Raw genomic sequence first — 1,153,433 nt, forward strand, 5'->3', positions numbered from 1 at the left:
GGCTAAGACAAATGGGAAATTGACAATTAAATAGCTACTGTACATGAATGACCTAAAGCACTAAGAACACAAGGGAACTATACACTATGATTGGTATAGTTCACAATTTCATTAAATACTGAAGCAAGTAAATCATCTGTAAGCACAAATCCAGAAGGACATGGAAAAATGAATATAAAGAGATACAAATCTTCAAGCAGGCCAAGTATCCAAGGAATTGGACAAAGGACAACTATTTATGTTACTTAAAGAGGTAAAAGTTGGGGAAAGAAATGAGATCTGGAGGAAAAAGAAGTCTGTACATACGAAGTTTTTGAAAACAGTAGCAGAAAACTACCTGGATATCAGCCATGCTGGTATGTGAAATTTATGTACTCTATAAATATTTTTGAGGGACATCTTCTGAGGATTCTTTGATGTACAAGACTTGCTAAACCATGAGGGGTAAAGTTTACTTCAAATATGTCTTCTTGGTCTTGTTATGGTGATGGAAATTCTTTCTTCATACTTTAGTAAATAAGGAAACTGATGGCTTGGACCAAAATGTTGCCAAAAGTAAGCAGGTATAAGAAAAGCATCCATACCCAAATTACTCATGCCAGACCTCCTTTACAGTTAAGTGCAGGGAGCAGTTAATTTCATTCTAAGGTAGATCAGGTAAAATATTCCCTAAAAGTATCTGTTGCTCATCAGCACACCGTAAGAAATTCTTGCTCCATAGCAGGCATGCAAACTCCAACTGTGTGAAACCATATCCAGTGACTCTCACCCAAGCACATATGTTCCCAGTATGTGCTCTATTATACCCTCTCCCCCTTTTTTCAGACATCATCAGCTTCTGTTCCTTGAAACACCTATTACTCAGCCCACCCTTGTCAGAACCAGTCTTCCCAGACTTTTCACTATATAAACTTGGTTAATTTGTTTCTCCTGGCACAACTGCCCAGAGTTTGTCTTGCAGACCCATCATAGAGCAGAAACCTACAGCAGTTTGGTCTGTCAAGCTTGAGAAGATGTCATGAACCTTTTTAAGCTGATGGATGTTTTCTTTTGATTATTTCTAAGCCATTGGTATATGTAGATAAGCCACTTCAAGCTTTTATTGTTAATTCATATATTTGAAACAGGCATCATCAATTATTCTGCAAGGTATAAAACTCATTAAAAACATGTAATGGACTTTCTCAAGCAGAAGAAACTTCAGGAAATCTTTTTGGCCATCATCTTACTTAAAATTTAAATTCTGTTGGGTAATAGAACAGGTTTAATTCATGTAAAGTTCTGAGATGGTATTTACTTGTCTTTTGAAGCCAAATAAATTTTATCCATTTGTGTGATTTCTTATAACTCTAATCTCACTCTCCAGTACATCTAATTTGAAATTTGCACTGACACATAAAGAAGTACATAAGAAAATCTCTTCCTAGCATTGCCAGAGACCTGCCTTCTGATGCTGATAAAATATCACAGAGGGTCGGATTTCCTAAAGTTAGATTTCATCGGCTCACTTACCACAAATGGAAAGAAATAACTGCTTTAGAATTCAGTTTGGGTCACTTGATTAAGACATCTTCAAATGTTTTAGAATAAGATCAAACCTGAGGTACCTAACTTTAACATTACTGTTGCACTGAGGGCAGATTTAGAAAGAGAGCCTATCTGTATCAATACCCCAAGATAACTAACTCAGATACAGCAGTCTAAAGCCTGTTGGGATGAATGCCTCTGCCTGTGTCTCTATCCCTTCCCCTCCTAATTTTTAAGGCTTGACATATTTGCAATTACAGAAGCAAAGAATTTTAGTGATCTGTGCTAGAAAACAAATACAAGTTGGTAAATGTTGTGGTTAGTTGTAAAATATAGCTTCTTCCTAGCATAGACAGCTTCCTTTTTCATTTTTTATCATCCCACTAACTCAGCTTCCATCATGCTGTGTTTTTCTCAAGTATATTTTTTATTTTTTTCTCTGTTTTACACAGAGACATTTCGTCACTTGTGACTATGGCCCTTAAATTATAATTTTTACTTACGTTAAAAATAATCACTAAGTGTAGCAAGTCTTTCATATCTGTAAAAATTAAAATATTTCTGTATTTGGGCTTTGTGGAAGTAAATATTTCGCCTCCATTTGGATAACTTTAGAAGGAAGTGTTTGCGCAGATTAGGAAATCTGCAGAACATATTATAGTTCAAAGTGATTTTCTGCTTATGTATAACTGACAAAATGCAAATTTGCATATGGAAAATGAATAAATTAATGCGTAAAGTGTTAAAAGACAAGATAGGTTTCAAAAATCTGTTGAAGAATAAGATATTAACCTTTAAATGCCTTAAAATACTCACTGAATCTTGCTGATGAATCTTATCTGTATCTAGTCAATAATGAATTTTAAAAAATGAACATTACTTTAACAGAAATCAGCATATCTAGTAACAATAAAAGGAAATAAATATCACACTGATTGCTTCTTGCCTTTTGGTGTTTAGTTATTGCATTCTGCCTCTGCATTCAGCAGGGTATAATGGAAGGGTTTATTTCTTATGTGATTAAAGTCACAGCTGTTCCCACTTATTGGATTCCTTTAACCCAAAAAGTATATTAAAGGGTTGAGTCTCCTTTTTATAATGTAGTTTTCAAGTTCCTCAGACTAACACTGAGAGAAAAAATATCACTTCTAACGAGGTCCCTCAACAGTGCCTTCATTACATTCACATGATGATGATAATGTAAGGAAAGACTTGTATTCATCCCTGGAGTAGCCCCACTGCGTGGATGCTTTTTTTCTCACAACACTTTAGGACTATATTTTGTAATTCTATAGCAAACATAGCTGTACTGCTTCAATCTAAGTACAGATTTTTCTTTGTAATGTGACATATTTATTTAAGCCGGGGTAATGTACAACAACCTGCTTTAATAATGTGGGAAGGTAACAGATGCCAAACAATGTGTTATGGAGTGTAGCAAATTACTAAAGAGACTGTTACTTCTTGGTTAAAACTAAACCTTGCAACCAAGCTGGAGCAGCCAGGACATGTACTGGGGAAGCAGCACAGGCAAGATCATTTGTTACCACAGTTTGCAAGGTATCTGCAGGTCTGATCAGCAAAGATTTCTTTAGCTAAATACTAACATTCACACCATAAGCAACACACATTACATCACACAGAACTCTGGATAATGGCTGAAGGCAATCCATAAACAAGTTCAGTTTACAGTCATTATATTATTCTCTCAGGGTAGAATGGGGTAGTTAATTTAACTTGGAACACAGGAACATATTTTATGAGGGAAAACCATATATCTGTGCAACTTACTAATTTTGTTACATATTTCCTCCATAACAATTTAAAGCCATTTACTTTTTTCTTTTAACTTTAAGACAAAGAATCTGAAATCTACAGTTTTGAGTAACTTTTCATGCATCTGAAAAGCCTAAAAGTTTTCTTTTAAAAAATGAGCATAGACAATCAGGACATGCTTTCAGTCTTCCTGCTGTCACCACATAACCTACCCTGTATAAAGAACAATCAGTGTGAAAAAGACTTGGAGCAATCTTAGCAGTTCCCAGAAGCTGGGAAAGATGTCTTGGAAACCATGGCATAATTTAACATGGATGATGGGAAAAAGATCTGTCTTATTGCTGACTCATGCTCATTACAAGAAAGAAATGGCTTCCATCCAACACTCCCTCCTGGTGTTGGGCAAACACTTTGAATTGAAAAACTAAAAATCTTGATTGCTTGAACTCAAAAGTCATTCCTATATCCCAACTTTTTTTTTTTTTTAATTCCAAAATTAGAAGGACAAAGAAAGAAAATAAACCCCATTACTGACAATAAAAAGAGTTCCATATAAGTTTTCTAGAAGAATGGTTTTTTATGCAGTCCAACATCTGGAAGTGCATGCTGTATGTCTGCTGATACCTGAGTATTAGAATTGATTTTCATTGAAAAAATAAATATGTTCTGCTCATTTTCAAAAGGGTCAATGAAGGTCTGTCAGAGCAGCCCTTGGAAAACCACATTTGAAAAAGGTCTCACACATAAAATGGTCACTGTGCAAAACCCAAGAGACTCTTGTGTCAAATGAGGCTGGAAGAGGCTGTTGAACAGCTTCTAAACTTCAGCTAGGAATGACTGAGAAAGAATGAGAGTGATATAAAATTAAATGTGAAAATAAATCCAAGATAATGTTACCATTGAAGAAGATGGAACAAATCCTTCCCTGGCCTTGAAAATGTCATATTATTCTCAGGGGAGACCTCAAAGTGCTGTAAATTTGTCACTAACCACATCCTGCAGTTCAGGGACTAAAAAATTAACCCCACAGTTGCATGGAATTTACAACCTAAGAAATATTTCCCAGGTTTGTAAAACCCGTTGGTATTAGACTTTGGCCCAGATGCATCAACCAGAATATCAGTTCTAGCTGCACCACTTCTTATTCACAAATTTCACTCTTGGCTGTTCTGGCTTCATGTGTTGGGTGGTAAAGTGACCTGGATGAGTAACAACTAAGGTACAGCCAGAAAGAGTAATTGTGATAAATTCAATTACAATACAGGGTGATACAAATGTCTGTTAGTACAATTCTAAATGAAAGTCTACTTGAATCCAGTCATTGGGGTGTAGTAGAGAACTCTATAAGGACTGGTACGTTTTGGGTGTCCTGCACAGTCTATAAACCAGTTTTCTCCCACAACACATGCAAGAATATACCAGAGTCAAAAGAGTGTAGTAAGGAAATCTGTTCTCAAGTGTGCTGCAAACAACACTCATTTTGGACAATTTACAAATCCAGTGTTGACTAGATAAGGAGTACAGCTTCCTTTATATTCAGAAAGAATGCTTTCAAGGACAAATAGCCCCATGGTAAAGCACAAGAAAATGAAATGTCAAGTGCACCAGAACACAGGGAAAATCTAAGGGAACTAATCCCTGCTGCTTTTTAATATTGTATTACATTATTGCTATTGCTTTCATTTTTATGAAGCAGTAATATGGGGATCTACCACATTTGCTTAACCACCAGCTTATTGGATCACTTGTAGTTTCTGTAAACGGTTATGTAACTTATGATTTCATTGTTTCTTCTTTATGAAAAATATGAAAAGGAGTAAAGTAATAAAGTCTTTTCCATCACTGTTCACAGCTTAATTCATTTTAATTTAGGAGAAGAGGATGTAAAGTTCATTCAGTATGCTGCTTTTTTGATTTAATAGGTTTTTGCTCCTACTTAGCACTAAGGTATAGAAGTGTTCAGAATAAAAGGCAGAAAAGAATACAGCTACTAGCTCTTTGGGAGTTTTAGGTTAGTTTTGTGAGCTTAGATCATATGTAATCACTTTAAATTATTTATTTACATATCTGGCATTTTTTCTTTAAATCTTTACTATGTGCAATTTATATACATTCTTATAAAAGTGATGCCCAGAAAGCCACAGAGCTTTGTTATGTATTTTATAGCTTTTGCATTCTTGGGAAGCAAACAGCTACAGAAGCATCAAGGCAACAGAGAAAATGCCCTCTATTTCTCAGGAATAGTTGGATATCCAGCTCCTAAGATGCTTTCCTAGACCATGTCTGACATGCCATTTCCCTTCAGTCTGTTTTGATATTTCAAACCACCTAGTTCTGGGGTACTATTATTAGCAATAACTATTTTAAATGGAAATCAGACATTCAGCTAGAAGTTGAAGCAATAACAAGCAAACAAGGAACTTTTAAGTAATTATAAGCAAGTTCCAATAAAAAGTCTGTTTAAATACTAATTGAAATGAAGTATTTCTATTTTGGATGTCTAGTTCTACACATGTTATAGTCTCTTTTACAGTTTTTTATAGCTACTGAAGCACTATCCATAAGACAGATCATCAACCACTTCAAGTTGTACAACTCCATTCCTATCATCAATTTGGACAATATATACTTGATTATAATTGGCATGAGGGATTGAAGCACATTACAGAAAATAAAATTTTGTAAAATAGCATATGGAGTATATTATAACCTGTGTATTAGGGAACCAGTTTCATATGTCTTGCCCTTTCCTGTCTTTCTGCTCTCCCCTATGTGTTTCTCTCCATTTGACTCTCTTAAAGGCATGCACACATACATGTAGAAAAAAATGTTCACCCCCCCAGAAATGCTCCCCAAGCAACTCCTGTTTATTCTATACCCACAAAAAAGATTAGTTAGCACCTGCTGATAGTGAACAAAAGAATACAAGAACAGAGCAGTTCATATGGTACTTTATTGAACGTATTTTTCTTGAAAAATATAAAACTATAAAAAGAAGGGGGTTTATACCCTGAGGAGAGAGGTTTACTTTGCTTTTATTATGGATTCCTAAATTCTGTAGGGTTAATAATCTGGTTCCTTTCATTGAAATAGACTATGAAGCTCTCAGATTTAACACCATCCTTCCCTCCCTCCCTCTCTTTTTGTTATGAAAAAGGAAGAGATAGGTCTAAATTACTTTTCACCCAGTCCACACAAAGACTAAATTCAGAGATGAAATAGAACTGGGAAAGCTGCTGGAAAGAGTTTCATATTAATTATCAGAAAAGCAGATGGTTGCAAAAAGCCTCCTAAAATCCAATGTACTTGAGGTTTAATCCTTTCATGTCATCAATTATTGGCTACACCAAATGAATGATTAAAAAAAAGGAAAGAAAATGAGAAGACAGAACTGTGAAGTGGGACAAGTGAAAAGAGGTGTGATATAACTACAAACAGAGGTGAGAAGGAAGAAAAAAGTAGAAACATAGAAAGACAGTCAAGATATTTGTAGTAAAAGGATCAAAGAATAAGTACAAAGTGTTGAGAAGAAGGTGAGAAATGCTGTTGGGAACTGGGAAAAAAACAAGGGAAAAGGACCAATAATTGAATGAAGAAGTAAAATCGGCAGTGTTACAAGTGGAGCTAGAGTGAGAGGGCGGAGGAGATGAGTAGACAGAGACAAAAAAATCTTTAAAAAGGGTAAGTAAAATCAAGTAACACATCAAATAAAAAGGAAATTAATAGGCTTTAAATGAAACAGCTGAAAAGGAAGTAAAGGTAAAAGCATAAAAAAAGGACAGATATAGTGGGTACTTGTGCATAGCAGTAAGCATATTGCTATAATGTTTAATCATTACATTGTGAATAAGACAGAAGATGTTTATGGGACTCTATTTCAAGAAAAAATATCTAATAGGAAACTCTAAATACACTTCAATTAGAAGATTCTTGTCCAAAGCCATTTTTAACAGTTAGAACCTTCGTATTGTACTTCTTCTGTACTCAGCACTGGTGAGCCTGGATCTCCAAACCTGTGTCCAGTTCTGGGCCCCTCTCTACAAGAAGGACATTGAGGTGCTGGAGTGAGTCCAGAGAAGGGTAATGAAGCTGGTGAAGGGTTTGGAGCACAAGTCCTATGAGGAGCAGCTGAGGAACCTGGGGGTGTTTAGCCTGGAGAAAAGGAGGCTCAGGAGTGACCTTATCACTCTCTGCAACTGCCTGAAAGGAGGCTGAAGCCACCTGTGGGTTGGTCTCTTCTCCCAGGCAACTAGTGACAGGACAAAAAGTCATAGCCTCAAGATGTACTGGGGAGGTTCATGTTGGTCATCAGGAAGAATTTCTTCACTAAAGGTGTGGGAGCATTGGAATGGATTGCCCAGAGAGACAATGGAATCACCATCCCTGAAGGTGTTCAAGAAATGCTTGGAAGTGGCACTTAGTGCTGTAGTCTAGTTGATGAGGTGGTGTTTGGTCAAAGTTTGGACTCGGTGATCTTGGATCTTAATGATTCTGTGATTCTGTGAGACTAGAGTAGCCAAATTGTGCCAGAGGAGGTTTAGATTGGACATTAGGAAGAGATTTCTTCACAGAAAGTATGGTCAAGTATTGAAATAGGCTACACAGGGAAGGAGTGGAATTGCCATCTCTTGAAGTGATTAAACATTTATAGACGTGGTGCTTATGGACATGGTTTAGTGGTGTAGTTGACAGTGTTGGGTTAATGGTTGGTCTTGATCATCTTAGAGGTCTTTTCCAACTTTCATGATTCTCTGGTCTCCTCCGTGGGCTGCAGGGGAATCTCTGCTTCTGTGCCTGTAGTAGCTCCTCACCTCATTCACTGACCTTGAAGTTGCAGGGTTGTTTCTCCTCCATTTTCTTTCTCCCCATCAAGAAACACACTGTTGTACAATACTTTGCCCCTTCTTAAATTTATTTTCCCATATACCTATACAGCTTGCTACTGCAACCTATACAACAGACAATCAGTGCTCAAGGAAATTTAATATCATGTTTCATTCTTTAATAATGTGCATGGCTTCCCCGTCCTTGTTGATAACCACTATTCCTTTTCTCTCCCTTCTGAAGCCAAAGAGGTACTGAAGATATCTCCATGAGAAAGGCAAGTAGGACGAAAAAGTCAGAGACCAAAAACCAAGCAGAGGGATGACTGAGCCGACAGCATTGCTAGGTGAGAGGAAAACTGTTAGGACCCACAGAATAATACTTCAAGAAGCTATTGGTATATGGGTAGTTTTCATTGTTTTGGATAATTTAGAAGAAGAAATTGACAGTGGGTTACGTGCACTGAGTATAAGTGACAAGGGTTTGGCCACTTTGAGGGGAGTATGGGGCTGTCTGGTACTGAGCAGAGCCAGTTCCAGCCTTCTCCAACAGACTGACTGCAGGGCACAGCCAAACTCCTTATTGGTACCAGTGACAACTCTGGGAAACTGAATGCAAGAAACTTTCAAATGATTCACAGAAGAGTGGTTGAATAAAAAACAAGAGTGATAAACAACTCAAGGTCAGTGGAAAAGGAGGATGGTGAGGTGCTCCATGTGGCAAAGCAGAAATGTCCTTAAAGCTCATGGAGAAGAACGGGGAGAAGCAAGTTGTTCCCCTTCAACACAAAGACGACAACACAGGAGCACATTCCTTAACAAGAGCCTGAGGAGAGCTCATGCTGGAGCAGGCTCCTCTTGAAGGATTGCAGTGCATGGAGAAGATCCACACTGGAGCATAGGAAAAGTATGAGGAGGAAGGAGTGGCAGAGAGGATCTGTTCTGAACTGATTGCACTTCCCCCATGAACAAAAGGAAGTTGAGTCCTATAGACTGCAGGGGGAACGAATTTAAGCATATGATGACAGCTGGTAAGTGCTCTACCTGTCCTTTTATCAACCCACAAGTTGTTTTTTGATTTTTTTTTTTTATTTTCCTCCCCCTGTCCTGTTAAGGAAGAGGAGTGAGAGAGCAGCTTGGTCTGGAAGCTGACCAAGATCAACCCATCATACAGTTACCCAAGTGGCATGACTACTTCTGTATTCCCACCCTTCCCGTGTGAGCATGCCTGCTTGATCTCATGCTGGGTAGGTAAATGCATGTAGTAGAGATTAAGTATTTAGATACAGTTCTCCTCTGCTTTATATTATACATAGTATTCCAAAACTTTTTTTACATATACAAGGCACATGAAAAATGTATCTGACTCCATGCCCACTCCTCTCCCACACCTGAAGGTGAATTTATCCCCTTTTTAAGAATAATATTTAAAGCTGATTGCACAGTTAGTGAGTAATGACAAATTTGGAGAAGTAACATGAAATTTTAAGCCTGATTCTCTATTTCTTTGTCCATAATGTGATGAAATGCACCACAGCAAAGAAGACAGACCACAGGGAAAGTGGAAAGGCAGCTTCCCTTCTTTAGCCGCAAGCTGTGTTTTTCAATTAGATACCATAAAAGGATCTATATGAATCTGAATGATAACACTATTAACACACTGCTAAATTAAAAATTATTTATATTGGTCATCCTAAATGCAAGCACAATATTTTTAACCCACTGGGGGAAGAAAGACTGTCTTTTTTTAAAATGTGTTCAGCCTAATCCCTGGTCAGGGACTCTACAGATTACCACAATTCAAATGTTGAATCATAATAATTATGTTAGAGAATTAAAAAACAGTATTGGGACTAATTTTGTACCCTTCCACTTGAAAATCCAGGCTCCCTTAGTTATCTTTAGTCAAGCCATACAAGACTCAGAGGGAGTCATAAAAAGAACTAAAAATAACCTTACATAGCTTTTCTAGGCATAAAAATGTCACACTTCAACCTCAGAATCTTCCTGGGACAGAAGTAAATTCTGTGTCTGTTCTACTTGGACAATGAAAAATTTCTTTTCTAAAAACTTCTTTTTAGAATTAGGTTTTATGTACAATTAAATGCATATAATTGTCTTTAAACTTTGTGTGGGCTCGTAAATAACCTGACAGTGCAAGCAGGTGTCAGGAATGGATGCACTAGTGGAATGAGTCTTAAGGCAGCACAGTGGCAGATATTCATAAGGCCAAGCGCAAGTGGGGCTCTTCAGTAGGAGTGTGTAACTCAATATGTTTCATAGTAGACCTCAGATCCTAACTGTGTTGACTTTATTCATCATACTTAAACTGATTTTACATGAAAAAGGAGGATGCTTTTATGTCAAGCTATGACAGCCTCTATGTAAAACATCTCAAAGCTTGAACAGAACAACAATGTGATTTATGTTTCCTAAAGATAAACTTTTGCTTTCTCCACATAAGGGCTGTTCACCCTAGTTTTCTGTTACTAAAAGTCCTTTGAAGTAGTGGAGCTATGGCAACCAAAAATGTTAATGATGAGAAAAATTAATTATTACTCCTTAGTGGAGTACATATCCTGAAATTGCCAAAATTACTATGCCCTCAAGATGGAATATTAGGAAGCACTGAAAAATGAACGTATTCCTTTTTAAAGGCAAATTATGTTGTAATGTTATCTATTGATCAACATTAATAACAATTTTCATAGTCATGAAAAAGTAGTCTAGAACCATTTACTTGAAAAAAAATTTAAAAAGCAAATCAGAAGGGAAAGGTTGGACAGAAGAAGGTGAACAATATGACTTTGAAGGATGATCTTATGCTAGTAACACAAAACAAGAAATATTTCATACATTTATGCACCATGGCAATTTTATAAACTTCTGTTCTCCTTTTCACTGTATTTTGTACCTCTCAAAATGAATTTATATTCTTCAATTGTTCTTCATTTTCATTTTGAAAGAGACAGAGAATTTCTTGCATGAAAATACTCCACAAAGAATACCAGGTTTAGCTTCATGATAAAGACATTTTCGAATCAAACACAATTATTATAATGTGATCCATATTAGATTCTGGTACTTTTACATCTTGATTAGCATCAAATTTCTTGTACTGAAGAGTTTTATTCTGCCAGTTATAAATTAACAATTATTATTGTGATGGGTCTTATGATCCCATACATAACACACACAGTAATACAAATAAGCATGTTTCTTTGGGCTGAATAGAAAATGGGTACTTTATACACCTTGATAGATTCTCGCCCTGCCAAGGTTAATAGAAGTACTTAGAATCTTTATATCATATAAAAATATTGAGATGGGAGGTGTGTTTTCTAGCAATCTTCTTCTTAAAAAAAAACCCAAACCCACACCTAAACCAAAATCTACAGCAGTACACATTAGGTAGGTGATATTCACAGAAAGGTTTGAATGGATTATTTACATACAGAGCACTGCATTTACACTTTGGTTTTCAATTTCCCTGGGCTTCAATGTCTTTTCAGTGTGCTTTGGGGCTTTTTGTGTGTTTGTGGAGCTTTTTTGTTCCTTTGTTGTTGTTGGGGGGTGTTTTTTGTGAAAGAAAAGTCTTAGTAATTTGAAAAGAAAATGAATGCATGCAACATCCTTGAGGAAGAATATTTGAGTACACTTTGTTTTTGAAACTTTGAAACTGTAACACTCTGAGACTTTCTTCAGGTTTGTTTTTTTGTTTTTTTGGTTTTTTTTTTTTGGTTTTTTTTTGTTTTTGTTTTTTTTTTTTTTTTTTTTTTTTTTTTTTTTTTTTTTTTTTTTTTTTTTGTAGATCCCGGGAATTAGGCAGTCCTGAAAAAACGGAAGTCCTGATTTTATAACACCTTATTACTTATAACAATTTCCATCTATAAAAAGGGAATACAATCTTAGCGTCTACAGAATAGATATGTTTGGGGTTTTTTTCAGTTATATCAGGGCAGTGTATTGCATTAATTTTGAAATCTTATGCCACAGTCATAATGAATATACTCTACAGTCAAAGCTGCAACAATTAAAAGACTGGTAGGTCCAGCACTTTCATTGAATCCATTAACCTTAATTTGCTGTTTGACTTGGTGCTGACTTGTGGAGGAGATTATAGCTAGAAAGATGTGAAAGAAGGTGAGAAAAGTAAACTTTTATATATATATACATATATATATATATACACATATATACACACGTATGAATTTATTAATCTTACTCCTACAAACACCCTTCCTAATGTGTGCAGCTTTCCACCACTGCCAAGCACCTGCATCTAAAGATCTAATCAACTGGAACATATATTTAGTTTTATTCAATTTGCAGGGATACCATGGGGATCAGTTTATCAGAAATTGTTCATTGATTTTCATAATTGACATGCTTTCTCCAACTCATGCAAATGGTAATTACATTACTAGTGGCTTTAGTATTTTGAACTACTTTGTATAAAAGAAAACATGATAAATAAATGAACAATAGCACTATTTAAAACTGGTATTACTTTGGCTCTTTTTCTTGACAGGGATAATACAGCATGAATCATTGCAAGTATCTGAAAACAGTGTATACTTTAGCTATCTGTCTAGAGGTAAGATTATGTTAAAGTCAAAAGTGCCTTGACTTATTTGCTCACAAGTATGAACTTTTAAAGGCATATGTGATATCCTAGGGTGTTTTCTTGGCTTTTATCTGCCAGCTGACAGCCCATGAGTCACCACTGGCTTTGTTTGACCTATCAGCTGCTGACACTGAAAATCTTGTGGGCAAACAGGAAAAAAACTCAAGAATATATTTTTTGTATGGTTGAAATCCTTATAGTTCATCTGAATACTCATTATTACTTCAGATTCAGTTGTTACAGAACAACAACAACAACAAGACAAACAGAAAATAAAAAATCAGTACTGTTTTAGGAAAAAAAAGTTTTATAGTACAAAGCAGCTTCTTGTTCTCTTGATGATCCCTGGAATGTGTTTCACCCAGTTCTACATATGAGATTATTTAACTGGCTGTTTGTGAGCTGTTTAAAGACACGATATCTCCATGCCTAGTCTGTGCCTCTGGCATTGTCGTATCTTGCATCCACTCCCCCTTTAAAGTATTCTCTGTTCCTGTTTTTCAAGGCTTCTGCCTTCCTAATAGACCTGTATTTCTCTGTACTAAACCACCACATTAGAGTTATAAGTGTATCATTCTGAAAAAAATAGTTACTTGCTTCTCCTGTTAAATGTAAAACTATGGTTCTGTCATACAAACATAAACAGAAAAAAAAAATCAACAAACAAACAAAAAACCAATAAAAAAAAAAAACAAAAAAACCAAAAAAACTCCAAACAGATTAATCTTAGCTAAAAAGTTACAAATGAACCATGTAAAAATTAAGTTACTGGGTTTTGAAAGATGTTCGGGCAAAGAAAATCTGACAAGCCTCATTCCTGAGGCCTTTCAGAAGCCATACAAAGACTGCAGCCTGTTACTTAGTGTCAATATTGTATTACTTGTCTACCTGACTCCACAGCCTTAAATGAAGTCACCTCCATTTAGGAGTTGCCGAGGGAGTTCAGTGATGTTCTCAGTGTCTAGCAGTGTCTAACATGTCCATGCACAGGGGAATATCTGGTTCCAGCTAGTTAACTATCTCCTCATTACTTCAGGAACTGAGCAGTTTCTGATTTGGTCTGTGGTAGCTATGTAGTGCTTAGTACAACTGCCTCAAATAGGAATTTAGTATCATTTGGTATATCCTGGACTATCAATCTTGTTATCTACCTATCAGTGTAGAGCAGTATGGTGAGCTGACCTTGGCTGGCCATGAGGTGCTCAGCAATTCTCCCTTTCCTCAACAGGACAAGGGAGAAAATACAACAAAAAGCTCATGGGAAAAATAAGGACAGGGAGATCACACTGCAGTTATTGTCACAGGCAAAACAGATATGACTAGGGGAAGATTATTTTATCGCCAATTAATAATGGAGTAGTATAATAAGAAAATAAGAACAAATCTAAAAACTCAGGTTCCCCCAGCCCCTACCTGCTTTCTAGTCTCAACTTCACTCTGGATTCTCCTACCTCTTCCTCTTTCAGCTGCTCAGGGAGATGAAGAATGGGAGTTATGGACAGTTCATCACAGGTTGTCTCTTCTGCTCCTTCCCCATCACACTCTTCTCCTGCTCCAGCATGGAGTCCCTGCCCTAGAACGCAGTCCTGCACCAGTGCGAGCCCCAGGGGCTTACAAGTCATGCCAAAAAATCTGCTCCTACGTGTGCTCCTCTCCACAGGCTGCAGCTTCCTTCAGGGCACTTCCACCTGTTCCATCATGGGCCCCTCCTTGGACTGCAGATGGATATCTGCTCCACCATGGACTGCCACGGGCTGCAGAGAAACAACTTGCACAGTCATGAGCTTTCCAAGGGGCTGCAGGAGAATCTCTACTCTTCCTTCTCTCTTCTTAACTGACCTTGGTGTCTGCAGGGCTGTTTCCCTCATATTTCCTCACTCCTCTCTCACAGTTGCTGTTGTGCAGTGTTTAATATCCCTTCTTAAGTATGTTATCATAGAGACACTATTGATGTCACTGATAATCTCGGCTTTGGATCCCTCTTGGAGCTATCGGAAACTAATTCTGTCAAACATGGCAGGACAAGCTTCTCCCAAAAGTCGCTTTTGCAACCCTCCCACTACCAAAACCTTGCCACATAACTTGGTTTCAAGGAGCAAAAGTTTCCATAGACTCTGCATCATATCTGCCAGTGTCAAGGACATGTCCCAGATACACCAGGTCATCTTAGTTAGGGCTTGACGCTTGCAGTAGGGCAATCATACAAAGCCTATAGGCAATATGAAAACTCTTCAGCTGGCCAAGCATATTTGATGCTGAGACAAGTAACTCAGGAAGCTCAGTTGGCTCCGCTGTTGATTAGAAGCTTAGTTCACTTGCCTTAACTTTGGAGACTACTGCCATTTTAGATACTCTGGGGAAACACAAGATGTCACAAGATAGTTGCCAGATATCATAAAGGATGCACAGAACCAATGTATTTGATAACCAGGAGTTGAGGCTAATCCTGGAAGATTTGAATACTGTAGGTGCCTTGAAATTAAAAGAGATATATTTCTCCTCTAGTTTTGGTTTTGGTTTTGGTTTTGGTTTTGTTTCCTTCTCCATCTCCCCCTTCCCCAATACTTAATTACAACACTAACCTGATTAGAATTAGAAGAGGTTATACATCTTTTCCATTTTAGAAGACTCTAACCACCAAGTCATAAAATCAGGCTTACATATGCCTAGTTAATATTTAATCATCTTATGCATAATGGAGCATCTTTGGCAGAAGGAATTGAGAGGATACCTCTCTCCTGGGTAATCTTCAGACTAATAATTAGTTAATCTCAATGGAAATGGAGTCTCAGGTCCTTGAATTCAAGAACAAAGAGAGCCTGTGTCTGTCATGTCCTTCATGATCGCTATCATCATGATGCTGTTGAACGAAAAGGTGCGAAGACCATGTTTTTTAAAGAGAAACAAGGAACAAGCTCAATATTTGACCCATGGCAGGTGGTCGAAATTTTCCTAGGCATTACTAGCTTGCACAAGCGTGTTTCCCTCTCTGCAGTGAGTTTGCTACAATAATACAATATATAGAAAATAATGAGGTTTGAAGGGATGGACTGCTCTTGAGCAACTTTGCGTGTTAGGAACCAGCAAGTTAGATCAGTAATGAATGACATTTCTGTCAGATACTCTTTTTTCTATCATATTTTTATTTTATGCAATATATGGGGGGAAAGACTTTTCATATGAAATTTCCTTTGTGAGTCTCCAGACTTACTAACAGAAATTTATTCAACATATTACTTTGTTTGAAGACACTGGCAAAATATAAACTGGTTTGTAAAACAACACATCAAACCTTTAAAATCCTTTTTCATTCCTTAAATATAATCTTGTAACCTAGTTTTCCTAATTCTTCAGTGTCTAATGTACTGTGACTATTTGCATCTGCAGAAAATTAGTGTACAGTGGAAGAAGCATTGTTTCATCTTCATCTGCTAGTGCCTAATTTGTTTAGGAATGAAAAACTACAAGAGACAAAGAGAAGATTATGTTCCTTCAATCTGGTTCTGTAGTATCTCCAAAGAATTTGTATTAGATCTTGTAATAATGGATGAGAAGACTCGAGAAACATTAGTCAAGATTGTCAACATGCAAGGAATCACCAAGGCAAGGTATTATATCCATATTTCATTAAGATAAAAATAGTTCCTTCACACTAAAAACTTGTGAAGATTGATTACTGGAGGAAAACTTCTTTATGAAAGAGATTTTCAGAGGTATAAACAATTTTATGCTTCCAATTCCTATTTACTTTTAATAGGAATTGGGTGCCTGGCTGGTCTTTGTGTCTTGTAAAAGTTGTAAGTGGTGGTTGCTTTTTTTCCCTATCCTACTGTCCAGTCATGTCAATAAAATTTGTCATTCTTATAATCAATCCAGGTAATTTTTGACAATTATTGACTCTTGAGCTGCCATATATTTTTTAAGATTGCTATAAGAGTATTCCATGTAATCAACAGACTCATCTAACTCTAATAAAGAATCTTTTAGTGACAAGAAACATATGAAATGTATATTTTAATCTAATCTGCTTTAATGTAATCCGGTACTTCTGAGAAAGATTGCTTTCTGGCCATTTACTGACTTCATTTCCTATTTATGAATCCAGAATAGTGGTGAGCAAGAAATAAAATCAAGATACAGAATAGATACCAAGTTCAAAGGATTCAAAGACCATGAAAACTCCAGACTCAAGCGATAGAGAGGAACCAAAAATTAGAGTAAAACAGACCACATTGTTGCGTAGCAACATAGAAGGTGCTACTAAGTGGCATAACTTTTTTAATCCCCAATATCCGGAAGAGAATATGCAGGGAGCATCTTTTCTTCAGCACAACATTAATTTCCATTGGTTTTTCTGTGACCATACATGAGACAGACAGTGAAAAAAAGGAGTCAGCAGTCACTGATGTCACACACTTTTAGTCAACAGGTCAAAAGGGATGTAGATGAATTAAAAAAAAATATTTAAAAATCAATAATCTGAGATTAGACCAGGATTGTTATTTCCCTTTTTATCCCTTCTTAATTAATAAGAGGAATCTTTGTGAATGACACAATGATTTTGCCCCAACAGGTGGTTGGGTTTTTTTGCTTTTGTTTTTGTTTTTCCCTTAGATGTTACCTCACTCTTAAACACTGTCCAGAAGGCAGCTTGCTTCATGATAAAACAAAAACAAACAAACAAAAACAAACAAAGAGAAATCCCCACATTCTGTTTAACCAAATACATTTAATGCCTTCTAAAACTAAGATTGTAAATGATGATCTAATGCAAAGGAAATCTGTGAAACACATAGGTCCCCCAAGAGTATAAATATGAGAAAAGAAAAAAGGAACCAGGTGTACAAGCAATTGGTCAGTTACTGGACAATGAAGGAACACAGCCCTTGGACCTGGGTAAAACTGGTTTTAGTAATAATAAAGAGAGCACACAACAAGCCTTCAACATATATAAAATGCAGTAAGTTTTGATATAACAGGAAAATTTTAAAACCATGTAGAAAGAGCAAGTAAGTGACAATGTTAACAAAGAGAAAGAAACTCAGGCAGACCTTGTATGAGCAGAGAGAAGCCATTAAAGTTAACAATACACTACTCTCAGAAAGGAACATGGGATACAAGACACTGTAACCTCCCGTTTTCTCTCTAAAGAATTAGAACACACAAGGACAGTGTAAAGGTCAGAATAACAACAAAGACAGGCATAAATTCTATAAAGTCTCTGTATGGCATTACTGAAAATTAGATATAACTAAATAAGTGGATAACTTGGAGTAGAATCATTATCATCCTTCTTATTAGATTAACAATTCTTTGATTAGGCTATTAAGGTTTTAGTTAGACTAATGCTAAACCCTTGGATTTTTATATAAAGTGTATTCTTTGTTCTTACCTAAATTTCATGTGATCCGGTTACTTGCATGAATATATTTGCTTTTAAAATTTGTGAGGCAACATCTGGGATTTCATACATAAGAAACTTTATAATCTTAAACAGTTGGATAATAGAAATTCAATGAAAGAAGTACAAAATGCAAGGTCCCAGGAACTTCTGTTGTTAGGCAGAAACACATCAGCTGGAGACACCTGGAAAGTAAACAACAGCAGTCACCTTAAGGAATCATAGTATGATGATCCATCCTTTACATGATGTAACTATTAAAAAACCCCTAAGATAAATTAGAGGTACTTCCAGTAATTGTAGAGAATACTCAAGACATTTCACAATTTACTGCTGAGACCAAGTCAGAATAAGTTACACTGTCTGGTCATCTGTTTAAAATGAAAATAAACTGAAACTTGAAGTAAAGAAGACTAGCAAGTGAGTCTATTTTATGAGAGAAAATAATAAGCCATTTCAACATAACACTGTCTGCGTTATTAATTGTTGTCTTCCCTGATGGGGGAGACATTCAGAATTTTGCCAGGAGAAAAAAGGAGGCGAATGGGACTTCATGCTTCTCAGTGTCCAGAGAGGTGTTTATTAATTCTTATCTAAGGAGTACAAGCCACTGGCATGGCCTAGACATAGCACAGAGCAGAGAATGCAGCAAGAAGGCAACTTATCAAAATTTCACTGCCTTTTTAAAGGTAAAGTACCCAATGAAAACTTAAAACACAAGATATTTTCACTTTTTTACCAATGTCCAACAAATTCCTAAATCACATAGACAGGAACTGCGGAATTCTGTATCCAATCATCCCAAACTACTTCTACTGCAGAATATGGAGTAGTAGAAGAAGAAGGTTTGGAGAACAACAACAATCCTCCATTTTGATGTTTTTTGTTTTTATCTATTTACTATGCAAATAGACCTAAAAACTCTAAATTTTTCACCTTGTGATAATCTCACATAGTATTCTGTCACCTAATTCACACCATTGTAGATTCGAATTCTTCCCAGAGGCTAGGCAAATTTTCCCATGGACAAAGGCCAAAACCAGTACTGTCCAGGGAGGTAGAACCCTTCAAAACAGGCAGAGAAATATTCTCTGCACTCTGGGTTTCTACAGAACAGAACAAAGACATAGATGAGTATGATTGTCCTTTATAAACATTCGTGAGGTGAAACACATTGGGGGAAAAGCTATTTTTTCTAAAAACAGTGGTGGCCAGAGGAGAAAGTAATATAAAATCTGTAAGTTCACATTTGAAATTAGGACCTTTAGAGATGTAATGTTGTGGGGAAATCTTACAGTAAAGGTAAGAAGAAAAAAACAAAACAAAACAATTACTGTCTCAATATGAAGTATGCAAAGTAATGGTTACTGTTGCAGGGAAGTGACTTCATTGCCAAAAATTTACTTCTCACCTCTGTTTTTTATAATGGTAAAAACAGTTGCATTTTGTCCTACCAATACATTCAATAATTTCTGTAAACATTTCAACAGCACAGAAAATTTTAGATGCAATGGAATCTGTACTATCTGGCTTGCAGATAAGATATGTATTATACAAACTTGGCAACATTCAAAATATTTCATACATATATAAAAAGCAACACCATATTTCTATGTGATTTGAGAATTTGTTTCCTATAAAACTAACAGAGAGCTGAAAGGAAGCTCTTCTCTGTTTCCCACCTAATCACCTACCTATTAATATGACAGTAGAATTGATTTGGTTGTCACAGAATCTTAAAATATTTACTGCAAAGCAGTCCATATAGTTTGCATTCTACTGGTGAGAAAAGGGCATTCTGACATCTCAATTAAACCTATGTTCAAATCTCTATTAAGCCCATAGAAAAGATTCTTAACAAAAAATAAAGATCTTTCAAAAAGTTTAAATTTGTAATATCTCTACGTTCATGCATGATTTTTTTTCTCCTAACTGTAGAAGGATAATAGCGTTTGTATGCTACCACCACATTCTGAAGCTACTTTAAATAATATTTAAGATATTCATCTATCCTAAATAATGAATGACTGTTTTCCAGAGAGCTTCAAAGTATACTAGATATAGAGAAGTCAAGAGGTTAAGACACATCTCTTAAATCCTGTCAGAATAACAATAGAGAATGTAGGAATGGCAGCTATTCAGTGCCAGTAAGACTTTTTTATTCACTTCACAATTTTTTTAGTTGTATTAAATGCTGGCTTCTACTTTGTTATTGATAGCAGTGTAAGATTTCTATTAATTCTAGCAGTTCTCACTGGAAAGTTTCTTCATATGTCTAAATTTGCATGGAAAACATTATGCCAAAGTCTATGAAATTTAAATTATAATTATGTTATAAAAATGAAATTAATGTTTGTCATAACATTATAACTACTGTATACCTGTGTGTCTGTGTGCAACCCAAATGCATTTAAGCCAATTCCTTAAGTATTCCTAAGCAGCTATACAGCTACTCTCTGCATAGGTGAGACTATGGATAGATTTGAAATGATGCACCAACTTCAGGCAAGAGGATTGATTCCTACCACTATATCCACCACTGCCTTTACAATTAAGCACTTGTCTAATGTTTCCAGGTGAATATTTCAGACAGTTCTGGAGATGCCCCTAGGCAGCTCCTGCTGTGCTTAGGCCAAGTGGAGACAAAGTTTCTGTCCTTATGTACTACAGAAATGTTAACTAACATGCTGGATGGAGAATCTGGTCACCCCAAGAATTTCAAACATCAGTTTCTGATGTAGAATTTAATAAACTATATGCAGATAATTTTTAAAAGCCTGTAAAAATGGTTTCTACAGATGCCAGAGTGGTCATGTAGGACTGGATTTTGTGCAGTTAAATCCACAGGTATTTTGTACACAGTGTAAGATAATAGAAATTGTTCATGCATACCCTGAAGTGACCATGCAGGATCATGAGCCAGCTGGATTATAAGGGTTTGGCAAAAGTTTGAGGTCTGTCTCCTGAATCATGCAACAGAGAGACTCTGGTAACCATCCAGACAGCTACTGGCTGTCATATTCAAGATGTTTGATTCCCAGTGGGAGTATTACACTATGTAAGGTATGCCAAACCTTTTAAAATGCTTTTTTAACAAACACTCCACAAGTCTTTGTGCTACATTATAGACAGTATAAAATGTCTTGCACAAGAGATGAGTATTCAACAAGAATGAAAAACTGTTAAAATAGAATGAGTATAAATGGAATAGTTAGAAATATGACTGGACGTTCACTTTTCCGCTGGAGGTTGCATAAAACATGTTCATTTTAAGTGAAAACCTAGACAATTTTGTTAATTGTATGTTTTGTCATTGTCTTGCTGGAATTAGGATTTATCAAACTAAAGGAATTAAGACCTCAGAACATTTTTATATGCTTGAACCTTGTATTTTTGTGTTCCTTATCATATCTTACTTAAGTTGAATAATTATCAGTTGCAGAAATTACTAATTGAATTTTATTTTTCAGCGCAATGCTCAAATTCTCAGTGTTGTCAGGTGGTGTTATATTTGTTGACTGCTGAATCATAGACCTGCTTCAGAATTGCTGATGTACTTTTTCATTATGAATATCCACGAAAGAACACATTTGCATGGATAACAATGGCTCGGTTTCCATTCGTAGTGTATATTGTAGTTACAGATTAGTTTATTAAAATGGCATTGGAAATGAATAGTAAGAATAAAACCTTTACATAGGATTTATTTTACTTTCTAAGTAATTTAGGTAAATAATTACAATAGTATTTTCCCGTTTTAAACACTGCATTCTGACACAAGTCATGCTTATCATTTTAATTTCAGTAATAATGTCCTCATAAATAGATTCCCAAACATTGTCAGAAGGAAGAAACAATAAGTTATTGTTAAAAACGGTGATGAGTAAATAGAATTCAAGGAATATCCTCAGTGTCATTTTCAGCTACATTGTTGCCATGATCTATGAAGCTTTTCTGAATTTTCATCCTTTTCTTCAAAGGTTATACCTTTTTTTTTTTTTTTTTAATTGGGAATTGGTGATCCTGGGTTTGATCACTTGAATAAGTTACATATTTTCTGTAATATAGAATACTATGTCTTATATTAATTTTTTTCATCAACTACAGTCTGGAGGACTAAGAGAGAACAGTACAGCTTCCTGATAAGAACAAAACTTTCTTTCATTTTCAGTTTGTGACATAGCTTGGATATTCCAACTTGTCCAGTGATGCAAATACAACACTACTTTAAATACTTGAGAAGACTTTTGTTTCTTAGAAAACGTATGTATAAAGCTCTTTTAAAAGTAAATAAAATAAGAATAGAATGACTCCTAATAAGAATGATGACTCACCAGAGTAAAAAGGATGGGGACACCAATGCCTTGACCTGATAGTCACAGAATTTTAATTCACATTCAGATGTTATTTATCGGCACTTAAAAGTCATACATGTAGTACGTTTTATACCTTAGACTCTCTCCCAAGTGTTGTTTTCCTTATATTGTTGAAGAAAATATTTACTTTCAAGAGATTTAACCCAACTTTTCACAGTCTTGATCCTCTTGCTTTTCAAAAAAACTTTAAATGCTGTGTCCCAGATGGCTATTCTATGAAAAATGATAATCATAAGTTTAAATGGGCAAGCGAATCCCATTAAGTGGACAAGTCCCATGGAAGACACGGGAAAATATGTGTAGCTAACCACCAGCATAATCGGATGTAATTGCTTTAAAAAACAACATTCCCTTATAAACCATAGATGCTGAATTTGTAGTCTGAGATATAGATGTAGCCAGGGAGTTAATTTCTTTCCATGTCTGTGACATCATTGTTGTTTGTTATTGTTGGAGAATGTGTGTTATTGCGTGGCCTAAAAATATATATTTGTACAGCTCGCATACCCATGAAGAGGCAAAAAGCTCACAGCCTTTTTCATGCTGTTGTGTATTTTACATCATTTTGAACACTCCTACTGAGACAATTTATTGCTTGTCATAGACTTCCCTAGTAAATTTTAGTCTGTGATGTTTAATCCAACAGTTCTTTGTCTCTCTCTGAACCTGAGTGGGATGCAGGTGCCTGAACATTGGCATCCAGAGACATTTCAGACACCCATGAGTATACTTATTGATCTCTATCTGCCTCACTACATAGATAGGAATCCCCTAATCTTTCTGTACAAGGTTAATGACTCAGACTCCTAAGACACAGCAAACTGAACTAGACACGTATGAGTAGGGAAATTAATTTCTCTCTGAAAGTCAAAATATCTCCATCCACTTGAAGGTACCAGCTTCACATATTACTGAGGAAAACCATCCTTCTAACTGCAATTAATCTGGGCAGTGTTGATTTTTTTAAACCCAAGAAACTACATAGAAAATTAATGATACAAAAAACCATTTATGGATGATGCTTCAATGCGTTCACGTATCTGCATCGCTGGTTGATTGCCCACAATTTTCTTTAATCCTGTTAGCCTCATGTGAAACATGGAGTTCAGTATCTGAAAGAATGGGGCTGCATGTACAAATCCACAGAGGCCCCAGTGAAACATGTTTCTTTATCCAAAGTGGCTATCCTGCATTTAAACCTTTAAATATTTAAATGCATATTCATTTCAACCATACATCTTCTCTACAGCAAGAATGTTTCTCACAATGTTTTCACAGTTTTTCTACTCTGGTTTTTTTTAGCCAGTCACTTCTGAGTTTAGCATTTAAATCTCCATTAAATATGTTGGTAAATACCAACATCCAGAAACACTTTGTGAGTCCCACAGTAAGGTTCATCTTTAGCCATGATTTATGCACATTATGACCCAAGCACACATTATTCCCCAATGTCTTCCAAAAGCTTCTTCCAATTCTTTCTCATACAGAAATTTATCCACGTTGTCAGAGAAGAAGGATTACTACACTGGAACAAATCCATCAGTTTGGACTGGCATGGGAGAAGGGCCTCTGGAGGTGCTGTGGCACATTTTTTCCCTCAGAATACAGTGCACTGTTTTAATCTTTAATGACAATGAAGAGATTTATTTATTATTTTAAGTTTTCTGTCTTGGAGATGATTTCAAAATGGACCATGACCAAAGTGATACCTCTAAAACCTGTTCCATGTAAATTGTGACCGTAATAAAATGACATCAGCACCTCAACTACTTGTTTATTTCAGAGCTTCCTATAACACATCCAGAATAGCTAGGAGACAGTGGATAGACAGTTAATGGTATGTATGACCTCCCTAGAAAAAATGTATAAGGATTACTCTGTATCACGAAACAGAACAAGGCAGCCATCATGCACCTGATTGTCAAAATTATATCAGGCCTGTTTCCTGGAGCATTTAATGTATTCCTGGTGTATTTAGTGTGTATTCCTGATATATTTATCCTCCACACCAATATTGGAGGTTAAATTGTCCTTATTTGGAAACCTGTTTAGCACGACCAAAAAAGACCTGCTGTCTTGCCATACTTGAAAAACAATGAAAGATACAAATCCTTTCTTAACCCCTCTGTTTATTAGCTGTAAGGATTTCAATTTGGTCTCTTTAGGAAATGATATTTTGTATTAGATGAAAGTTTATAGTGGCAAAAGTTTACCATATAAACATTTTTCATGACATTTTGTGAAATACTAATATTTATTTTACTTTTTTCTAGTAATTTTCAGACTTGACCCAACTACAGGATCATGACTGGTTGAAGAGAGTTTATATTTTCTAATAAAAAAAACTGGATCCAAAAATAAGCCCATCCTCAAATCACTGTTACATTCAAATCTCTATACCTGAGTGGCAGTCTTTCATATATACTAACTTTTCCACTATTCATTTCATTTGGTATTTTCAAGGTCAGAGGGCAAAAGAAAAAGCACAGTTCTCTATGTAGTTCTGAGAACTGAACACCACATACTGCTTTTGAATAACAGATGATTTCGTTTGCAGGACATAACTGCTAAACCCTTCCCCTCCTTCCTGGCTCTCTGGCATTCCAGCTGAGATAATCAGTAGAAAGGGACTTGGTACCAAATGTAAATGTGAAACACGATGGTGTGAAGCTGCTTACCAAGCTGCTGGAGACAGTGAAAAAACAAAGATTTGTACTTGATTAAAAAAAAAAAAAGTCTCTGCAATGATATAAAGGAAGAAAAAGGCAGATATTAAGATTATAATTTTGGTGATCTGGAAATCTGTCAGTGAGTTCAAAAATGGTAAATTAAATAAAGTAGAGGAGAATAACTACATCTTTCAAAACAGAGCAGGACAGTAACTCCAATAGAGAAAGAATCATTAGAATTTGGATACATTCACTCTGCAGGCAACTTTTCCTTTCTGCTGAGGTCTATCTTGCTTTAAATTATCCTTTGTATCTATTCCTCACTTCTGTTAAAAGTCACCTGCAGCTCTGTAGAATTTGCAGTCTTCTGGAGATAATAGTCAGGGGGAAAAAAATGAGCTGTTTGGAAATGATGAAGGAAAAGAGAATAAGCTCCCCAAGTATATGGGAGAATTGCTCAGTTATACAATATATTATTTAAAAATGAGTTCAGGAGATAAATGCAGATGGTGGCCTACTGTTTCAGCACAGCAGAGTCTTGTCAGTGGAACGTTTTTTGAGTTGTTCTGCTTTGGACTTACAATAATAACTACCAGTGAAGCACAGCTGGTGTTCAGAAGGCAGAAGTGCAGTAATCCACTTATGTGAAAGAAGTGATTGTATAGGAATAATTATAAAAAGATACATCAATTAAAAAAATTTAAAAGTCATCAGCTGAGAAGAAAAAAGGTAGTTGCAAATCTATCTTTTATGCTAGATCATACGAGGTACTTATTTGGAATACAAAAATATAGAAAGAAAATGGTCCATTATGCAACATAAGATTTAAATTATTTCATAATAAAATTTTTCAGATTAATTTGAATTAAGGTTTCAGTTTGAGTTTTATTTCTATGGAGAAATAGATCAGCAGTACTTAGACAGCATCTGACTGATGTGAATTACTTTGATATATGTCCTAACTGAACTAGTTTTGAATATATTATGTCTTATAACTATGGCATTTTTTTAAATTTATAATTCAGATGTTGTCCTTTTTCCTTACAAAAACTAAAACAATGGAATTTAAATCTGAATTACATAGAGAAAAGAACTACCTCTCAATACCATGTAAAATTTTGATTGCTTCTTTTTGACTGCTGAAAGTGTGCATGAATATGGCAGTTCACAGTTTAGGGGGTTTTTTGTGTAACTTAAGTCTTTTAAAACATATTTTGAATTCCTTCATTAAGCAGTGCTTGTGCATAAAGAAATTACTATATTGAGAACTGTTAAGTTTCAGACATTACAGGAAAACTCTAGTCATAGGATCAGTTACAACATCGGGAATTTAAATTATAAATACATATACATGTATACGTACGTGTGTGTACGTTTGTGTTAGTTTCTTTTCTTGGTCAGAGACCCTTTTATTGCTATTATACTGAGTCTTATTAGGTATGTCTTGGCAATGTGTTTTATAATGTGACTCTGGAATTCAGAGCCTTAAGGGAAATATTACATAGACTTACACTTGTTATTTAATTCACAGTTTTGGTATAAACCATATTTATATTTTTATGACACAAAGGAATAGATTTAATGGTTTATTTTTATTTCACTTCTGCGAAGAAATTATGGGTAAATCAGAAAATTTATATTTTATTTTATTACTAAAAAAATATGTTAATTAAAGCTCAGGTAAATATAGAAGCATCTCAATCTCAGAGAAACTGAAAAAAAAAATTCTAATTTATCCCTGTAGGATATATTAATTTTATCTGACTTTTATTTTATTTGAAATTCCAGAAGAATGACAGCATATCCAAGTTAATGCTACAGCTTTCCATGAAAGAGTTGAGGGCTTTAAGGTTTCCCAAAATGCAATTGCAAACACATTAACATGTTCATTACTCTCACTAACAAGTTAGCTGAAGGATTCCAAAACCAGCTTTATTCTATTTTCAGTGGGTTTTGTTTCATTTTCAGAGCATCCTGAAAAATAAGAAAAACACCTTGCCTTGGCATTCTCTTTCAGCACACTTCAAAATATTTTGAATTCTACAAATGTCACATTTAGCCTTCCACCACGTAAAATTAAATTCAAGCAAAAAAAAAAAAAGATGATTCAGAATCTCCAAATACAATGAAAAAGGAAAAACCATAAACAGGAAGGCTGGTCTTGGTGACATGGATTCTTGTAGCCAAAGACTCTGAAGAGGCTATTGCATCATACAAAACAGCAGACAAAATATTATTTGACTTTCCCTCTAATTCTTTATTTCCTATGGGAATAATACATAAAAAAATTATTTCTGGGAAATAGACTACTGTTAACAGTGCTAAGTATGATTAATCCAGAAAACACAAACATACACGTGGAAGGATTTTCACTACCTGGATGACAGTTTTCTACAGAAGTCTGTGAAGTCCCGTAAATGATTGTTGATAAACTGTGGTTTGTGAAGTTAAAACAATATCCTAAATAAATAAGAAGGTGAGAAGGAATATAGACTATGATCTGATATTAAAAGACTTTTGTCTGACAAGATCACTATTTCTCCTTAATGGCGTAATTGTTGAACACTGTCCCAACTTCCTTTGTATTAACATAATGCCAAGAAGGTGCTACATATTACAGGAGCAGGCTGGGTTACTTGGGACAATAAGGACTGTTACAAGTTTTAATCGTGTATTCTCAATTGCATTGTTTCCTTATGCTTCTTGGCCATTTAGGAATACCATAATATTTTGCCTTTATAAACACGTATTCTTGGTAACTATTAGCATGCTCCTGTATGACTAGCCCCACTGAAGTCAATCTATTGATTACAGAAGGAAAGGCTTTTGTTCTCAAGACTGTAAAATGTACAAAAGAGTGAAAAAAACTTTTAGTTACGTATATCTCAGTTTCAGCACAATAGCTGAGTCTTTGTATCACTACTGGAATGCTTTTAAGAAATGTAAAATAAATAACTCTATAAGAAATAATAATAAAATTAGATGCAAAAGAAACTACATTTTACATTTTTTTATGCTGCTGGTAAACAGTTTAGAGACCCTGACCCAAACTTTTGTAGGACCGAAGGAAAGTGGCACCTTCCTTCTCAAGTTTCATTGTGACCCCAAGATTTACTTCTGAAACTGTTCTATGACAGGTTCAACAAAACAATTCCCATTCTGTTTGCAGAAGAGAACTTCTGTCTGAGTTATCCTGAAAGTAAAGCTAGATGGAGCTAGAGCATATTAATATATTTTTGCAAATTTACTGCTGATTGACTACTTGGCCTACATCATCGTGGTCAGGCCAATAAAATGTGGAGGTGCTAACAAGTAGCTTGAGTTTGATTATTGGCCTTGTAAAAAGAAGTGCTCTTTCAATAAATATCCATGGAACATTTTCCTATTAGCACGCTATTCTAAAGTTTAAAAAATCATAGAGACATAATTTCCTTTTTTTTCCTTTAAATTAAAACCCAAATCTGTTTAATTTTGCTATTGTAATTTCAATATCATAATTTGAATATCAGAGGTCCACTTTATCCACTATCCTCTCTTATGCAATCCTCCCTTATGCACCAGTCAAATGTTGCCTGTGGAAAAAGTCTAAGAAACTAGTTATAAATGTCCTTGATTTTCCTCCTAAGGATCAGCAGCTCAAAGACTTCCAAAGGCAAAAGTGATTCATTTGTTCTTAATTGTGTTTAGTGTTTCGTCCCTATCACTATGTATTTTGTACTCATTTTTTGAATCCATATAAGCTTTTGTTTCTTAAACATTTTTATCAACGGTTTCCATAGCTTAACTTTTCTTTATATATGTGTGCTCTTTTAGCCAAAATACTGTTTTGTATTCTTTGAACCCAAGAGATTCTGTTTATGTCTTATTTTTTACCTTACGAGAAACTATGAATATTCATTCTCCATTCTTTTTTTTTTTTTTTTCCATGTCGTGGCTTTAAAGCAAATCTCTCATCTCTTCTCTGGTTGAAAAGCCATCTTCTTAATTATTCCTAGAGTGGAATCTCTTATTCCTTTCAACAACAACTTTGTCATTCATCTCTTAACTCCTTTAGCTGCATGTTTTTGAAATCAACACCCCAAAGGTTGTTGTAGTTTCCTCTGTGTGGGTGCATCACGTATTTATATTGATTCCCTAGTGGTTTTTTTCCCTTGTTTCTTTGCTGATAAATTACGCTGTATAGTGAGGTCCTTCTGCAATCCATTGCAGAAGCTACCATCTTGACTCTGTGAATCATTTCATCAGTGAAGTTTTTCACCAGCTTTTCGAAGTCATTCATGTTCCTTCTCTATCCACCATCAAAACTTGCCATCAGCTCAGACATTTGACTGGTATTTATTTATTTATTTATTGTGTAGTTATGAGACAACTTACCTCAGCTAAGTCAGTATGTTATTCTGTAAAGGCAATAGACAATTATGTATGGAGATAAAACATCTGAAAAAATTAGTTCATATAAAGATGGTCACAAAATCTTCTAACAAGCTGGTAGCTCAGCTGGGAAGTGTGGGAAGTATAGAAGTGAATATGCATGTGTACAGCATTTTGGCAAAGGCAATTAGCCATAAATGCAATCAATTTGGCAGCAAATCCAAATAAATATAAAATATGAAAGAACTCAAGATAGCTCCATTACTGGACCCTGCATTTGCATTAATAGTGAATTGGGGATAATGAATCGACAAGAAAAACACATAACCAACTCCCAATTAATTTGGGAATTATTTCATATTCTAATCTGAAAAAAATATTTGAAAAATATTTTTTCAAACAGTGAAAAAACCATATATATCCTGTATACTTATCCTGCAAAGAATATTAGAGAACAAATTAATTAAAAACTTCACATTTGCCGGAATTCATCTTATGAAAAATTTTTTGTTTAATTACTGTGTCTTCTATCTGAACCTTGTTACCTCTAGGATATTTTCACAGGCTGTGAAAAGAGACAAGAACAAAAGGTGATTCAGATATTTGATAAAACCGTTTTTACTGCACCCATAGGCCATTTGTAAGTAGAGTTCCTGAGGGGTCTATCTTGTGTCCTATCATGTTTAATGCCTTTTCCAAAGACATGGAGAAGGAAGAGAAAACCTACACACAAACTAAGTCTATGGGTAACTCTAAACTTTATGTTTATGGTGTGTATGTGTGTGAGCAGTCAGTATGCAATGAAGGCACAGCTGCCGCCAGAGGGACCTAAAAAGGCCAGTGGAATAAGACAACAGGAACTTCATGATAAGGAAATGCAAAATCCTGCATCTGCATGTGCCAGCCCTGTGCTGGTACAGTTTGCTGATTGCCTCAGACAATAGTAGTTCTGCTGGAAAAGCTGGGCTTCCTCATGCCCTGACAGCAACGAATCCAAATGCCTTACTGTGCTGAAAATTCACTGACATGAATTTTATCAGTGGATAGAGGGTAGTGACCATTCTCCTTTACTCAGCATGACATTAGCCTGAATCATGGAATCGTAGAATGGCTTATGTTGGAAGGGACCTTAAAGATCATCTAGTTTCAACTCCCTGGACAAATCCAGGGATGCCATCAACTAGACCAGGTTACTCAGCCCTCCATCCAGCCTGATCTTGAACACTGCCAGGGATGGGTTATTCAGAGCTTCTCTGGGCAACACGTTCTAATGCCTCACCACCCTCACAGTAAAGAGTTTCTTCCTAACATCTGACCCAAATCTAACCTCTTGTGGTTTAAAACTGTTCCTCCTTGCCTTATCACTTCCTGTGCTTGCAAAAAGTTTGTGTAAAGCCCCCTTCAAGTTCTCGGAGGCCACAAACGGGTATCTCTGAAGCCCTCTCTTCCCCAGGCTGAACAGCCCTAACTCTCTCAGCCTGTCTTCATAGGAGAGGTGCTCCAGTACTCAGATCATCTTGGTGGCCCTCCTCTGGACCCAGTCTAACAGGTCTATATTTTTCATGTGCTGAGGACCCCAGAGCTGGACACAGCAGCCCCAAGTAGTGTCTCATGAGGGCAGAGTAGCTGGGGAGAATCACATCCTTCAACCTGCTGGTTATCCTTCTTTTAATGCAGCCAAGAATGTGTTTGGCCTTACGGTCTGTGAGGGGACATTGCTGGCTCATATCCAGCTTTCAATCCACCAGAACCCCCAAGTCCTCCTCCTCAGAGCTTGCTCTAAGTGAGAATATTTCCTAGTCTGGGATATCCCTACCCAGGTGCATCACCTTGCACTTGGACTTCCCCCGTTAGGGTCTTGTGAGAATCAGGAATAATTCACTCCAGTTTAGTCACACAGTACAAAAAGACATAGATAACTTGAGCAAGTCCAGCAGAGAGTGATAAACACCAACATAATTTTTGGTATTTAGTAGCTGAATCTCATTATGATTTTGAATCCCACAAGCAGAAAAATAATACCAGTTAGAAATTATCAAATCTGCTGACATGATAACAGGAGGTGATCCATGTCTCACAACTGTACAGGAATGCTGTGAGCACAACTGCTCAACAGACCTGAAACTTAGTATTGCCATATAGCATCATTCCAAATTCACAGCTAGCCTTGGCTACACAGTGTGTTTCAATGTACAACAATCTAGCACCATGGCATGCTTTAATGTGTGACTGTGGTGTAATGCTGGGTGATAATGAAAATACTTGGCCCAAGTCTGGTAATCTCTGTTTTAGAAATTCATCTGAGTATTAAACACTACTGTTTGCCTTCTCAGTTGGTGACTAAAATGACTCACTTACTTGAGTTGTTTTGAAAATGTTATGGGATATTTTGATTTTTGCCTGTTAGTGAAGGAAAACCAGTTTTGTTTCTGTTGGCACACTTAAATCAAGGTTTTATGTTAAATTTGCAGAGCTGTATTAAAGGTGGAAAGTGCACCTCAATGAAATGCTACATTTAGATTGATCAACCAGGTGTTTCACTTTCAGGAGTGCAGCTTCCTTCAGCCTCACAGACACTCCTTTCAGCACTTCTCTCAGCTTTGTAACTGAACAAATATAAAGACAGACAATATTTCTGTTTGTGTTGAAGAAGGTAATTAAATTTTTTCTTTCTTTTTTATTTTCCCTTGCACACCTAGCAATTGGACATAAAGACATTTTTAAATGCTTAAAATTAGGAAAGGGTGAATCTGGCTCGGTATTTATATAGTTCTTCTATCACCTCAGAGTCTGCCCTATTATGTTTTTATCTATGGCCACTTCATGTCACTCAGAAGTATCTGTCATTTAATAAGATTCTCTGATTAAGCTGCAGAAAGTGTTATATGTTTAAAAGAAATTATAAGCATTCCAGCTATTAAATGAAAACATTTTTTTTTAAAAAGCAGGTTTTGTTTGCCCATTTGTTATACACCAGCTCGTGTGAAGACAGTTACACCAATTTAAAACGTTGAATAGGCAACCTACACAAGCTTTAGAAATTTCAAAATAAAGTACTGAGGGGCATTTAAGGAGAAGTATAATCACTGTAAAATCCAGATTGATCTCATTCTCTAAAAAAAAAAAAAAAAAAAAAAAAAAAGATAGCAAAATTAAACACTTCCTATTGCTAGACTTCCCTGAGGAACAAAACTATTCTTTCCCTAAGAGAACAATCCAATTCTACAGTGATTAGAAATTCTATTAAAGATATCTGCTTCTACAGTATAACTTTCTGTCCAGCAGTTTAACAGAAAGCTTTTATGGGCAGAAGGAAACACTTATGATTACTTAATCTGCCTTTGTCAGTGCAAAGGTCATGGAATTCTTTACAGTACTTTCATCTTTTTCTCCACTAAATCTCACTAGATACAAATCTGTCTTTCAGAAGGAAGAATGTTCATTCTGTAAAAGCATCAATTGCTGAAGAATTTACTACATTTTTAAGTAATCTCATCCATCGGATGCTTATTTTTAAGTTATTTGTACTCATTTAGTTTTTAATTTGTTGGCATATTTTATCTCTTTGTTTTAAAGAGCCATGTAATTTCCAGTACAAATTGCTGTGCAGTTTCTTTCTATTCTAGCCTATGGATGGGGAACTTTTCTTAGGAAAACAGTCATCCACGAGAATCAAATACAGTGATAATTTTGGTGCACAGTGGGAACTAGCAGATTGATTTGGTTGTCTAAATGTGGGTATCTGGTGCCATTTGAGATGCCTTGAAGTATCTAATCTGACTTCCAGCTGTCACTCCAGAAGAGCTCAAGTCATATCTTGTGTCATATCTGCCAGTTCCACACAGATATGCTAGGACATCTAAAAATGGCACTAAGCATCTAACTGTGAGCAACTAAATCCAGGCACAGAGAACTGTTCAGCTCATCTTAAAGTAGACATCAACATTTGGTCAACTAAGTAGCTTTGCAGACACCACTGGGAGCTATTCAGTTATGTGAACATAGATGTCTAAGCCTATTTGAGATGCTGTAGTGTATGTCAGACGTATACCAGGACTGACAGATGTTAGACTTATTACAGACCCAGACCTTTCTGGAGTGGCAGTGGGAGGTCATGCAGGGTACTCTAGGGCCTCTGAAAGAGTAGAAGGAGGGATTTGTACAAGTTAAGTGGTGAAAAATTAACCTCTTAATGATATGAGTCTTATTCCTCAATGACTTCAGTGAAAAGTGACAGTGACTCATGTATTGTTAGGTACCTAACTTATGAAGCTTATGAACCTTATGTGTTTGGCTTTGTTTTGAATTCAGTGAGGAAGATGGATACACACCTATCTCTTTCCCAGTCAACAAAATAGTTTTATAGAAGACACAGAATCACATAGGGCTGGGGATGGAAGGGCCCTCTGGAGATCATCGAATTCAGTACCTATGTCACAGGACAGAGCCTATATGAAGGAGTAGACACAATAGTACACCTATAAAGTTCCTTCTTTGTTAGTGTGGAAATCCTGGTTCCTTTTCTGACAGGACCAAATATGAGCTTTAGGATGAGGCAGAGGGAATTTTAAAAGAGGTCATTGGAAGAACATTATACCACTCAGTTGCCTAAAAGTGAAGTTTTAATGGGTAAACTGCCAGCCCTGCCCTCATGGATCCCTGGAGGGGTCTGCACTGCTTGTTGCCCCCAGCCCCCATGTTGCTGCTGGCCCTTACAGCACCCTGACCCTGCCCAAGCCTTGTCTGGCAGCCTGGGTGTCAGACACAGAGGTTTGACCTTTGGCTTGGGCTTCTGTTTGATGTTGGGCTCCTATGGATACGTTCTTCCAGGAGGTATTTTTCTACATGTGTGCTGCTTTCTAATTAGAATGATCAGCATGAACAACCAATGGCCTCACTGAGACTGATCTCTGTGATCTTCCACATGCCCAAATCCATTACCTGGGTTCCTATCACATTCTGACTTCCTATCCCAAATATCTTAAAAAGATAAAAAGCTTTTATTACTTTTGTTTCCTTGTTTCTTTTCCATTCACACCTCAACCTTAAGAGAAGAGCACATGTAGCCCAGCGAACATCAGTAAGTCTTCCCTTCATCTGTGTTCCTTTTGTTTTCCCAGTACATACCAAGATCATCCAGAAGGTTGAGTGATGAGTCACATTTAACCGCATGGTGCTATTTGCCCTGTGTCAGAAGCCACAGCACAGCTTCTGAAAGCCGCAACAGTAGAGAACCATTTTACTATTTTGCTTTTCCTTGCTACAGTCCTTGTAAGGTTTGATAACCTTGATAAATTTCACTGGCAATTTGCAAAACACTTGAAATGTATATTTTTCAGGCAGTCCAGATATGCCATGGTTTAAATAATAATGTGTGCTGAATAAATACTGTAGTCAAATATACAGTCTGCACACAACAAATAAATGCATTGTGCAGTACACAAAAATTACTGCCTAAGCACTTGTCTTTATTCAAGGCATATTTTAAAATATTTTTACTGCCAAGAAAACTATTAATAATGAAAAGAACATAGATGAAGATAGCGCTAAATTAGTCTAGAAATACATCTCTGACACTAACTCCATTTCTATCCTTTACTTCAGTGAGAAATGTAAATTTTCTTTATGAAGTTATGCAGTAGTAAATCTTAGCTTCATTAGTATATATGCAGTTTTCAGTCTTGTGTTACAATTTGTTTACTGATAAACTTATTTTCAGCCATTTATTTTATGTACTTTTGTTTTAAATTGTGATCATGAATACCACAAATCAATTAAACTTTGTCAAATAAACATAATAACAGTAATGAAATTAACAAACACAAACATACCACACTGCCTTTCGTGACTATTCAAGTTTATCAGATTGTCTGTTCCAAAATTTTTTTAAATAGTGAAAGAAAAAGTGCATAGAACTCAGGCTCTGTGGCCCTCAAAATGCTTGCCATTTAATGTTTTCTTCTTTTGCAGTTAATAAAAACTTTTCAGTGCCATAGTTGCTCCATTGAGCTCAAAGAACATTGCAAAGGACAGAGGAACCATGAGTTCTCTTTTAAAAATAAAGAGAAGTAGACACAGAGTAGCACAGCCTCTGTGTTTACTTCAGATCACTCATCGGACCACTGGCAGAGATACATGTTACCATTTGATGCATCCCTGAATGCTTCTAAAATGAGGTGTTAGATGTTTAAAATATTTGGAATTTGTTCCACAGCTGCTTGCAGCCACAAGGTTAAAGGGAAGTTTTGAGGAGCACAGAGCTGCTGGCAGGGCAGGGCTAAATACTGCCTTCAGTACTTTATAGACAGCATACAGGAATATACATGCATATGCACACTCCCTCTCTCCCTCTCTCAGATTTCAGAAGAAAACCTTCTTCCAGTTATTCTTATTTGATGTATCATGCTATATTTATTACGCAGCCCTGAGGGCTTTTAAAATTATGATGTGTCGAGGGATTTTCAATTCCATGGAAGAAGTTCCCACAGTTTTAATTGTGGCAGACAGAGCAGGCTGTCAGCCTAAAGAAGCAAAAGCAATGGAAAGTCGACAGGTTTGACTCAAAGAAAAACAGAGAGGGGAGTGTGAACATGGAAGAAAAATTTTATATGGACCCTCTGAAAACTGGTGAAACTGCAATCTGAAGAATTCTAAAGGTAAGAGAACCATGAGCAACATTGAGAAATTCTAGGTCTCCCCACAGAAAGATATGGGTTCTGTCCTCCGAGAAAAATTATTATAGCACCCCATATAGTTCTGAAAGAATCCTTAGCTTGGAAAATAATTAAAATTAATCATGTTAAATCTTCTGCATTTTATGAAAGACATTTGATCCTATAAACCACATTGCATCAAGTACATAAAATGACACATCCCTCCTGTCACCATTGTTTTGATGTTTTATTCAAAACTGCATTTTCATCTCTCTTCAACATTTCTATAGCACAGTCTCTGTAGAATCTAAGCATTAAAGCATATGATTTGCTTTATACAAGCATATGATTTATACTGCACTTTTTTAAACAGCATATCATTGCACATTCAGTGACTTTTTTTCTATTTACGAAATCAAAGTAAATACTTATTATTTGTATTATTCCTGTTATTTTAAGGCATAGGATTATTACATACTTAGCACTAGGGTTGTTATGCTTGCCCAGAAGTTAGGCAAGTATATTGCCCAGAAGCTTGGACTAGAACATGTCATAAACCCAAGGGAAGTGCAGTCTGATGAAGCAAAAATGACAAATAAGGCATGGGCAAAATGCCAGAAAGCAGAGGTCAAAATTGAATAAGGGAATGGGATTTCCTTTTCTTTCCAGAGTAAAGGAAATGGGCCTAACTTATGAGCAACATAAGTAATGCTCTGAGAGAAAAATATGGGACTACAGGTAAACACTGATTTGATGAAACTGAAAGATAAAAACACAGGGCTTGGTCGCTTTGAGTATGGGTTTGTGAAGCCTGGCAAATAAATCATGCCTCTAGAATTCACTAAACTTTATGAAATGAGAGCCTGGCCACCTAACATAGGCAAATAATTTGAATTTGATTTTTAAAATCACAGTGGTCAGAAGTTAAAGTCCTAGATGGCCTTGCCTGGAAAGAGGTAATTATCATAGCCATCAGAATGAGATTCTGCCCATGTTAAAGCACCAAAGTTAGATAGGTTGTTTTATCCTCAGAGATTTTAAATATCCAACTCAAGGTATTCTATGATATTTTAGGCAGAAGTTTAAGGAAGATTAAAAATACACTATGTATCTCATCAAATTATAGGACATACAGCTTTAGCTGTTGCTTAAGAAAGCTTTCATGGAGAAAGGTACTAAATAAATATTATGAATTTGCCATTATAGTACCAAGTAATCCTTGTTCATCCAAAAATGCCCCCAAGACTCAAGGTGAGGCTGCCCCAGTGCAGAGCAGAGTGGGACAATCCCCTCCCTTGCCTGGCTGGTGATGCTGTGCCTGATGCACCCTAGGACAGGGTTGGGGCTCCTGGCTGCCAGGGCACTGCTGACTCACTTTCAATGTCCCATCAATCCAATTCCCCATTTCTCTTTCTGTGGAGCTTCTGTCCAGCCTCTCATCACTCAATTTGTGTGTACAGCCAGGATTACCCAGTCCCAGGTGGAGAATTCGGCACTTGATCTTGCTAAATTTCATACAGCTGGTGATCACCCAGCTCTCAGGTCTATCCAGATCTCCCTGTAAGGCCTCTCTGCCCTCAAGGGAGTCCACAGTTCCTCCTAGTTTAGTATCACTGGCAGACTTAATGTACATTTGATTCCTGTATCCTGACCATTTATAATAATATTAAAGATCGCTGGCCCTGACCTCCAACTTAGAACTCCAAATTGTCAGTTTTATTTGCATTCTGGAGTATTTTCTTCTTTTTTTCTCATTTTCATAGAATGTTCTTGGGGTCTGTATAAAATACTTCAAACTTCCTTCTTACTTTCACTTTTTTTCTCAGATAATAGAAATAAAGCATTTTTATATCTTTATCCATCTTACTTTTGTAATTGCAGAAAAAATAACTGAAAGACTAGAAGTTAATAATATGCAGTTAAAAATTATACTTTTGATGATGATAGGATTAAATTGTAATGACTTAATTTTCAATTAATTTAATGAAAAATAAATAAGACTTTTCCCTGGAATTACAGAGGTTTGGAAGATGAGAGCCACATGAGAATCTGTTAAGCCTTTTGCACCAACTGATAGGAAGTAGATGGCCAGTGACAAACATACCAAGTGAGCTTGGTACCTAATTGTTAATAGTAGCAGTATTGTTGATAATTACCATAAAGCATAAACTGTAATCTCCAAGTACATTAAAATCTTGTGCATGCATCATGTTAAATTTTAAAGTGAGAGGTCCTGCTTAATTAGATATATATCTGCTGCACTGAGAGAAATAATGCAAAATCCATGGAAACCAAATATTCTTTTAAGAGTAATGTGATATGACATATGCTGAAAGAATATTTTTTATAGAGATTTTTAATTAAATGGGGAAAAATATTTTAAAAATCAGTTTAATTCCTTTGTCACTTGTGTTCTTAACTTTTAAACAGTTCAGTATTTTCTTTGCTTTGTTTGTAAAATTATAGCCATAGACCTGCAGACATAAAGTATAGCTAATTATTAGTTAAGAAAGGGTTTTTTTAGGTTTTGAAATACTTTTATTGCATTTAAATTCTATAATTCTATTTTTTAATAGAAATTATCATTATCATAACCAGACATCTGCTGTCTGCAGTTAACATTTAGCTTTTCATGCCCACATTTCTGGCTTTTCAGTCACCATTTATTCCCTTATGACTGTTTTGAGAAAGAAAATTACAACATATATTTTTTTTCCCCATAAAATGTTTGTCATGAATCATGACAGTTAAGGAGAACACCATCATTGATTTCATCTAGAACACTCAAGCCACAAAAAAATCAATTTGTGTTAGTTATTTCACTGTGTACCCTAGCAGCCTCAAAAATACTCAGTAAGACTGCAGGTTAGTTTGCTTACACGTCTCGTGTTAGTTAGAAATGCAGCAGAAATTAGTATTCTAATCCTTATAAATTGCAAAACACACTTCCTTCAATGTCTGTCAGCTCCACTGGTCCCTGTAAGTTTGACAAGTTAAATGGCAGATGCTCCTTACCTTGGTCCCTCACTACATTCCCGCAGGATTGAAACAGTCTGACATAACTACATCAAACCTCCTCCTTGTAGTGTCTCATAATGCATACAAAACTCTTCCTTTCCATTTATTATGAATACACAGATATACTGCTGAGGTAGAAATATTTGTTCAAAATATTTCAGAACAAAATTGTTTGTGTTCTCGACAACATTACAAAATAAACTTTATAAGATAAAGATCTCAGTCATAAATTTTTATTGGTACTTTCTTACACATTTTTATTGCACTATAATTTAGATTAAATACTTCATTTGCATACTGGACTATACTAGTGAAATCCTTTTTTATCATGTCTATGGTAATTCTCTATTATAAATGCCTTAAAGCTAGAAATTGTGGTTAGGATACTTGTTACAGAAAGAAAACAAAAATGAACAAAAGTGAGTTCAGCTTCCCTTTTCCTTGAAAGGTGAACTCACAAATTCCAGCAAACAAGTATTTTAAAAGACAATAAATCACTTCGATTTATCACAAAATAAAAACATACAGTTAAGAAAAGAATATCAATTTTACCCTTAAATTGCCTGAAGGAAGGGAAGGCCTTAAATCAGATGAGAAAACTTCTGAAAATTGATGAGTACTTTGGCACTTTGGGGCATCTCTATTCCATGAGGAGCTACAGTCTTGTTGCAAGACATGCTGATAAGACACTACAATATTATCTGCACTGTAAGGAGAAAGTAGTGACATGATAGATCTAATTGAAATCAACACAGTGCAATAAGGAAGTGGTTATTGATATAGTATGTAGGAGTTTCTAATATAAGAAGCCAGTGATGAAAACATGTAATCAATAGAAATAAAGAATGACCAGAGCTCTACAACAAATAAGGATGACATACAGGTAACTGTGATAGTGAACACAAGGCAGGATCATCTGCTAACCAGGGAATAAGGCAGCAGGGGCAAAATAAACTTGACATATGTACCAAATACTGACAAGAGGCAGATCTCTGTCAATGTGAGTTTTATACTAAGAAATAAAACCAGGTTTGGTTCTCAAGCGCATGCAAAGAACAGAAGGTGGCAGTTCCTTTCAGGAACAGGGTTACAAAATACAGTCTTGAGACCAAAACTAAACACCCAGGTCTGCAATCAAAAAAATGGATATTGCAGTAACAAACGAATACAAGAGCTATCATAGTTGAAACACTTCAGGAAAGGTATGCTTGAAAACAGTGAAATAAAAATATTTAAATAGCACAATAAACTGTTAAAAATCCCAACCAACCAACCCATTGTGAAAATATCCAGTCTTGAACAAAGTAAAGAGAACTATTAACTCTATAGTGAACTTTAAGTATGAAAGTATGGATCAGGGAGTTGCAACATCCGAGCTTGAACTCAAACTGTAAAGGCTTAGCATCGGCATATTGGATGAGCAGGGCCATCTCTAGCTCATAACCAAGTAAGAGCTGAATATTTTAAAGTTTTCTCTTGTTCTGAATCAATGAGTGATGGACTGTGTTCTCTCTATCTGGAATACGGGAAAAATATGAAAAATTAAGTATGTTGATAGAAAGCTAAAGATGCAAGCGGACCAGTTGTTGTTTCAAGTAGCTAGAAAAGAGAATCCTAGATGTTGGCTTACAAGACCTATTGGAATGCCCTTAAAATAAAGAAACAAGGTAAAAAGTACTGAAAATCATATGAAAAGAATAAAGAATTAATATTTACTACACTTCTTTAATGTATTACATTTTTAAAGACCTGAGTAACACAAATACTTCCTATTAAATCTAATCACTCTATTAGTAGCGCAGAAATGGGGCTGTAGAAATAATGTATGGCTTGCCTAAATCATCATAGCAACTTGGAGACAGATCTGGAATTGTATTTTTCGGTTTCAGTGTCTCATGCCTCTCTTCAATCCACTTACTAAATTAGATCTGGAATCTAACTTTCAAGTACAAAATTTGGCAGGGCTGCTTATCTCTCACCATACTGCCTACTCTTGCTGTGATCTCACCAGGACTGACATCCTAATCACGGTCAGGTCTTATTAAGTTATTAGGTGGGAGAAACACAAACATTATTGGGAGAAATAAAAACATTCTCTGGCATGTTTATTTCTCTCCCTTTACATGAAATGTCAGTGTGATGAATCATACCTGCTATTCCTTTTACTGAGTGTTCGTTTGTGTTTACAGATTTGCGTCTGTCCCAGATGCTGACCTCAATGGCACAACTTCAATTCCCTGCATTGAGGGAAAATAGCTTTTAATTGAGATAGAGGAGAATTATAACCGTAAAAAACACAGACAACTAACTTAGGCCTCACCCTTTCCATCTTTTTTGGTGTAAAACAAGAGTTGCCTATAGAAATTTATTTATGAGAAAGAGAAGGTCACTGCCAAAGTGTCATTCAGTCTGCTACCATCTAGATCTCTGAACACAGAGAGATTCTACACTGATCATCTTCTAAACTAAAGAAAAATGAGGTACCTAGGGAAAAGCTTTTAAATCCCCTAGTAGAGATGTAGAAGAACAAACTTGAAAGCAGATAAGGCAGGAAATAGGAAAATTAACCTAAAATGCATTAAACACATTTATTCTATTTATAATGTAATTGTGTTACTGAGTCATAGCACTTAAAAAGAAGGGATAGCTGCTCCCTGTGGAACAGAGGAAAAGAGCCATTAACATTTGGGACAACATGAAAAATTATAGTAATCCATAAAAAGTCTGCATCTGTCAATTGAGTGATTTTTAATATGAAGCAGAATTAATAATTCCTAGGCTCAGCTTTTGAAGTATTTTGTATATCTCACTTGGAGTTCAGGATTGTTCTGTCAGAAGTAAAATGACAATTCCCTGAAAAATATCCCCCTATGTTTTAATGAGATATTTTCATGAGATATTTCTATGAAGTATTTGAAACCACATTATGGGATAAAATTCAACAGGATCTGCCATTATGAATGGTTCTCCACAGACAACCATTTGCCATCTGGCCTTGGGACTGTAAAATAGAGTACAATTGTTAACAGGAAAAAGGATGAGTTGCTGGGGGTTTTTTTCCTATTATACCATTAATGGAAAAGGAGCAGTTGACAAAGAGCTGATTAGCTGCTTCATGATTTTTCTCACAAACTTTTTAACAATAATTCAAACAATTTTTTTTCCAAAGTGATCTTTAAGTGCATTGTAATTTACTTTTTTTTTTTCTGTAGCTTTTCTCTGTTATTTTCTCTCATAGAAAGCATTTTGTATATCAAATAAGGAGGTTTTACTATTTTAATGTTATATTTGGTTCTATTACTATTAAAATTACACTGTTAGTACTAACACACTACTGCTAAATGAAATGTAAGCTTTTGGCTCTTCACTTATTACTGTTAAATGTTTTTTTCCTAAATCTAAAATAAGGAGAAGACAGATAAGTTTCAGCTACCACCATCTTCATAGCTGTTTCCTGGAATCTTTTTTTTTTTTTTAATTTTAGTTTAGTTTATTTTAGTTGATTTTACATCCAATATTGGTGTCATTTGCAGAATGTGAACTTCAGTCTTTAATAATGAAACAAGGTCACTTTCAAACTCTTTTCTTTAGAGACACAAGTGTTGACAGTGCTTCCAATGCTAATCTTTTATATTTCCTTTGATCTGCTTGCTCTACTTTTGTTGTGATTCTGAGCAACTACACTACTGGATGAAAGTTACATTATTTCTTCCATTGCAGAACTGTGTGTTCTGGTCATTATAAAGTTCATCTCATGATTTTTAATAGAAGTGGCATGAAATTTTGAGGTCAACTAATGCATAATCTCAGCAGCAACATTTCTAAAAATTAACTTAAGCTACAAGCATACTGCAGGCTTCAACATAAGACAAAGATTTCAGAAGTAGCTTTAAGAGGTATAGGTCAGGAAATGGACACAGTCTAACATCAGCAGCATGAAATTTGATTAGTCAGATAATAACTTGTTTTAAACCATTCCTAATATTTCCATATTATTTTCCTCTGCATACTTTGCCAGTATGATCAACTGTTCCATATGTCCATTCATGTTTTATTTGGGCACAACAGGAAATAAAAGTTTTTTCTTTTTTGTTTTTTTTTCAGTTGAAAATTACCATCACCTTTTGAAACAAGTGATGCAAATATTTGAAACAGCTTAGCTGTTTATCCTTCAGTATCCCACTAGTCTTCATGGAAAAAAAGACACATGGGAAAATGTCAAAGAAATTGATTTGTTTCAGGTTGGAGAATACAGTTGAGGAAGGACCTGAATCATCTTCAGTGACCTAGAAGATGATTACAGACAAGATGCACTCATCTTTTGAAGTGCAAAGCAAAGGAGAATAATTAGTATACACAAACTGTAGGAACAAGAGTTCTTAGCACAAAGAGGGAAAAAAGACCTTCACAGGAATGCTAACTAAATGAAGAAGCAGGTTGCCCAGAAGGACTGTGAGATCTCCATTCATACAGATTTTCAATGTTCACATGGACATGACCTCTTACAAGCTAATCTTTCAGCAGTGGGTTGGACCAGATGGCTTCTTGACATCCTGACCAAAACAAGGTACTCTGTATTACAGTTTTTCTTTGATTTAAATCTTGCTGCTCCCCTGCACCAAAGTACTGAGTTAATCTTAATGAATCCTTAAATGAGAAGAATGCAAAAATGAAAGCTTATTTAGCCCTAAATGGGAAGAAGAGATATGAAAATCCTGATGATTGTATGAGTTTCCCAGTAAATATTATTTATTTATTTACTAATGAAAAAACAACAGATTTCTATTATCTCAACAGTGCAAGGTCCTGTGAATTGACTGGATTTGTATTGAATTGAGGTTTTTTGTTTGTTTGCTTAACTGGCATAACAATGAACTAGTAACAGGAAACCATTATTTAAATTAGTTTGAGTTAAACTTTAATTAAACCTGTAGGGAGCAGCTATGTTCAGTTAATTGAATTGCTTGTGACTTTAGAATAAATTTCGTGGAGTGGAATAATGCAAACGTGAAATGATGCCACAGATTGCAAATTATAAATAGAAATTTTGGTGGTGAGTTACGAGTGTGACCTTATACTGCAGTCAAAACAGGAAGGTAGGAAAGAAAACAGCTCTGAGTAACATGGAACCAAGGAGCATGTAAGCAGACTTCACTGAGAAAAATATATAAAAATAAACCTAAGCAGATACTAGATGGACAGGGATGAAGATATTACACCAAAATTTTAAGCTTCTCAACAAAAATGAGAATGAAAAAATGGATTAGGACACATCTGTCTTTGAAGAATAAATGTTTCTCATTTAAATTACAAAAAAAAAAAAAATTACAGGAATAAATTTTTATGAAATAACTTGCACAATGCCAAAGTCTTATCTGTTCTTTCAGTTAGTGATTAAATTATGTGCTAAAATATTTTTCTCCCTCTTTTTCTTCTCTAATGTGGCTGTGAGTGTTTTCATCATCTACATATCTGTCTAATCCTTTTATCCATCCAACTCTTGTCTCAAGGATATACTGTGGCAATGAAAACTACAGGTTAATTATGTATTGTGTAAAGATGTATTCTCTTTAATCACCTTCAAATTTGTTGCTTTTCAATTTCATTCAGTGTCTCTTTGCTCCTGTATTACAAACTTCTGCACATTTCCTTTTACTAATAACTGTTATTAAGATGTTTCATTATTGAATGTTTTAAATGTGTTATCATCTCTATAACATGATCTTTTGCAGAACATTTGAATAAATGTTATTCTTATGTCACCCTCAATAACCCTTATGCCTTTTATGATTTGAATGTGTGGGGAGGTTTCTGTTATAATCTGCCTGCTCAGTTCTTTCCAGTGTAAAATTTTATTTCTGTCATTTAGAAATTATACTGGGTTTAGTACTATTTCCTGGTTAGAAATAGATTAAGCCATTTATTTCATAATAGTAAAATGTTTAGTTATCTAATTATAAACTGATTTTAATTTCTATATTGCTCACTAAAATAGATTTGCTTGAGGACATGAAGAAATTCTATATTTTTACACTGACTGTTAATATGTCATTGAATATATCCAATGATAATTTTTGCAAGCCCAGTCATGTATCTTGATGTACAGTTCATGTCTAAGCAAAATGTTTTTTAATGCAATTAAAAATATGCAAAATATTATCATTAAGATATGGATTTACAATGGAACTAGACTTAAAAGCCATAATTTTCCCTGTTATGTTGTGCCTGCTTCAGTTTTGAGATTCAGTCTCCTAAGAAAAATAAAGGGCAAATCCAATTTGGCATATATATAATTTCTTCTCAAGCCAACAGATGTGTCATTCAACTCAACATCTGCTTGGCTTTTACTTCTAGTGAGAGCTCATGTATGAATTTATAATTTATTTTAATGATCAAAGAACAGGTTGAAATTCGCTCAAAAACTAAACTAAACTGAAGTTTTCCTGTAAGAAATATTATGAAACCTACTTGGCTTTTAAATAAAAGATATTATTGGAGTAAACAAACAAAAATAAAGGGTATTTGGACATTGGATAAAAAGAAGCAAAATGTCTGAGGCAGTTATATTAATAAGCTGCACTAACCAAGGAATTGGGAGTTTGCTTTAAATGTCAGCTGTAATATGTAGGTCTACCATGATGGAGACAGAACATTAAACATATAAAACACACATAATTAATACAGGAAGTTGTAAGTGAAAGACAGCTGCCGCTAAAATAATGTGTGACCACACGGATAAATTCAAGCACATTTATGTGAGATGCTTCTAATATTTATATTGCTATTTTCAGGTCAGATAGTATCCATCAGACAAATCACCAGGATCAGTTTATGCTCAAAAACACACAGAGAGTATGAATCAAATAGAAAACTGGTATATAAAATTCATACTACATATTATACATGCATATTATTCCATGAACCTCTTCTAAGGTATTTTTTCCTGAAATATAGGAAATAAGGAAAAGACCCAGTTAACTGTCCTTTTGTCCTAAGAACCAATTAAAATATTGGCCTAGTTCCAAATATGTGAAATTTATAACATCTATCTATTAAGGAGTAAGATCTCAAGTCGAGTTTCAAATTCTTTTTCTGACTCTCCATGTCATAGGTGTCTATGACTGAACTAGTTAACCTAGCCTCATTTTCTAATCCCTGGAGATCAGAGGCCTCCAGTGAGCAATTCTTTTCATAATGTAGTTTAGGTGTTTAACATAGGTGAGTTGAAGCATGTTTTAGAGACAACTCATCCTTCTGACTTTGAAAAGTAGCCCAAAATGAATAGCTTCTATGATTATTATTTCATTTTCTAACACTTAGAGTAATATTTAATAAATCCTAGCCTACATATCTTCCTGTACATACATAAAGAGGTACCTGAAACTTGACAGCAACTACCTCCTCAGCATTCACAGTTAAGCTACTCCAGAGTTTACAAACTTCAGTTCCTTTAAAGCAGCTAAAATAATATGTATTGAAACAATGAATGTAGGTGATACTAATAGTCAAAAAATGGATGCAGAAAACAGTGATGTAGGTTTTTGTACATCATTGTAGATTTCAAGGCAATTTCAAGACAAAATGATTTGACAATAAGCCTCAGATTTGTTTTGAAAAGAAAGACATTTGACCAAAGAGGACGGAATCTAGACCACATAAAACTGCTACTTGAATATTTTCTACCATTCTGGTGTCCACTAGGAGAAAAATGCTAATAGACTAAGAGAAGTTAAAAGGATGTATACAGAAATTACTCACAATCTTGCAAAAAGGTTTTATAATGACAGTTAAAAATTCAAAATTTTCAGCTTACTGAATAGATAAAAAGGTGACTTGATCACTACATATCAGTATCTTCACCATGGAGAAAAAATTACTCAATTGTCTGCCACTGGTTACTAAGTTTCCTGTTATGTTGGCAGTCATGATCTGACAGTGATGAACACTGCCATCCTTTTAACATTAATTTTAAAATTTCAGATGTTTAGAAGCAAAAAAAGCCGAGATAAAATCGTAAAAATAGTGCCATTGCCCTTAGTAGGCTATGTTACCAAGGTAAGATTACTCAATTTATGTTTTCCAGATCCTTTTTTCTAAAATATATGAAAAGGTTAATGGTCAATAAACGCCCATCTTCCATATTGTTGCTTCCTGTTCCAACCTGCTGGTTTTTTAATTCAAGTAATTGTAGGTTAGGGTCATAATTCAAGTAATTTTAGGTTATAGTCATAATTCAAGTACAATATCAACAATATGTGCAAAAAATATGGTCTAATTCATAAATATATAATTTCTATAATTTATGATACTTTTTCTCTGGAGTCATATATTGTTCCTGAAAACAACAGTAATATACAGAATTTACTGTTGTTCTGTTGCATTCCAAATTACCTTTATACAGCAAGAAGTGTTTAAAACCTTACATATCTCATTCCAAGGGAAAATTTTCATCTTAAATATGTATACATCAGTTTCTAATGGATAGAATGAGGTTATATTTTAAAATAAATAATGAATATGGGAGCATAAATGACTAAATTCCTAGAGGAGATATACTCCTAAAACTGCTAAGAATCTACTATTATTAAAATAAATTAATTAATTAAAACAGCCCCAAAACAACAAAAAGTCCCCAACAACCATAAAAGCCCCAGAATTTATAAAACTGTACTATGTAAAATTTTTTAAAACTAAGTTTCTGGGCATTTTTGCTTATGTTTGTAGCAGACTTGTTTTAAAACTCTCTCAAACATGAAGAAAGTACCAGAATGAGAAAACACTGGGACACACTCTCAGCTAGAAACACTTATAAAAATTCTGTTGAAGGCTATATTAAATGCAATTGTCCTCTCTCCACTTAAAATCAAACATGTCTGGGAAATTTTTTTTTTTCAATTTTACAGAAGTTTCCTAGAAAGCCAGATATTTACGGACATTTTTCTTTTTTTTTGGTTGAATGGTTGGGGTTTGATTATTTTATTTGGTTGGTTGGGTTTTTTAGCTTCTTTTCCTTTTTTCATTTAGCATCAAAGTTTGTCAGGCTTGTGGACTGGCTAGGAATTAAAATCTCATTGAATGTTCCTGTTGGGATTCATAATTTTTTCTCTCCATTTGCACAGCACAATTTGATGCAGATAAATGAAGTCATCACACAGACGGTTGGGCAGTGAGTGAAAGGAGGCTAAACAATCTGTGGCTTTGCACTTAAAAAATAACAGCGGCATTGTCCACATTGGCCATTTCTTGGTGCTCAATTTTCTAAATGTTTGAGGAGCAGAAATTCTTAATTTAAAACCATTACAAAAACAAAACAGATGAAATCAGTACCAATTCTGCATTAGATGCATGTAACTATAGCTCCTCTCCTGAGGATTCAAAACTGTTCAGGTACAGTGTAATCTAAACAGTACAGAACTACACCCGAGCTAAAAAGAGATCCACTAGCACAGGCATACAGTTTCTGACTCATATTTGAATCATATATGCCAGTTATCATGCCATATCTTCCTGCAGATATTCCTCAAGGCCTTATTGTTAATGATGGGTAGAAAGTCCCTGTACCCACTCAAAAAACCAAAACAGAATGTCAAAATGAGGAGCACTTAAGCATACATGTTAAAGCCCCCACACACCCACCCCAAACCCAAACCAAGAATCCCACAAACCCACCAGAAATCAATGCAAAGGAATAAGCAATGACCCTGAAAGACCCACTTTTCTACATTATACTTACAGCAATTCTTTCAATAGTTCACATTTGAATTCTACAACTGAAATGTTAGATTCTGTATGCAATAAAAATTTAGAAAACAAAATGAAGAAAAAAAAAGAAAAGGAGGTGGATGTTTTCTTAGATCCAATACTTAGCATGCATGTAAATATTTCCTTAGTCCATGATATTTTGAACCCTGAAACAGACAAAAAGTGTGTTCACTGAGATAGCTTCCAGGATGTTGATAGCCTAACTCACTGAACCAAAAAATGTTACTTCAGCTGGCATTAGCATTCCATAAGTTGGCATGCACCACTGAAGCAATACTCATTCCATCACAGCTATCTAGTCCATTGCAATTTTATTATGCTTTTATACAATGTACCATATATTCACATAAACAGTGTGCTAGTTTAATAAGATAATAATAAAACGTCCTTTAAACAATCTATTTTATGAATGATCTTAACACACCACCCAGAATGTTTAGCATTTCTACTCTTTCTTTTCTTTTAGTGTCTGTGTTACCTTTTTTACCCTTAGGACCCAGTCACGTCAACCAATTCTGAAAAGTTAACAGCTCTTATAAAGCAGCAATACATTTCTTTGGACTTGGCAACCACTTTCATTTGCAAGTTGCATTTGCTTTTAAATGCATGCAAATATATCTGAAATAAATAGAATATAAAAAGCAAAATGAAATTTAAAGTTGTGTTACGAGAACTTTTATCTGGTTGTGGTTGTATTAGAGTGGTACAAGTTGTCTCTTTTTGTTATGGAATACATCAAAAAGAATGATTTATTTTTAATACTTTTCCTGGACATCCAGGAGAATATAAAGAAGGCAAGAAAAAGTAACTAAAATATAATTCACAGAATCACAGAATTTTTAGGGTTGGAAAGAACCTGTGGAGTTTATCCAGTCCAACACCCTGCCAAGGCAGGGTCACCTAGAGCAGGTGACACAGAAGCATGTCCAGGTGGGTTCTGTATATCTCTAGGGAGGGAGACTCCACGACCTCCCTGAGCAGTCTGTTCCAGTGTTCTGCCACCTTCAAAGCAGAGAAGTTCTTTGAGATGGAACTCTCAGTGTTTCAATTCAAGGTTCTTACTCATTGTCTTATGGCTGGACACCACTGAAAAGGGTCTGGCACCATCCTCTTGGCACCTGCCTTTGAGATATTTATATCCATTAATGAGATCCCCTCTCAGGCTTCTCTTTTCCAGACTGAACAGGCCCAGCTCTTACAGTCTCTCCTCATAGGAGAGATGCTCCAGAACTCTCATCATCTTTGTAACCTCTGCTGGACCCTCTCCTGTAGCTCCTTGTCTTCTTTGAACTGTGTAGACCAGAACTGGACACAGCACTCCAGATGTGGCCATACATAGGCCCGAGTAGAGAGGGAGGATCACCTCCCTCGACGTGCTGGCCACAGTTCTCCTGATGCACCCCAGGATACCACAGGTCCTCCTGGCCACAACGGTACTACCAGCTCATAGTCAACTTGTCATCCACCGGTACTCCCAGGTCCTTCCCTGCAGAGCTGCTCTCCAGTAGGTCAGCCCCCAGCCTGTGCTGATACTTGGGGTTATTGCTCCCTAGGTGCAGGACTCTATGCCTGCCCTTGTTGAATCTCATCAGTTTTCTCTCTGCCCAATTCTCCAGTCGATCAAGGTCCTGCAGAAAGGTAGCAAAGCCTCCTGCTGTGTCAGCCACTTCCCCAGTATGAGCATTTATAATTATTTTAGGATATTTTTGTAATCTGAAATTGAAAGTGTCATGCCTTCTTGATATATTATTGTTTCCTTTTTTTGCCTTAAAAATATAAAATGTAAAAATAAATGAGACCCTTTTTTTGTTGCTTGGATAAAATTTGCATTTTATCCAAGCAGAAATTACCCTTGTGTCAAGAGGCAATTTATGCATTTTACTTTTGTTGTTGTTGTTATTTTCTCCACTAACTTATTTCTTCCTTTATTCTAAGTAGGTATACAGGTTCATGTGGCATAAATATCTACTGAATAGTCATACAGTCATAAAAGTAATGTAATTATTCATTTATCTACAGTGATGAAAAGAAATATTAAAGGAATGTATACACCACATATGCTGAAGTCTACATAATCTGTATCCTGTATACAAATAGGTAAATAGTTTTACAGGTTTAACTTTCTGCTTTGGACCTACCAGTTTTCATTTTAGAATTAGATCCAGACAGAGAAGTACATGTATATCTTTATTTGCTTCTGTGCTCTTCCTCATGAATGCTTCTTTAATATTTACTGCTTTACATTATGTTATACCTAACACTCAGCAGAGTACACCCCCTGTCTTACAGTTCTCCTTTTTCATTCAGTCAAAATACAGCATAACACCAGAAGTGAGGTTGAAACAAGAAAGGTAGAGGGAAACAAGGAAGGAAAGGTATAGAATGTTATGCACTCCAAATAAGGAACCCAGTGAAATGTAACATCTACATGCAGAGCAGGATGAACGAAACACGATAAAACTGCCTTTATGTCTCTTTGTGAGGATATGTGTAATGTTTGTAAAGGAAGAGAAGCAAAAAATGATTATTAATTGTTTTGGTCAGAATGTGAAACTACGCAACACACATGAAGAGGAATTAGCTTCAGTAGCCTGAATGTTGTTTATTTAAGAACTAAAAATGAGAAAGGAATTTTGAAAACATTTATGAAAATGTGAAACAGTTACACAAGCTGTAATTTCAAAGTTAGGGATTTGTTACTGTCTTGGGGTGACTTTATGATGTGTATCCCATATCGCTGCCCTATGCCCAGAAATTAATTTTTGTGCCTTTCTATGAAGGTTACTGTGAAACTCTTATTTTAACCTAAAAAAACCAATTAGAATTTTTCATGTTATAAAAAACAATGTGAGAAGATGTACAGCTATAACTACTAAAGATGGGTCAGCTAAATACTGCTCTTTTATGAGACCTGAATTTCTAAGCAGCATTTAGAAATTATTGGATACCTGTATACAAGAGCAAGCAAGATACACATTTAGCATTCTTTTGTTTTATGAAAATCACAAAATCATTTTCAGAAAGTAAAATCTGTACTCATTTGCTCTCATGTTCACAATTTTCTTGGCTTGGCAGGAAGCTGAATTACAGATCTTGTGAAAACCAATGCTGAACAGAAAAGACAAGTGTACCTTTTCACCTCCCATGTCCTATATTCAGCAGAAGCTGAATTTATCCTGTAACATAATTGCAATATATTGTTTTGCTTGTTCAGTATTACCTTTATTCTACCTCAACAGCACTTAACTTACAAATAGAACATTACCATAATTTCATCTTGTAAGCATCTTACCGTCTCTGGCGTCAACACAGCCTTTAGAACAATTAAATAAAGCTGGGGGCTGACACACAGGTCAGAGTGACATGTGAACTTGATGTTACAAAGAAAATACAGACATGTAACACATTGACATATAATGCTTAGAAAAGCTTAGACCATTTAGTGATAAAACGGTTCCCATGGTGAGTATATATGAGCAGCAAAAAAAAAAAAATCTTGAATGGATTAGATTTATAGAAGAATGAGGATAAAAGGATTAAACTCAAGCTTATATGTAGAAAGAGAAAGAAAATAAAATTTTTGAGAAACAAGACAAATATCAGAAGGAAGATTTTTTTTTTTAAATACTTGATAACATTATTGAGAGTTCTAATATCTAAAACTCCAAAACCATGTTTCAAATAAGTTTAAGTTGAAAGAAAGTCTAGAAAAAATGGGAAGTCTAATTCAGATTTCTGTCGCTGAGTGTGAAAAAAACCCTTTAAAGTGGATTTATCATAGGCTGAAATGTTTGACAAAAGATTAAGATCCAGATTACCCAAATATACAACAAATACCATTAAAAGAATAAGTAAAATAGAAAGTTTATATGAAAAGAAATTTTAAATGCTACATAAAATTCTAATAGCAACAAGAAGATAGAAGGTGATATGAAAAAAGGCTGCTGCAACAAGAGACATTATTCTTGAGTACATAATGTCTCAGGACAGTTTTCTCTATGCCCATGATTCTTAAACAAAACCAGATTTATGGGAAAGGAGAAGTAACACCTCCAGCTCAAGGCATCTCAGAGATGCCATGGACCTTGTTGTCATACTTTGCATCTGTCACGTCTGCACCAAATATTCTACGTCACAAAATTATTCTGTACATCAACATCAAGTCTGACACTTTGAATTTATCATATGTGAACAGCTTGTCTAATCTATCTGGCTCCAAATGGCTACAAACTGGCAGTGAGAGCTGGGTCTTATGCCTTCCTGCTTTCAGATGCTCCAGCTTTTCTTTAGGAAAGGATTACAAAAGGTGGATTGTCTGTCTCAAATTTCAAAGCAGTTCTTATTACAAAGTAGTCAATAGGCCAGATAGAATGATAAAATTTAGGCAAACCAGACAAGAAAATTACTGAATCAGAAGTGTAGAATAAAACCTATGAGACTATCCTGAGAGCTCAGAAAAGAGAACAACCATTCAACATCCAATTTAGAACTGGGGATGTATATGTTGCATTAATGATACAACCAGGTTTTTTCCCTTTAAAGAAAAAAGAAGCAGTAACTGATCCCCTATTTCAGAAATATAATAAATATTTATGTAATAAAATATTTATAATTGTATGTATATAACTTTAATAAATTTTAATGGACACATATTTTTGTCTTTAATGTTCATAAGCAAGAAGTCTGACAGAGAAATACAGATGTCTCTTTCTTGCAAGCTACTTACTATAATTATTGACACACATTTTAAATTTAGTGGGTTTTTCTTGTCAGAAACCACCATTGTTTTAAGTTCAATGGCATCTCATTATCTGGAATTAAAGAAAACCCCATATCTTTAGTTTTTCAAGTTACTCAGTCTTATTGATATAGATGATTTCTGCTTTCAGTCTCCTAAGAATAGAAATATATGTTCCGGTCTGAGACTTGATGCTTTCTTATGGTTCCTCCCCTTATGGTAAAGTAAGAATTTGTGGAAACAATTGCTTCTTCCTGTTCAAATTTCTCATTAAGTCTCACATCTGCTGTGCTACCAACGCCAAATGGCAGAATTCCTTAAAGTACATATGTATGTATTACCTGCACAGACGCTCTTTGTGCGCATAAGAGACAATCTTCCCAGGTGAGCTTCCTTTCTCCTGTGCTTTCACTGGTCTTAGCAGAGGAAACCATCCCATGTTTTCCCTGAGAGAGACAAAGTGAGGCTATTGAAAACAGTGCAACAAATTTAATTAATTTTTTTTACTGCAGAAATGTATAAGCAATGAACTATCTCTCTAATGTCGCTTGACTGGCCTAAAACCAGATAGTTTCACCTGAGGAAAATGTCTCTTTACCTTTCTTTAATTACACTGTATAAAATTTTCTTTTTTGTTAAATATATTCATCCATATCTTGATAGGGATTTTCTCCTTTCTTAAGAAATTTCATATATACTAATACAATGTAAAAATCATCCCTTCGTGTCATTGTGGGACACTCTAAAAAACCAAAAAGTTAAGAAAAAACCTTTTCACAATCAAGCTGCAGAAGCTTACTAAGTCACAAAACATTACGAAGAATAATAGAAAATGTTTAGAAACATTGTTACAGAACAACGGTAAGCTGGTTCAAGTCATTCATTAGAGGCTGAAGTTAGATTACTTTTCATTCTCATGAACTAAGAACATGTTCTTATAGAAGTAACGTGACAGAGTTAGCACAGTAAATTGTTAAGACCCGTTGACTGGATTAAGAGGTCACTAGTTACAACCATTCTACAAGAGCAATATTTTACTCCTTCTGTACAGTAATGAAGGCCTTTTGGAGTACGAGTGAGTAATACATTGAAGAGCCCAAAGACATTTCAGGATTTACCTATTCTAGAAAAATTGGTTGCTTGAAATATATATATATCTTCCCAGCAGATATACAAATATGCCACTTTTCTAAAGTTTCTAATTCTACAGTGAGGAACCAAAATACTGTATCATAATTTTGCAGAAGTACAAATTGTGTCCTCTTGTACCAGCACAGTCTGAGAGATTTTGTTTCTGTAGTTATGTCCACAAGTAAGATAACCATTACTGTAAAATGTAAAACATGCAAACTCCCCAGAGATTCATACGTCCATCTGTCTTGGCAAAACAATGTGTTTCACACAATAAGGTCTAATGCTTTTCTAAGTCAATTGATTTTATTTTTTTAAAGAAAATTAAAAGTATTTCTTACAAGCTAAAAGTTGTTATCTGAATAAATCTCTTTATTTCTTCTACCTTCATCTGAAACAGTGAAATAAAGGCTAACACACAGACACCTTCTCAGGAGAATTATAAAAATTAGTTTGGTTACACAATTTACAAAATTTCCCATATATCAATGGGAAATTAGCAAGTCATTCTTCTCTAAATTGGCCAGAAAATTATCCTGGAAACTATTATCAAATTTTACCGCTTTCTTTCTCACTCATCAGAGAAAAAAATTTTTAATTACACACAAAACTTAAACCACTGTTGCCTTTGCTGCATAATCAACCTAAAACATTCATGATAAATAGACATAGGTGGTCATTTACAGTGTAAGGTGTTCATTCTTGGTCCTAATGCTATCAATAACAATATCGTTTTTATTTGCATCTATTATTCAATATATTGTTGCTTCCACTTCTAGGAAACATAACAAATTTTTCTTCTGAAATATTTTGACTTTATTATGACAGGTTCAAAGTATTGTCAAGCTTTATTGCATTCAGCTGAATTTCAGATTTTGCAGAACCATTCCTAACAGAACTAGTCAAATAATTTCTTCTCTGTTACTGTTTTTGGTTTTGACAGCCAGAGCTTCATTTCCAGCCATTTTCTGCAAAATCATGTGTATGCGTTTTTTTTAAAAAAAGCAAAACATGAAGAAATGCATGCAGCTGCTTGCAAATACACCTGTATAAGAACTAAGGAAGAAGTACAACAAGTCTGGTTTTTAATATAAATGCAGCATTTCATTTTCCCAAGTCAAAATGGGGTGGATGCATAACTGTGGATGCATTTTTGCCCTTGAAAAGACAGATATTTAGTAGAAATGTGCAACTTTAATTTCACTAAATACAGCTAAAATAGCCTAAGAACTTGAATTATGTGGACTTCTAGCTCAACTTTCAATCAGAAATAGTGGCAAAAAGCCACGCTTTGTTTGCCTGTAAAAACTTCTTCATGGTTAGAAAATATCTGTGTGCATCCCAGGAGAGGAGAACTTAAGGTCAAGAGGTTAATTCTACTTACCACAACATATATTCTGCAACTGACTTGTAGCTCTGTGATCTGCGGAACTCTCATTTAATAGGGAAGGCTTAAAGTAGAAAAAACCCAAATTCCTTTTAATGATAGTTCAAACCACTAGGGTTTACCGAAGGAAGGGAAAGCTAATATTGGGGGAAGGGAGTTGCTGTATTTTCATCTTGTTCTTTGTTGTCTTTATGTTTAGAGGGACAGGAGAGTGTTTGAAAGCTTTTTTTTTTTTTCAGAGAACTCAAAGGAGAAATAATGATGGGGAGGGTGCGCTTTTATCCTTTACAAAGAAAACCTACAAAAAGCTGCTACTCAAAGCCATATACATACAAGGTGAAAAGCAATACAATCCACTTATATATAAAGAAAACTGTGTAAATAATAACTCTCCAACTCTAAGTGTCACTGAAAAAAAAAAAGGGCGGGCATGGGCCATTAAATGTACTATAATCTATTCAGTGAGTTTAATGTAAGGGTCATTATGAACTTAGTGGGTTTTTAATGATTTATAATGCAATGGCATCTAGAAGTCATTCCTGGGGTAGACACACCAAAGTGCTATGTTGCTTCTGCATACTGATTAAGTTAAAAAGATTCAAACCAGACAACAATTTGATAACTAAGCTAAAGAAACTAGAACCCTCTTATGATAATTTTGCAAAGATAGCTGTTAGACTGTTCTTTTCCATTTCCAAATTAAGAAGATATACAAAACCCCCTGCAGATCCCTTTTATTCTTCATCATCTTTCCTATGACTTTGAAAATACCCAAGATAATAGTTACATATTTCATAGAATGGGTTGAATTCAAGATTCAGATCATACGTCTATTACTGCAGTATATGGAACATTACTTTTCTTATACTTTACACAGATTTAGATTAACAGAGCATAGCAGCATTTGCACATCATGCTGAGAAGACATTCAGAAGCTCCAGCAGGGTCATATACTTGTGCATATGTGTGTTTCATACTATGCTTGACAGACACTTAAACAGACAAGGCTTGGGTAGACCTCCCACCACCAGAACTGATAGCCTAATTTCAATATAACTGGGACAACCAAATCCCTTTTCTCCTCTTCCTTGTCATTGACATGTGATGAGATTGGCTTTTCCATTTTTTTTCTTTTTCAAATTGCCTGCTCTCTGTGATCCTTTGTCAGAAATGAGTCTTTCAGGTCACTCAAAGAATCACCAGCAAAGGTATTGGCAAAAGGAGGTTTAGTACAAAACTGAAAGCTGACAAAAGTTGTTGGCAAGTCTGCTACTGTTGTTCACTCTACCACTTACAAAATTGTTACAGTACACAGAGAAAAATCAGACTAAAATCAAGCTAAAATTATCTACATGGAGGTTAGGGAGGGAAAAGGGTAAAGCTGGGAAAGGGTAAGGATAAAAAGAAATAAAGCAGACTCTTCTGTTGAGTCACCAGGTTCAGAGTGGACCCCTCTCGAAATTTAGCCCTGGGCTTGACCAACGGTTTAGGCTTAAGGTTTTAAGAGAATTTAAACTTAAGAGCACTCAGACAATAGCCTTAACAAAAGATTCTATAGAATTTACTGTAAGCACAACAGTAACTCACTTCTAAACCTAATTTACTTACAAATCAAACATACTTAAGAAAGCTAAGAGAGCAACACTCAATACATTTGCTATAGCATATGCACATGCACACACAGAGATCTAAAGAGTATATCCAAGGTGTATATATACCTGTGAAAAATTTCCTTTTTATCTTTGCAGTGAATGAAGGATTGAGCCTCGAGGAGTGGAGATAGCCCAGGCTCCATCATTGGCTTTTGGTGGCGGTCCTTCAAGTATAGCAAACTTGAGAGTTTGCTGGCTCTGAGAGGTGTCCCAGTAAGAGGGAGTTTGCTGGTCAGAGCCTGCTGAGTCTCGCTGAGTGTAGGGTATGCCCAACCAGTGCCCTGGAGAGACGTCTGCTGAGATAAGGAGATTGAGCAATCTCCCAGCAGGACCCCCCTGGGAAGGCAGCTACTCTGCAGTTATGGCGAGAAGAAGACAGACCCGGAATCCTCTGGGAGACCCTATGCAGATCCTTTGTAACCCATTGGCCTTTATCCTCTGACACCCACCCCCTGTATCCCTATAAAGCTAGCCCCCTGCGCAGGCAGAGAGCTGCCTGTCCCTGGCTCCCCTTCGCTGGAGTATGGATCAATAAAGCTGCCTCGTGTGGAACCAGCCACACGAGCCTCTTGTCTCTCTCCCTGGTCTGGCCTAGAGGCTGCCCTGCAGAGCTGAGCTGGAATCACGAGCTGATAATCACTAAAGAGCTGACAGCTTCTGCACGCGACCTCCTGCCAGCAGCTGAGGGAAGACACCGGGCCTCGGGAAGGCGATTCCTTTTGGGACCATCTCTCCTGACCGGTCGCAGATTCCTCGGTCAGAGCTACTGACCCCTAACCAGCTGTAATAACTGAGGACCACTGTTTATAGGGTCACAAGAGAGTTGGTTCAAAGCGTAGTAATTTTCCATCCTGGATGTAATTTGGGTCAATAACTTTCCTTGAAATTTCAATAACAAAAATGTTCCACTCAAGTTGTTATTCAGGTAAGAAAAATAAATTTTCCTGCCCATTTGTTAAAAAAAATAGGAGCCCACAGGACAACATAAGTTCTGGGAAACAGAGCATGTTTCTGGTAAGTGCAAGAGGAGCTTAGCTTGGATGATGTTTGTCAAGGCCAAGGCCTAGTGAGCATTTCTATGGTCATAATGCAGCCTGGAGGTGAGGTTAGGGTGACAGTCATACCCCACACCCTGTTGTGTCAAATGCCTAAGGCTAGCAGTGCAGAAGACATTTCAGGCATTATGGTAACTGTATGTCATGGTCATTAACAGGAAAAAGTGGAACTGAGGTAAAAATTCATGTTCTGTTGAGCACCACCTTCTACTGCATTGCACCTGGTAGATTCTCACACTTGCGCAGAGGCATCATGAAGAAAGGAGAACAGACTAGAGAAGAAAATATTTCTATGGGCACCAGTGAATGACTGACTAGAAGGTGATGCTTCCCTGAGCCATGATCTTTGCTCTCTCCTGAGCACACAGTATAATGTGGAAGCTCAGTACCTCATACACTAACATCTGGAAAAAATTTTCTGTTTTCTTCTCATATTTAAAACTTCTGTGCTTTCCTTACTTTTCTCGACACACTTAATTGTCTTCATTGTCAAGGTCTGGCACTCATTAGTGTCTACTGTCTGGCTCTCATCCCATTGAACTTGGCAGACATGAGGACAGGAGACAGCTTACAGCACTACCTTCAATAAAACAGACATGTTGTGCCTAGATTTATAACCTGGCTTTGGGAATCTTGTTTTTCCAGTTTCAGTTCTGACTTTGACAAGACAATGTGGGGCAAGGTGGTCTGAAAATACTAACTGAAGAGTAGAAAGGTCATCCATAGCTGTGAAAATGTCAATTGGATAGAGAGGACCTTTATTCCCCCTTTATTATCTGTCTCTACATCCCTGCAATGGTAATGGAAATAGAAATAGAAAACCTATAAAAACTTAGGTATGTCTAATTTCCTTTTTACTATGTAGTTGTGGAAGGCAGTGGTTTCTTTGCACATCTCCATGCCAGTATACATTCTGGTATAAAACCTGCAAGATGGAGAACAGCCATCTCCAGAACTATCAGGATGTTATATCTAGCCTTGTGAAGAAAAACTGCTTAAATTTCTGTGTGGTTTGGCTCAGAATGGTGCCAGATGACACCTGTTGTTCACTTCCATAGCTGTAAAACTATGCAAGCCTAGTAACTTCAACTCTCGGCACCATTGTTATAAGGTTATCTGGAGTGCAGGCTGGCTGCAAATCCCATCTGTCTCCTTAATAACTAACACTGAACCTTTCAAAAGCTTTGTCTGCACAGCATGTGGAGTTGCTGAGGATTGTGGTCAAAATAAGTCATCCTACGCCTAGTCTGTTTACACTTCAGAAAGATTTACACATAAACCCACAAGGAGATACAGTACACCGGAGCTTTTCTTCCTGAAAGCCTCAGAGATTGTTTAATAAAGATACCTAAATATCTCACCCTCGGTTTCTAGTTTTAGTGAATTTTCTAAATGATACAGAATTTCTTTCTTGCTTTGTACACATGCCACAAGAAAAAAATAATTCTATGACTGACAAATGAAGACCCTTGCCTTTAAAACATTCAGGAGAGGTAAAAGTACAAAATTATACTTCTATCATGAATTTATTTTTGTAAATCTTTACCAGTCTAAAATGCAATATTTCATCTCACTCTAGTTCTTCTGACACATTTAGTGCCATACTAACCCACACATCACCGATTTCTGTAATATAAAGGTCATTTGCAAGCTAAATTACAAAATGCATTCCACTCAGTATTTTGCTAATTAAGTGTCATGTGGCCGTCACCATGATCTCTATATTAAAAGACAATGGAGAACACTTTTTCCCTTTGCTCCTGAGGATATTCACTCAACCAAGTGATCATCAGATTTAATTGGGAGGATGGATATGTCACAAAATGTTGTCTACAAAGAGTTAAAGGATTCTAGCAGGTCAGTGAAAATGTCATCAGCATTAATGACTGATTAAAGGCCTTTGGGGGCGTGCTCATGTAAGATCAAACACCTTTTTGTCTGACTGGTACTAGATCAACAAAATATCTGCTGACTATGGGATCACAGAGGGGAATAATTTCTTTTCCTTTTCAGTGTGTATTATTCAGTGCAATACAGCTTGAAAAATGACAGTGACACTGCCTGTAATCATTTCTTTGTGTATTTATCCAGATCTCTGTTGAGAGGTGCATGCCAGCACCTATTGCTTATTGTTTAACTTTTATTTCATTGTGCTGTGGAGAAATAACTGCATCCCCAGATACTCCTCCAGATATTTTAACTAGTATAGAGCTGGAAATAGTTTATTTATTAAAAAAGAATGTTCAGAAAAAATATACTTTAATGAGTATGGTGACTTTGTCTCCTGATTCACTACTCTAAAACAAGTGTTCAAGAAACGCAGACATATCAGGTTTTTGTTCATTAATTCCCCTGCACTTAAAATAGCTGTTTTCTGAGCTCATCAGTAATTATCTTATCCTTACTCAAGTGTCTCTGTGACCAGTTGTCGAAAACACAGCTATTTGTAACTTTACACCAGAACAAGGCACACAGTGTAGAGATCATTTGTCTGACAAAAAAACTCAAGCAAGCTGATCTGACCATGTAGCTTAAAACATCATCATATGAACTTACCAATGACATATCTTCCATTTTCTTAGGTTGCCACAGCTTCAGGTAATGAGCTCTGACTCACAGGAATCTGTTTGCTAAACATCATCTTGTAACAGTATTGGTTTTTTACTGATTCTTGAAGCTTCCACAGTTCTAGAATCCTTTAGAGTTTTAATATTTCCTAATCAATCTACTTTAAAAGCTTTCAGAGGCTTACCTTGAAATGGATAATGTGAAGTGTCTTCTGCATCCTTTTGAAAACCTCCTAGGGTTTTTTTTGACCTCTGATGTATAGATCTCATTCTGCTTGCACATCTTGTGAGCCCACTGATCTACCCAGACCCCACTGCTTTACACAGTATAACCCACTCTGGGGGCCGGTGCGCCTGCTGGACAAGGAGTGAAGGGAGTCCTATGGTGGGACAACTCCTAGGTTCCTTTCCAGTTTATGGTGACTGAAAAAGCTTCCCCCAGAGTGCTCTGCTCTGTTATGTTAATGTACCCCAGTTCTGCTCCCCTGGTTGGCTCTGTTGGCCACTACAACCCTTGTTACCTTATACGCCCCCAGAGCTTCCCCATTGGCTCCCATTCCCTAGTCCCGCCTTTGTACCGCCCCTGTGCCCTCAGATCATTTGTCCCTGATGCTCTCTCCATCCCCTACATAACCCTGGACCCCACATTGTTCTGCTCCTGCTTCTCTGGAGCCTTACGTGAGGATGCAGTAAATGTCTTTCGTGGAACCCCATGTGAAGACCCTTGCTGCTCATTCACCACCGGACTGTTTTGCCAGCTCTCCGGTCTGTGTGTGTACGTGTGTGTGCAAGCGTGGTGGCTGCACCGAGCGGCTTCCTCCTTGGAGGCGCTTTTGGGAAGGTCGCGGCACTATACCATCCAACACCACTGTGACAACCCACCACAGGTATATACTGCTCCAAGGGTTAACCAACGAATCCAAATGGCTTAGTCATCAATCCCCAGAGCAAATAACTTGTGCAGTATTTTACTCATTTCAGTGATAAGTGATATCTCAATGAATGAAACTTGCAGAGCAAAGTAGTAAAATGGAAGAGACTCACCAGTGGAATATGACCAATTGAGTAGAGAATGGTATTTTGTGTGACATATATTTGTAAACAGGAATGCAGGAGGCAATACAGAACTCTGTTCTCCGTAGGTAGACTGCCCTCCATGTTAGTATTTCTTGGCTCCAAATTTATTTCTGAGGAAAAAAGAGGCAATTTATGGGGCTAGGGATAAAGAAAAATTGAATAAAGTAAAATGAAAGTACACAGAAAGAGTATAAAACCACAGAATCATAGAATGATCTAGATAGGGAGGGACCTTTAAAGGCCATCTAGTCCAAACCCCCTGCAAGAAGCAGGGACATCTTCAAATAGATTTCTTAGAGTCCTGTCCATGGTATTGAATGTTTTCATGGATGGGACATCTACCACATGTCTGGGAAACCTGTTCCAGTGTTTCACTACCCTCATAGTCAAAAATGTTTATCTTATATCTAGTTTGAGACAATTTTACCAAATCTGCAGCTAGTCTATTTGGAAGGCTTTTGACTCCTCAGTAATGTCAGGGTTTAAGCCCAGCTGGTAATAAGCACCACAGAGCTGCTCACTCAACACTCCCTCTCTACCCTCTTCCCGCCGTGGAATGGGGAGCAGAATTAAAAATAAAACTTGTAGGTTGAGATAAGAACAGTTTAATAATGAAAAACAAACTAATATGTAATAATAGTAAATAGTAATAATAGTAATAATGAAAGGGGATAGAAAAAAAATCAAGCAGGTGATACACTGACCCACTGACCAATGCCAGACCACATTCCTAAACCTAAATTGACCAACCTTCTGGGTAACTTCCCCGGTTCATATACTGGACATAACCTGCTGTGGTGTGGCCAATGCAGGTCACCCATCCCAGCAATGCTCTCTCCAGCTTTTCTTAGGTGTACCTTTTCACTGACAGAACATGAGACACACACACACACAAAAAAAAAAAAAAAAAAGCCTTTGACTTAGGATAAACACAATTTAGCAAAAAACAAAATCAACATTAATGTTATCAACATTATTATCATTCTGAATCAAAACACAACACTGTGCCAGCTATTGAGAAGAAACAAAGTCTATCCCAGGTGCAACTGGGACAAATAGGAAAGCTTGAAGCCCTATTTCTGAAATAGCAGTATTTTATGATGCATTTAATGAATTTCTGTTAGAACTTTTTCTTTAAACCTTGTGAGAAACAATTTCCACATGGATAACATAAATCCACTTATTTAAATCATCATACTTGACATAAACTCACCTTTTTATCCAATATATCATTGCAAATTTTTCATTCATTGTCTCTTGATATAGCTAAAATTAAGAAATTGAGGTACATCCATTCCAATGAGTATAAAAGTTTGGTCATTTTTTTAGGTCTTCTTTATTCCTTTGAGTAAATTGTTTATTTAATGCAAATGAGTATTAAACTAGCAGCAGAAAGCATCCTTTCTCAGAAATATAAGGATATTTTTCTATATACAATATTACGCAAAGTCTCTCACTTTCTTGTGGAATTTCCTTTCTGTTTTTTGGCTAATTCTGGATATGGTACCTAGGAGTGGCATCCACACAAGTTCAGAACTGCAAAAATTCCCTTCCTTGCTTTCCTTCTATAATTTTCACAGAAAATAACTGATTACATCCTATACATATTCTGATAAATAGCTGACTTCAATGCTGGAACTCAGAATTCCAGAGAATACACACCATTATGCAACTTATTTGGAAAGAAATGACAAAATCTTTCCTGAAGCTATTACTGGTTTTCCCATTAACTGAAGTCAAACTACAGGAAGTGTGTGTATGCTCATGCTATTTAATGTCCCTTTGCATTCCAGTGCCCTCTACTTGTTTCTAGGGAAGCACAAAAACAAGGTATTCTGAAGGTGAATGAATAATTGGAAGTATGAGGAAAGTGACTGGTGAGTGGTATGGCATCACAGCATGAAACCTATCCAAACAGACTGCTCATGTAAGTGAGACCTTCACCACATCTTCCTGGAAGGAAAACAGAGCTATAAATGAGCTTTGTTGCATAATTCTTTCCAAACTCACACTAATGTCACTTATTTGGGGCAGAAAATCAGAACATGTTAGAAAGTCCTTTAGTATCCAATGAATGACCAAAGAGATAGATCCATGGCTGCATGCTAAGTAAGGTATTCAAGGTTTAATCTCTCTAATTTAGAAAACAATAAGTAGTAAAACAGTAGCTACCTTCTCTCTTCATGCTTGTCAGATAGTATAGAAAGCTGAGATGAGGTGAAACTGCTATATCCAAAAACCAGAATGCCAGTGAGGACAAGGACATATCCACCAGACAGAGTGAGTGTCTTACTAGGCTGAGTCAATAGTGCTGATTGGAACTGGACTAGAGGAGCAGGGATGCTTCCATACTGGAAAACAATTTATTTTCAGTATTTTCTGTCAATGGAGAAAATATTGTTATTCTAGATTCTACTTTTCATTAAGATGTGGTCATTATTTCAGATATATTTTCATGAAGATATAGGTGATTTTTTCATTCTAGATTTTAGAATGCTGAACAGTTTTAATTGATGCAATTACCAGTGCATCAATGCATTTCTATTCTTGTTTCCTTACAATTTCACAAGGTGTAGAACATTTTGATGAAAGAAACTTCACCTTTTCATTGCTATTCACATAAATTGACTTCCTATTTTCTCTATTTTCAATTACTGCTTTCCTTCTGAAATTTAGGGACACTATTCTGGATGAGAAAAGCAATGTAAATCTTGAACCTGAGGATTTGGAACAATTAAGTCATGAGAGGACTGTAATGGAATGAACGTGGAAGTGGGCAGCAAAAATAAAATTAAAATGCCAACAAGAAAGAAAGGAGAAGCAGATTAATAAAATTCAAACCCAGCTGGAAAAGTAAGAGTTGTAAAAGTGGGCTCTGTTTGCAATATTTATCTTCCTCTTGAAAGACTGACTAGAGACTAATAGCTAAAGATTTAAACTCCTCAGAACATGGGGCAGGGAATGGGGAGGGTTGTGTCTTCATATATGTGTGAATATTTCAATGTTAAAAGTGACTTTCATTAAAGTCTCAAGACAAAACTTCTATATTCTCTAGAAATATATAGAAATTTATCCCTTTAACTATTTATAATCAAGAATCAGATCTTTCCCTTAGGCTTTAATATGAGCCTCACAAGTGTTCATGTGAAGACTAAATGTTGTCCTTTAAGTATGCAAGCCCTGGAAATTGGGTTCTATTGCCTTGGGAAATTTCCTTTGCACTAAATAGAATCTGTATCTTTTTCGTTAAAAAGGGAAGTCATAAAAGCAAGCCACAATAATGTATCACTCCATAGCTTTTAAGGTTTGACAGCTAACAATGATTAAATCTTTCTGTCAGTGCAAGCATCTATCATCTTTAAATCTCCAAACAATACAACAATATTTGGAGCTTGTGTTATGTGGTTTGTATGTGGAGTGGAATTCCAGAAATTGTTTACATTAATATGTAGTGTTATATCTTCTGCCTGACAAATACTCAAAGTCAGCTGGAATATGCAGGTTGAGAAAGGACATAAGAATATACTTTGCAAGCTTTCTTTTTACAGGATAATGCTTTACACTGGGCCACTCTAGTGACATTTGAAATTACAGGATTCCACTTAACTGTGACTGCACCTAAGAACATTTTTGAACAGAAAACAAGAATTTGAACCTTTAACCATTTAATACTTATGTGTCATAGAAAGTAAAATGTAATTGGGGAGCAGAATAGAACTCTTAAAAATTTACCAAGAAAATAATATCGTCTTCAGTTTTGTGAATTAAAAAAACATTCGTGGTAAAGAAAATTACACTATTTCTCTACAGGGATATACTAGTTACAGTCATCATTTTCTGAGCTGTAGAACGACATTTTCCCATGTAAACTTAAATTTAGTTCTTTTCCCTCAATGTGACATACAGATATTCCAACTTTTTAGGTAGAGTGATATCCTGTCCCTTTGAAAGGAAACTGTTGTGGCATCTCATTCTTTCTGCAATCAAGAATTGATTATTACCATAAAGACAATAACTGAGGAATTTATTATTCCTCTGTGATGCTTTTTACACCATCATATCACATACTAGTTAGTATTCACCTGTTCTTTCATATACTTGTGGAAGTAAGATTATGAATGAAAAATTATTGAAGACGATATGGTGCTTACACAAAAGAATTACTTTCTGTGTAAAGCTGCTGTGTGTGCCCAGAAGACAACCAGTTATTAAGTATCCAGAATTTGTTCTACTCGACTTCAACTCACCAGTATCTTCTTATTCACCAAACCATTTAGACATCTGCTTAAGCAACGTAACTGGAATTTGATAAGATTTAAGCAGAGATTTGAATACTTTTTAAAATTAAAACTTTAGAATTACCTTTGTATAGACAGGGAGCAACTAAGTTCAATGCTTTTTTCCTAATTGTATGCCTGATGCAGTGAATCTTGCAGCAATCAATTTGGCAAACTGAACTCTACAGTGATCTTAATCTTATATGTTGTCTTTTGATCTATATGCAGGAGGATAATATTAAAGATATTATGTAGTGCTGTGCATATCCCAGCATCATTTGGAAATTGAAATAAATTTTTAAAATATATCTAAATGAGGTACAGAAAATAATTTCTTGGCTTCTTAAAACCACATGTTAAATCCTACTACAATAATGTTTAATTAATAAAATATAAGAAAATAATGAAATGACATTAAGCAACTTGCCACAAATTCTAATAAAGTACATTTGTTGAGCTCATATAGGAGTTGCGTTCATAGGCTGAACACCACGTAATCTGCAGGGTTACAATTATTCTCATTTAAAGGAAATGACAAAACTGATTGATTTTATCACAGCTGAGAAATGCTTTTCATTTTATTCATTTTACAGGTTTGCTGTATGTTACCAACTCTCCCTGTAATGTATAATTAAAAGCCTTCAAATTTGTGCGTTAAATCTGTGCCAATATAATCACCTGAGGGTCTAAAGAAAAACACATGTTCTTATGATCATTTTTTGACCCTGAGATTAGCTCATTTTGTCAGAGCATGGTGCTAATAACATCAAGGTTGTAGGTTTGATCCCTCTATGGGCCATTCACTTAAGAGTTGGACTAGATGATCCTTGTGGGTCCCTTCTAACTCAGAATATTCTTTGATTTGCTGTGATTTATTTTGCAGAGCATTGAAGCAACAAAAGAAAGCCTTAATTTCACATTTACTGACATCCTCTAGTATTCCATTTCTATTTCATGATTTTATTTTTGTTTTTCTCTTCAGCAAACTTACCACTCTCCTCCTTCTGCCATGTTAAAACCTGTCTGCAAATATTGGTTTGATATTTAATATCATACTTCCCTGAGGCTCCTTAAAATTTCTGCTCAGCTTAACCCAGTGCTGTCAATCAGTGAGCTGTTGCCTATCTATCTTGTGTGTTAGTAATACCATAGTGTTCAGGAAGTGTGAGCATAAGGAGGATCAGAATATCATGACAGACAAAAGCAGCCCAATCCCCCAGCACCTGCTATTGTCTGTGCCATAGTTCTGAGCATAGTTCTGATTATTGTGAAGACACTTTTAAAGAGATATCAATGCATCCTCTAATAATAAAAACAGAGGCTTGCATCACAGGAACAGATCAAAAAACATAAAACCACTAGGCCAGATTTGCAGGTGGATATTCAGATTTTCCGCTTCTTCTTTTTTTTTTTTTTTTTTTAATTCTATTTATTTTTAACATTGCACAGCAATGAACTCAGCAAACAGCATTTTCACAACCAAGGCATTGTCCATATTTTATGTTTACCAGAGTTGTAGTTGCAGGATAACAGGAAGGATTTGTGAACAAATGGCCAATAGATTTGTTGTTTTGAAGGCACTGCCGGGAAGTATATTGGATCCTGATAAGAACAAATTATTTTCATATTTTTTCCCCATCCTCATCTTTCTACTACTATTCATGATCCAAGACAGACTTCTAGTAGAAACTGAACACAGCTCTTTGTTCAGTAGTCTTCACAGTTACTAAGTTATAGTAGTTATTATTAAGGATGCATGCATATATTTGAATATTTTTGGGGGGGGGATGTGGAGGCTGAAGAAATGGTGGAAGAAAATATACATAAGAAAAAAACAGCTTTTTTTTTTTCATTTAACAGCTAGAGAAGAAATTCCTCAACTGGCAATTGAAATCACTGGCAGAACTCACATCAATTGCCACGGTGCATAAGCATCACATGTAATAATAAATAAGGTTTGTTAGTTAATTATGTGACCATTTTCTTTCAAGAAAGTCACCGGTAAGAGAGAAAAATCATCATATTCTTGTGCAGATTACAAAGATTCAGTAGTTATTAGTTCTACTATATTGGTTTGATCTACTGTACCTAGATAACACTTTGCCTTCCAGCTCCATTCTTGCAATTTTTCCATAAAAGAATTGTCATTGTTGAAGACAAGTTGAATAACTCCACAGGTAGAGTTTATAAGATACAGAAATCCATCTAAAAATTAATTGTAATGAAAAAGGAAAGATCTTTTCTCTTCTAACCTTTCTCTTTCCATTTCTGTGGGGAAACTGTCATGCAGTGTTCAAATTTTAGCTGAGACCTGACAACAAGGAAGCAGACTGACAGGAAAATGCTGAAAGTGGCCTTCTTAAGACTAAATTTGTTTTCTTTACCTCTACAGAGCATTGAAATGAAATTTTCACCAAACTACCTAATAAGGGCATAGCTAAAGCCTACCCTGAACTGAATAACAGGATCACTTCTATTTGACTTCATTTTCAGGAGAGAAAACATGTAAATGTACTAGAATATAAGAGAAACAAGGAGTCAAAATACTGAAGCTAACTTTTGTAAGTTACAATACTGATACAAAATATGCTCCTGCCTTACAAATCATTTTTTAACATATTGGTCAACATAGAGGGCTTAGGAAAAAAAAAGATATTATCTTAATCTTTATAGAAAATCCATCCAGGGCTCAACATATTTTGAAATAATCTTGGCAAACAGAACTGCAAAAGAAATCTTATATGTGTGTTGAACTGCAACTGAAAATTCCTGTAGATATTTATACATATGAACCCAATATCATTCTGCAGAATTATTATAGGATGGTAAACAAACTTATTTTAAGTCTTTGTGAACAGAATTACCTATATGCTTTGGTTGCTTTGTGTCAAGTAAACACAAATTTATTGAAGGAGTTAAATGCTCATTCAGCTTAAGTTTATGGATAATTTGTGTCTTCCGAATGGCAACAAGGTCCTGGAACTTTTGGATAAATTATATACACGTATTCAGCAGAAAATAGTCTCCTTCTTTACATACCTAAGCCTTCCTAGTGATCTCAAAAGATGCAATTTTACTCATTAATATTTTATATGGTGTGTCCAGAAATCCTAGTGACAATAATAGTTTTCTAGCTCTCTCCCCCAATTGAGTCAATAGCAGTATTATAAATTCCATAGTAGCAGCTCATAGGGAGAGCAGCTTGGCATTTAAATATAATGTTCATTAATTAATACATGGATATTACAAGGCAAGTAGAAACCATTCCAATCCAAAAATAAAGTTTCTACATAAGTAATGGTTCTGTGAATAATTACTTATATCTAAGAGGTAACATAGAAAATTTGTGAGTTTATATGACAAGAAAGCATGTGATAAAAAAGTCTGCAATGCATTACATAGAGACTCCTTCCACTTTTAGTGTCTTGGGATGACACTTATGATTCCAAGTATACCTCAAAAAAGAAAATACTTACTTTTTTAAATGGGTTTCAGGGTGTGTTTTTTGATAGCATTCTAGTTTCTTTTAAATTAACTTATTCAGAACAAACAAAGAAATACACATTTAAATTTATTGTTTTAGTGTGAAATTCCCTGCAGAAAGGAAGACACCTTAAATCTAAACCACAATGAATTAGTAGGGATATTCACTTCACAAGTAATGTTCAAAAGATTGACAAAGAATCTTCTTTTATCTGGTTTAAAACTGAGATTTCTTCATATGCAAAAGCCTTAGCATCTTATGCATAAATATCACTATACTTATACCCATTTATATTCCATGTTCTGCTTCTATTTATCTCCTTTGTTTAATATACTTTGATATCAGAGAGGAATGAAATTTTCTTTGAGTGGATTGTCCCTAGAAGTGTTTTAAAAGCTAAATATGCTTTCAACTTGCATTTCTGAACAAAATATTTTGGATTATACCCGCTCACTTTTGACTTTCACAGGTATCTGTTATTCAATTTAATGTTTTCAAAATAAAAATTTTTCCAATATCTCTGCATCTGTTTAATTTATTCAGACTCTATCCTTTATAAGCTATTGGCTTCCCTCTCAAGTAAATGTTATTCTGCACCATTATATTTTTGTAAAAGTCAGAATGTCCCTTAGCTAAGCTGCTAAATTTAATCACTTAGTAAACATTTAAACATTCAATGACATTCAATATACACTTTAAAAAATGATTAATTTTTAATTTATTTGCAATCATGTTGGAGCATTTTCATGCTTGTTTTCCTTTATAAATGTATAATCCCGATTTTCTAATTTGCTGTAAGACTTGTTACTATTAAAAAAAAATTAAAAATATAAAGATAAGCAGGCAGAATATTTTAACAAAAAAAAAATTGTATAGAACCCAGCTACAGTACAGGGCTACAAAGTAGATGGCAATTACTCACTTAAGTAATATTTACAAAGATAATGTAGTTTGGCAAACATACTATAAATATGAAGAGCATATGAGGAGAATGTTAATACAGTAGAAGAAAATGTTGAGAGTTTTGTTTGAGGGTTTTGACAAAAAAAAAACCTCTCACATAGAGATAACTTTCCGAAGTGTGACCTCACTTACTCCACATACTTTAGACATATTCAAAATATATTCTTTCCTTCTCAGTGATTCTTTCAAACTGTGAAGGCAAAGGGTGGGGAGTCAAAGGAGTTGCTTTCTGAACCCCAGGCTCCAAGGCATAAAATAGATCATGTACTCTCCAGATAGGCTCATCTCAGAAGTTATTTTGCTGAGTAGGTTTTCTGATTATGCCTGGGTGGTTGTACATTTTCTTTCTTTCAGCTATCTTTGACAAAGAGGACAAACAATGGATGTATAGTAACCTTACTTCCTCATGTGGAGTGAAAAATTTATGGTTTTCCCTAAAAATGATAAAAGTTTACATAAATATGTCCAGTTTATTCACCTCGCTTTAGATTTTATCTTTTTTTATGGTAACAACTTCAGAGAAAGGTATTGTTTTGTGTAGCAAGAGCAATATTTATTGTAGGTACGTCGATGTACAAGAGAGAAGATAGTCTCTTTGCACACCAGGTGATCAAAACACACAAACTTCCTTTGGAAAACTTAAAAATGTAATCTTTAATCACATGATCCTTGTTGCACTGATGGGTGTTAACACTGATTATCAGTACTTGTTCTTTGTCGAGTATATGTGCAAATGTAAAGTACATATTCATTATCATTCTGCCATATGTCCCATGGACAACTATCCAGGCATGAATTCTGCATATAGATTCCTTCAGTTTTCCCTAATTAGGAAGAATCATTCATGACCATCTGTCAGGCTCTGTAGTCAAGTCCTAGGCATATCCAAGGACTTGGATGCCTATAAAGTCAAATTCAATCAGCAATTACTCATCCTGCCATGCCAATAAAGCTAATAATGCTCAAGGTAAATTAACATGGTGTGTTCCCTCTATTTTTTGATTCATGGCTAAGAAGGTGCTTTAGACTCAGGGGGTCTAACCCTTCCTGAGCAGCCTGTGAATTAAAAGTTTACTGTAGGCTTTTTTGCTTAAAGAGCTTTTACTCTGGGACAGTAGGTACAATAAAAGACCTCTGTTTGTTTTCCCTCCACAGAGGAAAAACATCATACATTTTAATATATAAAAGGAAGTTTTCAGCTCTTCTTTAGAATTTTTGGTGGTGTTTTATTGGAGGAGGAGATTGTTTGTTTGATTAAAATGAAGTAATTGTGACCTTTTATTAACTCCTAGAATCAAGTTTAAACTATATTCCCACCCTTCAGCTAAAGCTATGGAGATGTTATACATCTTTTCTTATACTTGCAAATAATTAGTAATCTTGATGATTGTCCTGGAATCCGTATCACTAGAAAGCGAAGAAAAAACCCCTTCAAAGGTAGATGAGATTATTCTATTTTTTTTGTCTGAATTAAGAGTGCATCTGTTTAAATTTCTGTTCTCATTATTAAATAGAGTATTTTTATCTGAGTCTTGTCACAAATCATTTTGAGGGGCAAATTCTCAGCTGGTACAGATAAATAGAGTTAATTTATTTGATGTCTTTATTTACCCTACCTGAGTATCAGGGTTTTTTTCCAGTGGCCTGTCTGAAAACTTCTCCTTTCAAAACTGGGGGGTTTTTTATATATGTGTATAAAGGAATTTCAAGTTCTTGTCTTATCCTAAAAATTTCATATCAATTTCCCTATGGAACAGCATCAGAAGTGTAGTTCTTAGGAAGGAATAAAAAAATTATTAGATGTGCAATGGATGTACCTTCGAACCCTTGTAACCCATTATTTGAGTTGCATGTTATAGGAAGTGCTGTAGCAGGAAACACACAGACTAGCAGAGGATGAGCCTCTCAAGAAACATGCAAGTGCAGCACTGACCCATCATGAGCTAGCTTTGGTGCCCAGTAACTACGTGTAACACCCTTTGTTTCCCACCCTGAGTAACTACCATAATGGATAAAACTGAAATCTTACACTAAAGGACCTCAGCGAGTATTTTACGGACACTTTACAGGAATGGCTCAGAGATTAAGCAAATTATGTCAGTGTATGTATCAAAGGATGTAAAGTAAAGAAACATCTAATGAGGATGTATTGGACATGGCATATACTGTATGGACTGAGGCATGTAGGTTGTACTGGCTTTGGCTGGGGTTTTTTTGCACAGTAGCTCATATGATGCTGTGTTTTTGATCTGTGACCAAAACAGTGTTGACAACACACCCCTGTTTTAGCTGTTGCTGAACAGTGCTTATGCAGTATCAAGGAAGTTCTTTTGTTTCTCCCATTCCACCCCACAAGCAAGGAGTCTGGGGGTGCACAAGAACTTGGAGGTGACCCAGCCGGGACAGCTGACCCCATCTGACCAAAGGGTCAGTCCATACCACACGGCATCAAGCTCAGCAATGAAAGCTCAGGGAAAGAAGGAGAAAGAGGCACCATGCAGAGTTAAGATATTTGTCCTTCCAAGTAACCACCACACATGATGGAGCCCTGTTTTCCTGGAAATAGCCAAACATCTGCATGCTGGTGGGAAGTAATGAATTAATTTTTTTTCTATCTTTTTTTTTCTTCTTTTGGTTGCATGCACTGTTTTTGCTTTACCTATTAATTGTCTTTATCTCAACCCACAAGTTTTCTCACTTTTACCCTTCCCATTCTTTCCCCCATTCCACTTGTGGGTGAATAAGTGAGAAGCTATGTGGGGCTGAGCTGCTTAAAAGTGTTAAACCACAACAAAATTTAATCAGCTATTTATGTGAAAAATCAACAATTTGAAACACTTACTAAATACAAAGACCTGGAAATTAAATATTGGTCTGAGAAGGGACAGGACCAAGTCCTGTCAGATGTCGTTGATCTCACTGGTCAGATTCTCAGCTTTTAAAGAACACTAGCACATTTCACTTGCACAAATGTTTCTAATTTGGGGGTTTTTGTTTGCATTGTGTCCTTTTAAACTAATCATTATATTTTAAATACACCAAGAGTAAAAATAGTAATAGGAAATGTATCAACCACTGAAATCCAGAAAAATTCCAAATTATGCATCAATTAAGGAAAACCACCTGCTTTTATACCTGCAAAACTGGCAGCTGATTAGATACGTTCTGCTTTGCTAAGCTGGGTACTCTTTTTGTTTTTCAATAAAATAGTCTGCATATTATATGAGAGAATCAACAGCAGAGTTTGAATGAAGAGCCTGAAGAGAACAATTTATAGTGAATTGAGGCAAATGGCACAGATGCTTACAGACGATGCATATTGTTGACAGTGCTCATCTCAAAACAACATCCTACAATAACCAGGGGTTATCTTACAGTCAAAGCAGGAAATATAGGAGCTGGTAAGAAATATGACACAGAAGATTTCACTGCTGTGAGGCTGCAAGCTGAGAACTTCTTATGGTTAGAGACATTATAGACAATTTGACCTTGCCTCTAGGTCCCAAAATTTTCCTGTGTCACATATGCCATTCTTTGCTCTTAACATCCAGTTTCAGTAGTGCTCACTGTTCAGCTGCTGTACCCATCTTTTTGTATTACATTTTTCTTAAAAGATGTGATTATACAGCACTTGCTGATAAACAATCTGAGCTTTCTATTCACAGATTACTCTTTCTTGCTGCCACAGTTTATCGTTTTACTAAAGATTTCACAGTTTTTAATTTAGCTGCTAAAATACCAACGCAAAAGTAAGTTTTGAAAGGCAATGTTTTGGTTAATAACTCGTTATATCAGGCCAACAGGTACTAATTAATACAATTTTTCACTAGCGCATTTTACTTTTTTAGGGGAGGGGAAAGATTTCTCATTGATCATATGCATGTTCCTAGACATCTGGAACAAAACAGATAATAGCAGAATTTGGAGCTGGACAGATCTGGGCACTAGAGTAATTTTTTGTCTGTTAAAGCACTTTCTTCCTATTCATTGTTGATTTTATGGAAATTTAAAATTCTGGGTCCAGTTGTGGCATTTTGCTACTTCTGACTATGTATTCAGTACTGTGCAGATAAATTAATAACCCTTCTGAACTGAAGTATGATTTTTCCTTTTTCATAAACCTTGAAAGTAGAGAAATTACTGGCATAACTTGAATAACATTCAAGTTATATCTGTATATATCTATTTCATTGAATAAGGCTAGATTTTTGAAGGTATTTAGGCACCCAGATTCTGTGATAACAGTGGGCATATTTATTAGTGTCCTTCAAAATTAAATCAAAGAATTAAGGAATAAACTCAAAAGAGATGAAAGACAGTTACTGGAACATCTGTTAGATCTCAAAGGTATAATTATGACACATGCCACATGTCACCTTCAGTGACTATGTCCCACCAGCTTTGAAAATTAAGAGAACTGGAAGGTGTCCATATGTCAGCCAGAAGACAACAGAGTCTTGGGCAATAATAAACACATACTCTGATTTTATCCACTTAGAAGAACAGTTTGCACACTGCTTATATGAGATGATAAACTATATTTCATATTTTGTAATTTATTTTGTGCTGTTAACACATTACATTACAATGATTACATTACCAAGTCCTCCAAGAACATGCATTTGTAAAGATGCAAAATAATAGTGCCTGTATTAGGATAATTCTTAAAAAAACCTTCAAGGAGAAAAAAAAGTAGGTTCATCAACACTGACAACTTCTAGATTATTTTCAAAGATAACAGTTCCTTAATAAGTTGGAACTACTAAGGAAGCAGGGAGAGCTGTGCTTTTATGCAAAGTGTAACACAAGCAACTATGATACAGACACCTGTAGAAAGTGGGTCAATAAAAGGACTAAATGCCACTAATTCCAAAGACAGAAAGGACATTGTAAAACCCTCTCTCCACACACATAAGCTAGATATTTTCTCATGAAAATTAGAACTAAATATATAGAGAAAAAAGAAAATCTGATTTACCTTAAGAAAGTAGTAAAAACAACTTTTCCAGTGCTGTGTGAATATACCTCAAGCATATTTGGAGCTTTTTCAGCCTCTCAACACTGAATTTTGTGCTGTTGTCAGTGATTAAACACTTTGTTATCAAATACTTTCTTTTTAGATGCATATATGCCACAATCTTTTCTGAGTCTGCCTTTAGACAGAAGTAGCTGATTTTCATAAGCCTCAATCATTCATTTTGTTTTCCAGCTCTGAACGACAGCGTTTCTGATACTCCAAGGACAACACTTTTTTTTTTTTCCCCAAGCTATTTGGTATATAATTTATTTTCACAGTGGGATGGATATTTCCACAAGAAATTTTTGTATTCTACATAAAGAATTTATGTTCTATATATTCATCATCTGAAAAAATTCACACTATTAATATGACCATCTTTCAGGACAAGATAATCACCTAAAACCTACTCTAGATCCCTAATGTGAAAAACTGATCAAAACTTTATTGAAGTCAGTTCAAACAATACAGTCTGCTTCACTGGGGTTTAATTTGCTCCAAATTAATATTTTTCTTCAAATCAATAAACCAGGAGTATTTAATGTCTTCTAAATACATCCAGTCCTGGATCTGCCATGATTCAGCAGCAGTACATATACATACACATGAATGTAAGTATTTCAGAGATATTAAAGGTAGGAGTGATCACCTATTGCACAAGATTATTGTATTTATCATTACCATGTATAATAAATTTAAAGGAAGTTTCTGTAGGAAAGGGAAAACAAAATTATGTAGCTGGTGAGTTACCATTTTAATAGCCTCATGGCATCCTCATATATTATTTTAAAGAATCGGTATAATTTGTCTTACTAGAACTTATGCGGGATTAAAAAGAAAACAAAAATATATGATACATAAATCTCAATTTTTTTCCTTAAAGAGCAGCAGATATTTGATATTTTCCTCAACAAATAAGCACTCTCTTAAGAAACATCTATTATTAATGACTTTTCTTAATATTCCCATTAACTGGTATGTTTAAACAATTATTACCCTGGTTAGGAAACCTACACTGTGGGGTGATGCCTTTTTGTTCATTTTTTATTACAGTTCAGTTTTGAAGTGCATGACTCTTTTGGTTCTTTCAATCTGTGCAGTGACACTATTTTCAGAAACTTCAGGCATTCATTTATTCATGTTCCCCCTGGACATAGTGGTTAACAAGTCCTGCTTATTTTGATGCAGCTAATAAGAACTGATTTGATGATAGCATAGTTTATTGTGTTCCAAGTGAAACTAAGTCATCCGCTGGACAATTTGTGATGAGCAAAAACAACACCTCAACAATACCATCTGGATTCTCATAATTAAATATAACCTTCATATAATTTAATTTTTTCAATATAAAATTTTCCTGCAATTCTTAGGTAGGTATCTTACAATACTTAATTAATACCTTGTTCTATATTTTTGTACCTACTTCTTAATATTAAAATTCTTGCATTTCAATGTTCCCTGATTTTAGCATTCTCATTACAATTGTTTTTGACATTTCAGCCTGAACTTAATCACTTTGTTTTAAAAATCAAGTAAACCAAAAGCTTTCCAGGAGAGAGTGCAGGGTAGTGGAAGAGAAAACAAAATGTTAGAAATATGAGAACAAAAATAATAATAACAGCATTGATAAAATTCCACCATACATATTTTTATAATCATTTGAGAACAGACAGAGTGGAGGAGGGTAAAGATCCATGCTATTTATACCTGTCTTTAAATATAGTCTACAAATTCCAATTTAAAATGTGAAGGACAACTCTTCCTCAGACTACAGCAATTTGCAGATCAGCAACCTCATGAGCCAGATAAATTGTCTTTGGATTTCTCTTTCACTAATCTGTCTGTTTCCTTTCTTAAACCATGAAAAACTTTCACCATACTCAATATTCTGTAGCAAAAACCCCTGCAGTTTAAACACATCTTATGTGAAAAAAATACCTTTCTTTGGTTGATTTTAAGTTTGTTTTCTTAGTCATTTCCAGTATGGGAGATGTTCAAAAACATTGGTCATCTTTGCTGTCTTCCACAATTTTTTTCCTGTTCTATTATGGCCTTTTCAAGATATTGACCAGGAATGCACACAATATTCAACATGCAAGCCAAAGAGAGACTTGAAGTGCTATAGTTTAGTGGTTTCTGTTTGTGTTCTTGTGTTTTGAAGGACAAGGGTCGGTGCTGCCCTTTTTTCTTAGTGTTTTTTTGTTTGCTTGTTTTGTTTGTTTGTTTTGGTTTTTCTTTGTTTGCTGGTGTTTTTTGTTTGTTTGACTTTTTTCTACAGGTCTTTTCACTTCAGATAAGCTATTTTCATGGATTATCTAATTACGCAGTGGGGATTTCTGCAACATGTATAGACAGCGAGGCCCGTGGAAAGAAATAGGGACTGATTCTTGATAGATGTTTCAGAGATCTTTATTCTCCAGCCGCATAGCCGAGGTCCTGCTGAAGAAGTCCGCAATCACGGGACCACCAGCGTCCTCCGCACACATGGGAACACAAAACACAAGGAACAGGATTGACCAGGGAGTAGGGAAACCCCGTAGGCCGTGCCTCTACTCCAGGGTCCCCTCTCCCAGGATCCCAGGGGGGAGGAGCCCCAACCACCTAAAATAGTGCCAGCGCCTCATATTTATAGTCATTCAAAATCCAAAATCTGAAATAAAGATTTTTCATGTATTCATGATTTTGCATTTAACTACAGGAATTCCATTACTTTGTCAGTCAGCCTTGTCCAGTTTTCCACCATCAGCTCTCCTCTTTATTGCACTGGTATGTACAAGAGCACTGCATCTAGCACAGATTCTTGAAGCACTCTAACAGTGTCAGATTCTGACATAAAAACAATTATGTCTTGCCTTACCTTGCCTTGGATAGAGTTGCATTTCTTTCCCTTTTCCCCCCCTTCCTTTGCCTTCCTTTTCCTCCCTGTTACTCCCTTTTCTCTTCCCTTCCTCCTTCCCTTTTCCTTTTTCCATTCAAGAACACATCTATTCTGTTCTTAAGATCTAAGCTGTTGCTTAGCTTCTTCAAGGACTTTTGGAAAGGAAGTCTGTTTAATATCTGAATGGTATCAACACAGATCACCTTACATCCATGATTGTCTCAAAGAATCCCAAAACCATTGCAAAGCATGATTTCCTGTAGAAAAATTGTGGTTAGTTTCCCTCAATATATTGTATTTATCCAGCCATAGATTGATTTTATCCTTTATTATGTTTACTGCTAATTCATCAAGTACAGCTCTACATTGTCCAGGTTTATCTTTTTCCAGATCTCTCTAGGAAAAAAAAATGTAACAGTCATTGTATTACCTAACTTTCTGGTGTGGGAAATAGTTGCCTTTAAGCAAGAAGTTATAAACTGCATGTAGTGGAAGGGCTGTTTCATTCCTGGGCTCCTTTTCTTTCTTTTCTTGCAGAGCATATCTGGAGGGCTAGAAGAGAATCTTCGATTTCAAGGAACTTCTGATTATTTCACTGCATCTGTTCCTTCAATTTATAGTCTCCAAAGATGACTATCCCATTGCCAAGCTGCTGAAACTCAAGTAGCATAGAACACAGAGCATGAATTTTGAAATATTGGCAATTATGGACCATTTAAAACATTAGACCACGGAAATTAAATAGTTGAAGTATTCAGTTACCTGCATTCTGGATGACAACATGAAAATAAAAGCAAATGAAACAAAACAAAACAAATCAGCAGCCACAATCTCCCCTTTCTTATAATCCACTATCATCTTAAATCTGGAAAAAAACAGAAACTAAGGAAAATAGATGTCTGAATGGCAACTTCTCTTCCTGACGTAGAACTGTAAATGTCTATATTCATAAAAGAGAACTAAATAGATGGATCAGATTGTGTTTTTCAAAATTCACCTGTTGTGATTATGGAAATGGGAACTATATTTGCCTTGGCAATATCAGTGGCTTCCTTCCCTCATTCTGAAACCTGGAGCCATGTTTAATATATGCTGGAAGCAACGGGGTTTTTTTGCAGAAATTGGTCGTTAACATTTACTTAAACATTTCATGCTGTTAATGTGCTGTACCACAGTGAAATTTTAATACTTAGAAGAGTTATAAAGAATGTATTTTCAAATAGCAAAGAGTATTTTGTACAGGATATAAATACACCAATTAATCAAAATGATTCCAAGATGAAATTGCTGTTTCAAGATGTCTGCCCTTTGGGATATATTTATTCCTTTTTGGACTTCAGCAAAGCTTTTGATACTATCTCTCACGGTATTCTTCTGGACAAAATGTCCAGCACACAGCTAACAACCGTGTTACGCGATGGGTGAGCAACTGGCTCACAGGCTGGGCACAAAGACTTATAGTGAATGGGGCTTCCTTGTCACTGAAACTGCAAAATACTCTCCAACAACATGTTTTAGCGTTAGAGAATTAAGGCATTACGTTATTCTGGCCAGGATTTTGTTCTGGCCAGGATGTGCAACAGAAATCATTTCACAGTGCCTGGGTTGTACAGAGAAAATCATTCTATCACACATGGATTTACTAGATTTTTCACATATATAGTCAAAACCCAGAGAAATTCATTCGTTCAATGTTCATTGGTCCCAAGTTAGAGAGTTCTTAGTATTTGGTTTCCTATTGGTTATTGATCCCTTCACCTTCAATGTTAATTAGGTTCTTATTCTTCTGTTCTCGTATCTATCTTTTCCCAGACCAGAAGTCTCCAACCATGCCTGGAGTTGATGTTCATTAATGGTCATTATCTTTTGTCTATCTTCTGTGCTACTCCCAGTTTGCTGAGATGTTAAGCTCATCAGGCCTCAAGTGGCAAAACATTTCTTTGAAAAGAAACTTCAATTCCTTCGCCCCTGGGCAAAGAGGGACAAAACTCCTGACTAAAGTTATATAAAAAATTTTAAACTTGGTATCATGTCCAACATCAGACTGGTGACCTGTCACTAGTGGGGTTCTGTAGGGTTCCACCTTAGGCCCCGTTCTCTTCTGCATTAAACTGAAATGGTTAATGGCTTAAACATTGCTAAAATTATTGGATTTTGCCCACTGTAGCAAACTGCAAAGAAATAGCTGTCCATCTGCAACCACCAGAACCCGCTCCTCCCCAGTATGCCTACTAACTGGAATTTTGATTGTGAGGGGAACTTGAGATAAGATAAAGGGGATACTACTGTCCAATCATCCCAGGTCTGGGGCATCCCCAAGTCATACTGGAAGAGTGACTGGAATGTTAATGGCTCAGTCAGAGGCTACAGCTGGGTGTTGAACAAGGTAAAGAAAGAGGCAAATCCTTCAAGGAAGGTACAGTCTCTTTGTTCTTACTCAAGTGAATTTAGCTCTTAGTCTTCCCTTTTTTGGGTGGGGGGTGGAGAGAAATAGTGGGACATTCACATAAAGCATGAAGGTATCCATCTGGGCTGCTGGGCCATGATGGGCCATAACTGGCTCAACTGCTTTTGTGTAATAGGCAGCTGTATCATTTTAGAAGGTGTCAAAGACTCACCCAGTCTGCAACCACCACTTCAACAAGACTGAACCAAGAGATGTCCAAATTGCAATGACCAAGTCTTGTCGCGAGGCTTTCTTATCCTTTCCTTCTCTTTCTTTCCCTTACACATTTTCTTAAGTAATATTTTATGCTTTTATATTTTTATATTACTATAGATGATAACAACTAAAATGTTTCCACACCTTTGTATATCTAAATTACTATAGATAATAACAACCAAAACAGCTACACACCTGTTCGCCTTTGCAACCAAATTGTTCTAAAATAAACCCTACATATATATCTACAAACACCGATCATTCACTGTTGTTTCACTCTAATCTGCCCCAAGGGATATGTTAACAAGAACCTGGGTTCCTGTGACCTCATGGTGGGAGGTCGTAACATCTTCAGCAACTTCATTAACTACTTGGATGCAGAACTTGAAGGAATACTAAGTAAGTTAGCTGATGACGCTAAATTGGGATGAGCTGTCCACTCTCTCAATGGCAGATATTTTGACCAAATTACAGTCACCTGTTCTATTTTGAAATCCAGTTGGATGAGGATAGTGAAAAGTATGTTGACATACTATCCGGTTGACACAAAGTATATTGAATTAAATATGACCTTCAGAGTATGAAGAGAGATCATCTGTGCAATCTGCTGGTGTACAGTATGATTTGGAAGTCCCAGATGTGGCATATGTTTATTTATTTACTTTCAGTAATTTCCAGCTAGATTAACATAGCCTTTCAAATTCTTCCAGTTCCCATACTGTGCATGTTTTTAGAACTTCCCATATGAACACTCCTTTTAAATGTTAAGGACCTTAATGAAAATATGCGAAACCTTCAAAAATACAAATTAAAAGCTTTCCCAGTCTTGCTTTGCCATACATTTAAGTGGAGGTGGGGAGCGGAAAGAACAGAAGAGCTTCTAGATGAACTTCACGGCTACTTCTCTTAAATAAAAGACTTTATCATTTTTGTAGGCACCACTTTGGACTGATAAGAAACTGTTCCTTGCTGCTGTTCCATGGTGGGGTTCCTGCATCTCCTCTGCTACACTGATCACAATAGGCAATATTGGGATCTGCTCTTTCAAAAAAGGGAACGCAGTAAAGGAATGTTGGAAAGAGAAGACATCCAGATGGGGGGGTTATGATATGTAAAAACAGAACAAGATTGGGGTTCTAGTTTGAGAAAGTGATATTGTGCAAAAATGCCGAAGAAGATAGCAAGTATCCTTGCAGAAGAGTCTGGATCATGTAGCATCATAATGAAGATAAAATCACGTAATGAAAATAGGGGATTGAAAGGACCTCCTTGTTTAGGAGGAGAACATAATACAACTTTATGTTATGTTAACCTGCTTTGCAGTCTTTAACTTATTGCCTGTGCTTTTGTTGCCTTGAAACAACAAGGTTTCAAATTTATGGTCTAAGAACTATTCCATGCACATGCTGAGAAACTTGTGTTGAAGCTATTGTGTCTATACACCTCTTTCCTACCTGTTGGAAGTAAGCATGTGGGATCCATATTCAGTCAATTCAGTGGTTCATGGGGCTTGAAGTCCATAATTTTCCACACTCACAAGCCCAGCAATAATAAATGAATCAGAATAAAAGAATGTCTTCAGCATTAAATAGCTCAACCCTGACTCACCTAGAAAGATTACATACATTTTCTAATTTTGCCGTATGAAAAAGTAATATTTTTCTCACCTGAAACTGGAAGTTTGCCTTGGCCTTGTCACTGCAAGAGATCTAGCAAAGAGCTTGCAGAGTGGGGAGCAGTAAGGAAGGGATACAGAATGGCAGCAATTCCCCTTGTCAATCCCTATACAGCCACAGGACCATAATTTCCCCCTTCCCTAACGTGACAAGAGTCCTGCCCCCTCACTTTCAGTCAAACACATGAAGACTATGAGATGTATTTAGCTAAGAAAACAGAAAAGGAGCACAAAAGGACACCTTGAACAATGCCTTGTACTAGCAACTGATTGCTTTCTAAGACCCAGCTGATGTTTTCTTCTTGCTCAGGTTCATGTCAAAGTGTCATAAGTCTGAGGAGAAAAAAGCTCTACAATATTATCAGTAAATACACAAGATCTGAGATATGTTACTTTTGATTTACATCCAGGGCCACAGGACAAAAATTATTCTGAGGAAAACAAAAGGTCCATACCAGAAAACTTGACATTGCATATGGGCAACCACTATACTGACATACTCAGTTTCTGATTTCCAGATGAGGAAAAGGCCTCAAGTAATTATTATGCAAAACATAACCCACATCTTTGTGATACAACAGGAATCTGCAGTGGCACTCTGTATTGCCAGGAGTTATTTGTGGTTTTATCCTAATTCAGAATTCAGCTAAAAGTATGATAAGAGACAAATTCTATCTCTTTTCATCGAACTATAGCCTCCAATATATTATCTGAAAGTTTTTACTGGTTGTAAGATGATACATAATAGTAGAATTTATAGAAAGTAATTTTCAACAATGGTTTAAGTTTTTCATAAGAGACAGGTAATTTGCTCTTTAAATATTTATGAATGTCATACCCTACAAGGAGCTAAAAATCATTCTACAATGTTTTTTCTGTCATTCTGTGCAATACATAGCTTAAATATGAAAGCAAGTTTCCTGAGTTTAAGGAAATTATTCTTAACCAGGATACAAAATAAATGTTTTGCCACCTTTTGTAGTAGGAAATATTGGGAAAATATGTAGAAAAAAAAGAATATGATAATATTTTCAAAATCTTGGTGATCCTCAATAGAATTTAATTTTTCATGGTAAGAAATATTCTTCAGTCAATATATGATCTACTTTTATGATCAGAGTCTAACTCTAAAGGCAAGTTCCATTTGCACACTGTAAACCTTCTTTTTGTCAGTGAACTTTGATAAATAAGCTGGAAAGTATCTTATTCTCTCATGTTTTAGGAAGGAGGCCTAAGCAGAGATCTTTGCTAAACAGAGTATTTCACAGCAGATTTTTGTTTTATTTATTTTCTCATAAAGACAAACCACTTTGAAAGGAATAAAATAAATATCAGTTGGCAATTTCTGTCTTGCACTGAAATGACTGTACCTGTGTTCAGAATTTGTTTGGAGACTGCAGAGTGCCACGGAAAAATTTTCCATGTGCCTAATGAGAAAATGGAATAAGAATGAACAGAACCAATATTTAAAGAGTTTGATCTTGTAAGAGTCCTTACTGCATATAATTTAATTACCCTTGTCTTCTAACAAGGGTATAGCCAAAAGCTGGCTAATATTTGTCTAGCTAGCTGGATAATAGTAATTTTTTAAAAAATCGCTTTTTTAATAGTTATATGTAATTATATCAATGTTTGTGTTCCTGACCATATATTTGAGATATATATGAAGCAGTCTTGGCCATTTTCAAACATGGAATAACTGACCTTGAGCTAAAATTCTCCTTGTTTCTTTTAATTTTCAATAGTTTTTCATTTTAAAGACTTTCCTTTTTAAGAATTCATCCTCAGTGTGATTCAATGAGATTAACATAGAGATTTGCCTGCAAATGACTTTTCTGTAGATAACACCAAGAGTAGGAGGGAAAGTGGAACAAAAATCCCCAGCACTTCATAAATTAAAGCTGACATTTTTTTCATCTTATTGATCCTTCTGGTTCCCCAGTGATGCTTCAGTGAATCCTCTTAAGGTTTTTAAAGGGCTGTGCGCCGCCAACAACTATTCTCAGTAGCAACATCTGCATTCCCACTCCCTTTCTGCATAATAGCATAGAATAGCAACTTGGCCATGCCCACACGGTGCTAAGCTCTGCCCCCTCTCTGCAACCTGGACGCAGTCATTTGCAGAGTCGTGTGCAACATTAGCAAATAATTTATGTTCTCAGGAATGGAAGACATCTGCCCATGGTCACTAGCCATAACCTCTTACTGGGAAAAACAAACTTAGCCTCAACAGGTTTTTATGAAAATGATCACATTCTTAAGGTTTTCCCAGATGACCTGTAACAAAAATATTTTTATATAATTATTAATATTTGAAATTTTTGAATTTTGATTTCAGACTTCAAAGACTAATTGTCCCAAATTTTACATCCCTAGGATGAAAACAAACTGAGAATCATAAAGTTAAACTGATATCCTCACAAATGACCTGTTTCAGGAATTACCATCTGTGATCCCAAGTGATCCTGCCTTGCAGTAATGCCTCTCAGCTATTTGTACACAATATGCATCTGCCTGTCATCTGACAATTGTGCCAGCTCAGATGACACTTCGGAGCAGAGGTTTCATGTGTCATTCTTTGCAACATAAACTGAACTTTGTAGGGATCAGCAGCCTTCCATGAGATCTCCTGCTCTTTCCTCAGGCTCTGCTGTGCCATAACACTCTTTATAATATCCCATGGAAATAAACTGCCTGATGTTTTCTGCAGTATATGAGAAATGTGATACCTGAATCACTGAAAAAGCAAATTTAGCACTGACAATTCCATATGTAACACCAAATGGAATGAGCTCCAAAGTTGCAATAAAATCTTAAGAAAAACATATGAACAGGAACAACAAAGCCTTCCTGAGACTAAAAAGTAATATTTTCTATATATATTCTGCAGCAATGTCCCTTATCCAGAAAAAAATTAAGCTCATCTATTTTTTTTCCATTTTGTTCTCTACTCCATAAAAATACCACCTGCCAAGTTGCTGAGTATTTACAGATCTACAATAAATTCAGTATCTTCTTTAAATTTGCTAACAGATGTTGAATTATTCTGGAATTAACTGATTTTTTGTGGTTTCTTGTAGCAATTAAATGTGTAGCAGTTCTCTGAAGTGTTGAGGGATCTAATTTTTCATTTGCATAATTTTTTGTTCTAGTTAGACAGTAGTTTAAAATCAAATCTTACAAAAGCAGTGCAACAGAAATGAAAGAATAATAAATAAGTAAGTAGCTGTACAGCTGAAGAGATACTGGTTAAGCCTATTTATGTACTACCTAAAGAATGAAGGTCACAGAGATTTCAGAAGATGAAGTTTTGAGAGTTTCAATTAGACTTATCTCTAAGTCATACATGAAGACTAATTGGAGAAGCAAAGGCAAGGAAGCAGGGAGATCTGCACGTCTGATTCAGAAAAATAGCAAATATAGAGATTCTTGAGATCTAAAGATAACTCCTCACACTTCTCTTTCAGTCCTTTTTCAACAACATCAACTTCATCCATTGGCTCCATTGGTCCATGAATTCCTACAGTATTCCCATTACCTAGATAGACAAAGGTTATTGTCATTTCATAATGATATCTATTTCTTCTAAAAGAAAAATCTTACTTTGAATGTTATAAAATTCCTTTTACTGCCTTTTAGCTTAACGGGAAAAGAAGAGTTCCTGAAAATTAAATAATTGAATTAATAAAAAATAGAAAGGGGGATTATAAAAGCACATACTTTCTATTTAGTTTTACCAGACATAATCTCACTTTTGACAAACTAAGTAAACTGGGCTAGTTCTGGGTTAGAAAAATATTCTATTGCTTTCTACTCTTCTGAAATAGCCTTGAAACTGAGTAGAACTGGACATTTGCAGTTTGGCCTCGAGACAGAGGTAATCCTACATAGCAAAGAGTCTCCACAACAGGTATCATAGACTGTTGGAGAATCTGAACTGCAGGAAAAAGCACACTGGCAGCTTATCTTCCCGCTGTGCTGATCCTCAGTTCTTTCACATGTTCAGAGTTTGTTGGCATATGAACTGAATAGACTTCTAATATGCAAAAGTTGACATAGGAGTCAAGATTGATGTACCATGTGGGTCACTTAGAGTATTGTACTTATCTTTTTTTTGGTTTTTCTTATCTCTAACTGATGAACAAAGTGAATATTTCCTTGTGCACAAACACACCACTGCTTTACATTGCCAAAGTACTGTACAAATACCAGACAGGTAAAATTTACTAGTGGCATATATGCCAGCTTCAATTTCAAAGTAAACACTAAAAATATAGATCTTTTGTCCATCTCCTTCTAATGTTCTTTCTCTAGCAAATCACCTAACATCTCATTGCAAAAAGTTTGGAATGTGCTGGAGAGTAGTTTTTTTATGGAGCATCAAACAAAAAAATCCCACTGACTCCGGATTTAATTGCATCCCCTTTATTGCAGGATAGTCTATTTCCTAAATTAGCCATGATCCTAATATTATGCAGTTAAAGTTATGTGCAGTTAAAGCTATACTGTGTCCTCTATAGTAATTTGAATGATCTAATGATTCTGATATATTGTACATTTCAATGGTATCTTGTTCTAGCATCCTCTTGTCCTCTTTATTTTCCATTTACGATCTCTAGTTCAGACAGATAATCTTAGCAGTTGTAAGCCCTTTGACTAGCTAATACAATACCTACAACTACAATTGATCTGGAAACCGAAAATTCATGCAAACTTATTGTAATAGCTTCCTTTTTCCTTTTTTTTTTTTTTTTTTTTTTACAAGCCCACCAGCTTTTATACCACAACAAAAATCATTACTTGGTACTCACTGTAGCATATCTAATTTTAGATTGCAAACTGCTTGGGGCAGGTGTCATGTCTCTTACGTGTTGTGAAAACTGGATAGTGAACATTGTATAACCTAAACAACAACAACATGGGGCTGGATCATACCCTAAAGTCATATGCACAGACAGCCTTCTTTACAGAGACTGTCTTGTAGCCCAGTCTGGGAAAAAGGGATATGTCAGCTGGTTCCTCAGCGTTGCTCTGTAACAATGAAGCCCTGCTTGAGATAACAAAAGAATTAGATGTAGGGTTGAATGAAAAGTGGCCAGATGAAAGAAAGGAGTTTAAAAGGGCAGATAATCTATTATAATAGCTAAATGCACATTATCAATAAATTCTACACTAAAGGGAAGCCCTGAGCAAATTAATTAGGCCACAAAACTATACCTTACAGCAGTTATTATTACTTATTTTCTAACTATAATAATAAAAGGAATAAATTATATTTGATTATGTTGGGATTAGCTATCTATTTCAGTGGAGTCACTCCAGATTTATGTTGGTGTAAAGGAGAGCAAAAATTGCCTTAATTCATTCTCCTGAGTTTCTATCAATGTGGCTTGGAATAGTTTCTGTCTTGCCCTCCAGGTATTTTAAAGCATCACAAGATAAAGTTTTTCTTTCCTGCCAGCCTGCCCAAACCTGGACATTTTAAACTAGCTCCTCCTGTTTACTAACAAGAGTATACATTTTAAACTTATCTGGAGGCAACTACAAACATTCCCACTGACAGCAAACCCTCCAATCAAATTACCAGAACACATCCAGTCACTCTAGAAACAAGTATCATCAGAGGCTTTTGGCTTTATGTGCATAGGTTATTTGATCTGCCCAAGCCTCCTTTAACATTCTTCCTTGCATAAGACAAGGAAAACAGGTACTTGAGCATCCAATCTAAACAAGAGATAACAGAAAGGAAAAGACCTCTAGTCATTGTACAAAGCACTAACAACTTTCCTGCAGATCTCTGCTAGTAAAAATCATACCAGAAACAAAAAGAATTTTTTAAGGGGGCAGCTGCTCCTAATTTTCCTTCTCATACCTGTGAGCCTTTAAATAATATCCATAACTGTAAAAATAGAAAGACATAAAATAATTCTTTAATAATAGACCATTTTTATATTGCATCTTGAGATGTTGAGTAGGAAAAATCCTTTTCCAAACGATATTTTTATTGTTATTATTCAGCTGTCAAATGTTGCCTTGTATTTCAAACTTCAAAAAGCAGGACTTAGGCATGCCACTTTTATTAATCTTCATTACATTGCTTCTGGACAGTATCGTGTCTCACAATCTCAGTAATCAAGTTTTCCAGAATCATAAAGATCATTTGTATTCGTTTCAATCTATTTTATCTTCAAACCAGTGACCTTTCCATCCACTATTTACCACTAGGTTAGAGTACAGCATTTTCAGTATTTTGATGCTTCATCAATTATCTGGAGGTTCTGCTTTAGTTTTGGATACCCACAGGCTGTCAAAGTACTGCAAAGTGCTTGTAATATTAGTCCAACTTGACATAATCAAGAAATATTTCTTTCATGTATCTTGTAAGAAGCTCATGCCATGTTTAAAAATATGCACTTTTGTATATATAGCTTTGTAAACTTTTCTGAGATTATGCTCCAGTGCAGTGTTCAATTACAGTAACCAAAGTTTCCAAATTATACCTTCCAAATTCTCAGATGTCCTCAGAAAAATAGAGAAAAACAGACAGGTAGAGAAGAATTGAACAACATTGGATAATATTTATGAGTGTATTTTCTCTTTACTTTCAAAATACAGAGATATAATTTTTACAAATTTTGTAATAAAAGAAGGATTTTTGACTGATTTTAAAATTAATGTTAGAAGTACTATAGGGAAAAAAAAAGTTTTACTGGTGAATTTCACTTTTATGCTTCAGAATTGTTTTCTTATTGTTTAATCTAATCCTTGATGAGTTAAAATGAAAGATCAATTAATCTTCTGTTCTTATGCATTAACTTTTAATCACAGTGATTCTATTATGCATTTTATGACAATATTAATTACATTATTTTGATTCTTGTCACAACAGACAGAAAAGAGCTATTTACATTTTTATGGATATTTTACTATGTTACAGTAGATATCCCGAATATCAGTCTGATTTTATGTAATTTTTTTAGTTCAGAATCTGTAAAAAACTGTAATGAATTAAGCAAATGATAAATTATGAGAAACAGAAGAAGCTTAAGAACAGTTGCTCTTGTTCAACAATCAGGTTTTGTGACTCCAGATTATTTTTCCACTCTGAGTGAAAAGCGCCCACTGCAGTATGATTTCTATGGTAAGGAGCAGACAAATTCAATCTGTTCTTTTATATCTTTATGTTTCTCATTCTGGAAAAAAAAATTACATAATTACTTGCCTATGTGTCCGTTTTTATGGCCACAGCAGATTAAAGGGACCGTCACAAAAAACAGGAGTGAGGCTATGGCACATTCTTCAAAGATGAAATAGGGTAATACAACACTGAAGTAATTATGGCAACTAAACCAAATTAGGGATCAATAAATATCATCCTGCACTGCATTTTACAGGAGGATACCTTCCAGATAGGCCATTTGCTTCTGTATTATAAGTTGCACTACATATTTCTGAAGATCTTGTCTCTAGGACATTATAGATACTAACAGTCATAATGTGCATTGTTGAATATCCAGCAGAGGCTTAAATCACCTGAATTTACTTTTTGTGCAAATGCCTGGTAGTGATAAAATAATGTTTGCCTCTTTTGTTTTAACTGACTCTGTTAGAAGATGCAGGGTTCACAGTTAGGCCACCACAGATTTCCTCTCTCTCTTTGAAACTGCTCATATAGTATGGCATTCCCACTCTGTGTCTCAGATAATACTATTTTTTATTTGTAGAAAGCATTCATTTTCCTCATTTGTGAACAGTTGCTTTCTCTACTCATATGGCTTTTTAATATTTTTCTGAGTTTGTTAGTGTACTTTATTAAAAATATATGATTGAAAAAAGGAGAGATACTTTTAATAGATATGCAAAATTATTTTGTACAACAGTTTAGCACTTTATTGAGTCCCTTGAAGTAGCAAAACTTGATGCAGACTGTAGCTGTCAATTTAGCTAAATGCTTCTGCTTTTCCTATGTAGAAAACCTATGTAGAACCTTTTCTTTGGTTACCATATTATCAGCAAGTTTCTTATTCATAGATACTGCCCTACATGACTTTCAGCAAAGATAACTGTCAGCATGGTAATAGGAGCATGGAACACATGTCACAAAGTTGTAGTGAGAATAGTCAAACGGCATAGACCCATGAGCAAGAAAACTCAAAGGTAATGAGAAGAAAGGATTTATGCCATTTGTTCTGACTAAGCTTGTCATTTAAAGTTTACTGTACCATCAAATTGCAATCCTTCTAACTCTCAAAGTTCTCCCATTATGAGGGTGATTTGGAAGGTTTTCATTTCTCAAAGGGACCAGTGTCCTCTGTAGGGGAAAAGAAAATTCACAGGACTCTATGTTAGACCCCCTTCAGGAACAATAGCCACCAAAAAGCAGATGACCCACATGTCACAAAAGACTTCCTTATGAAGAAATCTATTCATTAATTTGGCAGTAGATAGGACTGGACAACCTGTATCACATAAGTTAAATGCAGCCCAAAAATTTACTCAATCACATTAACAGTGCAAGTATTAAACTCACATCTATATGGTTTTGGATTACACTGTTATTATATTTGTTGTTGTTGTTTCACTTTGAGTTTTCTTAGCATCATTTATTATTTATGTATACCAATAAATGTGTTCAGAATTAAAATTTAACCCTCAGAATAAAGAACAGTTTCTCATCTACGTACTCCAACTTAATCCTTCTTCATTAGGAAACCACCTTTTCCTTTTTTTTTTTTTTTTTCTTTTTTTCTTATGTTGGTATGACAAGAGATATTACAATCAGTTCAATATGCCTCTAGGAATTAGCCATGACATGATTTTCTTGCTCCTAGCTGATTTTTATGCTTCTGAAAAGGAAAACAAATTCTTTCTTAAGAAAAATATTATCATCAATATTTCTTTGAATTGTGATAGAGATGAGATTATAACTGATTCAGGTATGATACAAAAAAGAATCAAAGCAGAAGCACTGCTCTGAAATATTCTAGAACCAGAGCTTATTCCAAGACAATTTCTGAAGAGCATGTCTTGTTTCATTTATTATAGGATTCAGGGACACGAGAAGTGACGGACAAAGCCAGCAGCATTTAAGGAATGATGTAATAATAAAATAGATATCAGTAGGGATACTAATAGAAGACTAAGAGTCTCCTTTGAAAACAAGAAACATTATCCGCAACCTCTATGAAGTACAGCAGCCTAATGAATCTGCGGAGTGCTGTACCTGGATGTCACCCAAACAGTTTAGCTCTTCTATGTTTGAAGTAGAGATGTACTAAAAGCACATTGTTGCTAATGCAGCATTTACATTTAGTGAAATTTAGTGAAATATTGATAGGGAGGAACATGAATTAGAACCCTTAGACTGTATTAAAATGCACAGGAAGAGGAAGAAATTAATTCCATATAATTTTTAAAGCATTACTGGTAAAGCAGCCACCAAATTGCAGCAGTGCAAATGAGAACACAAATATTTTTAAGTTTTCCTCAGTCACAGAACTCCAATACACATTTTTCTGAACGAATACAATCAAAAGTATTTAAGGCAACATTTCACATGTAAATAATCTATATGCAGAATATGTACATAATCAGCAAGAAAAGCTTTTAGCCTTTTAAGACTCCCATAAATTACTTCTACAAACAAATAACTGGTATGAAAGTTCCATTCAATTTTCTGAGGATTGGACTACAGTACTTAATAATTTTCCATTTCTTGTGAGTAGGTACATTATAAGTGCAGAGCTAAAGTAATACTTGAGTCATACAATATCATTTGCTACCAAGAAAATATTAGATTACTTCAGTATTTTAATGTTCAAATGAAAACAAGACTAGCATGTGTTATATCCATATTCCATACAACTTCTAAAAAATAATATTCACAGATATTTTCTCTGTGTTTGTCAAAGTATCATTCCATTTAATTGTGCTTTAAGAATTGTGCCTTAAGAATGAATCTTCCCCCAAAAACTGGACAAAGATCATATTTGCTACAGAAGTGATTACAGAGATCTTCAAAGGTTAGAGGTAATTTGACCTTTACATATAACCTCTAAACACCCCAATAAGTGTATTTTTTCTTCACAATATCTAAATTAGTTGGCTATTGTTTTCAAATAAACTGTGCTTTCCCCCTCCTCCCCCTTCCCTCGCCCAGCAATTACATCACTGTGTCTAATTTAATCCTTTTTTCTCATAATTTGACGGGGGGTTTTTTTCTGACAAGTCTTCAAAATTTTCTTCTGGATTATTTGTATCTGAGTCCTACCAGTTAATTTGACTAAACAGATAACTGAATCTGATCTAGGCATATCCTGCTTAAGGAGGGGGAATTTAGGCCCCTAAAAACTTCCTACTGAAAAACAATCAAGTCCAAGTATACCTTTGAATGTCTACTCTGTAAATGTTCTATTCCTTAGGTGCATGCCTGATTAGTGATAATGTTGCTTGGGTGGTTAATTTCGTCAAGGCACTGTGGAGTTACTCATTCTGGTACCCTGGACTTAGTGCTCTGCTGCTGTTCACATTTGTGATGATAGTTGACTGAATTCCATGTCAGATCCCATCAGGAGTACAGAACTACTGTGATATTAGTGCTAATTTTCACAGAGCCATCAAGATCATGACTGCTCAGCAGTGTGAAGACTTCAGCTGATGGCAGTCTTAGAACAGGTAGTGATGAATTCACTCCTCCCCTATACCCTCTATTCCCTCATTCCCCCATGAAATATTTGTTAAGATTATAAGGGCAAGTTTAGCAGCAACAAGTCAAGTCTGGGGACAATGTACATTGTGTTGTCATCTCTGGGAGCCAGGTCGGGATCAGAAGATGCTCTCCAGGTGAAGAGGTCTAAGAGGCCCTATTCACTAGATGTGTTAAACTTTAGCCATCAGTGTAACTCTTCCATATCACACAGATAAAAAACTGCATTAATTCTTCTATATGCCCCAAAGACCAAATAGAAAAGCTGGAATCCTAGTAAAACCTAACATGATAGCATATATATGGCCTTATCACTTCTGCTTGATTGACTGAATGCACTTCCTTACTCAGTGGACCATGAACTGAAAAAATCAATGAGGCAATATCTCAACTTTTAATTGTTTTGGTCATTAACCCCAAAACTTTTATGAGAAGCACTTTTATTTGCAAATATAGCCAGCAATCTGATCAGCAAAATAAAAACATTCTTTAATACCTTTTTTCATTCAGTTTCTTTATGGAGTATTCCTTTCTTTCTATTAAATTATACAAATGAATAATAGGATTCAGGAGCATATTTTGCAAATTGTTAGTTTTGTTGTGTATCTTCCAAGCAGATGATACTCCAAAATAAGATGCTTTCTGCCCTGTATTCTGAATGAGGTAATTTCCTAAGGTTTTCTGTGATCTATATTGTCCTTTCAGAAGTAAACATTGATCCTGGCCTAGGATACATGAAAAAATAGAAAAAAATTACTTTACTGGTGTTTAATTTCTGTGACAGTGGCATCTGTATGTGCGTCTGTGTTATGTAGAAACAGAGGCACTGTATGCATATGAACAAATTGTCCTTAGATATTTTTCTACTTCACTGCTGCATAAAAAACCTCTGTTCTGGCATGACTGAGAGGATTGAATATATCAACTTCTGGAGAAGTCACAACATGGAAGACCTGTGAACTGTCTTACCATGTGATTTTGCAGTTATGTTAGGTTACAACTCTGAATTTTCCTCCACATTTATAGGAGTAGTTGTGATTTCCTTTCCTAAATAAAAATGCCTTTATTTCCACCAGATTTGATTACTTGTTTTATTTTAGCTTTTGATTATTATAATCAATTTCTTTATTCTTTGAAATTACATTTGATCCTGGAATCTGAATTTTCACCCTGTAGAAATTTTAAAATTTGGTGATTTTTTTTTCATTTTGCATCAGAATGAAGAATTCAAAAGGTGAATTTTCAACTAAAATAATATTTTGAGAAAAGCTTTTTTCAGAGAAGGCAGAATCCATGTTTTCTGTCATTTGTAGGCCAGCAATCTAGATCTGCCCAACTAGCTTGGGGAACTGGAACCATGCCTGTTTTCTGGGCAGAGATCCAGGAAAATACATACCCAGCCAAGAAATGGTCTGCCCAGAAAACCACGCAGCCTGGGTTATCTATGGAGCCGTGGCATTCCTGTATACTACCAGTTGTACAATAAGTTAGCCAGAGCTCCCAGGCACTTGGGCAGCCCACACCCAGACAGGTGGGATTTCAGGGAGCCAGGGAAACTACACGTCAGTCATTGGACTGGTATGTGAGGAGGCAGAAAAACAAGCACTCATGCAAGCCTTCCAACCTACCCATCTGCTTCGTTTTTGTGAAGTTTCTGTTAAGTCAACAAAGTCGCAAGGAAAGTCTTTAATTGCATCAGGTAAATTATTTTCAGGAAGAATTATTAGTTGCAAAGTTTTGCTCAGTTCTGTGTGTGGATAATTCAGTAATGTAAAGGAATAAATTTTATATCATTTCACTGACGGCCCATTTAAGTCCTACAGGACAGATGATAAATTGAAGGATGCTGAGCTACAGCCAGAACACACTACACTCCAGAAATTCCCACTCAAAATAATGACTCTTAGGGATGTTTCCATTTTGGCATAAAATATAGTAGTCATAAAATTATAAATTTCCTATAACTCTTTGTTAGCCTCACAAATACAAGCATATAAGCAATTTAAAAACAGACTTACAGTTGCAGTGACTGAACCTGTGGCTCAAAAAGTACTTAGACTTATCCTTACAAGCAATACAAGGCAATCACTAAATTATTCTGAAGCAAAATACAAAGTACAAATAAAATTTCTTAAGTGGACTTCAAATTATCCTTCAATGATAAACTGGCAAAAAACTAATTCTGGTTCTTTTTTGCTCCTCCCCCCAGTTTCCAAGATAATGAGTTGACAAATACTTTCCATGGTGTTACCACTTTGGATTGCTGCATCCTCCTCATTTTGACACATCTGGGGCATGCAATTATTCACAAAGGTCATTTTCCACACAAGAAAAGGACAGTGACCAGAAGGCAGCATTTAGGCTGTGAATACACCATGACAATTTAATCAATAAGAAAACCCCAATGTCAAGAACCATCTTATTTCTGCATTGACAAAGACTGACATCTCATCAGTTGCTTGTAAAACTGGCTAAAGACAGGTCAGAAAAACAGTACAAAAAGGATATTATAAATGCTCTAAGGCATTAGTCATAAAGGTGGAGATAATCTCATTTTTAAATATTCATTTAATAATTAGCTTGAAGAACAAACTGTTGTTCACAGCGAAACAGCTGACATGCATTTATGGTTTATGCCTACCAAAATTAGTCTTTGTCCTTTACTTGCAACTTCTAAAAATAACAATCTTTTTTTTTTTTTTTTCTGTAAATTACAACAGCCAGGTCAACAGAAAAAAATTAGCTGAGGTTTTGTTGTCTAAATGACACACTACAAATACAAAAATCACAAGCTGAAATCCAAAAAAATTCTACAATGTTGACACCTAGATATGGAAGTATGTGTAATGAATGGCATGTGAGCATGCCTGAAATGTTTTTAAATACTAGAATAGCTTAACTTTCAAATTTTATCATGATTCGCAAATTAGATGCTTGTGCATCTCCCTTGTTGGGCCAGCTAATGAAGATGCCTTGGGCTATAGGTAATATATAAAGTAGAGGGAGTTCAATATTTTCTGGAGGGTATAAAGATACTATTCCATTATTATCTTGAGCTAAACATTATTACCTTCAGCATACTCAGTGATACATATGCCCATGGGACTTCAGAAGTGTAAGGGTATGGAGGAAGGCAACCCCAGCACCTTCACTGCAAGCAGTGTAGTTTTACATCAGTTTGTGACATATGTAAAACTCAGGCTGATTCTCCTAAGAGAATTGTGCCTTAATCTCCAATGTGTGACATCATCATCAGGCTGTCTAGCACTGCATGAGGTTATATTTATGCTAAAATGCAAAGCCTAACTAGACATCCATGGATGGAGACATTTAGATGAGCAAGAGTTCCAAGTCATTTCTCCACTGACTGTTAATTAATTTATTTTTTAAATAAATCTTTCAAAACGAAATGAATTAATCTAAAATGTATCTCAGATAGCATGAATCAGATAGCTTTGTTGACACAAATGGACTGCGCTGATATGCTCTGATTTCTGCACACTTTTGATGTGCCATGAGATTTTAATCAATGAAAGCACAGTCCAGATCCTCCTCTTTTTTATTTTTATTGATTTTTTAAAATCTCTTAATATATTTTTTATTTTATTGTTTTATTTTCATTCTATGAAAACAGGTCACAGATTTTATCTTCACCCTGGATGTACTTCACTTTTAACATTTAATGGTGAACGTGGTGGTAGTGCTGGGTTGACTGTTGGACTTGATGATCTCAAAGGTCTTTTCCAGCCTCACTGATTCTGTGATTCCATAATTCGAATCAGAGACCTTCAGTGACCAGCAATGCTCAAGCAGGGTTTTAGTTCTGTATGACTCTTAGGAGCCACACCTCTTTCATGAGGACAGCAGGGTGTGGCAGTTCCTAATTCAGGAAGTGCTCAAACATCTCTTGCCACATGGATCACAGATACAAGAAAGAAATACATACAGCTTTGTGTTTTCGCCTCTGTACAAGGACCCCACCACAGATACATCTTTTGCATTCTCCGTGGATTTCTTCTAAATGGATTTAACCTGCAGGAAGTTATAGTTCAGGAAAACTAAAACTGTAGTGCACAAACTCAAGTTTTAAAACTGAGCTGTTTCTTGCATTGCGAAAAACCCCAACAGTGTAGTCATTTGTGTGTTCAGTCATGCTAAATGCCTGTTCTATGCAGCTTATTGAAAATGTGGCAACATTACTTAAGAAATACAAAGAATATGGGAAAAAAAAAATCTGTTCTGTACTTATTTATTTACTAACAGCATCTACCAGTGTGGAGAAAGTCACTGGCTTCTTAAGTCTGACCATTGCCGATGCTGAAAGAAGCATATGAATTGTCTGAGAAAACATGGCAGCTCTTTGATCCACAATATCTAAAACTGCTATTCCAAAAATGTGCATCAAAATAAAAATCTCCCTGTCTTCTACTAAAAAAAAGTGTATGAATTTTAATCTGGTCCATCCCCATTTTGAAAAGACTTGATTATAAAAGTGGTGTCTGCAAGGATTCTAATACTTCTTTTGTAGTCATACTAAATCATTTCATATTTACAAATTTATAGCTGTAGTTATAAAATGAATGCACAATCCAACATATTTTGCTGGCATAATGACATCTTATGTTAATGAACTTGTTAGATTTCAGACGAACTAATAAGTTCTATTTATGTTAACAAAAGTAGAACGTGTTATCTTATGCATAAGTATATGTTTACCTTGGCATGACTGAGTGGAAAAGCACTGTAAATAGTTAGACTGAGAAAATAAATTGTAGTTGTTTTACCTAGGAATTTGAACAGTTATTTAGCTTCAGAACTACTTTTTGGTTACGCTATCATTGATCTCTCCTGATTTTTGAATGATTTATAAAAGTTTACGGGCAAATTTATTAGAACCTGTGCAAAATAGCCTTACTTGCATTATTCACATAAATAGAATTGGAATAAGTTTAGCATTTTGCAATGAGACTTTGAACATGATGCTCTTAAAAACCTTTAACATACTTTGCTTATTAATTTACACTGATGAAATATCCACTTTTTATTTACATTATCAGAGTGGGTCTTTTTTCAAAATTAAAACTTACAAGAGCATAAAAATTATAATCATAGAGCATTAAAGAATTAACAAACACGCTCATCAGGATAAGTGCTTAAGGCATGACCTAGGTCCCAAAAGAATCAGTTTCAGTACAGCTACCTGTGTGAAGCCTGGGCTTCAGGCTGGGGATTAAACTCCAAAGCTGGTTTTATGCTACATCTTGTATGAAGTAACCAATAGGATGACTGATGCCTCACTGAATTTACAATACCTGTGAAGAAAGAGATTGCTAAGAATGTGATCTACGAAAGCATGTATGACCACCTAGTGTGGTCATTACGAATATTGGCAAGGCAATATTTCTTCATTACAGTTTATGAAACCATTCTTATATAGGATTCCTAACAAGGAGTTTAGCATCTAGGCTAGAAGCAAAAAAGCTCAAAAGTGGACTTAGGTGAGTGAGATGTAAGGTGAGGAATGTGAGTCATCCCAGCCTCTAAATGACATCAAAAAACCTGGGTCAGCCATCAGGTACTTTGCCTAATCCCACACGTACTTCATTGCTTGACTTCAAAAGTTGTCAGGATGTGCAGCTGCGCATCTGTACCCTAAAGTGTCACACCTTAGTTTGGATCAGCTAAATGCCTCAGCACTGTCTTGCCTGACTTGGATCTAGAAATGAGGCCACGAGAGGAACACAGAAGTCTTGTTGTCAGTGCAAGGAATAAGCACACAGTCAGACTGCTTGTGATGCACAGGTGAAGAAACCATCTGCTTTTCCTGAATTAGCTTAAATGAGTTTGGGTAAGGGAGCCTCATACATATTCACAAATATCCTATTTTCCAGTTAGAGCCCTTCCAAAGTGACATAAAAAGGGCTTGAATACTTGAAAATGTAAAGAAAATGTGAGATGAAGTCTTCATCATATTATGTGTGTTATAGCTAGTCATCTGTGAAATAACAGCAGGTAGTATCAGCAGAACAAAAAAGTCCTTGTCCAACTAGTTTTGCCTTACAAAGGGGAAGAGAGAAGGGAAAGCATTTCAAACAAGCTTCAAGCATGCCTACTAGCTAGGAGAAAATGGGAAGATGGCCCGAATGAACTGGTGGTAAGCTGCTATAAGCATGCTCAGCAGCAGATGAAAAAACATTTGTGATGCTTCACTGATATAAAATTTTAGCTGGGAAGAATTCAGAATCAGAGGAAAATTGTTATAAATTTAAATGACAAGTGAGTTCTGAAGCTCAGTGCCTAAAATGCTGCCTAGTGACCTTTTCTTCTACATTTAACCTTGCCTTTTCATTGCTCCACTTCTGCAAAAAAAAAAAAAGGATAAAGAAAAAAAGAATTTAAAAAAAAAAAACAAAAAAACAAGAAAAGAGAGCTTAAGCTAAGAGACAATATGGAAGATAAAATATGATAAGATAAAACATTTGCAACCAGATTTGTGGAAGGATTAAGTCAAACCTGAAGGAGGTAAAAAAGTTATCATCTTTCCTTTTTCTTTCTGTAAGGAAACAAAACCTGTTTTGTCAATACATTTTGTAGTTCAAAGAAATTATCAGTTGGGATGGTCACATCTGCTTTCAGCCTGCACACATCCATAAGTTCACAAGAAACTTTCAGTAAAGAAACTTGAGAGAGGAATCTTACCCTAATTCCATCAAAACCAGATCACTAGCAATTTTAACGAAGATTGTTCTCTCAGCATCCAGAACACCTCATCTCATTGATAAGGCTTTGGATTTTAATAAAAATTGAAAATTTTTTACCATTGTAAGTTTTCATTTTTAAAGCTGAAGCAGTACAAAATTAATATTTATATACTGAAGCAGTATATAAAATTAATTTCAGTATTGTTTCCAGCTGTTGTTGGTTTTATACACAGAGCTAAGATCTACACATGTTGTTCTGGGCAGTGGGTTCTAGGTGATTCTGCTTGAACATGGCGACATCCAGATGTCTCTTCCAACCTCAATTACTGTCATCTCTAGGACTTTCCCTCTGGAGACCAGGGGTATATAATTTTCCCTTGACAGCCCACAGAGGAGCCAAGGGCATTGAGGAGGTCACTGGGGCTCCCCCACCTGCATTGCTGGGTTGCCTCTTGCCAGGTTCTTGTGCACCGGGAACGTTTCTCATCACAGGATCTGATACACCTGAGATTAATACCCACCTGTAAGGCCAGAAGAAGATCCCAAATGTCTTGCAAAACAGGCTTTCTCCCTTTGGGACTCCTGTCTTCCTGGCTGAGCAAACAATGGTGGGTGGCACCTGGGAACTGTTTCATGTCAGAGAGTGACTGACACCCTCCCCAACCTTGTTGCTTTTCAGCAGCCATGGGCTCTGTCCCCTTGCATTTTGTGGGCGCACATGCAAGGTATGAAGTCTCCCGCAGGATCGTGGTCTTGATCCTCAATCTTTTGCTTGGTGGAGAACAGCATCTCCAGGAACAAAGTCAAAGCAGCTTCTTCCAATACTTCTCTCCTGTTTGCCCAGCTGTGAGTAGCTTTGGGTCCCACACAGGGGCTGTCCCAGGGGCTGTGGGTGGAAGCAGGGTGTGACACATGATAAACTAAACAACAAGGAGAGATAAGGCACAGTTCTCTTTGGTTTGCTCCTACAAGGCTTCCTGAGATATGGACACCTCAGCACCCCCAGTGACCAAGTCTGGAATGAGCTGTCCCTGTTGTTGGGTCTGACCCAGAAACAGCCCAGCTCCTTCATTCTCAGAGTCAGATGTACCAAAGCAGCTATGAGGAGGGGGCCCTGGGGAAAGGCAAGCAGCAAAGGGCCATGTTCTGCATATGGTGCAGGCATGCAATGAACCTGAATAGTATGGAGGTGGCTTTTCAGTGGAAAGGTGCCCAGGTGAGGAGCCAGAACAGATCTTTGCAGCAGGCCTACAACTTGCATGTTGAGAAGATGGAGCCAGGTTCTCCACAGCAGTGCATGATGGTAGGATGAGAAGCAGTGGGCCTCACCTGAAACAAGACAAGTTTACACTGGAGAGAAAGGGTGACCATTTTCCCTATGGAGACAGTCCAGAGAGGAGCAAAGTGCCCAGAGACACCATGTTGTCTGCATCCCTGGGGCTTCTCCAGACAAGGGTTTAAATAGCCCTGAGCCACACTGTCACATCTTCTGATGTTGCTTTGAGCAGGAGGCTTCACTAGGGACCCCCTGGCCTCCTCTCTAAACTGAATTTTCCCATGAGCCCATGATTTTCTTGTCCTCTTTCCATGCTGCTTCCTCCCCCATCCAGATAGACCCCCCCATTCTCCCATCTTTGGGTGTTCCCCCAGGCATCCTAAGATGAGTCAGTCTCACATATTTCCACAAAGCCCTGAACAATATCCTTTGGACATATTTGAGCATCCTTAAATGCTCTTGCCCTTCATCCTGCAATGACTTCTCCAGCGACAGAGGCACTGACCCCCTTCAGCCTGCAAGGCCTTTACACAGCATTTCTGTGGGTGACACAGCTCAGTTCAGAAAAGAATTGAATGGCAGACAGTTCAGCAAAGGAAAGTGCAAAGTCCTGCATCTGGGGAGGAATAACTCAATGCATCAGCACATGATGGGAGCAGATTTGGAAAATGGACTTGGTGGGAGCAAACAACAGAGAGCAGGCTGACCCTGTGCCAGCACTGTGCCCATACGGCAGAGAAGGCCACCAGTATTCTGGGCTGCATAAGGATGAGTCCTGCAAGCAGGTCAAAGGAGACAATCCTCTTCTTCTCAGCAATGAGAAGCCACCACCCGAGTACTGTGTTCAGTTCTGGTCTGCAAAAATGCTGGACTTTCATTTCTATTTCTACTTGTAAAGAACCACATGGGTGATGAAGGACCTGGAGCTTCTCCCATAGGAGGAAAGGCTGAGAGAGCTGGGACTGTTTAGACTGGAGAAGGCTCAGGGCAGATCTCATCAACATGTATGAATGTCTGAAGCGAATCTGTAAAGAAGGCAGAGACAGACTCTTGAAAGAAGTATCTCTTGAAATGACAGGAGCTGAGGCATTGAGCACAAACCAAAACACAGGAGGTTCATGCTGAACAGAAGGAAACTTTTATTCATGGAGATAAGTGACCAAGCACTGTCACAAGTTACCTAGAGAGGCTGTGGAGTCACTGTCCCTGGTGAGTTTAAGATGTTGTCTGGACAAGGTCCTAGGCAACTATCTCTATATGGCCCTTTTTTAGCAACGGGCCACCCCAGAGAATTCTTCAAACGTCAGCCACTCTGTGATTTAGTGAACTGTTTTATTTTAGAGACCAGGATGAATTCAGTCGTGGAAGTGTCTGACTTCTTATTTTTCCTTTTTTCTTCTACTTTACTTGACAATTATTAATGAACCATAACCTGTTTACCTGATTATTTTTGCTTCACTTTCATTGACTACATACATGCATAAACATATACACTTCCCTGCAGATATGCTGCTAACAGTCAACTGTAATATTGTCCTTTAGCAGTATAATTTATAAATTTTTAGAAACTTCATAAGAGCAAAAATATTAATAGAAACATTTTGTGTTTTATTACAGATACATTTCTACTTTTTCAGCAGATCTTTTCTCAGTGGCAAGCCATGAAAACTACTACCACAAATATTACCCAGAAGCTACTTAAATTAATATATCAGCTGGTAACTAAATATATAGAGCATATATCCAGACTTGGCACCTTCAGCCTTCCCCAGACGTATCATCAGACTGCTTTGTGTTACAGAACGCACAGATGATCAACAAATCACAGGTGTTTTCCTTTCTCCTTCTGTTGATTTACAAATCCAACTTTAACACTAAGTTGAGCATGTAAGTAAGACATTGAGTGGAGAGTATATTTTAACTTGCATTTATAGACTCTGTTCAAATGCAGAAATTGTTCTTCTGCTGACTGTTACCATCTTTTGTTTATAAGATTGTTCTCTATATTTATACTGGGGAAAAGGCAAATTGGTTGATTTCAGTTTTCTTGGGAAAAAAAAAATAAAAACCCGAAAGCCAAAGACAAGAAAGAGAACCAGAGTTCAAAAGTTCTGGTTCATTTACAAATATTTTTTGTAGCAAAGCTGATGCCCATTTACATGTTTTGTTTGTATTCCAGTTTGTTTTGTCAGTTCTACACAGTTCCAGTAAACATAAATTTGCTCCAGCACTTCATGAATTCAGAGTAAAATTTAATTCCATGTGTCAGTTCATACAAATCTCAGTATGCACAGTGATTACAACAAAAGGAGTTGATATAAAAGGTAGTGATAGGAAGGTGCATAAGAGAATATATGAAGAATGTGAATGTATAATTAGCTATAAGTTATCCATGATAAGTTTTGAGTTACATGATAAACAGTATTTCTCTTTCCTGGGCACCATAGAGAAACACAGAGAAAGATAGCAGGATACTGAGGTTAGAAGTAGGAAAGTTCATAGAGATTTAGAATTAAACAGCTTCAGAATCAGCACTGGTATGACAGTGGGTATAAATATGCAATATGGTTTCACCCATCTAGGAAACCAGCTGGTGTGCTGGAAAGAAGGGAAAAAGCCACAACACAATAGGAGAAATAAAAATATAATATTTAAAACACAACACAGGGAGAGCAAGAATCTAAGGAGCCTTATGTGTTCTCAGTGCTATCCTCAATTATTTTCAGATCTTCATAAAAACTAATAAGAAGCATTTCAGAAATATCAAAGACTGGAAGGAGGAAAACATGTAGAGAACAGAATGAAGAATAAAGTGGTTTTCATTTAAAGTAGATTCAGAATCTTCATACTATGTTAAGTACGAAAAAGAGTTTGGAAAACTAATCCATTCTTGACAGACATTTATCTAATCTACTTAAAAGTACTTTCAATGACAGAAGGTTGACAGGTTTCTTTGGCAAACTTTCTAGTTCTTCACTACCTTTTCCTTCTAAAACTCTTTTCTAATATGTCTTATACTAGACAATGTCTTTTTTCCTTGCAATTTAAGCCCATTACTTCTTTTCTGATACAGAGAGTTTATAAATCCTTTCTTTGAATAGTATTTTATTTTCTTGAAATCTATTAACACATCCTTCCTAAATCTTCTCCTTATTCTACCTTTCTTGAAGGTTATAAAATCAAGACCTTCAATCAGTATTTTTGTTCTGTTGGTTCTCTCACCAGTTGGTATCTACTCATTATGAAGCCCAGTGAACAAAAGTTTCACAGAGTATGCAAGGGTATTCATGAATGCTGAATTGATTAAAAGGATATCTGTATGCCTCTTGCATGCCACAATAAATGCTTTTTCACAATGTCCACTTTTTGATGTTGCTGACTCGCGATCATTGGGATTCTTTTTGTTGGCTCATGTTGACCTTGACATCCTCTCTAACTTGGAGACCTGCAGATCTTTTACCTAAACAGTTGTCCCCTAATTTGTACATGTGCAACATATTTTTTCTGCCTGAGTATGTTGTAGCTGTCTCTATTGAATTGCATTCTATTATTTCAAACATCTTATTTGTCAAGATTATTTTGAATTTTCTTGCTGTCTTCCAAGACACTTGCATGCTTTCCGGAGCCTGGTATCATATGTATATATTGTCCATTCCAGCATCCATGCTATTCATACTGAAGATTCAGCATGGCATCTTCAGATTACTGAAGCAGACCTCACAAGAGCAGTAAACAGCAAAAGAAAAAAAAAAAAGAAATATGGTAAATAAAGCAAGCATATCACTAGGCAAAAAAATACAAGCAGAAGAAAAATCAAAGCAAGCCTATATAGGGACTGTGCTGCATAAAAATGTGTGTCTGGATTCTTCTGTCATTAAACAAGATGATCCTTAGTAACAGTGATCCTTTTTGTTTGTTTGTTTTCATAGCTAGTACATCTGTAAAATCATCTACAGACATCTTCAAGCAAAACAACTTTCTCCTTGTCCTGAGGATTTTTGATTATTTGAGTAAAGGCTCTTGCAAGAGAAAACCATGTGTTCCAAAGTTATGTATAAATAAAAAGGACAGTTCAGCAACTGACACAGAAACCTATGTTCCTGTTTACTTCGTGTGACAGATCATCCGATTCGGCTTGTCTTTTGCTAGTTTTAACCTCCACAGCAAAGAAACATGAAGATGTTACTTCCTCTAGCTAAAATAGTAACAAGAAGAAATATGGCAGTGTTTCTTCTCTGTTTTTATTTTCATTCTAATCATCTTCCTTTCCAAATTTCAGGATATTAGTATAGTTGTAGTACAGGATGACTGCACTGTCAGGGTATTAAACACACAATAAATACAAATTTGCTGTGGTACAAATCAGTAGTCAAACTCTTCTCTTCCATGTCCACAGCATGGGATGTAGGTCCATTAATTCTCCCAGCTGGAGAATAAGTAATCACAGTCTTTAGGTACACTTACTCTTCCTGTCCAAATAATTATCACTGATGACATATTTCATATTAACATTATATTGTGATTGTATCAGTAACAGGTATAGCCACGAGGCACATATAGAATTGTGCCCCAATGCTTTTAACTGCATGTTACATGCTTAGTGCAGCCACTTCATGCTGGCTATTTCTTCTTTTATACAGTCCATTTTTAACAAGAAACTTTGACTAAAAATCATCAACCAGATTCAGGAATCCTTAATCACCCTATTTTCTTTATATATTTGACTATCATGTAACAGTCCTGCTCTAAATCCTGTACCTTCCACTACTTTTGAGCTAATTTAATCTCTTGCCTTAGCAGCATGAAATTTAAGGTAACTTTAGTTTATTGTGTTTCTTTCAACTGAGTATTGTACTTTTCTGAATTAAAAACATACACAAAAATCCATCCCTCCAAAAAAAACTCAATAAAAACAAATAATGAAAACAGGAAAATAGCTGTTAGGATGATGTTGGGCACAATGCAGTCATTGTTATGTTCTAAGAAAGCCATGCCATTGTAGTTGTGGAAACTAAGAAAGTGCACTCTTTGTGGCAGACTAAAAGGATTATGTCCTCAAACTCATACCATTGGATAGCATATAATGCACTTACGTAGACTATGAAAGATTCAGGTTAGAAAAGATGAGAGCCTTTTATTTATTGTAATTTAAGTCAGATACAATTCAATAATCAGGAGAAAATTCTGTCGTAAACTGAGCATGGGCAACTGTTTGAGATGAATTTTCTTTATGAGCATCTCTCACTTTGTCTACTAAGTATTCTAAAAATTGTATATTTCCACTCTATACATTCTACCTACTTCACAATGTGTTTAATATATAAAATCCAATTAACAGAATTTTAATTCTGGTAGAACAATTCTTACACATTGGTAATTATGATCTATGCACATGGGATACCAATTCTAGTCATACTGACTGTAGTAAAGACTATTAAATATATACCAGATGTAAGCACTTTGTTAAGGCTACATCAAAAAATGTCAGCATTTTGACTTGAAAGGACAAAGCATTAACATCTGTTATTTTTGTGCAGTACTTCCCTCTATCAATGTCTGTATGTGCAGTTGTGTTTGTGCCAACATGCTTTTGTGCAATGGTGTGTGCATATGCACGCACGTCAGCTTTGCTGAAGGAAAATAGTACCCATTCCTCTTTAAAGAAAGAAAATATAAAATTATCTAGATCCTAATTTTGCTGCTTTTCAATGATGCATAGACTTGCTATTTCTGCATGTATTCATTAATCTTTGAGTTGAAGCATTGCATTTCATTGTGTAAAATCAAAATTATGAAATACAGTAAGGTTCAAAAGTGTGCAAAAGATTAATTATGATTATAGCCTAACTTGCATATCTGAACCACTAACGACAGGAAAAAAGGTCCAATTTTCAGGAAAGATTTTTTAGAAACAGCGGCTATGGAATCAATTTTTTCACCTCTAAAATAATACTGTAAAAAAGTACATATTAGAATGAATAAGTGTAATTTTGAGGTGTATTTGATTCATAACTTCAGAGAAAGTTACCTAATTTTGCTCAGTCATTCTGTACTGCCCAAAAGTGGACTTAGGTGAGTGAGATGTAAGGTGAGGAATGTGAGTCATCCCAGCCTCTAAATGACATCAAAAAACCTGGGTCAGCCATCAGGTACTTTGCCTAAATCCCACACGTACTTCATTGCTTGACTTCAAAAGTTGTCAGGACGTGCAGCTGCGCATCTGTACCCTAAAGTGTCACACCTTAGTTTGGATCAGCTAAATGCCTCAGCACTGTCTTGCCTGACTTGGATCTAGAAATGAGGCCACGAGAGGAACACAGAAGTCTTGTTGTCAGTGCAAGGAATAAGCACACAGTCAGACTGCTTGTGATGCACAGGTGAAGAAACCATCTGCTTTTCCTGAATTAGCTTAAATGAGTTTGGGTAAGGGAGCCTCATACATATTCACAAATATCCTATTTTCCAGTTAGAGCCCTTCCAAAGTGACATAAAAAGGGCTTGAATACTTGAAAATGTAAAGAAAATGTGAGATGAAGTCTTCATCATGTTATGTGTGAATCCAAGGCCTTTGATTTGCCACAGTTCCATAGAAAAGAATTTAACTTTTGAAACTTCAAACAAGGTGGAAGACAAAACCCAAAAAATAGGAGGAAGCAGATAAAATTTCTACTAGGGTTTTATTCCTGCTTAACTACTTTTCTTATTCCTAGTTTTCCTTGCTTTCATCTGATTTTTCCTAGATTTTAACACAGCAAAATCATCAGTCATCTTAAAATTTTCTTCAGTGATTAAATTAATTTTGGTTTACAGCATCGATTTTCTAAACTAAGTTTTACTACATGTGGTTGTAATTCTAATCTTCATGTTTGCTGGTATAAACAAATGTTTCTTCTGTTTTTCTCCATCCTTAGTCTTTCTTTGCTATGAAAACTATTACATGGAAAATATATGAGTAATTTTTGATTTGACTATGTAGTTTCAGAAAGCAATTTCGATATCTTAAGAGCATATAATGCTTCCCATTTGCCTTCTGAAATATTTCACTGTCCTCTATTATTTTCTAATTTCAGATTTTACTGGTATTTTAATTATTCTGATTGGCTTCTTTTTCTCATAATATTTTATTACTCCTGTTTTGATGCCCTCTGTATTTTCCTTCATATGTCCATTTAATCTTGAATAATTAACGAAAATAATCATAACTCTCTAGACACTGATTTTGGCACGTAGCCTTATTGTTAGATGTCAGCTTACAAAATGTAATGCTCCTATGAGGGCAGTTTCAAAAAGTCACAGAATTCAATTATTCACTTCCACAGAGCAAGAATCACAATGTGTTAATACTTTCCTACGGTGGATTTTGTATTTTGGCATTAGATCACAGTAAGGCTGCAGCTTTTCAAAATCTGGCAAAGTAAAGGAGAGTCACCAGATGGAGTCCTCAGGTAACATACTGAAATCAATGTAGTTTATTAATACAGAAGTGTTTGGGTAGGCTGTGTATTAATCTCAACCTTCAAAAGCAAACCGACAATGACTTGCCAGATTTTGGAGTTCACAGAAAAAGAGACCCTGTTAACTGATGAAGTTATTTCACATATTTGCCTAGATTTATTTTAAAGGATCTTTGGAAGGTTTATCTACCATGTGCTACTCTATTCCTCTGTCTTCCCAGCCAAACAGATAGAGTTCAGCCTTCCCATTTAAAAGGAGTCCAGGCTGAATAATTATATACTCCAATTGTTCTCCCTCTGCTGCTTGCTTGATCTACAAATGCCTTTTCTCGTACCAGGAAGCAAACAGCAGAAACTCAGCTGTTCAGAATTTCCATCTGGGAAACTGCAAGTTGCTATGATCCAGTCCTTAGAAGAACAAACTATTTCTGCATATAGTTAAGTATAGATTAAAACCTATAAGAAGGGTAAATTATTTTAAAAATTAAAATTGTCTCATTTACACTGGCATGATACTAAAGGGTAGGTAGGAAAAAAATCAAGTAGGAAATAAACTGCCTATGGCACCTTTTTCTAAGCTAGACCTCTGCAAGTTAGAACACATGCTGCACCCTTGAAATGGTAGATGATAGCTCTGTCTGAATTATACTAGGGAATTCCAGAAAACATTTATTAGGATCAGGTTCATATTTTTTCTGGATTCATGTGCCTCCAAACTTTTTATATGGGGGACATTTATTAAAAGCACAATTCCTATATTTCAGAGCTAGTTTTAGAAAAATAGAGAAGATTTTTATGTCGAAAACTTGGTATAAAGTGATACAAATCTGATTTCTTTAAAGTGCACAAAACAAGTATCTACCAGCATAAATATAACTTACTTTTTATTTTTCAAAAATATGATAAAACTATCAAAATTAGCATTATTTTTATAATTTTAAAAGTTTATTTATTTTATTTATTATAGAAACTGAATTCTCCTACTTTTCTTTCAATTAAAAGAATTAAAAGGAAGGTTTTTTAGTCATTTTTAGTCATTTTTTAGTCATTTTTTAGACATTGCTTTCTTTTTTTGCTGTATAGATGACAACTTTTCAAAATAAATTATTTGCACAACTAAAATTTAATGTTGTTCAAAAGAGCCAGTGTGTTTAAAAATCTAAATTTTGTTATTTTAACATGTTATAATTTTAAAGACTTCTATGACTACAAGGCATACTGGAGCAAACTCTTCTAGCAACAACATTTTCTGGAAGACAGCAAAACCATAGATGTATTCATGCAAAGAAGGAGAAAATGTCACACCTTATGTTCCTTACATAAAACAAAAAAACCAAAAAAACAAAAAAACAAAAACAAACAAACAAAACAAAAAAAAAAAAAAGGAAAAAAAGAAGTTAAAGCAGGAAAAGCAGAGAAATAATATCCATGATAGATATTAACATGTTTAATACAATATATATTTAATGTCTAATTAATGGTTCCAGCCTGCTCCAACTGTCCGGTTGCAGAACATGGTTAGGCCCCACAGCCAAAGTGGCAGGGATGCTGGGAAAAGGTGGAATATACTGCAGAAAATCATGAGGACATTTAAAAAAAAAAAAAAAAAGGGAGAAACTGTCATATGAACTTGAAGAAGGACCAGACATTCTGCTGGAAGGTATGTCAAGTAATATGGATGCTGGAGAGCTAACAAGAAACTGCCATTTTGGCTTCACGAAGAGCAAATTGTGCGTGACTAATCTTACAATGGAGTGACTGTATTGGTGGACAAGGGACTGGCAATTTATGTCATCTACCCGGGCTTTTGTAAAGCATTTGTTAAGGTCCCACACTGCATCCTTGTGGCTATGTTGGAGAGATGTGGGTTCAAAGGACAAGCCATTTGATGGATAAGGAATTGGCTGGATGGCCACATCCAAAGAGTCGTGGTCAACGGCTCTATGCCCAAATGAAAATCAGAATCAAGTGTTGTCCCTCAGGGGTCCGTACTGGGACTGTTACTGCTGAATATTTTCATTACATAGATATTGGGATTGAGTATACCTGCAGCAGGCTTCGGGGTGACACAATTTGAGTGGGGTTCATATATTTGAAGGAAAAAAAACCAGTGGGATCTTGAGCAGTTTGAGAAGCGGGTCAATGAGAACCTCAGGAAAGGAGTGAAGCACTGGATTAGGTTGCCCAGAGAAGTTGTGGATGCCCCATCCCTGGAAGTGTTCAAGGCCATGTTCAGCAACCTGAGCTAGTGAAAGATGTCCACAGCAGGGGTTTTGGGATTATAGATGATCTTTAAGGTCCCTTCCAACTCAAACCATTCCCCTACAGCCTGCTAAGAGACTATGGTGGAGCAGATATTCACACTGCAGCCTTGGGAAAGACCCCTGTGGAAATAGTGCGAGGAGAAGGGCACATCAGAGAGAAACTGTTATGAGTTGCTACAACCTGCCCTACACTGCTCGAGAGGGACAGGTAGAATATTTGGGAATAAATGAATGAAGCTGAGGCTGGGAAAAACAATGGGGATAGGACAAAATGTTTTGGAGTCTGGGGGTTGGCTTTTTTTTTATTGTTTCTCATAATCATGCTCTTTTTAACCAGCAATATTTTTTTTTTTTTTTTCCCCAAGTCAAGTCTGTTTTGCCTATGATGGTAACTGGTAAGCAATCTCCTGCTTCTATCTCAAGAGTAAAAAGTATTTTTAAAAAGAGCTTTAAGTTTTTTTAAAAGTATATAAAATTAAAAACTCCTTTTTTCTTTAATTAAGCAGGGACTTGTTCTAGATGGATTATTTTCTAGCAGACAGTCTCAGAAGGAATGTGCTGGTAAAGCAACTTTAGTGCAGACAAACTTGCATTCAAAAGTTTTTGTAGAAGTTTTTCTTCCTTAAATGTTTTTCGTCCTTAAATGTTTTTAATTCAAGTACATGACATGAAGTGTTGATAAGGGCTTTTTCTAAAGCTGTTTTGTCTGTGGTTTTCTCAAAGACATTCATGCCTCATCCTTGAAGTTGTGTGTAGAGTTCTCCAAAAAATTTAAATTTGCTTCAAGTGAAAACAAGAAAAAGCAAGTGATTAAGATGTTCATAAGAGGTGTTGATACATGGTGAAGTTATACTAAAGATTGTAATTAAAGCATTATATTAAACTTGTTCTCTGTTCACTGCCTTTCAGCTTGTCAGGAGAAATCATTGCTACAGGTGTTTTCATTTTAAGAATCAAACAAAACAATGTGGTATTAGAGAACAAAACCCTCACGGGAATGTATCTTTTAGTTACTGTATTGATGTTACTGCTGTCTGCTGTTGCGATGCCGCAAATATAAATTTGTTGTCTGTGGGTTTTTTTAGCAATTTATGGAACTAATCACTGCAAAAGACAGTCTTAAATATATTATACCTTCATTTTTGTCTTTTTAGAGTAATGTACAGATAGTAAATTCCCTGCTGAACATTCCCCAGCAGAGGTAAGTACTTCAATCATGGCACTACCTGAAACAGTCCTTCACATGCGATGTGTTAGGGAACAAAGTATGGTATACATACATTTGATACTATTTATGTCCTTAGGTACAGAATCATCAGCACTAACTAATAAATGTAATGTAACTCATTCTCACCCATTGACATATTCTTAGGTTCAGTGAGGTTGTGATGTCACAGTGGGTCATGACTGAATCACACTGTGTCCAGTAGCTCTGCATGGGTAGACATGATTGCTGACTTTACTGCAACTCTCAAAGAGACATTAAGTTCCCTTTATATTCAGAACCATATTGGCAATTAACAAGAAGTCCAGCTCCTTCTGTGCAAGAAATAGGTTGACACAATCAAATTTGGTTTCTCAGTTTGTGGTCAAGGAAGTAACACACAATTATTTGGATCCTGTGTTGTTTATTGAAACTGTCACTTTCTTTTAAAGTTTATCACATTTAGTTGTATGAAGGCTCAGTTCCAGCCTTTGCAAGTGTTACTAAGCAAAATTTGGCTCTTGGCATGTTTTATACTCCGAATGTTGGTCAAGCTGTGGATTTCAAAAAAGGTAGCTTTGAAATTAATTAACGTGGACTTAATAATTAAAACAGCAATATCAGCACCCAGTAATTTCTGCTACATTAGTCAGTTCACAGAGTTTATTTAGTTTATCTGAATTAATTAATTCTCCTTTCAGCACAGTCATTTATTTTCAAGGTAACTGCTGTTCTGAACTATTCAGCCATCCAAGTGAAAAGAATTCAGTATGGTATTAGGGAATTATATTTCGCCTCTCTTTTTATCTTAAGAGCCTCTAAGTGTGTGTGGTGGTTGTAAAGGGAAAAGTATGACTGTTTTCCTAATAGAATGAAATTTCCTGTCGTTATGAACAGTACATTGTATCTTGTATGACAGAAACTGTTAAAACTGGAACATTGAAAGGTTTGTCTGTTTTACTTAGAAAAATTAAAAGTGCTAATCTCTGTATAGTTCCAGATTTATAAATCTAGATCCTAAATTCCGCCAGATCTTCACTTTTTGTAGCTGAATAGAATGTAAGCAGAATGAGTTCTTGGCCATCCTTCAGCTCCCAGTTCTGCAGGGCAGCCAGGGTTGTGGCATGGAGCACAAACTATGACAAGATTTGAATTATTTCCACCGCAAACTCACTCCTACAAGACTTCCACCATTACAAATGTTACAAAAACAACCAATAAGCTCAGAAAACTAGAAAATATAAATCTGCTGTTGTTATGCTGAGCAATAAGTGGATGTATCAGGGTTGGTACTATGATAAGACATGGAATATTTAGAAGCTCTTAATGGACTAAAGATAGAAAATATGTTAAAGTCTCTGTGCAGCAAGAGAAATTTCACTGAAATCTCCATGAACAGTTTTTGAAAGGTTCAATTACAGAAAAGCAAAAAAAAAAAGACTTGTCGTTCTAACTCACCAAAATCCATTCCATTAAACAATAATTTCTGGCCAATCCCAGGAAAGAATAGAAAATTGAAATGAAGCTTTTCTTTTCTTTAGAGCTTGTTTAAACAGATGGTTCTGGTCACCAAAAATAAATTTTAAAATGGGCATCCAAATATAAACTCTCTGAAAAAATAAAAGAGGCAAAGAATAGAAAGGAAGATGATGTGGAAAGGAAACTAGCATGAGCAGTCACAATGTTCCTTGCAGACATGAAAATAAAATGTTGATCTTCTAAATTTTTATTAGACATCTATTTATAAGCTCAAATTACTTTCAGAATTGCTAACATAATGATACATCTTTCAAAGCAACTTTGAAAAATCGATTAATATTTTGGCAGCGCATGTTTATTATACTAATGTAACTGGTAAGCAAACAAGGTATTTTTCTTACTATACTGATTAAAAAAAAACAACAACCAAACAAAAAAAAAGAAAACCAAACCCATGTATAAATACATTCAAATACATTCTAGATTAGACAAAATTAAATATCTACTCATTCCACATAGCACTTTGATGTGAAAAAAGGTTTCCTTACAAAAAGAAAACCCTATCTAAGTACTTTATTGTGATGAATTCTAATTACATTCTTTTAAACTGTTTTTACTTTTTTGGTTTCAGTTTGTTTGGGTTTTTTTCATAAACCATATAAATATCAGGTAAAATTATTTTGTGAGCTTGTCCTTGATTAAACTCAAAAGTCTTTCCAGCTGAAATGATTATGTTTAATCTTCTGTGTTAGAGAGGGAAAGTAATCCAAAAGACAACAGTAAATAATTGTGTTTCTACCTTGGTTTAAATCTGTATTACCAGTGTTATTGAATAGTATAGATAAATAACAGAAGATAGCTCACATTGTCCAAATAAGTGTTGCCTGGTAAGAATAATATCTGTGAGCCAGGATCATTTTTAGCAGATGGAAGGTTAACAATTCAAAAATACTCTTAAAGTTTGTGTCTCTTACAAAATGTTTTCCTTAAGTGGTATTTAAAAAAAAAAAAATTTGCACAGCCTAACCTTAAAGAAAGGACAGGGTGCTTTAATGCTGGAGAGTGTGTGTTTTCTTGTTCTGTTCTGCTTTTGTTTTAAGAATCTATATCAATAACAGGTTCACATATTTGACCTTGTACTGTAGTGAGGAAAAATATTCTAATTTCACACCACTGAGAGCAAAGACCAGTTGGGTCACCAAGGTCACAGGTTTTTGAACCATCCTTACTTTGTGTGGGGTTCTTTTGTTCTCCTCCAAGCTTATCCATCAAGCTCCATTTGTCAGGAAACATACTATGGGTTGGAGAGCTGAATGTAATTTCCAGGACAGCCAAAAGGAGTTGACACAGTGGCAACTAAGTACCATGGAGCCAATTACTCAACACCAATCGCCCAAACCCACCACAAACCTCCTGCCCCCAGTGATGAGGAGAATTGGAAATAAAAAGTAAACCTCGTGTTGAGATAAGAACAGTTTAATAACTGAAACAAAATAAAATAAAATAATGGTAATAATAAATATTAATAATATTAATAGTTGCATTGAAAAGGAGAGAGATAGAGGAATAAAGCCCAAGAGAAACAAGTGATGTACAGTAAAATTGCTCACCAGCTGCTACACAATTGTTAGCCTGTCCCCAAGCAGCTATCAACCCCTTCCAGCCAAGTGCCCACAGTTTATATTCTGAACATGGTGTTCTAAAGTATGGAATAAAGGGTGGATAATGTCTTGGTTTCAGCTGGGATAGAGTTAATTTTTTCATTAGCTAGTAGGAGAATAACATTGATAACACACTATCCTTTGGTTGCTGCTTAGCAGTGCCTACCCTAAGTCATGGGCTTTTCAGTTAGTTCCCCATGCTCTGCCAGTGAGCAGGGGCACAAGAAGCTGTGAGGGAGCATAGCCAGGACAGCTGACCTGAAATGGCCCGAGGGAAAGGAGGAAATTATTTCCACAGAAGCAACTTAAGGTTATTATGTAGGATAACCATTTAAGTAGGTCCTCATCCCCATCTTTGCTCCACTTTATGGATTGGCAACTGCTAGGATCTATTCAAAACATTGCATTCTGCCAAAACCATTGTTTGCTTCTTTGTTTGTGTTTTTAAACTTATCTATACACTCCTGAAAAGAGGAGAAAAATTTGTCATGAAAATGCTTTCAGAACTTCAACTACTACAACTCTGGGACTTTTTTATGCAAGAATTAAATGTGCCATCTCTTTGCACTGTGAGAAGCAGAATTCCCAGAAGGGAGTTTCAAATAGATCACTATCAGGTGTTGGAGAATTTTCATTGATGATGTGAGAATTGTTATTCACAAGCTCCTTTAGCAGCTCATCACTCCAGAATTTTGAAATCCTCATTTATGTCAGCAGGTCACTGAGGTGAAACCACATTTCTTTGGGAAAATATGTACATTATAGTGGATGAATACATTTTCTGAACATAATGTATCTTTTAGTGTCATCTTTTTCACATTATGCCATTTCCGTAGGTTGTGAGGGCTAAAGTAATTTTTGTTAAATCACAATAAATGGATGAAGTTTGCAATATCAGCACCAAGATCTCTTACTAATTTTTTCAGGAAAGAACCAGTAAAAGCCATTTCTACATTTTCACTTCTAAACATTATAATTGCTTGTTTACTACAACAGAGCCCAGAATTCCTACCCGAAAACTGGAATTTCTTGTGCTAGGAAATATATAAATAATGTAAGATGAGACAGTACAAAAACTAAAATACTTTCTAAATCATTACTTGCTCAAGCAGAAGAAAAGATCAGAAAGTTAGTTTTCACCATCTGAGAGAATTTGTTCTTTTTACATGGGCTACACTATTTAAATTAGTACTGAAAAAAATACAGAAAGTGTTTTAATTAATCAGTGTCATTTTATTTAAACAGAACAGTACTTATTTTTAATATAAACAGAATTTAAAATTTTTAAATTCAATTTAAGCAGAACTATTCATATGGTCACTTAAATTGTTAAGCCAAGAGAATAGCTAACAACATTCTCAATGCACACCTGGTCACGCCTGAAATATCCAAGGAGGGGGGGAAAAAATAAAAAGAAAAGGAAAAAAAGAAAAAAAAAAATCTGTAGGCACAGATAGTGAAGTGTCTTCTCCATCTTTCAGCATTTTGAAAGCAAAATTGAATTGTCCTACCTTATGGGCACAGCTTTGCTTCATCTTCATCCTGGAGGTGAAAAATTCAATACTGTGTCATTGACAGTGTTGATTACAGAGAGAGGAGTTTGCAAACACAAGTGGAGGGTTTTGAAATTGTCAATAGGGAATGAGGGGGCTGGGAAAGGTCAGGGGAGGTTTGTTGGCCTTATATCCTTGTTTGAGGAGCAAGAGTACTGCTTGCCAGCAACAGCTTTCTCCACAGATATTTCCCTTGGTCCTCTCCCACAGCTGTGTCTATACCTCCTAAACACTGCAGCAGCTTTCTCAGGCTGGTGCCATTTCAGCAGGGAGGAGCTTATCCGGTGTCTGCTACTGTTGCAATGATGGGATGAACTGGGAGGGAAACAAGCCCTGGGGGCAGGACAATGGTCGGAAGTGAGTGGTTGATCTTTTTGTCGATATTAACCATGAAGGTGGGCATCAATTTTGGAACACAAGTGCCATAGTGATGGACCAAGTGTGAAAAAGTATTAGGAAAAATGAAATTATAACTGGAAAATAACTTTTTGTTTTTAATTAAATAAAGGTAATATAAACCTAGTTAGATCAACCCACCATGTAAATTCATGGTGTGCACTAGATAGATATTTAAAACAGCAGGCCAAGTGAAGACTAATACTTTTGTCTGTACAATGTGCTGCCTTTTTATTTAATTTTAAGCTTTAGATCACATTCAAACATCATGTTTAATTGCCTTTGTTATGACTTTAGCATTTTTTTTTTCTGAATGCATTTTTGGTTTTGCACATGACAACATGTTGTAATGATGTATTTTCTAGTTTAATATACTTTGTGTGGCAGTTCTTCTATAGTTTAATTAAAAATACTTGCTCCTTTTTCTGATTCGATGTCATACAAATCTTATGTCATCCAAATCTTATGTTGTAAATTTCCATTCCTTACCTATCTTCTCTATGTTATGCATCATATCATATATTTTCCCATTTCTCTTCCATCTCTTTCCCAGCAAAATCTTTTGCAGTTTTAAAAGTCCATGGGATCTCATGTTTCTTTGCACAGAAACTGCTTCGGTCCTTTCCTCAACTCTCTCTTCTGTAGTTCTATCACATATATTGCATATATTCTATTATGTAATATTCTATGTATATTTTAGGTCTATATCTATTTATAGTCATAGAGAGAGGAGTAGAAAGACAGGAGGTCACTAGATCTGCATAAAATATTCAAACTTCAAGCATGTGATAGCTTTATACAATGGCATATTACACTTTTAGTTAATTCCCTCTTTAATTTTTTAAAATTATCTATTTTACAGGACTAAAAAGAAAAGGCCATTGTGCCACAATTGCTAGGCTGACTGCACTTATTCCATGCAAATGCCAGGATTTTGTAAAGCTTCCATGTAAGTTTCCTCTTCTTGGAATGGGCAGCCAAAATCTTCTTCTGGAATGGAAATTAATACTTCAGCCTCCAAAAATTATAATTATTTTAATTATGCTGCACTTATACTCTTGGCTTTTCTCAGGTGCTAAGAGGGGATCGTTTAGTGAAATAGCTAGCTCTCATAAAACAAATATAGTTTTGGACAAAAAACCTATAAAGTCTACCAAAAAATATGAGAGAAAACTTAATTTACTTAAACAGAAAATCTTTCAAAACTTTAGTCATTGTGAACAAATCTGTGTAAATAGGAAAAAACAGGTTTTTGTCTTGGTCAGAGTCCTATGTAATTTCTTGAATTGAATGTGACCTGTCCTGCCTGTAAGTCATCACTGCCTCCAAAAGCAGTTTCAGGCTCTTAGGGTTACCAGTCTTCCAGAACATTGTAAAGGATAAAATCTTATTCCCATTGTCTGTAAAACTTAGAAGAAATTGACTTCATTAATTGTATTGATTACCCATTCTGTGACTCTCCTCTTGAAAACATCCTTTGTCTAAATTATTTAGGCAGGAATAGAATCAGAAAAAAAAAATTATCTTTATATAAATTTATATCTCTAAATAAAGAATAATTTCTCAATAGTCTCTGAATATTCTATGCTTCCAAAGTACTTGCAACTAAAAGTTATAAAAGATCAACTTGAAGTTAAGAACCGTGAAAGCAGAGAAAAATTCTAATCTAAGTTTTGTTTTGTAGATGTGAGGCTTCTGGGCACCAAATGTGGCACTCAGAAGTAATTTAAGTACCAAAATTCAAGTCTATAATCCTCAAAACATCCTGAGAAGAGATTGCTGGCATCTGAGATTGCCCATGGGAATTTCTCAAGATGCATGGCATGCTGCTGCCATGAAGAGCCAGGACTGTTGCCATTTTGGCATGGCTGAGTACTGTGTATTTGTTTGATACTTAGCCCCATTAGTAATCTGCATAGTCCTGCTTTCCTCAAGGACTCAGTTGGAATTGGAGATACTATTTAGTACAGCTAAAATGCAGTAAAAAATCTGGTCAGCACGATATTTAGCAGACATTGCTACTTTCATTGAAAACTGTGGAAGTAAGGATTGAGGAAAAAAAGAAGGATACAATTATCCTTATTAAATATAATATTTGTGCTCCTTCAGAAATTGGGAGATACATCCTCAAAATCTTTTTTAAGGTGAAAAAATTCAAACTCAGGTATCCCATCCCAAGCTTGAATGTGAGATCATTACATGCTTCTGAGGAGCCTGTGTTGATGAATAGTAAAACATCCTACACTGCTCATTTAATTTATAAAGCTTTTGAATTAAAAATAACAATCAGTTTTCTTTACCAGTCAGACAGACTGGAACACCAAAGAAACATGTGGTCAGTTCCCACAGAAATAAAAACATAATTGTCAGTATCTATAATAATTTTGACTTATCAGCATTTCCCCTCTTTTTCTCCTTAAACCTTTATAGTTTATAGTCTTTTTCTAATTGCTTCAACTATCAAGGAAACATACAGTTTTCTAATTCTGAACAGGAATCTTGCACAACATATATCTAGACCTTTTTTGTGGCCATACCGACATCACGTAGACAAATAAACTAGTTTATTTAATAAACCATTCCAAGAGCTTATACAGATTGCCCTGTTCTGCTTCCTAGGCACCCGCTGTTAAATACATTTAGGATGATGATACTGGGCTGGAGACCTGGTACAACTGTTCTTACAGTTTCACAGGAGACACTTTTGGTCTCTCTGAAAGTATATGTTTATGCACTATGGCTAGTACCCAAAGAACAGCATTCATGGGGGCAAAAATGTGAGGGTTTACTTTTTTTTCTTCTGCACATATCTAACTTGATCAAATTTTGTCAAGTTGTTTATGTTTAACTTATGTGGAAATTACAGGTATATTCTATTCAGGGGGTATTAATTTATTTTATAACTCTACATCTACTGTAACTGTTCTACGTAATGTACCTTTCTCTATCAAAAAGAACTGGAACTGAAATCCTATCTAAATGGGTTCTGTCAGGATTTTCTCCACCTTTTAGTTTAATCTTTACCCAGCCCTGCCACTGCAATCCCATTTCCCCAGAAACATCAATAAAGATTTTGGCTTTGATGAGGCCACATCATAGTATAACAATATTTTCATCTTTTCTCTTCTAACCATTGATGTAATGCACTTTGAATTGGCAATCAATGTTTTTATATTTATAAATTTGCAGTTAGAAATTAGTTGTTGCTTGTGAGAAGCATCTGTTCTGCCTATATTTGGCATAACTGTAATTGGGATAATGTTTGCTAACTGAGAAAGACAGGGTGGATTACAGCAAAGCAATTCTGAGACTATACTAGCTGTCACACTGAGTTATAAACCAGTTTTCAGTGTCATTGATCTTTACATGAAACCTCCATCACTCAGTAGAATCACTAGGGAATGCAACTAACCCAGGAAAAAATGACAGCTTTGTGCCCCTACCATTTTTGATTTTTTCCCCCTTCATCTGACATGGTTGAAAAGTTGCCATTCTCTCTATTTTTATGCACAAAAAAAGGGAAGATCATTTAATATTAAGGTTCAGAATTTAGCCTATTGGTAGGTGATAAGTTTGTGTTAGCTACAAACATCTAGTTCTTATATACCTTGATGTTCCTTCACTTGATGATCCTTTTTATGAGAAAACTTTGAAGTCAGCATAGGTTCCTTCAAAGTTTATTTAGAAGCTGAAGCAATTTGTTGGAAATGTATTTAATACATTTATCTAGTTACCCATTAATTAAGACATTGGTACATTTCCATATTTTCACAAATGTCAGCTTATTTACTAGGTTTTTTTTTTAAATATTCCTGCTGTTTATTTAACTTAAGAAAATATGCAGGCATCAATGGCACTATCCACAAATAAGCAATAATAATGATGGAAACAAGTCTTGGGGCAATCATTCATTTAAAACCAAAATAAGCTAAATCAAAGGACAGTTGGAAATGATACTAACATTCACTTTATCTAAAATAAGGAATTCTATTTATTTCTCTATACATTGACAGTGCCTGAAGATGTCTGAGACATCTTCATGGAGCTGATAGACACTAAATATCACCATCTGAAAACCTGTTTTCTTTGTCTGAGGAAAAGAAGAATGACACTAATAACATCTTGAATGGCAATAGATGCCTATTTTGATCAGCTGAACTCAGCACTAGCTGTCTGAAATGTCTAAATATGAGCAAGGTGTCTAATTTCTCATTACAGGAGTTCCCTTACCTATTATAAACTTCCACCAACTCCTTCACAAGATATGCCACAATGACTTTTCAATTAAGTATAAGGTGATTGATGCCACCAAGTACAAAATAAAGGGTGGGAAGTAAGTAATGGAACCATATGTCATGCAGGTAGACTAGGGAGAAATTAATCACTAGTTACATCAGTACTGCAAAAAGAAATGATGAAGTTAAGAAAAGGTCCAAACCAGAAATTGATATCCCTATTGCCTTTAAAGTGTATTTGTAGCTAAGCAGGCAGTATTTACAATTTTACATTGATATTGTGGTCTGTGCCTGACTAAAACGTTATCTCATGTGTAGAGGCATGATAATTAAACCCTACAGGAAAGATCTCACAGGCAGCTAGCTAGTGAATTTGAGATTGATCATTCCAGACCCATCAAAATATGTGGTGACTGATTAGCTAATCTCAGTGTTCACAGTGCACGCAGAATTGTAACAGGGACTATAATAAAGAGGAAAATATATATAAAGTGTTTGTACTGGATTGTCCCGCAGTCCTACAAGGACTAAATTTGAGTATGGATTCAGTTCAGAAGACATTTCAGACATATCCACTGGACTCTCCCACTTTAGTCAGCTTCCTACATCTGAGCACAAGTCTAAATACAGATACTATCAGCTCTTTCTATCACATTCATCTGCGTGTGGGTTGGAAAAGGCAAAAAGTGAATAGAAAAAGGGGAGGCTTCACTTTCTATGGCTAAACCAGTGAAGAAAAAAGATATGAACAGCACTATATCTTACAGATGTCAGCTTCCACTTCTAGTCCTATGAGTTATATATAAAAACTATGGATTCACACCTTTGTGTCCTAGGGAAACAAAACCAGATAATTTTTCACCATGTGACTCCAGACCCCATAATGAAATTTGGGTCCTCTGTGCGCTCCTTATGCGAGCAGCCACATCTACATGTTTGTGCTACTAACAGTACCTGAAAGGCACTCTACTAGGAACTGTGCCAAGTTATTTTATGAATAACTGCTAAGTGAAACAGGCCATTTCTTCCCAGAAGTTTGATAATGATCGAGCTAATGATTTGAGACTGCTTTATGCAGCCTCCTTGATTACTTGTCCCAGTTACATACTAGTAAGCCCAGCTGCAGCTGGTAACTCAGCCATGGAAATGTAAATAAAGCTTTCTTTGTGATAAAGAAATTACCATTGAAACTAGTGGCCGTAATCAATGTTCTTCATTTAATACTCTAGCAAAAAAAAAGTTTTTCGAAACTCAAATATCCTTATGAGGCAAAAATCCATTCTCAAGAAAGGTACATGAAATCTGCTCAAGAATAGGATCTAAATGGAATGAGAACAGCAGAGAGAAGTTCCAAGTTTACCTGTAGTTCCATGAGTTGAAGTATCAGCAGAGAAATAGTAATGGATAAGTGCAGAAGCCAGATAGTAGCAGTAGAATTCAAAGCAGGGGGAAGGCTTTTGGGGAATGATATGCCTATCAGTAGAAAAGATACAGGAAACAGGAGTGAAGTCCATCCATTTTTTCAGCCATCCTGGGATCATGAATAAAAAGAAAAACCCCTTTTTGCATCAGAAATTCATAATTCAAGTTAATAAATTTCTTCTTTCTGGAAACAGAAAAAAACAGAAACCTGAGCTTTTGACTAGTTTCTCAGGCCAAAATAATGGGATTATATTATAGACTACTTCCAAATCATAGTTTAAAAATCTAGATAGCTAAAAAGAAGACAAAAGATGAATAGTAAAAGTTTAAAGTGTTCTGCTGTGAAATCATGCAGCTTATTAATTTTAACTTTATTTAAAATATAATTATTACTGTATATAATTATACTACTGTATAAGTATACTACTATATATACTGTATATAATTATACTACTGTATAAGTATTACTTATATTTGGTAATTTCAATAGGGAAATTTTTTTTACCAGTTGCTAAATCTTACAGTACAAGTGAAAGGACTTGAGAGGATCATATTGTCTCTCTCACTGAACAGATCAGCAGCAAAATTATTCTGCCCAAGGCACAGGAAACAAATAATGTTAAGTACAATACTATTCCTGTTATGGTCTCTCCACTATCCTCAAGGACTGTCATGTTTCTGACACCAATTTCTTTATATGTCGCTCTTTGTAACAAGTCTTTGTGCCCTTGTACACATTCAGTCTGTTCATCTGCATTCACAGCTATGCACTTTCAAGACTGGAGGGACACCCAAGGACGATAGTTCTTCCTGAAGGTCTAGGATAAAGATAAACTACCTAATTTCCTAAGAATGCTGAGCCTACTTTCACACTAGGACTAGAGAATGAAAAGAAATGTATTACTGTCTTTGACTTATTCTCAGTAAAATTAAAATATCTGAATTATTCAGTAATAAACCCTTATATTTACCTATACTCTCATCTTGTTGTGCTTAACACTAAAACCTATCATTCAGACAGCCTAAGGAAAAGGGAATGATTTTCCCCCTTGGTAAATATTAGTACTAGTAGAAAATATAGCTGTATCATTGTTATAGCAATCTTTTGTAGCAAACTGTAGTGTATGTTATGCCTTACAAAGACAGAAACATTCTGAGCTGTCAAACTTACTTAATCTAAGCAAAAGGCAAAGCAAATTACTGCAACCGAAGGCAAAGAACAGTTCTCATGAAAGGAAGTCTGTTAAAAAATAACCCATACAGATAAATACTAGGTCCTAAATTCTAGTTGTACAGATGCAGTGTCTACAGCTGATGATTCATACCTCCAGTTTTACTTCTTGTTTTCAGTTGATCTCATCTAATTTTAGGCAACAAACATGTATGTATGAAATCACCTTATTTAGTCTATTAAAACATATTTACATATATCCCAAATGTGAATCAGATCTCAAAAAAATCCAGGAAAAATATGCTTTTATTTAGAAGGAAAGTCCTGGGTAATCATAACAATACTTTTTTTTTTTTTTTTTTTTTTTTTAATTTTAGTATCTAAATCCTTAGACATATATATTAGTAAGCACATCATATACTTTGGTCTGTATGGCAAAATAAGCGCTTAACTTGGTCTGGTTTTGCCTAAAAGAGGGCTATAGAGCAATCTAGATTGTAAGTTCCTATAAGAAATTATCTGTTGCTACTTTGTCAAGAGCACTAAATTCTAGACATTGCATTTTCATTGCAGTACAACTGCTACATAACTAAAGATTCTTCCTGGTTTCCTCCTCTAACAATATTGTTACTATTTGTACATTAGTTGATCCAATAAAATACTGATGAAAGATTCATTCTCTTCTTAGTAGTGAAATGGAAATCTTTTTCTCACTCTAAAACAAACCTATTTGTGATCTGTTTCCTCACAAAGCTATGTGACGAATATTCTATAACAGTGTGGGTATATCAAGACAACATCTTGGCAACTACAATAAAAGTGAGTTTACTGAATTTCTGGATATCTTTCACATTCACCATAAAGTGTATGATGCTAATTTACTAACCAATAAAAAAATAAACAAAATTTTAAAGGAGTTGGAAACTCCGGCCCCTAATTGTGTACATATAAATAATATTTCAAGTCAACTTTATATTAGATTTATTATAGCTAATAGTGCAGAAAGTACTTAATCAGGGTTGACTCTCCCATTAGAAATTTTATGGGCATAATTAATATTATGTAAGACTACTAGTTCTGGACTTTACTATATATGATTTCAATATACTGAACAGCCAGAACACAATAAATCATTGGTGACAGCATTTGAAAAGATTTATGCAAGCCTAGTGAGTAGCAAGATGTTAACCAGTAGCCAATTTGGTCACCAGAAAATGTGTTATTTTGCTGCTTTTTTCAATAGTGAAATGTTTCAAGAGTTTTTGTATTCCTTTGCTCTATGTCCTCTCTCACACACCAACCCACACTACACAGTCCCACACAGATGGCATTGCAAGGATAGTAAAAAATTAGCATATTGAAACTAATGAGTGAATATATATTTTAAAAAATTGGGAAAAAATTCCTATATTTTGTCACAGGTAAGTTTCTGAACAACAAGCACTGCATTTAAATACTTTTATAGTATTTTGAGATTTTCTTCAAAAGAATTTTTACTATATGGTATCATGCATGCATCCTGATACAGGTGAGAGAAATCATTTTATGTGATGTCCACATTAATAATATTAAATAAAACTAATAGCTTTTCATATAGGAAGTATGTATTTTATCCCAAATGTTTCAAGAGTGTCAACAGCAATAAAAAACCACATACTCAAAGGGGTTTTAGGAACTCATTCTCTACAACAAATGTAGGTCTCCCATTACTTCACACTTTTTTTCAGTTTTTTTTTCCATAAATTCCACCACAATCAGAACTCTTCTCTTAATAAAAATGAAGAGGGTATATTAACACACATGTATATGTAAAAAGTTTCAGATTCACTCAACATATGCTCCAAGCAAGGTGGTCGTGAACCAGATTGACTTTGGAAAGCCTTCAGCCCCATCAGCCCAGCATGGAGACACATCAGAGTCCAGAGAAACTTGCAACTATCCTCGCACATCCATTCAACAGTGCCTTCAGACATTCTCACATCATAATGCACTCAGCAGGGAAGAGTGAGGACAATGATGTGTCTGAAATTATACTCATGTATATGTTGCCCCTGGGTAAGTGGAATTAGGCAGAATTTCACCAGCTGTAATCCCCTACTGGAATCAGACATGAAAATATTTTCTTTGAAAGACTGAAGGTTGAGGGCCATTATGATATCCAAGATATCCATAGAAGCTATTGAAGAGAGAAATTGGAAAGGATTGCCTGAAGAAGGTGTGGATGTGTCATCCCTGGAAATGTGGAAGGTCAGATTGGAGGGACTGAGCAACCTGGCCTAGTTAGTGGAATGTGTCCTTGCCCATGACAGGGAACTTGGAACTAGATGATCTTTAGTATGGATTCCAACCCAAGCCTTTCTGTGACTCTATGATGCAGCTACAGGCAAAGAAAAGTTCCATGGGTGACCTAAAATGACACGACTCCTGCAAGCCAGCAAATGAAATTAACAGATCTCTGAAATGAAGCCTAATGGCTCCAAATTCCTTTTAATATTTTGACTTTGGGATCTATTCAGTTACCCAAGTTTCCTTGTCTGATGCTATTTAAAGTGGCTGAGAGTACTAAGGAAGTCTAAACAGGCTGAAAAACGGTCAGGGGGCTTAGAAAAGGTATTCTCTAAAGCATTTTAAAAGACACAAGATGCTAACAGTCAGGCAAGTAAAGTGTGTCCTGAGAGAAACACCTGAGATGGGTTCCAAAGAAATTCTTATGGCACCTACGAGTTTCATAGTGCTCAGTCTGGAGCTGGGTTAACTGATAAGGCTGTGATTCATTTGATCTTGATGCTTTTTTAAAAGCAGATACTTGCAACTTTCAGCCTGATTTTACTGTAATTAATGATCCCTTTGAACTTCTCTGTAGCTTATGAAGGATCCATAATCAGTTCACAAACTGCCTGGTGGAAAATTCCATGGCAACTGTCCAGTGAGTCCATAATGTTTTTTCATGCTTTTCTGGCACAGGGCCCACCAGAAAGCTTCATAATATAAAGATGCCCATGTCTGTAGAAATCTTATCAGTTGCATGAGCATAATAGGTGTCAACATACTTAAAACTCTAAACTTACAAAAGTATAGTTCTCCAAGCCAACATTTTTATACCAAACTAATTGTGGGGTTTTTTTGGTTTACCTAAAGCTGTTTCCCAGGCAACACAGGAAACTCATATTCTAGGACTTAAAAAATAGCTCAGAGAGAAATTCTGTGGAGCCCTCTTTGTAAAGCAAGAGAAAGACAAAGCAAAAATAATCATAAGTATAGTTTTCTGAACTAAGACATTTTGACTCAAAGCTTGGTAAGAACAATGTTTAAAAACCCCTGCTTTTTCATCTGCTATAAAGAAAGAATTAATAGCAAAAAAGAATATAGAAAAAGAATATAGAACACAACAGATGCTTTATGTTTCAGCAACTATAAATTGCACTTTGTTTTTGGCATTGGGAACTCACTTAAGATTGGCAGTATTCCTGAGTGCTCAGATGCCATGAAAATTGCTACTGTTACTTAAATATGATATCATGGCAGTTTACATAACTGTCCAATACTAACTAATGATTTTGACTTAAATTGACAATTTTCTATGCCTATATGTAGGCATATCAAAGTTAGTTTTGAAGCATATGCTATTGTGGTTATAAGAATATATAATTACCAGTAGAATTATTAATGTTAATTTAAAAAATTTAAATAATCAAAATATGCAATAAACATCCTCTACTTACAATAAATTTACATCATAATAACATTTTCAAAATGAAACTGATAAAGGTCACATGAATATCCAAGAGACATCCAAGATATAAGAAGATGGCAGATACAACACAGAAACTATGGGAGTCCTGTGGAGTAGCAGCTAGTGACTCTTGGGGATACTTTTGGTCATTCCAAATGTTAATTTGTTTGTTTGAGGATATAAACCCTCTTTGCCTGCTGCTCATCCCATTTGTACAATTTGCCTTTATTTGGGGAACCAGAGGATGAATTATAGCTGTCAGCTGAACAGTAGGAGTTATGCCTTAGATATGTTTCAACAGAATCTGATATTTAATTTACTTATGTCAAGTATTCTTGTATTTGTCTTTTTAAATTGTACAAGGAGAATGTTGTGAATATCACTTTTTATCTGGATTCATAGAAATTTGTGAAAGTTTACATCAGAAAAAGCTATGAGCTGCACTAGATTTCAAACACAGAACAACACTATTTGATTAATTTTAGGGTAAAAATAAACAGCTAAGTATATGAACCGTCAGAATGCAGGAGATCACTGTAAGCTGTGGCTGTGGGAAGTAAATAAGTAAATTTTATCAGAAATATAAACACCATCTGGTGAACAAGAATTCAGTTTCACATATAAAATATCAAAATGTTGAAATTTATTTTCATTTTCCACCAGCAAAAAACTGAAATTTATCACTAAGCAAATAATCTCTTAAATGACACTGAGCCATGAGGGTACTTGCTTGGCTTTAGGAAGAGCCAAATTTCATTCTTGCTTTAAATAACTTAGTGTAGACATTAAAATTTTTCTCACTCCTGAGATGATTAACTGAACCACTAAGCCTGTGGTCTACTCTTTGTAGTGGCCTTTATAATTAATAATTTCACCCTAACGCCCAAAAAGTTTTATCATAACTCATATTTTCCATGAAAACTTTTTACTTCTTTGAAAAAACAAAGATTTTGGGGGGGAAAAAAAGAAGTAAAATATCTTAACAAACAAAAGTGGAAAAAGGTTAGAAAAAAGGCAAAAGACATCTCTGGCAACAGTTTTTAGCAAGCAAGAAGAAATGACTAGATGAGCAAAGCACCAAACCTTTTCCTGAGTGATACTTCTGTGCATTCTGGTACAATTTGACTTTTAGTGCCACACAGCTGTATTAGTCCCACTGGCTAGCAAACGGCATAAGAATGGCACCGACTGTGACCAAGCTGAGACACCTCAATTATCACAGTTCTACATGACCAGGCTAAAGATACTAACCACCCCGGCCAGAGGAACAGATGATGTTTCTATGATGTTCTTATCAGATGGTGCCTGATGAGAGTGCATCCTCTGTGTGCTTCGTCTGTGTAAGGACTGTATTTAGGATTCTACAGATAATGGATCCTTTATGGAACTTAGATGTTGTTTTACGGAAGTGAAGAGCTGGCTGCTGCTGAGAATTCAAAAGATAGAAACCTGCTGAGAAAATTTAATCAGTACGGCAAGACGAATTGTCATAACTGAGTTGGACGGTACTATTTCTGCTGGACATCAAAAATCTTATTTTCTAAGCTCGGAGCTTTCCTGTGTTTGTAAATACAGTGAACAAACAACAGAAGGAGAAGGAGGAGGAAGGCAAAACTGACAATGAAAATACACTCACATTACTGCATTCTTACTCTGTTTGGAACCTGAATATGCTAAGACAGTGCTAAAGATGAGTCTCACTGGAAAACGTACCTAAGCATGCACACATATTGGCTTGGTTTATTAGTTATGGATTTTCAAAATTCTGTGCATTATTTCCAGCTCCTTTACCTGTTCCGTAGTTTGCTTGGGTCTTTTCCATAATTTTATAGGGGCATTATGCTAGAAATGAAAAAAATATTCATGTACATGTTATGCATCCAAGTACTATGCATATTTGTAGTTTAGGGAGACCATGATTTTCCCCTGGTTTCTTGATGAAGACTAGACTTGATAGTGTCTGTTAAGAGTTACTTAGATGTTAGTATTTTAACCAGGTTTCTCATTGTTGAAGCAGATTCCTTTGTCTGTAATTCAACCAACACTTTTACCAAGGAAAGCTCCTTACTCATTATAGCTATCAATATTAACCAGATTGACTGAGACAGAACTAATGTACACAGTTTTCAGCTTAATGCAAAGCAACTCTAAATCAGTTAGATGCAGAAAACTAATTCAAAGCTATGATAAAAATGATCATGTAAAATCATCAATAAATTAGACCTTCAATTTTGTCAAATTAAAGAAAGAAATGTACAACTCATAATTTTTTAACTTATTGGAACACTTCATAAAACTCTGTTTATGAATAAATGTACTAATTCAAGTTGTAAGATTAATTTGTAGATAAACAGTAAGGAAATAAATTAATCAATCCGAGGCTGTTTGGGATGTAATTAAGAGATTATTAATGAAATAACATGTTATGATATTAAGCCTTTTCACTAAGTGCAATGTAACTTTAATTAATGCTTTTGACTTGAAAATGAGTAGCATCATCAGCATCATGGATGATAACAGTGTTGAAAAGACATGTCAAAAAATAATGATAAATGAAAATTTCACCCCACAAGACTTCCAAATGGCATTTTTTCAAATATACTAAATTCTCAGTATGCCAAACACCTGAAGAGTATACCTGTGGTCAAAAATGGGAATGACATCATATATCCTTATCGATTCTGGCAAGTTACTCCACAATACCTCTCAACACAGAGCTGAAGGGAGCCAACATAATCAAAATTGCAACCAAATTGAAGAAATGCATGATTCTAAGCAAGGGAACATGGCCATTGATAAATTGATTCCCCCAGATAAAAGACCTAATGTTTTCAGTATTCTGAAAACTCATAAGAAAACACTTGTGTCTTTCATCACAATACATAGAAAAACCTGAATTAAGAAACTGATTAGTCAGGCAAACTTTTCTACCAAAATATTAAAGGGTTTTACTTTTACTATGCCTTCAGTCTTTTTTTTCAAGTCCCTGCTATTAGCAATCTGTGGCAGATAACAGGTAAGAATAACAAATGGATAATATGAATGATAACTATATTCTTATCACTTCTATTCTACTCAGCTGGCCTTGATGCTTTTGTCAAAGGAAACTTGAATTGAGCTCACAAACTGGCATTGCTAGTTTTGTTGCTCTGTAAAACCTAATCAGCTATCTTTGAACTACTGACTGGAGTAGAGTATTCTCATTTTCACCTATTTATGCAAGAACAGAAAGAACTTGAAATTCTGTAACCTTTGAAATCAACAGGATAAATGTTCTAGCCTTCCAGGTCCAGGCTAATGAGCATCTAAGGGAATTAAATTAAAATTTGGGGGTATACAACACTTGCTTTCCTGCCTTAAGTACAGAAAAAAGATGTACTAACTAGACTTCTCTTTCCTTATATAAAAAGTAGAACTGGGGAATGTATCTCAAAGAAGGAAAGAGCATAAACAGAAATATTTTCTAAGTAAATAAAATGTGGCCTACATATCTCCTTGAAAGTAGTACTGATCTTGTGTTTAAGAGCTAAATTAGGTGACATTTTGAGGAAAAAGGCAGTCAGTCTTTCAAGTCACTGAAACTAAATTGTCATTTTTATATAATACTAGAAAAATAATAATAAAAAATCCTAAAATGACTATTCACATTATAGGTCATGCCTGTGTAACAACATTTAATGAGATTTTGCTAAGTAGCTGGTCTGAAGAACTATTTTGTAATTTAAAAGATTTGTGACATATTCTGATAAGAAAACGCTTTTTTTTAAAACCAATTTTCAAATTAACTCCTATAGTAAGAAACAAATTTACTTGTAAATTCTCAGAAAATTCTATCTGTATTCAAAATCTTAAACAGCAAAGACTAGTATTAAATAGTATAATTTGAGAGAGTATATGATGTACTACAAACGTAACAAGTGCATTTGTGCTTTAAGTGTAAAACTGTCCTTCATTGTGAAGCCACTGTCAATGTCTTCCTGCTTTCCTTCATTTCATTGATTGGGAATGGGCACAGTGGAGGGGTAGAAGAAAACAAAATACAGATGCATAGTTCATTTACATTTAAAAAACCTTATACTATTATATCTATATTTTACATTAGGTCTTTCATGGAACCCACTATTCTCATTTCTGAACAAATCCACATAAGAAAATGAACAGCATTCATACCATATCTGTAAACTGCAGTGCCACCCATTATTTCACTGAGAGTATAATAGACAACATTTAGAATTTTGATTCCATGGAATATTCCCCTCCTCAGGTTAGAAAGAAAAAAAATTGCTTTTATTTTAAATTCTTTCTTTATTAATATATTTACAATATTTAATTTTATAGTTTTCCTCGCACCCTCCAGTCTCTCTCTTCTTTCTCCGTTACATGCAAAAACTATATGGGTGGTAAATTGACCCAACATAGGCACATAATTTTATGTAAAGTTCCTTCCAATCACATTTAAACAGCCCACTCCTACTCCCACAAGCCTTCACCCTTTCTTTTCACCAGTCAGCTGTCATCTAAGGAAAATATAATTAACAGAAAGATATGAAAACAGTGCTCACTAAAGAGAGTAAAAGGGTCAAGCATAAACTGGAATTGTGCCACATCTGATGTTTAGCCCACGCATACAGAGATTGTGTTAATGGGTTACTACCTATATGGTAGAATGATAAAATTATTTTATTTCATAACCTGGGGTTAATGATAAGGTGGGGGTGCAGGGGAGGGTAGAATAAGAAAAAATTGTTGCTTTCTTCCTCTAGGGATGCTCCAGGCTTGATACATTATTTTAAGACTGACAAAGACATTCTCAACTACAATGACCAAAATGGAAATTACTGATGTTAATGCCCCCTTCCTTGCCTGAAATAATAAAAGGAATTAAATGGTAGTGTATATCATGACTCAGAATATGTATCATGAACAAATAATATTACCTTAACAGAAAACTCATCACAGAGATACATCATATGTTGTCCTAGGTAATGCATCTTACAATGAGAAAGGAAAAGCAAATACTTGATAATATTTGCAGAATTACTTGGGAAAAAAAAGAACCTTCAAAGTTTTCCACAAGGCATCACCAAAGTCTTTACAGAAAGTTTCCATAACAGGCAGAAGACGTAAAATCTGGCTGATGTACTTTATTATGAAAACACTTTGTGTGAAAGTAGGGATGTTTGATGTTTAACTAATCTGGAAAGCCAGATTTCCTAAAGGAACCACAAGCATCATGCTTGTACTCTGAATAACATGGATTAATTTAGTCACTGGAAAGGTGGTTTTGATGTGCATAATCTGCATGTTATGTTTCAATTAGCAAAACTCTATGACAAATACATGTTGTAAATAGTTCCTGTACAGTTCTATATAATAGAAGTATGTCACCATCCACTTTTTTCGTTAGTTGAAGAAACAAGGATGAAAAAAAGACCTTTGAAAACTGAGGAGTTCACATAGTTTTAAAAGCCAGACAAGGGTGTGATTTGGGCCAAATAACAAGGGAAGTGTAGCCTGTGAAAAAATAAAAGTATGTTCCTCTGTGCTATAAACATATTACAATATTTAGTGCATCTCTTATGTAACTGAAAGAGTTTAATGCTATCTTAGGTGTTCTTATCTTAAAATAATGTTGTAATATAAAAATTTGGTTTGCTCACCTCCACATTACTGACATTAGATGAGAACAAACAGATAAAATTCTGCTCACTTCTGTACTCTTGCTCAGAAATTATGTCAATAAGCTTCAGCATAGTCTTCGATGATATTCATTTCTATTACATCAAGCAATTAAGAAATGGTTTCTATAAGAGCAGGATATTAAAGAGAAACTTTTACCTCAGCATGTAGAAACATCACAACAAATAAAACATACTGGAATAAATACATAAGGTATTTAGGAATCCATTTAAGGTATGTAATTGAATTCATTCAAATTCAGATGCTAAGTCTCCACACTTTTGATTAGTTGTTGCAGTAACTGTCTGTAAATGTAAGTATACTTAAATAACCTAAAAACCCTGTAAATCCTCACCTCTTTTATGTTTTTTTATAACTTTTTTAGCTTTTAAATAGAAATGAGTTACTCCACAATCCTGAAAAATCTCCAACCTCCTTACTCCTTCAGAAAAGCAAGCTCTTGTTTTAACTATGAGCATGGAAATTTGCAAGTATCTGTGAGTTTATCCATTTGTTCAAAAAACCCCCTGATATATCTTCTGCACAACAACTTCCTACATATCCTGTTGTAATTCCTATTTTTGTTTTTAGTGGTTTTTTTAGTGTTTTTTTTTTAGTTTTTCTTGTGTGTTTTCTTTACGGTTTGGTTTGGTTTGGTTTGGATGGAGAATTTTAGGACAAAAAAATCTAGTTTTAAAATTTTGAACCTTTTGGTAAGAAGGTAATTTTGCTTCTTTCTTATTTTTCCTTTCTTCTGGATCAATAATCCTTCATCCAGGACTTCAAGTGAAATCCTCCCTTTAACTACTAAAGTTACAGTGGAAATATCACATCTGAATGTACAGAGCCCCTTGGGAATGCAAATAGATGCTTAGCTTCTCATTATCTTTTTATTTTCCTGCTTGACTGATTTTTTCCATGCATGCATGGTAGTAAGAAATGAGAAAGATCTTTCAGAGTTTGTTCAATGCTTCATTCAATATACACAAAACTTAAACACAAAACTACTTAAAGCTAGGAATTACTTAACCTATGGTTTATACGATTCTTTGAAACGTTTTTCTACAGGGTCTATACTGTTTGTGCATCTAGCCAGTACTGGATTTATAATGAATAAAAATTTCTACCATGTAGGAAAGTGTTCACAGCTTTTAGTACATTATAAAAAAAATGAAAGGTGTAAGAAAGCTTAAGGACATAGTTATTCTTAGAAAATCATTTTTCCATCTCTAGCAACCAGTACATAATTCTTTCAGCAGGTATCAGGTTATCTTTCAGGACAAAGTTCAGGAAAAGGCCATTAAAATGATCTAAATCTGAACTTCTACACCAAAGGCATAGGAAACTGGAAAAAGGTACATGGCAGGGAGATCAGAAGGGTATAGCATGAACCCACAGTTTGATAGTATCAAAGACAGAAATGTTTCTGAGGGAGTCCACAGATTAATAAACTCTCTCTGAATGTGCTATTAAATGGTATTTTGTAGAATATTCTGAGTTGGAAGGGACCCATTAGAATCACTGAGTCCAACCCCTGGCCCTACACAGGACAGCCCCAGGAATCACACCATGTGCCTGAAAGCATTGTCCAACTGCTTCTTGAACTCTGTCAGGATTGGTGTTGTGACCACTTCCCTGGGGAGCCTGTTCCAGTGCCCAAACACCTCTGTGTGAAGAACGTTTTCCTAACATCCAAAATATGCCTCCCCTGATACAGCTTCATGCCATTCCCTCGGGTCCTGTCATTGGTCACCAGAAAGATCGGTGCCTGCCTCTTCACTCCCCTGCCTGAGGAAGCTGTAGACAACAATCAGGCCTCCCCTCAGGCTCTTCTCCAGGCTGAGGAAATCAAGTGACCTCAGCCACTGCTTGCACAGCTTGTCCTCTAGGCCATTCACCATCTTCATGTCTCTTCTTTGGACACTCTCTAATACTTTTATATCTTTTGTTGTGGTTCCCAGAACTGCAGACAGCACTTGAGGTGAGGCTGCACCAGAATTGTTTCTTTTGCTTCGACCACATTACCACTGGTTTTTTTCTTCTTTTTACACATCATAATCTGAAACAAATCGAATTTCATTACAGCAAAAGCAACTGAATAAAGACTTTAAAGTCAACATAAAATAATGTGTCTTAAGTAGCTCTTTTACATCTAAACTTTGCATTTTACCATCTGTCTCTCAGGGTTCAGCTTAGCTCCTCTTTGTACACAGAGATTCTCTTAGAGGTGTTAAGGTTGTCCAACTCTTGTTGCCTCTTGAAAATAATACTATTATCCTCCATATGTGCATGTTTCAGGACATATTTCTCCTGTGTACTGATGAAGACTCATCACATAGCCCTTGACTTCACCCTATTTTATTTCCTTCAATTGTTACATTTTCACTGTTGCAGAGATTTCAAGGTACATTCATAATGTAGAACAACTCAATTTACAGACCTTTGTGTAATTCTCCTCCCCTTTTGCTATAACATTCTCAAACTCTGAATTTCCCTGAAGCAACTATTGTACAAGGGTTCATAAGGGTGTGGAAAAGTAAATGCAAGAATAGAATAGAGGATAGTTTCCTGAGAAGGAAAATACCTGACTGTTTGCCATGTAGAAAATATAGCAATCTATAGATTTGTAGGTTTATAGATTTCAGTGATGATTCTGCCTATAATGTTGACTGGCATGGTTTACATTGTAGAGGAAGAACAAGGAATATGTATCTCAGTGTTCAGATAAGCAGAAAAGTATTTTTACTATAGAAATTCTAGACAATTCTTGAAATGGTGAGGAATAAGAAAGTACTGTTGTGATGAGAATTGAATAACATTCTTTGATAGTTCAGGCTGAAAGGACTCCAGGAAGTCCCTGGCTGAAAACAGAGTCAGCCATGATATAGGGTTACTTACTCAGGGTTTTATCCAGTCTGAATACTCCGTTGCAGTTGTGTGCTATTTTAACAGCCCCTGTGATCAAATAGAGTAGTTCCCAACTGGATCTAGTCAAATGATGTTTTTCACCAAATGAAGTTATAGAAAAATATAATTTGTAAAGTTTAATATTTAATTACAAAATAGCCATGAAATAGTCTTGGGCATAACCTGGGATACCAATATTGGGTATCTGAGCTATACAACTATCAGAAACACCTCCTGAACTGTATTTATTTAATTTAGTTCTGCAGAGACTCAATCTTATATCTTGCACAGCCATAGAGAAATGGTTTGTAATAAGTGGCTGAGTTGTCCCAGTACCTTTGTGTTTTAAAGATTGATGCTTTATTGCTTAAGTTTTTGCATGTTATTCTCTTTTCCTCTGAGGTGTCAGTGCAGTTGAGAAATAAATCCATTCAAACTGAAAACCATTTACTACATTAATAATAGGCAGCTTTTCATCTGTAAACAGGCAAAATATGTAATTTATTGTTTTACTACTTTTGAAACATCTTTGCTTTTTCTGACATCTTTGACCACTTCTCTGGTTAAAAATCCAAGGGTCCACAAAAATGCTATGAAAAGTTTTGATCAGAAACAAAATCAGACTACTTTCTCTTAAGGTGTTTAAAGTCCAAAATATATTAATTAAGGTAGTTAGTGCTTTACTCTCAAAATACAACGAATCAAAACTCATCCTTTGCCTTTCAACATATGGAAATAAAAGAAGAATAGTGTGACATAAGGAAATCTAGACAAGAATAACAGTATTTCTTTGACTGTCTATTGGAGCTCTATATGCAAGATTTTGCTGACATTTGTATTGAAACCAAGTGTAACATCTGTCCTCAAACATATGCACAGGATGGGATTAACCTTAAAAATTTTAGACTTCTGCTGTGTAGATACCCATATAAAGTCATAATCTAGCCTCCCTTAAGAATTAAATAGGAATTTTCAGGATGTACTTGACTTGATCTATCTTAAACTTCTACCTCAAGAGTGAAAAAGGTGCTGTCTAGAAAAAGTCTTGAATCTAGGCTCATGACAAAACAAGAATGGTGTCCATAGTTGCTACATTTGGAATACATTTACACACACACACAGAGCCATGTATGTGCACGAATGCATACACGGTCCCAAAAAACCCCAACAAAAGCCAGGACAAAACAATAAGAGCTTTGGTGGGTTTTTTTTTTTTGGTTAGTTTGGTTGGTTTTTTGTTTATGGTTTTCTTAGGAAGTTGATGTTTACTTGTGTGTAACTACAATTTAAATGTATTTTTAAAAAAATCTACTTTTAATATTTTATTCTCATTAATGTTAAAGAATTCTGCTGACAGAATTATCAATAGAAAGGTTCATACATTTCCAAACTTCTCATGATAGGTCCTTGTAGTACAAAACTAGTTCAGATCCACCAAAGTTTCAATTTGATTCACACTCCATAGAAAAGATAATTGCTTCAAGTAGATAAAATCTAAGTTCAAAATTTCTGTCATATATGAGATCCAGTAATTGTACACTGGAAGATAGAAAAGTTTTCTTTAATTTTTCTTTTTCTTACTTTTAATAATACTTTCATCACCATCACTTGATAATTTCCAAACATATTTTCTGACATGCTACATTGTTAACACTCATTAAGGTAGCTTTCTAAAATCATAGTTTTGTATAAAATTTGTTGCTGCTCAGAAATGAACTAGAACATCATTAAATTAGGTGTTCATTTCCTGTTATCTAACTTTGAAGCTCCTGAAAATAAGCACCCGAGGCTGAAAAACAAAATGGTTGTCAATAGAGAAAAAGATGCACTCCAAAGCACAAGTGATCCCATCCAAAGTTCTAGTATGGAATGTGTATGCTTCTTTCAATCTGTTTTATAGGAGGCATACACACTTAGTTTATGATAACAGCTTATCTTTCAGGTACCTAATGCTAGGATAGATAAAGCCAAGGGTAAATGACTTGCTCTGAACAACACATTAGGTTTAGGCAGTTGTATCTTCAACTCTTTTCACTGTCTACTTGCTTGTGAATGTTTACAACACAAGTTGCTCCCTTGTCAAGGAGGCTGACCATGCTATTTCACAGAGCCAGCAGTCTGCCTTTCATTAGATCTGAGTTTAGGTGGCTTCCCACCAGATTAATTGTCCATGCAGGATAATACTGATGTTTTTTTAATGAATCCTCATTCATAAATCACAGTCCAGCTGTTACCCACAGTAGAAGGCCATATGAATAAAGAGCTGTTACCAGGCTGGCACCTGCCCTCGTCACTTTACATCGTAAAAAGTCATTTTGATTACAGTTACTTTTAGTTACTTTGAAGTAGTTTACAGGCACAAATGACACCCAGATGACCAGAAAAGTCTTCAGAGTACTCAAATAAGTTCTAGACTTATTATGTAGGTCAAGAAATTACACATATGTAAAACTCTTTGCAAATTCTCAGAACTCTTTTTTTTTTGCTATAAAAAATAATCAGTACAACACAGCAAGAAAGTTTAATGGACTAATTAGTCAAAAAGCTCATTAATATAAGCATTCATATATTACCAATAATTGATAAACAGCTAGTTCACCTGACTATAGCAGTTATATTGTCTTGAGCATCTTTCAATCTTAATTTTTTTTAAGTGCTTATTTTCAAAAAAATAAAGATTTATTTTTCTGATGTCTTCCCATCTTAGTAGTTTATATAGAAGGCAAAAGAATCTGGGGAGTTTTCTGAACACTAACAATAATCCCTATCATTCATCACATGATTGCTTTCATGTACACACACAAAGGACCAAAGTTATCCCAAATAATATTAGAAAACTAACCTTCACATTTCTTGTGTATGCAGTGGAGAGAGACATAGGGCATCTCTAGTTTATTCAGAACTTTGGAACACTAAGTAACCTTCTGGATTTACATCAGCTAGAAAAGAACTCTTGCCTGGTATCAACATTAGACAAAGAGAACCTGAGCCTAAATGTTTGCAAACCTGCATCGAGGCTACAGGACATGCAAGATTCGTTCTCCTAATGTGAGATTTGTTCTCCTAACCCAGGCAGATCAGATCAGATCAGACACCATTTGGATCCCTCCCTGACTGGGCACCAAGCTTTCCTTACAGGAGTCATCACAGAGAGGAAGGAGGAAGCTGCAAACTTTGCATTGACATACGGTCAGGTTACAGTATCCTGTCAGTATAGGACGCACACATTAAAGAAATACATAACTAGACTGTTTGTAAAACCAATTTTTTCACAAATAAGAAGTGAGATCATGTTATTTCTCTATAAATCCTTAAAAATAAGCAGGTTTTTGAGAAATTATGTTCACAACACAGTATGAACTCCAAAAAGAAGAATCTTAAAGTTCTTGCAGCCTATTTTCATAACTATGTAAACACTTTAAATTGCTCAGTTTTATAGTGGAATCATCTCAATCACTAAAGTTTTGTTTAACTTCACAGTGAACAGGAAATTGCAGGATGACTTTTTTATTATTATTTTGTGTAATTCAGACAACAATTGCACTAACTCATTTCCCACTGTTATTTTCTTTCAGTTTTGAAGGAAAATAGTTTGACCTACAATACAGATTCTCTTGGTATTTTGTCAAATTTATTTTACGCCAGCAGCAGTCGCTGATTTTAATTGAATGGAAACAACAGCTCTCATCCTGTGTGTCACATTGCTGGATTTTGTAGCATTGAATTTCAATCTGGTTTCACTGGGACCTGCCAAGTGTGGCTTACGCCAACCTCTGAGTCTCCTTGCTATACTCTTTTCCAGGACAGCATTGTTTGCCTTTTGTCTGTTCTCTGATTAAATTGACACCATTTTACCTTTTGTGACTCCTGTGTCATTTTCTGTTGACAGCATCTAGCAATGGTAACAAACCAATGTCCTTGTGGAAGGGGCAGAAACCATTGATTGTCTGGGTGTATTAATTCAGACCCTTTAAAAGTCGTGCAGACATGGCTTTGTGCTAACTGGCAGCTGAATGGGGGCTAGCAAGAGATGCTATTAACCACAGATAACAGTCAGCACCTTCTATTCAACAGCAATGTCACTTTGTACCATTTGAGGGACACTAAGTAGTGAAATTTGTTAAAGCAATTCTCCCCCTCCCTGTACGCATCCTGGACTGATACTATTTAAGGCAGAAGAGTGGAAATAGGTTTCTGATTAGACTGATGTTGGTAGGATGCTCATATAATTTCCAGGGAGCTGAAACACTTAATTCGATCCATCTGCACTTCACAGCTAAAATCTCTTTAGAACAACAAGATAGGCCCTGCTGACATGAGAGGTTAAATGTTTACCATGGATAGGGAATTTATAATTGCCTTTTTAGAAATGAATGACTAAAAGTGGTTACAAGAAGCACCTGGCTATATAAGTCTTATCCATAAAACACAAAGGAGATGTAATAATTATGTCAAGTCCTTCCACTATGATCTTTAAAAATGGGATAGGAAAATGAAAATATCAAAGTCTTTAAATTATGAACTTTAAAAAACATCTGCATTTAGAAATAAAATGTCTGAGAAGTGCGGAATGCTCTTTTTTCAAGCTTATATGCTGAACATGAAACACTTAATCAGCCCCCCTTCTGTTCAGCAACAAAATCAGACACACTTTTGTCATATTTGCAAACAATTTCAGTGTGTTTTCTAGATTAAGGAATTTTCCAAGTGTTATAGTAGAAACTAGAGTGGGAACTTTGTCTTTCTTCTGCTCAGTTTACATTATCATGAACAGCATAAATCAAACAATATATTTTGAATTTTTACCAACGTGAGGAAAATACAACTGGCCTCATATTTCCCTCAGAAACCAAATATTTCATCCTGATTCTAAGTCACTCTGTGAACAAATTAAAGTACTGATGGCACATACACATTTCTGATCCAAAGTTATACTGTACAGTAGGATATACAAGCTCATGCATAGTGCCACATCAAAGTAACTGGCTTCCCCAACACAGCTGGCTGACATAGCCACCTCTTAGCACTACTGGAATAAATTCAGCCTGTCTGCATTCACCCATTTAAACATTTCCTAATTACTGCAAGTTATTGTAGAAGCTGAAGGGTAGTGCAAATCCCCCCTGATTCTGGGAATAAAGTAGGACCCAAGTATATATAAGCAGGACCTACAAATATGTACTGTCATGTACAAGATAGTATGTGTTGTATATTATATTGAGGATGATTAAAATGACACGTGCTGTGAAATGATACGTAATGATTCCATAAACTCAGTAGAATGATATTTACTTTATTGAGTGCTTTTTTTCACAACAGTTATTGTTTTGCTCCACTGTGGCACAGGGATGCCTGCCTAGGTTATTATTCACTACCTATGTTTTTTGAAAAGATATTTCCCATTATAAAATATGTAATTAGCTTATCTTCTTTTTCTTTTTTTTTTTTTTTTTAATTTTACATTTTAGTAGTAGAGTTATTGTATTTGGTAAAGAAAACATCAAAACAAATGGAATATTATGTCATTTGTATTCATAATCACCATAGTAAGATTCATTCCAGTCTTAACAAAGCATTTAGCTCTATATTAGAAAAATACATGGCAATATCCTGCAATTCTTTATACATGACCATCGATTTATTACTGGAATACTATTGCAGAAAAACAAGATGCGACATCTCAGCAGTGGGGATGCTCAAAGGGGAATTCAGGGGTGTGTATGTTGTTTCCACATATACACGAAAAAGCAAGTACTCAGAACATCATTTTAAGTAAACTCAAATATTAATTAGGCCTTTGAATATTGATAATTTTTGCTGCTGTAATTGAAAAACACCACTGGATATCTAAAAATAGACATCCTTACAATAGTAACGATATTGCAATTTTTTTTTGATGTTTGGTGACATAAATGAAATAACATCCTGTTGCAATCATAACTGATATAGATCTGTCAAACTAGTTCCTGATGGATATTTTTGTTGCTGTTTATCCAGCTCTGAGAGAACAGTGATGTCTATGACACTCAAAGGTTGCTGTAATTAAACTCTCAATCCGTCTGTGTGTAAGATCTGATAATATTTTCAAGAATAGAAGGTTTTCAGTTATTGTACATTTAGTTTGGCTCATTAAGGGACACATTATCCTGTGTAACTTTCAAGAACAATTTGTAAGGAAGTTTCCTTCTGTATGTTTCACTGAAACAGAAGGCAGCAAGTATCAAAAGTATTTAAAGGTTAACTTAGACATTTTCCCTCTACAGATTGCAAGATGCTTCTTTTGTAAGAGTTAGTGACAGTACTAGAACATAAATTAGGACAGCAATTGTTTGTTGGGTTGTTTTTTTTTTCCTTTTCTTCTCTGGTATTAAATATTTTATAGCTATCAAATGCATAGGCAGTGAAACTACACTAGGACCAGAGGCCAAACAATTGTAAGACAGAGAAAAAATACAAGGGAAAAAGAAATTTACTGATTCTGTAGATAGCTGTGTTTCACTTTTTTTTTTTTTTGGTATGAGTAACCATTTCGAGAAAGCTTAGAAAGCTCCATTACTGATTTCAATACCTGTAGCAAAAGGTACTTTGTAATCATGAGCTCATGAGTTGGCAGATATATATAAAGTCCTCAGAATGATTGAAAACACTTCTGGAACTCAAATAGGAGTGTATGTATTCAATAAAAGTTTCAATGAGCCTCTAAAGGAAAAGTGAAAAATCAGGATTTGGAAATTATTATCAAAATGGCACTAGAAAGTAGTGCTGATTGAACAACTACAATTCCATTTTCCTAGAAACTTAAAAAAAAAAAAAAAGAAAAACTCAACCTAATATTTCTGTCAGAAAATGAAATGCATAGAATTCTAACATCAGTATTCAACACTATCAATATAAGATACTATGTTCAAACATCTGCCCAAACTTCCTGTCTACATAATTCAGGTTCAACCCCTTGTACTATCTCTCTCAGCTGTGCTTTCACCATTCCAGATCCATTTGAGTCATGCAGAGTACAGATGGAATGCTAGTCTTTGGCACTATTGCCTAGAAAAGAGGGATGTTCTTGGTTTTGGTTGAAAGCATCAGATTTCTGATAGGTACTTCTGCTTCAGAAATACATTTCATTAAATATATTCTAAATTATTCCATTATTGAAGGAATAATTAAATGTAGTCTGTTACTTTTCTTACTTTTCTTGTAGTATTATAGATTCAGGGAAAACAAAAGATCCTTACTTTAAACAAAAATAGATTTTATTCAAAAAGAAACAGTTGAAAAATGTGAGAACTGTTTTGATGATGGACAAAAAATGATTTACAGGGATCTTTTTAAAAAAAATCCCAAATAAATCTATTTTATCACTTCTAAACACTTTGGCAAATAGGTAATGCATCCCTGAAAACAGATGTTTATAATTCATTATTAGATAGTCCTCACAGTTCTGAATTGTTTGCAGGCCTGTGAAGGTGTTCGCTTACCTCACTAATCCAACTGTCCTCACTTCTGTGTGCTCAGTGACACTCCAAACTGTGGCTGCTGCTTATTGTTGCAGCTGGTTTTGAGTTCCCTATAAGCTGCAGTTCTGCACAGGTGCTGGTGTCATTGCTTGCCACCAGCTCTTCCATTTTTGTGTAGCTGGCCACTTCCACCATAAGATTCAATAAAACAAAGGAGGAAGCAAATGGAATGAAAATTATTATCTGAAGACTGGGAGCTACAGCCATTGCTGATTTTTCATTCTGTATTTTTCCTACATAGCAAAAACACATACAGCTAATGAAAAATCAGAATTTAGGGTGCAATATGCTGAATCAACTACCAGGTGGAAAATATGTCCCTAATATTTAAATATATAATTAAAAATAAGTGGCCTGTGGGGAAAAAAATGTTCATAAGTAGTCCACAGCAAGAATTTTCAACATCTGTTTCCACCAACTAATTTAAACTGTTTTATTTTTTTCAATTATATTATATTGCAGTAAATCAGCAGAAACTGAGAGGAAGATAAAAAAAAAAAAAAAAGAAACCAACAAATGGAAACCAGTTTTCGTTTGGTCCTCAGGATAGTTTTGATTTATTAAACAGCATCACAACATGCCTGGAGCTGAGAGGGCAAGTTAAAAGAACAACACTGATGACAAAAGGAATTGGAGAACAAAAAATCATTTAACCTACCTATGGTATTCATATAAGATGACACTTTGCCACTGTTTAGAAGGGACTCTGAGAGATACGGTTTTCCATCAAGTAGATATAATCATTACTAACACATTTTTGTCTGCTCTTCAGATATAGTTTCCATTTTCTGAATGTTTTCCTCCTTTGTTCAAGATCATGCAGTTTAGCCAGGTTTATCGCTCATAAAGCTTCATATTTTTATTCACAGAGTTCACAGTTTCTGGCAAATCTTTACATAAAAATTCCTATTTCTCTTGGAGTTTGCCTTCCTGCTGTGGTTCTACTGTATTTCCACTTTCCTATTTTGAAGACTATAAATGTAACCGTTTCATACTTAGTCTTTCTAAGTAGGTCCCTCATCCATATTCCCAATAAGTTCTCTATTAATTAGAATAAAATCTGTTAATTAGAATCACATCCTCAAGATGTTTACATCTTCTGTACAACTAAATTGTTATTAATACCTTCCAAGAATTTGTGGATCAGTATAGCCAGGGGATTTGTGTTATCTAGCTGTTGAAATCAACAATGCAGACTAAGAAATCTGACTGTGCCATTCGGAGATTTGATTACAGTCAGTGGAGAAAGAGAAGTACTTGGAGTATATAATTCACCAGCTGCATACCAAGTGAGGGCTGGTCTTACTCACCAATCATGTCAATCAATTGAGAAAATAGTGTTGATTGAGGGAATAGTTTTGGTCCACTCACCATTTGGGCCTTATAAGAACTACAGCTGCTCTCATCATAGAAGGTGTGAATTTACTTTTGGTTAGACAAGGAACAGAATATTCTTAGTCGGAAGGGACCCACAAGGATCATCACATCCAGCTCATAAATGAACGGCTCTTACAGGGCTCAAACCCATAACCTCGACACTATTAGCACAATGCTCTTATAACCTGAACTAAATATCTGTAAAATGCTCACTGAAAAGCAGTGAAAAAATTTAAGATTTTCATCCTACTGTATCACATAACAATTTCAACTTACCTGATTTCTGTTGGTGTCATTGTACTGAGACACTGATAACAAACAGTTTATACTTATACATGCACTCAAAATTTTAAAACTGATGGTTACTGTTATTGTTCAGGTTCTCTTCTATGTTACATGTGAAAACTAAAGATATTCTAGTTATAAAATTTTGGGAAATGGTTTGTAAACAGCTCAACATTTCTGTTGTCTTAAAAGTCTGTGTTGGAAAAGAGTACTTCATTTTCATTTGAGAAAATGCCAACTGTGAAAGCAGGCAACATGAGCAATTAACCAAGTGGGCTTTGCCTTCTGTTTTTAACTGCTCGTCAATGAATTTACCACCCACGGCCTTCTCTGTGGGTGTATACACATGCACAGGGCTGCTCAAACTCTGCTACGAAGAATTGGGATGTGGGAACTGTGTTTTTAATTTGCCTATTCTTTTATTCCCCTGATCTATGCACTAAAAGTTCTTTACACAAACAAGAAATACACTCTATGCTGGGATTAGAAATTCGAAAATGGTATGGTAACTGAGCTACTATTTTTATTAAATAAAGACTTGTTCAGCCTGCAGTTGGGGACAGCTTATTTTAATAGTAACAGAAATTATGTATATTCAGTAAATTTGGCAGATCTGTCAAAAGCAGTGGATCTGCACTCCTTAGCCTTTATAGGTTTACTGTATATATTTGATCTATTAGAAAATGTTACCATCTCTTACCTCACTCTACTACATAATATACTCTTTTAAAATAATGAGTTAGAACAGCTAAATGTGACTCCAGTATTTCAAGTTCCACAGTAATGTAAAAAGTGCTTGTATTTTTACAGGCTGACATTTTTAATGGTAACGGTAGGTTAAATCCAGCACCGATATCTGGATTGATGGGAATGAAGTAACAAAATTGCTATTTTTTTCTTGTCAAATTACCAAGAGACTACAAGAAAGAATAGGGTCACAAGCAACATATAGGCAGCTACCTCCATGACATCAAGGAACTAATCATCCAAAAATTATAAAAAGAGACAGTGATACATGAGGTTTAAATGAACAATTTCCAAAATTTTCAAATCTCACCAGATAATATTTAACTAAAATAAAAGCTAGCCTATAAACACAATAGTCAATAGTAGAGCTAAATCACAAAAAGTCAAGATAGGCTAAAAACTAATTGCAGAAGTCACTGAATAAGATACTACGGCCCATGTTACATGAGTGGTCAGGCTAAATGACGATAACATTTTCTGAATCTACAAAAACAGATGTCCATTCCTTAACAGAATACAACTGTAGCTTCCTAAAAATATTTTTTTCATTCCACATTTTAGGTCTGAGGTTTCACTGAAAGATTTATCTCTTTAGACCTTGAGAAAGTGATTGATGCTTTTTCCCTATACCTTCTATCTTTGGGTTTACCATTACTTTTAAACAAGAGAAGGGCAGTGTGCAAATTCTCACACTGGGCTACTGATTAGACACCCTGTTTCATCACCATGGTGGAGTAATCTTGGCCACCTGCCTGACCCTTACTCAGCTGCTCTCTTCATCTCTGCTCCTCAACATGACAAGGGGAGAAAAGAAGCTGAAAAAGCTGATGGGTTGAGATAAAGAAAGGGACATGACTTGCGAATTACTCTAACAGGACTCAACTCAAGGAATATAATTTCATTTATTATTAATTTGAAACAGAGTAGAATGGTGAAACAAAAACAAAAAAATAAGTCACCTTCTCCCACACACACCTTCTTCCCAGGTTCAGGTTCACTCCTTTGTTACTGAATCCTCTACCTCCCCCTCCTGAGTGGTACAGAAGAGATGGGAGTGGAGGGCTGTGTATCAGGTTCTCTCTGCTTTTCTTGCACTTCACACTTTTGCTCTGCTCCAGCATGGGTCTATCCTAAAGACTACAGCTTCCTTCAGGGCCTGTTCATCTGCTGCAGTACGGGGTGACCCATGGGCTACAGTGGGGATATCTGTTTCCCAGTGGTTCTTCATGGGCTGCAAGGGAATCACTGCCTTGCTGTCTGGACCACATGTTCCCTCCCTCCCTCCCCCTCCACCTTCTTCTGTCACCTTGCTGTCTGAAGAACTGTTTCTCACTTTTCTCCTCACTCCTCACTACCTGTCTTTCATAAATATGTTATCTCTGAGATGTCACCACCCGGGCTTGTGCGCTTAGCCTTGCCCTACTGCATGCAGGGCAGTCCCAGCCTCTCTTCAAAGAGGCCATCCCTAAAATTTCCTGCTGACAAAACATTGCCGACTACACTCAACAGAGTCATTAACATCTTTCCTGACTGTGTTTGATTGTTTGAGGCTTGTTTTTATTAGTTTCTTTCTAGAATGACCCAGCTATAAAGAGTGATGACACTGGGGGTGCTGCTTGTACTCAGAGACACCATTCTTTGATCCTCTTTTATTTAGCAGGGTTGCCAAGTATCCAGTGTCACAGCTTCTTCCACTTTGTTCTTATGGCCAGCGGCAGGAGGTGATAAAGATCATTAGAAGGTCTTCTGTAGTACTTGTACACCATTCTTTCTTTTACATAATTTAAGTAAATGGATATGAACTGTGATGGACTCACTAACACAGAATTATAGCACCTTTATTCATCCTGAAACATAGTCATAATTTGAAACACAAATCTCTATGAACAGGTAATAATGCTGGAATCTTAGAAATGTCACAAATAGAGAAGTGCCAATGAACAAGCTTCATGAATTTTAGTTTTTACACAACAACTTCACGTTTTGCCGTTTTGCAGTTTGAAGATGCTTGGACTTGTAGCAAAATTAACTGTAATCTATGTCTCTGTATAGGAAAAAAGTGAAAGTCAAAAACCAAAGAAATCTATCTAAATTAATCTAGAGACTGAATCTCCTCACAAAGTAACTGGTTGGTTTTCTCTTATCAAATGAGTCTGAAACTCTACACAGAGATTTAGCTTTTTCTCTTTTCCTTTTCCTTTTCCTTTTCCTTTCCTTTCCTTTTCCTTTTCCTTTCCTTTTCCTTTTTTCTTTTCTTTTCTTTTCTTTTCTTTTCTTTTCTTTTCTTTTCTTTTCTTTTCTTTTCTTTTCTTTTCTTTTCTTTTCTTTTCTTTTCTTTTCTTTTCTTTTCTTTTTTCTTTTCTTTTTTTTCTCTTCTTTTCTTTCTTTTCTTTTCTTTTCTTTTCTTTTCTTTTCTTTTCTTTTCTTTTCTTTTCTTTTCTTTTCTTTTCTTTTCTTTTCTTTTCTTTTCTTTTTTCTCTTTTCTTTTATTTTTTCTTTTCTTTTCTTTTCTTTTCTTTTCTTTTCCTTTCTTTTCTTTTCTTTTCTTTTCTTTTCTTTTCTTTTCTTTTCTTTTCTTTTCTTTTCTTTTCTCTTTTCTTTTCTTTTCTTTTCTTTTCTTTTCTTTTCTTTTCTTTTCTTTTCTTTTCTTTCTTCTTTTTTTTTGTCTTTTCTTTTTCTATTCTCTTTTTTTTTCTTTTTCTATTTATACCTTTATCATTTATCTTTATCTTATCTTTATCTTTTTGATTTTTTTTTTCAAATTTAGTAATATAAACAGCATTGACATAATTTCGTAGCAAGTATTTCATCTCTTCAAGGACGAATTTTGAGGTGAAGGTCTCCCTGTGGGACACAACTCAATTATGCATCACTTTTACTTGTAATTCCTACATTACTTGTAGTTCCTAATTTTCTGTTTTCCTTGTAATTATTAAGTTTCTGTTTCAATATACCTGCAAGCTAGGAAATACTTTTCTTCTTTTGTCTGACTATATAGTTTATTCCCATGTGCTTTTTTTTCTTTTAAGCTGCACATTTTTTCTATTGTATACCAGGATTTAGAGAATGTTAGACGCCCAACACCCCAGAAAGTGATAGTGGATGTAACAATTTCACTCGGAGATTGCACAGTAGCATCCAGAGGAAATATGGTTAGACTCCAAGTTGCTGTTATGGCTAAAGCATAAGGGTAGTACTGCAGAGGAAGAGAAGTTTTTATCAGACTATGAAAAGCCACAAGATGTCAGTTGGCTCACTATTCTATAACCCAGAGTTTCTCAATATCTTCTTCTAGGTAACAGAGTGTGAAATATTTTGGGCAACAAAGGCTGTCATTTGTATGGCCATCATCATCATCATCATCATGGGGTTGCCACTCTTAAACAGTAACATCTTTCTGCCAGCCTTCTAGCACATGGATTCCTTGCATTCCTTGCATTCCACAAGATGTTTTATTTTAACTATTAAAACCAATAAAATTTCTTTGAACTGAGTAATATATTTTCCTTTTTACAATGAAGGAAAAACAATCCTCCAGGATGACTCATCTGAGTCTAGCCATGTAACAATGAAGAGCCTAGTATAAAATAACCACCTTAATAATCGATGCTGATTATTACAGGATAGTTCTACTCATCAAACCTGCAAACGACTGTATTTTTCCTACTGGAAAAAGAACATACCAATAAAAAGAGTATAAGCTAAATATTTTAACTTTGGACTGGAACTTGATGTGAGAAATATAATTTGCTGTCTAAAAATGCCCAAAGAGGCAAAAGACAAGCTTCTTTATTACTGACTCAAAAACATTCTGCAACTGGGTTGTTACAGCAATCACCTGCCAGGACTTTTTCCTGGGTTCTCTGAAGTTCATAGCCATGGGTTTTCAGATTTAGAGAAAATATTTTTATCAAGCAGTCCAATCTCCCAGATACTTCCTGATCTTGTCTCTCCATTATCAACATTGCTGCTTTATCATATACTTGGATCACTTTTTTAAATGTTTTTCCCCCATTGAAATGAAAAGAAAAATACTACCAGAGAGTTATATTGTGGCTTTGTTGTTTGCTTTTTTCTGTATATCAGTGGGCTTTGCCACTATGCTATAACCTTAAGCAATTTGTCCATCTTTTACTTCTTTGCTTTTCCATTTTCTTTCATGCTTGTGGAAGTCAGATTGTAGCTCATAGCACTTTGAACAGTACTGTAGTTCTTTGATCTGGCGCTTAGCCAGTGAATTTGCACTGCATGGTGAACTGAAGCAAACTGCCACAGTCTCCTTAAGTAAGTAAAATCCCAGGAGTAAAAATGAGCTCTATTCTCCCATCAGGTCGAGCTTGTTGTTTAATGGGAAAACAACATTTATTTTATAACTATTTTAGGAAGTTTAATAAGATACTCACTGTAAAAGGAAAAGTTCTGAAAATACGAACATAACTGAAAGTACTTATCAGAAACTGATTCCTATTTTCTGTGTGGAACTGGTATTACTTTCAGTGCTGCTCTCTATTATCATCCCCTCATGGAATTTCTACTTTTCGAGGATCATAAATCCATATGATTGCACAGATCATCTGGGTGCCTTGACAAGTGTGATACTGCAAAAATTGGGTTAGCCTGCATTACTTAGGCTGTTATGAAACGTATGTGAAATCTACAGACGTCTTTTAGGAGATAGCTGTGAGCAGTTCCAATATCATAAGCTTACAATCAGTTACTGAGTTTAAGGTTACTTTTAAAGGTCCTTTGGATACACTTTTTGTTGATAGACTTTTTCATTTTTTTCATATATCAGCTTGTCAGTAGCTCACACTAAAATATGATGGTTTGAAAATGCAGTCCCTGACCTCAGATATAAGATTATTACTCTGAGATTGAAAGCAAAACATGACATTTTCTTCTATAACAAAGGAAATATTGGACAAATCTTGTCACAATGTTCTGTGTTAAATAGGAGTTCAGAAATAAATTGTTATTGTTGTAGGGCATCATCGATGTGTTGAAATTGTAGATATTGAAGCACTTATTTTTCAATTACAATCATAGCCAGTTTTATTTACTATTTATAAATGTGGGTGGAATTATCCACTGAAATTAAATTAAAATAAAGCATTACTTTTATGAAGATCTGTATATGCTTCTGTACAAAGTGTAGAGGACCTACTTACTTAAAAGAGAGTACTGTGAAACCATCTCACTATTTTTCCAGCACACTAAACAACATCCTAATAACTCTAGTCGTTATATGCTTCCATGGATACTCAATACTCCTAAGCATATATTTATTTCACTTTCAGACAGGTTTTCCCATAGATGGGTGACATAAAAGGACAGTATTATAATTTCTATATGATAGTAAACTATTTAGGAGATACAGAAACATACAAAGGCTCAAAACGAAACAAGTTGTGAAAAATCTCTGAAAAGCAGAAATATAAAGCTTAAAATGCTATCTTCCGGACTGTTTGTTATTTTACTATGTCTGTTTACTGTTAATTGTTCCAATATTCTATGGAGACAGACTGAATTGTCTTTCCATCAGAATTTCTGCTCAAGAATTTCAGATTAGTTTATATAAACAACTCCGATAACAAAAATCAATATATTTTTCTTTCTTTAAATTGTAGATTTATTTCTCATGGGTATCTGTATTTCATTTTATGCTAAAATTACATGTGGTGTTTACACATGCATTTTTTTTTTATATGCCAGCTAGAACTTACATGTGTCTTGTAGTAGCTGGTCTTCCATGGATGAGACTCCTCAGACTTTAAGCCATGAAAAATCTAATTCAATTCTCAAGTTTAATTCCTGTGCTACAGTCATCTTTAAAGGTTACTGAGACTTTATGCACCAAGTTGTGGCATAATGTTCTACAGGCAAAATGACAGGATTAACATAGGACAAAGCAATATCTTGTGGGCAGAAGACAAATTTCCTTTAGTTGAACAGGCATCTAACAGAACAAGCCAAAACAAAGTAAACCAGAATGTATTTGGACTGTGTGCAAATTTAGAACAAAGTTGGTTGTTCTGCTTGAGAAAAAGAAAAAAAAAAAAAAAGAGGAGGTGGGAGGGGGAATGCTACAAGAATCATCCTTCAAACTAAGATACCCAACTTAAATGCTGGGCTGGGAGTGAAAGGTATATCAGATGCTGGAGACAGTGTGCCAGCTCTCTGAACGACATACCAATGTAGGAAATCTGAGATACAGAATAAATCCAGGTTCCTCAAAAATGATTTAGTGCAAGCTTACACAGTGATAATATTCAGTGCAAACTATACTTCACAGACCACAATGTTTTCTAGAAAACATAGGAATAATGCGCTGAAAAGTTCTCCTCTGAAGTAGAGTTTTCTCTGACTTGCATTTGCTCTTAACTTTGAGCTTCACTCAATTCTCTGAACAGTCAATTAAATTAAAACCTACCTCTGCATACTTCTTTAAAGTGTACCACTTTCAAACAGCCTCAGAGATGTTAATTTAGAAACACAATGTCACAATACACACATGTATATATATAACGCAACAAGCTAAGCTATACTTCCTTTTGCTGTTCAACTCTGTCTAAACACACCTGCTTCAAAACATACAGCTTACATTTAAAATCATCTTTTCTTTCAGAATTATTGAATATCTTGTCATTCTTTCATTGTGTGATATACCATCAAGACTAATGAACCGTCATGGTTCTTTTTTATGTCACCCATTGCCTCCATTTTATTTTTGATGAATTATTTAAGCACAGTACCCAAAAATTGGATCTTTTTTTTTCCACATTAAAATTCTTATTGCCCTCTTTTTTTTTCCGTATTAAAATTCTTATTGTCCTTTTTTTTTTTTTTAAATTAAAAATACATTTGCAAGTCTAAGCTATTTGATTATCATTTCTAACCAAGGAATTAGGATACTATTCTACTGTTAGTAAACTTGAAGGCAGCAATTATAAGAAAACAATGAGCTTGATAAATGAATTATGAACATTTGCAAATAAGAAGATATGATTTTGGTGGGGAGAAATGATGGTAGGAATTCCAACCAGATAGCCAGAATATAAATTAACATTCTGATTTGTAGATTTTTTTTCAATATCACGTTATTGTATCATGACTTCCAGCTGCAATCTAGATTATTTCCAAATCTGATGAGATGCCAAAAAATCTGAAGATACACTTTCAAGAAGAAAATAGATAAAAACGAAAAATGGTGGGGGTTTTCAAATTAAAAATACAAAATCTTTGTTCCACATACATTGAGAAAATTGAAGTGTGAAAAATTTCTAGAACCAAGTAAAAGCGCAAATGAAATCAATAAGCACTACACAGATAAAAAGAGAGAAGTGGCAACAAACATTGGATTAAGTGGTAGGACTGGGACAAGTTCTCCAGAATGTTGCTTTTAGGTGACCTAATTTAATTTCAGCTTAGCTAAGTACCTGAATTCTTCTGCGGTTCTGGGTGTACATAAAATTATTTTAAAATATAATTATTTATCTAATTTTATTGCAAAACTGTTGTACAGTTAATCAGAGGTGAGTTAGGTGAGTTATAAGTAGCAGCATTATAATATTGGTTAATATAAATATAGAACTAGAATTTTATACTTTTTCACTTTTTCCCTTATTTCCAGCAATGATCCCCTGACGGCACAAAAACTCAAGTTATGAATTTTCAACAACCATTTCTTTGTAAAGAACAATTTTTTCTTCTTCTAGTGTATCCAGCCCACCATCTTAGTTTTCCAAGAAGTGAGTTTGGGATCATCTTTAGCAGAAATGTGAAGGCAGAGACACTTGTATATGTAGCAGATGGAAGTTTTACGCTCTTGTAAACCACACCTGCTATCTCTGTTAGTGGTTTCATTTCAGAAAAGTCTTAGAGGTTTCACCATTCAACTGCATAGTAAACCAAGTAAAAAAAATTATTTGTAATTGCTGTGAAGTTTTACGTGAAAAACAAAAAAAAGGGGTTACTTAAACAGTGCTATTTTGTAGACTTTCAAATGGGCTGGTTGATAAGCATTATTTTACCTTTCTATGCTTCTTGCCTTGTTTCTAAACATAAAGCACAGTTTATTCTGTGTTGCATAAGGCTCACAGTATATAATTAGATATATATTAGCAAAAAACCACATTAATACAGTATGTACTAGGGTCATTCTCATTCTAGTCTTCCCTGTATACTTCATCCTTTTATATGGAAGTGGAATACAGATTCACCCACGTTATGCAGGATTTAATTCAGCTGCCTACACACAGAATACTAGTACCATTTTTGGTGTTGGGTGTTTTTTTGTCTGTCCTCCAGTTTCTTTTTCAGAACTATAAAGACCTCCTGAAAGCATTGTGGCTTAACTACCATACCAGTGAGATGGCTTGTATATTTTAGGGCAAGCAAATTTGCATTGGGTGCCGTTTAAGTACACTGATAAAATTTATGGTCAATACACCAACTGAGACTCAAACAATTTGCTTAAATGTGTTCATCTCATGCCATTTTCCAAATACTCCAGCTGCTACTCCAGGGTGACATAGGTCTGCTTTATATCCCATCTGTCACTTTTGTGTGTATATCTTGGATATCCCAGCATATCATAAATGGCTCCAGGAGCCTATGTTTGGGGCAAATGAACTAAGCCTATACAGGCTAAAAAGCTGTTGAGCTGACTAAATTTGAAAGTCTCTTAAAGACTGAACTAAGTAATTCCTTAGACTTCCTCAGTTCCACTTTGATACAGATTTGATTCATTTTCTCAAGATAAGTACACAACCCATTTGAAATGCTTTGTCATGTCATGTTAGACCTCAAGTGCAGACTATAATGACAGCATAGACAGCTCACAGGTCAGCGTCTGCATGTGGACTGCTTAAATATAGTTACTGACTTCAGATGTTTACCTCTAAGCCTCTTCATGGCATAGGGAATACACTCCCATCAGCTTTCATTGCTGTCAAAGGGCACATACTATTCTCAAGGTCTTGTGTCATAACTGTTAACCTAATGGGATATCTTGAATACTCCAGGATGTCTCAACACCAGTAGATACCTAAAATTACGCAGAAAAGCTTAGTCACATCTAATTACACTGATGATACCAAACTGAGGTGATCTGTTGGCTTATCTCAGAGACTAAGGTTGCTAATCAAAGGGACTACAAGAGACCGAAGAAACTGTGAATAGAAATCTTATGAAGTTAAAGAAAGATAAATGCAAAGTCCTGTACCTGGGATGGAATAAGGACGGAATAACTCAGTGAAACAATACTAGCTAGAAACAGTCTTGCTAGAAAACATCTTTCCACATTCTAGCAGACAGTAAGTTGAACATGAGCAGAGTGTGCTGTAGGAAAGAAGACCCTCAGCAAACTGACAGTAAGAGTCTAGACAGCAAGTCAACAAGGTTATTTTTCTCTATTTGGCACTTGTGAGTATGAGTCTAGAGCAGTGAATCCAGTGAAGAGACAGCACAGCAATTAGGGTCCTGAAGCAAAATATATAAGGATAGAAAAGTAAGGGAGATCCAACTTGTGTCTTCAGTTCCTTGAAAATCATTTGTGGGGAAAAATGAATCATGGTCTTCAGAGTTTTACAGTAAAAGGACAAAAATCAGTGGACAAAGTTGCAATAAGTTAGATATTAGGAAATTTTTTTTTCACTATGAGCAGTCATACTCTGGGACAGGTTGCTCAGAATTGCTGAGGAATCTCTGGTTTTGGTAGTACTCAAAACTCAATTGGACAAAATTTTGATGCACAGGCTCTAACTTCAAAGTCAAATCTAGTTAAGAAAAAATTTAAATCAGATGATATTTATACACCTGTCACAACTGATTACTAAATTGTTCTATAAATCTTGAATCTCATGGTGTAAACCAGTACTGTAAAGAAATGTTCATAGTATAAACTATCTTTTGTCTACATGATGCTGTTGGAAAATTGATCAAATTCATCTTTCTCTTCTTTTCATAGATAACTTAGAAACAGATAAGACACTTAGCATGGCTTTTTTGTTATTTACACATGGGGCATCCTGCCTTGAAACTGCTGTGTTGTCCATGAAATAAGGATAGGAGGACTGGGTTTTGTCCTTTTGTTTTAAATTTTTCTTATTTTCAGTATCTCAGCAATCGTGTACTTGTGATTAGATGTGTTAGGAAAGCTGCCCTGTCATATGTTTTCTGTAATGAGTAATCAATACTTTTATTGCAATATAAGAAAGAAGGATTCCTCTGAATTTTGGCAGCTATTAATAGAAGATTAATTTTTTTTGGATTCTATTAATTAAGAAGTTATTTGCTTTCAAATTTTTTATATTAAATTCTTATGTCTCTGTAAATGGGGCTTTACTCCAAATGGTAACATCAACAAGAATGAGCATATTCTAGCAGTATTACACTCATTTTTGCCTGATTTACTTTATAGCCTTCACTGTTACAACAGCCTGTTATAACAGTGTACCTGCCCATAATTATGGTGACTAGATTTCTTAAAGGTAGACATCTTGTAAGTGTAAAGTGTTACCCTCAGAAAGTACAACGTGTTCATTAGAGGATAGAATGTCAGTAAACATTGTTCACTTCTCAGTTCAATTCTCAAAGTAGGAATAAATCTTCTAGGAGAAGAGCCCTGTGCACTGTAGGAATTTTATAGTAAATCACCTAAGATGAAGAACAACTTTGCTTTTTGGCTGGTTTGATGGAGACAAATATTGGAGGGCATCGAAGATAACTTGAGTCTAAGATTTTCCTCTGTAAAATATTATGGGAGAAAAAGGATGTTTAAAAACACGATTATGGAAATTCTGGATGCTGTGGAGATGCAGCCCAATACTTTCCAGATACACAGCTGTTGGGGTTTTAGTTTAGTCTTAGTTTTTTTTCCTGTTAAAGGAATTTTCTCCCATATGCATGTTGCTAGGGGACAAATAGCTGTACTTAAGAAAGACAAAAAGGGGAGTGGGGCGGGCCTGGCTACTCTTTTGTCTACACCTGGGTGTGGGGGGAGTTCGCTCGGAGCGTCCGGAGAGAGAAGCTGCAGAGAAAGGAGCTGCTGCTTCTTTCTTTTTGGCCGTTCTTTCTTCCTGCTGGAAACAACGCCGGGACCCCAAAAAGCCGCTTTCCCTGCCCTGCTGGAGACCGAGCTGTGGCTGCCCTGCCCCGCTGCTGCTTCGAGCTTTCGCTACGCTGTAGCCCTGCTCGCCCTGCCTGCCTGGGCCTCCGTGGGGTTCTCCCATCTGGATACATCTCGCCTGCCACCCGGGATTTGCGTCCGTCCCTGCCGTTCCAGCCTGCTGTTCCTGAGAGCCCGGGATCAACTGCCCAGGGGTTTGTGAAGCCTTTGTTCCATCCTTCCCGGGATCCCAGGGCACCAGAGCCGCGGGTTTCCCGAGCTCGCTCCGGAGCGCCCCCTGCAGCCGCGGGGGAACCATCGCACCTGCCCTGCTCACCGGGAGCCGCCAGCGCCCCTGCCGGCTGCGAGCGGAACTGCACCCGAGGGGAAAGGGCCCGACAGCCGAGAAGGCTGGGACTGGGTTTGTGATTGCTGTTACTGCCATAGTTATTGTTGTTTTTGTTTGACTGGTTATATACATATATATATATAGTAAAGAACTGTTATTCCTATTTCCCACATCTTCGCCTAAGGGCTCTTGATTTCAAAATATAATAACTTGGAGGGAAAAGGGGTTATATCTGCCACTTCAAGGGGGGCCTCTGCCTTCCTTAGCAGACACCTGTCTTTCAAAACCGAGACAACAGCATAGTGCAACATCATCAAAATGGGTGCCTACAGCAATGTTTTATGAGCTGTGCCTCAGAATTTTCAGCAGGACTAAAGCAGTTGGTAGTAGACCATGTGGTTAAAACTAGTATTGTATAGGACTTTTGATTCTGTTCCATTTTGAGCCAAGGTACACAGCGTCCATTGGGGTTCTTAACCTGAAGTTCTCATAGTTTCAATTAGAAGAAAACAATGGTCAGGTATCGGTCCTGCTGACTCTGAAATTTATTTTCCTATTTGATGTACTGCTTGAGTACCTTAATACCTTAACATTTACACTCGCTGTTAACTATGTCATTAGAATTTGATGCTTGATCTTTGGAGCAAGTAATTATTAGGGAAGGAGGAGTAGTGAAGTAAGTGATATTGAGTATTTTATTAGGAATAGTAACATTATCTAACAGTGCTCAAAGCATGAATATCGCTTAGGAGAATAACTTTAAGTAAAATTGCTCACATGTATGAGTTCACACTTCATTGTGTAGGCATATTCACTAATACTTCTCAGTATATGATATTTCAACACAAATTCCAGAGGGTGAATTCATCAAAGGAATATTTATGTACAAGAAATAAAGAAGCATGCATTTTTTCAAAGTTCAAACCACTTCTTTGTTCAAGATTATCTGAAGTATTTGTTTAGGTTTAGTGTTCTGGTTTGGCTTTTTCCCTAGCAGCAAAAATACCATGTGCATACTCAACTGGTTCTTCACATTCAGTGTATTTTTTTTTTTTTTTTGGTAAACTTTAAGGCTAGTTCTAACCCATCTTCTAGTACTAAAAAAGCCTTTTGAGAAGTGATTTTTTTTAAAGTCATGCAACATATGAGTTCCAGCAATTCTTCAATTAACTATCTCTCTTTCATAAATACCTGAGAAAGAGCTTTTCTTTTCTGAATGGATTTGAAGCTTAACTGGAGCATCAATACTGCATACTGCATCTATCATAACTAAAATCATCTTCTGTTCCATGTAGATTTAGACAACTTTCCATGATATTTAAATATATATGGTCTGATTCAATATAAATAATTGAGTTTCCCAAATCTTTTGGGGGTGCACAGAAGACATAAAAAGGAAATGCTATGGGCAGCTGACACAGGGACATGAGATGAGTCACAGACATTCACTTCTGAATTTTAGATATCTCAACACAGGCATTTATAGCTATCTGAGGTATCATATCTTGTGCTAATTTAACTTTTTCTCCTGTCATGTTATCCTACACTATTTAGTGTCTGTGTCTTTTTACCAATAAACAGTTGTGCAGCTTTACCATGGGTCCAACCTATCTAAACTTTAGGTTCCCAGTTATTCTAAAAAAGTTTGAAGGCTTTTAAAAATCAGTGGGGAAAGGCAATATGCCTTTGATGGATCCCAGAAACAGGGGTTGTCCTCCTAAGTTTAGCTTGAGTGGATGGGATTTTCTCTCTCTAAATCTGCAAACAAACCACGTTACTCTTTACTGGATGCACATCCGTTGCATGACACATTCACTGCAGGACAGATTCACACTCACAAAGCTTCTAAAATTCTATAAAATTGTCCCAGGGTGGCTGCCATGGGAGTACTATATGTGCCCTGGAGTACTACACCAGGATGGGAAGAGCTCCGGCGGGGCTGGGCAGAGGCAGTGAAACTTGTGACTACCCTCAGGCAGTCCAGTGTGACTGTCAAGTGCAGCCCAATCTATGCTAATCTTTGGCAACTCATATGGAAAAATACACCAGTGTGGTATTAATTTAAAATTGATCTCATCTGTTTAAAAAGAAGCCTTAACAAAAGGGATCTTCTTGGGGAAAAGAAAAGTTTTTAAAATGTGTAAATGAAGGTATGTGTTAGGCATATGAGGAAGTTATTCCTAATAGGAGGCAAATAAGGGAAGAAAAATTGTCAAACAGCTAGATGCTTCCTTCTTTGAGATTGATTTCCCACATCTTAATTCAGGAAATAAAACCTATGACTCATGCATATGAAAGATTCCCTAAATCCATGTACCGGTTAATTGCTTTTACACGTGGCATAGTGCAACTTCACTCACTCCTGTTCTTTGGAGTACTTCCTTTACCAGGCCATTTCTCAAGAAATGCCCCAAATGGCACAATTAATATCAATGTCACAGTGAATATCAGTGGGACAATGAAGCCAATATACCTGTCTGTATCCTGAAGAAAAAGCCTCTTTTGTTCTTTTCCTACAATCAATGTTTATGTCTTCTATGTCCAGCCCAGAGTTTTAATAACTTTTTAGTACACAGGTTACTTGTAAAGTTCTCTAGCGCAGTATGAATCTTAATCCCAACACATTGTAAAAGTATACAATTTCATCTGACTAACAAAAAGGAACATTAAAAATATAATGGCCAGTACCATTATAGAATTATATTTCTCAAGATTCTTAAACTTATGAAAGAATGATCTTAGAGCATATGACAAATTTGGAATACGCAACCACATATAAAAAAAAGTTTCACCAATTTTTTTAACTGCTTTAAAAGTAACAGTTTCTTTCTTTATTATTAAAATATCTCAGAACTATTACAGAAATAATGAAATATTGAAACAGCTACAGGTTTCAGAAGACTTTGGGGGCAGCCCTTTCTAAATTTTTTGTGTTTCCATTATAGTAGTATAACTAGGCATAAGAAGTTAAACAACTAAAACTAAATGAGACATGCATTTGACACTAAGCTGAAAGGCTGCCAGGAATAAAGGAGTGCCTATGTTTATTAATCAAGCTTCTGACAACTGAAGAGTGAAATGAGTCTTAAAAATATGAGACCTATTTTAGGTAGCAGTAACCATCTGATAAAGTACATATTCACTGACAGGCAGTGATCCTTCCTCACATCTGCCCAACACTGCTGTCCTGGAAAAGCAAGAGAACGAATGTGGACTTCATCCAGTGTTCAATCTTCCAGCAGATCAATATAACCCCTGCTTAATATTAGAATTTTCATAGAACTTCACAAAAAAACCCCACCAAACTCTGAAACAGTTATAATTGGTCCTTTTCCAATGTCACAAAAGATCAATTAAGCCATTTATAAGAGAGAAAATGAAAACCTAAATGTTAATATTACAGTATAAATCTTCTGGAAACATATTATTTCATTGGATAAATATATAAACTGAAAATAACCCATACTGATCAGAAACACGTCTACTTGGGAAAATAAAATCATTGGCTAAGTAGTGGGTTTTTTGGTTGTTTGGTAGCTTTTTGTGAGTGTGGGGAATGTTTGATGGGGAGATTTTCTTTTTAATAGCAAAGAGAATAATGGATGTTGGGAGGAGGCATTTCAGGGTGGTGGTGTTACAGAAGTCCTTCCTATTTCTTTCACTGCACAGTGTTCGTGTGTAAGGACTAGAAATCAGTCAGCCATATTTTACTGAAAATGCTGAGCTGGCCAGGGCACAAGACCAAACTATTCAACAGTTAGCATAGATTTGGTCCAGGTCAAGCAGTGCTTTCCTGTAAAAACCTCAAGTATTCCTAAGACTAAGCACAAGAAAGCACTGTTGCTAAAATGACTGCTCATATCTCTTTGAACAGACCAAACCTATTTATCAGAGGTGGGGATTATAGCTGTATGGATTGAATAATTTCCATGTTCTTTGTCCTCAGGACCAAAGAACCATGTTCTTCTTAATTTTCTAGGATAGACACAGATCTCATCCCTCCAAAGCCATAAAACACCAAATTTCCCTCTGGCTTTTTTTAAATCTAGTGCCTAATATTTCACAGAGAGATGTCAGCACGTGAGTAGGATGTATTTTGTTTTCACTAGTCAGTTAGCAGAGAACTGATTCTGCTGAGTAACTAATTCTAGTAAAAAAACCATAAGAACTGTAATTTTACCTTATTTTCTATATTGTATTGTTGCATGCACTATTCTTATATACTATAAGACTTGCAATTATGAATAGAGTATTGCAGCTGCTTTCACAAATAAAAGTCTATCTCAGGAAAACAAAATTTTTTAAAAAAAGGCATCTGAATAATACAACAAGTAATGATATATGGAGAGTTTAGATAAGTGTTGACATTTTAGATAAGTGCTGAAAAGTACAGATGTGTAACAAAAGTCTTATCCAAAATATCTGCCTGCTAGGCCAAATTTTCGAGCCCTGTATAATGTCTGCAGTCAATTGCAGACAAAATGTATATTCAATACAAATTAAATGTATATTCAATGTGATACTGAACTGCTCAATTTGGAGTCATATGTATTATTATCAACTGTGCCTTAAACTAAACTATAGACCTAAAATTAAATGTCAAGTTGTTCCCCTCACTGGATGTTAGGAAACTCAAAAAAACTTCCCAGTTTCTTTCTCTTTCCCTTCATCCACTCCTCAGTGGGAGGAGTTTTCCAACACACTAGACTCCTCTGCTCCACATATGTGTATGGTTTTCTCAAAGTTGCTGGATTAACCAATGCTAAATGAATCTTTGGCACCCAAAAATTGCCAGTATGACCAATAACCTGAGCAATGCTGTGGCACAGCTCAGAAACCGTGGACATGACCTGTGAATGCCCATAATTGGACAGAACATCAAATGTCTAAGGTTAGAGAGAACACCAGCTCTCTCGTGAACTTTGTAGTTCTCTCTTTTTTCTGTCAGACTACCAGTACCACAGAATGTTTCCTTAAGGGGCATCTGTGGAGACATGATTCCTACCAAATTTAGAGCTCGCAGTAGTATTTTTCTTAAGTAAAATAGTTTCTACCAATATGTATTTGAGCTTTCAAGAAAGAGTTTGCAGGAAGTTTGATGGCAAAGTATGCCTATGTGACAAATTTATGAATACACCAATACATTGAAATACATAATACCTCTTGCTACACAAGTTATCACTTAAAATTAGTAACAGGAAGAATAATATAATCATTCTATGATTTAATTTGAATTTATCTTAACTACAGTAGAATTAATTCTCTTTTTACTTGAACCATCTAGAGTTTGCAAAAATTAGATCTCTAAAGTTTGTTGTGAATATGTATCTGCTGCTATGCTCAGATGGCATTTTCTAGGTTCTTAAAAATAGTGGGTTTTTCTGAGATTTTTCTTTTTTTTTTTTTTTAAATCCTTTGGCATACCGTGCCACACAAACTGTGCAGACTACAATTTAGAATTTGATAGATATGGTAGCTCATCTTAGCACCTACAGAATACCAGCAAGTTAAGTAACATATAAAACCTAAAAAAATAAAGAAAGAACTGTGTCTATATTTTCAAGAAGAAAATGTTTGATGACTGGCTAACAAAAGTAATTTTGTAATGTACTCCAAATGTATTTTTGCATCTTTAAATATTTATACGAAGCTAACCATAGCTGAAGTACTCAGCATCTTACCAAGCCCTTAAACAATCTCATTGTCATAGTATTATTATTAAAGTTATTTCAGAATGATTTTGTAATGATGCATTCATTTTAAACATTAATTTCTTATTAATATCCTTTATCAATATCAACGCCTTCAAAAACAAGTAGAAGGATTAATCATTTGTGATAAACTTTGCCTTAAACTTCTTCTGAGGCCCTCCTCTATTCTCCCTTACTTCAAAGTTTCCTTTTTATTCTGCGAAGCTTTTATAACATTCTCAGGAAAGCAATTGCAGTTCCTCCCTCCCCTATTGGTTTGATCAGGCATAATTAAATTAGCATTATTTATTATACATTCCATGTATAATAAATTACTGTATCAGTACATAAATACATCAAATCTGTAATCATAAGTTATGAATTGCACTAACAAATATTTGTGTTTTCCATTCGAGCTTAAGTAGGGATATATTTTTAATCTTTATCTGGCTTCTTTAATTTCGCCTTTATTTAATAGTCATTAGACTTTGCTCTAACAACAGACTTTTTATATCCCTCCATTTCCATCATATGCACACTCCAGAGTCTTTTAGCCTGCTTGTTTACCTTACAGCTGAAGTTTATTAAAAATAAACTTGATTGAAAACACAATCTTACCACCCTTAAAACTAGAAAAATACAGATTCACATCTAAATAAAACCTCCAGACTTTGAATTTCCAAATATTTTCTAGAAACATAGAATTATTTTCTTTAAAATTTCCCCTTCAAAAGGCAAATGAATGACATTGGTACAGATTAAAAATGGATATTTTCTCTTCTCTTGTTGTTGAAGTTCAGTTACTGATTGTTAACATACCTTGTATTTGTTTATCATGAAATTGCATTATTTACATCAACAATGCAGCAAATGAACAATCATTAGGGAACACCTGAGCACAACTGGATAGCTGGTAAGATACACAAATATTTCCACCCCTAGTGAAGAGTCTCCTTATGTTGCACTCTAGTATATTTATGCATGTAGGTTGCTGTAAACATATACAAATGTATGTGTGTCTGTGCACACACACTGTCTTTGTCTTTATATGTTCATGGGGAGCTGTGGAACACAAGCAAAGCATCGTAGCAGTTGAATTGTTCCAAGGTAATTTGTTTACTAGATGTTACTCCATCTTTCTTTTTTCAATCTGATGTATGTAGATTTACAGATGAAATCAAAGTGTTTTTCTAGTCATACTAGCAAATGACAAGTGTACCCTTCCTTTTTTGTGTGTGTAATTAATTCTTTAGTAGGTGTTTATGGCACACTTAAAAGAGAAACGAAACAGTATTTTTTCCACAGTATTTCTCTGTATTCAATCCTGTCATATGAAAGAGCTTATCTAAGGAAATGCATAAACATAGTTATATCATTTTTTTTTTTCACCTCTTCTCACATTCTGGGTAAATTCTGGGTAAATTTTTGTTTGCCCCTTTTCCACTTTCCCCTATGATGTTATCTATTATTATTTTTATATTTCATCCTGCAACTTATCTACATTGTTTCTATGCTTGAACTAACTTATTCTTGAAACTAAATGACTATCCTTAGAGCTTCTATTCAATTACTCTAACTGTATGTTACTAATCTATTAGAGAAACACAATCTAAAAAGTATTATTTCATAGAAAATGAAATGTCTTAAAAGCCTCTATAAAAACAAGAGAAAAAAGAAATTCTTTCACTTAATTTCATTATGTTTTGTCCTTCAATAAAATTTCTTTTTGAAAATGTCTAACTGAAATTAGGTGGTTTGTCATTTTCAAATGATTTTTACATTCCAGGATATATTAAAGAATAAAAAACCAACCAAACACTGGAAAACAAGAAACAAGAAGTCAAGTTACAAGAAGACTACAATGATGTGCATGACTTAAATTATTATGCCCAGACCAAAACATGCCCATCATCTTTTAAAAATATACATCAAGGAGAAAAATCATTGTGGTGGCATTTCATACATCATTATAAAGGATCTTACTTTTGACAGGCAATCTGAATTTTTTTTTTCATTAAAACAGAAATTCTTCTTAAATTAAAAAAAAACTCCTACATTGATCTGTTCTCTGAGGTTTATTAATTCTCAAGCAAAAATAATTTCACTTATTTTTTTTTATCTTCAGAAAGACTCTCCATATTGAATTTTGTTGGGTTTTTTTGTTTGTTTGTTTTTTAATAGTATCCCTGAAAATGGACCAGAATTGTCTCTTAGAATGTAGACTTTTGAAGCATGCACAATTTGCCTTATAAAATGATTTAGGATATTGTTATGGTCTGAAAAGTGAACTTGAAGCATATCCTTTGAATGTTTCTGTCAGGAGTCACACAAAAATACAGACTGTAGAAAGGGGCAAGAGCTCTGCTAAGAGAAGAATCCAGTTTCAGCTACTACGGATTTTTTATACTGCTTCCTGACTGTAGCCAGCCAAATAACCAAATAAGAGATGAAGCACTTGAAGTAAAAGGCCAATGAACAAAACCCAGGCTACTCTATGTAATTCCCAGCACTTTCCTAAATCTAATACTGCACTGAGACACCAAATATTCTGCTCTTCTGCCCTAAGAAAATAGTGCCCACTTATAGAATTTGAGAGGAGTGATAACTAAGTTCCCTCATGTATTTCTAGTGAGTCTAAAGTCCTGGTGTGAACTGAAAATGAAGGTCTAAATATCTACAAAAATGTGGGCTATATTGTCTGCTTCAATGTTCTACTGCAAGACAACAAAGGTGTGGTGGGACACATAGTGATAGCTTTGGGGGACACTACATGAAATCTAATTACAGTTGATCATAGAACCATAGAATGGCTTGGGTTGGAAGGGACCTTAAAAAAACCAAAATCCAACAACTATATTTTCAAATTAGTTGTTTTGTGGTCTAGCAGAAGATCATATAAATCAAATGCTATTCTGCTTTTGGACTTTTAGGAATGAGAAATACAGACTATAAAAGTCAAATTTGAGTATTTAATTGAATTAGATTATACTTACTTCCCAAATAAGCCATTAAGTCAATATCATTTTGGTTAGCTCAAACACTTTTAAAAGTTAAAACTTTTCTAACACTGATAATTTTCACTGAACTGTGTTAGGGAGTGATTACACAAGCAAATCACAGGCAGATCTGAGGAAGGGGTGATGTCTGGTGGATGGAGAGTAGGAGATGAGCAGCTGCTCTTGAAATTAGCTGATTGTCACCACTGTTTATACTAAATAAAACTGGATATTTTGCACTTAGTATATAGAAGGAAGGACAGAAGAAAGGAGGGAATGATAGGATATGGGTGAGTAGGATGACATTCTCAAGAACACATTTAAGCAGTTGATTTCAGACAAAGAGGGGCAACATACAGTGGGGTTTATTACACATGCATGTCAATGAAAGGTATCAGAGAAAGTATGCAGCTTGCAAAACATTGATGACCATTTTATCCAGTGATTATTAAGTTTAAGATTCAGAGTTTTGCACAACTGAAGTCTGGAGAGAACATTACTCACCTGTAATTTCTTTAATCTTTATCAAATACCAATCCACACTAAGGTACCAAGCCTGGGAGAGGAGGACAGGGAAAGAGTGAGGGAAGGCAGTACAAAATCAAGATGTTAGTGTTTGTGTTCCAATGAAACAATTTTTTTCTTTCTTTTCAGCGTGGCAAGGGTGAATGTGTCCACACCAAACTGTCTTCATATCAACACTTCATTATTTTCACTCATTTCTTCACCACTGCAAACACAGGTTGCTATGACTGACTTAAGTTAGAAATGAAAATGTAAACCTTTAAAATATCAATAAAACTGACATAAAATCTTTTTGGTTGTCTAGGATAGAAGGTAGAAAGACTGTGGCCTGAGGGCAATATTCTATGCCTAATGGCTCATGGAGTCTGCTGTCACACATTGCATTTAATATTATTACACTCTATGTCTGTTGACATTATGCTCTTGGGATTTTCACAGGACTTTGAGCATGATCACTAAGATTGCTCACAATTTGGCTAGTGTACACTAATATACTACTGCTGTAATAGTCATGGGTAGGCCAAAACTGAAAGTCTTTTCCTGCATTGGCTAGTAAGAGTGTCAAATTACCAGACTAAACCAAGTGAAAGGGAATGCTAATTAAAAGGGCAGGATGTGTTCCATTTGTTCTAATCAAAGAGTGCTTAATCCCTTCATAAGCTGGCTGGCTATGTTGGAGGAAATTCTGAACAACCTTGTTACTTTTGATAACTCTAAGCCACTGACTCATGGCCCCTTGACAGCTAGCTGAGCATGTAATAACATTTCTCTGTATTTGGGGGCTGGCTTAGCTGGCTTTATAATAGATTATCGTGGATGTTAAAGTGAAATGTTAGTCTTTCTTTAAAGTGCTGTATTCCCTGGTAATTAAGGTTATAAAAAGGGCACTGAACACAATGCAGCTTCAAGGTCGCCCGACGTCTTCAGTTTGTGTAAATAAGGTATTAACCATAGGTTTATTCTGCAGTGCTAATAACAGAGAGACAGCTCTTCTATTACCAGTACATGACAAATTCACTGAAAGCTATTTTTAAGTGCAAACAAGCACCTTTCACTTCAATTAGAAGATCCATTAAATTGTAAGTACTTTTATAAGAAGACAGAAAAGGTGGAAATACATTGCAGGGGAAAACAAATAAAAAGAAAAATCCCAAAACTCTCAAGCAAGCAGAACACTACCGGACAGAGTGAAATCAAATGACATTGCACAACTACCTCTGCAGAACACAAGGTTGCTTGGTGCAACAAGAACCTTAGTAAAATCTCAGATCTTGGCATAGTAAGTCTAGAAGCACTGAAAACTAGGATTTCATTTTAACATTCAGGCCACTGATGTTTTTTTGTAGTGTATGTTTTGTCATCTGTGTATTCCACTGTCAATGTAAAAGTTTGAAGGAAGGAGTTTCCTGTACATTAAGTATTGATTTCCTAACAGTTAGGGGAGTAGGAAAACAAGAACTACCTAAACAAAGAACGTAAAACCCTTTTAAAAATAGGTTAAAAAAAATTAAAAGTTTTAAGAAAAATATGTCTGTCATTTCTGTGAGAAATGATGGAGGGGATAAAAAAGGTAATATAATATCTAAATGCAGCCATCAAGAATGACTAGTATAAAGGCAGTCTGAGATGTCTCTGCACGCCTGTGTCTATTAGAAGACTATAGCTTTATTTTTGACAAAGCCAGCATAAGTAGGTCTTTTATTGCACTGTGCCCTGAGCAGGAAACTGGTGCTACCTTTCAGGTCTGCTAATTCACTTGACAGTACTCAAAGAGAAATATGTGAAATTACTTAAAGGAAAGTAGTTCCAAGCATACATACACCAATACTGCATAAAAGCACAATGTGAAATGCAATGGGCACAAGCTAAACCAAGTAAGGATAAGATTTGCTGGAAAGAAAACTTTTCATAAGGAAAGCAGCAAACCAATGGAGTAGTTTGTCCAGAGAGACTGGTAGGGTGTTTCAAGACCTGACTGCCAAAAGTCTTGAGGAACTTAATTTGCCCAATATCTGATCCTGCTTTGCTAGGTTGGCCCAAAATTCTACTGAGGTTCCACCCAACACTGAAGTATTTACTCAGAGTAGAACTGCTTCTGTAGGAATGTAAGCAATTTTTAAACCTTTGATCATTGAGACAAGCATTGCCTAAGTATGAAATTTTAAGCCAAGCAGGTTAACTCAAGCAACATTCAGGCAAAGTGCCTGATCCTGTTTCTTTCCTAAGAGTTTAAAGAGACAGAAGGAATGAAAAATGAACTATAAAAAGGAAACATACAACACTTGAACCTAGAGAAAAAGGAATGCTGTGTTAGAAAATTATTTAAATCTTAACTGTTTTGTCAGTTAAGACAGAAATTGCATGTATAGCAGATATGTGCCAGTAGATACAAAATTTGATTATAATGTTCATAATCAAGACAATCATGAATGTAACTTAAAAAACACAATGCCCCAACATCATGTAATCATCCAAATTATTCTCATCATGCAAGCGCATTTAGACATCGCAATAACAATACATGGTATATTTATACTTAGTTACTAAGAGTAATCACTTTCTCCAAACAGAAGAGAGTGCTGTCATTCCTGAAGTGTGCATACAAGACCTGATTCTGCTCTTAATGACTTCAAACAAACAAATTAAGCTGTACAAAGACAAATTATATTAATGCAGAAGAGAAGAGATATAGTTGCTCAGAGAATTGCTGTGAGGGCTCAAACCAGTAAGAACATAAAAAGCAAGCAAGTCCTTTTAGGAACACTCCAAAAAGGAAAGTACTGCTGCATGTTGTGAAGCACTCAGTCTTCCTGGTAGGTAGACTGAGTCCTTCTGAGGGCCTGGAGTACACCAAATTTCAAAATTCTGTCTGAGCCTAGAAGACACGCAAGCAAGCTGCTCTGTTGGGTACAAATGTTTTGCCAAATTATAGAAGTAGGATACAGTAGAAGATTAAACCACCTGAATTCTGGTGTCTCCATATGTGCTGACAAACGCACATATGCACATGCTGTACTTCCCATTCACTGCCTGCTCTATCCCAAGCATCAGAACACTCTTATCTTTCCTTTGAAGCAGTCCAGCTAATTCAAATCCTGTGACCACATAAAGACAGTTTGCTGCTTTCTCCACTTATCATCATCATAAATATTCCAATAAAATATTCAGCACATAGATCCTTAAATGGTAACCTATGAAAATTTATTGTATATGTATATAAAGTACATTAAAAAGCAAGAGAATTATCTTCATCAATCAGTTTTCATGCATCTAGGATTTTCTATTGATTAGAACAAAACAATGCTTTTTGAAGGGAGAACAAATCAGGACAATGTGTTTTTCTACATCAGCTGAAGCTACTATACATTCCTAATTATTCGTCCATTGTATAGCTCTAACTATAGTTGTGCATTTCTAATATCTCTCAGTGTAGACTACATTCACCATTTTGTACTGAAATTAAAAAAATATTGGTCTGAATTGCTCACATCAGGCTATCAATGCACAAGGCTTGTAGCAATGTACAAATGCAGTATCAGGTAGGTACTGTCTCAAAGGAGATACATTTTCTCTGATATAAGGAGCCAAGCCCTCAACTGCTATAAAGAGATATTTCACCACTGACTTTGTTATACAAAAATCAGTTTATACAGACTGAGAATTTGGCTGGAAATCTGTGAAAGTTATTAACACATGTTTTGATTTATGCAACTGTTGCTGTCTGTTTTGATATCACATTAGAAGTATAAGGATTAAATTAAATTTACTAATAAAATCAAAACTTGGCAGGATAATAGAATATTCACTCTAAAGAGTTAATGAAGAATTAAATTATTCACATTGTACCCAATAGTTGTCTACAGAATCTTCATAATTTATATTTATGACCCAGGTATTCATTAGTCAGTTAATAAGAATTTTTTCCCCTGTGGGAAATTCATCAAGAAATAAAGAGACAAGCAGGAAAATACTAATGAAAAGTTTCAACAGATTTAGGTTTTCCTAAAGGCTAGAGGAGGATAATCATTATTTTACTTACTCACCCTTTTTACTTTACTCACCTTGCCTTCTGTGAATTTGTACTAAGAAGATCAGAAAAACAAAAAAAGAGGCCAGGAATAAAAAAAAAGAAAAAAAAAAAACATTTTTTAGTATTCTGCTTAGCCATGCTCTTTGAATTTTATGAAAACTTTTAGGCACATACCTGTATATGTACATATAAAACTTTTAGGCTTATACCCTTTCCTCACTCATTACTTGACTGAGGCCAAACCCCTGCATGCTGGGTCAATTACTGTTACAAAAGTCCATGATTTTATTCTTTCCTCTTATTGCTTCATGTACTCTTCTTTAGATTTATAGTTGCAATTTTTTTGACTTTTATCAAAAAGTGTAAAATACTAAACATTTAGATTTTCTTTGTGGTGGGATTTTACAGATGGTTCCAACAATTTTCCATTTAACTACATAATTGTAGACCGTCTGGCAACATTTTTGTTTTGCATCAAGATGTGACACAGATAGAAAGGTAAGGATTAGGTAAACTTCCTGTGTAAGATAATATTAGTAGAATCACATTTTACATCTTCTTGAACCAACAATATTCATATTGTCAGTTCCAACAAGCAAAATATAAACATGAAGAGTTCTACATTTCTGTGGTGGCCAGTGAGCCTACCACAAAGGAACATACAGAGTCCACTGGTAGGACTGTCCCTAGTACCAGAGATTCCTCCCTAGGTTAGGGTGACTAGAAAGGCTTCCCCCAGCATGCATTGTTCTACTATGTTAAAGTACCACAGTTCTACTTCCCTGGTTAGCCCATTGCCTCTCCTCCCCTTTATTACCTCATATGTCCCTGCCCTAGAAGGTTCTCCACTCCAGGTTCCCCCCATTGGCCCTTGCCCCATCACCACTCCCCCAGAGTTTCCCCACTGGTTCCCATACCGTAGTCCCGCCTGTGTACCGCCCGCATGCCCTCAGATCATTGGTTCCTGATGCTTGATCCGTTCCTGTACTTAAACCCAGACCCTCCATTGTTCTTTTGTCTTCATCCCTGGATCCCTTCATGGTGTGGCTGCAATAAACCTCGTCCGTGGAACTTTATACAGAGACCCTTCCTGCCTCTTTGCTGTTGGCCCATTTTAAGGAGCTGTCCGTGTGCGTGTGCGTGTACGCGCGTGTGAGTGTGTCGTGGTCCTGCTGAGCGGCTTCACTAAGGAGACGCTTCTAGGAAGGTTGCGGCACATTGCGCGCCAGCACCACCAAGCCACAGCGCCCAGCTAGCGACAATTTTCCTTTCATATTAAACTTGAGCTCTGAGCTTTAGCACAGAAACTTGCTGATTACACACCATTATGCCAGTCATGACAATGTTAGTTCAGCTGAGCTAATTAAACAAATCTGATACAAGTACAAAAGAATATGTGTATAAACATATATGTAAATATTTATATGAAACTCAAGTTTTATTAGTTATTCTTTTTTAAACCAATCACCAAATGAAGTCTGACAAAGCAAAACACCTAAAGAGTTCTGAATCCTGAGAAATTAATAAGTAGAGGATGAATCACAGGAGCATGTTACTGTAAAGTAAAAGAACACAGAGTTTCTGGCTCAACACCCAAAGATCTCATTTCTCCTCTCTGAAGGACACAACCTTGGTCTGTCCCAAGTAGTGCCAGTTAATACTGTGTCTCAGCTAACACTTCTCAGGTAAGCAGACAGCCCAGCTGCAGGAACAAACCTCTTTCCCACCACTTCAGGGTAGTAGAAAACAACACGCCTTCATAACCAAGCCAAATGCTTGCTGCTTTCTAGGAAAGGAGGAAAGAGGTGTACTCTGTCAGTACAGTTCCATATTCATCTAAGAACTAACAACGGATAACAAACAGCATTCCAATTATTTTCTCAGATATGCTTGTCTTCATCTTACTGTAATTCCCCTTGTTAAGGGAACTTTCCCATTTGACCATTCATGAGCCACTCTGGCAGTCACAACCACACAACTTGAGTGGAACTGCAGCCCCTTCACAGCAGGCATCTCTCAGTGAAATAACAGGTGCTCCTCTTAACTCCCCACACACCTCATCTCACAGTCCTTACCATCTCCACCCTAGGCTTCCCATAGCTAAGTCTCAGGCATCTTGATCCTTAAAATAATTTAGTCCTGGTGCAATAGCTAAATAACAAATTAACAGCCAGAGCTGAGTGTCTCTGGAAAGGGACCCTGAATAAAGGAAACCCAGGGATTTTATATTCCCCCAGTCCAAGTGTGCAAAAGTCTGGGATCCTCAGACTCCAGCTGTGCCTCTGAGTATCCGGTCACCTGGCTGTTGCCACAGGTCTTTTTGTCCTACTGCCACTCAGAGCACAATCCTTTCTTTTCTGGAAAGCATTTAGCCTAAAGTTTATACTTATTATATTTGTATATTTGTTGGCCCAGAAGCCAGTGAGGTTGGTTTTCTGTAACATTAGGAATATTAGAAACTACATTCATTTTCTGAGAGGTTGATGTTCCTCTGTTATCCTGCCAGCTACCACCTTAAACCCTACTCTTTCCATCTCACTTTCTCGTTTCTTCCCCTTACCTATGTCTCTCATATTCTCCTACTTAATTTTTTCTTAAATGCTAACCAGTTCCAAGGAACAGTTCTTATTCTGGTATTTCCTTCTGTCTTTTAACTGTATGGGGTACCCATTGTCACAGCTTACAACAGACCTGATTCCCTTTCATTCTCAGAATGCTCTGATTTCTCAGATATTTTGGGAAATTATTGCCAATTACACTGTTGTGCAGTAACAAAGCCTAGAGTAACTCCATTTTGTATGACAACCTAATCCAATAGGTGCATGTTAAATGTGCCATCGACAAAGTGCTTCACAGACTGAACACTTCGGGGAGCACAGACATTTCTCCAGAAACCAACAGGGTTTTGGCATATGGCCACTCAGAATGGGGCAAATTTGGGCATGTGCAGAGGTACAATTCTAAGAATTTGTATTTGCGGTATTTATCTGTACAGTCATCTTGCACATATATTTCAGGGAAGAAACTAAGAAACATTTGGACAATGTCTTTCAATGAAAAGTTTAACTCTTTCATCCATCATTAAAAACTAATATAGCAATTGAATATTTGCTATAATTACTCCCAAACTCTGTCTTGCATTCTCTGTCATAATTTATTTAAAGTACTGCCAATCCAGCTGGAATCAAAATAACATTAGAAGTAGCATGCTATTAAAGTGAGAGCTTCCTTTCATATGATTTAAAGGTAGATTTCTCAAGTACAATGTCTGTTTAAACACAGCACAATAATAAAGAATCTGTGAGTGTTTCTGGTATAAACTATAGCTAAAACAGCTTGCTATCGTCAATCTTATGATATCATTATAGTGAAGAAAGTGGAAAGTCTTACTTCCTTACAGAGCAGCATAAATGAATGTAGTTATTAACATAAAAAAAGGAATGATACCCTTGAGTGAAGAAGGGGCAATCAAGTAACAAAAGATAGTAATAATATAACAATCATATTATCATCAAATGATGACTGCTTGATCATGATGGATTAAACAATTGCAACATTTTATTACTTCATATGCCTCCTGCGGTAACATTAGAGCAAAAATCATGTCATTTTTTTCCCTGTAAATTTGGCACCTGCTGACTTAAAGTCATTTATAGGATGTTGTTAAGTTGGTTTCTTAATGCAGGTGCTAAGTTACCATTAACACACTTAATGACCATGAGGAATATGAAACTGGATCAATTAAAAGAGGGGGTTAGACCTCCCACAGTTTCTAATCACATGTGGACAACCACTAATGAATTGGAGCTCTCTTGGGTATCTATTCTGAAAATCAAATCTTCTAGACAGTTAATCAATTGAGATAGATATCAGTCGAGCTTGTGCTCTGCTGAATTCTACTGCATCACTGTTACCTAGAGAAAAAAGAAAAGCAAAAGGAAGGAGGAACAGTGGTGGAAAGTAAGTTTACAGGAGTTTAACTGCAGTTATACAGAGTAAATAATTATGATTCTTGTTATTCCTGAAATGAAATGACTGTTTGAATAGAGGGACTTTTCAGACTTTCTTTCTGCTGGTATTTTCCATGCAAAAATAACAACAAAAGTCTACAAGCAAGCTAAATCTATTCCATTGCTTTCAGATCTTGGACACTAATACTGCCATGAAATAGCTGTAGGCTAAACATCTCTTTCTGGCACAAACACAGTAAACATTCCTTTTTGCTTCCAAAATATCTACTACCCCACATTGTCAGATGTATACGATTTTATTAATGCCAGGACTACAGCAATGATTTGTTTATTTCCAGACTTAATCACATATCACAAAAAAGGAGTATTCAAGGAAAATAAGAGGAAAAACACGAGCCCCCTGTAAACTCCCAAAACTCACTGACATTAAAAATATTTAGTGCTTTATCTTAGAATGCTAATTAGAGCTGCCTAGCTGAAGATTTGTTACTTGTATTACTACTTTATCCACTGGCTGAAAATAAGTGCTTTGCCAGTATGCTGCCTCTACAAAAGTGTTTTTTAAAAGTGTGTATTTCAGCAATGTCACATGCATAGACATCTAGAAAGCAGTGACTGCTTGCACTGCATGTGCAGCCTATCTCAAATCTCAACTGTATTGCACCATTTACCACAACAGACTATGGCTCCAGTTCCATTCACTTTATTTTTTTCTTATCAGTTTATATGAAATACCACCAAAAAACTCTGAAAAAAAAAAGATGGTGAATTAACTGCCTATGCAGAGGTGATATACCCAGACCATTCCACATGAGAAGCCTTCCAATCTCTGTGGAGATTTGCCTCTGAAAATCCCCATTTTTGGAAGATTGAATCACGCTGAAAATTACTTGGTGACGGGAAGCTCAAGAGTACATAAATAAGCTATCCCAAAATGAATGTATGACTTTGCTTCTTAGCCAAGGGAGTGCTGCTCAGCAAAAAGTGGGAGTCCAGCTCCAGATGGCAGCTTTTCAAATTTGAAAGATAAAGATATTTCTCAAACATCTTGCAGGAGCTGCCTACTATCTAACAGAATAGATCTTCAAGCTTTCAGCATTACTGTTTCTGGTTGATCAATGATACAATGAATCTTTAATCATTTAAGGTATTAAATAACAAAATGGATACCTTTCTGACTCATCCCAAATTTCATAAATAATTAAAGATTTTAATAAGTGCAATGGATTCTTCCTTCATTACTGAAGATAATGAAGATGTGCCTTTATTTTTCTGATCTGTGTGTCTGGGAACAAAATACTTAGATCTAGACGTTTTAGTGCCACCAGTCCTTGTATGTCTTACCTTTCAAAAATCTGGAACTGACTTACTCTTATTTCCTCAATATCTGAGGTAAAATTACATATAAGAATTGTAGGAAACAGCAATTCATACCCGCATTTTCAAAGCTTGCTTACTGATATTGGAGGCAATACATACGTACCTATTTTCAAAAGTATATTTTTAAGGCATAAATTTTACCTTGTGACTAGTCCAGTAAAAGTAATCTGTTATCAGAATGTTTGTGTTTCTCCCCTTGAATATATATAATCACTGTACTTTTTTGTTTAATAAATTACAAAGGTAAGAACAGTGGGTACTCTGCTGATCTTTGTTAAATGCATAGATATCTGTCTGAAGAAGGGTATTTGTAATATTCCCACGGATAAGACTGTTGATACTCTCAGACTCTTGGCCAATGTGGACATAAAGGAACATAGGTTTTGCTGTTTAAATGTCACAATATCTTCAGTGGGTTTTTTTCAACATAGGCAGAATACCTTATGCCTTTGATGGAAATGAATTGACCAAATGTTTCCTAGATAGACATCTTATCTCTCTAAGGTCAATGATAAAGAGTATATGATATAGTGACATGGTACAAATTTACATGCATTCATGCTCATGCCTTTACTAGATAAAAAGAAAGGGGGGAATATCATTATATTTCCAGAATAATTTTTCTTCCTTCTCCCATCTCTGGTTCCCTAGCTAAGGATTAGCATTTGTTTGCTTTATAACTTTTTCATCCGGCTCTTTTTTATGGGAAGTTATCCACAATCATTCTAGTCATGTATTTTCTCGTTCTCTTTCTGGTGTTTGCTTAAGCTAATTAGTGTTCACAGCTAACGCACTAGTCATTGGTGAGCATGTGCTCCAAATAACCTGCAGAACTTCCTGCAGCCCAGCCTTATCAATGTCTAGTAAAACCCAGCTCTCTGCGGCAATCACTACTGAAAGGTCATTGTTGCCTGTCATTTTATGTTGTCCATCCTTTCTAATCCCTTTCTCTGACAAGATACTAATATCCTATCCAGATGCAAGATATGAGCCACAGACAGAAATTAGAAGTCTAGTCCTTTAAAAACAGCTATTGCAGAGGGCAGAGCACAGGAAGGCAGCAGGGGAGGGGGTCAGTGGGGTGGTCTGGTGAGAGAAACAAATACTCTACTGATGGCATTTCTTTCCTGCCCTCCTTATCTCCATTTAGGGACCTCGATGTATGTAAGACAAACATGGTAAAAGTAGAAATCATATCATCTCAGTATCTCCTTCCAGAATGTTTGAAGGTCACAGATGAGATAATGAACAAGAAATGCCTAAAGAGTGAAACTGAAAACCTCTCATTAAAAACTACAGTCTCCAAATTACAATATTGAGGTCTAAGGGGTTTTATCCCTTAAGCATTTAAACACAATGAAAAAAAAGCAAGATATTTAAAATATTATAAATACCAAATCATGTTACAAAGAACAAAGGGAATTCAAGTTTAAACTTTCATTATGCAAACAGCAAAATGGCAATCTACATTCTTCAATGGCAATTAACTGTGATTAGTGATACCCTGCGTGCAATTAGTTTCTAATATATGCAGTACTTTAAAATATACTGTTACTGTCTTTATTATTGAGCAATAGTTTGTGTTCTTCAAAATTAATTGCCAATTCACAGAAACAAAATGACTGATACCCATAAAAGGTGAAAACATAATATATATTAGAGGCAACAAGCAACCAAAGTCCTTGGAGTGGGAATTCATCAGATATCTGTTGCATTCCACTGTGAGGAACTGCGAGGAGTTCTTTTAAAAATGGACGGTCAGGAACGGAACAAAGCCAAATGAGGAAAACATTGTATCTGAAAACCATTTATTGATAACAAAAGGAGAAGGAAAAGGAGTTGCCCTAGTGGAAGACGGCTATAGGAGCAGTGGCAAGCCTTGACACAGTCGGTTTTTATACCCCCAGCCCCTCCCAAAGTCTGCCCGAGGACAGGGAACCATTGGCCCAGTCCAACCTTTCTTTGCCATCCATTGGTGGAGATCTTTTCCCGACCTGATTGAAGAAGCCCCTCCACAGTGTCTCCTACTGACTGCCTGCTGTGGGGTGTTGCCAGGCGAAGTCTCCCCAGAGACAAGGCTTGTTCTAGTTGCCTCCTGCTCGTGGTACATGTGTACCCATCCTCCACATGCCTCTGACATCCATTGTTGAGGCATAACAAAAGCGAATTGGCTTCTCACAACATCAAAGGCTAAATTTGTTAGTTCCTGGACATCTGTCCTTTTAACTCAGTGTCACTTAACCTGTGTTACTACTATCCTTTTATTACTGATGTTTACCTCACTATTTAAGCTGCACCTCTGTGTACATCTCAGATTTATGAGCCTGGATAGATCAAAGCCTAGTATCATTCAGAACCTACAAATTGCACATCAAGACTGGACAAAATGAAGATGATATCAGCGCTTGTTATTATCAAAACTTAGAACATTTTCCCAGTGAGCAGAATTTAATACAAGTTATTTTCGCTTTCAGAGAAGGAAAGATGTGCCTTTTGGTCCCCTTTCACCAGAACAGTTCCAGACTGTCAGTTCCAAGTAGCAGTCCTGTTGGCAACAACTTAGGAAGAGATACACCTCTGCCTCTACTTTCTTTCCTGAATGTTGGTTTCTACACTCCATTTTGAGGTACCTGACTGTCCTGATATTCTGCATATGTATTTAGGAACCTAAATCAGAGATTTTGTGTCCCGCTTCTGAATAAAGTTAGATACTTCAAAATAGAATTTTCAGAATCCTCATACCCTTTATTAGATAAAGCCATTGTTATTTACGAGGAGGTATACTCATTAGACCTATTTATTAGTAGTATAAATAATAGATTGTAATTTTAATGAAAAATATCTATCTAGCTACTAAGACAAATCCATGTTATAAATGCTGCAATTTGCAATATCAGCCATGCTGAATTTCTTTCAAATATCTTTAAATAACAACAATTAATATTCTATGAAAGGGGAAAAGAAAATGGACTTCTTTAAAATTTCAAGTTTTATCCTCCAGTTGAATAGAATGTTAATAGCATGTAAAATATGATACCATAACATATAGTGGGATAAAAAATCAAAAGATCAGGACAAATTGGGTGACATAGGAGAAAATATTTAAAATATTTTAGATATACGCGTCATTATCTGCTCTAACATTTGGATATTCACCAGCAGAAATATTGTACTTGCAAAAGAACTGCTAGATTTAGGCTCGCATTTTACCAGCAACATTCCTAAAGCAGTTCTTAGTTGCAAGAAATTAACTTTTCTTTGAGACATGAAACATTCGTTTTTAAATTTCAGTCTCATTCAGTGTGAGAAATGCTGTCCCGTATTCCTAGACAGGGCACCTCTATCTATATATGTGTAATCATATTAATTGAAACATTTGTCTGACAGAGAGATTTATTAAAGTTAGAAGTCAGAGCCCTACAGAATTCTCGACTAGAAATGCAACTAGGGTACAACTAGAAATTTGCTAGGGTATCTCTCACTGTCCATCAAGGAATTAAGAATTTATAAACGTTGAGGCATGAACAATAGATGGGTGGGTATGGAAGATGGAAGTGAGAATTAATTTTTAAATTGTTCAAGACTAAAAGAATTACAATAGCATAGGCAAAGCTGTAAAAATTTATTCTTTCAAGGTTATCGTAGACATTCATCTTTGTACTAAGCAACAGAAAACATCCTAATCTATTTTGTGGCAAGATAGATAGGTGAAATCAACTGTATTTTTTTTTTTCTAAATGCATTTTAGTTCATTGTCTTGTTTCATGGAAATCTACAATCAAACACAAACCAATTTCCTGTTCCTTTTTTGTCTCCATTTTCTTTTCTCCTAAGTTTTCACCTGATTAACTCTCTGGCATTGACATGCCAAAGAGTACATGGTGAGGCTTCAGCAAAGTAGAATATCAATGCCATGTTCCTTTCCCAAGGAGAGATTAAAAAAATACCCCAAGAACCAGAAGCAATAATTTTCTTAATCTATTCTGATTTCTTCTACAACCAAGCCCATTGGAATTTCACCTGAAAGTTCAGAGCTTTGCAATAAAACACAGGATTTTCAGTGAAAAACTGTCTTTTTTGGGTTAAAGACTTCAAGTGAGAAAGAATCCTGCACATCCAATGATGATTAAAAACCATCATTATTAAGTAACTGTGTTTTAGTTCTATTCTAAATTCTAAATTTATCTAGATTTATTTCTTGCTACTGAATCTTAGAAATATTTTCCTCATGTTTTCTCATGTTAGATATTAATGGGGTGTAATCTGCCAGTCTTTTAAGGCTTAAAAACTTGGTAATCTTGAGTCATTTGCTTTAAATCAGTTCTTAAAATCTCAGTAATTTTTCCCCTCTTTCTTCAAATCTTTCACACTTTTCTTGAGAAATCATTTATTAATTAGGTTGCAGAAGGGTGCAAAGTATTAAAAAATGTGTTGTGACATGGTCACTTCTTTTCACTTATTCATAACTGTGGAGTTAAGTGAATTGCTACTTTTGCCATGCATTTCCATAAGTTTGTGGTCAAAGTTTCTTTCTAGGTACAGGGATATACCACATGCATTTCCGTATCTACACCACAATAAAACTGGTCTTCAACAGCTGACAAACATACTGGAAAAAAAAGGTGAACGTATATATAAAATAAAACTCATAAACAGAAACAGAAAGCCACTAAGGAAACTGTAATAATAATAATAATAAGTAATAATAATAATAGTAATAATAATAATAATATAAAAAATAAACAGAAAAACATTTATGGTAAAAACACTTTTTAACCTATTTGAAAAAATAATTTTATTATAAGCATATGCATCTCTTTAATACTTATGTCTTGCTATGCCTCTGCTTACACACATATAAATATATATATGGATACACACATACATACAGACAGACATATACATATATCTGTATCTATCATGTACTTGAAAAATTCTTCATGCTATGAAACCTTATACTATTATTTTACATGAGTTATGCTAATAAATTTTGAAAATTATAGAGAAAGACATATTCTAAAAGTTCAATGAATCATTCAATTTCCAGATGTACTTCCTCCATGTATCAGTCGATTCCTAGTGTCATGCTGTCAGACTGTGGAAGGTTGTGTTAGAATTAAGCACTCCAACACAGGATTTAACACAAGATAGAAAGCTTATCAAACCTGACAGTACTCTAGAAATAATCATTCTGACTTGTCAAAGATGGTACATGCCAGGATACTTACATTATTTAGAAATGAAGGAATTTTAACTAAAAAAAAAGGAGGGGGAGGAGGGAAAAAAGAGGAACCTTATTTGACCCTGTGGTCAAATTTGAACTGTGGTAAAGAAGAGAGATATAAAACCAAGAAAAAAAAGAATGCACAGAATCTCACCATATACATAATTTATTAGTCGTAATCTATCTTTAACCCTTAGCTACCTCTAGAATACCATTCAAATTGAAGGATTGAATTAGAAAGATGTGTCAACAATACTTGCCAGGGAGTGGCACTTTATCATCCATTAACTTGTTGTACCTGCCTTTGCAGAAACAGCCTACTGTTGACTGTGAATATCTAAAATGCTTTTTGAAGCTAAAAATTATTGGTTTCTTTTATCATTCATAAAGCATTTAGTGAAACATGTTGTGTGACTATTAAAATAAGTGTCCTCTTTTCATGACAGCAGCAACCCCTCGTCAAACATTGTCATAAAAGTTTAAAAAAATAAACCAAATCTAAACCAAAATAAAACAAACCTCAATATTTTCTTCCAAAGATCTCTTATTCTGAGCAGTCCTTTTCTGCTTCCTACCATTGTTTTGGTACAAACAGATGGCCACAGCTGTGCCAGAGATACACTGATTCTCACTTTTAGATGGGAGGCAACTTACTTGAAAGCAATTAGTTATTTTGCAAGGTTCTGTTTGTTCTTCAAACAACAGAATGCTTAGGCATATGCTAGGTGTGTAGGCAGTCATGTTGACTATGGACCACTGTGCTTTATCAAGTACTTCGGTTTCTTGGAGAATTTTTTTAATTCTATGTACTCAACTAAGTAATTTAGATGACAAAGCCCGTTTGAATTTAGCTAATCTTAGCGAACTATAAAGATCCCTGGTCAAACAGTGAATCATTGTACCAATTTTTCTTAAGCAATGACAGTTGCACAGTATTCTGTCCTGTGCTTTTTAAAATTTAAATTACAAAATATAATTTTAATTATATTTGAACTATATAAAATATATAGACATATAGATTGATTCAGATGCCTGAAAGTGGTCATGGAATTACTTTTGAGACATGTTAGTGTACCCAAACAGTACCCATACAGGGCTATGATATTTGACATAGGACATGCAAGAGAGCTGTGCCTTTCTGAACCAGCAACTAAAGACACACAAAAATAACCTAGGACTTCTGAAATGATGGTAGACAAATTAAAGCACCTGAATGGCACCTCTGGTGTCTGCATTCAGATGATACTGCTTTTTAAGCTTTGTTAGCTGTATCGGCTGACTCTAATAGGAACTTAGATACATACCTTGTATAAGGGTCCCTATACTGTAGATGATTTCATTGGTGAACCTGAAGCGGTCTCCCTGTCTGGTTGGAAATTGTTGGATTTTATATAGATATGTATATACATATACATGCAATTTACTTCAGTAGTTTACCTCCTTTCAGTCTTACTGCCTACTTCACAACAAAAGCTTTTTCGTGGGCCACACTCTGCGCAGAAATACAACCACTTGCTTCCTAGAGAGAACACCTAAATGTTATGTAGCCACTCTCTTACAACTCCTACAATCGCATTCTCTCTGTTCTCCACTATGAGAGATAGACTGGTACCCACGTGCCTTCTGGCTTGCCTTTGTGTAGTTTCAATTTTTGAAAAAAGGTCAGAGAAAGGTCTGGAAAGAATAGCTGTCCCTGGAAAAATTCAGCATGATTTGTATTCAGTCTAACACTGTGTTAATATAGACCAAAGTCAGTTCTTTCAAATATCACCAAAAAAAGAAAAAATGTAGGTAGAAAGAGCAGTTGAGGTGACAAATGTCAAAACCATAGGACAGGAGAAAAGGATCAATACTGAGGTGGCCATGACAAGACTCCTGACTGGACAAAAGAAATTGGTTTTACCTCATAAGTAGTGGATGAAGACAGAAAAATTGACAAGAAAGAAGGCCTTGACCTAACAACAGATGGAAACAAGGCAATCAAAAATTAGCTTTGCTTATTTGTAATATATGATAAGTACAGTTAATTTACTGGGGCTTTGTGGTGTTCTGCATCTGCTTGAGACTGTCACGATAAACTACAGTGGCTTTTCATCCTCCATGTGAGGGCAGCTTTTCACAGTTCCTTATAAATGCTGACTGGTGATCTCACTGGGTGTTTCCTTGGTCAGCTAATCCCTTTAACAGTTGCTGAGTGTCCCCTCAATCCACAGGCGTTGAGCTGGGGGAACCTGCAACTAGTGCGTAGCATGTCTAACATCAAAAACAAGATTGCTTTTGGTGGAAATGAAGGCAAGGTGAATAGTGGTTCACTCCAGTGTTTTTCTGGATATACATGGGTAATTTTAAGCCTGCTGGGCCTCTGGTTTGGTTGTTTTTTTTTTTTTTTATTTGTCATAAAGTATTTTAAATGGGTTTTGCAAAAATCATGGAAGCGCATTGCAATCTGAAAATTGATGTCAGATTCAGATATGTCATTTATGGTGCCTAGCACATGACAGACCTAAAGATTAGGATCGTCTTTAAAAATCTTAAATTAAATTTATTTTAAATAAGATCACTATCCCTCAGAGGGATAGTGTTATCTTGAGGATTTTAAAGATCTGGAATGAGTCACACAGACTTATCAGTGTTTTTTATCTCTACTAAATTAAATAAAAATTGTCCAGATGAGTACAGTCAAGCTAATACTTGCAAATTTAACTCTTATTTCTGTTTACGACTTGTTCATCAAGGGTCCATAATTTTACTAGCATATTTATCTAGTGCCTTTGTGCATATAGAAGGTGCCTAATTTCTATGAATGTCTCTGTGTGTGAGAAATGTTAGTATTAAATTCACATCAAACATAAAAAGAAATTCTGAATAGTTTTTTAAAAAGTAAATCCATTCAATAATTATTTGCTCTGTATGATGACCCATGGCAAACTCTGGTAATTCTGCAAGGTCTGAGAAGCTCTGTTTCTAGACCTCATTCAGATCTTGTTTCCTTTGGGACTTCCTTTTAAAACTTCTTTATGCAATAGCAGTAAAAAAGGCCCATTAATTGTTTAGCCTGACCAGTATGGGTGCAATATCACACACTTGACAAAAAATTAAAAGATACATAGGTCAAAACCAGGATTACAAAGCTGGTAAGGCTGAGAAATGTCTGTAAATTAAATAAGTAGAGAATAGGCATAAATAGACTTTTCATCTACTCTCAGATAAAAGATATTTTTCAGCTCACAATTATTAGAAATAAAATGTTTTTGCTACTATATCACTGTAGTGTCTAGGCAGTGCTGTTCTTTATCATGCCACTCTATTCTAAAGCAGCCTTGTTTTGGGAGTCTTAAATTTTCTGCACTTACTAAAGATTCATCCTTAAAATGGAACCAGTTTAGTTAAATTGTTCCTCACTGACTCTTAACATAGTCTGAGTGACACCATTTCTAATCAGGGGGAACTTTCAGAGATCCTGTTTATATTTTAGTACCTCAAGACAGAGATACTGCATGGGACAACACAGATGTTTCTTTCACACTGGCAGTGATCCAGCAATATGTGTCTAATGCCATTTCCAATGTCATAGGTCTGGTTCTCAGCTGCTGATCCAGAATGATTTAAGTTTTTCATAGGCTTATGCCCAATTTCCAGTTTGGTGTTGAGGTTTTAGATAACTTAAAGCATTTAAACTGGCACCTGAATAGCTGCTTTTGCACCAAAAGTCCTTTGGGTTATGAAGTTACATTTTTCATTATTTTCTGTGTTATTCAGCACTGATACAAATAACAAACATTACAAGGAGATTAGGAAGAAAAGAGAATATTTTGGTATAAGCAGTATGATTTGTCTGCATATATATGAGAAACAAGATAACACTATAGTCAAAGTACAATACATGTGATAGCAATAATTCATATAATATATGATAAAAAAGAAATTACTCTAAAGTTTTGTTGGTTCTGAATAAAATCAGTTGCTATTGATCTATTATCTAAATCAAACTCATTACATTAAACAGAGACAATTCCCATGACTTCAGCCCCTTCTGAATGAAGGCAGCACTGCAGGACAGAACCTAGTATTCCAGTTAGGTGAGCCTTCATCATCACCTGCTGTCTTTGTTACCCATTGGAAAAGCCTTGGGAAAAAAGGCAAAATTTAAGAAGAATGTAAATATAGGATAATCCTCTTTTAATTCAGTAATCCTTAGTTGAAGAGATCAACACAACAAAGTTGAAGTCTGCACTAAGAATTTACAGTAGTTTAAATTTCAGCCCTCAGGGAAGGTTTTGACAGAAATCTTACTCACCTGGGGCATAGCAGGTGCCTCTGAAGTCTAGGTAGGTAGCATTTATAGGTTGCTGAATTTAGGCTTAGAAATAACATTTCAGGTTGTGTAAATCATCTGTTATTAGAATTAAAATGCCGTTCTAGTGTTATGAATTCATCTAAGTCCTAGCAAGTACAAATTCAAGCACATTAAAGCTCCTGCTTCAGAAACTTTGTTTCTGGAGCACAAAGTTTTTAATGATTACACAGAGGCATGTGCTCCAAACTTTAGTTAATTTGGAATTAAAAAATCTCATCCTGTAATTATATTATCATGAGTCCAGAATAGGGAGCCAGAAGTACGGCTCTCAGAATCTGTTCCTTTCAAAAATCCTGCCAAGGTAAGAAGTGGTAGTGTCCAGATTTTCCAAAAAGACCTTCCAACTTGTTATGTTTAAGTTGTGCAATAGTTGTGTCAACTCTTTGTTCCAACCTTTTTTCCAAATACTTCTAGAGCCTGGGGCATTTTGTTTAGCTGGAGTGTGTTGGGACCCAGAGCCAAACTGAAATAAACACGAAAATATATAATGTTAAGAGGGGAAAAAAAGTCTTCAAAGGGAATTTCAAGAAAATATGAGTGACAACTTGTTATTCAGTATGTCACATGGAAAAAACTACTTTGGTGCTACTTTCCAGTGTTTAACATATGCAACAATTTTTCCTTGAGTTGATGACTTTTATTTCTTCCTCTTTTGTCTTCCCTCAAGACATTTGTTTATTGTGAATGAACAGTATGTTGCCAAGAATTACAAGAGTGCCTGAGGGGTTCTCAAGTGTCAGTTTGAAAGGATTAGAAAAAAGTGAAGAAAGACTATCCCATAAATGTTCACAGAAACAAAAGGTTGTCTTGGAGTTAAACTAAAATAAAAAAGAAAAAGAAACAAAAAGACAAAAAATTAAAGTGCTGTTGACACTGTTTGACTGCTAAATCAATCTCTGTCTAACAAAAAAGGCCAGCATTTAATCATGTGACTTGGAGCACTGACCAGAAATGTTTTGACAATGGTTGTCTATGGCTGTCAATATCTTATCTGTGTAGTACTGTTATCACAGTTGCTCTCTTTCCTGAGTGTTATTTAACTCAAGGTCATAAGAACCTAGATCTATTTTCAATTAGATTAATAAAATGAAAAGAAGTAAAATATACACCCTTGTAGAAAATTATCTAGCAAATGAGTTCCTTCAAACTCTAGTCTCAAGAGAAATATTTCACTCCAAGGCATAACTAAATAAATACGTGTTAACAGACTGCAGCTAATGCTAATTCTTTAACATTCACTGATAGCAGCCCTAAACAGTGCTCAGAGAATTGAGATGAAACAGATTATTTAAAAAGGAAAAAAAAAGGAACTGAATGGACTGGAACTCTCACAGCACAACTGAATTGATTAATTGCAGCTTGAGAGTTCTGTAATATGTATATCTGAAACTTCATGTGACCAAATATGCTACCATATAAGGTTACTAAATGTGAGTAGGTTTCTCATCATATCAGTCCTTGGTACAGAACTTAGAATGAAATAAGGTTCACTGCATTAGCCATTACACCATTACCATCTGCCTACACAATACAAGATTAACTAGCACTCCTTTTCTTGTTTTAAACAGGAATTTGTGCTTTGCACCTTGATTAGGCTGTTTCATATTTTTTTTCATTGTAAAACATTTTTATTATTTTCATTATTTTTCTTCATCTCCCCCCCAGGAAATTTTTCATTGTTAATTACTCAGGGATATATATTTTTTTCCCCAAAGGACATTCATTACTATTTGTAATTCTTATTGTGATGGCCTTTTAATAAATGGTCTATTTTTCTACACCAGCCTAGGGAATCTAATTATCCAACTAATTGAAGCCTCTGTTCACTATTTTTGTTTTATGATGATAAGTAAGCTAAAGACTGCCAAAGTGAGAGTTTCCATTTCTGGGCATTTTTCCTCTTATTTTCTTTCCTATATGTTATCCCCTTTTCTTCCTGGTTTATGAACTTATATAATGTATCATTTCTATATTTCATCATTAACTGTAACTACCACCCATAATATTGACTATAACCCTTAATATGACATAATTTTATCCCTATGAGTAGATTTAAAATGTAATGCAATTTAATTTCAGCTAAACTGGTTTCCTGAAAGATAATACAGAGATTATTACTATTTGTACAAATGTATACAACACATTGGTGTAATACAATGGAGGTGAAAGATGAAACACTCATAGAATATTTTTCAAAAGTAAAGCCAATTAAATAAAATAATGTCATAGTAATGTACATGCTCCTCAGAGGAAATCTATTGAATAAGTATAGTTTACATGTGACCTTAACACATTAAAAAAGTTCATATTTTTCATTTAAAATACAAATGAGTATGGGAAGTCGGTGTATTCATATACTATAAAAATACTTTAAAAATACATTTCTACATGGTGTATAAGGTAAAAATTATATAGACTGTTATTGTTTGATGCTGATAGGAACATGAATATGTGTTAGTGTGCGGGCAGCAATTTTTTAAAAAATCTATTCAACATTGTCCAGCCTACCGTGCTCAATTTCAAAATCTGACATTTTCATAATGTAAATTGTTGTTCACTTCTGTTCTAAATTGTATGAATTCATATCCAAAATAGAAACTAATTCGGATGGAACCATACTCACAAGATAGTGGTAATTCAGAGCATTGTTCTTGGTTGTCATTTCATCCTTTTATTTACTTTTCTATCTTTTAAAGGGACCGTTTCAGAGCCTTCCAGAGGTTATGAGAAGAAAGGACAACACTTAGTGATATCCATTCATTCAAGCATGTGAAGGAAAATGAAAAATTCAATATCCATAGTCAGAATTTAAGAAATTCTGGAAAATGTACTAAAACATAGAATGAGAATCAGATTACTAAAAAGTTACTATATTGCATATATTACATAAATTTACACAAGGAGGCACATATTTTATACAGACATGGTAATAGGAAATACAAAAATAAAGCTTATTTTGCACTATGATTCAGTATTTGAAATGTCATTTAATCAAGACTAGTCCATGAATGAAGGAAATCCGTGTGAAACCCAGCTCAGACCAAACTTACATTATACCAATGAGTTCACTAAAACACCTGGAAATGATTGCAGAAATTATCAGTTTCTAAATAAGTGAATATACCCATTTTCACCACTTGTGCTCTCATTTAAGGCTTACTGCAGATCCCATTGCTTGTGGATGGCCACACTTTAATAAAGTCAGCTTTTTTTGGCCTCATGTCTGAGAGGTTGTATTTTCTTCAATTAAAGTATCATTATGTCTGACAGAAGGGTCATACCTGACTACAATTAGGAAAGGGAAATAAGCAACCTACAACAGCTTGCTTGTTGTATGGAACCTTTGCTTTAGGGTACGTCAAAGCAGAGCTCTGGGAAGTGTAACAGAAGCTAGAGTCATTCATCTATGCAAGCACTGAACTAGGAATTGTTCTTACTGAAGACTCCTTTTAATGTAAGTGAAGAGCTATTTCCTTTCAAGAGGCAAGGAAGATCCTAGTTAGTCATTTTTACTCTTTGGACTTTTTTAGCTAGATATCCTTGGGCTGAGCACTGCCTTGTGCTACACTGACTTCTATGTCACATGAGACACTGGAGAGTCCAAAACTAAATTAGAACTAGACTCAAAACTGTGGATCAGTTAACCTCTGAAGTTAAGGATTAAGTGAATATCATTAGATGGGGTGAGCCTGGGACCTGACTAATTTAAGTCTGCCCATTCTCTTTAGCATCCATCTTACCTTTTCTGAGGAGCAGTTTTTTATCTAAGTAGTGATTTTTCAATACGTAGAGTACCTGATTAGAAACTCTTCATTAAAAAGAAGAAACTGAGAGAACTGAAGAGAAAACCTCTCAGTATGATTGTGAAAACTGATCCCATATTTGATCTGAAGCAGAACACTGGGAATGAAGTTTTCTCTCACAAAAAAAAAAAAAAGTAAAAAGAAAAAAGAAAAATCCCAAGCAAGCAGAAAATTGAGCATCTTAAACTTGAAGAGTTTAGAGTCATTTGAGATACCATCCAGCCACTGCTCTAGAAGCCTTTGTGCATCCCACATGGTGTATTTCAAATCCCGTGCAGATGTCCCAGACATTTTCAGTTGTATAAAATGATTCTAGGTGAGTAAGGTTAGACTATTACATGTAACCTCCAGTGTTGATTCTAGCGTAAACATCCAGACACCTTTTATTGCCATGGATTTTTACTTTTATTAAAAATTTCTCAACCAACATGGAAAGTTGATACATTTTGACTCTGTTTTCTTTAAAATTGAGCTTAAAGATTATGAGCTAGTGGTGCCAAATTCAGCAAAGTACAGATTCAGCCAGAAGCACTGGATCTTTAATGACTGAGGTTTTGCCAAGACAAGATTAATTCTTTCTTGTTTCTGCAATGCATAAGAAAATGCACAAAGCTAAAAGAAAACATCAAACAGTTCCTGAAGGTCGTATCATAATTTCAACACATTTCTTCATTCTTGTATCCACTTCTTCAGAAAATTTTCGTTACCAAAGTAATGGAAAACTGATACTTTAAAATAAAAACTATTCACCAGGCTCAGGATTTTACTGAAAATCTAATTTTTCTTAAAAATGGATGCAGTAGTTAAATAAAGGAAATGCTGGAGATACTGGCTCTTTGCTCCTCTGATGCTAGAGAAAAGACTTTTGTAAAGTCAGTGCAAGCTCGTTCATCTAATTCCATGACTGTCCTGTAATAGTTTTGCTGTTTTCAGAACAGCTCATCTTGTGAAAGATGACACACAGCCTCCCTTATTATGAGTCTTCAGAGTCAGTTTAATGAAGGTGCAAGTATGTGTGTTGCAGTTGGGTAAGCTTTTTTATATTGCTGCCAAGAAGACAGAAAAACCTGAAAATTCAGTGTCAGTCTTTCAAAACAATAGTCACAGCTACAAGAAAATCAACATCTGTTGTGTGTTTTTTTTGTTTCTTCTAATCGATCCAGCAAATCTTTGCCAAACATTTGCACAGTGTGCCATAGAAATGTCACTTGAGGGTGAAAAAGACTGTCACTTTATAAGTAAATGTCATTTTGCAAGTAAATATCATTGAGTAGGGGAAGAAAAATGACACTAAGAAAAGAAGCTCAATGGCTAAATGGCTGATGATACAAACAAGAAGCAGAGCATGTAATGAAGATTCCAGTTAATTTGTACCCCATCTGTCTGATGTCTTGATAATAGTAGATGGTAAAGGAAGTGATAGTCCTGGGTTTCCAAATAATCTCAGCACTGGAGCTCTATCATTCAACAAACATCTGTAGCAAGCAACAACGTTTCCACCTCCCCCAACCATGGCAATTGAAATGATTGTCCTTTTCAATTCCTTCTTTTCCTATCAAGTCTCAGTTGTCAAGTAATCTTCGCCTCTGTTAGAATCATATAATCATAGAATAGTTTGGGTTGGAAGGGACCTTCAAGAATATCTCATTCCAACCCCCCTGCCATGGGTAGGGACACCTCCCACTAGACCAAATTGTTCAATCCCATTCAACCTGGCATTGAACACTTTCAGGGACGGGGCATCCACAACTCCTCTGTTCCAGTGCCTCGCCACACTCACAGTAACAAATTTCTTCCTAATATCTACCAGAAATATCACAGAATCACAGAATATGCAGAGTATATTGAGCTGGAAGGGATCCACAAGGATAATTGAGTCCAACTCCCGACCCGGCACAGGACCATCTCCTACAGCGGCAAGCAGCACCTCTGACTTCTTTCCATGTCACCTGGCCTTGCTCCCAGTGGACATACACCTTTCTTTTTTCCTGTATTTCCAAGAGAAGATTCTTGTTCAGCCAAACTGGCCTTCTGCACACCAGCTTGACTTCTAACATTTGAGAATTGCCTGTTCCTATGCCCTTGGGATGCCTGTTAGCATGTAGGATTAAACCTAAATAGATACCAGGGAAATAGAATGGATCTTTAGAAAAGGAGAAGTTATCACATATACTGGGCATGCACAGGTGAGAAATGGGAGTGTATCATCAGAGCCTGAGGAGAAAACTTGACCCTAACTCTTTTATGGTTTAGGTTCTCAAAGCACACACACACACAAAAATAATTTTTGCTGCTGCACTGTGTAACCTTTGTTTACTGCCAAATTGAGAACATCATCGGAGAACAAGTTAGATTGATTCAAATGCAGTGTACATTCATGCAACATGGAAAATTAGTCTTGTCTACAATTTCAGCCCCAAGCTCACACAGCACTGAAGTATGCCACTATGCCAGTTTAAGATTGAGATCTACCCGTATGGCTTCCTCTATCTGCACACGATAAAATGTTTATTGAAGAATAGTTACATATAAAATGAAAGGGAAGGAAAAGCCCATCTAATTGTCTTCTTCTGATAGCAACGTAATGGTAAATTAACATTGTCACAAAAAAAAATTTAATATCACAATTTATAAGAAAATTCTTAAGACAATCAGAAAACCAGAATTAATATGGAAAATTTACTTGAACTACTGTTGTAATTTTTAATTACTGAATTAAAAAAGCTGGAAATTTGTCTCTAATCTACAAAATTAATATCAAAGAGTTTTCATAGAGGTTTTGAGTTTCTATTCAGGCCAGGAATACACTTCTAAAAAATATTAATATTGTTCCTTAGTTTTCTATGTTCTTATAGCTTTAAAGGGACTGGCAGGCACTTCATTCTTTCTGTGGGTTACTTTTGATACCATGTATATGTGGAGAAGTTGTCAATATATGGTATCTGTCATCCTAGTTGTCTTTTAATGTAAAATCTGTATTTAGTAAATTATGCTACCACACTGCAGTAAACACTTTAACTCTTATTCAGATTTTGTCTTTCTGACACACAACACAAATCTCATTTGACACACTATCTTCATAGAGAAAGCTATAATTCATATAGTTATCTTATTAGTTAATGTGTTGAATACCTGAGACTCCGGAAAAATAACAAAAAAAAAAAAAAAACAAAAGAAAAAACCAACCCCAAAACTACAACAAAAATCCCCACAAAAACAAAAAACCCAACCCAAAGAAGCCAATGAAAAAGAGAAAAAAAAACCAAAACAAACAAAAATCCCCAATCAAATATTAATGCAGCAGTGAAAAACCACTGAGGTAAGGAAACTAAGCCAGCACCTAAAGTGAAGCTAATTGTCCCAGATGGACTGTTTGTCATGAGATTGATCAAGCTGAGACAAAGTCTTAGAATATTGTTGTAGAACTCAAGTTGACCTTTGGACATATCTGGTCCCAATGATCATTCATTTGTACAGAATTTCAAGTGACAAACCAGCACATTTTTCCTTCAGTGACTGCCGTATGTTGTTAATGGGAATGATGCTTCAGTACCGATTTGTAACTAACTGTGCAACATTTCTTTGGTAAGCAACTAGTTCAGCTGTTCCAATAAAGCTTCCAGCTTCCTTCAAAACTGAATACTGTAGTGCTGTCATTGGTTCTGTGAGTGTGCGCAGGCACGTGAGCTTCTGTGCACATCTAAAGGACTGGAATAAATTCTGTAAGGAATATGTAGATTTCTAAAGAGGCATGCAAGGGTAAAGATGGAGTTCTATCAAACTTTTTTTTTTTTTCTCTGACAAGGAGACCTTTTCTTAGCATAGTAATTCTGTAAAAACAGCAAAATATTTTCACTGTATGCTTAAGTCACTTAATCCCTGTGATGTATGCAATGATAATAAAGTAATACTAAATAGTCCTGTAGGTTCAAACACGTTTACAATTGCTAAGCCAGACTATAAAAAGATCTCCACCACATGAATTATTGAAAAACAGATCATGCATAAGAATTTAGGAGTTATTGTTGCTTAAACCTGGTAAGCAGCTAAGTGCCACACAGCTGCACACTCAGTTTCTTGCAGTGGGATGGCAAAAAGATTTGGAAGTGCAAAAGCAAAAACACTCGTGTCAAGATAAAAATGGTTTAATAAATGAAGCAAAGCCATCTGTGCAAGCAAAGAAATATAAGGATTTCAGTCATCACTTCCCATAGGCAGGCTGGTGTTCAGCCGTCTCTAGGAAAGCAGGGCTTCATCACATGTAGCGGTGACTTGGTAAGACAAATATCATAAATCTGAATGCTCTCCCTTCCTATTCCTTTCCCCAGGTTTTATAGCTGGCCACAACACATGAATGGCATTGGATATCAACTAGGGTGAGCTGCCCCAGTTGTGTCTCCACACAGTGTATTGACTATCCCTGCCTAATTACTGGTGGGGAAGTTTGAGACAGAAAAGGCCTTGATGCTGAGTAAGCACTGCTTAGCAATACCTAATACATATCTGGATTTTTCAATCCTGTTTTTATCCCAGATTCAAAACCTAGCTTCATACTATGATAAAAAGTAACTCGACCCCAGACAAAACCAATATGAGAGTAAGTTAGTTTTATGGCTTTATTTCTGCTTTATGTGTTTCTGACTAAATTTTTTGAGTAAAACATTGGTCTAAATTCCCAACACTAGAAACCGAGTTAGAAACCTTCTTAGATGAGAAAGAATAGTTCTGTGGTTTTTATTCTATGAACATAAAGAAAAATAGACAGAAAAGTAAAGGATAATCACTCTATCATCTAATAGCGTTGAACTCAGCAACAGTTGAGTAGTGGACAGAGGAAAACAAGAACTCATGAGGGTGATTCATGCTGTCATCAGAGAAGTGTCATAGGGGAGAAGTGTCATAGGGGAGTTCAGTGGGGGGAAAAAAGAAGCATCCATAAAGCAATTTATCATTGTACCTTAATATAAGTACCAGAGATAGCTGAGGTAACTCCTGCTCTGACAGAAATTATATCTCTGCATTGGTTATTAGTGCAGCTAAAACAATTAGTTAAGTTTTAGACATCTGAGAGATGCTGAAGCAACAAATACGCCATCAATTGCTTTTATTACCAAGAGCAAGTAACTATTTTAACAGTTAAAATATAATCCCTCATAATGTCTATTTCTTTGTTTTTATTTATCTACCATAGTTCATATAAATCTGTGTTCAAAGACGGTATGTTTACATATTCACCTGGAGGAGGATCACCTTTGTCTCAGTTCTGGTACTGTCTTGTCCTAGGGAATATCTTAATTTCGAAGTGATTATGTTACTGCAATCCTTTCAATTCTTACTCCAACCTCTTTGAGACTACTGGTCATATCCCACTGCCTTCTGTACTATAATGTTTCATTTCATTCTCCACATTGCATCAAATTCAGATCTGTCTTCAGAAGACACCTGGAAAAGCTTATTCACAAATAGCAGTGTTATCCTGAGAATTTACCAGTGGCCAGCTTGCAGTGGTAAATGCATTCTCACAACACCATGTGATCTGCTATTTGGTAAAGAACAGCCTGCCACTGGAAAGCTCTCCTCTGCAGGCCAGGCACACCAGAAATGCCCTGTGCTTTTTGGTACCTAGTCAAGTGGAAATGCTCAGTCAATATAAAGGAACATAAAATTATCAAAGAAAAAAATCAACTGCTTGAATGGTAACTCTATCTATTTTACTGCAAAGAGCATTCCCATTCTAATTCTCCCGTGTTATTTTATGCACATAAAGTAATTTAAATGTGTCTGTTAAAAGATTTCACTTGTCTTCAGTTACGGTATCTAGATCCCTTGTAAATGAAGACATTTATATCTTTGCTACTTATTTAACTAATGCCAGATAAAAGATTTGCTGTTCATATGTTTTTACAGAGCTTGTCATTTTATATTATGACATAACATGACATTTTGCCTCTGTGGTACTTTTTGATAATGTCAAATAAATGTACAGAAGACTGGAATTTGTAGTTAGACATTTTTTTCTCTCTTATCCTAAAGGCATGGAACCATTCAAACATGAAAATTATTTATGAGAAAATATATTAAATAGGGTTAATTGACATGTACAAACAATAAGATAAAACTACAAAAGATACTTTTCTTCAAAGTGCAGCATAGGGTTTATGTTTTAGTTGCGGTGTTTGCATGATGATGTTGTGTTATCTTGTCATCTTGATCATGAGAAGTTAAGATATGCATCCAAAAGAAGCCAATCAGTAAAAAAACCCCAACTTTATCAAATTAATTATTCACTAAAAGCAGTATGCTCAACAGAATACCTTTTACATCTATATATATGCAAAGAGAATGCACCATCTTTGTACTAAACCAAAACATGGAAAACAGTACAAAGGCGATTCTTTAACAAAACCTAATTGAGGATAAACCTGTCACATTAAAGCATGTTCTTGGCAAGAAGGTTATGCACAAAACCTTTCTGTGATTAATCTAAAAGTTTAAGCTGAAGAAGTACCATATAATGGCTTATTATGATGAGCTTCTTATAAAATCTTAAGGGAGAGTATAATTTGCACGAACATATGCTCCTTTTTAGATTGCTTAATATTTCTTATGGGAAAATGGTTAGAACATTAATGGATAATAACAGATAATTTCATTATAGTTAACATAGACAAACTTTTGGTTTTTTTGTTGGTGTCTGAAATGTTAATTGCCACAATATAGGAAAAGAAATTATTTAGAAATACTTTTGTCTCACATGTTTTATTGAATCTGGAAGAAACATACATTGTGAATCATCAGATTGATTTCTGGTTTTTTAGGATTTTTTAAAAATTCACATTTATCCAGAGAAATAAATGTGTGTTATAATGATAAAATCACTGAATATCATATGGTTTTCCTATTAGCATAAGTTAATAAAATGTAAGAAATAAAGCTTAAAATTTTGCATAATTTAATAAGTTTTAAATATTTAGAGGCATAAAGCAAGAGATTGAAAGTAACATTCCTTGAAGTTATAAGAACAAGAAATGTAGGTGTAGTACTTGTGCTAGTAGGAAAAATGCCTTCTCCTACCTGATTGTATTTCCTACTTTTTTCTGGTTAGTAGAACTAAAAAAGAAAGCACTTGAAAGCAATCTCTTGAAGCAAATCATGTCAGACAGCATCATCAACATATGTTTCTGTACCGTCTTATAGCAAAGGGTAACCTATAAACCATTTGATAACTGATACATGGGATCAGTTGTTTTTTTTCTTTAATGTGGCAGCAGATTTTTAATTAAGAAAATGTCTGCCTTGCAAATGTTCCTTGTAGGACAAGACACCAATAGCAAAAATTCTATATTAATGGTCAACCCTTTTTCTAATATTTTACTTAGCAATAGCAGGGACTATGTGCTATTTAAAAAAATTTTTTCCTTTTCATACATTTAAAGGGTATTGTCAACACAAATACATTTCCAATCAGTTAGAGGCTGGATTGACTCAGTCTAGTTTTGACATTTCTTCTAAGCCTGAATAATTTGTATTCACCAGAGTAAGAACAGATCAAAGCTCCAAAGGTATTAGTAGGATTTACAAGAAAACTAGGTTTTCACTCCCTTGAAGGTCTAGGTTCTTTGGAATGTTGTCTTACATGCCTTTGTTTAGAAATCCCCCTGGGGATGTGAGACAGCAGAAAACCTCAGTGCATCTAAATCTAGGTGCTTTCCAGTGCTCTGCCTGGAACAACATACGGTCTTCAGTGAAGGAGTCTCAGGTGTCTGTTGCTACTGTTGCTGTTGCTGTTATTGGGGTTGTTGTTACCAGGATTGTGGTTGCTGTTGTTACTATCACTATCATTATTACTGTTATAGGGGACCGTCACTGTTGAATGAACTTAGATTCTCTCGTTATTTTTTGAGAAGGTATTACATTTTGTAAATATTACAATTCGCAGAATATTTTTCATTGAAAAAGACACAAAGTTAAATAAAATGCTAAATCAACTTCTTTTCTTGCTGAAATGCCCATTACCATACTCTTGGCAAACTTCAATATTCATATGCTCTAGTATTAAGACTGATACACCAGTGAGAGAAAAAAAGTGTTATAAATTCTTCAAAATTCTATGGGAGATGCAGGCAATAATTGTCCATGTATGAGCATGAGTACCAAAATGACAACCCTATTTTGTTTTAATCTAGTTGCCAATCTTCTTCTTTAGTCATTTAAACTGTTTTCTAGATTGTGAAATTCACCATACTTTTCTATATCATAGCCTTAAATTTCAGGAAACATGTAACTGGTTAACATGAGTCAGTAAATATTCCAAAGTTTCTGCAGTCTTTTTTCTTACTACTTTTCAGCAAAATCATAAAACAATACTAAAGCTTCAGAGTAAGATTTTTTTTTTTTTTTTTTTTACAATACTGTGTGTCAGCTAACAATGCCAGATTACGTGCATGATATTTATACTGCAAGTGGGGGATGTGTATACCACTATAGACCTGTGTGAGGAACACAACAGGTGAATTTATTTTTGTAGATAAGAGTGGTCTGGCGTCACTTCTGTTCATATCCATTTATGCCTCCTTCTACTATTGTGCATGGGTAGATAGAAAAGAGTAACTAGGGATGACATTGTCTACATGGTTTAAGAACTCATGTACATCAAATGCATTTTAGAATTGTATTCATGTCACAGCCCTTTTAAATCAATGGATTATTGGTAGATTTTAACTATCAAAGCAATATTTTGTTTCAAAATATTAGCAAATAACTCCTATTATATTAAAATTTACTCTGAGTTTGATCATAGAATTTATAGCTCCTGAAATTACTATTTATGCTATTCATTACTGTTGCCTTCTTAGTCCATTTTTACAACTTTTTTTGTGTACACTCCATTTCTGTATATAACACTATTCTAAAAATGTAAGCAAAATATGGCTATGGACTGTGTATTCAGACTAATCTGAATTTATTGTCTTCTATTATTTCAATGATTTATCACTGTTGTCTTATTCATTGGTTAAAATTCAATCTAGATGAGGCAAAAAACTATCACATGTAGGGCTGTTAACACAGTATTTTAGGAAGCTAATAATTTACTAAATCCTAAATCTTTCAACTTTGTGTCCATTCTACAACGTGCCACAAAGAATTCCCAATTAATGCCAGGGTTGTTGAAATAGGCTGATATCAAATAATCTAGAAGCACAATCTTGTTACCCTAACTTGTCCTCCTTACATCTTCATAGAAGTTTTTATTTCTCTTTCTTTTTCCTCTCCTTGGAGGTTCACTGTACAGTGTACCTGTCATATTATCATTTCAATATTCCTGTGTATAAGCTACCTTATTTCCTGAAGATGTCAATTCATTTCTTCATGTGCTTCATTTTCTTAACTTGTAAGAGTACAATAAAACCTGAAAACCCCCAATATTTCTTGGAAAACTTTCTGCCATAACAGAACTAGAGTGTGAGGTGATTATGTAGGATTTAGGTTTTTTCCTTAACAATACTGCCTTTAGAATGATCTGAGAAATCATATGGTAAAATATTTATCTTTTGATTAAATTCAAATCCATATTTTAATTTTTCTAGACACTGATACTTGATTCCCATTGTGCTGAATCTTCGTGCTGCCACTAAATGTTCAGAATGCATGTCTTAGAGCAGACAAGAGGAGACAATTTCTCCTAAGGGTGCTCTCCAATTTGTGAACTGAGCAGAGATCTAAACCCACAGAAGCTCACAAATACAACTGCCTTGAACACTCTTAAAACAAAGAACTCACTTTCATATGTAATACTTCTATTTTGCAGGCGATTTGAGGGGGAGTTGTCTGTTAGTTTTTCTTTCCTTTTTTTCCCTGTGTAGATGATAATACTTGCAAACAAGATAAGCTAGTGTTACAAAAGTTTTTAGTTAGATAGCATTTTGATAAAAATTGATAGCTGGTTTTGATCTCTAACACAATACATTATGAGACAGGCGCACACACAAAAAAAAGATTCAGTTCAAATATTCTTTGTGACCATTCTGTCAGAAAACTACAGCTATTTCTATTTCTTTGCTTAGTACCTAAGGACTCATTTTCCTTTACAGCTCCTCTGAGAATGCCAGTTTGTAACCTTTCCAGATACAGCAAATGAAGCACAGCTCAAAATGAATTAGAGGAGGAACAGACTACAGAGAAAAGAGACTTTGCCTATAATCCTCCAGCTATCTCATCACAGAATCATAGAATACCAGATTGGAAGGGACCTCAATGATCCTCTGGTCCAACCATCTTTTATTCTGACCTCTCTTTATTTTCAATCACCTTAAAATGGCAAAGGAAAAGGGCCAAATTCTGCCTCTATATTACATACACTTCTCACTGTAATTTATCTGAAGGCAGAACTAAGGCCCAACTTTCTTACAGTAGAATCTATTAACATTTAATATCGGACATCTCCCTTTCTCCTCAGGTCTTATTTCTCAAATTTAATCAAAATCAGTTTTTTTAAAATGTCTAATCTTATCTTCTATCTTTTCACATGAATGCCCTGGCTCTGGCACTTTTTTCCCTATCTTAAGATGTAATTTCATTGTCCATTTCTAACTTCTCTGTACATGTTCATCTTTTTCTTCATTTCCTAGTCTGTTTTGCTAGTCCTTTTGTTTTCTTTACAGCTGTCCTAGAAGTCCCCAGTACAACTGCCAAAGCTCCTCCTTGTGGTATCCAAAGTGTCTAAATTGCCCTTCTAGTTACTTGTTAATTTTAATTGACAAAGTTTTTAGCTGCCTAGGACTGAAAAACTTACTAAGAAGTCATGTTTAGGTGTTAAAGCACTTATATTATGTTGGCCTTTTCCTAACTAATATACAATTAAGGTATTTTGTGTACTTTAAAAAAAGTAAACAAACAAAATACATTTTTAATAATATATGTTTTTTTAAAAAATGGAGTAAAGTGAAATTTTAAAAACATATATTCCTACTCTCAATATGTTCCTTATTTTGTACCTTCTCAGCTCTTACAAAATCACTAATTGCTCTATGGAAAATAGGAAATTAGTCAATACCTTGTACATTCCACAAAAGTAATGCTTATATAACATTCCATAATAATTTTAAGACATTTAATATGTCTTATATGCGTGTATATATATCATTTTCTGCTGCAAACAAGCTTTTCTATCCATCTAGAGAAAGCAGGTAAGAAAGAATCAGATTTCTGAGGTTTCTGGTACAGTAATTTCAGGGATGCATTTCTTCTGTCAGTAGACACCAGCAACTGCTGTAACTGATGTTTCATCCATTACACCAGCTCAATTTCTCAGACAATGGATAATTAACTAGACTTTTCTGTTGGATGATTACTTCTATCTTTGGAGGAATCTCATGCTATAATGGACAAAATGTCATGAATAATGAGGTATTATGTTGGTGAAAACTACATCACTAAACTTAAAAGTATATTGTTCTTTGTCTTTGAAGAAGGAAAGTATTTTATGCATTAGTGCTTTCAGTTCTGTTTCATCTCTTGCTTTAGAGAGAATGTTAACACTACCTAGAAAATTAAAAACTGAAGATAAATCTATATAATGCTCATCTTATATCTGAAGAAGAAGCTGAAATAAAAGTACTGCTGCAATTTAAAAAATCCTCAGTATGCTCAAACAAAGTTTGTTATTTAATCATGCATGAAGATTTTTTGCCTCCGAAATGGCTTTTTATAACATTATAATTGTATTAGGTGACTCACATTTATGAAATTACTTTAGGATATTGCATTATATTTCCAAGGATATATTTTTACTAAGTGCTGCCTATTGAGTTTATTCACATTATCCTCTTTTATTGTCTCTGTGAGATGTTTAAAATACAGAAACAGACTCTTTCACCATGTGCTCTGCAGCTAGTACACTGCACAGCATCCCCTGGATTACTGCACGTTTTACACAGAGAACAGAAAGGTGAAACACTCTCTCCTGAACTAGCAAAACAACAGCAATATATTTGTGTTCATAGATGTTTGCACAGAAGTTGGTACCACTGAGCAAACAGCAAATGAAGCCGAGGCAGGGGAAATTCTTAGGTTTTCACTCTGTTACAAGAGTTCTTGTCGCCATGTGGCACATTCCTTTTACTTGGAGCTGCTTGCAATCTTGAAAGACACAGAGAGGCATTTAGTACTGAAAATATGTGCCATTGAACTTGTGTCTTGACTTTCTCATCATTCCTTGAAAATTTTTGTTCATTTTGATGTATTACAGCACCTATAAGAGCTATAGTGTTCTGTAAGGGAGCATGTGTGTGATTGTGCTGGCTTTGCTTGGGGTAGTGTTAATTTTCTTCACAGTGGCTGATACGGGGCTGTGTTTTGGATTTGTGCTGAACACAGGGTTGATAACACAGAGATGTATTTGTTATGGCTGAGCCTTTTTATACAGAGGCAAGGCCTTTTCTGCTTTTAGTACACCCACACTGGTGAGGAGTCTGGGGCTGCATGGAAAGTTGCGGGAAGGCATGGCCAGGACAGCTAACTTCAACTGACCAAAGGGATATTCCAGACTATATGATATCATGCTCGTCTGTAAAGTGTGAGGGGAGAAGGAGCAAGGGCAAGATATTTGGAGCTCTGTCATTTGTCTTCCCAAGTCACCATTACGGGTGATGGGGCCCTGCTCTCTTGCAGATGGCTGAACACCTGCCTGCCCACGGAAAGCAGTGAATGAATTCTTTGTTTTGATTTGCTTGTGTGTGACTTCTGCTTTCCCTATTCAACTGTCTTTCAACACAAAAGTTTTCCATCTTTTGTCCTTCTGATTCTCTCCGTGATCCTGTTGGTGGGGGAGTGAGTGAGCAGCTGTGTGGGGCTTGGGTGCTGGATAGGGTTAAACTGTGACGGTGATATACAGGTAGTGAGATCCTATCTAATAACACAGGTCCTAGGTATATTTGGAACAGCTTTCACGTTCATAAGGGTTTTAAAGTAGATGAGAAACAAAAAAGATTTCTGACTACATCTTGATAACTGACACATTTTGGCTGATTATTCTACAGTATCATAGGTGCCCCCACAGGATGATTCTCTTAGGAGTAATTTCCTATATTAAATGAAAGATAACAAAACTGTGGGTGGTACTTCATTGCTGGATAATATCCCAACATAACCCTTACACAAACCTGGACAATTTCAAGGTGAATATTGCCAGGATGCTCCTCTGGTCACCATGGGGAACAGGAGCGGGTCAGCCCAGGAGCACCTGGGACAGTCCCAGCATCAGACATCTCCCTAAGAATGGGGACAGACGACAGGCCCATAGGTGGATGTGGCTTGGAGGGGTCTGTGACCAGGTAGGACAGGGCTGTGGGGAGCTGGACCAGTCCTGCTGCAGTGTTGCTGGGGCAGGGCTTGGTGGCACTGGGGGGCTGACAAAGAGTCCTGGGCCATGGACAATGTGGGGGAACCCAGAAGTGGGGGTGGGGAGGGGAAGTGGGCAGGGAGAGGAAAGCACTCGGGACCTTGTCAAAATTGTGGACCTAGAGCCATCTTTCCAAAATGAAAAAGGTTTCAGTGTTCAGCAAATTTTGTTAAGTAAGCCATCACTAATGTATTGACAAAATTACCTAAATAAAAATGCAAACTAGCAGAGTAAGTGTGGTGTCAATAAAGCAGCAAGATATTTGGTGTTTAGCCCAGTGATGATGGAGAAAAACTGCACCTCAACTGGCGTGATCCTTCTTTTACACCATGAACAGAAGTGTTGTCATTGCTCATGAGTGCCAAACAGACTGGTGGCCAAAAAGTTATTTACTACAACCCATGACATGAGTGTAAATCATGAAAAGAGCTTGTATATGGTAATGTCTCAGATTAAAGAAATTATATTGTCTGAGACTCACTCCAGAATCTTTCTTTCATGCTGTAAATGCTCAGGTTACCACATGCCTACCTTCTCTCTTCTGTCTCTTCATACTTCCTCCTTACATATCCAGCCTTACATATCTTTTAATGTATTACACCACAGTTAAGACCCTAAGCATGTGCTAAATACAAGCAAGACCCCTGAAGTACTGGCATACCATAGAGATTACTCCAAAAGAGCAAGGTATTTATTTTCTCAAAGCTTCCTGTATTCACAAATGTTTGAATATAATTCTTTTTTTTTTTCTTAGATTTATTGTCCCTCTTAATGATTAACAAATAAATTTTTCATTTCAGTGAAAAGGAGAATTAAGAAGTACTCTGATGCCACAGCTGAGGTATTCAATAATGTATGAGTATTTTGTAGCCTAATGCTTCTAACTTGACTCTTGTAATGGTTTCAGGCTTTGCTTTCTTTAGTCTTCATGTCTTATAAAGTGGAGAACATCCTTTGCTGAGTACTTTCTTTACCAAGCAATGTCTTCAGATGGTGTTCAGTAAAAGCATGCTATTTTGTTTAGTGATTATATCCTTCAAGGGAAAAACAAAAAAAAAAAAAAAAAAAAAGAGAGAAAGAGATTGTATATTTGGGATATTTTTTTTTTCGTTTTTCATTATTCTGTATTTCTCATTCTTTGGATTCCAGATAAATAAACAAATATATATTGAGTGCTGAAAGGTAGCCTCAGATTCTTTTCTGACTGGAGATTAAAAGCAATGTCCAGAACATGAATGGATCTTTTTCTGTTTTTCTTTTTTTCTCGCTTTTTTTTTTTAGATGCTTTTAATGATGTATCATTCTCTTTCTTGGTATTTTTCTTCCTAATTTGAAAACAGCTGTGTACTTTCAGGCCCATTCCATGTTATCTTAGAACCCATGAATTGGTGGATGATGCTTTTACAAATAACCAGCAGTGCAGATTTAAAACTTCCGTGTCCAGTGAAGCACGCATGTTGCAGTTCAGCAAAACGAGCAGCTGAATACTGAGCAAGTTTAACAACAAAGCCTCTCTGTAGCCACTGAACATTTTAATTTTGTTTCTTGCTCATAAATTTTCAAAGCGGCAAACAAGTATTTTAGTAGTTCATTACCCATTGACTTCAATGGGAATAGCATAGCCAAAATTCATTGCCTAGATTAAAAGCGCAGCTCTTCTTGGAAAGTATTGTATGGCAAATAATTCAACAAAATTCAGATTTCATACAACGAAATTCTACATAATTACAAATAAGTAGAAAAATTGTAGATAATATTGAGACAACAAGAAACTAATATGATAACAGAGAACAAAAATATTTAAAAAATGCATTTTCATTCAGTGAAAAATATTATTCCACTGACTTCAGCAGACCTATGACAAATTAAAGGACATGACCCATAGATTTACATGTCTGAAGACCTTTCTTATTCACTAAAATTATGCCTTTGTAAATGTTTAATGGGTGTTTTTGGTAGGTCTGTTTTCTAACTTTTTAAAGTTAGGTTTATTAATTTTTTGAATAATAAGGTACATATGTATAACTGACTTGTGTATTAATGTCTAGTCCCTTATTTTTCAGCCAGTTCAGGATTATACCTTATAAAATAAGCAACATTAACAAGCATAACAAGTACTTGCATATGCAGTACTGTTAGTGGTCTCTATCCAACACCATTAGTGTTCATGTAAAATTCCTTCATAACTTTGTAAATATATATGTTTGTGAAATTTGTATCCACCCTATATTGGTTATTATATTTTATGCCTTTTTTGAGTAATCTTAAATTCTCTTCCTTTTATATTTTTTCTCCCGTTTTAGGTAATTAACTTATAGACATGAAATATTACAAATTATTCTTTTGTGGTCTTCAGAGCATAAACATTTGTAGAGCACAAAAAAGTGTGGAAATGTGCATGCTAAATAGCAAAAATACAGAAAAGCTGAAAGAATATTTTAGCAATATATGAAAGCTCTTTGCTCAGGCAACTGTACGTGTTACTTATTATCATATCCACATTTACCTGAACTGGAAAACCCTAGGAGCCTAAAAGCCAAGAAGACCTGGCTTTACATTTAACTGTATTGTCTTTTTAGGTAAATTGAGTTCACAATAAGTTCATTTTGCCTACAGTTTCTCTCTGTTTTTTCATCAGGAAATGCCAAAGAAGGATTTAGAAGGTCTCTGTGTCCCAACACCATCTATGTTACACTGTCACAAGGACAATTGGCACAGGCAAGCTGCCAAATCAGAAAGGGAGCAGTGCGACACATCTATGGTACGTGGGGAAAATCTGTAATAATATAATTAAAGCAACAAAGAATTGGCTGGTCAAATGTAAATGTCTACTTTAGGCTGAGATTAATTGCTTTCTGAAGTCCGCTGGCTGTACTGAGGAGTTGAAACCAGCTAACAGGACAAGCCCAGACAAGTGTTGAGACAATGAAGAGTCAGGTGAGTGCAAGGTCTACAACCTTCCACTACTAATGACCAAATTATATTTACCAGGATGCAACAATATTTATGTCCTTAACTACAAAATCATTAAATCTGAGATGTGAGCAGTGACCAAGTCAGCACGACCATCTGAATTATGCATTACTCTTTAAGCTATCTACTATTAATCCAAGTTGCTTTGACAACATGGTCAGTGCTGGAGTTTCCAAGTTTTGGGTGGCAGTTTAAAATTTGGTCACTCCAATGACCTCATAGTGAACATACAACCTGATGTGTCCACCATCAGGAATGCAATGATGACATGTTTGCTGTAATTTAAAAAAAAAATTTTTTTTGGTAAATCCTTACATAACTCAATAATTTTGTTTGGTTTTTTGTTTGTTTGTTATACTAAGAATGTGTACATCATTTTACTAAGGTGAGATCTTTTCAGCATAATTCAGAATAGCAGCATTATTTAGAATTAATAGTTCTTTGGCCCCTCTGTACACTGAGGTTTAATACACATTTCATTATGAGGCCTAATACAACTATTATTAGTAATGAAAAAATTGATAAATATCACTAGTTCCCATTCTCAAACATACTGATTGTTACTTATGTATCCAATTAACTTTGTTTTCAGAGTATTACTCAGTAACATAAATTGCCAGCTCCTCTTGAAAGTTATTCGTGGCTGATTTTGTTAAAATTTTAATATCTGTCCTTTCAGATCACAAGGCAAATTGAAATCACCAAGACATTCAACTTATCACTTAATCGAACCCAAAAATAAATGCTATAGATAGAAACATTAAGCTTTCCTGCCATGACCATTTGAGACCTTAAATAGACCAGATTATAATAATATTCTGGTCCATTTTCCATTTTCTCGCGATCACCGAAAGGAAGAATTTGAAATACTTTAGACATAAGGGTGGCAGATACATAATGTTGTATATTTTTGATGAAAATTAGCACTTCTTCATCTGTATTCATTTTTCTGTTGATAGGAAATGAATGAGCTGCTTGTTTGCCCCTTTAACAAAAACAAAAAAAAGGCAAAACGTATGTGCTACATTCTGTCATCTTGGAGTTTTGCAGTTCTTTGTGCCCTCCTTTTGTCTTTGATTGTCCTTTCTTAACTGGCAGGTAATTTAAATATTACTGAGTGTATTTTTCAGAACTATTTGTTTACTGGAGAGATCTATGTTCATATGTTACTTCTGGAAGGGGCAGTGTGTGCATGGGAATATCCACATGTTTACAGATTCAGGTGTGCATTTGTTTGTTTGTGTTTCAAATACAACATCTAGAATTAATTTTCTGGAGTCCTAACATATATGTTTATGATTATTAAGTATTTCTGCTGCAATTTCACCTCATATCTCACCTTTCTACTTTTAGTTCAAATCTAATGTTTTTTAAGTTATGTATTTAACTTTTCAATAGAATACCAGTAAGGAACATATTTTCAGCCTAAAAAAATAAATGCAGCATGTGTTTTCATATTCTCTATCTTGTAGCTATATAGTATCCATTAAAAGAGGAACAGGGAAAGAAAGGGAGAGATCAAGTAGGTTGTGCATTTTTCTACAACAGAATCCACTTCCCACTTTTTCTTTTCTTACTAAGTGGCTGAAATTACATATTTCTTTCATAACAAGAGGTATTTTTTCATAATCTTGGAAGAATATCTAGACTGTCATAAAGCCATATGTTCTATGCAACACCCCTTAATTTATTAAGAAATGAGGAAGCAGTTAGTTAGTGTGAATGGCATTTTATGTTTTCCATCAGATTCACAGATCTTCAAGTATTTATTTGAAGACTGTGTTTAGAGATGTCATTGTTATTGTTACATATCAAAGAACTTCACTAAGGGTAGAAAATATTTAATGTCTCAGTATCCTGCAAATTGCTCGAAAAATTCTACTAATGATACATCTTCTCCTTTGACTTTATGATCATAGAAAGACTGCCATCCTGATAATGAGCATAGATTAATTAAAGCAATGGACTAAGACTGACTTTTGGCAACAGCTGTGAGAATCTAAATTGTTCTGTGGATACTGCAAAGTACATAAACAAGACACTTCAAGGTGTCAGTCATCCTATCTAATTCGAAATAGAATATCTTTAAAATTTTGGATTCCAAGTGAACTACCTGTTTTCTTAATTTTCTTGCAGACAAGACTGCCAGATGAGTCTTTACTGAGAAATAAAAGTTATTTTCAATAGTGGATAATAAAAGATACCCTTCTATCCCATCCTCATAGTGATAGATCATCACATTTTGTCATTTGCCTGGAATCTTGTTAATATCTGGATTGTGGTAGCAGCACCACAACAGTAAAAAATTTAAGCAAATCCAGAATGTGGGCATCTCCTTATTTATAAAAATAGAATCACCACCATCTTCTCTCAGAACATTGCTTAATGTGATGACTCCTGAAACAGTCATATCAGCCCCCTCCAAATTTAACCTCTGCTGATCTCTAAAGCCTAGCATATCTCATAGCGTATGTCTGTCCTCATAAATATGACTTGCATTTATAACTGTTTTCTGTAGGGGCTATAGTGGGGAGGTTAAAAACAATAAGTGGTAGAACATTTTCTCAACAACAGGATCAAAACTTTATCTTACCAGATAAAAGCAAACCTAAATTGAAGACTCTTTCAATTAATATATAAACTTCTCCAAATATCACTGGAGATGGCACTCAGGAATGGAAGAGGTGCTAAAACAGAAGGTAAGAAAAAGAAAGATATGAGATGGGATTAAAATCACACACAAAAAAAATAAAATTGCCTTAAGAGAAACAGAGAGAGAAAAAATTACATTACTGGCCAGTTTTTAGAGCAGTTACTATTTCCTCAGTGACACTTAGATACTACAGTGATATATGCTATTATAAGAACAAGAAACTAGCGAGCTTGATAGAAGAAATTAAAATAATATATGACCTGTTTTCAGTGGCAACAGGATTAGATCTTGAGTCAGTAGGTGTCTGATTAGAATTTTTTAAGAGCTTGCTGTTTAAAATTTATGTATTAATTTATGCTAATTGCTTTTTGCACCATTTTGTTATTTACTGATGATTGTCAATAAGGTGAACACATTAAAATTTGTTATTAAGGGCCAGTTCATGGTCATTTTGCAGAAAAAAAGCTGAGACCACTTTTAGATTTTGATTCCAAACAGAATGCAGCATTATCAAGATAATGAGAGTGAAATCTAGTGCACCTAATTTGGCAATAAGGCAATCCAGGCCACCTAAAGAAAGTTTCTAATTTTTCAATATAGCCAATACAGAGCTACAAGCATATTTTAAACCAGCAAAGTGAAATCCAGAACATCTTAGTCAGCTGCTTACGTATTTTCATTATACCTATCTGAAGGCCTGGACACCAGTGGATGACAATCTAATCTTAATGTAGATTAGGTGTCCTTCAGATGACTGCAGGGCTAGACAGACCTCAACACACATTCCATTGCAGATGGGATAACATGGACTGATTCCCACTTTGGCTTTACAACTCAGTGGCTACAACACTCACCTAAAATGGGGGAAAAGACAACCCAGACAATCTACTCAGTTGATATTTAATTATGTTTTTAATGTGTCATGTTTCAAATAGATGGCAATGAGAGACAATTACTACAGAGTACACAGTAAAATGCTTAATGGCTAACATACTCAAATGAGGATTAATATTTTTCCCAGTAAATGACTCCAGAAAGAGAAAGGTTTAAACTCTTACATGTTCCCAAAGACAGTAAATAATTACAAAGAACTTGTCTAACTTTATTGCAGTTTGGGGCAGGTACTGATCTCTTCTCTCTGATGACCAGCAATAGCACCCAAGGGAACAGCATCATGCTGTGTCAGGGGAGGTTAAGGCTGGATATTAGGAAAATGTTCTTCATCCAGAGGGAGGTCAGGCACTGGGTGGGCTCACCATGGAAGAGGAGAGTGGGAAGTGTCAAGCTTGACAAAGTTCAAGAAGCATTTGGATAATGCTCTCAGGCATATGGTGTGACTCTTGGGGATGGTTCTATCCAGTGCCAGGAGTTGGACTGGATGATCCTTCTGGGTCCCTTCCAACTCAGGATATTCTATGATTTTAAATTTTTGCTGAAGAGGTGATTGTTGAAAGAGTCACGTTCATCTGCTAAGACAAGTGAGGTGTAGTAAAGAACTATTTTTTGTATTTTTTTTCCTAGTAAAATGTTTACAATAATGTTATGATAATGCAGTCCAACACAGTGGTATTTTTTATGGGAGCCAAACCTTGTTACAATCATACTTCCCCTTGAAAAGAGTCTCTTGCAACTGATGGTCTCTGATCAGAGCTTTTGCCATCTTTCTGGGAGCGCCTGTTGACAGAAGCAAGATTGTGCTCAGCAATTAAGCTAACATTGGCTGAGTACTGTGGATTATCAGTGCTTGAACTTCCACCATGACTTTCTCAAAAGTATAGATGTAGGCAGTAGATTTTATAATGAGTTTGCAGAGATCAAGCTTTGTGATATCAAATAGTGATGATTTTTAAACTATTTTGAGAAAGGAATTGGTGCTCTGTAACCAGAAATGAAGCTACATATCATAAAATGTGTTCTGGTGCTTGTACATGTGGGTTATGTACAAAATCCCCCAGTAACACCAAGCTTTCTGCTGTAACTTATCTATTTCCCACATGCCACCTACTTTTTATTTTTATTTGATTTAATAAGTTTAATAGTTTAATCTCCAAATTGGAATTTCCTTTTCATTTGGGAATTCATAGGCTGTCTGAAATGAGCAGGTGTGGCCCCTAATTTAGGAATCTTTACTAGGAATTATCATTAGGCAGAAAGAATGCAGGCTTCTGTCTTACAGGTATCCTTCCATGCCAGGCAGTTCAACAAGGATCACTGCCAAAAGGTAGTGACTGAGGCATCCTCCACATTGCCATTGCCTCAAGAAAAGCTAAACTAAGGGTTATGAATTATGACTTTGTTCCCTTGCATCCACCTCTTTCACTAGCATGATTGGAAATTCTGAGGATAGAATGAAAAATGAAAATAGATTAGAGGGCAAAAGGTCTGCAGTGATCAACACTTTTAAGATGACTTGAAACCTACACAGCCTCTTTGAAATCAAATCTGCGGCCTTGTACCTTGTGCCTTTGCTGTGTACTTGTATGACTGTAGCAGGGAAAAAATTAAATAGTTCTCAGAAATGGATTTTCAATTAATTGGAAGGAGTACAAGACCAAAACTTTATAAATGCAAACAGCCAAAGACATAAATACAAATATTTAGCTTTTTAAAAAAATATATTCGATTTTTGAAATATTTCTCTAGTAAATCATTTTTACATTGCAAGTCAAAAAGATTTAGAGTAATAAGACAGATGTCATCACTGGCTCGAGTAGTTAGTTTAATACACAACTTGGAAAACAAAAGGACTATTTAAAGCGGCAAAGCATGTTTTTTTTTATTTTTGCCACAGAGAAGTAAACGCTGCCTTTGCAGCCATCCACAGCATTCCTATGCTAGCTTTCACATCTCCATTGTATCAATGACAAAATGCAGTAAGAAAAATCTTTAAAATAAACCGTATTTACTTCCAGACTGCAATAAACTGGTTTCTTAAGAGAAAGAAAGCAAAGAAGTAGGTCTGTAACTCACTCTTAGAAGTTCAGCGACTTGTACTGTGATATATGGATTATATTAAGAAGCTCAGATTCATTTGGTTTTACAGTATCAGTTGTCTAAATTGTAGACAAATATGTTTATAAACAGGATTATTGGCTCACTATATCACCCAGTAATTTGAGGTTTTTCCCCATTTGGACTCAGTTTAACAGTTATTTCGTCCATTAAGACTGCTCCAGTCTTTCCCCTTACATTTGTTTTTTTGTTTAATGGGATAACACGTGTTTCAGACAGATGTGAAATTTCTCCTTGAAGCACAACTTCTTTATAAATAAAGAAAGAGAGAAAAAAAAGGGGAGGAGGGTGTAGAGGGAGAATAGGGGAAATGTAATCCTGATAGCATTCAGCAACACAGATTTTTTTATTTCTGTAGACACTGCATAGTTGGCTTATCATTTTTTGCTGAATATGTTACAAGAGAATAGTTATTGTTAAGAATGAATTTCTGCTTGTCTTGGACTCCTGGGGTTGTACAAATAAGGTTCCAATCAGCTAAATTTTCTTGCTCTAAGTACAATTTTGTCATGGTATTGAGCCAACAATCTATTCAGGATGGTCTGTAGTTTTGGCATGGGGCTTTAAATAAGCACAGAATTGATGTGCTATCTTACATGTATTATAAAAAACCAGAGACTCTCAGAAAGGAAATCAATTGCCATTACATTTAAGTAGGTACATAGCAAAGCCTACATTCTGCATTGGCACAGGCAGATTGTTCTGTTCTTCTCATATGGCTGGCAACTTGAATATAAAAAATTGCAAATAACAAAGCTCTCAATAAACTGCAAACCTGAAATGCCTACCAACTGCATCAGAACCACAGAAGCTTATAACAAACACATTTGAACTTTCTAGCTCACATCTATAATTGCCACATATTACTGACATTTGCTAACGGAATTATGGGATCTGAGTAACCAGAGTACTAATTGTACAACTATCTGCTGTTATTAACCAATTTGAATACCAGATTATTTGCCCAAATTTGTCTGTCGAAGGACACAGCCTAATTGCTACCTAAAATTCATCGTATTCTATTGTTAATTTTCCTCTTTCAAAGATCACATAACACTTTCCAGCATCATTAAAGAGCTTAGACTCTTAGGCACTTGCAAAAACTGCCAACCTAATTTTGAAAATGAATACAAAATGCTTTGGGGAGGGAAAAAAAAAAAAAAAAAAAGAATAATTTCCTTTAAAATATATAAAAATTCTAGGATCATTTAGCTAGAAACATGGGAATATTCTTAACTGCCAAGTGAAAAAAAGATGTTTTGAAATTTGGGGGATTATTATTTTCTGCCACCAATGCTTTTCCAGTGCTTTTCTAGAGTGAAGGTTTGTAACGAGGAGTAAAATTAGAAATCCAAAATTCATCTATTTATGGATTATCAGAGCAGAAAGGATCAGTAAAATATCTAGTCTGACCTTCTGTATGATATAAGATTCTGTGCAGTTACTTTTAATTTGAACCCCATAACTTGTGCTCATCTACAGTCTAGTTTTCAGAAGTTTGTCTTGGAGAATGCATTTACAAATCTTATCTAAGAATGGAAAGTTCTTATTAGAGGCTGTACTTGCAAAGAATTTTGAATGACTTCTTGAATCTCCATCTCAATAACTGAAAGTCTTTTATTCTGAATATCTTTTTGTGCAATAGATCAATGTTAGAACTAAATCACTGCTTCCTACTAAGGAACCTCTAAAAAATGCACAGCACTCCGGTAACCAGGCTTAAGTAAACAGAAAACTACATTATCTCTACTTACAGTACTAATAAATTTACTGCTTAAAAACATGGTTTTGCAGTTTCTATGGGACAGGTTTTTGTTCATTTTCTTTTTTGAGTTCATTGACTAATTATATCAATGTTTCAATTGAGCAAGCTAATTTAGTTGTAGTTTAAAGACATTAAGGTCTTTAACATATATTTCAAGTATTTTGTTCAATACTAGTCATATCTGAATATACCAGATAAATTCTGCGGCATTTGAGAAGTTGCAACTGTTTTAAGAACAAGCACAGGACTTTCTTTAAATTAAGATGGTTATCTTTTTAAAGTTGCATTTTTTGAGGGAAGTTAATTTAAAAAATCAGCAATCTGTAAATCAGATATAAAAATTGTAGTCCAATATATTAATAGTTTCAGGACAAGAGTAATTCTTTTTAAGTTTCTAGACCCTGTGGTTATGATGTTGTGACAACAACTTCCAAAACCTTGGACCATCTAAATTCTATCCTAATTCTGGCCTTGAACACAATGCTGTCTTTTAAACAGAAACTGAATCCTAAATTCCTCTTATTGACCCATCATTTGGCATGGACTTCAGCTTGGTTTTGTGCTTTAACCACATTTGTTTAAAATTCCCACAGCTTTTAAATGTGTTTACTAGTGACACTGACTGTAGTGAAGTATTTCCATCCCTTAAGTAAACTGTATAGGGAAACACCACAGGGATCTACTTTTATTATTAACATACATACAGTTTTTACCTCTATATGTCACATAAACCTCGAAATATAGTAAAGTTATATTGAATAAAGTGAGAACTTATACTATTTATCTTTCAAGCATCTTTTTCTCTTCTTTTTAGATGAAACTCCTATTAAAACCTCAGCATAACCTGCTGGAGCAACAAATGGTATGGGAAGTTCTGTTAATGAGTTCTTGCTGATCACCTCAAGAGAACACATGTGAAAGAGTTTTTCACTATTTTATTTTGCATGCTGCTGTCAGAATTCTCTGATAGTCGACGTGCTAGTTCAAAACATTTTCTTCTGGCTTTCCTGGACCACAGGGGTTCTATTTCAAATGGTATCTAGAAAATAGATGAGCTATTTAAAACTGTAGAATGAACAATTCCCTAACACTCTGAAACACGCACAGAGATAAAGAATTCAGGAAACAGATTGTGGAGAATGGCCTCCATGTACTTTAGGTGACATATAATTCCCAAAAGATTGGATATCTAAAGAATCTTTTAGATCTGTTTTGCTAGTTCTTATCTAAAATAGATCATCAGTACTATTTTTCAGTAATAATGTAACTCTAGAATAAAAACTGAGGTCTTAGTCTTAAATAATAACTAAAGAACATGGAGTTTTTTAGTGTCCTGCACTTTTTAGGTCACAGGAAAAAGAAAAAAAAAAGGGCTGATTTAAAGAAAATGCTAAGGGTCCTGAAAACTGCTGTGTGCCAGCTGCAGAGCTAGAATTTTTCCACTGCACCAAAGATGTGCTTCTCCAGATAATGGGAAGAATGTCCACAGAGACTACAATAGATAACAAAAAAATCTGTGGGTGCCTTCCATGTCTTTTTGTTACAAAGAGAGGATGTGGGGAGTGAAAGTAATCCAATTACTATCCATATATGCATACTGGTAAATTTCCTGGAAGCTTAGAGAAGAATATCTGGGATTGAAATTTTAAGCGCAATGACTGAAAAAAGAGTAAGTAAATTTTCCTGTGAAGACTTCCTAGTCATTTAACATCTGAAAACTAATCTAAGCAGATGGAGCTGTAAATTCTAAGTAGAATGAAGGAACACATGCATGAGTATCTACACAACACTGTTGTCCTGGCTCAGTAGCATGCACAATTTGCAGTTTCATTTTTTTCTCAGTAAGGTTTATAATTTTAATTTTATGGCTAATGCTACTTTAAGAGAACTTTAAATATGAGTATTGCTTAAAGGAAAAAGCAATGCTTAAAGGAAAAATGTGTAAGAAGTATTTTGTGATTGATCATGGTAAAAGAGTGACAAAGTGCTAGTCTGCAACTTGGCTTACTTGGCATAATGTGTTCATGAAAGTGACTGGCACAAACCAGTATGCCTAAAGAGCATTTAAAAATACACTTAGGAATTCATAATTATGAACTCTTCATTCTTTCATTCAGCATAAAACTCTGCTTAAAATATCTATTTTAAAATGTTGCAAGAGAAAATTGGTGTTAATTTTTCTCTCAGGTTTTCAGCAATTTTTTTTTCTGGTAACATCTCTTACTTGCCTTTCCCCTATGATTATTGACAGCAGGGATTGTTCTACCTTGTTTGGTGTAGAAGAGTTTACAATATGAAGTATTTGTGCTTGTTTGCTAACTTGTAATGAACTTACTTCTCAGCTATCCATTCTCTCCATTGTTAGTTTTACATTGCTTTCTTCTGGTTCAGTCAATGCCTAACTCAGTTTGAACTAAAGACAGGTTCTCACTCAAAAATCATACTGAAATCTAGCACGACTGCAATACTATCAACCATAAAACAAGCATATGCTTATGAAAACAATCATGGAAGTAAAGAAGCCTCACATTGAATAAATATTTAATCTTTTATTGTCTGCTCTTTTCTATCTACATTTGTGGTAGGTTGATTCCTGCCAGCAATTAGGCACCCACGCCACTGCTTGCTCACTCTCGTCTCCTTCAGGATGGGGAAAAAGTGGAAGGGAAGAGGCCTCATGGACTGAGAGAGAGACTGTTCAATAGGTGAAGAAAAAGTTGAGTATGCAAGCAAAGAGGTAATTTATTCACTTCACCCCACTGGCTGTGGGGGTAGTGAGCCTTCTCACTTGTGGGGCAGAGTAGAAAAAAAACAAAAAAACCCCTTGATGTTGTACAAGTGTTGTCCAGCAACAGCAAAAATAGTGGTGTGTTATCAACACTGTTCTGGTCACAAATCCAAACCACAACACCATACAGGCTATGGTAAAGAAAATTAACTCCATCCCAGCCAGACAGATCCAGTACAATATATTTTATTTCTTAGATTTGCATTGTGATTAAATCTGTAATCTTTTCTTCAAGCTAGGCAAAGACATACCACAGTAAATTTCATCTGTTTGGCAGTAGGATAAGTCTATTATTGAAAGATTGGTTCTATGGTTATAGTTTGAATCACAGAATATAACAAGAATCTGGATAACTAGCTTTTAAATTATGAAGTTATGAGAGACATTTTCCATCCCACCTGCTTTCCCTTAGTACCTACTCCTAGAGTTACCCCATTCAGTAAGCAAAAAATTACTGTCATTATTGTTGTTATCCTGAGAAATATAAATCCTGTAATTGCTGTCATCTATGTCGGTCTGTCAATTTGGTCCGATGATGCTTGCAGCATCCTGTATTTAATATTTTAAAGAAGTATTGAACCAAATAATCAAAATTTAAAGGTATTATCTTAAGTTCTCAGTAAATGTAAACATTTAATTCTAAAGTAGGCTTTTATCAAGCATATGCAAGTCTCAGCTTCTGTTTCAACTCCTGTCAGATATATCATTATTTCTACATTTTTCTAAGAAAGAAAGTGGTTAGCGGATTCCGTAAGTGTCCTAAGACTACTTACCTTGGAGTTGTTTGAGTAGCCCCATCCTCCAGGAAGTTGATAAATTTTCAGCGTTTTCTACATATTAGTTATATGTACTTATTTCCAAGCCTGACTTGATCGAGTTTCATGTCACTGTCACTGAAGCTGTACATGAACAAATCCATCACAGACTACTTCAGTATTCTGCTTCATCATTATATACAGTTATCAAATAATGAAACCTTATCCTTAAAAAAACCCAGTCTCTTTATATGAGGTTTATAATCCTATGGGGTTAATATTACCTGCTATAAGAAAATTTATAGGACTAACAAACCCAGGATCCTATTCCATCCCTTGATTGAATTCTTTATCCTCTTATAGAAAGACTATCCCCTTGTATATTGGTTCTGTCCTTACTCCAGCCTGATTTCATCCCATTACCCTTTTAGCCACTTCTCTCTTCCCATCCTTCTTATCTAACAAGTCAGAATGTGCCTTCTACAGTTCTGAGCTGAACACAATCTAGCCTTGCTCTCCTTGGCACCTGTGGCCTGCCACAGGGTTCAGATACTATCCTTCCTGCATGTCAGACAGATTTCGCTCAGCTTCTTGTAGCCTGTCTGATAGGCTATGCTTATACTGCTAAGACAGGAGCCAGGGATTCCCTTATCACTTGGGAACTCTTACAAGATAAAACTAGTTGAGCCAAGACCAAGGAGAGAAGAGTTCTAAGCATCACGAGAACTATCTAGTCAGTACAAATGCTACGGCCTCTCATTAGAAATGGAAATATGTTATTAACCAGGATGCAATTTCATTTGTAACTGTACTAGAAATGGACAGTGATTTAATCAATTATATGTCTCAAAAGCTTGCTGAAGAAAGTAGGTTCAATTTGATGCACAGTGCATGAAAGCATGATCTTGAGAATTTTCCTAGTCAGGTATTAATTTACCTATCTTGTAGTTCTAAATATTTGGACAAAAGTAGTGATGAATGGTGGTGATCTGTTTACCCACTGCTTTTCTGACACCACTTTCCCCTGCCCGTAGCCCTGGCCACTCCCTCGGGCTCTCCCTATTGCTTCCTGTACCCCAACTCCGCCCATGTACCGCCCCTGAGCCCCTGACAAAACCCCCCTGCGCCCGGATCACGAGGTCTCTCTGCCTCTGGGGATAGCCAGGACAAGATGTAACCATTAAAGCCCCTCTGAAACCCTCATGGAGAGACCCTTCTTTCCTCCTTTGCTGTCACTGGGTTGTAGAGCTGATAGCTGCCGGAGCAAAACTGCTGAGCCATCTGGAAAGGACTGTGGGAGGGCGACAATGGTCACACTGCCCTAAGCAGCTCCACTGAGCTCTCAGGGAAAGCTGCAGCTTGCTAAACTAAACCTAGCACTGCAACAATGAACTTACTTAATGAAAAAAATCTGGCACAAATAACAAATGTTAATTTCTACCTTCTGTATCTAAAAGGTGCTATTAGGTCTATTTCAGACCAATGCAGGCCTTGAAGATTTATTTGGAAGCACTGGGAAAAAGCAACATGAATGAGATCTTCAGTCAAGTATTTTAAGAGCTATCCAAAAATACCGAAAGATTAACCTCAATAACAGCAATACAGTATCTCATAGGTAAGCATATTACAGTGTCCCCTGTCATGTGTGGCACAGTGCTCCCCTGGTGAAAGTGTCACAAAAATATAGACATTTCCTATTGGAAGAAAAATATCTTTGAAATTCCTCAAAGGAAAAGCTGAAATCACCCTGCAGAGTTCTCTGTGAAGTAGTTCCAGACTTTCTACAGAAGATAGGAGCTATAAAGAAGTGTAAGTGCAACACTGCCCTTTTAGCTGGAGTTACTAGATGAGATATCAGATGAAAAGCCACTGCAGTTCTTCAGAAATCCCTGGTCTAAGAATTCAATGTTGAGAGATTACATTAGAAAGTGTAACACTGGCAAATGTGTAAAATATTAATGGAAATGGCCACTAAGTTGCATCTAAAACAATGTTGTTATAAAAGATGGTGTTGCTGTTGGAAATGCTATTTATTATTATTTAATATTTCAGAGTTCTTAGAGATATTACAAAGACTGGTAGATTTAGGATGATGCTGTTCCCTAGATAAGGGCTTTCCAAAATATGTCTTATTTAGTACAAAACCCCCGAAGGAAAAAACCTGGTTATATCTCTCAAATGACACTTAAAGGTACCCTTTCAAAATTTAAACTTTAAAACTTAATTTTTCTCATTAAGTTTAGTATCTTTACAGTTTAATATCCAAATTGTACAACCTGAAAATGTGCATTTATTTTCTTAGCATTTATTAAAGACTCTTGTATCAGAGAATCAAGGTTTTTTTCTTCAGGTGGATGTCTAGGGTACTGAGGCTTACCAACTCATAATGCAGCTTGCGTAATTGGTGTACAGATGTTCTCATATGTCCAACTGTGTGTCTGTATGTTCCTCTTCAATGGGGCTTGAACCCAAAAATCCTTGACAGTAACATTATATATAAATTTATAAATCTCTGGTAGTGCTTTGATCAGTGCATAGGACACTCCTTTTTTGTTAGTTACAGGGCTCATGGATCTACTTGTTAAAGCAATGCTAGAAAAGGAAATAGTTTTTAAATGCAAGATTCCATTCAGTGCTTTATAAATACAGTATGCTCATTATTTCATTAAACACTGCACAATGAATTTTTCCGATACATCAGTACAGAAACATTGTGTCAAAAATCAATTTGCAAACACACAACATACTGAGGGGAGCAAGGAAAAGAAAAAAAAAAAAAAAAAAGAAAAAAAGAAAAGAAATGCTTGTACAGATTAAAAATAACATTAGGAAAATATGAAGAATTTTTAAAAAATATATTTATATTTTTTTAAAAATACATTTTAAAAAAAATGTATTTTTTAATTGAAAAAATTTAATTGCAATCTGGAATGTAGAATTGCTAAAATTCAGTAAGTGAGAAATTCATGGCATGCATTGATCACACACCAGTTCCATCACTGCATCAGCTGAAGGAGAAAACCCACAGAATTATTAAGTGATAAGTTTCCATGCAATCAAATGCTTTAAGCTGTAAGGGAGTTAATAGTAGTAGTAGTAATAATAATAATAACAACAGTAAATTTGCTTTCTAAAGCCAGCTGTTCTGATTCTCATTTCCTTCAGGTGAATAGAGAAGATCATTCATCCACAGCATCTCTAGTTACGAAATCAAGCACAGGCAGGCATATCTATGCTGGATTTTCTACCTAAATTACATGAGCAGGAATATGTCAGTCCTTAGCATCACTGTTATGGGACAGCAAGTAATACCTGTACCTGCTGAAAGTGTTGCAGAAAGAATCACTACAGTTTTTATACTTAGGTAAACCTGGAAGCTGAGAAATATATTTGCAAATACTATGGACTTTTTCTTCCAATTTATCATTCTTAGTCCTTGTAAGAGCAATATAAATAAAATTGTCATTAGCATTTCCATTAAAAATAGCACAGTTTGGGCTGGAAAGGGCCTTTAAAGATGTCCTTTAAAGATCTTCTAGTCCAAACCCTTGCAGTGATCAAGGACATCAAAGACCAGGTTTCTCAGAGCCCCATCCAACCTGGCCTTGAACAGTTCCAGGCAGCACTACTTCTCTGGCCAACCTGTTCCAGTGTCTTACTACCCTCACATTAAAGAATCTCTTCCTAACATTTCATGTAAACCTTTTCTCAATTAGGTTGTGCCAAAGCCTTCTCTTCTCCAGGCTGAACAATCCTAATTCTCTCAGCCTTCCTTCATAGGAGACATGTTCCATCCCTCTAATCACAGAATATTCTGGATTGGAAGGATCCCACAAATGTCATTGTGTCCAACTCTTAAGTGAATGGCCTGACTGGTGATCAAACCTGTGACCTTGACATAATTAGCACCATGCTCTAACCAGCTGAGCTAACCTCAGGGTCAGTCATCTTGGTGTCCCTCCTCCAGACTCACTACAACAGGTCCATGTCTTTCCTGTGCTGGGACCCCAGAGCTGGATGCAGCACTGCAGGTGGGGTCCCACCAGAGCAGAGCAGAGGAGCAGAATCCCCTCCCTCTCCCTTGTTGGCCACGCTGCTTTTGCTGCAGCCCAGGACACCTTTGGCTCTCTGGGCTGTGAGTGCACATGGCTGGGTCATGTCCAGCCCCTCATCCAGCATCACCACCAAGTCCTTCTCATCAGGGCTGCTCTCAAACTGTTCATCCCCCAGCCTGTGTTGATACTGGGGGTTGCCTTGACTGAGGTGCAGTACCTTGTGCTTGGTCTTATTAAACTACATGAGATCCCTCCCCATACATCCACTTCTCAAGCTTGTCCAGGTCCCTCTGGGTGGCATCCCATCCTTCAGGTGTGTCAACAGGACCACTCAGCTTGGTGTCATCTGCAAACTTGCTGAGGATGCACTCAATCCCTCTATGTCATTAGTGAAAATATTAAATAACCCTAGTCCCAATATGGATCAGTCCCTGAGGAATACCACTTGCCACTGAAGCTTTAATTTATTTTAGTTTAGTGTAAATGAAAGACTTAGTGTAACTTAGTTCAAGTTTAGTCACATTCTTATTTATTATTGTTACTGTCTTTCTCTTGGTATAGAATCCTCATTCCCCTCATTTATATTGCAGTTATTTTCCTTAGAAATTTCAATTGCATGAAAAGAAATAAAAATAGCTTTTTATCCAGTATCTTGTACTAAATTATCTGTCATGGGTTCCCTTTGTTTCCTCATTGTTTTGGATTTTTTTTCCCCCCAAGATTTCTTCATTATGCCTGAGGCATGTCCTTGTTTCCAGTGTCTGCTATGTAACTCTTAAGTCCCTCAACACAGTAGGACAGGCCTGGGAATCTGATGCTGTATTTACTGCATGAACAACAACTTAATTAAGCTGTGCTTTAGAAATATCATCAGTGCTTTGTTGCTACTATTGCACTTGGGCATGTATCACATTGTTCTGATAAATGTATTGGGAAAATTGCTTTGTAGTTCGTCTTGTTTCTGGAACATTACTGGCTAAGGATCCTGGAACAAATTGTTTCTATTGCACAACTGAGGATTATGCTCTCAGTTCCAACAATGAGCACAAAAGATTCAGGATGGGGACCAAAATTTTTCAAGGCAGTATACAATCTGAATCAGAATTAGACCTGCATCACTTTAACTGATATCTCATATGAATGACACAGGAGATTATATATATATTTTTTTCTCCTTACTTTAATAATAGAGAAAACCCAGTATAAAATTCCTTCTTCCATTCCTCTTTACATGCATACCTAGGGAATGCAGGGAAACAGAGAATAAAATACTTTATTATGCATTCTATGAAACCTGGACCAGCATTTGCTGTTCTATTCAATTGCCTTGCACTCTGTGTGGTATATTCATTTGTATCACATAGGTGTAAATGAAACAAGTTGGGCTTGATTCTCCATCAGTTTTCAACAAGTGTAATTGTTTGTACCTTTGCGAAATAAGTCCAAGGTGAATGCAAACTAACATAAAAAAAAGACATTTTCACAATTACTGTCCTCACATAATGTGAACAGACCACAGTGCTAGGAGGATCAAAGTGTCAGAGCCCTAGAAAAGGAAGGTTAAAACTTCTATTCAGAGATTACTTAAATTTCATAAATGTTATAATGCAATAACTTAATAATTATATGGAAAATTTGTGGATGTTGGAAATGAGGATGAACAAAAACATGTTGTTCCTAGGGCTGTAGCAATTGCTAACAGTATAGATATTAATAAAAGGTTTCATGAAGTAGAGTTTAGACTAGGTGTTACCTTCAGAACTAATTTTGCACAGCTCATATCTCTTCATATAACATTAAACAAATTATTTTAAAAGGCTGCTTAAAATTGCTGGTCTAAAGTCTCATTATGCATTTGCTGGTTCTTTACATGTTACTGTTTTAGTTGGGATATTAGGCTCACAGAATCACACAATGTTTTGAGTTGGAAGGGCCCTTCAGAGATCATCTAGTCCTAGCCCCCTGCCATAAGCAGGGACATCTTTCACTGGACCAGTTTTCTCAAACTCCCACCCATCTGTCCTTGAATATGGCCTATGACAGGGCATCCACAAGTTCCCTGGGCAACCTGCTCCAGTGTGTCACCACACTCATAAAAGGTATCTTCCTTATATCCATTCTAAAGCTACCTGCTTTCAGTTTGAAATAATTACCTTGTCCCATCACTAAACACATCAGTATGAAGTTTCTCTGTATCTTTCCCATAAACCCCATGTATTTTTTTTTCTTTTGATTTCTGAAAACCCAGAATGTCCTCTGAACAAAACAGTCACAGAAAAACTTACAAAAGGGGCAGCTGGGTGCAAAACAGGGCCCTTCAGTGCACCGGTCTGGCTGAGGTATGCACCTGATCTCTGCAGTCTGTCCTGCTTTATTACAGCCTTTCTTAATGACCTCTGCATAATCTCACTCTCTATCCCATGTGTGCCAGTGCTTCAAGTAGTCAGTGCCAGTTACTGGGGGAACCGGCATGAGGGGAATGTATGCCAGCTTCTGGACTCAGACTGGGACTATGAGCACCCCTGGCCCTTGATATCTGGTCCTGGAGCCAGTGGGGTCTTGGTGTCAGCTACAGGAGCCAGCAGCATCTTTAATCTCCATCCACTGGGTCCGGGATTGTGCCAATGCTTGGGGAAATCACAAATGTGTGTGTTTGTGGAGCTGGGGAATGTGGTGTGTGTGCTGCACTAGTGACCTTCTACCTCTGCCAGCCCAAGAAGAGGAGGAGACATGGCCATCTGGACCTGTCTGGTGTGACTCCCGAATGCAGGGACTGCTGAGGGTAGCCTCTTGTCTGTATACATCTGTGTAGTGACAGCTGTGGCTGTGTCCTTGTTCTCTGTGTGTCCATGACTCCATGTGTGTATATCTGTGGTGGTGCATGTGCTACCCCCGTGCTTTGGACCATTCTACAATTTCAGAAATTCCCGTTAGCCATTGGCCTGTGTGCATTGAGTTGGGCAGTGAAGTGTCCTTTGACAGTACCAGGAACTCTCGCATGGCTAAAGGGAGGCTGGAATTGCCATACTGCTCCCTGACCAAGGAGGGGAACGAGAAATCATCACTCATCTCCCAAAAGCCTTGGAAGGTTACTTACCTGAATTGTAGCCCAAGTGGAATGGTACCATTGTTACTGGACTTTTGAAAAATTCCAGTAGTTTCTTACTAGGATTTTGGTCAGAACAGAAACTGACTGATGTCTAAAGCCAACCATCTTGAGACCCTATAAATGGTGGTCCTGAGTGAGGTCCTTTGAGGTCTCCTGGACAGTAGCAGGCTGTGCCCATCACCTCCCTCTGAATGGTATACTTTTCAGAACTGGCAAATTCTCAGGTTTGCAAAGTTTGGAGGACTATCACTGAAAGTTAATGATGTGGCCTGGGCTGATACACCTACTCCTTGGGGCTCAATCCCCACTCTTTGAGAAATTCAAAGACATTAAATATATTTCACTGAACTTTAGGGGAATTTTTAACAGGTATACATTTGTACTTTTGTATATATTCATCATTGTGTGTGTGAAGTGAATTAAACACCCTATAGCATATATCATATGAATGTTGCCCTCTTGGATCTGTAATTAAGTCACTGCTGTAATTGTATTAAATCCTCTGGAATCACTTTGTAAATGTTAAATTAGTCAACAATTAATACAGCCAGATGGAAGGGTCCTCTTTCTTATGTAACCATGTTTTTATCAGCAAATCAAAGTTATACTTTCTTTGCTCATTTTTCTCCCCAATTTCTTCTTGCTGGGCTTCAACCTCAACAGCAGAGACAGAAAAATGTTTTCTCAAGATTATTTGTGAACTTACATTCAGTACAAGTACCTGAGGAACAAGATCTGCAATCAGCTTTAAGGTAAAGCTGTTGAGGAGGGCCCCAAACCTTTCTCACATTGTGAGAAAATGCTAAGATCAGTCCAAAAAGTACTACTTAGTTAGGAGACTAACTACAAGAAGATGATTTTCTCCTCTCCATAGATCCTACATTTCTTCCTATACTGATGATCTACATTCTGTAAAAACTCTATCATTTCTCTGTTGACTGTGCAAAAGGATAGATGAGACTTCTGTACAGAGAATATTTAGCTGGTGAAAATCTGATGAGTGATGACAAGAATAACCCTAAAGTTCCCACTCTTTAGTATCTAAAGATAGCTGCTCTGCATTTCAGTAAGTAGAGTTTTCTAGGTGTGATAGCTCCATAGGATTCATTAAAAAAGGCTAAAAGACTTGGCTAATCATGTCATTTGTCCAATGTCTCAATAGGTAATTGTAAAATAGTCCTATTACTACAGAATAATTTAAAATCTGCCTCAGGTAGCATTTTTGTTACCAGACAAAGAGTTAATAATTGAAATCCTGGGGGGTTTTATGTCATGAAGATCACCATGTCTGACAGACATTTCAATACATGATGAATATGTTGCATCCATTCTTTGATAGTTGCCATTGTTCCTTAAGGTATGACATTTGTATTTAAGTTGGACTATCACTAGACTATTTTTCAAACTGACTCTTAACAGGGGGACTGTGTTTGGGGAACTTGGGGCCCATGCAAATTATATTTCCTTAATGATTTCTCCAATTGCTTCCCTGAGAGGCTTAAATATTCTACAGCCTGTCACCATAACAGCAATACATAGCCACCATAGCTATATAAACAGAAGCCATGTGTAGAGAATGGTATGCCAAACAGGATATTTTTTTTATATTAAAAAATTTGGACAATTTCCCTTTGTAATATTAGTTAAACCAGCAAAATATCTGGCTTTAACAGCTCAGACATTTTGCTCCAAAATGCCTGTACTAGAAAAATTATTCAGTGTAGTCCAGGTCTGAATTTTCTATACAGATTAGGATACAAATGTTTTCAACTAAAGACATGATACAAAAAAAATGTATTTAAACCATGTAATGCTAAAAAATGCTATTTTTACCTTTACCTCAATAGATTTTTTTGCTGTAGAAACATTCATAATGTCCTTAAGAAAGGCTTAATTCTTCCATGACTTCATTTATTTCATGTAATGTCTACACCGTAGAAGTCTCTGTGAGAGCTAGTATCCCTGCCATCCTCTTTTATTTAGTGAAGGAAAATAGCCATGTATATGTTGCATTATGTTTTATTTGGTTCAGGCCTCTAAGTCAGGTATGCAATCTGAGAGTACCTATTTTGCTTTATTGACTATAATGGGAGACTAACTCCACAGAGTAATTTACAATGGAGTACAAATGCTTGTGTTTTATCCTATGAAGTACCTACCTTGTAACAAACGTTATATCCACCTATTCTGTATTTGCAATGACAGCTCTGTAGAGAATTGGCAATTGTCTCAATATGTGCCATGTAAAATATTTTTAGGCACCAAAGGTAATAATAATATAGTGATAAGTAGTACAAATACTAAAATAAATAGGCATGGAAAGGCGTTCTCTCCCATAAAATATACCGGAATGAAGGGTCTAGGAAAAATAAGCTTACATATATTAAGATAACAAGCTGTCTGAAGTTCTTATTGAAATGAGTGCATGAGGTTGTTAGATGGATTTATAGAAATGGATAACTGACACACCAGACTTAAAAAAAAGTTGAACAATCCTATTGATCATGGGGCTGAAAAACACTTGTTAGGATGTTCTGTCAAAAAATTCTATTTCTGTAACATTATGTCTGTATTTCTTTAAGAAACTGAATTTTATGTCAACAAGCCTATAGGGCATTTCTGTGAATCAACAGACTCTAAAAAGAAATGTAGTTTTGAAAGCTGTGTCATTGTTTTGTCTTTCATACTGATCATCATTTCAGTTTTATATTTGGCCAAAAGCATGAAAATAATTCTTTCAAACTGAAGAATTGCATCCTTTTAAGCAATGTTAGGTAACTATTTTCTGGAATTTCTTATGACCTAAGTGGTCATTTTAGAGGCTTAGGCTTCTTTGAAGCACAAAAGCAGAATTTTCTCAGCTTTGTTTCATACTATGCAAACAATATACACACATTTCACATTTTTCATCATTAGTACTTCATTTCACAGGTACTTTAGTAGCAATAGATTAAAATATTGCAGTATCAGCACTTAAAAAGTTATGTTTCAATAAAAAAAAATGAGGTGACTCCACGGTATTAAAAGTCACTTTGCAAAAGCAATGTTTTTTATTTATATTTCCAGTTTGAAGGATGATTCTAAATATTTTGCTCATATTGTCATTAAGATTTACCAGAAAACATAACCCTTGTTAATTGTGGTGCTAACCTTATGAGGATGATTTCTCCTTTGTACGTGTCCTGATTTGTGGACCCTGAAAAATTTTCATCTCTTGCATGTAGTGTAGTGCTATTAGCACTGTAGGGTATTTTGAAGCATTAGTTGTTACAACACACTGTAGCAATTACCAAAATTATGTGATTCTTTTTTTTTTTTTTGTATTTTTTTTTTCCTTTTAATCTGTCTGGACAGATCTCATGGATGTATTCAAACATACACCAGGGAATGTTTGCAAAGCTTTTATGGTGTGCTTTAAGCAGCTACACAATTTTTGGTTTTGAGAGAGAGCTTTGCCCCGAAGGAGAAATCCTTTAGAGCTAAGAAAAAAGGGAACACAAGGACTCAGAAAAAAAAAAAGCTTCACAAAGATGGAGAATCATTAGTACAAAGGAAGAAGGAGGAGACATCTGTTGATTAAATGATTTTTAGAGATAATTAAGTGCATTCATCCAGAAATAACAAACATTACACATCATTTGCAGGCACACATGACTTTCTTGAAAACAAGAGAGAATTAAACAGAACCTAAAAAAATAATCAGCAGCTTGGGGGCAGTCAAAACTGTGTCACTGACATGACCTTCCAGATTTTGTACAAGCTTTAATGAAATAGCAGTAGCAGCTAGGTGCTGAATGCTGGATTAATAGGGTATAAACATAGATATAGGAAGTTGAAATGAGGCAATCCTTTACAAAATATTGATCAACTTTTCATTTCATAAATAATCAATCAATATTCATCAATAATACTACGTAGTTTCATTTATTTCATGTGATTCTCACCTCAAAGATCTCACATCTGTTTTTCAAAATGTTAGGTATATTTATAAATAATTCATCCTGCTGAGAAGCTTCTGATACTTTGTCAAATATGACAGATACATGAAGAAGAATTCAAGGACAAAATACACTGTAATTCAGAGGAGTGATGTTCTGTGAACTACAGAGTTAGGGCTACTATATATCTTAAAGAGCAAAGAATAAACAGAAAGACATGTAATGTGACATTTATGCCACCTTAATAATTTCTACTTGGAGTATATGTGATTAGTACTACATTTGATACCTTTTTTACACTGTGACAACACTTAAATTGACAAAAATTTTTAGTTCTTTCTTCAAGGGAAAGTACTTCTGGTCAGAGTGGTCTCTGGGAGTCCATGTTTCAGAGTTAGCACTTCGAACTTATTTCCCTGGGACCTGGGGTATTTGAAATAGTTACTGTTGCAGCCAAGTTTCACCATGTAGAAAAAAATCACAAGACAAATTTTCACGTTAGCTTTTCATTCCTGTCCCTCTGTACACATATTTATACTTCTGTAAGTCTTTGACTCTGGGCTTCATCTTTTCTTCTTGTTGGTTGCACAGAATGCACCAATAAAGAACTGGAAACATGCACACATGAAACCAACAAACCCATTTATAAATTTATATGTAGCTAAGATTTAATCTCTATACCTTATACATTTTCTGTATGCAAAGCTAGTTTGGGATCAGGTTCTATGAAGTAAGACTTTGTTGTGTTTAAAATAGAATATATTCATGGATGTGTTTGACCAAGACACACCCTTGGTGGATGAGTACTTACTGACTTTTTCCCAACCGGCTCTTCATGAGAAAAGTGTGATGGGTTGACCTCAGCTGGCTGCCAGGTACCCAAAAAGCAACTCTATCAGTGCTACTCCATCAACAGGACAGAGAGAAAATATGACACTAACTCACAGGTTGAGACAAGGACAGGAGGATGGATCTCTGCTCTGGCAGCTGGAGCACTTCCTCATCCTCTGTCTTCAGTGACCTTGTTCTCACATATTCTCACTCCTCTCTCCCAGCTGCTGGTACACAGTGCTTTTCACCATTTCTTAAATATGTTATGGCAGAGGTTCTGTAACATCAGTTTTGGGCAACAGTAGGTCCATCTTGGACAGCTAGAACTGTCTCTGTCCCACATGGAAGCAGTTTCTGGTGTCTTCTTGCCAGAAACCATCCTTGTAGCCCATCCACCTGCTACCAAAATCTTGCCACACAAACCAAATACAGAAAGTTTAAAAAGCCACAGATTTCAGTGAGCAGATAAACTTATGAGACAGGTCACTCCTGGTATTAGACAAGACTAAAGCTTGCAAAATAATCAGCAACCCATGCAGACACTCTGGTTAGCAAGGCTGAAGGAATTGTCACACCATAAGCAGTAAGCTACAGAGAAACTTTTCTCAAACAGTTAGATTGGCCAGAATCATATCAGGGTTTTATTTATTTGCCTGTTTAGCTTGAACTTCTCCAATGCAAAACAGGAAGTAAATGTAGTACTGATAAGGAAGCTGTCAATATTGCTGCAAGAAGCTACAGGAAGTCCAAGAAGACACAATCCCATGCATCCAAAAGACTTGGGGAGTAAGAACAATGGTAGGAAAGTGTTGGCACTCACATTACCAAGTACTCCAACAGGTTCCAGGCCTGCAGCCCCTGAACTTCATGAGAAGACATAAAATAGGCCAGGTGCTAAATAGTATAAGCTAATTCTTTGACTAAACCAGTTTTTAAATGGACCAAAGCATTTTGCTATCTCTCAGCCATAAGAAATATGACTGGTCCTATTCCCAAAACCCAAATACTTCTATATATATACATGGCTTTTTTACATAGTGCACTAGATAGCTTTTGTATTCCCTTTAAACATGTACAGGGTACTGGGTTTTTTTGCTTACTTATTGAAGCCAATCAACCAATATTGTAACTAAACCAGTATGTTACCATAATCTTTACTGATTAAAAAGGATCAAAATGAGATTAAAAATAGATTAACAGATTTTAAAAAAGGATCTAAAATAAAATAAAACCTTTATTTTTTCAGATTTCAGAAATGAATAATTCATTTTCAAACAACATCTGAAACCTTAGGCTTTTGTATCAGCTAATTAAAAAGATGGAAGAAAACTGAGATTTTTATTTTATATTTTCATATTCTGTTTCTCTACTACACCTGCTGTCCCACAATTTTTATTCTCTTCATTTGTAAGGTAATTTAAGAACAGACAAAAATCTTCTTCCCTGTTTCATAGACATGAATTTATTTTCTTTTTCACTGAATATGACTAAATTTCAAATGTAATACGAAATGTGGCGATTTTTGTGATTTTCCTCATTGACAAGTATAGAAACATGTCAACGTATGTGTCATGTATTGATGCATTTTCAACTCAGGCAATGATTAGTAATATATTAAATTAATATGTGTGCATGTTTATTTACCTCAGTTCCTTCAGTTAATGAAATACAACTGTAGGTGAAACATAGATTTTCTAATTTGGGTACACTATTGTAGCAAAAATTTAGATGCCTGAAAGGATAGGAGTAATTAAATTCCCTACAGGAGTAGTGAAGATTATATTCTAATTTCTGAATAAGAACAGATAAGAAATGATAGGCATAAACACCCTGTTCATCTGCCTGAATCAGTTTTTCTCATCACCTTCAGAGGATAAGACTTAATCAAAAGGGATTTTTATTTCTAATAGGAAAAAAATCCAAAAAACTCAAATGGATCAAAACAAAAGCTGAAAATAGCACCTGAACCTACCATTTTTTATTGTAATCTCTCTACAGATAGTTCCATCCCTCTATGTGAACACTAACTGTTGTATAAGGTTAACTTGCATTCCTTCTAACTCCATTACAGGCCCATCCACAACACCATAGAGATCTGTACTCAAAAAAAATAAGATCTCCTACTGAGGGTACCCCTCAGACTGGTTGTCACAGAAGTGTTCTAGGAGATGAAAGTTCAAAGTCATTCTATCTGACAGGGTCAAAAAAAACAAGCTTACAAATTCCTGCTTCATTCTTAAACTACATCACACCTATCAAATGAGACATGATGTTTACACACTAATTTGACAGTGGCAAATACATGTAGGTTTGGGGTTTTTTTGTTGGTCTTGAATCATGCATCTGAGTTATATTTGAGTCACAAAGTGAAGTACCTTTTCGTCCAAAACAGGCACTACTGAGTAGGCATGACAAATTAAACTGTCATTGGCAAGTGAGCATACGGGCTAAGAAGAAGAGTAAGTAATGAATTTCAGGGTAAAGCAGTCCTAGAAAGTAGGTAAACTGGAATGCTGTGTGGCACCAAATTGTGACTGAATTCTGGTTATTGGGGATTTTTGTTGATTGAACTCCATGACATGAACAATCTTGTCCTTTTATTTGGAATTGCAAGACAATCTAAGCACTCCATATTTCTTATTTCATTCATTCTCAACTTATACTTGGGTTTGGCTTCATTCTTCCTCCATCTACTATTTATGTCATGAATTAAAGAGATTAGAAGTGCTTTGGTTTTAAATAGCTGTTTTTTCTGCCTTTCACATCTGCACAGAGTTATCCCATGTATTTATGCTTCTTCCTGTTTGACTTACATAATTCCACTAGTATAGCATTTCCCCAACACAATTGTAGTCTAATACATCAGATCGAAAACTTGGAAGTTTCTGGTTTTCATATCAACTTTGACTTTTATCACATTGTTTTCCTCCTACTTATACAATTTTCCTGTGATCCTTTCCATTTCTCTCTCTGGTATGTACCTCTTTGCATGATACCCAGGGGATTATCATGCAGCTTTTTTGCTCTCTCTTAGCAAATCTGTGAATGCTAACATTCTTTTAATCACTGCTTATCTTAAATCAAATCAGCTTATCTCCCTGGCCACTTTAGTTGCTTCATTCTTTTCAAGTCAATGTACTCCTGGTTAAGAAATGGCCAAATATGAATGCAGACTTTTATCTCTATATATTTAAAGTAGGTTTGTGAGATAGGCTTTAAATCAATGAACAAAGACTTTAGAATGAGATACCAGTCAAGAGGACATTCTAAGAAGTTTACTTTATCTCCTGAAAAATTTACATTTGCCTACAAAATGAGAAGAATACATTTTATACTTAAGAGCAGCAACTTCAGAACAGAAACAGATAAATAGACTTGATATCTTCTAAAGCCTGTAACCTACAGAATTTGAGGGAGTATCTTATCTATAAACTTCAAGTAGTTTCAAAAAAATCTAAGCCATATATTTGATAGCAATCAAAAATACAGAAAAGGGAGAAAATCACTAGAAATTACATGAGCATTGCTATAGAAGGATTTTTGAGATGTTTCTGAACCTCATCAGTTTATGAAAAGGACCTAATTAGATAGTTCTCTTTTGTCACCACTGCATATAATTCAAAAGATACGAGTATCTTAGCTACTGTCCCAGCTTTGAATTCCATAAGAGGACATCTTACACCTCCAGAAGTTCTAGTCCCATTCAGAAAGGAAAAATAGTATTTTAAATTTGTTTAATTCCTACATAAAAATATTTATATGTACATACAAATTCTTGCAGAGTAGATGTGGAGCTTATACATAGCTACTGTGTTCAGTTTTCTATACCCTATCAAAAATTGTCATATTTATGAAGTTCTAAAAGCAGGGATTTTTCTACAGCTCTTTGTCATACCTACACTCTAAAATACAGTTACTAAACTTCTGAGTTTACCCTGACATTTTTTGCAAATATGAGGCTAAACTCAGAAGCCTAGTAACTGTTTTTACCATTTGGATCACATAAACATGTGTACATGTAAATACATACAACCATATGAACATATAGACCATGTATAAAGGTACATAAACTACATATGTAATATGTATGTATGTATGTAAATGTGTATGCATTTTAGTATACAAACTGTATTTTATAGACATATCACTTACAAATTCTATGCATATTTAAATAAATAGCATTAAAAAAGAGATATTTTTCACTTTTAAAAATGTTGTGATGCAGACCTGTGACCAGTCTTCTAATGAATTTAATCTCATAAAACCCAAGCATTATTCATTTTAGCATAGTAAATGCATTTTCTATAATGGATATGTAATTGGTGCTAAATGAACTATGCTGATGACTGTGTTTTGTTTGCTTATATATTTTTCAGAGGTGTGGAGAATAAAATCCACTCTTTATGACCTTTTTCTTTGTTTAAGCCTGCTAATCAGTAATGCAAACCAATGACAATTAGTGTGTTTTATCTTGTTTATTGTCAGGATTTTATTTTCATTTTGGCTGAGACCACGATTATTTCTGTGTCTACAACTGCATAGTCCTTAAACAGTAAGAGCTTTGACTTCACACAGCCCTAGGATTGTGTGATGAATGGTTGTGGTTGCTGAATGATGTGGTTGAATTCACAGACTAAATTCAATCACATGGAAAAGGGTAGATTTGTAGATCACCTTCAGTCAAAAATTATCAGAGTTCCACTTTTCCAATTACTCATTATGAAACCAGATTATATGACTGCCATTTCTATAGACAAATAGAAGTGTTTTCAATCATTCAGCAAAATTGTTCACATTTGGGAAACATTAGTGACATTTTTAATTGAAACAATTGCTTTTTTCAACCAGTTCTAGTGTTCAAATGAAGACATACTTTGTGGAATACACCTGAAGCATAAAATAAGCAGAAAGAACAGATACAAAAGACAAAATGAATTAAACCAAAATTAGTGTTCCATCATGGTAACCATTTACAAAATAATTAGAGCATTCATCCAAGATTTTGAAAACATTTCCTCATCCACCTAACAAATACTTGAATATAGATCTTATTCTTTGTAGTGGTTTGGTCCAAAATTATCATTACTATTTACCTTCTGTGAGATAAGAATTAGGAGAAATGCAAAGCAGGCACCAAACTTGAAAGAATATAAAGAAGTTTATTAACAGACCTAAAAGAGGGAAAAAGGAAAAATAAAATCATACTACACCTTCAGAACTCTTCTCCTCCCCCTGCCTTTCTCCCTTCTCCCACTGACAATGTAAAAAGACAACCCTTGAGATGTTCAGTCTGTTTACCACCTCCATAATAGCCTTGTTCGGTTCATTTAGGAAGAGGAGTCTCTCTTGCCCATGCTATGAAAACATTATCACAATGAGACAGCCACCCGGGTTGGTTCTCTGCTCGCATCATGTGAGAGTCCCCCGCCCACAACTTGCAGCTTTTCCCACAACTTGCAGCTTTTCCCACAACTGCTTTCGAGGGTCCACTTTTGAGCTACTGGGGTGCAATTTTAAGGTTGAGCTGTTCAGAAACAAAAGTTCACTCATATCTGGGAGCATTTTATCTCTAAGAATAGAGGCCCTCCTCCTTCCCTGGGAGCAAAGGGTCCTCCTCATCTTCATCTCTAGGACTGTCTCTGGGAGCATCTCTAGGAACTGAGGTCTTCTCCTTTTCCATTTGGAGCAAAAGTCCTCATTGCTTCCATCTCTCCATGTTCAAACTTCTCATGAAATTACAGCTGCTTCAGCATCTGCTCATCTCAGCGCAGGTGCTTTTGCTCACAAGTACAAGTTGAACGCTCCACCCCCCGTGCTTTCATGAAATTACAACGGGATACTCTGATATATCATAGCTTTACAACAGAATTTCAGCTTTAAGCATCTCCTCTTTCTCTTCCCTCAGGTTTTCAGCTCTTCACAGCACTAAAAGGGTTAATCTCACCTAGGCCTTGCAGCTGGAATTTCGCTTATCACTGTTGGTCACATGATCTTTGCTGGACAGCAGGGCAGCTTCAGCTGAATCTTGGCTGCACTGGAGAGGGGGAGCCGGGCTGTTCCGTCTGCCCACAGCCCTGCTGTGGAGGGGGGAGGGAGGGGGAGGTTCCACGGCTGGAACAGGGCCCATTGGCTCCAGATGGCTGTGGCCTGACCCGGCCTGGCCCAAGCAGGGCCTGGGCTGGGCCTGCCAGCCCCCGCACAGGGCCTGCAGCCACCTGTCCCAGCACCGGAAACGAGAGAGAGTGCTGCCCGGGGTTTGTCTATTCTTAAAATGTGGATCACAGAGGCGGTCACAATTTTAAGTGGCTTAAAGAATTGTCCATATTCAAACTGGCCAGCTGATAGGTTCTGCGAGGTCATAGAGGAAGCTGTAAGCACCCCTTTGCAAGAACATCACTTCCGGGACTATGCTTTGCTAACCCATGACACTCTTCCAGTAGTAAGTGTAAAATCCTTACTAAACAACTTTGTGAAACTTGAGGGGGGATCTGAATTTTGCATAGTCTTGAGATGACTGTAGCATTTACCCATCCAGATGAAAGTTTATAAAATTGGTACAGTAATTTCCTTGTTAATAATATAAAATTTAGTTCTGTAAAGGAAAAATCAAGTTCTAAGTTGTTCCACAAAAAATTAAATAAATTATTAATTAGATTATGTCACTATTTAAGGAGGAATAGCAGCGGATTGGACAGTAATGTGAAATAACATATGAGAAGATCCAGAAGAGCAACAGGAATGTACAAGAATGTCATCAAAAATAAAATATAACATATTGGTAAAGATGGTTCTGGAATGGTTGCCAAAGTCTGGATATCCCAGCAGAAGACATGAAACAGACTATCAGAGACAAAGAATGTGGTAGAGAATCAAGAACAGCAGAATAAGATATTGCAAAAGATGTAAGATATGGGGAGTGTGTGGTGTCCAGCAGAGGATTGATAATAGCAGAGATACTAAAAATATGCTGCATTTCTCTTACTAATGCAGTCATGCAGTGCTTCCATATTTGATTACGCTGTTTCACATTTAGTCTATCTCACATATTCCAACTTCCTGTGTTTGTACACAACATCATGAAGAGCCATAATGGAAGATAATTGTTTTTTCAAATGTACTTGCTTTTAGTTTGGATAAAAACTATTTATGCACAATCTCACCTTCTGACAGCCTATGTTAATGTAAAAAATAGAAAATATATTCAATTACTCTAACAAGTCTGCTGCCCAAGTCACTCCATTTTTATCTAGGTCTTGGCCATGTAGAACTCATACTGTGTCCCCTGGGAACATTGTGTGAGTAAAAGCTGAAAAAGTAGGCTCCAGTGGTAATTGAACTCAGTGAAAAGTTTTCTAATTATTTTAATTGAATTTAGATCAGGCCTTCAAGGGAGATGACCATTAGGTATTTCATCACTTAGCTTTTATGTACAGAGATGTAAGCAGAACCTTCAACCCAAATGAGATACTCAGTTTCACTCAGTGATTCATGCAGGTGTTTCTAGTTGCATTATCACAAAAACACCTAACAATTCAGACCACTTAACGGAGTAATGAAATACCTATTTTCTCAAAGTTGTCCATGACTAGAAACAAAAGCTTAATCATTAGTATCCTACAACCTAGTTAAATATCTTTAGCAAGCTATTGGAGCTGTGTTGCAAGGAGTTTACTGGTTCCCATTTCGTCACAGTCCTGCCATGCCATCAAATTAACAAATGAATGTTGCATTCCTCCAAATATGGAATTGTAGACATTGATCCCAGGCATATAAATACACATTTAACTTTAAGGATGTCCTTAACTCCCTCTGACTTTGATGGTACTCAAATTAAATAATCAGCTTGAAGCAGGTGCTTAAATACTTGCCTGAATTAAGTAATTGTGTCATTTTCAGATTAATTTGGTTTTTAAGATTGTATTACTTTTATCTTCCAATTTACAATTAAAAAGAGTAGTCAATATATAATTTAGAAAAGGAATTTGGACGACTGTTGTAAATTAACCCCACAAAATACCAAGTCCTAGAGAAATATAAATTGACTTCAGATTGAAGATTTTAGTTCCAAAATGAAAGCTTAAACACTCAGAAAAGGTGGCTTTGTAAGGCATAATGTTTTTAGTTGATGCATATACTTAAAATTATTTCAACTCAGAACTCCTAGGAAAAGCAAAATATCTCACAGAACTGTAAAAACAAATGATAGCAAATAACGTTTTAGAGCTTATCATGAATAGTTTTAATGGGTCTCTTTAGTTTTAGAGAGGGAAGGATAAAAATGACAACGAAGCACAAGCCACCTAACACATTTCTCAACCCATCTCCTTGCCTCTATTAAAGATAAGAGGAAAATACCCTGCTGATGCAGAGATTTAATTTGAAGTAAGATGCATAAACTTTGATACCTCCTCATGGGTTTCTTAACTCTGCCACAGATCTGCTATATTCTGCACACTGTATAAACACAGTTCTGAGGGTAATTCTCACACTAAAATTAGAAAAAAGAATAGCATGCATATTTAATACCTCCCTGAAGTGTTTTACTTCGGCAATAAAGCATAGCAGTGAAGTAAGAAAAAGCTTGCAGTTGCTTTCCTGAGCTGTTTGCCTGAAAGGGATCACATTGCAGCATTTGTTTTATTATGTAGAAGCTGATTCATTTGAATAGGAATGCATTTTTCCACATCCTTTTCAATTTATAAATGAGAAACAAAAACAAGAGCAAAAAATAAGTCAGGCAGCTGGAAGAGGCTCATAGAGCAGTCTTTGGCAATTTGGATTTGGAAACAGTAATTTTGAGGGAAAAGCAATTCTACTATTTAAAGTATAGTATATGCTTTTAATAAGACTTTATTTTACAAAGCAAAAGTGAAAATGGGTCGGTGGTTACTTTATTGGTTACTGTAGTATTTCAGGCAATGAGATTTGCTGTAAAGTTGAAAGCATATAGACTCATACATATTTATTAATTTTTTTTTCTGGACTCATTAGCAAACTTTTGATCAGGAAAGTGCTAATAAGAGAAAACTACAGTGATCTATTGTTCCCTACTACCACATTTTCATCATGAACTTACATCTACCAGGCAATTGCAATTTCTTGCAATTTCTGACACGAAGAAAAATACTATGGAAGCTGTAATCTTGCAATTTTAGCCTGTACTGACTTCCACAGGTGCAAACAGTGATTGCTAATTAAATTAATGCCTATCCTATTTAGGAGAAGCCATTTCATTTTATGATATACAATGGTACTAGCAAGAGCTATATTTTAATTTATTGGGGCAAACATATAGAGATGCAATAAAAGGAAGCTGAAAGACAATTGTGAATACTGTACTTTTACTAAATGTTAGTTCAGAATTTAATTATAACTGTTTAATTTGTTGGCACTTTTCAAAAATTACATTATTGTCGTAGGTTAGCAAGCATAGTCCCGGAAGGGATGTCCTTGCTGAGGGGTGCTTACAGTTTCCTCTGGGACCTGGTAAAACCTGTCAGCTGGCCAGTTTGAATATGGACAATTCTTTAAGCCACTTAAAGTTGTGACCATCTCTGTGATCCACACTTAAGAATAGGCAAACTCCCCCTCCAAGCTCTCTCTCGTTTCCGGCGCTGGCACAGGTGGCTGCAGGGCCCGAGCAGGGCCCAGTGGGCCCGGCCAGGCCCTGCTTGGGCCAGGCTGGGCCGGGCCACGGCCATCCTGAAGCCATGGACCTGTTCCAGCCATGGAACCCCCCCCACTGCCTTGCCGTGGGCAGCCGGAGCGGCTCGGCTCTCCCCCTCTCCACTGCGATAAGAAAAATTCAATATTCCAGCTGCAAAGCTGCAAGGCTGAGGTGAGATTAACCCTTTTTATTGCTGTGAAGAGCTGAAAACCTGAGGGAAGAGAGAGGAGATGCTTAAAGCTGAAATTCTGTTGTGAAGCTATGATATATCAGAGTATCCCGTTGTAATTTCATGAAGATATGGGGGGTGGAGTGTTCAACTCGTAAGCAAAAGCACCTGCGCTGAGATGAGCAGATGCTGAAGCAGCTGTAATTTCATGAGAAGTTTGGACAGGGAGAGGTGAACCAGATGAGGACTTTTGCTCCAAACGGGAAAGGAGAAAACCTCAGTCCCTAGAGATGCTCCCAGAGATAGTCCTAACGATGAAGATGATGAAGACCCTTTGCTCCCAGGGAAGGAGAAGGGCCTCTGTTTTTGTTTCTGAACAGCTCAACCTTAAAATTGTACCCCAAAAAACTTCAAGAGTGGACCCTCGAAAGCAGTTGCGGGAAAAGCTGCAAGTCAGGGGAAGGGACTCACATGCAGGCAGAGAGACTCCTCTTCCTAAATGGACTGAACAATATTTGGAAGTGGGCGGCTGTCTCGTTGTGATAATGTTTTCATAGCATGAGCAAGAAGAGACTTCTCTTTCTAAATGGACTGAACAAGGTTATTATGGAAGTGGTAAACAGACTGAACATCTTAAGGGTTGTCTTTTCACATTGTCAGTGGGAGAAGGGAGGAAGGTGGGGGGAGGAGGAGAGTTCTGAAGGTGGTATTATTTTTTTTTTCCTTCTTTTAGGTCTGTTAATAAACTTCTTTATATTCTTTTAAGCTTGGTGCCTGCTTTGCATTTCTCCTAATTCTTATCTCACAGAAGATAAACAGTAATGAGTATTTTGGACCAAACCACTACAATTATGAAGTGTGATAGATAGTACAAGTATAAAGTGTACATTTTTATCTCCTATGTATTTTGTGTCTTAGCAAACTGCAATGATAGAACTAGACTAAACTAAATGTGGTATGTTAAAAAAAAAAGTGGTAAATATTTTAACAGTCAAATTTTGTTTTGATTTTCATTATTTTAAGCATCTAGAATCGCAGTAGACAGCAGATTTATTCCAAGAAAGTTACTGTAAATTCAAACAAGACCGAGACAGGAAATATAATTTAAATGCAGCTCTTCAAGCACCCCATGCAGTAATATCAAACCTATAGGCTGGTTTGCCATGCCATATTTGTCCTCACTTGTGATGGCTGTATTTTTGCTGTGTCTTTTACACCTTTTTTAGATTGTATCATATGTATTGTGAGGAATATATGAATACCAAAACGAATATGTGAATTTAAAAAAAATACGTGTATATATATGTGTGTGTGTGTATAAAATTATGTTCTATATGTATGAATATGAATGTGTAAATTACTGAAATAGGAACACACCAAAAATAAGCATGGGAGTGGTTTAGATGTAGCCCACTGTGTTTAAGTTGGACATGAAAATTCACAAGTGTCTTGAGCATTGCCAGTTAAATAATAGCCCAGACTCAACTATAAACCAATGAAGTCATCCAGGTCCTGACTACTAATTGTAACTTCAAACTCAAGGACTGTCTTCATGAATGAGGGGAAGTTTGGTTCTGCATTAACTCGAAATAAGATGAGGGTCCAGTTAAGTCAGCTACATGAGTCCAACAAATCACTGAAACTTTGTTGAATATAAAGCCAGCATCATGTTTTTCTGCTGTGGATTTAAACTATGATAACATATAATATCTGAGGTTATTTTGTCTTGGTTAGGTTGTTTTTTTGTTTTGTTTTTTTTTTTCTCTCTGGAGTATTCTGGCAACAGTTTGTCCTCTTTGTCCTCTGATCAAAACCTAAAATCATAACTAGACCCCGAGAAAGCAGTGGTAACTTCTTGAAGTATAAAAGCCTTTTTCAGTTCCACATAAAAAAGGCCCTTGACTGTCAATATTCTCTCTGGGAATTCTCCAGACTTAGCTAATGAAAGGTTTTAATGTTTCTGTAGCGGCAAAAAAAAAAATTATTCCATTTAAGACTATTTTAGTACCCTGGGATATCAAATGAATAATTTTGGGTCTGGGTCATTCAAATCAGGTCTTTCTTTCTCTTGTGTTTTCTTATGTTCATCATGCCTACCTTTTTTTTTCTGATAACCTCAATATGGATGTGCCATGTACTCTAAAGACTTCGCCTTGCTGAGGCCTATAAAATACCCATATGAAGCATAATTTTATTTCTTTACATAGGAATCTATTTAGTTGAGAATAATTTGAATGATACCCTTACTGAGAAGTATTCATAGCACTGAGAACACATCAAATTCTTGCAAAGTTTTGCAAACATTTCACAGTGTAAACACCTCAATTTTTTTTTGAATTGTGCGTTCAGATTAATACTAAAGGCAAAAAAAAAAAAAATCTGCAAACTAGAAGCAAGTACACTTTTTATCTTGATAATCACTACCTAAAACAGATACCTATAAATAGAATGCAGACACATTTCAAGGAACCTGGCCAACAGCCGAATTATATCTGGATCCTTAACACTAGTTTATCTTGCAACAAGAGCAAAATGCTTCTTGAAAGTAAGGTAGGGTAAACTGAAATGTGTCAAAACATCACTTTTCTAAAGGAATTGTCAATTTTATTACATATTAAGTGTTTAGGACTGACAAAAATACTTTCTTCATTCCACACATTGCAATATTTAAGTATTTAAATCAAGATTTTGACAAAAGGGATATGAACGAATCAAGCAATAGACTTAAAAAGTGGGCTATTGAAAGAAAAAAGTATATATGTAGGAATAGCTCTGTTATTTTTCATTCTATTGTCTTGGACAGTGACGATTCAGAATCACAGCAACATATGTTAGTTTATAAATATGCCAGGCACGAGCAATGCCTTCTGATCTTGCACCAAATCAAGGGATCCCTGCTGAAGGGACAATAGCCACAGTGCCAAGTTACAACTGTGAAGGAAGTGACAGCATCTCACAGCAGTACTTCTGGCCCTAGCAGAGGTCAGCAAACACAATCAACATAGAGGAAGGAAGTTCAGCTTCACTTACTTCTTGTAGTTTAAATAAATGAATCTCCAAGAGGCATGCCACGGTAAGATCTGTAACCAGTTCATCCTTTACCATATGGATTATAAGATTTTCTTTTCTTTATAGGAAAGGATATATGATAATATTTGGACACTTTTTGACATTGAACATGTGTTAACATTTATTCAGACTAAATTTTCTTAAGGCTGAAGGAAAAAAGTATGTAATTTTGAAACGACCATTATACTTTGTGCATCCAGCATGACAACAACATGGGCTATGGCTGTGTATGAGTACACAATTTTATTAGGTAAATTTAATATTCTGGCTTTATCTGTGTAACTAAGTTCATATTTTCCTTTTACAATCCAATAAATTATTCCTCCAGCAGAACAAGACAGGTACATTTGAAAAATAATTAAATAATGTCACAAAAAGGCTATTTTGTAAAATGTGATTGGAAGAACAAAGAGACTTAGTCAACATTGCATTTTTTTTTATTTCCTTTTTTCACTTATAGATTTTTGAGCTACATGTGTGATTTTTCTAACTTCAGTTCAAATTAATTTTCTTTTCCAGAAATCTTGCTCCACTACCCAAGCCAATGTGAAGACACATATCCTATTATTGATCTCCTTTTCATCATCAGAAATTGATGTTTTCCATTTAGCTTTTAAGCCACGTAGCCTTTTCTTCTTTATAATTTCTTCTTTTTGCCATCAGTTCTGTGGTAAAACAAGCACACACACACACACACAAAAAAACCCCAAAAAACCCCAAAACCACCACCAGAGCAAAACAGAACAAAATCATATCAAGCAAGCAAATGAAAAAAACCCAAACAATCAAAATTCCATGATAGTTGTGATTTTTATAATACTTTATTTTTTTGTTAGGCTATCAGAGTATTTGAATGCTAGGTCAGTCTCAGAGTAAGTTTTTAAGGATAATGAGGCCAAAGAGCCTACTTATCTTAATCAAACTATATTCAGTGTATAACATACTTAGCCAGGGAGGCAGCTGAGAGCAGCTTCCAGTCCTCCCTTTTTTGGCCCCTGTGAGCTGACACTAAAGCACCAATTTACATTCCTCCCTACTATCTGTCAGCTAAACAGTCTTAATATTTTATCACTCTAGTGTCCAGATGCCCCAATGAAGAAACAAATACAACTTTTCCTGATCTCTGCTTTTCTGAATAATGCCAAATACAAGTTTTGCTGGAGAGAAATGTTGCCTCTGTTTTTACTGCGTAATTACAGTGAGTGTTTTTACAATAGTCAAAGACGATAATAGAGAAAAATTGCAAGTGTATGAAGTAGATCTCACTTTTCCTGAACTTGACTTCATCAGTCAGCAGCTTTTCTTTACTAGAAGCCATAATGAACATCCTCTTTTTCTATTGTTATTATTTATGCTTTGCTCAGTTTGGTGTTCATTCGACTGACATTCATTCAGATTCTTACATACATTTTTATTGATGCAGCCACAGCTAAGAGGATAAAGATATGTGTCTGAAATGCTCAGGATGCTCATGCCAATTTAAACTTACAGTGTCAAGTTTTTCAGTGATTCTCTCCTACATACAAAATAGATAAAACAGAGAGACTTTCTACAGGACTGTACAAATAACAGCTCTACTGAATGAAGGATATCAAATGACAGCATTGTCTGAGACCTGCTTTTTCTCATGAAAGTTAGAAGAAGAAAGTTGTCAGCTTACCCAGTGGAGAGAAACTGTTCTAAAGCAAGATTCATCTCATCTTAATACAGATGTGTAAAAGAGACTGTTTTACTGACTGTGAAAGTGTCTATTTCTCTGCCTCAACAATAAATTATGATCGAAGCTATTTACTCAGACTTGAGTGTCTATGAAATACAAAGAGATTAAAATAATTCTACATCAAAGCATTCTTCTTATTGCAAGTGTTCATTTATGGATATTTTTGTCTTTGTTTTCTTAAAAATGTTCCAACATATATGTTTCAAGCCATAAATAAGATTGTGTTTACTGATCAGGAAGTAATTGTCTTGTTGAAGTCTTCACTTCACCCTTTGGTCCGGCATATTTCTCCTGGTTAATATCTTCACCCTCTGTGCATTATCTGTTTTTAATTGTTTTTCTAGCACGTCCTAACAAAGGTCTAGCTAAGTGTATGCTTATACTTATTGTTGCATGCTACATGTTTATTTTCTGGTATTTCTGGCCTCATTTCTCAAGAAACTCAGACTTCAATATTAATTATTTTCCCTCACAACTTGAACATTAAGGGCTTAACTCATCTGCCTAAACACAGAAGATTTTGAAATACTCTAGGTTACCTGAGATATCTCTACAGGGGTGAAAAATAGCATCTATAGGAGTATCTTACTGTCTGGGAAATGTATTGGAAGTCAAAGCAGGCTGCATAGGGAAACTAGCATGGCAGTAGTTGCTGATCTCTTGAACAGAACTGAACTCTGTTAGCTCATTGACTCTATTGCTATATAGTGAGTTCTAGTTTGCATTCTTTTCCAGTGAACTGGTTAGATTAGAAGTGTGGATTTATTCTTAATTTTCTTCCTTAAAATACAAAAAGCTTGTCTGCCAATAGAGTTTCTGCGAACTCATACTAAATACCCTCTATGGAAGATAAAATTCCATTTTTAATTAAAAAATCTTAATAAAGGTATCTATATGTCTATATATTGAAATTTTAAGCTCACGTTATGGTCAGTAATCAGATCAGTTTAGCTACCCATGTATTTCTATCCACTGTCACTTGAGTTGTAAGAATACTTTGGCTAGCATCTATCTGGTATTTCAGGGTGAAGTGAGGTTCCTATATGCCTTGTGTTGTAAATGCAAACCCATGAAACCTTGTTTGTTATCTCTGTAAGTCTCAAATTAATGCTAATGTCTATGATTAGGCAATTGAATTAAGCCCCAAGCTGAATTTCTTTCTGGATTACACTGGCAATAATGAAAGCTTCAACACTAAGTCTGCACACCACAGATAAACAGAAACCTAAATGTGGGTGCTTAGAACTCAGGTCCAGTCTTTATGCCATGTGTTCAGAGTCAGTGCAAAGTAGTAATCTGGCACTGCTCTCAACCTAACTATGAAAACTATGGTACTGTTTCATATGAACTTAAAGCATATTTTTTGCTTTTGAACTTTTCTACCTAAGCATGAGCAAACTCAGAGTGCATGAAACACATATGAACCCAAGCAAAAACTAGACGGACTTCTCAAGCACTTTTGTTGTTTTTATCACCAGTTTGTGAAGAGTCAGAACTGTTCACCTCAGTGGCTGCTGTGAGGTCCTGCAGCAGCCCACAGAGGTGGAGGAGCCTTTGCTACTGAGCCTGAGCTCCAAGACATGGCACTGTAAGTGGTTTTATTATGATTGCAGAACCACTTCACTTACACTAATCCATGATCCTGTTTCCATGTCGTAAATATGTTTCATGATTTATGTGATTATTTCCCCAAACAGTGGGGTTTTTTGTTTAAACACAACACTTCTAAATCACCCTGGGCCTTCAATCAGCATTGAATGGCTGCACAAATGCTGAGGTGAACAAGTCACTTCCCTCACTATACCTCCAACTCTCTGTTCATAAAGAGGGAAGTGTGGTATCAATCTCCTCTGCAGCGAGATCCAAGATTGACCAATAAAAGCAGTATGAAAGAATTAGCTATTACTACCATTAAGAAAAGAGTCCAGGAGAGTTTTCTCCCTTTTGGATGGCAAAAGTTGAATTTTAGGCATCTCTGTGGTGTTTTTCAGAATTGCTTAATAGTTGGTGAGATTTTCAAATGTACTCAGCTCAGATCTAAGTATGATTTCATTGAAGTCAATGAGAAAGTTCCTGTTGACTACAATTGCTGTTCTTTGATACTTACTGCTGAAGATGGAAGAATAAAAGTTGAATAACAAAACACCATGAAAATATCTTTGGCTTTTATATACAACTGATATATAAAATTAACATTTTTTTAAAGTAAAATGTATTTGAACGAGTTTAGCAAATAAAACCAGAGGGAATAAAAGGTAAACTTTTAGTATTTTAAATAATCAGCATTGTGAATATAGAAAAATCCAGAGAAGTACATAACATAGGGAAATAAGGATGTAAGACTGATATCTAATTATTCAGTTATTTGCCACATGGAAACATATACACATGATCTTCAGTCTTCCATACAGCAGTTTGCATTGTATTAGAGTGAAACATAAATTTTTACCTACAATTACAGTAAGTATGGACACTAGATCCACTTTATGAGTCTCACTGGAGAGAAGTGTGTATTCAGGTTCATAGAAAAGGACCCCATATGTGTAATTTTTGATGTTGCCTTTTCGTCCAGTTAGCTCAAGCAGAGTGTGAGTGTACCAACACACATGCATGGGTACATGTTATACACAAGTAGATGAGACCAGCTCTTTTGAGACTTACAGGAAAAGGAAAACAACGGCAACAATACAAGGTAGATAAGAAAAAAGATAATATAAGAATGAAGTGTTCTGAACTCCAGCAGAGACAAATCTATAGTAACTTACACATAGGCTTTTTTAAAAAGGAGAAAGCAATATGATAAGAAAACAATCAGACAAAACAATCAGGATAGTAGTGTAAGGGTGTCTGAGTACAAAAAAGCTGCTATGTAGTATGCTTAAAAAAAGTACAGAAGAAATTACATCAGAAAATTGCTCTTGAGAATATAACCCTAGTCTATTTTTACCATATTTACCATCATCCCCCACAAAGATGAACAGTGTCCTCATTATCATTTGTAATGTTGCTCTTAAGTAGAGGCAGCATTAGACATATTAATGTTTGGTTCTCCTTTAATTTATTATTCTCTTCCTACTTTAATGAGATCTGCTCTACAGCCCATAAAATAATTGTTATGGTAAACTGACTTTTTAAAATTAGCTACACACCAGTTGGTCCAGAAACCTATTCCTCTGGACTATTCATGCACGAAATACCTTTGTGTGAAGCTCTTTCCAAATGTGTAATGACTGGAGTAAGTCCAGAAGTTTTCCTGCAGAGTCTCTCTGCATGATTGCCATCGCAAGCAGTCTTACAGCTTCTTTTCCCAACAAAGTTACGGTCAGGGTTACTGCAATGTAGAAATGCTGACAGAGCTCTCATCCCCTGTGGAAGGTATCTTTTCAGCTTTATACCGGCTAGCACTTGTATTTCAATGCCTTAGAAAGCCTCGAGCAGCCTTGAGAGGTAGCAAGGGCGATCTAGCACTTTAGTAGCTCTAAAATCGGTACCTGAATCAGCTGCAGAGCAAAATACCATCAGCAGAAGCAAAGAGGGAGAAATATAGCTCCCTGCTCGCTCAATTCCCTGCAGTTAGAAGCCTTCAAATGAGACAGACGACTAGAGATGTTTACAGGAAAGTAGCTGAGCTGAGAGAGGGCGTTTGCCTCCCCTCGACCATCTTTATTAGGAGAAGGGGAAAGGGGCGGACTGGGGGCGGACCCGGGGTGAGCGGCCAATCAGACACTGCTGAAGAGTCTGAGTTACATTTGGCTTTGCCCGCGCTTGGAACAAAGGAGCTCGGAGCACATGTCTTTGGGAGGGGGGAGGGGAAGCTCAGAACAGGCAGCAACAATCCCCAGCAATGAAAACCACAGTGCTGCCATTTATGAAATTAAAGTACTTCCTGTTTAAAAAAGAGCTGGTCTAAACTCCCTGTTCTACCCTGCTAGGTCATAAGTTTCTGTTACAGAATTTTTACAGGGGATCTCAGAAGGGGGGAAAATATTCTGATTTCCAGATTCTCCCTGCAGTTTCATTAAGTTACTTCAGTGTGATTCAGCACTGCTCTCTGCCCCCCAGACCGTGTCCCACTGAGACAGTTACTCTGTCCAAAATATTTCCTGCTGTGAGTGTCAGTTTAGTTCACAAGCAGGGTTTACCAACAATACTCCACCCTAGCTCACCAGGAAAAATAAATCCCCAAACTTAAGGCAACTGAACTATATAATATTTTAAGGATATATAAATTAGAAATACTGAACAAAATTTAATGACAATGCGTGCCAATGGGTAAACTTTATCAGATACAGATACCATGTAAAAATGTGCATATGCAGTTCTGTTGTCACTCATTGAAAGGAGAATGCTTCTTGCTCTGCAATATGGAACAAAAGCATGGAGCTGGATTTATATCCTTGTGAAGGAGACAAAAGTCTTTCCGTTGCAGCTCACACATTTCAGCTCTAACAATACCTTCTGTAGAAGATGGTGGCAGCAGACAACCAGGGAGTTGATCTGACTGAGGCTTGAGCAGGCCTCCTAAATATCTGAGCATCTTGACTTTACAATCTAACAGCTCTACTTTCTTTTCCTTTCCCAACACAGTAATTTTTAGGTCAGAGTTGTGACTGAAGATAGCACAGAGAATGAGAGTAGTCTCTCCCTTCTGGAGCTTCAGCATTTGTATTGTTCTTAACAGAACAGAAATTAGCATTCTTAGAATTTTTTCCCTGGTGTTTTTGTTTGAGTTTTTCGCTGTACTGAAGATCATAAGTATATGTTTGAATTGATCAAGTCCTAATCCTTTTTCTAATCCACTCACAAAAGAACAAACCTAATACCTATATACTACATGTGAACAATAAGTTGTGCAGTTCAGATCGTGCCTTGTAAGACTGTTGCAACATTTTATAACATACAGTAGAATGTAAAATGAACACAGTGTTTGTTCATCTGGAAGCAAGGTCTCACTCCCACCCAAGCCAGTGCATTATATGTTACAATTCAGAGCTGTAGATCATTTCATGCTTGGATGTCTCATGTTGGTTTGTGTGTGTACACAAGATGAATAGAAAAGAGAAAAAAACATCCAAATTGTTAAACAAGGCACTCTTCTGGGGCCCCGTGTCTTTCAGCAATGTAAGACATGCTTTAGTTTTAACTCTATTCCTGAAGAAGAGGGAAAGACAGAACAAAGGATGAAACACATAAATGAAAGAGAACCCTTCATTTTGCACCTTCATCATTCAGGGGTGGTTGGATTTTCTGGACTGATTTAGGGGGAAATTTTCAGGGATGTACCAGCTGGCAGAACTGGCACAACAAAATCCCTTTAATTCTTGTTGAAATAGTCATTAGAGGTAAGGGTATCAGCATTTACTGACCATTGTAACACAACTCACAGGAAATAAAATTTTCATGCCTTTCTTGGATCTGGGAACAGTTTATTTCAGCAACAGCCTAAACTGCACCCTTTTTGCATTAAAGTTCCACAGGCATTATGCATTTTCCAGCAGTCAGAGCAAGTAAGACTCACCCTAATAAAAGTTTTCCTCTTATTTCTACTAGTAATGCAACTTTCTGGGATCTTTCTTTCAAAAAAATCATAAAAAATAATGGACTTGCATCATAGATAAAACAAACTGGTGTTTAGATTTATATAATTTTGTTCATGTGAATTTACTTCTCTCCAAAGGAGAAGATTAAAATCAGAGCAAAAGGTTTTTCAGGGATGAAAGTGTTAAAAAATTTATCCAATGTTTATAGAAAAAAAAAACCAAAAAACCCTAACAAACAAAAATCAAACCCAAAACCCAACCACATGGAAAAGCCTACCATGGCAAAAAAATCACCAAAACTACTTCTGCAAAAGCCCTAGAGAAACCTTCAGATGCTGGATCTGTAAACAGAGGAGAAAAAAAAAAACCCACACCCAACTCCCCTCCCCAGTACCATAAAATTACCCAAATTGTCAATAAACACAAAAATGCAGCACTCTTACCCAATAAGACACAAGTCAAATCACAAACCTCTGGAAATATTATGCAATGACAGTAAACTATCATCGTACTTCTAAAAACTGCCTCAAAAATGAAACTCAAATGAGTTAAGATTTTTATCATGTTCATGCAATGAAAGAATTGGTAAAGTGACTCGATGAGACATTTGAAATTTTCCTCATTTGAATTGCCTGAGCTTTGAAGGTTGTTTGAATGTATACAGTATCAGCCTTCTCTGATAATCTTAATGTTAAAATATTATGACTGGGAAAAAAAAGAGTCCATCTTTAATCCACTTAAAAAGTCTGTTTAGACGTAGAAAATATATCAAATATTCAATTATAAGTAAACATAATTTCAACTCATTTAAACTGGAGGTGCTCCTCCCCTCTCCGAAGCAAGGAACATCTCTTAACCTAATATAAAACTGTCTGATACATCAAGTCCATTCCATAGTCACAACCATCACAAGTTTATTTCCAGATGTGCTATCTTTTGCTCTGTAGGTCTGTCACATGGGATATAGGAAGACGGCTTAGAGAAAAACAGATGCAAATCTGGGAAGGATTAGGTTTCAGTATCTCCCTCTCTCATGAAACAACAGTTTCGTTTTCCAAGGGTGCAATTTTTCTTAGTTTCTGGAGCAAAAACAAATTATTGAACTTGAGATCTGAAGTTGTATTATCTGAAAAATAGGCACGATCCATCTATATTGTTTAATGTAATATTGACAAGGTAAATAGAAACAAGGTAACAGAAATTTGTGAATTAGCTGTACATAGTAGTACTACAGTGACTGTGACTTTTGAACAGCTATGCTGTATTTTAGCTTTAAAAACTTAATCCTTTCTATGAAAGGAAAGCTTAGAAAACAGCATTTAAAGAATTTTGGCACAGAGAGTCAGTCATAATACCCCAAAGCAGGATCAGCTAGATCTTTGCTTATGTCTACATAGACATGCCATTAAGTAATTAAGCGCTGGCTTTTTCTTGACACATACTGAGCATCTGAAATTTATTTGTTAAACCTGTGTAGATGATCTATGATGTTTTACAGTTAACAGTGCATTTCCCCTCTAGCACAATCTATTTGTGCTGTAAATTTCTGCTGCAGCCTCTGAGGATGTTTTAAAATTAGAAGGAAATTAGTATATATAGAAATATTTAAAATTAATAAATCACCAGGAAGGAAAACAGACTTGTTGCATACTTAGATGAAGGGTTTAAATTAATTTGAAATATTTTTATTTGGAAGTCCTTCCACTCAATGCTGGTTTTGGTCCTAGAAGAATGTATAGGAAAGAAAGGGAAAGGGAAATGTTATTTAAAAACACTTTAATTCATTACTTGTAAGAAACAGACTCACCATGGTATAATAGCAATATTTAATGGAGAGAAGAATGCAGAGAATAGTTTGTAATTTTGTTTGTGGAACCACAGAAGGAGAAAGAACCTGATGTGGTTTTTGCTAGAGTAAACAGTTAATGATTTATTTTATTTTTTAGGAAGTGCCTTGTTTATTCTTTTTTTCTGAAAATTCACTTTAAGTTTTCCAGAAAATACAAAGTGACTCAAATGTTTCTATCCAAGCCCCACCTCCACCCTCTCCCCACAAAAAAAAAAAAAAAAACAAAAAAAAAAAACAAAAAAAAACCCAAAAAAAAAAACAAACCCCACAAGCTAGTACTTATATTTCCTCTGAGGTTTCAAGACATCATACAGCGGATTTTCTAGGTAGCCTTTAAGGAGACATGATTAGGATGAGGAATGCCGTGGATAATGTGTTCTTTAGGAAGTAAAACCTCAAAAGCGAGGAAAATGATCCATTGTTTGACTGGAACTAGGCTTACACTGGGCATTATTAGCACTAGCATTATTTACCAGTCTGGACAAGATGGTAAACAACCTGATGTCTACATCTGAGAGACACATACGGACTGTTAAGACTATTGCACAGCCATACCCAAGGAAAGAACTGGAAGCAACATACTACCTTTCAAAATAACTAACCAAGCATGAAAAACAGTAGAAACTTAATTGACCCCATATACTTGTTAAGTCAATTTAATAAAATGCATTGAATTGTATGCCTACATTCTCTGAGAAGAAAACAAAAAACAAGAACTTCAGTGTGAGGTAATAAATGCAGACAAATGAGGAGGAGATTCATTGAATAAAAGATAAGGTATTTTATAGGCAAAACACATTGAAAGGAATAATTTCAGTTGAATTACTCATCTGTGTATCTGGGTTCAAATTAACTGTAGTCACTGGGGCTAAACACCTGGGAAGCTCACTGGAAACATATGTTCAGTTCGTAATTTAGAATTTTTTTTTTTTTTTAAAGAAAGGAATACTAAAATAGAAAATATTGCAAAGGAAAAGTACAATGTAAGCAGCAAGTGATTTAATAGTGTCTTCACTTAAAACATCAGTCAGCTCTGATTGTCCATAAATAGATTCTAAAGAGAGAAAAAAAAAAAAAGAGGGGAACATATAGTCCAGAAGAAGACAACACAGCTACCCAGAAGAAATTTTCCATATGAGAAAGTTAAAAGCCTAGTACTGCATAATATACAGTAGATCTGGAGGAAAAAGGTACCCTCTATAGCAGTAATGCATTAGTATAGCATAATTTGAACTCTCTTTTACTCTTTTACACTTTTATAAGTTAAAAAAAAAAATAGGAAAAATTCCTTCAGTCAGGTAATATTACCCATTCTGTGATTCTGTGGAATGAAAGGAAAGCAGCTGTTCAGATGAAACATTCCCCTTATGTTCAAGTTTTCTCCATAGACAAATCAAAGAGGGAAAACCTGATCAGTTTGCAGATGTGGTGTGGGGTTTTTTGTTTTGTTTTAAAATTTCCCTTTTTATTTTTAATTGTCCTGAACAATAGGAACATGAGAGAAACTCTACAACCTTAGTCACACATAGTATTTCTTATATTTTAACAGATGTCCTGTAAGCATCAGACTACTTGTTTATCTGTACACTCAGATTGATAAGACATTTAACTGCCTGCTGCCTGCTGTGATCCAAGTCTGGCCCTTCCATGAGGCACTTAGCAATTTATAGCAATAAATAAGAAACACGAGTGAACTATAACTGCTAAACACTGAGTCTTAATAGACATATGAAGTCAGCAACTAGAATGCTTCCAGTTTAAAACAATGGAAACCAGACTTAAAAAGAAACCTAAACCTTTAGAAGAAAACAAGAATATTTCCTGCCTTCATTCTTCTTAGAATAAAAACCATTCTGGTTTTATTCTAAAATTTCCAAGGAAAAATACCACTTTTTGTACTGCACCATGAGGCTGAGGATGCAGGCTACTCTGAGGTCAAACAGCAGCTCAACATTAATTGGTAGATCACATTAAAAGTCTATAAAGCAGCTCTGTTATCCAATTTGCTGAATGGTTTGAAGACATGGACTAGTGACGACATACATGACTCCTAGACAAATGTCATCTGCACCATCTGTGGACCATATTGTGCATCAGATGGCAGGATAAAATTTTCAATAAAAAAGTTTCAGAGCAGAGTTATGTTCCAGGGACTGTAGCCATGATCCTTGTAAAAAGGCTGCACTGGGCTGGTCATGCATCTAGGAAAGAAGACACTGGCATCCTGCAGCAGCCAGTGCGCATTGGACTTAAAGAAGTAACATGTAACCAGGGCAGACAAATGAAACACTTCAAGGACACACTGAAATACAACTTCAAGTAATAAAAATTGCTAAAACATGTAGGACTGGTACATTACAGTCCAGGTTGAAGGGAGTTGAATCTTTACTTACTAGCAGAAACATGCATGGTCTTGCTAATCTCTTGTAAAGGATAGAAGTCTCCAGTTAAAAGGTCATTTTTGTCTCTGCTGGTCTCTGTATTTGGTTTTCACAGGATCACAGAATCAATTAGTCTGGAAAAGACCTCTGAGATCACTGAGTCCAACTTTTGACTGAACATCACATCAACTAGACCATGGCACTAAGTACTTTCTTAAATACCTCCAGGGGCGGTAACTCCACCGCCTCCCCGAGCAGCCTATTTCAATGTTTAATCACCCTTTCTCTTAAGAAATTCCTCCTAAAGTCTAGCCTAAACCTCCCCTGGCACACCTTGAGGCTATGTCCTCTTGTCCTGTTGCAGTTGCCTGGGAGAAGAGACCGACCCCCACCTGGCTACACCCTCCTTTCAGGCAGTTGTAGAGAGCCACAAGGTATTCACTGAAGACCTCCTTTTCTCCCCACTAAACAAGCCCAGCTCCTTCAGCCTCTCCTCATAGGACTTGTGCTCCAAACCCTTCACCAGCTTCATTGCCCTTCTCTGGACACACCCCAGCACCTCAATGTCCTTCCTGAACTGAAGGGCCCAAACTGGACACAGCACTCAAGGTGCGGCCTCAACAGTGTTGCATGCAGGGAGAAAATCCCTGCCCTGGTCCTGCGGGCCCCACTATTGCTGATACAGGCCAGGATGCCACTGGCCTTATTGGCCACCTGAGCACATTGATGGCTCATGTTCAGCACCCTGAGGTACTTTTCTGTTGGTCAGCTTTCCAGCCACTCTGCCCCAGCCTGTAGTACTGCAGGGGTTTTTTGTGTCCAAAGTGTAGGACCCAGTATTTGGCCTTGTTGAACCCCATATAGTTGGTCTTGGCCCATTGATTCAGCCTTTCCAGATTCCTCTGCAGAGCCTTCCGACCTTCCAACAGATCAACAGTCCCATACAAATTAGTGTGGTCTGCAAACTTACTGAGGGTGTATTCGATCCCCTCATCATCCAGGGGATGATGGTCTATAAAGGCAATAAATTGATCCCAACACAGAGTCCTGAGGGACACCACTAGTGACCAGACACCAACTGGGTGCAGCACCATTCACCACTGATCTCTGGGCCTGACCATCCAGCCAGTTCTTAAGACAGCAAAGAATGCACCTGTCAACTCTGTTTTCCTATGGACTGCATGTGAGGGATGCTAATATTGCTGGATCTGGTTCCCCTATGGCAGCAGAATGCAAATCTGATCTTGACAATTCAGAGGCACTTCTGATGTCCATGATCCTGTGCACCTGAACAAAGTATAGCATCCATAGCAAACAAAAGAAAAAAAAAATTAAATATCAACAGCAATCCATAGGACTATTCATGGAAACAATTGATAAAACACATCCCACATTTGGGATGACCCCAGTGTTTTGTTTGTTTTTTTTTTCTCTTTTGTTTGTTGATTCTTTTTGTGTGATTGTCATTTTTTTTCTTTTCTACCCCTTACAATATTTCAAGAAAATACAATGGGAGATATTTTCTTCACTTCTGAAGGACAATATAGCAAAACATACTTGGTAAATGTTAGAGAAAGGATTCTTTTATGAACACCAGTTCATAAGCATTGTCTCACACTTAAGTTGATGAGAAACTCTGTTTTAAGTTTCTGCATTAATTGCAGTTGGAGTCAAATGTTTTGTACTAATTTCAAAGCCTCACTTTAATTAATAACACTAGTTTCAAATTTTGTTTCTAAATAGCCAAACGAATGACTTAGTTTACAATATTGTTTTAATTTCTAAGTGATGATAGAAAAGGCTTAATTAACTTCAATAGATTACAGATCAGGCTTTCAGTACCTCTGAATTCATGGAACTAAATTATGTGTTTATGTACACTCTCCATTGCATTCTGAATCTAGAATAAAACTCTTCAATCTAACAAAAAAAATTTTAAAAAATTTATGAGCATTTTAAAAGTATTCAAATGAAATGATTCAGTACAGAAATGAATATATGTTCTTCTCGCTATATGTTATTTGTTTATTTGCTGGTTTAATTACTTATTTTTATTTTAGGACTTGGAAATTCTCATTGTGAAAATAATTATCAGAGATTGGTAAACATACAGGGAAATTATTAGCCCTGTGAAAAAATTAAACAAATAAACAAACAAAAAACCTCTTATCTTATTAATAGCTGTCACAATAGGTGGAGCTCATCTGACTAAAAGTAGATGTTCTTCAGGGTTATAGATGTCCTAGTACTCATCAGAGTTGTAACTTCTTCTTCCCCACATTCACACACACACACACAGAGATAAATGTCTGTAGTCAAAAGGCATCTGCAGTTACACACTTAGATTTAGAAAACATCAACATCTGCAATACAGCCCTCTCACATATATTACAAATAATATCCCACTTCTAGATTTGTTGATAATATGCTCTCACTGGCTACATAGTCATTACTTCAGTTTTGCCAGGACCGTGGGTACCAATCAAGACTGTCCAAAACAGAGCTTTTGAGAGACATCCACATTCTGTTGTTGTCAGCCTGCAACCATGCATGCCTATCTTGATATCTGAATCATAGCAATACTTTAAAGACCTTGACAAAGACAACATAGGTTTTGGGGAAAGTAGAGTTGACTGACACAAAAGAGGTACAGATTAGATGAAGACTGCATACAGATAATGGCAGGCTTTAATGAAAATTCAGGATTGATTCAAGCAACATGATGCTTGTATGATCAATTAGTCAGGAATTTGTGTAGTGATCTACAGCCAGAAAGGGCAAAGTTTGGACAAGGAAATGAGGAGTTTCCGCTTCTGAACAAGGGTGGAGAGGCAAGTTACAGTTCACAGAGGTTGAAAAAGTGATGATCTAAGTGTATCAGGATGTCCATCATTCTGCTTGATAGTTGTGTTGGAGCATTGTTGTATTCAAGACACTCAGGCCTCCTCAGACTCCAGTGGAATTCATGAGGTTTGGGGAAAAGTTTCGCTTACAGCACATACACAGCAAACCACCTGCACACGGTTCTGACAGCCTAAAACCTGGACTGCACATTCCTTCTTCTTTGGAGTTACTTCCCTACTCTCCCCCCCTTTTTTGCATCAAAATTTCCATGATCCAGAACAACATTCCAACTGCTGTATAATACTCTAAGACATCATAGAGACACTTTCCACAAGAAGACGTCCATCCTGGTCTTGGCTACAGGAAGCACAAACATCAAGTGTAATATTTTTTATTTTCCCTTTCACTTTTCTTCCTTTCTTTACAGTCAAGTTCATCCCATCCTATCCTGTTCTCTGTCTCCTTTCTAAAACCCTCACACTTTGTGACAGCAGCCCCTGTGCATAATTACCTACAAGTGTACACGCTTTGACATCTTTGAAAAGCAGGATTTTCCTTCAAAATATGGAGGTACTGTCCACAAAGATAATTCACAGCAAGTCTTGAAGCAAGTCAATGCAATCTTTGGGACATATTTTGTTGTGCAAAACTGAATTCATGGACAATCTGATTTGTGTGAGGGTCTAAAGGAGGAAAAGGAGTGGCCTTTCCACTAAAGTTAAAAAGATTCAAAGACAAAGACGTCCTGTAGGACTAAAACATGTCACTTACACTGGGTATCCTGGGAGGTTTTCCTAGAGCAAAGACAGGTAGGAACAGAGAAAGACTATACAAGAACATTGACATCTGTTTCTTGCAGCCAGAAGGCTGAAATGCTACTAGAATAAAAATGGGGAAAAGCAGGCAAATCATATAAGAAGGAAAATGTGCTTATTTCACACAGTAGCAGAAATTAAATCTGGTAAAGAAATAAATTTCCTATCTGAGAAGGCCTCTCTGGTGAACCTTGCAATAGTTTTTTTTCATTCTCTAGTGGCATTATATGCACACCTCATGGAAGCAGAATGCTCTGGCTTGGAGAAGCCACATCCATCTGCACTCTGTTGTTCATCCTAGCTTTATCAGAGTGATTGTAGGGCTCTCTGTGGATGTCTACAGGGGTCAGTTGTCCCCAGTAGTGGCTGTGAAGGTGCTGAGAGGTCTCTCAGGACAGCTGTTTTGATGTTTGAGGATGGGCTAGGAGAAGTCAGGAGAGGTCCTCCCCCATCTGACATTGCCACCTGCACTACAGCCCTCTGCAGTATGTAGCAAATAGCCTATTGTAGGCCTACCATTTGGGGATTAATACAGCATAACTCCTCTTTGGAATGCTGAAGAAAGTTGGAGGTAGTTCTTGCCTCCCATATTACTTACTCTTGTTCTAGACAGGGCTCAGCAATCTGAGGACACTAACCCAGTTCATAGTGCTCAGCCTGATCTTTAGAAGGCCTGTTGGCTGGAAGGCAGATGTGAATTAGCTCTCACCATTCTCCACTGCTTATGAAGAGATAAAGATGACCCCCTTCTCCTGTAGTTCAGGCTCTGGTGTCCTGTTTTGAGGATAAGAATTTAATTGATTTTATCCAGTGAACATGTTGGTGAAGCCAACAGCTGCCTAAGTCCATGAGCAGCTTGTTGGATGGAGATGTGTGAGGAATTTATGAACTCGTGCAGATCCTACACTATAAGCACTAAAAAAACCCATTAAAACTGATGGAGGTCCACCATGGGAAGAGGTAGTGCTGATGTACCGCTGGGCACTGTGTGATAGATCTGCAACTACTATGCTATAACTTAGGCAGACTAAATCTTTTTATGTTAAGATCTTCGTTCCCCTTTCCTCCTCTGTGTATAGTAATTGTCTGTTGCACAGCAAGATTACTTGGGGGGATACGAATTTAAGGAGTTTTGCGATGTCTCTGGCTGACATATCCTTTCGTCCTTATTTGGTGTAGTGACCACCAACATGAAAACTACTGCTTGAGCTAATCTGTCTCCCACTGAAATCAAAGGCAGTTTTTAATACAGGGACCTTTGTAGAATAAAGATACCTTCAAGAAAAAGATGCAAGTATCACGAAATTTTACAAACTCCTTTCTTGACAGAACTGACAACTATTTACTTTTGGCAAAATACCAGCTCCACAGTCTCAGGATCTGATAATTTGCTATCTATCACACACAGGAAAAATGAGATGGCAAATGCAAGAGAAGGGCAATGAATTCAGAATAGCCCTTCTGTGCCCATGGTCTATTGCCATATTTATCCTAGCATAATCACAATGCCATAAACATTCAAAATACAAAACCACTGTCACAAATGGCAGCTTTAGGTATTCAGTAGATTCAGCAGCAACCAATCTCTAGTAAAGCCAGACAGACTGTTGGAAACTAGTCAGGATATAGGGTTTTGGTAGCTTCATGTTGTGAAAAATGCAATTTCATTCTCATTTCTGTTTGTTTTCATTTTTAATGATTCTTTTGGTTGGCAGTTGGTTGATTTATTGGTTCAAATACCCAAAAGCATCAGTGGCTGGCTGTTAAACAGAATTTGTGTAATTTTGGAAATGTACAGGCTGAGACCTCATTAAATCAGTAGTATCCCTTTTGAAATCATCCATGTCTACTCCCAATGCTAATGTAGTTGAATTCGTAATTATGCAATTGTTCAGGACTAAGGAATTACAGAGTCTGTGACTGCAAGCTTATAAATAGTAATTGTGCATTTGATATTCTAGAAATGCAGAGAGCCTCGATTTCTTAGTACTTTTCATATAAGAACCATATATTGACTGAATGCATATTTGTGTAGAATTATTGCTTGTAAATTTATTGAGTTTAGCCTTTAGCACAGTAATTGAACCATACACAGTAGGGCATCCAAGGAAAATGTAATATTAGCAATATACTTCCCTGCAGGCACATGTTTTATGAAGAAAATAAAAATCTAAAAATCTTAAATATATCTTTCGCTCATTTATCCACAGAGTTTGTTTGCTTTCTTTTTGAACCAGAGGGCTCTTGAATCAGTTGAGCTTCAATCTCTCTTTTTCACTGTTGTTCTGCTTCTAGGTTTTCAGGTTTTCAATATTAGTGATGGGTAATTTGACATGGTAGAGTATCTAGAGACTTTGCAGCTGTCAGCTGCAAACTTTGGAAGAGGTTCTGCACTCTGATTTTACATAAAGCAGAGATTTAATGTGGCTAAACTTGGGAATGAAAGGATTCTTTCTGGAGATCTTCAAAAACAGCTGTTTACCTGTTAGGGAATTTGAGATTATTTTAAAAGGTGCACCTAAATCTAAGGAGCACCTAAATCTAAGGAGCCAGAGACCTACAAAATATTTTATTTCCCTCAAAACCATATATATCTAGAGGCTCCAGAGAAACTTTTAAAAATTCTTAGAAGAGTGAGGTTTAGACTCACCTTGAGGCACAACTGTTTCCAGTTTCATTCAGTGTTGTTCCTAAAGAAGGAAGCAAACAGTGTGCTGTTGACTCAGCAAGTAGGTAGGTCTGGCTGAATGAATAGACTATCATAAATTTTGCTTTCTTAACACAGTACAGGTTTTTTTTGGGGTTTTTTTTTGGGTTTTTTTGGTTTGGTTTTGGTTTGGTTTGTTTGTTTGTTTTTCGGTAGTGAATAAAATTGTCATCTTTATGTGACTGCCTCCTTTTATTTTAATTTTTTTCCCTGGGGGGCTGAACACCACATGGTAGACAGTAATTATGCATGATCTTTATCAATAATGTAGAAGAACTTTCTATTGAAGATAGCTTAAGTGTCCTAAGAGTGCAAGATCATGCAGTAAAAGCACAGGGCTATGTCGTTCCCTGTCGTAAATAATACTCCTGAAGAAAAAAAATCTAAAAACCCCCCAAAATCAAAAGTACAAACACTGTAAACAGAATTCAAACTTTCTCTTCCCAAAAGAAAAGAAACTATAAACTTTCATTGAAACCACAAAGTAATATATAAACTTGAAGAAAGCTCTCTTAAACAATTTCCTTATGCAGTGAATTGTTTATGAGGAATGTAATTCTTTGTGTACTGTCTTTTTTTCTTTTTTTCCCCTTTTTTTCTTTCCTCTTTGCTATTTGGTAACACATAATTTCCTAATGTAGGCCTACAGATTATTTGCAAGTTATCTGTAGATAATGATTTTATAAGCATTTGATATTAAGAATTTAAGAATTTAGTAGTCAGAAAAAGAGCAATGTCAAAATAAAAAGGAGGTACTTCTTTGAAGGAATGTGAACAGCAGATGGAAGAAGTTCAGAGAAGAATGGTACAGCTTTGCCAGAATTCTGGATACCCCTTTTCCACAAGACAATAGTATCAAATATGCTGTGCAAACCTATGTAGATAGGAGGGTCATTTTTGTATGGTGCTAGAGAGATATGAAGGCTCAAACTTAACTCTCTTCATTGCTGCAACAGTTTAATACTTCCCTAATCGTCTATCCCCTTTCTTTCCTGTCTTTCTGCTACACTCTTTCTCCTGTTCTCCACTGTGAGAGCAACGACGTCAACAACCTTCATCTCTATTAGTACCCATATGACAAGATGTCAAAAAAGTCTACATAGATACAGAACCACACACAGATCTCCCACTTTCAATTTCCTGAAAAGGAATAGAAAAAAAATATCCCTTTCTATACCCTATGAAGGATGTGATACAGGTAAATATAACACAGCAACTGATTCAGGTTACTGTTGAAATCCTTGAGGAGGATAGGGGGGTTCTCAAGTGATATGAGAAAAAGCAAATTTTAGGAGGGAATCTTAGGAAATGGCTGGTGGAAATAGTGCCCATCTGGCATTCCCTAAAATGTAACCAAGGAACTTAAAAGAACTGTCCAGTTTGAGTAGGCATTAGAAATTCTCAGCTGTCTTAAGCTGATTACCATTTTATGGCAGCACAGCACTTACCTCCGGAAAACATCCAAGGCATTCAGGTGTGATGGCAGGGCAGGGCAGGGCAGGGCAGGGAAGGGAAGGGAAATGAAGCAAAACGAAGGGAAGCGAAGCGAAGTGAAAGGAAGAATCTTATGGAATATTGCAGTGAGTGAAATGACAGAACATGAGTTTCCTTTGCATAACAACAGGTTTAAATGCTAGTAAAATACTGGCTACTGCCTTTTTAAAATAATAATAAAAAATCCCACTGACTTTGGTATATCTAAGGTTTTACCAAAACCAGTTCCCAGTTTCGTTAACAGTAAAAGTTTGAACTCCTCAAAGAGGCACACATTCTAGCTGATCCTTTCTATACAATACAAAGGTGGAAGCTGACAATGAAACATGAAAAAAAGCTGTTTAGTGTACGACTTCTGACTCATCTCATGTTAAATCAGCTGTTCTAAACATTTTTCTTAGAGTGTAGAGTTTCAACCTATCTGATCCAAGAGGATTTTACCTGAGAAATTAAGAATGTATGTTTACTTCTGATAGCTATAGTAAACAAAACTTAACTACTTTACTATGCATTAATTTTATGTCTGATTTAAAGTACAGATCTCATCCTAATATCACTTGTGGATAAAAGTAAAAATATAATCTCAAAGCTATTGGGGCATTCACAATTGCATGAAGAAATGTTAGCTTTCCTTTAAATTTGGATTATGTGTAAAGAGATAGTAAACACATAAAAAGACACATTCTTAAAACTCAGATCACTAATAAATATTGTTATAGGTATATATTTAGACAGGAAAAGAAACAGTTATAATTCCCGTACAGTACTTACCCATTTTAACATTATCACATGGTTGTACAAACAGGATTATAACAAGCAAAAGAAAGCACTTTATTTAATGAATAAATAATCAAAAGCATTGGTGAGGATAGTCTTAATAATATGCTGCTTCATACATTTTAAAGTACATCAAACAACAAAATCCATAGTCCCAAAATTCCATTAAATAATACTGCATAATTATGTGACTGATAATATTTATGTATATATATATAATCTATATATATATATGTGTATATAATCATATCATTATGAGTAATTAAGGTATCTATTTACATGCCATGCAATATTAGAATGTGTTGCAATACCTAGGCACAACAGGTGGATTTAAGAATGGCTGTGGCAAAAAAAAAAGAACAACAACTTATTTTTGAAAATGAGGGACATTACTTCCTTTAAGTCATTTCTTTTCATAATATACAGTGAGAATTTCAGATCCTTTCTGATAGCTAAAAACATCCTAATTTTTGCTATTGTACAGTAAGGTAGCAGTATAAACTTAGACCTGTAATTAGAACCATGAGACGCTGCAGTTAGAGTAAGCATTTTTGCTTCAAAACATAGTATATGACATGCATGTCTGTGATATTCTTCTCATTGCCAACCCAGTTCTGTGAAATTCTGAGCTATTCCTACAAGAGGAGGCTTACTGCTGTGTTCTAAAGAAATTAAGTGCACTCAGTGTCTCAAAAGAGATGCAGATTATTGGCAGGATGTGGGTACATGTCAGCACAGAAGTTCTATTACTGTCCAGCAAAGTGATGTGTCTGCATCAATGTAAAAAAAGCCAAAAAAAAGAAAAAAAACGAAAACAGCAACAAAAAAACCCAAGCTTGTAATTCTTCATTTATTGGCATGTATTTCAGTTTATAAGTAAACTACATTGTGCTTTAAAAACCTGGAAATGGCATATTTACTTCTTCTCAAGCTTTATATACTACTGTATTGACCACTGTATACTAAAAGACTTGCTATTTCTGTGATTAATTATTGGACAGGTCCTGACATTTTACTTTGTAAGAGGTTCAATAAAGCCTGAAGGATCAGAATCTGGCCCTCTATGTTATGATCTTACTTTCAACTCAGCTGGTTGATAACAAAGTATTGAATGGTCTCTAAAAAGAAAAGCATTTTATAACATAAGCGGCTGTGTTAAATAAGGTATTATATTTCAGAGAAGTCAAAATGAAACTCAAATAATGCATGAAAAAAGGGTATCTCATAATTTTAAAAGGAAGCATCTACCAATGAGAGTCTCTTTTTGGAACTAGAGGAAAAGTCAGAGGTGGTTTTAGATTAGGGGGGAATTATATTTGATGGATGTGTCGACTAAGGTGGTGAGCAGGGCAAGTTAATAAAACTAATGTTAATTGAGTTACAGCTCAATTATCCATGATATACTGAGCTGATTCACACCTCTGGGTTATGTTGTATCATGTTTTCTGTATCTTAAAATGCCTTTCTGTGCTCTAGAATTGGTCCCCTTTTTGAAGTTTTTCATCACAGCAGCAATGATTACAGGCATATTAATTAATTAAAGTCAAGACTTTGGAACACAGTTGCACAGAAGTGTAATAAATGGGGAAAAATGGAGCTGTGAGTACTTAGTTGCTAAAGACTAAAGTCTGAACCGGCTCACATGAGGACATGTCCTGCACAGAACTCTCACTGCTTATTTGTTCATTCTTATGGCAAGGATGCATGCCATAAGAAAGTTTTGTAATCTGAATCAGATAAGTACTTTGTGGTCACAGGAAATCAAAACTCATTCTTCTGTCTGAATTGAATATGACACCACTGCTGTGCTCTCATGCCAGTAGCATACTTTTGTAACATATTTTGAGGTACTGCCTAAGGCTCTGTGTCTTTTGGCATGGCATGAGTTTGTGGCCTGTGGATCCCCTGACATCACCTACTTCTGTGTTCCATGATTTTCGCTGTGCCCTCTCTTTCATTAAAGTAACTAATGTCTCCCTTTCCTCAGAACATCCCAAGATTCAACTTCTGATCAATATTGCGTCTTTTCTCTATTTCTTTGTTTTCTCATGTCAGCTACATCAGTCTTTATCACTCCTGCTCTTTACTTTCTCACAGATATACATCCCCTGCATTTATGCCATTTATGTACCCAAAGCTTCCTAAGTTTCTCCATTATTTTAATTTATTCCATGATAAAGTCCTTAAGATTCCTTCTGATCTTGAATCCTAATAATAACTCACTAAGGTAATAATCACATTAAACAAGGAATGGGAATATAATTTTCTTCCTATCTACTTCTTAAAATTGATGTATACTGCATACTCCTAATTCTGATCCATTTATTTCTTTTTTAGCCTTCATACAGTGTTCCATAGAGTTCCAGGTGAACTCCAACAAGGCGCATTGAGTAGGCAATTCCTTTACCTAGTTCTCTAAGAAAATCCAGTACAACATTTTTCTTTCATATGACTTCCTCATGCTGTGGGGCTCAGTAATTCCACCATCATGCTTTCTCTTCAAGTTACATTGTCTGTAAAGGATCTCAAGACGGCATCTAATCCATGTGCTCCCTCTGACAAAGAACAAAGTATAGTTGTTAGCTATTTTTCCTTTCTCTTCTTCAAAATACCAAACCCATCTCTAGGCAATCTGTTCTAGTGCATCACTACTTAAACCACCAGAAAATGTTTCACAGTTCAAGTCTGAACTTTCTGGGGCTTTTTAAGCTCTATCTTTAGTAAGAGTTGGCACAGCAGAGGAATAAGTAGGACTAAATAACTATATCTACACATACTTTCCCTTTTCTATTTGGACAAAGGGCTTTGGTCAGTGACAGCAAAAACAGAGGACTATGAAAGAAACATTTGGCAAACCTTTTTAGCAGTCTTTTAAGTGTGTGCACTATGAAATAAATAAAGGACACTCAGTCTGAAGGAAAATAAAAAGCCAGAACTGACATCAGAGAGGCATTTGTATCATGACAGGTTATGAAAGATTTTAAGTAATATTTAGCCTCAAAGATAGTAAAATTGAATAGTCACCAATACTCAGCTGTCATCTCATTGGGTGCAGTGGGATTTTAAATTTTTTTTAAAGCTCATCATCTGATATATCACAGAATTCCTGAAGGGTTTTTCCCTTTTTTTTTTTCCCCGCTCTTTATTTCTTAGACAGCAGTAGTACTGCTACTGATTGAGCAAACCAAATGGTTGTGAATGAACAGGCACTTATTAAATACATGTCTAGTGCCAAATCCAGATTTTGTGGAAACATCTGGGAAATATTAGTTCAGCTTAAATTGAATTAAGATGCAGTTGTCAGTGCTGCAGATATTTCCTTCCTTCCTTCCTTCCTTCCTTCCTTCCTTCCTTCCTTCCTTCCTTCCTTCCTTCCTTCCTTCCTTCCTTCCTTCCTTCCTTCCTTCCTTCCTTCCTTCCTTCCTTCCTTTCCTTCTCTTTCTCTTTCTTTCTCTTTCTCTTTCTCTTTCTCTCTTTCTCTTTCTTTCTTTCTCTTTCTCTTTCTCTTTCTCTTTCTCTTTCTCTTTCTCTTTCTCTTTCTCTCTTTCTCTTTCTCTTTCTCTCTCTTTCTCCTTCTTTCTCTTTCTCTCTTTCTCTTTTTCTCTTTTTCTCTTTCTCTTTCTCTTTCTCTTTCTCTTTCTCTTTCTCTCTTTCTTTCTCTTTCTTTCTTTCTTTCTCGTTCTCTTTCTCTTTCTCTTTCTCTTTCTCTTTCTCTTTCTCTTTCTCTCTCGTGCTTTATTTTTAATATCTTTCTTTCTTGGCTTTATTTTTCTCCCGTCTTTTTCTTTTAAAAACCATTTCAAAGTTGGCTAAGGTCTTAAGATTCTAAAATTACACAGAATTTGAGAAAATCTGGTAAGAAAATTTTCATCTGTGAGCAATTTAAACCAAATTTGTTTTAGTTCCTCCTGCACAGGTTGATAATAGGACAAAGTGTTGAAGGTTGGAACAGAATATAGTTCTCTTTCTGCAGCAACAGTCACATCTTTTGTTTTCTGTCCACAATAGAAACATTTTCAAATGTATTCTGTTTAAAAAGGCACTTGTAATTTAAACTAGTTGGTGTTATTTGGGTTTTCAAATAATTTTTGTATTTCTGGTTTTAATATAGAACTCAGTGCACCTCTGCTTTAAAACTCAGCATGTTCAAAAATAAGTACTTTTACTGATCTGTATTTTTCAAGGCTGCTCAGCATTTTCTTTTTTTTTTTTCTTATGCTGCAACAAAAATTATTATGTAACTACTCAAATTTTCCTTATAGGAAAAAATTTACTGTATTCTGATATGAATTTATTCTACTCTCAAAAGAAAGACCGAAGTCTGATAAGTGCTGAATTTCCTATATGCTACCCCTGTACTTTTACAAAGACTCATGCAAGGATGCTTTTTCCACATGCCTAACAAAACATGGGCTAGATTCTGTCATCATTGTGCTGAGTAAGTTACACTTTTCCCAATTCAAATAACTCATTTTGAATAATTTCCTACTTACATAGGAATGGCAGAATATAGCCCTCAGGATTTATCATTTGCTGCATATTCCAGTCTTACACATATCTATATGAACCAAATGGACGATGGTATGCTTAGAAAAATAACTGGAAATTCAGAATGAAGCAAAGAAACAAACCAACCAACAATAACAGAAGGAAAGAGAAATTAACAGGAATAAAGTCCCTTAGGCAGCTGCCCAAGAACTAACACAACACAATCAGGAATTCAGAACATTTATTGCAAAAGCTGAATAACTAAATAATGTTGAACTGGCAAAGCAGTAACAAGGATAACTGGTTAGATATTTATTCTGTCAAAGTCATCAAACACCCCTCACAAACTGACATAAGTACTGCAATAAGCAATGCACCCCTAACCCATTTTTAAGCCTTTTATACTGTGGAGGAAAAAATAAAAGTGAACTGCTATATACAAAAGAATAAAGAAAAAACCAAAAAAGTTCTGGTTTTGGTAAAAATAAAATCACCTTCAGATTAGCTAAATTTGTTACTTTAGGACTGATGTTTTACTGTGGTATAAGTAACTTGCTTTCTTCTGTAAGGACTTTTTTTTTTTGCATGCTATTTATTTGTGTAAATCATCTTTCATGCCTTAACAAAAACCATCTAAAAATGTTTTGGATTTGGATTTGCTTTGCGTGCAACTTAGATCTTACTAACATTAGGAGTCACTCTGCTGGTTTGACTGAGGTGACATGATACTGGTACCTGCCAGGCATTGACCAACTATGATAACAAACAGTTAAACAGCAATAATTAGAGATTTAACCCTTTAGTTCCCCCAACTAGCCTACCAGGAGAATGCTCTGTTACATCATGAAGGCACAACACATTAAATATTCTGTGGCTATGGTCTAAAAACACTCATGTTACTACAACGTTATCGCAGATGAAGATCAACACAAATGCTGCTGTCTCAGCAATACGAACTGTCTTAGGTATAGACACACACCTGCCCAACTGGAAAAACATTATTATTGTATTTTGCTCCTGTAGAATTTCCTCCATTTGTTTCAGCTGGGATCAACATCAGCTACCACTCATTAAATGACAGACTACAGCTAATTTGATCAAGGATCCCAAAGAAATAGCTTTCTCCCTCACCCGCCACCACACATTTAAATATTCTTTTGTTTTGCAATTTCCCTGTTTTATGAAACATAATGGAAATTAAACAAAAAACTGCTAAGTTTTTAAGCCCTTACATGAGTCCTTTCATTTCTTAATATTAAATTTAAAAAAAAGAAAGAAAAAAAAAAAGAAGAAATTCTACCTGAATGCTGGCATCGTTTGCTACTACATAGAAAAAAAGGGTTTTTTCCCTTTCTACAAACAACCTTCCTTCCCACCCCATCACTCTTTTCACTTTTAATACAAGCGGCTTGAGTTTCTTGGAACATTGTGTGTCAGACAGACTACTAACACAGAAACACCATCACTGAAAATAAAAGCAAAACAAGAAAGCAAATGAAAGAAATTAAAAAGCAACTGTGAAACACAGATATATGCTACAGTATCTTTTCAAGTGAACATTATAAGTACACAAAAATTGTAAGTAATAATTGTTGCTATTTACAAGTATTTGAACGCTGATTGACTCACAAGTGTCCACTAACATTGTTAATAGCACAATAGGTTTTATGTTTACAGCTTCAATTGTTTGCAATATGATCTCAAGTATAATGGTCCCAGCATAGATCAATGACAACAAAAGCACAATTTTCTAACTGGATATGCTTTTCAATCTTTGCAATCCATTGAGCTTTCGCACTCTCTCACTCTCCAAATGCATCTTCTGTTGTTCACAGCAGCAGTCCAGGGTCAAAAAACAAAGAAACAAAAAAGGATATTTTCAAACTGGAGAGATCTCTGCAGATTTTACTCATGTCTGTTTAACAAAACCACACAACTAGTAGAAACACTCTTTCATGTTGCAGGACATCATACCTTCCACGGTGCTAACATAAAGATATGTATATCTCTGCTAGGTGAAGCATAGTTCTAGAGGTCTACCCAGTACATAAAGCTCTGACACACACATAGTATTAGCAAGTCTAAGTAGGCTAAAGTCATTGGTCCAAAGTAACCATTTCTTATAGCTGGTGCTCCTTTGGACTCTCCACAGCTCCTGGGGCCTGTTTGTAAGACTTCAAGTTGGCCAGAGGAATGTCAGTCATGTGGTTGCCAGTGTTGAAATGGCCCTCACTGGAACCATACTGCTTTCGATCACTGAACTGGTTTCTGTTGCTATCTTCTTTCCAGGTCCTGGTCAATGTGTGTCCATTAACTAGTTTGTCCTTCTTAACCCATTCTTTCTGAGGTGCAAAGGTGGAGAGAGGAGACTTTGGCTGTTGGTATGGGCCCAAGCTAGGAGGCATCCAACAGTTGTCTGAGTGACCCAAAACCAGGCATTCTTGAGTACACATCTCTGTAGCTTCAGCTAATCCTCGTGGACCAAGAGGCCCATCTGTAGAAAAAAAAAAGAGAAAGAAAAAAGGAGGAGAAAGGGGAGAAAAAAAAAGAACATAATATTAGATTGCGATATTTTGCATTAAAATTATACAAGACCTTAAGAGAAAATTAACGATGATCCTACAACCAAATATTGTGCATACATTTTCATTCTGTTAGAGAGTAGTTGCTTTGTAGGGCATATACTCCCTGTATATGCTACCTACCTAGTTTCCAGAAATGGAAAAACAGTTCAATTATCTCTATGCTATTGGTCTTGGATCCTACTATGAATAAAATTAATTCCTTTTTTTTTAATTCACACCAAGCAAACAGAGTTAGGTAAGTGAAAATGTCTGAGGAAGTAAACCTACCCTTGTAGACTCCGCATGTGAATTAATGCTTATAAGGACCTATCGTTTGGATGTATTCTCTTCTGCTTTCAACTCACTTTACTGCTGCAGAACCTTGGTGAACTAACAGCCTACTGCAAACTGAGAAATATCTGTACTATCCAGAAACAGATTTGCCCAAAGGAATGCTCTGTATGCAGGATTATTCTAGTCTACTGTTTTACAAACACGGATTAGTGCATAGTTCTAGGTATCTACCCAGTGGATGTATACTCCAATGCATACTCTCAACAAGTAAGAGATAAGTTAAATATTGTTTGATTTAATATGAAACCAGGAAACAGTTCAAAACATCACATCAGGAAAGAGAATAAAATCCGTAACTCTTCTAACCATTAAACACATCTCAGATGCTATACAATCATAAAAGTCAAGGGGAGGAAAAAAAAGGCTTATGTAAATCTTGCACTTCATACAGAACTGTTCTCATAATTCTTTGTAAGCTAGAAATACAAGAACACAGAAGACAGAAATTGAGATTGCTGAAGTACTATACATATTAAATATCTACATAATTTTTCACACACTACTGAGGACACAGGTGGCCAGATACAGGCCTCTTGCTATCAAGCAGACAGGTCACCCATGCCTTCAGCAACACTAAATTCTTCGCAGTCTTACTGCATTTTTAAATTACTTAATTTGCAATCTGCTAAGGCTGGATGTATGAGGAAGGGCAAGCCAGGGAAAAGGCCTAGAAATCACTTTGTGTGTTTTTGCTAGCTATTTCTCAATATCTGGGATATGCTTTGCCAGAATTCGTTGCTGTGTTGTAATTTTGAGCAAGAATTTTGAGATGCCTTTTCTTGACTTCAGAGTAGATCAACGGACTAGTACTGAAAACATCTGAAGAGTTAAGGAGACGTATTTCCTTGATTAAACAGCCCAGTGACAGGAAGGAAATTATAGATTTATTTTTGAGGAAGAACATTAGCAAGTAGGCATGAATAGCAAAGCTACTAATCAGACGAAAAATGTCAGTGGTGTATCAGAAAAAAAAAGTGTATCTTAATAATAATCTAGTTGAGACTCAAAATGATAAGTGAAGACACTCTAACAAAGATTTCTGTGTTAAAATGCCAAAGAATATGTTGTTCTCTTGTACTCCATGCATATACAATAATTACCCTTACTAAAATCATTTTCTGAACACTGAAATTAAGTCAATTAATTTTGTGGAAACCCCTATTCATTTCCCACTGCTTTTAAAGACAGATATAAAAAATACCATCAGGCATGTTTCTACATGTTACATTAGTAATTAGCTAATCTTCTTATCTCTGAGCAACAACTCTTTTTGAGTATCTAGAGAATATACAGTACTCTGTTGATGTGATAGAAAATAAGAAGCTACAATAAAATATAATAAGCTATAATAAAATTGCTACTGCATTCCCCATATGAGAAAGTGCCCTATTGCTGAAAACTAGAGCATGAAAAATGTATAAAATCAATGCTACTTTCCATTTAGATCAATACAAGGTGAAATAATTAAACCAGAACCATGAAGAAAAAAGAAAAAAGTAATTGTAAAGTAGGAGCTTAGCAGAGATTTCAATGAGAACCATGAACCACAATTCTAAAATGAGACCCATCATAATTCCCTGAAAGAGAGGTGGGGTTTTTTTGCATGAAAGTCTTTGAATCCACTATTATGAAGTTCTAACCAAACTGAGGCAGGTACTTAGAGAGAAATAAACCCAAACAGAAACAATTATAAGAAAGTACTCACAGTACATTGTTAACTTTTCAAAAACTTATTCTACAGGTTTAAAGCTGATTTTTAAAAATTTTTTTTGGCTGTCAACTAAAGTTCGATTTTAATTAGTTTCTTCCCATTTCAGACGAATACAGTGAGAAGTGGCAGAGCTATTTTCAACCTGTCTGCTCTCCCAGTACAGTACTGTTTTAATTGACCAAGAAAGAAAGAAAGGTTTTTCAGAGATTAAAACTTTCAAAACAGAAAGAAAACATTTTTGACCCAGAATGACACATTTCAAGAAAGTGCATGCACTATGTGCTTCCAATCTACAGTGGAATAAAAGGCTAACAGAAGAGCCTTCAGTACAATAGTTCTGAAGGGGAGAAGTTACTTCTTCTGTTTAGTTAAATAAATTTAAAGAGATTAGACTATCATTTCAATTTAAAATTTACATGAGCAATAAGCTGGTTTTACTTAAGAATAAATATGCATGTGGCCCTATAAGCTACGTCAAACTCTTTGGAAGATTTACTTCATGTGTTTTACTTTCTTTAGTAACAGTGCTAGGCAGCTAATGCTGTTCAACTCGGAATGAATTTTAAGCTTCCTTTGCTTTAGCCAGCTCTAAGCTGATAGACTTCCTGGAGAGTTCTGGGAGATATCTGCTGCTACTGCGAGCAGCAGACAGGAATGGGGTAACAATGCTGAGATTATTTCCTGTTCAAGAACTGCTCCTTGGGTTTTTTTCTGGTTAACAAAATACCACCGTCCAACTTAGACTTCAAAAATAAATTATTGTGTGCAAGTCCTCTACCAGTCGCCCTTCCCTGTGCAGAGATATCAGTCAAAGGCAAGACCATGCAGTCTTTATGGAGCCAATTACAGTTTGGGTATGGATGTTGGTCACACCAAGTGACAGCTGTAGACAGAGCGAGATATTCTTCTTTTAGGAGAGGACTGGGAATCTCAGGGAACACCTGAAAGACACTTCTTTTAGCTGTGTAACTGTTCGAATAGCTGTGAGGCATGTTACAGTCTGCACACATCTCTACATGTGCCTGTGTGTAAAAATGTCCAGAACTGAGAAGAGGTTCAGACTCCTACTCAAATGTGTACACATATTTTCCAGTACTCTGTTTCATGCTTTCAATCTGCAAAATACAGGGAATATTTACTTGCCTTGCTAAAATATTGTGAGGTTTAAATTTACAAAATGCCTTGCAAGACTTTATCTAATGTATAACTAACCATTATTATTTTAATAACTTTTGGTTTGAGCCACCACAAGAGAAAAAGAATTCTAAAAAGTGGTATTTTTAGAAGTGTAGATTGTTAGGATAATGTATTTTACTCTTGAGCTACTACAGGGAATGGTCATGCTTACTGACTGAGGAAAAAGGCAGCTTCACTCATAACGTGTGTGGTGCCTGCCACAGCTATCTCCAGTTAAGGTCCTTAGATACAACCATCATTGTTTGGTAAATATTATTGCTAATAATGGTGGTGATCATGATTTAGGCAGTTCTACAAATGTCCTACTGTGAGACACAGAAAAAAGATGAAAGGGAAAAAAGAGGATCTCACCTACAAGAAAAAAAAAAGAAGAAGACAGTCTTTTGGCAATTAGGTTTTCCAGTTTCTGTTTTATTATGTTCTCAATCATAAAAAGTTTCTTCTTTTCTTAGACTCTTTAGTATTCAGGTTGCTATTTAGTAACATAAAGTGTAACGATCATGAGAATATGATAGGAGAGAGATCTTCTGGGGATAGCATGACTGAAGAGTTGGCTGCTATATATTGAGAAAGCATAATGTTGCCTTAATGGTAATTATCTTTCTCCTCCGCCACTGCTGAACAATAGTTTTCACCCAATTTTCTAAAGTTGTTTCATTACCACATACAATGACACCACTTAAAAACCTGTTCCTGCTGCTTTAATTTTATAATTGCATTAATTTGTTTCCTTTCTCTTCACAAAAATGCCACTGCAATTTCTATATCAAGCTTTTCCATACTGAAGTACTTTATTGATATGTGGGGGATTTTTTTTTCAAGTATTTGTTCTCTGAACAATCCATAATCCGTGAGGCTGGTTATCAGTCTTGGCTGCTTGAATATATAATGACACAAGTGCTGATAAAACTGTACAAGCCATCTGTCTCTGGAGTTAAATGTTTTGAAAGCAAACACAAAAGTGCATAACAAACACTCCCTTAAATTGTCTTTGTAAATATTTATATCGGATCTTACCCAAAAATGGTTTTTTGTTGTTATTTTATTCTGTTAATAGCTGTCAAGCAGATGCATGGCTTGCATACTCAAAAGCAGACAGGTGTAAGAAGGAAAATAATGTATGCCACTCAAGAGCTGGTCATACCCTAATGCTGGAATGTCTGTGTGGTCTTTTATCTCTTTTTTAAGGTACCCAGAAGCTAAACAGCTATTTCATTGATTAACTTACTGCTGCAATTAGCAACTAGGTTTTGGTGTGATGACCAGCTGCTTTTCAACCTGCTTCTTTAAAACTCTCTTACTTACAGCCAGAAAATTCATTCTTCAGTTTTGAAAGAGCTGAGGCCACAAGATAAGTTCCACTCAGTGAGACTTTTTGGTCTCAAACAACATGAATAGGTACCCTTTGCCTGAGGGTGCTAACATTAAGTACAGTGGATTTGAGCATGGCCACAGTTGTGTTTCAGACAATTATATTTACTTAACTTTTCATATTGTATCTTAAAAGGGAAAAGAAAACAACAGCAACATTTTCAGCTCTACTTATCCTCAAATACAGAAAGCTTTTTTAAGCTTCCATGGACTACTTTATTAAATGACCTTTTCTGAGACCACATGTTTTTACAGACTTCCCCACATATATTGGAACTGAAATGATATTACTTAATTTCATAGAGGTTTTCCAATTATTCATCTATTAAATATAAAAACTGGAAAATAGTTTATATTGAAGAAGATTCTTTTGACTTTTTTTTTCTCTTAAGTATCAGACAAATAAATGGGGAAGAATGTTCATTATTTCTAGTCTGTTAAAAAAAATAACAGCTACAAAGCCACACACATACTGTGTTGGATGTGCTTCCTTTGTATTATTAACAGCAACAGTCAGGGACTACTAAAATTATATATTTTAGTAACTTATTCCATGTTCATTCTACCTGCAGTCAATTCATATTCCATCCTCATATTACTTTGTCCAAAGGTCCCTGGTTTCCTACCATCACTGCTGCCAGTTTTGGTAGACTTATCACTACCACCTTGTAACCTGCTGCTTCTCTCGTGCCTTCCTGGTGTTCCATCCTCTGTACTCAGGTACAGATCAAGAAACCCCTGCTACTTTCTCTTCCCTGTCTTGGCCCAGACTTCTCTTTCATCAAGGCTGAAATAAATAATATGGTAAGGTTAGCTGACATCTGCATTACTTAGGAGAGATAAGATGCGAAAATCCTTAATTAGCATGATGACAAGAGGAACAGGAAGCAGGGCAAGTAAAGGTGTGTGGGAGGGACTGCCCGGGATACAGAAAAGCAGGAACAAAAGTGTTTTCTGAAAAGGTGGGAAAACCTGGCTCAACAAGATTTTCTACACTATTCTGTGAAGTATTTAAGTGATCCAGATGGATTCCATATCATGTACATTACTTTGTACAAAAATTCTGCGTGATTTTAATTCCATGGGCAGCTAAATTTTGAAGGCAACATTATTCAAATACTTGAAATTTTGTTTCTACACAGTTGTCTGATGACTGAGGTTGCTTCATATCCATATATTTTCAGAGATAAGAAAGTAAACAAAGAAGAAGTTAAAGTATTTTGCATTTCTTGTCTCAAGTTCCTTTCCCCTACAGCTGCTCTACTGTAAAAGCTATAATGAAAGGGAATATTACCTAGTTTCTTAGTTTGTTACATTTTTTTTTTTCTGGTACATTTCCCAGAAATCCAATACCATTATGAGTTACAAGGTACACCTCCATCAGTAATGGCTCTGCTATAAGGATGCTATTTTTATTTGACCTAACTTTCTGTTCCTATTTCCAATTACTTTTTCTGCATGACATACATGCATGTAAACCTCTCAGCATTTCCATGTATACATGGTCAGGAAGTGGACACACAAGTCCTGTGTCTTCTAAGCCTGTAACATACTAGGAGTCAAGTTTACTTAGTGCTGCCTAGTCTTTAAGAACAAATAGACGTACTAACCAACGTGAAGCTTGTGACCATTCTAAAGGCAAGTTGCAACAATCTGAAATCACAAGGGCATGGTCCTTGCAACAAGGGTGTGGGAAGATGCCACAGGAGATGTTACAAAGCACCATGGTCTGGAGTGGTGCTGAGCTACAACTGAGCAGCTCAAACCTGAATGATTCGGTGCTCTTCACTGGTCATAAAAATCCAGCTCTTAAATTACTTATAATGGATTGCATATTGCCTGTATTCAGATCTTTATGCCACTACTTATTTTTATTTTTTTAAATTAACGGGGTAAAACTTTAAAATTTATAGTTAAAAAAAAAAGTAGGCTCACTACATAATCTAGTGGTTCTTTCTGGTCTTAAAAATCTATGTATCAGCAGCCATTAACATAAAGCTGCATTTTGTATACACTTTCACTGACAAATGTAGCCAATTCTAGCATACCCTTTAGAAATACTGAAGATACAAAATAATATCTGGGATTGTTATTCTGACTTAATACATTCTGTCATTAAAAACAAACAAGTAAATAAACAAACAAACAAAGACACACAAATGACTGCAATTTGTATTCTTAGCTGAAGTGTCACATTGTGGATGCAGACAGTCACCTTGCAGGAAGAGCAGGAGAAAAGAAAAGCAAACAGGATTTGGCAAAAAAACCCGTTTGTTAACAAATAAATAAAGATTAAAAGATTTACACATCTCTCATACAGATTTCATTCTTTGGGCACAGATGAAAAGTCAACATTTGCAAATGGAGATAGTCCAAATTCAACAATACATGGGCAGCCAGAACAGCAGATTCTCTCCCTGAGAGGATATTGTTATTTAGACAGACTTTATGCCACACAAAGAGCAGACAGCATATCTTTATAAATTTGCAACCATCTTCAGCACGGCATGGAACTCATCCATCTTTTTGTCTGCTCAAGCTACTCCTCTGAAGAATGCTATCTTGTCCAATTTTACTTCCTCAAAATTGGCAGTTTTTTCCTGCCATACATTTAATTTTAGCAGGACAATCTAATGCATAAAAACTCCTCAGAGGATTCAAATGAACCCTTTAAATTTGATTGGATCACTTAATGAGACCAGTGTTCAAATATTTGGAGTAATATTATTTTCAGCATTAATCTTTTTCATTACATAGTTCTTCATTTTGCTGCGTAAAAAAAGTCTTTGTTCCCAAAAGGTGATGATGGGTGGTGATAATAAAATATTCATAAAGCACCCCACGGTCACAATCATTTACTATCTTTTTTTCTCTCACACCTAAATATTTATGATACTTGATCAAAATATTTTGTTGAATTGATTTACAGGCAACATGCTGAGACAGCACCACTTTTGACATGGTCACATTTTCTCATCTATTAGTATGCCTCAAACATGAACCTGCTGTCAGTCAAAAACAAGTCTCTATTTGGAAGACCCACTCAACTGTTTAACATAAAATCAGATTTTGGTTAGTAATTTCTACAAATTCTCTTTGAGAAAAGGTAGGCTTCAATGTGAAAAAAGGTAGTCAAAATGAGAAGAATTAGCAGAATGTTGTGAACCTGAGCTGAACAATATTTATTTCTACACCTCACAGTATTGTATAATTTTTGTGCAGTTGTTATATGCCTGACCATTAACTCATTTACAGCAGAAAAAATAAACCCATTCAGGCTGAATTTCATTAGATTTTTCATTGTATTTTAAAATGTCTAAAATAATTGGTTTTCCTGATAATTTTCTAACTTACAGCAAAAGCCTGATCTTCTGACTTCTGATAAATACATATCCTGGCTCCCTGGAGCACAGGTAGGGTAACTTGGGATATATTCAAGTCAAGGATATTGACTTTATCAAGCAGTAACTGAATAAAGGCAAAACTCATCATCATCATCTACATATCTATGAGGAACTGTGTTGTAAATATATATATATGATCTTTTTTATTCGTATATCTATATCTATATATCTATATCTATATCTATATCTATCCTTTATTTTTACTTTTATACATATTTTATATATTTTTTTTTTCATGTAATTCCTCTACCTTAATTTAAGAACAGGATGGAAATAATAGAGTTGTGAACATTGAAGTGAACGTAATCGCTCCCTTAATTGCTTTCCTCAAGCAGGGTATGGAGTCATCCTAACCTTCTGTTATCAACAGACAGAAACATTTCCACAAAATGATTCAGTTCTCTCAAGACAGGACTCACTTTCTGGAGGTGTGAGTTTCTGTCCTTTGATAAATAAGGAATCCATGTATGGCAACTACATCCAGCTCTAAGTATTTATAATGGATGGGATGAGTCCACAACTTTGCTGCCATTCCAGAAGACAGACTAATTCACTCTGATATCTTGAAAATGCATTTGGATTGAGTTTTTCCACTATACACAAGATGGTTCCAGTGGCCAGGAATAAACCAGCAGAAAACTACAATATCCAAAATACCCACATGAGGATGCATCTCATGCATATTCAGGATGGTGATTCTGGGAAGCCTAGAAGAGACTTACTAGAGGGAGCCTGCTATAGTCAAGTTATCTTTCAGAAAATTAATACTTCAAAATTATTCCTGATCTCAGGTGTAACACCCTGAAAATCTGCTATTTATAAGAGATAGAAGACTGTAATTTTTGAGGTTTGCTGAAGTCTTGCAAGTAGAACAGATCATACAATTAAAAGTCTGCAAAACATAGAACTGAGAAAAAGTCAAAATTATTATGTTTATAGGTCAGATTTAGAAGTGTATCTGTGTAAGTTATTTATTTACTGCATCACAAATATATTTGAACTTTAAAGTAGGGAAAAAAAATTATATTCAAACAGAGATGCATACTGTTTTTCTTACTGTACTTTTCTCCAGGATATTCTCAACCTATATATAGGGTTAATGAAAAACAAACCTTCTATTAAATTTTAGTAGTTTTGTTGTTGTCTGTTAATCCTCTTTGATGGGTCATTCAGTAATTCTCCCCAAATATTTCCAGTTCTTTTGTAATGCCCAAATGTTGCCCATTTTTATGTAATCTTGAAATATCACTATTACTACTATTTAGCCCTTAGCTTAATATATCCTTGATCATTTAAGAACAAAGGTTTGTTTGTTCTATCACAAGAACTTTTATTTTACAAGAGAAACTGTTTTCCAATGGAATTTTACTTTTTCCTTAAAATGACACTACATGTTTTAAAGTTGCATAAAACTGTTATTTCAAACAAGTTATAGAAATAGTAGTAGGCTGAGTGTCCAAAAGAACGTGATGAAAAAGACTAGAGAACTACAGTCTCCAAAACATAACCTTACTTCTCTTATTATCCACTGCAGAAACATGTAAAAAGAAAACCAGGATAGCATCACAGCAGGAGTTACCATCTGTAATCACGAATAGTAGCATTCTTCATTAAAACTAAGTTTTTATGGAAAAGCTATCTTACTTTAAGTGCACAACCTCACTGTCATACAACCTTTCCAGACTTCCAGGAATATGGTTACAAATTTCAGTATATTTCTGCTTTCCTGTAAGTTTTACTTTTTCTCAAATCAACAAACCACAGTTTTATGTGGTATTCCTGACTGGCCTTGTCAGTGTCTTTCTCTCCAAAAGCAGCAACTCTGGACCTTAATCTTGGGGAAAAATGGTACCAAGTTATTTACTTTGGGACCTTCAAAAGTATATATGACATAAAGCTGACACCGGGAACAGTCAGCATAGCTTCATTTCAAATTCTATCACTTAGATGTATTTTTAAAAATTCAATCTTATTTTCTAAGTATTATCTTCCTAGCACTAGATTAACATCTGGAGCAGAAAGTGTCAAACTAAACATTCTTCCCATGACTTTTGAATAAAAGAAAAGAGAGGAAAAAAGTAATCTCCCCCTTCAAGGAACTCAAGGGGGGGAAAAAAAGGCAATATCAAAAAGCTACAAATGTTATATTCCAGACAGCTGCTCATCTAAGAAGAATATGAAAATGCACATAAATGCTATGGTGTTAAAAACACAGTGTTAATTAAGAAAGATAATTAAGACTATTTTTTGCATAAAAGTATACAATTCATTCTGTAATTAGGTTAATTACAACTATGTGAACAAACATTAAGTTGAAATACATCTTTTTAAGGAATACCTATTTCTAAAGTATGCTTCTTGCCACTTTTGTGTTTTTTCTATTTTCCTTCAGTACAAATCAGACCAAAATCAGATTTAGGTTAAACCAAATTTGTTGCAAATTTGTGGCAGACGCCTTATGCATACTATTATGTAAATAAGTAGTTTAACTGACTTGAAAAGACCTTTTGGAGTACATTCACTTAGCAGAATTTGGACCTAAATCTGGGTACTCGTTCTCGTAACTTAAGCTGCATGACTCTTAATAATTGAAGTATGTGACAGAAAAAAGTGCTTAAATTATTAGGTGCCTAGTAAGCTTTTATTATATTGTAATTGATTATATTGTTGATTTTGTCTTCTATTCTACACAAAAATGTATCCTTGATAAGTATCACAGGACACAGATGTCAGAGATGTCATTAAACCAATCCAGAGACAAAAGAACCATTTCCTAATTCTGCTTGTATAACAGCATCTCATTTAGCTAATTTTGTAAAACTCAGATCAGTGCCAGTTGAGTTGTCAGAACTGCAGGCATACTACGCAGAGAATATTAGAAAGTGCTTTCTTTCATTATGTTAAGCTACACCCATGCTACAATTCCTTCTTTTTCTTTAAAAACTATGTTCATTTACATCATTTTTCAGAAGAGATATCCATAAGTCTCTTAATGAGCTTATATAGTTTAAAGTAAAACTCCCATTAAGCAAATGTTCCTGAGTCAAAACACATTTTATTAAACCATGTTCAAAATTTAATCTGTGCTGCATTTAGTTGTTACATTCAGTGTACTGAAAATTAATATGGAAGCAACATCTGTATTCACCAAATAGTTTTGGTTACTCGCACAATCCTATTCTGATACTTAGCAAGAGCTATACTTTCAGGCTTCCAAATATCACCTGGAAGACTGAAGAAAAAATTGTCTTTGTTGTTCTAAAGAGGAAATCAAATAATGCTTCACACGAATAATGAATCCACATTTCATGGAGGAAACTTTCTTTTTTGATAACTTTGTCTTCCACCTATTTAATGAAAAATCTCAGCAAATCAAGTCTTCCAAACATCTTACACCTTTTTTTTTTTCCTGTATTGTATTTATGCACGCAAGAATAGCTTGAAAGTAGGCCACTCTAAGTTGCATCCAAATCAAAGTATAAAGTAAAAGGATTGTCTGAAATTAGTGCACAAAGTGCACATACAGTAAGTCTAAACTAACACATTTAAAGGAATATCCTGGATGTCTCCAGGTGCCTGCACTTTTTTAAGCAAGAAAATATTATTAGATATTTTTTGTTTTAATAGATTAAAATGGATTAAGCAAGATGCTCAAAGAAGAATTGTTACTATGAACACAGATCATGAACATTTACACATGCAACAAGCTCTTCACATTCTCCTTTATGTCTGTACACAGTCTGGTTTCTTAAGTAGCAAAAAAATTGTGGGAAATTTGGTTCATATATAAAGCAAATTTTGGGAAGGAACATGCCAAGAAAAACTGTTGGTTTGATTTCCTCAAACCATTGGGGTTTTATAATACCCAAAGACAAATCTGAAGGTTTGCTTACATCCATAGAATTCATTTCATTGTTATAAAATGTGTCTAGAAATATATATTTCTTGTCCAGTCACATAAGAATTCGACAATTTCTATAGCATGAGAGTTGAGAATACTTGGTAGTACACTCTTTTTTCTTGGTTCCAGTTTGAGATGTAAAGGTTATATTTTCCACAGGGTAATAATAAATAAAGAAAAAAAATTTAGAAATACATGCATGATATAATCTTGGACTCATATTTAATGATGTATGATATAGGCTTATCAGTTTCAAGCTTCTGAAAATAACGGGCAGCATGAGCAGGTTTGTGTTTATTGAACTTGTAGAAATGAAAACTTACGAAGCAGATAAACAACCTGAGAGAAATAATATGTTTTTTTTCTTGTATTATAAAGAAAGAGACAAACAAAAAAGGTGATTTACCAAAATAGGGAAAGCAGTCACTGGACTTAGCTCACTTAACATTTCCATTCACCTCCGTGAGAGGAATGGCGCTGCAGATGTTAATTACCATTTATAGAATGCCTTGTCAAAACATCTAAGAATTATTGTTCTGTTAATGACTTTGTCCTGTGCTTGGGTTCAATGGCTGATTTGAGACCAAGAACACTGAAAAGGATCACTGACACTTGGTTAGGACACCCTGTCTTTCCATGCAAACACCAGCAAGTAATGCATGGCTTTGTGCCAACAATTTAGCTTTAGAAGAGAAACTGTTAAAAAACTGTAGTCATGAGGGAATTAACAGTTAATTTTAAGATGATTATTACCCTTGTATCAAGTGAGTTATTTAATGGTGACTTCAGAGGCAGCAAGTTATTTAAAAGCAATGCCAAATGCTTAAAATCATGATGAACTGAGATAGTAGACTACTTTACTGGTAAGACAAAGTGATGTTTTTCAGGCCAATTTATTTGCAGAGACAACAGAGACAGGAAGCTCTTTCTCCACACACTCACTGGTCACATACCTCCTGCCCTTTGAAATAGGCTGGAGTTTTGCTACTGTCTTCATTGGGTGTAAAATTTGGCCTTTCGTCACTATAGAACACAAAATGAATTTTACAGGTAAGCCTGATTTAGGAAGGCATGCCCTAAAGGAAACAGACCAAATCTGTTGTGATCTGAAAAGTCATTCCTTTAGCATTTAGCTTCCCTACATACCATAACAATTCTCCCTTCACAAGTTCTCCAGCTCAGGACTCTTTTTTCCAAGCTGCCCCTATATAGTTCTGCTTATTCTTTCAACTCACTTCTCATCAGTATTCCTGTATTTTTCTCCAAAAAAATATTCCTCTCACCACCTTCTCAGCTGCCTGTATGACAAATCCTTCTCCTATAAATTTAATCACTAAATTTAGATACAAGATTTCACTAAAAATGAGCGATGTGGCATCTTTTTGTAATTCATTTAGGTATAAAACTTAAGGTTATTAAACACAGAATGCTAAGTAAGGTAGGAATCATTCCAGCCTAGGGTTCAGTTCTAGAGAAATTCATATGGACGTGCTCAAGAGGCATCTGGATGTGACACTTGGGGATGTGGTTTAGGAGGGACTATTTATGGTGGGGCCAGATAGATGGGTGGACTAGATGATCTTGAAAGTTTCTTCCAACCTTGATGATCCTGTGATCTGAACTGACTATGAGAAAATTTCTTATATATTTTCTGCTTAAAGGATTGAGGTGATGTAGTGCTACAGAGAAGAAAAGCATAGGGCTGAAATCAAATTTTAGATGTTTACAAAGTATATACCCACAAGGCAACCACAGATATATGTATTTTCTAATTTCTCCCTTTGATTAGCAGACATCCTGTCAGTCTTTTCAGTTGGTCTAGTCAATAAAATATGGTAAATCACCAAACCTAATGTTCAGAAATGAATCTGAACAGCTCTTTAGGTTATACTGCTTTGACTAAATCTCCCTTGAACAAAACGAGAAGTTATGGCACCAATTATGTACACGCCTTCACTGCAGATAGCTAGATTTAGCATCTGAATCTGGAGCTACGTCTTACTCTTGTCTTTGCCATAACACTTCATCACTTTGATCTTTTAATGTGTGTGCACAGATCAGGAAACCTTTCCTTACACAGTTAATTATTTCTTCAAAACTAATTGCTGTATCAAACAACTGACTTTTTTACTTGCAAAATTAATCCTTTTGAGCTCTGTCACTTGTGAGTGGATTCCATCTGGATGGAGCCCATATTCTACCAAGGCTTTCAGACCAGTCTCAAAGCACATGCTGAGGAGTTTCGGGAGAATTTTTCTAGAGAAAATAATTTTCTTTTTTTTTTTTCCCCTGCATTGCGACACAAAAAAATAGAATGGAATTTCATTTCTGAATTTCACTTTCACAGATATCTCTCACCATAGCAGTATGGATTTTTGAAGTATTAAGGGTCCAAAGCTGTAGCTGTAGGAAAGTGGGCCAGGCCAACAAAACTGAAAAAGAAACAACTGAAACTTCCATTAATGCTAATAGCCTTTTTGAGTGGAAGGTGAGAGGACAAATCCTTCACAAGTTTAAAAAGATTGATTACATGGCAACTTGTGTTTGATCCCCCATTCAGGCATTAAGTGATAGCAGTATTCCTGACTATAATGGAAAATTTTGTTCCCTGCTGTGGGAAGAAAAATAGCACTGAAAGCAGAAAACACCTGGCAGACACCTTGAATATGGAACTTTTTATAAAGCACTGCATTTTTTTTCTTTGTTAATTAATCTATTTCACAGTCTCAGGTAATCACTTTGCAACTTCTCAGTAGTCTGACTTTCAAAGGAACTTTATGCTCTATCAGTTTCTATACCTGTGTTGTCAAAGAACATGGAAATGACATAAACTTCTCGGTAAATTGGCCAATGCTGTGTTGCACATCCCTTTCCTAGAAGGCAGTAACACTAAAAACATTATTTTTTCTAAAGGTTGTTTGTTGAGAATGTATTCTCTGTGTCTCTACTTAGTTTTCTAAGTAAACCTTCAGAGTCCTACTACTTTACAGCTAAAAGATGGAGTTAGAAATATCCCTTTGTTGACAGGGCCGATTAAAGAATTGCACAAATGCCCACCTCAGCATGGGCTGCAGCAGTCACAACACCAACTAGAAGCAGTTGCTTGATCTCATGTTAACTCTGCTGCATATCACCTAAGGCTCCTTGTCCATGCTTTGTGTACCTTGGTTTGGTACCTGCTGTTTACTGGGGAGGCATTTACTACAGACAAATGGGCAAAATTAATCAGAGAGAAAATCCACATTCAACACCAACCCATTTCATAAATAAATGAAGTACAAGATGAGTGCTACCTGACTGGGGTGTGATAAATGTATACCCAGACTTGGAGGGGAGCAAAGCAGGCACAAGTTGCCCCAAATCTATAAGAATTTATCTGAAGGAATAAAACAGAACTAAAAGGGAAGTATAACACCATGACAACTGATAAACGGGAAGGTCTGACACATATATTTTAAGAATGGTAGATAATGTGAGATTACCATGTTAAATTACTTCATTTTTAGAAGCAAAGGAAATTGAGTAAATCTCATCTCTCTGGACTTCAGTAAAGCATGTGATAAAGTGGCATATAGTAAATTATCTTAGTTTAGCAAGAATATAGACTAATAGAACCTGTAGGTTGATTCAATAAGTGAAGAGATGGAGCTTGAGAGAGAGGTCCCACACAATTCAATACTAGAACTAATCCTGAATAATATTTTTAGTAATGACCTTGATATAGACAAAGGTTATATAGGCAAATGGCTGATGTAATGTGCTTCTGACATAAAAATGTAAAGTACTTTCAGTGAAGACCAAGGTATCAGAAGAATTAAAGAAAAAAAAAAGAGAGGAGTCTTTCTTGTTAGAGAAGACTAGGAGATTTTAACCTTTTTCATTTAGAAGAATAAAACCAGACAGAGAAAAAGGTGAAAACCATTGATAAACAAATAGAGACATCAAATGACTTTGTAAATTAAGATATAGTGTTGTCATGAGAATAAATCTGATGACACTGTGTATGATAAAGAGACTATGGGACTACATCCCTAAATTTAGATTCTTATATTAGCAGATGTTCCACAATAAAACCAGCAGACTTTATTGTGTTTATTAGTGGATGATTAAAATCTTGTATTTAATTGCTTAATGTCTGACCACAGTCAAGGCAGCTGATGTACAATAGAAGCCCGTGCAGCAATACAGTATTAAGACACTATAGTCACAATGTACTGTTTCTAATACAAGATAGATAAAAGGATTTATAATTCCTTATAAAGAGAATTTGCAGCATTAAGGATAAGAATTCTTAGCAAGAAGGTGGGATTTTTCACTATGAATGCTTCCGAAAAATCTCATCTAGTAAAAGAAGGTACTAGAAGAAGGAATGATCTGATGAAATACTGGCATTTCTAATTGAAGAATACCTTTCAGCTAATCAACCGAATTCTTTAAACAGGCTCTTTCACAACATGATTAATCTGAACTCCTCTAGGTTTTACTTTACGATGAGATGAATTGTGCCCTGAAAGCGTCTGCTTCTCCCTGCCGGACTACTAAATTACCCAAAGTGCCGAGATCAGGTGCATACATGGCATCCTCAGCTTCTACAGCTGGAGCAACACAAGACAGATCTTTCAAGATATCTCCCAAATCAAAGACAATGTGTGTGACCTTAGCTGTGTCATTTAGTTCCTCTGTGCCTTTATGCTCACCAATAAAATGAAGATAATAGAATTTCCGTACCTTAGAAGGCAACACAACAAATCGTGGATTACACAGCTCTCTAATACCATGGCAATGGATGCCCTGTAAGTACTTAAGGCCTATTCTGGACTGTTAAATGAGGAAGCCAAGAAGAACAAAGAGTAAAATTTGCAAACTAATTTATTTTCAGAGAGGCCCATTTGATATCTCCCTGAAGCAAAGCACCACTGAAAGATGGGATTCCTGTAAAGCATCCTGTTAATCATAACAGTAAGAGTGATGTTTTTGAACGAGGTGGTATCTCTCCCTCCTGAATAAGAGAATTCACACTGGATATGTTTTTCTCTTTTGTCACAAGCTGTTCCATTTGTCTCATGACTTAGATAAACAACTGCTGCATCAATTGCTGCATTCAAAAGAATCCTTTCTATTTATTGCCCACTGACACATGATACATCCTTTTAAAATGTCTATGTCCTATTTTAAGACAGGTACCAGGGAAATGTTTGCCAGCATTCAAATATTTATTGAAACATTCATTCCAACACATTTCTAGAGTAACAATGGGACTTACGCCAAGATACATTTGAGTCTCATATATGCAAAGGGTGGTTGTAATCTTGTTTACACCAATACCAGTTGACTTCACCTAAATTATTCCTAATTTACCCTAGGATTGCTGTCAGAATCACCCTTACATTTCAGCCAAAGCTTACAAATCTCCAGCAGGAAAGTGTCTTTCTATTATAAGGATAAACTGGCATTCATCCAGAATTCCCTGGAAGAAAGGTTTTTTTAACCACATTGATTTAGAAAAACATAGAGGCCTTATTTATTTAAAATCAAGGATATGAATATTTTAACAGCAGCAGCAGCAGCCGTAAAGAGAAGGCAAACATTCAAGGTTGCTTCAAAAAAAACCCAAAAAAAAACCAACAAAAAAAAAAACAAACAAAAAAACCCAACAAAAACAACTCCTGGTAGGTTGTTTCGAGCTAATGGCTGATGATAGAATTTGGAGTGTGCAGAGAAAGAGGTACAAAGAAGTACTTGTCAATAATAAGAACAACAGCCCTATATTTACAATCCAATGTTTAAAGCCGAAATAGACATTCTTTTCTCTGTTTGATCTCAGGAAAAGCTATCTGCAGCTCACAGGCCCGAATTTGAGTCTTCTTATGTCAGTCAAAAGAAGTACTGAGATAACTGTGCTAAGGATGACAGACTAGTAACCCTCTAGCAAGCCAGACCTGTGGGGGGATGTCATGTTTTCTGCATCTGGGCTGAAAGCACTCTTCCTACTTAGAAATGCTCTCTTTTGTTCTCCCATAGTGCCTGAAATTCATTCTCAGGAGAGATGAAAAGTTGAAATTCATCTCATAGAAAAAAAGTGTCATCAATATCCATAGGAACAAAGAATCACAAAACAAATGTAAATCCTTTACTCTTTTTATTTCCTCTCAAGGCAGAACTGCTCACAGACATCAGAAACCAAATTCCCAGCTATATCAGTTGTTACAGCAGCACTAGTCAGAGGGTGTCACCCCCAGTATCTGTCCCTGTAAGGGAGACATAAGAATAAGCCAATACTATTCAATATCAGCCATGTATAAAACAATGAAATTAGGTAAGTTTACTTGTAAATACAAATTTGCAACAAACATTATTGCTAACCAGACTAATGTTAGGACAAGAAACAAAAAATTATGTCTTCTTGCCCTATTGTATTTTAATTGAAAAAAAAATCTTTCTTTAAAGGATTTGCACAGCATTTTACTTATTATAATCAATTTCAACTCTAAATAACTCAATTCATATTATTCAAACCATATCCTGAGAGATCAAAACCAGAGCTCCTAATCTTAAAAGCTAGTAACATTACCAATTGAAAGGTACTACTTTAGTTCAGTTTGGCAATCCTCTTTTCTAAAACCAAAACTTCCATAGAGCAACTGTATTGCTAAAACAGTGCAATGGCAAGCTTTCACAGTTTAATTTTCAGTAAGCAATCTAAGAGACTGTCCCAGTAATAGCTTTCATTTACAACTGCAAAGATCATTCAAATCTGAATTGTCAAGAACCTAATAACATACAATTTCTAGTTTTAAAATAATGCCTATGCTATTTGTAACTTTACATGGGGCTAAGGATCTTCTGCTCTACTCCATTAACCCCATAAGCTTTCATTTCGTGCTTCCTCTTGGAAATTCTCCCATTACACAGAACAATTGTAAAACCCACTTTCTTGTCCTGAAGTTCCCCTTCTGACCTCATCTATCGACCACAAACATATAATATGAGCAAATAATAGACACGAAGTCCACTCGCAGCCCAACATCTGTCAGAAGAGGAGCTATGCAGGCACAGTGGTGCTGACATGGTAATTTGCACCATAAACATGTGGCCCTGACACCAGAATCCTGCACATAATCTCCCTTCAGAGTTTTCTCTACCACAGACTGGTTTGGGCAAAGAGGGAACTACAATTCCTCTCTTGATGGTGGATTTCCATATGGTTTTATGCTTCTGATTATGTATGTTTTATGTATATTGCTTCTGATTAAGTGCAAAAGATGAACAGATGTCTTGAATACTAAAAGATTTTTGTCTCTGAAAGACTTCTGAACTGTCATTGCATAAGACAGTTACAACTTCCCTTGTAGTGTTAATAACTTTACTACTTGAGGTACTTGTGCTAGGAGACAACAAAAAGCATTGATGACTTTGTTAATTATTTCCCCTCTCAAGCATCCTATTCTTGGGTCACTGAGAAAGCAGCAAGGGGAAAAGTGACTTCTGCCCCATCTACACAGTAGCGATATTATTGAAATAAGAAGTGATACAAGCTTTTAGTGACTAGCTTACAGCAGAGCAAAGTAAACGGACTATAAGACAAAAGACACAAGAGCCCTCACACACAATCCTTAGAAGTTCTGGAAAAGCTACTCTGTGAACATAGTTAAAGAGCATATGAGACAAAAGCAATGAAAGTGTCTTTCAGCTCTAATAATGGGGATCTTGTTTCTTAGGCATAGCCACACAGTAAGCCTATCAGAGCTCTCTCTGTATTTGCTCATCATTCCCAAACCCCAGACATACAAACTCTGTCAGTTGGATCCTCTGAGAGGCAAGTCATTCCTTTTTTTTGTCTTTGTAATCAAAAGGATTTGCTTTGCTTTTACTTTTTCTAAAGTTTTATAATATTTACACAACAGAAGGACAGACTTTAAAATATTTACTGTCCTTAATAATTCCTTTGCCAGTTTTTACAGAATATTTACTTAGAATTTGATCCTGATTGACAGATAATTTACTGACTTGATCACCTTCAAAACTCTGGACAAATCAATAGAATAAAAAAACAACAGATGAACAAAATCCCCATACATCTTTAAATGCTCTCCCAGTCTACCAACATCTATTACTTGGTTGTTTTTTTTAATTTCAAAATGTAGGAATAACTGAAATCTTCTAGTCCCAATGAAATAAATAAAATAGAGAGCCTGATGTATTACTAAATTACCTTTACTTATGATTTTACCTTTGTCAACATGAGGAAGCATTTAACATGTAGTCACCTATTGCATTAAATATACCAGGAGACTGTAATCCTTATTTTTACCAACAGGCTCTATTTCTGGATAACTAATATTTCAACTAGAAATATTGTATGACCTTTGCTTCATCAAAAGTCTGGGTTTGATTATGGGTGTTCTTAGGACAATCCAAATGCATGAAGAGAAACACTATCTGGAAATATAACTGCAAGGAATAAAAAAAAAAAAAAAAGTTTAATTAGGCTAATTTCCAGACCACAGTCACAGATAAACTTTTGGGAGATGAAAAATGCACATTATTATTTTCAAATACCAAAGATTCAAGGCACTCCAGCCCACTCTTCAGAGTATACATTTTTTGTGTGATCAATAAAAAAAAAATCTCATAGCTAAATGTGCAAAAATATGCCAAATGTGTCACTCGAATCATTCATTAACAGTAAGCTGATTAACACAACATATTTTATTTCAGAGAAAAATTCAAAGCCTGTTATGGCAAAACAATTTAGGCTTACAGGATTTTATTGAGCCCTGTTATGCTTGACCATGTTAATGTAGCCGTTTTTATTTCAAAAGCACTGGGGAGGGAAGCATGAAATCATTATTAATTATATAAATATTAAGGCCACACAACTGGCTCTATTACTGTTTGCAAATGGTAGCATCTGCAAATTCAGCCTGTAATAAACACTAATGCATCCAGAGACGAGAGTGCTGACACATGAATGGGATGCTTTGTCAGACATGCATAAAAATGTAGATGAACTGCAGGGAAAGAACACCAAAGAATTCAAAGGGTTTCTTGATTGCCTTCTTTAAAATGCCAAGAATTTAAGCTGCCCTTTCTTATCTTCCTCTACATGCATGTGACACTTTAGGAGGCCTTTCTTATTGTACTATAATTCAGTAATTGTTGCAGCTCTGTGCACCATGCCTTCCTTCCAAAGGGCAGCATGAGATATATAATTCTGGTAATGAACAGCTGCATAATTTAAGGGTCGAACTAGTGGAGCACTGTTCCTTTTTTTTGTTTTCTTAGCAGTTGCCTAGGTATTCCAAGCCTATTTAGGAATACAATCCTTTGTCTGCCTTATTTTTCATAGATGATATATGTTTAGACTTGGTAATGTTCCAGAAAACAGATTTTATCAACTGAAGTTGCAGAGCAAGCTTTCCTCTCATTTTGCTTCAAAGGGCAGCAGTACAGAACTAGAATGAGGTAATTTTTTTATCCAGCCATGAACATCCCCTGTTCTAACATGCAGACTTTTTCAAACCCTGAGTGATCCCCTTTCTAAAGCATGATAGACTAAAGCACAGAGCTATCAAAGGCATTTCCACACAACATTTCTCTCACCAAGGCTAATCTCCCAAATGTTAAAAAGGTCCAGGCAGCTAGGCCCTACAAGATGAAGGCTGCATGCTGATTAATCAGCTGCTTTTTTATTCTGTTCTGGCAAGTGTTCCCTATCTGTAAATAAAAGGTTTACCCTGGATTTCCTGTAAACTAAGGAACATAAGGCATCTTTGGATCAGACTCATAAAGCAACAAAGCCTTCTGCTGTCACAGCCACAGGGGTAGTTTGTTTGTTCTATTGCAAATATCCTTTCAGGTGTCCTGGGGAGAATGAGCTAACCTAACACAAGCATCTTTCCAACATAAGAAAATTACATGGCAACCACAAAGTCGCTGCATCATTAATTATGTTCTTTGGCTTCCTGCAGCACTTTAATTGTTGCTTGCTTGAGGAGACCTGTCTGCAATTTGTGTCATTGCAGAAGTTCAGGTTGGTTCATGATGTGTAGCTCAGTGTAATGCAAGTGCCTCAAAGAAACTCTGTCATATTAAAGAAAATACATTTATTTATGTCTCAGAGTGCTGGCTTTCTATTCAGATGGTAAATAGGTAGTGTGAAAGAGATGTGACAGACCCAAGAAGACTAGAAATTGTCTGCAAACTGGCAGCCACTGTGGTTCACTGACAACCCGAATTACTTTCAGCCAGTTTGGCACATCTCCATTTGTCACACTTAAAAGCTTGAGCCAAAGTTATCCAATTAATACAGAGCACATTATTTCTCCCTCCTCTAAGCTGAAACAGAAATACAAATGTTTAAGATTCACAGCGTGCATTGTGCCACCTATACATCACAAAGGGATGTAAAACAGTTATAAGTGAAACACACATAACTTAACTCCCATCACACCCCCTTGGCCGTCATTCACCTCAGGTTGTCTTCTATGCTGTGCATACCACCTCTGTACTATTTATTCCAAACAATGATTTCTCATGTAGGGTGAATCCCTTCTGCTGTAAATCATGCAAAGAGCGAGAACAAATAGTTTGTGAATATAACAAGTATCAGGGAATAAGCTTTTGAAATATCTGTCTAGGCCAAGAAAGGGAAATGGTTCCCTCCCCCAACAAGATTTTGAAGGCAAGGTGAAGGCTGCTTATTTTGAAAGTACAAGAACCTTCATGCATCAGTATCAGTTTTTGACATTATTATATGCCCATCCATCACTGCACAGCAATAACCACTGTATCTTGTGCTATGACCCAATGCCAGTTTATATATGATTTTATTAGAATTACTGGTAGTGTAGTCATGAGGGTCAGGTTTATACAGCTCTCGTATGGATGGAATTTTTCATTGAACCACAGGATTTCCTTGGAGAATTTCCACTGTCCCTAAGTGTACAGAAGCCCTCTTTTATCCAGATGAGCTTTTGGTGTTCAAAGAAGAGAAAAAATTCAACACCTTCAAATACTATAAATGCTAGTCAAAAAGACCTGTGAGGTGCTTCTTTAGATTCTCTAAGGCCAATTTAGATATTTAAAATAGACAAAAGGAAGGCTACACCCCTGGCAATCTATAATCAAAAGGTATGAAATACTTGTACTTTTCAAAGTAACTGATGATACAGATCTTTTGAAGAAGCAAGAAAGAAATCATAGGGGTTAAATAATGAACAAAGAATGAGAATGGCACTTTCCCTACTCTCTGCTATTTGAAGAAAGCTGCAGCTGGCCCCTTCTTTGCTTATCCCCCTTGAAGCATCCATGAAAAACTGATTTAGAAAAAATATTCTGAGATTTTTATCTAAGTTACTGCCTATTCCTAGTCAAAAGCTGATATTGAACTTAAATTGGTAAGAGCTAACATTATTTCAAGTTTAGTGGAGTAAATCATATCAGAATCCTTGCCTTTAATTGCCAATTAACATATTTTACCAGCATTCTTCCTGCTTAATGCCATGGTATTTTTAACTGCAAACTCCAGTAATAAATATAGCAAATTAAGTGTTTGCTAGGGAAGATATTTCAGACCAAATTTTAAAACTAATCACTGGAATATATTCAGTTTTTCAGATATTTTCCTGCTGAATTTTTCCTATACATTTCCTCTGCTATATTTCACTTTTGAATTTACAGTCCAGTTATAAAGAAAGTATAGCTTTTTTGTTGTTTTATTCACAGTGTTGATTAGTGGAGGAATAGTTCCTAGCAGTAGCCTGCTTTCTACATCACTGGCATATATGCACTTTGTTATGGAAAAACTTCAATAAATTAGCTTTTATGAATCACTTGATGACATTTTTTATATGAGAGAAATGGGTGTGATTGGAAAGAGGTGTTATTTCATGCCTAGACATATACATGTCTCTAACAGTGATTATTTTAGAGTTGTGATTATTTTTTTTTCACTTTTATTTTAGGCAAACCAGACAAAGAACCTAAAAGGCTAAGCCACTAAGGATAACCTCTCAATTCTTTCAGTGTCTCACAGTCATTGAATGAAAAAAAAACCAGTGCCTAAGTGAGATTTGGCCTGGAATAGCTGTCTCCTGGAACAACCTCTGCCAGTCACAGGGTGGGGAGGAGAGCATGGGGCAGGGGTTGCTCCCAGCAGGCAGTCAGCATGCAGCCACGCTGCTCCTGAGACTGCACATAGATACAGGGTACCCAGCTGGTCTCATTGCCGTGACACAGTTCCAGGCATATTTATGGTATAGGCAGACTCTGTAGCAAAACCAATGAAAGTACATCAAAGACATCGTGATTTTTTGCTAATAAAAAGAGAAATGGAATTTTGGTTGTCTGAAGTTATGCGTGTGAGCAAACCAATAAACATGTTCAGTTTATAAAAATAAACTTGGAGTAAGGGAAAGAACTACTGTGGCTTTTTTTCCCCCTCCAGAAATTCCAGTCTGCTTTTGAAAACCCATGCAAATATATTTCCTACATTAATTGTTACTGCCACAAATAATATCCTGGTCTGTGTCGCATTTTACCCAGTCCTTGGAATTACTGCTTGCATTTCACTGTCCTGTCAAGACTTTTACAGAAACACTTGATTTTATTTTTATCTTCTTTTCAAAAGAGGGTAAAAAAAATGCCTTTCATTCAAAAAAAAGTTTGAGGCAACTTCCAGAAGAAAAAAACATAATGAACTACCCTGTCACAAATACCTAGCGGAACTGAAAAGAGAAAACAGAAGAAGATTCATTACACTTGTCTGCGTACAGATGATTGTTTGAAAGGTCACTCAGATGAAAAATATCCTCCTAACCAAAAATGTATGTCTGATAAAGAAAATGACACTTGTAGGACAAAAAAATTGCTATACCTATTATTTGCATTAAGAAAATAAGGTGTTTTACTGGTCAAATACACAGATTTCACTGGTAAAAACACTGCCTTTCTGATGGGAAAAAAATCTACATGTAAATGTTTTATTTATTTCCTTTACATGAACATACACATATAACTAGACTCTGTTGTAAATAATTTTTTTACTTAAGACAACAGTTTTCCAGATAAAGCTACTCAATCACACTGTGAACACTGATTAGAGTAGGAATCCACAATCTACAAAAGTCTTGAATAACCAGCTATCTTTAAATCTTTCTCTGCCCTTGTCTCAGATGCTTTGCATTCCACACTGCATTAAATAAATTCTTTGCTGCAATTGCTGTCCTGCCATGTTTCCAGTGAAAAATAATTCTATTAAAAGATGCATCATGCTCTTTCAGCCCAGGAAGAACATTTTCTTCAGATAAAACCAGAACTGGGACATAGGCTGAGAAGCAGTAAGGATACATGAATTTAAGTGAATCAAACTGAAGAATATAGATCAAGGTTATGCTCCTCCATCCTAAAGCAACTGCTTGTGAAATATGAGGAATTTTAAGCTAATGTAAAGTCCATAAATAATAGAGAGAATTCCCTCAATTAGCTGCTGCTGCATGAGAAAGTGCTGTAGGGTATGCTTTGAATTCATAACTGAAAAAGAAACTCTGCAAAGGATTTATATGAACAAATTGTACAGTGTCTCCAAACCAGAAGTATTCAGCATGCCGTTTTTTTCTTTTTCTAACTAGTGTATGTATGCTTCTTTTGTCCTAAATATGTCATGTCAACAGTTCTGTTGTTATTTTATGCACTGCAACACTAAATACCTCCTCAGCTGAAGTCATTGTGGGTGCATATCAATATACAATAGCCAACTGGCTGTTTAATGATAACAGAAATGTTTTGCTGAATGACTTGCATAATTACACAGGGACACGCAGTTTAGATAATGAGTTCTTTTTAGGATTTCTATGCTTGGCTGTGACGTTACTGAAATCTACATGAAACTGGAGGTTTACTAAGTAGAGGAATTCCTGTTAATGACAATAATTAAAAACCCATGCCTGAATGCAACTCTGACCTAAAAGAAATCTAAAGAGATTCTAATTTAAATTATTACTTTTCATAGAAATGGAAGAAATATGCTTAAATTTAATGTAGTAAAGAAAATGAACAGAACTGCAGGTAATAAGTATCTTAGTCCTTTTGAGCAAAGTATCTTTAAGTGATGAATGTCTGCTCTCAGTAGCTGGCCATCATCCACATTTAACTGAATAAATTTTAACAAGGATAAAATTAAAATTAGTATAAGAATTAGAATAAGGAAGGAAAAAAAAATCCTTTTTTACTGAGGACCACCTAAAGCACAAGGATGTGTTTATATAATTGCTTAATCATAATCCTACTTACAGGACACACTCAACCCTGTGTAGGCAAAGGTGTATGGATAAGCATATCTTTCTACACATATATACCTCCATATAGCAACAATTGAATAAATTTAAAGTTAAAACCAAAACTAGTCAAAAGTATTGACAGCTCTTCACAGCTCACAAATCCTTTATACTTCAACTTTAATCTTTCCAGTTTGATAACACTGCTTTGTAAATTGTCTCCTAATATTATTGCTTCAGCATCTTTCAGCTCTGGAACAGAACAGAATAATCGCACTGTTCTGTGAACATGTGGTGACTTATTAAGAGCTAACAGTGCTCAAGTAAATTCTTTCCATTGAATGATCCATTACAGTGTAATCATGACCAAACACACAGTCCTGATCAATACAAAGGCACATAGTTGCTGTAAAACAGCCCCACTAACCAGGGTAAGTAATCTACCATTCTAAACACTTGAAGAACCAACCAATTAAGCACCAGATAAGGTCAAATATTATCGATCGTAGATTCAAGTGAAATTCCTTCTGTTGCTTTTCCTTTTCTTGATTTTGCTTGTAATCCAAGTATTATTTCCTTGAAAATACACTTTTTTTTTCTTCAGTGGCTGCACTTACATAGCAATAGGATATGAGTGGTTTCACAGAACAACATAATGAGGCATTGACTTGAAGATCAATATTGCTACAAAACCTTGGAGACAAAGAAATAAAGAGGAAAACATATTTGTCAAAATCCACTAATGGTCGAACTTCTACAGCTTTTAAACAGCAGGGTTTGACAATCCCATGAACTTTTCTAAAAACTACCAGATAACTATATTTTAGTAATCAGGAAATGCTAACAAAAGCTCATTTCATGTTTCTTCCATGGACAGTGGTGAGGGAGTTTAAAATGCTATAAGGATCAAGAGTAAGGTGTTCTTAATGAACACATTTCTGTGTCTTGGACACAGTAATGCTCTGCTACAGTCTAGTCCTATTTGTCTAATAGACACAAAGTCCAAGATACAAACTACAGGTTACATAAACAATGCATTGCATTTTTGTTCTCTTGTTTTGCTCTTTTGCTGCTTCAAAATCTTCAGTGAGAAGACGTAGATGTCACAGTTTGGAAAGCAGAAATATTAAGTATTTAAAAAAATTACTCAGATGCAAAACAGTTTGCAATAAAAAAATCACTTTTATTGTTAATCATTTTTCTCACCCTTTATTTCTTGGCCAATAAATCCTTTTTCTTGTATACCCTTCTGGGATATCTTGTCTGCAAATTAGTTGATATCTTTCATCTTCTCTTCCAAAAATGTTTTCATATCACCAACATGTGGCTCCTATTTTAGACCCACAAAAAATGGGACTGAAAATATTCCTTCCCAGTTGGTAAGGAGACCACCTCCAAGCTTTTTTCTTCTAAGACTCTTTCTTTCTGAGAACAAAGTCCCTTTGATGAAGTTTCACAGTGGCCAGGTGTGCCCTACATCAAGTTCCTGAATGGGAGTCTCCAGCACAGAGAAGGAAATGAGAAACCTTGATTTCTTTGCTGTTCGGCAGTTCTGTGGGGGAGACCTACCTTTGATGCACCAAACTGGTAGGAACTAAATGTACACTACAGCAAACTTCTGGGTTCTGTGATCCAAATAAGCCAGAGAGCTCTGTCAATCTGGCAGTCATCTAGTTTCTTTTTTCACTTCAAGCACCTGACTAATGCAACAGCTATTTGAAGTTCACTATAAGCTGCTATAAACACTGATAATAGGAGGATAACAGTATTTATTTTAAGCTTCTACAATACAGTGATTTATTATATTTGGTATAGATCTGTCCTTCTGGTGTGCATGGTTTTGTTTTTCAAACATATTTAGCCCGTTCTCGTAGCTTTTCTTGAGCTTTCTAATAACAATTTCATTTACTCTAAAATGATTAAAAAACTTCTGCTTTGTACTGCATTTTTGGTCTGCTATTAAATTAGTCACAGTTTCATATGCATTTTCATTCATCCACAGGTAGAATGATATGCTGGTGCATTTTTATCTGTCTGTCTGCAGAAAGCTGTGAACACAGGCATGGAAATATCACATATTTGGAGAAATGCCACCTGGCACAAATTAGTCACTAGGTGGCTGAATGTTGTGAAGAGAAACAACTGGCTAAATAGAAAAACCACTTATTAGAACCCAGCAGTGCATCTGACTTTCACATTTAAGAGTGAACCAAAATATTTGTCTTGGTTAGGCTTTGATGGTGTTTAACATTTTCCCTAGTTTTGCCTGCCTCAGTAACGTAATCTGTTACAATTTGCCTGATGATGTTCTACTTCTTTGTTTGTTTGTTCATTTGTTGGGGTTTTTATCCCCAACATACAGCAAAAGAAGAAGAAAAGTTTTTATTAAACGAGGTACTGATACTTTTTATGGGACTACAGAGACCAACACAGATAATCCCTTTACACAATATTTTAAAATTTACTTTCAGCTCAGTGTGAAATGGAAGCTATCACAGCTTCTCAAATCCGGTGGTGTCCTTTGATATCATCTGTTCCTATGGCATACACATCCTATCTGCCTCTGTATTTGTGACAGACTTCCCTATAGGTCAAACAGAAACAGAAGTGAGAAACCAATTACCTGAACTAGCAGGAAAAAAGCATAAATTTTATAGCAGATTCAGTAGTCTTAACTGAAAATTTCCCATAAAAATGTGGGGCTTTTTCCAATGGGAAATAGAACTTTTCATGATGTAAATGTCTACCATTTCTAAAAGGTTATTGGAGATGAAAATCCAGGAAGGTCAACCTACAGAACGGTGCATAAAGAATCTGCATTGAAGATCTTTTAGTGTACAAGCACATATTTCTGAATTAAAATACTTGATCCTTGGCTAGAAATTATTTCATTTGGATATTTTTGCCCCAAAAGGTCACATTTATTCTTTTAAATACCTCTTTTTATGTGATTCTGAGGTATCATTTAGATTGTGCATAAAACTTGATTGACTTTTAATATTTACCATTTTTCTCCTTCTTGTCTTAGCACAAAAGCATGTAAATGAAGAACATTAAATTAGGATCAACAAACTTTCCATTCCACCACAATTGTAGTCTTATATTAGAGGTTTTGTAGGACGTGATGCTGAGGAGCATCACACGTGAAAAATTCTTCTGCAGTCCTACTCTGTGTTACCCTCTCACCATGCTTGTTTCAAGTCCAACACCATGGCAGTGGGATAATTCATGTTGGTGGCCTTAAAGATGACAATGAAGGACAATCTGCAGGAAACAGGGTATCAAGTAGCAAGTCAAAGGAGGAGGTACTATAGCTAAAGTTGATGTGATGAGACACATATAATAAACTCTGCAAGTGTAAAATTAGACTGCATTTACCGTGCATCATCTCACCTGTGCTTGGTCCACAAATTCTGTTCTACTGGGACCACTTTGAATGTTTCAAATCTCTGAGCACCTGTCAAACACCTGTTTGTTTAGGGTTTTTGCATTTAAAGGAAAGCCAACTACAAAACAACCAGGTTCTTTTCCGTCACCGCATTACATTCATTCTTGTATGGACACCCAACATTATACTGTAGCACTTGCAGTTAGAAGCCATCTCTGAAAAGACTTGCACATGAAATTAAATGGCTCTTATTTAACTTAGTGAAAGTACTTAGTATGTGTAAAAAAAAAAAAAGTGTACATTTAAGTCCTTGATAATTATTTATCATCTTAATGAATGTATACCTGAATGCACTCTAGTTTGTGAGACTGCTTCCTTTTGGGTTTTCTAAAGCTGGTATTAGGATCCCAGATCTAACAGACTCATTTTATGTTTGTTCAGAGGACATCTCTTTACACTCATCAAAACACTGTCTGATTTTCATGTGAATTCTAGTGAGTTGATCTGTACAAAAAGAAAAATAAGAAAAAAAAAAGTGAGAAAAAGCACCAATTCTTTTCTGCAAATTCTCCCCTAGAAAAATCCCCTTATCATGTGCCCTAAGTATATTGCCTATTACCTCTCCTTTAAATGGTTAGAGACTTTAAGAAACTCATTTTGCAGGATATGATGGGGGAAAAAAAGGGATGACCTTGATAGTTGTTATTGCTTGAAGTACCAGAGTAATTTAAAAAAAGTTGTTTAAAAAAATACCTCCTAACCTGTGAAAATTTAATTAAATTGAATTACCACAACAGATAAAGCATCTTAAGAAAGAAAAAGTTCTAATAATTGCAATTTCGATACTCTTTTTATGCAATTATCATTAGCATTGTAACACCTACTGTGGATTGTTATTGTTTATGGGGCTTCAGAAGGCAATAATTTACAAGATGCAATTAATCCTACTAGAGACATAGTTTTACATCAGTTCATTCTTCAGAAAGACTGTCTGTATCTTTCTACCAGTTAAAAAAACCTCACTTTTCTATCGGATACTTCATTCTATACCAAAGCAATTCAAACCACTACCCCCCTGCCCCTTTTAATTACTCCCTTTAGAGGAATGCATGTAAAATAAGTTTTCTTCCTTTGCTATATACCTTGTGTAGCCCAAAGCCAATTCTGAAGTCCTTAGTGGTCTAAAATTGATTTTGTCAAGGGAATCAGATACACAAGTGGTAAACGTGATTCTGAAAGAACCCTGGGTAGAATTATAGGACAGTAAGCACAGGAATGTAAATGGAAGATGCACAGACTGGACAGCAGCAATCCTTTACAAAACTGTAATCTGCAACAATTTATAGCAGCAGAGAATTTGCTTCACTGATTCAATGCAGGTTTTTGCAATGCAAAAACTCACAATGTATCTCTGCAGAAATGCTTCTCCTTGGCTTAGCTCATCAGGCACATTGTTTTATCCACTGTTGTAAACAAAGAAAAACTGCCTGTGCTCTATGTGCAATCCTGAAACTCCATTTGATTTCAGCAATTTCATGGTTCATCTACTAGCTGAAAGAAAATTTCTCCCAAGAAGACTACGCACACGAAGCACTGCCAATCTCAAACACTTAAAATCCTGAGTCAAGGATCAAAATTCAAGGCAGTTTACAGAAAAATAAAGACCAAATTTGATTGCTTAGAAATGCCTTTTGATTTCTTTAAGTTCTTAAAACAACATTTTGTTTCCAAGTTTATTCCTTGGATCACAAGTAATAGGCATTTATATACTTCTTTAATAAAAAAATTTTGCTCATGCATATTCCCATTATTCTGAACTTCAAAAATAAAAATGTTTCCAGTGACATGAACATGTAACCCTAAGAACTGGCACTGATCTCCTCATATAGAAAATGCCAAGAAATAATGTGTGCAGGAAAATTTTCGTCAGACTAAAGTTTCTTAAAAATAGAAATCTCTTCAACATTCTGCTGATTTACTCTCTGTAGCCTGAATTCAGGTCATCTAGCCTTTCTTAGCAAAGAGAAAAACTGAGCAGAATGACAGTAAAGATGGCTTGCATTTCCTTCACACAATGTCATGGTATTTTATATTCTCTTGCCCATTCTACTGCTGATTTATGACCTCTGTGCTACTAGATATCACACAACTTCATAATGTTTACATGAAAATAATTTGCCCTTCTCATTTGCTGGCTTCCCTACTATTGTTGAGAAAATATAGCAGATTTTATAGTAAATGGCATTACCACATAATTAGACAATTTTTATTTTTTTAATCATTTTATTTAGCTGTTATACAACGTATAAGTGTTGTGCTTTTCCAGCACCTCAGCTCACCTGGGGGATGTGCAGGCTCTTTAAATTGTACCTATTGTACTACTGGGGAAAAAGGGGAGAGGAAATAAAAGATTAACTGCTCTGCTTAATTTACAGACAGAGAATAAATAAAATGAAAATAAATAGAACCTGCTGTTTAAAACTTCTATATGGTTAACATAATTTAAATTGCCTATAGCTGCAGTCACATTTGCATGCTTTTAGTGAATTTTTGATCTTTTTTTAATTGCAATAATAGCAACTCGATTATGTGATTGATTGTAGGGTCAGATCCACAAGTATGTGACCATTTAAATATTTCTGTATTTAATACTTCTCTAGTTCAACTCACTTGACAATTTTTATAGTGCTTTTATTTTTTTTTTTCTGACCAGATAAACTTTGATAAAATACTTCAAATAAAATGCCTGGGAAAGTTTAATAAATGTTGTAAGAAAAGGACAAAAGGTGGTGTCAGACAGAAATTCATTGAGTTTTTACTCACTGAAAAAGTGTTAGCCAGCAACACACTTGGTGTTGCCATGATTAAAAATCTAATTAAACCAAAACTTTAATCTTACAAATCATAATTAGATTACTTGCAAAAATTATAGATTCAATTTGAACATTAGGAAATGACAATGTAAGATCTCAATCCTTAATACTTCTTGAGAATTTCAACTTAAGGACAATACTAAAGGACTTTAATTTCAAGGAATTACTGATTAAAGAAGATGTTGCTGTTTAATATAAATTTAAAATAGGATAACAGCCCATTTGAAATCTTAGTCTCTTGCTTTTTGTTAAATTTATTATTGTTTTCACCTAGAATGCACATACTAATATATCCTGTAGGACCAAATTCTTTATAAGCAAGCACACAGAGACAAATAGTATTGAATTACAAATCCATAATAGGTGAACTTGGTTCATGACAATTATTTTCTACTTCGTTTGTAAAAATGAAAGAAGTAAGCCCAATATGTCCTCTATTAAATATGTGTATCAATGACAAAAATAAATTTGTTGCATTGAAAAGATATCAGTGAAATCTACATTTTCAGGAGAAGCAGTGAATGAAGAGATGATTGAAAAAGCTTTAAGTACTAGAATGAAAATTGGGTATAAATCTTGACTCACAGTTCAGAACAATTTATTAGTAAACTGAATTATCATAGGAAAAGTAGAATCAGTGGGGAATCAAACCTCTCAGTAGAGCTAAGACAATACTGAAGGTAATAACATCAAATGCCTTAATACACGTGTGTTGTAAGAAGATGATACAGTGTCAAGTGAATTATGTATGAAGTGCTGCTCATAGGCAGGAAATCAATCATAGAGTCCATGGGCTGATTATCCCTTATTGGAATGAACACAGCATCTGATAACCTTTCACTGGATATTCTAGCACACTAAACAAGGATAATGGTTGCAGATGTTAAAGTTTGTTTAAAGGCAGAAATCACTTTAACCCATTCCATAAAGTGGAACTATTCTTGAGGAAGTCATAAAATCATAGGGCTTTAAGAAGCCTCCATAGATCATCTATTCTACTGATTTCTCCAGGTGGAATGAGTTATATTTATGGCATCCTTAGAGATGTCTGTCTTACCTGTTTTTAAAGGCGACGAATGAGTGCGTCTTTGTAATCTACTGAGAGAAATTCTTTCAGCATGCTTCCATATCTACACTGCTGCAAGATTTTTCTACTGTTTAATATAAACCTTCTTTACTGTATTATTGTTTTATCTTATTCACTGTCTACATTGACAACAGACTTTGCAGCAGTCTGTTATGTATTTTAAAACACTCATATCCCTCTGTCATCTCCCCTTCATGACAAGTCAAACTTCCACAATCTTTACAAGCAGATCACTGTTTTGAAATCTCTTCTTGATCTCTTCTGTACTCTTTCCAAATGGTCTGCATCCTTCAAGTTAGGGGTCTGCTCAGAATCAACTGAAAGAGCTTATTTCTTTCCACGGACTATTAAGGGAGCCTAGGGTTATTAGCCTCCCAAGGATAAAGTTAATCTTTGTGAAGCACTGAAGTAAATAAATTGTATTTTGTAGTGTCTTGCTAGATGTCTGCAATGTAAGGACCATTGCTCCTAAAATAGCTCCCTGACTGTTATTGTATGGTAAATGATGTGAATGACTTGTTGCTATATTCACAATACAGATGGTCTCAAAATGCACAGCTATGTGGCTTTATTATGTGACTAGGTTCTAAAGTGTGCTACTCAGCTATTTTATTAAACTTACCATGTAGAATACTTCAATTCTCTGAGGTATGTTATGAGTCAGAAGGCACTCACTGGGTAGAAACTATTTCAAGAAAAACTTCACTGAGAAATAATCAGGCCCTGTATCTGAAAATGTCTATCCATCTCATGATGCTTCTTTTGCTCATTTTTTCATTGAGAATGTTTTTATTATTAATAATCTGTGTGTGTTTGTGTGTGTAATCCCGTCACATGATCTAAACCAGGGTCAATTCTGACTCTTCAGAATATTATTTTTATAACCTCTGGTTGCAAATGCTAAAGCTCCCCCACCTTTGGCTCTTAGCAACATGGTTTCTCATAGGCTTTCTAACACTGTTTATTGCCTCAGAAAATTAAAACTGAAATTCAAAAGTAGAAGAAAATATGTTTTCTTAATGTTGCTGCATGTAGGTCAGCCAGTTATGGAGAACCAAATGAAAAGCAGATAAGAAGCACTGTACACATGGAATGGATACCACCCCTGTCCTTCTTCAGGACATTTTGAAAGTCACTGGTAAATTAAATCAAAATACTTGGTCAGGCCATAAAAAAAACCCCAAAATAATATGACAGTTAAAATTTTTCCACTCACATAGCAAAGTCATAATGCATAATAGTGTAAACATGCACTGCTTCTCTAAAAAATAAAATAATTCTGCCCTTAGAAGCCTTTTCTGAACAACAGTGAAAAATATTGCTGGCTGTAAAACAGATGAGTAGGTTCTGCTCTCTCACTAGAGAACTGATGAAGATGAATTGCATTCAAAAGGAAGCAGCCAGAAGACCCAGTGTGGAAGGATACAAACTCAGAAACCCACAACACCTACAGTTGTGAGAAGGTACAAGTAACCCACCTTATGCCAGCTGTCTATTGCAATAGGTTACCTGCAGTGACTATTTACCTCATGTTGGATAAAGGTTAATAAAGGGTAGGCACTCAATTAATTCAATATCAAACTTTCATCAGTTATTAGCAGCTATTGGATTTGGCCCTCAAACAAGAATGTATGAGGGCATCTTTCAGAGATGTTTTCTTTTAGTATCTTAAAGGAAACAATGTTGATAACAACAGAGGTAAAGATGTTCTTTTAGTATATCTCCTGGATGAATAAAGCTGTAAAGTAAGAAAGCGGGAAATAGCGAGGTATGTTATTTCCTTGTAGCTGGTATTAACAGCAAGTCATAAATTCAGTCACACACGCCTGCACACAAACACACACTTCTGTTTCACTGCTTCCACCAAGGTCACTCTATGCAAAATGGAACTCGCACTCCAGATGCTGAAGCCAAGGTAGTGTTTATTAATCTCAAGATGTGCTGTTTGTAAGGGGTTATCGCCTTCATGACTGCCATACAGTAGATCTCACAGATCGCTTTGTGTTGAGCAAATGCTCATTGCAAAACGTGCATTGTCATTGTACTTGACATGCTTCTGACACTATTTTCAAAGTAGCGGTTTCCACACAGACAGCCCACAAATCTGTAACACAAAGGAATGAGGAAAAACCCAATCTTTCAAGAATTTAAAACACATATTTCAAACTAGCAACCCTGGGTGATTTGAAACTACGCTGAAAACAGCCTGAAGTCATGTACTTGAACAGTACTCAACTTCACGTAGGAAAAATCCAAGGTAATAGTGATAAATATGAATTTTAGAAACTGATATCATCCTCTCTAATCACTACTATACAAACATATATGTTTTGTTTGTATTCTCAGGCAGCTTGATCTGACACATCAAACAATTATCCCAGCTCTATCAAAGTGGTTTTTTTCCTCAAAGCTGATAAATCTTTACTTGTAAAACACACAAAAGGTAAACCAACTCTTTGATACAATCTCTGATCAGAGAAAGTCTTTGAGAGCAAGATGCAGATAATTCATTCAAATGGGGCACCACTCTGTTTTCTCAAATACTCAAGTTAAGATCTTCTCTATTCCTATATTGGCTAACCAAGGAGATAATCTACATAAAAACATGCCCCCACTGTGTGTTTCTACTGAACCAATGCAACTCTCAATCTACACAAAAGCACCACCAGGATGTATTAAGCACATACTACCTACACTCTCACAAAGAATTTCCCAGCTGATGTGAAGAGCTGTGTGTTAATCTCATAAATTCACTCCTAGAGTCCTCCATCTGTTTCAAGTTTTGCATTTTAACAGTAAATGTGTATAATTCAAACCAGTCATTCTTCTATATAAATTGAAATTTGCTGTACAGGAATACAATGGTTTGAATTGAATAGATGACTGAGAATTATTCAAATGACTTTTCCATAACAGAACACATGCTTTTTCATTTGAGATATTAAGAATACCACTTCACAATTCCAGATCTGAGAAGATACCCACCGAGGGCTTGAAAATAGTACCTATACACACTTTGTGGCTGTGTTACTAAATGTGCCTCAGTGCTCAAAGAGGATTCAAAACATTGGAATTCATAGAATCACAGAATGGTTTCAGTTGGAAGGACCTTAAAGATCCTCTGGTTCCAACTCACTTGCCACATACAGGGACACCTTTCACTAAGCCAGGTTCATCAGCGCTCTACCCAGCCTGGCCTTGAACACTTTCAGGGATGGGGCATCCACAGCTTCTCTGGGCAACCTATTCCAGTGCCTCACCACCCTCACAGAATGGATAATTATAGTTCTGTTACCTCCCCAGAAAATTTATACTTCTTGAAATTTGTAAATCTAGTCTAGATGTCTGTATGCCTTTTATGCTGAATTTTCACTGAAGTAAAATGTTTCAATCCTTTCATAGCTTGGCTTATTTCTTCATAATGGATGGAATATGTCCCTTAGCTTCCAGAGTCCTGTCTGCTACCGCTAGGCATAATAGCAAGTAGTTTGGGGTGGTTTACTAAATCATTTTACCCAAAAAAGCTCATCTCTCTCTACCTCTCCCTCTGCTGGGGAAGGACTGTTGCTTTGAATTTTATTCTATCTGGCCCTGTGGACTGACCATCCCTACCATGCGTGTACCTCCTTGAAGGCAGAGTTTGGTTCAGATGCCAAAGAAAGTGAGAAGGCATTTGGTGCGTACCTGCCAGAGTTTAGCTCTCTCTGAAAGAAGTCTACCTTAAAACTGAATCAGTACACTAAAACTGCTCTGCAGTTCAAAACAACAGAGGGGAAAAAAAAAAAAAAACACAGAGAAAACCAGATTTTTTTTTTTAGGACAGAACAACAGATACAAACCAAAATACTAATGCAGATGCATCCACAAGATAATCACTGTAATGTTTTTTCTTCATCCACACAGGGGAAAAAAGAAAAAGAATAGCAACACTGACAGCAGTAATTGTAAGCCACTTCTAAGCTGATGGTCCTGTGCGGTAGCATTAAAAATTCCATGCTACTTCTGAGCAACTGTTCAGTCTGACATGATTAATCAGGACACCTTATCAAGAGAAAAAATAAAATTTTATGTATTCAGTATAATATGCCATATTCTTTTTTTGGCCATATTTCATAGTACTGTCAGTATAACACATGGCTTAGAAATATAGATCTCTGCCAGCTGTGACCATTGATGCTGCTGGCAGGAAAGTATAAGAGCATCACAAGAAGACTTTAAAAATAAAACTTATTTTGTGGTGAACACCAGTGGAAAACACTAATTACCACATAGTTCTGCAAGACTGAATTGTAAACACAAAGTACACTTTTGACAGGTTATTCTCATTTTTTTTTTTCCCTCAAGGCATTTAATGATATACAAATGTAGCAATGCAGTGCTAGATTTTGTTGAGAAAGAAAGTAGATTACCACAGGCTTAATGTCATGTCCTGAATCAGATCAGGTCCTTGTCCCATAATCTCATACATTACACACAGTGAGCCCAAATCTCCTCTCCTGACCTAAATGTATGATGTGGTCAAACCCTCACAAAGCATAGCAAGTCCCTAAATTGAGTGTGAGGAGGGCCCCCTCTTCTGACTAAGGTCATCACAAGCCAAATATTGACACTGCTCTTGGGCTGTTCAAAATTACTCTACTCTTAACATTTTAAAAATTACCCCATTGACGAAAAAATTACTTTTTTTAATGAATATCAATGGTGTTTCTAAAAAACGTATGTATATGGTCAGGTTTTGAACCTTCCCATTCTAAATCTTTCTCAGACTTACGTTTTTCTACTCAGAGTAGAGTAATCTACTCTCAGCAGGGGTGAGGAGGTGATTTTTGGGTGTGGGATATTTTGCTTTTCTGTTTTGTTTTTTTTTGTGTTTGTTTTCTTTGTAAAATTAGATTAGTGTGATAGTGATTAGTGATATTGTGAAGATATCCTAAAAATAAAGAATTAATGTGGTTTAGGCAGAGTGCAATCAAACAACTTAGGTGACAACAATTAACAGGACAAAATAAATTTGTAAAATTTATTCAGCTAGATTCAGACCCGGAATTTTTAAATACCCTTGGTACTACTTGCACAGTTAATACTTTCAACATTTCAATACTGTCACCTTTAAGATATACAGTACAGCAGATACATTGCTAAACTCTGCCATTCTGAACTGAATCACCCTGTACAAAAGCAGAATTCACCAGTGAGAGACATCATTAGTGTCAGAAAAGTATTTTCTTTCCACTGCTATAAATTGCGAAGGACATTAATTTGATTTTTAATTTAATTTACTACAAGTTTTGGAGATACCATTGACATAAACCTGCATTAGTAGATGGCCAAGAAACCAAATAAAGATTTTGCAGCTAAGATAAAATATTAGCATATATGAACATCAACTGGAATTTTAGCACCTCCCTCCTCGTAAGAACTTTAACACAGATGGCAAAGGGAATATGTTTAAAGCTTTTATGGAAGTGATGATGAGTTCAGTCATACAACAGACTGAAATAGGATCTTGTCTGCAGCAGGATTTTTTCCCCCAGTGTTCATAACTGAAAAAATATATTTGGGCTATATGGGAAAATAATTAAGAATGGCTACTTTCCGCCCAGCACATTAAATTGCTAATTTTTTTGACAGCCAGAGCTGAATTACTCGTGTACACTGAGACATGAGCCGTATGGGAAGGGAAATGCAATTGCCAAATAAAGGACTAAAATGAAAGTGTGGGGGGGAATCTCTGTCAGGGAAAAAATTTGCATGAAGGAAGACCAAATGGCAATATGTTGTTATAGCGTTCGAATGTGCAATTTGCAGATTGATTTCCCTGCTCTCTTTGCATAGTAGATGTAAAGATTATGCTGAAATCTAGGAAAATTTGATTGTACATGTGCCAACGTGAATCGAGAACTTGAGTCAAATGCCTGCCCCTGTTCTAACAAATTCATAATGAGAAAATAGCTCTGCAAGGCATTTCTTTGTAAACACATCCAACAAATTTTGCAGCTATGCATTTTAAGAGTGCAGTCATGCAAGATGAGTCTCTCCCACTAATTTAGCTCATTCTTGCAACAGGACTGAATTTGTGCTGCTTTAGCCTTCTATGATAAGCATGAATGTCACACATCTTATATTTCTCTCATTTCTGTGCTCTCAGAGCTGTTTGGTTGGGGCTTTTTAATTACTTGTTTTTCCTATTTCTGGCTCATGTTTGGCAAGTCTGTGGCTGTTCCCACAGCAGAAGGTAGAAATACTGAAACCCCTTCTCTGTCCCTTAAGAAGAAATGTTTCTCAAATGCCACATATAGTCAGCTTGACTGATAGATGTACCACCTCTGGAGCAAAACTTGCCACTCCTATTCCTCAGTCACCTCTGTTTATTTTGGAGAAGTTGGCTTTCTCCCTTCAGATACTTGTCAACATTTCCGGAAGATGTTTTAACTGGCACCCCATCAGCTGACATATCTAAGGCAGGAAGGCTGACTAGCTGTGAAAGATGTGACTCCCAACCCCAGCAAGACTCAAAGCACTGGAAATTGAAACCAACACCTTAAGAGCATATGTTACCCTACTTACAATGAAGTTTTTGTGACATCCTTTTAATTGCAACCATATGACGCTTGTAAGCCAGAGGCACTGAATATGAGTGAAAAGTCTCATGTGAAGTACTAAGCTTTGAATTTTCAAAGGTACTTTCTAAACAGATGAGTAGCCTCACTTACAGTACAAAAATAAACAAAACCCCAAAAGGTTTTCTTTCCAACCGTGCAGTTCTTATACAAATCATTCCTGGCAAAAACCTTATAAATACTGGCCAGCAACCAGGTTTTTAAAAATACACTGTTAACAGAGTCCCTGTTTTGTGAATAGCTTGGATTGCTGGGAGCAGAGTTAATCATACAGGATTTGGACAGAAGGAGGCAATGTGATGGATTATTTTTAGTGAGTGCAAAGCATATGGCATTCCAAAATGCCTAGACTCGACTGTTAGCCTTAGCTGTACTTTTGTTACAAGTGAAGTTAGCTCATGTTTCCTGCAGAATAAAAGATAATTTATTAATGTCTAGACCCTCAAACCTTTTATCCTGCTTTCCTTTTCTTGAAAACATCCAACACAAGTTTCAACTTTTTCACCATCTCCATACCTTTCTCCACCTATTTCTACATCCAAACATACTTTAAGAGATGTAGATACCAGTCACCTGACTCATTCATTTTGTAATAAGGTATGAAGCTCCAGAGTGGTTGCCATTAGCAGGTCTTGCTTAGACTGTGTGAGGTAGAAATGAAGGACAGCTCTACATGACAGAGTTATGAGAATTCAGAGAGTGAGATAACATGCTGAGATACGTAATTCCAGCAAAGTGTGATTAATAAAAAAAAAAATTGCAGACTCATACAGTCTTCATTTTAAAAGAGCACAAATTGTTGGGGTCTCCTCTCCCTGCCGTGTAGCCCTGGGAGAGGGGCCCTGAGGGCACAGACACGGGGTTTCCCTGCCCCTGCTCAGCCTCGTTCCCATTGGTTGGTTTGTGTTCCCTGCGCGGGCAGAAGGACCCTTGGTCCTGTGACTGAAACAGTTCCTGGGCAGAGCCCCCGCCATGCGGCTGGAGAAATAAACATCTCTCTGAAACAGCTATCAAGAATCTGTCTGTCCATATATATTTCCTTTCCACGGGACTCCTGGTTTGATATATGTATGTTGCAATATCCCCACTGCAACATAATGGTAGAGAATTGTGAGCAGAACGATCCCCGATCCCTAAGCGACTGATTTGTGTGAGTAAACCCTGGAAACTTTGGATTCCTCTTCTTGGTTTTGCTTTGCTATTCCATATCTAAACTATGGAGGAACCGTGGGAAGACTCTTGGCTCTCAGAGCCGCATATGGACATTTATCTTAAAATGATTCTTGAACAACGATTTGTAAATTTTAGCTTGATTCAAGCTCAAAAAGAACTGAAACACTTCCTGGCATGGTTGTTTAAGAACTTTTTCTATGTTTCTTGGGATTTAATTCTTACCAAGGGCTTTTGGAAAACCGTTTGGACACAGTTAATACTGGAGTCAAAATATATGCCGATGGAAGAATATTTTCGTGAATATTATTTAATTACCGAGAGTGTTGAGCAATGTCAGCTGTGTCCTGGCGAAGGGAAGCCTGGCGCAGGGACCGTGCGGCCCAGGCCACATGCACCGAGCGCTCTGCGAGCAGCAGCGAGGCAGTTCCCGCGCACGGGCGGAGCCACGCGAGCCGCAGTGTCGGTGGCGGAGCGAGGCGCGGCGGGAGCAGCAGGACCCGGCGGTGCCCGCCCGGCGCAGCACAGCACGTGGTGGAGCGAGCCCCGTGAATGCCCGGCCGAGAGGGGCGGCGCGCGGGCGGGCGGCGATGGCGGTGGAGCGGAGCCGCGCCCAGCCGAGACGCGCGCTGGAGCAGGGCGCGGGGGAGTCGTCGCTCGGGGGCCCGGCCGAGACGTGGGTGCAGCGCCCGGCATCGGCAGCAAAGCTGCGACCAGAGGAGGCGACGCACGGAGAACTGAGCGGTGCGGCCCGGCCCGGCCTGCGCAGCCCCGAACGCGACCCCGGGAAGAGCGCGCGGGCACCAGCAGCCCCAACAATTCCAACACAGGAGCGACCGAAAGAGAGAGCAAAGACGCAGCGAGACAGAAAACAGCAGCCACTTGGAAAAAGGAAAAGATCATAGTAACTAAGACCTTAGGGATAGTAAAATGGTATAATGTTAAGCAAAATTATGGTTTTATAACAAGGTGTGACAACCAGCAAGACATATTCGTGCATAGAACTGCTATTAAAAAGAATAACCCTGAAAAATGCATCCCAAGCTTGGGAGATGGAGAGGTGGTGGAATTCAAACTTGTGCTAGGGAGAAAAGGGTTACAAGCATCGCAGGTCACTGGGCCTGATGGTGTTCCTGTAAAAGGCAGTATATATGCAAAAAATCGTAGTCATGTTAGACAATATCTCCCTTGTAAACCCCCCCTACAGTCTCCCTTTCCTAATCCCACCTTTCCCTTTCACCCTATGTCCTATTACCCCCAGTGTATTCCCAATCCGTTTTTTCATCCATGGTTTCCCTCACAAAACCATGCTTTTGCCAATTGTTTCCCCAAAAATCCCTTTCCAATGCCGAGTGGGGGATGAAAAGGGGGAGGGAAGAAGTTAAACCCTCTCCTGCCTCAGTTTCCCCACAAAGCATGCTCAGAGAGTTCTGTCTCCCTTCTGTCAGCCCTAAGATGTTCCACAGAATCTGTTTGGACATTTAAAGACTCAGGAGGGTGGCTTGTTTTGTTTTGAAACGGTTCTTGTTATGTTTATCCAGTTGTTTTCATTCTCCTTTTATTAAAATAAAACGGGTGAGGTGTTGGGGTCCCTCCCCCGCTGTGTAGCCCTGGGAGAGGGGCCCTGAGGGCACAGACACGGGGCTTCCCTGCCCCTGCTCAGCCTCGTTCCCATTGGTTGGTTTGTGTTCCCTGCGCGGGCAGAAGGACCCTTGGTCCCGTGACTGGAACAGTTCCTGGGCAGAGCCCCGGCCATGCGGCTGGAGAAATAAACATCTCTCTGAAACAGCTATCAAGAATCTGTCTGTCCATATATATTTCCTTTCCACGGGACTCCTGGTTTGATATACGCGTGTTGCAGGATCCCCACTGCAACACAAATAACATCAAAGTATCAAATGGGAAACATCTGAGAAAAGAATAAAGAAAATATAAAGAATGAAATAAAATCAAAAGTTGTATGTGCTAGATTAATCTCACTAGAGATATACAAGTTTGGCCCTGGATATAATTTGGTCCCAGAGTCAGGAAAGCACTTAAGCATGTGTTTAAATCTATCTCCATTTAGAAAAGCACTTTAGCACATGCTCATCTTCAAGCATGAGCTTTAGGAGCCATTGACCTCTGTGAAACTTAAACACAAGCTTAAAAATGTGATTGTGTAACTAAAACTCTATATTGAATAAAGATGCTTCTGTGTAAGGGGACCTTTGTCATGTACTTTCAAGTGGTTAAATTGAGAGAATTCTAGAAATGAGAGTGTAGCACTGAAATGGTATTGGAACATTAATGCTTAAAAAAGCAGGAAAGAAAAACAGCAGCTACTTAGGCAGACTTTATGGCATATTCAGGTGTGGAAATTTTGCCTTAAATAACCATATTTCTCAAATAGTTATGGTTAGGAAGAAGCTTCCCCTATTTTTTTGTGCAAGTACCACAGGTTCCTAAGTAAATATTTTCTGTTTCATGACTCCATGTGTTTTGGTTCATCAGTTAGAACAGGCAGAAAAAAAATTACTCTCCCACTTCTGTTGTCATGTTGAAGACCCAGCCTACACTGTGGTTTTCTAATGGCTCTCAGGAAAGAACAAACCTGGCAAATCTATTATCTATGTCCTTGAAAAAACATGCTAGAGTTTTTCAGCTTCCCATCTCTCAACCAAAAAGGTTTCCAGCTGGAAAAAACACAAAGGTTGTGAAGATTATGAAAAGAATGTCCAGTGGCTTTCAAAACAGCAAAGTTAGCAAGATATGACTAGCCAGTCATGATCAGCATTTTTATCATAATGGAGTTTTGTATGAGATTTTCAGAAAGCTAATGGATTTATCCTCTGCCCAGAAAAAGAAATGAATTTTCAAAACCCAAATTATTTGCCAAAAGTGGCACTGGAAATCTATGTGAAGAAGGAAAATGGATATACACTAATAAAATCCCAGGTTAACTGCAAAGACTGAACCATTTTTCTTAGGGGAAAAAAAAAAGGATTTTTAGAAATAAGAAAGAGGTAAAAATAACCTTTTGAGAGAAAAATGGACAAAAAATTTTCACTATATGACTAAATTAAATTACATCAGTAAGATTGTATACAAATGCAAATACTAGAAACCAAATGCAAAGAGAAAGAAAATATTTAATAAAAACATGGAAGAACAAGAAGCATTAATTGTAATGGTAAAAGTAAAAAAAAACAGAAATAAAAAAACCTTGGTTAAAAGTTAGATTTAACAAAGTAATGGCTTTGATGAGTGAACTTGAAAAATTCAGAAGATAAATTCTGTTCACAGTTTCTAGAAAGCAGTTTTGAAATATTTGGAAGAAGATTAGGCTGAATGTCAGAAAACATATTTACAACCCCAAATCAAAACTAAAAATAAATGCAGGAAATTAATGTTTGGAAAGAATATTGTGAGCAGCATTAAACTGTCAGACTTGAACTTTCTGGTCACAAGCTGCTCTGTGCAGATTAATATGAGAGGGTCTGATTAACAGCAGAGTACAGTAATTCAGAATTTTAGATATCAATGGGATTCATCTCACCTACCCTTATGTGTGTGTGACATCAGGGAGTGGATAATCACTGCAGAGCAATCGTTACCTTCAAATGGCAGCTCCTTCCTTTCCAAAATGATTTTCAAAGACAGGCAGCTAAATCAGAACTAGGGCTCACCAAGGAACATAGCAGAGTTTTGTTGGAAGGCAAGACTAAAACATCCCAGCAAAACCTGGGCTGTCTAGAAATGCTTTTAAGTATAAAAATAGCTTGGAAATCTAATTTACTTGCAATCATGGATATTGTTACTGAAGAAATTTATATCATTCCCCCATCCAGAATCAGGTGACTGTACTCATGACACCAGCACTTCAGTCAAGAGAGACATGCAAGAGCAAGTATGGTCATAGGTGAGAACATCTTCAGGAGTTCCACATACCTTAAATCTTGAGTACCTTGAATCACTCCCTGGAGGCATTTTCTTCTCTTAAAAGCGTGCTAGCAGTTAATAAACTTCCAGTGAGGCACCTGACAAGGTATCTAGTAATAGGATGAATCTAAGCCTAATTATATAGACAATCCTATCTGTAGACAACCTCTAATCCACTAAGAAGCTTTCCTGGAAATAGGCTAACCACAAACTTAATTTTTCCTTCTCTAAAAATGTTAGTTCTTCAGCACCTCATTCCCTGATTTAATGAGAATGTACTTTCCCCATACTGTCTTGCAAGAATTGCTACTTCAAATCTTACTTTCTATATATATGTTTTCTAATGAATTTGCTTCTTACAATTTTTCATTAGGATCTCTTAAACACTTGTAGCGCCCTTAAAAATTGATTGGTTCAGAGTTCATTTTTTTTTTTTTTCTTTCCTTGCTACATCACCCAAACTCTAAATCTTATAGCTACAATTTTTTTTGTCACCTCGGGCTTTATCTGCAAATCAAGTTAAACCTGAAATAATCTACAGTGAAAATCAGAAATAGAACTTTACTGAATTAGGGAAGAACACTGATCTAGATGATCTGGTTTACATCCATTTGCTAAGATTCTGTGGATGAATTATGAGAAAAGGCTTCAGATTAGACATTTTCCTTTTTAAACAGAAGAATTTTATTAAAGCAGAAACAGGGTAAGAAAACCAGCTAAAACAGAAGAGTTCATTTGGAGTATTTAATGAAAAATAGATCTTCTCAGCTTCAAATATAGAAAAATCCTTATTATGAAATATGTGAGATGAACATCAAAGTTTAAAGAAAGTATTGTGATATTTCCAGTTTGCTCAAAGGCATCATTTGGAACTAGTGCAATTTATTGTCAGCATTCACAATTACCTCCGTTGTGGTTTACTACTATTCACATTATCTTTTCCTTGTAGTGAAAGTATCATCAACATCCATTTGTTGTCTTTCATAGGAAACAAAATTTTCATAATGCAAAGCAAGTTTTTCAGGCTTTTTAGAATTGTTCCTGCATACAATAGAAACACAGCCTAAAGCATCACATAGATTAAAGTAGTCTGAATTAGTTTAGTTTTGAATTCAGTTAATTGTTAGCTTTCAGCCTAATAAGCTGTTTAAATAACAAGCTCTTAGATACCAAACAAGGTGATCTTTCTTAGCAACATATTGGCAAATTCTGGTCAGTAAAACACTGAAATATACTATCTGCTAAGCTTTCTAGTAGAAAGTCACACCTACTGACACCCATGTGCTCAAACACAAAAGTAAATGAAGTAGAAACCCAGACTGAGAAGTTTATAGACAAACTGAACCATGGCTTAGAGAAGGAACCCATTTTAAATTAGTTCTGTCCAGTAACGGGCAGAGAACCAAAACATTTTGTCTATCACCAAATACTTTCACTTCTAAATATTCCTAGGGAGGTACCAAATATTCACTCATTTCACTGCATTCCGAAGTTAGCACTGATATTAATCCACCTAAAATACCATAATATATTCATTATCACATATATTCCTAACTGTACTGCTTTCTAATCTGCATATCCTAATTATTTTCACCTTTTTGCTCTCTTTCCCATTTCTCCTCACAAAATTTCCTCTGGCAATGAATAGCATTTTACATAGAACTCTAAAAATTTGTGACCTAATGAAGAAGCTGTTCCCCAGTAGTTAATTTGCTCTAGCATTGGAATTTCACTTGAAGGTAGAGATCTTTTTGCCTGATGCTTAAAACACAATTCAAAAAGCATGTAAAAGAAATTTCATTTTCCCCTGCTGAAGAATGTAACTGAAGCTGCACAAAGCATTTACAACATATCAACATTTAGCTAGAAATCATTCATACCTTTGAGTCCAGCAGGTATTTTTTACAAAATCTGGATGCACTGATTTCCACTGCTCAGGGTCTTGGATATTTGTGAAATTACTTCTCAAATCTTGCTTATTCACAAGAACTTAAAATTTGAAACTCTACAGAGTAATACTAAAACCTGTCTGAAACTCATCGAACTTTCTGCACAACTTTGCAAAGGAAAAAGAGGTAAACAAACAAACAAAAATATCTATCTGCAATATATTACTGGCAAGCTCATACAATATACAACTACCTGCAACAATAGATAAATTGTAACATGTAGTGTTATATAAGATCAGTGAGAGTATAGCACTGGATTTAGTAGCAGATATTTTCAAGAATTCTCCACTGAATTGTTCTCCTAACTTCTTTCTAAATCTGTTACTGCTGCTGGCTATTCTGGGTATATTTTTATATTTTGCTTTACTCTGTCACAAATGAGCACTTTCAGTGAAGTCCTAGGTAGAGAAAGTAGCATCCATCATCTGTTGTTTGTTTTGGTATGCTGATCCTTCCTCCACCATGTCCTCATTCATCACAACCAGTTGTTTTATCTGGTCCTAGATTAGACATTACTTTTGGACAGAAATCATGTGTGTATGAATGCTCATTTTAGTAACACCTCTGAGCACCTCTATTTCCAATTATGTCTTTGAATGTTCATGGAAGTGGTTCTATAAAATGTCACACATAAAAGCACGTGTTCTTCACTGCCTAGTATGTATTTAAATGTTATTCAGCCAAAAAAAAAAAAAAATCCCAAAAAAACAAATAAAACCAAAACACAACAGCACGCATATCACACAGACAGAGAAGGAAAAAAAAGAACATCTCCCAGAGTATACCTGAGGCTGTAAATGTCTGAAATAAACAGTAACCACGGCAAGGTTTCTGAAGGGCATTAGGTTAAATGTGGAAATGTATCTGAACATGTTTACTTTTAAGTTACTGTCTTACACATGACAGCGGGTAGAGGGTGATCAATATACAAATAGTTATCACAGACCATACATACTTAAACAGCAGCTAACAAAACCAATCATTTGGTGAAAAAATGGTAGAACCTTCAGAGGTCTGAGAAGCAGAGGCTATTTGGTACTGATAATGAGATATAATGACACAGAAAATCCCAAATAAATCACATTTCAGAACAAGATTTAGAAACCAGTGTATGAAAATTGTACTGAGAGTTCTCCTAAGGCCAATGCATTGAATTAGGAGATTATTAGGGATCTATTAATAAGTCTTTCTAAAGAACTGGCTATTTCTGTCAAAACCTAGGGGAAAAAAAATTCTGGAAAATAGTCTGCATCAATCTAATATTACATTCCTCAAGTTTCGCATACCACTAATTTATGGCAAACTTATAGCAAAAAAATACAGTAATTGGTAGCAAAAGAATCTTACAGTTTTTCAGAAAAATTAAATTGTATGAAAGTCCCCGTTTCTCCAGACACTTGCAAGTGCTTCAGAAGTTGTTTCAAAGCAATATTAATAGTTCTATAAGTAATTGCTGCTGGAGGGAGACTGAAAATGGACCTTCCTGGGAACAAAACTGTAAATGATATTACATTCTTTTTCTCTGTATAAGCAAAAGTGGTCAGATATTAAAAATATACTTCCCAAGAAAGCTGAATTACACCGAAATAGAAATACTCATTCAAAATGTGTTTCTGGGCTACATTTTTAACTCCTCTTTATAGGAATGATTATGGAAATCCCTTTGCTGGAAAGCCCGAAGGAGAAAGTAGAGTGCAAAACTATGTGTTTAAATGAAAATGGATTTAAACATGAGATATTGCAGTTGTTGTAATTCAACACTTTGGCAACATAATAATATTTTATAAAGGTTTTTCAGATACTCTAGTAAAGGAGTAACTTGTCTCTGATTTATAGAACATCTGGTAGCTCACAGAGTTGAGATGTAAGTATACTGTGCTCCCTTCCCCTCTTATTTCTGGCACCAAGAAGCAATATAATTACACCTAGCTTTAAGACCTGATCAGTGTGCAACCTCTGTCTTTCCTTTATGTAACAACTTTGCTACAACTCAAGTATCCATGTCCTGCTGCAATTAAATACATTCAAATAAATAAGACAGCAAAAGAAAGCAGAACTCGCACACTAAAAATGAGCTACATTCCCTGGAATTTACCCACTTTATAGTGTGAGATTAAAACATAACCTCGTGCTGTGTATTGCTCTTTACTGCCACGGTTTACCACATGGTTCTACAGCCATCGCATACAACGTCAAAGTTTCACTTGTGCTGGTTTCCTACACTCTGTTAGGGATTTAAATTTATGTAGTGCTGATTGGTTCAAATCCTTTACATGTGAAATACCTTGGTAGTAATATCTCTAGAACAAAATGGTCCACAAACTTCAAAATGGAACACACAATGGTGAGGAAACTGGTAGCCAAAAGATCTCCAAAAGAATAGGCAAAGCATATTACAAACAAAAATAGAGGAATAAAATGTCTTCGCTGGGACATTTTTTATACAGGAAAGACAGAAGAAAAGCCTCCAAGGCCATGATTTAGACATCCTGGGACTGTTCTCTGGCACTGAGACCAGCAGCATGTAAAGCTTGTGCTGCTGCTAATTAACTGTTTCGCTCCCCAAAACAATCAGGTCAGGATGAGGCACATCTGAACTGCCTACTGGGGATGGTCTCTGGTCTGTTCTGACTGCTGGACTGTGCCCAGGAGCTGCTTGGAAGAGTCACATTTGGTCTGGGCCAAAAACCACACGAGGGACAAATTTAACAATTTAATAATGTAGACAATTTGGTTCCAGTGGCTGGAAGCATTCCTTGGAGCTGTTTTATTCAGGATAAATATATCCTATGTTGTCACTAGAGATTTTCTATTGATAGTCAAGTTACGTGGAAGGTATTTCAATGACATGTTTATGAATGACAGTATAAAGCCTTAATATAAAAACCAGAAACATTGAGAAGATTTCATTTCTTATGGAGCAATAGCTCTAGAGAATTCAATCAGGAAAAGATACTTCAAGCCTCTACTAATATAAAATACAAAACCCAGATCTTTCAAGGTTTATTAAATTACACAGTGAAAAAAAAAGAATTATTTTAGATAGTATACTAACATATTTTTATATTGATTATATAATTGAAATAATCAATTTTAATTTAGAAATATGCCTTTAAATCAATAGTTTTTGAATTCAAGATAACCTAAGCTGTTTTTAGAAACAACAACAACAACAAAACCCCTCCAGTTTCAGAAGCAATCACTTTAAGGTATCAAGTGACACATTGACGACATATTACCAAACACAGCAAATATACTAACATGTCCGTGTTTACAGGCTACTATATAGGCTTGTCAGACATGTCCAAAGTAAAATATACTAAGCAAAAATTTTATCAAATTTATTGAAAAAAAACCCTTAGATTTCTATTTAAGAGAGGAATTGTGCACCAAATAAAAAACATTACATTAAGTTTCAACCAACTATGAAACCCTTTTTTATTTATAAGGAAATATCCAAGTTGATGAGAAAATCAAGAACACAAATCTAATAAAAGTAATGCACTCAACATTTTAAAATACCATCAGGAATTAATATAATAATTAATTATTATATAAATAATATAAAAGCTAATTAAGAAGAAAAGTAACTTGATTACTTGTGGAATGGCACTCTAAGCAGAATATTTAATTTAAAAAAATAATTTATTTGCCTTCTTATCTCCACACAAGTAGGTCCAAATCTGAAAATTCCCATTCCTCTCATTCACCTTCCCCAAAACAAAACAAAAAACTCCAAACAATCTAAACCTGCTTCCATATAAATATTTAAGTCTTTTCCTTGGAAAATAGATTGTTTTGTGTATTTTACCAAAAAAAAAAAAAAAAAAAATCTGCAAGCAAACTTGCTTTCTGTTTACAGAAGAAAGAATAGAAACAAGTCCTTGGCCAAGTTGTGCTCTTGTAACTGTGCTATAGGACACGCAGAAATTCTGTTTTGACCTCTTTTAACTTCCAGAAAATAAATGGGACAGCACATGTTCAATCAAAGTGATTATATTACCTGAGGCTTCCCCCTCAAATCTGCAGCTGCTAGCTGGAAAGCAGTGAAATGAGGTCACGAGGATGAACACAATGACTTCCAGAGCTAGAGGGGCACTCCTGGATGTTCCCCCAACTGATGATGTACTTGAGTTGGCAAATATCTCTTTTTGATCACATATCTTAATACTAGCAGATAAAATCTGAACTACTCTGGACATTTAAGTCATGGAAGGAAGCAGGTCCTGGGCACAGCACAGGTGCTGCCCAAAAGAATGGAGAAGTCAAAGAGTTTAAGTCAGGACAGAATCTCCGGAAGTCTCTGGTCCCCCCTGTGCTCAAAGTAGCACCACCGTAAAGATTAGCAAAGATTGCTCAGGGCTTTTGCCAGTCAGGAGAACCTCTAGGGATGGAGACTTCAGAGACCTTCAGGGACACTATTCCTGTGCTTGACTATCATCAGAGTGAAAAAGTTTCTCCTATCTATACATCATCACTGCCAAATATGCAGAGATGATCTTACTCTGTTTGCTTAGTAAAAGAATCTTACTAGTATGCATGCAGACAAACCATGTATCATGGGAACTGCACAAGTGGTGTGACATCACTTGTAGCTGGACTCTAACTGTCCAGGCTCCATGTGCTCATGTCTTGACTTCTTAGGTGTGAAAGAAAAAATAATCCCTTGTCAAAAATTAAGAGTATCTGAAAATTCATAAACATACTTCACTCAGTGGTCCAAGATACTATTATCTGCAACTGTTAGTGTTGCTATCTTCAGGAGATACCCCTGTGTCTAGAAATGAATGGGAAAAAAAAATTAAAATTTGCTTCTACATACTTGGTCAACTCTCAATATAACACAGCCATCATGACCACGTGCAAGCCATCACACCTGCTTTAGGGTTATGTGAAAATAGTAAACAACTAATTCTCATCTATCAAACTAGTTTGAGAGGGGACATTTCACTTTTTCAGATGTGCATACACAAGGATATCGAAGCAGGGTCTCAGTCTTCTTTGTAACTTACACTTAAGAGGAAGTTTGCAATTTTTCTAGCTATTAAAAGTTACTCTTGTAAAGGGAGGTTGCCTGCTCAGTTGTAATTTCTAAGTTCTTTATAGATGACAAAAATACCTTGTCAGCAACAAAGTACTACTTCCAAGTATTTTAGCATGTACTAAAACTGTTAATGATACAGCTTCTAAATTAGAGAAATTTGATCATGTACGTGCTCAGGTTTCCAGCATCAATGAAAGATTACCTGACAACAAAGAACCAATGACAACTAATTTGCTCATAAACAGAACTTTTATCTAAAAACACCCCAGGGCAAAACAGAAGAAAAATGAAAAAGAATTATAAAGGCACAATCATGTGCAATTAACTGACTCCAAGTCTTATTTTCAGGAATAAAATTTGTGATTTTGTTACTTTCTTTTTGGGACGGGAGAAGAAAAAGAAAGAAATACATTTTCAAAAGTTTATAGATTCTGCAGAAGTGGAATTTTTTTTGGGGGGGAAAAGGAAAAAGATCTAACTATCTGACTGAGGAATATCATGTAGTTAAATAATACTGGGTTATGTGTTTGCATATTTCAGAAATCTTGCTAAGAAATAGCATAAATAATCTAACATTTTTTCTTAAAATCTCATATTTTTGAATTTCTTTAGAACTTGTTGAGCTTCCTTCATCCATTTCTACATCAAATAAAAAAAAAAAAAAATTTCTCATATGAACAGACTGGGCAGATTGTAGAAGCCCATTAAATATAATTTCTGCTAAGGTTGAGATTTAAATTAATTTCAGTTATATGCATAAAGAGTTATGAACTGAAATTCAGAATAAATGTATTGAAATACATTGAAACTGGTAATATTCACCAGTTAATACTAAGTCAAAGCTAAAAATAATTGAGAGCATTGAGGATTATGAGAGCTGTGTGTATTTATACACAAGAGAAAAAAATACATTCACTGGTAAGGGAAATGGTGATTTTCTTCAGTATCCTTTAGAATAAAACATTTTTTTATAGTTAATATTGTTGTTGTTGAAAGATGGTTTTCAAGTAAAAGGGAGAAAGTAGTATGGCTGGGGACTATATTAGCTTTCATGACAACATTATGCGTATAGTTACTACTTTCTTGTATGTATCATTAGAGAATATTTGCAAAGGTTCTCTGAGCACCAGCCAAATATCAAGTAGATCACCAAAAACTTAAAATACCTTTTTTAAAGTAGCCAGAAACTTTATTAAAACTTCATTATATGTCACCATTATGCTAAGCAGGGCAGCAATTTAACTGAAGAAGGGTAACAGCATTTTATTCCCCATTCACACCCATCTCCCCAGCTACAAAGGCAGCACATATTCATACCACAGAACTCTGTTTCCTCTGAACTCCTGATGTTAGACCTTCCACAATTCCAGCAAGCAGTGTTGTTCAGGTTCTCAGTATGTCAATTGCAGAAAATTATAGAGAAGCTAAAATACAACATAAAACCATGAAATGTGCTTTTTCATCTTTCAGATCTGTACTAGGCTCACCACTGATATGAGGAAAATCATGAAAAGAGGTCCATATTTCCCAGCTTATCCATTTTCAGGCTGAATCTAGCCTTGTAAACCAGAGACAGTGCAGTGTCCTGCTATAAAAAATATACTGAAACAAATTAACCAACTGGAAAAAAAGTCTGTAATCTACATTATAACATTTCCTTTATGGGCCTTCAGGATCTGATTTTACCTACTTTCCTATCTGGGATGTCCACATAAAAGCTTTCAGGAAGGCAGGGAAGGCCATTTCTGTGCTAGTCTGCTACTAGGAGAAACTAGAAACAAAATCTGTAGCGGTGCCAGACCACCAGTAAATTTCACTTAGCGAAACCAACAGTCTAATGTAAGGTCAGCTGTAAAAAAAATATATTTCTTCAAAATAGAAATTTACTTTTTTTCTTTGTAGGAATAAATGACTGAATGAGGAAATAATGTGAAATATGATGACAAAATGAAGCATATTTACCGGCCAGATCTTACCCACAGAAGGCATGGTGTGTGTCAGTTAAAAATCAACTCTTCGTTTCCAATCCACAGGGATTTTATTTTATTTTCTTACTCTGTGCTGAATATTTTAGAATTGGAAATCATCCCGTTATAATGACAATGTTCCTAAAACTGCTAAGGATTATTCACTAGTTTCAAATGAAGAAACACATACTCACCCAGTTGCAGTCTGGAAACCTTACTATGTTTTAAGGAACAAGTGTATTGAGTTATGTCTCCCTATTCTTCATATTTAGAGGGAAATTGAGAACTTGAAATGTATTTGAGTTATTGAACAAGTAATCAAAATCCCTGGTGATATCTGACTGACCATCAGGATCTCCTCACAAAGAGATAAAAAATGATGACAACAACAATCTTTAAAAATAACTGCACTAATATAATCCTCTTCAATCTGGATATAAAATTGTCATAGGCTAACAGAGTTACCATGAGTTTATCATGTTTTCAGGAGTATGACAGATGATATGTATTTTCAAATTCACATGTATAGGGACTAGAAAAGAGAGCCCAGAATTACAGATGCTAAAGTAATAAGATTAAATTAGATACTGTCATATAGAGAAAACAAATCTATCAAAAACCTCATGCACATGCATTTTAAATAGAAGCAAATGCTTCTATTCAAACCTTGGCTTATAAGGTAACTGGAATGGAATTCATTATAACAAAACTAAATATCCACATTTGAGGTAATCACCCTAGGCACCTTATGTAAAGAATGAAAAACAAGTGTACATAGCATAAGATTCATTTCTACATAAAGAAGCCAGCCAGGATAGACAAATGAATTATACCCTAAAATGGACATCTTTCTCTTAAAGGTTAACCATCTCCAATGCAGATGTGCATACTGTAAATGTCTAAAGATAGACAAGATAGACCCCAGCTAAAATGACCAGTTAAGACAACTATAAAAATCCACTATATTGAAAAGATTTGGCCAGATTACTCCTCGGTATATACACTGGTGCTTTAAAAAAAATTAGTCTGAGAGTCCTCACTGCTTTCATGTCTCCTTGAGAATGAATTTGTGCTACACAAACCTTTGACTAAGTGTCTTATGTGTCAGTGTTTTAAAACTGCTGAAGTTCCAAACTACCATCTAGCTTCCACTTTAAAATTGCTGTAAATTAAACAACAGTTCTTAAATTGTCTCTAAGTGGCTATAATTAAGTCTTTGCTCCTAATGATGTCGTCCATTCCAAGGACAAATTCAATATGGTAAGAGGTGTAGGAAAGGAGGACTATAACAAAATCCTATGGCTTGGCATAGAGCCATGTGTAAAGGGGATACATTAGCACTTCTACAGTTTCTGCAGGAGTTGCTGGAAAAGAATCAGTCTGGAGAGGATATGGATGACACACAGTAAAAGACAACCACCTCTTCTTATTTTGCCATATCCCTTTAACTGTTTTTTATCTTGTATATAAATGTTTACTTTGTCAGAGGAAGCTTAACTAAATTCTCTTTTATAGACTTCTTTCTCAAGGTATAGCCATGCTAATAGACCAAAGATAGATAGTATTAGGGTGTAAGACCAAAAACAGTTATTAACACATTCCCTGAGATTCCTCTATTTTACTTGAAGTTCTTATCCTTAAACCTTGTTAGATGATTTATCATAGAGGAATCTGCCAAGATTCCTCTTTTTAACATGCTCAGGCTGACAGCAGATTATAACAATGGATAGGACAGTGAGTTTTAACAGTGTGTGTAAATGGAATGTACTATTCTGAGACAATGTTGCCCCAAACCAGAGACCCCTAAAGAGGAAATTACCAATGACAAGCTTTGCATGAAATTGCCATCACTTGGTTTAAACAATAATCAGATAATTGCAAGGGATTTTTGAGAAAATGAATAATTTTGACTGGAAGAATAAAGAGGCATGACATTTTGTGATGGAGCAGACACCTTGGAACAAAGAAGTAAGAGAGCAGCACTCCAACTCCAGTGTGACAGTGCCTCAAGTCATCTCATCATTGTCCTGACCTCCTTCTGGGTCTAATGGGGTCTCTGCCCCATTTGACAGCATAGGCAGCTGCACTCCAGCTGAGTCATGGAACAACAAGGGGACCACATGCTGGGGACCTGACCTTGAACTACCTGTGTGACCCAATGGACCTTTTGCACCAGCCATGGGTTCTAGGGAGAAGCACAGGTACAGGTCACACACAAAGGCAGAACACTCACAACCCCGGGAGAAACAAGTTTGGGTGTGCTGTCCATCAGCACATAGCTGTGTGTGCTCAGTCAGAGCTTCCTGGGATTATTGGAGGGCACTCAGAGATGTTTAGGGGTACACTCACATTTGTACGTGTACAGTATTATTCTTTATCTGTTGTATTGCTGGTATTGGTGCCAAATATATAGTTTATCCAACTGGCCTATTAACCACACAGAATTCAAAAATCAATTAATCACTTTGACTTGGTTTAACCCAAGTGAGCAGAGTAGTTCTTTCCTGCCACATTTGTTGCGCTTACAATTCAGAAAAATTACACCTATGATAAACACGTCGAAATAATTCCCATCTTAATACCTACTTAACTTATACCCAGTAAGGTCACACAAGACTAAGGATTTGTCGACTACATCGTATCTTAGATCACCTACATGCACCTTGCTGAAGACTTTATTTAGAAACTGATTCAAAAATCTTCCAAGAAACTGAGAGAGCTTCTATTGGGCAGCAGTACCAAGCAAGTAATATATCAATTTATTGCACTTCATGGCACTGAAGTGTGCAAATATTTTTTCTTTATATATTTACATGTATATTTTAAGGTAAATCATTTTTCTCCCTGAAAGGCTGGCAAAATCAGGAACGCACACAATAGCAAAAGTCATTGCTGTGGAAGTCAAGTCAACAGTCTAACAATGAGGTACCTCAGACTCATTTTGAGTTGAATAATGGAGGACTTCTGAGATAACACGATCTGGGGTTTTTTTGTTTTTTCTTTCTTCTCCATATGATCCTTGTACTTACATCTTTGCAGAACCTAACAATTGCAACTGTGCTGGTGATTTTATGATGGCTTCTCGTCCATCTCATCTGCTTGATGTTATGGGGAAATTATGATTTAAGGATAAAAAGAGATATCAAATATAAAAGTAATAGAATATATTAGTGCTCAAATAAAAAAAAAAAAATCTAAGAATAGTAATGATATCGTTTTCACCTTATAAATGTGTGTGCCTTTTTCTTTCATCAGACTCAAAGCCAAAGTCCTCCTTCCAAAATTTCTTAGTTAATATCAAAAAAAACCCATAAAAAACTTACTTCATAGATTTTTTAATGACATAATGAGCTGGTTAACTGATATTATGTATGTTTAAATATTTAAAAATTTCAAATTTTTTCTTAAAGTGTTGTTAATTTTCTAAATTTCTTTTTCCGCATAGAAGATTCTGCTAAAATCAGTCTTATGTTGATAAAAATGGTTTAACTGAAATGTCAGATTTTGAATTTGGCTTCTTTCCTTTTGCAAGCAGAAGGTGGAGAAGTATAATGTTATCTAAAATGATTATTTCTCTTTTTCTGATATACAGGCATTTGCCAGTGCTTAGATGCTATGGGGAACAACAACAATGTAATTTTGAGAACGTTTGTCCTAAACCTCTGCCAGGTTATCCCACTATATCTGACATTGTGGCCAGAGAGTTTATTCTGAATGCAGGAGTCAGTCTCCAGATTTGGCCACCACATATTTCAGGCAAATTAATCCCTGCAGCAGGCAGTACATGGAGCAGTAATTGATCCTTTCTATGACTTCTGCCTTGCAAGCTTTTGCAGTTTTTTACTTCCTAGAACTAGTGTCTGTTTTGCAGGTGAAAATAAGTGCCATTAAGGTAGAAGATTAATTAGTAGATATACAGCTGGGAATGTGAGGGTTGTTACATGAATGAATGCACTGTTGGTATTTATTTTAGCTAGCTTTAAAAGCATATAGAAACTTATACATATATATATAAATTAAATAGATTATTAGAAAGACTAGGTAAATAGTTTTGGAGAGGGTGAGTAGAGTCACTGCAGTGTAATCAGAGAAAGGCTATCTAAAACCAGAGAAGCTGCTATTGTTATTTCAGTCCCCTTTCTTCTACTAGCTATTTTCAAGCCTGCATTTGACTTTCTAACACTAATTGGAGTATTGACTGAGCATATAAATGCTTGCCCTCATTGTTCTACACTCACAAATTAACTAGTGAGTGCCTCCAGTTATCTAAATAAGGTGCTGATTGATCGTGTGGAAATAATTAATCAAGCCAGACCTGATATGATCTCCAGCCATGTCAGAACTTTCTTTTCTCATTATGCTTACCTTGTGCAGAATTTAAATTTACAGCCTGTGGCAAAAGGTAATGTTTTTTGAGAGGTTTCTACAAGTCAAATTACAATGAGGAAGTCAGATTTCATTGTAATAAGACTTTAAATGAGTCCAATTACATTTCAGTTCAAACAGTCTTGTTTCAAATATTGTTCTGCCTGTCTGGCAGCATTTAATAGAAGCCAACATAGAGTTTAGTGCACTGGGGAATAATATGCCAACTTTCCTACTTGAATCAGTGGAAGCAGGCGTCCTTAGTGGACAGGCACTTAAATGCATGTAATGCAGAAACTGAGATGCTGTTACAACTTCTCCTTAACGACAAGTACACATAGTAAGCAATACAATGCCTTTTGTTGCAGCAACTCATTTATCATGAACAAGCTTACTGTCCTTCACCCTTCACCCTCCCCATGTACATATGCTTAAAAAAAGAAAAAAGATCTTTTTAACTGGAAAAGCAGGAGCAGCAGCATACACTGTAATTTTGTTCAGCAAAATATGTTACACTCTCAGTGAGCATAAAACGTCCCCAGACGTCTGCTCAGTATCTTAACAAGAAAAGCACAGCAGAAGTGATCTTCTAAACCATCAAATCCAGACTACTGCACTGACAAACGGGCGCTACTCGCTAGTCTTTTTTGACACACTGTCTCAGTCCTGGCTGGCACTTCAGCACAGATGTTCTTACAGAGAACTGGAGTTACCTAGCTTCTCCTCTCGACACACTAGCAATGAGACAAGAGGAGAAAGCTTTTAACAAAGCTGTCATAATCTTATGACAACACAAGGAGGCTGAGTGCTAACCCAGCTACTCCCGCATTGTAGAAGTGTGCCTGTATTCTCCAGCAGTTATACCAGAAGTCTAAAGGCACAAGATCCCAACCTAGACTAACATTAGATATTTGCCCAAACAGTGCAGAATTTCTGCTACTCCCAGAGACACACCACGGCTGATGAAAGCAAAACAAAAAACCAACATTGGATTCATAATTAAGAATAGTTCCTAAATGTGCATACTTCAGCAAGTATGAAAAATTCCCTTGGATAAGCTTGGTTGTGAATCTAGGCCCTAGAGCATTTTCTATTTCAGAGGTGGCAGAAACAAAGGCTGTTTTAAGTGCATATGAATCAGCTTTAAGCTGATTGTTGCATTGTTAAAATAGCACAATTCACAGCTTTCCTCCAGCCTACAACAGAAAATTTATGCTTTTACTCTTTGAATGTAGAAAGCATGTATTTGTAGTAAGGAGGAAAAAGCTGGATTCTGCACATTCAGATATATTCCTACGTGAATATATCTGCAAAGTGTTCAACATTAAAACAGAATTACAAGGAATTGTAACACAGAACATTTGAAAGCAATGCACTTAGTTTGCAACAATATATCTTTAATAGCCCTTTCAGATCTTCACCAAAGGAACAGAACACAAATCTGCAACATTGCCCAACTGGGAAAATAAATGGTCATCTTGTTTCACTCATAAATGAGCACTGTTGGCAGTGAACCATTATGGGGAAATTTATTACCTTATTTCCAGTGGTAGACCATTATCAAATGCTACCAGATGCTCATCTCAATTGTCAATGTCATATTTGAAGACTCTAATGATGCCAGCTAGCTTTCAACATAACAGAAAAATAGGGTTTCTTCTCCTCAAAGCTGCCTATCCCAGTATGCACTCGAGTTTTGCAAGCAGGCTCATTTCCATCCTGAATGAACGATTTCCACCAAATAGATCACCACTTACTGCAGAAGATTGTCCTGGTAGCTCTCCTTAGCTTAATTCTCAAGAGGAGATTCAGATCTGAAATGCAACTCCACTAGTTAGACTAGCAGTACAGAGTTTGTCATTGATTTATTGTTTTATATTTTAATCATGGTACAGAATTTAAATCAAGTATGTTTAAGGAAAATTAGTAAGCAAACAAAAAACCCTCAAAAGCATATTAAAGTATTTATGTACTTATTTAAAACAAGCTTATTCTGAACACAGTGTATCTACTCTTATATACATACAGATATATGATATAGGCAAGGCTTTCAATGCCACAGTTGCAAGTTAAGGCTTAGATTTTTGAACAACTAATCAATTTTGGCTTCTGTTTGCAGTTTGAATGGCATTTTAAACCAGGCTTGAGTAAAGTGAAAATGCCTAGCACCTTTGAAAACTATGCAGTGAATAGCTGTGTTTGTGTAAGTGGATCAAGCCATGAGTCAGAATGTTGAATGACCATTTGGTATCATAAATAATTAAAGGAATGCCATGAAATAATTTATTACAAATGGATTTTTAAAAGTGAATCACTAAGTGCATAGGAGTTCCTTGCTAGGAGATCTCACTACTTCAATCACTGAATTCAAATACCACTATTGAGATCCTGCTGGGAGAGCAGCATAGGTACTTTCTGGATAGCCTGTTTATTTGCTTCCATCTCTATTCTTGCTGTGTAAGTGTTCCTTGCTCTGTAGAAAATACCTAACTACTCAAAAGGTGGCTAGAAATAATGGACTGAAAAGGTTTGTTAAAGTCGGATTTGAAATTGCAACTGGCTCCACATCAGACAACTAAACATTTTATCCACATTAGAATAAAATTTAATTCACAATTCATTTACAGGCCAAGCCTAAATCCAAGCCTATTAATAGAGGCTTTGATAAACATGCTTCAAATTTTACCTTGAAGTGTTGCACTTCCATGGAGCAGGTCCTTTTTAAATTCACAGCACTCACTCCTGCCCAAGCACAAGACACCCCAGTGTCCCACTGCTCTTAGAGGCACCTCAGCCACATGCAGAGGGACTCGTACTTTAAGTAAGGACTTCTTTAATAGCCATTATATTAATCCTATTTGAATCAAGGATTTGCCAGGTCTTCCATTCTTGTCAGGGCATTATTATTCATAAATAATCACTCTGGAATAAACAGAGCACTCAGTATTTTAGAACTGAAGATCATATATTTATATCATTCAAAATTAAGCTAACAAAAATATTCCAGAATTTTGAAGATCTAATTGTACGAAATGATGAAGATATGAGCAGTTCAAAACTGTGTCATCTTCCACAACAAGAGACCACAATTTTCACCACGTGTGATTTCTTTAAACTACAATTATGTTTTATTTTAAAAAATTTCTGGGATCCAGAAATTGCTGTCATCTCTTTTGTTATGGGGACAATATTTCAAGAACATCAGTGGCTACAAGAACAGTCAGGTACAATCACATTCCAGTGCTTCCATAAGAAAACCCCAACTTATTTCACAACACCTGGCACAGACATTAATATTCAGGTTAGGTGATTCAAGCTAGTGTTGCATGGCAAGAAGTTTATATGTGTTCTTTAAAGCCAGAATTTATAAGTGTTCTGTATTTGATTGACCATGCTCATGACTTCCTGAGTGGCCTAAAGCAACCTATAAACAACAGAATTACAGAATAACAGTCTGCAGAATAATTCATCATGTACTGGGTAGAAACATATTTTAAGAGTCCAGCTGTGCCAACAAGATAGCAGCACGCATACAAATACTCTTGCTTCCAGTCCCGTGGTATGTGCATAATTGTTTGGGAAGCACACAGGACATTCAGAAAACATACTTGTTATATCAGCTAGGAACTAGTGATCCTCTTAGGCTTTCTAGATACAAGCCATATTTATATTCAACCAACACTCTTTTGTCCTTTTCCTTAGCATATTGAGTTATTTTGACTTGGGGCATCCAGGAAAGCAAAGAACACTGGTTGTGCATGTGAGGACACAGAACGGCTGAAGTATGCTTTGCTCTCTCTGATTCCATTAGGTTTACGTGGTTTCTGTTTTTTGCCAGGAGCTCACTGTCCAGGATTATGTATGAGTGCTGAAAAAAATTCTGTAAGGATAGCCTGTGGTACTCACTTGGACAGAGATTCTACTAACATAAAAATATGAAGAATTCATATAAAATAGTTGCTTACAGATGCCCTAAAGATAATGCCAATGTGACATATGGACAAACAGAAATAGGAATGACAGAAAAATGGAAGTTTTTATCAGTAGATTCAGACAGAGCAGAAAGCATTGCTAATAGAAATAAAACTATTTTTTAGATTTGAAATATTACACAATTCTACTCTTTCTCTCAGAAGCTGGTAAAGAAGCAGGTAAAACAATAGCCCAGAAACCTAGTAATTCACTGTCCTTATATATATAATACAGGCTCAGCAGGAGGGAATTAAGACTCCAAAATAGCATTAAATAACCAAGATTAATTTGTTTTACCCTGGTGAAACCATTTGCAGGAAATAAATTAGAGATAACTTAGATGATTACATAATGTGATGTTGTAGACTAAGCAAGTATTTAGAAATAAAACCTAATAGTAATATATTGCTTGTTGAATATTTTTAAATTATTTATTAAATAACTATACATATTTATTATTTAAGTATTTAAATAACTAAATCTGTATGTCTGAACAGACTTCTGCTCTCCCGATCTTACATGCTGACTGATCAAGTTCTTTCATATTTTGTTGTTTTTGTCTGAGAAAAACTAGTGAGAATTCATTAATTCATAATAATATTGATTAAAGTAATTAAAATGTTAAGTAAGCCAACACTAACAAAAAATGATAAATTCTTGCACCACTGAGGCTACACACTACAAAAAGTCCATTCAGTTTAGAGGATACAAACAAACATTTATGGTGAGAAAATAGTAACACATTTGTACATCTATTGCATAGGTAAAAATGACAAATCTATTCATGTACTGAGTACATTATATGGATACAAAGAACTGTTTGTAAATAAGCTTTAAATAACCTTTTGCAAAATATCATGAAACACATTACATTGTGTTAATGCTATTTACTTTCAAGGGTGTTATATTTTATTATTTGGGAAAAAAACGCCCAACAAACAACCAATTAAAAACCCTCACTCAAACTGAGATGGTTTTATGAAAAACTGAATCCTAAAAAGAAAAAAAAGTTTTTAAGAAAAAATATCAAAGCAAAATATTGTTGTATTTCCAAAGTAAAGTTAGAACTCAAACAGGACTTGAAAGATTATAAAAATAGGCTGAAATAAGTTGGAAAAATGAGAGTAGAACTATATCACAAAAGACAGGCTAAAACTACAGCACAGAAGCAAGAGAAGATACCTGTCAAAAAGCAGCATGGAATCCAAACTACTAAAGGCTAGGGAATGTAAAGATCATTGTTATATCAGTCTTGAATTATATGAAAGGCTTTCCTGCCCAACCAAGGTTTGGGCCCATCTATGCAAATCACATTCTAGACACAGATAAGTGTCCAGGAGAACTTAAAAGCATTTGACAGCAGATGAGACCTTGATTCTTTCATTGATATTAAAAAGAAGTTACAATAAAAAACTTAGGAAAAAAACCCAAGTTAGAGCAGAAATAAATGTGAGATTCTTTTTTGTTTGTATATTATATACAATGCCATGTATATTTCCCCTCAAAACACAATGATCCAATTATTCTTTGTTCCATAGCTACCAAATCTTGCTTTGAATTTATTCCTCAGCAACACAGAGGGACCAAATTGAGGTTGCTTGTCCATGTTCCCCTGTAACCTGAGGCAGAGATGCTGAACGATCCAGCCAGTCCATCTCACTGCAGCCAGTGCTAGCTGTCAACAGCTGGCTAAATAAAGGTCTGATTTAGACAAATCATCACTTTCCTGTTGCATACATGGTCACTGTTTTGGGTTTTGCAACTCTGCTTAAAAGCTAATCATCTCCTGACTCATTGTGAACTCGAAGGGCCATCCAATACACTGCACATCAGCACTGGTCTCTGCTACCGATTGACATGTTTAACATTTCTGAACAAAGGATATTTGTAAATCTGAATACAGGGTGTTTTTGGCAGAAAACTGTTGTTTGGTTGGTTTGAGATTTTCTTTTTTCTTTTTTTCTTTCTTTTTTTTTTTTTTTTTGGTGAAGAGAAAAGGCACTCTGATCTCAAGATTTAATCTAATTCAATTAATTGAAAACTCTGTCTATTTCCCATTTACAACATATTGAGCTGAATTAATTTTGGTGAATTCTTTTTATATGTGATGGAAATAAATCCAGAAAGGGTGGAGTTAAAGGTTTTACTCAAACCGCAAAGATTTAAGTCCAGTTTCCCAATTGCTGATGATTTCCTCTGTAATAACTGGCAACCCATTTCATCTCTCTCTGTCCCAATCCTCACTCCTTTGCTTGTTTAATATATACTTTTCATTTGCTATTGGTATGGTGTCTTCTTAACAATAGAGGCTTCTCAGAACAAAAAACACCCTGTTTCTGGCATGATATGAGGATTACTCTTAGAGTTACTGTATATACACACTCCTTTATGCATATGTGTGTGTAGGTGTATATGTGAACATATCTCCAAATCCATACTTATATCCTTATATATATACACACCAGGAATGTTTGGCCAATTCACACATATGTGTGCCTAAGAATTCATTGTTTATGAATATATAATATGAATTATATATTATGTTTATGAATATATATGTATAGCACAATCAAAACAGTTATTAGATCTATGTTAAGTAAACAAAATATCAGTAAAAAGAAAGATTGTTACATCTAATATAGCTCTGTGTATGAAATCTGCAGTGAAAGGTAAGTGGATACAGTAATACTATGCAGTCCACAGCTGACACATTTATTTCTTTTGTACTAAAATTACAGTAATTTACCTATTACTAATTAATGCCAGATGGTTGTACAGAGGGATATATATTGGTATAAAACCACAGTGTTAAGAAATGTGCATATGTTTTATGACTCACTTAATTATTAATATGCTGATATAAAATCAGTAAATAACCCTTCCACAATTTTAACATACAAGTATTTCTGCATAAAGGAAAGCATAAATATTTATGATTACACACCTGTTCATAGTATTACGCTACATAGGCCAGCTATTGCAAAAAAAGCTGTATTCCAACTCCAGATGTTACAGGCAGAGGGAGAAAAGGTAAATCTGAATGCATAGTTGATAATAAAAACAGGTAACTAACATAGTGTAAAACTAGAAAGCATATAAAAGAGGCTGCCTGTGAGCCTATTTCTAATACCCAGTTAGTATCTGTTTAGCAACCGACACTTACAATAAATTAATTGCACTCTTTTTTACTACATATATGAAAACTGCATCACCTGAGAAGAAACTTTAGCTCTCAAGATTAGAACTGTGAACTGAAGATTCAAGGCGAGTAGAGTTATAATAGTTACTTAGCAGTCCAGCTACTTCATGCTAAGCATGCCAAAACTTTCCTTCGAGGTTAAAAAAAATCCAGTATTTTGAATCTTTACAAATGAAGGCAGATTTTTCTGTTGTACATTTACTGAGAAACCGTATACGCCACTGCATTTTGATGTTAACCATTAATATTCATTTAACTAATTTTAATATTTGGAAGTTACAATTATTTGCAATTTTGCTGTTGATTGACCTGGATTTTTGATTTATTAAATATTCTTAACAGATAGTGCACAGATGTCACTATTCACATTGTTATAAACTAGAGGTCCTATTAATGCTGACATGCTGCAAAAAAAATGCAACATGTTAAATTCACCTACACAAAAATTCTTCATTCCTAGAACTTTAAATCAATATCATGTTTTTATTTCGTCTTACAAAATGCACTATGAGAATACCAAATGTTAAAGTAAGAGAAGACAACGTATCACAAACTTAGCAATATTAATATCAACAAAATAAATGATAAGAAACTAAGTACAAATTGGCTCTCTAAAGTACATTATCTGTATTCACTTTCAAAACCTTCATGATTTTGTGTCATCCAGATCATGCTGCCTTGATGCAGCTGTGGTACAGCAGGTGATTTATAGGCAGAACATTTACAAGCATTCTTTATAACTACTATTATAAAATGTACCTATATCTATTCAAGACACTTGTATACCATTGACAGCTAATAGATCAAAATAGTAAGTGCAAATGCTTGATCTTCTTCAATACCCAACAGTCATCAGATTTTATGTCTGTCTTGTGAATTAGAATTCTTTTACAAGGCACACCAGGAACATCAGCTCTAAGTGGATAAAAGGTCAACTCAATGACAAGGATAAACCTGGATCTTGTTAATGATTATTTCTAACATTCATCTTTTACTGTGGAAAAGTGAGTTTGCCACTCTTACTGATCACATACAAGCAAATGAGCTTAATTTATTTTCAAATTCAAACAGCAACAATGATTTTAATTAGGTTACAAGCATAAAGTATGTATCATCAGAAAACAGACATTAGATTGGCTGTCTGATTCTAGGCTGATTTTGTTGACCTGGCATTTGGAAAAAATTCTTTTTTTTTCCCTGGCTGGTAACTGAGCCTATCTGAGGAAGAGTAAAGGAAACACAAGTACATAGTGCCGTACCATCATTTTTGCAGTCACTTTCAGGGCTGCACTAATACATTCTTCCCTGTTCCAAAATTTCAACAATGGGCCTTTCATAAAGGCATTCTTACAGAACAGTGCCTGGGCCCCTTATTCAAATAAATTCAAGCTGAGGTTTCCAAGGAAAACTTCTGGCCATAATTCACATGACCTACACAAACACAGTGAAGAAAGAAAAAAAGACCGCCTAACAAAGCAACAAAAAGAAACAATGTCCCTCAGAAACAGATCATCCATTCAAGTAAAAAATTAAATAAAAAGTACTGCCATAAGTGAAAAAAGTGAAAAGACCATGTGTAAAGAATACTAGAGGGTAAAACCTTCTCGCTAAAGAGATGCCATACTACCAGCTGACCTTCACACTTTCCCCCTCAGTGTAAGGCATTATGCACAGTACAGCATTTGAAGAACTAACAGAACTAACAAGGAAGAGCAAAAGAAGCAATTAGTATGCTCAGGCACAGATAGGAAGAGGGAAAAAAAAGCAAACTAACAAAACCCAATGAAACAACAAACGCCCAAACTGCTATGAAGCTGTATAAGAGCCCTATGTTACAGCTCACTCTCTCCCTGCCTTCCCCCTCTCAGTGCTCTCTCCTGCATATTAAACACTGGGTTCAGTAAGGGACACAGTTTTCTGGATTCTCTAATGGAGAAGCATCCTTTTTCCATTCCAAGTACATTATGTAACTGTGTAAGCGATGGAAGCCAATTCCACTGCCATGCCCTCGAGCAGCATTCATCTAATGCAAACAGCCATGGAAAAGTCTGCTGCTGCCCCACATGCAATCCCAATCTAGGAGAAACATAGTTCAGGATTTGCCATACCTCACAGCCTTAACCATTTCGTTATAACTGACTAATTTCATAGAAAAGAAAAAAAATCTATTTTCACTGTGCCTGGTTCCAAAGTAATAAAGTAAACTCCCTACAGTCATAGCTGATTTTTACATGAAAGATTTAGTCTGACTAATTTCAGGCAAACAGTTTGTCTTGAATCTCTAACAAGATTCATGCTGATATTTAGAAATAAAACAGTGGCTTACAGTATATGCATTTATTGGCTTTCAGAGCAGAACTTTCCTTATCTGAACCTCCTGACCATATATTTCAGTTCATATGCTAGCATTTCCAACTATGATTTTGCTGGACAGTAGGCAGTGTTGCCTTACTCCCTGTGAAAAATAAATAATGGCCCACCAAAAAACCTTCAAACAACCAACCACCCCCAATATAAAATGCTTTCAAGTATTGTGTCCTCTAGCAACTACAGGGTTAAAGACAAATAAAGTTCCAAGGAATGGATTCTTGCAAGGCAATTTTTCTCCATACAAAAGGGTCGTTCATGCAACCCTTGAGTTTGTGCTTTTGAGTTTTACAAATCCTATAATCTCTGGTGACCTCTGATTCCTGTGGTGCAAGTTCACAAAAAAAACCAACCCTAAATTTTGCACTGGCTTGGCATGAAAAGTCTTTTAATTTAGTTACTTTTCCTTTGTGTAATGGAGAGAAATTACTTGATTAAAAGGAAAAAATAAAACCAACGAGAAAACCAAACACACACAACCCCACCAAAAAAGAAAACACAAAAACAGGGAGAGACTGGCAAGAAGAAATCAGAAGCTGAGCTTTCCCCCTACTGGTCCAGTTTACTCACTCATGGGAAAGATGGTGTTGAAGTAAAGAGTAACTGGCACAAGAGGCAGGCAATGCCTGCTACTGTGGCTTTTGGGAGGTGAAGACTCACAAACAAAAAACTATTTAATGTGTCTTGTAAGAAGTCTCTAAGATGTCTAGATTTGGTAGTAAAAAAAGCAGTTTCATTCAGGTTGCTCCAACTGCTGCCAGTAAATATTAATCACAATTTGGTTGCTATCATCTAAGCAAGCTACATGCGCAAATCTTTAAAATAAGGTTAACATTGTGTATTATTTTTGGTACTTTCAGTTACTCTGCTGACATTTTTAATGCCATTTGAATGCTAAATCCATACCAGTGTTTTTTCACAGATTAAACAACATCTTTCAATGACAAATTTAAGGCTTTAGCAAACGGAAGGGGTAGGATTTCTGTCAAATACCTTCACTTATCTATGCTATAGAGGTCTCTATCTGAGGACAACTTAGGGACCTTCATGATCATTTCAGAGAAATAGGAAACTCCTGGGTGAGGGGTTTTCCTAAAGCCAGCTGGGTAGAGATGTTCAAAAAATGAAGCAATAAAGTAGATATTCAGTAAATAACAAGCATTTTTAAACATACCATCTCTTTCAAGGAGACCAAACTCACCACATCTGGGCAATCAGTTTTAGATTTCTACTTTAGGCCCTGATCAGGTGAACAATATCCAAAAGCAGTAACGAGAAGAAAGCATTTTTTGTTAGTTTTTGTTCTTCCTGTAATGGAGTTGTAAGGTACTATTTGAAAATCACTGCTTTATTTATTACTTACATTATTACTAAAAAAAGAAAGGCCAAAACCATGAATGGCAGAGTTAGCTTTTCAAAAAACAGATTATTCACATGCATTTTCCTTCAAGTCAGCTTTGACTTTAATGAAACAATACAAGGATAGAAGGCATAAATACCACTTCTATTACCAGTACCCCAAATACTGGTCTATATACTCAAGAGTTCACTAGGCTGCAGTTTTAATTTTCTTAAGTTGGCACATTATTTAATTTGTTTTTCTTTGTAATTATTATTTAGGTTTTTTGGAAAAGTTGCTTTGGTTTGAAATAACTGAACACTGGGATTCCAGAATAATGGAGGTCCAGAAATGCTTGGAAACCAGCCAGGTGCCACAATTTTCACCTAAACAGCTTGCTGAGCAGGTCAGCAACTTGAGGACCGTGATACTGCTGAGTATGAAACTAGAAACTAGTTACTGAGAGGCTATAAATCACAACTAAAATTTAGGGCCTACTAAAGAGATTAAGAAGCATGTGATGCTTTTGGCATCCGCAGCGCAATGGGGACATTGCTTATAAAGGAAAAATTGTTAGAGCATTAAGGCTCTTTTTGCCAAGATAAACCCAGTACTGTAGTTTGCTTTGTGGTTTATAAAGTCTCTGCTTTATGGTTTATAAAACCTAATGACCGAAGTCAGGAAGCAGTCCAAACAAATATTCCAGGGTTAGGCAAGTACTTCAAAAGTTTCTGGAGCTGATGGGAGAAATGTTATATGAAAGGGAAAAAAAGCAAATGAGTAACTAGTGCAAAGAAATGCTGGTATAGTTCTAAATTCTGAGTATGAGGCTATTTTTATTTCCCTGAAAGATATCTGAAAATACTGAAAACAGTTTTATCTGGATTCATGTGTGTGTATTTATATCTTCATATAGAATGTAGAAAGTCAGTTAAACACCAAAGATTGGATCAGCCATAATAATAGTGATGCAACGGTTCAGCATTGCTATAGGAATACAAAAATAAGAAGAAATATACACAGAGTATATCTGTACTGTTAAATGAATGAGACTAGGGAGCAAACTGGAGCTCTAGCCATCACAACTGCAGAAGCATCTGCAGCATTCTAACCAGCTCTCAGCAGGAGTCAGTCCCAGCACAGCTCTGTGAGAGACTGGAGAAAAAGATTATTGGTTCAAAAAAACTCAAGTGTGTGTTTGGGGGGTGCAGGGCAAGGGACTCACTGAGCAAGGACCAGGAATTTGTAAGCACACAGAGCTGTTCATGTCAGGGTCCCTTTCTAAAATTAACATGAATGTCACCACAGTGGTGCCCTGTGCTGTTCCCTATCAGCACTTCTCCAGCAGGCTTACACGGGTATCCTAAAACAGCCTTAGCATCCTTGAGGACCAGGTTTGCCCAACATGAAACTCTACATGCATCCTTTGTTTCATGCTACAAAAACCCTCTTTGATGGTTTGCAACACAGCCTTCAGATCAGTACAAAATGTCCTGAGCTGTTACTAATGGCCTGTACAGGAGTACCAGGTGGGGCTCTAAGGAAATCCACAGGTCGACACTGTGTGGAGTGGACAGAGCCAGTCTGCTCTAGAGTGACACAGTCCCAAATTATGCATGTATGAACCATGCTGCAGGACTTCTTTTGTGTAAATAATGTTTTTATTCCTATGTGAATATACGATAGAGGATACAGTTGTTTGCAAGCAATAGTAAGAGAGTTCTACTGTTTATGACTTACTACATTCACTACACAACTCAGTAGTAAAGTAAAAAAACGAAAAAAATCATAGAAACACACAAAATTTAGGGCAACAGAACCCTGATCACTACTTAGTTTTAGGTCCTTGTTTTAGACAAATAAATTAGGAGGCCTTAAATTACTCATCCTAAGCAGTGGAAAAGGTCTGGTGCAGTCCCCTATTTCTGGGCAAGATACTTCAGAATTCTTGAGAATTGAGAGCTTGAGCGAGCAAGTCAGTGAGAATGTGTGAGAAGAAATGTAACAGAACAGCAGAGGAAGCAAAATTTATATTTGAAATGTTGAACAATACAGCGAGGTGTTGATAGCCTGTGGAAAGAAAAAAATACCCTTACAAACCTGCTAAGTGAACTACTGTGATCTTTTTCTCTCAACAGCTGGATATGAGAAAAAAAAATATATGTTTAGATGATAAATTGAAAACAAGAGCATCAGAGCAAAGTTCGTGAAATGCTGTAGGAAATTTTAAAGTTTTTGTTCTATCCACTTTTCTAATGAACCCGCTCTTCTTACTTTTGCTTGAAACTGTCAAGACCAGAATGTTTTATCATCAGTCCCATATATTTACACATTGTCTTTTCCCCACAACCTAAGTAAACAAAAAACTCACAATTAAAATCCCTCAGGAAGTTCAGAGTACATACATATGCAAGATTTTGAATTTAAGATTTATGTTTAAATTCTATTTGTTACCTACTTTACATTTTTTACTTCATATTGATCTGACTACAGTCCTTTAAATACTTCTTCAACAATGGAACTGAAATTAATCCTTATGTACCACAATTTGGTTTGCTTCCACAGCATAGAGCCTTTCCACCACAGAGCCTTTTAAAGGATTATGTTTCCAATTATTTTTAAAAAATAAATAAATTCTTGATGTAAAAGGAGAGCCTAAGGAAATACATAAAACAACACTTCAGTTTTTACCTTCACATCACTGCACAAAAAGTACCAAATCCTACTTTAGACAAGAAGAAAGGAGGAGGAAGAGAATCCTACACAACTGATAAATTAAACTTCTTGACTTAAAATCTTTGTTAAACGAATGATTAAACAATAAAGCATTATACAATGAATGTGCGTTGTGGGTGTGATGAGGGGGTGTAAGTGAAGGAAGTACTTCTGTGGAAAACAAGATTAAAAATAGCTGTATTCCCATCCTTTCTCCCAAGCACAGTGATTTGATATCAAATAAAAAACATACAGTAGCTCCTCTCCTGCAATAGTCACTGTATGCACAAAGACATATATTTCAGAACACATGGGGTTAGATTTTCATGTTTATCTTCTTTTTGCTAGAAGAGGCAACTAACTCCCACAAAGCTGTGTTTTTTTAAACTTACAGCTGGTTAACACTTGCAGTCCGAGGGGTGAGAACAAACTACTTAAAATTCTGTTTAACCCTCATAAACATTACCAGATACTGACTATAGGGATTCTGATGAAATAAAAAGAATTGTCAAGTCTAGCATCACCTGACCATTTTCATACAGTAACACTATACATACCTCATTGAGTTCAACAATTTTAATTTAAACTTTCAATAAGAATTTCAAGGAAAAGACTTTAGGCTTGATCAGCCCTCAAACACTTTCACATTTCACTCTGATCAGCTTTAAGGGAGCTGCTCAGGTATGTCTAATGGAAGATTTGGGCCTTAGTGCTATATATTCACACATTAAAATAGCGATAGGCACTTTTAGGTAGCTATATACAAAGAATACACATCTGAAATAGACAAGAAGACATTAGTGAATATGCTGCTGTTAATCATGGAAAACCTCTGCGAACATGTTTATAAACTTAACACTCTACTGAACATACTTAAGAAACTGGCATGCTGTTTTGGCATTTTAGTGTATAACACTTCAAAATATATTTTTAACTATAGCTTTATTGAATATATTATAGACAAATATATTTCCCATTCTATTTTTATAGCCTTGCTATAACAAATCTGTAGGGTTTTTCTCCAGCCACCCTTCAGTCCCAATTCAGTTGCAATGATGCCCTTCTCAGAAACATGTAAAACTAGACGTTATTCTATATATCCAAATGTAGTGCATCTCTCTTTATCTTGTAAATGTTTGAAAACTTTTAGAGTTCCATTTTCCCCTAAGCTGAGTTGATTGTAAATGAGGTTAGGACAAGAAATGAACAGTGGATAGTTTTGTGCTGTCTTTAGTCAGCTGAAGGGGACACCGTCACTTTTGTAATTAGGTCTCCTAATACATAGAAGGTTGACTGGAGAAGGTAACCTTGACTTACTATTTGTGACTAAAGTACTATGTATATTTACAATTCTTTAATTATAATTTCCTTTTGTGTTTAAACCTTATGATAAGGACAGATGTAACTCTCCTGAGTTCATGGAATACTTAGTCCAAAGATGACTTTCACCCTGTTTTATTTATCTTATGTCTTGGGTGTAGAACCTCTACAATTCCCTTGAAAGGACATACATGTAAGACTCCAGTTTTACAGGCTGAAAGAACAGATATATCAGATATATCAGTACAGATACAACAGATTTTCTATGCTTACACTTTGCCTCTTTTTTCTTTTTTTTTTTTTTTAAGGAAAATAAAAAGCCACCTAGTTAAACAACTTAGAATACAGTGATGTGAAAAATCCCTCAGAATTCAGTAATGATGCGTTTGTCTTTTGGCACATCTGCTCAAACTCCAAGTCACGATGAAGAACCTATAAAAATTCTAAGTCAGTGGGAGAGAGAGAGACATTCCTAAGTGTTAAAGCACTGCTGAATCAGTATTTTCCCTACAGACATTTTATGGATAAGAAAACATAGCAGTTATAGTTGCAATTTCCCAACAGGGACGTGGGAACGTACAGGCAACAAACAGAACCAAGAAGGGAGCCTAGGCCTGTTTCCTGTAGCTTGTTATCTCCATGCTTTGTTCAAACCTCACAGAGAACGAAGGGTGAACCTGGCCTTTGCTGATGTCAATTGAAAAGTTTGTCATTTACTTGAAAGGTTCAGAATTACTTATCATCTTTCTATTCTTTTTGGTTTTAAAGGAATCTTTCCAGTTAGGAAGCAAAACCTTTTTTTTGTCTGAAGATGGCCCTAAGCAGTAAGTCAGAGAGGAGATCCATAGTACTCATTAATTTATTGGATCTGCTGAGCTTGAAACCAACATATAAAACTTTAAAGTGGTCATTACTTTTGACTTCTGTAGCTAGCAGGAAGCAAGAGCATGAAGTTTCTCTGAGGAAGAAGAAAAGATGGCTCTCAGTGAGAAGAAAAATAATGGAAAAGAAGCATGCAGAAGAAGAAAAGTAAAATCCAGTGGGGTTTTTTTCCCTCAGGATAGAATATTTCTAACTGTGCTGTGTTGAACCAAACAATACTTTCCAAACTTTCCAATATTTTCCTATAGTCTGGTAGAACTCTTAGTATTTTTTAATTTTTCAGTAATTTTTCATGAATAATCAAATTAATTATAAATATTTAAATATTCAATATAAAATAGATACCATATTAGAACAGGCTGGTTATGAGCCAGCAGTGTGCCCAGGTGGCTACGAAGGGCAAAGAAATCCTGACCTGTGAAAAAAAATAAAGTGGCCAGCAGGACCACAGAAGTGGCTGTTCCTCTGCATTCAGCACTGGACACACCTTGGGTATTGTAATATGTCCAGTTCTGGGCCCCTCAGTTCAAAAAAGACCCTTGAGGTGCTAGAGCTTGTCCAGAAAAGGGTTTAGAGAGTGAGTCCTATGAGGAGAAACTGAGGGAGCTGGGAGTGCTTAGCCTGGAGAGGAAGAGTCTCAGGGGAGACCTTATTGCTCTGTACAACTACCTGAAAGGAGGGTAAAGCCAGGTAGGGGCTGGCCTCTTCTTCCAGGCAACCAGAGATAGGACAAGGGACATAGTCTTAAGCTTTCTCAGGGGAGGTTCAAGATGGACATCAGGAGAATTTCTTCATTGAGAGGATGGTTAAGCATTGAAATGGGCTATACAGGGAAGTGGTGGAATCATCATCCATGGAAGTATTCAAGAAACCCCAGGATGTGGTACTTAGTGCTGTGATCTAGTTGGCATGCTGGTATTCAGTCTAACATTGGACTCTCTGATTTTGGAGATCTTTTCTAACCTGAAAGACTCTATTAGTCTAAAAAATTTCAATATTTCTGGAGTAAATCCCAGGTCATATTCTTTCTTTGTTTTCTAAGCAAGCCTTCAACTGATATCACTGAGTGCAGATTTCTCCATTGAGGAATATATCTCTAGATCATCCCAAATTTATATCCAATTTACATACCATGATTTAACTGACATTGATGGGTCTGTAACATGGTTACATGTACTACTGGGCAATGAGGAAGGGAATGAAATTCAAAACAGCTAGATGCAAAGCCCTTGAAGACATAAAAATAGCCAACTGATCACTGCATGAAATTTTCAAAATCTATTACAGAATGCAGCCATACAAGAATGTGCACTGCTGTTCTGCTAGTCTCAAGATGGAAGTTAGCTTGGCACTGCATTCGTCCATAAAGTTTTCTTCTGACCTGCAACACTGGAGTGATACTGGACAGAAACTGATGCAGGACATTGCCCCTTTACCTCAGGTATGTCTGATGAACTAGAAGAACCCATGGAGCTTGGAAAATTGGTTCCCATAGAAATGACTATTGCCATCTTTTACCTTTGTTATTTTCATCCTTTTTATCATGTTTGACAACTTTGGTTAAAGAGAGTCTCTTTAGACACTGGGCAGAAGAGATGAGTATGTACTGCGCAAATACACACAGAAATATTCTAATAGCAGATTCACTTTGCTCTTGGTCCGATTCTTATAATGAAATAGAAAACACATGTTTAAGGTATCTTTCCTGACACCCAGTCTCAATAAGAACCCCAAAATCTCAGCATATATTCCTTTTGGCAAGCAATAAAAAACAATGAGCTTTTATATATACATAATATATACATATCATTATAACATTTAAACTGTCACATTAAAATTCTGCTGTATTAAATAACATCACAAGTAGGAAGCAAATGAATGATTCAAGATCAAGCATAAGAAGCTAAAGATTTGCAAGGGACAATGTGAGGCTGGTATTATGAAAAATGAAGTTGATAATTGTACTTATTTAAAATATCTGTGCAGGAATTGTACGCAAAACACATAAAAATGCAAGAACTAAGATGGAATTAATGACTGCTTTTTCCACAGAGAACGCACATTCTTCAAAAGAACCAGGCTGACACACTGGAGTAGGAAGAAGTATCTCTTAAATTGTTTGAGTTGCCATAAAGGGTAATAAATGCTGAGTGAGGCACACCCACACATAGATCACTTTTTTGTTTAAAATATTATTTTTCTCTGGAATTTTGTATCTGCTGTTAAAGTAATGGATTCTTCATTTGAACAAGGCTGTCAGATCATTAAATATCACTACTCAGAGATAGCCAGGACAAAACACATTGTTGCCTTATCTGAATGGTAAAACAATTTGATACATGTGAAACTACGCTTTGCAACAAATCTGCAAATGAGAAAACTATGGAATACAATTTTATGAGATAAGGAGTGAAGAATAATGCCTTAAACCATAGTCAACAAACACCTTTATGTAAGCTAAATAGCTTTGTTACTCAGTTTACTACTCATGTCCTCATTCCCTATTTTTCGTGGCTCCACAAATCTCTCAAAACCGATTAATTGTTTCCAAAATAAAGCCTGGGTATGGTTCTGAGCAGAGTTTTTTCCAGGGACCATTTGTATAGACATGACTACATCAGATTTGCTTCCTTTGCCCTGCACAGTCCTCTAACATACTTTCCACAGGTTGTCTGCCTGAAAACAGTCCTGCCTGCCCTCAGGACACATCTAAGGAGAGGCCACCCTCATTCTCCCTTTTGTGCTTTAAAATTCTCATGCCGAGGACTGCAGTACACTGTATTTCCAACACCCTGACCTGAGAAAGCACACAAAAATGATTGCTTTGTCTTAGGGTGACATAGGCATTACAGAGAGCCAGAAATGTGTGCTATGTAGCATGGATACAGTAAGTCTGCTCTGGGAGGAGGTAGCCATGAGTGATGCCCTGCACATGAGCCATTCAGCACTGCTTGGCATAGGATCAGCCCCTTGGGGTGAGTGCAGGTGCAGCCAACTGGTAGAAATGAATCCAAGGTGAAAGCAGCACTACAAAGTGTGGCAGCTGAAACAAGATTTCTGCTACCTGCTCTGTTTTTAATGCTACCATGAAAGTCTTCCATCTCCTTGAAATTCTGGAGATTATTTTCTGTTTAGATGTAAATATCCATGCTTGCACTCAATATCACTCTAGTCAACACCTCAGCGGCCCACACTTAGAAAAAGAAAACAAAACAAACCAAAAAAAGCACATAAAGAAACAAGTCTACTATATTGCACTGCAGCTGAGATTTCTAAGACTTTGAAGTAATTCCACCACTGTCTACATTTGAATGATACATGAAGAGAGTATGCCTATAAGCACATACATACACACACAGAGAAGGTGTAAACTTACCAATTCCATCCTCAAGGTACCTCTAAAGCTATCAGATGAGGTGGGTATGAAATAATCAGCCCTGGTTTCTCCAGGGTCATTCACTTTTAGGAGCAGTGAAAGCCTCATCACTAAAGGAATGCTCAAACCTGACAAGACACAAATTTATACCCTCAGAAGCAGCCCTTGTAGAAATTAATACCCTGACTTACCATAAGAGTATGTATGCAATTGGATGCATAGTTAGGTGCAATGGAAGAGTATCAGAACAGAATTGAAAAGAAGATGATTACAGACTGTAAGTGTCTGACAACAATCTCACTCTGCAAAAAAACTTGCCTGGCATTTTGTAATATGAACATTCCAACTGGACATTTCCCTTGCTGTTCCTCAACACCTCTATGCCATCTATGGGATAGCGTTCATTTCATATCTCAGTGTAGACCATGGAAAAGATCACAAAACAATTCTCCAACTCAAAATGGAGCTTCAAGTGCTACTTGGTTTTGTGTCTCTCCCACCAATAATGACTGTACTATGTGGCATACCTCAAGGACCCATCTCTTATGGTACCAGGACCCCCAGGACAGCGACCACGTTCAGTATTAACAAACACACTTTTACTGCTCCACTTTGGGCAGGGAAGCTGCACGTCTTCCCAATGAGTCCATTGCCCAGTATCTGCAATGCTATTTCTCACAGATAAGGAGTTGGACAGAACAAACTACAGGAACACAAGGATCAATAACAAAATGAAACACAACAACCAGAAAATAAACCGTATGAAGCAACACTAAATGATCTAGTGCCATCTACCAAACTGAAAACACTAGGGACATGATCAGTCTCTTCAAGTACCTCCAGGGTAATACTATATAAAAGAAAGAAGGAATTTATTTAGTCTAGAAAATGGTAACGACGGGGCATTGGCCAAAAGCAAAGAACAGAAAAGTGGTGGCAGTAAATAAGAAAAGGGTATTAACTTAAAGATCAATTTGTTGCAGAAATAAGCTCCTTAAGGGTATTTGGTCAAGGCACTATCGCTGTAGATGCTATTGCAAAGGCTAGATAAATCATTACTTGCAATGATGTGACATGGTTCTGCAAGGGGCCGAGGAGCTGCCCAGTCTGATGTTTTTTAGCATTATTATCACACAAATAATATCATAGATACAGCTTACTTGCCCCTAGGTTTCACAATTTGTTTGTAAAGGAGGTCTAAAAAAATAGCAGAGGTGGGAGACAGACTATTAATTTCAATGTCCAGAGGTTTTTAACATCTTGAGAATTAACTTATATTTTTAGCATCTCATTGAAATGTTGCCAAGACTCCAATTTTACACCAGCTTGTGATGCACAAGAATTGAACTATTTATCAACAGCAGCTAGATCATAACACAAATTTCATTGTTTTAAAGTAACTTTTTTGGACCATGTCTATTTCTAATGAAGTTGCTATCTTTGGAAAAAGTTCCTTTTTTTAAAATTCTTATGAGAAGTGGCAAATAATAACTATAGAAGTATAAACTCTTAAAGAACAACCATTAAGAAGGAAACAATTTTCTTAATTTGCGGATAAAAATTTGTAGATGTTCAGCAACAATTTTTTGAATGAAGTAAAAGGGAAATCTGAATCCACAGAAGTCTTGATTAACATATGTGAATTTCTTATTTAAAAAAAGACAATCACAAAATTCCTTTGACACTAACAAGATCAGATTTCATTAAATTTCATGAACATCATCTCCCATAAGTGTACAGATTAAAATTATAGGATTAAATAAACAAAAACCAGATTGTGTAATGCTATGAATTTATGCTCCTAGTAACAACTAAATCTATTATGTTGAATAGGCTATTAAACAGATCTAACCAACATTCAAGTGTTGTGCCGTCTTTTGCAGAAAGTGTAATTTCAAATGCACTTTCTTGGTTATGGTGATAGAAAATTACATGGAATAGGGATCAAATGAAAGCGCTCACATGCCAAGCAATGATCACACAACCACAAAGGTAACACAACTGCCTGGACTGTAACTGTGCTGCGTTAGTATGAGAGCAAAGCTTATTTACAGACTCCAGAGCCTGTAAAAGCCTGGTACCAGCAGCTAATAACTAACAGCACAATACTGCAGTGCCACAGGGCTAGCTAGGATCATCAAAGACCTTATTTGGGGACTTTTCACAAAGATGATAGATGAGGTTTGCTTTCTTTCTACTGAACATGTGGGGTTACACTGCCTTCAAAGCAATATTTTCTTCACCACTTCTCTCACTGTGCAGTGACCAGAATATAGCAAGAACTAATTTTTAAGCCTTTGAAATAATACATTATGATCACTCCTCAGCAACAAGGTCATGCAGGAAGACCCAGAAAACAACTGTCCCCAAAACTTATGCTCAAGTAGCCATTAAACTAAAATACTGTTAACTGGAAGAAAATTTGTTTTCTTATGCTCTTTATGTAGACTTGCAAAGAAGTGCCCTACTCTTTAATCTTGCATCAGGTTTCAATGTTTGTGTCCTGGTTTCAGCTAATTTCTTCTCAGTTACAGCGCTGTGTTTTGGATTTGGAATGAGAAGGGTGTTGATAACAACACTGATGTTTTGGTTTTTACTAAGTGGTGCTTATCCTAAGGGAAGTACTTTTTTCTTGTCTCATCCTCTTCCAGTGAGGAGGAAAGCAAAAGCAGCTTGGAGGAAGCACAGTCAGGAGAGGTGACCCGAACTAACCACAGGGATATTCCACACCACAGAATGTCATGCCCAGTGTATGAACTGGGGCAAGCTACCCAAAAGGGCGACCCAGAAGTCTGGGTTTGGAATGGGGGGGTCTGCCATTGGTCAGCAGGTGGTGAGCAATTTCACTGCTGTTCACTTGTTTGTTTACTTTTTGTTATCATTATTATTGTTTAACATTATTATTGTATTTTACTTTATTTTCAATTATTAAACTGTTCTTATCTCAACATGCAAATTTTACTTCCATTCTCCCTCCCATTCCACCGGGATGGGGGAAGAGGAGGGTGTGTGCTTAAACCACGTGTGTCTCTTTATATGGTCCAGATAATTTGTTACAGGTGTGAAACTTTAACTTGGTGTCATAGAAAACATTTTTTGCATTCTCTTTTCCTAAATACATTTTAGAAATGTAATAAAAACAACAAATAAAATAATTTTGTGATAACAAAAGCATATGTAACCTAGATGCTGGAAACAAGCATTGTATCCTGGATATGGTAAATTTGTGACATAAGACTAATAATTCTATGAAATTAAAAATGCTATTAAAAAGTAACATTAGCAAGTGTTCTTGTTTCCATTCCATGGGGGGTTACCTTAAATGAATGTGTACTGAAAAAGTGAACTAGGATTGGTGATTCTAGTTAGTGATTAATTTAGAATGTGGGTGTTTGGGGTTTTTTTGCTTGGTTTGTTTTTGGTTTTTTTTGTTTGGGGTTTTTTGTTGTTTTTTGTTTGGTTTTGGTTTTGTTTTCTTTTTTCTCTTTTGTTGTTTCAGGTGCATCTTCCAGAAGAAAAACAGTTGATATTCTAAAGCATGCTTATTTCTTTCAATAAAAGAGGCTTAAAATGGCTTCTATCATCTCTTACCTGTGCTGTGTTGCCTGACACTTACTCCAGCATGTGCACAGCTCCCACTACCACTGGAGAAAAGCAGTACTGAAGGTGTTATTCAGAGTTCTCAGCAACATGGACAGATGTACACCAAGAAGACTACAGCACACAAAGACACCAGACAAGAGGGTCTATAGTCCATCAGTTTTCACATGGACTTAATAGTTCAAAGGACATGCAGTGGCTAAACATATGGAAGTCTGAAATCTCAAAAAGATATTTTAATAAATTTAAACAAATATTTTGTTGCAGTGATGGGAAAATGGTAGGACACTGATGCAAACTGAAATAAACAGTTTGGGTAGAAAAAAAGCATAAAGCAGCTTGGAAGAAGAGGAATAATGAATTAGATATGGGAGCAACCAATAACCAGGAACAAGAAGATAGAAGCTGGTGGAGTCTTGGAACTGCCAAGACTCTGAAGTCTTGGCTAGATGAGAGATTTCATTTACCAGTTTGGTAAAGAAACCCACTTCAAGTATTTGATAGTTACTATTCCTCTTGATTCTACTTAGAAGGCCATCAGTAAGCTAGCATGATTTTTCCCTCACACACATCTCACGTGTTTGGCTTCAGAAGTGCTTATCATGATTAGAGCAAATCTGCACAATTCTGTAGTTTATAATCCATTTCCCATCATTTAATCAAGGAAACGTCTTAAATCCTCTTTAGAAAACTGATCACAAGGTGAGTTGGATAGATTTTTTTTTTCACATTCACTGTAAAAATTTTAAAGGAATACTTTATATGTAAGAAATACATACTTTATTTCTTCTCTCCTTTTATTTATGATGGTCCAAGTAGATGTGAACATATAGCCATGAGTTATTTTTTCTTAGGAATAGAAAAAATACAAGTTGTCCTACTGTTGTGGGTTAACCCTGGTGAGCAGCTAAGTGCCACGTGCCTGCTCTCTCACTTCCCCCATCCAGCCTTCACTAGAACAGAAGAAGAGGAAAGGAAAAAATAAAACAAAAATAAATCATTTTGTATCAAGATTTTAAAAAATAAATAAATAATAAGAAGAATATAGGAGGAATCATTTAATAAGTAGGAGAAGAGAGAAGATGAAAACAAACCAAAATTATTCAACAGGACTCACTCACCATACCCAAGGGTAGACAAATGTTCAGTCAGGCCCCAAGAAAAAGATGGCTAGCTACCTAAAACTTCCTCTCTCCCTTTTTATTGCCGAGCATGATGTTGCATGTTATGGAGAATCTCTTTGATTAGTTCAGGTGATCTGCACAGAAGTTTCAACTCCGAACCTATTGAGCACTAATCTATTCACTGGCAGGAGGCGGGGAGAAGGAAGCAGAGTGAAAAGCAGAAATGGACTTGCAAACAGTATTCAGCAAAAGATAGATTATTAGTGTCTTACCATTACTGTTTCGGTCAGAAATCTTAAACCCAGCATTGTATGAGCTGCTACGAAGAAAATCAACTCCATGCCAGCCAGGTCCAGCGTACACACAAAATACCAAAAGTTACTAACAGGTAAATTAATTTTAAGCAGAACATTTTATTGGGTATTTTCTTTCAAAATCAGCACAGCTGTGATTTTAAACAGGGGTATCAAGGCTGCGTTTTACAAATTTTCCACCTACTTTCATATTTGAAAACAGCTGAATTCAAACTGAGGTTGTCATTTTTGTGGGGTGCTGGGAGGTGGGGAGGCAAAGGAAAACTCTGGAGACACAGACAAACTGAAACAAGCAAAAATTAGTTTTCAGGTTAAATTTTTACAGATTAATTAATTACTGAAAGAACTGTATTAATATTTTAATCTTAGAAATTATGCCTGCTAGCCTCCCTTTCTGATGGCTCTAAACTATACACGGAATGAAATGATTGTGAGTGCTCTCTGATATTGCACTGCATAAATTATCAACTTAGGTTGACAGCTGTCACACAGAAATAAAGATAAAGCCTATATATTTTAATTAATACATTTATTAAATAAGAATTTGCAGATTACCAACTAAATTGAAAAGCTAACCTATAATTATCATAGTTTTAAATGACAAGTTAAATGTATAATCAATTAAAAGCCTAATTCATTAATATAAGGAGAATTTCAGCAAGTTTTTTTCCCCTGCATTGGTAGTTCTTTAATTATAAAAGAATAGGTCAAATTATCTTGCTTTTCAATGATGTTCTTGTAAAAGTTACATGAAATTAATGTGCAATTAAAGAAAGATGAAATGAACTTTTAGCTTTGCAGGGCACTTATGTGGCTCCTAAGAGAATCAATTAGGGAGTAAAAGCCAAGGGCTTTATGCCAGTGTGGAAATTGATTACTGCTAAGCAAAAGAGTATTAAGCAACGAATAAATTTTAAAAAGTGTGATTTTCAAATTTTTTATTTTAGTGAAATTAATCAAAGTTACCATCAAAGCTGGCTTACTTGACCTAAGCAGATTTTTATCATACAAAGTATTATGCACCTTTGTGTGAGCAGCTAAATCAAGCCTTAGATGCTTAGGTACTTTGACTAAGGGGTCACCGACTATAACAGGAGCTTTCACACCTCTCTTAGATGTGGGCACCAAATATAAAGTACTTAGTGTTTTCTCTAAGTATACATGTGTTTAAGGGCTTCTATTTTTATTTGTATTCTTTGGGTTCATCCCTCAAAACTTTATCCCGGGTTCTCCTGGCAGCAGCAACATGGGATCAAGAATTGTATGACACATCCTCACTCCCTGACTGATTTCACCACTCCTGCTCTTGATTATGATTTTTAAGAACGATGACACTAAGCTTGTTCCCTTAGAAACAACAAATTCCTCATTTATATCCAGAATGTTCTTGACTATCACCTTTTGCATGAAGACATGACAGAGGAACATTAACCACAATTAAAAATAGAAATTTTTATATGTAATATCAAATGTACATATTTCCTAGGAATTACAAAAATCACAGTGATAGCTACAGAGTCAGTGATTGAAAGGACTTTAAGTCATTCAGACATTACTATTTTCTCTTACAGTTTTCTCTTACAATTATATCAGAGCCAGCTAGTACTTTTTTTTTCAATCCACTTCATGCTTAGAAATTTAGAGCACTATGAAACGCAGTAAGTAAAGTAGGTAAATGACTTTGAGACAATCCAGGGTGAAATATCATTATAACAATAAGAATTAGCAGTTATATTGTTGGATAATAGTATGAAGCAGCTTGTGAGCTAAATAATGTAAGCATTTATCAAGAAAAATTTTTTTCTTTATAAAAAAGAATATCCACAGCAACAACCTCAGAAAGATAGAGTTGTTTGGAAGATCCAAGGGAAGGATTTCATTTAGATAAGCTTTTCACATTTCACAGATTTAATATGACAATAGTTAGGTATTTTGATTATTTGAGAGGCCATCCTCATAGTAACTATCAAATTTTTAAAAGTAGTGCATAACATCACTGAATGTGTTTGCTATTTTCATAGGGGAAATAATTCATTCTGTTTACTGTATTCTCTTTTTCTGTCTTAGAAAGGGATTGGTATCTCAAGCTGAGCTTTCGTGACCCCAGCTGAATAAATAGGACAGCAAAGGACTATATTCATAACCTTTAGATCCCTGAATTTACGCTTCAATGAAGCATACTTTGCCAGAGAAGGAATTAAACTAGAAACTGCCTCTTAAGGAAGGGATAGAGAAATCCATTAAGTCCCGGCTGGATTCCTTAGTGTTTCAGGGAATGTCAACAAATTAGCTTTTATTATTTGTGCCTCAAACAATTACAAGCTCAGTGATGTTTAGAATAGAACATAGTGAACTGAAAATGCAAAATGCAAAAGAAGAATTTTAAAGAAAATATTTAAAGTAACATAATGAAAATAGAATTAAAATACACATAGCAATGCCTTAATCTCAAAGCTACTAAGTTCAACATCTATTTCAGAAAGAGCAACTTCATCTCATTTATTGGGAGAGGAGAAGTAAAAAAGGAAGCACATTGGTGAAGGCTTTAATTCTCCATTTCGAAAAAGCAAATCAGTGTTTAACAACCTCCTTTTGGCAACAAATTCAAAAAAAATTTAACTTAAAATATGATTAGCTTTCTTTAACTGCTGTCACCCAGATCTTAAATCTTGCATTCATCTTCTTACCCCAGTTTTAAAATGAAGTCAGCTGTGTCTTCTGAATTCAAGCTGAGAACATATTTGAACGTGCCTTAGAAGGCAGCATCTGCTGGCCTTACTCTTTTCCAGCACAGGCTGCCAAACTTATGATCAGAAAGAAATTAAAGAAAATGCACTTTGTGTATAGAAAGAGTAATTTTCACTTTCTTTCATTAGCTTTAGACTTTCCACTGTTCATTTCTTTTTAATGTCTTGCCTATCCCTTTATGAGATAGAAAGAATTAAGCTTCCTTATTTACCTGCTCTACACTGCGTGTTTCCTCTTTAACTATCTCTTTTTAAAAATCTGCTTTTTTATTGCAGACATTAACAGACTTGCCTTAACGGAAAAAAAAGAAATCAGAAATGGAAATATATATTGTCTTACATATTATAGTTTTACAGTGACACAGCATGACAAGCTTCTGGAGATCCCAGGCAAATCACAATCCAAAATTACAAATGTCTGTCAAAATAGTTTCAGCACTGCTTCAACACAGGATTTATTGCATGGTTAAAAGACACAGGACTCCATTACGACTGAACAATTTATGAGTTAACCAATATCTATGGTAAGGAGAAATTAACCATTACATATAATAAAAGGTTAAGCAGCAGCACATGAAAGAGACTATAAAATAAAGGAAAATCTAACAATGTAATTGTTCAGATCTCACCACTTTTAAACTCTAGTGGGGTATTAAAGATGCACTTAGCAATCATTGAAACACCATACCGCATAGGACAACATAATCAATAAAAATTAAATACCTTCAATATTTTTTTCGTATTTATTGAAAAACTAGTCAGCTGAACATGCATGTAAGAACATGTAGAATACATAACATTTTTAGAAGCTGTATTTAAAGTATGTGTTCAAGCTCATGTGTTTACTGAAGCATACTCAGTGCCTATAAATATACACATTATTTAAACTTGAGTTCCACATCTCTCAAAACCAAGATTATGCTGAGGTTCATAAGAGAAGCTCTTTCACGCCAGGTTAAATTATAAAGTATCTGTATTTTAGTGGGATGATAATTGTTATATTCCAAATGGAAGGGATAACATTTGAGCTGAATATTCAGATAAAATTAAAAAGTGTCAGTCACCCATGAGTTTTAGCTGTGGGCTGGTAAAAGAGATGTTTTTCAAGAAAGAGGTAATCTGATGTTTTCCAAGTTGTTACCTCATTGCTGATAATGCTCCAAGCTGTACAAAAAGCAACAAACAAATCCCCATGTTCTCCTACGGTGGACGTTAAAAAAACCTGTCACAATTGCAATGAAGAAGCTATTGCATGACTGTATGGGAGGTTTTATCAAAGCCAGCAATATTCTGAACAAAGGTCTTATCATACACTTGCTTCTGGATCATATTAATTGGTTTCTTATCACATTAGCCAACTCCCCTCTCCCTAATACCACAAAAAAGTGAATATGTTAAAACATTGATAATACTTTAAGACTTATTAACAATTTTCATGAGATTAGCTTCTTCCTTTTTCACAAGAGCTCAGATCATACACTGTCACTGATCATATACTGTTTCATATGTATCAGTTTAAATGAAACCATTAAGGCAAGAGGCAGGCCAAAGATATGATATAAAAGTCTCACTGCTTAGGTAACTTCCTAAGTATACAGGCTTATATTTTTTTACGTGAGATCACAGAAAGAATTTCTACTGGCAATACACACCTCGTATGATAGATGATTATGTTTCATATAACAGTCAAACAAAAGGCAGCCTTAGCATCCTGTCTTCACAGTGCAGCCACAGTAATAACGTGGGTTCCTGGAATACCTCTGTTCATATGGATGACTTTTGCATCAAGGGGTGATAATGTCCTCATTCCTTTCCCTGTATTTCCAGCTAGTTGATCTCTGATAACTATCCATGGTATCAATATAAGGAATGTATTGGAGCTGATGCAATCACTGACAAAAGATAGAAACATGGCTTTATAGTTGTCATTTAGTAATTTGGATAAGAAAATTATTCCAAGTTGAATTAACACAAAGTTAAAATTAAACAACAGTTATGAATAGAAGCTGACAAATGTCCTCACACAAACACATGTCTATGCTTTAAGAAAGTTAAGGGGAAATTGCCAAAGAGGGAGTTTTTGTAACTGAATAGGCAGGATGTATTATGGTTTCTGTAATGCAAATGGTTCATTTACCTCGGGATCCAGCTGAGCATTGGGAGGGCTACCATAAGATCAGCAAAAGCAGACGGATATGAGAAACTTTGTAGGTATCTGTGCTCATTGTTTTGTTACTGGGTATTAGCAATATTTTAGTAAAACCGTATATAAGTGTAATCAGCATTGCAGTTTGACTAATAGTATTACAGTATCACAGAATCAGAGAATGACAGAACATGTCGAGCTAGAAGGGCCTCATCAGGATCATCAACTCCAACTCCTGGCCCTGGGCAGGACCAGTAACCCAAGAGTTACAGCATATGCCTGAGAGCGTTGTTCAAACTCTTCTTGAACTCAGACAGGCTTAGAAATTGGTTTTATTTTGACTAGGCAGTACAAATATTGATTAAACAATCAGCAAGTTCCTGGTGCTTCATAAGGTGCATTCCCTAGTCAACACAAATTTCACGAGGGATGGCATGTGTCCACATAAAAATTATCTGCATCATAGCTATTGCACTTAGCGTGTACAACAAATTTATTTAGCTAAACAGAAGCTCAGCATAGGTATCCCTTTACCTGTGACTGTATTAATGGTATGATCTGCAGCCCTTTTGAATCTTCAGACATGTCTACTATCTCCTATTATCTGTATTAAAATGCAGGTCAGAAAAGGATAGAATTAACCCAAAGGCATTTAGAACAGCTGTCTCTGTGGGTTGCAACTTTTTCTCAAAATCTGGGAGAGGTGGAAACATGTAGATGGAGATGCAGTCAGAGCTTTTACTCAGCTGTCACCCTGAAATGGCTAGCGCAGATGAGATACTGCAGAAAGAAACAATGAGTCAGATATCCATAACTGACATAGTTTACTTTCCTTTAGGAACAAGAGTAGAAAAAATGACAGCTATGATTTTCTAAAGCACAATCTGGTCTCAGCTCTCAACTCCTGAACAGCAAGAATTGCACTTCGTTTTTCTAGAGGCAAAATTTCACAGCAATATTTCTTTATCAGAAGCTGTAATAGAAGTACATTTTTGAAGATTGAACTACAGTCTTGAAAACTGTGGCAGTGACCCATTATCTAAAATTTCAGTTCTAAATTTATTTCTTTTTTTAGTCAGTCCTGTTAATAGATCTCCTCTGTAGCATTCCACCCTCTGGACTGTAGCTATAATAGGACAGATAAATCTTAATAGACAATAAACCACCTATAAATCCCTCCCTTTCAAATACATATTTGCATATGAATGAAAGCAGAACTATACCTCAGCACGTATTTTAGACATGAATTATATTACAGTGTCCCAGATTTTCTATTTTTCTAAGTTCAGAGTGCTCTTGTCTCCTCTAGTTAAGACTGGGTTTGTTAATTTTGGGTTTAAATTTTATTTTTCTAAGAAAAATACCTTGAAGTAGGAAACGCAACAGACACTGTGTAGTATTTCTTAGCTGTAACCTGGAAATCAATGGATCAAAAAAAATCATACAAAATCCCCTACCAAACCATTCAATAAACAACCAAAAACAATGCGAAGAAATCAAATAGAAATAAAATAAGAAATTTCCCAATATATGTTTATTGAGATGCATTTAGAAAGGGGTTGAGATGGAGATTAAAACTATCTAATCATTAAAAATAAGCATGTGACCTGCAATCTTTCTACTGTGATATGAGAAAGTTTGTCTTGCTTAGTACTATAGGTTTCATTTCTAAGGACAGATAACAGCTATGAAAACATACACATGTGCATTCATAATATATGCATTCATAAATACTTACATGCACGTAGTTCACTAATACCAGTACTGTATATTGATATAGTCAAAGAACAGTATGGTAGAAATCTGTTAATGCTCACATACCACTTCTGTAATGTAATCATCATTAACATTGAAAGCAATAGAGGTATAGAAAGAACAAAGATTTAACTAACTTTATTTTTAATAGAGCTTGTACGCATACAAATTCATTAAGAAACTAGGAGTAATAGTTAAGACAGTCAGTAATTAAATTGCATAGTTTTAGATTTAGAAACATTTTCAATAACTACATGTATTTCACTGATAAAAAATTAAAGGTACTCTGTTTTCCTAAACATCACGTCTGAACACCTGCCTTCAGTACCACACCTTGCTCAAGTATAGTACACTTGCCTACCCCAGTCATCTTCTATTGCTAATCTAACCTCTCTGTGAAGTACCAGCAACATTTTGTGGTCCCACTACTGTATTTCTAAGGGGGCTGAGTCTCCCCATCTGTTTTCAGACAAATGGTCAAAACATTAGACCATAGTAACAACATGGGTACAATTAATCTTACCTACTTGACGCAAAACCATTAGTCGGCAACAAACTAATCAGTTTAGTTTCCTTCAGAATCAATTGAGAGAAATAGATGCTGTTAGCATGGAATTTATTTGATCTATCAGATATCTGCTTTAGGATAAGATGAATTATGCCTAGAACTTTCTTTCTCTTCTGTAGCCTGTAATCAGAGTCTAGATAGGTTGCTCATACATGGATGCTGCCTGTAAGATAAATACCATTCCTTTTTGCTCTGTGTCCCTACTCCATTTTTTGGCATATTGATTTACATAAAGGAGAATTTAGAGTACTCACTCCTGATAAAAAACAAAGATCCTGTTCAAGCGCCTATTTAATAAAAAGTTCAAAGAGGGACAACCATAATGAGACTGAGAGAAACCTAACTAAGAGTCAATAAATGGATTTGTTTTACTTTAAAGAGCCAGCTCCAAGTACCTGCTTCGCCTCATTCATGTCAATTTTTAAAAACAATTTATTACCCATTCTCTGAAAGTAAAGTAGTCCTCAAAATATGGCTATTCTGTGGTAAATAGAATTGCTTTTCTCTTGTAGAGTTTTAGAAATCTTAGTTTTATTAAATGCAGACCACAAAACATAAAAAATCTCAAAAGACTTCACAGAATAGAAAATAATCTCCTGTTGTGCTGGGTTTGGCTTGGATAGAGTTAATTTTCTTCATATCATCAGTAGATGGTACGGGGCTATCTTCACATTTGTGCTGAAAACACAGGGTGGATAACATGGGGAGTGTCTTATCACTGACCAGTGCTAACACTGAGTCAAAGCCTTTTCACTGCATCAGTGAGGAGGCCAGGGGTGCACAAGGAGTTGGGAGGGGTAACAGCCAGGACAGCTGACCCCAGCTGACCAAAGGGACATTGTAGACTATACAGCATCATGCACAGCATGTAAAGCTGGGGGAAGAAGATGGAAGTGGGGACGTTGGCATTGATGGCATCTCTCTTTTAAAGTAACTGTTGTGGATGATGGAGCCCTGTTTTCCTGGAGAGGGCTGAATACCTGCCTGACCATGGGAAGTGCTGAATTAATTCCTTGTTTTGCTTTGCTTGTACATGTGGCTTTTGCTTTACTTATTAAAGTGTCTTCATCTCAATTCACAAATTTTCTCACTTTTACTCTTCCAAATCTCTCCTCCACCCCACTGGAGGGAAAGTGAGCAATTGGCTCTTTGGGACCAAGTTACTAGTGGGGATTAAAACAAGATACCTACTCAAACAGAAGTTCAAAACAGATTTTGAGAAAATAACAGTGTGCTTCATGATAAAGTTCAGTAAGTGCTGTGCTTTATCTTTTCCATTCAGAAAGTAAATTTATCTTAAATTTGAACAACTCCTTCAGCCAAACCTGTGGTAATGGAAACGTGCCAAGGTCCTAGTTTGTCCCTTTGAGCAAGAGGGAAGTCAAAGCATTGGAGCTAACTATATAAATGAGAAAAGATAAATGTATTAACTGATATTTAAGGTGACTTTGACTGCCAAGAAACAACATTAGAAGATTCTCACTCTGGCTTTGCCTTGGCTTGGTGTCAAATGTGAATACAGAGCCAAGCCAGCCACAGGTGTTGAACTGTAATTTAACTTTAACTTTCATTATATTCCTCATCACATTGTGGCCAAAACAGTAGACCTGCCAAGTCTTCAGCTGGAACCAAAAAAGCTTTTAATTGGCCACCAAGGGTGAAGACAGTAAGAAAGAAGTCCTGTTTTATTTCCCATTGGGAAACTGAGAGTCTGATATTATAAAGTACAATGATGAGGTACAGAATCCTTCCATGTTTTTGGCTTCCAACATACCAGTACCTACTTTCATCTTCCAAATCATTAGAGTAGGCAAAATGTTTCCTTCATTTTTTATTTATACAAAATCTACGAACATAACTATGTTTAGACAGTCAGTATTAATCCAGTCACACAAACACAAAATAAAACCAGAAAGCAAACCTAAAACCAACCCTCCTGTTGCCATGGCCTCATTTTGTTGCTGTACTAAAAATGATCCATTCCCTGTCATTCCCAACAGCTTTCCACCCCAGCCTGATATTAATCTTCCAATCTGTTCTACAGAGAAAACATATACCAGTGTGGCCTGTGGTTTTTTTTTTAAATCACTGGGGCAGTACTAGACAAAGAGAACAAGTGGTTAACCACCAAGTAACTCAGCCAACTGGGAAGATTCTCAAGTAGAAGATTCATTCACCTAGGTTAGTCTTCAAAAAGCAAATTGAACGTACTGTCCATGCTGACTTTATAGCTAAAGGAAATAAAAGGCCACTTTGAAATTTAGGTTAATAACACCACTTTAAGATGGAGTTAAATCACTGTCTGAAGGCACCTAAACCCACTGTATACAGAAATAGCCTGGAAGAACAGCTTGACTGAGACAAATAACTGCTAATTATCTATGTATTTAATTGTAAGTGAGTTCACTGGGAACTAAGTGTCTAATTTTCATTCTACTAAATGAGAAAAAAGTAAAATAACACTTATTTACTGATTAAAAGGAAAAAATACCTTCTTATTCTACCTAAAGCAGAAAAAAAATATTACAATTACAGGTTTTTTTCAGTATAGATTCCACATTCATTCTTTTCTCACTCTAAGTTCGTGACATTTTCTGCTTTTTAAAACCTCTCTTTGTAGCCTTTTTGAATATGAATCACAGGAAAATTGGAATTCTACAGTTTTGATGTACAAGTATCATGTTTTTCATGGCATTGGTCAACTTATATTAGATATAAGAAAGTTTTTTCACAATGAGAGTGTTGAAACACTAACAAAGGCTGCCCAGAGTGGTGGTGGATGCCCCATTTCTGGAAACATTCAAGGTCTGAGCAATCTGGTCCAGTTGAAGATGTCCTTGCTCATTGCAGGGGGCTGGACTAGGTCACCTTTATTGGCCCCTTCAAGACCAAAACATTCCATGATTATGTGAGTGTTGTCTGCTATAAACATCAATTTGTGGCCTGGAAAGTTTCTCAAGTCTAGAAACACCAAATGATGATCAATTTGCATGTGTTTCAAGAGACAGGGAACTCCTGGAGAATGGTGGCCTCTCCTCTGCTTTCACAGTCTTGCTATAAACAAATGCTCTTTGCTCAAATTGCAGAAGTTTGAATTCAGATTCTATCACCTCCTCTCTAATCTCTGTAAAATATGTAGATTTCAATGTTTATTACAAACCATGGCAATTGTCACTCTTTAACAGACATATTACATATTTTTTCTTTCTTTTTTTTTTTTTTTACAGAAAGCCAAAAAACCAAAGCATTTTTTTCTAACTTGAGTATATTTTGGCAAGAATAGCTATTTACCTGTCTAAACACTAACCTGTGTACAACATTCTTACTACTTTTTCCTTTCAGCATTAGGTTTTAAGCTATCATTTCACTATCCTTGAAACAGACAGTTAATTTTCTCATGTCAGTTTTCCTTGTAGCTCCTTACCATCCAGAAAACTACCTTTATTTATGTCCAATTCCTGGATGCTTATATTGCAATCTGCTAGTACCTGAATTTTGGACAGCAGGCTGTACTTGTCTCATAACGAAATATTCTTGCTCTCTAACAGACTAAGAATTAATATTTACCCTTACTGAACTTTTCAGCCTGTACCAGAGAATTTAACATAAGCTGTCCAGACCTCCATCCACCCTTGACTGGGAAGATTAATAATAATTCCTTTTGATCAGAATTACTCTGTTGGCCAGCAATGGTTTCCATGGTAATCAGGTGGTAGACAGAGCTGAAGCAGATTTCACCAGTTGTAAAACAGCATTAGAATATCCTACACTTCTAATTATATCTTAGTAGGACTGACTTTTGCATACTGTAGCTCAGAGGCATAAAAAGAAGACAGTTTTAACTATTGGAAGGCTTCCAGAAGGAGAGAAATTTCCATGACCTCTTCTAATAGCTGGGGCTCTTGGGGATGTCTTGGGGTGGTGGTTTTGGGTTTTGGTAAGGTTCTTTTTCGGTTGGTTGGTTTTTAGGTTTCCTTTTATTTTGGTAAGAGTGTTGTGAATTAGAGGATTTTACAAAAGGAATGAAATATGATGAGAAACAGTTAAGATGAACCTGCTGTGTAACACTGAGACTTTTAGTCATTGTTTCATGTGCTAATGGGAGCAACTAAAGTGCTGCAGGTCTCAAGAATTTCATGTCAGAAAAGATCATACATCTTTGAAAACAGTAGGTTTAAATATGAGGATAGGTGATTCCAGCAGCAAGGACAAACACATTTTCCAATCCATGCTGTAAACATTTCTATTGTTATTATTATTATTTACTTACTGATTTTCTATTTTTTTCTTTAAAGAAAAAGTCCTTGGAAAAATTCAGGATGAGATTTTTTATTCCATCTGGTTCCCCTGGTATAGCAGTAGCCAGTGTATGATAAGCATGCCAAATGAATACTTAATCCTTATTTTAGTGGCAAACTCAAGAGTTGGTTGATGCATGTTTAGAATATGAATTAAACTTGAAAAAAAGGCAGCTGAAAATTACTATATATGCTTACATTTAGCACATCACAGCTTAATTGAAAGGATAGTGGTACATTTACAGTAAGTATTAGAAGCTGTAGATAGACTTAGTAGTGAAAGAGGGGGGGGAAAAGGGAATAACCAAGAGCTCATTACATGTGGTTTATTTTGCAAGTGAGAAAGACATGGAATAAGGCTGAATGGAGGGAAAGAATGCAATTTTGATGAGTCTCTAGGATGACTAATTTTCAGCTTTGGCTCATATTTGAATTTTCAGCTATAGGCCCTTGTGTATACACCTGACTGCAAGCATTTTTATTACATGAAAAACTACAGCTGTACATAGCCAAAATCAGACATCCATCTTTAAAACGGTGCCATGAAAGACAGAAGACAGACATCAAAATATTGCAAATCTATAATTTTTCAAGTTTGATATTATAAAAAGTTTAAGACTACTAAAATTTGGGCCATAAATAATGGAGCATGCCAGAATATAGTTAGAAGTCAGCTTCCTAAAAATACTACTAAACATTATTCTAGTTCACAGAGCATAAATGATCAGTGAATGCACACCATGAACATGCTCTGCAGCCAGGAGATACCAGGTGATGGGCAGAGGTTTGAGCTGCAGAGCTGCAGGCAGATGCTGGCATTTGGAAGGCCCCGCAGACAGATTCCTTGAGTCCCAGACTTGCGGCTGCAGGGCTGCCAGATTGTCACTGCCCTCTGTTCTTGGAGGAAGGAGCCCCAAGTCCTTGGCTTAAATGCTCTTCAGCCCTGCACTTGCAGTAAGGATTCTTGGAGCATCAGGGAACTCCTGCTGCAGGATAAGAATCCAAACCTGGAAATCTTCCAAATGTCATCTGAGACCTGAACCTTCAGGGTTGTGCATCCAAAAGCTATGAACAGTTAAAGTACCATTCTGATGATTATGGGGAATCAAGCATTGCTATGTTCATTTTTCAGGTCTAATTTTGCCTGGAGATGAAGTTATTTACTATTAGTGTTATTAGTTCAAAGCCCAAGAGAGACAGCCAAATTTGAGGACTTAAATGTGCTTGATACAATATAAACATGGAATAAAAAAAAATATCTTGTGAAAAATAAGGCTTTAGGACAAGGCTTGGAAGACAGTTAAAAGGGAATACTATGAAAAAATAATGAGAGAAAAAAACAGAAGAAAAATGAAATAGAACATTTTGGAATACTAAAGGGTATAAAGTCTGGTAAGGGGACTACAGCTTTTCAACTTCTGACATATATCAGTTTGTATGTGATTCAGTTCATTAAAACGTCCAAACGAAACATCACTGCTGACTGATGGCTATTCAATTGCTTATGAAAATTGATCCTACAATCTCAGTACACTTCCTGTTGGACAGATATCTGCATTACAATTGACACTCTTCTGGATGGTATCAAGAAGAACTCTATGAATAGAGTAGAAGTGGAGAAAACCTTTAAAGAGATTTTGATTTCTTACAAAAAGCCATTTGTTTGGTTGGCTTTTTCAATATAAATCTTCAAATAATCTCTCAGAAGATATTCTTTTTAGCTAATCTCAGATTGACATAAATGATTACCCCAGCAGAAATGTGGTTTCAGCAGTGTTTCACGAAGTACATGTAAAGGATAGGATTCTGCATTTAAATCACTTTCATTATTCAAAACTTACTTCTTCTAGATGTGCCATTTTTGCATTAGGTAAATGGCTATTCCAGTATCTACAGAATTTCATAAATGCTTTTATCGTTGTGATAAATTATTCTCAAACCAGTCCTGACTACCAAACAGTAATTACAGACAAACCTAACTTTCATCATGAGCAGTCTCATTAAATTCATTATTATTGCTAACACAGCTGTAGATAGTTAAAACCCTAAGTGTCTTTTTGAATCAGAGTAGACCTAAAGTAAAGTAATTTGATAAGGTAAACTGACAAAGCTGTAAGGGGGGCAACTGTGTACCAGACTTTAATAAAGGACATAAAGCTTAGCAAAAAACAGTCATATGCTTATCACTCCATTTGTTTAAGAGGGAGGATACAGAGCAAGCAGCAAAGGAAATGAGTTCCAGATTTGCCTCGTAATTTGCAAATGCTGGGTAATTAACAAATTAAGTTTAATGTTGCAAGGGAAAGCACAGAAGAAGGACAAAAGTGTAACATAATTAGAATCACATTAGAGTGAAAAGACTGAAGACCTGATTCTGCATGTATTGAAGGCAATAGCAAAACTCCATTATTTTTGACTCAGGCAAGATTGAATCCCTTAAAAAACTGACATGTTTACAAATGCCTAAACAACTCATACGAGCAGCAGCAAAAGGAAACAGATTGTTCATACGTGGGAAATAGAACACAACTAAGAGCACCAGAAGGAAACTCAATCGTATATTGATTAGTGTGAGATATAATGTACCATAAGCTATGCAAAATCTTCAAGGGCCTCTGAATAGGAATAATTTAGACATGAGGTAAATCTAGATTTATACTTTCTCCTATCCACTTAATAACAACTGAATTGTAATAGAAATATCCTGGGGAAATTCAAAAGAAATGGTTCCGTGTGAGATTTATCTGACTAAATCTACAACTAAGACATAGTTCTTTATACATGGTAAAAAGAACTATTATTTTTAGAGTATGATCTCCTTTTATTACCAGGTAGGTCTTAGTAATAAATTAGTTGACTCATATCCTAGAAAAGCCCTTTTCAGTAACTAAAGAGGTAATCTAGGTAACAAGGTGAAGTTAAGTGAGATGAGTCTCACAAGATGAGTAACTGGAAATGGGGGGAAATGGAAACTGCATCATGTGGTTTAGAGTAGGAGCACTAATGTTTCATTGGGTTGGCTAATTACTACTCAAAATCTTTGAGAGGGGACAGAAGACTTTAATTAATATAAGCCTCTATCATGACCTGTCTCATAGGTATCATGGACTGAGACTTGACAAGTGATCTTTCTATATTCACACAGAAAATGTTGGGGACCAAGGGCCTCTTTCACCTCTCTGCTCTCTGTGCAGAAGAACATTCCTTCTCACAATTTAGCCTGCAACAGAGCAGCCACAGATGAACCCCTTGCCCCATTATGGTAACTGACCAACCTGTCTCCTACAATGAGAGAACTGGCTGTATGCATGGAAGGAGAATGGTGGATGTGGCATACTTTGACTTTAGCAAGGCATCTCTGGCAGTCTCACACTTATTCTCACACTGTATTCTTACAGTCAAATTCATGAGCTGTGGACTGGATAAGTGCACAGTGAAATGGGAGAAAAATAGGCTGGACTGTTGTTGGTCTTATAAGAGCAGTGATTGGCAGTAAAAAAGCCAACTTTTATTACTACTGGGGAAAATATTGTTCAATGACTATTAAAAACCTGGAGGATAAAAGAGAGGACACTCTCAACATATTTGCAGATGATACAAAATTGGGAGGAACAGATGATATGCTTCAGGGCAGGACTGTTATTTGGAGGAACCTGGACAGGTGTGAGGAATGGGCTGACAGCAACATTATGAAATTCAGTAACGTGTAAAATCCTGCATCTGGGAGCGAATAACCCTACACAATACTATAGGCTGGGTCCCGGCTGGAGAGAAAGAAGCTTGACAGACAAGTATCTGAAGGTTCTGATGAAAAAAACTGAAAATGAATCATCAGTGCACCTTTGAAACACAGACAAAAATTGACAACCTGGATGCATTAGCAGAAGTGTACTCATCAGGTCCAGGAAAGCCATCCTTCTCTGTAGTTGTGAGACTACATCTCAAGCACATGTAAAGGATGTGATTCTGCATTTAAATCACTTTAATTATTCAAAACTTACTTCTTGTAGATGTGCCATCTCAAGTGCTGTGTCCTCTTTTGGGCTCCCCAGCACAAGAATGACACTGGTACACGGAGTGGGCCCAGTAAAGGTCATCAGGCTGGTGAGATGAGGGGAATGGAACACATGGTGCGCAAGGAGAGGCTGTGAGAAGCTATGAGGTCTTTCCAGCTTTAAGAGGAGAGGGCTCAGGGAAGACCTCACATACCTTGTGGGAGGGCACAGAGAAGATGGAGCCTGTTCTTCTTGGAGGTACATGGTGACTGGTTTGGAGTCAATGGACACAAGCGGGAGCATGGGAGATTCTCCAATGGGCACTTTTAACATGATAATGGGAAAACACTGGAAGACATTACCCAGAGGGTCTGTGGAGTCTCCACATGGCTTTTGAGACATTTAAAATGCAACAGAGGATCTCCAGTGGTTCTTTCTAGCCAGTAAGGTTCAGTTTCCTATGAATATATCTTGCTCTGGTTAAGTACTCTTTTGTTTCTGTAGACAGAGAAAGCCATGAAGGTTTTCACTGTTTACTACATCTGGCAGAAGTAACACCACAAGATGAAATCCTAGTCAGGTCTGTCCCTGGGTTACAAAGAAAGAGTTGTGCAGTTTAAAAACCTTAAATAAAAAGAAAAATATGTATGCTGGCTCTCAGCAATGCAGACAAATTAATATTTAGCTCAGATAAGGCCACTTCAAAGAAATCACTTAAAGAGACGCAAATGGGACTGAGGAAAAATAAACTTGATCAAGACTTAAGGAACCAGTGGAGTTTGGTAGCCAAAGGGAAACCAATGTCTGGAAATAGGGCTATGAAAAAGAGGTAGTTATTTAAGGAAGTAGCAGATAGATACATAGCAAGAGTTCTTTGTGGGGACAGCAATGTATTGGAAGGCATAAGTTCCTATGGGATTTTGTTTTAAAGTAGTTGTCCAATACAAATAAGCCAACAGATTTCATCTAGAAGTACAGCAAGGTAACACTGCTTAAAGAAAAATACTCGAAAATCTCGTCTTGCAGGCTGCCGCTGAAGGTGACACTTGTTGTTTAGTCTACCATAGAAGACTATTTTCAGTTTCTGTCATCTATCCAGCTTCCCATCAGAGGAAAGAAGCCTAATATGAGGAAATTAAACCTTGAAGACAATCTCTAATGCAGTTCAGAAAGAAATGTGCGTTCGTATATTAGGGATAAGCTGCATGAGCATCTGTTCCTCTCCATGAAACCTCCTGAGTTTAGTTTACACATAAAAAGGGACACTAGACATTTGAATATGATCTGCTTTTCTAACAACTATATGGATAGCCACGGAGCTCAATAATTTCAAAAGTAACTGCTTTGTGGTGCTATTAAGTAGTCAAAAGAACCAGAAAATAGTAAGGCTTGTAAAAGGAGTTTCATAATTCAATCCTTTACACAATGGAACAGTTACAGTTTCAAGATTAATATAGGTCGGTATAACTCTGAGTACAAAGCTATACTAAGACTCTTTTTCTTCCCTGAAACTGTAATCTTGAAGTACCTGCTAATAACCAGTGTAATCCACTGCCCTTTTTAATTTTTCTCGCTCACATTTTAATTAATATGCTACAAATGAAAAATCCATATACCCTAACATAAAGAGCATCAGAAATCAGTATGATTTTTTCCTTACTTTTATCACTGCCTTCTGTTGTTGGTAAATCCCAGAGGGCAACTAAGCATCACACAGATGCTCAGTCAATTTCTTCCCACCCCTCAGTGGGATGAAAGAAGAGGAAGGGAAGAATAAAAGCATGGAAGCTTGGGTGTTTACATTAAAAAACCAACCAAAACAAACAAACAAAGAAACAAACAAACAAAAAAACCTGAAGGAAAAGTGAAGAAGAGAGATGAAAACAGGACAAAAGAAGCAATGCAAAGACAACTATTCACCACATTGCAGTAAGTTCTTAAAAAAAAAAAAAAAAGCCTAGTGTTCCTAAAACCTCCTATTTTTCCTTTTATAGCTAATCATGACATTATATGGTATGGAGTATCTCAGGCTGGTTCAGGTTGTGTGCAGGATTGTGTCAGTTCCCAACCCATTGCACAACAAATTGTGTGTCACACAATTGTGTGTCACAGTGAGGATAAGAGAAGGCCTTGTTGCTAGCACTTAAGTGTCTTATCAAGTATTATCTGAGTATTGTTTTGGTTAGAAATCTAAACCACAGCACCATATGAGCTATTATGAAGAAAATTAACTCTATACTAGCAAAGTACACTTTCTTTCCTTATCTCTTTCTTTCTGTCTCTTTCTTTCCCTTTCTTTCAAGAACTGCACCTCCAGAATGCTTTGATTTTTACTCTTTTGCTCTTAGTAATATAGTGTTATATATGTATCATTATATTTCACTTCTGCATGTTAACTCTGAAAATAATTTCTCTTTTTTAGACCTATTGAAGGCTGGCTCTTTACGTTCTAAATATAAGCTCATAGGAACAAACATTCTTATGCCCAGCAGACAAGTACAGCGCAAAAGTACTTGTGAATAGTTTATCACTCCAGTCTTTCCTGAAACCAATAGCTCACAAATATCAACAAGGGCATAGCTTTAGTGAAACAGGAGCATAAATTGCAAAGCAGAAGAATTGGCCTTCAGTCCTCCCTAAAATTCAATAAATAACATTTTTATTATTGAAAAAGTATTGAATCAATGAAAATGTTGTATTTGTAACTGTTTCTGCAAAAACTCCAGCCTTCATGTCAATATTCTTTAGTTAGGTCACTCAGACAAAGTACCTGGGGGTCACATGCAGAGATTTATCTTTCTTTCATGCAGCTAAGACACCAGAGTAAAATAAAAACACTTTTTAAAACCAGATATTACCAGCTAATAAACTTCACCACAGACCTAGATAGCTTTAGATTTTTCAATAATTCAAGCCTTGCAATACCTGCTTAAGTAGTGAGACATTTCAAAAGGTGGGAAATTTAGGCAAAGACCGACCAAACAAATTATGCATAGAAGAGCACAGGAAATCTCATTAGGAAGAGCAAAGATGTGTGGTTAATGTCCAGGTACTGATAGGTTTTGCCAAGAAAATTAATAGCTGCCACAAATACTGCTACTGTGTAGACCCAGAGGCTACTCCAGAGGCTACTTTACCTAATCTGTGTATTTTTGTATCTGTTTCACACTTGAAGCCCATTAAAGTCAGAAATGGACCTGCACCTGATAAGGCACCTTATCTGATAGGCAAGTCTGACAGGTGGACACAGCTGAGTTCACTGCAGAGGCAGCTTCTGGCCAATGTTTTTGTTTGGTTGGTTTTGGTTTTGTTTTGGTTTTTTTTTAAGGGGGAAATTATCAAGCAGGGGTGAGACGCACAACAACCTTTTTTCCAAGATGGGAGGGAAGCAAAGGGAAGGAAAGAGATGGGAAAATTCAAGATGTAACTAATTAACTTCAGCTTGATTTACCACTCACCAGCTGAGAATGTAGAATTTGATGGTTTTGAGCTATCAGTATATCATAAAGAAGAGCCAAGTTTGTTTTTGTTTTTTTTTTGTTCAAACCACAGTTGCTGTGACTTTTTGTGTGAGAAAACCAGGAGTGAGATTCATCTTCCTTGGCTTTATCCACCTAAAAGAGTGTACCTACTATAAATGAATGCCTCAGACTCACTCTGTATCCAGGGGGGTATTTCCAGAGGACAATTCTTTGAGACAGCTGTCCAAAACAGATTATATGACTTTCACTCAACACCAGTTGCAGGAGTGGAGAAGACATTTTTTTTGTGCGGTAAGAAAAGCCTGATTCATTACTTACCTACATGTTGCAAAAATAAAGTAAAGCTATACAATCATTAGAAGGTCATTCTTAGGGTCAGTACTTTAAGCAGACTTCAAAATATTTTATTTTCCCACCTAATCATTCACTCCTGATAAGAAAAAAACTCAGTCTGTAAATACAGATAATGTCATGCCATTCTTAAATGTGTTTTTATAAGGCTTTATCTGGAGCATCTACAAGATTTCTATATCGAGTGATTACGCTAAGAAACAGTTATACCAAATCATACATATACATACATATATGTAAATACTCAGTAGGGAAATGATTTGAAGAATAACTAGAAGTGTGTCTTCCCCACTCCAAATGCTGAGCACATGGTGATATGAAGAGCTTGCAATATTCATGTAACACTCAAGCATATTTGCAGCAAGTAATAGCCAACCATCCAATACAAATGCTTGATAGGTTAGCAGTTTAGGAGTATATTTTCTGTAGAATAATTGAGCATAAATAATGTTAAAACTAACTGGTACTAAAAGTAAAGTGGTAGTTAATTATTTCTTTAAAAGAAAATATTTTAATGTAAGCAATAGTTTTCATTCTTTCAATGTCTGTTGATTTGTTTGAAGTCTCAAAGAAAGCCCTATTTCCAAGTTGAACCCATGAAATCTTAATGCAAGGGATAGGAAAGCAAATCAAGGAAACAGCAGGGAATTATTTTTCCTTCCCCTGTCACTTTGTCAACTCTGATAAGCATATGAACTCATTTTAAAAGCAGTTCCAAATCCATGAGGTGTTAGTTCATTGACAGGAAATCAGTAAGTTCAAAAGATAATGCACATGTGATTTTTTTTGTGTCTATCATCCTTCCTGCCATGACATGGTCTTTTAGCTCTATACATTGTGAGAGTATCAGCACTGACAGTGCAAGAGCAGCTCGTGGCATCCTCATTCCAAGAGAAACAGAGCAGATGTTTCCAGCTACTGCTTCTCAGAATGCATAGAGTACCAGTGCACTTGGCCCTTGCTTGTATGCTTAACATTTAAAGTGTCAGCATCTCTTTCACACATAAAAACTTCAAAATGCATGAACTGTGAACTACGAATCATCTTTTGCGCTCAATTTGATCAACTCCAATCATGCTGTATATATATTTATGCAGTCATGTCAAAAGGAAACTCTACATCTAACATCCTTACAGTTGCAGCACAGGGGGTATTTTGAATGGACAACCATTTTTATGGACCCATTGGTCTATATTTATAATATGTAACACAATTACTTCAATTATAGTGGCTCTGCCTCTTTGTGACCTGGTTCCCTGAGGCTTAGCAGTCACAGGAGGTTAATCTGGTTTTCTGATTTTTGATTTACTCCAAGTTCCAGTAACTTAACTTTTATGCAAGTTTCCTAGAGGCTGTGCACTGGAGTGGACACATGAACAATCTCTCATCCTCTTTAGTTCAAGCATAAACTCAGAAGAAAATAAAATACTAGTTTTCCCAAAGCTCAGTAACTAGAGGAAAAGGCTGGAAGAATCACAAATTTATTAAAACAAAACAAAATCAGGGGACCCATGAACTAATAAAAAAAAAAAAAAAGCCAAAAATGGTGTGACTTAGAAATAGAAATAATTTGTCTCCTCTGAGACACTAGGATTCTGAGATCCAGCCTCAGCCTTTCTTCCAAATATTTGCTGAAAGGCACCCAATTAAAAATCCCAACACTTGTTTGGAGGTTGGGGGGTGGGGGATATCTCACTCCCCATTAACATTGTTATAATCCCAGTGAGGAATGAAATAGCTACTGTACCTTGATAAAAAACCTCTGGGTAAAAAAGCCTGGAGCAATTTCACTCACACCTTATGAAAAAATAATATTACATGCCATTACACATACAAGTACTCCCAACACTTTCCTTGTAGCAAATGCATAATAGCTTTTTTTTCTGAAAAGTCTATGAACAAATAAAGTATGCTATTAATAGTTTGGGACTAAATTTGAATATAAAATAGGTATCTATATATATTTAAATAAATATATTACCTTAAGTGCCATTTCAAATCCCAGAAGCCCATTTAAATGACCATATGGATATCAGTGGCTGAAGATATGTTTGCTTTGCACAAACCGTAATTCAGCTGAATTGTCTGCAGCCATGGCTTAGCTGACAATAAAATCAGTAGCAAATAAAATGGTCTATCTAGTATCTTATTAGGTCATCCCTCTAGCTGTATCCAGGGAAGATTATTTTATTCTTGACTATGATAAATGGAAAAGACAAATATAACCAGTAAATCTTCTGTAAATTGGCCAGCATTTTCAAGACAGCAATTACAATGAGGAAAGTTACTTTTAAGTGTATGTCACTCAAGCTGATGTTGATTTTTTTCCTCATGTGGTGATCACACACTCATCTTCCTACACCTCCACTTTTAGCCTTTCTCATTTCTCTTTTGGCTTTTTTTTTATTTCTCATCATTTCTGTACAAAATGCAATTTTATGCACCATATACTTAGGTATTTTAATAACATTCTGCAAAACCAAGGAAATTATTAGTAGCTTAGACAAATGCATTCATGATGCATTGTATTTGTTTCTCCTGCAAGTCTTCTAAACACATTTTAGACAATCCTCTTTCTCAATAATAGTGAAGTAAGCTAGTCCAATTAATGTCACTGGGTATTACTACAATATTAATTTGCATTACCCACTCTTGCATGAGATGATATGGTGATGTTACAAAATAGTATTACAGAAAAATGTGTCACCTAGCTGAAAACCCTGTTAAATATAATAGAACTGCCAATGAGGAAAGGTTTATTGAATAACACTCTTGTAATTGTTTGAATCAAGGGCAAGATAATTTTATTTTAAAAAAAATATACGATGACGATTTTATTTTCTATATCCTGCTCTCTCACAGTTCACTAGCATAGGCTTTGCTTAAAGAAATGTGAACATCTACGCCAAAATGAGACTCAGGAATATTAGAGATAGTCAGAGTAAATTCATTCTTATAGGTGTGACTATTAACATACTTTCTTACCGCCACAGAGTATCTTAATTACCAATTACACAGAGATTCATCACAAGGTTAATAACAAGACCCTTTTCTTTAAAAAATAATAGTTTAATATTACTTTTAAATGAATGTAAGTATTTGACCATTATACTTTTCTAAAAGTGTTGATTTAACCTATGTTTCATATGTAAGCACTGGACTGACTTGGGTGGTAATTAAAGATCAAGAAATTAGTGCTAGAAAAAGAGCTTCAAAAGGCACCAATGCAAGTCTTTGTAAATAATAACTTGCAAGAAAAAAATAATATTTAGAAACAAAATAACTGTTAAAGTATTCAATCCCCTTTTACCTCTCTCTCTGTTAATGAGTTTTCATATGTTGCTACAGCTGACTTAAAAATGCACAATTTTACTAATGCATCTGGATTCATTCCTTCGGGATTCAGTGGCAGAGTGGTGCAATTTCCCTAGCTGCTGAAATAATTTCCTCTTCCTTGGTTAACAACAGCCTGTTTACTAATTTCCTAGAAACAAAAAAGGTATTCTGATTGTTGGGTATTATGAATAACTTTAGCTGAAGGTCCTATTGTTTTGCAGTGCAGTACTTAGAAGAAATATACCAATAAGGACTAAGTATGCTAATAAGTCACTTTAACGTAGGCACTTTACAGAAGTAGTGTCCTCAAGGCAGCAGGTATCTTGCTCTAAATATTCACCACAAATACTAGTAATGAAATGGATAACAAAATACATTTCTTCCTTTATAAATCTTCTTGTCTTTTTCATAGAGTCCTTAATTTTTACAAAAGCAATTTCAACCTACGTATTTTAACTTGTTAAGGCCAAACTACATACACAAGTTGTTCATTTTCCTCAAAATATGCTCTCTCCTATTGTATTACATTAAGAGATTCTGTAACTGAAAATTCACACCATGATATTACTATGAAAGAGTGTCTTATTCTGCTAAAGAATTTGGTGAATGAGGGCTGCATGGGTCATCTGGCTAATTAGTCCTATGATCTGTCCTTCTTGATGATAAATTTATATTAAGAATTGTATTTTTCTCCTCTGACTAACATCAGAAGTAAATATACTATGCCTTAAGACAGAATTTGATCAACAGTTGGTTTCCATAGAGATAACAAACCATAAGAATTGTTTGTTAGAGACAAATAATTAACATATGCAAAATTCCAATAAAAAACATGGGCACACTTGGGTAGAGAGGAAAACAGTATTTTTCATGTATCTTTCAGTTTGGCTGAACCAGAGAACACTTAATGTCAGACTCCCATCCTCCTGTCCTGATAATCTGCTGGCAGTGCCCTTGGAAGAATACGTAGGAGGATTACTTTTTGTTTAACTACTGTGCTTAACCTTCACAGCATTTGCTTGCTGTGTTGTCAGTAAACACAGGTCTTAAAGGATATGTGCCGCTGGAAGGATAGTTAAGTGCAGCATTAAGCAACTTTTCCTCAGTCTTTGTTTAACTGCAGGTGGAAATCAGTGGATAAAATCACTGTATTTCTTACGCAGAAAAATAAATTAAAAGGGAAAAAAAAATAAAGAGTGAGTGAAAGTTAAAGACAAGGAGCTCACAAGTAAAAGTTCTTGTTTTTATGAAGATTTCTCACAGTGGACTGCAAGTCTTATTTATCTGACACACACACAAAAAAGAAATGCTTGTCATTTATCAAGCCTCCTGTAGATTTGGTTTATCATTTCTTTGTACGACAGTATCCTCCAGAGTTCTTGACTTAGACCACATATCCAAAATTTTTTTTCAAACTTGTGAGGAGACAATCCATTGGCTAAAATTACCCTCGTGCACAAAACAGAGAAAAAATGCAAAGATAGATGGGAACAAAGATCAAATGAATTGTTCTAAGTTCTATAACAGTCAGTGGCAGATTTATGAAGAGAATTCAAGATTTCTGAGTCATAATTCAGAGGCTTTACATTGTGCAACCAGTCCTACTCACTGGAAAAAACTGTTAGCAAGGACAGAAGGCTCTGTAGCCCTTATTTTACTGAGAATGGGTGTTTTGCTTCAGCAAACACTGCAGGATCAAAAGGAAGCATTGACTGTAAAGGAAAACTAAAGTGTTCGCAAACTTCATTCTTCTGCTGATAAAGAAGCTATAAATCCAAAGTAAATAGCCAGGCATATGAAAAGAAATTGATCATTCTGAAATTTCTGATTATTGCATAGGTGAAGTCATTGATTACTGAAAGAAAACACAAGCTTGAGTCAGAAATCAAATGCCTTTTTCAACACTGCCTCACACATGGATTCACTCAAACACTGAGACCAATAATACCTTTTTCTTCTACTTACAGAATATTGACAATTTTGATTTGCATTGGCTAATATTGTAAAAGGGTTCTGTTTAGTTGCACAGCCACAGAAGCATGAAAATACTTTTATAGCAGTTATTTGCCCTTGGTGAAATTCAGTGAAGGGTTCAGAAGCTTGCATGCTTATGGCATGAATTAATTTGTGCTCATCTGCCAGAGTCACAGAAAGCTGAAAATATACTTTTATGGCATTTATCCATTTTTAAATATCGTTTTGTTGGAAGTCAGTAGAGTACTCTGCAGAAACTTCTTGGATCTTTTCTGTTTTGTTTTCATTTAGTACAATTGCTAAAGTATACGTTTTCTAACAAATTTCTGACTAGTTTGTGATGTTTGGCTTGTTAAGGACTATTGTGTTTCTGTGGCACAGAGGAAGACACAGTAATTTCAGAATATCCACCATTCTTGACTGAAGTACGTCTTTTAAGAAGTACTGAGATGAAGGAGAATAATTTTTCCCCAGTTCTGGCAATAAGCAGGCACTACAGAATGAATACATCATCTCACACATCTCTCTAATATTCCAGTAAGACTTCACAAAAAACTGACTTTGCAGTCAAGTAATCAGGTTTTAATTTGTTCTTGAAACTTTACTAACTCTCTTCCTATAGATTACCCACATAGAAACTGAAACAGATCTAATAATGCCTTGTTCAAAATGTTATTTGTGGGATTACTAAGAAGTAACAATATAATTAAGCTTTAATATCACAGAAAGAGAGAGTCATTGTTTATTAGCCTGCTTTCCTGCCTCTGAAAAAAAGATGTAAGCATAAAAATAGGATTATTCATTTTGGATAAACTCTTATTTTTTTGTTTATAAATTGCAATAGAAAACATGCCCTTGATTTCAACAGTATGTTTACCCTTCTCGTGAAGAGGAGGTAAGACACAAGTGAGTAAATGCTTATCTCATTTGAATTGAAAAGTAAAATAAAACTGCATCAATACAAAGCTCTGGAATATTAACTGAAGACCATTTGCACTGAGTAAACTGTGCCTTGCCAGAAGCATGACTCCATTAGTGCAGCAATGAACAGATAATTTGTCCTCCTTCTAACAGTGACAGGGTTCTTATGCACTAGGACTGCATTTCTTAGATCAACTTAGTGGAGAACTCACCTAGAATATACTCTCTTATGTAAATAGTACTCAGTCCAGGATAGTAGTTGAGAAATCTCCAAACAATATCTGAACAGTCTGTAGCTCAGTTGTATAACTTGTAACACCTACTGTCAAAACCCCAACGTTTTATTTAGATCAATACAGTAACAGAATGTGAAACTAAAGCATTTTTCTTCAATCCCTGTAGCTAATATTAATAAGCAGGAGCAGGAGAGTGTCCTGATCTTCACACTTTTTTTAACTGCAGAATTTTCTCTGAGTTGTATGGACAATGTTGCCAGCACAAATTTAGGGTTCTGCTACACATTCTGTTTAAAAGTGAATCAGTCTCCTTTAAGTGGCTGCCTACATGATGGGCTAACCTAGGGCAATAGATTCCATGCAGCTGAGCAACACAATAAGGAACATGCTCAAAGGGCTCTGCTCCAGGGAAGGTTGTGAGTCACACCACTGAGTACAGCTGTCAGCAAGTACATAAGAGCAGACAGGATCGGATGAAAAGGCAAAAAAAATAATTAATGGTATTCTGCATGACTTGAAGACAAAATACGTGACTTTTTGGTGGGACCTCCATAGGTGTTCATAGTAACATGATCAAAAGCTCTGTATTTACAAAAAAAAGCAAGAAAAATCTAGGGTCTTTGTTCAGACATTGTGTTTGTTCTGACAGCTGCTCTTCTCAGTAAAAAAGTCAGGAGTAAGATCAGTGAAACTAAAGAAAAGACTATCATTCACATTAATAGAACTAGTACATGCATGCATAGATGTGTATCTAAACAATTTAAATTAATTTACTGTTTCTCTATCCAGCAGTTTCCCTGCAAGATCATGTTCTCTATTCTTCATCACAATACTATCTAGCACAAAATGCTTTCAGATATTCTGGTATTTAGTATTGTAGCAACTAGTAAATATCTTCCTGTTTCATTTCAATTTAAATTCAGCACACACATTGAGTGGCAAACTGTGATATCTTCAGATATAAAAAAATTTGCATAAACCCACGGAAGATATAAAAAAGGAATAAAGAAGGTAGAAATGCACATCTTCTGATGTTATATCTTTTTCTACGTGTAATGCAACTGCATTCTGAATTTGATTTTAAATTTTCCTGAAAGCCTCTTGGCTACAATAATATGTATGTTACAGTTTTGAAACAAGACAGTCTGAAAAATAATCTTGCCATTAAATTAGATATTTTTAGAGTTGTTCAATCTAAATTACTTCATTGTTTTGGTTGACTTTTTTTACTGTGCTTAAATGCTATATTTGCTGAGACTTGGTGAACTGCATACTGTAGACCTCACAAAAAAAATTTCAAAGATCATCTTTTAAAATATTGGTAATGGAAATTCCTATATCAAAAAACACCAGACCAGAGAAACAAGCAAACAAAAAATTCCCACACCCAAGAACTAGATATAATAATGAGCAAGAAAAATCTTTTGTCTATGAGCCTATAAAAGGGAACTGAACATAATATGGAGGAAGAAACAGGGAAAGACATATTGCTACATGGTAATAAAACTTAATTATAGCAGCCAGATATAAAGCAGTTTTTTCTATCTGGTAGGAACACCTGAAACGTTTTACCTACCTGAAGTGGTTTTATCTCAGAAGACTAATCTATAGTTTTCCAATATAGATTACCATTCTGAAGTAGTGATTGTAAGACATGATGTCGGAGTTAGAGTTAGGAAAACAAGTTCAGGAAAAAGACCAGTTCAGTGCTGATAGCTAAGCAGAGGTCAGAATGAGAAATTCTCAGAGTACATTTGTTACCTGGAGTGTTGCCAGCTTAGAAAGGAAAGCCAGCAACCCCTTCTGCTTCAACCCTATTTTTCTCTCTGCATTCCAACCAAAACATACCCCTCCTGGAAGCTCCTATTCTCATGTTATTATTTCCATCCCATTTAAAACTTGTTCTTTTGCTACTGTTACAAACCTCAATATTCTGTTTGCTTGAGTGGTAGCCCTCAAGGCATGTGGGAGCAACGTATAAATGCACTGTTCTTGAATTAGGATCTGCTTTACTGATCAAGTTCAACCCAAAATAATACATTAGCTAGAGAGGTACAGCTGTCACTTTCACTCAATTACACTCACAGCTAGTGTAATTATTGCTACAATCATTTAATAGTGAGAAATTAATGCCAGGGTCCATATTTTTCCATGAGCCGTAGTGTGCAAAATACCTAAGCTGTGATGCTTAGGTGAACATTTATTATGAAAGCATGCAGTGCTCCAAACTAAATGCATACTTAATGCAGATCTTCAGCTGAGAAAAGTTCTATCAGCTATAATAGAATAAAAAACTATATCCAAAGTAGGTCTCAGGGAAGAGATGCGAAACTCCTTACTTTGGTGCTGAAGACAGGACTTAGAAAATGCCTTTGTTTGTCCAATCCCTGAAAGCACCCTACCTTACATCAACACCTCTCCTTTGGGTGCTGTAGCTGCCCAAACTAGTGCAGAAGTAGGAGGCCAGGGAATATCTCCTGCTGATTCAGCCTTCCCTTACACTTTGAAATTGTGAAAGCCTGTGCTCAAAGCCTGTCCTGGAATGCCAGCAATGCATCAGGACCTGTCTAGGGTGCCCTAATGTTACTGCTGAGGCCAAACCAATCAGAACATTCAGTTGCAAATGTAACTTGTGTCATTGCCAAATGGTGTCCTGTCCCACAAGACATTCAGAAGCTTGGCCATTGCACCACAATACTTCACCACCACAGAAAAAATGTGAAAGCAGGTCAGAGACCATACGGTATTTGTGGCCTTTTGCACAGCTTCTCTTTCAACAGATTTAAAAATATCCACTGCATTCAGTACAAACAACAAATAAAGCCATTTCCACAAAGAATGTTATAACATTTTTTGTGGATTGAAGAGGAAAGACATTATAAAAAAGGGCTGAGGCCTGCTATAAATGACACTGCTGTGTGACTAGGCCTGAAGGAATAATGAAAGGCCCAAAAGGGAGGGAAGAATGTAGTCATGGTCCAGAAGGAGAAGATGAAATTCTGGTTTCAAATGGCTGTCATCACAGGCAGGATACATGGCTTGACAGAATTTGCTGGTCTGCTCAGAATGTTTAACATTTTTGTCACAGCCTCCAGAAGTGTTTAGGTGTTCTTTACAAAAATAATTTACTTCAGAAATGCAGTCCTGGGATCTGGAACTGGAATCACATGTTCTTAAGTTTTGTCATCTTTCCAGTTTTCTGCATTTCTAACTATTTCTATCTATGCATTTTCAGGAGAAAAAGAGAATATTATTGTAAACTATGTATCCCATCTTTGTGGATCTTCAGCATTTTCAGTTTAAGAAATAAGATCCTGACTCATATTTCTTCTTTTTTTTTTTCATTCAAAGAAGTATTTTAGTTGGTCATTGAAGCACAGGAGAGAAAGAAGAAAAGACATTGAGAAAGCCTTTATTCAGAATAAAGATATTATATTCCTATAGCCTTGTACTTGATGTAATCTTTTAGGAAACAGGCATTAAAGTTTCATCAAACACTAGATCTAGGCAAAAGTTTCTCATATGTTGAGTCTTTTCTTAATCAGTGGAATGTTACAAAAAATGTACAGAACTGTGTTATTCTCTATTTTGTGGGAAGAGGTTGACCTTGAATCCCAATTTCCAGGACGTGTTCACCCATGAATCCCATGAGAAAAAGAATACTCTTGCAAAGTTAGGGCATGACACTCCTCTCTGTGTTCATTGCAACCCCAAGCTGAATAAGAGCCTGGGTTTTTTGTTCCTCTCTCCTCTTTCCGCAAGTAAATGCATGCTCTTAAGCTACTCAGTAGGAAATGCCAAGGGGAAAATCAACTACTAAATAAATAAAACCCCCTATATATTTAAGTTCTTGTGAATCATACTATTTAAAATCTACTACTTCTTCTTTCTGGGGCATAGGTAATGTACCAAACTTCCAAAGCATATTTACATTCTTGGGGAATAAGAATTCTTTAACTGAACCATTCTCTCTTTATGGACCTAGCCTTAAAACCACTAGTATTTCCAACAGCATATTTCCTTGATTCAGCGTGGTGATGTAAAGGACATATATACTTATGATGTATATAAACATTGGTAAAAGTTAGACCTGCACATTTATTATTCAGAATTAGAAGCAAGGCATGATATTTTAATTATTGTTTTTCAGACAGTGAGGGTATTAACTAAAACCAGACTTCTGTTAATAATTGAGCTGAATACTTCCTTCTTGAACATTTTAAACAAAATTAATATTTAAAATTTTTTCTTAAAAGACAGACAAGCCTTGGCTTCTCTAACTAATGTCAGTCCAAAGAACTCCCTCCTAGAAGTGTCGTTATGAGTAAAGACAGATGAAGTAACAACTTCTTCCCTTCCCTTCCCTTCCCTTCCCTTCCCTTCCCTTCCCTTCCCTTCCCTTCCCTTCCCTTCCCTTCCCTTCCCTTCCCTTCCCTTCCCTTCCCTTCCCCTGCACTTAAAATCTCAGTACTGGTTCCCAAACCATCTGATCATGTCTTCCCAAATCCCTTCACCAACTCATTTTCACAAGATTTTTCTTAGGCATTTTACAAAACACAATAGCAGTAAACTAACTGAATGCACAAATTAAACAATTCTGGTGCAGAAGTTGGCCTTTTAATTGGCTTAGCAATACTCCACTATTCATTGGACTGAAGTTAATTCCTTGATGCTTCCTTTTTCTCAGATCTTAAAATGGAATTGTCTTAGTTAACTTCCTTGTGGCTAATCCTGTCCTTCTTACAAAACATCCAGAATTGTGACATTTCCTGGCAGTCTGAGCAGCGGTGTCAAGCACCGAATGAGCAAGCATTCAGTGCTCAGCCATGCATAGCCATAGCCTCATGCATAGCTACGGCCTCAGGATTGCTGCACGCTGGCTAAGCACTGGAGAGAAACTTACATTTCTATTTCCCTTTTCAAACTAAATCTCCAAATCTGCCCATCCATGGTCATTTTGCATAATGATGAAGGCTCAGTTTATTCAGCTTAACTTCAGGTAATTACCGAGAACACAGTTCATACAGACGTCTATGAAAAGACAGACTCACAGATGAACGAATCATCCTTTGGGAATGCCTATTTCTTCACAGAGAAAAACCTAGTAATTGTGACTCTTATTTCAGTGCTTTTAAGAGCACCAAAATTAACTTCAGTACTTCAGGTAGCTACCTTAAATCAGATGGGTAAAGCCAGGCATCAATTTACACTAGCAGTATGCTAGGGCTCCTGTTAGAGCTACAAAGGAGTAAAGCAAGAGACAAAAAATGTGTTCATACCACCTTGTTAGAACCAAGAAATACCTAAGCCACAGACAAGAGAAGACACAGAATTGAATCATAAGGGAAAATATTTTAGGGAACGAAGTACTGTAAATATTTTTGAAGTAACAGTTTTTAGTGAATAAGTGAATTTCTGACCAACATGTTTTTTTGTTTCCAAGTTTTTGCTGCTTTTTTGCTGTATGAACAAGATAGGATTTCTGTCTTTTTTAAATACCAAGTAAGTATTGACTGTTCCTATATTACAGTGGAAGTAAATCACAGAAGAATGACACAGAAAATGTCGAGTAACGACATAAGTTCTAATATCCAGCAACATATCTGTTGTTTACTTAAACCAAAATGTGGGTATTTGTTGTTTTATTTTTTTTAAGTAAGAAGTCCTTACATAACCCCTAAATATTTAGGAATAGATTTTTTATCCTCCCTATTTTTAATTTAAACAAACCCAGATGTAATTGGAAAAGAAAGTAACTGAACACTCTCACATCCTCTATATTTATTCAGATTAGTGGAAGGAGGTGAAATTCTGTCCTATGATGTGCATCTCAGGAATGATTTAGTGTCCAGAGACTTGAAAGACCATAGTCTTTGACTCATTAATTTTGCTCCAACCCTAACTTATTTCCCAAAGGAATTTCTGTCTTCTGACAGACTTGTAGAGGGATTTCTGCAAATGGCATGTGAATGCATTTAACCTTAAATCAGTGACAATATCAAAGTGAAAGATACCACGAAACACTTCAGACTTTTCCTACATAGAGCAAGTTTGACAATATGTTTCTTGGCTTACATTCTATGAAGAATAAGGAAAAAAATATTAATCACAGAAGTCAAGAAGCAAGAATATAGATGTTATATTCTAGATGACATGTTCTTCAACACTGGTAAACACCTGATTTCCCAATCCTTCCTATTAGGGAACATGCAGGAGAACACCACAGTTTCTTCTATCCTAGAGACACAGGTCTACTTATCAAAAAACAGGACCAAGTAGCTCAGAATTCCTCCTAGAAAAAAACTCAGGACTTGACTGGAGAGCGTAGCTTAACCCATGAAATGACAATAAATGTTGCATTGCATCTCAATGTTGAAACAGCCTAAGACACAGGTTTCTCCTCAGTGAGTGAGTAGAAATATGGGTCTATGTTTCCAGTAAGTTTCCATGTTTCCAATAAGTTTCCATGTTTCCATGTTTCCTTGGGTAGATTTCATAGGCTTTCCTGCACTAAAGAAATACGGACTCAAATCTTTCACTGCCATAGGTGATAACTGCTGAAAAATCACTAACAATGTCTCATGAAGATTTCACAAGTAAATTCATTAATACTTCTGGATCCCAAAGCAGAAGGTTAGAAGTCCACAAAAACAGGTATTGCACATGAGAGTAACTCCAAATTATTTCTCCAAATTAACTCTGTGTAGAAAATATGTAACTGTAGAGTAAAAGAAATTGAGCCACTATTAAACTGCATAGCTTTTTGCCACCACACTAATGTTTATATATTGCAAATCTTTAATGCATTAAAATTAACAGGAATGTAAACAGATTTCCTGATTTTCTTCCAGACACAGTGAATTTTTTATAAACAGACTGTCAAAATATTTCACAGAGCTTCCTCTATTTGATTTTTAGGTAGCTGTGAAAGCACTTATTTTTCAAGATGTGTTCTGCTACAACCTGAAGAGACTGGGCTCTCCATCTCTTAGTTTTCTATATTTTATAGCATTGTTAGCATCATTTCAATTATGTTTGCTTTGATCTTGATGCAAGAGCCAGAATCCTGAAAACTAGTAAGGACATCTTACTTCATGTATATCTATGAATAATTCACTATGAAGTCACTCACAGCTCATTTATCAGTATATCTCACCTTTATTTGGGTTGAAGTGAAATTTTAAAATCATGAAGAAGAAACTTTGAAAAAACAACTGTTTCATTTCTTAAATCATAAAAAAATAAAAATTTAATTTTAAAGGAAAATAAATAATTAATATATGCAGGCTTTACAACATGTGAAAGTGAAGAGAATGGACTAGCATCAATCTTAAAGCTATAGTCTGCCCTTAACCAGCTACATGGGAAATGACATTCTGTAAGAAGAATCTGCAACATCAAATCATTTTCTTTCTCTTGTATTCCAGTTTATTTTATCAATATTTGGTGAGTGTGAAGATATTCCTTGTGTACCATAGACCAGGGAAGTGATTGTCCTTCTGTAGTCAGCACTGGTGAGGCTGCACTTCAAATACTGCATCCACAAAAATACTGAGGTGCTGGAGCATGTCCAGAGAAGGGCAACAAAGCTGGTGAAGGGTCTGGAGAGTAAGTCCTGTAACAATTGGATGAGGGAGATGGGATTGTTTAGCCTGAAGAAAAGGAGACTCAGGGGAGACCTTACAGCTCTCTACAACTGCCTGAAAGGAGGTTGTAGCAGGTGGGGTTCAACATCTTCTAACCAGGCAACCAGCAACAGGACAAGAGGACATAGCCTCAAGGTGTGCCACAGAAGGTTCAGGTTGGACAGATTTCTTCACTGAAAGGGTTGTTAAGCATTGGAATGGATTACCCAGAAGGGTGGTGGTGTCACTGTTCCTGGACTGATGTGGCACTTAGTGCCATGGTCTAGCTGACAAGGTGGTAATCCATCCAAAAATCCCATCTGAATGCAATCAGACAGTCCAGAAAAGTATGGTGTTATGAAAAAGATTTGGGATTTTTAATTCTGCTTTTCACTCTTTCTCCTAAAGAACTAAACTAAAAAGACCCAACACTCCCCACCTCCAAAAAGAAACCAAACAACCAACCAAAACAAAACTACCCAGAGTTTTCCTGTGGAGGCATTAAGAGCTTATTTATATTTTCCTGGAAGAACCTGGAAGCCCGGTTGTCTCACTGAAGAATTAGATGGGGAGCAAAAGTATCAGTTCTAATTTTTTCTGTAAACTTCCAAAATAGCAGATTTAATCCTCAGATTATTTTAGCAGTCTGTGATGAGAGAGGAATGATTTCAACTCTCTATTACTCTTGGCCCTAAAACTGTTGAGCTACAGTTAAGCTATTGTAACAGTTTTCTCAATCTTTTCAAACGTGCACTTGAATTAAGAAGTGCAGTCAAGTTGCTAAATTTAAATTGCCTTGACTCTGAAAATGTCAGTTCAAGCTGAAACAAAATTGTTTTGAAAACTAGTAATTTAATACAAATTGACTATATTACAAAGTAAGCACATATTTGAGTATCCAAGCCCCATGTAATACTATTCATTATACTCCCTGAGAACCTGTGAAAAATTAATATTCTATACCAGTTTTCCCTAGGAAATAATATCAAATATAATATCACATGAAAGGAGAGAAAATGTGTGTTTTAAACCCACACAATCTGATGGAGTATTTTCTTTCTTGTGTTGTTTCCACATAGCAATAGAAATACAGTACATCTGCCTCCACAGGTACTGTCCCTTTCTCCCTTTGTCAAGCAACGAAGATGTATAAAGGTCCCAAGTAATTTCCAAGCTCCAAATTACACTAGATACAGAAAGCACTTAGACCATTTTAAAGAAATGCATATAAGTTAATCTGCCTTCTCTGTACAGTCATTGAACCAGAAGAATCACCTTAAGGGCATTTCAGAATAGAAATGGGTACAGTCACTGGGAAAGCTTGTCTTTCTTCACTGTCTGGTCATTAGCACTGATTAAATAAAATAGAAAAGGTCTTCTGGATGGCAGTTCCTTTGGGACTCATTGATGATATTCTCAAAAAATCAGCTTACCTATGTGATTTTATGCACTCAGCAGCTGACTCACACTGTCATCTTCATCTGCTAAATCCAGTATCCATTTCTGTCAGATTTTGCAAGAACAGTGTAGCATCTGGTCTGGTGCAAAAACCCTGCAGCAGAGTCTGTTTCTTTAAAATGCTGCATTTTCTCCCATTTTAAATAACAATGGGGCTTCCACCTCCTGCTCTGAAAGACTATTAGCATTGAATTTTCTCATACACTGTTTTGCTTTGTATATTAATTCACATATTTTATTATGTTCATTAATAATATGCATTGCTGTAATAAAGGTATTTAGTACTTCTTTCCTTCAACTATCAAATTTTCTTGTTGTGAGCATGTAACTACTAATGCTTTAGACTTCATCATAAGCAGAGTATCCAAACTGAGTATTTTTTCAGTGTAGTGTGGGTATATTTTTCTGGTATTAATTTAGCCTTTCCTACATATTTCTTCAACGATTAGTGGCTTTGCTTTGCTGAATTATTATTCTTGCTGACACTGTGATTGCCATCATACATAGCAATCTCTTTATAAATAAACATGTGGATGAACATTTGAAAACAAGCCACCAAAATAATGTAATGAAGAGCAATTTGCATTTAGCAGAACAGCACAAAATTGCAAAAAGCAACAAAAGACAGAAATAAATATTTTTCATATTATATCCAAAATTCTAAACTTCTCTAACGAATCTGTGGCTTATCAGCCACTTACTGGGAGCAAGCACTGAGCTGAGATAGGGACACACCATGGCAGTAAACCAGACTTGACCACAAATAGTGCTGCCTGGGAAATTGTTTTCCCATCACTATTTACTTTTTAAGTTTTCACGAACTTTCTTATTCCACAATTGAAGAAACAAAGTTTCTCAAGGGTAGGGAGAGATCTACATCCATTCCAGAATGAGAAACAATGGAAGAGAAGAGGCTGGCAGGGACTGGAGTCATGCATCCCTCAAGAGGACTGTATTCTAGTTCCTTACACTAATGAGGCAAAGCAGGGTCATGAACTGTTCTCTACATGCCAGTGAACACCAGTTACCAAATATTGCAGAGTAAGTGTTTCCTCTCTCTTTTCTGAAAATGCTTGATGGATATGGGAAATATTTCTTGGGACAATCTTCACTGGAACTGACATGTTTCTGAACTTTTTGCTGAATTTGAGTTTTCTAACAAAATCCCACCTTCTTTCTTGAAAAATCAATTCTTACAGACCCAGTTGTATCCTAGAAAACAAAACATGAGCCTTGACAGCAGACCACACCGGGCCAGATCTCAGCTCATGAACTCTTGCCCCAGTGTAGCTTATCATTACAGAAATGCTACATCTTTATTTCCTATTTGTTCCAAGCTATTCAGTATTTGTGTTTCAGAATATTTTCATCTTCTTAGCATTTTCCTCCTATTTTTAAATTTTTTTGTCCATTTCCTCCAAACCCCTCCTTAACTTGGTATTTTTATCACTGGTTGTTGAACATTTTTAGCTAAATAATAGTAAGAAAAAAAAAAGACAAGAAAAAGAAATTTTTGGTCTTTCAATGGAAAAAGTTAGGCTACTTTGTTGAAAAAAAACCCCTAATGAATTTAAGCTAGTGTCTTAGAGCAAGCTGAGTTCTGTTGATTTATGCAAGCAAAAGGTCTGACCTCAAGTCTTCTCTGTAACAGCGAGAAAATAAAGCCAAGAAAATACTGTCTTTACCTGGATATACATCAGTGTATATCAAATACTGAAAACCTGGAAAGAAGCATTTCACTCAGATTTATATATAATTTCTATTCACTGTTTCTCCTTATAAAAAGCCAGCAAATTAATTAATTAGATATATAGTCCTGGTTGACAATTTATTTTAATGAGGACAGCAATATACCTGTTTTCAGCGCAAAGAAAGATTGTACTTTGACAAAAGCACATTATGTTGTCTAACAATGGAAGTGCTGCAGAAACAATTATTGAGAGTATAATAATATAAAGTGAAAATATGACAAAGATCTTTTTACTAGTGTCATTTTATTAATGAATACTACACATCAGAGGTTGCTGGGGCATGGTACTTTTTATTTACAGATTCACTAGAGAAGGATCATAACTTAAAAACCACTAAGTTTCAAATGCATTCAACAGTTCCTCCCACTCATGTGTGAATGAGTAAGTATTAATCTACTTTCAGCTATCATTTTAACCACTAAAGTAGTGGTAAAATAATAGAGAATTAATAAAACCAAAGCCATTGCTACCCGCAGTTACCTTCCAGCAGAGCCAAGTCTATCAGAAGAAGGGCAGGCCAAAGACAAGGCCTGTTTCTGCATGTAGTGACATGACATCTTATGCAAGCCCAGGAATTCATCATGGCTGCAGTAAATACGCACTGAGAGACACAGAACAGTAGATGAGGTAAACTCAGCTGAAACCAGATTTATCTACTAAACTGTGTTAGTATCTACCTTAGTTTATATATATAGCCATTTCAACTTCTGTGGAAAAAAACCACTCATTAAGCAAGATCCTAAGAAATTTTATTACTCTGGTTAAAGAATATTTTTTCCCATAATGTGTTCCCTAGATTATGATATAATTCCCTGCTTTCAGTATTAATTTTTTCCCTGATATTTCCCCAGTGTTTCTGGTACTGCTCATGGGATTTGAAGCTGAAATACAGGAAGATTTGCACCATTTTGTTCCTCTTGGCCAACTTCCACAGCTGAAAAAGGCAGAAGTTGTACTGGGAAGGTAGGGAGCTTCCTCCTTCTCCATCCACCTCTGCAGCTGGAAGAGGATACTCACAGGCAAAGATCATCATCTGCTTAGTCCTTCACCTGATACACAGCAATCACTGTGGGATGGTGAAAACACCAGGAGGCCATCTGGGACTATTAAAAACAACCCTTGCTGACTTCCAAGCCAGCCCAGCTAGAGCCAGGGGAATTTAGTGAGCAGCTGAGTCAGCTATTTCATTATATTTTTTTGGTATTACCTAAAAGAGATTAAAAACAGCATGAAGCATGATCATCTCAGCATAATTGCACTGCTGGACACTGTCTTGAGAAATCAATCTTAAACAGCAAAGCTTTGAAAAGATTTATAAAGTTTAAACAATGAAAAATCAAAAGACAGTAAGTTGACAGAATATAAACAATTTGATTTTGGATCTCTCCCAGTTCTCAGTTTCCCAGTCCACACAGATGGAAATACTATTTGTAAGCAAAATTAGAAGGAGATATGCTGACAGTGTCTTGTTGAGAATTAAATTCCTAACAGTACTTTTTGCTGGAACAGAGGAGAGTTATTCAGTCTGAAAGTAGAAATTACATCTTTCATGGCCACCTTTAAAAATGATGATTTCGAAGTACTGTTAAAAAAACCACCAACTTACAGATCCATAAAAGTAAAAAGTGTAGGAATTTCAAAACAAAGAAGTATGACACAAGATTTAGTGAAAAGCAAAGAGGACTTTAGTTCTTTATTTTGTTAACTTTTGTCAAGGCCCAAGTACAGCACAATGTTCTGAACATTAGCTAACAAGATTAGATATAAAGACAGAAACTAGTATTTCACAGAATCATAGAATGGCTTGATTTGGAGCAGACCTTAAAGATCATTTAGTTTCAATTCCCCTGTGCCATAGGTGGGGTCACCTTCCATCCAATGCAGTCTTGACTTCCAGGGATGGAGCATCTACAACTTCTCTGTTTCAGTGCCTTACCAGCTTCATAATTCTTCATAATATCAAATCTAGACCTACCCTCTTTCATTTCAAAGCCATTCCCCCTTGCCCTATCACTACATGCCCTTGCAAAACCTCTCATTTCCACCTCCCTTGTTGGCTCCCTTTTAGGTACTGAAAGGTTGCTATAAGGTCTCTTCAAAGCCTTCTCTTCTCCAGATTGAGCAACAACAGCTCTTCAGCCTGTCCTCACAGGAGAGGTGCTCCGGCCCTCTGATCATCTTCATGGCCTCCTCTGGACTTGCTCCATGCCCTTCTTGTACTGGGGCCCCCAGAACTGTACATAGTACAGGTGGAGTCTCAAAAGAGCAGAGTAGATGGGGAGAATCACTTCCCTTGACCTGCTGGTAACGCCTCTTTTGATGCAGCCCAGATTGGCTTCCTGAGCTGCAAGAGCACCTTGCCAGGTGATGTTGGGCTTATTGTCTGCCAGCATCCCCAGGTCCTTCTCTGCAGGGCTGTTCTCAATCCATTCTCCACCCACAGAATGTGCCCTCTGCACTTGGCCTTGTTGACCTTCATGAGGTGTGAATTCTCAAGCCTATCAGGGTCCCTCTGGATGGCATCCCTTCCCTCCAGCATTTCAATAGCACCACATAGCTTGGTGCCATTGGAAACTTGCCAAGAATTTACTTGATCCTACTGCCCATGTCACCAACAAAGATGTTAAACAGTGCCAGTCCCAATATTGACTCCTAAGGAATGCCACTTTTCACTGGTATCTACTTGGACACTGAGCTGTTGACTACAACTGCTTGAGTGCAATCGTCCAGCCAAATCCTTATCTTCTGAGTGGTTCATCTGTCAAAACTATGTCTCTCCACTTTAGAGACAAGCGTGTCATGCAAGAGAGTGTCAAATGCTTTTCACATGTCAAAGACAGATGGCATTTGCTCTTCCCTACCCACCATGGCTGTAACTTTATCATAGAAGGCCACCAGGTTTGTTGGGCTTGACTTGGGCTTGGTAAAACCATGTTGTTTGTCACCAACCTCTCCTTGTTTTCCATGTGCCTTAGCATAGTTTTTAGGAGGATCTACTCTATGATCTTGCTGAGCACCGAGATGAGACTGAACAGCCTGTAGTTCCCTGGGTCTTCATTTTTCCCCCTTTTCAAAAATGGGAAAATGTGAGTCATGTTTCCCCTTTTCCCGTCAATGGGAACTTCACCAGACTGCCACAACTTCATAATATGATGGATAGTGGCTTGACCACTTCATCTGCCACTTCTCTCACGACCATCTGATGCATCTGGTCAGATCCCATGGACCTTCAGGTTCCTGAGGTGGCCTCAAACATGATCTCCTACACTGGGCAGTTTTCCATTCTCCCAGTGAATTCCATTAAAAATTAATGCATCCTATTAACATGAAGAAAGATGTCACAGTTCTGGAGGATTTCCCACTAATGAAGTTAATCATGGATGTATGTTCAGGCATCTGACTCTGCTCAGAACCCTATAGCCCTGTATTACTGCTTCTTGCCGCTCACACTAAAAATTATGGAATCAGATTTTTTGTCTGCATAACAGCTAAGAGTCTCCTTAACCCAACCTTTACATAATCTTCAGAACACTGTTACTCTCATTTCACATTAAAAATTTATTCCAAAACTAAATTACACAACTACTTGCTTCCACCAATAAAGTTGTTTTGCTTTGTGTTTGTTTATTTTCTTTAGTTGTTGGGGATTTTTGTGTTTTGTTTTTTTACGGGGGTCTTTTTTTGTTTCTCTCATATCCAATAGTGACAAGCCTTAATGAACATATGCTGTGTTTTAGTGTTTGAGAACTCCTACTAAAGTTAAATTCGAATTGCTTTAACAGAACCCCACCAATAACTCCTGAATAATGGATTTATTAGACTCCGTACAATATAACCTGTAATTTACTCTGTAAGATGTGATAAATGACAAAAGATGAACTCTTCAGAATATTTGGAATATCATTCACTATTGATTTCACATTCTCTCTAATACTAAGTACCTTACAACACTTACCATCCTTGGAAAATAAAACCTAGCTCTAGTTATTAATATCTTTATTTAAATGCAGATCTTGATTTCCCCTGGAGACAAGACTTAGCATTGAGCTATCAGGAGAAAAGAAGACTTTGAGTCATACATTATCTGCAAAGAAAGGATTTTTCTAGGGTTTGGTGAGTAATCCTTTTTTCCCTTTATTTCTTTTTTCTGGTGTGCTGGCAATCTATAATTGTACATGTTTGCCTTTAATACCATATTGTACTTTCAGTCACAGAGCCACATGTAAAGCAATTGCTTTTGTATCATGAGTCACTATGCAGATTACAGTCTATAAATGTAACAATAATAGTGATGTTAATAATACTAACTTGTCCTATGACATTCTCTTTTCAACATAATTCAGTAAGTTTTAAATGGAGAGATAATTATTTTTGGTTTACGGATGGAGAAACTGAGGTATTGAAGGAACATAATGATTGGATTTTAGTGTTTGCAAACCAGTTTATTAAGTTTTTCTTCTTCATAAAATCTTATTCCAGGAGATTCCAGCTGTTTAATTGAAACAAAAGCGTTACAAAGGCCTGTAGCAGGTGCTGACTCAATGCGGTTTCTTCTCAGTATGCTTTCAGCTGATTAAGAACTGGTACAGAACAAGAGAATCTATTTTAAATGTCTTGTTCTAGGGCATTTAAAGACTGACCCTTTTTTTCCCAAAATTTTTAACATAGATTGAAGTAAGCCAGTATTGGTACTGAAATGGAGTCCCAGGTATTTCTCCTGACTATGAACTAGACTGTAATAATCACTTTTTAATCACATCATAAGCTTCATTTAATCACAGTACATGCCCCCTCTCCCTGCCTTCTACATCCTAAAAAAAATGTTACAAAGCAGTAGATAGAAAAAAGAAAAAGTCTTGTGATTTAAGTGTAAAATCAGAATAACCCTGGAGGATATGCCCTGCAAGAGGCTTTGATGCTCCATTTTAGTTCTTTTCTGAAGACATAAGGACCTTTCTTTGCACAAACAAGGTCTATGTTGCAAAAAAAGACAGGTGATTTACAGAGATTAGGGTTAATAAATATCTTCTAATAAGAAAGAGAAGCACAAAGGAGGAGAATTTGATAAGCTGATTTAAGAATTATGCTCACGTGATACTGAACAAAAAGTGGAAACCAGAGGAAGAGAGTTACAATTTGTCCCTACAGGTTAGGAGATATGGAAATATTCTAGACGTCAGGAGAGAGATGAGAACGAACATAGAAAGACAAACACATGCTTAGAGGTCCAGGGAAAATTCTGTATGTGAAAAAGGTCCTTTTAGAGGAAATTATCCCTATTTCATCATAAAGAAAATAGGTAAAAGCAGTTGTGTGGCTGGTCTAGCAGGATAACCATGGCTGCTCACAAACATAAAGAACTTAATGAACTGGGAAAAAAAAAAAAAATTTTCAAGGTCTCATTACTGAGGATAGAAAGAGTCTTCTGCATTAACAGACAGATGGTAGGATGGATCCATCCTACTATCTGTCTGGTTTTTGGTGGGTTTTTTTTTCCATTGGGTAGAATTCAATCATCTTTAATTAGGAATGGCAGCAATGTTCTGGAATGTGTGGTGAATGAAAAGAAACAACCATTTCCAGATGACAGAAAATCATTAAATGAGTTCTATCCCTAAACATGAGAGATGGTATTCCAGTTGGGAAGACCTTATCTAGGCTTTTTCTTCCATCAGCAGAGAAAATCCAGATGATTACTCATTTCAAGACTGCTTTTAAATTTAGAGAATAGGGATACCTTTATCCACAGACTATAGAGAAAGTCTACAGAGCACTTTAGACTAGATGTACTAAAATAAATATTATTCACAACGTAAATACAGGATTATTTATGTGTCTTTAGTCACTGTGCAAGAATTTATTGGTGATGATCCACTTTAGTACATGTGCTATTTATCCATCTGAATTCATAGAACTTCTGGGGAATCAGCTGACTCAGACAGTTAAGAGTACATAAACTAGCAACTACCAAGGAGGGTGTAAAGGAGAAACAAATGAACACTCATTTAGTGCAAAATCAAGATGTCAAGAATAAAACTAATCAAAGCACCAAGAAGCTTGAACAGAACTACTTTAGTTGCCTATATATGAATGGTAGAATACTGGGTAATAAAAAAGATAAATTGGAATTGGTATTGCTCTTTTATGATCTAGCTAGTATTACTGAGACCTGGGAAGATGGGAAGATTTGCATGAGCAAAATGTTAAATCACGGATATATTGGATTTAGGCAGGATCTAGTGAGAAAAAAAGTAACAAAGTCACTTTATATCAAAAAAGGGGTATTACCTGCACCTGAGTTCTCTGGTGACTCAGAAAGCAAACATTTTGCATGTTCATAGATACATGTTCTAACAAACAAATCAACAAAAAGCTTAGAAAAGGTGCTAGCTAGTGTCTTTAATAGACCAACAACTTAGTCTAGGAAAAGAATAGCTGATTTCTGCTGCAGAGATAGAAAAACTGCATTACAATATGTGACTTCAACTTGAAAGGCACAGTTGGAAATCTCATGATCCTTATAATTTCTAAAAATTATTGAAGAAAAAATGTAATAAAATTAATAAATATTTGATCCTAAATGTTCTATGCTTGTTACAGTTACCTCAAACAACCAAGGAATTCTAAAAACACAACACACCACACTCTAGATGTTGCCTTTTTTGAGACGTTACAGCAGCCTTCCAGTACCTAAAGAGGGCCTACAATAAAAGCAGGAGAGGGACATTTGACAAGGGCATGTAGCAACAGGGCAAGGGGAAATGGCTTTTAACTGAAATAAGGGCAGTTTAGATGAGATATTAGGAAGAAATTCTTCACTTCAAGAGTGATGAGGCATTGGAACAGGTTGCCCAGAGAAGCTGTGGATGCCCCATCCTTGGAAGTTTCAAGGCCATGTTGAACGGGGCTCTGAGCAACCTGGTCCAGTGGCATGTAACCACACCCATGGCAGGCAAGATTGCAACTAAACGATCTTTAAGGTCCCCTCCAACTCAAATCATTCTATGAGTCTATGACTTAATTATATCTGTAACAGGTAAACAAGACTAAGTTCAAACAAGTATGATATGTATTCTCAGCAAGTTTGTGGATGATACGAACTGGGGGGAGCAACCAGTATGTTGGAGAACATGACTGTCATTCAGAAGGATTTCTATAGTTTGGAAGGATGGGAATGTCCATTCATTCATTCTGTGAGTGTCAGGGAACTAAAAAAACACAAAGTCATAGATCATTTGCATATGCAATGGGAGAACCCCCTGTGCCGGTACAGAGAGACTGGCTTGACAGCACCTCTGCTGAATAGGATCTGTAAATCCTGATGGACTGGAGACTAAGCTTACTTTAGTAGGTATTTATTATTTCACTTGACTATTTTACTGTAGCACTCTCAAGGACTCAAGTATGGAACCCTAGGTTAATGTTAGAATAAGGCATCTTCACCTTCAAAATTAAAGCTCAAACATTCAAGGCCACAAAGTGAAAAAATATATACGTCTATTTCACTTAGGAATCAGGTAAATTTCATGAGTTTAGTAAAAAATATCAATTGAACTTGGTACAGAAGTTTAAAAGACAGTTTTTAGGACATGTACAGGCTTCATTACTATTTTTCTTTTCTGGTCTGAAGTACATTGTCAAAATGACATAGTGCTAAGATTTAGAAAACCTTCTGCCTTGAAGGAAGAAAAAATGCTTTCCTTCTTAACTGGAAGACTAGTATGAAAAAGATTCAATAAAAAGAACGTGAAACATTCCAGGTGAGCTATGTTTTGGAGATTAAAATTAAACTAGGAAAGGCAAGGACAAAAGTTTAGTATTGTGGTATGTAACATTAATCCACAGATCATTCTCAGAGGAGAATTAACCTTTTTTTTGTTTTTAAGTCTTGTAAAAGGAATTCAACAAAGCATCACTAAGCTGTCAAATGAAAATACTAAGTACACAATTTAACCTTTTTATTGATGCTTATCTATATAGGACTTTGTTTTTGTTTTCAGTCGCTTTTTTTTTCCTTAGGGAGTGATCCTGTACTAATACAATTCCATGATTTGTAACAGTGGGACACTATGTAAGAAATGAAATGGAAATGATTGAACTAGGAAAAAAAATAGAGGCAGAACGGAAAATGAGAGTCACTCTGAAAGATTTTGGAAATATCTTCTTGCATAGCTGGTGCAATGCATGTGATGGAAATTACTGGTTTGAACTGGATTGCCTTCCTTTTTCTGAGATAGATTTTATTTAGTACTATTTTAATTATTTGTAACAGAATGTTTCTTTCATTGTGATTTCTGAATCTTAACTGCAAAATTCATGGATTTTTATAAAAGTTAATTTAATTTGTAGTAGAAAAAGATTTTTTTAATTAGTTTATTTTTGTGTGTGTGTGTGTGTTTCTTTCTGTAGTTCAATCAATTTAAAGACACGTTAGGTATTTTATAGCACCCAATTTGCTGAGCCTTCTAATTATACTAAGATTTCTTTAATATTAAAACCTTATTACCTTTATTTATAGATCTGAAGTTTCCATAATATTATTTCATTATGCTACAGGAAAAGCAAAATACTGTCTTATTCTAGATAGTCGTCACAGAAATGGTGAGTAATGGAAAAAAGATTACAACACCTTCAGAGCTGCAAAAGGTTAGTGAAATGCTTGGCTCCATAGCTGCATGTGTTCTGCCATCTGAGATAACCAGTACCAGAGAGTAACAGAAATTGTCAGTTGACCTTTTGATTAGACCTACTCCTATCAAATGTTATGAGAGTAATCAATTGGTACTAAACGATGAGCAAAACAAGCAAACAACATTATTTCATTAAATTACCTTTTTTTTTTTTTTTAACAGTATCAGCTCAAGAAAGGTATTTTTTGTTTTTAGCTTGGTTGTGACAGAAAAGAAAAACAGAATAATTCCCTCTAAGGGTACCAACTCAATACAAACAAACTCACAATGGTTATCTAAATTCAGCAACACTCTTAAAATGTCTTCTGCATTTTTCTGTGTAGCCCTTCGTCTTCCATCACCCTTATCCCTTCCACTCCAATAGGGTCTACCAAATGCCAAGGTTAAGTGCAGAACAGGAGGTCAAAGAACTGAATGCAGGTCAAGACAGAAGGACACTTTGCATAAGGATGCTTTGTCTTACAGAACTAGCTGGATAGTGGATTGTGTACAGTGATGCAGATACTGATATCCTTTATGGACAATGTAGGGGTTTCCAGTCAAGAGCCTTTAACTCTTGCAAAAATCTCTTTTATTATGGAAAAAAAAAATGCTTACTTACCATCCATATAGGCCAGCACCCACTTCATTTGGTTATTTTGTTAGCTATTTTTCTTACAGTGTATTCAATTGCCATGGTAATGAATTTTTATGCTGACCAGAGGCTAGCTATTTTTTATTGCAGGGTGTTCCATTCACTCTTTCTCCAAGATAGGTACAACTATTCAGCTTTGCTTCACAGTCCCCTAACTCTGAAGCAGAACTGCTCACCTTTTAAAACGAAAGTCTTTTCCCCTCAGGTACAATAACAAAATAAATTGATGGTACAGCATATACAAACTTATTTCAGCCTTCAGAGAATTGCTTACTGCCTTTCATACTAAGACACATATAAACACGGTAATTCACTCTGATTTTATGAATTGCCTCCTGACTATCATTGGGGAGTAATGGCTAGGCAGTGCTAAATGAAAGCATCTAAAGCAGGTTGAGAATGACTGCAGTGTGCCTCTAAAGATCGATGAGTTGGCAGGTACTGTTATAAATTACCATCGGGTGCCATTCACAGACGATAAGAGCTTCATCCTGCATGACAGCCATTGATCTGATTCAGAACTAAGATGCAACCTTTGATGACACTCCTTGAGGATAAAAGGTTATGCTTCACATTTAGTTATGAATAATAAGGTCATGTTTTAATTAAAGTAGTATCTCAGTGGAATATTAGGGCAGTGAAACTGTACAAATTAGTATGACTTGTATAGCAATTGTTGCTGGAAAACAGCCTAGCACTGAAGATAATAACTGAGAATAACAATGAAATTACATTAATGAGGCAAATAGCCTATGTCATTAGAAGGAGCTTAACTAGTCAGACCCAAAATTAGAAGAAACAATAGTTTTTGAGTTTATGTTTGACACTAAAGCTGGGAGAACAAGAAAATTTACATTAAGGTAAGAAATACTTAAACAATACACTTATGTTTTGGTTACAGTAATTTCAGTACACTTCAATTTAAAAACATTTTGTGCAAAACCTAATATTCAAGCTAAAAACAAGCTTGGGATTGACTGTTCATAGAGGTTTCTGAGTCTTCTTTTCTGGGAAACTCAAATGACTCTTCACAATTTTCATTTTTTGGCACAGTCCAAAAACATGCTGCCCATATAACAAACGTATCCAGAACAGCTATTAAATGGAACAAATATTATTCATATGCAGCAAATATTATTTGTAAATATTTGTGAAACTTCTATTATATAGTATCATAAAATATAATTGATAAATACGTGTACTGCTGATCCAGCAAAATATTGAGGCTTGTGCTTAAGTAAATTATCTAACCAATACCAATCTTAGAAACTGAATTAAGCGATGTAGGGTGGGATACAGACATTATGCAGCCTACTCCATAGTAAATGAATAGCACATGTTCTAAGTCACACTCCAAAAGGCATTTTCACTCACTCAAGACTCAGAAATAAACCTCTCATATAGCAAGCATTGTAAAAGTTCAGTCTTGAAGATTTATCAAGAAAGTATCAATGCTACCTTGTGCATTCTGTAAGCATGGCAAACGTTATTTATTTATTTATTTTGACATACTGCAAAGCATGTACAACCAAGATTTTCTTCACACCTACAGCTGTTGCAGCTTATGGTGTCCTCAATCCAATCTAAATGTTCATTTTGCAATTACTCTGCTGTCAAATGATAAGTGAAATATAGAGTATATATGCAGTAAGTACTTAATAGCTTTAAAAATATACTTTCTATCATAGTGTCACAAGTTGCTTGTCAGAATTCATACATTTTAAAATGTTTAGTGCTCAAACTAGCAGAACACATCCAGATCAGAAACCAGGGATAGTGGCTCTGCAGGAGACTAGCTACGCAAATGCCTTGAAAATATAAATTGCTCTGAAAAGGCTGAAAACACAAGATCAGATTGGGAGGTCAAGAGATTATGGAAACGAGCTGTCCGCCTCCCATGGCGCACAACAGATTTTCATTTCCCTTGCTTTTCCTAATGTAACTGACCAGCCATAAAGCAAAACTCACTTACTATAGATGGCAATGCTTGGTGTGGGGCTCTTAGTAAGTCACTTAGAGAAATGCAAAACCTCAGGGCAACTACAGGACCAGACGAGTTACTTTGAACTGTCTCTAATTAAACTAAAACTGGGTTTCAAGCTGTTATGAATTTATTTATAGATGTTTTAGTCATAATCCACAGCTTGGCAAGGCAGATACAGAGCTTTCTCATTCTGACAAGAAATAAGTGTATTCCATATGAAAAATGTAAATCTACTGAATATTTATTTTGCTTGTGTTCTGTATTGTTACTGATATCAGACTATAGCTAAAATTCCTAAATTAATACAAAGCATGGGCAGAGAACCTCCTTTAGAAGATTCTGTCTCCAGAATCATTACCTAAGCTTTTAAATCATTATTTGTTTCGAACAATTTTTATGCAAACTTAAGAACACTATTTAGCATAATGTGGTTCTGGTTTTTCTTGTTTCCAGTTTTAGTGAGGAAATGCACATTCCTTGCTTAAATGAAAATAAAAATAGAATTTAATATGTTTCAAGACATATCCTGGGTACTGACAGTCATATGCTATAGGCTTCTGCACTATGAGGAACACAGAGTAACCTTACTTTTAGATCAAGGTCTTTTTTTCCAAAATCTTACTAGGTAGCAGTACCTTCCAGATAAGAAAAAGTATTCAAGCTAATCATGGGTGTACACAGTGATTTGGTATAAGAACAAGACAGTTACAGTTGAGATGGATACACATATATATGTTGACATAATGCAACCATCTAATATGTAGCTATCTCATTTACTGCTCTTGGGTAGGAAAACAAAATTGCACTAAAGAGACTAGTTAGGAATAAAATTCTATTTTTGGGCAGGAGTCCCATTACAAAAACTTATTCTTTCTGCTTTTTTCCTTCTATTTTTTTATTTTAAAAATTTGCCTGTTTCATACTGGTCTGTCCATTTTTGTGCAAAAGTATGAATCAAAACAAGAATTGTGGTCAGTATTCTCCAAATGAAATAAGTAAGAATTACATTACATTTTAAGGGATGAGATCACAATCGATACCTAGATGGTATTTGAGCTATCAATTTGGTCTTGAAAAATGCTCAGAAATTTCAATTTCTAACCCAACATAAATGTATTGCTTTCAGTGGGGTACAGCAGCATCATATCAGCAAAGGGTCTTAAGAAGACACACTATCACAAACATTAAGATGCAAAAAAAAAAAGTCACATGCAGTAGTTCATCTGTCACCTACAAACTCACAGCCTCTGAAATATTAGAGGTTTATCTGACAAACAACCTGTATTTGATTCCCAAATACTTCATGACAGAAGCTCAAACAGCCATTTTCCAGCAATGCAACAAAACATATAAGGAGGAAGCGGCAACAGATTTCTATGCTGTTGAAAACACTTATATAGTGTGTGGAAAAGTAACAGATACCTGACTGGAAAATAAAAAGAAATAAAATGATATAGTAAATCAAAAGCCAGAAATTAAAAAGAAAATGCCTAACAGCATATGCTTTTTCACCTGCAAGCAAAGGAGACTTGATTATGAATTTCCAGGTGCAACAGCACGTTGCAGTAAATGCCAGTACTAATACAAATTTAACTGAGAGCAAAAGAAGGTGTCTGAAGGTACAGAATATTGTGTGAAGCTCTTCTTGGTTACATCTCAGTAGAAGAACTTGTGTAGAAACACACTGAAGATCAAAGGTCTAAATAATTATCTTCTTTATTAATTAATTCTAAAATTATATTTTACCAATGTCCCTAAGGTATGTGTTTCAAGGATATATTACCAATATTGTAATACATTCACTTCAGTGCAAATAGTATTCACCCTTTGGTGATTGATTAATTATTACCACATCAAGAAGCCTCTGTCTTCCTTCATCCTCTTGGCAAAAACAATATTCCCTATTTTTTTCTTAGTTTTCTTAGTTAGACACCCTTGAAAGTGGTAAGACAGAGCATGATCTCAATACATTTATTATGAGGAAAATTGACTTTTTGAAGTACAAAATTGACCAACGGGATTTGGTAAGAAATATAAAAAGGAATTATAAATCACATCAACGATAACATTTAAAAGCTCCCCTGGATTTACTTATGTATTCACCTTTATGCTAGAGTTTAAACTAATGCTATGTTAAAGATTCTTTTGAAATCTAAAGAGTGTTATAGACTGAAGACTGCCATCTCCTAAGTTTGTTAAAGTGTATTAAAATTAACACTAGCATTTCATTTCTGCTCCATTTCCCTTTTGCATTACATACATTTTTCCTCAGCGTGAAGCATGCAAGATCCATTGTATTGACAGTCATTTACATGTATGTTCATTAGGAAATCACCTGATCAGTGGATGAGCCAAGAAATATTCTTTTACTCCACACATTAGAGCTCTTCTCAAAATGTACATTTTACAGATATATTTTAAAAACAAAAATTATTTTAAAATTGTTTTAAAATCTCGAGGACAATTATTAGGAGATGAGGGAGGGAGGCTTGGGTTTTTTGGTAGTTTTTTCTCATTGACATCCTACTACTGGTTTCGATGTTCTGGATTTATGACTACCGAGACTCTGCTAAGTGATTAGGACTATATCCAGCAAAGCACTTAATATTTAGTTTTGAAATATAAAAGGATATCCACTGATCTCACTAAGCTACAAGAATCAATCTAATAGAACACAGTTGAAAAAAACTAGCACATTTTACTTCCCTTCATTCATCTTACTAGAAAAGTGAACAAACTATCCCCTGAAAAATATTGAAGAAAATTGCACACAAGCTTACCCCCCCATCCCTAGATGTAAATAACTGTATGCAGACAAGATACCATTTATGAAACCAAATGAAGCTAAGCAGGCAATTAAGTGAGGATCTGAAACTATTCAAAGACACATTTCTAAATCAATTTTCAAAACATAATTTATTGAGTTTTCATTGTTTTGACAGAAATACTATTTTTAACAACTCACAGCTCATTGCTATTTTATTAAACACAAGTAATAATTATTTATGCACTTTTGTGACTCTTCAAGACACACTGCAACATTGCAGCTGAATAGCTAACAGACTATATAATTATTTTACCGTAACTACTTGTCAGTGTCAGATTTATGCCGTGATATTGCACCATCAGGACTCAGTTATGTCTCTTATTTCTATTATAGCACAATGAAACATTGAAAAACCAAGCACAGTTTTAGAATTAGTGACTTGTGGTATCCCTCAGGGGTCTGTACTGGCACAAGTACAGTTTAATATCTTCATCAATGACATAGACAGAAGGATTGATTGCACCCTCAGCAAGCTTGCAGAATGACACCAAGCTGTGTGGTGCAGTTGACATGCCTGAGGGATGGTATTTCATCCAGAAGGACTTGGACAAGCTTGAGAAGCAGGCCCATGGGAACCTCATGAGGTCCAGCAAGGCCAGGTGTAAGGTGATACTTGCATAGGGGCGATTCCAAGCAGAAATATAGGCTGAGCATTGAATGGTTTGGGAGCAGCTCTGCAAAGAAAGACTTGGGGGCGTTGGTGGATGAAAAGCAGAACATGACCTGGCAACGTGCACTCACAGCTGAGAAAATATACTGTATCCTGAGCTGCATCCAAAGTAGCATAGCCAGCAGGGCAAGGGAGGGGATTCTGCCCCTCTGCTCTTCTCTGATGAAATGCCACCTGGAGTGCTGTGTCCAGTTCTGGGCTCCCCAGCACAAGAAAGACGTGCACCTCTGCTGGATCAGGTCTAGGCCAGGGCCACAAAGATGATCAGAGAGATGGAGTTCCTCTCCTGTGAAGACAGGCTGAGAGAGCTGGGGTAGTTCAGCCTGGGGAAAAGAAGGCTCTGGGGACACCCCATTGCAGTCTTTCAGTATTAGAAATGGGCTTACGAGAAAGAAAGATGGGGACAGACTTTTTTTGTAGGGACTGTTGCGATAGGACAGGGGATAATATATTTAAACTAAAAGAAGATAGATTCAGACTAGAAGTAAGGAAGAAATTTTTTACTGTGAGGGTGGTGAAACACTGGCACAGGTTGCCCAGAATGGTGGCAGATGCCCCATCCTGGAAACATTCAAGGACAGGTTGAATGAGGCTTTGTGCTACCTGATCACAATGAAGACATCCCCGGGTTCATCTGTCATTGCAGGGGGTTGTACTAGTTGGTATTTAAAGTCACTTCCAAACCAAATCATTCTATGATCCTATGATTATACTCTTGCTGTTCCAACTCCATGTAGTTTATTGTCATTTCTCTTTTTTTTTGGCCAGAGTGACAGGTCCCTTTTCTTTGCACCAATCTTTTTTCTCAATCATGGATGCAGACACACTTAATGAAGGTTCTGCCTAAGAATGTAGAAGTGACCAAAATTGCTTGCCTGGTAGGTTCCACTATGCTAATTCCAGAAGCTGGTCAACCATGTTCTGGTGTGAACCTGGTCCTAGAAGAGGCAAGGAGATACCCCAAAGAAAACTTCCTTGGGATTGAGATAAATGTGAGTAATTCTGACCACAAATGTGAAAGTCCCAAGAGCGCATCACGAGCCTTCAGTGCTCATATCTGGGTTGCAGGTGGAAATAGTACTGCTCTGAATCATTTATAGTGAACAAGTCATAAACTGCAAACCCAGGAAAATGTGAAGAATGCATTTCTCCATTATCCTCAGGCACTGGCTCTTGGTATGATTTTACATATGCTGCTTGTTATGATGATATTGATTACTAAGTCAACAGAAGTGCTCACAAGGGAGTGCAGATCTCTTTACTACGGCTCTGTAATATTAAAATATCGTTACTGAGACATCAACTTTTTGTTCTGTTGTAATGTTATTCTCTGATGGTTGCTTCATGAGCTGAAATTTGAAACTGTCACCCACAGACTTGTAGAAGTGATTCGACTTCGCTTATAAGGAAAGTGAAATTAAATATTCATCCCTGGACTGCGTTTCAGGTTCAAACTGACTGAAGTTCCTCCAGGCAAAATGTACTTAAGTCACAGAAGACTTTTTTTAGTTTTAAAAATTCAGGATGTCTATTTATCAGGGCTGGACAGTCAAATAATCATTTATCTGGAACTTCTGTACACAGATATTCTTTTCCCTGCTTTGCAGCATGGTTTTAATTACTATGGCTAGGTAAGCTACATCCTAACATGGGTTAATTTTAGTACACTGAACATCCAGACTGAACTCTTAAACATGTAACTGTTCAGATCAAATAACAGTAAGTGGTGGAAGAGCTTAATTTTGGACCATCTGAACTTTTTTACATTGGTGAGCATTTCTGCAGGTAGCAGCCTTTGGAATTCAGGTAAGCAATTACAGTAATGACAAAAGTCCAGTTAAATCTTTAAATGGATGTAATGTCTTGAGACTTAGCTTTCAATTTAGAGATTCACTCCAACGTTTACCCACTCTGGAACCAAAATGGTCTGAGCAAATAAAGATAAAATACTATAGTTCCCCCTAGACAAGATTTCCTCTTAATACCAAAAGCGACAAAATTCACTGATCCAAAACATAGAAGCAAAGGATTCTTCTCCACAAGGGAAATTCTTTTTTTGGGCAGACAAATTAATTGAAAATGGCCCACAGACTTGAAAATTGGTTCCTTTACAGAGCTCAGTTGAAAAAACCACTATTTTATTTAGAATTTTCTTGTTTTATTCTCACTGTTCTCACTCTAAGACTGGGAATATAGCATGGAATTTGGTCATTTTAAATGCTGTATTAATAAATTCTACTCAGATATACGTTAATATGCAGGAGTGTCCCAAAGCCATATATACTCACACAGCAAAGAGTGAGTCAGATACTGCAGGAACCAACACAGGCAAAGCCATCAAAAGACTCTGTAAGCTCTAAGTTCCATGCAGACTCGTGCTACTCAGGCAGCAGAACAGAGGGGAGGCAGAAGGATTTGGGAAAACATTTAGTTTGTGGTTGCTCTCCCATGACTGCTGTCAAATGGTGTTGAGAAATATATGACAATATTTAGTATCTTCCCTCCTTTAGCTACTATAATAATTTAGTCAAAATAATAATAAGCAAATACAAGTTTTATAGAATCACAAAATCTTTAAAAAAAATATGTGGCACAAAAAGCAGGTATATATATTTAACGATTCCTATCTTTTTCTAAAAAATTACAGCCATATAACAACTCAAATCTATATGTGTAGAAGGGATTTCCCTTTTAAAATTCATTAGTACAGTGTTTCTTTCTCTCTGTGTAATATCTCTTTGTGATAAAGACAGTTCTGGACCTTTTTGTGGGGTTTCTCCTAGCATTAATACAGAAGATGTGTAAAGGTTGAGGTGGAGTATAAAATAATTGCCATTATGAAGACAGTAGAAGTGGAAACCTATTTTTGGAAAAATAAGCAAAATATATGACAAATATTCAAGGATAAGGATGGTACTGGAATGAGAACCACTGCCTAAAATGGACAGTTGGTGCTGTTAGTTAGTCCTGGCTCCTTTAACCCTGGAGTAAAACTCCAACTTTCAATTAAAAAAAAAAAAAAGTCAAGTACACACCAGCAAATACACAGATTCAAGCACAAATTCTAACCCTTGTTTTGGAACTTCTGACTTAGGCCATGAGAGATTTATTCTAGTAGTAAAATGTGGGGTTTCAGTTTCTCCTGTTTGGTCAAGAAGACTAAGAAAGCACTGAAACCTAGTCTAGGAGTCTTTGGGTCAACTTTTCATATATAAAGGAATTTTACTTCATTTTTTAATGAAGGATTCAGCATGATTACATGGCATTTAATTTGCAAGTAGAAGTTCAACCCAACAAGACAGCCTAATCAGCAAGACTTTTCTTCTAGATTGCATTCCCATTTTTACAGGATTTTCCAGCTTCTACCAAATTAATGTTCTGCTTTGTCCTTGATCCATGTTGTACGCACAACTTCTGCTTTTCTAAGATTTTAAAATTTCAGACAGGCTCTTGTGTTTAAATCTATGATATTCATGCTTATCTTCTTTGCATGATGTAACAGTATGTCTCTCCCTAGGCTTCTCATCTATATCAAAGACAGTCTTGGCCTCATGCTTTTCTTCCCAGTACAAAATACTGTGCAGGGAAATTACTTCTAGATTAAATTTGGTTTCTGTCTAAGCAGGTGTCAGAACCAAATTATGAAAGGACCAACTCAAATTACTAATTGCAGAAAACATGTTTTATCTCTGCTTCTTTTTGATGAACAGCACAGCTAGAAATATTTAATTATTGTTTAATTATGTTTACTAGAAGTACATACAAAAGCTATAATAGCCCAGGAATGAATTCTGGGAAAGAAATTTTAGTCAGTGCTGTCAAGGAAGAGAATGCAATACTTAAACTTATCTGTCATTAGAGTTATTTCCCTCTCCTCCTCCCTCCTGTCCCCCCAATTAATTTATATGCATAACAAGAACAAAGAAATTGCTTGCTGTTCCTCATGGATCAAAATTGCTCCTTAAAAGAAAGGGAAACTATTTGAAGAGGATACAAGTATCAGTAATGTGATTGAATTCTTTATCCCTTGGCATCATGAATTTCCCTGAGTAATGGCTTAGGCTTTGTCCCTAAATCATTAGCACATTCTCTTAAACTGTACATGTACCTGAAATCCCAACAGAGTTTTCATCTCCAATGTGAAATAATAAAACCAGCAACATCTAGCTATCAAATGTCCATTTCATATGCCAAAACAAAATAATTCTCTAACTCTGGGGCTGGGCTAAGCCTAAAGTTTCTAAAGATAGGTATTTGGAAAAAAGATTACTTGTTTATCATGCCACTACTTATAATCTGACTCCAGTTGATTCAAAGAGATTCAGCACAGGATTGTACTTTACCATGCAAGAAGGTGGGCAAAAATAGTTACAAAAGGATTTCATAAAAGATAAAATGACTCAGGGTTTCTGAATTTCATAAATAATTGTTTTGAATGGACAGACTTTTTTCAGTTTATGGAATCATCTATTTTCAATGCTTTAGAAGCCCCAGAAATGACTCTGTGTTCAAACACAGTGGTGAAGAAAGACAGTACATAAATATTATAAACACAATTATCAGTGTTTTACATAATAAGCATATTTTTAGCATATCTACAACAAACCTAAACTAAATTTTGAAGGTTTTGAAAAGTCCTTTAAAAAAATTAGGAAAAAATAGGGGATCATTTTTCTTTGAGGTTTTTATCAACAGAATGGTTGTATTTTATCTCTTGGTATAATTCATCCTCAGAATAAATTGTAATACTTCTTCTATGAGGGAAAATTAGTGCACGTTGCTGGTATTTTACAAATCTGTAAATTGAAAATTAAATCCATGAACATACAGATTCTCTACTTTCACAGATGTGTTACAAAACTCTTATTAGTTTAAAGTGATCATTTACAACTTAAAGAGAGAATCATTTCACTTAACTTTAGAACTCTTAGAAGTTACACATGTAAGTTTGAAGTAGTCATGACAGTGCCCTTTACAATCAATGAGGAGAATCAGAGTACAGAGGTGTTTTAACTACTCATCTAACAGATTTGAAGAGATATGGTGCATATTTCCTTTCATTTCATAGAAATATGGTTGAGTATGTCTTTTTCCGTGGCTGGAATCTATATTTAAGAAATCTACCTTAACACAGACCGGTCTATCCCAGGGTGTATAGAGCACAGAGCCTCATATATAATGCACTTTTCTGAAATACTGAATAGAAAACTAATGGCAAATAAGTGGAATCTTCTTCACTTTTACAAAAATTTCACTGTTTTACCTTAAGAAGAAGAACACCACTGAAATCATTTAAGCTATTGAAGCCAGTATTATGGTTTTTAAAAAAGGACTAAAAGGACTAAACAATGATTTTATTAAATGGTATGAACTCATCTACACAGATGAGAGTTTCATGAGAACTCACAAATGCCTTGTACTAACTCCTTAGTTCAAAATCATACTGTCTGAAACAAGAATTGCTGGCTTTACATATTGTTTTTTATAATTCTTTTAGCATTAAAATAAATAATGTATGAATTCAAATAAGTACTTGGGCGAAAAAAAAAAAAACAACACAACAAAAACCTGACATATATCTAAACTCACATTTTTCTACTAGACTGTCCAGAGGTATGATTTGAGTGAGGAAAGAAAGGCTTTCTGTGTCTTGAAATGTAATGGAATGAACATACCTAATGTTCACGCAAGAGTCAGCCCCATGCAAAAAATCAATAGATGGGGATTGATGAAGCATCCAGATTTCGTCAACCCTGCTAATAAAACATCTTTTGCCTAAACAGATTGTTCTGTGGCAGAAATAAAATATCTTACATGTGGGTCTGTCTAAATTCTTTCATACAAACTGTTACTAGATCACAAATGTGTAAGTTGTAGCTCTGGTGTTAGAAGGAACATTGTCTGTGATATTTTGTTTAAAAATTAGTAAGATTGCTTACTCAATCACATCAAAAGGAATGTAGCAGGGCCACACTCCTCTCAGTGGTGCCCAATGACAGGACAAGGGACAACAGGCACAAACTTTATCACAGGAAATTCCAGCCAAATATGAGGAAAAACTTCTTTACTGTGAGGGTGATGGAGCACTGACACAGGCTGTGGAATCCCCTTCTCTGGAGATATTCAAAACCTGCCTGGACACAGTTCTGTGTAACCTGCAGGGAGGTTGAACTAGATGATCTCCAGACAAGCCCAACCATTCTGTGATTCTGTGATCTTCCAGCCCAGAGACAATTTTGTATTAGGAGCTAAACATCAATCAAGCTACCTTTCATGGTCCCCAAAACTCTTGCTCATTTACAAGACTGCAGGTTAAAACAAAGTTGAAATTTGTACTACCCAATAGTGAATACAGTTCAGTATAGCTTGCTTCGATAAAAGTCACACTGGAAAAATTACAAAACCTGATTGAATTGTTTGCTTAGTCCGTCAAAAGAAAAATTCATGCATGCAAACAGAATTGAACAAAAAATACATCTTTATTTTTAAGAAATGAACCAATAAAACCTAAGCAGGCACTAGAAGAACCATGCATTTCAGTATTTTAATGATCTAAGAAAATTCCTGATGTTTAATTGATGTGTCAAGAACATATCATCAACTTCTTGAAGTTCACCAATTCCTCACTTACACACCTTTGCATAATGACTGTTTAGTACTATCCTTAGCACTGCAATTATGGGCACTATTTAGAATCTATGCTAAAAAGAGACAGTTGTACAAAGCAATTTCTGCAATACTCTAATTATTATCAGTGGCATTTCAGAGCAGCAATTTTCTCATAACAATTTGACAAAACTTAAATCTCTCAAAAGTATAAAAGTTTGCATATACTAAAAATACACCAGGATTCTTATATTTGTATTGAATTTTACCAATAATGCAAGTGACACTATGCATTGTGTGCAATGCAGAGTGCAACTAATGTCTACAGTGTTTTCCCCAAAATCAGTAGCTCAGATTGTGACTCACTAGGTTTTGGCTTACACCATGAAGCTAATACTGCACAACACATATTAATAACAGAATTAGTAATGCCTTGGTGTCTAAAAGCTGCTATGTACAAGTTATTCATACATAGGCAGTAAAACCCTCACTAGAATGACCTCTTTTCTTTTCTTCATCTCTCCACATTTCCCTCATCTCCTTCTTTTACTTTTGCGTGGTTATATGCACTTTTACTGGTGCAATAAGGCTTACTTAGGGCTCAGCTATGTGATCAAGCAAATGAGGTTTTACAGTCATGTACAAGTCAACCTATCTGTAACCAGCTAGTTGTGCTTAGCTCACAGAAAATGCAGGTAAACTGATTCATGACAACATGTTCTGGCTGTGGTAGTACTAGTTTCATTCTATATCTAGCTTCCACTGTGCTTATTGGCAATTTCCAATAGCTTCTGCAGCAAATGGATTTTTTTACTGCAGATGGATGATAATGGAAACTCCAGTGTAAAGTCCTTTGCCTCAGCTGCATGATGTTTAGCAATAGGTGCCATATATATCATTACCTGTGAAACTAAGTATCATAAGACAACAAAATATGTGTCCAGGAGTAACCTGGTCTAGTGGAAGGTGTCCGTGCCCAGGGCAGGGAGGTTGGAACTAGGTGATCTTTAAGGTCCCTTCTAACTCAAACCATTTTATGACTCTATGACTCTGTGATTTTGGACCCTGACAGGTGAGTTGCAATATCATTCTTCTCTTATAGTGTTATGTTCCTCCATAACTTAACTTGCACAAGAACCCTCAGCAAACAAGATTATAATAACAACTATAGGAAATAATGCTATAAAACTTGTTCTTACCTTGTTTTCCATAAATGTACTATACTCTCTGTCAAAAATTTCATTTCATAAAAATACATTAATAATTTTTTCCCTTACTTCTCCAAACAAAGTAACTTTCTCCCTCTCTAGTCTGAATTTGACATAAGACAAATTTTCAGGACTTTTTTGTTTTGCTTTGTTTTTGAAGGAGAAATATTATTCTGACAATTTGGACTTTTTAAAATGAGAAAAAAATTACACTGTCATTTACCCAGACTTTGGCAAGAGGATGGGTGAACTGTCCATGAAATATAAACTACATCTTAATGTAGGATATATTTTGCTGTCAGCTCAGTTTAGACCTCTTAAGTGTTTTAAAGAGCAGTCATAACTTTTTGTAACCTCAATAGAAGAGATATGCATTGTATTGTCAACTTAGGCGCCACACATATGCCAATATAGTAGATATGACTTCTATACTTTCTTACAGTTTTTGCTTCTGGGATTTTTTTTTGGTGGGAGGGAATTTTAAGCGGACTTAATTTATTATCTTTTTAATTTTAGTGACAGATATGAAGATGGGAATCAAATTACCTGAAATATCTTACATTCAGTCATTGTGTATAAAAAGTGAATTGTTCTTTTTTTCAATATTGTTGCCCCTAAACTTTTGTTAAAATCTTACGCTTTATATATATTACGAATCAACTTAAAAACCACAAATAATTTTTCTCTGTAGCCCTTTTATCTTCAGTGATACCTGTTTTGGTATGTGTATTTCTTTTACATAACTTTGTTCTCCAGTAAAATTCCAATGCCCTTGCTCTTTGCTTTAGAGAAAAAAATGAAGCCTATAAGCTCCAGGCATATCAATCAAAAACAACAGAGTCAGCACTAACTCTAATAATGAAAACCATGATTTCATAAATCATCTTTCACAGGTTGGGGTCATCTTTTAAAAATTTCTTATCAGGCACGCCTCAAGATTTCTCAGACTCTCACTATTCTTTCCTTAATAAAAACAATAGGAAGGGTGTCAGCATACAAATGATGTTACCCTCTTTAGCTTAAAAATATCCTGAAAATGAAAAGACTATGCTTTGCTTTGTCCTTGAAATTGTGGAAGTCAGGATTTCTACCTCCCCCCCCACAAAGTTCAAACAAAAAGTTTATCTTGAAGCTCCATAATGAAAAAAAAGTATCTAATCTTACGTGGACTTAATTTAATAAACTGTAGATTTAATTTGAAGAAGCTGGTGGTGTAGGGTATTTTCTCTACTGCCTGTGTCCGCTACATAACAGGTTATAATTGCCTAATTGGCTTTTGCTACTGCATGTCCTTAAGCAAACCAAGAGCCCTCTGTTAGTGGAACTACATAGTTTTAATTTCATCAACAAGTTTCAATGCATTACTTCACAATTTAGATATTTCTGTAGTTTAAAAAAAACCACTAGCAAAATACGAGTCCATTGTTCTGTCTTTCAAGACTAATATACAGGGGGAAAAAAAAAAAAAAAGATGAGTATGGCATTCAATCTCTGCTAATAAAAACCATATTTTTTAGCCTTCTCCTCCTGGACCTGATGCCCCACTGTGCTTCTGTATACTTTTCACTCACACAGCCTGACATGACAACAACATGCAAAATTCCATTAAGTATTTTTCAAGCCTCTAACCTACTCCCTCATTAACAAAATAATTATCCCTTAGTAAAAAGAAAAAAAAAATCCCAAAGCAAAAAAAAAAAAAAACCAACCAAACAAAAAAGCCCCAAAAACCAAACAAAAAACCCAAACCAAAAACCAAAACAAAAGCTAAGATATATCTAAGGCACAAAGACCTATGGGAAGGAAAAAAATCCATAGTTTTTATCTGTAGAACTGAAAGAGTATCCCAAAAATATGACAACTTTAAAGAAGCACTGCAAGACAACAACAATAGCTACCTTAGTTAATTGCATCTGCACTATTCTGTAAACAAAACCTGGGTTTGATTTTTACTCAAATTAGAAAAGTTTCTATGTTAATATGGGATGGATCATGATTACTTGTTCAGTTTTGCTCTTACAGAAAGATATAAATGCTTTGGATGCATCTACACTGCTGGCTGAGACGCATCTTTAAAAATAGACTCATACATTATACCAGGGGCAAAACTGTAAGAACAGATCCATTCTGATCAAAGTCTGAAATAACATGGATGTGAACTGGGATCACATTGGCTGAACTATGTAGCACCTTTTATGAAGGAAGAGATACAGCACTTGACTGCAATGAGACATACCAAGCTGTGGATGCTATTTTGAACAGAGATATTTTTTCTGTGATAGCACAAATTAAATTCTTACCTTTGACTGAAGCAATACAATTAGCTCATAATGTAAAGAGAAAAAACTCCAGGAGTTGTTCACAGGCAAGAAGGGACAATATCTCCTGAAAAGACCTGAAAACTATATTGCAAATCTAACTTAGGTCAGACCTCAGCCTGACCTGGTGATGTCAGCTCCACAGCACCTTTGCTCCTACTTTTAAATCACCCAGCAGAGCTTTGCTGCCAGCATATGTGAAATTCACAATTTGAATTGCTGAAATGCTATTTGGTGGTAATCCCTCTTCTAAAATCTATGTAGAAGGCTTCTGAGCACATTGCCTCAGGCAGACATTGCTATTAACTTCATAAAAGAGTTTGAGATACTACACTGCAAAGTGAACAGTTCAGATATGAGCAGACCATATGACTTTTTAGAAAAATTGTTTGACTTTCAGCATTCCATCACTTAGTAATGAAAAAGAGACGTTAGAATGCAAGTTCCAGGCAAAGATACAGTCCATCACTTTCCAATAGTAACTGAGAAGACAGACATCTAACTTCAGAAGACAACTATTCTGTTGTGAAAACATTTTGTGTGTCAATACAACAGCACCAATCCAAACCCACAATGCTGCACTTAAAGAAAGAAACACTTCATGTTCCTTTTTCAGGGATTGGGGATTGGTAGTTTGATTGTTTGTGGGTTTTGTTGGTTGGTTGGTTGTGGGGTTTTGGTGTGTTTTTTGTTTGTTTTGGGTTGTTGTTTATTTGTTGTTTGGGGTTTTTTATTGTTGTGTAGTGGTGTTTTTTTGTTTTTTCAAGGTTTCTTGGTCAATCAGGGTTATCTAGTGGATTATGTAATTTTTATTCCTCTATTCTGGGGGGCTATTTTTGCTCAGATGAATGTAATATATGGGAAAATAGGATGACTTTGAAAGAAATTAACTAATCCTTGCTAAGGTTAAGAAAATATATTTTTAATATTATGAGAACTCTTTATATGTCATCCTAGTGTGATTTGAATCCCCCTGTTTTACAAGGAATTAGTGTATCAAAAAAAGATTACATTTCCTTTTCTCCTTTATTACTAACCTAAGGAAGTATGTAATAATTTAATTTAATTTATATTTCCCTGAAGAAGTGCAATTCAGTGGATAATAAATGCAGAGCTTCTGTATTAATAACACCTAGCTGGAGACAGTAGAATACATATGGTATGTAGTGGTTACAATTAAGTAGGAAGACCTGAGACAGAGGCTTTTACATGAGCAGCTTTGTACTGCTTAGGAAAATAATGGACCCTGAGGCAAAGCTGAGGGACTTATTTATCTGCTATGATTAAAACTATTGATAATTCCCAAAGTGGTTGGTTCAGCTGCTGTTCCAAATTATATTGCTTAAGATATTAATGAGAAAACAGAAACACTGTCTGTGCTATTTAGTTAATACCAGAGGCCATATTTCATTTGCCATTTCTACTTCGGATTATTCTGTGTTCGATTTGAGATTAGTCTACATTACTATTGTTGATTTCATGTTTTATGGAGTGTTCCTTGGCTTAACCCTTCTACTAAAAGAATGTAATAACATTACTGCTGTGCCAGGTCTTTTATGATACCTGAAGAATATTTTTATTATGATGAGTTCTACATTTTCACTTATTTCTATTTGCAAATATTTGGGTATTAATCCAAGTTAGAATAAAATTTTTAGCTTAGATTAAAATCACTTTCATATATTATGTATTGTTTGTTTGCAGAAATAGTAAAATGTTGAGTGCTGTAGAGAAATGCTACCCACAGAGGAGAGTGGTAGAACTGTCTTCCCTGTAATCATTACACTGAAATGATGCTTGACACTGATCTCTATTCTACAGAGTCTTTGTTAACAGTGAGAGTTATCCTATCAAGTGGGATTAACAATGAAATATTCCATCTAAGCAGCAACACATTAGAAGAGCAGGGCTCACTGGCTCAGTCAGCCCCATGAACAGGCAGTCAGAAGCCAAGCAATGAGTTGAAGCTCTGACTATAAATTGAAGGATGAAATGAGTTTGTCAAGTTGTGGTGTTTGACAATGGGAAAGATTCATGAGAGTAACTCTACAGAACAGCTGCTTGGGACATGAGATAGTTAAAAGTACAGGACTCTAAAAATCACTTCTGATAAGCAAAAACTCATTAAAAAAAAAACACCACCACCACCAACAAAAAAAACCCTACCTATTTAATAGGTGAAAATTATTACTTTGTCTCTCCCTAAGTATAAGGAGTCTTTATACCCTTGAATTACCACATTGAAGCCTTTAACCCCCCACCTTTTCCATGTTAACTGTTCTAATTTTATATTCTTTTGACAGATGTTCTTTGGTTCTGTCCTGTCTGGGAAGCCCCTTTTTATGGCTGATCAGCAAAGAGATTAAAGATTAAAAAAAAAAAGAAAAAAAAAAAAGAAAGGGAAGAAAGAAAATACTCAACACTACTAGTTTAGGAACATCTGAACCTATGAAAAAGAATTTAAAATAATTCATGTTTAATTTAAAATTAGTCTCTGCACAAGGGCTCTCATATTTAGTACAGATCATGTGCACTCACCTGCAGACTGAAATAATCCACTGGCTGGAGGTGTCACGTCACTTCCCAGTGTTCGCAGAGCAGGAGAAGCACTCAAATACGTGACCTCTAAAGGCTACCCCACTATTTCCATTACATCTCTGGGGTGTTGGAGTTACAGTACATTAAAATGAGGGCTTAGCATATTTTCATACATTTTATAATACCCATAAACATGGCTTCATGCATTTATTCTGACAGCCATGGACAAAACTATAAAATAGTAATGTTTTGGGAATAGTACAGAGTGGAAGAGAAAAGAATCTAACTAGTCTAATGGCAAGTTTTAGAACAAAAACCAAATATCTCAGTATGTTCTTTTCTGAACTGGGGCTTGCTACTCAGATTATCAGAAGTAAATGATAAGAAGGTAAACATGGTAGAAGCATAATAGGGTTGAATATAAGAGGAGACTATTTGGAGTGAGACAGATGAGATAAGAGCTTGTCTATTTCTACCATCTATAAAGCGCTCAATAGCCAGTTTTTGAGCCACTTTTTCTGAACAAACATGCCTAGGCAGTAAGATTTTGCTCTCACTCCTAAACTCCACACTTTCCTTCAGAGCCAGAAATGCGAGGGAAGAAACTGCAACATGAAACCCCCTCACCAGATTAAACGTGGTTACGTATTTGATACAGAAAATTCCACTTATGATGGGAATGAGTTTTTAGACAGAAGCTTTTGGTTTTCAATAAAATAAATATTAAAGAAATTTCAACTTTTCCATGGACAACAGATGTATTTCATACCATATGAGACTATATATACTATAGTATATACTATATAGTACATATTATACTATATACTATGAAAATAAATATATATCATTATATAAACATATTTCCATGACTGTGGGGCAGAATTTATGCTTCATACAGACACACAATTTTACTATCACTTTATTACCAAAGAACAGAGAATGACCTGTGACTATTTTCAGAGGGAAAATTTTAAAATTTGCAGATTTGGCAGAAAAAAATGGATTAAATATTTCACCAGTGAAACCAAAATGTGTTATTTATTTCTCAAAACACGATGTCTTATATTTCAAATAGGACAGATAGACAACTAATACAATATAATATCTCTTTACAGAATTCAGAGATCTATGATAATGTAATAGTAACTAAAATTCCATATGTTGAAAGTATATGTTATGATTATTCTGTTTTATATCCTTATAGAATATTCCTTCCTTTATTTTTTTTTTTTTTCTGCAATAATAGAACTCACAACAGATAAAACACTTTTAATTCTGACTTGTTTGCATGGATGACCACCTGTTTTAATTTCTCTGGCCACTGTCAGATATTTTGGTGAGATGGATGCAGACAGCAGCAATGGTTTGCATTTGGGTGTCTTTTTAAGACAGAAATACTAACATGTTTGAGCTACACAACTTACTCTTTTTTATTTGACAAATCAGTGGCAGTCCCATTAAAATAAGATATATGCTTTTACATTAGCCTGACAAGGGATTACACTAAATAAAATGGTTTTGACTGGCATGAGTTTCCTATTACTCAATTTGTCCTTTGCTGCCAGAACAGGGATATAAAAAACTACATAACATGAGAAGTCCTTGTCCTCGGGCTCCTTGACATTACTTGGAGGCCAGCGGTCCTGAAATTCATATATATTCTTTATTTAGGTTTTGCTAGTATGCTGTTTTCTAATCATTATACTAACATATAAATGCATATATTTCTCAAAAATAAATGCCATCTCAATTGATAATTCACTAACACTTTTATATTGACATTTTTGCACATGCGCAGAGCTGTTCCTTCATTGCAAATACAGTCCAAAAATAGTTGTTATTCTACAAAATATGCTATTATTTTTCTGTTGTATTTTATTTCTCTGCCAAGTCAGAAAGTAAAGGCTGATGAACTTGGGCTCTTCCATGATAATTTTGTTCTAAAAAGAGTGATACTGAACAAGGTCACCAGTGGAACTGTGCAATTAGTAGCTCTGCTCTCAGACGGACAGTTCATGGTCTGCTTTCCAATGTGACTGACATTACATCACTTAACACTTCTGTGACATTCAAAAAGATTCAGTCTTTGTCAATCAAACTAAAGAAGAACCTCAGTCAACACGGAAAGAATTATATAGGTGACCAAATAGCCTGTCTTTTTTAAATGACCCAAAAGGAAAGGAAAAGTTCACTCCTGCTCAAGCAAACATGCAATATGTGTCCAGATTGGAAATCACTCTTGCCACTTCATTGCCCGCTTAGTGGTAAGGAGACATCAGAGGTCTTCATAAGGAAGAGCCAAAAGCTAAAAAAGATTCAGAATCTTTCAGTCCACACCTACAAAGTTGCTCCTTTATTCCACTGAAGAGAAAAATCAAATTGTGGTTCAGAGAGGGACAAAGTAATAATTCACAATTAAATCTAGACTTTGCACATCTTATTAGTGGTTTTAAATCAGCAGCTCAAGCAGTCCTTCAGTTTCCATGGTGTCAGAGGTTCCTGCCTCACCAAATCAAAAGTGTGAAATAATTATGCTTTACATCTAACAACTCAAGTGGGTTCACACAGGCCACCAACTTGCATACACTGAATGCCTAACTCCTTTGATCGAACTATACTAGCTCATTAAGCAATATTTTCTCTATAATTTTTTGTATGTAAACATTGAACAAAAGGCTAAATATCATGCCAGAGAAGAACTGAATACTGCACAGCAGGGTTTGAAGATAGCAGCCAATTGCCTCCCCTGCAGTTGGAAGACAGTTTGAATAACTATTCCAAAGATTAATGAGCAATCAGTTCTAAATTAAACCAAGACCTATGTTTAAGTCTTTCACACTCACACCCTTTACTAGTCTGAATTTGAGTTACACTCACAGAGATAAAATGCAGTCTGCGGCTTTGTGTGTTGTAGAACATTATTAGCAGAGTGAAAAATTGCTTCTTTAGCATTTTCTTCACATTTTTCAGCTTTTATTTTCCTGAACAATTGGAAAGGAAATGGACCATGATGAGGTTTACTGCTTCTGCACCAGGCTATAAACAGAAGTTTCCTGTCACTCATTTCTAGAAACTATACAATCCCATTTTGGAACTGGAACAGAAGTATTAGATCTACGAGGCTCATAACTTCTGACACACCATTTTCATACTGATCTCAGTTTTTAACGACTGACAAGGTATTTGTGTAGTGTGAAACAAATACCATAGTGAACAGTGTGAAGGAGAGTCACTGGAGGGCTTTTCAGCAGCTCAGGAAATATCACCTTGTTTGTGTCTACGCAGTCTCTGTAACTCTGCACCTCTCCCTCTCTGTCAGCTCCGTTTCCAAGTTCACTGATACAGTGAAGAACAATATTGATTAGGTTATGTATTAGGTGCACATGTGTACAAGCATGTAACAGTAGTTACATATTGTAAGTACCAAGGTAGTTTTTAGATTAGTCTAAGGAAAGGTGTGTTAGGATAAGAACATGGCCACTTTTGGATAGACCGCAGAACTAACAGAAATCAATTTCTTACACATTTCTCTTCTAATTTCCTAACTACCCTTTTTTACCCTTCCTCTTCCCTTAATTCCAGCCTAAAAAGTAGGAATGAAGCAGGAATTCAAAGATACCTCAGAGACTGTCAAAGAGATCAGACATGCAAAAGCTACTCTATAAGAAAACCTTCAGAACAGATTAATTTGATGGGTAATTTCCTTCTTGTGTGAATTTGCCTAATTTTGTCCATTCACAGCTTATTATGCTCATATGAATTCAGGAAACAATGATACATACCACCAAATTGTTTTTTTTCACGTTACTTGTTTTGGGTAAAGATCAAAACCACATAAAATAATTTTGTAGATTTAAATCACCAAAGTTTCTAAACTTATTGAGATTAATTAAGATACAATGAATCACAGAGTAAATAGGATTAAGATTGTAATAGGGTTTGCCAAATTCATTTAAAAAATTACCACAGTCATAGTGGTTATTTTGATACCAGATAGGAGGGGGTAGGGGGTTAAAGTAGTATATCTAAAGAAACTTCCAACAAAAGGCATGCTGTTCAATGAAAAAAACCTGGTGAAAATTGCAACATATTACAACTGTATCACAAAACAGCTATTGCAGGTCAGCCAGGTGATGGTGGTTAGATGAAATATGATATCTGTTGTGGAGTTCAGCTGTTATCTGAAAATACACTTGAGCTTTGTGAAATAGATAAGAGGAAGCACTTCTGAGTTGGTGGAAAATACATGAACTGATTTAACCTATTTAGTATTGACATTGTGCTTAAAGTTATACAAAATACAGTAACCTTCAAAAGTCTTGTCATTTTCCTATCTGGAAAAATCATTTATGACCAACTTCTGATCATTTCCATATACTCTATTTGCAATTATTTTTTTAAGCATACATACACTTGTAACATATATATATTTTATTTTAAACTGCAATTATTATTAAAGTCAAGATAAAGAGATGAAATCTCAGTGAAAGTAATCACAATCTGAGATTCTTGCTTAGGTGTTGCAAGCTAAATAACCCCGCTAGAATGCCCATCATTACTAGAAACATACTAAAATCCTGACCAACTCAGTTGAGCCTGGGACATGCATTGCTCACCCAGACTGGGTAGGACCTCTGAGCTGGAATACTGTGTCTGTGCTTGTCCTATCAGCATTCTTGGGATAGAACAACTTTATGTCTGCGCTCAATTTCCTGTCAGGAGTTTTCAGTTAGGCATAGAGCTGTGCAAAAAATAGTCCCTGTTCCTCTAGACCCAAGTATACCACCTTAAGAGTTTCTCTACCAAACTCACCTACTTTTATATATATAATTGCAGACAAAAACCATGAGACACCACTTGTCTGCAGTCATCACCAAAGATTGGCCAAGAGACTGTACCTAGTATCCTGATACCTTGATTTTGTATGTGTCAGAATCCCCTGCACATCTGGTTTCATGTATAGTTTTCTGTACATGTCTGGTTTCAGTACCTAAGTGCTAAACAGGGAGGGGAAAAAAAAAAGTCTCTGCATTACGTAGTCTTTGAGTGTTTTCTTGGAAAACACCACATGCTGGAAAGACCACTACAAATTTTCCTGAAGGTATTTTTATATAGCTCACCACATGAAATGTTTATTACCGGTACATTAAGTTTTCCCAACAGAATTAATGTAAGCAATTTATTTATCCATCACTATTTAGTTATATAAACAAGAAACATGAGTCATAAATAGGGAGACAGTCAAAAGTAAGTTCTTGTTCTTAAAAACCTAATGTTCACATTATTTTTTCACCATTGTGTTAGAGAAATTACTGTTTTATATTCAAATAAATGAAAAGGAATGGAAAATGAAAAAGAGAATTGTCTGTGATAGAGATTCAGACTTTAATAAGCAATGGTGTTGTACAATGGTTATTAATTTCCTTTAGAACCAAGTATGCCCTTTTCTCATACACAGATTATAGTTTGGATTTCGTTTTTCATTACTTGTTGATGCTTATTTACTCTGGGTGATTGGCTATTCAAGCATGTCAAGAATATGCCATTTTACAAGATTGGTCCCAGCATTACAGGGAGTTTTCAGAAATGTAGTCTGTTTCTCTCATAAACCACGATTGAAAGCTCAAGACATTTATTCACTTACTACTTTAACTACCTTGCTGTCCCACTGTAGTTTCCACAAGAACAGCAAGCGCTGTGCTTCTCTAATTGGCACTTCCTTGCCAGCCCTCTGTCCCATTCATCATCTCTGTCTACAAATGGTCAGCTCTGAAGGGCAGATCAGCCACAAGTCTCTAGAGAATTCGCAGACGAGATACACAAGGATAAAAGAAAAAAGAACCAGGGACACTGCTAAAGGAAAGGACAAAAAAAGACTGAGCAAACAAGTGAGCTAAGAAGAGATTAGGAGAAGAACGTAGCAGAACAGATTAATTTGAGGAGATGAAGCATAAGGCATAATATTAGGATTTTTTTATGGAATAGCTAGAGAGACAAGTCAACAAGAAAAAATAAGAGGAGAGAAAGGAGAGGTGAATAAAATGAGCAAAGCCTTTCAAAGTATATCAGAATAGCCCTAGACTAAAACTAAAAGAAACTTGTCAAGAAAAGGAAAAATTAAGTAAGTGTTGAGCATAAAGAAGGAAGGACTTGGTAACAAAATTCTAAATGAGGAATTTGTGTAGGAATGTACATGACTGGTTAAATGCATTGGCTGAAGTACACTTTATCCTGACTGACTAGAACATCACCTTCAAAATGTAATTCCAACATCACTTGCAGTAAAGACCAAATAAATTATATGTCACTTTACTCAGAGGAGGCAAGGTTCAATTTGCCTACACTGCTGCGAAGCTTGCTCAGAGCCTACATTTACTTTCCTTGTAAAGGAAAGTACTTGTAAAGTAAGACCATTCAGCTAATTCTGAATCATATTTTAATGAATGCACTTAATATCCACAGGCTTAATTAGATGTATTTTTACACACAGCTATGATGAGTATTTATGGCCCATGAACCTAGTTTTTTTCCCAATGTTTACGGTCTGATTGTTGAAAATTAGTTTACTTGCCTGAAAATTAAACACTTTGTGAAGACTGGCTGAAATTTAGCCTTCAGTTCTCATGGGAGCTTATAAGGAATTTGAAAATATATAGTTAACACAAAGGTTAATCAAAGGTTAATAGTTCTTATGACTGAGCAGAGTGGATAGAAAGTAGGGACAGTTTAGTAGAGTCTTCAGATATTAACTCATTTCAGCTGGAAATCTCTGAGGGCTGTAAAGTGACTATCTTACCTCTGTTTCTCAGATGAAAACAGTCTAGGGACATACAAGGGCATTAGTGTCTAATCAATTTGACATCAGTTAAAGAAAAAGGTATAAAAAGCTATATTTAGCAAATCAGAAGTGATCTATACAAAAAGTATTACACAGATTAATCTTCTAAATGGATGCTGAAAATGAGTAATCAACCCTGAAAATAGCTGGCAAATTTCTTACCTTGAAACAGTGGTTATCCCAGTAATTGTAGATATGCTGATATTTTACATAGGATTATAAAAGTCAGAATATGTAGAAATCAAAATAAAGAAAGAAACAAAACTAAATCAGGCAATGTATGTCTTTGTTACTGACACATTCAATAAATTTCATATTCTTTGATATAAAATCTTAAAAACATGTAAAATTAAGTGTTTATATGGGAAACTTTTAAGAAAACCAGACTAAATTAAGTCATAAATCACAGCATTTTCAAAACTGCCAAAAGGAGGAAAAGGGTTAGAAACTGCTCAGTCTTAAAAGAACACACAGAACCCAGGATTCGCTACTTGTTTGCCTGAACAGATGTGACTCTTTTTGCTTCTTCTTTACAAAAGGATATGCTAGAAACATTTCTGGGAGGTGCTGTCAATTTACTCCATACAAACAATTAAAAATTAATGGCAAGAGAAACAGAAAGCTGCATATTTATCTCCTGGGTAGCTGTTCTAATCATCAGGCAATAGCAGTATTTTCACTCTGGGGTCCTATAAGTATTTGAATAACTTCCCACATTGAGCAGAATGTCTGCAGAAAGATGTACTGAATAAAATTAGACTCTAACATTTAGGAACCTGTACTGAAAAATGAAAAAATAATCATTTAAAGCCCCTAAGACACTGAATGGATCTTGCTCTGTCTTCCCTGTAGAAAGTTTAGCCCCTGAAATTTTGTGTAAATGGAAGGTCATAGCATCCTTTCCAGCTCAAGATAATCACAAATAGTTTGAGAAAAGTAGAAACACAAGTTTCAAGCATAATAATAATTGAAAAAAAACATCAGCTACAGAGAAAGCCATCTGAGAAAATACATAGGAAAGGGAAAATCTTAGATTCATCTCTTCAGTTATCCTGCAGGAGACATTGTATTGGTGATGGAAAAAGGTGAATTAGAAGTTATTTGTCTGGCTATTCCATTTTCAGGTACTGCAGCAATAATACAGCTTGACTAGGTTTATCATGAAGGAATAGAGGGTGATTAAGATCAGGCCTCTGACATGACTACAGCCTCACAATCAATAGCATTGACTGTCCTCTGGTGCCGCTCTAATGTGCACTAATAATGGATAAACCATCAGAAAAGTTACCCATCAAAAAGCTGGCCAAAGATCACAAATGAGAGGAAAGATATACTCTGCATCTCACTTTCCCCCTAAGCTGCACTTACCTCTATTGAAGTAAAGGGGAAATAAAAACAAACAATGTAACTGAGGAAATAGTAAATATGGAAGACAACTAAACTCTAAAGTATTGGGGGGGGGAAGGTGTGTGTTTGGATTTTGGTTTTTTTTATTTCTTAATTCCCTTTTAGACAAGATAATTTTTTTTTTTTTTTACATGCAATTCTTTTTATTTACTTCTTATTTCTGAAAAAGGTTACAAGAAAAGACTGAGTTACTAAAACTAAGTTTATTTTACCAATTACTGAATAGGGAATCTTAGAAACATATAGTCCAAAACTTGCCTAAAACAAAACCTGTATATTAGCTACAAATACCCAGTACTTTCTCTTATATATCCATTTACTATTAGTATTTTATATCAGCTACTATTCAGTCTATTTTTATAAAACAGAGAATGATTTCTCATTGTTTCTAAATTATTTCTAAACGGCATCTAAATGATTTCTGTATCAGACCAAACTGGGAAAACTCAGAATATCAGCCAAAAAATTAGCATCAATTTAAGACATCCTTAAGGTTAGGGTTAAGAACAGATTTGAAGACAGAATACCTCCAGAAAAAAGCCTACAAAAAGATTCGGCCAACAATATTCACTATTATTTGAATTTTTGGTTTTTTATTCGTTTCTCTCTTCTCTCCATATCAGTCACACAATACCTTACATTTTGTGAATGAAAGCAAAAACATGAGGAAAAAATGATATTTTAAAAAGGGTTATTGCATTGCTTGGATGACACCACGGATTATGCCCACTATAATCAAATGGGAAAGTCATGGTATTGGTAACTTTTCTACCACATAGTCACAACTGTTGAACAGTGAGGATTTTTAATATTATTTTAAGGGACTTTTTTTTCCTGATGGACTTTCTTCAAATCTTACAATAGTAATAACCAAGAAAGTTGTTCTACACATGATTCACAATTCAGAGTTTTAAAAGTTTTTGGTGTTTTTTCACTACTAACACAGGAATTCAGTTTTTGTCTTTCTGTTCAACTGTACAGGAAAATTTGAAAAGTCATAAGATTAGAAGAAAAGGGTACATTTGCACTTTAATCACTTGTCTGGATTTTCTGCTCATAAATCAGACAGTCATACCCCATCAGCATACCAGAAATTATACTCATAGACTCTCACTGATATCACTTAAAATCTTATATGTTTTGTATTTTATGTCACAGGAATTTATGGAATCTGGTTTTGGGGGTCTTTTTTCTTTCCTTTTCTTTTTAAAGTTTGGAGTTAGAATAAAGGGAAGAAGAAGAAAAAAAGGAGCTTTAAGTTTGGTGTTTGTTGGGATAAAGATTATAAACACAGACAATTATGAAAAAATCCTTAAATGAAAAAATACTGCAAAATACTACTAGAGAAAAACAACCAAAACCAAGAAAATAAAGTTACGCACTGAAAATGCCAGATACACTTATTTGACTGAGATATGCACTGGATTTACTCAGTCCAAGACAGGACTGCTTCATGTCTACATGCCAGCACAGACCCACCAACCCTCAACAAAGCCTTTCTGACAAAACTCCTTCCCAGAATTGGCTAACTTTTAGAAAATATTTAATTTATTTAAGAGTTGTGTTGTGTAATTCTATGAATCCTGTACAACTTGTAATCACTCCCAGAGTACTGTAAGTTGGTGTTGGTGAGAGATTTAGCTGGTCATCCTCTTTACTTACACAAATGCTGCAATTACTGGTTACTTCTCAGGGAGAGGAGAGGGGGATGGTCCTCAGGACAGGAAGCTGCCCTTCCTTGCTGGAGTATAAGCTAGTTAAATGCTAGAATATACAGTGTTGAACTGTTCCCTGTTTTAAAATCATATCATCTTACTGCATCTTTATAATCAGTACACACATATGTCTCATTTCTTAATGCTTACAGGGAGCTCTTGTGGAATATTGAGTTTATATGTACACACCAAGCTTTTTGTGTATCATGAGTATCATGTGATAGCAAAAAGCCTTCTCAGTGCAATGATTTTTTTATATTGTGGCATTGATTAAAATTAAATTGGCAGAGTAAAAGTAAAAAATTACGTGTGTTCCGAAGTAGGACAAAAAAATCCTGCTACAAATTATCTTCATTATCGTTGGAAAGTTTTTAAGTATCTAACACCATAACCTAATATTTCTGACTAGCTTCTCATAAAAGGAATACTGAGAGACAGACTTGACAGCACAAGCTTAGCAAAGAACCATCATCCAATACACATAGATTTTAAGGCTAAGCAGTACTATTTTAATCACTTGTTTGATCTCATATACAAAAGAAGTAGAGATTCACCAAACAATCTCTTTTTTCATATTTCTGTATATAAAATTCCTCACTATCTTTAAATAAAATTAATTCCAATATCATTTCACAAGGAGTGGTTGTTACTGTTTGTTGTAAATTGTACCTATGGTTAAATAATTTCATATTCAAAAGTGTCATTCAATTTTCCTTATACTTCTCCTCTTAGAAAGATTTTAAAATAAAACAACTAATGACAAAAACAAAGGAATAATCATTACCAACACTGATACATTTGATAAGAAAATACAGTCAATATAGTGAGTTCCATAACAACTGAAATTTTTTGAGGGTTCATTATATGGTTATTTTCATGATATTATTTATCAGAATCTACCATCTATCTATCGATATCTATATCTATAGATACCTTCAGCAGCTCATGTTTCTTCATAAAGAAGCCCCTCCATGTTTTTGGTTTTTTCAGGGAAAAAAAAAGTCACATTATTCCATATAATTTTACAGCATAACTATTTTGAAACCACTATTTAAAAAGCCATTAACCCAGAACAGTGAGTACAAATAACACCTGACTGAAAAGATATGGCAGTCTACATTTTTCCCGCAGTACACTGAAACCACTCTGCCTGGAAGATAGCTTCTAAGACAGATCACATCTCCCCCTGAGAAAAAGGTATCTGTTTTTTTCACAAACACATTCTTTAAACACTTCCACCATTTCCACAATCTGCTGGCTTCTGTAGCCAGGTAGGGATTAAAATCTGCCTGGCAGTCACTCATATTAATTCCACCGAAGAGTGGCAAAGTCAAATGGTGCACCACTGCCAAGGCTTGAGTGGCACTGCTTCCACACAGCCAGCTTCCCCAGGGACTGATTGCTACCACAGCAGCAGAGAATCTCTCTGCTAATCTCTAACTGTTGTTGACCTATCTCTGCCTTCCACTCCCAAGTATACAATAAATCAAGCACATTTTACATGAAAAATGAAGTAATTACTCAGTGAATCCAATGGCTAATTGTGCACAGAAGCCTCTGGGAGATGTGGGACAAATCCATGTCAGATTTGTCAAAGGCAGAGAAAAAGTAAACTAAGTTAATAACTCCTCAGATACTGACAGACTGAAAAGGATTGAAATACACCATTTCTTCAAAGAAACCAATACCCTGCTTAAGGGAAATGGAAAATTCTAGCTATATAGTTTAACTTTACAACAGCAGGAGTGATTTAGAGGAAACGTTGTACCAAAAGCAACCAGTTTCTGGAGAAAAATGTCTTGGGGCTGCAGCTTCTTATGTCAGATATCATTATTACATGTTATTTAAAGCAACCATCTCTTCTTTTATATCCTTCTTTCTTTCCACCTTCTCCGCAACTGTGTACTTCTGAGTCCCATAATTCCTCATCCAATTTAATTCAGTTCACTTGCTCCCCTTCCCCAGCTTCTCTCTCGTTTGCTCCTTATCCAGGGAAACCTTCCCCAAACTCCTATTACCAATGCAGCACTCTGGCTGCTTAAATGCCATGTACCTCTGCTTGACAGCTTTCTCAGCTGCATTGTGGAAGGAGAGGAGTAAAGAGACAGGGACAAAGCAGGTGAAGGATAAATTCCCTTGCTCCCATTTGAGTTCCTAGCCAGTCTTTGCTCAAAGCAGAATCACAGCAGGTGTGATTAGTTTCAACCTTGCAGCTCTGACCTGAATGAAGCATTTTTTGATGTATTTAAGCAGAGCATCTCATCATCTGGACAGCAATAGGAACAGTACGAGATGAAAACATGCTCAGTGGCTTTTTTTAGAGGTAACAGTAGTGAACTTCTGGTAAGTATCTACTGAACATATGTGCTTTTTCAACTTGGCTAAATTTGCCTGGATTGTCACAGGATAGCAAAAGAAACATTCATGACACAAATGCCACTCCTCTGCCAAGTTTCAAGGTCACTTACAATTTAGCTTTGAAAAGCAACACATTTTTCTGCAGCCTAGCTGCTGGAAACAGCTGAACCATTTTGGCGGACTTTTTTCAAGTCATGGTCCTGACACAACTAGCCAGAATGGAAAATTTGAGCCTAAATAGTTACAGAACCTGCCAAGCCTAATATGTTTAATGTGAGACATTATTTCCTAGATGCTCCCACAGCAGTTACCTTCATCTCTCATAGCTACAGGGCTTTGCTGGGGACTTGCCCACAGTTCAAGACACCATCAGCAGGATACAGCTGATCAGCTGATGAGTTCTTTTTAGTACAGGGGAAAAAGAGAAAAAATTGTTCAAAATCAAAAACTATTCAGTCAGTCCTTTAAAAATACAACATTAAAAACATTGCAGTGACTCTTGGAAATTAAATTTGGATGTCTGTGCTTCTCTTTTCTTTACTGGTAAGACTTCTCAGTGGGGGCTACAAGCCTAGTTACATTAGGGGAGATAATACCATGAGAGAGAAAAAGGGGAACTGAAATCTCTTACCTATAGTTTCTTTAGCTACCAGAAATAAAACACATTTAGACTCAAAAGGTTTGTATTAAAGATTTTAATTCAGCAGCAGAACTTCAAGATTTGTTAAAAGTAGAGGGGAGAGGAGACATTTACCCAAGAGTTAAAATGTTTTAATTCAGAGAAATATTTAAAAACAAAGAGCAAAAAGCTCTTGGGCATTGGGAGATCTGAGGTAATTGGATTTGATCAGATAAAGAGGAAGGCAATTATTTATATAACAACAAAAAATCCACAGAGAAAAAATAATCTTCCTTTCATGATATCTTAGAAACAATCGGACATCAAACATTACTTTCATGCAGCCACGTTTTATTGTCTCCTTAGGCTTAATCAACATGCATGGATGAGCTGGAGATACTCAGGAATTATAACTTCAATCATGCTAGCTATGTTTCCTTAAGTTCTCTTCAAAAAGTTTAAATTTTCTAGTCTAAAGAACTTCCTTATGTAAAGCAAATACAATTTCCTTTCCCCTTAACACAGCAAAACACACGTCACATTTTGACACCTAATAGATGATACAGGTACTATTACAGTCGTTGCAACAAAGACGTTTAACTTGGAAAATTTTCACCAACCACTACTACAAGGTGAATAGACAGACAGGCACATTCAGTGGACACTATACCACATATCTGTGTGCTAGAAAGGAGATTACTCCTCCCTCTTACCTCTTTTTAATAACTACTTTCTCAACATAGCTCAAATTCAGTTCATTTGGCCTTTCAAACCAAAATTTCTGGCAACATTTCAGAACACCTGAATGTCACTGTCTGCACCTCAAAGCTGAGATGACAGGAAAGACAGGAGTAACCTACTCTGATGCATTCATATGCCTCATGGGTAGGAGGAAAAATTATGTTTTGCTCTGGTGTTAATTGGATAGACAGAGGAAGGACACTCAAAAGAAGAAGGTAAATGAGTTTGTTCTGAGCTTTGTGCTGACATGGCTGGCACTTCAGTTAGCCTGACTACATATATATAAGCCAGAAACACAGAAACAACACAGGGAGTCAATGCAATATATTAGTGCCACCAAAAAACTACATTTGTGTGGGGGAAATGCTTAGATTTCTAATTTGTGCTGAAAAACTTTAATGCTGTACAAAACAGCCCTTCTTTATCCCCAAATACTCCAATTAAAAGTTTTTGAGAATGAATATTTCTTCTTAATTATACTGTAGACAGACATCTACACAATTACATACATTTACATGATCAAAGCCCAGCAATGTCGTATTAAGTCCTAGACATATTTTTATATTTACATATATAAATCATTTTTCTGAGAAAATATCTTGCCACCAAGGAAATTAAAATTAATGCAGTAAATATATTAGTGTTCTAAACACTACTCCTTGGCAGAGAAAATGCACAATTTTGAATAAGATAAAGACACTAAGAAATTTGTTTCCAGAAAAGTGTATGTGTTCTAAACTGTAACAAGTGTCATTGAAGTATGATTTATTTACATTACCTTTTTGTAAAATTTACAAATATTTTCAGTCTTCTCTCAATAATAACCCCAAAAAAGAATGTTGCATGTTTTATGTAGTAAAATGGTGTCATGTCAGTGCTGTTTTCTTGCACTGTAATCCAAAAGAGTTTATACTGGGTGAAAAGTATCAAACATGTTTACTGAAATATTTGAAATATACTAACTGGTTCTTTTGCAATATTTTTATAATCATTGTGGAAACTCTGATTTTCAGAAGAGGATTTTGTTTTCTCCTCGCTCACCTTCAGTATTTCTAAAGGAAACACTGATAATCTTTTTAATGTCCCATTTGTTTCCTAAATACTTATTACTATGTGAATAGTCTTTTCTAAGATGGTGTCGTGGGTTCGGTTTGTAACCGGGCGGAAACACCAATTTAGTGTAGTGGTTTGGTCCAAAATACTCATTACTGTTTATCTGCTGTGAGATAAGAATTAGGAGAAATGCAAAACAGGCACCAAACTTGAAAGAATATAAAGAAGTTTATTAACAGACCTAAAAGAAGAAAAAAAAAATTATACCACCTTCAGAACTCTCCTCCTCCCCCCACCTTCCTCCCTTCTCCCACTGACAATGTGAAAAGACAACCCTTAAGATGTTCAGTCTGTTTACCACTTCCATAATAACCTTGTTCAGTCCATTTAGAAAGAGAAGTCTCTTCTTGCTCATGCTATGAAAACATTATCACAACGAGACAGCCGCCCACTTCCAAATATTGTTCAGTCCATTTAGGAAGAGGAGTCTCTCTGCCTGCATGTGAGTCCTTTCCCCCGACTTGCAGCTTTTCCCGCAACTGCTTTCGAGGGTCCACTCTTGAAGTTTTTTGGGGTACAATTTTAAGGTTGAGCTGTTCAGAAACAAAAACAGAGGCCCTTCTCCTTCCCTGGGAGCAAAGGGTCTTCATCATCTTCATCTTTAGGACTATCTCTGGGAGCATCTCTAGGAACTGAGGTTTTCTCCTTTCCCATTTGGAGCAAAAGTCCTCATCTGGTTCATCTCTAGGGACTGAGGTTTTCTCCTTTCCCGTTTGGAGCAAAAGTCCTCATCTGGTTCATCTCTCCCTGTCCAAACTTCTCATGAAATTACAGCTGCGTCAGCACCTGCCTATCTCCACGCAGGTGCTTCTGCTCACGAGTTGAACACTCCACCCCCCATATCTTCATGAAATTACAACAGGATACTCTGATATATCATAGCTTCACAAGAGAATTTCAGCTTTAAGCATCTCCTCTCTCTCTTCCCTCAGGTTTTCAGCTCTTCACAGCAATAAAAAGGGTTAATCTCACCTCGGCCTTGCAGCTTTGCAGCTGGAATATTGAATTTTCTTATCGCAGTGGAGAGGGGGGAGAGCCGAGCCGCTCCGGCTGCCCACGGCAAGGCAGTGGGGGGGGTTCCACGGCTGGAACAGGTCCATCGGCTCCAGGATGGCCGTGGCCCGGCCCAGCCTGGCCCAAGCAGGGCCTGGCCGGGCCCGCTGGCCCCCACACGGGCCCCGCAGCCACCTGTGCCAGCGCCGGAAACGAGAGAGAGCTTGGAGGGGGAGTTTGCCTATTCTTAAATGTGGATAACAGAGGTGATCACAACTTTACGTGGCTTAGAGAATTGTCCATATTCAAACTGGCCAGCTGATAGGTTCTATCAGTTCCCAGAGGAAACTGTAAGCACCCCTTAGCAAGGACGTCCCTTCCGGGACTATGCTTGCTAACCTATGACAGATGGGTAAAGGACAACCTTAAATCACTATGGGAAAAAACATGCTGCTACATATTGAACCAAATATTAAACCTCTGAACCTCTTGCAACTCAGTTTTTGGGTTATCCCTGTTACAGTGCTCTGCAGTGATAACACAGTGAGTTTGATGATAAAGTGCTGAATCTGACACACTAAAGATAAATGAGAATGACTGATAGAAAGCTGCTCTACTTTTGCTGCACTGTATGGGCGGGTGGGTTCATTTCCATCTCCCTGTCAGGTACCTGAAAACAACAGGCCTTATGCCTCCTTAATCTCAATGGGTTACCTTCATAAGCTCTTTAAAAGTTATATATGGAAGCTTGAGTGAGCCGATTAACAATAGTTTTTTGCAATCGGACATCAGCAAAGTACATAATAATACTGCAACATTACTGAGAATGCAGAATGAGGATGGTACCAGTCAGGAGACATAGCAATGTTATTTAAGACACAGAAGGGTCACATAAAACTCAGAGAGCAGCCATGTACGTTTTAAATGCCATCTCTTCCATCCTGGAGCAGCCATTTAAAATTTCCTGACTTTGAAGAGGGCATCTTTGCTGACACTACTCAACCTAAAAAAGCTTCACTGTATATCACTTTCTAGATAGGTGTTTACTCTTTATCAAATTTTGACTTTCTGAAGTTCTACAGCAATGACTGATAGCACTTAGCTATGTCTACATTTTATTGAAAGACTATCTGAATGCCTAATACTAACCAAGGTGTATTTTCTATTTTTTACTGGATTAATGCAGCATTTAAGAATTCACACTAGCATTCTGTACTGGAACATGCCCTCACTAATATTTGTGCTGTGACAATAGTTCAGATGTTATAGCATAGAATGAATCATCACAGAACCATGGAATAGTTTGCGTTGGAGAGGACCTTAAAGATCATCTCATTCCGGCTCCCCCTGCCATGGGCAGGGACACCATCCAATAGACCAGGCTACTCAGTGACCCACCCAACCTGGTCTTGAACACTTCCAGGGATGGGGCATCCACAACTTCGCTGCACAACCTGTTCTAGTGTCTCACCACCTTCACAGTAAAAATTTTTTTTTCTTATAGCTAATCTTTCAGTTAAAAGACATTGCCCCTTGCCCCTTGTCCTATCACCATATTCCCTCTCCAGCTTTCTTCTTCTACCCCCTTAGGTACTGGGAGGCTGCAGTAAGGTCTCCCTGGAGCCTTCTATTCTCCAGGGTGAACGACCTCACCTCTCTCAGCCTGTCTTCATAGAAAAGGTGTTTGAGCCCTCTGATCACCTTTTTGGCCATCTTCTGGACTCACTCCAAGAAATCAAGGTCTTTCTTACGCTGGGGGCCCCGGAACTGCATGCAGCCCTTCTGGTGGCGTCTCACAAGAGTGGATTAGAGGGGCAGAATCACCTCCCTTGACATGCCGGCCACACTTCTGACTTAATATGTCATTCTGGGCTGCAAGCTCACACTGATAGGTCACGTCAAGCTTTTCATCCTCCAACATCCCCAAGTCCTTCTCCTCAGGACTGCTCTTAATCCCTTCTCTGCCCAGCCTGAATTTGTGCTTGGGATTGCCCTGACTCACATATGGTACCTTGTATTTGCCCTTGTTGAACTTCATGAGGCAGTTAAACCAATGTTGAACAAAATATGGTGCCTAATAACATTCTGAAAAGATTTTAGCCCACCTTTCAATGTTTGAAATTGTATCTGTCATGTTTGCCCATTTGTCAGTCCTGAAAAACAGTGAAAATTGAGAGCACAGAAAAAAAAGAGTTGATTAAAGTAAAAAATAAGTCAGAATAGCGTATATGTTAGCTAAAGTTCTCTGTGATTCTCCTCTGAGATCAGACAACCTTTTGATTTAATTTTTCCTGACAGTTCAGTATAATATAATAATAGACAGAATGTCCTTGGTTATCACTTTTGCTTCCTCTCACTGTTGTCCTTGTCTACTGCAGATGCTCAGCCTGAACCAAACCACATTTTAGACAAAGCAGATAAGCCAGAAAGTGTTTTACCCACAATTTTAGGTGAAAGTAGCAGAAAGGCCCATCTGTGATTTTTGTTGCAATTCTAAACATTGATTACCTTACCTTTCTTCATTATACAGCATTGTGGAAGAGGAACTAAGACATATGATGACTGTCAAGAGTTTGATGAGCATACATGCCAACTTCTAGGGCTAGATCTCCCCACTACTTACATAAGAAACGTTCAAGGGTATGTTCAGAAATGTCCATAGCCCAAGTTCCTTACCATCCTGAGCGTGTTAGCACATTTCTGTAATTGTGTTGACCAAGAACGACCAGAGCCAAGCACAGCCAAGCACAGAACAGCCCAGGCTGTACAGTAACTCCTGAGTACTATGGAGGTGCTTTCAGACTTTGCCACAGCTGTACTATAGGAAACAATGTGGTCAGAAATAGTGGATGCCCACTAGGAAGTAAAGATGGTGACATAAAGCCAGCTCTTCACCCTGTAACATACATGGCCAGAGATACTGGCATAGTCACTCAGAGGTATAAAGGTATCTAAACTCAGCACTGGGTTGATGAGACGTAATCTTAGGGGAGTAGATGACAGGAGATTGATGACAAGTAAAGGCTAATGCTCAGATCCTAAAAATGTTTTAATGACATATCCAGAGTAACACATGATATTTAGGGTGGATTAGGTCAGCATATACAACATATTTATACAATTGAAACTACTTCAAATGTTAGAACAGCAAACATTGGTCACTCTTCCTCAACATATTCCTATACACCTGGATATGGAAAAAGAAGTATTTTTTAAATGATTCCTCTTTTGAATCCTAGTTTCAAAAGGAGAAACAGAGCTACATTTTTGGCTTCGGACTTGAACACTGTAATCATAATGTTAGAATTGGTTATGTTTAACCCACGCAATTTAGTCCATGTGCAGTGCTAAATATTTTCCAGAAACATCATTAAAAAAATAAAACCTATAAGCATATTTTGAATGCCATATGTATGAGGCTATCACCCTATCCTTAAAACAGTGATATCTTTATATTTCAACTTGCAACAAAGATACTACAAAAAAACTACTTTTAAAGTAATAATGATTCTTATCTTTTCATTTGTAATTCTCTGTAGTTTTGTCAGTACATTCATTTTTACCCTGGGAAAACCAGACAAAGATGAGTGACATCTCCTCTCCCACAATAAAGATGGGAAAAAACACCTCATTTGGCATGACCCAAAATCTAGTCACCCTGTTTCCATTTCATTGTTTGAATATTCGTATTAGAGAGACAGGTGGCAATGCAATAGAGGAAAAAAGGTAGATGAACCATTTTGATTAAGTAGAAAGTGACTACAATCTTTATAAGAATATTCAATTATTCTTTTGCAGTTACTGTTCCACAACCTACTAAAAAAATTTGTAGGGCTCCAAGCATATTCTAATTTCTCAAACTGGGAGTTGAATTTCTCCCTGGAAAGGCTGAGTATCCTACTCTTCATGGTTCACATGCCTCATTACTTGCCATTTCTTCATTGTAATGATTGCAGAGGTTTTTAAGGTACAACAGAGGTAATCTAGCTTTGGAAAGAGCTAGGGATGGATGGAAACACTTGCTCTTCCCTTTTGTGTACTTAAGGTGTATGAGAAATGCTTTTAGATTGAGAAATTGATTGGCTGCAGTTTTAACCACCAATAGAAATCTCTCAAGAATTCACACTAAAGATGTTTTTAAGTAGGATGATATCCAAGTCCCTGAGAGACTGCTGATTTTTAAACTGATTCCTTCACTGTTTTTATCCCATTAACTAATGCTTCTACCAGTTCGTTAGCCACACTGGAAAGTTCACAGTAAATGTACTGGTAAACCAAAGAATGCATAAAACCAGCTCTGCAGAAAATAATTTTATTTGATTTAAACCAATGATAACTACTACAGAAGGTCGTGCAGCTAAGACCTGCCTAAGCTCTGATTGCAAATATGTTTCTGTAGCACTGAAAGGTAAGTGCAAGTTGGAAATGATTCAAAGTCCTTTCAAATCTATGACTACAATTTGCATATCCAAAGAACAGGCTAATTACATTCTGTTTTCTACCTGATTCTGTACACTCACATTAAATCTTGAAAATGTGGATATGTACAAAAAGAATCTCTATAGAAGGTGATGGATGACTGCCTACTGGAGAGGCAAATCCCTGGTTTAGCTCTTAGTGCAAAAGGATAGCTCTGCATTGCTTACAAATATTGTCCTGTGCCTTTCTGGTCCCATCTGGCTTTCAGCGCTGTGAGATAATCACCCATCCATATATTCAACACAGCCAGTTTTCTTTCACTTCAACAACAGCAATGGAATTAGTCTTGTGTCTTTTAAATTATGATAAAAACAGTTAATTAACTACATAGACACTAAACAGACCAATACAGCCAAAAAAGCCAATAAAGCCCAACCTGTTATTATTGCCAACAAAGTATTTCAGTTCAAGTATCCAACTGCTACCTTTTGGATGGAAAATCATTGTGATATTATCTTTAATTTATCTCACCCTTCACATTTATCTCAAATGTGATATATAATGAAAACAAAAGGGATTGAAGTTGCTAAAATGATGTTCTTGAAGTTCAGACTGAACTTTATCAGGATCTTGTTCCCAGACAAGATCCAAATTAGAACAAGCTTTTGTTCTAATTTTGGTTTTTAGAGGCAAAACATAAACATGGTTGATTTGTATTATAAAATAAAGTATAACACAGAGTCTACTAGATAGAAATCTAGAAATAAAATAGATTTTAAAAATCACAAACAAACACACGGTCACACACCCAGTTCAGTAGCCCACATTTCTGGTAACTTTTTTTGGGAACAAAAGTGAACAAGAATGAGATACCACATTTTTAACATGATATTTGATTGAATGAACCTGTCTTTCAAGATGGATGTAAAAGAGGCATATAAACATTTTTCTTCTGTGATCCTTTTTTTTTTTTTTTTTTTTTTTTTTTATTTCCCCTTTGGTCAAGTGTATATAGTTTTATAAGCACTCACACAGTGGAGTAGTAATAGCATTTGAAGTTTCTGATGTTTATGGAATACAAATGAAGGAAAGCAAGGGCTTTTATTTTCTCCATAAATACCGTATATATACATTAAAAAGCTTTCAATCAGTGAATTAGAGCATCCCAAAAGATAAACTGTATGAAGTCCTGTGATGTAAGGATAGAGTGGTCTTTACCTTTACATATATATATACCTACATATATATAGGCCATGTGTGAGACAGTGTACTGTAGAGTAACCATAGCAACGATACAGTATGTTGAGTAAGTCAGCTTAAAAACTGTTGAGTGCATTAGATATGCAGGGCATAGAGGGGTTTTTTTATCTTCTTGTTGGATCAGGCCCATACTAGTGCTTTATATTAACCATCTCTATTATACATAAAAAGACTCTAAACCTTCCCAAATTAAGAATCACTTCAGGCTCTAAAAATGATTGCATACTTGAATACAGTTAGGAGAATGCTTTGTTTGTAAAATGCTTTGAAGATAAGTCCTAAGCAGACCTTTTAATCTACACAAACAGTAAAATAAAGTGCAGGCCTGCACATAGTTGTATCAGAGAAAATTGTGAGTGATTTTGAGGAAAAGTGTATGTCTAATGTTCTGAAAAGCAAATGACAAAAACAAAAACAACAAAAAAATTAAAAGACAATAGAAGTTCTGAGTTCCAAACCTGCAATTGTTTTCTATTCATCTTCCTTCAAGCTATGACCTACACTATTTTTGAACAGCTGAAAATGTGTTGATAATTAGTATATTTGAAAGGAAACCTATAGAATTTAATCTAATTATTGGTATTTGATCACATGGGATTCTATATCTGAATGTCTGAGTGAAAATCAAGCAAACAAATGCGTCCTCGTGAGACTGCATCCATTAGGGTTTTGGTTTTTTTAAAATTTATATGGCTCTTCATGTATTTTGTATGATCAGAATATTATATGAACAGAGGATCATGTATTTTTTCAGGTGCAATTAAGTAAACAGGTAGTAAATTCAGATTTTGGGCAATCCTGAATTTATCATTAAGATTTTGATTTTCATTCTATTTACACAAAGAAATGAAAACATTTCTTTAATATAAGTATCTAGGTAGAAGATAAGTATTCACTAAACTAACTGCATCAGGTGAGGCTCCTAAGTTTTCCCATTAAATGCAAAGAAAATCTTAGGTCTTAGCAGATTAGATCCTTCACAGAAAAAACTTGCAGTTAGCTTCAGTGTTTTTTCAGTTGTCATATTTTATCCTCTCAAATGTAACTGTGATGAAGTCCAGCCCTCCTGTATCCCTTAGTAAACATTGTTGGGTAAAAATAACCGGTTTTATGTGTTTTTCTTTCAGCTCTGTCTTCCATTTAGCTGTAGGCAGTGTTGTGGAACAGCAGCAGCCAGAGCACTGTTGCAGAGATGGCAGCATGCACAGACTCTGGGGTGCTTCTATGCATGTACCAAGGTAATCTGTTTTCAGGGTAATTGAAATGCACTACAAATTTAAAGCAGCTCTTTTGAAAGGAGTGACAAAAGATATAGTAATTAAAACACAGGATAATTTTTATTTTGTGTTGTGGTTGCATAGAAGATTCTCGGAACCCTTTTTTCCTGTTCTTTCCCACAGTGCCTTCTCTCCCTATGACATCCATAGGCCAGCTGTTTCAAATCATGGGTTTTTTTACTAAACCATGCCTATAACAAAAATCTTTTGAAAAAGATGGACCAGGTATGTCAAAAGCCTGTAACTAAATTCAGGTTGCCCGTTAGGAAGCCTTCATGCTCCGTTAGCTGCTAGAAGGTATATGTGATGACTGAGAAAGCAACCTCTGACCCACTGGCTTTTTCATGCTCTAACTAGTAAGTAGGAAACAACAGGGGTTGAGAGGAGCTCTATGAAACAGTGCTCGTCAGAGCGAGACAAATTGGAAAATGGGCTCTTCTGTATTCTGTAATGACAAGAATATTTAATAGGCTGTGTAGGGGGTACATTAAAAAAAGATGTTAGCTAGCCTGAAAGTACACTCCTGGGGTGAAGTCCTAGTCCCTCTTGAAGTCAATCGCAGAAAGTTCCATCAGATTGAATGGGGCCATAATTTCACTCCTGGAGTATACCCAAGTGAAAACGTCTATTTAATTCTGCAATAGATAGGAACTGCAATGCATGCTTTTTGATTCTATATGAAACACTAAAAATACCTGTTTAGGTGAAATGGCATATGTCATTACAGCTCCTGAGGCTTGAAATAAACCAAACCAATTTAATTTTGACTTTCTACTTCACCTCTCTCCAAATGAGAGTCTGCCTTTAGATACAAGGTGGTGAATTATGTCAGTTGCACTTTTTTATCCCGCAATTCAACAGGGTGTAGAGTGCCATAAAGTGGATTATTGAAAATTGGCTTGCAAGAGTGCAAAATAAAATTTATCTAAGTCAGCCTTTCCCCACTCTTGGCTCGTAACTCCAACACTAGTAATTTTGCTCAAACTGACATTTATAAGAATTGTGACCACAGAAAGACTGAAAGGGTAAGGAAATGATCTAAAGGGTGGGGCATAAATCTACGATCTGCATTAAGGTCCTTTCTCTTCCAGTAATGTCTTGGCGAAGTCACTTTGGACTCAGTTTTTAAAGGTATTAGGCTTCAAGAAATACAGACAGGCACAAGAATAGATTTTCAAAAAGCATTTAGGGTATCTAATTTTTTAAAACTTCTATGATGACTTTACAGAACAGGGGAAAAGGTAGAGATTTCAAACAGAAACAGCCATAACAGAACTTTAATACCTTACACATACCTCTCAGACACTGTGAAATATTTCTGTACAAAAAATTCATGAATGTCTTAACAGTCAGAAGAAGAGAAAGAGATTAACAAACAGGTCCATAATTATGATATTTTTCCTTAGAATGAGGAATATCTTATTAATCAATATTAATTATTTTTGCACACACACACATTTATATAATATTATCTATATATATAATAGATACAGATATGTTGGGTAGTGAAGTAACAAAGTATGAATAAAGGTAGCAAACTCAGCCTGAAAATTATTTTTTTTTCACATGCAACATTAATTACCATTTGGATTCGACCAATGTACCACTTACCACTCGGAAGCAGTGTACAGGGAAAGGAGGAATGGAAGAAACCTTAGTGTAATTATTATTCTTTCTAAGTGACTCAGTATGCTTTACATGTCTGTTTTCTTTAATCTACTAGTGTAAAATTCCTTTTTCACAAACTGCTGAAGAGTTCATTTCATTAATCCTTTAGGAAGAGTTCCTGTCAGATGCTTTAACTAATGGCTCTTAGCCCCCAGATGAGTTTAAAAGCAAAATATTACTTGGATCAATAATTAAACACCTGAGTTTTGGAGTTATTTTTTAAAAAGGAATTATATATTATTATTCTTGTCAACCTTGCTTGGCATTGACTAGTGACTTTAGAAATACTGTTATAAGACAAATCTTTTATTTGCCACTGGCCACTTCCTTTAAGCTTAGACGTCCTAAACATTCTGCTTTGGAGAACATACCTTTAAAGTGCTCTTTAATCACCACTATATTAACAGCTTTCAGTAACCAGTCTTTTCCATAAATGTTTAATATTGGGATGCCTGTTTTTTTCTAAAGTTTGTATTAACTGTAGGTAAGTAAAAAATTACAGTACAGACAATCCATGAATCTATGAATAAAAGCCATAAAGAACACACTGAAACAGCTTAAGTTTTTTGCTGGTTTTAGTATGACAAAATCTCATATATTAATTCTGGTCTGCAAATGAGTCCGTCAATTATGGGTTCTGAACACTGTTTAAAATTTACTACTTTAAGAAAGATTTTCATGTTCTTACTCATACTGGGTAGCACTTCACTGTGAAGCAGTCTCATTACTGGTATTAATAGGTCTATTTATTAAATAGTTTTCAGTATTAGTCGAGATTCAATTATTAAGTATGCATTCACATAGCCTAATTAGGTATTTTAAGTAAGGAGCATCTACACTAGCATTTTACTTTTGATATTAAGTGCATTTTTGAAGGGAATCTCTTGAATTTCCCATTTACTGCCCTTTGCCTCACAGCACAGAGAATTACTAGAGCACACAGACAGAGCTTTTCTTGGATTAAGACACCAGTAATGGGTACTCAGTCCACCGGATCAAGCCAGAGCTACTCTCAAGGTCACACATACACACCCCAAAACATGTTCAGTGAGGACAGAGTCCTCAACACCACCTGTTCCACTCCATGCACCTGCTTCTATGGGGCCACTTCACTTATTACCACAGAAATATTTCCAATGCACTGCAACCACTAAAATGCATTTAATCTAAAATACGAAAATGAAACCAGTCCAGAATAAAATGTACACAATATGAACACTGTACCCTTTGAGAATTTATTTGCATTGACCTACACTCTTTACTAGTTAGAATATAAAAATATGAGCCTAAGTTCCTCATATGCTTAACGGAGATAGGGTGATGATTGAGTAGTGGCAAGTCAATGATATAAGGAAAACAGAGTTGATAATTTTCTCTGATTACATTGCTCCTTTCTCTTTGACAGCTGGGTGGCTAATTTTATGTCTTAAGAGTAATAGTGCAAAATAACGTAGACAAACTGCTAAAGCAAGACCTCAGTCTGGACAGTTCTGAGGTGCTTTGACATAATATGTTCCAAGCTGTCATCAGGAGCAGTAAAACCATAAGCATCTCCCAGTTATCATTTCATGACTTATAAACACTTTCTCTCTCATTATCATTTTAAGAGATTGCTATTCTATTTCTATCTACTTATCTCTCAATGCCCAACCAGTGAGCTCCTGCTCACTGCTAAAGTTTTATCTCTCACTTAATGTTCATCTCCATCAACAGCTGATTCAGCTGTTTGCCTAACTGATGGGGTGGAAAGCTTGTGTGGTGAAGGAGGATGAGAAGAAAGGGAAAAGATGAAAAAGTCAGGGAAAAGTAAGACTGATTTGCTTCTCAGAGAAAGAAGCAGTGTTTTTAAAGTGTTCTTGTCCTTACTTAATATATTGTTTCTATTCCCATCTTTCATTCTTACTGTTTATTTATATCACAGTATACTGTAAAAATAAATAACATTGCTATGTTTTTATTCTGGCTTATTTTCAGGTCTTCGGGCTTTTCTTGTCTTTGAATATTTATTTGGTTGGGTTTTTTTCCACCACCTGTTGTGACAAAACTACAAGAGAAAGGTAAGCCACTGCAGGAGGGAATTGAATATAAATTCTATTTCACAGCTATGTTCTATGCAGGAATATGGACAGAGAGATAATGTTTGAGGAACAACAGTCTCTGTCACAAAGGAAATCTTTCTTATTTCACAATATTGGCTAAAATAAGGAACTGATCTTATCTCTGCCATTGAAGTAAATCTGAGTTTTATATAATTAGTCAGTCCTCAGTGGCACTTCATATATGTAATACAAGTATTATTTATACTTTGCTCTTAAGAAAAGTAAGTATTCACTCAGGGTGATTATAAAACCATGTGGGGTTTGAGAGACCAGGGAAGGGATAAATGAAAAATAATTGGGATTTCAGAAATAAAGGGAAATATAGACTGTTAATATTGTTAGACACACTTTTTTCCTACAAATCTCATTACTACAAATACAGCAAGCAGCTGCTTTGACCTTGATTTTTTAGATGTGTAAATGTAGTCTGGTATTTAGACAATCTATTTTGAGGAAAGACACATAATCTCCACAGAACAGTAACTTATCAACGAGCATTTTCTTCTTGATAAAAAGAGAAAGAAATATCAACTCTTTGTTAAAAAAGAAAAAATAAAGAAAAAAAAAGGAAAAAAGTGCATTAACATAGATCAATAAAGCAACTCACTCACTGGGACACTTTTATTTTAGACAGCTATCACAATTGCAATTATGACTATTAAAATATTGCAGTTATGACTATTATTCATGTCTGGTTCTCAGATGCAGCCAGGGACAGGAAATGGGCCATGGTTTAGTATTTTTCACAAGTCTGCACCCCAATCCACCAACCAAACATTTTAATTCCAGACTATAGATGTCATGTCATGATATTAACTCAGGTTCTCAGGCTTGAAGAAAAGTCTCCTGAGTTCCAAAACATCAAGTAGACAGATCAGGTTACAGGCAGCAGCAGTCAGAAATCTGCTTGTAGCTACCTCATCTTGTAATGCTGCTTCACAACTGAGTCCAGAGCCCAAGTATATCCTCCTTTGCTTCATGCACTGAGATAGCACTTAAAAGTATGAATTCCCAGCTGAGCCTTGATGTCCAGCTGCACTTCCTAAGTAATGCATGCACCCACCTAGGTGAGACGCGGGCTCAGGTGTGAACCAGCACTATGATCATAAACACTGTACTAGTGCTGCTTTCACTCCCAGTTGGAAAGAGTAACATTGACTCTCTGAGGACACTGGGTCTGGTTCCTGTGTAGTGAAAGCAAGAAAACTAGAAAACTTTCACAATGGTGGTGGTAGTTTCAGTTGCTACTTTCAGGTGAAAGAATCACCACCATATCTCATCCTTCTCACCATGCAGTAACTGTCATTTGGATACAGAAGATAAAACAGTAGTCTTGCCCAACCGAAGGTAAAGATTTAAGATCAGAACATTTACCAGTGCAAAACTTAAATAATACAACTTAATTTAGATTCTTAAAGAAGGCAGACTGTATCACTTATCATTCTCAAACCTAATTACAGCTTCTGAGGTTGGTTCTGAGATGAGAGCAGTGTAAGAGCTGATATAAAATGGAAAAGAATATGCACATTCATCAGTTCTTTATTTTGAAGCAGTTGGTTGAATATTTTGATGATGTTCAAACTGCTGACCAAGCTGATCAGTTCAGTGCCAGCCCCTCTCTGACTGTAAGACAATTATTTTGCAATTCTAAAAGGTCAGGTAATTTAAATTAAATACAACTAATTTGCAGGACATGACACACAGGAAATAAAATGTACCAAGAATCAATATGCAGAATCACAGAATCTCAGAATGGTTGGAGTTGGAAAGGACATCCAGAGATCCTAGCTGGATTGGATAACTAGTCCAATCTCACTGCTAAAGCAGGCTAACCCAGATCAAGTTGCAGAGGATTGCGTCCAAGGGGGCTGTGAATATCTCCAGGGAAGGAGACTCCACAACGTCACAGGGCAGGCTGTTCCAGTGCTCTGTCACCCTCACATTAAAGAAGTTTTCCCTTATATTTGAATGGAGCTTCTTGTTTCAGTTTGTGCTCATTGGCCCTTGTCCTTTTGTTAGGAAGAATTGAGAAGAGTCAATCTTCTCAATCTTGAAGGTTGAGAAGACTGACTCTTGACCCATCCTCTTGACACCTGCCCTTAAAATATGTGTATGTATTGACAAGATCATCATCAATACATCTCAGTCTTGTCTTGTCCAGCCTAAATGGTTCTAGATCTCTCAATCTTACCTCAATAGAGAGATTTCCCAGTCCCCTAACTCTTAGCCGTCCTCTGGACTTGCTCTAGTAGTTCCTTGTCTTTCTTGAACTGGGGAGCCCAGAACTGGACACAGTACTCCAAATGTGGCCTCACCAGGGCTGAAAGAGGGGCAGGATCACCTCCCCTGATGTGCTGGCCAGACTCTTCCTATTGCATCCCAGGACACCACTGGCCTTCCTTTCAAAGATGATGGAGAGTGGTTTAGCAATAACATCTGCCATCTCCCTCAGCACTCGTGGGTGCATCTCATCGTGGCCCATGGATTTGTGGGTGTCAAGTTTGCCTACGTGGTCTCTAACCCAATCCTCCTCAACCACGAGAAAGTCTGCCTTTCTCCAGACTTTCTCTCTTGCCTCCAGGATCTAAGATTCCTGAAGGCTGGTCTTAGCAGTAAAAACCAAAGCAAAGAAGGCTTAGTAACTCAGTAAACTCCACCTACCAACTTCTCCAACTAACAGAGTTGTTTTTGATTTGAATAAATCAGTAGGACTATCATAAAGCCAGCTTTTGCATGCTTTTCTGAAATGAAAGAAAGCCTAAAGTAGGCATACATCAGTCTGCTTTTTCTTATTGTCACATTTTCAACTGTAATACGAAATAAAGTATTAAGCTACCTGGAGGGCTGCCAGGAGCCCATCCCTCAGTAAATGACCAATGCTTTTATGATAACTGAGAAGCAAAAAATGGACTGCTCTTTAAACACTGGTCCTTCTGCATCAAATCACAGCGCTCCTGGAGACAGAATGCACTATGCCATTTGCTGTAACATTTTAAGGTTACCAATTACTCTTTTGCCAGATATACACACTATAAGGATAAAACCTATAACAGATTGAAACAGTTATTTTAATTAGAATAAATGAGTGGTTTAGCCTGCATATCTTTGATCATTGTCATGTTAACAAACTGAATAACAATGAACTCTTCGAATAGCAGGCTCTGCTGGGATTTCTGTAGCACATAATGTCCAACTACAGCTAATACCCACTAAGCCAATGCTTTTGCTTCCTTATGAAGTTCCATCATAAAGGTAAATGTTATCCACTACGTTACACATTAAACACCATCAATGACTATTAAGTCTTTGTAGAAAATTGTAACTGTCAAAGGCTAATCTTCTTTCCTTTTTATCATTATTTTTCTGCCTGACAAAAGTCATTGAGAGGGTTTATACAGATACAAGCAATGTCTGCTCACACTCATTAGACTTATCCTACTTGTCTAGGTAAGAGACAAAGGTGCACTTAAATAAAGCTTTCCATCCCAATGACACATGAATAGAAATGCAGATACTCAACTCCGAATGTTTTCATTAATTTAGCCCACTTTTATGTGCTTACTTTCCTATCTATCTTCAAAGAAACAGAATAGAAAAAAACAGAGGCAAACAGTTATATAAACTCACATCCATTTTAATGCTCCACTACTCCTAGCACTTTATTGTGTCTTGAAGATGCTCATATTTTCATAGCAGACATTTCAGTTCACAAGACGAACTGTTTGTTCTTTCAGTCCCCAAGTACAGCTCATCTCTGTGTTCTATTTGATTTAGAAAAGCCAAAAACATGTGACAGCAGGACTTCTTATCAAATAAGGCCAGTAGTTTAAAGCAGCTTTAATAGCTTAAAAAACTAAAAAAAGGAAATCCTATCCTCCTTCAAAACCCCTATATAGGTTTTACAAAGTGCTGGAAACAGACTGACTTGCAGTGAGCAGGTGCTAGGCATGTGACAGAGGAGTTCACAAAATATAATAAAACTTTCTAGCTAACGATTAAAAAAATAAATTCTCCTACATCATTACACAGAACGGTTAAAGCATACCACAATTTGACCTTGCAAATAGAGTCATCCAGATCTGTCAATTTGCAGAGCGATGTCCTTGACACTGTTTCATCATCATCATCATCATCATCATCATCATCATCATCTCTTTGCCACTCCCACAAGCTCACCGGTTTTGATGCATTGCACTGCCTCAAACACAGCCATGCCTCGGCACCACCCCACATTACAAGTACTGAGCACCTTGCTTTCAGTCTCCATTTAACACAATGGGTCCCATGCCCTTAAACACTCCAACAGCTGACAGAGGAATCTGTGGCCAAACGACTCCACTCCCTGTGAACACAGCACAATATCTAACTGGAAACACAAAAGAAAGGAGAAAGGTTTTCTTTTCTCCCCATACTTCTCTTGCTGCTAGTGCTGGCCTACTAACTCAGCACCTGTCATGGTCCTGCAGAGAGGGTTTGTAAACCCAACACAATTTCTGTGCATTTTACCAGTAGTTTACTGAATAAGTAGGTGTTTTTATTAGTGAAGTTTACAGATGATGCAGAGATTGATGGAATAATAAATACTAAGGACATAACAGTTTTTCTGAATGATGTGAATCATTGATATCAAAGGCCCTATTGAACAAGACATATTTTAATAGTACAAATAAAAGCTAATATACTTGGGAACTAACAATTAACATTGTACTTAAAAATTAAGTGGCTAGGAAAGCAGTGGCTTAGAAAAAGGATTGTGAAGGCCCTGAGGGCATTCACAGGACTCACTGTACCTGCCCAGGCCCCCAGCAACCTCCCTGTACCCTGCCCATGGCCCAGGATCCCATGTCAGTCCCCTGGGGCCATCAGACCCTGCTCCAGCAACTCCAGAGCCGGGCTGGTCTCCAGCTCTTCACTGTCCTGCCCTGCCATGTCATAGACACTGCTGAGTCTGTGGGCTCACAGCCTGGCCTCAGCCTGTACCCATCCCTATGGAGGTGGTCCCTGGCTGCCCTGCCTGTGGCTGGGGAAATGGGATGAGTGCTGCCAGACCCTGCCCTGATGGACACCAATGTGGAGCTCCAACTGCTCCATGCCCAGGGAGCTATTTGGTACCTCAACAAGTATTTGGAACTAACACAAATAATTGTTCTCAGAGCTATAAGCAGATAAAATATTTTAAACTTTACAGACTTGACACTGATTGAAATGATAAAAACTCAACCAGGCAGGCACGCCTCAGTAAATAGCAAGAAAACACAGGAAAGAGGTCAGCACTCATCTACATGAAAACTGAGTATGTGACTTGGCCACTGTTTGTGAGTACTTGGACATCCAGAGTGAGAGGTCAGATAGCAATAAGTTTCAGTCTTCCAGTCTGAAAAACAGGATCAACTGGCTTGAACCTGAATTTAAACAAATTAAATCTTGAAAGAAGACTTTATTTTTCCACCTGTGTGATTGAGTAGTCTCTGGATGACAGGATCACACTAAGGACTTGCATCACATCCCATATGTGTTGTCACCATAACTCACCATTACCACTTAAAGATTCGTGTTTTTTGGAAGAATATCTTCCAGTCCAGAGATAGGAAAATATTTATATAGTAGGAATTCACCAGAAGTAACAGCACAATCCCTGGATTTCTGCTGGATCACTGGAATGCTTTGACTTGCCTCATACACATCAGGTGCCTGCTCATGCAATCCTCAGTTTATGTACACTGCCTGAAAAATGAGCGCCTGAAAGTCACTCAGATAAAGCAGTAAGTACTCTAAAACAATGAAAGGGGTTGCTTTGAAAATATTTTTTCTTTTTGTACACATAATGATGTGCAGATCTTTTGATCTGTTTTAGCTTCATCATGCTCATCTGTGTTTAACTCTTTGCTGGTGCTATGCTTACACAGTCTTTCTGTAATGGGCTGAGACATAGCCTCATGTTTCTGTCCTCTGAAAGTACGAAATCTAACATTTCTTTCTGGGTTTAAATAATCTATGACCGTTAATATAATGACTTGGGGAAAAAACTAAACATAAAATCTAGGAAGTTGCTGAATTCAAAGATTCAACTGGTGCAAGTGCTTCACCTTCCTATATATGAAGATACATGAAAACTTCAAAGTACAGGAAAAAATGAAAAATGAGTTTATACAAGATATAAACCTCACTTCATTAAGCATATTACGGAGACTGATAATGAGAATCACACTGGCATTGTGATTGAATTACTTATTGTAATTGCTATATTTTGCTAAGCATAAATTACATTCATGTTGCGTTTTCAGCATATTACGTATCACTCTGCTAAATCAGAAATCCCTTGTAACATCAATTGTCTTCAAATAAGTAAATTTGATATAAACATTAGCCATTCACACATGGAGTATCTAAAAGAACTTCATCAAAGAGTACTGAACTCTTACACTTTAGAAGAAATAAATATAAGACTCTTCAGGAACCACCTTCAGCTCTTGAAACTGAGGCTAAGTCAATTCTAAAGCTGGTGTAAATCAAAGTGATTTCAGTTATGAGTGAAATTATGCTAATTTACATTGGCTGGGTATCTGATATGTGAAGTCCACAAGACACAGAACACTAAGCACATTCTTCAGTGATTTACAGAATTAGGATGATAATGGAATTTACTTATTGTTGAAGTGCCTTCTCACTGTCAGACTTGGAAGAAAAAAATCACCACACATAAAAATTACGCTTAGCTGATTTCAGACACCTAGACAAAGGGTCCTTTAGAGACTGAGCTGAAGATAAGTATCTGAATGGCAGATCACATAAGCAGGAATATACAGGGGAAGGTTAATGGCCACAGGTGCTTGGCAATGGTCATTCCAAAGTTTAGTTTGTTTGGGATTCTTTTTCTGGTAACTGGAAGTAGAAGAGAAGTTCTTTCTCTAAAAAAGGTTTGTCTTTTCCAAAAAAAAAAAAAACCCAAAAAGGGTAACCTCTTTTTGCTAGCTTCCTAGCACTTTTTTCATGAAAATAGCAGCTCTTCAAAAGGTGGAACTTATTGCAGTAAAGGACAACTTTATCACAGTTTCTTTAAATGTATGTTACCCTGGAAAGGCAGAAGTCTCGTTAAACTATGTTCATGATACTTATCTTTTTCTGCAGCAGTGAAGAGGAGAAGTGTTCTGTGAGCTTAGAATAGAAATTTCTTTGACAGTGTGAAAGCCTATGAAAATCTGACAGGGCATATTCTCCCTTACAGGGATCTACAACTCTAAGAGAAACACCTTTCTCCCTCCTAAAACTAAACAGAATCAAAGAACTGAACAAATGTAAAAATGAACATATAAACTGATGACCAAGCTCCTCCTGCTATGAGCAGGAGAAAACAAGATTGGCAACAAAATCCTTAATTTCCCCTAAGATTATTAAAAACCAGCTGTTAAGAGTATCAAAGCACATTTGATATGGCTGTGCCAGTTTTGCCAACTTAGTCATTTCAGCAAGAAATTCAATTTGACCTGAAACATGTATCAAACTGTCACTTTCATTCTCCCAAATTTAATGCAACTTAGGCTGTTGAAACTCTTGAGGTTATTCCTACATGTGATGCCACTGAGGACACAACTAAAGGTTTATGTGCACTTATGCTTCTGAGAATTATGAAGAAAAAAAAAGAGAGAAAAGGACAAACTCAGAAAATCTGCACTATTGTTTCTCTGTAAGAGTAATTAACACATATTCCCAAAGGAACTAAGGAAAGAAGGAAAGAAACTGAAGATTCCCTTTGGGCAGGATAGTAAGTGTAGCAGGCATTAAATATGCAAGCAGCCATTAGGCATGATTAAAGATTAATTCTCTGCCATAGACAGGACTTGAGGTCATTACAGGTCATGACTCTTACCTTAATTATTTGGCTTACTGTTTTTATTTAATTAGCTTGACTTAATGAATCTTTGGTTATAGATGTCTGGCAACATAGATTATTGTGCACCATTTATTAAGTTCAAGGCTCAGCTATATAACTTTCTCCTAGCAGGTAGCTTTGACAGTTTCATCAATAAGATGGTGGGCAAAACCAGAGGGGGTTCTATGTAAGAGCATGATGTTACAACTTTATTTACCAAAGCCAGCTATAGAGGTTCTACTGGAATTGGTGAGATGTGTGAGCTCATAATTTGGTGACAGTATTTCGGTGCTGCCTATTACATTATTTGCATTGGTAAAATTCTCTCAAAGTCAAAAATCATAGTTCTCAATAGGTACCATGTGTTGTACTGGCCATGTCAGTACAGTTCAAGTTTTTGTGTTCTGCTCACTGTTTTTTAACACAAATTATTCATTTAAACATAGAAGTACTAAATATGTCAAAAAATAATTTAAATCACTTTTTTAAAAAATCTAAACTTCCAATAAATATTTCCGTAATAGAGATCTAACTAAGACCTTCAAGTACTTTCCAAACAGAAAAATTTTCTTTTTTATTTGTTTTTATTAAATCTTTTCATTTTGCATTAAAGGCCTATCTTTTCTTCCCTTGAAAACAAAAAGACTACTTTTTCCTAAACTTCACCTAGCAGTCAATTAAATCAAAAGGATGACTGAATCTCAGTGCAATGTGTTTTTTCCCTCCTGTTTCAATTAGAAGGGTAGTTAATCAAACAAATAATAATTAAATAGAGCACCTGCAAGAATGAAAGAACTGGGGAAAAAAAGGCTTGTGATGCAAGCATAGCTAGGGGAACAGCAGATTCTCTTTCATCTTCTCAGATCCTCTGTCTTCCATACCGTTATGAAAAGAAAATTACCCTGTCCTTAAAAGTCTTGAAAAAATAATCGTAACTTCACAAAAAATGTAAGTGAAGGGGGGTTCCCTTTCTCAATGCACCAGAAAATATTGACTTTCACAGGGTAAAAGCTAATAAAGCTATGACATCAAGTTTCCTGTGAACTGACTGCTTTGAAGTCATATCAAATCCTAGAGAAGAGAACTAAGGTCATCACAGCCCAGAATGAAATGAAGAGAGCCAAGGCTTAAATCAGACCTCATGAAATTCACAGAATTTGCATTAGAATTATTTGCAGCACATCTGGTGCACAAATTTGCCAGATATGCTGGTAAACTACTAGATAGCCTGGTGCATAATTTGGAGTCTGGAATCTTTAAGGACAATAGGAATCCAAGTTAATCTACCAGTTACAGTCAGTATTTGCTGAAGGATGAAGCTAAGGGACATGAAGAACAGAGAGAAGATGCTAGTACTAAGCTCAGGTAACTAAAATTTTTTTAAATGGAACAAATTGCACTTCAGTAACATTTTTGTTACTTTCAGGCCTAGCAATTTTCTGTCAGAGATGTCAAGGATGCTTGTCTTAGCACTTTAGAAATGAATAATATTTTGCCTATGAAAAGAAAAATTTCTTTACAATGAAATATTTGGAGATGGCTCAAAAAACCAAAAAGTCCTAGAAACAAAGGTGCGAATGCATACCTTGGTCTCAGGCCTGTTACGAGACTGGAAGATTCTATCCAGCAATTTCTGGCATAGATTTGTTTTGGTATTGGGATAGCCGCAATAGGACAGACATTCTTGGCCATTGGTCCTTGTTATCATGTTATTAAAAAAACTTATACCCAGAAAGAAAGTTAATGATTTAATGGACTCTGTCCATTGAGCCCCAAATGCAGTCAAGTCAGCTGCAAATTCTTAACTGCGCATGAAGGATGAAGCTATTCTCTTGTTATGAAGACAGTGTCTCTTCAGCACGCGCTGATGGCTGGGTAACAGGCAGATAATCTCCTAATTGTTTACCTTGATAGTGACCAGAAAGCTTACAGCACAATAAATATGAAAATTAAAATTCAGAGGACACCAAATTCAATGGCATCTATTAGCAGTGCAATTAGAGTGGTTGATTAGAAATGTGTATGAACGTTCTTGAGACTCCAAGTTTGTGCCAGACTCTGAAAAATGAAGGCCTTGAACAGTCTGAACGCTAAAGCTGCCAATACAGTATCTTCTGAAAATATGTGAAATGCACATAGGTCTATCCAATATATCAGATAGAAGAACAATTTAAGGATAATAAATTCCGCCCGCTGAATAATGCAACTTTGGGGACTGACTTTGGCAAAACTACTTAGAATAAGAAAAGAGTTCAAACAAGCTACTTCACACAGAATGGCAAGTACTTGTGACATGTACAACTAGCAGAATTTTGGGCCATGAATTAGCCTTGTTCCTAAAGTTTTCACAAGCTGACCGTTAAATTTAGTACCTCCTCTCTTCCACACAGAAGAAAGCAAATATGACTCAAAGCTCAGAGAGTCTTACTTTAGTTATGAGGTTTTTAACTGAAGACCAGATCAAGGCAAATCAAAATTGAATCTCCCATACTGTTCCTCTGCCTGGGCTTATACTGATAAATTCTATATATCTATAATCTACTAACTTCTTCTATCACCTATTTCCCTTCATCAATAATGTGCTTGGCTTCATTCCCATCTCTTTTTCCCTTCTCAATTTTGGAAATAAGGACTGTGCATCACTACAGGGAACCTGGATTTAGTTTGGTATTAATAGAGTTTTACTATAAACACATGGTGCACTGAGCAAAAGAGAGAACTGATACTTTGGAATTTGTCCAAGAGCTAGTTAGTTCAATATCCTGTCCCTGACAGAGGAAGATATGAGAAACCTACAACAGGCAGATCTAGGGTTATTCAATCCAAAAGAGCATACTTTAGCATTTAAATTGAAATATTCGTTTCAATAAAATGGTTTACAATTTGTTATGGGAAGTTAAATATATTGTCAATGTCACTATTTCTTTTCTTAAAACCTTCTTAATATTTGATCTAAATCATGTCCTGCCTTAATGAGCAGCATAAACTGCTTGCATGTACATTAAAAAAAAACCCTATAAACTTAAAAGCATTTCTGGGTTTCACATTTAACCTCAATTTACTGTCCTTGTTTCTTTTTGTTCAGAGTCATGTAGAGTTTGGTATGTGGAAATACGTGATATATAATATAAATCAGAGAAACTACTATTACAATGTTCTTCATTCCTTTTTTCTTTTGCAGTAGTTTTTGTTTCTTTCAACACAACTTTTTTACATACTTCATTACTGCGTTACACATCACTGAACCTCTTTTTGTTCTGTGATACGTTTTAAGATACAGGACAGACACTACTGCATAGCATTCCAGAAGAGGTATTTAAAGCATTATGACATCTTTTCTATTCTTCGTTATCCCTCTCCTTATCCATATTAAAAGCTTGCCTTTTTGTTTTAATATATCGATATGTTAAGCTGAAATGCTCCTTAAGTTCTGTACCACTAGAAATTATACAAATACAGTTATGGATTTTTTAAATTGGTATATCCAATTTAAAAGACTAGAAATTATATTATTCAATTCAATTTTAAGCTATTTTTTGCTACAATTTTATTATACTGCTATTATGTTTCATTTACCATTTGTTTCAGCTCCCTTGGATACCTAATACCCTCCCCCCAACTTCTCTGATCCTGAATGAACATCTCTTTGAAGTTAAATAAGTCATCTGCAAATATACCTACCTCATCACTCTGTATTTTCAGGCTATTAATATGGATATTTAAAACAAAGGTGAAATGACCAAATACAAAACCTGAACTCAGTCTCATTGCTGCAGTTTTCCCAAAAGAAGAAACATAAACCATGATTTTTTCTTTGCATCATGTTTTATTGAATATTTCAACTGTAACAATATTTCACTTCACTATGTGTAATTACTTCTTTTAACAACCCATCAGAGAAATAACAGTTGCTGTATTATAAGGACATTAGCAACATTAAAAAGTGAATCCAATTTATTGACTATTGTTGAGTTCTCAGAATATTCCTTCAGTTATATATTGTCAAAGTATTTGACTAGTCATTAATGTCTTTCAAATATTTGTTAATGCTCTGTTTTTCTCAAAAAACCAATGGTTTCTTTTTTAGTTTTTTCACCGTGTTATAAAGAGAAAAAAATGTAGAAGGAGAACAATTCAGAGATGGCCCTCACAATTCTCATTAGCAAAAATGCATAGTCCAAGGAAAATGCCATAACAGGACAATACTGGAAATGGTCTCTATTTTAGTCACTAAACAACTATGAGAAAAGTCAGTGGTTGTTGGGTGGTGCATTTAGTTATTTATTCAACACTCAGTTCCCAGTGTGTTGTACTGGTGGCTTATCTTTAATACATTCCTGAATATAAGCCATAGAAGGAGTCAATTTTACTTGTCAAGGACTTTATTTATGAAGTGCTATAAACAATTTATATGACCGAGTTTTGAGGGGGAAAAAAAAATTCCTCATTTCTATTTTCTCATTTTACATAATGCTTTTCCTAAGGGAATGGCATGAGAGAATGGGAAAATCAATTGTACATCAAATTGTAGAAAACACTGATGCATTTGTCTAGATCACTAAAGTTATCAGGCAGTAAGTGAAAAGTGTACACAATTTGTCCATCAGAGTTTGTCAAAATATTATACGACAACTCATTAAGTCACAACAATTCTAATCACACCTGGCATTAAAATTTTGTATCTGTCTTGCTAGCAGAACTTTACCAAGCCAAATTTCTAGAGGGATAAAAATAGTGCAACATAAGTAAAAATCTGGTTTCACTGAGGAGAAAAGTCTGCTTAGTCTTGTCATTCTTTTTTTCCTCATGAATTTCTTGGTGGTTATTTGAGATTAAATAATGAAACAACAACAACAAAAAAATCTCACAAAAGGATGGACTTACAGAGAGAAAAAAAGGATTATACAAAATAGAGAAAGTAATAGAGTGATATTAAGTGAACAAGGAATTGGTTCTATGGAAGAAAATGTATCTACATGACTGCATAATCTATGACACATCAAAAATACAGATTTGTTTATTTAGTAATGAATAAACTCAATTTGCTGTATTGCTGATTATAAGGTTTGTATGTGTATTTTTCTAGGGATACTGTGTCATAACTGATATCAATAGAAAGTAAGCATAAGCACACAACTTACCATTATTTAATGATCGTTTCATATTTATATTTTTATTAGTAATTTTTAACACTTTATTCTCCATGTAAGCCTTTGACTCTTCCTGCTATACAAAGAAAATATAATATCTGTTTCAGAATTTGGTAATGACTGTCATTGCTATATGTACCACAAATACAAATCAGAGAGGATTTCAGCAATCTTTCCTCTATTAACAGAAAACCATGTATACTTATTTTCTTTTTCTGAAGCAGCAATATTTTTACGGATTCAATTCTCATACTATGATTAAAAATTAAATAAATCTGATAGCATTTCCAGAGTGTCTGTTTCTGTTCCTACTACACTTTGGAATTCTTGGCTAGTCACAACCATTTAATGAAAAAGTTTTGTCTTTGGATTTTAAACAGGGAAAGCCCACAGCACTTGTGGAAAGAAAGTAAAAAGGAAAGGAAAAAAAAAACCTAAAAAAAATAAACACACACCAAAAAATACTTATATGCTTCAGTCAGTTTTGAGGTTTGCATTATCTATGAGAAATGAAACTTTCCTTGTGGTTCATATATGAAACTAGTATTGCCTGGACCTGTTTTATTCATGAGTACCAGATGAGGATCAAAGCATAAAATTTGAGATGGTAGCTCACAGGAGGAATATGTGAGGCCAAGGCAAGTGAAAATCTATCGCCTATTGATGAGAAAAGCAGAGGTATTACTCACACTCCGAAACCCTGACTTTGTGTTTACATTTATTCTCAGGTTTTTATATATGCCCTAGAGCTCACAAATATAGACCTAATACATGAGACTTGATGGGATCCAGAGGATATTAAAAGAGCTTGCTGATATGACTGACTGCAAGGCTGAGGATTTGGCTAACAGAAATCTCATGAAGTTCAGCAAAGTGCAGAACTATGTACCTAGGACAGAATTAAGCCATGTGCTGATACAGACTGGGAAGCAGCTGGCTGAGTACCAGAAAGCCAGAAAATGATCTGGGTGTTACAGTGAACAGCAGGTCAAGTAGGATCAAACTGTGGCAAACAAATCCCACACAGGACTGTATCAGACAAACTGTGGTCAGTTGGTAGAGGTAAATTATTATTTTCAACTCAATCCCACTGAGGCTGCACTTGGAATACGTGTTCAGTTTTGTGTCTCAGTTCAAGAGAGATGCTGGAAAACTGTGAAGCACTCAGTGGAAGACAAGATAGTGAGATACCTGCCAGATAGAGCAAATTGAGAGCACTGGGTTTTTTCAGTCTGTTGAAAAGCAGACTAAGAGGAGAATAAGCCTACAACTACTTGGACATCTCCAACCACTACTGTCAAACCCTTCGCAATGCCAAATTCTAAAACAAGGAGCAACCGCTACAAGCTGTGACTTGTGATGTCTACTCAGCATTAGGAAAAAACTTTTATACAGCACTGAATCAGATCAGTTGCAACACAGAGAAGTTGCAAAATCCCCATCTTTGGAGATTTTTAAGACTCAGTTATGGAAAACCATGGGTAACCTAAGGTGGTCACTATTCAAGGGTCCTGCTTCTTGGCTTCATTGGAGAGGCTGAACTATACAACCTCCTGAGGACTCTTACAACCCATTGTTCTGTAATGCAGAAAACACAGATGAAAATACAAATAATGTTTCTTAGAGAATAGTAGGAATAGATACTAAAAGAGATGCTGAAGCTATCTGGCTGTGTAAGATGTGCTTTAAGTAAAGCAGGGACTCTATGTCCTGCACTGCTAAAATAAAAGCATTTGGTTGGCTTTCTGAAGCACTTTCCTTCAGCCTTACCAAGGACTGGGAACAGTTCTCAAGAGATCCTAAACAATAGAATCCTAGGAACAAAAACAGAATCAGCTCCGATTTGATCCAAAGCTGACATTAACACAAAAATGACCATTGAACTGCTACTTTTTGACAACATAGTACATTACTTTCATGTGTAATTTTGTTAATGATTTTTATTACTCCATGTTATTAATACATTATTTGCTTAAGCGTAACATTTTGCTGATGTTGCACAAAGCAAAAATAAAAGCTCCTAGGTTAGAAAAAAGAAAGGACCCATTACAAAATGAAAAACTTGGATATTGTTATATGATCTGCATGACAGTTGCCAACTATGGTAATACAATGCTTACATGTGAAAGGAAAGTACAAGGTCATACTACCAGATCTAACTCTGAATTTAACACTGTTTTGAAGAGATGAGGCTAGTTGACCTTTGGAGTTTTGAATCCTTTGGACACAAATTATTCTGCTAATCTACTATTACTTGTAAAAAATAATGGAGAATGAAAATAAATTGAAAGTACTTCTAAGACTTACAAGATTTGTTTGTGGCTGAAAAAGCGCCCAGTTTTTAAACACACACGCAAGAGAAGCCTAGATGATATAAAGTGGGGAAAAAAGTCCTTTTTTTTCCCTCCAGAATTAAAATACGTTTACATCACTCAAATGTCAACAGACAAGTCTTTGAAGGACTGGTATTACATAAGACACATCAATGTGTTTTAGAGTGGCAGGGTAGGCTAAGGACACAGGTTTCTTCTGCACTCAAAATGTGTTTGGTACAAGGGGATTAAGTCAAACTCTTAATGTGAGCAAAATGTGGCTTTTACATGTTAATTACGAGATGAGTAAGGATACACAAACACACAAATGCATCCTTGGCATTTATAAAATGCTTTTGCTCTCTTCCTCTGTGTAACACTTCACATCCCTTTCTGTCAAATCAGGTGCTATAGTGCTACATGATGGATATAATTTAATGTGACAGGTTACAATGTAGCACATTATTTGGAAAATTGGTGAAAAAAAGGCAGTTGTTATGAAGTTGGTTTTTAAAGATGTTCAGGTTTGTTTGGCTGATGGTTTTCTTTTGTTGTTTCTTTTTTGGTTTTTTGTTTGCTATTTTGTTTTGGGTTTGTTTTACTTTGTGTGTGGTTTTTTCATTGGTTTTGTTTTGCTTCTGGTTTTTTTAACCCATAATCTTAGTAAACACTAAAATGACATTTTTTCTTTTAAAAACTGTAATTTATCTCTAATATAAGAGCTAGTGATTTCTCCACACACACCAGTTGTTTAAAAGGTGTAAACAATTAGAGCCAGAATCATTGAGCAGATACTCCCTCTAATGAGCCAGCAGTAGGAAAACTTGTGCATGTTGCAGTGATGGTGCTTCATCCATTTTCCTCATAGCAAAACTCTAGCTAGGCTAAAGTATATCTCTGTAATTTCAAAATAGGAAATAAAACCAAATGAAATCTATGTTCAACTACTTGGAATGGATACAACCACAGTTCTTGCTGTTTTGATGGCAAAATGTGACAGGATATTATATTAGTAAAAATATTTCCATAATTAATGCATGACTGCATTATCTGTTGGATAGGTCAAAGATAATTTAAAAAAGTTCAAACTGTAGTTTTCCAGATTCTCAGAAGTATTTATTTTGTGTTTACTAACACAGAAGTAGATGACATAACAGATACTGCCATGCATTTCTCTATGGAGTTGAAATGGTGTCCATCATTATAAATTTCTGTATTTCTACCATTTATATATCCATACATCAAAGGAAGTGATGCAGTATGCAAATACATGGGCCCAGGGGAAGAGATTTACTCATTCTCTAATCAATGTTCAGAAAACTATTGTAGGAAGACAACTAGGGATAAGATTGGGAAAACTGGGAAGTTATATTCACATTCTAACAGAAGTTATACCAGTACAAAAATTATAGGGTGAAATGCAGTTGCTACTTCCTGGATGGAATGCAGCTGGCATGCACGGAACCTGTTCCATGGTAGTTCCCCACACAACATAGCCTGCATCTTAAGCACATGCTAAGAGGGATGACATGGAGGGAGGAACAGAGCAAAGACCCTGTGGGCAGGCTCTTTGGTAATCCTTGCAGGGATGGGAAGCTGACAGCACCATGTAGCAGATGAACCACTTGGCAGCTGTTAACCAAGGGTGAGAGGAGAAAATGTCTACCTGTTGAACCAGTGACTGGGGTGAAATCGCTTCCCTTGGATGACCTTGGTTCATTATAATCTCATTGTAATATTAATGCACACCTCCATCCCAAAGCTACAGACCTCCAAGGTATGACCACTCCTCACTGAGCAACTGTTCCAGATTTTATTGACTATATAATTAATAGCAAAATGAGAGAATTTTACACCAATCAGTAACAAAAGCACGTATGACTAGAATCACTCAAGTTCTACCTAAATGTAAAGAAATAGTATAAAAGTGAATTAGGGATGGGGAGAAGTTAGGGAAAAACTCCGTCATAACTTCTGGGATCAATCAATGGGCTGAACCTGTCTTCTACCCCATGGGGATGCCTATTGGTAAGAACTTTATGTGCACTAAATTATTATCTCACGATAGTTTTTGTTGGCCATTTGAGCTTGTCTCTATATTGCTTCAAATTCATTTTTGCGGTCAGTTACTACCACCAGCAATCTTCAAATATTAATCTGTCACAATTTTCTGCTATCAGTATGTTTGTTAATAAAAGTGTGTTGCTCCCTAAACTGATTAGTGTTAGTACTTCAAGGACACTTTTGTCCAACAGTGGATAACATAGTTGACAAAAGTGGGCCAATCCAAGACTGGGGTCCCTCTTCTAAATTATAATAAAAGATTCAACTCCGATATGCTTTTGGCACGTGTTCCTAAGCAGCCCTCTGAACCAGCAGACTGTCCAGTGGAGTCCCCATTATGAGACGCTGACAGACTACTCAGGCACAAGGGTCTCAGCTTTCCTGGGGCATTGGCAGACTGATCAAACATAAAGGGTTCAAGGCCCCCACCCTTTCATCAGACAACTATACTCTCTCTATTCAGACTGTTCTAATCCCTTGATATCAGTGAGGATACAAGATATTTTTATTACACCAACCTGGTAAATAAAAACCGTGGTATCAGACTTGAGCAGCCTAACTAAGAAAAAAATCTCATTAACTGAACAAAGAGTACTTGAAATTTCTGAAGGAAAACAGGAACTGCTACTACACAGAAAAAAAAGAATCATTGTGTAAACCAATGCAAGTGAAGGGGATAGAGATTTTCAAGTACTATGAAAGGCTACTTTCACATCATAGTTTTACATGAATATAATCCCACCTCTGGAGGGCAAATGTCTTATTTTAATTATTATTACTTCTATGATTATTGCAAAAATATGAATATCTCACTCACTATGCATCTTATCATAATCTATCCATTATGTCACGATAAATGGCCATTTAAGCATCACAGGAAGGAAAGTGCGTTATTACAACCACAAATTGTAAGTAGCATTTTGCAAACATCTCTTGTTACCTTTTATTACATAATTAATTATGTATTACATAATACAATATGTTTAGGTATGCATGTCTCCTTCGGAATTATTTAAATTTCAGTCTTCTGGTATGACCTAAAGCTTTAATTATTTGAGTGGGGGAAAAAAGATCAGAAATTATGTATAGAACTGGTACCAGGGTTTATCTTGGACTTAGTGACCTTCCAAAATTTAGTACTTCATATAGTTTTCAGAGATGACATTTCTCTAAAGCTAAGTTTCTTCAAAAATATTCCCAAAACTCAAGGGACTCAAAAACTTTGTATTTAATTGTATCTGGGCTTTTTTGAAGCTCATGTGCATACACTTTTAGGAAAGCATAACTGAACTCTGTGAATGCAACACTTTCAACCCCCTACAAATTTAAAGGCTCACAAAGGAAAAAAAATGCTGCAATTACAGTGTATTTTTAAGTTTTCCCATATTGAAAAACCAACCAACCAAAAAAAAAAAAAAAAACCTAGTTAGAGAATTGCTGGTTTTATATTTAAAAATCCTGATCATTATGGCTGATTTTTAGGTAGATTTGGAGAGACCTGTTAGAAACAAATAGGAAAGAAATTATACCTGAGCATGAGCCCGACATTTCATAGCAGAATAATCTTTCTTTATATTTTAGGTCATTCGCAAGCTCACTGGAAAGATGTCGAATAATGTAGCAGCATGAATGTTTATATCTCTGTGAAAGACACTCACTACTGACTAACACCCCTGCATTTTCTATTACACGATGTCTAATTAAGCCCCATGATGCCACTCTCAAATCTGACAAAGCAGAGATAATTCTTGACATTTTCAAAAACTTGGCTTATGTTCCCCTTCCTTTTACAGCGACACAAGCTGGGGCTTCAAACTGATAATGACATTGCAGCAAGTTTCTGGGTTTTTAATCTTTTTCAAACAGTAGTTTACTCAGAAGGAATGGAATCACACAGACCCTTATTTGCCTTTGCAATGTTCAAGCACAGAACCATGGCAGCCAAAAGATAAAATTTTGCCCTTACTTGCCTCAGTTCAACTCCCACCAAAATCAATTGAAATTTTGTTATACTACCCAGGGAGCGATTGGGTCCATAGCATGCAGAGAGAACTGTCACAGCACATATGAGGTGATAGGTCACGTCACTTCAATTGTCCCTATCTTCTTTCAGCACTAGACAAACATCAAGAGACAAACACAAAGCAATAGAATAGCAACAGTAACACTCAGTGTCCTGATACTGTCCCTGTCAACTGCTGCTCCTCCAATCCAGCCATAATGCCTCTCTACCACATGTGGTGCCTCACATCTACCTTTCTTGGGCAGCAGCAGGAAGCAGACCAACGATATTTTGAGGCTGTCTTATATTTAAGACTCATCTCTCTAAAATGAAAACTGCTTTTTTAGATAGAAGAATAAGGACAAGGATGAAAAGAGTTCTGCATATGCTTCTGAAATAATGAAAACTAACAGAGAGGAATATGCTTTTCTTTCCCAAAAAAAAAAAAAAAAGGTCTTTTTATTGCTTTGTTTGCATAACCTAACCTAAAAGGCACCAATTTCCTGTTCTCTGTCCTGGTAATATCACTGTGTTCTCATTTATTTCATTCTGTTTGCTGTGACACTAGCCAAACAGTACACAAGACCAGTTTCTCCATTAAAAGGAAAAACAAAAAGAACTGATAAAGACTTACACAATTTTTCCACAAATGCCCTACAATGATTAAGAGCTGGCTGGCAGATCTTAGGGAGAAAAATAACAAAACTCAAATAAAAATACAGAAAGCTATAAAATCTCATTAGTATATGATTTAAGAAGTCACAGTTTGCCATTTCATTTCTCAGTCAAAAAGGACTTCATCTCCTGCAGTTAAGACTAATGCAAAAATCATTAATATTTTCAACTGCAAATTCCTGAGACCTGTGTACCAATAGCAAAATGCTTTGCTTTTACACAATTTTCTTCTTGATATTGCTTTAATACAGTTTTACAAGAAACATCATTTGTTCAGACTGTGTCCCAATTCACCCTGCAAACAACAGACAACAAAAACTAATTATTTTCAACCCCAACCTCTACCCAACTATATCTTTTGAAGGTAGACACTAAATTGGTGGAAAATTACATCTTACATTGGATTTCATGCTTATCACATTCTTCTCCTATCTTTCCTTCTATCTATTTGATTAAATCATTTCACATCTTTCAGAAGTCATAAGTTACAGTGAAAAAAAAATACTTCACCATAGAAAGATTTAATGTGTATAAAGAATATCACTATTACAGTTGTGGACTTAGTCATTTGAGCAGCCAAGCTAAAGAGCACACAGTAATCCAACTTACTTTTGAGCAAAAGTAGAGTTTCGACAGACATAGTCTTCTCTTTTCCAACACAAACTTACAGACTAGAAGCCAAAGCTATTTGCAACAGGTTTGTTTGAGCTGGTTTATTATTTTAATTATTGTAGCATTATGGTTCTAGTAAAACCTGGTTCTGGGTGGCCATGAAGTAAGAAAAGGCTCCTGATTTTATTAAGTCTTGCAAAATTATCTGATCAGCTGTAATAAAAACAGTTCACTGGGATTCCATTTCCATATGGGTTTTTTACTACTTCTATGAAGCCGGATTTGTGCATTTCACTTTATAAAAAGAAAAAAGGTAAAAAAATCTCCAAAGGAAACTGTAGTAAGTTCTTCTATTTAATGCAAATCAATAAGGTGCTGTAGCTTGGTTTTAGTGTTTCCTGCCTACTTTTATATTGTGTGCCTAACACTCTCACAGTTAAATGGCCAAAAACATTCCCTGCAGGACATACACACTGACATGACAGTGACTTAAATCCTTTTGTAAGGAGACCACGTGGACCCTTGATACCAGGTAAGTTTCAGGCAGTGCAACAGCCTAATAATCATCTTGACCAGAACAGGCTATTGGTATTTGCATATATTTGTAGACTCTGTTAAATTCCCTACTGTAACGCAAAGCAAACTACTGTTCTTCACATTACTTCAAAGAGACTACTGGAACTACAGACCTGAAAATCACCATTCACTAGGTAAAAGGCACACAAGAAGTTTTATAAATACACTAATGTGGCGTATTCTTCTTTCACCAAAAGTAACAGTAAAAATTTCTGTGTAAACTGCAGAATATTGGGAAGGGAGATAGCAGTTTTCTTGCGGAATTTAACAGGAAAATTTGCATGTCAATGAAAGAGGTGAATCCAGGATTGATGCATTTCTCTTTATGTAATATTCAGATCAAATAATTGGCAGAAAAGGTATTATTTACGTGAAAGAGATTCAAATGAACTGTTTTCTTGAGTCTTTCTTGACTGAATCCTAACAATGACTAGCTTGATTTGACAGCTTGTCTGTTCTTAGGTAAAGCTGGATGACAGTCATCCACAAAAGCATTTGATTAGTTTATCATTACCTGTGTCTATGTTTAGCAGATGTTTCTGAAGTACTTTCTCTCAGTACTCAGTGAGATTTGTCACCATATAATGTGAAATGTGGAATTCTGTTGTTCAAGTTACTCCTAAGTTCTTTCAACATTTTTCAGTAATTTCTTGCATCACTGAATGTAAGTTTAGATATCTGTGAAGTACAATATTTGGGTTGATTTTTAAAATAGAGGGAACTCTGGGAATATCTGGAAAAGTAAGTTGCAATAAATGAATATTAGGGAGTAGAATTGAAGAGAGGGGGCTGAGAAAATAGCAGTAAACCAGTATGTTAAAACATGTCCCTGAAGGAGAGGGTAATTCAGATTCTTGTTACTAGATCCTTTGGGAAGATTAGAGTGAAATGATACTGGATAATTGGTGTTTATAAATATTTGTATATATGCAGGGCTTATTTTAGAACAATTCATTTGCAATGGAAAAGAGGTATGGTTATTTTCTGTAGAAATATAAAAGAATAAAAATATCACTTAAATAACATAAGAAAAAGAGAGAAAGAGAAAGAAAAGAGTAAATAGCAGAGAGGAAAATACCACCACCTGTGAATCCAGTGACAAGACTTGATTGTTGCAATTCTGATGTCCATTGCTTGAAGTGATGATTGCAGTCCTGATCTGTTGCAGGTGGGGGAAGCCCATGAAACACAAAGTTCAGTGGTTTAATACACACTGAGATTCAGGTGGGAATGGCCAGATACCTCCCCTGAGTGGGGGTAGTTTTTACAGTGTTTGATGCAACCCTGTGGGGTTTTTCAGGGGTCTTTGATGGTTTATGACACCTTCTAAAACGTGACAGCTGCCTCTCATGTCAGCCTCTCATGTTGAGCAGTTATGTTCCATCAGAAGGGATGAAAACCCTCAGGCCTATGAGTGAATGTCCCAATACTTTCCTGGGGGGAGTTTTATAGCTGATCCTGTTCTGTAAGTGAGGATAGCGCATGATAAAAAGCACTATCCCACCTCGAGGATCACCTGCTTATTGGTCCCTTCCCTCACCTGACTCAAAACCCAGATCATGCTAAACAAAGGTTGGATTTTCCTGGACATCCTCTGGTGCTCATGTCCTCTGCATGGAGGACTGGACTGTTACCTTGCACATCATCACCAAAACACTCCCTGTTTTTGCAAATGGCCAGTTGGTTAAGCCATTAACCATTAACATTTCAGTCTCTCACACAGTATTTTCAGAAGATCCCTATGTGCATTATTCATACATTAGTCCCAAAGGACTGTGACTACCCAGCAATCATAGCATATGTCTTGTCATGCTGTATCCTAAAACTGAAGGACAATACCATGGTGTAATGAAAATATTGCAGTGTGTCACCACAAAAAGTATGTTTGTAAAAAGAAACATTAAGCAGGCAGTAGTAATAGCTCCAAAAGACAGAATAAGCATTGCTTCACCAGTTGAATAAGAAGCCACAGCATGATTTTGGAAAAAGCTCTTGCAAATCACTATTACTTTATACAGTAACTTAAAACTCAAGTGTAGCCCCACAAAACCACCAACACACTTGGATTTCTGCATTTATGAAGCTGTCTGTTTCATCATGGACGGATGATGCCTCATTTCTTCTCATTTATGGAAGGCTAACTCAGAAGGAGTTAATTTGAGATGATAGAACTTTTCATTGAAGATTGGCTTCTTTCAAATTTTTACCTAATTAAAATTTTGGAGCAGGTGAACTAGTTAATCTTGGAAGTCTGGTAGTGTGTTATAATACACAGTCAGGTGACTCCCAAGATATCTTGCAAGAAGGAATTAAATTAGTTATTCTGTGATGTACTGTGTTATGAGGTAACATTCGTTTGTCTAGAAAACTTAGTGTTCTATCCTGTATCTCCTAAATAATACATTTACAAGTTCCAATCTAAATGACAGTTCATTTAGGTTAAGCAAAGATACTGTTATTATAGAGCCCTTTTATTTCCTTCAAGCAAAATTAATATTTAAGATTTTTTATATTAGCACTACTAATAAACAAAAGATATGCATGTTTATCCTAATGAGAAAAAGATACTATTTTTACTAAGGGCATAAATGTACATACATGAACATAAATAGCATGGGTGCACATCCTATTATTAGATTTTAATCTACTTGTAAAAAATTATTTGTTGGACCATATTTTTCTAATTCCAACCACTTAATGCAGACTGGGTGACAATATACTGAAGTCGAAGAGAAATAGCAGAAGAAAAATGTGGAGCTTTGCCACAGCACCTCCTTGCTTGCTCAACTTCTGCTAGAAAAGTCCATTTTAGCAGTTGCTTCAGTTAAGTCCTAGAAACAAATTATTGAGGTTGGAACAGATGTATTGCTAGGGGATTACAATAGCTTCCTACCAGAGAACTTGAATTAAAATAAAAACCAAATCAGATCACTAAACCTTTTAATGAAATTGCAGTTTATCTTTTAGCAATTGCAAATTTTCTAAACAAAGGTAATCCAAGTGTAGAAGACACAGGGACTGGAATTTTCCTTTGGGACATCTGCATGGACCATGCAAGGTCACACTCAGACTACTCCCAGTTTCCTCCTTCATTGGTTCTTAACCTGTCACAACCACCTGGCAGCCCAGGAGAAGGGTCTCTTGAGTCAGACCCAGGCAAAAGACAGATGAAACACTATTTAGACACTACCTAGTATCTAAAGAATGCCCTAAAGCACTTGACTGTGCTTAACATTTTTACTGAAAAACATTTTTGTTTTGTTGAAAGAATCAGAAAATGTCATGATGAGTAGTTTCAGTTTGATATACAGAAAAAATGGATTAGCATCAATCTAAGTGAAAAGAGATTTAAGCTAATGATATGCAATTTCTGTTCTAATTTTAACACAAGTTTTCCTTGAGCTATTCTATATTTAGCTTAATTTCAAAATAATTTCTTGACAAGCAATTCTCTTAAAATATGTGAAAAATATGAGTAGATCATCTGTGATACCACTTTTGCAAAGTCCAGTGTATTCTTGGTTCACTCTGAGGATACATGGATTGAGAACATAAAATAGCTTGCACAGGGAAAGAAACATGCACTTTCCAGTCCCTTGCTGTCACTTTGTTATTGCATACAGTGAAGCTGCATAAAAGATACAGCTATAAGATCCAATTCTTTAATGATTTCTTTCTTAATGAAAAAGCTCTCAAATTTTGTTTGAGGAGAAAGACAGCCGCCTTTACATCTGGGTAATTCCCCTTCACCCTAGCCCCATTTAACTAATTAAATGTTCTTCAGAATTTTAAATCACCGAGTATAACAAAGCTCCTGAGAATCATAAGCAAAGTCAGGAGGACATCTCAAACACAGGAATGGCTAGTGTAGGACAGTCTAGGGAGTACGTGATGCTTTCAGTATCATTTTGTACTGTACTTTAGGGCTTTAATAGCCCTTCCAGCAATGTTGCACCAACTGCTAATCGATATCACTTATTTTTCTCACCATAGAAACGAGGTTTAGTTAACCCCTTGAGTGCCTTATCCTGAAATAAATAGAGGATGTGTTTTTTACATGGACGAAGAAAACATCCACTACAGTGAAATTATTCCAGCAACAAAAGTGCTGCTGCATCCAAATGCTGGATAAACACATAGTCATTCAAAAAATTACTCTGGCCCATCAGATTAAGGCTGCATTCCTAAAGCATTAACTTAAATAAACAAACCGCACATTGTATGCTGCTACCATACTAATCCTTGCAAGGAGCAAAATGGAAAGGCTGCCACCCTTGAGTGTCTAGCACTGTTTCAGTCACAAGGGTCTTCTCAATGAATTTTTTGTTGAATAAGCAAGAAACCCTAATTAATTACAAAAATCTGGTGTTTTCATTTCCTTTTTTTTACTAGTTACTTTTTAAAACTTCATTCAGCTCAAACATGAGTTAAAACAGTATGGGAACAGCTATTTTACTGCCAATTTATGTTATTAAAAACATGCTAATTTTGCATGGATGTCAGGAGAGAATTTACATTGTAAAAACTCTTCATCACCAAAACTGGGGTTTTTGGTGATGAAAAAAAAACCCAAACAAAACAAAGCTCCACACCCTAAAACACCCTTTTGTGCAACACTCCCTTATGCATCTACATATTTTATGACAAATAACTACTAAGGTAAGTAAACATCTCTTTGGGGTTTTTTGTTCTGCTTAATACATGTTTTTAAACCAAATATCCAAGTAGATCAATCAAGATTTTTGTTTTTCTGTAACTAGGCAGGCAGACAATAGAATTAGTGAACTATGTAAACACATTAAAGATCTTAAATAACAGTGTTAAAGTTATTTCTAAGTAGCTAATACAAAGGCACCAAAAAAAAATAAGAGTATTGAAAATAAAAAGTACTAGGGAAACAGTTATTTGGCAGCCTTATTGTGCTACACATTCTCAGCATCCCTGTGGTAATAGAAATCTAGATTCTCCTGAAGTAAATGTAAATTTTTGCTAAGATTCCAATGTTTTATGTTTGTCTGTCTATCTCTCTGTAAGTATGCATGAAATGTTTAATTCTTAAACACCTGGAAAGTCCTGCATACGTTTATTCAATACAATACACCATCAAATGGGAATAAATTAGAACACAAAATAGTTTAATTTGATTGAAGAAAAAGGTAGTGAGTCTTCAAGACAAAGAAGTTGCTCCCATAGCAGTTCACAAAGAGGACAATTCTAATAGATCTGAGACAGAAAAAATAGCCAATAGTGTGGACTACACTTCTGCAGTGGATCTATCAATAGTGTAAGTAATTGGCTTTATGTTGCTTTGTTTAAGCTACCTAAGCTAATACATCATTTAAGTGGTCATTTTAGAAAGTCCAGCTGTCTATAATCATGCAGAATTATGCAATTGCACAGAATACAGTGCAATATTCAGTCACTCTCAGCCACCATATGGAAATATCTGAAACTTTTTCTCAAACCAATTTAACCAAAAGCAGAGGAACAGAGGCTCTAAAAAGACATTGCCCTCTGGAGCTGCCACTGTTCTCCCCATAAGCTTGAAACACTGTTTCCTTCATTAATCTTTGTTGGCTTTCACAACAAACGGGCCCACATTATTGCTATTGTTTGTCATACCCTCTGACTCACTGGTGCCTATAAGCTGTTGCAATGAGGTATATTTCAAAACCACGTGAAACTTTGTTCCAGGCATACTAGGAAAGTTTTCCTAAGGAGCACGAATTTTTTCATATGGTAGAAGGAATATAATCTGTACCTGCTTGACAGGAATGCTTTGCCAGAAGAGAAAATTAGGGACTGATGACAAGACGAGGTGAATCTGCTGGATGTTTTTAGTAAAGCTTCCTAAGGATTTTTTCTTTCTTAATGTTTTAATTTCTCCACTGTTTTTTTTCCAGGTTATGCTAGAAGGAAGGCAGAACAATGAACTTGGAATATGATTGCATTTTTGAAATACAGAAAATAACAGAGGATGGAACTTCCTTTCATTAGTTGTTCAATCCACTGCAACCAAACCCAGTAAACTAAAACATTAATTCCCTAAAAGGAAAAAGCAAAAAAGGCCTAACCAAACTGCACAACACCATTTGTCTTTGCTTTCATCACAATAATTGTCCATTTCTTTACTAAAATACAGTCTTAATTCTGATGCCATACAAAAAAATAAAAAACCAAAAAAACCCAAAAAAGATGCTATATACTTAAAAATGTGATGTAGTCCTGTATTTGAGAATACAAAAGTACTTGCACCTACCAACAAATATGGCCAGTTTCTCTTTAAATCTGTACTTGTCTCTAGTGGTAAGACAGCCAGCACCTGAGGTTTCCTTTTGGTACACTTTTCCTGTGTTCAATCTGATGTGATGACTAATCCTTGCAACTTCTTCCACCATGGCTTGCAGTTAATAATTATTAGGCTGGCACTACTATCCCTGAACTCAAGTATCAATTCTTCCCTTTTTCACCACTAATGTTAAAATCCTGGTGATACTTACAATAGATATTTTGTGATTACCTGCATAATTTATTTCTTTTATTTAAAAGGGTACTGAGCAGTGCTGAGTAGTGGGGGGAAAAGGAAACAAAGGATTATCTCTGCAAGGAAAAGTTCTTAATCCAAAACTTGAGGCTGAGGGATAAATGGATACAAATTGAAGGCAACTCAGTGAAAGCACTTACATGTTCAGCATATCATTACACATCTATCTGTATCAGAAACCCAGATGATGAGAGGAAATAAAAACCACACCAACATTAAAATCTGGTAGGATTTTACACTAGTAAAATGCGTATTTGGAATCTGCAGATAACTTTTAAAAATATTTTATGTGAGATTTAAAGGCTCAAATTTTTTCTGAAGACAAAACATAAAATATTGAAAGACCTTTTCCTCTGGAAAAAATTAGGTCTTTTTAGGTATTTTACTGAGTTAAATTCCCCATCATATTCTCAACATCTTTTGTAAATTGAAATCGCTAGAAAGATTTGTTAACATAGCAGAGGGAATGGGAGAAAATTCCAATGAGACAAAAAGCTTCCATCTGGATTTCATTAAACAGTCATTTTCTCATAATTTACTCAATCATTTTAAGGCATGAAAGTCACTAGATGTATTATTGCATAATGATAAATCTCATGGATTGTATAAAAAATGTGGTTTTACTCAGGCCTTTATTCTCTAGTTGCATGGGCTAATATTTTCTAAGTTAATTGTCTGATCGAAAACAGTAAAAAAATCCCTGTTCTCTGATGGTGTTCTGCCTTGGATCTGTCAGAAATTTCACCATGGTTTGAACCAATCATTGATCTAAAAGCTAATATTCTCTAAAATGTAAGTGACCATAATTTTATATACCTTTCTATATAAAAATATATAAACCACCCCACCAACAAATATGTGGCATGTGTTGAAAGGCAATCCTTTTCCTTTTAAGGAGTTATGAAAAATGAATTTAAGTAAGTATCTAAAATTATAATTATTACTCAGTTTTGCAGATATTTATTAGAACTTTAAAATGACAGTTCTAATCTGATAGATTAGACAGACAGGAAGTTGTTGTTTTGGGGTTTTTTTGCTTTAATTGAGACTAAAAGAAAAGGAACTGCATCTTGTATTGTTAGCCAAAATATTATCTTATCAAATCAAATTTCTTAGAGAAATAAAATAATTTAAAATAAACTGTACTTCTATGGCTGGTCCCTATGCCAGATCACCACCTCCCCATGGCAAGATAGTCAGGACTGAATTGCTCAACCAACTTCCAACTCCTGACGCTTGGATGCCACAAACTTATCTTCTCTTGAGAAAGCATTCTTTGCAAAGCAGTAATGACTGCCACAATTTAATATTTGTGAGCCTCTCTGCACCCTAGGTTTGTCTCACTTTTCAGTGCTTGCACAGCAGCGTCCAGCATTGAATTACCCTTTTATTAATTCCTTGCATGATCCTCTCATTCTTCCTTTTGTTCTTACAGAGCACCAATATGGATATAGAGAGGTTAATCAGGGAGCAGAAAGGATCTAGAACTTAAACAGGGCCATCAGAGGTATAAGCAGTGAGGGTGATCATCTAGCTCTGGAATCCTTGCTTCCACTACAGTGATGGTTGGATGGATGGATGGATGGATGGATGGATGGAAGGAAGGAAGGAAGGAAGGAAGGAAGGAAGGAAGGAAGGAAGGAAGGAAGGAAGGAAGGAAGGTAGGAAGGAAGGAAGGAAAAGTTTAAAGCTGCTTATGAGAGATGTAAGAAAAGTTCTCTGTGAAAAAATCACATGGCACTTTGATCATGAGCTACAGTATTCATGCGGGGAGAAGATTTCCCGAAGAATTCAGGCTGTACTTAACAGAAATTATGTTCTGGCAGTAGAGATGATACTGTTGCAATTTATGAATGTTATATATTGCAGCTATTATAGAAGCAGAAGCTTATTGCAGTGCTGCAAGTCAACAGGTCTCTCCCTCTATCTACTGCAGAGTTAAATATTAGGCTAGGGGTTACTTATGGAGACACCAAGTTAGAAAATAACCCATCTCTGCAGTCTAATGTTGAAGAATTTTATAATTTCCCTGAAGTATTTATGAAGGAATTTTTGTATTCTAATAAGGTATAAGGAGAAAAAAAAAAAAATGCTGCTAGTAGGGGGTGAATTGAGCATTTAACACTTGTTACAGTTTACAGGTCGATTTTAATTTTGTGTTAGGGATTACAGAGAAATCTGTCAATAAGACAATGGTACAGAAAACAGTTGAAGGCAGTAGAAAAGCAACTCTTAGTACCTAATGGAAAAGTTCCCATATAAATTATAAAATTGAAAGCAAAATAAACTTACATTTTGTTCAAACATACTATTTAGATTTTAATACTCTGAGTGGCATCAAATCTCAGGCTGCTTCAAACTTCTAGATATTTTACAGAAAAGAATTCTAGGTGAACAGATACATAAGATCAGATATTTAATTGCAAAAGTACAAGTCTTTTCTCAAAAAAACCTAAATATCAATGTCAACAGAAGCACCTGAAATTAATATAACTTTAGAATACTTTTTGTATTACTATAAAATCACCTTCACCAAAGCAGGTCTCATAAGACATTTCCAATATATAAACACTCACAAAACCAGTTGCTTAGTAGCTGTATCTCTGTGCCTATTTGCACCCTCTGAGTTTTTAGGAGGACCGCTTCTGAGCGCAGACTGAAACCTCTCACCACCACCACCACTAAGCATCCTGTCACTCACTTTCCCTTTGTGTGGCCCCCAGCAAGAGGACAGGAGCAGTAATGGTCTCTCCTTAGTCCCTGTGAGTAATTGTTCCCAAATAAATTAACTGCAGTGCACATTACTAGATTTCCTAAACAAAGTAGGCATTTAGTATCTACTGGTGCTCCAAGACAGGAACAGTAGAGAAAGTAAAAGATGGGATCAAATCAGAGGTCATTCGGATTTTACCGACTATGTATACATCTTTTGAGTTTTTTGCCACACCTCAAGAACACAAAGATCTAAACTACTATTCAAGTACTCTTGACAATTATGGAACACTTACAATCCAGTGACTTAATCAAAATGCGTTTGTGTTGTAATTTAGAGAGAAGAGAGCAGGAGGAATGATGTGAAAACACAAAGTATGATACGAACTCCAGAAAGGGATCATTTTGGAAGGGGTGATACTGATGGAGATACCTAGCAAGCCAGTATTAAAATCCTGAAAAGAAAGGCACTCAGAGGATGATGGAAGCACAAACAGTAAATGGTTTACAGAGCACTGGTCATACAAGAAAAGTCTGATAGCCTTCTGGTCAAAAATGAAGAATTTTAAAGGAACCTAATCCAATGAAATATAACATAAGCTTTTGCGTGTATCTCCTGAAAACATATTTAAATCCAGAATTATATTGAAATATAAATTTCTTATGGGATTATTTTGTAAAAAAAAAGTCCTAAAACTATTAAATATCCATATTGTGATCAAATGGTTATTTGAATAGCAATACTTATTCCCTCTCTGAAAAGATTGATAATTGCAGATGAAAATCCTGTTTAGGTAACATTTTCTTCACAGATCCTGAAAATTTCCCTTGTATCTTCTCCCAAAAATAGTATGAATTTCCATGAAGTATGGTTCTACTCAATGTAATATCAGATTTCAAAATTTACTAGTATTACCATTGTATTTGAAGTCATTGTTAAGACATAGTCAGTTTGCTTAAAGACCATAACAACCTCCAAACAATAAAGCTGATGTCAGTTGAGGGAATAAACATTAATTCCAAATGTCTGGTTTTCTCCAAATACCTCTAATGCAGCTTTTTCTTCCTAATAAAAGAAAGAAAAATATTACTATACGTCATCTCTTTCTAAAACACAGGGAAGTGAAGGTAGCAAACTTGGAGAAAACGTACAAGAGGTAAACAGAAATGCAATATTTTAGAAGAATTTGAGAAAGAGGTAGAGCAGATTTTATTAAAGTGAATTTATAATTTATTTCTGGAGATTTATTGTCATGCATTTCCTAGCAAGTTTCATAGCTTCCAAGTAACCAAACTACATGTTTTGATGTGCTGCAGGAATAAACCTATTACCAAGGCAACAAAACACAACACAGTGTTTGTTATACTTTGTCTATTAAACTTAAGCATTTGCTTAAAAAAAAAAAAAAATCACATTTACCAACCTATTATGAGACTTGTATTTTAAAAGGCATATTTTGCTTCCTGTTTCCTTGACTCTTGAAATTATTCTGGCTTCAGTGCACATATAATTATGTTTGTATAAATGAAAACTATTGAGCTGTATGCTCAGGGAAAAATGCAACAACTTAAACACAGTATGAGATTTTTAAAAAGTAAGTGCTTACAGAATATCGATAAATAGAAAGCTTTTCCATTCAAGCAAAGAACACAGCAATATCTGGTTAAACTGAATTGCTTGCATAATTCTCTTAATTAGTAGAAAGCCACTAAAAAACCATTTGTTCCTGGTTCTAATATTTTAACTTACATAAAACCAATGTAGTTCATAAATAAAAGCATTTATTTAAGAGACAGTATTCACCATATAATTTTTTTGGCCTTCATGCTGATTTATTCCATTAAAAAGTAGCAGAGATGCTCACCATCTCTGTTATTTAATGAATGCTTTAGTTGATTATATATCATTACTGCTTAATATAAGTGGCAGCAGGTCTGAAATTGTCCTCTACCAATTTCAGTATCACAGGACATTGCAGGGTAGGTAAAAACCATGAAACTTTCAGGTAAAACAGAAGATGGAAATGAAAACCAGAAACACTTGAGCAGTTATTAATGTGAATTTATGGGCCTAGAAGATGATGGTTTGCTTGGTTTTAATGAAAGTTGGTCACAATAGGGCTGGATATGCCTGACACAATCCCCTTTACAGTCTTCCTTCTCTGACAGGTGCTCCTTGAGCTTATTCTGCTAACCAACCTTTTGCAAGCTGAAGCTGTTGCTTGTCAAGATGCCTGAAGACAACTTCTCATGAGTCAATCTCAGCAACGGCAATGACATAATTTTAATTTTAATGACATACATTCTTGATTTCTGAAGTGTATGACTGATGCTTGTCATTGGTATTCAAGTTAATGGATAACAGCAGGAATTTTCCTCCTATCAGAAGCTCCTGAATTTCTCAGAATTTAACGCTGTGGTTTAGTTGGCAGAGACTGGAGGAGGGAATACAGTTGCACTGAGCCACCAGTCTTCCCAGCTGAATTAAAATGAAGCTATAGTAATTGCATTGATAGATATTGCATAGGAAAGAGTGCATATGTAATTGCCTTCCACTGTTGTGGTTCTCCTTTTTCACAATAGACTGGTTTAATAGAAGGCCCACAGACTCATGAAATCTATCAAAGCACAGTAAGCAGAGGCTCTTAAAAACTTCACTATTTTAATAACACATTTGAACAATCCCAGTTTGCTGCAATTAAAGAGCTCCACTTGCCGAACTGGAGGTGAGGATGAACAGCTGACAGGAACTGAGAAAGAATGAACATTTTCCACATTGTTTGCTGAGTTGCTAAAAATATATTAATAGAAGAGGTGTTACCTTAACTGATCCCCTTTTCTTTGCTGAGGGAAATTGCACTGCTACTGATAATCCATACTAATGTTAAGCCATCATAAAACTGCTCTTAAAAAATCAATTACAATCCGTAACAGAAAATGCATTGGTGTGACAAAAAATATTATCTGTAGAGAGTTATTTACCCAGTCTGCCTGGGAAGATATTTCCAACAATTGTTAAAGTACAGTAAACAGTAAGTATGTAAAAAAATGTGCCATTGTTTTTTTAAAAGTACTAGTGGTAATCAAATTTAAAGTTCCAGTCCTTTTATATTAACTAAGGGATCAGAAAAGGATTCTTCTTTCAGATAGCTGAACTGATACACATGAGTATAGTCCCAGTCACCTGAGGTCATTATATAAAAAACTACTAATGGGACAATCCCTTTTACCAGCCTTGGGTGTTTCCACTCCATTCTGCATGGCTGAAACCACACTAAAACTGAGAAATAATCTGTTTTGGTTTAGAACCATAATTACATATTGACAGGTTAAACTGTAAGACCTAAATCAAGGGGATTTGGGTTATTATGTGAGCATTCTCATGGGACAAACCTAAAAGGACATCAATTATTTTGCTGCAGCCTACATCGTTTTCAATTTTACTGTCCTGAGTGGCATTAAATACTTGGTGAAAAGGAACTACTGAAATAAAAAATGCAATGCAAATGTAGTATGGTTGTCAGGAAGAGTTACCACATCAAATTAAAAGAAAAATAGCTATTGTTATGAATATATTGTGATGCTGGTTTTTCACGTTACATAATGTTAGAAAAACTTTACCTAGGTTCTGTAATGTAATACATGATATAGAATGTCTATTTTTTATGTAGTCAATTTAGAAAAGATAGGCAGAGAAAGTCTTCACATTCCTGGAGTATCTTATCAGAGAAGAAGACAACCGGAAACCAGAGAGAAGAACTTATGGAGGGAGCAGAGACATAGTGGAGCCAAGGAGGAAGATAAGGCTGATGGGATGATACACAGAAACTCCAAAGAATTTATGAATTATGCATGATTGTGATGAATATGCAATAAGAGATGTACTTTTAAAGATGATCTTTTGGATGTACAGGCGTGCTTCTGGCTCTCTGCCAAAGCACCTGGCCATAATACCCTTTTTGCTGTTGTCTCCTAATTGTCCCTTTTATTAAATTTTTTTTTAAATTTTACAAAAAGTGAACCTCGTTTTTCACAGCTATGCTTGACAAGGAAAATGTTCAAGGAAAAACATTTTATAATTACAAAATATCTCCTTTTGCTTCTTAGTTATTTTTCCTTGTTTAGGTTTTATTTCCCATCTTAAATGGCTTTGATTTTGTTTCTAAATCCTTACCAAAAATGTTTGAGAAAGATCTAATTTACTGAACAATTGCCATTGTAAAATTATTGGTCAGAGCATTTTCCAATCATGCACTAGCTGATAAAATGGCGTTTATGAATAACATATAGTGAAGAATTTTTTTTTTTCTGTAAGATCATAAGATGGCAAAATTGAAATATGTTTTACAGCTAAAAATACAGTGTATATGTTCAGGAATAACTAAATTATTCCATCATGAGACACTGTGAACCCACTCTTTATGAGCTAATTTTTAGATTTCAAATGATACATATTCTCCCTGCGTTCATATTGCATTTCGTCTTTACCCATATCTATGTTTAATTTCAAGAACATATCTATAAAGAACAAAAAAATGCCACCTATATTATACATATTATCTACAAGATTAAAAAAAAACCTGCAACCAATATTTTGACTTAAATTTCTAAGCAAAAAGCCAAAGAAAGTTATCAAATATAACAGATTCATCAAAAGAAAATAAAATAGAAAAATATATAGCTAGCTAGGTATTCACAAAGTGCAAAAAAATCATTAACTCTCTGAGAAAAAGAGAAAACTTCAGTGGAAACCTGCTATTACATAAAGAACATGAGGAAGTACAGAAAGAACTTGGTGAATTTGCATCTAATCATATGAATACCAATAAAGTGTTCCATTACGTGTGTTTACATCATTTGCTCTTCCCCAGTATTTGATCTTCTGCAATTAAATCTCACTAAGGAGAAAACACTGCAAGCACTGTTGGGATTGGTTTTACTGGACTCCTATTAAATTTACTTTACAAGCATAAAAGTAGATTGCCTGTAGTATGAAAGTTCAATGAAACTACTTTTTTAAGGTTAACTTGAATTCTTGCTTGAAGGTTAGGGTTTGGCTGTGTGGAAATATAAAATTCCTGTACAGTTGTTTCACTGGCTTGGGTCCCCCCAGTACCTATCAATGGAACACGTCAGGTGAAGTGTGTCATAGCTCATGTCTGCACTTTGATTGCTTGTGGAGCTCCACAGCAACCAAAATAGAAGCAACCTGTTCTAGCAACAGGAGATTGCTTTCATATTTTACTAAGATTGGGTGTTCCGCTTGAGTTGTATAGTAGTGGATGACTTACTGGTTTAAAAAAAATAAAGTTGTTCACAGAGTAAAAGTTCTGCCTCTTTATAAACTTGGATTTATGAAGTTCAGCAAACTTTGCTGATTCCCAGTAAGGTATCTGACTGACAGTCAATAATCAAAAGATTATACGATTGCATATTAACTTAACAAGCTTTAGGGATTAAATTTAAGTGAAACAGGAAGAGTAAGCATGAATCTAAACCAGAGACGGGGAAGACAACAAACAAACAAAAAACCAAAATGAAACAAACAAACAAACAAACCCCCCCCACCCAAAACAAAACAGAAAAAAAAAAAGAGGAACAAAATTACACAACTATAATGTGTTGGCATAATAATTCTTTCCCTTTCCCGAGGGAAACTATGCAAAATCAAGAGGAACAATGAAAACGTTAAGAATTTCCACATGGAATTTTAATAAAATTCCTTAATTAGATTCCAGTTTGATGACTAAACCCTCTTCTCTCCCCAACTGTAAACAGCAAAAACAGGGTGTTGGATGATTTTGAGTTCTATTTCTGACCTTGGCAGGTTTCTACACTGCAAAGCTTTCTTTTATCCTAAAAGAGATATTTGTAAAGGGAATAGTGAACATCTACTGTTTCTTTCATCCTCACTGTTCCTCTTCAGTGTAGTGAAGCCCACAGAGGAGTTTGGTGTGTTTAGAACTGATGCAGTTGAAACAGCCAAAAATTGTTTCAATTCTGTTTACCCAAACTAGTTAATGTATGACTACCTAAAAAATCATTGCCTCCCTGCAGATGGAAGGCTAGAGGGGACAGTCATTCCCCAGGCAGTACTTTCGATGCTATACACACAGGACACTAATTCTGGTCCACTCACGCCTGCTATGCCTCATAACCGGTTGGGTGCCTCCAAGTAAGAGCTAGATGACCATATCTTGAAAGCTGAAGAGGGCTTTGCAATTTTCTGCCTATTGTGTTCTCGGTTCGTATTCTTGATTGAGAATCATTCCTCTTCTGTCTGCATCGTTGAAACCTTGATTCCTTTATCACTCTCTTCAGTGCACAAAATCTGCCCATGGGCTGTTTTTAGACCAAGACTAGTAACTAGGCTTTACCATACTTCTGTCATGAAACTATGGAACTGCTGTCACTGGGCTGTCCCATCTCTGTTCCGTGAAGGTGCACTATGAAGAAATCTTTTTTTCACAATTGCTGCATCTTTTTTGTACTAAGGGAAGATTGCCCTGGTTGTCCCCATTTGTTACCTTGTTGAAAGCATTTGTTCTCTACTATACATGGCCAGTTCCTTCCATTCTTCTTCTCTACTTTGCTTTCCAGATTTCCATACATAGTGAGAAAGAGTAACCCAGGAAAATACCCCAGAAGCAGGAATAGGATAGGCTGGTACTTCTCTTACAGCTTTTCTTTATACACTATATAATTACGGCTATAATGTGTCCAGTGGTCAGAATACAGAAGGCACAGGCAGTTTCCCATGGTAGGACAAGACTCCAGCATCCCACATACTTCAAGGGAATCTTTCACTTTTCATCTGCAATGAATTTTGCATTCCTTCCTCAAAGCAATCCTATGTGCAATCTCCTACACTCTTGGGTGATGCTCCATTTAATAGGTTATTATGTAAAATCAAGCAGTTCTTATTTTCGTTCTCCAGGATTATTAATGCCTCAGCTACAAATTCAGGTCCACAGAAGCTATTTACATTAAACCTTAGAACTGGATTTTTAATTGTGAATTACAGCCTGAAAACATAATCTAAATCACAAATGGACAATTAAGTTTACTGACACACGAATCTTTGTTCTGACCATTTCTAACTCCTGATCTTAGACTATTTTTCCTCAGTATAATGACTTCTTGAATACTGTTCTTTTGTAGTGAGAGCTACATAAAGAGTGTAGAAACTAATTTTCTAAATGTTCTGCTTCCTGGGATCAGGTATATGCCTCACCTGTCTCTTAATTCATCAGCAAGGTATCAGCTATGTTAACCAATGGTTAGATACATAAAGGAAATTACGATATACAAGGTAAGAGAGAGAAATAGAGCTGGGGATCACTATTGGGTGTTTACATCAAAACCTGGGAAAACTGGACTGTAAATGGCATAATCACGTACTCTCACATCAAATACAAGAGACAAAATTCCTTCTTCAAAAATCAAGTAACTAAAAACTGAACTCATTGTAGCTGTTCAAAAAGATGTAGTGTCTGATTTTGGTACACATGCTATATGCTTTAAACTTTATTAATAAGAATAACATCTTTATTCAAAACATGAATCATGTGAAACTCTTAAATTGAGAGCTTCATTTTGCTGTTAATGAGCATGTCCAATTCCAGAGAACTTCAATACTGTAAATGAGGACAAAATGTGTCCCTTAAATAATTAATTGCAAGTCACATTCATAATAAATACTGTAATTTGAAGTTTGCTCTACAGCTATTCCTTGTCAATCAATATCACACTTGCTCGGAAGAAAGAGATATTATGTTATTATTGATAACAATACCTTGATACTGCTATTCTTTACATTGAATAATCACATTTTAACAAAATCCCCTAACAGGCAATAGCTTCAATTGGTTTTAGCAGGTATTTTTATTCAAACTCTGAAAATACAGGGCAAAAATCTCTCATGCTGATTCATAGATACTGCAATCAGGACAATTTATTCTGGGTTTAATGCAAACTTTTGACTGAAGCACAAATCTTCCACAGGATTTCAGCGTGCAAATCTATGGTTTTAAATTAGTCAAAAATCATTTTAGGCTATGGCTCCTCTTAACATTAGGAGAGTGCTTAACTCTCTCATTTTACTTTGTACATGGCAGGCCTCCAAAACTCCTACTGCTAAATCTGAATTAAGTAGCCTTAATATGTAGGATATTTAACATTTTCAGATGCTACGCATTAAATCTGTAACCTAAAACTTCTAGTTAAGGAATGAACCCAACACTTGAGCTTTACATGCATTTCTTTATCTTTAATTTCTCTTGCCAAGTGTATGTTTCAGTGCAGACTATATAAAAGTTCACATCACCTGAATCTGTTTCTGCAAGATTAGTGAAGTAACATCTTAGTCTGAAACTGATCTTTTTCTTTCACTGCATTTTAGTCCCTGAACTCTAAGGCTTGTATTAAATATGAAATAGGTATAATGAGTTTTAATTTTTAAAGACATTAAATACCCTGAACAAGATGGTTAAGAATTGTAGAGCAATTTTGTCACTAAAAAGAGCTTAGCAAATCCAGTAAAGTACCACATTAGTTTTCTGCATGCATGATTATATATATTTGCTATGTTATCAGTTTCTGAAAATGTGTTCATTCCTTGAAGCTGGATTTCTTCTGGACAATGTTAGATGAAATATGAGTGAATTAAGTAATTTTTTTTTTAAATTCAATTATTCAAATTTCTCACAATGAATTTACATTAATTTCTACAGCATTAGTTGGCAAACAAAATTACATGAACTAAACCTCTCAATAACAACTATCAATAATAATGTATTTATTTAAGCAGAGAAGGTATCAAGATATGTGTAGTTGCACCTCATCTGCGAATACTGACAATTTGTGGTAATCTGGGTCACAGCGCTTTACCTCCTTTACCCATAACCCTCCTCAGGCCTGATGTTTTCCCTTTTGACATTAGTAAGTGTCTGACAGACCTTAAACTACAATATCAGTGCTTTACAATAGCTCATACTTCAGTTGGCATATCAGTGTCATTTTGTCTCTGTTGGTATCTCTCTTTTTGTCAAATGGTGTTATCATTGGAGAAAAAAAATAGTGAGACACACTGCTTGGTGTACATATATACACCTATGAAAGGCTTCACAAAGTAAAAGGTAGTCTCAGAAACTGTACCTAAAATTGTGTGTATAATCTAGTCTAAAGTACCTGTATTTGTACAAGTGGACCAAAGACAAAATAACAGATAGGAAGAACTTTCTATTCTGCTTTAGATTTAAAATGATGGAGAAGGGGAGAGACAAAATTTAAGTGGACTGATGAAATCTTCTGTCCCATGGATCATTTAAAGAGATCAAACATACCCCAGGACACTATAAAGGGGACCAAAACTACATTTTTAGTAGGGTCCAAAGTAAGGATGGTAAATATTGGGGAAAAAAAAAAAAATCCCAGTGTACAGAAACAGCAGGATAAATAAGACCTTGTAATCTGTGGGCTGCACAGCTGTTAGCGGCACTTCAAAGGAAACTGAAAGGTCACATTGTTGACAACTCTCCTACAAATAATCAATCTTTGATTTTAGTAGTGTGGTGGGTTGACCTTGGCTGGTCACCAGGTTCCCACCAAACCACTCTATCACTCCCCCTCCTCAACAGAACAGAGAGAAAAGGTACAATGGAAAGCTCATGGGTCAAGATAAGGACAGAAAGATTACTTACCAATTACCATCACAGGCAAAGCAGACTCAACTTATGGAAATTAATGTGATTTACTGTCATTTAAACATAGTAGGGTAATTACAAGCAAGAACAAATCTAAAACCACCTCCCCTCCTCCTCTGTCTTCCTCTCAGGCTCAGCTTCACTCCCTATTTTCCCTACCTCCTCCCCTTCCAGCAGTGCAGGGGGATGGGAAATGGGGGCTGTGGTCAGTTCATCACCCATTGCCTCTGTTTCTCCTTCCTGCTCAGGAGGACAACTCCTTACACTCTTTTCCTGCTCCAGTGTGGGATCCCTCCAATGGGAGACAGTCCTTCATGAACTTCTCTAGCAGGGTCCTTCCCCTGGGTCGCAGATCTTCAAAAAATGCTCCATCATGAGTCCTTACCATGGCACACAATCCTTCAGGAATTAACTGAAGGGTCCCCCACAGGATCACAGGTCCTGCCTGGAACTTGCTCCAGCAAGGGCTTTTCACAGGCTGCAGCTTCCTTCAGAGCACATCCACTTACTCTGGCACAGGGTCCTCCATGGACTGCAGCACGGATACCTGCTCCACCAAGGACCTCCACACGCTGCAGGGGAATCTCTGCTCTTGTGCTTTAGGTCGCTCCTCTCCCTCCTCATTCACTGATCTGTGGTTCTCTCATATATTATCACTTTTATCTCCAGGTTCTGCTGCACAGCATTTTTTACCCTATCTTAAATATTTTCAAAGAGGTGCTCCTAATGTCACTGACTGGCTCAGATAGCAGCAGATCTCTCTTGGAGCCAGGTGAAACTGGCTTTGCCTGACGTGGGGTCAGCCGCTGGCATCTTCTCACAGAAGTGATCCCTGTAGTCCTCCCACTGGCAAACCCTTCCACATAAACCCAATGCAAGTAGCTGCAAGGGTATCACATGATAATAAATAATATAGGAAATGGTGAAGAAGGAACTGTTATTCCTGTATTAAACTAAAGATCACCCTGTGAGTAAAATGTTAGGGTCTTCCCACAGCACAATTTACTGTCCCACAGTACAATTCATTGTACATTATACATTAGAAGATGAACTTATGCTATTTCTCACTATTTACTCTCAAATAGGATTACAGCATAGACCACACTACCAGCTATTCTCTCTAAGCAGTACCTTAAGGCAAATTGGGAAAGCAAAATATTCTTGATGCTGAAAACTATCTTAATACCTGTTTTCCATGTAGCTGCTGTCATCCTAACAACGTATTTCCAATGGTGAGAACACAGATAGCTTCCTGCAGAGTTTCTAATCTCAGGGCCATTTTGCAGAGCAGCCAGGAGGATGTGCTAGTGTAATAAGAAATCTGGTAACTAGTGCCTAGAGATATAACACTTCATGTCTGCTCACTTTTCAAACTCTGTAGTCTTAAAACAGGGATCCTAGCTTGGCTCCTAAATCTTTCCTTCCCTAGATAGCAACACATTACTCTCACACCAGATACCTTAACTTGCTGGCTGCCCCCAGAACCCCTGAGATCCCTTTTAATTATACACAAAACTAACACACAAGGTCCATAAAACACTTCCAAGTCAGTCAAGACTGCTAACTACCTGGATTTGAAGCGAACATGCTTATGTTTTGATTAAGTTCATACTTCTATTTACACCGCAAGTGAAGACAAAATATGCCAAAGATCAAGACGGACTGGTTGTACCCTGGACTTCAAAGTTAGTGCCCCAGATTTGCTTCATTTAAAAGACAACATAGGGTTATTTTAGGCAAAAGATTCGAAAGTATGTAAAGAAAGCATGCTACTTCAGTAGGATTTTTCCCACAATATATTTTTTAAAATCTTCTTTTTGCTAGACGTAATTTCCCTGTGGCATTGTGCCACCTCCACACAGCCATCCATAACTCTTCTCCTGCTTGAAACAATCTTCAACATGCCACTCTTGTTAATGACTGAGATACCCCCTGATGGTGCTTAACATTTAATAGTGCTAGAGCTCCACGTTTGCCCAAACAACCTTTTCCATTTACCTTACCTCAAAGGCGTTCTAATTTTTCTTCAGAGACAGAAATCCTTTAAGCCCATTGTATCCTTAGGCTACAAATTTACTGAGATTTAGGTTTCCAATAAGACCTCCGAGATGAATGCCACCTTCTCATTTATGAATCAATTTTTGCCCATCGGCTTTTCAGTGTTATTACTTTTTATTTTATTTTACACTCAAAAGAGAGAACCTTAGGAATACATACATACATACACACACATTGTTGGGGTGAGGGGGCAAGGAGGAAAAACTTAACTCAGAACCAAATAAAATATAGGACATTGTCCTCAATGTATTATGAATACAGAAATTTCAAATAACATGGAGCCACAGATAAAGTAACTTTTTCATCTTCAGGACTCTTGTTTTGATCATCAGCACTCACCACAAAGGCAAGCATGCTATTTCTTAGTGTCATGAGCTATGGTTTTATATAACAGTTTTCAGTGGATAAAGAAACACTTTTCTTTTCATTCACCACAATTCAACTGATGCTATCGTCCTCCTTCAGTGGTTAGCATGTGTTGGGTCTCAATGAAGACAACACTGTATCTTGGAAAATTCTGTAAAGGAGTAGCACAGGAAAAAACTTTATTTGCCTGAACTAACTAAAAATCCAGTGCCGTTCACTTGGAGCTAAATTTCAAACAGGTGAACAAACTGAATGGTTTAAACAACTTAGTTACAAGAATCATGATTTTCAAATCACTGACTTGTAAATTCTGATTTATTTTAATGGTGTTTTGACTGAAATGAATGTTGATCATCATGTAAAGCCCAACACACTAAGCAATTCTAACTGGGGAATTATATGGTTACAGTCATGTATCAAGTCTAGATATACTATAATCCCATTTTAACTGCTTGCTGGGAGCCAGATACTATTTTTGCTCTATGGTTTAGAATTCATCCCATTTGAGGAATACAATGAAAATCAAAAGCTGGAATCAATCACCTATCAGAAGTTAGCCTGCCATGGCAGTACTCTCTTCGGCTTCAAAAACATTCCCTGCAAAATAAAAATTGCCACACTAACCAGGCAATATGTTTGCCAAATCCTGGTGGTACTAGCTAATTAGAATTTTATCTGCATTTTTGACAGCTTTAATATTACCTTTAGTTACATCACTATATCATAAGCAATTATTTAAAAACAAGAACAGGTTCATTTGATGGGAAGGGAGGTATCTTCAGAGTTCATAATTTATCCAGAAAGCTCAAAAAACTGAGCAGAATCTTTCTGTAAGTGGGACCCCTGAAGATTTTTTTGAAGAGACAGAAAACATCTCTCAGTATAGCCAAACTATGATAGTAATGGAAACAATTGGAGTTCAGTATCATCTACATGAATGCTTAAAGGCTACTTCTGATCAATGTGTGACCCAAGCCCAAGAGACTCTGCATAACCATTGAGACACTGACCCATGGGACGTACTATAACGAGTCAAGGCTCTCTTTTAACTCCTTAGAACCTGACATGCTGACCAAGCTGTTCCATTTATTCACTACTGGGGCTTTTTTCACCCCTGTATTCCACGTCTGGATTTCCCATTGCACAGACAGGTGGAAGTATGTAAGCAATTGTGGACTTACACACCTAAATATGCCTTGTAGTCAGATTAGGAAAAAAAGCTGAAAAATAATCAAAGAAAACCAAAATAAGGCAAACCAAAAAACCTCAAGAGTGTTGTTGCTTGCACTTGGAGAACAGGTCTTGCATACCAAACACCAGGAAAAGCCATTTTCAGAGGTTATCTGAACTCATGTTAAATAGTTGACTACTCAGCCAAGTGAAAAATAGATCCAAAAGATGAAATAATAAAGCATCACGGACAAAAGATCCACACACTATTTAGCAGAGAATGAGGCTTTCTATAATGGAAACATAAGCAGAGACTCTTACAGTACTTTGAAAAAATGATTGCAAGCAAAGCCTCATGAAACATCAACGCATTCTGTGACAGCTGTTTACAGGTTTTTCTTTTGAGCTGTTCACAGTTGTATGTCAGAGCAGTAATTTTAGGAAAAAAAAATAGAGATCTGAATGCTTTTCCAGACACAGGCATGCAATAAAAACACACTCACCTGAAAGAAAAATAATAATGGTATTTTTGGGTTAAAAAAAAGGTGTTCACACTGCAAATTGAAAGACTAACCCCTGAGTTTTCTAAAATGCATTTTTCAGGTTTAGTTATACATTATTCAATACTCAGAATTCATTTTCATAGCTTCTGGATAAGCCATTCAGAATGGCAATGTATTATAGTTGAGAAGGGAAGGAGGGGAATAGAACACAATACAAAGCACCCACAATGTCTCCTGCTCCACTTCAATAAAAAAAAACCAAAAAACCTCTAAGTATGAAAATCCAGCATTTTTTGTTATAATAAAGCAAGAAAATGAAATTCTTACACTACTGTGTTTAAGACAAAGCTAGATTCAATTTGAAAAGTGGCACTGCTTCAGATTTGGCTTCCTAATTTTGGCTTATGACAGTAATGAAGGACTTATTTTTTATTTATAGTTTCTATTTTGTAAGAACTAAAAGGAAAAATATGCTTTAAAGAATTAATATGAATATTTCAAAGCATTTTTATTATACTATATCACTGTGTAAAACAGTCTTCAAAAACTCTAGGAAGCAGTGTAAATGAGGTGAGTGATAACACAGCACCGGCCATTTCGTACCTGTAAGAGCTTCTGTTGCACAAAGTGGATTGGCAAATTTTTTGCTTTTTCTTCCAAGGCTCCCTTTTACTTATACAGACAGCAAAACCTTATATTATGGCAGCGTTTTATTTGAATGGTATGTTTACAGCCCTTGTAAGGAGCTGAAATAGCAGAGTGACTTAGATTCACTATGGCTCCCTCATGGAAGAAAACAGGAAAACAATCTATGTGTAATAGATTCTAGTTTCTTGCTTCTACCTCTCCCTGCTGACCATAATATATATGAGACACAGCTTATTATCTTTGGCTTTATGACTACAATAATATTCTCTTGCCATCAAGGAAGCTTGCCTTCCTAGGTGGGAAACGCTGTTCTGTACAGCTATTTTAGGAGAAAGCTTGCTGTTCTGCACAGGAAGATTTTGTTCAGAAGTAAAGGCTTGAACCAAACTTCAGGCAGAAGCAGGGGGAGAACAGCACTTCCTTCAGCAATGCCTGTTCTGAGATCTTATATTTACGAAAGTTGCCTCAGTGACATGACAGAATCCTCTGAAATGCAAATATATATACATTCAAAACATCATTAGTTTCTCAAAGCTTCATTGTGTATAACCAAAAAGAGTTATGACATCGTCTGCCAAAAATCCTCACATATATCTGTGTAGTAATGTCACAGAGTTAGTTTCTGACAAGTTTCTTATACAGGTAAGCATGGCCTAAATACACTAGAGAAGGTAGACTAGAGAAGATTCAGGAAGATAAAACAGAAGTTGAAATGCTGGCAATCTAAAAAGTGAAAAAGTATAGGATTGATTAAAAACTTGCCATAATGTTTTAACTGGGGTCTTCACCAGTAAAAATGAGTATCTATCGAATAAAATTTTTCTCTAAAGTCTGAGGCTATTTTCCTAGGCAACTGGTTAAAACTGCCACTTGTGGTGTGTTGGCCTTGCCTGGCTACTAGATGCCCCACCAGGCCCTCTGTCATTGCTTCTTTTCTGCAGGACAGGAGAGAAAGTAAGATAAAAACACTTGTGAGTTGAGATTGAGATGAGAAGACTGATTAACAATTACTGCCATGGGCAAAATGGGCGTGACTCTGGGAAAATTTAATTCATTGTCGATTAAAATAGAGTTGGGTGGCGAGAAACAAAGAAAAAGGAAAGAAAAGCAACACCTTCCACTGACTCCCTCCTTTTTTGAGGCTCAACTTCACTCCCTAATTCCTGACTTGTGAATACACTTGCTCTGGTAACTCCTTCTTCAGAGCTGCAGAGGAATCTCTGCTCCAGGTCCAGGAGCATCCTGGGAGTTTGCAGGGATATTTCTCCTAGCTTTCCTCACTTCTTACTGCCAGGCAGCACTTTTTACCCTTTCTTAAGCATATTTTCCACAAGATGCCACCCCTTTGGCTGCAGGGCTCAGCTGTGACCTGAGAACTGTGGGCTGGAGACAGCTGGAACTGGCTATGCCCAATACAGGGTGCCCCAGCCGCTCCTCACAGAGGCCACCCTGCAGACCCCACTGCCAGTGCCAGGGCACCCACACCCAATTCTTACCTATATAATCCTGGAAACCCACATCCTATATATATATACACATATATATAAAACAAAGAAAAGAAAGGTCGTGGGCAATAAAAAATATTAGGTGAATAAGGTTGAAAATTATGAGTGTTTAGGAAAATAAAAGTGCACACTCTTGTTTCCTTGCATAGAGCCAGTCTGCATAAAGTGGCAAAGACTTTCTTTATAGTTGTAGAGAATTTTTTCATATATTGTTCTAATTTACAGTCAAGACTAAATGTGAAAAATGAAATATTTATCCTTTTTAAATCAAGTTGAAACACTTGAGCTAGAAAGGTTAAAGCAAGTTCATGGAACAATCACACAAACAATTTAAGGCCATGATTTATTTAGAAGGTTCAGGGTGATAATGAGTAAAACCGCTAATCAGTGCCCACAGATATTAGATAATAAATTCAATAGGTTGAAATGGGTATTTGTAGAGTGGTGTTAGTCTAATGATTGAATTAATCTTAAGGCACAGAAAGTCTTGTATGCCAAATTTGTTTACCACATAACTTGCTAATGAAGATAAAACTGGTGAGTCTTCTTTACCCTTACAAATTAAGTGTTACTTGGGAAAAGTTGAAAGGCCATCAAGTGGCAAAGTTTTGTAAGAGGCACATGAAAAGACTGAGCAAACAAGAGATGGCAAGAGATAAGGTACTTGTTCTGTATTACAGTTTGAATGGCTGTATAAAAATTACTGGATTAGCACAGTTTATCAAAGAACCTATGATGTAAAACAGATCTGCAAAGAACCATGGGCTTCATAATTAGCTGATCATTCTAGTTCTTTCTAAACCCACTTTTGTTGGCTAAGGAGGAACACCTGTGTATGTCTGTGCACACAGGCTGGAAGTTCAGGTCTCTATGCTAATAGGTTTTTTTTTTTTCTGATCATCAAACAAATGTGCTTACAATGATAATTAAGGACAACTGTTGTCCAATTTCTTGCCTGAAAAGAACCTTGGATAAACAAATGGACAAACAAACAAAACTCTAACAATGAAAATCATTACTTTCTTCTCCTTTAAAAATATTCAGTATCTATTATGGGGTACAACCAACTGTTACAGTAAAAAGTGCTATTTTCAAGTTGCTTGCAGTTTGGCATTTTGATACGCAGATGAATGGCTCAGTTTGACAAACGTTTCACAAGGCAGATTATCAGCAAAGCTGATCCTCAACTACAGAAAGAAGTTTATTTCCAATTATTTATCGGGGGGGGAGGGTTATGTTTTGGTTTGTGGGGGTTTTTTTTGGTTTTATTTTTTTTTCTAACTGATCATCTCTCAGTTATTTTAAACTGACACTTTACTGAAGTATTATCTAGAGACATACACTTGGCCACACTGATCATCCCTTTTTGACTGTGACTAGCTAATTCAAATGATCAAAGCTGTCAAATACACTTCATCAAAATAAAACCAGTGCTAATGGTGTAGGCACTATACCCAAGTTTAAAGCCACTTATGTGTTCCAGTGAAAAATAGATTTGAATTTTTTCATCTAGCAAAATAATTTAAACAATTTAATAAATTATTGGTGAAAGGCTTAGAACGTAAGTCCTATGAGAAGCAGTTGAGGGAGCTGGGCCTGTTTAACCTGGAGAGGAGGAGGCTCAGGAGAGACCTTATTACTCTCTACAACTGGAGATTTTAGTCAGGTGGGGGTCGGTCTCTTCTTCTAGGCAACCAGTGGCAGGAGAAGACAGCACAGTCTTAAGCTGCACCAGGGGAGGTTTAGGCTGGACATTAGGATGAAGTTCTTCACAGAAGGAGTGATTGGGCACTGGAATGGGCTGCCCAGGGAGGTGGTGGAGTCACCATCCCTGAAGGTGTTTAAGAGAAGATTGGACATGACACTCAGTGCCATGGTCTAGTTGACATGGTGGTGTTCAGTCATAGGTTGGAGTTGATAACCTCAAAGGTCGTTTCCAACCTGATTGATCTTGTGATTCTGTGAAATGATCTGTTTATTTAATCTGGCTAAGATGCAAGATTTGCCAAATTTACTTGAAAAAAAACCCCACAACAAAACACTATTTTGTCATCTTGTTACTTGGACTAAATATACTATTCTAAGCCTCATGTGTTAAAGAGATTTGTTTGCATATCACATAGTTTAATTTCAGATGCACTGAACAGAATGTATAGGAATTATACACATTTGAGGAAGTAATACCACATATGATCTAAAAAAGAAAATAAAAAACCACCAAACCCTGTTGTTAGCAGAAAGGTGCAATATGCAAATATTTCCTCAATGCATTTTAGATGTCAGGGTGAAGTGCTCTTAAGCATTACATCTAGCTCCACAACAGTTTAACGCCGTTGTCTGGTCTAGACAGGCTACTCCAACTTCATAGCTTCGGCACAGCTATACAGATTTTAATAGGCAACCAGGATAGAAAAGTAGAAGACTGCTGTCATTCTACTGCCAGATTTGTGAGATGCCATATATCTTGTGGCAGAATACAACACTGAGTAGGCTGGCATCTTGTAATAGGCAAACATTTGACAAGACCAAAAAGGAAGGAGGCTGAATTAAGCAATATGGAACTCATCTTTTCCCCCAGTTAAGCATTCTCTTTCTCAAGTTTTCCAGATTGTTCTGAACTTCACAGTCTTCTGAGGACAGGCGTTCTTTCCTTCAAGTTTCTTCAGGTGACATAATGATTCATGGACATTTTTGAGCCATAAATAAAAGAGCTTTCTAAATTTTGAGCAGCACAGAGCTGTTCTAAAATGTTTCAAAGTACTTGAAAGCATTACCTATACCGATGTCAGTTCCACAGCACTCTATTTTTTCATCCACAATGCCTATGCTGTCGTGCATAATCTATCCAGCTGGCAGTTTACCTGACACCTGCTGAGCCATTCCTTTCTCTGCTGCTCCAATAACACTCATCTAATTTCTCTCCTTTTCTTTCCCTACTCTTGTGAAACAGAGTAGGCAATATCAGCAGTCACTTCTGGACATGACCCACCGAGAAATTCATTCTATCTTGTCACCAACGTAAACATACGGAATTCTAAACAAAGGATATGAGATATGGACAGATATCAACATACAGCACTACCAGGGTTTATTCTTTCAAAGTTAATAAATAAACAAATAAATACATGCAGCAGTTGAACTAAAATAGACAGAAGAGTAGAATGTGGGAACCCAGAGTGCAGAGAATATTTCTCTGCCTGTTTTGAAGGGTTCTACCCCCCTGGACAATACTATTTTTGACCTTCGTTCATGGAGAAAATTGCCTAACCTCTGGGAAGAATTAGAATCTACACTGGTGTGAATTAGGTGATAGAATACTATGTAAGATTGTCACAGGGTGAAAAATTTAGAGGTTTTGGGTTTATTAATCTAGTAAATAGATAAAAACAAAAAACATCAAAATGGAGGATTGTTGTTGTTCTCCAGACCAGAAGGTCTCTTCATCTATTCCATATTCTGCAGTAGAAGTAGTTTGGGATGATTGGATAAAGAATTCCGCAGTTCCTCTCTATGTGACTAGATGATTTATTATATTGGTGGAAAAGTAAAAATAATGTACACTTTTAGTGACCATTGGTTAATTTACCTTTAAAAAGGCTTTGTAATCTTGATAATTTGGCATTCTCCTGCATTCTCTGCTCTGTGCTATGTCTGGGTCACGTTAATGGCTCTATTTCTCTGATAAGACTTAATAAACAACTATCTGAAAGCAGAGAAGGCTGAAGGTCCCTTTCATCTCTCGGACTCCTGGCAAAGACTCTAAAAGTCTCCCCCATCAGGGGAGGCACAATTAAGGCATGGACAGTGTCAGTAGAATATACTTTTTGTCAAACAAGCAAGCAAGCAAAAAGTAATAGACACTTCAAAAAGGTCACGTAAAATGCTTCTCCAAAAATGAAAGACTGTGGACCATGAGTCTCTTTTGTACTAAGATGTCTTCCAAAGGATTCAATTGCTAATTCTTAAATGGTTCTTTAAATTCCATTGTGCTCTTACAAAGATTTTTTTTATTTATTCATGCATGTTCTTGTGGATCAACCTTCATCCCAAAAGACAATAAAGTATGCAAAGCAACTTACTGTTTGGATTCTAGAACTCTTCACTATTTTTTGCTTAACCAGACTTCATTCAAAGTGTAATTTTTTTCATAATGTTGCCATTGTTTGCAAAATAACATGGAAAAACTCCCAAGAGTCTCTAAATTTGTCTCCCTTCAGCCCATTCCTCTCTTTTGGCATGACATCTTCTGCCATTTACACAGAGTAGCTCAAAAATGCTGCCTTTCAGGACGCTTTTTTTTTTTTTTAACAGCAAAATCTTTTGTTTTATTGGGAGGCATGACTCATATTATAGACTAGGGACTGAAGTGTGCATAGTGTATAACTGAGGTTAAAAAAATCACAGGATCATAGAACCATATAATAGAATATTCTGAATTGGAAGGGACCCACAAGGACCATTCAAGTCCAGCTCCAAGTCCAGCTCACCACAACCCCAAGAGTCACACCATGTGCCTGAGAGCATTGTCCAAATGCTTTTTGAACTCAGACAGGCTTGGTGCTGTGACCACTTTCCTGGGGAGCCTGTTCCAGCTTTATGCTATTCCTTTGAGTCCTGTCATTGCTCACAAGAGTGACAAGAATGGTACCTGCCCCTCCACTTCTGCTCATGAAGTTGCAGCTGCAATGAGGTCTCCCCTCAGACTCCTCTTCTCCAGGCTGAGCAGACCAAGTGACTTCAGTCACTCTTCATATGACAAATTTCCCTCTAGACACTTCCCCATCTTCAGGTGCCTAAAGGGACTATTTTAGTTAGGTTACTCAAAGATGAACTGGGCAGGCATCCTATGGCTAACACAGTAGTCCAGATATGCAGAAATAGACCATGTGAGTGTATCTAGAACTTCTTGAGAATGTGGCCATGAGAGTCTGTAAGACTGCAGAGGGTATTAACAGAACGTAACCACTGAGGTATCACCTTATTTTTAACGATGTCCATCTTTAAAATCAGTCATGCTGGCTCTTTAAATGCTGAAGAGAAGTTGGGTAGACAAAGGTCAGTATCATTAACATCTAGATTATCTGAATATCTCTGAACCCTAGCGGAACATGTTATATCTGTGCATGTCTGTATGCATAGATATGCATATATTTATCTATTACAGCTGTCACAGTGACCTATATTCATCTATAACATATGTTAGATATTTTCAGTCTTCTGCAAAATGTATAATTAATATGTCTCCAAACAGTGTAGTTACTCATGCAAGAGGGATTCATATTACTAAGTGCCTATTTACAACTGGAAATATATGATCTCCATTCATAATGAAGTAATAATGAAGGAAAAATATGTGTCACATATGAAAAATAAAAAAATATTAAGACCTGGAGTAATGGCAGAGAGCAACTACCTTATACAATTCCTTTCATTTCTCATGAGAAGAAATATATGAATTGTGAAACTGTAATTCAAACAACTAATCCATTGTGGTGTGGGTGATTATTTTTAAGTCATTTAGTTTCTCTTCTGAATGATCTAAGGAATCTGCACTTAAATCAGCTGAAAAAGGCAGCAGTGCTGGGAAATTTTTGATTACACTTTTAATTTCACAAACTAACCTACAAATGACTTTAAAATTGCTGGTAACATTACAGTACTACTAACCACCTACATGTTTTCACTGAAAGAGTGTAGCTACAATCCATTAGTTAATGACTATGCTGTGCTTGCCAGATCACATTCACACTCACAACAACTGTAAGTGCCAGGGTTTCAAGGGCCTTGAAATAACACTACCAATTAAAACCAGCTTCTTTTGTTACATTTTTGCAAAACACATAAATTTAAACAAAGAAGAAAACCCCAAAACACTCAAATTGTATTTACTTCTCTATTGAAAATAAAATCCGTTTTTTTATGCCTTTGCTGTGTTACAGTGTGTCTTCATCAATATTGAAATATGTGCTTGCATATTTTAAGTACATTTTAAATTGCAACAATTTAACATGTTTTGACTAATAAATTGCTTTCCCTTAAATTCAGTAATTGACCACTGCTCTGTAACAAAAAATATTTTTTAATATTCAGTAAAAGCTAAAGATCAAAACTGGTCAATTATTCCATCACACTCTCTTGTCAGTCATATATATTTTACATAAGAAAAAAAGAAGGACGTGTAAAGTGATAAACATCACACCATAAGGCTCTTGGATTTTAAAATTTTCAACTATTATAAAGTTGAGAAGGTTTTTATTTTTTCCCAGTTAATTTAGATGAATCAATCATTTATAATGATACTTTTACTTGATATGAGTGTGTCTTCAATAGTTATCTCCATGACACTATTTAACAAATGCAGCTGTGGAATAGAACAGTACAGTAAACTAAAAGAAAGAAGTTATTCTATCTTTCTCAATGAACTTAAACACTTTCTTTAGGTCTTGAAGACAACACAGATCTAATCTGAAAGAGTAGTAGAGCATATCACCAAGTGAGCAAAAAGAATCTTTCTCCTAAATGGTAGGCACATAAAATTTCATTTCAAGTTTTGTATTGAAAATGACATTTTTGTGTGGTTTTCAGAGTGAAGAACTTTAAAATCACCATAAATATGCTGGGAATATTTGAGCATGAAGTACTTAGATGACAGTTCAGTAATGCACATTTGTTTAAAATAATAGGTGAGTTGTTCCATGTAGAAAGAAATATATGTTACTAAATAGTATGTCTACATAAACTTGCAGGAGTGTACTTCTGACATGAATCTTCTAGTCACCTCCATTTGACATATTTGTGAAAACCTTTTGGAGCATAAGGATGGGATTCCTTTGGAATGGAATGAAACTAGAATTATTCTTCAGTAACTAATGGACATTCACTCCACAGACCACAAAAGTCCAGAGCAACTGCCACAGAAATGTACACAGCAAACTCTGTGTTCTCAGCACCAGTTGCTTTACATCCAGATCTGTTCCTACTGTGATGTCTAAGACTTCATCATGGAGCTATAAACACTGATAAAGGTATAAAAATGATATATGGGTATACACAAGAAAATATTTTTCTACTTTCTCTTTCTCACAAAGGTGTCCGATGTTACTAAATAAACTTCTTTATGTGTTTTTTTTTTTGTTGTTGTTGTTGATGTTTGTTTGTTTGTTTGTTCCATTGGGGGTTTTTTGCTTGTTTGTTTTTTGGGAGTTTTTTTGTGTTGATGTAGCATGGGGTTTATATTGAAAAGCTTTTTGCCAAAGCTGCAAAATATTCAAAGCATCCCGAAGAGTTAAAGATTGGTTTATGTCTTTAGCTATTTGTTTGTTTCAAGATGGGAAAAAACTCCAAAGTTTTTGAATGTTTTGTAAAAGATTTTGTATATTTTTTTCTTTCCTTGCCACAGTTAAATATGTCCTAAGTTTGGTTGTTTATGATGCCACCACATCTAGACGGATTCTCTGTAGAAGACATGTCTTCACCTTGCAACCCCAGAGCAAAGACATTTACCATGTGATGCACACTGAAAAAAGGTAAGTATTCTATTATTATTTCCTTCTCCTGACTTATCTTAAAATGTGTTTACATGGATTAGCATGAAGGGGATATAGCATTGCACTAAGAAATGATTCAACTCTTACTCCTATTTCTAGAAGGTTTAATTATATGAGTTTTAGACTGCAAATATAATCCATTATTTGTTCCCCATCTACTTAATTCCTCTTTCCTCCCCCTTCTCCTCCTGTTGAAGACAAACAGAGCAAGTGTATGTACAAAAACATAAAGCATTCCTTGGGAAGGAAAATATTTGAAAGAAAACAGAATATTCATCACCTATATAATTTTCAAATTTTATTCAGAGAACTTCCCTTCTTATGCATATATTTCTCCTTAGGAAAAAAAAAAAAAGGCAAAAAATCTGAGAAAAATAAAAAGATAAAGCCATAAGATAAGCATAATAAAATGAACACCTATTCTCTGGACAAGTTTAGTTCAAACTTGAAGACACTTATGCATAAGGTTATTTCTTAAGATAACACGCTTTTTCTTCCAAAAGTCTAGGTTTCCTTCCCAGAAAGCAAAGCTTGCCAAGATACTTGGTTTAAGGAAGGAACTCCTGGATTCCATGAATGTCCCATACGGATATTCTTAAAGAGACAGTCAAAATGCATCATCTGCACTTCATGACCTGCTAATTTTCAAAATGGCATGAGACTTATAATAGTTTCCAGTAAATATTTGGTGATTGTTTGGAGGAAGGAAAGCTGATTAGGGAACAGAAATTATTATTAGAAATCCTTCCTTAGAACTGTGCTTTAAAAAGGTAGGATGTTTTAATTTCAGTTATACCAAAAAAATATTAAAAAAGAGGAAGACGAAGGTATGCAAATGGTATTTTTATTTATCTAGCACTGTAAAAAATGAGGCATGGAATTTAAAAATGACCTTCTCCTTTGAAAAATGTTATGTGCAGATAGATAAGAAAAACTGATAAATCTCCCAGAAGATATGAGTATTCCCTTAGCAACAAGAACAACTGAGATTCATCTCACACAAAAGGTTTGATTGGTGGGAATCAGCTAAATTTAAGTGTCTAAGCTTCCCCTATACACAATGTCAATCCAGTCAATATAGTCTGGAAAACAATGCCTCTCACATTAAAGTAGACACATCTACTACACACCATTCAGTTTAGGAACTGACTGGGTCTCCAGACTCAATTATGGTAACTGAGGACTCCACTGACTACACCTGGATCTCCGACTAATTCACATCTGCCTCCATTTCACATCTGAATGAGTCACAGATGCATCACGAGGTTACACACATGGCACCTGCACTCATACCTTTTTGAATGAACCTCAACCTAAACCTCACTTCTCCTGTCTAACCATCAGCAATGCCAGTTTAGAAATATCCTGGGGTACCCACAATGTTCGCATGTGGATGTCAAACAGGAAAGAAGGGAGTGCAGTTAAAAAGAAGTAGGTAGCATCAAGGTATTCAATCAAATGCCTATGTATAACAACTTATTTGAGTCCTATACATATATATTCGGGAGCTAAATTTCATCCAAAATGTCTTTGTGTGAATTTGGTGCTCCTATTACACTCAACAGAACTATGGTAAATGGACTCTACAATGAAATTTAGCCAACCTGGTTTAGGTACCTACTTTAAATGAAAGCTTTTGTGCTCAGTAAATTAAAAGAGGAAGCCTAGACACTTAGGATAAAGTTTTAGATTTCTGCAGGTAAGCATCTAAATTCAGAGTATAAAATATGAGGCTGAGTTCATCATTAATTTCTGGAACTAACATGGGTATCACTTGATTACTTCCTACAGTCTTCATTCATAACCTATGGTGGGATAAAGACATATCTTTATGAGATTTACTTGACCCATTTAAGATACCTACATCAGGAGCTAAACTGCAGAAAAAACCAGTAACTTGGATTGTACCTATTTCTGTTTCTTTTCTATACTGTGTATAGTACTACACCAGCTATCCTACCATAAATTTAGAAGTTTGTATTTCATTTACCTTAGAGAATACAGATTTTTCTTTCCTTTTTTCTTCGCATCTGTATTGCACAGTCTATGCAAGACGAATTTAATTAATTTATAGGATTGCAGAATCATAGAATGGTTAAGCTTGGAAGTCTGGAGATGGTTTAGTCAAACTTTCCTGCTCAACTCAGGGAGTTACCATGACTGAGCTACAGTCATGCTTGTTCGATTTTTAAAATATCCAAGAAGACTCCACAACCTCTCTGGGAAACTTGGTGCAGAGTTCTATTGTTCCGATTGCAAGAAAATGTGGTGGGGCTTTTTTCCTTACGTTTAAAGAAAATTTCTCCGTATTTCAGTTTGTGCCCAGTGTCCTTTCTTTAATTTGGTATACTACTGAGAAAAGCCTGGCTCCCTCTCTACTCTCCTTCCTGCACCACATCAGGTATTTGCACACATTAATTAGATCCTTCCTAACCCTTCCCTTCTCCAGGATGAACTGTCACAGTTCTTTCAGCACCTCCCCATGATCTCATACCTTAATAATTTTTGTGGTCCTTTTCTGGACTCAGTCCGTATTTCCATTTCCCTTCCATACTGGAAAACCCAGCACTGGACTTGGCACTTCAAAAGTGTCTCCCCAGTCCTGAGTAGAGACTTCCCATCAGCTTGCTGGCAGCACCCTTCCTAATGCAGTTCAGGAGGTTGCTTTCTTTTCTTCAAGGGTGTCTGTCATTCTAGCTCATGGCTAATTTGCTATCCACCAGGACTCCCAGTTCTCTTACTGCAAAGCTGTTTTCTAGTTGTCAGGCCCAAGTCTGTGTGGGTGCAATGTGGTCATCCTTCCTGCACTAAGTTATTCTTCTCATTGCAGCCATCAACAATTCTAATTCTACTTAAAATTTGTAACCACTTAAGTGCGGAAATTAACAACGCCATGCTAAATTCAACACTCTATTCTCACAATTATAATCTTTCTTCTAGTCCACTTGCCATTGGGGATAGTTGTACTGCTAAGATTCCACTAGTAAAAGAGTACGAAACGCTGGGAACTTAGTTGTATAATCAAGGCAACAAGCAGTAACAGCTGGCAACAATAACTTTCACTGAATTTCAGAAAAAGCAACCTCAAAAATATAAAACAAATATTTCTGCCATAATCACACTATCACATCTTTAAAAGGTGAATTGTTTCAAATACAGTTAGGTGATAGAGCACCTAGAATGCTAATAAAATCTTTCTAATATATTTCATGATGATTAAAGATACATGTGTTCAATTGTGCTTTTTACTTTAGTTTCCCATGGAAAGTCTTTAAATAATAGAAAAATCTGTTGCTGTTCTATTGCTAAAGAGTACTGTTAAACAGCATGTTCATGAGGCAGAAAAAAAACCCACTCAGGTCAGAACAATGACCGATAAAAACTGATTTTAGAAGTCTGTAATTTAGAGGACTTATTGTTTTATTTTTCTTATTCTAAATATTTAAATAGAAACTTTTGACTTTGTCATTTACCTGTAAGTGTTAGAAAGGACTGAGGATTTATTTTTCTTTTTTTTTTTTTTTTTTCTTTTTTTTTTTCCTGGACAGATATTGGACCAGTATTAAAATACAGAGAGGAAAAAAAGTGCTTAAGAACAAAATGTTGCAGCATTCAAAATACTACTACGAATTAACCAGTTTATTAGAGATTCAAGAAAACGAGTACTGCATCTGAACTATGGACACCAAACACCTCATTTATCAAATAAAAGGCTGATTCACTTGCAGTCAGTAAGCAATGTAGTACTATTTCCTTTGTCACTGAAGATCATTAAATCAAGGAATCATTTGGTAACATATGCTGTAGATACCAGCACAAGACACATGCTTTTTTATGTTATTGGCTAAGATTTCTGATCTGTATTATGCAGGATGTTGTACTAGTCAAAACAATCCCTTGGGCCACAAAATATCCTTGCACTTCTGGAAGTCACAGATTTCACATTGACAAAGGGTTGTACAGTCACACAGACAAGAGCCAGAAACTGAAAATAAATGCGTTCAGACTGAGAATACAATACCAGCTTTAATATTCTGGTGGGTTAACCTCAGCTGCTGGCAGGTGCTCACTAAGGTGCTCTATCACTCCCCCTTCTCAGCAAGACAGGAAGAAAATGAGATGAAAAAGCTCATGGGTTGAGATAAGGACAGGGAGATCACTCACCAGTTACCATCACTGGCACAACTGACTCAGCCTGGGGAAGATTAATTTAATTTATCATCAATAAAAAACAGAGTAGGATTGTGAGAAACAAGAAAAACAAAACTAAAAACACCTTTCCCACTTCCCACCCCTTCCTTTTCCCCAGGCTCAAATTCACTCTTTCATAACCTCTTCTTCTGACTCCACTCCAGCTTGCACCTGCCACTAAGTGGTGTTAAGAGATACGAAATGGGAGTTGCAGTCAGTCAGTAAAACTTTTGTTTCTGCTGCTCCTTCCTCATCATACTCTTACTCTGCTCCAACATGGGGTCCTTTCCAAGCAATACAGTCCTTCATTAACTGCTCCAGCATGTGTCCCTTCCACAGGGTGTGAGCCTTCAAGAACAGACTGCTCCAGTGCAGGTTCCCTAGGGGCCACATTTCCTGCTCCTGCATGGCTCTTCATGAACTGCAACTTCCTTCAGGCCTACCTACCTTTCTTCAGGGTGGGTCCTCTATGGGCTGCTGGGGGCACCACCTTCTCCACAAGCTGAGAGAGAATCTATTTGGTGTCTGAAGCATGCTCTCTACCTCCTTCTTCATGGACCTTGGGGTCTGCAGGTTTGTTTCTCTCACATTTTTCTTCCCTCGCAGACACTGTGCAGCTTTGGGCAGAAATGGATGTGTTTTAGAGCCACTGGGAACTGGCTCTGTCAAACATGGGGGGCAGCCTCTGGTGTCTTCTCGAAGAAGCACCCTCTGTAGCCCCCCTCCCCACAACCTTGCCATGTAAACCCATATAAAACATGTAATCAAACACCAGCTGAAATAAATCACTGGGCTATTTTATCACTTTGATTTAAGAAAAGTTGTGTGAAACACTAAGCATTGTGCTATGGTAGAGATTTGACTGGATAATGGTATCACTTTGAAACTTTAAAAAGTCTGGGAATGTCTGCAGTAGATCTGGGCTTGATGTGATATGAAGAAAACCCTTATGAGTAGAAAATATTTACAGGAGAAAAATAACTCTTAATTCCTAAAATCAGTCTCTTGTTTTACCCAGCAAAAGCACCTGCGGTTTTAAACTGTCCTAGGTATCATCAGTTACGGCAGCCAAAGGCACCAGCTTTCATCTCATGCGCAAGCTTCCCCTTCCTTTAATCCTCTAACCCTTCTCATAGTCCCCCTGCCCCATGTAACCTTTTCAGCTCACTGCTGAGGACCTGCAAGTTCTCTTCTCAGATGGCAACAGGAGCAGCTAGGAAGTTTTGACAAGTTAGGTGCTCCTCTTGGAGAAGCAATGGGACAAGTTCCCCTCCCAATGCTCATTCAATGGCTATGGCCTCCTGATTTACACTCCAATTAGCTTTGGTATGTGAAGGAAAAGAAAGTAGAATAGAGTAGCACAGTGGCTTTTCTAAGACAATTTTAAAATCCTCACTGCAATGAGGCAGCAAAGAGATGTAGAGATAGAAATACTTCTTATGCCTCTCAGATTCTATTTATTTTTTTAAAGAAATAAGTGCATGGGCTAAGATTGAGCTCATACTTCAGATGATTTTACAGCTTTTCTGTAGGCTAATTCACCAACCTAACTCCATTTTTTCTTACTCCTGCTTGCCTGTAGCTAAATGTGACATTGTTAGATTCTGTGTGAGGTATGAACTTGTGTTTAATGAAATGGAGGATATGACTCAAAGGCAAATGTTCCTATTTTAGTTCTCTTAGTCTCGTATTATGAAAACACAAGAATAAGTACGGACAGCAAATTATCTAGATCTAGGCATTAATAGAGTAGCATTTCTTTCCACACCTTAGGCTGTTTAGCTATGGACTACTCCAGTATTGCCAAATAAGAAAATTTTGAGGCAGCAAAATGAAAGACAGGATTAAGCAGAGGGTATGCCCGCAAGGTTAAACCATCATCACCCACTGGGTGTAATGATAGCGACACTGTAAAACCAAAGCTCTTTGCAGGAGAGGCTTAGCTTCTCCACATGGGACACTATCATATGACCAAATGTAATACAAGGCTGTCTTGCCATTACTCTGAACTTTAGTAATAATTAAACCACTTCCACAGAGATATTCCTACTTATTACTGGAGTTAGGGTATCATTTAACACCCCTGACATTACTTGACTAAACTGCTATAGTATTAGGTTTATTAAAAAGCAGGAAGTCAGGTATTTATCAGCCAAATTTAACCACACAGTTTCTATTGTACTGGAAAAAAAAGCTATCCACAAACATTATTATTGAAAGGCAGCATTATAACATTACTTCCAAGAATATGGAATTGCTTTGGAAGTAACACAAAACATAATAGAATATTCTATTTAATTTTACTAAATAAAAACATGATCTTCAAACCAGTGGGTATGTTACCATTTTTGTTACAGCTCCATGTTTTTACAAAGCTATTACTTTGTGTTATGTAACCTATATTGATACTACTTATTAATGAGGTGTAGAAATTAGGCAAGCATTTACTTAGCTTTGTAAACATGTATCAGAAGACATAAATATTATATTTCTGTCTGGTTTAAAACCGTTGGAATTATTGCATAGATTCATCCACAGTGTGTAGTAGGCTTTCTCCCTAGAGCAGTTCTAACACTCCACTAAATATATGCTATTCCTCTTTATCTCTTTGAAGAAAAATGAATCACATCCACAGCTTGCAGCTATCAAAATGTGATTTATCAAGCGTTTTCATGAAAATGCATTTTACCCCTTCTTTACACTAGGAGGCACATTTTTACTTCATACAGTTCTATTGCACAGCTCTGCTGCATGCAACTCTTAGATACGTTAACAACTCCAGTCTAAATTTAAGTCCCTGACAACCTTTACTAAACCACAGGGAAAGAAGAATTCTTCACTAATAAGGTGGGTTGTTTTTTTCACGCTGATGAAAACCACACTTATAGTAATGAAAAATAACACTCTGTACCCGACTACTGGAGAATAAAAACACAGGGGTTTTTTTGAGCGATACCCGAAGATATAATTCACATTAAAATACATCAGAGAGCTGTACAGTTTTAATGGAACTGATGATAAAGATAGTTGTGTTAAAAGTATACTTCCTGATATGCACATTCAAAACCATTAGAAGGCAGGAATTTTGGTAATAAAAGACACTAAATAAATTCAATTTTACATTGACTTTTTCCTTTTTTTTTAAGAGCCTAAAGAAACAGGAACGTTTTCTAAATTCTTATCTGATATACTAAAAGGTAAAGAACTTGAATCAGATTATAGATCTTTGAAATATCTTCCTTTTTATAGGAATCAAGTGTATCAAACCGCAAATGAGACAAAGGTGAACTATAATGAAGTTGCAGTTGACAGGCTAACATCAAACTCCTCTGACTATCAGTAATACTGATCAATTAACAATAGTGAAATGGAAAATATATCTTAGAAAAATGAATATAACCCTCAAAATAAAAGACTCTAAATAAAGAAGACAGGTTTCATTGATGGAAACCAAACTTGGGCTTACATATCATTATAAAAGACTTCATATTTCTATCTTGTTGCCTTTCTCTCATAACCACAGTGACAGCGTGTGGCTGACAATGCTAATGTTTGGCTTCTCTCTTCATTTGAGTTTCACCTGGTGTGAGAGATTTCTGTTTTCAGATTAGCTAGATGAATGTACTCTCACTGTGTGTGTTTATTTCATTAAATCATATAATTGTAGTTCTTGTGTCTCTGTAGAAGCTAATGACTGCAAGTAAATATGGCAATAAGGTTTCTCATACTTTTGTGTAACAAATTAGCAAGACTTTTAGCACATTTTCAGGTTTTGAAGACCTGGGCCTTGGTCACTCTTCAAATATAATTAAAACAGCAATATTATATTGAGAAACAATGGCTGTATTTTTATTCACATAACTTCGCAGTGTACAGTAATAACCCACACAATTCACTGAGCATTAAAGTCATTAACCAAAATTGCTCCCAGCATGAGGCAATGACTTTACCGCCAAGATTGACATTACATTCTCATGAGCTGAAGCAAACTTTTACTTAGGATGAACTTTCATAAACATACAGTGGAACAAATCTCTATTTTTGGTGTAGAGGTCATTTGCAAACTTTCCCATAAACACTGATCTTTCTCTTCAGCTGAAGCATTTAAAATAACAATATTGTTATGCAACACTTACCAGCCAAAACTGGTAGCAGTACATGTGCACCATAATACTACAACTCTCCACTAGGGCTTTTTCCCCTACTTTATAGTTGTATTTTTTACCTTAGCATGTCTTAAGTATTTTCATAACCAGAAATTCCTTAAACAGCCACTGAAATGAAACTACCTCTACGGTTAAATATCACTAGGGAAAATTTCACTGCAATAGAACTAGAAATTCAGCTTACGAGTGTCAAAGAATACAATGTTCAAACAATACTACATCTGTTATTTTAACCATGAACACAGGTAAATACCCACAAAGTAACTTGGCCCAACCAGATAGCATTTTTCTCTTCTGAAAATTGCCACAGGATCATCAATAACCATAAACTGCTTTAAACCTTATTTCACATTTCATTCAAAAACTTGTGCCTACAGCAGCAAAATAACTTTTGACAGAGTGCCTAGGCAATAGCTCGATACTGAATACAATATAAAAGTTAAATCCATCTAATGAGCAGCATGACTCCCATCCTGTCCTGGATTTTCCTAGGAAAATTTCTGTCACAGTACTGACCATATCATTCCCTTCTTAGTTTGTGAGATTTGATGAGATATGGAATGTACTGTTTCAATGTCTGGTAAAATGCAAAAAACCCTACACTTCAATACTTCACTAATCATCAGTACAGATTGATGGTTAGATTTTCATAAATTTGACACAAATTTAGCATTCCTAAGGCTAAGTTACATGTAACCACAAACATACTAAAACTTTTCATATAGCTTTTAAGAACACTTACTCATTCTGACTAATCTTCTATTAGTGTCTATATTAGGTATGAATAGATGATCATGATTAATACACTAAATTTGCACAATGTGTTTAACACAAAACTTCTAAAACTGCTTTTTTAGTAACTTGCTATGAAGTGTACTAAGCCCTTTTTCTTAACTCTCCCGGAGGACTTCTATGCTGTGTTTTGAAGAGATGTACAATTCTGAGCCTGTGAAGCCAATGCAACAGTGCCAACATGCAATGCTGCCTTAAAAACCTCCTCTCCGATGTTGTTAAACCTTTCACAAGCCTCATATGTGGTCAGAGAATTAACCAGGTAATTCCACTTAAGCTCCTCGCTTGCTTAAGCAGACATGCATTCTTGCTCCAGAGTCAATCCATTCATAGTTGCTATCCTTTTATCATTCTTTGTATTTCTATAGATTAAGGGTTTAACATCATAGTTCAAAAAACATTTCTGTTTTGGTAAAGAAAATAAAATGCAGGTGTCATATCCAGGAAAAAAAAACGGAAAAGGAAAATAGAGGAAAAGAAACCAGAATGCAACTCTCAGACAGTAAAGCATTTCAAATAGTTTCTTTGTAGAGTTTCATCCAACACAACCTCTTGGTCTTTCCATAAAAATATGAGAAAAATATTTCCAAAGTCAATATTCCACAGTTCATGTTGTCATCTGCCATGATGTTAATGTCATCATTCAGATCCAGCTCTGCCCAAATGAGAAGATGGACCTTAATATTGTTCATCAGATCCCAAGGCCACCTTCTCTCCTGGTTTGTACAGGCCCAGTGACAACTTAATCATCTATACAAAAGGGAGAAATGCCAAAGACAGAAACTAATTCTTATTTCTATACTCCTGGGACACAAAAGAACTCAAGTTCAATTACCTTCCAAGAGCACAGGTAAGACTTTTAACCTTTTTCTCCAGACTCTAGACAAAAACCAAGAAGCTTAAGAGCAGTGCTACTTCCCTCTCCCTGTTTTCAATATGTCTGTCTCCACATTCCAATGCAAAATTCTAGTCACAGCATTGGTTAAGATCTTGCTTCAATTTCTAGTGCTTTCAAAAAAACACAGTAATAATGTGAATGTATAATAGAGAAGGAAAGAAGAGAAAGGACGAAGTTCCCAAATCAAATAGTTCATCCTTAATATTTGTATGAAAACCTGTATCTGACAGTTCCAAAACATCATGCCATTCCAACCTAACAAAGAAACCCTGTTAGAAGGGGGAATTATAAAGGTGTTAAGAAATTTGGGTTCTTTCAATTCTTCAGTGCTTCACTGATTTACTGATTTCTTTGTTAGTCTAAAAGACAGTGCAACCTCCATGTCCTTGAACTTTAAATTGATATTTAGAATGACTTTACTAAATCTAAGTCTAAAGCTAAATAGGTACAGCACTGCAAACATCAGGAAAAACTTGCTACCTTGTAGGGCATCCTTCTCCCCAGCTGTTCTTACTTACTGTGCAATTAGTATGAAGCCGTCTGTTCTACTGGATATACTTTTGTTTCCACAGTCAAATTACAACACGAGGCATTTCAGGCAAACTACATTATTTCCTAACAATCCCAATGAGCTAATATGATCAAATATTCATGCATGTGCTTAAAAACATCTCTACCATTGCAAAGCTCGAAGGGATGAAAAAGAAGTAACCAAGTTAGCAAAGCAACTAGATAAGCAGAGCAGTGATGGTGACTCACCCGAGTTGGGGTCAGAATTGCCATCAGCTTCAGTCCTCTTGTCCGGTGAAGCCTGGTCATAGAATTCGTCCTGCGGCTGAACCAGAGGGAGAGGGTGTGAGATCAGGGTTCCACCACCCACTGGCTCGTGGTCTCCCAGACCACTGTCACTGCAGCTTTCCTGGGAGCCATCAGGGAGGTGAAATGTAACACGGCGCTGGGACTACAAAGAAGAGCACAGGACACACTGATTAGTGCCCTTCTTTTCTGCTCTCTTGACTATTTTTTTTTTTAACTTTTGACATACAGATAGATCCCTGGAAATGCTTATGAAGCAATTGCTATTATCATGTTTGCGGTTTGGTTTGCCTTTTTTTTTTTTTTTTTTTTTTTTTTTTTTTTTTTTTTTTTTTTTTTATTTTTTGGCTTGCTTGTAGATGGGAAATTGGCAGATGGGAGAACCAAATTTCAAAGGTCTATATGTGCTCATCTGTGAAGTAAACTTCTTATAAGAAATTGATCAGTGGAAAATTAGGTATATTTCTCATAATTTTCAAAACATTATCTATAAAAAAACTCTCTCTGAGAAGCAGAAACCATTGCAAAGTAGGTTATGAAAAACAAATGACATCTGAAAATTTCGCAAATATATATTTCTGAGGTTAAAATCTGTACTAGCACTATTCAAACTGGGAAAAAAAAGACATCCACCAAGCTAAACAAGCCCATAAAAATGGCTGTCATCTTTTGGGAATAGTAGCATGAAAAAATAGCTATCTATAAGGATATTTAACTGATAGCAGTTATGTTCCTAAAATGGATAAATAGGATTGATAATATATCTGTGAGATCACAGTGGTCAGCAAAGAATCACAGAACGCAACGACAGAATAAACAATTACTGCTTTAGTAAGACAAATAAAAATAAAACAGCACAGAGTTTGTACAAGAGAACACAGGGATTGAGAGGCAGAATTACACATTTCACTGAACGTCTTAAAAAAAGAAATGCGTAGCCATCTCAAAAGAAAAAAAAATAAAAAAACCCTTCAGTGTACACTTACATTAGCAAACCATTATTGATTTTGAACCTCTCTCATCTGGAGAAATAATCTGACTTTTGAATTGTGGCTACAGAATGATACTGTGATTCCCCAAGAGCTTCAGAGCTGATAGCACTGCTGCAAATTGTTTAGCAACCATGACTGTGGGATTCATGAAAGGAATGCTACAGGTCTTCATGGATCAAAACACTGCACCTTTGAAGGATCGGAAACAACTAGTTTAAGAGTATCTCAAGAGAGTGGTTAAATTAAGTTAAGCACATCTTCCCACAAAAACAAGTTTCAGGAGCTTCAGTGGTCTGGTTTGCTAGATTAATTTATGATAAAGTAGAGATTCACAAAGTTCATTTTAAGCATCTTAACTGTATAGTTTAGTAGTTACTTCTTATCAATATTAGTCATCTGAAATCTAAGCTAAGGATTCAAGATTTCTACAGAGCCAGAAGAAAAAGAAACATTAGGAAAATACTACAACAGGTATCTTTCACTAGTTGAGATTTTTTAAAGTAGTTAAAATCAGGTGTCCTGTATCCATCCTGAAAATTTCCCCCCCTCCTCTTTTTCATTTTTCTTTTAATGAGAAAAACCTCAAGGTAATAGTACTAACTGTATGTTTGCTTATTAAAGACTATTTGTTAATGGTAATTGCTACCATTTTATATGATGATCAATATACTGTACCAAGTTTCTTTTTATTAATCTCCCTTGGGTGGACATAGTTGATTAAGTCAACTTCAGATTACTGTGTTATTCAGTATAGAAATAAATGTAATATTATTTGCTCTTGGCTGTGATTTTATAATTAGTATTTTGCTTTTAAGTTCCTTTTCTAGCTTTAGGAGTAGAATCCAGCTGTAGAAAACCAAATAGATCCTCTGAGTCATTGGATGCACTCATTACATCAACAGAGAACCTAACTATATATGTCACTAAGAAAAACTTTTATCTTACACTTAGCTACTTTTTCTTATGACTTTTTTGTTCTGGAACTACCATCCTAAACAATTTTTAGTCACTAGCAGGTTCTTCCCCTTCAATATGAGCAAAATAGAAATGTAGCTAACTACGCAACTTAAAATCTTCTCTTTCTGCAACTACTTTCAGAAATATAAATTTGGAGATCTGTTTTTCCAAGCTAAGAATTAATGTCACTGGTAAAGTGAGCAAGAGGCAAACTGTGGTGGTGCATCCTCCCCATCCCCACCCCCCTCCCCAGGTCACACTATGATCTGAGGAGATTGCTTTCATTTAAACTTAAAAGACTCTATAAGAAGGCATGAATGTTTGAGAAAATTAAGCCCTAAAATAGGGGAGGAGATGAAAAATTCAGTTTTAGGTTCTGCAAAATAATAAAACCCCTATAATTAATTAACCACCTAAATAAACAGAAGAATACGTAATTACAAGAACGTCCTATTTCATGAGTTATATAGTAAAAATACTGATCTTAGGTAACAAAAATTCTTCATACTAGCTGAAATCTGCTCTGACTCTATACTGACAGTGACAGGGACTGGTCAGCCAGTAAAATGACACAGGCCTAACACTAATACTGGCAACTTCTCGGCTGATAGTAATATCACTTTTTAAATCCATACTTTAAATGATGAGAGAAAAGTATATTGTCTTGCTTTTCTGAGCCACTGTGAAATAGTGATCTGCCTTGGAATGTGGTCAAATTCAAATAATGCCCTATTTTGCAAGCTATCAGTGGTGGGCTGAGAGGCTCAGTCATGTGCTGGTTTTGGCATTGAATTATGCTAAAAGCTGTCTGGCTCAGAAACTCCAAATTAAGATCCTGATAGTGAGGCAAAGATTTGGCAGATAAGCTGCTAAGGAGACCTGGAGACATATGACTGGCAGTCAATCACTATATACTGTAAAAGTCCACTCTACTTTCATACAGTTGGGTTCCTCTAATATATTCCTTCTTGGAGTGTGTGTATGAAGCTTTCTCCCCTGGAGAAGCCCCTTCAAGAATACTCCTCGAGGCTGAGTAAAAGAGATCTGCCCATGAGCATTGGTGTGGTGAGTTGTATCAATCTCTACTTAATAATTGTTTATTTTTGCCAGCTTTATGTAATTGCTTTGATATAGTGCACTATACCTATACTATACATTGCTAGTAGTTTTAGCTTTTAAACTCTGTAGTAGATAACTCTGATTAAGATATTTCATCTAATCATTTGTCATATAAATAATAAATTAATTCATCTCTGTGGGACAGAGTTACTTAGACCATTGAAAAAGTCTGGGGCTGAGACTGGATCCAGTGACACCTAAATTAATCTCCGAGAAGTTTAGAAAGCAAGGGGGATCTTTCTGCACCCCATGACTCAACAGCAGGCTTCTCTAATAAACTTTCTCCAAAGTTCCCATTCTCACCCACAACAGCCACCTAGCCAAGGAACCCACAAACCATTATAAAGGATTATAAAAAAATAAGGGTCATGTAAACAGTGATCCAGTTCCAGACATGATGGATGGACAACATGCAGTCCATAAAGAAACTTTAGATTAAATCATGCCATCAAAACAATGAGGGGAGCAAGCCTTCCACAAAAAGAGACCCAAAGCAAACACTTAAGCTTAGGCATATCAATAATTGCAAGGAAAGACTGTCCTCAACATACTGAGAGCTTATGATAAGTGTTAAGTAATGTGATATGTGGCCACTGCCTCCACCGCCCAGTCCAGAAGCCTCCTGCTGGAGCCCAGCCTGGGATCTCTGCACTAGGAATGCTGCTGCAGTACCAAGACTGAGCATGTACCACAGACACGCACATGGATACCGATTTGGCCACAGCTGTGGCTACACAGACAGCCTCAGACAAGACTTTGCGTCCAGCAGCCCCCACATTCAGAACTCACACCAGTCACAGGCACACAGGGACACACCCCCTCCTCCTATTGGGCTGTCAGAGGCAGAAAGGCACAAGTGCAGCGCACACACCACACTCTCCAGGTTCACAAGCACACATCTTTACAGATCTCCCTAGCACCAGCACAGCCCCTTTGCCTGTCCAGCACGCCTGTCCAGATCCTAGACCCCCTTACCAACCCCACAGGTCCCCAGCTCACCACTGGGTGCTCACTGTTCATATGCAGCACCCACACACTTGTCCCTCTGGCAGGACACAATCGTGGGTCCCCCAAATGCCAGCATTGCCCCACTGCCTGCCAGTTACCCCCACCTAGACCTGGGGCCTCCCATTCCTAGCTGGTCCAGCTTGGACTTTGCCAGTGAATCCACACAAACACACCATGCACAGTTGGCTTGGGCAAGCTACACAGACTCTCCTCCAGAAGCTGGCATTTGGCACATGGGATGTGACACACAGTCCAGATCCAGCACTGAGCCCCTCACTGAGTGCTCACTGAATTTCTTGTCTCCACAACAGCAGAGACAGGGACTCTTCTTTCAGAAGAAAATTCAACATGCTTAGACAATGTTCGTGTTTATTTACTCTCTCGTGCAACCAAATCCAGCTTTGAATTCTTTTTACCTAAAGACGGAATCAAGTTATTCTGAGTAATGAGGTTTATAGTTGGCACAACACTGGGACTAATGATAACAAGTAATTACAAATTTAATTATGCTAAAACATACGTGGGATTATACACAGCATGAGGTAAGGTTATGGTTCAGGTCCCAACACTTGGCCAAAATTCACATCTAAAATCTGTGACATATTCAATCCTGAACAAACATTTGTTGGGGGGGGAATAGGGGTTTTCTTCAGGTCCTGAAAAAATCCAGTCCTTATTTTTAATCAGGAAATATCACATCATTGTTATGTGAAACCCAAAACTGAAAGGAGAATTCAGTCAAAGTAATATAATTTTAACCTGTGTCAAAGTAATTTCCATATGTAATTCAGAACAATTCGACTCAATGGGCTGAGTTTAAAATTCAGGAAAACAATTAGTATCAGTTATATGGACTCATTCTCCTTTAATCACCTAGTGCAGCTCATCTAGGTGAAGCATGACTTCACACCCGCAAGAGATACACCATCAGATGGTGATAATGAATAGCAAACTTCTGTGCTGAAAATAGGACAGTTCAAGCATAATAGCAACACTTTTTTTTCCTGTTTTTGGACCAGGTGGTCAGCCAGCCAACACTTTTTTAACATAGTAACAACAAAATTATATCAAATCAAAAGATACATTAAACCAGTCTGGCTCCTTTTTTCTGGCTATAACAAAGTCAAATAGGTGCCTACTACTTCCTAACAACTGTAATTTGTGAAATTACTAAGTATAAGCAATAGCTGTGATAATTTAAAATGCCAATAAAAATAGCAACAAAACCCCTGGTTTTAGAGATGAGGAATGGATGGCAGAGGGTGGGGATATTCTAAACTTACTGATCAAGTACAGAAAAGTAAAACTTGTGCTTGACATAACATATTTCACTTTTCTTCCATACCGTACTTTATTTGGAGATACTGAAAACACTTAAAAATATATTTGTGTTGCAGCTTGTCATTTTTCCTTCAACATACTCTCCTGTTCTATTTTTCTCACTCCTTCTTAATATGAGGAATTTAATGGTGCCCAGTGACAGAACAGGTAATCATGGGCACAAACTGAAACATGGGAGGTTCTGAACATCAGGAAACTTTTTTTAGTTGGAGAGTGACTGAGCACTGGCACAAGTGGTCTACATACGCTAGGTAGTCTCCCTCCTTGGGGATATTCAAAAGCTATCTGGACACAGTTCTGGACAAGCAGCTGTAATTATCCCTGCTTGATCAAGGGGTTGACTAGATGTCCTCCAGAGGCCCTGTCCAATCTCAGCCATTCTGTGATTCTGTGATTCTGTCAGTTCTAGCCGAAAAGAAAATCTGGAAGTATTTGGAGTAATTTCATATTTTTTTCCAGAGCAGAAAACATAATCTTGTACTGGAATACCTTATTTTTGACAATCTTAGCTGTATAAAATGTATTCTGATACCACAATTTGTAATTTCATTCCATACAAATCTATGGCACTGGAAAAGTTGCATAGAGCATTATATTTACAATACTGACATCCTTACTTACCCAAAAGAATTGGTAGAAATTGTACCTCAGCACTGATTTCTAGAAAAGGTAGGCCAACACCAGTGAGGTTTGGGCACTACTTATGAGACTAGGCTTTTTTGCTGCTGCCCTATTCCCCGGACACACACACATGCACAGGTAGAAGTGGGCTGCAAATAATATAAGGTATTTTGTTCACCTGAGTGCTAAAAGCCTGAAGTACAGGAAAAATCAGGACATGTAATATCGAGTGTTTGAAATGTCCTGTGGCAGGTGAGTTTTGAGCTGTGTTGGAAACACAACTTTAACGTAGGAAGTATAAGTGTTAGGTTTCAAAATTGTTCAGTTTTTTCCATGGTACACTAGCTTCTAAAATGCATTTTATTTCCAATTATGTGCTTGAATCATACAGCAAATTACAGAAATCAGCATTACGAGGAGATTTTGCTTCTTTTTTATTCCAAGAACCAAACCTTCAAGCTTTGTGGAACTATTCTATTGTTTTTGCTAATCAGGGATCCCAGAAATAATTATACTATTGTTCCATTGCTGAATGTCTCACAGGAACAAATTTGGCTACAGATCCTATCCATTGTTATAAACCAAGCTGTAATTAAAAAAACATTTCTACACTGGGTAGTTGGAAATAGAACCTGCTGAATTTTAACCAGCCGAGTTGCATTTTGAGTTTACAAATTATCTACTTTAAACTTCTTCACTCAATACAGTTGTGAATTAAAAGCCTTGATTTCTCTCCTTGATTTTCCAGACAGGCAGAAGCCATTAAAACATCCCGTTCACAGCAAGACAAATTAAACTTTACAGAATGGGATGTAGGTTTGCATATCAGAATATATATTCAAGCATGACATGTTTTTAATTGTCATTGAAATATTTTATTTCAGATATGGAGATTTTGCATCAACAAAAACTATTTCCCTTTCTTTTCTGAACTATTATGGTATATTTTGTGTTAAGATGACAAAGAACTATTATGAAGGAAAAACAACTTCAAAGAAAACATTCTGGGAATACTTTCCTTATGGAAAGATTGTTGATATGGAGGCTTAAAAGCAAAACTTGACAAAAAAATTACCTTTATTATGGAAAATAAACAGAAAATCAACGCATGACATAATTTACTGAAACCCCACTCATTAATAAAAAAGTCCGAAGAGAAGCATATTAAAATAAAATCAAGTGTAAACAATAGACAAATACCCTAAAAAGCCCATTGGCTATTGATGATTAAATGATGATTAAATGATGATTATGGAGAAGATATTGTTTGACCTCAAGTTTGCGAAAATACTGTAAAGACACAAGAAAAATTTATGCTTAATTCCAAATGTCTTTGTGGAAGATGTCTGTTTCATAAAATTTGTTCCTTCCAAAACAAAGATTCCTAGTTCGTGTACTAAAACATGGATTTAATTTTCTTTATGAGATCAAGCCTGTAAATGGAGGGCAAGTCACAAAAACAGATTAGTTAACAGTTTTGACAAAACATATCTATGTTTGTATTTGCTCCACAGAAAGAACTGGCAAGGTCTTTAAATTAACATATGGTTGCTGTAGTAGTTTGTTTTATAAAGAAACAATGCTTTTATGTTTTTCAGTTCTGATTGACTTACTGGAAGGCCCCTAAAATATACAATCTACATTCTCTTCCAGTTTGGAAAGATAAATCAAAGACTGCTGTAGCGTATCTCACAAGAAGTCCACAAAGCACCTCAAACAGGGCTTTGTATAACTCAGCTTGCTCATACACACCTTCCTCTTTCATGTTTCACTGAAATCTCACAAAAGAATGTAAATCTGAGATAAAATCAATCTACTTTCTTAGTGAAAGCCACGCTTGCTTTTCCCTTATAATCTTGGCTCAAGTCTGTGTTATGCACAAATTGTGCAGTAGATCTCTGCAATTTGCTAAAAGAAATTTCTTGCCTGCTCCTAAACTAAACTTCCTCATGCAGTCCCCTTGGCAGTCCTTATTCGAGGATCCTGCTTGCATCACAGGATAATCCATTCTCTATGCCCATCTTGATATCTTACCCATAGAACCAAGATAATGCAGATAGATAAGATTTTGGCCAATCTTTCAAGCTAAACTAAGAATGAAAAAAAGAAAAAGCAATTGATACAGCTTCTTCATGCTACTTCTTCATACCCATATAAATAGCTGGAGTGCCTCAGTATTTACTTCTTTTTCCCCTTAAGGTAACAGTGTAGGTATTGATTTCAGAATGTAAATTGTTGTTATCCCCGACAATCATTTGATTTCTTCTGCTTAGTTTCTCAGTACTAAAATTTCATAGAAATCTGTAAAATATACTGTAATATATTAAAAGGAAACATAAATATAATTACCTATTACATTGCTCGTGCTACTTAGGCTGCACAGAACTGGTCTTTTCATAACGGTGAAAAATATTATTTATTACAGTCTGATGCATGACTGGGTAGGAAATGACAGCATGAGGGTCCCAAGCACATTTAAACATGGAGAACAAAGAGCCTGTCTGGTTGGAGACTTGTTTTAGTTTTTCAGAGACAGTGAATGAAGAAAAACCTGCAGTCAATTCCTGTGGTTTCCATTACCTTTTGAGGCAACATTACACTCTTCCTATGTTTATTTAGTGATGTTCCTTCATTTTATTTCATGAAACCATAGTCTTTATTCCATAAATTCTTCCTGGGTTTTGTTGAATTTTTTTTGTTTTTAATTGGACATTCAAAAGACCAACAAACACATTCAAAAGACACTAAACACAGGACTATCACATGTTTTAAGTTTTACCTTCCTAATATCCACCTAAAAGGCAAATAGTCCTCTTCTTAGTAAGTACTGCTATCTACCTAAAATCATCTTGGCTACAAGGTAAATTTGACATAACAAGAAAGCTAAGTGTTACAATGTAATCTAGTCTAAATCAGAGTATTACCTTGTTCAGCTTTGGAGTCTGGTAAAACACTAATAAATTTTGAACATTTTAAATATTAGCCCCCATCCTCCTGAATTAATTGTCTGAGACTCAGAAAATAAGTTCTAAGTCTACGATTATTAAAATTAATATCTCAGATGCATGGAAAGGAAAGTGGAGAGAAAAGATGGAAACTTCTGTACACGATAAAACATAAAAGGAAATATCCATGTGTGTTGCCAGTAGAAAACTAAGCTCATATTCAGAAACATTATTCACCCAAATGGCTAGACATTAGTAGACCATGTTAGCTGGATAAATTTATTACATGTTTCTTACCAGAAACTATGTGGGAAAAAATCCTGAGAAAGGACTCATTAAAAATGGAAGAAATTTGTATATGCCTATTAAAAATTAAAAATTAATGGCAGAAGAAAGACAGCTCTAATGAACATTCATGCCATCCTAAAAGATATACAATTGAAAAATAGCAGTAACATGCCTTTTTGAAAGGCTTGTACTCAATCATTGACTATAGATGACAAGGTAAACTTAGGGCATGTATTAGAAGATGTAACGCAGATTAATTCTTTTGACAACTCTGTTGTTATAACCCTTGACATTAGAGAGACATGAAGTTCAGAGTCTTCAAATTTAAATGCTCCAAATTAACCTACCTAGATCTTGCACTATGTTCATAACTATTTAGGCACCTGACTTTAGATATTCAACACTTAAAATTTCAGCTGTGTTTAATAAAAGTATTTAAGATGCAAGACCTTGAAGAAAACAGATCTCATTGACAAAAAGATACTAGACTTACTTGCTCACATATAAAAATTTAGTTGTGATAAAATTATATTTTATGTGAACTTTAGTAATTTAAAGACTTCAGTGATGTTCAATATATTTATTTAGTTTGGTTTTGGTGATGAGCTACTCCCAGCATGACAGATAATGCACATTACAAGTGCGCTCAGTTGAAGGAGCATTTCAGAAGCACTGTACCAATTACAACAATAACCAGCATAACTTCTCTACACTCTGCAAAGTTTTACATCAGTAAAAGCATGTGTTGAACAATAATGCATATAAGGTACTAAATGTAGAAACAGCTGTTGCTGAGATTTAACAAGTTAAATTATAATAATATATTTACCCTGATTTACATTCTATAAAATTCATCCAGCTCCTGTAATGTGAACAGGGCAATAAAGTTTCAGGGACTTACTTTTACCTACAAATTACATTTTCCAATGTGAGAAGAAACAATTGAGAATTTTTCGTATCTCAGGGCTGTACAGTATCTGGAAGCTGCTTATAAAAGTAACCCTATTATTGTCATATATGAAAAAATTGACTGGTGTATTTGCATTTACATGTATAATGTTAACATAAATTATGTTTATAGTATTTAATGAGTTACAGAAGTGTTCCACCAACTAAGGTTTATTAATTAAATTGAATAAACTGATACATGTAGTATGATGTCAACAATCATTACTGACACTGCATCTTACTGTTGAAGCCTAAAATTTCTGTGTTACAGAAGTACTGTGTATTTATGATTTCATCACCGTCAGTAACTGGAGCAGATATGCAGAGTTCTGCAGTGCCAGGAAGCAGGAAACTTTACAGTGATCTTCAGGAAAAAGAAAGATGTGATAAAAACTCCTTTAGTATTCTGTTCCATCAGCATTCTTTAGTACTGCACATAACCTTGGAAATCAAGCAGGCCATGGATCTTGTGTGAAGGTAGCAATCTTTTGTCTGGGGTGATGCAGCCCTTGCTCTATGTCAGAATTAATCTCGGGATTTGAATGGTTTCATTTTAATAATGCATATAAAAAGAAGAGAAATATAATTTTAAATCCACAGATTTAGCAACAAATGACCAGTGTCCACTAGGAAGTTTGTACCAAAGAGCTTTAAGGGTAGTCACTGATTTAAACAAAAAAAAAAAAAAGGGGGGGGGGGGGGGGAAGAAAATCTGAAGGCCTTTAAATGATCGCACTCCAAACTAACCAGTGTTCATAGTAACATCATGATGGCAGTCTTCACTTTTATTTATGTGAGTTTGAGGAAATTCAATTAAGAAGATTATATTGATCCTCAATAAAGCAAGGCTTAACAAATGCAGGAAAAAAAGCGGAATTCTCATAATGATTCTAAGGATATCGTATTAGCATGCGGACAGGAGGAGGGCAAGGAAGGAGGCTGTTGGAGAATAGTACATTAGGACATTGCTTCCTGAACTAGTAGTGGCTTGTATGGGTATCTGTCACTGTCAGCTCACTGGGTTACAATTAATTCTGAGTCAGCAGTCGTGTCTTCTCCTACAAGCACAGAAAGCAGAAATGGCCGCAGCGCTGCACTTTGAGGACAAGAACATCTGCATGCAGTTGTATGTCTGTTAACACAAGCAACACTAAAGCTGTCACATTAGATAAATGGATCCACATTGGAGAAACTGAGAGGGGACATGACTGTCAAGGATAATATGGTTAAGCTAGTGCATTCTGGGAGAGATGCAGTTTCGAGAATATTTTAATTTTTAAACTGATATTATTATCCCAATTGATTGCACACACTATAAGCTAATTAAAACACCTCTGTTAACATATCTGCAACTCAGATAGAAAAAGAATTAGACAATAATGTATTTCCACCATAAAAACATATGTTTTCTTACTTGGGACAGGATGTCCTTAAGAACTGCTTTACTAACAACAATTTTCTGAATTTATTTTAGTTTTGGTTTTTTGTTTGGTTTTTTCCTTTTTTGGGGTTTTTTTGGTTTGTTTTTTTTTTAATTTGAACTCCCATAGCTTTGGAGTTTTCATTTTGCATATGCAAACATGCGATACAGAAAATGAAAATTTAAAAAATCCCCATCTTTTCACTGAGGATTCTTCAGCGAACAATGCATATAAAAAATACTGACTACAAACTTCTCTTCCAGCACATATAACACCTATGTGTATCTGCCTTGCAATATCTTATGTTGTCAAAGCCTGGAAAACTAAATCCACAGAGAATTATAATTATTTTCTGTGGCTGAATGTTTTTGGGGTTTTTTTGTGTTGCTTTGATAATGGGTCTTTCATTTCTGTGCCATGTTAACTGTTGGGGCAAGTCTCTGCTACATGAAATTATAATCCCAAATAAAACACAGAATCAAGAATAAGCCTGTGAAGGTGCTTCCACACAGAGGTTTCTATAGAAAAAAGGATGTATCAGCAGCTTAGCCAGGAGAGATAAAACCTCATTAACAAACAGGATGAAAAAGGAAAGAGGAAAAAAAAATTACTTCTTGCATGGAAATCAGCTGTGTGACGGTGGTATTGCTGTACTATCAAAACAGCAGATACTCTCAGTGGGATCTTACTGTGAGAAAAAACAGGTAGGATGTATTTTCTGCTGGCCTCAAGCAGAAGTCAAATTAGACCTGACAAGAATCACTATTATTATTAGACTCCATCCAATTTTCAGTATTTTCCACAAATTACATATGGCATGCTCTTGACACATTAAAAGTTATAGGGAAAACAAGAACTCTGACTATCACTTGGATAGTTTCAGGTAATGCTGCCAATGCCATGTTCCCCTTAGAATAAGCAGAAAATGTTTGATAGTCCACATTTATGTTCTGATGTTGATGAACTAACCTACTTTGTGCTGCCTGAGATTAATGTCAGTAAAGTAAAATCACACTGATGAACTTCTTTCAGTGGCCTAAAAGAGTAACTTTGAGGAAGTCTCTGAAGTTACACCAACTGATGCTAATAGTCACCTACTTTTACTTGGCTTCTCTTGACAAAACATCACTAAGTCACATTCTAAAAACTATAGAACTTTCTACAACCTTGGCCCGTGACTTCTCCATTTTCTGTCTACAAAACTGAAGAAAGCAGGATGTTGGACCTCTACTTGAATATAAAAAAAATTAGTGATTGGTGCATATATTTTTCTAATGTACATACTAGCACGTTTCTCATTTCACAAAATTTGCTGGATGCCATTACCTTTGATGCCAGTGTTTAAAACGGACGGATTTATTTTTGCACTTTCCACCTAGTACACACAACCTTGTTAATTAATACAGATAGCCAAGGACTGCTGACTTTTGAGCCCAGCATTTACTAACATTTCAAGGGTAATTTGTACCTGTTTTGCAAACTCCAGCTTTTCATTAGGCAAACTGAGAAGCACAAAATTTCTGCCTCATATTTTATTTTCCATAACAATACTAATTTAAATAAAAGCCTGTAAAACACATAGCCACAAAGGAATGCAATTGCACTTCACAAAAAAATACTGTAAAGCTATATGCACATGCCCTATATGTCTTCATTTTGCAGAGAACATTAAAAAATAGAAAGTGCATATAGGTTCTATCTAAACCTAAACCAATTGTTGACAAATACTGCTGTTATGTCACGATAATTCTACATTACTAGCTAGCTACTGAACAGACAGGACACACTGCTGAGTAAGAATTTAGCATTAAAAAAAAAACAAACAAAAAACTTGTTAAAGAAATTATTTCTATATATGGGCAAATTGAATGGACTTGTTTTAATATCAATTTCTCACATGTAGTAAATCAGGATCCTTTCTGATATGATCCTTTCTATGACGGATGAAAATGCATGGTGGCACTTTGAGATTTAAGGTGTTATCAAACTGTAGAATAAATCATAGAGCTCAATGCCTGTGGAAGCCACCTTATCTCAGCCTTCACAGGTTGACAAGGCATGTAAAGAATGCATCCAAGCTCCCTGGTTTGATCTCTATTGTTGACAGATCACAGATATGGCAAGTCTGAGATATTTCCACAGGAACTGCAAGTAGGATGATAACTACTCAAAAATGGCAGACAGCCACACCTACTTCTCCAAAAAATGTGAAAGTGGAAAGGTGTTTATTTTCTTTAGAGAAGCTGAACAGAAGAAGAAAATGTCATTATATTACAGTTGCTAGTAATATAGAAAAACCAGTAAAAAGACCAGGCAAAACAAGGTTTAGAAAATTCTCTGAAATGGAGACTTTAATACTTCTTCACACAATTTTGAATTTCCTTTGTAGAAGGAATAAATATGGGCCTAACTTAGAACCTAGTAAAGTCACTGTAAAAAGTTGTCCACTGATCTCAACGGGATTGGGATTGCTTTATTAACATTTTTGCTGGCACTAAATTTAATAAAATTCCAAGTTTTTCCTGTTATCTAATGGTCATTGTTATGAATGTTTCTGACTTTACCAACCTTTTAAATCTAAATTACATTACTCACAGATATTATTTTTTGTACTGGAGACACTCATTATACATAATCTACTTTTTTGCCTTGTAGTGTTGAATTTTTTTTCTAATGTGTGCTAAAAAGTATTCCTTGGATATAAAAAATTAAATCTGATTATGGCTTCTTAAACAAGCTTTAAGTATATTAAATAATTGTTTAGGTTTGACATTAGGTGTTTTGTGTGTCAGTGTTTTGTCTGTGTGTGTGAATTCCTGTGCCTGAACTTCCTAGAATCAATTAAATATATATTCCTTTAATAGCTTATCACTCTAGTTTCTAAATGAAGATCAAATTCTTATGTGTAATTAATGAACTATATATGAAGCCTACCCTTAGCTTCTGAATTATGCAATGTCCAAAAAAAATGTAGTAAAATATTATGTGGCAGTCAAAGCAAGATCAACATTTCAGTATGAAACGGCAGGAATGCTTCATTAAAGTCCAGATCCTCAGAAGGTAATGGAGGCCTTGCACTGCAATTCTGAATGCTGATTTCATTGACAGGTAATTACTCCGTTAATGCCTCCATTATGCAAAGACAGACTAGCCAAACTGCTAAGGTGTCAAGCATCCATCACTTTCAGTCAGACCAAACCTCCCATATATGCAGGTTATAGGACAGCCAAGTCCCACTTGGCACAGATGTGTTCACTTTGGTCCTTTAAACAGCACATGCACTGCACCCAGGCAGAGTCACAGCAGCTGAAACAGTGCACTGGAGGAAAACAGCAGCTAGGGGAATTCGATTAGTCTTTTTGGTATCAGGCATTTCTCTGCAAGAGTTCCTGTAATTAGGGAAAAAAGCAGGTATGATTACATTTGGATTAGTTCTTATCACAAGACTATCCTTTTCCATGGAAATAGTTTCAGGTAGTATTAGTTGTAACTAGTTTAATAGAAAGGAATACAATCAAAATTATTAAATACTTCATTCTACATCATTTGCAAACCACAGGCTAAAATGTGTATATTTAAGAGAAATGCCTTGTGTGCACTTTGAAAGAGACCAGACGGCATGAGCTTTGCTCTGTTATTTATCATCATTTCTTAGAAAAACACATAGTTCGAAATCTCTAGAATTGAAATTAGAAGCCCTCTGGAATAATGTATTTTGAGTAGCAGTCCTAATAAGAACAGTAAAAGTAACAAAAATAATCCAAAATCAAGCTGTACATGGTTAACTTCATAATGAGGAAGCCAAATGTTTCCCACACTGGGAAAAAACTGATATGGTACATGCCCTGGGTTGACAGATGGGAGAAAAAGAAAGACAGATGTGTTCTAATTTCTTGGGTAGAGTTTTTTTTCCTTTAGTCCTTTTTTTCTGTAAGATTACGATCAGGCATAGATGAAACTGCTTACTCAATAACACTGGCTACAGATATTCACTGGAGCAGTAATGCCAAATATCCTTTAGGACTTTGCCCACTAGTATAATCTCGAATGATATTCAGTAACAAGCAAAATGAGTAACAGCTGCCACTTTCCTTAGAAATGGCAAAACACCAACCAGGTCCAGTTTGTGCAGCTCTGGTAGAGGGCACCATCTGGAATGCTAGCCTGAATCTTAACAATTAAAATCAGGGGCCAGGTCAGACAAGTGGCATCTTAAAGAATTCATGATACTGAGTTTCTAAGCTAAACTGAAAATGACAGAAAAACCAACATGTGAGGGAATATAAGTAGTCATTCTCACCCCGGGGATGAAGGGTGATCAAGTGCTTACAGGACATGGAGTTAGAAGACAAGACTCTGTGACACATTTCATGTGTAATAAAATGTTAAGTCACTATAATCAATAGAAACTTTCCAATTAAACTCAGAATAAGGTACCTGGGGTCTATCTTCCAGGTACTGAGAACTTCCTGATGGTGGCCAGCTGCTGTCAGCTGCCAGTGATGTGAAACATTTAACATTTTTGCTTATTGGTAAGTGGGAAAGACCATTGCCCTTTTTTTTTCCAGCTAGGCATGATGTTTTCGAAAGCTAACATGATATTTGCAAATGAATTTAAGATGCTCAGATGGCAAATGCTACCCAGAGAATAAATATTTTATTATTTTATAATTTGAAGTAGAAGAAATATGCTCATAATTTAAATTCACTTGATTACAAAAGGCTTAACACTGAGAAGGGGAAGGATGGAAGAGAGAAGAGTAGCACTGTGAGAGGAAATACTCAAATAACATAGGAAAGAATGCTCTTCCCTTACAAAATTTACAATCTGATTGAAGACTGGATGAAGTAAAGACAACAAGAGAGCCATGGGGAAATAACATAGGTAGCAGTAACAGCTCCACATGATTACTGTGGTTAGCAATGTGTCCTGCTTGATGGATCTAAATTATTATGCTTTCTGGTTGTTTCTGGGGATATACTTCCCTTCTTTTTAAAAAAAATAAAAGAGAAAAGAAAAAGCAGCAGCTTTTCCTTTGCCTCTTCTGCTATGTTCATAACGTATTGCTATTTTCTTTAATCTCCTAATTGCAGTTCTATAAGAATTTTACTTTAAGATATTGTCATGCTTTGATTTTTTAAACAATAACAAATAAAAATTGTATTTATTCCTCCCCATCACCCTGCCCCCCCCCCCCCCAATTTCCTTGTAAGATCCAGTAGTCAACTATCTGCGAACAGTGAGAGCATCTTTAAGAGAATAAATATAGGAAGACCCATTATCAACTGATGGCAAGAACAGGATATATGTGATAGAATTAAATTTGCCCAGGGATCACAGGTGACAAGAAAAACTTCTTTATGTATAGCAGAGATAAAAGGAAGAGGATTCAAATGTGAGCCCCTTGCAGAAGAAAAGAGGAGACTTGGTTACCTGGGATATGAAGAAGGCTGAGGTACATAACAACTTTTTTGTGTTACTCCAGCAAGTACTCTAGCCACAGCATCCAAGTCACAGAAGATCAAGGCAGAGACTGAGAATGAAAATCTGCATGCAGTAGGGAAAGACCAGATTCAAGATCATCTAAGGAATCTGAAGGGACTCAAACCCTTGGAACATGATGAGATATATCTGTGGGTCCTGAGAAAACTTGCAGGTGAAGTGGCTGAGCCACTATCCATCATGTTTCAGACATGGGACATGGGAGACCAGTGAAGTTCGTTCCCACTGGCTGGAAAAGGGGAAACATAATCTCAACTTCTGAAAGAGAGAAATAATGAAGACCCGGTGAACTACAGGCCAGTCAGTCTCACCTCATTGCCTGACATGATCATGGAGCAGATCCTACTGGAAATTATGCTAAGGCACACGGAAAAGAAGGACACGATTGGTCACAGACAACATGGCTTCACTAAAGGCAAACCATGCCTGCAAAACTTGTTGGCTTTCTACAGTGTGATTACAGTGTTTGTGGATAACGGAAGAGCACCTGGACTTGTGCAAAGCATTTGACCCTATCTTGCATGACATCCAGCTGGTCTCTCAGCTGGAAAGACATGGATTTGACAGATGGACCACACAGTGGATAAGGAATTTGGCTGCACTCAAAGAATTGCAGTGAATAGCTTGATGTCCAAGTAGAGACCACTGACAATTCATGTTCCTCAGGGGTACCTTTTGGGAGTGGTGCTGTTTAACATCTTTGTCAGCAATGTGGACACTCCATAGATCTGTTGGAATGAGTCCAGAAGAGAGCCACAGAGACGATCAGAGGGCTGGAACACCACTCCTATGAAGGCAGGCTGAGAAAGTTGGGCTGTTCAGCCTGGAGAAGGATTCGGGGTGACCTTCTGTCACCTTCCAATACCAAAACTGGGCCTACAAGAGAGCTGGAGATGGACTTTTATAAGGGCATGTAATGATAGGACAAGGGGGAATGGCTTTAAACTGAAAAGGGTAGACTTAGATTAGCTATAAGGAATATATATTTACTGTGAAGGTGATAAGGCACTGGAACAGGTTGCCCAGAGAAGTTGTGGATGCCTCATCCCTGGAATTGTTCAAGGCCATGTTGGATGGTGCTTTGAACAGCCTGGTCTAGGCGGAAGATATCCCTGGGATTCCCCAGTTGGCTGTCGGCCTCTACCCCTCATCGCTCCCCCAGAGCTTCCCCATTGGTCCCTGTTCCCTAGTCCTGCCCTTTCCCCACCCCCGGATAAAACTGTGAGCTGTGGGATCATGTTGGTGTTTGCCTCTGCACCCTTCGCCAGCGTAGCAGCAATAAATGCTGCTGGCGGAACGCACGCAAATGCCCTTCTGGACTCTTTGGTACCGACGGCATTGCTGAACCCACCCGTGCGGCTGTGGGGGCACGCGGGACCCCACGGAGCCGGGTGGGGACCGACTACCTGCCCTAGCAGAGGGGATTGAAACTAGTTATCTCTAAGGTCCCTTCCAACCCAAACCATTCTACTGTTCTATGACACTATGATATTCTGCATGGACACTTCTATCAAATGGTCGTGAAAATACATAAATGTGAGTTTTGATATCATTACAGGAATTTTTTTTCATCTTAGATGGTGTCATTAGTCTGTGAGCATTTACTCAGCTCACTCACTGCGTTTTCCTTTATTGCTACTATAAAGATATTTTCAATTTTTTTTCAAATGTACAAAGATCATCAACTAAAGTGAGATAATAACATACATGAGAAATCCAAGTGAAACCACGGAACTATTCATTTCTGGGAAAGTATGAGTAAATCTACACACTACATGATATGGACATTTATCTATGATAATATCCAAATAGTGCTTGTATAAATAATGGTGTGACACTCCTTCAAAGCAGCAACTCAAAAACTGCTTTACTCAATCCTGCTTTCTGTCTAAACTTAAATACAACACATAAGTATATTGTGCCAGGCTCCAGAATAAATACTTCATACAGTACCAACAACAATTTTCACGGCTATCTAGCACAAAGACCCTCTCTATGTTTACTTGTGATTGTGTTTATTTTCATATTGAGATGATTAATCAGAGTAAATGTCTTTATTTTCTGCTGTTTTAACTTCAAGAAATGATCTCTTCTGGTTTATCCTATTATAAGGATCGTTACAAAAATGGGAAACAATTAACACTGGGTTTAATGCGTGAATGCCATAGAGCTGAAGTAATTGCACTCAAGGTCTGCTAACTTTTTAATCAGGCATCTGGTTGCAAGCTGCTCACGATTGATTCTGAGGGAAGAACTAACACAATCTAGGCAGCAAAAGCAGGTGTGCCAAAAAAGCAGACATGTTGGAGAAACCAATGAAAGCCTCTAGAGGTTGAAAGAAGCAAAAAACTAGTGGAAAATTCTTCTTAAAAGACTTTTGCTTGGGATCCAGTCATAACTGAGTGAAATTAATTGAGGCAAATGAGCATAGAGAGAGTTTTTTTTACCAAAATAATTAAGAAATATGAACAGCAGAACCACAAAAGCTCAGCCTAGAGAAGACTTACCAGTCGGAATCTTAGTGAGCAGAATTAATTAGACTGGGGAGTTGAAATTTTCACGTTCATTTTGCTACACAAAATAAATAAGAAATACCATGAGAAGTTTCTGGAATTAAAATTAGGACACTTACTATTCTCAGCACTTTTGCCTTGTTTTGGAGAAATGAACAGATCTATTTTTATTCATTAAAAATATACTTTTTTTCCTTTCTCTAATAAGTCTATTCTCCATGATTAAGAGAGTCCTGAATCTAAAAGCGCTTACACATCATAGCCCTGGGAGCACTTATAAATTACATGTGTTGATGGAGACTATGGCTACACTCACACATATATACAGAATTACAATTATATCAAAGAGGCAAGTGCAAGAAAATAATCTATATGAAAATTGCATGCTTGCATCTCTTTTCAAGTGAAAATACCCCTCCCTAGTTCATAAACAATACTACAACAGCAAACTCCTCTCAGGATTGCCCTCAAGAAAAATTTGTTTAGATATATATGTTTGCATATCATCTTCAAGGTTGGTGGGTTGGGGTTTTTTTACCAATATCTTTAACTGAATCACATTTGCACCTAATTGTAATGATTTTGGCACCCTTCTTTATGAAATATATAGCTTATATAGCCTTATATAATGGTTCTGCATAAGGATTTTGACCAAACTCCCTAAAATATCTAGATTAGAAATAGAAAACTATATTGATAATAAGGTTCTGGCCCTTATTAAAGGAAAACAGGAAAGAATCTCACTTATAAATGAGTAAGCAGCACCCATCTCAGGAATAAAAACCAAAAAAAACAACATAGGTAATTGGTAGCTCAAGAGGTTTGGAAGCTTAATTTCATAGAAAACTCTGAAAATCTGCTACAAATAGCACTTTTCAAGAGACTGTCAAAAAACAGGATTGAGCTGAAACCTAGACATTTCTAATAATTATTTTGCAAAATCCTAATCCTTCTGCCTAGTAACAATTTCCCTCTAAACTCCAGAAATAGGTTTCCTACCTTTTAGGCACACTTTGGTGAAGAAATAACTACTATGCCATCTTCCAGGCTTTGCTCTTTCAAAGACAAAGCAGGCAATGATGACTTAGAACCGGACTAACATGTTATGTTAAAATAAGGGTATCTAAGGATTATTCTAAAACCTTGCTGTTTGGGGGTTTGGGGTTTTTTGTTTGTTTGGTTGGTTGGTTTGTTTTTTTTTGTTTGGTTTGGTCTTTTTTTTTTTTTTTTTTTTAGTTGAGTGAATGCTACCAAGTACAAGATATATTAATTAACTTAGAGCCTCACAGCCCACATCAAACTGCATGGATCCAACAGCATCACTTCAAATTCTTTTATAGCTGGCTGAGTACAGATGCAGTAGGGTATCAGAAGCTTTAATCATTCCCTATTTGCTTAAATCAAAAGCATCATCTTTTCTCAAATTGTTTACCAACACTTGAAATCAGCAAGTTGAAGCAGCTTAGGCATCAGCAGAGCAAAATAGCAAGGGCAGCTTCTAACTAAAGCAGATGACATGAGATGCCTAGAAATTTTTCTCTCTTCCTATGCCTAAATGGCCACAGTTTTGCAAAGCAATACCCTGTTCAGTGGCCACTATCTCGCCTTGTGGTAAGTATGGAAGAATAGTCACTTATTGGTGAATCTGCCAACACTCCAATGACAGTTTTCTCTCTTTCACTTTCTTTCTAACAGCTATCACTCAGTCACTCTACTGTCTGTCATCTGCAGGTGAAGGTTTTAGAGAAATGAAAAGCAGTGGTCTGGCACAGGGCCACTTACACACTCTCACAAAGAGACCCTTAATCATAAGGGACTTTCACATCTCTCTGATCTAGGAGCAATTCAGGATATATGCCAGAAGGAAGAAGAAGAAAGACACCAGCATTTGAAAATTCCCTCAGTGCCTTTGTAATACTGCTGAGATGGCTTTTACCAGATTAAACAGACATGTTCCTTTAGACCCTAAATATTGGTCTGAAACTAATTCCCTAAGCATTGTCCAGAGTTTAACAGGGTTTGGGATACCAACAATCAAACTTTGAAGTAATTCTTCAAATTCCAGTGGAGTTGGCTGCAGAGACAGCTAGAATATCTGGGTCTTTCCAGTCCAAGGAGAAAGAGGGCAGCTTGATTTTTTGGCAATTGTTGTCTTTAAAGGACTTGGACAAAGCAGTTCCAACACAACAGCTTATTTCTAAAATGCTTTAAAGTAAAGGGTAGTTGTGGGGGTTAGTGAACTAGCTGGTATTTTCTAATGTTGCCTATATTCAGCACAGCATTCTGACTCTGAAGGAGAACAGTACAGGAGCTGCAATACATTAGTGAAACCTGGCAGGGTAAAGATCTTCCTTCACTTGCCATTTTGTTTTCAAGCAACATGAAACTACAGATTTCAAGATGAGGATTCTGATACTCACATGAAGTATCATTGTTATACAATCCCCCAAGTGATGTCATTAACACAAACCATAACTTTGTATAGGCAGAAAAAAATAAATATTTTAAAAATCTTTGAAGAAAAATATTTGTAAAATGGCTGATGCTTTAGTTCCCTACATGCCAGTACTTGCCTTCATAATTCCTTTGAGACACACTCAAATGTTAAAAGAGCCCATTTGCCTATCTATGTTCATTCAGTCTAACACTCAGCAGGATCACTTTCTTGTGATGTTTCTAGTACTTGGGTTAATTTCATTACACTCTGTGAGATATTCATCATAAAGAAATATCAGGATTTCAAAATGCAATGTAATACTTGAATTCCAGTTCACTTACAGGGGTGAACTAAATTAATGTCAACCTGGAAATTTGCTCTGAGTTATAAGTGAATATATTCATTCTTTCCAAGCTCTTATCAGCTTCTGCAGAATCTCAGGTTTTTAAAAAATTCTGAAAAAAAGGTCTCGAAATGGTAAACTGAATGAAGGCAATGTGGTGCTTGCTTTCTAAATCAGCAGACAGACAGCTGGAGTGCCACTGCTGTAACCCAAAGATTTGACAGGCTACAGCAGAGTTAAAACTGACAAGAGCCTTTTGTCATATTTTCCTGCTGCTATTCAAAACTCTCTGAACAGCAGGAGACTGACGAGAAGGAGGTTAATTTTGCTCTGCAGCAATTTAGACTATGGAAGTCTGAAGAAAGTAAACAGTATAGAACAGCTTAGTTCCTATAAATTGCTGAACATGTCATCTGGGGGAGATGAGGTAGCAAGGCAGATATGTTTTCAACCAGATTTCATAATGTCTTTAAATGTGGTGCTTTGGTTTCTTGGTTTGGTTATGTTTGGTTTGGTCTTGGGTTTTCTTTACTTATAATTTATTTATTGATTTCTCTTCTTTTAACAACTAAAATCCAGGAAAGCAAGCCTGAATGTCATTTTTAATGCATTGCATCGTTCAAGAAAACAGTCATTTATGGGAAAGCAACACTCTTTTGTATTTTGGAGCCAGATGTAAGAGGCAGAAATTACATCCCCAAAGGGGAGATGAGCTAGATCACTGACAAAGAAGGCATACACACTGACCAGGGCAGTGGCAACGAGGTTGAGTCTATACAAAAAACATAACAGAGAGAGGACTCAAACTAGATAGAAAGAGGAGGACTGAACTCAGGGAAGTACCTCAAACCTTGTAGTTAGGAATGAAGAATGAAATTAAAGGCCACACAGAGATAGGGGGTAAGACCAAGTGGGTATGACAAGCCAAGGACAAGATAGGTATTAATTCTTACTTACCAGTGGGAGAACAGGAAGGTGGTGAAAGGAAGGAAATATTACAAAGAATTGGAAGAAAAGCCTCCAGCTGACCTGAGCAGTTTGGACTAGGAAATGGATGGAAAAGACAAGGAGAAATTCACAAAGAAAATGTCAAAGAAAAAATACTCCCTGATCAAATGACAATAGGACAAAGATCTCCTGGGAATGAGGAGAATTTCAGTAGCAAATAATATTCTAGTGATCAGGAATCAATCATTTGTTCCAAATCTAGGTATTAAATGATACTGCTTAAAGGTTTAAAAAATGTTCCTGGAAAACCTGTATGAATCCCACTCAGTAAGATTTTATCCCTACTTTACTATAAAGAATGTATATGGTACTAAGGATGGTGTTCTGTTTTCTACAAATGACCAGTTAGGGTGAAAAGAATAGATTACTTTTCAAGTCAGTGGAGAGAAATGGGCATATGCCAAGGATGGCATGTTTAAGACATCATCCTTAAGGTGGGATGAATTCCTTTTTGTCATAGCCACTTTACATTGATGAAAACCAATGTCTGCATGACCTCGTCTAAGTAAGATGAAGTGTTATGGAAGCCAGGTAATTTCTCCTTTAGCTTCTGCTCTGTATTTCCTGAATGGTTAATTTAGGGTCTGAGATTTGAGATCATGCATACAACAATGGCTTATGTGCCACTTCTTCAAAGCCACAAAGGGTACTAACATGCTTTTGCTTTTTCACTGAAGTGCAGAAACAGTGTGTTAATATTTGCACAGCATTCAGAAATGGTAGTGATAAATGTCATAGCGAATTCCACGAGAAAACTAATAGCTGTGTCTTCAAAACAGGATATGAACACTGCAACAAATAACATCAACAGATAGTGAATAAGGAGGAAGGCAAATACTGAGTTTGGCTCATTAACTTGGACTGAAGATTTTGTGCACTGAATAGGATCAAGATTCTCTGGATATAGTGATTGATATATGATTAGGTAATTAAATACTTGTATTGCAATTCCTACACACAGGGGGGCTGAATTGAATTTCCAGTAAGCAACATTAATAATGGCTTCTGGGTGCTAGATTCTGAAACATCAAAATAATGATTAAATATAATTTGTTCTTAGTGGATATACCATGGCAACTTGCAAACAGATAGGGAGAGAGGACGCCTTGCTAAGACAGTCCTGCAAGGGGGAAGAAGATCAAAGTAACTGAAAACAAGCTCTAGGCTTTCTATACAACTTTTTTTCATTCATCTCTTCCAAGTTTTTTTAAAATCTTTTGGAACTATGGTTCAGGTTTATTTCCTTTTTGTTTTATTTATGTTCTCTTTATCCTAGCCCAGGAGTTCTAATTGTTTCTATTTGTTATGAATTAAAGCAAAATAATATTACAAAGACATTCATGTTTCTGTTTTTCAGTCTGTCAAAGCCATCACCAGAAAAGAGTATTTTTGACCATGCTTCCATTAAAATAAATGTATATTTGTTTGAAATTACCTCATATTTTTCAACACTCACTGTTTAGTTTCTATTTGTAAGTCTCATGGACTGGAAAACTGAAAGACTTCCACAAAGGCAAACTTGGCTCAATTTGTATGCTAGTCTAACTGGCAAGAAACAACAACAGTGCTCAGGACTGACTTTCTCCGCTCTTTGGAGAGAAAGCTGCTGTGAAAAGTGAACCAATGCACACAGTCATTGAGAAATCTGGAAGTGCTGTCATTGGAAGTGACAATATGGCTTGCTTAGTGAGGGTTTGCTTTGAATGTGCAGCTTCAGAATTATTTACTAATTAAAAATGTTTTACCACGGAGAAACCCTTTGAGATTTGCCTCTTGTTTCCTACGGTGCAGGAGCGTGAAATCATGGATGAATGAGCTATAGCACCATAATTTGCTTCTGTCAGTTTAAATGAAAAGGTCTGAAATGAACTGGTGAAATTAGTTCACAACATTTTTACCCACCAGTAAATGCAATTTACTTTTATGATAACCTGTAACCGCATACCCACCTTTCACAAACTTCTAATCTTAGCAGACAGCAGAATTATGTGCCTTACATGCTATGCAATGCCCTCTTTAGACTGGGGAAATGAAGATACCAATTGACATTGAATTGCCAACATTTAGCATTGAGAACACGTTACTTGCATGTAAGGTTGAAATTCACCTTTTCACAGAGAGAGCTCCTACTCTCCAATCTGTCTCCTCACACACACAAAGCAAACTGAGGCTGTTTTATTCTGATGTCTACTGTGCTGAAATAAATAGCAGCTAGAAAGACAGACCTTAACTATCGGGGTGGACGAAAGAAAGGACACTTGCTGGCACTAATAGATACACATGTGACTAAAAAGGACTAGTATGACTCTTACTAATAGAAGAATAAAGTCACTCAGCTGTGAAATGACTCATAATTAGGAAAACCTCATTCAAAACCCAGTTAGAGCAAGATACTAGATAAGCAAATCAAAATCATCACTTCAGTTCTTTAAAGACAGATAGCATGCAGTATCCATCTGTTAGGCAATACCACCTGTTTTATCAACTCATTACATCGTCTGGAGTATTAAGCAGGAAAGTCAATTAAGTCAATCCATGTGCAAGAGGACCTTCATGGAGGGTGAGCAATTGTTTTCTGCTACCTCCTATCTCATCCCATCAAGGAAGAAACAGGATAACTCTGAATGACTTCATCTGGCCCTTGTCAGAGTCCATCTCCACCTCCTGATTAGTAATATAGGAGGAACTGAAAAAATACAGAGTCTATATATAAAGTGGGTTGTCTTTTATCATCAACACAAGGTTATTATTAACCATTCATACCCAGGAAGAAATTTAATGAAGTTTTTCATTGTGTTCCTCTGAGCGATTTTATTTTTATTATATTTTATGTTCCCAAGCACATCATCACCTCAAAATGCTCAGCTTACCAGCACATATTATTTCAGCCAAAACCTAATATTAAGTTGCACTTATGACCGCTGATTGCCAATATATGCACATTTACACAAAATAACGTGTGGTTGCCCATATACCCGTGTTTACACAAAATACATATTTTAGTGTTTAAAGAATCTACACTCTGTGATTCACACTCGACTTTCATAGCTCAAAATTATTATCTTCGTATTGATTTAACCATTTCCTTGCAGCAAGCAATCATAAGAAGAAAATCTAATATGCTATCTTAGCAGAAAATGGCAAAGATCTGTTACTAAATGTAAAATCAGAAAATTCTTCAGGAAAATTCTGACATTTCTATCACAACTTAGAGAATACCTCAGTAAGGTTTAATTCTTATAAATGTAAGGTGGGATTGGCTATAAAGGTCACACACAACCCAAAACCTCTTCAGTGAGGACACACTTAAGTGACATAATGCTGACATAAGAAGTGAATCCCAACTGCATAGCTGAGAAGTGAATTTGTATCCTGACGCCTCCTAAATACAAAGAATGAAAAAAACCCCTTCTCATCACCAGAAAAGCTGACAAGGAAATCACTCTTACAGGAACTAAGAGGCAGTGTGCCAGGCACTGTAACTTCTGCAAGAGTGACTTATTGTATTGATGGTGTTTGATTAGGGAGGGTTGTGGTTACCTTAGTTAGCTTGATGTTTTTAAATTTAGATCTTTAAATCTCCTGATTCATATTAAGTAAAGCTAAAAAGAAAAAGATGATTGAATGTGTCCTTCAATGATATTCATTCTCTTTAGCTGGATAAGACTTCTCTATATATAGGCATAGGATTTCTCTATCTGCACTCTGGTGAACTTACACAGTAACAGAAGTCAACATTTATTTTAATGTGTAGGTAAAAACGTGGCTTAGTCTCCTTCAATTTTCATGTGCAATTTTATGTAGATTTTTTTCTTCCTTTTTTGGATAGTGACAAATAGGAATTGTGATGAATTGAATGGGAAGAAAAAAAACCCAAACCAAACCAATCAAAAAAAAAAAAAAAAAAAAAAAAAAAATCACCCAAACAAACAAAAAACCCAAGAAAAATTCCAAACCCTAAAACTCCCAAGCCTTCCACCTTTCATTGTACTGTCATTCCTTTAATAGAACATTTATAACAAACCCATATGTTTATAAGAAGAACTCTTTTGTACCATCCAGGCCAATTTCATTTTACTGTTACAATTATTCATTTCTAATATAACCAGAAATTCATTAGCACCTCCAGCCAGATTTCAACTGACCCGCAGAAGCACCATGAAATCACAAACAACACAGGTCCTCATCTACACAAAAACTGGAAAGGAGGAAGCTGGACAATGATGCTCAAAAGATCAGGTTATGCACAAAATCTGAGTAAGATGAAGAGCAACATGCTATAGAATTAGCTCAGTTGGTCAGAACATGCTGCAAATAACACCTAGGTTGTGGGTTCAAACCTTTATGGCCCATTCACTTGTGTTGTACTCAGTGATCCTTATGGGTCCCTTCCAATTCAGAATATTCTGTGATTCAGCTAGACATTTTTGTCAGCCAACCATATGTTGTTGAAACCCCATCAAAATCCCAGTTTTGCCAGTTGTGAATTTATTCCATGAAGCTGCTTTTATATTTTTAGTTTCTTTCTGAGACTAAGAGATTTACAGTCTCTCAGGCAATATGGATGTTCAGGAAGTTTTGCATTCCTGAAAGACAGAATCATAAAATCATTGAATGATTTAGGCTGGAAAAAATCTTCAACATCATTGAGTCCAACCATAAACCTAACACTGCCAAGTCCACCACTAAACCGTGTTCCCAGGTGCCACAACTGCACATCTTTTAAACATCTCCAGGAATTGTGACTCTATGGCAGCCCATTCCAATGTTTGACAAGCAATGTTTGACAAGCATTCCAGTGTAGGTATTTTTCCTAATAGCTAATCTAAAGATCCCCTGCTGCCACTTGAGGCCATTTCATCCTGTCCTATCACTTGTTACTTGGGAAAAAAGACTGACTCCCACCTCACTACAGTATCCTTTCAGGTAGTTGTAGAGCAATAAGGTCTCCCCTGAGCCTTCTTTTCTTCAAGCTAAAAAATCCCAGTTCCCTCAGACCCTACCCCAGATTTTTTGTTTCTCTTTGGACACCCTGTTTAGGTATTTACCTGTAATATTTACCTGATCTTTACACTAGATATTTACTTGTCTTTGATAACATAAGTGTGTATTGGATTTGTGTCATCAAATTTATTTTGGCTAGCACAATATTACTTTTTTATTACATGGTTCTTTAGAAAGTTATAGTCTCCATCTGAGGAATTCTGTGCATTTAGAATTTGTGCTTGTATGTAGGAACTGACCTATATGGAAATCAATGTGCTTTTTCAATTTTTTGATTGCTTTCCTTATTTTTGTTGTGACACTTAAAATAACACTGTTTTAAGTAATGTTTCTAGATACTTTCTCTAGGTCTTTACATCCAGATTTTGCCTAAATTTTATGGACTCTTTCTGTCTGATGGATTAAAAAAGCCATTTCTCGTCTATGTTTACACAACTAAAATCCCTATCCATCTTCTTATCTTATATCTTGATTACAGTGTATCTTCATTACGCTTTATAAAATGTGGTCCTGCTCCATTCACTTCCATCTTTTAATGACAATACATAAGAATCTGAGTTCAAAAGAGACAAGAAAGAATAAATCTTATCCACAAAACTCTTCTTCCCTAAATGCCAGTCTTTGGATCTTTATAAGGTGTTAGGCCCTTCTCACTGCACAAGGGCAGCAGAGCCAGCAGTGCAGCATCCTACATCACAAGACCTACTTGCTGAGTAAATCTTCAAAGCCAATAGCAAGAGCAGTCATGCTGCTCAGTGAAGGAGAGGGCAGGGGGAAAAGGATGACAACAGCTGGAGTGAAATGCTATGCTGTTGCCTCTGCACATATTTCAGGAGCTAGATATGGTTGTCCGTTATCTTTATTTTGCCTGTACACATCTGAGAGTGGTAGTTTTTTCCTGTCTGGAATATGTATACAAAAAGCAGGTCTGTTTCCACACAAAAACTATTCCACCTCTGATGCATTTTCTAATTAGCTTCTATTCTGCAGTAGTTTTTCAGTGGAGCCTGAACTGCCAGCCTGCTGTGACGGAAACACACCCATAATCAAGGACATGCAACCCTTTTCTCAGGATGCAGGATAATATCAAAAGAGGTTCAGACTCTTTTAGAAACTCACATATATTGTGTTTTTCAGAAATTTCTCAGCTCAGTGGCCATAAAGAACTCAGTCCCTTACTTCAGAGTCACCGATTTTTTTCAAGATAATCTGTTAGCTAAACCAAAGCCAAAAGAGACTGTAAAAGAATCAATGTCCTCTGTACATAACAGTTTTTGTTCCTGTGATCAGAAACTGTGAGCTTTTTTTATTTAGGTGAACCCCATTCTTGAAATACTAAGCATTTAACATACTTCCTTCAAGTATGAGCTTACTTTCCAACAGATCTCTTTTTTCCTGAAACATGCCAGCTATAACATGAGGTGCAGCTATTTCAGACTCCTTCACTGCTTCTCTTCTCTGGCATACAGGGGCAGGCTGAGTCTCTTCATAGCACTGGGATGTTCATAGTCAGTCCTGTTCTCAGGCTGCAGCCAAGCAGAAGGTTTTGTTCAGCATTTACCACTGTGATCTGTGATACTGGCACTAGCTTTATTGTATTTCAGAAGTCTACGTAGTTTCATATGGTTTAAGGTGAGAGGGGCCTATTAGATCATCTGCTCTGACCTCCCATATATCATAAACCATTAAGCTTCACCCACAAGCCCTTCAATTAATCCCAAAGACTTTAGTTAGCACTTTGGTTCTCAGAAGACTAAGCTTTTTGCCAAAGGCAGACAGAAAATGAAAAAAACCAGATGCTACTAATCCAAACTCCTCTGCTATAGAGGACAATTGATTAAGTGAGATAAGTGATTTATACACACCTCCGGTGTTAAGGCATTTACTGTAGTAACTAAAAATTGGGAAATGTGAATTGAGTACCCTGCTCTGCTTTCTGACTTCAGACAAGCCTCTTCCCCTTTTTTTGCCACGGGGTCTAATTTCTCAGATAGTTGCAATTAAAATCTCCTTTCTCAAAGCTCATTATTACAATGTTCCTGAGTGTACTTACATAAGCCCCTTGTCTTTTGGTAAGTAATGCTTAGTTAGGAAAAGTCTGAGTTGCACAGTCCTTCAGTACAGAATTCATGTTTGCTATTCTGTTTCTTAACTCAAATCCTCTGCTGGCTTCCACAGGGCAACGAGGCAGTAAGGGCACAGTCCTCTGGTCTGTACCCTGCTTTTTCTGTCTGCAAATGATGCAGTTCTCCAAAAAATGACACCAAAAATGAGGTGGTTCATTTGTTCACTCTGAATTAAAACCCCATAGAAAGGGGAAGAAAAACGCAGGTAGAAGATTGTTATTGGATTACTGATTTATAAGAGTAATTCAAGGTTACCAGCACAACCTCACCTTCTAGCAATCCGTGCTGAAGAGAAAAGCTGGCACAAACTCAAAGTGCTGTTCTGCATACACCTTTGTTACAAAATGGTAGCCTACTTCTACAAGTAACTTTTAAAAATGTATATTAAACATATTTTCTACTGGAACAGTGAAACAGCTCACAGAGTGTTGTAATTTTGCTGAAATTTTGTTTCAAAGAAGCAAAAAGCTGATGATGATGACTGTCTTTAATCCTTTCTTCTGAAATTACTATTCATAGAACTGAAAGAGATCTACTAGGTTAGCAAATCCCAAACCATGCTGTCACAGGCAGACATGAACTGTCATCCTGTTCATTTTCTATTTATATTTTTCTGTGTATTACAGTAAAAAATAGAATTTAAATAAAAGTGATTATTCTGAAATTATTTTTTTTTAAATCTCTCCATATGAATTTTCAGATTTAGTTCCAATTCAGAAGGAAAAGACATTTCAAAAGCTTGAGATCATTCATGAAAAAAAAAAAAAAAGCCTTCAAAAAACCCTAATAAAAAGGCTTCTTGTAAATGGCAGGCTTCTTGTAACATTTTTTCCACTGCTCCAAAAATTCTTTCAAGTAAATCTGACAGGGCAGCAAACAGGAGAAAGAATTGGTAGCAAATAGTAAGTGCAACTCCCACTGTTCATCTGATAAGAGAAACCAGCAGAGAAACAGTATGTAAGTCTGGTACAACCACTGCAATAAAATCACAAAAGCCAACTCAGCAGGGTACGTACCATCTCCATTCATGCCTAGGTTAGTTCCATGCAGAAATCCTTGCACACAGGAGTCAGAACATACTCCATTCTCTATGTCCACACTGTGCATCTCACAGTTTCTGCATGCCACACATTTTAGACTACAAGCTGTTCTTTTATGCTAAATTGCAACTCCACCATAGAGACCTGCGCAAAAAACTCACTGAATTTAGTATCAACCAAACTTCCTTTTAAGCCACAGGGGGAAGCATGTTTAATGGATGCCAAAGCTTCTAAGATGCGGCATTCAAAGCACTCACATTTGCAGGACATACACAGCATTGTTCTTGTTTTTTTCTTTATTCTTTCTTTCTTTGTTTTATCCTTCTATTTGTATCATCGTGCAACATTGCTGAGAAAAGTATTGCAAAAGTAAGGGTAATGAATGAAGGGGAAAGTGAGCAGGTGTAAAATCTATTTTGTTTGTTGGTGCACGACAATTTTTGTATGAATAGAATGGTTTATATCTTTTTCTTTGCAAAGAATTTCAAATTCTGTCATTTAGGAATGTAACTCCTCATCAAAAAAAGTGAAGCATAACTGGAATATATAAGAACAGCTTGGACAGCATTGCTTTTGGATTAGACTTGAACACTATTATGAAAAGAGGAGTAATTATCCAATTGTTTGATACAGAAATCAAACACAAAAATTACTGTATGTCCCTGTAATCACAGAGTCAAAGTCTTCTGGGTTTTTTTTTTAAAGTGTGCTTAAATCCTGAAGCTCCTGGATATCAAAGAAAAGAATTAAACAGCATGAGACGTTTTTGTGTCAGTGTTAAAGTAGCACATCTAAATCTATTTTGCTTCCCAAAGTAGTTTGCAATAAGTAACTTTGTCTTCAATTATATATTCATATGGGAATATCATTTTACATTTTATTCATCAACAGTAGAGATAAAAGCAGTTAGAAAATACTTGATAGCAGAGTTTTACTGCAATAGTAAATCATACCTCTACTATAAAAGTTGAGGGAAGCATTATGTGAGGTTGTGTTACACTCCAGGATTTTATAGCCTTGAACAAAATCAGCAATAAATTTGAATAAGGTTGAGAAAGAAAACAGCAGGAGATGCAAAAGAGAAGTGACACCTTTATACTGTACCTCTATTTACCATTTATCTGTCATTTTTACCTCCACATCTTGAGATTAGAAATCTCTTTTTGCATAGGTAAAATGTCAGTGACAACTTTCTATTTTAACATCTTAGGCTGTCAATGACACTTTGTTTTAATAACTTTCAAAGAACTTCTAAGCATTCTGTTTCTTACTAGGTAGAATGAGAAATATATAAGGGGAAATTTTTGCAGATGAAATACTCTAGACCCATTTCCTTTTAGTATTTAAAACTATTGTAGGTTAAAAGAGTAATGAACACCTTGAGATTGTTTGCTATAAATTCTCTAAATTAATATGGGTTGCTTCAATTAAAATATTTATGTATAAAATAGAATTGATACCTTGTATGCATCCATGTTTTAGCTACTGCAAATTCCACCCTTATTAATACAAGAAATATAGAAATCTGAGGACAAAAAAATGTTTGATTTTGACTTCTTATGTTGTTTTGCAGGGGGTGAGGTAGTTGCAACACCTCTGAGATAATGCTAGTAAATAATTTAAAAATCTAATCCTGAGCCAACCTACAGGCTTAATCCCCTTCTCAGTAGTTCCAGAGCTAGTACATAATTTCATGAAGGATTTAGATACCTTTGTAGCTAAGGGTCAGTAAATGCTTTTGGTTTTTTTTCCTAAATTTATAATTTCACAGACTTCTGAGCTAAAGATATTCTCACAAATGCATGTCTGGGTGTTTGCAGAGTACTAGAAAATTCATGTCATAATACAGAGCCTTTCCTTTACACTTTCCACTGAATAAAGCTACTCTAGAAACTAAATTTCAATAAGCTATTGCAAGAAATTTATTGTCTTTCTAAAATTATTAAAGCAAAAAGAACTCTGAATCACTTTTTTCATCATTTTTAGTGAGAGAAAATCCCCCATCCCTTATGAATGAAAAAAATCCCAATTTTGCAAACATTTTCTACAACCATCTTTGTTGCACATTAAGGACTTTTATAAACAAGCATATCCCATTACTGTTTCTCCTGTAACAATTCTAAAATACAAGGAAATTGAAAAGGTAGATAGTACTTTGCGTAATTTTCTAGTAGGTTGAACATTCAGAACCTTTTGTGGACTATCATTTGAGACATTTTCACCTCCTTTATAATGAAGTTATATTTTAAGATGTTGATTTGTCAAATAAATTGTCTAAACTGGAAGTGATAAAAAGAAAACAATCTTTTGCTCTTTATGAATTTGAAAATACTGAATGTCAATTGCATGTGGCTTATTCCAGGCAATTTTAAACTTAAATAAATAGTAAATGCTGTGCACAAGAAATGAGAACACTTTTCATGCTCAACCAACCCCTAGTGTGCACCTGTTACATTAACAGGTTTAACAGAGATTACATTAATATAACTGTGACTTCAACATCAGCCACAGTTGAGGGAGGTTGTTCATAAATAATAAACTTTTCCAAAAAAAAAAAAAAAAAAACAACCCAAGAGTGTCCTTCAAATTCTTCTTAGCCATACACAAAATAATTACAGATTATTAAAGTGTATTTTTCAATTTATTGAAAAAAAAAATACTAATTACATCTAGAAAGCTTTCATTTTCCACTTCTCATAATAATCTGGCCTAAAATAAGTAATACTTGACAAAATACTGCATAGTTTCACAGTCATTGTATCTGTGTCTGCACAGCAAATGTGTATTTACATGTCTTTTTCAACATGTGGATAGACCACACTCCATAAATTTGCACAAAGATTTTATATTATACAAAATATTCATAAATATCATATTTGTGTCTTGTTATCCAGGCAATGTACTGAAATTACAGGTTTGGATTCTGTAAAAGGGGGGGGCAAGGGAGGGGGTGTTGGTTGTTTCTTTTCATATTTCCACAGATCCATAGAATATTATCAAAATAAAGTACATAGGAAAGAGTAAGAGCCTGCATTATTTTAACCTTCAGCCAGACATATACTTTCAGTTGAATTTGTTTATAATAATGTGTTTGGTTTTTTTTTTTTTTTTTTAATTAGGCTATTCAACATCATTTACCTTCACCCAACAGTTCAAAAATTAAGGGATTCAGTAAACTTGGAATGACAACTACAAATATCTGTTCATGAAGGAAAGTAACACGACATGGCACTCAGTCAGTTACTCTAAAGCTTTACTCCCTGTCCCTCGCTTCTGCATTATATAATTTCTCACTATCAAAATGAAACATTATCATCAATGTGTTTGGCAATTTATGAACTAAAATGATGTGGCTGGATGGAAAAATTCCTGAAATATCCTTGAGAGGTATTACCAGGTTAATATAAGGAAAGGGGGAAAAAAAAAAATCTGTGTTTTCCTTGCTTTGCTTTTCTTTCAGCCAAATAGTAGCTGTTTGAAGTCTGGTCCGAGATCATTCAAAGCAGTCCTCACTTAAGAATTGTTTAAGAATTTCAGATTTCTTGCCTCAGCATAGAGATGGATGAATATTTTGAGCAATGAATGAACTATTATAACTAAGTGTCCCTGTCTCAGGGATGAGTCACATTGTAGAGGGGCTGCTTTCCATTCTTATACCTTAAATGAGAGGCAAAATTTCATGTATTTCACCACTGACAGTCAAACAATGTGAAACTTGGAGAAAAATAGTTATTAAAATTAAGGATGCAATCCTAGCTCATTGTGCAAACCTAGTACAATGTAACTGATACACATTGTCAAAAACTAATGAAAAAAAAAAAGTTTATGATGTGCCTGTACTTAGATACAAATATATCTAAAATGGGTCAGGGTAAGCAGCCTGTTGAGGTGCCTTTATCTTTCTATTTCATCAGACAATTACAAGGTGTCTGATTTTTCAGATAGCTGAATCTATTAAAGTCTAGCTGTCTGCCAACAGTGCACTTGGCGTGCATCCACATGATGCCATTTTATTGATAACTGGATTTTTTCTGTGATTGGTATTTTTAAACAAATAAAATTTACTAATACAGATTAAAAAAAAAAAAGTGAAAATAACCATTTTGTATTGAATGTTCCATTCATAAGTTTGGCATCTCACTGATCCAGTGTTTCAAACTACCTGTGTTTCTACAGTGACTGCAGAATGTCAAGAAAAAGATCTTTTTTCAAGCCTGAGGAAAAAAAAGTTTGCAAGCTGTCAATCTTCTGTTTTTAATAGCAAGTCCTGAATGTTCTAAATTAATTTATGCACTTTTGCGACCACCTGTCTGCTGTTACTGTCAAAACCTATTCAGGTTTTCTGAGTACTCACAAATCTTAGCTGTGACACTGTAAAGTTTTAATTCTTTCAGCAGGTGAGTAAGGAACACCTGTACACAGACTTCTAATAAACTGGCTTCTTGATTAAAAGAGAAAATAAAGCCCCAAACAACTGAAAGATAAGGTGGCATGGTAACATGGGGCTCTGGCCTTCTTTCAGTGAACTTGGTGGGGGGGTTTGACTACAGAACTCCAATGTGAGGAACTGAAGTTGGCTTTTCTTTCAGCTGAGCTCTTTGATAATACTCAGACACAGCTGTCAAAGTTTAGAGAATGGTGTGATCAATGAATTTCAGTCTTGAAATTTAAAATCAGATGTTTAAGTTGAAATTAGACATCCTGTATAGCTTACCCTTTTTATCCAGAGGCAAAAATAGTTAGAGAAACATTCATCTGTACAGAACAGTACATCTATTTTATTTCCTTTGTCCAAAGAAAGATGATTGTTCTGAGGTGTGGGACTCAGATGTTTAAAGTAAAATAGCATAAATCTTTTCCTAAGAACAAAATTCAAGTTGCTGACCCTTCCAAACCACTTGCTGGCTGAGGACTTGAAGCAGTGGTGTCAGCAGTGAAAAGCGTATCTGCTGCTTTAGATTAAAAATCACTTACTTCAAATGCACTTAATTCTACATTATGTTAACATTAATTTGAATTTAAATTAAATTCTTAATATCTGTTACTTATTTATGAAACCAGAGACACAGAATTACATACAGAGCTATAGTGTACCTACAATGCACTCAGCTAAGAGAATAACTCTTCTGACATGTATATAAAAATAGATAACACACACTTATACTTATCTCACAAAAATATTAAGGATTGATGTTTTCAACTTCCCCACAAAACGTTCTAATCATCTTCTGAAAAAAAACCCCACCACTTTGTTAGTATTCAGTGTGTGAGCCAAATATATGCAGGTAATACCAAGATGGCCACAATCAACAGCTGAAGCTGATTCCAGCTTAGCAGGGGCAAAAAGCACTCTGGCCATTCCTGGCTCACACACCAAAAAGGTCTAGAGAAGATGTAATTCTTCATCAGGCTGTGTTTTACAATCTCCAAGCTTTTTATCTCCCTCCTTCCCTTACTTCACAGGCCTGTGAAGAACGCTTTTTAGGTCTTTTACAGCATTCAGTTATCTTCTACAAAAATTCCACTTCCCAAGACAGACAGAAAACAATGTGAAATTTCCCAGACTGAATATTCTTAGCATCCCCCAGCTGCACGGTCATCTTGAGCAAAAAAACAAATCTAAAAACAACCCTTTCTCCTCGCCAATCTTCCATTTTTAACCCTTTCAGCCCCACATTCAGCATTTGTGAATGGAAAGGACTTTCAACTCACAGCCTCTATGATCAACAAAATGAGAACATATCATAGAAGTTAGTTGAATGTGGTCACTTCTGGTTTTTAATACTGTCCTGTGAATATGCCTCATTTGTAGAGCTACAGTGCTACAAGCCAAACACAAAAATGCATAGATCAATTATCTTAACTGGGTTATGCAATGCAGCCATTACTTACTGGTAAATCTTCAGGACAGTACTGATATTTTGTGTAAAATTCAGTTCTGGTGAGCCATATACTACAGGTACCTTACAATTTTGATTCATTCTACCATGCAACTTGAATCACAGAAGCGAGACCTAATCTAGGAGTCTATTTAATCCAGTCTATCAACTTGGGTGCCTCAATTAACTGCTAGAAATGAAAGCATGAACCTTCAATTTGTTGTAATGGCAACCCAGATTTATCTTATTGCAGGGCTGTATTCATGCAGGAGGATATCATCCACATTTGATCAAGCATGCACCTGGGAATTTGGGTTTTAGAGATTTTTCTAGTCTCTGTGAATAGTGTAAAAATATTACTCGCAAATTTACCACATTGCCTTTTAGTATCTTTTTATGAAAAAATTAAAAAAAAACGATTATACTGAAGCATTATATAAGAGATAGATAGATGTGGCTTTGGATAATACAAATAAAATATACAGCTATGAACATTTTTCAGTAGCCTTGGAGAACCCATTAAAAAGTATGCCGGCATACACACATCCTGAGAAGAAAACACTCAGAACATGCCCATATGCTTTCAGGTCCTGTAGCACTCGAGAAAACTCCTTCATTTTAAGGGGCTTTTTGGCTAAATAAGTAACTGCTCTAGCCATGTTTTATCTGTGGGACACATCCATAAAATGAGACCGTACTATTAATTATAATTTCCTGTTCATTTTAATGACATTTGAAAAGCTTTTGTAGCTCACTAAATGAGCTCCTTGGACTCCTTTTCTGCCTGGTTAGTGACTACCAGCAAGTAACAGTGTACAGCAGGGATAGTCTAATTACTGCCAAAACCAAAGGTCACCTAATTCCAGGCAATGCAAATAGACTAATTATATTGTTTCTTAAGGTGTCTTCCAGACATGTGTCAATCAGCAAAAATAGCAAATAGCAGAATAAGCAGTCCTACACCAGCATAAATTCAACATATTTCTATTTAGCATAATGCAGTGAAATGACACCACATGAAAATGGTTGATAGGGAATTTAATTACTATGCTTTATAAAAAGGAAACCATGGGATATTAAAAAAATTGGAAACTCTTTCTGTGACCTTTAAGTAATTAAAATCTCATTTCATAATTATGTACATGCAGTCTGTAGTTACATTTTAAAAAACGCCAATAATTTCCCCCCCTCCAACAAGCCACACATTACAGTTATTTTCATTTATATTCTAAATAAGGAAACTTCTCATTGGACAAATATTTTCATCGTTAATCTGGAAGGAAAGAAAACAGAAAAGCACACATGTAAATTAAACATTACAGAATTCTCACTTCTGCTTTTATGACTGAGTTCTGTGTACATTATCTTTAAATTTTTATTTAACATCTTTGAAAAAAAATTGCACTCTCAGTGACACACATATCCAAATCAGCAAGAGGTATTTCAGTGTGCTCACCACATCACTTTAAACAAAAACTCTCACTAGAACCACATTTTTAGTTTAAGATTATCAACGTTCCTGATTTGAAAATTTTCTCAGAAACATCTATCCCCAGCAATGAAGAGAGATCAATGGCAGCACACCATAGCAACACTACATTATTCTACCATACGGGTAATATGGTCATTAACAACAAGAATTTTAAAAATTAACGAATTTTAATGTAAGATTCTGCTGAACAAGGAGTCAAGCCTGTGAATCCTATATGTTAGTGATAACCAGCTACTATCCATCACACTAACTGGAAGTACTGCCTATCCTGCCTTCGTATGCCTGAGTAACAGACCATCCACTGGCTCCTGTGGATGATCCTGAAAAAGTGTCAGCTCTGAGCTACCTCCTTAACTCTCCAGCACGAATTATATCTGAAACAGCACTGAAATTTCCTAATGTACTACATGTGTTTCACTTCTACCTTTCAAAGTTACTTAGCAATGCCATCGTTACTTAGATATGAGGCTTACAAAGGCTTTGAAGCTGCTGATAGGCAGCATATATGGATCCACAGTGCCAGCAAAGCCTCTTTCAGAGAGCTGAAAAACGCAAAACCTGAAATGCTGAGGCAGAAGCACTGAACATGAGAGGGTAGAGTCCATCTTGTCTCAGGGGCTGTCAAAGAGGAAGCACAAAAGAAACAAAAACCCACTCACTGCTTCTGGTATTGTTGGTGCTTAGGCTACTTAAAAACCAAATGACAGAAAAAATGTTACCAGTAAAATCTATAATACCTGTGAGAATCAGGGGATGGTTTGGGACAGGGAGAAGCTTACAGATCACTTTGTTCCAATCCCTCAGCCATGGGCAGGGACATCTTCTTCCACTAGACCAGGCTGATCAGAGCTCAAGGGATGGAGTACCCACAACTTTTCTGGGCAACCAGTTTCCAGTGTCTCACCATGCTCTCAGTAAAGAATTTCTTTCTCTTTCTAATCTAAGCCTACTCTCTTTCAGTTTAAATCCTGTACCCCTTTTCCTAACTAACTAACTTGTTAGCTCAGTCTGCAGCTGTCATTTAAATTTGGGGTTAGGATTTTAGGAATGGGCTGTCTGTAAATCCCACAATCAAGAAAACTTCAGTTTTTTATAGCAGGCCTATGAGACACTGAAAATTTTTATTTTTTGGCCCAATGGGCAGTCACAAACTACTGGCCTAGCACCAATCTAGCCCAGACACACTGTCAACTTACACACTTAAACAACAAGTCAGGCTTGTCACTAGTCGTTGTTCTCAAAGGAGTTACACAACACCCCATTGAATACAAGGACAAAGAGGTAATAGGAAAGCAAAACTAGAAACATCTGCAGTTGCACATTATGTGTTGCTTTCTCCCATTCTCAGGACTAAACATTTTTAAGACATACATGGTGTGGTGTTACGTCCTATAAACTGTCTACCCAGAGTAACGTAATCAAGGCTCTATCAGTTTGCAGTGCCTGAGTTCATTATTCATAACCTATGGTGCTGAGTGTCAAATTAGTGTATTTGCATTATAAGTGCAATTCTACTGATACGTGGTTTTCTGTGGATGGAAGTAATTTTATCGATTCCAAGTACGGAGAAATAAATTTGCTTTTATCCACCAGTTTTCTATCCTACTTAACTAAAATTTCAGAAGAAGCAGAAGCAGGCTTTCATGTGGTGAAGTGTCCACTACAGTATTTAAATGAATAATTTACTATCCAAATTGACTGCACTGATCATCTAAATTTAGAGATAACAGACTTTTAACAGATGGTATACTACAGACAGTAACTCTTGGTCAAAAGTGCTCCTGGAATATACAATTTGCTATGGTAAACTTGTCTATCAAATCAATCTGGCATTTTGCCTCTGGGGAAGGGTAGTATTAAATCCTCTATAGAAAGATGAACTTCTCCCATAATACATTTGGTCAACTGTGCAATGCTATACATTCTTGACTGGAAATAATAAAAAAAAAAACCTGTATGCTTTCAGGTAAGTAGAATTTGTTATGGTATCAACTGGAATGTAGCCAGTATCAAAATAAATTCTATTTTATATTAAGGGTATGACCTTAAGATCCCCTAATCTTATTGACATAAGTGGAAGCTCGCTACACGCAGTATTTTCAGAAGTAGACAACAAATTGGCACATAGTTTAACATTTAGGATATAGAAAGGAAATGAAAAGGAATGGAAAGTGTGCATGCTTTCTATTTTAGGTTAATGCACCTCTAAAGACAGGAAATATTGTGGTTATTTGACTTCCTGTATATTATAGATACTACACTTCAATTATTTCTGCTTCAAATTCAATATTTTTGCTTGATATAGACTATATCTTAAAAGGAGGAAAATGAATAAAGGTCACATTTTTATTTCCAGTGACAGAAAATCTATCAATTGCATCAGAAAGTAGTTTCCAGGATTAGTTAAAATACCCACCTTATTTTTAGTTTGATTTGGTCTATATTCTGCTTTTAGCCATTACACGTTGACATTTTCCTGCCTACAGACTTCATAGACCAGCATTAACAAATTCTGGTTCTCTGTATAGGTATTTATAGCTTCTAATCAAATATCTAAGTCCACTTTTCTTTTTCTTTCTTTAGACTAAGCTCAGCTTTTCATTGCAAAGCACGTGTTCCAGTCCTTTCTATCACTTCTTCGTGTTCCTTTGACATTTTCTGTTTTGTTTTCCTAACTGATGGCACCAGAATAGGACACAATATTCATGAAATACTCATATTAATGCCAAGAGCTAGGACAATATAATCTGCTAAGTCTTACCCAATATTTGCATAGCCACATCTCTAAAAACCCTTCATTTTTATGAGCTCACATTCCATTGTTTATCCAGTATTACTGTCTGCAAATTTTTTTCACTTTGTGAAAGTGACTGCTTTCATGAAGCACTAGTTTTCCATCTGTAAATATGGTCCAAATTCCCAGGATTTTACAGCGCTTACAGTGAAATTCACATCAGTTTACCAAGTTTGATCAGAATTAGCTGTTTATGTCTTTGTTACCAACCACTTACCAAATTATGTGTCACCAGAAAACCAAATAACTACGGACACAATAAGCATTACAATTAAATTCCTCAATACACAAAGTAGCAGAGAAACAAGAACCAATTTCCCTCATATAGCACAAATGCCCTCTTGGTTAATTTTCTTCAAGTTGGAAAGTTTACCTTGTACTTTATTTGTATATTCAAATATGAAGCTGTTTGGTCATGCTATTCACACTTGATGCTGGGGGGGGGGGGGGCGTGTTACAAGGTCAGAAAAATAAATAAAAGAAATTAAATAACTGATATCACAACATTTCTTTTTACCTCCAGTAAGTTATTACATCAGTAATGCAGTAATGTTACAAAGAGCTCAACAAGATCATCCAGAATGATATTAAGCCCTGCTTGATGCCAAGCAAAAATATACTTAAATAAGACCTGATGCTCCTTAATCAGCTTAGTGGATTTCCAAATTCCCTATAAACATTCCAGGTACTGTATGCACCATTAAATCAAAATAAAATCTGCAGTAGTTTGCAAATCTGAACTATACCGGCCCGAAATTTCCATTTAGCTGCAGTGATACAAGGAATCTTCTACACATTTTTAACTTGTCCTTTTCTGGACAGTTTAGTAAAAGGGCATCTCACTTTGCTTGTTCACTTTGACAGTCTATTCTCAACAGGAAGAAAATACAAAGAATTGCTGGGATAGAGCTAACTCTGATTTATGTTTCCAGCTTTGTAAGATTTCTCTCCCCCCTTTACCTAGACTGAGTACCTACCTATTGTTTTCCTCTCTTGTAATGAACACCTGGCAGCAGTAGCTGATAACAAACCCTACTAGCACTGTGCACTGTATTTTGACATTTGAAAGCAGTAGCAAAAGCTTTGCTATTCTACGCTAGTTTGAAACAAAAGCCACCTAATTATAATCCGCAACACAAAAAAACACCAAAACATTATTAACAAGCTGACCATAGTAAGTCATACCAGAGATGCAGCACACTAGATGCTGCATTCTTTACCACCTATGTTAAATTGTCACATCATGTTACACATTGGTAAGAGCTGCCACTCTCTGAGAGACATCTGAGTTTCATCGTGACATAAAATGGCCTCACAAATAATACAGGCATGGATTGATTTTACAAAGAATACCAAGTTCTCATGAAAGCTACATGCTAAGAAAATTGGCCATGGTTTGTACATCCTGAGCCACCTAAGCAAATCAGACAAACTGCTGCAGTTTCCAAAAATGCAACAGATAGATTAAATTAAATCTACTGCAACAATAAAATTATTAAAAGGGGGGAAAATATTTGCATTTAAAAGGAAGAGTTGATCTATAGAGCAGAATCTGAATATACTAATTAGTACTGTTCATATAGAATGCTATTAAGGGATCTTAAAAAATAATGTTTGAAACGGAATAGTTATTAGGTTCACTATCTTTGAAAGCAAGAGGAATTGTTTCTAGAAAAAATAGTTCTACTTATAATACTCATAAAATTAAACTCCACAAAGACTTGCAGAAGACTTTAAGATCAGAAGAAGATGTAGAAGCAATTTCTTCTTCTTCTGAATGCCTCCGGTCTTATTTGGGATCTCCAAGGGTGTATAGTAGAATTCTTGATGCTTTCCCAAAGAGACAATGGCAGTAACAATGCCAAGTGAGTGGAGTTTTGAATAGAAGTGGCTTCTTTCTAGGTGAAACTGAAGTATACTGAGCAGTGTTTCTCCCTTCTGAGTGCAATCTTACAAGACCTTGTAACACAGAAAATTATGAGGATAAACTCTTAATGAACAGTTATATTTCTGTGTTATAATATGCTATCATAATTTAGCATTTGCAAACATGTCTTTAGCAAGTAGCTATCTGGCTGATGATATGAATCCTACATTGGGTCTCACACTAAATCAACCTGGAAACAATCTGTTATAGGAAGGTGCTATTCTGCTTTATATGCTTTGAATCACTTTATGAGCATTTGACATCTGCTCTCCAAATCTGCTCTGGCTGCCTGTTGTTTTTCAAGTGGAGTTTGAAGTGCTGTTTTTGACCTATAAAGCCCAAAACGACTTGAATCCTGCTTTTTTGAGAGACTGAGTCACTCCCCGTGAGTTAAGATTACTGACACCACTGAAGCACCTTTGAGTGAAAGATAGGGAAATAATGACAAGGTATATGAGTGCTCTTTCACTGCAGAACTCACTTCCACACCTATCTGAAGTGATCTAAATTTGTTAATCTTTAAAACATACCAAAGTCCCATCCATCTATACAGACATGCAGGAGCAATTGCTGTCATGAGGACTGAAAAGGGGAAGGGAAGGCTTTCTGTGTACTGTGTTCTGTGCCCAGGGAATGACTGTTGCCTACTGACTAATGTTCTTGTCCATCGTGAATGGCATTTTAATTTGTCAAGAGCACCAATAGGTCAAAAAAGATATCTGAAGGTGTTCTAAAGACAACATACAGCCTTTTAACACCCTACATACAGAGATGGGAGAATTAGAAATAGCTCCATGCATTGAAGTGAGCCTAACACTCCACGCCCACCCCACAAAAACAAAACACCCCAAAAATCAATCAAACAAACAAACAACCCCCCCACAAACCTACATTCACTTGTTAATAATTAAAGTATGAAATAAAGTAAGGAAGAGACAAATGTTACACTGAATGATTCTACAAAGTGATGACAATTACTACATTATTAAAAGTCAGGACATAAAAAGATATTCACTTGTAGCTTAACTCCTTTCATTCTGATAATTTAAAGACATTTAAAACCAATGCTGATCTGAAACCTTCTTAGCATATTCATTCATACCTCCTGCCCTGCCCAAGTACTTCCACTAGCAGTACCACTTTCACCCCCAGAAAAAAAGCCAAAACAACCCAAACCAAAAACCCCCTGTCACCTGTAGGTGACTAGAAAAGACTTCTACAGCCCTCTAGTGTTGCCAAATTACAGACCCTGGCTATAAATGCTGATTTTTGCCCCACACTCTAAAGGAAACCCTGCAGACTTCACTACTGCTGGGCATACAAGTTGCACTGCTGAAATCACAGCGCTGGCAGAGTGAGTTACACTATTCTCACTGTCACGTCACACAAGGGACACGGTACCAAAAGCTTAGGACTGGCTTTTGCAAATAACAGTGTATTTGCAGAAAGGAATAGGGAGAAAAAATTAATATCAAACATCCAGGTTAATTTGCTGTGTACATATTTAAAGAGCTGACTGGAGAGTTTACTATGTCTGCTTGCAGGCCCTCAGCAGCACTGACGCCTCAGTTTCTCCTTTTGCTCTCTCCCTGCTTCTTTCCCAGTGAGTTCCCGTTGACAGAGCCTAGGGCTATACTCTCAGAAATCATATAAAACCTGACAGCGCCAAAATTTCAACCGCAAAAAGGTGTTTTGAGGTGTTGCCCTTCAAATCTAATTTTCCCAGACAGCTGTGTTTTGCTGGCAGAGCGGCTCCCGGCTGCCCACGGGCTGCAGATGGAGCTGTTGACAAAACAGTTCAGCGCGCTGGAGAGGCGCGGGGCTGGCGCGGGGCGCACGGAGCCGCAGCTCGCTCCGGCAGCTGCCCTGCTCCAGCAGGACTTGTGCTGCTATCATTAATATTGCCGTGGTCTTTGCTGCTATCGCTTCTAAGCGTCTCTGCACAACTGAAAGGGTATTGTACCAAACCTCCTAACCTCAGAAAGACAGAGCAAGCCTCCCTAGCTAACCTTCAAGAGGTCCTTAAGATATGAACATAATAGCACATTAACAAATCTGGACTGAGGTGAATTTTTAGGTGACTAAAAATTCAAATCAGAAATATTTGAGATAAACAGACAGAGAGATAACTATGAACAAAGCATCAATGCTCCCGTTACCAGCATTAACTCCTTTTGGAAAAGAACTTTTGTGTTCAAAAAACCCCAACCATAGTTGGTTTCTATATAAGGATGTGCTACATATTCCCATGAAATTGTATTTATGAAGTAAATGTTTGTGCATCAGAACATGAAATGTGCAAGTAGTATTGACAGAAAAGGTGTAACAGGATCAAATTCACACTGTTTAACTGTATATTGGCACTTATTACAGCTGTACACATAGCACTGTGCAGACTGACTGCTACAGCACAACAGTTTATTTTGCACTTGAAATATCTGATAAATATTGCCTGGAGATCTCTGCGGGGAACTAACAGAATCCCAGCTGTTATATTTACTGGCAAGGAAGTTAATTCAACCTTCCTTTGGACAATTCAAATTAAAGCACTGGGTCATAATTATGCATCAAGCAAGAATGATGACACAGATGATCTTTGTGTTCTCATGCAATTGAAAAAAGCTATGTTGTAATTAGTGTTGCAAGCATGATAAAGTGTTGCTGCAGCTTTGAAACTCCTCATACTTTAATTTGAGAAGATAAGTGGGGGAAAAAAAAAAAAGTAATTGCCTAATCTGAATCAAAGGTTTGAATTAAAATTCACAAGTCTGGAGATTAAGCTGAATTTTCTTATTTAGTTAAGTTAAAATGCTGAAAATATACAGTCAAACTCTATTCCCATTTACTGTGAGGTATTTTTCAGTATATGCAAGAAAGTGTGGTCTATTAAAATTCCTGTGTACTACTTCATTAAAAGCTTATGAAACGAAATTTCAAACTCATTCTGCTGCAAGATGCGTATGTCAGAGTGGCACTGCCCCTTTATGATTGTTTTTTTAAATTACACTCAAGTATATGATACACATTCTTCAAACACTCTGAGCATAAGCACCATCCCCAAAAGCTAAAATTTTATCACACACTGCATGTGACTTAGTGAGTCAGTACAGAAAAACGTAGCAGAAGAATGAATTTATAGAAACTATTTTACTAGAAAATATAGCAGAGTTAAAGTCCAATAGTAAACACAGTAATCATTTATTCCTGTCTTTCTTGCATTTATTCTGTAGCACCTAAATTATATTACTGTACCTGCTTGTTTGCTTACTTGTTGTATTTTTCTTCTTTTTTTGAATGGATGAAAAATGCTGATCTTTGCATAGCATTAGCATTTAAATAGCTCTTTAACTCTTTGGTGTTCAGACAACAGCAATCTCCTTAAGATTCCAGTACATTAAAAGCCTCTAATATGTTTACGTAATATTTAAATCCTTCATGCCTACAGAAGTTTTGAATCGATAGAATTATAGAATGGGCTGGGTCAAAAGAGACCCTAAAGTTCCTCTTGTTCCAATCCTGCTGCCATGCGCAGGGACACCTTTCACTAGACCAGGTTGCTCAGAGCTCCATCCAGCCTGGTCCTGAACACTTTCAGGATCCACAGCTTCTCTGGGCAACCTGTTCCGGTACCTCACCCCCCTCACAATAAAGAATTTCATCCTAATATCTTTATGAAAGGCATGCAATTTACAGGAGGTATTTTAGAACACTCTGTTACATTCCAGAACTTCTTTAAAGGATCAAAAAATGGTAAGTGATGAGAAGTTCTGTAATATAACACAACATAGCTAAAAAAAAAAAAAAAAAAAAAAAAGGCAAAAATCTGCAAAGTACCTTACACATGCCTTGCAGGATTTTACAAGAAACCTTCAAAGCAAGCATCATTCAATGTCTTATTCTTGAAAAACCCAAAGTCAGTGGATCTCCAAGAGAAATCTGCTGTGGAAAGGGCAATACTTTCAGAAAATTCAAATGTTGACTCAGCCTCTGGGCCATGATCAGTCTCTAAAATTTTTAAAAATGAAGTTTGATAAGATCTAGATATTGGAGAAAATGCAAATATATTTTCAATAGATTTCACATAAAAGTTGAGTAAAAAGTTTGGAGTCAATATTACTGTAGTCAAATAATACTTAGCAAGGGTAGCTTAATTTTAGAATGTGAACATTCTTCTGTTGAATGTCTGCTCTCCTTTCTAACTTGTTCTATTTCTACTCATCTCTAATTTCTGATCTCAACAAGTCTACACATGCATGTTAAGACTATTATTTTTAACACAGGTGGCTACAATGACTTCAGCTGTGCAGGTATTATCTCATTGTTTTAGTTTAATTAGGCAAAACTTTGACCTGGGTATATTAAAATAAATTACTTGACTGCCAACAATTTACAGGTATATTTTTTGAGATCTTAGCCCCGTTGGACTTGACATTTATCTCTGCATTTACGTTTATTTTATTAAAATTACAGGAATTCTTTAAATATAATACAAATACTAGTTTTGACAGCTACACTCCCTATGATTATCCATAACTGGAAAGTAACATTTTTAAAATTCTAAGAATCTAAGATAAACCAGAAATTATTATAAGACATTATTAACAGGCATAGGATATATTTTTTGCATAAGTAATGAATATTACAATGATTACTGATACAGTTTCCTGATAATTGCACTAAATATCACTAAATAATTGCACATCAAATAATTAAGAAGAAGACCCATCAATTTCTGCATAATTCAGAATATATTCAGATGTAATTCTAAAGGAATGTGTATCAAATTGAACATGGAAAATCATTTGAGGTGTAAATGATACCTATTAACATGCAATGCTGGTTAAACGTGGGATGAGGACTGACAGAGTTCATAATAAGGATCCAAGGGAAATGAGGTATCTGAGTAAGAAGCAGGTGTTCTCTGAGCCAGGAACTCAAACACACAGGTGTTTGAGAAACATCACACTACCTTCAGTGATCTCAAGGGCCTCACCTTTGTGTGCCACTCAGAATAGCAGCATTCCTACAATTTCCCCATTGTGCTTCCCCCCCCCCCCCCCCCCCTTTTCTTATAGTACTGTCTTATGCAAAATTATTTAGGAAAGGATGTCACACTGGCTACCTTCTACATTTTTCTGCTCTTGACTGTGTAAAGTGAAAAAAAAAAAAGGTAACTTTTTTCTAGCAAATGAGAGAACACGTCAAATAAATTATAAAATTGCAATAAGAAGTCGATGAGAAGTCTGGTGTGTCTGAAGTGAATCCCGTTGAATTTGGCATAAATGGAGATTACTAATTTTTTTAAGGAATTAATACAAATTATCCTGTGTTCCCATTTACTGATCCAAGCCTGTATTTACGTAGTCATTCTCAACTGACAAAAAGCATGCTATTTATAAATTAATCTTTAAGCAATGAAAAAGAGCATTAGCTTAATAATAAAACCCTTTCAATAAGTCAAATCATCAAGTAGATGAGCAGCAAAGAGAGCCTACAATGTTGAAACTGTAACTTAATTTGTGAGAAGAACCACTCAATCTTGTCTTGGGGGCAGGGAGAAGGTAGAAATCTGATCTGAATTTTAAATAAAATTCTACAATGGCAAACTACCTATTCACACTAATTTTACTTTTATTTCACAACTATCCTTTTTTTCTTCTGTTTATTAAAATAACAACAAAAAAATTAAAACAAGATGGCAAATTTCACAGCTGTTCTAAACCCATCAATTTTAAGCTCATATAAGCTCTGGTAAAGCCATGTATCAGCTCCTACTGTGCAATGGCTTTTTTTATACAGTTTGACTATGTGATGAAAGAAACTAGTTGACATGCACTTACCGTATTAAGCCCTGGCACCTGCATTGCAGACACTAATCAAAGTGCTCCTTCAGAGGGGTGAAAGAATCGCCATTTGTAACGCAATAATTAGGCTGGGTAGAAGGGCCTGAAAAGTAAATCAATCTCATCTGCTCTCTAAATCTGACACCATTCTCTAGGCAGATTGTTAACATAATGAGACAGAAGCCTACAAGAGGTCCCATAAAAGACCTATGTCTTTTTTTTCTTCCCTCCTTTCTTTATACTTGCAATGTTACTAAGAGCATAATTACACACAAACCTACCCTAAGTCATTGGCATAGAAGCAGCTATTTCTAAGAAGCTCATCAAAAATAAGTTGGCAGAACAGAAGGGCTATATAACACAGCAGCAGGCTGACTCAAGTTGCCCAACTGGATGAAGATTATTTTAACCTATTCCCTACTAAAATTATCACGATTATGTCTGACAGGGAAAAGTAATAAGTCCCTATAATATGGCAAGAAAATAATTTTAGCGAATTATTCTGATCTTCTGCTCACACTGGGCAAATGAAGAATAATTCCACTGAAATTAATATTATTATTAAAATTGTGTGAGCAAAGAATTACATCCAGTGTGATCACTGTGATTTTTAAAAAAGACAACCAGTAACAAAACAGCAACTTTAGTGATAAAGTTTTTAAAAAGACAACTTTTCATGTACAGCCTCTCAAATTTTAAGAGTTTTTTATCTGATTTAATAGACAAAAATCAGCAATTCCATTTTCCTTAGTAAGATGGTTGCACCATAGTTGATGCTTTGTAGGACCAAAAGCTTAGGAACCTTTGTTACAGACAACCCGTCGTGGTTGTTCTAAGTAGTTATGTAAAAATCATATAAAATATATATAATATAAAAATAGAAATCATCTATGCTGCAAGTGGCTGAATGCAGTAAACAGGTATTTGTATAGAACAATAAAACAAACAGGATGAACCTTTCTTCTTTCACAGCCAAACACACATTAGTCATTATTCTCACTCATATACCATAATTTAATTTAATCACTCCCTTTTACAGGCTCTAACTGTGTAGCCTAGTAATACAGTATTGCCTGTGATAAACAGGTGTAAGCTTTGCACTAAATCCAAAAAGCCTCTTGACTGAGGCTTGTCAGGTGTGCTTTGCGCCTGAGCTTTCCTGGACCTGAAGCTCTGTTTTACTTGCTTGAGCTGTGAAAACTCCTCTAATTGGCCAGGTGGCTACAGCTAATCTGTGTTACTTTGGTGTGTCTTTGTACGGTAGAATGGTATTTTTGCATAGATGGCAGTGACAAGCAATTATCCTACACGGAATGAGATATTTATGACTCTACCATCGTGATGATGTAGAGAATTACAGGCCTAGAATGGCAACAGCAGCCTTGACAATTGTGGACGAGGTATGTGGCCCAGAGGACTTCTAAATTTAACTGATACAATATATTCAATTAAATGACATGCTTTTCAGTGGTTTTGGGTTTTTTCATCTGTACATCATGCCGATACTTTCAAAAGCCCTCAAAATTCAGGATACTCAGTGTGACCAACAAATACCAAGAAGTCCACTCAATAATTACTAAATTTTTGAAATACAAATTTCATACATATTTCATAAGTACCTACATTCTCAATTAAAAAAAAAAAATCTCTTAGACTTTTAAAATGTCTAGAAGTTGTATTTCAATGCAAGCTAGCCAGTTTGTCTTCTTTTACAGTTATGTCAGGAGCATGACTTCTGTGATCTACCTGAGTGACCTCAATGAGATGAATTGTGGTTTGGTAGGCACCTATTTCTTCACATGGATTGGGTCATTTGGCTCATATTTGAATGTCTAAATTCAAGTAAAGAAACTTAAAAGGAAAGTAATAAAGAAGCAGTGTAAGGGTAACAGACTGCAGTTTTTTAATAGAGTCACAACTTTTGGAAAGTTTATTTATATACAGGATGTGTAAAACTTAACTTTGCAATCAAAATTTTGCACCAGTTTTCTGCTGTGTCTGAATCCATTGTTCAAGGAAGGTTTTCAAAACAATCTCTTACTCTGCTTCTGCTTCTTTTACAATGTTATACCTTCCTGTTCTAAACTGTGTTGTTTTCATTTGGTTTGTTTCATTGTGTTGTGTTGTTTGGTTGGGGTTTTTTAGTTCAGAAACTCTGCCTTGCAAGAGGGAAAAGAACCTATTGCTGAAATGGCTGCCCAGCACATGAAAGGTATTAACAGCACAGAGAAGCTCTATGCAGTCATTCAACATGACATGAAAAACTGAATTGAAAACTGATTTCAGTCTGAACCCTGGAAAAGCACTGTTTGGCTAGGACAACGCAGATTCAGTGCTGTAAAACAGCTGATTTGACTATATTAGATCAAGTTTTTAGAACTACATGTTGCGGAAAAGACAAGGGTTCTCTATTACACCACCTTTACAAACATTCATCATTACTTCAACCAGAAAAGCAACACATACAGAATTGCTTCTGTACTATTTATAAGATTTAAAAGAACACGCAGTTTTAGTTATATTAAGTAGCAGCAGATTTGACAGTCTGTTTAAGCTTTTTTTTTTTTTTTTTCCTACTGGTCAAAATTAAAATCATGTATGGGGGTTTTCCATGAAAGACTACGAGATTTTTTCTAAGAAGTAAAGTTTTGCAATGGACATTCAACATTTTTAGAAGGCAGTATCTGTATCATATAATGTTACAAAGAACTTAAAATTATATTTTAAAACTTGCAGTTTGCAGAACATGCGTGTTTTATTGAATACTTTAAATGAATGCAAGGTTGCAAGCTGTGCTGACCCTGTTTGCATACAATAATACGCAGAAAGTAAGGCCAAAATGATCAGCATAAATGAGGTTTTGCCTTTTATAAGAACGCTTAGCTGAATTATCAGGGAAAAAAAAATATTTCAAGTTTATTTTTTAAGAAAGAAATTTAGAACTATGTTCCGGTTTGGCCAAATTTAGAAATATATATATACTCTGAGAGAAGGCACAACCACCCCTCCCCCCACCAGGTTCGGGAAAAAAAAATAAATTTTCCTCGAAGGAAAGTGAAGAAGATAAAACTATTTATTTAACAAGCACACGGGAAAGGAAAATAATGTTAAATGGTAAAATCTTTCGCTGTAGAGGAAAAACCTGGGAAAGTGTTCGAGTCCTCCCTTTGATCTCCTCGGAGCTGGGGCTTGGGCCGGGGCCAGGCCCTCTGTGCCTGGTGGAAAGTCCTCCCGATGTGCTCTGATGTTACAGCAATCAGGCAGTCCAGTAGAAAAGGGAGAAAATCCGAAATTCCAGAGAAGGAAAAGTTCAGCTCTCAGCCTCTCTCCAGAGAACAAGGAACTGCCGAAAAAACTGGCCAAAAGCTGACTGGAAAAAACTGCCAGCCTGGGTGCTTCCTCGCTCCCCCCCCTGCCCCAGCTGGAAAAAAAAACCTGCTATCTTTATGTGACCTTGAACAAGTTTCAAACTGCTTTGAGAAAGTTTTGCTCAGTTTTTTCTTCCCCCTCTCAGGCTCAGTTCAGAGGCATAGAAAGGCCAATAATTAATTTCTGGGCATAGGTAGCGATATGGGATACACATCATAAGGTCACCCCAAGACAAACTATTTTAATGAAAACAACACGAACATAAAAGTTCTACAAAGAAAATGGCAGCCATGACTTGCATCCTAGCATAGTTCATATCTCTCCTGTCTGGATGGCTGGCACATAAGAAGCTAGGCATGTCAAGAGCAGTCAAAATCCCTTTAGAATTAAAAAACCCCTTAATTAAGGTAAAAAAAACTCCTTCTCTGTGGCACTGAAAAACTCTTATCTGCAGAGCTGATCTTTACTCTGCTTTTTGTGCTCTTTTGTGTACTGCCTGAAAGCAGCTTACACCATGGAAGCAAAACACGAGAGATCTTCCAACTATTTTCATGACTTAACGTGGACCAGCAGCACCCTGGCTGAACACTGGCATCTAACCAGAGCAATCTCAACAATTCTCAGTGTATCAGATGAAATTTAATTTTTACTGCCCTTAGTATGGCAAACATTTTGCTCAACGTGCAACAGGGGCATGGGCAAATCTGTAAGAAAGACAAAAGAAAACCAGCTCTTGTTTGCTGCCACCATTAAGAGTGAGGGGAGTGAAAACTGCTGGTAGGTGAAGCCTGATATCCAGCACACACACACACACCCTCTGATGTGCACACAAGTCTTTTGGGAGCCACAGCCAGGCTGCTTTTCAAGGTCTCACAGATTCAAAAATAGTACAGCTATGGATATTTTGCTGTCCCACTCCTTTCACACCTGCAGTTTCAGAAAGCAACAGGAGCAGAAGTTGTTTATAGTATTTTTAATTTTTTTTTTCTTTTTTGTCCCTAACTGCAATTCTGAGGGGGGTTCAGACAGAGCTTTAACAAAAGAACCCAACTGTGTGCATTCTAACAGCTTAAAAGAGAAAATTGCACATCTTTTTGACAATCCTGATTCAGTACCTTTGTTTTTTCTCAGATAAATCAGGAGGACTGATGCTATAGCAGTTGACTAAAAACATTAATGAGCTGTGTCCATTTTAATTGTTTCAGACTAGCAATTTCCCCTGTAGCTTGAAGGTCTTTGAGAGTGAAAAAAATCCAGTTAGAGGCCAAATTCTGTCCCTTGACTTCAGACTGTTAATATAGAATAATGTCTCTGACAGTAACCCAGCTATTCATGATATACATTTATGCAGCTAACTGCAAATAAGGATGTTAACAATTTCTTTCAATTAAGCTGAAAAAAAAAAAGTCCTATTCAATACAGTACAAGACTAAGTCAATTTTAAAAAAAAAATAGGGTTTTTGGGTTTTTGGGGGCTTTTTGTGGTGGTTTGGGGGGATTTTTTGGTTTTTTTTCAAATGAAAACACATCCCTGAAGAACTAAGGACCCTGGAAAATATGACCCTGAATACAGATATATCATATTTTGGGGTCATGCTTTGAATAGCAGTTTTTGGTTATTCAGAAGCCAAGTGATTGCAGTTAGTTGAACAAGCTATAAAGAGATTGTTTTCAATAGCATGTTGAGATTCAAAAGTGTGTCAAAGGTGCATTGGAGCCTACCAAAAATTGCAAGGCCTTCATGAGAATTCAAAGACCTAAAACATTCTGGATTCATTAGGCTAAAGACTGCATTTAAGAATTACATGCAGGTATTAGACATAATCCTCCCAAAAGTTTTGTGTGACTGTCTAAGCTGCTGATTTTGGCAAAAGGAGTAGAAAGGGTTATATTGGAAACTCCTGTTCCTACTGATTCCTACTGACATGTTATTATTGTCTCATTTGTAAATTTTCTAGAGAGACAACCTAATTTGAAAGGTGTGGCAATCTGAGAAATAATATTATCTGCTGAAATTGTGTTAGCTAAAGGATGGTGAGCTTCAAGAAGCCACCAGAAAAGGGTCTGCTACCTGCATTTGCATTTTGTAGCTCAGAGTTCACCTCCAAAAAAATAAGAAGGAAAGACAAAATACTCAGACAACAACTGTGTACTATGACAGAGGTATTTTTACTGCATGAACAGCAGACCTTCAGAAATCCACTCAATATACCTGGTCACAAAACAGTTATGATAAAGCTTAAAGGAGCAGGTGGCAGCAGGGTGTCCAGAGCCTTATGCCAGCAGTCCCTCCAAGGCAGCAGGCCATGGGCAGTGCTGCAGTAACTGGAATAGGCCCAGTTATCACTGACTTTTGTTGAACCTACAGGACTTCATGAAATTTGTCACCTTGGAGGTGAATCCCTCACTTTTACATGCTAATGTGCTCCCTCAGGTCTTCCCTGTGCTCTATTGTGGGTTTCAGTAAAACCTTTTTTCAGAGCCATTTTTTTAACAGATAAAATAAAGAGACAATCAAGGCAAAAACTGACCTTCAACAGAAATTAAATTAAGAGAGAAGCAGCTAATAAATTTGAAAACCTTCTAATTGCAAATTGACCCCTGACTCACCCACCTGATTATCAGCTTAGCTTTGATACCACTTAATTCTCTCCACATTTGCAAAGAGGAAATAGCCATCACTCTTCCTAGCCAGCATTCGTTCCAATCTCAGAATACAACAGAATATGGGTCCAGTTACTAAACAGCGATAAAAAACCCACCTAATTGCTTCAATTAGGTCATCCACAGGGAATCACTTTACACAACCTATAGGGATTAACAGGCTCTTTATGAAACACTACGAACAATTACACAGGGATGAGAAACCATCAAGAGCTGGCAGAGGAACAAAGTTGCTATCCATAGACAGTTGTCTCAGTTACTCTCCGTACTCATCTGTGGGGAGGAATTATTCTTCACCCAAGTACAAATACCCAACCAGGACAAGTCTGAGGCAGATTTCTGTAAAGACATCCCTGAGGATGATGCTAATGTTAAGCCCAAAAGAAAATGTAGTCTCATCATACCAGATGTGTCACAGGAACAGGCATTTAGTATTTTGACACCATCTTTGCTCAGACTACGATCCTTGCCCTTTTCAAATTGTGTTCGCCTTGTCTTTTTTGAGAGGTGTTTATTTGGAATAGCAAGAGAGTCAGTGTAAGTACAGAAAATCAAAGGTATTAATGTTCATAGAAAGTAAATACTGTGGAGGTATTTTTTTTAATGGACAAATATTTAAACTGGTTTTGACTTTATCTGATCATTTTTGTGAACGATATTTTAAAGTCACATCTATTAGCAATGAGAAGACAAGAAAGAAAAAAGTAAACAGTGCTTCCTATGTGACAATTTCTATATGTGGCTAGATACATGTACATGAATTTAATGTACACATGTATTTATTGAAGTCTATACATGCACACAGAAGGATGGTATGAAAATATGTGTGTTAAAATTTCAAATGCCCTAGGGATAAAAAACTAATTCTACAATTATTTTCTGGGCATCATGTTCAAGTAGGAAGGATACAATCTCCCAAATACAGAAAACTCTGCCTTACAGCTAAAACTGGCATCTGCCTGCTCTAGAGAGATCATGCAGGACTCCATATGCTTCAGTGAAACTAAGCTTGTAGACTGAAACCTGCCCCCCAACTAAATTTATGGTGGTTGGGATGTGAAGTTGATCATAATTCCATAAAATGACAAAGTAGAAGCAGTCTTGTCACAACTTAAGAGGTCACAGTACATTCTGGGATGTGATCAAAAGTGAGAATATTTTAGCCATAAGAAAATCCCCAGGGCTTTTTAATTTTGCCATAAGCCTGGATGAGCTGGTTGATTATAGCATTTGACAACTTATATACCGTTTCAGGAAAAGAAGGCTTATTCTAAAGCCATGGATTGGTGACAAAAACCTTCTAAGAAGTTCTGGTTGCAAATGATACAATTGCTCTTTAACTGCATCTCAGTTACAAGCATTTGACTTGGCATATAAAATAGCTTTGGGATTTTTCTGTCCACTTTTTTTTGCTACTTGAGATCCTTCCTACATGTCACTTACACTGTACTTCTCTGACAAGCTGAAGCTGCAAACAAACAGTATCTTCCTAAAGAATATTTAATAAAGTAAGAAAATACCATAAAATGTCCTTCTGATAACGTGCTTCTCTTACCACAGGCTGGAAACAAAGACACCTAGGATGTAAAATAACATTTAACCTGAAATGTCTTGTATGGCCAGTTGACAAAGACATTTTCCCAAAGGGCAAACACCATCTTTTCAGATATCAGTATGAAAGGAAAAGGGCCAAAAGAATGAACACCTGCACTCAGTCCTTGCATCAGGATACTTGAATAACCCAAATTATCTGCTAGCTCTCCAGAGACACACAGAAAAGTTCTACAAGTGTTCTGCTGGGCTGGGTTGGCAGCAAGAAATGTTTCTGATCATTTCCAAATGATGAGCGACATCCTAAACAAGAAGAGAAAGTAGAAAATGATTGCTTGAGAAAAGCAGAATAAAACCAGCATCTGCTTTACAGTCAGCCAGACTGTACAAAGGACAGATAATGCTTCTAAGACTAATAACATTCCTAGGACTCAAATTGGGAGAGAAAGAGAGTTTTATCTACTATACGAGCAGGCTTACTAGTATATTTTTTTTGCTCTTCCAGACAAGCCTTCACTCCCTCTATCGTACCACACTACTTAATTTGCAGCTATTGCCAAGTCAGTATTTCATCTAAGCAAAGTTGGCAGAATTTCTATAGGAATGTAATGTTCACAAAAATGACAAAAAAAAATGATGATGATTCATGTTATTCCACAGTGCAACTGAGATGAATCTGACGCCGGTTTTTGAATCCTTGTTCTCTGGAGGTTGATATGGAGAAGTAGGAAATGTCTTCAAATTAAGAATTACTCCTTTCAATGGTAGTGACTTTGCTCTGTGGCCTACATTCTGTAAATTCAGGTTGAAGATACTGTGTTGCTCTGTTAACAGATTTTTATTCTTCAAGTTTGTTTCTAATGCCGAGAGTATTTGGAAAGAAAATTTTCAATACTTCAGAAGAAATATGCTACTATAAGAAAGCTCCTAGCAAATCAGCTAGAAAGTAAAATCTCATACTTAAGAAAATATTGCGTATTATTTAATGCATTTTATTAAAGAATGAAATTTTTCTTCTTGCACAGCAAAATTCAGTTTTCTCAGTGGTGTTTTCCAATTATTGTGGGTTTTCAGTTAGGAGTTGGGGTGTTTTTTATTTGTTATTGTTAAACAATAGTTCTGGTTTTAGTTTTTATTATTATTTTTGGGAACATAACAAAATCAGATTCACTGCATTACCTCACCTCTCTGGAGAGTGTCTGATCTTATTTCAACTTAAAACAAACAAACAAAAAAATTAAAAGAAAGAAAACCAAACATAAGACAACATGACAGGAACACATCATTTGCCATGTACAAAATTACTCTCTCAGACGTGTGCTGTCGCTATGCAAAAACAACTGCCTTTGCCATGCCCTTCACTACATAAAGGTGTTACAGAGCTATATCCACTGCTTGTTTGTATGGTCTTCAACTTCATGCTAGATTAAAACAAATAAAATCTGTATATTTAAAGGGTAACATGTACAATCATCAAAGAGGAAATTTTACTAAGGAAATGGGAAAACCTTCCCAGAAAAATAAGTGCAGAATATACAGAAGGAATAGTAGTTTAAGAAGTAATTTCAGCTAGGGTTGCTTACAGCTAGAAGTATGACTGAATTAATGAATAATTCAAAACTACAGGAAAGAGAAGCATATTCATGCTCCTCCAAGAGTAAAAGAAAGTCTAACTTTTTTTGAAATATACAGAAGAAATATTGTGATTTTTTTGGTAGGGAAAAACCTGTTCAGAAGTGTTTGGGATGGGTATCAAACACTGGTTAAAAACTAATTCTGCAGTGGTTATGTGCAGACCTACAGCAGCATGTGGTACCTGCCACAAACTGCTTATGGGACTGTGACATTTGCTGAGCATTTACACAGAGGAATAATGGAGCATAAGGTTAGGTTGCCCTCATGCTGAGACCACTGCCCATTATGCTGACCAATACTGTCTCTGGCTCTTTTCTGATCCCCCATGGCCTGGACATATTTATTATCTCTTGTCTTAAACTGTGCAGAGACATTTTAAATGAGTCACAGTGGCAGGTGGCCCTTATTAATACCTCTTAGGATGTGAGAGCTGCTGGAATGCTTAATCAGAGAGAAGAAACCAGAAGGTGGGACAGGGAAAGGTCCTGTGAGGAAACACATGAAAACAACTATATTTGGAAGATATATATGTTTTGGTCATTTGAGTCAACAATAATGGTTTAGTCCAAGAAAAGGAAATTCTGCATAGAATAGCATAATATATCCTGTTTGGAGCAGACTAGGGACTAATAACATTTTGAACTCTCCTTGTAAATAGGTAACGAAAATCGCAGATTACTCTATTGTAACAGAAAAGAAAATTATTATAAGGAAAGTTAAATCTATGGACCACAACAAGTTCCATTTGATAACTACATCTGAAGTAAAATAATTATAAACACTGAAACTAAAAGTTAAAAACTTTATTAGTTCTGATGTTGAAAAATACTTGCCAACAGAGGCAAATTGACTGTGTGTTTTCCAATGCAAGCTTAGACTCGGGTAACAAAAGCACCATAGAATACAAAGAAAATGTTCTAGCTTACTAGAACTGGAGATCAGTGGCATCATCATCCTTTTCTTGAAAGAATGTTCAGAAAATAGGAACAAACATGCCAGTGGGAGAGGTCTATGTAGAATTTAAAACCACTGAAGCAAAAGGAGTGGAGAAATTGCTATGGAAATGCAACATGATGTAGTAAGTAGAAATAAAAGGTAAATACTACTGAAGAAAAATAACACCAAGAAATGAATCACTGCCACTAATTTGTTTCTGGAAAAATCTTGCAAGATTAGGGTAAGAAATTAACTGCTTTTAAGAAAGCATCTGAACACACATAATAAGTCACAGCAGGAGGTGGAGTGAGTGATACACTTAGATTTTGCAAACGTCTGATAACTCTGATTTACCATACATTATCCTGTATTAAGCACATACCAAATTTTTAGTGTTTGCTTTTTTTTCCAAAAACCCCAAATTGGTTAAATAGGGGCACTCTTAGAGTACTTAAATTAACCGGTCAACCAAATGAGTTTTGTTTTGAAGGAAAACAAACCATTTTGGTGTTTGAGCATTCTACAAATTATTACTTACTCTCTACTTTTTCCACCGACTAAATTAAAAATCAATTCATATATAAAACTATAAACATCTAAAAATATTAATGTACATATGCATGTACATATACTCTCATGTACCCATGAAAATGAAATGTCTTGACATCAGAGGGAATTGTGTTTTGGATGTCATTTCCAGAGGATAGAACATAACAAAAATAATTACTTTTAAAAAAAAGGTATCTCCAAATTCTCAAAGTGCTACAGTGTGTCAGTGATTTGAGGTGATCCAATTAAAATTAACTTATTTTAATTACAGGAGTGGTCACTTACACCATCCAGAACCACTTTAGTTTATGGACAGTTTTACTGTACAAAAACAATGGCTGGTTGCCAGTTGCTGTTACTGTGAGATATACAGAGGTGTACAAATACTTTTGATGTATTTATAAAATATATAAATATATACAGAGAAAGAAAGAGATACAGCATTTGGCTTTCCTTATTGGAAGTACTTATTAAAAAGGCTTTTGGAGTGTGTTTACATTTCCTTTTATATTAATAGGTACATCACCTTTATACGAGCAAGGCAGCGTTGCTGCAAAAGGGAGGATGAAGTACTCGGCCCACAGAAACCAATTACAGTTCTGCTACAACAACAAGGAAACGGAAACCAATTGAAAGCACAGCTAGTCCTCATCTTTGAAGGAACACAGCACCAAAATACTTGTCATAACACTGACATTTTAATGCTTCTCACTCCTCAAATTGTCCCACCAGGCCTCCTCTGTCCTTAACTCTTTCACTGTTCTACACAGGTCTTATGGGGGGACAAAAATAATTAACTATCACACTCAGTCTCGAATTAGAGTTCTGTTGTGTACCACTTTGGGTTATCATACATTGAAATAGGGAAGTCAGAAAATGCTTGACATGTTGTTACCTTCCGGAGAGAAAGTAGGTCTTCATATGCTTTCAGCTCTAAAAAACTAATGAAATAAGGAGTAAAAATGTGAGATTAAGTATCTAAAGTAAGAATTTGTAGTCCTTGATACAGCATTCCTGGTGAAAGAACTCAAATGAGCTGAACCATAAAAATACAGTAATAGTTTGTGGGAGTTCCCTGAAAACTAAATAGGATTCCATGGAAAATTTTCAAATTCTTGGGGCTTTTAAGAGAAAAGTTATCGAGAGACCTCAAGTATTAATCCAAATATAGTACTTTCATATTCAAAACTTTTATTTCAAACAAATGTACTGTTCAAATGAAGCATACAAGTCCCTTCTACGGTCAGCAGTTATAGAAACCTGGACACACAAATAATGAAAACCATAATTAATATTTCTATTTTATTTCCAATGTATTTAAAAATCCTTTAGGGTTCTCTTATGCATCCTTCTGGTTTGAAATGTCTAAAGTTATTACAGAAAGTTGATGGCAATATTTGTTATTACTGATTATTTCAGGAGTTGAAATAAGCACTTAACTTATGCTTGTGAACAGCTAGGTATGTGTGAGATTTGATCCAAACTACCAAAGCAACAGCTTTGTTATATCTTTATATGTGTCTCTTGGCACTCACTTTTCAAGATCCCTTTCCAGCTCATGAAACTTTTTTTTTTCATTAGAATCTCCTACATGGGTTACAAAACAGGAGCCATGATAAAAAACCCCTCTCACTCATGCATTTAAATTTTATTGTTTAACCAATTATAGCTCTGAAATATTAAAGGACGAATGGAACTTGAGCTGTCCTAAATGGAAATCCACAACTAATTTTAACTTCAGACTACTCTGGTCCTTTTTATTTCTCAGAGTCTTACTTATTTTCATTCCCTGTTCCATGTTTATCCTCCAAAAGCAATTACTGTGCTTTTAGATTGTTAGTGACTAAGCAGTAAAGAAAATTTTATCATGCTGATTATCTAGATTAATGCTGGCTTGCTTCAATCTTTTAAAAGCTGGTTTCAATCTGGGGTTCAGATCCCAATAACTACCTGGAAAAAGGCTGGCATGCAGATTAGAAAAAAGTAGGCCTCTGCTCATCCTTAGTTTAAATTATTTTTTTTTTCAGTGTAGAGAACATTTGCTTCATTCTTCCTGAGGTTAGTTCCTATCTTGATTTAAATCACTTTTGAAGGAGATCTGCCAAATAGCCTGCACTTGGCAAATCAGTCATGCATTCCTACAGAATGGAGAAAGTGAACCACAGGCTGTCTCTTCTTCCCCTTCTCCAGATCCACCACCCTCTGCCAGGCTGTTGTGAGCCAACCTATGCATTTCCTGATCTTTATCCACCTAGGTCCCATACTGATCTTAAACAATGATATCTTGTTTATTATAGTATTTTAGCAACAAAAATGTTACATATGAGACTGCAAGAAGAAATGCAGATAGAACTCTGCTTGTAATATATAAATGCAAGCATTATCCAGTTTTCTAAAATCTGTTGTTTTTATTTTTATAAATGCAATGCATCACATTTTATTGTAATGCTCACTAGTGTAGTAGTAGCTCTTTTTCTGTCATTTAGTTTAAACTATGAGGTTTATCAGAGTGCTGTTGACTCCACACTAACGAGCATTAACCTTTCACTAAAGTGGTTTTACAGACACAGCTCTCAGGCTTGCTTCCTTGAGATAACTCAAACAGTTATTGTTAGCTTTGTTTTTATGTTGACAATTTCCCATGATTAGGGGGAAAGGAAAATGATTGTTCATCCTCTTCCTGTCACTGTTAGCAAAAGCCAAAAGACACTGGAATAAAAAACATCTAAGCAGAGCCTTTAAAAATGCCCGGTGCTCCTGAAGAGTCAGCAATGATATGTAGGGATCTCAGTAAGTCAATTCAGATCTGTTAGACTCCAACCACTAGAACTTGGCACAGCTGCACTTGTGTTTCACCTATCTCAGTTAAGTGCCTCATATTAAGTGACATGAATTTGGGCCCCAAGTGTCCTCTTTCTGTTTTGCAAGTGGACTATCTCACATCTTCTTAAAACACTGTGCATGTGTATGGCTTACTTACTCAGAAGATAATATACTAGCTACTTCCAAGAAGAAATAAAAGCTTCCCCCCAGAGAATTCTTCTATGCACAGTGTTATTTAAAATCTATCGCTGCTTCTTGTATATCAAGGGAAATAGTTTCTCAGTATTAATGGAAGAGAACACTTTTCATTTTGTTTCTTAAGATCAAGCATGATTTTAGAAAGGTTAGCTAGGAAAGGGAAAATACCTTGATTGTTTTCCATGTCTCACTCTATTTTTTTTTTTAATTCATCTGGTTGTCCATCTGAAATAACTTGCACAAAGGATGAATTAAAAAAAGCAGCCCACAAAACTTGGAGAACAGTCTGTATTCAAATGCAATTTATATTTTACAATGAGTATGTTTGGTCAGTGCCTTAAATTACATAATCTTGCAACATGGAGATATTTTAAGATTTAAACAAAGGTTTCTTATACCATTGACAATTAAAGCATTTCTAAGATGATATCACTGTTGAGTTAATACCAGGTCTAATCATGTTATTACTTTCATTATAATCTTGACCAAGTCAGTTTGGAAAAGGTGAATGCTTTCAAGATGTACCATTATAAATGTCAACTGTGTACGAGTCACTCACTTTAGATATACATAATCAGGCTAGCCTTCCTTTCAGAAGCACAGACAAGGCCAAGGACGTGTATTTTCTTTCGTCTTTGAAACAAATAACTGACAGTGGCTTCTTTCACTATTAGATTCATGAACAATCCATTTTATGAAGGATCTCTTTTTTACACTTTTCTGTGAAGTATTAGAAAAAGGAAAAATATTACAATGCAATAGAGTAACACAATGTTATGAAACATTCAAACTGAAAATTTCTTTCTGTAAAGTAACAGCTAAGAGGAACACAGTTGTCAAAGCCCAGTCAGGTTAATGAATAGAAACTATGCCATTACCCCTTTTTTATATTGTCATAGTACTACTGGGTTTCGTTAATCTTTTTTTTCTTGGCGGGGGGGAGCAGGGGGAGGGGTTGGGCAGGAGTGGATATATTCCTTGTGCCTATTTTTACAGAGACTATAAGGAGAATGCAGGACTCTATAATTTCTTAAAAATATGATCAGGCAAATATGGATATTGTTCTATATATTGGTTAATATATGGTTCTAGGTAGTAGTCACAGAACGTGCAATTACAAATACTCATTGGCTATTACTGAAACTGCAACTACTTCAACATTTCTTCCAGCAATGGAGTGAAAAATTACTTACAGGGATCAGAGACTTTCATTCTTTTCATACATAGAGACAACTATCTAAACCAGAAAAAAAGTCCTGCATATGTTTGCAAAACCTGCCTTCTCTCCCTCCTAAGTTTACATCTTTTTATTAGCCAGTTTGCAAGCCTGAGAATTCAACAGGACTGAATTCTCAATTCATATTCCAAATGCACTAAGAAACACACTGTCTTTGTTTCAACCTAATCTTCAAATCTTTTTTTTCATACCAGGAAGGGTCCATTTGCTACTCCAAGGAGATCTCATGGAAATGTTCAGTCAGAACTTTCTCAACACTTAAGCTAGTTATGCATGGCATTATTTTTTCTCTGGACAGCTGGGTCTAAATGGCAATGTTTTGGTAGCGGGGAGCTGTCTCCTTTCAGACAAATCCAGTTTCAGCTGCCTCCAAATGGAACCACCACAGGACACAGCTGAGCCCATCAGACAAGCTGGTGGTGCCTGTGATGGCATAAAGATTTTTTGCCTTTTCTTTTATACCCCTGTTATACCTTTGTTACAACTTCTGTATTCTTAGTGCTTTTTGCATACGTTCTTAGACTTGTTTGTCAAGCTGAGAGACTAAACATTTTAGAAGCTTTGTAGCTAGGGATCAGTGTGCCCCAGACCCCAAGGTCCTCTCCAGAACATATTCTGTAAATGAAGATAGAGCCATCCAGGGGAAGGTTCTGTGGGGAGGGGGGCGCACTTGAGCCTCTCATTGGGGAATCTTAGATAGATATGCTAATTAGGAAAACCTATAATGTTATACCCAATGCTGGGGGGGGACACACTCACACACACAACACACTCGGCGGGGTGCATCTCAATATATATGACCTGGACGTGTATACCTAAAGATCCTTAAAATAAATACCAAGGTAAAATCCCTTTTCCCCTTCTAACCGTGTATGCCTCTTGATTTTAAGACCAGGAAAAGGCATCACCTGGGGGAAGCATGTTCATGAAAGAGCAAAATGCTTGACAACAGAGTAGTGAGAGGGGGAAAGAGTGTGAAAATTATATGAATACCAAGGTGAGAAAAGAATGAAGGGGAGAGATGGTCCAGGCAATAAAGAAGATATTCCCCTGCAGCCAGCAGAAATGCCTACACAGAAGATTTATCCTAAAAGAGCTGCAGCCCATGAGAAGGACCCTTGCTGGAAGAGAGGAGAAGTGTGAAGAGGAGGGAGCAGCAGAGAGGAACTGTTAGGGACTGACCACAGTTCCCAATTCCCCACTCTCCTGTGCTGCTTGAGGGGTGGTGGTAAGGAAGCTAGAGGAGCCAAGAGTGAAGTTGGGCATGGGTTAAAGTGGAAGGAAAGTGTTGGTTTAATACTTGGTTTTGTTCCTTACTACCTGAACATACTTTAATTTGCAAGAAATTTAATACTTCCCAAGTCAGTAACCAGTAAGAAAACTCTCTGTCTTTACCTCAGCCTTCTTAGATGATTTTCTCACCCACTCCCACAGAAGGAGTAGTGACTGAGTGGCTGGGTGGGAATTTGTTTCTTAGGCAAGGCAATCCCACCACAGCACTGAAGTTAAACATAGATGTATCACTAGTATGACACATATGACATAAACTCCAGAAGGTTTAAGTATTATACTTTGTGTCAATTGTTTTCATAAATACCTGAATTGGTACTGTATATAATAGGATCAAGAAGAGATCTGTATATCCAAAAGCTCTTCCTTTCTGCCAACTGTAACACTCACCTTAATACTACAAACAAAATGCAACTCAACCTCCTATTGCTCTTAATTAACAAATAGTATGTAACACCATATTACCTATGGAGTTTGTGTTTTAAGATTTCCTTCACCTTCAAACTGGTGTTTTTTTAAAGTTTTTCTTAGCAAAAATTATTTTCTACAGCGGTAAATATTTTAATCATGGCAGTATTCAATGTTCTATGTGGCAAAGGCTCTTGAATACATTACTTATACTTTATAAAATTGAAAACTTATGTTAAAGATCTGAATATTTTTGTGACCAAATTAATCAGAAAATAGATATTCCCAATCTAAGAATATGATTTCCAAGAACACTAGGTACAGATAAAACAAACAACAGCAACAAAAAACACCAAAAAACCCAACAACCCAAGAAAACCCAAAAAAACCCACCCCAAATATACTGGTAAGGAAAGAAGGAAAAAACAAAATTTCCTTTAAAATGCTAAACATGAGATAAGGTGGCGAACTTCCTACAGATGCTTTAGGGCAGAAAGTAAAAATACTGCATAGCCCCTCCTCTAGGTATTCTTAAATATTTTTGTGAATTACTCCTATAACTGAATTGGGAAATGATGCTGAGTACAGGGCACTTGATAAATACCTTAAGTATGAAAAACTGTATATGCAGCAAGGGACGTATTAAGGCTAATTGCCAACAAAGCATTTCAGCCTCCCCCATCTAAAATTAGTCATCCAAGTATAATATACTTATATAGGCTCCCTTTTTATCCAGTCCAAAGACTTCTTCCAGACAATTCCCACTGCTCTCAGGCACCTCTTTTTGAAGTGTATTAATTACTTGATGTCAATGTCTTTCCACTGACCACAGGAGGAGCTAAATGTCCAGTTTATTACAATTTTTAAAACAACTGAGTTGAGTGAGATAATTCCTACCCAGGCTAAGCAGAGGCAACCAACTTCTAGCAAAATAGTACCTCCTCTTTGCCAGATGGGAAACTAATGCAAGGTCAACTTTGTAATGTATAGGGATTGGTTACGTTTCTTTTTCCTTGTTTTTGTTGTCTTCACTTCCCTTTTACCATGTCCCCTTTGTCTTTAATAAGTTTTGATTTAAACCACCTCACAAAATTAATTCCACAGCCCAACAAAGCAAAAAACCACAGACTAAGTACCAACACCGAGCAGGTTTACTAGAATCTTAAAAACCAACCTTTTTGAAAAATTGTTAGGCTGCAGGCAGTGGCGCAAACTCCAAAACAAGGAGCTTTGCAGTTTACCTTATTAGACTTCTGGTTTTGTTTTGGACCTTTAGAAGGGATATTCTGGCTAATGGGTCCATTCTGAGACAGCTGGTTAGATTCCTTCATTACTTAACCATGTTAACACCAGAGGGAATGCATGTGATCAGAGTGCCGTAAGTGCTCAAATCGTGACATCCATTCACTTCTTTTGTGGCAGAGTATAAATAAGACTATTTTTAAATGTAAAGAGCATAAACACTGAATTTAAAAACTGAAACTTGGAAAAAAGGTCTTCCATTTAACAGACTATTGCATATTACCCCATTTTATACAAGTAAAGAGTAATTTCACAGTCCACCAAAGCAATGAGGAATTGCAGCGAAAATGTGAAAATTAGAATAAAACACCAGGGTGTTAAGATATAGTGTGAACTACCCTAAAGAAATTTTCACCTTGCATCTTTGACCACACAGGAATTAGTTTTAATTAATACAAATCGAATAATGAGGGAAAAAGTATACACTTTGGAAAAGATACTGCACTGTGAATATTTTTCCCCTGTTTGTTCCAGATTTTTAATATTTGTAACTGTGAAAAAATTTGTCTATAAAAGAGTAACTCTAGAAGAACCCTAATTAGAAAGCATGTACACCAAAAAGACCTTGGTTTATGCATTAAATTCTACAATGTGTATCTCATCAATGTAGCATTCTCAAGAGGTAACACTTGATCCTCTGTGATGTTGTACCTTGAGTAATCATTTACACTCCTGCACAGACAATGTAAATCACTGTTAAATCAGATTATCCTCTGAAGTAAGATAGGAGTTAAATTAGGCAGCAAGTGTCATCATAGCTCCCATGAAGTCAACAGCACTGAGACAATGTGAGTGAGCAGATCTGCTTGTGAGACTGCCTCAGCCCCAGGTGTGCCTAACACGGCAGAGCGAAGAGTCTGATGGAGATCAAACACACGGAGCCTGGCAAGTGCCAGAACCTCACAGAAAGGCTGCTCCGATAGAACACCTTAACACACTGAACTAGTGGATGGTTTTGCAGAAGAGCAAGTTTGATACTTGTTCATGAAGGGCCAAACACAGTGTCAAGTGTGAGTTTCAACATCTGCCTGTCATGATACATGACATCTCCAGGATCTACAGCTTTATATTGTCTTCCAGAGAGTTACCAGAACGGTGAATGGGTGGAGTTTTGTCCCAAATGACTTTTTTTCCTTTTTTTTTAAATACAAAGCTGCATTTTTCCATCCTTCATGAATCTTTGAATTGTGTATAAAATATATTTAAGCAATCTAATTTAAAACAAATCAGACTGAAATCTAGTTCATAAATGATACAGAGCTTTTGACAGCTAGAGATACTTGTCTTTTCAGAAAGAAAAAAGTATGGGTCACTCTAACATTTATTTGTTAAAACTGTTAAAATGTTAAAACATTTTAAACTGAAGTATAAATAATTTAGTGGTGATAAGACTTCATTTGATCAACATGCAATTTGATAATGTGTTCCTAAGTAAACACTGTGTATTCTGCTAAGGCAGGTCTTTTGTGAACTACATTTGTCATACCCGCTTTTTTTACCTGAGTTTCCTCTTACACTAGTAAAGCTTTTAACAATTAAAATAAGTTTTTGGGTTGGCTTTTGTAGGGGATTTACAATAACAAGAAAATCTCTTTTTAATCTTCCTGAAACTCCACTGAGTAATTTAGTCATAAATAAATTATGCCAAAATAAGAAAATGTAATAAAGACAGCTATAGATAGTGTCTAGATCAATATAAACGTTACAGTGTACTTTCACAGTCTTTTTAACGCAAAGAAAACCCTTGCCACTCACACAAAAAATCATTGAGCTTCCACTCCACCAACATCTTCTTATTAAGAAATTGTCACACAATGTGATGAGAAGAATTTTTTTCAGAGCTTCAAAGGAAAATCATACAGCATTGTTCTGTCATGCTCATATATCTTAAGACAACATTTTTAACTTCAAAACATAATGAGGCTTTAAATGCCATTATGTCAAAGATGCAGAGGGGAAAACACATGAGAAAAAGTTTTTTTTCTGCACTTTTTACTGAGGGAAATGAAATAATTCTTTAGGATTGTTTTTTAAAATCAAACTGGCTATTTGTTACTCTATCTCAAACCACCGTTTTTCTTTTAAAATATTTTCAGTCCAAGGTAGTGAAGTCTCCCAAAATTGTTGTAAAAAGCCTTCTCCAATATCTAGAAACAAAGGACTCCAGATTATCTCAGTTTTTTTTATTTATCCCTGGAGTAAGTTAATTTCTATCTCCTTATATGCCCCCAATAATGTATTTTCTCTCAGCTTTTAATATTATATATTTCTGTTTTCCATACATACTGGATCCTTACAGAATGTGGAAGCTTGCTAGTTCGGCAAAGGAAATCACCATGTTTAAAACTATCTATTTAAATTACATACAAGAGCCTTACACAATTCATGTACATCAAATACAAGAGATGAAAACTTTCTAGTATTCCCCAGGCTTAGGATGATTATTTGTGTCTATTTTTATTTCTACAATTGCTTTGCATAACTAACAGTTCAAAACATGATTCTGAGCTTTTTAGATTCCACAAAGGAGCAACACCACCAGACAACATTCAGCTAAATACCCAGGCCAACCAAAACAGCAACCAGGCAATAAAATAAAATGAAATAGAAGTAGATAGCTCTTTTTCATACAGAGAAAGTTCTCTGAATTACAAGATGGTAAAAAACAACAATAAAGTATATGAAATATGGAGTAGAGATTTTATTTTCTATGTTTTTGAAACACCAGAACATCTCAGAAATATAATCTACCAGGAAAATAGCCTGAAAAGTAGAAATAGGTGTGATGAGAAGAACAAATCCCTTTTAAAAGTCAGCCACCTAATCCTGATCTGTCAACTGCTGATGGATTCATGCCAAACTCCCTTCATTTCTAGGACACAATTTTGTTTATTTTGCCAGGTTCTACATCAAGCAGTCAAGCTACTTTAAGGCATGCCTTAGTATGGAAAAGCCTCGATTCTCATAGTTGCTCTGACAGTTGGAGGCTGAGAGGAACAAACAAAATATATTGGTTCATTCTAAAAAAAAGTAAGGAGATTAACATTCAATGTTTTGAGTGATAAAACATCTCTGTTACTATGTTTCCTCATGCTTCCATGAGCGTTTATCTGGAATGTTCCTAAAGTTGTAAAAAAAAAGAAATGCTGAATAAAAGAAATGCTTAGAGCAAAGGTAAAGTTAGGATAAATGGCTTCTATGTAAAAGTTAAAACTCTGCTCATGTTTTATACAAAAATACAAAATCCCTACCACAGAGCACTCTTAATGAAAATGGTTGATCAATGCAAATCAATTCCTCCCTTATATCACCAAAATTACAATTTGCTCCTCTCAGCCACTGAAATGACTAAGATACTGTAATTGTTTAGGTGCAGTGGACTATTAAAATAGTAAAAGCTGATCTTATTTCAAGAATTCTTTGAAACCTGAATCACCAAAGATTTGGATGTTCATATGTATTACTATTTTTTCCTTTTAAATTTTGTCTCTGTTTTTTAGAAGATTCTTATAAACCTGATAGTTTGTGTCCAGCGAACAACAGGCATGTGAGGAAAAATCTTAAGTCTTTTTGACGCAGACAAGAAATTAAACTTACAATCTTTGATTGCAGTAAAAGACAAAAATGGCTTAGCAAGTATCTTTAGCTTCTAAAGAAAAGAAAAAAAAAACAAAAACAACAACCAGATTTCCTAGCATGCCATAGCAGATACTGAACTGTTTTAAAATGTAACAGAACGGGGTTCCAATTTTTAATGTGGAGAATTAGGGGGGACAAGAGAACCTCACTAAAATACCTCTAGTTTTAATTTTCCTGCAGATGATTTGGAATTAAGGGTTTTGGAGGATTTTTTAATACTTGCAAGTGCCAAATACTAATGATGCATTTATTGTAAGTAACTGTTGATTCCCATAATCATGAACTCATATCCTATCTCCACTGTGAAAATTATGTTAAGGTATTTTGACGGAACAAGATTACTTCTCATTGTCAGGAAGAAAGTAGAGAATTCCCACAGAGATCACAGAGATTTTATTCACAAGGACTGTATCTATAGAAATTGCAAAAATCACACCTTTGAGTTTTCCTATCTTTTTCACTTGGGTCAAGACTGTCTAACTCATCTCCGAAAAACCCAATACTATTTACACTTTTGAGTCTCACACATACCAGAAGCCACAGAGCTTCTAACCTTGCATAAAGATTAGTCAGTAGAAAGGTGAACACTGCAGTGCAGTAAATCTCCTGCTAACTTTGTGTTGGTGCACTTGTCAGAGCAATACCATATCAAAGGCACGACTTTTGTTTTGATTCCCTAAGCCTATACAAGGCACTCTTGGTTGATAGATTTTTGCTATTCATAACTCAAGCTAAACTCCATTAAATATCTATAATAGAATGAGGATGTTAAAAGTCTGCTTCAGCTGGTACTTCTGTTCTGGGCAGCATCCCCATTTGATGAAAAAATGAAGAAATTTGTATCTGGCAAATTGAATCAGCATTACTGTATCTTCCAATTTCAGTCTGCTTTTGTGGATTTTATTTTCCCACCAAAGCTATTAATGCTTTATTGCCAAGTGCTCAAATCCTTCCAATGCTGAACTTTTATCTGAGCTTACCAACTTCTTTGTTTAAAAATAATGGAACAACCTAAAATCCTTTTCTCCTAATATCTCAAGTATTTTAAGTAGCCCTCTGCCTTAGTTCTTGGTCATCTGCAGAGAATTTTTGATCCCATTTGAAAAAAACCAACCCAAAACAAAACAACAAAAAAAAAAAACCCCAAAAACAAACAAACAAAACCAACAAAACCAAACAGAAACAACAAAACCAACAACAACAAAAAAGAAAAATAAAAAGGAAGAATCATGTCTAGGCTCTTCTTTTTCTCCATGTACTGCTAAATGAATTAATTTTTATCCATCACATATTGGACAGACATTACCATATATGACTTAAGTAGCCCAATATTAATTTATCAGCACTTTCTTGTGTATGCTATATGTCATTTTCCTTGAGCATGCCTACATATTTTATATAAACATTTAACAGAATGATACAAGAAATAGCCACAGGCCTTTAACTTAATGGTCAATACTGGCAAGGTGGGGATGATGCAGAAACAGGACGAATGTTTTTTGAGGAAAAATAACTTCTTAATGTTTAAAAGATAGCCTGAGTCCAAAAGAGAAGAAAGATTTATTTTTACTTGTATCTCTATTTTAAAAATACTTAATTTCATATTTTTGGTTAAAATAAATGTAAAAATCATGAATTTCAAGTTGTTTAGAGGCATTTTCCATCCTCCCTATGTCAGAATCAGAGAGGATGCGGAGATTTCTGCAAAAAGACCACAAAAAATCTGAAAGAGGCTGCACATATTTCTTTTCCTTTAAAAATTGCAAAAACAGATGCATGTAAAAATCCGATTCTGTGGTATAAAAAAAAATGAATATTCAGAGCCTGCTGAGTGCAAAAATAAATCACTCAATAAGGTTAAAAGAACAGTGAATTCTGGGAAACTGATAGAATACAAGCTAGAGCACAGATAATCATTAGGCAATGAGAAAGATCTGGCAAGATTTCTGTAACAAAATTAACACTGATAACTCTGCATCATCAGTTTACAAGTACAAGTGGGATTCAGGATAAAAAAAGAACCATGTCCTGTTTAAGTACTGACAGAATATAATCCCATATGTTCAAAAGGACACTATTAATAGGCCAGTCTTTTCTGTGAGAGGGAGAAATACAGTATAACTTACATAAAGTGCAAAGATATTAAATTTGGAGGTTAAAACTTTGCACACTGTAAAAGCATTAGTGGAATTTAACTTAATTATTTGTAAAGAAGAAATGCTTAAGTTAAAACATCATTCCTTAAAACCAGTCAACAAATAGAAACTCAATGAGTTGGTTGAAATTATATTTTCTGACTATCTATCATCTTTCCAGCAATTGCGGTGCAGCTCCATCCTTTCACAAAATCTCATTACTTTTGTAGAGTTTGCTCTCTGTGATCACCCAGCCACCTGGGACAGTTTTCCCTCCATGTCTTGACAAATCTCCTTTATCTATTTTCTTGCTGTTCAGACATACCCTACCTCTCATAAAAAAAAAAAAAAAATAAAAATAGTATATGCTACATTTGGATCGCTCGAGGTTTTTTTCTGTATCTGTAATTGTACAACTTTATACCTCTGTCAACCAACTGAATTAAATAGGTATTTATATTACTAATCACTTACAAACTTGCATATAGTACAGCAGCAATTTCACTGCTTGATTTAAAACCCTAGAATAGCTCCCTGAAAACCAAATCAAAACAGACATGCCACATTAATGTAAAATATTATTTGACTGGGAAAAATGCAGACATCGGTAAAAGGATGTCTGCATAACATAAAATCCCATTAAAAATTCAGTAAGTTATCAGTTCCAAAATGTGTAACCCGCATATGACTGTCAATCCATTGCCAAACCAATATTTAGAGTCTTTACTTCCATTTCCAGCACTTTAACCTCCCACTATGCAAGCCAGGTCCTAAGAATGCCCTCCTCACCTCCCTGTTTAAACTAATTCTTCCTGATTCAGCTGAAGGCTGGTTCTAATACCCCCTATATATGAACCATATTTCTTCATGCAGCATTTTTCCTGGGAATCATTTTAAGGAAGGACAAGATAATGGCCGCTATCCTGCTGCTAGTTCACGTTTCTCATCCTGGATGTACCATATAGCTCAAGTTCAACTGAACTGTCCACACTATTAAGTCAGATCTCTCCATGAGGAATTTAATGGGAATTCTGCTGCAAAACATCATTATTTTCATGTTTGTTTTTCAAAGTTCTGATAAAATTTCAACTGGATGATCAAATTGTTTTCATAGCTACTCATTTCAAAAACCCAAACATTTATCTTCATGTACACATAATTATCATGTGCCCAGAGGAAAAAAAATAAATACAAGAAACCAGATCTAAATGTCTCTCCCACCTCTAAGGAAAAAAAAAAAACAAACCAAACAAAACAGAATTTAAAAGATAACAGAAGGCACAATACTAGTACCTTCTTGTTGGAATTTTTAAGAAATGAAAATTTTATTACAACAGAAAACAACAGTTTATACATTTGCCCACAACAGTTCTTGAGTAGTATTTTTTATAGAAAATATATTTCTTTTTAAAAATACCAAATAAAACTTTTCTCTAACAAAGAACTCCCTATATATTTTAGTTAATTCAGAGAACTGAAAGCAATCCTGAGGAGATGCAGAGGATATAATCATGGACGAAAAAGGCTATTACAAAGATCAATAGATCATATTTTCTATCCCATTTCCCCTCACAGAAAGAACTACACTTGTTTCTATCCCAGCTGGTATCAGTCTAATTTCAAAAACTCTTATCAGTGAAGTTTTCAAAACCTTCCTCAAACCTCTAACCCAGTCCTTAGGCATCCTTACTGTTAGAAGATATTTCCTAATGTCTAACCTAAATCTCCCTTGCTGTTTTTAGTCTTTATTTGTTATGCCCACACAAGTTTGGTATTGTCTAGTTTGAACAACCACTGTTCTTTACAACTTTACTCACGGATTATATTTTCTTTAGACAACTGATCATTCTCATAGCTCACCTGTAGTGAACTCTTTTCAACTGGTCCACATCATTCTGCTCTGGCTTGTCATGAATTGAGCCTCATCCTTTCAATTATCTAGTAACAGAAATCAAATCCATGTTCTGTCAACCCAATCTTTGCACAGAAAACCTACAATGGCCAGCATTTCTAACTCAAAGGTAAGATTAGAAAAAGAAAACACACTTCTGTGTGTACCACAGTCTGGGTTATTATTGCAGATTGATACAAAGGACAACTCCCAAGGGCTCAGATCTTGATCAAATTAAGTATGGTGGAGAAGCAACACTTACTGAAGTGCAACTATCAGTAAGATGCTCCAATGAAGGCTTTTTTTTTTTCTCTCCCCCCCCCTCCAAAAAAGAAAATATTTTATGTTTCTCAAAATTAACTGATGCAGAACCCTGGCACACAGATACGTATATATATATATATAAAATATATACACACATTTAATTTTAATCATGTTTTCTAGATAGGCTAATTTAAGACTATGATTCAATTTCACATTAAGAAAAGGGCAGAATTTATAGGAAAAAACATACCAAAATCTCTGATGCTTTATGGCACCTTATTAGTGTATACATGTTTACACGTGTCTGGGGGAGATGTGCAGGTGTACTCCTCAACCAAAGGTGTCATTGCAGTTTGTATGTGCTCTATGCATGAGACTGAATACACGCTGCAGTCTACTTTGCTAATTATATCTAGCAGATTGTGGTGCTGTGGTAACAGGGAATCAAGCAAAAACAAGTATTTTGCAAGATTATGTAGGTCTTATCCCACCCACTACTGAGTGAGTGAATTGAAAGTGCACTTGAGTCTGTCAACAGGAGTCATCCCTTTGACTGTGGTTTTGACACGACAGTAAAGCGATAAATAATTCTAGGGGTTAGTTACCAGGTCTGGGAGGTGCAGCTTCACATATGAAAATGACTCATTTAAATATATTAATCAGTCCTCCCCAAGAGTTAAATTAGCTAAATACAGATACAATGCATTTCTCACTGTATCTGTAAATACAGTAAATTTAGAAGCAGAGGTACATTGGAGATTCTGTCATGTTCACAGTTTTTCTTTCAGTCCAACTAAGCAACGGAATGTTGACATTGATGCTTATCCCAAATTTGTTTCTGCGTCTTATTTTAGAAGGAATCTTTGCAGTTTACCCAGTCTCCGGAACTGTAGCAAATTGTCAATATTTTTGCAGATACATTTCCCAATCTCCACAGTCAGCCCACTGGACTGGAAATATGTACTTCATTTATATGATTTCCCTTTCTTTATGCTCCAGTATTTTCCTGTATTTTAATTATAGCAGACATTTCTACATATTTTTACACCTATAAAAGTTTCTTAGTTTCAAAGCTCTTTGCCTGTATAGAAATAAAAGGTGAAGCAGGATCCAAACACATTTTCTGCACATTATATGAAGAACTCTTGCCTGTGAGATACTGAATTCTTTATCGAGTCTCCCTATGACTATAAAAAGTGAGAAATTTTCTGTGTTGATGTGTGGGTGCACAAGTGTGTTTAAAGTATGACTTTCTGAAGACGCCAGCCTTAATGAACTTGAGTAAGATATACATAGATAGCTATAAATGGGGGCATGTATCTATTCACATCTATAGATATGCATATGCATAGATAGATGTATGTGTATATATATGCACTCACACATCCCACCATTAAAGCCCAACAATTCAAAGCCACAGAATATTGCGATACGCTTTAGCATATCTCACAATAAAGATTATTGCTATAAGGGTATAATGCTTATTAACTCCCTATTTAAGGGAGTTATTTTTTGGTAGAGTGTTTTGTTGGTTGGGTTTTTGTTTTTGGCTTTTTTTAAGTACCTGACAATTCTGCTGTGCTATTTTACAGTAGGCAGAGTGACACTAAAGTTTGGGGGAAAATAGTAAAAACATCCTAGAGAATTATATATCACAAATGCATGTGCGTAATAAATATATATGTGTGTTTGTTCCAGTTATCAAGGAATATTTCTTAATAGTCCTTGGTACTCAATAATTTGTTATTTTTATCTTCAGAACATCACAGTATTTCACAGAGATCAAAACCTTCACATGGATCCAAACTTACAATGGAGAGAGGGACATCAAGAGTTAAAACAATTTTTTACCACAGGATTTTGTTCTATTTTTTGTCCCTACCTCCACAGCAAGAAGAAAACTGTGGAGCCATCATCTTGATTAAAATGCAGAGAACATAAGTACCTATTTTATTTTCTTGTTTCAGTTTGCTCCATAGCAATAGGTTATTTACAGCACATTTTTGTCATTATTTCTAGCTATATACTGCGACAGAAAGAATCCTGCTCCCAGCCCCCATGATGCCCTTCTAATACGCCTATATACACACCTCACTTGCCATTTCCTAAACCTCCTCCTTTTAAATGAGCTTGGGAGAAGTTTTTTTCTGAAACAGCAATTTAGCTCATTTTCTGAGCCTAGAGGAATACAGTTAACTGATTTATTGCCCTTTGGATGTTGTAATTGTTGCAAAACACGATGTATTCCCAGAACAGTGATATAAGTATGTCACTTGGAAAATATGCCTCCCAGCATTCCACTGAAATTAATGAAGCATCATTAAATAGTTGCAGTTCTTAAGCATGTTGCACATCCCAGCATGCAAAGAGTTATTGACAAACTTTGAGATGTCAAGAGATAATATTTGTAGAATCACAAGCTCAATAGCATAATAGTTGCTGAAGGAATATTGAATATTTTAATAATATCCCAAGTTTCAGTTCTTTAACATACACTGTAACTTTGAGAGCCTGTAACAGAAAATGAGAAATGGTTGGGCTGCCTGCAAGCATGCAAGTAACTTAGGAATCACCATATAGCTAGTAGAAATTGCTTCCTTCCCTCCCTCCCCCCCCCCCAAAAAAAAAGAATACTTGCCCAACTAAGGATACTGCTTTCAAAAGGCTTCCTTGCTAACAAACAAAGAAAAAAAAAGAAAAAGAAATACTAATCCTTCTCTAATACCCATTTATAATATTTTGTCAGGAAATAGAAACTCAAGCAAAAACAAGCTTTTCTTATTAGCATTGGTAATTTGTCAAATGAAATTAAAAAATAGGATAAAATTTTCAAGAACATGGAGGAAACATTTTCAGTATTCTCTAAAATTCATATTTAGATGATTACATAAAACACCAGGTTTAAAATATACTGAATAGCTCTTATTTGAGGATGATTTTGAAAATTAAGCCACATGAAACACATTTTCAAAAGCTGGTAAAATTAAATGAGTTGAAAACTACACTCAAATTTGGGACTTTAATTTTTACCATATGTTAAATGTTATACTGCAATCTTTCGTGAAGACTAAAGCTACACTTTAGCCAAAGCTCATCAGTTGTCCAAGTGCCGCTGATTATTCTGTAATGTTGCTTGACTATGATCAAGTCAGCAGAATCTTAAAGGAAAATCACAATCAGGAACATTCACAGCATTGTGAACCTGATCACACACTGACAGAATGAGGAAGTAGACCAAGGGTCCAAGATTACTTTCAGAAAGGAAATCTAACTTCCTAATCATAAAAATGTTAACCTGGACAACTAATGTTGACTTAGCCATATGAACTAAGCACCTCTTCTTAGGAGAGCTGCCATATACATATTACAACATAGGCTTTACGAAAACATCTTGGTGTGACACAGATTACTTGCCCTTGTAATATGGAAAACTGTCTTTCAATGGTCCATTGGTTATTGATGCTGTGGGTAATACAAGTAATCCAGAAACAAACAATATTTATAATCTCCATTTTCTAAATCAGTTTATTTAAGCAGTGTATAAAGGGAGCAAGCTTAAGATTTCATGCCAACAGGCCAACATTCCATTATATGTCACGTTTTTGTCTACAAGCTACTTACCAGTCTCCGTCTGGCTGGTATTCTAAGAAATATTGGAATTGTAATAGTCTGTCTTTACATATGCCAGACAAATGGCTGGGAACTTATTGATCAAGACTTTATTTTATATAATGAACTGTCAATCAAAGTGCAAGCAGGTATTCTATTATGGTTACTAAGTACTTCATTAACATTTCATATTATTTACTGTTTTTAAACTACCAGAACAGCACACAAAACACCTTAAATGGCTATAGAAACAGCAAAAAATGGGCATGAGATACGTGAGAAATACTAGCAGTGAGCAAGTGTTGCTGGCAAGTAAATACTGGAGGCAGATCACATATAAACATAAAACATCAGACACGTTGCTAAATGTTTATATTCACTTTTCTATTAAATGTATTCAGAATAGCTGGAATTCTTGAGTTTCTCTTCAAAGAATGTAAAAAACTATTTAAATTTCTAAAACATTTTCTATATATTAATTTTCTGCACCATTCACTTCCTGTCACTCTTTAAGAAAGAAGGGGGAAAAATAATAAAAAGCCACCATTCAGTCAGCCTTCAGATAACTAGTAAAACAGACACCATCTATCTGAAATAGGCAAAATTTTGTGGACCCTGTGTTGATCACATCACTGACACCATAAAAAGTTTAACAGCAATTCATTAACTAAAATGATAAATAAAAAACATAAATATCTGCATAACCAAATATTCCCAATCTTACATACTACCAAAAGCAGAAGACAGAACTGTTTCTTGTATGTAGCCTGATCATATTCCCCTAAAAATATGAACAGAACACTCACTTCACCAATATTCTACAGTCAGTAAAGAGCACAGATGCCACCTATATAATAACAGCATCTATTTTAAGGAAAACAACACCAGCAAGAAGTATTACAAAAACAACAACAACAATAATAATAATAACCACCACCTTACAGCTTCTAATTATTTAGGGAAAATGTGTAACCTTCCAAGCTATACAAAATCATGTCAGAATAGGAATAAAAATTTTTCGCAAATTAGAGAAATCTCTCTTTTGGTCTTAAGTAATCTTCGCACAAATTATTATAAACACTCTACAATTAAATAAAAATAAAATAAATTTAAAACCCCAACACATAACATCATCGTCATTTCTTCCTTATGATAGGTACACTCAGATTATAATGGTAACTATGAGTCCAAAATACCAACTGGAAACTAGGTGTCAATGAAGGAAGTTCTCAGAAGAACTTGGAAATTATAAATCTTGAGGATCTTTGTGTCACAAAATTCTAAAAATTCTAAAACATAAGTTTCTACTGAGCAATTTTCTGAATAAAGTCTTTCACTATACAAATGTACTTAATACTGAAAATTTGTACTTTAGTAATTTGGATGAGGGGAAAGCAAATCATTCCACAAACAATAAAAACCTGTTGTAAGCCTGATGGGGTTTTTAATTATCTCAAACAAGAAGAGTGCTATTGTTCAGCTACACACTCTCTACTGCCATTTATTTCATTTAGAAGGCACTCATATACCAGGGTGATGGATGGCAACCTACACTAAATAGATTTGGAATAGATTTAATGCTTTCCTTCCCAGTTAAAATTCTAAGACTTTGTGAAATGGAAAGGGGTTTGGTCCCTTATCCCTTTCCTTTCAATTGGCTATTCACTGGCTAGCTGACAGCAAAAGGAAGTAACCATCCATCATCTTCAATAGGGAGCCAAAGCAAGCAAAAGAAAATCTTAATAATGTTCTGCCAAAAACAGTAGGGAAAAGGCAGTGTAATTTTGAGATGCAAGAATGATACGCAAATCCTTGATTTTTATCACACTGAGTATCATCATACAGAGCTCTTCACATCTGTTATAACGGAGAACTACACACTTTTTCATTTACTCTTCAGTCTTGCTAGTTTGAATACCTCCTACATCATTTTCCAAGGTAAAATGAAAGCACTGAACTCTGACCAGGACAAAACCATTTACGTAGTAAAACTTTATTGACTATGTATGAATCTTATTAATTTGACTTTAGAATTCAATGAAGAAAGAGTAACAGGTGTCCAGCACCTCAGCACAATGATAATTATTTCTTGCATTGAATTAATAGCAATGAAACATGCCTGATTTCAGCAGCTGTTGGAAGCAGCGGGGTTGCTTCTGTCAGAATAAAGAGAGACTCCCACCTCCCCAGATAAATGCATTCAAATCAAACAGTGCATACCAACAGTCAGCAGTGCCCTGCTCTTGCGTTAACAGTGATTAATCACAGCACTGATTGGTTCTCAACGATCTTCACTTCCAGCCTCGCTGTGGACAAGATCACTGAGCTGCTCATTAAAAGAGCTGTACATGAGCTGCGGGAGGGAAGGATGGTGATCCCCGAAGAATTGTTATAATCAGTATGAGGCCTTTTCAGCACTTTATATAAAGCTTAACTGAGGTCAGGTGTCAGTGATTGCCCACACCTCTCTGGAGGCCAATACCACTTTGCGCCCTGCTACTGACAATACTGTCCAAGTAGCACAATTCCATTTTATTGGTGGAACATTTGTGGGAACTACAGCATGGGGAAAAAAAGACCATTGACTCAATGCACTTAATAAGTGACCTGCAAGTACTGGAGTATGGGAATATAGAAAAATGAATAGGATATGGGCAGATAGTTATCCAGCTGTACCAACTGGGTAATTTGCCACAAGTACATCATTACTTAACCCCTCTTTCTCAGTCTGTTATTTTAGCGTTCTACTAGCTAGACATCAATTTTAAATTGCTCATCCAGCCCACCTTTATAGACAACAGAGAAAGATCCTCCAGAAAATAATTCAAACATCAGAAAATACACCCCTGGACAGCACAATTCACTCCCTTGAGATTTTTATTTTACTCCACTGACCACAGACAGCCCTGGATGAATAGTTTTGATCTAGCACCTAACTTTTAGATGGGCAACTTTTGTGAGAGAAAACAAATTTCCCTGAAAGCAAATTATGATTTCAGTCACTAGATTACTTCAAGTTGCTGACCCATCTATTTCTACCACTGGTTCTCGGCCTGCAGGTTTTGGTCAGGTTGTCAAAAATATTTGCAATACCACTGGACATTAGACCAACTGACCACATTTGTCCAGCGTAACATTGGCGTTAAAGAGACCTTCAAGGATCACCAGTGTCTCCTCTCAGATGAATTTGTATTAGGCATTGTATAGACCCTGTATTGATTTAATTTATTATTCAGCATTCCTCAAAATCATCTTTTTCCCTCCTTTCTGCTCTCTGACCTGACATAGGTGTTGGTAGGTCTTAAAATCAGATCTCTCTGAGCTCATCCACTGCTGAAAGAAACCAGTCTTTTGAAAATTGAAAAACCCCCTAATCTATGTACAAAATACTGTGGAGGTCATCTCATTGAAGTTTTTCTCTAAGTTACTGAACAGTAGCAAACCAAAGAGTTTTAAAGGCATCTGTTACTTAGCCACACATCCTTGTGGATTTTGGTGTCTCTAACTCCTGACAGCTGCTTAAGTCATTACCATATCCTCATCAATGTAATCAGTACCCTAAGGCTGCCCTACCTCTCAAATTCACAATCTGCAATGCTGCTCACTTCAGTGTTTTGGGGCATATTAGCAACCCAAGCTTTTTCTGCTTTGATGTGCATGTTCTGTACCACTGACCCCAAAATATGCAGGTCTAATGAATTAGCTTTAATAGTTTTCTTACCCACTTAAATGTTTTTGTTTTAATTGGCTATACTACTATGTGTCTTGAACTACACTGAAAAGTTCACAGCATAGATGCTAATGGTGCCTTTCTAATTACCGAATAATGAACAAAGGTCTGTCTGAGCAATTTCAGGTTAGACTTCGTAATTAAGAACCCCATTTTAATAAAAATCAACTTTAAAATTTCACATACTTAATTGAAATAATATATACCACAAAATAGTATTTTTTAAATATCTGGGGATTTAAAAATACTTGCATAAATTCTTTTAGTTACGCAAAATTAGTATTTTCTTCATTTCCTTTTAATCTACCTGCCAACAGCCAAAACCTCGGCTTTATCACATTGTCCCTGAAGTACACTTAACTTGCATGGATCACTGCTCTGGGGCTGGACTTGATTTTTCTTTTCACTTACTTAAGGGAGCACTGATAACTGAGGGGCAGAGTCATTCCAGCCACTGGCAAATTTACATCCTTGTCTGTGTGCAGCAGAAGCCTATGATTTCTCTCAGAAAACTACAATGCTTTTTCAAACTAAATCTATTCTTTCTCCAAGACTTCCAGTTTCATAGGTATCAGCAAAGATATTATTTCTAATGCAGAAAAAAAGTGTAGCAGTTGGTCCTATTTCATCCCCTGTGCCCACCTTCTTTGTGCATCAATGGCATTAGCTAAAAGAGTTTTGCATCATTGCTAGTCTGCTAGACCTGAGATCGTGACATCATGATGAAAGTTTAAGATTAGGATAGATGAAAAGGAGGGAAGGTCCTACCATAATGTCTAAACACTGTGGATTAGGTATGAGCAAGGTCCAACATCAGCTGTTTCCATTAAAACACCAGCTTTCTTTAGGTTAGACAAATATTCGTACACATATGGTGCACATATTAGCTGTAATTAAAACACCTGACGTTAGGATAGCTAATATGGTTAAATTAACAGCTACCAGAATATGTGAAGTTCAACCACAAAAAGTTCTGGGCATTTCACTACCATTTCAACTTAAATATTCAGGCACAAATTCACAGCAATGACGTGTTATATCTCACTTATACTCCTAAAAGGTAGCTACAACCACGTTCAATTTCCTGCCACAGTTTCATCTGGCCCTAAGCATTTTGTTTGGTTGGTTGGTTGGTTTTGTGTTTATTAAATATTTCCCTTAGAAATGAAAAAGTTACTTTAGTTGCAGAGTGTGCAACTAAGTACACGTTAGCAGGAAAATCAGGTAACATACAGCTTCTGATAAAATTAACAGTGTGGTACCAACAGTTCAGGAATACAAAATGGTTTTTGACTGCCAGAAACCCACATTATATTCAGATCAGTTAAAACCTGTATGAACATTTTTGTTTGAATCAGGAGCAAGTTTTAGAAATGAAAATACAGCTGGTGTTCACTGACTGAGACTTAGCTTACAAAGTGTAGAGGCTTGAAATTGCACAAACTGCTCCGCACAAACTGCTCCACACAAACTGCTTCTGGTGAATGGTAAAAGGAGTTCCTGTATTGCAGGACATCCAGCACAGGACCAGAAAAGAGCCAGACCCAGCAAAATCCTAAAAATTTGTAAGGTTTAAATGTCAAGACCACAGCATCAGTTGCTGAGGTCTTTTCTTCCACCACTCTAAGGTGGTAGTGGAAGAAAAGTCACATGGCACTTGTCTGCTTATCACACTTGCAAGAGAAAGAAAAAAAACATCAGTGAGGTAAGTTCTTAACACTGTGAATGCCAAGCTTTTTCTACCCATATTGTTCTACAGCAAAAGATTTGAAGAGCTTAGGTATAAAAAACCTTGGTCACAGACGTACACAAAAGCTGAAGAGCTGAAACAATCCTTCAGACTTCCACTTTTTAACTAATATCCAGAGGTCAGGAAGAAGACAATGCATATTCCTTGTCTCTTCCTTGCTGTTCTCTTTAGAATCCTAAACACCATCACCTCCTATTTATGAACGACATCTGACAAAGCATCTCTGCAAAGTTTGAGGTCTAAAGGGATACAATGAAACCTGAGGGAATTATAAATAATTTTCATCGTTCTTAATTATTGATGGAAGAAATACATGTCTTAGCAGCCAGGCACGTGACAACCCAGTATTTTTATGTATTTTTCCTCCTAGAACCACAAAATGATGATTCCTTCACTGCTACATTACACTACCACCAATTACTGTAAAAAATATATCACAGCCTCATCTCTCTAAAATTATTACCCATTCTCATTTATGTAGGCTATGTAATTTCATTAAAATGCATGTTTGTGGAGATGAGTGGTTATTATTTTTATTCCTGTCTTAGTGAATACTGCTTTCTTCCATGAACTTTACAATATATGCATGAAAAATACTAACTGATTATTGAGTAATCCCTAAATGGTATGGTGAATTCTGAACTGACAGTTATTTCACTGTCTGCAAAATTAATACAAAAATAAATAGCAAATTGATGCAGATTTTAAAACAGAATTGCATATCACAGGAAGAAAACATTTTGGTCAGTGAAACTATGTAACATATATATTGAATAGAGTTTCATTGATTGGTTAAATTCCACAGTTAAGAAGAACACATATGATCATTTTTTCCTAGAAGTGAGTCACCATTCCTGTGGGTAAGCTGATTTTTTGATGGAGTAAGGCAAGGGAATATCACTGAGACACAACAGAGGAAAGGACACTGTCAGATAAACCAATATAGCTTCCTATCATGCAGAGCTGACACAGGAGTGAGGGGTAAGTGAAATTCCCAACAGTCTTCAGATAATAATCCATTTACTGGGGTTTTTTTGTGACTACTTAACGCAGCTTCTATTCCTGTCATATGAAAAGGCTTTTTCACAGGTGAAAGTGAGAAGGAAAATAAGACTTTATATCCAACTTCCTCATATATGCATCTTCTTAAATATACCCATTAAATAAATAAATAAATAAATAAAAGCCTACTATAAACTCAGTAAAATTTTAATTCCGAATGTGTTTAGGAACACCTCAATTTCAGTTTTGTGAGATTTGATCAAAGACAATTATGCCTTAACATGAAAAAAAATTAAAATAGTATCTTTAGAACAAAGGAGGTCTTCACTCTCTCACTTAGTACATATTTACATTTAATTTTCATGCTTAAAGGACTTGTATTCCAATCTCCAAACTGAACTTTAATGCAAACTGAGGGTAAAGATCATCATCTTCATTAAGCATCAACCAGCAATCAAACAAATAAGAACATTTCAAAGTAGATTTCCCACCCTGCAGGGTTCCAGTGAAGGAAATAATAAAGTGAAATATGAAAAATAAAACTGTTCTTCAAGAAGAACAGATCTAATTAAAAGGAAGACCTAACAACTTCATGGATTAATTGGAAACCAACTGAGATAATTAGACCTCTGGGAATAAGATTACACCCATCATAAACTGCTTTTTTCACAACTACAGGTTAAGTGCTTAAAGCTTTAATTGGGGGCAGCACTAAGAGGAAAGTGGAACTTGCACAGAAGAATTAATATTTGGGGAAGCAATATCCTGAAGTACTTTGGCATCGTTAAAAACCACATTATTATTTTTCCCCAAGTGCATGGGATTCTTGGAGCCAAGTGGACGACTGTGGTTAGAATTTGTACCAATCAAAAAATGCTCACACCATTATACTTTGACCTATAAACCACATCTAGTTGCTCTGTACATTAGTAGTTCAAATACAGTCTCACCCTCTGAGATTAGTTTAAATGAGGTATTATTTTAACATATAGTTTCTGCAGCCAAACCATGTCTTTGAAGAGAAATATACCCGGAGAACACAACATTAAGAAAAAAAAAAAAAAAAAAAAAAGGAAAAAGAAAGAAGAATCTAAAGACCGGGTAAACTGCTGAACTGCTGCAAAGAATAACTGCTTCTCAGAATTGCTCCAAGCACTAATTTCAATTAAACCATCTGAAACAGAAACAGTTTAATACCATAATACAAGAGTCATGGAAACTTTTGCATCCAGCTGATGAACTGTGTGTCCATTAAACAACTTGGAAAGCACTGTGGGAACACTTACTAATACAACACAGAAGGTGGTCAGAGTCTCTGCTTTAACCCCCCTTTAGGGGTAGGAAAACACCTGCAGAAGAAAGAAACTCTATTTTCTAAAAGTTCCACATGTCCCTTCCCTAATAATAATATTCAAGATAAAGACAAATGATTTTCAATTAAAAATTTTATTTGCTTGAAAAATAACATATTTCAACACTAACTCGCCATCTTTATTTTTTGATATTAATATAAACCAATGAGAAGGTTGAATTCTTTAACTGTTTTAGAACATGATGGAGTACACATGGGATTGAATTTACTGCAATGTAATTTTGATGCAAAACAAGTTATAGGACCCATAAAAATCGAGAAAGTTTTATCAGTGTGAGTAATCACTGATAAAAATCTAATCTAGAAAAGTTTGAAAAATGCTTTTTAGATGTCTGCTTCAGTGAGTTCTAAACATGTTACAAGGTGCTTCTCTGGATATGTATGGTATAGGCCATGGCTATTTGTTCAATGTACCAAAGTATTTTCAGGAGGTCTCAAGCCATTCACATTCACTTCTCTTTTGCAGTCTTTGTCAAGCTGTCTAGCTCCTGCCATTGGGCTCTACCTGCATATTCAACCTGTAGTTATTCATTTTGGGATGATGAGTTTTTTGATGACTAAGAACTACCCTACAAGCCTGATACAGTGACCTCAGATAACAGGTATCCAGGGAATTTCACCCACTACTCTGTGTTTGACATGCTGCTTAGATGTGCCTTGGTTCTTGTCTATTTTACCCTACCTCCTCTCTGTTGCTGCTACAGCTCAGGATCCTCCCTTTTCGTCCTTTTAAACTCCATCTAGTAATATGAATCTATGAGGTAGATGAATCACACAGGAGGAAGAAACTGTCCAGACCAATAGCATTCCCAAATCATATCATACAGATGGGCAGATTCTTGGTTCCCCTAGTTCTCCGATGAGTCTTCTGATGTCTGACCATGTCTGCACTTTGCTCCTTGGGCTGGTACACTTTGCAACTTTCCTTTTTCAAGATTTTTTCCCTAGTTCCAAAAAAAGTCTCTCACTTCATCTTACTCAAACTATACCAAGGAGTGATACATTAATTGTCGTAACTACAGATGTCAGTTGTAATCAATGAAGTTGTGTGATAAATTTAGTGTAACACCACAACTTTGTAAGATCACAATAAACACGTTAGTAAGCATCATCTAATTTGTAACGTGGTGTTAGAAATAGGTACAATAAAAAAGTAAATCTCCTAGCAACCTTATCAAATACCATATAATCTTGATCACTCAAAACACAGGCAAAAATCTCTAAAACATTTTTAAAATATTTGTAAGTATATTACATTCAAAGCCAAGATTGTCAGTTGATTGTAACTATTTCTATATGCCTTCTGGATTCAGGCACTAATGAACCAATAGCTATCAGCATGACTTTTGCTGAAATACTGTTACATTAATGAGTTTGGATCAGCTGCTCAAACAGTTTGGCTGAAAAAGATGTCTGGTCAGGAAATATATCGGGGGAGGCAAACATAAATGTTAAGCTTTAGTCCCTTAAATTTGTTGACTGCAAACACGACGCCCAAAGCCTTTTACCACATTCAGCTTGATTTGATACTACACTGCATAAATAAGACTGTATATAAAAACGCCTTATCTTTCATGCAAAAACAACGAGAGAAGTTCTTCTCTTTATTATACAATTTATAACCCAAATGACATCCTATGTTACACCAGTGTAAACCACTGATGAATTTGTCACTATCATATTGAAGTCAGCATTATTCAAATCTAAAAGTTATTCCCTCAGTTGTGCTATGCCTCTGCATTATCCTATCTGAGACTGACACAAACTCCAGTGGGGTCATATCCCTAGAATTAACATTCTGGTGTGAAAAGGCAACAGGGATTTACATATGACATTGCTTAAATTAATTCTTTCTGTTGTCTTCAGTACAGTACTTCCCTGGAGCACCTTTAGTCATTCAATCCACACAGAATGAGAAAGCTTTCTGCTGTTAGCCTATTAAAGAAATCAGAATATGACTCACCAGGCATGTACCTTGACTTAAAGAAAAATCTCCTCAAATAATGGTAATTATTAGATTATACATGAATGAATTGCCCTTTGCACCTGTGAGAAAGGAAAGATGATACATCCAAAGCTGATGGCTCAGCACTGTGTAGACCAAAATATGTGTTTGGAAAAGGAGAGGAAAACCATGTCTATCATCTTTTCACCTGCACGTTACTAAACCGTGCCTTGGGTGGAAAAAAAAAAAAATTAAGCTCATTCAAGCCAATTTAACTGGACAACCTGAAACTGAAATTTCAAGCACAGTATTTTAAAAATATTTTAGTGACATTTGTCCTATATAGGAAGCAGCTGCATTTTACTAGTTTAAGTCAGACACTAGCATTTGGGATTTATTCAGCTCCTGGGTTGTATCATAAATGCCTGGAGGGAATTCACAATTCACCAAGTGACGTATTGTTATTATCACCAAAAGTGAACTGTATTCAACAAAACAGTACTCAGTGGGCAGCAATTCTGCAGTGTATAATTATAGTTGTCATTTCCCATCCCAAGATTAAACATGTTTTCAACTTCAACAACAAGAAACAAACCCACCTTCCTCCACCTAAGAAGAAACACCTTAGGAAAGACCTAAGGAGGTTAGTTTTAATATTTAAACAATTATTTATCTTGGTTATTTGAATAAACCCCACCTGTATTATTCTTTCATTGGAACATCTGGGTTTTTTCTTCCTTCTAGCATTACTCTGGGATCTGAGGTTTAGCCTTTTTCTTTCATTGGTTTTTGTTTTGTTTGGTTTGTTTGTTTGTTCTGGTTTTTGTTTTTGAATGTATGACAGTGCTAGCAAATATAATTATCAGTTGCATCTACATTATAATTAAAGTCCTGTGTCTCTGTTAATTACTGTAACTGCCTCGAGAAAAGCAAAAAAACCCCCCTCCTCCTCCTTTTTTTTTTCTTTTTAGCAGTATAAACCAGTTTGTAGCTCTAGCTTATGAGTTATGGCATTTGATGCAGTATTGTAGGCATCTTTAGCTAGCCAAAATCCTCCGTATTTCTGACCTAAAAATCTAAGGTCATGTTCTATTTTAAGTTACATGTGTGTAACTTCAGAAAAAAAAACATCTCTCACTTTACAGACTTTGGAAGTCCTTGCAGATAGCTAGAATGGAGTCCTATACTTACGTCAGAACAAAGGGCAACAGACCTAACTCACAGCTAAGGAAGTTTAGATGTGTTCTCATCTATGATACAACATGATATTCTTTACGGGTGTGACAGGACTGGAGGGTCTCGCAGGAGACACTGAACATGCATATTCAATGAATATCTTATTTTATGGCTATATTATATAGATTATATGTAATTTAGAGAGCATTGATGGTCGTGCCCACACAACACCAATGAACACATGACATACATCCTTGAGAAAGCATTATACCCTTGGAATAATCTGCAGCATAGACACATTTACGCAACACTGAGGAAAGAGGTGTTTGGCATTGCACCAGTAAAATGTGACCTAGTACATTTGTGTGGTGCTGTGCCATCTGATTTGCTTGCATTAATATCCGCTTATAGATACATATATCAGAACCTATTATTTTATTTATATAATAGCTCAGTGTGGAACCAATTCTGCTACATGTCTCATGATATCAAAAAGTAGTTGTGCATTTCTGCGCTAGAGGAGGAAGATGTGTGATAACAATTGTCCTGAGGATACAAAAAAAAACCCACAACACAAAGATTCCCATTCTGTCTCTTAAACTCCCTTCTTCTTTTTTCTTTACCACATGCCCATGAGATTTGTGAGAGGTTACTTCACTCCCTGTTCATGTCTTCTCATGGAGAATTTTTAGCAACCTACTAGGCTGGGTGGGTTTTTGTTGCTTCTTTTTGTTTTTCTAAAGAAGAGATGTTCCTTAAAACCTTTTGAAGGTACAGCTTTGTACCCATAAAATCTTAGCAGTGGCAGTCAGATTATGAATAGAAATATGAGAGATGGTATCTCTGACTACAAAATATGGATGCAAATCAAGTAGTCAGATGCAGTGACTGACCTAGTTTGTTAGTAAGGAATTCTGCATCTGTTCCTCCACCTTTCTAACAACACGCAATTGAAAACTGAGTACCATAGCAATGAAAAACACATACATGCACTCTCAGAATAAATCTGTGTGTTTGTAGAAGAGTAAGAAGAGAATATGAAGCTGCTATCTGCTTGGATTCACCTTGTGTTAACTCATACTTGAAATGACAGCGATTCTAGAGTTCCTTCCTGCATCTAACTGCAGATTTGAACTCTGTAGCCTTTCTAATTGGTCTTGCTTGTCACAGTTAATTTGTTCTGATTTTATTTTAAACAATTATTAAATACAAATGAAAACACTAAAAGCTATTTTGCTCCATTAGCCTTATGCATTCCACTCTGGTATTCAGACCCTACATCAACAACTGCTGCAGCAATACTGTTTCTTTCAGGATAAAGACAAAACATGGCCTACATCCAACTTTTAATCAGCTGTACAGATGGGTTTATTTCACAAATGCACTAGGATGCACAGATGGAAGTTCCTGAATGCCTGACAAGGTGTTAAAATGGTTACTGAGACTACAAAGGAATAAAAAAGAAAAGCAGCACTGGAAATTATAATTAGAAGGGACTCTATCTCTTAAGGGCTTATTAGTTCAGAACTTAAATTTTGTCCTTCATGTGCAGGAAATGGTTTACTGAGGGGAACACTTATCAGATTAGCTATGATAACTGTTTTCTATCCCTTAAGAATACACACAGTCTTACAACTATCTAACTTAACTGTTATACCTGATAAAATACTCACTGAAACCAGCCAAAAGCATGACATAACATTTTTCACCAGCCAAAAGCAGAACAAATGGAGCAGCTTTTTGGGTTCAGTGGTATACTGAGCTGCAGTTTAAAAAAAAGAAAAACAACCAACCAAACAAACAAAAAACCAAATAAACCAAAAACCTGAAAACCTGCAGATAGCAGTCAAGTAAAATAGCTTCATACATGCTTAGTTGCATTATACTTTTGAGCAGTGTTATTACAAACTCACAGATTTTATGCCTAAAAAAGTTAACTGAATTATCATACTTGACTGAATAGGTTACAACCTTCATCACCTCATGGAATACTATGCCAATTTACTGTCATGATGCCAAATGTTTTCAGCTGTTTTGGAAATAATACAATAATAAAAGAGGTCACAAATATCTGTGATCATTACAGAGTGCTTGTTTGCAAGAATGGAGGGCTGCAGAGACAATGCTTTATTTATACTAAGACCAACATTTTTTTTTATATTTATATAAATTTATATATTTATAATATATATTATTATTATAATATAATTATAATATATATTTATACACCAACTTTTTTTTCCAGCTTTAATGTGATACATTTAGGGCCATTCAGGGAAGAAATAAGTGCTTCGCAATATCTTCATATAAACTGAGTTGGGGACAGTTCTGTATGGATGAATCAGGAACAGACTGTCCTAATGCACTGGAAGCTGCACTGTAATTTTATGCAGAGATTTGTGCTGAATATTTTATTCATAATATGCTCTTGGGAAGATCTCTGATCTTTCAGTACTACGAATAAGAAATGTTTATTGTCCCAAATTCTAGTTTATCTTCCATGCTAAAGACTTAGTTCAGTGATGAGCATAGTATATAACCATGCAAATGTGACACCATACAGACAGTAGATACCTTTCAATGGATCAGATTCAGGTAAGAAAAAAAATGTTTTCCTAGATCCCAAAACATACAATGACCAAGAAAAGCAACAGTGCTCATTTTAAAATGTAGCTTGGAATGGAAGAGAAAACAGCATTTAGAAATGGATATTAAATTCAAAAGAACCATGGTGTGACTGGCATAGCAAAATAAACATAAAACAAATAAAATAGGTGACACAGAGAAAAAAATATTTCATAGTTTTGTGGTTTTTTAATTGAAAAAAATGAAGAAGATATAGAAAGCTTTAGAAGCCAACTCCATTCTAATTGTAAGAAAAGTAATACTGTAGGAATTCCATCTCTATGAATTTGGATACAAAAAAATAAGGCAGACATGAGTAGGAAGAAAATAATGTAACATAGATAAATGGAAAACAAATTCTACCAAAATAATACTATTCTTTTTGACAAGATTTCATTACATATAATACATACATAAAAAAAAAGTAGTTATTGACATGAAATAAATAAATAAAAATGGCTAATTAGGAATTGTTAAAATGTAAAGGTAAACACAGATTCATTATCAAGCAAATTTCTTTCTACTGGTATCCATCAGGTCCCAAACCCTGGCACCGTGATTTCAGATTTTTATGAATGGGTAAAACAAAGAAAGAAGGGATGACGTTTACAGATGAAATAAGGATTAGTGGAAAGTGAATAAACAAAAAAAAGTGACTGATTAGGAGGAATTCTGAATCACATTGGAATCTGGGATCAATGAAACTGTACTTTAACATGACCAGATGAAAAAAAAAAACAAAACAAAACAATTAAATGTGGAATGGGAGTGATGGTGGTTACTGAACAAACACAAGCCCTTGCAGAGCATGTTTACACAGATGGGGAAAAATAGTAACGTCCAGGAGGATTAGAGGACTGTTACAGAAAATCAGCTGAACATGAGCTCCAAATACAAGACTGTGCGTTGGTTTTGGCTGGGGGAGAGCTCACTTTCTCCACAGTAGCCAATATGGGGCTACGGAGAAACAGTGTTGCTAATTCAGGGCAGGCTAGCCAATTAATTCCTTGTTTTGCTGTGCATGAACACGTGGCTTTGTCTTTACTTATGAGACTTCATCTTAATCCACAAGTTTTCTCATTTTCACTCATCCAGTTCTCTCCTCTATCCCTCAGGGGGGAGTGAGAGAGTGTTCTCACTGGGGCTGAGTTGCTGGCTGGGGCTAAACCATGACAGACAGCAAACAAGAACACTTAGGTTATATTCAAAATACTTATATAGTTATTGCAGATTTCCCTACCGAAATTTAACCACGCATTAGGGTTTTTTACTGCATGCAGGGTTGACCATTAATAGAACACAGTGTTAGTCTTTACATCAGGAAGAAAACTATTAGAGTGAGGTGGTTAACAGAAAATTAGAAGACAGCTTCAAGGCTCAAGAACTGCACTTGTGAGAATCTCAAAAACCCCAAACAATAACCTTTGATTGCATTAGGCATTTTCTGATAGGAGATGCTTTAGTCTGGCAGACACAAGTACACCAAGATTAAATTACTACAAAATTCAACATATCAAAATAAAAGCCATTAACATTATTTAAATAGTAAGTTTAATTATTGAAATAAAATTTAAAAATGTTCTCATTCACTTTAATTGATTATTTTTTAAGTAAAAATATTTTCTCCTAAAAGAGAGACTTTAAAATTAAAGGGGCAATCAATAAGAGGAAACCCTCCAGCCTTTGTAATGGAGAATTGCATGTTAGACTATCACATGTCCTCTCCTGTCTTTATAAATAAGAAAAAAACATGAAATAATATTACTGATATGTTAGCAATTTTATTTGGTGAAATACTGAACTAGATGAAACCTACATAATGTCTGTGCCCATGGCAGGATCAACATTCCTTAAGAGGTAATATTGATGCACAGCTGTCATTCCATTGCTCAAACAAATTGAAGTTAATATTTTTGTCAATATATGTACTATTCTACAGAGTTATCTAATAAAATGCAATTAGAGATTTTGTTTCTGAGGCTGATTTCAGCATAAACTTATGTGTAAATAATTTATACTGTGTAAAGAATATGAAATTATTAAATAATTTTATAGAAATGCATGACTTCATTAAGGAGTACAAATGGTAGAATTAAGTCTTATCACAAAGAGATTCAAGATACAACATTTCAAGAGAATATATTTTATCTGGATGAGGAATCAGTTGCAAAATTATACACCACAGAGAGCAGCAAATACTAGGATGGAAGTCAATGGAAGTATCAGCAATCCAGGAGGTTATGCTATATTTCATCAGTATCTACTTCTACATTTAAAAGAAAATTGCAAGGTGATGATGTACTTGGTAAGGAATAGTGATAGAGAGTGGAACATAATGCTAATGTGCCATCACACAAATTAGAAAGAAAATCAAGACACAAATCATTGGGGATTGCTTATAATCTTTTTAAATGTTTCCCCATGTGAAAGATACTATCCGTTAGACTTTGTGACCTTTGCAAACTTCATTTTGAGTAATTAAATTTTGCCCAAGTCAGACATCCCTAAACTCAGATTTGTCTGACAGGACAATCAATTACTCTATAGACTACCGAATGCCAAGTAGCTGGGAATTAATTTTTAAAAATAGTAGTATTATTAATAATTTCTAGAAAATTCCCACCCTTAATGAAACATTTCTGCTTCTTACAGAAACATTGCAAAGGGCAATTCAATGTCTTTAGAATATAGAAGGACAGAAGTCAGTGAAATGGAATTCGATTCAAACATAGTCTTTATTTAATATAATTTTAGATGTCACATCTTAAGTCAACTAGTGTAAACTACATAAATGTCCTTAGCTGCTAGCCTTTGGAGAAAACCCACTGAGTTCCAGATGTAAATGACCACCTAACCTTTTAGAATTTATCCTCAGAACCACTTGTATCACTGCCCTGACTACAGAGGAGGCTTAAATGACTGTATATTACAGGAATCTAAGACTCTCTTCTCCAACTTCACATTCTGTGATGTGAGATGGCTGCCTTGGTGAAAATAGGGTACCATTAAGGAAACACGTCAGAGAGAATTTTATACTTTAAAGTTTATGCACTTTGTTGAAGTCTTAGAAACACCCTATAGACAATATGACTTCTCACACAGTGAAGGACTTTATTTCACCAGAAGTCTTGACATACAGGGAACAATCACATTCAGTGAAAGCTGGGTCTAGCAAACCAAACTGAGTGAAACACAGAAGACAGATGGAGAAGCAGTCAAGTGCTCTTTCAGGTGAAATTGAAAACTCACATCTTCCAATGATGAATTTCCCTCTAGTTAGTCATGAAATACCATAAATGATGATATGGATGAAAGTCTGCAGCTACTGAAAAAGAACTAGCATCACAGAATACTTCAAATTTGACATTTATCCAAAAGACATCCATATGCACATCACAGTCTTACAAGAGATGATGGCTGAGAAACAAGTCTCTTGTTCCATGTTGCTGTTAGCAAAAATTTTAAGACATAAAATGGAAATTACTTTTTCATAAGCAATACTACATTTTTGACACTCAGTGGCTGGTGAACTATTAAAACATAAATAAACTATCTGAGGGTTAGAAGAAGAAGAGTCATCTATCAAACATATCAACATATTATGCACTTTATGAAGAAGCAAGCAAGCAAGTCCAAACTCAAAGAAATATTCTGAGGTGTGCTGCAGTAGTATATGATGCTTAAACACACAACTGAAACAGTCTTGTGCATAACAGAAGTGCATAAACAGCAAGGAAAAATGACCAAAAAAAACAATCAGGAAAGAGATATTAGTATTAACAATTGCAATAAAACCATGTAAGTTTCACATATCTAAACTTCTGACTGTGAAAATAAACCTGTTTCTTGAATAAGCATTCACTTAAATGTCAGTAAGTGAAATCCAATAAAACAGTCATCCCTAAAAAAATATTTATTTGTTTTTTTTAAACATGGCTAGCAGAAAAGTAGGTTGTTATGGTGGCTGGATTTAGCACAGTAATTTTGTTGTTATGACAGTTACTCAAGAAACAGAAAAACCTGGTCCTCCCAGTCTGTAAGGAAGCCCTGATCGCCAGGATAGAATATAAATATTCTCTACTCTTCCTATAGAAGTCTCTTGTAAAATCAAGAATGCAGCACTCTTAGTCATGAAAATAAAGCAAATGAGGCAGCCTAACAGTAAAAGCACAGACTGAGGTGAGAGAAGTCTCTGTCTCCGGTACCTACAGTCAAGGATGTTATCCAATGTAGTTCAAATGGAAAAGGAAGAAAGAAAAAAATCTTGAAAGGATATCTCCTGTCTATGTGACTATCCCAAAAGAAGACAAAGGAGCTGTGCTTTCTCTGGTGCTGGCTTCTTTAGGACCCAAAAATGTTTTTTATGTTAAATATAAATTTTCTACCATTGACACTGGATGAGAACATAACAATAAAATAAAGCGGTCTAATGATTTATTTTAATGGGCAAATGGTCATTCACTGCATGTGTTGTTCTGCACCTGTCACTGAAATAACTACACCCTCTAATCACAATTTGTTCAATTCCCCCAGCATACATTGGTGAAGTGTGCTGCCATCAGTTACACATAGCGCTGGACACATGGTTTTCACCAGGACTCTGATAACAAATTATCCAGCTGAAACAAATCTGTGCAAAGATGTGCAAGAAGACTATTTGCCAAGAAGATGACTATGCTGGCTAAATAAAGGAAAAGAGAGAAATAGGACAAGATAATCTGGCACTAATTATTTTAGTATACTGTAATGGACATTGTACTTGTTGAAAACCAGAAGCAGACTACTCGATACATAAAAGTCTTGTCATACAAATAAATTAAAAGAAAGTTTGTAATTCCTGGACATGATCTTTTCTACTTCATAGGAACAAACAGAAAGGCCATTTCACAGTATTTTTTACTAATTTTTTTCACATATTTTACATCTTTCGCATTTTTACACATTTTTTTCTCCTTTTTTTTCAAGTGGGTTCCACTGCATTTTATTTTGGTGAATACCTGGTGCAGTTTTTTATTACTTAACATCTTCCTTTCATCCATAAATGTAACTTGGTGTCTTAAATTTGAAAGCAGAAAAAAAGATAGAAGCCTAATTTCTCTGAGAAAAAATTGCACTGGAGATTTTGCCATCTGGTAGTGCTCGATTATTGAAACTTTATTTTCATTGGTTATGAAAAAAATACCACTACATTCAAGAAAGTAGATTAAATGCTATTAACTTCCATTCCTTTTCAAACAAAGTAATCTGTTGAAGTGATAATGGATTCTAAAGTAAGTATTCTCATTACATTGTTTTTTACATCATTGTGGTTTCCCTGTTGGCCACATGAATTTCTAAACCTGACATTGTTAATTACAATTATAATGTGTGGTATGTGAATACATGATTAACTTCATACTATATTTAAGGCAGACCAAAAGGCAATTGAAGAATTCTATCATCAAACTTAAAGGGAAGTCCAAAAACACTGCTTGCCATTTCATTCATTTGGAAATGAGCTGCACAAGATTTCCAGAGCAAAGCTACCATCTATTCAAGCCTTGAAAATTAAAGTTTAATTTGAAAGGCGATCAGCTAATTCTACAGGCACAAGACAGGCACTAGAACTCGTCAAAAACTTATTGATGGGAAAGGTCTGAAGCTGTCTTGCTTTCGCATGTATACCCCAATTTAGATTTTTAGTTACTTTTACTTGAAAAATTGGCTCTGACTCTCCACATGGCTTGAGGCATAGTTTCAATACTCCTTTTTTTGTGTCAAAAACACCTGTCTTTTTACTTTAGTGCCAGAAGGGCTTAGCATCTTGTCAGTGAAGTAACACAGCCTGCACATTTATAGGTGTCACTCACTTTGCCATCTGTTTTTTAGGATAACAGTCACCACTATCAGCCAGCCCCTTCAGAGGCTCTAACAATCTTTGTGGATTGAGGTTGAGATTTACAGTAAAGAACAGCTAGAGCTATCCCACCTCTTCAACCCATTCAATGTGTCCTTTAACCATAATTCTGTAAATATCTCATCCTATATGAATTCAGTAACTACCCCTCATACAAAATTTTTTATCAGTAACATCCTACCACTTTTTTTTTTAAATGTTACAGCAAATAACTGTCAAACAAATGTCTGCAACCTCTGCACACTGCATGCATATAAACACCAGTTCTTGTACTATGTCCAAACCTACCCCACAAGGAGCTTACTTCTAATCTCAAGAGACAGGAGTAATGTCTCCAATAATATTAAATTGCATTTCATTGATAAAGTTGGCAATCAAATAATTTGACTATAGAATTATTAATAAATACATATAGCATGAAAATCCAGGCTTAATTTATCTTAGTGACAAAAAGGGTAAGGTTACTTTAAAGATTTTGGGGTTTAATTTTCTTTCCCAGAAAGTATGATTTTTTAGTCCATACTTCTTATTAAAATAAACAAATATACAAATAAATAGTAGCACAGAGCACATGCCTCTGATCTACCAGTTCAGCTAAGAATTTTTCTATAGACATACAGAAGCAAAGTCAGAAAAGAGAAAGATACTGATGCAGTGGTGATGTCTCAACAGTGCTGTGAGAAAATGTATAAACTAATGGCTCTAAAATTGGAGTAGTAGAAAGAAAAAGGTTTTCCCCTGGAATAGCACTTAAGGCATGTTCAAATATTTGCCTTAATCAGCAACTGCATCCTAAAATATGAAACAGTTTCAAGTCTTGCAATAGGACCAAAAGCAAGTACCCTTATGTGATCTGATATCTATATTCTTCCACAAAATATATGACCCTGATGATTCTTTGGCAGATATACACTGTTTTATTCTTCCTCTGATGTTGAGATATTAATTAAAAATCATTTATGTCACCTAAGGCTTGTCCTTGGCCTGGAAGGAGTACTTCATGAGTTCAATAACAAGGGATGGCCAAATGAATGTTACAAAAACATTTCCATGTTAAAATCTTGGCAAGGGCTTTCTAATTGTAGTGTTTTGGTTGTAAAAAGCTTAATGTCTTCAGGTCTGAAGGAACACAATGAGAACAGATTACAAAGGTAAATTTTCTGAATTAGCTGACTATCTTCCTGATAGTTATCTGAATGTATAATCCTGTCCAAATTACCTGGAATAACACACCCTCCTCTTCTTTTTCTAACTCATGCATCATAATATACCATTCATACCTTATTAGCATCTTCATTACTTTCCTTAGAGTAGGACATGTGTAAGGGTGGACAATGATCAGTGAGACTGCCCTGAGCAGCTATAAAGTTTCAGATGATTTCTCCTCCTTTCCTTTTATGAAGCAGGCAGACAGATGCAGCTGCTGAGCCACATTTCTCCGTAGCTGAGCTGCCTGTCTGCCAAGTCAGTTAGTTAGAGAGTTTGAAAGCAACAGTAAACATGCTCATGTTGACAAAATGAATTTCTAAGCCAGAATATACTATATGACTGAGAAAAAATATTTTATACTAAATCTGAGTGCAGACTGGAGATACTTAACAACACCTTTTGGGAAGTCTAAAGAGAGAATTCTGCTCTCTCCCCTGTTACATTGCAGTGATTTGTTTCAGCTCCCTAAATGAAAGCTGATCATTTTCTGATGGGAGATGGCAGATGCTGTCCAGTCTTTCTCTTCTACACTGGATTCATTGGGGTGGGTTCTTCCTCTACTCCTCTTCACACTAAATTTGCTGCATTAGTTATTTATTGATGAAGCCATGTCTCTGGCACAGAAGTAACATTATCTTAAAAAGTAATGTAAGCAGTCGTGTTAACATGGCATCACCAGGACTCTGCAATTACTGTTGTCTGCATGGAGACATTTTTTTGGTTGTCATTAAATGTTGGTTAAGTGGTGGTCTTGGCATTGAGATGTAGCTGGCCAGTGCTTTTCCACTAGGCCCCATTTTCTTTCCATTTTTGAATAGGAAAAGAAGCTGCCTGAAATTCCTCAGCCAAGTCAGCTTGTTCACTACATTATGACATTGAGGCTGTGTGGGTGGAGGGGGTTGAGAATGGTACTGCCTTGCCATCCCTGTAAAACATTTAAGTCTCTCATAGAACAACACAGCAGTGTCAGCGCAGTGCTCTCATTACTGTGGAAGTATTACATGTAGCCATTAGTCTCCTCCCTTCAATTAGTGACAGCCAGTTAAGCTGTGCCCTCAGCCTGCTTTAGCTGTTGGCAGCATTGCCAAGTCAAACCTGTCTCCCACTTGAAAAGTAAACTGGGGAGACCTACTGTTCACCAGCCACACTCCTTGGATGTGAGAAGGGAAACAGGACAAGGGTATAGACTTGTTTGAAAATATAATGCAATTAAGTTACAGGTAAGCAAGTGGCTCTGGAGGAGTTAAGGAGATCTTCACAGTATGTAGATGACACAGTGTTAAAATGATACAACGTCTGGAGTGCCATTTCACAGTTCCTCTTGTTTTACCTTTTCTTTTGTTTGTTAGTTTGTTTTCAGAGGTGTGGGAGAAGTTACATAAAATGGAATAGGTTTGAATCAAGGAATACTGTTATGAGAGCTATTTTTTTTTCCAACTGGACATATCAGAACTGATTTGAAAGGTCAGCTAAAAAAGCAGGAGAAATCCAATTCAAATTGGACAAAAACAGTATTCTCTAGCATGAGTGATAAAGGAAATGCAAAGCTGAAGCTCCTCTGATAAATCCTGTGGGGCAAATAGTCTACCAAAATAAATGGGCATAACCTAACTGATGTTAAACAGAATCTCATTTTATTGATAGAGAAAGAGATTTGGGTGCTGTATCTGTACAAAAGACCCCCTAGGCAGCTGGTACTGAGATATGATCAGACAAGATCAAAGTTTTCTTATGTGTTAAATCAACATGGGATTTTAGATGTAAAAAATTATAAACTTTGGAGTGCTTGAAATAACAGCTCAGAACTGCATTTCTACCATCTTGAGCACAGAATCAAAAAGCTTGAAGCCAGATAATAGTGAAAGCTTAATGTAATCTGTATACTTTGGCTCTGAAAACATGATAAGAATCTGTATTTGTGCTGAAATTATTTTCAGTTTTTTGGTTTTTAGTTTTTTTTTTTCCAAATGAAACAAAAAGCTCATGGCTGTTAAACACCTGAGTCCGCACAAACTCCATCACTGCTTCCATTACTCATTTTATGAAAAAATCCTACATTCTTTTGATCAGTTCTCCCTAAATAAACTACTCCTGTTAATCGTAAGTGAAATGCTGAAATGTAAACAAGCTATTAAGATCTGTATTTTGTAACAGGTCAATGAATTAAATTACCTTTTCAAAATATCTTTAAAAAATGAAAATAAACTACATTTCTTACAGTTTCAAAAACAACAATCCTAGTTTGTCAAATCTGGCAACTCAGTTAACTGCTCTATCATGAAATACCATTTTCAAATAAGACTTCTTTAGGTTATCCTTTCATGTGAAAATACCATATGCAGTTTTTACTACTAAAGGTCAGGCAATTGAGTAGTTGAACTAATATATGTAACAAGCAGGGATCAACATACTGGAAGTAGTCTGATATCAAAAGACTTCTACTAAATGACAGATGGCTGGCAAGTTGCAAGGAGCCCGCTACTAAGATATTATTTTAAAAAAAGGAAAAGAAAAAAAGAAAAAAAAAACCAACCCCCTAACCAACAGAAAGAAAATGTATGAGCAAGAACCATGTATTAACATATCCATATTGGTCAGTCACCTGTGGGCATTTGACCTACTTCTGTGATGTCCTCCTACAGTGATACAAGCTTTTCTTCTTCCCAGCAGGTAGTAATCTTCCAGGAAGAACTGCTGAGAACTGCAGGTATCCCTACTTGCTGATCTCCCAAATTGTTTTTGGTAATATGGGCATTTCTGCAGTGTATGTACCTTTTGCTCTCTCTTAATTTTCGATTTTCTCCTGACAATCTAGAAACAATATAGCACAAGAGGAAATGGACTCAAGTTGTGCCAGGGGAAGTTTAGATTAAATATTAGGGAAAAAAAATTGTCATGGAAAGAATTATGAAGCTTTGGAACAGGCTGCCCCAGGAACTGGTTGAGTCATCTACCCTGGAGGTACTTGAAAGACAAGTAGCTGTGGCACTCAGGACATGGTTTAGTGGTGGATTGGCAGTGCTGAGTTAGTGTTTGGACTCAACGATCTTACAGGGTTTTTCCAACCTAAATGATTCTGTGGTTCTATGATAAGGTCTGAAAGAAGGTCAGCAGCTGCAATGGCAAGGTTCTATGCACCTTCAGTATGCAGCATGCTCAGCATTATTTTTGTATATTTTATAATCATATAATACAGGTCAATAGTAGCTTGAGAGAAACACCCTTTTGAGCCTGATATTTGATTTATCTTCTTACTGTGTATTTCCCACCGAACTACCTAGGAAAAGTAAAGAAATCCATATTATCACAAAGCTCAGAGATTCACTTGCCTACTTCCGCTTTCTAAGTGTGCTAATTTAAGCCTAATATAAGCAGTTGCTCATAGCTGCCAACGTGCAACTCTATCCATTTTCAGCTGTTTAGATGCATAAAAAATATATCCTACTTATTTAAAAACAAAATAGGTTTTCTATTCGCAGTCTAGTAAAGATCCTCAAAAATTAGGGATAGATGTTTCTCTGAAAATGTCCCTGTCAAAAATAACTTCATTATGTCCTTTTCTCTCTTTTCTCAAGCTTCTAGCAGAAATTAGAGTGAAAAATCCTTCTGAATTCGTAACTCAGGTAATAAATAAGAAAGAAAACAAAGGCTTCATAATATAACCCGGTTGCTTCTAACTATATTCGTGGAGTAGGATGTTAAGAATATCAGAAAACCCCTTCTCTGTCATGATAATAATTTCATACTGCACCACTGTAGGTCGAACATAAAAGAACAATGTAAGTTTCAACCTCAAATACTCTTTGGGACTGATTAACACAATTATACACAGATTTGCACTGCAACAAATTTCCATCTAAAGTCAAAATGAAGTTTGCAATTGTTCTAGGCTCTGCACATATAAACACTTCATTGAATATTAATGAATTACTCTTTGTGACCAATTGCTATGCAAACAATACTTGTGTCAGAATGTATAATTACATTTATTCCAAGATAAAATACATGAATATTAACATTAAAATATATTTCACAATGAAGTGAGTAAGTCAATAAAGACATATGTCACAGTATTTCTAATCTAATGGTTTAACTACTGATTTTTCACAACTAGGTAACACTATTTTTTCACACTTATTTCTAATGACCACAAGAACTCTGTAATATTCTAGAATTTTACCTCTGTAAACTGCATTTGGATTTGGTTAGGAATCAGTACAATTTATATTAGTTATATCGTACATGATTCATCATTCTAATTTATCAGTTAAAAGCAGACTGATACTGAACATTTTTGCTGACTACATTTTATACCACCAAGCCTAAGACTGTGTAATAGTAGGTGGAAGTTTCATCATTGCTTGCTTCATTTCCCCCACAATTGTGAGCTTTTTTTTAATTGTTAATGTGATGTTTACAGAAGTAATATGCAGGTTGAAAATCTGATGTACTTTGTACTTCCAATGCAGCCTTGGGAGAAAAGATACTGGTATAAAATCTTCTCAATACTGAATAGGCTGCACTGGTTCTATAAATGTCGTATGAGATTTCAACTCCCATTGCTTGAATTGCAGGATTGTTTAAATATGCTCCTAAAACACAGTCTGTCAAATACCAGAAATAAATACAATTTTTGAATGGGGTGAGGGGTGGGTGGGGCTAATACGTCTTAGACTTCTCTGTTGCTCTGGAGGAAACCTGGATTAAATACTTGTGTTTGCCAAGCCCAGGTAAGGCAAAGAGAGAAAAATTATTTTCTTCTAACTTCCTTTTTGCAAGAATAATCCATAGTAGAGGCAATTACAAGAAAAAGCAAATAGCTAAAAAGACAAAGAAGGAATATTACCAGCAATTAACACCTTTTTTAATATTTATTTATTCATACTATAGTGAAGACTATACTAACAGAGAGCTCTTTAATTTAGCTCTTTAAGAGAGTCATCAAGTATAGAAGCTTTTACTAATCTCATGATATACTTATGGTGTTGAGGTTATTTAAGTGAATTATATAGTTTTTCAAATGGGATCAATTCTGAGTCCGCAGGTAAAGTCAGGAGTGAATTTCACTACTATGAAGCAAATGGATACAATTAATTATGGTGTAAACCACTCTAGAAGAGGGCAACATGCCAGCAGAAGACTGAACAACGATGTGTTGTTTTCTACCTTCTACCATAATGGCAATTGTTTCCTTGTGCTCAGTTTCGCCTCTTGCTTTCAAACACATGTGTGATCTCTAGTACAAGAAATCATTTTAAAAGCCACCAAATTCAGAAAATGTAATATATATTGTTATTACTTCGTACTGTTGCTGATGCAGCGGTGAGCTACTGTGAAACACGTAGCACAAGGAAAAGCACTCATGAGCTGTATTAAGCAAGCATCCTTGTCCGAAGCAAATTTGTGATAACTATCACTCTAATTTCACACCACTGCAACTTCATAATATTCTGAAATAGGAAAGCTTCATCGCCGACTCTACAGAGCTGAGCTATTAGCCATGCATTAGAGGAGGGACTGCAAGTCCCACCAGCAACTTAACGCAGCCACTGTAGCCAGAGTCATGCACTCAATGAAGCAATACTTTTCCTTTTGCTGTCAATCTTCAGTACCAGAGCAGCAGGGTTTTATTTTATCTTTCCTTTTTTCCCATTTCACAAGGGTATTTAAAATTTGATCACAACAATGGTTCAGTTCATATGCATATTACAAACTGCTTTGGGGACTGCTCAGTGCAAAATGGGCGGATAATGTTACAGATTAACTTGACTTTGGAGTGTGAACTGTCAGCTATATCCTTTAGCTAGGGAAAAGATTTTAAACACTACCTGGAAAATTGGGAGGCCTAATCTTTCTGCTGTGCTAGCTTGCAGTATAATCCGAATAATGTGAATGTGCTTTCCATCTGACTGAGGCAGGCATGCTGTTAAGTGATTTGAGTGATTTGCCTGGTATAATAACCAGTTTTTTCTGTCTCTCTGGATGCCAGGAACTTCCCGAAAATCTTTGCCTATGGGTTGACACAGACTGCTGAGTAGCCACAAAACTGTTTGATAAAAGCACCAGTTTTGTCCAGTATAAATCAATAGAATCCCACTGCAATAGCTGTATTTGACTACAGCACTCAGCTGTTATCAAGTAGGGGACCTGTTCTGACTATTTTAACTTCAGAGTACATATCTTTTTCCCAGCTGGTCTTCAGCACAGCAGGAACGGCTGTGGTGTGTGCTCAGTGTTTTAGCCAAAGAACGTTCAACATTCACAGTGCTCCACTGGCCTCAAGACAAAGATTAACTGAAAATGCATTTCAATGCAGATATCAAATTGTTGTACTAGAACAGAGAATACAAAGTGAGATTCTAAAAGTGTGAGCTGTTAAATCTGAACTGGAAAGATCTTTGTCCTTTGTACCTGACGCAACCCTAGATTTCTGAAAAAAAACCCCTGCAACAAAAAGTCACATCTAACACTAATAATTATATGCATTCTTGAAACTAGTTAAAAATGTCCTACCACCAATGTTCAAAACATTATTGACCTCACCTCGTCTGTGCCTTTTACTCACAAAATCAGTTTTTAGATAGCAAGACAAAATATGTTTTCTGGGTAGACTCCTGATACAATAAGAATAATTGACTTTATTCTCTTCAAAACTGAAATTTCTCCTGCAGAATAATAACAGTCCTTTTCTAAACATCTGTGCCACTTAACCTATAAAAATTCCCCAGTTTAGATGTTTCTTACTTTGTTAATATTGCTTTTTGTATGTTTCCATTTTTCACTTTATACCTTGCAATGCATGCAGATTTGCCCAAAGCACGTATGATCCCAGTGTGCTGGTCTAAGGAAAGGACAAAGCATCTGGTGACAGCAAGAATTTCTTTTTCTGTTCTATTTCACTTGGAACATGGGGCTGAAAATATTTCATGAATTCCTGGTTTCACTGAAGCTGATAAAATATTTGACTTTTACTTCAATGAAACCAGTTCTCCAATATGAGACAGTTCTCTATAATACAAGGATATTTGTATTTCCCTACGGTATAAAAGTGTTAAAAGAAGAATAATTATAAATATTTTTGAGTTTACTTAGCTATGAAACCTGAAGTCTTATGTAGTTTGATGGTCAAGAAAATTTATGTTTTCCATGCAACTCAGCATAATGAGGGTGGCCAATATCCCTTTCTTTCCCAAGTGGCCTCGGGAATATTATGAAAAAATCACACATATTATTCCAAACCCTGACACAGTTACTTTTCAAAATATTCCAATACTTTTATGTATGGCTACCCCAGTGTTACAATGAAATTAATTATGATTCAAAGCTTTTATTTTATATATCTGCAAACTGGGATTCATAGATTTACAACTATTTGTAGCCTTAAATAGTAAAAAAGAACTGTAAGAAAATCCTCCAAGGGTTTCTGTCATTTAGTTGGGTTTAAAAAACTACCTCTAAGAATGTGAGACCTTGGATGGGGCTGTGCTGAACAAATAATGTCGTAAGAATGTTTTTACAATGGGTAGCAGACTACCACAAATCAGGAGATGGTTGGCAATTCAAGCATTCATCATATGGGAAGAAGTGATCAGACTCCAGACACAAAATGTGCAGAGGAACCTCAAGTGCTTTTATAAAATATTTCTATTTTCTAAGATGACTCACAGCTGACTTCCAAATTTCAGTTTGTGTAATTTGAAACCAGCAATTTAATTTTCTGTTCTGAATCAGGAAACTCAGGTCCAGCCATTAGCTGCTCATTTTGACCTGCGTTTCTGTGAAAGCCCTTACAAGATATTCACACTATCCTAGTGAAAAAAGTAAAAAGATAACACTCTACATATCTGCCATATTCCATATTCAAAGAAAGAAAAAGCAAGAGGAAAGGTAGAAAGGAGAGAAGAGGAAGAGAAATGTGCAAGAAAGTCTGCATGTCACTGTGAGAGACTGGAAACACAAAGGAAATCACCAACCAATCTGCTGGACTCTTTGGTCACTGCAGCTGAAAGACTGATTCATGAACTCTCCTCTCAGATCCTGGTTTGCATCACACCTTGCCTGCAATTTTGGAGACTCATCTTTCCTTTCTCCTCTGTCTACGAGATCAGGATCCCACTGCTGCCACAAGAGGAAAGGTACCATTACTGTGGTCCTGGTCAATGCCTCGAAACAAGGGATGGTTGTGAGAGACTGGAAAAATTGATCTCTCGAGACATTTTGGGGTGCATGTGTGTGGGGAACAGGGCAGGTCAGGCCTTGCTCTGTTGAGTTGATGCCATGTCCTGCACCCCCCATCCCTTAGATCCTGTATCCCAGCCCTGTTGTGGCTGCCAATCACTGGCACAGCAGAGGCAGTGGTTCACACCCAAGTCCTGAAGCCCCAGTTAAGCCCCAGAGTGGCCAGAGGACCACAAGTCCCAGCTAGGGGAAGGGCCAAGGAAAGCCAAGGAGTATTTAAGGCCGAGCATGTGGCAAACATGTCTTGACCCTATCTCCTCTTGGAATTTCTAACAGCTGAGCACTACTGAAACCCAGGAGCTGGCAGCCGTATGTATCCTTTTCTGTATCCTTCCTGTCTTTCTTTCTTTCTACTTCTTCTAATTCCCTCTTCCTGGAATTTTTGAGGAACTTAATATTGAATGGGCTTAGAGTTTGTGAAGTTGAATGGGTGAAGTTAATGCTTTTGAAGTGCTCTACGTTGATTCAATGTTGCACTAAACCTCTTGCCAAAGTTCTCTGATTTTCTTAAGATGCCAATAAAGTCTTTTTTGTTGTTTTGACCTTTTGTTAGTATTTCTCCCATGCTTCTAATTCAGAGTACATGAACAACCATAAGCCCTTTTAAAAGCCTTAGCAAGTGAGTTTTCTGGAGCCTTACGGTGCTCAATGCTAAATTGTAAATAAAAGAAAGAAACAACATGCCAATATAGCCAAACACAGTAACCACCAAAAGTGATCTGCTGCTTAGCTGCCTTGAGTGATTTGAAGTTCTCTCCTAAGCACAAAAATCTAACTTATGCATACTATTTCTGGAAGGTTTTCGAAAATGCTACAGGAGATTCAGCATGTTCAATACCACAAGGTGCTTGCTGTTAGCACTATTTTCCCTATTTTTCCAATTGTAAGATTTTTTTCAAATCTCTTTTCTCAATTTTTCAAAATTATCTGTGGAAAATTGTAATTTACTCATTTAGATGAATAGATATTAAGAAAAAGAAATAGATAAAATGTGTCAACACAGTTTTCACAGACATATTCAGAACAGTTTTGTGATTGTCAGGATTCCTATGACTGTGATTAAGGTAGACTCTCATGATTTTGAATTTTTGCTCAGGGAATGAGAGTCCTATTTTAAACTCAGTGATTGCCATCTAGACTCCATGCTTCAAAGTGGTGAATAAAGTTCACACCTGACTAATTTTTCAGAACATATACCTGAGTTTTCTCCTGCAGAAGCAGATCAGTCTGTGTCTGCTAAATACACCACTTAGATTCTACTGAGACTCGAGTAACTTGAAATAAGATATTCCTTTTAAACATAAATTGAATCTAATCAGAACTTGACTAGAGATTTAACCTTTTTTTGATGCATGTATGGGACCAAGTTATGTTAAAATGTCCTTTCTTCCAAACCATGATTTGGTTTTACTGTACCGAAAAATGATGCCTGTTGCATGCAGTAATTAGATGCCTATTAAACAAGAGAATTAGAATTTACTTTTTTGTAATGCAGAAATAAGCACACTAAAATAGCATATCCAGGTACAGTATATAAGCATACTTTCACATTGTAAAAACATTAATAACATCTTGCAGTGCAGCTCAGTTTTAATGTATAAATAATAGCCTTAATTGGCAAAGACACAGATGGAGTTGTGATGCAGTGGCACAAACAAGGTGCATAAAAAATGCAAAAGTATTAAACTCTGCAAGATAAGAACTAAGGATGCAGAGTAGGCAAGAACGATGTCTGGTAAAACCAAAATAATCCTGCAGAGAAGGCAGGCAGGGTGTCTGATGGAACCAGAATAATCCTGCAGAATTTGCAAAACCAGAACAAGCCCTTATCCCAAAAATAAATGTCAAGAGAAGCTGAGATCACCCAATTTTCTTTTGGGGAAGAGGCAGACAAACACAGAACACCAATGGTGTTTTACAGGGAGGGATGAGGAGGAAAGGTGACAGACTCTGTTATGGCTTTCCCTCTCAAATTGTTCCCTGGACTGATTGATTATAGATATCAGTACGAACTGAAACAGTATCACTTCAGTGGCATTGTACACTTGTAACTAATTTAAAATAAGCTTGTCTCAGATGATTGATAGTGATTAAGTGCTAACTACTGATAATGTGTGCTGTTAACGAATCTAGTCCATACGGTCAAGAACCATTTTGAAGCCTGAAGATCGCTGGTTTTGGAGTCTTCTCCCATCATATTCCAATCACACTGTTCTTTTAAATTTAAATATATAGTATATAGAGAGCTCTCTACATTCATCTGCAATGTTATGTTTACATACATAAACTTCCACGAGACTGAAACAAAGTTTTCTAAATGTTTAAAGATTCAGGAAGAAGCAAGATGAAACACGTACAGTTTTTCCACCTGACTTACAGGGTAACGTAGCCTTTAGGACGTTTTTGTGGGTTTGTAGTGTTTTTCTTCTCCTTTCTATACAAAGTGATACTAAATCACCTTGGAAAGACGCGGAAAAGGTAATACTAAAATAGCAAACACAGTAAAAACACGTAAATAATAGTGCCTATTGTCCTGGTCTATATATGTATACTCCATATGAGTACAGATGTGTACATATATATGTCAGATATAGGGAGTATTAGGATTCATTTATTTATCCAGGCCTAAGATGAAGCATATGAAGCATCGCTGTGGGATCCTGAAGTCACTGTAAGTGCACACACACCCACCCACACCCCCCATTTATTATTATCTATTTTGTACATATATTGATGCTTTTTAAAAGTAGAGCAAGAGCTCCTCTCAGCCCTGGTGTTCTCCTCTTTCTGGGTATCTGATATCATATACTTCTATGAGACAGACCTGCAATGAATTCTCTACAGAAGAAATGCCTTAGCATGTAGAAAAGCATAGAAGAAGAACAGAAGAACCACACTAAACTCACCATACTTAAGGATTTTATAAGTTTATACACTGCTTGCTCCAGCAGCACACTTTTCAGTGTATTAAAAAGAAAAGGGAAAAAAATAGATATAATCTCTGTACCTTCTCCTTATTCAGTGAAACAGCATCTGATTTAATTCTACATCACCAGATCAGTTTATGGAAGTAGTGAGGCTAAGGGTGGAGTTATCAGTGGGCTCATTAATTTGTAGTGGCTATTTCTCTTGACCTAATTTCCTTTCCCGCTTGAAATCTGTTTGAAATTTCATCTGACTACAATCAGGTTTATTGGAAATATTAATGACTATGCTCTCCCCATAAGCCACCAGAAGGGTAATTGACTTGAAAGATGAATACAACATCTGCATTAACAGAATATAGAGTTGTAGAGTAAAGTCTGGCTCTTTGTCCTTTGCTGCCCTCTCTTCCTTCACTCTTCACTTCAAATGTGATCCTGACAATTAAAAATTTTCTTTTTTTTTTTTTTTTTAGAGAGACAGCCCTCTGAGAGCAACATTAACAATACACATTACACACTGTAGTTTATAATAAATGGTTGTTTATCCAAAGCTTGGGGAATGTCTCTTGAAACTTACTTAGTCTCTGAAAGAAATTGGAAACTGCTATGACCTACAAAGCCCTTCCTGATACTTATGGGTGTATGATACAAACATAATTTCTTACCATTATTTGCCTTAAAACAAAACAAAACAAAACAAAACAAAAAAAAAAAACAGAGAGAAAGGAAGGAAATATCTACTCTTCTGGATAAAGAATATTCCCAACTGTTCAGTGAACATTCTTTCAATGAGAAACTATTATGAGAGGGGGAAAAAAATCATTAAAATCTTGTATGTTAGCCCACATCGAGGTCTGTCCTACTTACGAAAGTGTTTAAGCATGCAAAAATCAAGCACACAAAGAGACAATGAAAGTAACTGGGGAAGAAGAATGTGGCAAGAATCTGCGGCTCTTTCAATGCAACGTTCACGATGTTTGTGCCCCACATCTTTAACCTGACACCACTAGATCTAAATAAAACCTTCCACGACAACATGAAATTTTCTTTTAAAAAAATCAATACAGAAATATAATAGCGAAGGCATTTCAGCATTTTCTGTTACTGTGTAAAGAACAATTTAAAAAAAAAAGATAAAATTCAATAGAAAAATATTTTGGTTTTGAAAATTTACATCTGTAAATGGTGTAGTTTCTTCTTCTAAAATAATTTGGTACTTGATTCTCACCAGTGCTTTAGTATTTACCTTCTTAATTATTCATGCTTTCAGAATAGCACATGGACATGAGGATTTGGAGGAAGGAGGCAGTGGGAAAGGTAATTTTATTATCCATAGCAGAACTGCTTCAAATACCTGTCTCACCATGTCCACCTTCATAGAAGAACAGAGGATGAAAGGATAAAGAAGAGAGGATAAAAAAAAAAGAAAAAAGAAAATACAAAAGCTACTTTCCTCACACTGAGGGAAGGAACCAGACAATTGATTAGTCAGATAAATGAACCAAATTAGTCTGAAGGTTATTTAGTTTTTCAGACGCAGCCAACAGGCTAGAAAGTCAGTTCAGCACTGACATTATCATCCATAATGTCAATAAAGTGAAACAGTTTTAACAGTCTTCTGTGTTGATTTCTTCACTCCAGCTCCTTCCTACCTCTTTTGGATCATTTTCTGATACTTTTCTCATACTGATGTGAAAAGAGATTGAAAATTCTTTCTCTCTCTCATTTCTAGCTCCTGAAGTACTAAGTTATCTCTTGTTTTCAGTATCTTTTCCTGTTTCTATCTCTGACTTAAATCTTGCTTAAAATTATTAAAATCATCAAAGGTTTTAATACTTACAAAAGTATTCCCTTTGCAGACAAACAATTATGACTCAGTTACAACAATTTTTCTGGAAACTATGTTTACCCCATAGACTTCAGCTTTAGAATTATTTCTCTCAGCTGCCCAGCACTTTTAGGGAATTATTACCACAATACTGCTTCCACGACAAATTTAAAAAAAAAAAAAAAAAAAAGGTCCTGCTGGTCACAAAACCCTACAAAATACCTGAGCTTGGACTTAGACATTCAAGAAACATAAGGATTTATTGTGCTTCTGTTCACCTTAATTTCACCTCAGTCAGTATAACCTCTTGGGTTAATCACTTCTTATGCTCGCCTCCTCAGAAGTCAGTATCACGAAACACATGTGATAGCATCTGCTTCAGTTAAAGCTGAAAAATAGTTTCCATTATAGCTACCTGTTTTCAGACTCCCTGCTTATTGTTGCCTCGATAGTGTTCCATGTAACTAGAAGCACTCAAAACTCCCTCTGTGCTATCCCAATTTTTACTCCATAACACTATTTTGTTCCCTTGACCAAAGATCGGGAGATCATGGATAAAAAAGCCACATTGCAGGTGGTGTCTAAAGGTCTACACTTAGCTCAGCAAGGAACAGCAGCTTCACCTTTCTCTTCAACTGTCAGCTTTATCAAGAATCACATGCAGTGAATATCCATTTTGCTGATGGCATACTGACAGAACTTCTGTTCTTAATTTTTTCTCTTTTTTTAAGCATGCCTTTACTTGATAACAGTGACATATTACTGCTGCGCCATAGTGGGTTCTTTACCCTTATATCAGAAAATCCCAGTTCATTAACTTACTGGAAGGTTTTCAGGTTTCTAAGTCTTAAGAACAGTTACGTGGTTTCTTCTCACTTTGAGATGTTTAGTGATGGCAATAATTAACAATTTATTTAAGGAATAACAACATGGTGTAAAAGCTTTTTAACTTGTAGATCTCATTTTAAGACACTAGAAGACAGGTAAAAGTGGATTAAGCAGACACACTCAAATGTTGGGTGAAAAGGTATTTAGGTGTGGCCTCCATTTTTTCAACTAATCAAAAGGCTGTACTAAAATGAAAGCATGGTTCAATGTATCTAACCTATGTTTTCACAGAGACTCATGTCTTCACTGTGGTACCATGTTCTTTCAGAAGAAACACTTTAAAGTTTAATTAGGCTTCTCCAATCACTCACGGACTAAGATAGGATTCTTCCTTTTACCTTTTAGGAATAACTCAATTCTTCAAAACTATAAAGTCTTTCAAATCTAGAAAGCTCTAGGATATAAACAGAGATTCAAAGACATCCCTAATGGAGCTCAAAACTCTCTAAGTAGTATTTTTCTTTCCCTGTTTTGCTTTCTAACACATTCCTGTTTTCCAAGATGAAAAGAGGAGAGATGTTTTTAATACTTGCTACAGCAAGTTATTATTACTCTATCACCACCACAAAATCTCAATGGTGGAAGAAATGAAATTTCAGGAATCTCTTTTTTATCTTCATTTCTTTATTTTCTGGTCTCCGTATGATGGATCAATACAAGAGGACACTCCTCTAAAGCTGAATAAAATTGAGATTTTCCCCCCATTTAAAATGCCATTGTAAAACTTTGCTCTTGTCTTAAACAAATTTTTTGAGCATTGGAGGTCTTGTAGTGTCTCTCAAGGTGGCAATTAAACTGCACGCAGAAAATTGTACTTACAGTTATTTTTGTAAGAGAAATAGAGGAATATTGAAGGAAAAGGAATTACATGCAAGAGAGAGCCCATTTAAACTTTAAACTGTGATGTAAATGGCACATCTTCTTGAAGTCTGCCCCTCCCCTTATCAACCACAGTTAGTTAATATTAAACATGAATTAACAGCTGTACTTCTGTTCAGTCAGATGGAAATGGTATTGAAAATAGCAGAAAAAAAATGTATGCTAATACTGACTTCAGCACAACTTTACATTTAAGTCTAAGGCTTCCAAACTTATTAGGGGGAAAAGGTAATTTTCCACTGGCACAAACATACCCTACAGACACAGCATGCCATCCATGGCAATGATAATTCTGATTTCAATTAGAACTTGCTAACTCTCCTGTGCCTCATTTTTACAAGGAAAATACAATTGAGAAATGCATCGCTGTGATTAGCTCCTACAGCCACCTTTTCTGAGTAGTCTGAAGTGACAGCCACAGGGGTAAAAATGATTGTACTAAAATGTCTACTAATGAGGCCCCTGTAGTACTGCTCCAAGAAGGACCATTATATGCTACATTTGTCAATTTCATCTCTTTGGCTTTCTTTTTATCATCTGCAAAAATACTGATTAAGGGAGAGTTTCTTTTTAAGGCTTTATTCTTGTTTAACCTTCATAATAATGCTCATCGCCTTCCTGTACAGCTAAAATGTTCCATACTTCCTACTGACTTTCCCTAGTTTCTTCAGACTAATATGTACTCTATGATAACAATCCACAAACCTTCTGCTGGGTTATAGAAAAGGAGGCATTAAAAATACCTGCAAATAACCTTATAAATGCAAAGCAGTAAGTTGAATGGAAAACACTAAAACTTTTTCTGTTCTTGTGGAAGATACATTAACAACAGAAGTACTAATATCTCCCATGAACGAACATAAAAGAAAAAGGAAACGGAAATTTAAAATAATAATAAATTAAAACAGAATAAAAAATGTAACTAAGAAAAATTAGAAGAAAAAAAAGAAAAAAGGATTCATAGATGGAGTAGCAATTTGTGTGACTGCAGAGAAGAGATAATCAAAGAAGACTGATTTGCAAACATGAACAATGATAAAAACTGATGGTAGAATCTCCTACTACTTTCATTCTGTACTGTATATTTGAAAAACAGATATAGACAAAGTAAAATTCTTACATATACATTCTTCCCTTAAGAAGAAACATGATTAGTACTTATGCCAAGGTAACTAAGAGCTACATTCTAGGAAAAAGACAAAGTTCTTCAGGAATGCACATCTTTTTTTTTTTTTTTGTTTTTAATGTCCCTACAATTTCAATATAAAGGAGCAAGTTCTTTACTTTTGCTGAGCTCTAAGGTGGTGATAAAGAGAAAAATGGAACTGAGTAAGGGCAAAATACACAACATGGACTCCATAGAAGACTTACAACCTATAACACTCAAAACAGAAATTATTTTTGTTCATGTCATAAAATAATAATTATAAGGACCATTACTTTGTAATATTTTTTTTTAAATTATAACAAATTATTAACATTATAACAGATTTACCAAAAGTATAATAATGTCTCCAAAAGTGGAATTTAAAATAAGTAAGAGCATGCATTTGGGCATATATATTCATACATATATATATGCATCACTTCTAAACTTTGGGAGTTCAAGCATGTGGCCATTATCAGTTGTAACTTTTTAGAATACTTTCTAGGCTAAACCAACCTTCATAGAAATATTTTTGATGGTTTATGAGGAACTAGCAGAAATGAAGGCATATCAGTCTTGGTTAATTCTGTTGTTCTTTCAAGAGACGCATGCATTTTACAAATATTCAGGTTGGAATGAGAAGCATGGAGTCTTGATAAAAATAAGAGAGGATAAATTGACCTGAAATTTTAGTTTGAGGGTTTACATTTCTACTTTGAATACCTTAAAAATTTCTTAGGATCTGACATCAGTAACACCAATTAAAGATTAAATGTCTTGATTTTGTTTTATTTTGGTTCTTTCACCCATTCTTTAGGCAATAGCTGATTTCTTCTAACAAAAAAAAAATTTGTAGACCTGACTAGTGACTGAATTTTGCAGACGTATCATGCGAGGATTACTTAGACCTTAAATTTTACACAAGTGGGTTTTCAGATATTTTTTTGTTCTGTTTCTAGAAATGCAGCCATTATGCATGCCAGGTGTAATTTTCCATGGCAAGGAAGATGAACCTGCCAGTAATGCCACTTCTCTTTGTCTTACAGTACAAATGTTTTAGGATTTCTATGTAACATTTGTATTTGAGAGATTTTCAAAGGTTGTGCCCACTTTATCTAAGGTTATTTTATAGTTTAAACACATATATTTGTAGACTGTATTGATGACTACTGCCCTGAAAAGAGAGATTAACTTTCATTACAAAACCATCAGACGGCTTTATCAAGCCACCTTAACGGTGGATTATTCAATTTTTCTAAGGTATTAAAAGTGTATTTATCCCAGGGCACATGTTATGTTTTCCTGAAGGTAGGAATGAGCATGAAACACAGTCTCCATAAACCCAATTTAAAATAATATAATAACCTGAGACTTTTAATGTTTGTTAAATATTTTGGATTCTGTGGGCATATGATTAGGGTATTCTTCCTTATTAGGTGAAGCCTGCAAAAGTTCTTTTCACCTGACACTTTCAAATTATTAAAATTGCAGGGATTTATTTCACCCCCAATATTAAGGTCTTGCTTCTTAAAGTTTAGCCCTTCCACTAAAGTCAAAGTTCCATTCATTATGGCTAGAATAAAGATCTAAACCATTGAATCAGGCTCTTTCTCTGTCTGTGTTATCTGTCTGTGAAAATATAAAAGCAGTCACTGGAGATACAGGGTAATCCTTTTCACATATTACATTTTTAGTTAAAACATTACTTCTTTTTTACCATGTGTCATCCAAACACTTTCTGAATCCTGTTTGGCTCTTTGCCAAGGCAGACACAGCCAAGACTACTCATTTCATCCTTTTGGTCTTAACAAGAGAAAGTAGTCCTTCCATTCACTCTCCATTTTCAGAATAGTTTGCTAAGAGTCCAACAGTTCCCATGTTGGCCGCTGTAAATGCCACACCTGTCTGGTTCAAAAATAAATCAGAAACAAAGCCAGGTCAGCTCTACAATCTTTTTTTTTTTTAAACAATCCAGCATGCCCTGTAATGAATGTATCCTACAAAAGATCTCTAATGTTTCTCTTCTGTCATTAACATTTTATTAGCTTTGATTATAGCATTATACTAATATTTTGACTTCTCTGTATAATTTGCAGGAGTGCATACCAGCCAGTTTAGTCCAGTGTTGCCTACAATTAATTAGCGCTACTTTGTATCTTATCATAGCATATAACCCCAGGATTGAGGACTAATTTCCTTTTCATCTGCACTACTGTACCCCTGCAAAGCTTAAGAAGCATTGAGTACTTCTCTCTAGATCTTTCCATCGCTTTGTAAAATAGGGACCTTCTGACCAGCAACTACTCCTCTGTCTTTACTTATGCTAAATACAATCTAATTTCTTCTAGACTTACTATATATTATCTAACTTGTATAACTTTTCACGCTATGATATATTTTTTTTTAATATTAAACAACTTGTTAGATGCTATTAAGCTAATTCTGTCAACTGGATTAAACAACAACAACAACAACAAAAGGTTTTGCTAACAGATACACTAATTGATCAAAGGGTAATGTAATTCAATACATTGCCGTTTACACCCTTACATACAGCATGCTGAATACCTCAGTGCCTACACCATTAGCTAAATCATTTTTACTGAATTATTCCTCTTTTGTCTTCATTTAGTTCAAAATGTACGTGTAAAATTTCTTTCAATTTATGTAAATTGTATTCAAATACAGATGAGCTAGAATGTTTATAGTGGTAAGCTGTTGTAAAAAAACATTTAGGACACTATTTGAATCATTTTGTTATGAGGTAGGACTGCAAAACATGAAGGTCATGTTACATGAACAGTAAAAGTCCTGAGAAAGTACTGGTTAATGAGTAAGAAAGGGAGGAGAATGATAACACTGAAAGGCAGATTATGATTCCATTTCTTTCCATTTAGAATCTTCCAATGGTTTTTCTTTACCCAAGTCTGATTTTTTTTACTGTTTTTAGCAAATTGCCCTGGCAATATTACTTTCTCTTAGAATACAGTTGTGTGGATTTTATTGCTTCACACTGTTGAGTGGAAAGGATTTGCCAGGTTGGGAAAATGCCAGAATTTGCATTTTAATAAAGATATGTCAAACAATAAACTTGCTTAACATCCTGTGACGGATCTGGTGAAACTGCCTTGTAAGTGTGTATTACTGCACTCACTACGCTTTTCTGAAGTTGTTAGAGCTAAAACCAAATTCATGCATTAACTTCTTTTTCAGCAATACCTGAAAATCTATTACTGGGGTACCACAACTCTGTTAGAACTGCAATGATATGCAGAAAATCTCTCCCAAATTCAACACCTAGCTTAAAAAAGACACAATTTGGAATCAGGATGAAGACCTGAATTTCAACTGTATCACTCAGGGGAGGCCTTATCATGCTACAACTACCTGAAAGAAGTTTTCAGCATGGGATGTGTTGGTTATTTCTCCCAGGTAGCAAGAGAGAGGACAAGAGAAATGGCCTCAAGTTGCACCAGGAGAGGTTTAGATTTGATATTAAGAAACATTTCTTCACCAAACATTGTCAAATATTACAACAGTCTGCCCAGATAACTGGTTAAATCACCATCCTTGCAGGTATTTAAAAGACAAGTAGATGTGGCACTCAGGGACATGGCTTAGTGATGGACTTGCAGAGCTGGGTTAACAGTTGTCTTTAAGGTCTGTTCCAACCTAAATGATGCTATGATTCTATGACAAGATAAACCTGTTCAAGAAGGCAGCTACAATTACAAAGTGGTTAGAAACCCAAAGATCAAGCAGTGACCACAAGATGAGAGGGTGCAGTGTGCAGGTAACTGGTTACAGTTTATACAACTCTTCCCTTGAAGTATTACCTTGGCTGTCTACATGCTTGTGAAAATACAGTACTACACCACAGTCACTCAAAAAAGAAACAGGCTTAAAAGAAAAAAAATCAACAAGTAAAAAAGATCAAAATCACTAATTATTCTTGAAAATATTACTCTATCAACCCTCTACATTGCTAACAATTTTATGACAACAGTGGAAATTGTCAGAAAGTGACTGAGAGACGTATCATAATAATTTGACATAAGCAGAACCAAGCAAGAGTCTTTTGGACTCAGCATATGAAAATGGAAACACTAAGTCCCTAGATATATTACTGACTCATCACAGTCTTCTGTCTGTAATTTTATTCAGCTACATGTGGTAAAATAAAAGAAAACAAAAATCCTCCTGTAACTACCAAAAAAAAAAATCAAACAAAAAAACCCAAACCAAACAAAAAAAAAAAAAAGGATCCCTACATCTTTCAAAGACTGTCTCTGGGATTTAAAACATTTCTTATAGGAATTGCTGTCACATGAAGCAAATACCCTTGTAAGGAACTACTGTGGAGACCAGTGAAAGCAAAAAGATATCCTACAGCTCATCAACTTTTCAATGGAGCATAGAGATGATGAAGAACATTTCTTTGATCTCTGCTTCCATAGGCACAAGAAATATAACAACCTTAGAAGATTCTGGTTTTCACTGAAGTGCAAAAGAGTAAGTCAGAAACTTACCCCTAAAAAAAGCCCCACCTGGCCAGGCAACCTGCATTTGAATACAGGAATTCATCAAAGCAGTGATCTTCACATTTTTCATATTATTTCTTGGTTTTATTCACTGGAAAATTCCAAATAAAGATAAGATTGTTGCTCTGATTACTACTTCTTTGCTTTCATTTCTTTGCTTGCTGGCCAATAATGAAGCCAGTTGTGCAGGGATAGACCTGCTGTAGCAAACTACTCTGTAGTCTGTCTCTGCCAACTTTCAGTCATGACTACAGCTTTAATTTGTGCCAGCTTTAAAGTAGCAGCTTTCCTCAAAATTCTGAGTCCTGTTCTCCACCCTAAACAGCATTCCTTGCAAATGGTATGAAGAAAACTGCAATTACTTAAGTACAGTGTGCTTTATCATAAGAAAGTAGTGTAGAGAAGGTCTGTAGTAAATCCTTATTCAAATCCAGTCATAATTCAGTGCTGAAATGTCACCATCTTTAAAAAGGAACAGCATCTGACAATGACAGATACCTAATTATCTTCATGTAATTATACATTTTTCATGCAAATAGTGGATGAAGTTCAGGTGCACCATAAGTTAAAATGTAAAAGCACCACACCTATTTTCTGCCTAATAAAAACCATGTCATTACATTTGATAGCGATGCCACTAAGTTTTTTTAATAGATGGTAAATATGCTTAAAAATGAAGACTACGTATAAATTTTAGGTTTTAAACTAACAAAATTTTAAGTAGGTTTTAAACTAACAAAATTTCTTGACACCCATTATTTGGCCATATTTTCATTGTATCATAATTTGTATAGTCTTCAAGGCACAGCCAACCATTTTCTATGGGGAATATGATTTTTCCTAGAATTATAGATTTTTCTATAATGTTATATGAGTACTGATTAATAAGAAAATCTCTCACAAACACACCTAGCTGAAATTTGTTGTGGGTTTGGGGGGGGTTTTTGGTCATGTTCATTACTTTCACTTTCAGATTTAATTCACTTTTGGACACTAAAAGTGTTACTCTAATGTCAGATATTAAACAGTCTTTATTTCCAGAGCCTTCATCCTGAAAAAAAGTCTATTTCAAATTTTCTGTTGAGGGCACAAGTTCTTAGAATAAATCATAGTGAGCAGGAAAGAGAAGACAGAGTAGTAGCCTTGAAGCTGTCTTTTTGTGATACCAGCAAAATATATTTTCTATTAAGTTTCAACTACTTTACAGATTTTTTTTTTAAGGGCTTTTCTCTTTTTTCCCGTTTGTAGAACAAGAACTGCAAGCTTCCCCTCAAAGCCTCCAACAGAGATCAGTAAGAAGTAGAGTCAGAATATTTTATAGACAGATGCTCCTGCAAACTTTAGCATGCCAGCTAAGCCTTAGCTGGCATGTTTTAAAATCTCTTGGAACATGAAACTGTCCTTTCTCTAAATACACCACCTTCCAAGAGCTCTGGGGAGATGCAAGGGTATTAAAAAGATACAGGAGGTGCAAGGTTGGGTAAAGAGGAAGGGAGTGGGCGGTAGCCCTGTGAGCTGGCAAAGACTACTGGAAAAGGACCAGCATGCCATCTGCCAACATAACTGCTTAGAGAGGGAACTACAGTTTACTACAGCTATAGTGAGGGAACCAGACAAATATATTTACATGATCTGGTCGGTAATTAGTATGCCTGTGCGAGGTTTTCTTATAAGGTGCTGAACACATTACTGCATGGGAGTCATCCCACTTCTAGCTTCTGCAAAAGCTACTTTCTCTGCATTGTCAAGAAGTACCTTTGGAAGGCCGAATTTGAAAATAAATGTACCTTGGCTGAGGACTAAATTCCTACCTGAAATAACAAGATATTAAAAACAAACAAACAAACAACCTGCCAAATACAAATTATCAAATGCTTGACCTATGTTTAATTTTGCAATTATTTATTAATACTAAACTGCAGTTCAATAGAACTATATTCATGAGTTTATTACCATTAATCAGGTCACATAATAATGTATTTGTGCATCATGAAATAAACTCTTTTGCTAACTAAATGCAACCTCTAATGGTAGATCTCTGATCATTCACCTTGCTGTGTTAACTTTTGAGTCTATCCTAGACAGTTTCAACAATCTCTCTTCAAGGAAATCTGACACAAAAGGCTGTAGGATTAAGTGCTATTGACTTGAACCATGCAGTCTCAGAGCTGGACAACTGACCATGGAATATAGGCTTTCCAATAACATTACAGGCATGCTCAGTATGTTAAGAAAAATACATCTAAACTGAAAGAATACCAAACCAAATAATTTATTTTTACTAAAGAAAACTTCTTTCCCCTGAAGTCATGCAAAAATGTTATGTACTAATCTGAGGAAAAAATTAGTCATATTGTTGTCCACCTATACAAGATTTATATGTTGGCTTCAATCTCAGGCTACACTTAAGAATATTCACAGCTTTCATGTGATAGAAAATGTGTGACTCACTTGTTAAGTGGAGGTGGTTACAAGGATTAAACTACACTTAAATCTGGGCCAGTGGGAAGAGTAATTGAAGTTGTTTTAATCTTTGAGGAACTTTATGGTTTAGATCTTACCTTCTTTAGGAGGTACCTCCTTATTTTTTAGCGATCAGAAGAAATCTTGTTAATGGGGTCTTGATTCACAACCAGAAAAGCCAGGATATCTTAAGACTCTACCGAGGTAACTTCAGAAAGTTTGTTCTATCATATAAGAAGTAACAGCATGACAACAGTTTCAGAAGTATAGCTACTTCATCGAAACTTAGTCCAAACAATACTCCAAGAATCAGTCAGAAAAAAATATTTAGACACAGTGTAAGACATGAATTTGTCTTACAGACATGTGAATGTAAACTACATTTAGCCAAACAACAAAAAAGAACACACATGACAACATTTACCAGTGCAAAAGAACAAGACACATTCAACAAATTGCCATTTGGTGGCACAGACACTTCCACAAACAGTGGAAGCAGGGACAGGTACCCTGGGAAATGCATGTGGATGTTGCCCAGTTGTAGGGAAGGGGATGGAAAGCAAAACTGGAGCTGAACTTGGCAAGAGATGCAAAAAATAACAAGAGCTTCTATACGTACGTCAGCAAGAAAAGAAAGGTCAAACAAAGCATTTATGCCACCAGTGAACACGAGTGGCATACTGGAAACTATGGACAAGGAGAAGGCTGAGCTACCTAACAACTACTTTGCCTCAGTCTTCCTGGCAACCTCTGTTCCCACTGACTCAAGTGGATGGAAAGCAGGATGGGGACTGGGAAAGCAAAGACACTCTAAGAGAAGATCAGCTTCCTGAGGAACCTGAACACACAAAAGTCTTGTGGGACATGATGAGATGCATCCCAGAGTCCTAAGGGAATTGACTGATGCAGTTGCTAAGCCACTCTCCATGATATTAGAAATGTCATGGCAGTCAGATTAAGTCCCAAGTACCAAGAAAAAGGGAAAAACAAACTACAACTACGTTTACAAACATTAGAAAGGAGAACCCTGAGAATAACCAACCTGTCAGCCTGACCTTTGTGCCTGTGAAGGTCATGGAACATCCTCCTAGAAGCTCTGCTAAGGCACATGGAGAACAGGGAAGTGATTCAGAACAGCCAGCATGGCTTTACCAAGCGCAAGTCTTGCCTAACAAACGTAGTGGCCTCCCGTGATGGAGTGACTGCATTAGTGGACCAGGGAAAAGCTATGGATGTCATCTGTCCAGACTTGTGTAAGGCCTTTGACACCATTCCTCACAACATCTTTCTCTCTAAATTGAAGAGATACGGATTCTATGGGTCTATAGGATGTCTTAACAAATGACCATCACACATCATAGAACCCCGCTTTCCTGGAGATGGGAACACCTCCCTGCCCATAGGAAGTGGTGAATGAATCCCTTATACTGGTTTGCTTGAATGTGCAGCTTTGCTTTATCTATTAAACTGTCTTTATCTCAACACACAAGTTTCCTCACTTTTACTCTTCTGATTCCCTTCCCTATGCCACCACAGGGAAAATGAGTGAGGGACTGGGTGGGCCTTAGTTGCCAGCTGGGGTTCATGTACAAAAGATAGGCAAAGGCAGTGAAGAGGAAGCCCATCTTAGTTTTCAAAATGCAGTGGGTGAGAAATTAGCCCCACAGAAGAGTACAACAACTGAAACCACAAAAAATCTTCTTCCCTGCTCAGACATCCTCCAATTTCAAAGCAATTCCTTTATTTGCTTTTGGTCCAAGATCAGATGAGAGATCAAGTGAATTGAAAAGCTGTCCTTGCACCTTATTCTTTATCCATATGCCAAGCCCCAGATGAATCAGATTCAGCACAACTGAAATGGAATCAAAGGATGAAGGAAGATTTGCGTCCCTGAATTCATTCATTTGATGTGGCAGAGGTGGCCAAAAACAAACAAAAGGGCAGTAAGAGTATTATATTTTATGAGACCTAAACGGAGATCAGATCATTTAATCTAAACTTCCAGAAGTATCTGATGGTGACTACTTAATTCATTACCTACCCCTACATTGAAGGGTTAAATACAATGTGTTTTTCTTCCATAACACCACCTATGTAGCTCATATAATTTTTACAGGTTTTGCTCTTCAAGAGAGGGCAGGTTGGTACATCTGCTATAAATTCATTTTGTACAACTGATGTATGAGTTTAAATCTTGTGCATGAAAACTTGCATGGAAATTGGTCATTAATTCCCTTTGTTCAAAATGACAGATTTTCACCCAGAAGTTTTACTCTCCTAAGTCATCTTCATTCATATAGACACAATTAAAAAAAAAAAAAGAAAAAAAGAAAAAAAAATCTATACTTAGAAATCATGAGAAAAAAAAGAGAGACTTCTGAGAAAACCTTTCCACTCTATGGACACTCATACATAGGCTTGAAAACCTAATTTCATTATTTTTTAATCTTCAAGTGGAGTTAAAAACGAAATAAAAATCAATCTTAGTGCTCTACTCCAGAATGAGATTTGACCTTGCAATTCATCTGTTCCTACTGTGCTTATGACTTACAGCTGTCCATCTTTCTTCAGGCATAATTTGACATTTTACAAAATCATGGTAAAGATTCCACGGATTTCATGCTAGCATTCTGGGGTTCAATATCTTGTTTCAGAGAGCCCAGGCAGCAGTCCATCTTTCAACATACCTTGCCAGCATTTGTAAACCTAACATCACTAATGTTTGCAATGCAGAATTCATCTGGTGTGGGGTGCTGAGCTGGATTTTGGTTTCAGAAAAAACTAACTTATATTTTCCTCACAGAAGCAAAGACAGCAGAATCTTTGTGGATTATGCAGCATAACCTGTACAAACAGAATAAGGAAGAAGCTGGTTCCAAGAGAAAGAATCGTGAAGTCTCACATATTAAAAAATATTTGCAGAATTGCAGCTGTGCACCCTAAGTCTCATTACACAAGATGTGAAAAATTGCCACTGATCTCATGGAAGTTGCACATCATCTGCAGACAGTGATTTCAGTCCTTCTGAATGTTGCAGAAGTAGGATAAAAATTTGAGTCAGAATCATGAATTTTGTAATTTTCAAACAGTTCTAGGTCTCAATACAGTCACTACAACAGAAGTATAAAACAATCTTTATAACAATTATTTATTTCAACTTGTCAAATTTATTTCAAAATCACTGTACTTATTACATAAGTACTAAATGCTTGGAGTGGAGTGTGTTCACTGCAGAGATCTCACGTTCCTTAATAATAATAAACAAATATATATGTATTTCTCATATTTTTGTTCTGTTTTGTTCAAAAGCTTCCTAGTGGCAGGTTTCCACATATTTAAGTAGCATTACAAAGAAATCTGTAATCTGACAAATGAGAATGATGTTTCTAAATATGCCTTAGATCACTACAAAGACCCATAAAGGACACTGGGTGTGTATGCATCCGCTCTCAACAGACTTTATGAATAAGTTGCACACCCTAAATTCTGCACTATATTGAGCTTCTTGGAAGGGAATTTGCAACTGTGTGGTGGGACAGGCAGACTGGACCTCCTAGCATGAAGGAAAATAACTATGGCTGGTCAATAGGACACACCCAGTACATGTATCTTTCTCTCCTAGATTCACCATATTAGCAATCTACAGCTAAATATCTCTGTGAAACTACCACTTAAAACTTAATTAGTTTCTCCTTTAATTTCTGAGCAAAACATATTTTTTGCTTTTGTTTAGCATTTCCTTTTCCTTTTTTAAATATGTGTTCGAATTTTTGCTGTGGATTCTATACCTGTCTTTCAAATCTGCTTTTGTATTATCATCTTTGGGCAAACAACAGCACTGGAACTGAACCCAGAAAAAATTAAGTTCACACACACTGAGCACCAGATTGACCTAAACTATTCCACTAAGCCATGACTCCTTATATTTGAACTCTCTCCCTTTTCCTGCATCCGAAATCTTGTGTTCCCTGCCATATAGAAATTACACCAGCTTCAAGGAAAGCCACTAAGTGTCTGTAATGTGAGATTATTTTCCAGTTCGATTTCACTGAATAAATACAGAATGCTCTAAATATTAATTCTTCACATGCAAAGTAAAAGGATGCACATAATGATCATGCTCCTCCCTGCACAGGCCCCTGCTCTGTCCCAACAGAGCGCTGCACAAGCGGTGTCAGAGCCCTCCTTTGCAGGTCAGCTCTTCATCTGTCCACCTCGATGCAACAAAGGCATTGGCTGGTGCTTCATGATGTACCCTGCACAGTCAGCACGATACACATTCCTAAAATCCACCCACTGGATGATATATCTTCTGATGGAGATCATTCACAGGGATGAGCCCTTTGTGTCTAAATGTATTTGGATATCACAGCTTTGACAGCAAAATGTGTAGTTCAGCCAATTTGGGTGGTGCCCCTGTGTATCCACATTGACAGATTATTAGAAATATAAACTTTAACTGAAAAAGCCTAGGTACTTACAGACTCTCTAACACTGAAGGTATAAACAAATCTGGGTTTTATGCCCTTGAATTGACTTCTACAACTTAGATGATAACCTGTTTAAACATCAATCTGTGTCTGGGAATTTGCTCTCCTACAGTTTCTATTTTTAGGTATACTTCCCACCTTAGACAAAAGACAAATTCTCATGCAAAATACTTATTACTTTGATAAATATAGTTTTCTGCTTAGATGAATTCTACTGTCATAAAAAAAAAAAAATGGAATAAGATAACAGGGTGATTTTAAAGAAAAAATTACCCCACTTAGCTGAGAAAGACATCCCAAAGGAAATTTAGGAAAGAAATCCCATGAGTTAATTTGAGATTTGTTATGTTAATGAAAAAAACAAACCCAACTCCAAAACTCAAAGAAACACTTTGTGCTGATATTGCACTTGATTTCAGTTGTTAACTTCTTTAAAAACAATATGGGGAAGACCTGGCCAGCTGTAATCACAGACAACGATGAATAAATTTAATAATTATATAATTAACTTAACCTCTTGGGATTTCCTTAGTTAGACTTGGCACAATTTTTGAACAGTAGGTCACTAGCAGTTTGAATTTGAAAATCATCCCCTGGCTTTATGTTCTGGAATTAATACTGAAGTAGTATTTAAAGTACAGTAAGAGATACAGTAAGATGATCTAATTTACTCCTCCTCACTTTTTATTAAACTCCAACCTTACAGTGAATTATAGCATGTCAAAACAATCTCTGTTTGCCTAACAAGTGTCCAGCAAAAAAAAAAAATAGTTTATGTTAAACACTGTAAGCTTTCAGTTTCCGAGTTACCATTTCATACTGGAAATATTCTAAATATGCTGGAAGGGCTTAAATGGTTTCTCTCTATGGACATTACTTGTGCTGCTAAAGTCAAAACCAATTTTGTATTGACTTTAATCAGAGTAAGATCAAACACCTCCTCTTTCTTCAGACCTACTTTCAGCAGGACAGATTCAGCCAACTGGAATAAAATAAAACCACGAAGTAAGAGGTTCCCTGAAAGAGCTTTCAGTGTTGGCTGTACCCGCAATGGAACATCATTTTCAAAAGCTGGTTGCTTTTCCCACTTCCTAACCCATGGCTGCAATCAGTGTTGTGCAGTGCATTTGTTGGACCTCACACAAGCAGTGAAGGACCTAAGAAGGCACCCATCACTCTCACTTCTCTGCATCATGGTCTCTCATTTTTTTCCCTCTAGCCTTTGCTTTCTGTCACTCTAATACTACCAAAAGCTGTTCTGTTACACACTGTTTACAGTGCCTGCTTTTCAGTACCATGGGCATCAGGAGGCTGGATTTACATGGTAAAATGACTATGGGCACTATAACATTCACAAAAAATATGTGTTCTTCTATCAAGTCTGTCGGTGACTTCTAAAGACACCAATCACTTTGCTAACTGATCTCTGCATACTACCTATTAATACAAAAGTAATAATATATATAATAATAGCTCACACGTGGCTATATGCAAATAACATTATAGCTGAGAACTGTCTTTATTTGGTTTTGTTAAGCAAACTTCCCAGTCTGACTGATTTGAGAGGCACTGCATCAGTCACACGGCCACAAGTCCAGACAGACCCTGCTGGGACCAAAGCCCCTTTACAGCTACAGTGGCTCGATGGGTGCCTGTTTTAACTCCCTACACACCCCACTCACACAGTCAGACCAGGTTTCCTCACCAGTTTGGCCCCAGGTTTCCCACAGCAGAGTCTCAGATGCCTCGTTCCATAAAGCCATTTACTCATGGCGGAGTAACACAGAAATAGCCGAAGCTGGTGCCTCCTGGGAGGGACCCCAAACAAAGGAACCACTAGATTTTTAACCTCTCATACCAAAACTGACGAAGTCTGGAGTCCTTGGTTCCTGCTGCGTCACTGAGTGTCCAGTCACCTGTCTGTCTCCACATGTCCCTCTGTCCTTCATTGCACAAAGGGTGGGCAATTCATGGCCTCTTGCCTCAGGCTCCCACCCAGAGCTCAATCTCCAGCTCCCACTGCAGCTGCACCCCGAGCTACCTGCATTCAATGTGTTCCTCAGCAGTTTTTGTGTTTTATATGTTTATATATATTCTATACATACACTTATATTTTTATTTATATGTTTAAATCCATTACTAAGATGGGGGAGGGAAATTTATGTAATATTATTTTATCTGTCTTAATTTCATTGCTATCATTCAGTTAACTGCCATATTAGTTCATCAAGAACATATTAAATATTTCAAAACACAAAAAGGGTAAAGGAATTTTGTGGAAAACATGAACTGATCCACATTAATTTTGTATGAAGTATGAATAATATCTTCTTGTGTTGTAAAAAGTCATCTCTGGTCTTTTACCTTCAACCAATGATATGATTTAATCAATAGCCTGGTTTAAATCATCAGCAGTGAAGGGCATCAGAGCAACAGGCATAGCAGCTGGAACACTGTCAGAAATTGTGTTAAATATCTATTTCTGCTGTGTATTTTCTTTCATTTGATATTTCTGTCACTGCAAAATTGTGGTATAAGGTAACAAGCAATGCTCTGTTCAGCACACAAATTCTCCCCTTCTGGTATCAAATCTTGAAAGGATAATGTCATGTGATAGGGCAAAAGGTTAGAGAATGAGGAATGAGTAAAACAGAAAAACTAAACCTAGATGTCAGTTTGGCATGCAATCAAAGCTGTCGACTTCTAATCACTACAGCTGCCTAGGCTTTGGTTAACTTCTCATTGATTTCCCCAAATAGAATTTCATCTAAAGGACCAAATTAAAAACTGAGGCTGAGGGACGGTTCTATAAATTGAAAAGTGTACAAATTAATTGCTAGCCAATACACTTGGCAGCTTTCATTTTTCTAAAGCCTCTGATTCTGAACCTAACAGAAGTTGGTAGAGGTCAGGTTGAGTTTTGGGAAGAGGAGAAACAGAGAGTATGAAACAAAATGTAATGATTTCTTTTACCATATGTTAAGGAATTATTTAAGGAGTGAAGGGTAGTTATTAATGGATGCACTGTATCTGACAATGGAAGGGTATAGTGAAAAATAAAGCACAGTGAAGATCATTTAAGTAGAAAACAAAGAAAAACAAACAAAAATAATAAAAAACCCACTCCAAACCAAAATCAACAACTCACTCTTGTAATAAATCCCTGTGATCTGCAATACACTGCAAAGCTGAAAAACATGCAGTAACAGCCATTTCACTTTGTGCTATTTCCTGATTGCTACATTCACGTACCCAAGCATATATACCCAATCCTCTAAAGAAAGGTCCAGGATGTGAGGGTTTACAGTGCTGCAATATATTAGAAATATGACAGCTCGAAACAGCACTGTATTAAACCCAGAAAATTGATTTCAAAGACTCAGCACTGTTGAAACATTTCAGACTAAAATACTTTCCATTTCTTTCCTACAAAGATCAGTGACTGCTTATCCACTTTATTCCTATCCATGAAGCCTCATTAATCCTAAACCAGAAACAATTAATCTGATACATATTGCATGAAAAAAAAATGAAACCTCTTTCTTATTCATATTTTCAGTCCTCAGAGGCTACTAAAGTCACTACAAATGTTTTATCCCTCTCTGCTCAAATCAGATGAATGATCACAAATGAGGAAAACTTTTTAAAGGTCTTAAGTAATGTCTATGGATCTCACCCTGATGACAGGAAGAGCAACAAAGGTTTTACCCAGAACGGACTAAATGTCTACTGATGAGAAGAATCACTGGCACATACTTGGCCAACTTCCAGTTTAGTCCCATAGAGTGGGTAAAATCCAGAAGCATTATGAAGGTCAATGGCAAATGTCTGCTAACTTTAATCAGGATAAAGATATCCTTATCTGTGCGACTTCAATCATTGACAAAGATGGTCCTGAATTACGTTTTATGTATCACTTCTGTTTATCCTCACAAGACACTCCAGCTAGTCTATACTGACAGTTCATGTCCTTATTCAATTTCTGCATTTGAAAACTTATTTAATTCTGTCCTAAGTGACAACCATGTGGGCTGTTTTTCGCAGGTCTTGCTGAGGACATAATCTGATGTCACATGGCACAAAGAAGATGGACAAAAACTGTAGGCATCCATACATCACTTCAGCCTCTCTGAGCAGAGTTTTCCCAAGCTTCTTTAACAAATATTGGATATGATTTGGAAAAAAAACAACAGCAACTAAACACCCAAACCACACCAAAGAAAAACCCAAACAAAAAAACCCAACAAGCCAAAACGAACAATATAAAAAACCCCAAACAAAATAAAAACATTATGAACTTGAAGGCTGTGTTGCAACTCTAGGCTCAAATGCCCAGAGTTAAGTATCCACAATGTAGGTATTTAAACTCCAATTTCAGGCAGTGAAGGACTAAGGCTTCAATCCATGGTCTAATCACACAGGGTGTGCTAACATTTAATATGCTAAAAAGCATGTTGCATGGTCTCTAATACAGTCAGTATTTAGATGAATTTAAGAAACAACATCTCAGGTAAACATGAACAGAAAAAAAAAATCTGACACATAATCTTTAATCAAAGGAAATGTCCCTCTGTCCCCCCCACTAAAAGATTAAAATTGTTATTATCGTGAATCACATTTGTAGTCTATTTTTATCCTACTTCACCTTTACATTTAACACTAAGTCATAAAATTTTTGAATTCTGTAACATAATGTTCTTTTTAATTCTCTCCTCCTCCGAGGAAAAATGCGACTGGAAAATTTCCTCCAGTGTCGAAATCAGTTTTACTTTATTAGGCATTGGACAGGTGAAGAAAACTTGTGAACAACTGTTCTCATGAATACTTCCTCATCTCTCCCACCTACAATGATAATTATTAGTTTAAGGAAACAAAATAGCATAGAGTGGTATAAACTCAGGAATGTCCAAGAGACTTCTCATACAAATATACTATCAAAAAACCCCACTTAGATAACCTCTGTGGCACCCCACTTACCAGAAAAGACAGACATCTTAGTAATATAAAATAATAGATACATCTTCCATAAAATACTCAGATACCTTTTTTTTTTTTTTCCCCCACTAAGAAAAACTGCTTTTAAAGAAAATAAATCTGTGGGAATATGTAAAAAATGTCTTTTTTGATAGCAGAATTCAGTACTACATGTCAAATCTGTTTAGAATACTACATGCTGATGATTTTTAAAATTTATTTTATATATGATTAGGGTTCTAGAAGAAAAGAATACGAACATTGAATCTGTTTAAGTCCTGTGTTTTGAATCCCTGTACAGGACCAGCCTTTCCAAAACATTTCAACACTTTCTTTACAAAGAAGAATAAATCATCACCATCAAATTGGTCACGCATATGTATGACTGTTTTCTGCTTCTCATTTCAATGATGTTTAAAAAACCAAAAACACATTGTACCATTTGAAAAATCGTATTGAAAGACTGCCAGTAAGTCATGTAGGAGATAAAAAGCTGAAGGCAATACACCAAATCAAAAAGATAATTATTCAGTACTTTAGGAAGTTTCTTACATTCTCCTCTTTCCCCTGCTGTGCACAAATGCAGAAAAATATACACAAAGTGTCTGTTCTCTTCATGAACTTTCATACAGTATTTAAGCATGGAGAGACACCAAATATATGCATAGCTATTCTGTATGCACATGTTAAACATACATGCCAAAATATTTCTGTGTCATATTTAATAAAGTGGGCCAAGACTCAGCCTTTAAGAGACTCTTGCAGAGAAGCTTGATAATCTAGTGAAAAGCATTTCAAACATCTAGAGATGGTGGAAAAGTGATCTGAGACTTAGAGGAGGGATAGGACAAAGGGAAAATGTGTCAGGCACAAGCATAACACACAGGGGTCGATACTCTGTGAACACAGTGCAACTCAAGGGCTCACCCTAAATACGTACACAAACAAATGTGGAGTTGAAAACAATCACAGGGAGTCCATACGTGCTCCGCAGGACAAGTGAGGAGGAGAGGTTGCACTCTATGCACATGGACAGTTTGAGTACTTGGAGATTTGCACTGGAGCAGGTGACTAACAACCCCAGAACTAACGCATCAAGATCAGGCTTGGTGTAGTGACAAGTGTCTGATAATGACTGATTGATCAAGAAGAGGAAATAAAGCCTCCTTTAGAAAACTTGGGGAAGCATCACAATCACAAGGGTGTATCGCTGTCTCGGTCTCTGCAGCTTCTGTGCTGGAGCGCGAGGTTTTGCGATCTCTCAGAAGCGTCTCCAAAGCGAAGCTGCTCAGCAGGATCAGCTGCACACACTCACACACGCGTGCACGCACAAACGCACCGACAGCTTCAGTAATATGGGTCAGTGGCAAAGAGGCAGGAAGGATCTTTGCAGAGATTTCCACAGAAGCAGCTTATTGCTTCCACACTGTGAAGGATTCCAGAGGCAAAGACAGACAAACAAGGCAGGGTGCAGGTTTAAGTACGGGAGTGGGGCAAGCACCAGAGACCGATGATCTGAGGGTATGGGGCCGGTACAAAGGCGGGACTAGGGAATGGGAAGCAGTGGGGGAGCTCTGGGGGAGTGGCAAGGGGCAAAGGCCAATGAAGGAACTTGGAGTGGAGAACTTTCTGGGATATGAAACATATAAGGTAGCAAGGGGGCTGGGCGGCCAACAGCCAACCAGGGAAGCAGAACTGGGGTAGACTACCATAACAGAACAATGCATCCTGGGAGGCTTCTCTTCTCACCCTGAGACAGAACTCTCTGGTACTAGTGACTCTCTTACCCAATTATTTTCTCTGTCTTTTGTACCACAGGCCAACCAGCCACCACAAGGGTGGTTTTCAGAGGAGACAACAAAAACTTTCAACATCTTCTGAAAGGGTAAAGCGGTAGAGTCCTAAAATTTAAAGAGCCTTCTGGCTAGCACCAAGAATTGGCTTTGTTTGATACAAGTGTACAGGTGGTCTGACAAACTGACCAGAATATATACAGTTGAAACTATTACTCAAAAGGAAAAAAAAAAATTTACAAACCTTTAGAAAAGTAGATTTAAACTTAAACTTGTTAGGAGTCTGCTTGGTGGGAGTCTAATGGGATTGCCCTGGAAGGTAAAGATGCTTGGGAGAGCTGACTGAACATCAGTGACAACTTCTACAAAGCACAGGAGAAGTCCAGTGTGAGGCCCAGGAAGTCTAACAGGCACAGCGTAAGGTCAGTGTGGATAACGGGGAAATCCTGACTGTGCTCAGCTGAATTACAAAAGCCAATACTGCCTTAGAGTTGATACTAGTGAGGACTACGATGCATAAAAAGAAAGTTACACTATCAGCAAAAAGAGGGCAAAGGAAAATGTGGGGCCATCACTCAAGCTGTAGGAAACCTTGTGGCAAAGAACATAGAAAAAGCTGAGGTAATAGATGCCTTCTTTTCTTCAGTTTCCAGTGGTAATGACTGTGTCAAACCTCCCAGTTCCTCTGAGCCTGTGCCAGGGTCTAGGAGACTCAAGAATTATTCCCAGTAGAAGACTGAGGCAGAAACCAATTAAATGTATGGGACATCAGCCACTGTTTATGGCTCTACAAAACTCTGGGTCTTTAGGGTAGGTTTCTGAAAAAATGGAAAATTTGCCCACTTCTGCAAAAATGGAGAAGGATTATTGGAGGAACTGCAGGTCAGTCACTCTAGTCTCACTGCTCAAAAAAAACCTCCTGGGAGCTACACCCAGGCACAGAGTAAGAGGAGATACTACATGCATTTACCAAGGGCGAAACATGCTTTACCAACCTGTCTGTCTTCTGTGATGAGATTGCTGCCTTGGTGAAAAAGGGCCACCTTGATCTTAGTTATGCTTTTTTAATATTTTATTTTATTTTGTCCACACTAACAAATTGGTCAAAATATGTTTTGGGTGGATGGACTACCAGATGTCTGGAAAAATTACTTTGACTGCCAAGTTCAAATAGTTCCAATGGCATCTTGTTTATAGGGATGATTAATGGGGCTAATGATGCCTTTGCAGGTGATGCATTCATTAATAAGCTGGATCACGAGGCAGGTATCCTCTGCAAGTTTGCAGATGACACCAAGCTGGGGGAAAGCACTCTGCATGCTGGAAGTCTTCGCTCCTATTCAGAGAAAGCTTGACAAGCTGGATAAATTGTCAACAGGTATCTCAAGTGCAGCAGTGGCAAACACAGAATCCTTTCAGGATAGGGGCTGATCAAGTTGGAGGAAAATCTATTGGCAAGAAATAACAGCCTCAAGTTAACCTTATGAAAGGATTACTGAGTCACATAAAGTTTATGGAATTTTCAAAAGAGGAAAAAGTTCAGGAAATTTGAGTCATTCGAGTCAATTGAGTCAAAATCCATATTGTACTCTCCTCTCTTTTCTCTGAGAGTGGAAATCCTCGAGTGAAGGATATTTTCAGAGCACAGATTGGGAAACCACAATAAAATTTGATTGCAAGGATGTTTTTTTCTAATTGTGGTTTGACATTTAAATTAACACCAACTGTTTGATTACTCAACTCTCTTCCTCCTCCATGATGGATAAATATTTAATGAGAATAATCTCCACTGTGATTGTGAACAGAGTAAAGAAGTTAATTCCTCCTCTATTTTTTCTCAGATCCCTGAGAAACCAGGTATTATCTGAGGAGTTACAGAATAACTAGCTTTCCTCCAAATCTCTTTATAAGCATTCACCAGAAAGCTAATATTTATTTAGATATACCTAAAGGAACTTTGCTACCCCAGGAGAAATCCTGCTGAACTTTACACAGGACAAGATCTTTAGGGTTAGAAGCATTACAGAATAAGTGTGATTTTTGACTTAAGCTATGTCTTCAATCTTAGTTACAGATGCAATAGCTCAAAGCTTTAGTCTGCCTGACTCAGATGTGCTGGTAACACCTTGTTATCAGTAGCACTGTAAGGAGCATGTGAGGCTCCTTTCAAAACCAGATATGAGGAAATCCAAAAAGGGGACTACTAAATTATTTCTGCTAAGAAAATATACCTCAAAATATCTCAAGAACTCCATCAGCAAACACAGTTATTATTAACCTATAACTTCTCTTTAGTTCTATATTTAATTACAGTATGTTGTGTCACAAAGAGAAACCAGAGATAGAAGAATGCTATTAAAACTATATAACCCTCCCAGTGTAGAAACTAGAGTAGATTCCCAAACAGAGGGGATGGGGGGGGGGGGGGGAGGGAAACATAGAAAAGCCCATATGTTTTAAAATATTAAGGTACTACTTAATGTAACATTCATGACTGGCTGTCTTTCCCCTTATATACAAGAGAGAGAGAGAAAGCAAGATATAGGGTATTATTCTTTTACTCACTAAGAATGGAAACATTATATGACTAAAGAGAGAAAGAAAAACAGAAAAATATTACGTATTGCTGATAGACAGCAGCATCCTGCTTCCAATGGCAGATTTTTAGCAAATGTCTTCACCCAGAGACAAAAAGATGCATTCCTTATACCAGATTATGATTTGCACTAGATGCCAAAACAAGAGTGAGAGAGAGCATCTAGATTTACATTCCCTTATGAGCCATTAGACCTGTCATAACAACAGTGAGACAGAAACTAGAATACTTTTCTTTAACATCTCAAGAGAAAAGAGCAGGCAAAGCAAATATATGAGAGAGTAGAAGTACAGTTTTTCATGAGGGCTGAAAGATGTGGTGTAACCTTTTGTATCAATACATATACTCCAAATTTTCTACACATATCTCTTTACTTACTGAAATGTAGGTGAACTAGTTGATCAAAGTATTGGAATATTGTTTATCAAAACAAGAATGGATCTATCTTCGCCCCAGTAGGGCACTTGCTTTTCCATATGCTGCTTCATGTGCTTCTGCTGTGCATCTGTCTCATATAAAACATTAGATGGTTAGATTCACTATCAATTACAGACTGCAACAAGTTTGATTTCAATTACAGCAAGAGAGGAAAACAGCTTGGATCCCTAAGGGGAGGTGCAGACACCAGTGGGGTGAATCAAAAATGAGAATCGTACATTGCATGTTACCAATTACGGAGAGAAATGAAGTCAAGTTATTTATGTAGACTTTTTTTTTTGTATAAACCTGAGGTGATTCAGTTTCACTTCACATTTGAGACAGAAGAGCAGTGCTTCTACCAGCATCTATTTAGATTCGTTTGAAAGAGGTCTTTCCCAAGCAATTTTACTGACAGTTCTAAACTGCAAAGAAGCTTACTTTTGAAAACAAAGACATAAAACAATCTAATTACAAAGAAGATGGCTGTTTGTCCAACATTCCTGAATTGCCTCCACATTAAGGTACTTCCTTTACCAGTTAATAGGCATAAAGAGTTATGATCAGAACAAAATAAAAACTGTGAAAACTTCTGCCAAGGTTAATAACAATAGCTGTATACACAGACTCCAGAAGTTAAAATGTACAGAACATCCAATTTTTCAGAATCCTGACTCAAATAATTGTTGTCATCTAGCTTGAACAGCAGAAAAAAAAGTGTGGTTTTTTTAGGTTTTTTGTTCGCTTGTTTGTTTCTTTCTTTTTACAGGGAAAAAAAATATTCCTCCACAATATACTGTTTGGAAATCAAGTCATTTATGCAGTACATAGTCAAGTGAGATATTTGAATGGTCTCGGATTCTTTCCTTTAACCTTAGCCCATTTCCTAGAGTCTGCATCTCCTTCCTCTCTCAAAGAAAGATTCTGTTAATTTAGGTCAAGCTCAGTCACAAGATTCTTGCTCATAGTATGTCCTCCAGAAACCTTCTTTCTGCTTTTGAGTTTGTTTTTTTTTTCTCTCTCCTATACAAGCATACTCCCAGATTTGTGTATTAATATGCTGGGGTGGGAAGCAGTATTTCCACCCCCAAGGAACAGATGTTAACGTTGTCAGTGCCAAAGTACCATTATATTCCTAGAATGGATTGTTTTGATCACATGACACAAGATAAGAATTTGCCCAAAAGCACAGCTTAGATAAATGGAACCACGACTACAATTGCCCGTCTGCAAATAACCAAATTAACCTTGTAAGTAAGACAAAGCTGCACTAGCTGAACTCTGTTACATAACTGTTGCTGACTTCACTATTAGTAACAGATTTGGGTTGGGAAAACAGAGTGATAATAACCTCCGTGACAACTGCTAGTGGGCCTTACGTACGGATGATATCAAGGACATTGGTCTGAAGCCATGTGACAGGTGAGGCTCACTGGTGAAGTTTCTAGTGGCTCACACCAGCAGTATGATTTATAAATCCACAGTTAAGACAGTAACTCCTCATGAGTGAACGCATCCGTGGGCATCCAGCATCCCACAAAAAGACTGAGCCTGAACCACGCACACAGGAGTCCAGCTGACAACTAGGGCCCAGACAGGATGTGCAGTTGAGTGTGTTGTCCTGTACCCCTGCACGCTGGTTTGAATTGGGCTGAAGGAAATGCAGCTTTAACTGGTGTGTGGGTGTGTGTCTGTTGTACATGTGTCTGTTGTAGAACAGACTTATTAAAAGACGAAGTGCTATCCACACACTCTCATCTCTCCCACATCCTAAATACATTTTAGATTATTCATCACTGAGTGCTCTGTTTCCATTCCTGCATCCATCCCACCCCAGCCCAGCTCCCCCACAAAATCATGCTGTCTGCACTGGTGCTTATCACCTACATGAGACAGTAACCTAAGAGTTTCAGCATCTAGTATTTAGGACCATCTACCACAAATACTAGAGGCTGAAATGACTGAAATTGAGCTTCAAGAAATAGAAAACCCATTAGGTCTGAAACTTGTTTTAAGGCTCTTTTTTTTCATTCTGTTAGATTCAATGTTAATGGAGATTTGCTTTGCCGAGAAAGAGGCTGTATAATTGCTACTTAGATGTGCAAAGTACTCCCAGGTAATTCAGCTGTTTTTTAAAAAAGCAAGAATACAAAACAACTTTATTCATACTCAATAATGCATTGCAAAATGCACAGTCCTCATTCACTCTACATATCGTCAACATTACTTAGATATTTCTCAGACTGTGAATGCCTGTCAATATTAAAATGATAAAAATATAGTAAAATACCTAAATTTCTTTACATAAGTAACAGCTTGGAGGATTTTTTCAAAGCCTAACATTCACAGGCACAGAAAAGAAGCCTTAATTAAACAGATTAAGCAGACTACTGTTGTCAGCTATTAAAAAAAAAAAAAAACAAAAGCCAAAGGTTTTCCATGCCCAATATCAGCTGGTAAAGAGAATAACTTTTTCCATTTTTTAAAACCTATAACAAGAATGGGAAATATTTCACTCATTTGTGGAAATATCTTGAAGTATTGAACCTAGCTGAAAAAAATTTGTCTGACAAAGACAATTCTTAGGGAAAGGTTGAGACAGTTACATAAAATGTTCCAGAAATTATCTTAAAAGCTTAGAACTTTCTTCCTGTTTAGTTATTTTAGTACTTACTTTCTGGTAATTAACATCCAAATTCCTGAAATACATTTCCCTATCATGTGTTTGCACTTTTGCAATGAGATGTATAGAACAATATACCTTCCCTCAAAAATGGACTTGACCATGAAACATTACATATATATTGCTCTTAGATTTAAATAAATGAGTACACTACAACTCTTTATTTTAACATTAATATACAATGAAACATAAGCTTGACAGCTTCTGCTAAAACACTGCACCCAGTACCAATACAAAACGAGATACACCAAAGCTGAGCTAAGAACGTGTGTGCATGTTTAGTCTCACATGGTGTTCCATTGCCTGAATCCACCTCGGTGTGGTCCAACCATTATCTATTGCTGTAATAAGAATTTATAAACAGCTATAGGCACATAGATTTCTAGTGTTGGGCGCTAAATAGAATGGAATAAAATATTTCAGTTGGAAAAGACCTACACTGATCGTCTAGTCCATCCGTGAATCCCACTTATTACTGTGTTCACTTTAAATTACTTAGCTTCAACTGTGTCTAATGCCTTTTTTTACTGACAATTTCCTTCAAAATTCTTGTGGTAATCAATTAATTTGTAATCACTGAATTCTCTATAAATAGAAAGGAGACAGGTATCTAGGGGTTTTTAATCTAGATCAATTTTATAGTACACTAATAGAGATTCAACAAAGTTTATTCAAAGTATTTTACACTAAAAAAATGAAAGTAATCCCCTTGTGTCTGAAACGCCTACACTGAAGCTAAAATATGCTACTACTAAGGCTAAAAAGCCAAATATCCAGTAGGTAGTTAGAAAATGTAGTTTTAAATTTATAATCTGATACAGGAAGCTCCAGTTTCCACAAAATTTTCTTCTGATGTAGCTTAAAGAAAATGCCAAAAAGTGTTTAGCTTTGGGAAATGAGACCTATATTATGAAGGAAATGACACTTTACTGTAAATTTATAGTTTAAATAGTTGAACAAATGTAATTAAATATATAATAAGATACAATTAAATTTAAATTGCATTTATTTCTTTCAACCTTTAAAACACTAGAAAGTTTTGAACTTCTACATGGAGTTTTCTGGTATTAGTTTTGGAGAGACTCTCCTAAAAAATACATGTAGTGGACAGATTCTACAGTCCTTTACTTCGCACAAAAATGCAGTGCGGAAACTAACAGATTAGACTGCATTTCTGCAAAAAAAGTACATATCTGAACAGACCATGGCTCTTCCTGAATGCCGGGCTTTAGAAATCAAAGCATTGAACTCCAGTTCTTCTCTGATTCCTGACTCTGAGAGTGGAGGACAGACAGCATCTGCCAGACTAATTTTCTGAGAAGTACACATAGTGCTCAAAAGGAGATTGTTATTTCACTGGCTTACTGGGTTGGAGTCCAGAAGGAAGTTTGTTACACAAGACTTTCAAGAGGATGTCTGGAGAGGGGTACTGTTCAGTAGGTCCGGCTGTGAGTCATTAATTGCTCTGAAAGGCAGTAACTAACCACTCGCTTGTCTGAGTAAAGATAAGAGAAATGGCCTTATTATAAATATAAACTTCAGCTGAGAAAGTCTCTCTTCCCCCTGTCAGATGCTACTGCACAGTTCTAGTTCACTACAGGCATTACTTCAGCTTTGCACTAGACTGACAATATTGAAAGGAATGGAAACACACTTGCATACATTTGCAGTACTGCACTTAAGAGCCCTGCAGGAGTTTGGTCCATTGAATTCAATGACAGCAGGACCCAAAAATGCCTATCTTAAAATCAAATGCTTATTTTATTTATTGCAGTGGATCTTGTATCTTACCACCCATGGTTTGTCAGGTACCCAAATCTCCCACAAGTACTTCGGCATATCTCCAAAATTCAGTGCCTAAAAAGCAATAATATTTAAATAAAAAAGGTGTGTCATTCTTACTACAGATCTTCAGATCACCCACCTCCCCAAATGGCCCAATATTGGTACTGTAGAAAGCAAAATGTGAGTAAATTTCTACTGAAGACAGATAAATAACTTTTTATGAGGGTTCACAAACTCCAGAGGCCACGGTCTAGTGTTACCAAACATATGGGCGGTAACATTTAAAATGCTACTTCAAGCATCAGTGTGGGTTCTGAAAGCTGATTGTCGAAACATTTTGTTGTAGTCAGGCAACACATTTTCAGATGGGTTTTTATTTTTCTGTTTAGTGAACTACCAAATTGTCTCATAATAAGAAGAAACTTTTCTCCTTTTTTAGTTTAATGCACTATTAAGCTTTTTATTAAGATATTATTAATCAGCCTTGAGACTTGAAAAAGCAAAACCAGCAGATCTTTGAAACTGCAGTTAAAGCTGTGTTTAAAGTGGGAGCATTAATGGATGTTCATGCTCTGTTACTAACTGCTGAATATAAATATCACTATATACTACTTCAGGTTCCCTCCTGAGTATAATACTCACACACCCCAAAATATCACATCTCCAAGGACTAGAGTCATGAAGACTGTGCGTATATGACTGTAAGAGAACAGTGGAGGGAAAGTTCAGTAGGTTACTAAATTTGTGTTTTCAAATCTGCCTATTCCAAGAGGAACTGATCTGGTTACTTAACCCAACAACAGAAAACTACTACGATAGTTCTGAACTATCTGAGCCAAAAAACCACATGCATTTGGAAGGACAGTCAGAAAGTCAAGTGTCAGCACAGCACAGCACTTTACACTGTTCGATTTTATTTGAGAAAAGAAAGCTTCCCAGAGAGAGAACATTACATTAAGAGTAATGTTTTCGGAAAGTCGGACAATTTCAAATCCATTCTCTGTAGAGTAATATGCCCAAATTGCAAACAAGCACTGTGTGCCTCATATTCAGAAAGAACATTAGTATTCTGTACAGAATGGTTTATCCACTCCTTTATCACTGTATAGTGAGCAAAATCCTCAGAACACTTTACATCAAATAGTACTTTTACTTGCAATGGAAAACACATGTCTCTTCCAAAGTACTCCCAACAGTTACCTTGGTTGTCTCACAAAAGTTCTGTGTTCTTGGAGAATTCTATCACAGTTCTGAAAGCTTTTTCAAGAAATCCCCTTGAAAGCAGAAAGTCGTCTTAAGTATTTTACCTACCAAAAGTATTCTCCTCTGATATCTGAAGTCACATTTCCAACTAAATTTAGGAAGCCCCTTCTTTGTCATCTAAAATTTTAATTGGGAAAAAAATCCACAAAACAACCCAATCCACAAAACCCCACATTAAGATGCGTTAGGACAACCAGAAGTGTTATTTGGTCTTACACAAGCAGCAATGTTATTTGGTCTTACACTCTGCATGAAAAGGCACTTACGCAATCCATGGAGATTAATAGGGATAGTTTAACAATAAGGTAAAGCCACCGGGAACACCTCATTCTAAAATCTGCCTGTATTTTCTGTGACATTTTACATATGATTGTTTTCCTCATTTACATGAGTACAAATGAAGAGCAATTCACCCAAAGGCAACAGAATTAAACTGGTTAAAAGGCAAAGAAGGAGTCCCTGTGGACCAAGCTCTCTTTTAGAATGTATATTGCACAGTTTTATCCACTTTGATAAAGTGATGAGTTTTTGAAAGCATACTCCATATTACCTAATACCTCCCTACTTCTTAGAAAGTCACCTTTACAGAAATGTCACCTTTGCAGAAATAGTAAGTAGTTTCCTGAAAATAATTGGAAAGGAATTACAGGACAAATTTCTATCACAAATAATGAATGTTTCCCCTATCCCCTTAGCTGGTTGAAAGCTTACGGAGACCATCAAAATAAAACAGGAACAAGCAGGGATAAAATCTCATTCACATAACAATTTGCAGATTGAAAAGACAAATTCGTGGCATCATAAAATACAATGCCTTTTTTCTACAAAAAGCAGACTACTGCTACATCAGAAGTGAAATATGTCTCCCTCACTTTCCCATGCTTTTGGCTAAGATCATTACATATTGCAGGGACAGGAAAGAGAACCAGGGAAGCAACAGACTCACAAGAGCTTCTCTGACTCCCCATTCTTTTTTACAGCTTCCCTGTGTGCACTAGCTGGTAGAAAGCTGTACAGAAAGCAATCCCTGCTCTCAGTCTTCCAGTGGAAATTCCAACCACTATTAAACTTGGACCATTCTCTTCACACAAATAAATTACAGCTTGAGGCTGAAGGAAAAAAAAAAGTTTTGATACAGAGGAGAGGAAAAAACAGTATTTGTAAAATACAAGTAAAATAAATATTATTTTTAATTATTATGAAGAATGAAGTTCTAACAGGAAATGAGTCCCTTGTCCCTGAGGTCAGTGTAAAAAATACTCTCATCAGCTGATGACCTAAATTCATGATTCCTGCAATGGTTCATGACTACCATACATTTAAAATACAGGGTTGGATTCATGAGGTCTTAAGAATATATGACTTCCCTAAAAGGTGTTGAAAAGTCAATAAAATTTAAGGTATTATAAAACATGCAAGATCTGTTTCTGTAAAACTTAGTACAGTTTTATCTTTTTCTTTCTGTTTCTCTATTTCATGAGCTGACATTAGCAAAATCTTTCAACCAAAATGCACACTAGCTTTTTATTTCATTTATCATCCCACATTTACAAACAAAAATGTTATGGGAATATCTTGAGCTAAACAGTTTGGATGGAAGAGGGAAATGACAAAGTCAGCATCAAAGATGAGATTGCGATCCAAAGCAAGGAAGAGAACAGAAAAAACTTGCCAATTGCTTTTTCCCAATAAAATGAACAGATAGAAGCACAGACCTCTAAGAGTAATGAAAACAACCTACTGTGTCATCATTTTATGCAAGAAAGGGAGAGAAAAGATTAGCCCAAAACTCCTACAATAATATGGATTTTTTCAGCTGACAAAAGCAGTACTATATAAAATCTTTTCTGTGCTTTATTTCTAATTACCTTCTATCCTTTAATGAACAAGAAAGCACTTGATCTTGAAAGTCCTTGTGCAGTCAAAACTCCCACTAAAATTAATGGGACGTTTTTTCCAGCCTAAGAGCTCTGAGATCAGTCCTCATACTTAGCTCTTTCTAAGCTATTTCCATTAATCAAACTTCTTAGGCTTTTTCCTCTCCTTTTCCACTAGGATCATATATTAAAATTTACAGACAGTAGAAATCATAACCTTGCCTCAGGAAGAAAGCTTGCTGCACTTTGTTATCCTCAAAAGTTTAACTCAATCTCACAAGTAAAACCCTGATTCAGAAGAACCTTGATTACCTGGACACCTAATACTTAATTTTGGCCTCTTTCAACAGTTCTGACAGATGTTGTGACAGTGCCCATGGAAGTTAAGCTGTCTAAATTACACAATTGCCTGTGGAAGTCAAGCTGTCAGAATTACACAACTGAGATGCACATACACAAACTTTCTAAGCAGATAAATCTCACTGAAACTAATAGAAGAAAACATAAGGGACTCTGAACAGCCCTGTGTCTCACTCCCAGCAAGAAAGGGACTAACGTTCAATGCCTGTTTCTCCTACTGAGGCTCACACAACCTGCAACATATGTCTGACATGCCTAAGAGGAATAAAATTAAATCATTACTTGTATGCCTCAATAAACCCTTAATTTTGCAGACTTCATTTTGCAATGAAAACTAGTGAAAAATTCTGTATTCAAAGGAATTTACTGTTATTATGGCTTTAAGAGGGTAGCATCAATACCCCACCTCTCAGTTTTCTCCCACTGAAATAGAATAGGCGGGCCTTGCATAAAAATAAAAATAAGATACACTGTAACCTGTCAAATGATGTGGTACTAACACTGTCCTAAGAAAAATTATGAGACTCGTTTATGGCTGATAGGTCTTAGCAAGGATAATCTCCGTTGTTGTTTTTTTCTTTCTTCAACAACAGTACAGTAATGCGTATATATGACAAAACTGTCAAGACACCACAGCATTTAATTGCTCATTTAGAGAGCCTGTGAGTGACTGCTGCACCAGCATACAGTCATGGAATAATACAATTCTGTATGGATTCTTACATAGAATTACATCTTCCTGTGAGGATGCTATATATCTGTGAAGATTCTGTAACACTGCCTTCATTTATGAGAAATTCAAGCATAATGAACTTCTGATCTTTTAATTATATTGAACACATAAAGATCCAGCAGATGACAAAATGAAGGAGAAATAAGGATGATGGACTGATTTGCACTTTGACTCATTAATACACACACATAAAATACCTCCACAGTAAACACTTAGTTGAAGAAGCAGCACCACATCAAGTCACTGGGTTCTCTGCTTTGCCAGCTGGCCAGGTTTAAATTTACTTCAGCATTCTTTTGCCTACAGCTTGTCTTTATGTTTAAATGCTGTAATTTACAGTACTTGAAAACACATAGAAAAATATTAAATAAATAATTCCTACTGATGATGGTTGCTCATCATGGAAGAGGAAAGAAACAACAGAAAGAAAAAGCAGCAACTACATAATTTACAAAGATAAGAAATTTTACATATTTTCAAAAACGAAACCAACAAAAAAACCTACACAGGAACAGTCACTTTCTAAAGGATGAAGTAGAACCTTAAAAGGCAAAGTGTAATTTTCTTTTTTTAAAAGAATGAAGAATAATTAAAGTAAGAATATGTCAGTGTTAGAACTAAAAGGTTCACAAGATTTGCAATTATTTTCCTGTGTGAGGAATTAAGTATGTATTTAGAAAGACAAATGAACATTTTGTCAGATAAAGAACTGAAGTACATTTTTCACTGCCTTTTTCCTTTTTTTTTTAAACCCAGTCTGGAAACTACCTATACTGGTGTTAGCAATGAGTACAGAACACAGAAAATCTAGCTACATAAATGTTTTGGAGATGACAGAGAAATTCTACCTCATCGGAAGAAAGCAAAAAGAGGCTTTATAATTCAGTATTGATTCTCAAAGCATGTGCATTCCCCCACACATTTCTGTATTTGCAGTAATTTACGCTATCAAAAATTTTACTGTAAGAATCACATCTCTCAATCACCATTGCCTCACAGACCTATATCCCCTATGTTTATCCCAGGTTCCTTTGTTAAGTAAGTCTCTGATACTTGACTAGTAATGGTTAAAATGAGATGTAAGGAGGAATTAACACTGCAAAGACAGTGCAAGCATAAGAGCAAGTTCACCTTTCATATTTTACAGTCAATTCATTGCTCTCTTCTACTTATTGTCTATGTAATGTCTAATTAATGCTGATCTCCTGATGTGAGACCATTGACAGATGTAAAACTTCATCACATGCAAGGTACTGAATATATAATTCCAGCAGAAGTCTTCTCTTATTTTGAACAGACATCTAGATGCAATCCACACATAAGGACAACGTAATCCAATTATTAACTAAATACCTCTTGGTATTTCTAGTACAGTGCAAATCTTGATGGCTGAAATGGATCTGGACTGACTGTTAATGATGACAGTTTATAACTGGTTTCAACCATAAAAGATTATATTATCATCCTGCAAATATCAAATTACTGTGGTTGTTTACTTCTTCAGTGTTGACTAAATTATCATCTGTGAAATCTTCCACCCTCATCTCAAGGGCAAAGGAAAGACAGGGTGTGTAAGACAAAGAATAATGTGTGGTTCCTGAGAAAGAGATGACCACCATTTAAGCTTATGTGGATTACCCCTATGTGAAATAAATTGGTGGTTTAAATCTAGCTCAAAGTAGATGTGATTTATCAATGAAAAAATACAAGTAAACTACTTACTGGTAACTCTAAGGTCAAAAAGATCAAAGATCCAAACCACTACCTGACCAACAGTGATTGGTTCTTTGCACTGATGGTCATTGCACTGCACCTGTTCTGTGGATATATTTTGGAAAAAGTGGATGATAAGGGGCTATGTATCACCTCTCACGACTGTGAAACTTTCTTCAGGTGAAACTGCAGAAAGGTCAGTTGTATGAACACACCCCCAGCAACAGTCAGGGGACAGATTGGTTCAGGAGCTGCAGTATTAAGTTAGCAAACTCTATGTAATGGGAAAGAAAGAAAAAAAGAGCGCACTTTTCTACTCTCCAGAGATTTCTAAATGCTAAGTGGCACTATGCTAAAAACAAAAACAGAAAAACCAATCAACAAACCAACCAACAAAAAAAAAAAAAAAAAAAGAAGTGGAATAGAATCTTTCTTGAAAAGCAGAAATCCTTCTTCCTCACTTTCTCTCAGAGGCAGCATATTATGGTGCAAGGGACAATCCTTTACATCTCAGAAGAGGACTCTAGTATGGTGGAAAGACTCTTCTTAGTCAAGAAAAGCTACATTTTGCTAAAATTCCAAAAGTGGATGGGATTCAACTGTGAAAATGGCACTATAGTTCAATACACTCATTTTTTTCCACAATTGAATGCTTTGGCTCCAACCCTATGAAGTCTATCAGCTCAAATACATGCTGGGAATAAACACATACTTTCTCATCAACTCTCTGTTACGAAGAAGAGAGCAGCAACCCTCTCATTGAGGAGGAGGGATGCAGGTGATTACTGCTGCCATTCAAAACAAGTAAGTGCAAACTTCTGACAATAGTCAGAAGAAAATCAGGAGATAAATGTGATCAGTTTATTTTTCTCACTATAAAGAATAGTGATAAAGTAATCCTAATGAAGACCACCGGGATATCAAAGAAACAAAGCAATGCTTGAAAGAAACTTCAGAAGCTACCCTGATTACAATGCCTAGGGTATGATTGACTTAGCCCACTGTTAGTAGCTTTCCCTCTCACAAACTGAAAAAAAAAAAAAAAGTTTGTCAAGATTTGCATAAAGAACCTACATTGTTACAGACATTCCTATTCAATTATTCATATAACTTGTTTCTAATAAGTCTAACCTTAATTTTCTCTTCTCTCTGAATGCCACAGATTTTATCCCAGTTCTTACATTGATATTAATACTGGAGGGAGAGGAAGGGGTTGTGTTGAGGTTTAACCCATTACATATATAATAATACAATTAACAGATTTGTTGCACTAATGAGTTAAAGGCTGATTCATACCCTAAGATGTCTTATCTGTATTGATCCTACTGTCACCCATGACCGCCATATTGAGAAAAAAAGAAGTAACACCTTCCCTTTTGTGCTTCTTCATAAACATGACTTACCATTTTAAACAAAACATATAATCTTCAAGCTCTTTAATTTTTTTTCTGATTCTACAAAAGCCAGACCTGAAGTTAAAACAGAAGTCAATAAAATAATGTTGTCTTTGCAGCAATTTGCACAGCAAAAATGTTTCACTCACATTAAACAAGAAAACGAAAAAACATTTTTCAGTAAGATAATGCCAAACTGAACTCAAAGGTCTAAAATCTTGGCTTGTTATACCATCCCACACTAATCCTTTCATTGCCTGCAGTTGATTTATATCAGTGAGTATTACAATATAATGTAATTAGTAATGGTAATATTACCACAAATAGTATAAACAGCTCTGCTCTACTGCCTTTAAATTATTTCTGTAAGCATGTTAATAACATACCATCAAGCATCAATACAAATCCTTGACAGCTTCTTGAAAAAAGATTATGCATGTCTAAGCAATTTTCTCATACACAGGTTTTCTTTAGAAAACATGTTGTCACTATTCCATTAGCTCAAAAGGGAGGGTATGCATAAAAGAATCTCTGCTAAAGCAGTCTGACTGCTCGCCAGGAAAGCATATGTTCAATAGTCTGTATTTACTACTGGCTGGGTTAGGGTTGTAGGTAGCACAACACGGAATGAATTTAATCTTTAAAAGATGTCTAGCAGTGCAGTGAATGAGCCCTTTGAATGGCACAAGCCCTCATTTTGACAGTATTTCAACAGGGACTGTTGGAAAGAAAGCAGAGTAGATTAACAGATATGTAGAGCAGACATCTTAGGTCTGATCCAGAGTCTCTGAAGTCCACCAGAATTTGGATGGTGTCCTAAACTAGACATCTTCCTGGAACAATTGAAAAAAAATTCTCATACATCATCCAAAAAAACAAAACAAAACAAAACAAAAAAACCTACTACCAAACCTAAACCCAAAATGAAATTTGTGTATTTTTGCTGAATATCCCACCATAATTTAAGGGCACCAAACTTCCCACAGTCAAATGCTACATAACTGGCAAAGGTAAAAAACACAGTCTGTAACTCAGCATTCCAACCTCTGTTATGTTGATCTACCCTCTGGAAGTGCCACTACTTTTGCTATAGATGGAGACGAGCGTAGGCATCTATCATTTTGCTGTCGAAAAGTTCAGCAAGGATCTTATCATCATTATTCAAAGATATTTTCCATACTGTCAGATGGTTGGCTGATTTGATTCTCTTTCCATTTTGTATGGAACTATTTGCTTAATAAGATATTCAGAATGCCAACAGGTATCCTTAACACTATGATAAGATACATATGAGCCTAGAGAAAAGTCAGTTTTGTCAGGTTAAATTATACAGAGATGGAAAACAGATTTTCCTCTAATCTCTTTTTTCTTTTTTTTTTTTTTTTCCAAAACAGTATTTTAACTCATTAATGGAAGTATTTTAACTCAGTGTTCTTCAAAATTTCTGTCTATAGTCAATGTCTTTCATGGAATATTTCAGTCTAAATTTTTACAGTTTGGTTACTGCAAGCAAAAATATAATGGAAGTGTGGATTTGATTTTAGTTGGTCTGGTGGGTTGCTTTTGTGAGGGGAATATTGGGTAGTTGTTGTTGTGGTTTCTGGGATTTTCTGTGAAAGCATACACAATCCCAACTATGGCTATTGATAGAAATTTATGTTTATAGGTATACTCACAGTTTATCTGAAGGAAAGTTATGTTACATGACTGTATTAAATATCTTCTGTGATGTTTCCACTAATCAATACCTTCACAATCATTTTACTGAAACCATAATCTTGAGGAACAAAACCTACCTCTTCTGACTTTGAAATTTTGTCTTGCTTGGGAAACCAAGAAAATGGAAAAGATGCCTAAGTCAGCCTAAACAAAATCCTTATTTTGACCCTCAAATAAAGAGAATTTACCATTACAAGGATGGATCAGTCACCTGTTTCACTTCTAGTGCTGAGTTGAAATTTTACAGCTGCTTCTCCTCTTTTGATTTCACTTAATACTCTTACATTTGAAGTGGCTGATGTTTGCCAAATAGCAGTATCATGTTAAAATAAGCAATAATTTTTATTCTTTAATTAAGGGTCATCATGAAGTCATCCCTCCTGTTGTGAGATACTACTTAGAGAAGAGGAAAGAGACTTTCAAGATCCCCACCATCTAAGGATTGCTTAGGATGTGAAGATTAGGGATCTGTTATATCATTCATTTCTTTGGCAGCTGGCATGAAAATACAGAGAAACAATGTATAAATCTTCCTTTCCCTAGTTTTGCCTAGAACACTCACACAGAACCAGGACTGACCAGGAAGATACAGTTCAGTAACTCAGTTTCAGTTTAAGCAGCCAAGATGAGCATCCTCATTACTCCTAGGCTGTTGACAAAAGTAATTCATTTGATTAGTCTATTGTACTAACTTTAAAAACCACCAGTTGTGAGAGTTTTATATTGCATTGACATTTAGTGTCCTGTTGCAAAGCTAATATTCCCCAATGTGGTACAGAATCCTCTCATAACCAGCTGATAACATAGCAACATATTTGAAGTTTTTAACTCTGAAATCCAACTTTTGAAGTTATTTTCATAAAATTCAATATTATCCTAAGAAAATATTATCATATAAATGATTTTAGAATCCATTTTACCATGATAATTACTTCTGTCTGATTTTGCAAAGGTAGACAGCAGTTAATGCTATGATACAATTTCAGTATTTAATTACACAGAATCTTTTAAATTGTGAATTTAGGAAAATAAAATAATTTTTAAAGCCCTGAACTTAAAGCACAAATGGGCAGTTTAGTGCTAAAAGAAAATAATTTTATGAAGCCTAGAAGAAACTGTGAAAACCATGTAAGAAGTTAAATATTGGAAAGGGAAATGTATAAATTAACTTTTGTATGGCAAAAATTTTGTCTGGTATGTTTTACTAAAAAGCACTTACTGCAGGAGTATTGCACAAAGTTCTTCAAATTAATTATATGGATCCATCAACTAATTGTTTTTACTCGCCAAACAAATTCTAATCACCAAGTGTAACAATTTTTTTTTTTTTTCCTCTACACAACTTTTATTTGAATGGGTCATCACAGCAGTTTATTGTATGTTCCCTCTCTTTTATATACATATATTACTTATTTATTTGTACCTGGATAAGCAGGAGGAAAAAATTCAATTCCTGGCCTACATCTGATTGAGGATTGGAGAAAAACCTCAATAGCTGCAAACAAATGTCTTGAAAATTTGAAGTAAAGTTCAACATGTAGTTGCCTGGAACTTTAAATTCCTCTATGAAGATGGGGTACTAAAGAGGAAGATCCTGTCACTTTCAAAATTTTCTAGTGTAGTTTTCAAGCCAGCACAGCAATACTGTGTCATTTTCTGTGTGCATACACTCTACAGGATTGGTCATTCTTCTAGACAGAAAAAAAACCCCAAACCCATATGCAGTCCTTTATTTCAGAAAACAGACTCTAAACCAAGATTTATAACAAACAATTCATGCTGGTCCTAGAAAAAGCAAGAGATAAGCAAGCATCCCTCAAGCTTTCTCCCAGCTTCTGATGATTTGAAAATCAGCCTGACAGCTATTTAGAAATCCACAACTGTTGTCAGTATTTCATATTTATGCAGGGTAATGCCTCAAACAACAGATAAAAGTGATCATATAAATTAGCTAAAGCTGAACTGTCCTAAGGAGGCAACTGTGAGGCTTTAGGGTGTGTTTTAATCTTTTTTTTTCTAATTCTGTCTCTAATAAAGATTAGTACCTAGTGACTCAAATCACACATATTTTGGAATCTTCAGTATTATTACTCTTTAAGTATCCAATAACAGAAAAAAAAAAAAAAAAACCAAACATGCAAAACAAACCATGAGTTTAAGAAGTCCAGTTAATACAAACAGTAGTAACATATTTATTTAGTATTCTCTCCATAGAGTGATGTTCTCACTATTACAGAGTTCAACAGAAGATGCTACAGAATGTCTTTAGCTGAAAACACTACATTTCCCACTGTGTCTCCCATGACAACCAGGCTTCTCTGAAAACAAACTGTACCACCCGAAGGCATCAAGAGTAGTAGAAAGAATTTGCATTCTTCCTTCTGTTGACTTTACCAGAAAAAAAAAAAATTGAGCTTCAGCACATTGAGAGCTAAAGCAAAGTCTTAGTTTTCCCTTGCAAAATCCTACATAACAAATGAATCAAGAATTGCACCAGCATACAAATACATAAACCTGACTAACTCGCTTGTTCTGATAGAAGTCTTGAGATACCAATAAAACTGAAAAAGCAAGTAACAGAGCAGGGTACAAGGACATATACCAACAGAATTAAGCAGCTGTCATCTGCTAAACTCCAGAATTTGGTAAACGTTCACAAATCCCAATCAAACCTTTTCACAGCAACTTTTTAATTTTGTAAACTTCTGTCGAGGTTTACACAATCTCACACTTTGCTGCCACCAGAAAGACAGCCCTCACTCTCTTCTCTTTTGCTGGGCACATCCTATACCAGTACTTAAATCACATAGCTCACCAGTTTTGTCAGTTCCTTGAACTGACTAAAAACTAGATCTGCCTCCCCAATTATTATTTTTCCCAGAAGAGCTGAACAATCACTAGCACTAACACAAGAGAGGTGGCAAGAACAGACAGCTGGAAGCAGGGGAAAGAGCACAACTTGCCTCTTTGGCAGTAGTGTGGTCAAAACTGGTGCTGATAGATCAAAGAGAAAGGTAGAGTTTTATATGACAGGAGCTGTATCTTGTTCCATATTCTTCTCCTGAACTGGGAAAACATGAGATGAACATGAATTCCCATTAGAACTAGCTTTATTATACAGTCAGCTAACACCAGTACTTTTTCACTATCTGGAACAATGATCTGATGATTTATAGTATTGGGAGCTAGGCTATCATTCCACTAGGGGCACACTGAGTAGCATCTTGACTTTTTAAAACTCAGTAAAACAGGTTCCTTAAAAGACCAAGTAGCCACAGAACCAGAGGATTTGGTCAGAAACATCTGCCAAAGTAATCACTTCACTGTTCCCTTGGGAGCCATTAAAAAAAAGTTCATCAGACATCTACCACAATAGAGCCTATAAAAGGCATTTAAAGAAGGAAAGAAAGCCAAAACAAAGTGCTCACAGTAAAATACAACTGCTTGCTCTTCAGATCTAGTAGATGACTACTAATTTCACATTAATATGAGAGAAATCACAAAAAACACAGTGAAAATATGTCTTTGTGAAGAAATAAATTTAACTAATACTAATCATGATTAAAAACACAAAACCAAAAAAAAACCCAAAAAACGAGACCAAAAAACACAGAAAAGAGCCTTCAGGAGTAAAAAGTAATGATTTTTAATATCAGTGGTCCACCCCAGACAATTATTGGAAGTGCACATCTAGAAAATTTACTTAACTTGAAACAGTGCAGATTTAAACTGTGTGCCTTGAATATTTACTGAATAGTATAAAGTAACCACTTCTTCAAATAAGTGTCTGGACTTGGAGATACAATGTGGTTTTCTTTCGAGAAAGATCAACTTGCAACCACACAATCTCAGAACTGAACTTTCAGAGTAAGTAAGTTTCTATGAATCTTATAAAATTTCAGATTGCACCTGAAAACAGAAGTCAGAAGTTCTTAGACCTTTTCTTTTTTTTTTTTAAATTAAGATTTAGATTGTACAATTCTAGAGATTATTTAGGGAAAGGTCCAAAAACTAATTATTTTCCAGATGTATTTCAATCTCATTGTTAGTCATTCTCCTTAATTTATGTCAGCCTTATTATATAAATATATTTATCAAAATGGTATCTTCATAAATGTCATAATGACAAACTTTGAATATACCCTAGAAATGTTGATGTGTACTCAGTAATAAATGTATTTGGAAAATAAACCATTTAAAGAATGCTTTCACATTTCAGAGATCTGCACAGATCTTCTTCCCTCTCAACTAAAATAAGCATTTGACTTTTCCAAAAGCATCTGTGCAAATAACTTATTAAAGGTAGGTCCTCAGAACAGGGATTAGAAGAGGGGAGCTGGAACATCAGCAGCAGCCTGTGAAGTTAAATTACACCTACAAAATCCATGCATCAGCAGTTATGCCTAAACATTGTGTAAACTATGTATATGTCACCCTACTGTAAGTAACTTTCCAATCACTGGAAAAGGCAGTATTTTCAATCACTGATAAAGCCAGTATATAAATAGAGTATCTGTTTTGTTTTAAAATCCAACATACTGCTTATCTAAAGACATTTTGCAATGGCAAGGCCCTAAAGCATTCACTTCTTACTCAGGTTTAACTGTGTGAGATCTGAGCTAAACTAAATGCCATCATTTCATGAGCTGCACCAATCTGATCTGAGAGCTTCTGCTGTACAAATGCCCAGTTCCCTTGCTCTGATCCCTTCTCTTACTGAAACAGATCCAGTAATCTCTATTGTACACTGAAGCTAGGCTCAAAGGAGAAAGTCTTTTCTATGGCAGTTCTAGGGAGACTAACACCATTGATAGACATTGCTAAGCCCTAAGATATTCAATCTCTTCCAAGTCAGTGAATTTTAAAAGAGTTTCTTGCAGCATAGGGTTCACTGTTTGACATTTTGCACTTGAATGTGTGCCAATTCACCTTTCAGCCCCATTGGTTGCTGAGGTAAGAAAACATTTGTATGGAATTTGTCCATTTTTCTGAAATGGGAAGGTTATTCCTCAGAGCCTAACAACCTTGACACATTGATAGGGATGGAGGGGCTAGCGTTCCTTTCAATTAAAATGCTGTGGCTTTCAAACTGAGTGAGAAATTTGATAATGTAGACAGCACATGTAAAGCCTTTAGCTTGCAAATGACTGAGAACGTGCAATCCATCATCTAAAACAAAACCCATAAGAATTGTCCTAGCATGAATGATATCTTCCCCAGAACTATTACCACTGGCATCCTGCACCATTTCACACTGCTACACTGAGAAAATATGAAGTATTCCTGAATTGTTCAGAGAATACAAATGAATTTGGTCTTTGATTAATTGCATTAAAACCACAAGTGTGAAGCCTTCACACAGAGAAATGGGTGAATAGGACACTTTTTTTCCTTTTTTATTTTTGTCTTGTTATAAAAATGCTACTGTTTTCAATTGTAGGAAAGGCGCCAGCAATGCTAAAATATACTGAAAATGTCCAAGTTTTGGCCAGAAGGAAAGTTTTTCTGTGACTGTCAAGGGTTCCTGTGAGGGATATAGGGGGTGGGAGTGGTGGTCAAGAAAGGACCAAACTGTGAGATTTTCAAGGTGATTTTTTTTTACTTAGTGTTATGCACCACATTTCTTCTACTAGTTTTGTGTTTTAACCTTTCCCATGCCCCCAGCAATTCCCTTCCTGTTCCAGTGAAATTCAACTATTTTTTTCAGTTCTTTTTTTCTACGTATTATGTTCTCTCTCTTCAGACATCTTGGAAATCTGCTTATTGTGCCTATGCCAGGCAAGTGTAATCTTACTGCCTTACCTTGCAAATCAATCAATTCCTTTTTGCTAACAGTGAGAACACTAACCCAGAATGAGGGACGTCTACTCCAAAATCAGCACCTTCACTTTGATCTGTGTGCACTGGATTATTGAACTATAACAAATGATAAAAGGAATTTAAGAAGATACTAATGTCTGTGACCATTTAATTCAATTTCTAAGGATGGCATTTCTCTGGTTTCTGACCATACCTTTACTGTGGGCCGTTTGCAACTGGAGAAGCCCTACAGCCTATCTTCTCAGTTAAAGAGAAGCAAACATCTACAATAGATAAGATACAAGTCCTGATGGTAAAATTCCTTTGTTTTTCCTTTAAATACAAGTGCAGATGTCTGTATTTCAACAGAAATGTGCAAGTCAGGAAAAGCAGGTTTGAGAGTGTGTACAAAATTCCCCGTCATGAGCTTTGCAAAGCCATTGAAAAAAGGCACCATAACTGAAACTATCAACTGTATTTGGGCAACATCATTCAAAGAGTTCAATTTGAAAATGTCTTAAATCAGATCTAAGAAATGTTCAAAACCAGAAATGCATTTTGAAATGTACAGATCTTTGCATATCTTTGAGGCAAAAGATATATTTTGTAACATATTCGTCCTAGCAAATTATTAATTGTAATGGAGAAGGAGAAGAGTACACTGCAGACTACTTCAAACTAACCAACTCTGCCTGTCATTTGACTGACACTGAAAAAAGTGCTGTAAGGCTGGCTGGTATGACTTTAGTCCACTGTCTATAACTTGCATGGCAATTAGATAAGATCCCTGGTGGATATAAAAATGCTATCATTACATTCATCCTTAAAAAAACAAGGAAAAGACACACAGATAATAATTCTATGACCCTCAGATCAGGAATCTGCAACATGACAGAGAACACAATAAGGAAGTAATCAGAAATATACGACATGGATTTCCCAATACTAAGGTACGTTTGACCAACCCAATACCTCTGATGAAATGTCTGGCTGAAAAAGACAGTGGATGTAACCTATCTTGGCTTTAGCAAGACTGTAGATATTAAATTGAACACTTCCTTCATATGGAAGGTGAGGAGATAGGGGCTAGAAAAAAGGATTGCTAGGTAGGGTGAAGGTTGGTTGCACTGATGTGAAACCAAAGGCTGGGCACTTTGCTAACAGCTGGTAACAAGCAGATTTGTGGTTTGTGGTAGTGATTGATTTGTGGTTCTAAATTGTTAAATAACCTAATTTACACACTGGATGATGACACAGACTGCATCCTCAAGTTTGAAGACAGCAAGGATATTGGGTGAGTGCCTGATCTCACATATTGAAGAGACTCAATCCAGAAGAAACTGGATAAAATTGAGGACTGGACCAACAGAAAACTTAGGAGACTCAATAAAGAGAAATGCAAAGTTCTAAGAAACAAACCCATGCAGACTGGAAATAATAGCCCTAAAAAAGGTGCTGGAAGTTTAGGACTTGATGACAGGTGAAATCTGCATGTCATGGCAAATAAGGAAAGTTGCAGACATTAGGAGCACGGTAGCTGCAAATCACTATCCCCCTTTGCTCAATATCATTGAGATTGCATCAGTAGGGATGATGAAAAACTCAGGAGATTGCAGCAGGTAATGTCAAGACTCATGTATTTGTATTACCATATAACTATTATTATAATATTTACATATTTTTATTATCACTGCACTTTCTAAAAAGGTGATTATTCAGAAAGGGTAAGAATATATATAAGGTAACTGATTTTCAGTCACTGCTGTATGACAGACAAATGATAACCATACTTGAAGTCATGTTCCACATCTAAGAAAAATGCTTGTTGTGTCTCTACAGCATTTCTCAACATCTAACAACACTGACACTATTCTGCAGTGCCATATTAGAAACTCCAGAACTTGGATCCATAAGGGTAGATGGTAACTGAAAATACCTCTTAGTCATACTGTCAAGAGGCTTGCAGCCATCTACCATAATTTGCATCTAGCCAGGTTGTTTTTATTTTTGCTAGGGGGTTATTGAAGGCAAGGGGGTGAAGAAGGGGATCGGAATTATAAATAAATGAATGAAGACTGACAACTGCTTACGGATTTAGGAAGTAAAAGCAGTTCTTTTAAGCTAGAAATGAGTTTTGCAGAAGGAGATCAGCCAATATTTTCCAAATTTTCAGAAAAAGTATGAATGGATGACAGCCTGCAAGATTATGATTTGGTTTGCCACCATCCATTGTATTTTTTTTTCCATAACTTCATATTTCTTTTCCACCACCAACAGTGCTTTCATTGGAGGTGAACAAGAACAGCATTTGGAGAGTGGCAAAATAGCTTCATTTGTCTGGTGCTGAGCAGTTTCATAAAGTATTACCTTCTTATGACTCCTCAAAGGACACTGGTGTGAGTAACAATGAGCATAAGGACAAATGAGCAATTACATTTCCCAGGTAGTTTTAAATATTTTAAAACAGCATAGAGAAACTGCATCACTACAAAGCAATACAAACAAGGGCAACTGAAATTGTCTTCAAAAAATGTAATTCTAGCTGTTTATTTAAAATGTGTACTTATTAAAATGGCCATGTCAGTAATACGGAACAAAAGATGTTGGTAAGAAAACAGAAGGGAACATAATACAATCATGAGATTATACACCATTGCCAATATATTTAGATGCCTTGGTTTGAATAACCAAGTGCAAAGAAAAACAAAGAAGTTCTGAGACTAAAGGCACAGCAGAGGCATGTGGAAATTGAAAAGACGCTTTGTATTGCACAGCATCAGGAGGCGTACAATCCATGATGGGGATGAGATGATTTCTCAGGGAGTTTTGTTGTACCAGAACAGAATTCTGCCACTATGTTCACTTGAAGAACTGAGAATGGGACAACTAGCACAGCTGCCTATAAAAAGCTTTTGCTCTCTGAAAGTCACACAGAGAAGCATCACTTATGACAGCAATAGACTTAGAATATTTGTAGGAATTGTGGAACTACTGAACTGTCACATAACACTGTCATGCAACAGATTTAATTTGCCCTTGTGAAAATTACAGAAATAACAGAAAGGAGAAAGGAATGCTAGGCCTGTATATTAAGAAAACAAAAAAGAAAGAAATGAGGACAGGAGGGTTTAGGAAGAGGCTGAATAGATAATGAAAATGATTCTAGCTTAAGGAAAACTTAGGGTTTTCATGACTTAGCATGTGAAACTATTTTCTTGTGTAGATTACTTTCTTAAATACTCTTGAACCAAATAAGTGCTTTAATTTCTTAAGAATTTTATAATTAAAATATATAAAATATGGATTAAAATAAATTAAAAATTACTTTTTAATTGTTGTTTTTTCTGTTTCTAGGAGTAGCTTTAAATATGTCAAGTGTTCTGTAGAAGTTGGTGAGTACGTGAGTCTTCATCCGTATCTTAACTGAAAAAAATTTCAGTAAAGTCAAAGGACGTGGAATAAAGATCTTACCTGGTTCTGAAACAAGATTAGGTTACATAATTGTTCATCGTCACCTTGCCACTCTAAATTTAGTCATCTTCTATTTGACTGACACTTCCACCTACTCTATGAAAAAGTTTGCTTGTATTTGGTTCTACTGAAAGGAGCTTTTCTTTGTTGATCCTTGGAGGAGTAGAAAAAAGACACAGTTCTAGTATTTATTAATATGCCATAGGTGAAAGGAAAATCCAAAATATTTTTATGAAAGAACTAGTCTTAAATGTTGCCTCCACTTCTTTTGAGGTGGTTTGGCCATGAAGCTTAAATATGTTAGTGAGCTAGGACACTGAGGGGTACTATTTCTGAGCAACCTGATTGTTGCTGCTCTTGAATTTGTGGATTGTAAGGAGAAAGAAAGCTAGCAGGAAGGAAAAAAAAAATGCGGTTTGGAGGGAGTTAGAATTCTGTCAGATTGCCACTTTTACAGGTATTCACCTATAACTGAAATTCTAGGTGCATATCTAACAAAAGAAGCACTGTTAGTGTTTCCTTTGAGTTCTGAAATTAAAAGGTTAGAATGAATTGCAGAGTGCCGTCCCCTTGTTTCATACTCCAGGACATGACAAAAACTCTGCCAATAGTTTTATTAACTGATATTTATCAACTCTGCTCTTAATAAACCTCCAGTGATGACAAGTCTTTTGTCTCTCCAGGTAATCTACTTTCAGGTGATGGTGCTTTGCATCTATCACAGGGAAAACTTTTAATCTGAATTTTCAATGCTGCAGTTTAAGCTACATACTTCTTGTTGAATGCACCATGGACATAACACAGAGAACAGATGATTCCATCCCTATTTACAGTAGCCTTTTATGTGCTAAACTTTCTGCATAGGGACAAATGTGATGCAGCCACATGTGGACCAAGCCAGTGTCTGATAAACTCAGTGCATACACACTTCTCTAATCATTTATTATATGTTGTGCCAAATGTCCCATAGAGCCATTGCTGTATTTTTCCCAGTAGGAAAGGAAGAAGGAGAAAAACCTTTATTGTTATCTTTACTTGTATGAAATGCTCAGACACCGCAGTGATGAAAACCATATGAGAAGTTACCTAGGCTCCCTACTTTCTTTCAAGAATAATTTACCCACTTCCAAGAATTACAATGGCAGCTGCTGTTTCCTGAAGTCTTTCAAAAGCAATGTGGAAAAATGTCACCTACATCAGGCTTTGAAATATGCACAGGATGAGCTGTACCAATAAAATCTAATCAACATCCTATACTAAACAACAAAAAACTAAAGAAAAATTATTAATAAAACCTTTTATAAATAAAGATGTTAATAGTCTATGTAAGTATTGACAGTATTGATACAGAATCTTTTCGAGTAGTTTTTCCTTTAACAATTTTTTTTTTTTTTTTTTACTTTTGAGTGTAAGCAATAATTACATTAATAGGGTACTGGTACCTATCAGAGAAAGCCTGTCCTACCCATGTTTCCAAGCCTAATGTAACAACTAGTTTTTCTCAAACCCCAGGGTGTTTTTTTAAACAAGGTGGAGGTATGCCTACTAATTTCCACTGCTACTAGCCCTTACTCCCTTACATGTGAACAGGTTTTCTTTTTTACAGTAAGACTAGGAACCAGAAATACCAGACAGAAGAGCAGGATAAATTTCTGTATAAAGCATGAGAAAGAGAACAAGGAGAAGCTGTACAGTTGTTAAAAACTTCTTCAGGATCTCAAAGCATTCTCCCTACTTACTCCATGTATGGCTAGATGACCACTGATTGCTTGCATAACTATCATCACTAACTGTTTCTTGTCCCCTAGATTCTTGCACGACAAGCTTCAAAACAAGCTTATACAGGTTAGTGAAGGAGCACTGTATTGAGTTTTCAGGTTTTCCTGAGTTATATCCTCATATCAGACACCCTGGCTTTATCAGTTAATGTATCTCTGTGGTCTTCCCCAGCAGACCACTCAGTCAGTATTTAAATATCAGGCAAAACTTAAAGAATGTATTTTCTTAAAACCACATTTTCAGTGATGAGCCATACTATAATCTTATGTAAGACCAGAATTCATTATTAATACAATTAGGATTACCCTCAGCTACTCTAGAGCTGCTTTTGAAACTAATTAGCCCCTAACCAGCCCCAGGTTTGTTATGCTTTGAGAGTCCTTAAATATGCACCTTTCTATCATTAAAACTGGGTACACAGTTACCCAGAGTAGTGCTCAGAAAGAACAGACCTTTTCTAGACTAAACCAAAATAATCACCTGCTCCCTCTGTTTCACAGTTATATGCTCCCATTTGGTCTGTCATTGATTACTGGGATATCATCTGGGTAGTTCCATAGATTAAGTTTTCTCCTGGTCCTGATTCTCAGGAGTTCTGGGTTTTGGCCAATTCACTATCACAGCCTTTGGAAATTGGTGACATTTTATTGACTATATTATTAGAAATATCAAATTTACAACCTTTTCTTTTAGAATTATACCTCCTTTATCTATATCAGTATTGTATAAAGACAAAATGTCTGGGAATGAGGTCTTCAACTGAATATATTTTCCCCTGGAATATATTTTAGTTATAGGAGAAAATCTAAGGACCATCACAAAACCTAATGAGGTTCATGTATTGTTACCCTTGCTCACACTGTAACTTTATTTTCCCCTTTTCAGTAGGCAGAGGCAATAGCCTGAAGGATAATTACTGGACTAGCTAAATTGTAAATGTTTTTTAGTTATTGATTTCTTAAAAATTTGTTTTCAGTACAGTCAAGTACAAGCTTTATTTGCAGAGCAGAAGTGAATGGGGTGACAGGAGAGTGGGGTAAAGAAAGAAGGGGAGGAAATGTTATCCAGCCATGAAGATGGTGTTGATAAAATTTATTGCTAAAAATTTAATATGTTTAGGGCCATGATGAAATGCTTATCATCAGCTTGCATTGCCTGTAGTTCTTGCTGATTCCAGCCCACTCAGCATATCCTGGTAATGAAATGAAATGGCATGGGCCAAGTGCCTGCAAAATAAAATTCATTTCATTATAGTTGGAGAGGCTTTCTCTTTCTTTTATTCCTTAAAGGCTAGACTCAGGGACATACAGATCACAAACCTTTATGGGGTTCTTATTTTTTTGTTTGTTTTGTTTTGTTTAAAAAGTAAGGGTTTAATGTCTGTTACTAAAAAGATGACCAATAACTTAAATTTGAATTTACTGGCAATGACTCCAGTACACCTTTCCCTTAAACCCAGCTATGGTCACATAACTTCTGAGTACCTATTTTAAGAAGTTCTATTTAGAATCAATGTCACCATTGAATGGGTAATATATTGGCTTCTTCTTCCTCAATTCTCTTTATTTACACATTTACCCTTACCAAGCCATGGTGATTCTAGCTTAATAATCATTTAAAGGTTATAAAGGATCAACCAGGGTTCATTGTCCCTGGACCTCTCCCCTGGGGCAAAAAAAACAAAAAACAAAAAAAACCAAAAAACCAAAAAAACAAAAAACAAAAAAACAAACAAAAAAAACCAACCAAACAAACAAAAAAAAAACAAACAAAAAAAAACAAACCACAAGATTAGATTTCTGGTATGACAAAACAAGGATGTTTTTGTTAGCTTTGGGTTTATGTTTGCTATATATGGCAAGTTCTTCACAGTTATCAACCTATGGACAAGCATAACTGGTACACATTAGACTATACCTGAAACACCACATTCTACCAAACATTACATCACAATGTTTCATAATGTTCTTATGAAGTAAATCTTGTTACAGCAAAGTTTATCTATGCAAACTGATATGCATAATTTTGTTTAACGGCACTAAGAACAGGGTTAGTCTCTTAAGCTCTAGCTTTACTGTGCTCTCCTTTCAAAACTTTTGTTTCATCCCCACCCCCCAAATAAAACTGTGTTTATTTTTACATTAAAAGCATACTTAACACTTCCCAGAGTTAGTTTTATAGCCAAATTCACCTTGCATCCACCCTACAAAACCATGTGTTTTCATTAAACTGACTGTATAGGTGTCTCAAAATTAGGCCTCTAGTATTTCATACCACCAGCAATAAACTGAATGAGCCAAAAGTATCCATATTTCCACCATATAGAGAGAATATTTATAAAGGGATATGCATTCTATTATCAAATGTGCTAACCTTTCTTTTTCAGGATAAACCAAAACTGAATTCAGCCTGAAAGCTTTTGGCATTGATAACACAAAGAACCTACTGTTTAATTTGCATTAAATCCAGGCAGGAGCTGCAGAACTCTCCACTGAGGTGTATTGCTACTTTTTAAGAAAACAGACTTTTAAAAGCAGAAGATGAAAATACTTGCATTAATAATCTTCTTCCAAAGGATGGATAGGTGCAGTGATTAAAGTGTTATCTTAGGACTTTAATGACCTGGGTTCAAGTCTCTGTTCTATTTTCCTTATCTCTGAGACACAAAGCTACATGTCTTGTGTTCCCAAACTAATAAAAATACCCAGATGCTCATGTTCCCCTGTCCTTGAAGAGACTTTCAAAAGTTTTTTGTTGGTTTGTTTTTGTGTGGGTTTGTTTTTTTTTTTTTTTTTTAAGATTAACTACTTTTGGTAGACAGAGACTTGATCCAACTAAAATAAATTAATTCCAAGTGGACAACACGTGAACATGATACTCAGTGACCCAGTGTTTAAAAAAAAAAACAAAAAAAATGCTTCCTTGGAAAAGCTGAAGATCTTGAAAACTATTTATTGGCTTTCTGGAAATGTCAGGCAAAATATTTTGTCTTGCATATGAAACATCTACTGGACAGAAAGTTACACTCTTGTATTCTACCCTTGAGCATAGTTACTCATACTAATAGAGCATAGCATCTGGAAATACAACTCATACTTAATGGCTTAAAACCTGAAACTTTTTTTTTTTACATTTTTTTCCTCAGACCAACCTATAATCCCACTTTTCTGTCATTTTCTATTGTCACACCCATTCTGAAGTCCCTCATTAGGGGAAATGAGGGGATGAGTGGGTTGCAAAATTGCACAGTACCAATTTGGCCATACCTGAATGAAAAGTTCAGCTAAATCTGGTGAGTGAGAAAAACATAACAGTTTCAAAATAAGAATTACATTCAGCAAGATGCCGAAGATTTTAATTGTTCTACAGGCCTGGTTTACTAACCTCCTTAAAATTCCCAGGAACAATCAACTTTCTGATTCATTTCTTGATACGTATTTGCTGTCTCCTGATAGCAAATTACCTTGTTGGTAAACTTAAAACAAGTCTTTTGAAACAGCAACAGACTCCTTTCTCCTGTCATTTTCTAGGACCTTACAGGGCTTGTCACTTACTCCTTTCTAAAGTGGACTATATTTCTGTAAGTTATGTCAACTCATAACATGGTAATGCTTTTTAAAATTTTATCTCACAATTCTCATACACTAAAACATCAGACATATACTGGATTACAGCTGCTACAAGACAAATCTGGGTATTTTACCAGTAAAACTGACCTGCTTCAAAATCATTAGAAGGATGATGATACTTAACTGCCTGCTTCCCCAAACACATGCCACTTCCTTTCATTTAGCCTTTGGTTTACTAGCACTGCTACTGAGTCTAATGAGCCAATGAACCAAAAATACCTTTTCCTGCATTGCAAAGTGCAGTCTGTCATTAGGAAAAAAAAAAAAAAAAAGTGGTGTTCAAATTTGTTTGTAATAGATCTCTTCCACCCAGAACAAAGAAAGGAATTGGAAGGGAAACAGTTTTCTGAACTCTGACAATGAGATTAGAAAGTAAGTTTTATGGAGTGTATGCAATGAATGGCAGTTAGGGAGAAAAAGCATTACTCTGATGTGTATTTGACAGTCTGTATTTCGTCAGAAAGGTGACTAGGTTTTTGTTTTGCAGTTTTTGTTTTACTGAGCTGTAAATTGGAGGAGTTTAAGTATAGTACCAAGAGTATCAGTGGTTTGGCTGGCTGAAATACGTAACAGCAATCACAATTACTAGGTGCTTAACGCTGGGCAAATACAGAGAGTCATGTTGGTAAGGGTCAAAGGAACTAGAGAAAAATGGAATGGGAGGAATCAGTAAAGAAAATACAGTAAAGAAAATACCAATCTGCATTCTGAAGGAAACACAAAGAATGAGTAATGGGGCAACAGATCTTTCTCCTAACAAACATTGTTTTCTGCTACGGCTAGACATATATTGGGTGTGTGCAAGAAAATGCACCCTTCTCCCATACTGCACCAGATTCATAGATACATTATAAATACAAAAAGATTGCTTATTTCAACTTTTCTATTAAAAAAATAAAATCTATAACATATGTAAAAATAGTTTTTAAAAATCTGCTGAAATTGTATCTACAACCAGACTGTAAGTTGCTGCACTTATTAATGTATCAAACATTTATGATTAATAATAATCTTCTCATGACTGAGTTAATGTGCTGCCGATTTCAGAGTGAGTGATGTCTGTCCAGGTTAAGTGATTCACTCTGCTGATTATTTTCCCTCAACATGAATTTGAAGAGATACATTGCCTCTGGAATCAGTTATCAATAACTGCTACTACCTCCAGCCACAGCTGAGAGCTCAGAGCCATAAAGTACTGCAGCACTGCACAAAAAGAAGTACTGTAAGCACTGCAGTGAGGTTTATTGAAGAAGTCTTGATTACTGTGACAGTAAACTCTAACCACTGCCAGTACAGTGAAAGGTAGTTACAGAATTTATCGACTCCTATTCAAACCAAATATGTATCTACCCTCACTCTTCATTTTTATTTTTCTTCATCACCCAGAAGAACATAATTTTTTGGTTTATCACAAACCTTCTGTCTGTTCTGTCCTCTAAGTCATTTGTCACGCTCCTCAAGGTCAGAGGGGAGTCTCAGTGGGAAAGCATGTGTGTTGATTGATTGGTACTATGATGCTTATGTCTACCACGGCTGCTAAATGAGCTTCTTTCCCTTCTCCCCGTACTCTCTTGCCTCCAAGCAATGACTTGATTGAAGGGAGGGAGGGGGTGGAAGGAAGAGGGAGGGAATACCTCAAAGAAACAAAATCTCACCTGTGAGTTCAATTAAGAATGTTCATAAAGCAGTATTGTGCCTGGTGATCAGCCTATCTTCTGTCACTGTCAGAGACTTGCACCTGAATTCGGGCAGAGGCATTTCTAATAACTCTGAAAACCAGACCGTAACAGTCACTAATACCTGACCACTTTCTGGCTGGTGAAAACCCCTTATTTTCCCTAAAATAATAAGATATAATAAGTTTGAGAGGAGTAAGAGAATAAAGGAGACAGAGAGACACAGTGCATTGAAGCAAGAAAGAGAATCCAAAAGCATAAATGAGAAAGGAAGTGAGGGTAGGAGAAATCATGAAAACAAGGGAAAGCAAGGGAGCAAGAGTAAGGAATTGAGTGTGCAAGGAGAAGTGAATACGATATTGAGTGATAGCACACACAAGAGAGCACATGGAAGAGGCAGATCACACCTGAGAAAATGTGAAATGCAGTGAGCAGGCATGTGAAAGTGCAGTATTGCACATGACAAGTGTGACAGGAATAGGGCAGAAGAACGTGAAAGAGAGACTGAGAGCAAGGAAGAGTGCAAGGAAGTCCAGGGAAAATAAATGAGGAGAAACTAAACATGAAAATTCTCTTTCAGAAAAAAAGACACAGAAACATTCCCCTGTGGCGTACTGATACTTACAATGTTATTTAGAAAAAAAGCCCACAATTAAATGCAGCTGTTAACTGCTCCCCTATTATGTATTTATTAACTAAACTGAATATACCTATGATTCTTAAATGTGTACTGACTGTATCTGATATATTAGGTGAAAAGCTGTGCTTCTCTGAACGACTCTTTCCTGTTCATCTCTCAGAAACTCATAAGCACATAAACATGCAATCAAACAGATTGTATCTGCAGCATTCAGAGATATCATTTTAATTTCAGAGAGAAGAAATCTGACAGATTATGACTGCTGAAGGCATCAGTGGCCTGTGGATTATCATAATATCTCTAATACAAAGTTCCTAGTTACAAACAAAAGTCACTACCATAAAAAAGCTAAATAAAAAAATCAAATTTCTTAATATTTGTTCTTCATAAGTATATCTAATAGCCAGTGTCTAGAGGAGTATTCTGCTGTTCTTCAGTCACAACAGCAGTAAAGAAACAACAGATATTGGTGGTGAAAACAGAATGAGAGAAACTGTCATTCTCCTTTCACCTCACTGATTTGTCATTTTATACAGTATAACAAGGTTAAAATTTCCCCAGATTCCTAGCCTCTCTCCTCTTTTTGTTACTGAGTTCATAATCTCACGCAGCAGGATTATTAAACATATTAACCCTTAAGGGCTTTTCTAAGTCATCTCTTCATGACTGGCAGGTTGCATCCATCTTCTGGGCACAACTCTGCCTAAGCCTTAAGACTAACTGGCCAGGGGTTTTAAGTTAATTAAAATTCACAGGTTTGCTCATTACCAAAAACACTGGCAGCTCACAAGACATGTGAAGGTATAACTCTTAAGAATGTACCAATATTGCCTTGGCTTCTGTAAAATCTAAATAAAAGTGAAAGATATCATTATCTCCTGAATTACTCATTAACAAAAACAAGTCTAATTTTATGCTATTAATACAGTATAGTATGCAAAGGTTCAGCTGCAGCCATCCATGAACAAGCCACACAAAATTGCTTTATATCAGGCACTAAAAATACATGCTTACAGAAAATAGACCATTTTCCCACAGAGGGGAAAAAAAAAAAAAGTAGTCATTGCAAAAACAGTTAGATGCAAAATTAATCCACTTTTAGTGAACTAGACTGGTAATATAAACTTACAAAAAATCCCTTGTCTGAAACTACCAATTTTATGTGCAATGACAGACTTACACAATTAAGAACACAGGAATAAAAGTACATGCAAATCTTTCTTGCTACTAAAGCTGAAAAATACATAAAAGCAATTCCCAAATCTCGAGTTGTGCAATGAACACTTAAATCAGTTATGAAAAGAAATTGATATACTATTTGCTATTAAAATTATTAAGCTGTGTAATCAGTTACACAGAAGAGATGTCAAAAACTAAGCACTTAAAAACCACTAATAGTGTACAATTTTGAAAAGTATTGCTAGGAGAAATATAAAGAGCCACTCATTTCTAAATGGTTTGTTGAATTCTTCAAAAATTAAAAAACATAACACAAAGGTAAGAAATAGTGGACAAACCATGTAAACACTCTTCTGTTTTTTTTTTTTTTTTTAACTGAGCAAAGTCACTTTCACAAAAAATTGATTTCACATTTGTCATGAGACTTGTATAAAACCTGAGACCTCAGGTTGTGTAAGCACATAAAATATTTATTAAGAATACCTAAAGTTTTCAGTAGAATAATTGGGATTACCTCACAATTCAGGAGTGATAATAAACAGAATGTCACATAAGGCATTGCATGCCTCAGTAAATATAGTACAGGATATATTATACACACTCAAACTAAAATTACAGGGACAGTCCCACTATAAAGAAGAGCAAGGATTGATTGAGAAAGTCCCCGATGTGTAAGTTCATCTTTTCCAAGTGTTTTGGATTTTTTTTTTTTTTAAATATAAATCATGAAAGTCATCTTTGTTATTTCTAGGGGGCAACACAAGATTGTTTCTTCAGTGCAGGATAAGAGGTAGTAAGACCATGGTACTAAATATAAAAAAAAGAAAGCACCAGTGATGTGTATAAACATATGGGTGGTTTCTTTGCTATAACAATAGAAACATCTGCTTTGGGACATTTTTGGCTACCGACTGCAGCGCACTGTTAGCTACTTTGTCTGTATGTCAGTGGAGAAAAGAGAAGTTGCCATGTAATAAAACCCACAGGTAATCAGCAATAAAAAGAAAAAAACTTAAAAAGAATTAATTTGCAGGAACATCCCAAATCTCAACGCTATCACAAACTAACCCACTCAGTTGTAAAATTATACCAGAAGCTTTTTACAAGGAAGTTTTCCAAAGCAATCTATCACTCCTTTCCTAGGACAGATATAATGCAAGCAAAATATTTGTCTTAATCTTTCTGCTTCTATAAAACACAGAGGAAAATCAATTAATGCTGTAATAATTTTTTTTTTTTTTAAATTCTCGGCATTAATGAAAGTGTTTAGACTGAGATCTGGGGAGGAGAATGCTGTTGTTATCCTTATTTCACTTATTTATTCTGAACTGGTTTTTTACCTCCTAAATGACATAAACATTTTGAAAAATTGCAAGCCTATTTGAACCTTGGAAATAATTTTGCAATCTATTGCCCCTCTCAAACTTTATTATAAAACTTGGTAAGTTTAAAACTGATAGTTTGCCATTATAAAAGATCCAAAATAGGGTCTCACTCTTTCCATTAAAAAACAAACTACTGAAACAGCTAATGGAAACTAACAAATGTACACCAGTGAAAATTTCACTATTTCATTTGAATCTTCTACATCCTCAACACCACACCTTTCTCTTTTGTACTATGTAGTTAACATTCAACCAAGTTAGACATGTCTTCCAAAGTGCCAACAGAGAACATGTTCCAATCTCAAATAAGAAAGTTCTAACAGTGTATTTTACCACATAAGAGTTCCTGCCTCAGCAAAGGCATTTGCTTCGAAAAACAGCAGGAGCACTTTCTCAGATTCTCTCATTCCCCACTTATAATCATTCAGAACAAACAGCAAGTACCTTTTCTCAACTCCTTCCCTCAGCCTATCTCCAAACCCATCAGATCTATGACACATCAGTAAGCTATTCAGGCCCATGCTGCTCCCCCACTTGCAGTTGTGGGACTTCCTGGAGCACATCCCCATTAATATCCCTGGACATGCACACGATCTATAGAAAATCAGGATGGCTTGGATCTTAAACCCCTCAGCCTGCACTAATAATCTCAAGAACATACAGCTCCAGTTGCCTCACAGAGCCCTGATGGGGCAGTCCTGTTCCCTTCCTCTCACTCTTCCTCTTGTTTCATGCCTTAACTATGTTCCTATTTTATAAATTTCAATTCCCATCTTCTCTCTTCTCCAGTCCAGTTGTTTATTATAGCTTTGGATGACTGCACTGCAAGATACCAGAGCTGCCACTTGTTCTAAATCCTCCTCCACCTCCCACCCTCCCCCTCTGTGCTCAGTTCATGCTGTGAACAGCTGCATCACAGCTGTCAGGATGAATGGCAAAGATGTCCTTTTCCAATAAGACTGTGCCTGTGGCACACAGAGTTCCTTCGAAAGCTAATTAGCAGGAGAGAGTCCACGGCAAGGTTTGGTGCTGTCCATCAAGCCTGCTGCCAATGTCAACACCATCAGCTGAGCTGTCACATTTGGTTCCTCATTTAGGGGACTGGCAAAGCCTCTTTTTATGGCTAAGGAAAGATGGTGGGGATAAGGACAGCAGAAAGTGGAGAGTCAGGCTCTGTCAGTGTTCAGTAAGAAGTGTTTCATACCTGCCTAAAGCCCTTTCTCTGCATGTATTTTGCCTCTTCCAGCTAGCTCCTCTACTAACAACTCACAACTCTGACAGAAAAACAAGATACAAAAAGCAAAAGTGAGACAGACTCATTTCTTCTTCTTGTTGTTGTAGAAACAGAAGCTAATACACCTGTAACTGGCATTGTATTTGCAATAAAAGGTTTGGAAAACCTTTCTCTGAAAGTAGTCATCTCCCCAAAATTTTTATTTCTAGTAAGTAACAACCAAGAGCATACAGTTTCTTGTGGGGTTTGGCTATTTGGTTTCTTTTAAGTTCAGAGCAAGACTTGCTAGGCATACACTGAGCACTGCAAGCACATGTAATTAGCTGAAGTTAAACTTCAGTCAAAATGACAATATTTGGACTTCAGGAGCTTTTTTTTTTTTTTTTTTTTTTCAAGAAGATGAAAATGTAGGAGGGAATAAGAAAGTAAATCTCTGATGAGGTGACTGTAGAGCAAAATGTTCTGGGATGCCGGTGGGGAGCTGCTGTATTTAATTTCCAGAGTTTTTGGACATCCGAGCTGTCAAAGCTAAAGCACAATATTTAGCTATGGCCATTACTGTGGGCAGGGTGCTATCACATCAGGGAGGTGCACTCTGAGCCCAGCCATTATATCAAATTTTAAAATGCAGCGTGTTTTATGACTGTAGAATAATTTAAGTTGGAAGAGAATTGGATAATCATCTAGTCTAACCACTTAAAGCAGAAGCTAACTTCAGAGCAAGACCAGCTTGCTCAGGGCTTTGTCTAGTCTAGTCAAGTCTGGGGAATTTCCATGGATGAAGAGTCTCCATTGCCAATTTTAGCTTCATGCAGCTGAGTACAAAATGGCTCTTCTCTCAAATCACACCTGGGAAAAGACTATGCCTGTGGCATGCAGAGTTCTTTCAAACTCTCACTACCTATGAAGTCTTTGTACTTCACAAAGCACAGGCATGCTGTTGCCCAAGTTCATGTAAGAAAGGGACATCTTTATCACAGACTTCTGAAGAATATCATAAGGCGATGTGTTTTCAATGCAATATTTATTGAGGGGAAAAAAAAAAAATCCAGAGTATCAAAAGGACCAAGGCCCTACTTCAGCAAACTATAGCTGCAAAGAGGTTTTCTCATTGCAGCATTTTTTTCAGCTGTTTTCCCCCATTTCTTTCTTAATTGCATTTTTATTTCAGAGTAAATACTTGAAAGAGGCAAATCTCAGGTTTAGAGTTATTAGCTATGGAGCCCAGCTGTTGTGATTAATAAGCTTCCAATTTATTTCTCTCCTTTTGCTTTTTATTACTCACTTTTAATTTGATACTATTACATGAAGAAAGAGCAACTACCTTTGTTTTCACTTGAATCATTTGCCCATCATAGTTTAAAATTAGCTCCTTAAGTGGCAATATAAAATGTATGGCACAAGCACACAATTTTTAGCAAAGAAAAATTCGACCAGGTTGAACAGGAAAAAAATTAGAATAGAACTATAAAAAAAATGGGGTCTATATTAAAATAGATAGATGCAGAAGTACTACCAATTAAAATGGGTTTACTTCTATGACTGTAATTGATCATTAACAAAATTAACCTCAGCTTACAGGATATTTTTTGTGATGTCATGCTTAAATTAAAAAGAAACAGATAAAGTAGACTACATTTCCTCATTTCCCTTGTTTTGAGTCTTCTACTTGATGGTGTCTCTAGTAAGCATGTTTCTGAGAGATGGGATTTTTTAATTTATTTTAAATAAGAAGAAATAGCTACTTGAATGGAATCAATTAAGTTTTATGCATATTACTGAGAAGTAATTGGAATGGGGTTATCAACCAGTTTCACGAAGGTACAGGCATATATTTAATTTCCTCAAAATCTGAGTTACATTCCCAGGTAAAATATGGGAAAAAGTATTTCTTCATTTCAATCACAATGTAACTCTTGATTTTAATTTGAACTTTTTTTAGGCTCCTTATTTTCAAACATGTCTTCCAGACATCTACACCCAGGAATTTCATGCTTACCCTTTCTGACAAATTTATGAAGGCAAATATTAAAATTCACACTCATTAAAATCTCTTTCCATCAATCCTTCAAACTTTGAGAACTTTGATTTCCATCTGACATTGATTTCTGGATTTCATCCCTACAAGGAAGAAGTCTTATCAGAGACACTCATACAGTGCACACTGAATGACTTGGTAAAACTGCTTCAGCTGAAGCATCAAACACAGTGACAGGAACATCTACTTGCATTGAAACACTGCTTTATCTGACTTCCAGTGGCATTTTAATTAATATCACAGCACTTGGGACAAGTTGAGTATTTTACCCAATGCGGTTTTTATACTTTGAATTCAAAATATTTGCCTAAAATGGACAGACAAAAAATTATTCTATATTTTGTCTTCTACTTCAAAATAGTTATCAAACAACATAATTTTAAAAGCTTTGTCAAAAACCTTATGACCAGTTATATACTCTGCTCAGTTGTTACTTCATAAAGGTGCATCAGAAAACAAATTAAGTGCATGCATTTTACCCACCAGATGAAAATTAACAATTCAGATCTACAGAAATAGCATAGAAACAACTACTTCAGGTGTCAGCTGAAATCAGTGAAATGTAAAATAAGGTTTTACATGCACAGAAAATGTCGAAAAGCACAGGAAAAAAAAAAAAAAAAAAAACAAACCAAACCCAAAAGCCTTTTTCTATGTGTAACTGTGGAATGGAAGTCCACCAAGACCTACAGAATACAAAGATAAAATACAGCCCCTGATCCAGCAGTCACTTAGACCACAGATTTCAGGAGTGGAAAACAGAGAAACAGAAACCCCCACACAAACAAAAATATGTGATACATACACAATATGTTTGTCCTAATCTGTGACATAACAGGCTAGGAACTCTTGAACACAGTGTATTAGGACCATTCTTATGTATGCTAATTGAGTAATTAAAAGAGGTGGATACTGAGATTAAATTATTTTAGTTAACTAAACTATTTAGTTAACTATTGAAATTATTAGATTTTCATTCCCTCATTCATACCACCAGTGAAAAAAAAAAAACCTGTTGTGATAGCAAGAAGTAAGTAATTTACTTGTATTTCTGGGGCTCTCTTTATAAATTCAGCAGAAGAAGGCAGCAGCTATGGAGGAAGCACCACAACAGTGTATTTTAAAGGTCTGAAAATACAGATATTGTTGTGTCAAATGCCAGAAGACACAAGATAAACCAAGAGACAATTACTGCAAAACCAAAAAAATGCAGTTGTTTCGACCAAAAAAAAAAAAAAGGGGGGAGAGAGAGAGAAATGGAGAGGAATAAATATATTATGTCCTTTGTGAACGAAACGGGAAGAAGTGGAAGATTTAGAAACATTCGTTAAAGGAAAGGAAAAAGTAGTCCCACTTGAAGGCTATGAGTGAAATGTGAGGTGGTATTTTTTTCCTCCATTTTCCAGCCAGTTCTATTCTGCACTCAAATTCCAGTTACTCCCAGACATGAAGTGAACTACACTAATTTTCCATCTGCTTCCACATACAATTAAGTTTCTGAAAATAAACGCTATTGTATAAATCTGCAAGGATTTCTATTTTTAAATACTTGTGATTCACCCACTTACTACAGTGATGTGACCCCTAATTAAAAGTGCATTTTTAGATAATGAGCGGACCTCCTGACATTAAAAAAAAAGATTTAAAGAACTTCTGGAGCTCCCAGAATGAATCTGAACCCGTTTGATTTTGGAATTTTAATTTTATGAACTCCACACTTTGTCTGACTCACCCAATTATGCCCTTTCATAACAAACATTTATCTAAGTGCTTAACCTTATATAGAGCTCCCTCTCTGTTTGTAATGGTCTGGTTTCAGTTCCTCTGAATTGTGTCTCCTATTTCTTTCAATCCTTAGACTTGATTTAGCCCCCTTCTAACACAGAAGAAATCCTTACTCATAGAAAAGACTCATTTTCTGTGTTGACACTGAGTAAAATTTGTGCTGGTCTCATGGAAAACCACATGTGCAGCTACCGAGGTCCCATCCTGTAAGAGAAATGAGATATGGCAAAATGTTCACCCCAAGCTGGAAGCATATATCCATTTAGACACAGTCATTTACGTCACTGTCAGTACTTCAAGGGTGATTTTTTTTTCAGAGAAAATCTCTAAGTCATACTTCTGAACAGAAATTCAAGGAGATGGAATTCCAAAGGAATTCTTAATTAAGACAAGTGAGAATTAATAATGATATTGTTTTTCTGCTTGAGATAAATACCAAAGTTTTATTACAAAATTCATTCTTCTAAATTTTTTTTTCAAAACAGAAGATCAATTCAATGCTTTCATTAAAAATGAGAAAGAAAACCCTTCGTGGAATAATTATTTTAAAAGAAAATAACAGGAATAACTGTTCACACTTTATTTGGAGGCATGGTGTTTAATGATACATAACTCAACTGCAAAGCAATGAGAAACTCGGTATTAAAAAAAGTTGAATGTTTAATCTGTATTTATTATCGAGTGGATGCCACACCAGCAAAAGGCAAATATCCTGTAACAGTTTTATTTCTCAAGAAAAGATCAAAAATTATATTAAATAGAAGACCTGTGTAACTTTGAACTGGAAGGAAAATGAGAAAGGAAATATGTACTTTTACTGATCCTTAATACAAAACTTGTGTTCTACTACAGGTAGGACAGATCCCTTTAGAGCTTTATTCACTGTACAAACAAGTATGTAAGAGAAGCAAACACTGCCATCTATTAAAAAAGGATCTCTGAGTGTATTTCCATGAATGGCAAGGCAGCAAACTCCATTTGGAGGTTCCTAATTCACACTTCAAGATATTACACTGTGTTTGTATGCTGTTCCATACTGGTTTTTATTTGAGCATGCAGTAAAAGCTGTTGCCAAACAGGGTGTGCCAAGAACATTTATTGATGCAATAAAAGAAGGGGATAAAAGAACTTCACTAATGTCTTGCTATACAAAGGTGAAAAAATGCTAGAAAAAACTGACTTCTGAAGGACAGAGACATTTTCTCAAATTTTTCAGGGTGAGTGCATGGACATGTGTGCCTCGTAAGTTGTATTTCATAGAATGCACTTCAGGTTTGGGAGTACACAGAGACTTAAACTTTTCTTGAAATTGCAAACCACTGAGCATTAAACGCAGTCATACTAATAAAACAGAAAACACACACAAAAAGAAATCTTTTTTATCTTCTTATCAATTACTGATATTTTATCTTAACTTCTTATGTTTCTCCCTTTCTTAGACAAATGCACCTTAAGATACACTAAGGGGTCTGAAGGGATAAAGAAATACAGAGAAATACAGATCATATTCTTATAAACACAACTGCATGAGCCAAAGATACATTCAACTACATCCTTCCTGGTTTTTTGGTTCCGGAGGGAAGGAAAACAAGCAAAAACCCCCTCTCCAAAGGGAGACCTGGGGAGAGGGAATAACCAAATGAACCAAATTCAGCACTGAAATAGAAATCTATACTTTATATTTACAACTTACATTCCCACTGTTCTGCTTACACTGTAGTCCCAGGTGCTTCTGCAGTCAGACCCCAAATACAACCTTGGGAAATGAGGCTAGTGGAAAGAGCTAAGGACGACTGCTAGACCAGTCTGCCCAAGCTCCCACAGGATGAGGGTGAGAACATTTCAGCCCACACTGAACACAACACTGCCATAGCTAAACTGGCATCTAGTTGATCAGTAATGTGTAAACATACGCTGCAATCATTTTGCTGTACTACAATCAACCTCAGATGTCACTAGCAGTGTTTGGGCAGGTCTTTTCTTCTTCCTCCAAGATGGAGAGAAAAAGAAAAAAGACTAGTCTATCTCTACTCTGTGCTACTCATACTCCTATTACTGCAATGATAACAGGCAAGCCCAATTATCAAATCAATCTACAATCTAGGGGCTTCCTGACTCATATAAACCTAAAGAATGTATTTTTTCATTCCATTCCTTTGCCGTCATTGCCAAGATCACCAGGAAGATCTGTTTACTCTTACAGCGCACAGTTAAGCGTTCCTAAAGAATCCTAAACCCAGAGTTAAACTATTTTTGGACTTCCATGGGTAGATCAACTCCAGGATGTCAAGTTAGTCCAGGAGAGTCAGAAGATATGATCCAACCTCCATGTTTGTGCTGCAATTTTACATCTGCATGTTTCCAGCCTTTTTTGCTTGAATAACTTTTGTGGACCAAGGAAGATGAATAAAGGAAATGAAATATCTTTTGCGGTGAGACCTGGCTATGAGCATAAAACACTGAAAATGCCAAATGATAGGCTAAGACTGAACTGCTCAATTAAATTAAACAAGTGAAAAAAAAGATAAGTTAAATTCATCTGTATCTAGGTACCTTCTGAAATCCCACACCTGCCAAAACACATTCTATTTAAAATTGGACAATGGTGTGTGACACTGATGCTTGCCATGCTAAATTTAAAACTAAGAGGTTTGACACACCAATTTTAAATCTGAGGAAATAGTAAGTAAGAATGTCAATTTTATATATTAGGTAACTCATTTAATAAGTAATTTATTTCATAAGAAAAAAGCCAAGTTTTTTTTAATCTTGTGTTAAATAAGAGACCTCTGACTAGAGTTGGGAAGCACCTAGAATTCAAGGACAAGTCTTTCATCAAATGGGATGTGAATGCCAAAGAAAGGTAATCACAGTATTTTATGAGATGACTGAGTTGGATACTTTTGGCAAATCTGCTAATGTTAGTAGGTCTTATGAAAGACCTATGTTGCACTAGTCAATACTCTAAACATTTCAAAGTTTTGTGTAAATGAAGACTATCCTATCCTGCCAATGACATTTACTCTGACCTCAATGTGCTCGTGATACCCTGTTCATGATGTAACATGAATCTGACCTGGACGTGCTCAGTGGTTTTTTGTCAGAGCATTCTGAAAATCAGATTACTGAGATAAACAGAAAAACAAAAACAAAAAACTGAATAAAACTGAAAAGCACTAAGAAGACTCTAGAAGAAATTTCCAACTCCAGAATCTAATAAGATTTGCCAAGTTTAAGCAGTTCTTTTGACTGAAAAGCAGTATTTCTGCAGCATCTTTTCAGGACCATTTTACTTCATGGCACTCATGTAATTTTTTCTTTTTCCCTTGTCTAATTTTATATAACTAATATTAATAAATTAATAACCTATAGAAGGCACAGTAAAATAACACACAAAAAAAGAAATTGAAAAACAGGTTGAAAATGGAAACAAAATTAATGAGGAAACAGCAACATAAAAGAGAACCTTTGAAGTGATCAAGGAGAAAGTCAGTGACACAAACATGAAGACTCCCTAGAAATATACCTCATAATGTCTTTTTCCAGTCTTCTGCAAATGAGAAATTATCACATAGGGATTTCATGCACAGTTGTGAGAAGAATACTGTCAACTTTGCTAGGCTGATTTGCACCGAATTTGACTGCCAAATGATTGTGAAAAATTAGTCAGCTACTCACAGCTCAAGGTGATTACCCATAACGAGCTTCACTGCAGGAAAAAATAACATCAAGTGTGCTCCAGACAGAGCAACTCATGGAAATCACTGAAAATATCTGTAAGTCTGAAAGTCCAATAATTTTACATGGGAAAGCTGAATGGTTCATAGAAACTCAGCTCCAGACTATGATCTCTGTTAGAGCTCGGCCTAGTCCTGCATTACTAAGCACTGACTATATACAAAGTCTTCACTGCTGGCTGTCAAAGAAATTGTGTGCCTTTTCAAACAGTCCAACTAGATCACTGCTGCTTACCATATAAACTGCTGTATGTTACAGTTCTTAAGCTAATACAAAATGTGACTGCCCAAGAGAATAAGTGAATATATAAACGCAAGTATCTCACATATTCTGTTCCTTCCTATTTCTATATTGATGGAAAGACAAGGCTTTGTTGCCTATCCAAAGACTATCAATATATCATGACCTATGTATATCAGTTACTGACTCCTATTCAGATGACAGCAGTTTTAGATCCCACAAATAATTCAAATCATAAAAAGAGATAATACGTATTTGGGTCATGGGCTGGCCCAACAAGGCCACAAGCCAGACACAAGGCCAAGATGGGAGCTGCAGTTTTGACCTTTGAGCGGTCCAAATTATTGACACAGCAGAACTCAGCATGCATCAACAAAGTGTGACACATCATTGCAGTGAACGGAGTAAAGACTTATATCCTACTTTTATCCTCCCCACATTTTATAAACATTTCCTCTTTTCAGCTAACAAGTGCAACAAGGAATCTGGAGACTGAAAGAAAGGACACCATAAAAATCCTTGTTCATTCAGAATGAATGAATGAGACCTTGCCAGACTCAGATCAAACTTCTCCTAAAATGGTATCTTGAACCCCAGTCTACTTACTTATTAAAAGTCTTTATGGGTTTTCAGCATTTTTTCTTAAGGTAGGGAATATTTAATGATGGATACATAAGGAAAGAAAATTCCATAATGACAAATAGGCTACAAATTTTTTTACCAACTTCAGTCCAGTATTTCTTTGCATCAAAGGTCACTGAATAGGACCCCTAGGTTCTCATTTCTTGGCAGCAAATAGTGTAATTCTACAGCAGCATTGTAAAAATTGAAATGTTTTCTTTTGAAATACTGCTGCTTTTCTATCTTGTGAGAGAGAGAGAATGAATTCAGCGGTCTCAGTTGTACAAGTAAGCACGCTTGCCTCCTATAGCTGTTCATTTTCCTGAAGAGCATGTAGTTTCTTTAAAGGATCTGCTAAATTGTAACAAACAGTATTTCTGAAAAGTCACAATAAACCATGAGATTTTAAAATGCCATTAGATAGTACTGGGAACTTGTCAGATCCCACACAATTCATTCCCGCATCCAATGACGCATGATATTTGGCACGAAGTGTACTTATGCTTTTTGTTTGTAAAAGGAAGACAATTTTTCCTCCTGTGTTTCTGACCTTTATTCTTATTATCAAATACTCTTTCCAATTGCACTGAATTATGCAAAACTATCCCTTGTGAGTAACGTCAGAAGGATTCTGTCTGTCTCCTGGAATGAGATATTTGACACAATTTATACAGTCAGCTTGTGTTTCCAAACTCTACTTAAATAAGAAAAGATTAGCTTAAAAAAACAGTTCAAGACCAGGAAAAAAATTACTGAGTTCTGTATTTTGCATCTCAGGATTAGCTATTGTATCTAATCAGTAATTAAATATAGCTTAATACAAAGAACAGCTTCTTTAGACAAGGTCAGAGATTTCCTTCGCAGTACCAGAACTCAGCACTTGTCGGCAAAAAAGTTGTTGATAAGCGACTGAGAAAAGGTAGGATAACTTGAACTTCATTGTACTTTATGATCCTTGCTACCATTTTTCTGCAAGGTTTATCCAGCTTGAAATATCATTGTTATTTTAAGATCACAAATTAGTTTCCTTATAAAAAAATCGTTCAATCCAGAAAGGCATTTCTTTCATTTTAATTACATAATGATTATTTTCAGTGATTGGCAAAAGTTCTTCCAAACGCTATATTCAGTCTGTATTCAATCAGGGACAATCTGTACTGCCTACATAGCATTACCTCATCTCACTAGCTTTTACAGCAGCTACACACTATCTATTGAGATTTTAGGATGTAATTTCCTACGAATGACAGAAGCTGATAACAATCCCAGTCATGAAATTGAGAACAATATTCACTTGCTTTTTAGAATATTGAAAATATATGCTACATAAATTACACAAATAATTGAATATTTTTGTTTAAGAAGCACTCAATGCCAGTACTCTGCTGGAAAGCAATAGCAGTGTACATTGTTATTTAGCTGCACCATCTACCCTTCCTACAAGATCAACATTGTTCACAAAAGATCAATAGAACCATTATAAAATGTGTTTGCTATAATTAAGGAGGCAGGAGTCTTATATTTATGCTGCAGGATGCATCAAAATACCAACAGACATCAGGACTGAGTTAGCACTCTCTCAGCTACACCAGTTATTCCTCACTAAACTGTGTTTTATTTATTTATTTGCTCCAATTTCTACTCCCTCATTAAGAACCCCATGCTCTAAATTTTAAAAGCCCTGAAGGAAATATATTCTTTCGCATCCTTTAGTGAGGAAAAAGAGTTTAAAGAACATGGAGTGGAAGGAATAGGTAAGGACTATACTCCAATTTCCTTAGAAAACGAAGTGGGAAATTTCTTCAAAACTAAATAGAGAACAAAATAGAGGGGTCTGTGGTAGGAGGAAGGTAATCAACCAACCATTTGTTTATGTTTACATAAAAATGCACATACACATGGTCCCATACGTGTATATTTACATAGCTTTACACCCAAAAAGGACATTACTACCATCCATCAGTAGCCATTTTATTCCTGCAAAGCATTTACCTGACTTTTACATTTTTGTAGGGTTGAAGCCTTAAGATGGAAAACTGTGATTTCCATTTTGCTTATTCAACAACTTGAATCAGTAACAATTCTTACAGTGTTCTCAAAAATGTGTTTATCAGGAAAAGGGTGCTGACTCCCATCCACTCTGCCTGATGCACACTCAGTCAGGTTTGGTACATGTTAAATACTACTGAAATATATCCCAACCAATTTGAATAAGCACTTAATTAGTCATAAAAAGGCTGAAGTATACTACGAAAGACTGTTGGATCTCAACAGCAAATAAATAATTACAAGTAAATATGCACTGGCTTGTATCATTGCAAATATCACAGGATAATAACACACCAGGAAGCAGAATATTTATAAAGCTGCAATTTCTTTTTATATCATATACTAGTAGTGCACAGAATCATAGAATGGCTTGGGTTCCAAAGAACCTTAAAGCTCATCTAGCTTCAACGCCCCTGCCGTGGGCAGGGACACCTTCCACTAGACCAAACTGCTCCTTAAGAGCCCGTTCCAAAGTGGTCTTACCCTCTGGGGAGGGGGCACCCACAGCGTCTTGGAGCAACCAGTTCCAGTGCTTCACCACCCTCACAGTAAAGAATTTCTTTGTAATACCTAATCTAAACCTATTCTTTTTCAGTTTAAAATTGCCCCTTGTCCTGTCACTACACACTCTTGTAAAAAGTCCCTCTCTATCTTTCTTGTAGGCTCCTTTCAGGTACTGGAAGGCTGCAATTAGGTCACCTCAAAGCCTTCTCCTCTCCAGGCTAACTCCAACTCTCTCAGCCTTTCCTCACAGGAGAAGAGATCCATACTTCCAATCCTTCTTGGCGGCCCTCCTCTGGATTCACTCCAATGGGTTGAGGTCCTTCCTGTACTGGGGACCCCAGCAGAGGGACAGAATCACCTCCCTCACTCTGCTGGTCTCACAACTATATATAGTTACACAACACAGTACTGTTCCATTAAAAAAAAAAAAAAATGGCACTTTACAAGAGATGAAAGCAGAACAAGTTACAAAAGGAGCAATTTAGAAGCACTTCTAGGGCACAGAGGACTGGCATCAGGAGAGCAAAAACCCACCTAAAACTGACACTTGCACTGGACATTAGAACAACAAGAATTTCTATTACGATGCGGGTAGTGAAAGGGCGAACAACGACAGTGTCGTATGTTACTGAACAGTGCAGGTATCTTAGTGACAGCAGGCACAAGCAAGGCTGAGGTACTGAATGCTTTCTTTGCCGAGTCTTCACTGACAAGGGCTCCCAGGTTTCTGTGAAGAGCGATGGTGTTCACAGTGGAAAGCAACAAGCAGCAGTGGATAAGGATCGAATCAGGGATATACATCATGTTAAGAGTAACTCTCTTCCTTTAACTCTGAAACTGTGATACTAAAACTAAATTGAGACATAAAGATATCAAATAATGATAACATTTTTTTTTTTCACTGCATGTTTTATTCCAATTAGAGTACATTTAGAACACTTAGCTCCATGGCATATGTTTGTAATTAAACACACCTAAAAATATCAGGGAAAATTAATTTAAACCAGATCTATTTTTAAATAGCTTGTTTCAAAGTGAATAATGAAACAGAAAAAATAAACTAATATTCCTTGACAACATTTAAATTAGAACTGAAGTTTAACAGTGTATTTGTTGCACATGTAACAGCCAAGATAGTGCAGAAACATAAACCACTATTCAGTTACCCATTCAAAATAAGGGTTTGCAAATAATACATTAGATGTGCAATTACAATTGAATTGTTGATGATTTATTTAAGAACTGAAGAACTTTTTGAAAATAACCCAGCAGGTTCCTAGTAAATGATCTGCAATATGTAAGCCAGACCAGTTGAGCTAAAATCCAACAAAACATTAAGTGTGCCAAGGGGAAAAAAAAAGAAGAAAAAAAGAAGCAATTGGAGAATGGTAAGCAACACCTCACATTTAGGAAAGTCAGTCTTGTATTTCAAAGCCCAACTGCAGAGATTATTCACATTAAATTACTGTCCATCTTTCCATCACACGATATTCAAACCAGACACAATTTTAAGTCACTATTGACAAAGCAGAAGGAATGCAGAAATTTTGATATGGATCACATTTTTCAGATGTTCTCTGCCTGTTTCTCGGGTTTCAGTGGTTTATAACCATTGTATTTGAATTTTATATCCCTGATCTGTCCAAATTGCCATAGGTATGCATTTAAAAAAACTTTGAACAGTAGTGCGATCTGCCTTGCTACTTCCTCACCTACAGTTATTGCCTTGCCAAGAAATTTATTTCACAGAAGGAAAACGCAATGAAAGGTTTCAAATGGCAATAGGATAATAGCTCTACAGATCTGCATTACAGATCACTGTGATTTCCTTGATATTCTGCTTAAAATAAATTAAGGCAAGAAATGTAGGCATTTGTAACTTTACAACCAGATGAATACAAATGTCATTTTGGTCCAAAGAATGTGTTAGGAAGAATACATCAGATATTTTCATTGATAACTAAGAAATTTCATTCCATTTTCTGCTAAATAGATTACTAAAGAACTGAAGTGTTTTAAGTGTAGTGAACATACTATTTGTATCGTACAATTTTATGAACTTAGCTTTGAACCATAGAATTAACTCCTTTTAGCTATTTAATATGAAATACGACCTTACCACAGTGCTAAAAAAACCCCAGCCTCCTGCGCAGCATATTCCCACAGAAATTTATTTCTGAAACAGGTGAAGTATGACACTGTAATGCTGAGATCTGATTAAAGTAAGTGATTGCCTGTCTAAATATGGAAACTAGCTGTATTTTAGCTCAGAGTTCAAATTTACCTCTTGCTAAATAAAACTGTAATACCTTTCTAAGCACCCTACACAACCCACAAGCAGATGCATTTCAGCAGCTCTTGCAGAGGTGATTGAACAAGTAAGAAAACAGTTCATTTTTTTCTTTGCATATGTTTATAAATTTATAGAAAAAGAAAGCTAACAGAAATATGATTTATTTTTGTAGATTTTAATAATGTATTAGGGTCTTATAATTAGGGATATTCTGAGCATGCACACACAAAAAACCCCTGTTCATTATCTGCACAAATACATGTGCACACCCACGCAAGTGTTCATTTTAGACACAGAACATACTTTATTTGGACCTTGGGACAGTGAATGTGACCAGAATAAAGGTGGTATTTTGAAGTTGATTCATAAACCTTTACTATGTAAGATAAGAATATAATGAACATTAAAATCATCTTTCTATATTATCTTAAGCTCTCTTTTCTGCCAACTTTGCACCACAAACAACTGCAAGCTTCAAGAGGTGAAAAGGTAATAAATACAAAGACAGGAAGACATTCAGTATTATTGAAAAGCTTGAGGGTTTTTTTTACTAAGATCAGTGTTCTTTCCTTCATTTTAAATCCACAAAAATCTAGCCCACTCTGAAATTTGAAAATCCATTAAGCTTAAAGGGGTACCAAAGCCAAGGTCTATTCCTTCAAGAACAAATAAAATCCATCTATAAAATGGAGGGGAAAATGCTACAGTAACCTACAATTGACATTCACTCTGCATCTGTTCAGAGCACAATTTTACTTTTCCTATTCTGCTGATGGAAAAAATCAAATCCAGCAAATCATTGATAGTCTTAGAGATTTCACTTCAGTACCATTAATGATCTGGTAATCATCAAGAGAAAAAAATAGTTAGTGTCAAGATTCAAAATCAAAAGTATTATATGAAAATATTAGTTATTCCATGGGCAGAAATCAATAGCCTTTGACTTTCACCAAGTGTGAGCCACATCATCTTTCAAATCAAAGTAGCAGAACACATCTGGAGAAACCAGATTATTTTTCCCAAAAGGAATTCCAATCTGTTTACTGGATTTTTCTCTTTTGTTTTGCTTTTTTTGATACAGAAGAAATGAGGAAGTTACACAGTGGATTTATCTTTCACTGTGAACCAGAACTGAAGAACTGAAGCAGTGTTGCATAACACAAAACTCCCCCTTATCCTCCCATGGAGCATGAGGGGGAGTTTTGGGTGAGGAATGAATTCAGAATTATGTCCTCAGGCTTTACTCACCTCTTATTTGGAGCTCCAGTGTAATTGTAACTGACTTTAAAAAGGCCAAAAACCTGCTCCTGCAGCAGTTCTTTGACTACAGAACTTCTTCAAAATCGTATTAATGCCAGTATATTTTCAAAGGGAGATTGAAATCTTCCTTCAATTCCACCATTCATAAATGGTCCTCTCACATGACCCTGTTCAGTTCTCTTTTAAAAAGAGTGGTAATGGCTGGACGATGGCTTTGATCCTGTCACCATTTTTTTTTATATTCTAGCAGTTCAGAATTGATATAGTTTCAGGGGCTGCTTTGAGAGTCTTTTTGTAGCTGGGAGCTCAATAATTCCTGCATTTAGGCTGCAGGAGGATCAAACCACAGCAATCTTTCAGGCAAGATCGCTATCTTGATACAGGTGCAGTCTAATTCCAGCCATGAACTCATAATAAACTCCAATACTTTGTCTTTCATCTAATTCTCCTATAAAAGCTTCATATCTCTTAAAGAGCATATCCTAAATATATGTGAGCCACAGTTCTTTTCACATTTACTGAAAACTGATCTCACAAGCTTAGACGGGGAATTTCTGAATAAGAGATATATTGCATGGGGAAGAATCTATAAACTTAGCCACAGAGGAGAAAAAAATTCTCTTTGAAATCCTTTCTTTGTTTTAGGCACAAAACCTGTACAACCTCTGCACAGCAATTTTAGAGTTTATTCTTTAAATCCAAGGTCATGTAGCCATAGCAGCTAGTTCATGCTCAGAGGGGAGGTAATCATCCTCTGTTCTTCTCAGCAAGTGCTCTTTGCTGAGGTCAAAGAAATGGGGCAATGTAACACTGGAATCCATTACAAATTAGCATAATGTCACCACCTCTCTCTGTGACATTTAAAATGAGCACAGATGAAGGACAGTGTGGAAAACAATGCAATTACAAGTATCTGGATCCAACAGTAGTTCTGGAAAAGAACAAGGAACTGGAACTGCCTGTAGTGAATCCTTTAACAAACTCCAGCATTGCCTTCTTTCTCTGACATATCATTAAACAAATAAATAAATTTTTAAAAACACAAACCAAACCAACCAACCAACCAAACCACCAAAGCCCAGAAATTGCAGTCCGACGCTCACTTCTGAAGGCAGGAAATCTGAATGAAACACCACCACGTTTTCAATATGTTCAATTACAAAAAGAGAAAATAGACATAAAGGTGAGAAGAACACCATCTCAGTGCCACAACGCAACACCACTGTGAGGCAATCTGTGAAGATGAGACCCATCTCTGCCTATACACTGACATCTAATCAGACTTTGACACTTCTGAAAATCTGAAAAAGAGGGCACAAAATACAAAAAAAAAGGGAAAAAAGAAACATACAAACCCCAGAAACAGAATTTGTTGCCTTTTCTTACCAGTGCAGTAGTAATTCCACAGTATATTTTAAACAGCTATGCTCAGAATTATGGGGAAGAAACAGAAATACAGGACAGAGTGAGAAACAACTCAGCTCCGTTTCAGTAAAAATTAGCAACTTACATTTCATCCTACATGTCCTAAGATTTCTGGAAAAAAGAAAAAAAGCGGAACTACCTAAAAACTTGTGTCTTAACATATTCTGAAAACATTTTAAATTTTATGTCTTTTCTGAAATATGATAGCTAATTAGTTATTTGATTATCATAATCAGAAGCACTAATCATTGCAGTCTTGATGAAAATTCAGTGATTATCCCAAGGGGGTTACGGTCCAGTAAATGTGTTGACAGGCTATTTGCTATTGTAATGGCAATGCATCACGATAACATATAGCAGAAAACAAAGGACAAATACAGATTATACCTGCATAATCCATAATACCTCAACACAAGAGAAAATGTAATGTGACCTTTAGGTCAAATTACATACTTCCTAATCAAGCAAAATTTCTTGTAACATCAGCTTTGCATTCAGAAGACTATAGTCCCCTAGTGAATGAAAATACAAATCCCACTAAAATGGCCAGCAACCAGTGCCAAGCCACATCAAGATGTCTCCTTAAAATCCCCTTACACTTCATTGAAAAAATTAATCTGTTTTATTGTTTAGAAGTACAATCGAAGTATTGCAAGTAAAAATAAAATGCATCAAACAGCATCTCTCCCCTTCGTAAAGTTTTCCCTCTAAATCCTTCAAACACCTAAAAAACTATTCATTCTATACAATCACTATTATACATCTTTACCTCTATATTAAAGTAACCTCCCTTTTGAGAAATACTTAGCAATAACAGACCTTCTCTTGTGAAAATAACAACAGAAAACTGACATTTGCTAAACCACTTTTCCCCATGAATTAGCAGTTTGCCGGCCCACTTGAGGATTTATTTTTAACCCCATTCCTTCAGCCTATAATTTCTTATTTCTACTTTCAGTTTAACAAACTGCAAAAGGAACTGTTCAGAGATGAAATAGTCATTGAGTTGCTTTAAAATACTAAATTACTATTATCTGCTCTGTGAGTTGGAACCCTTTTCTCTCCTTCACATTCGTGCCTTTTTATTTTTATTATTTTCAGCAGGTAATATTAAATGTCACCCAAGCTCTACAAAAATACAAATGCCATTACTTTTTTCTTTCTTTTTTTTTTTGTCTCCTTCCCCTTCAAGACTAACAGCTGCCAGAATTGTGGCTGTCAAAACTGGCAGCTGGGAACTTTTCCCATACTTGCCAAACAGTTGATTTGAGGTATGCAAATAACACTTCTCCAAAAATTGTCCAATGGCTCCCAGGAGGCACAACTGAGGTTAGATACTTCCTTTACTTCCTTCCTACCTGTGAAGCCACTCTATCTTCCGATCTCCCAGAAATAGAAGACAAGAATTCAAGACAAAGAAATGTCATTTTCACAATGACTTTGCATAGAGTACCTGTCTGTCACTCTATAGTGTAAACGTATATGGCTTCCATTGTCACAGTACCCAAGCAATCTAAATATTTCATGTACATATACTCTCACCACAACTTCCAAATGTAGAAAGAGTATCATTTTATTTTAAGCATAAGGAACCAAGGCACAGAAACGCTAAATAAACCTGGTACAATAAACATAAATGTTATCGATTCATATCAATGAACGGGAAATGAGATCTCACAGAACATCTACTTCAGCTACATGAAATAAAGAAAAACAATTATACCTTACTCATTTGTCAGACATTTGGAAAATTTGAAGAAAACTCCAGAAAAGAAAATACATGTGGGTGGTTTATTCCAGAGATTTACTGCCTGATGAGCTTTTATGTTTTTTACCATAAACTTCATCTGTAGATTAACTCCATTTATTATTCTCTTTCATTAAGTGGACAAGAAAAGCAGTATCATTGTCCTGTTTGCAACGTATTTGTACATAACAGAGACAACATATTTTCTCTGAGTCTTCCTTTTTGCAGATTCAATAAAACTAATTCTATCAGTATCTTTTACAGGTCATGTCTTTAAAATCCCTCATCATTCTTGCTCTTCTCTCTTGGACTTTCTCCAGCTTGCTCAACTCTTCTTTAAACTGTGATGACCAAAACTACACAACATACTAGATATGACCTCAGAAGAACTGACTCAATTATTTTTCACCTCTTGCACACAATAAACCACACAGGACCACACCGTTAACTCATGTTTTATTTCTGACTGACTAAAACCTGATTAGCCAGGTATTTTCATCTTGGGACATTTAATTTCTGCTTTCTGAGTGTAACATTTCCCACAAATCTTGAACAAATATCAACTTGTCACTTTAAAGATGTTTTCCAAAATTTGGATTGCCAATCCCCAACAAGCACGTTGTTAAAACCTTAATTTTATCTGCAGCTTTTACAAGGATACGTTAGTCTATCATCAACATCATTAATGAAAGCACTGAAAGTAATACTCTCCCCAGGACAGACAAATGCAAGACTTTGTTGACATGTTTTCATAATCTGAAGGGACACTAACAGTGACTGATTGATTCTCATACATTACAGGATAATGAAGAAAGAGAGCCCAAGTCTGCCTCCAGGAATGTCATGTGGGACAGGATGAAAAGGTGTACTAAACTCAGGGTGTGTTACATCTAGACATTTCTATGGATTTGTTCCCTGTCAAAAGTATTCTAGAGGTAAATTCACTTCTTGTACATATTAAATGCTTGTTCTAGACTATTTCCAAGGATTCAGCTCAGACTGGTTGTGACAGCATGGTTCTCTTTTTCTTATTTTGAAGCCCAGAAATACATTTTCATCCTAGAACCCTCCTCCATGACTTCTCAAAATGTAAAAGATTCAGAGAAAGTTCTCAGTCATTAATTTTTAATTTTGTTCATTCATTTTATTTTTAAGGTCTTTCTTTTAGGCAGCCATACTTTAGCATGCACCTCCTCATAAGCCCTATGTCCTCATGTTTCTCATGTACCCTATGTATTCATTAAAATACTTCCTTTGGATATCATCAAATAATTCTGTATGATGGTGCATGAAGACTGAAGCAAAGAATAGGACTGAATTATTTAGTTTTTCTCTACATTATCCTATATTTTCTCTCTTTATATTTAAGGCCTTGAGCAGCCTGGTTTAGTGAGAGGTGCCCCTGCCCATAGCTGTGCAGGTTGGGACTAGATGTTCTTTAAGATCCCTTCCAACCTCTTAACAGTCAATTCTATGATTTTATAATGGAAAGATAGTATTTTCTGATTTATATATATATATATGAAATTGACTTAACCTTTAATTATTCTTTTCTTATAAATTTGTAATTAACATAGAGTTTTCATTTCGCACTACTTTGTGTTATCTTTATTTCCAGGTTGTTTTCTTTATTCTTATGCATAGTTATGTATATATTTCTTCAGGGATATTTGGTTGGTTGGTTTGTTTTTTTGTTTGTTTTGTTGGTGTTTTTTAGTTATTTTGTTTTGGTTTTTTGTTACTGTTTTGGTTTGGTTTTTGGTTTTTGTTTTTTGTGTTTCACGTTTTTTTATTTCTTTCTGGTTCAGATTATCAAAGAGCTTCTGATGCAGTCAATGGTATTTTACAAAGTTGCTTGTCCCCTTTGCACCATCTCTCAAAAGGGTTTGCATACATCTACCAGAGTCTATGTCTCCAGTTCTCAATAAGCTTCAGAAGATCTTCCTCCAGGAGCCTACTTATCTGTTCCCTAAATTTGTCAAAGTCCATTATCCTCATTCTACTGTGAGGCATTTTTCTCCCTGGGAGAAAGAAGACTGAAACATAGGTTCCAACTGTTTATTCAAACATGTTGTTCAAACATGTTCATAATTTGGAACTTACACAGTTAAACTGGGTCACAAACAAATATCATGCTCAGACTGATAAACTCAGGTCTTCGGAAGGTCAAAAGGATACCCCACACTCTATCCCACCAATCTTTTTTACTTGCAAAAGCTCTTGCACTTTTTTAGGAAATCCCATGCGTCTCATGGGATTTAAGTACTTTAAGTACTAATGTCTGACCATTCAAAAACATGGCTGCTATAAATTCTGACACTGTATTATCTAGAGGTAAGGATACTGGATAAATAGAAACAGTTAGCATTCTGTTCTGTGAACACCATTTTGAAGAAGCTTGACTCGCAATTTGAATTCAGGAGTCCTGGGAAGCACACTTTTTAATACTCACTAGCAACTAGGAAAAAACCAAATTGTTTTCCTTAAAACTAAAAAGAGTAGACATACAGGACAAGATGAATACTAATGTAATGGGACTGCAGAAGACTGACTTGGGAGCTAGACAAACTATGAAATGTTTTAAAATGCAACCACAATATGAAAAGTGAACTTTATTTAAAGGAAAGAATAAGAAGGCGTAAGTATAATAGAAAATTTGCATTATTAGAAGGCATATAATTTGTCTGATAAGTTGCAATTTCACTTGCCAAAATTGACATCATTAGCTACTTCACAACAACCTGCATGGCTGGTCTTACTGCCTTGCAAACAGAAGGAAGGTAAACACATTCTGTGGGGTCACAGGACACTCAATCACGTGTCAACAAATTGTACCTTACATGTGGCAACCTAAACTTTGGATCATATGAAAGAAACTGTTTATCACTGATCCCCAGCATTCCTGCTAGGATGGCCTGAAAATACTTTGGCTAAAGCACTAATTACCTTGAATTTTTAATGTTTACAGTGTACTTTGTACATGACTAAACAAGACTGGAATGATGAATTTTGCTGTCTAACAGAGGTGGTTCACCTCATCAAATAATTTCTCACATTAATAACCTTTCTTACAGGAGTTGAATGACCTTGTATAAACATATTCACTCTTTCTATCAAAAACTAAAACATGTAGCATGATTTGACAATCCATCATTTTCCTTCCTATGAAATAATAGAAGATGCAAATCCCAAAAGTTTTACATAAATTATGCATGTTGTCTATACACTACAGAATTCTGAGAACACATGCATTTCTGTAGCTTCTAATTGGGCTTTTTACAGGTAAGATATTTCCCACTGGGAAGCAGTTAAAAACAAGACAGACAGTTGTCCCAATGCCAACATGACCCCAATCCACCAAGAAATCCAAAATAAATACAAAAATGATGGCATTGCTTTATGAAACAGAAGAGCTTTTTTAAACTTTTCCTTGGAAGTACAGGAATTGAGTCATGTTGCATTTAGTTAAGATGGACCTCAAGGGCCTGCAACTGCAACAATAATTACTATTATAATACAGTCTTATGAGGCTGACATTCAGAATGCATGAACAAGAAACTGGATGGTTTTGAGGGTTTGATATGTTCAAGAGTTTGAACATAATCTTGAATATTAATTGTCAATGCACACACTTCAATAAAAGAGCAAGAACTAAGTATCAAATGAATTCCTACAATCTAAAGCTTACTTAACAATATGTCAGAACTGCCCTGTTCATGTCTGCTAAGAACATTAAACTAAATCAAATATTTAAAGCTAGTGAGCAGAAAATTTGGGTTCCAAGACCAATTCCAGTATTTAAAATAAAGGAACATACGCTGCTTAAAGCAGGATAGATCGTACTAATTTTGGTCAATACCAGCAGGATCACATAGTGTAAGTGGGAGAAAAAAAAAAAAAAAAAAAAAAAAAAAGATGTAATTTATTTCTTATGACTGCAGCTAAAAAGAAAACCACTGGAAAACTGTCCCAAAAGATGACTTAAGTTGAATAATGTATTGAAAAGGGGAAAAAAAACCCTCCACAAACCTGTGATTTGAAGGTTTTTGTGTCATTGAGATCAGATCCCTACTGTTCCTATCACAGGTTTGCTTCTGTATGTATGATAACACAATTTTAGTAACTTTCAATTTCAAGTAATCAAAACCGTAATCTAAAACCTAGCATTTTATTCATGATGGCTACTGACATGCATGTTTGTAAATAATCAAGTCCTGGCTTAACTCATTTCTCAGAATATCACCCAGAGAGTTACTAACCCTGAACTATTCCTTTGGAAAAAAACACACAACAGAACTCAGTATGTGAAACGTGTGAAAGCAAATGTAAAATAATAACCTGGGTCAATAAGGCTTATTTATGGCTACTTGATAATCCATGCCCAAAAAAAATTCAGAACAAGTATACAGAAAAGCTTTCTTTGTCATGCCCCAGCTGTCAAGAAGCTTTAGAAACCAACCAAACACCACAGTTTCTTAATATGGTACAGATATGGAACATAATCCTCTACAAAACTACTTACATACTAAATTTAGTATTCACTATCTCAATAGTGGATGCAAGAGTGTTTCATAAAAAGCTGAAAGAGGCAAAGGAGATGGATAAATAAAGATATGATTTACAGACAGATTTTTATGAAGACTTTAGTAAAACTAAAAATCTTTGAAAATATGCTAAACTTTGGCTAAACACAGTTTTAGCCCAGACTCATTGAAACATCTAACCAAAAGCAAACAACTGCACTGAATGCATAATTGTATTCTATTTTGTAGTTGGAATTTCATAAAGTGGCAGTCATCCAAAGAGTGGATGAGATTCAGTTTCCTTAAGATAGCTAATGCCCCAGAGATTCCCTCACATGACAGGTTATGACCCACAGGGTAGACAGAGCATAGGTCAACTGCACAGTTCAAGAAGAGCAGCATAACCAGTGTATCTGAATTCCACACAAAGTATCCACATTTTCATTTCTAACTTCCCTGATACAAACATTAGTAAGATATTTTTTTAATTGTTTCCAGAAATGTAAAATTGCACATACACTTTTGATATCACCATTATGCAAAAGCCTTTCTCTTCTACCTGTTCAGCTAATTTAATAGCACTTTAAAATTATGTCAGTGTAACAATTTTGTTCATGTTCATTCTGATCTTAGTCTTAATAGGTTTATCCTACCTATCTTCAGGCAACTAACTATGATATCTACATTAACTCAGTTTTTGTTCTAGATTTTCCGAGTGATTATCCCACCTAATATCTGAACCACTTTCTGTGATTACCTCTGTTTTCCTTTTAATTATCCAAGAAGTGCTAAGTTTAGCATTTCAACTGGCTACTTAATTTTAGAGGGACACAAGATCAGTTCCCAGGTGTGGCAAAATTCAGCAGATACATAACAAGCTAGGCTCTTCACCCTCATGCTCTTCTTATATCAGATAGAGTTGGGTGGCTAATGACAAAAATTACTTGGCAGTTTAGGACTGAAACTTAACATGAATCACAAGCATGTCTCTGTGAAGTACAGCTGGAGTCAACTGACTGGAATGGGATTGAGACAGTGGCAGTCAGAGCACAAAGGACACCTCTTGCAGGAGGAAGACCTTAGGCCTCAGGTCTCTTATTTCTTACTAAAAATAATATTTTATTCTGCAAAACAGCAGCACAGTTCGCAATCTTGACTCTAAACCTAATTTAGTACTAGAGCAATTCATTGCCATATTGCAATAGTTTTCTCAAGTCATTCCAAAAATACGAAGAGACCTGGTGCTAGAGAACCTCTAGAGATTACCCAGTTTCGATTTAAAAAAAATAAATTTAGGACCTTCTCCCTAAAACCCAAGAATCTCTCCTACTCAATACAGGCATGTGAATATAAGATCAATACTAACCCTGCATTACACTCTGTTACAGCTTCAGGGCTTTCTATGTGTATCGAAAAAGTAGATGGACCATCATATGGAACACTCTCCCTGTTTTCTGCACTACAGCAAAATCACAAATCCTCGTCTTAGGACAAGAAGTTTTTGCTCCTGCTCTGTGCTTTCCCTGGTGCCCATGGGAACAGCCAGAGAGTACACACATTGTAACTTTGAGTAGAGAAAAAATTGCATTTAATTCTGAGGGCTCAGTCCAATTCTGAGAGTTCATAAAATAAACTGACTAGTAGAATATTGTCTAGACTTTTCTCTCAATTTATATCAATTTTAAAACAATCTATTTGATTAGGACTTATTTAATATATTTAATTAAATATCTATTAGGTGAGGGACTGATTTCCTAACATGCAAGGCTACTTACTTTGAATAATTCACAGAAAGATCTTTGTTCCTGAAGACAAACTAAAAATGCACTTCAAATTAAAAGCAAGCAAAGAACAAGGAAAGGGGAAAAATGCTGGGAACTCAGAAGGGAGATAGAAATATTGTAAAAGCAAAAGTGGTAATGAAGCAGAGAAGACTGGAGAGAAGTTGACATTACTGGAGGGCTCTCCCAGTCAACAATCTAATGTACATTTACTAGAGTGGAAGAAGAAAGGCAGATTAGGTTTAAAGATGGAATTTTGCAACAAACCAGGCTTCATGCTTTCTAACCTTTCATGGAATATATTTTTTGATAAAATTCTCTCCTTTTAATGCAAACCCTTTAGACCCCAAATAAATTCTCCTCATGCATCCACACTGTGTTTTCTGGCTTGAATAAGTTTGCTAGTAGATAAACACTGCCGCTGCCTCATGCTTGAAAAGTTTTGAATGTAATTGACTGTCAATGATATGATGATTTATAATGCAATCTGCTGCTACTTCTGCTGCTGCAGATAACTCTAATTTGCCTCTATTGTATTAGATATGATGAACTTGACAATCATTTTCAATTTTCCTATTTGGCTTTCATTCAGGTTGATGTGGCCAGTAACAGTGAATTTTCATTGTTCTCCCCCTAAAGCAATAAAGGAACAGGAGCTTGTTTTTTACAAAGCAGTTGGCTCTTTCCAAAAGACTCATTTATTGTGTAATGAAGCTTCTGCCAAGCAAAATATTTACGAAAGTGGGGACTGAAACTTCTGGTTTAAATATTTGTGTTTTACTGAATTATATACTGGCCAAGTTGTACTATATGAAAAAGACAGGTGACAGGGAGAAAAGAGCCTACAGACATGATGAACGTTGTACCAGCTGACTGAAGTTACACAGTTCCTTAATTCTGATCACACTCAGACCTGGAGGCTTTGGCTTCTCTGGGGAAGACAAGTGAAAGAGATCAAGATGTTCATGGTTTCTGTTTTTGGGGAAAACTATTAAGGAATAAAAAGGAAAAGTGATAGAAAAGACCACAGTGCATATAAAAATATTTTTAAAGAAATGCTTGCCAGACAAGCAAATACCATTTGACAACTCTTTAACTTACAGCTCCACTATCTTGTAATGCAACTACTCAGGAAGGTAAAATGTTTATTACTAGCCATAGAGATAAGCAAATCAGTTTTAAAGTGATACATATTAGACTAAGCAAAACAGCCTTTGTGGCTTTGAATAACGCAGCTTCCAAAGTCTCAGCTATATTTTCTCTCCATATAAAAGAAACATAATTACACCTGCATTTGTTCTAGCTTGCTTTGTTGTACACAGACTAAATGTAAAATGCAAAAATGACGTATTTCCAGTCCACAGAGCAGTTTCTATTTACAGAGTTACATCTGTTTTCTCATCTAGCAATGTTTTCATAATAGTTGCAATGAAGTTGTAATGTCACTCCAGCTGCCACTTGGAAGAATGAGACAGGTCCTACTCTGCCTCATCCATCACCAAAAAGGACTGGCATCTAAGTTTCAGTAAGTAAACTCTATTCTGTGGGTAAGATATGAGAAAGATTTAAGATCTCAAGTTCAGTTTGAACAGCTGGCAGTTAGAAAAAATGATTTTTAGACTTGCAAGCTAAACACATTTAATATGGAAATCATTGAGAAAGAAGAAATAGGGAACTCCATGCTGTCACTTTCACAAAATTACCTTTTTGACTGTAACTGCATTTCAAGAATTACATGATTTACAGTATCATGCTTTCTGTGTATGAGAATTAATCCCAGTATCATTCATCCACAATAAAATACACTATTGTAGAAGTTAATTTCATTTCAATTAATGTGAAGAAGCTTTTTATAAATAAACTTTGCAGAAGCTTAGGTCAAATTTGGGGGGAAATTGACCAGTTTTCCCTTGTTCTTACAGCATAAAATATCACCACAAACAACATAAAGAATGATGATGTAAAATATGTTGACTGCAAAAATACAAAGGTTGAGAGGAATGCCTGTTGCTTTCTGGACACCTGTTACAGTAATTCAGGACTGGAAAGCATTAAGTGATTGCCCTTCCTTTTGCAAAAATATTGAAAGAATGTATACCTAGACCTTAAGCATCCACTTTAAACATTTTACTTCTTTGGAAACAGGAAGCATTTTTAAAAGTCCAATGATATGAAATTGTTTTCTGAAGGCTTAAGAATTATTTTTTGAACAATTTGTTCATAAAGCTTGTAGAAGAAACAAAAGATTTACCCACTCTTCATCAACTTAGAGGGAAAAAGCAAGCAATCCTGTAAAATGTCTTCAACAGAGTGAATTTGTAATGTATAATTAATATGTAATCATCTATCAATGAAGCAAGCTGCATCACTTTGCCTTTCATAGCTGGAGGCACTGAAGAAGAGATTTTGGTTGGAGACAAATGTGAAGCTGATTACTGGTTCTAACAGGGTAACAGCTACAACAGTGAAGGTAATATTATGATGTGGAAAAATGCCTGCAGTTACATACAGATAGGGCACGAGGACACAATTTAACAAGATAAAATCTTTTGAATGTGCCCTACCTTTCAGATAGAATTTTACTTTTACTGTCCAGTAGAATTTCAAAGATGCTCTGCTTCTTCTGCTTTATTTACAAAGAGCAACATTTACGGAGAGAAACTCAGCAGTAACCTGAGGCTGCACACTGTGAGAGAGTACATGGATTGCATTTCTCTACACCACGTAAAGCGTAGGCTCTGAGTATCTATGCACAACATTTTCTCTGTCTTGAAACTCAAAGATCAGCTTAAACCCAAAACTATCAATTTACTTCAACAGCCTTCAGAGACCAAAGAGCAAGAATTGCAACCACATGTAGAGAACCACGGCTCATGTGTGCAGGAATAAGCTTTACTCTTTTTTCACAATGAAATGAAAAGATCTTTCATTCAGTGCAAAAGCAAGCAAAATTTGTTGTTTAGCAACAATCTTGTTTAGTGTAACTGGTTTGTGTCAGTAGACACTGCTCCAAAATTTAAATGCCTTTCAGTCCCTGAAAGCAGAAGCAAAACAAAAGTGAGTATTTGACTGAGAAATGTAAAATTACAATGTAGCAATAACATAGCAAAAGCTACATGTTCCTACAAGCACGATGTCATAGACATATTTGCTATTATCTTTGGAAGTTTTGAGATGATACCTTACTCATATGTTATTGAAGTTGGAGTAAAACCTCCTGAGATACAGGACAGTTATGGTTGACATACTAAATTGTAATTCATCCCCTTCTGTCCACTGTGTTACTTGTAGAGAGAAGAAGGAAAAATAAAGACAAGCTTTTTTTGGTGGCTTGTTTAATCCGCTAAAACCTATTTGAGCTCCACAGTGGCTCCCAGTGGGAGATGTAAGCTGGCAGCAACACAAGTATTCCCCAAAAAAGCTGCAACTGAGACATCTCCTTTAAAACTTACTCTTAAGAACAGATAGCTGAGCTTTTATATATATAAAAAAAAAGAAAATAAAAAAGAAAAGCATTTTTCTACAAGCAGTTGCCAGTATGGAACCTCAGATTAATAACAAAAGATGAGAAATACCCTGTGCCTTTATGTGATAACATTTAAATGGCAACTTATTGAAAAAATTGTTGAAAAATGAACCTCACATACATGAGCTGAGGACATGATCCATCTCTGGAGCTGGCCTCTGGGGTTTCAATCTTGTAACACCCTCAGCTGTACAAGTACGATTTCTACTTTCTGTACTCTGAGCAACAGATTTAAGTTTTTAAGAACTGTGTATGTTCATCAGGAAGTTACATACCCTGTGTTTTATTTTCCCAGTGAGACCATGACAACGAGATTTATGAATATAAATTTTCAGACAGAAAGAGGTATTCACTCTTTAAACCAAAAACCCTTTAAAATCTGGTGTCCCTATTCCCTGCTCTATCGAACAAATAAAACAAAAAACGCACACAAAACTGTGTCTGAACACGTCACAGTGTATACAGCTGCTCTGAACTGCAGTAAGCACTACCTGAATTTTTCAATGCGTACAGAGTTCAAAAAATGAAGTCATTATTAAAGCTTTTATGAACACATAAAAGCAATCTAGTGATGAAGAACTTCCTAGCATTTTACAGTGCAGCTTTGCTACTGAAGCAGCACCATGTAGTTAAAGAATTCAGTTTTTCTACAAAGGTGCTTTCATATGCACTCTGTAATGACATCTTAAATGGATTGTGATTAAAAAAAAAAAAAAAAAGAACAAAAAAAGAAGTCCTCACTATTTTTCCTTGGTTGTTATCCTTTCCTTCTTCCCTTCATTGCTACAGAACACAAAGACCAACATTTCCAGACCTGACACTCAACGGCTCAGCTCCTGGATCCACGTGTGGTATATTTAACCGCAATTTTTATTCAATTCACTGTGGGTGCAGACACTTAGCTTTACACACCAGATCTGAAAGCACTGGTTCTAGTTCAGACAAAATTATATCACTGGGTGGGAAAGCATAATATCAGAACTGGTGAAAGACTGTGTTCTTTTTAGATTGTACTACACAGCAGAAATAGAAGAAATATTCAAAAGGCACTGAAAGAGGTGGTATGGTGTGGTGTTTTTGAGAAACGGAACTGTAAGATTAAGAGAGAAAAAAGGAATTTAGCTGTCATGCAAAGAGCTGGACCCCCTGTGTTAGAGACAGTTTTCATTTACAGGGAGAACTGCAAACAGCAGAGAACACTAGCATGCTTATTGCCAGTGAATAGCATAATTTACCTTAAAACGTATCCCTGAAAATGAAAAGAAAGTTAATATAGCTGAACTAATAACGGAACTAATTTTTCCAATCTCCATTCAGGTGAGAGAGAAAAATAAAGTACAGAGGACTCCAAATCTGTATCTTCAATCTCAGACATTGTGGAGGTTTCTAATCTAATTGAAATATTTGCAGTGATTTTGCTGTTGAACATTTTATTAAGAATAAATAACAATAAATAGATTTCCTGATTTATACCTTTGAAGGGTGTTTTTAGTGTTTCAGTTCACAGACAGTAAGTACTTTCTTAAACACAAGTGGCAGTGGCATTTGCCAAAGCATCTATTTTGCCAAAATGGCATTTAACCAAAACCAAGTTTCTCCTGTTTCTAAGCCTTGTGTTCTCCTGAACTTCAGTTCCATATTGACAGCCCTGTCATGCAAACCACCTGGAGCCAGGGGATCACCTGGCCTCTGGTTTTCTTGATACAGAGACAAATGTCTCGATGGTGATGGAAATTGTGTATCTGCACGCATTTAGTAATTCCTTAGGGGCCTGATTTACCAAATTATCATACAGATTAGGATGCAGTCAGGGTGTGCATCCACATTTCTTTTCTCTAGGGAGAAAGGGATTAGAGACAGGGAAAACCTGGAATATGAAGGTCTTGTATTAGGTGGACCATCAGAATAAGAGCAGGTGATATATGCGCCCAGCCCTAGGGCTTTGTGTAGCTAAAGCCTCAGGTTCATTTCCAGGACCTGATCTTGATTGTCTGAGCCCAGTTTTCTAATAGAGTGCAAGAATGTCAATTTAAAACAAAACTGATTTAGGACAAAACAAAATGTTTTCTTAAGTGTCCAGTATAAAGCGCTGTTTTCAGCACTGCTTGCTTTTGCTTCATTTGTCCATCTATGTGACACACTCTTCTGCTTTTCTTGTTTAGCAAATTGAATTTCAAAACAGTAACCTAAAAGAAAATGCTCTGGATCAAAACCTTCAAACTTTTCAATGGTTCTGAACTTCATAAATTACATGAGAAAGAAAAAAAAAAATCTCTTTTGCAATCACAGGCTTTAGGGTTGAATGCTGTTCTGGTAAACAGAACGTGCAGGTGGGATAATGCTTTTTAATACCAGTAAACACAGTACTGGTTAAACAGAGATAACAGCACTGTCAAAAAGAATCTCAGAAGTTAATGCATGATAACAATGGGCTTGTAGTGTTATGAAGGGAATAACAGCAAAGTAAACAGAGGGAATGGTTCAGGTGCCTAACCACGAGTTTGGGTCGAATCTGGACAGGGAAGGACTGCCAAGGTGCAGTTTTCACCCTCCACCTAAATGCTGCCTGCCACTGAAAAAGCTAATCCTAGTCCTCTTCATTCTCCAGCACTCCTGCAGCTAGGAGATAGTTGGTTCTTGCTGATTAGTGGAAAATATAATTTTTTCTTTTCCTTTTAAGGGATACAAGATAAGCAACAGTAAGTACAAGGACCTCCTTGGAGCCTTGTTAGCAGCAGCCTGTAATTACGTAAGATTAGGTATAATGTGACACTATGCCCAAGGCCCTCTGAAGTCTTAGCACTGCCCATTACATTTTGCTAGACAGAGAAGAGAAGAAGTGAAAGCTCAGCTCTTTACAAGAACTGCTAAACAACGTATCTAGAGGATGGAATTGGAGATTATGGGAGCCATTTGATAAACAAGACAGTCAACGCACCACAAACCCCCTGTCAATCCACAGGTCAAACCTATTATTAGCAATATCCTAAAGAAAATTGACACTTTAGCAGCCTAAAATTTGTTTAATCCACAGATTTCCCAGTGTGAGGGTTTATATATTCCCAGGAATGCTTCTGTGAATAAACGTGAATTAACTTCCAGTATATTTCATCTACCAACCAGTCACTGCTCTCTGTGCTGCTATAAAAGTGAGGTTTCCAAACCATGACCATGAATTCTTCCTTCCCACTGTTTGGTCTGAGGTTGCCTCTAACATTCTGACTTTGAAGACTCATAGATCGCTGTAATATCTCTGTTTACTGTCTCAGGCAACTACTGCTTGTACTTGACCACAGATTGCTTTAGTCAGAAGCTAGTCACAAGTGCAAACACACCTGACTTGGCTCTCCTGCTTAAAGCTTTACTCTGATCACAGACGATGCCTGAGGATTTGTCCACCACACTGATAGTAACAGAGAAAGACAAGTGAATAAAGCAACTTTTCTCTCTCTGACGCCTCCAGAAACTTTCTGGGTATTAACCAGCAGCTGTCATAGCTACAGAGATTAGGACAGGTGAGGACTGGCATTTGTACTCACTGTAATAACTTCTATATTTATTCTTTGAATGAAATGGTAAACCATGCTCTGGACCCCTTTCTTCCAAACACTTACAAAAAATGGCTGTAGGAAAAAATTTAATATAATTTCTCATTCTCACTGAAGAATTTTTCTTTTAAATTTATTTTACTCCAATAGACTGACAGATCTTTTAAGCATTTTGCATCTAGTAGTCTGTTCAGTTGACAATAGTGAAAGGTTGAGGATGGGGGTGTGGGGGGAGAAGGTGAGAATGACAGTAGATAAGGTGAAGAGAAAGGAAAAATAAATACTCTTACATAATACCTAAAAGAAATTCCTCCCCCACGTCAGAGTGAAATTTAGTCTGCACATCAGTTTCTACAGAGAGACTATAAATCCAAGTTACATAGCCACATACCAAGTGCACCAAGGGAAGACACTTCTCTTTTTTCCTTGATAAGGTGTCCCCTTCTGCCACTACAAGATGAGTAAATTACTCCACCTGTCTAGCTGATCCCCAGTATTCAGCCTGACACTGACAATGGCAGTGCACCTGTTAGTGTGATGGACAAGTGATTGGCAGCATGGCATTTGCTGCTTTCTGTAATAAGCTGGTTATTATACAATGATGTTGACAATCTAGAGACTGCAAATATTAAGCTGTAACTAGGCACAGGTTTGAAAAAGAAAAAAATAAACCAGGTTATAGGTGAAATGTGACCTTGAATAAATTTTATGCCAAAGGCTTCTTTCATTTTGAAAAGAAAAATATAAAATTTTAAGTACGACACTTTTTCTTAGGAGCAAATTATTCTGCTTATGTATAGCCACCAAATGTCAGTTCTCAGTTTTCCCATAAACTAAGCACAAGATTGCAAGTCACTGCCTTGATGGGCTTCTCAGGCATATTGTACCTAAAAATGCAAAAGTGTAAGCAACCACAGTTACAGTCTTTGTAAGAATACATCTTCTGTAGTCATAGCAAACTTAGTTTAAACCCAGCATCTTGTTTCCAGCTGTTACCAGTATCACGCAGAATAAACCCACTGTACCAACTAGGCACCTTCAAGGTCAGCTCATCCCTGTCATATTTTCATCCTAATTTTTAATAGTGATGAATTACTTTAAACGTTTGCATGGGGAAATTTATCCCAAATATTATTCTCGCTAGCATTAGTTACCATAATGATTGATATCCTTGATCTTCACTTAAAGGTTTACAGTGTTGAGGAAAACTTCTCAGTCAGACCACTCACGAAGAGTCCACACTGCAGGCACTAGTGGCTTTACTGGGACCGAAGCCCCTTCGCAGCAGGTGGCTCCAGGATGCTTCTTAACTCCCTACACACCCCACTCACACAGTCAGACCAGGTTTCCTCACCAGTTTGGCCCCAAGTTTCCCACGGCAGCGTCTCAGATGCCTCGTTCCATAAAGCCATTTACTCATGGCGGAGTAACACAGGAAGAGCCAGAGCTGGTGCCTCCTGGGAGGGACCCCAAACAAAGGAACCCCCTGGGTTTTTTTCACAGTCCAAGCAGGTCAAACTCTCACAGATCCTACCTAGTCCTTGCTTCCTGCCTAGTCACTGAGTGTCCAGTCACCTGGCTGTGCCACATGTCCCCGTGCCCTTTGTTATGCAAAAGATAGGCAATTCACGGCCTCTTGCCTCAGGCTCCCACCCAGAGCTTGATCAATCTCCAGCTCCCGCTGCAGCTGCACCCCGAGGTACCTGCATTCAATGTGTTCCCCCACAACAAGCTTTCTAGGAATTTATGTTTTGTTTGGTTCTATTTTTTTTTTTTAATCGTGACAAGCTGTAATACATGACAACGCCAAATTGTTGCTATTTTCCATGAGACCATTTTGCCTCGGAGCGTGTTACTGTGATGAAACATAGGCAACACATGCAAATTATGAAATCTGAAGATTATGATGTGACACCCTAAAAACTAGCATTCTAATTATATTGTTTACATAAATACTGCTTGACTTTCCCTTTCTCTTAACCATGATATAATAGATGTATAAATGACACAGGTCCTGTTCAGCAAATGACATAGCATATGAATTGTACACGGTGTTCTAATTAAATTGCTAATCTTGGTCCCAGTGGCTACGTTTGTCCTAGTAATCTGAACAGCAGCGGGTCAGAACCTTGACCTCTGGCACATGTATCAGCATGGTCAAATTGTTCATTTGCCTTAAACTGTCCACTGTTTGGACTGTGAGAACTTCCTACAATCCCTTAACATTGTTCAAGCTGTCAGTGTGGCCTGAGACTACTCTCCAGGCAGGCGGCCTTTTCTGAGAATGGAGAGCAGGCAGCCAGTGAAGGTGGCTAATAAATGTATGGCTGTCATCAGTGCTGGGACATTTGAAATGTAATTTTCCAAATCGTTTTGATAACCTCTAAATAAAACCAATATGTTAAAGAGAAATGGGAAACACAGGGAACCATGCACTTTAAATCAACATTTAAGCAGTAAGCCTTAACTATCCTCATAATGCCTAAGATCATTTTTATAACACAGAAAAAAAGAATACTGCAACCTTACTAAAAAACTTCAACATCTAATTTTAAGTATACAGCTTGAGGTTTTGCGGCAAACAGAAGGCTAATTGCTGATTCATGATGTTACACTTAGAAAAAATTGACAAGATTCTAGTCGTAAGAAAGGGAAAAACAGTAAACCTTAGAAATTATCATACTGTGTGTTCACATGACACCATTAACAATTTATGTATTTTTTAATAACTGATAAAATAATAATGTGTCAATAAATTTCATCCATAGTAATTGATTATCTACATATCTTATAATTCAGCCTTTAGGTTTATAGCCATGGATTTTAACTGCTAATTGCAAGTCCTACAGATCCACATAAAGCCATACATGACACATGGTATTCACAACTGTAACATGCTCAGAAAAATACAGCTGAATGGCTTCTAAACGTTTTCAAACATTAGGAGGTATTTCAAATAATTATTTCTTATATATAGCAGTTACTAATAAATACAGGCACACACAGAGACATGTATATAAACACACATATACAGAAATAATTTCCTGTTCTAAGTTTAGTGGGATAAAAGTCACTGAATTAAAAGAATGCTGAAACAAGCAGCTACACACTCTAAATGACTGCTGCAATGCAAAATCCAGCCTCACAAAGCTTGCACAGTGACTTGAAATATATCATTTTTTTCCAATCCAAATGCTATTTTTCAATTCAGTGGGCCTCAAGCTTTTCAACAAACTGGATCAATTTGAAGCTACTCATTCAAAAGGGTTTCTTAAATGCCAGTCCTAGAATTCAACATGACAGAAGAGACAAAGAGTCATCTTCATTTCCAGTCACAATCAGCTGTGTGCACAGGCCCACATCAGCATGGGGACCCTGGACTGTGCTGCTGGTACAAGCTGCTCAGGAAAGAGCAAACAGCCTTCCATTTTTTTTTTCCATATTGCAAATAGGGCAGGAAAAATGAATAGTTCTTAAAATGCAAAGTGGTATTTTTTAATATCACTTCTGTTGGACAGCTGAGAACTATTACACCAAGAAATGAACGGAAGAAGTGATTGCTTTTTAGCTAAGCAAATGGATAGTGAGCCTTTCCCATGTATGGGAACACTACCCAGTTTCACTGACTTCACTTTGCAAGTGCTAAATTCAGTCCTCAACACAAGGTACTTCAGCCTGCATAAGCCTCAGCCACTCTCAACTGCAATTACACAGCACAAGCACGTGCCCAAAGTCTTACACCAAAGGTCTGGTAACAGTTTGGGAAAGAATGCAGTCTCTGACAGCTGTGAAAACTTCTGCCATGGCACCATGTTTGGGAATGGGGAAGTGGTAAACGAAAGTTCAAAAGACTCTGGAGCAGCTGTTCTATCTCCAATGCACACCTTTACTCACATAACCTAACTCTTTGATCTCTTGTAGAAATTTGGCTGCCTTATGCTGTTTGCAAGCAGAAGGCACATCAGTGCAGATACATTTGTATGCAGCTGATTCGTTTCTACACAAATGCTTCAAAAATACGAGAAGTAGCTGTGTTGGTGAATAGTACAGAAAGAATAAACTAAGTTTGGGAAGCACTGCTTCTGTTTTAATAAAGATCACAAAATTAGGAAAGTACACTGTGATTTTTATAAGAATAGTAAGAATAACACAAAAATGGGAGAGATTCTCAGACATTTGGAGGACTGAGAAAGTGCTTTCTGTAGTGATTTGGATACATACATGTGGAAAGTGCAGGACCAAACACAGAGAGTGGGACAAAGAAAGAAAAGGTCTATTCAAAGACTTTTCCTACCTTTAAAAACTGTGAATTTAAAGATTTGACATTGGGAACACAATGAGCATACTTATCTTTGATGGATGTAGCTTTGCTCTCTAGCTTTTTACTTTTTTTTTTTTGTCATCATCTCCTCATTTGCTGTAACATAAGCTAGCAGCAGAACTGGTATGTCAGCTGGATACAGTGCCCCACCTTCAACTTAGTTCCTCTGAAGCCCAGCAGAATGCTGTCTCTCATGGGATGGCACCCCATCTGTCCAGGTTTTTGAAGTGATGCTCTATCTCAGGCAAGCAGATAGCATCCTGGCATATCTCTCAGGGAAGGTTCTCCACTCTGCTGTAGTGCCACTGCAACTCAGCTATGGAAGGTTAATAGTATGAAAAAATTATGAAATATTTTTGTTTCTGGAGAAAGTAAAGATACATTGAGCTGGCCCCAAAATACGTTCTCATTTAGCTGCAGGTTTATGAACTGTGTCACAAAATAAATTAAGTTTCCTGAAAACACCACATCTGTCTTGCCCTTTTGAAGCTCCATTCCATCCAAACAAATGAGGGCATTCTGATGAGTGTCCTTTCCATAATACAAAAAAAGGCCATATGTTTTGTTCACAGCCAGTCCCGCTGTGTTGTTTTGCCTGTTTTTTATTTTCCCTTTTACAATGATTTTGATTGATAGTTCTATCAAATCTGTGGTAGTAACCAACTGGCAAACAATGCTCCAGTGGAAAAATATGACAAAAGTTTAATACAGATGAAGACAGAGTTCTACAGAAGTTTTTCTAAAAAATGCACAAAGCCACCATGGTGTAAGTGAATCTTTTAAATCTACTTAACTTTCTAACAGGATTATAGGGTAAGACGATACCCTGAAAATGGTAGGTATGGCACTCAGGTATTATTTCCACTTGCATATATTCAGTTCAACAGAGCAACACACTGGAATTATTATCCTTTACTGTCCCTACATAAGTATTCAACAAATATAAAATTTAGGTATGTCTAGTAGGCAATCTGAATGTGTCTCATAATATTCTAGATTTTACAAAATGTTTAAAAGTAAAATATTTAAAAATCCTATATTCCAGTAACTCCTTGGGAGTTTTATTTTGGAAGGGCCATTGTGAACTGTCACAATGTAAAGAAGACGGAATCACCCACTATTACCATCTTGTCTTCTCTTCATATTGAATATGTGTTGATTCTTTGTGAAAGCTACCCACTTTTGCAATATATTTTTTGAAAGAAAAAAAAAAACAAACACTTTTTTTTCCGGAGGAGAAAAGACATAGTAGTTTTACTTTCTTATAGGCATCTTTTTGTCGTATTTTTTTGCCTCACAGCCTGTATAAGAAACCCCATATTATATTAGTAACAAAACTAGATTACATTAGTAATTTTATAGACTAAGCATCTCCCAAGATTTCAGTCAAGAAATCTATTAAATCTACTGAATAATGAATCTTTTGACAAGACATGGTATACTCCTAGCAACAGTTCTACTCTTTTTGTCGTAATAGGTCTCTTAGCACCATCACACAATTGCAAAATCATTAGGACACAGTCCCTGTCTTTTAAAGGGTAAGAAAAGTCAGAAAAAAACCCTTCCCCAGTAGAAGACTATATGTTATTGACTCAATTCTAAATAAAGTCATGTTGTACCAAAAACACACTCTGTATTTGGGAAAGGTCCTTCTATTGGCCGATGTTGTAATTTACAGCAAAGAATCAAAGTGAGCATATACTATGTCCATTTACACTTTTCTTTACCCTGAATCAGAAGATTTTTTTCCCCCCTCGCTGAATATCTGAAAGCCAGTGCTAATTAACTGTTAGCTGTGATAGCTGCTAGACTGCAAGAAATCTCTTGTCAGGTTAAGGGCTCTAGATATATTTGAAATCTGAGTACAGAAGCTTTAAAAATTAACCCTAGAAGAAGCAGTAAAATCAGAGTATAGCAATTAAAAAGTCTGCTGAACAAAGTATTTTACTGACTCCACTGGAGTTTGAATCTGGACCCTGAAGACTGGTGTGGAAAAACATGACCAATGGAAGTGGCATTACATAAATCCCTAAAGACTGTATTACTCAAAACCTTTCTCTATACAGGGGTCATTCAAAGCCTTTCTGTGATGCACCACACTAAGAACAATCTTTAAGAATATTGTTCATGTTTGTAAGAGAAAAATCTGAGGAAATATACCACCTTACTGATCTTCAAGCAAACATTTAACAACTTCTGCAAACATTATGATCCTGAATATAGTACTATTAAGCCAAATCTACTGTGATACCGTGTTGATATCAGTTTGTTTTATCTAAATTCCTGTGATGGCTCATTTACAGTGTCCCATTCAAAAAATTCCGTAAGTGGAAAACTACAATAGTACAAGGGTTTGTTTTTTCTTCCTAATTATGAGTAAATATTAGGGATAAAATTAAAACAAAATAAAATTTTAAATGAAAAAACAAACAAACAAACAAACCCCCTAAAAATAAGTAAGTATAAGGGAGAAAAAGAAAGAAGCAAGCTTTCTATGCATTTCTTAGTGAAATCTGTTGTCCTGGTCTGTCCCTTCAACTGCATGTCTTCTCACTGGAAGAGAAGGTGAAGTGATGGATTTTGCATTCAGAAGCACAGGAACACTGTGTTCTTTTACTTTTCTTATAAATGCCTACAATGAGGCAGAGAAAGAATGACAAGGAAAGGCTTATCATTAATTGCGGGCATTGTGCCAGTTGACTCCCTCCATACAATGCCTTCCCAGACTCTGAGGAAAATTAAATATGTAAAAGAGAAGATCAGAAAGCCTAGAGAATCTTTATGCAAGTATTAAAATGAGAGGCGAATCAGACAAGTGTGCATGTATGTTTTTAAGGAATTCTACCCCACACAAAGAATATGAAATTAATTAATTGTGTAAGAAATACTGTGTGCATACATTAAGCTTTTCTTCCACTGACAAAACAAATACAGACAGAAACATTTTTACATTGCGAATTTACTTCCTAGGTCAGGCTGAATATTTTTATATATATACATATATGTATAAATAAAAGATCCTCAATGTAGCAAATTAATAAATATTTCTGAGTGATGATCAGGTATTCAAACTAGAAACAACCGGATTTTTTGCCTTTTGTGCATATCAAAATATCTAAGTTTTAATAAAAATTTAACATTTAACATTAAAAGACTATTCCCACGTATTCCACATTCTTAACAGGCTAGTAAAACCAGAACTGTCACTCCTATTTAAAAAATAACCAGAACATCACAGTCATAGTGGATCGATCTGCTTTAAATATTTTGAGATAACATTATTTAGGTGAACAACAGTTTTTATCCAGTAAGTTCTCCTTTCACACTTTAAATGAACAGTTCAGTATGACAGAGGAAACCCAACAATCAGAACAAGCCATTCATATGTGACAATATAAATGACTCCTTCCATGTGTTGATGAAAAACACATTTCTATTTATTTGAGGTATCACACATGGTAGTAGAGAATCCTTTAGACTGAGTCCATTCATCAAAGCCAGCCAGCTATGCTAGCAGATGAGTTACTGGAACACTACGCAGTTCATTTTTCAGGAGCAAAATTGACTATATTCACAGGTTAAAATGTAAGTAGTAGAAACTGAATTGTGACATGAATAGTATCATTGCAGTATAATAGAAAAAAAAAGAATAAATGAATAATCATGTAGCCTTTCTCCTAAATAGGCTTCTATTGAAAGTTCCTAATAAAACTTCAGAGTAGAACAAAACTTATCTCACATCTGTGCACATTCACTAGCTTCCCAGCTGAATCCAATACATGATCAGAGAAAGTCAGAATTCATGATTTTAGAAAGAAAAAATCTCGTGGTTTTTTTTACAGGAAAACAACTCTCAATTAACACCAACTCTAATTTAATCCTTGATTTAAAACATTCACAATCCCTTAAAATAAAAATGTGATTTAAAAGGGAAAAAAAACCCCAACAACAAAATACCAAGACCCAACAGCTGTATGCACTTTTAATCTTCAGAAAAGCATGTGTTCTGAGAGTCATGTTTGTTTTTAAAACATCTGTAGGTATTTTATAGAAAATTACATTCTGCAAAAAACCAACATATTGCAATTACCCATCACACACATTGTTATTCTCATTTTATGCCTACCATACCAGCGCTTCATCTAATACTGATATAATGAGCATATGAACCACCTACAAGTTATTACTGCAATTAGAATACATTTTTTACTTGAAAACACTTTTATTTGTAAGAAGAAATAGGATTATGTTATCTAAATCCTTATTTTGTACCAATCATACTCTTTTTTTTTTAACTGCAACTGGGAAGAGAAAGTAGAAAGCTGCATAATTCCCATTTGAACAGAAGGTGTGGCTGATGTGTATTTACAAGAAAGTACCTTTTGAAGAGATCACTTTTTTCCCTTTCTATCCTAGTTTCAGCATAGTAGTCCTTAATGCTATTGGCATACACACCTGTCAATTGATCAATGTCTATTGAGTTATGTAGCCAAGTGTGGGAAAACCATGTGATAATCAAATCTCTCTATCTAAAGGCATATTTGAAACTTTCTACTATCTTCTGAACTCTCATGTTCTTCGGCATTCAGCTTAATTACACAGATGTTTTCACAGATGAACACTGACTCCACCAGCTAGTCTTGCGTGGAGGAGCAGGCTGCTGACAGGTGGCTGTACCACGCTCCCCATTCTCACAGAGAGTAAAGCACAATGCACTTCACAGGCTCAGAAGCCGGTGACACAAATCCCTCATTTGCACTCTGATGTGACTTTTTGCTCTCTGCAGTAGCACTGCTGGCAAACAAGACAGGAGCTCCCTCCCCACACTCCACAACACATCAGTAATGCTCTGTAATTCATGCACTGCTTCCAACAGAGGAGCAGCCGGCTTCCACTGACTCACCTTGCAAGTGGATGCTCATGTGCCAGTGGGAAATGAAAATTGATTCCTGCAGATACACTGCACCAGGTGGCTCAAGTATTTTTTCCTGGATATGATGGAGGTGGAGAGGGAAATGGGAATCAGGGTCTGCAACAGAGAAGGATCTGCACTGGAGAGATAGGAACAGCATCACTTAAGGCATAATGTCTGGTTTTGCTGTTACAGTTCCCAACTACAATCACAGAACTCAATCAGATCCAAGGGTAAACACAAGTTGTTTCTTTATGTGTTAAGTAGGGCACACAGATCTTTTATAGTAATGAGTAGTCTATTATTTCTGTGTCTCCCTCAGAAAGTCTGTCCCTGAACTATGCTTCAGAGCAACTCTGAATTGCTATTGATACAACAGACCCATAAATCAAATCACAGAAAGATCAAAGCACAGATTGGAAAATCATTTTTGGCATTTAAAAATCCAAAAACCTAATGTTCACACATGTGCATCTACAGGCCTGAGACAAGGACCCACATTTCTTAGGCCTTCTCAGGTCCAAAATAAAGTATTTCCAAATTAGACATATTTTAAATTGGAGGCACTGCAAAAGCATACAATGCCAAAGCCCATTCCATCTCTATATATATTGTTATTTATTTTAACACTCCTAGAAAGAAAAGAACTGGCCTCCTAATCCAAATATGTCTCACAAAAGTTCAAAAGTTTCTGTCAAGATGAGTTAGTCTTAGAATTTTATCTCTCTGCTGGTTATTAAACCTGACTATCAAAATGTTAGGATGTTTTTTCCTGGAGCAGAAGTTAAAGACAACACACTCAAGTGACAATGTCAAGTTGTGTGAGATGAAGAGAATAAATGTACACACAGTACAGATTCCCAGTGAGAGCAGACATTCAGAAGTGATTCAATGAGAGATTTAAAACAAGTCCCTCACATTATGGACAAAAAAATAAGATTCCCATCCTCACTTGAGTAAGGAAGAGTAAACACCTGGATGGTATATGACAGTTATTCAGACTCAATCCTGTCTCTTTGTCATCTAATCAGAATGATAAAATATGCAACTCCTCAAGCAGTAAATATGTGATTCAATGACTACAACAACAAGTTATGAAATCACATAAGAAAATTAATGCAAGAAAGGTTAATTCCTCTTTTTCAGTTTTTTTTTAATACGTTCCACTATCCTTTAGCAGGTACAGAGCAACAATGTTGGTCAAAATACAAAAGTTGAATGTGAATTCATGTGATTAAGAAGATTAATTTCTCCTCCTTACCCAAAATATGAACAGCATATTTCAAGCCTCACTAACAGTGATTAAAAAATAATAATTCCAACAGTATAGATTCACTGCCCAGAGTCACTACATCTGTTGTGTGAGTGCCTTAAGCTTTGCTATGCAGTTGCGTAGCCAGATTGAGCATGCCCAGCAATATGTTCAGCAAGTGATGTATTTCAGCTGTTTCTTGTCCCTATATATATACACATGTGTTTTGACAATGCTCTAATATGAAGGACATTGCTGTCAGGAGCAATCTTTTTGCAGCTTTAATGCATAGTCTTTCAGAAAACCATGCAGAAGGGCTAGGAAAGTTACTGTCTTTAGGAAACATTCTCTTATCAAATCTTTACCTGTGTTTACCATGTCAGCAGTAAATCCTTTCTTGCCAATAATTCCCATTCACTACTTAATGTGCAAAGGGATTGTATGGGTCTATAGACACAGTCATTTGCTTTATTAGAAACCATTACTGACAGCCCTTTAGGAACATTAATACCTGGTGGTTATTTTCTGCTTTTTAATACTAAAATGAAGACCTCAGTTTTTATACATGCAATTATACTGTTGCTACTGTACAAATAGATTTGTGTTATTCAGACCTTACACTGTTTTCACAGTAGGTCTGGTTACATGAATTCTAATTATCTTCAGCAGAAAAAAAAGTGGAAAATTCTTGGGGGTCATGAATTTCTAATGTATAACAGTTTATTCTTTGTAAATAACAGAAGATAGCGTTTCCCCTTCCAGAAAGAAAATAATTATTTTCATAGAATTTACTGCAATAAATATTTGTGTGAAAGATCTTAGTAGTTAACACCACATGAGTCTCAGTCTGAAAAAATAAGCAGATGAATTCCTCAGAAAGCAGCTAACAGCTAAAGAGGGAAAAAGATATTTTAGATAAAGATTCATAAGAACATACAGTTCATCTCCAAAAGCTGTTGGAGCTAAGACTCTACCCCAGCAATAGCTCAGTCACGTTTAACTTTTTGCTCTGCGAGGAATTGAGGTGACTATTTGCAACTTGTGAACCAAAGCATGCAGTTTTACTAAATAACAGGTTAACAATCCTGATTTTTTAGAATTGTTTTTTATAGAGAGTAATCCTATTTTATTATCTGAAAAAAATGATCAAGAGATATTTTGTACAGCTCCATCTATGTGAATTTGATTACAATGCTATGGTTTAAGTGTAGCTGTTCCAAAAAGAATCTTCCTTTGTATTGAAGCCTCTCAATCTATTAACCATAAATTTCTGGAAATGAATTGTTCTGACATCCTGCCCTAAGATGGGTAGTGAGTAATAGACGAAGTAACACTGCAATATAAAAACTTTCCTCACTTTTCTTTCACTGAATTTATGGCTTTTTTACCCACTGTCACTTGGATTCCTTCTTTGCAGTGTTTTCATACTAGTCTTTCTCCTGTGAAATCATTTACATGAATATTCACTATCACCTCTTACTGTCACTGGATTGTTACATCAAGAACATGACTCCAGACAAGGAAGAAAGCTGTGAGGGTTGTGGATTTTCTTTGGTTGGTTGGTTGGATTTTTTTGTTTTTGTTTTGGGGGTTTTGTTGTTGTTCTTGGGTATTATTATTATTTTAAATTTTGGTTTGTTTGATTTTAAGTCACAGTAAATGAAATACCAACTATCACTTTAAGAGGAACTTGGGCAGTGCAAGATGCATTTTGGAAACAAAAATACAGTAGATTACTAACATTCTAACTGCACATTACTAGCCCTTCCTAAAGAAGACTAAAGCAAGATTTCTAGCTTTCATATGTCAGAACCACACTACATTTGCTATTTAATATTCAGTATTTCCTCAGCTTCTGACTTCCACAGACAATTAAAACATTCCTATCTTCAAAAATGCATTTTGAAATGTACTTTAAGTAGTTAATCAAGCAAGTTACAAAGTGAGAAAAGTTTTAAAAGCCATTGTGCTTAAAGAAGAGATAAATTTGCCAAGAAGAAATTCAAGTATACATTGAAAGTGTAAGCACCTCATTATACTAGTGCATTTATGGCATTTAGATAGCAAGTTGTAACTCCTATTTTCTACCTCACTGGAGTTTCTGCTACCAGTAACAGAAGAAAACTATTCAAGCCTTCATGACTTTTGTCTTTGAGATACTGCATCTGTGTCCCAGTATGAATATGAGCAAGCTAATGAATGCACATTCCCAAGTTTTTACACATAGAGAGCTGCTTACAGCAAAGCTGTAAAAGAGAGAGAATATCATGATTAAGACATTTGTAATACATTCCATCAGTTCTATTTCTTGTGGCTTCTCTACGTTCTGTCTCACATAAAGTTTCGCTCTTCTACTTTCTCCATCTTTTTCAAAAACTTCCTGAAACACCAAGGGAGGAACTGAGACAAGCATCATCAGGGAGAAAATAATTTTCAGTACACTCCAGCAAGTCCCCAAACCACACACTAGGCACTTATGCGTACACAAGTGTGGAATAGCACAATGGGTGGATTTTGTAAGAAGTGGTGGATTCCAGTAAAACCGACTAAACAGACACATCAATTTTCTTCACATTGAATTCCAAAGTGGAACATCCATCTCTAAAAACTTAAAAAAACTTTAAAAAATCTTCTGAATACTATTCTATTTAGATAAAAATATTGTATTTAAAAGTGACTACATTATAATGACAAAGCAATGAATTATTGTATCAGTTTAATCTAAAATAAATGCCATTTAGCTTATTTGGTGGGGGGATGAGAGCCTGCATCCTCCTTTCACCTAAGGAAACTGAACAGTTTAGGACATTTGCCATACTCCCGTGTCTTCATAAATCTCATGTTAGACTCATTATCCAATATCAGTCAGTTAATTACAGTACATTTGAATGCTATTGGTCTCAGATTTACAGCATAGAGTCTTAGTGTCCTGCATTTAAGGCAGAAGAGAAGAGTTTTGTTCCACTGTTCAGTGCTGTAGATCTCATTGTTCATAAAAAACAATAAACAGTGGCAACTACTGATGTTTAACCACCTAGGTTTCTACTCTGTAAGAGAAAACAGAAGCTGACATGAGCTGGAAAGCAAAGCAGTCTACTACTTTTGTCAAATCAAATTAAAATGAGATTTATAGATACATTGGTGCTCCAGTTCCAAAATTAATTGTTACTGTCTTTTGTAGTACTTCTAGAATAAAAGAGAAGCAGGTTCTGCTTGACATTATTCATCCTGACTAGTCTTAGAATTTGAAACTCCAGATAGGTGTATCTTCATTTAACACATAATATAAATGTTTCATTTTTGTAAAATATAACTCTGATCCAGAAGGAAGAATAAACATTTCAAACCAGAATTTAGTAAGGAATGGGTTAGGTACACCATCCTGTTTTTCAAAGGAAGTTTCTCTTTGCCAAGATAGAGGCACACCACTTGTAAGGGTTGTAAACAACATATATCATATGTTTTCTTCTGCACTTCCATAGTAGAGAATTTAATTTATCCTCTGAGAAACAAGGTCAGGTATATTTAAATAAAAACCAGCAACAACAACAAAACCAATACCAAAAAACCCAACAATAACATGTGCTTGAACCATTCAGTATTTTACAGTTGACGGACTATTGTCTTAAAAATATACAGATTTCCTTATAACCAGCACTTGAGATAATCTACCTATTAAAAAAAATCATAGCAAAAGGGGTCATTGAAATAGAGGGAGCAGATCCAGGAGAATCAGAGACAGGAGACTGCTTACAAAAAGCATTCTAGGATAACTCTTGTCTCGACATTTTTAACCCTTAGCTAGTGTAGATTTTAAGTTAAACTGCTGTGGAAGGTTCATTTATGCAGACCATGTGAAAATATCATAATTAGGCAATTTTCCCTGATGGGATGCTGAACACTCTACACTTTCAGAATCCAGGTGTTTAATTTCCTCCTTGGGCAGAAATTCTGTCAACATGTTCAGATCTACGACATGAGAGAATGACCGGGGATGGTCTTTGTGCAGTAAAACTCTCACACATCTGTATAAGGCAGAACTCATGGGAGGCTTGGGTGACAGATAGTAGATGCTGCAATTTTGCAACTTCAGTAGGAGTTGATGCTACTTTGGTAGGTGGGTGGCTGCATTTCAAATTTAAGTTTGATCTAAACACAGTTTGCTATACATGCTTCCTAGATATGCAGAGGCAGAATTTTTCTTGCAACATATTTTTCCAAGTATGAGGAAGCTGAAATGTTTAGATAGCAACACCTACTCCTCATTTTAAAAGTGCTATTTTTTCAGATTAACTAATTATGAACTGTTTGAGCAGAACTTTTTCTCCAGAGATGTAAAGTACAAGTTAAATAATGTTTTTGCTAAAATTAAAAAAAATATCTGTGATGGTCATTACACAAAAAACACTGTAGATGTATTTTTAGAGACAAAATCTCATGAAAAATCATCTTCAACGCCCAAGATGATAACGTTATGAATATACCGATATTTAAGATTTAGGAATAAATCTTAAGTGACATCTTAATGAAAAGTTCTTATACCGTGCAGTATACCTGCTTGTTCAAAAGGAACTTGGTATGTGAGGGTAAGAAAAGCAATAAAGAAGGTTGAGAGATTAAAGCCCATCACTTTATAGGTCTGGAATATTTATCTACTTATTATTATTCTCTTTTTAATTCATCTGACCATCTTCCTTCTGTCTGGCCCATTTGGCATGCATTTTTTGTCTGACCTTACTGTCTGGAGATCATCTCAAAATGACACCTGAAAACACAGCATGATACGCAGTATGCATTTCCTAGCTTTCCACAGTTAGAAGAAAACAAAACAAATAAATAGTGAAGTCACGGGAGTCAAAATCTCCTCCCAATCACTTTTAAAGCAGGAAAGAATAAAACAGTGACATGTTTTATTTTATTTCAATGTCTTATTAGAGAACCCCATATATAAAAAAAATACGTACTCATGTCACATCCACACACAACTATTTCACTTCCTTTTAAATGAACTGCATGCCTAAGGATAAGATTCTCCACTAGCAACATGCACAGACCATTACACCTCTACAAAGCCAAAGAAGATTTTTGAAGAAAATACAGCATATGTACAATACAGTTATACTAATACATACTTGTCATTGAGATGTTAATAACTGCCTGTAATAGTTTCACTGATATTCATTTCTAATCCGCTTCCATGTACTGCCAAAAAAAAAACCCTTTCAGCATTGGTATTATATGGGGTTTTTATCAATATAAAGTTAAAAAGTCATTCTTGAAAAAAATTACCACCCTTGCCTGTTTTACTGCTGACTGTAGATGCTATTTGCTTTACTTAGGGCTGCAGAAAAGAGAATTCTGCTCTACAGCAAGAAGTATGTTGTGATTACCCGTGAGTTGTAGCACACTGCCTAGAAAAGAACAACATTTTTCAATATGGAACCAAGAGAAATTTACCATTTGTTTAGAGGTTGCTGATGCTTGAGTAAGAACATTATTTTGTTTAGCTTTATTATTTGAATAGCAATTTCAGTATCTATTTATAGATTATCTCACCTTTGAATAACTGACTTAAATTTCCTCTTTTAAGTTGGTTATGTTTTATACAGACATGCTGTTTGTTTTAAATAGGTATCTTTTCATTTTCTTTTTTTAATAAACAAGTAAAACTCAACTTGTTCATATCTCTTAGACTTTCTTAAAAAGAAAAAACAAAGGAAGAGCGTTCAGTCACATATCAGTTTAACACAGCTAAACATACAACATCAGAATACAAATTGAATGTGTACACACATGGATCTTAATTGGTCTAGCAGATTCTCAAACTGTTCCTTTACAGCTGTTGAGAAAATAAAACAAATTAGCCAAAAAGCTTTATCTGAACAGCCAGAGCAAGTTTTCCCTGTCTCATCTGTCTCCTATTTTAAGTCATTCTCTTTTTTAAGGTCTGATCTTCCCAGCCAGAGGGCTTGGAGAGATTCATCAAACATGGCACAGGTGATTTCTAAAACATCCCCATAGCTACTGACAACCATCTCCCACCTGAGGACTTCCCACTATCCAAATTTTCAATTTCCTCAGGAACATATTTTCATAATCAACTCTCACATCCCTATTTAAACTTGCCATCTCACTGTCTGACACTAAAAAACTGTACAGTTTCAACTCAGGCAGTATTACTGGGGCATAGGTAACTGAATATATGAAGCCACACACTCCTCTCATACACAGGCAGAAAGCTTCACTGATCAGCTCAAAATCTGACTCCAACTTTCACTGGAATTTTACCACTAATCAAGAGAGTGAGGTGCTCCATGAAACATCTCCTAAAACACTGCATTGTACACCTCTAAGCAAAGCACTTTGTAGCAAACCTTTCTTTCTCTCCATGCCAAAATTCACAACAGTTTATTCTGGCACATGTCGCTTTACAAATACTAAAAAGCTTGCCTGCAAATACAACCCTTTTCTTTGAATACAATTTTCAAAAACACGTTTACGAAGTATGTGTAACTGGGCACTGATGACTCTGGTGAGGTGACCCTGGCTGGACACCAGGTACCTACGCTGTCGCAGTGACCGCTGCTGTCCACTGCCCAGGCTAGCTCCAGCGGTGTGTAGCAGAAGAGGGGAGCAGCTGGAGGCACGGAGCTTTAAAGCTGCTCCTCTAAAGCCTCAGCTCTACCCAGGGGAGCTAAGGCTCCAGACACTGTAGCAGTCAGCAGCCCTCAATGAAAGGACAGATAAAAAGTAGCGAGGAATTTTGCCACAGGACACAAACCAAGCTTTATTCAAGGGTCTCCTCTGAAGACAAGCAGCTCTGGGTAACACCTTATAAGGGGAGGCATTGCCATGGGGGTGGCTTAACAGGGGACCAATAGGGATCTTTAGGGGAGGGATATGGACAGGGATAGACATTCACGTAGGCCAATAGCCTCGAGGGGTGGAGGGAAAGGGATCACATGCCCCAATGGGGTGTGGAGGTTTAGGGGATTTCCAAGAGGGGAGGTATCCGAGGGGCAGGGTCTCGGGGGACTGACGGGGGCCATATAAGGGTAATTAGGGAGGGCTCAGGTGATGGACACCGAACCTTTAGGAATAACAGGAGGAGTTTGGGTGATTGATAGGGAAAGAGCCAGAACAAGGGGAGGGGATAACCATATGGAAGCACCGGGGGAGCGGCTTGGATCTGGGGCAAACCAACTGGGAATAGAAGTAGGGAAGGTAGGGATGAACCACTGGGGTACAAAGAATATACAAAGAACATATAAAAACATCGCATCACCGCACTACCCAAAGTCTCTATCACTCTGCTTCTCAGCAGGATAAGGGAAGAAAATAAGAAACTCAATCTTAGCCAAGCCCAATACAATGACTCTTGAGGAAAACGGGGATTTCTTGGTATGCTACTTAAGAGAGTTTAATAAAAACTAAGCCTGCCCATTTATGTAACTTACATGCTATATAGCCACCAGATATCATACAAAAACAAGATTAAAAAAAAGGAAGGAGGAAAAAATTTTAGCAAGCTACCCAAGCACAATTTGGCTAAAATAAAAGTTATTCTACAGTACAGTCAGAGATCACAGACATGAAAGCAGTTTTACTCTGATCAATACTGATATGGTTCACAGAATCACAGCAGAAAGCAGTCAACCAGAGTCCACTATCGCCCAAAGAAATCTGACCTCCAGGGCTGGGGTCCTATCATGTTTGAGACCCAGACAGAACCAAAATATTGCCATTCTCAAAGCTGCCTTCTAAGGAAAGGGGTGAATGAATTAGCAAGAGGACTAACTTCAAATAGTCCTTTACAGAGAAGACACATGTAAATAGCAGTGCTTTGATCAACACCGTCCATCACCTGCCTTTCTCCCAACACAGATCTACTATTTGTCAATAAAATAAAACTACAATCAATTCTAGAAAAGGCATCTGCTCTATATATTGGTCATTGGGTTGAAATACACGTGGGTAAGCTTTTGAAATTTGAATTACCTGAAGAGTGCACTATGACTTTAGGCTGAGACACATTTTGTCCTTAACAAGATCTTATACTGAAGGACCTTCATGGGAATTAGTCTGTCTTATTTTTTCTAAAATACAGACACTAATGACAATGTTACCAAAGAGTTAAAACTTCATGTCACAGGCTATTTCCCACATATCTGGGGTCATTACTTCACAGTTGATAGAAAAAGATCCCTAGTGCTGGGCTTTTAGTTTAGTCCTAGCTTTTTTTTCTGTTAAAGGAATTTTTTCCTGTGCATGTTGTTATCGGAACAAATAGCTAGGTGCTTAAGAAAGACAAAAGACCTGGCTGCTCCTTTTGTTTCACCTGGGTGTGTGGGCAGTTGGGTCTCCGGAGTTCGGACAGAAAGGAGTCTGCTTGCTTCGGCTGCTTTTTCTTGTGCTGGAAAGCCCCGGGATCCCAAAGCCACCTTCCCTGCCCTGCTGGAGGCCGGGCTGTGGCTGCCCTGCCCTGCCGCTGCTTCGAGCCTTCACTGCGTTGTAGCCGTGCTCGCCCTGCCAGCCCAGACCTCCGGGGGGTTCCCCGTTTGGATACATTGCGTCTGCCACCCGGGATTTGTGCTCGTCCCTGCCGCTCCAGCCCGCCGCTCCAGCCTGCTGTTCCCGAGGGTCCGGCCGGACACCGGGATCGGCTGCCCAGGGGTTTGTGAAGCCTTTGCTCCATCCCTTCCCGGGATCCCAGGGCACCGGTGCCCCGTGCTCCCCGAGCTCGCTCCGGAGCGCCCCCTGCAGCCGCGGGGGAACCATCGCACCTGCCCTGCTCACCGGGAGCCGCCAGCGCCCCTGCCGGCTGCGAGCGGAACTGCACCCGAGGGGAAAGGGCCTGACAGCCGAGAAGGCTGGGACTGGGTTTGTGATTGTTTGCTGTTACTGCCATAGTTATTGTTGTTTGTTTGACTGGTAATATATAGAATAGTAAAGAACTGTTATTCCTATTTCCCACATCTTTGTCTAAAAGCCCTTGATTTCAAAATTATAATAACTCGGAGGGAAAGCGGTTACATCTGTCATTCGAAGGGAGGCTTCTGCCTTCCTTAGCAGACACCTGTCTTTCAAACCAAGACAACTAGATATAGACAATATGTTATAATCAGGAATAAAAACCCCAAACCAAACCAAAACCAACAACAATGAAAACCCCAATCAAACAAACGAACAAACAACTACAAAACAAAACAAAACAAAACAAACAAACAAAAAACAACTGAACAAACCCTCTTGCAAAAAAAAAAAAAAAAAAAAAAAGTATGTGGGACTAATGAAAACTGTTTTCTTTTCTAGACTCTGCTGACTCTGTAGGATTCTACCCCTCCAGGCCTGTTTCCAGCCACTGTAGCTGGAGTCCAACTTTACTTAACGATTCTAGTTGATAAGAGAATGCAAATAGTTTACTCCTATGTCCTTATGCAAGGTGCTGTGCAGTGAAGGGGATGCAGGAAAGCACTGTCTCTTCTGTCAGGCCATATTTTCAGAAGCATGTTTGGTAGAAAAAAGGCTCTTGAGCTCTGCAAGCAGCAGAAAGCTCAGGTTTACTGCTCAACAAAAGATAGCACAGTCTATCTAACTCTTATTGCCACCAGATATGGCACACACCCAGGAGGAGGCAATAAATCTGATGAACAACCGATGCTAATGCAGGCATGATTATCTCAGCCATTATGCCATGTTCTCCTACTCGACTTTCAAGATGAAGTCTCAAGCCATCACAGAGGTAGACTGTACAGACAGAGGAAGGTTGTGTCTGATTGCTTAGAAACTTCCCACGAGAAATGTCTTTTTCAAGGAAAAAGAGGGTTTCTCAAGGGACTTTGTGAGCATGGTAACATACTCTGTCCAGTATGGATACCCTGTATTTACCAGGAAAGCCTGACTTGCTACTGTCTTGATCATTGTGTAGTGATCTGTACCTGGAAAAAACAAGCATAAAATGATGTTTTCTTCTAGTTCAGTAGCATTTTTACACTCACATTACACCACAGTAAATGATTACACACACTGCAAGACAGTGAAAGGTTTGAAAGGCATTACTTTTTACCTGTCCTTAACTGTTTCTCAGCAGAACACAAGCATAAAAATGATGCTGCCAACTGCCTGCAGTAAGAGTCACTTGGCTCCATCTAAGAATTTCAAACTATTTTTCAAACAACCAATTCCCTCCACCTTCACACAAAACAAATAAAAACCAAAACACCCTATATTAGGATATAGTCAAGCAAAGCAAGCCACAAAAAAAGTTCCCTGAGGTCAAGGGTAACGCAACTGAAGAAACTCCTGTGTCTCCAACAGATCTTACTCCCAATCCCCTGCTCTAACCCATACTTTGTAATGGCATAATTCATAAAGGCCCTAATTTCATTTTCTGCGTATTGCGGTTGCTCCATCTCTCCTTTTCCTTTTCTGCAGGCCATTGAAAAGACTCACTAATCCTCCTCTCATAGAAATGCCTGTTTTTTCTGACATGCTGATGTTCATGTAGATGTGGGTTTGCACTTCTTCCCTTTTCCTCACAGTGGGTGAAGCATAAGTTGGCGTTATGTTGAATGATAGGATAAACACAAAGCAGAAAGAAATAAGCAAGATAAAAAAGAACAAGATAAGAAACAGCAAGAAGTTTCACAAATCTCCTCAACTGATGATACTGTGCTGTGACAAATCAGGCTTGTATAGATTCTGTCATAAGCTAGCAAAAAGACAATATAAGTTTTAAAGGTCATCCCTGTTTTCAAAACTCTGCATTAAAACAAGATGTTGCCTCTAATTGTATTTTAGTGGCCAACAACTGTGTTCTTCTTCCCCTTCCAAATGCTGACATGAGTCAAGTGCTTGTGAAACATAGCTGCCACTCACGGAATCCTTAGAGGAGGTAAATTTCATAAAAAAATACAAACACCAGTTAAGAAAGCAGCAGCACTTCTGTTACGATATGGTGCCCTGTATCTCATAGAAGGACCAACTGGACCATGGTTCTCTCTAGGAAACCAGGTGAAATCTTTAATCCGTTACAGAGAAAAAGGTCATGCTCAGCCTTCAGACATGCTGATATTCAGCTATATGTGAATTAAGAACTTACCAATGTTTAATTACCCCTACAGTAGGTGCCTCCCCAGCAGGTACTTCTTTTTAAGTCACATTAATCCTTAGGCCCAAGTATGGCACTAGCTAATGATATCACAGGTTATGTAATTTCATCATAAAAGTCCTCTCTAAGCACATGGTATACATGCTTACAAAGTGTTTTTAAAAGTGTAATTCCAATGTTGTAGCAGTAAGTGCAGATCAAAAAAATGTTTAAATATTTTCTGTATGTCCTACAGGAACTCATATTAGAATTTCATCCTCTAAGAGACTTAGGCAGACAACAATTTTTCTTTCCTCAATGCCATTTATTGCAGTAAACTAGTGCTTGCTTATCATAACTGTTCCATGTGCATCATGACGATGGGTTGATCTATGTTTGTAAGTCCTTTCCTCATCTCCTCTTCCACCACCCTGCCAGCGTCAGGAAATTAGAAGCATAAAAATTATGCCACTTAGCATCAAACACATTTTGCCATGACCCTACTATTTTCTTCAGAAACAATGAACATTACCAAGTCAACACCTTGCGAGAGAGAAGGCTGAACTGGATCTCAGCATAGCACAATAAAAGTACCACGTTGAGATGTGTGTGCAGTCAGCCATACAGGGACTGAAACTAGAAGTGGTCTTATTATGCAAACAGTAGTCTCTGGTATGCAAATAAATACAAACAAAGCACAACACGGGACTCTTGAATAATACCAGCTTCTGCTGGCAGTCAAGAAATCACTTCTTACAATCACTTAAAAATAAACAAGACACACACACCCATTCTAAACATGATTGTCATGCATACACCTAAACTGATTATAGATATGACAGGAATCTTTTTAAAATCCAAAAGTCTACAACAATTTCTGGCCCTCTAACAGCAGACATTCTAATTAATCTACATGTCTTGCCACTGGGCCATCACCACCAGCACAGCTACATAGGGTTTCAGGCTTTCTTTATGGTTACAGAATTTAATTACTTAAACCAGTTTACAAAAGCAGAGTAACCTAACATACATAGGAATAAACTTGAAGCAGAGGACAGACACAAAGGACAGACAAAGGATGGAAAGTGCAGGTTTTGAAGCATTATTAGCAGCCTTCATTTACTCTTCCCTCCAATCTCCTGCTAAAATAAAGAAGAGAGGAATACATGTAGTTTTGAGAACAGCCAGGAGCCAGTACCAAAGAAGAGACTGTAAGTCCCCTTTTGTTTTAGAGTTCTTGCAGCAGCAATACTGAATCTGCATTACAATGCTTTGCCTCTGGGCAGCAGCAATATCATAGTATACTACGTTAACTATAAATGTTTAATCACTGCCTGTGATCTCAGCACAGTCCACCAGTTTCATTTTGTGAGCATGGGCCAAGCTGTGCAGAAATATCCTAAATCAAGGTTTAACAGCATCAGTTAGAAATTATTCTGGCTGTGAATCCTCTTATCTCCTCTTATTCATACTACCCAGCTCTGAAGGCAGACAGCTTTTCCAGCACAACTGTTTTACCTAAAGATGCACCCCACAATGCAGAGCACGTAGACAAGCAAATTAACTCCCAGTCACATTAATGTTATCTAGACTTCAGTGATATCCACACTCCTACAAGCTACAAAGCCAGCTGTCTTTTTTCTCTGAAGCTTAAAAGTCATAGTAGGACCCAGAAAAAGTGAGAAAATGAGATTGATCAAGTTCATTTCAATAATTCTGGTTTGCATAAAAAGAGGTTTTCTGGTAAGTAAGTAAAAAAGAGATTTCCTCATTCACTGAAGGAAAGGAAAAACTGGAAACAAGGTAGGATATAACAGTAAGGTCCATTATATGATGTGTTAAACTAAAATTTCAGACCCCTGGGGCATAAATATGTAACAAACTGACATTCAACATCCTGTAGGCTAATTATGAGCAACTGCACTAGAAATCCTGAGTGAACTATTCACCTTCTGCATTGACAGAAATGCACTGGCATAACCTGACTTTAATAAAGGATTGATATCCCCAGCATCGTGCTTTAATGAATTCTGATTTGATATTAGTAACAGCTTGCCCCATATTAGTGTACTGGTAATGGCCTCCCACAGTTTCTCTTTGAAAAAGAAACTAAATTAGGATCATAGAACAACAGATTTTGTAAACTCTAGTGAATAATCTAGAAGACGGGCACTGATCTATAAGAAGCCTATAGGACATTATACAAGGATAATTTTGTGGCCCAGAAGTTAAATAATTAGGTCTGTCCCTGTCAAATGTGTGCTAGGGATTAACATATGTCTATATTTTAGACAGTTAACTGGATTTGCAAAATAGAACAAAACTGCATTGCCCTCCACCAGGTAATGCTATTTTCTTGGTACTTCAGTGGATGATTCTCCTGTGCATGTGTGCATTTTGTGCAGTTATTTTAGTAGTCATTTAGTTGTTTTACCTGGGTTTGGAGGAGATACCTCTGAGCAACCATTGCATGATATTTGGGAAATCACTGCATCGTGCAGCCCCACTGCTTTATCTGAGGCTACAAGGTACTTTTCAGAAGTGTTCTTTTAGTTGCGCCCCCAAACAAGTACCACAGATCTGATCAGCTGCTTTTAGCCAAGAAACTGTTTTATTCTAATTAATAGTTTGGAATTCTTTGGCTGTATATGTTTTTCCACTCTAGCAAAATGGAGTTGCAAGAGGTTGTACTGGTAGAGGGCACAATTATCCCGTCTCCAAACCAACAGGATAAACCCACTCAGATATCTTGTATGTAGAATTACTACCTTCATTTAAACATGCTTCCAGTACATTGCAGGCCTTGTATTGCTTTATTCCACTAATTTTTATCTTACATTCTACAAAAAAGTTTGAGATTTATACATTATCCTTTGTCTATTGCTTTAGTAATATCTATCTTCCTTTTAAAATTAAAAAAAAAAATCCCAAACAAACAAACAACAAAAAACCACACATCCTCTGCTTAGATACAGGCCTTCTTTCCTCTTATTTTCAAAGAGAAAAAAAAAAAAATCTTTGGGGAGTCAGTAAGAAAACCTTGCAGTGTTTTCCTGCTTTCAAACATCAGGCATCTTGTATAACAGGTCAAGCTTTTAACTTAATTCTGCACTCTGCTCACTGTAACAAGACAAAAAAAGACAGGGGCCTAGATTCTAGCTCCAAAAAAACCATGTGATGCATTTTGGAAGCCCACTCTTCTCACCTTTTTCCTCCATTGAAAGCAAGGGGCATACCTATTTTGATATTGTTGTTGTGAAGTGCTCATTAAATTATTGCTCATAGCAGGGGGCAAGGATGCTTTTGACTAAGTCTGTTATCCAGCCTCCTGCAGTGACTCTCCTCTGGATTCCCCAGCAGGCAACTCTTTGATGTGCTTATAATAAATGGAATACAACTGGGAGAAATCAGAAAGGGCAATGTTGACAACTGTCCGAGTAGGTTACAGCTTGAATGGCAACTGAGCAGAAGGTCTCTCTCTCCCTTGATCTCATACCTCAGATCTCCTTAGCATCATTTCTGGTAGGCATCCAATCTCCATTAGCAAGAGTTTCTGGAAAATTGCATTCCTCCCTAAATTCTTTCTCTCTCTGCTGTAAATGTAATGCACTGTTCCAGGCCACCAGGTCTTCTAGATTAAATGGGTTTGCAACTCTAACAGCATATCCACTATGATAGGCAAAGCGCCAAGATATAACTGGTGGTACATAACAGAAATTACAAGCAATATTAATGGAGGATATATTTCAAGAAAAAAACTATTTTCATTCCAGAAGCATTTTTATGCCATTAGGTAAAGGGCAAAAATGTTAATGCTACTAAATACGGTATAATTTCTCAGCAACCATTTTTATCTGATGAATGCTATATATTTATGCCATACTGCAAATTGCCTCATAAATTATCTCATTTCATCAGCACTAGAAAATTCAAAATACATGACAACTTTAAAATATTGACTAATAGCTGAGAGTTTTGCATACTGCTTCATATATTGTGAAAGCATGTGGTTTTTAAATAAAACTTTTTATGCATTAAAATACACATGCAGACTAATTTAGTTGGTAATAGTAACTGTATATTCCCCTGAAGACAGGAAAATTATATCTCATCCCTGTTCCAAGCATTTCAATACCTAATAATGTTTTCAGCTCATGTTAACAGTTCTTGTTCCTTTGCAGTATCAACCTCTAAGCTGAAGACTTAAAACCCTTAAAGTCTTAAAAACAGTTAAGACACATAAAAAAAGCTGTTTGAAGGCTAAATATAAGAACCAAGGAAATAAAAGAAAGAAAAGTTAAAGAAAAACAGAATTCACACACAAAACCCCCCCACAATCTAACAAGATGAAAGGCAGAAGGTGCTTGATTTGAGATTTAACTTTTTCAAATCAGCCTAGAAAATTCCTCTTATAGCAGAGGCTGATGCTACACAATCCAATTGGCTTTTAGGAATCCTAATTTCTATGATTCTATGAAAAATAGCCACTGAGCTAGTGGGAATTCAAGCACTTTCAACCAGAGGATGCCAAAATGTAAGCTAACACTGAGCAATAGTAGATCATTGTGTTCTTGTTCTGAATGACAATTTGGTGCATGTGTGAGACAAGCCTGAGGCCTAACCAGGACTTCCCACAGAGAGAGGAGGAACAGGCAGCATGGTATAAGCCTCACAGCAACACTTTCAAGTGCTGTATTTCAAAAATAAATCTCAGACTGTGCATGGTAGAGAGGACGCAGGGACAGAAGAAATTAACTCTCCAAAGAACAATGTTAAGTTTTCACTTTTCAAAACCTTTCTGAAATCCATTTTTTATAGAGTAACTGAAGAACAAGGATAAAGTATTGGTAAACAAAAATATACCAGTGATGAAATCAGAGCACTGTTACACTGTATAAGAGCTTGTGCTAAATTTGAAGAGTAACAGCAGTTTCAATAGTTTCCACAAGAATGAATAATGACAAACTATCTAGGGATTCAATTTTACTCAACATATGCAAACATAGAGAAGATGATATTCTTAGACTTTGGGGAAATTATTTGAAATGAGGTGTCACGTATTCTTTGAAATCAGTCCTGTTAATACACCATTGGGTTAATGTCACTGGCCTTAAAAGTTAACTGTCATACTGTATAATTGGAAATTCCAAGCTAATCTAAGTTTTCCTATCATTTTCGTGTCCATCAAACCAGTGTAATAGCTACTTCAAGGTTTTCCACATGTGGGAGATCACTGATTCTGAAAAAAACCACTTCACTGAAATATTTGTGTAATTAGTTCTCAAAACCAACTGAAACAACAAAAACCAAAAAGTACAACATACAGTTACAAAGCAATGGTACTTCTCATCTTGACTAGGGACTAGGGATTAGAACTGCTATATGCTTGTGTAGGTTTTCAGTACTGCACACAGATACTGACTTACACACTTGCCAGACTAGCACTTGGAGGCACATCTCAAAATTTTCCACTTGCTTTTGACACACTATTATGCCATCTCAAAAGTTGCCAGAGATAAAAGACTCAATAATCAAATTCACAGAAGTTAGTATAAGGAAGAGGAATTGAAAGTCAAAAGATCTCTGACTTTGAATGCAGGTGATAGCAGACTCATATACAATTGTCTTTCCAAAATCTGATGCAACACGATTGCCTTCAGCTTCCCTTAGAGCAACAAAGATATGCTATTTCTCCACCTGCACAACAAAGCATTCCATAAGCATCACTAAGGAAAATGGCTCAGATTATTTACTCCAAAAAGATGTTAGTCAGGTGAGACACCGCCTATCCACACTGTATCAGCGTATGGCCTTGAAAGGCTCTACAAGGAAATAGCCTGCTGAAAATCTGTTGACTTACAGATTTACAGACTTACAGTGGTATTTGTTTTCTAAGAATCTTAAATCTATTCTGTTCCAAAATGTTTTCCTGAGGAAAACAAAAAAAAATTTACTAAGATATTCCTTCTATTTTTACTCACCAGGAAAATTAAATCATACTAGGACTTAACTGATTTCAAAGCCAGCCTTTTATTTTTGACTTGTTCCAGAAGAAAAATTAAAAAAAACCCTTATATTTTAGTAAAAGTGATTCAAATATGATATGAAATGTAGATCTTCAAAATTCTAAATTTTAGTGACTCTTCTTTTACATAAAAAACTATAGCACTGAAGCAGAACTCAGAACCTAAAATCAGCTACCAGCATAAACTTAGATGAAAAAGTAAAAAGTCAGTACAAAAGAAATTAAAACTATTTTTTATAAATAGCAAAGAAACCTTAAAAACCTAAAGATTATGTTTTTCTTATATTTTAAGCTTTTTTGCATTGCATAGGTATAGTCACAGCCACTTTCTTAACAGCTTCAATGGCTTAAGGTTTCAGCATTACACAGAAATGCTAGCAGAAAGGATTGACTGCATACTCCTTTATCAATTTAAGAAGAAAACCTTCAAAAACACTTGCACTGGTCTTTTAAATTAAGGTTGCTGGTTTTGTACTGTAGAATCTCAGAATCACAAAATGGTGTGGGTTGGAAGGCAGCTTAAAGATCATCTGTTTCCAACCCCACAGACGTGGGCAGGGACACCTCCCACTAGACCATGCCAACCTGGTCTTGAACACTTTCAGGGATGGGGCATCCACAGCTTCTCTGGGCAACCAGTTCCAGTTCCTCACTACTCCCACAGAAAAGAATATCTTCTTAACATCCAATCTAAGCTTACTGTCTTCCACTGGCACTTAGAATCACAGAAATTCCTGTAGGTGAAAGAATAAACTCTCAACATGTGCATGGAAACAAAGATAAAAAATACAATATTTTAGGAAAAAAGATGAGAGAGAAGAGAAAAGAGTGAGGTCACTTTTACTGCAGCAATGATTATGAAGGTTTTGACATGCATGAAAATCAAAATAGTTTGTCTGATGCAAGCCAAGGATTGATCTTCTATAACAAACAATTGGAATTTTTATAAGCTGTTATTCAACCAAAACTCACCAAAAATTCAAAATAACAAATCCAGCTCTAGTTCTCAAAATCTTGTCGGATTTTAGGAAATCTTTATATCAGCACGTACCAAAAAGTATTTCAGTGCCTTTAGCTGAGTAACTCAGTGATCTGTTCAAGCTAAACAATTTCCTGTTGGATTTCTTCCTCTTTTCCAATTAGCTAGAAATTGTTTCTGCAATTTGGCCTTGCCAGCAGGTAGATGTCCTGAATTTTGAGTTAGTATGAAATTCATCTCTTGCAAATAATATCTGTAGATATATGACCTCTATCATTTTATGAGTATTTACCCCGTAGATAATGATTTTACCTATTTTAAGTATTTACCCAGTTCTCTCAGAATCAGTCAAAGTTATATCAGAAAGTTATATCCAGCAGGCAACTGGATTAGATTGTCCTTGTGTGTCCCTCCAAACTGAACCATTTTATTCTTTTTATTTTAGAATAATAGTAGCATTTGTAGCCATTACTGCAGACACAACATTAATAATGCTGATCACTGAGCATACAGAATAGGTGAGTTTCATAAGATCATTAAACCCCAATTTTGCATGCCCCAAAACTGAGAAAGTGAAGCATATACACATGTTATTGTCAAATAGGATGAAAGATCTTTGAAAGTTTAGCTCTGGTATTTTTATTTGTCTCTCAGAATAATATCAAGAATTTATATAATAATCCAAATTCTACTTCAGGGTATTTCCATTAGTTAAAGTCACTGAAACCACTTTTGTTCACATTCAGAGGCAAAAGAAAATGTATGCTGAAAATTAAATGTATATTTAATTGTATATATATGTTTTATATATTTATTATATTTATATATTTAATTTAAATATATATTTGCAGCTACACTGGAAATTGAAGCAGTTTTTGTACTTTAATAGGTAAAGAAAATACATTGTTTATGGTAAAAAGTGGGTGTCTTGGTACAAAACTACAATTTTAAAAACATCTTTCCAGCTGCTGTCAAACCCTGAAAGTGTCCACTTTGCACAGCTGGGGCAGAACCTTCATTTTAGAAATAATTAGTTTTTCCCAGATCTTACCCCAATATTTGATTATTTAGCAACTTACCTACTAGGTTTTGGGACAACATGCTAGAACTTTGCTTTTTTCTTACTCATTACTAAACTGCCTGAGTACTCATTCTAGTAACAATATGCACCAAGACTGAATACAATGCACTATTCTATATCAAGCCCTTTGAAGACAAATTAGTGATTTAAACATATCATTGCTGTTCTGAAAGGTACAACATTGTTGTTCACTGTGCTGTTAAGATGTTTATTTGCTTTGCCAGACTTTAGAGACTGAATCACTCACTGGATGAAATGGCTTGAGTTTCATAGTAAGGAGAGCTATAAAAATAGTCTAAGCTACAATTTGAATCCAAGGCATTAAAAATGTATATGTTGTTCTATATAATGCAAATACACATTAATCTTAGCAAGCATTATGTTTTTATGTGTAAACTCCAAAGTGATAATGGGATACAAATGGAAAAGTGAATTTGACTTTGGAAAAGGGGGAAAAAAAAAAGATTTGTCCTCATATTGATGCAAGAATAAAGCACTCTATTTAAAAAAAAATTCGTAATAATGATTCTTACTTTTATTATAGTTAAAAAGACTTTATTTCTCCTTACTGTTTTACAATAGTGAAAAAGGACTTTCTTACTTTTAATAATCTCATTTGAGTAAATTAGAGGATTAACTGAAAACCCAGATAAGATGCAGCTAGCTAAATTTGTTTAATAGAAGTATTCTTCTAAATTAAAAAATCTTTCTCTCATCTATTTAACAGCGATATATATAAGGAAGAGAAAAAGTAAGAATCACTTTTACTTCACAGATGTAAAATTAATTACAGAGATAAGTGAGCTACCAAGGGCTATTCAAAATCTTTAAAGAAGTTAAGAGACTGAGCACCAGATCTCAGCTCACTGCTTTATCACAGCATATCATTATTGAGTGGCACAGCATCATATCTATTATACAATTAAAAATATACATACTTACAGCCATCTCTAAATACACAACCTTTTTTATTGGGAAGCAAACAAAAACCCATCCCACAAGCAAATATCAGCAGAAAGAAGAACAATTTTTCTGTTTTAATTCTGTTTTTTCTGTTTTAAATCATGAACACATAATCTTTCTTCTCTTGAGAAATTTACGGGCTATCAACACAATTTTGACCACAGTACCATGCATGGAAATTCTTACAAATGAAGGACTGTTCAAGAAATCCTACTTGCTTATTCAAAATACTGGATGTAAGCTCTCACTGATCTTATGGGATGCATTTTAGACACACGGATAGAATCCAAGGGATTAGGCACAAAACTTACACTGGCGTGGGGAATACAGAACGGAAGTACTATGCTGTGAAATGTATACCAATTCACAAAGGATGAAGCTCACAAAGAATGGCATGGCTTCTATGTCACTCATATTTAACTCTGCATCACATTAGTCCAATGCAACTCCTCTACTGATCCTCATCACCGGACACACATTCCCTTGGTTGTCCATGACAGGCCTTTTGCTTTCAGCACCACTGTGCATTTGATCTCAGTTCAATAATGGATAAAAAAGACCATGCTAGAATAAGCAAACAAGGTCAGTGATTTTTATCTGAGCCTTTTATGTGTATACATTGTCTAAGCCCACCAGCTGTATAGAGACACGACATGCTTTCAGATGGATCATGGGAGAGAGTATCAGTTGTGCTCCAGGATCCCTGTAGATTGAGATCAAATCCATAGGTCAAGGAAAAGAAACCTTGGCTGCTCAGAGGCATCTGAGGGGACTATGCTGTTCCCAAGGGAACTATGCCTAGCAGGCTATAGCAAGCAAAGCCTGGTGAGGTATTACTGCTCAGCTACAGTTAAATTCTCTTTTCAAGTGAAAATACAATAAAAACAAACCCCAAATCCAACCATAAAAATGTCTCACACAGCTTACATCAGCCTGCATTCGGAAATATTTTCACCCTGCACTTCTTTACTGTTTCTATTACCACAGTCCCTTGTCATGGGATAGGAGGTGTTCAGTGCAGGAACTCCTGAATAGGTTTCATTCTTTGACCAGAGGCTCTGCACCAATTTTCAGTTACTGAAATTCAGTGTATGATAAGGGGAAAATGGTTAAGAAATTATCGTATGTCTGCATATTAGCAGCTGCTCCAAAGCATGAAGAAAAAGCTGTAAATTTGAATTTAAATCTTCCATGTGGAAGCATGCTGCCTTATCACCAAATCACTACTTTAGCTTTCCTTGTAATGAATTCACTTCTGAGACTTTGAGAATAAAGATACACATATCAGGTACACTGTTCTCTCTTTATTAAGCAAAAAAGATCTTGTTTCAGCCTTAATTGTATTTCCCTCAAATAGAAGGAAGAAATAATTCAAACCAAACCTAATCCAAATATCCTTTAACCCTGGTATTAAGAGTTCAAAATACAGGCAAAATATTTTAGTGTTGATTGGTGGTCTACTACGACTGCAACCACAACCTGCCTCCACAAAGACACAGGGGAAGAAAAATCCAAATTAATATACAGCAGTTAAAACACACCTGAAGAATAATAAAATATACCAAAACAAAGACTAAGAAAAAACCTATTTGTTTATCCACTTCAGGCTTTTTAAAATAAAATTTGCTTTTACTATGAAGAGGAATGCATTGTAACATAAACGCATGTGGTACTTCCATTCATATGATAGTAGAGGTAAAGCATTAGAAATCAGTAAAAAGTAATTTTCTTCCTGAAAGGAGCACAATAGAGTATAGTTTTACATTTTAAGAATGGGTACATCTTTGTTCTGATGGAGAATGAAGCTGAAGAGAAAACCAAAAGAAACACAGCACCCTGAAAACCCCAAACAAACAAACAAATAACCGCCCCAAAAGCCAAACTAAAAAACAAACTAAAATCAATCTCATCTCCCCCCCCCCCCCCCCAAAAAAAAAAAAGAAAGAAGTATGCCCAGCTCTCAATGCATTGTGAGGTACAAATCCCCAGGAGATCTATTACCACTGTGCTGTAAACTGTGCAACAGTTCCTACCACTCACATTTGATGTGAGAGCGTATCCATTGTATCAGTCCATTAAGGACTGCCCAGTCCAGGAGATTCTGAGTAAGTACTTCAGCAAATAGCTGCCACCATGCTTCCAATGGCTACACTCCTAGCAAAAGCGAAGCTGACTCACTTCGAGCTAAATTGGGAGTTAAGCTGCAGTATTATCCCCAGTGTGGCCTGCCAAAGTACACATTCTCTAGACAAGCACTAAGTGGGCAGACAGTTCTGGGGTCCAACACAGCGGAGGAAAGGAGTGGATACTACCTTGGTTCTGAAGAGGACAGAAGGACAGTCACACCAGAAGAGGCTCCATGTCCCTAATACTGACATCTGATTTCCCTGCAAAACTTAGAAAGCCACAAGTTTTGTGGTCAATGTTTTCCACCAATACCTGTGTCCAGCCTGATCACAAACAAAGAATGCAGACTGGAAAAGCATACAATGAACTTTTATGACTATTTGAAACACACTGTCTTCTCCCACTCTTCCCTGCTCCCTCAAGCACAGCTGAAAGAAGGACTGGTGGAGGACTATGATCTTCTCAACAAAAAGGTAAACGGTGGATTTATTCTAGTTAGATAGAACAAACTTACCTGACCATGAGTGGTTGCTTTTGTCAGTTCATACATGAATGAATAGTTTATTTGAAGGTGATACCTTTTCCTGGTCTTAAAATCAAGAGTTGAGTCATACACGGTTAGAAGGGGAAAAGGGATTTTACCTTGGTATTTATTTTAAGGATCCTTAGGTGCACTACGTCCAGGTCGAATGCACCCCAATGCCCACTGCAATGCACACCCCAAAAGATCTGGTGTAACATTATAGGTCTTACTAATTAGCATATCTAGCAAAGATTCCCCAATGAGAGGCTCGAGTGAGCCCCCCTCCCCAAGGAACCCTCCCCTGGATGGTTCTATCTTAGTTTACAGAATGTGTTCTGGAGAGAACCTTGGTGTCGGGGGCACACTGATCCCTAACAATGAAGCTTCTAAGATGTTTAGTCTCTTAGCTTGACAAACAAGTCTAAGAATGTAGGCAAAAAGCACTAAGAATACAGAAGCTGTAAAAAGGTATAAAACGGGTTTAAAAGAAAAGGCAAAAAAATCATCATGGCATCAAAGGAGTATGTGCTTTAAAACCCCTGCCAGCCTATCCAGTACTGTAAAAATTAATTAAGTTTCACTGAAGCCAATGAACATCCCATTTACTTAGTGGAAGCTTCAGTTTCTACCACCTTCCTGGAACCTTTTCAGCCTGGGATGCCAAAGTGTAGAGAACCATTCCCATCACCACTGACTCAGCTAGGATGCGAGACAGTGTCAGTACACATCCTTTAACAGATGGCTTCTGACTGCTTAAAAAAAAATAAGCTAGTAGGCACTTCTATAGCTGTTTATCTTCTTTTCTCTCTCAGGCCTCATAGATATAAAAGCAGCAGAAGAAAGTGGCAAGATGTCATCACTGTTTGAACACCAAGCAAAAAGAAAGCAGAAAATACAACTTTTTGGTATACTCATCAGTTTGAATGAAAAGCTGCACATTATTTATGAGACGTGTGAGAAACAATCCATTGTACTGAAAAACGATAGTCAATCCTAGATATAAATTCTCTACTGGTCGATAACCACTATACCCATTCCCTCAGACACGAGAATGACCTGACAGAGCCATAAATTCACACATTGTCCATTTTTCACAGAGAAGCTCCCCCCCAGACAGTCTGCAGTGCACCAGGCATGACATCGGCGTAAACATTTACTCATTTATTATTTTACGCTGACTGCTTTTCAGCTCCCCAATAATGGGCAGGCAAGTAAAAATGGTAATACAACCTGGGTCAGGTTCAAGACCCAAGCACAGGCTGAATATAGGTTTCAGAAATGGCACAGTATCCCTTCCTATCCCAGCAATACTCTGGCACTCACTAAATATGGATTTGCTTTTAACACGAAACATCACATAAATCCATAAGGTTTTAACATACACACTCATGAAACAAATTCTCTACCTACAAGTTTCTTTGAGAGAACCAAACAGAAAGCTCAGTCTGAACTTAGTGAAAATGTTAAAAATGCCTGGCATTGACCCAAAGTCTTTCTGAAGAGCCTGACCGATAATTAGTACATTTTCAGTGATTTGCCCCTTTTGGGGCCTGTGTTCTAATGGCTTTTAGAGCTCACAAATCAGTGCTAGGATTTGTTCTGTGCATTAACGTGCACAGAGTGCTAAGCTACTTATTTGTAATGATACTGTTCCTGTAGGAAAGCTTGCCTTGATTGTTAATGATACTTGAGGCTCTTAATCTTAAAACAAGGAGGGACAGAAACTGCAGGGTGTGGCAGAGTCTGCAACACAGTTTATCATTTCCTGAAAATAAAAACCTCACTTAATTCCATTGATAGCACTCAGAATATTATAATAGGCATTTAATTTCCTAAACAAATTGAGTTTTAAGAAGCTGGAGCAATCTCTGAAATTACACTATTTTCATTGTTTATCTTTGTTGTTGTTGTTTTTTAAAGCTAGGACCTATTCAAAAGTGATTTATTTGAAAGAATAATTTGAAGAAACTTGCTCTTACTTTCCACTACTCTCACATCAATTTTTTTTAAAGCACAAATAAAAAAGGAGAGTAATATCTTATTCCTCTTCCAGATTAAACATTAAAGACTGCTGTATGATCAACATTGCACTGCTGCCTAATAGTGTACACTGTTGACACATTAATTGGTTTATTGACTAAAGTTTTATAACTTTTCATTCAGCCCAAAGTGCCCTTGCTGTGAACTCACCCAAAGAATTACCAGGTTCAGTAATCTAAATTATATTCATTAATACAATAATAGATATATATATATATAATAAAAAAGAACAACTATTACCTTCAAACAAAGCAGAGATACTGACTTCAGTAAGACTGATTTTACATACCAAAAAAATGCCTAGACAATCAAAACTTTGAATACCCAAAATAAAATTTTCCTTTGAACATCACAAGCTGTAGCAAAATAAACGGGAAGAATAAGTATAATACATATTCATATGGAAAAAAATGTTATGACATATAGAGAAAAAAAAAAGTATGAAATATAGGCTGACTGGTAAAGTATGATAAAATAATGTCATGCCAGATTTCCCTGTTGCTGTCAACCTTTTATAGCTTTCATTCGCATCTTTCAAAATATTTTTAAAATACAAATTGCAGGGAAAAATAAAAGTTCGGTATGACCTATCCAATTTGCAATTCAAATAGAAAGTAAATTTGACAAATTCTCTGTAAAGCATAAATTTCAAGTTTGTCACAATTCTGTTACAGTCTTGATGCTGAACGGAAGTTGCAGGAAAGGCTCTGGATCCCTTCTAAGTATCAAACAATTTAACACAGATGTAATGGATGCATAGAAACACATGTGAGACCTGAGCTCAGCTCTTCCATGGGATGCATTATCTTTACCTTCTAGAGACAAAATGACAGTTAATATACGAAGTATTAGGACAAGAGAATTTGATGTTTGTAAGTAGAAAGATGTATTTATAGACATACATACAAACACACGAATAAAAGTGAGTACTGTTGACTAAACAAAACCACAAAGTAGTAGAAAAGCCTCTACACATACACAGAACAAAAATGTCAACTCAGCTGATGGGACAAAAGATAAAAAGGACAGAATTTAGTATTGAAATAAGACACTGAAAGGAGGCCAAGGTACTTAGTGAATCAGCTGCTGACCTCATATTAAACTCAGTCCTAATCATAGTGAATGAAAATTGCTGTTTGTAGATGGCTGGAAAAGGCTTTAAGCCACAAACTTACTCTAATATGCTCCACACAAAAACTGGAGAAGATATTATCATCCCCTACCCAACTCATTGAATTGTCTAGCTGCAAATTATATAAAATCATCCTGCCTTTTCATTGACATTAATTGCCAGTCTATACCTAAATGAAGATGTAATTACATTTCTAAGAAAATACATAAAATCTATTCCTAATTTAATGGTTTAGATGTCATGTATGTAGCTAAGGTAAATAACCTTGTTACTTCAAATACCTGTCAGAGAGCTGCCTGCCCTTATGAAATTACTGGAGGTAGTGCACAGGGAGGTAGAAGAATTTGGTATTTTAAGTTTGTTTCAGTCTTAAAAAGGTCAGGTCCAGTGAGAGCATAACTCCGAGAAAATTTCCCTAAATTCAGCATTTATGGAAAGAGACATATCCACATGCATTCTGACTCTACAGTCCTTTTCTTAGAATATTCATCTACCCATACACTGTGATATGTTAGGGTTTTGTCAGAGGCATTTTTGGACCCAGTTACTCACCTGTAGCCATCATTATCCTAGATATTTCCTTACTAAGTGTCTATACCATCACTGTTCCCACAGTGCATTACGTAAGGTACTTCAAACTGTTGCATGTACACTGTCAAAATATCTAAATGCCACATGCTGATAACACCTTCCAAGTTATCATGCTTGTTATCGTTCGTCAGACACGGCTGGTTGCTCCCAATTCACTCATTCACTATACATAGCACCAAACTGGCTAACACAGAATTTGGAATTTGAGGATAGATGCCAAGATAATACCCTGACATCCATCCCAAAGTTTCAGGTGAAAATCCATTAATCCAAGAAAAACAATTCCTTCAGTATCAGTAGTCAATTCCTTGTGGGAAACCTGAAATCCCCCAAAACACTGGCCTTGCTGTAAGTCTGGCTGTATTCCCCCTTTACATCTACAACAAACCCACTTGATGATAAGGAAAGGTCACCAAACGTGGTGGCTGCTGCCTTGGTAACCACCAGTCGGTTATTCATACTGCTTGTAATCAGGCTAAAAGTTCCTAAGGCTTTGCCATCTGGAAAATTTTTCATAGAATCTCTAATAACTTCTTTTATTTTATTTCTGTTTTTGACTATCACTAGACTTGATTCAGCAACAGTTTGGAAGCAAACCTGCCCATTCTCTTTCTTTTAGGTGATCTTTACAGGCAATTCAAAATATGACTTTTTCTTTTTTCCTTTTTATCAATTTTTTACTCTAGACTGAGCTGTATTAGAGATTAATTTGTAAAACTAGATACATAACATGGAAAAAAACCTCTGAATGTACCAGAAATTAGAAAATACAAAACAACTACAGACAAATCTCTCTCTGGCCTGCTGTGTCTCTTCCCCATGCTTTCTCTCAAGCTTACAATAGCTTGCCTATTGCAAACAACACCATAGAAGTGACTGTCCCTTAGAGAAGAAAAATAACATGAGAAAAACAGAGCAACCTTTTCCTCTATCCTTCCTACAACTGTTTGCACCTCTGTTCCCTGCTCTGCCCAGCAGATTTCAAGTCTCTGTTATGTGGCAAGTCCCATCATTTGTCTTAACTTTCCTCTTCCCTCTCTCCTCCTGTCCAATGTCCAGCTGCTCCCAGCAAAGGGATAAACAGTCTTTACCGATATACACCTGAGAAAAAATTCAAAGTCCAGATCAATGCAAAATACAAGTCTTTTTCCCAACTGCTTAGTTGCTATCTTTTTAAAGAAACATATTATCGTGAATTGCAACAAAGAAAAAATAGAAATATTCTAAGGACTTAATGAAAATTTAGTCTCTGTAAAGACTCTTCCAGATTTTTATTTTCCTTCATCTTTTTAACATCACCATTTACTATAGTGACTCCATCAAATAACTTGCTCTAAATCTCCTACTAAACATGGTATTAAATTCAAATATCTACAAGATCACATTCTATTAAGTTGTGGAGTCAATGAATTTCCACTTCTTTTGCTCTGGTGTTGGTTTTTCAGTTATCCTAATTTAATTCTTCTTGACTTGTTCAACTCTTTTTTCTCCAATGTCCTTAAGGGCATGCATACCACCAGTTTTGTACTGGCTAATTAAATCTTTTTTTTTTTAATCAAGATAACTGCAAAGCAACTAGATAGAGCATATTAGATTTTCCATACATACATTGAATTGTGCTGTTCAAAAAGAATTGTTAGTATCTACAGTATCAGAACTTCTGTGCCACAGATGACATACAGCAGATCCATTTCAGCTGTTGTCTTGCACAGCATCAAGCACAGACAGAAGTACTTCCACAGACAGACTCATGCTGATGGGTACTAGCCAGGGGAATTGACCAGGACAGCTCACATTGGTGCTTCAGTCTCTAATAGTGAGAATATGCACATATCTATGAAAAAGTCAAGTTTACCAATTTAATCTCATTTTTCTTAGTGTAGTCAATTTGGCTCAATTAATCACTTTTATTGCATAGTATGTCTAAAAAGTGCCCTTTATTGGGCAATATACTAAAATAACAGCTGGGTGTCGGTGTTGCTGCTGATTTAACATGTACCATTTCCCATTAAATACTACAGCTAGAAAACAGTTTCTAAAATTTAGATTTCATTATCCAAATTGTATTTTCATATGTGTTAGCTCCTTAAGAAACTATGCAATTCATCCCCCAACTAATTTTTAAAAAGTGATGAATGCAAATGAGAATGGAAGTAGTGCTATACAAAATTAGCCCATTTTCCTCTGAAGCTCCTTCACACTGCTGCTTTCCTAAAGACTTGGATGAGTTTGTCTCCTCCTGTGCAACTTCCTCAATAATACTAAGCCAGTGAATACATGCACTACTACTGATACTTAAAATATTATCTGAATTTATGTTATCCATGCAAGTGACAGTGTCCTGTTTCAAACCCTTGATTTACCAGATATTGCTATGAACTTCTTCATGACCTGAATTCTTTGACCTGTTTCTAAAAACAAAGCAAGAAAAAAGCAACAACAAACAGCAAAAACACTTTTCCCCTCTAAAAAAAACCCCAAAGAAACAAAACAAGCAAAAACCCCTGAAACCACAAACCCTGAAACCAAAACTCACCAGTTATATATTAAGATATTTTAACCTGTTCACCATAGGCAGGCTATTTCTTAACATTTCTTTAGTGTTGTCATGGGTTAGCAAAGCATAGTCCTGGAAGTGATGTTCTTGCAAAGGGGTGCTTGCAGCTCCTCTGTTGACCTGACAGAACTTATCAGCTGGCCAGTTTGAATATGGACAATTCTTTAAGCCACTTAAAGTTGTGACCGCCTCTGTGTACCACACTTAAGAACAGACAAACCCCGGGCAGAGCTCTCTCTCGTTTCCGGCGCTGGCACAGGTGGCTGCGGGCCCCATGTGGGGACCAGCGGTCCCGGCCCCTGCTTGGGCCAGGCCGGGCCGGGCCACGGCCATCCTGGAGCCGATGGACCTGTTCCAGCCGCGGCCCCCCCGCAGCCCTGCTCTGTGCAGACGGAGCGGCTCTGCTTCACCCCCTCTCCACTGCGATAAGAAAAATTCAACATTCCAGCTGCAAAGCTGCAAGGCCTAGGTGAGATTAACCCTTTTAGTGCTGTGAAGAGCTGAAAACCTGAGGGAAGAGAAAGAGGAGATGCTTAAAGCTGAAATTCTGTTGTGAAGCTATGATATATCAGAGTATCCCGTTGTAATTTCATGAAGATATGGGGGGTGGAGCGTTCCACTTGTGAGCAAAAGCACCTGTGCTGAGATAGGCAGATGCTGAAGCAGCTGTGATTTCATGAGAAGTTTGAACAGGGAGAGATGGAAGTGATGAGGACTTTTGCTCCACACGGGAAAGGAGAAGACCTCAGTTCCTAGAGATGCTCCCAGAGATAGTCCTAGAGATGAAGATGAGGAAGACCCTTTGCTCCCAGGGAAGGAGAAGGGCCTCTGTTCTTAGAGATGAAATGCTCCCAGAGATGGGTGAAGAGAACTTTTGTTTTTGAATGGCTCAACCTTAAATTTGTACCCCAAGATTGGACCCTCGAAAGCAGTTGTGGGAAAAGCTGCAAGTCGTAGGAGGGGGAGTCCCACATGATGCGAGCAGAGAACCAACGCGGGCAGCTGTCTCATTGTGATAATTCCTCCATAGCATGAACAAGAGAGACTCCTCTTCCTAAATGAACTGAACAAGGTTATTATGGAAGTGGTAAACAGACTGAACATCTTAAGGGTTGTCTTTTTACATTGTCAGTGGGAGAAGGGAGAAAGGTGGGGGAAGGAGAAGAGTTCTGAAGGTGTGGTATGATTTTATTTTGCCTTTTTCCCTCTTTTAGGTCTGTTAATAAACTTCTTTATATTCTTTCAAGTTTGGTGCCTGCTTTGCTTTTCTCCTAATTCTTATCTCACAGAAGGTAAACAGTAATGAGTATTTTGGACCACACCACTACAAGTGTTAATATGATTTAGCTCCAGATTTAGCTGCAGGAGAGCCAGTGTATTCTTAGGAGAAGCAAATAATAGTTTTCCAGCAAAACACTCATGGAAATCTTTTGTTATTCTTATTGTTTCAAAACAATTTAGTTGAATAAATAAAGCAGCTCTCATTCACAATATGCTGTATTTGATAAGGAAAATAAGAACATGCGAGTTTGGAAAGACAACAAGCTTGATAACTTTTATTAGTGTTTCATGACAGTCAATTTCTGTATACATTGCCTTGCAAAGATTTGATGGTACCTTAACTGAATTTGAAAAACATCAGAGACTCTCAAAGCTAGTCAGAAAAAAAAAATACATCTAGAAATATCGTAACACATTTCTCAGCACAATGTTCATTTTCATTCTTCTCTGGAGATAGGGAAATTTTGATAAATTCAAATAAAAGTGAGTTTAGGGAATGAAGACCAAATGCTTATCCATGCTATCTTCTCTATCAGTAATCAGGAACTGCATTTTGGAAGATCAAAAAAGCCCTCCTTTCTCTCCTTCTCTCACATCTTCCCCTCTGTATATCATATCATCACATATGCTCTCCTCTGGTAACTGAAGCAAGCAAAAATCTCTAGCTAAAAACAATGACACACAATTTCAACTGTTTGTGGAGCTGAGGTTACACTTCATTACTAATCAAAAATTTTCAGAGTTTATTCAGAACTTCTGCATAAAAAGCTGATTTTCGTCTAAAGTGTAATCCTATTCCGTAAATTGCATTCATAAACAGTACAGAACACTTTTGCATTTTCAGTACACCACAGGATTCACTATCAAATTTCCTGAATTTACAAGTCAATAGACAGTCTTTCAATCTATCTGGTCTTTGCAAACTCAGCATGCTACCCATAAGCCAAGCTGTTGTCCTTCTGGCTTTGCATATTGCCGCCAGCACTAAAGATTAGTCAGACCTAACTCCTCTCTCCATAGACACAGCCCAGAGAACTGGGGTGTGCCAACCGTTCCCAGATGAAGAGATACCTCAGGTAGTAGGTTAAATGAAGTCTCATACTGCACTACAAAGCACCAAGTCAACTTACTGGCTGTAGTGCCTTTCTATCATATTCCTCAATGCTACTTGTTCTAGAAACATAGGCCATCTATATCGATCCCACACCCATAAACACACATAGCACACCCCCCACTACCACCTTTTTAATCTACAGTTCCCTTCATTTTTCAAATGAAAGATGAAATAGTGATCATAAAAGAAACCAGAGGGCAGCATGTGATAAAAGTTCTATTCAATCTGTTTTTCAGAGTAATGCTCTGCTTAAAATACCATCCTGCCTCAACCAACCACTTTGTTTCGAAGAAAAAATTTGAATGGCATGATAAGATGTCATTGTTTGCAACAGTAAAAAGGAACTGAACACAGAAACTCCAGAAGGTCTTCTGCAGTCTTAAGTTCCCCACATGCTCTAAATATGCATGTTGTCTTTTATCTGTATTCTGTTCTGAACTTGCCTCTCAAACCAACTGTCATCCTGGATGCCTGCAGCTCTATTACCAGGAGAAAACCCCAACATTATCACTAAGGATTTGCTACTGGATCAGTTCTGTAGGTGTTATAAATCAGCATAGCTTCAGTAACTTCAGCTAAGTGATGATGATTTACAGCGCCCTGAGGATCTGGCCCTCTGTCCTAATTACTTCATTAATCTGCATATTCCTGAAAGGAACACTAATCTTTATTCTAAATTACTTTTACTTCAACCCACCTGTTAGATGTCTGATGTGGATTTATACAGAGTTCATATCATACTTTCTTACTTATTTTTGAAGAAGCATTACCCTGAGTCTGCCCCATGGTCCATAAATGATCTATATGGCTGACTGAATCAAGCCTGAGCTGGTGCTTTCAGCAGGTATGAATTCAATTCCTCAACACCAATCCATTAGAACCTAAACACTATTAATAGAGTAGAGAGGAAGAAACACATTTTTTCTGTCCCAGGGAATATGAAGCTGGTCACTTCTGGTAGGAAGTTATTTGATCAGGTCTGTCAGAGCCAGAGGACCACAGTGACCACCTTCTCATAATAACAAGTAGCTTATTCCCAGGAGAGGAGAAAGTTGCTGTTGGGAAGCATGTTTTATCATATTCCTTCAAGATGTCACTGAAGCTAAGAGCCAGCTGGATTCTAAGGAGCTGTAGGTATTTATATGAATAACAAGACCATTGACTGCTACACTGGACAGTATATATATATATATTTTTTAATTTATTTTTCATAAAATAAGCTTTCCAGTGCATAACTTCACTACCAGAAATATGGGATAAAAACAGGTTCAGTGGAAATGCTGCTATGTTTCTATTTTGGAGCTTTTCATTGTTCACTGAATTTCCCTCTGATGCTGTCTACTGTTAAAAAAGTACCCTCAGGGATGACCACTCTGATCCTCCATGGCATGGCTTGAAAATTAAGGAATTCAGTCAGTAAGCAAAAACCTAACAAACTGCTGCATTTTACTTGGAAACACATTTAAAAAAAAAAAGTGTTGTGTTGATCCCAAGTTCAAAGTGAGGCACCAATAACCCACATCAAATTTATTATGTGGACATTTAAACACCTCCAGAGTCCTCTGAAAGTAGCACTAGCACAGAAGAAATAATTTAGATGGAGTTGGAAGTACTTTGTCTGCCTAAAACCTCATATTTTTCTAAAAGCAAATGTCTTCAAAGCATTCTCTGCAGAAATATGCAGTGATTGTTTTAAGTCAACATTTTTCAAATGTTACAATAATGTAGAGCTGAAATGGTATTTTTCATGAACCTAAAATAGAATTAACTGACATCTCACACACCATACTTTATTAACAAGCACAGGCTTTTAAATAGCGTGTCTAACCATAGGAGGTATTTAAGGAGTGACATAAGATTCCATATCCTAAATAAATGAATATTAACACCAATTTCTAGAAGGTTAAAATTATATCAGGCTGAAAACACTACAGAAAATACAAAATGTACTTTGGATAGGCTAAAGAAGAATTCTCCGTACATAGCAGCAAAGTTTCCTGCTCAGATCTTTGCACTCTGCCCAACCCAAAGAACTATTGGGCAGAGTGCAAGCAACAGGATTTTTCACTCCCGAATTCATAGAAATAACTAGCTGCACGAGAAGGAGAGTTAAAGGTGATAACATTGTAATTGAGATAATGTTGATTTTATACATGAGATACATACCTAGAGAATAGGAATGATCCATGATAAGAGTGTTCGATTTAAATAAAACTCACACCTTGCTGATTTCTTAAGTTATTTCATTGAACTTCTAACAGGTAAGGAAATAAAATTTCTTGTATTTCTAGTATTTCCCTCTAGAAAATTTATTTTAGGCTACAAAAGGATTTTACACATTAAGTGAAATTCTCCTCAATAGTAAGGACTAGTGCAATAAATGCCTGCCTGGCTTCTGTAGCATCAGGATGAGTTTAAAGGGCCACTAATTCATGCAAACATTTGCACATTATCATTCTGCATCACTGCAGTGTTTGCAGTGTTATTGCTAGACTTATAAAATAAAGTCAAAAAAACCACTAAATAGATTACTATACTCTTCCATTTGTCTATATGGAGCCATCAGTAAGGTACTAATTTTAATAAATTTTCCTACTGTTTCTATGAGGGAGAATAGTTGCTGAATGTTCTGATTTCCCCCTATATACTTCCAACTTCACAGGTTTGCTGTTGCTATTCTTTCTGTGCACTTATTGTACATCAAGGACAAATCTCATTATCATATCTATTCTTAATGCTTATCTTCAGTCAACCCACCCACCAATGCTCCTCCCACCCTTTAGAAAATAGCATTTCTTGGGATTTAGTGACTGATCTGTAGGCCCATGTGAACTGAATTTGAATCTCCCACTATGCTTCAGGAATGACTTCACTGAAATTGCATGGTATTCAGAGACTAAATATCAACTGGATTTCAGCCACAGCAGTATCAAGATATTTGTTAGACTAGAGGAGAGTGCATAAGGAAAAGGAAAGGGTGAGCCACTTAAAATTTCAATCTAAAATTTCCATTCTGTAATCCTGTAAACCCTCTTCCTATCTCCTTTCTTCTCTCCTACTTCAGAATCTTGTTTGTTACATCTTCTCTCTTACTAAAAAAAAAAAAAAAAAAAAATTGCTACCTGATTCTCTCTTCTAGACAAAATAATCCCATTTAGCTACTATATTTCCTATCTTCTCTCTCTTCAGCCCCACACTTTCTATCTGAAGTCACTACATACTTCACTAGTAAACTGTTGCTGCTCATCACCTGCTGTGAATCACAAAGTCACTGCAGAAACTAATTATGGACCTGTAGCTGGCAGGAAGCAGTAACTGCTTTCTGCATCTCCTTGCCCCAGAATAAGAGCCTACACAGACTATACCCTGCTGGTGAGCTGCTATGCAGTAAGAGCAATTTGCATTCACTGGTCAGTGCCCACTACTTCTCAGTGATGACTGTTCACCATTGGGAAAAATGGTCACTGCCAGCCACTGACTGGCAACCACTGTGTGAAGAAAAGGGTCACCAATATCTCCTATCACAAGATAAGTAGTCACAGATTGCCCATAGAGGTGGTAGATGCCCTGGAAACATTCAAGGTCAGCTTGGACAGGGCTCTGAGCAACTTGTTCTAGTTGAAGATGTCCCTGCTCATCGAAGGGGGTTGTACTTGATGACCGGTTCCTTCCAACTCAAACTACTGTATGCTTCTATTATTGTGAATCCAAATTTGAAAATGGCAAATACTGCAATAACAGCAGATGACACTGATGGGTTGCAGCATGAAAAATCCATGGTTGCAGCACCTGATCAGCTTACAGTACACTTTTGTCAGGATAGACATCAACATTGATAGTAACTATTAATCAGGTACTACCCAAACTGGAAACAGGCTACTACCAGTTAATGATAGGTAGTACGTGTCCTAAATACACAAAGTCTCACTAATCAAGGCTAAATAATTAACTCTTGTAGCAATGGAGGTTTACCAGCTTTTCTCCTCTTTTTATCATCTTATGAGACCCTCATGTCCAAGTTTTCCTCTTACATTTTGCTACAATATCCTCCCACCCTCTCTCTAGAGCTTAGTAGTACAACATAACATTCCAGGTTCATTTTCTTTCCACCTGCAATAACCAAAAAACCTGGTTTTCCCAAGCCCTTCTTGCTCCACCTTCATGCAGGTACACAGCCTATGCTCTCTCTAGAAGTTGTTCAGCAAGAAACTGGAGCAGCAGCCATAGCTTACTGCTTCGCAGGCAATGTTTACTTGCTACATTGCTGTCTGCAAGCTTGAGAGGTGGTAGTCTTGGTTTACGTCAAGAACAAGGAAGGCTAAGGAAATACCTTGATGTGTCACATGAAGTATTGGTTGCTTGAGGTTGGTTTAGATTTGTAGTCTTACCCAAGGTTGTTTTCTTTAGAATCTAGATTACAATAGATGCAGTTGTTGTGTGGAGTTCTCTCTCCCCTCCACTTTTTTTCAGGTTATATCAAAAAAAATTGGACAATGTCCTGTCTAATCAGAATAACTCAAAAAAAAGAACTGGTAAGAAAAGATCTTAAGTCAGATCCCAAAACTCTGGAAAAATAAATGCCCCAATTTCCTACTGTTGTGAATCTCACATCCTATGTTCTTATCCAGCATTTTTAATCCATACATTTTACTGAGGTCATCAACTTGGTTTGTATTTTACAAATGCACAAAATGGGCAATGAAGTGAATGGATGTTCAGTAAGATAGTTGCAGAGCCAGGAATGAATAACAGTGCTTTCAATCCCTTTCTAGTGTACTGTGTGTACAATAATAAAGAGCAGTGTAAATGGCTGTGAAATGACAGAATCAACCCAGTTCAAGTGATTATACAGAAAAGTTTGAAGAAAAGTGGAAAATCAGGCTCTCAGTGAGACATAAAGCAAGAAGATAAACCAAATGTACTTTCCTCCTTTATTAACTTACTTAATGAGGTTATCTCTGACTACTGTGAACTCTAACAAGCCCAAGAACCATCTATTTTAAATGCCAAGCAAACCTCTGCTAAGCAATAGACTCCTTCTTTGTAGGACTGATGCTCTCGAATCCTCATAGGAACTGGCAAGGCTTCCCCATCTGGACTTTTTTTTTTTTACTTTGTATTTTGAGTATGTGATAAAGCCCGATGAAAGATTTTATCTTTACAAGCAGAGGTATCTGTTTTTTAAAATAGGTAAACTGCATTGCAATAGCATATGTGGAAAGATCAAAATACAATTTCTTTTTATTATTCCTGTTATTGCATTCCCCTACACAATGGCACCCCTTTTGGAGACATTGTTTGCAACATAATAATGATTTAATGTGCCACTTCATATGCATTCCATGTCCTCAGATTGAAGATTTAAATTAATATGACAAGTGAAACAGTAAGAAATTCAAGAAACCACCAGATAGAGCTATCCATACAGGGCATATTTGATAGCAAAAAAAAATCCACAAACAAACACACAAACAAAAAACCACTCCAGCAGCCACAGCCTAGGCCAGATTTAATTTGCTTGATTGATCTTGAGATCAAGCACAAATTCATTATTCTCCTATTAACTATTATCATTGTTGGAATTTATAAGAGACCTGTAAACCTATTAAACTGGTCTTAAATGTTGCAATCCATTTATTGAACAGACTAGCAATGAAAAATTAATTATTAAATAACCACCAGAGAAAAACATCAGTGGCCTTGTCACCTTAGAGCTAGATTGATAGCACCTTACCTTCTGGAGAGGTGGGGCCCTGCAAGACTCAAATATAAACCTTGGAAGGATAATGCTGAGTATGTCACTGCGTAAGTCACATTTTTAATTTAATGTTTTATTAAATGTTAGATAGAATAAATTTATACGGGCCTCACAGACTCTGTCTTAATAAATGAATTGGCACTCTTTCAGATGTAAAAAATGATCACAGCTTCTCAAGGGCATCAGAAACCCTGAAGCATAAGACACCAGTAAATACAAAGACCAAAGGCAGCATGGACAGTGATATATTTGCAAGCACTGCGGGTGAGCCAACACTTTCAAACTGCTGAGGCTAACAAAACAAGGCCAGTGAACTCCCAAAATGGTAAAAGCACCTGCAGTAAGAAGCTGTGCTTGAGTGCTGTTGCACAAACATGTCCACTACTGAAAAAAAGTGGAAAGGGTGTGGGTTTATCACCCTGCTGCTACTATATTTCAAGATATGTTTGTACGTTTAAAATTTCATGAGCAGTATTAATAATTTATTTTTCTCCTGTCCTTTAATTTTCTAAGACTAGACTTTGAAAACAACAGGCATGGAGAAGACATATTCTCTCCCTCCTGTACTGTTATCTACAGAATGTTCACTTGTGTTTCCCTGTAGAACTGCTGCCATTAGTAATATTTAATCTGGCTAGGAAAAATGCTTACAAGTTCTTAAGTCAAAACCAATATGCCCCTGTCCTGGCACATCTCTCCAGAGACAAGATTTCTGCAAGCGGCTCCATTTCTAAAACATTTGGCTTTCATAAGGCAGGACAGCTCAACACTAACATTCAGGCACTGAAAGGCTTTCACAGCATAGTTGAGCTGCACTATGCATTTCCACAGACACTAAACTAAATGATTGTAAATGGCTGTTAAAATCAGCAGAAAACTGCCCTTTCTCACATTGTCAAACAAGAAAGACCAACAAAAAGCATGGCATGCTTTTTTCCCAGAATTCGAAAATGTTGGTGTTCAATGGCTGTCCATCTCACACTGCCACGTTACAATGTTAGCCAGCACATGAACAACAGGTTCCAATAAGTAACGTGCAAAACCACAGAAAATAGTGAGTTGTGCTAAAACTGTCTTCTCCTGCACTCTCTGCTGCTTGAATTCATGCAGCTGGCATCCTCTTGCTGAATACACAAGAGCATTTGAATAAGAAGGTAAAAAGGAAGAGGAAGAGAAACTTCCTTGGAGTCTGGCATTTTTCCAGAAAGCCAGGAAGAAAATCCTCAGCATGTAAACACTATAAAGGAAAGTGAATGACAAAACAAAACACACAATTGTGCTGATAAGTTCTAAATATATGATATTCTTGGTCTAACTACATGATACTTGCACCCCACTTATGAGTCCTACAACTGATGAGAGGAAATCAGAAGGACTTTACTCATCAAAAAGTGAAATGTGACTTCACATAGACATACAGTTGCATGGAAACACAAGCAGTGAGATGAACTTGCTACCAGTAAAAAATGACAAAAAACCAAAGCTGAGCTACGCTATATCTAATCCCATCTTTAACTGACCCAAGGAAATATATTATAGCCTCAGCCAAGCAGTCACAGTTTATAACAGAAAGTACATATTTATTTGGAAATTTAATTGTTTTATTCAAAATGTGAAGGAAAAAATATGAAACAAAAATGTCTTTTTTTCTCTTTCATTCCATGAGGATAATAACTTAGACATTAGTGATCTTTCCTGAAGCGTACATCACTGGATCCAAGAATAGACAGTGGTTTTGAAACTATTATGTTATGTATTTATATGAAGAATACATTGTGTTCAAAAAATAAATAAGTAATATCCTGAATTTATTTTTGTATACATTTTGACTGGGATAGAGTTAATCGTCTTCACAGTAGACTGTGCAGTGCTATGTTCTAGATTTCTGACCAAAACACTGTTGATAACACCCACCTGTCTCACATATTTCTCATCAGTGCTTGCACAGCCTCAAGACCACTGCTTCTCATGTCACCCACCCCACCAAAGAGGCTGGGGGTACACAAGATGTTGGGAGGTGACACAGCTGGGACAGCTGACCCCAAGCTGACCCAAGGGATCTTCCATACAACATGATGTCATGCTCAGCTTATAAAGATGGGGCTCAAAGAAGGGAAGGGGGACATTCAGAGTGATGGCACTTCTCTTCCGAAATCCCATGTTACGCATGATGGAGCCCTGCTTGCCTGGAGATGGCTGAACACCTGCCCACCCACAGAGCTTGGTGAATGAATTCCTTGATTTGCTTTGCTTGTGAGAGTGGCTTTTGCTTTCCTATGAAACTGAATTTATCCCAACCTACGAGTTTTCTCAGTTTAACCCTCCTGATTCACTTCCCCCATCCCACTGTGGGGGAGTAATCAAGTGACTGTGTGGGGCTGAGCTGCCTGCTGGGGTTAAACCACAACCAGCTTTTAACTATTCTGGTAACAGGTAAACAATTTTTTTTGCTTCATTATAATACAACAACCACTTTTATTTCATAAGTGTTTTTCTTCTTTATTTCCAAATCACCTTTGGTGGTGGGAAGGAAGACAGATTCAGGTTTAAAGCGAATTTAAACACAGTTTCAGCTACTAAGTGAAGCCAATTGCTTTAGCCATTTTTGAGATATACACTGCTTTGTAATTCAGACATACAAAAATGTTAACACTTTTAAGCATGAGTGCGTACATAAGCAAGCGAAATAAATGTGGAATTAGTGTGGATGTTGTAAGAGAGCAGAAAATCAAGAACAGCATAAGTAGCTCAGACTGTTCCAGCTGAATCTAAACTTAACCCTCTTAGAACATGACTCCATGTTCTGCCCAGTCCATGTGTCCTATTTCCTATCTAGGTTTATCAGGACACCAACAAGAGAAGCATAGGAAATGTCCTTCTGTTGCCAAAATACAAAACTTGCATCATGTTCGGAATGTGCTCCGTGACATTTGCAGGGTTGATATGTCCCATGCTAGATATCTTCAGTGTCCAGCTCCTGCTCCACAGTAAAGAGAAATGTGATAGTGGTGGAATGAAAGGGCTTATCTCTGTACTCGAGAACAAAGAAAATAGTGACTTATTGCAGTAGTTGATACCCAAGGATACATTCTTAATCCAATATATCTGAACAACCTATTAAAATGACCAAAAAAGTATGGAAAGTTATCAAGGGAAGAACTATAAAGTGATAGGTACAATAAGAAGCAAATCTTAAATTTTTTCTATTATTTTAACATTAAGGATTTTTTCTAGGACTGTAAAATTTCAATACTCAGTCATTATAAAGCTCACATAGCTAAGCATGTGACACTGCAACAGGTGTTAGTTCACTTTCTCTCTATTAAGAGGCAAAATTTATGAGCCTATCTAAAGAAAACTATAGCCATCAGGCATCGAATACCGACTGTGTGTTTCTGTAGCTAATCAAAACCCCACATGTTCTTGTTGAATAGGATAAATGGCCATATAAATTAATTTCAGTATTTTCAGGCAGAAGGCAATGTGCCTAAATACTTTTCTTGAATGTTACCAAATAATAGAATGCAAGCTGAAATTAGCACTTCTCTGCTACTAAACAGCTGAAGCCTTCTATACAGAAAGATCAAACAGACTTATAATAACTGGCATTGAATGCTAAATTGCATCCATAATATAATGCATACAGTATCATTATGTCTTCAACAGATGACCCAGGTCAAATCTAACCCCAAATCTAAAATACAATACAATTTAGGAAATCCACATACGATCAGGAAATATTGTTCTAGTCCAATACAGTGTACTTTGTAAAAAGAGCCACTAGAAATAGATTGATACCAGACCATCTGTACTATTGGTTCTTACAAATGGGAAACCCTGAATCTACAACTGATGACTCATGTATTAGCTTTACCAAAACTAAGCATATGAACTTTCCAAACTGTATCAGCTGAGTCAATTTTCAGTGAGTCAGCAAACTGAAAGTCCATCAAAGAGAACAGCAAGTGAAATAACAGCTCTCCTGATTTTAACAGAAGAATTTGCTTCCTATTTCTTCACAAACAATAATACTTATTTTTTTATTGTGTACTTACTTTACTATGCCAAATAATCACAGTTTCTAATGGAAAATTTCTCAGAGATACCTAGATCTCAACAGATGATTGCATGTCAAATGTTTTTATCCTACACAATGCAAGGTAATGGATGGATAGGTAGATAGGTAAAAAGATAGGTACAAAGCATTAGTATGTGTGTGCATATAAATGTCTACACATGACAAGAAAGTTTTGTAGCAATCCCATTAAATGCCAAAAAGTCTTCTAAGTAGATGTTAAATACAAATTAAAAAAAAAAAAAAAAATTTCTATGTCTGGGACATGTAAGATGTTGTCCTTTAGTAACCTTTGGTTTTGAGGATGAAAAATTGAGATTTATCATCCATTTTTACAGTGACTAACGAGCTAATAAATTTATAGACAGATGAATGCAGAATTCTTGATTTCTCTTTAAAAAGGTACCTACAGCCTAAATGAATTCTTTTAATAAAATAGTGAATGCAATAAAACACAATAAAACCCATAAATACTGTGAAGGGACTATGTTTTCAGGAACTCTACCCACCCCTTACAAACGTAAATGAGACTGTTTACTGTGGTACCATTACTCATTGAGTATAAATACTTTCTCTTTTAGTAAAGGCAAACTTTGTTAAAAACAAATTAATTCCCAAAAGTTGTGTATATTACAAATCCTTTCACACATAGAAATTGTAAGGGATTATAGATTTTAGTCCATGTTATACTAAGAAAGAGTTATTATCCTTCATGGCTTTGAGCAGGTAATTTCATTCTTTCTTCTCCCCTTTGCCTTCCTGTTCTTCACCTATGAATCCTAATTTTCTTGTAAGCTCTTTGAAGAAGGAATTATTTATATCTGTACTTTAATCCTCCAGTATTGACTGGGGACTGCAGGAACAATTGTAATACAGATCCATTGTTATGGATGCACAGATAGTCACAGCTGAAAGCGTCACACCTACACTATTGCTGCAGTTACCTATGAAGATGCTTCTTGGTTTAGAGCATGTGCTAGAACAAGCAAACTGATCTTCCTTTTGTCAAAAATTCCTAATAATTTATAATAGCTTCTGAAGTTCACTACAGACTTACTTCATTTATTGTCCTTATCACTCCATTCCTCCCTTTCTCTCTTCACTCATCTACTTTCTGTCCCTCTACAACATATTGCTACTGTGGGAGGTATTCACACTGTCTAACTTTAGTCAACTAATTTAGGGCTCTGAATCACCCTCTTTGAGTGCCTACATCTCATATAATATGACTATATATGGAATAGACATTTTTAAATTCAGGTGTTCTAATACATACTTTTTTCAAATACCCAAAGTAGCTTGGCCTAGGTGGTGTTAATATTCCACTGTATAAAGCAGTGACTGTCAACAGTAAGCAAATGTATTAAGTGACTGGGTTACAGGGACTTTTGCACTAGCTTGGCACCTCACTTTCTTTTCTTTTTTCTCACATAGATTTAATGCAGTAAGCACACTATCTGTAGCAAAGTATAAAAAAAAAAAAGAAAGAAAAGAAAAAGATTAAATGCAAACAGTATCTACTCATGGAATCTGCTAAAATATCTGGAAGAATTTAAAAAGCAAATGCCTGCTCAATAAATTGCTGCAGGAGGCTGCAGAGGCTGCAGCTGTAAGACAGTACATCAGTCCCATGCCTAACCACATCTTGACCTTTTTTCTGAGACTGTCAACAAAGGTGCCAATTAGAGCAATGATTTAGAGCAACACATTTTGCGTTCTGCTAAACGCAACTGTTACCACAGGGACAAGGATCATACGTTTTGCTTAATACTGGATGCCCGATTGGCTCAATACAGATCTTGCACTGACAACTACTTTGGTAAGCCCCAAGATGAGAAGCAGGTGAGTGCATCACCCACATAGCTTTCTTTTGATCTGTTGGGACACAGAAAAGCTTATACTGTAAATATCTGAATGATTTCCTGGTACAGTGTTGATTTTGTTTAGCTTATTATCTCTTACACACAAATCCAGCCACCTAAGAAATTACTAAATTCTTTTTGTATCAGGACAATGTTAAAACTATTTGTTTCCATATATCACAACTAATTATGGCCATAAATTATGCATCCTAATTCAACATAATGAGAGCTGAAAGCCAGGTATTCAAACTTATCTTCTGAAAGCCTCCCCCTTCAACTAAGCCATAATAAAAGGCTTAATCAACATATGAATCAACTATCAAATTATTTACTTAAAGAATGGTAAATGAGATAAGGTGATGAGAGACAGAAGAAGAAGAAAATATTTTTCTGTCTCAGTTTCAAAATGAATGCATTTAATTTTGATAAAACTTAGAGAGGCAAGATGAAAACAATGCATATATGAATATGTGAATATGAACTGTCCATAGCATAAAAAAAGGAGTGAATTATGTACCAAGAGTAGGGAAAAGACTATGATATAGTCTTAAATATAAGATTAAACTTCATCTTGGAGTTCCATTAACAGGATATACACTGGTGATCTCACAAACAATATAATATAAAGACTACAAATCTATTTTGAGTGTACAAGAAAATCTTTAGCTGACACAGGCATACAAAGAATTACTTTGAAAGACGTCAGTCATTTCTGTCTGTGGTTCACTACATTTAAAAAAACCCACATATATCTAACAATTAGTATTAATTCATATATATCTAAAGTTCAATCAAAAAAAGTGGAACAAGTTTTACTCAACACTACATTGTTTGTCCATCCAGATGAGTTCTGCTTCCACCACAGCAGTTACTAGGAACTGATCATCTAAGGAGAAGCACAGGATATGGAGTGACACAAGACGTGTCCAAGTAGGTTTTCAGTACAAGAAGCATTTAAAACTGAATCTGTAGAAGGTTTTTAGCAGAAGTATTTCAGGCTGAATCTGTATTAAGGCATACCGACTGACATTCATGATAGGCCTACTTAACTTGGATTTACCAAATACTGAGAGGTGGGAAGAACTTACACAACATACTCTGCTTTAAAGCTCATATTTCTCAGTGAATGTTACAAAAAAACTTCAAACATTGGGCTAAAATTTACAAGGCAGTTCAGAGATGTTTGCATGCAAACTAGCTACTGGTACATTAAAATGCTTTTACAGTTAGGCACAGGATTAACAAGTTTCTTTACCTGTTGTGTCCTTTTTAAAATAAGTAATATGTATTTTTTTGGGGATTTTCAGATTTTTTTTGGTCTTATGGTGAGAAAAAGTGTATTGCACAATAGCAAGCTATGATGTAACTATGATCAACACTTCTGTCTGTACTTTAAATCTTTAATTACTTTGCTAAAACTAGCCTGGGACAAAAAAAATTAAAAATACAGTACCTTGAAAATACACATAATTTTGAAGTTATAAAAAGAAGCAAATGGAACTGATATATTTTTAAATTTTAAAGAAAAAGACAGTATAAACTTTATTGCTTTACTCTTGGGGGATTTTCTTCTCCCCCTGCCTCCTGCAGCCCTAACTTACTATTGCATGAACAGCACTGTGTTATACCTGCTTAGTGGCAGATGAATTGGAACCTAAAAATTAAAGGCCAATCTAATTTCACTGTTCAAAATCAATGAAAGCTGAAATTCAACAAATACCACATGAACAATGAAAAGTTAGTGCGTGAAGCTATGACAGCTACCATTGCTTTTAAATGACAAGGCAGTTAACGTCTATTAAGTTGCACACTAAAGACTTGCCTTTAAAACAAAAAAATTATTCATTGAGCAGAATTGGTTTTTTACAAAACTACAGAGATAAATACAACATAGAAATCTCCAGTCTAGAGAACATCTTGAAATTTAATTATGTTCTTTTTTAATATGGTTTTACAATAAATGGTCAGTAAGAGCTGGGGAATATACCACAAAAGTTTGCAATACTGAATTTAATTTTGATAGGAAAAGTTTAAATATTTCTACTGATTTAGCCCTGGGTTCCATACCAACTGGGAAAATTCAAAGGAGGCAGTCTGAGAGTTATGTTTTCAAAAGGCAGTCCATTCTACGAATGGACAGCATTCACAGACCTGTTGATGTTCACATGTTGTTAATGATACAATAATATATTTAAAAGAATACTTAATATGGAAGAAAATGATGTGGACATGTTGTGCATAGGCAAGATCCGAGTATCTTGTGACATCTTTGTTAGTATGAAGACAGAAGTTTCTTTTATTAAGATTCAGCTAGAAGAGTATTTTCTTGTCTAACAGATAGATTACATGATACCTTGTACGTTACCTGTCAAATACTTGATTTGATAGATTCTCCATTTCTCAAAGTGGTGTTGGTAGGGAAAAAAAATATTTGAAGTTTATGTAATAATTAATGTACCTGTCCATCTAGCTTTAGTGTTTTCAGCTGTTTTCTTCTGGGAACCATATATAATTCTGCTCTGAGAGCTTTGACTGGATGGTTTAAGGATCATGGTTTGTCTTACATAGACAAGTATAATTAAAAGTGTCAGGAGAAAGTCAATGTCTTTGAAAAATAGAGCGCCATCATAAAAAAAAAAAAACAAAACAAAAAAGCAGCAAAATCCCAAGTGATTTGAGAGTGTTCATAAAAAACAGCTTTTCAACAGTATCTTTGTCATATTTGGATGAAATCTGAGTTCCACTTTAATAAAAACAGAATTCCTGTTGGTTTTTACTGATACTACTTTTAACTTTAAGTGATATTGTAAGAACTAAACAGAAAAATTAAGTATATTTATGTCTCTGTGATTGTATATATGTGGAAAATCCCCAGTAAGGGCAGGGAAAAAAATTGTCCCTTGATCAAGATCTTGATCAATTATAGGAAGCTGACTATCTTACACATATACTTCTATGGCTGTAAAAGTCAGGTAAAAAAAAAAAAAAAGAAACAAAAAAAGCTAAATTCAGAAAGATTACCTTTAGTGCCTCATAATTCTTTTAGTTTGCTTAGCCTAAAGAAAAAAAAAATCATAATTATACTATGGTTAATATGAAATTGAAATGCAGAGTAACCAAAAACACCACCCAATTCTGCTCCCAGTAGTTATGCAAACTCTCATGATCCAAAATTGATAGTTTTCTTGTCAGATATTTCAGGATGAAACAGGACTTTCCAAATAAACAAGTATTTTAGCCAATATCATCCTTTACAGCATATCCCCAATGTGATATTTCACTTACTGTCTTGTACACTAAAGTAGTAACCATTGATACCACTCCCCAGAAAGAAGTCATTACTTGGGACTAACAGCATGGAAGGATGGAAAGTATTAAAACATTTTATTTGAAAAATGCAGTGTCTCTTATGGGTTCTGATATCCCACTAAACTGGGGAACACAGGTGGATGCATATCCTTTTAAGGAAAGTAGAGAACCCAGAAGCCTGTCTGAAAATATGAAAATCTGAATCTATTCAAATAAATTCTTATATAGGTTCTAGAGAAAAAGAAAAGAAAAAAAAAATCCTGCAAAGAAAGAAATACAGATTCTTCCCTGGAATATTATAGGGATACAGATTTACTCCAGACAGCATTTTAATACTTATTTATTGATATATTTTATCATGGTGAGTTTACATGAAAAATAGTGGGCTACAGGCTTTGTTTAGTGAGTAACAGCTTCCCAGAGGTGTTGAGAAGTATTCTGTGAGATTTTCCCAAATGAAAAAGCACCATTGAAAAGGCATATATTTATCTCTTAATACTACCTAAATACACACACTTTTCAAGAGATAAATTAACCCACAGCAATTGCAAAGCAGAGATATTTTCAGTACGAAGCCAGCAGCAGGCACAGTATTGTCACTGTTTTCCATATGCATTGTTTCCACAAAACTCTGCCTCCAATAATTTAATGTTATTTTCTTAGGTTTGGCTGGCAAACTGTAAAGACTTATACAATTTTTTATTAGGTTGCTGCTTATTTTGCAAATCTATTGTGAAAAGCATTCAGTTTGGAATTGTTGCAGTGAGCTCATATGTTTGGTATCATTTTTTCCTCTAAATTATCTAAATGACACACAGTACAGTTTCTGTTCTTATATTTGATGCAAAAGAGTCATTTATATAACATTATGTTCACTAATAGGTGTGACTGTACAGTTTATGTTCTGTCACTTTCTTATGCTGCACAAGCCCTGTGGTACTTCAGAGCCTTCCAAAATTAAGTGAAGAGCACTGAGTCTTCTTCCTAGTCTTCCTTCAAATAAGAAACACTATATTTTTGATTGTGCTATATTATACTGGTAATTTTTGTATTGCTATGAATGAACAAAAAGGTCACAGTGCCAAGCTTTACTGTTACTCTCTTGTAATTCAGCATCCTATATTTTACTGTATCAAAGTAGGTTGCTAAAGGAAAAAGAATATATGTAGTATAAATACTCTTATACACAGAGATATATATGTGTGCATATATATATAGATATATGTATGTATAACTGGTCCATAGATAGCCATAAATTATATTCCCTGTTCTGCCCTCTCATCTTATCTGGCACCAGCACTAGTTATTGAGGGGTTACTAGCATTTTCACAGGCTCGTTCAGAAATTAAATACTTGATACCTGTTGTCAACTGTTAACTGTTGTCAACCTCCATTTTACCCAAAATAGCTTGGATTAGGGTTGGGTGGACTACAGTATGAAAAATACTGGATTTATGCCAGATAAAACTATGGGAATATCACAAGAAGTTCTAGCTGTCCTTATAGTTCCTTTACCAAACAGGAAGGGTCTGAGTTGCAGGTGTCTGATCACATTTCCACCAATATGTTCAGGATCTCTTTTAGTGTCCATTCTGAGTTCAAGGCAGTAGCATGCATCTGTGCAAGGTGTCCCAAGCAGTCTGAGGAGCCTTCTCTGTGCAAGCAATCTTCTTGGTGAAGAAAGGTGGTGAAGTCTGTTGCATACTGTAGGCAGTCAGGGTTGATGAAGCACACATAGACTCTCTCAGGGAGAGGATGGGGAACACTTGAGAGAAAGAGAGAGAGATACCAGGAAATAAGCAGGCCTAGGGGAGGTCAGGACATTAAAAAGCCTCAAAATAAGTTTGCCCTGCCCTTCCCCTTTCCAACAAGAACTTTAGGTATTCCAGATCTTAAAATATCTTCGTTCATATCATATTGTGAAAGAAAGTCTTGAAAATTAACAGATGTCTAGACCATACAACTAGTTTGCTTTTTCCTTATTTTCACACAAAGTCTTAGCTGTAAGAAGTAGACTCATATATTGCTGCCTATTTGGACTGATTATATTCCTGCTTTTAAGGATTATCACCAAGACAATGCTAAGAACCGTTACATTAAAGCTTGCTCCCAGCTTGGTTTTGAATGTGTCTGCCCAACATCATGAATTAATTACTTTTCCATCCTCTGTCCTGAATTTCCATGGTTGTGGTTACAAACAAGATCGTTGTCTCTCAAATATTTAGCTTTAATTGTGAAGGCAACTTGGCCCTTAACCTTGTTAGAGTAATTGAATAAATGTGGCAAGAACAATGCTCCTCTCAAGAGATTCAGCCTCCACCTCAGTCAAAGACTAAGTAATTTTGGGATAGGATGCAAAACAAAGCAAAACTTTACTCAAAGATTTAAAAAAAAAAAAAAAGCATATATATTGTCAATTTTCATTACAGCAAAACCTCCAACAGCAGGGTGCTTCAAGGCACCATACAAGGACCAAGTGTTCAAAATATATTAATTACTGTTAAAAAAAATAAGTGAACAGCAATTTAGCAAAATTTACAGGTAATAAGAAAGTCCTGTTAACCAAGTCTGAATAAGACAGGAAACTTGAGAGATAATTGACCAAGGGAGATGGGTGGCCATCTTAAAAGGGGTGAAAATAATTTATTTAAATGCAAAATAAGGACTATTGGGAAAACAAACAATCAAACTAAAAAAAAAAAATCAAAAAACAAAACCAAACCAACCAACCAACCAACCAAACCACGAAAAAAAAAAACCCAAAGAAACCTAAACTTGTAACAGATAATTTGTTTTAGCAGAGATCTCAATTACTAGCACCATCTTAGGAAAAACACCTGGGTCTCACTGCAGACAGCTCAATGAAGAGCCCTGCTTGATAAGCAGCTGCAGTCAAAAAAGCACATAAAATGTTCAGATGCATAAGAAATTAGGTGGGGAATAAGAAAGAAAGAAAATATGTCATTATATGAATCAATAATTTTCTCTTCTCTGGAATAGTGTGAAGTACTGGTAACCCCATCACAAAAAGATATTACTGAATTAGAAGGTATTCAGAAAAGAGTGATTGTGATAATTAGGCATACAGAGGAGCCTTCATATGAAAAGACTGAAAAAACTGAAAAAACTGGAATTGTTAAGCTTAGGGGAAAAAAAAAAAGATGAAAGTATAAAAATGGTAAGTGGCAAAGAGAAAATAGATCAGGAGCTTCTGTAGTCCTGCATCTCATAATTCAAGAACAAAAGGACACTAAGTGAAAGTGAAAAGCAGCAGCTCCTAATCTGATAAAAGAGCATATTTTTTAATGCAGCGCATAATTAGATTATGGAACTCAATGCCACAGGATGTCACTGATGTCAAGACCTTACCAAGATTCAAAGAAGGACTTGGCACTTACAACTCTTGATATTCTTGGGAATCTTATGCTGACTAACTGTTAAAAGATTTTGAAAGAGAGGTTATGTGCCATATTTCATTATTTAAAAGACAATAATTTCTTAAAAGAATTTGGAGAAAAGTTCCCTCTAAGTGGATTTTCCCATCTCTGGCTGTTTGATTATTTTGTTCATTTCTTTGCTTGTTATGTTGGCATTTTTTCTTGAGACATCTGGGCAGTCTTGGAGAGAGGCTGTGTAATAATGAATCACTATTCTGTCCTAATTCCTATTATCCCAGTACTACCCCAGTATCTTAGTATCCCCTATGAAATCTTAGTATTAGGACTTTGGGCTTCCCTTTTGCAGAAGGGAATTGTCTTATGCTCTATTGTATTCCACTCCATTCCAGTTAGCCAACTGGATTTGTCACCCATTGTCAATTAGTATAACCACTGCTGTAAGCTATATAGCATTGTGCATGTGTTTGGAGCAACAGTGAGACTTCTAGATGAAGAACCAAATACATTTTTGCTGTGACAGCTATACAACTGATTCTGTGTGCCCCAATTGCCTTCCAGCCCTATCTTAACCTCCAGCTATGCTATTGACATCTTGCTACACATCCTGCAGCTGGAAAACATGCAATGTCTCTAAAATAGAGGCACTTTACTTTTTAAACTTCCTATTCTCCACAGCTTACTTACCACGTTTTTCTCCCTTCTGCCTGCCTTGCTGCTCACAGAGATAAAGTATTCTTGTTCCCATTTTTGTCCTTATACTATTTATTTTCTAATTCATTAGCATTTTCTTTACCTAGTTTTTTTCTATATGAAGATTTTCAGAGCAGGTAAACAGTGACAGGCACAAGCATAAAAGAACTTCTCCTCAGATCAGATCTGTTAAGTGAAAACTGAATCAAAAACAGAGTGTGAGAGATACTTCATAGAAGCAGGATCACAGATTAGGAGCAGCATTCTCAAACAGGTCTTCCTCCCACTGTTACTAATGTCATTACATTCTCAAAGCCAGAGGGGAGAGAGGCAGGAAGAAAACCTTTAAGTACCTGCCTATGTAGCAAGCAAAAAACCTGCTAAATTCTGTGGGGATTTGGGGGTAACTAGAAAGTAAGTGAAGATATTGGGGATGGGGGCACATAGAGCAGGTGTGCTTGTAGGGCCAGCTCGGGGCAGCTGTACGTGCCTTGAAGAGAAGTTGAATTCAGACAGTGCTTACAAACCGGACACTGCAGAGAGTGAAGACATCTGGACAAGGGATAACACCTGAAAGAAGACAGGCAGCCCCAGCTGAGCTAAGATACGGCTAGCTACCACACAGAAACGTGTTATGTTTTGTCTCCTCTTCCCCAGCTTCCATCACTGAAGGAATGCAATGTGGCAGGTTGCCAGATTATCCCATCAAAGTTCTCCTTCACATAACAGGCTAGACCTTTGAAGGCCCCTTCCAACCTGGGCTGTTGTATGATTCTATGAATTGGCACTGTATGTATTAGTACACTGTTTTGGTATTGTCTGTTTTCCTGAAGTTTCACATGCATGCCTCACTAACCAAACACAGTCCTATAATTATTTTATCTTTTTTCTATTTCAGGATAAAAATATTAAAGTAGCAAAAAAAGGTTATGTTCTACCTCTCACATATTGAGCTGGTATATCACACACAATGCTACAAAGCACCATGCAGATGACATATTTGTGTTGCCTTTGGGACATCCACATTGCACTCACCACATGGTTTAGATATGCCTGAGAGTTTACAGTTAGTCTGCAAGACTGGTTTTAGGCTGAGTCCAATCCAAAGGACATGTACTGAGGACACTCAGGCATAAATATGCTATGGTAGTACAACATTCAATAGCAAAAGAGGAGGAGCTGGTTAGCAACAGTAAGGAATTTAATTCTAAAAGCCTAGAAGAAATAGATCCTATATTATGTGGGAAAATAAAAAGTGTGAATACTACTAGTCTCACAGGAATATGAGAGTTGTTTCCAATCTATGAGTATATACAAACATGAACTCAGAATAATTAGTATGTTTATTGCTCTTCACCTTTTAAATTTTTAAGACTTAATTGTCATTGATTACAATTCCATCACCATGTAACAAGGAAATACCTTTAATTTGAAAGGCATCTACTAGGGTAATTGTGCATTGTATTTTTTCATCTTAAGTACTACATACATGAAAAAAAAAATACCCTAATAGTGCACAAATACTATATTTTCAGCCATATTTTGGCCATTTTATTTTACTAAAACTCACCCAGCTTTAACTTATCTTCCTTCTTGAGAATTCATATTGTGAAAAGAAGTAGCAGACCACCTGATCAGGAAGAGCAGATTTACCTAAATGTTCATTATTTTGCAACAAAAAGTTTCCACCTAGATGTTTATGCTCCCTTTTCAAGTTTCCCAGCCTTCCTTTTGAAGTCCTCTGTTCTAAATCTTGTCACCAGTTAAAAAGCATGGCCTGAAGTCAAGAAACATTTTCATATGAACAATTTACACAATTACTGAAAACTATTCTAACAATATGCTTTCCCCTTCTTAGCAAAGAAAAATAAATGCCACCCAACTATTAAAATAAAAGATAATATATTTCATTATAGTTATGTGAAATTAGGTTTCCCGTATTACCTCATTCATGGTACACAAATGCATGCTCTCTTCCTGTTTTGCATATTGAAGCCAAACAACATATTTTACTTTTTTTTCCCTATATCTCATATTAGGTCTGGGTTCTTTTGTTGTGAATTGTGTCTGGTATAGAAAATACACTTCTCTTACCATTAAAACAATCTTCTTATTTTGGAAATTTAAGCCAATTAGATTAGATAGAAATGTGCATGGTATGAAATATGGATGTGATAGATTTCAGAATCTTAGTTAAAGAAAGGGCACTTTGTTTTGTTTGATGTCACTGTAGGGCACTTGGTTTTGTTTTGTGCCACTGTATACTTGATAATGAGCTTTGGAAGAAGTACCAGTGAATACTATCCTATCTGCTTCCATTACAGCAAATGTCTTCCAAAAACAGAAAAGAGAATTTGTGCCTATTTTAAAAGACAAAAATTAACGTGCAGAATGTTGTAAGACCCCATTCAGCACTTCTAAAAAATGAACATTTTCAATCCGGAATTTCACTTGCCCAATTACAAGTTAGGTTTCAGGACTAAAGGTGAAACTAAGAGACCCTCTTAAAACAAAGGCCTACTAAGTTTTATGCTCTCTAATTTATTACAACTTTACCTATATTACATAGAAAATCATATTCAGTCCCATGCAGAACTCACTCGCTTGCTGGTAGCTTTCTCTACACATTATTTGGGATTTCGCATACACCACACTTTATCCTCAATTCAAAAGTGATTTTTTTTTCCCTTCAATGCAGAGATTGAGCTATGCTTAATGGTTCTGAATTGGCTTTCCTAAGGCTGAAAAGCTCCTTTTTTTTCTCAGACATTTCAGTCAGGAATGGTGTGATTGGAAGACACCAATGGCAAAGTACAGCTTTTTTTATTTTGTAGTTTTCATGAGGACATAAGGCACATTTCCATGAAAATAGTTAAGCAATCAGAAAAGCTTAAGCATACTTAATATTAAGTATAAACATAACTAATGTCTAAGTATAGTTATAAATATTACTTGTTCTTGACATAAGTATATGATATGGTTTATGCATCTATGCCTTTAAAAAAAGAAATCCCAAAATAAACTACAGGGTCCCATCAATATCAAAGATAATTCTCTGCTTCTATTGTTCTAGCATAAATTTATCTCTGGATAGAATCTGCATAAAATCTAATCTGTTACTATTTCCTTTGTCCGCATTAAAATTTTCCAGTATTAAAATATAGGTAATATCAGATTTGTAATGGCTTCCAAAAAACTACTCATGTATCAAAATCAGCCTCTATTCAGGATTCCACAGTGAACAAGGGTCCAGGTGTGCAACCTTTATCCACATGATTAATCCCATGATATTCACTACTTACATATAAGGAAGTAATTACTTACTTAAGTAAGGTGTTTGTAGGATGAGGCCCGAAATTGTTGATTTTGTTCTTAGCCAGTAGTTCATGCATGTATAGCTTTTTTTTTTTTTCCCATCCTTTTAGATATAATTTTTTTGTCCTTTTACATTTTCCAGGATGATCATTTTTGGAAGTTTATAAGGGGAAGTTCTAAGTTTATAAGGGGCATTATAAAGTGGTCATCTTATGCTATGCAGTGGACGATTATTACATAAAATATCTTGGGGTTTTGTTTCTCCTAAGATTAAAATTTCTAGCAAGAGGAATTATGAAAATGCAAAGCAATCTCTGAGCCAATAAGACTTCTATAAACCACTGCAAAGATAGACATTCTGGATCACACTTTTCCTAAGTTCATGGAATTCATTGGATTTTCAGTTCATGGTAACCAGAGCTCTCTCCTGAACTATTCTTCTTCATTTCCCTCCTAATCTCCAAAACTGTCAGTGTTCAGACATAAGAACATTGTTTTTTCCAGCTCATTCATTTCTTCCAAAAGATCTCAAAGAACAAAGCAGACAATTATTTATCCAGAGATGGATGAAAGTGGACATTACTGTCACATTTTTAGTAAGTTTGCAGATGATACCAAGTTGAGTGGGAGCATTGCCTGCTCGAGGGTAGGAAGGCTCAGAAGAGGGATCTAGAAAGGCTGGATCAATAGGCTGAGGTGAACTGAATGAGGTTAAATATGGCAAAATGCCAGGTTCTGCACTTGGGTCACAACAATCTCATTCAGCACTATTGTTTTGGGGATAAATGGCTGGAAAGCTGCCCAGCAGAAAAGGATCTGGGGGTGCTGTTTGACAGCCAGCTGGACATGATCCAGCACGTGCCCAGGTGGTCAAGAAGGCTGATGGCATCCTGGCCTGTATCAGCAATAGTGTGGCCAGCAGGACCAGGGCAGTGATTTCCGCCTGTACTCCGCACTGGTGAGGCCGCACATCAAATCATATGTTCAGTTTTGGGCCTCATTCCAAGGACATTGAAGTGCTGGAGGGTGTCCAGAGAAGGGCAAAAAATCTGGTGAAGAGTCTGGAGTCCAAGTCTTACAAGGAGCAGCTGATGGTACTAAGGTTGTTTAGCCTGGTAAAAAGGAGGTTCAGAGGTGACCTTATCACTCCCTACAACTACCTGAGAGGATGCTGTAGCCAGGTGGGGGCTGTTCTTTTCTCCCAAGTAAAAAGTGATAGGATAAGAGGAAATGGCCCCAAATTGTGCTAGGGGAGGTTTAGACTGGATACTAGGAAAATTTCTCAGAGAAAGGGTTGTCAAGTATTTAAACAGGCTGCCCAGGGAAGTTGTTGAGTCACCATTCCTGAAGATATTTAAGATTTTCAGTTGTGGCACTTACAGACATGGCTTAGTGATGGACTTGGCAGTGCTGGGTTAACAGTTGAACTCAATGATCTTAAAGGATTTTTCACACCTAAATGATTCTGATTCTGCAAAGTTCTGACATGGGATGAAGGAGAGTCCTAAACGTGTTAAAGTCTGACTTTTTTCAACATCTGGATGAGCAGGGAAGGTATATTAGGGGTATGGATATTCTGTCCTCCACTCAAGCTCTAAAAGAACCGAGACTCAGAATCATGTAGTCATAAGTATTCCAAGTGAATTAATCTGTTAGAATTGTAGCTATTTGTGTAAAATTATATAATTCTCATTAGTTATTAAGTTCTGCAATTCCCAAGCGCTAACAGAGGCTGCAATTGCCACATAGTAAGTCAAAAGCCAAAGGATAAACTCTCTGTGGTAAACGAGATGATGGCTGAAGAACTGAGAGCTGACATTTTGCCAAATTGAAGATTTGTATAGGACAAATGGAGTTGAGAAATAATCAACAATGGACAATTTTTGACAAAGATAACAAAAAGAAATTATTGATCTTGTCAACCTTAACATTATCTCTCACTCTCCTTAATTATGTGGCCAAATTAGAAGTAGCATCTCTTACTAAATTGTTCGTGCCAACCAAATTTCCATACAGTTAACTCCAAATAATGAATAGACTACAGAACAACCTTTATTCATAACTTTGTACACTTTCAACAATTTTTTCTAAAACAGTCCTTAGGATTGTGACTCTTGGCCTTAACAGAAATCAGTAGCAGGTGGATGTTGTCCAAAAGAAAACTAGCATTTTGGTTGAGTTGTTGCTTTGTTGCATGCCACTTTTCTACCAATGTCTTGGTCAATTTACAAATTTAGTTTTCATTCAAGTGAGGTATTTGAAATGCTAGGTTGGTCCCAACATTCTGCAAACCATCTATATCTCTTCCAAGCTACTTCTCATGTGTCCTAATGGGCAGTACTTTGGCTTTGCAACAGCTGTTGGCCTATTTAGACTATATTTAATGATACCCTGAAAAAGGTGTGGCTTTATAAAGGAATCAGTGAGGCACCTATAACAACTTCTTTTTCAACAGGTCTAAATATATTGTAACACTTTTACAAGAAAACTTTATTGAGGTTCATTCTGCGTTTTTTGGACATATTCATCAACTTCTAATTTGGAAAATTCTGTCTTTTTGTTGTATAGATAATTGAAATTTAGCCGTGAAGAGAAATTAACCAGAGCAACTTCACAAGAATCTGAAGTAAACAGAACAAGTCTCTGAGTTAAAGTATGGAAAGGCTAATGAAATGCATACATCAGAGAAAGCAGCATGGAAGAAGGCAAACCCTGTTAGAAATTCACTCTAGTGTGAAAAATATTTATACTTCCTCTAACCTGTAAGCAAGTTATTACTGATTAAGAAACCCACCGATACTCATAAACTTAAAAATTTATAATACAAAAACAATTATAACGAAAGATTTTAAGAAATAGAATTACAAATCAGGCATTTTTTGGGAAGGCCATTATTTGCTATTTTTAAGAGCAGTTTAACTATACCCAAATATCTATGACAATATATTAAACATCCCCCAAGTGACACCTCATGCACTCAATGTGTCATTCTCAAGGAAGGTACTCTGCTGCCCTCAAAGACAGTAAAAGCATCTTAATAAATGAGTGAGGTACGAAATCACATTTCACTTTGAGGGGACTTTCCTACTACTTTACTCTCAACATAGAAGTGAGAGGTCCCTTCACATAGAGGCCATTTCCTATGTGCTTGCAGAACAAAGGGCTCTATTGGAAATAGTAGCAAGAACACTTCCTCTGCCCCTCCTCATTTAACAGAAAGTTTGTACCGTGTAACCTTCCACAGGGTAGAGCAAAGGATTTACAAGAGTCAATCCTCTCAGCTTGAGCATGTAAAACTTATTATTACCATGACAGAAATCTCATTTTCCAAGCATACTCTGTCTCTTGCGGAATATACAAGGTTTAAATGCAGATGTAGTCAAAATCTCATTAATGACTCAGATCAAGAGCTGCCACTGATCATTAAAACATAAATGCAGTGATTTCTAAATCTTAAAATGACACAGCAGCTGTGCATTTTGGGAAATGAGAGGAACTGTGACTACAATGTAGCAATCCATGAATATTTTCTTTCTGCAGCCTAGGTATTGCTGAGATTTTCTAGGTAATATGAAAAGAACAACATAGCCTTTATATGACATTTTCAAACTATCTGATAAAATAGATAAATATTCTATGTTTTTCTTGATGTCTATCATACTCTGCTTTCTTGATGTGTGTGTAGTTCGCTTTCCCTCTTCAAAGAGTTGCTTTAAAAGAAACTTTAAAAGCTTCTCTCTTTATTTTTAAAACTCAAGATTTTGTAAATCTTATTCTAAACATTCTCTAAAGGAGCATATCTTACTGGAATACAAAGTTTGAAATACAACAGCAATTTTACATAAATGAACAGAAATCATCACTTGCTAGTAAAGGATTAGAATGTGAACTGGGCACCACCTGCAGGTAATGGCCACTAGTGGGACTCACTGTCTTCATCACTTATCATCACAAATAATGCTATCTGGCAATTAGAAATATAGAGTTAAATAAAAGAAAAGCTAAAAAATAATGTAACAGAAAAAAAAATCTGGTTGTCGTCATCTGAGATTCCCTAATATTCATAAACAAGAATCTAATCTCTATTTCCAATTTATATTTAAATCCTGTGTATTTAATGGGAATTAAAAATAATTCTAACAAAAAGAGTCCCATCCCATAAACAAAGAGAAAAGAAAAAGAAGAAACACAACTACAGAAAACAAAAAAGTTATGGTTAAAAATATTTTAGATCTAAATTTCACTCATAAACCCACAATTTGGAACAGGTACTTATGAAATCTTTTCAATTTCATGTGACATGCAATATGTGATCTGATCGAAACAATAACCAATCAAATAATTGTCAAGTACCTAAAATGACTGTTTATTGCAAATGCGTTCTTTGGGAAGTCAATGAGAATTACCAAGTGACAACTCAAAATGTCTGTGACAAAGAAAATGCAACTGGATTTTAGCACAGCAGTAATTCTAGCTGTCTAGTGGGCAGAATTTGGAGGAAAGCTAAGCACTTCCAAATCAAAAAAATGGGAGTGTGTGGTGGCTTGACACTGTCTGGACGTCAGGTGCCCACAAAAGCCGCTCTATCACTCCCCTCTTCATCTGGACAGGTGAAAAAAAATATAATGAAAAGCTCATGGGTCAAGATAAGGACAGCAAGAGGTCACTCAGCAATTATTGTCACAGGAAGAACAGACTAGAGTTGGGGGAATTAACCAAATTCATTACCAATCAAATGAGAGTTGGGTAATGAGAAGTAAACCCAAATCTTAGTGACATCTTCCTCTCATACGTCCCTCCTTCCTGGACTTAACTTTATACCCTTACCTATACCTCCTCCCCCCTGCAGTACCGGGGACAAGGAATGGGGATCAAGTCCTTCCCCCTCCGGCAGAGAACACCTCCCACTCTTCCCCTGAATCCAGCATGGTATCCCTCCCACAGGAGACAGTCCTCCGTGAAATTCTCCTGTGGGAGTTCTTCCCACAGGATGCAGCTCTTCAGCACCTGCTCCAGCATGGGTCATTTCCACAGAGTGAAGTCCTTCAGAACAGGTTGCCAGCATGGGTCCCTCGTGGGCTCACATATCCTGCCAGCAAACCTGCTCCAGCATGGGCTCCTGTCTCTCCATAGGTCCACAGATCATGCCAGGAGCCAGCTCCAGCACAGGGTCACAGCCTCCTTTGGGCATCCACCTACTCTGGCATGGGGTTCTCTGTGGGCTTCAGGGGCACAGCTGCCTCACCACGGTCTGCACTACAGACTGCAACACAGTAACTTTTTACCCTTCTTAAATATGTTATCACAGAGGTGTTACCACCATCACTGATGTGTTTGGCTTTGATCAGCAGTGAGTCCATCCTGGAGCCGGCTGGCCTTGGCTCTATTGGACATAGGGAAAGCTTCTCACTGAAGCTGCCCCCACTATCAAAACCTTGCCACATAAACCCAATACAGGGAGAAAACAACACCCCTCTCACAGGTGTCAGCCATCCACCAACTCACCTGCCAGATGTGTTGAAATGTCATTTTAAGGAATAATCTAAGTTAAAGTCCCTCCAGGACAAGTCCCAGTCTCTGCAATAGGCATCTCTCTTAATAAATTACTAGTTTGTTTGTTTGTTTTTTACACTTTGGAAATGTAAATTCTACCGCTTTGATCTCTTAGTGTTTTGGTGTTACTCTGTGTTAAAGAAAGACAGGAGAAAATCAGTCCTCAAGAACTGTTCTTCATAAACTCCCTGCAATGTAATTGGCTCTGATGCCATGAAGATTTTTGCCTTTTCTTTTATACCCCTGTTATACCTTTTTACAGCTTCTGTATTCCTAGCGCTTTTTGCCTACATTCTTGGACTTGTTTGTTAAGCTAAGAGACTAAACATCTTAGAAGCTTCATAGCTAGGGATCAGTGTGCCCCAGACCCCAAGGTCCTCTCCAGAACATATTCTGTAAACCAAGATAGAACCATCCAGGGGAAGGTTCCTTGGGGAGGGGGGGCTCACTTGAACCTCTCATTGGGGAATCTTTGATAGATATGCTAATTAGTAAAGCCTATAATGTTACACCCAATGTTGGGGGGACACACACACACACACACACACACACACGGGAACACACGGGAGGAGAGAGACACAGAGACACAGGGAAAGACTCGATGGGGTACATCTCGATGCATATGACCTGGACGTGTACACCTAAGGATCCTTAAGAATAAATACCAAGGTAAAATCCCTTTTCCCTTCTAACCGTGTATGCCTCTTGATTTTAAGACCAGGAAAAGGCATCAGCTCTATCTGGTTTTAAATGAAAAGCAGCACACAAAGGGTAGAACCCTGGGGGGAAAAGAAAATCTTTGAAAAAAGCAAATAAATGCAAGCTCATGAACAGTACTTATCTAGCCACTACAAATTAGAAGTCCCTCCCTCTTCTATTTACCTCGAACTGAATCACAGTTATCATTGCAATATATTTCCAAGAACAAGTAGTGTGGGTATGCTCGAGGGCTCTGTACTGGAAGACTAAGGAAAAACTGACAACAAGCTGCAGATTTATGATGCATGAATGAAGCAAATGTTTGTCACATGGCTGAAAAAGCCTCTTGTCTCTTACTGCTAGACTTGTACAGCTGTTATTCGGTATTTATCCTTTCCCTCACAATCCACAAAAACAGGAAGATCCTTGAACATCCTCTCAATTTCTTCTTGACTTGTAGGTCTTTACACACCTATCAACAAGCCACAGCCTCAGGAAACTGTCTGTCTCTGTACACCAAGGAATATTGGCATGACTAGCACAGTAATACTGTTTCAGGCATTTGGCTTAACCATCTTCATCGCAAACAAATTGCTTAATGGCTTTGGGTAGCAAATACATACAGAGCTGTGCCAACAGATTGAGAAATAGCTGAGTAGGTATGGTTTGGGATCATATTTATTGGCATTGCATTTAAAACCTCTTCTGACTCATCATTTGCATCATCATCTAAGTTTGATCCCTTTTGATCAGCAACTCAATGCTTCTTAATTGTTTGTTCTAAAACCAAAAAGAAATCAAAAGTCAGGACTCTGTTCCTCCATTCAAAAGCTTGAGAATCAATAAAGATGTGTAGGAAGAGATTCCTCACCTTCATTAACAACATAGCTGAAAGGAGCAATGCTCCCTAGAAGTAGAGTAACAGGGAACAGTTCATCTATCAAGAACATTGATACAGTAAAATGACAAAATCTGGCAGCACACATTACAAATCCCTTTGGGCTAAAGTTCTTTAAAGATTTCTATAAAGCAACAGAGATTTGACAGGAACTCAGGTAAACCTCTCTGTGTATGGCAAGTGCTGAACAAATATCCATGGAATTTATAACAAAATGATGCATTAAATATTATGTAAGAAAAGATTATGCCTTTGAAGCATGGCACAAGTACAACAGTCTGCCTAGTTTTTCACATACTGCAACAATTAATGCCACTGTGCATATTCTATCTTGAACGTCTTGCCATTAGTGGAGAACTTGCTGTTTCTGTCAGGAGAAACAAAGGAGTCATCAAAAATTTCCTTCACGCATTCCTGTTTACTTATGATAAATGTCAGGACACCTGGCTTGGTCTAAAAATTGGACACTAAATACAGCTTTCATTATCAGAAATAAAACACTAATAGCAATAGAACCCAACCCTAGAACACAGCAAAAATCTTGATGAAATTTTTTTTATTTTGTATATATTGTTGGTGGATTCTTTTGGCATCTTCACAGCTGAATGGCCATGATTACTGCTCCTGCTTTTAGCCACTCACCTTCACAGCTGCAGCCAATAAATCCACTGGCCTCTGAATTTATATTTCAGAAATAGGTTTTATTTCTTCAGGCGGGTAGGTACAAGTTCTGCCATGCAGCCAAGCACCTTGTGGCACAGTGTCTACTGCTTCCAGCAGTGACTACACAAAAAAAAGTTTAATTGCTCCTTCTGTGAAGCCTGAAGGAAGTATGGTGAACCAGCCCAGCCACCAATTTAACTAGGTCTGTGAGCAAACTGAGAGATCAAGGTTAAATAAATTAATTTAACCCTGTTTAACAGACTGGTCAGTCCCACTGGCAAGGTCTTCCCCTAACTACCCACCTTTTTTTTTTTCCTTTTTTGTTTTTTTTTGACTGTCATCTGGATTTGATCCACCACTGAAAACCAAGCTTGGTTTGATTTTTTTTTTTCCTTCGCTACTCTTTCTTTTTCTTTTTCTTTTTTTTTTTTTTTTTTTTTGGCTTGTTTGTTTGGGTTTTATTTCCCCCCAAAATGTAAAAAATCCAGTAAATCCATGTCATTACATATGGCCTTTAATACACATACACACACACATATATATAGCATGGAAGTACAAATTTTTAAGACTAATTTTCTGTAATATTTTGGATGCTTTTGAGGACTAACCTATAATGTGAAAGTCTCATATTAGATGTAGGGCAGGAATATATGTCCTAAAAAATTTATCCCAGAATACTTGGGGATATATATTCCAAATTGAAAATATGCTTCTCACCACTGACTTTTAACTCCTGTCTATACTAGGAAGGAGACCTTCTTTGACTGAGTCATCAAAAACTCAGCACAGTTTTCATTCTGACATCAAACATCTCTCCAGTGTAAAGGAATTATCTACGGAAGAAGGCTACAGCAGCTCAGAATATTTTAAGTTCACATGGTAAAAATAACAAAAAATAAATAGATTCACATTTCTGTTAAATTTTTCAGTCTTGGAATTTGCCTAGACCATTAACAATAATTAAACAAGTGGCTCATGTTTACTCTGTTTTAATATTGGTTTAGGTGTCCAGAGGAAAATGACAATGTTTAATATTTAAATATCAAACTTTGATTAAACATTAGTGTGTTAAACTAATATTAAGGAAAAATGAAAAAGAGTTCATAAAACTGACCATAAGTCTCTTGGGTTGCAAGTGCTAAACACATGCTTTGAAATTTGACATGTAGGCATTTTTTCAAAAAGTAGCCTGACCCCAAGCTCACAAATGTGAATTCTAATTAAGAAGCAATATTTCTAAGTCTGTACTTAGTGCTGGCCTGTGCAAAAAGATGCATGTTTACCATCAGAAAGAATCTGGAGGATTCTGACTAAAATCAGATATGAGCATAGCAGCTCGAAGAGTCAGGACAAAAGGTACTTCAGCATCAAATCACCCTACTTACTCTCTTGAACAATTTATTAATTTACCCTCTTTTTATTCTCCTAGAAATAAATGGAATTCCCTAATGGAAATTATTAAACTAATAGGACTCTCAGTCAGGTCTGCCACTTTATAAATACTCGAGGATTTTCCTTCAAATCTGCTAGGTGGTGTCTAAACAAGCTTCTACACCTTGGAGCCATTACACCTTCTCTTAATATTAATCCTTCCCCTTTCTTCAGAAATATTATTCTATATCAATCATTTATAAGAGTTCATGTGGCAATCTGTTCACCCATTGCTTTTCCTACTGCTCCCCCACTTTTCCTTGCTGCTAGTCCTGGCCACTCCCTCAGGTTCTCCCCATTGGTTCCTGTACCCCAACCCCGCCCAGGAACCATCCCTGGGTCCCTGACAAAACCCCCTGCACCCGGACTACGAGGTTTCTGTGCCTGTGGGGATCACGGGGACAAGATGGGATTAAAGTCCTCTCAAGCCCTCATGGGAGACCCTTCTCTCCTCCTTTGCCATCACTGGTTGTACTGCTGCTAGCTGCTGGAGCAAGATCTCAGGGCCATCCAAAATGGACTAAGGGAGGGCATAGCATCCCTGCTGAGCTCTCAGTAAGCTACAGCCTGCTAAGCTAAATCTAGCACTACAAGAAGTTCAGTTCTGTTTCTCCTGAAAAACCCCATCACCACAGTTTGAACTGTTCAAAAAAAATGTGCAGGGATTTTCCAAACTAAAAAAAAAAAAACCAAAGCCAAAACAAACTACCCACCAAATATGTAGAGTTCAGATTTTGAATGATTTGGTCATTGCAAAAAAAATCCAAAGAGGTTTGAGATACCCCTTTCTTCCCCCTCCAACTCCTCCCCAAAAAAAAGAAACAAAGCAAAACCCAAAAAAGCACAAAAAGCTCTCTCTAGAAACCGGCTGTTTTCAATCCTGAAATGCTACAGGGATTACAGACAGGGATAAACATCCATTGCCAGGGTGCAAATGTAAAAGCCTACACATTTGTTCATTTTATATCATAGTTGCAAATTATCTAAGTGCAATTTCCACTATGTTAAGGAGACAGTGTATTATGCTTCTAGCTTTCAGTCAGGTTTAATAAAGAGAAGCCCTTCTACTGAATGAACAGTACCCCTTGGCTACTTTTAAAATAATCCATTGAGAATACTGCAATATTCCATACATTTATTAAAAGTATTGTGTTTCCTTAAGGAAATACCCCAAAGAAGCATTGCTCACTTTTTTCACATACATGGGATAAAAATGCAAATACTCCAAGTTTAGATGTTAGGTATTTTCGGTGGGGTGCTTTGAGTTTTTTTTGGCTTTCATTATTGACAACAGTAAAAAGATTGTTTAAGACTAGCTGTGTCAGAATTTTGGATACCAAGTGTGACAGGCTCTGCAGGTGTACAGTGCTCTCCTTATTGATACAAATTGAATCTGAACGTAGCAATTTATTCAGCAAATCAAACCAATCACTGCACTGCAGTTTTCTCTTTCGGCTCTCATTTCCCAACCAAGTACTCTTAACCACTTTGCTACTTTTGCTTTACAGCAAGGTTTCAAGTGCTATTAGATACTGTTTTATGGTCGGAGTATAGGGGTTTAAAAATTTTTAAATACTGTTATGCTGCCATTAAGTGCTGCATCATTCACACCTATTCCATAATAGTTTCTTGTCTCCAAACACAATACCATTAAATGTGTTTCTCTCCACCTTATGCTAGGAAAAACCTGTATTTTTATCCCATGCAAAGCATTCAAAGAGCTTGCAAGTGATTTTTTTTCCTATAAACTGTAAATATTTGTCCTAAGAACAAGATTATCTCAAATTCTTCTTTTTTATTATGAATCATACTTTAAAAAGAGGTTCTTTAATGCAATTGTGTTGTATGTTATTTCATTAAAAGATACTTAAGCTAACCAGTCCTCCAAAATAACAAAAATATTAAAGAATGAAAATTAACACCAGATAGCCCAAAAGATAAATCAGGAAATAGAAGGAAACAACTCAGGAAAAGAAGAGTAAGGCAGACAGCTAAAGTGGGAAAAAACAGAACAATCTTACAGTGTTGAGCCAATGTATAACCCTGGATTAATAGTTAGCCTTGGCACGGCTCAAATGTGAAGATGCTCACATCGGGCAACCCAGACCTGCTGCTACCGGAGGTTGTTGCCACGGTGACCAGTGACTGTCAGCCAACAGTAAAATGAAATTAGAAAAAATAGTTAGGAAATACTGAAAGGAAGAAAGCAAAAGGAAAGGAAAAGTTTGATATCTGTAAGCAGATGCACAGTTCCATTGTCTTCCAGTTGCCCTACTGCAGCAGAGGAATACATCACCAAAACGGAGCCGAACTTCCACTTTGCCTCCATGATAGCTGAAGCATATTTCTGCCTCTATGAGTTTCTAATTGAAAGAAATTATTGTCTCGTTCACATGATAGCTTTTCAGTGACTTAGCAATCCAGCAAACTCAGCTGCCTCTGAAACCTGCGTGGAACTGTTAGCTCATTGTTCTCATCTAAACTATTTAGAGGAAGCCTGGAGTGGCCCATTTCTGCCTTTAAATCAGCCTGGGGATGGTTCCATCCTGAGATGCAAAACGATTTCAAAGGATGAAGTATTTGTCACTGAAACAAAAGGATTTGGAACTTTACAAATCTAGTGGAAAACTCAGTTGATTTCTTTTTTCAAACAAAGAACAAAGCAGAGACTGGCAGTTTTAAAAGCAAAATTTGGTTCAGAGAAGGCTAGCTAAAGCTGCAGTCAGTGGACCATAAAACACAGTGCCCATGCCCAGTTGTGCAGCACTGCACAGAAGAAAAGGTTTTGGATGGCAGTGTCCCTCAGTGATAGCTGCAGACGTATGTGCCAGAGAGGTAGTTTTTGTTGTTTACTTGCTGTGCTATCAATGTGGTATGCTAGAGAGCACACTTTTAGGAATCAGCATGTGTGCACTGTATTATCTTATCTTGCACAAAACATTGTCCCAGACCCTTGGAAAACTCCTGCTGGAGTACTGTCAGAAAGAGATAAAAATGAAGTACTACATCTGTTAAAGCTGAAGTGCTGAACTAGACTTCCTTACAAGCACCTTTTCCTAAGACTGACCATACACCACAATCAAGAGGATGAACAAGAGAACCTCGTATTCAGCCCTTGAAATCTTACACAGTGATCTGTATGCATGCGTTTTTCAAGCCTAGAAAAGGCATGAAGATGGGTAGAGGTGAAAAACCTGTGAGCTAGAACAAGCATGGAAGAAGTTGTTATTTTTAGAGAATAAATATAGAGAGAAGCATTTACACAAAATATGCTTTTACAGAAATAGCAGGCACAACCACAGTTGAAGAAAATGGCCCATTTTATCTCCCCTTTCAGCCTGAGGAACATGAGGATTCAAGTCACTTCACTTGCCCTTCTGAGGTCGTGACTTGGGAGAGTCACTTAGCTGTGCCCTGCTTTGTTTTCTCCATAAGTAAAATGGAAAAATACAGACCCAATCAGCCTTTTAAAAGTGCTTTCATATTTAAAGAAATGAAAAGTGCTAAGTGAGTGGTAAATGTTGCTTGAACAGATTAATACTTGGGTGATCAATATACATTATGAGACTGCTCTTATTCATCATATTTCCCACAGCTGAAGGAATGCAAGAAATAATAATATAATGATTACAGCTGGTAGAAATGGCCCTAGTGAAGGCTGCCAAATTTTCTTGAACATAGGGGGAGTTCTGTTCTCATTTGCTTACGCTTTAGTGCAAATTTTACTGTATGAAATCAAAATTATGCATTTAATCTTAACCATACTGGCTTTTTATCAATTGATGTGTTCTGTTGACCTGATTTCAATATTTCAGTGCAATTGTATTTTTATTGGTTTCGAAAAGGACACAATTTAAACCTAAGTCGTTTACCTACTACTCATAATAATTCTTCTGGTACTTTGTTTGAAGAGCTTCATGAAGGCTTTGACCTACAACCTGATATTAAGCAAAGAAAGAGAACCAAGATCACAGAGTTCTCTTTTGCTAGATTCATGAAAACAAGTCCAAACAGATTTCATCAAGTTACAAGCTTCAAAAGGTTATATAGATTCAAAAAATATCGTTTTGTTTTGTAAGAAAGCAGACTTCAGCTACAAGCATATTAAACATTCCTACAAGAACAAGAAAGAAAAATAATGTTCTAAATATTTGGAGAGGAACCTTAACTGTTCCAAAATGTTTTCAAATTTTAGATTTAAACCACTTGATTGCAACCCTGTCCACAATTACTAACAAGAGCTCTAAAGTGTAATTATCTATCTGATTTATATAGAAAGTAGGCATTTGGTGGAATTTCTTGTAGTTTCTTCATATTCAGAAAGGATAGAAGATATTTTTAATAGGTAAGAGCAACCTGTTATTTTTCAGTAAGTAACTGATAATACTCGAGATTATTACTATCCATATAAAAAGCTAGATAGTAAAGTACTGAAAAAGACAAAAAGTAAACAGAAATCTTGCATGCAAAATCCCTTGTTTATTTATTTCTAAGGCATGTGAAGCCATAGGAATAAGATCAGTGGTCTGAAACAATGCCAGAAGCAAGCCCTCAAGGAAGGACACCACTTACTCCAAAGCTTCTCAGACCCTGTAGGCTACCTGTCATCCTCCTTTCTCAGAGGGCCTGTAGAAGACAAGGGTGGACAAAGATGAAGCTGTGGAGATTTTCACACTGGAGGAATCAGTTCCTCCTTTCACAGATGGCTGCATCACAGTTCTTTTTACCATTCACATTCTCTTTTGAGAGCTTCAAGAGAATTGTAGAAGTGTCTCCAGCACATGTAGAATCACACGTATAAAAAAATTAGGAAAGAAAAACCCCTGTAGCTCAGAATATAAACTTGTTCAGAGAGGACAGCTAGTTTTTTTTAACATCAACGTATCTTTGCTTGTGTGTCATTCACAGCATTTTGTCATTGTTGCACTAGACCCTCCCTGATGTAAATTGTTGCTTAAGTTATTAAAAATTTTGGGGCAAGCCAACATACTATATAGACAAAGCCAGCCTGGCACCAAGATAAAGAAAGGTGCACTCATTTATAAAATGAGAAGATTAGCCAATTGCTGAAATAAACAAACATTTTTAGCTCCTAAGTGAAATAAAATCATGGTGATAATACGTACACTTACAGAGGTAAGAACTTACAAAGGTAAGAACTTGCTAGTTAGCCACCTGATCTAAAGCCAATGTTGCTTTAAAAAATAAGAAAAAAAAATCAGAAGTAACATTCATACAATACCCACTGTTGGCAATGCTAGGCATAAACATTACTTCTCAATAAGAAAAAGTCTTTTTATTTCCTCCTTTATTTCATAATTTCATAATGGAAACACCTGCTTCTTTTGAGTATCTTTGAAGTGTTTGGCACTAGTACTAATACTTTACAGGAAAAAGGTCCCCCTTTTTACTTTTAGAGCAAGACCAGCTAGACACCAGTCTTCTAGGAAAATTGGGTTTGCCCTTCCTGAATTCATTATGCATTGAAGTCCACCTAACACTAAAATAGTTCACATTATGTATGAAATATGAGAACAGAAATACTTTTTACCTGCAGGAGATCTGGTTTTGTCTTTATCCTTATTCATTTAAGGAACAATTATATGGGCTAGAAACTTTTGGTTATGGATCTTACCTGTCTTTAGGGGCAAACTAGTGAATCTAAAGTTTGCAAAAGGCTGTGAATTCAAATTGTTATATTCTTAGTATTTCTTTTGTGGGAACTGTATCTTAATACAAAAGGTGCTGAGAAAGTCAGAAAAACTCTGTCTTCAGTTGGAGTGTAGTTTCTGTACACCAGTTAGCTTAAGACAGTAGGAAAAAATAAAAGGAGTTATCACTTCAGAAAACAGCTCAAATTCACCTTTTGCATGTATTTCCTAGTTAACCCAGAATAGGCATTTTCTAAATATTTCCTATAGATTTTTAAAAAGTAATTCATTCTGTAATGTTCTTTCTCTAATTTCTTTTTATTTCTAACTGAAAAGGAAATCACACATATACAAGCAAAATATTAAGAAAAAGCAAAAAATCCTGGTAAAACCACAAGGAAAAACTTCTTTCTTGTGATCTTTTGCTAAGAACAAATCAGAAGACTTTGGCCAATAAATGGCTTCATGGGGTTTTTTGTTTGTTTGTTTTCTAATGGAAACTTCTTAATTGTCTTACCTGCAGAATTCTCTGCTTAGTTACATGCCTACCAGTTTCTCTCTGCATTGGTGCTAGGAAGCTCAAATGGCCCAGCCTCTAGGCCTACTAATCTGACAGTCTGACCCCTAAAAAATCAATGTGATAATCTATAACTTGCTGCATTTTGCTTTAGCTGTCTGTTGCATGCTTTGATGAATATCTGCCCTGCAGGAGAAACATATGAAAATCACATCATGTGCAACTGTTTTGAACTGTTGTGCAACCATGGGACACCAAGCTGCTCTGGGGAAAAAGTTAAAATGAACTACAGTAGATAAATGTCAATTTCACAGGTTTTGACATTGAACTATATTATATTTAAATTAAAGGGAATGCAATCCTGGTTTCTTCCTGCTCTGAGCCTGCTGGTTTTTTCCTTTCAGAAGATTCTGATAAAATGCATGATCGTCCTCTGCTATGGCTCTCAATTTCTCTTTGGTGAAGACAGCAGGGTTTATATGATAAAATTTTAATGACCATGGCCCTGCACGGCAATGTGAGGTATCAATGCATTTTCAATAATGCTAGGCATCTGCGAGGACTGGCATCAGGTGACATTCCTACCACTGAATTCTCCATGTCCTAAAAGGCAGGTGTCATGGAGATAGAGGCAGCACCAGAGAAAGCTCCATTATAATGCAGCAGTCGTATGGATGAAATGGAGATTTATGAATCCCTGCCAAAGAAACTATATTATGGACTGTAAATTAAAATGGGGGGCTTAACACACAGTGAACTACATGCTAGAGAGCTAGCTGATTTTTAGATTGTCCTGTCTATTCAGGTTCAGGCAGCTGTAGAGACCACCCCTTGTTAGGCAATCCCGAGCTCTCCATGAAACCCAGGCATTCTAGGTTTGAAAAGGCAAAAGTCACAGCAAAAAATAAGGAATCTTCAGTTGCTCCAGCAGGCATTTTACTTGCAGCTTACTATTGTAGTACGGTGACTGGGATGTGGTGGCTTCATTCCAATGCCTTCCATGGAGAGACTTTAGTTTTAATCCTCTGCAAGTCATAGTGCCTTAAAAGCTCAAAGGACCACATTTTGGTCTCTGAATTAATGCTGCTGTTCATGAATCAGTCTTCTCAGATCTGCCACTGCACACTGGGAATACTTCCACCTGAACCATCAAATCCAAATAATTCAAATTGTTTACTATGTTTTGGTGAGCATTTTTTGGAAAGCTCCTCAGGGAAGAAACCCTTCCAATTTTGCATTGAATGAACTAGATCATAAGATGTGAAAAAGTTTTTAAAAATTCACGGGAACAGCACATGTGCCCCAAAACCTATACATTAAAGTTATAAATTTCACACTGCACTATCTCTCTGCATATGCCAGTGTTTCAAGAAGGATGCAATGCAACCTGTGGGACTGATCTCGAAATACATATTCAAATATGCAACTGGTGTTTTCCCAGAGAAAGAGAAATGCATAGCACTTTTTCTGATAGACCACAAACCCAACACAATTATTTCCTTTCCACCCATCGAAACAAAAAGCTGCACATAATAAAATACAAAAGAAATGTACTCATCACATATCTCAATTCGTCTGAGAGGCTCACTCCCTGCATTCTTTATTATATTTTATATTCCTTTGGAAATTGGCTTATATCCTTACAAAAGGACAATTTGTCTTAGCCCTCCTACTCTGAAAAAAAAAAATTCCCCTTGATTGCCCTGAAACAGGAAAAAGAATACAAATTAACTTTCTTTTCTGCTTACTTGTACAATTTAAAATGATAAAATTCACTTCACACTTCAAAACTCTACAAGGACAGTTTGCCTCAAGTGAAAGTAGTTCCACATGGACCACTTTGTGCTTGTCTAATGTGTAAATGTGCTGTTTTATGTTGAAGTAAGTTTAAGCAACTATATGGTGCATATACAGTAACTCAGCTATCACTTGAGCCCCACAAGTGCCATGCCCTAAGGCGTGCTACGGGCCATGCTTCACACAGCAAGCAAAGTATTTCCAGCGGACTGTCTGCAGTGGTGTGGCAGAGAACAGAATATATATTCTAGACCTGCTGAAACAACATGTTCCAGAAAACACAGCATTTTTTTCTGGAAGGCACAAGGGTAACATGTTTTGAAGTAATTTCTTTTTTAGCGTTTTGGTCACATTTCAAAGCACACAAAGTTCTACTACAAAGTTCTGGGTAAGAGATCTGTTCCTTGGTTTATTCGCACTTTTCCACGAACACTTTCTGTTGGCTTTCCCAGAATAGGAATACTAATGACAGCACGCCACCATCTTCCCACAAGTGGTGAAGCAGTGCTGACAAATCACATATGGGCATGACACTATGAATAAGGCTCCACAATTACTAGTACCAAGCAGCACATAGCACTACTAATACACAATGTAACAATGACAGTCTGAACTGCATCTCCTTGAGGAAAAGCGAGACAACAGCAATTTTCCAGCGTCTAGAGGTGGCAAAATGGTACCAGATCATTTCATGGCACCTGGAACCAATCACCCCAATGTCTCTTGATTTAGTCACATACAACTGCAATTTCAGTGGCGTGTGCCACTGCGCATGCAGGAAAGGGAACACAAGTAGAACACTGCACGGTGTGGAGAGGAGGTGCTACCACTCATCACCACCATTTGCATCACCAGCCCTGCCTGTGCCCAGCTCTCCTGCTACTAGTCCAGACCTTGGGCTGATGCCCAGCCCGGCCTCATCCAGACTCCAGGGAAGGCCTGGTGCCCAGGGCTCAGGCTGCTCCTGCCACCTTCCAGCTGCCTGCTCCTGGCTGGGGCAATGGGGGCCCTGCCCCGCGAGAGGACAACTCCAGCTGCCAGCCCCGGCCCACAAGAAGCCACTGTCCCAAATAGCACCCAGGCAGCAACCAATTCCAGAGTATAAGAGATGGGGTGACCACAAATACCTATTTAACAAAGCTAAGAAGTGGTCAAGATTTGGGCTATAAACCAAAAAAGCTCTTCTTATAGCTTATGACAGATTTATGATATCTAGTTTAGTAAGTCAAACTCTTCAACTTCTAAATGCCCAGAGTAATGCTAGGTAAATCCAAGTGTGATTTTTTTTTTCCTTTTGTTTTTAAGTGTTCTGGTTGATTTGTTTCACAGAGTAAAGTTCCTCACTGAGATGAAGGCTCCTTGTACACAAGCACCTACACCATGCATCTGTAATCATACCCTGTAAATGGCATCAGCAAAAGAAAGGAGTGACATTTTTTCCTCTTGATCACAACAGAATAAACAACATTTTAAAGGTTAAATTATTCAAATTCTACAGTTACCTGTAAAAAAGAAAAAGACATTTCTGCTGTACCTTCAGATTTCTTACATCCAATTATTTTGATTTTTTTTTATCCTGTTCCAGGCTTCCTGACTACTGCTGCTTAAGGGGCAAAAAAAAAACCCCAAAAACGTTGTAACTAGAGGGAACTCATTTACTTCCACTGATAGCTACAGCTCCAAATACAGCTCTTTCAGCTCAACTCAGAGAGGTTAGATGAACTACACAACAAGGCAGTAAAATGGAAACAGACAACACCTAAATGCATATCACAAAGACTTGTGCACTAAAAAAAGCCTACTTGAGTGTAAGCTTTAACTATTTAAGGTCAAACAAATGTCAGGGGAAGAAATATGCAATTGTACTTTTAAAAGAGTTTCTGAACAGCTTAAGAAAAAGAAATAAAACAAAATTAGGGAATTCAGTTTGAAAACCAGTTTTAGTTGTTGTAAATTCCTGCAAACCCACTGTTGTTGATGAAGCCAGCGTTTGAGTCATGCTGTCTCAAAACAACAAAAAATCTGACCCTCAGTGACAGAAGAAACTATGGTGTTCAGAAAACATCATAGAATTTTAATATTTTACTGATTTTTCATTTTCTGACCCTCGTTATCTATTAAAAAAAGTAAAACAAAATGAAACAAGGGGTTCTGTGAAGAAGCTTTGTGCAATTGTGCAAGAACTGAACACAAAGACTCCCCTTTCCTTAGAATCTTTCCACTTGATCCCTTACAGCCAAAGTCCTCTGCCTCTCAGAAGCACCCCTGCTGCTTATCTTCCTGCCTCTAGGTTTGATTTTGCATAGATTATCCAAGATGCAGGTTTATGCATGAAAAGCCACTGTTAAAAAAATAAAGCAGTTTGAGAACTGAAAAGCAGCAGAGTATGACAATCCCAATTATTCTGTCTATTCCTTATTGATCAATGAAAGCTATACATTTACATCCAGACCTTTTGCTCCAGATCATTCTTTTACCCTATTTTATGATGCTGCTCCATTTCTCAGGTGGTAACACCATTAATTCTTCCATGGTTATGAAAAATAACTAAAAGGAAACAGGGGAAAAAGACATACCATGCTATGTAAAGTGACATTATGACTGAGCTCATAAAAGACATGATGACTGAGGAATTTAAAGTTTTTCAAAAGTTTTGATCTTGTTTATACATGTGAAGGTTTGATGTGAAAGCTTGATGTCAACTGTCAAAAATAAGAAACAGACCTCCTGTTGAAACGTACCCAATGATAACCAACACTTTTCTGATCTTGAAGAGAACATCTTGCAAGTGTCTTGCATTTAATATTATCTTATGCCAAGCAGCCCTACTTTTTCTTATCATTATATTTTCATCATAGATAAGTGCTTGGTTTCACAAATTTGACAAAAAAAGAAAGTTGCTGGAATAGATTATTAGAACAACTACCCTGTTATATTTGCATTGCACGTGGGTCCTGAGAAAACATTCTGTTTTGTGAGGACACATTTGCAATTTATATATAACAATTACTCTTTTCATTTGGGATAATCATAGTTATTAGTAAGCAGATCCATAATAACCCGTTTGTATTTAACTCTGAGCTCTTAACTCAGCTAAGGAAAATCTGAGCCTGTAATTTCAAATATTTCTAGATCTAATTTGTTTTCTGTATCTATTACTTTTAACCTTGGTTGCAAAGTATGAGTAGGAAAAACGTTTTTTAAGCATTATATGCACAAAAGAATCTTAATACAAATTCATAGTTTTTTGCTTCTTGTGATGGTATGGAGGCATAAACCAAGATCTAGTATCTAACTGGCTTAGTTAAAACTGAATAGTTTTATTTGATGATATTATTCTGGTGATAATAGACAAATTATATTTGAAACACTTCACCATTAAAAGGTTTCTGGTATTTTTTGTTTCTAACAAAATAACCTTTATGTGTATGCAAAATTCTAGCAAGTAGAATACAGTATTGATTCTATAAAACAAAAGAATGACTTGTGTTTATCCTTCGAGTGGTGACAGAAAGGGCTTTGGAAATGGCATCATTATGGAATTGTTCTGGGTTTGTGGGCCTGAGGAGGGGGTGGGGAAGAGGCTGTTCTTATTTTTGAAGAGAAGTCCAGAGACAGTCTAGATATGCCACAAGTGAACAAAAATTGCTGTTCAAATGTCACTCATGACCTTACACAGAAGGGAAAGGCTGACATAAATTTTAATGCACACAGAAAGGATACAGAAATATATTTTACCTTCAACTTGTTTATTAATCTTTCATATATGCAGAGAGGTTCAAAATGAACTCTCTATCCACCTGTCAGGGTTCTCCTATTGAGCCCTTCGTCCATTGCAAGTAATGGAAGAGATTAATTATACTCACACAGAGTAACATAAAAAAATGTTCAAAAATCAGAACAGATTACAGGACAATTTATTCCTATTTGCAATGTTAGCATTCTGACATTGGCCAGACAATCAAATAAGTGTTTTTAAAATATCACTACTCGATAAAAGCAAAGTATGACAGTACATTAGCAGCAGAGGATTTTTAAGACCTAATGGGTTTCTATCCTCAGAGATATATTAACCCCATGTGTGAACCAAATGTTATACGGAAATAAGGTGAGAAACCTTGTGTAAAAATGTAAAAATATTAGTGATAATAAACTAAATGCAGAAGCTCTTCAATGCCAATGAACAAAAAAATAGTGGAGAATGCAAAAAAAAAAAAAAAGTGGCATAAGGAAACACACATGGGAAATTAGAATATTCCTGAGTGTGCTGGAAAAACAGTGTTTTCCAGTGAAGGTAATTAACCATATTGTGTATTTGTATAGTATATATATTTTTTTTTTCAGATGTCTTAAAGTCAATGGGTTCTCCCTAAAGGCTCCATAAAAGGGATGAGTTTTGAAGAGTTATTTGATTGAAGACAAAAGATGGGGATTAACTCTGTAGAAGTGTACAAAAGTTAACAGTGAGATCCAGAATAAAAGCCCAGAAGGAGAACGCTATTAGAGCAAAATAGACAAAAAGAGGTCCGTGAGAGACAGTCTTAGTAAGAGAATTAGAGTAAATGAAATCTATAAAAATAAGCAACTGCCGAGCTCAGAAGGACTTTGAACGAGATGGTTTTCAGTCTGAGGCCCATTTGCATTAACAGGAGTCTTTTTTTTTTCATTGACTTCAAGGGATTTCTGATCAGACCATATGAATTTCACTTCCGTGATCTGAAGGTTTTTTTTTTTCTTTAAATCATAACAGAAATACAGTCTGTGTCAAAATATAACGCTAAATAATCTAAATTGTGTATCTGTGGTTTTCTTGTCCAACCCACAGTCCATATTGTCCATCAAAACTTACAGAAAGTGATAAAAGAATGCCCCGATAACTTTAAAATTAGTATGTACTAAGTGCAGAATTATTCTGTTCTTTTCCAAGAACAGATCAGCAAGCAGAGCTTGCTAGAAGTCACTGGGGCGGCTGCAATTTCAATCTGCTAAAGTTGCCTCACTGGAATTCAGTGAATCACAAATTAACACAAAGAACAAAGACTCTCCACGTAATCCAGACTGTATTTTCCATGTATATAGATAGTTAAATCCTATTTGAACTGACAGCATTTATGACACACAACATCATACAGTCAAATGAACTGCCCATATACTAAAAAGTGAATGTAATTCTTTTTCCTGAGAGTTGTGTAGGAAGTATCCCATCCAAATATAGGTTGGGTGTACTAGAATTCTAATAGCCAGTAATCTGAGGTGCTCATTAGGGATATGCAAGAATTCATTACCTAAGTGTGTCTAATTTAACCATATTTTCCCCTTGAATGAAGCCTGCCTTAGTGGAAATTAGTGATCCAGCCCACACACTTCCAATACTGTTGGCATTTTCAGTTTACATTTGACATTTTTTTAGAATTCTAAAAATTACTTTCTCTGTCTTCTCTTCTGATCTCCACTGGGTATTTATATGCAGCAAGTATAATTATGCTTTTGGCAAGCTAGTGAAAATTAAACCCTTATGAGCAAAGAAAGGAGGGTAAGAAAGCAAGGAACAGGAAGAAAATCAGGTTTAAAGTGAATTTACCACAAGCTTTTTGGAGTATAAGCAGAAGGCAGCTACATATTGGAATATTGCAGCACACTTTTAGGAGGTGGTGATATTTGGCTCGTGCTTAATGAAAGCTGTGGATGGGTATTTTATTGATTTGAACAAGGAGTGTATCTACTGAAAGATACGAAAGCAATGATTTTGGCAAGTTGTCTTGTTTCAAATATCAAACAATCTGATCCTAAAAAGCCAGTGTCACTGACAAGCAGCGATCATCTTGTGTGGTAGGTCTTGCAATACTACATACACTATACGCCCTGAGTTCTGATTTTCACATACATCACGTCTGCATTTGTTTCCTCACTAACAAAGTAACAACTCCTAGTATACCACACTTCTGTCTACTTCTACTGAAAACTTCTCAAGGTTTTGTTCTCTCAAGAGTTGTAAACACTGGTCTCAAAGTGAAGCAAATAGCAAATGAGGTGTTTGAGGGAAATTCAGCAATGGAACATTTTCCTTCCGTCATACAGTCACAGTACTCAGGAGACTGAGAGCTAGCAAATCCTGCTGAGTGATGCACAGATGCACTGCTCCAGTGAAGGAAGGGGCTGTGAAGAGACTTTCCCCATAAACCTCAGAAAAGCACTAAAAGAAGCCTATTCCAATCAATGACCAAATACGGTCTATGGAGCATGACCTGCCAACAGCCATGGAAGTTTCTACAGAGCCACCAAAGACAACCCCTGACTGCTGTACTCACAGGACAAGTCTGGGATACATACAATTAATTTTTGAAAAAGATTCTGTGAAACCACCCATCCTGCACCAGTGTGTCTTTAACAGCACTCCTCACACTCTCAAACACAACCTGAACAGTTTGCATAGCAGCAAGTTTTCCTACTCAGATGTGTCCTTTCACAGCTAATTCCTCTTGAAGAAGCAGCCACTGTAAATCTCATAAAAATTTCACTCCATTGAAAAAGCTGACAGTCTCAGCTGTCTAATTAGAGCAAAGAAAGGCCACTTCCAGTGGCTGAAATGTCAGCAGCATAATTCCACAATAGTTTCAGCAGACAAAGGTATTCTGTATGAGTGAAACCTCCTGAAAATGTTTTTTAGTGTCTATGAGCTATGGGTTTGTTTGGCAGAATATACACTGAAACTTGTGCACCACAGATGAGAAAAATGACAGCCACAAACAGTTAATGGATTCCTTCATCTATCAATACTCTTTTGTCATTAGAGTACACTTCTGCCTACAACAGCAGTGAAAGATAATTTGTAACCTTCTGCTAGAGAAACTATGAAGAGAATGCTTCATGGTACTTCTCTTTAAACCTCCTTGCCCCTGAAATGGAATAAACAAAATTTGGATTACTGCAAGAGTGTGTTTTTTGCACATAGAAGCCACAGAAAGCAGCATTACTGCAAGCCTGATGGGAGAGTACAATAAAAATAAATCAGAATGAAAGAAAGCACTGTTGTTAATACGTAAAGGTGGAAACCAGAGTGAAAGGTTAAGAGGTGGGAGCTTAATGGTCATTGTCCTATCATATTTTAAGAGCCTGATCTTCATTTTGCCAAGATAAATTAGTGCCAATAAACACAGGTCCATATTTCTAACCTTGATACTTAAGATGATGTTGTGTGTTAGTCACTTGGCAGAACCAGCCTTAAAATAACAAAGCCTGTTTTGTAAGAACATTACAAAAAGCAGTGAAGAAGTGTAAAGTGAAGATTAAACAAAGTTACTTATTTTACAGGTTTCCTGCTTGTCAGCAAATGGTGCAACGGAGATCCAAGTGGAAGCAGGGTAAGGAACAGTTAAACAGACACTATCACATCATGTGATAAGAAATGGACAAACAATTTAACTGGGGAGAAGGGGGAGTATGACCTGTCAGCAGTAGATCAGTATCTGAGTTGGAAGCCTTTAATCACCACTTTGAGAAGCATGGAAATTTGCAGGCAAAAAACTATCCTAAAAAAAAAAAAAAAGGAAGATGCCTCAACATATCATGGCCAGAAAAGTTTATTTTACTGAATAAATGCTGGATTTGGCAGTTAAAATTGTTCAGTATAAATGAAAGAAATGAAAGTTTGAATAGCTATGGAATAGGTGGGAAGCTCTGTCAAGCAAAGTTTGCAAGACACCACTACAAAACAGGAAAAAAAAATGACATGGAAGTCACTAAAAGGTGACATTTTCCTCATTACTGCAAGTCCTATTCATCTTCCCTGAGAAGTTCCTCTGACTGTGTATTCATTGACCCCAACAAATATTTGGGTCTGTGTTTGCTGCATAGATGAACTGCTGATGAATCCAAAAGAGTGTTTTAAGGACTCCCATAAGGGCAGTTAGCCATGCCAGGGGTGTTCTGTCAAGGAGCCTGGAGACTGGAGGTGCTGAGAGGCCCAATTCTCACCACATTGCCTCCCATTCTGCAGTGGGGACTTCCTGAAGCATCCCAATTCCTATCAGAGCCACAGATCCTAAAACCCAAAGTAGCTGATCACTAAACTGAAGTTGCTGGCCTGTCAAGAATGCCAGCTTCACTGAGCAACTGCAGGGAGCCCATTTAAATTCAGAACAGTATGTGCCAGCATTCTTGAAACTCTTTTTCCTTTTTTTTTTTTAAATTTTTGATTGAGCAAATTTTGCAAAAGGGTTTTGGTTTTTTTTCCTTCCAGTTCATACTGAATGTTTTCTCAAAATATAAGACTCCCCAATCTGGATTCGTTTTTCTTTTAATAGTCTCCAGTGTTACAGTCTATTTAAATCAAATGATAGAGCTTTCAGCTCTACCTTTTGGAGCTCCTATGGTTTCCTTCACACATTGAGTCTATCCTTGGTGTGCATTATTTGCATTTTTAGATCCTAGTTATTCCTCATTTTCCATATAAAAAGAAATCAATCTTGTCATCTGAAAGTTAGAATACCAGTTGTTTGCTTTGCTAGTTTTTATACAGCACATGCAGCTCTGTGAGAGGCTTAACTGATGAAGCTCAGTTTAATATGGCTTTATGTCTGGCATTTCAATTATCCCACGCAAGCTCTGTTTTTCGAAGCTTAGGGGGTTCATCAGCTCTCTCTTGCGAGGATTCGGATGTCTAAAAGTATAGATAATATACTGTATAAAGTACCTACATCTAATCTCTGACAAGTTTGTCATACCTATCACACGACACACAAAACATGCTCAGTGGCTGGAAGATCAATGCAATAGTAATTACTGAAGTTACAAAGAGATTATAGATGTCAAGTAAATGTTTTTTCTTATTAGTACATTCTTACCAAACAATTCTGTTCCTGCCAACTTAATCTTCTCCAGATTGCCAAATATGCTCCCATGCCTATTTCTCTGTACACTATCAAGTTTTACCCTAAGTCCTTGAAGCAAGACTGGTTTCTGTTTTCTGTCTAAGTGAAGCTTTCACCTTTCCCTCACTGCAAGAAATTATTACTTCTGATTCTATTAAAATGCATTTTATGTATTTTTCAGGCAGGGTTATTGGCTGTAAGATTAATATGCACCTCCAGTTTCAGAGGTCATACTGGCTCTTTTAAAAGAACCGATTTCTCTTTTGGTCATTTATCAAGAATAAGGCGAGGTAATACATCTAACCTGGAATAAACAGTGAAAAGAAAATCTGTGAGACTGTAACTGTCTACTAATTTAGCTTTACATTTACAAACAATCTGTATTTTTTCTCTGAATTTAATACTGTTACTAAATGTAGTGGTCATGCAATTTGGAATCTGCAAGGCATTAAAAGATATACACAAATCCCAAATAATGTTTAAAAAATAAGTTGCCTTCAGTTATGCGAGTTTTGTTATCCTGAACAATATAATCATATTTCATAGGACATTTTGTGTCTTTTGTTTGTCAAAAAGAATAGGAAAATCCATTTTCCACTGTGTTGGAAGTGACAACTCTAATAAATAAATATTTGCTGTAGGTAAATATTTTTGTCTGACCATAAAAATGAAAATAAATTCATACAGACTTGGGGTTTTCTTGTAGGTTGAAAAAAATGGGTATCTATTGTACAGCACACATATACCACAGAGTGAAAATCTGCAGTGAGGACTGGCAAGCTGATGTGTTTCTTACACACTATGCATGAATGTTCCCTGTCTTATTGCAATGACCTTATGATCCCTGGTGCCAAGTGCTCAAGTCCCAGCTGTGGATTTAAACTCAATCTCGTTTTGAGTTTCCATTCTGTTGGCAGCAGAGTCATTCTTCACTGCACTGCTCAAGCCAGAAAAGGCTTCCTGACTCAGAGGCAGACTCAGATAAGCAATGGCTATAAGAGAAGTTGTAATTGCACTAGCTCTTTCTTTCCCCAGCAGGTATAACTACAAATGAGCGTCACTGAAAATTCTTCTGAGCTTTAACAGGGTAGATAACCTCATAGGCAATTGTAAATCTAACACAGTGTCCAGATTAGCAAAGTAGACAGAAAAAAGGCCTGTTATTTAACTCCTTCCCAACAAGCATGGATTTTTGTGGTGGGTAGGCTGTTTTGGTTTTTTTTTAGTTGGGGTTTTTTGTTTGGTTTTTTTTTTAAAGAAAGCCTTTTGGAGTAAGGAAGATGAGTAGGCCTAGCCTGCACTTTAGTGAAAGCTTCACTGCTGAAATTTTACAGCAGTTAACACCACAAAATCAGGTAACCAGAAATTAGTGAATGCCAGAATAACAAATGTTCTGTTTCTTTTTTTCCCCTCTCTGTACATAAACACTGCAAATGACATCTGCAATTTCTTTCCAGTGAGTGCACAGATCACACACTGCTTGTTAAACAGCAGCTTGTCTGTGCTTACTTTACCCTCACTATTCAGTGAATACACCACCACACAGCCTTTCCAGCATGCTGTTCTTAATACCAAAATACTACCTTCCTCAGGGGCTCCTGATTCTCACACTATAGCTTTTTATTTCTTTCTAAATATTAACAGATTTATCCACACATCATCAGTGTGCACTATGTGGTAGCATTGCTGGCCATGTTTCACAAAAGAAGGCTGATGTGCATCTGTTAAAACTAAAAAAGAAAGAGAGGTGCAAAATAAATTTCAGAGCTCCAGGGTCTCGCTTCTCCCAGCAGTTGGCACTTCACAGCCTCCCAGAGGGTCTGAACAGATACTCCTTGGCCTCAGCTGCTGGGGCAAGCGCAAAGGCATTCTGCATGTCAGAGCTACTGCATCACAGGCTGTCACACAGGGAATGAGAAACACAAGTCTTTGCTGAAATGAGAGCTTCATTTAAGTCATGTGTCTCCAAGATAACTTCAGACATAAAAAGGTGCTCTTTCCTTAATTCCCTTTCCAGGCAATGAAGAGGATGACAGCATATCTGGCAGAGGCAGCTGACCTGGCTTTCTCACTTTCAATATCAGAGCAATCCTACAAAAGAAAGCTTCCACACTTCCAATTAGCCCTCATGAATATTTTCTAACTCTAAATTTCTAGTTCATAGTTCTTGTCCAGCGCTGAGCTTCTCATTAACATTTTCCTCAGTGACCATTCCTATCCAGTCTCTGCTACTACTCCCCCATATTCATAAGCCCTGTTTACCATGCCAATATCATTTGCTACTTTTTCTCTTGCCTCCAGTTTTAACATTCCTGCCTAGCTGCAGCTGCAGTTGGCACCACTGTGCCACATTGTGACTCTCAGGTGCCTCCTGCTCTCTTTCCTCCTGCTGACTGAGGTTATCTCTTCTACTCAAATTCTCTGTTTTCTACTCCACACTTGCTCCTCACCTCACTGCAACCAAGCCAGACTGCAATTCTCACTTCTTTTTGGACATCAGCTGGACATCTACTGAAAACAAACAGGAGAATCTCCCTCTGGAGACCAAGAGCCCTCTGCAAGTACCATAGTGGAAGAGGTGCTCACCCTCATATACATGAATATTGCTATTTAGGGATGGTTCATGTGCAGTCAGGTCACATGAGGGATAAAGCAATCTCAATTCGGGCACAAATCACAGACTTCAGCTGCCAAATGCAAATGCTGCTACTGAGCCAGGGCAAACTGAGGTATTTTTAAATGTGAATGAGTGGACTAAATATGGGTGGTTTTCCCAAAGAAAGAGCAAAACGTACATTCTTACCAATTCCAGGTTTATTTTTTTCAAAGCACAAAGGGGCTACATTTGCTGTAGCAAACAGCTACAAGAGTTTTTAAAATTTTATTTTAATATATTCTGCCTCTAGACATTTTAAAAAACTTGAGGCTAGGCAAGGGAAAATGTCAGATAAGTTAATTTTGGCAACATTACAAAGAAGTGAAGACAGTCTCCTTGTGAAAGGTTCTGTATTTAAGAAGTTACGTTATCACTTCACCTAGGAGAGTTTACCCACATGTTTAAAATTTCTGTATTTGCTTAACAGTAATGAATCCATGTGCTGACACATTCACTCATCCTGGAACATTTCAAACAGCCTTTACAGGCAAAATTATTGACCTTGGTAGCTCTAACTAAAGATTCCTCATACATCCCAATTTCTGTTTCACTTTCGTGGATTTTAGCCAAGTAAAGCATAAACTCTTGTTCTTTGTTCTGACAGAGGATTACTTAGGCCTCCCAAGCTAGCAGTCCATCTGCTCTGCCAGCTAATGCTATTGTCCCAGAGACACCACCTCCTTCATTGTTCCACCGAATAATCCATGCCATCTCTTTTCTCAGCTGACACTGACAAGTACATGTCAACCCGCTTGCATTCTCCTGCACACATCTGTGACACTGAATATAGGCTTTCACAGTTTCAGGCAGCTTAAAGCCTACTAAGAGCAAGGAAACACAATACTATAAAAATACTAATATACACAAGCTTTTAATTACACCATATTAGTTTATCTCATCAATGCAATGTCCAGATTTGCATGTTTACATTGCTCCCTTCTACCCTTCTCCTTCTAAAGACATGATGTGACCTTTGCCATGTGAAACAAAATGTTTTAAAGCATTCAGCAAATTTAAAAACACTTATATATAAAGAAAATTGGATTCCCTAGCTTAACATGTTCTGGTCATTTTTCAAATAGATATAAGAGTACTCTTAGATAGATATAAGAACCTCTTTTACTGAAGACTGCTTTTTGGGTTAAATCCACAAAATGGAAGGACCAAAATAAGGAAAGCAATTCTGCCAGTAGGTCCCTGAAAAGCTCTTGCTAAATGAGCTGATGCAATCTCAGTACAGGACTTAGAGTCAGCAATGACAACAAAATTCTCATTACTGCCAGAATTTCAAGGAAAAAGCAAGAGACAAAGTGAAACTATAGTTGTTGCAGGTGGAAGAAATCCAAGATTATTGATAAGACATGAATCAAATTCAGTGCTCTATCCCTTGCCATATCAAACACAGCTTCACTCAAACTTCAAGTGACCTTTATGTGATCCAAAATAATATAGTGTTATATGCCAATGCCAATTAGTTAATGACAAAACAATACAGATGTAATAAAAACATTATACTTTAAAACAACAAACTAAAATTGAAGTTGCTGTGTACAACAGGTAAGTATTTAAGCACATAAAGAAACAATGTATCTATTTGTTATCACACTGTCTGTAAAAGACACAAACATATAAAACATCTACTTTTGCTGATTCATCTGGGATTGTTATTTACTGAATATTCAAAAAATGAACCAAGACTCCAAACCAGAAAGGTAAACAGTATGTCTGCGATGACAGACCACACTCTCAATGTGTCCTTCATATGGCTCTGAGTATGCTGGCTCTCAGCTTCTGATGGGGAACCACAATGACCACAGTTTTCAGACCAGGAAAACAGGTGATAGGTACTAGTTTTAAAACAGTAAAATAAGGGGGAAATCCAGTGCATTCTCTACAGATAGTGTGTACTCTTTTAAAATCTTAATTTCATTTACGTCAGTGTAAGCCCGTCTCCGGAGATTTCTCTAGAGTGAATTCTGCCTCCAAATAGGAGGCATCTGACAATTATCTACCAGTGTCCCAGTTTAGCTAAATTGGTTTTAAATTGGAACAACTTGTTACATGGAAGGGGGAGTCTAAGGGGGATGTAGTTTTGCCTGAGACACATGATTAGATTTAAGCATTGAAATGGAAGGTCCCATCCTCTGGACACAGGCTGTCAGGTGCACAGAGTTGCCTTTTTGGTTTCCTCTTTCCCCTCCTCCTTTTTTTCTTCCTTTTGCTGAGAAGCATTTCAGCAAATGAAAAATCTTAATTATATTTTATACAAAGAGGGCAAAAGCCCTCATAATTTGTTTTAACACAAGCAAGTGCAGCAAGGTGACATATAATCAAGCATTCCCAGACTGATGTATTAAAATGATTTTCTGCCAACTCCTGCCCTGCATCTATGATGTAAGAATTCTCCTTCATTATTCCTTTTTATTATTTTCCCATGCAGATCACTGTGACCCATGCCAATCTTTGTGAATGTAGATGGTAGTAGAAAGTCCCTTCCATTACAGCACATCTTTTCCTTAAGCATATAAAAGGTTTGTTCATTAAACAACCAAACAAAAACATTCCTCAGTGAAGAAACTACTACTCTGATTTATCTACAACAACCCAAAGAACAGTGCTAAAAATGTGCAAGGAAGCCAGTGAATCAACAGTACTCCTTTCTTCCAACAAGACACCACTAGTAATTGGATGTCAGGGAACAGAGAGTGAAATAGGAATATTTTCACACAAATTATTCTTTGAGAAGAAGAAATCTATGTGTACCTATATATATGGGCTGAAACTTACCCTTTCAGTATGAATGGCTTTCCAGCTCTGGTATTAACTGAAGAAAAAAGGTCCATCTGGTCCTGGCTGCTAAAATGTAGGAGACCTCTCTTCAATAGCAACCAACTTTTTCCAAATTGCAAAGCATCCCAGCTCCCCTAGATTAGGAAACAGTAGACTGGAAAATTGAAGGAGATTGGTTTCTACAGACTCTCTGTTTACAACTGCAGTCTGTAACAAGACAGACAGGGCTTGTTCTGAAAGGAGCTCGCCTGTAGCAAGTGTCCTGGAGCCAAGTGAGGATCTTCTGTTTGTTCCAATAGTAGATCTCTAGCAAAGATCAGTGTACTGAGTCTGGAATTCTGTCTTCCTCCCTGTCCTCCTCCAATTTTAGCATTATTATTGTTTTTGCTTAGGCAATCAGCCTAAATATCATTAAGGAGACTAGAATCTTTGCTGTTTTTAATAAAAATATTATGTGTAGAGAAAAAAATGTCCAAGAAGTAATGAAATAACAAGGAATTACTATAAAAAACCCCTTATAATCAGATTTTTTATTTTTTATCACATCATACGCATTAAACTTCTCTGAACTGATGTCCTTTTCATCCTAATGTACTAAATTAAATATCTGCTCCTTGTAGAATTTGATTCATCTAAACTAGATTAAAATCAAATCATGAACAAAATCAATTTCATTTAAAGTACAATAATCCCAGCCCACTAAGGCCCCCTTCTAGTAATCACAATAAATGCTGTCTCTATCATCATTGCCATCCCTTATTTTTCCCCCTAGCCTTTCACTGAAGGTATAATTTTCATATCACATTATAAATTAAGACCTTGTATATCTTATTCACGTCCTATTAGAGTAAGTTGGCCAAGAAGCCGGAGGCAAGACAACCTCATTCAAACATTCCTCCAGGGTTTCCAGGTCAAGTCATTTTTTAAATTGGGATTGGTATAAACCCCAAGGGATTTCTTGATTTAAGAAAGAACTACAAGTATTTAAGCTGTCTTGGGGGGATTATTCTGACATTGGATCGTGGGATTACCTCCTAAATAAGACTCAAAGGATTTGGACTGGTTCAGCATCTCGTCAGAAAACTGGGCAAAAATACTTCTTACGTGAAGTTAATCAGATATTCAATCATTCCTCGCTGTAATCATGTCAAAAGGTAGGAAACAAAGGCAGAGAGAAGCAGTTGCTTCGAGATGTGTAGAAAACAAAAGCCGTCCTCTGACATACTGGAGCATTTTGGCTTTTTCATAAAGGAGTCCTATTCCTTGTGACAATGGGCCAAAATCCTGAAAAAAAGCTTCAAATTCCTTACTTACCTAACAACCATCTCAGAACTTGCCCCTTGAATTTGCAGATGATCACTATACCACTATGGTGGTATTTAATTAAATATTTTATTAATAATTAAAAACACTTGGCACTTCCACAACAGAGCACCATTTGTCTCAGAGCACTTTAGTCCAATAACGAAGTCTGACAACAATCCACAAAAACAGGAAGCCTGTGATTGTAGCTGATGTAGTTGGAACCGTGAGAAGGTTTTAGGCAAACCCCCTCTGTCCTAGTCAGATCCTGGCTCTGACTCAGATCTGAGGCTAGGCTTGAATTGCAATTGAAACCGTCCAGTCAAGAACAGCACTTCAATAAATCAAAACTAAGTGTGAAAAATGTCACTCTTCTTCCAGTAATTTCCTTTTCTCTTTTCTTTTTTCTTCTCCTAAAGCGGAAGTTAGAGGGGGAAAATTACAGGAATGAGACTTGTTCACTACTACAACAATAAGAGGAGCAATAGCCAGAAAGATCCAGATAAAATGGCTACTTGAGAACTGTATCTTCTTGGGTCTGTCAAATGTAAAGGGTCAATGCCAGACCATCACACTGAGAAAAATATTGCAAAGAGAAATGGATTTTTTCAAAGATGGAATGTTGAAAGGAAATCAGAAGTCACTCTCAGAAAGGGGGTAGTGATGTCTTTTCAAACATGGATCCAATCCCCTCAACAGAACTACTTTTCCTTATAAATTCATTCAACAAATAAAAAGCAAACCACAACCCTCACCTTGCATTTATTAATTGTCCAGTGTGGAAAACTGAAGGACGTTTTTGTTTGTTTCCCTTCAGTTCATTCACTGGAGAATGAAGAAAACGTCCTTCTTCAAAGACATATTCTTTATTTCTTCATCCAACCACACCATCATCAGACACACCTATACTCTCTATCTGTGTAACCTCACATGTCACCTGTCCAACATAATGAGCAAAAACAGAACCAAGCTTAGTTTAAAACTTCAGAGGCAGAAGAGAAAGGTGACCAGACTGCAATAGTCTGTCTAGTTCAAACACAGGGTGTCTTCTTTGTATCTTTAAGAAAGCACAGGACTCACACTGTACATAAAAACAGATTGTCTATGCTGAAGACAAAAAAAAAAAAAGAGAGAGAGAAAAACACCAATCCTAACTAAACTTGACAGAAAACTACTTTCCACTCACTCATGAAGAGATTCCAGCAGCACTGACAACAAGCCCTGCTGATTGGGGTCAGTCACTTTCCAAGCCCAAGGGAACGGTCTTTTCCAACTTCAATCACAATCTCATAACTCCACTATAAATAAACATACCAAGGAACAAAAAAAAAAAAAAAAAAAAAAAAAAAAAAGCAGAGGGAACTAGCAGTAACAATCTACATATAGCAGTCAACTGCAGTAATGATGTTTGTATTCTAGGAAATTTGGAGAGAAGGAATCAGTCCTCTTCACACAGATGAAACAAGCTATGCTTATAACTTGGAATGGGTTAGTAATTTTACAAGAACATCTGCCGAGACAAATGCATTCTAAACACTAAACACCATAAGCAGCTTCTAACTTTTTATACTCACAAAAGAAAAACCACAATAGAATGTCTCAGATGTTTAACTAACAAAAAAATTAAAGTTCCTTTTTAACGCTAATTTGGGATAAGGCTTTGGTGCTCAGGACCCATTCCAAGGACCCATTTTTTTCATTGAATCTGCAACTGAGTTTTCAAACAATCTTTCTGTAAAACAGGAAAACATAAATCATGATGGTTAACCAAAAAGTGTAACTTACTTCATGTTAGTCACACCCCAAAACACTGATAATTTTACAGGGGAGAACAACACTGTTAATTCCTAGCACTGTGTATCCTGAGGCAATCCTATATGAAGTCTGGGGGTGCATGGGAGGGTCAGGAAGAGGATCCAAGAGATTAACATTAAGAGATTTCAATTTATGTATCAGAAACAGTTATATTGAATACTTATGAACTCAAATGTTTGTGCGTTCTTTTCTTATAAAGAATCTTTCAACCATTTTATCTTCTTAAGTATTTTATGTCAATAGGAAATATTCCTTTGGGCATTCTTAAATCATCAAAGAAAAATGCATACATGTATTTCTAAATTTCTTTTTTGCTATTTAAAAATTAATCTGCATCCACAGCTATAGATCAGTTTCTAGATATAGAGAAAGTCTCAGTATCAAAACACCTGAAGGAATTTCTTGTAATAGAATTTCTGAGATGAAAAAAAAAAAAAAAGTTACTATTTTCAAATCCCATCCCAGTGAGCACAAAACCTCCCCCCCAAACCCAGCAACTGTTTACTTAGTACAAGAGACACTTGCATTTTTTTTTTCCACACACGCCATAACTGCCAGAAAGGCAGCACCCTAACATCATGGCATTATAGAAAGCAACCACTGGTATAGTATCGGGACAACAGCTTGTTTATCATCCTGATGTGGTGCAGGATTAAGTATGCCTTGTAAATCTGCCTAACTTAAAGACTTGCAGAAAAAAGCATTTCACAGTCTTCTGCATAACCTCTCAATGCTCGGAGAGTCCATTTAGTCAAAACTATGGTATAATGCTATATTTTGTCTAACATTTATGTAGGCAACCAGTGAATTAAGTTCTGTGTACAGAACAAATACTTAGCTATTCCTTTAGTATTAACCCTGGGGGTGGTCGTATGACATCTGCCACAGGCTGTCTCTATAGTCAGAATATAAAACACATGGGTCAAGCACCAGCACACAATTATCAACTCACTTGTTTAGTTGTGCCAAATAGCATCTCCCAAGTAGTGCTTTTGTATTGCATGTGTTATAGGAGGAACCAGTTGCAATTTCCACCTTGTGGTACAAAGCAGGCAATCCTTTTTTGGAGGAGAATTAAAGAACGGGGGGAAATTTAGCCATATGGATGCAAACTGTGTTGCATTATCTGTGGGCCAAAGAATGGGTGTGAATGGATTTTTTTTACTAATGTAGTCCTAGTCAAAGGGAGAGAACATGTTTCCACTAGAAAATAAGTCAAATTAATACTATTCTGTTTTTCTGCCTATGTAGAGGCATAAAATTAGCATTCTGTAAATATTTAAAATGAGATTACATTTCCTCTGTGAAATCACATTTCTAATCTCTTCCAAACAAAAGTACACACCAACTCCTTGAAAGAAAAACTTTCACCCTATTGAGCACCTAATTTATTAATAAAAAAATCAATCCAAAATTAATATTGTTATAGATGAAATTTAAGCCTTTTTCTTAGTGCTTTCTTCTTCTGGGAATCCAGTGTACCAAATTTGAAAGGTTAACCATTTCCTTATACCTGGGTAGTCGTATAAGGCAGTTGCTCCAATAAATCTCATTCAGTGCTTTCTCAGCAGGTTCCCTATCTGATCCAACATTACCAGAATGACACGCAATGCTGTTCCATGAAAAGGGATGCTGTTTATTTTATCACATGCCAGCAAGAGCAGCCTTTTTCACAGGAGGCTTAAGACATACTTTCTCTTGTACTGGTCTAACTTCACTGCTGCATGTCATGGTCTGCAGGCATTCTTCTAATCATAGTGCTAATTATCTCAGGATAAAATACTCAGTGGTGACATATTTATCTGGAACCCAGTTGTAGGACTGGGTAAATCTTGTTACGTTGTCAGCTTCTTCTCGCACTTCTTTTGCAAAGCTGGAGAATAGCTTTGCAAAAGCCAGCAGCTGAACAAAGAGATGCAGAAAGTAATCAATGGAAGAAGATAAGTAGATGCATACCCCACTTCCAGGAGAGCGCGTCACCTAACTTAACTTCAGGCTGTAGAGCTTTCTAGCATACTGCCTCCCCTTCTTCAGTCAAGTGCTCCAAAAGTAGTAGGAGTAACTTCTTTAGTCCTTAAGCAAAACTCAGGAACAGAAAATGTCATCTGTCCTTGCTACTTCTCATTCATGCAAGCATGCATACTGTGCCCTAGGCATGATTTTTAAGGGATGGGCTCTCTGCCCAGGTAATGAGAGGCTTATCCCAAGAAAACTGTCAAGAAATGGTCACAGAAGGAAGAATATTTTCTTTGAAAATGCAAAAGGTAGGGCTTTTAGTAAACCAGAAGCCTCAGTATTATGAACAGCTGTATGCATATAGTGATGCCATAGTGTTGGAGGTTTTACCAGCAGCTATTTTGGCACACAAGAATTTCGACACAACAGTATATAACAAGAGTTTTCCAGATTTAATTCCCATCTAAGTGGTGAACATACCCACATAATCTATAATTTAAGTGATTAAAGACTTTCAGGCCAAAATGCACAATGCATTTGTGGGGTATTTAAGCTATGGCTGAGGTAACTGCCAAAGCCTAAGGAACTCAGTTTGGAAATGCTCAGAAGAATATTCAGAAATTCACTTGTGTATGACATGAATCAACTATGATAACATTTGGAAATACAGCAATCATTTCCCAGTACTGGCAAAGTAACACATTGGTAGCTATTCTGAAATTCCGCTGGGTATTTGAAAGGTGTTGTATCATGTTGAAGCATCTGACATTTAATGGCTTCTTACCAATTAATCTAAATTTATTAAAGGCACCAAAGCAAGTGTTTTCATTAAAATATAGTCAAAACATATATTTTAAAAACTTTTCAAATTAATTCTAATCACCTACAGTACAACCTTAAGTTAATTTTCCAATTATTCTCTTACCATTTTACAGTTTTGAGTTCATTTAATGTCTCCTTTTTATGAACTTACACCATATGAAGCTGCTGGTTTCACACCTTATACTCACATTTTAATGCACATAATCATGGTAACTGGCAGTTAATTTGTTTTTAATTGTCAGAATTACATTTTCAAAGAACTTTTAATCATTTTGAAAATGTTTTCTCCAGCCCATTTACAAGGCAAAGGTTTTGATCTCTGCAATAGGAAATTTAATGAAATTAATTTAATGAAATTAATTTAATGAAATTGTTATCCCATTTAAAGGTAGCAACTTTATCTGCCACAACCTATAGCACAAGAACACAAATCACAAAAAATTTAACATGATGAAAATGGAAAAATATTAATGGTCTAGGGTGCCCCTGCTTGAGCAGGGAGATTGAAGCAGATGACCCATTGTGGTCCCTTCAAACCTTACCCATTCTGTGATTCTGTGAAATGTATTAAAAATAAATTTATAAACAGAAATCCAAACAGATTATTACAGTAATAATGGTGTGGTACTAGGGGATTTTAATGCAGTCCTTTGCATTCAGCTCCTTGCAAAACTCTCTCACATGCACATGATTTTTCTTTTTCAAGATGAGGACTCAGCTTTGAAGATCTGTCTTCAGTTTTGAAGGAATGTGGGCAGGGGCAACTCAAGCCTCTTCCCATATACCTGGTGTCAGAGAGCGTCAGAGGCATCAGGTCAGCCATTACTGAACCATACACACACATGCTTTCTGGCTGTCATTTGGACAGAATGTCTTTATGGCATCAAACAAATATTTGGTTCTTTTGTAACCAGCCTGGCTGGAAATTTCAGAAAGGCCACAATGCCTTGTTTTCATTAGCGATGTTAAGATATGTTTTGAACTTGGCATTTTTAACCACAGCAACAAACATCCAGAAGCATCCACTTTTGCTGTGTTACTGCTTGGATTTTCTCTGCCCTCAATGCCCTCCTCCAACCAGGCACAGCTGCCACGTGGATGACAGCTACAACTTAAATAAACAGAAAAAGGGAAAATTGAAGCAAGGAGGCAAAGAAACATCAGCTTACAGCCTTGCCAGGCTTGCTCCCTTCCCTTTTGCTTTTCTCAGACTGGATAAAACTAGTAACTAATGGAGTCTGCAGAGAAAAGAGAAGTGCTGGGAAAGTGGGGGCACACTGGTCACTAAGGTCACCAGATACTGCTCTGTATAAAAATAAACAAACTCCACTGATGTTCAAATGCATCATAATTCAAAAATTACAGCCCAAAATTAACTGCTTTGCTGCAGTCTGCTGGTACTGTGTTAGCTAAGACTGAAACAACTATGTGTTCAAAGGATGTAAGATACTAGCTGTAGATTTAATGCTAACTCAAATTTGTTCCTACTCCATCACATCTGAAGAAGAGAATCTCCTCAAATTCTGTGTAATAACCCCAGCATTCGACCTAGGCAATGCCTCCCCACAAAAACTAGCTCTAAAATACAGGCCTGTCCTTAGGATGCCATTAAGCATAAGGCAGTGTCTTCATTTGCCTTCATGCATCAGTTGCTAACTCATTATTCTTTTGAGTAATTCCTCATATAGGGAAAAAAAAAAACTATAAAGTGTAAATCCACATCACTATGCAGCTGTGCTAGCATTTCTTAGTGACTTAAAAAGAAGCATCATTGACAGGCTTTTAGAGGCAGCTGCATCCTGTCCTCTCAGCCTTAAGGCATTGCTCTGGGTAGGGCTAGCTCATGGGAAGGAAGAAAAGCTGTTGCTGAAAAAGCTGGGGACATGAAGTAACTAAATTACACAAGAAGTTTAGGAGGTGAAAGGGCATGAAAATTCAGAGATCATGAAGCTCTACTGAGAAAACAAAATTGTTTTAATAGAAGAAGCCAGTGGAAAAAGCAGAATAGGAAACATTATTTTGGAGCACTGTGTTATATCTCAAAATTGGACTTTCCAGAAAAAACTTTGCTTACTATCTAAGATACCACTTGGTTATTTTAAACACACTTTAGTTCATCTATCTTCTTTGTAAATCCAGTTCTTTATAGGAATCATAGGATGGTTTGGGTTGGAAAGGACCATCTTGCGCCAACCTCCCTGTCATGGGCAGGGAACTTTCCATTAGACCAGGTTACTCAAAACTGCATTCAGATAGGAATGCCTTTAAATAGAAATAAAAGTCTGCCAAATAATGTATTTAACCTCTACCTGTTGCTAAGTACTTCTGTGTGTACAGTAACGTGTGAATATTTATGCTGGGGAAAAAAAGAAATCTATTCAAACAGTCAGCTAAAAGTTGTCATTAAGCATTTGAAACTGGTAACCTTGCTACAGATACACTCATAAAACATGACCTTTTATTTTTAGGTGAGTCTAGCAACAAATCATTGAATTATGAATAAATACAGCTTTGATATTTCCAACCTTTTTTCCAACCCTTTTAGGCTAGATTTATTTCAGTGACTATTATAACATTACATTATTTGTTTACCGTAATTGAACTGAGCAATCAACACAAAAACAATGTGTTTGAGAGCTTCTCCATTTGTTTTACAACAGTCATTTATTAAATTACACACAGATGTCATTCAACTCCTTGAAAGGGCTGCCCTCAGGTTCAAGCCTGGATTAGATGTATATACTGGCATTCTATTATTAATCTTTCAGCCCTTTTTATTTCCTCTTACAATATCAAAATGGATTTTTAGTTTTCCATAGTTCAAGAGAATGAATGTGGTTTTCACTGGGAGGGGGACCTGGGTGCTAAAACTGAATCATGATTATAGAGCAAAGCATATTTCTGCTTCTAGTTCAAAATCAGTCAGGGAATTTGACATGGTAACCTCATTTTTCTGATTTCTCCCTTTCATTTTGTACTGCTTCAGTCCATCTCAGCATGACTCAGTTACTACACTAATTTTACTTTCTGACGCATGCAAACTTCTCCTCCTATCACCTACCAAAACAGGAAACTAAACTGAGCAGAGATGTCCAGACTGTAGCAACTTTAACTCATATACAACCTGAGAAAATCAAAGACAGTCCTCTTCCCTATTTCAGCTACCAACAATTTATGTCAGTGAAGTTGCACTAACTAAAGCAATTGTCAAGGTTAGAAAAGATCTCCAAGACCATAGAGTCCAACTATTAACCTAGCACTGCCATGTTCACCAGTAAACCTATCCCCAAGTGCCACTCCCCATGTTTTTAACACTTACAGAGATGATGTTTCCTCTGCTTGCCTGGGCAGCTTGTTCCAATGCCTGACCACCTCTTCAGTGAAGAAATGTTTCCTAATACCTAAGCCAAAACTCCCATAGTGCAACCCGAGAACATTTGCTCTTGTCCTATCACTTACTAACTGAGAGAGGAGACTGACACCACATGGCTACAACCTTCTTTCAGGGAGTTGCAAAGGGCAATAAGGTCCTCCCTTAGCCTCATTTTTTCCAGACTAAACAACCCCAGCTCTCTCAGCCACTCCTCATAACATTTGTGTTCTAATCCTTTCACCAGCTTTGCTGCCCTTCTTTGGGCATGCACCAGCACCTACACTCAAGAAGATCTGGAAATGTGAAGAAACTGTTTTAGTAAAAACCCAGCTAGAAATTTCAAAAGGTTCTGCAAAGGTTCCTATTGTACTTTTTAAGGAGTTCATCAGTGGTTACATGTACAGATAGGGGACTTCAAAGGTATTTCTTTCCCTTCTGACTTCTACTTCCCTTGGAGGATTCACTCTGTGCCAAAAGTAATAGTTAAATATTATAACCTGACATGCCCTGATTTGGGCCAGTGGTCTCCATTTAAGGACAAGGTGGCACATGATACTTGCAGAACTTTTACAAAACAAACTGGCAAGTCCAATAACTTTTATTGTAATGTTGGATGGGCAATCTGACTCTGATGGTAGTATGTCTCATTTTTTTTTCCCTCCGTAAGTCTGCCATGAAGTTCTAGCTTGACCCTGAAACGCAAACAGAATTTAAACATAATCTGACCCATACTGAGTAATGGGACTCTGAGATAAGGTAGGATTGGAACACATTTTTATGGCTCAGAAATCAGCGGCTTCCAGCTCTGAAACATTAATTGTGGATGTCTGCTAATATCAGGAATTAAATCCCTGATGATTTTAATGGCTGAAAACATAGAATAACTTTATTCTATCCAGTTTTTATTATTAAACAAAAAACAAACCAACCAAAAAAACACCAAAAAAAAAAAAGAAAAAGTCTGCCCCCTTACACTCTAGAGGAAAGACATTTGTACAGGGTTACTGACTAAGCAGAAAAGGAAGAAGGAGATAACATCTCAAGTTTCCCTAGGTAACCTAGGGTGACCTGAGGGGTTTGTATCTCCTTGGGTGGCAGCATCACCACAGCCTACTCCTGGGGATTAGTAAACAGCCTGAATACTGCAAAAGCATTCAAACACTTTCCAGAAGAAGAGAAATCTCTGCCAGGGCATAAAGACCCTCCTCCCTGGGATATTATGCCTATTCCAACCTTAAGTCATTGAAATGCCTTCAGCAACCATTGCTCAAGCAGTTCATGTCCTCCACTCTCCCTCCCAGAAGTCTTCAAAAACATTGAGTCATTTATTTGTAAACCAAAGTGTACGGACAGTATGGGACTAGGATGTACACTTAATAGCAGGTAAAACTTTTTTCTTTAGGTAGATTAAATTTCATTCCTTTTTTTCACTGCAATAAATTATGCAAAATAATTTATGTATAAATTAGAGAATTAACAAGTGTTATGGATGCTGCAGCAGGTATTCAGCCATTTAAAAATAATGCAACATTTCCAGTTCGCAGTCCCAGTGTGCACTGCCCAGCCCTTTGATTTAACAGCGAGGTCTTAATTTTCTTCTAGACAGTAGTCTTAAAATGCAGAAACTCTTTTTTTTTAATGTCCGTTTACTCTCTTGTCACTTTCCTAACAAGAGTGTCCTTGTACTGAGGTAATGATTTATACAGTGAAAGCTGCTACTCTGGAAAACAAAATCAAGACTTACTGCAGCTTAAAAAATAGGGCTTCAAAGAAAAAAAATAGAATAATTTATTAGACAACTTTTAATAGTAACAAAACCGGGAGACACAATTCCTCAGCTCAACTAACTGTTCTGTGTCTGATACCAGGTGCTATACACAGAACTGGTCTTACTGGCCAGATTATTTATGGCTGTCAGATACCGCAGGAGTATATGCTACAGTGAGTGATATCAAATGGAAATGCTCTTCCCTTTCAGCTCAACCAGCAAATCCACACCTGCATACAGCCACCACCTTGATCTTAGGGATATCATTATAAGGAAGATGTAGCTCCAATTTACTTGGTTTGTGTTGAGAGAAAGAAACAAGACAAAACTCTACAGGTCACTGCAACAGTCTCTTCAAGGCCCACTGGAAAAGCTTTGTACCTCAGCAGGCTCTGCCATACATGTTTTCTCAGGGAATCAGCTGTTGCTTCACTGCCATATGCACTCCTGGTCTCCCAAGGAGTCCTTATCTCCAACTGTAAGCCTAGAGGTATTATCAACCACATGCCTTATGGTCTTTTTCAGTCCTTGCATTTAAGGCATGCATTGAATCTGCCCCAGGGTATGTGCAAAGTAAGAAAACTAGATTTCTGGTATTTCCCAACTGGCACACTAGTATAATGTTAAATCACTCTATTCCTGAGTCTACCTATGCAGCACAGAGGGAGTATAAAGCTTAATTAATTCATGTTTGTAGAGTGTGAGCTTCTCAATAGAAAGAGACTGTGTAAGTAGAAATTACTCCTATTAAATCAGGTATTGGGGGAAATGATCACACTTTGTGCACTGAAGCTTGTTCCTCTGTTCTTTAAATAGCAAGAACGCAGGCAGCAATGTCAACGGAGACTGCAATCCTCATTGTACCTTAGTTTGTTCATAAAGTTCAAGCCAAAATGAATTCTCCTGGCCCCTGTTCTGGCACTTTGTGCTGAAAACCTGAGCTGTGGACAGCATCCACTCTTTGGAAGTGGAGACATTTCCTAGGTACTATGTGTTGTCTCTGTGGAGGATGAATCAGTTATCCTGGGTACCTTCTGTTTACAGAACCACGACTGGAACTGTCGTCTGCTACAAAATGACAGTCTCTTGTTGAAAACAAAATACTTAGGAGCAGGTCCTGGCTAGGGGAATAGAAGTACTTTGAGAGGGGGAAAAAACAAGGCCAAAGGGAATGAAGAGAAGAAACCAGGAAAAGAAATCTCAGTATTAGCAGAAAGAGAATTACAACTTTCATACAGATAGGTGAACTGCTTATGTAAAGAATTCTGAAATTAGTTATCACAGTCTGGTAATTTGCCTCAGTGCCAAATATGCAGTTATTTTCCATGTTTGTTAATGTTATAATGTTATTTCAAGTAAACTGAGTACCAAAAAGTACATGAGTTCCCAGTCATAATTTCAGAGTTCTTGTTTCCGCTGAAACAAGTCACTTAACCTTCCTCACAATGTGAAATAATAAGATGTGTCTGTTTAGAGTTATAAGAACAACCTGATATATTTTGTGGTGCTCTAGCAGAGGCTGTCACTTTTCAAGGATGACACTACCACAGAAAGCACAAAGGTGAGATCCTAAGTGTAAGTCTTACTAGTTACACCATTAATGGTGTGAAAGTGCAGTGAGGGCAAGTGAGGACAATGACCACTTTATGCATTGTCATAGTGCTACTTCATGTATCACCACTTCCTTTATCAGAGCCTATCTCACTCATAAAAGGGGTTCCAATCAAACACAAAAGGCAGTGAGCAAGAACAGAAAATCAAAGAGGGGTTTTACACTGTTGTTTCCTTTCTCAGTTGCTAGTGCCACTATTGAGCTCACTTCAGCATTACATTGTCATTTTTTTTATCCCTTTCTTTTTCACTATAGACTACGTTTGTGTCCGGGGCCTGAAGTGCAGTGCCTTGGCATGTTATTAAAGCATTAGTATGAGGAAATCCCAAGGCAGTAGCTTCACCTGTACAGCATTTTTATTTTATCATGTTATCAACTGGACGTTTCTTCTATCTTTGTTTGTCAGAGAAAGCAGGTGTGTGAATGTGTGTCTGCACCTATGTGTGTGTGTGTGTGTACACATAATGATGATGCCCAGCAAAAAATATCTATACTTTACCATCTGCTTAAAATCTAGAAGTCACAGACATTATACAGAAAGAAAGCCAAGGCTTTCTTGGCTGCAAAGATAGGGAGGGAAGGCAAGAACCATTCCAAATCCTCATGAAACTGTACTCTTGAAGTTCATATTCCATATATGTCTACCACCCAACCTTTAATTCCTGAAGATTATGTTGCTGCTCTATATTACAAAAAACATCACATACTTCAGACCAATGCATATGGTAGGAAGCCTGTCACATCCCCATTAACATTTCTCTAGCTTCACAAAGAATTTTTACTTACTCTCTCCAGACCCTACAGAATACTTTGCAGACATCCTTTCAGCTGTCATCGGAGCAAATGAGAGATGTCACAGAACCTCCCAAAAGTGAATTTTGAAACAATTTATCAAAGTTGCACTCTCTTGAGATAGAACTGGAACACTTTCTATTTGGAATTAGAGACAGGTTTCAGGTTTGCTTGAGGCACATAGTTTTCCACTGCTCATCTCCCCATACCTTAAAATGCCTACACATATAGAGGGCAATTCTTGGTCATAGCCAGAGAAACAATCTAATTTAAGGAAATTTACCTAGTCCTGTAACTAAAAGAGTAGTATAAAGCCCCAGGGAAATGAGTCCAACTTCCTCTCCCCAGCCAACTCACTAGTAGTGTCAAGTTTTTTTTTCTCTACGGCTCACCAACCTTGATGAATGAGTGCAGCATAACAAAAAACTTACAGAAAAAAAATGGGAGAGGTTTAATTACAAAAATAAACATTACCAAAGTAAGCAAAAAGCAAAAGGTTAATTTAAACATAGAAAGCATCTATGTAGCAGTGTGGGAATTAAGGGATAACCCTTCTGATATTGCTATTTTGTGCTCTATTGGCTACACCACCATTAGTGTATTTGCAGAACTTAAGAAGACCTAGTGCTTTAAACTGAAGGATTTGCATGCATTTATGCATACAGCACTGCCAAAGCATCCCAGCAAAGTAACTGAATGAATGCACTGTTGCTATATAAGTTTAGTAAACAGCAGGACATGATTCTTACAGAAATGCTACATTATCATGGTTATTTGTGACTTGCCCTTCCAAAAAAAGAAAAAAAAAAAGGAAGAGAATAGAGAAGAGGAAAAAAATCCTAACAGGTAATGCAAAACAACTACTTCTACCAAAGTGCCCTAAAGCAGCCAAAGCATTCAGAAGCCAGCCAGATAATTTCATTTCCTCTCACATAAATCACTCCAGGGTTTTTACAAAATAAAGCAAACAGTGAATATGTAACTGTGCAACATTGTTTTAAAATTAAGGAAATTCAACAGTACAATAGCTAAATGATTACAATATCAGTTAGGGGACTCTTTTCAGCTTTCTTTTTTCTTGTTTGCAAGCTAGTACTCACCAGTATTCATATGTTTTCATCTCTCTTACTAGAGGGGTTCACACTGTCATGTGTCATGAACAGAGTGGTTTAGAAAGGAGGAAGACAGCCACATTTTCAAGGAAAAATAGTAAAATGTTTCTGAGTGTTCTCATGAAAGTGATAAGAAAGTTTGCATACAGTAATGAAAGAATGAATAGATTCACTCCTTGGTATAGTCTATAGTCAAGATTTTCTACACGTAACATCACGAACAATTTTTCAACATACCAACAGTTGCTACAAAAGAGAAAGTGGAGAGGACACTATGAATTAGAAAAAAGGAAATGCAGGTTAGACACTAAGAAAAAAAAAATCTTTCCAAGAATAAGGAAAATAATGCACTGAAAAGATTACATTTGAAGAGATTGCTATTTTCCACCACTGGAAGTTTTTCAAATGTATATGAAATATTTATCAGGAAGTCTTTATAGACAGGTGAATCTGTTTTTTTGGCAGACAGCTTTCTTAACTGGGTGATCTTTCTTATGTCAGAGAAAACTAAGAAGATATTAAAATACAAGAAAGGAGAGACAGGAAAAGAGAAAGCCATTTTAGTTCAATAAACATTCCCATATTGTTCTAAATCACGACTCTTGAAGATGACTTGCTATGACACATGATTCAGAACCTTCTTCAGAATTAATGTGGGAAAAATTTAAACCAATGTGTGAAAGCATAGATGCTGTTACAGTGAACAGAGTTATATTGTGGGATTCAAAAGATCTGCATTCTACTCCTCATGCTGCTGACCTAAAAGGTGATTCTGGTCATGACACTGTACTTGACTCTGACGCACACTCACAGTACATAGAATAATATTCACATTCTTATTCATGTACTTCTAGATCTCTTGGTGCAAATCCCAAGAGAGAGCTACATAATATTAAATTGTTACTGTTGTTGTGTTGCAATCACTATTATTAACAGGAGTTATTTTAACCTGTCTTGGCCGACACAACTTTTAAATCAAGATACTCAAACATCTTTTAAAACTGGACACCCATGATGAAGGTTTATACTTGTCATTGTTCAATAGTAAGATAATGTGAAAATATAACCATACCATAGCTGTCAGTTTAAGGATTTTATACACATTTTTAAATTAACCTCAACAGCAGTGTAGTTTCCCCTTCATATGCGTTGTTCCATTCTAAATCTGAAAATTCAGAGTAATACAGAAGTCATATACATGCCATTTAATGATAAAACTAAAATTTCCATGAAAATACATCTTTGGACAACTTCACCTACTGGTCATTCACTCAACAGCACTACCACTACCAAGAAAAATCACTGCTAGCAAATGTACCAAGAGACTGAAAGTCAACCCCCTGTTAACTTTCACAAATTCTCTATGGATTAGTTTTATTCCTGGACAACTAGGACTAGGCCTCTCCTGAATTATATTTTAAGCAAACTTTAGGAGTTAAAAGTATTCTCTAGAGGCATTTCTCCTGTACTCACCTTCTTTTGTAAACTAGCAAATTTTAATAATATAGACATGGGTCACTCCATGACAGCTGGCCTCTTTGGCATCAGTAGTCCCAGGCACATTTAACTTCCTAGTGCAAATCTTGCCAAGAAGCTCTTACATTAAATAATCTAACTTTTATTTTAGTTGGAGCCAAAAAGAAAGCAAATGGTTTTATTTAATAAAAGTTTGCTGCAGTTAATTGGCTCCTGTTTTACTTTTTAATCTACTGATTCTGTCCTTTAACTAAATGACAGCTTGATGTGCAAAGATTTAGGAACCCCTTGGTTACTACTTAGTAGGTGTAACATCCTCACATATGACATATCCACACACAACCTTAGAATGATCTGTTAAGGCAATCCAATCCAATCTAATGATGTACTTCACAAGGCCTACTGTTTGTTAAATACCCACGTCTGAAATACTTTTCAAGTCCATAAGCTGTAGCTGGCTTCCCTTTAGTATAAAAGTTCCCTTTCTAGTGGTACAGGGAATCTCAGAAATAAAAAGTCAGAATCAATCTTGTTGCTTCAGAAAGGTGTCTACCACTTTTAATGATTAAAAGTTAACTGTACATGCCCCAGCCTAGTGGTAAATCTGCTTTATTATGTTCCGACTGTATCTCACAGTCATGTAAAATTTGTAGCTTTGTATTATAACAGTTTTGGCTTGGGACTGCTCATTTTTAGCATATGGTGACTTTTAACTAAAACTTGTCTGTCCACAGTAGTGAGATGTAAGTGGACTTATAAAACAGGTAAGTGGTGGTCTTTATGAACTGAACATGCAGTAATTTACATTTCATTCAAATGACAAGTGCACAGATTAATAACTAATGTAATATTAATACATATTTATTTCCTCTGCTGTATTCAGTTTTATAGCAGGATGCATAATTAATGTACTATTTTAATCATGCTATAATAACAGAAGTCTCGCAAAAACAATACACAACTGGGTTTTGTGCAGTTAGTGATGTCTAGTGGGAAGCTTTTTCATGTCAACTATAAATAAATAATTATAAACAAAATGCACGTCACTGGCATTATTAAGGCAAAAGGTCTTTCTATAGTGTTGTTAAATATCAACAAGAAACACGGTGAGGTTTTGTTTCTGTTGTTTATTTTTAAACAAGCCACTTGAAAGAGAATGGCTTGGAAAAACTCAGCCACTGAATTACTGCCCTGGCCTTCTTATAAGGTTTGATGTGCCTCAGTGGTTTATTTCTCATAAGCTGCTCACCCAGCAATGGGGAAAGCAAACTGACAAGAAAAATGGTTGGCAGTGGGAAAAAAAAGGGGGGGTGGGGAGAGTGGGCAAAAGCATTGATTTCTCTAAATGGAGAATGCAAGTCTACACACTCTAACAACAAAATGCACAGGCAAATGAGAAAAAGCACTAGCCCCAGGCCTGGCAGTCCGCTGTAACTCATGAACTCATGATAAAGCAAATGCAAGCATTTGGCATCTTTCTGTGAATACTGTTGTGCTTCTGCCCTTGTAATAGGACACCTTTGTAAAGATCTGCACTGAAGTTTAGTTATGTAACTCCAAACTGAAATGCTGCACTGCTTTCAACTGTTATTCCCCATTGTCTACTGTTACTATTTAATTAAATATTTTTTTAAATGACCAGATTATATATTTATATCTACTTAGTATCAACTGTTTCATTACCACATGATAAGAAATCTTTCTAGTAACAACAACAGGTTGGAATTTTTTAATCTTAATTGTATAGGCTATTATTTAAAAAAACAAAACAATAGCATTCTAATACATTAAAGTGATGTTAGTAAGGTCCTTTAAAATCTCAAACCAGCAATGACCAGCAGATCTTTTGTCCTTCCCTTCTTAGAAGTAGAAAATACTCTGCTTGCTTTCTATGTGAGATACTGATATCTGTTTCTTACTGTATTCTGTCCTCATTATGGATGTTTGGACATTTACTTAACTGCATGACACAGTATAAAACAAACATGAGAGTTGATTCCAGTGGACTGATGTAGCAATGTTCATGTCCATGATGCAACCTTAGCAATGGTGAAAAGGCTGCAGAGTTCCTGTATTAATGACCAACAAGAAATTTTTATTGATTAGAGTGTACAACGTGGGAGAGTTCGTCCGGCAGTTCTGTTTATTTCTTTACATAGAGTTGGTGATTCCAGTTAAGGAACAATAAAATGACAACCAAGCAGCCAAGCTGAAAAGTCAGTAAAGCCTGAAAGACACCACAGAAATAAAGAAGAGAAAGACTGTTTTGGGAACAAGCATGAAATAACAGGATAAATCCCACCTTTGGCATAGGACAGCTTCATGCACTTCTTTATACCGGGCTGTGCCAAACACACAAACATCAGTATTTTTCACTTCAACCATAAATTGTCAGGTTTGAACATTCAGTTTCAGTGGGCAGGTATGTCATGTCTTTTACTATTATCTTGGTCTTTATTTTCTGTTCTCTGTGATTTTCCACTGTGTCCATCATTCATGAACTTTTAAATTCCCCTCAAGCCTTTAATCTCTACTTGTAAAATATGAATATTCTTTTAGCTTATATATTTCTTTTAATATGACAAATTTTCTCATTCTGGTGGCCGTTTCTGCTGCCATAATCAGTTGACAATAGAATGCATATTACTATTGGTCTTTTGGTTCATTTTTTAAACAATACTTTTTCTTGGGTTACTTGCATGGAATGGGATAGAAGGATATAAAATTTTAAAAAGAAAGCTTCCAAAGATATACTTTTGAGAAAAAGTAGTATCACTTGGGACTGCCTGAATTTGAGATGGTTAAAAAGAATCAACTAAAAGTATGCAGTTAATGCAGAGAAATTAAAACACATTAAGCTATATGTAGATGTTCTCATTCTGAATGAAAATGCCTTTATTTTTTGTAGTTTAATCCTCCCTTAAGCACTCCACTTTTCAATAAGTTTCCATATAGGGGCTTAATGGTCCTTAATTTTGCTGCATTAACTTTGTACTTTTAGTTGTTCTCCCACATAGAATTGCCATAAGATATCTAACTACCACATTTGCTTGGTGACTACACAGTTAGGAACATAGAAAGCTTGTCTAAGTGCTGCCATTTATAACAGCATTAATTTGAACTTCTAAACTATTAACACAGAAATATCAATGCAAAATTATGGACTCTTCAAAGCTTCTTTTAAAAACCTGTACAACGTTTTAAACAGTTCTCTTCAAGAGACAATCTCAAAACATTCTGCAAAATATGCAAATATTGTTGTTTTGATTCTTCTGACAGAAGCAACAAAATTCAGGATGAAACGTAGAAAGGAACTTAGCATCAATCATATCTTCCCAAGTTTGTCACTTCCTGGGCAAATGCTCCAAAAGAAAGACACACCACTTTATATTCTAAATGTGTTTTGGATGAAACTGGCTATGGTCACAATTACTTGCAGCTAAACTCACTGCTGCCTCTGTGTTCAGCTCCTTTGCAGAGCACCAATCCAGACCAGCTACCCATGGGATATCAGCACAAGGATGCTTACTCTGCAAATCCAAATAGGATAAAGTACAAGTTGGACTGCTCTTCCAAGATAGAAATGCTTCCAAAAAAATCCTGACAAAGTTCTTTAGGCTCATTTGGAAATCTGAAAACGGAAACCTACACCACCAAATGTCTAATTAAGATGAAAACCATGAAATATGTCAACAAGTGTGAGTAAAATGACTGCTGAATTGTTGAGAAGTTGATGATAGTATAGACATGCTTTCTAGGTTTACTGAAAGCCAGTCCAGATTGAAAGAACAGTGCATTCTGGCATAATTAGATATCTCTCAGATTGTCTTTCAAGGAAAAGAAAAGAAACAAGGTGTTCAGTTCCACAACCCAATGATAAGAACATACCCTAGAACTAGCAGAGAGAATTGGCAGTGTCACCAGTGATTTCAGACTCATGAGCTGGCTGATTTGGTAATTGTGAGGCAGAGATTAGACAGGAGAAAATCTAGTCTGAAAAAAAAAAAAAAAGGAACAGGAAGCAAACATATTAAAAAAAATGTAGGTTTGTTTTTGGGGGATTTTTTTTGAGACTGTTGAAGAAAAAAAAAGAACAAAAAAAGATTGCCTTAGATATGCAGAGGGCAGCAAAAAGAGGAAAGATTACAGCAAGGTTATGGTCCCAGTAGGCAGGAGGGATAGTGAAGTTGTAAATGGAGACAGAAGGGAGGTAGAGAGGAGAGGGACTGAGGGGAGAGATAAGAAATGGTTTATGTTACAACAAATATAAATGTCATGCACTTCTCTTCCCCCCTTTCAGCTTAACAAGTGTTCTGAACTATAAGAAACATGGATGGTATCAGGAAGGTAAGGTCTTCCCAAGGGACACTGGCATAGTAGGATTATTTCTTTTTACCTCCCCAGCACTGACAAGTGCACTTCTATAAACAATGTTCTGCTCTTAAATCATCTAATTTATGCTTTAATAATTCAGAGATTTCAGAAAATATTTACCCAAGAAATATTTACTGTAGATGATCAGCAAAAAAAATAAAAAAAAACAAAACCCCATTAAGAAAAAACAAGGAAAGAAGCATTTTCAACTCCAAAGTTATGAATGGGAAGTAAACAGATACATCACTTCAGATGTACTGCATGAGTGCGTAAGAACGATACAAATATGTACCTATACAGACAACAAACATTTTCGTATTTGTTGAACATTTTTGAACTGAATGTTCATGTGTATGCAAAAGCAGCTTAATCTGTGCTTTTTTCCTTCCTCTTTCACTCTAGACTCAGCTCTTTCACTCTGGGCTCAGCTCCCATTCCTCCTGACCTGCAGGTACCAGAGTTCATCTGACCCCACAGAAAGCATATTTAGCTTGCTCAGCCCCAAGAAATGTACCCACTGCTTTTTGGGGTGGTTTGTTATCTGTGGACCTGGCAAGCAGCAACAGCTCACAGAGGTGAGACAGAGCAGAGGATGGGGACTTGAACCTGGGGGTGAGGGAGGAGGTACTGCAAGGCAGATTTTGCTGGTTCATACTGCCGGGGGCCCTCAGCAGAGCGGATTCTTTTCTGTAAGCATTGTATGTTTGCAGTTCTGCACTTGCACAATTTAACTGTTTTTTTCCCCATTATAATTTTTTTCAGTTACTCCAGAGTTGATCCAAATGTGTGAAGAAGTACATTTGTGCACCATTAATAGATTTCATTATGGTTCTGTGCTGTATTTCAAATAAAGGTGAAATGTGAAGGATATTACCAGGCAGTTCTCAGTTCTCAAAATTGTTCTGTTGCTTTCCTTCTATTACTATTTCACAGATTCTTTTTCCTTTCTCTTCTGTCAAAATCCAATAGCACAATCAGTGTGTAAAGTTAGTATTGCTGAAATGAACATTTCTGTGATGCTTCTTGTTATAGCGATAGTTTTCTCTCCACTGATGTTTTCTACTAAGCAAGGAGAGAGAAACAAACCCAGTTTTTAAACTGTGTCATGTAAAATCAGTCAAGAAGACAATAATGCTTCTGATGTTTTGAAAATGAAATCACCTATATCTGGAATTATTGTGTACTTATAGCATACACAGAACTATCAGTCTTTCTCTTAATTTTCAATAGTTTTCCTCTCCCCAGCCCTTACAGCATTTTTACCCTACAGTGGTTTTGTTAACATCCTTGATGTATGGGGAAATTTATCAAGGTGAGATCATACACAAGCATCATTATGTTGCTTTAAGTAAGGGGATACAATCTACCACTCAAATATTTTAGCCTCAAATAATGCTGATTCCTAAGTGTCTTGTGAAAAAATGCAATCCACTACGACTGAAGGGAAAGTATTGGAATCATGCAACATCTTGAAAAACTGGCAGAGAAAAATTAGGACAGGAGGAAGTTACCTTGAATACTCTAATGACTGTCCATCATTTGCAATGCAAGTCTCTCCTGACCATAAGAGACTTCATTTTTAAATACTAAGAAGCTCACTCATGGGAGAGATCTCTTCATTTCCACCATGCCTTCAAGATTCCATGTTCATGCAAGTACAGCACAGCTATGGCAGAAATTGAACTTATTTTTCTTTAGGATTCTGTCTGGTTCTATGTCTGCTTAAAGTCATTTATCACTCACAAACTGTGCTATGTGGTGATACTCAAAATTTTTGAAAAATCCTTTTAAAAAACACACAGTCAAAGAACCTTATGAATACTTTATTGGTCATTCAGGATTATTGCCGGAATGTATCCAAATAGAAATTTCAGAATAAGGAAGCTATCATGTTCTAAACAAGTGACAAATAATTATAATTACCAGCCAAATTCCAACTTCCTACCACCCACAGAGGATGATCCTATCCAATTTATTCCTTCCCAGGGGAGGTGGTCACAATCACCTCAACAAAAGTTAGTCTAAAAGGTAATGCCTAGACTTTTCTCACAGTTAATAGAAGCAGGTACGAAGATATTATGTCCCTCCAATCCTAAATTCCTATCTGTTAAACAGTTTATATGTCTGTGTCCTGCCCTCTCCTAAAAGATCACTTCCAAATTCAAAGTGATTTAATACCTTTTGCAAGACTTCAGACTACCTCTTAAATTCAGTTACTGTCTACACCTATGCCAACATCTGGGTAAAGGTCAGACAAATAGATTCTCCCAGAGACATTGTCTACACTGAAGCATGCAGCAAAATTATTCTGTATTTAGTTCTTAAAATGGATTATTTAAACTATGTTAAATCCCTTGTAGTCATAATTCATTTGGAAGAGAGTTAAGTTAAACAAAATCAAGGCAATTTTTATTCTGAATGAACATCTATACAAGGACTTAATTAGGTTTAAATAATCCACTTTAAATTCATTTTTACAGATTAATTTTCATGAACATGACCATGTAAATAAGCTTTCAGTGAACTAAATGTAGTTTCAGTAAATTATTACCAAAAACTGGTTCTGTTTCAACCATGGACTATGTCTTGGAATGTATTTTCTTGTTAAACTTTGACTATCAGAAAATATCACAGGGAAAACATGGCACTAATCCATTTAAATGTCACTAGTAAACTGGCTGGCTTTTTTATTTTGAATGAAGTGGTCTTGTTTTTACAGGATTAGTTATTTGAAATAATGTTTCAGAAGAACTATCACAACAAAAGGAGCTGTGTAAGCTTTTGCAGCTGATATTACAATGTTCTCAATTTTTTCTTTTTGTTCTGTAAAATGCTATTTAAACAATAAATGAGGAATATTATCAGACAGTGCTGCATAACAAAGGCCTTATTCCAGTTCATCCTTACCTTGTTAAAGTAGCAAAAAGCCAGACCCAAAAGAAAAACAAAGTTAAAACTGGTTATTCATAAGTAGAGGCATTTTGAACATAAAGTTTTAATTTTAATTAATTTAATTTAAACTGAGTGTTCTAATATTTGGAGAAAACTATCCAAATATCTCTTTTTTTAAAAAATTCGTAGTTAATTTCCTTAGAAATAAGCAAGAATACTGTATCCTACTGACTGAAAAAAATAGATCAAGGAATGAGATTGAAAGGTTCTCCATGCATTTAAGAAATGTTGCTTTCTTTGTCTACATGGGAGCATGATAATCTCACTCTTTAGGAAGCAGTGGCAGGTAATGAATGTGGCCTCAATGTCCAATTCTACCTTAGCTTTCTAATTTTAATTTGAGGCAATTCCTGTACCTCACATTCCCAACATGTAAACTGTGGATAACTACTGAATTCCTTTACAAAGTACTCTCAGATCTCTGGCTGAAAAGCATTTAAGAAAGAAAGAATACTATTACTATTTTAGAAATAAGGATGAAACACTGACACAATGATATAACCAACAGATACACGTTCAAACTTCCAGCATGGAAAACATCATGTACAACAGTAAAAAGTGCAAACTGATCTATTTAAAATAGAAGCCTAAAATCATAAAACCTCTTACCTGTCTGAAAAGCATTGAATCTAATATTTCTAGATTTCAACAAAATGCATTACAGAAAAGCTGAAAAGGGAAAGGGACCAGGGGGGTTAAGGAAATTATGTTCCAGTCACGTGAATAGTTGACAAATATATTAATACTACAGCATTCACCTCCAACTCACTGCTTGGAAACTGATGAAACATTATAAACACAAAGGTCATTGTAGCCAAGAAATGAGGTGGATTCCCAAGACGGAGTCACTAAACACAAAAAACTCTCGGTAGTGAAATAAAAAGCTGTAACATAAAACTTCTCTCAATTGTCTTTGTTGCTGAGGTGGCTTTATTCTAACCAAACTACAGGCAGAATTATGTGTATGGGGCAAAGGCTAGGACACTTAATGACATCAGCATCTGTGAGGAGAGAGTTCAGCACCTTCCATCCTTCACCACCCCGAAACAACTGTCAGACAAGAAAAATAAAATAATTAATCTGAACTCTAGACTATGAACTTGAATTAATCAGTTAGCAGTAGTATAATGTGTATTATCACAGGCTTAGTGCTATGAGCACCTTCAGTGATTTCTAATGTCAAAGTCATAAGAGGATCATTATATATATATATATATATATATACATTTATTTATTTTTACCCAACAGACCAGAGGTCTCCTTAGCTTACAATAATGGATTTTTGGAGCTGCTTCCTTAAATCTTAAAGCTGCTAAAAAAATTCTTTCTCCATTACTTTAGTCTACATTATTCTCTCTTTTTTTTTTCTTTATTTTTAAAAGACACTAACAGCCTTACATTAATATCTTACTGTGAAACAAAAAATTCTCTGGGAAGAAGGAAAGGCTATCAGCACCAAGATCCCTAGTCCATCAGCATCCCTTATTACTTTTTGCATTATTTGGTGATTGAAGACTTTAAGGACAGGGGATGCAGGCAGCAAAGTGAGAGTAAATACACAGTTCCACTTTCATTCCAAATTTATAGTAAAATTAATTTCCCTGCTCTCCTGGCCCACATCCACATGCCTTCTCTAGAGCAGAGGTGAGATTTGGCCTGGTTTACCCTCTGTCTGACCTACACAGTTTATATCTGAAGCTCAGTAAGGAACAAGCTTTAGCATCATTGCAATTACTGACATACACCCATAATATTTCTGCAATAATATTCTGCCATTTTCTCCTCCAGTATTTCAAAACAGTCTATTCCTCTTTCTAAGCATGTGGGCCACACTCCTTTGTCTGATCTATGACCTGTGTTCATTTCAAAAAAAATATACCAGTTTCGTCCTTTTTTAATGTCAGTCATAAGTGAAATATTTATCTTTTTTTTTTTTTTTTACATTTTTTTTCCCCTTAGCAGGAATCGCTGAAGTTAACTGACACAACCTATAGCTTGTCACACAAAGAAGAGGAAAAACCATGAAGAGACCAGTGGTGAAAACAACAGGTCTATGTGGAACACAACATAAGAGGCTGACACTGAAAACTGGGTAACATTCACGCTTGCCAGTTGCAAACAGAGCAGGAGAGAGACAAGTCTAAGGATGTTAACTTAAAATACACTTCAACCCTTAATTTAGCTTCTTCTAAGACCAAAGGTTAAAAGTAAGTTTGACACGTTGTTCTATTGCCTGTGCTCAGCCTCAGGCAATAAATGAACCAATGAAATATAATAATGGGTTCCTCTGAGCCATGACACTGCATCCTGTCAATTACATATCTCAGGAATATCAGATGTACTCTTATGGGGAATTTAAAATCACTAACAGGTTTTAAAAAATACAGCAGACAACATTTTTAAGTGGTTTTAGTTATTCTCTCACTTTTTTTTTCTTTAAAGATTGATCTGATTGTCTTTATATCATGAAGTATTTTTTTTCTTTCTAAATAATGCATGTATGAAAACATCTAAATAAAAATATCTAGTATTCTCAAAGCTGCTTTTATACCTTGTTCATAGGGGTTTTTTTCACCTCATCTGCTTTCTTTAGTTCACAGGTTCCTCTGGAAAGTAAATAAACTGTATACTGTTTTATAGTTTTGACTGTGAATATCTCAAACTGACTTTGGGTGAGAGTAAATAAATAAATAAAAAGTCACTAAAGGACCTCTTGAAAGTAAACCCCATGTGGTTTTTGAGCCAAGGAGCTGAACTTGACTCTTTGTTATTAATTTAGTGACAATTAATACAGACAGTCTTTTCTTTAAAATTTTCAATTGTGTAATGCCATGAAAATTTAGATGTATATCTCTTTGAACTACACACACAACAATTCCTATGAATGCTAATGAAATACAGTAGTGAACCACAATTCTTTCATGTTAAGGCTTTTGCTTTAGAGTGGTGTACAAACGCCCTGAATTAAGCTAGAAAACACACATAGGAATTAAGCATTATTATTCCCGGCTTTCAAATAAGGGAACCGGCACTGCAAGACTGGTTCGCAGAATTTAATATGCAGGTTTCATTCCAGAAAGGTGTTATGGTAAGTAGTGGGATTTAAACATGTGCTTAAAATTTAACATGCCCTAAACACCTTCCTGACTGAGTCCTAGGTATGTGTCAGTAACAAAGCTCTAACAAAATTTTGGCTGCTAGCCTCAAGCTCCCAGCTATTTGTGCAACGAAGGTAAAGCACTGGCTTAATATCTGCGTATGGTAAGCACAGATATTGTTCAGCAGGCAGTAAAAAGCATGAAAGGATAACGTATGGCTTATAAAAAGTAAGCACTGCAGCTTCTCCTTGGTTTTGAAAACAGTAATAGAGATTTCTTCCAAAATCGTGTTCTCTCCCTCTGTTCTACATTCAGCTCCCTATTCTTTCCCTTTCCTTTTATTCTCTTTAAAAGCTGCTAACATCAGCTGCTTCTTTGTGGATTTTTCTTTTTGCTTCATTGCCTACAAATTGCTTCAAGCTCTTCATTCCCTATGAACCTGTTCAGCTGGAGGAGAACAGCTGTACAGCAGGCTGTTCCTAGTACACCTCTGGAAAATATATAGGAAAATGTTAACAAGACACACATACCAAAGTTTTTTGTCTTCTGAAGATTTGAATGGGGATATATATTTAAACATGCATGCATCTAAGCAAACGTAGTTGGGAAAGATAAGTAATTATTAAAATACTACGTACATTTCTCCAGAGAGCAAAAAGTCTAAAATTCTCAGTCTCTGATTTACATTACCCAGGGTGTTGGAGGATATCTAACCAAGTCAACTGGAGTGGAAAAACACTGCATGTCAGCACAAGAAGGCCTGATTGCTATAAAACAAATGTCTTTTTAGTTCCTTACTGCCTTAATCCCCTCCCCCACACAAGAAAAACATTCACTCAACTGACTCTCATTCAACTTCTTACTTAGGTTCCAAAGATAATGAGCTCCAATACACATTTTACCTCAAAAGATAGATCTATTTTCAGAAAAAAACCATGGTTGTTTTGTTCCTCTGTTTATGTTGAAGTAATCAAAAATACTAAGATAAGAATCTTGATTACAAGTCTCTAAATGAAGAACAGACTTCTGAAAGACATACTCTGCAGAGTATGAGAGAGAATATGTGAAGAGGAATAGTTTTGAGTTTTGTTTGAGATTCTCCAAAAGGATGCTTCTACCTGAAGAGAATCGACCCCAAGTTTCTGATCAAAAACTCAAAAAAGGAGATGGAAAATTTGCTACTGACTTCTAAGTGTTATGTCTAAAGAATGAGATTCCTTTTCCCCTGACATGGAGCTGCTAGTTCAAACACAACACACACGAGATAAATCATCATTTCTAATAGTGATGTTACTGCTGTGCTTTATGGGTCTACATGAAAATGACGGATAAATCAAACTACATTAAAGGCGTAACACCAATGACTGTAGTGGTGCTCTTAGTTCACTTTAGAGGAGGTGGTTTCATATTTGCCAGATGTTTAAATTATATACTTCCTTAATGGAAGCTTTAGTTAGAAAAACGGAAGCTGAAATTAGAACAATATCATGATGGCCTTAGAAGATTTGGTAGAAAAGAAGCATCTTGTTTTTGCTTTTTTTTTTTAACAACTTTGTCTTGGAGAAACAAACATGAGAATAGCTACAATGAAAGATCCCAAACACCATAAAAATTATTCAATTCTGATCCTTCTGCAATATCATAATAGAGTTTTTGGTGCCCTTTTCTTCCCCTTCTTGTTTTCCATTTACTTCTCTAGATTTGAGGCAATGCTCCCCCACTGGGACAAAGGGAAGGAAGTGGAGGCATTTATGCCCTCCTCCCATACTAACTGGTTGCACTTAATCCTGACATCAAAACATGTCAAACAGGACACGTTTTGAGACAAGCCTGAGACCTAAGTCAGGCTGGGGGCTCTGAAGGAGGTGAAGCATTATTTATTCTATGACTAGAAACTGTAATATTTGGAGGCCCCAGTACACCTGGCAGATCCTAGTGCTACAGACTTCACCCTAGCCAAAGTGTTCTTGGGTCTCTGAAGAACTCCACAAAGCCCCATTGATTCTTGTCTAAAATGTTTCATGATGTTAGGATACTTGAAGAATCATAAAAATCTCAAAGAACATTAAAAGACTTTGGTATAGCCCATCTGGAAAACACAGCATTTCTAAAGTTGATGTCATCCACACATAGGAGATTACACTACAATCTGAAAATCAAATAAAAGCCCAGAGCAAACCCCTGATAAAACACAAAATAATAACTATGGGATGGCTCATTAACCTCCAGAGTTCCTAAGAGGTTGGAGATCTCTGAAACGTCTGTCCTTCTGCTGCACATACAAGCCTGAAATGAGATTTAATGAGTCCTCTGTATCAATGCACAAAGAAAGAAATGTTCTCTCGTTTACAATTCATCTAGCTGTCTTTTTACCACTCTAAAAATATAGTTATGCCAGAGACTTAACTGCAACTTTACAGAACAGTGTTCTCTTTCAGTAAAATGAGTAAGACCACCAACTTTTTAACAGTTAAAAAATGATGCTTTTATGCAGTAGAGAGAAAAACTTAAAATTAAATTTATTCTAGGATCCATTTTTATCACTATTTTTCTCCAAGAAAAATAAAATCAATAAGAGGAAGGATTTTTTAATGTGATCAGCAGATTTTAACACTTCAAAGGGCTGAAGTTCACTTCACTGAATTCTAGCTCATGACAAGAAAATCTTCTTAAGATGATGATTTATGCACTGATAATTCCAGACACAGCATGTTCAATACCTACTGTAATAGTAATTGTACATACAGTTTGGTTTATTTCTTTTTCAGAATTATGTTGGAAAGTTACAGTATCAAACAGACAAAAGAAAAGCAAAAGACTCTAAAAGTAAAGAAAACAATCTGTAAAATTAAAAAAAAATCTATTGGAAAGTAACTGGTGCAGGAATGGGTGTTATATGAACACCCTGTGAGTGTAGGTGGGGAAGGACTGCAATCATTTCAGTCCTTCTCAAAAATACTGAGCAAATGATGTGGTCCTGATACTATGGCCTAGATGGATTCCTCCCAATTTCCAGACTCCAGCTAAACCACTAAGCTGCCTCTCTCTAAACATGACCAAAAAGAATCAAAGAACTGGTTGGATTTATTTCGTTTTCTTTGTAAAAAACTGGCCATAACAACTGTACTCAACATTGCATTATCAACAACAAATTACTGCACAAAACAAAATGGGAGGTTTTTGTTGTAGTTTTTCATAGTTTTTTTTAGTCTTATCTTCAACCATTTCCTTTTTAAAAGTGAAAAATTTGAAATTAGAGGTTACTCAATACATTCGTGCATACAAAATCATTATTAATTATAATACCTAGAGCTTAAGGTTGATAAACAGGCAGAGTAAGGCAGGAAAATGTAATTTTATTGTGAAGGAAAATTGGTTATTGATGTGTTTGAGTCAGAGAACAACGTTTACACATGTACTGTGGTACATACTGGATAGTTACTTATCCCTTGAAAATCTTAGATTTTATTTTGATTGCCAAGTAATTTTCGCATCAAGTCCCACTGCAAGAATCAGGCTGACTCCAAAGCATGCTCTCTGCACCAGGTTTCAACATTAGCTAAGTTTTACCTATTTGCACAAACCTGCAATTTAATCAACAGATAAATGCAAAAGAGTTTCATCGATAATGACACACAGCCTAATAAAGACACATGCAATGTTTAAGAAGAATGGAGGACGTGCAAAAAGTCTTCTCAAGGTACAGTGCCCCCAAATAAACAATGAAATCTGTGACCTTCTTTAGGTAGGTTTTCAGTTATCACAAGGCTGACAGGATTCTTGCCTCCACTCACTTCTAAGATTTAGTGGAAGGATTATACATTGTTGGGAGGATGGTAAAATAATTTTGTAAATATGACACCAATGGAAGGCTAAATACAGCATGTTTTCTGAAATACAAAGTCATAAAATGAAATAGTTATTAGTTGCTTGGGGTGTTGTTTTGGTTTGGGGTTTTCTCTGCTTTGTTTGCTTGTAATTGTATGCTAGTCAAAACAGTATTCAATTAATAGAATGATGAAAGCTACAACCTACATACTCTTGTTGTCAGCTCTTTCAGGTTTAGCTTGGGGAGACTGATTTCATCCTTGTGTTATGTGGGACTGTGATAAGTTACTATTATCTATGCTCAGAATTACCTGTCTGATGATGCTAACAAACAGCATGGATTTTAGGTGCCCAAGGCTGTAAGAGCATTTTAACTGGTTTTACCTGCTGTGCTGCCTACAGCAAGTTAGCACCTGACATACCCAACTAAGCAACAGCAAGCAATTCATGGGATTCAAACAACAAAATCAAAAATTAAATTAAAAATCTCTGTCTGCTGGCAATAACCTTATGCTATTTAGATACTGCTGACTTAAAGGTATTTTTTCACATCTTGGACTAAATTTACAGTCACTCTAAAATCTTATGTTCTCTATTCCTTAGAAAATACTGTAGCTACATTTTAATCTATTGAAACCTCAAAAATAATTAACATATCTTTGCCATGACGTTTAGTTATCACAGGTTTAGCAAAATGTATGCCAGTGCTTATGGTGCACTAACAGCATTGGCATCACTGACAATCTGTATTATAACAAGTAAATTTTTCTTCTAAGTTGTCTAGTTACAAAACATATACCAGAGTATTTTACAAGAGTATCTGATGCTCTATGTCCTTTTACTTATATATCCAATAACAGCCTTAATAAATTCATCCTGAAGTACATATATTGTAAATTGAAAGATTAAGCTTAACTCCTAAAGTACATTCCTTCATGCCGTTCCCTTGCTATACACACACCAAGAGCCAAACCTCTTCACCAGCTCTGGAGTCTTCCTTTAAGTTCCTAATGCAGATTTAATATATTTTCAGCACTGTAAATCTCAGTCTCCTTCAGCCAGATAGCTTCTCCTCCCAGTGACTAATAGTAAATATGAGTAATAGTAGGTAGTCTTCATCATCACATTCAACACTCTCATCCCACCTGAAGACAAAAGTATATTCAGAACTATTTTCTCTTGGTTGTCAGCATTCCCCTTTTTCAGCTCATAGGGAGCCTGCAAATTGCACATAAAATGGTAAACCCTTATTCTGCTTCAGATGCTAGAGAAAATTTTAAAGGACTCATTTAGTGAAAATTCCCTATGTGTCCCCTCTTAACTGCTTTAACCCATCTTCAGCCATTCCCATGTGTCCTGTTCCAGGGAGAGTATCTGCTAAGCATTTATATTTTAAAATTGCAGCAAGAGTAAATTTAAAGGGATTATATATTAAAAAAATATGGAATTTAAGCAAGTCAAGGGGAGTAAGTCTTAAGTTAATTCTGAAAGAAGTAAGATTGTGATGTTATTATTATCCTTGTTAGATTAATTTTAACCTATCCATTTCAATATCATGCTTCAGGATACTTTCAGGTCTCGTGGTAGAACAGATAAGACTGAAAATTTCTAAGTGTAATAAAACTATTCCAGAATATAAAAGGTCCCCTTTTAGTAGACTAGAGAATCAGGAACATTCACACCATCAAATCCTCTGACTGACTGATGATGCCAAAGTGATTCCCAATTGCTGAAGTGTTCACTTCCATTGCGTGTGAATAATGAGGGGCTGAAGGTGTCACTCAGAAAACAAAACTGTCAAGTCTCTTCAATTTGACTTTTCCTGGTTTAGGCTTGAATGTTTTTTTCCTTGTTCTTTTTTTCTCTTTAGTTTAAATAACGTGTATTTACTGGTATAAGACTTTCCAGGAATACCAGCAATTCAACTTTTGGCATGAACATGAATACAGCAAAGTCAATGAAAAAAAAAATCCCTTCTGTGGAAATTTAAACTGGCTTACTGGGAGGACAAAACGTAATTAAAATATCTGCGTCCTGCACTAATCAAACTGAATCTATTCAAAGTGACTAGGAGGAGGACAAAGAAAAGTGTTGTTCTGCTATCCAATAGAGGAAAAAAAAGTTACTGGGAGATGTGAAGGCCAAAGCATTTAATACCTTCTTTGCATTAGTTTTAATTAAAAAGGTCAACAATGAGAAGGTGGCTAGCATAATTAATAAAAACAACAAAAGAATTATTTCAATTACAAAATACAGACAGAAAAGGTTATAGAGTACTTAAGTAAAGTAGTTTTCAGAGCCAGTGTGCCTGATGAACCTCCTCCTAGAGTACTTACAGAATTGGTAAAGCCATCTCAGAATCATGTTGCTATCAGAAAAGCAATCTGGGAATGACACATAAGGTATCAATAAAATGGAAAAAGTGAAAACAAAATATTCTTCTTTCAAAAAAGCAGAAACTTAGAAATAACTTTTTTTTATCACCTATTAAGTCCTAGAAAAGTTCTGGAACAAATAAACAACATGATTTGTAAGTAGCTGTATGTATGAAAAGGACATAAGAATGGTCAAAAATCAATTAATTCAGAATCAGTCAATCATTTAAGAACAAATGTAGTCAACAGAATTCAATGTCCCCACAAAACGGTAAGAGACCTTGTGGACAGGTGAGTTGTGAGCAAGATCATTTATGGACGTACATTTTGCCTCATAGAAAATCATCATGCATACAAAAAAGGAAAATTTGTCTAAGTGCTACTAATATTGTGTGGGTCCAAAACTGATTAGGCAACTATACACAAAGTGTAATCATGATTACACTATTGCTTAGAATTATCTTTTTTTTTTTTTTTTCCTCTAACAAGCTTGTTTCAAGTTTTAACAAAAGAGTCATGAAGAGAGTCTGCTTATTGCATTTAAAGACTACACATAAGTACTGGACCTACCAGCATGTTGAAAGGTCAGCCAGAATGCAAATTTCTGAAGGGCAGGAGCAAGTCTAGATACCACAGTTGAGTAGGTAGAACTTTCTCAGAGAAGCATCTAGAGATCTAATCTCAATCCAATCTGGAAATAAATCAAAACTGTAATTCTGTTGCAAGAAACAGACCTTGGATATGTAAAACTGAAAAGTACCTGCAGGATACAAAAGATAAATCTTCTGCTTTGCTCCAGTTTTTGGGAAAACTTGAGATGGATTGTTTCTGTCCTGTTTGGGGCAGCTCAAAGAGATAGAAATGAATAGGGAAAAATCAAAAGGAAAACTATTGTGAGTCTGACCAACAGGGAAATATTTGAGATTTAATAACATGTGATTGTTAAAGATTAAAGAAGAGGAGGCTGAAGATAAAGATGATAGCAATCTTTTAGTGTAAAAAAGGTAGATCTAAAGAGGAATGTCTTGTCTGTGATAAAGAACTAGAGAAATTAAGTTGTACCAAGATGCTGAAAAGATTTCTAACAGAAAAATTACTGCAACACTTAAACAGATTTGTTAAGCAAGCCTTGGAGTTCCCACAGTTGGGTGTGTTTAAGAAACAAACATCTGTTAGGAATGACCTAGGTATAGTTAATCCTGCTTTGGAAGGGACTGGATCATCAACCATATTATTTTTACCAGTTTTTTTTTTTTTTTTTTTCCAGTTCGAACAGAAGGAAAAAACACTTTTAAAAAGAGAAATTCCTGTATTCTTTTACACACAGTCTACCAGAAATACTAGCTGTACATTTAAGACCTTCTATAAATCATTTCTGCAGAGTCAAGTCCTCACCTCTGTAAGGCCATAGGTAGCTATCTATATCTGAAATTATAGAACCCTAGAATTCTTTGCTATTTTCTCAACCATTACTTGATCAGACAATTTGTTTTCAGACTGGAGAATAAATCAGGTTCAGACAGATTCAAATTTCACTGAAAAATTGCAAGAGTGATTCGAATATGGAATTTTAAAGCTTATGAATACAGTTTGAATACAAAACTCAAAAATGAGTATAGGAAATCCAGCTATGAAAGTAGAAGTGTCTGCAAAAACTGATGTTATAAAAATACTTGCACACAGAATGATGAGATAATGAGCCATACATCAGAAAAAAATTATAGCAGACAACATGAATGGAAAACATATTTAAACTCAAAAGGACACCTGTGCCAGTGTTAAAAATGATTTATTACATGAATTGCAGGTCGGAGCCGACAATACTTGCCTACAAGAATAAAACAAGAAAGGGTCTCTTTCCACTCAAAATTGGACTATTACAAGCATTTCTAAATCAGTGTCTCATCTAGTGCAGTACAATTAACTCAAATTAGCATACTATAAACAGCACTATTAAGAAATTTAAAGGCTTTGACTAAACGAAGAAAAATTCAGCTATAGTCATCACATAAATCTTAATTAAGCCTGCTTTCTCTGACATACAAAAAGAAAACAAAAACACAACCCTTGGACAAGTTGCTGCTATTCTCAGGAGAGTCAATCACGAAACATGCCACAGCTAAGTCAGTTATGTCAGTGAGGCCAACTACAAAATAGCCTTTTGTGTGTGTGTAAACTATCCTTTCTGGCTTCACGTTCTCATCATTAGTCCAGTATTATAATAACTGCATAAGTAATGGATATATATTTGTGCAGGTATATAAATGTGTGGTACAGCACACCATTTCAGAACACTAATTTCATAAAACAAAATTTATGTTCTTTTTTACTTCTCCAATTGAGTTTGGTATATTTTATTAAAGGTTACCAACAGATTCTTAATTTTTAATTTAAGTGCATAGTATCTATTTTCAGACTACTTCAACCATTTCACAAGTAGACAACAGTATTTTATTGACATGCTCCATAATTTTTATTACAATGTCCTCCTTGGTAAGAAAGGCTTAAAAAAAAGTCAATTTCTGTCCTGTAATTTTCTATCTTCTCATTTTTACATATTTGAAACATTCAGAGGGGAGTACCATGCAAATCTTACACTAAAGAAAAATTGTTGCAAGAAAAGGGATACTGTATAATAGCACAGCCATATCTAAAACATGGCTTGAATATTCATTATTCCAAAATTAAAAAGTACTATTCAGAAAAAAAATATAACTATAAATCCAACGAATGTGACATGGAGATTTCTTACACAGGTAGAAACATACACTGGATTCCAGATTTATCATTGTCCCCAGATTCCCTATCCAATACATGGAGCCATGAACAGGAAGCAATGTGCCACCAAGAGTGGAGAAAATGCTGGGGTATTTCCTGAATGGGGAAAATGTTTCATTTTTAACCCAGATAAAAGCAAGTTTGATGCCACATTAGGGATTTCTTTCACTCAGGATTAAAGAACCTGTGGTAGCAAAGGGTTTAATGTCATCCCTAATTCTCAGAGTTGCACCAAGCACCCACTATAGATCATGAGGACTGCACACTGCAAATTAATTCTGTGTGACCAGTTGCAAACTCTTTTGCTAGCTCCTTTATTAAGAGCATTTTCTTAGCGGCTGTAAGAGCTGAAACTTCCCTGGAAAGCTTTTATTCCTGAGAATAAAACGATTGAAGAAATAATGTGACTGTATAGTTGTATTATCCTACGCAGATTAACTGGTCTTTCATAGTCTAGATCAGGGCAAATGTGAAGATGTGCTTTAAAACACTCAGTTTCTATCATTCTGCCACAAAACAATGAATAGCTCTTTTTGTATCCTTGACCAAAATTACACAAGGAAATCATGAGCAATCTCTTTACATTATTTCTATAAATCTACAATTTACTTAGATTTATCATTATAAACTACCATGCTGCACAATTGTGACAAAGAGATCATGTTCAATAGGTGGGCAAATCCTATCAAAGAAAATACTTGATATTTAAGATACAGTGATATTCAGCTCTGCTGTATAGCCAAGCCTATGAAATTCAACATGTTTTGCTCTGCTCTGATCTACATCAATACAATGTTACACTGAGTTCCTTCTAGTCAAATACCTGATAAATTGATCGGTTACAAGAAGCAATTGACTATAAAGCAGGCCTCTGAACACATTTTCATTGCATTTGTCACTGCAATAAATGAATAAATCTTTCAAATCACTACTCTGGTGCATTCCCAAAGACGAAACCTGAACTACAGTATTCTGAGCCATAGGTTGTCTCTTTGACAAAACCCAAGCACGTTAATTGTCTTGCTTTGTCTTTCACCCTCAGTAATTACTTTTGCTCCATATGGCGACAAGTTAAGTGCCTTCTATTTGCATGCAAAAGAGCAGCATTTTTTTTCAGATACCAAAACTGCCCACATTTTGCATCATGCAAGAAGCTGGATTACCAAGTCAAGCAGCGTTGTGTGGGCAACATCACAACAACATTTGATAAAATTTTCCTTTTTCACTATTACAGATAAAAACAGTGGAAAACACAGTATTAAAGAAATGTTTCTCAGCTTTTTACAGAATTCTTAGGATTCTCACTTCTATGTGCCCTGCTTAGAGTAACAGGTGCTGATCATTCAGAAAATTAGGTCCATGCAAAATCAATACAGTCTCTTGCCTGTGGAGTTGCTAGGTGCAAAGGCAAGACCAAAAAGAGCAGGAATATTAAGCCATTTGATAATAAAACAACAGTGCCCCCTACTCCTCCAGTTTCACCCCATGCTTATGCTACTTAAAGCTTGTCTTGCTGCAAAGACCAATTTATCTGTTTCTTGCTTTATTTGATGTTACAAAAAAATGGAGCTAAAAGAGTAAGAACAAGAAAATTTGGGAAAAATCCTGGTGTATGCAATAACCAATGCAAAGTCCTTTTATGCTTGCCTATAGTGTTTAATAAACAAGGCAGGGACGCTGCCGCTTTTGGACCTGTCAGTAAGGGAAAAAAAAAAAAAAAAAGCATTCTACAAGTCTTACAACACCATTTTCTAAACAGTCAAAACTCTGGTCACCATCAATTCAGCTAATTCCTAGAGCAAATAAATTTCACCCAAATCATTTACTGCCAGTCTGGGATACAGACAGGCTGTCCCAAAGGTTAATTTAATTTTCCCCAATTTACCTCACTTTCTAAAACCCACACAAATTTCAACAAGGATTTCTGGAAACAAATCACTGAAGCATCAAACAGCTTTGTAATCATGCCCAGCACTTAGGTAGAAAGAACATTCAGGAATATGCCAATGGCTTTCTGTTAAAATAGAGTTAAACTAAAACTTGGAAAACTGTTCACAACAGCTTTTCTTTAAAATAAAATCAAAGATATCACAGTTTTTTTTTTTTTAAATTTTGAATTCAAAGCTTAGATATAAACACTTTAGATATAAACTTGTGAGAGCAACAACCAAAATGCTGTGAGATTGAGCTAAAGAAGGCAGATAGTAATTTAAAATAAATTGAACGTGTCCCTCGATAAGCAAAAAGGGATTAAACATAGTAAAATAGTGAAGAATAAATTTAATCTTTTCTTTGTAATACATCAATTTAAGGACTAAAAATTATATGCTAAGGTTACGTACTTCAGCAATTATGCCGTAATTAAATAACATGAATTTCACACTCACCCTGTACCTCACTTTACAAATCATCACATTAGCAGGTATAATAGCAACTTTCCCTTAAGTTAACCTAAGCACATTTTTCACCCTGCAATACAGGTACATCCTCTCACTATTATCTTCTATTAGCAGCTCTGCCCTCTCCCATCCGAGTGTGTAGCTCTGTCAAACACACACACATACACACAAAAGGAACTTCTTAAGCTTTGGAAATAATGAAAGGATCAGACTGCTACTCTGGTGTTTTGAGACCCTCAGAGCAAATTCCTTGACTGAAAAGGCAAGCAGAACATACTCTGAGCACTGCAACAGAGAATTAAAAAGAAAAAAAAAAACTATTATTTTCCAGTTTTCATCTTATAAAACTACATTATTCAATTACAACTCTCAGAAAAAGAGAAATTACCTAAAATGAGACATCTGCCAGTATATACCAGGACTCTTGAAAATCATCATAGGCTTCTCCTAAACAAAGGGTGAAACTGGAGCTGCCATATTCTGAACTTGGTGCTAATGGTTTTTATCTTCCATACTGTAGAGCTAAAATAAATATTTTATGGAGAATCAGTGCAGGAAACTCTTGGGGAAAGTAGTCTAAGAGATTCTTACGAATCAATGTTTCCTTATGCATATTTATTTTTCCTCACAATGCTCTCAAAAATAGCAGGGTTTTTCAGCTTAAATCAAAGCTTCACTTCTTCCCTAAAATAAAAGGCCAAAGCAAGAACAGATTGTGAAGCCATTATATTCATGAAGAGAAAAAGAGAGGTTAATTCAAAATTCTATGGTCTGTTGAACCCAATATCCCCACGTTCCCCAAAGCAACAACAAACGCACCACGGAAACTCAATCAAGGCATCAAACCCACTCCAGCAAATGTGTTGTGCCAACCCATTATTAATGTTGCCTCTCAGGGAAATTCCGTATCAGCATGAACTTGCTGAAAATATTTTTCACAAATTCACATTATACTATTTCCTTGACATTAAATGCCAAAGACGGCAAATTAGGAGAGGCCTGGGAGAGAGAAGACATTCAAGGATGTGTTCAGTTCACAGAACCAAACCAATGAACAAATTGCACAAGTACACTCAGAAAGCGTTTAATACACTGACATTAACTTTTAGCAAATTTGACAGGTTATAGGTAAGAAAGTTGTCCTGGTGAAGAGAGCTGCTATGGACTCATTCTCCTGTATTCCTCCCCATGCCAATCACAGGAACAGGAGTGAAATATCAGTGAATGAACATAGCTGAATCAAGCCATTCAGCACAAGAGTATGGAGATTAATTGTGTTCCTTGCATCTTTTCCTACAGCCAAATAAAAACACCATTGTTCTTGCTGAAGAATTCCCTTTCATGTCTCAAGGATCTCGGCCAACTTAGTTGTGACAGTCACACTGCATGCCCGAGTGGAAGTGAGGCAATCTCACGTCTTCAAATTCATCCCTTCACCCTCTTTATGGCAATACAATTTGAATGCAGTAAGCACCGCTGAATACACCGAGAAAGTTCATTCAGCAGGTGCTTACACAAACCCACCCCCCCTCCCCAAACACATCATGTTAAAATTTGTATGCAAGCTACATGCATGCCATCTAAAAATGCATGCTAACTGCAACTCAGCCTCACAATTAGAGAGCACCAATCTTATCTGAGGTGATAATGCAAACACCCACTTTCACAGATGAACAGCTGCAGTAGGTGGGAAAAGGAAGAAGAGGGGAAATACTTTCCATAATGGGACCAAATTAAAACTGTACATAATAAAGGAAATTGATGGCACAGAAGTTCAGATATCAAACACATTTTTTAAAGATTCAAAACCATGTTGGGATGTGAGTATTCATTAGCAGGTTCTATGAGATGAGAGAACGTAAGAAGAAATTTCACAGGAACTTTCTGTAATGCCAGTGACTGAATCATTCTGAAATTCCGTATTTTTTTTTTTTTTTAGAAAAGACATTTGATAAAACAACATCAACGATATGTCACATATGAAGCTTTTATAAGTCATTATTAGCCATCACTGATAAATCAGTTAAAGACAGTTTAATCTGTCACACAAAGAATATTTAGTAATCAAACTTGAGGTTTACATATGTTATTTTTTTATCATTATAAGACCACTTATTAAAATTAAACAGGACATGTAAAAGCATTTTCACTGAAGTGAAGGGAAAAAGTGACTTTGCTGAAATATTAAATAGCATGTGGAAGTATGAAAAACACAGTAAGGATAATTCATTCAGCAGGAGAACAAATAGAATTCTGTATTCATTTCTTTAAATGTCTGCACTGAAAAATCCGCTCTTGGCATGTGTCATGCAGCTGGGACAAAATGAGTCTGTAATTTCATTCGGTGCTCCAGTTGGATTTGATTTCCTAACACCTCCTGCAATAACGACAAACTGTTGTTTTTGCAGAAGTCTGGGCAACTAACCCTACAGAAAGCCTCTAAAAACACACTGGTTGGGAATGGAGGAAACTGTGAAATGCACAAGCCAACAGTTTTATTTGGTAATAAATTCTATCTTTTGGCATAATTGCCATATGGCATATTATTTTCTTTTTTTTATGTTTAGCAGTTTTTCATTAGAAATTAGGGTTTTTCTTCTGTTTCAAAAAAACCCTTTATTAGGGCAAACATATTTTCTTACTCTCCTTTAAAGCTCAAGAGCCTGTCAAAGGTAACCACATATTCACAATATCTTGTCAGGCTGCTTTATATTTTGTTCCAAATCCTGAAGAAGAAAGCAATATTCAGATGAAGATGGACCAGAATCGGAACTGTAAATTAAATCAAACACATTAAAAAATGAGATTTATAGCACATTTGCTTCTTCAATCTACAGCTCATTTATTCTAAATACCTCTTCCTAATGAGTAATTTTCTGGATGTCACCACAATTTATGAGAGTCAGCATCCAAGTGTAGTACAAGCAACATATTTATATCAGTTTATTTGGTCAGGAAAGAGCAATTTAACCTGGCATATATCAAGAAATTAATTTGTCTGTATTCTGGGACAAAAACATTGCAACTGTAATATAGGAGCATCAAGCTGGAAGTAAAGTACCCTTTTTGATCGCATAAATGAGATTCTTAAAAAGATGATGAATAAATAGGGATCTAGAGTCATTCTTCCAAGGAGGGTAGTAGGATTCTAGCTGCTAAATAAAAGTGTTGGATTCAGACTGTGAGAAGCATGGACCAAGATCCAGGCTAATTTGCATGCATCAGGCAGCCTGGGTCCACAAAGAGAAAAATCCTGTCCCTCAGTTCTTACTCCCTCTTTCCACTCAAGATACTCAACAGCCTTTATCAAATTATTTCCATGTTGTCCAAAAAGGCAGAACGAAGACAGGATAATGAGGCAGTTTTGCATTTCTGACCCTCCCCCTCTATAGACCAAAACCAGAAAAAGGCTTAATATTGTTCGTTTTGGTACTAGTTTCCTCCTGGTGTATTAAGATTGTACCATTTATGTAGGCCCCCAGGTTTTCCCCACACTGGAGAGAAAGGATAATTAAAAGTTATTTTAATTAGAAAACTGTCCTGTTAATGCTAAGAAGGATAAAATCTTACAGACTGATGAACTGAAGAAGAGTATCATATTCATTACAATGTGCAGCATATTAACAGTAAGGAAGCTCTATCTTTAAAAGAAAGCATGAAAATAGGTAAAATAGTAACTATCCTAATTTCTCAATTCAGTGCTAGTTTTGGTATGTGCTAAACTTGCAGTAAAAATGAGTTATGAAAATAACTGTCATAAAGGCCATTTTTAAAACATGAATAATACAAACAAGTTCCTAATTTTTTCCCTCAAAAATATTAAATTCTGTAGCTTGTACAATTAATGCAGCTGAAATAGTCAGACTTTTAAAGCAACCACTTATTCAATGCAATAACATTTCATCAGAATTTTTATTGTGTTTATTTTCATGGATCTCAAAAGACAATACATCTCGTGCAAGGAAAAAATGTAATTCACTTTACCGACTGTGCACAGTCAAAAGAGAGATGGAATTTGCACGTTGCATGTTGTGAATGAAAATTGAGAATATATGTAATAAGCATCTCTAAACCTTAATGAGTTATTGAGCTGTGTGTCTCCTAGTGTGTCTGTGATCCTTTTTAATTTATTTGCTAGTTTCAACACAACTTTTCTGTAGGAAAAGAAAGCCCGAATGAAATTAGAGTGAAAATATACAATGAAGCAAAATTAATAAAACCCAAATACTATTGAAATTAAAACGGTATTTGCCCTAGGGTGAATGCATGGTAAGAATCAAACCAGGAGTCACTATGGCACTGAAGCTCCAGTTAGAATCATCGCTGGGACTTCACAGTTCCTCTCCAGAGGCACATAAGAATACAGAGGCAGGAATGATAGCTGCTGCTGAAAATACTGAACATTTTTAAACATCAAAGGCAAATAATTTTATTTCCCCTCAAGATTAAAAGAAGGAACTCAAACAAAATACATATCTTGTTCTTGCAGTTTTTTTTTTCCAGCAACAACAATTTTAGCAAAACCATACTAGCTCAGAATTGGATGGAAAACATCTAAATAACAAATAGAAGCGAGAAGGAAGGATGTATATATAGGACGGAAATACATGCACTATCACACAGATCGGAAAAAAAACTAAAACTCAAAGATTGTAAACAAAAGCTGTGAACTCAGTGTTCTGTACAAATGAAGGGCCAGGGTTAGTGAAACCACAGTGAGCTTCGCTCTTCCACAGCAGGCAGTGAGAGACAGAAATGGTTAACAGCTTACCATTGCTGAGATTGTCTGAGGAGTTCTGCCCACTGTGCTGCAAACTTTGCAAAGAGGCAGCTGCTCACCTGCAACCAGGGAAGCCCACTCCTCCCCAAACATGCCTACTAACTGGAATTCGGACTGCCATAGGAATTTAGAGGTAAGTTAAAGGTTAGTGCTATTGTCCAATTATCCCAGGTCTAAGGAGAAGTTAACAAGGCTCGGGAGAAGAATATATCCACATATGTATGAGAATATATGAGAGACTGGAATGCTGGTGGCTCAAACAATCAGGGACAAGCTGACCTGTGCAAAGTAACCTCCCAGGTGCAGAGAGCAAGCACAGCTGACACCTCAGGCTATAGCTGGGTGTTGAACCAGGTAAGGACAGAGGCAAATCCTTCGAGGCAACGTACAGTTTCTCTGTCCTTACACAAGTGACTCAGCTGTGATAACGTCCCTTTGGGGAAGTACCGGGACATTCACACGTAGCCTGAAGGTATCCAGCCCTGCTGATGGGCCAAGAGGGGCCATAACTGACTCAACTCTGTTGACTTAACATCGCAGATACAACATTCTAGAAGGTGTCAAAGACTCCTGAAATGTCCCATGATCCCGTATTACACCATCCAGTGTAGTACTCCTGGCCCCAGGGGAGGTTCCGGGGCATTTCCACCTAGCCTGTGCATAATATAAACCCAAGGGACTTTGTGTTTTGGGGACTTTGCCTACCCCCACGGATCCACCAGACATCAAACTTGCAACAATAAAGTCTAGTCACAAGACCCACAGGTGATGATATCTCTAATCTTACCCTTTCTTCCTTTCTTTTCCTTACACATTTTCTAAAGTGTTACTTCTATGCTTTCATATTGCTATATTACTATAGATAACAATAACCATACCCACTGCAACCAAATGGTTCTAAAATAAACCCTACATACATATATTTATGAGCACCGATCATTCAGCATTTCTTCATTCTATCCTGCCCCAAAGAGGTCTATTAACAAGAACTCGGGTTACCCTCATCTTTTGGGGTGGGTCGTAAGAAGAGCTTACCATGTAACTTCTGCTAAGTGGCTAAGGGCAAGCAAATTCCTTTGTGGGCCTTTGAGTCCTATTGCTGCAAGTCACCTCTACCCATAAGAAAAGAATTAGCATGTTTACAAGTTCATGTCTTCCAGATCCACAGTGACAGCAATATCAGAAAACAGTTCTGCTTAATCAACTTTGCCACTAAGAAAGTTTTCTTAACATCAAATCTAAAAAAACCCCTTTTTTCTATTTAAAATCAGTAGTTTTTGCTTATCTAAGTTGGCTTATTCACACTCTCAAGTGACCTTAGACATACCACAGCTGAGCTGCATCAACAGATCGTGTCTAATTATATTTCAATTAACACCAGCTAAGAGTACTCACAAAGTCTGCTGTTGAAGCTCAGAGGTTGTGCAGTGACCATGAAGCATCTCTAACTCAGTCATACACCTGATGCAGGCACAAAATCAGTTTCCTTGCATTCTCAGGACCCAGTACCTTCTCTAGTCCATCCAAATCCATGAAAAAGTCTTGCTGGATCAGTTTCCTTAGTAACAACTCTTGAATCACATCTAACAAATCTGGCTCCACACACAAAGTTGAAGCAGTTGTTGCTGCTTCATCTAACAGGCTAGGATGCAGATTCTGAACTGGGCTGAACTCATCTTTCTTGATGGGAATGAGAATGATATTTCCCACTCACTCGTGCATAAGTGATATGACCCATGGTGAAATAAAATAGGATAAAAATGAATAAAAACTTAAACTAATAGTAGCATTTCACTACTCTATCATTGCTGCATTCAAAAGAGAGAGGCAATGAGAAGTGTTTGCAAAAGTAGGCTAATGATCCAGACCCATCACCTCAGAGATGACAGCCATTGGTCAAAGAACACTCACATATGGTCAGATAGATTCAATACACCAAAAATTAAAAAAATGAAAACCAATAAGTTTATTAACTAATTTCCAAAGTGATTAGGATGAATTTGTTGTCCATATCCCGGAAATGCATACCACACTGCCATTGTTTGTGCAGTCCTGTAGCTACAGCACTACCCTGCAAGCCTCAGTAGAGCCCTGCTGGCAAAGTACTGGAAAGACTGCCTAATTATACCAGGTCTGGAATGATCTCCCAACAAGAAAGGCTTAAACACAAGCAGCACACAGCTGCAAAGAGAAAAAAGTAGTGGTTACAGACCCAGATGCTTTCTAACATCTGGAAATAAGCTAAAGCTCCCGGTGAAATTGCACAGTTCTGAAGAGTTAGGTAAAAAATTCTGACTAATAAGTGAAAGTCCAAATTTATGTTCCCGTTCAGAGATTATTACAAAAATCTAGTCCCTCCCTTCATTTCTTCTCTACTTAGTATTCACTACATATTTGACCATGCCAGATAAATGTGATCTTTTCCACTCCAGCGTAACTTATTTACACCTACATCATGAGTATCTGGCAAATTCAACTTCCTGAAGCATGATAATTTGTTCCTACAAGAAACTTTGCTTAGCAATGAAGTTACACACCTTCACAGGATTCCAGAGTGATCCTACCTTCTTATGTGCCTTAAATCTCTTCAGTAACTCCATAAAAATACAGGCACCCAGGTCAGGGGATATAGTTCAATAGGCAGTAAATATTAAAGCACAAATTAGACTGTGACTTTAGAATATTGCTCCTGAACCCTTTCAGAAAGATAACTAGAAAGACCTTCCACAGTCATTTATTGTGATAATACACAGACCTCAGCAGTTAGACAAAGGCCCACAGCATGATATCTCCAGTCATGTCAGCTTTCTCTCTTTTTGCTCGTGGCTGTCCCATTTGCCACTGGGAAATAATTTTTTCTTTCTCATTTCTCTGCTATATTTCAATACAGGTGAATGAATAATGAAGTTCATAGCATATGGAGGTTCACCGTGTTTTAGAAAGAACAATTCTTGAGCTCCTTAGCACTGTGGTGGTCATAATGATGCTGCTGAAAGAATTCTTTCAATATATTACACATACTGCACACATAAAATACACATGTATGCATACATACATTTTTTTAGCACTGATGCAATATGTTATATAAAAATAAGCAAATAAAAATCAAGAGAGACTACTTGCAAGGAAAACATGGTAATGTTATTTTCCAAAACTTTTGAAGAGGTATCAGAGTAGTAAGAAACACATGTAACTACTCATGGAAATTAAATCATCACAGAAAATACCTAATAGCAAGGGCATCTGGATATTTGTGAATGCATGTTATCTGCTTTTCTTTAAAAAAGTCATGCTTCCAAGCTATTTGATGGACTGACATCCATCTATATCTGTAACATTTTCATAGCTCAGTTCTCCTTTTCTGGAGTGGTAATCGCTTGGTACCATTAAGACTCAAAATAAAATATAACATCTGTTTGCAATGTGTATTAGAAGGTGGAATTTCCTGTCAAAGCACTAATTTTTGGACAAATTTGAACTTACTGGTTTTGCCAAAGTTCTCAAAGCTTCTGCAAATATTAATTATTAATTAATTAATTAAACTTTAGGTGGTAAATATTAGAGAATATAGAGAGAAGGGAAATGGAAATAAATTTACTCTCTGCCTTCATTCCAGCTCTCTCCCTGTGTCGACTCACACACCATCTACCATTCTCAGGTGCCGTATCTTGGTGTCTCAGGTGTATGTGTCAAGGCTTTGATCCTGGAGGGCTGCAGGGCAGTGTCTGTGAGGAGCAGCCCTGGCAGACAGCTCCAGCCAACCCAGTGTAGGGCATGGCTGAGCCCCACAGCCAAGGGGTGGATTTTCAGGGAAAACAGGTTTCAGAAAGGGTACAGGCAGTAAGAAGTGAATGGGGAAAACAAAATGTGAGAAGCAGTCCACAGCCACTAAGGTGAGGAGAATGAGCTCCAGTGCTGAATCATAGATATCCCTGCAGCTTGTGGAGGACCCTATGACAGAGGAAGTTTTTCCTGAAGGACTCTAGCTCATGGATAACCCACACTGAAGCAGGCAAAAATCTGAAGAGGAAGGAGCATCAGAAAAGAGCTGTTGTGTACCAACCCATACCCCCATTCCCCATCTTCCTCCATCTCTTGGAGGAGGGGAAATTGGTTGTTTTAGTCTTTCTTCATTCTTCAACATCCAACTCTATGCTAATATAAATAAATAATATAAATAATTTTTTCATCTAAATTAATAAATCATATTTTTTCCCAGTCAAGCTTGTTTTTCCAGTGATGGTAACTGATAACTGATCTCCCAGTCTCTGCCTTGACCCATGAATTTTCCATCTTATTTTCTGTCTGCCCTGCTAAGGAAGAGGAATGAAAGAGCTTCTGGGTCGGCATCTGGCCAAGATCAACCCACCACACTTCATACACTGAAGTTTTCACACACTTAAGGTCTCAGTTCTGAAGACATGGGGAAGAGTCTCAGTTTCAACAGAGCTCAGTAGTTGTACTCTAAGAGCAGATTAAGTCCCATGAGGATTAAAAATGTAGATGTTCTTCTATCTCCTTTTTCTGAAGGCATGATCTTACAGAAATTCTCAAGCACTTGTAGAAGATGGAGGTCTACGTAGGTACCTCTTGAAAAATAAAACCTGGCTGCAGGAAGAAAAATTAGTCCCAATTACCCAGTAGTTCAAGAGCTGATGTAAAGTTAAAAAATACCGTTCAATTATTTTTCAAGAGTATTCCAACTCCTGTTGCCACAGCCATCAGGCTGTGAGCTATCACAGGGTATTTTTAATTTTTTCCGCTGAAACCATACATGATGATCCATAAGACTCCGCCTCATCCCTCCTCTATTATCTTCCTTAAATAGCTGTCTCCTTGTGGCATTAAATTCTGGGTTCCTCCCCAGACACAGCACTCTCCCTGTGCACTACATGGATGGCTACAGATCTAGTGAAGGTTCAGCCTCGGACACGCATGCAGGAGTTTGGCATGGCAATGCTCTGGATACAGCCGCTGCTTCCTTTTCCACTTCTCAGCATGACTACCTCCTCCACAACTTACATTAGAAAAATAAGCACTGTTGCGAATTTAATGATGTCTTTGCCTTTCACTGACAACAGATTATGCTTGTTAAAGAGTTTTTCGTTTGCTATTGTTTTACATCTAGTTTCCAGCACTAGCTGTCTTCATACGCTTCTTTCCATTCAGCCAAGCAAGAACAGCTATAGAACAGCAGCTTGAAAAAAATGCTTCTTATTCGTTTTCCTCTACTGCCTGGGAATCAGATTTATGAAACAGATACAAACTATTTTATATTAAAGAATTTTCCCCTCCTTCACCACTGGCCCTGCATTTTCTGTTAGCACTGGAAGGGGAGTAAGGCTGTTTATGTGAGCCAGGGCACTCCTGAAAACAAGATTATAAATCTCAAGTGGCTACAGCAGGGAAATATTTATTTTGTTTAAAATAAATGGAGAAACTCTTGGATTATAACTGAAATTATATGTTATAAATCAGTTTATTGAATAACACAGCCTTGGAATAATCATTGTTGAGGGACATAGCTTTCTACTACGTACTGAAACTTCCACAAAGACAGCTACAGTCTGTGTTGGTAAGAATAAACATTAAAATTGCCTTTCCTTTCTTCTTGCTGGCCCTTTTTAAATGGCTTTGGGCCTAACCCTTAGGAATTACACAAGCCAGACAAACTAAAAGCTAAACCAATCAGAATCTCCTTTATGCCCTTTCCTAAAATGGTGCTATTGTAAATGTATTATCTTCCATTAGTGGAGCTTATGCTTTTCATGCTGTGAGAACCTAAACTCCAGACAGTAATGCTAAGATGCTACATCTGCAGGATAGGACTCTCCTGTGCTTGTTAACAGTGTAAAGAAAAAGGCAAACACCAAATCTCATTTTCTGAGAAGGGCAAGAGAGTTTCAGGAATTAAAAAGGAAAATGGAAAAAAAAAAAAAAAAAAAAAAAAAGGGAGATCCCTGACTGTCAAAACAGGGGCAGTTAGATACCCTGAATTTTTCACCACCCCAGACAAGTCAATCAAAGATAACACAATGCAGGAATATCTGAGTGACACTTCAAGCTGTATTCATAAGCAATCTGCCTCATTCTAAGTCAATGAAAAGACAGGACTTACAAGCCCACACGGGAAAGTTATTGAAATGTGACTGACATCTCAAAGGAAAAGTGTCAACGGGGTAGCATGACCTTGTGCTGAAACACTGCAAGGTTAATCAAAGTTATGGCAGTTGGGAGCTAGAAAGGCCCTACCTTAGATTGAATTCTTGTAGTCACAGCAGTGATTGGGCCATGCCTCATTTTCACTTCCTCTCCTACTGACATTTGCACAACAAGTTTGTATCATTTGTCCACTTTTCTTTTGGTTCCATTTTAGACAGACACTAGTTCATGTTGCCTGAGAGAAGGTTTTACACATCTGAGTAATGACTGGTTTCCCCTTTCTCCTCTGGGAGTCACTGTGCTGTTAACATATGATCTAAGATAGTAAATATACCATTGGGAGATTAAAATACAGTGCTACAAATTGCAGAGTTACTGCCCAAAAGAGAGTAGATAAAGCCTGAGTTAAAGTATCAGCAGAATTCATCCAAGCTTCCATGGAGCAATAAAGGGAGTAGGTAAATTCTCAGACTGTTTCTTAAAATTCTCACCTTCCTACATCTGGAGAGTTTCCCAACAATTCATTTTTTACCAATATCACATCAGGAAATATATTGCATGGACCTATCTCCTTCTCTCACCACCCCACCCCAACCACCACTCAGTTCTGTAGGTCTATAAAGACAATTTACTTTTTCACATTAATCTGTTTAAATATGTCAGTAGCTATCATTTTAATTCAGTGCTATCATGGTTAAAATGTAGACCAGAACAATCCACTTAGTCTAAGCACACTCTGCAAAGTAACAAAGCTAGGAATAAAGATAAACTAAGGAAGATAGGATACAGTCAATGCAATAGTTATGTTCATATGCTCAACATTACAAAATGCAATCTGTAATTAATTTAAGCCACCATGGCTTTTATTAAAAAAAAAACAAAACAAAACAAAAGCTCTGGTTTATTTTCTTCTTGGATGGAATCTTTTTGCTTTCTTCAGTTTACTTCATATGTTTCTTATTTTCTTATTCTGTCAGCCCATAGCAATATCTCACAGATACACAAATAGCACCTTCTTGACACTGCAGATCATTAGCTAAAAATGCTAGTGGCCCTATTCTGTTGGTTTCATTCCCTGCTCTTTCTCCTTTTCTAGAAGGCAAACAGTCTAGAAAGTAAATATGCTTCTTCCTTAGAGCCTAAGGACCTACACATCTTTTTCCTTCTGCAGACTCTCTGTCTGATTTCTAAATCACTGCCTGCAATGAATGTCACACATTTCCATTATGGAATAAGTCCTCCAGTCAATTATTTAATTAAGGAAGATTTACAAAATAACATCCCTTTCTCCAGTAAAAAAAGATAAGACCAATATGATTACAAAATATTTATTCTTTTATTATTAATATTTTTTCAACCAATGATGGAGAAACTTCAGACAGGGGAAAGATCACCTTGGGAATATATCAAGCATGACCAGCAAGGACTTTTCTTTTTGGAAGAATAATGGCTTAATGTTTAATTAATCCTATCCATTTCTGCATTTATGGGAAGGCGGAGAAGAAGAGTCTGCTTTATAATGTGGAAAATTAAATATTAAAAACTTTGTGCCTACTTGACTTTACATTTTCTTGTTATGAATGGGTATTTTTACTTTATTTCACTTTCTTCAAACTACAAGAGACAGAAGCAATTACTGCAGCTCTGCTGAACAAAGGTATTCTCAATGTACCTCTGATACCCCCTGCCAATCCCAAAACAAAACAAAAAATTAAAAACCATTTAGAGTATTAATGGAACCTTTAAAACTCACATTCAAAGTGACGTAGGTTACTCAAGATTAGAGAAGACCAGGCGGAACTTCAGAAAAGCTGAATAAAGTTATGCGTTTAAGAAACTCAACAGATAAAATTCAGTGTAGTCAAGTGGCAATATACACTGGAGGAAATAATGTGAATTTCCCCCTATGTACAAATGGGTTCTAAATTAAGTGCACCTATTCAGAAAGAGAGATGTAGAAAGTATTTTGGACAGTTCAATAAAACCGTTTGTTCCATGTACAACAGTAGTCAAAAAGCCCAGCAATGTTATTAAGGCCTGAAGAATTCAGAGCATTAAAAGACAGAACAATAATTAAAATAAAGCCTTTAAATACAGTGACCTTAAATAGGCTATGTTCTTGCCTTGTCTCAGAAAGAATTAAGAAAAACGTCCATCCAGTAGAAAGCAGCAAAATAATGAAGATGATTAAATATGTGTCAGCTCCTGAGCTGGGAGAAAGGACAGAGCAGAGGTATGAATGGCCTCTCTGAACCACTCACCTAGCAGCCATTTCTTCTACCTTTCCACTTTTGAATGGTACCTCTGAGAAGTGCCCCGGTACCCACCTGCCAGAAGAGCCCTGACTCGCTCCAATCACTCCAGCACAGAACCCACCCTGAGCCTCAGTACCTGTGTGGTTCCCAGCCCTGCCTCACCCGTGGCTGTGCCTCATCCATGCTGTGCCTGTAGCCCAGGCAAACCATCCTGCTTCAGGAAGAGGTGAGATGTTGGGAGTGCCCGCCTTCACCCCCTACCTGTGGCACAGGCACTGCAGCAGGGCAGGCTCAAGCCCAGATGCTCAAAGGTGAACCTTTTAGTATGTACTGCAAGAAATAGTACAAACAATGAAGTGTTTATTGTGAGCTTTAGATAGTGCTGAGTGGAAAATTCTAAAAGGAAACTTCTTCCACACTTCTCTCAAAGCACAATATGGTTCCTTCTCTCCCTTGTGCCAACCTCCATCCACTTCATCCTCACTCTGTCCTTGTCATTTTCCCGTTTATCCACTTTTGACTCAGTTATCCTTCCTTTCCCATTCTCTTTGTTCACTCCTTACTTTCTCTGCTGCTTGTCTTCACAAAGGTCCTGGAGGTTAAAGAGCCTAGAGTGATACACTTTTAAGCCTCCCTTTTAGTACACCATCTTTCCCTTCCACTGCGGAGTGCTTGATCTTTCTCTGGAGAGATGCAGCCCAGGGGGCTGCCAGCAATTGGCTGCATGCTGTGTTACACCCTATACTCTTAAATTTAACTTGTTCAATTCACATTCAGATCCCAGACTAACTACAACATTGAAATCTGCTTTCTTGTTCCAGTTGCTAGCAGCCACTTCCTCATCACCTGGTTTTGGACTGGGAATGCTCGGATGTACACTCTTCTTGCTCTGTACAGAAAAAAAATACTGTAACTGAACTTAAGTTTGTCATTGATTTACTGACAATTTACATGGAAAACCTTGACCATGGGATATACGCTGGTCCCCACTAAAATTTTTCAGGAATGTCACATAGCCTTACTAGGAAAAATATTAGTTGTTGCATTTAGCCATTTAGCTTTTTGTTTCTCAGTTACATTTGATCTACTGTCCATGTCACTGCTGCATTCTGACCTCCTCCCTCTTTTACTCAAATAATGCTGCAGTGTAAATGAACCTCACATCTCCCTGTGACCACTTATGCTTTGGACTTCTCATGCTCCTAGACGTGGGCTCATACTCCTCCAGAATTTTTGCTAACAAGTCTTTATCCTTATCAGTTACTGCCAACCTTCCACCTTCTTCCCTGCCGTGATTTTTTCCCTCTTTCACAGAATTACAGAATGGGTCAGGTTGGAAGGGACCACTGGGTATCATCTGGTCGAACCTCCCTGCCCAAGCAGGGTCATCCTAGAGCACATGGCACAAGATTTCATCCAGACAGTTCTTGAGTTCTCCAGTGACAGAGACTCCAAAACCTCTGGAGAATCTGTACCAGTGCATGGTCACCCCCACAGTGAACAAGTTCTTCCGCATATTCAGTGGAATTTCCTGTGCATCAGTTTCTCCCCTTTGCCTTTTCTTCTATTGGTTGATGCCACTGAGAAGAGCCTGGATCCATCACCTTGACACCCTCCTTTCAGGTACTTGGAGAGATTGATAAGGTCCCCTCTCAGTTGTTTCTTCTCAAGACTGAACAGGCCCAGCTCTGTCAGCTTTTTCCATGGTAAAGAAGCAAGAACAAGAGCCAAAGTCTGCTATGCAAGTGTCTTTACCATAAATCCCATTAGTTTCTAGCCACTTTGCATTTTGTGTTGCTGGTGTTACATTATGCACCTATTAAGAACTGTGAAGCCTGTGCATAAATGTCAAAGGACACAAGCCTCTGTAAATACACAACAGTAATAACAGTCCATGCAGAATAGGCAACTTTCGTTGAGACAACTTTCTTTTTATATTATTGCCTGTAAATGGGACCTAATGTAGACAGCTCTGATGGGGTTTATTCAGTGAAGTTAGGAGAGCTGCATCCTTCTTTTCCAATCTGTAAAACAAGATTAGTCAAGTTTACCTCCTCTATAAAGCTTTCAAATCTATGCAAACAAGTGTCAAAGTAAGAGCTAAGTTTTTTTGGTTTTCTTTTTAAACACTGAGAGGTTTTTAAACAAGTCATCCTTACAGAGCCAACGCCAAGGTTATACTTGACCTCTGAAACTTCTATTTCATAGGTATGTACAGCCAGTATCTTGTGTAAATGTATCAGTTTTTGTGTGTCCCAGGTGTTCTGAAGCTAAGAAGGTAGACATTTGGTTGTAGCCCAGGAGAGTATTTCTAAGTGCAAAAGCCTCTGACTTTTCCCCCAGAAGGGGACATCATTGTAGAGACATTAATTCAGTATGAAATTTTAAAAATGGAGTTGTCTGGCAAGAAATTTATAATTACAGAAATCTTGAAAAAAATAAAGGATTCAGATCCAAATCAGATATTGTGGCCAATAAACTGAAGATCAGAAAGAGGCAAGAAGGTGGACTCCTTTCTGATGAAAGTCCATTGGGGTGCCAATAGACTGAATGCTTTTCTTGCTAACTTTATTAATTAGGACCCCCAAGAAATTCAAAAGCAAAAAAAGGGTGGGAGGGAATATTTCCCAGAATTGCTGTTTCATGTGCCAAGCCCCCTCAACTTTTAAGAAGACATGTACACAAACCAGTGACATTTTATCTGTTCCAGCATAACTGAGCTCAGTGGGAAAATTCCACTGAGTTCAGTTCACGTATCAATTTACACTTAAGGGTAAAGCAGTTAAGTGTCTTGTCTAATTGAATTGTTTTTATTAGGGGTTCTGGTTTGTCTGAACAGCATGGCATTCAGTACATTAAGGATGCCATACACAAGTAGCTCAAATAAGTTAATGCTGTTGGAAGTTATTAAAAAGTAGGAAAAAAAAAACCTTTTTATTTTTACTGCCTATTTTCACATTTTCCAGTAGCATATTAGGGTCTTCAAGACACTGCTTCTAACATGCATGAAGAGCAGGACCTTGCACGCTAACTATGTGGTTTGGGTTTTTTTTGTTGTTTGTGGTTTTGTTTTGGTTTGGGGTTTCTTTTTTCCCAAACCTGGTGGGGGAGGGATGGTTGTAACCTGCCTTCTATCAGAGGATATTTTCCTCCAAATTTGTCCAAACCGGCACATTTTCCTTTTTGGAAAAAAGTCTAAATAATTAAAAACAAAGAGAAGGGAAAGAAAAGGAAAAAAATCTAGGGCAGAGGCTATGTCATTCCTGATTTACATCTGCCTGATCCTAATAGCAAAGTCATTATAGAATTCATTTTCAGAGCAAGTAATTCATGGAGGTTGCTTCAAAAAAAAAAAAGCATTTCTGATCTGAAAAATTCTATCTTGTGACAAGAGCCAAAGGCATCCAGACTTTCGAAGTACTACATTTACTTATATTGAAATGGTACTTTCTTTCAGGAGAAAGAGTACCCAAAACTCTCCAACAGGTTCTTCACCATTAAAATAAGTCTGTATTTGAACTAACGCTAGAGTAAATATTTTTAATAGAGAAATCTCAGAACCAGTTAAGTAAAACAGAAATAAAACAGGATTGTAAAAAATGTCCCATTTGCTGTATCCCAAGTCATATATTTGAAAGCAATTCCTTCTCCCTAGGCTTGGTTTCAGACCAAATGACTCAACCTGGGTTTCAGCACACGCTGCACAGTACCCTCTACATCCCTCAGAAGTTTTTATTTCTGCATCACATCTGCTCCTGCACTTTTCACGAGCTCCCTGCCCTCTGCCTGTACTTCAGGCTCTTCAGGCTCAGCTGCCACCCTATGCTCTGGTATCTTCCCTACACAGGCAAATAAATCCACCTCACTTTTACCCAGTCACTTCCTTTACAGAGCAACAAAGAAATGAAAATAAATGACATTCATCACACACATACATTCTGGAACCAGTGCTGTTCTCTGTTCTTCTCACAAAACATCAATGCAGGCAAGAGAGCTTCATGACAATAATTGGGAGAACCACAGTGAAACACACATCACTGTCTGCATCTGGTGCTATTTTGTATGCTCTGTGCAAGGATCTAAAGGGGTGACATTCCAGTGGACAAACGTTGTTTCAAAGTAATACTAATTTATTCCGCTGCCTTGAACAATCTGCACTGAGAGCTAGAGGCCAAGGATTGAACGATACTACAGATCTCTCCAGCACAGACTCTTCTTCTACAAATGCAGAATTAAGTATTCATGAAGAGATTTCAAAGGTCTAAAATGACTGTAGAGCTTTCAAGATGCGACACTGTGAACTAAGACGTTGTCATATAACAAGTAATAACTGAAAAGGCAAAATTTATCTCTTGAATATAACAGATACTTACAATTATTTTTCCCTGCCTTTACTTTCACAAAATAACTGAAGTTCCAAAAAGAACTAAATTACAAAACCAAAAAAGAAAAAAACAAAACAAACAAAAATCAACCCTCAAAAAAACCAATAAAAGGAAACATAAGGATTAATGATTGGTACTAAACAGAACAGTTCTCTCCTCTTCCAGTTTGGTTTTTAATCTAAGCATACAAGAAAATGGCTGCTAGTCTTATTTTTCTGATCAATACAGCATTGTCTTGTAAAATAAAAAGCTTTTGAAACTCAGCTTGATCATTTATAACAAACACTTCCTAGAAAATACAATTTTTGAGACTAATTTTTATTACATACTTTTTTTAACAGTGCAAATGACTGAACACCCCCCTCCCCCCCCCCCCCCAATTAAAAAAAAAAGATATTGTGTTTTACTCAACCCACCAAAAAGTTTCCTTAAACAGAGCGATATGGAAACAATCTCCAGTACTCCAGCACAGCTGGGCACTTCTATAAAGCACACCTGAAGAACCAGGCTGAACTCACAGTTAGCTAAATTCATTGGGGTAGCACTAATATGAGTTCTTTTACAGGAGTAAGACAGATGGAAACTCAATGCTACAGTACTAAGAAAGTCACAAACCATCTTTGCTTAAATTCCTCCATTCTAGGAATACTAAAGTGCAAGAGATAGATGGCCTGGACCAAGCACAGGGCAAGTCAGTCCAGCTGTTCTACAGTGTCCACTACAGAGGATCATGTTGGAATGTAAAGCTGAATTTGTAGATTTGGCAGACACTCAAGGAATACTCTCTGCAGTGAGAAGTCATCAAATGCACCCTCTCCTAGTATGTGACTGCATCCTGTTGTATGGTCCCTGCACACCTCGAGAGGCACAAACCCACACACACAGGTTATACACTGAGTTCAGATTCACTGTGCCTCATTTTTTCTCACTTTGCATGTGAAATCAAGATAAACTGTGCCCACTAAAAACACTCTTGCTCAAAATCCTTCTCCCATAAACTTAGATTTGACATTCCTGAATAATGGAATAGAGGTTAGTGCTTAACTGAATCAAATTACAGGACACTGCTTCTTATTTGAGGGATTGCTCGAAGACAAAAAGTATGACTTCAGTTTTTCTTATTATGTGGAAAGGGAAGGAGGAGGGAAGCACTTATTTGTTTCTTTGGCTGGAAGGGTATTTTATTACACATAAGGCAGCGAATGCATTGACGTATTTATTTCCCAAGGGAAGTGGCAAATCAGTATATACCAAGAGAAACTTTGTCACTTGTCCTAGAACAATCCCCTCTGTTGCTCTGGGTGACTGCATATGCTCTGCCAACGATTTTATTTTTATTTTTTTCATACAGCTTTTATGATGTCTGCCATTAGGTTACCAACATCACAGATAAAACACCCCACACACAGAGTCAACAGGCAGAGATTTACTCGGGAACTTGAGAAGGTTCTGATTTCTTTGCTCAACTTAGGGAAAAATTGAAGCTCATTTATTTTGCTCCTCCTGGGATCTTCAGCACCTCTTTTTCATTCACAGTAATATGATACATAAAATGTTTTTCAACTACATATTTATAAATAAATCTCGGAAAACAAATCAGTCTTAGTGTATTGGTTTATCAAGTCTTTTTATATGCACTCCTTAAATATCCTGTTACTGTGGCATATGAGACTAACACAGTGGCTGTGAATGTACCATTTTGCTACTTTAGGCTGAAAAAAAAAATCCTTTCAAAATTAGGCACTCAAGGTTACTCTACAAAGCCAAAGCTTCAAAAGAAAAATTGTTAACACAGGAAACTATTATCTCTGAGGGCGTATTTAGGTAATTACACTTATTTTTCATTATTTGTAAATTTGCATTAAATCATATTTCTTTACTTTGTTACTGATAAGCATCCTTTTGTTGCTTGTTTGGTTTTGTTTTTTTTTTTTTTTTCTTTTTTTTTTGTTTTTGTTTTTATTTCAGGATTTTTTAAAGCAAATAATACCATAACTGTGTACAGTGCTCTAAGTACTGCATTCAGGGCAACAGGCTCTGCCCTGAGAACATGTCCTTCCCACTCCAAGGCAATAAAGAAAATGCGCCATGTCAGCCTCCTTAACTGTTTTACTGTTTTCACCTTGTGTTTCTTGCGTTGGTAAAGTGCTGAATTGCACGGATGTCACAGAGGTATGCGAAAACAGCTTCACTCAGGTAACAAAATCAGACAAACTTCAATTGAAAACCAAAACCAGCGGCCAAAACTGACACACACCAAGGGTGATCATGATGTGTCCCATGGTGTTTAACAGGTTATGAGTTCCCTGTGCCTGCTGGGGATATTGTGACTACATGGATGCAGACAATAGCCCAAAGCACACATTCATGGACTGACACACACAGAGCCCCATGGGAACCAGCAGATCCTGTTGGTCCACCCAAAGGATCACTGTAGGACATCCAGTAGAAAGAAAATCACTCACCTGGGGGTAGTGTGAGGACACATCCCAGCATGTCTCCGTGGGCAGTGTCTCAGTCCCCAGGGCAAGGCTTCACCTCACAGACCTACTGTGGTCTGTTGTGGGTGGGTACCCCACTGCTCACACAGGGCTCATGGCCATACATAGTCACGAACCAAGCCTGGCTCCCAGGCTGAGGCCTCTGTCTGTTGGCTAAAGAGCCCTGCCCTTCTCACTGCCCCCACCGGGTGCGGCCCTGGGTTGTGGTGCACCCACGTGTTGTGCTTTAACCCCATCAGCAGCTCAGCCCCACACAGCTGCTGGGTCACACCCTCCCAGTGGGATGGGGATAGCATCATAAGGGTAAAAGTGAGAAAATGCAGGGCTTGAGACAAAGATAGTTTAATTGGTAAAGCAAAAACAAAGCAAAACAAGACATTTTTTCACTACTTCCCATGGGCAGGCAGTTGTTCAGGCATCTCCAGTACACCAGGGCTCCATCATGTGGAATGGTGACTTGGCAAGACAAAGACCATCACTCTGAACATCCCCTCCTTCCTTGTTCTTCCCCCAGCTCTACATGCTGAGCAGGATGCCATATGGTATGGAATACTCCTTTGGTCTGTTTGGGTCAGCTGCCCCAGCTGTGTGCCCTTCCAACTTGTGCACTCCCAGCTTCCTCACTGGTGAGGTGGGGTGAGAGGCAGAAAAGGCCTTGGCTCTGTGTTAAGAACTGCTCAACAATGGCTAAAACATCCCTGTTTTATCAACACTATTTTCAGCACCAATTCAAAACACAGCCCCACACCAACTACTCTGAAGAAAATTAACTACTCTTCCCCAGGCAAAACCAGCACGCTGCCATAGCTATGGTGTGCTGCTGTAAGACATGAAAATAGGGGCATGAAAGGCTGTCAGCAGCCACACATTGGCCAGCAGGGTCGGGGTGTGTGTGTGATGTGCTCCTGCCATATGTGGGTCTTGTTTTTGGGGTTGTTTTTGTGGGGAGGAATGGTTATTTTGAGTTAAGTTTCCAGAAAAGGTGAGTAGGCACCTCTATGGAAACATTTTGCCTCAGAAAGTTGGTGCGTTAAGTGACTGGCAAAATAGAATGAACCAAATTAGATCAATGGGTCAAATTAATTTTTGAAAGGAAAAAAGTACAATGATATTTATTTCAGTGAAATTCAATGAAATTCAGAATTATAGCAAAGCACCCTAATATAAAGAGATATTATGTGATATACCATATCTGGCAAGTATGGAACTGACAGAATAAATGACAATCTGTCTGTGAAGAGTGTGTCTTCTTTGGTGAGCTGCTGCATTGACTATAAAAGCTGCTGGAACTTGTAACTTGTTCCACATAAGTAACATACAGGCAAGCAGCTGATGCGTGAGTAATTTATTTGAATCAGGTCTCTTCATTGCTACACTTCAGCTGGGAATGAAAATGCAAAAGTTGTTTGGCACAGCAGAAAGCTCCCTTAGCTGGAGAAAAGCTGTTGGATCCCACTGTTCACAGTATTTGATCTTAAAACACTAGAGGGCTGCACACTGCACACCTTGAAATGTCTGTACAGTTCTACCCTGTTATGCAAGCTGGCTTTCATAGTCTCTGCTGTTTAAACAGATTTCAAATTTTGCTTTCCTCTAATGTTGCCCCCCTTCCCACCCCATGCCCCCAGCTCCCATTCTGCAATGCCAGAGGTAGAATTACTGCTCCCTCTCAGCTTCAGTTCCACCTGCAGTAAGAAAATAGAGGTTTTTTTCTAGAATTTTCTTCCATTTAAAATAGTCATATTGTAGGCCTCTAAAACAGTTTCCTTGCTTGCCCTGACTTTATTGTAGGGTCAATTCTGCAGTCACGTAAGTGTAAAAAAGGCTCATACAATGACAATAAACAATATCTTCACAGGGGAACTTCAGTTTTATAGATGAGACTGATTGAGCTAAGTGAAGCTTCCTATTGTAGCAACAGATTATTTGTTGTGATAAACTTTCCTTTGTCTCACCTTTGCTGGAGCAGAAGTGAGAATAAAATCACTGTGTAAAGAACTGCAATTATGCCCTCCTCTTTTTTTTTTCTTTTCCTCCATCCCCAATAAAAGGGAAGGAACAGTCTGTCCAAGGGAAGTTGCACGTTTTGTATTTGCTATCAGGATTTATCAGATATTTTGTAGCCTCTTTGTGCTTTTTGGCTCTTACTTAGAAGAATGCATGAGCATTTTGAGGAAGAAGGCCATGTGGCTTGTAAATAAAATATACGTGCCGATCCCTAGTTGCAGGAGAGAATTTGAAAAAATCATCCAGGTGGACTCAAACTGTTCTGAAACCAAAAGGCAAAATGAACGAATACGAGCTTGGTTATTTTTATACTCTATATGCTCTCTGAGAAGTCTGGAGTGCTTGAGGTTGTCACTGTTTGTTTTTCTTGCCAGCAGATTACTGAATTGTGATCTCTGTTTTGCTGAAGGAAGGTAAAAGCAAATTACAGTCGCTGAGTCTGTCTGCAGTGGGTCACTTTGAAAGGGGCAGCCCTTAAAGAAACCAGTTCTCTCTGGAAGATGGTTTCTGAGAAAGAAAAATATATATGGCTTAAGACTCAGGAAGACAAAGCAAAAATATATTGAGAAGATAAGCATATAAAGCAGGTTTTTCTGGGTAAAGCAATATGTGCAATCAGATAAATATAAGGAGGCAGCATGCAGTTACACAGCTATTGACTTGGGGGAAGAAAGACTCCAACAGTTTATTTTATTTGTACTGAAGTGATGGAAGTTAGTTATGCATGCTCCATGAAACTGGCCCAAGAGCATAGTTTGGAGAGGTGGGGGAAAAGACAGCTTTACAGCACAGAAACATTCAGTAATCCATGAAGGAGAGCTGAAAATGAAGGCAACAAACCCAAACTTCCCTCTAAAGCCAAAGGACTAACCACCTACTCTGAGTTCTGGTGTTATTTAAATTATATGATCACAATATAATTTCAAATTTTAATTTAATTTTCAAAATTAATTAAAAGACTTGAAGATATTAATAATTAAAATTGAATTTACCAAAATTTTTTAATTCTGTTGAATTAAAATTATTTTCTTTTTCATTTTTCTTACCAGGTATTTTAAATTGGTATTCAAAAATAAAGGATGCATTTCGTTCAAGTTCTATGTATTTTAGTCCCATGGGAGTTCATAAATACTTAGCAAAGTAATTCTGAGAAACTTCAAAGTCTGTATGATCAATAAGGCTCCCAAAGCTTGCAGGCACATTATCAATCATAGGGAGTTTAAGTCCCATAACAGAAGTTAAATCCTAAAAATCATGCCACTTCTTTTTTCTTATAAGAGGCAACGATCTGATTGCTGGCTAGTGGTAAAATTGGGAGAAACACCGAATTTATTCAATTATTTCATTATTTAATTATTTGACTCTTAAATAATTCAAAAAACCTAATTGGCAGTCTTCCTCATTTAAAGAACAAAAGATATTCTTCTGGTTGCTCTGACCAACTCATAAACAATTAGTGTAATAATCCTAGTTTCTGTCCCACAGCACACGTATCCTCCTGTGACTTCACCTGATGTGCAGAGGAGATCTTGGGCAGCAAAGTTATAATGCTTTTATTAAATAAAAACCTGTTTTCAATGGTTAAAAATATGTCACAAATTTAGGATAGTTCACCTGAAATCCACTAAGTTTCTTATAGGCAGGATTAGGTTACTTTCAGCTTCTGAGTTTAGACGAGGAAGATGAATTTTGATGACAGGTATTTACATTTCTTTTCGTAGCCCCTAGTTTGGTGTCCCTTGTCTTTCAGCTGTGTTGCACATCTCCTCTTCCAAAGCTCATCTTTCAAAGGATATTTAATGCAGAAGTACTTTTTCACAGCAAATCTCTAACTTGTTCTCCTTCCCTTTCCTCTCTTGCCTGAGTGGAAGAACAGTGGACTACTCACAGGTGAAAGTTTACAGTGGAAGAATTGCAATACTAAGTATTCAGAACCTAATCCTCTACCTTTTCATTCATAGTTACCTACAGAAGGAGTGAGTGGAGCAAATATATGTCCCTAAAAATAGCTGAACCTTTTTTCACATCTGTCCTCATTTTCGTCATCATTTTTATAAATGTAGGCTATATGGGGCCTCCAGACAATCCCTCTTTTCTTTGCCAGCCTGCATTCATCCTAAAACTATTTCTGCCCTGAACACAAAGATATACACATAAAGTCACATGAAGAGGAAGACGTACTGCTTCGAAGAAAAGATACAAGAGACCTTTCACTCTTCCTTCACTCTAGTCACACAGAAGCTTGGCTGATCACAGAAACATCTGAAAAGAAAGTCATTCAATATTTTTAAGGTGTTGAAGTTACTAGGATCACTGTTTCTGTGGGAATACTGTGAATGGGAAAGATACAGACTCCTGTGAAATGTGTCCAAACCTATTCAAACACCACTCAGAAAAAAGTCATCCATTTAGTAATCTCCATCTAAGACAACAAAAGTAATCAGCCCCTCAGTTTCTTACCTTTATTGAAAGAACAAATTCTTAAACAAAATGTACTGGATAAATAATCTATTGCACTGATACCCATTATAGTGCCTGAAAAAAAATGACTTAGCAACAGTACTCAAAGTACCTTCAGAACAAGAAGGCATTTTAGCCTTCAAAAAAAAGAACAATTATCAGTTATGCTAATTTACTTACATTCTGACAGAATTAAGGATTTATGAATTTTAACACTATATTTTTATAAGTGAATTTTTCAAAACTGGATGAAAGCAATAAACAACACAAATGGTAAATCACAGAGAGCTTAATTTTCTGATGTATAATGTAATGGGAAAACCGACAACTGCCAGTTGACCTCTTGTTTCCTCGCTTTCTGTACTGTGATCATTGAGGTGAAACTCTCAGACATATTCCTTCAATTTTTCAAAAGCAAGAAAATTAATAAAATACCCTTTAAGTGATCCTGGTATTTAAATAAATGACATTTATAATAGGAATGCACTTTTTCCTCCACTTTAGAACCTTTTTCAATTCCTTCAGAATAGCCGTTGTTTATGACAAGGAATGACAGACCATTTCCATTTCCATCTCTGATTCCTGTAGCCAGGTCATACTGTCACATGCAGAGGGAGAGCGAGGGCAGCTCATTCTGCTACCCGGGTCTTATCTGCAGTAGCCAGTGAGCTGATGGACTGGCACCCAAAACTGAGCATCCAGGCCCACCTTACCTGCAGCAAGAGTCCTTTAACAGCAGAGTCTTTTGTTTCTGCACTCAGCTGTATTTGATGAGAACAGAGCCCACGATTCTTTGTGCTAAGATGTTCCAGCACTCACTCCTAGTCAGTTGTGTGCAAAGTTGGCTGATCCTCAGGGAGAATGTAGGACAGCACCAGAGGACCATTTTGGTGCCTATACTTTTCCCAGTGTGTGGTCAAGTTCTGACACAGAAGGCAACCCGGGGCAGACTCCATCTCTCACCTTCAGTTTAGAACTAACAATCTAAAAGTGTTTACTTACCAGGCAGATAAGGATAACTTTGAAATTAATTGTGCAGCCTATGCATATTTGTAAACTTGTTATGCAACTCTCTTTACCATTTCAATGGGCTATTGATACTAGCTTAGATGACGTTTATAAATGAATTCAGCCTTTGGACTAGTTTGCAGTTTGAGGCTGCTGGCAACTATATATATAAAAAAAAACTTGTACAACAAACCATACAATTCATCAGCATTATGATCCTATACATCTAGGAACAGCTACTGTGAGTTTCAGTGGCTGTCTAAGAATATCTACATGTTTATTGTTCCCCCTGAGGCAACAGGCATTGTCTAAATGAAAGCTCTGTGTCTTGACTATCCCTTGAGAACTATAATTATAGCTATAGAGGAATATACCATACTGACTCTCGAGCAATTGAAAAAGACTGACAGGAAAATGCATTCTGTGTCCATTGCTCTGGTATCAGATCCTCTGAAAGTTGAAATGCATAGGCAGTAGGCCAATCTAGCCTCAGAGTTAGAGGACTGAATATACCAACATCAATAGAATTATAGCTTTTCATATTGTTCGTGACTTTGGCCCAGTGCCTTCAAACAGAACCAAAATAAGTACTGAAAGAAACAAGCTCTGCATTTTCAACATTGTTAGTTCTAAATAATAACCACAGCTTTTGGCATACAGCTGAGTGCTTTTGCTAACTAAACAAACCGTATCTCCAGATAGAAACCAAAATCCATAGACTTGTCAGAGAATCCAGGCTGAGGACACAACCAACTAAAATACAGAGGCAAAGATAAATAGAAGAATTGAAAATGCTAAATCATGCTTGAAATTTTATAGCATGTTGGTAATAAAACTCCTTGAGATTTTTCAGAAAATATCTCAAGTCATCAAGATCCACTCATAAAAACAAAGATATTTAACAGAAATGTCAAAGTACAAAACATGTATATGAAGGAAATAATATGACTAGAAAGATTATTTCAGATTAAGTTGTCATCACAATGTGAATGAATTAGGAGCACTTACATTCATGCTTCTCAGGTTTTTTTCTGTAGGCAACTGCAATATATTAGTGGTAACCTCTGAAGCCAAAGCACCCTTATAATTTATTGCAATGGGTTAGGATTTTTCCCTTGGTTCAAGTTAATATATTTTTAGGCTCTAAGTGAATTCCATGAGACAAAAGATTTTTGACAAATCCAGGTTCATCTCCTGAGTCAACCTTCTTAAAGGCAAATGCAAATAATCAAATATTATATCATCCCACTTTTCCCATCTTTGTATTTTAAAAGAAAAGTAACGAATTGTTGGGTTGCCATTTATTGGTCCGCATAGATAATAGAATTGATAAAGAATTTTACCAATTATCAGTTCAGGTAGTAATAGGTTAAGAATTTTAATTTAGACAGAACATTTTAGGTATTTAAACAGCTGGAAATGTACTGTCATCCTTAATAAGAAAAATCTCTAGTATTTTGTATGACAAATTAATCCTAAATATGGGCATCATTAGTAATCTCATCACCAACTTTATGAATGACTTTAACATAAACTCAACAGATTTCTTTAATGTGCTAGCCAGAAAATTCCCTAGCACAGTATAGATATATTAATCTTATCTGAGTGTGAACCATACAGCTGCATTTTCTCATCAGACGTAAAAGACATCATACTTGGGATGATCCCCTCTATAATTTATCAGTAACTGAACATGCAGCAACAGAATTGAGAATATTCCTGGATATAGCATAACTGTATTAGTAGCTAATTTATATGCTTTAAAAACCACCAAAATTAAGGGTGAAATGTAAGTCAATGTAAAATTGAAATGTAAAAATGGTCTCAATTAAAAATATTACAAGATATCTGAAAAGTTAGTAATTTGCTTTTTAAAAAATATTTAATTAGGATTTACAGAATAATGCAGAGACATGGGTTTCCTTCATCTCTACAGTTCCAGTTTTGATCGTACAAAGGAGGTCTTTTCCACTTTGAAACAACTATTAAAACATTAATACCTAGGAGCAATGTCAACAAAGGTGATATCAGTCATATCTGCAAGATTTTTAAAGAGCTAACACATCATCTGATATTTCCAAATAAATAGGAGGATAAAAAAAAGGCTATCTCACTTGTTTTGTAATGCTTCAGTAGATTAGGATGAGCTCCATCTGCTAAACAAGCATTACTCAATTCTTCTGATAGAGAAATGTCTAAAATTAATACTGTGAGTTCAAGAACTTAAAAAAAAGGCCCAGGTCAACATGAGAAATAGCTATTTGAGCTTAACCAGGCTTGAATAAATCAAGAAAACTAATCTAAGCATATTGAGGGACTTTATTGAGAGCAAAGATTACAAAGGAGAGGCTGGCAAAGGACATCAGCAGACACAAATAATAAGAATTCAGAAGGAGGACCACAAAGGAAACTGTTTGTTTAGTTGGAACCCCAAAACCCCCCTAATCAATTTTCTCTGTATCACAAGGTGTCCAAGCTCTTTTATCTCCCATGCTTTACTGTCTTTTCTCTGTTGATTGACTTAATTCAATGTTTAGGTAACACACAATGTCTGACTGATTAATAGCCAGATTTTTCAGACAGGCACAGAAAAGAAATTATCTTTTATAAGGCAGCGTAATATATCCTTCTTTGTTAAATCTCCGATCACTAAGGTCTGTTCTTGTTAAAAATTATTTAGCATTGTGCTTGTGTATGATAAACACAGGGTTACATTTTGTAAACAGCTAGGAAGTCTTAATTTGGAATTTTCTTGAAGATTTGGTATTATTTACTGGGTCTCAGTGCTTTCAGCATTTATTGTACTAATCACAGCTCCATTATATTTTGACAATGATAAACTACAAACTATATTTTGATCCATTTGTAATGCTCTGTAGGCATACAATAGATTGAAGAGTGATAGAACAGAATATAAGGTAACTGAAAAGATGAAATACTTGAGCATCATTCTATCATACTAGCTCTACTTCAGTACTCTTATGAAGACAGGAAGAGCAAGGTTTTACAATGAAAGCTTGAATGGCTTAGTGACAGCACTTCTCAACAACTCGGCCCTTCATATGATGTTCTAAAAGCAGACTGACCAACCAGCTCTTTGGAGAAAAAAAACCCTTTTGAGAACTGGTCTTTTTTAGAAAAAAAATGTTTCATACTGTTTCAAAATGAGTCAGACCCAATTTTAGCAGACTGTGTCTGCTATTCTATTTGTTGGTGACCTTATTTCAGATGAACACCTGCTCTTCCCTTCCATATTCAGTCTGTTCAAGAGCTACCTGAAAAAGCTGTGATGTCAGCCTCTCACAGAAGCTTTTCTCCCTTTGATTGCTCTTTCCATCCTACTCTTGGTACTTTGTTGTACTTTAAGGTACTTCATGGGTAACAGTAGTGTGTGTGTATGTGTGTGTATGCAATATTTTTATATCTTCTTATTAGCATAGAATGGTCTCAATATCATAATCTACTGAAAATAGATTACTTAGGAATAGTAAGGTTCACATCCAAGCACTAGCTTCAATTTTAGGTTTGGCTATTTAACATCCTTCTTAGAAACACTGGCTCCCCCCAGTTTTGGAATCTTTTTCATTCAGTAAAGTCTCTAATTTTAACATTTTCATCAGGTTTTTTTCTTCTACCTTAAGAGAAATTAGCATGTTAGTTAGTGCCGCTACATTCTTTACACTCTATTTGCACAAGTATAATTTCCACTACACATAAAGTATAAGACTAATTCTCACATTACCATAAGACATTAATTTATTTTCCTTGAGTTTCAAGTCTTCTAATAGATAAATTCAAATGGATGCCTAAAATAGCCCTCATTTCATACTGTGGCACAAGTCCAGCACCACAAACAACGTCCAAACTTTCAAAAATTCGCCAGTTAGCAGCCGTGTTTCACAGAAGCACAGAATGGTTCAGGATGGAAGAAACTTCTAGAGACCATTTAGACCAACCCCCCATGCTTGAGCAGGGACACATAGAGCTGGTTACTTTGGACAAAATCCTGATGGATTTTGAATACCTGCAAGGATGGAGACTTGCAATCTCCCTGGACAACCTGTCCCTGCGCTTGGTCACCCTCACAGTGAAAAAAATGTTTCCCCACGTTCAGGAGGAACCTCCCATGTTTCAGTTTGTGCCCATTACCTCTTGCTCTGTCATTGGGCACCACTAAAAAGATTGTATTCCTCTTCTCTGCTCCCTCCCTTTAGGTATTCATACACATTGATATGGTCCTCATGACGCTCTTTTTCACTTTTTTTCTGAACAGTTCCAGATCTCTTTGCCTTTGCATTACTGGAGAGCTGCTCAAACCCCCTAAGCATCTTAGTGGGCCTTCATTGGACTCTATGTCCACTCCTCTCTTCTACTGGGGAGCCCAGAACTTGATACAGTACTTCAGGTGCGGCCTCAACAGTACTTCGATAATATCTAATGCAACAGAATCCATCTCCAAGACTAAGGCTCCTAAAAATTATGAGTGGAGTCCTAAAACTGATCTTTCTTCTGTGTAAGTATTCTACTGTGAAATTTCTACTAAGTTACAACTTTATTATTTAACATTTACCAGTCTTTATTTTCACATTTCTTAGGCTATATTTAACTATAAAAAATATATTTGTGTTACCTTTGAGTAGGTTTACTCTCTGTGTCCATTAAGAATGTAAACATTTATCTGATTCTGCCTTCCTCTTCATTAATATCTTAAGATAAAGATATACATGTATTTAAAATACATATGTGTGTGTTTTCTTGAATATTGTATATAGCAATCCGTAGCTTAATGGATATAAGTGCAGCCATAATAACTCATATCAACTGAGAATCTGGTCCCCTTTTTCCAGACAAGCTTTTGTTCATTCAGCACTGCTTTTAAACATGCTAGGATTGAATTCCCTGAAAACAGCCAAATTTAGAACAGGCACAACATAGGAGCAAATGAGCAAGCTTTCTTGTTTGTCCTTGCTTGCCCTCTCCTTCACAATACCCTTGACCCAAAATAACCACTCCTAGGCATGAGGTTGTAAAATAGTCTGAATGATCATTCAGGTTTCCTTTTATTGTTGTCTGTAGCTAATGAATGCACATCAATTTTTACCTCTACAGCAGAAATTGAATTGATTCAATATTAAATTGATAATTTATGTGTATAGCAGAGACAGCTAAAAAGGAGTCTGGCTTTTAAACCATTTAAAAACAGATTTCTTTACTAATTTATTCTGATGTATTTATTTGCACACTCTCTTCATATTCAGTCATAGTCATATTGAAATTCTAATTTGCATTAAGATTCTATGGGTTGTCTTGCAGCCATCTGTAAAAGCTTGAAGATAACCACAGATAGACTGAAAGAGGAAGTTTCCATGCTGCACCTTAAATTATTTTCTGAATATTATTCATCAGCCTGGGGAGCAACTATTAAAGTTGGGGGGTTTTTTGGGCGGTGGTGCTGATGATGGGGATATCATTAAAAGAGAGAAAAAAGCAGCCATACAGAAGTGAGAGAAACACAGCCTAAAGGAAATAACAAATCATCACTTTTTCAAACAACTTAAAGGTGTTTGCTAATATGGTAGCAATCTGCTGTGAAGTCAAGCTGTAAATAGATTCTTTTGTGTTAGATTTGCATGCACAAGATGTTAATCAGTTCAGAAGCTCAGACATTCGTGTTCCCTAGAATTATAACAAAAAAAGCTCTCTGACATCTCTATAAATGGAAATAGTCTGCAAGAATTGGAGAGAGCACTTTGTCTCATTTTTATGTACAGAACATTAGCTATCACATGTAAGAGATCAAAAACAAAAAGGAAAGCTTAAGTACTTGGCTAATTATACAGTAGTGCGCAAACTATGCGGACATTGTTTGGCTACATTCCACCTACACGTAGCTAAAATTCAGCAGCTCAGGAGATGTGATCTACCTCTAAGCATTTGGATTACCAAGCAGAGCACTTTCTGTCACAATGTTCGTTTGCCATCCATCAGGTATATGAATACTTCACTAGACTCACAGTTAGTGTAAAAAAAGAGAAAAGAGTTAGGATTTCAAAGCTTGTTTCCTTGACCACCCTTCATTTCTGGAACAGACACTTCTTATCATTGGATTATAAGCAAATCTTCGTGTGACAACAGTTTCTATATCCCAGATGCCAAATTATAGACTCAGATACATGGCATGCATCACTGAGGAGCTTAAACAATCAACTTCTATGCTGCTATTTTTAATACATGCAGCTATTAAACAGGCAACTGCACTTAACTTCAACTCTGATTCTCTCAACATGTTGAATTCTTAGTCTTGTTTTGTATATGAACAAATCAAAGGCCTTAAGTACGGCTATTATGAGATAACTGATTTTTTCTTTGAGGTCTGTGCTTACCGCGTACATGCAACCACTTTTTATAGCATCCCTTCAGTGTATCTGTTGTTATTATTCATAGTTTTTACTTCAGAAGACACCCACTCACTCATATTTCAGAAGAATAGAGCAAGAATCAGCTTGCTTATGAAGTCATGGTGATTACTATGGTTTTTACATAATTTTTGTTTAAGCAGTGAATGGGTGAATTTGGTAAGCTACCTAAAGAAAATCCCCATTTAAAGCAAATTAATAGCTAAGGCAAAAAGTAGCATGAAAAGATGAAGAAGGGATGTATAAAAGAAGTGCCTTGGAAGGTGCTACCTCTTCAAGAATCATGAAGAAGTGGGAAAAGAATGGGGAGTTATCTTTTGTCAGGTGGAAGCAAGAAAAAGAAGGTGCAGCAAGAAGTCAGGACACAGCATCTCTTTAACTCAAAAACTATATGCTGGGGGAAATAAAAGGTTATTCTAAACAGTATTTGCTATCATACTACAGCTTTTCTGAATGTTTTTTAGCTCTGCAAATCCTAATGCAAATCACCTTACCAACCGTCTCTTCCTAGCATTGTCCCTGTCTTCTACAGGTTGCAGACTTCAGGGACTACCCAGGTCTGAAATAATCCCAATGACTTGAGTGCAGCTGAAGGATAAATCAATTTGCAGGTAAAGGTAAAATAATCTACAATTCTTCATCTAGATTTCCACAGGATTACATTGGTATGGGATCCTTCTATTTTCCTTTGTAATACCTCAGTGAAACTCCAGGTTGGGGGGCGGGGGAGGGAAATCGACCATAAACATGGGTACCTTATTTTTCTTCCATAAAAAAAATGCAGGTCACATCATTCTAGACCTCACTCTATTTCCACAGGGAAATGACAACACCACTGTATGACCAAATTTATGACAGAATTCAACAAGAACCTGACAGGCTGAAAAGGTCATACTCACTCCATGACAGTGGAGTTATCACCTTAACTTTGCTTGTAGTAAAGGAAGTGAAGGAGGAAAAAGTTGGTATATCCCCTAGGGCACACACCCAGACAAATTCTCACAGGTGTGTTTTGATAAATGATGATGTAAAGAATGATGGAATCAAGACAAAGACTTCCAGGTTTCCTAGTGTACACATCCTTTAAGAGTCAGATTGCATCAGAACTTCTCATATGTCAGTTTGGAGGGCGTGGACAGGTCTGTGCCTCAGACCTTGTTCCTTGCCCTTGCCGTGATAATACAGGGGTTCTGCTACAGAATATTATTAAACATTCAAGGCAAGATAAAGCTATCTTATCCTTAAACAAATGTCCCTTTCAAAAGCTTAATATAAAGCAGGTCTAGAAAGTCTGCAGCTATAATGATTTCATGTTTTGCTGATCCCAGCCTTTTCTACTGAAAGACTTTTTAGTGGTCCCTTGTGGAAAGTTGAGATCAGCATTTAAATGCAAGTCTATCTATTTAACATAAGTCTTCAGCAGACCAGTAATAGTCAGTGATACCGAGAATTTATAAACAGTTAGGCATGGATACATATATAAATGAAATGCACATTACACTTCTTTATGGCTGACGACTGTACATTCTGACTTTTTTTCAAAATAATTGAAATTTCCTTGGGGTTTTTTTTCTCCTTTTCTCTGTTAATTAAGATGCAAAACCATTGCCTAACAAGATTATTTTTCTTGTTTGAAACGTCTCTTTCCACAGACAGTTAGGGACCAATTATAGGCATCTCCCATCTCCTTCTAACTTCTATACCTAATATACATTCCTTCCTCTCCTAGGTAACAGGGATGTTTCTACACATGTCATGGGGAATACCAGGAAAACACTCTATGTTCTTTCTATCTCTTTAGTAATAATCCTTACCACCTATTTTAATGGGATAGATAATTTTTACTGTAAAGTAAATTAGAACTCCTATGAAAGAAAAGCAGAAAACTGAAACATAATATAGCAATCTGCCTTGTGCAACATGCAGCTCCTATAGTCATTATTTTCTTCCTCTTTTCCCTTCTGCAGAAACTCCAGACAACAAAACTTGTCTCAGCAAAAGGCTAACAAAATCCTCTTCCTTATGCTGTGCATCATGCCAGTTAAATCATTTAATAATAAAGAATTTTTTTTTCCATTGAAAGGCCTTTTGGAAAAGCTGATCAGTGCAAAAGGTTTCATGTTCTAAGGTTAAAAGGGCCACTAACCTGCACATTCAGCTCCTTCTCTTACTTTTTCATCTAGAGAAACCTGGCTAAATCAATCTCAGCCTCCCCAAATAAAGTATACCAGACTTGGTGTTTCTGTACCTGCACATTGTAATTTTGCTTCCCACGGTGCCAGTGAAGCAGTGTGAGACCTTGGAGACCTTGTCAAACCTCATCAGGCAGTGAGCATGAAGATCAGGATTCCTCAGCCTGGGGTCCCACACCCCTCAAGTCCTGACTTCAAAACAACTCCCCCATGCCTCCATTAGGAACAGCATATACTGCAGTATCTATGCCTGGAAATTTTTCTTAGCCTTTTTTTTTAGCCCATGCTTCACCTAATGCCCTAAGCATCTCCGTGCATTTCCCTGGCCCTTCAGTCAGTATATGCCTCCTGTCTTGTCTGCTGCCTCCTGTAAGTGCTACATTTCTGCAAGAATCAGTGCAGAGTTGATTGTCAAGATCTCCCAGCGCCTCTTAGTTCTTCCATGTTCTTTACCTGTGGCTGAACACAAGGCATTTAACCTCTCAGCTTTGATTTTTGTCACTTGTAAAATGGAGAAAATAATCTTTAGTACTTGACATGAAAGAAGTCAATATTTATCATTGATAACCAGAATGTAAAATCCAAGCTATCGCACTTGGGTCTTCATCTTTCTTCCTTCAAAATCAATGCAAAGTTCTCATTGACTCAAGGAGAGCAGCATGTATCCTTTGCTTCTTTATGAACCTAGAAATACTGTGATGACTGAGATACTAAAGCACTGACAGTCATTGGCTTTTAGATAGATGTTCAGTAGCAGTTATGACTTATCACCACTACTGTGTCAGAAAAGAACCAGGAGAATTAATTCAATTTTGGTTTTATCAGAGAGGTAAACTTTTTTTTGTATTTTAAAAAAAAAACCACTGTAGGAGTTGTATCCTACTGCTTGAATAAACCTGTTCCTGTTCACACAGCAGTCACTGAGAGTGTGAACTAGCTTCCATGTCATAAGGACAAAACTTTTATTAACCCTTTTGATTAATTAAAATGATTGGGAAGATTCCAGTCTAGCATAATGCCAGTCTGCTCAAATCTGGAATCATAGTGGGGCAGGAGGGGGAGGTTGGTGGTGGTGTGGGGCGATGCAGATTTTTTTTTTTTTTTCCTTATAAAGACAACAACCACAACAACAAAAATGCCTTTATTTTTCACCTTAGGAGTTTCTAGTCCAGAAACACAACAGGGACAGAACAAAGAAGGCAATAATTTACAACTGCAGGGGGGAAAACACTACTTCGTTGCACAGGCTCCTGTTTTGACTTCATTTGGAAGGTTCCATAACTATTTTTCTGAGGAACTTTATGCTAGTTTGGAAAAGTATCCCGCTTCAGGAAAAGTTCGGTCAGAAAAGAAGAAAGGTGTGTGTGTGTCAATAAGGAGGTACTTCTAGGAACTACACATTGGGACTGAGTCAGGTGACTTACATTACAGCCAGAGTATCATGTCACCTCTACAGAAGCAGTTAGACCCTCTGTCTTTTCAATCAGGATATGAAAGTAAAACGTTTGCTGAATCAAACCAAGCATGCTTATGTAAATATGATTTTAGTTAAACTTAAGAGCCACACCATGTCACAGAGCTTGTAAAGCTCCTGAGCTTGCCTCATTTGACTCTATCACATTCAGAAGAAAAGTGAGCACAAATACACAAATGGAACAAATCCACTCTTCTTCCTTTGGGATGACAGTATAGTCCCTCAGCTAGCTTCAAAGATGACGTCTGAGTGCTCCAAGCAGATGCTGAGGCCAGCCCCAGATGAATTCTCTGCTACAGTACCAAATTGGAATAACCTATTTCAGGCCTGGTTCCCTCTGAGATGATAAAATTAACAGTACACTTCTCACGGCTGTGTATCCTCAGTGTCTGAAGCTATGCTGTGCCATTCAAGCTGCTTCAGCAATAAGAAAGCAAAACTGAAGGAATGTCTTTTGCACAAGCATACATATTTTTGCTTTTATTTTACAGTGACAACATAAGGGCAGTCAAATTCCTAGACTACATGGATAGGTAAAAGAAGCTTTCATATCTCTGATTAAATCAAGCATCTTTCAATATGAAAAGACCTGAGTATTTTTCTGAAAATATCTTCAACTTCAGAATTATTTTTGTCCCTCCTGGATGGCAAAAGACAATAGCAATCTGCAAGCAGTTATGTGGGAAGAAAGGAAAGAAGCAAGGAAGGAAGGAAGGAAGGAAGGAAGGAAGGAAGGAAGGAAAGAAACATATGGCATGTTTCTATATCAACATGCATGTGCACTTATGCACAAAAAAAATCCCCCCACTTTTTAATAAGGATTTTACTAGGCATTAATATTTTAGGAGCAGCCATAGTACATAAGAATATCCAGCAAGATACGTTGCTGGTGTCCTTTATAAGATAAGACAGGAAAACAGAAATTTGAGATACCTCTGAAAAGAAATAGTACTCCTTTATATATAGCACTTCTTCATAAAAGAATACAGTTAGATTAGAGAAAGCATCTCAATGTTTTAAATTGAATATTTTCCCCTTCCAAAACTCAAAAAACCAAAAAATACAGAAAATAGATAGGTATCCGATTACTATTCACTTGTTTTCACTCATTGAAGCATTCTGCCAAGTTAATGCACACAAATTGCATGCATATATGTGGCATGAGGAAAAAAGCTCTGCTTTTTAGTAATGATTCTTGTAATTGGACCTCTCAATACATACAGAATTATCATGCAGTGCATACGAAGAACATTAGTTTAATTCTTCAGATATGACCACTTTTTTCTCATAATGACTTTTCAGAAACGTGGTATCCTAGAATCAGCCATGCTTGTTTTACCCTGTTAACCAAGTGTCCCTTTTGGGCTTTGTCCCAGTTGAGTTTGCATCTACAGACTTTGAGTTCTGGAAATCCATGCTTAATCCCAGGGGTTCATCATACCCTGGGATTTATAATTCCTGGTATTTGTCATTCTCTGGGTTTATAATCCCAAAAAATCAACCACTATGGAAGTAGGATACTGCTGAGGTTCAGTGCAGCAGGCAGAAAACTGTAATAATATATGTAGCTCATTTCTCAGTATGTAGTGTTCCTTCTTACAGTGTCACTGAACTATAAAAATCAAAGGTTTATCCAGCTTCATAAACTAAACAGAGTAGGGCACAGTCAGCATGTTTAGAGGCACAGTCCTTGACAGTTTTAAGGCGACCGCTGCTGTCATAGACAACACTGTGGTGTAGTTCAGGGGTTATCTAGGAATGGAGACAGTTCCCAAACTGTAAGACAGTGGTCATCTTGACCTTGGAATCCTCTAGTTGCATGAATGCGAGCTGTGACATACTGCTTGTTCTCTGAGTTAAGTAACAGACTTTTTCTCTTCTATTTTTTTTTATTTTTTTGCTCTCTACAACTACCTTAAAGGAGGTTGTAGTCAGGTGAGCATTGGTCTCTTGTCCAGATAACAATAAGTAAGTGATAGGACAAGAGGAAAGAACCTCAAGGTGGTCCACTGGAGGTTTAGATTTGGTATTAGGAAACATTTCTTCACCATACAGGTTGTCAAGCATTGGAACAGGCTGTCCAGGGAAATGGTGGAATGACCATCCCTGCAGGTATTTAAAAGACATGTGGATATGGTGATTAAGAATGTGGTTTAGTGGTGGATTTGGCAGTGTTAGGTTAATGGTTGGACTTACTAGTCTTTAAGGTCTTTTCCAACGTGAGCAATTCTATGATTCTATGATCCTATTTACTAGTCTTGAAACAGACGTTAAGCAATTTTTTGCAACTCGTGCGTATCTTTAAAATTATGGAGGCATGTAAACGGGGCACATCTACTCAAGTCACTGCTTGAAACTTCACTGTGTCCATCAAGATGATGCTGTTCCTTGTCCAAATCTTATAATCCATGATGCTATTCTTTAGAAAACCTTCCAAAATAGGACCATCATCCAAAAAATAGCATTTCTTTCACAGTGAAAACAGAGAAAAGCATGTTGCCAAAGGAAAAATAAGAAAAGAAATGGCATTTACCTTATTTATTTTTTATAGCAAGATGACTGACATTATTCTACTCCTAAGTGGAGGAGGACATTGAAGTGTAGCAATAAAATTTGTCAAGAATACCGGCAAAGGAATATTTGCTGAAAGTTGTTAAAGGAGTAATCACAATAAAATAGAAAAAGCGCCTTACAGATATACATGGATATAGAAGACAGTGGACAGAAAGGGGAGGGGCTTTCAACCAATTCAGTTTTATTCTAGAAATATTTTATCATAAGACAGTGGAATTTAAAGCTGTAACATTTATTCTCTATAACTCTACAGTTCTGTGGGAATCATGTCCCTGAAGACACATGCCCAAGTGTTGTCGTATTGACGTGATGTTAATTAAAGAGACAATAGTATTGCCGACCATATTTTCTCTTTGCACCCATTAATCATCATGTTCAGGGGCACATGGTAAACTGCAGACAGTTGTCATTTAGATTATATAACTGTACCTCTTTTATGCTCAGCAAATACAAATAGTATTCTTTAAAACAAATACAAAATAAAATATTTGCATAAAGGATTAAAAATGCAGAAATTGGTCAAGTTTTTCTGTACTATGGGTGCATAGCACACGATGTTCTAGGTACTTCTTCTGAGCATGCCTGCAACATCTCATTCAAGCAGTCTTAGACATCTACCTTCCATCAGAATAACACTGAATAAACTTTGCATTTATGCCTAAAATTTAACTTGAGCCTATTACAGGGGGAGGAGGGGGTGATTTAATTTCCATTATTCTTCCTTTCTTTTTCTTTACCTGACAGATTTCTAATATAAAATGCACGAACAGTGCAATGAGCAGATCTCTAAGACTCCTGTATCCCTGGTGAGTTGTTCAGCCACAGGGATATACAACCAAGCACCTTCATGTTTGCTGTCCTAAATCCATGAATCTTGAATCCCTGGGTGCCCAAGTGGCCCAGTTTCAATAGTATAAGAAAATTTTAGAGGATGGGCTTTTTTAGATTAAGTCTTTCCCTATGTTCCTTGTTCAACATAAAGTTTGGTATACCATAGGCATTTTACCCTTCACTTTTTTGGTCTTTGATTGCTAGAGAGGTGTCAGAGAGTAGCAACTGTTTGAGTGCTAAGGCACTGACTCACAAGATTGAAATTCAAGTCTTTGCTCTGAAACAGACATCCACATCTTACCCCGAGCAAGCCATAGAAGCAGTGCATGCCTCAGTTCTTAACTGTAAAATGGAAAACAGAAAAATCTTTAAAACCATGCTACATAATATAGTACAGTACATGACACAGTACATCGCAGAATATGAAAGGCAATCATATCCTATGGCAACAGCAGCTATATTCACACTGTAAATATAAACTAAGGCTAGTTAATCCCAGAGAGAGGGGCATCTTTTACACAGAAGTGTCACAGATTTCAATCAGCTTTAATGCCAATTGACTATAAGTCACTTGTGATCCCTCTATTGGCATCAGTCTGCTTTAGGCTAAGCTCTTTCACAACGTTGTGATATTTGGGCTTCCACTACTGAAGATATTTCAATTAATTTTAAAAGCTCACTGAGATTTTTTTTACCTACAATAAATAATTCTATCCGCTTCTGTAAAACCCTGTGTTTCCAACCCTTCAATTTTTGGCACAAAATACCTGCCAATCTCCCTTCTCACTACTGAATGAAATATAGAATGGAAAGCAAAATGGAATAGGAAAAAAGAAAATGGTGATGCCAGTGAGAGTAGCAAAAAGCAGCATTGATAAAAACTCCCAGGATAAAAAGCCAGTGTGAAAGATACAACAACAACAAAAAGAAAAAAAAACCCAAAAACCTACCAACCAAACCAAAGCCAAGCCAAAACCAAACAAAAATATAAACAAAAAAGAACCCAACAAAACAAATAAAAAAAAACCACCCCAAAAACCAAACTGAAACAAACCAAAACAAAAAAAAAAACACAAAAACCCCCAAAACAAGCAAAACAAAACAAAACAAAACAATAAACCCCCCCAAAAAACCAAAAAGAAAACTAAAACCAAACAAAAAACAAACAAAAAACAAACCAACCAACCAACCAAAAAAACCACCACCAAAGCTGTCATCAAAAACTCCATACCTGAAGTGGAAGCTGGAGAGTATTTGAGTAGCTGCTAATCAAATATTCACTGTTAAGCAAAAGAAGAGCTCACTGCAAAAAGAAAATCAAAACTGAAGCCACATGGGAGAGAGAAAGGGAGCATGTTTGAAACAGAAAAAGAACCAAAGGAGGAGAACACTCTACATGTTAAAAGTCTCAGAGATTTGCCACATGACACATGGACACTGGTGAGTGAGACATTCCTTTAATGCTTAGCTCCACCAGTTTTCACTGGCTTCAACAAAACTTCACATCATAGGATGTCTCAGCCTGTCATGAGATCCTTAGTTGCAACCCCATTACTTTTTGCCCTCTGCCAACAGAGGGCAAAGACATTCCATTTCCTAGCTTTCCATGCCTCTGTCCATAGGTGCGTCCTTACATAGATGACACTTATAATTCACTGAGAAGCTTCAAGTTAGTCACTGCATTGCAGAGTATAGTTTTTATCCCCACTAAGACCCCTAATTTTTTCCAAACCAGTCGTGTTTCTCATAGATAGAATAATACCATGAGCTTCTTGGCATCAGTTTTTAGGGCACAGACAGCATTATCATGTCAGGAAGCAATGTACATTACAAAAAAATGCCACTATTCACTGTCTCAGTAGGTTACAAGTGCTCCTCTATTTGAAAAGCTCAATGAATTTAGGTGTATGACTTCAGTTTTTTCTGCACTTTTGCCACTCCATGTTCATCACCAACCAGTCCTGAGAGGTCCCAGTGCTGCCCCACAGAAGATACACACTCCTGCTTTTCTTCACCTGTTATAAAAGCAGCTGAAAATGTACCAAGCAGCCCCTGGAGCCAGCCAGGGCTAGGGGAATGCTCAGCACCACAGTATCAGTCCAGTAGGACACCCGGATCCAGGCTCTTATCATCAGCATTCTGCTTCAGGGGATGCGATTGCAAGGGGACACACGCAGATTGTCACAGGAGTCCACAGTGCTCCCTACGCAGTGGGAGCCCTCTTTGTGTAATACAAGGTATATATACATACACACACGAGCATGTTTGACAATGACTACATATTTGTGTGTAAATATTTATGAAATATTTTCATTTCTAGAGAAAGAAAAAGTACATTCAGCTGGCCCATAATGTGTTCTGCTCTCACATTGCTCTAAATCTTAGTGACCTAGGTCAAGAATAAAAGTGTAAATGTTCATATATTTTGGCAGCAAAAATAGATTAAAATCACAGAACATTAGTTATATTGAAATTTTAAATGTGAATTTTATATATGACTTTATGATACAATTACTTTTACTGATGATAAAAATAAATAAAAAAAAAAAGCAACCTGGCAGCTTTGTTCTTTGTCTGTATATTTTTAAAAGCCTCTGCAAAACCCCCATGACAAGATTCACTTCTCACACAGCCTAATTCCTTTCACAGCTCTGAATATTGTCATCTCAGGATCTAGAAGGTTGAGAGACATGTTTTTTCTGCAGATGGCATGAGAGAAGAATCAAGATGTGACGTAGAGAAAGATGTTAAGTAGCAACAGACTAATGGAGAACATTTTGTCCTACTTTTGAGGAGCACATCAGGAACAGCTTGCTTTTATAGTGGATCTGAAGTATAATCACTGGCACTATATGACTGCTGCAAGCATTGCTCTGCACTAATCACTACCATATTATTGTGAGTTTTGCTGAGTATTCTGTAAAGATACATTGCATTCTTTTTTTTTCTTGGCACTTATCTTGAAAATTAATCAGATATACCAAAATCTCTAGACAGTAAATAATGATTAAGCTGTAGCTTTTAACATTCTTGATAAGTTTCAGAGATTTATTGCTTTTTGCTTTACTAGCTGCCAAGAATCAAAACAATGGCTAAATCTATGTATGGATTTCCTTTAGGTAAATCACAATAAGTAAATAGTAGAAGTAAGAGATATCTTTGATGCAAAAGGATCAAAGCCTTCAAGAACCTATTTTTAAATCTGCAGCATTCACCCATTTTTACCATAGTAAAGGCCAAATATTTTGAAGACTTATTTTTTTAAAGATATATTCACAAATTTCTATCCAGATATTGATCCAATATCCATACAGACTCCCTGCAAACACAGATGAAAGGAAATCTATTCAAAATCATTCTTGCCATATAAGTTTTAAAGAGTAAAATAAAAAAAAAAAACCTACAAAACCAAATATTAACTGCTCATCCAATTCTCTTCTGGGCAAAGAAAGAAAGAGAGACACAGAGAGAGAGAAAAAAACCCCAACAACAAACCTGCAAGTAACGCTTTCTAGTTGTATTACGGAATATTCTACTGAGCAATTCTTATTTAGTATTTAGAGAGTTAAGGACATTTAAGCTTTGTGTATCTCCAGCAGGGATATGCTCTGTATATATGACTGATGGGTTGGGGGATCGTGTAATCTGCTAAGCTTCTGGACCTGCTAAGTGTGAACCGGCTCTTCCAAAATCTGAGCAGAAGCAGATATTTATGAATCTAATCACTGTTTGCCACCTGAGAAAACTGGCCTTTAGGAGTGAAATCATTGGGAGAGCAGCCATTGACTTCAACAGATCGGTATCTTACCATGGATTAAGTCTGGTATAAAGTGAATTTTATTTCCACCAAGTTGATTTTCAATTAGGGGAAGGAAATCTGATTATTCTTTTACTAAAGCATTCAGGGCTCCTTGGATTTTGTTTTTAGTCATTGTTTTTGGTTTTTTTTTTCTTTTCTTCTTAATGGATTTGGACATGCAAAGAGAGGTAAGGAAAGTGTTTCCTCCAGGATACAAGCAGTTTATTTTCTGTCAGCTTTCCATCCTGTTCAGAATTTGTCACAGAATCCCCTACAAGCTCAGCATTTAAGAGAAAGCTCACCACAGCCACTTGGAACCCTCTCAATACTGTTTCAAGACAATATAGATTTTATCACAATACATTTCTCATCTTTACCAGGTGTTCCTTAACCAACCAACCAACCAACCAAATAAATCAGAAAAATATTTCTGGTTTATTTCTTGCCTTTCCCTCTCCTTAACAGACGAAAATATCCTTCACTGTTTCAGAAGTCTAAAAATCATCAGAAGTCTAAAAATATCTCACAGTGCTCCAGTATAAGTCTGAATGCAAAATAACGGCATATATCTATATAAGTATACATTTCAATCTACAGTCCATATCGATATTGAATTTTCTTATCTCTCTTAATCTTATAGATACTCATGTATATATACACATGTGTATTTGTTTTCAAGCATGTAATGAACCAGATTGCATTCCCTTGTTCAAATAAGATGTACTACCAGCTGCAATACCCATCAGGTTCCTCTGGCCTTTAGCCAACTTCTGGTGGAAGTTCATTTGTACCAGCAACTGCAGCAGCCTAAGGAAAGGGCATCCTTGGGGTTTGGTTTGTGTAAATGGGTCTCTCCATGGTCACAGAACAGCAGAGCCTCCTCTCATGGCAGAGGATGCTCCAAGGTCCTTTGGGACATGCTCCTGTGGTGGTGTGGGGTGGCAGGTTGGTGTAACAAAGCAGTTGATTTCCCAGCGATGTTTTGGTAAAGGCAAAGTTGCTGGTACTCCCTTAAGAAACCTTTCTCATCACTTCAAAAACACTATCTGTGAGAAGGCTGTTCCACTGACATGTGAAGCAAGCTCACCCTGCCCCGCACTGGGAGCGTTAGGGATAAATGCTGAGTATGTGTGTGCACATGTGTATAACATCCAGCCTCTTAAATTTTAATCGAGCCCATACATAAGTTTCTCTGGTGATGGTGAAAGTGTCGGAAATACAAAGCATGCACACACATCTCCCAGCAAATGAAACGTGTCAGCAACTGCTGTAATCAATAACAATATAATATTCTTTCCTAAATAATGGCACAGCAGCAGAAGTGTGTAAGACAGTGATGAATTATTCAGCAGGTCTGCTTTGCTGCTACACTGCTCCTTCCACGCTTTAAGCTTTTCTACAGCTGAAACACCTGGCACAGCGCTCTCTGACTTCATCTTCTTCTGAATACCTAAATCTATTTCTTCCCTCATATAAAAATTAAGTTACCTAAGTGCCTGAAGCTTTAAACAGTCTTAAATGGCAAAATTGTATGATGTCTTGAAGTTTTTAAGTAAGTGCCTTATTTCTACTTCATAGCTTCACGTGGAGATTTGCTATGTATGTTAGCAGGCAGCTGCATATTAAATATTTTTGAAAGTAAATGCTTCAGACTATTGAGAATTTAATTCACTAGAGGGTGTACAATATTCTGGACAAAGTAGTCATTAAAAGACACAAGGCAGATCTATTCAAGTGGTTAAAATGAAAGGCCAGGTTATGAAATGCTTACTTAAATTGAACAGTATGCTACTCCCATGGAGATACTGCTTGGTATTGCTTAGAATAAGAACACAGTAATTTAGTTCTGTTAAACAAAATGATGCAAGATATTTTCAGTCCGCTAATACTCAAAAAATCCGTATATATATATATATATACACATATATAGATATATGTATGTATGTATGAAAAGTATGTTTTGCAGCATCTAATTGAATTCAGATTATTAAACAACCTTTATAACACTGAGCAAGTGTCAAAAAGTAAGATATACAACTGTGGTTCATAGAAGGAAGGTAATTTCTTCACGACAGATAGGAAAAACAAGTTGAAAAATTTTTCTTACAATTTTAAAGAAAAGTTAATAGATTTTGTTTCTGTTGTGTTTATTCGAGCTATTCTGGAAATCATTTAAATCTTTGTCTGGACAGTGACACATTTGTATCTAGAGATATTAATCAAATCTGCTATTCTAGAGACGGTGAGATCCCTCTTAACGTATTTAATGTGCTGTGCGCAGCTCACTTTTAAATGCCACAAGCAATACAAATCCGTCATCTCTCTTTGGGAAGCTGCCTGATTCTGTAATACAGCTTCCTGCTAAGTAGTTTCTCTGATACTCAAGCTATATTTCTCCTGCTTGATTCATATTCTACTTCCCATTACTTCGCCTTAACTCCCTCTGCCCCTGCTACTGAATAAAGGAGATCTGATTCCTACCTGTACTTCCTGCTAACTAACTGCCGCGAAAGGAGAAGCAAGAAATAAATAACTCCCCCACCTCGGAAGGTCACCTCTGTGATCTCCCTGCCTTCACGCCATTCCTTGGACACTCACTGCTGTCCACTGCTGGGAGCAGGACCTCTGCCATGACCCCAGAAAGCTGTTTCCCTCTCCTGGGAGGCACTACTGGATCACTACTGAAATAACTCAGCATTCCTGGAGGAATATGTTATTTTTAAATAGGCAGTGCATTGAGTCCCGAGCTCTTGCATAAGAAAGATTTCTAACAACAGTTCCAGGCAGAGCCCAGCCTGCCCAGTGCCATGTGCCTCTCAGCAGCTGACACACAACCTCGCAGTGCGGCACTGAGCAGTGCTGCTGCTGAGGAGCAGAGAGAACGCACGTGAAGGGAGGTCACAAGGTTTTGACCCAGATTTCAGTCAGCAGGAGTCTGCATCAGAAAATAAATTTGGATTTACTTCAACGCCCTTGACAAAAAGGCTACAAGCCTGAGCGAGGGAGGAAAATAAGGTGCAACCTTGGCTTTGCACCACTATGTGTAGCAGGGGGATGGAAAGTGACTATGCCTTCGTTTGTCTGCGGTGCTCTCTGTGATCGTGCATTCAGAAAAAAGGATCTCCTGTGTCAAGCAGACTGCCACTTTGAGCAGAGAAAATAGTTACCTGGCTCATGACTGCTGAAACAGAAAATACTTGTTAAACAAGCCATTAAATTTTAATAGTAAAGTTTTGAAAGTTTTGGTTGGGAAATCTATGCGAAAATATGTATGCAAAAACACTGCAGCAAAAACACTTACACACTAATTATACTTTCCTACCAGAATCCTTTCATGTCTCCCTCTGATTCTGGAAGCTGAGACATGACCTGTCTAGTCACCATCATCATTAGAATAGGTAGACAAAGAAGCAATTTTTTTTGAGTGTTTTTTTTTTAACTTTGGCAAATGGATATTAAATTAACTGCAAATTTTCACAAATGCAACCCCAGAACATGAAGGAGAAACAAAATGCATTAAATATAAATAAGTACATGAAGATCATAACTGTCCGTCCCTGTATCAAAGTGAATGAGCAAATAATATCAGTTCTTCTACATAGAAAATAACTATTTTCCATAAATCTTACATGTCCTTAGGAAAAAATAAAACTCTTTTTTTCCTGCTATACAGAGGAGGATAATTTGCTAAAGGAAACAATGACAAGACCACATATGAAAATATATTGTAAACTGTTATCTGCAATTCTTCAGTGGAATGATAAATCAGGTTATGTAATCTCAGGTGACAATTCAGATCTATTACAACTAGCATCCATTTTTATCCAAATACTTCTAATCTTAAATCATCACAACTATTACTGTCTCCTTCAAGTTCCAGTGAAATTTGTATATTAAGTAGTGCTCATAAAACAGAGTTACAATTTGCCAGCTGAAAATGGTACAACAATGAAATGATCTAATCTTATTTTAAAGGGCTTTTGACAATGGTTGCAGTAGCTCATTGTAACTATCCTACTTGCACTACAGCATCTTCATAGAGAAGACCTAATTTCTTTTAATTTCTTGTATTATTGAATTTATTTGCAACACTGAACTGAAAGCTTCCCTACCTTAAATTCACTAGTGATAGTTTTTGCTGTGAAACTTTTACAGGAATTTTCATTAGTAAGGATGTAACTAAAACAAAAGAGGATAATGTCCAAAATATATCTGGAACACTAAAGAATGTCCAGTACTGCTAAAGAACAGAAGCCAAACTTTGAATTATTTTCTACTGCATATGGAAATCCAGAATTAAATCAACTTCTTATTCCCACCTTGACATAGGCAGACCCTGTTGACAGGACAGGAATTTTCTTAAAAAAACAAAAAGTGTTTGCAGCAGCAAAAGCCCTCATTTAGACAGACAGATGAGGGAACAGATCATTGGCAATGCATCCTACCACGGAAGGAGACCTTGTAATGGGTGTGTAGGCAGAGAGCATGTTGAGATGGGAATGTGTTGGGCAGGAAGCTTTGATAGGAACAGAGAAACCAAACCAGAATCTGAAATAATCTTTCTAAAACTGACATACAAAAGCAGCTGAGAACTTTAAATAGCAAAAAGAACCATGACAAAAAGATGATGATGTCTGCTCCCTGCTGGATTAACTGCAAGGGATTCCAGTGTGGCGCCCTGTACTTCATGCTTCTCCTTTTCCTTGGTAGTTAGGCTTGGCTTTCTTTTTCATAGATATAATGCCAAGTAGAAGCTTCCCTTCAAAATTACCCAGTTTCATAAAATCATATCTTTGCTTCTGGGTTCTAAGAATTATGTGACATATAACCACAACTTCAGCAGCGTTATGAGCTTTTCTCTATGCACGCTACTGAGACACCTGTCCTAATGAAAACAAATAAAATGGGGAGGGGGGAGATGGGGTGGGTGGATGTTTAATGAGCTTATTTGATAAGCAACTGAATAGGTTTAAGGAGGCATGTGTCCATTTTCTACTATTTGTTCACAATTCTTATGTCATCTTTGCCAAGTTACCTAATCGAGCATGTTTGCCAGCTCAGAGGAAAGGGCAACAACTTCCTATTTCACATAAGTCAGCAATGTTAACTAAACTCAAACCAACATGCTGAGGTTGTGCAGTGATAAGGGCAACAACAGCTTCTAACCACACTTCTGATGCCTCCCAAGATGACATATCTGCTCCTCACCACCATGCAGCGGCTCAGTCTCTGGCAAGTCCTTCCTTGAGAGACAAATCCAGGTGATACAGTCTCTTTCTCACAAAGCAATAAGTGAACACCTAAGTCCAATGCTGCGTAGAAAACTACCTTGTCCTCAGGTTAATTTTAAGAACAGGAAAACAACTAAATATGAAAAGTCTAATTTGTCTGAGCAAATCCTTTTTACTTGAGGCAGGAAAAAATAAAATGTGAAAATCTGTGTAAAAATAGGGATTTGTCCTTGGAGATACTTAGAAATACATTCTTTCCATATGTATTAAACTCTTCTTCAGCTGCAAGTACTTATTCATAGACACTCTCAGACTGCTTAGAGCAGTTTGTTTTTAAAAAAACACAACTTTAGATAATAAATCTGTATACACCAGTTCTAAACTGGCAGCACTCATAAAAAACATTGATTTAAAAAATAATTTTCTTTCTCATGATCTTTTTTTTTCATGGTAAATAAGTAATTCTAATTGGATTTTTCATCTGGTATACAAATGTATTTAATGCAATTTGTTTTGCAGCAGTTCACATTACCTACATTAACAAACAGAAAAACAGTTCCTGAAATTTATACCATTAAATGGAGAAGAAACGAGGTATGTGAACATCTTGGGACACAATTCAGTCCACTTAAAAACATTTCAAAAGCTCTTTGTGGTTCACCTCATAAAGCTTCTGGTCCACAAGGCTCCTGCTTCAGATATCTCCAAGTGAGGTGCATGATGCATGCACAGAAAGATACATGACTGCATCAAGGGCTTTATTTTACATCATCTGCACAAGAAGATTTTAACATAGTGGGGAGCCTTTTGGCAGTGCTGCAGCAAAATCTACGTTCACTGCCCAACTATTGGTATTCACCTTCCAACTGCTGCATAATGTTATGACAAGGCATTTATCTCACTGGTTGAGGTAGTCCCTAAACCACCTGGAATCACAAAGAGCCCAAGAAACCCTGAAAAAAAAAATCAATCTCATTGACTTTGCTTTCCCAATTTAGGATAGATTTAGGCAGCTGTTTTGGAGGTGCCTCTGTCCATTGACTGCAAAGTGAATCAATGACCGCTGTGGTATTAGTGTGGCAGCTCCATGAATCCGAAGAGTTCCAGACCAGCATCTGCCTATGGCATCTCCCAAAGTACACAGAAGAAGTCATCACATAGCCTTCCCCATCTCACATATTCACAGTTCCCCCGCTGTCTCAACACCTGTCACTGTGACACTCCAGCAGTCCTATAAATGTAAAGTCCTACTTATGAAAATGATAGTTGATTTGGTCTGATCTTTCCATTGCATTCCTTGCCTTATGCTCCTTTTAAAGATTGTCTCCCCTGTATTATTTACTTTTGCCATATAACTTTTTTATAATGTTCAAGAAAAATCACTGACCTTCCACCTTTCCATCACTTCCACCATTTTTCTTTCACATTGAGTTTTACCTCTCTCTGATAAACCTGTGAGCCCAGCTTCTGTATGCTATTCACTTTCAAACAAATATCTTTCTTATATCCATATGAAGCTTGGTGAAATGTCCCCTAGTTACCCACTTAGAAAGCTAATCCATTCTTTTTTTTTTTTTTTCCCAATTTTCACTTATAAGTGTCCTCTGCCATAAAAAAACTCCCTTTTTTTTTTTTTTCTTTTTTCTTTTTCTGTGTTCCACTGTCTCTATGGTTTTATACAGATTTTAATTCTATTTTATACATAAGTGTTGAAGGCAGGACACATCTTTTTGAACTCTGTATAGAACCCAGTCAATGAATTATTTCTAGGTGTTATACAGTGAAAAAAACCCAGGGAATAGAAACACCAACTTTAAAAATCAGCATTCTTTCCTGACTCCCATGTCTTTCTTTGAAAATGGAAAGCATGCTGTTCTTTTTCTAAATTTGCCTAGCCTTCCCACTTTACTACAATTTAACACTGGAGAGCTTTGTGAATTGTTTTTGATAGGCACATAAATTTACTACATTATATGCTGGAAAAAAAAAAGGTGTCCAGCTTTGTCAAATATAATTGAATAAAAGCACCCTAATTTTGGTTCTTGCACTGGTGTCTCAGCAGAATGTTCTTCTTGTTCACTGTTAGAACAATAAATATAGAACAAGGATTTTAATGGTATTCTCTTTTATAGCAATCTGATGGGGTGAAGTAATTGCTTTTGGTGCTCACAATATCTGTAGCTAGATGAATTTACAAGGAAAGCACTTTAGCCTTAGAGCAAAATTATGAATATGTATCAAGCTCCCGCATTACATTTATTGTCTCCAGTACACAAAAATCAACTTTGGCATTACAAGACGAGAGAATAACCAACAAACTATCTCCTGAAGTAGAAAACTATTATTTAAAGTGACAGTTTCACCCCTCTTTCCCTCTAAATAAGGGACAAGGGTCTAAACCAATAATCTATCCTTTTTCACCTCTCTCTGTAACCTGCTCACAAGGAGACTGCCATTAGGCATAGCACTGCTGACACCAACATTTTTATATGGTACTTCTGATGACAGCTATTAATGCACCATCAATAAAAGACTTACAATACTAAACATGCATTAAGCAGCTACTACTTTCTAGCTGTCTGGAATTTCTCTAATACAATCAAGGGAACTGGCAGAAATCCTAGTTTGCCATCACATACAAACCAAAAGAATTTCCATTCATCTAAAGCAGCAAGGAATAAGATTTTCTTGATGCTAATCAGGAGAAAAAGTACACATTAAAAGCAGATTAATCTTCAGATTAATAAATGGTTTAAGATCATACATCCAGAGATAAGATTACTGAAACCTAAATAACTGGATGAATGTACAGCAACTGACAATAAACCTTCAAATGGAAAAAAAAACCAACTGAAAGGACTGCAAACTGCTAACCTAAATATGATGGGCTCTCACTGTGCATATCACTTACTGTCTGACAGAGCAAGTCTTTTGCACATTAGTTACAAGCCATGACAGAAATTTTATTCCCCCAGATATTTCTTAACATGGAATATATGACTTAGGAATCATTTCAATACATACATAATGTCTCTACTTAACTTCCAGATGATGTCACTCTTTGGCACTGCTCTAGTATAGTAAAACAGATTCAGAAAGCTGATATAAAATGCTTATAGCCAAAGGAAAGGAAACAAAGAACAGGAAGAAGGAAACACAGATGAAAAGAGTTACATGTACATTTTGAAAAAAACACATAAAAGCACACAATGAAAACACTAATACAAAACTAAGAAATATACAGAGAACCATGGAATAGGCATCCTAAGCCGTATCAAAGCCATATTTTTATGCCATGTACTCAGAAAGAGTACTATATTCAAACTGCAAGCCAAAAATACTAAGCATAATGAGGCAGCCAGCTCTTGTCAAAATCTATTCCTAAAAAACCAAGCTTATCATTTTCTAAAAATCATTATTTTCTGTGTGGGTTTTTTCTTTATTTTGCTTTGATTTTTCCAAAGTTTAGGAAAGGTTTGTTTCCACATATAAGACTCATCATTTGTGTTCGTATCTGGAAGTGGAGCCTAAATAGGAAAATTACAAGACTTACATTTTCACATGCATCTAAATACTGCTCATAAAATCCTGTCTGCATTTTATTTTCTTTTGAAAAGGCAAGAGCTTAGATTTTTGCTGGGAAATTAATCCTTGCTTTTACTCCTTGTTTTGGGCCCTCAAACACAAACTTAACTTTTGAAAGGTGAATTTTTACTATAATTGCTATAAAGAGGCTGCCCTGTACTAGAGCCTTGTTTCCTAGTCAGACAACGGCTTTATCAGAGAGCTTACTGTCCAGCCATTGAAATGTTCATGTCAATGTCAAGTTGAAATACCATCATCCTCATGCCAAGTGAACAAAAAAGAGTGTTCAGGCACTTACTGAAGCTAAGTCTTACTTTTCTCTCTTTTACAAGCTGTTTCTGAGCCAGCTTCACATTTGATACAAGCCAAAATTGTTGGGAAGCAAAACACGTGATGGTTTTGCTACCGTATAAGGAAAAGCACTGCGAGCAATCATTTCTAATTCCTGCTGTTAGAAGGAAAATCTGTGGAGAAGGATCTTTTAGATTTTTCATAGCCACCATTAGTCACAGAACAGCATGTATTCTATTCTCTTGTCAGATTTTAAAGTCATCTTTGTTGCAATCATGCTCCCTCCTTTCTAGGTTGCATGGGGACAGAGAGAACCTGAGCATTTTAAAAGGCAATCTTTGCCCCTTAGGAAGGGGGTACCTTACAGCGACAATCCAGAACAGTAGGTGCAACCTCTCATCTGTCGAGCTGCAATGGCATGTTGCCAGGGGGTCCACTGTTTTGGAAACACAGCCATTGTTTCCATACTGGCTTTGGAGGGTTAGGGTTCTGGGCAGAGGACTGGAAGAGGAGTGTCCTTTGGAGAGTTCTAGAAACCCTAATTTACTAGGCATGAGATCACTGCAAGGACATCACTTCCAGGTGCTAGTATTGGCAGACACTGCAGCATTTTGAATTCACAGGAGCCAACCCGTGTCATCTTATGAAATCAGTCTAAAGAATGATAAATTACTTTCCTCCATGCTGAACTGGATCCAGGATAGAGCAGAGTGTACAGGAAACTATCACTTTGAAAATAAAAATCCATCCAAGATACATTCTCAGGATGAGGTCAACTAAGAGATCCTACATTATCTGGAGAATGTCTGAGAGACAGCAGGAGCTGAAGAGCTACTGCTTCTCATCTAAGAGCTCAGGCCACTAAATACTTCATGCTAAAGAGTTATATGCATATATGCATATGGGCTGAATGCAGGTATGACAGTAGGAATGATGCTATGAGCTGTTTTCTTCTACAAGTTGTACAAGATAAACAGAAAAATTGGCTAGAACTTTTTATATTGATCAACAGCAGAAAGTTGTAGAGTTCAGTAGGACTCCTTTGAAAAAATAATATATTCTTCCTGTCATCAAAACAAAAAAAAAAAAGGTATTTTAAACTATTTTTAAAGAAAGAAGGAAAAAAAAAAACAAAATCAAAGAGGATGAAAGCTCCCTTTTTCACAAGTAATCATGAATATATTACACTGTGGTCAGCAATGCCTACAGAGAGAGAAAACATTCTGTTACCAGGAATCTTTGGTATTTCTTACACAGAGAAGAAAGGAAATAATTTCCAGTCATGTTCATCTCAAAATTTCCACACATCTGTCTACAAGGACTGTGATGCCCAGGAGTAAAGTAGTCATAATGGAGAGGCTAACAACTTGTGTTTTGGATGGGATGCTTAGACATGTCATCCTTCTCACTGAGGCATCCCTGGAAAGATCAGGAGAAAAGACTGGAGCATTCACATACTCTGGACAAAACATGAGGCACTGAACACATATATTTTCAACTTATTTGCCATTAAAATATAAAGAATTTTATCCACCCTTGAAGGAAAGCAACCCTGCAATGCTTAGATGGATTTGGATTGAGCTGCAAAACTATTTTTCACAGTATACATTTTAAAAATTGAAATGGCTTTCTTAAACGGAGGAAGGTTTATTCTTTCAATCTGAACTAACAGTTCAACTCAAGAACTGTTCAACTGTTCAACTATGGTGAAGCAGATTAATTGCTCTTCTTTTTTTTTTTTTTTTTCCTTTAGAAAAAGTCTTTTCTGGTTAAAAAAAAACCAAACAAACAAACACAAGATAAATCTTTGTGGAATAAAAAAGGGCAGAGCAAACAACTTACATGCAATTGGGACAAGAAAGACTTGCTCTACTAAACTGAATAAATAAAGCAATCAGTTTTAAGAAAGAAAACTTTCTTCCCAATTACATAGATAATTTTCACCCCTAGAGAACTCATTAGTCCCAAACTGTATTGCATTCCTGTCATCAGCTAACACCACTTTTCAGTAAAGAGTTTTCACAAGTTTAAAATATACATACAACTGTGTTATTCTGAAAATGTGTCAGGTATTTCTAAGATGACAGTTTATGACATTTTCTTTTCACTTAGCTAATTCCCATTCATTTTTACTGTGTAGCTACAAAGTTTAATTTTATCAGAAATGTATGCACAGATTATAAAATACATTAAGTGTACACATTGACACAAATAGCTCTTCTTTGGGCATTAGCATAAATTCTGAGCATCAGAAGAAGTAACAGATGCTCCAATGGCAAATGGGACGACTGGAAGCACCCAGAGTGTGTTGTACTGTGGCTGATACATACCCAGCTTAGACTTCCAGATCAGTCCTTCATATAAGGACTCTGTGTATGCATGACAGTGTAGATTTAGTGGTCTACTGGCAGAAGGACTCATTCCAAAATTATTTAAGAGAATAGTGCCTATTTCACAGCAATCTGACTCTCTAGGGATCTGTGGATTGCTGTGTACATGGGATGCACTACTGGAAGTAATGAGGAGAGAAGAGAGATGCTGTGGTCGTGACGTGGCATGTACTAATTGTGACCTGTGTGTCCTTTAGTTTAAAGTTCAGGTTTCAGGTGAACAGTGAATGTCAGATTACTAAGTGAATTTTTGATCATCACTCCTTTTCTCCACGGATCCTACCTCCCCAAGGACCTCATAAAAATATTTGCCCTGTCTCAACCTTTCATTTTGTTCCTCAAAGATCCATTGAAAAGGTATCTGTATCACAGCTGCAGTCCAATGTCAGCCAAAAACAAAGTACAAAAAGTTCTGCTGAGCTGTAACTCAGTGCACTAAGCTGAACAAAAGCTTCCTTCCTGAAGAATAGCAAAGGCTCTACTTCTAACAAAAGCTTGCTTTCTTTCCCAGCTCTTTAGGATTCAGCATTACGACTTCAGGGATAGCTGTAGACGTGCAGAGGTTATGTGGAGATTTCTGAGATCTGAGATTCAATTCCCATTATATTTCATAAATCACTGTGGTACTTGGCTATGATACTTTTATTTTCAGGTACAGAAATAAGCCTGCTGAGAGAAACCTTTCAGTCATCTTTGGAACTGGCATGTTGTTCTGGAGTTGTGTTCATCAAGTGCACTGTCACTTTCCTTTGAGATTCATAAATTAATTCCAGGTATTATACAGATGAAATTTTACATATGGTTTTACAATTGCAGTCATTTGAAAATGGCCTCTGCAAACACTGCAGCTCTGTTTCTGACAAATGCTGGTGCTGACTTTCTAGCCAAAATCTAAGCAAGGTTTAAATGTCTTGTAAGCTCCTTAGTAGTAAACATAGTGGGAAGAATATCCTATGATTTTCAAGACCATTAAGTGCTATGGTTAGGAAGAGTTCTTTTGCTTCAGTTTAAACACTGGGGATATCCCTTACTGTAATGTTGATTCATGCATACATACTTGTTCTTTTTTCAGGGCCTTAAGTAATGGAAAGTAAAATAATTTGAAAAACTTGTTCATTTTAAACTTGTGTCAAGAGGCTAAACTATACTGAACTGCAATTTTAATCACAGAATATACTGTTATTTGTCTGACTTTATGAGGTACATGAAATATAAGGCCTATTTGAAAGAAAAAGGTCATAAAAATGGATCATAACAAATGGTATGTTTTCCAAAGGTAGCAAGGAGGCTCATGTTTTCAGAAAATTATTTGGAGAAAACAATATTGAGCACTCATGCTAGAAAAGCAATGTGCAATGCAGAAATAGAATTCTGGTGTAAAGATTAATGTGGTACAAATAAAAGATTATTGTTTGAGTTAAACAAATCTGTCTTGGCCTCATCTCATAAATAGCCACACATTTATTCTATCCAACAACTAATTTTCATTCCCATCATAGCAGTTTCAAAGTTAAAAAATGCAGTTCAAAATTCAGAGCACAAAAGACAGAGAAGTTATTCTTCAAACACATTAGTGTGGAATCAGACTTAAACCATCTCACATTTAGTCCATTTATTTTCTTAAGGGCACATGGTCTGTTGAAGTGTCCCGCAAGTACTTCAACAACATTAAAAAAAAAAAAAGCCAAGGAAAGAATTTATGTATGTAACTGAAGTCTCTCATATATGACTTCTTTTTTTCGTATCTGAGCCACTACCAGGAGAAAACACTATCCATTCCTTATTGTGTGAGAAGGCCAGCAAAGTGTGATTACATCTGGTAGATTGCTAGCAACAACCCAGACACCAAACCTCTGGAGGCAGGATGTGTCCCCAGAGTTCCCAGCTTTCAATAAACATTAAGATACTTCATGAGATATTTAAATTCTTGCTCTCTGGGCTTTGTGCTAGAAATGCTGATATAATACCAGATGCATTAAACAATTTGTCATACTCACATAAAAGGCTGGGCACTATATTTGCCATCCTGCTATTCAGTTTTCAGCTTGAAAATTACAGAACTTGTATAAGTACAGTCACACTATTTTGAAGATGGAAATATTGTTTAAAATACTCTAGGCAAGTTATTGCTATGAGGTAATAGAGATAAAAACTAACAAACAAATAAACCCTTTAAGCTATACCAAACATGAAAGGAAACAAAATGTTAGAATTAAACTGGAATTGGATGAATGCTTTTAAAGTTCACTGTCTTCATTAAATTCCCTATGAATTTAATGACAATAATTGGCAAAACAACTTTATTTTTTAAGATTTATGGTTGCATTCTACAAATAAGCACAATCTAACCATGTCATATCTAATACGTATGCAGCAAAGATTGACAAAACCACATACAGTGGTTTTCTCCATCTCCAAAGTTAGCTAAAATGTTCTGTTTGTAGGAAAGTTACAAAGAATTTTTGGAAGGGCAATACCTAATTAGTACCTGAAGTTGTACTGGGCTGCTGATTCTAATTGATAACACTTCCTAAGTGTTCAAAGGCATTTAAGTAAAATGAAAGCCTTCAGAAACGCATTGAAGCATTTAATGCCTAGATACTGAAGTGATATGACTCCTGTAAAAGCCTAAAATAGGTTAGACAGATTAGACTGGCAGAGAAAGAAACCACAGGCAAATAAAATACACAGTCAGGTATGAAAGAGACAAATATGCTTTAAAAAAATACAGAGAGACAAAAAGTGATTTGATTTGAGGAAAAGCTTGGGCTTGTTTATAAAAACACTGGTTTTACTAGCATAGTTTTAATCATGCATGCTATAAAGGAAAACTTTTCCATATAACACAGCTGGTCTAGATAGTAGACACCTTTTAAAATAAAAACCAAAACCAAACTTTAAACTTTTTTATTTAAAAGCAATTAACAATCCGGGGGGGTGGGGGGGCGGGGGGCATTACATTGAACCAGCTCCTTCTCTGATCAAATATATCAAATACAAATAACCTGATCCTGCAAGAAATATTAGTCTGCCACAGCATTAGTATGGTTAGCCGGTGGAGCAAAATAAGGAATTGTAGGTCATCTAGTGCTGTTAAAAATGCCAAATGGCTTGTGACACCCTACTCTCTGTTTCTTTACAACTATATACAGAGCTCAGGTGTAATATTTCAGTTGTAGACAATGAGGCTTAATTGAGATGATCCCCACCGTGAACATGGTTCTTGTCTATGAGCTGATCCAGCCTCCAAGTAGAAGGTCACATACTTATATAAATTAGCATATGAGAGAAAAAAGTCCCAATCTATTCCACACATAATGTTTACTAATCCAAGGAAACAAAAGGACAGGAAGCATCCCTGAGATTACACACAGGGTTTTCCCTCTTCATGGCACACCCACGGCAGTAATCAGGGTATAGCTGGGGAGTAAAGTGATTGCTGTGTATTTATGCTGCTGGGTGTCCAGGAGGGATGATAAGAGCCCACTGAAGTTGCTGAGTGACTAAGTAAAAGTGAATTATACCTTTCTGAAGACTGACACTGTGTGTGCCACCCAGCCTCCTGGGATGTCTATTCAAAGGCGTGCTACTCCCAAGAAACTGAAGCATGTGGTCCAAAGGTAGAAATTGCTGCAAAATCTGTATTGGCCATCAGGAATGAAGGAAGTGAAGCTACAGAAGAGCTTAGGGACTTCTTTTTTTTGGCATTTTCAGAGCAGCTTGAACACTGATAGAGAAGCATCTCTAAGGTGATTCTGATCACCTTCATCTGACTGATGAAGTTGGGAGTGACAGCAACCAAGAACCAACAAGCCCCCACTTCCCATGCTGAGCAGAAATTTCACCAGCTGCCCACCAGGCTACAGACCTGGCCTGTTTTAACACTTCACCAGATTCCCCAGGGCCAGCCAGCTAATCAACTCAGCTTCAGCCAAGGAAAATCCAGTGGAGCTAGAGAGAGGTGGAGAATCTCCCACTCTGCGAGGCAGAAAGACAGCGAGACAGAGTCTAAGGAAGTTCCCTATCAGACGACAAGAAACCTTCCCTTTTAACAATTTTGTACCTCTCTAATAGCAGCTCCTCCTGCATAAACTTCAAGCAGGCTGGGTCAGTGTAAACATCCCCCCCTCCCCTCTGCTGCACTGGGCCTCTCACTTATTCCCCGCCAGCAGCTGTGGCTCGGGAGGCAAACAGTGGTCATGCTGTTCTGTGCACAATGACAGACAAATAAAAGAACAAGCAAGCTTGGGAGATTTAAAATCTAGAGCTGAGGGATTTCTCCGAGTTTCACTGTGTCTCTGTGATCCTCCCCCTAAATGCAAGAGTTGTTTTCTTCAATAAATGAAGCCCGTAATAAACATCTCTCCTCCTGTGTCTCCAGAGCCCTTAGGGAGCTCTGCAACAGCAGAGCATAGAAATTTGCAGAAAGGTGTCCTCTGATGGATTTAACTTACACAGTATCAGTTGTTATAAACTGCCAAGAAACGGGAAACGGGATACCTCAAGACACCCACAGACTTTATCATTAAAAAACATTGTATCAAATGCATATTTGAGCCTTATTTCAAAGAAATGTTTGATTCCATCAAACTATTTTTGAAGCATAAAGATTTATTTATAAGGACTTTTTGCCTTTCATACCTTCCTTATACTTAATTCACAGATTCTCCAGTTAAGGGCACAAAAAGAACTTGTGCATTTATTAGACAATTTAGATTTCAAAATGTATTTTCTCACAGAATAATGACATTGAAATATATTAAGTCTGAAATACAGTGAATATGTTTCTAAAGTTGAAAAAGGCAAGACCAGGTTGTAACTAGACCTCACATCTGCAGAGTCAGAATAAGTATGATGGAGGACAGATTCAAGGTGTCTTGTCTCAGCAGGGTGTTATAATGGTACATATTGTACATGCAGAACATTAAAAACTCTCATAAATGTATTTAGAAGAACTGAGAAGTAAGTGCTTTGTAATCTTTAATCAGCCCAACATTCAAAGCCTGCTGAAATTAGAGCAGATCTTCTTTTCAGCAGGCTTAAGGCCAGGTATTTTACATATATTTAAAAATAAACTCAGCAAAGTCATTGCTTGACCAATTCTTGTCCTTCCCTCTCATAAGGACCTATCTGCCCAGCTATTCTAAGAGTCAGGCAAGTCTCCTGAAACAATAAATACCACGTTTTTACCTTTACAGAATCAGTCCTCATTTAAAAGTGAGCTGAATTTCTGTTTTATCTTATGCACCATCAGCAAAATGATTTATCTAAATCTGAACTGCAGAATTTTTATTGGTAAGATAAATGCAAAAGTCAGAAACATGGATTTTCAGATACTGTATTCACAGAGCTGGCAATTAGAAAAGCCATCTTTGACTTTCTACTGACACTGACAGGAAAGGCATTAAGAAGAATTACATGAATTTACAGGCTTTTCACAGTAATTTTTTCTGATCATATTACCAGCAATCTTAACTCTCTAAAATATCTACTGTGCAACTTGGGGTGATGGAAATACTAACAAATATCAAGAAGGATGTAAAATATCCCCAACATAGTAATTCTAATGCTTATTTACAAAGATATTTTAGCTCTTTGTACACTTATCAGATCAACATTCCAAAAAGTTAGTGATTCCAGTACAGTTAGCAATAACTATCTGATTGCATTGTGTAATTGGGATTGGACATGGATCCAACACACTCTGGGAGGATTCTGAAGGCTGTTTGGATGATCTAGATGTGTTATACCACTATGCCAGCTCCCACAGCAATCACACACAAAATCTCTATTATTATCAATGTGAACATGAGAGCTGTTGCTTCATCTTGAAAATAAAAACAACAAAAAAGAAGTTTAGTATCTTCAGTATTTAGAAGACAGAGATAAGGCCTACACAACAAAAACTGCAAAATCATTGCGATGAGCTAGAATTTTATGGAAGCAGGTCAAACAAAAGTATGCAACACTTTCCTGAAACAAAAAAGGTAGGCAAATTACTTACCTGAACAGATAAAATGTAAGCCATACCAAACATATTATCTCACTTAAATTATATACATGCACACACCCACACACAGATTTTAAAAGCATGTTCTATACAAGGGTCTTATACATAAGGATATATAATAAAAAAGTAAGATAGGGATTACTAATTTCCTATGTGTTTAGTCACTTTGTCAGTTATGCCATAACTGTAAAACCTTGTAAATAAATGGTTTCTTACAGGAATGTAAAGAATAAAAAGACCCTAAAAAAAACTCAAAGAGAAAATAAATAAAAATACCAAGATTAGGGGATACCCTACAAAACAAACTTTTTAGTGGTTTTTATTTTGTTTATTAAATATTAAAGGAGGAATTAAACTATACAAAACATTAAATAAAAGTAATCCTTTGCTGTGTAGTTCATGCACAGCAATGCTAGTGACTCATAAAAGACCTGAAAGCATCTTTGACAGGATTTGATCCTCAAAATCCTGTAACAACTCATTGTGCATCCTATGTCTCTATCTGTGAAAAGACAAAAAAGAAAATTTACCTTAATACAGTTTATCAACTCAGCAGATTTTTCACTGATTAAAGAAGTGAGCCTTATATCTTGCATTATTATTGATTATATTATCATCTTATACTTAATATCACTTGCCTTAGCACTGACAGTGTGGTTAATATTGTAGACAAACAAGCAAGATCTGTATTGCTCTGATGGTCCACTAAAGGGTACCTTTGAAATGCTGGTAGATTTTTACTTTGTATACATGCTTATGCTTGAGTCAGGCCTTTGGGCAGTACAGGATGTCACGTAAAGACAAATGTTGGTTTGTCTAGTGTCAGTAACTAATAAGCAATCACCTTGGCTTTAATTCTTCCCTGAGTCTTTGGAGGATATGGGAAGTGATGAGAAACAAGTGCTTGATCCCTTCTTCTCGACCTCAGCCCCCTACCCAGCACCTATGAGGCAGCTCCCATTTGTATCACTGCCGAGGGCTTTTCAAGAAGCCCAGGATGAATGGATGCCTCTTTTCTGAACAGATGCTCCTGCTTCTGCCCTTCTCCTGTACCCAGCACACCCCTAAGGACACCAGTGCCACATTTTGAGTTGGAGGAAATTGGTTGAGATTCTTTGGCTTTTTGTGAATAGCATAGTGATTACCACAGCTGTTAACAAAGAGATGCACCCCATGTACATTTATCATTACCACTGAAAAATGTATACATTATATTACAGTGAGTGAGGCTAGATTTTGTTTCTGTTGGCATGACCATCACTTTTTGTTTTTTGGTTTTCATTAAGCCTTCCACTCCAAAAATTTTTATAAACTTTTGTGTTTCAAGGCCAATCTCCTCTGATCTCCAATTCAATTATAGCACTTTTGACATTCATATGATACAACACAGACTGAGGACAGCTTTTAGTTTAAAATTCTCTACCGGCTGCATCTTCCTACAGTTTTGTTTACCATCTGACATACTCAAAATTCTGTCTCTGGTTTCCTGAGTTACTTCTCAACTGGGGATTTGATCTTGAAACACATATACAACTTTCTTTAATTTGCTAAAAGGCACTGTCTGTAGAGTTGGCGTCAATGCTGTAAAATGTTCTGCAAATGCAGAGAGCAAGACACATGGGATCTGGCTGTGACAGTACACTTCTGAAGTTATTGTTGATACAAACATTGTCTGTAATCAAAACACTAAATCAGATAATAAAAATAATGAGTGGTGGTATATTTCATCTCTTTTACTGACAAATAATAATTAAAATGAATATTTTTCTTCTGACATTTTAGCATATATTCTCCTGAAAATCTGAAATGATGGATAATTTCACTTTTGCTGCCGTTTTTTTAATAAAGCTTCTTCACTCCTTGCATCTCTTTCTACAATTCTTATCATCCCTCTTTTCATGTAATACTCAAAAATGTCATCTCAGGATAACCTTTTGCTTGCCCTTTCAGCAGACAAATACCCTCTAAAGAAATCAAACTTATATTTTCCAATTTCCCACTTTGAAATAATCAAGAGCAGAAAATATACAGAGAAATACTGTTACAATTCTTGTTCTTGAACTCAAACCATCAAATTATCATTTGACCCATTTTAATAATTTAAAACTATATTTTTTCTTTTAATCTCAAAAATGTCAATTAAACACTATCAATTGTAATGATAGCCTACTGCCTTGGATGAAAATGATTCATTTAGAAATGCAGACCCATTTTCATGCATTTATTAATGATATCCTTTAAAAATTAATAAACAAAGGAGCAGATTTAATACTTCCAAAGACTAAAAGTGAAAAGTGTATCATAGTGTCAGTATTATCACTGAAAAAATCTGCAAAAGATCTGGATCAGGCCCATAAGGTTAGACCAAATGGGTCTGGTGCTGCTTCATTCCTTATTTTAATATCTGGAAGATATGGAAGAATGTTGCTTGAAGTACTACCTTTACAAATGGTAAAAGGGGTGGCTTGGGCCAACTGACCATTGCTAGGTATTGGCTCAGAGTACTAAATTTAGCCTTCTAAAACCCAGCTGGAAAAAAAAGGGATGAAGGAAGCAGGGAAGATTAAAAGTGGACAAATTTTGATTTAGAAATAAAAAGAATGTAGAGAAAATAAGGAAGTCACCTACATATTTAAAAACTAGGTCATGGAAGGACACAAAGGGAACCATATACAAATGCTCATTATCGTGTCTCTTCCCATCTCCTCCATTCCAACTGACTTCAAGGCTTTTTTTCATTTCCAACACCTCTGCATTGGAATCCTTGAACTGTAGTATTTGCCATAGGATTGATTCATGTTCATGATATGAATCAGCTCTCTCATATTTCTAGCTGTATACAAATGAAATTAGTTTCTTCCAAAGCCGTTGAAACTTCTCCAAGTATTTCCTTGACTTTGCTCCGGAGCTGGCAAAACGTAATGAAAACTTGTTAGATGACTACAGCTTCTTGGCTGTAGATGATTAAATAAAATAAATACATTAAAAAGTATAGGTGTACTTTCTGTTGAGTGTAGTTCAGGACTTTCATACCAAAAAAAATTATAACTTTAAACATAACTTCCCAGTGGGGAAGACTGGAGAAGCAAAACCTAAGAAGAGATATGAGACACAGAAGTTAGGCTGATTTTTACTGTCCATTGAATTAATTTTTAAATATTTTGGTTTGATTTCCTGAAAATCTTTAAAGCAGAGACTTTCTGATATATGCCATAAGATTGTACTGATACCTGAAATAACTAAAAGAATGAAAGGAGACTTCTGTAACATATATGAAACTAAGACAAATGAATAAAGATGGGATATAAATGGAACTTTTTGAAAGATCCCAACCTAAATGACACTCAGCAGACCAATCATGGTGGTCTCATGTCAAAAGAATTTTCTGCTATCAAGGTCTGTATCTTTGTTCAGCAATGGAATTTAGAAGTGAGAAAGAAGGAAAAGAAAACCAAACCCAAATCAATATTCCAATGTTTAGCAACATCTTTCAGTCAATCAAGGAGTAAAGTAGACTTTCTACATAACATAAGCATTTGTACTTCTTCATCTGGCCACTGTGGGACTGGCCAAAAAACATGAGACATCCTGGAGAGCATCTCTGAACTAAATTAAAATCAATTAAATATTGAATGAGTTTAAGTATTTTCTTTTCCAGGTGGAAAGAATTACACATGTGCATACAATGATGAAAAAAAAAAAATTACATCTTCTATTCATTTGGAGTATTTGACGATTGAAAAAATCTCCAGTTTCAAGGTCTGAAGTGCATGGATATACTAGACTTTGTGATAAAGTGTATGATGACTCCAACCAAGGCTGTCCCCTTGAAATGACAAATAATGCAGAACACTCACAATGTTTGCATTTATCTCTTTCAGTTTACCTGCACCCTGAAAATCAGGATGCCAAATTAGGAAAACCTTATTTAGAGTGACCTGTGCATCAGATCAGTATATCACTTCTTCCTTTCAACTTGTAAAAAACTTCTGATAAACAGCTTGAATTGATTTTCAGTTAATGCAGATGCAAGCAAATACTATTTTTAGCAAGAACTCCCTGTCCTAGACTCTCAGACTCTGAGACTGAAGCCAGGCCCAAGATTATTTGAAGTGAGTACAGATAAACCATTGAATTAATGGAAATCTAGAAATGCTGTATTTAACACATTTTGATCCTCAACTCACTCAAACATAGAAAAGTGAAAATTTTAGTATTTGGTTAGAATTTTGAAATCTTGACAGGAAAGAATGTATGGACAGTACCCAGAACCTCATCTAGAAAAGCGCAACCACAGCCCTACAGCTACTCTTACTCCTAAAATAAAGGGTGGTTCAGGCGGCCCTCCCAGGCTGCAGCACTGGGCTCCCTCTGTAATCAAGTACTTGATTACAGAGGCTGGGGAAGACATTTAAGTGACTGCATTCCAATGACTTAATGGGGCATAGATTCCTAAATCTGTGGGCAAGACCTGTAGTGCAGAGTCTGCCTAACCTTAGATATCACTAACTCTGCCCATTGACTTTGTAGGCAGCCCTGGAGACTAGGATGTCTGAAAGCTTACTGCTGTTTCAAATCTGAACCAGGTATGTAAAAGTAGATGCCCTGACTTTTGCTTCAGTGGTTCTGATGAGATAAGAGAAAAAGAAAGTAGTCTGGCTCCAACCTTCATTATGATTTTATGTAAATTATTTTAAGTTGGGATTCTTGCCCTCCAGTGCACAAAGACTGTGAAGTTGATCTACTTTTTAAAGCTAGTTTAGCAAACTTTCAAAGATTTTGCAAGTAAACTTTATATTTGCTTGGAAATCCACAATGATGGTAGGGGGTGTGAGTTCCAGTATCATGAAAAACACCTTTAAATACCTTAGTGTTCTTCTTTTATCCATCTACCTTTCCATTCTTGCATTATAGAAACAGTACGTTCTCTCTCACCATGAAAAAAATCACACTGGAGAATTATTTATTCAAGCAACATTTTTTTACATTTATAAGCTAATTGTCTATGTAGTTCTTATGAAATTTTATTCAAGAGTCTCTAAAAAGAACTACATATGTGACTGTCTAAAGAAAAATTCAGAAAAGATTGTGCTGATGGATGCTAAGGACCAAAAAGTAGGATATATTAGCTTGCACAGGATTTCACAGACATTTCTACAGAACCCCACTCTTTGTACTGATTTTATAGAAGTTCTTCATAAAGTTAGATCCTTGAAATTTTCTCATCACCATTCCTGAATGAGTTCTCAATTTAAAAATATATACATATCTACTAAAAAGCATTCTCCTGAGGCTGAAGTTCTGGCATCAGGCTTAGTCACGAAGGGAAACCACAGAAAACAGAAACTATAGTCCTGAATCCTAAAAGGTTACTGTTCTCAGTAAGAAATCTCAGCTATTTACAGCACTAGGCGCATAAAAAGATACCAAACAGCTTCCCCGTAGATAAAATGAGTAACACATCTGGATTTGATATTCACTCCTTTTCCAGCAAATGGCTGTACCAAGTTAGAATTTCCAAAATGTCTATCACTTTACATGTATAGATTTAATTTAATTTAAAACAAGGCTCATCGTACAAATGCATTGCATCTTCAAAGAGAGGCTTCCTCAAAATCATAGCATGAGAGCTTCCAATGGTTTCCATGGAAATGACCTTTCACTATTTCCATGGTAATGGATCTAGTTTTATATATTTCTCTTTTACAAGACTTTATTATACCAACAAAGCTACCATCCAGAATATAGTCCTTCATTTATGGATGTGAACTCACTGAGAGAAATTATCTGGCTCCCAAGCCCCATGGGCATGCTAAGCTTTTGTATGTCTTTTTGGTATTGTGCAACAGACTTTTGAGAAAGATCACCTATTGCATATTGTCAGCAGAGAAATGATGACATATTTTGCTCATTGCTGTTTCTAAAAGAGTCTCTGGATTCATCTAGTGCAGTCTTTTCCAGACTGCTCCACTGCTCCCAAAGGCAGAACAGCTGGAAAAAAAAGAATGGATTGAGAGCTCAGAGTCTTCTATAAATTCCAGACTGTTGATCACATCCTGCTGTGAAATAAATATTATCTAGGGCATTTATTGAAAATCTATAGGCCTTTGAAATTACATAGGCTTGTTGATCTCTCTTTTAGAATTTATGCTTGAAATTGTTTTTCTCTTCCCTGTTTCTTTTTTTTTGTCTTTTTTTTTTTTAATTGTTATGGTTATTGTTGCTGTCATTGAAAGCTAAAATCTTCTTCACCCTGGAGACAAAAGGAATGGAAGCAGTGGATTCAAACATATAAAACTGAGAGCAACAGAGCTATCAAGGCATCCCAGTCCACAGCATCCTTGACACATAAAGACACCCAGCTAGACCTATGGTGTTATGAGCCTTAAGGTGTTATGGAGATGGGGCTTGAACAGGGTGGTGCTGCCACTGAGGTACACAGATAAAAATCCATACCCTTTGGAGTAATGTTCCACTAAGGTGCAGTTTGGATGAAAATTCAGAAAAATATTTCAATAAAGCTTCTTCCATCCCAGTCACAAGATCTAGGGTTTAATAATAAAGTAAACCCCCTCCCACCCAGAAAAAGGAAACAAATTAAGTCTGTGAGGAAACCGTTAGAGACGTGCAAAGCCCTCAGACAATGAGAAAAACACATAAACCTGATTGAGCAATTTAGTCTGACTCATGTCTAATTGATGATGATGCATAAGAAAGGAAGAATTCAAGCCTGTCATTCAGGTTTGAGTTTTCTGGGCTAGCCATTAGAAAAATGCCAATTTTTAGAGTAAGTTAGACATAAGACAGACACGGGTGGCTGCAAGACAATGTTTGCATGCAGCAATGGTAAAAGACCCACTTTTCAGCATGAAATTTAATTTTAATGCTCTTTTTTTTAAATTAAAAAATAGGTCAAAATAGAGAGCTTGCTCTTAGAAATGTCCTAAGAACTAACTCCTTCATCTGCTTCAAAGGAGATAATGACCAACATATAAATCAACTGTCATTAAGTAGTCAACTGGTATAAAAGCACATATATTACTTTACATTACTGTTAAAGAATATCTAAAATGCTAGGATCATCAATTATGCTTTTTGTTAAGGTACTACAATGAGAATGACTATCAAGCCTTCAGCCTGCTATTACTGAAAACATTCTGCTCCATTTAATTCTATTCCTTACACATTGCTAAATGAAGAGCACTGCAAGTAATGACTTTTATTCTATATATTGAACTCACAGCCTTGTCAGAGAAATATTTGGGCTGGAAATACTTAGACAGAACACTCAAAAGAAATATGACATTTGAAAAAACTGACCTCGTCTAGCCTTAAATCTCTACAGGGTTCCTGTTTACACACGAGCTACTTAAAATTAAGGGTTAAATACATAGGACTGATTTTGGCCATTTACTTCCGGATGGAATGAGATCAATCAATGCCCCCAAATTGTTTGTTTCTCTCCACTAACTGTAATGGGTGTCTAGGTGATTAGATCATTCAGTCAAATGAATTTAATCCAAGATAATTGCAGAAGCAAGCAACTGACAATAATAAAGGACAGCATTTCTTCTTCTGCAACAATTTCTCTTACACAGCATTTTTGTGTCACTAGTTCTTTAGAGAAAATGCTTAAAAGAGTTTCTGAAATTATTTTTCTCAGCTTATATCTTCAGTTATCTGAAGTTCAAATCTTTATTGATAATTATAGATTGTTAATTTTATATCTCTTTTTCCTTAAAATTCTTGAAAGAGTCCTGTTTAAAGAAGACTCAAAGCCATTACTTAAGTGAAATACTTGCTTTTGGAAACCAGCTATTTTTGGATATGACAGTGGATTTGTTTTTTTCTTAAATAATGATGATTTCTCATTTATTTCCACTGTAGCTTGACATTCTTGTCACACTTACAAAGACAGACTACCTAATTTCTTGTCATGGTCTACAGCGAAGATGTCTACAATGGTACTTGTAAAATTATTTGGGTCAGGACAGTAATATACTGCTTCCATTTTTAAAGGTATAACTCTAAGTGATGCAAACATTTGCTCCAACAAGGTAATACACTGGCATCCTGAAAAAGAACTGTATCAGCAAAAGAAATTATCTAAGAAAGAATATTAATTAGAAAAAAACCCAAATCAATAATTTTGCAAGTCTAGAGAGACTGAACCAGCATAAGAGAAGACAAAAAAAACCCCAAACCAAACCCATAACTAAAACCCACAAAAAAGCCAAATGTCGAAATACTTTTGAAACTAAAGCATAAAAACACAAAGAAGCACAGAGAATTAACACTGTTGAAGCTTTATTACTGTACCCCTGTGGTATGCAGGTATGTCACCACAGAGACGTTAAGTGTCCTGTCAGAGACTTCTACAAAAAGAAGCATATCAGTGGCAGAAACAATTGACTTAAAAGTACACCTGGAGATAAATACCGAGCGTACTGGTTGTAAAATGATGTCTCCTAGTTCTGTCATTGAAGCACACACACAGCTGCAGCTCCTTCCACCTCTATCTCCCATGAAGGACAGAGCAGTGACATTCCTATCTGCAAAGGAAAAATTGCCTCAGTTCTGCAACTGGGTCCTGTGGTAATCCTCTCTTACCAAGGAATGTATGGTTTTCCAGCATGAAATGAGGCTTGTTTCTGTGATCTCTGAACAAGCCTTTGGAAAGGCCAGTTTGAAGAAGCTGCAGAAGGAAAATATTTTCCAAACCACCGATAACACTATTGTCGGCCATATTGCTGTGTACTGCCAGATCGAAAAAGTAATGTTTCTGACAGCAAAATGAGCTCTTACGTTATTTTGCAATTAACGTATGTTCCAAATGATAGATTGTGTTTCAAGTATTTAACATTAAAATAAAAATAACTGAAGGCAAAAGGATGGATGATGTGACACTTCTAGAATTGGATTCACTGGTATAATCTTTCTACACTCTATTTTCTGATCCATCTAAATAGCTCTGTAGCTGGTTAAAGCATGCCCCGTACCTCCCAACAGTAGGAACTGTCATAGCCATTTGGATTCAGAAAAGGATTATGTTCTCCACTGCTTTTAATTAACATCTTTCTGGCCATAGTCAAAGCAATACTTGAGCAATTTCCGTTTAACATTTCCCATCTATCTGAATTCCAATACACCCACTCCTTTTGATAAGACATTGAGTAGAGATCTGAAAATAGTGTTGCAAAGAAGTTTGAGAAGGAACCTGGCAGGGGTGAAAAATTGCAAGGTTAAAAATCTGATAACCACTGGTTACTAATTTAAACTGCTAATGGTCTAATGGAGCTGGAGCTAAGACTCCTATTGATTAGCTGAGGTTCGCAAAACATTCACTCCCAAATATAACTTGCTGTATACAGTTACATTTACAAGGCAAACAAGCTAAAAAAAGAAGAGCAACTCTGCCACACAGTAGTGGCAATGAACAGAATAGCTGTGAAGCTCTGTGATGGGATATGACATGCATTTCTCCATACATTTACATTTTAAAGTTTTAATGAAAGCATATTGTCAGGGAATGCCAAGGCCACTACGTATTTTCCCTTTGCAGTGCAGTGACAAGATCCTGCCTCATGTTGCAAACAAGAAAACATTTTGTATTAAATGGGGAGTGAATATGCAATAATGAAATTGAACAAGTTCCTACAGCAAATCTGCTCCCCATCAAAAAGCTAAAGGAAGCCTTTTTTCAAAGACAAAATCATTTTAGTCCTTTTCTTCTGAAGCAGGTTCTTATCAAATACTTAAACACTGGCTGTTGGGAAATTTTCTCTTCTTCAAGAAAACCACAGAGACGCTAGAGCACTTCCTGAAACTTCATCAGCAAAATAATTTCTTCTATTAAGAAAAATAAAGTTGAAATTAATTCATGCATATAGAAATAACTGACTGAGTCAGACTGTTCTGATGAGAACATCTAACATTTTTTAACATCTAACTTCATGGATTGATGGTATTTGATATACAAAAATCTGAAAAAACTTTAAAAATTTAACATTCATAGATCAAAATAAGATTTAATTTAGAGCTCTTTCTGTAGGGTATTGTTTTTGAGTTTATCTTTGTTAAAAAACTAATTAAATTGTCCCCCTGGGTCCATAAGAAACTGTTTTGCTTTTTTTCCTCTGATGATGGCTATCAGTTATGAGATTTTAGTTTATTTTGACCATAATCTGGCTCTTTCTAAGCTAAAAAAAAGGCATGTTGGTGTATCACATTTAGTATGACTAAATGGCCTAGAAACTGGTGCTCATCAGTCTCACACATGGCTCTCAAAAAATCCCAATATAAGAAATCTGTCCACATAAGGAAAGTTACCATATCCTAATTCAACAACCTCTTTGCTTTTACCACCATTTTACCAAATTATTGCAGTATTATAAAGCTTTGTTAAGTGAAACTTAGGATGGGACTTCTGCTTATGGACACCAGGGATCTTTATTCTGTCACTGACATCAAATTATTTAAAAATGAACGCAGCATCCCTTAACCTCAGGTAAAGTCAGATTCTGCAAAAGGGAATCCACCCATCCAGCACTGGATGACACAACCCCTGGCACACCAAGGAGCACTTACAATTGCACTGTACAATACTGAGATTAACAGGGCTCCTCACAGATTTAGCTGCCAGCTAATATGAGCCTGGGTTACCCAATCAGGTTCCAAATTAGGCTAATAACTTTGGCAGTAGTATTGCAATAAAAAGATTCATCATTTATAATGGAAAAGGTGATGATGTGAACCTTAGCAAAAAGACACAAAACCGTACATCAAGAGACAATTATGGGTCCCAAATACAGCAAGCCAAGCAGGTGATGACTATCATCAAACTTGTCAACAGGGAATGCACCGACTTTCATTCCGGATGACAGCGAGTGTTTTGTTTATTCTGTTGTGAAGTAATGTTGATGTGCTATTTCTGGTCTCTGCCTATATTTGCAAGAAAAGTGCAGGATCCTACCTCCTTTTGGTCATCAGTGTTTCCTCACATGCGAATACTTGAATATCCATTCTCATTTCCAGAATTAAAAGTGAAAATGGTTCTCATTTGGAGTATCAGTGCTTCACCGTAATTGAGTGTTGAGTTAGCCCCATAGCAGATCTTTAATGAGATAAATGTTATTACAGACTGTTAAAAAATAGTTGAGTACGGCAAAACTATCTCTCTGTAGAGATCTGAGGGCTCTCTTTAGAGTCTGAATTTCAGATTCTTTTCGAAGACAATTCAAAACTGTTCTTCGGTCTTTTAAGAAGGAGTCACTCAGAAAGAAAGATACAATTTTCTGTAGGAATAGCACCATTAACGCATTTTGTAAGTAAAGTATTCAGCTGAGTATTATCTGCCATTAAGATAATTAGGTCTAATTTTGCCTTGGACCTGAGTTGAAGCTTTGCAGTGGGAAATAATTTCAAGAAGTTTTACCTATTTAAACAGACAAGTTAAATAGGGGATTTTGAAAGACATATACATTTCTTGCTCATTCTCAAATCAGATCTACTTGACATCAGAATTACATTTTTAATGTGCAAAACTCTAGCTAACCATAGTTAAGGATCTATATTGGGATTTTTGAATGGAAACTATCAAGCTATATATGTCTTCAGATATGCCGATATGCAGTGCCAGTGAAAGCATCTTGAAAAATTACTATCTCAAGATAATACAGGTATGCCATATGGAGTTGTCAAACATGTACAAAAATGACCTAAAACTGTGCCACTAGAAATTTTCACTGTGACAATGCTAAATGTTTTTTAAGATTTCATCTATAAAATTAGAAGATTAATCCTCTTTCAGTTAACAGCTAAACTGTACTCTATTTCATGGGGAATAAGACTGTTTTGTCCTCAAAAGAAAAATTATACCATCCTCTTGCTTAACTTTTTCAGTCACTGCTAAACATATAGTTAAATAAAACTTCTATATCTGAGCAAAACTGTTGTCACTGTTTTTTCCAGATGAAGAAGGTCAGACATGAAAAAATAATTGTTATTCCAAGCTTTACAGAGCTCAATTACCTCTTTACTCATGCAAATTCCCCATTGATACCACCAATATTTTTACCTCAATTACTACTGAATCATCCAATAAGATAACATTTTAAAAAAGAGACATGTAGAATAAAACTGAAAGCTTGCAATAGATTTGACTGTGTACTGCACCACTGTATCTTTCTTCACCATTGTTATATTTACTTTTCTTGTCATTGGGAGCTATAAAACAGATTTTTGGATATTCTAAAAAAAGGACATTGTTCTCTATGTTTACCCCACTATTTCATCCAACTCATTCTGTACTGTCTTCTGGATTAGGCTGATATATAAAATAAGATATATTTTATCTTGCCCCTGAAGTCCAATATAGAGTTTCTTGAACCCACACTGAATCTCCAGCAGAAATTACAGAAGTGCCAGGAGACACTGTGTTCAATGGAGCAGCCAAATTTACTCTGAAGTAAGTGGAATTACAGTACTTTGTGACAGGGCACATCTGATTTAAATCACGATGATGTTAAACACAGATTTTCACATATTTGAGGAAGGTGGAGTTAATCAAGATAGCAGTTTAAAAGGATTTGAACAAGAAAATTCAACACAAAGCCTCAACATTGTACAAAACAACTTCTGAAACTTTATTGTGAATTTTAAAGTACATTTAGAAAGCATCTTATCCTTAATATCATTAATTAAAAATAAATTTAAAGAAATCCACATACTAGTAGTTTGAGCAAAGTTCAGTACAGACTTTTTGAAGTCACAATATATACATTGCATGAGAGTGCAATAAGCTTCCAATTACATTAGGTATATATTTCTAAAATAAAGAGCTTCGAATTGACATGTGTGAGAGGCATACTGTTTACAATGAAAACATTTTACAAAATATAGCAAAGGAAAAATGGAATTTAATACATTTTGAATGTACAACTACTTTACACTTTTTTTAGGTAGTTCTTTACTCAAAGTGTACAAAAGTCCATTTTTAAAGGACACCTGTTCGTTTGCACTGTCCAATACTGATTAGAAATTATAGTTTTAAAGATTCATTACTATACATATCAGTGAATTCTTATTCAACTCCATAGCCACTACAATGAAGAAAATATTACAGAATCATTGACAGCATCTTCTTCTCTCCTAAACTATGCATAGATAAATACACAGCAATGGTGCCTATTACTACAATAAAAGTGAAACATTTCACCTGATTTTTTCAACTATTCTTTGCATAAATATAATGCATTGTATATATATATTAGTTTATTTGACAATCAACCGATTGCTTATTTTAACACTCAGTAACATACAGAAGTACATACACTGCTATCCTTAAATATTTTCCACTCTGTAGTGGCTCATAAGATTCAAAAAATCAACACTGTAAATTTGTAATTTTCAACCTGGGGAAAGAATATCCCTCAGATGGATTGATACTACTTATACAAGTTAAACCGTATTATGAATCCATAGTGTCCACCTCCAAAATACATTACAGGAGTAATAGAGTATACTGTGGCTACTAACTACTGCATAATCATTATATAGGAAATCGTCACATCAAGTGTTTTACATTTATGATCACTCATTACATTATATCACACACAGAGCAAAGCTTTCCCAACAGATGGATCTCCTTTTCTACAGTTTTTCATGTTTTAGAGAAAAATCATCACACAGTGACAATGTTATGTCTGGAGAAGTATGCAAAATGTATTTCCTTTTTCAGGATAAAAGAGTAAGCAGTAAGCTACTAATTATTTTACAATCAGGACGTAAAATTACATCTTTAAAGAGAAAGTCAAGTTTTCAGCACTGCAATTAAAGAAATGATGTACTGGGGGTGTGGGACTGTCACTCAAAACTGTGTGAAAAGCATACCAGAAAATTAGTTAGCCAATAATGAATTAAAAGTTGCACTTTCCTTTCCAACAGAGCACAGTAGGGTTATGTGATTTGTGTCCAACCATTCTGCAATGTGTTATCTGAACAGCTCAAAGTATTTGCAAAGGACAAGACAGCTTTGCATTCATTATTGCCGAATAAAAGGAATAGGCTGATATGTGCAATAACGGATGGTGGATTTTTAGCCAAGGATGTCTGGGATATTAAGATCTGCAGAAGAGAGCACGTTTTTCCTTTTCAGGGTGGACAAAAACCCATCCTACATGGATTTGCAAAAATCCACACTACATGGATTCGCTTACCTACTTTCTCTTCACCATAGTTAAAATTAAGTATCTTGCACCAGAGAGCTTCACTGTTTTTTAATATACCTGTCTCTTCTATGGAGAAAAAAGTACTCTCTGTCTGCAAAATACTACTTATAGAAGTGATCACTTGGAGGGCAGACATTGCAGTTCAGATGTAAACCACTTTGGGCTACTCATCCTGGAACCCCTCTTCGCTTTTCCCTGCTAAATGTAGTAGACTGCTTTCAGCTGTCATCCCTGCTAGCAGCAGGAAGAAATACCAGTAATTTTGCAGATCCACGTGATGTTTTTCACTTTTGCTGTCCACTAAGCCACCAGAAACTTCACGGTGACAAGCTATAAAAATATGCCCCCCGATTTAGCCTAATATCCATGCAAGAACAGCACAGCAAGCCCACTGACTTCAGTCATGCTACACTCGCCTGTCCACCACACACAGCAGCACACAGGTGAGATTGAACTGCCTCCAGAACCTGAAGGGAAGGGAAACAAGAAACCCCTGGCATGGCTCCTGGAGACAAGACAGGTTTAATGGCATGCTGACAGCCTGTACTTTAAGACTTCTTCTTAAAAAAACCCCAACAAAAAACCAAAAACAACAACAAAAAAAACCAACTCAGAAGCTTTACCAGTCAGAAATCTGCCCAGCGTTACTATACCCAAGTGTCACTTTAGGTTAAAAAGAAATCTTTTAGCTTACATTATGTGGCACATTTTTTCTCTATTTCTGTTTTAAAGACACAAAATAGCTCACCCCTTCCTTTGATATCTTCAAAGAGAGTAACTGAAGCCTTCCAGGATCCTTGACAGCTTAAGTATACAGTAGGAATAGTTGACAATTACATTAGCTTTTCCCAGTGTGCAGAAAGGATGGCTAATGGAATTAATGAATCGTTTGCTGTTCCACTAGTCAAAAGTCTAAATAACAACATGACCTTCAGTCAATGCTGCTGAAGAAACATTTCATTAAACAACTCACAATCCATGAGAGATGACCTCAGATTGCAACTGTGCGCATGTGATTTCTCTTCTTTAATTTACTCTTTCTTGTGTAGACCTACATAAGGTTTAACCATTTGCACCAGTTGCTATTTTCCCTAACGACTGTTTATACCAAACAGGGAGGAAAAGAAAAGTACCATGATGTAAAGGCTGGGTCAGCTATTATGAAAAAAACATCAAGTTAAAACTTCCATTAGTCAAAAAAATTTTCCCAAGTTTATGTTTTTCTTAGAGAGGTAATAAACAATGTTTATTGTATATTAAGTTCATTTTCAAAGAAAAGTAGAGTTTTAAAAATAAAGACGAATAATTCTTCTCTTGCTTCACCTTGTTTCTATTACATGTAAATCCACTGCCACCAGTAGTGGGATTTTTTCTTTACACCAGAGTGAAAAGAAATAAAGAATCTGTTAACAAACTGCTGTTTTGAACTGCTCATGTTTCATACTGCTGAACAGTTTATTAAAAAACATTAATATCCCATAAGGACTCGGGGCTAGGATTGCTATTGTTGTTTTGAAATGGTATTTATCAGAGGGAAAGTGGGAGTTAGTTAACATCAGGTCAGCACATGAATGCAGACTGCAAAACAATTTTCATATGTTTTGGGGTTTTTTTTAAAGTTCTAAAGCTGAAAACACTCTTCCTAAACAGGAACTGTATTCCTTAATCATCTTTGAAGAGAAGGTTTGGACTAACTCTACATTTTTAATCTTTTTTAGGATTTAGTTTAGCAGGATAAGAGGTTATAGTGGAGCAAAAAAATGATTTAGTACAGTGCCTACAATCCACTGATGCTTAATATAGTTGATCATCAAAATACTTAAAATGATAGTATTAAGTGATTTATGCAGTTGATGACATGAATGTTTATGACAGCCTTAGCCTCATAGTTGCATCTGCTTGACTTTCACCCACTTTATTTGAAGACATGCATGTGTAAAGATCACTAGCAATTGCCAATTTGCCTGATGTACCACATCAGGATACAAAAACTGCTACAGATTTTCCCCCTCAGGTGCAATTTTGTCATACTCCATTAATCCTTTCAATCCTCCCCCAATCCTGTGGACTTGTTATTTAGTAATCCCTGATTGTTGTGGTGAAGGAACATTAGAAAGTCTCTGCTGTCCGCAAGGCAAAAATTACAATGGTCGTCTATTAAATTTGGCTCTCACAGTGCCCACTTGGATCCAGGCTGCTTGTCACAAACACAACCAGTAGCCATAACGTCAGGACAAATTATCACCGATATCCAAAATGTCAATTTTAAACTAATTTTGTGTCTCACAATGCTGCCTCTTCAGTACCCAGACAAAGGCTGTATTTTTAAGGAGGGAGAGAAAAATCTTAAATCAACACATCACACAGGGTACCTTCATTCACTTATGCATGTCAGGTTTTCAGTTTTCAACTCCCAACCGGGAACTCTCCCACATGATTGCAACCCATTGTGTAACTGAACAACTTGGCTTTCTTCCACTTGAGTCAGTAAAAGGGAGATTACTGGGAGCATTCCTTTCCAGGGCTGCTCTCGTTAAATACAAGATTCTCTGTAAACACCAGAGTTTTTCTTTTTAATTCAACATTTTTACACTGCGAAGTAATCTATCTGTCTGGATCTTCTCTCTCTCTCATATGCATATGCACACAGCTGCAGGATTTCTATCTCTGATCATGTATACCCCTATCTTATTTTTCCCATGTAGACAGAAGTCAAATTCATCTACTTTTTATGAAAACAAACAAATAAAAAACCCCAGCCTTTCATCAGCTCGATTAATTTAAAGCTGTAAACCTTGGTTTAATTCTACTGACATGAAAAAGTAACAGCTACAAGCTCCCAGTCAGGATTTGTGATTGATTATCTAGTGAAGCCTTTCAACAAAAGCTTGTTTGCTCATTAGTTGCACTAAGGTCTTTAGTGACATTTATACAACCAAACCACAATCTTTAATTAAGAAAAAAAAAAGACTAAATATTTAGATATTTTAATTCTGAAAAAGAGGAAATAGATAAGCAAATTAATAATAATAATAATAATAATAATAATAAAAACCAACAACAAAACCAAACAGCCAAAGCTTCACGATCAACCACAAAATAAAGGAAATTTTAAAATAAAGCTCTTCTTAGGTAACAGATATTTAGTGTTGTAACATTTTATTTCTCAGATCTGACTTTTCTTTTGGAAGCATTGTACTGTCACTACTATCTCATCCTTCAGAAATCCAGCAAGATCTTATCCTTTCTACTATAACAATAGCCACGAGTGTGATTACATGATCTACATGCTTGCCACTCATCACTTATGTATCTCAGCATACTGTTGCATAAATCACTCTTACTCACCCATGGGTACAGACCACTGAGCTAGTTTTGTTTGTTTTGATGTACAGAGAGCATAAGGTGTGTGAATTTTGTGCAGAAGGATCATATTTAAGCTTGATGAGACTACTGAAGCCTAACCCAAACTTAACACACTGAAAGACAAAATAATTTTCTATTGCTAGTTTTAAAAATAGTTGAGACTGCTGTCGAATGTCAATATTTATAATACAATCAGAAGTCATCTACAGTGATACTAGCTATGTCTCCTTGCAACACTGTTAAAAACAGCAGGATACTCTTACGGTAAAACACTTAAAAGGCTCAACAAATTTTAAGAAATTTTAATGCATGCTGAGCAGTGATACACATTTAATATCTGACAGAGAAATTTAACTGAAACAGAAGGTTTAGGTGTCTAATTCTGACCCTCGCAACTCTTCAAAGGTCATACTAGTAGTAGCAGATACATGTGCTGCAAAACCCATCACATCAATCTGCACTGCTGCCTACATTAGCCCAAAGTACACTGACACATGGTCTTTGCCTAAGGAGATGCTCAGGACAGGCCTTGTCATAGCACAGGCAGCACCCAACCATGCCACAGCCAACTGTACAAGACAAACTGGTGGCAAGGAGTTTATCTCCTAGGACAGTGCAACAGTTCTACACAGCTACACATGGAAATTGCACCTGACAGCTCACTCTCAGTATCAGCATGGTGTTTCCCTGACTGAAATATTGAAAATATCTGCCCAAATCCCACAGGACCAAAGGTTGATGTAATTGCAATGCTGAGGACTTTCACATCAAGGTACAAATAGTAAAATGCAAGTAAACCCAAATGGAATCAGAAATATCCATGTGGAGGTGGCTCATGATCTCTTCCAGCTAGAAACGCTCTCCTATCATATAGCTGATGCCTTAGTGATGTCCCTATGTGTTTTTGTTCTCATTCAGACTGTAAGCAACAGGGATTCAGCCAGGGAACTGCTTGCTAAGGAGGAACCTGGGACTTCCAAAGTGTTCATCTCATGTGCCTTCTATCATGCTTTTGTTTAAAGGCATTCCTACAGAATATATTCACCTTTGATGTATACATGCCATAGGTCTCTGTGGGAGAAGCTTCACATTTATTTGGACTGCAATTGCACTGGATTTTCAGATGGCTCATGATAACGTTAGACATCTGTTTTTATTCTGTAAAATAAATCTTCAAATGTCATGAAATTAGATCCTCAGCTGTTTTCATAAACAAAGAGATTGCCCAGTACTGTATGAAGACTTGATTAATTTCTCAACTGGACAACGTAAAGTAGTTTTAGGTTATTCACAACAGAAGTAATGTTGGTCTTCATAAAAAGTGTTGAAAACTTCCGATAACTCTTCAGCTATTAACTACATACCAGTGCATGTTCTTTAGACAACATGAATAATGTACCTTTGGCCACCATCCTGTGTTCTCTCTGAAGAAGAATCCTCAGTGCTTCAAAAGATATATGTAATCCTGCACATACAAGCACTTGTATATATCTGTTCTCATATCTATACATGCACATGCACAGTCACAAGGCTACATGATGACTGGCTTCATACTCTCCTTGCTTGAATTATTTAGGCCCAACTAAACTAATGCAACAAAAATAACTAGAAAACCTACACCGGCCAATCAACCAAAATTAATAGCACTAAAGTAAGCAGCTAAAAGATTTTATTCACTAATACACACTAAAAGAATCATGACTTTGAGATGGTGACATAGTATGAAACTTCATCAAAGAGGCCAGTTCATGGGGTTTCTCTTGCACAAAACAGCATCTACCTCTCAAAGTTTTAAGACAGTGTGGCTGATGTCTTGCTGGTTTTGTTTTGGTGTTGGGTTGGGGTTTTTTTTCAGATTAACGACCATCATCACTAATGTTTCCATTTAAAGTATTCTAACCTCCAGATTAAATCACCTTTCAAGTGAAATAGCAGACAACACCCTTAGGATTTAGTTCTGTGATCCTTATGAGTTCAACATGAGGCAAAAGTATAGGCCTTTCAAAAGCACTTTGTATAAAATGTAAAATCCCCAGAGATTTTAATGCAAATCTTTTGCTAACCCTAAACTGTTCTGATAAAAATTTTATCCTTCATGAACTTAGGATTCATTTATGTTGTGCACAAAGCCAGTACAGCTACTTTTAGATCAAATGTTACACATAGTCAAGCTTTCCAAAAACAAGCAGGTAAGGCTATTGCTGTTACCTTAGGAAGTGAAAGCATAATTGCAAAATAATGATGATCATCTTCAAACAAATAAAGGGAAAGTCAAATCGGAAGCAGTTTAATATTCACCTTCAGCAAGAGGAAGATGTTAATTTCCAGCTGTTTCCATTTTTAATTGATGATTTTTTCTGCGGTGTGTGAAAGCCAGCCAATTTTCTTCAGAAAAGTGCTTCTATTCTCTTAACTTGGTAAGAACTACATGCTTCTTATTGGTCTACTGCACCATGGGGATGGGATAAAATATGAAAGCAAGGGTTTCTTTATTCTAGCTTGGAAAATTAACTGTTAAGCTCAGTGGGGGCAGAAACAAAGGTGGCATTTAGATATAACTAATTTAGTATCTAACCAAAGCAGAGCCCTCTTGGAGAAAAGAGAGACCAAAGGGAACGCAAAATTGTACCTGAATTATTTCTGAGTCAATTCCTATAAAAGCAGAAGAACTTTCTTTTATGCTCAAAGGGATTACACACTTCCTTTTATAATATGCACATTGTTCACATTTTTTAAATATAATCTAATGAACAACTGCTAAGAAAAAAAGAATACTGTTTCTTTTTTTTCAATACATTAAAGTGCAAGGAAGGGTCATCTGGAGATGAGGCCTGGACTGCTTTTTAAAACACAGATTGTGGGACAGATCTTCAGCTGAAATGAAATAGCTCTGTTAAGTTTATTGTTCAATTAGAATGCAATGTAACTATGACTGCAGATTGCTTACATTACCATATGTTAATAAAACAGGAAACACAACTTGCAAATTTTTTCTTTGCTTTGTTTTGGCTGCTTTTAATTGCTTGGATTTTTTTTAATTGTAAAGAGTGTACTTTGAGAGGATAAATTCTCACTTGTGCTGTCAGACCAGGCTAATCATTCCCTACTTAGCTACACTTCTAAAGACCTAAGATTTTGCTTGAAAAGGGGCTTAGAAGCAATTGATTTGTGTTCATTAATCCATAAACATTTGATTTCAAATCAGATTGCCAGCAGACACAACCTCTTTGCATTGCTACAACAGAGATTTGATTTGATTAATCAAACAGCTCTGATTCACTGAATTGTCTACAGAATAGTTGTCCCTGACAATACTATGCAAATAGCTGCTGATGTGGTACTGGCATCCCAGATTTCTAAAACTGCTATGTTTTCCTCCATGAAGACATCAACATTTTATATCTAACTCAATTTTCAATATAAGTGCTACTGTATATGACGTACATAGTTTTTAATCCATGTTCTACCTTTTGCTCTGAAAGTAAGTGTCACCTTTAAGATGTTATTTCTCTATACCTCAGTTTATCCTTGACTGAAAGAGCAATAATGATATTTCTGTATTCTAAAACAATTAAAATTATATAAACAGCTATATATATATATACTTCTATGTGTACCACTATAAACAATTTTTTTAAAGTTTATTTTTCAGGAGCTCTGCAACATTATATCTCACGTAAGTATTTTTTTCTGTTTGAAAGAGCTGTCATTTATACAGAATTAAATGCACGGTTTTAGGGAACAGGAAGGTTTTATAGTTTAAAACTCCAAAACCAAATATGCTAATTAGGTCTACATATTTAATACTAACTGTTGATAAAACAGCACAAGCCAGTAACATGCAACAGATGTATGATTCACTTCCTAACAGACAATGGTTCTTCCATGGGAGTATTTGTTCATTCTCCTGTGAAATAATGCAAGGATGAAAAAAAAAGGTAGGTCTGAAGTCAAGGTAAGAGAGAAAAGTAAGAATACTGTTGCTACCTTTGGTCAGGTAGAAAGAAAATAGGAATAAAAGCCGAAATGCCTTAAAGAAGCAGAAAAGCTAATCCCATAGCACCAGCCAAAAAAGAAGCAGGGGTCACATAACTTCAACCAATAGATTTCTAAAAAGTGACAGTTCCCAAGTCCCAGAAGAAAAACTTCATGGACTTCAAGAATCATGGACAGAAGGCTTTACGGGAAGCAATAAAAACTGTGAAGGAAGGAAGTACCTATTTTTTTCCAGAACTCCCTTAAATACTGCAGTTCCCAAGTGAGGGCTGATGCCATCAACTGGTTCACCTTGTTGGTTGACCCTGAGGAACATTATGTAAATACCCACCGATAAAGACCCATCTGAAACTACTGAGACTTTCGCTTTTCAGGAAAACATTCTCAGTTCAAATGGTCAGTTCTTCAATATTGTGTCAAATAACTACATTAGCTCAGAATAAGCAAGAAACCTCAGCCATCCTATGCTGGCTCTGACAAAGTGCAGATTGGTTAGATTGTGTTATTTCTCATCTTCCGTTTGAAACAATCTGTTTCTTCTTATGATTCAGAGAACTGAAGGATGGACCTTCTGCTATGATTTTAGTCTAAACCCACCATATTGTTTTGGTAAGCTTCTTAAGAAGTACTTCTACATATTAAATTGAGTATTGTCAGTACTCCGGCAAGATAAATTAGCTTACAAGCATTCAGTGTACATGCAGCCTCCCCTCATTCAACATGTGATAAAATGATAAGCTAGATCACTCATGGGATTACTGACAATGTATTTATGTTTCATAATTTATATGTATTAAAATAAAAAATATGTATGTTAGTACTTGCATCAGTTACTTGTTTATGGTTTGTGCTAGATTTTTCTTGCTGAAGTTTTAGGTATTTATTGCATTTTGAACTACAGTGTGTGTATTTGATAGTAATTGCTAAAAGAATTACAGAACAGTTGGTGATTTCTATTCAGATTTTTGGCAGAGCTGGAAGTCTCAGTACAAGTAGAAAAAAAAATCATTATTTGTTTTAGAAATAAAAAGTGCAACTCTTTTCATTATTACACTGGCAGAAATATGAACAATTTTCACAGAGAAAAGGAAGCAAAATGAGAGAAGAAAAGTTTTGAGAAAGAAGTTCAAGACCCTCTCCACAACTCTAGAAGTAGCAAGCATGCCTACATTAGCAATCTTGGTTCAAAACTGGGATGTGGTCAAAAGTGAAACTCCTTTTAGAATTACAGCTATGCTCAACGGGACTTTTCCCCAGCATGCAGATTAGGATAATACCCTGTCTGTGTTAAAAGAAAGGTCCACGACTCCAAACAGCAGGAGTGCTGAAGTCAAAACAGAATTGCTTGACAGAAATGAATAAGGAAGTCTGAATGCTGCACTCACTTATTTTTGCTTTTATTAACGGCAAAGATGTGCCCCATCATACACTTGTACTCATTCCAAGCATCTATCACCTTTGTGTATGATGTTGTATTGCTTGAAGATGATTCTCACAGCCTGAGCTTAAAATAAGAAGTTTCAACCCAATTGAAATGCAAAGACAAAATACTGCATTCCTTTCCCAGCTGAGCTTTTATTTAATGTGCCAGATTAAGAAGCTTGCTCTACTTTACTGGATCAGAGTCAATACCGTTTTTCCAAGAAACTCAGATAAGGGGGAAACAGTTCTTAATCAGGCAAAATTCTCTATAAAATAAATGGCCACTTTGCCCAAGTATGTTCTGCAGAATTTAAAATCATTATGTTTGCCTCAGCTAAGCCTGAAAAAGTGGACTGTTGCTTTTATACCTATATTTTGGGACAGCTAATGCAATACTGAAGAGAATAAAAACAAACTTCTCCGTTCCTGATGTCACTTTTTATCAAGCTTTAATCAACTAGGAACCCCCTGAAGAAAATTCACGCAGCAAGTTGGAAGAGCATAATCTGAAGCTCCAGTGGGTTTGGACTAAGTATAAGGCATTTTACCATTGTGTTGAACTATTTAAAAATATCACAGACCCATGGACTAGAAATGTGATTATTTTGTCCCCCATGATTAAAAAATAACATCTATTTTATAATTGTACAAGTTCCTGTTAAGGGCACAGACTATCTTAACAACTACACTCAGAATTATTTCATTTCTTAAAACAGTGGATGTAGCCTGATTTGCATATTCAACTGTTTTCATCAGTATCCGCCTCAGCCTTTTTCTGTTAATTTCATGCTGTCCCGCTGTTCTTAAGATGTTAAAGTATCACAGATACCAAAACCTGAAACTCAATTTACATAGCTTGGAAATTTTTTTCCAGATATGTTTATCTTTAGACAATACTAGAAAATGTTGTCTGTAAGCATAAGTAGCTCAAAAGTGAGCCATGACAGTGTCTGTGTAGTAGCAGAGATTATTTCAATGTGCTTAAAACTACCCACTGCACATCACCCTGCAAACAAAGTAACTCAAGAAGTCAGAGCTATGTTATTTGGTGCACAGCTGTAGTAGAGCTGCTCTTACAAAAGTGGCAGATTGGCAGCTCAGAGGTTAAACTGTAATTGTGAAAAGGGACAGACCTTCAGCTTCCATAATTCCTGCTATTTAAAGTGAATTAATGCTCCTTGTTTAAACCCAGATATTACTCAAGAAGCTGCAAGAGAAGGATGGGTGCCACAGGAAAGAAAAAGGTGTTAGAGATCTTTGAGCCTCCTTCAGCCTGTTTGTGGGAGGAAGAAAGAGGTATTATAGCACAAACATGGGGAGACAGGTTCAACTCTTGATTACAAGCAAAACCATCAGGGAAACAGTTGTAATTTCACAAATACAAAATTAATGGATATGAAATAAGAATAAGATAGCCTTTACTTAGAGACCACTACATGCAGCCCTAACCTAAAAAAAAAAAAAAAAAAAAAAAAAAAAAAAAAACTTGGGACTAAATTATATTAGCATCTTTTTGGCCTTTGTCCATGCCTATAAAATGGCATTAATATAAATGTGACTCAGACTTGAGATCCCTGGTCACTATTGAAGCCAACAGCCTAAGTATATGAAATTTCCTTGGCTCTGCTAAAGCACTAGTGCTAAATTCTGGGAAATGATAACACTGATTCATCTCAAAACAGTCTATATATAACAGCAAGACTAGGCACACATAAAATTATGCACTATCTTGCCCCAAGGTTAGCAACATATTCCTAGTAGAAGGAAGAATGTTATTTTCATTCCCTGCAATCATGTGATAAATAGCTGTAGGGCAGATTCAGCAAGATCTCGAAGGTTATGATTTTACAATATAATGAATGTATGTCTACCTCTCTGTCACCTGAAAAAGCACCAAAACAAAGCAGGACTTGTCAGTACTTTGCTTATGGCAGAAATCAGACATTGTCCAGAACCTTTTATGAGACACACTGCTACTTTGTAACTAGTTTGATTATAACATTGACTCCATTACTTCAACAGCTCAGCTTTTCAGCATATGGCATAATTGGAAGCAGCAGCCAGCAGGTATCACATGTGAATGGAAAATGTCTCACACTGAGTAACTACCAACTGTATCAAATATGTGGTCTTGTAACTAGGTTGGTGGGGGAAAATAGTACTAATAAAAGTGTACTGAAAATAAGAGGATGGGTGAAACACCTGTGCAGTATACGAGGTAAGCAAATTACCTAGAAAGTCCAGAAATAGAAAATATCAAACAAAGTCATTGAGATTAGTTAAAAAATAAAGAGATGAGACAGCACAAAGGAACATTTTAAGGGATTTAAACCCCAAACATATGGACGGTTTCAGGTGAAACTTTAAAAAAGATGGACGACATACACTGAGAAGTGCATTCTTAGGAGCGGGCAGACTCAAGCTACTGAACAAAAAAACTCAGAGAAGGCAACTCATGCCTAGGAGTGCTTACCTCACTTGCAAAGGAACTGACATTTGCTCCTAGTCTACTCATTTATTGCCAACATGGAGTAGACCATGGATGAAACATTTTATTCTGATCATGCTTCCTATAAAATACTGTGTTTTACTTTAGTAAAAATTGAATACAGGCATATCTATACCATCACCATCATGAAGTAATGGCCTGTGCTGAATTAACGTCTGATTTTGGTGATTCATATCACTCTGTCTTAGAGAGTGACTGAGTTATACCCATTGTATGGAGCTGCCATCATTGGCAATCAAACATAGTTTGCAGAACAGTAACACCGACATTGAAGATGTATGAAAATACATTGGAATTACACCAGATGGTGATGCAAGCCCGGCAGGAACTCTTAGGGGTACCTCTACTAATATCATCAGCATTAAACGTGAAAGTCCCAGGACTTTAATTCAACCACAGGACCAAATTGGATGGTTTTGCCAGACAGTAGGACAGACTCACTTGGCATCATTTGAGAAGTGTTAAAGGACTTAGTGTAAGTACACTCATAATTCATATCCTCAAAGGCACCTCACTGCAAGACAGTGCAGCATGATTTCACACTGAAGTAGGTAAGGCAGTATAAAATCCTGCTAATGATAAGGTTCTGTAGTTTCACCTCTACATAGCCAGTAGAGATCAACCCCAAGTGTATTGTTTTGGGCCAACCTCGACCAGCTACATCAATGTACAAAATACCTTCTTCTTGTCTCCACAAGGATTTTACATTTAGGCAGATACCTCAAAACAGCAATCTTGATATAAAACACCTTTTTTTTTTCCAGTGAAGATAGAATCTTAACAAAAATGAGAAAAAGGCACATCGTGTTTAAAGAGAAATGAGTGCACAGCACAGTCCAAATGTAAATGAGGTTAGGTCTATCTCAGTCAATTGCATTGTGCAGAAAAAGACAAAACCAAAATTTCTTCCTTTGTATTTCAAAAGATTTCTACGAGCAGCAAAATTTACAGGAAAAAATGTCAAACAAATTGGCCTCACAGATAGAAAGAGCCATATGATTTTTTCTTGTTTACAAGACTGAATCTTCTGTTGCAAGAGTTAATGTGCTTTGTGAAAGTTATTATGGCACGGCTTATAAGCTTCAGCGAGATGTGGTGGCAGTTCAGATTTCATGACAGAATGCTAACTTATCTCTGCTATTGAAAAAACTAATGAGGTGGTATATAGTTGCAGAGTGGTGTTACATGCAGTGATATGCAGGTTTTTCAGGCTTCTCATTATCTGTGTAACTGTATAGACGTAAAAGTAATGAAAACCCAAAACAGGTAGCAAAAGCTTAAGGCTTTAAAGCTGGAATAAAATTGTGTCAGTGTTTTCTAACAGAAATACGATAAATTTAAGCAATCTCAGAAAAAGCCCCCAATACTCCCTCTAGGGTTTTCTGCTAGGTCTAAGGTCTCATGGGTAGCACTTAGGCGAAGATCACAATTAAGCTAACACAGGCAATTTATTCTCATGCTGGTTTTATTCCAGTCGAGGCAATGGCATAATGTTAAGCAGTCTTAAGGATTCTCTTTGTTATGCTTGTTGCCTATGGCTTTTAATTGAAGGTGCTATCACAGCATCCCTATCAGATGCCAAATGTCATGAGCAGTAGCAAGCAGGAGCACACAGTGCAGAGGGCTCTCCTGACCCCCAACTATCTTTACGGAGGACAGCAGGATGTAAGATATAACACTTTTCAGTAGCTAGAGGCTTACTGAAATGAATTTCCACAATGCCTAATACAACTAAGGCTGATATTTAGCACTAGGACATGAAAATGTTAAATAATACCAAGTGTGAGACAGTGAATGCAGAATGTTTTTAATGTGGTCACCACTGATCCAAAGAATGAAAGTTCTAAAATTCGGAATTACTTTTGTGACATACTTACAACAGATAAATGTCATAGCTGACATGATGACATAGATGAGACATGCTTTGTCTGGAGGTGATCTGCATCACCTATAAAGCTTCAGCAAGCACTGAATGAAACTGCTCTGCTGAAAAGTGCTCAGCACACTGCTTTGAAAAAGTAGACTCAAGGATCACTGACAATCTGTATATCACAGCAGCACTGCCAGCTTTCTTATTAAAGAATAAGTTTTCCTACAAGTTCAGTCATCTTTAAACCATTTTGAAATGTAAAGATATACGAATGTTTTCTTCTCTCATCCCAATCTCCCTTTCAAATTGCTGAATTCAAGAAACACTATCCAGTTACTGAGTTGCAATCTCCACTCTTCTGCTTTGTGATTTACCTTTTTTGTTCTTGTTTTCAGAATCAATTTTCTATCATAAGTCTGTGAGATAGCACACCTATTACAAATTTTGAATGAATTATGCTATATATGAGAAAATGATCTTATAAAAAGAAAAGAAAAAAAGTGAGCAAGTAAAACATATATGAAATAATTATTTCGTCTACTTGTTTTAACTACAACAGATATAGGATGGATTCCCATATTATGCAGCTATCCAGATATGCTTCCAAATGCTTCAAATCTTTGACTCTTAAAGAGGATGATTCATTAAAAGTCTTTGTGTGGACACAAGGAATGTGTGGTTATGAGCTGGGTGTACTACAACAGATGGTACATAAAATGTGCCACTTCTGCACTATGATACTATTTATTTGAGGGGAAAACTCAGACTTCTAATATGTGAATACATATGTTTTACAAAAATAAGTGTGCTTGGAGAATAAAAGAAGAGATTACAAAGACAAACATGAAAGGACAGAGACAGTATCTCATAAAAGAAAGAGATGTATTTAAGCATCAGCCAAATGATACTATTTTTCATATCATTTATAGTGGAAGCTTGAAGACTAAAATACTTCACAAGCCATTAGTTTCTTGGTTCTCTGTGACAGATTAGAATATTTCTTAATCAACTGCTAAAGCACAGAAGAAGGCCAAAGCCTAGATTCAGCAAAGCTGAGTAATATTGAAATCTAGGGATGTTCAGTGGGGATGCTATCAATAGACATATCACAGAACCACAGAACTGCATCCGTTTCTCAAACCCCTCAAAAAGCACCTATGTTTTCATCCATTTCTTAGTCCAGAATTTGAAAAACCACATTAAGAAACAAAAGTTCTGATTTGTACTCAAGGAAGCAGATCAAAACCCCGAAAATGTTACAAGATTCAAATTAGTTGCTGAAGGTTTTGGACCCCCCCCTTTGCCTATAGGCAGTCTGAAAGCCTACACAGCCCACCCAGAAGTGGTCCTGCCCTACTGGTTACATATTTCGGGCTGCATGAGGTTTGTTGTAATGCATTAATACTACAGCAAGAATGAAGAATAACAAAACTAAGTGTATTTAAGTCTCATTCATATCTTCATCTCATTCACACAGGATTGACATTCACAAAATTCATTCAGATGGTCACCCACAGCTCCATTGTCCACCTGGACTGTACAAGTGCTCTCAACAGAATGGACATCAGAAGCCAAGAGAAACAAGATTGGGGTGGCCTCCCGGCGCTATATCCATGTTTCTCATCTGTTACCCCACTACAGAAAAATATTGCCATTTTTAAGTTTGAGGAAGAAAAAAGATGTTGTAAAATAAAAATAAAATGTCAATCACAGCAGCGGATCACCTATCTTGTCCCATTTTGTACTTCTGTTGATTGACAACCTGGTGCTCTTGTAGCATAAAAAGGCAAAAAATCAGGTGTTCATTTCAAACTGAAATGTTTGACAGATGTAACAGATTTCTGCAATGAAACTGATGAAATCTCAAACAGCAAAGTCTCCATCTCCTGTACAGTAGACAGATTAAATTTCAACAGGCAACGTTTCCTGTCCTTAGCAGATGCAGATTTAATTTGGGGGCGTGGGTGTTGTTTGTTTGTTTGGTTTTGTTTGGTTGGGTTTTTTGTTGTTTTTGTTTCTTATTCATCTGGCAGTAGGTAAATATATGGGAGATGACTAGGGCTTTGCAACTGGTACATAGCCTACCTCCTGCTGCTCTGGATGCCACAGACTTCAACAGGATCCATGTTTCAGGGTACTGTTTCACAAACTGAAGGCAATTTCAAATTCTCTTAGTAGTAAGACTAGCACATCACTGATATTTTGACCTGTATTTTTGCAACGGTAAAAGTGAAACAGTCTGACAACTGACTGAAAATTCATACTGCTATAGACACATACCTTTTACCAGAGAGGTAAAAGAAACATTTTTACACATAATGTGAATGGCCTGTTCTAAGGTTCACAGAACAAGGTACCACAGAATGTGCAGTGCTGAGGAAAAGCAGAAATACTCGGAACAGCACGAAAACAAAATAACTCATGTTTCATTGCACCATCTTACTAAAATAGATAGCTGATGGCCAGATAACAATTTAATAAGAAGTCAGTAAGATTCTTTCTGCTGATTTGGAAGCCTTTGAATTTGAGTCATAATCCAAAGAAGACTTTTCCAAAGGCAACTGTGCACATACATTTTTGTGCCCACATGCACTATTCAAATAATACCTTCACTTAAAGAAATACATAACCCAAACACCCTTCTCTTGACTTCAGTCAGAAAAATGGACTGGATAATGCTCTTCACCAGGAAAGTGAAAAATATGGATCATACCCAATTATATGGACGTGGGATACATCTCACCAAGCTGTGTTGCTCAGCTTTGGCAAACAGATTAAAGCACCATATTTTCTTCAGAGTGGAATAAATGACAAACCCAGTGAAGCAGATCACATGTGTTATACAATTAGAAGTCAGACAAGATGAAACCCACCACAGTGTCAACAGAAGCAAAATGCACTGTGTGCACAGGCACTACCAGCTAAGTGTACTGGTGAAAACTGTACAAATTATACTTTCTGCAAACATCACTGACAGAAATAAGGCTAGATCCACAATCAGAAGCTGGGCACCTGAAGCAACCATGATGTTCAGATATATTTATTACATGCTGCAAGAAGAGGGAATGGAGTAACAACAATATTCCCAACACCTATCTCACTGAAGAGAAAACTACTAAAAACAGGAGTTAAGTATCACTCCCTTTCCGGCTGTGCATCCTGTCAACACAGGAAGGAGTGTTCTCTTAAAATTCATTAGTCTGCACCCTTCTCTGGAGGTCCTGGATCTCTTCCTGTAAAACCAAACTTTTGTGAAAACTTTCTTCCAAAAAATTCTGGTAAGAGAATATAGACCTCAGTGGTCAAAGCATTTCACCATGAAGTTCAGCAGAGCAGCTACACAGCTCATCTGTAGAAACATATGCATCCCACAGAACCTTTACATCAGAAACACAATTGCCTCCATAACCTTATGTGTTTTGAAGAAGACAGATATTTGCATCTAGCAGGCTTAGCCATTTAAGAGATACTACTGCTGGCTACCAATCAACAAGGGGCTGCAAAAAGAGCAAATATCATTCACAACTGAAGAATGGTCTTCCTCTTGACTTGTTCAGTGTTTTAAAGGCTGTATGACCTTATAAGGCATAGGCTAAATTAGTTAATTTGATGAAAAATATTTTACAAGCAGATATTTAACACTTTTTAATGATTAAGAAAACCAATCACAGATTTCTCTTACTAGTAACATGTGAAAGCCTAGGACATACTAAGAACGTCCTCCAGAACTACAAATGAGGTATCTGACGATTTCACTGGAAGGAATGAAGGTGAATGAATGAATGATCAGTTTCAGGCTACAAAGTGTTTTATCAATCAATATCAATAGTGATTCCCTTTCAGCTACCAGCCAGTGAGAATATCTGATTTCATTTTTTGGACCGGGAAGAGGTTGTTATTTTAAAACCCTGCCTTTCTGCAAACCTGGGGGAGTAAACAAAGGAAGGAAGAAAAATCTGACAGCTGATCCTTCCCATTTTATTAAATTCAGCTCAAAACAAAATGATTTTAAATTCACTTCACTCCTGATTAATTTTACATATTTTTTAGATTCTGGAAAGATGATCTCAACATCATCCTATTGCTTTTATAAAGAAGTTAACATTAGAAAGAGCTGCAGATGGAATAAATCAGCAGATTTATCACAGCTTGGATTCAATTTCAAATGATGAACTGTTACTCTAGAAAAAGGCTCTTTATGGTCCTCTTGTAATAGGAAGTGTGCATTTTCCAGACCAACTTTCAAGTAATAATATTAATATTTGTGCACAAAAAGTTCAGTGTGACATTTCACAAAAGAAATGGCAAAAGTACAGTATCAGGTCATAGGAAAGTACAGATTCTACACACCAAAAAATCCTGACAAATGCTGAATTACGAAATTTTCTCTCTGTGCAACAGAAGATGCAGGACAACCCATGCCAAGACTTTAAAACAAATCTCCCCTGCTACTCAATTGCTGCAAAAGAAAAAAGAAGCAGGAAAGAATGGGTAATTTTTGAGACTGGTACAAATTAAGACACCTCTGTATGATTACAAATCAGATTTTTAACTACCTTTTTGTGTATTATCACATATAATTCACAGTATACACAAAACCCAAAAATTAAATTTGGAATGAAGGCCAAATCATTTCAAGATTCAAAAGCCCAGATATTTTTAGCAAGATCAACATGAATTCTGTACCAAAATTGTAGTGGCCTTTATGTTTTCCTGAAACCCAGTGCTTCCAGGAATAATATACACATGGGTTTGTACGGCTACAACAATGTTGATATTCAAAACAATTTATTTTTTTATTTCAAGTTTTTGTAACTTCACAACCAATGAAAAAGCAGCAATACCAACTTAAGGCATCTCCTGTCAGAAATAGCTATTTCTGCTTCAAGAGTTTATAGCTTACTAGAAAATAATGCATTACAAGAAATTTATTGCCACTCCATTGGGAGGAACTTCTTGTGTATGGTATTTTAATTATAAAGGAAAGTTTAACATGCATTTTGTGTCTAGACTAGCACTTATAATCTCAGTTCGGTAAGATGCTAAAGCCCCTTATGTAGCAAATGTCTTTCTAAAAGATGCCAGTAGAAATGAACAAAATATGTTCTCTTCCCCCCACACTTCAGTAAAATATGATAGCATCCATTCATCTCTTATCTACAGTCTGGGAAATCTTTCCACTCAATGGAACGTTACCTCATGTAAACCAGAAATGAACTGATTAAGTGCCCACATCAGTGTACAGGGCTAAATCACTTTACATACATTGTGCCACAGGCTGGAAAGCCAAAGAAATAAAAGAAGGAAAAAGTAATACCTGATTCTATGTATGTTTTTTTCTTCAGCGAAGACATGGACATTACATAATCAATGTGATGTGGCTGTACTTGAATAGCAACTGAGGAAACTTACGAGTACAGATTTTACAGACCACCATGATGTTCTGTGAAAGAAGTGATACCAAAAATTCAGGTACCACCTGTAAATCCTGTTAGATCTTTCAGAATACTCTATGTCCATTTTGTCAGTTAAATCCTATATTTTCAATGCAATTAAATGGTAGAGTAAGAAGATACAGCATCTCCTGAACTAAATGAAACTTGAACCCAGCTATTCTTGAACAGAAATCACCTAGAAGAGGATCTATCCATAGGCATTACATATCTAGCCCTTGGACAGTATTTATCACGATAAAAAATTCTATTGCAAAAGTAAGAATCCTAGAATTGATGGAGCAAAATTACTCAGGACTTGAAACTTGCACCTCAGATAGGTAGACTGTGCCCGTGAAGAGTTGCTGAATGTAAATGGGTCAGTTTTCATATCTTTAACATCTGTTGTTTATGCCCAAGAAAGCACATCAGGGGCAAGAAAATTAATTCCCCAATTGCTGTCAACTGCGTTAGGGAACAGCAATAAACAGCTTACTGTAAGCCTCTAGCTACAATAAAATTGCTGTCAATAAAGTGTGGCTGATATGGTTTTGCTGTGCTAGAAGAAGAGATTCTTTGGAAGTGAAAATCTGAAATGGAAACTAAAAAGATTCTCCCTTGTTCCTATATACAAAAGAACATTATCACAATATTGCAACAGCATAAAACTCTCAAGATCCAGTTCTCACTCACATGTGTCGCACAAATTTCTTAGCATATGTGAAACTTTGGCTTTGGATATTTGGGACAGATGAGACTCGAGTGATTTTGATAAAAATCTTTTGCACAGGAAACATTTAAAGAGAAATGAAGATTACTAAGCTTTTACCGTCTGATCTGTAAACACAAAATGTTCCCTACTCTAGTTTAGCATGTCTACTGTCACTATTTAAAATGGTATTATAGCTTAGGGTTATGTTCAGATTTCCATTATAACTTCCAGTTTTCACATGCTCTTAACTTTCTGAAAAATTCTTCTTTTCAGTTGAAATTTTCCATGCTTGGTCTCAGCTCAAAGATGAATTTCTTTAGACAGTCAAGCAAAATCTGTTAACCTATTTTTCAGTTATACAACAATAGAAAAAATACACTGTACATTATCACCATTTCTAATATTTTAGTATAGATATATAAATATACAGAACTAGAAAACAATTGAATTTTACATGCAGACACTTTTCCAGATGACTAGTCCTCACCCAAGACTAATATCCATGCTAATACATAAACCAAATTAAGCATACAAAAGAATGTATGTATTTTTTATTTATACTAAGTGATGAAACAAGGCCACTAAAAATAATACTGAGTGCAGAATTGTGGAATGCTATGGTTACAGAATTTTAATATTTGCAGGTGACGTAAGCTCTGCACTGCTGTTCCAATGCAGATTTCCATCAACTTATGCACCTTGAAATTGCCACTCTCAGCGTATCAAATTAAGAGTCATTAATGTTTTCAGCTTTTCTCTTACATAAACCCCAAACTTACAAATTTAAGCACTCCAGAGTAAGATAACATCAATTAGATTTGCCACATAAAGCTTAAGTGATGTGCATTGATCAGCAGGAGCCTGGCTACTTGTTCCTTGATCAGGCAAGAAGTCCACTGGCTGGAAAAGGAATAAAGCAACCTCCACAGAGCTTACGTTATTGAGTATAAGATTAAAAATATACTGCAGTACGGAATGTATTTAATGTGCCATTCAAGCCCCAAAACCTTAATTTCTGCCACTAGAGCACAGAAATACAAGGACAGTGTTAAGATATATTCAGTTTTCCTGTATCTACTAGAACTGTGCATATTTCCAAAATTTCTAAATTATCATCTTGATTCAGAAAAGTGCTTATAGTGTGCTTACGACTCGAAGAGAACATCACAAGTGACTTGGACTTTAAGGACCTGCTTCAGTTCTACCATGATAAATGAAAGTTAAGCACATGCCTAAATGCATTTTGATTAGGAATGAAGACTGAAGGTTTTGCCCATAACCTATACTGATACATATTTTTAAAACTGTGTTATTTGTCACTGCTGTGCTTTAAATCTGATTAAATGAAGTTGTTATAATTTAAAATTGGGATAACCACAGTAAATTGGCCCTAATTTCTTTTATTATTTAATCTATTGTTAATCTAATGGCATTGAGTAAGAGATTTTGTCTGTTTATTTGCTTTTCAAAAGAGGTCTTTCACATAGAAGAATACAACATGTTGTCTTCTGCTGTATTTCTATGTAGCTGTTTGGTGTAATGACTTACTAATTTGAAGCGCATTTTAAAGTTCAATCAAATACTGAAAAGAACACTGATTGAGAAGCCTGCATAGATTTCAGTATTCTTTATGAGTCATAACACTGATTTTGGAAGCTTAGCTATATAAGCTGGTGGTGTGCAACATCCTTTCCATACTCCTAATTATGCGAATTAGCATTTAGAACAATCCCAAGTTCAAGTATTCAAAAATGCTCTTTTCAGAGCATCCACCAGGTTTACTGCAAGATAGGCACTTGAAGGAGGCTTTGGTTTTCATACTGGGTACTTGTGAAACATCAGTCTGTACAATTCGAAGTCACATGCAAAGACTTAACCACAGAATTTCCACTAAATTTACTGATGACTGCACAGAAATTGCCGAACAAAAAAACCCCAAAAAACCCCACAACCCCCCCTCCAAAAAACCTAAGAATTTTTCATTGAACAATATGGTTTTTTTTATTCTAAAAGATTTTTGACTTAGGACCCAGTTCTAGCAGATTTCTAGGGCCACATGCCCATCAAAAGTAACAGGATTTTGCTTGAATGAAGTCCAAGTGCTGACATATGTCTCAGCTCTTTGTTAATATTAATGTATCTGCAAGACACACTCTGTGTGTGTGTTTACCTTAGACTAAAAGAAACTGTAACTAAAGGTGGAGGATGCTAGTATTTCTCAGACATATATTTATCCTATATTTTATCTTTCCCTATCTTAACATCATCCACAACAATTCCCATGTTCTTTACAAAACACACTGTTACTGAATAGATACGTAACTTAACTCAACATTAGATGCAGAGAAATTAGTTGTGTTAAACCTGAAGAAAACAGTACAATGGCACAGAACTAAGTATCTCTTTCTAAAGGAATTTGTAAAAATTTTTTTCAGATGTTGGGGCATTTGCACACTCTACTATTCAGTAAGATCTTTAAGCAATGTGAATACTTTGCTTAAAGGCCATACTCTATCACAAATCTTAAAAAAAGACCTATGATGGTGTATTTCACTCCTGTGCCAATGAATATTAGCTAAAATGAATCCTAATTTTTATGAATTACAGACAGAAGAATAGGAAGATTGTTGACGATTACTACCATTGATGGTTATACTACTCCAGCCAAAATTGACAGGAAGCATAAAAAGATTACATGCTATAACACTCGTCATTGGGAGAAAAAAAACCAAAAAGACACTATCTCATTCCCCACGGAATAAAAATATACGTGCTCAGTTTAGGTAACTGTCTACCTAAGAAGGAGTTGTATTTTCATTTACATGTAATAATACAGCTTTTGCAGGGAGCAATCCAAATCATGAGTATCTGCTGACTCCAAAAAGGATACACTAAGACCTCAGTGAAATTTGAATCAGGTCCATATTTAGTTATAATTACAGATATTATTAAATGGAGACTAGTGTATTTAATGTAATGAACACAGGTAATGTTGGAAATACCACCAGTCATTGTTTGGGTGTGGGAGTTTTTTCCCCTCATGTTCAATTTCACCATGCAGAGCTTACACATTCTGTCAGGTAAAAATTTTGGGTGTCCCAACTGCCTCTAGATACTACAGGGAGTTAAGTCTGAGTTTTCTAATGGAGTTTGGAAAGCTAACTTAAACTTAAATTAAAATAATCTCAGAGCAGAAAAAGAATATGTGGTTTGGGGGGATTACATTTTGCAAGTATAACTGAGAAGAAAACTTCAGACGAGTAAGCACAGATTATGCAGAGCTCTTCTGTAATTTTGGGGGGGTGTTTTTTTAAATCGGTTCTTTTTTTAACTTATGCCGACAGTGTGTGTACGGTGCTGTGAGATGGCTTGGGGAGTATATCCTTCTTTAAGGTCCCTTAGAGATCAGGGGTTTGTGAGACTCTTCTGCGGTGCTCTCAGCGTGTCGTTCTAAGAAGGAGTTGCGTCAGAGCAGTCACTTTAGCAGAACTGCCTCCAAAGCGCTCGTTTTATTCTTAGCACCTTGTTAGTGCGACACCTTACAGACACCCAAAGTCAACACACACTTCTGGGAACGGCACGTTCATCTCAGATAAGGCTAATGCAACAGCAAGAGGACGACTTTGTCCTAAACTTGGCTACCGTCAAAATCTTTTTCCAAAGACAAGCCTAAATGTGTCTCGCTTGGTTCCCTAGGATCCATATCCCTAACAAATTCAGACAAATCACTGTCATTTGGAGCGTACTGCGCCCGCAAGGAACACGGATGCGACTCCCAACACCGACCGAGCCTCTGCGACGACGGAGCACCGAGAAAGCCGCCTCGCAAAGACGCGAACTTAACCCGCGCCCGCTCCGCCTCGCCCCGCGTTCCAGAAAGGGCTCCTCGGCTGGAACTCCGGCCCGATCCGATCCGGCCCGGCCCGGCCCGGCCCCTCCGCGCTCCCCGCCCCCGGCCCCCTCAGCCTCCGCAGGGCTGGCGCGGGGCCAGCGCGCGCCGCGCGGTGCCTTGGCGCCATCTACGGGCCGCGCGCGCGCGCTCCCGCGGCGCCCGCAGACGAGCGCCCGTAAAATAAATTAAGACAGCGCCGCGTTTAAATCTTTATTAGCAAGGAATTATTAGACCTAAGAAAAAAAACTAATGCTGGATTTGGTTGAAATATGAGTCTCTCAGCCTCCTAATCCCTCTTCATATGGCGTGTTTCACGGTTTAAAATGAGCTATGTCAGATCACTTATGCATTACTAAGATGAGAAAATATTTACAATGGACGGACTTTTTTTTTTCTTTTTCCTGCATAATTCAGATGTATTCAGAGAACGCATTCCTTTCAAAAGTATGCTTTGGCCATTTTTTTAAAATATGCAGCAAACTGTCTATGCGATACCAACTTTCATCTATTACAACAAAATCATGTTGAACTCAAACAAAAGGAAGACTTACATATGGCTTAGTTATATCCTAACAATAAACCACGTGCTTCACTGATGCAGTAGCTTGGAAATTTGGCTGTCTTTGTTAGGGAAAAAAAATTAACCCTTTTAGCAACACTAACTTAGCAAGGTTCCAAATCAGCTTGAAATGGAAAAGACATTCAAGCCAACTCACTTTGAAATTTGAAACAATGTACATATCCCTTCAATCTTGAAACAGTCAAATTTCTGACTGAAATTTAGCATATAAGAAAACAGTTCTTCAATAACTTTTACAATTGGACAGTTAAATACTGGGGAGAAAAAAAAAAAGTCTTTTTCTTCAGTTTTGTTTATGCACATGTATATGCACATGCATGGAGGCATAACAGTCCTCTAACAATCAAAATTCTTCAAAACCCAAAGTATCAAAGGCATTTTGCAAATGCATGGTTAAGCCCCAGGTAAATAATAAATGGGTCAAGGTTTTTGTTCGTTTGTTTGTTTGTTCTTGGTTTTGGTGTTTAGTTTGGTTGGTTTTGTTTTTTTTTTTTGTTCCCCCCATAATGTTAACTAAATTAAATTAGAATGAAACAAAAAAGAAACCCACAACACAGTGGCACTTTTAATACTGGTTGATCGGGCACTTGTATGCAGTACTTATAGACCAGTAAAAGTGCTCGTTTACCTGTCTGGTGTGTAAGGGGCCCTTTGTCTTGAAGCCTCCTTGGGAACTGCACTCTGAGGCACTGAAGTGATCTGAACTAGTGGAAGAGCGTTTGGAAAGGGTGTCACAACCACCAACAAAGGTGTTGTCCAACGGGAGTTCCTGAATCACATGGTGCTTTTTCACTGAAACGGGAGTGTCAGGTTTGAGATGAAAAGCAGACTGCGGAGAGGCAGATTTGTAATGCTTGGCAAGATCAGGACTGTTAGGCTTAAAGGTTGTTGGTGGTGCTGTGCCCCAATCAAATCTTCCTATACTTTGCTCCTCCAGCTCTGCTGGAAGGCTTATTGTCCCGTTGATAGGTTCATGAACTGCATCATCAGGTTTGGACTCCTCAATCGTCACAAAGTTCAAAAGGGAGCTCTTTGGAGATTTCCTTTTCTTCCTTTTCTTTTTCTTGTTTTGCTTGTTTTCCTGATTGGGAGACATCCACTCAGCACCTTGCTTGCTCCTCTGGGCAGCTTTGAATCTGGATGCATGTCGACAGCGAACAAGGACTGTGACAAATATCACCACTATGACTACCATGGCACCTGCCACAATAGCGATCATGATTGTGAGATAGTCCTCGTTTTGGTAGGGCTGGCTACTGTCCCCTATGTTCCGATCCAAAGGTGTTTCCATAGTCCTGCGTATCAAGTCATAAATATAAGAGGCATTTCCAGCAGTATCATTTACATATAAAAATACAAGCACAAGAGTATGCAGGGATTTGGGATAACCCAAATCACTTATGTTGACAACTAAGCGATGCAGCCCCACATCATTAGGAGTTGGTTTTTCCTCCAGAGTGATATTACCTGTCACTGGATCAATCCGAAACAAACCTTTGTTATTGCCGCTTACGATTGTGTACTTCAGCTCAGCATTCATGCCAGTGTCTATATCCACAGCAAAGACTTCAGCTACCACCGATCCTGGAATTGCTGAGAGTGGCACTAGCTTAAAAGAAGTGTTAGAAGGTGGGTAGATGACAACGGGACTGTTATCATTAACATCCATCACGTTTATGGTTACTTTCGCTGTAGAAGAGCGAGGAGGTTGCCCTCCATCCACTGCCTTAACATCAAAGGTGTAAGAGCTCTGCTGTTCTCGATCAAAAGAAACATTGGACTTTATAACTCCAGAGTATGGATCCAGAACAAAGTTTTCATTGTCATTCAGGATGGAAAGGGTCACTGCTTTATTTTCCCCGGCATCTGCATCAGTCACTGTGATCACCCCTACCGTGCTATACTTTGGTAAGTTCTCGGATACGAAAAACTGGAAATGATTATGAGTAAATTTGGGACTGTTGTCATTTTCATCCAACACAGTAACAATTACAGCCGCTTGACTCTGCAAAGGAGGGGTGCCGTTGTCTCGGGCTGTAACAGTGAAAATGAAACGCTCCTGCTCTTCTCTGTCAAAAACTCTGGAGGCTGTCAAAACTCCTGTCTTTCGATCCAGATCGAAAAAGGAGGCATTAGGACCAAGCTGATAAACAATGTCTGCATTTTTCCCACTGTCTTCATCTGTGGCACTAATAGTTGTTAAGTATAGACCACGCCGGTTGTTTTCAGAAACTGACAGCTCAATTACAGGCTGGCTGAAAATCGGAGGGTTGTCATTTTCATCCTCCAGCTTAACTCTTACCAGGGCAGTCTGGTTCAAACTGGGCTTGCCAGAATCAGAAGCCACAATTTTAAAGCTGAATTCTTTGGTGCCCTCATAGTCCAACAAGGAGGAGGTCTCTAACAAATACTGGTTGTCATAAACTGCTTTCAAGTGGAAGGGGACCTCTCTCTCAATGAAACAGATCACTTTGCCATTCACATCAGTGTCCTTATCTGAAACTGTAATTAGGGCAATCTTTGTATTGATGGGATCTTTCTCAGATAAGTACACTGTGCCATTGATGGGGCTTATTATGTACCTGAGGTCTATGTTGGGAGGGTTATCGTTTACATCAGTGACATTGATGGTGACAGTTGCCCGGGCCGGTGTAGAGCTACCATCACTAGCCAGCACTGTCACTTTGTGAACAGCAGTCTCTTCTCGATCTAAGGACCTCTGAACTGTAATCAGCCCGGTGGTGTTGTTTAAAGCAAAAAATCTTTTGGTTGCAGGGGCGACTTGGGCACCAAAAATATATCTGATTTCTGCATTGCTTCCTATATCAGCATCTGTAGCATGAAGCTGAATTACAGAGGTGCCTACAGGGGCATTCTCTGGTATATGGACCTCTACTTGACTCTCTTTAAACACTGGCCTGTTATCATTGACATCACTTACTGTGACTTGCAGGATAGCTGTGCTGGATTTCTGGGGGGTACCTCCATCCTCCACTTTGATTTTCATCACATAGGTGTCCTTTTGCTCTCTGTCCAAGTTCTGCTGCACAATCAGCTGAGGCCATTTCTCCCCTTCTGGAGTTTCTACAATATCCAGTCCAAAGACACTCTGCCCATTTAACAACTCATAGTGCTGCACACCATTGAAACCTGTGTCAGGATCTGTTGCTGATGGGATTGGAAACCGACTGTTGATCAGAGTGTTTTCTGGGATGGAGATATTGATGACAGGGGATGGAAACATAGGCGCATTATCATTAGTGTCCTTTACAATGATTTTTATTTTGATCAGCCTAAAAAAGTCATTGGGGAGAATCACCACTTCAAGTTCAAAGAAACACTCGTTTTCTTCTGCATAGGAAGCTCCAGCACACAGTTTTTCTCTGTCTATTCGGTTAGACGTTGTGAAGATTTCCCCTGTGTTACTGGATACTTTGACCAGAGGCGCATCCCCTGCTTTAGACACCAGTCTATATACAAGGCTGGCACTGGTCCCTGTGGCAGCATTGATATGAGAAATGTTCAGGTCCTTTGGTATGTTCCCTATGGGTACGTTTTCAGGCAGCTCCTCTCTAATAGTGTAAATAAGTTCTTGAGCTATAGCAGAATCCAGCCTTAAACAGGCAATCAAAGCAGCCAACAGGTAAAAATCTCTCAGGTCCATGATAATGTTTTTATTCTCTTTTCACGGATTTTAGGACTTAAAGGTTTCCAGAGAGGAATGATGTACGATTTGCAAGAGGAGGCATGCATGGACTGCAGGATGCATTACATCTCATTTCTTATTTGGAGACATCACTGTCAACACAACCACACAGAACAGCATTATTGTTTTTTAGGCATGATAAATCCACAATCTCCAACTACTACTTGTTTTTGCAATGCACGCTTCCAGCAGTACATTTTCCTAGTGCTCCCTTTTACAAGCAAGCCCTCCGGACAAATGCACCAATATCCCATCGGCTGCATTTTCACAGAGCACGAATGAAAATAACTACTTGCAGGATTAAGGGTAGCTACTGTTTTGACACGTACTTTCTGAATAATTTCTTGGTACACCGTGTAATCTGTAACGTGCATTCCCCCTCTACCCTCCTCCACCCAGTCATTTGGTGCAAGTAAAAAACCTTCCCGGACTACTTCTGAATTCTAACTGCTATGTCAGCTGCCAAACGTAATTTGCTGTTTGCTTCCATACATATTTTTTAGCTCTTGCTAACCAGATTTTTCTCTGCTCGCCTTGCATGCCCCTCTATAGCTATCGTACTGGGAAATAACCACCCGGACATGCTGCTGCTGCAGCAGTCGTCACTGGCTACTTCACATCCCTGTTAACTGATGAGACAATAACAGGACTTACAGTTTCTTACACTCTCAGCTCAATGTTTCTTCTCCAGATGTTGGATACTTCTCCTTCTGTTTAATAACCTAAAACTTTATTTGTTTTTAAACACAGTCTAAATCAGGAGGCTGGAAATTCCAAATATAACTTAGAACCAGGAAGCATGTTTTATAGATGGGGGAATATACATTTTCTGATGACATGAGGAGAAAAAAAGGTGCAGCCTTTCCCCGTTGACACTGATCTCCCTTCAGGATGATATTAGCAGCTGCCACATATAAATACTGCAGACTAATAATGCAGGTGGAAAAAAAAAAAAAAACCAGGAAAGCTACTGACAGACTTCTGTTTGCATGCACTGCTAACCGCGAATTATCGGGGTGCAAGGCTGCCAGCACCTACAGTTTGACGGAACTAGGCAGCCCTAAGCACTAATCTTATCTGCATTAAGCTGCACGGTAACTGATGCCTGTGATTACTTCTAGCAGAGTAATGCAGGTAGGGATGCAGAGACAGCGAGTAGGTGAGCCTTTCCCACCAACATCAACTGAATCCCAAACACTGATTCTTTCCCTAGATAAATATACTGCGTGTTGGCTTTTTCTTTTTTTTTCTTTAAAGGAAATGCATCCCAGTGTAAGGGTAACTTTGCACTTACGTTAGTTGTCTACCTTTGACGATCTGCTGCAGCTAAGCAATGATCTGTTCCAGCAGATACAGCACAATGCATCTGGTAAACCACCAGTTTTGGAGAAATCAGCAGCAGCCAAACGCTTCCTCCTTGAGATATGTGTTGCTTCGGGGTGGCAAATTAGCAACTCCAGGGAACAAATTCACAGTTCTGTCGTTAGTCATCCTCTCCACGTTTCATTCCTACGAAGCGGCGATCCTTTGGGTGTCTAACGTGCACGCAACAACCCAAACAAACAGCAAGGGAAAAATCCGGTGCACTTCTTAGAGCGGGGCTATTTTCCACTCTGCACTGCACACCATTCCCATCCCTCTCTCGGCAGAGCAGAGGCAGCTACATGAAGTCTGCAACTTCTGACTGGAAATGGCAAGAGTTGGTCTGGCGGTGCTTCTCCCTCTTTAGCTTTGGGGTGACAGTTGCCCAAAAAAAAAAAAAAAAAAAAAAAATTAAAAAAAAAATCCTAATAGGTTATTGCTTTAGTGACGGGAGGAAGCGGCGGCGCTTTCCCTCCTCCCTCCCTCCCTCCCAGCCTCTCTCCCTCACATACGCTCTCTCCTTCTCCCTCTCTCTCTCTGAACTGAAATTCTTGATATAACTCTCAATAAGCCCAGAGGGAGGGTGGGAGCGGCGCGAGGCCACCCCTCCCGCCGCACCGCATTGGCCCGCGCCGGCGGGGGCGGTGGATGGCGGAGCGCGGCCCCGGCATTGGCCGCCGGGCACGTCGCTCCCCGGCCCGGCCGGGCGGGAGCGCGGCGTGGGGGATGCGCACCGCGCGGAGGGGACTGGCGGGGGCCGGCGGGGACGCGGCGGGAGCGGGGCGTTCCGCGGGAGGAGCGTGGCGGAGAGACGCGGGCGCGGCGCGGGGTCGCGGCCACCCGGAGGGCGAGTGGGCGCTCCGCGGTCGGGGGCGCAGCGCCCCAGCGGGTGCGGAGGGGAGCGCAGGAGGGGTGGGCGCGGAAGTGGTGGAAAGCAGCGTCGGGTTCGCGCGTAGCGGAGGGGTAATTCTGAAAACAAGGTCTTGGTGTGCGTTTGGGTTGGTGGTGTGGTTTGGGTTTTTTTGGGGGGTGGGGGATGCCCCAGTGCGTGCTCGGTCTTGCTTGCGCGGGGCAGCGCGGCCGCCCGTGGTGCGAGTCGGGCCCGGAGCGGAGCGGTGGCCATGGGGCCGCCGCCTGGCGCTGCGCAGGTTCGGAGGCAAGCGGCTGCCCCGGCCCGCCTTCGCCCGGTTCGGCCTTATATTTAATACATGCCCTTTCATCTATAATTCAGGCTGCTCTGACTCCAGCCCTGTCTCGGCTCCCATTTACGCCTGCACACCTTTCTCCTTCCCTTTCCCAAAGGGTCAGCCGAGACACGCGCCAAGGGAGGGAGAGAGCTACTCTGCTGGTTTGGGTTTTGTCTGCTTAAACATTGAACTGGAAAAGATTCCTCCTCTCTGTGGTTTGATAAATAATAAAAGTGATCGTTTCGCCTTCCCCATAAATGACACAGGTAAATTATCCAGCTAGCCACAAAGAAGCATCACATGCCTGGAAGACACCGTAATAAAATGCCAATGTATTACAGTATGAGTGACCTCAAGAGTGTGACAAGAAGATGATTATAGTGCATTATCTATAGAGCATTATATGTAGTGCCTTTTTCAACGTTTTCTGAAGCATGAATGAACCTTCATTTGACTATGCTTTTATTGCTAGCTTTTCTCAGCTTGAACTTAAAAGCCGTGTGACAGAACCTAGCCAATTTAGTACGCCCAGGTACGTGGCCACACTGGCTGCTGGTTCTGGTTAAGCCTTTCAAATACATATGCATAGAAAGAAAGCAAAGATAACATCAGCATTTGACTCTTTCTGTATGTGGTACTGTCTCATTTGCACATTTTCAGTTGGTAGCATTGGTGAGCTAAAGATGAGAGTTCTACCTCGAAGATTTTACATTTTCAGATGCAGGCTCTTAGCCTCAGACTCCTGTATGTGTCTGCACACAGGATGCACTGTTAAGAAATGGTGGAAGCTGGTTGTACCTCTCAGAGGTCAGTAATTTGCATGGCTTGGAATTGTGTGCTACATACTGATAAATGTACATATCCTTGCAAGTCATATGGATGCAGAAACCGTATGTGAACATTGCACATCCTGTAATCCCATGATGTGTAAAGATTAAATGTTCTCAGTTTTGCTGTGCTTTGTAGTTGTGTCCAAAATACTCTTGTTACAGATACACACACACAAAAAATTGATCCCGGTTTTGATGACATCAAGTAACGTTAGAAAACGGAACTGGATCTAATAATAGTTTAAGGAAAATGTTCATTATGTAATACAGGAAGGATGGCTAGAGCCCCAGCACTGAAAGTCAAGCAAGTGACATGAAGGAGCAACCTTACTGCCAAACCACTTAGAAAAAGAATTCTGTGAATGAATTAAGTATGCAGTTCTTTTGTCTTTTAAAATACAAGGCAGAACAGCCATTAATAAAGGAGATAATTAGAACTGCTAGCATTCTGTGTAATGCAGTCTGCTTCTGAAATACGGCATGTTTATGTATGCATTAATAATGCACACATTTTTCCTGACACTAGTCATATCACAGCAGTATGGCATCACAGACGTTTTATAGCCTCATTCTAGTAACATCACAGGCATATAACATTCTTATTCTAATCACACCATAGTCATTTCAATGTCACATTGTAGTCACATCACATAGCCTGGTAATAATTATTTAACTTTATTGCTAAGCTGAATTTTTTTCTGTTTGCTCAGGGATGACTTAAACTTGTAGTCAGAACTGATTAGCACATGCTCATAAATGAGCTCTTCTCATGTACACAGGGTTAGACTCATGAAAAGTTAGGAAGAGAAAAAAAATTACAGTGAACTAGTGTCTGTTGGACTTAAACCCAATGCAATCACAAGTCACAATAATAGCACATTTTTGCCATTTTCTGAAGTAATTTTAGAAAGCCAAAGATGTTTACGTGCAGATCTGTCATGTTAATGTTTATGTGCTTGTTTTAAAATGCTGTAATTCTTTAACTAATCATACATTATTAATCTCATGGAAGAGACAGGTCTTCAAACTGTTGTATTTGTACACCAAATTGTAAAATTGAGGCCCAGAGTACCAAAGGGGCTAGAACTGTCACAGCTGCTTCTAACAATGGTAGAAAAAGAACGGAAAGGGCTGAATTCCTGAGCAGGAATTGGAATCACCCAGTGCAGCATTAACACCACCCCTGCAATGTGAGGAACTGCTCTGAGACATGTCCCATGCTCACTTGAGTAGCCATGTTTATCCTCCAGTAGATGTTTATTCCATCACTCTTGTATTTGAGAAAACTGCAGTATTCGATGGCACGTTCCCCTCAAATGGAGCTGTGGTGCCGTTATTTGTACTGTTTCTTAATGGTTGCCTTTCTTTACCATTATGGATTAGCCTTTTGTCTATGTATAAGAACACTGGACTCGTAGTCACATCACAACCTATTGAAATTACTTCTGTATTATACTAACTATTCATCCACATCATTGCTTGTTCTCTTCTTCTCCATATTATTATGTATCAAATTCTTTTCCATATCATATTTGACTCAAATTCTAGCATGCTAGAAACTGACTCCAATTATTCTGTACTAGCTATAGTCAAATTGCACTAAATGGAATTGCTTACATTGTATCACGGTGGCTACGGGCTCACACAATGCATTATACATGAAACTGATTCACATTATGCTTAGCTAACTAAAGACTTTAATCTTGAAGTGTTGAGCATAGAATGCTATCATTCTTCACTGAACTGGCTCTGGTCACTTGATCATTTTGTACCTGGGATTGCCTCTTACAGGCTGTTATTATTAAAGCAAAATGGCTTTTCCTCTCCTGCAGTTCTACCACTTTCTGTGGAGAGCTGATTCATATGCTAATGAATGAGCTTTCTTATTTCATGGCAGAACACTGCAACACTGGAACCTGACCTATGGTGCACCTATAGGATGTCCCCTTCAGTTCAGCATAGTGAAAAAATGCATTATAGAAATACTCTCGTGTGTTCAGATTGCAGGTTATGTGCTAACTATTGAGCAATCCTTAATACTATCCCCAGAGGTCTTGTTTCTGAATATTGCTTAAGTCATTAGGAAGTACATCCTTGGTCCCAGCTGCAACAGGAAGTATTCAAGGCCGTACTGCCAGTTCTACTGAGCAGATCTCAGGGTGTTCCTGGTGTGGTTGTCCCCAGAAGAAGAGATTAGGAGTTCAGTGTGGCAGGTAAAGAAGTGAAGACTCTCCCTGTTACAGATAGTTTTTAATCCATGAAGGAGTCCACCTCCACAGGGCAGACAATCGCTCTGCTCTAACTGGCACTGGCATTTCTGTGCCCTTGATTTCAGCTTCTGCCACTGTTCAGTCTCGCAGAAACCTCAGGAAACCCACTTCTTACAAGAAGCAATGGGTCAAAAAGTGATGCTTATAATCTGCTGCACTCCTAACCCCCAAAATGTAAGGGCATCTGTGAAGACAAGAGATAGGAATGCCACGGAGGCAGGAGCAGCATATGGAGAGGATTGTGGAGCCCATGTTTTCTTCATATCCTTACAAACATGTTACCCCTTGCAAGCATGATTCTTTGGTCCAGACTTTGTACACCTAATGGTTTGTAGTTCAGGAGCTTGCTTCAGAGTTACCTCATCTTTTTGGGTAGAAGGATTGGACCTGTAGTCTTTATTTACATGAGTAGTTCAAATGAAGTCAATAAAAGTCTTTTGGGTAATGTAAACCATACATAACTACAGCATTTGAAAAGGCCAGGTAATTGAATTATAAAATGTATTTATTTAATATACTCATTTTTTCAATTTCAAAATGTATTTAATTGTTTTTCGGAATGGTTGTGAGAGCTCTAGGAAAGGAAAAACACTTAAGCAAGCAGTTCAGGAGTATATAATAATCTGTAGTCTTAAATAAACAACAGTAGCTAAGTCAGTTAATGATTAATAATTTAAGCCCATTGAGCTGCTGAGATGGGGCAAGAGTTGCAGAATTGGGACCTTTTAATGTGCCTTTCATCAGGAAAATAAACTCAGTCCCTGGATAATCAAATCACAAAAGGGGCAGGTGATGACCTTCATTCCATTTGAATGGCAGAACTAAATTTAAGTGAATTTGCCATTTTTTTTGACTGACAAAGATTGCAAATGTCAGTTCATGGCTCTGAAGGGTCTACAAGTGCACAGGCTGAAAGCTGGCATTTTGCAGTGCCAGTGTTTAATCCCTGTCACTGCACAATACAACAAGGTGCCCAACTCCCATTAATTATTGCTGTTTATTTAAAGGTGCAGATTAATAAGCAGGTTTGAATTGTTTGCTTGAAAGTATGTGGGGCTTTTTCTTCCCTCACAGGGCTTTAGTATCTATTTACTATAATAATAAAAATCCATTTGGATATAACTAAAAGAGAGTAATAAGTGCTGTTTAAAAAGCAATTATTAGACCACTTAGATGTAATTTCATGTGGCACAAAAAGAAAAAAAAATGCTTAATTCTTTGCTACACTCATGTCATTTGTTACAATGGAAGTGCCTGATGAATCAGACCACAGAAGCAGATTCCAACCAATGTGCTTTTGTGTAAGGCGAAAATATTCCAAAACCTGCAAATAACCTGATGTCTTACTGATGCTTTATTGTTTAAAAAGAATAGAAGGGAAAAGAAAGGAAGTCTAAAGGCTTTCAGAGAAAAAAATGTCTGAAGTAAGCTTTACTGAAGCATTTTCATTTCCACCAGAACGCTAATGTAGATCTGATAGATGGAGTTATGCTGATGCAATGTTGACAGGATCAGAATGAGACCCGAAACATGGAATGAGACCTCCTTCAGGCATTGTCATGGCTTACCAAAACAGGCATTTACTTTGTTTTTCTGCTTTCAACTTATGACCTGCTCCTTGCTTGCACAGAAAATAGAAAATGCTCAATTTGAATCAATATATATACTCACACTAACTTTCATTAGTGAGATTGACATCTTTACATCTGGATTTGAACCTAAATATCTTCTTTTTTTCAGTCCTACTCTTCTGACAGTTATGCCTCACCATTTACAAAAGGTTACTAAGGTAGTAAAGCTTGATTAAACCCTTTGTCCTCTGGGAAAAAAAAAAAAACAACTTGTTTGACTAGACATAGCTTTATTCTTTAAATTACAAAGGCAGGCAGACAGATGACTAATTTCTGTTTAAAAGCATCATGCTGTTCTGATTGCTCCTTTGTATTTCCAACACTTCTGCGTTTCTTAACATTCCAGTTAAACCAAGGCATCTATGGTTTTGAGGTTTTGTCTCTTGGGATTTGTATGTTTAGTGTTCTGGTGGTAGAAATATTGCAAAAGCTACACCCTTTCATTGAGCAGTTGATGCCCATCTATTTGCCATGCATATGCACTGAAGGGAAGAGCAGAGGTTCCTAAACCACATCCCTTTTCGGTGCCCCAGTAGCATGGCTGTGATTTTCAAAGACCCTTTGTTCTTCAGGGCTCAAAAGCTGTATAAGAGAAGGTGTGTGTTCTCCTCCTATGGGCAGCAGTACCCTGGCTCTGTACATGCCACCATGTTCTGGGGAAGTACTTTGATGTAATTTTGGCTTTCTGGAGGCCAGCTCCTCTCTGAGCTCGTCTTTATATGGAAGCCAGAATTTTGCAGAGTGCTCATGCAGAGCTGAGCTTGAAAGAAAGGATTATTCCAAATGAAATTGCTCTCATGAAAACAATGGGGGAAAATTACAGGTCTGTGTTTGGTATGTATTCAGAGAATAGGAATATCACCAAATGTCTTTGCTGTCATTTACATTCTGTTCAATATCCTAAAAATATTTAGATTCTAGGCAAGAGGAGAAAATCTGAATTACCACAATATGACTTCTCAATAGATTTTCACTGTTCCATTTAGTGACTTTATCGTCCAGGTTTCTTAATAGGCAGAAGTTACTCAAAGTCTTAAAATAAAGAATGAGTTATCATGTATGTGGTAAGTCATAATGTAAGCAAAGTAAAAACATACAGGTACTGGGGCAGTATTTTCCCTTTATGGGAACTTACTGGGCATTCTTAGAATATAGTTTAGGGGAAGAATAAGCCAGAGTATCATGCGTTCTCCTTTTTTATTACTAATAAATCACTGCTTCTGCCTCCCATGTTGACAAGCAGCAGATGTTTCAACACAAACTCCATCATAGTTAGTCATTTTGTCCTCTCTCTTATCAATGTTTCTGTCGCTCTGAGGATGACATGCATCAGGAAATAAGTAAGCGCCTATCTATAGGGGCATCACTCAGTCATGCTTATACAATTATCACTGCAAAACACACTTCAGACTGATCAATAATTGCTCTCCTTGTCAAATTTCTGGATGTCACAAGCAGCACCAAAGAAAGGGATCAGACCAGTGCAAAGCCTTGTCTAGACAGGTAGATTAGATTGCTTTTAGTCCTAGCAGAGGCAGGAGGGTGCCACAGTGGTCTACAGCAAAACCTAACGAGGCACCCATCATCCTTTTTCCTGCAATAGGCTTGAGCAGACTCAGGTTGTGTGAGCAAGGAAAATCCCCCCTCCAAGGGAGGACACCTTAAAATCTGAAAAATGCAATATTAGGAATAGCTTGGAAGTGCCATAGTTTTTTTCCTGACAAAGTTTGTTCTGACATAGGCCAGAAAGTTGTTATTTTCAGATGGATTTACAGGGATCAGTTCTTAGATTCTCTTTCATATCTCCGTCTTTCCCCTTTATCTTTTTAAAGCTTGGATAGACTGAAGGCCTTCTGTCTGATTCTCTTATATCTGTGCTTGCAAACCTCAGGTCTATGATGAGGAGAGGATACTTGTTTCCAAGATAGAAAGATAGAGTATTTTGGAAAACAGTAACTTGAGTTTATTAACAGTCCTCTTTAGACATTCTTCTTCTCTATAGTAAATGTCTATGTAACTACTTGTCACTGAAGACAGTAAATTTGTGCAATAGAAAAAGAAACCTACAGATTTTCTTGGACTGAAAGCTCAGGTGAAATGCATCTGATGCTAGGGGAAAAACACATGAAGGTGTAATACAAAAATGATACATTTATCTCATTTATGTAAATGTGAGGTCTTTTACTTTAAGGCATAACAAACTATGTTAGTCGTTGTAAAACCAGATCCACCCTCCATATGCTATTACCATACCAGTGAGGAGTAGTAATTACAAAGCTTTTTTCTCACCCACTGCTTCAGTGCTGTCGATCCCACAAAACACCTGCACAATTCAGTAAACTTCATATACTGAACTCTAGTTATTTTAAGAAGGTGAGCTTCAGCTACTGCTTGGTTTACATTACTGTTCAGCTGATTCTTGACTGAGAAATGTAGGGAGTCTTACTGAAATATTAGTATTTGTTCTAGCAGCACGAGTGCCAGAGGACTTCAGGATACACAGTGAGACAGCCATTTGTATTCAGCACAATAATACACTTTTCATTACTGACAGAAATAATAAAATAAAATGCAAATCGAAAAATTTTGAAATTCTTATTAACAAGATTAGATTTAAGTGAATAAAGAGACTGTCTACTACCCCTAAAGATGCATGTATTGTAAAGATGGTATAGCAAGAATCTCTCTCTGTACAGACACTTATGCTGCTACAAGAGAACCAGTGGAATTGTGAGCTTTCAATTTTCTTCCCCATTAAGTGTTTGATCTTGGATCTAAGTCTTTGAACAGGAGTGAAAATCTCCATTCCATTGACAAAAATGTTTCTGTCACTCCCCCTTGGTCTGTGATAGCTCAATGCCCTCCACTTTTTCAATGGAACAACTATGCAAGTATTCCTCTGCCAGACCCATCTGTTGCTTTGAAACATTTAATGTAAAATACTGTAAGGTAAAGGCTTTTGCCAAAGTTTGGATTCTCTTGCAATGACACATCTGTGGCTAACGAGTAATCTTTCTGTTTTATTTATTTTGTATTTATTAGTAGATATAAGCTTTCAATCAAGAAGTTGAACCTAACTGGTTCTCTTGCAGAAGTTCATATGTTTCAGTTTTCCCAAAAATGGAAACAAAAAAATTGGTCATGAAGCAGAATTGTGCTATGCCTGAACATGGGCTTTAAGGCACAAGAAACTCATCTCAAGATCAGGACCTGCATGTTTTAATAGTAGTAAGAGGAGGTAATGTTGAAAACATAGCTCCTCCCCACTAAATACAGGCAGGAGGCTCATTTTCATAATTCTTTTTTAATTGCATCCTTTAAGATAGCATTACAAATGATTATGTCAGTGTTCCCACTTAGCCTAAGGGAGCTCCAATTTAAAAGTATGCAGTCACAAATTCTGTTCCTATTAACACTGATACTGCTTGTTCTGATGTGCAGTAGATCTTGCATAATATTGGAAAACCTCTAAGAAGCTATGTGGTTAAAAAAATCACAAAGCCTCAAAAAAACAGGTCTAAAAAGATCTTAGTTGTCTCAAGGGAGTTACGGGCAGTACACAGGCATCTACCTCACAATGTATTCCTAGAAGTCTTAAGTTGAATGTCATCAAACTGAAGGAAGTTTGTCCGCAGTTTGCTTCAATTTAAATAGTTCTGAAAAGCTGCATTTGTGCTTTTATGGCTGTTCAAAAACCTCTTCATCTTGCCCTGTCTAAGCAATGCACATCTCAAGCCATTTCAGGATCTAGAAGTAAGATCCTTTTCATCTTCTTACTGGCTGAAACAGTGCATGCTTACAAAATCAAGCATTGTGTAAAACATAGTGCATTTTGTTTTACTCTGTTTTTAAGCACAACCATTAAATTTGTGTTTAAATGGTTTTAGTATTCCTTTAGCCCAGAACGCACTTACTTGGTTTTTTGTCTTTATAGATTCAAAATCAAAACTCCTAAGTTCTGGAAGAACATCTTAGCTGTGTCTCCTGATGATGCTGTTCACTTTGATAACGTTATTAAGTCCTGCTGTGGCAGGTTGTATATGTGTGTATGTGTGTGTGTGTATGTGTGTGTGTGTGCTGATTCCCAGGCATAGTGGACAAGACTGGAGGGTGAGTCTTGGCTTGCACTCTTTACTTAATGAGCTCTGTACATCCCTTGCATGAAACTGTAATTCAGGAAAATCCTTCATAGTGTCGGTAAGCCTGACCCTCCACAAGTAATCAGTGAGTTGCAGGGGGTGCATGGAAGGATGGTGCATACTTGAGTCAGACAGGACAAAGAAAAGAAGCCTCTTGGCTCTCCTGCTTCCTCAGAGAACTCTCATGAATTTCTAGCCTGTTATTCAAGTGCTCTCAGTGGCTCGTTTTCCACTTCTAAGAGGTCTATAGTAGGTAATTCAAAAACATTCCTAATACCAGTTGCTTTCAGTTGTCTAAACAGGGCTCTCTCATGCTTTAAGAGAATCTGTCAGGATGTGCAAATTGAAAATTTACATGTATGATTACATGCTCTCCATGTGCTGGTGGATAAATCACCATGCTAGTCAGAGTTTCTTTTTCTTTGACTAGTTTAAAGGAAAGAGTGGTCTCTCTTTCATTTCTGAAACATAGCCACTCCATAACTCGTCACTCTTTCCACGTGTTTTAGAGGCAACCAATATGCTCCTGTGAGGGATATGCAGCTTGACCATGAACATTTCAACTACTAAATAGCTTCCTGGAGCTTTACCTAACCTCATTTACTAGCTCAAATGCCATAAAAATTATCCATACATTTTCCAAAATGTTATCTACTGTGAACTGTGTTATATGGAGGCACAAGGGGAGTTTATGTGTTGGGGTGTTTTTTTTATGTTTGTAGGGTTTTTGTTGGTTTGCATTTTTTTTTTTAATTATCAGAGAAGTGTCAGTAAATGTCTTCATTATCCTGATTAAAAAAAAATCAGAATTAAAGAGTAATTAATCTTCCTTGAAGACATTTACATCTAAATAGCAGTAACGGATCTAATGATCTCAAATTTACTGTGCTACAATGAATGTAGATCATGGAACAAAGAACAGTTGGGGGAAAAAAGGATTAATATTTATACAGTGTCATTTTTAAACAAAGGCATCCAGAATAATTAAGTATGTGTATATATAAGAAGGAGTTTCTGTAATTAGGAAGCATTCCTATGGTACATTTTATGGCTTAGGATGCAATGAAAACTATTTTTAATTGTATTTCAGAGAGTAGTCCTATTATGGTGAAGGAAAAGTACAAGGGGTATTTTTGGTTTTTTTGTTGTTGTTTTTTTTTTTTTTTTTTGGGGGGGGGGGACGGGAGGCGGTGTTAATTTTACAGATAAATATAGAAACTCTGCTTGTTTCCCTGAAACTGCTGAAACTTTGGCCGCTGACGCCAGGAGCGCGGCTTTAGGCTGGAACAATTCTTGTCGGAGTTTCTTCCTTCGGCGGGCGGCGGTGTCCCCGGAGCGGCCGCGCGGCTCGGAAGCGCAGTAAACAGCGGCATCTGGAGGCGGATCGCGGGTACTGCACGGCAGCCCCAGCCCGGCCGCTCCTCCGCGCCGGCTCGGGCAAGCCGAGTGAGGCAGAGCGTGAGGCGGAACAGTTGCCATAGTAATCTTCTGTTTTATTTATTTTTTAAGTATTGCTGAATGCATTCTGCTTTTGGGACGCCAGGAACCCCGTCCCCCTGTCACAACAAAGTACTTGGATGACTTAAGGATGTTCATTTAATCACAGGCATTTAAAGATACTAGTCTAGCATCCACTATTGGTGTGTAACCCTCGTTTTGGTTCTGTTAGGGTGACAAAATAGTACGTAAAATTGCCATAATAGAAAATCAGGAAATAGCTTGTATATCATGTAGTTTTGACCAGTGCATGTTTAAATAATTACCTTTAGGTATTTGTGCTTATTATAATGTAATTCAAATTGCACTAAGAAATTCATTGAAAGTGTTTTTAAAACCTAACTAAACCCAGCAAATAATAATTCTTAAGCCATCAAACAATTGTTTGGAATCGATGGTAGGAAACAATATCTGTGAAAGGATGTAAAAGAGAGGCACCTTGTGAATGTAAGATGACATTCACAACTTGACATTACTGGATTTCCATCTCCCACCTTAGATGCAGTGAGAGGCAATAATTGACAAAAACCCATTTCACTAAAAGGTGATGAGTTATACGTCTCCCTCCTTTTTTTTATAATTCATTTCTGCCATTTTATAGACTAAAATATTTATCTAAATAAAATAATATTAATATATTTATTAAAAACAAGCAAACCACAAACCAAGATTAACTAACCAACCAAATAAAATACCTATCTATAAATAACAAATTTCTTGGTAAATTGCTATTGTTTATATATTGTCAGTCTTAACTGAAGTTTTAGGGTTTTTTCTGTCGAGACCCTAAACATCTTCACATCCTGTGGGTGTCTGCTATCCCTGCTTTGCCAAAGAAGGACTTATCCCACTTCTGTTTGTCAGAGTTTCATATTATTTCGCAAGAATTTAAGTGTCTAAGACTGTCTAATTTCAGTCAAGGGTCAGTCAAGAGTGCAATCTCTATAGAACTTGAATGCAAGAGGTGTATTAGGATGTAACTTAATATCTGTTTTACAAATGACCTGCATTTAAAAACATATCATTGCTTAATGAAGCTATACTGTTAATTAAATGAATTAAACATTGTGGTATGAAATAACATCAAACAAGAAATAATACAGGAATTAATTACAGCAAACTTTTGGTAGAGCTGTCAAGTTCTTACAAAAGATAAAACCTTTGATAGGACAATACTGGCTAAAAAGACAATTTTCCTTTTATAATGTTATTTTTGAAATAACCATCCATTTTGAAGGTCGACATCACTTACATCCAACGATAAGCTTATATTCATTTGGGTACATATTATGGGAGTACTGTTAGTATTACAATGGTGACTGAGTTAATGAAAAATGCTGCTGCATCCAGTGCATTATTGTCTGACAAGGAAAGTTGCAAACATTTGCAGAAATGAAGCGAAAGTGAATCATCATCTGTGAGATGATGCTTTTCTTATTCTAGTAACTCTCTCATGAAGTTTTGTGACAAGGACAATAGGACCATAGTTTCATTGTGATCAAATAACAGTAGTATTGTTAAAATAATTTAAAATACTATTTCAAACCCATTCATATAATAAAAAGACCTTGCTTTCTCAGGTAAGGAAGAGACCACAGAGCTGATGGCAGACAAAAGTAGAAGGGATGGGAGAAGTGCACACCATCTTCTTCTTGAAGAGGCAGAGACCATGACCTTGCAGGAATAGGTGCCTCATCAGGCACAACACCAGTGGGCTTGGGTGTTTGCCTGGGAAATGCATTTATAAGGAGAAAAAAAATGTTTTGCTGCAGTTGCACAGAATCCTTCTTATTTCATCCACTCTCTTTTATTTTCAGACAGAAGAACACTCCTGCACAGAGCTCGACAGGCCATGTATGCAGCAGAGGGTAAGTTTCTGCACATTAGTGCTTCTAACATGCTCACTAATGTTTATACATCTCCAGAGGGCTTTGGTGTAGGAAGACAGTTGCTCTAGCAGGGTATCTGGAGGTAAAGTGTGAACTCTAATGAAAGAAGTGAAAAAAGCAAACAGCTGGGCTCCCTATCTTGAGATAGCTGGGGAAATTGAAGCAGTCCATACGAGCATCAAATAGGAAAATGTGATCTCTTGCAGGAGATACTACTTTTTTTTTTTTGGTAGCAAAGTAATTCTTTATGAAATTTAGCTGTAGAAATTATACACATTTAGGAAGTACTGGATAGCAAATGATGTGGGAGTATTCTGACAAGAAAGGGCTGTAGTCACAAAGGCCAAGATCAAAGCAAGAAACAAATGTAATACTGAGAAAAAGGATATAAATCAGAAAACAAAAGGAGAAAGAAAGCAGCATCTGTGTAAGTTTGTTAAAATTAAACTAGGATTTTTGATTGGTGGTTATACAATGATACTTTTAAGGTGAATTGCTGGGTTGATGAGAATATTTACATTTTATACTTGCTGTCATTTGATAGTATCACAGTGAAGCTGCAAAGTTGTGAAGTTGTCAGTGACCTAATGCCTTGACCTCTATTGCCCTTAGAGGGTGATATAGTTCAATATTAAAGGCACTGCCAGATTGTCTCAAGCTGTCCCCACCAAATAGTTTCAGTGCTTGAAAAAATGGATTCTGTGCTCAGTGGAAAAGATTATACAAATACAATTGCTCCAAGTATGAAATCTCACAGTAAAATTCTTCCTGTTACTCCTTTCCAAAATGCAAGTTTTGTTCACTCATTACAAATGAATATTTGTGCTAAAATTGATAGGGATTTTCATGAATTATCAGCATGCTAAGTGTCCTCTAATCATCCGCACTACTGCCCTGTTATATGAAATTTTGAGTTGTTGTTTCTGTTCATAGAGTGTTTATTTTTCTGGAGGGAAGCCAGGAATTTCCATTTCCACAAGTATAGTTCACTGGTAAAAATACTATAGCCATTCATGAATTCATTTTTGGGAGAGACATGGTGCAATTTTAAAACTGTAGGAAGGAACAACCCTGACAAATCACATTTTTCCCTGCTACACTTAGTTTTTACTTTCTCAGTAATAGTTAATTACATGCCATATTGGAAAACGTCCACTGCACTGACAAGCAGTTGAGAAACAGCAGGACTTTATGAAGTAAATATCTCTCCTTACATACCAATTCATGGAACTGGGAAGCTCTCTTATAGACAGCAATATAGATGAGGGTAAAGAAGATAGTGAGAACAAGCTTTAGCTGATGGTGTCAGAGGATTGCTGCTAGAACCATCTATTAAATGTGGATTCTCAGTATTGGACTAGATAATCACACTGAATTGATAGGATAGCACAGCTTGCAATGGCAGGAATATATTTGCTGAAAATTTATGTCAAGGTTGCCTTGGAGCTGCCAGCCTCATACCAATATAAGATTTTCTTGTGTGTAAAGATGAATTTTGTCATAAACATCTGGAAACTTACCCTTTTTGACTGCTGCTGGTCAGCTGCAAACCCATTTGAAACTACTGCCATGTCACACCTAACACCAGCATCAACAGAAATGCAGGTCTCAATAAAAGTGAGTCAGGAAGACACCTTACGGTTTGAGGGCATGAAAAGCTTCATATTCTCAAATGACAGTTTTAGAAGCAGCTTGTACCTGTTTAAAAGAGAAAAAACAATCCAAACTTTAATCTTTTCTTTTTTTCTCTAAGGAAATTCCCAAGTTTGATATGGTGTTTTTAGCTTTTGGCAAAGTATGCTGTATTGGGAAGATTTTGCACAACCGCAGATCTATGAATGTGAGAGCGCTTGCATTCCTGCTCTTCAGGTTGTCAATTTTAGGGCATATATGTCCATTAACAATTTTAAAAACATTTAAGTATGGAGATTCCAGACTTATGCTTGATTTCCATCAATACAAGGAGGTCTGTTTTGTGTATGTTCTATTATTAATTATGTGAGTCTCAGACAAGCTGAGCCTGTCTCAACAGTAGGTCAAAGGCAGCGGCACACTCTAGCATGTCTTCAAGTCCTCACTGTTGATCTCCTAGTTAAGGACTTTGCTGGAGTGCTCTGTGATTCCCATCTAGTCCATATATTCAGATTTCTTTCACAAATTAAAACACAGAGTGAAGAAGAAGGGAAAAAAGGTGGAAAAGTTAATTTTCTGCTCTGAAGTTGAGCCTTCAGCAGACCCATCCAGGGAGTCATGGAAATCTACAGTTGGAAATATCGCAGATTTATATTCCCATATGCCAGGGGGATTCTGTTTCTGAACATCAGATTCAAAGCCAGTTAAGAAATGTCATGATCTTCTGCATGGGCTCTCTGAAATCTGAATTCTTTATATAGCATATTATTTGCAGATAGAGGCCCTGGTGGAACTTCCCTCTGCATTCTCACAGTAAGAAAGCAAGCAACTAAAAGAACTCCAAGAGAGAACAAAAGGACAAAACCAAAGCAAAGTAAAAAAAATGTTGCTTAGCGATGCATCCTGTACCACGCCGAGGGGATGGTCTTTGTCACAGATATTTACATGTTGTGAGTAGAATTTATTGAAAAGCAGAGAAACATTTGTGCAAAGCCAAAAACATAAATAAATGGTGAATTGCATTTTTTTCAGCACTGAAAAGATCAAACTAGAAGAAAAGACACAAGAAAAAATGCATGTATACATGCATTTTAAAAAGTTACTAATTTGGAAAAAGGTGGGTTTTGTTTGGGTTTTTTTTAGATTTTCCTTACTTGTCCTTTCTACTCCTACCCTATTTGTGCCATTTGGTTCAATGCACTGAGTGATAGTTCTGTTAGGGTTTATTTTTATATTTGCAACTTTGGGCCTGTGAAAGCTTCAGAATGGTGAAAGAAGAAATATTTAACTTTAAAAAATGAGTGTTGGAAGAGTGGCAGGCTAGAAAAATTTCAGAGTTTAATATTTCTTTTAGTGCTTTCATGACTTAAGAATTTTAAGAAACTGAGGAACTGGAAGAATGAAAGAGGTGGAAAAAATCCAGCAACATCGCTCATATTATTGAATTTAATTGCAAGGAGCAGGAAAATAAGAAGACGAAAACTGAGGACCTTTCAACATTTACATTAATTACTGTCTCCAAATCTTTTGAGGATTATAGTTTAAAAAATCTGTAGGGAAAAAGAATTATATAAATTGTCTGCATTCTTCCTGGTGTTTTGTTTTTGGTTTTTTTCTAGAAAGGCTTGCCTATTTAGACGTCTCCTTTTCTCCCATTTATGGTTGGCTTCCTTTCCAGCAGACTGCTACAGACCTTATTCCAAATTGGTGACAGTGTACTTTTTATACTTTCCCTTCTGGTACAGCACATTCAAATGATAAAAAGCCTTATCATGTGAATGTGCTCACTGAGTACACGAAAGCCAGGCATCATGCATATTAGTTTTTCTCATGGACTGATTGGTGCCATGCTTTAGGTTACAGGTTTCATAGTTTCCTGTGAGGTACATTTCCTAGTGCAACATCACACACTGTCCAAGGTATATTTCACAGCTTTTTTAAATTCCATTTTATTTTAGCATTTTATCGGGTATATTGCATAGCATTTTTTTATAGCAAACTCTTGCTATGAACATTTTACAGCATAAACTTTCATATGTATGAAAATATATAGACATGGCAGGGCACGGATGAGGCAGGAGGCAGGGAATATTTTTAACCTCTAACATTCTCAACACTCGGTGCAAAACTCCGTTTATTTTGTAGTGGAATTTGTACATGTCTTCCAAAGACTAAAAAAAATTGAATTTAAGGCACAGAAAGTGTCATATTTTGGCTCTAATATTACAAGGCAGAGACACCTTGCTGTTTGTGCCAGTGTAGATAACTATGCTCTTTTATCACCTTCGAAGGAATCCTTCTGAGGAATAGAAATACTCAGTACCTTACTGATCTGTTCTTCTTAAACAAGCAAGTCCTCCGCTTCATGGCTGCACAAGTGAATGACATTTTACGATGTAAGAAATGTGAGAGAAATACACATAGGATTAGTTGCTTGTCCCCCAGTAATCCCTTAAATTCTTTTAGCCTTTCCTACCACTCACCACTGTCACGGTGACATGTTAAACAGCCTGAGTTATTTGTTTGTTCACAGCTTCCATGAGCAGTGTGTTTTTCTGAAAGGCTACGCTGGACAGCAAGGTCAAAAGCTGCTGCTTTGTTTTGTCCTGGATTTTGCACCCTCTGAAGGGAGAGAGAGATGGTGTTATCTCTGAGAGTGAATTTAGAGGCTTTGCTGGACAACCTTTGGCAAGTGCAGGGTGGAACAGGCAGGGAGCCTGCAGCTGGCGTGCGAATCGGCAAGAAAGCAGAGAGCACAGACACAGAGGTGACAGAAAGGAAACTTTCAAAGACAGTCAGAGAGAGTCTGCTGCAATCCACGGTGAAAACTGCCGGATGGAGAACAAGGTCAGAAGGAAGGACGGGCACAGTGGATAGGGGAGAGATTTGTTTTCAAACGGTTTAAGCTGTTTTCCCCAGAAAATCTTCCTTTTCTCTATTGTAATGGTAACCTTGTCCTCCCCTGTGACCTACTGAAGGATAATTTTTAATGCTAAAAGCCCCATTTTGTGGTTTGACGTAAGGAACAACATGGGTACACCTACCTCATGTCTCTGGCTGACTCAGTGTCACATCACATTGACTTGCAATTTGCACAATGAACAGCCTCTCGGACACAGGACAGGAGGAAAGACTTACCACACTGCCAGTCTATATCCAGAAGAACTGAAGTGGAAAGAGACTTACAGTTTCCCAAAACAGGGAAGGGGATATGAAGGTAACATCTCTGAACTGGATGTAGCACAGAGTATTTCTTCTCTAGTGCCAAGTCAGCTGCTGCTGGGAGCTTATTAACCTCTGTGTATAGCCATTGAGGAATGAATTCCTATCAGTTTACAAGGCATAGAAAATGTTATAAGGCAGAAGATGGAAAAAGACATGATAGGACAAACTGAGAGCAGTCTGAAGGGCACATCTTTTTATTAAGCCTGCTGAACATTGCCTCCTGTAATAGCAGACTGCAGATCTTTCCAGGTTTTGTAAATAACTTGGTGTTTCTTTCCTCCATTACAGTAAATATACAGCATAAGACTGGGCCTTAGACTTTCTTTACCTCTCATCCCCTGTTTTCCAATAGTTGCGGGTTCTCTGGCACAAATGCCTTTACTAATTATATACTAATAGCCTGACATTGATTTAATTTTATCCAACCATTCCTAATTGCCTTTGGAAAGTCAGAAATTTGAATAATAGTGCAAATACCCTTGTAAAAGTGAAAGGGAGTCAGTCAGTCAGTCAGTTGCCAGTCGCAAAAATGAGGCTGATAGAGGAAAGAAAAATACTGCCTTTCAGTAACTTTGCCCCTCCCGAAGTTAAGTATAACCAGTTAGATAATGACTATGCTATAATTCTAAATTGAATGTGATTTTTGGTAAGGTTGGAGGAACATGGGAAATAACTGCAGAAACTTAGACAAAAGAGAATCGGGTCCATGGTGATGGATCCATGCTTGCGACAAAATATCTATAAATCATCTTATTGTGTTTAACTAGTAATGCTGTCTTCTCTCTTGACTTCATTTTTTTTTTTCCATATCCCCCTCTTTACCACTGTTTGGGTGGAGATGTGTAGTTCTGTAAAGTATTTTTCAAGGAAACAAGTCAGATGATTACTCAAAGCATGAAGCATTTCTTCCACTTGAGCACAATAAGCTCAGAAGGACTTTTCTACTGCTTGCCAGGGGGCTGAACAGACCCATGCCATGATTTTAGGGGCTGCAGAGAATAGGTAGGTCAAAAAATAATAGTTTCTTGTAGCAAAGTTTTGGACCTTGATTTCAAGGGGAAACAATCCAAAGTCCTAATGGCCCACAGGTTTCCAGGAAGGGAGTTAGGCAGAAAGTCCATAGGTTGACTGGACTGTAAACTGAATGGATTGTGTGTGTGTACTTTGTTGACTGTGTGCATCCCATTTGTCATAACTTTACTTTTTTTTTGCATGTGTATTTATCTCAGACATTTTTTACTTTTTAATTGAAGTTATTATAAACTTCTGGGGTTTTGTACTTTAGAAGAACCATCTTTAGGAACTCTTTTGCTTCCACATTAAAAATAAATCACTTTTCACAAAGCGTTGTTACGTAAAACTGGAGTAAAGTAGTGCAAGTTCAGTTGGATAAAAATGAAGATAAAAAACCAAGAGAACGAAGCTCTTTTCTTCAGTATTAAAAGAACAAGATAGCTTGTGTGATTGTTTCTCAGTGTTTTGGAGTAGTCTCTCACCTCTGTCAACTGAGCTGTGGTGATGCTTTCACAGATAACATGAAAACATGTTATCACTGAGTAATTTCTGACCTTATTCAAAGATATCTCTTTCTTTACTTTATTCATCAAAAAGCTCTGTGCACTGTTGTGCAGCACCCTTGGTGCTTGCAGTACTTTGTTGCTGGTAAGCTGAATCTCCAGCACAACAGTAGGTAGATACTGATCAATAGTGACCAAAAGTGACACATTTCCAGAAGATGCCAGCTGTGAGCTTCTAAGCCCTCTGGAGAATGAAGTTTGGCATGACTCACACCCAGAATCTTAAACAGCCTGTTTTATCCCGGTTCTGTAGTTGTTACTGATCCATGCATCTCTAAAAGCACTCTTTTTCCACAAAGCAGTGCTTACCTTATGAACGTCAAAAATGGCAGTTTTAAAGGTGAATAGGAGCCAAGCAGCAATCACATTCTTCTTCACAGAACTTGGTGCTTGTTGCCAAAACTATTGTTTCTATCATTAGCTTCATTACCAGTCTAACTTAATTAGCTAAATGACATTATTTAGTGGCAAGTTCACCAGTACATCTCCACTAACAATTCCATATTTAATTTAAATTTTATTCATGTAAATATTCTTATTCATAAATTATTGCATAATTTAAATTTTATTCATGTAAATACTCGGGGAAGTGGGCAGAAATGAGATGGGCAGAGGACAGAAAAGGAGGCCGAACAGAGGGGCCCTTCCTACACAGTGTTTCACTGATGAGGATGCAAAGGGAAAGGAGAAGGACTGTTTCTTGTGGTGGATTTTGTTAAAGTCTTCGTTCTTGAGGTGCAAGAGCTAATCGCTGTCAAGAAAAATGTGTTAAGGCAGCAGAGAGAAAACAGGTGACATATCCAGTGAAAACTGGTTTCCAGGTGCACTTGCCCAGTCACAGAGGGAGCATCTGCAGTTACCTCTTTCCTTTCACTTACTTACTGGGTAGAAGAACAACTCCCAGGTGTTTTGAGACAGTTGTAGGAATTACTTCAAACACATAGTCCCCTGGAAATCTTTTTAATAGAAGAAATTAGAAGACTCCAGAGGAGTGATGGCATTCTCCTTAGGACAGCACAACATGCACTGTACCACTTACCATGAGACTGCCCAAGATATGACGGTAGATGACCACGACAGGATTTTATTGTGTTTACTGCCAGTGCTGTTCAGTGACATCCAATGCTTGATAGCTATCAATGGGCTGTTTGTGTACTTGGCTATCCTACTTTGATGGATATCATGCCTTGGCTTTCATTTCCCTTCTTTTTAATATAACTTGTAATCCCGTGACATTGACTCAGATCAGCTTTATGTAAAAGTGTCTTCAAGTTCCTTCACTGTGTATTTAACTGTTGCTTTCTTATGCAGAGGGTAACTTTCCTAGGTATTTCTTTCTGGTTGTGCCTCAAAAATCAGAGTAATGACCCTGTTATATTTAACTCAGAAAGAAATCTAGCCCTCTTGCTGCCATAAAATATGGGTAATTTTTCAAAGTCCTGTTAAACATAAACTGTGTGCAGATCATCCCTGATGTATTTGTAGGGATGTAGTGATCAAATGTATATATTCCACCACTGAGCCGTCTGTTTATCTACTTGTTTATACTATGTATACTAAGTTCTGATTGAAAACAGTTTCACATCTGTAGAGGAAATGGAAGAGTAACAGAGAATTTCAGAAAATAGAACGAAAATTTTGAATTGTAGAACAAAACAGGTCTGGATATGGACCACCAGGGAGTGTCACACAGGTCACAGCCCACTTTCTCATAGTTGTGTCATGTGCAGAAAAGGGGGGTTTGGCACCCACAACTCAGGTGAATTATTTGAGACATCTGTGGGTTGTAAACTGGTCATCTTGTGAAAGGACTTGCTATTTTATTGAATCAACTTTCCCTGAACAATATCCAGTCAAGGCCTCTCACACACCAAACACCCACCCATGGTGCTAAAACAAGGACCAGCAGCATCCGAAACTATAATGCATGACAGGGACTGAGCAGGAAAGAGGGTTCTTTTATAGCCCTTTCGGTGGGACTCTGATGGACTCAGATGAGACTATTTTAGTAGAAAATCCTAATTGGTCAGATTTTAAATGTTCTAGTGTTTTGTCTCCACACTTTGTACCTCATAAATTGTACCAGAATTCTTCAGTTTTGCAGCTGTTATTGTAATTAGCAAACTAAATGACTTTTGCTTTTAAACCCATAATTCACAGCTAACTGCTTAATGCCACTGCCATAAACACGTGCTTTATTGACGTCTTAAGCCCTTTCATTGTGAGAACACTTTTCTTTCTCTCAAACATTCCTCTTCTAGTAACAGTCACCTATCCCTACCCAAACAAGTTGCTCATCAAGCAGCTCTCAACCTAGCTGAGACAGCTAGTGATCAGTGGGTTAGTAAGTAATTTTTGTCAAACCTTTGTTTATGTGTTAAGGGCCTAATTTAGCCTTCCTCTTTTCTACAACTGTGGCTGTAGTCGACCCTGAAACTTCACAACATGTTTTGCTGTGTTCAGGGGAATTTAAAAAAAAAAAAGAAAAATCAGTGCAGACAATTTATCTCATCTCAGAGATTCTTTTCCACTACCAGTGCTGAACAGTTAAGTAAATTTAAAATTAAAAAAAAAAAAAAAAAAAAAAAAAAAAAAAGAGGAAATCTGCTGTATGTCACCTATGGTGATTGCATTTCATTGGTATCTGAACTCATTCCTTTGCTTACAAAGGAGATTGGATCCTTTGATATGAATGAAACACAGATAAAAGTTGTCATTGCTACCAAATCACGTACATATCTGGTGAAACTCCACTGGTTTTGTCATATTTCAAGAGGGTGAATTTAATCTAATGCTTTTAAAACCATTATTAACTTGAGAAGGATTTGAAGTAAAATGCTTTAGTATTTACAAATACTGTGCCTTGGTCACCGAGAAAGAGGATTCTGCACAGCTATGACATTTTACCTACCTGTCCACGTGGATGTGGGACCATCAGAAATGGATACCTTGAAACTGCATCTCTATGTGCCTAACTATAATTACAACACAGTATAGTGTTGAAATTCAGATGCTGTGCTGGATATAAATGCAGTTCAGATATAAATTTTGTTCTTTTCCAGGTCGTCAGGGAGATTGATAAGGATCCACAGAAGAATTTATGTACTGCAATATGTAATTTCTGAGAGTTCTGCAGACAAACTGTATTTTCTCCTTTCTTCAATGCATTGGTAAAGGGAGGTGTCCCAGAAACTTGCAAGCCAGTCAGAGATTCACATGAAATAGTAAAGCTCTTTGAAAATCCTGAGGGTAGAGAAAGGTATTAAACTCTTACTCAAGAAAACATACTTATTTCTCTGACACAAGAATTCTTTTATGTAAGAACCTGAGACACCACTTTCACACACTGCTACGCAAAACCTGACAAATAAAAACTGAACAATAAGAAAGTCTACAGAAAAGTCCCAGCTACTCTCAACATAGTAATAGAGTATTCATCTCAAAGGACACCAAGGTTAGAGGTGAGGATTCAGTTCTCAGAGTCTCTGTCCTAGGAAACTCTGAGATACTGGATAAAAGTATTTTGTGTGATGCTGTTCAAACACATATGAGAGTTGGCCATACTGGGAGTCCCTGATGAGACCAGACATTTAACAGCCTTACCAGGGTATAAGCACAAAGCAGTACAGTAGGATCAGAACCTCTCTTACGGAGATCATTGGACAGGGAGTAAAGGTGGCCTATAGATGTAGGTGGCAGTCTGTAAAAAGGTTTCTGAGTGACATAGTAAAGCCACAGTGTTGCTGCTTGGTTTGCAAGTCCTTTTGCAGATGTATCCTAATATGACAATAACACAGTCACAGCACTTCCCACACCAAAATATGTTTAGAGCAGATCACTAGCACAGTCTAAATTTGTTATGAATTCTTCAGCACTGCAGGCTACATTTTTTCTTAGTTTCCAGATTCCAAAAACCTCCAGTCTAAGCTGTTGTCCTGTTAATGTTACATATCAGAGTTTGGACAAACCTTGTTTTCTAAAAAGATGAAAGGGTGCTTGTCACAACTGTAAGTATCTCTCTGTGATCCAAGCAGCACTGAAAATAATATTTTCTTTTTCTCCTTGTTTTATCTGTGTTTAAGCAGACTAAAGAAGAAATATAAAAAAAGTAAGAGACCCTCAGAAGTCCATGTAGCTTGTTAAAAGATCATGAGAAAATATGTAGCAATATTTAGGAAATAACTAATGCCTTCTGGAAAAAAGCTTTCCCTTTTATTAAAAGGCATTTGTGTTTTCCTGTTGGATTCCATGAGATGCCAGAAACATGAATTAAAAATATGGAAATATTCCAGAATAAATGTAAGGCTTATCTAAGACTTCTTAGATCCATCTGTCTTCTCAAAGAGATATAGTTTCTTTCTTCACCTGAGAAATACCAGGATGAAAAACAACAAAAAATTATAACAAGAAAGAAACAAATACCTAGCAAAATATGAGCAAGAAAGGACTGCAATGCCTTGTTACAGTGGGGATACTGCAACACGCTGTATCAGACAAAGAGGCCTGTTTAAAAGAAATATGTATGGACCAATTCTTGGTAGATGTTTCAGAGATGTTTATTTCTCCAGCCGCATGGCCGGGGCTCTGCCAAGGAACTGCTCAATCACGGGACCCGAGGGTCCTTGCCCGCTCAGGGGAACACAAAACAACCAGTGGGGAACGAGGCTGAGCAGGGGCAGGGAAACCCCGTGTCTCCCCCCCCGGGCCCCTCTCCCAGGACTACATGGCAGGGGGCAAGGGACTCCAACATTTCACCCGTTTATTTTTAACAAAAAGAGATTTAAAACTTAACATTGAAAACAACTGGATAAACATAATAAGAACAGTTTCAAAACAAAACAAGCCACCCTCCTGAGTCTTTAAATGTCCAAACGGATTCTCTGGAACATCTTAAGGCTGACAGAAGGGAGACAGGACTCTCCGGGCATGCTTTGTGGGGAAACTGAGGCAGGAGACAGTTTCTTCCATTTGTACCAGTTGGAACTCTAAACAACAATAGTTAATTTCTTCCCTCGCCCTCTTCATCCCCCACTCAACATTGGAAAGGGATTTTTGGGGAAACAATTGGCAAAGGCATGGTTTTGTAAGGGAAACCATGGGTGAAAAAACGGATTGGGAATACACTGGGGGTAATAGGACATAGGGTAAAAGGGAAAGGTGGGATTAGGAAAGGGAGACTGTAGGGGGGGCTTATAATGGAGATATTATCTAACATGACTACGATTTTTAGCATATCTACTGCCTTTCACAGAAACACCATCAGGCCCAGTGACCTCTGCTGCTTGTAACCCTTTTCTCCCTATCACAATTTTGAACTCTACTACTTCTCCATCTCCTAAACTTGGGATGTATTTTTCAGGGTTATTCTTTTTAATAGCAGTTCTATGAACAAATATGTCTTCTCGGTTGTCACATCTTGTTATAAAACCATAATTTTGTTTAACATTATACCATTTTACTATTCCTAAAACCTTAGCTACGATGATTTTTTCCTTTTTTTGAGTGGTTGCTGTCTTCTGTCTCGCTGGGTTTTTGCTTTCTCTTTTGCTCGCTCTCATGTTGGAACTGCCAGGGCTGCTGGGGCCGTTGGGGCTGCTGGTGCCTGCGCACGCTTCCCGGGGTTGCATTCGGGGCCGTGCGGGCCGGGCCGGACTGCTCCGCTCAGCTCCCCGCACTTCATCTCCTCTGCTCTCAGCGACGCTGCCACTGCCTGGCGCTGCACCCACGTCTCGGCCGGGCCCCTGAGTGACGACCCTCCCATGCCCTGCTCCAGCGCGCATTTCGGCTAGGCGCAGCTCCGCTCCACCGCCGCGAGCCGCTGCCCATGCCTGGCGCCCTCTCTCATGGGGCTCGCTCCACCACGCACTGTGCGGGGCCGGGGAGTCTTCTGCCGTGCCTCGCTCTGCTGCCAACACTGCAGCTCGCGTCTCTCCTCCCGTGCGCGGGAACTGCCTCGCTGCTGCTCGGAGAGCGCTTGGCACATGTGGGCGAGGCCGCATGGTCCCTGAGGCAGTTTTAACTTCACCAGGATACAGCTGACATTGTTCAACAGTCTTGGTAATTGAATAATATTCACGAAAATATTCTTCCATCAGCATATATTTTGACTCAGAAGTTAACTGTGTCCAAACAGTCTTCCAAAAGTCTTTGGTAAGAATTAAATCCCAAGAAACATAGAAAAAGCTCTTAAACAACCATGCCAGGAAGGGTTTCCGTTCCTTTTGAGCTTGAATTAAGCTAAAATTTACAAATCGTTGTTCAAGAATCTTTTCAAGTTTAAGATAAATGTCCATATGTGGCTCGGAGAGCCAAGAGTCTTTCCACGGTTCCTCCATAGTTTAGAGATGGAACAGCAAAACAAAAACAAGAAGAGAAATCCAGAGTTTACTCACAAGTGAGTCGCTGTCCTTAGGGATCGGGGATCGTTCTGGTTGCATTAACCACCATTTGTTACAGTGGGGATACTGCAACACGCGTATCAATCAATGAGGCCCGTGTAAAAGAAATATATATGGACCGATTCTTGATAGATGTTTCAGAGATGTTTATTTCTCCAGCTGCATGGCCGGGGCTCTGCCGAGGAACTGCGGCAATCACGGGACCCGAGGGTCGCTGCCCACACAGGGGAACACAAAACAACCAAAGGGAAACGAGGCTGACGAGGGGCAGGGAAACCCCGTGCCTCCCCTCAGGGCCCCTCTCCCAGGACCATATGGCAGGGGGAAGGGACCCCAACAATGCCTCTGCAGAGCCAAGTATTTAAATTAATTTTTGAAATTATGGAATTTTTGAAATAAAGAATCATTGCTGCTGTAAGTCTCAAAATAATTTCTAAATGCCTAAAAAAAAAAAAGGGAATTTCGTTAAAGTATAAAACTGTTTAAATGTCCAATCTGGACAAGTTGTGCTAGCTCATTCCTGTACTGATTGAGCTACATATAGAAGAAATGTCAGAGCTGAAGGTATCACACAATCTATATTTATGCAGGTATTCTATTTACTGCTACTCAAATATTCAGGTATTTAAATGACAAAGAACTACAGGAAACAATGTACCAAATCTGTACAACATAAAATGGTGCTGTTGAGCTCAGTGCAACTTTCAGGAGTAAAAAGTATCAGAATTTAATTCCATACCTTTGTCTTCAAATATCACCAGCAGGGAAATGGATTTCTTTTTTAATTCTTGGAGGACCCTTCTAGATATTAGACAGAACTACTGAATGGATCAACAAGAAGCTGCAAATGGGATTTTTCTGTTAGCTTTGGTGTTATGAAAATGGGACATAACTGCCAAAACTATTGCTTGTGTTGTAGAACAAATTCTCTCCTGATGTAAAATGATACAATTCCATTGACTGCAATTATGTTACACCCAATTTATGCCAGAAAAATATGTAGCTCTTTATCCATTTATCTATAAGCTGGTTGCTGTGACTTAATTTCAAATGAATTATGTTACTGTTCTTGGTCTGTGCCCTTGCAGCACTTTATTACATAGAAGGCTAGTTCAGCAGAAATAAATAAATATGTGATTTGCAGTCTCAGCAAATGTCCTAGCCAGGAACAATGGCCTCTCTGCAGTGTTCCAGACTAATTGCCCCTAATTTTCTGCTCTAACCTTCATACGCAATTCATTCCTTTCTTGCATTCTTCTCCTTACTCTTTTTCCACCCTATCCTCATGTTCAGATTTCCTCCAGTGTCAGCAAGACTTTAACCATCAGCTCTTACGTATTCAAATTCCTTTAGAGAGTAACTTCCTCTACAGTGATCATAAGAAACATGTATTACGTTTTAGAAAGTGCATTACTTAAGAAAACTATATGCTTTAAATCTTTCCTTCTTAAGCTCTTGCCCTGAATTTTTGTGTTTGATAGTATACCCTAACATTAATGGTAACAAATTCTGTCATTATAATTGTGTCTTATGCTTACTAGTATATCATCATCCAATGTTTTTCTAATTTCACAGTCAAAACCTACCATCAAATATCATAAGCAGTTTAACTGATATTAATACAAGTAGGAAGATTTTTCAGCTTATTTTAAGGCTGATTGGCAGCAACTTTCTGTCTAAAAACTGAATGCAATAGCAGTAAGTTAATGATAAGCATTAATAAATCATGCTTGAGGTCATTTCTTAGGTACTAAGGACCTTTTGATGATTAGTGAACATGTCTGAAAATTGTTCTGGTCACCTACTTAACAGCCTGTGACTTTGGAAGGCATTAATCCAGAACATCGACTTCTTTTTATCGTTAAGTCTTCTACCTTAGAGGAAGTTGTTTGTGAGGCCTATTGGATTCAGTGGTGTACAGGAAGGATGAAGTTAAATAAACTGTTCTGAATTAAGTAGTTCCTAGCTACTTACTTTGGGAGACACCTGCTGAATTTAACAGAATTAGTTTCCACAGTCCATCTGCACTTCTGCTGAACAGTTCAGCCAGGTGTGGATCCAGAATCTATGACCTTTGTGTGCTTATCCAGTATGAAAGACCATGGGCAATTCTTTTGAACACAATATGTAGGTAACGAAAGCCATGATATCTGTGAAATCGAAATGTTGTGTTGTTGCTGAAATCTTGTATTAGGCAAAAAAGCACATTTTACATACTGATGCATGTTTTAGGCAAATATTCCTGATGGGACTTACCTCTATCTGCTCTATGTTGAAAATTAAATTCTAAGCTATCTACTGTTGATATGTTTTCCAAATATGCCCTTTATCCTTCTTTCCCTTTATGTTTCCCCATCTTGCTCTGTTCAGCTTCTACACCAATCTGGACTGGGGGAATTCTATTCTCAGTTCCTACCTTTTGGATCATAACTCTGTCTTCTTTACTGCATCATTAAAATGACTATAATGTATCTGCCTTGTGGCTTATCTGACCTGGTGTTCTCCTTCTAGTGTCCCCTGTGGACACTTAAAAAAGAACCATTATGAAATAAGATTATCACTATGGAAAATTTTACTCCTAGTCTCATTTAGTTAGCATTGATATAACTTTTGATAAACTCAAGAGGAACAAAATAGAGTCTTGCATCATCTTTTTCATATTGTATTCAGTTCCTGTGTCTCTGGGGTGCTCCCAAACACAGAAGCATAGAATAATGTTGTATCTCCTTCAGTCTTCGTGTTCAAGGTCTTGATAAAGTCTTTTCCTTCTGTCCTTTGTCAGTGCATCAGGCCATATATTATGGGCAACCTTTTGCAGGCATAGTTGGATTCACCAGAGTTGAAAAAAAAATTCTTAGATTTCTTTTCAGGGGGGAATATTTTGTAGGTGTTTTTTCTCTCTAATACAGTTTAAAATAAGATGATTCTATGATGTTTCTGATAAATTCTTAGAGTATTGAGTTTCCTTCAGAGAAATGTGTTTGTAAAATCAAAAAAACCTGAAAAAAATTTTTTTTTTCAGTGTAGGTTGTTGATACTGCATTTATATAATTGCTCTAAATGTAGTCAAATGTATTTTAAAATAAAATTATATTGAAGTTTTAGATGTGTCAACGTATTCATGATACTACTTTTGTACTTCACTTGATGAGACTTGGCACATCAAACATCTGTCTTTGGCTTTTCCCTAATGCTCTCCCACTCCCCAGTGCTCACTAACGCCTGCGTCCCTTCTTTCCTGCCTGTTCCCCACACCTGACCGCAGCAAATCCTGTCTCTTTTCAGTAAAATACCAGATATGTAATTTGCGTTGTACAAATAAATCAGTGTAATGACCAGAATGAGTGAGGGACAAGAGCAGCTGTAGTGCAATATCCTGTGTGAAAAACAGAGTCCCAGTACACCCAGAACCATTTGAAGGCCTGACATTAAACAATTTTTGTAATGTTGCTACTGACTTCAGGACAGCTATTCTATGTGTTTGCTCTACAGGAAATCATGCACATGAAAATGTTAACTGATAGAATCACAGAATCACAGAACAGTTTGGGCTGGAAGGGAGCTTTAAAGGTCATCTTGTCCAAACCCCCTGCAATGAGCAGGGAGATCTTCAAATAGATCAGGTTGATCAGAGCCCCATCCTTATGCAATATTTATCTGGAGAATGTGAAGAATCTTCCTTTTTATTTCTCTGTATATTATACTTTATTGTAGATTTAAATATCACTATATGAGAAGTTTATTGTTTGCTATTATGGTAAAAAAAAGTTTTAGAATGCTTTTATTTCATTGCACTTTTTGTGAAGGTGTGATATTTATATTTTAACTTAGTATTGCCAAAATAACCTAACTACTTCATGTCAAATGTATGAAGCTAGAACTGTGGAAATTCAGGATAGAACAAAATAAATTTCCCTACCTTAAAAGCAATTTTCCTCTTTTAGAACAATTTCAATTACAAGTTTAAAATATATATTTCATTGATATAGGATATTTCTTGTGAATTAATTGAACACGGAAGTGTTATTCCCCTTATATTCCAGTCAGTTTCTTCCAAACCTACCATTTCTGTCCACCCAGCCCTGACTAGCTTCCAAACATGCACTCACTTTAAGCCAGGTTCTGCATTTGGCTTTAAGGTTGGGACTCTATTGACAGTCTCCTATAGAGACTATAGAAGGAGGGTGCTGACCTTAATATTTTCTGTATGTACGACACCAATATCAAAAGGGTTAATTTGTTACTCTAAAAGTGTATGTGAACTTAGCCTATCAAGATTTTTTAAGTCTGAACTCCTACAAATATTCTTAGCATTAAATATGAAGTATATGGCTGCCTTGGAACAGATACTTCATTTCTGTGTTTGATCAGAAAGTCCTTTTTGTTTACAGTTTTCCTGAGTTTTCTTGAGTGGCGAATTATATTGAATATATATTGAGCCTATTACATGTTAAAAAGTTCACCAAATTCTGTGTTGTTTCTGTATTTTGAACACAGCTTAATTTGGCCCCTTGGCTTATGTATTCTTACAGGCTTGCTGTACAAGTAGCCTAACTCTTTTCTTCCTAGTGTAAGATTTATCTGCCCTAGTTTTGGCATTTTTTTAAAAAATAAATCTCTCTAACCTGCCCTATTCTTTCTTTATAGTCAATGAAGAGAAATGGATACCTCAAGGGAATGATTCTTCTCATCCTAAGATTGGTGTCTGGGATAGGTCAGATGGATTGTACCTTGGAGGTGCCAATTTCTTTCCAGTTACTATCAAGGGAACTTAGGGTGACTGGCTCAGTGTTATGTCTGTAACTTTTAGAAGTCTGAAGTTACGTGACATAAACTGTTCTTTCTTATAATAACATTGTCTGAGAATGTGAATAATTAATTCTCTTCAGAAAATATTACCTTGAAGACAATAGTGTTTTGACTGAGACCCAAAATGTTAAAGATAATTCAGTGTACATATATTTAGAAAGTTTTGTGCTGCTCTGGCAGAATCTTGGGAGATTTGATGAAGCAAGCAGAGTTAGCACTGGTGCATTACCTGAACTTTTGGACACACATAACTAGGATTTTATACAGAAAAGATTTAAAATATATTAATGGAATTAACCTCATTTAATGTTAGAAATCTACAGTGGAGACATCTATATGTGTTGTAGCCTTTGTAGGCTCCTTTTCTAATCAAGACTCAGAAATAAGACCTTCCAAGGTACAATACTTCTGACCTATTTTAGATGCTCACTTTAAAACGAGTTGAACAATGGTTCAAAAGTTTCTGGTTTTCTCCACTGAATTTAAAGCAAGACTGGTGAGTGGGATTAATTCAAGTGCAGATATCAAACTTATTTCTCTGTTATTCATGGATGGATCATGAGGAGAAAATAGTATCAAACAGCTCCAAGGGGCCAAAAAGCTGGGCTGTAAATGTGAAGTCTCAAAACTGTGTAGTGGCCCTCAGCTCTTTAGTGTTACATAATGCTAACGTGTTGCTGTGACGTCATTTAACAGCTGTGACATTGTACAAATATTTATGGCTCAAATGTGACATTGATTGATAATACAGTCAACTTCAGCTATGCAAAGACAATTATTCCACACACTGTTACCTATTACATAATTTTTTAGAAAAAAGCTTAGAACAAATTTACAATTATGGTAGAAAATTAATAATGAGATGCGGAGAGTATTTTTTTAATATCTCAAGATTTTGAATATAGCCCCACATCATCATAATTACTTCTATTAATAAAATGACTTTTGCATTTTTTGCATCCTGGAGACTGGAAATATTTTCTCTATGAAAGCTTTTTTCTTTTTCAGTGCTATAGGCATCTCCTTATTCTGTATGGGTTGTTGTTATATTTCTTCTTCCTAAATTTGAGGAATATATTGCTTTTATTATTCTAAAATCCTTCACCAGCTTGAAATGGATGAGAACATTGGCACAGTATTATTTTTTGTTCTTTATTTGAAGTTCATATAGATATATAAATATACTGAGGAATAAAATATTTTCCTTTCCTATCTCTTCCAAGAATATTGCTATGTAATCCTTTAAGTAATTTTACCTTCTATTTCCAGATATCTTTCCTTTTATATACTGTTCCCACAACCGATTGTCCAGTCTCTTCAAGTCAGCTTATAGACTCCTCCCTCACAATGCCTTTATTTCTATACTTTTTAAGACATCAACAATTTTAATCATGTCTGTATTTATATGTCTGCTAAGAAAACTCTGTCAAGACAGAAAAAATTATGAGAAAAATAAATAATAAATAAAGCAGTGACTTTATTTATTCTTTTTACAGTGGGACATGAACATATTTTTTGTGTTTGAGTATTAATTTATGAATATGATATTATTTTGTTTTGCAGAATGCGAAGCAGCCTTGCTTTTCATAGTCTACAAATTGCTGCATCTAGGCTCTAGTGATACAACAAATAACAATAATGTGACACTAAGAAAGAATATGGTCTAGGGTCATTTTTGAGGTCCAGTGTCACTAAGTGAAAGTGATTGAGTCTGTTAAAGAGGGTGACATATGACAGCCCAACCTTTCTCCACTTTACTAATTTTTAGGAAAAAGGATGTCAAGAGACGAGAAAAGATTTTCCATGATACCAAAAAAATGTGGAGAGGATTATATAAACCACTGAGTGATTTTTATTTTTACTCCCTCTTTGTTATTTATATCACTCCACTGGAGCTTTACAGACAAGTTACAAAAAATTACATGACCAGCAATCTGTGGAAAATGCAATCAAATATTTTCTTATTTTTGCTTGGAAGAACATTAAGCCACTAGGTAGAATGAAACTGAAGGATGGGAGACTAATTTTTTATGCATTTGTATATATTAACTTCTTTGTATACCTGGAGATTAAGAAATGACTGACATGGTGCAAGTTTGGAAGAGTGACCATCACAAAAACTGCCACCATATGTGGATATATATCCCAAAAGCACACAATTCATCACTTGTTTACTCTAGTTTGATGCCTTAAATTTGAGTCGTAAAATTTCATAGGTGGGCACAGATGCACAGGAGAAGTGGCCCTCGGGAGTGAGGTGAGCAGAACTCACCTCTGCTACGCCATGACTTGGGCTGGTGACAGATAGGCACCTCATGCAAGCCTGGCCTCACAGCCAGGCTCACAGCACTCCTGAAACGCACACAGAGCATGGACCCTCTCTGGAGAGTAGCAGCTGTGGGCACTTCCAGTGAAATGCAGGGCCAGAGGAAAGGTGTTCCTTTCCTCTTTACTCAGCCAAGAAGCTTCCAGTTCCCCTGCTCCAATTTTCTGGTGAGGGAAGAGGCCCAGCAGTTTACCTTTTCATGCATGTTTCCTGCTATTGCACCCTCACCAATGTATAGAAAGATGTGGGATTCCTGGAACCAAACGGAGACAATTTAGAAAACTGGACTCTGCAGATGAGTGAATGGTTGCTGATAAAAAGAGACTGGCTTCCAAATCCTTATGCCTTGAGTTGTTTATGCATTTCACACTGCATGGTGATTAGAAAATCAGAAGCAGGCTGGTGAGGACTAGAACCTGAATTCCTTCATACCCATGCAGAGGACACTCAGAACACGAATGCCAAGTCATCTTTCTCTCCTGTTCTTACTTGACACAAGTCTTGCATTCCTTTTCATATACTCAAACAGCTTCACATAAAAGCCAAACTTCACATTCAACCAGACTGAAATGTGTATGAATTTCTTCCAGGTGAGTTTCAAAGCCAGAACAGATCTCTTACTGGGCAAGTGTATGTAGCCACTAAGGTAGTGTATACAGTCAGAGAACACCGCTGGCATCTGCTCTTTAACAAATACAAGCCTGCTCAGCTAAGCCTCCAAACTTTCAGGAATGGACCTAAACCTCTGATTCTAGATTGATAGAGGCTTCTTCTCTCTGACAAGCATCTTCTGCATCCAGAAGTATGTATGGAGTGTTACCTATTGACTTGCTTTATGCAGCTCCTTTACAATTGCAAAATGGTTTTGTAGATCATCTTTCTCAGGCTGTATTTAGTCATTTCAGAACAGTCTGTGAAGGTGCTTAAGTCAGGATCTGTGAGCCACTCTGTGGGGGCCGGTGGGCCTGCTTGACAAGGAACGAAAGGAGTCCTATGGTGGCACAAGTCCTAGGTACCTTTCCAGCTTATGGTGACTGAAAAAGCTCCCCCTGAATGCTCTGTTCTGTTATGTTAATGTACCCCAGTTCTGCTCCCCTGGTTGGCTCTGTTGGCCGCTACAACCCTTGTTACCTTAGACGCCCTCAGAGTTTCTCTGTTGGTTCCCTTACACTGGACCCTCCACTGTTCTCCCCAGGGACTTCTCTGGAACCTTGCACCAATGCGGATGCATTAAATCTCTCCCGTGGAACCCCATGTGAAGACCCTTGCTGCTCATTCACCACCGGACTGTTTTGCCAGCTCTCCGGTGTGTGTGTGTACGTGTGTGTGCAAGCGTGGTGGCTGTACCGAGCGGCTTCCTCCTTGGAGGCACTTTTGGGAGGGCCGCAGCATTTTACCATCCAATATCATCGTGACACCACTCGGTTAGAGCAAGCTGTCTGTATCTGGCATGAGGTGAGACCAGTAGAGTCAGGTCATCATGTTCACAGAATCACAGAATATTCTGAATTGGAAGGGACCCTCAGGGATCATTGAGTCCAACTTTCAGCCCTGCACAAGACATCTAGAGGGTCACACCATGTGCCTCAGAGCACTGTTCAAATGCCTTGAACTCTGTCAGGCTTGGTGTTGTGACCACTTCCCTGGGGAGCCTCTTCCAATGTCCAGCCACCTTCTGGGTGAAGAACCGTTTCCTGATATCCAACCTAAACCTCCCCTGACACAGGTTCAGGCCATTCAATGTGATCCTGTCACTGTCAGCACAAAAAGATCAGTGTCTGCCCCTCCTCTTCTCCTCACAAGGAAGTTGTAACTGCAATGGGATATCCCCTCAGTCTCCTCCAGGCTGAACAGACCAAGTGACCTCACCCTCTCCTCATATGGCTTCTCCTCAAGGCCCTTCACCATCTTTGTTTCCCTCCTTTGGACACTCTCTAATAGCTTTATATCTTTCTTATGTGGTGGTACCCAAAACAGCACACAGGGCTTGAGGTGAGACCACGCCAGTGCAGAGCACAGTGGGACAATCCCCTCCCTTGCCTGGCTGGCGATGCTGTGCCTGATGCCCCCCAGGACAGGGTTGGCCCTCCTGGCTGCCAGGGCACTGCTGACTCATGTTCAACTTGTCATCAACCAGGACCCTGCAGGCCGTGCATGTTGTATAGGTACTAACCAGCATTGCACTGGTAAGTGCTTTACATTCTTCTAAGTAATTGTATCTCTTTCTTTTTCTCTTTGCAGCACTGACACCTGAAGGGGTACAAGCACAAATTTCCTGAAGAGGGTAAACACTCAAATAATTCTGGGGTTCATGTAAATCATAATTATTTTATGTATATAAATATATATACATATATTTGAGTCCAGTGTCTCAGTCTACTAATTCTGATTGCCATACAGTTCTAGGACTCAGTATAGTCTGCCACACCATCCATAATTTAGTTAAGGAAAATAAAAGTCTTTTTTACTTTATCAGCTTAATAATAATACAGGGTTTAATTGACTTCACTGCAGCAGAATTTCTAATTCTGAAATAAAAAGTGAAAAGTCAGGGATCTTAAATTTTGTGTTAATAGATCTTAATGAATCACCCTGAAATAGCTGGCTCAAACAAGTCAGAACACTGTCAGCCAGCTCAGTTTGCCAAGAATCCATTTCTCTTCTAAGAGATAAATGAGGTCCCTCAGTGTGGAGAATGCAGAGTGCTAGTGTTATGCCATTTTATTTTAGAGTTGATTTATTCCAGTTGTGATGAAAGGTCACAAATTTCAGTGTTCCTTTTTTGCTTCCTTCAATTCTTAAAAATGAAATTTTCTAGACTAGGGCTAATATGACATCTGAGAGTACACTTTGTGTCAGTCAGTTCTCCTACCGTTATCTTTGTGATTCAAATGACCATTATCAAGATATATTTTAATTTTTGTCATTAGTAATGTCTGTATTCTAAAGTCCCATCTAGTGTCTAGTGAGTTAATACAAAGCTTCTGGACCACTACAGGGTATTTGGAATCAATTCCTGTATTACCTATCACCCCTAATGTTTTTCAACGTGCCCCTTGTATGTTGACCTTATCATGTCAATGAATTCCTAGGGAAAAAGAGACTGGGTCAATAAGTGTCTATTTGCCAGCCAGGTGACATTGGCTGGTATGACATCGTATTCTGCAAATGCCGGTTGGTCTTAACTTTGGAACAAAATCAAATTCAAATTCTAGTTGATAATTAAAACTTTCAATGAGTTATGTTGGAATGCCACATAAGGAAGAACTTATTTGGAATACATAATCCAGTTGTATTCTTTATCCCGAAGAATGGAATTATAGATTATGATAATGAGGATGATAGGAGATAGGTTATAAAACCAGTTTCAAAACTATGAAAGAAAGGAGATCAAAAAGATCATGTGAAATTATTCTGTATTATGCTCTTATTTAACTCAGTAGTGGCGAGCAGAGGAAAGGGCTGGGGGAAGGAAATCCCAGAAGTGAAGCGTTGATAGAATTAAAAAAAAAAACAACCTGTTTATTATAATTAAATAATCTGGACTAAAGCTTAGTGTTAGATAAATCATGTGAAGAATAATATTCCTCAGTACTATGGGGCAAAAGAAGTTGCTGTGGGAAACAAAATAAGGTGGAAAATTTCCACTTCGATCTTAAACAAATGTTAAGGTTTGTCTAAAGTACAGAATCCCATGATATGACATTGTCTTCAGGATACCTAGATCCATTCTTATCTGTGCTTCTAGATATTTGGAGGTGAATTATTTCCTGAGCTGCTTTTTGAAGTCTATAAAAGAGTGATAATGGAAATTGCAATTACGATGTTTTTAAGCATTGTATGGTCAAGATATGAGACGAACACAAAATTAGCAGCCACAGAGCTGAAGCTGTGACTTCTGCTACACAGGTTGCAGATCCAGTGAGTAAGGGAAGAGATAATCAAATGGCACAGATATCTTAAGTACAGTGATAATACTTCAGAGAACAATTGTCCAAAATTAATTTTGAATATTTGAAATAAACTCTTACTAGGTTTGCTATGTGTATCATTAGAAATACATCCTAAAGCTTCACTTCAACCATTCTTTGTTCAGTTAAAGATGATTCTTTGTATACTCAATTAAGATCTTCCTCAATTTTACTTAACTTCTGACTTGAAGACTGTCTTGTTCCTCCTCAGCTTTCTCTTCTTTAGGCTAAAAAAAAGAAAAAAAAGCATTTTTTTGTCATAACCAGTACCAGGTATTTGATCATGCTTGATTTTCCTCTTTCAGACTGTTGCCAATTAGTCCACCTTTTTGTGGTATGGTACATATATCTTATTGCTCCTAGCCAGGGTTGTATTTGTCAATGTGTTTGTTCAATATCAATGTAGTTTTTGTTGCTAGACCAAACAAAGGACAAGTATTAAGACAATTTACTAAAGGTCACTGTTAGTGAAACTTGTGCAACTCTTGCTAAAAGTCTTTTCCTTTCTCAGCTCTTTCTAATAACCCTGAAGAGTACACAAAGCCTTATTAATTTCTTTAAATTTTATGATGTTCATAGTTTATTTATGCATTTTCTGAAATAAGGCCCAAATTCTAACATTGACTCATCCTTTATTAGGACAAGGAAACCCTTACAGCTTCTTTTGTTCACAATATGCAGAAATCCAAAATATCTTTCATGCAAGTAAAGTCAAAATCCAGCACTTTAAACTGGAACTGTGCCTTTACTATAATATTCATAGCTTTTTATTATTTTTAACAGAATTCCTTCTGTTAGAATTTGGCTTAAAAATGTAAGTTATTTAACAGATATAATTAGGTTGCTAAGCATTAACAGTTAATTATCATATTAATAAACAGTTATTACTCTCGTTCTATAGTGAACCATGCCAAAGCAGCATTATTATGCAGGCATTGCTCTTAGGCAACGTAATTGTCCTTAAAGGAAATCATTACAATTTAAATGAAATTGGGAGCTACTGGTTAGGGAAGACTGTAGGGCATGCACAATACATACTAAGCAAGGAACTGTAATTTCCCCAAATCACATCTTTTCAGTAATTTCACATCACAGGGTTATCTGTATTTAGTTAAGAGGAAAACAGTTTATTTTTGCCTTGCAATTTTACAAGGGCATTATTTAACCAAGGACAACCCAGTCTCCAAAAGGAAGGCAATGCAGAGTCACTGCGTCATATTATTTAATATGGGATAGTAAACTATCACCATGACCACTATGACCATGATTTAAAACTTGTTTTATTTTAGACTATATTCTAAGGAATGGATTTGCTGTGGCACTAGCACATGCTGCCCAAGCAATGTGAAGTATAGACTGAAGGCTAGAAGCACCCTGAATAACATCTAATGTAAAATATGTTTCTGTATAGAAATAACTGTGTCTCTTTTTGCTGACTAGAGTTTTGCTTGCTTTTGCATGCTATTTCTCTGTGTTTAACAGATACCCTAAGGACTTGTTCTCCTCTATGACATTTGTTGTCATATGAAGGTTAATTGTTTGACTTAATCTCTTTGACATCTGTTAAAATACAAGGAATTTGAACATCAGTTCCTGGTATTTTCTTAAACTGATAACTAATTAATGTTTTACACTGCCATAAACATTTCCTTAGTTTAAGCAAATGACTCACATTTACAGAAAGGTTATATCATGTGTGAGTGCTAAGGATTTTTCAGATGAATTAGTCAAAAACTCAAATTTAACTTTATTAACAAGCATTGTTTGATAAATGTGACACATAGCAAATGATGTGGCTCATAAAGTACTATAACAGAAAATAATCCCTAGCCTGTCAGAAGCAAGACATATTCAAACTTTTGGGTTTTTTTCAAAATGAGTGCCAAAATAGTTAAGAAAATTCTCTAACCCCTATTAGCAACATAAGTCTGCCTTATGTTTGATTTTTCATAATGTTTGAACCCTTTTCCTTTCACATACATTAGGCTAAAGTGACTCATCAGTATCCAGCTGAATTGTGTCAATAGAAAAACAGAGCAGTGAAAGAGATCAAACCCAATACACACAAATTGAAACCAAGTGTCTTTGAGAAGAAGCTCTTTGTCCTGTCTTTAATATGAGTTTTAAGGGCGAGATTCTTCTTTCCTTGTCCCCAGTGTCAACCACGAATACTGCTTTGAGTCCTTGACATAAACAAGAGCAGAGTCTGACCTCCTTTCTGCAGAGGCTGCTACTACCTGCATAACGAGAATAAGCTTGTGTGACTTTCTGAATCCCTACTTACATTGCTTTTAAGAAACATTAAAAAGAACTTTTTTAATATTGTGAGCTTCTATCAGTGGCATTCATTTTTTCCAGCTTTGTTGGCATTTGAAGACTATGATTTACTGCTAGAGTCTGAATGTGTGACCTTACACAAAAGTCTCGTCATTCCTGGGTTTTACCTTGTGCGATTGGGTTGCCTATAAAGGAAGGACATCAAGGCTGTCAGTGAGGGGTTATGGCATTGCCATAGCTGGCATGAGGTAGGGAGCAAAAACTTGTGATTAGACATGTGCCACTACCAAAAAAGCCAGCTGAACTGGGTTCAGCTCTGAAATAGATAATAGGCTCCCGGCTGTAGAGTTGCAATCACTCTGGCACTCGTGCTACCAAAATGCTTTAGGGACTTACAGAGAACATGTGCAGTTCACAGCACATCTTCTAAGGCATTTTTGGTGGTCAGGCCACCACATTCTCATTTAATTACAAAAATCCAGGCTTGGAAATAAATTCCAGAGTTCTTGCTTACATCAAATTTTAAGATAAACCAAAGAGCTGGTCAGTAAAATCTAGTTGTGTAACTAATATCACTAGGGCTACTTGATGGAATTTGATCCAAAGCTTTATTCCAGAAGGAATACAACATTTTTATCTCATTCCTTAGGAGCATATATGGCTAGTGTACTTCTGTTTCTAGTCTCCCACTTGACATTATAATAATGTCTTTAGACTGAGTGAGATGGCAATATTATAAGACAATGTTCAGAGAAGTTGTGAATGCGTCATTTGAAGCCAGAAACTCTATATAGGGAACCTTGCCAAATAAAAAGCAATAATTTTGCTGGATCCTCTGGAAGGACAAGAGGTTGTCTTATGCAAAATGGAGGCTATCAATACTGGCCAATAAGCTATGAGAGATACAAGGAAGGATAGGTGATGGATGATGGCTGAATAGCAAAATCTTTTCATGATCATGAGACAGTATCTGTTGTCAAAACATCCTGAAGTGGAAATGTTCACAAATATTATTTGTGAATTATGGATATGTGTATTATTTTCCATTATGGATCAATCTTCCCCTCCCATTATTTTAACTTCCAGGTCAATTTTTATTTCCTGTTCTTTCTAAAGAGAGAATTATTACCAGAGAAACAGGAATTATTGCTTATCAGACCTAGGCAATCAAGATAATTTCCCCCAGTTTTCGAGATACAGCTTGACCTAGCATTTCTATTTGATTTACAGGAAATACACCTAACTAAATAACCCTACAAGAAGTATTTTATAAGCAACAACCCCTGACAAAAGGTAGCATTAGTAGAAGGGAAGTATTTGTGTGGAACAGCATATCCTTGTTTTCTCTGGGGGAACATTGTGGTGTTCCTTTTTTCCTGTTATAGTGTATCACAGTAAGAACTGGGACAGCATTACCAGACTTGCATAGGAGTAGCTGCATGAAGATTGTACATAACCAATTATCCTTGGTTTTGGTATTACTAACATGGAGTTTTTTTCTTCTCTACAAAAATATGAGCCAAAAGATCACCTCAGTAATCAGTAATGACTGTTACCAGACCTCAGTGCCTCTTGATGTTAGACAATAGTTTCCAAAAATCTTAGTGTGGATATACTTATTAACTGGTTGTAGTGAATATAAGTTTAGATTAAGCTGTGCCAGTCAGCAAACTGTACAGATATATTTCTTTTAACCCCAAGAGCTACTAAAGAAAAATACTACCAACAATAAAACTAATTAACATTTCATCAGATGAATGCTGTGGGACACTGTATGCACAAGTCATCATCTGTGACTTTTCTGAAGAGGTATAAAAGGTAGCAGTATGATATTAACTCTGAATCCTAGTGATGATTGACTGCAAATATAATGGATTTTCTTCCTTTAAATGTCATCAGAACACTTAATTTCTTTGAGAAGTAGACATTCTTAATATAAATCTAAGCAATACTTCTCTTAAGGCTTCTTTTTTATTGCATTTGTATTTGCATAATTTTCTTATAAGACATTAAAATGATAATATTGATAATATTTCTTGAATACTAATTGTATTTTAAAAAGCTTTTATTTTGCAAAGTAATGCTTTCTTTTACACTTAAGGTTTTTTTTTTTTAAGGCTAATACTATAATACTTTGTAGTTTATTCTGCAACAAAATTTCCATGCAAAGCCTTTCTAGTTCTTTAATTTTAAAATCATAAAAACTATTCTTCTTTTTAGATAATTGAATTTCTACTGTTGAAGGGAGCTAAATAGTGGGGTTTTGTGTCAATCCAAAATATCAAAGCTCTTAGCAGACTTCTAAAAAAAGTCTTTCAATTTTTCCTTCTAAAAGGTGAGAAAGCAGGAAAGGAGGAGAGAAAAACTTTGTATACCAATGTAGCTGAGACCCATCCACAGGATCAGAAAGCAGTTGATTGAAATGTAGTTTCAAACTCCACTAGGACTTAATTGTGAGAGACAGAACCATGCACCTGCTGTGAGCAAGGATTGATGGGGCAGGGGGAGGTCTCACACTTTTTACCTGGTGGAAACTCTCCTCAGACCAAAACTTGGTGCCAAAGAGGCTTTTCTGTGGAGAACTGATTATATATAATAATCATTTGTGTTGAAGAACTGATCATATACAATACTGCAACTTACTATCATCATTAAAATACATCATACTCTGAATTAAAACAGTGGAATATTTTGAATTTGAAAATTGAATGAACTAGTTTAGTTACTACTTAGAGATGCATTTGTTGCCCAGTTAATACCATACACTTTTAACTCCTATATTGCTCCCAGTGTTTTGCCAGGCTTGGGGGACCAGAGTGATGTGCTGGTAAAACCACATGCCATAGAAGTGGTGGAGAATAAGCAAGGAGAATGCATCAAAGAGAAGGAGGCAGGATAAGGAAAACAAGTGGTATGGTACAGAAACTAAGGGAACATGGAAACTAAGAAGTTAACCTGAGAAACCAGAACAAGAAGGGGTATTGCAACACATCCCTGTTATGAGAAACGTAGGGCAAAACCTTCAAAACAGTTCTGCATTTATGAAGCTTGCTTTCTTTCCTCCCTTCCCTTTCTGCATAGGTTATAAACTTTTCAGAGCAGCTGGAGGAAATCTACCCACTGTATGCTTGAATGACTCTCTGGGCAATACAAATGAGTCATCAATGAGTTTAGTGTGCAGCAGGAGAAAGATGATCTGGAACAAAATGTTCCGGTGTGTATTTGTGTAGTGTCTAGCATAATGGGTCTCTGCTCCTGACTGAGGCCTCTGGGCATTCCAGTGATGTAAATATTAACTAATAATAATAAAAGGACAAGCACTTTATTTGCATCCATGTTGCCATCTGTTGTGTAGACTGAATCAACATCAAGTACATGTTTAGCTTCATTTACTTTTCTCTAAGCAGTACACTTCATTTGCTGCAAAAAACCTGACAGTTTGAAAAGATTCCGGTAAATTTTTAGCATTGAAAGACATTGTCAATGTTTTTTAAATCTCCTTGCTAATCAGCAGTAGCTGTAGGCTGGAATTAGAAATAACATATTGATTTAGGGTGACAAAGATGATTGGGGAACTGGAGTGCGCTCTTATGGGGAAAGGCTGAGAGAGCTGGGCCGGTCCAGCCTTGAGAAGAGATGGATGACAGCAGACCTTATCAATGTCTACAAGTAGCTGAAGGGAGGGTGTCCAGAGGATGGAGCCAGACTCTGCTCAGTGTTGCCAAGCAATAGGACAAGAGGCAATGGGCAGAAATAATTCAGGAAATTCCACCTGAATACAAGAATTTTTTCACCGTGTGGGTGACCTCACACTGGAACAGGTTGTCCAGAGAAGTGGTGGAATCTTCCTCACTGGAGATATTCAAGAATCATGTGGACACCGTCCGGTTCAATGTACTCTAGGATGACATTGCTTGAGCAGGGAGGTTGGACCAGATGACCCACTGTGGTGCCTTCCAACCTAACCCATTCTGTGATACAGTTGCTGAGTGTGCAGCAATTAAAAATATAAATAATGATAATTTTCATAGTTATTCTTTGCAAAGAAGGTGCCAGACTACTTACACAGCATAAGGAAGCATTTTTCTTAGATGATGTGCCAGAAGTATTGTAGATTTTGCTTTCTTATTTTTACAATATATTCATAAAGTACAGTGCCCAATAATTACTAGTATGTTTGGACAGACAGAGGACACCACCAAACTGGCTGTGGCTGTTTGCTAAGCCATTGCCCTTCTCAAGCAAGTGTCCAAAACAATCCTCACATTACTGAATTTTTTCTCTAAATAGTAAAGTTGATTGTGCCTTGGGGTCAGAGGGACACCACAGACTGTGAATATAGCCAGTGTGCTGTACGAGAAGCTAGATTTAAAGAGTCTTGGCATTAAACTTGGCTCAGGGAATAGAGATCTGCCCCTGGCCACCTTATGTATACATATGAGTCATAGAATCACAGAATGGTTTGGGTTGCAAGTGATCTTAAAGATCATCTATTTCCAATAGCCCTGCCATGGGCAGGAACACCTTCCACCAGACCAGGTTGCTCAGAGCCCCATTCAACCTGGCCTTGAACACTTCAACGGATGATGCATCCACAACTTCTCTGGGCAACCTGTTCCAATATCTCACTATGTCTTGAGTAAAGAATTTCTTCCTAGCATCTAATCTAAATCTCTCCTCTCTTAGTTTAAAACCATTGCCTTGTCCCACCACTATTCACAATGTCAAAAATTGCCCTCAGTGGTCTTAGATTTTTGCACCCATCTATTTCACATTACTATTACAGTATGGATTAAAATATGACTGATAAAGACTGTGAAATATTAAATAATGGAAAGAATAATATGTTGCTAGGAAGTTATATGTATGCATCTAAACTTGAAACAAGCAAATAAATTTGTGTTTTAGTATGCCCAAATGTGTGGTCACAGACTGAATAAACCGGAAAATAAGAAATTATATTCCAGAGCTATGTGAGTGGGGAAAAATAAATTCATTTATCAGAGTATTCACCATCTCTATGTAAACTCCCATTAAGGCATGTGAACTGAAAGAACTGGTATGAATATTGCATATACAGGCAGAAAAACACTGAGTTGTTGTTGGGACCTCACTCTACATTCAACAATGCTGGAGTAGCTCATAAAGTGCTGTCTCTTCCTAGTGCTCACATTTCAGAGGAGGGTTGCTCACAGTGACTACTTCTTGCTTTATATAAAAGCATGTTCTAAAATATTTTAAAAGCAGAAGGATCTTAGAAATATTCTGTAAATGAAATCACTGTTGACACCAGGTTGTCAGAAAGTTAGAAATGGATGGAAATCATTGAATTTTGTGTGCAATCTCTGTTATGAATGGTATAGCAAAATCAGACTTATTAGAAGGAGTTCTATAGCCAATATATCTTATTTCTTAATGGGAAATGTCTTTTGAGCTGTATGTCTAATTTATCTGTTATAGATTTACCCACCTATGCATGTGGTCAGAAATTTTTCTCAAATCATTGGCCAAGTAGGTGCTTTCTAAGATAGCTTCTCATTACTTTCTCATTTAAGATAGACTCACATAAGGCCAGAGTAGATTTATTGCACTGTAGGGGATGAAATAGGTGAATTAACAGATATTTCACATTCTTAATTTCTATGGGGAGGTACAAAAATTATTCATAACATTCTGTAAATTAGAGCCCTTTCCATTAAACTCACTTGGAATATTTTTTACTTGCTTTCACTCTGCTAATGTCTAAAGAAACAGTAAATTGGTTCAATCATTATGCCAGGAGGCAAAAAGATCTAAGTTATAGTAACCTGGGATCCTAACTGTCATCTTCAGGGCCCTTGGTGTGCAAACTCATGCAAATCAGCTTTCTCCTGTCTGCTTTAAAAGAAATTCATGACTGTGTATCTTTACAAATGCTCATTTTTTTTTGGTACAAGGCTTAAACTGGCATAACTTTCTAACGTATCATATATAAGTAATTTCAGAGGTTCATACCTCTTAATCCTCTTACCAAACTTAACACAGGCCATGGGACCCTTTGAACTAATTTGCTATTCAGCTGTAATAGATGTAAATGAAGGACTTAAGTGACAGTAATTTTTGATGATTTTCAGCCCCTTGAACACTTTCACAATGAAAATGCAATGTCCAGAATTAAACACTGACAACACAGCTTTCTTCCCCTAGCTAGTTCTTCTGAATTTGCAAGTGTCTGTAAACTATGTACTGAAAAGCATGTAACTGGAACATAGGTTTTAAAAGCATAATATACAATTATATTTTAAAATTTCCACTGAGCAAAGAAAGCATTAAAAATAAAGCCTGGGAAAAATTAATAATTAAAAATGTACTGGTTTCCATCCAACAGAACCTAAGGACAAGTCTGTGAGAGTAGGTGTAAGAGAATTTGACTTATTTTCACATGCCTTTTTAAAGCTTGACCTGTAATTACCATGTAAATTGTCTTGAATTTCTCTCGTAAAGGATGAAAAATAGCTGTTATCATACTGGAGGGGTTTTTTTTCTTGGTTTTTTTCAGTTCACAGTCAAAACACTTCTAGGATGAATGAAAGAAGGAAAGTTAGCTCAAAAGTAAAAGGTTAGATTTTGCCTTCTACTGTTCTTTTGCATTGGTATGGGTATGAATCTTACCCACTGGCAACACGTCTGAATGCATTTAATTGGAGCATAATTTATTAAATGAATTCTTTTGCCAGAATTTCAAGTGTTCTGGGAAGGCTGTTTTTCTAAACCAGGAGAAAAAGCAGAAGAATTGGAATTACGTTCACTTCTCCAGCCAGAGCAGTTAGCACTGAAAAGCACCTACGGTCCAGACTTTGGAATGCAGTATTTTATGTTTGTTTGTTGCCAAGGTGGCCTATTCTGATGCTACATCTTGACAGCAATCATTTAAGATGGACAAGGGGCAAGGAGCATTTGTTGTTTATAAAATACAGTAACTGCAGTAGAGAATGACTTGGGAGACGGCATGAAAAGCAAATATCACTACAGAGATAGCAGAAGGGGAGACCTTGCTTCAGAATAGGTATTCAGCAGGATAACACTGAAGATACTTAGGGAAAAGACTGCAGAATATGGCTATGAATCAAGCAAAACACAAGTCCAAAGCAAATGAAATACCATGCTGCTAGCACAGAAACAGACGTGAGGTATTTGCAGTATTTGAAGAATATGTTTTGAAAAAAAAGTGGTTTTGAGAAAGCTCATGCTTTTCTTTCTCATTGTACCTACCACAGGGTATGTCTAGATTTATGATAAGAAAGAAAAGAGGTTGTCTACCAGGTCAAACTGTTTGGATTTCCCACTTGATTAGTATAGGTGCTGGTGATTGCAGTTTGAATAAAGCTCATAAAAAAAAAAAAGCTTTAGTGAAACTAGAATAAATGCAGGCTTGACTTTCTGGCTTGGCCTCAGAACCTGTCTCATCACTGTAGACCTGCCCAGAAATTCTTGTGCTATGTCTGACACTTCTTGCTCTCTCTGGACCTGATCCTATCCTCAGCTTTCTGATGATTTCCCAGCTTGACCTTGGATGTTTCCCCATCCGTATAAGCTTTTTGGGGGATCTGGACTCTGGACTAACCATGATTATCACCACCAGATCTGCTGGTCTAAACCCAGGCATTTCTAATTCTGGAGAGTATGGGTATTTAAAAAAAAAAAAAAAAAGATGTTGAGAATTCTACTGCAGTGATAACCTGCCTGCAAGTCTCTCAAGAAAAGATATTGAAGTGATAAGGATGAAATAAAAGACATGAAAGGAAAGGGGAACCAAGTCTCAGCACTTAAAAGTTGTGAGTACAGCTACAAAAAGGAAACTGAGCAACAGTTAGAGCTTTTGTCAGTACATCACGTGGCAGCAGCAGTAGCTGCCTTCTGCCCATACAATGGCTTCCAATGGAAGACCCATCTCAACCCCTTGCCCTTTCACTAACCTTGTGTCCATCAGTTGCAGATATTCATACCTAGCTCTACAGTGAATTGGGCACTTTGAGGAAAATAAAGTTTGGGTCCTCTTTACAGATGTTATTAAAGAAAAATTATGCCAAAGGCATAAGTGTTAACAAAAAAGGAGTGTTATGCAGGAGAGGTTTCTCCTTTATGGCCAAGCACAGTAGTAACAGTTGGATAAATTCAACCTTGTTTATGCTTGAATGAGTCCATGTGCAACACAAATGAGTGATCAATGGGTTCAGCACGATGCAAAAGAATAATAGGATTGAAAAGTAGTAGATTCTGGTAAACACTGTAACATCTCAAGAGTCTTCTATGGAGAGCCTGATCACCATCACGAAATATTGTAAGGAACAGCTTTAATAGCTGTTTTGATCATTCCTGCTGAAGCTAGCTTTTAGAGAAAGAATATGCAAAATGCAGTAAAGCACTTTGAAATGAGAGGAAGGAGAGATTAGGAGAGATCTGCTAAAGGGCTGTCATATTTGCTAGTAAAAATACAGGCCACATTACACTTCTAAAACTACTGTTGCAAGGACTCCTGGACAAGGGGTCAGGCTGACCTCTATGGTGCTATAGATAGCTTTTTACAGATAAGGTGGTTTAGTGTATATCTAAGTGTGTTAGAGAAAAAGAGGGAAAATAAAGAGACATCAGAACTTATGCCAACACATTAAAGACTATCCAGAGGAAACTGGCTCAAGAAAGAAATTAATATCAAACCTGTTTCTTTTAATATTGGCATGAAGGAGGGTTTTTTTGATGAGTGAGGAGAGTTAGGTTAAATTTTTTTGTTGGTTCGGTTTGCCATTCTAGAAGACTACCTTGCCAAACAGAATATGGCTTTTAAACATCTTCTAGTTGTACTCACAATACTTGCAGGCATTCTAATGAAAGCTTTCTACTAAAAATCTGTTTACTTTTCACATCACAAATATATGAGAGAATAAATTATTAATTTTTAATGTAAGATGTTTGCACCAGATACCTGACTTCATCTACATTTATCCATTCATTGAATTAAAATTTTGTTCAGAAAAATACTATTGCTTTTGAATAAGCAGTTCAAATGAAGAATTTAAAATCCATGTAATTGAGAGAAAATATATGGTGAATGGTCGCAGGGAATGAATATAGTCGAGAAAATATTAAGCTACTTGCGGGTATTCGACACATGATAAAGAAGCTAACTGGTATTAAATTGTTCACCATGAATCGTTTGTTCTTCCACACTCCCCAAATCAGTCTTATTTTGATTTGATCATGTGGTGCCAACCAATTATTTCATTTTAGTGATAAGCATTGAAATAACAGTGATGTCTACTTACAAATAGGAATTTTATATTGCTTAGGGCTTGGCCAGGAAGAGGAGACTATCTCTATTTAGCAGTAATTTGCAGAGATCATATTGCATTAAAAATAACCAAACTGAAAAACCCAAGAGATTTTTTAATTGTGAAGGTAACTTTCTACCTAAATTCTTAAAGAATGGATGGAAAGAATATTTGAATATATATTGGCAAGGCAAGGAGAGAAAATATAGTTACAACATAATGAAATATTAGAGGGTTAAAAAGCAAATACAGAAAGCTCTTGTACATTGGTATAAAACATTGTAAGTGATAATAATTACTATTTTCTTGCATTCCTATTCCCCTCGAAAGTTGATACCTTCTCTGGCAGGACTAAACTTTGTCTTGTGTCATTATGGAGAAGAAATCACTTAGTATTTAAGTAGGACTGAACCAAGATGAAAGGGATACACGTTGAAAGGATAATAAGCTATTACCTATTCCAAGTACATTTTCCCCAGATACCAGGGGAACACATACTCCTAAACTTCTCTTAGCTTGGATGTTTCCTCTCTGCTCACTGTGAGTACATTTCTGGTGTTAATCAGTTTCAGTTCCAAGTTGCCCCTGGTGAACAGGTTCCCTGACACTGCAGATTGCATGAATGGTAATTCATGCTGAAGCTCATAATGCTTCAAGCAGCTAACCTGCAAACGTATACAGAATTTTTCTTTTTTTAAAGTTGTGGTAGAAAAGAGTGAAGCAGGTTTTTTTTCTCCCTTCAGTATTATCCCAACCTCATATGTGCCTTAACTACACACTTCTGGGCATGCAATACACAGCCTCACTTTCATGCTGTAAAAAGATCACTTTGCTGAGCTGCAGCAGAGCCCTCACATTATTCACTTTGTTCTGAGGGGAAAGAAAGAAGAAAAGGAACCAAATCAACAACCATCTTTACACTTTGCCCATATGAATTTCAGTAGCAGTCCCTCACTGATTTCTATGTAATTCCAATATAGCCATTCTGCTATATGTGAATGGAATAACCCAGGAGAGATTCTCATGTACATGATGGGTGCATGCCCTGGTGCCACTGGATTTTTCATCCTGTTGTGGATGAAAGATAAATTAATGGTTAGAGAAAGCTTCTGTGCTCTTCATTGGGTCCTTTCTCATGGATAACTGTGGGCAAGGACTATAAGGTTTAGTATAGACTGCACCTATTCTGGAGAGAATAGTCTCTGCAAAACCTTTCTGTTACAATCGTCAACCAACTTTTTCAGTAACTGAAGCCTTTTCAAGGTAATTGGTTACTAAGTAATGCTATTTTTCATGCAAGAACTTAAAAGAAAAATATTCTGGATTGCATGTATGTCTTTGTTGAACATTATCCCATTTAAGCCATCAAATTTTAATGACTCTTGTTGTCTGCTCTGTCATAAAAGCAAGAATTTCTCATAACACCATCTGTGGGATTTAGTTAAATGCTGAGCTGAAAGTCAGAAGAAGACATGTAAGGCCAAGATTCAAAGTGATGCTTGTAACCTGCCACTAAGTATGAAACATAGTCCATAAACTGTAAATAGGCTGATTTCTTACATCCTCATATATTTAATATCCATGTAATGCTTTATGCTGGAGCATATACACTTTTATTTTGAAGATCAGCTATATAAAATTAACATTTAAAACTCAGGAATGGGTCATTAACTTCTGAACATTTTGAATTTTCTGAACACTTGTTTTTTTTTTTTTTCTTTATGATTCTTATGCAAAATCTTTAACTAGATATTCCCTTCTAATAGTTGAAGTCTGGGGTTCAATCTGTCACCTGTTGAAATAGGCAAGTATGTCTGGGGCAACAACAGACATCTCATTAAGGAGATTAAATAAAAAATTAGAAATAACCTTTAAAGAAAGAAAGACAAGTTTAACATCTTTCTTTCCCTCTGGTCCCCATGACTATAATTCATACTCATTTCCTTAAGGTACCAGACAATATTTTATGAGAAGTGCCTTGACAAAGAGAAAGGTATCACATAATCAGGTCACCTTTGTTTTGTTCCTGTGGCACTTCCTTTTCACCCACTCTCTGCTCTATATGGCTCGATTAAAATTTATGAGACTCAGCTGTATCAAGAGAAGGCAAACTAGAAGCAACTTTCATTTGTAATTTCTGTAAAACATTATGTATTCTGAAAACTGTAAGTGGAAGTGTGTGCTGCTGTGAAGGTTTGCCCTCTATTTAGAGTATGACAAGCTTCCTGTCAGAAGCTTAGTCTGACAATCACTGAAATAAATGGGAATGTTATTTTTTATTTAACCAAGTGTAAGTTCAGACTTCAGAAATGAAATGTAGAGCACCACAGCTCTGTGTCTGATTGCAGAAATGCTTTTTAATCAGCACTGATCCCCAGCTATCTCCTCATCCTTCTTCAGACAGCAGTATCACTGCTCAGTATCACTGTCAGATTCTTTCCTCAGATTGAGCTCTAGTTCAAGGACTTCATCAAAGCTTCAAACCTTTGTATTTAGTTTTCTTTAGAAGCATGGTGCAGGTGCAGCGATAGGACTGAAAACTTGGACAAAGGTATTTTCTGGGTGTTAAAGATGAAATGTATAGCTTGTAGAACTAATCTTACATGCTATCTTCTGGAGGTCAGACAGTAGGGTCATAGCATAGAAAGGGCCTGGAAATAATCTGGTTCAAACCCTATGAATTGTAGGTAAGTGTCCTGTACAGGATCTACAGAACATCTATTTTATATGACCTTGTATATCATACACCACATAACACTTTCCACCATCCTGTGGCAAACTGAAGATTTATGGTAAAGGATCAAAACTCTCAAACATAGAGTACTTCAGACAGAAAGCAGAATCTCTATCTGTGTCCAGGATTCCTTCAGTCAGAGGATATCTGAGAGACAAAATCTTCACCATGGCCTTTTGCCCACATATAACCTACACGTAGCATTTCTATTACACAAGTTCCTCAGCTAATATTTGTCTTCAAGTGACTTGTTATTTAGACACTGTATGAGGAAAGTGCTTCCCTTTGGATAGGGAAAGATGTGTCCTTTAAAGGAAAAATTACTTAATGCCTCCCAAATGTATAAGAAAAGTGAAAAACGATAGCTCATTTGGGGCAGGGCTTATGGCTTAGTGAGCTTATTATTTCTCTGAATGAATAGTTGTCTGCTCTGCATTTCTTCAGTTTCATGTTCTGTAAGCTGAAATGGAACTTATTAAACGTCTCATGCCAAATAGCATAAAGTGAAGGATTTAATAATATTTTTAATGTCTATCAAATATATGCTATTTTAAAGAATCACAGTTTCTATTTCCAACATGCGGTGTCATCTGATTCGTTTGCAGGAGGGGATTTTAAAGGAAAGGTAGGGATATTTTTCTGTGTCAGCTTAAAAAATAAAATCTGTGCACTACAGATCTCGATTATTAAGTGAATCTGTCATTCTAAATTGATTTGAGATCGATTCTTTTTGCTAGTCCTTTGATAGGAAACAGTAATAATACAGTAATTGTTTGAAGAAATATGAGTAATATATGTCATATTGATTTAGGAAACTGTTAAAGAACACAAAAATTTTTTTTTAGTATTTTTCACACTTGTATGTAGGGCAAGCCCTTAACTGAAAATATGATTGACAGCTGATTACCAAGGAATCTTACATATCAATCCCTTGGTGTTAAAATGACTAAGCTACAGGAGTCAGACAACTTATTGAATTAGAAAGATAATTGTAAATAGGACTTCAAATCTCTGCACAAAATTCTTTCATGCTACAAGAAACTTGTAGACTAAATCAGCTGGTTAATATTGATTGCTCCAGTAGTCTATTAAGTGTAGGCACCTACAACTATGTTCAGATGTTGCTATGTCATCATTTACACGTGAAGAGGAAGAGTAGGTTGGCAAAATTTGCCCAAAGCACCTCTAACTTTCCAAAAATCTGTAACTACAGGAGCATCTCTAGACATCAAGATTTGTGTCTTAACAAGAAAAATAACAAATTCATTTAAGATCTCCTTCCTTATGATGCATAAAATGATACCAGTTTGGGTTAGAATACAGCTTGAATGCAGTGGAGAACAGTGGAATTAGCTGTGAAAAATGCACACAGGTTTTTCAAATGTTACAACCCCCTCGCTAAAGGGATTAATTCTGCTAAAAAAAAAAAAAAAAAAAAAAGGCAATTGACACTCTAATGCTTCCTTAGCTTTCTTACTTAATCTTCATATATAATTTATTCAACATAGACTGCAATTGCTAAATCATTTAAGAATAAATTTTCATTGTAAGAGGAGCATCACTGTAGTTAGATCATTATGTATTTCCAAGAAAATGTATTACCCTAGAAAGAAGGAAATATTTTTAGCTTTCTTATCTTCAGGTTTTTTTGAGTGATTTTGTTTTCTCTCTCTGTGTCTAACCCTCATCTTTTAAGCTCTCATTCAGAAAAAGCTTATAAATTACTAAGTTTAAGCATACATTTAAAGATGATGGGACAGAAACACATGTTTTTTGAATATGGTTAATTATTTTACTAAACGGCAATTACTTTTACACGTTAAGGACATACAGAATTCTCTATGCTTGCAGTCCTTGGCATAGAAGTCACTCATTATACCTTCCTTGAATCACTGTGACAGTATAACTCTTCTGCAACACAGATGAGCAGACCTGTACTAACTGTTCTTCAGGTAACGTAATTTAAAAAAATGTCACTTGACTAACAAACCCACCTATTAGACATGTTTCTGCCAGTGAGTGTGGGTGGTAATACTCTTACCTTATTTAAATCACTAAGTTGTGTATCCAGTTTAAACTTGACAGCTGGGCGGAATTCAGCATTGAATCTAGTGACATTTAAAGTATTTCGGTATCCCCTGTGTTGCTTTCTGCAACAGATCCAAAGGGGTCCCTTTAGTTGTGTCTGCCAACCGAATCTTCATGTCTCATGTCCTAGAACATTTGAAACAGAGAATCCCTGTTTTGAGGAAATTGAACTTTGCCTTGGCATCTTCAAAGGGGATAAATTGGTTTCTGGAGGTGTTCTCTGTTTTCATGCAATAATTAGAGTTTGGGACTACTACTTTGGAAATGGTGACTAAATTTCAGGTGGCTGAAATTAGGTGAAATAATTTTCTTTCTATGCCTTGCCTACACCTGGGTTAATAATCAATCTCTACTCTGAGACATAATTATATGTTCTATATAATTATATATTCTAATAATACAGAAAATTGTATGAAATACACTACACTAAAACCTTCAGTAAGGTATATAAAATATTAATATGAAGAATTGTGTATATAATGCTATAATCTTTTATTTGAATGCAAGCTGGAGGTAAATTTTAGTCTTCAACTTGTAATGGCTAGAATTTGTTGCCCAGTTTACAGGCTTATAAATATGGCACTTTCTCTAAATCTATGTTTCTCAGCTTCCTTTAACTAAAATGTGAAAAATGAGAGCATGAGATTTACATTAGAAAATATATCAATTATCTGTGATAATAATGTAACTTTTATATACATGTGTTCTTAGAACTTTAGAGAGGATATTTCATAAGCCAGGGAAAGGGGAATAGAACAACATAGAGTTATAATTTGATTTGCTTAAATTTGCAATATTTTTTCCAGTACTTTATGGTACCTATATTTTAACAAATTATGTTTTTGTAGCAATACAACATTGTGGTTTACTACTTGGTAGGTAATCGTGACCTAAAATTCAAGGTCAATACATTCAAGATCAATATAGCATTTCAGCTATACCTAAAAGCTACCTAACCAAGACAAAGAGAAGGGAATAATGGAGGTGTTGGTACCTTGCATAAGAATGTTAGAGTCTGATTTTTAAATTTCATTTATTTTACTTTAAAATGCTACAGTTTCCTGTCTTTCAACTGTCTTACTTCTTGCAGAATGTTTGAATAAAATCTTTTTCTAAAGTAATGGAGAGGCATATCTGAAAATTCGTGGCAATGAATTTTAAGGGATTTTGCTTTTTTTTTAGTAAGAGAAAAATTAATTCTATATTTCTGTTTATTTCCAACTCTGTCTTTTAAAGTATTCTTAGGCCGGTAGATGCTGAGACAGCCTGCTTTTGCTTACTACCTGCTAAACAAAAGCTTTCACAGTAGCCCAACTGAGAAAATTTTAACTTTGTTTCTCCCCTAGCATTGGTAGACCTGTCTAGTCCTGTAAAGATCATAAACTCCTCAGTACTCAGTGAAGACAGAAGAGTAAACCACATTGGCTTTTTCTACAACATGCTGTTTTGGGGATATGCTGTTCTGAAATACATTAGGATAATGTAAAATGCAAATTACTACTGATTTTCCAGCATTTTCACAAATGCCTTGTCCAATTACCCTCAAACTTTCTAGGGGAAAAAAGAAGTCATCTTCTTTCAGAATACCACACAAGAGAAATTTCTAATAGAACAGTCAGAAGTTAAAATTAGATGTAAGGGCCTAATTGAGCTTATAATGGAAGGTATTACAACCCTAGCTATGGAATGACTACAACAGCTCCACAATACCAGAAAATCATAAAGCTTTAGAGACAGACTGCCTGAAATTATTTGGAAATGGAGGGCAAAAGTACTAGCAAAGAAAGGTCTGTGTTTATCACCATGCTGATATTGCCGTATATTGCATATCAGGAAAAAACCCTTACGCTGACTAAACACTGCCCACATTTGTGTTGAAAATCTAGAAAGCCAAGTACTTTGGGGACTGTGTTTACTGAAGTCAGATGAGCAATTCTGGGTTTTCAACTGTATAACATTTGACAAAACATTATACGAATCTAGCCTTAATTCACATACTAACACAGTAATTTTTCAGCTAACGTACCACTGCTTTTCTCACCTGGGTCAGCTCCATATTAATCACACTTATGATCTGGGAAACATCTGAATGTGTTGGAAAAATTTGCCTGTGAGAGTAAATAGCTTTTCTCCTACAACTTTATGCCTGAAGTTTGGCCTTAAGGGACCATTTTTATGCAGTGAATCAGGCCTGCATTAATTCCACTTAAATTTAGACATTTAACTTAAGTGGCTAAGTCGTGATTGGCACTGCTATAGGTCACTCAGGTCTCCACTGTGTGAGGAGTCTGGGAAAAATGTTATTCAGTGTGCCCAGAACTTTTAAGTCAGGTGACGCATAAATAGGAAGAAAACAGTGTTGACTCCAGTCTTCAATGCAGTATCCAAGACAGCTCTGTCTTATAAAGAGAATTGCCTTTTGCAGCTGGATTAAATCAGCCTAGATTTACTATCCCACTGATGATCTGAGTAGCACAGGTATGTGTCTGTAAGCATCTCTTTGTCTCAGTGCTTCTTTCTCAGTTTTAAATTAAATCTTTAATCATGTGCAATTTTTGTTTTGTTTTTTTCTTCTATATTTTAAGACAAGTGGAACTGAGGACAGACGCAGTCTGTGGAATTTTAGGAACTTGTAGAGTAGCAATCAGTGGATATATGTCCAAGTGGAGACTGGTGACAAATGGTGTTCGTCAGGGGCCAGTGGCATCGACAGTGGGATTGAGTGCACCCTCAGCAAATTGATGATGACACCAAACCGTGTGGTGCAGTTAACGTGCTGGAGGGAAGGGATAACACCCACAGGGACCTGGACAGGTTTGGACTATACAAACTTCATGAAGTTCAACAAGACCAAGTATAAAGTCATTAACCTGAGTAGGGGCAATCCCAAGCACAAAGACAAGTTGAGTGGAAAATGCATCAAAGCAGCATAACCGGCAGGTCAAGGGATGTGATTCTTCTCCTCTACTGCACTCTCATGAGAGGAACATGTCTTGTCATTGGACAAATGGCTTTAAATTGAAAAAGGGTGGACATAGTTTAGTTATGAGGAAGAAATTCTTTACTGTGAGGGTCGTGAGACACTGGAAGAGGTTGCCAGAGAAGTTGTGGATGTCCCATCCTTGGAGGTGTTCAAGGCCCAGCTGGGGCTCTTGGCAACCTGGTCTAATGGAAGGTTGGTCTCCCTCCATGACAGGGAGCTGGAACTAGGTGATCCTTAAGGTCCCATCCAACACAAACCATTCCATTTTTCTAAGATAGGATGGAGGCTATGTGTTTTGCTCTTTAAATATCTGCACAGTGGTGACTGTGATGGTGTCTCTGTTGTAGCTGAGCATTGCTAGTGGGTACACGTACTGCTTATGAATTACTGAACATAATGCTTTCAATTAGCTAGTTATTCTATTTTGTTGAGGCACCATACTCTTCATATTGTACAAATTTAGTGGTCATTAGTGATTTCATTTAGTGATTTCATTAATTTTCTGGCTTATATTTCAATACTTTTTTTGTTTTTTAAGCCAAATCCAAATCAGCTATAGGTAAATAGAAAAAATTTTTTTAATGGTAATTACAACCAACAGGTCTATTCAACACTAAGAGGAGTTGTACCTTGAAGAGTGCCCATTTCTCTCACTGGCTGCAAAAGGTGAAAAATATGTTCAGCTGAGGTATAGATACTCACACTGTAGAGCTATAAAACTGGTTCATGCAAGGTCATGTCCTTACTGAGCAACAACTTTTGGTTCAGAAGTCCTGTGAAACATTTACATTTTGTTCTCTCCTGTGCTTGTGGGTAAGACCTGCATGTTGCCCTGCAGTGTCAGTGTCAGACAGAGGCTGAATGTCATTTTTGACACAAGATTAGGCATGCACCATTCTGAAAGGATGCATTTCTAGTAAGCTGTAACTCTGCTGAGGTAGCCAGTGCTGAGTCCTGGTAAGGAACTAATCTGGTTACTTTGCCTGCTGTTGCGGGACTACATTTGTTTGCATGTGTGTGACAGCACGGTGTCAGTGATACACATCTGGTAGAGTCCAGATGATGGAAATACTTTTTTCCTCTTTGCAGCCTATGTTTGTACTGGCCATGTGGTGGAAGGAGTGGGGGGAGCTGCTGGGTGGTGCTCTCTGGTGGTGCCCCGTGCCAGACACAGAGCTCAAGGGGTTTTCATCTTATTTTCACACCCTCGATGGCATCGATATATCAACTTTCTGCCTATAAAATTGTAGATATTTCTGTTTTCTTCAATGCCAACAGGGATCCCTCCCTTCACAAATACAGTAGGTTCCCAGTTACTGTAAGACATTATAGGTCTTCATGTCATGAAAATAATTTTTGAGGTAATTTCTGTCCATAAAGACATAATCTCTGAAGTTGCATCAAATTTGAGGTGGTGACAAAGACAGATGTATAAAAAATGTTTTTTCTTAAATATAGTATATTTATTATTTATAAGTGGATTTCTTTTCCTGTAGGGATTCAAAGCACATATCTTTTGCAGTTAATGGAAACAAAAAGAATGAACTGCCTGCTAGAATTTGAGATAATTTTAATAATAACAGGTACTTAAACTTGTCAGAAAATAAAGAAAAAGTAAAAAATTTTTGGAAGCAATTTTCATTTATATTTTGAGGGCAGAAATTTTGGGGTCTCTTTGGCTGGAATTATAGCAATTATTTTTGTTATGCTGATTATATTGTACATCTATCCATGCATCAGCACTCTCAGCATGAGTCTTTTCTCAGCCTTGTTGTTCTGCTCCTAGGTAATTCATTCCTTCTTTAATTTTGCTGACTCCCATTTCCGAACCCACCAGACTAATTCATCTCTGGATATGGCACTACACATTTTCTTATGACAAAAAAGAAGGAATTACTGATGTTCACAGCTGGTAGTTTTCTGTTGGAGAAAGAGACTAATTCAAATCTAGAAGCAGCAAATGCAGCTTTACAATATGTCAAAGGCTATGGACCTGTACTAAATAAACAACAGTACACGCATTACTGATGCCTTTTCCATTTAGTACTTAACATAAAAGAGTTAAAATTAAGGCCAATCTATGTAGTGTTCAATAAAGCTTTACTGTATTTTTTGCATATAAAAACTATCTGTGCTGATAGATTTTTAAGGCATCTTTACATCTTCCTGGTTCTCTCATATATTTTATTTCAGTTTTATTTTATACTACATAGACCGCCAACAAGTGGTGCCTTTGAGAATGTCAGGCCTTGACTATTTGAATAATCTGAGTGAAAATCATATTTTGTTTCTGAGGCTTGCAATTTAGAACCAATGAAAAGTGCTATGGGTTGACTTTTTAATCATTTGTAGCAAGATTGTGGTGCTTTAATGCAAAATAATAATTATTGTATAATCTGTATGATACATATCTATATTATATGTTTATATATGACTATATGTTTATATATGTTTATTTTAAGACTACATGATGATGCCGTCCTGTAGGAAGTATTCAAACACAGTATGTCCCTGAATTGTGGATTAGCTACAATCATCTCGAATAAGAAATGACTTAAAACTGGATTTTGTTAGTATCTGTAGCATCCACCTTATCTCTCCATCAGCTAGGCTTAACTGGAATGACTCAGAATAGCTCAACAGCCTATTCAGATAATTTACCTGCACTCTGACACACTTAAGTGAGACATGCGATTGTCAGTAATTTACCTGCCACGGTAATTAGTTTGCTGTATCAGCTATAAATATGGCTCACACTGTATTCACCGTAGCACATTGTGCATTTAACTCTTCCATGGTCAGCAACTTTTATGGTCTCACCTGAAGTTAACAATACTGCTGATCTAAACACCTGTCTTATAACAGATGCCTATTTCTCTCTGTCAACCAGACACCTGGTTATAATGTTAATAATGTATTTTCAAGTTAGTCCCTCTCCCACTGGCTTAAAATTTGAGACTTTCAGGCTGTAGTAGGCTGCAGTGATTCTTAATGATGTGTTAAAATAAATAAACAAAAATACACAGCATAGTAGGTGGCAAATGTGCTGTGATAATATACTCTTCTTCATCTGTTTTTTGTAACTAGTCTTGTAAGTTACTGCTAAAACTCTTGTCTGTACCAGAATCACGCCTGGAGACTTTCTACTCACTCCCTCCCTCCCTCCCTCCCTGTAAAAGACCTCTGTCTTTCTTTTTCCAACTTTTGCCACAGCCAAAATGCATAGTGCCTATCTACTTCCATACAAAGATGCCAATGGAGCAGCACCAGTGAAACAACCTACTCAGACCTGCAGAACGACAGGCAGTGACACCTGAAGGAACTTGCCCAGGAATCTGAACGCTGAACACATGCTCTTGTGTTTGTTGCCTGAAATCACCTGATCTCTCTGCGTGGATGTATTTCCATGCACACATAAATGACCAGTAACAAATGGACTAAGGAGCTCCTATAATTTTAATAATGGGGGCAAATTAAATCTCAGAAATTTTAGTATCACAAAGAAAGAAAAGTTGTTTAGTTTCTTCCTTTACCCCTCTTAAATCAGTGAAAAACTTTTTCAATACACTAAAGATGACATTTCCTTTTTCAAAATTTGGACATTTGTTAGCATTGTGATTATTTAATGATGTATACTCAATATGCATTCAGTCACAGACACAAAAAAGAAAACATCTTTTAGAAAGTCTTGGGTACATTACCACAATAATTGTGACATCAGGTACTTTGAAGCATAGACAAAATACATGACACAGAGGAACACTCGCTATTCACCGAAGAAGTGCAAAGGAAAATATCTATGCTTGCCCAATGAGTAAGGCCAAAATAGGCAGAAGGTAGAGGGAATTCACTGTCAAGTCTGGTGTGGAGAAAATGGAAATTGTTTTTTAAAGTGCTGGCTGCTGTTTCTAAAAAAATTAGATTCTTTTAGAGATGCATTTTGCAGAATGCTGGTAGTTAATAAACAGATGGCTACATAACAGATTTCGGCTGGAGAGTACTCATCAAGGGACAGAAGAGTGGAGATATGACCTTGTGTTTTGAGGAAGGAGTGGGAGAAAAAACCATTGTGCATCCTTTCTAAGTATCTATCTGGAAGCCTGCAAAGTCAACTTGATTCAGTGAGCCTTAGAGAAGCAAGAAGTGGTTCAAGGAGTTACCAGGTGACTAAACATAGAAGGTACCTCAATATTAACCAAAAAACTCTGGTCTTGAATATAACTTTTGCCATTATTTTAAACTCTAAATTAAATAAATAAATCTCTCTGTATCATCTTTGCAACAGGTTGGGTTGTTACATTTTACAGCTGTGCTGAGATTAACAGTAATATCAAAGGAAAAATTAATATGCGTTTGATTTGGGGAATGCAAGTACTTAAATTTCTGTAATTAGGCTTCAGAAAGTAAAATAGTGGTAGTTGTTTGCAACAATGCTATCCCAAGGGTTGTGCCTTTCTGAACCAAAGAGGTCAGATGAAAAATCTTTTATTACTTTTAAAATGCTGATTAAAGAGTTTGTCAGCATCTCGAAACACTTTTCAGTACTCATGTTCCATTATGAAGACAGCCTTCACTGAAAGAATATGAGAAAATATTTTTATTCAATATAAATGGTAGCAAGAATGACTGACCAATATAATCCTTATAGAATACTACTGTATATTGTATTAGTAGAAAGTAATTTACTGTATAAGACATCCTTCTACATTCTAACAGCAAAGAGGAAGCTTTATTCTCCACTCACTGTTTCAGGAAGCCTTGCATTTTTGTCTCATGGGAACATAGAAGCATGGCATTTTAAAAGGTAAAGATGTTGACACTTGGTCAGATACAGAAAGAAATAGGACCAATTTCTCTTCAACAGTGATAATTTTCACACTTTTAAAAGCTTTTCCTGGGGAACTTCAGAGAAAATCCAATGTGTACCCTAATCAAGTAGAAATTTAAACAATTAAATCTTCTGTGTTCATCATCTTTCTGAAGGCACACTGAAAAATTTACGACCTTTTTTCCCAACTTAATAGTTGCAAGAAAAAAAAAAACAGTTTTGTAGTGATGGTTTAGGCATTGATGATAAAAAAAGGCTGATTTAGGCTATTAAAACAGGAGTGTTTGCCATCTGGAATAGCTATATACTATATAACATCTGTTGATTTCAGTCTCCAGAACATCACTAACATAACTTACAATTAAGAAAAGCAGTGACTGTGTATAAACATAGGTGACCATTACTGAAAGAAACACTCTACAACAGATGTAATTTTGATACCATGTAATTCAACAATGCTCCATGCAATATTAATGGCCCATTGCAACTTATTCTAATTTTAAAATTCATTACTAAATTATTCAGCAGTATATAAAACAGATGTGTGGCACTGCAGCACCCAAGTTGCTGTATCCGTTACAAAATTATGTTTTTACAATCTGCAAGCAATTTGTCCTTTAAGTCTCATACAGAATCAACAGATCTTTCCAGGTGCTGTGACTCACCTTCAGTTTCCTTATTCCCTTGAAAGGTTTCACTTGTGTTCCCTTATTATCTGTTTCAACATTAAATGTCAAGCTTTTATGGTTAGTTTAATTGGTACTGTTGCTCAACTCTTGATAGGCATATATTATAGGAAAACAGAACACAGAGAAAATGTTTTATTTTTCTTGCAATACCTATTTGCATTTGGTGGAGGTTAGAACTGAATTCTTTGTCCAAGCTGCCTTGGTCTTTCACTCAGAAAAGGTATGAACAAGGAACAAACCTTGCACTTATGAAAGATAAATTCAGATTTCTCCTATGGGTGACAATATATGCTTGGATGCTTTTTGCACGTTCATCTCCCATGAATGTTGCAGAAAATGTTCTGGAGGAAATTATATGACCTGGGTTATAATTCTGTATGACAGTTTTGGTAGCGATAGAGAAGGAGAGGTGTTTTCTTCCCTTCTGTTGTGTGTGAATTGATGACAGGATGACAAGACAGAAAGTTTGGTTGAGGTGTTTGTCTTAATACATGGGATAACAAAAGGTAGAGAGACATTTGTCCAGTTGTAGTAGCTGAAATATGAAAGCTGATGAGGTAAAACAGGCAAAACATAAGGCCACAGCATAAGGCTGTGCAAAGTACAACATGGATACCAGCAAAGAAGGAAAAAGAGTGCTGGTTTGAAATGATATATCCATGTTACTTACTTTAAATTCCAAGCCATGCGCCACATCCAAATGAGAAAAAACCCCAAACAAACAGCATGAAAGTATATATAAATGGGCTCAAATGTGGTCAGATTGCAACTTTACTCAGTTTGTTCCCAAACATGTATTCATGGGTGGGTTTGGTCTATTCTGTTTCAAAGTCTGTGGAGAATGAGATCAGACTCTAAATATGTCTAATGAAATTACAACAGAGATGCAAATCAATTTTCATTTGAAGTAGCTGACTTAGGTTTGATCTCTAGATTGACTACTAAGATGGAAATATTACTGGGCTGGCCTTGTGTAGTTACCCTGTTGTGGGTATCATCAATAGGGACATTTCCAAGTTAACTGCTTTGGACTGAGTCTGGCTTAAACTGCTTTGCAGAGTTTAAAGGCAGTACAGGCAAAATACTTTTAAAAATTGTGTTAGAATGCATTTATGTGATCATGTAAACATTTCCACTGTTACTCTCTAGACCTGAAGCAAGACCTCTGCAGCATGGTAGTTAGCTAGAGTGCATTGTGATACGCAGAAGCTGTGCACTGTCTATGCCACAGCACAGGTTTGACCCAGTTGGCAGTCTACGCCTAGAGTAAAAATATGCCTGATGCAGGATTTATCCTGTATAATTTCAGAGAACCATCAGTTGTGTGTCTAAAGCTGAATGAATCATCTTATTTCTCCCCATAGTCATTAGACATAAATTGGAACCCTCAGGAGGCTTTTTTTTCCCTGATTTATCTTAGATGTCATTGGGTGAGATGAATTTCCTTTTAGAACTGTTTGCAAAGAAAGGTAGGATGACTAGGACAGACATAGAGTGAAGATACCTAAGCTAGTGCCAATAAATTCGATTCCTGTTGCAACCCCTCACCACCCAACTCCCATCCCCCATAATCAGAATTATTCAAATATTTAAACTTCCTCCAGTAAATCTATATGGAGCTTGGTGTATTTCTATCATGTAGGCCTTAATTTTGAAATGCCTGGAAAAATGTTACCTTGATTTTCTAAATCATTACTATTCTTACAGGAACCCTGTGGCCCCGGTGAGTGGCATAATATTAGAAATAACAACATCAAGTAACTTACTTACTTGTTTTTTTCCCACCCAGTACATTAAGAGTGAGAAAGATTTCTCTGGGAAAAAAAAAGAAACCTGTCCAAAATGTTGAAAGGTGAGAAAAATATTACATAACAGCTACAGAATCTGCCTTCTTCTTTTTCCTTGAATAGGCAATATCGGGAAAATTTCTCAGCTATAGAGTTAAACAGGAATAATCCCAAATGGTCGGAAGAAGGGCACTTCATAGTCACGTAATCAACTGAAAGAGCATTTAGAAAGAACAGACAGCTGGCCCAATCCGAACATCAGCAGCCAAGTGGGAGAGTTTGTCATTCTGTAAATGGCAAAATAACAAACACCTGACCTGAAGATAATAGGTTAATTGCTTTAATATTACATTTTGCATTGATGTTTGTTTTAATGCTGTGATGGATAAAAAGAGGTCATTTTTTTTTTTTTAATTCAGGCCTTCCAGAACTCCAAATGTCTGCCCAGTGGCCTGATGAAAAACATCTCTTAGGTGATAAAATGAGTTGCATGCAAATGACAAGTAGGCTTGATGTGCCCTGAAAGCATTCAGCTTGGAGTGACCTGTGATCATAAATTACTGGCATGCTGCATCAGATCCTAGACTCGTAATTTCATCAAGATCAACAAGATGCAATCTTGAAAACTGTTTGCATGATGTGAGGACAAATTGATGCCCTTGTCCTCCCAGACTGCTGGATCTGATGCTCAGGAGCCTGACTACTTTGTGTCTCTAAGTAGCAGTATAGGGCCATTGTAAATAATTAAGAAGAAGTTTGTTACCCTTTTGTAACCCTTTTTGTAATGTATTTGTGATGTTACTCTTCATTCGCCTCCATTAAGAAATCCCTTGATTAAATTTTAAAGTCTTAAACAATTTGAAAGGCTGAGAGCACAGGACACAAACTACAATCTGAATGTTTTGCACGGGAAAGTCATATTCTCTCTGGGAGAAAAGAAAATAATGTCAAGTATTTAATATTCAATCCCATGATTCTCTTTCAAGACTTTCAAGATTTGATTACCAACTCAGTGTCTGGTGCTTGTAGGTCATTTATTTTCTCATTTATTTGCTTTTAGAGATGCAGAATTTCCCTCTCAATATACTTACAAATTTTTCTATATAAATAGAATGTATGGCTGAGAACTTAATCCCATGCAGTTGTATCAAGAGAGTGCAAATAGAGTAGTCCATAAAAATGTGGATTCTTCAGAGTACATGTGACTGTTCCTAACTTAAAAGCCTCAATTCTATTAATAAACATATGCTAAATTTTCTGAAAAGTTTGAGAAAGACACAGTATTTTTAATAATAAATGGAAAAATTGATTGCCTTTGTTTTCTGCATCTGGAGAAGTGATTGGCGATCATTTTTGTAATGATATACCTCTTCAAATATATATACACATTTATGAAACACACTATCATACATGTCTTGAAGTAGACATATAACATTAACAGTGAGAAAAGTCACTTACAGTACCTTGAATAAAAACACAATCTATACTCCAGGAAAAAAACTTTATCAGGGATTATCAGGTATTCCCACAGCAGAGAGCTTAATTTTGGAAGAGGACATATCGTAGATGTTGACCTAATTACCAAAAAATATTACTGTGCAGGCCTAGCTGCTCTCACAAATATTAGTTGTTTAGAGGTGATGATTGAGAGGGATAAGATGATTAGATGGGATGGAGTATTCCTAATACAAGAAGAGGCTAAGAAAAATGGGATTGTTCAGTCTGGAGAAGAGAAGGCTTCAGGGTGACCTAAATGTGGCCTTCCTGAAGGGAACCTATGGGAAAGATGGAGAGTTTTTACAAGGGGGTGTAGTGACAGGACAAGGGGGAATGGCTTCAAACTGAAATGCAGTAGGTTTAGATTAGATATTAGGAAGAAATTCTTTACTCAGAACATTGCAAAGCACTAGAACAGGTTGCCCAGAGAAGTTGTGGATCTCCCATCCCTGAAGGTATTCAAGGCCAGGTTGGATGGGGCTCTGAGCAACTCAGTCTAGTAAAAAGTGTTCCTACCCATGGCAGGGAGTTGGAACTAATGATCTAAGGTCCCTTCCAACCCAAACCATTATTCTATGGTTCTGTGAAACAGATAATTGTTGTATTTTGTTTCTGATTTCCTTAAGTTTATACACTCAGTTACAAATAGCCTCCATCCCTTAAAGGCACATATAATTTTTTACCTCAGTCCAGTGAAGCAGTAAAAACCAAAAGCATTCTAGTATAGGATAATATTTAAAAGGCATTCCCATGAATAACAGCTCCTCAGTCATTATACCACATTTGCACTCCCTAACTAAAATGCTGTGAAAAATGACAACTCCCTTTCACAGAATTGTTTACTCCCCCAGTAATATCTGAACACCCATTTAGAAGATTTGAGTCATTAATATACATTGCAGACAATGTATGCCCTCCTAAGACCTTATATTTTGAAATACATGTGCACTAAGTATTTGCGTACAGGAAATGATTACTCATCCAGTTTGCACATCAGAAAGATCTAATTACATCTCATAGAGTCATTTTCCTAATTACATGCTCTCATTTCAAAATTTTATGATGTTGGGTTAGATACTTCCCCCCAGTTAAACTTTATAAAACTCTCTGTAAGACAAATTTCTCTGCCTCTCCTCTGCCAACATCTCATTATTCTCTAGGCTTGATCCACACTGTCCCTCCAGCTAAGTGCATATAGTTTACTCTGAAATAGATAGGCTGTTTCTAAGAAAACCTCAAGAAAACCTACATATGTAGCACTCTAGGTATATCTACATCTTCTAAATAAATGAGCTGACTCCACAGACAACATTTTTGATGTCTGTCAGACAGCAAGACAGGCTCATACACTGAGCTACAAAAGCATGTTCAGCAGCTGTTAGTGGCTGCAGGCTGTGTAATGACTACCACAGAGAACATTATAAACCACAAGCTGAGCAGAGCTACAGGCAAGATGGACTACATTATGTTGTCCAATGCATGGTAGACATAATAGCTCAGTAACAGAAAAAAAACCCCTTGTATATATACTTGTCAGAGTTGTGCTCCAGCAGCAGATTTTACTTTTTTAGTTCCTCCACGGGGAAGTCTACAGTTCTTCAGAGTTGCAATTGCAGAAAAATACTGGTTTAAAAAAAAAATTCTAACAAACTTATGATATCTGAGGTCCGGTTTCTACTCTGGACACTGCAGATCTAAATTTGGCAAGCTCTGTTGAAGTCAGTGATTATTTTTGACAGAAAAGTGGGCCTGTGTTATGCAACAGTTCACTAGTTGTTACACTTAAAAAATCAAGGGAGTGATGCCTCTTGAACAGGTGATGACATGGGAAAATGAATTATTTTTGGGCATGTGGTATTCTCTTTGTTTAGAATCTTTAACTTGCTTACAGTAATTTGTATTGTAATGTTGAACAAACAAATAAACATTTCCCAGAAGAACTTTTAAAATAAACTTTTTGATCCACTTTTATAAAATTCTAATGTACAGATCTTCAAGTTGCTTTGCAATTTCAGTATTGGAATAGTCTATAAAGTAACCACAAAAATTGCAAGCAGATACCATAGTCCCAGTACTGTGAATTTTAAGTTTGCCTGTTTGTGGCCACAGAGATCCATACCACTGTCATGTAACCGAGGTGTGGCTGAGCCAAATTTCAGGTCAAGTAACTGCTTTCTGCCCCCTGAAGTTAGTTTGCTAATTTTAACTGAATAAAGTATTATTCAGTATTTTCTGTCCAGACAGCTGGTTTGCTAAGTGCTTTCAATTATGTCCCAGGATCCTTGTCAGAGGTTGCTGGACCTTGTTTGTTGTGATTTGTTTATGCAAGTATTGTTCTACCATGGCTAATTATTTCCAGTGTAATATTGCCTCCGACTTTCTTTGAGGCACTGCTCTTACTCACTTATTTATAAAGGAAAGCCCTTACTATTTGCCAGTTATTAGTAAGCTGTGGTATGTGCACTACTGAAGGATAAGAAGGAAACCTTGATGTCATAGGTACTGATTACTGGCAAAATGTAACATAATTGATCACTGGTCTACCTCTGTTGCCTAGTTACTGAAATAGAAGTTCTTGTGGGCAGAATGTGTTGTCCAGTGCTCATTTGAGAAAGAAAGGACAAAATAAAACAGCTGTGTGAATGTGATTTTTTGTCATACACCGTTGTGGAATATCCTGTGTTGAGTATATACAGTCACAGGAGAATATATATGTATTTTTATGTATATATGTACATGCACACACACAGTGATACATTTCTCATTTTCTGACATATATCTATGTATATAATTATAGGCACATTGGCCTGTGTCTGTGCCACCAGTCCACCAGTTCTTGGCAACTTCTACTACCTTGCTTGGTGGAACCATTCATTGAGGGTGATATTGAGAATATTTTAGATGAGGTTGTCCCAGCGGCCCAATTTCAGCTGATACTATGCTGTGAAAACTTTCTCATAGTGAACTCAATCCTTATTTCAGGGTCAGTTCCTTACATTTTGGCATAGACATTCCCTGCTTATAAGCATTTCTTTGTATAAGTAAGTAACAGATACATTTTCTTCACTCTTTCTGGCTGGCCACAACACTTGAAAATGCATTATCATAAACCTCTGCATGTATATGTAAATACTATCTTAAAAACGAGAAGAAAAATTCTACTGAGGACTCAGCTCCTTTAGAATCTGAGCAATGACTCATCTCAGTGAAATTTTACAATATTTAGATTACTTGGTTGTATATTTTTTTTCCTATTTATAATTATACCTTTGTGAAAACTTTGTTGTTTTTGAAAACACTGTATAAATTTTTTTTAAGTGGTTAAATACTTTACTTGGTTAAATCTCAGAATACGCCCATTAGTTTTCATAGACTAGTTTGGAGTTCTGTTCCCAATCTGAATATAAGAGCATTTTTGCCTTTAGTAAAGCAAAACCAGAAAAGAACGCTTAGAAATGTATAATAAAATAAGATTGTCTTGTTGTTTGGTGGTGATTTAACATTTGAGCCTCTGCTATTTGCATATCAAAATAAGACATAAAAACAGCTTGAAAACAACAACTGCAAAGCAGTAACAAGAAGCTGTCTACCAAAACTCATATATAACTCAGACTGGGATAGACTGATCTATTCTATATATTTATGTCATTTTTGGAAACACAGGGAAAACCCCCATGTATCAGACACCTGAGACTGCAGTTCATTGTAATTGCATTTGCTCATTACTGAAAATTTTTTTGCATAAAATTTTCTGCTTTAGAGTTTTAGTTCTTCTAGAATTTCCTGTGCTCTTCCCTGCAATGATTTTTTTTTCTTCTTTTCACTTGCCTTTTTAACTCAGTTGAAAACTGCTCTTCCTTCTCCTGGGGATGTAACTGCCCTTTCTGGTTATTGTTCGGAAATGTAGCTCTTTTAACAAATATAAAGGCAACATAGGCTGTACATTTTGTTTCTAAACTGAAACAACATATGCAGCTAACCCTAATTTGCTATCATTAAAGAAGAATCAAGTAAGTGGAACAAAGAACTCTGTCTACAAATAACAAAAATTCACTTCCACCTAGACATGTAGTCACACGGACCAGCTGTTATAAATTGACATTTCCTTCAACAGAGCTCTACCAAGTGACACCAGCTGAGCATCTGGCATCTATTTAGAGGATAAAATATGAAATCCATTTGCTGTTTCAATATACATCTATGCTTTCAATAGATAGAGGGGTTGTTTGAGTGGGAATATCAATCTTCATGTTATTAGTCAACAGATTAAAGCTAATCTGAGAAGCACTGGTGATTACATACATATTTGGATTTTAACAGGTTCGTGGTTTTGCAAAACTGTGAGTAATTATATGCCTGCCTGAGTGAAATGGGATTAAATAAATCAGTAATTTATTATGGGAATTTTCATCGATTTAGCGTGCAAATCATCAGTAATAGCATGCACTGTGCCAAAGAGTGAGTCAAGCTGAGCTCATCGAAAACTCTCATCTAAAACTCCACTCTTTAGAATAGTTCGGACACATGATTGACAACACTTGAGATGCATATAACTCTTCATTTTGCTCTGCCCTCGTAAGAGATCAGCCTTTTTGCTATGAAGTCAGAGAATTATTACCCACGCATTTTCTCAGAGATGACTTCTCTGTTCCATATTTACACTTGTGGTACTCTTTCAAACTCTGCTCTTTTCATTTTGTTTGTTAGATTTTCGAGTCTTACTTGCTGGAAAAGAGTAATTGACATTATTTTAATTCACAACAAAAGTGGTGATGCTTTGGGGTTGTGTCGTTGTCAACGTATAATTCCCATTTGTGTTTCATGAATAGGCTGCTGTGTTTTACAGTTCATTTTGAAGGTAACATTAAGTGCAGCTTAAAGCATTCATTTTAAAGCAGGAAGTTGGCACGTAGAGCTAGACTATAGCTGCGAAGCTTTGACAGAGCAATCAAGGGCCATCAACACTTAATGGCTCTACACCAGTGGATCAATGTGCTCGCTAGCAGCAGGGCCATTGAATTTGAACAGCTCTGCCCAGAAGGGGAAAGGGTGCATGTTCATATCAGAGCTGGAAAATTTGCAGCATAAGCCCAGAGGGTTGAGAGTCACAGGCTGTTTAAAAGGGAAAGCTTTTGATGCAAACAGGGAAGTTTCTCCTTCAGTAGCCAGGTACGCAGTTCAGCCAGGCCAGACGGTTGTGGGTCTCAAAGACAACCTAAATCATGAGTTCACTCTCTTGCTGAAGGAACAGGAATGGTAAATGTTTTCTGGGATGTTGAATTTTAGGTACATTTGTGCTTTAATATTAAAATATGAAAGTGTATATGCATATTTGAGAAATTGCATAGCTGAGTCAGTGGTTCTTCCTTTCCCTGTGCATTGTGCCTGAATCTTGCCATGAGGAAATCAGACTACACTGCAGCAAAAAATTTTTTCAAAAATTTCCAAGTCAAATTTTTCTAGCCAGCTGTGTCTTAAGGAGGCTCATGCACAGGTTTCACAGTGTTATCAGAAGCACCATATGGTGTTCCATTACATACAGAGGATCTGACTTGATTGTGCACTAAAGAAGTTTATCCAAGGAAGTTGCCTGGAATTTATGATCAGCCATTAGCTAGTATTAGTAGATGTAGAAACTTATGGGATCCAGATTCAATCCAGATTTGACAGAGTGCAAGTGAAGTCTCGACAAGTCTGTGTATCAGTAGAGGGGGGTTGGGTTTTATACTTACATGACAAAAAAACCACTAAAAAAATTTTAGGGGGTTGTGCACCCTCTGACTAGCAAAATTCAGTAGTGTGACAGTTGCTTAGGTAATTGAATATTCCATTTAGGAGCTGAAGAAACATCTGGTAAATGGACTATGAGGATGAAATTCACTACTTTCTGCAAAATGTCTGTGATACTGGATATATGAAGGCATGTAATGGGTAAAAGGTACACTAGATTCACAGACAAATCAACATGCTTGAGAAAAAGGTGGTTAATGGAATGTGGTCGTTAGAATGGGACTGTTTCAGGGGATAAATATGTTTTCAACAGTCAATTTCAAAGGATATATCACAGACAAGTACAGAGATTGACTGGTTTTAAAACAGAAACATTTATATAATACAGCCAAACCCTACAGCTTGTGGGCACTGATACCCCATCAACACATCACAAGCCTTTTATTTAATTGAGTGTGATTTAGGAAAAAGCATTTAGAACACAGTTTGCTCCATCACATCAAATCAATTTAAATTAACAGACCAATGTTTCAGCTGTAAACAGATGCTAATTGAGGACAAGATGCTAGAAGTTACAAGGCACCTCTTGCAAGCTTTAAAGAACTTCAATTTCTGTTTGCTACAGTGGGAACAGAGTAATGATCCACATCTTTCACAAAAAATTGGGGTCTTTGCAGGATTTTTTTCAGGTCTTGTGCAGTTACTCTCACTGTAAGGTCTGTGTTTGCTGCAATTGTAAGTAAATGCTTAGCCAACTGTTAGGTAACAATCTGAAGAGGTGTTGATTAGGTATGTGATGAGATCAAGTGTGTTCTTCAATGGACAGTAATTTTTGGTGTTATTATCCAGTGACATTATTTAAAGGAAGATTTTTTCCTTTGAGATTGAGACAATTTAATATAGCTCCAGCAGAAGTGGTTATTATTGAAATCCTTTTGTAATATTTAACTTGCTAATGCTACTTGAATAATTAACAATAACAACAAGAAAGAAATTCCCAAATGATGAGTTAATCTCATTTTCTTATTTTTTCTTTTTTTCTTTTTTTTTTCTTCCCTCCAACTAAAATCCAGAGGAACAAGCTGTTTGTTGGGTCAGATTTAACAAATGGATGTGCAATCTCTGTTACCAGGGTTACAAATTATGGCCATCTTCTCTCAAAATCATAGAAACAAGACTACAACAAACATAAATTACCTATAATTTTCTTATTCCAATAATTCAAATTCACATTTCCATTATTGGGGATGAGTAAAGGAAAAAATGATTCATGTTGCAGTGAAAAGCTATTAAGGTCTAAGATTACTTAGGCTTTGAGTGAAAGGTGCCTGTTACTATAAATGTGGAAAGCTAAAATAAAATCCTTGGGTAGATTAGAAGATGTGTTTAAGATCTTTGCAGCTATTTGACAGGAAATGTGTGTTACTATTTGACATTTTATAGTCCCCCTAAATTTTCCAGTTTATTATTTGAACATTGAAATCAATCTCATTTTCAACCAGGTCTAAGTATTATGGGTGATGTCCCCTCACAAAAAAAAAATTTAAAAAAAGAAAAAAATTATGAGCAAAATTGGAATAACTCTTATCTAGCCTCACTGACTTCCTAGCAGTGAGCTAGAAATTACCTTAAACAAGAGCTAAGCTGTTCACAAATTAGGATGTCCTTTTTTGAGGATTTGTATTCATTCCACGGAGAAATAAGAGCCAGGCTTTTCTGTCCTGGTCTACCTTGAAGCAGAGGGAAGCAGTGTATAAAAGACATACTTTCTGCAGCATTTATACAGCACTGTGTGTCTGTAGCCAGTGCTCTAAAAACCTGGGAGTTTATCCTCACTTCAATATTTTAGAAAATAGAAATTTGTCTGTCTTCAGAACTTCATGACGTTCAAGGCAAGGTATTTCCTGCTGTGCTGCACTGCTTAATCACTTCACACATGGGTCATGAATATGAAGGTCATTGCCCTTTTTAATGAGGCAAGGAAGGCCTATGGCTTTTGAAAAACATTGCTCATTTTGATATCTTGAATAAAGGAAGGTGTATTGAAGCCACGATTCCTCTGACCCAGGAGAGATCATCTTTAATGTCTGCACATCCGCACCCAAAATATAAGTGGACTATAGGCAAAGAAATTTAGAGTTTGAGTCCTTAGGGAGAAATCACATCACTTGGGCTCACATGAATCACAGCCTAAAATTTTTGGGGATTTTTTTCTGTTGAGTACAAAGAGAGTGTAACCAACTGAAACCAGGTATCTAAGTTTGATCTGACAGAATCAGTTGAGAAAACATGCCACTGTGTGATGGCACCCTCCACTGAGTCACTGGAAATACCCTAGTCTTGGATCAGGCCCAGAATCAAGACTTGCAATATCCTGTTTAATATTTTTCAAACAAAACTGGCCTAAATATTTAAAATTGAATGGTCTTAAGTTTAAATGCATTATGAATATAAAATATTTCATAATACCTAATATCTAGTGATAAAACAGTAAAAACAGTGATTTCAGAGTAGATAGTATGTTAATATAAATTTATATACTTAAAATAAATGCATTTACTGGTATGTCCATTAATAAATGCAAGAAAGAACAACATTTTAAAAAAATCAAAGTACTTGAAACACTGTTTTTATGGTCTGGAGTGTTTTGACTGTTAATTTCAAAAATTTGTATTTCTATTTAAATTAAGAACTACCTCTTTTATCTTTAGTGAAATATTAGAGTATGCCGAGAAAGAAAGAAAGAAAGAATCAGTTTCTAAAAAGTCCTAAATATTAGTTTTCCAGTACTATTCTACTGTTTCTTTATCAAACAGATCAGATGAATTATTTAAAATGCATTTAAATAAACAGAATACTTTTTTATTTCCCCCACCATCAATTAAACAATAAATGTGAGAACATGTGACTTTTATTCTAAAGAATGAAGTAGTTTGGGATGCTGAGCATTAATCACTTTAGGACACTAAATAAAGGAAAGAGATATACTTCAGTGGTGGTTTTAATTTCATCTGTTTATTTTATATCCCTTCCAGATGCTCACAGCAAGAAAAAACAAGAGAATATTTGTAGCTTCATGTCCTCATTCTGACTTGAAATTTATTAAACATATATTAATACATTTAGAAAAGTTCTAACTGCTTTTCCAGTAAGATAGAGTGTCTACAGATAGCAGAGACAGAGACTTAATTTCATAAATAAGTTCCCACAAATTTTTTTGCCATACATGGCCTTTTTATTAAAGCATTTTCCATCATAAGTAAATTAAAAATAAAATGTGCCATTGGATCAACCTTTTCAGCTCCTGAATGCTGATGAAAAGAATTGCAATAAGCTAAAGTGTAAGAATTCTGGTTCGCAACATGAAATCCAGTTTCATTATAGTCGATGAAAATCTCTGCTATTGATTTCTGTACCACCCAGATTCTTCCTAAACACCATTTGCTAATAGGCACTTCCATAGCCAGGGGAATGTTTGCTGTCAGCAGCAGAGTAAGCAGGGCAGCAGTCCTGTCGCTGCAGAGGCCACGGGTGGGCGGAAGGAGCCTGAAGTATGGCTAAAGCTGGACGAGGCCCAGGCACTTCATGTGCACCTACTGAATGCACTAAGATGAAACAAAGTGAGGTTTGGATTTTAATTTTCTCCCTCTGACAATCGCTAGTCGACAACTCAGCCTCTCTGAAACAGCTCTTGAAAGCTGCGTACCTTGTGCTGACCATGGCTTTTGAAGCACTGAGCTTTTGTGTTCATGTACATTTTTGTACCTTGTACTATAAAGTGTGTCTTGAAGCACCTGACCTGTGGCTTTATTATGATACCCTTGGAACCCTGGGTGGAGGACTTGAAAATCCTTTGTTTTCTTAGCTTACTTCACACATTTAAAGAATGAATATAAGCAGAACTAGTTCCAGCTGCAATTGTGCATAACCTACAACCAATTTATCTAGCTATGCTCTATTTTGTTTAAAGCAGCTTATGTTCTCCTCTTTTGGGAAATAAAAGCTTTTCTATAATGGGATAAGGGAGAAGACATTGTTAATTACTCAATTTAATTTTCTTTTTTTTTTTTTTTTTCAAAAGAGCAGAGTAAGAACAAGCCTTGTTTACAAAAGAAACAAAGGATATGTATTTTTAGCTTCGATTAACTGTAGCACAGACACCTTTTAAAAGTCCCCTTTTCAGGTATGAACAAACCTTTTAGCCTGTCTTACAGGGAGGTGAGAAAACTTGAGTTACAAATAGAACTTGCTGTTACTAAGGCCTTCAGGATCACATTTCATTTCCAATTTGGAAAACATCTCTACAAAAACTTTAGTGGAAGTCTTTGGGTTTTTTCAAAATGCTGGCAGGTTTCTATTCCTAATTTCATCTTTCTGATGATATATGAACCACTGTGTTATGACTATTTTTCTCTGCTTTGTTTTTCACTATATTATGCTGATGGAATTAATGTCCAGTGCAAGCCCTAACTCCCTGTTTGGGAGTTTTTTTCCCAAACTCTCTAGCTGGGCCTGATCAAAGCTACTTTGTGCCCTTTATGTGCCTGAGTCTCCTCAGACGTAATCAACAAAATGAGAAAGAGGAGAATGAAGAACTGAGGAATTAAAAAATTATTGACCTCTGGGTTTGTGCAAGGAGGCATTGGTTCAGAGGGCTTCTCCCAAGCCCCTCACTTAAGACAGCTATTGATACTGTTTCAGTAAATGAATAAACTTGATCTGCTGGTAAAGAGTTTTGTCAGGAAATGACAGTTCTGTGCCATATATTAAAAATGTGTAAAAACTTTGGTTGAAACATAACTTAGATTTTATTCTTCTGACTATCTACTCAGATAGTTGAACTGAAATGATGAAGTAAATAAAATAATCAGTCAACTTAGTAGCTTCAGAAATCTGCATCCAAGGTCCTAAAATTTACCAAATACAAGTAAGTGTAGTAACAACTACATTCCAGCCACAGTGATATTTTTCCAATTATTCAAAGCGCCTTTATGAACACTAAAGGTACAAGAACCATATTTTCTTCAATACAAGTATCTTGATATGTTTTACCAAACTATTAGCTACTTTTAAAGATTAGGCAGAATGTCTAAGGCAACACAGAGCTCCATGAACTCCAAGATACATGAGATATTTTTTCTTTTTTTCAATAAAAGTTTGGAGTCGTTATTTACAAGTCATCACATTTCTAGGTTCTTCTTTAGTACTAAAACTTAAATTATTTTGTAGGGTAAAAGCCTTACAAACATATATATATTTAAATTTCAAAAAAGTTTTGTTAGACTTCAAAGATATATGGAAAGAAAAGTATTACTTTAAATAAATATCTAACTTATTGAATAACTAGTCACCAGCTTTATAGCACTTACACTAATTTTAAACAATTTAAGAAGTTGAATAGCATCAAAGTTATTTCAGAGTATCACTTTAGGGAATGACAAAATGTTCTAAACTCAGTAATGGCCAGCTTGTTTATGTTAATAAGAAACTTCAAAATCTGTTACTTTTGCCCTCCTCTTTTCAGAGTATCTGGGGGGAAAAAATGCAGTCTGAATATTATGAAGCTTTGACTTCTGTCAATAAGATGGCTTCAGAGCTTTCTTATGCTGAAAAAATATAAAAGAAAGACAAAGAACTGAAGCTGATATGGGCAAAATTCCAGAGTGTTCAAGAAAACAGTGTCCTAATCAATCTGAAAGTGAAATATTAGGCAATTAACACTGAAAGCCTATTTAATTAGGGTGAATCATGTAAAAGGAAATGTTGGGTAGTCTTATTTATTTACCCTTTTGCTAGAATTACAATTCAAAGTTTCTACACATAAGTAGTAAAGATGTCTCATATTCCATAAACATTATGAGTTGTTTTGCTAGTTAATTCTCAGTTCAATATGAGCAGCGCTTTTCAGTTAATGAGAGCCTAGATGCAGGACTAGTGTGAAAAAATCATTATATACAATAAGGAACATACACAACACCTATGCAAACAGCTAATGCCTAGGGTGTCCTAATGCGAAAAAATCATTGGAAAAGTTGGGTTTTTTTATCATGCAATCACACTCCAAGCACTTGTTAACCAAATTCTCAGAGACCTGCAGTCTGTTTTCTTCAGAGACTAAAATACTAACAAGTAGTTGTTTGTTAGAAAATGGAAAATCTGTACAGATTTTATTCAATACATATTTAATAAACTGTTTGCCTACAAAATATATCTAAACACAATATACAGGCTATTTAGAAGAACATGCTTTCTCCAATATGACACTTTAGATAGTATGACTTTGCCAGTGCATCGCTCTTAAGATCTGATCAATAACTGACATGTAAAAGTCTGCTGGAGACATTTAATTTTTAACCATTCTACCTTTCTTCACTTCAAGGTGAGCAAATATTGACTGACTGTTTTCATAATCCATGGTGACCAGCTGTATACTTGCTACCTGAGGAGAATATTCATAATATTTTCTACATATGAAGGTAAAGAAGAAACAGACATATATTGGTTTCTATGCCTGTATTTTAGAATTCTATAAAAAAGCATTAAAAAGTTTGAAAAAGAGTATTTGGAAGGCAAATAAATAAATAAATAAATAAATACAGAGTTCCATTATGCAAGGCTGTTTGCTAACTGCAGCTGTCATTCCAGGGCAAGCAGTGAGCAGGCTTGTAGCAGATCCATGCAGAGTTTGGACTTTGCAGACGGAGACAAGGACTTTTCCTCTGCTGAAGCACTATATTATCCACCATAAAGAAAAGCGTGCTGGTGTGAGATATCCTCATTAGCCTGCTCTGCTTAGCAGGTGTGCTGCTGCCAGCTGTGCCAGCTGCAGCTTGGTGGTGGCCCTCAGAGTCAAGCGCACGCACAGTCAAGGTAAAGCACAGCAGCAATCAGCTCTTTTGTGATAGGATCACGGATTTTCAGATAATCACCTGTAAAGTTTACTGTATGTAAATGTTGTGAATGTTTTTTTTTACTGTTATGCAGCACCCAAAAATAACAAAAATGTAGCTGGAAACAGGAATTCAATAGGAAGTTGCAAGTAGCCACAAGAATTCCAGGAAAATTATGCTGGATAATTAGCAGTAAAAGACAGTATGTAGCATCACTAGCTGTCAAAGATATAGAAATTGTACTTCAGAAGTTTTTTTACTGCCAAAAATGTGTAGCTGAAGAAATGAAACTGCAGTTGATGTAAAGTTACATTTGCAAGAACTGGAGAGGGAATCTTCTTAGTGGCTTATTGCTATTTATGTTGTCCCATCAGTCACTTTACATTATTCCTCATGTCAAGGTGTTAGTGTCAAAAATTGCCTTTTACTCATGCTTCCTTTTAGACGGTAAGAAAGCTGATTAACTTATTTAGGAGGTAATTACCTATACAAGAATTAAGCATTAGACTGTCGCTGGATCTTTCACATATGCTCAAAGGGAGAGAAAAAAATTTGAACAGCCAGTCTTGTTCAGTTGCTTCCTTATAGACACATATCCTCATTTCTTCTATTAATATCAAAAATTTCTTCCACAAAATGTGCAATCTGAATATCAACATACATCATCCATGACCATATTCTTAGAACAACAGATATTAAACTTCTGCAGGTAGAAGCAGTGCCCAATACTGCTATTTTGCACATAGAATTCAAGATTCATGGGGCAAGAAAGAGACAGGCATGTATAAGGTTCAGTCAGAGAATGTCTGGGCATTCTCTTCCCTTCTTCTGGGCATTAGTCCTTCCCTTCCCTTCCCTTCCCTTCCCTTCCCTTCCCTTCCCTTCCCTTCCCTTCCCTTCCCTTCCCTTCCTTCCCTTCCCTTCCCTTCCCTTCCCTTCCCTTCCCTTCCCTTCCCTTCCCTTCCCTTCCCTTCCCTTCCCTTCCCTTCCCTTCCCTTTCACTAATTAAAGTGGCTATTTTTCTGGACCCATAAGTGGGAATGCAAGCGGGACACAGCCCATGGAACTGAATATTGATGTATCTAGATAGATGTATCTATGTATTTATGTTTCTGAATCAGCTGAAGTTCTGAATTTTCTGTGAGACAAGAAACTCTGATAGAAACTCAAAGATACAGAAGATACTAGAAGACTGCAGGCTGTGAAGTTCAGCTGTATTTGGGATTTCTCAGCGCATAGGGAGTTTGAGAACTGGTGCACTGATGACTAGATGAAATAAGTGCTCTCAATGTCTAAATCCTGAGGGTAAAAGTAGTCATTGCACAATGGGTACAATGATATACAACCAGTTACGGCAGTAATATTGATTTCCTTAGGCAGGATCGTAGCTCCTGTGGAACTTATTAGGACATGTCTTGTTTACTTTGATGATTCTGTACTGAATAATCAGAGCAGAGAATCAAGTTGACTTCAGTGAAACTTGGATCGGGTCCTGAAAGACTGAATAAGAAAGTTACTTTTATTGAAAGTACACAATGAATCCTTCCTCCTGAATTCATTAGTTATTCGTTACACCACACCTGCTTCTCTAACAAAGATTGTCCTTGGTACATAGTTAAAACAAGGAGAAAACAACAAACAAGCAACATCTTCATTCTTGGCATAGAAAGATGCTGTTTTGGGAGGTAAAAATAGCACTGAAGAGGATAGTACTGCCTTTCTTACTGCTTACATTTAAATTCTCAGAAATACATAAGTAAAATGTTCAGTTTACTGGAATCTTATTTAATGCAATGTAATCCATGTTTTGTATGAAATGTAATATCTATTCAGACACATTGTTACTAAATTTGGTGTAGGCAATAAGAACATAAAATCTAATTTTTTTTTCTCTCCTTTAATCTTATTGACAAAATTGTGTGGATATAGTTTTATGTTGTCAGCTGTCTTTGCTGACACCTTCATCATGGGAGAACCATGAAGATGCAACCAATTGAAAAGAAGCCTCTTCAACATTCATCATGGTCTCCTCTTTTCTTGCAGCGAGATAGTCACTTGTATGTAATTGTCCCATGATGGAATGAAGGCTGCAAGGAACAGTTCAGTTGCAATCTGTCTCATATCTTGGTTTCCCCAGCAGAAACTGGTGTGAAGATAAGTGGTTAATTTAGTTTTCAAGGACATGAAATTAATTTTGAGGTCAGGCTCAATGTACAGGATACAAGTTTTGTATGTGAAACATCCATGTGTCAGCATGATTTTTTATGTAATTATGGTATGTTGAGCAGGCCAAATTCCAAGAAACACCCAAGTATGTAACTCCTATTAAAATCAGTAGAAGTCTTGTGTGTAGATGTTAGCAATGATCTAGGTCTCAGTCTCCCTTACTCAGATATAATTCATGCTTGACGAGTCAGCTCTGGCTGTGAGATAGAATAGCTGAGAGAACATTTCTTTACCCCACTGAGACACTCTTAAGTATCTTGCACTCGTTACTAGTTTCTGTTTTTCTTACTGTTCGGTGCTGGGTAGGTAGACAACAGACGCCATACTAAATTCACTGCTTTACTAAGAAATAAATAATTAAGACCCTTCAGAGAAAATGTTCAATACTTTTTAAAACAGCACTAGCAGTTATACAGAATATTTCCTTTTAGCAGATGTAAAACCAGTATGAGGCATAACCCATGATACAGCACAATTATTTTTTTTTCCATAATCTTGTCAAGATTGACAGTTAAACTTTTAAAGGTAAAAGTCTAAACATTTTTGAGGATTTTCTTATTTCCTTGAGTCTCTTAGGACCTCACTAAGCTACTTATCAATCACACTGATATCAATTATGGGCAATGTTTGTCTGAGAACAATCTAGGTCATGTAAGACAAGATGAACTTATCCCTGGTATGCACTCTATTCATCAATACCTGGAGCTGCTCAAGCTTTTTTACCCTTGGAGACACCTAAATGCACTTTTTCAACTTGAAAGGTGCAAAAGTTCATCAGATCATTGGATCTTTCTGCCTTCATTATAAATACCACAGAGACTTCTGGAAACCTCTGCCAAAGACAGGAAGTATTCCTTATTTCACTGTAAAGTTATCTGTAAAGTTACTAGACACTATATAGTTACTAGACACTAAAACTACAACATGCTGCTCATATACTTTGTTGTGAGTGTAGTTAGCCCAGTGAACATCACATGTTGTGAAAGGTTCAGGGTGCATTGAAGTCCAGTGGGAGCCATATGTAGGTGATCGATATTTACTGAACTCTTAGGGCTCTCAACAAAGATTTCAGTGCATGCAAAACTGGCAGTCTTGGTCCTTCCCCAAGGCAAAGGTTCACACGTTTTTTTTTTTCTGTGATGGCAAAAAAGGGCCACTCTATCCCTTGTTGGAAGTTACTGATACCTCCCCATTTCTTCCAGTTAATGATTCTCTCCAACGCATTTCAGGGAAAAAAAATATCATCCTAGTCAACTTAAAATATCAGAACCTATTTCATCTACTGATTAATTAAGAAAGTTAACAAAAGTTAGTAGGCAGAGAGACTAAACTCCTCTTAGTTGAACGCTCATATCAGTGGATATGATTTATTTCAGCATTTTGTCTTCTGAATTCTGATTAGTTCTGAACAGGGGTCTGTCCTGGGTTCTGGATTCCAGAAGCAGTATGGAATTTTTTTTAATCCTGAAGTGGGGTGCCTAGCAACTCGAGAGAATTACATGATCAGATGTATACTCTGATATTTATGTTTTCTCAGTCTCTGTCTCTACCAGCCTCATGAAACAGATCATTAGGATTGCCTTTATAACTCTAATACTTCTTTGGACCCAATGTCCCTTCAGCAAGGAACATAATTCTGGAATATATGTGTTTAAAATATAAACTTTGCAGTCCCAGATATTAAAATCAGTTATTTGTTTTATCTGGCTAGATGCAATTTTAGCCCAACAACATCCTTTTTTTCTTTTCTTAACTTATAAAAGCTTTTCTAATTTTTATCTTCCTTATATATAAATTTAGTGGTAAAAAGCACACCATTGGAAGTTTGGAATTTTTACATTTTGCTTTTCATTACTTGTATTTTATTGTTAATTCTGCAGCTATAACAGCAGTGGTGCACCTTTGTTTCATTTTAAATAAGGAAATGTTACAGCAGCCTTAGTGTGATAGTTCACTTACATTCAATTTTCCACTGCTTCGACAAAAACTTCATCTGTGCTAGGGGTGCTGCAGTTCTTTTATCTTCATAGGGCTCACTGTAGCTGCCTGCAAACAGATCCAATTGACTGTTTTAATATTTACTTTTTTTAATGCAAATTTTCTTAGCCTGTACTCATTTGGATAAAATTGGTATACTGTTGGTATTCCTGAGCTCTGAATTCTTCATTCGGTTGCTAGTTAGGGCCTTTTCTTGTATTACATTAGTATTTCTGTACTTTCTATACATTGAATTATTGATTGTAATATAATTTTACTTGAGTCATTTCTAGCTGTTTTGTTAAGGGTTACTTTTAATTGAAGGATTTCTTAGACCCTTTTCTAGTACTTGATTAATTCTTATAATTTATCAGAGATAAATGTTTTCTTTCATCTCTCAAGAGTTATGGCATCAAAATTTTTGTTACACTGTTTTTTTCACGGTTTGAAACCCTGTCTCCCACATGCTTAATTATATGGAGAATGCAAGAGTTATAAAATTTCTTGGTTATTAAAGAAGTCCTTATCTAATTTAATGAGAAAAATAAAAAAAGGCAACAAATGCAATGGGGTCTGTGATGATAAGACATACGATTTCTTCCTTTGTGTCCTGCACTGGTGCTTGCTGCTCAGAGGCCTTGGATGAGGCACTAATTCATCTGAGTATCTTCTCCATTTTCATGGATTTTTCAGCACAGAGTTTTTAGTCTCTCATTTCTCTACTTCGGGCCACTTTGAAGTTAGTAATTTATTAGGAACCCTCATTTCTTCTTCAATTTTTACACTACCCAACCAAAAATATTTAAAGCAACAATTTTCAATTCTACAAAAGTGGTAAGTTAGAATTGATAATCCAGATTTATACAATATAGGAAATTATGGAAAACAAATTATGTTTAGCATATTCACCAAAATACAGGCTTCTTTGGGGGTGGACGTTTTAATGAGGCCTGCTGCAATAGGACATGGGATAGTGTTTTTAAACTAGCAGAGGGCAAATTCAGAATAGATATAAGGACGACATTTCTTATTCAGGAAAAGGACAGTTACAAGCAAAACTGAATGTATGTATGTATGTTTCATCAAAAGCAGCAATGAGCAACATTTTCCTTCTTAATTTCATTCGAAGCAACAGCACTAAAGCTCTTCAGCTATTGCACTGTCTAAGTAGATGGTAGCAGAAGCAGAAAAGAGGAAATTTCAGCTGAAACTGGATCAAAACCTTCCATGTTAGTGAACTCAGTCTGAACAACTCATACACCAAGATAAATGCACAAAACTGGGTCTGCAGTCATAGTTCCTAGTTCCTGGGGCCCCATAATATTAAAAGCAAATAAGTCAGCTCTTCATAGACTACCCTATATTTAAATGCTAACAATAGAATAGTTTTTCCTCTTTCCTGCCTCTTATGCTCATGTCATTTTCATAGAGAATCACTTTTCAGGCCAAGTCGTAAAACAATTCTTGCCTCGAGCTGTCACAGGTAAGGAAAAGTCCATCCTTCGATGGATTCTTATTACTTATTAAATATTTAATAAGCTCTGAGACTAGTTCAGGGCTGTATTTCACTCTTGCCGAGTAATTTTGGTGCTGCTTGTCAAGGAAATAATGCAGGCTGAATGAAGGGCACACAGCACTAGTTAGCAGTTTGCATACATGTCAGTAACAATAACTTACCCATGTATAATCAGGTGAGGTTTTTCCATTTTAGCTTACAAGTTCCATTTTAAAGTATTACCCTGAGGGGAAAAAATAAAGAGTCCTGAGAATAGATGCAGGAAACAAAATCCAACAATATCCAACCACTGCGCTGAAAAATTGAATTTAAAAAGACTTTATTTTCCCCTTTTTTTTTCTGTTATTGGCACAATTTTAGCATATTAAGAGCAGCAAATAAGGTCACTATGCTCAACAAGCAACCTCCTGTTGTTTCCCTTATCTTTATTTTCTTGATTTTCCTCTTTTTTCTGTCCTCTTTTTTTGCCTCATAAGCATTGACTTTCTTTTTTCAGAGTCTCTATAATATTCTGAACCAAGGATTGTAATCTTGAAGATTTTCTTTATCACCATGGCAAAGCGATAAAAAAATCTCTGAAAGTGCATCCATTTCTGAAAGCATAGTGTAGAGCTGTTGAAATAATATTACTGGTGATTTAGAAAATATGAAGGATTATTTTGTTTTATCTTGAAACTTTTTATATTAACTTCAGTTTACACAACAATTTTCCATCTACAGTGCCACTCTGGTGCTCAAAATCATTGTTTAAGCTCAGAAGGGAGTGTGACCACTTTAATTAATTCAGTTGGAACCATCATAGATAGACTAAATTACTTTTGTGTCTTGAAGAGTAGTCATTTTCAATAAAAGGACTTTAGCATAAAGATCATATAAAACAAAAGTATTGAACAACACATACAATATTTGCTGTTCAACTGCTGAATTTGAGGTTTTATAAATAAAAATTTGTATTTTAGAATTCACACCTATTTAAATACTGACCATAAATTTGGCATTAAATCTAACTAAGAAAAAGGATTCATAACAATGGTAATAGATCTTAGAAACTTTCAGTAAATCCATTTATCATAGGATATTTACACTTGTGAGAAACTAAATCACATTAAAAAAAATGTAATTATCAGGAAATAGAATATAGCATTCAGTTTAGGAAGGTTTATTTGACAATCTATGGGATATAATTGGCAAAAGTTCTTTTAATTCTCTACTAACAAGTTAAAATTTCCAGTTAAAAAATATTGGGCTAGCAGAGTCAACTGTAGGAAAAAAAAAGTGAAAGTGGAAGTGTCAATATATTATTTAATCACTGTCAAAACCGTTCCATATTTCTCCTTTACACAAAGTACTGTAATATTTCTGTGGGAAAGTACATTTTTGCTCAATGTGAAATTGGATCAGAAATCCCTGTATGGCAAATCTGTAGCACTGTAACTCAGTAAGAACATTACTGCTATTGCCTGTGACAGGCTGCAGACCTGGAACAGGAGTGCAAAAGCAGGCAGAGGGTGATCACAGGGGCCGGGAAAATACAGGCACCAGGTGAAAGTAAACCCCAGCATCCTTAAACCACTCACCAGCATTCAGCTACTGGTCCTCAAAGGAATGCAACCTTGGGAGCTGGGAAAAAAAACCAGTTACAGGCGTGACAAAAAAAAGAGTAAGAATCCATTACTTATAAATCACAGCATATACAGTAAATTCAGATGTATGGTGCACTTGCAGGTAAAAGGAGGATGTGGAATATGATAATATATGCATAAAAATGAGCCTAGGTGAATCCTAGAGTGAGGAGGAAGAAACCATTAATACCTAGCACCATACTTCTTTCATCACTGGTATACTTATGATTTAATACCTAAAACCCCCAAGAACTGAAGCCATTGACAACAGGATGCAGAGGAGAAGTAGAAGGCTGAGCATAGCACCAAAGAAAGGAGTAGATTCTATAGAGCTTGTGTATGCATCATTCTACCTGCATCTGATTTGCCCCAGAAATGTTAAAATCAATGCAACTGGAGTAACAGTTCTTTGATTATACTGTTAAGAGTTTTTAATGAGACTAACAATCAATTCTCAGCTTCGTATATACAATGCATTCTTTTTGCCCATAACAAGGCTTTTTCTGTAATTGGGTGGGAAATCAAGCATTCTGTAACCTGAATGCAACAAATTCATAAGAGAAACATGTAACCATAATTAAGTCTTTTGTTGTTTTGTTTGTTTGTTTGGGTTTTTTTTAATATTTATCAAATACGTACTTAAAAAAATGTTCAGGCTTGGATATTTTATTTTTCAAATATTTGTTATATATATATATTTTTTTTTTTTTTAAAGGAAGAGAATTCCAGAATGTGCTTCTTTTCTCAAAACTACTACTTCTGTCATCTTGCTCTCAGCTTCATAAATTTCACTAAACTGAGACAAATTTTGAAAATGGACTCTGTTCTCTGCAGGTACACTTGGTACTCAGTGAGTCTGCCACCTCATTATATACCGGTAATTAGGCTGAATATGAAAAACAAAATAGCTTTGCCTCTATATTTTTCCCCATCATCCATGACTCTCTGTGGGTTTGCATGTAGGAGCCTCTTTGCTGAAACAGACTTCAGTGAATAACGATTGTGCTGTGCTATATCCATCATTAGCCTCAAGATTTTATAATTTCTGTAAAGGGAAATTGGGAAAGTATAAAAAAGGAAGATTCAGTGCAATGTACTGTTAATGAACTATCTGGTCTCTGGTTTGTCAGCACAAAATACCTTGATCACAGTGGCTTGACCAAATCTCCTGAAGCAAAAGGACGAAACTGTTTCTTTGAAGCTTTTCACATATCTTCAATTTCAAGCATTATTTCTAGAAATATATTAATGAAAATATGGAATTATTTGGTTTTAACTGGGCATATCTGATTTGTTCATGTACTGTTTATTCAAAAAACATGGGGCAAGCCCCCAGAAAGTAACACTCCTGCACTCTGGATCACATGGATCCAGAGGTTTGGAGAACCTGGTGCTTTCAGCCTGCTCCCAGTCCACCTAAGCACATGCCCACCAGGGTGAGGCACCTGAAGCTAGGGACAGGGTGACAGAGGCCAAAAAAGAGACCAAGTGACAGCTCCTGAGGTAAGAATGCAGTTCTTCTAAACAATATATATCTCAGAAAAGCAAGGAACAGATACATTACTGTTCCATGAGACGAGGGAAAGAAATACTTTTCCTAGGGGTTCAGAGGAGATGATGCACAGCTTGCCATAACACAGGAAGCCCCTGACTGGTTGAAGATTGACAGCAAGACAGAGTGACATAGTGCAGAGGCTTAGATTGATGGAAAAATTTCTGAAAATTTCTTGTGCTCTGATTTGAAGCTTTAGTTGTCCCTCCCTTTCTACAGATTGGGATTAAAATGCATTCTGCTGTTTACATGTGTCTATACTTGAGACCTCAATTTTTGCTGTCCCTGAATAAATGTTAAGCTGAACTTGTTAGTCTCATTGAATTAACATTTGTAAATATGGGGAGGAGATCCAATGAAAATCCAAATGAAGGCTGCAAGACAGTTTTGTCATGTGATTGCTTTGCAGGATCAAAAGTAACTATAATGTATCACCAATAACTTTGATTTCTTGATTCTAACATTGTCCCTTTTTAGATAAGACATTGAAAGCTTTGAGATGCTGAAGGTTATTATAGTTAGGAGGAGAACACATTGAGAGGATGCAATGCTTTCTTTAGGTAATGTCCATGATTCCAAAAACCCATGCAAAATAGGGACTTGATGAACAGTATAAAAAATGAAATAACAAGAGAAAATTTCCTAGCTTACTGAAACATGTTTTCATCATTTATTATGCCCAAATCTTTGTAGTCCTTTCTCAGAATTACATTTAATCTGATGGTTACATTGCTTCTTTCCTTCTCCTCCCACCATTTTTGTCTGGTTTTTTTTTTTTTAATCCTTCTAAATTCTTTCTGACCCCTGAAATTTAATCATTATATCCCAGGGATCTTCTGTCCAAAAAGCTCAGGTGGCTAGTGACTGTAATAATTTTTCTTCCCTAATAAGTTTAATAATTTCTGCTGTGTTTGATAAAAAAATTACAATTTATCCTACTGAGTAGCAGAGGTTTAATCAAACATCTCTACAATGTTCTTACAGAGTTTTTTCTTTTGAAAAATTTCTTTCTCCAGTTATTGTATGTGTACAAATACAACAATATTCTGTGGCCTGTTCTATTAAGCATTCTGCAGGGGTTTGTAAATTTTTTTTAAAACAGACTGGGCAATGTCAGCCAGGTAATGAATGATTAAAATGCCTCAGGTTTTTGTGCAATAACATAAGCACAGACTCTGGGTCTAAGTGAGCTAATTTCCATATTCTGAATATTGCTGTTCCTTTCATTTTAAGAGCATGTGGAAATTCTGAGGTGAAAGCATCTGCTCCATGATTAAAAGAAATCCAAATGAATATACTTCAAAATAATTTCTACGAAAAAATATATAAAGTAATTAACCTCAGTAAAATTTCAGATATTCTGTCTGAGAAACTGTAATATATCCCTTGCATAAAGAGCTAGTATTGTAAGGCAGAGAGAGATTCATCCAGAGGCATTTGAGAAATGCAGGGACAGTGCAGTTTTGGCTGATAATTAATTAAAAAGAACATATACAATAACAAAAAAGAGAAAGTAAACTAAATTGTTAAATATGATCAGTTTTCACAGGCAAGGACTGATAAGCAACCAGCAGTATTGAAAACTGATAGGATGAAAAGCAATGAAAATAATATATTTCATCATATACAGAAGAAATATTAGTTGGTGGATGAACGTCACTCTAACGTGATGTCGTTCGTATTAAAACAATGACTATTTGGATAAACACGCATAATAGGTAGGATTAAAAAATAAAGTGTTTAAATATTCACACTTTAATGAATATTCAAAATCATAAGCATCTGATGATAAGAACTATTTATGGTGTTCAGGATGAGGAGCTGAATGCATTTTGACAAGAAAAATTCGGGAGAGAAAGGTAGTATTTACTTTTTTTTCTACCTCAGATTCTGAACCATGAAATATCTGAGAATTTTACACATTCGGAACATCCACCATATCTATCTCCTGGGCACAGTTCAGCTTTACCTTACACACATTTATTATACAAATGGTCTGTGCACACAATTAACATAGAGTTTCACAATTATGTTGGATTACTATGCCTATGTGTTCTGCACTAGTAATAAACATGCACCAGGTGAAGGTCTCCAGGTGCTGATTTTCAGGGGCTGCAGGGAGGCCCCTGTGAAGAGCACAGGTGGTTCCAGCCAGCTCCCAAAATGACCCGCTGCAATGCACAGCTGAGCTCCACAGCCAAGGTGATGGTACCTTGGGGAAAACATGTTTTAGAAAGGGCAGAGCATAAAGGGGAATGAGGAAAAAACTGAGATGAATAATCTGCAGGCACTAAAATGAGAAAAGAAGGTGGGGGAGGTGCTCCAGGTGCTGGAGAAGAGATTCCCCCACAGCCTGTGGTGAAGACCATGATGAGACAGGCTGCCCCTGCAGCCCATGGATGTCCGTGGTGGAGCAGAGATCCACCTGTGGAGAACACTGCATAGGAGTAGGATCCTGACAGGAGCTGCAGCCTATGGAAAGGAGCCCATGCAGGAGATAATCTGCTGGCAGGAACCTTGGTCCTTGGGGGACCCATGCTGGAGCAGACTGTTCCTGAAAGACTGCACCCCACAAAAAGGACCCACTGTGGAGAAGTTTGTGAAGGACTGTGAGAGGCCCCTCACTAGCACGCTGGAGCATGGGAACTGCATGTAGAAGAAGGAGTGGTAGTGTTATGAACTGACCATAACCTCCATTTTCCATGCCCCATCACCCTTCTAGGGCAGGGGAGAGGACTTGGGAAGGAAGGAGTCAATCTGTGCCTGGGAAGAAAGAATGCTCCGGTACAGATATTAGTTTGGGGGTTTTTTTGTTTTCTAAGGTTTGCTATGTATAACATCATTTTGCCTGTGCAAGAATCATCTTGTATGAGCTACATATGGGCATATTTTTGTTTGTCAAATTGTTAGACACCTATGGAGATTTGTAGTCAGTCTTTAACCCTGTGTTTACTAATTAATTGGGCTGAAAATTTAAATAATGTTGCCATACTTTCTTTAAAAAATAAGAATTATTAAAAAAATAAACTAAATAAAGCTCTCTCAACTTAATTTTTTCACTGTGAGCAGCTCCAGTGCCAGCACAGTCTGCAGCAGTGCACAAGGGGAGTTTTCTGAGCTGGAGGAACCTCTGGGAGAGATGAGAGAACCACCAGAAGCCCACAGCCTGCCTGACAGTGGCTGATGGGACCTGGGCAGGGCCAGGAGCAGTGGAGGCCAAATCCCCACATATTATAAAAGAAGCACCTGGAGAGCTGTAGTGACCAGGAGAGCTTTGAACGGGGTTGTCAAACAGGGTGTGGATATCAGCCAGGGTTTTGTTTTGTAGTTTGGGCTGAAGAGCACACAGGAAAGGTGCTGTAGCTCTGCCAACTCAACCAGGGAGCAATGGCATCTGGCAGAGGACAATTGCCCTCTCTGAGCTCTGTACCTGCCACAATGGATGCAGCTGCCCAGACAGAACTCCAGTGGGAATGTGCTGCCCTCCCAGTGTCAGAGGAAATGACAGCAGTAAACACACCAGCGGAAGGTGTGTCTAGGTTGAGGAACTCCTCTGCTTAGCGACAGAACTCCAGGGGAAGGTGAGCAGGTTGAGGATTATCAGGAAGTATGAAAAAGATACTACTGGAATTGTTCCCTACCTTCCCTGGGACAAGCCTGTGAGGCAGACAGGATGTGTGATATGGAAGATTCCCTACCCTCTCTCCACCTGGATAAATGTGGTGACTTGAGGGAGAGGGGCAATGGTGACAAGTTCCTGCCCAGTGCAGCAGGTGCCTCCTTTGTCATTGCCCCACCTTCCTAGGTGCCCTGGCATAGTAGTTGTGAGCTCTGAAAATGGAACCAATGATGAGGACTGTCGCTGAGATTAATTTGGCCTACACCTGTGCCAAAACTGCTTACTTGAAAAAAAAAAAAGGATGGGCCAATCTTCTGAAGGGAACAGAAGGCCCAGTATACAGACCCAACCCTCTTCTTAGGGAATTCTGCTGCCTCCCTGGGCGCCAGGTTATATATGTGAAGAGAAAGCTTTCTATCCTGGTACAGCATTCAGATTGTTGTCCATTATTGAGTTTTCAGTTAGGCAGAAAAGAAGTTGCAACAAGTAGTCCAAGGACAATCAAGGGAAACTTCAGGACCTTGGGATGACAGGTTAAGGGTTCAGGAGTATGACTAGTGTTCTCTTCTGTCCTTCCAATGACAGGGGATAATGAGTGAAGCCACAGTAAGAGCCAGCAGATCAATACCTCAGTCCAAGCACGGGGTCACTGACAGAATCTTTTTTTTTTGTGATTATGGGCCAGTTTACAGGACACTTGGCCTGCTGGTAACAGATAGGGTAAACCTGTCTTAAAGGAGAAAAAGGATCTTTGCGCAGGAGTTATGGGGGTTAACTGAAAGATCTTGAAGCCACTGTGCAGTGCAAAAATGATGATAAAGCAGCCATCAATGAAACATGGTGAGACAACTTGCACAACTGGAGTGCTGTAATGGATGGCTAAAAACTCTTACACCTGGAGTGCTCTAATGGATGGCTAAAAACTCTTCAGAATGGATAGGCAAGGAAAGAGAGGTGATGGGGCAGCCCTGTATATCAGTGAGTATTTTGACTGTCTAGAGCTTAATGATGGCAACAATAGGGCTGAGTGTTTATGGGTAAGAATCAGGAAGAAGGCCAAAAACGCAAATATCATGGTGGAATTCTCGTTGTAATGTATGTGACTCCTGACAGTGTGCCCCAGCCAAACATCTTTAGTTGTTCTTATCAGAACCCTCAGGAATTCATCAAGGTTACAGAAATGTAAACTGCGCTAAATTGGGAAAGAAAAAGCTGAGAAGCAGAATACCAAGACAGCGAGAAATAGATAAAGAGGAACTGTGCCACCCTGGACTAGAACCAATCGTGTTTTCTGAAAAGTGTGTGCAGAACGCGCAGACAAAATAGAGGGACCAATCAAGTAATGCAAAATGCATAAGTAGAGTGTAATGTAAACAATAAAATGTCTTCTGTGGAATCATATTGGTTCGTTGTTCAGAAGTCCTGAGCTCCCGCATGCTGGTGACCTCGCGATGTGATAAACGCTGCGATAATGAAGCAGACCGGACCCTTTGGATTCTGAAGGGGGTCTGTGGAGTGAAAAGGCAGGAGGCCCCGGTCGGAGCCTGCCGGGGCTGGACCGTGGAGGGGAGAGTCGGAGGACGGCTCCGTTGGAGTTGGGGGAGCCGAAGAAAGCTCCTGGGGAAAGAACTCCGGAAAACGTACGCTGCAGCGGGTGCACCCGAAGAGGTGAGAGGCCGGGGGCTGGAGGATGGGGAAGGGTCTGTCGAAAGAGGAGCGGGCCACGTTCAGGGTCCTCCAGCACATTCTCTTTGAGAGAAGCATGACCCGGAGGTCTTGAAAAGACTGTTAAGATGGGGTCGGGAGAGAGGATTTTTTGCCACCCATGGGAGCGTTCTCAGCACTCTTGAGTGGGAAAGGCTGGGAATCACTCTTTGGGACGCCATAAGCGATGGATTAAAAGAGACTAAGGGGCTTAGTACACTATGGAAGTTAATAATAATGGCGCTGAGGCAAATAGAGGCAGAAAAAACAGCTGCGGTAGGGGCAGCAGCCTGTCTAGAGCCAGGCCACTGTGACAAACATGGCCCAGGGAGCACCCCCCGCAGCAGCTGCTCTCCAGGATGCCTCTCCCACTGTGGCTTCATCGGCGACAACTCCTACCCAAGTGGCTTTTCTGCTACCAGCTCCCCCCGCGGTTCAGGAACATTTTTAGCTTTTGTTAAAAGTAACTTTTATTTTCAGCAAGCTCTAAATTCTGACAGGATTGTTTATTGGAGAGATTCAAGGCTAAGTGGTGTGGATATACTGTCTTTTTGCATGCCAGTAGCATTACATAATTCCTTGCTTTGAGGCTGCTTAGCAAGGTTTGAACTTCTTCAACAGAAATGCTTATATATTGCATGATTAATACAACTTGTCAGGTAAAATGTTTACTGCCTTTTTGAGAATTTTGACTTGAAAGTCTGACTGGATTGACTTAATACTGAATTTTTGCTCTGTTAGAAACTTGTATACTGGGAAAAGTATTTCCTTTCTTGGTGCCCTCAGAGCATTACATATCGTTATGTAGCCTCTCAGAAAGTTTGGTAGAATCCTCCTTGAAAATAGCAATTAGCTCTAAAACCTGATGTTAACACATTGCATGATTTACAAGGGTTGCTGGGTGAGGCCCATGCTAGGTTTTAGCCATTCATCAATCAAACATTCCTTTCCTCACTCCCTCATTACTGTTATCTCAGAAGTTATTTATGGTTCTCCACTGCAGAAGCGGACGGACCTGTTCCAGCTCTGACATTTAATTTTATTATGGTTATTTAATTATGGACAAACATGTAACAGTTTTTCTAATAGGTAAGCTATTTAGTGGCTCAAGTAGAGTTGTTCTTCCTTGACACTTATAAATCGAAATTAGATTTCATATCAAAACAGCTCAAGTGCTGTGATGGACTGGAAAAATAAATAAGACTGACACTGCTTTACAAACAGGCTTGCTTTCTGAGTATGTGTTATCTGCGCAATAGCTGAAATGTTTTATATTCTCTATTTTATGGAAACAGGCAAACAGTGGAGTAGACAGTAGCATACTCTTTTGGAATCATCTGGACTCATGGCTTTGTAGCTGCTTATATACACATGCCAGTTTTATATGCTCACTGACCTAATAGAGTTTCATGTGCAAAACACAGCAGCATTATATGACTAGGTCCTCAGTATTTTATCTTTACCTTTAGTAGCCCAAGGTCAAATCTACCATACTGACAATCACAAAAGACCTGTCTTGCCATCTCCATCACTGTGTATCACCAAGCTGAAGAGGGCAGTGGGGAGAGACAGGCAGGCCCTGGCATGTGCCACACGCTCCACTTGGGAGACTCGGGCGCCTGCCCTGTGCGGGGGGACCCCAGGGGACCCGTTCATGGCTATGCAGCTCCATTCCTGCATACTTTTTCAAAGCGTCTTTTTTAATTAATGGGAACTGAGTTGCAGGCCATTTGTCCCACCTGAAGAGGAAGAGAGTCCAGCTTCCTGCTTCTGCCCTGCTCTTCCTTTCCCTTCCCGTGTTTGCAGTGTGGGAAAGGTTGCCAGTAAGTTCTAACTCACAGCTTGTTAACACCTTGAGCACATTCACAACATTTTTTGGCACATCTGAGAAATTGCCAGAGATTTAGTAACTGTGCTGTGCCTTATAAACTGCATCTTAAAAGACCCTAAAAAATTTACGCTTATACCAGAAAACTACTGAAAGACATACAATGTTGTTTGGTTTTTAGGTTTTTTTTTGGAGTACAGCTGCAGATTGGAAGATCCTGCAAAATTGCGCTTATACCCAAAAAGGTCCTGACTGTGAATGGAGGTTTTCAATAATGTTTCTCGTTACCATGAGCTATTCGCACAGCTGAATTATGTCAAATCACAACATACTTGTGTACCGGTTTGGCCAAATTTAGAAATATATCCTCTGAGAGAAGGCACAACCACCCCTCCCCCACCAGGTTCGGGAAAAAATAAATTTTCCTCGAAGGAAAGTGAAGAAGATAAAACTATTTATTTAACAAACACACGGGAAAGGAAAATAATGTTAAATGATAAAATCTTTCGCTGTGGAGGAAAAACCTGGGAAAGTGTTCGAGTCCTCCCTTTGGTCTCCTCGGAGCTGGGGCTTGGCCCAGGACCAGGCCCTCTGTGCCCGGTGGAAAGTCCTCCTGATGTGCTCTGATGTTAAAGCAATCAAGTAGTCCAGTAGAAAAGGGAGAAAGTCCGAAATTCCAGAGAAGGAAAAATTCAACTCTCAGTCTCTCTTCGGAGAACAAAGCAGCTGAACCACCGGCCAAAAAAACTGTTCTGGGCACAGCAAGCCGGGTGCTTCCTCCCTCCCCTGCCGCAGCTGGGAAAACCAATTGCTATCTGTGTGTGACCTTGAACAAGCTGCAAACTGCTTTGAGAAAGTTTTGCTCAGTTTTTTCCTTCCCCCTCTCAGGCTCAGTTTAGAGGCATAGAAAGGCACAAAAATTAATTTCTGGGCATAGGGCAGTGATATGGGATACACATCATAACGTCACCCCAAGACAAATTGCCACACCATTATGATCTCTATAGTAAATCCATGTTGCTGTTACTTCATTCACAAATCAGTTATCTGCTTTCTTATTGTTTTTTAACTGATATGTGACAAAATTTTTGGTAGTTTTCTTGCCCGGATGAAGTCAAGTTACATTCTGCTGTACTTGAGACCTTTAAAGGAACACTCTCCACTCTGACTTTAGTTTTGTTAAATTTAAGTGCGGCTAATAATAGGTTTTACTAAGTGCAAATTTGTACAGTTTAAGTGATGCTAAGCTCTACTAAGTTTACTCGTTAAATTTAAGTCATGTCAAGTTTCAGTTCTGTTAATTTGATGTTCTGTTACATTTAAAGTTCTGTTAGTTTAAAGTGTTGTTTAAACAGTCAAGTCTAAGTATGTTCAGTTTAAATTTTGTGATTTTAAAAGTCTTGTAAGTTTAAGTTATATTAAGGTTAATTTCTGTTCAGTTTCAGTGATGTTAACTTTAAGTTTACTTTCTGTTACTTTTGAGTAACATTTATTTTGAATGAAGTTAAGTTTAGCTTCTGTTGAAATATGCTCGTTTAAATTGAACAATACAGTTCTTTTGCTACAGAGATAGGAATGGAAAGATTGAAACAATTATGATAAAGGATTGGTAAGCGACTGTTTATGAAAATAAGATAATAAGTTGTAAAAATATGTGAGGATTCTGCTTGTTAAATCCTTAAATTCATTGCAAATTCTATAGGTATGAATGTTCTGCATTGCTCTGTTAAGATGATTATTCATGATAATCTTTGCTGTTTTATCTTTCATAGGTTGCAGAGAAGGATGAATAACAATTGCAAATTATGGATATTGTTGATTGTAAGCTGTTCAGTGCTTTGTCTTATTATCTTATATGCATAGATGTGTAGAAAATATACTCTCGATTTCTTAGAATAAGTTACTGTAGATGTCTTATGCTCTTAATATAATAGCGTGAATTCACCAACTTTCATAAAAGGCATTAGCCAGAAGATATTATTTGATGTTACACATGTGCGTTTCTTTAGTTATTTGCAGTTTTCTTATAGTACCATTGACTGCTTAGCTAAGGATAAATGACAAAGTCGACTGCTTTACGAACTTTCACATACTGTTGTGTAGCTATCTGTAAGACATGTATCTTTTCAGGAGACTTTCCCAACTGCTATTAATAGAGGCTTTTTTGTAGGATATATTAGGGGAACCCTTCCAGTTAAGGCCTTGGCTCTGGCCAAGCCCTGGCCCTACCTGGTTGGGAAGCATGCCAACAGACCCAGGTGTTTCTGCACTAAAAATGTAATTGAGTCACTTTGACTTGCTGATTGGGATGTATAGAAGCTGGTCCCCTTTCGAGGTAAACTTGGAGGCCTTGTCCGGGAAGGTCCTCCAGGTTGTCATGGTGAAACAGGGTTCACCAGCTACAGCAGACTCTGGGTGATGGTCCAGTGTTTAGGCAATTGAAGGTGCATTGTTCAAAGGCATTATCCTTTTGTTGTGTGATACTGATTACATGTCTGCCTTTGCCTTTTTGCTGGGTGTAGGTTTATTGTTTCATTACATGTATTTTTTTGCTTTTCTGTTGCCTTCATGGTCATAGTAAGAGATGCAGTTGTTATCACAAAAAAACAAAAAAAACCAACAACAACAACAAAAAATGGGAGAAGATGGGCTGAGCCTGCAGGACAGAGTACTGAAAGCAGTTTCTGTTAGGAATCATCCACGCTTAGTAGGTACTCGCAGTGACCCACCAGCGTTAACACATTACTCAGGTTTGGAGCAAGATTCTGAATTGATACAGCACCGACCAAAAGTTTGCTTTAAAAATCCTATGTCAGGGTCATGGGAAGGACCTGTGGAGTTGTTAATGGGGGAAGGAGTTATGCTTGTGTCATTACAGATAAAGGACTCCGATGGATACCAGCAAAATGGATTCGCCCTTGGCATGAGAAGGACACTCAGATCCCTAATACTACTGATAAATAAACATTGGGGTTTTTTTATTTTAGGTATTGCTACTGTTCAAGCTCTGGTTGCGCTTAATAAGTTGAGATGTTAGACAGTCAAACAGTTAAATCAGATATTCACTGATGTAGATAGTATTAGACACTTGCAGAATAGAACTGCTATAGATTTTTGTTATTGGCACATGGGCACGGGTGTAAGAATTGTGAAGGGAGCTTTGTAATTACTATTAGCCATTACTGTATTGCTTTGTGTTATTCCCTATATAATGAAATTGGCAATCCATTTGGTGGAAAACATATTAAAAAGGGTTTGGCTGGTGCAAAAAGAAAAAGGGGGAATTATTGTAACGTATGTGAACCCTGACAGTGTGCCCCAGCCAAACCATCTTTAGTTGTTCTTATCAGAGCCCTCAAGAATTCATCAAGGTTACAGAAATGTAAACTGAGCTAAATTGGGAAAGAAAAAGCTGAGAAGCTGTCTTGGGGTGACGTTATGATGTGTATCCCATATCGCTGCCCTATGCCCAGAAATTAATTTTTGTGCCTTTCTATGCCTCTAAACTGAGCCTGAGAGGGGGAAGGAAAAAACTGAGCAAAACTTTCTCAAAGCAGTTTGCAGCTTGTTCAAGGTCACACACAGATAGCAGGTTTTTTTTTCCCCACCATGGCAGGGGAGCGAGGAAGCACCCAGCTTGCTGCTTTCCAGTCAGCTCTTGGCCAGTTTTTCCAGTTTCCTGTCTTCCAGAGAGAGACTGAGAGTTGAACTTTTCCTTCTCTGGAATTTCGGACTTTTGCCCTTTTCTACTGGACTACTTGATTGCTGTAACATCAGAGCACATCAGGAGGACTTTCCACCGGGCACAGAGGGCCTGGTCCTGGGCCAAGCCCCAGCTCCGAGGAGACCAAAGGGAGGACTCGAACACTTTCCCAGGTTTTTCCTCCACAGCGAAAGATTTTACCATTTAACATTATTTTCCTTTCCCGTGTGTTTGTTAAATAAATAGTTTTATCTTCTTCACTTTCCTTCAAGGAAAATTTATTTTTTTTCCTGAACCTGGTGGGGGAGGGGTGGTTGTGCCTTCTCTCAGAGGATATATTTCTAAATTTGGCCAAATGGGAACAGAAGCAGAATACCAAGACAGCGAGAAATAGATAAAGAGGAACTGTGCTGCACTGGACTAGAACCAATCATGTTTTCTGAAAAATGCGTGCAGAACGCACAGACAAAAGAGAGGGACCAATCAAGTAATGTGTGATTGCGTGTACAGTAGTTGCAAAATGCATAAGTAGAGTGTAATGTAAACAATAAATGTCTTCTGCGAAATCATATTGATTCGTTGTTCAGAAGTCCTGAGCGCCCGCAAATTCTGTTATAGACCACACAGCCAGGTAAAAGAGGCAGAAGAAATATTCTATAGGACCTATTCTGGCTACTGCTGTAAAAGATAATAAACAAATCTTTATATATATATATTAGCAGCAAATGGGGGGCTAAGGAAAATCTCCATATTTTGTTGGGTGCAGGGTGAAACATCATGTCAAAGGATAAGGAAAAGGTTGAGGTACTTAATGCTTTCTTTGCCTCAGTCTTTAGTAGTAAAACTCAGCTTTTCTCTGGGTACCCAGACCCCTGAGCTAGAAGATAGAGATGGAGAGCAGAATGAAGCTCCATAATCTGGGAGGAAATGTTCAGAGACCCTCTGCACACACAAGTCTATGGTACAAAAGCTCTATAGAGTGATGTGGACAGGATGGATTGATGCTCCGATGCCAATTTTACGAGGTCCTGCACTTGGGTTACGACAATCCCATGCAGCGCTACAGGCTTGGGGCAGAGTGGCTGGTAAGCTGCCTCATGCAAAAAGACATGGGCTCCTGTTTAACAGCTGGCTGAACATGAGCCAGTGTGTGCCCAGGCAGCCAAGAAGGCCAATGGCATCCTGGCCTGTATCAGCAAGAGTGTGGCCAGCAGCACCAGGGCAGTGATTGTCCCCCTGTACTCAGCACCAGTGAGGCCACAGCTTGAATTCTGTGTTCAGTTCTGGGCCCCTCAATACAGAAAGTCACTGAGGTCCTGGGTCATGTCCAGAGAAGAACAATGAAGTTTATGAAGGGTATTATGAAGTCTTAAGAAAAGCAGCTGAGGAAGCTGGGGTTGTTTAGCCTGGAAAAGAGGAGGCTCAGGGGAGATCTTAAGAGTGTCTAACACTATGTGAAAGGAGGTTGTAGTGAGGTGGGGGTTGGCCTGTTCTCACAAGTAGCAAGCAATAGGACAAGTGGAAATGGTCTTCAGTTGCACCATGGGAGGTTTAGAGTGGGTGTTAGAAAAAATTCCATCACTGAAAGGGTTGTCAAGCAGTGGAATGGGCTGCCCAGGTGAGTAGTTGAGTCATCATTCCTGAAGGTATTTAAAATATGTGTGGATGTGGTGTTTGAGGACATGGTTTAGCGGTGGACTTCACAGTGTTTGTTTTATGGTTGAACTCAATGATTTAAAAGTATTTTCCAGCCTATTCTATTCTATTCTATTCTATTCAGTTTGTAACAGTTAATTTCAGGGAAGTAATAGAGGGAAGTCCTGCTATTAGAAAGAAAGTTTTCAGGAGTGTTGTAGGACAGAAAAAATGACAAACATTCAGTATATAGTTGTCATAGGTTAGCAAGCATAGTCCCGGAAGGGACGTCCTTGCTAAGGGGTGCTTACAGTTTCCTCTGGGAACTGATAGAACCTATCAGCTGGCCAGTTTGAATATGGACAATTCTCTAAGCCACTTAAAGTTGTGATCACCTCTGTTATCCACATTTAAGAATAGGCAAACTCCCCCCCAAGCTCTCTCTCTCGTTTCCAGCGCTGGGACAGGTGGCTGCGGGCCCCGTGTGGGGGCCCTGATTGGGCCAGGCCGGGCCGGGCCACGGCCATCCTGAAGCCATGGACCTGTTCCAGCCGTGGAACCCCCCACTGCCTTGCCGTGGGCAGCCGGAGCGGCTCGGCTCTCCCCCCTCTCCACTGCGATAAGAAAAATTCAACATTCCAGCTGCAAAGCTGCAAGGCCGAGGTGAGATTAACCCTTTTACTGCTGTGAAGAGCTGAAAACCTGAGGGAAGAGAGAGAGGAGATGCTTAAAGCTGAAATTCTGTTGTGAAGCTATGATATATCAGAGTATCCCGTTGTAATTTGATGAAGATATGGGGGGTGGAGTGTTCAACTCGTAAGCAAAAGCACCTGCGCTGAGATAGGCAGATGCTGATGCAGCTGTAATTTCATGAGAAGTTTGGACAGGGAGAGATGAACCAGATGAGGACTTTTGCTCCAAATGGGAAAGGAGAAAACCTCAGTCCCTAGAGATGCTCCCAGAGATGGTCCTAACGATGAAGATGATGAAGACCCTTTGCTCCCAGGGAAGGAGAAGGGCCTCTGTTTTTGTTTCTGAACGGCTCAACCTTAAAATTGTACCCCAAAAAACTTCAAGAGTGGACCCTTGAAAGCAGTTGCGGGAAAAGCTGCAAGTCAGGGGAAAGGACTCACACGCGAGCAGAGAGACTCCTCTTCCTGAATGGACTGAACAATATTTGGAAGTGGGCGGCTGTCTCGTTGTGATAATGTTTTCATAGCATGAACAAGAAGAGACTTCTCTTTCTAAATGGACTAAACAAGGTTATTATGGAAGTGGTAAACAGACTCAACATCTCAAGGGTTGTCTTTTTACATTGTCAGTGGGAGAAGGGAGGAAGGTGGGGGGAGGAGGAGAGTTCTGAAGGTGGTATAAATTTTTTCTTTCCTCTTTTAGGTCTGTTAATAAACTTCTTTATATTCTTTCAAGTTTGGTGCCTGCTTTGCATTTCTCCTAATTCTTATCTCACAGCAGATAAACAGTAATGAGTATTTTGGACCAAACCACTACAATAGTGTACATATGAGATATAGAACAGATTTTTAAGCTAAAGTTGCTCTTTGATTAGTACTTAAGCACCTAAATATTAGACTAGACGTATTTTTTTTTTCCTAGGAACTAGGTACTCAAAAATGAAATCAATGAAATATAAACCTCTTTAAAATTGGTCTAGTTTTATTCACATTTCTACACTTGGATTTATTAACTTAATTTGCATGAAGCAATGCCCATCAGTGACAAACTCAGAACTGTTTTACTTCCATAGAACAATTACAGACAATTTTAAAGTGTTGTAGACTTTGATATAATTTTTTTCCTGTGCCATAAACTAACAAATTTTATCCAGCTTACTGAAGGATATTCCTGCAGAGAGGATTCAGTGATGTAATGTATCCTTATCTCCCACCTTACCCCACAGCAGAGCACACGGGACATCACTAGTTGCCTTGTGAATGATACAGGTCATGGGAAAGTGAGCAGGGAAGCAAGTATTTTAAGCACATATGGAGATAACAACTTTTCATAGAGGTAGTGTGATGTTCAGTCAAAAACTGCCCAATATACTTACTGTCACCTCTGTGCGTAGCAGTGGGCCTCTGCCACTCAAATTACCCCTAAGAACAGGCATCTGTGCTTCCTGAAGAGGGTGTATCCCAGCTCCCCTCACACCCTCCACCCCTGTGTGGGTTGTGCCATCCACCTCTCTATTCTGTGTCATCCCTGCAGTTACAGGCAGTTAGTGAGGTGTTGTTACTTTCCTCATACATTATGCAAAGATTAACGCTTTGAGACTGAACACTGACCCACATTAAACCACTGGAAGTTTTTCGGGTTTTTTCCACCACACAATCACTAGTCTATTTTCTAACTAGCTCATTTTCCTTTTCTGTGTCTTAATCTGGATGTCTGAAGCTTGTAGTTTTAAGCTGAGGCCTGTCATGTAAAACTTGATCAAAGGCTTGTTACAAATCCAAATAAAATATATTATATGCACAGTCATTATCAAACTTGCCTGTAAAATGAAGATATAGGCACAAAAATCTTAGACTGTAGGAATGTATTTGCAAGCATTACAATGTGATCTGCTACAAAGGGCTATTCTTTTGATGTTTCATTTGTGGTATATATTGTTCCACGAATAAGGTAATCCTTAACAATTTTTACTCTGCAAGGTACAAAAAGAACGCCAGAGTAAGTAAAGTCTAACATAAAGACCTGCAGCTTCTCTTTAAAAACAGCAGGATTTTTTTGGTTTGTGTTTTATTGTTATTGTTTAGGGGGTTTTGCTTATATGCTTGTTTTTGTGTATTCAAGATAAAGATTTCTTTTTATTATTTGTTGACAAATATGGCAATTAGAACTCTTATGTAGACTTGTGTGTGTTTTAAATTGTCATTGGGGTTAGTAAAACTTTTGGTTAGAGGACAATACCATTGTTCTGTGAATCAGGAGGCTCATGTTCTTACTGGTGAGAAGGATTTCTTTGGTACTTAAGTCAGTTGGAGTCTTTGCACAACTTTGAAATTACCTGTGTATTTTTAAAATATGTGCATCATGTCAAAGAAACATGAAAAGAGTCAAAGAACAGTGCAAGAAGAAACTCAGTTTCTCACTGTTGTTTTTAAGCTTCTTATTGCTGCTGATCTCCCAGACCCATTGTTCAGCAAACTGGCTCAAGGCAGAGCTTTTTGTCAAGGACTGAAAAGTAGCATTTCGGCATTTGCTGTTCAGCACAGCAGGGACAACTGCATTTGAATTTGAGGCGGTACTAGAAAGGAAATTACCATTAGCCCATTTCAGTTTTCCTACAGGTACAACTTTACAGCTCCTTTACACTCCTTTAGGAAAGGTTTATTTCACTTTTTTCCTCTTAGGATAACACTACGCCGTTCCAGAAGTGGCAGGCTGGATCTCTGTACTGAGCTGATATTTCGTAATCATACTAAAACCACTGGCATAGCAGAGCTTGACATCTGCAAACTCCTTCCCACTGACAGTAGTGGTTGACTGTGAATGGCAAAATCTCTACCCTGAAAAACAAAATCTACTTTACTGGTTCACCCAAGATTCATGGAATATAAAAGAAAGAAAGAAGAAGAAAAAAGCCCAACCTTTAACATCCATGAATACTAATTATTTTTCCCATAGTTTCTAAACTTCCCCCATAGCAATTAACCCCACAACTATCTAGAAACAGGATTGCTGGTTTTGTGCTCTGTATGTCTCTTTCCCAACATGTCCTACAACTTACTGACCTTCTTATTGGGTCAGCTATTGCAGGTGTCTGGAGACTTGGTTCATGATTGGGAAGAACAACTTTGGCTAATTTGTGAGGATTTTCCCCATCAAAAAGTGCACATTATTGCCTCATCATAACCCTGGCTTCCCTCTCTTGTTAGTATTCTATATGACAGCACCTTAACACATCCTAATTATATTCTATTCAGTTTATTTCTGATAGTCAAATATAGCTCAGTATATGCAGCCAGATAAGCCAAAGTTCTTGTTTTTATCAAGATTATTGCAAACAATTTCCTGAGTTTTCATATAGTGTGAGCTGATACACCTTGTGGGAAGAAACTAGGAACTTTTTTGTCTACAAATTAAAGAGCATGTATCACGAAATTTTTGAATGTCAGGAGGATAATCTGAAGAACTGAAAGCGCATTTATGGGCACAGACTAGAGCATGCCCTGATCCTGGAAATTGTTGTTGGTTCTTCACCAGGGTCCCAAATTAATATATAAATATTTCCCTCAAGAAGTATTAATGAAGAATTAAAATTGTTAAGATACCAAAAGATATTAGATCAGCATCAATATTGTTAAACCTAAATTATCATATCATGTTTCTATAAAATAAAAAAAATCAAACCCCAACTTGGTTCACTTCCTGTTATTGTCTTTTTGCTATCATATATTCATAGGTAAATTTTAATACTTGGTGAACCTATGTCCAGGGACATATACTTGCAATAATACTAATAGTTGACAATAATAATCATAGTCAATTTAGAAGTAATGTAGTAAATTCATACATAAATATGATTCTCCTTTATACAGTTGAGTTCCAGTTTATAAACAAGGAAACAAAGGCACAGAGTAATGAAGTGACCTTAACATTTTGTGTATGATAACAGCCAGCCTGTGACACAGCCTTTTCCTCCTGACTCAGAGCCCAATGCTTTGTTCAGTGTATCATACTCCGTGATATACTTAGAATTCTTGGTTTGTTATTGTTAAAAATAATTATTTAAACTAGCAAATATCTAACTTACTACACACCTCAGTTGTTAGCAGACTGAGTGTATCAAAAAAGATTATAAGCACCAGTGAATTTATCTGTAAATTTAGTATTCCTGATTTCTGGACTCTGTCTTGAAAAAATATTGCAGGCAACATGTCTTATAGTTTTCTGAAGGTAGTTATTTCTCCAGAGATAGGGTTCAGGGCAAATCTAGGAGATACAGAAATTAGATATTTCTAAATAGTATTGAATTGAATGTAATTTATATTTACATTCAATAACAGCAAACATTAAGTTTATACATATCTAAGTAGTAGATTTTATACTTTATAAAATTCCAGAATTTGAAGTGCTGTGTGATGGGAATTGAGAGATCAAGCTCAAAAGCCCATAGATTTGGAGTTCCCAGATTACAAGCCTGTATAAGGCAACGTAGAATCAGAGTTATATAGTTTCTTCTGCGCAGAAGACCACATAATAAACTGTCATCTTTTACATGCTGTGTAAGAACTTGCAATGGAGCTTACTAGACTGAGCAGTGATGACCCAGATGAAGCCAGGAATGAATTGGTTTCACATCTATTGCTAATAAAAGGTGATTTCTGATTATTCAGCTATTCTCATTTTTCAATATTTCCTCGTAAAAATTTAATGTGATAATATGGTATAATATGACCAGTCTCATTCATGTTATCAAATTCTCTTTCCTTATGTTAGTTTCTTTACATCTCATTTTCAAATGGTCTGGCATATAAAAAAATGCATTTAGTCTTAGTGGTAGCTTAACCTAAATGAGTTCAGAATTCCTTTGGGAGTATAAAACAGTTCATCAGGTCTATTTTTTTCAGGGAAGAATCTTGCTGATTTATTTATAATATTCAAAACCAATTAAAATTTCCTCTAATTATTAGGAATTCTTAATCTTCTCTAAGGCATAAAAAAAAGAAATAATTAAATAACAGCAGATAAATTGAGTATAAAGAATAACCATGCTAAAGTTAAGACATTATTAGAAAAAAACTTCTGGGAAATTTGTCCACAATTTTGATGTCTTCGGGTTGCTAAAATTATCTGTATTTTCTATTTGGAAATACATACGAAAGGAATGGAAAAAAAATGTTTATAAACTTTTCCCAAATAGTACAGACTAGAGTATTTGAGAGAGAAAAAAATGCATACTTTCTAGTTTATATTTATCTGAACTTTGTAAGAAGTACCACCTACACTCTAGCTACAGTACAGCATAGTTTAAAACAGTTATGTAAGAATCAAGTTATTCAAATGAAAAATGAGTGGTTAAATACTGTTTTGTAATCTCTGCAATGTAATTACCCTCCCTGGACTATGAAAGTCTGCAGTATTTTCATGTGTTCCTTTGGAATCAATTTATTAATTAAAAAATTAGGCCAGCTCCACTGACCTAATTAACTCTAATAAAACCAACTAGGTCAAAATTAAGATTCTCCTTTCACATAGGTATTTTCTGTCTCTTTAGTGCCATTTGCAATTTAAGTCTGGAGGGGTAGTATGATTAATTCTTTCATATTCTTTGTCTTTTATTGTGTCACCTGAGCTGCTTTTGTAAAACAACATGTCCCACAGCTAACAAAAACCAGGGGAAAAATTCTTGAAATGCCAAATTTAGCATCTGTATTATTCATGGCATTTGTGGTCCCTGTGTGAGAACAAAATCTGTGCTAAATAATGTGAAGAATCTTCTAATCCCCATTGTATTGTCGCTGCATCTTCCAGGGAACCAGAAAGGTTACTGGTTAACAAGAACTGAGCTTCAAGAATTTGTCAGCTGTCAGGTTGGGAAATATGGATTACACCTGTGTTACTGGGTGGGTATGTTGCATTGAACAGAGCCACATTTTTAAAAAAAAACCTGTCTGCACAACAGAAAACAAATAGCATGTTACTTCCTGATGAGGTTAAAGCAATATCTCTGTCCAAGCATAAAGAGTTTCAGAGCACGATCAGGTTCATCTTTTGGTTTAGGTTTATACTTACAAACAACTTGTTGGACCAGGATGCTCAGCATCCAGGTTCAACAAGCACTCCACAGAAAGCTCCAGAGTGTTTATAGTAAGATGTATTTGTCTTGGTTTCCACTGTAGCTCATTAATGAGGGGAAGATAGGCCATGTAGGTGATGTGTTATCCAACTTAGTCATCTATTTTAAGAGGGGAAAAGTCTCTTTATTTATATGTTTATTTACCTTTGCTTTCTGAGAGACCTAAAATAGCCTAGATGAGAAGTCTAATCTTTCAGATATTTTTTGTAAGTTAAGAAGGCTATTGGAAGTTGATCATTACAGTAAATCATGTTTGTTACAGTCTGACCGTTCCTTGTTCAGAAGAAATCTATGATAAATAAAAGGACACAATAGAAACCTTGAAATAACTCCTGAAGAGAGTGACTTAAGGGAAAATAGGCAATACAGAAAGACTTAAATAGAAAGCCTTCGTTGAAGAAAGAGTTTTTGAGAGAAAGAATCTTTTATCTTCCAGAACTCATGCCAAAGATCTTTCTGCCAAGCAGTTAGATGAGTCAGTTAATTCCAAATAGCAAAATAGTGATGATCTAGTGATTATATCTGGTATGACAGCAAAAATACCAGCTGAAATATGATCTAATGCCCTCATAGGACATTTTACATAGGCCCTAAAATGTTGCTGTTTCCAAGAGTTTTACTGGAAGAAAATGAAAAGATATAGGAGTCGCTTAAGCTGAAAAGTCACTGTTGGTAACAAGGTCGCAAAATTCCTCACTTGGCCAAATGTGACTGCAACACTGTGGCAGTCGTGATCACCTTTTTATACAGCACACTTTGTACACTTTTTTCCTCTTCTAGCATTCACAAAGAGGATTTTGGTACAAATGGTACATTTTGTTTCTTCTAAGCATACTTAATATAATTAAAATCTCCAAAGTATGAATTGAATATGGTTTTGGCAGACTCTGTTTCCAATTGTTCCACTATTGTTATCTGTTTATTTACATTTTTACTTATTTCAGAAACAAATATAATAATTTAGTTCAAGATAATGCATGACTTAACAGCCCTGATTCAACTAACAGTAAATTATTATGAACATAATTGGGAAAAAAATAGAAAAGGAATCTCCCTTTTTATAAATCTAATGAAGTATCATAAATCAATAATTTTATAATGAATTTTACTTCTCTGAACAGTACCTTACATAGTTTTCTTACCTTTTTCTGTCTAATAAAGGGTAGGTAGAGAATGATCACTACTGCTTTGATGGAAATATCTGTTCCATATATGCATCCTCTTACTTCTTCTATCCATCAGTAACTCAGTACATTACAATTCAGGTACAGCAAGTCACAAGTGATTGCCCATAAATCACAATAAAATATGTCACTTAACATCTAGGTTCTAGTGTAATATCTGAGTTGTCTGGTGAGACAATCTGGACATTTGAATTGTATGTGATTTTTCCATTATCTAAGAAACAACCACGTTCTCCAGATAGCTACTGGACTATACGTACAAAATAAAAAATCATTACGGAAGAAAGTTTGCTCTTTGTAAAATGGTAAAATTCCTTATTTCTTCATGAGAAATGAATGAAGAGTATTTTCTGAGGATAATGTTTTCTAAAGGGTAAAAAAATAGGAAAAATAGTGCAATGATCTTATGTTGTAACAACACATGTTTTATCAGCTACACATATCAATATGTCTATTTCTAAAAATATTATTCTCTTCACCATGGAACTTATGTGACTCTTATTTTGATGCTTCTGTATGTGATCTTCACGGTGTAAAATGAGGACTTCTTATGATGAAGCAAGTCTAATATAAATTTACTAAATGTACCTAACAGCAAACAAAGAAAAGCAATGCATCAAGAGATGTTTTAAAACTTAGTGGAATTTTAGACAACAATCTGAACTTTTGCATTTTTTCTTTGCTATCTTTTGTATATTTTTATTGTTTTTCCCTATCACAGAAACTGCTTTTTTCTTACTCTTTATAATAAAAATGAAATTTTTATTTTTCTTGGAGAAAGAAAAAAATATTGTTCACAAAACCAGTCAGTACAGATACAGTGCCACTGGATTTTAGGATTTTATTTAACCAAACTATTAGGAATCAGGTCAGCAGTCTTCCACAACCCACTTAAGAACTTGAAAAAATTTGGAAAACCTAGGTTACTCAAAGCCAATTCTGTGGACAGAGAATGCAGTAACCAATGGTTCATTTCAGGGGAAAAAAAATGGTGTATCTTGGAAATTTGATCAGTCTGTAAATATTCCAGAAATTTTGCTTTTAATGTGATGGATACAGTTGCAAGCCTTTATATGCTAAAAACCTCAAAGATTCTGGGAGGTTAACTCTTTTAGAGAAAAACTGCAGAGATGAGTAATTGCATACCCAGATGACTAAGGAGTACCTTAATTAAGCCACAAGGAGCTGAATATTTCCAGAATTTGTCATCTACATTGATGAAAAGTGAATTTGAAACATGTTCATTGTTCACTGCATGGGAACGCTAATTGTAGCATAGAAATCATGGCAACTGTGGCAACATTTTGTCAATGTCATGTAGATTTAAAATGTAAGGATTGTCTCTGCTGAAGAAGTGCAGTCTACCCATTACAAACAAGGATCCATAAAGTTGTCCCTCACTGCAAGATGTGGCTTCTTAACGTGACAGTTGATGACAAGCTGAACATGAGTCAGCAGTGCCCTGGAGCCAGGGCCAGCTGTGTCCTGGGGTGCATCAGGCACAGCATCGCCAGCCGGGCAAGGGAGGGGATTGTCCTGCTCTGCTCTGCACTGGGTGGGGCAGCCTCACCAAGCCAAGTTCAAGAAGTGTTTGGACAATGGTCTCAGGCACATGTTGTGATTATTGGGGTTGTTCTGTGCAGGGCCAGGAGCTGGACTAGATGATCCCTGTGGATCCCTTCCAACTCAGTTCATTCTATTTTTTATGGTGTCCAAAGAAAAAATTGATTTAAAAACTAATAAGAAGTGTCTATCTGTTAGAATGATCCTGTTGTATCAGATCAACAGAATCATTAATTGTTGAATAGCAAATTCTGCTGTTCCTGCTGCTTCTTCTGATGTACAGAGTTTAAACTGTAACCTCTTTTTTCCTTAAGTAAGAGCTATGAATGCAATAACTGAATATTGCAATTAGGTGTCTTCCTCTACTATATCTAAGGAATTAAATCTCACTAGAATCATACATCTGACATTTTCTGTATCTATAAACTTACCTGTACTAGACACTACCCTGAGTTAGTGATCTGTGCAAGAACATTTGGGATTGGTGATTTAACTGGAGATTTTTCTTTTTTGCTTTGTATTTTTTTGCTAATTTCATACCGACTGAGACTTTATAACATACCTTTCTGCTTCTAGAGCCATTAATTTCAGCTCTCCACATGTTAAAAGAAACACTTTTTCATTTTGTATTAAAGAGTTACTGTTCCTCAGGAGGGCTACATGCAGACTGCCACGGTGAGGAGAGCTATGCCTGACAAAGTGAGTGTATGCTCCTTTTACAGTCATTGAAGAGGAATAAGTGCTTGAAGAACATGGAATAGCATCCTGACATATACAATCAGCAGAGATCAGATTGACTCTTTATTAGAAGGTGTCTCTTCATTGGCTGTGTCATTTTTCAATATTTTGAAATAACTAAAGTATGATGCATAAAATTGCTGAGGAGGTTCAAGGGAGAAAGAAGAGCAATACAAATGTATTGCATTAGACAAGATATTTACTTTTCTTTTAAAAAGTGTATATTCTAACGGTTTGGGATTTTTCTTTGTTAAAAGTCGTGTCTAGTTCTTAAGAAACTCTAAACCTGAAATAATATGGTGCTATGCAGACAGTGGTACTCAAAGTTTTGAAAATTAAATCCACCTTAGCAGTGTCATATGCCTTTGTGCGCTACCTTCTGGATATAAATTCAAACTAATCACTTTTTCCTTCAAGATCTAACTTTTTATTAACCAATCACTTAAATTTAAAATGAGTAATTTTATTTCTAGGAAAGATCTTGCATTCACTTTCCCACTTATATGAAAGACTCATTAACTACCACCATTTTACCATTTCTCAGATGAGATGACAGCAGATTGGTTCCCACAGATGAGTGAAGAAGACACTGCATTGCATAAGAACGTAAAATAAGAACCATTCAAAGATTAAGATCCATAAGAAGTAAGTTAAGCACCATGCAGTTTAATAGTTTCTTGATAATAGATGCTATCAGGAAGAGTGTTGGAACACAAAGCTGTAGTGTAGGAAGCGCAAAATATCACTTCCTTTAACAAATCTTGCAATTCATGCCTGTTTTTCTTTTTTGAACTTATCTGATGACTTTTGTAGTTCATATAAGATTTTGCCATCTGCTACATTCTATAAAAATCGGTTCCACAGTTTAACAATGCATGGAGTGATAAGAATGTCCCTCTTCTTTGTCGTGTTGACGACTTGTCTGCAATATGTCGAAGGGATAACTTAAGTTGCTCACAAAGGCATTTATGCCTGGGCAGGGGAGAGAACACTGCACTGCTTCCCCCTTTGAAGCTGTTGGAAGAAAAATTGTAGTAGCTCTACAAAACATTCTTGCTATAATTTTAGGGGTTTCTCCATAAATAGAAAATATTACAATAGACATTGGAAAGTAGGTATACTTGCATAAGACTTCCTTGAAAACAAATGCCTCTTTTTTTAAGACCAGATATTTAAAAAAAAAAATCAAGAAAAAAACCTTCTTAAAAAATAAAGAGATCTTAATAAATTTTTTCTTTAGCACACATAATAGAAAATACTATGGGTAGTTGATGGAATAAAATGTAGAATGAAAGACTGATGAAACAAAATGCAGAAAATGCAGAAAGTACAGTACTCTCTTATGAGGAATACATTTAGAAATCACAACCACAGTAATCTGAAGTCATCAATGTAAATGTGTAGAAGTAAATAATGCTGTTCAAGTTCATGGAAGGAATTTTTAATGCATGCAGTATATAAAGAATAAAGTTTTCTTATACCATTCCATTGCTAATTTTTTTTTTTGACAAAAAAAAATATTCCTTTCAAGAATAATGTAAAAATATGTTTAATTTAATTGTGATATTCAGTGCCACAAAAAGAGAAAACATATGTTGGTATGTAAATATGTGTATATATGGTGTGTTGTCACTTTGGCTGAAGCATTGACAAAAAAGCTTTGCTCTAGAACTTGCTCTTAATAAATTACTGGCATTATTATAGTGAACTGAAAACAATGTTCATGTTTTTGCCCCTGTTCATCCACCTTACAATACAGAAGCTGTAATTTTTTTTCCTCTTGTGTTGGGGCAGTTTTCCTAGTAGAAGAACTCTAAATCTTTGCTGTCCCATAAATATGTGAACATAAACAGTGATTTATTTCAATTTAGTTCCTGTTTTGGTGGAGGAGGTTTATGGTGCTGAGAAAACTCATTAATCTAATTCACAGCTCATAGTATAAACATAACCTTTACAATATATAACAGCAGAAATTATGCATGGTTGTGATTTACTGTTTGTGTTTTTGAAGGAGAAAGAAGTGCAAACTTGCTTTGCCACTTCCAGTTTTAATACTCATTGATTAAATTGAATAATGAATATGAAACTGCTATAAATAACAATTTATGTGCATTTAGTTTTGACTAGTTTCAATTTTAATATAAATACTAAAATTTAGAGGCTGTGAGAACAGCTTACTGTGAGTCAAACAAGCAACTTTAAAAAGCATATCACTGACAGAATTGCCATTAACCTGTTCATTTTTTACAACACTAAATCTACTTAAAAGACAGATTTCTGAAGTTCTCTCCTGAAAATACAAAAAAAGGGAAGAGATTAAGTAACTGTATTGTAGTAGTGTTAAATTGCTCTTTAGGTCTTACATAGTTAGGTATGCATATTTTATTAGGATTCATATACTCACTGAAGTGGAAAACCTCAATTTTGAATCTGGAGGGGCTGTTAATACAATATTTGTAATATATTCATATCATGTAACGCTATTATGAGTTTACTTATGCTTCCACTGAATATTAAGAGAAACCTGTGATGCTTGAAAAATCAGCAGATTTTTTGTTAAGTGATCAAAAGAAATATCAAATTCTGGTGGTTTCTCTTTTCACTCACTATGCAGAAAATCTTGAATATCTAAAGAGATAACACCTATAATTATGAAATAAAAATATTTTTTATAGACATTCTTGGATGTCCTTAATATGTTTCTTGTACTTTAACTTATAATATTGTCAAGAATATTTTGGAAAATGTGTATGTGATGTCATTGGAATGTGGCATGGTAAGATATATTTAGTTGAAGTCTTTTGGATATGTTACAGTTTATATAAAGTTAAAAATATGTTATCAAGAACTCTTAACCAATCAAAGCATAGTTCTTTTAAGGAGCCGTCTTCTCTGTATAAGGCAGTATTTTAATAAAAAATTCATTAAAGTGAAGCTTATATAATATATATGTTTTCATTAATAATTCTGATATATTGATATATTATTGCTACTAATAATATTAAAATAATGTATTTTACTCTTCAGAAATTATGAGAAAGCTAAGGATCATTACAGTGATGAAATACACTGCAAAGTGTGATTTTCATGTTGTAAATGACGCTTCAATTTAAATTCACTAAAATTACAATAGAAATTCCTGTTGGAAAGATTTTATTATTGAAATATTATATGAATTAAAGGTAATTCATAAACCCTATGATTCCTTCAAACTGTAATCAAATATTGCTGACTAGAATCTATTTTATAAAGAATGTTGATCACTTATAGTTCATCTTTCATCTAAGATTATTGGTGATCTCCTTGTGACCAGAATTTATTTCTGAGCCACATCTTTGCATTTATAAGATATATGGAGGGAAATTATATTTCTTTACATACTGCTTCGCAGTTTTTTTCCCAATTCCTTTCTTTTATATGGTAACACTTTCTGTATAATATGAGAAACTAAAGTTTCTGCTAGTGTAGTACATATTCAAGCAATGTAGCTGTAATACGCTATTTTATTTAAAATATGTATATTAATTTCTAACTTAGATTTTATTGATCACTCAACTTTCCTTCCAAGCTTTGAAAGGAAGAAAGAAATGAGAGCTCTCTCTTCAACAGTTAGGAAGAAAATACAGTGGTGTCTGTAGTCACATCAAAAGAACGCTGATATTCTTCAAAAAGTATTACTAAAAAAGGAGGAAAAATTAAGGACCGGGAAACATTTTTATAAATGATTTTGTGACTTATACATTTAAAACACTATTTTTTAAATACACCTACATATTCATGTTTTTTTGAGTACTGAGTAATATATTTTTACAGAAGTTAAGCAGATGATATTTGGATGACTGGGTAAAATTTCTACACAATACGAGGACACTGATGACACCTAAATCTTACAAAATTAGACTAACAAGATGATTTAACCTGAATTTTTCAGATACTTTCCCTAGAACCTATTTTAATTTTCCTATTAAAGCTGCATAGTGGAGTACATAAACTCTTTTACTTGTATTAGTTAATTTTTTACAATATATTTAATTATCATGAAGTGATGATCAAAGGATGCCTTTTAGAATATCATTACAGATATTCTACAATCTCCAGAGCTAATATTTTTTCATTTCTTCAAGCAATGGCAGAAGAGCCCATTACCAATTCTGGATAAAAATATATTGAGTTTTGATGGAGACTCAGATAAGAGAGAACAGTTGACCGTATTGCAGAAGTGTGAATCATAATAGTGAAATGCTTGGCAATGTATTTTTAAGATTTAAAACATAAGGGCCATATACTGACCCTAAATTGTATAATCAATAATAATGTATGAACAATGATGTAGCAATGCTGAGAGTTCTGCTAAGGAAGTACACCACCTTAAGTGAAGCAGTCTAGCTAATAAGAAAATGTTTTCTTGAATGCCAAATCTACTGAGTAAACAATCAAACTTGAACACTGGCACATCTCAAAGAAATGTTTTCTATAAAGCAAGCCAATTTAAATCTAAAATCTCAATGAAGTATTTGAATATTACAATATCCATAAATCCATAAATCAGCTCATATAATGTTATACAAATGCGCAAGCAGGATTCCCCAATACATGCAAATCAAAAGAACACAACTCACTTTCAGCTTTTGTAAATCAGGGCCAGGCCTAATCATTCAAACCTGAAGATAAATTATTATGTTCAATGGAAAATGTTTGTAGGACAGGCAAGTACCATTTCATGTAATCCTATTCAAATCTATTCCCATTATTCACTAATTCATTAGTGAAAATACTCAAGCTGAAGAAAATTTAGAACATATATGCCACTAATGTTTCAATGTTATGTGTATCAATGTCTCTCACATATATTGCCTCTCATAGTGTCCTTCTGGACAAAACGTGCAGCATCCAGTTAGGCAAGTCCATCATACATTGGGTGAACATTTGAATGATGGGCTAGGCTCAAAGCATTGTAGTAAATGGGGTATTGCCAGGTTGGCAACCCATTACCAGTGGGGTCCGCCAGGGCCCAATTTTAGGGCCAGTGCTCTTTAATTTTTTCATAAATGATCTACTGAAGGAATCATGGGTATATTGAGTAAGTTTGCTGATGATAGTAAACTAGGAGGAGTTCGAGGGTAGAGAAGTCTTACAGAGAGATCTGGATAGACTAGAGAGCTGGACAATCACTAAATATATGAAATTCAACACAAGCAAGTGCTGGATTCTCCACCTGGAATGGGGTAATTCTGGTTATACATACAAACTGGGAGACAAGAGGCTGGAGAACAGCCTTGCAGAAAGAGATCTGGGCAGATTGGTTTGGTGAGAAGTTGAATATGTGTGAACAGCTGTCCAGGCAGCAAAATGGGCCAGCTGTGTCCTGGGGTGCATTAAGGAGAGTGTAGCTGGCTAGTCAAAGAAGGCGATTGTTCTTCTCTACTCTGCACTCTTGCGTTCCCACCTCCAGTACTGTGTGTGGTTTTGACCACATCAAGCCATATGAGGAGTGCTTGAGGGAGCTGGGGTTGTTTAGCCGGGGGAAAAGGAGGCTCAGGAGTGATCTTGTCACTCCCTACAACTAGATGAAAGGAGGTTGTAGCCCGGTGGGGATTGGCCTCTTCTGCCAGGTAATAAGTGACAGGATGAGAGGAAATGGCTGCAAGTTGCTGCAGGGAAGGTTTGAAATGAAACATTATGAAACATTTTTTACTGAGAGGGCTACCAAGCATTGGAAGAGACTGCCCAGAGAAGTGGTTTAAATGATATTTAGATATGGCACTTAGGAATGTGGTTCAGTCATGGACTTCACACGGTTAGGTTTACAGTTGACTTGATGAACCTGAAAGATTGATTAATATATGACAAGCTTCACCCAAGTAGGGGGGACAGTTTGCAAAGATAGGGTTTTTTTAAGGTTAAGGAATACCCGAAATCAGTCTACTAGTTATTTTTAATACAAATGTCTCTGATGGTGCAAGAATCTGATGGAAATACAGTGAAGACCATTTAGGGTAATAAAATGAAGATCAAACTTCTAAGAAATAAAAATAGAACTATATTAATATTTATAAAGGGACCACATGTTGAGAACCTCCTTTATGAACAAACCCCATTCTCATCTCCATAGGATAATTTACTCTTTCCTTCCCTGTTTATCGAGTCCTGATACCTCTTTCCAAAAAACTGTTGAAAAAGGTTTGTTCTCTAGGTTTTTGTCTATAAGCAAACAAGAGCACAATGAACACTCATTCTGTATAAAGTATGCTGATTTACTTTACTCTTTAGCACTACACTGATTGTCACATATAAATATTTTCTATTAAAAGAAACATGGGCGTGTGACACTTACGCTACATCCACCCCTTACAAAAATTAAAATACTTGACAGCAATTTTTGATGGACTCATAATTTCCATCAAAGAAACATATCACCAGCATGCTTTTTCGGATCATCATATTCATATATCCTAAGAAAGGCATACTGTGGGTTTAATTGAACAGCATTTAAGAGCAATTCTAAGGGATCACCAACTGTGTCTTCACAACTCTAGTTCTAGGTGGGAACATCATGTAGGAGTATAGATACATCTTTTAAAGGTGCCTAAGTTGCTTCACTAAATAAAGAGCCCAGATCTCTCTAGCTCAGAATATTCACTAGAAACTGATAAACTTGCAATATTACATCACTCCTTTTATGCCAACATGGACGGGCAATAGGACATTCAGATTATTTAATTCAGAAACTCTTTGAAATGTTGAGATAGTAATCAATGCTGGGTTTGTTTTGTCCCATTTCTGTCCTTTCAGTATCTGAAGGCCACGTTTTTTGCATTTTTCCTCTCCTAGAGTTTAACTCTTATTTCATCTTTCAACAATTTGCTTGGAGGGAGGATAAATTCATGTACTCCTAGACAGGTCAACATTGGTTTAAGCTAGTTGTATAAACATTCCCAAAACAAGGGATAAGAGGACCATTCATTTTAACTGAAGGTAGACATATAAGCAGATGACTAGTTTTATTTCTTCATCTCTGGAGCACAATCCTGACCTTGAGTTATACACTTAATGCTGTTTCAGTGAAGCAGCTTCTATATGTTTCAAATTAAATAGTTCAAATCTCCTGGCCTCTCTCATTACTTTCTCATGCTCTTTTAGATCTTTTCTAAGTCACAGTTTCATTACCCTAGATTTTTCCAAGAAAATGTGTCAGGAAGAAACGCTAGGAGCAGAAAACACCTTCTTATTTGTTTCTGGGGTGGGTTTTTTTTTTTGGGTTTTTTTTTGGTTTTTTTTTGGTTTGTTTTTTTTTTTTTTTTTGTTTTTTTTTAATTTTTTTTATTAAAGCAAGCTGTCAGCTTCTCTTTCTTTTGTTAATCAGAGGTTCACCAGTATTTCAGGCTGAGCTGAATTTTTCTTTCTCCCTTCTGCCAACAAGTCTTTAACTGCAATGGAAGATTCTTCAAAGGATACATTCTTCCTGAGGTAGGCTCCTCTTCCTATGCCATGTACCCACACTGAGAAAGCATAAATCCACCTGACTACACTATACCTTGGAGAGAGACTATGGAAGGGACATTTTTGTCCCATTAATAATAGACCAGGAGTTAAGGCTCCAGTGATTCTCCATGCTCTTCCACAAGACATCAAAGACCTTCCTTGAACAGGTCAGAGTCATTTTAGAATAAAGTACAGCAAGATATGTGTAGTCACTATTTCCACACTTTGTCTGAAAGAGTTCACAATGTATATATTTCTACACAATATGAACACAATAAGCCTATCTGTAACACTGGGGAAGTGCCATATAAAGGCACTTCTCCTGGAAGTAGGAATCTTCTTTATCTTCCCATCCTTAATCCAAAAGCAGATGCAGCCTTGATTTAGATCTAGGGCTTCTACAGCAATAGGAAGTGCAACTTCATCTCATGAGGCATCACCTCTGTATGTGTAATTTGGTAGGGATGGAAATAATGAGGCATATAAACTTGGGTTGTGTCTGTTCCTTTAAATTCTTGGATGTGAAGTACACCTTTTCATAGAGGAGAAGCGCTGTTTTCTTGTAAAGAATCTGCTACCAACTGGAACATAATAGTTCCCAGACTGCATAGCTCCATCTCTAGACTGCAGGAATGGCTTTGCAGGTTGACTCCTGCTGCTGTTTCTTGATTAAGGTTACAGTGTATCGGTACATTTTTTGTTGGAGACCAAGAAGCTATAACAGACAATTGTCTACCTATCTCCAAGATCCCTGCTGTCATCCTTGAAGAGAAAGTTTGGCTTCAAAAATAAACTCCTGGTCCTCTCAAAATAATTTTCCATTTCAGAAGAAATGTTGGTAGCATTACTGGGACATAAGTAACTACTTGTTTACTCTTGACATTGTAGTCCCATGTATTCTTAGTGGTAGAAAGCTGTGTATTGTAGGTCAGGTAATTTCTTCACCTGTCTGCTTTGTTTCCTCTCTCATCCATTATCTTTGTTTCTCCTCTTTTCACCCTTGGATAGCTGATCTCCACGAAGAGAGAAGCCCATATAGCTCATTATTTCACGTTTTCCTCCTCACAGATGGTAACCCCACCTGCAGATCTGCCCTTTTTATGCCATTACTAACTTCATGCTCTGTTTAAACTCTGTTACGTTTGCAACCAGGTCACCTGCTGAGGGAATGGCTACTTCTGACAGAACCCAATCTCCTATTGAGCAAATGAGCTACAGACACAGAGGCCCAATTATTATTAAGTGTTAGCGTAATTGTAATTATAAGTAGAGTGTTTCATTATAATACAGCTGTTGAGGCTTTAATGCATCCCTGTAATGTGCTTTATTAATAAGCTATATAGAACTGCTGACTTTACAATTTTCTGGATCACATTTATGATAACAAAAGAGGATATGAAAATGAATTCGCTACAGGAGACCTACTGTGTTAGTTACCATGATTCACAAGTTTATTATGGTAATAAAGCAACATGAGACAATAACGTTTGGAACTGAAATACACTAATGATGCTTCATATTGTTCCAAAAACATTATTCAAAAGTGGTAAAAAGTGTTATGACTTACATAGTCAAATGCAGCAGATGTCACACTACTGAATAAAAGTGAGAGAGACAGTAATGTCAGCCCCTGAGTCATTTGCTTCTTCCTTCCAAGTCTTCCAAAGTTAAGAGAATGTTTAAATTGGTTGGTTGATTTATTGGTTCATTGGCAGAAAAAGGGGATTTTTATTAATTTTTACCAAATTCTAAATCAATATTTGAGTGAGATGCTACATGATATTGTCTTCAGTAGAGGTTTTCATATTACATATGTTAATTTTAGTCTTATAGAACCTGTATACAGTGTACAGTGGAGTAGTAGTAAATAAGTCTTGCAGCAAAGCTGTGTTGTGACTCATAAAATATGTCATATTAGGGAAGACTGGAGAGTATAATATGCATTAAGTGTGCTGAAGCATAATAAGCATGATGAGACTCATGGAAAAATCATAATTTAAAGATTTTTAAAAATTATAAAAATATACTATCTCAGAACACAAGAAGAGTAAGGATATTTAATGATAAAAAAGGTAGCACATGTAAAAATGATGAAATAAATACTTGATCATAAACTGCCTTGAACAGATTCTTGTAGGAAATTTGCAAAGTCAAGAAAAAAAAAGAAATGTAAATGGAATCTTTACCTGCAGATAGTGGTAGACATAGAATCTGGTCTCCCTAAATGCCACTTAAAATACAAGGAGAAACATAGTTCAAGTGTCTTGGGGAACTGCTTAAAACAGTAGGTTCTTTCATTCATTGGACGTCTACTTGAGTACCTAGTGTACTTAATTTTGTTTGTCAACACACATTTGAGATGTGTGGTGCAGACACAATGGACTTAACAGTGGCCTGATGTTAACTAGAAAGTAGAACAAAACTTCATGCAATTGTGGTTGCAACCCACTTCTGACTTTATGGAAATTACAAAGTCTTGTCACAAGAACCTCTATGAGTGAATGCACAAAGTAGCAGCTTATTAGGCAAAAAGTGCTTTTCTCCACTCTTGTATTGAAGAGGGTTATATGGACTGAGTTCCAAGAAGCTTGAGATGGCAATTTCCTGAAATGTCCCTCTAATAAAAGAGCTAATGAATTTCTTTTTGGAAAAAAAACTCATTTGAAGATTTCTTACACACTGTCATGGTTTAACCTCAGCTGGCAGCTCAGCCCCACGCACTCACTTACTAGTAGGATTGGGGAGAGAATCCGAAGACTAAAAGTAAGAAAAATCTGGGGTTCAGCTAAAGACTGCTTAATAGGTAAAATACAAGCTGTGCGCTCAAGAAAAGCAAAACAGGACATTAATTCACTGCTTCCCATGGGCAGGCAGGTGTTCAGCCATTCCAGGAAAGCAGGGCTCTATCACATGTAATGGTTACTTGGGAAGAGAAACACCATCACTCTGAACTTTCTCCTCTTTCTTCTTCTGTCCCCATCTTTATATGCTGAGCATGATGCCATATGCTCTGGAATATCCCTTTGGTCCAGTTAAAGTCTATGTCTTCTCCACACTTCTTGTGTACCTCCAGCCTCTTCACTGGTGGGGTAGTACAAGAAGCAGAAAAGGCCTCTGTGCAAGCCCTGCTCAGCAATAACAAAAACATCTCTCTATTATCAACCCTGTTTTCATCACAAGTCCAAATCTCAACCCCCATAACAATTACTAGGAAAGAAATTAACTCTACTCCAGCCAAAATCAGCATGTATATTAAATGAAAAAAGGCAGCCACCTAGTGTGGATGGACTGTGTGGCTGTCTGTTGTTTTTAAAGGAGTTCCTCCTTTGACTCATCAGAGAACTTTATGTTAGAATAGCTGAATTACCTCCATGGGGCCAATCACCTAAACTCTTTGGGAGGTGACAACATGCCTAAACTAGGATGCCATGGAGGAATATTTTGTCTTGTAGTACTGGGGTTGGAAGAAACCTTTAAAAAGTTCCTGTGAAGAACAAGAACATATTCAACTAGATCACGTCCCTCAAAGCCTCTGATCTTTAATGTTTCCAGGGATGGGACATCTCTAATGTCTGTGGACAACCTGTTATGGTGTTTGACAACTGTAATTGTAAAAAAATGTCTTCCTTACATCTTATCTAAATCTGCCCTCTTTTAGTTTAAAATCATTACCCCTTATTCTAGTGTGACAGCACATGCTAAAAAGTTTGTCCCCATCTTCCTTACAAGCCCCCGTTAATTACTGAAAAGCTGCAATGAGGTGCCTCCAAAGCCTTGTCCACTGATGTGGTCACTCCATCATAAAAGGTCACTGGGTTTGTCAGGCAGGACTTGCCCTTGGTAAAGACATGCTGGTTGTCCCATATCACAACCCTGTGCCTTAGCATAGACTCCAGGAGGATCTGTTCCATCATCTGTTCCTAGGCACAGAGGTGAGGCTGTCAGGATGCTATTTCCCAAGCTCCTCCTTTCCACTCTTATTAAAAATGGATGCAGTCTTGAATTCATTGCCACTAAATGTTCTAAGATGCAATGGACCATGCTTCACAGTGCTGATCAGCTGGAAATCTGGTGAGTCTCAAGGTACCCTATCATTCTTAGACACTTCTTTCTTCATTGATTATGGAGCAATGCACACCATCAAAAGAAAGATGAAATAAGAACTGGAAAAGAAGACTAGAGTCTTGAAAAATTTCACTAGACTTAGAAGTATTTGGAACTGTGGAAGATTGAAAGTTCACTTGAAATGTGTAATAAATGGGTGGCAGCAGAAAAGAAGACATTTAGAGGCAGTCATAATTCTAAAGCAGCTATTTCTGAAGCATTACCTGATTTTAATACTGCTCAGTTAATTCAAGCAGAGGAGGCTGACTCTATAACTATTTAAGATATGAAAGGTACTTAGCTTCATGTAAAATAGATGGAAAGGTGCTTTTAATAGAGTTTATTAAAAGAAAAGAAGAGAGAAATTTGTAATGCATATGTGGATGAGATCTCTTCTTGTAATTTGGGGGAGTAATTGGAATCCCCTATTATGAAATAGAAATATAAGGAAAATTTAAAAACAGGACAAACAAAAATTAAAGGAACCTGACTGAAAACAAATTTGAGATAACAAAATAAGCAGAATTTGTTAAGCAAATGAAATTACCTGAACAAAATTGAATATGATGAAGAATGGATAGGATTTTTGAACTGTTGGAGAATGTACTATGAAGAATGATATAAAATAGAAAGATACGGGAAATTAAAAACTGGAGTCCATTCAGAATGATGCACAGCAGAGAACAAAGCCAACTCTTCACATGTTGGAAAATAAACCAAGAAATTATTATGACCATAAGAGATTGAAATATCAAAACAGAATGTGCCTTATTGAAAAAGAGGATAAACTAGCATTGATCTAGAAGACCTATTCCTAAATTATTATAGCAATGAAGGAAGGGATAAAAGCTATACAGGAACTGTACTAATTTGAGTGATACAAAAAGCACTGCGGTACCCGAAATAATGAAATTAGTACTGTTAAAGAGATCCATAAGTAACAAAAATGAGACAGGATTATTATTTGTGTCTTAACCAGATTATTTTATCCACAAAGCTAATTATATGTTTGCATAAATATATGTGCCAATATATGGAAAAAATTTCTTTTTTTTAATTTTTACCAGAGCTATACCACTAATGATTAGATTATACCTGGTCACTCATTTGACTTCAACATAAATGAAATAAAAATACTACTGAATATGCACATAGCACGGAGGAAAATTCTGGAAATGTTCACCATATTCCTAAGGAGAGTTTAAAGAGGACATTTTGTTTTAATCTTGATATCAGAGATTGAAGAGGAAATGTATGATAACTTGAGACACTTTATTATTGTTGAACCACAGGAAGAATGAAAAATCATGGAGAAATGACTAAGAAATCTAGGAACTTATCCTTATAGAAAGGCTTAAGAAAGAAAATACCTAGAAATTAACTTTTTCATCTAACTGCATGGAGAAACATATTTTGAGAGTTGGCTGATGCCAGGTAATTTAATTCAGTATCCAGGTCCTGGCACATGACCATATAAAACTAGAGCTCATATTTGTGCACACTGTATGGCTTCTTGCAAAGTGCCATTTCCTCTGAGTGTTGTCTGACGTTCAGCTCTTGTTGCATGTCACTGGGAAATGCAACAGATTTATTTTATTGCATAGTGACAGATAATTTTTGCACAGATGATATTTTGTTCTGAAAAGAGTCAGTAAAAGAGTGTGGCCAGGGACTCCAGCCAGTCTTGGAGAAAACCATAGCTTCTGGACTTAATCTAAACAAACAAACAAGGAAAAAAATAAGCTTTTGTTATTGAAAATACACCTGGGAAGAAATTAAGATGTAAGAGAAGATGACAATTAAACTGTTTTCATCATAGGCATGCCTGCCATAGCAGAGAAGAAAGGATACTTAGAGGTAAAAAAACCCATTATATTTCTATGGTCATATCAGTAACCCCAGAGTGCTACAGTGCAAAATTGCCCAATAAAGTTGATATGCAAATTCTAATAAAGAATGTACAGGAATAAAATAATTTTTAAAAAATTATATATTTATACTATTTTATAGCATTACAAAATTGTTCTAAATTGAACTTTAGCTCTTTAGAACTGTTCTGATAAACAGAAAACTGATATGTGTCTGCTGTATTCTAGCAGATGTATCTTTGCAGATTTTCTGGTGGCAGGTTAGTTGACTGGCAATTTTTTACAATACGCCTGAATTTCTGCTTTGACTGCACTACCTTATTCATAGTAATACAGGGATGGTAAAAAACCTGTGTTTCATGATGGCTGCTCTAAATGCCATGGATTATTTAAATAACTACATTCTATTGTGTTCATATAAAGAAGACAAATCTGTTCTTAGGTATGAGAATCTTTAATTCTAGAGTGAAATCGGTAGCTCATATTGACTGTGAGCCACTTACTGACCCTTTCCGTGATTCATTTTTGAATTTCTAATTGTGTTGACAAAGGTCTTCCACTACAGATGTACAGTTTTATACCCTAAATGTACAGATCAGACAGATTCTGGACTTCAAGATTTAATTTTGAGAATATTATTTAACTATATTTTAAAAAAAGCATGACAACCTAACCTTTCTGAAACATCTAGAAAGCTCCTTGTACAGTGCTTGTTTTTCTTCCAGGATTTTTGGTCACAGGCACACTTTACACTAAGGTTCCCTTTAAAATATTAATTTGTAATCTTTGTTTTAACTTTCAGGTAAATAGCTGCATATTTTTCAGGTTTTTTTTTTTTTCAGATCACCTTTATATATCTTATTGCCTGAAAAGGTAGAATTCTTTCATTAGGAGAAAGTCAAGATATTAGGCAGAAATCATCAGCAGGTCATTGACCATTTCGCCTTTGATTATGGGAGCTTCATTGCGCTTGTGTTCTTGTTGTCCTGCTCAGGGAGAGGGGTAGCTGGAGAAGAACTGGTGTTACTATTAAACACCGAGTCAAAGAAAGCATTTTCCTCATCCCTTATCAATGTCTTTTCCCACACTCCCAATAAAGGATGAAGATTCTGCTTTGCCCTCCTTTTGCTGCTAATCGATTTGTAGAAACTATTTTAATCGTCTTTTATAGCAGTTTGCTAGATTAATTCTTACTTGAGCTTTTGCCCTTCTAATTTTCTCCCTGCATAACCTCATAACATCCATGTAATCCTCCTGAGCTGCCCAGCTCTTCTTCTGAAGGTCATAAATTTTCCTTTTTTTCTCTGAGTTCCAGCCAAAGCTCTCTGTTCATCCAGACTGGTCTTCTCTATTGGCTCGTCTTTTGGCACAAGGTGATGGCCTGCTCCTGCATCTTTAATAGTTCCTTCTTGAAGAATGTCCAGCCTTCCTGGGCTACTTTGCTCTTCAGGACTGTCTCCCAAGGGACTCTCTCAACCAGTCTCCTAAGCAGCCCAAAACCCGCCTGCCTAGAAGTCGAACATGGGAGTCCTGTTAGCACCCCTCTAACGCAACCGGGGCTTGTCACCACAAGCCCCGGTGTGCCCTCGGGCAGAGGGGACGCAGCGTTGGCCGCCACAGCGTCCTCGCTGCACGGCTCAGTGGAATCGGCGTGGGATGGGTGCGTGCGCTGGCTCCTCCTCAGAGGAAGCACGTCGGGCAGCCGATGGAATGGCTCGCGTTAGCCCGTAGGCAAAGAAGGCGGGAGGGGCTTCTGGTGTGAGTTCCAACAGGTTTATTTGCAGGAAGGACCAGGGACCAGCAAAAGCCCCGAGGAGACGCGGGCTAGCCCCCTTTATATGGGGGTGGAGTAAGGCAGGAAAAGGGAAAACAACCAATGGGGTACAAGCAGAGGGGAGGATACAATTTTTCAGAACAAATGGGGAAAACAGGGAGGCAGGAGTCATAACAGGGAACCAATTAATAACTGAAAAAGGGAGAACTTTCTGGAACAGGGGGAGGTAATTTAGGATTGGGAGGCACCCAGGGGGAGGTAACCTAGATCTCAGTGATCTCTTCTGGTGACTGATATTTGATGGTTTCAGCCCGAAAGCAGGCTGAGCCACCCCAACACCCCTCCTTACTTCTAGAATCAAAAACTCTCATTTCAGGGTTTCTGTGCTCAGGACTGTCACATCAAACACAAATCCTTCACTGTTTGCAAACAGTAGCTCCAGCAGAATGTCTTTCCTGCTTGGGTCCCCAACCAACTGTATCAGAAAGTTATTTTCCACCCATTCCAGACTATTTCCTCTCATATTTCCAGCATACACCTGATACATTGAAGTCCCTCATGAGAATAAGCAACAGTGAGACTTTTTACAGATGCTTATAGAATATTTTTTCTGCCTCTTCATTCTGGTTGTCTCTATAATAGACTCCAAATATGATATTTGCCTTCAGGGCCTTCCCCCTGATTCGTACCCATAAACACTCAACTCTGTTGTCACCATCATTAAGTAAATATTCTGCAATGCCTAGCCTAAGTAAAGTCTTGGAAGAAAAAGAGCTTTTCAAGAAAGATGGGGCTCAGCTGGAGAGAGTCAGGAGGAGAATGATTTCTACTTTAGAAAACATCCAGCAGGAAAAGGAAATCTGGACATCTTTCCATCATTTGTCCTTTTTGGCAACAAAATATCAGTCAGATCCTTAATAACGGTGGTACTATATCACAGCACTCAGAATTTTTGAACTACATGTTTTGTAAAAGAAAATATTTTTAAAATTTTAATATTGTGGGTTACTGTTTATAATTCTGTACCTTAAAAGGTTGTTGTGAGAAATCATAACTGGTCTAGCATAGCTGGAACATATTTTCCTTTCTGCAGAGACTCATGTTGGGTACCAACAGCCAAAGCTCATATACCAAGTGAAGCAGTCTGCTGAGAAACATAGCTTCTAATGAGTTGTGAACAATGTAATTCACCATTTTCAAGGCTAAATAAATGTAATTATGAAATTTAAAGGTTTTATTTTTAAAGATATTTGGGATTCAAACAGTCCTGAGTTACAAAAACTCCTGACTCTAAATAATTTCTTCCTGTGAAACCAGGAGACCCAGGATGTTTAAGAAAGCTTAGCAAAATTGTTTTATGTCAGTGCTTAAACAGCTGCATGGAAGTAAGAAGTTAGTTGCATGCAGCCTATGGGTGATCAACAGTCCTCTTCTGACTGAGAAAAAAGAAGAAATACTCAGACTTGTCAGAGTTTTTGCTATAACCAAAGGTGCAATGGTAAACTAAAGCTCTATTATCTTGACAATTCCTGAGTACCTTTGTTGGAATCAAATTGCCTAGGAAAACAAAATAAATTTTTAAATAAACCTTACCATGTCCCCTGTGCCTCTTGAAGAGTGACTGTGCTCTTTGATTCCTGCTTTACATATCAGATCTCTGACTTATGAGTCATGCAAGTGTGTCACAATATCCTACCATATGTTGAGCTATGTTGGAACTATAGGAGTGTGAATGATCAAGCATTCACTTGAGATGACTGCAGAAGACATGTTACAGTGGCAATATCTGTCAACTTGGTTTTCATTGCTGTCTGAAAAATAATAAAAAAATTTTTTTGACAATTTTAAAGGAAAGATACTAAAAGCACTGCTGGGTTTCGAGGTTTTTTTTTTTTAAATTTCTTTTTTTTCCTCTTAGTTGTAGAAGAAAGTGAAAAATCACTGAAAAGTGACAGGGAAGAATTCAGGTTTTTGAATTTTTAAATGTCATGGCATGATTATTCTAGTTGCAGGAACTATCTATAAATCTCAAATAACAGAAAACATCTTTCTGCTTTATACATAAAAAGTCAAAACATTTAATTTCAATATAGACGGGTTTTATATCTGATTACAAAAAACAATAAAATCCCTTTCTAAGACCCCTCGGCTGGAAATTCTTGTCAGAAAAGCTCTTCAGTTAAAGTATTTAACAGTATATTGCCTCAAAAGAAATAGCCAAACTGAATTCACAGTTTGGTGTATCAAAGGTATAGCTAATATTTCCCTCATTTGAAGAAAATAGAATATATTAGTATATGAAAATACTATATCAAAACAGACAATAACAGAATTTAATTAAAAATACCTTTTTTTATTGTTGTCCTATAACTACCTTTTTTCCAAAATAAACACTTTCATTTTACAAGCACTTTTTGTGTACTAGGTGATTTCCCACGTGGTAAAAATATACATATATTTAATTTCTGATCTCCAAAAATGAGCAACTGTTATCATATGGAGAACAGCCTCTATATAAACATAATGATTCAGGATGAAAAGTGCCTGACTCTAACAGACATTTCTGTGCAGGATAAAATTGCACACAATGACAGTAGCTAAGATGAAATTGCTGCTTAATTATGAACATTCTTTGTGTGTTATAATTTAAACATGAGAGTTAATAAGGCTGAATACAGCAGCACTGTGACCAGTATGAGCAAATCCCCCAAACTTTTGTTTATGTAAATAAACTACTAAAAAAGAGCTAGGCAGTGACCTTGGGATTCAGCTAATTTGAAGCATCTCAAAAACTTTGTTCTACTCAGGTTTCTGAGAACCACATTTATTGGCTTCGTTTTGTTACACAGACATTTTTTGGAGCACCAGCCAGGTTCCAGAAGTACAATTTTAAACCTTATAGACATGTGATTGTATTCAACACCTCAGTCAATGATCGAAATTTCATACTGAGAAGAGTCAGGTCAATAATTACTGCATTTCTTTGAGGATGTCTGTTAACTGTCCCAATCAAAGCCATAACTAGATGGATTAACTGCTTGTCTAGTTACTCTCATCTATGCAACAATATGGTTTAGAAAGAACAGTGATATAATACCTGGAATATTTGACCCTCAAAAGACAACCTCTTCAAGACTGGACCCTCAATTATTTATGGCTTACATACTAAGCATATTAATTGATTTAATGAAAGGTTACTTTTCAGCTGGATGAAGAGGTGTGAAAAGAGAATACGGAACTCTTTTTTTTGCTCTCATTCTGTCACAAGGCTTTTATCTATAATGTATGTTAGCTATCTCATAGAATTTGAGGAGAGGCAAGAGTTCATAATTACACCTTTACTAATCAGTTGTAGAGCACTCAGAACTTGTTTATAAAACATGGGTGTATAAAGAAAATAAGATACATATCTCCCTTTAGTGTATCACACTCTCTTTGCCTTCATTTCTTCTAAAACAGCTTAATTTAGAAAGTAATAGACCTATTTTTAAAATGTATTTGCATATAAATGGTAATATGGAAATATAATTTTTTTTCAAGAATCAAGGAGAATCAGATTTAAATCATTAATCAGAAATAATACACATGTAATTTTATTTATTCCATTAAATATTCATTGGATTGTAACAGTTTATTGCTATTACTTAGTCAAATTAGATTCAAATGGATGGCCAAGAGGTCACTGCCTTCAAAACCCATAATAATCCTTTCAGGCATTCATTCCCATAGGAGCACTTAAAACTGAGCTTTAGTTTATTATTGTGATAAGATAATTTAAAGTTTTAGAGAGCTAACAAGTGAAAAGGGCTGTAGCAACCTTCTTGCATGCGTAAAGACCATGAGCTAAGAATATTCTACAGCAGCGTACTGAAGAATTTTTCTATGATTTAGCATAAAATTTGCAAAACTGTTGAATATCTGGTTCTGAAACAAAACATCTTCAATCATCTGCTCTTTACTTTGTAGCTTTTTATTTCTCTGAACAACCGCCATGCTTTTTGGTTTTATCCGGCTTTAACATTTATATTTTAATCGTAACATCTTTGTTACTAGTACACGGGCAAGTATACTGTAGCTTTCATTCCGGTCAAGTACTCAAGCTATGTAAAAGAAAGGTTGAAAAACTGATATTTTCTGTCTCTACCAATACAATTAATAAACTGTTTCCTGAATGGCACTTTTTTCTTCTTCTTCTTTTTTTTTCTTTTGTAAGAATGAACTAACAAAGCAATCCTATCCTCATGGGAAGAATACAAACTCAGAGCATTGTGAGTTTGTGAGTGACTGTTCTATTGACCCATAATATATTCACTAACATTAACTAAGCCAAGTGTCATACAAAGCAGTCTCAAGCTTTTCTGGCTTCTCTGCTCCTTTTTCACTTTTTAACCACCTCTGAGACTCAGAGCTCACTTTGGAGGGGAGTGCTTGACTGTTGGAAGAATGCTCCTCATGAATCAGAAGCTATTCAAGACGTGGATGTTTAGTATTCTGAGATCATCTCAAGCTGCCTCAATTGGTCTCAAGAGGGCTGTTAGTGTTTAAGATATCAGTGTCATAATGCCAAACTTGATCTAGGGAGGCACAATGAGGTCAGAACACCAGAGCAGTGGCGCAAGTCATTACTGAAATGATACCTACATGGCTGCTATGGTTAAATATCCCACTTTTTGTGGGTGTATGATGATTATCAAAACAGTGCAAAATCCTACTTAGGCAGAAGAAAATAACTATTTAATAAATAGTGCAGCTGCTAATTTTTAAATAAGTGATTTAGTAGTACTAGGTTAGATTATGAAGTTGTTCTTTTCAACACCCTTGAGACCATAATGGAGATAAAACTCTAACGTGGGAAATGAGGTTATGTAGATGTATTGAGGGCTGGAAATGAGATATGAGATCTTAACTTGGTCTATAGTTTACGCTGTGTAGGTGGTTTTGTCATAGATGTCTTGCATTTGAATTTTTCAGTATTATGGATTTTCTCTTTCACATTCCAGCAGTAGAAATATTTATGAATATTATGTTCTATTCACACTTATATCTAGAAAAACATTCAAATTTCTGTATATTTCTGTTAGAGAAAAAAAGAGATGTTGTCTGCATCTTGTACTTTGAGGAGACATGGTATTTTTTTCAGTTCCTGGGACAGATGATTGTGCAGCCATTCAGCCTTCAGAAAAGTTACAAATTTTCTCATCAATTAGCTGAAGCAACTGTTATTTCTTGAGACTCATCAGATTTCTCATTCTAATTTGGTCACTGACTTTGCTTGTATTGTGTAGCGGGTTGAGTTCAAAACCGGGCGGAAACACCAATTAAATGTAGTGGTTTTGATTCAAAATATTCATTATTTACTTATTTTCCTTCTGTGAGATAAGAATTAGGAGAAAAGCAAAGCAGGCACAAACCTTAAACAGCTGCAGTACAATGAAAGAGCTTTATTACTAACAGAATTAAAAGTAAAGAGAAAACAACAAAACAAAATTAAAGTAAATTCCTCCCCCCCCCCCCCCCCCCCCCGCCCCTCCTTCCAGCACTTCTCTCCTTTTACCCAGCTCACACAAGGGATAACAGAACATGGGATGTTAGTCAGTGCTGCAGTTCTTGAAAAGTCTCTCTCTTATGCTTAAGGAAAAAAGGGTTTTCCTTCAGCTGCACGTGGTTCCCAAACTGCCACTAATAGCAGACCCGCCCAGAAACAAACAGTCTGCTGTGTGTAGAACATCTCTCTCATGAAGAATTTCATAGTTCTTTCATACTACAAAACATGGGCCATCACATGGGGTTATTCATCTTTTTAAGGATGAGTTATTTTGGCCTGCACACAGAGGCTTTTCTTCGCCACAAGTCTCTAACAGCCTCTCACTACTTCTATATAGCCTGGCATAGGCACTCTTCATAAACTTCACAGGCACACGAGGATTCTCCATCCCCCCATGTTCTTCAAATGGATTAAAGAGACAAACAGTTTGTGGTATTACAGTTTCTTACCACGGCATGCAAGAAGGTTTTTTTAAGCTGCGCGCCAGAATCGCGGCGCCGCCCTCTTTTCTCCCGTCGCCATGCTCAGCTCCGTCCCACGTGACTCACTTCTCTTTCTCTCTGACTCTGACGCCGCCATGTAGAAGGGTGTTCTTGTTCAGGCTTTACGGTGGGGAAAGCCTCGCTCCCTTTGTGCTGCTGGCTGCATGGTGTCCTCTTCAGTTCAGCACGGAGTGTGCTGGCTGCAGACAGGAGGCTCTGCCGGCTCCCGTTGACTCCGCCGGCTCCGCATGGAGAGGAGAGGGACCCGCCTGTCCCCAGAAGCCGTGCTGGATGGGTTTAGCTGTGAGCAGTCCATGGCTGGTTTGAGCTGCCTGCGGCTCTGGGACAGTCCCCCCCCCAGCGACCCAGGGTCCGTGCCGCAGCGTTGGGAAAGGGGGAAAGGGGGAAAGGGGCAGTGGCCCCGGCCCGGCGGGGCCGGGAGGCTCGGAGGCCCCCACCTTCCAGCAAGCGAGCTCCGACCAAAGGGGAAATCCCGCCTTTCCGTGCGGTTTAAATATGTAAATTGTGAGAAGCGTAATTGGTCTTAAAGACTGTCCATCAACTCAGGGTCAACCCAACACATATTGGTATCTTAAATATTGTCCTAAATTCCAAGGTAGTGAATATAGAATGACAACAAAGTATTAAAAACTTGAATGTTCATATGGTCAGTTTCTTTCCTAGTTCTTCTCCAGGACATTGGTCCATTGGTTGTACAAATTACACTCATGCTGTCTTACTCCTGGGCTTTCTGTCTTCTGAGAGAGCTTGCTGACTCTGGAGTGAAATTTGAGCATGGTTTAAATTACAGCTTTCAATAGTGACTCATAGACATCATCTGTGTTCTTGGCAGATATTAGATATACTTGGTATGTACTGTGTTCTTTTTGGCATGGCAAAATGTCTACAACTATTAAAAAACTCTGTCTACACATCCACTAACTTCAATTTACATTGTAAGTGGGATGAAAACAACATTCTTTACCCCATCGTTGTGTTTTCAGATAGAGTAAAAAAAGCAAATTGAATGTTAGTATTATTAATTTTATGTTGTTGAGCCTGAGATGAGATGAGATGAGATGGACTGCAAAGAACAGTGAAATGCATACCACTGAAACCAAGAAGACAGTGGAAGAAGTATTTTGGCTGTGTGAGCAGCTATTTAAATATGGTGTATTCCAGCAAGCACTTTGAATACTGTATTCAAAAACCTTATTATGGATTTACAGCACTTGAAAGATGAAACCTGATCCATTAAGATAAAGATAAGAATACATATGAATAGCACTTCAGCAATTCAAGACAACTGGAAGATGACAAACTTTATCTGGATTTGGTATGGTTTTTCCTTTTCCTACTTCTACTACAGGGTTATTTGTAAGAGAAAAGAGCTGAAAAGATAAATTTAATAGTGAATTTTTTTCAAGACCATTTAATCTGTATTAATGTGACCCCATGCTGCTCTCATGGCCAGTGAGACCTATTATCACATGCTGAATATTATTTGTAAAAGTTACAACTACCTGGGGGCAGCATTAATTATAGCAAGCAGTTTAACCTCAGAAAAGATAAAAATCAATTGGTGAAGCCTGAATGGAAGCCACATGGCTGCTCTTTAATTCATATTAGAAAAACAGAATTTGTCTTCCTAGAACTGGGTACTAACTGTATGCTTTTAAAAGATAACTGTATGCTTTTAATTTCTGAAATACTAAACAATGGCCAGAATAATTTATGAAGTGTTATGCACAAAGAGAATCCTACCTTTGTAATCCCCACCCTGAGGGATGAGACACAGCCTTTGTATCTTACTACAATTCAGAGCTAACTGTACTGCAACTGTTACTGTAGTTCCACTTCAATAATAACCTAATTGATTGTTTAACTGATTTAGGGTAAGCAAAGGAGTGCAAGACAAGAAATAAATTGTTTTGCATTGGAATATAGTCTGTGTGCACATGTTGAAAGACTAATCACTTGAAAGGATGCAAAAAACATTTGTGGGTAACTACAAGGATAGTTGATGAACTCTCTGAAGGTATGCAGAGAGTTTTTAGTAGGGGTCTTCAGTTACCAGGGAACTTAGTCAATCTAACTGTAAATTATACAAAATAACTCTTTACCAAAGAGCAAGGATAATTTGAAATATAGACCACTGCATCATTTCTCCCACGTTTTAAAAGCTGCTATGACTGTATTGGCTATATCAAGCTGGGAAGTGGTGCAAACTTGCCAGAACTTGTTACTCATTTAAGGGCAGTTTTTTTAACTGAATGAGTAGTATTCAAGTGAGGGTTAAAGCATAACTGTAAAATAAACATAAATTTTCAGGTGAAATTAAATGATTTGTTTATTGTTGGCTTGTGTATTTGTCTATACCTGACCTCTAGCATGTCTCATGGGGAGTTGAAATTACTATTTACATAATTTTGAGCCACAAAATACTAAAATCTGTTTCAAAGGAGCAAGCAAGCATATGTTGTCTCCCAGCTGGTTTAGAATTGTAGAGATTTAAAAAAAAAAAAGTTTCATCTATACTACAGCATGACTTAGAATTAAATGAAAATTATACAAAAATATCTTTAAGATTTAGGAAAGTAGTCAAGAGGAGTAGAAAAATCTATGCAAGATATACCCCTTCTAAATATATATATATATTTTTTTTAAGTGATTGGCCTAATTCTAACCTTACATTGTTTTTAAATTGCTCTAAATGTAATGACCTTGATCAAGTTATTTTTAATTTACACACGTGTAACTGAGATTTGAGTAAGACCCAGATGTGCACCCATGATTGCTGCTGTACTTGGCAGTAAGTTTTTTGTTATTTCTTGGCCAAGTTTTAAGCGATGAAGCCATCTTATTTTGAGACTGCGAAACATCTTTTGTGTTACTGTTCCTTCTAGCAGATGTAGCAATACAGTATGACCTGCCCTAATTGAGCAGACTAGAATTTTCCTGAAATATTGCATTTTCTATATGTCATAATTGCTAGCTCTGGTAGAAAACCTTTCTTTAGTTCTCACGCTCTGTTGTAATCAGGATCAAGGATCAGACAGCTAGAGTTAAATTATCTTGTTATCCTTTATGTAAAGATTAAAAAAATATGAAGAATGGAGACAGGTAAGAGATCACTATTACTTTGTGCTTCTTTGTATATTTGTTTAGTGTTTGGAACCAGCCATTTCAAGCAGAGATATATTCCTGTGAAAATGCCTTCTTCTTAGCTTGGTTAGCATTTCATATGTTTTGAAATAAATCTGAAAATAACATAAAAAATCACCCATTCTTTCATCTTGATACTCATAAATAGCTTCATACAACTATGGAGAGTGAAATCATCTGGAAGCTATCCGCTTATAATGAAGAGATATTAATAAAAATCTGTTTAGATGGTGACTGTGAAGGTTATTCAAACTGCTGGCTGTTGAGGGGTTAAAGTCCAATCATTGTGTGAAAATAGGCATTGACACTTCTAAGCAAAGGTTTTAATAAAGGTGGAAAGAGATTTCTTCAAACCCTTCAAAATGGTTTTACTTCTAAGTGTGAAAAGCCTCACATCATTCTGGTTTAGAAATAGCCTAGGAGGTGCAATCTCCCCTTATTGTAATAAGTAGTGAATTGATACTTCTCTTCCGTATTCTTTCTTCAAAAGTATCATGCTTTCAGATTGTTGATACCCTAATTGATGTTAACTGATTAAAGATACAAGTAGATTGTATGTTCTAGGATTTCGTAAAATATAATTATTATTCCATATTGAAATAATGTTATGAGAAAAAAAATTTGTAGAACTCTGCCATTCTCAAGACTGAAAATGTCTTTTTACAGTGAGCCATGACTTTATTTTCCTATGTACTCCTGCAGTTGGTAAGGAATGACATCACAGTTCTCAAATGTCTTTCATGCAGCTCCTGTTGTATTAAGCTTCAGAGGGATAACATATCACATATCACAAATCACAATTAACTGAATATTCTCATGTATTACCTCCTTTCTCTAGAGGGGTTACTGTAATTATTTCAAGTGTAAGACACACAACAATTTGTCTTCCTGGTTGAAATGAAACATTACTTCACAGATACCTATTTCCAACAGCAATGAACTTTCCTTCAATTAGTCTAGACTGAATAGTCTCTGATAACTCTACTGTGAAATTACTGAAAGAGCAGACAGATATTCAGCTTGATTTTGAACCTCATCTCTTCTAGTTGTAGAGAAATCCAAACAGCATGCCATTTATCATATCCTAAATTAAACAGCTGGAGAGCTGCTATAATTTTTCAGTGGACTGTGTTGTCATTTGCAAGGTTACTCAGAAATCCTTCCGTAAATGAACCACATGCGTATATGCTGCAACTCTGTTTCCCTACAAAAGCACACATTGTCCAAATTCTACTGCTTACCTGATCAACCATTTTTTATGTTTTACCACAAAATGAAGCACAGGAGGCCCCCTCTGAATGTCAGCAAACACTTTTTAACTGTGAGGGTGTGTCCTGGTTCTCGGCAGGACAGAGTTTATTTTTTCACACTAGCTGTGAGGCAGCAGAGCCTGGAAGCATGTGGGCATTTCTAGATTGTTACTGTAGATTTCTAGATTATTACCACTTCCCGTAACTGCCACGGGGTGGAAGTAAGGGATTCTCACTTCTGAGAAGGAGCGGGGCATGAATCATGGTCAGGAAGAGAAAGGTGGCCTGCAAAGCGTCTGCTGCCATTTTTGTCATTATCATAGGGGTCGCGCGGCAGCAGGTTGGTTGGTAAGCATTTTTGCATGTCAATCACCCTGCATTTGTAGATTTTTTTGTTATTAATAATGATGCTGTTACTCTTTGTTTTCTTATCTGATTGTTGAGGGGTTAAAGTCCAATTGTGTTTCCCATATATTGTTCTTACCTCTGCCTTTGGTCTCTCACCAGAGGGAGCAGGGGGAAGGGAGCAGCTTGTGTTTTTCATTTTAGTGGAAGCTGCAAATAGAATGAGCTGGAATTACTGGAAAGAAGGACAGAGTTGACAAGAGAGTAATTATGTGAAAAGTGAAGGCACTGGGTCCACAGGATGCAGCACGTATATTCATGGCAGTTTAGAAACAGCTGGAAACTTCTGATTTGCAGTCAGCTGTATTCTAGAAAAGTTTAGCTCTTTATGTCCGTGTAAGGTAGTGTCAATATTAAGTGTGCTAATGAGAAATATATCTAAATCGGTGGTTCCCTGAAGCATGTTTAACTTGAGCAGACTTGAATTTAATTGCAGACATTTAAGAAGAATGTAGAAAAAAATTAAATGTAGATTTGCTAGGCTTTGGTGATTGAAGCATTGAAAGAATATAAATATTTGGTATTTCAAGAATAGTTTGCAACAGACAAGAGCAAAATTTTTCGTATATGTTAGTACAGATAATGTTAAAGATCCACAAATCCAAAGAAATAATTGTGTCAAGTAATACAATACAATAATACAATAACATATATAGTAAGTGTAACACAACCTAATATAACATAATGTACTTTCTAGAACTCAAGTATTGGTTTCTCAATCAGTAATAATCAGTGAAAATGACCAGTCAAGTCATCAACATTCTAATATTTACATGATAAATCTTTTACACATGAAATATCAATAAAGTCTTTGTGGGGTTTTGGAATATTTAAAGCTGGAAATTAGTTTATATTCTATATTTTTTCAGTAAACTTCTGGGGGAAATACTTAGATTTGCTTGTAGTTGGTTCAGCTATGGCACTAATTTTGGTTTATGCACCCACTTTGATCACAGATTTAAGTTGTGTCAGGGCTGATTCATATTGCAGATGAACTGAGGATAAACAGCTTGCTATTCAGTTTTCATAGGAGGTATTGGAAGTCCTATTCACCTTGCCTTGATGCTCAAGATTCTGCGCCAGTGAGTCTGAAACTTGCCTTTTTGCATAACTGCAATTTTGAAGCCTAGAAAACAGTAACCTCTATGTGCCAGTGATGCTAATGTACATTTCTGGGTTATTTTTTATTTCCTCCTATTTACTCTGTCTTTTTTTTTGGGTCTGCTTCCAACTGATCACTATGGTCTTTCTTTGGGCATAGACACAAAAAACCCCACAAATTTTTTAATTTTATTTCCTGCTCATCCAGTTATTAGAGGATCAGAGATGGCTCTTTATCCCGGATGTGTCTGTAATCTACAAGTATCTCTATCAGATAATCCTCTCCTTTGATTGTGCAAATTACTGTTCTTTAAGGTGGAAACTTTCAACTTCAGCATGGTAGCCTTTCAGTTATGAAGTCTGTGTTTCTGAAAATGTCGTTCTTATTTTTTGGGAAAGAGGTGTCTTATTCTTACAATTTTGTCTGGTTTAGGCAATAACACTGAACATGAAAAATTTGTAATTATAGGTGTTGTACAGGAGACACATTTCATGGTTGTTATGCTGGAAGAGTTGGAAAGATAAACACCATGTTTCAGAGGCTTGGTTTAGTCAGAAAAATTTAGGAATTAGTTATTTTATAATTGCCTTAGATACAAGTAATTTTCCTGTCCTACTAAAGAACCTTGTCAGAAGTCTTTCAGAGTTTCTTTCTCATTTATATTCTGTTGCATCCCCTTATTTACAGTTCCATTATTTTAATTCACCTTTCAAGCAGAAGTTCAGTTGCAAATATCGTTCCAGATGCATCTTGTTGACCTTTCCAAGACTCATGAATAGATGGTGCTGTCAGTCAGATATACTTTAACGATAAAGCTAGCCAATTGGGCCTAGAAAACTCTACCAGGACAGGAGATCTTGACCATTATGGAGCAGCATCATGCAAAATATTCCTAGGGAGTTTTTGGGTTTTACTGTCAGAATGGGAATTTCAGTACAGAAATAATGCTTCTGTCAGCACACATAATGGGAGTCCAATTTGTGGGAGTTTGTTTGTTTTGTAGAGACCTAGTTACAAATAACTTGTACAGTAATTAGTTCTGAAAGATAAACTTTCTGTTTAGTATCTGCCTCAGTACCAGATGGATATTGACCCTTTATAACTCTCATATCCTTGGAAACACCAAACTAAAGAACATAATAGTTGAGGTGTATTTTTACCCCTAGCATGTCAACTTACATTTGAATAAGTGTTTGCAACAGAGTTCTCTTGTGATGTCTAAACCTATCAAAATAAATTAATGAAGAGGTTTCTGAGCTTGAAAAGACTATTCTTTAAGAAACTACACAGTAGTTAGACAAGATTTATTGAAACTTTGCGTGAAATGACAGCACAACATCCGCTTCGAAGTAAGTTCAATTAAATTAGCATTCCATCACAGGATATTAGTTTCATGGTGCAGAGAGAAATTATAGGCTGATACTTGCATATATAGAAATGTATAAGAGGAATGAAGCATATAGAAAGAGGAGCAAGCAGCAGCAAAAAAAAAAAATTAATTTGTTGTTATAACTATCTGGCAAGAACAAATAATTTTGTAAGTGGCTTAAGTGAGAAATATATCAACTCACTACTAAAAGATCAAAAATTGCCTTGCTATACTATTCTCTCTTCCTTTGTCTAGTCTTCTTAGGTTATTAATTTCTTGGTAAAAATGAAAAAAGAAAACTAAAAACCCCCCAACCAATCACCTTCAAACAGGAATACAGCAAAAGCCCCTAGGAGATACAAAGATATAAAGCTTTCAAGAAAACAAGTTTTACAATTACTTTCATTAATTTTTTTTGAAAAAAGGAATGAAGTTCAAAAGTGCTTAATGTCTTACATAACAATTTCCAAGTTTTTAGGTGGGATTTGTCTCACTAAGTATAGAGTTTAGATGTGTCTATCTGAGCTATTTATGCAGGTCTATCTTCATAGTCAATAAAATCTGGTTGATATAGTCACTGGAGATTAGGACATGATTCATTTCATTGTAAAATAGGCATTAAAATTGTTTGGCATATCTGCTTCTTTTTATTCATTGCTAAGAGACATTACATGACTAAACTGTGTTTTTTAACATATCTAAGGTTTGTTTTCTAGGACGGGACTGGGACATCTGGGTTTATCCCAGCAATTAGTATTGCTTGTTTCCTTTTTTTGTGCCTTGATGTACTTACTTGTCAAAAGTATTTATCATATTTATGCTTATTAAACTCTCTAGGACGGACAGATTGAAAGTGCTATAGAATAGTCAAGTTTGCCTTAGATTGGGAGCCATTAAAGGATATGTAGATTTTTAATTGATCTGTGATATTAGGACCAGACTCTCCATTCCCACAGTAGCTTCACAATATGTTCTAAGACATGATCTCTAAACCAGTTTCCATTTTAAAAATATATGGAGACTGAATGGTCTACATCATGAACTAGTCAAATATAGGATTTTTACAGGGAAATGAAACAGGCAGCTGCTGATACTTACCTTTTGGGAATGTGCAACAGGTTACAACAACCTAATAAAACCTAAGTATTCTTAGAATATCTCAAATATATGCAATAAGGTTTGTTATGGTGTGAAAATGTTCCAGCTCTCATTTTATTTCCTCTTTGCAATTATTGAAAATCTTGAGCTAATTTTTATCATCCTGGAAAAGATACCTAAGTATTAGAATATCTCAAATATATGCAATAAGGTTTGTTATGGTGTGAAAATGTTCCAGCTCTCATTTTATTTCCTCTTTGCAATTATTGAAAATCTTGAGCTAATTTTTGTCATCCTGGAAAAGATTAATCCTATTGATGTGCTGAAAAATTGAGCTGACCAATAACAGAGACCTTATTTCTTTCTTTCACATTGTTTACACTATATTCAACCTAAGGATATGGGAATTACAGGGAGAAATAGGACGTAAGATATTAAAAACTAAAAATGTGGAAACACTGAAGATCAGGTTGGACAGAGTTTTGAAAAACTTGATCTAGTTGAAGATATCCCAGATTATTGCAGGGGAGGTTGGACTAGCTGACATTTAAAGTTTCCTTCCCATTGAAAGCCTTCTATGATTCTATGAAAAAACAATAATTCAGCATAAAATTAATATAAGGTCACAAACCACTTTACTAAATTAATGCTAAGAGTATGGCATATGGATATGACAAAAAGTATGACACAAAAATATGGTATAAGAGTATATCCTGAATTGTATTTAAGAGAAACAGTGATCATTTGCTCATGTCTAAAATCATCACTTAAGTCCCTAAGCTCCTGAAGGAATTTAAAATTTTAGATCCCTGTCTGAGATGAATAAAAATGTATCCTTGGCTGAGCTGTGGAAGTTGATATGAGAGGGGTCTGACAAATCCGTTTTTATGTTTTATTACCATTTTATTACCAGGATGACTGCTGCGAATTTCAGATCTCATTCAATATAAGTGGAAAGGAAGTACATAATTCAATGTTTGAATGTGTTTCACTACTGATCAGATGCATAAATATTTAGGCCTTATGTTTTTGAGTGACTTAGTGTTTATACAGCCTTTTTAATGGGGGTCCAGTGCCTGTGTAACAATCTAAGAGCTCACATTCAAGGCTTCCAGTGACACCATGTTACATCTTTGGTGCTCAGTTGCAATGAAAAATAAGGGCATTTATTTGTCTATTTCTCTGCTTATTTGTCTGTTTAGAAAAATAGAAGAAAATTATTCTGCTCTGAAGTAATTTGGTATATTACATGAGTGTGATATGGGTTTGATAGCAGAGGGGGTTACAGGGGTGACTTCTTTTAGAATACACCAGAAGCTTCCTCTATGACCAGTAGAACTGCTGGCTAAAACTGAGCCAATCAGCCAATCAGTGCAGTAGCACTTATGTGATAACATATGTGATAAATCATGACCCTACAGGGAATCCACACTGAAGCACTTTGTTCCTGAAGGACTGCACCCAAAGGAAGGGACCCACTCTGGAGCAGTTCATGGGAAACTGCAGTCCATGGGAAGGACTCACATTGGAGAAATTTGTAGAGAACGGTCTCCTGTGGGAGAGACATGGCAGAGACATGTGATGAACTGACCACAACCCCCAGTCCCTGTCCCCCTGTGCCTTTGTGGTGGGAAGGAGGTAGAGAAAGCCTGAGTTAAATTGAGCCCACGAATAAGAGGGGTGGAAAGAAGGTGTTGTATGATTTGGTTTGATTTCTGATTACCCCACTCTGACTTTTGATTAGAATAAATTAAATTAATTTCCCCAAGCTGAGTCTGATCTGCTCATGATAGTAATTGCTGAGTGATCTCTCCCTGTCCTAATCTTGACCAATGAGCCTCTTGCATTTTTGTGCTTGTCCAGTTAATGAGTGGAAGTGATAGACAAGCTTGATGGGCACCTAGCACCCAGCCAAGGTCAACCCACCACATGTGGAGTAGCTGCTACAGTCTAACTTTAAAGTTGTGATCAAATTCCTAAAAACTGTCTACATGGTTTCTTTTAAAGTGTTTCCACTAGATAATTACATTACTTTAGTAGATGTGTCTTCTAGACCTAATTATTAATTTTCAGGATGAACTCTGTCTTGCTGAACCAGAAATAGATAGAATTATGACTTATATAAGTATTATTTTATAGATATTAATTTCCTTTATTTATATATATGTATGTATGCATGAGTGTATGCATGTATGTATGTATGTTTGTATATGATCACAAGTAGCCAATCTGCTTTGACACTGACAAAGAAAACTGTCTTACTGGAGATCTTTGTCATCATGTTAGAGGATCTCTCATTGAAACTGCTGCCTAAATCAATTTCCAGATCTGAGAATGTGACAGTGAATCACTATAATGAGACCTATAAATATGTAGAAAGTTTAGTATCGCCATTTCTTTTCTGTAATGGAAGTTTGGGGCTACAGTCCTTTAAAAATTAATTATTTTTTTCAGTTAAATGAGGAAAAAATGAGATTTTACAAGGTTTCAAATACACTGAGGTTTTTTGATATTCCAGAGTCTTGGTTCTGCTTCTAACAATATGTATAATAGAAAAGCGTTTTTCATGGTTAATGTTATTTTGTAAATTTTCCTGTTGCTGTTTTACCTTTGGAAAATTGGGATTTTGTAGAAGGAAAAGAAAAAAGTAGTAGCACTCACTGGAAAAGGTCAGAAATACCTTGATTTTTACCGTATTTTTCCTATGCCACTGAATAACACAAAATGTAAAAGATGGAGAAAGGAGGAAAGTGAAACTTTCGTATTTGCATAAGAAACTAAAGTACTTAATCTAAGATTTTTATTATAAGATTTTTCATAAATGACTGTTTTTATATGCATTTTAAATTGAATAAGATGACTGATGAGTATTAACATTAGAAACTTCTAGTAATGCTTCTAAAAGTAATGCTTTCCTAATGAAAATAAAAGCTGGCACCAGGAATATTTGTGGGTTTATATAAAAGAAATTACTTTCTCATCATTCATACAGACTTTGCAAGCAATATTAGCAACTTCAGGTGTGGATTAAAGAAACAGTCAATTGCAAAGACCACCATCTTCATCCCCCATCTCCCAATATTTCTATAAATGACTAGAAACTAGGTATATATTAGAAGAAGATGTCTTGGTCAATAGCAGTTTTTTTTAAAGAAGGTTTGAAGCCCAGGCAAGGGAAGAAAAAAATACCTGCAACTTCTTTGAAGGGTTTGGATAAAATTATTTGGCTCTGAGCCAGAATTGCTGTCTGTAGTGTTGAGCAAATGTGCTCTGTCATGCACCTGCTTTTCCACCCATCTAGACTAGAATGTATTGTAGTTCTTTCTCTGTATCCACAAGTTTCCCTGCAAAAGAAACCTTAGTGCACAGAGAGGTGATGCATACCCAGGTTTCTTTCTGGCATGCGCCTGGGATGCTTCCAGATCATATACTTATAGATAGGGCAATCCCAGACACAGACACAGGCTGAGAAATGAGTGGATTGAGAGCAGCCCTGAGAAGGTGGGCTTTGAACTTTTGGTGGATGAACAACTTGGCATGACCCAGAAATGCAGGCTTGCAGCCCAGAAAGCCACCCATATCCTGAGCTGCATCAAAAAGCAGTATGATCAGCACACCAAAAGAAATGATTCTGCCCCTCTACTCTGCTTTCATGAGATCCCACCTAGGTCTTAGCTCAGGTATACAGCTTTGGGACCCCCAAAATAGTAAGGACTATTTTGGACCTGATGGAGGTCCAGAGAAGGGCCATGAAGATGATCAGAGGGCTGGAGCAGCTTTCTTATGGAGAGAGTTGAGATTGTTGGGATTGTTCAGCCTGTAGACAAGAAGACTCCAAGGACACCTAATTGTGGCCTCTCAGTACATAAAAGGGACCTACAACAAAGCTCAAGGAGGACTTTTTACATGGGCATGTACTCATAGGACAAGGGGGAATGACTTCAAACTGGAAGAGAGTAACTTTAGATTAGATAGGAAGAAATTCTGTACTCTGTGGGTGGCGAGACAAAGGAACAGGTTGCCCAGCGAAGTTGTGGATAAAACTCCATTCACATTCCTATAAGAGTTCAAGAACAGATTGGATGGGGCTTTGAGAAACCTGGTCTAGTGAAAGGTGTCCCTGTCCACAGGGCAGGGGGTTTGGAACTAGATTATCTTTGAGGTCCCTTCCAACCCAAATCATTCTATGATTCTGCGAATCTAAATAAAGGAAACAAAAAGGTAAATTCTGAGTGGATCCCAATTTCTTACTGAGCACATCTAAGATCTGTCATTGTAATTTAAATATCAGGATCAGTCTGTTTAGATCAGTAGACAGGTGAAAGGCAGCTGGTAAATGGATAATGTACCAGCTTTAATAGTGGCACAGAAACAGTGGCAGTGAACTACAGAAATTACTTTAGATGATCACCAATAATTTTAATTGGTGAAGAATACTCATCCAGTGGAAAAAGATAACTGGCAAACTAGCAAGTAAAAGTGATTTAATGTGTTCTATGGATCAGAAAATAGGATCTGGCATGGAGTATTGACTATTAGTGCAGCTGTTGTGAAGATGATCTGCATCGGAAAATTGAACAGAAAAACCCACCAGGGAGTAGAAGTTTTGGGACAAATATCACTGTATTTTCTGCAAGAAGTTTAGGATTTTTGCCCTCCTGAAGTTACCACTAATCACACAGCAAATCATTACAAAGGCAGGATAAGAGTCAATAAGATCATACAGCGATTTGTGAGAATTCAAAATATTAAACTAACAGCAAAACTGTGGAAGTAAGACCCATCCTGTCTGATACTCAATCAAGATGTCTCTGTTCTCCTTTTGTTAAGACACTATCAAGATGAAGTGATTGGAAAGGAGTAACTATAGAGATAAATGAAAATAAATTAATTAAAAATTATCTTTATAACTTATTTTATGGAAATCAGCATACAGCTGGGAAAAATAAAAAGGTCCATGCCACAAAATACTTGCATATTTTCTTGGCCCATGAGACACAGAGGAGACTCTAAAGCAAAACTTTGAGATGTGACTGGAGGTGCTACCTGCCAGTGAGATAGATGTAAATGCTTCCTAAATATATTAATTTCAGTAGCAGATAAAAAATATTTATCCTTTTAACATTGCACAATGAGGAGTATGACTCTTCTTGCCTGCATTCTGATATGCTAAAGTCAGGTATCTAATATCTCTTTCTTCCTTGCTATAGGATGATACTGAGCATACAGTGGATGTCTATTTAGCTCAAAGTTTGATGCCTCAGCTTTACATTAATAAAGCTAAATGATGTATCCCACATTTGGTGCTACATTTTTGTGTGGCTAAAGACATTCAGATATTTTTCATTGTTTGACAGTTTTTAGGAAGTCTGGTGGATTCACTGGGTACATTTGACTTATACTTAGTAGTGAAATGTGGCCTTATGTCTTCTTTTCCCTCTTGTGAGGTAAACCCTGAAAATGATTGTTTAAAATATTAGACTACTCAAGATGGATCATAAACTATGAACTGCTATCAGAGAGTTGGATCTTTATATCTGGTTGCTATATGCTACCTACCTGATAAAAATGTTGGAGGTTGCTTAGAAAGAAACTTCATTTTTCAGCTATGATTATCACTTTATATTTTATGACTGAATTGATAAGTCAAATGTGCTGTTTTATGAAAAACTAGCCAGGCTTAACTGGCAACTGAAACAATAAACTGAGACTATGCATGTATGCAGAATATCAGCACAATTTCTAATGTGTCAGGTTCTACACTGGGCAGAGCACTTGGATGAAAGGGAAATGGATGGCTGATGACTAGCTTGGCATTTTAGCTGAGATTTAGAGAGTCCAGAGCAAGAACCAGTTTATAAATGCCAAAATCACTTACAGTGTAAGAACAAATGTATAAGTTCAAGTCAAATATTTTTCCTTCTACTGCTGACGATGTGCTATAAACCTTTCACCCCACTAGGACTGATGAATAAATATAGTGTTTAATGAGACATACTATTTTAAAAAATTATCTAGCATGTGTTCTGTGCAAAAAGAAGTAATTAAGGCCTGCATAGTTTGAAACAGCTTACTGAATTTCAATTTAGACATTCTAATAATTAATTGATATCTCCAATATTTTTATTGACTTTCAGTACTTCAATTACTTAAAATGACACAGGTGATTGATGACAAAAGCCAATTTCTGCCATCTTATATAAAATAACATCTAATTTTAGTTCTGTCCCCACTGAAATCAGAAAGACATCCTGTGGAAAAAATAGTTGCTAATAAAGGTGGCAGGAGCTAACTCAATGTCTTTATATTTGTTTATAACACTAGATTGGAGAGGATCTAGCCATTTACTACTGGCTTTATATTCATCTGGTCTGCTGTACCTGTGGTTGGCTATCAGGTAAGCCAAGTCACTGTTTGGCTTTAAAATCCTCTGTTAAACTGGCTTGATTTGATTTAATCTTGATTTATTTGAAAGATCATTGATTTTTCTTTACCGTGGAACTTTTGTTTTGTCTCCAAACTCTGCAGTGCTTTGATCTGGGTTTGCTGTTAAAGACCCCTTTTGTAAAATAAAGTTGTGGTTATAAAAAACCATTGCATGGAGGTTACCTGGAGACTTCACAACGTGACATTTTCTCTGTAAAAGTACTATGTGAGAAGTAAACAGCAATACAAGAAGAAAAATGTCCTTTTAAAAAGCACAAGCCTGCTACACAAGATAAGCAGAGGGGATAATGAATGTTATAAACCCTGAAAATTACTGCTTATTTTAGAAAAGTTTATATGTCAGAGAGGAAAAAAAGTAGATTAAAAGAACAATGATTTGTGTACACAAAACTGTAGTCCTTCCCCAGTTAAAAGAAAAACTAACTTGAATTTTATCAATTAACTTGTGTTCCTGTATGAAGATGAACATTTTGGTATTGCTGCACAGGCTACCAAGTATCATGTATCGTGAGCTCATTAGGGATGTTACTTTAATACAGCACAGATTTCTTGGGATCTTCAGATAACCAGTAGGTAATACTGAGTAAATAGGTTTTAATCAGATTACCAGAATTCAATCTGTAGAAAACATGAATAGTGGCAGAAATTTAACTGGAGCAAAAACATAGCTGTGAATGTCCGGAAGAGGTGACTTATGGGATAAGAATGTTTGTCCAACTGCCTTTTGAATTCAGTCCTTAATACCTTTCTTGTCAGTGTCAAGGGTTTTCAGTCTGGCACTTGGCCTCTAAGGCAAGTAATCCCAAACCCATTTCAAATACCACTGTCAGATGCCAATGAACCAAATTTTTCAGTCCTTCATTAAAAAATAATGCGTAGGTTTCTTCCAAAGTTTTCCCAGTCAGTGGTCATGGCATTTGACCTCATAGACTAAGGAAGTCAATTGCTTTTTCTTTGTTTTAATATTGTTTTTCATTAAATAACCCCTTCTGTGTTCATAAGACACAACTAATGCTGAACTGTAATCATACTAGGTGGGTCCAGTCTCTGTACACCTGCTCACAAACTGAAAACGACTAATTTTGTGAGTTCAAACAAAGGAAATTATGCACCTACATGTTCATGCAGACAGGTTATAATTGCACATAGAAGAGGCATTGTGAAAAGACAAAAATTTTGTAAACCTTGAATACTTATCTCAACAGGGACCTTTTCTAAAAGCCTGTACTGGAATTCTTCTCCTTGCTTGTCTTTCAGTTCTTCTGTCTGATGTCGGAGAGAGAGAGGCTGCTGTTCTTTATCCTCAGTACAGAAATGGAGAGACATCCTTATACAGGCATTCTTTTGCCTCATCTTTGATTAGGTGCTAGAATATCCAGAAAAAGTTGTGAGTGCCAGCTCCTCTCTGATGACTATTCAGATTATAAACAGTTAGGCTGGATGTTTAACCTTAAGGAAGGTAAAATCATGTCACATGATTCTAACCAAACTAGTAATCAAATATATGTGTCAAAGGAAAAGCAATATGAAACTTCCCTTGTATTTTATTTTTCATTTAAAAGACAAAGTTTTTAAGAGTAAATCTTTTTTTCAGTGTTCAAACAGTTTCCTCGGGCAGATGTCTGTGAGCCTAGATTAAGACAAAATAAAGCACACAGACCTGTGTTGCACCTGTGGCAGAAGTGTCAGACCTGACTGAAAACGAAACTTCTACAAAAAAAGAAGGATAAAATAAGCAGATGAACCCAACAACAGGGCAGATTAACAAGACGTATGATAGGCAGCTGTGGGACTTAAAGGTCATCCCTAAACATGAAGCACATTTACCCTTTTAGCTACAGTGCTGTGGTCTTGTTCAGGCAACAAACCCTTGAGATTTCACTGTTATCCGTCTACGTTGAGTTACATTGCTAATTTGAATGCCTAGTGATTACGCTGTGTTATGATATCAATTGAAAGGTCAATGAATTCAGGAAATTGCTTTCTTATAGCTTATATGACAGTCTTTTTGTGATTTGCAACAAAAATTGGATAGTTGATTACTTTCCATATTACATAAGATAACAATCAGAGAATATAATGGTAATATTCACAGACAGATACAATGTACTTGCTACAGGTTTTAAAACCACAATATTAGTGAATGAAAACAAAAAATAATTAAGGTTCTCCTGTAGTAAATATTATTTCATATACAGAATAATGCAAAAAAAAAAAAATTGGTTTAAAAAGCTCCATGGTTCCTACATTTTATTTTCATCTGCATTTTAGAAAGCAAAAGAGGGGAAGCTCTGTATGTAAAGAAATATGGAGAAATATATCTAAAAAAAGTTTACAAATATTTGTTTAAATACAGATGGGTGTTTACTTTAATTGTTTTCAACCTGCCTTCTTTTTTTTTTTCAGACTGTAAATATTTACAGGAACAATTTTTTCTTGCAGGGATGCTTAGGGAATACAATTTTTTTCTGCAGATTCTTACTCATATGAGAAGAAAGACATTCACACATGGACATATGTATTTGTTATTTGCTGTTTGCTCTTCTCTACTGCTCTTTATGCAGTCAGCTGTACCAAGAATAGAAACAATATTATTATGTGATGGTGATGACTAAACATGTACAGAAAATTTCAAGTGGCATGGGAAGCAATCTGCAGGCTGCAACATTTACTGTCCACTGAACAATTAAAATAAGAATTTTAGAGAAACCTAAATAATGAAAGAAACTATTCACGATCAATGGCAAAATGGGCTATTGTCTACTCCAATAATTTATAGATTTTAAAGTTTTTTGCAAAACGATTTGTTTCTTTCATATAGAGTTTTTCTCATTTGGTCCTTTTAGAGCACTGGATTGGGCAACCCCAATGAAAAACTGTGACATTGTGAGTTCACATCGTGTATTGTATGAAGGTCTAGTGTGGAATTAATTTTATATGGAAAACGAACAATCTGTGATTTACTCTTCTAATTCACTTTTGGAGCTTAAAACTTATTTACTCATGAACCTATTCATTCTTTATTTACAGTTCTTTGCTCAGATTTCCCATATAAAACAATTTGTGTCACTTAAGAATTCAAACTTAGAAGAAGCTAGGCTTTCAAGATCAGATGTGACTAAGCATTTATGTCCTTAATTTAAACATGAATAATCACTGATTATTGCTTTGCTGCATGCAGCTTTGGAATACTTTTCTTCATTTCTCTCTTTTTTTTCTTTTTCTTCCATAAAAATGCAATTCTAAATTTGCCATGGTTTTTTTATGTGATATTTAGTTTGTGATTCTGCTTTTTGACCACTGCTTTCAGGATAGCCCTGCTTAATGGTTTGTGCTGCTGTTGTTCTTTCTAATCTGTATGTCATTGCACAGAAATTAAGCTAAGAAAGGCTTTGTTGATGGGTTGATGGGTTGTTTTGTTTCTTTTCCTGATGTTTTTGTTCTCTATGCAATATCCATTCATCAGAAAGCAAAAGAAAGCATAAAAACAAATGTCCTCCCACAGGGACAAGTAAACATATTGAAACAAGAAAGCAGTAAAAAATGAGTAGTATGAAATTATGACACAAGCAAATTAAATCTCTTTATTGATTTCGTTTGTCTCAGATGTAAGCTTCTTATTTTCTTCGATCTGATCCATTCACTTATGTACTTATGAGTTGAATTCTATTCAAATCTGCAATGGTGAAGATGCCCCTCAAAGCTGAAGGTATTTGACAAAGCTGTGTCATCCAGTGTTTTTCACCCCCTAATTCTTAAATCCAAAGCCACCAACAATAGAAGAGAGGGAGTAACACTCAAGAAAACAGTGATTTTAAAATATTTTTTCCGCAATTAGATCTTGAAAATTGTAATGTAAAATGTGCCTCTTGATACAAGAATGAGTCATGAATGATGCATATATGTAATCGAGTAAGTGAACACTCCAACACAAAGTTTCTCTCTCATTATCAGCTCTCGCTGTAGACTTTACTTTCTCAGTAGGCTAATAAAGTCTTCTGAGAAGAAAAAATTATTTTCCAGAGGGGCTGTAAACATTCATGCCACCAACATATGTATCCAACAGCTAATATAAGTCATAGAATGATAGATAGAAATGTAATTCTAGAAGAACTAGCAATTCTGACTGGTAAACAATAAACATTTCTAAACTATGTTAGTAATAATCAACAATTCATTATAATAATTCACTGAAAATGCCCATCACTTGAAAGTGTGAAATATTTGTGGCACGTTTACAAACTCAAAGTCAATTTGGTTTACAGTGGTAATTCATTTCAGTTGAACTTTATGCCAGGTAAACTACATGTTGAAAAGTGAAATTTGAGTTGCAAACAAATGCTGCAAAAGCACAACTTTTATTTTTTCTGTAAAGAGATATTCTTAGTACCTAATATGTGCTTTCCTCCAGCCACTGAGGATTACCAGATCTCTGCATTGCCAACGCTAAACATTTAGATCATAGAAATATTTGTGAACCTGACTATATATATATGACTAATGGAACAAGAATACTGAATTCTCAAGTTATGCAAGGTATAGAACATAGAAACAAAGTGTTTTCCCTGAACTTTCCTGGATCTTATTTTCAATAGGTGAGACTGCTGTTCCCAAATGTCCCGCTTTTGACCTTGCAACTGAAATTGTCCTACTCATTTTCAATACATGATGGTCACGAGATAGAGAAATCACACATATCTCTATGCTGAACAATACAAATTCTCCATTAGCTCTCCCCAAAACATTAAAAGCCAAGCAGAGAGATGCCTGTCTGCTTCAGAGATATTGTGATGACTGAATACACACAAGTCTTTTTGACCTGTATTGAGCCTTATCAGAAAAATTAACCATCCATCTGTCAGCCTTCTCCAGCCCTTGTTTTCAGTATTGCTTTTATGGAGTACCAGTGTTTTCTGGGGGAAGGATTTTTCACCCTCAGACCAATCAGCCATATAATGCCTTGTGTTTTCAGAGGTCTTGGCTTCCACAAAATTTGGGGTGCTAGAATGGATCAAAATAGAAGACTTAGAAATATCTTAAGAGACAAAATTATATTGCTTTCTGCCCAGAACATGAAAGAGTTCCATGGAACAATTTCTGGTAACATAGAATCTTGTAAAATTCAATTTTTGTGTCATGCAATATTTTGTAATGTCTTGTAAATTTGTCATTTAAATTGATGGCATTTAAATTTATATGTGGGTCTTAAGCTGACATTTGTTTTATCACAAACCATTCCTTTATAACCCTTGAATCTGAACACGTGAGCTTAGTCACACTTTTTAGTATAGGGAATCCTTCATGATTATTGTTAGAATAGTGCTTTGAAGGGCTCTTATGAAAAGGTTAAGCACTTAGACCAAGTTATAACCTCAGTCTTGACTTCCAGATGTAACAATTTTCTTAAAATTACCTTACTTCTTTCTTAAATTTTCTTTTTTAATTTCTATGCTCTTTTAAAATTATAGTTGTTGCTTTGCTTAGTCAATTTTATTTGGTGATTAAATACTGAAATGAGTTAATGGCCTTCACTTTGATAAATTGTCTCATTACGAGTATATAGCTACATCATCTGGCATAGGCAAAAGAGTGATGGCCAACAATATGAATACTCAAAAAGTACTTGCATAGTGAAATCCAGTTTTCAGAAAATAATATCTATTTTGCCAAAGGCAACATTGAAAAGACAGATAAAAAATTCATAAAAAGAAAAATTCTGGAAGTAGAGGAATCACCTGTGAATATTGGCATTTCTTTCACAATTGTTCATAGCATATTATGATCTGAAACTGTGACAACCATAGTAATTTTTGCAAGGTCATGTTTCTTGTGAAAAAACAGCTTAAAATGTGAATGCTAACATGGCAGATAACTGGGTGCATATGCGTCTGAAAATACTGATAAAACCTGAACTGAACAAAAGCAGAATGTCCTGAATCCTCCACTCGACAAGTGACATAAGACAGAACTGCAAGTTAGGAAGATGATCACCTATTGTGCCTCTGCACACTGACTAGATTTAGGAAGAAGTGTTCTTTCGAAGTGGGTGAATATCTTCATTGAAGGAAAAATCTTGGACGTGGGTGAAGACCATGGGAATCAGAGTACTGTGTACAGACAAATGCCAGGGAATGGCCTGGGACTTTGTGAGGTAATGCATGAGGCTGGTCACTGTGAGCAGCAGCACAGCAAGAACCAACATGAATTTCTGCCCAACATTCCTGGACCAGTAGGGATAACTGTGCAGGAAAAGCATGTCAAGACCTATTGAACATATGGCTGGAGGGGAGTGACTGAGGCAGTGAAAGAGTGAGTAAGAGTGGAGTAAAAGCTCTAATCTTCTTGGTTCTTAAATAAACCCCAGGATCTATAACCACTGGGGGTTGCCATTTACTCTGTCCTTGTCCATGACAGATCCTTATTCACCTTAGCTAACTAGACTCCTTATTTTCAATAGGTGAGACTGCTGTTCCCAAATGTCCCGCTTTTGACTCTTCAAAATAGCAGGTTTAGATATGTCTGATGCAAGACAGACTGGCTACATCCTTGGTGATATCACTGCTCATTCAAATATATGAAATTCATGAGCTTTGTAGCATTGAAACTGCTCACAGCATGAAAGAGAAGGCATCTGCCCCTGGGTGTAATTTATTAATTTCCATATGAAATTAAAATTAAGAACTTTTCAGATATTTAATTCAAATAAGAATTTTCTGAAAAATCTGTGCCTGCCAGAAATGCAAAACAACAGTATTGTAATTTGAAATATGGTCAGATATACAAAATTTGGACTTGGGGGTGCTAGTAGACAACAAATTGACCATGATTCAGCAATATATATTTAGGGTAACATTTTACTCATTCAGAGCTTTCACTGGAGCTCAGGAACTGGCTGCCGCATGAAGAGCTGCTTCTTTGTAAGAGAGGAAATTATGCTTCTTGGATCTGGTCCAAAAATGATCTTGAAAGGAATAGTAATTTTTCCATTTATTTTGGTGAATTAACGTTAGACTCTTAAGCAGTGCAGATTTTAATTCAGTGTCCTGTTTAATTCTGTGTCCAATGAAGCATCTAAATGGGAATTCAGACTTGGTTTCAGGGTTTTAAAGAAGCAATGTTGAGCTCTCAAGGCTCACAGCTTTAACACTTCTCCTGTCTTGTTTCATTCCAGTTAGTGATATACATTACCAACATCAAAATTGCTCACTACTAGAATGTTCTTGCAAAACTCAAAGAGGAAAACAAGCCAACATGTTGGCAACAAATGGTGCTGTTGACAGAGTAAGTGGCACTCGAATTGCTGGGTGAGCACTAATTCAGAGAATATACATTTTATGACATCACTTTGGGGATGTTTGCCCTTTATTGCAATGAAACAAGACACTAATTGTTATTATCTTAAATGTATAAAGAAGGGTTAATTAAGTGCCTGATTCTAATCATGTATCAGGTGCTTCAGTGAGCAGCCCTTTAAATACTGAATAAGTGAGAGTAAATTGCAAAGAGTATTGCTTCACTCTAACTTCTACAGTGATTCCACTTGACCAGTTGTGCTCCAAGTCTGGAATAAGGCCCCTGGTTTTATCACAGAGCCAATTATGTTCTAAAGTACTAGGATACCAACTTAATTATGACCCAAAGTAAGTTGCTTACTGTTCTCTAAGATAAATCTCTCCACTCTTTCCTTACTTATGGTGACAGTATCCATTGGGAAAGTCCCTGCACACTACCTTAAGTATGGTGCATTTCAGTGTAATTTGATATGAAGTAATGCCATATTTCAGTAAATACACAGAGTATGTATAGTATACCTACTTCATGGACTTCTGCTTTTGATTATTTCTGAACAGTGTTTGCTGTCCTCATGTTTAGAAATAGAAAAATATTTTATTTTATTTTTTAATAAAGTGGCATTTTGGGGGGATTAGTGATAACTACAGATATGCTGTGTGTTATTTTTCCACCTACGGATGGTCACCAGGGTATTGTAAATTTTATAAAAGGCAGTCAGAGATTTAAATTTTAATTTTTTTTTCTAAGCTGAAGGTATGCACAGCAACATATAGATTGATAATTGAAAACTGCACATGCTAAGGATTAAAATTATCATAGAAATACTTCTGTTTACTGAATGTATGTGGCCAGCTCCATGTTATTGTGACAAAATCCCCTTGGTGCATCTGGATGATCTAGATGACAGATCTTAAATTTGGAGCATGGCACAAACATTTTTCTTAAATTACCCAAAGGTATTTGATTTCTTGTTTTTAATAACTAGATCTGTCATGCATCGGTTCCACTAGTTTGGAGAACCTTTGAAACAGATCACAAATACCTTTGACATATTATCATTACTTTAAGGAAAGCTCCTTTCTAAATCTGATGAGGTGAATATGTCATTCTTCCTGTGTTTCAGTGTGATCCTTACAACTTTTCTGCATGTCAGGAGTCCTGACTGACTGTTAATGAACACTGAATGAATCCTTCTTTTCCCGAACTCTAATTTTGTTATCAGCTGCTGCAGGTTCTGTATAGGCCCAATATGTCCCTTTGGATACAGTGGAACAATTTAAAAGGAAACAGGATATTTGTTTCACAGGTCCTGCCATACGTATAGAGATGAAAGAGGTTACATGTATGTATTTTTCAGAAATAGAAGCATATGCTTACTGCAGAAAATTAAAAGCAAGAAAAAGGAAGTACATTCTTTCAGGCACATGGTGTGATTCTTGGGGTTGTCCTGTGCAGTTTCAGGAGTTGACTCGATGATCCTTGTGGGTACCTTCCAAATCAGGAGAGTCTACGATTCTACGGAATTTGTAGTTAGCTATGCTGATACAGGTTGTTTCTTCTTCTCTCAGGTAGAATTTCCTTCTACTAACTTTAGATAGACCTTGCTTTACTGTGCTGTTAATTATTATAGTTCTCTACCACCATCCCAGAAGAGAGGAAGAATACAGACAAAAAGCTGCGACTGCTCTAATATTTTTAAAGTTTCCTTACTATCTGATTATAAAGGATTCCTTCATGTTTCCTGTAACTGAGTTCTGTAGATCCACCCAGTACAATATAAAGCATCCTTCCTACTTTCTCTTTTCATGAGCATTCATAATACATATATACTATGTTTGATTCTTTTCTGAGACAGTCTTTCTTTATTATTTTGGAAAAGACTACCTGCTCTATTATGGCCAAGTATTAAATTTGCATTCTTGTTGTCAGGGTAATTGCTACCCTCTTCCTGAGAGTATGATGTAAATGAAGTCAGATTGCAGAGATTTTTGAAACTAAGAATGGAAACTTTAACTTGAATAACATCCCTGTGACCTCGTTCTATGCCCGTTGTAAGTTTTATGGAAGATCCATCAGGGAAATATATTACAATCATATGTCCCCTTCAAATAATTTCTAACTGATAAATTATCCCAGAGCCCCAGACATGCAATCATATCAGAACACTGCAGTGGAGTTTTAGGGCTGAGATTCTAAAAGGTCAATGGAGTATAAGTGCAGTAATAGAGGCAGTTGCTAATATCATCAGTAAGTGAAGGCTTTTCAAATAACCTAGTTTTAATATTTATCTAAATTAAACAGTAGCAAATTGCATGGAGAAGTACAAACCATACTGTCTGGTTACCACTTTCTTATAAAAGGAAATACAGTTTATGGTTCTAGGAAAATTTTCTAAACAAAAGCAGACACATTTTTATCCAGTTCCATTAACAAGCATGGAAAAAAAAAAAAGAAAAAAAAAGCTGGTTTGCTTATAAAACCGAAAATTTTTATGTATCACTTGGCCCCAGGAAAAACTTTAACATTTTCTGTTACAAAGTGCTGCTAGAGATTGACAATATATAACTAGTATGAAAGGATCAGAAACTTGTTTTGTATTGTCCATCTTTAGGCCAACATATGTCTGTTAATTTAGATGAGAACTCTATTAAGTTGACTAAGTTCATGTAGATCCAAGGCAGACCTAACAAAAGTGTTTTTGTCAAAAAGGCAGGCAAATGGGGTTGTGTGATAACAGCTTCAGAGCCTTCAGCTATAGTTTGCAAACTGTGTTCTGGGGTAGTTTTGGCCACAGACCTTCCAGACCTCAAGCACTTTGAGAGACACTGACTACAGGTTGACATCGTCTCAGTGGAGAGCAGAGTACACAGGAGCTCATCTAGAGAGGTTATATGAGCAACTGAGTAGGTAACTAGCCTATGAAGTTGTATTGGGTTGATGTGGCAAGGTTTTGGCAGCAGGCTGCAGGCGTAACTTCTCTGAGGTGATGCCAGAACCTTTCCCTGTGTCTGATAGAGCTGCTGCCAGATGACTCCAAGACAGATCCACTGCTGGCCAAGGCCAAGGCCATCAGTGACTGTGATACTGCCTCTGGGAAAAGAAGAAAGAAAAACTACTGTGTTACTAAACAGCAACTACAAGAGAGGAGTGAGAATATGTGAAAGTGACGACTCTGCAGACACCAAGGTCAGTGAAGCAGGGGAAGTGTTCCAGCACCACACAGAGATTTCCCTGCAACCCATGGTAAAGACCATGGTGAGTCAGTCTGTCCCCCTGCAGCCCATGGAGGTCCACAGGGGAGCAGAGATCTACCCACAGCCTGTGGTAAAGACCCCATGCTCGAGACGTTGGATGTCTGAGGGAGGCTGTGACTCCATACAGCACCCATGGAGCAGGCTCCTGGTGAGACCTGAGTACCCCTAGTGGTGGAGAAGTGCATAAGGAGTCCTCCCGCTGAAGAGGAAGCAGCAGCAGAGATAACATATGATGAACTGACTGCAACCCCTGTTTCCTGTCCCTCTGAGTGGCTGGGGGAGGAGGGAGAGAAAATTGGAAGGAAGAAATGGGTGGGTTACGGTGTTTTAAAATGTGGTTTTATTTCTCATTACAATCCTCTAATTTGATTGGTAATAAATCAAATTAATTTCCCCAAGCAGTGTCTGTTTTGCTTGTGTTCATAAATGCTGAATGATCTCCCTGTCCTTATCTCAGCCCACAGAGCATTTTGTCATATTTTTCTCCCCTGTCAGATTGAGGAAGTGGAATGATAGAGCCAGGGTCAACTCACCACAAAATAAAGGAGCTATGTAGTCTTTCGGGACAGAAGCCAGAGTCAGCCTTTCCACAGAGCCAACATTTACCTTCTTTTCTGTCCTCTAACTACTGAAAAATTATTCCCTCATGGAACTGAGTTGTTTAAAATAGCCTTCTCTCTTTCCCAAAATTCAAAATTGTGTTAGATAAGGCAATCAAGTCTATACAAGTTCTATGAGTTAAATAATTCCCATCAAGCTTGCAGACCTCTCACAAATAGTTTGGTGTAATACAAATCCCAAAACTTTAAAAACGAATAAAATAATTCTTTACAAGAGACAAAAATTACTGATCAGCTCAGAATGAGCATCACATATTTTAAGACTGATCAAAGAGGCAGCAGCAAGTATAATATCCACTCTTTAAAAGATTAAACTCTTTCGTGCAAAGATATTTTAATTAGAAAGTTTCTGGGATTGCTTTGTAAAATATCACTGCATAACTTGAAAATTTACAAAATAAATTGGGAGTGTGATTAGGAAGCAAAGTAGTATAAAAATTTAATAAAAGTAACTTTAAAGAAAAGCAATAAATTTTGGGCTTTATAAAAGAAAATGAGCAGGAACAATGTCAGAAGCTAGTGAATATGTGATATAATTCACCATGGAGAGCAGAAGGGAAAAAAATAGGAACCCAAAGTGGAATTCATGTCAGATAACTTAAGACATTTATGTTGCAGTATCTGCATTTGCATTACTCATTTTACCTGTTTTAGAAGTCATTAGAGAAAAATAGGTATTCCAGATTGCTATTAAACTCAACTGAACATATCTGTTTAATGATTCAATCATTGAAGTTGGTGAGATATCTCCAGGAACATAAGATATATTTTTCTTGAGTAAGGCAATCATCTTGTTGTATTCACTGTGTAGAAAAGGAATTGCAAATGCTTAAAATCTATATCTACATGAGTGGAGACTTAGTCTTCTTAAATCAAGAATACATCTATACTTACTGGTTGAGTAGGGAGCAAAAATACGGATGCCTATGTAGCCTCAGGTCAGCTTAGTGTAACCTTATTTTGAAGTCTGATACTAAAGAGAAAAACCTGAGTTTCAAAAAGGTGATGGTAGGATTATGTGATACCTTTGCAGTTAGAAAGAGGTTTCTATGTTTGGGGCAGGATTCAGTTCCACAAAAAATGACTCAGAGCTAAGAGGATCCAAAAATCTGCATGGAACAGAAAGGAGATGCCCTGCTGTACCTTCAGCTGTGGCAGTTCCTAGTAGCTGTAGCACAGTTAATCTAAAGCAGTATTGGATATCTTTATTTAGACAGTTCTACTCTGTGTGAGCGAGTCCCCATGGGTAGAAAGCTGAAAATTTTGGTTGACTACTACAGATATCTAGTGTCATTTTAGCACTGCTGAGTATCCTATTTGATGCTGATACAAATGAATGAGGGTTTTCTATATGTTCCATCTGATCTCTACCTGAACCAGATGAATGCGTTGCATGACATCCAATACCCATATTTTTCAAATGAATCCCACTATAGATGCTTAAGTTCCCATTGAGAGGATTGTAAATGTAGGGGTCAATTCATTAGTCCATTCATAGTTTTCTAGGGCAAAGAGACATGTCCTTGAGTATCTTATCTTGCCTCTATCTATCATAATAGAAGGGTATTGGTTTTCTCAAGCTGTATGTTGTATCCACCAAAAACTTGTCTGCCTTGGATGCTCTGAGGATAACTAAATTCTCTGTGTCAGTACCCAGGGCTGCTGAGTGTGAGCGGCTGAATCGAGCTGCGTTTATGATAAGAAAGTGGATGTATGTACAGACCGAGGTATGAGATGCTGGAGACCAGCACTAGGGAAAGGGACCCGGGGGTCTTGGTTGACAGCATGTTGAATATGAGTCAGATGTGACCTGGCACCAGGAGAGCCAACCCTGTCCTGGACTGCATCAGGCACAGAATTGCCACCCAGGCAAGGGAGGGGATTGTCCCGCTCTGCTCTGCATTGGGGTGGCCTCACCTGGAGTCTTGTGTGCAGTTTTGGGCACAGTATAAAACACAATATAAAAAAGATACAAATCTATTAGAGAGTGTTCAAAGGAGGGCTACGAAGATGGTAAAGGGTCTAGAAGGGAAGCCATCCGAGGAGTGTCTGAGGTCACTTGGTCTGTTCAGCCTGGAGAAGAGTAGGCTGAGGGGAGATTGCATACCTATCCACAACATCCTCACAAGAGAAAGCAGAGGATCAGGCATCCATCTCTTCTTTCTGGGGACCAGTGATAGGAAATTTCCCCACAGGAACGGCATGAAGCTGCACCAGAAAGGTTTAGATTGGATATTTGAAAAGGGTTTTTCACCCAGAGGGTGGCTGGCCAGTAGAACAAGATCCCCAGGGAAGTGATCACTGCTCCAAGCCTGCATTCAGGAAGTATTTACACAATGCTCTCAAGATCATGGTGTGATTTTTGGGGTTGTCCTGTGCAGGGCCAGGAGCTGGACTTGATGATCCTTGTAGGTCCCTTCCAATTCAGGATATTCCACGAATCGATTATTATATGAAAGCTTGGATTCCCAATTAGAAGTGTAGTTTACCTGGCACAGAATCCTGTCTGTGACTCACTAGTCCGGACACAGGCATTTTGGTGCCACCTGAGAGAATCCCAAAAGCATGAGATAACTCCATGGAGCTAAGAGATACAGCAGAGCACCTATGAGAAATTCACAATCTATTGAAGTGGCAGCCAGAGGGAAGACAGGTTTTTTGAGGAAATCTCACACTGAAAAAATTTCTATATGTAAGCAACAACATTAACGCTAAGAGCTCTACTACCTACCTAATTTTCCATACTTCTATCACCCTTTTCTTAATAGTATCACATTAAAAGCTAATATAATTGTGAAGCTAAAAATAATTGTGGAATGAAATGCTGAGTACAGAAAATAATGAAAAGCTCTGTTGCATCAGAGTGGGAAAAAGATTGTGGCAGCTCCCTTTAGAAAAATTCTGCGAATAGCTCTCTTATGAAAAAACCCATATGCCTAACATTGATACATTTTATTAAAACAAAGAAAAATATAGCAATACCTTAATTTTATGGGTTTCATCTTAATTTAGTGAGTGACATTTAGGATTTTGCCATTGACTTCTGCAGGTCCAGAAATCAGCAGGGGAACACTGATATATATTTTCCTTTCCTCTCATTGATAAGCCTCTGCTGTAGATAAATTCTAAATGAAAAAAAAAATTAAAAAACCCCAACAAAACAAACTAACAGTGGTATTTTGAGGTCAAAATTGTGGTTTCTACAAAGCAATGCTTTTAAGATTTTAGTTGAAATTAACTGAATTAACAATGAAATAAAATGCCTCAAAAAACAACCTTTTTTAAAAATGAGTTTCTGTAGTGTCTGTCTTTAGTGTCTGTCAAGAGAACCCCCAAGAGACAAACAATTCTGAGTACCAAAGAAGGGGCTAGTATCAAAAGTGTCACTATTGTGACCTTCTGCACTGCTGCTGCTGCTGCTGCTCAAGGGTTTATACATGAATATGAGTATTCCTTTCCGATGAGTATTACAGGCACACATCAGAGAAAAAGTAGGAAGAGGATGTTCTTTTTCCCATGACTTGGGTGTCTATCCTTAAGGTGGTGCATGACTCGTGGTCTGGTGGTTCAAGAGTTTGCACAGCTTTTACAATGCAAAGAATCATTAACCTTGGGCTTGGTTATGTTCTTATTTTGGTGCCATATATAGTTGATCAGTTTCAAGGGTAAAGACTTTCGCTTCCAAGATCCCAAATGACTTTATGTTCTTGATTTGGCATAATTTGATTCAAGCTGAAGGGTGGTGACAGAAGAGACAAAATGGAGAATATGGGATCATGGAAGTTTTTTCTCAAGCAAATGTGTGATAAATATGGTGTATGGTATGGGTATGTTGTTTTATCTTCTTTTGCTTCTAGCTTTATATTCCTTTAGTGGCTGTATTGATGGTATCTAAGTTGACAAAAAGAAGTCAGTTCTCAGCAGAGATTGTAAGAAGAAGAGAAATTTTCTTTTTGAGACTGAGCAGGAAAACCTGCAGCTGGGCTACTTGGAGAAAGAAGAAAGGCATGCATGACAGTTTGCATATTCACTGAACATGGTTTGTGAGGCATTTACAGAAGTGGAAGTGAAGAAGAGGAGATTGACTGGGTTCAGTTCAGTTTCCTGCAGAAGCCACTGCTTCTGGAGAGCCTGTAGAGGCCAGGAGCCTGGCTGCCAGCAACTGCTGCAGAAGGCCATGGGTTTCCTGCAGCTCATAGAGTCACAGAATTATAGAATGGTTTGGGTTGGAAGGGACCTTAAAGATCATCTAGTTCCAACCCCTCTGCCCTGGGCAGGGATGCTACCCACTAGACCACATTGCACAAACCCTCATCCAAACTGGCCTTGAACATTTATTTCCACTGATGAGTCATCCAAAAATTCTCTGGGCAAACTGTTTCAGGTCCTGTAACACAGAGGGCCCGTGTCTATGTTGATTTCCACATGTCTCTGTGTGTCTCAAATGAAGGTTGGTTATGGCACAAGGTCATCTCTGACAGAGGAAAAAGACAAGGTGATATTTTTTGAATGCATGAAAATAACTACAGTGTAGACATCTACATCTGTGTGAGATACTTTAAGTACAGTTTAAAATGGGTAGAGACAGAAAGCACCTCTAGATGTGAAGGATCTTTTGTAGTAATGGAGTGCTGAAAGACATTGGGTGAATAGGTCTTATATGTGATTATTCCTCTCCTTTGTCCAAAAAACAAGCCCAGGCTTAGAGGTAGGCATCAGCACTCACAACGTCAGGATTCTCCCAAAGCATCAGGCTCAGGATGGAGTGTCAGGCATTGCTAGGGCTGAGAGCAGGAGATTGACACATCACTTTGAGTGTCTAGAGAGAGACAATTGACAAGATGAATTAATTTTAATAGCAGAACTGGAAAGAGTAGATTCAGAGGAGGCAATGAAGAAGAAAGTGTTTACAAGGAAACATGGGGCAGACATTTCAATCCCATGAGATAAGAACTTTCGTCACTCATTAAAAAAGCTTTATTCTTGGACTGAAAACAAAAGAGTTGTCATGCTGTATCTGGCATTAGTTTAGTGTTTGGCAATGCCTGTTTTAGGTAGTGGTGCCTCAGTTTCCTCTGATCAGAATAGGAAATTATGTAATTTAAATAATTTTACAACATATTCATGTAAAGTATTACAGAAGAGTTTCTAACTCCACAGACTTCTTTTTGGCATATGCGCGCCAGTTAAATTCTGGAAGAGGACAGACTGAACAGTACATATAAAATACTAAAAATTACTATTTGAAATACCAAGAGGAGTAACAAGTAATAATCAAAATTAAAAAAAAAAACCAAAGCAACTAAACAACAACAAAAACCCAAACAACTGCACAACCAGTTAAAATAACTAACTAAGCCTGTTTTAAAATGATTTAAAATTCAGTTTGAGGAACTAATCACACATAGACAGCCTGCGGTTGTGGCTTTTTAATCCAGTAGGTGTAAAATTGAAATCCTTACATTACTATAGGAGAACTATTTTAGGTAATTAGGGCAAAGCCTTTGTAAGAGGTTCTAAACATAAAACATTCAGGGTAAAGAACTAAACTGTGATCAAAATAGGATGTTTTAAACTTTGCAGAGTAGAAGATTTTAAGTGAACTATATTAGTTTTGGGCAGTTTTACATTATGATTTATATGATTTTCTTTAGTACTAATGCAGCAACACTTTTAGTCTTCAGTTTTTACTTTTCCTGATTCCTTATCTATCACTATAAACACCATCAACAACAATCCTCTGTAGTAACTCTGGAGGCAACTTTGAATCTCGGTTTGCTCTTCATATCCATGTAGAATCTGAAGTCTGCTGCGGGTTATTCACAAGTTTTTGAGCTGCTATCTTCACTGTATACATCTAAACATTGCAAGGGTTGAATTGCATTCCTAAGCAACTTTTCCTTGTACTTGGGTATTGGGTTCAGCTTCCAAATTGTAGATTGTAGATGTTGATTGCAGTTAATTAAATTTAGTTGTCTCGGTGCACAATTTTACGTCCATTTAGGTATTTATGTTATCATTACAGTCAGTGATGATCTAGCAATAACTAGTGAAAGCAGTTTAGAAAGCAATCCAATTCACCAGAAAATAGACAGTTATTTTTGTTTATCTGTAGTTTTCTAGTATCCATTAACTAAAACTCACCCAGATGTATAAATTTTGGTGTCTAAATATAATTATACAGTATCTTCCTCTGTGGTACTCAGATGTAGCTGCTTATTTCATCTGTCTATGTGGAAAAGTATCAGGTCTTTTCTATAGGAAAAAATGTATGCGAAATGTGGGGGACTAAATGAGACAGATTTCACCCCACCTGGAGACTTGCTACTGCAGGACTGTGGGATAACTGTCCACAAAACACTTACATAAAAACGTTTAGTGGGGTTACTAGAGATGGATGAAAAATTCTATTGTGGCAAAACCAACTTGCACATATTGCAGGTAATTACATTTAATAGATCTAAAATAAAAATTATGTAGTTAAAAGTTGGTAGAAGAAGAAAAATTATTTTCCAACATAAGAGAAGACTATGGAAGGCTACCCTGGCCTAAAATGCCTGACTATTTGCTTTTGAGATGGTTAAATCCCATTAAGACTTCATGCACCCAACCCATTGGGAAAAGGAGAACTTAAATAACCCACTGTGCAGACAAAGATCAAAAGGAAAAGAGTACCAGTATTATTTGTAGTTAGATTAAGCTGATGTAATGATTCGTTTGGTTTTTTTTTTAGTAATGCAGTAGCAAGCTGACTCCATCCTGATGATGTATTCTGAGAACATATTTAGAGAGCTCAGCAGTCATAAAGGTTTATGAGCAAAAAGATGCAATTTAGGGACAACCAATACAGAAGGAACTTAGTGACAGTAAAGAAGTCAGTAGACAGAGGACAATTGTTGCATAGCACTAGAAAGGAAAATGCAATCTTCTCCAATACCATTGAACCAGATATTCAGGCCTGGCTTTTCATATAAGAAGTGGTTCAGGAATTTAAGATAATGTATGTAGACATCTCTGAGTACCTGACCTTTCCTACCAGGAAAATTTCAAAGTGGCAGAAGTTTGAGTTTGCTAATGTAAAATTCACAGTGATTATATTGAATACATATTCTTCAGTTGTCATCAACGTTCTTTCAGTATGAAAACAGAAATATCTTCTCAATTGCTTTTTTGAAGGAATTTTGTTCTTCTAAAGCATAGACTTAAACACTTTTAGCGTAGCTATATCATGTATTACAACTTCTTGCTTCTCATGTACGTTTTGTTTCATAACTAATTTAAACCATAAGAGACACTAAAATTGAAACTTGTACAATCATAATCATAAAGCTGAGAATGCTTTATGCTAACTTAAGTTTTAGGTCATTACAAGCACTTTCACAGACAGTAGCTTTGTACATTTTATAACTGATCAACAAAATTATGTGTCATACAAAAAATTACAGCACTGAAAAATCAGGTCAATTTACTTCATACATAATTTCTTAATGACTTAGCACAATCAGTAATTAATTTTTTGTTAATTTCTATTGATTTCTCTGGACTCAGAGGAGAAGTGAGGTTCTTCTTGTCATGAGATCACTATGAGATATTCCAGCTCATGAAGAGATAAAATTTCTTTTTATAATCTATCTCTGTTTTAAAGATTATGAAGCCTCCAGTTTTTTGTTTATTTAGGTATAGACAAATTAGTAGATGTTAATGACTTAATAGTATAGAAAGGTTTGTATGAACACAAAGAGTCTTGGGCTTTCAATGATATGTTTAGTTAACCAAAAAGTAGTCATATAATGTTTTGGTTGGAACAGACCTCAAGGATCATCTAGTTTCATCTAGTAGAAAATTTACAGTTGAAAATGAAAAAATGTAATTGCAAAACAAACATTTTTCCTGTAGAACTTGCTACAGAGATGAAAGAATTGCACCTTTCAGACTTCTAGGTTTTTTTGTTTCAGAGGCATCTTGAACAGAATCTGTATGAGTAGTTTTACTTTATTTATGCTGATCTTTCTACAGACATTTTCAGAGTGTAAAAACAAACCTTTCTTTCAGGAATGGGGAAAGGTTGTTTTTCCTTGAAGTAGAATAATGGAAGGGTTTGAGTTGGAAGGGACCTTAAAGATTGTCTAGTTTCCATTCCCTCTGCCCTGTACAGGGACAATTTTCACTAGACAAGAGCTCCATCCAGCCTGGCCTTGAGCCCTTCCAGTTGTGGGGCATCCACAACTTCTTTGGGCAACCAATTCCAGTGTCTTACCACCCTCATTGTAAAGAATTTCTTCCTAATATCTAATCTAAACCTACTCACTTTCAGTTTAAAGCCATTCCCCTTTGTCCTGTCATGACATGTTCCTGTATAAAGTCCCTCTACATCTTTCTTGTAGGCTGTTGTCAGGGCACTGCAATAGTTCACTCTTATGGAAAGGTTAAAGCAAAGCACAAGGTTCCATTCTGTTTGCAACATTACTGCCAAATTATAGTAGCAATAATAATATATGTAAATACATATATGCACATGTACAGAGTGTGACATCTCCTTAAACTGCGCTGTAGCTGACTACATAGAAAAAGGAACTTTATGTAATGAGGATTATTACATCACCAAGGCCAGGAGCTTGACAGGATTCAGATAGTAATTTGCCACTGATTAGAACATCTATAGAATTAAAAAATAAAACCTAATAATTTAGACAGAATGCAAACTTGTATTCCTTAGGCCTCTTGCAAGAGAGTTAAGAAGAGATGCTGTTAGGAGCAAAGAATTCAGAATTTCCCAATTCATTGCTCAAGAATTTGCATAAAGAAGTAATGGGCACTGGAGAAGTTCCTACTAGAAAGGATGATGAAAAAGTGGAAATTTAAATCTTCTGCTGTGTTGTTTTGCTGTGTTCCTGGTTTTAGTTTCAGACTCAAGTCCCATCTCAGCAACGATAAGTAAATCCTTGTATAAGACTTGCAGATCTGTTAATAGTCTAGAAGTGTTGTACCCAATCTTGACACTCAAAAATACTGTAAGATGAAGACAACATGAGTGACATCTTCTATATGAGTACTTAATTTGCTTGATATTGGAGAACAAATGCTTCCTCTCTAAGAGAAGTTCAGTCAACCCCTGCATCATTACAAGGCTACAATACGAATAATAAAAGTTTAAAGGATAGAGTCGTGAGTGACTTTGGTTCTTTCAAGCACAAATAGAGCTGCACAGCACCATAAAGAAAAGAAAACAACCAACCAAACCCAACCCCCCTACCCAGCAGATCTAATACCTAAAGCCTGTCTTTCTAGACTCTGTCACAAACTAAAATGAGAACTGGAATATCAAATACAGAAAACAAGATGGTGACTTTTGGAGTTTGAATCCAACATGTTATTGTCCTCATGCATGAGTCGCACACACTGCTGTTTTATTTTTAACAACCATTTGGTGTGGAAATGCAAATCTTTACTAAAAAAACAGAGAGGGTGTGAATACAGTGACCATAGCAAACTCAGTTTTTCCACACTGCTTTAATAATAACATAGCTCTGGGGGGCCTTCAGGCACTAACTGCTCATATATCGGTGGCCATTGATAAAGCACAACATAGTATTAGTCCCTAAACTACTTTTTCAGTCGCTGTGATCAGTGATATCATTCTTAATGCATAAATGGGAAAAAAAGTGACAATAGGCATATAAATATTTCAAAGCTTGCTGAAGAAGCAAAACCTCTCAAAATTCTGAGATCTTCTGAAAAGACTGAAACATGAAAGCATTAAAAATTGTAGACATTGTCTAAATGATAGTGAAGGACAATAAAAGTATCAGGACCTGGGTTTGAAATTTGCAATACAAACCTTTGTTTCATTTTAGCTTTTCTGCTCTGATGAACAGGATTCCTTTAAGATTCAGGCTTACATTTTCCAAGGGTACAAATTACAGTTTTTTATTTCTGTCAAGAAAATATGGTTCTGAGCTGAGAGTGGGAAAAATGAGACGAGGAGACATAATAACTTAAGATATTGGAAAGTAGGATATAGGTCATTCCAACTTTCTGATATCAGTTAAGGCACTTGCTACTGACTGCAAGTATTTGTCATGGGATGGGTATTTCCTTCCTTTATGTGAAATAAAGTGATGACACTGTTTCAATGTCAGATTCTTCTTTATAGATGTTCACATCACAAAGAACTTATTTTTGGCAGTGCTCTCAGAGGGGGCTTTCTTTCCTACAATGACACATTGTTCACTCATGGTCAACTTGGTGTCCTCCAGGACACCCAGATCCTTTCCTGGGAAGCAGATTTTCATCTTTTTCTCCCCCAACGTGTACTGGTGGATGGAGCTATTCCTCCCCAGGAGAAAGAATTTTTTGCCTTTGTTGAACTTCATAAAATTCTTTTCAACCAGCTTGCCCAGGCCCCTCTGAAAGATAGCAAAACCGTCTGGTCTATTAGCTAGTCCTCCCAGTTCTGTATTGTCCACAAAATTGCCATGGGCGCACTCTGTCTCATCTTCCCCATTATTAATGACGTTCTTAAGCAATATCGACCCAGCATTGACCCCTGAGTACACCACTAGTGGGTGCCTTCAAGCTGGACTTCGCACCTCTGATCAAAACCCTTTGGGCCCAGCAGCTCTGACAGTTTTCAATCCACCTCACTTGCTGTGTATCAAGCCCATACTTCACCAGCTAGTCTATTAGGCTATTATGAGTAAGAGTCAACAGCTCAAGCAAAGTCAAGATAAACAACATCCAGTGCTCTCCCCATATCCATCAAATCATTCATCTGGTCATAAGAAGTCTATCAGGTTGGTCAGACATTATTTTGACTTTGTGAATCCATGCTGACTCCTCCCAATCATCTTAATATTCATGTGCCTGAAAACTGTTTCCAGGATTATTTTCTCTATTTCCTTCTTAGGGAACAATGTGAGGCTGACTGGCCTGTTGTACTCTAGATCTTCGCTCTTGCCTTTCTTGAAGATAGATATAACATTTGAAGATAGATATAACATCTCCTGTCCTTAGGATCCTCTTCCAATTGCCCTAACCTTTTAAAGATAATCAAGACTGACCTTGCAATGGCATAAAACAGCTCCCTTGGTACTCATGAGTGCAGCCCATCAGATCCTATTGAACTGTGCATGTTCATTTTTTTTTTTAAATGTTCCCTAACCTCTTCCCCTGAGGGTCTTTTTACCTTTACACTTTCCCACAGGCCTCACAGACCTGAGAATCCTGAACTCTTATATTACCAGAGAAGACTGAGGTACAGAGACAACTAATATGTCATTTGTTTCTTTATGCTTTATCACTAGGTTCTTCACACAAGTCAGTAGTGGGATCACATTTTTCCTAGTCTTCCTTTTGCTAGTGATAGACTTTTAGAAAGCCTTCTTGTTGCCCTTTACCAGATTCAGCTTCAAGCTGGTTAGGGCTTTCCTGGCTTCATCCCTGTTTGTGCCAGATGAGAACCCGCTGCCATGGTCAGGGATACCATTCACTAGGTCTTGTTGCTCAGAGCCCCACCCAGCCTGGCCTTGAACACTTCCAGGGATGGGGCTACCACAGCTTCTCTGGGCCACTTGTTCCACTGCTTTGCCATCTTTATCCTGATATCTAATCTAAATCAGTTTAAAGCCATTTCTTCTTGTCCTGTCACCACGTCAGATTTTAAATAATGTCTCTCCATCTTGTATGTCTCTTCAAGTTCTGGAAGGCTGCAATTAGGTCACCCATAAACCACCTCTTCTCCATGCTGAACAACCCCTCTGCCTCTCTTTGTAGGAGAGTTGCTCCATTCCTCTTATCACCTTTGTAGCCCCTCTCTGAACATCATTCTTGTGTTGATACTCTCACCTCTACTCTGTCCTCATAAGAATAATCTCCCTTGACATGACAGCTACACTTCTATTGATGTAGCCCAGGATGCAGCTGGCCTTCAAGGCTGAGAGCACACACTGCTGAACTGTTGATCTATCTTCTTGATATTTCTTTAATTCTCTGCTTACTCAGTTGTATTTCAGGAGCCCTCTGACTTTGTTAATGTTTTTGTGATTCCTCATATTTGTAAAGCTTGTGTACTGCTGAAAAAATCAATGCTCCACAAATACTTTATCACCTTCTGGTTTCCTCCTCTTATGAGACTGTTTCCTTCTTTTCCAACTGATGCTCCTTGATCACAGAGTTGCTTGATTTCCATAACTCTGGCTCTGAATGTTGTGTTCTAATCCTGTCTTTCTAACAGTTTCAGTCTCTTTTTTTTTTAATGCCCTGAAGTTAGAATAAACAAGAGATTCCCCTTAGAGGGTTCTAGGTCAATGAAGATGGAGTTGAAAGAATACAGGTTTTCTACCTGGAAGATTAATTACAAATGGCCTTAAACTGGTGCATCCTTCCATATTTCTGCATAGTGGGTTGAATAAGTAATGCAATGTGTCTGAAGCTGTATCCTGCAAGAACTGTGCTGCTTCTAAAAAATTAGGTCAAAGATCAGAAGTCAGGCAGTGCAAACCATAATGAACATGGTATTAAAGAGTAAGTTCATAAAACAGGTTAATTAATGTTTAACACTTATTTTGGCCTCAGCTTAGTCAGGTTTTTCAGTAACAAATCATCAGATGGTATCTTTCCCTGTGAAACCACCCAAGGTTTGTTTTGCTAAAAATGGTGGTGGTTGAAAGTAGCATAGCCAAAACGATTTATTTCAATTAAAGGTTTTCATGTAAATGTCACAATTACTCAGATATATTTTGAATAAATACAAATTAGGGATATTAAATTTGAAAAGCTTTCATTATATACTAATAGTAATTAAAAATTTAATAAAATATTTTATTGTCTGTCTTAATGTTAGTTCAAGTTTATAACTTTAAACTTTTCTCTCTAGCAAAAATGTTCAAATGTCTTAAATTTCATATAATTCTTATTAACCATTTATTTTAGAAGACTCATACTACAGAATTACATAACCTGGCAATACAGTATGTATACCATTCTAGGAAGTTGCCCTATGTAATACAGAAACTACATTTTCTGAATAGTAGAATGAATCTGTGAAATAAATTACATCTCAATAACATGAAGGAATTATTACCATTAAAGAAATATTAAAGAAATTGTCCAGGACACTTCATTTGTTAGTAGCTTTCAGAGAACCCAAAACATTTTAGAGGTCAACTAGACAAGCTAAACCACCTTCCTATCCTCTGGATTCTAGATTATCATATTTCCTCCTTTCAAATTTATAAATTGGTGGGTCACTTATTTTTGTCCCTCTGCATATGTCCAAAATGGCTGTGTAAACAGTCATGGATCTGTTAGCCTGAACCTCAGTTTTATTTATAAACTAGGCAAAATACATGTGCATTATAGGAGCACACAGACATAAATGGATAGATAACCAGGCATCATGCCTACTAAATCTTAATGGGATTGAGTTTTTCATGAAAGCAAGTTGTAGATGCAATATGTAAGAAATGTGTAATAAACACTCACAGGAAGATCTTTTCAGTTTCAAAAGAATTATACTGTCAATGGGCCTGAGGGCTGAACTAGAATAAGATTCTTCCTGCCAGATCTTCCGGTTATGCAATGACAGATTTCGTAGGTCTGTGATGGGAATGGAAGCCACGGTCTCATTCATCAGCATACTTAGTCTACTCTGCTTGGAAAGGGTAACTATGCACTGCAGGCACAGTACATGCTTTATATTATACAGTCACTGGATGGAAACCAGAGCTAAACTTGATTCACAAGTCTACAATTCAGATCTTAGGCAGCAGAGCATTTCTTAAGTGAAAGATGATAAAATCATGTAAGTACTCTATAAAAGGGAAATGACTTCCTTTACACGCCACTTTGCACCATTGGAAAAACATTATTACATACTTCAGACAGATGCTGTTAGTAAGTTCTACATTGCATAATAATTTTCACTTGTTCTTGCATAGTTGTCTAGAAACTATGGGGCCAAGCATCCCTTGAAGAATATAACTTCCCCTTTATTCTGAATAGAGGGGTGGAAATAGGGGGGGGGGGGGGTGGAAGGAAGGACTTTTCTCATGCCAGGAAATCTTTCTTAGGACTTAAAATGTGCTTTAGAAATGTCATTTTTGGAACATGACTGGAAGTGAGATTGCAGTGCTAGATATCACTAAGCAAAAAAGCATATTATATAACTTTTATAGCTCTCTTTTGTGCAATGCCTTTCTATGCTGATTAACTGGAAAATTCTATCATTGTCATTTTGTGGCCCAGAGTGCAATGTGATGTTATTTAATAAGATGTATAACCTTCCTGACTGCCTAATCTGGTCAGCGCTGTTAAAGGGGGTGTGCATACATCATCATGACTGTGGCAATGTTTTTTTGATGATCTAGTTATGCTTTCTAAAACATTTAAATGCAAGACATGTTGATGTTATTAAAAAAAGAAGAAAAAATCAAAAGAGAAAGAAGAGAAATGTATTTAACGTTAGTTTCACAACCTCTCTTTCCATAACTTTATAGTATGTCTACTGAGTCAGGAAAGAGAAAAATAGCTTTAAAACTACCTAACTACCTGGGAATTAAAATCAAAGAAGCCAGACACAAGCTACAGCATTCTTCAATTAAATTTTAGGGAAAAGTAACAGCACCATAATCACTGTCAGACCCTGGAAGGATTGCTATCTCAAGACATTTTGGACACCTGTGTGTGTGGGAGGGGGCAGGTCGGGCCTTGCTCATTGAACTTCCCCAAACTCCCACTAGATCCTGTAACCCAGCCCTGCAGGGCTGCCAATCATTGAACCACTGGCACACCAGAGGCAGGACTCCATTCTTCCCCAACCCAGCTCCTGAGTGGCCGAATGACTGGAAGTCCCTCCGGGGGGAGGGCCCAAGAAGGCCCAGAAGTATTTAATGCTGAGCATGAGGCAAGAACATGTCTTGGCTTTGCCTGTTCTTAGAATTTCTGCCTGAATGCTGCTGGAACCCAGGAGTTGGTAGGTGTATGTGTCCTTTGGTGTATCTTTTCTGTCTTTTTTTCTAATTCCCTCTTCTTGGAACATTTTGAGTAACTTCGCATCCAGTGTGTTTAAAGTAACAACATCAAACAGGTTTAAAGTTTGTTAAGTTGAATGGGCCAAGTTATTGCTCTGAGAAGAGTTTTATTTTGATTGGATGTTGTACTAAACCTTTTGCTGAAGTTCCTTAATTTTTGGTAGTTTGCCAATAAAGTAATTTTGACCTCTTGAGAATATCTAGTTGGTATTTCTCCTGTGCATCTTAGCCAGAGTACAGGAACCTCTGTAAGCCCCTTTCAGTGAGTTGTTTGGGGCCTTCCAATCCCAGAATGACTGGAGTTGGAAAGGATGTTTGAAGATCCTCTAGTGCAGGTTTTTTTGGAATGTCTTTAGAGAAGGAAGCTCTCCAATATATCAGGACAGTCTGTTCCAGTGCTCTGTCACTCTCACTGTAAAGAAATTTTTCTTCATAGTCAGAGGGATTTTCCTGTGATTGAGTTTGTGCCCATTGACTTTTGTCCTGTCACTGGGAAGAACCATTGAGAAGAGTCTGGCCCCATCCTCTTAGCACCTGCCCTAAAGACATTTGTATGCATTGATAAGATTCCCCTCTCAATCGTATCTTCTCCAGGCTAAACAAGCCAACCTCTCTCAGCCTGTCCTCATAAGATAGGTGCTTCAGTCCCCTAATCATTTTTGCAGCCCTCTTTTGGACCCTCTCCAGTTGTTTCTTGTCTTTCCTGAACTGGGGACAGAACTGGACACAGTACTACAGATGCGGCCTCACTGTCTTGCTTCCAGGGCTGAGTAGAGAGGTAGCCTCGACCTGATGGCAGTGCTCTCCCTAATGCAGGATTCTGTTGGCCTTCTTGGCCACAAAGGCACACTGCTGGCTCATGAACAGCTTGTTGTTCACTAGGATCCCCAGGTCCTTCTCCATGGGGCTGCTTTCCAGCAGGTTGGCCCCCGGTTTATACTGATCCAGGGGGTTATTCTTTTGCAGCTGCAGGATCCTGCACTTGCTTCATTAAGTTTCTCTCTGCCCAACTCTCCTACCGGTCCAAACATGCTGAGGATACACCCTGTCCCTTGATCTAGGTCATTGATAAGCTGAACAAGACTGAACCCAGTACTGACCCCTGGGAAGCACTGTTAGCTACAGGCCTCTAACTAGACTCTCTGTCACTGATCATGACACTCTGAGCTCTGCCGTTCAACCAGTTCTCAATCCACCTCACTGTTCACCTAACCTACACTTCCTGAGTTTGCCTGTCAGGGTATTACGGGTGACAGTGTCTAAAGGCCTGCTGAAGTACAGGTAGAAAATATCCACTGCTCTCTCCACATCTACCCAGCCAAGTCATGCCGTCATAGAAGACCATCAGATAGGTCAAGCATGACTTTTCCTTGGTGAATCCATGTTGACTACTTCTGATAGCATTTTTTCCCTCCACGTACTCAGTGATGACATGTAGGTTGAGCTGTTCCATCACCTTTCTAGGGATGAAGGTGAGGCTGACTGGCCTGTGGATTCCTGAGTTGTCCTTCTTGCCCTTTTTGATGGCTGGAGTGACACTGGCTTTCCTCCAGTCCTCAGGCACCTCTCTTGTTCTCCATGACCTTTCAAATATGATGGAGACTGTCTTAGCAATACTATCTGCCAGCTTGCTCAGCACTGGTAAGTGCATCCCACCAGGGCCCTTGGTTTTATGGGTGTCAGGTTTTCCTATTCGTTCTCTAACCTGATCTTCCTCAATTGAGACAAAAGTTTCCTTTCTCCTGACTTTCTCTCTTGCCTCCGGGATCTGGGATTCCTGAGGGCTGGCCTTAGCAGTAAAGATCAAAGCAAAGAAGGCATTCAGTAACTCTAGTTTCTCTGTATCCTTCATCATGCACCTTATTCAGCAGCAGGCCCACATTTTCCCTTGTCTTCCTTTTGCTGCTGACGTGCTTGAAGAAGCTCTTCTTTTTGTCCTTGACATCCCTTGCCAGAGTTAATTTCAGGTGGGCCTTAGCCTTCCTTGTTGTGTCCCTGCACACTCTGATAACATTCTTGTATTTTTCCCAAGTGTCCTTTCCCTTTTTCCACATTCCATAAACTTTCTTCTTCTGTTTTGTTTTTGACAGAATTTCCTTGCTCATCTATGTAGGGCTCCCGTCCCTTTTGCTTGACTTCTTAATTATGTAAATGCACCAATACTGAGCTTGGAGAAAGTGATGTTTGAATATTAACCAACTCTCTTGGACACCCTTACCTTCTAGAGTCCTAACTCATGGGATACTGCAGAGTAGGCCCTTGAAGAGGTCAAAGTTTGCTCTCCTGAAGGAGTCCTATGTATTGCCTTACTTCTTCCATCCAGGATCCTGAATTCCACCATCTCATGGTCCCTGCAGGCAAGGCTGCTCCCAGCCTTCACATCTTCAACCAGTCTTTCTTTGTTAGTACCCCAAGCCTCTCCTCATTGGCTTCTCCACCAGCTGTGTCAAAAGTTACAGTCAGAGCTCTGGAGGAACCTCCTGGGCTGTGTATTCTTGGCTGTGTTGTCTTTCCAGCAGTTACCAAGGTAAAGTTCCCCATGAGAGCCAGTGCCTGGGAATGTGAAGCTGCTTCCAGGTGTCTTTAGGCAGCCTCATTGACTTCCTCTTCCTCATCAGACTGCATGTACTAAACACCCACAACAGTGTCACCATATTAGCCTGGCCCTTAATTCTTATCCATAAGCTTTTGACTCATTCTTCATTCTCATTTTATGTGTTCTACTTACTGCTTCATTGCTCATTTGTAAGAACAAACATTTGCCATGAAGACATAACTGCCAATTTAGACTAACTAAGACAAATGAGATAATGAGGCCAGTGGCAGCTTTGAGTTGACAGATCCAGCTGAGTGCCCAGCTCCAAGTAGTAGGCTTTCTTTTCCTGCCAGAAGGTCTATATGCTAATAGTAACTAATTTGCTAACCTTGGCCCTACAGTGTTTGACAACAGGGGAGCGAACCATTTTGTTACAGATGTGACATTAATTTGTATGTAAACTAAAGCTGGAACAGATAATCTATGTAATCTTCTATCTGAGGAAGCGGTCACCAAAAATATAAACCCATGCCTGGTACACATAAATACAAAAATATTTATGTGTGAAGGACAGATTATTTCACTGTAAGTGACTGAATGAATGACAAAGTCTACAGTAAACAATGAAAGAAGTAAAGCCATTATAGTCTGTACCTTCTTATACCCCTTTGGTTGAATGTTCTTACCTTAGCATTAGAAGAAGAAACAAAGAACTTGCCCACATTTCAGACCCAACACAGAAGACCAGTTTGACCTAATACACATTTAAAGAACTGCGTACAGAGAAAAAGTCAAAGTATTTTGAAACACCTTGTCTAATTAATTTCCATCACTATTATTTTTGATGGAGTTTTTTTCCTAAAGAATTTTTTTTTCTCTTCCTCTAATCCCTTTCTCAAGCTTCATAAAGAAAACAAATGACAGGAATATTGATGGGGATTACAGTTAGGAATATTGTTTGGGTTTATAAAAATATTTTTATTGTTTTTAAATTTTTTCTTAATAAATGTTTTAATGTCAGAAACTGTATTTATAAGTTCATTCCAGATACAAGGATGAGAAATGTTTTGTAAGCATTGTGTACATCATAGTAAATGAAATAACACCCTACTCCTCATGAATTTATGTTTTGGAGGTGTTGATTGACAGCTGGCTGAACATGAGCCAGTAGTGCCCAGGTGGCCAAGAAAGACCAATGGCAGCTTGCCCTGTATTAGTAATAGTGTGGCCAGCAGGACCAGGGCAGTGACTGTCCCTCTGTACTTGGCACTGATGAGGCCACACCTCAAGTCCTGTGTTCAGTTTTGGGTCTCTCACTACAAGAAAGACACTCAGGTGCTGGAGCACCTGGTCCAGAGAAGGGCAACAAAGCTGGTGATGGGTCTGGAGCACAAGTCAGATGAGGGAGCTGGGGTTGTTTAGCCTGGAGAAAAGGAGGCTCAGGGTAACATCACTTTCTAAAACTACCTGAAAGGAGGCTGTAGTGAGGTGGGTGTCAGTCTCTTCTCCCAGGTAACAAGTGACAAGATGAGAGGAAATTGTGCCAGGGGAGATTTAGATTAGGTATTAGGAAAATTTTTCTCACAGAAAGGGTTGCCAAACCATTGGGCCAGACTGCCCAGGGGAGTGGTGGAGTCACTATCCCTGGAAGTGTTAGAAAATAATGTAGATATGACACTTGAGGACATGTTTTAATGGTGAACATGGTGGTGGTGTTCGGTTGATGATTGGACTTTATGATCTTAAAGGTCTTTTGCAAATGTAAGGATTTTACTTTTTCAGGCTATCAGGAGTGTGATTTAAGAGGCATATTATCAACATTTTTCATCCCCTGTGAATTACAACATAGCTGATGTGCAACATTACTTATAATGTTACAAACAAAGCTATCTGTTGCCCCTAGTCACAGTGAAGCTGCTGGTGAGAAGTTGTGTACATTGATCAAGGACATTATCAGGCCTTAAACTAGGGCACATCATAGAAAAAAATATTATTTATATAATTGTTCAGATTTCTTTCAAAGAATTATCCACACAGATAATTGAAATATCTAGAAGTGTAATGTCATTTGACGTCTACTTTTAATGTGGCCATTATAAAACTCTTCTAATGTACAACAGTAGAATTAATCATTATCTATAACTAATGCACTTGAAACATATATGTGGGTTTATGCTGATTTGCTAAATGTTCCACAAAAAAAATATGGGTTTTCTTTAATGAAAAAAACCCCAAACATTATATCAAATAATTATATATCCATCCAGCTATTTAAAGAGAACTTCAATATTTTAGAATTTAGCAGTTTTGATTAATTTTCTATAGTTTTGCCCTAATCTACTGTATTTTAAAAGTTATGTAAACTCAATAGTGAAAGAAATTATTGATGCACATCCCAGTGTGCAACACAAAGAAAAATTAATTCTAAATTTTAAATAACCAGGTTCACTAATGCAATGTGGTTTCTGAAGTATTTCCTGTAACATCTTATCTTCTGAGAAGTTAAAATAATTGTTAAATGTTATAGAGTGAAAATCAATATCCTTTATTCAGATTTCTAAATTAGATTAATACAGTATTCTTCTGCAAATCTTTCAGTACTGTTGCCCTCTTGCTTGACAAACGTGGAAAACTCAATCATTTACTGTGGGGAGAATAGGTTTACTAGGTGTCCACAATTTATATGAATGTTTGATTCCAAAACTAGCCATTGAGGGAATAATTGTGAACTCTACTGATTTAATAATTGTGAACTCTACTGATTTCTGTTTTGTTGCTATTGTTGTGGAAGTCACTAATCCTTTGCAGTTATAAACAATTGCATTAATAACATGTAATCATTACGTGCACGCTGTTACCATCATTATAGCTCATATCAGAAGCATTACTGTCAAATACTGGTTATTGAATAGTGAGACAAGCATACTTCAATCAGAAGACCTCCAGCTATCTTTTAAGGACAAAGAAGCCTCTCATTACAATGGGAAGGACTGAATGGAAAAGGCTTATCAACTAGCATTTCCTGTTGTGTGTTGATATATCTCAGAAGCTCATGAATAGGATTAGGCTGGCATAGCTGTTGCCTAGTAACTTGAGAGGAAGTTATATGTATAAATATATATGCATATAAAATTTTGCTAACCCCAGAAGTCACCCCACTCAAGGTATATGTATGATGTGTCTTTATGTATCAAATAAGAAAAACTTTAAGAAAACAATCATCCAAATACTTACAAGTTTTGAAATTAAATTGTACAATGATTCTTGTAGTGATCAGAAATGAACACATCACAAAACAAATACTTCAACTTCTTTGAAAGATGACCATTGATGTCATGTTGTGTTTGACGTGGTAAAGAATAGCAGATTATTCAAGAATGACTACACAGTGTAATACAATTATATAGGCAGTTTAATTTGTAATTCAGCATGATGATTTGGAAGATGCTGTACTCCAACTTTGAAAAGGTAGGTGGGATTCTATCAGTTTAACTATGTGTTTTATATTTCCTGTTCTTCAAATTCTGTGGATGCTTTTGTTAATCTTACATATCTCTTGCAATACGTTTGGCCATTTCTTTTCTCTAAACAATTATAAAAAGGTAGGCTAGCACTGGGAAAAGCACAGGTTACTGCATCATTCCCGGAGAAACAGTTGATTTGTTCATAATTCTCTATTTAGTTATTATTTAAGTTCTAACAGTTAGGAAATTTTGATACATTTAAAATATACTACATGAATTGTGTGTATATCTTTAATTGTAATAGCATGATCACTAATGTTGGGCATTATCATAGTTTAAGTAAATTATATCAATGTATTGGATACAAATTTACTCATAATTATGTAAAACAGCGATGAGGCTTCTCACATTTCTGATTTTTTGACCACCAGTAATTATAGCAATCACAGTTAAGTCTTTAATGAAGAATTAGTCTTCTAGGCTTGTTTTATGCTCTGCTTGTGGACAATGCAGTACTATTTTAAATCTTTTTGTTTCTTACAGAAAACAGAATTGGAATAAAAACTCTTAAAATGCTGACACATTCCTAACTTCTACTTTTTAAAGTCCCAAAAACTTTGGATTCCCCTAAATGCAAACTGACAAGAGCCTCTGATGTTTTCAAACAGCCAAATAATGCCTTATGACAGATATCTGTCTTTCCTCTGTTCTTGAAAGAAGTACAGTAGAGAGAAGATAGAAAGCATCTTTTACCTTCCCAATAGCAATGCTTTTTTGTACAGGGAGGGAACTGAAGAGATAATAGTCATGAAATCCTGAGGTATTTCTGTCTCCATAAAAGCAGATATTAGCATTCAGTTCAGACTAATTTGTCTATTGGCTGCTTTTTATGGTAAAGACTAGTAGATTGTTTAGAAACTAGGAAGTAGTATAAAAGTTTAGAAAATACCTTACTGAATAAGGTCAGCTGCTCTGGGTGATGAGCTGGCAAACAGCTATGTTAAATTTCTGCATTTGGATGAACAAACACTAGACTGTAAATTCTCTTTCACTCCAAATGAACTTGAAGAAACAAAACAAATTTTGTGTGGAAGTGATCAAAAAAGGGAGCAGAACAACTCCCTTGAGAGAGAAAAGCACAAACTAATGATACATGACCTGAAGAATGAAGGTGGGAAAGATTCATGAAATCATAGAATGTCTTGGGTTGGAAGGGACCTTACAGATCACTTAGTTCTAATCCCTCTGCCAGGGGTAGGGACACTTTCCACTAGACCAGGTTGCTCAGAGCCCCATTTAACCTGGCCTTGAATAGTTCCAGGGATGGGGCAATCCGTTCTCTGGGCAATCTGTGCCAGTGCCTCACCACCCTCACAGCAAAGAATTTTTTCCTAATATCTAATGTAAACCTACTCCCATCCAGTTTGGAGCCATTCCCCCTTGTCCTGTCACTACCTGACCATATAAAAACGTTCCTCTCCATCTTTCCTGTAGGCTCCCTTAAGGTACTGGAAGGCTGCAGTTAGGTCACCCTGAAGCCTTCTCTTCTCCAGGCTGAACAGTCCCAATTCTCTCAGTTTTTCCATATAGGAGAGCACTCCATCCCTCTAATTATCTTTGTGGCCCTCCTTTGGACTCACCCCAACAGGTTCATGTCTTAAATTACATGGTGCCTTTTGAATGAGTAGTATTTTATTAAAAATAAAAGCAGTGAAAAGTATGTTTGGAGACACTTCTAGCTAAGAGAGAGAGAGACAGAAGAGTAGTGGCTGTTTGTAGATTGAAGGACAAGTGGTTATTTTACTAATGGGAGAAAATGAAACAAACCCAATTTAGAGCGTGATTTACCACAAATTATTTTATAAACCTTCTATACAGATCATATCATTACTGCAGATGAACTTAGGTCTCTTTACCATTTGTGAAGAGAAACGGAATTCTCCAGGGGTCAGCTCAAAGGAGTAATTTTTTATGCCTATTTTAAAATTAATTGTGTTACTGCCTCTAACTGCACCTTTCTCATTATTGTCAATAATTGAAATCTAGACAATAAGCTCAGATGTAGACATCAAATACAGATGCCATGTAAAGTCTAGCTGTCTGAAAACAGGATGTACCCCTGCCCAGTTCTTATTACTCATTTGGAGTATTAGAAATTGTATGCTTCCAGAATCAACAGAATTATTGAAAAAGAGAAACTGATTCTAATTACAAGCCCCTATTTGCTTTGGACAACTTGCTTCACTTGTTCTACATATGTGTGTTCAGAACTGAGCAAAAGTGGCAGAATCAGAATAAATGAAATTAAATCTCTGGTTTCCAATGTGTGTGTGTATATATATTAGGAAAATGTGGCATAAAATTCTTGTGAAGCAGAAGAATTTGAATGTATCAATGCCTGCGATCATTTGGGTCATATGTGAGGATGATAGTACTGCCAGTTTTTTAGACTGCCCACTCCTACTTTTGGTAGAGCTTGTAGCTCTATCAAGTTTTTGCTGTTCAGTTGGACTTTTCAAGCTGGGTGAAAGACTAGGAGATATTAGTAGCCTCAGTAGAAGGGTACCTTTGATGACTTGCCAGAAAGCATCTGTGGAAGAATCCATAGGAGCGATCACATCTACACATTGCTGGTAGGGTTTGATTTAAGATCCAGCTGCTCTCATGATTGCCATTATTACTGTTTGATGGCTTCTGACCAGGGAATATCACCATGTCAGACATGTAGTTTTGTGTTCCCTCTGCCTTACTGGCTGACCATGTCTACAAAGATTTAATCCCCTGCTAGCACTCATTGATGTTAACCAATTAACTTGAAAAAATATGGCCTTTTCTTTATTTTAGCATTGTAGCTTCATACTTCTAATAAAAACAATGTCAAGTGATGTAGAAGTGGCAGCCTTCTGCACTTTTGTTTTCTTCTTTCTTTATTTTCATTTTCATGAATAGAGGGGTATCTTTACCCAGTACTCAACTTCCTAAGCAATTAACTCCAGCATTTGGTGGATACTGAGCTTGAACAAAGGTGTGTGAAAACACTTGAAAAGAAATTATCTGAGAATGATACCTACAGAATAGTTTTTCCAACACCTAAGACAGACTTATATTGAAAACTGTTGTTCTGAAGTTGCTTTTATCAAAGTTATATATTTAATCTTGAAAAATCATCCTTCAACAATTTTTTTTCTTGGCATTTCAAAATCTCACATAGCACTCTAAGGTTTCATGCTGGAGTGTAGGTGTAGATGAACTAAAGCTGTACCACTCACCTTTTGTCCATGCTGCCTTTAATAACATCACACTTGTAACTTTATATTTGCTTTAGGTGAAAACTGTTACTGCCTAGAATACAAATACACTAATCGCATATATGGATTATGGTTCTTTCCTTTTCAGTTAATTACAGCTGTGGCCATTGTAAATGGATGTGTAAAATTTAAAAGGAATTGTTGGTTTGTTTGACAAGACCTAGGCAATTTCATAATCAGATTATGATTTTAGTGTACATATTTCCTTTGCTATACATATTTCCTTCCCTTTCCTTTTTCCATAAGCTATGTTTAAAATTTGTGAGATATGTTTTTCTTACATAAAGGAAGTGTTCAAGACCAAGTGCAAAATAAGTGTTTGACATACCTATTTTTAGTACCATGTAGTGACACGGCTGTGTCATTGCTGTCCTGCTCATGGAGATTGATAGTATTTTGCTCATGTTCACACATTTGCTCATACTTAAACAATTTAATGGAACTATAAAAAGCAGAATTTCTCTATGCTCATAATATTAAACAATTTAGAAAAAAACAACTGGAGAATAAAGAGGTCCTTAATTCTTTAAGTCCTGACTCGTAAGATTTGGCTTTGCATGTATTTCTGCTTAAAACTTAGAAAAAATTGTTTTTATTGGTGATTATGAAACAAACAGGATTTTTCTATAAAAAAGAATGTTTAGTTTTATTTGAGCCTTTTTATGTTGTGGTGTTTTTGGTTTTTTTTTTTTTTTTTTTGGTTGGGGTTTTTATAATTATTAATTCAACAGTGAGTTATTCAGAGCAAAGATCAACTTTCAGAAATGTTTACTACAATTTTGTGTCCATCAAATTATGTCATCATTACTGTAGTGATGTAATAAACATAGTACTCATCCCAAAGTGCCTGCGTACTTCCCAGAGACATAAGAGTTTCACTGTTTACATTGTTACAATGTTAAATATCATTAAGTTCTCCTAAATTTTCTTTTGAAATTTGCATCTAACAAACACCTATCTTTTGACATTTCACACACTCTAGAGTGTGGTGTTTCTTTCTTCCCCAGTCCCACCCACAGTATACAAACATGTGCTTCATAGAAATTATACAGATTAACAGTTTGTCTCTATGTTACAAATTACCAGATGCAGTTCTTCATTGGAACATGAGTTCTCTCTGTCAAAAAAATACTAATTCAAGGTATCCAAAATATTAATTCAGTACTTGGGCTGATACTATTCAACATCTTTGTTGGCAGCATGGAGAGGAGGTTTGAGTGCACCCTCAGCAATTTCACTGACAGCAACCTGTGTGGTGCAGTTGACACAGTGGAGGGAAGGGATGCCATGACCCACTTGAGAGGTGGGCCCTTGTGAACCTCTGAAGGTTCAGCAAAGTAAAGTGCAGAGTTCTACACCTGGCTCACAGCAATCCCAGACCCATCTACAGGCTGGATGGAGAAGTGAGTCAGAGCAGCCCTGTGGAGAAGGACTTGGGGCTAATGGTTGATGAAAACATGAAGATGAGGTGGCAGTGTGCTCACAGCCCACAGAGCCAACTGAATCCCTGGCTGCATCAAAAGGAGAGTGGCCAGCAGGTGGAAGGAGGTGATTATCCTCCTCTACTCTGCTCTTGAGAGACCCTATCTGGAATACTGCATACAGTTCTGGTCCTCCCACCATAAGAAGGACATGGAACTGTTGGAGCAACTTCAGAGGATGGCCAAAAGTTTATTAGAGGGCTGGATCACTTCCCCTATGAAGACAGTGTGAGGAAGCTGGACCTGTTCAGCCTTGATGAGGTTGCATGGAGACCTCATAGCAACATTTCAGTATCTGAAGGGGACCTACAAGGAAGACAAGAGAGGGACTATCTATCAGGAAGGAACTGTAGTAATAGGAAAAGGAATAATGGATACAAACTGAAAGAGGGGAAATTTAAGTTAGATATTAGGAAGGAATTCTTTGCTGTGAGGGTGGTGAGTCACTGGAACAGATTTCCCAGGGAGGCTGTGGATGTCCCGACCATGCCAGTGTTCAGAGGCAGGTTAGGTGGGATATTGAGCATCCTGGTCTAGTGGGAGGTGTCCCTGCCCATGGCAGGGGGGGCTGAGATTAGATGATCTTTAAGGTCCCTTCCAATCCTTAACATTCCATAATTCTATGACTCTATGAATAAACACCAGGACAAATAATTATAAACTGTAGCCTTGTTTCCAAATCTTTTGGAAGCCTACTGAGCCATTATTCAGCATTTCACCACCAACCCAGACTTCTTCATGGAACATTAGAAATCTGATTTAAAACAATAAGAATGCCAGAAATAGGGATCTCTAACTACTGTGTATAGTGTATTTTTTTGTAAATACTATATTTGGTATAATTTCCATTTGTATATCAACCAATTAAATATTTCTACACAGAGGCACTTGTTAGCTATTCTAGTGGATCAGTACTGAATGTGGACCTAGAGTTGCATCACTAATTCTTCAGACTCATGAGAAAATGCACATGGAAGTAAAAAAACTAGTCTCAGAATCAGTCTAGGGAAATGAGAGAGGGCCATATCTGTATGCAGCCATTTGTCTCCCAAAATAAAATTTATTTCTCACTAGCTGTTAAACTTCCATGTACATTTTAAGGGAAAAATTCTAGGAAACAACACTAGGAAACATTATTTCCATTATCCATCTCAGTAAGCAGGGAAACACACAAATTACCCTGTAGAAAACAGCAGAAGGAACTCAGGCATTTCCTTCACTGCCCAAAATTCACTGATTATTTAGGATGGCAATTAACAGGGTGAAATTTTCTTCTTTTAGGCTGACATTCTTTCTTTGGAAAACTAGATTTTTTTCTCCCTCGGCCTCATTTGAAATATGTCTGGAAGTGTTAGACTTGTCCACCTTTCATGTGATAGCCTAGAGCACACATTCAAGATGTAACGGATCTCATTTCTGTGGCTTCCTCAGCCTGAGGCAGTTCAAACCTGTATTTCCCAGGAGAGTAACTTAAACCAGTGGAAAGGGAGGAAGGTTTCTCTCCAGCTCTTCTGACAGAGCTTTGACACTACAGCTAAGAATTGAAGATTTATGGGATGAGAGAGATAAGAATAAGAAGTTCCTAGACTCTTAACACAGTGATGGGACCATTCATCAAAGAGAATGACTTTGTATTTTATTTGTATATTAAGAAATGGGAAACACATAAGCAGAAACCAGATGTAATGGCCTTCTTGTTCCCAGATTAGGAGTTCAGTTGTGTGGTTACCATGTCTTGACCCCTCTTTTACCTTCCATAGGATTTGAAAAGGTTTCATATCTGTCCATGTGATTCTACAGATTTAGCAAATGTGGAGAACATAGATTCCTTCTTTCCCAGATTGATAATTATATTCTTCTCTTGGGAAAGGAAAAAATAAGATTTGAATCCAGGTGAAGTATGTCGAGACTTAGGAGGATACAAAACCTAGTGTTTTCCCACCTTGAACATAAACTCTAATTACTAATCTGTTATGCAAAATTGAGCACAGAAGTTAACTACATACCTATCACTGCCCCTGTATATTACCAGGTGTTATCCCACCAGAGATTTTAAAGAAAAATTTATGTGACTGGTGCTCTGAGCATAATTAGCTCTTACAGCATGGGTTAGCGGTGGTCAAAAACTGGTTAAAAACTCGTCAAGACATAGACTACAAACTACTTTGTAAAGCAGTCATAAGCAGAAGAGAGCCTTGACAGTTCTAGTCATAACCTAGATCTAGTGCACAACTCTGGGCATGTAGCACATTTTATATCTGTGCCTGTTTTCCAGATACCTACAGAAGTAGACAGGGATTTAACTGGATCCCATTCTGCTTACCACATTTGTGGCAATCAGATGACAGTTACAGAATAATGCCAACTACATAAATTAAAAAAAAAAAAAAAAGAAGGCTGCACATTAACTGTTTCTTCAAAATTATATTCATGTTTCTAACAATGTACATTTAGAAAGTTATTTCAGAGCCAAGCAGGCTGAAACCAAGGATGTACTAATTAAGGCATACAATTAAAATATTAGTCAGATACATCAGAGAGAAGAGGATGGAAAAATACATTCCTTAAATCATATAAGGAGGCTGCATTATATTTCTTTCTTACAGTAAAATTATCTAAAATTCTACCAGTTTACTGAGGCTCTGTCAGAGACAAAAGTTGGAGCCAAAAATGTGCTACTTAAAAGAGTGGAACAGAAAGATGAGTTAAATCTTTATGGTGAGGGAAATAGATGGTAAAGTGAGGTTCATCAATATCAAAAATCCATCTATGGGAACATAAGGTTCTAAAGGAGAAAACAAGCAAGACTTTTTACAGTGTTTCCAACAGGAAGCCCTCAGACATGATATCGAGATTAACAATGTCCATCTTTTGTGTTGATGCCATGACGCCACGATGATTTTTTTGCCTTTTTTATATATACCTGTTATATACCTTTTAATATAGCTTTTATGTATCCTCAGTGCTCTTAGCATGCATACTTGTAATTCCTTAAGTCTGATAACTTAGCTTAGACCCAATATTCCATTAAGGCAGGAGACCAAACATCCTGGAGGCCTCACAGTTGGAGGCCAGAAAGCCCTATGCTATCCTGAGAAACCAAGGTCTCCCCCAGAACATCCTGTAAACTAAGATAGGCCCATCCAGGGGGGATTCCTCGGGGTGGAGGGTTCATTCAAGCCTCTCATTGGGGAATCTTTGATAGATATGCTAATTTGCAAGGCCTATTAATTGTATACGCGATGTATCGTGGGTGTGCATTTCGGCGCATTCCACCTGGACGAAGTGGTGCGCCTTAAGGATCTTTAAATAAATACTGAAGTAAAAACCCCTTTTCCCTTAAACCATGTTCGGTTCTTAATTTTAAGACCAGGAAAAGGCAACAGCAGAGTGATCATGCTGTACTTACTTACGAGAAGTCTTTTATCTCTTTGTTCCAGCTATCAGATGTTCCTGAGGAGGGGATGTTACAAGTCACACTGAGCACTTGAATTTTGAGGTTTGAAGTGAACCATGGGAGCAGGCTTCCGAGAAAGAATACAGTGTGTTGATACCTTGCTCAGAATGTGAAATCTAACTGTTCCAAGTGATGCAGTGGGCAATGTGAGCTACAGAAAATCTAACTGAGCTTTATCTAAAAATCATACCATATGAAGATCTATTTTAATATTTTGGTTAAAAACTTTGTTTATCACTACAAATATATAAATAATAGAGAGTATTTTCAATAAATGAGAATATTTGGGTTGCAATTTATTATAGTTGGTCTGCTTGGTCTGCATTATCAATAACTTAATTATATTCTCTCATTCAAGTACTTGTCCAGAAGAAAGTAGTGTCTGGTTTCTTTAATCAATTAATTATTTAGATTTTATATATTGACATGTCAGACTCCCAGCAATATCAAAAATGTCCTGTGGCAGTCTAACTGTTAAGCTACCTATGTGATGTAAAAAGATAAGGAGAAAATTGCTTAAATGAAATATCAACATTGTCTTTTTAAATTATATTCCTTTAGGGATTATATTACAAGCAGATTCTGGATGACTTCTTCCTTACACACAAATATAAAATGAAAATCAGTGTGTAAGCTTTACCCAAAAATAAAAATGAATATTTTAAGACAGCTTATGTTGTGCACATTTTTCTGATTGACCGTTCATGTTCTTAAAGCATAAATTAATTTCAGTAAATATCTTCCCTAAAGCGCTCTAAACTGCCAGCTCATGGTGATCCAAGTTATTTGCTCTGAATAATTTATCTCCACATAAAGCTAACATAAAATTTGGTCTAGCAATTAGCATGACGGGGTTGTTGTTGTCAGATACTCCTACTGTACACTGAGACTGATACACTCGCTGAGGATGTGATGGACTGTTTAACAAGTCTATCTGCCACTGACAGAAGTCTGCTCTGGTACTGTGCTGTGAATTATATAGGTCAATGACTTGTACAGCTTGCTAAATACCTCGAAAACTCTCTTTATGTACTTGCTTAAATAAGAGATGGAAGTATGCTTAAGCTGAGCTTGCATCCCCTTTGTGCTAGATGTCTGTAAATATTTCATTGAATAAGCTTATTGGCAGGATGTCCATGAAAGCAAGTTTTAAGCCTGCATTAAGGAATATGAAATTTGGACCTTAAATTATGAGTAGTTGTCCCATGCATTCAGTTCTCAGAATTATACATCTAATTAGGAAATAGATGTCATCAGACTAAAGTAGACATAAAAATAAGGAAAATACTTTATGAGAGTAGTCTATATTTTACTATTTTCAATATTTCTCTGTTTTGTAATTTTTAAGCACTCTCCATCAAATCAGAAAAAGTAAGAAAAGCCAATAACAATAAAAGCAGAATGAAAACAATATTAAAACAAAATGCTAAAGACTATTCACTTTGAGTCTGATACAATTTATACTTTAATTTTAAATACCAGAAGTCAAAATACATGCATTTTCTTCTAAATCCTGCATTTTAGGAAACTTAATTGCCAAAAATACCTAGTTTTTACTATGAAGCAGAAAAGAAAGCATGATATTCCCTTGAAAACAAGATATAGACTACTGGGCAAAAGAGAAGTTTGAGGTCACTCTTGCACATATCACATGACAAACTAGAAGCACTACAGACTGAATATTGTTTCTGGGGTGAAATTTGTGTGTGTATGTGTATGCAGTTGCATGGGTCAGTCGTAACTGCATATTACTGATACCTTGGCATACATTTTAACAAGATAAAGCACCACTACTTTTAAGATAAGAAGACACAACTGGAGCAAGTTAGGAAGGAGACTTATATGCTATTGAACTTCTACAGATTAACTCAGTTCCAAAAAATACTGAAAAAAGATTAACACCTAGCTGAGAAGAAATACAGAAAAGGATGTGTTTTAGAAGAACATTGTTCTTTAATGTTCCAGGACTTGATTCCACACACAGTTTCTTCAATCTAAAATAACAAATTGGCAAAAAGTAATGCAATATAGTCGTATTTATATTTTTTTTATATTTCTCAGTATAATAAACTATGTTCATTGCTGTTCATGTGTGCTGTTTGTATTTTGTGAACACAGAAGCTGTGTGCATGTAAGAATTTCATAACCTCCTAGAAGAATTCCAAGTGCAGCCACAGAAAAAAAAATATAATTAATAGATGCCTACACTGTTCCTTAACAGCTGGCTCTGCATATTTCCCTGATTACAGTGGGGGATTTCCAGGAGGAAAGCTGTGCAGAATGGATGTGAAATTTTTTATTTGAAGACAACACATCTCCACTATGACTCAGACTGCTTTTATTACCATGTCTGGAAATTGTCATTAGAGCTTTGATTAAGTTCCCATTTCTAGGAGAATGAGAAGAGTGTGGAATGACAGTAATTCAAGATTTCTAGAATCATTAGCCTTTTTTTTCACTTCAGGTAGTGAGGTTGCATGCCAAGAGATAAAGTACAGAATGCACTGACTGCATTTATTAGTGACCTTTTCCTCACAAAAAAGTCAAGCCAAAACAAAACCAGAAGCCCTCCTGGTATATAACTTCACCAATCAAAGAAACAATATTCAACCCATTTTTTAGATCTATTGATAAAAATTCATACTCTAATTTGCAAGCTTGAGTTTCTGCAGTCAAGTGATAATAGGCAATTTCTTTTCTTGCAAGATTTTTACTTCCTTTTTAAAGAAAAAAAATGAAAGAAGGACATTTATAAATTTCAAGAAAGATTATTTCCATTCTGATATCTAGTATACTGAATTTAAATTAATTTTGATCCTTTGGACTCAGTAGAATTATCAATGATTTATTTTTCTCAAAAAGAGATCTAAATTTGAGTCCAAATTTCAGGCAGTTCCAACTCATGAAAGCCTATTAATCAAAAGATTAGAGTTATTCCCTAAAGATAATTATGGGTTTCAGTTAGGTCATGACATGTCATAAAAAAACATCAAGGGAGATATTACCCTTTATATGAATTACCCTTTTGTTCCTTTCGAAAGGATCACTGATGACATTTAAGAGTTGCAAGTGAATTTGATATTGTTCTGCTGCATGTAAATATGTGAAAGTTGCTAACAGTGTGCTTGCAAATGGAAACGGATGAAAAATATGAATAATACATGGTAAGGCCAATGCGACTGTAGAGTTATGTTGTCTTTTAAATGGAATCTATTCAGATTTAGGTATCTGCAATAGATCATAAATGTTTTTGTAGTCAACTAAATTTGACAAAATTTCCTGGGACAAAATGTTTAACTAGCCTTAGTGTGTAGAATATTTCTTTCCTGTGTATAAAACAATCATTCTGCATATCACTGTTGAAAATTAAACGTGCATTTAGAGTCTATTCTCAGTATTACATGTGACTGTGGTCCTAGTCCCATCAATAACACTTTAGAGAACTTCCTGCAAGCTTCCTAAAGTTCTTCAATAGTAAGAACTACTCTAACAAAACTGGGAGAACTTCATTTACTTACTGGATTTGCCTCTATGCCAAGATTTTTGATACCTTTAATGTCAATATAGTGACTTCTTACCTGCAAGTTTACTGCATGAAGGAATCAGCAGTATTTTGAAGGTATCAGTAATATTTATTACACCTCTTGATATTCCAAGATGAAGAATGCTATAAAAATGAAAGGGATTATTGTTATCATTCTCTAATTTAAGAACATTGAGTCCTTCATGCTTTAACTGACTTATATGTGAATTCCACTTTTTTTTTTGTCATTTAGCAATTTTGCTCTAAAAATTAAAGGCTTGGAACTAATTTTTTCATTAGCATAAGTGTTTTGATATGAATATTTTGCCAATAGAGTTAAGCTTAATACAAGAAATTGGAAACTAGAAATTATTAAGCCATTTTGACTATCCATACTTTGTGTAATTTGAAATAGAGTTTGCTTGACACGTAATTGCTTTCTTGTTACCATTAAATGAGTATAAAGGAAGGTCATGAATAGTTTTGGGCTATTACTGTTCTAGTTCTCAAAATCTTTTCGGAAGAGGATGGATGTATCCTTTAAGATGTCACAAAAAAGAAAAAAAAAACAAAAAAAACCAAAAGGAAAATAAATTATATGTAGACATTAACTAAGCCAAAAGTACACTGAAAAACTCAGTTGCCCTGAGTTGTGTGTTTCTGAATAACCTTGATAAGGTTGAGTAACTCAGTGCTGTTGTGGTACTTAAATGCAAAGAGAATTTTGGAGTAGGTTTTTCATCCTCACCTCCGCCAGGCCTGGAATTAGCAAGGGAAGTTCCTTCTGTGGCCTTGACAATGTTTGAGACAGGCAACTGTGCTCTTTGCTAGGACTGCAGAGTCATAGCAGTAACAGTTTTGCCATTTATATGGATAAAAGCCCAGTTAAGAATTGCTAACAAGTTGTTGGTCATTCATTTTTGAACCAAGATATATGCATTTCAAGACTGATTTTGCTAACTTTAAATAAATCTAAGCAGATTTCTATTAGAAAAATTTATAGCAAAACATAAGTCTTAAAATGATCAGGTGAACTGGACCTTTAGAGACCCTGTTCATCTCAGATGTAAAAGTATGCCAGACTGCCAGTTCATGTGCAAGCAATGAAAATAGTAGTCATAAGTTAAGCTCTCCTGCTCTGGAGGGGAGGTTTCAGAAAAATGTGTCTTACAGAGAGATTTAAGAATAACAGAATCTTAGAAGGCTTGGGATTGAAGGGACCTTAAAGATTATCTAGTTCCAACCTCTTTGCCATGGTCAGGGACACCTTTCACTAGACCAGTTACTCAGAGCTCCATCCAGCATGGCTTTGAACACTTCGAGGGATGGAGCATCTGCAGCTTCTCTGGCCAACCTGTTCCAGTGTCTCACCACCCTCACAGTAAAGAATTTCTTCCTAATATCTAATCTAAACCTGCCCTCTTTCAGTTTGAATCCATGTCCCCTGTCCTGTTCCTACATGTTCTTATAAATAACCTCAGTAAATAGCATCTTTGTTTTAGGCTCTGAATCTTACTTGTCTTATTAAAGAGAGGTCAGGAAGTAACCTAATGCACCTTTTAAAGTCACCTGAAGAAAGGATTTAATTTACTAAAGATTTCCGTAAAATATGAAAGCAGATCAAAGGCCACTTCTTGTCAGCTGAACGCACACTGCAATTAATTATTGTAGCATCTCAGGGTGCATCCTCTTCATCCTTGAAGACTTTCAATTGAATGTAAGGAAACCCAATGTGACAGTGAGAATAAGAATCTCTGTAAACTGCATTGCATGCAAGGTCAGTTGATCCTAGAAGTCCATTTTAATTATTAAAACCTATTAATATGTAATTAGCATTATTTGTTACATGGCCACTGCTGGGGAATAATCTCTTGCACTACACTTGTTACTTGTTTCCATATTATATCCATTAAGCTGTCCTCATAGTTTCGGTGCTTTCTAATCTGACAGGTTGTCAAGCCTCAAAAACTATGTCATGTTTTTAAGTTTTTTAAAATCCATCTTACAAACTCTCCATCACATAGTGTTTTATTGCTATTAATAAAACCCAAAACACTTTAATGGTGTTTTATATGATACTGACGAAATAATTTTTTCTGAAGAATTTGCTTGGTTTTTCTGTATTAGTCACTGATAACATAAAAGGAGACAGATGTTTCACAGATGTGGGTGAATAAGGCCTCATTAATAATTAAGACACTCAGTTTCATAATTGCATAAACTATATAGATAAGTACCTCGTAAGGAATTTGTTCTACCACATAGGACTGTAGAGAAACAAGACATTAAAAACATTTTTTTCCTCTGTTAAATTTTGCATATGCAAATTCTTACTGCAGACCTCTGTGTGTCTGTGCTTTTTCTTTTCTGTTTATTTTCTTTTAACAGAAGTCGCTGAAATCTCTGGCTACTTTGATCATGTAATTTTGACAAGTAGCTGTTGTTTGTTCCTTCACTCCTCCAGGCCCACTTTCTCTGCTGTCATATGTCACTACTGGTTGTGTCAATCACGCATCTCCACAATACGGGCTGTTAGAGACGAGCAGAGAGTGATAGTTAAAATGCCTAACCAATTTAAAAACATATGTTATTATACTATAACACTAAAACCCACATAATTGTTGCAGCATTATAGATTTGTTTAAGACCAGCATGTGCATTCTAATAAAATTGCATATAAATGGAGATTTACAAAAATTATATATATTCTGAAGCTTTTTGCAAAGGCTGTGTCTAGTCCTTTTTTGATAAGTTTTGAAATTAGAATGTGGAAATTTTCTAAAGCTCAAAAGTTTTCAGTAAAGTCTGGTAGATGGAAGGGAAGTGAGAAGAAAAGTAATATTCTGGGAAAGACAAATAGAGGAGAGTGAAGGATGTTGTGCTCACACAGAAAATGCAATCATGGATTGTTTTGTATTGTGTTGCTGTAAAAAAGTTCCACTAGGATTAAAAATTTTAGATGAAGAAATAAATGTGCCATATTACCCCCCATGAATTAGGAAAAACTGGTTGTCCACCTCTTTTGCAAACTAGTTATACTGGTTTTGGCTGGGGTAGAGTTAAGTTTCTTCAGAGTACCTGGTATGGGACTCTGTTTTGGATTTGTGCTGAAAACAGTGTTGAGGACAGAGGGATGTTTTAGGTATTGCTGAGCAGTGCTTGCACAGAGCCAATGCCTTTTCTGCTCCTCACTCCACATAACTAGCAAGTAGGCTGGTGGTGCACGAGAAGTTGACAAAGGACATAGCCAGGAGAGACAGACCCCAACTGACCAAAGGGATATTTCAGACTATGTGGTGTCATGCTCAGCATATAAAGCTGGGGGAAGAAGAGGAAGGTAGAAAGGGGAGTGATGGCATTTTTTATTCCCAAGTCATTACTACACACGATGGGGCCCTGCTCTCCTGGAGATGGCTGAATACCTGCCTGCCCATGGGAAGTGGTGAATAAATTCCTTGTTTTGCTTTGCTTGCATGTGCTGCTTTTGCTTTCCCTATTAAACTGTTTTTATCTCAACCCACAGGTTCTCTAACTTTTACCCTTCTGATTCTCTCCTCCATCCCACCATGGAGAAGGGAGTGAGTAGCTGCACGGGCCTGAGTTTCTGGTTGGGGTTAAACCACAATCATGGCAGACCTATACAACTGCCAACAAAATCCTAATTTTGGCACTAGAAATGCATATTACATTGATTTGCAGTAAAGCACAGCAAGGTAGCACTAAACTTTTGAGTGGTCTCTGCAGTATATTTTCTTGTTTTGGGTGAATGGAACGTACACAGCGGCTGTTGTAGTACATCACTAGAATTACTTTCTTGGGATTAGCATAATGCTATTCTATGAATCCTCCTTTCCGTTTTATGGCTTCTGTGTGGCTGTTTGTTTATAGAAAATCCTATCAATCACCTGGATTCATTAGAAGTCTGCCTGAACAGCACAGTTCTGTATAATTTTCTTTACCATTATTTTTAAAACTGTGTATGGGAAACCAGAGTCTATGCAATTTTTTATTCATTGTAACACTGTCCTTTGAGAGGTAGACTAGATTTACATCAAGGCGGATTACACCAAGATATGATGTAACTGCTAAAAAAAGTATGTAAAAATATCCACAGTTTTCATTAAAAAGGATCATTTTGATATAGGAAAGTTGTTTAGTCTGGGACAGCTAATGCTATTCCAGAATAATGATATTCAGGCAGTGCCTAACAAGCCATTGCAACATAAAGGTTTGGAAGCTCTAGAGAAAGCTACTTCTGTAGATACAGATTTAAAAACAGCTTTGAAACTTTTTCCCAGTAAAGTCAGGTCTACTGTAGGGAAAACTTTCCTTTTCCTCACCTTCTTTTCTTTCCTCTGCTCCTCACCCAAGTGATATTAGGAATGTAATTAGCTGAAGAAAGCTTCTATATGAAACATTATATAAGTCTTTTAGCTACTTGCACTGGAAGTTACATGGCTGTAGAAATTCAACTAATATAAAAGTGTCTTTAAATACTGAATACATAATTAACTATTTTCACATTGAAACAGGAAAAATGTTGTTCTTACGACTTTGTGGGGGAATTATTCCAAGTGTTTTTTAATGTGTGTGAGGGAGTGAAGCTGTGACTTCACTCTATCCAATGGAAAAAAAAATTGTTAAGAGGGACCAAAATGATGTTTTAAGTTCTTCGTGGAATCATGGGTTGGTTCCTTGGAATAATCTTTCTCAAAGCTTTTTAATTTTCACAGCTTATTATGAGTTAGCTGTTTACCTTGGTATAATAGTTACTTGTTTTCCACATATCTTCCAAACCTCGCTGTCTTTCTCACTTTACTTTTATAGTTTCAAACTTTGGATATGTATTTAGTCACGTTCTCCTACATATTATAAAAAGAAAAGCACTAAAGATAAATAGCGTGTATTTCTTCTGCACTATGCAAATATTTAAATCCTTTGATGTAACTAAAGCCTCAATAAAATTTCACCTCCATGGACAAAATTCAGAAGTTTCCCCCCTCATTAAAAAACAACCCCAAACCATATTTGAAGTAATCTTTCTAGTAGAAATGAAAACTAGAAGAGGGTAATTAACCATGTGAATTGACTTCAGAGGATCAATATGAAGGTATGAATTGCATACCTGTAAATTTTCTTTTTTTGTCAAAGATTTAGTGGAGAAAGAACTGTCTGTCATGTAGTCTGAATAGAAAAGTGAAGTTTCTTCTTGTTTTTTTGTGTTTTAGTCAGCTTTATATATTTTTCTTTATCATTTTCATGTATTTAATGAAACCCTCACTTCAGATAAGTTAGTATGTCAAAGTTCTTTTATACTGAAGTCTTTTGGTTCATCTGTATTTAACCTGTAGGTGGGAAAACTATTACACAAATGGAGCTATTCAAAACAGGGGTAATACCTACTGAAAAGAAGTTGCTTAAAACACTTCAATACTGATCATAATGGATGAAATATACTATAAACTGTTATTTGCCCCAGTATTTCAGTGGCTTTTAGGTCATTCTGTGCATATGCTGTGAGCCATATACTGAGACATCTTTTGGAGTAATTTAGTTAGAGGAAGGACATGATGTTAGATATAACACATAATGCTTAGTTTTCTTGATGCTTGAGTATGCTTCCCCAGTTTCTTTGCCTTTCTTATCATTCATTGCTCATATTGAGATAGCATCTCTGAGGCATAGGTGCCCTTCTCTGTGTTGTACAAAAATAGGAAAGAGAAGTTTCCTGCCTTGAGAAGGAAGAGAAGCTGCCTTGATTTTATTTCTCGGAAAGTACTGAAGGGGAGTCTGAGTAAGCAAGTGATGAAAGGGTTTAACCCCTTCTGCCCATTTTCTGAGTGATCACAGTTCAGGGTCATACTCTCTTTGTGCCTCAGTTTCCAAAGCACACGAGTAGCCCAAGTTGAAATCTTTACATCTGAAGCTTGTTTTCCAAACTGCGTAGTCAAACCAACCCATTGGAATTGAAGGAAAATACACGCTGGACCTTAAGACCTGAGGTCTTTCTTAATTATAATTACCTGAGGTCTTTCTTAATTATAATTACATCATGGAGCAATGGAAATAGTGTTGGGTGATGTTGCGGTGGTGGCTGCTACTGCCCAAGTTGTTGGCGAGCCACAGGGCTGAACTGCAGCATTAAACTCATGGTGGGCTGGCTCAGAGGTTTGATATCTCCCTTGATGGTTAAGGTGAGCACCCACAGACCCTTGTGTTAACCACTCAGTTACAATTGGTTCATCATTTCCCCACCCTGTTTTTCGTATGACCTTTTGAATATGCATCATCCTGTTGAATATGTATAAGTTCTAGAAAGTTCTCTGTTGTTCGATACCCCATTGGTTCCCCCTTCACTGCTCCCTCCCACCTTGTATCTGGTTGGTCTGTTTGTACTGTCCCCGCCCCTTTGCCTAAACCTGATTGGTTAATTGCCCCCCTATAAAACCCCTGGACCCTGCCCTGTTCACATCTGTTGTCCCTGGACCTTCTGCTAGAATAAAGCCTTCAGAACCCGTACAAAAGACCCATCTCTGTCTCTTCATCTTCAGTGTGCACACTTGGACATAGCCGCTTGCATTTGAGCCTGTCATTGCTCCTGGGACTGTGGGTGTTTGTGTGGTGGCTCTGCAACCCCTCCTAAGGGTCGCTAACTGTGGATAGGGACTCCAGAGGTCTCCAGATCTGCAGCGGACACTCGGGGAAGGCGCAGCACTGGTCTTCTCCCAGATACAGTGGCTTGCATCAGGATGGAACTGTGATGAGAACAGGAGAGTAACAGCAACAATTCTACCAGAGTCTCAGCAGAATACATGGTTTCTGTCAGCCCCTCTAATAGGTAGTTTAGGGGAGAATTTGTGATCAACAGCTTTCAAACATTTCCTGTATTCACTGCATTAATCTTCTTACCTTGCATGCAAGAACAGCAGCTAAAAGGGCCTGTAATAATAGAACCTATTTGAAATTTCATCAGTAACTCCTGCCATGATTTTTTTGAGTTTCTATCAATCAAATGTATATAAATTCCAGGGAAATTTATTAAAATTTTAAATAGGTCAGTGATATTGTTCCTTGCTACTGTGATTAATAAAATTGTCCACATGGGGTCAATTATCTAGTCAACACACTACTGCAGATAGAACTAAAATTTCTTTATTGTTTTGAAAAGTTTCATTTGAGTTTGGATAAGGAGAAAGTAAATGTAGAGAGAAAAAATTGTATTCTTTAATGCTATTTACCCACTGATTTTATTTGAATTTGATGCATAGGAAACAAGGATTATATGAATTATTACAGTTGCCCTTGCCTTGCCTTGCCTTGCCTTCCCTTCCCTTCCCCGTTTGTTCTGCAAACTCATACCTTCTTTGGCATTTGTTGAACACAGTTATTGCTGTTGAATCTGAGCTCTATTTCCCATTTTATTGATTGTAAAAAAATGTTCAAATGGCCAGGAAGCTATCAAAAAATCAAAGTATCTGTTTTATTGACTATAATTTGCTAACACAATAAATTATGAATAACGAGAGCTTTAAAATCCTGGACAGGTGCTAATGCTACAGAAGGTGAAAGAAAATTAGTGTGAAAATATATTCTATTCATATTTTGAGAAAATATCTTTTTGAAATGAGACTGAGTGAAAGATTGTGAAGTGAGATGACTGTCGTTTTTGCTGGTTCACTGTTCTGCCAAAGTACATGCACTTAAATTGGGACACAACTTTGTTTATTCATCTGGGACTCATGTGGCAAAAAGTATTTTGCAGGTCATCATTTGTTCTTTCTTTCTTTCTACCTAGTGAATGGCTGTTACTGTCTATTGTGACCCATCACAGCAGGTTCCCGGCTTTGCTTGAACCTCATTGCCTTATCTACTATCAGGGTTAAAAGTTCAGTGAAGAAGGCAGTCACTGTGCTGTAAACCTCACCACTAAGATGCCAGATTCCCTGGTGTGAGGACAATGTTCTTTCCCTGATACACCAGACAAAGAATGTGTCATCTGCCACAAGCTGGCGCTAGTGACTGGTGCCACTGGTTTTCCTCACACCGGTTCCTATGTAAAAATTGTTACCTTCCTAACACAGGTTTAAGAAACTGTATCAACTCTCAGGTAAGGAATAGTGTCCATCTTTCTTAAAATTTGATGTATACCATAGTCTTGATGAGCAACTACCAGTCTTTGTGGGAGAGATTGAGTGGAGTTGTCAGCCTGGATAACAGGAGACACTTTCCAATGGGCATTCAGTGTATAAAAGGGCCTTATAAGACAGGTGGAGAAAGACTTTTTACCAGGGCCTAGAGTGATAGAATGAGGGGCAACAGTTATAAACTGAAGAGGGTAGGTTTAAATTAGACATAAGGAAGAATTTTTTTTCTTTTTAATGAGAAGAGTAGTGAGACACTACAAGTGTAGTAGTGAGACCAGAGAAGTTGTGGATGCTCCATCCCTGGAAGTGTTCAAGGTCAGATAGGATGGGGTTTTGAATAACCTGAATAACCTGGTCTAGTAAAATATGTCCTTGCCCATGTCAGGGGGGTTGGATTAGATGATCTTCATGTATTTCTTCTCATCCAAACAATTCTGTGATTCTATCACAAGTCTTCTGTCTTGCCATAGCCTTCAGTCATGGACCACTCAACCAGCTTAAGGTTTTCTTCTGTCACCTAATAGTTATATACCTTTGTAGTGGAATTTCTTATATTTTTCTCTCTTTCTTTTTGTCTTGTTATGCCAACACATATTTAACTTACTTAGCACCAGGTCTGACTCAATGAGACCTATGCATAATTCTTATTTGAATGGACTCTCCAGCAAGTTCTTTACCTGTATCTTGCATACATTTAAACGATGGTGACTGATGAACTGCAAGCCCTCAGTCTCACTGATTTTTTGATTCTCAGTCTTTCCTATTCATTTCATCCAGGTATGCACAGATTAACCTATCCCATGCATTTGCTGAGCTGAAAGGACCTTGTAGTTTTCCTGGAGGCGACTTCACTTTCTATGTCTTACTCTACTCTTTTAAGAAGTGCCTACATTAAAATACCTTTGATTGTCTTGAGATTAATAAGTAATACTTGAATAGCTTCCTTCAAGAGTGAAGTGACATTATTTAAACTTAAATGTAATTTACTGGAAGTACATGTATTTACACTGAGGAAACAATTTTATTTCCCCAAAATAATTACCTATTACCATCTCTGTGTTTCAGGAAAATCAGAGTCTGAGAAATAAATCTAGCTTTGGATCAAACCAGGCACTCTTGAAAATGACATCAGTATAATCTAAGTGAGTTATTCACGGACCAGTTTAAACTGTAAGGGCTTTTACATTTCTGAGCTGCAGGTTTTACTTTATGGCAAGTTATTATACTGTAAGTGCACAAGAGACAACATGATGTGATTTCAAAAACTAATCTTGGCAGATGCTCGGAATTGAGATTACTTGTGAATTCAACAGAACATGTAGTTTGCTATGCAATGCTATTGTTCATGAACTGCTTTTCATTTTATTGAAAATATGCATATACATAACTCAAACCCAGTTTTGAAAATGAAAACATGCCAGAAAAATGAACTGTTGTGCCAGTTGAATCATAGGGTAAGCTAACAGATTATGACAAAAAAAAAGTTGGTTCAGGTGAATGACAATAGCAGACAAAGCACTCTTACCTCATTTTATTCTATGTATGAATTAAATGTTTTAAACATTCAATCAGTTCTAACCACATGTCGTTACGTCATAATACAGCAGACACACAGGTAGATGAACCACTGTGCATATTACCACAGTGTAGATATAACAGTAGGGGTTGTGTTATTGGCTGTTGTATTGAGGATAATAAAACTGCTCATTCCATTGAAATCTGCACAAGAAGACGCACTCGCAATAACATACTGTACTAAGAGTTTAAAAATCAGTCATCTTAGGCTGTATTGTGTTAAAATAATCCTATCGACCAAAAATAGTTAACAATAAATCAAGCAATAGAATCAGTGTGGTGTATTCCTACTGTAGCCGTATTTGATCAGGTAGGAATCCAGATAGTGTGTTGACAAGAGCTCAAATTTAATTCATTCTACAGAGCATACATATCAAATAAGTAATAATTAATCCAGATTTTCAGATTATTTAATTAGCAGTATTCAAAATATTTGTGGCTTTTAAATACCATGTCAACACGGTGCAGTTTGCACAACGAAAATTATAAATGCTGTTATAATTTAAAAGAAGAACTTCCTTTTATTGCTTGTAGTGGTCTAAATGAAAACAATAAATTTAGCTTAACTAAATGAAATAACGATGTCTGATACTATTTTCTAAAATTCTTCTGTAAAGGGTTTAGACCTCAACTACTGAACTGTGTCTCTTGAGCCATGTCACTAAAAATGGGATGATGACTTGGTTAGATAGCTTTCTTTTAATTATTTTCAACATTTCATAACAACCTTGAAGACAATTAGAAATGTCTAACAGGATTCCATAAATCCTACCTACCTCCTTTTCTCAAAATAGCGTAAGATGATTGCAATTCTAGTGCCTTACATACTGCCTTACGTACTGGCAACACATTTACTACCCAACAATTTTCTGAGTAATTTAGTGGAATATTAGTGAAATAATAAACATCACCTGTATCCACCTCTTAGATCTTGGCTTATAATATGGAGCCCCTCAAATTTTTATTGGCCAGTGACAACAGCCTGCTGCATTATATTTCATATTTTAGAGCTTTTGAAATCTTGATTTCAATTTCATTTTTTAAATATAATTAATTAAATAAGCTGATATATATTATTTAATGTAACAATTTTTTCTCATGCTGCCAAAGAAGCCAGACTAGTAAAGAGATAGGATACAGGTAAGTAAATTGAATAAATGATCGGAGAGATGTGGACATTTTTAAAGGACTTAGTACTTATTTGCTTACTTTACTTTCTAGAACATGATCAAAATACTTCTGTGAAAAACCAAGAAAACTCATTTTTCAAAGACATGAATGAATCTCAAAAGCAGAGTGATCCAGAAAAAGAATATCTTCCATTGGAGTTTTATTAACTGAAAAAATAGACAAGATTTGGGTTACAAATTGCTTCATCAGCCAATCCAATGTAGTTCATGTAGAAAAAACCCAAACATCAGAAAACCATCACTATTTTTTAAATGCGAAAGTTAAGCCAGCTCTACTATATTGCTTATTCATAAGTTAACAAAGGCTGTGAAACTATTCTTGTGAATGTTACAGGATCCCTGCCTTTGTATTGCCACCTCTAGATCAGAGAAATTTCTTTTGTCATGATCAGAAATATATAAAATAGGGAAATAAGGTTTGTGAGCAAGCTGGAGTGCAGACAACAACTAAGATTTAGCTATCAGAAGTGGCTAAAATATGGATTAACTTCTTTCAGATTGGGAAGAAGCAAAGCAGATGGCAAAGAAAGCAGCGTGCAGAACATTTGAGAAGGAGGGTTTAGAAACAAGGGCTGGGATGAAGATGATTTTTTTTATTTTTTTTTTAAAGTAATGCTGAGGTGTTAGAGCATGATCAAAAAAAGGATGTAAAATGAAGAACATTTGTGGTTTACTGATTAGATGGAATAAATTACACACTCAAAGTAGCGATATAGAAAGCTTATAGCACCATAAGATTTAATGTTTCTGAAAGCTCAATAAAAGAAGTCAAACATTTCTCAAGGACAAACAGGCAGTATTCCAGGTACATGTAAACCACCAAGACAAACTTCTCTTTTCCAGAGGCAGATATTGAAGGTGCCTCAGTATCTTTCTTTTGGCTGGGAAGTTCTGGAGGAAATCTTAAAGTGAATTAAAGAATAGCTTTATTTTTTTTTTCCCCCTTCCATTTTTTCCTTAAAACTTATAAAATGAAAACTTTAAACTCTCTTACAGTTGTAGACATTTCTCTGGAATATAAACATCTATTGCTGCCACAATATTAAAAATTGTAACTTGGATAAAATGGAAAGTAAAACTAGGTGATATATATGACAGTTCTTCCAAGGTCATTACATTATTAGTAAAGATATTCAGAAGAATTCCAGAATTCAGTCTGCAGTAACTTGAATCAGAAACATAAGGATTCAAATATAACTTCTGAGAAGGCCACTGTGACATGAAAATAGGAGTAGGATTGCATTCCTGGGTTTTTCACAAACAGGACATTTGGCTTTCAGCAGAAAGCCTAATGTTTTAGGAGAACCAAGCTTTTTACAGCTCCTACTGATGGTCCCTTTGAAATGGTGAGAGAGCACAAATCCTGTTGGCATCTTAATTTTTAAAAATATCTGTGAGTATTCATTGCATCTCTTCAGGCTCTGTATATTTTGCCAAGTTTTTGACTTCAAAAGAAAATATCTTGATACGGACTAAATAAAAGCTGCAGGATTTGGCATATAATGAAAACTGAAAGATGCAATTAAAGTGAAGAATACATTGAATACAATTTTACTTGAATTTCTGCCTAAAAAATAAAATTGTGGCATTTTTAGATATATTTTATTTGGGTCACAGTGTCTACAAATCCATTTGATAGATTATAGCCCAAGGGGAACTGTATCAAGGTAGGAAATGGTGAACAAACCTTTTCCTTCTGACAGGGGCCATGTATGCTGTTTTAGAAAACACCAAATCTCAACCATCTTTGTTATTAAAATAGGGTTTTTCCTTACCCCTCAACTTGTTCTATCATTTTTCTGCCCTAGGTTGAGGTACATAAAGCTTACAGGTCTCTACCTCAGCTGGTTATCGTTTTTGAGACAATAGATTGAAACAAGCTAAGGATGACTCATTGGCCTCTTTTAAATGCCTGAGGGGAGATGATAGGTCTCTGTAGATACTGATCGTTCTCCACAGACAATGAAAAAGCCTGGAGTGATTAGCTCAAGCATGCATGCCTAGTGGATGACTAGAAACCAGGGCAGATTAATCCTACCCTTATTTGCTGGCAGTTGCTAGAAGTCTTGACATCTGTATAGCTCAGTGAATAATTTCAGATAAGAAATGCATTAAATTAACTTCATCTGTCTCTCATTTCTAATCATAAGCAGTCTTTTATGTTCTACTCGTAAAAAAAAAAAAAAAAGATAATTTAGAAAGTACTGCTTAGTCTATACATGCAATATGACTTCCTGGTGTATAGAACTGTATGAATTAATTTTTATTGGATATTAAGGTTGAAGTCAATTTGTGTTACTACCTTACTAATTTCCACAAAAAACTCAGGTGTTTATTTTCCCTGTTCATTTTCTGGATGTAAAATATTTCTGCAGAATATCCTTTGAAGACAAAAAAAGGTAAAGGAAAGTTCAGCTGAAACATTGACAGAGTCTTTCACTGTTTATGGGAGTATGAAAGGTATTTTAAGATATTTTATTTCTCACTGTTCTACTCTGATTTGATTAGTAATACATTAGATTATTTCCCCTAAGTCAAGTTTTGCCTGCAGTGGTAACTGGTAATTCTCCCTGCTCTTATCTTGACCTATGAGCCTTTAATCATAATTTTCTTCCCTGTGCTGTTGAAGAGGAGAGTGGCTTTGGTGGGAACCTGTTACCCAGACAGGGTCAACTCACTACAGTATGTTACAAGCATACGTACATTCATATATGTTTATTCCCCTCCATGTTTTTTTTTTTTAAATCCCTTTTTCTGCCTGTTGAAATATTTGGCAAACTCTTCTAAATAATTCCAGGGGTTGGTTGAGCTCATTTTCATGAAACTGAGGTCTTCCACACTGGTTGGGAATTTGGCCACTTGCCATGTAATTTATTAGAACAATTTTGACTGAAGTCCATTTTTGATGTTGCCCCAGATACTTTCTTGTCCAGATTTTTTTAGTAGACAAATCATTTTCACTGGAATAATAAAATATATTTAGAAAAACTATCAAGTTAATGAACCTTCACAACCTAAAGTAAGAGGTCAAGTAAGTGGTAGTGTTTAGTTTGGCAAAATATATATCAACCTTACATGAAAATCGTGAATATTTTGTGCACATATAACAATTCATGTTATATTACATTGTTTTCATTCATTTTTGAAGGGAGACACCCTTTTTGAGGGCCTATTTGACTCTGTTTATTCGCAAATGAAATATTAGTATTGAACTCTATTGTACTTTAAGTGGCTTAGGTGGTTATTGTTGTCAGCATCAGCTTTATTCCTGAGGGCTAATGCTGTGATATTGTGTTCCATATTTGCTCTGGTGCTTTGATAAATGTTAAGGGAGTACTGCAGAGAGAAAGTGCAGTCACTGCTCAGGAAGAAAAGAAAATGTGAGTATGTAGATGGTCAATGTGTTTATATTGTACTGTAAGTCAGCAGTGTTTCTGGGTCAAAGACCAACTCAGTGACATGCCTGTATGGAATTGCTTGAAAGCCTCTGCAATTCCACTTTTTTTCATTTTAGGCTTTTACCATTTGAAACACTTGATGGCCGGTCACTTTGATTTTTTTTTTTTTTTTTCTTTTAATTATTTGTACTTTTACTGACAGTTTTCATGGATGGAGGCAACTTTAATTAAAGTACATAATGAGTTCTAATCAACTCTGATAAGTGAAAGTAAGACAAATGTAGGGCTTGAAGGGACATGAGAAACTACTCACTATTCAATCCGACTCTGTATTGAGATAGGATCAGGTGCACTGCTGTTGTCTCTGACACGAGTCTCTCTAGGTTGTTCTGTAAAGCCTGCAATGAAAGGGATTCTGCAGAGTCCCTAAGAACATTGTTCCAATGCTTTACAATACCCATATGGCAATAAAAATTATATTAGAAAAATGTCATCAATGAAAAGGATATAGAACATGAAAGCTCTTTCAAGAGGGAAAGTAACTTTGCCCAGTGGATACTCTACAGTTTCAGCCAGAAAGTGAAAAGCAAAAAAAATCTCCAAAACCCCTCCTCCCCACCTTTATTGAAATGAGATATATAAAGAAATGTACAATAAAATGTAACTCTGCATGAGATGACTTTGCAAGGAAGACAAGACAAATATATGCAGTTGTACTTTATTTGGCCAGAAATAGTGAAGTCAAGTTCTTAGAACTAATTTTTCATCTGAAATATCATCCTTATAACTTCAGAGTGCCCCTTAAAAGCAGACACTGATTCAGTGTTGAATCAGAGGAGAAAATATTGCCTACTAAATCACTAGTACTATTTCTTTTACCATCTAGCTTTTTCTTGGAAGCTTTCCACTTGAGCTGACCTCAACCTTTCTAAGCAACTAACGCCAGTCAAGATAACAGTAGAAGCCAATGTAAGCAGAGGCCTTGTGAACATAACTTCACATAAAGTACGATAATTAAGTGCAATTAACTATTTGTTAATGATTACCAATATTGTAATTCATTATCCAGAAATGTTTGGAGATAATTGTGTTATTTACTTACTGCTGTGAATTTGAGGTAAAATTCAAAATCAGTGTAGAACAACTTTCAGTCTTGCATCTCTTTTTGACAGGTATGAGACACAGTATTGAAGATGATAGATGACTGACTAGGTGATTTTGGAACAGACCCAGAAATACTATGG

The 1,153,433-nt window shown here is 36.5% G+C and overlaps 2 protein-coding genes and 1 long non-coding RNA gene across 11 annotated transcripts; 1 reads left to right on the plus strand and 2 right to left on the minus strand.

Annotated features, from left to right (window-relative positions):
- Positions 1-17,442: 17,442 nt before the first annotated feature.
- Positions 17,443-62,788, minus strand: LOC109145467. Of its 2 annotated transcripts, none has more exons than XR_002046850.3 (3): positions 62,578-62,788; positions 54,083-54,187; positions 17,443-18,339 (listed from the first exon to the last, which is right to left on the minus strand). It is a non-coding gene; the product is annotated as an uncharacterized LOC109145467 (long non-coding RNA). The 2 variants fall into 2 exon arrangements; XR_002046849.3 differs by lacking the exon at positions 62,578-62,788 and adding an exon at positions 61,719-61,928.
- Positions 62,789-267,786: 204,998 nt separating this feature from the next.
- Positions 267,787-948,436, minus strand: PCDH9 (protocadherin 9). 8 transcript variants are annotated; one of them, XM_010405552.4, is made up of 5 exons: positions 947,877-948,435; positions 943,505-946,674; positions 649,845-649,910; positions 508,382-508,457; positions 267,787-270,056 (listed from the first exon to the last, which is right to left on the minus strand). In XM_010405552.4, the coding sequence occupies exons 2-5, from the start codon at positions 946,538-946,540 to the stop codon at positions 269,683-269,685; spliced, it is 3,552 nt and encodes a 1,183-aa protein (XP_010403854.2). In that variant the 5' UTR covers positions 946,541-946,674; positions 947,877-948,435; the 3' UTR covers positions 267,787-269,682. The 8 variants fall into 8 exon arrangements, with proteins under 8 accessions (XP_010403854.2, XP_010403851.2, XP_010403852.2 ...); XM_010405549.4 differs by having other exon boundaries at positions 508,382-508,583; XM_010405550.4 differs by lacking the exon at positions 947,877-948,435 and adding an exon at positions 947,237-947,869 and having other exon boundaries at positions 508,382-508,583.
- Positions 948,437-948,592: 156 nt separating this feature from the next.
- Positions 948,593-950,092, plus strand: LOC120410337. Its single transcript, XM_039555595.1, has one exon. The coding sequence runs from the start codon at positions 948,593-948,595 to the stop codon at positions 949,412-949,414; it is 822 nt and encodes a 273-aa protein (XP_039411529.1). The 3' UTR covers positions 949,415-950,092.
- The last annotated feature ends 203,341 nt before the right edge of the window (positions 950,093-1,153,433 follow it).

The sequence above is a fragment of the Corvus cornix genome, chromosome 1, assembly GCF_000738735.6.
Source record: "Corvus cornix cornix isolate S_Up_H32 chromosome 1, ASM73873v5, whole genome shotgun sequence".
NCBI lineage: Eukaryota > Metazoa > Chordata > Aves > Passeriformes > Corvidae > Corvus > Corvus cornix.

Bases quoted from the DNA above. Each gene is read 5' to 3' on its own strand.
- PCDH9 (XM_010405549.4), bottom strand. From the start codon at position 946,540: ATGGACCTGAGAGATTTTTACCTGTTGGCTGCTTTGATTGCCTGTTTA. The intron at 649,911-943,504 runs GTAAACGAGCAC...ATTGCTTTTTAG, and splicing joins GCCCCTTACACACCAGACAG to GCACTGAATTTTGGAGATAT. The intron at 270,057-508,381 runs GTGAGTCACCAT...TTTTTTCTACAG, and splicing joins CAATTCTGACCCCAACTCGG to ATGGGCCTCTTGGTCCACGA.
- LOC120410337 (XM_039555595.1), top strand. From the start codon at position 948,593: ATGGCGGAGCGCGGCCCCGGCATTGGCCGCCGGGCACGTCGCTCCCCG.